General features: G+C 43.9%; 11 protein-coding genes, 1 long non-coding RNA gene, 2 other non-coding genes and 3 pseudogenes across 46 annotated transcripts; 9 read left to right on the forward strand and 8 right to left on the reverse strand.

Moving 5' to 3' along the window:
- Nucleotides 1-2710: 2710 nt before the first annotated feature.
- Nucleotides 2711-25720, reverse strand: PLEKHO2 (pleckstrin homology domain containing O2). 2 transcript variants are annotated; one of them, XM_045899871.3, is made up of 6 exons: nucleotides 25578-25720; nucleotides 18835-18984; nucleotides 14428-14544; nucleotides 9575-9679; nucleotides 8009-8107; nucleotides 2711-5701 (listed from the first exon to the last, which is right to left on the reverse strand). In XM_045899871.3, exons 1-6 carry the CDS (start codon nucleotides 25587-25589, stop codon nucleotides 4715-4717), a joined length of 1470 nt encoding a protein of 489 aa, XP_045755827.2. In that variant the 5' UTR covers nucleotides 25590-25720; the 3' UTR covers nucleotides 2711-4714. The 2 variants fall into 2 exon arrangements, with proteins under 2 accessions (XP_045755827.2, XP_064426378.1); XM_064570308.1 differs by lacking the exon at nucleotides 18835-18984 and having other exon boundaries at nucleotides 25578-25692.
- A 9926-nt stretch (nucleotides 25721-35646) lies between these two features.
- Nucleotides 35647-44229, forward strand: PIF1 (PIF1 5'-to-3' DNA helicase). 2 transcript variants are annotated; one of them, XM_045901889.3, is made up of 13 exons: nucleotides 35647-35710; nucleotides 36407-36984; nucleotides 37781-37913; nucleotides 38000-38125; nucleotides 38229-38382; nucleotides 38474-38588; nucleotides 38665-38771; nucleotides 40131-40270; nucleotides 40856-40962; nucleotides 41653-41740; nucleotides 42101-42246; nucleotides 42864-43058; nucleotides 43270-44229. In XM_045901889.3, exons 2-13 carry the CDS (start codon nucleotides 36427-36429, stop codon nucleotides 43327-43329), a joined length of 1929 nt encoding a protein of 642 aa, XP_045757845.1. In that variant the 5' UTR covers nucleotides 35647-35710; nucleotides 36407-36426; the 3' UTR covers nucleotides 43330-44229. The 2 variants fall into 2 exon arrangements, with proteins under 2 accessions (XP_045757845.1, XP_064426379.1); XM_064570309.1 differs by lacking the exon at nucleotides 41653-41740.
- Nucleotides 44230-48424: 4195 nt separating this feature from the next.
- Nucleotides 48425-60184, forward strand: LOC135361564 (uncharacterized). 2 transcript variants are annotated; one of them, XR_010404990.1, is made up of 2 exons: nucleotides 48425-49730; nucleotides 59232-60184. It is a non-coding gene; the product is annotated as an uncharacterized LOC135361564 (long non-coding RNA). The 2 variants fall into 2 exon arrangements; XR_010404989.1 differs by having other exon boundaries at nucleotides 59235-60184.
- A 15756-nt stretch (nucleotides 60185-75940) lies between these two features.
- On the forward strand, nucleotides 75941-144640 carry OAZ2 (ornithine decarboxylase antizyme 2). Its single transcript, XM_064570312.1, is given in 12 exon segments — nucleotides 75941-76335; nucleotides 92555-92632; nucleotides 93225-93263; nucleotides 94369-94431; nucleotides 94976-95126; nucleotides 95625-95764; nucleotides 112950-113023; nucleotides 140641-140716; nucleotides 140718-140798; nucleotides 142061-142236; nucleotides 143038-143123; nucleotides 143379-144640. Coding segments are annotated over 12 exon segments (1188 nt in total). The 5' UTR covers nucleotides 75941-76242; the 3' UTR covers nucleotides 143510-144640.
- A 3458-nt stretch (nucleotides 144641-148098) lies between these two features.
- Nucleotides 148099-361484, reverse strand: ZNF609 (zinc finger protein 609). 4 transcript variants are annotated; one of them, XM_045899875.3, is made up of 10 exons: nucleotides 360749-360888; nucleotides 330763-331057; nucleotides 202593-202818; nucleotides 158224-158311; nucleotides 154598-156935; nucleotides 153225-153591; nucleotides 151623-151798; nucleotides 151162-151378; nucleotides 150598-150676; nucleotides 148099-150279 (listed from the first exon to the last, which is right to left on the reverse strand). In XM_045899875.3, exons 2-9 carry the CDS (start codon nucleotides 330928-330930, stop codon nucleotides 150603-150605), a joined length of 3654 nt encoding a protein of 1217 aa, XP_045755831.1. In that variant the 5' UTR covers nucleotides 330931-331057; nucleotides 360749-360888; the 3' UTR covers nucleotides 148099-150279; nucleotides 150598-150602. The 4 variants fall into 4 exon arrangements, with proteins under 4 accessions (XP_045755831.1, XP_045755830.1, XP_045755829.1 ...); XM_045899874.3 differs by having other exon boundaries at nucleotides 150598-150661; nucleotides 330184-331057; XM_045899873.3 differs by having other exon boundaries at nucleotides 330184-331057.
- LOC123862537 (U4 spliceosomal RNA) lies at nucleotides 282545-282689 on the reverse strand. Its single transcript, XR_008508214.1, has one exon. It is a non-coding gene; the product is annotated as a U4 spliceosomal RNA (small nuclear RNA).
- LOC123862801 (U4 spliceosomal RNA) lies at nucleotides 307981-308058 on the forward strand (annotated as a pseudogene).
- Nucleotides 361485-366039: 4555 nt separating the features above from the next.
- Nucleotides 366040-431876, reverse strand: TRIP4 (thyroid hormone receptor interactor 4). Of its 6 annotated transcripts, none has more exons than XM_045899877.3 (13): nucleotides 431715-431876; nucleotides 427984-428153; nucleotides 427191-427324; nucleotides 416925-417137; nucleotides 415031-415109; nucleotides 410485-410614; nucleotides 408329-408544; nucleotides 402592-402718; nucleotides 398792-398979; nucleotides 393292-393416; nucleotides 391747-391838; nucleotides 374962-375064; nucleotides 366040-366368 (listed from the first exon to the last, which is right to left on the reverse strand). In XM_045899877.3, the coding sequence occupies exons 1-13, from the start codon at nucleotides 431813-431815 to the stop codon at nucleotides 366301-366303; spliced, it is 1746 nt and encodes a 581-aa protein (XP_045755833.1). In that variant the 5' UTR covers nucleotides 431816-431876; the 3' UTR covers nucleotides 366040-366300. The 6 variants fall into 6 exon arrangements, 4 of the variants coding, with proteins under 4 accessions (XP_045755833.1, XP_064426380.1, XP_045755835.1 ...); XM_064570310.1 differs by having other exon boundaries at nucleotides 431706-431837; XR_010404987.1 differs by lacking the exon at nucleotides 366040-366368 and adding an exon at nucleotides 375592-375696.
- A 4923-nt stretch (nucleotides 431877-436799) lies between these two features.
- Nucleotides 436800-527324, forward strand: PCLAF (PCNA clamp associated factor). Of its 3 annotated transcripts, XM_054513474.2 has the most exons (5): nucleotides 436800-436958; nucleotides 437269-437349; nucleotides 441985-442147; nucleotides 447725-447762; nucleotides 448918-449931. In XM_054513474.2, exons 1-4 carry the CDS (start codon nucleotides 436913-436915, stop codon nucleotides 447735-447737), a joined length of 303 nt encoding a protein of 100 aa, XP_054369449.1. In that variant the 5' UTR covers nucleotides 436800-436912; the 3' UTR covers nucleotides 447738-447762; nucleotides 448918-449931. The 3 variants fall into 3 exon arrangements, with proteins under 3 accessions (XP_054369449.1, XP_054369448.1, XP_045757846.1); XM_054513473.2 differs by lacking the exons at nucleotides 447725-447762; nucleotides 448918-449931 and adding an exon at nucleotides 527185-527324; XM_045901890.3 differs by lacking the exon at nucleotides 447725-447762.
- Nucleotides 462382-469449, reverse strand: LOC123861109 (estrogen receptor-like; annotated as a pseudogene).
- Nucleotides 527325-527403: 79 nt separating the features above from the next.
- On the forward strand, nucleotides 527404-630789 carry CSNK1G1 (casein kinase 1 gamma 1). 8 transcript variants are annotated; one of them, XR_006794960.3, is made up of 13 exons: nucleotides 527404-527584; nucleotides 550958-550998; nucleotides 556171-556240; nucleotides 583881-584032; nucleotides 585839-586073; nucleotides 591031-591116; nucleotides 593325-593409; nucleotides 593665-593813; nucleotides 594448-594555; nucleotides 605644-605754; nucleotides 617364-617470; nucleotides 624862-626473; nucleotides 628394-630789. XR_006794960.3 is itself a non-coding variant. In XM_045899882.3 (12 exons), the coding sequence occupies exons 1-12, from the start codon at nucleotides 527404-527406 to the stop codon at nucleotides 624914-624916; spliced, it is 1380 nt and encodes a 459-aa protein (XP_045755838.1). In that variant the 3' UTR covers nucleotides 624917-630789. The 8 variants fall into 8 exon arrangements, 7 of the variants coding, with proteins under 7 accessions (XP_045755838.1, XP_045755839.1, XP_045755843.1 ...); XM_045899882.3 differs by having other exon boundaries at nucleotides 624862-630789; XM_045899883.3 differs by having other exon boundaries at nucleotides 593668-593813; nucleotides 624862-630789.
- Nucleotides 540480-540583, reverse strand: LOC123862586 (U6 spliceosomal RNA). Its single transcript, XR_006795287.1, has one exon. It is a non-coding gene; the product is annotated as a U6 spliceosomal RNA (small nuclear RNA).
- Nucleotides 605761-611000, forward strand: LOC135361565 (chromatin modification-related protein MEAF6-like; annotated as a pseudogene).
- Nucleotides 630790-632103: 1314 nt separating the features above from the next.
- Nucleotides 632104-688233, reverse strand: SNX1 (sorting nexin 1). 5 transcript variants are annotated; one of them, XM_045899893.1, is made up of 15 exons: nucleotides 688009-688233; nucleotides 674905-675013; nucleotides 670913-671040; nucleotides 670308-670374; nucleotides 665765-665808; nucleotides 663918-664059; nucleotides 663149-663227; nucleotides 662620-662695; nucleotides 660611-660724; nucleotides 660322-660415; nucleotides 659066-659271; nucleotides 656245-656388; nucleotides 655600-655680; nucleotides 655045-655116; nucleotides 654026-654456 (listed from the first exon to the last, which is right to left on the reverse strand). In XM_045899893.1, exons 1-15 carry the CDS (start codon nucleotides 688165-688167, stop codon nucleotides 654406-654408), a joined length of 1566 nt encoding a protein of 521 aa, XP_045755849.1. In that variant the 5' UTR covers nucleotides 688168-688233; the 3' UTR covers nucleotides 654026-654405. The 5 variants fall into 5 exon arrangements, with proteins under 5 accessions (XP_064426384.1, XP_064426386.1, XP_045755849.1 ...); XM_064570313.1 differs by lacking the exon at nucleotides 656245-656388; XM_064570314.1 differs by lacking the exons at nucleotides 654026-654456; nucleotides 655045-655116; nucleotides 655600-655680; nucleotides 656245-656388 and adding exons at nucleotides 632104-632357; nucleotides 646833-646897.
- On the forward strand, nucleotides 632973-638537 carry PPIB (peptidylprolyl isomerase B). Of its 2 annotated transcripts, XM_045899891.2 has the most exons (5): nucleotides 632973-633294; nucleotides 634031-634144; nucleotides 635063-635156; nucleotides 637451-637635; nucleotides 638192-638537. In XM_045899891.2, exons 1-5 carry the CDS (start codon nucleotides 633160-633162, stop codon nucleotides 638312-638314), a joined length of 651 nt encoding a protein of 216 aa, XP_045755847.1. In that variant the 5' UTR covers nucleotides 632973-633159; the 3' UTR covers nucleotides 638315-638537. The 2 variants fall into 2 exon arrangements, with proteins under 2 accessions (XP_045755847.1, XP_064426389.1); XM_064570319.1 differs by lacking the exons at nucleotides 632973-633294; nucleotides 634031-634144; nucleotides 635063-635156 and adding exons at nucleotides 635230-636021; nucleotides 636751-636835.
- On the reverse strand, nucleotides 638932-644331 carry SNX22 (sorting nexin 22). Of its 2 annotated transcripts, XM_045899892.3 has the most exons (7): nucleotides 641826-644331; nucleotides 641349-641432; nucleotides 640822-640926; nucleotides 640213-640307; nucleotides 639797-639829; nucleotides 639498-639565; nucleotides 638932-639079 (listed from the first exon to the last, which is right to left on the reverse strand). In XM_045899892.3, the coding sequence occupies exons 1-7, from the start codon at nucleotides 641892-641894 to the stop codon at nucleotides 638958-638960; spliced, it is 576 nt and encodes a 191-aa protein (XP_045755848.1). In that variant the 5' UTR covers nucleotides 641895-644331; the 3' UTR covers nucleotides 638932-638957. The 2 variants fall into 2 exon arrangements, 1 of the variants encoding a protein (XP_045755848.1); XR_010404991.1 differs by lacking the exons at nucleotides 639797-639829; nucleotides 641349-641432; nucleotides 641826-644331 and having other exon boundaries at nucleotides 638939-639565; nucleotides 640213-641045.
- Nucleotides 688234-689979: 1746 nt separating the features above from the next.
- LOC123861116 (cytosolic iron-sulfur assembly component 2A) lies at nucleotides 689980-846980 on the forward strand. 7 transcript variants are annotated; one of them, XM_064570324.1, is made up of 14 exons: nucleotides 689982-690250; nucleotides 695535-695699; nucleotides 700406-700455; nucleotides 734099-734196; nucleotides 792821-793042; nucleotides 802081-802219; nucleotides 819997-820126; nucleotides 825489-825537; nucleotides 826339-826365; nucleotides 829119-829271; nucleotides 830330-830375; nucleotides 842567-842656; nucleotides 842744-842827; nucleotides 845712-846980. In XM_064570324.1, the coding sequence occupies exons 1-14, from the start codon at nucleotides 690127-690129 to the stop codon at nucleotides 845790-845792; spliced, it is 1458 nt and encodes a 485-aa protein (XP_064426394.1). In that variant the 5' UTR covers nucleotides 689982-690126; the 3' UTR covers nucleotides 845793-846980. The 7 variants fall into 7 exon arrangements, with proteins under 7 accessions (XP_064426391.1, XP_064426392.1, XP_064426394.1 ...); XM_064570322.1 differs by having other exon boundaries at nucleotides 689981-690250; nucleotides 842567-842827; nucleotides 845712-845925; XM_064570321.1 differs by lacking the exons at nucleotides 842567-842656; nucleotides 842744-842827; nucleotides 845712-846980 and adding an exon at nucleotides 831819-840766 and having other exon boundaries at nucleotides 689980-690250.
- The last annotated feature ends 53372 nt before the right edge of the window (nucleotides 846981-900352 follow it).

The raw sequence follows: 900352 nt of genomic DNA on the forward strand, positions 1-900352 counted from the left end.
CTAACTTGTGGTCTCCTGGGCAAGTTGTTTTAAACTTCAGTTTACTAACCTGTAAATGGAGTGAACATAAATACATCTGCCTCATGAGGCCACTGTGGTGACGATGGGAGGTCAATGTAGGCCTGCCAAATAGGATGTGCCCTGTGAGGCCAGGCCATTGGGGTTTATTAAACATTATCTATGAGGCAGGCCACGGGCTAAGTGTTCCACAGTAACCCTGTGAAGAAGGAAGAATTAGCCTATTTTATAGACAGGAAAAACTGAGGCAGTTTGCCTAAGGTCACTCATTCATGGCTGGGCTTGAATCTAGATGTGTCTGCCTCTGAATCTAAAGTCATGGTTTTTTCTGCTTATACCCTGCTACTTCCTCCAGGATTTTTTTCCTTTAATAAAATTATGACAACAGGGAGGAATGTTTACCATCATCTCTCTACCATCTCCTCCCACCTCCCCCACAGACCCTCCTCATAACCTCCACTTAAGTGAGTGTATGTGGCCTTTTCTGACAGCCAAGTCTCCTATTTCTGACATGTCTTGTGTCAGGGATACGAGAGTAAAGGTTGGAAGGCAGGAAGACAGGACTTGGAGTTGGGACAAAACACAATAGCTCCAGAAAGACACAGAGAGCTTCCAGGGCCCAGGCTCAGGTGGGGGCAGAGGGAGAGGCAATCCAGATGCTACCCATCGCCCCAACAATCCCTCCTTCTCTGTCCTGGGTCTTGTCAGAATGTGGCCACCTTGTGGTTTGTAAAACCGTGAATTGTAACTACCCACAGCACTTCAGGCCATTGAGATACTGCGGCCAGTAGTCCAAAAAAAAAAAAGGCCTCCTCTTCTCCACACAGGCCCCCAGCCCCCAAGACCAGAGGGAAGATTCTCACCATATCCTTCCTCAGCCCTGTGGCTAGCTACTAAGACCTTCCCCACAGCCGCCCTCTCCAAGGTGGCCTTCCAGAGGGGACCTCATTCTTGGGCCAGGGTCGGGGGACACCCTTACCAATAAAGGAGTTCTTCTCCCTTACCTTGGTTCCTTCTCAGAGATAAGGGACCTGTGAAGATGAAGTGATTCACCTAGGGTCCCCCAGCTCTACAGGCCACTCACTCGGTATGGCTGTGACACAGAGGCCAGTGGCAGGGGAATTCAGGCAGGTCATTGCCAGGCAATAGGCCCTGGTCAGGTGCTTCCTGTTATGTTGGCCACCAGCCCTGTCCAGCAGCCCTCACAGGAGGAAGGGAGTCAGCCGTTGGGGAGCCCAGCAGTACTTTTTCACATCAGGGGTAGGGACATTGTACATCTCCTTTTCATTGGTGAGTAAACTAGAGGCTAAGACTCACCAAGGTCTCTCAATGGGACTTGAACCTTGGCAGTTTGAATTGGATCTATGTACACTGGCCCAGGGGCTTCCAAAGGGCACTCAGCGAAGCCCTGGGATCCTGCTGAGATGTATTAGGGGTGTGGTAGGCAGGGCCCAGGCTCACCCCCAACCAGGACAGGCTCTGAGGTTAAAGTAACAGCTGGAATCATTTTGAACCATCATAGGAAACACCTGTTCAGGCAAGAATCATCAATGAATACCAAATCTACAGGGAAATTTTGATGAGGTGAAACGTATTTGTGCAGTCTTAAAATATCTCCCAGATTGTTTATAGTTGCAAGAGAAAAAATCATAAGTATACAATAGAAAAATCAGACACCTTGACCAGGAGGTCAAAATTGACATCACCAATGAGGGATGAATGAAGGTCATACGTCTCCGGATGTGATGTCCTGAGAATCCATAACCTCAATCTAATTATGAGGAAACCTCACAGTGACAAACCCCAAGTGAGGAATGTTCTATTAAAAAGGGTGGGGGTGCCTAGGTGGATCAGTTGGTTGAGTGCCTGACTCATTTTTGGCTCGGGTCATGATCTTGGGGTAGTAGGATGGAGCCCTACATTGGGCTCTGTGCTCAGTGGGGAGTCTGCTTGAGATTCTCTCTCCTTCTTTCTCTAAAATAAATATTTTTAAAAGGGGGAAGGGGGGAGGAAGGGCTGTATTCTTCAAATGTATCCACATCATGACAGATAAAGGCTGTGGAAACATTTCAGATTAAAGGAGACTAGAGAGACATGTAATATTTAAGCCTACACTGAAGGAAAAATATGAGATTATTGAGTCAAATGACAAAACTGGAGTAAGAGCAATAATAAGTATACCAGTGTTAAATTTTCTGAAGTTGATAACTGTATTATGGTTACATGAAAGAATATACTTACTCTTAGGAAATGCTCAGTGAAGTATTTAGGGATAAGGGACCATGAAAACGAATTTCTCAATGATTCAGAAAATAATTACATTTGTTAAAGATAGCACTCAGAAGATAAACCAATGGGTCAATCTGATAAAGAACACGTAGGTACTCTTTGTACTGTTCTTATTCTTGCAACTTTTCTGTTCCAAATAATCTCTAAAAATTGAAAAGCATTGTTCCTTATGACACTTAGCTCCCAGCCTGTAGAAATAATGTAGGCAGGGCTGGGGAGGGGGTAAAACTGGAGGGCCTAGCTGAGTTTAGCAAAGATGGGACCCAGCCTATGGGAGGGGAGCCCTAGAATGAAGCTTGAAGGACCAGTGATGCCACTGACCAACGACGGCCTACCCTCTGCTTCCTTGAGGCCAGCCCTGGAGCTCGTCCCCACACCAACAAACAGGCTTGCGGCAGAGAAGTTCCATAAAAAGGGATTTATTGCCAAACTTCAAGAAAGGCGCTTCATGACAGAAGACATGGAATGCCATCCTCCTCAAGGAGGCAGGCAAGGCATCCCCTGCATATTCCCCATCCTTCTACCCCTCCCGTTGAAGCTAGCTTTCCCCTTGGGGCCCAGGCCACCACGGCATGGGGAGCCCAGAGGGACCAATGACATTAGATCACTGAGATGGCCCCAGAGGTACTTGCTCAATCTGGTCATTTATCAGAGGAGGAAACTGAGGCTCTAGTCCCTGGAAACAGGTGACTTGGCTAAAGCCCCAGCCAGCCCAGGCTGCTGGTGGGGGAAAGCTGTTCCCCAAGAGAAACCTGCAGGGGGCCATATGATGTGGGCAGCCGATGACGTCCTCGCTCTCATACTGAAGGCAGATGGACAGGCAGACTGTGGCATGGGAACCTAGTTTTGTCCATGGAGTGTAGTTTGAGGAGGCCAGTGGGGGCTCATGAGTCAGGACATTGCTGTTCACCTCCACCCTGCCCGGGACAGGCTGCAGAGTAGACATCTGCCCCTCTTGATCCCTGGCCACTACCCTCAAGAATAAAGTAGAAGTACAGTAAAGAAGACACTGACCTGCACTGGCAGGTCTCAGTGGGCACGACTGGTGATGGGGCAGTGGACAGAAAGGCCGGGGCATGCAGCTGTGACCCTCCCTTCTCCTCGTTCAGTAAATAAAAGTGCACATGCAGAAACCCCCTGAGCAGACCTGTCAGAAGCTGCTCCCACTCCTACAGGCCCCAGGGAGAGTGGCTGTGGCCCTCAGGGGGCTCTGCACCTAGACGGAGACTGGATGTGTTCCCAGAGTCAGGGACAACTGTGGGGGGATTGGGGGAGGGGGATGGGATGGAGAGGCCCAGGCTGCAAGCATGGACCAGGAAAGGGACAGAAGAAAATACCCCTCCTGCTAGGAAGTTGAGAGGGGCAGTCCCTCTGAGGCCTGAGCCAGAGGCGGGGGGGGGGGTGGGGAACAAGGAAAAGGGAAGTTATTTCAGGCCCAACATACCCCCATCGGCATTCGAACAAACGATTGGGATATTGGATTTGTTTGGGTTGAGGAGGAACCAGAGACCCAGATATAAATCCCATCTGGGGAGGCACAGAAGTTGAGGTGGCTTCTCTTCTGAAGGTTGATTTATAATGAAGTATATACAGGATTTTCTGATGTTGATATCAGAGCCATTCTCGGGCTCACCCCTACAGGAAATGTGCAAGGCTGGACACAGGCTGGTCCAGGGGTAGAGACTAGACTAGGAGACCCTTCGAGTTCCTCCTCCAACCTGGAGTCCTCCAATCACAGCTCACCAGAAGGGAAGGCCTGCAGAATAGGAAACAGCCCCAGAGAGAGCCACACATCCAATGGCTTTCTCACACAGCTGCCTCCCACCTGCCTGCACAGGCCCTAGCTGGATTCCAGGTCTCACTCAGCTAAGGGAAGAATCTAGAGCTTAGACCCAAGGCCTTGGCAGCTACTTGCAGTAGGTGGGTGGGAGGGTTGGTTATGGCTCGGAGCTGCCTCTGCCATAAGGCTCTCTGCCCGGGAACATCTGGATGTGGGAGCTGCGGGGGGGGGGGGGGGGGGGGGCTCAGCTGTGCTCTATTCAGAAGTCAGGAATGTAAACTACTGGGGGTGGGAAGCAGAGATGATGTCACCCCCAGAAACCCCAAGTGCCGTGCTAAAGCCCTGGGGCAGTTCAGAACAACCATGCAAGCAACCAAGTGTGTGCTCCCAGCCCAAGTCCAAAGCCCAGAGCCTGGGCCAGATAGCCAAATAGTGGCCTTGGGTGGCACATGGCCGCACTGGCCAGGGCAGGGCGGAAAGGATGCCAGGAATCTCTGCAGGTCCTGGCCATACCCACAACATGCCTGATGGCCCTTCTGCAGCCTGAGCAGAAGCATGTTTCTTGGCAGGGTTGGGCAATGATGGACTGGGCGGGCTAGGAGGGACCATGCCCTGGCCCGGCAGACCCTAGGGTGCACTTCTCCTGTAGAGGGTCACCAGCTCCTTCCGCTTCTCCTGTAGCCCAGGTGATTCCTGGCTCAGCTCTTCCAGATCTCTGATTTCCTGTAGGACTTGGGTGGCCTGCCTCAGCTGCTCCATAGCCTGGCTGAGCAGTGTCTCAGCGCTTACGGGGGCCGGCTCACTGTCCAGCACCTTGTTCAACAGTTTCTCTGTCTGTTCTGAGGCCACCTTCACCTCCAGCTGGGCCCGATACAGCCGTTCTCCAGGCTGCCGTGGACGCTGGGGGCCTTCCCCAAGCAGGTCCCCCAGGGAGGAGCAGCGGGGATGGAAATGAGATGGCAGGTCCCAGCGGGGCAGTGCTGTGGATGTTGTTGCATAGGCCTGGGGTGGCTGGATGGGCTCGGGACTGTCATCCATGCCATTCACTGAGATCTCTGCTGGATCTGGGGCAGAGGTCTCAGAGGTCTCAGGACTCTGGGCTGGCCCAGAAGTCCCCATCCCACTCATGGAGGTTCTCAGTTTCTCTGATAAGATCTTGGGTGGGGGTGTAGGGGGCTTCCCACCCTCCTTGGGCAGAGCCTCAGGAGTCTCAGAGCAGAGCACCTGGAGTTCTGTACTCTCAAAGTCAGGGGGATCCTTGGGGTTGGCGTTCTCCCAGCTCACTTTCAGTTTGTCAGGCAGGACCCTGTTGGAGGGCTGCTCAGAGCCACTGTCCTCCTGCACTGGAGTCTCCGAGTCCTCTCGGCTCCCAGGGTGGGGCTCAGACCTTGCTGAGATAGGGGCTAGGGCTCCCTCCCCAGCAGGGGTCTCCACGCTGTCACCAAGGCTGGTCGTCTCAGGCGCTGGGGAAGGCTTGGTAGGAGGCATAGGGGACTTGAGTGTCTCCCGGGGCTGGGCTGCACTGATATCATTGCTGGGGGCAAACACCGGTGGCCCGCTATCTGGAACTTCGAGGTCGAGGCGCAAAAGCCCATCAGAAGCTGCGTTGGCTACCTGGTAGGGGACAGTATATGGGCGTTATCTTGGATGACTGGCATTTGGGTCAGATGTGGGTCAGCCCCCCACTCTCTGCCCTGGCTTCCAAGGCCACATGATTAGAAGCTAAAATGATACTCTGATGAATCCTCTCCTCTCCCTCATTCCCACAGAACTCCCTGTTTTGGAATCACAGGCCAGGAAGTCAGAGCCTAGTCCTCTTGGTGCCCCCCAGCCTGTGAAAGAGACTGCTTTTTAGTGGCAACTATACTGGCCTGGGCAGCAGAGGACATGGTTCCAGCCCTGTTTCTGACCCCTTTCTGGCTGTCTGGCCTTGGAGGATCCCATCTGTGCAACCACCCACTCAGCGGGGCAATGGGACCAGGACTCAAGCATGGTCTCCCGAGTTGTCTCGAGCCCACTCACTTCTGCTTCCCCTCCCTGGAGACTGCTGTCTGATGTGCCAGCTTCACACCCAGCCCTCCAGCCCAGATCTCTGCGGCCTTTGCCTGTCCAGCTGCTCAGCAGCCAGTGCCTCCTCTCCTCATGCCGTCAGATGTGGCCCCAGACCACAGCTGACCGCCAGAGGAGGACAGCCACCAAGTAGGCAGCTGCCCCCCCACCTGGTCCTAGGGACCCACAGGGACACCCAGCAGCCCCACAGTGATGGAGACCCCCCCAGGGAGCCTCAGAGGCCCTGGAGCAGGGCTGGGCAGGAGGCCTCTCCCAAGGTCCCTCATGGTAGGCGTCTTGGCTGGGATCCCCACTCCCTTTTACCATGCACACAGGTATCTGGCCAACACATACGCTCACTCAGTCACTGGGACATGAGTGCCTCCCTGAATTCTTCTCAGGGGGTCTCTCCCTCCAAGGCCAGCCCTCCCCCAACACCTAACCCTCCCCTCAAGCATTCCCTTTCTCTCTGGCCACGTCAGTCTTTCCTTCTGCAGGCTTTATTCCCTCGGCTGACAGGCATGAACAGGCTGTCTCATTTCAAAAACAAACTCTCCAGTGACCTTGGCCCCTTCTCTTCTCCCTCTTCCCTACCATGGTCCCCTTCCCTCTGGCAACCCCAGCTCTGTACCCCTTGACAAACCTAAGCCAACTCCTTCTCTGAGAAAATTTATGCAGTAAATGTCACCACCTGCCTCTTTCCCCAGTCCTGCCTTTGTGACTTGTGGCTGCCAACCTGGCTGATAATCCCCACATCCTGTGCCCTTCTCTCTCTCCAGATGTGCCATTTGCCTCTTTGGCTTCCTCTTCCTTGGCTCTCTACTGCCCGACACCCACTCCCCAAATGTAGCATTTGCTAAGATTCTTTCCTAGCCTCCAAAATCTTTCCCCGCCAACATCCACCCCCATCAGCAACACTGGTCTGAAAAAGGGCTCCTCCCTTACCCCTCACCCTACCCATAACTTCTCCCAAATTCCCTGTCCCCAGGGCCTCCATTCACCCAGTCGGCAGGCTTGGGTCTACGTCTGGACCACCCTCCCCTCTGTCTGGAAGGCTTCCCCTAGCACCGTATTCAGTGGCAAGCCCAGATGGCTCTTGCTTCCAAGTGTCTCTCCCATTGTCCCCTCCCTTTTCATCCCCTCCTGGAGTCTGGAGGGCCCACCTCCTCCCTCTTCTTAGCTCCTTGCCTTTCCCTCCCTTAACCCAACCCACCATACCCTGGGCCTCAACTGACCTCTGGAACACACCCTCCCATGCATTGTTCCCAGCTCCAACAATCAAGGCCTCCACAATTTCTTCCCATCGACAAACCTTCCTAGACCCATCTCCCCATCAAAGGGACTTGGTACACTCCAAAACTCTCCTGTCTCAGCTCAAATCATTCCCTCGGCCAGGGCCTCCCTCACATCAAGTCTGCCAACTGAAACCCTTCCCATCCTTCAAGGGTTGGTTCAAACGCCAATGGGCCCTCCACAGTCTCTCCTGCCCGGCCTCTCAGAGCCCTCCTCTGTACAGAAGTTAGATACAACTCTGCTTGGAGCAGTCTGCAGACAGGTCTTTTCTCTAGGTGGAAGCTGAGTTCTGAGAGGCAGGGACTAGCCTCAGAGTCTCAGTTTCCCTCAGGTACCGACTCTGGATAAGGCCAGTGTGCAGACTCAACAAGCGAAGCAGGCATATCCCCCGCCCCCCCTCCCCGAGCACATATAACACACGAGCTTCCACACACAGACACGCTGCATACCACTCAGGAAGCCCCAACTCCAAGAGTCCTCAGGAAAAAGATGGCCCCAAGCTTGGCTGCCACCCTAACGAGCTAGGATCCCAGGCTCAAATGACCTCCTACCTGTCTAAGCCAGGGGGCAAAGTCTTACCTCCTTCAGGTGGACTCTTGTAGGTGGCCGGCGCCGCTGGCCCCCACGCACCCGGTCCCGTGTCACATGCTCTAGGGCACAGCTCTTGTCCACTTTCACCTGGGAAGAAGGAACAAGGTCAGTGCCCACCAGGGAGAGGAAGAAATGCCCAGGCATTAACCCGACTCAGAGGCAGGGTCTACACCTACATCTTCCCTGTAAAGGGGCAGGGCCCTACCACTGGCCCTCTCTTTGAGGCATCTCCCTGTGTCTGGACTTCTGCTTTTCTCCCTGTCCCTACACTGCCTTTGTCATCCCTCTCTGCCTCAGTCTTCCTGCTTGGATATGGGCTACCAGCCCTCACCCTTCAGTCTACTGCAAATATATATAAGCAGCCCTGAGGCTGCTGTTATGCTTAGCTGGGGGAGCAGGGAGAAGGCAGCCCATGATCCCCTGGTGCCTGGCTTCCAGAAAATGGCCCCAGTCACTCTCCCAGATCCCTTGGAAAAGAAAAAAGCCCAGGAAAGAGCAGGGCCTCTGCCCCTTTGGGCCAGGGTGTCTAGAGGAGGGCATATCCTCTCTGATGGTAAGGAAAGATGGAGTACCTGGGAAGCCAAAGTAAATAAGACTCTGAACCCCAGTGCAGCCTGTCCTTGATGGGGAATGTAGCTAAGACTCTTTAACCCTCAGGTCAGGCTCAAGGTCAGACCCACCCTGGATGGGGGCAGGGGCGAGGTTCAACAGTCCCTGTTCCTGACTGCTCCACCAAGACTGGGCTGACAGCCAGCCCACATTTCTGTGGCCTCCAACACCCATGATATGTCCCATCACCCCTCACCCATGAAATGGGGATATTTTCTCCAGCTAATAAAGGGCTGAGCATAACGCAAGTCTCATAAAACATGACACAGGAGTCATGGCTGTGAGTCAGGAGACCTGGGTGTTAAGAGGGACTTACTTGGGAAGATTCCTTCCCTCAGGTCTTAGTCTTCTGCAATCCAAGGGGTCAGTTTAGGTGGCCCCCAGGTCCATTTTAACCCAAATAGCTATGAATCCATGATGTCAAAGATAAATCCTCCCTAGGAGATCTGGGCCCATGGGATACCCGGCCTACTGCAAGCCTGATCACAGCCATTGTTGCCACAGGTCATACTATATAGTACAGGGGGCTGGCTGGTCATTGCCGACAGATGGGGAGGCCCAAGGCCAGAGCCAGCCTGGCCTGGACTTGACTGAAAGCTCTCAGCTTGGCCCCCCAGACCTCTCTGGCCTGGGCCCACTGGCTGTTTTCAGCTGAGGCTGGGTTGGAAAGGCTGCATGGCTGCCACTAGTTAAATTCTACTCTATCACTTACTTTTTAATTTAAAACAAATTAATTTACTGACACCTCAGTTTCTTCATCCTTAAAATGGATACACTACCACCTACTCTGAGGGTTGCTATGAATATTACTAACAATAGTAGATGTCCCAGTGTTTGTAGCAGTGACATAATCAAGGGGTTGTCTGAGGTGGGGCAGGGGATCCTCTCTGAGATCACACATGATGGGAAAGGGGACACAGATCCATCCACAGGACTGCATCGTACCTCATCGAAAGCCTTATTCTTGCCTCGGTTGATCCCTTCATTGAGGGCTTTGATCCAGGATTCCTTCTCCTCTCCACTGGTTGCTTGAAATTTGATGTCGCTGACCTGCAGGGGACATGGATAGGGTGGATGTTTAACAGAATTCACATTTGGGGTCTTAAGGAAGCTTCCATCCCAGATCACAAAGTCTGCCCTGGCACAGCTGGCCAGGAGCAAACTGAAATGACCCCCACAACAGATCTGACACGGGCTTCGGGGGAGGGGAGGGGACAGATCCAGCAGAGAAGGGGCCGGCTCTCAGCATGATGCGGCCCGAGATCTGGATTAGAATCCACCTTGCCCTGTGGAAAGAGCCAAGATCTGGTCTTACTCCATTTGGCTTCCCCAGACAGCTGCCTGTTTTCTCCATAAAGTGGAGTTATCCCAGTGTACATCCACACCAGGCTGAGTACAGTGACAGAGGTGACAGGTGTGACAGCTGTCCATCGGTGAAGACCCCCTGAACCAGGGCCACATGCAGCTCTCCAGGGGCCCCCCACTCAGCCCTGGCCAAGTGAAAAAGTCCCAGGGTCTCCTTTCTGGCCTTGAATCATAGACTATACATGAGAAAGGGACCTGGGAGTCAATTCCAACCCCCTCATCGTACAGATGAGGAAACAGAGGCTCACAGATGGGATGGGACTTGGCCAAGGTGACCTAAAGTAATCCCAAGACTCCTGATTCTACACCCCACCCCACCCCAGGGGTCCCTCTCATCTCAGGCAGGAGCTCCCAGCTCGTACATGAGAATCAGAGAGGGGCACCTGGCTGGCTCAGTGGGTGGAGCGTAAGACTCTTGATCTCAGGGTTGTGAGGTGTTTTTTTGTTTGTTTGTTTGTTTGTTTTTAAGATTTTATTTATTTGTCAGAGAGACAGAAAGAGTGAACGCACACAAGCAGGGGGAGTGGCATGCAGAGGGGGAGCCCGATGCGGGACTCGATCCCAGGCCCGTGGGATCGTGACCTGAGCCGAAGGCAGATGCTTAACGACTGAGCCACCCAGGTGTCCCTCAGGGTTGTGAGTCTGAGCCCCACGTTGGGTGTAGAGATTACGTAAAAATAAAAATTTAAATCTTAAAAAAAAAAAAAAGAATTAAAGGGCAGCTTAGAGAGACCACTCCCTGTCAGGCTCCAAGGTCAGACAGGAAATGGTAGAAGTAGCAAGGCCACACAAACCGAGGGGCCATTTTACACAGTGGGTATCATAGCAGTAGGGCCTCTGAATTGGACAGAACACTGCTTACAGCTGGCTGACCTTGAGTCTCAGTTCCCTCATCTGTAAAAGGTCAAGACCGCCACAACCTGCCTCATGGAGCTGTGTAGATCAAATATGTACCTAAAGTGTTGAATCTGGAGCTGGGCACAGAGTGAGTGCTCAGTAACAGGAATTATCACTGCTGCCTTCCTTCTGACAAAACAGTCCCAGTTTCCTCATCTGGATAAGGGGATCATGCCTACCCCAAAGCAATGCTGAGGGAATTAAACACGACTAAAGCCAGGGTCCCGCACACAGTAGGTATTCAGTAAATAGTTATTGAATGAATGAGCCAATAAATGAATGAACTGGCCCACAGTTCCTTCCCTTGCCCCGTTTTTGGGCCACTGCCCACTCTGACCTCAAGACGCCCCAGTTCTTGGTCAGGCGGGTCGCCAGCCTGCCCATCCCCCACCCTGGTGTTAGACAGCGCCTTCCCTCCTGCCACCCTCCACGTTATGTAACACCACAGTCCGCCTGGCCCCTGCAGCATCCTCGTTATATAACTTCCTCCTGGCTGCCGCCTCCTTCTCCTCATACAGAGCCCTGGGTCCCACCCACCTCCCCATGCCAGGCACAGCCAAATGCTCATTTGCATGACCAGGGTAAATTCAATCCTGGCAGCAGATCTGCAGTTAAGTCAGAAACCCCAGGGCACCTTGGCAACTGCCTCTTAGCCCAGCCATCAGGGCTGCAGGGGGTCAGGGAGGGACAGCGGCTACATCCAGGCTCTGCAAGGGCCCACCCAACCCTGTGACGGGGGCTGCCAGAAAGGCGGCCCAAGGCCAGCCCCTTGGAGCCCAGCTGCTCCTCCTTCTCGCAGGCCCCGAGATGGTGGGGCCCCTGCTTAGTGCAGGATTTAGCATGCCGGAGAGCTGCAGAGGCATATACTTGAACTCGGCCGCAGGTGGAGCAAGAGCAGGGCAGAGAAAGAGCACTGGCCTGGGAGTCCAGCTCAAAGCGTTCTATTCCCACCAGTCCACCATGCACAGGCCTATGCACTACTTGGGGCCTCAATGGGACAAGATCAGAACCACTGTGCCCAACCCAAGCTGCAGTCTTTCCCCACGGGCCAGCCCACCTGAGGCAGGCTCGGGGGTTGGAGGGGGGTCAACTTCTGTTCTCTTCTGCTCCCTGTGAGGGAGGAGCCCTCAGGAAGACCTACATACTAGCCAAAGGGATTCCCTGGGAGAGCAAATACATGGTTAAATGGGACCCAGTCCCACTCTAAGCAACCTTGTTATCCTGGCTGAATGAGCCAGGCGTCCCGCAAGGGGGATCAGAATGGGGACAAGTGGAATACCAAGAAGTTGTTCCTCTTGCCCCACTCCTGGCCCTGTGTCCTGAAGAGCCACAGGCCGCACAGGTCCCTCTCAAGCCCTTCCAAGAAGCCCCAGGGGCACAGGCACTGCTAGGAGTTTCACACCTAACAGGACTGGCCACAGAATAGGCCCACATGACCTGGGAAAGCGGGGAGGACAAAATGGCAGGGAGGAAAAAGTGGGAGGGGGAGAGAGGCAGCAGGAAAGAGGAACGGGCCAAGCTGGCCGAGACCAGCAGGGCAGCAAGGCCCAGCTAGGCCACCCTGCTTCCTGGCAGTGTCCGCCTGTGACCTCATGGCAAGGGCGTGGGGATGGGAGGCAGGGGGAGAGGGACATGCAAGACACTGGAGTCTTTGTTTATTTGATTAGAGGGGGGAAAAAAGGCGGCCTCAGGACCAGACAGCCAGGGTCATGTGACCTCCTGGCCGGCTGGCGGCCTCACTGAGGATGGGGAACACCCAGGGCGATAGGAAAGGAGGGTGAGAGGACGAGAGGGACATGGTGCTTTGGGCGGTTCACTATCTGACTTCTGGAGAGCCCCGCTCTCTGTATGAGTTCCTCAGGTGGTGAGAGTCAGGGGGAGTGGAACCGGATGTGCTTTCCTCCCACCATCTTGCAGCCCCCAATACTTGCTCCGTAGCCCCATCTCCCCGACTTATCATCCTGTTCCCAGAGTCACCCAGAGCCAACCTGAACTCTTGGCAGGACTGAGGGATGGAAGAGAGGGTGTTGGCCAAAGCAGCTAAGAATGCAGCTGCACAAACAGGCCTCTCTGAAGGTGATGGCCCCCCCTGAGCTGGGCCTGACCCGCCTAAGCACACCATCAGCTGATTGTCAGAGCTGGGGAAAGGCCCACAGAACAGCACTGACAGAGGACAGAGAAGCATGGCCCTATCCCCCCACATCCACATAAGCTCACTCAGAGACACACAAAGCCCCAGACAGACCCATGGTCAGGTGAACACTCACCTGCATATAAAGCGGTACACACACACACATGCCAGACCTCCACACATAATGTGCTCTGCATGTCACTCATTCACACACACACGACAATGACTGCTCAGAGAGAAAAGTAGGTCTCCAGAACAGGGAGGGGGCTGACGGGACTGAAAGACCAAAATATGGCTCTCCTCTTCCTAAGAGCCCTAAGCAGCAGATGTCAAGTGAAACCTGGGTCCAGCCCCATGAACTGTCACAGCACCATAAACCTGGACTCATCCCCCAATTCCCAGAGTTCCACAGTTGCCTCTGTGCCCCACCCACTGCAAAGTTGGACAAAGGGTTAGTGAGTTACACTTCACAGCCTCCTGCAGAGCCCAGAGCCCTGGGGATCAGAGGATTTAGGCTCCTGATCCTTAAAGCTAGGGGAGAACAGAATGGCCTCCAGCAGGCCCAGACCAGATGCTCCCCAAGCCCCAGCCTCTGTGACTCAGCCTCACTCTGAGAGGCTCCGCGTGACGTGCAGGGGCTGGGGTGAGGCGTGGCCCAGCTGCAGATGGGCGCGAGCTGGAGAGGTGCTGTACACGCCTGTCTCAAATCGGAACTTCCTCCTGACATCTGTGAAACCATACCATTCATCAGCACCCAGCCAGACTCCCTACCAGAGAAATGTGGTGCACACAGCAAACCTCACCGGCACGCACAGCGTGTCCCAGGCGAAGAACCTCCCGGCAAGAGACCCTCTCCAGCTTCAGCCAAGAAAGGGAAAGTGCAAAGGGAGGAAAGGTGGGGGGGCTGCAGGTCTCTGAGCACTGAGTCCAGGATGGAGGCAGGAGGGGTGGCCCACCCACAAAGGCCTGAGATGAAGTGGAGGTCACAGCCTTCCTCCGCCCCAGACAACATCAGGGTACTGCAGGCCTGGCGAGCTGAAGGCCTCATTCCCAGCTTTTCTGTCTCAGCCCTGCGCCTCATGTGTCCAGGGTGTAGGGGCAGGCCAAGGGCCCCACCTCTAACTACAGCCTGGGAAGGAGGCCCCAGAGCCTGGAAGGGGAGAGGGGACCAGACCTCTCAGCAGAGTCCTAAATGCATCAACCAGGGGCTGGGGAGACTCCAGGCCAAAATGCGTAAAAGGTCCAACCTGTGGCAGCCCCTGGGTCTGAGCCTCAGCCACACTCCAGAGATCCTCCAGAGGCTATATCCAGGGGCCCAGCCTGCCTTTGAGAGCCTTCCGGGGGTGATCTTCCCAAACTAACCCAGGCCTGGAGGGAGGTCAGGCAGCAGTGGGCATAGCCCTACCTTGTTCCCTGGGGATCGCTGTAGGATAAATCGGTGTTTCCGCTTGAGGAGGGCACGAAGGTCCTGGCACTTCTCATAGCTGCCCAGCTCCACTGTCTCCACACACTTCTGCTCGTCCTGGGGAGGGAGATAGAGGGGACATGAATTGGTGAGAGCCAGACACATCCAGATCCTCAAACACCCAGGTCCCACCTCAGACCCTGATCTCAGTCAGTGAGGGCATCACTCGGTCAGAAGGCAACCTTGGGCTGCCAATCAATCACCAAGATGTGGTATTCGGACCCCAGCAAGTAGATAGTGTTCAGTCCATGCTGACTGGAAGGATGCCTTCAAGGCTCAGCATCCACATGAGAAATGGGGCACCCAGCCCGGAGGTGGGTAGCAGGGCCAACTCAAATGCCTAAGGCCAAAGGAGGAAACAGCAGAAGCTGGAGAGACTTAGGAAAGGGTACCTGAGGGTCCATGCAGGCCCAGAGCCTGCTCAGAGATTTGTGGAAGAGGCAGTCTAGAAGAGGGAGCAGGATGTCACAAAATGAGAGAAAAAAAAAGAAAAGGCTTTCCAGGCAGAGCCACAGAGGGAAGTGTGAACTAGGCACATTTGGGCTGCATGCCCTACCTTTACCACAATGATCCTGAACTGACTTCCCCACTTGGCATCTTCCTCCGCTGACCCCTGGCTAGGTGGAAAGGCCACTTTCCATGGCCTGCACAACGGAGAGGGCAAGAATTCCTTCAAAAGCGATCCCCCCACTAACCTGCCACCCTGAGGCCTTGTCACTAAGAAGACAGAGGCCAGCCTTTTCTAGGCCACCCCTGGACACTGGCTGGGCTGCCTTCCTGCCCACCAGCCCTGGCACTGGAGTATTTTCTCCATGTGGGCTCTACCCACCAGCTGCCTTTCCAGCAAGCTGCCTGGGACAAGCTCCCCACTCAGGAGTGGTCAATTCCTTCCTCTTCCAAGGGAGTCCCAGCTGGAACAACTCAGTGTGCTGCATTCTCACCCTTGAGTATCCAGGGATGAAGAAGCAAGCCCTGGGGGGGGGTGGGAGTTGGAGGGGAGAGCTGCCCTATAGGCTGGCCAACAAGTTAAGGACATGCTTGCTCTTAGACCTCACTCAGAGAGCCAGCAAGAGAACCCACCAAGCATGCCTAGGTGCTCTGCAGTTTTTGGTGGAATATCTGAGAGGCAGTGACTCAATGTTTGCAGAGGAAATGCCCTGATTTCCCTCCATGATAATCTGCATATGTTAAGAACCCCTGACACTTAGCAAGCACTTTTGCTTCTCTGATTCTCCTGAGCCTCTAAATCATCCTGAAAGCTTAGAGCCCCAGTATTTGCCTCACAGTATACAGGAAGAGAATGAGGCCTGAGGCGAACTGATTTGCCCAAGGGGCACAGACACAAATGTAAGGGGCAGGGCCAAATGCAAAGCTACTTCCTGCCTCCCAGGCCAGAGCTCTTTCTAGCACACCACACTCCTTCCAGCCACAGTCAGAGGCTTGGTGATCAATGCCTTAGCAACAGGTCACACTCTGTCTCAGTGGTCCTCCAAGTGTGGTACCTGGGCCAGCAGCAGCAACATCACCTGAGAACTTGTTAGAAATGCAAGTTCTCAGATCCCATCCCCACTGAATCATAACCGTAGGAGAATGGGCCTAACAGTCTGATGATTAACAAGCACTTCAGGTGATTCTGATGTATGCAAAAGTTTGAAAACCTCTGCTCTACACCAGAGCTTCTCAACCATGATAGCACCTGGGAGCTTTAAAAACCCCAATGCCCAGGCAACATCTCAGACCAGTTTCATCAGGACCTGTGAGGAATGGAGCCCAGGCGTCTATATTTTTCAAAGGAGATGACTGTAATAGCAAAGGGCAGTAACCACTGACCTGCTCTCTGTTTGGGCCATCTGGGGAAAGATGGCAAGGGTGGCCTGATCTTTCCCATCCAGGTTCAGTTAAAATGTCTTTTCCAATTTTTGCTTCCAAGCATCTCTTTCCAACCCCTAGTCTCCAGTCTTTCCAAGTTCCTCCACTCCACACACATTCAACAAGGGCTAGTAAGACCCACCTGCTCCAGGAAGCTCCCCTGCCACACCCCCAAGCCTGAGCCTTGGTGCTCTCTCGCTCCTCTGAGGTCCCCCATCCACAGAGCACCTGCCAGGCACACGCACCGTACAAGGTGCTAGGGGCACCCAGCCATGGGGAAGAACAGTCCTGACTCCCTGCTAGGCATCTCTCTCTACCCTGTGCTGCATATTTGTCTGGTTCCCCCTACAGCGCCCTACCGAAAGGCAGCCCTCAAGAGGGACACACATAGGACTAGTTTGCTGGACTGAACGCCTGACCCAGGGTGAGACTCCAGAAGGTCCCCTCCTACCTGCAACCAGAGAAAGGAAGCTGCCTGGGGAAGGATGCCCAGTCCCGGAGACAGCAGCTCACCTGCCCCATGTGCGCAGGCCTCCCTCAACTGGACACCTACTGGCCCAAACACACTCTCTTCCATCTGGGAACAAAAAGTCAGTCCATCCCCACCACCCAGCTCTCCCCAGGGTTGCCTGACCTGGGTCTCCTCTCCACCCGAAACGCTGAATCATCTGGCCCTTCTGCAGCTCAGAAAAATGGATAAACCAGCAGGCACTGGGCGGGGGCAGCATTTTTTGAATGTCAGCCTCACTGACAGCAAAGAAACAGCCAAGAGCCATTTGCACTCGCCTAGTTCCTGACATCAGAAAGAGGAATTGAACTCATAAGCATTTCTCAATTCCTGCTCCTGGGCCAACCTTCCCTACCCCCAAGTGCGAAGTTCTTGAAACTGCATGGAGGTTTTTAATAGTGACTTTTTTTAAAAGCCTGATTTATATGTTTCATGTTTGTGGGATGTGAAATCCTTCCTGCTTCCCAGTTGTGGCCAGATGTGGAGAGAGCGCCCAGGACAAGTCTGGCAGTGCCTGACAGGCTGACAGCTTGGGGGCTTGTCATTCAACTCCTATGGCAGCTGGGACCGAAGGAAGCTGTGACAACTGCCTTTATTTATAAAAATATCCCCCTGCTGCCCTACAGCACATCCTAATTTGGTGACAGCAGCAGTAAGGAACATCTGGGGGGCTGTCTGCATATTTCACTCCCTTGTCTTCCTCCAGCTGCTTCTCTGACACCCCGACTCCATGAGCCTGGGGACTCGGACAGGAAAGGCAAGGTGCTTCACAAAGGCAGTTCCGCTAAACAGTCAGATCTGGTGCCCAACCTTTCTTGGCCTGGGACAGTTATGAATTTGCCAAAATAACCTGAGGGATGCTGAGAAAGGATGGTGGGGAACAGGCAGGATCCCTCTTCTTCTGCCTCCAGGCCAGTTCTGCCCCATGTATTCCATCTGTCAAAGGCACGCAGTGAGAGCCCATTTTCCATGGACGGGCCTTCTGGTGGCCTTAATCCCAGAACACAAACGGCAGCTACAAGTAAAAGCCACCTTTTCTCCTCAGATCTTCCCCCAGAGCTTTATCAACTCTTACTTAACACACAATCTTAACATCCTTGGTTGTCCAAGTTCCTAGCCTGCTGAAATGAAAAGAGGCGCAAGCCTGAAGTGGGCAGCTGTGAGGATTATGAGAGGCACACGGACAGCAGAAGTGGCAACTGGCGCTAGATGTTAAAGCAAAAAGAAAAGCTGAAAAGTACAGTCTGGCAGGATGGAAGAGTCTGATAAGAGGTGACTCAGAGCCACCACAGAAAGACTCACTTTTAGTCCCAACACCTTCTGTTGAAGAAGGTAGAGAATATTCAACATATTTTAGTGGATTTCCACCAAAAATAAGGTTTTAGAGTTTACCTGCCAGAATCTATGGGTGGAAAGAGCTCTGGATTTGGTCTGGGTCCCAACTCCGCCATTCACTGAGATGCCGACCAGTCATTGGCCCCCTAGGGCCTCAGTATCTTCCTCTGGGACATGATGACACTCTCATGGGACTACTAACGAGCCTCATACAAGAGATATGGAAAACCCCAAACAAGCATGAGCACAAAATATTTCTATTCTCATTGCTGAATGGAATAAGCTTTAGCTTTCTGGAACATTCACTTATATGGCATCTAGCCCAATGACAAGGAGTTACAGTTAAGTGTACACTGAGGAGACACACACGTCCCTGTGCACATACACTTCAAAGAGCCCCTCATCCAGGAGTCCTAGACTTGCACCTAGAGGTATTGTCCCCACACCACAAAGACCCAGAGAAGATCAGGCACTCGCCCAAGGAGTCAGGTCTCAAACCAAATCCAGTTACACAGCATGTCAAGAGTGGAGCAGGTGTTCCTGCGCCAGTTCTGGGATCCTCTTGCTGGCCTGGGCTGCCATCCCTTTGCTCCCGCCCCCAGCACCCCCAACCTCAGGGCCAGGTGCGTCTTTACCTCGTTCTCGTAGACCAGCAGCTGGGCCTGGCAGAGGAGCAGATACCGGTCTTTCCAAAGCCCCAGGAGGCCACCACTGCTCTTCTTGATCCAGCCAGCTTTGTCTGCCCTCCGTGCTCCCCGAGGTTTCTCGCCCCCTTCCTTCACACCCTGTAAGATAGCACCAGGACATGCCATGAGGGCTGCTGCCATGGGGCCACACTGTCCAATGGCTGCACGAGGGATGTGTCCCTCTATTGGGTACCTCTTCATATCCTCCCACATGAGCTTCCCCACAACCCCCAAGGCAGATATCCTTAATCCAATGTCAGAAAGAACAGGAATAGGGGCGACTGGATGGCTCAGTTGGTTAAGCGTCTGCCTTCGGCTCGGGTCATGATCCCAGGGTCCTGGGATCGAGCCCCGCGTCGGGCTCCCTGCTCAGTGGGGAGCCTGCTTCTCTCTCTCCCTCTGCCCCTCCCCCTGCTTATGCGTGCTCTCTCAAATAAATAAAATCTTAAAAAAAAAACAAAACAGGAATAACAATAGCAACAACAATAATAATAGCAACAATAATAAATAATAGGCCTCTCAATACTGAGCCACCAGATTATGTTTTACACACATCATCCCACTTAACACATATAACTACTCTCTGAGGTGGTAGCATCGTTATCCACAGGGTCCAGGCAAACTGAAGCTCAGAGAGGAGATGACTTGCCAGAGTCACACAGTGGGAGGGACAAGCCCAGAATTCAAACCAGATCCCTGACCCCATGTTCTTCCAGCTCCGCCACTCTGCCTCTCATGGATTCATTCAACCAGTCAACAAACACTACACTGAGTACCTACAATGTCACGGGTGCTGGAGTAAGCAGAGAAGAATAAAAATAATGCATCTCTGTCCTCACAGAGCCAGCAATGCAGGGAAGGAGGAGCTGAACAAACACCAGACACAAATACATTAATAAGCATGAAACACTATGAAGGGAACAGTGAAGGGGGCGGGAAGAAGAGGGGAGTGAGAGACGACAGTGGGGGACCTGGCTGAGGTCTGGGTGGCCCAGGAAGGCATCCCAGCGGAGAGGACATTCAGGCAGGAGCAGAAGGATGGGAGGAAGCAGGCAGGTGGTGGTCATCTGCCTCTCCCCCGCTGCCCTCCAAGAGAACCCATTCTGCAGCCCGTTTCCTGCCCCAAAGCGGGACGTCCTCTGCTCTTAGCACCACCACAGGCCAGGACTTGGGGACGGCCATCCACCTGGCAAGGGCTCCAAGGATTCTGCCTTAACCACAGGCTGGTACAAGAGGTAAACTTGAGTCCTCTTCTCAGACATAGGCAGCCACCCTGGGGCCTCTAGGACAGCCGCGGCCATCTCGTGGCCTCGATTATCTGCTTAGGTAGCTGGCTGTCAGGTACATGCCTATCAGATGGGGTCATATTTACCTCTGGTCCCCAGAACCTAGCACTGTTCCTTTACACATAATGGATGTTCAAGAGATATCTGTGAGGGGTGCCTGGGTGGCTCAGTTGGTTAAGCGACTGCCTTCGGCTCGGGTCATGATCCTGGAATCACAGGATCCAGTCCCGCATCGGGCTCCCTGCTCGGCGGGGAGTCTGCTTCTCCCTCTGACCCTCCCCCCTCTCATGTGCTCTCTCTCATTCTCTCTCTCTCAAATAAATAAATAAAATCTTTAAAAAAAAAAAAGAGAGAGATATCTGTGAAAGGAAAATAAAAATACACCAATTTACTAACCACTTTGCTTCAGTGACTGGTGCCCACAGCAGTGAGTGTGAAGGGGAGGGTAGAAGAGGGGAGGTCAAGAGCATGTCAAATCTAGTGGATGCTAGAAGGAAATTGCACTGACTAATTTTGACTACTTTATAATTTACATAAAGTTCAGAAAAGGGGCCCCAGTTAAAAGGAGCACGCCTCTCCCCAGGGATACCCTGTGGCCACAGCTGCCTTTGGAAGGACAAGCCTGGGTAGAAGTGTGGTGAGCTGTCAGGGGCTGGGCAGGGCACTGCCTCCTTGCTCTCTATCCTGGCAGGGGAGCCCCAGCCTGGTTCTCACTGTGGCCTCGCCCCTCTGAACTGCACACTCTCGTGGTTGAGAGTCAGCTTTGAAGCCCAAGTCACACAGACCGGAGGCAAGCCACTTAATCGCTCTAAGCCTTAGTTTCTTCATCTAAGAAATGGAGATATACCAGAAGTTGCAAGGATTTTAACTCCACGGGGGCAAGGATTTTTGCTTTCTAGGCCCCAGGGCCTAGACAGCATCTGGCATACAGTAGGTGCTCAATAAATGTTGAATGAAGACACGGCATATAAAGCAGTGCCTAGAACACCCTAAACTTAGGAATCGGTAGCTATCATTGTCACTGTTGTCACTGGCATTCCCTCTGGCTCTCAGGGACCCTTTCCCCAGGCCTGGTTTAGAATTTAGGAGAAGGCCTTTCTTGGCTTAGCTGCTGGGCTTCAGTACCCCAGAAGCTCCAGGAATGTGGGGTGCCCCTCATCATCTCTCCCTAACTTGTAGAAGGCAGGAAGAATGGGGAAGTGAGATGGTCCCAAAGGGTCTTCCTGGATGGAGGAATGAGGAAGTGGGAGACTTGCCTATGGGCCAGTTATGAGCCACCCTGACCAGGGAAAGAGGGGACTTCAGCACCCTTCGACCCTTTCACATCCCATCATGCACCACCCCCAGCACCAGAGACCCTGTGTTCAGCACCCATTAGCTACATGACCAGCAGGGGCCTCATCCCCCTCAGTGAGCCCTACAGGCTGGCCTGGGCCCAGGGCTAGAAGAGCAGTGGGAGATGGGAAACCCCATCCCACACTTCACACCTCTCCATCAGCAACTACAGTACTGTTGGCCACCTCCTAGGCCTGCAGACTCTCGGTCTCTCTCAAAGCAGTAGGGACTGCAGAACGTGAAGCTACTGCCCCGTCTCCCACTGCTGAGCTCCAAGCTTGCCTCCTGCTTTTCAGGGGCCCACACACCACCCCATGGGATCGCACACCCCTTTCTAAACTCTCTCCCTTTGTGACCTCCCCTGCCTGCCTCACCCACTGTCTGACATGTGAAAACTTCCTGTCAGCTGGAAGCTCCCGAGGGGCAAGACTGGAAGCTTGTGCCTTAACCACTGTCCTCTCGGGGTGTAGCAGAGAGAACAGTGCCCAGTGAACACCATGACTGAGTGAGCTAAAGAAGCAAGTCCAGGGCCTTCAGGGATGGGTGGGAACAGGATGGAATTGAGGAGAGAAGTTACTTTGGGGATGGGGGGAGTGACAATTGAGGGGCTGGAGGGGGCATGAACCAAAGCCCAGGGAAGGGTCTTCTTGTCAGGAATCAGCCTCAGCAACAGCCTCCCAAAAGGGAGGCCTGGCTGGAGGCCAGAGTCCTGCTTGCCTGCCACCCTCCACTCTGCCCCTCTCCCTGCCCCTCAGACACTCCTACCAAGGGGCCTAGCTATGCCCCAGTAAGTTTTAATAAGTGGCCCCTCCCCTTGGCAGGGCTCACAGGGGAGGTTTTGTCTTGCTCAGCCCAGTTTCTCGGCCTCCTCTCCTCTTATTGACCAGCTGACCACTGTTCTTCCTGTTTCGCCCTCTCTCTTCCTACCCATCCTCACTCAGACCCTTCCCTGCCCACTGTGAGCAGCTCCTGAGGCACCCCTGAGCACCAGCCTGACTCCCCTTTGCCTGAGGTGGGGGGAATCTCTGGGTCATTCCTTTAAGAAAAGAAAAAGATGGGCGCCTGGGTGGCTCAGTTGGTTAAGCGACTGCCTTCGGCTCAGGTCATGATCCCGGGGTCCTGGGATCGAGTCCCACATCGGGCTCCCGGCTCAGCAGGGAGCCTGCTTCTCCCTCTGACCCTCTCCTCTCTCATGCTGTTTCTCTCTTGCTCGCTCTCTAATAAATAAATAAATAAAATCTTTAAAAAGAAAAGAAAAAGATGCCAGGTCATCCTAACCCTGTGCACAGAAGGGAACAGGTGGAAAGCCACAACACAGGCCATGATAGAGAGACAGAAATGAGCAGAAGAAACCTTGATGGCACCTCACATCACAGGGAGCTTATCACCTTTGCCCTTGGACTAAACACAATGATATGCTGACCAGACTCTTCTAAGAACCCACCGTGTCAGAGGCTGGGATAGGGTAACCAGAGAGGAAGCACACACAGGCTCTGCCCAGAGGGAACTTCCGATCTAATGAGGGCAACACAGACCCTGCGCAGGGAGTCTTCAGTGTGGAGGTGGGGAGGGCATCCCCTGCTTTCGAGGGCCCCAGCCTTTTGGGAGAACACAGGACCTACCCAGAGGGAAACCTCAGCCCTAGCTCTCTGGTGGGGTAAGGGCTTGGAGTTAGTTTGGGAAGCCCTTGGAGAAGCTAAGGTTTTAGTAGGAGAGTGAGAAAGGAAAGAGACACACACCTTGACCCAGAGGAGAAGGAAGGACATGTAGGGTCTTTGAGACCCCTTCACTATTGAATGAGAAAGTACAGCCCAGAAAGGGCAAGAGATTAGCTCAAGGTCACAAAATCAGGACTGGGACAGGACACTGCCCTGCCTCTGTCTAGATGGATATGGGCAAATGGGCAGCCTGGAGACCCTAGAGGCTGAGCCAGGGAAAAGCATGACTATGAGAGGGAAGGGGGGTGGGGGGGGGCAGGACCCCAGGGCAGAGACAGGAAAGAAAGCCTAGGTTTGGGGTTTTTAACCTTACTCCAGTGGCAGCAACAATATCCCATGATATTTGCAGCTTTCACAGCTTTTGCATGTATATCAATCACATTTGTGGATTGCCCACCTCCCTCATTTTATGGATGGGGAAACTGAGGCCCTGAGAACTCAAGTGGACAAATGCCCAGTGCCCAGACCTGCACTTCTTCACTAAGCCTCAGACTGAGGAGGACTACCAAGCTATTGCAGAGAGGAGGCCACTGAAGCTGAGGGGGCTTGGCACCAGGGTAGTTGGGGCACAGGGAGAAAGCTCTAAGCTAGGGGGAGGGCTAAAAAACAGCCATGTGAGGGGATGAGGTCAGCCTGAGGTCATGGGGCAAAGCAGGTGACTATGATCTAAGAGGTGTTTTAGAGAAACAAAGATGGGCACTGAGACCTACAGAAAAGAAAAGTGATTAGAAGAAATGGGAGGAAAAGAATTAGGGATGCCTAAGGGCAGGAAGGAGATAGGGAGCCCCTGGCTGTGTGGGGAGGAGGTGGGCAAGACCTTAGATGGCTCAGGTATGTGGGGAGCTCTTGGCAAATGGGAGTCAGTTTAAGTGGCAATGCTAGCAACTCAGAACCAGACAGAGCACAGGGCTGGGCTGGGCTGGGCTGGGCTGGCCACGAGACAAACCATCGGCCCAGGAGGCCCCAGGAGAACTTCCCTTAATTGGGGGCCAGAGCAGATCAGGAGATGGAGTAATCCTGTCCCACATCCTCTGGGAGAAGGGGAGGGGCCACAACCGGACAGTCCAACCCTCACAGCAGGGGCCTAGAGTGGGGGAGGGCAGCCCCACCCCTGTCAGCAAGAAACCACAGCAAATCAGTGGCCTGACTTTGCCCCCTACTTCCACCCACTCTGAGAGAAGGGGACACAATCACACAAGACCTGGGGAGAAGGCCAAGCCCTATATTTTATAGAAGAGGAAATGCAGGCTGAGAGGGGAAGTGACTTATCTACCATCCCACAGAAATGCAGGGCCTGGCCCTGACAGACAGTGGCCCCGGGAAGTAGGGAGCTGGACACTGAAGGGGACACAGACAGCCTGGTCCACCAAGGACTCCCCAGCTGGCCAGGGTTGCCCCAAGGGTGAAGGGTTCATCTTTCCTCTCCACCCACCGCAACAGACACCTCCCCTTCCCTTGGGCTGGGACGGGCAAAAGCTGAGACCTCCCTCAGGGGACAAGAAGCAAGGTCCTTGAGACTCAGCAGATCCTGGCTCTAATTTATTCATTCCACAGGTATACATTAAGTGCTCACTGTGTGCTTCCAAGATGGGGCTGCTGGGAGAACTGAATTTGCAAGTCAAGGGTAGGGGTCACTGAGTGCCTGACCCTACTCCAGACCAATAGGGTCCTGAGGGGGAAGAGGGAAGCTCAAGGGGCACTGCTGGTCCAGTCTCCCAGCTCCGCCAGGGAGTTGGCCCTCCCAGGGAGGTGGGGAAGGCAGGGGCCAGGATCAGCCCCTATTCGGGCCTGACTCCGGAGCAAGGGAGAGGGTAGGGGAAAGAGGATCATAGGGACTTATAGAGGGGAGAAAAACACAACTCCTCCAGTTTTCACCACCAGACACGGTCACGGCCTCAAGATTCCTTGAGAAAGGGACTCCGAAACCCACAGACTCCCCCCACACACATTTGGGTCTACCTCCTCAGGATCAGACCTGGCCAGCACGGGGTGTCAACGGTAACCGCGTTCAAGCCCAGTAACCCAAGCCACTTTCAGCGAGTCGTTAACTGACCAGAGCCTTAGTCTCTCTGTCAATCCAATGGGAACAGTAACCACCGCGATGCCCACAGTTGGTGAGAGAAGACAGGAGATAACGAAGAAGGGTGGGTCTGCGAAGTGCGGGACGCGGAACCCTAGCCCCAGCTCCATCTGCCTGGGCTCTGCCTGGGGGGAATGGGGGTGGGGTAGCGGTTGGGTGTCGGCAGTCCGGCGGGAGAGGGGCTGGTTGGAACAAGGGCCTGAGCCTGCGACCCCAACAAAAGTGAGGGGCTCAAGACCCCAGCCCCCGCCCCCCGCCTGGCCCGGACCTCACCTCCTCCTCCATCGCGAGTCCGCTGAAGTCCCGCCGCTCCGCCGCTCACTCCGCGCGCCGCGCGGGCTCCGCCACCTCCATCCACAGCCGCCCGGGCGGCGGCTCTCTGCGTTCTGTCCCGCGGGCCGCCGGGGGCCCAAGAAACTTCGGGGGGGCGGGGTTGGGGGCGGGGAGAAGCTTCCGGGGGCCAAGGGGCGGGGCCCGGGGAAAGAAATAGCGGGGCTGGGAGGCCCGGGCCCCGGCGGGAAACGGGGGGGCGGGGCCGGGGCTGGGGGCGGAGCCTGGGCGGGGCCGGGCGTGAGTTAGGGGACTGGACCGAGGAGCCGGAACGGAGGAAGGGGGAGGGACAGGGCGGAAAGAGGTTTCCCCGACCCGCTGAGGGAGAGGACTGGGAGGGGACAGAGGGTGCGGGGGACAGGGCGGAGAGAGGGAGAGGGGGCTTCCGGCCAGAGGCGGACGGGAGGGACGCGGGCGGAGGGCGGGACCGGGGTGGGGCAGGACCAGCGAGCGCCCGAGGCGCTGGCGGCTTGCGCCTTTGAGGTTTCCAGACCCGAGAGGGCTAGGGTTGCGGGTCTGGCCCACGCGGTCCTGGGCGGCCCAGAGATGGCACCAAGAGGCTCCGCCTCTTTCCTCCCCGACGCTGGGGCAGTGGCGACAACCTGGTCGCCTTCTCCCAGGAATCTCTTCGAAGGGCCGGGCCTGGACCTCGCGTCCGGTCCCGGTAATCGGGTAACGGGAAGACTTGGGGCTGGGAATCTGGACTTCGGGGTCCCTTGGGGGGGAGGGAGGGTTACCGCTAGTTCTCAGGGGTTCCCAAATGCAGTGTTCTCCTGCCGTCGTTGGACATTGCACAGAGCTGTTCTCCCTGGTTCCTATAATCTGAGGGTCACCCTCCACCTCCCACCCCTACCCAGCGGTGATCTTGCAGCCTCGACAGCCTTGCTGGAAGTGGAGTGTTAACACCGTGCGCCCTCATTTTACATTTGGAGAAACAGAGGCCCTGAGAGAGAAAGTGACTGGCTACATCCCAGCCTCCAGCACAATCCCTGCCCCTTCCCTCGCAGCTCTTCTAGCCAACCCTGCCCAAGTTTGCTTCCGCAGGAAGAATTAAGTGTATTGGGATCAATAGTGACCTCCTTTGGCTCTGGCTGCTATAGCAGCAGCTGCACCAGTTGATCAAGTTCCCCTTTCACTGCCTTCTGCTGGTCCTCAGGCCCCTAAGCCACTTATAGCCCTGCATGGAAAAGGGTAGCCTGGGGCCCAAGCAGGAGGAAGATGGGGGCCTACTTTTTCTTTATGCCTGGGCCTGGGTTCCTTCATCCTAAAAGATCTGAGAAAGTCAATGTTATGTGGCAACCTCTTGCAGCCACCCCATGGTTTTAGTCCCTCAATATGGTTTATACTGGTTTACTCCCTCTCCAGAGCCGGGCACCTCGTGCCTGAGGACTCAGAAGATCCTGTATCTGGAAACTGAGATTCCACCTGCAGGAGACCAGAGACGCTGGGGAATTCATGTTGTTGCACAAAAGAGCTCATGCTGGGGTGGGGTAAGGTCAGTTTTCACATCCAGCAAGCTCCGTCACTTTTGGGAGTGAGCCACTGACAGCCACTTTGGCATCAGTTTCCCCATCCCAGCCCATGCTGGCCTCTAGTTGTTGCCTCCACACCAGTGTATTCATTCAACCCAAATATTTTATTCGCCTTGTTTGTCAGTCTTTACACTAATGGCTGGAAGATAATGGCCCGGTCCTCTATCAGGAGAGAAAGACATGTAAACAGATGAGAAACCCATATGTTAAAAGTGAGGGTAAATGTATATGGGAAGAGCACCAAACCGGGACAAAGGGGCAAGATGGGCATTCTAGGGAGAGGGGAGAGCACAGCCGTGGCAAAGAGGCATGAAACAGTATAGTGTGCGTAGAGTCTACAGCAGGCTGGAGAAGCAGACAGCTCAGTGTAGAAAGGGCCTTGAGGGCTGTGTTGAGAGGACTGTATTTTAACCTCAGGGCAAGGGGAAGTCATTGAAAGTTTCTGGCTATGGAAGTGATGGAGTCTGTTTTGCAGGTACACCATTTTATCAACACAAAACTTATTGAGGGCCTTTGGAGTGGGGTGCTTTCCAATACTTCATCCTGGCATTTATTCACTCAAAAGAATTTAGGGAGCCTCTGTCCTCTGTTCACTGTACTAAGCTCCTCACATGTACCTCATTTAATCTTCACGAAAGTGGATAATGACCCATGAGATAGATACAATTGTTATCTTCATTGAACAGATCTTGACTCCAAGGCTTAGACCTGTTTCAGGTCCCTGGACTGGTGAGTGGTGGTGCAAGGATTCGAACCTCGCCTGACTGCAGAGTCTGTGCTCTCTACTAAGTGTTTTGGCAGCCTTGTATGACCAGCCCACACAGATCTGGACCCTGCCTTGGAGGGCCGCAGAGCCAGTAGGAGGGCAGACAAGTCCTTAGAAGGGCTCTGAAAGAGTACACAGTGTGTGGTGGGAGCTGTTTCCCAGAGGAAGGGCTGGAGTGACTGAGTGTAGGCTCCCTGCTCAGTGGGGAGTTGGCTTCTCCCTCTCCCCCTGCTTGTGCTCTCTCTCTCACTTGCTCACTCTCTCTCTCAAATAAATAAAGTCTTTAAAAAAAAGACAGTAAGCGGAGAGGAGAGGTTGGGGGAAAGTGGTTAAAAGGTACAAACTTCCAGTTATAGGGTAAATAAGTACTAGGATGACTATAGTTAGTACCGCTGTTATGGTATATACAGAAGATATTAGGAGAGTAGATCCTAAGAGTTCTCATCACAAGGAGAAATTTGTTTTCTTTTGTTTTTAATGGGTCTATATGAGATGGTGGATGTTAACTAAACCTACTGTGGTAATCATTTCACAATATATGTAAATATATGGATATTTCAGCTGAGACCTGAAAGATGAGACAGAGACAGCCACAAAAAGAGTGAGGTGGAAGGTATTTCTTCTTTTTTTCTTTCAAACCAATATTTTTATTATTTTTTTAAGGTTTTATTTATTTATTTGACAGAGCGAGCACAGGCAGGGGGAGCAGCAGAGGGAGAAGACGCAGACTCCCCGCTGAGCAGGGAGCCTGACGCAGGGCTCCATCCCAGGACCCTGGGATCATGACCTGAGCTGAAGGCAGATGCTCAATGGACTGAGCCACCCAGGCGCCCCTGTTTTTTGTTTTTGTTTTTTTTAGATTTTATTTATTTATTTGACAGAGAGACACAGAGAGAGAGGTAACATAAGCAGGAGGAGTGGGAGAGGGAGAAGCAGGCTCCCTCTTGAGCAGGGAGCCCGATGAGGGGCTCGATCCCAGGACCCTGGGATCATGACCTGAACCGAAAGCAGACGCTTAACGACTGAGCCACCCAGGCGCCCCCCCCTGTTTTGTTTTTTAAAGTAAACTCTACCCCCAACTTCTGGCTTGAACTCACCACTCCGAGATCAAGTGATGTATGCTCTCCAGACTGAGCCAACCAGGCACCCTGGAGGAAGGTATTTCATGCAGAGAAAGAAAACTAGTGCAAAGACCTGGGCATAGGGATGGGCTCTGGGTGTACAAGGAGCACCAAGGAGGCCATTGTGACAGAGACATAGTGAGTAAGGGAAGAAAGTGGTAGACTTGAGTTCACAGTGGAAGGAAGGGAGGGAGTTGGTCTCAGGCTGTGGTAAGGACTATGGATTTTATTCTAAGAGGAATTGCCTAGAGAGGCATCAAGGGCTTAAAAGTAGCAAAATGTGTTTATATGTTTGAAAACATCCCATCTGCGGCTATTTGGAGAAAGGATTGAATTGTAGGGGATTAGAGTGGAAGCCAGGAAGCCAGTGACATTAGGAGACTTCCTGCTATAATCCAGGGAGAGGAGACAGGCTGCTAGCTCTAGGTTGTGGGATGGGGATGGAGGGAATGATCCAAAATGGCAGAAACAATAGGTTTCGATAGGAGATTTGATGTGGTAAGTAAAGAAGGAATCAAGAATATGATGTAGGTTTTTTGGGGTGCCTGGGTGGCTCAGTTGGCTAAGTGTCTGGCTTTGGCTTGTGTCCTGATCTCAGGATCCTGGGATCGTGCCCCATGTTGGGCTCCCTGCTCGGTGGGGAGCCTGCTTCTCCCTCTCCCGCTACTCCTGCTTGTGCTCTCTGTCAAATAAATAAATCTTTAAAAAAAAAAAAAAAAAAGGAATATGATGTGGCTTTTTAACCTGAGCTACAAATGGTGGTGCATTTACTGAGATGAAGACAGGAGAAAAACAGGTTTATATGGTGTTGGAGAAGGAGATTAAAACCTGTTCCGGAGAAAGTGGGTTTGACATGCCTGCTAGGTATCTGTGTGGTGATATCAGGACAGATGGAGACAGAGTTGGAGTTCAGGGGAGAAAGGCAGGCTAGAGATACAATATTGGGAATCAGCATGCAGCTGATAATCAAGCTATGGTATTGGAAAAGATAGAAGAAAAAGAAAAAAAGAGCCTATGGCCCTAGCGGCCTGATGGCAGCGCATCTCTTCGGGCGCCTGGGTGGCTCAGTTGGTTAAGCGACTGCATTCGGCTCAGGTCATGATCCCGGAGTCCCTGGATCGAGTCCCGCATCGGGCTCCCTGCTCGGCAGGGAGTCTGCTTCTCCCTCTGACCCTCCCCCCTCTCATGTGCTCTCTCTCATTCTCTCTCTCACAAATAAATAAATAAAATCTTTTAAAAAAAGAAAAAGAAAAAAAGAGAAAGTCCTCCCACATTGAGAGGTCTCGGTGGGGAAAAGGGACTAGCAAAGAAGACCTATATGGAGCAGTGAATAAGTACGAAGAAACAAGGGAAGTGTGTTGTGGAAAGAGAAGAGAGGATTTCAAGGAGGGAGGGTCACCTGTACCAGAGGTTTAATAAAATGAGTGTTCTCTACCTGGTGATGAATCAATGCCAGGTGAAGAAGTGCTCTGGAAGCTGGAAGACCCTTTCAGCATCTCTCCAAGACTGTCCCTGTAAGTTAGGGCTGTAAAGGCTCTTTTATTTTTTCTTAAAGATTCTATTTATTTATTAGAGAGAAAGCTAGCACGAGAGAGAGCACGAGCAGGGGGAGGAGCAGAGGGAAAGGTAAAAACAGACTCCCCACTGAGCAGGAAGCCTGACCCCAGGCTGGCTCGATCCTGAGACTCCAGGATCATGACCTGAGCAGAAGGTAGATGCTTAACCGACAGAGCCACTCAGGCACCCCTGTAAAGGCTCTTTTAAATATCAAATGAGGTTACGCACGAAAACGCATTTTGTAAACCGCCCAGTCCTGTACTATTAATGTCAATGTTGATTTTTATTAATGAGGCGATTATAATTGAGACCACCGGTGAAAGAGAGCACATGACTTATGGAAAGAGTTCTCGAGGAAGAAACTTCATAATGACGAAAACTCGTTCCTCCTGAGAGCTTGCGTTAAAACCAGGCTTGGGGTTAGGTGAGAGATCCAGGAGCAGTGCTGAGCTTTTCTAATTGACCCTGCCCTGGCAGCACTGAGCAGAACACCGAGGAGGGCAAAGACAGCCCAAAGCCGGAAAGGAGGAAGTCCGGCCCCAGACGTGAAACCCCTCTGGCTCCGCCTCCCTCCCCTCCACGGACCAATCAGGACCCAACTGACTGGACCGCGGCGCTGGGACGGGGAAGAGGGCGGAGCCGGTATCCAGTTATTCGTTCTATTCCTTTCACTACAAGGACTCATTGTTGCTACTCCTACAAACCACCACTTTGGCAAAATCTCTGGTAGTTTCATATAAAACTAAATGTACACCTATTCAATGATCCAGCAATTTTTTTTTAAGATTTATTTGAGAGAGAGCTCAGGGGTGAGGGGCAGAGGGAGAGGAAGAGAGAAATTTAAGCAGACTCGTGGGGCATGGAGCGAGACTTAGGGCTCCATCCCACTACCCTGAGATCACGACCTGGGTGGGAACCAAGAGTCAGAGGCTTAGCAGACTATGCCACCACTGAAGACCCAGTAATTTCTCACTGTGGTATCTATTTCTTAAAAATTAAAGCATAAGTCCATAGAAAGTCCAGATATCCATCAATAGGAAAATGGATAAACTAGTATATTCATACAATAGACTACTATTCAGCAATAAAAAGGAACCAACTACTGATAAAGCAACATGGATGAATCCCCAAGTCATTATGCTCAGTGAAAGAAACCTGTACACACAAGAATACATATTGTATAATTCCATTTATAAGAAATTTTAAAACAAACTAAATCTATGGTGAAAACAAAATCAGAGCAGAGTTGCCTAAGGATTGAGGATGGGGATTGACTAGGTAGGAAGTAACATGAGGGAACTTTCTAGGTGATGATAATGTTCTTAGAACTTTGTGCAATGAAGGAAATATCCTAAATCTGTGTTGTCCAATACGGTAGCTTCTAGCCACATGTGGCTATTGAGCATTTAAAGTATGGCCAGTGGGATTCAAAAACTGAATTTTAAATTTCATTTAATTTTAATTAATTTGAATTTAAAATTAGCCACATGTGACTAGTGGCTACCATATTGGACAGCAGAGTTTATATCCTGATAAGGGCTTGGGCTGCACTGATATTTGCATTTGTCAAAACTCTTCTCATGCTAAGCCTAAGAGTTGTACATTTCACCATATGTAAAGTTTACATTAAAAAGATAAGCATAAAAAAGAAAAGATAAGCATAGGGTTGCCTGGGTGGCTCAGCCAGTTAGCATCTGACTTCGGCTTGGGTCATGATCTCAGGGTCCTGGGATGGAGGCCCACATAGGGCTCCTCACTCACCAGGGAATCTGCTTGGCCCTCTCCCTCTGCCCCTCCCCCCACTCATGCCCTCTCTCTCTCAAATAAATAAAATATTTCTTAGATAGACAGATAAAGCATAGGGGTACCTGGCTGACTTGGTCGGTAGAGCATGCAACTCTTGATCTCAGGGTCATGAGTTCAGGCCCCACGTTGGGCATGGAGCCTACTTCAGGAAGAAAAAAAGCACAAACTAGTTAATGCTATGCATGTTGAAGTGTTTAGACGGGAAATATCCTGTTGTCTGCAACTTTAAAATGCATAACGGATTCATGAATGTTGAGATGGACAGATGACTAGACATGTGATAAATACAACAAAATATTAATTGTAGAAACTTGGTGGCGGGTATATGGATGTTCACTGTAAAATTCTTTCAACCTTTCTGTATATGTTGAAATATTTTCAGAATAAAATGTTGGGGTCACCAAGGGCTGAAAGGAGAAAGGAGTGGGGAGTTATTGTCTAATGGGTACAAACTGTGATGATGAAAATTTTCTGGAAATAGTGGTGATGGTTATGCAACATTTGAAAGTACTTCATGGCAATGAGTTGTACACTTAAAAATAGTTAAAATGGTAAATTTTATATATATTGTACTTTTTTTTTTTAGCTCGAAAGTCACAAGAAAAACAATGTTGGGGAAAAATCCATGTGGAAGTGTCTGTGCCTTCTCTAGAGACAGTCTGGTGTACTGCAGAGAGGAAAAGGGGAAGGGAGCAGGCTGTTGGTGAGTGTGCTGGACCCATTATAAGCAAAGAGTAATGGGAAGAGACAACAGAGGCTTTGGAAACAGACCTGGGTTCATAATCCCAGCTCTTTGACTTTTTGGCTGTGTGATTGTCCTGGTTTCTTAGTGCTATTGCTGCTCTAACAAATTACCACAAATATAGTGGCTTAAAACAACACAAATTTATTATCTTGAGTTCTGGAGGTCTGACATGTGTCCCACTGGGCCAGAATCAAGAGCTGTGTTCCTTCTATAGACTCTAATGGGCAGGAACCCACTTCCTTGCCTTTTCCAGCTTCCAGAAGCCTCTTGTATTCTATGGCTTGATTCATGGTGCTTTTCTTCATCATCGAAGCCAGCAGTAACATCTTCAAATCTTTCTCTGTTTCTCACATACATCTGTGCTTTTTTTTTTTTATTTTTTAACCCATTAGAATTGCTGTGTGTTTTTTAAGATTTTTTTAAAATATATTTATTTATTTATTTATTTATTTGAAAGAGAGAGAAACAGCATGAGAGGGAAGAGGGTCAGAGGAAGAAGCAGGCTCCCCGCTGAGCCGGGAGCCCGATATGGGACTCGATCCCAGGACCCTGGGATCATGACCTGAGCCGAAAGCAGTCGCTTAACCAACTGAGCCACTCAGGCACCCCCTTTTTTTTAAGATTTTATTTATTTATTTGGCAGAGAGAGGGCAGGAGAGCAGCAGAGGGAGAGGGAGAAACAGGCCCCCTGTGGAGCAGGGAGCCGGATGCAAGGCGCGATCCCAGGACACTGGGATCATGACCCAAGCCGAAGGCAGACACATAACCAACTGAACCACCCAGGCATCCCACATCTGTGATTCTTGATCACATCTCCTTCTCTGGCTCTTCTGCCTCCCTTCCCTTTATAAGAAACCCTTGTGATTCCATTGGGTCCACCCAATCAATCCAGATAATCTTTCCCCCTCAAGATCCTTAATTTCTCACATCTGCAAAATCACTTTTGCCGTGCAAGGTAACATATTCATAAATTCTGGGGATTAGAATAGGAACATCTTAGGGGGACCATCATTCTGCCTGCCACAGTGATGTTGAAAATTTCCCTATGCCACTGGGTACTCATATGTCAAGACAGCACCGAAGAGGAACGATATTTCTCCTGATTTTTTTCCTAACAGTTTTACTGTGGTATAATCCAGATACCATACAATTTACCCATTTAGAGCAAACAATTCAGTGGTTTTTAACATAGTCACAGAACTATACAATCATCACATTTTTATCTCTCACCATTTTCTATATGAGAAAACAAAGGCTTGAGACATTAAGGAAACTTGCCTAGAGTAACCTCTAACTGGCAGGGCTAGGGCACTGCAGTGGCTGTCAGGAGCTAAGATTCTAGTCCAGGCCTGGATTCCCTTCATGAAGTTAGACTAGTTACCGGGGAGAAATGTGGTGCAGAAAACAGCAGATGCTCACACCAGGTTAGACTTGGGCTCAAGGCTTTGTTTTGCTATCTGCAAGGTATGTGACTTTTGGTAAAATCTATTGGAGCCTTGGTTTCCTCATTTGAAAAATGAGGGCAATCCAATAAATGAGGAGGCTAACTCACCTATAAGATCCCTTCCAGCTATGTAATTCCAAGCTTCAATGAGGGGGGAGAAAAGATAATTAAAAATAAATTCTCCGAGGGCGCCTGGGTGGCTCAGTTGGTTAGGCGACTGCCTTCGGCTCGGGTCATGATCCTGGAGTCCCGGGATCGAGTCCCGCATCGGGCTCCCTGCTCAGCGGGGAGTCTGCTTCTCTCTCTCTCTCTCATTCTCTCTCTTAAATAAATAAATAAATAAATAAATAAATAAATAAATAAATAAATAAATAAATAAATAAATAAATAAAATTCTCCGAGCATCCAGTGCAACAAAAGGGATACGAATTCCCTGAAGACAGAGGCTCACATGCTTCCTTTGTACTCTCTGAGTACCTGGCACAGGTCTTGGAATTCCTCACCAAAGGGCCTCAGCCCGCTGGGAGACAAATCCGTAAAATGACCCTTACAGAGGCAGAGAAGGGTGGAAAGAGTAGCGGGGGGGGGGGGGGGGGGGCGGTTACGCAACGGAAGCTGCAGGCCTTGGGGTAGTCGGCCCAGGAGTGGGCAACCGCCAAGTGAAGGTAAACACGGTGGGAGGGATCAGAGGCCCCTCTTTCCAAAGGCCAAGTTGAGCCGCAGTGAGGGCTCGAGCCGAGAAAAAGTGTGTTGGAGGCATGGTTCTAAAAACCAATCTTCAAGCCGCATTGGGTGACACAACACCACGCGTTGCCGAGCTCCGCCCCCTCCCACCTCGCCCACTGGTGCACGAGATTTGGTATGCTTTTCCACCACAGTAAGACTCCTTTCACCGCCGCGCGATTAGTACCGCCCAAGCTCGGCGAGTTTGAACCCAACGAAAGACACGCCCGTTGTCACGCCCCTGTCTCTGATTGGCTGGAGCATTTAAAGATCCGGCCGGTTATAGGGTGATTTTCTACTTCTAGTATTTGAAAGTTCGTACTGCTCGAGGTTCACTAGCTGGCCGGCTCTGTTCAGCGTGTTCGTCCGAGTGCCGGTGCAAGTGAGTGTCCACGCGACCCCAGAGGTGGGAGACAGAGAGTCTGCTTTTTCAAAGGGTCTCTGCCGGGAGGGTGCAGACGAGTGGGTCAGACGGAGGAAACATAGATTCCCGAGCCCCAGGGCCCCCGGCGATTTCCCTAGCCAAATATTCTCCATCCAGTGCCCATCTTGGAGATGGGAAGAGTCAGGGCTCGGGAATCACACTAACCCTGACTCCTACCAGTCGTTGTAACCTCTCCCAGTCTGTTTCCACTTCTGTACACGGCTAATAGTGAGATTGACCTGGCAGCGTATAAACCACTGGACGTATCTGGAAGACAGAAGGTCCCCTGCTCATCTCTCCATTTGAGCTTCCCCTGCTTCCTTGGGAGAGGACTCTGAGGATTCCCTTGCCTCCCCTGGGCGTCTTGGAATCAGCCTCCTTTTTTTGTTCAGGAGCCTGCTTCCGCGGCTCTGGTCGGACAGCTGAGGGTCCCCATTCCTGGGTGCCTTTGACGCTGCTCATCCACCGCTCTGGAAATTACCGTGTAGGAGAGTAAGGTCTACGTGAATTTCGGTTGGTCCCAGGTCCCTTTTGTCGTCTGCGTGACCTCTTTTTGTTCCTAGTGACAGCCTCCGTGACCCTATGTGGTCTTGACCGGGCTCCCGATTAGGTCCACTGAGTCCTCGTGACCCCTGCGCTCCGGCCTTTTTGCAGATCTGCCGGAGGCGGTGGCGATGCTGTCGGGCACCCAGGCAGCGCCGGCGGAATTGGAGGACGCGGAGCTGCGGTGCCGCGTGTCTGTGGAGGAGCTGAGCCCCGGCGGGCAGCCGCGAAAGCGCCAGGCCTTACGCACGGCGGAGCTGAGCCTGGGGCGGAATGAGCGCCGCGAGCTGCTGCTGCGGCTGCAGGCGCCTGGGCCCGCGGGCCGGCCGCGCTGCTTCCCTCTGCGGGCCGCGCGCCTCTTCACGCGCTTCGCGGCGGCCGGACGCAGCACGCTGCGGCTCCCCAGCGACGGCGTTCCCGGGGCGGGCGCTGTGCAGCTGCTGCTCTCCGACTGCCCCCCGGACCGCCTGCGACGCTTCCTGCGCACGCTGCGCCTCAAGCTGGCCGCGGCCCCCGGGCCGGGGCCGGCCTCCGCCCGCGCGCAGCTGCTTGGCCCGCGGCCCCGCGACTTCGTCACCATCAGCCCCGTGCAGCCCGAGGAGCTGCGGCGCGCGGTGGCCACGCGGGTCTCGCGCGCCACGCCCGTGAAGCGGCCGGTGGAACCCCGGGAGGGAGCCGAGCCCAGCACTGTGAGGACAGGAAAGGGGGGACGCCTCAGGGAGTGGGTGTGCCCCTGAGATGGAAGAGACCCAGGAGGCCCAAGTTTAGGGGGTTGCTGGTTAGCTCAGAGGAGATGCCCACTGGACATCTGAGTGTGACAGGGATGTGGGAAATTGTGCAGTGTTTCTCCAGAGTGCAATCCCTGAGTAAGCTAGAATAGGAAGAGGGCCCACTTCACGGTAAAAGGGAAAGTAGAGAAGGTGACTTCAGAAGAAAAAGTAGGAGGCTGTTGGGCCTGGAGAAGGAGAGGAGCTTTTGCAGAGAAGAAGTGACCAGCAGTGTCAGGGGCAGCCAACAGGTCTGAGCAGTTGCGGGGGACAAAGTCTGGAAGGTCTGACCGTGTTTATGAACTGGGGCAGGTGGATCACAGACCACAGGGGTTTGAGACTCAGCTGGGGAGAAGATGGAGATGGAGCCAGGCAGGGTTTTGCTGTGAGACAGGCAGGTTTGTGCCAGGAAGAGTAGTGAGAAGGAAGGACCTGTGAGAGAACCAGGAGATTTAGGGAAACCAGGGGAGGGAGCTGAGGGAGGATCCAGACCCACATAGTGCAGTCACCAGGGCACCAGGGATCAGTGGAGACCCAGCCTTGAGCCCTTCCTTCCTCAAGGACAGACCTGGCCCGGAGTAGTTCCTGGTAAGATCTCCAGGGGAACCAAAGCTGCCCATGGGCTTCAAGGAGTGAAACCAGCAGAGAAACAAAGGGCTACCAGGCCTAGCATGGCACCCAGGCTAGGAAGCCCTGAGACAGTCCTGTCCCCCCACAGGAAGCCCCAAGGTGGCCCTTGCCTGTGAAGAGGCTGAGCTTGCCCCCCACCAAACCACAGCTTTCTCAGGAACAGGCTGCGGTGCTGAGGGTTGTCCTGAAAGGCCAGAGCATCTTCTTCACTGGGAGTGCAGGTAGTGGGGGGGCAGCGTGGGGGGTGGGGGAACAGTGATGGGGTAGGATGGAGGAGCAGGTGACCCTGACTTTACGCTCTGCCCAGGAACAGGGAAGTCTTATCTGCTGAAGCGGATCCTGGGCTCACTGCCTCCCACAGGTACTGTGGCTACTGCCAGCACTGGGGTGGCAGCCTGCCACATCGGGGGGACCACCCTCCATGCCTTTGCAGGTAAGTGGGGACCTCTAGGGCTTGAGCTGGAAGCCAGCCAGGCCTGTGAGATGGAAGAGGGGGTCAGTGGCTAGGGTCTTAGGCTGAGTAGTGTCACTCACAGGCATCGGCTCAGGCCAGGCTCCCCTGGCGCAGTGTGTGGCCCTGGCCCAGCGGCCAGCTGTGCGCCAGGGCTGGCTGAACTGCCAGCGGCTAGTCATCGATGAGATCTCCATGGTGGAGGCGGACCTGTTTGACAAGCTGGAAGCGGTGGCCAGGTCAGTATATGCAGTAAGGGCTGGGTTCTGGTGGTTTTCCATATGGAACCTGGCCACCCCAGCTGCTAAAGTACCCCGTGCTCCTCTCCAGAGCTGTCCGGCAGCAGGACAAGCCATTTGGAGGGATCCAGCTCATCATCTGTGGGGACTTCCTGCAGCTGCCGCCTGTAACCAAGGGCTCCCAGCCCCCGAAGTTCTGCTTTCAGGTATCACTCACCCTCTGGCCCTGCCCCCCACAGGTGTCTGCTCTTCTCCCTGAAACCCCTACCCTGCCCCCACCAGGCCAAGAGCTGGAGAAGGTGTGTCCCAGTGACCCTGGAGCTGACCGAGGTGTGGAGGCAGGCCGACCAGATCTTCATCTCTCTGCTGCAGGCTGTCAGGCTGGGAAGGTGGGCCCCCGTGAACAGAGAAGGGGGGAAACTGCTTCATGGCCCATAGAAGATGGTCATTCTCTAAGCACTGGGACCCTGCCTCCTCCAAGGTTGGGTCCGCATCACCCAGCACAGGCCCTGGCACAGACCAGATGTCAGGGAAGTATGGACACGTGGATACACGAGAAGAAATCAGAGATGTTAACACTCCTATTTCACAGATGCAGAAACAGGGGGTTCAAAGAGGTGAAGTGACTTGCCCCAAGTTCCAGGCAGTAAGTGACTGGGCTAGGATTTGAACCTGGCCTGACTCTAAAACCCAAGTTCCTCCCACTCTTAGAGAGCCAAGTGGGGTCACTTGGTGAGGGAGAGAGGTTGCAGGCACGATCCCACCCCAGCTAGGACAAAAGGTTGAAATGCCAGGACGACTCATGTGCAAGCAGGCAGGAGGCCAGGAAGGCAGAAGACATGGGCCAGAGCTGGGCTTGAAAACCAGCTTGGGACAGGATCGGCGGAGGAGGTGGTGGTAGTGAGGGGCTTTCTATGCTTAGGGACCCCTGTCACAGACATATGAGGCAGGTAGGAAGGTACATTGCACACAACAGCATCTGTGGGGAACAAGAGGAAGATTGAGTGGCAGAGCAGAGAGAGATGCAGGTCTTAAGTTGTTTTCCCTTCTCCCATGTGATTTGCTGTTGCACCCAGGATTCTCCATGTGGAGGAAGGCTTGAGATAGAAACACAGGCTAGGGGCGCCTAGCTGGCTCAGTCGGAGAAGCCTTGATCAAGCGGGTCTTGATCTTGGGGCTGGAAGTTTGAGCCCCACATTGGGTGTAGAGATCACTTAAAAAAAATATATCATTGAACATTATATCAAAAAACTCATGATGTACTATACATTGGCTAATTGAATTTAAATAAACAAACTTTAAAAAGAAAGAAAAAGAAACACAGGCTAGATTTTTGCTCCCAAGGCAGCAAGCCAGAGGCTATAAGATTGTAGCCTGGAGGCCAATCTGATTATAGGCTACCCGTATGACAGGGTATCAACATCAGTGCCTTGTCCAGGCCCTCTGAACCTCTAGCCTGTGCTCACTCATCATATCCGACTTCCTCAGGAGCACTGGGATGGGAGGGTGGCTAGCTCCTACCTGGGGGCAGTCACAGGGAAGGGTGCCTGCTCATGATCATTCCCCATGTCTGGGGTCCGAGTGGGGAAAGGCAAGTTGGCCAGCCTGGGGGCCAGCACATTTTGCCCTGGTGCCCCTTTCTAATCCCCAAGTCTGACCCATGGCCTACTGCTTGGGCCATATCAGCCAGGTGCCCCACCTTACCTGGTGTTCAGGTGGGCTCTGCCCTGACAGCCCAGGCCCTACAGGTGCTCAGATGAAGTGACCCGCCAGCTCCAGGCCACAGCCTCCCACAAGGTGGAGCGAGATGGGATTGTAGCCACAAGGCTCTGCACTCACCAGGATGACGTGGCCCTCACCAACAGGAGGCGACTGCAGGAACTGCCAGGTGAGCAGGGAGCCAGGGCTGGTCAAAACCAGCTGGGAGAGGCCATCAGGCAGGTATGGGTCCCCCACCCCCACCCAACAGCCTGGGCCCTTGGGGCCATTTGGATATTTAGGCCCCCACCTCTCTGGCCATAAAGGCCCTTACATTTGCAGATGTAACTGTGACTTGAGAGGCATGATCTTGAACAGGTCAAGGTCACTGAGCCAGTAAATACTGGAAGTAAGACTTGAACCCAGGGGTGCCTGGGTGGCTCAGTTGTTGAGTGTCTGCCTTCGGCTCAGGTCATGATCCCAGAGTTGTGGGATCGAGCCCCGCATCCGGCTCCCAGCTCAGTAGGAAGCCTGCTTCTCTCTCTCCCACTCCCCCTGTTTGTGTCCCCTCTCTCGCTGTGTCTCTCTGTCAAATAAATAAATAAAATCTTAAAAAAAAAAAAAAAGACTTGAACCCAGGCCCCTGATTCCAAAGCCCCAGCTTGCCTGAGCTGTCCCCACTACTGCCTTCTACACCCTGGTCTAATACATGGTTTTGGAAACTGAGCCACAAGTCAGTGACTTGTAATCTGTTTGCCCAACTCTTTTTTCCTAGGTGAGGTACACAGCTTTAAAGCCATGGACAGTGACCCTGAGCAAGCCCGGATCCTGGATGCCCAGTGTCCCGTTAGCCAGATCCTTCAACTCAAGCTGGGGGCCCAGGTGAGTGGGAAGCAGAGCCAAGACCTGGGGGGCCTGGGCTTCCCCAGTCCTTGCCCTTGGGCCCAGGCAGCTCCATAGCCAGAGGGCCCAGCTGTGACCCCAGTGAACTCCCTCCCTCCTGCTCCCACCTACCTTCCTATCTTCAGCCTCCCACTGCCCTCTTCTTGCTAGGCCTGGGGCACCAGCAACAATGCTTTGGACAAGCCCCTTTCCCTTGCTGAAGCTCAGTTTCCACGTCTGTGTCATGTGAGAGAGCCCTGCTTCTTCCCATGATGTTGGGGTGGGCCAAATGGGAGACTTCCCTCAGATTCTGAAAGGCACTTGAGGGCTGGGAGAGGGGTGACAGGACCTGGAGCTCTCCCTCACGATTTTGGCCCATACACATACCCCGTAACAGACATGATCATTTTCAGAACACTGTCATGTCCGTTACCTTATTGCTCCTTACCCCCTCCTGAGGCAAACAGCAAATGTCATTCCCCTTTGACACTAGGGGCAACTGAGACCGGGGAAAATAAAGCAGCTTGCCACAGGGGTCACAGTCAGCCGGTGACAGAGTGAAGGATTAGGATTCAGTGCCTCTCCAGGAGTGCCCTCAGCCGCCTGGAACTGCCCCCAGCGACTGCTGGAGCTGAGGCCAGGTGTTGGAATGGGCTGCTCTCCGTGCCTCAAGTTCACTTTCCCTTGCAGGTGATGTTGGTGAAGAACTTAGCAGTGTCCCGGGGCCTAGTGAATGGCGCCCGGGGGGTGGTCGTTGGGTTCGAGACAGAGGGAAGAGGTAAATGATGGGAGATCAGTCCTACTGCTTGGGTTTGCAGCAGGCCCTGGGGTATGTGTGAGGAGACGGCTAGGATGGGTGGCTCAGTCGTTAAGCGTCTGCCTTCGGCTCAGGTCATGATCCCAGGATCCTGGGATCGAGCCCCACGTTGGGCTCCCTGCTCGGCGGGAAGCCTGCTTCTCCTTTTCCCACTCCCCCTGCTTGTGTTCCCTCTCTGGCTGTGTCTCTCTCTGTCAAATAAATAAAATAAAATAAAATAAAATAAAATAAAGAAGGCTAGGATGGAGGGGTAGGGCCTGCTCCTCACCTCTGAGCCTTGAAGCAGGGCCAAAAGGTGGGACTTCTCCACTCCTCCCTCAGGGCTGCCCCAGGTACGGTTCCTCTGCGGAGTCACCGAGGTCATCCGTGCTGACCGCTGGACGGTGCAGGCCACTGGAGGCCAACTCCTCAGCCGGCAGCAGCTGCCCCTCCAGCTGGCCTGGGCAATATCCATCCACAAGAGCCAGGTAAGCAGCAAGTGTGGGGGACAGGGCAAGGCAGACGGGGGACAGGATAGGCCTGGGGCATAGTGAAGGGGGTTCTTAAAGGCTTTGTGAAGGTTGAGCTTGCCCTGGATGGAAAGTTCCAGACCAGTGGTAGAATTAGCCTTTCTTTTGCGCATTTCCCATCCTGCTTCCTCTCCCTTTCCCAGACATATACTCTTCCCTCTGTCATCTCCTTTCCTGCCATTTCTTAAGCCACTACCAGATGTTAAATTTAATGTGATAATCAGTCCTGTTTTACAGAAGGGGAAACCAAAGCTCAGAGTGGTTAAGTAAAGTTGTCCAAGGTCACATAGAGAGTGAGAGACAGAGCCAGGATTCATTTCCATGCCTGTCTGACCCAGGCCTGAACTCTTTCCTTTCACCCCCCATCCCTCTATTCTAATCCTCAATCTGTGTCTCCTGGACCTCCTCCTACTCAGACACCCAGTTGTTGTCAATCTGTCTCTCTGCCTTGAGAATCTCTGTACTGGCTGAAGAGATCCAGGGGCAGTCACTGGGCCAGTGTAGGTGAGGTCAGGCTCTTGCGCATAGGGATTGCAGGCTGAGCTGGCTCTAGCTCTGTCCCTCCATTCCCTCAGGGCATGTCCCTGGACTGCGTGGAGATCTCTCTGGGCCGTGTGTTTGCCAGTGGCCAGGCCTATGTGGCCCTTTCCCGGGCCCGCAGCCTGCAGGGCCTGCGTGTGCTGGACTTTGATCCCATGGTGGTTCGCTGTGACCCCCGTGTGCTGAGCTTCTATGCCGCCCTGCGGAGGGGCAGGGGCCTCCTCAGCCTGGTAAGAGGGAGTCCCCTGATGGTGGGTCATATGGCGTGGGAACCCTGGGAGCTAGGACAGAGGGAAGGCCAAGGGACCATGGGATAGGGGTGGCAGAGCCTCTTCTGGCTCTGTTGGGAGCAGGGGCAAGAGGAAGGAGTTGCTGGCCCCTAGGCTGTGGCCCCAGGGGACAGCATGAGTCCTTGACTGGGTTTCTCTGTCTCTGATCCAGAAGTCTCCAAATGATGATGAGGCAGCCTCAGACCAGGAGAATGAGGACCCAAACCTTTGAGCCTCAAAGAGAAGACAAATGGTGGTCTCCCCTTCTTCCTCCTCCCTAGTGGGCCAAGGCCCCTGGAGACAACTGGGGGAGGATAGCCAGTGTCTCTTTCTGCATTCTTTAGGGCTCTCAGCCTCCTGGCAGGGTACAAGGGAGAGCACTTTCTACCCATTTGCCAGCTGTGCCTCAGTTTCTCCCCTTGCCCTGGGTGAGCTGCTTCCAGGGACAGGAGTAACCCTTTCTGGGCCAGTTGGGAAAGGGCCTGTGGTGGCACCTGGTGTTCTGGAACAAAGCTATCTGTGAGGGCTGGCCCAGGGCCACACGGTTGTGAATGCTGCTCTCTTTGGGCTGCAGAGGGGAGAGGCAGTGAAGACAGGTACTTCAGGAGCAGGAACAGGCTATAGGAGCCCTGGACTGGGAGACTCCGGCCAAGTACAGGGCCCAAACAGAGAAGGGACCCTGGGGTTCTTGTCACAGCTAGGACCAGGCTAGCACAGGCTAGGACAAACCCCCTCCTGAGCCTAACCTGAGAACACACAATGCAAACCATGTGCCTGTATCTTAAGCTCCTTTTTTGGAGAAGAAATAGTATCTAGGGGTATTGAGATGGATGTTCTCAGATTATATTTATTTAGGACAAATAAACTTGTGAATTGTGTGAGGACTGTGAGTTGAGTCTTCTGCTCTCTTTAAGAAGGCATCCCGGGGCGCCTGGGTGGCTCAGTTGGTTAAGTGACTGCCTTCGGCTCAGGTCAAGATCCTGGAGTCCCGGGATCGAGTCCCGCATCAGGCTCCCTGCTCGGCAGGGAGTCTGCTTCTCCCTCTGACCCTCCTCCCTCTCATGCTCTCTGTCTCTCATTCTCTCTCTCTCAAATAAATAAATAAAATCTTAAAAAAAAAAAAAAAAAAGAAGGCATCCCTGCCTGGGGTACGGGCTATACCTGTGGCCAGGGCCCTCTCCCCATGGGTGCACACAGAGGTGCTTACATCACGACACCCTTATGTGAGCTTTTGTTAGGATTACTGGTTATTTGGAAAGCTGAGTTACCCAAGATTGGTGACTCCTAATGAAATGACAAGATGAATCACTCTTGCCCAGGGGTCAGACAAGGACACAGGAGTGAATTCACATGGCAGGAAATGGGCCTGTCACAACATCTGAATGCTGGGATCTTGGTCGCAACTTTCTCACTTTGTGCCTTGCTGGCTGGGGCTCTAGCTTGAACGTTGTGAAGGGGAAGGGATCATCAACAAACTAGCTTCAGATGCGGAGCCTGGGTGGCTCAGTTGGTTAAGTGTCTGCCTTCAGCTCAGGTCATGACCCAGGGTCCTGGGATCGAGTCTTGCATCAGGCTCCCTGCTCAGCGGGGAGTCTGCTTCTCCCTCTCCCGCTCCCCCTGCTTGTGCTCTCTCTCTCTCTCTCTGTCTAATAAATAAAATCTTTTTTATAAAGATTTTATTTATTAGACAGAGAGAGAGAGAGAGACAGCGAGAGAGGGAACACAAGCAGGGGGAGCGGGAGAGGGAGAAGTAGGCTTCCCGCTGAGCAGGGAGCCCGATGTGGGGCTCGATCCCAGGACCCTGGGATCATGACCTGAGCCGAAGGCAGACGCCCAACGATTGAGCCACCCAGGCACCCCTATATACATAAAATCTTAAAAAAAAAAAAAAAAAAAGCTAGCTTCAGTTGATCAAAGAGTCTGATGGAAATTGTTTAGGGGCCCTTGCAGTTTTGGCCAAAACCAGGTTACCTGGTTATGAGTAAAATGTATTTTAAATGTTAAATCGATAATGGTGGGAGGAGTGAAACCATGCTGATGGCAGGAAGACATGAAGTCTGGGCATTTGAGGGCATTTATCCTTGTCTTCCAAAGGCCAGCAGAGGCCCCAGCACACAGAGCAGGTGCTCAATGAGTGGAGACCGTGGATAAGGTGGCTCAGTGCTGTGGTGTTTCAGAGGGGCTACAGGGCCTCAACTGTTCCCTGTGGGCTTCATGGAGGAGGCAGGGCTACAGCCTGTGGAGACTTTGACTGATGGTCAGGGGACAGACGTGGCTTTCCACCTCATTTTGCCACTCCCCGGCTGTGTGACTTTAGGCATGTTACACAACCTCTCTGGGGGTTTCCTCATCTATAAAGTGCAGGTGGTAACTGTGACTTTCATGTAGGGTTGTCGGAGAAAGGCCAGCCACGTGGCAGGAGCTCGGTCAGGAGCTATCAGTAACATGTACGATCACTAATGATTATCACCATGATGTCTGCAGAGCATAGCATTGTCTGGTTCCTACATCCTTCGGCAGACAAGATGTGGAGGCTTGGAGGAGTGCTGGCCTCACCCCTGGATGACCCCTGCCTGTCTTATTCTTGTCACCACTCTTCCTGATCTTGAGGAGTTGATTGTTTTTCCGTAGCTTGAACCCTTTTCTCTGCCCCAAATAAAAGACACCCTCTAGGAGAAGCCAAGCCCATCAGGGTGACCCCCCACCCAACAAGTGGGCAACCATGGAGGCCCTTCAATGCGGTGCCATTTGAAAGTCTGTTTCCCATCTGCCCACATGACATAGTCCTCCTCGTGGATCCAGCTGTGAGCAGGGCTTACCAGGGCCCTTCCCTACAAGGGGCCTACAGTCTGGTTGCACCTTGCTTTTTTCACTCCTTCCAGTTAACACAGTTTGGCGACCATCCAGTTCAGCACAGATAGCATTATCTTGGGCTTCCTAGCAGCTCTGCACCCTTTGGATGGAAACAGAAGAACCTGACTCAAGATAACAAGCAGGAAAGGAAGGTAATGGAAGGCTAGCTCGAAGAACTGATATGAAGCCCAAACCCAGGCTTGGCTACAAGTGGGAACCAGGGAGGCTAGAACTAATGGTAGGAGTGGACTTGGGAAGAGCTGGCTGGGGGGAGCTCTGTGGCCACCCCCAGACACAGGCATGGCCATCAGGGAGGGAGTCCTGTACTCCTCTGCCTCCTTGCTTCACTGTCCACACCTAAAGGCAGGTGCGGGGATGTGACTGATTGAGCTTGCTTTCCCGTGGGGGTCCTGCAGCTCCCTAGCAGGAGGCTGAATATGCCACCAAGGTGCAAGAGGGACCAGGGCTTTTGCCAAGAGAGGAATCTCCCATCATCCCCCAGAGCCAGGCTGTAGAAGATGTTTGAAGGTCCTGGTGATACTATTATTTCTTCTTCATCCTCTCCTCTCCCCTCCCCAGATTATCCTCTCTGATCCTGCCCTCTACACACACTGCTGAGCCACGCCTCACCACCTCCAGCTTCTTCCCCTCACCCAAGGACCAATTTCAGCTTTCCCTGGTCTCATATGGACTTGCCCTGTTTAAAGATGTCATCCTCATGGGACTGCCGGTATACCAGAAGTCCTGACCTTAGCAATCCCTTCTTGTTGTGAGGATGCTCTCCAGAAGGCTCCAGAAGGCTCCAGAGAAAGGCACCCATGTTCCCTGTGAGGAGGAGCTGCTCTCAGGCCAGATCATGTGAGGGGCACGTGCAAGGAACCTCACAGTTCCTTGACATCTTATTTAATCTAACTTCATACCTGGATCCCTGGGGGTGTAGGGAAATCCCATCTCAGCCAGATTTGAGGGCTCCCCACCCACCCCTAGGATCGCACAGGCAGGGAGTAGGGCTTACAAGAGCAGGCCTCTCGTGTCCATGGCCTCATGGTGGCTGCAGACACCCACAGTGACAAGCATCCATAGGCCTTAACTCTACCCAGGCCCTAGGGAAAGGTAAGGGTTGGGGAAAGGTCACAGCCTCTCCAGAGGTCTCCCTCTCTGCCCTCTGGAGCCCTGCCACCTCTTTGTGGTGCTCCCAGGGGACCCTCTGATCACTCATCCCTCCCTAGTCTTGGGGACCCTCCTCTCTCTGCCTCTCCTTCCCCTACCATAGTCCCCTGAAGGAACTGGAAGCAAAATCCAGAGTGTGTTCTCAGGTAGCCTCTGGATTTGAGGCAAAGAAGCACAAAGGCCTCATGACCCTGCTTAGAATAATGGGGGCAGGGGTGGATGGATAAGTATGGGCAGAACAAAGAGAAAATATCTCCAGTAATCACTGTCATTCTGGGATAAAAGAGACTTCCTGCCCATTCTGTGTGTTCATTCATGGGTTTAATCCACAAATATTTATTGAGAGCCTCTAATGTTCCAGGTGCTGGGCTAGACACTGGAGACTCCCCGCCCCCCCCCGCCCCCCCGCCGTAAACCAGAGTGACATGGCCCTGGGATACCTACAGTGAATAGAGAGAGACCGATTATAAACAAGCCAGCAAATAACAAGCTAAATGATCAAATAATAAGAGAGTACCCATGGGTGAGGAGAGCTCACTTAGAGGATGGTGGGAGAAAGGGACTGCGAAGTGGGTGCCTTACCCCTGCACACCTCCCTGACTTGGGCTACATGTTTTTAGTCTGAAATGCCCAGATTAACCCATCATGACTCACCTCAAACATCACCTCTGTTCCCAGGATCTAGCCCTGCCCTTTTCTAGAAGAATGGTTCTAGTCTCTGTGCACATGCGTTGTGTGGTCCTTGCCTGTGGGTCTTCCTCCTACACCAGAAAGCCCTTCAGAACAGGACTGAGGCCCCTGCTTCTTGCAGCCTGTGCACCCAGCCCAGCACATGGCCTGGGGCAGGCCAACAGCATGGAATGAATAATGCAGTGAGAGAATGCAGGGAACCTGCAGTTAGGGGACCATAGGGCTTCCCACCTGCCTGAGCACTCTGCCCTGGGGATAGGGGTGCCTGCGCCGCTGCTCGGGAGACCCTGGTCTTCTGTCTCCTCTCTGGTTGCCTAGTCATGGGGATTTCCCATTCTTCTCCCCTCCACTCTCCAGAGGAAGGCTGGAGAGAAGTTAGCAGGTGGACAAGTTGGAGAAAGGCATCTAGGAAAAGGGAACTGCGTAGTACAAAGGCAGAGATGTGTGAAAGATGGAGCTTGAGGTTCTGCTTTATTAGACTCGAAAGCAAGACAAATGGCAGTTGGGGGAGTCAGGCATATTCCTGAGGGTGCTCAACACGGGGAGGGGCAGGTAGAACCCCTCTGCGGGGCGAGAGGGGCTCCTGTGAGTCCCACTTCCTGCTGGCCCCCACTTGTCTCCTGTGCCTGACTTACCTCGGACGGTAATTAGCAATTACAGTTCTGTCTGTCTCCTAGAATGAGCCGGAGCCCTTGGGACCAAGAGACCTGGCTTAGATGTCTTTGTGTCCCCATGGCACTCCGCACGATGACTTCAGAAAGGAGATAGTTTATAAAATGTTTGATAAATGAAAGAACGAGTCCCCTGAAAGGCAGGGATGTTCACTCTGATTTCGCAGAGGAGGTAGCTGAGCCAGGCACTGGAACTACAACCCCCCACCCCCTGCCCCACTGTCTTCCTGGAGCTGTCCAGAGGAAGTAAAATGTGGGGCTGAGATGGCCCACCGATGGAGTGCCCACGGGCACCCTGCCCTCAGGGGGGCTGCCCGGGGGAGGGTTGGCTAGGCATGATTCATCTTTCCTGAGGTCCTGGCATATTTTGCCTACCTCCACAGGGCCAAGGGTCATGTTCCGAGGCCCCCAATCCCAGCATAAGTAGGCCCTCCCCATCCCCAAGCACCATGAACGGAAGACCACTAGGTGGCACTAAGTGGTCAGTTAGTCCCTTCCTAGAGACAGGGCAGGTCCTTTGTCTCCTCGCTGTGCCTGAGCTGGGCTCCCGGGCACCTCAGGAGCTGGGTTGCCCAGTAGGTGTAGGGAGGAGAGGTTCCTTTGCTGAGAAGCTTGCACTGGGTATGTGTGGAGGACCTCATGGTTTGTGTTCATGAGCCCTCTTGTTCGTTTTTCACAATAACTCTGATAGGACAATGGGACATTATCCCCACCTTAGTGGAGAGAGAACGAATTTCTTGAAAGGTTAGATGACTTGGCCAAACCCACCCTGCAAGCTGGGTCTGGAACTCAAGTCCCAGCTACAGGGAGGGTCCTGGGGTTTTTGCAAAGTCAGCAGAGGGCCCTGAGCCTCCAAGTGGCTCCGGCACTTCCCATGTGACCTTGAACAAGCTGCTGAAATCCTCAGCCCTAGTTTCATCATTAGTGAAGTGAGTCTAAGAGCGACCAACGGAGTTAGGACAAGTAAAGAGCTGGGGTGGAGGCAGGCAGGGGTGAGCCCCTCATGGTTAGCTCCTATTGTCTCCATGACACTTACTCTAAGTGGCCACCCTGTACTGACCCCGTTGCCCTCCCTGCCTCTGGTGGCCCAGAGGATAACAAAGAGAATTAACAGGATCCAGAGTAAACGAAAATTTCTCTTTCAGTCTTCCCTCCTAGAGGACCCAGGCTGTGCCTACCCACTGCGAGGAAGGGGAGAATGAAGGCCCCCCACCTTCCCCCAAGACACATAAGGTCCCAGCCCTAGTCGGTGAGTACATTTGTCAGAACTGGTCCTCTTCTTTCCTCTGTCCCTCTTCTTTTTTATTTTTATTTTTTTTTAAGTAGTTTCCATGCCCAAAATGAGGCTTGAACTCACAACCCTGAGATCAAGAGTCCCATGCTCTACCAACTGAGCCAGCCAGGCACCCCCTCCATTCCTCCTCTTTTTTTTTTTTTTTAAGATTTTTTAAATTTATTTATTTGAGAGAGAGAGCGCAAGAGGGGGTAGGGTTAGAGGGAGAAGTAGACTCCCTGCCGAGCAGGGAGCCCAATGCGGGACTCGATCCCGGGACTCCGGGATCATGACCTGAGCCGAAGGCAGTCGCTTAACCAACTGAGCCACCCAGGCGCCCTCCATTCCTCCTCTTAACAGAGCTTTGACAACCCTTTGCGTGGGATCTTCAGACTGAGATTACCGAGGAAGAGACAGGCTTACAGAAGGTGGGCAGCGCACAGTCCCTCAGCTGTAAGTGGCAGAGCTAGGATGGGCATAAGGTCTCACCCTGGTATTCAGAGCCTTTGAAAAAAGAGCAAGCATGGGTGCTTCTCAGCCCCTAGCTTTGTCCCAGAAACCCCACACTCAAGACTCCCATTTCTTTTTTTTTCTCCCCCCCCCCCCCGTTTTTTTAAGAGAGAGAGAGAGCGCGTGTGTGCGCATAAGCAGGGGGAGCAGCAGAGGGAGAGGGAGAAGCAGGCTCCCCGCTGAGCAAGGAGCCCAAGGTGGGGCTCCATCCCAGAACCCTGGGATCACGACCTGAGCTGAGGCAGACACTTAAGCAATTGAGCCACCAGGCATCCCTTCTTTAAGATTCCAAAAGCCTCACCTGCTGAGATAGAACCAGCTGGGAGGGGCCAAGATGGAAGGGGAAGGGCTTGGAAGGAGACTCTGAATAGGGACATGAACTCCGGGCGGTGCCAGACTGGCCCTGCAGGGAGGGGGCTGACTGCTACTCCACCTCCCACTCCTCAGATTCTCACTCCCTTGACTCTGGCTCCTTCCTCGCCAGGAATGGCCCTTAATTTCCTCTCCTGCCAGTATTGGGTTCAGTAAGCAGAGTCCCAGCTCACCTGGAAGGTGTGGAGTGAGAAGGGTGTCCAGTTACATGCTGGGGCTGGGAGGGCAGGCAGGGGCAACCTGGGGGCAGGAGCCAAAGGCCTGGGAACTGATGGTGGGAGCAGGTGTGTGTGGGGGACCCAAGACACCCCCACCCTGTGGGCACCCTCCCATCCCCGCCATAGGGGACCCTGTCTTCTGGGCTCAATGCCTTCCTGAACTCCTTCTCCTAGCTCCTGGGGACTGTTATGGAAAGACCGGCATCCGGCATCTGGTAGCTAATGCTTCCCTCCTAGAGGACCCAGGCTGTGGGTTCCCTGAGCTGGGTCTCAGTTTCCTTAGTCTCAGAATGGGGGTAGGGGGGGAATAAGCCCTGTTGGACCGATGCCCTGCAGCCTGGGATTGTGTCCGTAAACTAGAAGGGCTCTGCACACCCCTGAGGAGGTCCTTCTCTTTCTTTTTTTTCTCTCCACCCAGGGTGGCCTCCTCCCCCCACCCTTCCCCCTGGGCCCTGGCACAGCACTCCATGCCTATTTAAGGCAAATCTCCTGATCTCCTTTTAAATAACATTCGCTTCTTGTTGTGGAGAAGACAAGCAAGGCCTGAGCTTAGGGAAAGGGGAGGGGAGCCCCAGACAGCCCATCGGAGAGTAGGGGGAAGGGGATAAGGGGGTGAAGCAGGTTTGGGAAGGTCCTTGCCCCACCCCCACTCCCAGCCTCCCATTTGGTCCCCTTACTGAACAGGCCTTCAATTGGCTCAAACCCCTTTAGAGGGGCTGGGGCACTCCCAGAATGCTTCATGCAGCCCCTTACAGGCAGTGGGGGTGGGGAGATGAGGAATAATGCCAGTCCCAGGGCCTGGGATGGGTGCATGCTTGGGTGAAGAAGGAGCACAACCAGGGTGACCAGTAAGGGGAGTGGGAGGGTCTGGGGTCTGATCTCCACAGCTTGCCCACTGTGAAGGATGAAACACAAACGTTCTTTGGTTCTAGAATCTGAGGCTCAGAGAGTCCAGGAGACCTTCCTGGGGCCACACAGCTAATGAGTAGAAGGATCTGAAATACAAGCCTGGCCTCGCTCAAATTTAATGCTTTCTCCCCCTTCATGCCAGGTGTCCTTGTGCCTGGGGCTGTATGTGACACCTGACAGTGACTCTTATCAGAAGCAATGTGTCATTGAAAGCCCCCTGCACACACCCTCCCTCTGCCTGCCTAGCTCCCAGGTGGGAGGCCCTGATTCCTTCCCTTCTGCCTCCTTCTTCTTTCCTCTAGGCCCACCACTCCTTTCCTTCCCCTTCTCCTGAGTTCCTGGCCTAGGCCCTCTGGCCTAGCCCAGAACAGCTCACCTTGACTTGGTTCATACACTGAGAAAATTACAGGCGGAAGGTGGCATGTCCCACACCCCTCCAGAGGAGCCAGGCCGGGCACCCTTCCCACTGCGAGACCCCTACAGGCCCCTTCCCACAGCTCAGTTCCTCCCCCTAAGATCTGAGGCCACCCTCTCCTGCTTCCTTCCCTCCCCTCTGCCTAGTCTCTCCCCCAGGTAGCCATCTCCCCGGCCTCCCATCTCAGGCAGGGCTAATGTCCCTGCGGTCCTCTCATGACTGAGATGCCCTCTCTAGGGTTCAAAACGAGAGGGTCAGGGATCCTTTACAGATCATGTTGCCTCCTCGGGACCAGACACTCACTCCTTAGGCATGTGAGCTCCAGCAGAACCAGCCCCAACCCGTGTCAGTGTCAGGCTGAACTGGGGGCTGGGGCACCAGAACAAGAAGCCCTAGCCTTTCTCTGGATACTTAGGGCATAAAGGGGTGTTAGCAGTCAGCTGGCCTGATGCCTCAATTCACAGATAGGAGCTAACTGGGACCCAGGGAATGAGAGGGGAGGCTCTGGGGTCCCACAGTGAGACAGAAGCTAAGTTGGATCATACTGGGACCCTTGATAACCCCAGGTAAGGGCTTGATCCCTGGGGGAGGGTGGTCTATTATAGGAGAAAACGTGGCTCCATATTTCATGGGGGTGTCCTTGAGCTTCTAGGGTTTTGTTTTGTTTTGTTTTTTAGTGTGGCTCTACTACTTTAAAAACTTTATTTTCATTTTTTTTAAAAGATTTTATTTATTTATTTGACAGAGAGACAGCGAGAGAGGGAACACAAGTGGGGGGGGAGTGGGAGAGGGAGAAGCAGGCTTCCCGCGGAGCAGGGAGCCCAATGTGGGGCTGGATCCCAGGACTCTGGGATCATGATCTGAGGCGAAGGCAGATGCTTAACGACTGAGCCACTCAGGCGCCCCTTAAAAACTTTTTAAAAGTAAACTCTATGCTCAATGTGGGGCTCAAACTCATGACCTCAAGAGTTGTATGCCCTAGTGACTGAGCCAGCCAGGCGCTCCAGTGTGGCTCTATTATTAACCTCTTGTGTGTCCTTAGGTAAGCCCTTTTCCCTCCTTGGGCCGCAGTTTCCTTGTATAAAACAGGTGGCTTGGGTAGATGATCTCTGAGACCCCTTCCCATTCAGACCTCCTGCACCTTCCATCAGCCCAGCCCCATCCCCCCAGGCCTCTATTTCCCAGCTCTTGCCCTGGTCCAGACCTCCCTCATAGCCCATTGAGATTGCTCCAACAGTCTCTGCACTGTCTCCGGCCTCCACTCTTCCCCTCCACCCCACACACTGCCCAGGTAACGTCCCGAGGCTTTAGGAACCTCCTGTGGTCCCCCATGGCCTCCCTTAGAATGACCCACCTCATCATCTGGCATTCAGCACATCCTGCCTGCAGTCTTGGACCCTGTGCTCGGTTTCGTCATTTGCCAAGTGGCACTAATAACCCCTCACTAGTAGGGCCGTGGTGTAGACATGCTGGGATACATGTGAAGAGCCTGGGAAAGGCTGGATGGCCTGACCAGCACTCTTGGCTTCTCTGTGCTAGAAAGGCTGCCCATCCCACCACCACTCTCCTTCATCCAAATTGGCAAGGTCTTCGAAGCTGGTTCCAGTTTCACCCCCTCTTAGAAAGGCTAGCCTCCCAGTGGCCCCATCAGAGGTGACCTCGCCTGTGTGGAGCTCCTGCAGGGCTGGACTCTACTGGCCTGTCTCCACCTGCAGCTCCCGCCATCCCAGGGAGAAGGTATAACTGGGGGCCTCTAGAGAGCAGGCTGGCAGGACACTTGCTGAGACAATAGCTGGGTCTGTGGGCTCCTGCCCACACCTGATTTCATCCCCTAGGGCAGTGTTTTTGACAGGGGATTATCTTTGACCCTCAGAGACATCCTTACTGCCAGCTCTAAATTAAAGACTCCTAGCTAGGGGCGCCTGGGTGGCTCAGTCATTAAGCGTCTGCCTTCGGCTCGGGTCATGATCCCAGGGTCCTGGGATTGAGCCCTGCATCGGGCTCCCTGCTCAGTGGGGAGTCTGCTTCTCCCTCTCCCACTCCCCTTGCTTGTGTTCCCTCTCTCGCTGTGTCTCTCTATGTCAAATAAATAAATAAAATCTTTAAAAATAAATAAATAAAAATAAAAAAAATAGACTCCTAGCTAGGCCTCACAGCAGGCTTTCAGCTGGAGGTTTTAGACCATGTCTTGCCCTCTTCTGGTGACTGACCAAGTGGATTCTCAGAAACCTTCCCAAAGACCCAGGAAGGAATAGCCAGCAGGAAATATAAGTTATTAGAAGAGACATCTAAGGGGAGAGAAATCAGAACGTAGACACTTGGAGACTTCTCATTCTGGGGTCTAAACACTCTCAGCCACTTACTAATTATAGGGCCTTGGGGAGATTACTTAATGTCTCTGAGCCTCAGCTTCCTCATTAGTAAAATGGGGACAATAATATCTCATCCTATGACAAAAGAATTAAGTGATCCATGCAGAATGCTTAGCTCATGGCCTGGTACCTCATAAATGTTCAAAAAATGGTAACTATAATCCTTGTTGAAGACCTGGGTGGCTCAGTCAGTTAATCATCTGCCTTCGGCTCAGGTCATGATCCCAGGGTCCCAGGATGGAGCCAGTTGGGCTCTTTGCTCATCGAGGAGTCTGCTTCTCCCTCTCCCTCTGCTCTTCCCCTCAGCTCACATGCTTGTGTGTGGGCTCTCTCTCAAATAATAAAAAAAAAAATCTTAAAAAAAAACCAAAACAGGGCGCCTGGGTGGCTCAGTTGGTTAAGCGACTGCCTTCGGCTCAGGTCACGATCCTGGAGTCCCGGAATCGAGTCCCGCATCGGGCTCCCTGCTCAGCGGGGAGTCTGCTTCTCCCTCTGACCCTCCCCCCTCTCATGTGCTTGCTCTCTCTCATTCTCTCTCTCTCAAATAAATAAATAAAATCTTTAAAAAAACAAAAACATATGGGGGTGTCTGGGTGGCTCAGTCAGTTGAATGTCCAACTCCTCGAGGTCCTGAGATTGAGCCCCACGTTAGGCTCCACGCTCAGTGCAGAGTCTGCTTGTCCCTCTCCCTCCCCCTGCTTGCTCTCGCTCTCTCACAAATAGATAAAATCCTCAAACAAACCAACAAACAAACCAACCCAGATGGATCAAGGCCCCCAGCTGAGGCAGGAAGGGCTGTTGGGAAGCAGGAAGGCGCTGAGGCACAGGCTGCTCAGCCAGAGGTAGGCAGGTGGTTAGTAGCTAGAATAAAAACACAAAGTCTCTCAGGGCGCCTGGGTGGCTCAGTCGTTAAGCGTCTGCCTTCGGCTCGGGTCATGATCCCAGGGTCCTGGGATCGAGCCCCACATCGGGCTCCCTGCTCGGTGGGAAGCCTGCTTCTCCCTCTTCCTCTCCCCCTGCTTGTGTTCCCTCTTTCGCTGTGTCTCTCTCTGTCAAATAAATAAATAAAAATCTTTAAAAAAAAAACAAACACACAAAGTCCCAAGCCTGGTGCTAAACAGTCTACACACACTATTTCATTTAAACCTCAGGCTCTCCTTTTGTCAAAAGTAGGGCTTCAGAACAGAAGTTTCCTGAGGCCTTGCCAGTTCAGTGAGCACTTGACTTCGGTTTACAGAGGTTTTCACTGTACAGAGTACTTTTGACTTTATAGGGCCAACTCTGTGAGTGTTCTGATAGTTGTCAGTGGTCACACAACCAGATCTGGGACTCGAACCAGGGAGGACGGCTCCATCTTTCTGCAGGGCCCGGTGGCACACGGCTCTGAGAGGCGTGGGTGAGACCTGAAGCCCCACCAGGGGCCTAGGGAGGAGCATGGCCCTTGAAGGCAGCCACGTCATGGAAGCTTGGCTCTGGCTCCTGCCCAGCGTCCGGTTCTGTCGGGCTGTGCCGGGGCCCAGAGGCCTGGGTCTGGAACTCATCAGCCCCACCTGTCAGCCCTCCCCTGGCCGGCACCCGGGGGCCTTCAGTTATCACTAAGGAGAGTGTGGCCTCAGTCCAGGGGCCCTGCATCCCTTCCCTGCTGGGGACCTCAGGCAGGGAGCTGTGCTCCCATAGCCAAGCAACCCGGTTTGACCGAGCTCTGTTATATGACAGGTACCATGAAATATACAAAGACCTCAGTCATTCAATAAATATTCCTTGAACACCTATAGTGTGCCTGGCCCTGAGCTGGCTCCAGCGAATCTGACAGAAATTCCTGCCTCCACTCTAGTAAAAGAACTTGTAAAGGAAAGCAGAAGTGTGATGGGAAATAAAAAAGAGAGCGATTCACTTTACACAGAGTAGTCAGATTAGGCCTCTGAGCTGAGAGAGGGAAGGACAGCTAAACAGAGCAGTCCAGACAGAGGAAAGGGCCCACACCAAGGCCCTGAGAGAGGAAAATCTGGAGTGTCTGGAGAGCCACAGACCACTGCGAGGGAGGCCTCAGCAAGCTCTCTCCCAGTAAGTGCCCACTGGACAAATGAACAAACCATCACGAGAATTTCTGCTTCCAGCTGAGATGGAGTAACCAGGACTGGATTTATGTCCCCACCTAAGATGACTAAAATACCCCCCAAAATATATGAAACAATGGTTCTCAAGACACTGGACACCAGACAATGAAAAGCAGTGACTCCTGAGAGTCAGGAAACCAGTGAGGAGAGCCCTACGGATGCCCCACTTTACTTCCTGAAGAACGTTTCCAGACCAGAGCATAGGGAGAGGAGAGCAGGTGGGGTCTGGCATTCTCCCTGCACTGACAAGATGAAGTCAGAAGTCTGGGGACACAAAGCGGAGAACCAAAAAAGAACGAGTTGCACCCAGAGTGAATTCTGGAGCACTACAGACTGTAGGTCTTCAGTCATTCAGCTTGGTGCCTGCATGTGAAGATACTACTAGAAAGCACGGTTAGGGGGCGCGTGGGTGGCTCAGTCGTTAAGCGTCTGCCTTCGGCTCAGGTCATGATCCCAGGGTCCTGGAATCGAGCCCCGCATTGGGCTCCCTGCTCTGCGGGAAGCCTGCTTCTCCCTCTCCCACTCCCCCTGCTTGTGTTCCCTCTCTTGCTGTGTCTCTCTCTGTCAAATAAATAAATAAAATCTTAAAAAAAAAAAAAGCACGGTTAGAATCAACCAATACGATTAGAGAGATTAATCCTTGGAGCTCACACAAGGCTGAGAATAGTGCTGGCTCCCACAAACCAGAGTGGAAACCTCACAATTAATGGGGCATTGAGTGGAGCACTCACCAGACCTTTTGACTCAGAAGTGGGTGAAAACAAAACACCGCTCTGGCCCCATCTAACAAAAGCAAGATTTGAAAAAGGACCAAACTGTTTCCAAGTGCTTTTGCATCCCAGAACAAAACTGAAGAATACTGATAAGAATACAAAAATGTCCAGCATCTAACAAAATAAAATTCACGATGTCTGGCAACTGATAAAAATTTGCATGTATACAAAGAAACGGGAAAGTATGACCCATAATGAAAAGAAAATACTGATCAGTTGAAACCTACCCAGAAGTTACCCAGATGAGAGAATTAGGAGACAGACATTAAAACAGTTATTATAACTATGTTCCATATGTGCAAGAAGATAAAGCAAAGGCTGACCATGTTAAGTAGAGAAATAGAAGATATTTTTTAATAGACCCAAATTGGATTTCTAAAGCTGAAAACTATAATGTCTGATATAAAAAATACACTCGATGGATTAATGGAACATTAGATGTGGCAGAAGACTAGTGAACTTGAATACATAGTAACAGAAACTATCCCAAATGAAATACACAAAGAAAAAAGGCTTCAAATTAATAAGAACATGGCATTGGGAGTCATGTGACCTAATATATTTGTGTAACTAGAGTCCCCCAAAGAGGGAAGAGGACAAGAAAAAGAAATACTTGAAGGAAAAGGAAAAAAAGTAACTGAAAAACTTTTAAATTTGATGAAAATTTTGATTGAAAAATTTGATAAATCCATAGATCTCAGATACTTAGTGAACCCCAACCACAATCACATAAAAAAACTATACCAAGCTCTCCTCCCAGCTCAACAGACAGCTACATCTTCTTGTGCAGGGCCAGCTGGGTCCCTGGGACACAATGGTAAAGATTGGGGTAAATGGATTTGGCCATATTGGATACCTGGTCATCAGGGCTACTTTTTTTTTTTTTTTGGTCAGAGAAAGAGAGAACACAAGCAGAGGGAGCCAAAGGCAGAGGGAGAGGCAGGCTCCCCACTGAGCAAGGAGCCCAATGTGGGACTCGATCCCAGGACCCTGGGATCATGCATGACCTGAGCCGAAGGCAGACGCTTAACCGACTGAGCCACCCAGGCATTCCTTAAGGTTTTATTTTTAAGTAATCTCTACACTCAATGTGGGGTTTGAATTTACAACCCTGAGATTAAGAGTTGCATGCTCTACCAACTGTGCCAGCCAGGGCCCTAAGGGCAGTAATGTTACCATCAATGACCCCTTCATTGATCTCAACTATGTGGTCTACATGCTCCAGTAAGATTACAGACGTGGCAAGTTCAATGGCACAGTCAAAGCTAAGAATGGGCATCAAGGGAAAGCCCATTTCCATGTTCCAGGAGTGAGATCCCACCAATATCAAATGGGGTGATGCTGGTGCTGAGTATGTAGAGTCCACTAGTGTCTTTACTACCTTGGAGAAGGCTAGGGCTCACTTGAAGGTAGAATCCAAAGGGTCACCATCTCTGCCCCTTCTGTTGATGCCCTCATGTTTGTGATGGGCATGAACCATGGGAACTATGACAACTCCCTCAAGACCCTCAAATGCTTCCTGCACCACCAGCTGCTTGGCCCATCCTGGCCAATGTCATCCATGACAACCTTAGTGTCAGGGAGGGACTCATGACCACAATCCATGCCATCACTGCCACCCAGAAGACTGTGGATGACCTCTCTGGTAAGCTGTGGCATGATGGCCATGGGCTGCCCAGAACATCATCCCTGCTTCTACTGGCACTGCCAAAGCTGAAGGCAAGGTAATTCCTGAGCTATATGGGAAGCTCACAAACATGGTCTTCCACGTCTCCACTCTCAATTTGTCAGCAGGATATGACCTGCCGCCTGGAGAAAGCTGCCATATCTGACGACATCAAGAAGGTGGTGAAACAGGCATTGGAGGGCCCCCTCAAGGGCATCCTGGGCTGCACTGAGGACCAGGTTTGTCCTGCAACTTTAATAGGGATACCCTCTCTTCCACCTTGGATGCTGGGGCTTGTGTTGCCCTCAGTGATCACTTTGTCAAGCTCATTTCCTGGTAGAACAGTGAATTTCACTATAGCAATAGGGTGGTAGACCTTAGGGCCCACATGGCCTCCAAGGAGTAAGAGTCTCCTAGACCAACAGCCCCAGCAAGAACACAAGAGAGAGACCCTCAGCTGCTTGAGAGGGTTTACCCCAACTCAACTTCCCAATACACTGAGATTCTATACAGTTTCCATCCCAGAATCCCTGAAGAGGGGGAGGGGCTTAGGGAACCTTCCATATCATGTACACCAATAAAATACAGTGGACCCAGCCCCCTCCCCTCCATAAAACCTATACCAAGGTATATCATAAGTAGTTTTTAAAATGTGATAAAGGGAAAGATTTAGAAGTAGCTAGAGTGGGGCACCTGGGTGGCTCAGTCGATTAAGTATCTGACTCTTGACCTCAGCTCAGGTCTTGATCTCAGGATCATGAGTTCAAGCCCTGTGTTGGGCTCCATGCTGGCCATGGAGCTTACTTAAAAATAAAAAATAAATAAATAAATAAAAGCAGCCAGACATATTACATACAAACAAAAATAATGCTAACAGGTTTTTTTGTCAGAAAGCATGCAAGGAAGAGGACAGTGGAGCCACATCTTTAAAATACAGAAAGAGAGGTGCCTGGCTGGATCAGTCGTGAGTTCAAACCCCATTTTGGGTGTAGAGATTACTTAAATAAATGAATAAATAAAATTTTAAAAAATAAAAATAAAGTACAGAAAGAAAAAAAAATACAACATCAACCTAAAATGTTTACCTAGGTTAAAAAAAAAATCTTTATGTAGGTAAAAAATGTTTACCTAGGTAAAAAAAAAAAACCTTTCAAAAATAAAAATGAAAGTGAGACTACATGGGATGAAATTAGAAATTAATGACAAAAGGAAATTTGGAAAATTCACAGACATGTGGAAATTAAGCAACAACTCTGAAATAAGCCATGGTCCAAAAAAGAAATCACAAGGGAAGTAGAAAATACTTTGAAATAAATTAAAATCCTGTACCAAAGCTTATGGGATGCAGCTAAAGCAGTGCTTAGATGGCAATATATAGCTGTCCAATTTAGTAAGTTTTGCCATAGGCATACATTTGTGAAACCATCATCACATTCAAGATAATGAACATATCCATCCCCCACAAAAGTTTCCTCCTGCCCCCCTTTAATCCTTCCAGCTCCCCACTGACTCTCAGCCCAGGCAGCCACTTTCAGTTACTATAGACTAGTTCGCATTTATAGAATTTTATATAAATGGAGCCATATTCTTTTTTTTTTTTTAAGATTTTATTTATTTATTTGAGAGAGAGAATGAGAGAGAGAGAGCATGAGAGGGGGGAGGGTCAGAGGGAGAAGCAGACTCCCTGCCGAGCAGGGAGCCCGATGCGGGACTCGATCCCGGGACTCCAGGATCATGACCTGAGCCGAAGGCAGTCGCCCAACCAACTGAGCCACCCAGGTGCCCTAAATGGAGCCATATTCTTTAAATATTTTGTAGAATTCATCACTGAAACTATCTGAGGCTATGGGTAATTTCTTAAATTAATGCTTCAATCCCAGGGCACCTGGATGGCTCAGTCGGTAGAGCATGCAACTTTTTGTCTCAGGGTTGTAAGTTCAAGCCTCACATTGGGTATAGAGATTACTTAAAAGTACTCGGAGATGCTGAATTGACTCCCTGTCAATCACAGATCCAAATGTAAATTCTCAGGGAAAGACCCTATTGGCCCACTTGGATTAAGGACTCCACGGTGCCTCAAGGTATGTGTTCAGGGGGCAGAGCCACGCAGGATGAACCTGACTGGTCTTCCTGCAGAGGGAGAACAGGACAAGTGTTAGGAAAGTGCTTGGTGGACAGACCACAAGAGGAGTGCCAAGAGAAACGACCAACACATTAACTGGAACTCAGGAGACCTGGCATGTTCTGTACTCAGAATTGTGCCTCTTGATGGGGGCAGCATCTATTTTTGTAATGTTCAGCTGAGCAGCAGTGGGAAATCAGTGGAGGAAGAAATCTCTTCCAACTGGGCAGTCCAAGGAAGGCTTCACGGAAGAGGTGCCAATGATACCAGCTCTGTAAAAAAAGGTACGCTCAGCATTTGTGTGACCTTTAAAGTTTAATAGTGCTTTCATAGCCTCTCTTTGCAATGTAGACCTACCTTCTCAACCTCTCCCCTGGGATTGGCATTATTCTATATCCCATTGCACAGATGGGGAAATGGCCAATGAGAGACATTGACTGACTTGCCCACGTTCACAGAGCTTGACAGAGCAAGATGTGACCTCTAGTGTTTAGACGCCAGAGCCCTGGCTTGCTCCCTCTCCAAGGGTGACTTCAAACGGAGTGTGGGGAGAGGGGCTTGGTTGGTGAGTGCTTAGCAGGGACTGAGAAGGGAAAAGAGCTCAGGTAGCATCTCTGAGCTCCTCTGCAGAAGATGCCCTGCCCCCTGCTCTGGCTCCAGATACCCAGAGACCACCTTTGAGCTGTGCTGCAGACTCAGACCAGTTTCCGCCCCACCCTTCTGACCCCTTATCCTGCAGCTCCAACACCTTGGGAGATCTTAGACTCAAAATGTGAACTCATTAGAGTCCTGCAGAGAGCCAAAGAAACCTCAGGACCCACCCCAGCCACCTGAGGATAATCAACACTAACAATCAAAAGCCTCGGCCACATACACATACAGTACTGATTTCATTTTCATAAACGTTTCAGGGTAGGTACTGCTCCTATCCCCATTTCACACTGGTGGGAAACTGAGACTTAAATGACAGTTTATTCATTGTCCCAGATCACATAGCTGATAAGTGGTGGATCCAAGTGTGTCTGATGACAAATGAACTAAAATCATCCTGCTAAATTGTTCCCTCTTCTCAGTTTGCCTATTTCTATCGGCGGCACCAGGCCTGACACCCTGCCATTTCTCCTGGTTTCGGTGTCTCAGGACAGCCTGCAACTCTGAAAGAGCTGGGGGCTCAGGACGGGTGGCAGACAGGCCATCTGCACTGACATGGGGGTGGGCAACATGGACGACGTACCTGCTTTGTCCGCCAACCATGGATTTAATGTCACTCCTTTTTTTTTTTTTTAAGATTTTATTTTTAAGTAATCTCTACACCCAACGTGGGGCTCGAACTCACAACCCCAAGGTCAAGAGTCACACACTCTACCAACTGAGCCAGCCAGGCACCCCTGTTGCTTCTACTTTTAACCCCAACTTCGTAAGAGTTAAATTTAATTGCCAGATTGTATGTCCTGGAGTTTAAGAGCAAGGAGGGTTCTAGTCCTGCCCTGGCTTCCCCACTTTCCTGCTGTGTGATCTTGGGGCAGCTTCTAAACTTCTCTGAGCCACAGTGGCCTCATCTGGAACAGGGATAACAACCCCAATCTCTTGGGTTAGAATGTTGAGGGGAGATGGGTTTCACTAGAGATGGACAAGGCTCAGGTTGCTTTAAGCAGCGCAACACTTAGTCCATCCATCCCTCTAACTGAAGCTACGGTACTTCAAAACATTTAAAAAATATACTCAACTTTGTCAGATGGTTAAATCTTTTTAAGTAATCTCTATACCCAATTTTGGGCTCCAAGTCACGATCCCAAGGTCAAGAGTCAAATGCTCCACCAACTGAGCTAGTCAGGTGCTCTGATGGTTAAATCTTTTTGATGCCTGCTTAGGTTTATTTATTTTGCCTGAAATGTTCTTCCAGTTTAAGTCCACACGTGAGCCTCCATGAGCCCCCAGACCCAACAGCCTGTAGAAACAGCTAAGCCGGTGTCTCACTGCCCGCTGTGAGCCTTTCACATGCTAACATGCATTGTGGGCCTCCCAGAAGTGTTAACGGTGGAAAGGGAGCAATGGAACCTCCCAAATTTGCTTCCTGCAGCACCTACCAATATCTCCTGAGAAGGCAGCTACTGCCTACCATTCACATTGGGTAGGCTTTTCCTTAATCTGTCCCCAGCTCCAGCCTCCCATTTCCAGCCCAGGAGACAAATGTCCTATCAAATCTGGCTTTCTTCTCTGTCCTGCCTCTGGTGCCCTCCACCCAGGCCTCCTACTCCCTCCTGCTCTCCTCCTACAAAGCTCTGTGAGGCCCAGTGCTTGTCTCTTACTCTACTGTAAGGCCCTACAGTTGTCACCTCTCGAGACCCTTGGTCTAGCTCCCGCCAGGGCCCTAACCACTCATGGACCCAATTCTCCTTCTTGCCTTCCTCCTGAGAGTTCTTCTCTGTTCACCTGACGCTCCAGCCAAACCAGGCCCTCCACACTCAGAGTTTTCCTACACCCATGTCCTTTCCTCTGCCTGGCCCATCTTCAGGGTCTGGCTCTCACACCGTGGCCTCCCAGGGGCCTTCCCCCCCGAGTCTGGCTGAAGGCCACAAGTGGCTTCTCATTCTGTTTGTGCATAGTTCTTTGTTCTTGAGGTTGCTTCATCACCGGTGAGTTCCAGTGGAGTCTGTGGTCTACAGTAGGTGCCCATAAACACCTGTAGCTGGAAGGAACGAGTCTAACCCAAGTCCTTCATTTTACAGTGGAGGCAGAGTTGAAGAGATGTACTTGACCTATAGCTGCTGCCAGGAGACAGGACTAAGAGGGGCTCCTGCTGGGCTCCTCCCCAGGCTAGGCTTTTTCTGCCATTCACTTTGGGAAGGAAGCCCTCCAGGGGCTCACGCTATAGACTCTTCTCAACTAGGTACTCCACCACTGTCCCAGCCACACCCTCCACTCTGGAGGTCTGGTTCCCTCACTGTCTCTCAGAGCCTTCCCACTGCCATTCCACAGTTCCTAGCACTACCACCTGGATACTGTCTGAGGCAGAAAGGGTCTTCAGGATTATCCATCCAGGGGGCCCACAAAAGCCTCAGAAGGTCTTTAACCCCGGAGCTGTGTGTACAACTGTGTGTGTGTGTGTGTGTGTGTGTAGATTTCTGGAGAGAACATCCAGACACCACCTGAATCTCAGTGGTGTCCAAGACCCACATGAGATACAGAACAACTTATCTGTTGAGCTCCTCATTATACAGGTGTTAATATACATAAGGGTCTTACAACCGTACCTGGTACATTTGAAGTGCTCTCTAAGATACGGATTGGCCCACAGCCTGGTTTTGCAAATAAAGTTTTATGGGATCACAGTGACACCTTTGTTTTTGTATTGTCTATGGCTGCTTTCTCACTACAGCTACAAGGGCAGATTTGCAACACGGATGTTAACTGTATAGCTCACAAAGTCCAGGAAGAATGGCTACCATAATTATTCAGGTAAACAGCAGGCCCTAAGCCACACAGCTAGTAATCTGGGGTTTGAATCTATGTCTATTCAAGGATTCAGTAACACACCTCTGTGCTTCTCCACTCACCTTTAACACACAGTGCTCATTCATTCATTCATTCAGCAAGGGTGCAAGGAACCCCTTCTGTGTCCTCCAGGCTGTGAGCTATTGGGGGCAAAGCTTGGGGGGACAGTCAAAGCCGGCCTTATGGCTTTGAAGAATGACTTCACTCTGCCTCCAGGGCCCTTAAGTGACTAGCCCTGTGAACCTTCTTTTTGTCTGTTGAATACACAGATATTCTTCCTACCTCAGGACCTTTGCATGTGCTGGCTTAGCTGGCACTTTCCTTTTTTTTCTTTAAAGATTTTATTTATTTATTTGACAGAGAGAGACACAGCGAGAGAGGGAACACAAGCAGGGGGAGTGGGAGAGGGAGAAGCAGGCTTCCCGTGGAGCAGGGAGCCCGATGCAGGGCTCCATCCCAGGACCCAGGGATCATGACCTGAGTCGAAGGCGGATGCTTAATGACTGAGCCACCCACTTTCCTGTCATTCAGGTTCTAGCTCACATATCATCACCCAATTAAAATTCCTGGGCTCAACTCACTTTTTTTTTTTTTTAAGATTTTATTTATTTATTCACGAGAGACAGAGAGAGAGAGGCAGAGGGAGAAGCAGGCTTCCAAGGAGAGGGAGCCCGATGCAGGACTCGATCCCAGGACCCTGGGATCATGACCTGAGCTGAAGGCAGATGCTTAACCATCTGAGCCACCCAGGCGCCCTCAAGTCACTCTTTATTCTTACATGGCACTTAACCACCAGGTGAAATATTTGTTCACTTGTTTTTTGTTGGTCTCCCTGAAACTAATGTGAGGTTTGTCTCATTCATTGCTAGAGCCTAGTGCCTAGAACAGTGCCTGACACAGTGGGCACTTATGGTACTCAATAATTATTAATGACTCCTGAACAGGGTGTCAGGCAATGTGGCTTTCTCTTCCTGGCTCTATAAACCCACTCACTGAGCCACATTTCCCTTCTGTGGGCCTCAGTTGCCTCCTATGTAAGGTGGAATATGAGGTTTGGGTGAGAAACCCCTCATCTTTTGGTTTGATCATTTTATGATTTGAAAGCATTTGCCAGGGACCTGCCATTTGTAGGTTTGGTGGTAGCAGGCTATATTTGACCACGAGCCTAAGTCCCAGCCCAGGCCCCGGGGACAGATGAGAAAGTCTCTACTGAGGGATGAGGGAAGGAAGGGGGGCAGGTGGAGGGGAGACCCAGAATCGGTCAGGCAGGGAAGGCTCTGAGAGCTGCAGACCAGGGGCCAAGGAGGAAGTGCACAGAAAAGGGGGATAGATGAAGAAGAGGGAGGATAGGGGTTGTGGGCAGAGTTTCTTTCCCTTTCTAGCCTATGAGCTTTAGAGTTGTTTGAAATTTGTGTAACAAGAATGTGTTATTTTTGCAACTGGAAAAATTAAAATGTGCATGCCCTTTGGCCCAGCAACTCCATTTCTAGGAAGTCCCCGCAGATAGAGGCATGTGTGAAATGACCCATGTACAAAGCTATTCATGTCAGCCTTATTTGAAATAGCAAAATACTGGAAACAATCTAAATGTCCATCAAAAGGGGACAGACAGGCTAGATAAACCAGGGCACATCTAGAAAATGGAACAGTAGAGAGATGTTAAAGCCAAGAGCCTAGCAAGTCTGTAAGTGCTTATGTAGAATAATCTCCAAAATCTGTTAAGTGAAAGAAACAAGGTACAGAATGACATATACAAGATGCTGCCATTTATATGAAAAACTGTACACACAAATGTTTATAAATGCTCAGAATATCTCTGTTTGTGTATCAGTTGCTAGGGGATAGGATTGGAGGGAGAGACTCAATGTTCAATTCTCTTTTTATAAAGTTGAGGTAAAATTCACATAACACAAAATGAACCATTTTAAAGTGTACAATTTCTGGGGCTCAGTTGGTTAAGCATCTGCCTTCGGCTCGGGTCATCATCTTGGGGTCCTGGGATTGAGACCCGCATCAGGGTCTCTGCTCAGCTTCTCCCTCTCCCCCCACCCCTTGTGCTTGCTCTCTCTCTTAAATAAATACATAAAATCTTAAAGAAAGGGATGCCTGGGTGGCTCAGCTGGTTAGGTGGCTGCCTTGGGCTCAGGTCATGATCCTGGGGTCCTTGCTTGGTGGGGAGCCTGCTTCTCCCTCTGCCTGCAGCTTCCCCTGCTTGTGCTCTGACAAGTAAAATCTTAAAAAAATAAAGTGTAAAATTTCCATACAGTTGAACCATCACCTCAATGTTGTTCTACATTTTCATCACCCTAAAAAGAACCTGCCATCCGCAGTAGCAGTCCCCCCCACCCATCCCGAGCCCCTAGCCCCTGGCAACCACTAATCTGCTGTCTCTATGGATTTGCCCATTCTGGATAGTTCATATAATTGGAGTCATACAGTATGTGACCTTCTGTGCCTGACTTCTTTGATTTAGTGTGTTCTGAGGTTCATCCATGCCGATCCTCATCATGGATTTTACATTCCATTATATGGACGTACCACATTTTGTTTATCTATTCAGAAGTTGATAGACATTTGGTTGTCTACCTTTTGGCTACTGGTAACAGCGCTGCTATGAACACTCACGTACAGGTTTTGGTTTGAATACCTGTTTTTGGGCGCCTGGGTGGCTCAGTTGGTTAAGCGACTGCCTTCAGCTCAGGTCATGATCCTGGGGTCCTGGGATCGAGTCCCGCATCGGGCTCCCTGCTCCGCAGGGAGTCTGCTTCTCCCTCTGACCCTCCCCCCACTCATGTGCTTTCTCTCATTCTCTCTCTCTCTCAAATAAATAAATAAAATCTTAAAAAAAAAAAAGAATACCTGTTTTCAATTCGTTTGGGTACATATCTAGGAATGCAATTGTTGGGTCATATGGTAATTCTGTGTCTTTCTTAAGAACTGAAAACTGTTTTCAATATTCTTTTGTGCCTTGCGAATTTTATGCCATGAGTACCATGAGCAAATATCAGTACTTCCCCCCACAAAAATAGAAAAAACATGAAGGTGTACATTCACGGGGGAAAAAAGCATACTGTCAATGCAAGGGATTATCGTTAGGTAAGAAATGAGCGAATATTTATCTAGATGATTTCTAAAGAAAACTGCATTTCAGACTTAGACTTCAATTCAAATTCCACTCCTTTGTTCCAGTCTGGTTCCGGGTATGGGGTACAGGGTAGAGGGAGACCTCGGATCAAATCCCAGGCCTGTCAGTTTCAGCTATGCATTGTTGTATAGGTTACTTAACCTCTCTACACCTCAAATGTAAACTAAGGAAAAATCATCTACCTGGCCAGGTGTGAGGGTTGAATAAGCCAAGGGATGTGTTATGCCTAAGCTTGAGCTTGGCACACAGCTGGCTTCCTAGGTTAGTGGCTTTACACTAGATGCTTAACAGACTGAGCCAGCCAGGCGCCCCTGGAGGAACAACTTTTTAATTGAGAGGACATAATGCCAAGCATGGTGTCAGGCACCGTTACGTGATTCTACACAAAGTATCCCCATTTCACAGATGAGGAAACTGAGGCTCAGAGTCCTTTGTCACTTTGCCCAAAGTGACAAAACTAAATATAAAGTGCTGCAGATTTGAACCCAGGCCTGTCTCAGTCTAGAAATTGGAAGCTTAGCCTCTGTGCCAAAGGGTCAACAGCCAAGTACTTGACAGATGTTAATGATCACTAATCATTATCTGATAACAACAGTGGTGTAAGCAGAGCTGGAAGGTATAGCAATGCAATGAGCAGTTTGGGGTGGAGGGTGTGAGTTCTTTCTTCCCAAGTTCAGGCAGAGGCTGGATTAGCTTTTGGTAGAGATTTAAGGGTTTGATACAGATGACTGGATTCGGGTCCCGGGTTCTAGTTTTTTATTATTATTACTATTAACATATAACGTATTATTTGTTTCAAGGATACAGGTCTGTGATTCATCAGCCTTACACAATATACAGTGCTCATTACAACACATACCCTCCCCAGTGTCCATCACCCAGCCACCCTATCCCTCCCACCCCCACCTCCACTCCAGCAACCCTCAGTTGTTTCCTGAGATTAAGAGTCTCTTATGGTTTGTCTCCCTCTCTGGTTTCGTCTTCATTTTTTCCTCTCTTCCCCTATGATCCTCTGCCTTGTTTCTCAAATTCCACATATCAGTGAGATCATATAATTGTCTTTCTCTGATTGACTTATTTCGCTTAGCATAATACCCTCTAGTTCCATCCATGTCGTTGTAAATGTCAAGATTTCTTTTTTTTTTCAATGGCTGCATAATATTCCATCATGTATATATACCACATCTTCTTTATTCATTCATCTGTTGAAGGACATCTGGGCTCTTTCCATAGTTTGGCCATTGTGGACATTGCTGCTATAAACATTGGGGTGCACATACCCCTTCGGATCACTACATTTGTATCTTTGGGGTAAATACCCAATAGTGCAATTGCTGGGTCGTAGGGTAGCTCTATTTTCAACTTTTTGAGGAACCTCCATACTGTTTTCCAGAGTGGCTGCACCGGGTTCTAGTTTTGAGAGTATGAGGAGATGCCCAAGATCTGTCCCCAGAGATTTAGCTGTAGTTGTTTTCAGATGGGTGTAGGAATCTGTCCTTTTCCAAAGGCAATTCTGGCCTGCAGCCAAGTGTGAGGTTCACTGGTTTGGATGACCTCTAGGGTCCCTTCTATCACAGATTCTATGATCTGCAATGCCTTAACACCCACCGCAGGGAAAGCCTTCCTCTGGGTGAGGCACTGTCCTCTCTCCCTCCTGCCTTCTTGTATCCCTAAGGCCCTAGAGAGAATGAAGGCAGCTGCTACCTTCCTCTTGGGACAGCAGGCTTTGGGGAAGGCCAAAAAGATTGCAAAGATGGAGGACACGAGAGCCTCACCGACCGCCACGTTCAGTGGTGAGGGTGATGCCCGCTCATCTTCCTTCCTTGCCCTGCTCTACTCCACTCCATGCAGCTGCCACTTGACCCACTGGACCCTGGTCAGGTGCAACCATTCCTACTTTCAGCTCCTTGGTCTTTCTCAGACACTGCCTGGTGGAGTCAGCTTCCCGGGCACGAAAGGCAATTCTACAGAGTTCATCTGGTCTAGAGGGTCTGCCCTCTCCAACTCTGGGAGGCCAGCGACAGGCAGGCAGGCCAGGGAGGCATTCTCAGTGACCTTTGGTTCCCTGGGAAGGGCTCAAAACCAGTAAAAGTTTAGCAAGTACCATTTAATCGTTGCCAGAACTTTTTTTTTTTTTTGAAGCAGACTTTCTGGGGAATAAAATTTGAGGACTGTAAGAAAAGATCTGCCACCTGCTTTTGAGATTAAAGGTAGGAAGTATGAAATGAACTCAGTACCATGCTGTGCGACCTCAAGTGAGTTGATTTCAGCTGCTGAACCTCAGTTTCCCCATCTGCAAAGGCCACTGGTCAGTAGTTGGGTAGAAACTAGCAGTGGGGCAGGGGCTCTGGCTGCTGAGAGGGAGGGTGTAAGCTGGGAGCCCAGAGCACAGCCTAGGAACCTTTGGCCTGCCAAGACACCCATTTTGGGCTCCTGATCATTGTTTTTGTATTTAATTTTTAATTTTTTTTTTAAGATTTTATTTATTTGACAGAGAGAGAGAGAGAGAGAGCACAAGCAGGGGGAGTGGCAGGCAGAGGGAGAGGGAGAAGCAGGCTCCCTCCTGAGTGGGGAGCCCAATGGTGGGCTCCATCCCAGGACACTGGGATCATGACCTGAGCTGAAGGCAGATGCTTAACCTACTGAGCCACCCAGGTGCCCCTGATCATTGTTTTTTTAATCTTCTGCTTTCCTTGAAGGTTCCTGGCATCCCATTCTCTCTCCCATCTTGGGAGAGGAACTGCAGTCATTGACATGTTAGTATAAAAATACTTTTCTCAGGGATTTTTCCATGGTACCCAAGCCTTTCATTCATTCCATGGTCATTACTGAACCCCTTCTACAAGAACCCGGGCTGGGTACCAAGGATTCAAAGATTAAAAAAAAAAAAAAAAAAAAAGGCATCATCCCTGTCCTCAGGGTCCTCCCCTAATTTTCAGCGGATAGAATAACTTTTTTTTGTTTTTTGGAAGTGGGGAAGATAACTGCCTCTTGGATTCGAAGTGAAGTTCTTGGTTCTATTCCTTTGCTGATTTTATAATCATTCCTCCTGTTGCCCTACAGCTTTGAAACCATCAGAGAACTTCCAGAGCCTGGATCTCACTTAGCACCCCCAAAAGCCTGGATAATACTCATGAAAGCCTGAAAGGCATCTCTAGTTTTACTGTGAGAAAACTAAGCATTGGGGTGCCTGGGTGGCTCAGTCTATTAAGCGTCTGCCTTCGGCTCAGGTCATGATCCCAGGACTCTGGGATGGAGCCCCAAATCAGGCTCCCTGCTCAGCGATATGGGGCTTCTCCTTCTCCCTCTGCTGCTCCCCCTGCTTGTGCACTCTTGCTCTTTCTCTCAAATAAAGACATAAAATCTTAAAGAAAAAAAAAAAGCCTTAGAAAGTAAGCTACGTGCTCATGGTCACACAGGTTGCTATGGTCACCTGGACTCAAACCTAGATCTTCTGGCATAGGTATTTTAGAAATACTGTTTGCCTTGGATTTGAACCTGTGATTTAGGTTACTACGTGGCCCAGAGTAAGGGAGGCAAGAAGACAAAGACAGAGCTCAGAAACTTTGGGCTGAAATGGCCCAGTCTCTGATCTTGACCTGCACCACTCTGACCTTGACCTTCAAACTAGCAGCAGGACCATGGGCAATAATCACAACCCCTGGGACACCTGGGTGGCTCAATTGGTTAAGTGTCTGTCTTCTGCTCAGGTCATGATCCTGGAATCCTGGGATCTAGTCCCGCATCTGGCTGCTTGCTTGGCAGGAAGCCTGCTTCTCCCTCTGCCTGCTGCTCCCCGTTTGTGCGCTCGTACTCTCTCTGACAAATAAAATCTTAAAAAGGGAAAAAGCAAAAAATTAAAAAAAAAACACAACCCCCGAGAGCTTCCCATGAGGTTATTTGTCTTATATAACACATCCCTGAAGTTGTGCATTAGTATCCCCATTTTACTGATGAACTGATTGATACTCAGCTGGTAACCTGTCCAAGGTCACCAGATCAAAATCCCATCACAGGGCTGCTTCGTGCTTTTCCCGCCACCCATGCCATCTACCAGTAGCTAGGTGAGTTCCTCTTAATACTTCTGAGCCCCAGTTTTCTAATCTATAACCAGGGATGGCAGGAACAATGGGAGGATTGGATGAGAAGACATATTCATCGCCCAGAGTAGGAAGGTAGGAAGAAGTAGGTACTTTATAAATGCCAGCATCCTCCCTCCTTCCCTTCCTGAGACCGCTTGCACCCAAGTAGAACTTAAACCTATAAATGCCAAGAAAATACACCTCAGATACATCCTAGCCTTTGGGCCTCAAGGTCACCCTCTCTACTTGCCTTCTTATTACCCAGGCTTTCCCGATGGCAGGGGAGGTGGAGCTAGAATGGGGGGCCTGCCTGGAAGTAGCCTGGTCCGCCCTCAGGATGCCAGGTCCCAGGCAGAGTTTCTCAAGAGTGAAGACATCTGACTCTTTTCCTTACCCTAGGAATGAACCATCATATGATAATGTATGTACAGTAAATCAGAGAGAAAGGGACAGGCACCAGATAACCTAGAGGCCCCAGGAGTGGCCCAGTACCATTTCAATAAAGAGTTATGGATACCTACTACTGCAAATGCCCACCCCTCATCAAGCTATCTGCTAGAGGCAAGGGGGCTGAGGTTCTATTCACTTAGCAGGATTTGTGAACACTGCTCAGAGTCAGAAATTTTCCCATCTGGTAGGTAAGACTGCAAGACAAGGGATTCCCAGGCTCAAGAGAACACAGAGGAGGTACTCTGAGAACAATCAGAAAGATCAGGAAGCTGGGAAAGAGGGGTGGTTCCAGGCAAAGGGAACAGAAATGTGAGAATTTCAGAGGTGATGTGGAGCTGAGCACTGGGAGAGGAGAGGGGCACTGAAAAGGCTACTTAGATGCTGCGCTACTAGGTCACAGCTGGGTAAGACAAAGATACACGTTCCCAACCTCCAGGCAGGCAATCTGCCAGAGTTGTACACCCCAAACTCTTCTCTCTTTGGCCCCATCTGCCTCAACCCTGAGTCTGCACTGATGGGTACTCATGCCAGGCTGGGTGGGAGCTTTGCATTTCTATGATCTCCAAATCCCCTTGGGGTCAGAGATTCTCCCATTCCCAGGACTATCGAAGATACACAGAGGAATAAGTTGTTGCCCCTAAAGTGCTTAAGGTCTGGTCACACATACACGAAGCTTTCGGAGGCATTAAGAATCTGTATATAAGGGTGTTTCTTATGAAGGCAAAAAAGAAAAAAACCTGGAAATCATGCAATTATTTTAAAAATTTATAATTTTAAAAATCATGCCTAACAAGAGATAAGTTAAATAAATTCTGGCACATCCAATAGGAGTTAAGCAATCATTCAAAATTATGACTAAAGAGGGGCATCTGGCTGGCTCAGTTGGTAGAGCATGCCACTCTTGACCTCAGGGTCATGAGTTTGAGCCCCACGTTGGGTGTGGGAGCCTACTTTAAAAGAAAATATGACTAAAGAACTTAAAAAGAAAGGTTTGTGATAAATTTAAGAGAAAAAGGAGTATTTAAATTGTTCAGCAATTTTGTTTTTTAAAAAGGCACAGACAAAAAGACTAGAGGGAAATATCAATAATCTTGCTCTCCAGATTTCAAATTGTTTTCTAAACTATTCTGGTAGCTTCCAACTATTCAACAATAAGCATGTATTGCTCTTATCATCAGAAAAGTAATAAAGATTATTTTAAAAATCATCAGCTTCATGTCACAAAAGATAGTAATGAAGGTCAATAGCGGACTCTGTTCTATTTTTTTAAGTAATCTCTACACCCAACATGGGGCTCAAACTCAGGACCCTGAGATCAAGAGTGGCATGCTCTACCGTCTGAGCCAGCCAGGCGCCCCCATCTGTCACCTCTTTGGGCCTCAGCTTCCTCATCTATAAAATGAAGACCTGAGGACAAGATGAGAATCCCTTCCTCTTTGAAAAATTCAAACTCACTTCTGTAGGATACCTGAATTTAGAAAACTGGTCCAGCTCCTCTGCCTGGAAAAAGTGGGGCGAAAAAGGATCTTGAGGGGAGGATTTGGATCAAGAAAGAATATTGCTGGGCCAAAGTTTGAGGCATGCCTGATGAGAAGATCTATTCCAGGGAAGAGGGCTTAGGAGTGGGACTACAGCCAGAGTGGATTGAGGCCTCTGAAGGATGGTCAGGATATCTGTAGGTTCACCAGGTTGGCTCCATCTGGAGGTGCCAGAAGCCGGAAGAACCTAGAAAACTCTGGGTTCAGTGAAGCACCTGTCACTAATAGGAGTACCTGATTCCTGTAGGAGGCAGTTCCCCTCAAAACTGGGCCTGAGCCAAGTGTTGGCACTGTGGGGAGTGGGAAACCAGGGTGCTCCTGGTCTTGAGCAGACAGTGGGTCCCCCACACACAATAGGTTCAGCAATTTACTGAAAGAACACGTCACTGGGAAAGATACCACATATCTCTAGGCCTCAATTTACTTATCTGTGAAATGGCAGGTTAGGAAGGAGACTGTAATTTGTTGGGGAGACTAAGTGACAGGGACACTGTGTACTTCCACACTTGATACTCCCATATGGTGGTGGCAGCCCTATTTAGAGGTCGGCATATTGAGGCTCAGAAGGGTTGAGTCACTAATCCAAGGTCGCGTGCTCTCAATTGGTTCAGGACTGCAAACCCAGCTTCTCCCACTCCACCGACACTACACCTTGCTTCCAATCTCAAAACCCAGGTACCACGACCTGATTTGGTGGGGAAGGTCAGAAACACACCCAGAGACCCCTGATCCTGGCCGGGATCCCCTGGGGTCGCGGCTGGAATTCCCAGGCCGGCGGGGGCGGGGGGGGGGCGGGGGTTGACGCGGAGGGCCCAGTCCTCGAGGACCTCCGCCCGGCTCGGCTCGGTGCTGCTGCATCTCAAGCGAGACCCGAGCGGGGCACGGGTTTTTACAAGGTGGCGGCTGGGGCTGGCCAAGTCCGCGCGGCTTCTCAGGTCAGAGGCAAACGGGCCTGCGGACCGCGCGCTCGAGACCCGCGGGGTGGGTCACCGCCGCCCCGCCCAAGACGCGAGGCTGCTCTCCCCTCCCCCCGCCCTCCGGCTCTGAATAGGAGGAGGGGAAAAGGTGTGTGTAGGGGGGCGGTATTTAAGTCGAGGGAGGAGAGGACCCCAAGGCGGGGGTGGGGGTTGGGGGGAAGAAGGCGAATGGAATCTTGGTCATTCGAGGTACCCCCTCCTGGGGCTAATAACCATTTGGGTCCCAAAGATTCGTCTCCCCGCCCAGAGTCCTATTCAGTGACTAGGAGCGGGAAGGGAGTTTGAGATCTAAGTCCCACCCTCTGGGCTGGAAGCCTGAAGTCAGAGAGGGGAAGTGATTTCCTCAAGGTCACGCAGCAAAACAACGGCCAGTCAGGGCCAAAGCCCAGGGGTCGGGCTCCCGACCGCCATCATCCTCAGAACCCGACCCCCAACAGTCCGGCGCTCGGAGTGTGGACCGGGACTAGGAAGCTGGATTTGGGGGTGAAATGAGTGCGCTGGACACTGTAACCCCATATCAGAGTACGAGGGGAGCTCTTTCCTGAAGCCGACGACCGAGGAGCCCCGCTTCGGGCGCCGCTCGCGTGGGGCCGACGGGCCACGGATGACTAGGGACGAGGGAGCGCGGGTGCCCCGCACGCAGCTCCACCTCCCGCGGGCCGGGACAGCACGGAGCGCACGGACCCTTTAAGAAAGTTCACTGGGCGAGTTCATCAAAGTTTAAAAACTTGTGCAGTAGGGAAAGGGGAAAGCAAAACGAGGGAGAGTTAGGAGCAGGGAAAGAGGGTAAAAGCCCTGCCGGCGGCTGGCGCGCCGCGGCCCGGGCCGGGGCGAGCCCGCAGTGGGCGGCGGGGATTGGCTGCGCGTTCCCCCGGAGACCGCGAGGAGGGCGGGGGAGGGGGCTGGCCGGGCCCCAGCTGAGGCCGGTTCCGGCCCCCGCCCCCCGCCCCCGCCCGGCGCCCGCCCCCTCCCCCGGCGCCCGCCCCCCGCCGCCGCCGCCGCCGCCGCCGCCGCCGCCGCCGCGGGCGCACTCGCCGGTCGCAGTGAAAAGGCGGAGGCGGCGGCCGCTCGGGCTCGGCTCCGGTTCCGAGGGCCTCCCCCGCCGCACCCCCTCCCCACCTCCCGCACCCGCTAAACTTGATGTGACCCCAGCCCGACGCGGCGGCTGCCCCTCTCACCGCCCCGCGCGCCCCCCACCGCCACCCCGCCCGGCACTCCCGGAGCGCACCGCTCACCGCGCCCCTTCCCACCTCCTCGCCGGGGCCGGGCGCCGCGCTCGCCCTCCGCGTTCCCTTCCCCTCGCCACCCCCACCTCACCCCCCGCACCATGAGCAACCTGAAGCCGGACGGCGAGCACAGCACCAGCACCAGCACGGGCACCGGCACGGGCTCGGGCTCCAGCGGCACTCTGGAGGAGGAGGTGGGTCTGCGGCCCCGGGACTTGTCGGGGCGAAGTGCACGCGGAGGTGGGCGGGGGAAAGGGCGCGCTGGGCCTCCCGCGCCGCGCGGGGCCGGTCTGGCAATCGCTCCGGGCGCCTTCCCGCCGCTGCCCCTCGGTCGGGGAGGAGCAGCCCGTGTCCGGCGGGCGGGGGCGCGCGGCCTGGACTGCCCCGCCGGGCGGGCATTGTCTCCCCGCCCTCCCGGGCTCGGGGCGGGCCGCGCGCCGGCCGCCGTCCGTGCGTCCCGTGGTGGGCGAGCGGCGCGGCGTCTGCCCCACGCCTGCTGCCCGCGCATCCCTCGTCCTCTACTCTCGGCCCGGCCCGCTACCCTCTTCCGAGGCGCTCCTCGGGTATGGCCGGGACTCCCGCCTCCGCGGGAAGGAACTAAGCGGGATTAGCACAGCGGGCGGCGGCACCCTCGCTCCCTTGCACTTTCCACCCTGACCCCTCCCCGTGACCTTGGAGGCCCGGGCCAGCTGCCCGGCACCTTGGTTCACTGCAACTGAGCTGTAGTCACGGGGAGTGGACGGGCTTTCCTTGCAGCCCCAGAACCTGGGCTTTGGCAAAGAGGTCAGCGGGCAGTAATTAGAGTTGAGGAAGAGATGCCTAAAGATACTCCTTTCCCGGTTCTCCTCCCTTCGGTTTTGCCCCGGCAGGCAATCCAGGACTCCAGAGCTGGCCTGGGTGGGATTCTTCAAGGAGAGGCGACATTATCTTGACCACCAGACATGTGCTAAAGAGGAGGGCGTGTGAGGCGGCTTCGTGGAATCAGCAGGAGCTGGGTGGTTAATGGGATGGCAAAATCCGGGAGGGTGTGTGTTGGGGCGGGGGGCGGTGAGGTGGTGGATATAAGCCTTAGGACTCTGGGCGGCGAATGGAGACCAGGAGCTGGGCTGGCCCAGACAAAAACTGGTGTGGAAGGGGACAGGCTTTGCAGCTCTCTCCCAGGGCCTCTGGCCTGCTGTGTCACTCCAGGGCTAGAGACCCTTCCTGCCGCGCCCTGGCAAGCCCTTGCCCAGGAAACCAAGGGTCAGTTATCCACCCTGAGCTCCCTTCCCCTTGGTCTGGGGGAGAAACCGCAGAGCCCCTGGCGGGGGGGGGGGCTGGTGTTGCTACCTCCCTCCAATGCAGTGGCCGTGCTGCCGGCTGGCCGTGCTATAGGTTTGGTGCAGAATGGCGGCAGTGGCCCAGTGCTGGGCTGGGCTCCTCACTGTGGGAGGGGTGGTGGGAGGGTCACACCACCAGCTCCCACTCTTAGTAATTCAGAGTCCTGCTGGTAGTCCGAGTCCACCAATGGCATGGCATCTTGAGAATCTAGGTCTAGATCTCACTTTTTGTGGGGGAATATATAACTCTTTGCACTGAGGGATGGCATGGGAGGGCCTGACATTTGTCCGCCAGTGGTGTGTGGGCTCCATCGCAGTGGGGAGCCGGGGGCTGGGGGGTGGCTCCTGAAGGCCTTGTCCTCCTTGGACCGTGACATGCCAACAGACCCGTGGCGCGGATGGGAACCTTAACCCCACCCTAACTCTACCTGGTTGTTCAGAATCTCCTCTGAGAGTTGGGGGAAGGTGGCAGGGTTGCTGGGGTGTGGGGAATCTCTGCTTGACCTCCTGTGAGGCTGGGCAAAGACCCAGAAGGCCACTAATGCTAGATGGTTGACTTTAGCAGGGAGTTCACCCAAGAGGCTGGGCTGACCCTCAGACCTACCCCTTTGAAGTGGGAAGGGTGAACCTTGTGGCCAAGCTAAATTCTTAGAGAAAGCATTTGAAGTATCGGTCACTTTTTTCTAAGCACTTTTCTTTGAGAGAGAGGGCAGAATCCTCAAGAAGTGGAATCCCTGTGACTCCTCCTTGGGGGCAGAGGTGGGTTATAACACCATCGTGGTTGAGGGAGTCAGTGCACCTGGTGCTGATGGAGGGGCACGGGCCTGTGTTTAACAAAAGTCTAAAATTAAAGTTCTGGGAATCTCCTGGATCCCGGTGTCTGCTCTGGTCAAGTGCAAGGATGAGCCCCCTCCCCTCAGACTTCTGGGCCAAGAGCTCTTCTGCTGAGGTTCCTTCTTGAATTGGTGGCTTGAGCTGGAACTGAATTCCTTCCCTTTAGCTTAGATGCCCCCTGGGCAGTCATTTTTGCATCCCCCAGGAGCCACCATCCAGGGAATCTGTGTTAGCAGGGGTAGTTTACTCTCATGGCTGAGCCAGGCTGGCTCTCAGAGATTAGGTAAAGCAAGCCTAGAAAACCAAGGAATCCTACTTGCCCACCAGAAGACCTCAATTCTTAGAGGTGTTAGGTTGCTGGAGAAAGGGGTGTGTTGTCACGGTTCCAGAAGGATACGGTTCTAGAAGGGGGTATCCGTGGGGCTGCTCCTTTGTATAGCCCTGACTTCCCCTGCTTGGCCACCCTGTGCCTGGGGCCTTCATCCCTATCACAGGCATTAGGTTCCTGTACTGGACCAGGGAGCAGGATTACAGGTGAAAGATCACAGACTAGAAGGTGAGAAGGAGGAGGGGATGGGATGTCAAATGCAAGGGTAGGTCAAATAAGGGGGTATCAGCAAGTGATACAGTGGGGGCCCCTGAGAAGGTAGAGATCAGCCCTCCCTGAGATGCTGGGTAGGAGGTTGTTAGGCCTGTGCCGGACAGAAAGCATTCCAGGAAGAGCGAATAGCAAATGGCAGAGGGAGAGGTGGATTCTGGAGCCACATGGCTACCAGGAGTTTGCTAGGCTGCAGCAGTCCTGGGGGCCACATTACGAAGAGGCCGAGATCACACAGGGTTGGGGGGAAATTGGCATTTTTCTGCCACTTGGAAAGGAGATGTGTTAGAAGCTATGATACCGTTTGAAAGCTAAGGAGGGCAGCGATGAATTAAGGAGGGTGTCTGCAGGGGAAGAGCTGAGTGTCCCTTTCAGTCTAGAGACTATGTCTTAACCCAGGTGGGATTGGTACCGGGAGCTCCAGAAGGTGAGGCAATACCGCAGCACAGGGCAGGCTTGCCTCTGATGCTTCGGAGCCCCAGACAAGCATGCCTTACTGATTTGTAGGGCTGGCTAGAGAGTTACAGTGTTTCTGGGGAGGGGTACATGTGGTTTGAAAACACTCTATTTTTTAAAAGGAGACTTTAATCTCATAATACAAGGTAAAGCTAAGTTATAGGAATTATTCACTGGGGGTGGGGGGACTGTGGCAGAGCTGAAGGGAAGGTAGTATTTGGAATCCTGAGTGGATGGAGTTCAGGTTTCTAAGAGTTAAAGAAGTTTTTTTTCCAGCCTAATGGTAAACTATAGAAAGGCAGGCATTAATGGCAACCAGAGAAGCTACAGCTTGACCTGAGGGTCTTGACCCCTTGCTGCCCTCCCACCCCCATCTGTGCTTGTCCATTGCATCCAGTGTATCTGGGCCAACGTGGCTGCTTGCAGGCCTGGCACTGCTGGGTCCATCATGTGTCCTCTAGAGGTCTCTGAGGTACCAGCCAAGTCCCTGGCAGGATGGGCCAGGGTTAGCACTCTAGATGAAGGTGAAGGAATTCGGGGGTCCAGCGTGTAACTTGGCCACTTCCCTTTTCTCTGCCATCAAAAATCTTTGACAGAATCTGGGACATCTTGTTGCTCTCTATCTGTAAGTGGTTTTGTTTTTTGTTTTTTAATATGAGGGAAGGGAGGCGTCTATTCTTCTGGGCACTTACCTGGAGACAGGGCCCAGGCAGATAGGTCCTGGCAGATTCTATAGGCTGGGCCTCCTTCCTCCCTCGGGGCTGTTGTGGATGTGACTTCTCTACTCAAATAACCTAATAGAGAGGCTGTCCTAATAATAGTAAGCCCATGCCCAGTATTCGTGCCAGGCATTATTCTAAGTATCTCACCATTTTACCTCCTTGAACTTTCACAACAGCACTGTGAGTTGCTTAACGTTATTGTCATCACCATATTATGAATGAGGAATCTGAGACAGGTTAAATGACTTTCATGTAGGGGCACCTGGGTGGCTCAGTTGGTTGGGCGTCCACCTCAGGGTCGTGAGATCGAGCCCCACGTCAGCCTCCATGCTTGGCGTTCTCTCCTTCTCCCTCTGCCTTCACTCCCCACCCCCCCTGCCCACTTGCTCGCACCTCCTCTCTCTCTCAAATAAATAAACAAAATCTTGGAAAACTTTCATGTAGCTAGTAAGTAGATAAGATGGGGTTTGAACCCAGAGTTTGCCCTTAACCACACACTGTACCTGCTGTTCTGTTTTACATTAGGGTTTTTGGTGAGGGCTGGGGTGGTGGGGAGAAAAGGTCTTGCAACTAAAATTTTTGAGGTCTGAGCTTTGGGTGGTGCTGCGCCAGGGTGGTTCCTGTTGGGCTGGGGGTATCCGAAGACTGGGTGATGGGAGCTGGAAGCCCTTGTAGGAGGAGTATTTTATCACATATTGTTTAGGATTGCCATCACGGGGTGATAAAACCAGACCGAGTCAGTTTTATTATTCAGTCTCTATAGGCAGTACATCCCCTTGTTGCCTGTACTGGGGCTTACTGCCCCCCACCCCTACCCACCACCCGCCTTGGTACCCTGCTGCTTTGGGCATCTTAACTAAAGAAATGGTTCCCACTGTAAAGTGACTGCCTGTCATTTTGTGTGTGGGGGGGTCATTCTGTTGGGTCTCATCTCCTCCTTCCCTGCACATGGGCAGCCTGGCTAGCTTATCCCAGTAAGAACCAACTTCTAAATCCCATTCAGCATTTGGACATTCTGATTTCTTCTCATTCCTGTCTCCAGAGAGAGGGTGGTGAGTACTCGAAGTTGAGTCAAGACATGAAGTGTGGGATGCCTTGATTTTTGCTCTCATGCTCTCCACCCATTTATCCCAGTGGGCCTCCAGACAGTCCTGAGAGGGCAAAGAGTCCATCCTACCTACTCTGAGGGCTGGGCTCCTGGTCCGTGGGCCCCAGACTCTGCTGAGCTGTTGGTTTTGGATAGCAGTGACGTCTGGTAACTTGTTAGTTTCTCTGCCATCCCCTGACCATGGCTTCCTCAGAGGGGTCCTCGCACCCCTGGCAAAGCCATGAGGCAGTGGGGCAGAGCCCATTGCTGAACTTCAGAAACCGTGTTGCTGTGAGGCGGGAGCTATAGACACCCCACAAAGCTCTGTATTCTGGAACCCCATCTACTCCCTGCCCAGGGACAGCATGGCCTCCCTCTTTCTGCTGCTTCCCTATTCTATCCTTGGATGGAAAAAATATGGTTACCTCTGAGATGTGCCAAGGCTGACCGAAGAGTCAGCCTTTCCTGAAGAGTCTGCTGGTGGATCCATCTGTGCTGGGGGCCTCTGGAGGATAGCAGGGGCAGGGGCTGTACGTAGTGGGAGGGTCTGTCTAGGCCTATCTGCCATGGCCTTTAGTCGTTTATGGCCCACTGAGCAGAGGCTCTTGGCTGTCACAAGTCATCATGGCCGCCTGTATAGTTCTGAACAGGCCTGGGACTCCCGGGAAGAAGGGGTAGGACCTGACCTGGACAAGGCCATGGGATGAGTGTCTGGAGTACCCAGCTCCCTTTTGTGGTTAGCCACCCTCTCCCTCACCAAATGGGTCTTGGGCTTTTACTGGTGGAGGGGGTGTCAGGAGAGGTTACGGGAGTAGGACCTGACCGTTTTTGAGAACGTTTGTTGAAACGGAAGAACTTCTGCCTAGACTGGTCCTCATTCTTGCTGTATGGTGGTGGCCATGTCCAGGCACAGCTTGGGGTGTTTGTGACCAGGGAGCTCCACACCAGAATGCAGACCCTTGAAGCAGTTTCCATTCGCAAACAGAGATCCCCTCCCAACGACAGGAGCGTTATGTTAGGAAACCTCTCTTACCAGGCTTCATCCGCTTCCTTCAGGTAGTGGACAGGTGTGGTAGGCTCAGTGCTCTGTGTTCACAGTGGAATAACGTCAGGTGGTTAAGGGTTAGAGGTATTGGTTTCGGAGCTGGAGGAGGGCTATAAGGTTCCCCTAGGCTCACACTTTGATGCGTGGGTTGGTACGTGGCAGTGGTGACAGCTGCGACCCTTGCCAGGCACAGGAACGAGCAGTAGATCTGTGTTGACGGACCACATGGCACCAGGAGGGACAGGGGAGGTGGATGGCCCAGGAGGGAAGGAAGCCTTGCCCAGAAGGCCTCCCGGCTGGGGGCCCTGTGAGCCAGCCACTTGAGTCGCCTCTAAAAGACTTAGCCCCTGGCAGTGTCTGGAACCAAATGGAAAACAGTCCCCCGGCCATAGCACTGAGTCTGCACCATGCAATTCCTGCAGTTTGGTCTCCTTCCCTATAAATGAGGTGTAGGCTGTGCTCACAACATGCTTTTTGACCAAGTCTGTCCCCGAGATGTTTTGCCTTCTGTTCCTGGGGCTGGAAGTGGCCTGGAGCATGAGGTCAGAAGCCTTATTATTTAAAACTCTATTCATACCTAGCCCTGTCCTACCCTTTAGAGAACTTCTTACCACCCCAGCTTGGTTCCCCTGACCCCTGTTCATACACAGTCTGGAAGTCTGGACTCTAGGACACATTGCAGGCTGTAGGGGAAGTGCCTCAGCTTGCCAGACGACTTGGATTTTACTGCTGGCTCTGCCCCTGGCTGTCCCAACACCTAATCCCTGAGCTGGTTCTTCATCTGTAAAATGGGCCAGTACCGCCAGTATGAAAGACCTGGAAACCACAGAGTGCTGCCCAGAGTGGGGCCTGAGAGCCAAACCCTGTGATTTGGGGCTGTAATTAGCAGGGGCAGGCAAAAGGCTGTAGAACACATCCAAAGCCTGGTGCTTCACACCAGGTCGGACTCACGGCATCGGAGGTGCCCTGGGTGCGGGGAAGCTGGGCAGTGTCCTAGCTCGGGAGCTGAGCAGCCCAGAGCTCCTCAGAGGGAGCATGGGAAGCACTGGGTTTCCGGGAGCCTGTGTCCCAATTCCCATCCACTGTCTGGCTGTATCTGCTTGCTCTTTTTCCCTGTGTCCTTGTTCAGCCCTTATAAGTCCTGCGTCTGCGGGCCGTGTCACCACATTCCATCCACCTCTCGTCAAGTGGCCCCACTCAGAGGGACTTCTTTCCCTCCTCCCCACCCCGCCCCGGGGAGGGGTAAGAGCGACCTGCTGGTGCCAAGCCTCGGCCTGTGTGGGGGACTGTCCCGAGGTTTCTTTTTGGCAACCCCAACATTGCCCCAGCAGAGACCCCACCCAGACCCCCAGGGCCTGGCTGCTGACTTGCTGCTCTGTCACCCTCTCATTCTCTAGCCCCCTTTACACCACGCTCTTGGCCTTTTTCCGGGCAGATGGGGAGTGCTTAAGCCCTGAGCAGCTGGAGGGCAATGCCAGAGCCTTCTCCTGAGACCAGTCACCTTCTCCTGCTTCCTTGGTATCCTACAAGGTGGAGCGTGAAGGACCCTGGGGCTGGTACATCCTTCCTCTTTATAGTTGAAGCAGTAGAGGAAGGCCGCAGACACCTGCCTGGCTGGTGGCCAGGCTGGGGTACTACCCAGGCTCCCTGACAGTTCGGTTTGAGGTTCTTTTTCTTTTGTTTCCGGGTGTGATAGGCAGGTGCTTGGTGAACAGGAGGCTGAGCTCGAGTCCTCCAGTGTCTTCATTCTCAATGGGGTTTCTTCCCCTTGGAGAAGCCAGAGCAGAGCTGGGTAGGATGATGGCTGGTGCAACCCTGAAAAGGACCTTCAGGGGGCGCCTGGGTGGCTCAGTCTGTTAAGTGACCGACTCTTGATTTCAGCTCAGGTCATGGTCTCAGGGTCGAGATCAATCCCCTCATCAGGCTCTGCACTCAGTGCAGAGTCTGCTTGTCCCTCTCCGTCCCCCTGCTTGCTCTTGCTCACTCTCTTTCAAATAAATAAATACATAAATATCTTTTTAAAAAGACAAAGGACCTTTAGTATCTTTTTTTTTTTTTTTAAAGATTTTATTTATTTATTTGAGAGAGAGAGAACAAGAGACAGAGAGCAGGAGAGGGAGGAGGGTCAGAGGGAGGAGAAGCAGACTCCCCACCGAGCAGGGAGCCCGATGCGGGACTCGATCCCAGGACTCCAGGATCATGACCTGAGCCGAAGGCAGACGCTTAACCATCTGAGCTACCCAGGCGCCCTTTTTTTTTTTTTTTTTTTTAAGATTTTATTTATTGGGGCACTTGGGTGGCTCAGTCATTAAGCGTCTGCCTTTGGCTCAGGTCATGATCTCAGGGTCCTGGGATCGAGCCCCACATCAGGCTCCCTGCTCCGTGGGAAGCCTGCTTCTCCCTCTCCCATTACCCCTGCCTGTGTTCTCTCTCTCACTGTGTCTCTCTCTGTCAAATAAATAAATAAAACCTTTAAAAGAAAAAAAAAGATTTTACTTATTTATTTGAGAGCGAGAGCGCGCAGGGGGAGAGTGAAAGAGACAAGCAGACTGCACTGAGTGTGGAGCCTGATGCGGGGCTCAGTCTCAGGACCCTGAGATCATGACCTGAGCCGAAGGCAGGCACTTAACGGACTGAGCCACCCAGGTGCCCCAGGACCTTTAGTATCTTTGTATCAGGAAAGCCATAATCTGGACGTAGTGCAGGCTGCATTTCATAAACTCTCAGGGTCTGGCCAGTGGGGGTGGCGGTGGTGGGTGGGGTGGCCTGGGCTTCCGTTTGGACTCGGGGCGTCTGGGGCCACATGTGCCTAGCTGCCCTCTCTGAGGCATGTGTGTGGCCCTGTTCCGGCCCCTGCCTGCAAGTCAGCAGGGCACAAGGCTGTTCCCACTTAGTGCTGGGAATCAGCAGTCTGTCTATCTGTCTTCCTTTGACTTTCCTGGAATTAATTCTGTTAAGGACTAACCATGGGATCATCCCGTAGAACACACACCCCACTCCCCCACCCCCCGCCCCAAATCAACTGTCTGCGAGGAGCTGTTTCTGCCTTCTTAGAGGCTAAAGGCCACTTGTTTTCAGGTTGCCCAAGGCTGACTTGACTGGGGGCTGAGTAAGTTGGTGTGTGAGATTGAGGCCTGCGAAGGAGCGTTGACTCACAGGCACCTGGGGACACAGGGGCTGCTTCTTGACATGCTGGTGATCAGGAGCAACTCACTGGACCCCTGGGCCTTGGTTCCCTCATCTAAAAATAAGGTTTCTTCCAGCTCCAATATTCTGCATTTCAGTTGCTTCAGAGGGCTGGGAGTCAGGGAAGGATGTGGGAGGGGCTTATGAGAGGCTTGTTTTTCCCTTTTTGGACTCCCCCCCCCCCCCCCCTTCCCTAAGTGGTGTTTTCCATCCAGATGACACCAGAGCTCACACTAAGCTGCGAGTAGGTGGGGATTCAAAGCAAGCCCATCACTTCAGTAGTTTGATGGAATGGACAGTTGAAATAGTTTTTCCTTTCCAGATTGAATTCCAACTTCCAGAGATGCTACAGGATTGCTGCAAAGAATCCGTTTTCAAATGTCATTTTTATCTCTTTGGTAGGATGTATCTATTGCCAAAGTCAGGTTTCCCTGGGTGTGTCCTTCTCGTGTCCCAGCCCTGTGAGGAGGCGATTTGCCTGGAAGGCAGGAGTCTGTCTCCTAGGGCAGAGTGTTCCTAGTGGACCCCAGGGTTTATTTCTGGGTGGGGTGGGGAAGAGGTCAGGGGTGGCCCTGATGTTTTCCTACCTCAGCATCCTTTGTGGAGAAAGGTCTGTCCTCTGGGTGGTTGGTCCTTGGAGATTACAAGGCTGGGGTTTAAAGGAAGGCAGTGGCTGTGACACCTTCAGAGTTAAAGGCTAAGAGGGTTTGATATCCATGAGCATTCCACTGTTTTTGAAAGCGGTGTTTACCCTTTCTGTCTCGTAATAAAAGCTGGGACTTAACGGAGCTTGTCCTCTCAGCCACAGTACCCTGCTGTGGCCCTTAACTGCGAAGTTGAACATTTAATGCTCGGTGTGAAGGGAGTCTTGCATCGAAAAGGTTGGGGCGAGTTGGAGCCACAGGGCCCTGAGTGTGTTGTCCTCTTTATTGGAGGAGGGTCCCCATTGACTGCTGCCCCCGTCCTGTGCCACGTGGAAGCTTTGCTCGGCTGTTTTCCTCTGTAGAGAATACCCATCCCCTCCTTATCCCCCAACAGCCCCCTTCCCTCAACTTCTATATGGCCTCCATGAGAGCTGGGTCCTCTGTGTGCCCTAGGGGGAGGAGGGAGACCTCTGAGCAGCCACTGTCCAGAGGGCTGGCCTGGGTTGGGGGCACTGAATGACAGGTCTGCCTGGGGGAGTGTCCAGGACCAAGAGAGATGTCCACCTGGACTGATAGAGGAGGAGTCCTGCCTAGTGGCCTTTCCCACGGAGGTCTGACTTGTTCTAAGGCTAATGCCTTGTGCGTCACTATCCCCTTGCTCCTGAAGCCTTTTGTTTGATTTCACTTTTTCTGAACATCTGTAAACAAATGTCAGTTTGTCTGAAGGAAGAACATCAGACACACAGATATGAATGAGGTGGTCAGAGTCCCTTCTTCCTGCTTCTCTTTAGAAGGTAGTCTTCCTCGTGCTGGGGAGGGCCACAGGGGGCCACAGAGGGAGAGAGACCTTCAGTATGAGGCCTGAAGGAAATAGCCAGGGACTCCAGGGAGTCTGTCATGTTGGGGTTAGAAAGTGGGCTGAGGGGCGCCTGGGTGGCTCAGTCGTTAAGCATCTGCCTTCGGCTCAGGTCATGATCCTGGGGTCCTGGGATCGAGCCCCGCATTGGGCTCCCCGCTCCACGGGAAGCCTGTTTCTCCCTCTGCTTGTGATCCTGCTCTCACTGTGTCTCTCTCTGTCAAATAAATAAATAAAATCTTAAAAAAAAAAAAAAAAAGAAAGTGGGCTGAGAGGCTCCCTCTAGGGGACATTCCCTCCACAGGGGCCTCAAGAATAATGCTAGGGGTGAGGGAGGCTGCTCAGAGATGCTCTTTTTTGCCCCTCGCCTGGAGCACTGGGAGCGAGCTCACAGGCCTTCTGTGGAGGAGGTGAGGGCTCTTTCCCCCCAGCACTGTAGGGTCCATAGTGAGGAGCTAGACAACCTCAGGAAGTCTGACCTCCAGTGATAGCCTGTGGCATGGACTTAAATGAGATTGGACCTCCTTGACCCTTTGCTCCCAGCAACTCAGGGGAAGGTCAGGTAGCAGGACTTGCCTAAGGGAAGACCAGCTTCAGGGGCCCCCAAAGCCTCCTGGATGGGGCACACAGTTGTGCTAAAGGCCATTTGGTTCCTCTAGGCAGGCCTGGGGCTGGCTGGGACCTCCAGCAAGGTCAAGTCTGCTCCTGACCATTATGAAGGCTGCATAGCCATGTCTGCAGTGTCCTTTATGGGCACACCTCTGTGGCCAAGTTCCTTGTCCATGTCAACATGGTAATTCTAGCAGGTTCCACCGGAAGAGCTGTTCCTCAACATGTTTCTTCTTTCACTGACTTCTAAAGATTCTCCATACTTTCTCCGGTTCTCCCCTAATACTCTCCCTACCCTGTTCCAAACTTACCTTCCAACTGGACTGAGGATGTGGCTGTGGTGCAGCACCGTCCACCGGTACTTGCCATAAAGATGACCATCTTAGGAGGACTGTTGTTGCCTTTGACGTTTCAGGACAGGGGAGATAATCCCTTTCGTTGTCTGGATACTTCTGGAGAAAGGGTGAGTGTATGGAAGGAGAAGGGCCCAGGCAACAAGGTTGGTGCCTTCTAGTAGCCTGGGATTGTGTGAACTACCCCTTCTGTTTTCTTCAAATACTTAAAAACGTTTTTGTGTTGAATTCCTGTACTGAACACAGAGTAGGCAGGACATGGGTGCTTTGGTTAATCTTTCTAGCTTGGCATCACCCCGCAGTTGGCGCCTGAATCCTTGTCTGTACCCAGCCTCTTTCCTGAATGTTGCACCCTATTGCCATGAGGCTGGCGTCAGCGGTGGCATGGAAGAGGAGGGGTATCCAGTGCGAGTCTGGGACACAGGACTAGGAGGCAAGGCCTTGGAGAAGTCACTGTATGTTTCTGTCCCTGCCGTCCCCTAAAGGATCTGACTGTGCTGTCAGCTTGCTCTGTCACCTTCCTATCCTGAGCCTCGGTTCCCTCATCTGCAGAGTGAGAGTGTTGAACTAGCTGGTCTCCATGGTGCCTTCCACCTTGGCCATTCCCTCCCTAGGGAAGAGGAACACTAAAGAATCCAATGACTACTTACGGTTGACTCACCTGCATTCCCAGCTCCAGACTGACTTGGACCCAATCCAGGCTCACTGGGCAACTTTATAAATAAATGGCTCATGGTACCTGATAGGGGAGGTTTTTGTGTAGGTCAATGCTGTGATTACAGGAGCCCTAAGTGAACCAGCATTTCATTGAGCCTCTCCTATGTGCTGGGCATAGAGGAAAGTGAGCTCTTCATCCTGGAGGTAGATGGTATCTGCGTTGTACAGACGAAGGAACTGAGATCTGGAGAGATGAAACCACTTCCCCGAGCCAGGCATAAAGCTGGGATGCAGACTCTGGTGTAACCAATGAGAGCCTGCTCTCTCCCCCATGTATTGTGTCACTGTGCCCTGCTGGGCCACATCTGTGCCTGGTGGGAGTCTTTCATTTAAACAGACTGAGGTGCACAGAAATGGGGTGGGAGGGGTGGGTAGTTTAAATGCAGAGGCCTGACTCTAGGCACGGTTGAAGGATAGGAAAGTTTTGAGCCTTGGCTCCTGTCTCTGGGCTTTTATAGAGTCCAGGTGGAGGGGGTAAGTTTAGACTGTGGGAACAATAGAAGGCAGGGCGTCCTGGCCACATAAGACTTCAGAGGAAGGGGCGCCTGGGTGGCTCAGTCGGTTAAGCAACTGCCTTCGGCTCAGGTCATGATCCTGGAGTCCCAGGATCGAGTCCCGCATCGGGCTCCCTGCTCAGTGGGGGGTCTGCTTCTCCCTCTGACCCTCCCCCCTCTCATGCTCTCTCTATCTCTCATTCTCTCTCTCAAATAAATAAAAATCTTTAAAAAAAAAAAGACTTCAGAGGAAGGAAGGGGGAATGAGGAAACAGAGAGACCCGAAAGATGAGTGCCCTTCAGTTAGGGAATGAGGAAGGGGTGCGCTGAGGGGCAGCAGGAGCAGCTGCCTTGAGACAAGCCTGTGGGGGCGCTTGTCGGGTGGGGGGCAGGACCGGATAGAGTTGGAAGCGGGAGGGGGATTGGTCTCTGCAGCCTCTTGTCCTCTCCACATGTAGCTGAGCAGCCGGCTAGGCTTACGCTTCCTTCCACCTGTGGTTCCTTCTTGCTCTGCCCCCATCACCCCAGCATCCTAAACAAGCGCCTGGGGGAAGGGGCTGCCTACCTAACTGACACAGGCAGCTCTTTCCCCACCCATGGGGCTAACGAGGCCACCTCTGTGCCACTCCCTCTGTCCCCACAGCAAGATGGATTCCTGGTGGCACAGATGGCTAAGTCAGGGTGCCTGGGTCTTACCCAGCTTGGCTCCCTTGTGAGCTAAGCTGCATGAGCCCTTTCTGGGCCTCAGTTTCCCTATCTGCACAAGGGGATAGGCAGAGGGCACATCATCTGCCGGCGAGACTAGGATCAAATAAGGACCAAGGAGAGTATTCAGGTTAAGCTTCCTGTGACCTGGCGGATGGGGACCCACCACCTGATCCATAACTGCCTGACCTCAGCTTGTTTCCTGAGACAGGACGGTAGCCAGATTGTAGCATTTTGGACACTGTAGTACCTAAAAGATGGAAACGGGAAAAGGGTCGTCTGGCCCAGAGGGAAGGCTGGAAACAAGGATCCGAGCTGGGAATGAGGGAAAGCTCCCCCATACTCACCCTCAACCCCACCCCCAGCCCAAGCAGGAAATTTTGTGCTGAGAACTTGCTATTTAAGGGAGCCTCTGGGGAGGTCTGGCCAGAAAGGAGCCATTTGAGGAAGGGTTTAAAATTAGCCTGGGTGAAATGGGTGGCCCCTGGGGAGAACTGAGGCAGAGGTTTCTGTGGGGCCGCTCTGGCTCCGTGTCTTGGACCAAAACCACATCCCTGGGAGGAGGGAGTAGTACTGATCCAGGTCCATCCAGCATGGCCCTGGCTGGGCTTGCACACTTTCAGTCCATCTTTGGGGAGTGGGCTGGGTGCCCAAGTCCTGGCACCCAAAAGCAGCCTGGACGAGTAGTCAGAAGACCTGGGTTTTGAGTCCCAGGTCTTCTGCCTTTTAAGAACAAGCCATGTGACCTGAGCATATCACTTCTGTTTGAGCGCTTACATGTAAATTAAAGGCCCTCTAATCAAAGGGCGGAGGGGTGTAGAGGACCGTTGTTCTTTGGAGTCCAGGAGCTGGGTTCACTCTGCCAGGAGCTTGGGCTGTCCAGTTCTTCCCGGGTTCCTCTGGAAACAGGGCCATGCCGGAGAGCTGCGTACACAGGGAAGTGAAATGTGCAGAATCCTCACCCCGTGCCTGGAAGCAGAGGCGTGTCTGGGGAGGGAGAGGCATGGCCAGAGGGGGAAGATGCATCCTAAATTGCGAGGGATTCTGCCTGGTATGCTTCTTGGTAAAAACCTATGCGAGAGAAGAAGTTTGTCCTCACCCATTCTTTATCAGCCGTGGGCTGGGAGCCATTCTTGGTGTGGGCGGGATTGGTGGCACTGGTTACCAGCAACTGTCAGGGCTGGTTTCCTTTGCCATTCCTGGCTCTGTTGTTGAGGCCTGGGTATTCGTTGGGGGTGTGTCTGTCTGTCTGTCTGTGTGCCTGCCTGCCTGCATTGGGTGTAACTTAGCCTGGCTGCTCAGGTTCTTGATTCAAGCCATTGGAAGGGCTGTTGCCTGGGTTCAGGAGGCCATCACTGGAGCATGGAGGAAATCCTTTGGTGCCTCTGGAAAAGGGTATGTGGCCACTGTAGGGCATCTAAATGCTGTCAGGAATGGCCGCATGGGGGGTGGGGGTGGCTGAGGCACGTGAGCTTTTTCTTATACCAGCAGGGATGAGTTGGGAAGACTTACGCTTGGCTTGATGGTATGAGATGCAACTTTTTTTTTTTTTAAGAGTTTTTTTTTTTTTAAGATTTCATTTATTTAATCATGAGAGAGAGAGAGAGGCAGAGGGAGAAGCAGGCTCCCCAAGAAGCAGGGAGCCTGATGCAGGACTCAATCCCAGGACCCTGAGACCATGACCTGAGCTGAAGGCAGACGCTTAACCAACTGAGCGACCCCAGGTGCCCTGAGATGCAACTTTTTGAAATCAGGAGTCGAGTATATAGGGCAGCTCTATTCATTTGGGTTTTTCATGCCTCAGCCACAGTTTTAATATGTATTTTTAATGGACCTAAACAATGGAAAATCCTCCCTCCCCATTCTAATTATTGGCCGATCTGGCCTTGCTACCTGAGCGTCTGGTACCAGCAACATGTCACCAACAGTGGTGCCGTCGAGTGCCTGCCAGCCCTCTCAGGGACCTCACCCCCGGTTCAGGAGGTCAGGTTTGGTCAGAGTCACAGGATGGACACCTGGTGTCTAGATCTGGCTCTGTCACCAACTTGTAACCATGTTGAGGGCAAGGCTCGTAACTTACAGCACCATCTGCCTCACTTGAAGCTGGTAAAATCCTACTCATTCTTGAAAACCCAGCGTAACTTTCCCTCTCTGACTCCTTAGCCAGGTCCCTTATTCAGTAAATGTTTAATACAGCCCCATGCTAAGAACGGGGCATAGAGGCAAGAATACAACATAGTCCCTGCCATTGAAGAACCTCCATCTAGTGTAGGAAGCACTAGGAGACGGATGTGAGCATGCCAGGCCCTCCGTTGAAATCACTACAGGGTGTAGCGTGACCTAAGACTTAGGATCCGTTTACATCCTTGCGTTTTCTCTAGACCAGGCAGGGCCCTCAACCAGGGGTCCGTCGGTATCTTCTGAAAACTGTATACATTTTGACTTGTCTAATGTTGGGGGTAAGATACCCTAGCTTTCTTGAAGTCTCAGGGATCCTTGATCTGTGTGCTTATCACATAGGGCTCTCTCCTCCGGGCGCTGTTGGGTCTGTGTACAGAGGTGCTCAGCAGGTGCTTGTTGAATCACCTGTGGGATGAACGCAGAGAAAGCAAAGTGTACAGAAAGGGCTTTGAAAAGTGAAATGCTGTGAAACTCCCGAGTATTCGTTTGTCTCGGCCTCCAAAGGAAGCCCAGGATCTTCGGAATTCCTCCTTCCCCTCTGGAAGGATTCCAGTTCCTTCCTGAAGGAAGAGCCATTATCCCTGTCTACTGTGGTCTCTGTCCCCAGGTCCGGACACTGTTCGTCAGTGGCCTCCCTGTGGACATTAAACCCAGAGAACTCTACCTGCTCTTCCGGCCGTTCAAGGTGAGTCTGGACCCAGCCACCCGTGGGCAGAGCCTAGGCCGGAGCAGAAGCAGCAGGAATGACTTTGACCTGGATAGGGCAGCAGGAAAGACAAAGGGCAGCGTATCAGAAACGGTGATCGCAGATCTGGCTTCCTGTCCTGGTTCTGCTCATTCACGTGTTGCTCTCCGCCGATTGCTTAGCCCTTTCTGAGCCTCTCTTTCCTAATCTGTAAAGTGGAAACAAGAGAGAATCTGAGTTGACTTGGCCATATAAGGAATCTTTGTGATTCAGTGTAGACTTTTCAGTTTAAGTTTTGAGAAAACTTTACAAGGTAGGGTCTGTCCTTCCAGATGACAAGTTAGTGGAGCAAGCGGGAATTTATGCATGAAATGATGAATGCTGCCGCATGATGCCCGCCCCGCGTGCTAGACCATGTGATAGGGAACACAAGGGCAGAGGGCGCACATCAGTGGTGGAGGTCAGGGTGGTGGATGTTGGGGGAGGGTGGGAGAGTGTGAGAATGGTGCTGCTGGGAGCTGGAGGAGGGGGACTAGGATAGTGCAACAAAGGCTTCTGACCTTCCCCGTGATGACCACCTCTCTCTCTGCAGGGCTATGAAGGGTCCCTGATCAAGCTCACATCGAGACAGGTAATTTCTCTCCAAAGTTTTTTTTCCTCCCAGCCCAGACCGACTGCTAAACTTGGACCTGAGCCTGCTGCCTTTTTCCTCATCTTGAGGCATCTGGCAGCTGAGACCTGCTCCCTCTCATCCCGTTTCTGTGCTGGGCTGGTGTAAGAGCGGCCTCCACAGCTCCCCTGTCCTTACCAGTCAGCTCCTGGGACTCCCCCTCTGGCTTTTGAGAAGTCACAGTTTGGCCCCAGCACAGATGTGGTGGCTGTGCTCTGGCTCCTGATGGCCCTGTGGCGGCCATTTGGGGTCTGGAGTGAACTTGCCAGAATAAAGTTGGAGAAGTTTTCAACCTGTTGCCCCTTGATTGAACCTGGAGCCTTCTCATGTCCTTGATACATTGGTATCCCCTTTCTTGCTGGGGAAAACACTGGAACTTTCTTTCTTTCTTTTTTTTTTTTAAAGATTTTATTTATTTATTTGACAGAGAGAGACACAGCGAGAGAGGGAACACAAGCAGGGGGAGTGGGAGAGGGAGAAGCAGGCTTCCCGCGGAGCAGGGAGCCCGATGCGGGGCTCGATCCCAGGACCCTGGGATCATGACCTGAGCCGAAGGCAGACGCTCAACGACTGAGCCACCCAGGCGCCCCTGGAACTTTCTCTTAATTACCTGCATGCATTTATTTTATTTTTATTTTTTTGCTTAAAGATTTTATTTGACAGACAGCCAGAGAGAGAACACAAGCAGGGGGAGTGGGAAAGGGAGAAGCAGGCTTCCTGTGGAGCAGGGAGCCCGATGCAGGGCTTGATCCCAGGACCCCGGGATCGTGACCTGAGCCGAACACAGATGCTTAACCATGTGAGCTGCCCAGGCGCCCCGACCTGCATGCATTAAAAAAAAAAAGATTTACCGAGAGGGTAATGTTTAACGTGTTGAGAGAAAGCTCCGTTGATACCCTTTCCTGCAATTGGAACCTGGATGGGAGACTTCTGGTGCATGAGAAACTTCTCCTATTGCAGCTAAACATAGGGAAGATATAGGCAAGAAGCTGTTTTTTGTTTTATTTTTGAGGGGAAGGTGGAATGTTGGGAGACATGCAAGGGTGTTCTCTCCTTTCCCTTCCAGCCTGTTGGTTTTGTGATCTTTGACAGCCGAGCAGGAGCAGAAGCGGCCAAGAATGCGCTGAACGTGAGTAGACAAGGTTTTCCCCAACCCACAGACCTCGAGGCAACGAGTATTCCTGTCCTGCCTCCTGCAAACCTTGCCCCACTCCATGCCCCCCCAAGAAAGGGCCTGCAGATGTGCCTGATTTCCCAGCCATTCCGAGGCCAGGTCCCTGGCTCTACTGTCTGGGTCAAATGCCACTACTCACAAGGTCCAAGCAGTCTGTCCTCTGTCTTGTCCCCTGCATGGGTGAGGCTTTTAGGCAAGATCATTTTTTTGTTTTTGTTTTTTTCAGATTTATTTATTTGAGAGAGAGCACAAGCAGGGGGAGGGCCAGAGGGAGAGGAGACAAGCAGATTGCCCGCAGAGCAGGGAGCCCAACTCAGGGCTTGGTCCCAGGACACTGAGATCACAACCTGAGCCGAAATCAAGAGTCATTTGCTCAACTGACCATGCCACGCAGGTGCCCCCTAGGCGAGCTCTTTTCTGGGGCCCCTCTGTACCCATTGCAGTGGACAGTCTGGGTCCTACAAAGTCTTTTCCTTCCTTTCCTTCCCTTCTCTTGTAGGGTATTCGCTTTGATCCTGAGAACCCGCAGACCCTGAGGCTAGAGTTTGCCAAAGCCAACACCAAGATGGCCAAGAACAAGCTAATGGCTACACCTAATCCCACCAACGCTCACCCTGCCCTAGGAGCACACTTCATTGCACGGGACCCCTGTGAGTGGTGCTCAGAGCTGTCGTCTGTTGTCTGCTGTCCTTTTACTTGGCCCAAGCTGGGGACCTGGGCAGAGTTGCATACAGAGGGAAGACATCAAGATTGTCATTGAGGGAATCAGTCCTTGCCAGGAGGCTTCTTCTGTCCACAGCCACCTCTCTCTAGGGTTCCTTCCACCCCTGCAGCCTTTGCTGGACTGCAGACGGACTGAGCTCCTGAGCTGTCCGTATCACCCAGCTCCCCTGAAGCCTTCTCTGAGTTCTCTTGGTTGAGACGGGCAGGGGCCCATCCGAGGGCTTCTTGAAGCAGAGAGAATGCTCACCATGCCAGGTCAAGTTAACGGGCTTGTTTCCCTGGTCTTGGGGTCCTTGAGGGAAGTCTGGCCTCAGCAGGGAGCTTACGCTTCAACCACTGTGATAGGTCCCCTTCTCTCTTTGGAATAGGGTAGTGGAAGGGGAGACCCGTGCTCTGACAGTGGGGACTGTTGTCTCCCGTTGCAGATGACCTTATGGGGGCTGCTCTGATCCCCGCGTCCCCAGAGGCCTGGGCCCCCTACCCTCTGTACACCACAGAGCTGACCCCAGCCATCTCACCTGCTGCATTCACCTACCCAGCTGCAGCCGCCGCCCTCCACGCTCAGGTAAGCCCCTCTGGGGGAGAGGTGGGTAGGGGACGAAGGAGGCTCTAAGTTGGCCAGACTTTGTTCCTGGGTGGCCAGTGGGCCACTCATGCCTCCAGAACTGCAGCAGGACTGCTGTCTTCCATGACCTTATCTTGAGGGTTTGGGCTCAGACAGAGGGAGGGAGAGGATTAGCCACGCGGAGGATCGGCGGCGGCCGAGCGGGAGTGCTGAGAGAGACCCAGCGTGGTCCCACCAGCCCCTGAACACCTGCGGGCGGGCACCACGCTGCGTTCCGCCCATGCTGACAGAGCCCCGATTGCGGTCCCAACCGGAGTGTGGCCTCTGGAGCCGGGCCCCCTGCCTCTGCCTCTCCAGTCTTTGTAAACCTCAGAAAGCTCTTAAAGGTTTCTGAGTCTTGCCTTTTTTACTGCCTGGAAGGATGGGAACCGTACTCTGTGCCTCAGGGTTGTTGTGGGAATTAGGCGTTAACAGCACGTGAAGCGTTGGCCCGCAGCGGGCGCGTCCTGAGGGCTCCGTGTGTGCGCTGGTTCTCGCGAAGCCCGGATGAAGCCCGGACGCTCTGCAGTGGGCCTGCGCCGGGGCGGGAAGGAGGGAACGGTCCCTTCTCGGGGGGACGGCTGGGGAGGGCCCCAGGCTCTGCGGGGCTCTGTGCTTGCCGAGTGCCGTGGCAGGTGCCCGAGGGGCCGGCGAGCTGTGGTCCGTTCGGGCCCGGGCCTCCCTGAGGCCGTGACAGGACACGCAGCAGGGCGTCTGGACTGGGAGCCACCAGCAGCCCAGGGAGGCTGAGGCGCGACGGCAAGCCCGCTCTGGCCCGGACCGAGCAAGAGCTGAGGCTGGGGAAGGGCGACGGGGCCAGGCCCGCCCTGCTGTGGACGGAGGGGGCCCGGCCAGGACAGTGGGGCGGGAGGAGGAGCAGGACGTGCGAAGCCAGGAAGGGGAGAGTTCACAGGAACCAGAAGCTGAGGTGGGAGAGGTTGGGTGCGCTGCCCGAGGGAGGGCTGAGTGCACGTCTGTCTCCGAGCCTCTGAAGGGCTTAGTGACATCTGGGTCCACGCAGTCCCAAGGTGGAAGGCACGGACTCCCCGCTGCTACTACCCTCGCAGGCGGTTTCCTTCAGCGGGGGAGTTCTCCTTGGCCACGGCCACGTTAGATCGTACTGAGGGCAGAGTGTGGTTAGACTTGGCGCTTGGAAAATTGACCAGGGGATCGGAAGGTGGTAAAGATCCTTCGCTAAAGGGAAATGGTTGGGTATTTACCGCAGACCAGGTTCTGCGGTGAGCCCAGAAGACAGTGCTTGTCCTCTGTGACCTGGCAGCGTGTGGAAGGCTGGCAGGAGAGCTCCTGGCCAAGCAGGGACTTCCACTGCAGCAGCCCTGCGAGGCCTTGCTGGCCTCCTTGCTTCCGATCCCAGCTTTGCCACCATTTAGCTACTTGGTCTTTCTCAAGTGACTTCACCTCGGGGCGTCCGTGTGTGTCCTCATCTGTGAAATGAGAGGGCAAGACCCGATCAGGTGGAGTGGTCCTACCCCATCTGCTCTGAGATGCTTGGCCATGACAATGGTGGGCAGAGGTTGGGAGCCAGAGACGGTACATCAGGTTCGTAAGGAGAGGCGCGTCTGCCCTTTCTTTGGGTGGCTCCCCAGCTGGCTGGGAGGGGCACGTGACGGCCTGTCCTTAAACTCCATACTGCAGGGCTCTGTGCCCTCCGGTTGCCTTCCTTTCCAGCTTCTTCCCGCCCTATCCATGCCCAGGGGCTGTCCCAACTCCAGTCCGGCTGCCTCAGTCCAAATCCTGGCTCTTTCAACACCTGTGTGACCTTGGGCAAGTTACTTAACCTCTCTGTGTCTCCATTTCTTTGGAATGGTGATAATCCTACCTACTTTATCAGTGTTTGTTTTTCCGCATGTTAGTATACAGGGAGAGCTAGAGAAGTGCCGGTTATCATAGTTACTGTTTATTATCATTATTGTCTAGTGCCCCCTGGGGCCTCCCTGAGGGCTGGAGCAGCCTGATTGGGTCTCACTTCCTGTCTCTGGCCTCCCTGGGAAGGGAATAAAGGCCACTTCAAAGGATAATGGCATTTTTTCAGGAGGAAGGCTAACAACAAGAGATTGGACCAGGTAATAACTAGTTCTGTCCCTGCTACTCGACTTCTCTGGACGTCCGTCTCCACAGCAGTAAACCACCCTGTCTGGACCAGATGCACTCGTAAGCAGGAGAGTATGTTTTCCAGTGTTTTCACCTTCCAAGAGCTCCCTCCTTGTCCCATGACAGTGTTGCCGAGAAGTGGAGGCTGAAAATCCTCAATGAGGAAAGTGGACGCTGTTGATCCTGAGGGCATTATTCTGACCCCAGAGGAACAACACAACTGACTTTCTGTGCTTGTAGGCAGGGAGGTGACTTGGAGAGAAGGTAGTAGCAAAGGGGGATGAAAAGCAGTCCTTCCTTGCTCTATCCCAGCATGCACACCCCAACTGCGTGCCCTCTGCCACTAGCCCAGCCTCGGCCGAGGCATCCGTGTGTGGCCACAGGGCCGAGACCTGCAGGAAGGGGCTTGGGGATGGCTCAGTCCCACTCTGTCTTGGCATGAGGCCATCTTGTTCGACCTCCTGGTTCTCTTCGTAGAATCTTCTCTTTAAGAGGGTGAGGCATCCAAGAGGTATGGGTGGCGGGGGCACACGGGTCTGGCACATGCCTAAAAGCAGGGGTTCTCTGTGTCCCCTTGCATCCCAGGGTCCTCCCAGACTGCGCTTCATTTTCTACGTCTACCTGAGGATGTGGGGCTCTCTGACTGCGGCTCTTATGCTGGCTCACCGCTTACTGGTGACCTTAATGTTACATGAACTCCCTTGCCTCTATCTTCTGATCTGTATAATGGGCATGATAAGGTTCTCTTTTCCCTTTGCTTATTATCCTGCTCCCCCGAAAATGGCTACTTTGAGTCCTTAGGCTTGGTAGGTGGTTGGGTGCATGTGTGTAAGATCCATAGATGTGGATCTTTTTAAAATCTTTTTAAAGCTTAAGTATTGGGCCCTTGTTTCCCGTCAGTAAATGTAGATCTACATTCCGGCTGCCTGGCAAACCCACTGTTGTGTAAGAGTGTCCAGCTCCCTATCGATGGTACATTAGGTTGTTCACGCAGTTTTCTGTGCTGATAGGGCCGTGCGGCAGTGGACGCCCTTGTCCACCCTTTGCGCCTATCCTGCTGGTTTTCCTTATCGTAAACCCCTACAACTATGACAAGGTCAAAGTGTAGACATGCCAGCCCAAGTGTTCCTTTAACTGACTTTCTGATGAGTGAGGCGCCCATATTTCTTGGCTATTCCTGTTTCTTCTCATGTGGATTGATTCCTCTGTCCACCTATCTTCTCAGTCCATCCCAAGCTCTGAGAGACGACTGACTATTCATGTCCCCCCTTTGTTTTGATGCTGCTCCTCCTGGAACCAGGTCATTCTAGATGCCCACGGGCCTGTCCCTGTGAGGTGGCTTCTCAGGACCTGCAGAACTCCTGTGAACAGCTGGAGGCCCTGGGAGCGGGCCGAGCACTCACTGCCTGACGTGCTGGCCCTGACTGCTACACCTTACGGGGCTCTTGTTCTGAGCAGGAGCAGGAAGGGACAGTGCTTCTCTAGAGCCCTGACTGCCAGCCTATCCCAGGTGTCTGAGGAAGTAAAAGGCAGCCCCTCAAGTATGTTCTGTCCACCTGGATGGCACATTGGTCCCAAGCTCAGAAATGGGGGCTTTCTTCTACTTCCTCCCCAAGGAGGTGGTGGCTCATCTCAGGCTGGGGGGAGACTGCTGCTTTGGAGGCCGAGTCGCGGCACCTAGTGGGGAGAGTGGGGGACCCCATGAAGCAGGCTTGCCGATGGAGCCCCTTATGCAGCTGCGGGAAGCCTCAGCTTCCCCCGTCGAGAGAGAGAGAGAGAGAGAGAGAGAGAGAGAGAAAGAGTCAGAGGCCTCCAAGTCCTTCCCACGCTAACCGACATTCGCCCCTTGTCCAGCCCTGCGAGACACCCAGCCTGGCCGGACGTCCTTGCCTAACGGGGGGGGGTTTCCCGAGCTGGACTGGGTCACAGGTTTGGCTGGTAGCCACTGTGCTGGTTTCCTCCGTGTCCCTCTCTTGTGGGATGAGTTCCATGTTCAGCCACCCTTCCAGCTGAGAGCACATCCCACAGCTCAGCCAAGGGGAGGAGAGGCGTCCTCCCCCTCGACTGTCAGCCGAGAAGGGAGGGAACTGCTTCCAGATGTTGTGGAGGCAGGAGAGAAGATAGTGGCCTCTGAGGCTGGACAGCTCAGAGGCCAGAAGAGGCACTTGACCCTTTTCTGTGCAGTATGGCGCTTAATCAGGGCGGTTCGAGCGGCCTGGGGTCAGCCATGTCCTGGTGAGAGCAGTGCCACATCCTCGGAGCCCAGGGAAGATTCTGGTATTGGTCAGGTGGCCTAGGACCTGCTCCTGCTATATGCCAAGTGTCCTGCATTTTAGGGTGACCAGCCTCTGACTTGCTGCTGAGCGTGTGGTGGCCAGAGTCCTGGGGTGTATGAAACACCTGTACTTTGAAGGAGACATGGCAGTTTTCAGGAAGCTCCCACCAGCCCCCAGATGACCTGGCATTGCTCGCTATCTTCTGGCTTAGAGGTGGGGATTCCAGGCAGCCAAGTGGGAAACTGAGTCCACTGCTGCAGTGTCGAGGGGGTGGTCTGTGTGGCCAGCTGGTACTTGTTTTCTATGCTGGCTCTTGCATGCCGTCCCTTCCTTTTCTGGGTGCCCCGGGCCCCCCTCTTTGGGCACTCTGCCTGTTGCCCCTGACTTGTCTTGTGGTGCCATGTTCCACCACCACTCTGAGGCAGCCGCGGGGCAGGCATGCTGTCTTTAACTGGGGCAGGTGGCCTCCCTGTGGTCTTGGCGTGGCACCCAGCATAGCTCACCGCCCAGACGACGGGCCCATGGGGAGGCTTTACCTAGAAAGGGAGGGCAGGTCACTTCCTGACCCATCTCTGGGAATCCTGCTCTGGGGTTACTGGGCCGTAGGGCCTGGGGGTTGAAGTAGCTGCCGGGCCCCCACTGGAGGACTCAGCTGGCGGGTTACAAATCTCTAAGACTTGGGAGGCTGATAATGGGGGGAGCAGTGGGGTGGAAAGGGATGTAGGCATCCGCTGGGTCTCAGCCCTGGCTTCCTTGGAGAATCCTACAAGGACAGTACCAACGTCTGGGAGTCGTACCCCTTGGAGACCACAGCAGCTTTGGTTCCTAAGATGTCTGTATGTTGTGTCTCCCCTAATCCTTACGGACACCCATGAGGATCAGCCTAGTCATCTCTGTCCTATACGTGGATGAGGGCCCTGAGACAGAAAGAAGCCGAGCAAAACTCTACTAGGTTCATTCTCCCAACATCAGGCATTCTGCACTCTCCCAGTTCAGGGGGAGGGGCGGATCCCTGGCCCAGTGCCCCGACTGCCGACACTCCACCTGGTACAAGCTGGCACGTTACCATCGGGCTGAGTGGAGTATCGAACCCCTCCGTAAGGCTTCTCTCACTTGAACCTCGACCCTGCGGAGGAGGCGGGTCAGGTGGTGCTCTCCCATTTTCAGGATGAAGAAACCGATGCCTAGAGGTGAGTAACTGGCCCGGCGTCTTACCAGTCAGTGACAGAAGCAGGACTCCAGCAGGGACGCTGACGGCTCCCCGGTCAAGAGAAGGGACTGCACAGCTAGCTCCTGACGTTGGCTTCTCTTGCAGGTGCGCTGGTACCCTTCTTCTGATACCACCCAGCAAGGATGGAAATATCGTCAGTTCTGTTAGTTCTTCAGTAAGTGCTGGCCCAGAGGCCCAGGAGGAAAAGTGTGCGAGAGCCTGGCTTCCTGCGGGGGCCACGGTTCCTCCCTCGGCCTGAGCCCGGCAGCTCACTGGTGCTAGGCTTCCACCTGAGCTTGCGCACTAGGCACTCTGGCTGGGTTCTCCCCTTCTCCTCCCACCGGCACCCCCTGCCAGCCATCTTGCAGCCTGTCACAAGGGCCAGGCCTGGGTTCAGCTCCAGTGCCACCCCTCTGCTCACGGCCACCTCTCTCCCCTCCCTCCAGGTCTTGTCACCGCAGCTTGAAGCCCCTGCCCCGCTGGGGAGGAAGCCGCTCTGAGCTTCCACTGCCCCCAGGCGGCCTGTGGAGAGCTGCTGCTTCCTTCCAAAGACTGTGAATTTTAAGCCTGACTCAGTGGACTGCTTCCTGTTTCCTTTCTCCTCTCCCTCAGCCCTGTCCTTCCCCAAAGCCCCCTCGCCAAGGCCTCCCGGGAGGATTGGGGGGGCGGGCGGGGGCTTCTTGCTGGGAGACCCAGACCCAGCCCGGAGGTCTCACTGGGACTGAGCAAGGCCTGACCTCTGGTCCAGACTTGCTTCCATAGCTCCACCTCAGAGAAATGAGGCATTTAATTTTGCATGTTTTCTGGCATGAATTAAGACACTTCAACTTGTGTATATGTGAGTGTACAGTTTGTTCTCACATTGTGTCACCATAGCAACAGGTCCTGGCCACCAATGGTTCATCATTCCCGGTCCCTCTCTCCACACCCTCCCCTACAGCCCCCTGCTTCAGTGAAGACCGAGCCCCGCAGCTCGCTCCGCCCCGCAGCCGGGGCCCCCCACCACCCCCACGCGCTTCCAGGCCGAACAGCAACGACCACCTGACAGAGGTAGTGTTTTCTTTTTCATTTCAAATCTGGGCCCTCCGCTTCCTCCTCCTAGCGGGGCCAACAACTGCTGAGAAAATCCTTTCTCTGCCCGGTTTGCTTACCTCTCCACAGTGCACCCCACCCCTGCCCATGCTCCTCATTCTTTCCGAACTTCGAAACCAACCAAAAAGTGAAAGTATTTTTGTACCCTGTGTAACAAAATATTTATGCATCATAAAGGATTTTTCGTGTGTGTGTGCAATTAATTATTAAAGAGACCTTGTTCGCCTTGTCAGATAAGTTTAATGTTTAGTTTGAGGCATGAAGAAGAAAAGGGTTTCCATTCTCCAGCAATAAGCCTTTGTGTCAGGCATTTGTTTCAGAAAAATGAAGGGGAAAAAAATTGTGCAATTTTTTTGTTTTGTGAGCACATCCGTGCTTTGCCTTTGGCCACAGCTGTGGCTGTCTTGACGTTTTCAGACTTGGGAGACGAGGTGGCTGTTGTAATTGCTGAGCCTGTGAGAATGTGAAGCTGGATAAGATATGAAATGCAAAATAAAAAGTCATCCAAAGTAACTGCTCTCTGACCTTTGCTTCCATGGGACACAGATGGCCGCCGGGAGGGCACAGCTAAAGGGTAGACGTTGCGAGCTGGGGGGAAAGAGGTGAAGTGGGCCCGGGCCCTGGGGCTCGCATAGCCTCTCCTTCCTTCCCTTGTTGTCTGACTTCAGTCCTAGAGAAAAAGGGACCTGCCCAGGACCCCACGGCGGGGGCATATCTGCCAGCCCACCCTGGTTTTGATTCATTCACTTCGTCCTCATCCAAGGTCTGAGCATATGGATGGAGATTCCGTGCACCTAGAGGAAGCACCCAGATGGGACCTTTGTTTTCTCTGGGTGCTGTGCCCTAGTTGGCCTGACCCTTCCTGGCCTGTGGCCTTTTCAGGCCCTCTAGCAGAAAAGGACTGTGGTTTGGGAGGGCGGGCTCTTCTGGGAAGCGTCTTTGGTGTATGTCTTACGAGGCTGTGCTGGAGCGAAGGAGAACCCAGGAGTCTGGCCCAGAAAGGGCGATGCTCCTGCCCCCTCTTGGCTCCCCGCGAGCTCCCTGTGGTGGCTGATTCCTTGAGGGGAGGTTTTGCCGGAAGCCAGAGTACATGGGTATGAAGGTCAGGGAGGCCGTGTGGAGCCATGATCCTGGACTGCCCTGAACCCTGTCAGGACGCCTGCAGCTGGCCCCGGTTTTGTGATTTGGGGCCTCAGTTTCTTCATCGGTGAAGTGGTGGTTTGGAGTCCTTTCCAGCTCCTGGAGGGCTGGAGCACTGTGTTCATGGCTTTGCTGTTTGTCTTTTCCGTCTACGCCGCGCCCCCCACCCCATACCTTTCACAGCTTGGCTTGAAGCTGTGCCTAGAAAGGGAGGACAGAAGCCGCCCCAGAGGCCCCCAGCTGCAGGGTTTCATTCCAGTCTTGCTCTGAGCAAAACGGGAGCAGCTGTGGCTGGCCCTGGTCTCCCTCTCTCCCCCCTCCCTCACCTTTTCTGAATCCCAGCCCTGCATCGGGGGATTTGGGTCTAAGGTGTTCTGATGAGTGCGTCAGCTGTTAAAGGCCAGGGGATGACACATGCATCCCCATGCCCATGAAGGGAGAACACGCCCCCAGGTGTTGTGAGGGAGGAGGAGCCTGGCGGGGTGGCAGGGACCCCAGAGGGAGGTCTGGGTGGGAGGAGGGGAATGGGTGGCTGTGTTCACACAGGCACGGCAGCCTGAGGAGGGGGTTGATGCTTTCCTGCCTATACCCCTCGCCTCCCTGCAGTATCTGGACCAGCGAGGCCTTGCTTCCCAGCCTGAAGCCTCGCCTAGTGATGGTGGGGAGCTGCTCTGAGCTCCCCCCACCCCCCAGGGCCAAGCTGATGCCTGACCTACTTCAGCTGTGTCAGGAACCACTGGGTCTTCCTGAGGTGGTGAATTATTTAGCTGGGGCGCTGGGCCTTTCCGAGAGGGGCTAGGAAAGCTGCTCCATAATTTAAAGGCCCCTGCTCCTCTGGCTTCCCTGGGGGGCCCCCTTCACGCCTTACTGAGCAGGGCCCAAGCCTGGGTCTGAGAGGAGGAGCCAGGAAGGAGAGGGGGCTCTGAGGCCATCCCAGAGGGGCTCTCCAGCTGGACTGGGGCCTTTCCTGAGGGTGAGAGCCCTTTGCAGAAAGTCGTGTCTGGACTGAACTGTGAAGCTGTGAAGTTCAAAGGCTTCCTGGCAAGGACAGTACGACGGGTCAGAAGCCGCCAGGTCCTGCCACCCATCCTGGGCTTCTTCCAAAAAGCACCGTATTCCTTTCCGGAGGGGTTTAATCCTGATCTGATTACAGGTGAAAGGCTTCTTTCCTTTCCGAAAGGATTTTAGGCATCTGGGAACAACCAGGGTTCTTTCAGCTTGGCGGGGGAGCCCCTGCCCAACAGCACCGAGATCATCTCTGTGGCAAAGGAGGTCATCTTCACGAGCGCGCACACCTCCCGCTCGCCTTCACACACGAGTGAGGCCTGTGTAAATGGATGCTTGTCAGGAGGCACTGGGGAGCCCTGGCTACCCCCTGTGCCTGGCCTGAAGCTGGTGCTCGGCCATTCTTGGGCATTGCTGCCTGAACAGCCCTTTTAGGGATGTGACTTAATTTGGAGCCTTTTGCAGGAGAGCAGGTTCCTTGGCCCACCTCTGGAACTTCCAGGCTGTGTGGCCTGACATTGAGCTTCCTTGAGAATCAGCACAGGGTAAAGGCTCAGGCTCCACAGGGTCCCGGCAGTCTCAGGAGAGAAAGGCACTCACCGATCCCTTGCCCTTTCCAGCCTGCCCTGCCTGTCATGCATGTGCCCTGCCCAGCTCCATTTTCTGAGGTCTGAAGAAAGCTTTTTTTGATCTTGAGGAGCTCTCTGTCAGAATGCCAATATCCCTGAGAAATAGGGCAAAGCCCCTCAGAGTAGGACTAGGGAAAGTACCAGAAGGGGACCCTGGAAGGGAAAAGTAAAGTTGGTTAAGCGACTGCCTTCCGCTCAGGTCATGATCCTGGAGTCCCTGCTCGGCAGGGAGTCTGCTTCTCCCTCTGGCATCCCTGTCCAGAGTTAAACGGTTCTCCCTCTCCCTCAAATAAATAAATAAAATCTTTAAAAAAAAAAAAAAGTACACACGGAGGAAGAAAGACTTTGCTACAAAGTGTCGGGAGGAAGAAGCAAAAACTTCTCCACCCAGCTACAGCCTACCCCCCTCCCCCACCTACCTTTCCCTCCATGCAAAGCCTAACCCCACCCCCAATCATGGGCCACCTCCAGCATGGCAGGCCCTGTTGCCTGACGGTTTCCCTCAGGAACGGAGGAGGGGATGTAGGCGCTGAGGGCTCATCCTTGTGAGGGGGGAGAGGCTGGGCAGATCACTGTCCTGGCAGTATTCCAGAGATGACAGGAAAGGGGCCTGAGCTCCTGAGGCGTTTCCCCTGGGTCTCCTTGACCATCACCCAGCCCACCCACACTGTCTGCTCAGTGCAGACAACATCCACAGGCTCCCTCGTTCTCTGGCTTCTGAGTGGGTTGGGTGAGTGGGAGCCCCTGCTGGTATTGGGAGGGCGGTCAGTGAGTGACGTCAGGTGCCCCTTGGCCATGGTCTTCATAACCTTAGAGCCAACCACTTTGCCTGGTTTTCTGAGGGGCCCTTGACCATCAGAATCTGAATGTTAGCATGGAGAGTATTTAGTCTGGTCTCCCATTTTACAGATGAGGAAACTGAAGCACAGAGAGATGAAGTGGTTTGCTCTAAGGTTATAAAAACAACAGCTAAGGCACGCTTCACTCATGTCTCCTGACTCCCAGCCCAGCTCCTTCCACCATCCCATGTGGCCATTCCAGACACGTGCGTACGCACACACACACACACACACACACACGCACATACACGCCCTTTAGCAGCAGCCCCAGGATGGCCATGGGCCTGGAAGTCTATCCGGGGCAGTTCCAGAAGCCAGGACTAGAGCTCAGGTTTCCCGTCGTGCCACACTCTGCTTCCTGCCCGGGTATCTTGGTCTCGGTATGGCCTGATCTCTTTCTAGGATACCGGGTGCTGGTCCTGGATTAAGGGACACAGAGGCCTATCTGCCTTCAGCCCAGCCCTGGGCTGTCTCTTTTAACCTAAGGGGTAAGGTTGTTGGGCCTGTAGGACCCCTCTGGCTTCCTGCTTATGCAAGAACCAAGATAGTGTATTTCCATTTCTGCTTGTGGTAGAGAAAATGCAACACAATTTAGTAAGATGAGTCTCAAAGAATGGCTGTATCATTCCATGAAAACCTATCTTTTCCCCTCTGAATGTGTGTGTATTCTTTATGCATTTGTGCCCTTCTCTCAGTATTAGGAGGGTTAATGATAACAGAGGAATGTGCCTAAAGCATAGTGGGTACTCAGTGACACTTGGCTCTGGTTATCTTTAGAAGAACATCTGGTCATCTTTCTCTCATCCTTAATAAGTAATGAAATTGAAGTGATTCTAATTTATGCACTCCTTGGTTATTTCCCCAGTGGATCAAGGGTTCTCAAAAGGTCTTTAACTCCACGTTCTACCTGGAGGAGTGGTGGAGGAAGGAGAGGGCAGAGGCCCAGGAATCCCAGAGGACACCTGCAAGCCTCCAGAGCTAGCTTGGAGGATCTGAAAGTTCTGACAATACCAGCCAGTCGTACTAACAGTGTGATATAGTCACCTACTCCCTTACAGTTTACAAAACATGTTCTCATACCCCCTCTCTGGTGATCCTCAGAAAGGCCCTGTGAGATAAGCAAGAAAGGCAGTAAATTACCTACTTTTTGCAGCTATGGAAATGGAAGTTAGAAAGGTCCCACAGAGGGGCGCCTGAGTGGCTCAGTCGGTTAAGCGTCCTACTCGTGATTTTGGCTCAGGTCTTGATCTCGGGGTCCTGGGATCAAGCCCCACATCGGGGCTCCATGCCTAGTGGGGAGTCTGCTTTTCTCCCTCTGTTCCTCCCCCTGCTTTCTCTCTCTCTCTCTCAAATCTAAAAAGAAAAAAGGGTGGGGGCGTCCCACGGAAAGCAAAAGGCTCAAGACCTGGTTTTCTGGCATCCCTGTCCAGAGTTAAATGGTTCTCTGTAATTCTGGGCCACAGGCTCCCACAAAGGCCAGGGCTCCTGGGAGACTCTGGGAGAGCCTCATGGGAACTGGAAAAGCCCCACTTGGGCAGGAAGAGCCAGCGGTTACCCAAACCTTTCTAGTTACCTGGTTAAGAAAGAGGCCAGGGGCACCTGGGTGGCTCAGTTGGTTAAGTGACTGCCTTCGGCTCAGGTCATGATCCTGGAGTCCCTGGATCGAGTCCCGCATCGGGCTCCCTGCTCGGCAGGGAGCCTGCTTCTGCTTCTGACCCTCCCCCCTCTCATGTGCTCTCTCTCTCTCATTCTCTCTGTCTCAAATAAATAAAAATTTAAAAAAAAGTCTTTTAAAAAAAGAAAGAGGCCAACCAAACAAACAAAAAACAAAGGCTCCGACCATTACAGTATGTGGGAGGGAAAAACCCCCGGATAAGGGTGATCAGAGCTCAGAAATCTCTGCAGGTAGACTTGTTTCCTAATTTGGCTAGGGCAGGATTATACATGTACCTATAGCGACTACCCGTACCTGACTTGGATCATGTTGTTGGCGTCTGTAAGCAACTGCATCTTCGCAGTGCTGCCTGAATGAGTAGTTTTTATCACTCAAGATGAATTACTTCAGTTTGTGGCTTTCAATACCTTAAAATCAGGAGATTTTAGGGGCTAGAAGAGAAGGCGGGGGCTATGTCCACAGCCTGCAGTCACGAAGCACTCTTGTCTGATTTTTGCAGTTGCTCTGGGATGTGGTCTGGGGAATAACCATCTCCATTTCGTGGACAGGAAGTTCAAGTCTGGAGAGGTGCCAACGTTGTATTTGGCTCTCGTCACTGAGGGGAGGGACCACACCCTCTTACCCATTCATTCTCTCTGCACTCATCCTTCCTCGCCATAAACTCTCGTTGGACGTTTATTCCCTACGTAGCCTGTGTTTGGTGCTCAGGTGGAGGGTCAAGCACAGTTCCTGTACGGGGGGATGCAGCTGTAGATCTGGGCTGTGGATCTACTTCAGTGCATAGTAACCAGGAGAGGAAGATTTAGAAGTGGGCGGTTCCAGGGCGCCTGGGTGGCTGGGCTGGTTAAGCATCTAACTCTTGAATTCAGCTCAGGTCATGAGATCAAGGTTGTGAGATCGAGCCCGTGTCAGGCTCTGTGCTGGGCTGGAGCCTGCTTAAGTCCCTCCCTCCCTCTCTAAATAAAGAAAGAAGAAGTCAGTGATTCCAAATGGCTCAGTTTCCCTTTTCCCCCTGGATGCCGCCCTCCTGTTCTCCTCCGCCTCCCCTCCCCTGAGTCTAGACCCCACTCTGGAGCCATGTTTTGTGGTTCTGTGCTTGGCTTCTAAGAACAGCTATGTGGGTGATTTAGGATGTGGGCGTGGAGGGAGATGCCCCCATTTTCCACCCCAGGGTAACTCCTCAGCTCCCAGAGCAGGACAGCATAGACTTCAGCCCTGGGAAAGGCGGCCTCTCCTAATAGAGGCTTCTCAACTGTGCCAGTTTCTCTTTCCAGGCCCAAGTTCTCATCCCTGGAACTGACAGAGTGTGCCTCCTGGAAAGTGGCTTGGGTCTCAGGAAAGAGATGGAGAGAGAAGCACCATGAAGGGGATTTTTCCCAAAGATCAATTCCCCCAGATTTCTTTGAATATACTCTTCATGGATGTGCGTGTATGTATATATACATATATGTGTATATATGTATATGTGTGTGTATATATATATGAAGGTTTTTATTTATTTATTTAAATTATTTCTACACACCCTACATAGGGCTCGAACTCACGACCCCGAGATCAAGAGTCACGTGCTCTTCCAATTAAGCCAGCCAAGCGCCCCTATGGACGTATATATTTAAATCTCTCCTGTCCACACTCACAGATGAATCTTGCCCAAATACCACTTTCACAGCTTCAAAGGACTTTCTTTCATGGTTCTCTAAAGCCTGTGGGCTGATGGTCAAACTCAGGAATTCAGGACCCACCTGCATCTGGCTTCTAGCCCTTTCTTTACTGTGCATCCAAATGAAGACATTTGCTGACCACTGTGTGGGCTCTGAGATACTCAAAGAGAGAGGTTTTTCCCTCTGAAGTTGAGAGGTAACCTGGGGACTTAGTGTGACCTCACCCTAGGTCTCATTTTCTGATGTATCTCTAGGCATGTTCTGGGACCCCAGCAAGTCCCTTTCTCAATCTTTGGCTCTTTCTCTGTCCTCCCTCATCCACATCCTCCATTGCCCCCTTGTCCTATGTCCACTTGTGTTTACATCTCAGGCGTCTTGTCTTGGCCCAGTGGTTCCTGAGGCGACGTTTCTGCTCACCCACGACAGCACTAGGCAGGTGGCCTCTGATGAGGCCCCCCTCTTCCCAGGGGCCAGGTGGGTGGAGTGGGGCTCTGGCGCCCTCTTGTGGTCAAAAATGTTCACAAGCCTCACACACATCTTTTTCTCTTTTGATCTCCCAGGAGGAACTCTGCCTGGGGCTACTTTCCGGTCCATTTGTTCTGGGTGCCTGTGTTCTGGCTAATGCCCTCAGAGACAGAGTCGCCTGGCAATCACAAACATTTAGGGAACATTGTTAACATTGGGGCGCCTGGCTGGCTCAGTCCGCAGAGCTTGGGACTCTTGATCTTGGGGTCGTGAGTTCGAGCCCCATGTTGGGAATAGAGTTTACTTAAAAAAAATTTTTTTTTTTAATACATTTAGGGAGCACTTACTGGATTTGTACATAGTTTGTATTCTAGATAGTCAGTTGCTATGCTGGCATTGGGGATAGGAAAGTAAATATTAGGTCCTGAGAAATTTGATCCAGCCCCTTGCTTTGTGTTCACAGATGGAGAAGCCTTGTCCCTAAGAGGCAAAGAGATGTGCCCAAATTCACTCAGTCATGCAAAACTGACATAAAACTCAGGTGTCCTGACTCACTGTTTCACAAAAGATCAAGTCAGTTACCTGTACGCCCTTCTGGCTCACGGATTAAACTCCTAGATGTCCATAGGAGTTTGCCACCATTGATATTTTCAGAGCTTATGTTTAATTTCTCATGTCTGGGAATGGCTCCGATTTGGACAGCTCCTTTTCAGTGCGCTATTCCCAAAGGTCACTATATCAATTAGCACTGTCCGGTGTTGATTGTATCTGTGTAAATCTGACTGGTTTCTGCACTGGAAGTTTCTTTAGGGCACAGGTCATGCCATCATCACTCATCAGCGTAGTCTAGGGCACCTGGTGGTGCCTAACACATGTCTGCTAAGTGGCTACTTCACTTTTGAGACAATATTGCAGGGAAGTCTCTTCTCTCTGGACATGTGTCCTCAAGAGAATGCAATCTCAGCAGACCGTTCCTACCCTGTGAAAGCAGTTGGAGCTATCTGAAGGTGCAATGGGCTGCCTTAATAGGCAATGATTTTCTTGTCCCCAGAGGTCTTCAAGCATAAGCATGATGATGCTTAGTGGGGATATTCTGGAGGCAAGTCAAGCACTGGATGACTGGTTGGCCCCATCCTGGTATTTTTTGATCCTGCTCTCCATCATGAAACGTCCACCTTAGTCAGGAGTAGCAGACTCCCAGCCTGCAGGGTAAGGGGGTGGCACTGAGGGAGGCAGCCTGGATGACGGGGAGGGGAGGGCAGGAGAGCTTAGGCCTGATGAAAGGGACAGTACTTTTCAGCCCCAGCCGGCTACTGCTCAGCAGGATGGTGACCTCACATGGCTTGATGATCTGATTTTTCAGGAGAAATCGGACATTCAGACTTTAATGTGCAAATTCCTGATTTCGGATGTTGGCAACTAACCCAAAAATTTAAAAACTGTTGCATGGACTTAAACTATGCCCATGTGTTGTTGGTTTGCAACTCAAAGATTCTAGTTTTCACTTAGTGCAGTAAGTCCAGGGACAAAAACTCCCCTCAAGTGCTCACTTGCGCTCAACCCATGTGTATGGCCCGCTCCTCTCCCTCCTTTGTTCCTTTCTTTTTCTACAGAAGCAATTTTGGCTATCTTCTCCTCACCCACGTCTATCCCAGATCTCCCCTATGAGAATCAGAATTCGGCTTCCTTGTGACAGGAAGCTGTATGGGCAATGCCTCGAGAGGCCACCAGGGGGCAGGGTCGGGGTGCACAGAACGTTTGGTTTTGACCGGCGGAATCGTGAGGTTTATAATTACCCTTTGCCAGGGTTGCCGATTTCAGCCCTGAATCCAGGTTTTGGAGTTCAGGAAGGCATCTGGGGTCGGTCCCTGACGGTGCAGTGTGGCTCGCCATTCCCTGCATCACATCTGGAGTGCAACTTTCTACCTGGACCCCTGTCCCCGCCCCACCGCCCGCCTTGCAGGTCCTGCAACCACCCAGCATTCGCTGATGCCTGGGGCTGATCCGCTTAAACCCACTGCCCACAGACTTTTCAAGAGCCTTCAATGGCTCATCATTACGCACAGCTTTTCAGAATTGGAGTGTGAAGAAGCTGGTCGCTGTTAAGTGAAAGGGAGTGGGATGGGAGGAGCTTTTACTTCCGTTATCTCAATTGTGATCCTCAGGGCAAGCCTTGTTATTCCGGCTGCAGAGATGAGGAGATTGAAGGCCACGGAGGAAAATGACCAATTCAGCCATCAAGCAGAACTCATAAGTTCTAACTGTCCTTGCTAGATAGTGTGGGGGATATAAAAACTTAAAATTATGGTTTCCATCCTTCAAGAAACTACAGCTTGTTAGGAAAACATGAAACACATGTATAAAAGTGTAACTAACTCCCCAGCTTCCAAATGGCTAGTGCAGGAATAATGACAGCAGGAACTCGGAGAGGGCCCTGGATCTAAAGAGAAGGCTTCATCAAAGCCGCAGTGGTCTTCACACTTGGGTATATGTGCTCCTAGGGTGCAAAACGGCTTCTCTAGGATAGGTGTCAGGGTTATGTTGAAGGGAATCCATTTCCAGACCAATATCTTCGACAAGGACTAGTCTGCGCTTCCTAACGCCTTGTCTCATCTTGCTTCATTTCCACGATTTCTTGCCTCGAATTTTACAAAAGAAAAGTGTGTTAACCCTCAGCATCAGTGCTGCTCACCCATGTTCCCTGTTCTCCTGCAGGTACTTTCCCACCTTTTAGAAGTCAGGTGTTGGGGCACTTGGGTGGGCCTCTGACTCTTGGTTTCAGCTCAGGTCATGATCTCAGGGTGGTGGGATGGAGCGGGGGTTCTGTATGAGTTCTCCCTCTCCCTCTGCCCCTCCTGCTCATGCTCTCTCTTTCTCAAAATAAATAAATAAATCTTCTAAAAAAAGAAAGGTCAGGTGTGGCCATGTGACTTGCTTGGCCAATATGAACCAAAATGTGTCTTCTGGGTGGAAGCGTTTAAGAGCCAGTGTATGATTCTCCTTCTTACCTTCTCTCTGGCCTGGTGACTGATGACATTTCAGATGGTGGAGTCTGGATCCCCGAGCGATGATGGCATGGATCAGAACCCCCAGCTGACCTGCGATGGACACGTATCGTGAGTTGGGGGAAGATTCTTTGTTGGTTTAAAGCAATTGAGATTTTGAGGTTGCTTGTTACTACGGCCTAACTTAACCTATACTATTGACAAAGGACTTATCTTTTCCCCATCCTCACTTTTATTTTGGTGTGTTGCCTTGGTGTGTAAAAGTCTCTGGGGCTTCGGGCGCCTGGGTGGCTCAGTTGGTTAAGCAACTGCCTTCGGCTCAGGTCATGATCCTGGAGTCCCGGGATCGAGTCCCACATCGGGCTCCCTGCTCAGCGGGGAGTCTGCTTCTCCCTCTGACCCTCCTCCCTCTCGTGCTCTCTGTCTCTCATTCTCTCTCTCTCTCAAATAAATAAATAAAATCTTTTAAAAAAAAGTCTCTGGGGCTCCAAAGAAACAATTTAAAATAGTGATTTCAATATTGAGAAAGCGAATGACTCAGGATGTCTGGGCAATAAATCGTTTTGCAAATCAAAAGATTTCCCAATATTTTGCTTTCAACTATTGAAGGAGGTGAAGCAAATTCAGTTGTTACTGGTTGGATGATTAGATGGTATTGAGTGACTCTGCCTGAACTTCTTCCATTCCCATGTACTTATTTATGTGAATGAGATTTCTCAGCATTATCATCTATAAAAATAGGATGTAGGAATAAAATTGATGTTGCCACTGTCTCATTCCAGCATGTATACAACTACCTCAATATGAGTTGTATTTCTTATAAAATTTTACTCCTGGGGCACCTGGCTGGCTCAGTCGGTAAAGCATGCAACTCTTGATATCTTGATCTTGGTCGTGAGTTCGAGCCCCATGCTGGGTATAGAGCTTACTTAAAAAATATTTTTTCTCCTGGGGCGCCTTGGTGACTCAGTTGGTTAAGCGGCTGCCTTCGGCTCAGGTCATGATCCCAGGGTCCTGGGATCGAGCCCCACATCGGGCTCCCTGCTCAGTGGGGAGTCTACTTCTCCCTCTCCCTCTGCTGCTCCCTCTGCTTGTGCTCTCTGTCTCTGTCTCTGTCAAATAAATAAAATCTTTAAAAAAAAATTTTTTTTTAAAGATTTTATTTATTTATTTGACAGAGAGAGAGACAGTGAGAGAGGGAACACAAGCAGGGGGAGTAGGAGAGGAGAAGCAGGCTTCCCGCCGAGCAGGGAGCCCGATGCGGGGCTCGATCCCAGGACCCTGGGATCATGACCTGAGCCAAAGGCAGACGCTTAACGACTGAGCCACCCAGGCGCCCAAAAAAAATTTTTTTACTCCTATATTTAATAATGCTCTATCATCATTTGCAATATATCTATGTTGTTTTGACAAACAGTGAACAAATAATAACTGTAATGATAAATCAATCCAGAAGAAAAATTTAAACTCTGGAGCCTTATGGCCACAAAAAATAAGAATACAATTTTAATTATATATATATATAAATATACATATGTATTATATATATATTTATGGCAGAGAATTATTGTTTGATGATCAGTAAAAGATTTTCAAGCCTAAACTATATATTACATTAGTATAACATTATGTGGGAGAAGTAGAAAGAAAATACTTTCAAGTAGAAAAAGCAAGTGATGTAAATTTTCCTCTATTAAAGAATAGCTTGCTTATGTATTTTGCAAATGGTTGATGATGAGTATCAAATCACTGTGATTCCAGTTTTATTTTAAAATGTCAGTATGTCCATTACACCAGCAATCATATCCTTTGCAACTGCAGTTGACCCTTAAACAACATGGGTTTGAATTGTGAGGGTCCACTTAAATATGGATTTTTTTTTTAAAGATTTTATTTATTTATTTGAGAGAGAGAATGAGAGACAGCACAAGAGGGAAGAGGGTCAGAGGGAGAAGCAGACCCCCCGCTGAGCAGGGAGCCCGATGCGGGACTCGATCCCGGGACTCCAGGATCATGACCCGAGCTGAAGGCAGTCGCTTAACCAACTGAGCCACCCAGGCGCCCTAAATATGGATTTTTAAAAGATTTTATTTTTATTTTATTTCATTTAAAAAATATATTTATTTATTTGAGAGAGAGTATGAGCAGGGGCAGGGGCAGAGGGAGAGGGAGAAGCAGACTCCCTGCTGAGCATGGAGCCCATGGGGCTCAATCCCAGGACCCCAAGATCATGACCTGAGCTGAAGGCAGATCCTTAAGTGACTGAGCCACCCAAGTGTCCCAAGATTTTAAAGTAATCTCTACACCCAACATGGGGCTCAAACTCACAACCCTGAGATCAAGAGTTGCATGCCCCACCGTCTGAGCCAACCAGATGCCCCTGGATTTTTTCTTTTATAAATACAACACAGTACTTGTAAATGTATTTTCTCTTCCTTATGGTTTTTATTTTTATTTTTATTTTTATTTTTTAAAGATTTTATTTATTTATTTGACAGAGAAAGACGCAGCGAGAGAGGGAACACAAACGGGGAGTGGGAGAGGGAGAAGCAGACTCCCTGCCGAGCAGGGAGCCCGATGCGGGACTCGATCCAGGGACTCCAGGATCATGACCTGAGCCGAAGGCAGTCGCTTAACCAACTGAGCCACCCAGGCGCCCTCTTCCTTATGGTTTTTAGTAACATTTTCTTTTCTCTAGCTTACTTTATTGAAGAATACAGTATATAATGAATATAATATATGAAATATGTGTTAATAGACTGTGTTATTGGTAAGGCGCCCAATCAACAGTAGGCTATTAGTAGTTAAGTTTGGGGGGGGTCCGAAGTTATACATGGTTTTTGACTGCAGGAGTTGGCACCCCTAACCCCCGCATTGTTCAAGAGTCAACTGTATTTAAACCTAGTTGGAGAAAAATTTTTTAATTTGAAGAGAATGCATAGTTTTAAAAAATCTGCTTTATTGAAGGGTACATAATTTAAAGTTTTGTTTAGGGTGTTCATGGGCTAAATTTTTGAAAGACTACTGCCTTGAGGGATGTGCTGGATTTGGCTTGGTAGAGGAGGTGGAGAAAGGCATTCTGGGTAGGAAGAAGAGAAAAGGTAAGGGCACAGAAACTGGGGGATATGGAACTGTGAGTAGACCCGTTCATGGAGATAAGCATGAAAGGTAAGTTGGGGTGAGACTAACAGTTACCAGGCATCTCTGCCTCTGAATTTTAATTATGCAAGTTACACCTGATTATAATCTCCTTGGAAAATATTCAAGCTTTATGGATAGGGTTGGGACCATCACCTCCATTTCTGGTCCCCTCCCCGCCTCCCCAGAGGTGACCTTGGTTTTCAGTTTGGTGTTAGCTATCTTCCAATGTGCTTCCATGCATTCACACGCAGAGGTTGCTTCATGAGAGAACACGGAGGGTAAGGAGTTTCAGCTTTTTCACACTGTCATTAGCAGCCAGGGGCTGGGGGATGGGCTGCGATTGCTCCAATACATGACTTTTTTATGGCTTCCGACTGGAATTTGCTCACTGAGAAAAGGAGAATTGTGATTTGGGGGTGAAGGAAGGAGTGGGGGTTAATTTTGGCACAAAGCCTGTGACAGTATTGTCAGGGGATGGCATTAAGCATCATGTCACTGGGGACGCCTGGGTGGCTCAGTCGGTTAAGCGTCTGCCTTTGGCTCAGGTCATGATCCCAGGGTCCTGGGATCGAGTCCCGCATCGGGCTCTCTGCTCCGCGGGGAGCCTGCTTCTCCCTCTGCCTCTGTCTCTCTCTCTGTCTCTCATGAATAAATAAATAAAATCTTAAAAAAAAAAAAGCATCATATCACTGGAGAGTGGAGGGGATGATACAGAAAAGGTGGTGGGAGGACACCAAATCCCATCTTTATTTGCTCACAGATATACCTGGCTGGGTAGAAATATTCTCTCTAGAAATGGGTGGCCCTCATGGTTTCTTTTATGTCCCCACTTTTGATAGAGACAAGGACCCAGAAAATGATGTAATGATCATACAAGTGTGATGAGCTTCAGTGTTGAGGACAATGGGGGTGGTAGGGACAGTGGCAAAATAGATGACAGCCCAAGCTCTTTCTACAGGAACAGTCATTACTCAACGCACTCAATGCTGTCTTGGGGAAATATGGCATCAGTGTTGGCCATAGCTTCTTCAAGAGACTGTAGAGATTGGGATTTTTTTTGTGTGAAATCTCTCACTATTGGTTCAAAAATTTCTTAAGTGCTGTGCTGGCCAAACAAGGCATGCGTTTGCAGGATGCATTTGACCTGTGGGCTGCTAGTTTGGTCTTAAGGCTTCTTGTCTGAAGGCAGAGTACTGGGCCATCATGTAATCTCTCGGCATGCTGCCCGGCTCTAAGATCTGTGGTTCTGAAGGACTCTAGGCTTCTTAGGGAGATGCTGTGGGAATGGTTGACTTCACTGCCCATGTCTGGTGCCCACCTGCTGTCCAACGTCCAGCTAGTAATAGAGCTCTGCCAGGAAGTGGGGAGCTTTGCGGAAGTTTCCAGAAGCATCCTCATAAATCCAGGGAAGTCAGCCAATGTAGATTCACTAGAAGTTTATAAGACTCCTCCAGGGAGTTGGTCCTAAGGCCTCCAGTGTCCTCCTCTTAGGAGATGGGGCAGGTTCTTATGCCTCTCCCAGGGCAGAGCCCAGTGGGAAGATAGACTGGTGACTGTTTCTCAAAGGGCTTTGTTCTGTGACTAAATCCAAGCAAGGCAGTCAGACACAAATGGAACACACACACACACACACACACTGTCTCCAGCACTTTCAAGACCTTTTCCCACGCAGTCCCACGGCTGCCGGAAGGGCAGCTGGTCGTGGGAACGGACTCGAGGTCCCCTCCCCCAATGGAAGCTCCACCCTGCTCCATTTACTCCCAGCCATGCGATCCTGGTTCCCTCCACCCGCTTACTACTTCCAGGGAAGGAAATAGCTGAACAATGCAGCAGATCAGAGACTGGGCACCGAGCCAAGGGCCCTGGGCTCCAAACTCTGGCTGCTCTACCCACCGCACTCCCCCCCACCCCCCTCGGTGTCACCTGAAGGTTGCCTTCCTCAGCCCTTCCTCCCTACCTTCTCACCTCCCTAGGAAACTTCAGATGGCTAACAGGACCTTTGGCCCCTTTCCTGGGCTTGCCCCTCCCCCTCTCTGTGGTAGCTAGTGATGTCCCTACTTCCACCCGAGTAGGATTCCTAGTATGAGGGGCAGAAGCTAGGCTTTGATGGAGATTTTGGCCAGTGGGACTGGGCAGGAAGGAAGGGTCATTTTTCCTTCAGTTTTTCTCCAGAGGTGAAAGCAAGTCCTGAGAATGGAGAGTGCTGGAACAAGAGCTCCCAGAGCCCTCATTCTCTCTTCCAGACAGAGCCAGCTCAATGGGGCAGGAGGGGATGCACGTGCTCACAGGCCTGGAGGGCCATTCTGAGAGGAACAGAAAGGAATCACTAGTCATTTCCAGTTTCTTGGGGCTGGGAAGTTGGTGGGAACCACTACTTTTGTTTTTCCTGTTGGTCTAAAATAATATTCTGCTTGGGTCCGGAACCCCACGCCCCAGGCAGTACAGCTCCTTGCTCATTCTTGGTTCTGGTGCTTTCTACTGTCTTGCCTTCCGCCAGGCATATCCTGCCCTGGGAGCCAAGGGGCAGGGTTCCTCACAAATTTTTGCCACCTCTAAAAGCCAAGCCAGTCTCCCCTCTCTTCCCCAGATCCCGATTCAGGGAGTAGGGAGTGGGTTGGAAACTGGAATCTGTGAGGGGAGCTCACTGGATAGGTGACAACAGGCCGATCCTCAGACCCTTTCTCCTGCCAACCCCAGCTGGTGCCAGGACATGGGTGAGAGGAGTCTTCAATCCCAGTCTCTTTCCCCTGACATTTGGCCTACCCCCTTCAGTGATTTCTGTCCCTGCGTAGCTTGACCGTGGCAAAGGGGCCACTTGGAAGCCTAAAGTCTTGAGACCTGGAAGGAGTGCTCAAGAGCCCACTCCCAGACTCAGATTGTAGCTGAGCAGCTCAGGCACAAAGAACTGATCAACAAGATCAGCTAATCAAGCTGATCAACAAGATCAACAACCAGTAAAAGGGGGAGAACTGGGACTCTCCGGTTTTCTGACTCTTAGGCAACATCTTTCTGTAACTTTCTACAATTTCCAAAGGCAGTGTTGGCATAACCCTGGGTGGGGGGAACAGAAGAAAAAATGTCAGTCACTTGGTGTCCCAGTCTTCTTGCTTGAGCCTTTTAGAATCTTTATTTTTGTCTTCTTTTTCAGTAGCTCAGGCTCTCTTTTCACCTTGAAAAAGTGGCATTTGACTTGTCTTTTGTTCTTAGCCAAGAAGCTGATGCTAATTCTTCCAGACTCCTGCACTCAGAGGCTGAGCAACCCACTTTTGCACTAATGAATGCCAGTGGGGTTCGCTTCTGGTTGTTTCGTAAATGTTAAGTCATGTCTCTCCAACTCTGCCGCAAGCTTTCCTGCTTCACAAAACAGCCACTGGATTGTATCACAATAACAAAATAATCATCGAGGGCCCACTGCACCCCAGGCTCTTTGCTTCTCACCCTTAAAGAGCTCCCAGTCTAAAGGGCGCAGGACCCTGTAAGGAAACACCGAACAAAGGATGGCAGGTGACGGTTGCTGGGAAAGGACTGCCCAGGGCTCCCTGAGGAGGTGCATTTTAGATGAGCTCTCCAGGACGGGGAGCCAGCCTTCTGAAGATCTGGCGAAAGTGTGGTCTGGGCCAAGAGCAGACTGGGAATAAGTGCCCTGAGCTTGTCATGTTTGAGACCCTGAAAAGGAGCCAGAGTTGCTCTAGGAAGGAGAAGGGTGGGAAGCAGCTGGAGGGGATTGAAGGCTCAGGTCCTCAGAGTCTTGTACTCAGGAGAGGTGAGGAATTTAGATTTTATTACAAGTGAGTTAGGAAGCCACTGGAGGGTTTAAAGTACAGAAACAACATGATCTATATTCTGATTTTATTTTATTTTATTTTAAGATTTTATTTATTTATTTGAGAGAGAATGAGAGAGAGAGCACATGAGAGGGGGGAGGTTCAGAGGGAGAAGCAGACTCCCCGCCGAGCAGGGAGCCTGATGCGGGACTCAATCCAGGGACTCCAGGATCATGACCCGAGCCGAAGGCAGTAGCCCAACTAACTGAGCCACCCAGGCACCCTATATTCTGATTTTATCCATCTATCATCTATCTATCTATCTATCTATCTATCTATCTATCTATCTATCTATCTATCTAATCTTGGGGGGATAAATAGCTAGTTTATTTGTCTCTGAGCAGGAATAAGCTCATTTCTGGCACATGGTAGGTACCTTGTGTTTGGGCTCATGATTTCTTTCTTTTTTAAATTTTTATTTATTTATTTTTTTTTTTTAAAGATTTTATTCATTTATTTGACAGAGAGAGACACAGCGAGAGAGGGAACACAAGCAGGGGGAGTGGGAGAGGGAGAAGCAGGCTTCCTGCCGAGCAGGGAGCCCGATGTGGGGCTTGATCCCAGGACCCTGGGATCATGACCTGAGTCGAAGGCAGATGCTTAACAACTGAGCCACCCAGGCGCCCCATCTTTCTTTTTTTATTGTTATTATTGTGTTCAGTTAGCCAACATATAGTAAGTACATCATTAGTTTTTGATGTAGTGTTCAATGACTCATTAGTTGCATATAACACCCAGTGCTCATCATCACATGTGCCCTGCCTGATACCCCTGGTTACCCCATCACCCCCTCCCTTCTGTAACCCTCAGTTTGTCTCCTGGAGTCCAGAGTCTCTCATGGTTTTTCTCCCTCTCTGATTTCTTCCCATTCAGTTTTCCCTTCCTTCCTCTATGGTCCTCCGTGCTACTCCTTATGTTCCACATATGAGTGAAACGATATGATAATTATCTTTCTCTGCTTGACTTATTTCACCTAGCATAATCCCCTCCAGTTACATCCATGTCAATGCAAATGGTGGGTAGCTGAGTAATATTCCATTGTATATATGAACCACATCTTCTTTATCCATTCATCTGTTGAAGGGCATCTCAGCTCCTTCCACAGTTTGGCTATTGTGGACATTGCTGCTATGAACACTGGGGTGCATGTGCCCCTTCTTTTCACTACATCTGTGTCTTTGGGTAAATACCTAGTAGTGCAACTGCTGGGTCATATGGTAGCTCTGTTTTTTTTTTTTTTAAGATTTTATTTATTTATTTGACAGACACAGCGAGAGAGGGAACACAGGCAGGGGGAGTGGGAGAGGGAGAAGCAGGCTTCCTGCTGAGCAGGGAGCCCGATGTGGAACTCGATCCCAGAATCCTGGGATCATGACCTGAGCCAAAGGCAGACGCTTAACGACTGAGCCACCCAGGCGTCCCCGGTAGCTCTATTTTTAACGTCTTGAGGAACCTCCATACTGTTTTCCAGATTGGCTGTATCAGCGTGCATTCCCACCAACAGTGTAAGAGGGTTCGTGATTTCTTTTCTGTTTCTTTAGTTTCCTGGGTTTACTGTGATGTAACTGACACACAGCACTCTACTAGCTTAAGTTGTGCAGCGTAATGATGTGGCTATGGTGACATTTAACCAGTTCCTCTGTCTCCTTTCGTTTTCTGTAAACTGTAGATAGCTAAAAAGGCTTGCTGTGATTCAGGTTCAAGTTTTTGTCAAGAATACTTCATAGGTGGCATTGTATCCTTTCATCAGGAGGCCCCTACCCTTCAACCTTTGTAACATTACAGATATTGGTGATCTTGATTTCAGTGAGGGTTTACAAAATGGTGATGTTCTATTATTCCTTCTTCTCCTATTACCTAATTGGTTACCTTGAGGCATGTTTGTAATGAAAATCAGATTGAATGGTTGTTTCTTACTCTTAGCAATTTTCAGAGTAATTATTCCACATCAGCAATTTTGTTAACCTGAAGTGCAGTTCATATAAGAAAGGCAAGTTAAATGCTTGCCTTGATTCTCTTCCTTTATTTACCAATTTTTGGAAAAATGAGTTGGTTCCTTTGAATTTTCCAAAGGTGATCAATGAAAGTTGTTTTTTTCTCTTATTTCTCTTTTCTCTCTCTCTCTTTCTTTTTTTTTAAATTTTATTTGAGAGCGAGCGAACGAGCATGAGCAGGGGGAGTGGCAGAGGGAGAGGGAGAAGCAGGCTTCCCTCTGAGCAGGAAGCCCTATATGGGTCTCTATCCCAGGACCTTGAGGTCACAACCTGAGCCAAAGGCAGACACTTAACCAACTGAGCCACCCAGGCGCCCCTCTTTTTATTTATTTTTATTTTTTTAATTTTCATTTTTTTCCCTTTCTTTTCAAGCATCAGTAAGCACTCATGAATTTTATCATTATAAATTAGTTTTTATCAGATTTTTTCTGGAGAGCAGATTTTTATTCAGAGAGAATTGGAACTGAGTTTATATTTCTGGAACATCTTCTAGACACTGGCCTAGGTACTTTCACACACATTATTTTATTTAATCCCCGTGGTAGTCTTGGAGGGCGGGTGCCGTGGCCCCCTGTTTTTCACGGAGGAGAGACAGGCCCTTAGTAGCCACATGACTAGTCTAAAGTCATACAGCCTGGCAGAGGCCACGCTCAGATTTGTCTAAGCCACATAGCACCATGTAGTTTTTTGAATGAGATCCTACAGACACTGGTTTCCTAAACAGGGTCCACTGGTTACTCCTCTAGCCTCCTTCGTACCTCTTGTCATATATCCTCCTCATACTTACCTGTTTTTGTTCTTTGTTTCCTTGAGTTTGTGACTGTCATACTTGCAAAAGCAGTTCCTAGGGACTGAAATACTCTTCTAACTCATAGCTTTTTTTTTTTTACAGTAAGCTCTGTGTCCAACATGGGGCTTAAATCCACAACCCCAAGATCAAGGGTTGCATCCTCTACTGACTGAGCCAGCCAGGTGCCCTACTCAAAGCTTTTTTGTTGTTATTGTTAAATACATTATAATCATATTCTTCTCGAATTGAACATTTTATAGAGATAATTGCAGAATCACAGGCAGTTGTAAGAAATAATACAAGAGATCCCTTATACACTTTGTCCAGTTTTTTTCTTTCTTTTTTTTTTTTTTAAGATTTTACTTATTTATTTGACAGAGAGAGAGCACAAGTAGGGGGAGTGGCAGACAGAGGGAGAGGGAGAAGCACGCTCCCCGTAGAGCAGAGGGCCCGATGCGGGGCTCGATCCCAGGACCCTGAGATCATGACCTGAGCCGAGGGCAGATGCTTAACTGACCGAGCCACCCAGGTGCCCCCTACACTTTGTCCAGTTTCTTTCCAATGGTAACGTTTTGCAAAACTAACCGTAGTATATAACATCACAGCCAGGATGTGGACAGTGATGCAGTCTGCCTATCTTTTTCAGGTTTTGCCAGTTTTTCTTGTTCTCATTTGTGTGTGTGCCTGTGTGTGTTTGGTTTTATACAGTTTTAGCACATGTGTAGGTTTGGGTGTCTACCCCTACCATCAAGATGCTGAGCAGTTCTGTCACCACCAGCATCCGTCAGTGTTGCCCTTTTATAACGGTGCCCACCTCCAGCCCACCTTCCCACCTCCCCCATCCCATCCCAAACCACTGCCAGTCACTCAGTTGTCCTCTATTTCTAAAATATTGTCATTTCCACGTGTTATATAAGTGGAATCATACAGCATAGAACCTTTTTCCAGTCAGCATACTTCCCAAGAAATTCATCCAAGTTGTTACACATATCAGTCGACAGTTCAGCCCTTTTTAGGGCTGACTAGTAGTCTGTGGTGGGGATGTGCCACACTGTGTTTAATCATTTGCCTGCTGAAGGACATCTGGGCTGGTTCCAGTTTTGGGTAATTATGAATAAAGCTGCAGTGAACATACATGCACAAATTTTTAGGTGAAGATGTTTTCATTTCTCTGGAACAAGTGCCCAAGAGTGCGATTCCTGGGTCATCTGGTAGTTGTGCAGTTAGCTTTTTTTTTTTTAAGGTTTTATTTATTTATTTGAGAGAGAGAGAGCAGGAGCCGGGGCGGGGGCAGAGAGAGAAGTAGAGAGAGAGAATCCCAAGGAGGCTCTGTACTCAGCATGGAGCCCGACGCGGGGCTTGATCTCACGACCCCGAGATCATGACCTGAGCCGAAATCAAGAGTCAGAAGCTCAACTGACTGAGCCACCCAGGTGCCCCTGCTCAGTTAATTTTCTAAGAAATTGCCAAATTGTTTTCCAGAATGGCTGTGATATTAGTTTTCAAGGATTGGAGAGCATGTTCATGTGCTGATGGGCAAGATTAGATTGTAGGAGCCAGGTTCTTAAAAAGTGGAGAGAGGGTGGGTCCCATGGCTCCTGTGGTGGGCTTGTAAGGGAGGGGACACTTCTCAGAGTACTAGGCAGGGAGAGAACCGGAGGTTGCAGAGGCAGATAGGTTTGCGGGTTGTGTTAGGAATGAGAGGAAGCTCCCTTTTACTTCTGTTTCCTCAGTAACAGAAGAGGCTAGGGCAATACATTGCTCCACATCAAATCATCATGTTGTATGCCAAAACGAATACAATGTTATATGTCAATTGTATCTCAGTACAACTGGAAAAAAAACACTTAAGAACCTGTGTCATCAGCTGAGATGAAAGGGGAGAGGTTTTATGGAGAGTGGAGAAGCAAACTTACTGGAGAAGTGTCATAGGCATTCCCAAGCAGTGTTGAGAATCTGTTTGAGGTTATCTGCCTGGAGTGAAGGTAATCTGCCTGGACGTGTGGTTTTGCTCTAGCAAAAGCACTGGGAAGGCAGATGGGGGATTTATCCAGAGTAGGGGTTTTCCCAGGCCAGCACACTTGGAGGAGAGAGGGCAAGAGAGTGGTTATAGTAATGGATGATGGAAATGAAGGTAAGAAAGAAGGAACATGAAAAGTGGGTCTAATGAGTAGTGAGACATTAGTGAGGACAAGGGATCAGAACACATGATAAAGTCAAAGAATTGTTGAGGGAGACTTAATTAAGGAAAAGGTTGTGGCTGGAGAGTCTCCATACTGGAAGTGGAATGACTTAGTGAAGACAAAGTTGAGGGTGTGACCACAGGAGTGAGCAGCTGCTGTGGAGTGTGAAAAATATCGCTGGAGATGAGGTCATCAGGGAAGTGATGGAGAGGCCATCACATGGATGTGGAGCTCACCAAATATAACAAAATATAGGGTGGACAGAGGGCCAGTGAGCCAAGAGCTAAATGATGGGCTGTGAGCGACCAGGAGGTTGATTGATAACATTAACCAAGATGGTATGTCCAGATGGTGAAGCTTCAAAGGGACAGGGGCTTTGTAGGAGGAGTGGGGGAAGCACTGGTTTAGAAATGGTGTTCGGGGTGGGAGAGGAATATATTTACCCACTTCCTGACTGTGAGGTACAGGAGAATAAGGAAAATAGCATTCACTTAAGAGGGCTGCCAAAACCTCAGTGTACTCAGGGGATAGCACAGTTTCAGTTAAGGCAAGGAGGTGAAGGCAGCATCCTGAGAAAAGGCTGAGGATATGGCAGAATTTGCTGATCACAGGTTGCAGAGGGCACAGAAGAAGGACGTGGCTGAGGGCAGGGAGCTGGAAGCATCTCGCCAGTGGGAGGACAAGGATGGAGGTGATACTAAATGAGAAGGAACTCAAACCTGTGGTGATGGCTGAGGTAAATCGGGATAGGGGAATGACAGGATACATTGCTGTCCAGAACTTTTTGTGTTGATGGAAAATCTGCACTGTAAACACTAGCCACATGTGATTATTAAGCACATGAAATGTGGTGAATGGGATCGAGAGGCTAAATTTTTAACCTTATCATTTTAATTAACTCAAGTTTAAATAGCCACATGTGGCTAGTGGCTATATTGGACAGCACAAGTCAGAGGAAGATGGCTTCCCATTTTTGTGACATTTTCACTTGCCAGTCAGTGGTCATCAGGATGGTCACTCCTCCAAACAGCGAGGTGTAGCAAAGACCTTCTTATTCCGCTATCATGCAAATCCAGACGAAGTACAGGGCCAGGCAACTTGGGGTCCAAATTCTTTTTTTTTTAAGATTTTATTTATTTATTTGTCAGAGAGAGAGCATGAGTGAGCACACAAACAGGGGGAGTGGCAGGCAGAGGGAGAAGCGGGCTCCTCACTGAGCAGGCAGCCCGAGGTGGGGCTCGATCCCGGTATCCTGGGATCATGACCTGAGCCGAAGGCAGACGCTTAACTGACTGAGACACCCAGGCATCCCTGGGGTCCAGATTCTAACTCTACCACTCAGTGGCTTTGAATTAGAGCAAATAAATTAACTTGCTTGATATGCATAGGCCTTCAGTATATATTAGTTGGCAAAATCTCCCTGAGGTTTCCTTTCATCTGTGGAATGGGAATGGGGAGCTGTTGTAAAAATTAGTGCTTTAGCATGATGTTCAGTAAATAGTCCCTGTTATTGACGTACTAAGTTCTTAATATTTGCTGATTGGTCAAAAACTGTCCTTCAGGCCAAAAGGTTGCTTGTCCAGGGATGGCCTGGCAGAAATGAGCCATCCCAGTTCCCTTTGAGTTCCAGGTCTCTCGGATTACAAGATGGGGTAGGTCAGGGCTGGGTTTCATTGTTCAGTTCTGCTATATACTGAGGTAAGAACATTCCTGACGTGAGCTTGGAAGTGCAGGTAAGGATAGCCAAGGGGACAAACTTGAGGATCTAAAGTGAGCCATGGTATGGGAGCCTCTAGTCATATTCTGGGCAGTTTTTTTTTTTTTTTTAAAGCTTTATTTATTTATTTGAGAGAGTGTGAGAGCGCAAGTGTGTGCAGTTGGGGTTGGAGGGACAGAAGGAGAGGGAGAAACAAACTCTCCGCTGAGCAGGACCCCAGGATCATGACCTGAGCTGAAGGCAGACGCTTAACCGACTGAATCACCCGGCACCCCATAATTTGGACAGTTCTGGTATCATTTACCACTTTGAATTTTCGTGAAAAAGCCTTCGTTTCATAGCTCCAACCTTTCTTCCATCCCTGCATCCCCATCATCTAAAAATCGAAAGCATGTTGTTTGTGAAGTAGAGTAATGGTGTCCTGAGATTCTAATGGGAGACATTTGTGATTTGGGGCTATAATGAACTAGGAGTCATAGGGACCTCTGATTTGGAGTGACTGTGATCACCCTTTCTGTGAAGCCATCCATAATTCCCTAGTTATTATCTCTGTGGTCTCTCTCAGTTTGAACATTCACTTCCCTCAGCCTCTCAGTGTCTCTCCCTCTGACTAGATTGTGACATCCGAGGCAGGAATTTTGCCTAATTGATCATTGAGTATTCCTGGACTCTGGCACATGTCTGGAGCACATAGAAAGTAGCTGCTCAATAATGATTTTTGTTGAATAAGTGAATGAATGGGATTTGAGGTGATGGCACCCCACTGTGAGCTAAGACAATGTGACCTCTCGTTGGCGATCTGGATTGCCTACGAACAGATTGTGTTGAGGTGCCTGTGTCTGTGGCCTGCAATGACTGTGATCTGAGAGGTCTGTGCAGTGATTGTAGCCTGTTGTCACTGACCTGTGATAAGGACCAGCAGGGATAGTGAATGGAGGTGACTGTGAAACTTGCGTGATTGTGATCTCAAGCAGCTGTGAACAAGTTAGCCATGGTGCCTTCCACCACTGCTGTCAGGTGACTGTGATCCTGACCCACAGAGATTTGGCTTCAGATGACCACCAGCCAGTGTCAGACCTTGACCATTGACCTGAGATGTCTCTCAGGTGCAGAGACTGTTACCTCAGCTGGCCGCTGAGGTTATTGATCTGCATTATGAGCTGACGTAACTGAGATCCGTGAACCTGGGCTCAGTCTGGGAATGGCGCTAATATGTGCGTACTACTCTTAGATTTGATTTTGTTTTTTATAATAATATATCCTCCCAGGGCTTACCAATGACACACCCCTGCTTGGCCCCACGCAAACGAGGGTTAGGGACGAGGACTAGGTTGGGTCAATGCTCAGAAAACTCTACTTGAAATACAACGCATCTTCGTGCCGCACAGCTAAAACCACTGCCACGGCCACAGCCACCCGCAAAGGCCGCTTCTCCTCCAGACCCCTGCCCCCACCCCGCCAAAACCCTGGTGCGCCTGCGTGGGGGCGGGGCCGGGCTTTGCCCTTTGTTGTGGGCCCCAGTTTCCCAGGACACCGTGCGGCGCTGGGGTGGGGCTATGCAGATGAGCACCGGGGGCGGGGCGGTTGCGGCGGCGGCGGCGGCGGCCGGGGAGGGTCAGTTGGAGGCAGGCGCTCGCTGAGGCAGGAGGAGGGCTCTGGGCCCGCGGCCTGACAGGGACTTAGCCCGCAGAGATCGGCCCCGCGCGCGCGCGACCCCACACCCACCCTCTCATCCACCTACCCACTCCCTGCGCCGCCTCCTCCCACCCTGAGCAGAGCCGCCGAGGATGATAAACACCCAGGACAGGTAACGGCCCGGCCCAGGCTCCCCGCCCCCATCCTCCCCTCATCTGCTCCAGAGGGCCTTCCCCAACCCCCGGCCGGTTCCAGCCCCCACAGCGGGGCCTGTCCGCCCCCCACTGGGTCCCTTCCCCACTTCAGCCACCCCTGTCCGAGTCCCCAGCCCCGCAACGGGGCCTCCTTCCGCCCTCTAGCCCCCTCCCTCCAGCCCGGCCCATCCCCCTCATCCGGGCCTCCTGCTCCCGCAAAGCGCCCCCCTCAAGCCAGGACCCAGGCTTCCAATCAAGTCCCTATTTCCTTTAAGTCCCGTCGGACGGTGCCCCTTTCCCCAGACATGGGCTGTTCCCTCATCCAGATTCCCCAGATTATTTCCCATTTTCCCCAAGTCTGTCTTCCTCCCCCCTTTAAGTCACATAACCCTTCCCTTTGAATCTCTTCCCTTGAAGCTGCATCCTCCAACCAAATCCCTCTCTTATCACTGCCGCCCCTCCCCCAGTCAGGCTCCAACCTTCAGCTCTCAACTGGACTCATTACCCTTCTCCCTTCCCCTCCCCCGTTTTCTCAGGCCTAATAGTTTTTACAGCGATGCCCAGCCGTCCCTTTGGTCCCTTACTCCTGCTTCATCTTTTCCCATCTTTCCTCCCTCGACACCCCTTTCCCAGTGAGGCCTCGTTTTCCCTGTCTCCCAACCTTCTTCCTTTTATTTCTCACTTTGGACTCGACTCCAGTTTCCCATCCTATTCCCCTAGTGAGGTTCCCCCAACACTCTTCTGAACACTGCTACCCTCTAAACACTTTCTCTCAGCTGGAACTCCTCTTTACTCTTATTTTTCCCTTAATTGAATCCCATGTTTAGATCATTAGATCTCAGAACTCAGCCCACGCTGCTTCTATTGAAGGCCTGCTCTCTTTCCCTGTACTTCGCTCTTTTTCCCAGTGCCTAAAAATCAGGCCCCATACTCTGGATACTGGGCCTTTGCAAGTTTCCTTCCTCAAAACCTGACCCCAGTCTTCCCCATTAATTGGAGAGAAAGGCTGCACATCTTTCTGAAACAGCACCAGTGGTTTTCTAAACTTGCCTCCTACTTATTTCCCCTGCCCAAACTAGGCAGAAATGACCACTCAGCTTTCCTCTCTCTCCCTCTCTTTTTCCCAAGGCAGCTCTTGTTGTCATCCATCTCTTCTTCAGACATACCTGGTGTTTCTGCCCCAAACTCTGTGAAACTGTTCCATAATCCTGATTCCTCACAATTTTTAACCCTAGTTGCTTTTTCTACTTCAGAATGACCTCCATTTACAATTTGGGTCTAATTCCCCCCCCTTAGACTTGTTGCTGTCCCTTCCAAAATAAGCCTGAAGCTCATTTAGTTCTCCACACCAGACCCTTTGTCCCCAGATTTGGCCTCAGGGCCTCTGCTCCACACTTGGGCCTCATTGTTTTGCAAGCAGATCTGTTCCCTGCAGATCCTCCTTAAATTGTGTCGTGGTCTGTCCAGAGCTAGTCTGTAGTTCCTTTTACAAACATATCCTTCCTTACTGCTTTTAACCCCCCTCTGTGGGGCTCTACCTGCCATTCAAGCAAACTTGGGCTCCGTTCTCTTTAAGATGGTCTCTAACTTGCCATTTCCCAGTCCTTTAGCAGCACCATCCTTAAATAGTGCCGCTGGGTTTTTAGCTTTTCTTGTATCTCAGTGTTTCTCAACCATGGCTGCACGTTTGAAAAATCAATCACCTGGACCCCACCTTGAAAGATCTGTTGTAATTGGCCTAGGGTGGGGCCTGGTTATTAGTATATATTTTTAAAGCTCTCTGGGTAATTCTTTGTAATGTGCAGTCAGGGATAAGAACCACTGCCTTCTCTCTCCCCCCCCCCCCCCCAAAGACCTTTCCCATCGTATTTCTTTAGTGTCAACTCTTTCTCTACTGAAAAGGGCCTTGTTTCCTTCAGGGCTTTCTTAGTCTTTCTTTCTCAGGTACTGTCCAGAAATACCAGGATACCCACAACAGCCTCTTAAGTTCTCCTACCTTGAGTTACTCCGTTCTCAGCCATTAGCCATTTTCATTCTCAGACTCTTATCTAGCCCACACACCTCCATTTCTTCCCTATATGCAGAAAGAAAATTCACTCCTTGTTTTCTGGTTTGTTACGGTTGTATTTGACCCATTACCCCTACCTCTCAACTTTCTTCACCTACAAGCCCATTCTGTTTTCCTTTTCTGAGACTGTCAATGTTCATGTCCCTTTGCAGTCCCTGGTTTTATTACATCTTCCCTACCCAGCCCCTCTGGAGCTGAGGAGGTGGACGTGGATATATACTTGGATGGTGCTGGATGACAAAGGTGTTGCTTGTGGTAAAGCTGGGTGTGATGAGGATAAGACAGTAGGTATGAGAGAGGACAGGATGAAGTGCAGGGGTGGAGGGAAGCAAAGGAACCTACAGGAAAATCCACAAAAAGGGTGTATAAGATGGATTTTCTTTTCTATGTTTTTGTCTCCACAGTGGGGTTTGGAAGGTGGTGTGGTCTCAGCAGGCATTCTCTGGAGTCTTCTGGACTGAGTTGGTTTGGTGCCAAGTCTTTTGCAGGCACTTGGAACCAACACATAAGGGTCTTCATTGACTATGAGGTTGTGAGACTTGAGTTCTAGTTCTGGCTTAGCTAGTGTGCTTCCATGTAAAAAGAGGGAGTTGGGTTTGCTTGATTTAAGATTCCTTCCAGCTTCCTAAGTGGCAAAACAGGCTTGCTTGTCTCCAGGGCCCTTGCTTAGTGTGTTGGTAATTTGAGGGGCTTGGCTGTATGAAAGGCAGGTGGAGGGAGGAGCCAGCTGGCCTGCCGGGGCCTGGGCAGGAGCAAGGCCTTGGATCAGGCTCTTCCACTTTGGCCTGGGGGTGGGGTGGGGCGGTGTGTACAGGGTGTCTGGTTTCTTTGAGTTATGGCAATCCTGTTTCCATAACATGTTTCCCAGCCTCCTCTGGCCTGCCCATAACTTTCTAAAAGGATCCTGGTAGAGCCCTAACTAGGGATTCCGATAAGAGCCGGATGTTCTTCCCAGTCTGTGTGCTTGGTGTTTTGTATCCGCAGAGGGGAGGGGGAGCTGGCTAGTGTAGCTCTCATTGGGTGGGGGATGGGCTCGCTAGCTTCCCTGGCTCCAGTGAAATACTCAAGAGGTGGAGGCTTGGTTTCCTGGAAGAAATAGTTGCAGAGGAGCTGGTAGTATGTTTTGAAAACAAAGCTCTTCCTTTCCAGTTTTGTTCCGATTAGTACCTCCAGATTGTCAAAATTCCTGATGGTGGGGGAGGGAAGAAGACAAAGGAACAAGCACTTTTATTACGGTTTTTGAACATGAGGCTTAAATCCAAGGAAATCAAACTTCATGGACTTTCTCTCCCTGAATTTGCGGGGGCAGGAAGACAGTATCTGTCTAGGGTCGGCTTAATACCTTGTGACAGTACATTATGTGGAGAACAGCTTGCCCTGGCTTTATATCCATATTATAATCAATCTGATGGGCTTTGAGAAGCATTTGGTTCTACAGGTCTTTTCTCTTGGGGGTGGACAGAGCACATGAGCACATCAGACCTACCCTGAGTATCTTCACAGAATGGTTCTTTGGTAATGGAATTTCTTTCTCTCCCCCCAAAGATATGGTTTTGGTTATTCCTTATTTATGGGCACTATGGCTTGTCAGGTGTGGGATAGTAGGGAGAGCAAGTTTTCCTACCATGTACCTTCAAGGTCATTCCACAGAGAGAGACAGACTCCTAGTACAGTTGGGAATCCCCCCCCCCCCCCCAAATTGGAGGTATGCTTCAGAAAGCAGTGTGGACTAATAATAGTAATTCCTCACTCTGCCAAGAAATCCAAATTTAGCTTCAGAGCTGCTCAGAAATATAAAAAGGGGGACTGAGGAGTGGGGTAGAGGATGTTACGTATGTGCATTTCTAGAAAAAAAAAAGTAATTCATCCCTTTTTGAAACAGTATGCAGTGTTAATTCAAGTTGGTGGCATGACTCGGAAGGCTGTGAAGCCTAATTGAAAGCTATAAATCAGGAATAGCCAAGTCGGTGAGCAAGAATTTTGTTGCTTGAAGTGAACAAAACAGGTAGTTTTCTGTTAGCAGCAGAATAAAGTGCTTTGTATAAGATAAACCTTAAGAAAATCTCCTAGGCCTTTGATACTATATTAACAATGAACTCATTCCATTCTGGGAAGAGAGGCTGGAACTGGATGAGAGTTTACTATACAAACTAGATGAAGGTACTTAAATTGTAAAATGAAGGTCTAATTTTAAAGCATGAGTACCTTGCTATCCATCCACCTCTGTAGCCTACGTGGTTATGCCTACCTTTGGCAGAAGATGATCCAATATCAGTTGTGTAATAAGATAAACAGACCTCAGGGGCGGATATTCTAGCTGCCACCACAGGCGTGTTTCTTGTGGAGAATCAACCAAAACCCAGTTTTGCTTTCAGTCTGTGATTCAGAGTGGTGACGTCATTTTCTTTATAATTGTGCTTAGCAAGTAGACTCCCTTTGGCACACAGAACAGCCCTAGAGAAGTGACTTATGCCTGGCGTCTGACCAGGGTCCCTTTCTCATATGGGAAGGGAAATGGCAGCTGGAAATCAGCCTCTATGGTCTCACTAGACTGGAGGTGGCCATCACCTCCCACCTTTCTTCCTATTTCTCAGCTAAATGTGATGGCAGCCCTGGATTGGTCCCTCTTTGCATAGGGATTAGTCATCAGAAACCTTTCTAGTCTAAGTAAAAAGCAGCCTGTGTGAGGGAAGTCTGGGCCTAGAGAGTGTTCTATGAGGTAGAGCCTGAGACAGGAATGGATCAGAAGAGATTGAAAGAGGGGAATAAATGTAGAATGCTTGGGAATGTGGTTTTTATGTCTTTTCACTTGATACCACAAGGTAGGTAATACCAAGGCCATCTGACCCTCCCCTGACAGGTAATGGAAACCAGAGAGAAAGGGTGCAAGCTTAGGCCACTTTGATTAAAGTGAAATGTGATCAAAAGTTTATCAAGGAGAATATGAATTCACATATTTGTTAGATGTAGCTGAATGGAAGTTAGCCACAGAATTATATTAAATCTCTATGTAGCAGGCCGTCCCCTGCTTTGAACACACTAAATATAAAAATCAAAACTGACATAAAGTCAACGTAAGTGATTCTTTAACAGGAGATCCTTTACTCTATCAAGAGATTTAAAGGTACTTCCTTTAAATAGTAAGCATCGTAGAGATTTAAAAATAGGATTTGAATTATAAAAATTTGATTTACCAGCAACATTCCCCAGGAATACATCTGCGGCATACACTGCCTGTCTGTAGCCAGTGTATGAAATTAGAACTTGCTAAGGGCATTTCAGACAACAGTTTCACAGAATGCTTTGACTTAGGGGCGGGAGGATGTGGTATGTCGGTAACATTCATACGTATCCTGAGATGTGTTTCCAGGGGCATGTCTGATAACAACTGAGAAAATAAGAGGCACTAATAGATAGGCTCTAATCTCGCATCTCTCTTCTGAACTAACTTGGATATTTGACACCTTCATTTCCAGCATGGTGTATTTTTTTTCTTCAAAAGCAAGACCAGCCCAGCGGGATGTTTGGGTTCAGTCTGATACATTTGATTCTTCTTAATGAGCCTGATCTTTTCCGGCTCTAGACTGAGCTGCTTAAATCATCTTTTTGTGGTAAAGATTAAACCATGCCTGCCCCCCAGTGGAGTGAGCAGGATGTGAGGAAGGAATAGAAAAAGCTGGGCATTGGAGCCAGTAGAAACAAGACTGAACTGAATGTGAAACCAAATCTGGTTTGGATCTTTTGACAGAAGGACCTGTGTTGAGAAGCCACTTTCACTGTGCAAAAGTTCCTGCAAGATTCACTGTTCTCTGTTGAGATTGGTGGCATGTATTTTGTCACAATACCATTTTGAAGACTAAAGTCAATACAAGAACAGAAGGCTATTCTTTTTTTTATTTTTATTTTTAAGTAATCTCTGCACCCAATGTAGGGCTCGAACTCATGACCCTGAGATCAAGAGTCACATGCTCTACCGACTGAGCCCGCCAGGTGCCCCTGTTCTTTCTTTTTTTAATTGAAAAAATAACTGACATACTATGTTGTATTAGTTTCAGGCATACAACATAGTGTGATTCAATAATTACATACATTACAAAAGGGTACCATGTGTCACCATACAAAGTTGTTAGGATATTATTGACTATATTCCCTGTGTCCTACATTACATGTCTTACTTATTTTGTAAATGGAGGATTGTACCTCTTAGCCCTTTTCACGTATTTCATCCTCTGGCAACCATCAGTTTGTTCTCTATCTGTAAGTCTGTTTCTGTTTTGTTTGTTTTGTTCCTTTAGATTCCACACATAAGTGAAATCATAAAGTATTCGTCTTCCTCTGACTTATTTCACTTAGCATAATGCCCTTTAGGTTTATCCATAGTTCTCACAAATGGCAAGATTTCGTTCTTTTTTATGGCCGAGTAGTATACCACTGTGTATATATACCACGTTCTTATCCATTCATATATTGATGGACAGTTAAGTTGCTTCTGTATCTTGGCTATCATAATTACTGCTGTGATGAACATAAGGGTATGTATATCTTCTTGAAAGTGTTTTCATTTTTTTCAGATAAATACCTAGAAGTGGACTTGCTGGATCGTATGGTAGTTCTACTTTTAATTGTTTGAGGAACCTCCATACTGTTTTCCACAGCGGCTGCACCAGTTTGCATTCCCACCAGTAGTGTACCAAGGGTTCCTTTTTCTCCACATCCTTACCAACACTTGTTATTTCCTTCCTTTTTCTTTTTTTTTTTTTTTTAAGATTATTTATTTGACAGAGACAGCGAGAGAGGGAACACAAGCAGGGGGGGAGTGGGAGAGGGAAAAGCAGGCTTCCCGCCAAGCAGGGAGCCCGATGTGGGGCTCAATCCCAGGACCCTGGGATCATGACCTGAGCCGAAGGCAGACGCTTAATGACTGAGCCACCCAGGCACCCCATTTCTTTTTCTTTTTCTTTTTTTAAGAGAAGGGGGTGAGAGAGGCGGGGCGGGGGGGGGGAGAGAGAGAGAGAGAGAGTCTCAGGACCCAGCCTCATGACCCTGAGATCATGATATGAGCCGAAACCAAAAGAATTGGTTGCTCAACTGACTGAGCCACCAGCACTTGTTATTTCTTGTCATTTTGATACTAGCCATTGTGACAGGTATGAGATGATGTATCATTGTGGTTTTGATTTGCATTTCCCTGATGATTAGTGATGTTGAGCATCTTTTCACATGCCTGTTGGCTATTTATGTCTTCTTTGATATATGACCTGTCGTCTTGAGATCCTCTGCTCGTTTTTTTTTTTTTTTTAAGGTTTGTTTATTTATTTTAGAGCCCATGAGTGGGGGTAGGAGCAGAGGGAAAGGGAGAGAAATCCTCAAGCAGACTCACCATTGAGTGCAGAGCCCGATGTGGGCGGGGCTCGATCCCAGGACCCTGAGATCATGACCTGAGCTGAAATCAAGCGTTGGATCCTCTGGGCACCTGGGTGGCTCAGTTGGTTAAGCGGCTGCCTTCGGCTCAGGTCATGATCCTGGAGTCCCGGGATCGAATCCCGCATTGGGCTCCCTGCTCAGCGGGGGGTCTGCTTCTCCCTCTGACCCTCTTCCCTCTTGTGCTGTCTCTCATTCTCTCTCTCAAATAAATAAATAAAATCTTAAAAAAGAAAAAAGCTGGATGCTCAACCAGCTGAACCACCCAGGTGCCCCTCCTCTGCCCATTTTTTAATCAGATTGTTTTTTTGTTTATTTAATATTTTATTTATTTATTTGACAGAGAGATACAGCGAGAGAGGGAACACAAGCAGTGGGAGTGGGAGAGGGAGAAGCAGGCTTCCCTCCCAGCAGGGAGCCCGATGCAGGGCTGGATCCCAGGACCCTGGGATCATGACCTGAGCCGAAGGCAGACTCTTTTAATGACTGAGCCAACCAGGTGCCCCAATCAGATTGTTCTTTGATACTGAGTTGTATGAGTTGTTGGTTTTTTGTTTTTTAGATTTTATTTTTTTAAATTAAGCTCTACACCCACTGTGGGGCTCGAGCTGAATGACCCTGAGATCAAGAGTCATATGCTCCGCCGACTGAGCCAGCCAGGCACCCTTGTATGAGGGTTTTTTTTTTTAATATATTTTTTGGATGTTAATCCCTTATTGGATAATATCATTTGCGAATATCTTCTTCCATTCATTTGGTTACGTTTTTGTTCCGTTCCCTTTGCAAGCTTTTTAGTTCTGTGTAGTCCCATTTGCTTATTTTTGTTTTTGTTTTCCTTGCCTAAGGAGAAAGATCCAAAAAAATAGTGCTAAGACTGATGAACCATACCAGGTGTTTTATGGTTTCAGGTTTTACATTTAAGTCTTTAATCCGTCTTGAATTTAGTTTTGTGTATGGTGTGAGAAAGTGGTCCAGTTTTATTTTTGCATATAGCTGCCTAGTTTTCCCGGCACCATTTTTTGAAGAGACTGTCTTTTCCCCATTGTATATTCTTTCCTCCTTTGTCGTAGATTAATGGAACATATGTGTATGGTTTTATTTCTAGGCTCTATTATATTCCATTGATCTATGTGTCTGTGCCAATACCATAGTTTTGAATACTGTAACTTTGTAGTATACTTTAAAATCTGAGAGGGTGATACCTTCAGCTTTGTTGTTTCTCAAGATTGCTTTGGCTATTTGGGCTCTTTTGTGGCATCATACAAACTTTAGGATTATTTGTTCAAGTTCTGTGAAAAATGCCATTGGTATTTTGATAAGGATTGCCCTGAAGTCTTTAGATTGCTTTGGGTAGTATGGACGTAACAGTATTCTTCCAGTTCATGTCATGGTATATCTTTGCATTTGTATCTTTAGTTTCTTTCATCAGTGTCTTAACAATTTTCAGAGTACAGGTTTTTTTTACTTCCTTGGTTCAATGTAGTCCTAAGTATTCTTTATTTTTTTTTATAATGGGATTGTTTTCTTAATTTCTCTTTCTGGTAGTTTGTTGTTCGTGTATATAAATGCAACAGATTTTTATAAATTGATTTTGTATTCTACAACCTTACTAAATTGATTTATCCTCGTAGGTTTTTGGTGGAGCTGTTGAGGTTTTCTATATATAATAGCATGTCATCTACAAATAGTGACATGATCCCGGGACTCCAGGATCATGACCTTGCCTGATTACTGTTCATGCCCCTTAATTTCTTTAACCACCACATATGTACCCATCTCCCTGTCCTTCTCACTTCAGAAATGACAGGTTTTTTGAAAGAGAAGCAATTTGCCATTCACAGCAAATAATGAAAAGCAGATCCATTATGATGGACGATGAAGAAAATTGTTGATTGTGATCTCCAGTCTACTAAGTTTATCCTAAACCCTAGCTGTTTCTCTTAGGGAACTGGAAGTGGATCCTAGGGTGGGGCCCAAAACACCCTTCCACTCTCATTCATACACTTGCTCATGTGCAGACTTTGTTGGGAGGAGGAGGAGTTTCCAGGATCCTTGTGTACAAGAGTGGGGAAGTAAATGATTTGTTACCATGAAATAGACTTCTTGCATTTACTTCAAGAGGAGTGAGCACATAGATTAGTGCTGGAGTTGTTGGTTTTTTGTTTTTTAGATTTTATTTTTTTTAAATTAATCTCTATGCCCACTGTGGGGCTTGAACTGAATTTGTTCAGACCAGGCCCTAGGGATTATTTCTAGGAAGACAAAGGGGATTCTGGATCTAAAAAAAGGAAAATCCACCTTACTCTGATTTTTCTAGTAGGTTGGCCCCATTGCTTCTGCTGTTTGCAAGTAAAAATTAGCTCAGAATGAAGATGGTGGTTGGAATGCCCATCAGGTGGAAGGTAGCTCTCTCATCCAAAGACTAGGGAGGAATAATTTCCTTGGAAGTAGGAGTCTGAGGTTAGCACTAGAATTCTAGAACTGCAAGGGCCTTGGAGATCTGGTGGTTTTGTGAACCCATGCAATTCTGGTATACAAGGGCTATATCTCATCCGTCTACCCCAGAGGAGAAGTCTGCCCAGTTCTTGGGTAGTTCCACTGACCAATACATTGCAAGCCAGCTTTCTTCAGTGGCCCAGCGTTCCTGGTGTTTACAAGAACCTCAACGGAGGCTCATAGTTGTCACTAGGGAATGGGAACAGAACCATACCTGTGTGTGTGGGGGGGGGGGTATATACACCTTTGCTTACCGAAGCCGCCCTTAATTTTTTCTGGCCCAGGCACTATTATTCTGTCCCTTAACACATTGGAATGGGGGGATGATAATAGTTTATTGTCCCTAGTAGAAAATAAATTTCTCCTTGAAAACAACATAGTCCTCAGTCATGCCCCTTCTGCTGGTTGGTGTTGGTGAGGCTAAGAGCGGGGGAGATGAGGATGGCCTGAGGCTTTCCAGAGGAGGCAGGAGGTGGTGCATCTGTTTTTTATGCTGTCGCAGGGCAGTGTTGGTGGCATCTCCCAGTAAAAAAAATTTTTTTAAGGATTTATTTTATTTATTTGAGAGAGTGTGTGTGCATGAGCGTGAGCCATGGGAGGGGCAGAGGGAGAGAATCTTGGGCAGACTCGCCTCTGAGTGTGGAACCCAACACGGGGCTTGAGCTCAGGACCCTGAGAGCCTGACCTAAGCTGAAATCAAGAGTTGGATGCTTAACTGACTGAGCCATCCATGTGCCTTGCAGTGAAATTTCTAAGTGTAATTTCAGGCCCCTGGTTGAAATCCTTGAGAGAAAGGAGCCAAGCTAGAGCAGTGATGGGTTTGGACTTCCTGTCTCAGCTGGAATGCTCACACAGGTCTCTTAGTACTGAGGATCTTAGTTGGATGCCCCTTTCGTTATTGTACCATTGCCATTTTAGGTGTGAGTTCAGTTTTATCACTCTGAGCCCAAGTGAGGAACTCAAGTCTGGCGTGCCATGCCACATAAAGCAAAAAGTGTGAAGAATGGTGCCTTGCATCTTACTACAACTGGCTTTCAGGAAAAAAAAAAAAAGCCATGATTTATGTCATTTGCTGATGTCTGTGGTGTAAATATTTCCCCCGTGGCCCGTGTAAGCTACCAACGTGACCTCAGTAAACACACAGTTGGGGAGATACGGGCTCAGTTGTGTGAGCGGGTGTTAGCACACCCCTGCGGCGGCCTCCCGTATGGTATCCATCGCGTTCAGCCGCCTGGAGGCTGGGCTGTTGGGGTCATGGGACAGGCCTGTTGCCGACTCGTGGAGCACGTGCACCACTTCCTGCCCTGCTTCACTTGCTGTTGGCCTGTGAGGTGAGCTACAGCTCAGCCTCAGGAACCACTAAATCAAGATTCAGAGAAGGCAGTGGGTCCTCCTAAATATCATGGTGGCAGTAAGGGCACACACCTGGAGGTGACAGGGAGCTCCTTCAGGAGCCTTTCACCCTCTGTAATCCATCTGATTATTGGCTTCCTTACTCAGTTCCCAGCAATTATTTCTTCTCCGTGATACACGTGCGCCTGAGTGTCCATTCTGCTCACATCAGTGTTACCTAAACTCCTATGCCCAGGTCAGATTGTAGCAAAGGAGGGCAAGGAAGCCCAACATTTGGTGGCATACCAGGGACAAACTCAGACCATAATACCCTGTACGGTAGTGCACCTCTTCTCTGAGAGCCAGATCCCTGGATTTAATTCAATTCTTGATCCTGGAGAGATTTGGGTTATTGATTTCTTGTCCAGGTCTTTTGTTTAGATTGGGGAAGAAGCCATCATTGGAAAAGTGGCCTTGAGAGTTCCTCAGGGACATGGTACCCAGCCCATGTGATCTCTTGAGGCCCATATGCCTCTCCAGCTGGAAGGGACTGTGTAGGTTTTGAGATTGCCTCATAGGTTGTTGAAGTACTGGTAGAATAAGGAAGGGGACTGGGGGACAGAGTGCTAAGGCCTTGAAGGCACGCCAGGATCTGGTTCCTTTCAGGGCTTGTCAGTGTCACAGATTTGTTTGATGTCGAGCAGGTGTTCCTCAGGTCAGATATGCCCAGCTGGGCTCCCTCTGCTTTCTGCAGGGTGGTGGGTGCGCTGGAAGAGCACAGGAGTAGGTCTGGAAGCTGAAAGGATTGGCGGGGGTAGTGGTGTAGCTTTAGAACACTTGTTTCTGGAGAGCCAGGGCAGAGGTTGGAGTGGGATGTTGTGTTAAATTTTTAAGCCCCGGCGTTTACTGTCTCACCTTCTCTGTCTTTTGCAGTAGTATTTTGCCTTTGAGTAACTGTCCCCAGCTCCAGTGCTGCAGGCACATTGTTCCGGGGCCTCTGTGGTGCTCCTGATGCCCCTCACCCACTGTCGAAGATCCCCGGTGGGCGAGGGGGCGGCAGGGATCCTTCTCTCTCAGCTCTAATATATAAGGTAAGGAGGACTCCGGGGTGGAAGGCTTGGAGCAGAGCTGTCGGAAGATTCCACTCAGCTGCTGCTTAAGGGTAGTAATTGCCTTCTTGAGTCTTCTCTTAGGCCAGGCCAGTAGGGGAATCCGGAAGGACTCTTTCAGATGAGGCTGCTCTGTGGTTGTGGGGAGTACTAGGAGGAGGAGATCGGCAGCAAGCAAACACTGCCATCTTCTTAGCTTGGTGGTCAGCACTTCAGTGCCAGTTCAGGGTCCTGAGTGGGAAGAACTCAGATGAATGGGAGGGGTGCAAGAACTCTTTTGGTGTGATTCCTCAGTTTCTCTTGAGAAATACCAAGGGCCAGGAGGAGCAGTTTTCCACGACTCTCAGGCATTCTGATTTTCCATCCCTTACTGGCCTGATTGGGGTTGGGCTGGATAGAGGGGGGTGGGGGGGTAGGGGGACAGGAGAAGGGGCTTTGCATCTCCATCATCTGTCATTCTGGCAGCATAGGGTACATCCCAGGAGCTTTAGAGAATGCTGGCCATCTGCCCTAAGAATGATCTGGGCTGGGGCAGCCAGTCCTTTGCTGCCCTTTAATCTCCTGTGATTGAGGCCCAAAAGTTGGCTTAGCTTCTCCCCAAGATTGGCATTGAAGGGTAGCAGGGTGGCTGAGTTCTGGCCTCTTGAGGTTGTGCACAGGGGAGACAACATGGACTTGTAGTCTACCTGGAAGCAGGCTTTGGTTGAGCTGGGCCCCAGCTAGGCCCTCACATATATTCACTTTGTTTCTAATGTTTCTCTTTCAGAGAGAAAAGGGAAAGAGCTTGGTGTTCGGGGGACACACATGGGTTTAGAGTCAGGGAGACCTTGTCTGAATATCAACTCTGCCATTTACTAGCTATGGAGATTCGGGTCTGTTGCTTAATTGTTCTGAGCCCCTAGCATCTCAGATTTAAAATGGGGGTATTAATAACTAGCTCAGATGTTTCTGGTGGCTTGAAAAATGGGAAAGCACCTTACACAGTACTTGGCATCTAGTGGACACTTTGTAAGTATTTCCCTTCCCATCATGCTGACTTGTAGCTGTCATCAGCTTGTCTTTGTGCCTGACGAGTGATGGATGGCTCCATTTAGCCAGCATACGGCTCTACATTTTCAGTGTGTCCTTCATCCCATACTACCCTGAGATTGGCCCAAGAGGACTCCCAGGACCACCTAGGTTAGGGAGCCTGTGATGTGGCCAGAGCAGTAGTGACCTGGTCCTCTGACCTGATCTCCTCCCAGGACGAGAAGCTCACTGTGACCCAGGACCTCCCTGTGAACGATGGAAAACCTCACATTGTCCACTTCCAGTATGAGGTCACCGAGGTGAAAGTCTCTTCCTGGGATGCAGTCCTGTCCAGCCAGAGCCTGTTTGTAGAAATCCCAGATGGATTATTAGCTGATGGGAGCAAAGAAGGGTAAGGAGCAGGTGCTGGGGAAGGGGAAGGAGGGCCCATTCCAGAGAAGGGCATATGCTTGTTGGGGCCAGCAGATGAACAGAGGGTCTGCCTTCTTCCCTAGTTCTAGGTTTCCCAAGCAGATACCAGTTCCTAACAGGTTATTTTTAGCCAGTAAAACAGGCCTGCCGTACGTTATAATTAAGGGAGATCGTTATCACATTAACCAAATCCCGGTCATTTAATTGCCCCCGGTTCACTCTTCTCAGCAGACATCAAATCCCCCTTCAGCCGCCATACAGTGATGCAGTTCAAAAGGGCAGGAAGCTTTGAGCTACAGTAGGATTTCATTGGATTGGGCGAGGCCCTCCAAGGCAGCCAGGTGTGTAAGAAACAGTCCTAAAGACGGAGTTCTCTTGAGTTGCTCCTTTCTCTTGAGGAAATCCTTTTAGGCGGTGTTAGGGCCCAGAGTGTCCCAGTGGCTGTGGTTCTCAAACTTGGCAACTTTGGAAGACCACTGAAAAACCAGGTTCTCTTCCTAGGCCCCATACTATCTTGTGAACTGCATTAGTGAAGTTGGTTAGTATTAATTTCAGATGAAGAACCCTTATTCCAGGAAGGGAGAATTCAGTAACATTTTTCTCTGGGATAGTGGCTTTTTTCTGCACTTTAGGCTCTTGAAATAGGAAGCCTCTCCCTGGAGGTTCCCTATTTATATTGCTGGCTGTAAGCCTCAGAGAAGGCTTTTTGAGGGAGGGTTGGGTGGGTGGGAAGTCTAGAGAGGTGGTAGTAGGCCTGAGTTGTTTTCTTTGCTTCTGGCAGATTGTTAGCACTGCTAGAGTTTGCTGAAGAGAAGATGAAAGTGAACTACGTCTTCATCTGCTTCAGGAAGGGCCGGGAAGACAGAGGTGAGGAATCAAAGTAGCCTGAGACCTACTGCCTAGACAGTGGGGAAGTAGTGAGGGGAAAAGGGGCTCCCTGTTCAGTGAAGTAGGGCTCTTGAATTTGCCATATAAACTCTGGGAAATCACAGGGGTGGGAGTGCCCGAAGGGTCTTTAGTAAAGGCCTCGTGCTTATTTATTCCATCTTGGTTTTTTGTTTTCCCTTGGTTTGAACCTACCCTTGTGTTTCTTATCAGAATCCTTTTTACACTCTTCTGCAGCTCCACTCCTGAAGACCTTCAGCTTCTTGGGCTTTGAGATTGTGCGTCCAGGCCATCCCTGTGTTCCCTCTCGGCCAGATGTGATGTTCATGGTTTACCCCCTGGACCAGAACTTGTCCGATGAGGACTAATGGTCATAGAGGATGCTTTGCCCAAGAGCCACAGTGGGGGAAGAGGGGAAGTTAGGCAGCCCTGGGACAGAGGAGGGGGCTCCTTGCTGTCTAGGGAAGGACGCTGAGGGGCTCAGGGTGAGGGTTGCCTATTGTGTTCTCGGAGTTGACTCGTTGAGATTGTTTTCCATAAAGAACAGTATAAACATATTATTCACATGTAATCACCAATAGTAAATGAAGATGTTTATGAACTGGCATTAGAAGCTTTTTAAACTGCGCTGTGTGATGTGCTCTGTCTAGCCTAGGGGAGGACATTGCCTAGATGGGGGGAGGGATTGTCCGGGTCCAGGGGCAAGGCCTGGAGGGCTGGTGGGCAGCACTGTCAGGCTCAGGTTCCCCTGCTGTTGGGCTTTCTTTTTTGGTTTTTAAGACTTGTGTATTTTCTTTTCTTGCTTCCTTTCAACCCAGGGACTCCTGAGTATAGGCTTTTTGGCCCCTGGGCTGTGTCCTTGTTTTTCGACACTCCACCTGGACTCCTCTGTGTGCGTTTGTGTCTGGCCTGGAGAAACCAGGTCTGACCCCCTCCTTCTTTACAGCTTAGTGTTACTCTGGCATTTGGTTAAGCTGGCTTAATCTGTTTAATGTTATCAGTGCATTTTAAATAGGGGCATTGAAGTTCACTCCCACCACCAGGGCTTTCTTTGGGGTGCCTGGGCCTTAAAACACTAGCCAAACTCCCAATTCTCAAATCAAGCCAGTTCTTGCTCCTGGCTGCAGGCCCAGGCCCCAAGGTGTCTCCTTCCTAGGGTCACAAAAGAGCAGAGAGGAAGAGGAATAGCAACTCAGGGCCTGGGGGTCGTGTGGGAATCTGCTCTTAGGGACTGGATGCCTCTGCCTGGCTGAGTACAGTGCTGACTGCCCCTCCTCTCTCTGTCTCAACAGGTTATGAGTAGTGCCTGAGCCCCTGCCCCACAGGGCTTAGGGGTGGGACTGAGGGTATAGAAGTGGCCTGCCCTTTTCTGTTTTCACTGAACAGCTTGTTCTAAGGGGGGAGGAAGGGGGAGAGATCTAGATTGGGTGAGATGGGGGTGGGGGTGTCAGGGAGGCAAGTGTGTTGTGTTACTGTGTCAATAAACTGATTTAAAGTTGTGGTTGGTCTGTTTTTCATTCCTGTACCAGGACCGGCTTTCTACCACTACTCTTTTGAGTCTAGAGCGTAACGTAGCAGGGGTCTGATACGCGCTTCTCAGGAAAAAAGCTGCGGTGCATCATCAGGACAGATAAACCGGCTGAAGCCTCTGGGGCCATATTACACTGCAAAACATGGTTGCTAGGACTCTGGGACAAACTGCCAGTACCCCCTAGAGAGGTATGTACACATCAGCTTCATCCAAAATAGAGGCTCTACCCAGGATCCACGCTGTTCTCAGTGTTTCCTTTTGTGTAGAAGGCTGGGTCCTGAAACTGAGTTCTGACTTTTGCATAGGCTGCCTGACATTCTCGTTCTTGGAGGTGTTTGAAGGAAGCAGTACACACCTTCCCTAGGACGGTGTGGCTGCCATTCCCCTTGTACCACCAGCCTGATTGATAAGCTCTCATAGGGAGCTAGAATTTTTTTTTCCCCTAAACTAGGCTCCACACCCAACATGGGGCTTGAACTCCAGATAGCCCCTTAAATTCTTTTTAATTGGTTAATTAAATGCTTACAACAGCAATTTTTTTTCCTTTTGCTTCTGTTTTCCCAAGTGCTGGGCAGGTTCTTCTTCCTACAGCTTTGGAATGATCTACTTTGGAACAGTCAATAGCTGTGGCTGTCCTAAGTTTTTCTGAGTCTTTGGCCCATTTTCACAGTGTCCTGTGTGGAGCTTGTGTTTTCACACCAGGCCAGGTTACTAACCTTGGACCTGTCACAGCGGACCAGGTTTTTAAAAGTGTAACACCTCCACCTTCCACAGTATTAGAAGGTCTGGGCCTAGACATTCAGCTGGAACAGGAAGGACTCGAAGATGTCCTCCACTGAGGAGCTAACCCCTAGAGGCACCGTAAAGGCAGGGACTGGAAAATGGTCACTACTGAGACACCTGCAGTAGAGGTCCATGTGAATGTGGACAATGGCCAAGTTAATGTAGGCAGTTTAGGATCATGGTAAACTCAAGCCCAGAGAATCTACAAGACTGGGATAAAGAACCAAGACAAAATGCAGTCCTTTACTAGTCTTTCAAACAAGCAGAGGGGACAGGAAACACACCTGAGGTTCTGCTGCCATCTGTTGGTAGATCCCCTTCAAAACAGCTAGAGGTAGAAGGGCAGAATTGGAAACCCTTTCAAAAAAGAAAAATTTTGCCAGATAAGACTACTGGCAGGAAAGAAATCTGGTACCCAACAGTTGCACTCCAATTAAAAAAGTAACTTAGAAGGTATATTTTGAGGGGTTGATGGATAGGGAGGATATGTGAAAGGCAAACTAAGTCTAAATTTAAGAACAGGGATATTACAAACTTTATTTAATAAATACAACAAATAATTTAAAAATATACTTCAATTCCAAAGCCAATTAAGAAAAGGAAGTAGAGAAAGGGGAAAAAAGGGGGAGCAGGAGATCAGAGGAAAAAGATAAAGTTCAAGAGACAGAACAATGGTTTGGTTGGGCTGTGTGTCAGAATGTACCACCCTTTAAAATTCTGACCAAATGCTCTTGACTCCTAAACCCTTAGCCCTTGTCTGATGGGGTAGCCATAGGAGTCTACCAGCTAGGAATGATTCTCTGGGCTCTGGATCAGAGCACTCCGGAGGCTGGAATCGGGGCGGGGGGAGGGGGGGAGTGTTAGGAGACAGTTTCGCACTCATTCCTAAAAAACCATCTGTTCTAACTCCCAGGGGGGTTTAAATAGTGCAAAACTCTTAAGTGGAGAGCTCCTAGCTGCATAGTTTCACAACTGAGTGTCCAAAGCCAGGTCCTCTGGGAGACAGGTCCCAGGTACCGAGGGGTCCAAAGCCACTTTGGTGAATGGGATCTAAGGGGGGAAGACAGGAGAGGCCAGGTCCGGAAAACACTGCTGGGCAAGAAAGGACTGCAGGGCAGGTAGTCTGGACACTGGATTCAGCAGTTGGCCATCAGCCAGGGAAGGTGGAGCTGAGGATGCTTATGGAGCAGGACCAGGAAGATCAGGAAAGTTGAGGGAAAACAGAAAAGTGGGGAGGGAGGAGGAGGCAGCTCAGCAGCAAACTCCAGGAGAAATAACCAGCAGCCCTCACAGATTTGTGATTGTCTCTTAAAAAGATTTATTTTCTCTTCTTGCCTGAATGTACAAAGGCAAAAAGAGTACAGTTTGTATATATATATATTTATATATATATATATAAAAAACAAGGAACTTGGTAATGTACACTTTACAGAAGGGAAGAATCAGGAAGACTGAAATTAAATCCAACAGAGCAACGCCAATGGAACAAAAGCTATGAACAGCAACACTGCCCCTCCAGCCCGGGCCTCCAGCTTGCCCCAACCTGCTCCCAATGGGGGGGCTGAGCACCAAGGCAAGCGGGTGGGCTGGGGCAAGAGGGGCTGGGGGCGGGGCCTGGGAGGGGCTTGATCCCAGGAGGGGCCCATGGCAGAGGATCACTGGAAAGCTTCCTGGGTTGCCCTACTAGTAAAACAAATGACAAAGGCCCGGAATTATGGGGCCAGCTAGCTGCCCAGTTGAATCATAGGGGCAGGAGAGTAGACACTGGGATGGTGACAGGGTACATAGTACAATAAGCGACATGGGTGACCTCAAAGCCCGTGTACAGTAACTCTAGCCCTTCTATAGTCTCCCCCTCCCAACCCCCAAGCCACATCCTCTCACCCTCGCCTTGGAGCCTGGAGAGAAGATTCAAGAATCACCATTTCATTTCATGGGGTGCCCTCTTAACCCTTCTGCATGTGGTCTTTCGACCTGGGGACATGTGGAAGGGGATGAGGTAAGAGAAGGGAGCCTCATACATGTACACATACATGTACAGGCAGGGAAGGGAGGGATGAAGAGGCAGATGTGAGCCCTAAAGAGCAGCTCTCCAAGCCTTGGCTGTCCTAGCTGGCGGGGAGGCTCCTGCCCTCTAGCTTCTCGTGCAGAGCCCCGACGAGCGAGGTCTTGGAAGAGGCCCGGGCAGGGGTGGCTCACAGTGAGCCTTGGTCCGGGGGTTGTGGCCCTTAGCAGCACACTTTGCCAGCCTTTGCCCATGGGGCAGGACCCTTGCAGAGGCTCTCATCTCTCTGAGCAGGTCGTGGGTACCCCCACCCGGGGGCCGCCTCCCCATACAGAGCGGCAGGAGGCGGACAGCAGATCGTTCCCTGGGCACTGGGCGAGGACCGGCTGCTGCTTCGTGTTGTTTCAGGGAGGGAAGACGGGGCCGGGTGAGGAGCGGGGACTGGGAAAAGGCAGCGCTAGTCCGCCCTTGCTGCTTTGACCTGCTCCTCTGGGCAGCTCAGAGCCTACTCTTCTACGGAGACTTGGATATAAGGATCAGAGAGCCAAATGTTTTTTAAGGAAAAGAAAAAGCTGTCCCCTTCTGCAGAACCCAAGAGTGCCCTGCTAATACAGAAGGTCCTCTTTTCTGTGTTACAGAATAACGTGGAAAGGGCAGGAATGTGGGGCCAGGCCTGCCCAACGGGAAAGAAAATTATTCCAACAGTTTCTTTACAATATGTACAGAGCACGCTGTGAGCCAGCGCCACAGATACAAAACACACAACAATATTTAAAAACAAACAGGAACAGAGATGGGCCCTTGGCTCCACCCCACAGGAGCCTGGCAGGGCATCATCAGGCTGAAATTCAGAGTCATCCCCCTGGTGGGGCTGACTCAGTTTAGGCGGGGTGAAGGCGTCCAAACCAACTACTTCCATGGAATAGGAAGTCTGGGGTCGCAGGAGGCAGAGGGAATGATGGGGGCAAGAGAGGCTGCTGGGGGGCCTGCTAAGTGGTCTAAAACAGTGAGTTTTGGGAGAGGGCTCAGAACCCAACTTGAATAAAAACAATGACACAAAAACCCAGAGGGAAGGTCTATAGATCAGAGGGGCTCCTCTTGGGCAAATGACCCCAAGCCATTCAGAGTAGGGGTCCAGGGTTCTTGGAGAGCAGCCTCTGCTGGGCATTGTGCTTACTATCCACCACCTCCATGCCCCAAACTGAGTCAGAGCCAAGTCCTTGCTCTTAAACGGTCACTTTGGCACTCTGGTCACAAATACCCCTCTCGAGCCTAGGCTGGTGTATGTCAGTCTTTCTCAATCCAGACGGTCAAGGAAAGATAGCCAAGGAGAACAAAGGGACGCTACCTAAAAAGCAAAATAAGAGCTAAAGCTCCCCATACCTTGGGGAAGAAGTGACTCCAATAAAGCTAGCAAATCATCGTCACTTTCCCAGGGCAAAAAGCCTGAAGCTGGACTGGTAGGCTGCATTCCTAAGGAGAGCACAGAAATGTCTGCTGCCTCATAGCACAGCTCCACTGAGTACACTCTGGGGTTCTGAGGAGTAATGGCTTGGATGTGTTATCCCAGGGTCTAAGGAACACCTACCTTCCCATGGCCAGTGGCCCCTAAAACAAAAACGTGTGTTACAAAGAAACACAGCTTATATTGGCACACACGGGATTACAGATTGAGCTGTATAAAATCATGTACTTGTATACAGAGCAATTAGGCTGTATATATTTGTGGCCCTAAATGAGGAGGATACTCAGCTGGCTGAATGGACAGAACATTTCTAAGAACTGCTGGGTGCTCCCAGGGCCCATCTCCTGGGCCTTGCCCTAAGGTGACCTGGCAGACTCCAAAGCTCCCCATGCTGGGGGGCATACTGTTTTACCTGCCTGAGTCTTAAGAGCCAAGCAGTGGAAAAGAAAAGGAGCGATCAGCATGGGGATCCCCCTGGGAAAGGCACCAAGGGGTCAGGAGGAAAGAGAGACAAGGGCAAGGAGTTGGGGGCTAAGAAGCAGCAGGACTTAGTGGGGATGCGGGTTCTATTTCACAACACCCCATTCATGCTCCAGCTCCAGCTTACTCCCAGTGTCCCCGGGGAGCCCTATGCTGGTGTTGGGACCCTGGCTCTCTGCCTGACGGGCAGCCCAAGGCCACGGTGGGGCAAATGCCTTGGTCTTCCTTTCCAGGCTAGGCTCTGAGCATGTATATGTGCTCACGCGGGAGGGGAGAAGTCTTCATGTCTGAAGACCTTGTTTTCACAACTACAGAGAAAACAGCCCCCAATTTCTTTCCTGAGATTCTAATTCCTCCACATGCTGCTAGTTCCCAGGGCCCAAACTGCTGGGGAGATGCAGGAATCTGGTGGTTGTGGTAATGACGGTGAGAGGGGTACGGCTGCTGTGCTGTCCTCAGACCTTACCCAGTGCTTGGGAGTCCCTCCCTGGGGGTGAGGGTGGGGTGTTGGCACTGCTCCGGCAGCGGGCCAGGGTCTTGGGGAACAGAGCAGTGACTTCTCTGGGCTGAGGCCATGTTCCCCTGGTTGCTCCCCATGCCTTCATCTCCACAGGGGCCACGATAGTCACACTGTGGCCAGAGAATAAATATTTTTGCTAAGTACCAGCTCTCCAGCTCCTGAGGAAGAGGGTGGGTCAGGGAGTCCGGGGATCTGGTAGAGGTGAGATAGCCAAGGGTCTGCCTTCAGTCATGGTAGGAACGGCAAACAGGATGATCAACACCATTTAACTGATGTCTAAATGGCACCTCCAGCACCTCCTTGGGTGAGCCAGTCCGGGCCCGTGAAGCTGACTTTATCCGGGCACTTGGTGTTCTGCAAGGGAAACATGGACAGAGAACCAGGCACTCAGCCTGCTGGCATAACAACCACCAGGTGGCGCTCCGACAAAACGAACTGCAGGGGAGGCCAGTGCTGGCCCCGTGGGGACACCAGCGTAGGGCAGCTCTTGTCAGATGGACGCGGTTGAACCGGAGACTGGGAGACCCGTACAAGAGGCTTGGCCAGGGTTCTACCATTTCCAGACCACTGACCCCACACAGCTTTCCCTCACCCAGTCTCCACAGGGGTTCTGGGATGCAGCTATCAACCATCCCTGCTCTATGTGTTGTCCCAAATTAAAAAGTGACTTACCATTCTCACCTCCGCGGGGGTGGGTAGAGTGAGGGAGTTGAGCCTTGCTGGCTGGCAACAATGGCTGTAGAAGAAAGCCCTGAGTGAGAAGGAGGACATGTTTAGTGTAACACTCTCAGAACCCTCCGATCAAACACTTTCTCTTTATCAGCTTGGTGGGTAATGGGAGGAGTGTCTCCTTAAATTCCTGGCTCCACTGAGTTTTGGGGTGCTGACAGAAAAAAAAAAAATCTGATACTTGGCCAGATATAGTGGCTATGGATAGTATATACAGCAAGGCTCTATTTTTCAGCTGCTTGTTTTTCTTTGGCTATGGGAACACCTGGTCCTTATTCTTCTGAATATCAAAGCCAATTCTCCAGAGGACTTTGAGAGCCCCTAAGCTCCAGGGGAGGAAATAAATGTCATATGCTTTAATGACTGTCTGCAGGGGATTAAGATCCTGGACAGATTAGAAGCTCAACAAGAAAAAATAAAGGATTCTTGCTGGGGGTCCCTTGCTGTGGGCAATGCTACTATGCTACAGGGATGAAGTCAAAAAGAGAGATGGGGAAGGAGGCTTACCTGCTGCGTAGGGTAAGTTGTACTGTGCCGGGAGCAATGAGTACCCCAGATGGTGGTGGTGGTGGTGTGTGGACATCAGGCGCTGAGAAGGGGAGGTGCGGGGCCGGTCTACGCTCCTCTCACCCCCGCCTGCTCCCCCGACGCTGCCACAGCTGCCACCGCCCCCAACCACCCCACAACCTCCCCGATCTCTCTCCTGAGACGTTTTATCGCTTATCTGGAAAAAAGCAGACACAAAAGCACTATTGTGAGACACACACACACACGCGCGCGACAACAAAATCCTCCAGGTCCACATTATGACTCCTTACAGACACGGGGCACCTAAGAATTGTGGAGATGCCTGGTGAAGCCAAGGCCGACTCAGTCAGGCCTCACTGTAGTTAAGCCCTGAACTTGCCTGCCCGCCTTCTGGTTCCAGACGCTGGATCTGGGTTTCCGGAGCAGCCGGTGCCACTTACCGTGGGAGACTTGCTCTTGTAGTGACTGGCATGCTGCTGCAGGATGTCCAGAGCTTTGGACTCTGAGCTGGATTTACAACTGACGCTGGGGCTGGCTCGCGCCTTGTCGGCATCTTCACCCCCTGAGACCTTGCTGCCATATGGGGAGAAAGAGTAGCTGGAAGGTAGGTAGGAACCTGGGGAAGGAGAAATAAAGCAGTCAAAGAGACGAGAGAAGTGGAAGAAACTCTGTTTTAGTGAGCTTGGTCAGGCAGGCATCAGCCTTCCTAGGCACAGACGGAGACCGTCCCCACCATGGTGTCTTCAGGCCGGAACTATTAGCCTGTCCTTTCTTTAACTGAGCGCTAGAGGCGCAACTAGCTAAGGGATATTAGGAACATGGCCCTCAACTTCTGGGGAATCAGCTTCTCTAGAGCCACAGCCTCAGAGATTCACCTTGGAGAGGTGAGAGGATTTGGAGTCAGATGACCTTGGGTTCAAATCTACCTCTCAAGACTTACCAGCGGGGTAACCTTGAGCAAATTAACAACCCACGCGAGCTTCAGTTTCTTTCCCATCAAAAGGAAGAGATTAGTACTATTCCACAGGGAAGATTAATTGAGATAATGTACATAAATCACCGAGTATGGTGCAGTGTCTGGCCCACAGCAGGCGCTCATCAAGGGAAGTGTTATTTTTATATGGATGGACGAGGTAATGGGGAGAAAGGAACACCACAGGGTGAGACAATTTCCTATCTCTCTTTGAAAAGCTTACTTTCTGAAAAGCAAACTTTAGCATTTGCCTTACAATGTTCGACCAGGATATCAAGACTAGACTGCTCTCCGATAGGGAGGTGGGAGCTCTGAGGAGTGAAAGGAGTGCTCGTCTGCCCCAGAAGCATCCCATGTGGCTCTCTGGACAACAGAAACCAGTGAGTGCAGTTGAACAGGAGCACTGTCTTGTAACAAGTTAAAAACACTTATGTCCCTACTTTGTACCCCTCCCCAAGAATTCACGGATGCCAGTGTCGAGAGCTTATCTTTCCCAAGCTGAACGAATTTTCTACCGGACTTTCCTCCACTCTGATTTTAAATAGCTCTTCCCTGTCCCACTGTCTTCCAACCTTCCAGCTGAACATGATCTTGTAAATGAATACATGCATTGTCCTGGTTTGAACTGTATTTGTTCCATGTGTCTCTCCTGCTACAACTAAGCTGTAAGCTCCTTAAGAGGGAACTAGTCTCCCCTATTTCTTTTGTATTCCCCAAAGTGCCTAACCCATTGCAAAATGTCGAGTATGTGTTTAAAAAAAAAATCCCAGCTGAGGGAAGATGGCAGTGGTAGATAGGGAGTTTTGCCTTCAGTCACCCAGGAAGACTGACTACAGAAAGACTAGCTGGAGCAAGCGAGGGAGGGGGGGTCCCACACACTGTAGTCAGGGGTCCTTCAAGGAGCTTGGGGCTACACTGACTGCTCACAGAATGTCACATTCAAAACAGGGCAGTCATCTGTCCGAGCCTCATTAAGCCTGAGGGCTGCACAAGAAAACTCTGGCTCTGAAATCTGTGCTTCATTTCCCTTCCCAGTTAATGGAGCCCAAGTGGGAAGGTGAGGGCGTACCTGGGTAGTTCTGCATCATCACAGCAGGCATGCCCCGGTAGCTGGGGTGGTTGGGGTCATAGGACTGGCTGTAGGAGTAGCCATGCATGTAAGGGATGTAGGACTGGTGCTGGGTGAGGGGGGAGGACACAGGCACATGGACACTTGGTCGGGGCTCCTTGCTCCCGAGGCGGGATTCCTCAGATGTGGACAGCTTGCAGTCACTACTTGTGCTCTCCTTCCCATCCTCCTTGGAGACAGAGTCCTTACTCCGACTCCTTTCTTCCTTCAATTTGCGGTCCCGCTCCTCTTTCCACCGCTCATCCTCTGACTTAATGTCCGAGTACTTGGCAGGATAGACATACGTCCACATCCGGGGTTCTGCTTCCTAAAAATCACAGAACGAGCACTGAGTGTTGTACAGATAAGAGAGAGATGTCAAGCCCAAGGTCACAGTAGAAACACCAGAGCAGGTAATACTAGACACTCGGGCAGGGTATAATCTTGGCCTCTGTTGATCCTCATTTAGAATGAACTCTGGGCCCTCCTGTTTAAAAAGCCTGCTCCCTCCCTGCCCAAGAGGAAACAAGATGTGGAGAAGGAAAAGGAAAATCCACCAGTGGGTCTTCTCTAGGAGAATATGCATTCTGGGGAAAGGAGTCTTTGAATAAAAGAAGCTGCTCCCTTTCCAAGGAATTTTAGGTTGTTTCACCTCTTAAGAGTAAGCTCAGGGCAGAGTCATGAGTGCTGCCCAGCTCAGAGAAGGGAGGTCTAACAGTGATACCAAGAAGTAAGGGAAGACTTAAGTCTCATGAGCAGAGCACGATGTGAGACCAAGTTCTTAGTTCTAACTCTACCTATAAAAAAAATAAAATTTAAGATTTTATTTTTAAGTAATCTCTACACCCAATGTGGGGTTCGAACTTACAACCCTGAGATCAAGAGTTGCATGCTTCACTGACCGAGCCAGCCAGGGTCCCCACTATAAAATCTTTTAGAAAGTAACTCAGTCTGAGTAGTAACTCCCTCTAGGAAATGGAGAGATCACCATGAACTCACTCCATAGGAACCAAACAGCGGAGGAAACACTGGACTAGGAATTGAGATAACCTGGGTTCTAATCCTGGCTCTGCTAGTGAAGTTGCAAGTTACCCTAGACAAATCAAGCTAACTTACCTGGGCCTCTCCTGTCAAATGGAAAAAACAACTTTTACCGATGTAAATGTGCTTTTTAAAAACACGGACATGATTTACAAAGGTAAAGAATCCTTAAAATTATAGATTTCTCCTGCCAATCTGTATTCTGCTGACCCCCTACCTAAGGAGAGCTCTGATTTGTGAGGAAGAGAGAAAGGCTATCAAATAGTATTTCTATCTCCGCCCAGAACAGTTACCTGTCGGTACCAGAGTATTGGATCCACCTCTGCCTGGCGGCCACACTCAGCACCTGTCTTAGCCTCAGAGGATTCCTTGCCTAGATGGCTGGCCTCACTCAGTTTCACTTTAAGTCCTTCCGGGGCCTGGCTGGGGAGTTTGGAGGAGTCGTCTAACTTGGGAATAATGACTGACTTGGCAGGGTCAGCCCCCGCCTCCTTGGCCTTCCCGGGGCCCGACTTGACCAGGTCCGTCAGGCTGGGGGCCTTGGTGAGAGTTGGTGGAATCGACGGCTTTTGCTTCCATTCTTCCTTGAGCGTGGCCTCCCGCTCCTTCAGGCCCAGCTCCGCCTTCTTGTCCAGTCCCCGCTGCTGCTCCAGGCTCTGCCGTTTCTGCTGTTCCTCATATTGCTGCCGGTAGGCCGCGTTCGTGCTCAGGAGGTGGGTGTGGTAGCTCTGGTCGCTGTAGCCGTACGGGGGCACGTAGGCATACTGGTTGTAGTACAGCGACTGCATGTACATGTTGGGACGCTGCTGGATGACGGAAGGCTGCTGACTGGAACCGCTCAGCTCTGGTTTCTTTTCCTCACAGACATCCGTCTTCACTTTCCCCTCTATGCTCTCAGGCTCCTCGTCCTTTTTCGTCTTCAGAGCCTGGCTCTCCACTCCCGCCTGGCTGTTGGGGTTCAGAGCCCCTGGGCTGGACTGTGCATAACTTGGAGAGTAATAACTCTCAAAGCCTTGGTAATAGGGTGAATCTTTGCTCTGCGGCTGAGGGGGGAAAAGCGTTTTCTTAGCCCCTTCCTTAACCAACTGTTCAGGGTCCTTTGACTTGACACTGTCCACTTTGCCCTCCCCATCCTCCCCAGCATCCGATATGTCCGAGTATGCAGGGCTGTTGGTTTTGACTGAGCTGGCTTCAGCTCCATTCTGGGTCACTACATGTAAGGGAGTCAGGGGCTGGGTAGGGGTGCTGCTATCTATGCGGCTACTGCCTCCAATTGAAGGGCTGGGGGCATTGTCCGTGAAGCTGTAGATCTTGTCAGCTTCTGCCTTGATGCTAGCCAGTCGGCTTTGGTGGGGGTCTGATGAGCCATTCAGGAGCCCCTCCATCTTCATCCCATCTCCCGATGATTCCCTGAAGGGGCTTTTGCCTTCTTCTGCTCGACACACCTTCCCAGGGGTCAGAGGACTTTCAAGTTCCTTTGAAGACTCCTTCTTTTTTTTGTCTTTCTTTTTCTTGTCCTTGGCTGGAGTCAAGGCAGGGTTGACTGTGAAAGGTTCTCCCATCACAGTGGGCTTGGGCTGAATAGGCTTGAGTTGGGGGCTGTTGGGCATGGCTTGGACCACTGTGGTGGTCAAGCCTGAGGAGGAGCCTGGGCTTGCTGCTGTGAAGGTGGCGGTCTGGAAGGTGTAGATTTGCTGCGGGGGGATGGCAGGGGCAATAGGCCGTGCTGACTTTAAGCTTTTGGAAGGAATCTTTTCAGGCTTCAAGCTAGAGGGTTTTTTACATTTTTCTTTTTCCATACACTTCCTTTCCAAAGAATCAAAGGCATCGCTGCTTGTTTCATCCATTACTGAGGGTCCATCATCAGAGCCATCATTTGATAAGGCCCCGAGGTCTGTGTCCCCTTCCCCACTCAGCTTTTTCTTACAGAGGCCTTTTGTGCTGAATTTGCTTGAAGGAGAAGGGCTATGGGGCTCTACGAGCCGAACTTTGGGGGTAGCTGAGCGGGCAGGGGACAAGGAACCTTTTTGTGAGACGGATGCACCATTGCAGCTTCCGAGGTCTGCATGGAGGGTGGGCTCTTCCCCGTACTCACTGTCTCCATCTGCTTCCGGCTTGCTATCATCATCTGTGTGGGCATGGGCTTGGTGGTACTTAAGTCCATTGATGTGCTTATACTTTTTGTTGCAGTTCGGGTGGGGGCAGTCAATCAGGACTGGGGAGGGACAATTTCTGTCTAGAACAGTGGGTTCCACCTTGGTCCCAGGGAGGGGACCGGTGGCTGACCCCATGGAATTGGTACGGACACGCTTGCTCCCTTTGGAGTCCTCTGAGCTAGAATTCAACTCCATGTCTGAAAGCGGTTTGTTTTTCCGCTTATTAGCTGAGGAAGGGCTGGCCTTGACATCCTCAGAGGTGCTACTGGCAGGTGGGCGATGCTCTGAAGAATTTTGGCTGCCCCGACGGCCTTTGCTATTGGCTCCTGCTCGGGTTTTGCTGCTGCTGCTGGTCCCTTTGCTGTCAGAGGCCGTGGCTGTCTCATTGACAGGTGTGTTACTGTTAGGACGCATGCGTTTGCCTCTACCCCGGCCATTGCGCATTTCCAAGTCACTGGTGGGGGAGTCGCAGAACCTTGGCAAAAGGCAAACACAACAGGATATTATTAAGAAGAGAAAACAACTTTAAACCAGTGTGGCTGCTTCCAGAAGAACTGTCTAGATGGTAACTATCATTTTCAATGAATATGATTTGTTAAAGGAACTTCTGAAAGCGTGGGAACTGCATTAAGTTGTGAGCTCCTAGGATGCTATCTGCATGCTAACTGTACATCATTCCCCAACATCTGGGTTCCCAAAACCTGGCAAACTGGGTACAAACAGGCTGTAAAGTGCCATTCGCTGAAATGTCAACCGGAAAAGGTCTTTGTGAAACCCACATTGTCTAGCGTTCGTAAAACTGAAGATGTTCTTGAGTTTAAACTCCTCAGAGATAGCTACCATCAAAAAGCATCATCAATGATTATTTGTTTACCCATAGAGAGACTCCATGGACTTGGTCTCAAGGTGACTACTGGTAGAAGCCAGAATTTGGTAATTCCAGACAAAGGCTTAAATAGGATCTCCTCCCTATCCCTATCCAACCCATCAACTCGTAATTCATTTATTCTTCTTGAATGCCTGACCAGTAGAGTGCCTTCCCTCATCCTAACACCATCATATTCTTTAAAAGCTGGGTGTCTCAGATGTAGTGAAAAGAAGGGCCATATGTACCCCAATGTTCATAGCAGCAATGTCCACAATAGCCAAACTGTGGAAAGAGCCGAGATGCCCTTCAACAGATGAATGGATAAAGAAGATGTGGTCCATATATACAATGGAATATTACTCAGCCATCAGAAAGGATGAATACCCAACTTTTACATCAACATGGATGGGACTGGAGGAGATTATGCTAAGTGAAATAAGTCAAGCAGAGAAAGTCAATTATCATATGGTTTCACTTATTTGTGGAACATAAGGAATAGCATGGAGGACACTAGGAGAAGGAAGGGAAAAATGAAGGGGGGGAATTGGAGGGAGAGATGAACGATGAGAGACTATGGACTCTAAGAAACAAACAGGGTTTTAGAGGGGAGGGGGGATTGGTTAGCCCGGTGATGGGTATTAAGGAGGGCACATACTGCATGGAGCACTGGGTGTTATACGAAAACAATGGATCGTGGATCACCACATCAAAAACTAATGATGTATTGTATGGTGACTAACATAACATAATAAAATTTAAAAAAATTAAATTAAAAATAAATAAATAAAAGCTGGGTGTCTCAAAAGCTATCCAACTCTAACAGGATGAAGGCACAAGGGATCACTGATTAGGGTGGTTCAGACTAATATACACCAAAAAGCTGTAAAATGCTTACCTGGGGGGTGCCCAATCATGCCGTGTGCAGTCAAGAAGTGTACCTACGTATGTCTTGTTCCTCCATGTTACATTCACCACCAACATCCCTGCAAGACAAGAAGATTCAAATACAGACAAGAGAAACCCTGCTGGCCACTGAGAAAAGTATTTTTCATTTGAGGAGGATTCTGTCCTGTAGGAGGGTTTAGGTGGTGCTCTGGGTCCCCATGAGACTCACAGGATTGGGCCGAAATATCATTATGGGAACTGCCTACTCAGCTCAATAGATTTATAAGATTTAGTGCCATACTGACATCAGATTTCTCTTTTAAAGAATAAAACATCACAGTTAAAAAACACTATTTACTATATTTTCAAACTTTCCATTGATGGGATCATGCTGGGGTGTAACTTACCTTTCTCATTAACATTACAAATTTGAGATGTATCTATGTTGACATGAAAAGTTTAATCAACTTATTTCAACTGTGCTCATGTATGACTGTGAGCGCATATGTGCTCACCTATGTATGATTTGACCACAATTTTCAAATTCTATTGATGGATGTTTAGGATATTTTGAGCATTTCACTCATAAAGGATTATCACAGTGAACACTCCTGTCTTGTTCATATTACTTAAAAATGCTTTCGGATGGATAATAGAGTCATATTCCAAAATTCAAAAGCCAGCAAACAAATCCCAAAATAAATGAAGTGTTCCCTCCTGTCACTGTCCTTCAGCCTTCCAGTTCCTCTACTCAGAAACATCCATGGATCCACATATTCCTCCAGAGAGATTTTATACATTTATAAACAAATATACATTCTTCCTCAAATGGTAGCAATATACAATGATCTGTACTTTTTTCATCTAAGCATATATTCTGGATCATTCTGTATCAGTACACATAGAACTACTTCATTTCAAAGGCTGCATTTGAATGATTTCAAATTATACCATAATTTATTTAATCAGTCCCCTGGTGATGGACATTTAGGTTGCTTTACTATTCTGCTATTACAAATAATGCTAATGAATAACCTTGTGCAAATGTTTTATATCTTACTTATATGAGTATGTCTGTAAGATAAATTCCTGTAAGTAAAATTGTAAATCACAGAGCACTTGTATTTGGATTTTTGATAAATACTGCCAAAATGCCATCAAAGAAGATATACTAATTTATACACCCATCAGTAGTAGTGCATGAGAACACCAGCTGTCCTTTTCCTTTGGCAATACAGTGTTCTCAGACTTGATCTTTGCCAACCTGATAGAAGAAAAAGAGTGTTTTATGTAGTTTTAATGTTTCTTATCATGAGTTTGTACATCATATCATTTTAAGACATCATTATGAGATGTATTTCCTTCCTAAGTGAACTGTCCAAATCCTTTGCTCATTTTTCTACTGAATTTTGTAGTCTTTTTCTTATTTGTAACTCTTAATATACTAGCCTTTTGTCTGTTGTACAAATCAGGTATTTCCCCCTGGTCTGTCATTTGCTAATGGTGGTTAATGCTCTGTAGACATTATTTAACTTTTTTTTTTTTTTTAAGATTTTATTTATTTATTTGAGACAGAGAGAATGAGAGACAGAGAGCATGAGAGGGAGGAGGGTCAGAGGGAGAAGCAGACTTCCCACCGAGCAGGGAGCCTGATGAGGGACTTGATCCAGGGACTCCAGGATCATGACCTGAGCCGAAGGCAGTCGCCCAACCAACTGAGCCACCCAGGCGCCTTTTTTTTTTTTTTTAAGATTTATTTATTTGAGAGAGACAGATATAGTGACAGAGAGCATGAGCAGGGAGAAGGGAGAAGCAGGCTCCCCGCTGAGCACAGAGCCCAATGCAGGGATTGATCCCAGGACCCCGGGATCATGACCTTGGAGCTGAAGGCAGATGCTTAACCGACTGAGCCACCCAAGCGCCCCTATTTACCTTCTTTTTAAAGAAGGTTTATTTATTTAAGTAATCTCTACACCCAATGTGGGGCTCGAACTCATGACCCTGAGATCAAGAGTTGCATGCTGTACTGAGCCAGCCATGTGTCCCGAAATTATTGACTTTTATGCAGTTACATTTATCAATCTTTTATGGCTTCAGAGTTTTCTGTCCTATTTCAAAAGGCTTTCCTTATTCCATCACTTCATTAATAGTTTTTTATGTTTTCTTTTAGTACTTTTATAGTTTGATTTTTTATCTTTAAATCTTTGATCCATCTGGAATTCAATCTGGTATAAAACTTTTTTTTTTAAAGTAATCTCCATGTCCAACACGGGGCTCGAACTCATGACCCAGAGATCAAGAGTCAGATGCTCTACCGACTGAGTCAGCCAGGCACGCCTAAAACAACTTTTTAATTTTCTTTTTGTGGCTTATTTATCCTCTAAAGTATTTTTGGTTAGTTCCACATTTTAGTGAAGTCAAATATATTGAGCTTTTCCTTTATGGCTTATGCTTTTTATGTCTTATCACAAAGTCATAAACATTATAACCATGAGATACTTTAAAGCTATTAACAAGCTATAAATCATTTTTACATGTTTAATGGTAGAAAAAATGAAAAGGAGAATATGATTTTATGTGAAATTATATGTTATGAATAAAGTTTTATTGGAATCATAGCCACACTTACTCATTTATGCATCGTCTACGCCTGATTTCATGCCACAAGTTGAGCTGCAATAGAGAGGCTGTATGGCCTGCAAAGCTTAAAATATTTACTACCTGGCCCTTTATGAACAAGTTTGCTAGCCCATTTTAGATCTTTTTACCTTTAAAATATAAGCATTTAAAGGTATGAATTTCCCTCACAGCCTACATTAGCTGCATTTCACAAGCTTTGATATGTTTTCATGATCATTCAGGTCAAAACATTTTCTTTTTTTTTTTTTTTTAAGATTTTATTTATTTAATTGACAGAGAGAGACACAGCAAGAGGGACACAAGCAGGGGGATGGTCAGAGGGAGAAGCAAGCCTCCTGCCGAGCAGGGAGCCCGATGCGGGGCTCGATCCCAGGACCCTGAGATCATGACCTGAGCTGAAGGCAGTCACCCAACCAACTGAGCCACTGAGGCGCCCCAGGTCAAAACATTTTCTAATTTCCCTGGTAATTTCCTTTTTGATCCTGGGTTATTTAGAAGTGTTGTCAAGTTTTCAACTATCTGGGGATTTTCCCAATATCTTTTTGTTACTCATTTCTAATAGAATTTGACTATGGCAGAGAACATACTCTATATGATTTCAAACCTTCCAAATTTGGAGAACTTACAGTCTGAAATACGATCTATCTTGAAGAACATTCCATGTGCACCTGAAAAGAATATTTTAAAATGTGTACTCTGAAGTTTTACGGTGTTTTATAAATGACTGATATTATTCAAATATACTATACGGTCACTAATTTTCTGCCACATTATCAATTACTTGCCTCCTGTTTTGCTTATTGGAATTTCTATTTCTCTAGAAGTGGATGTTCTAGATTAATCCTTTTTTTCATCTCTTACTCCTGTTTTCTATTCTGTTCCTTTGTCTATATATTCTAAGGGATTTCCTTCATCAGAATTCTAAGTTATATTCTGAAATTTCCATTTTTACTATTGTATTTTTAATTAAAAAAGGCATCATGTTCTTGTGTCATAGATACAATATCTTCTCTCTCTAAAGATAATTATAGTTGACGCTTGAACAACACAGGTTTAAAGTGCGTGGGTCCCCTTATACATGGATTTATTTTATTTTAAGACTTACTCATTTATTTGAGAGAGAAAGAGAGAGCAAGAGACAGCGTGTGCATGTGCATGCACCCACTAGTGTGGGAAGGAGCAGAGAGAATTTCAAGCAGACTCCCTGCTGAGTGAGGCCAATGCAGGACTTGATCTCACAACCCTGAGATCATGACCTGAATGGAAACCAAGGGTTGGACAAAACCAAGACTCTGGGAGCACCTGGGTGGCTCAGCCATTAAGCATCTGCCTTCGGCTCGGGTCATGATCCCAGGGTCCTGGGATCAAGCCCCGCATCGGGCTCCCTGCTCCGGGGGAAGCCTGCTTCTCCCTCTCCCACTGCCTCTGTTTGTGTTCCCTCTCTTGCTGTGTCTCTTTCTCTTTCTGTCGAATAAATAAATAAAATCTTGAAAAAAACCAAAAAAACCCCAATTCTATCCATTACTCAGTGCTCACCATGATAAGTGTACTCCTTATTCCTTGGCTCTCCTTCCTCCCAACCTCAGATAAAAAACAAAGAAACTACTAAAAAACCAAGCTTTCATTTTTTCAGGTCTCTTAAATCAGTACTTGTACATCTGCTTTCTAGTTTCCAAAATTCTATTGATTATACTTGTTTGCAGTAGTCTTGTCTGTTTAAATTTTTAATTTTTATTTTTTTAAAAAGATTTTATTTATTTATTTGCCAGAGAGAGAGAGCACAAGCAAGGGGAGCAGCAGGCAGAGGGAGAAGCAGGCTCCCCGCTGAGCAAGGAGCCCAATGTGGGACTCGATCCCAGGACCCTGAGATCATGACCCTAGCCGAAGGCAGACACTTAACCGACTGAGCCACCCAGGCGTCCCTTGTCTGTTTTTTTGTTTTTTTTTTAAGCTTTATTTATTTATTTGAGAGAGACAGAGACGGAGCGCACATGAGTGAGTGCACACCAGTGAGGGTAGGGGCAGAAGGAGAGGGAGAATCTCCAGCAGGCTCCCCCTGGGGGCTTGATCCCAAGACCCTGAGATCATGACCAGAGCCAAAGTTGGACACTTAACTGACTGAGCCACCCAGGAGCCCCAGTCTTATCTGTTTTTAAAAAACCTGTGAGTTTATACCTTAAAAACAAAATCCCTTTACTGACATTTGAATGAATTATAAAGGGAGAAACTGGGAGGTAAATATGTACTTTCAGTCTACCATGTTTAACTAAAATAATGCATTTACTTTTATTTATCTGCTATGTTACAAATGTACAAACTACCTAGACAGGTTTCTAATCAGAATCTAATTCAGAAAAATTACCACCTATTATATATTCATTTACTGTCCCTCTGCCATTCTTTCAATCTCTTTTATCCCCTAGGACTCATACCTGATATGTGTTAGAGGCTCTCAAGCCATTCTCTCTCTATTTAAGTTGATCTCTCGTGTATTTTTTCTCTTTGTGTTTGATTCTCCCAATTTATAATTTGTTCCTAGAATTTATCTAAGGTATTGAGTTAAAAAAAATTTCAGTGACTATAATATGTATTTCAAAGATTGTCATTTTCAAAATTTTAAACTGGTTAATTTTTCATATCTACATAACATTAATTTCTGGCTCTTTGGTTCACAGCTTTATTTTTATTTTTTTAAAGCTTTTATTTATTTATTTGACAGAGAGAGAGCACAAGCAGGGAGAGCGGCAGGCAGAGGGAGAGGGAGAGCAGGCTTCCCATGGAGCAGGGAGCCCCATGTGGGGCTCAGTCCCAGGGCCCCTGAGATCATGACTTGAGCCAAAGGCAGATGCTTAACCGACTGAGACACCCAGGTGCCCCAGACTTATTACAGTCTTTATTTGACTGTACCATACAATAATTTCATTAGGTGTTCTTTCAATTCCTGGTGGTTAACTTTTTAAAATTACTTTTTACATTTTGAGATAATTATAGATTCACATGCAGTTGTAAGAAATAATAGAGGCCCCACTGTGTACCCTTACTCAGTTTCCCCTAATGGCAACATCTTGCAAAACTATAGTATTATATCCCAACCAGGAGTCTAACATTGACACGTGAAGATACAAAATACGTTCATCAACACAAGGATACCTCCTGTTGCCCTTTTACAGCTTCACTCACTTCCCTCTCACACTCATCCCCCCTTAATTCCTGACAACTACTAATCTGTTACCCATTTCTATAATTTTGTCATTTTAATAATGTTATATAAATGGAATCACACAGCATATAACCTTTTGGGACTGTCGTCCCCCCCTCCCCCACAAGCATATAATTATCCGGAGATTCATCCAAGTTGTTGCATGTATCAACAGTTCAGTCTTTTTTATTGGCGAGTGGTATTCCCTAATATGGATGTACCAGTTTGTTTTACCATTTACCTGGTGAATGTGAAGGACATCTGGGTTGTTTCCAGTTTTTGGCTATTATGAATAAAGCTGCTATAAACATTCGTGTACAGGTTTTTAGTGAACTTGAGTTTTCATCTCTCTGAGATAAATACCCAGGAGTGTAATTAATGGATCATATTATAGTTGCATATTTAGTTTTTTAAGCAACTGCCAAACTGGGGTGCCTGGGTGGCTCAGTCGGTTAAGCGACTGCCTTCAGTTTGGGTCATGATCCCAGGGTTCTGGGATCGAGCCCCGCATTGGGCTCCCTGCTCAGTGAGAAAGAAGCCTGTTTCTCTCTCTGCCTGCCACTCCCCCAGCTTGTACTCTTTCTCTCGGACAAATAAATAAATAAATAAAATATTAAAAAAAAAAAGAAACTGCCAAACTGTTTTCCAGAGTAGCTGTACTCTCTTGCATTCCCACCAGCAATGCATGAGAGATCCAGTTTCATTGCATCTTTGCCAGTATTTGGCATTAACTTTTAATCTTAGCCATTCTAACAGTATGTAGTAATGTCTCATATTGTAGTTTTAATTTACATTTCTGTAATGGCTAATGATGTTGAACATCTTTTTATGTGCTTATTTGTCATCTGCATATCCTCTGGTGAAATATCTGTTCAGGTCTTAAGCCCATTTTCTGATTGGATTGTCTTCTACTGTGGAGTTTCAAGAGTTCTTTATATATTCTGGATACTAGTCCTTTGTTGGGCATTTTCTTCTATTCTCTAGCTTGGCTTTTCACATCTTAACAAGGTCTTACACAGACCAAACATTTTTAATTTTGATGAAATACAATTTATCCATTTCCTCTTTTATGACTGTGCTCTTGGTGTCAAGTCTAACAACTCTTTCCCTAACCCTACTCTTTGCCTGCTGAAGATCTTCTTTTAGGTTTATGTTTTTTGTTTAAGTCCTTGATCCATTCAGAGTTAGTTTTTTATATGAGATTCTTTTTCCTTTGTTTTGGCCCAGGATGTCCACTTTTTCCAACACCAGTTGTTGAAAAGGCTATCTTTCATCCCAAGAACTGCTTTTGCACCTTTGCCAAAATCAGCTGGGTATATTTGTGTGTCTATTCTGGGTTCTCTGTTTTGTTCCATTGGTCTGTGTCTGTCTGTCTGTCAAAGCACAGACTTGATTACTGTGGCTATAAAATAAGTCTTGAAATCAGGTGGTCTGATTCCTCCCACTTTATTCTTTTTTTTTCAAAACTGTTTTAGCTATTTGCATTCCTTTGGCCTTCCCATATAAATTTTATATGTTGAATTTTGGTAATGTTATATCTACATTTTTAAATTTTTTGTCTACATTTTATGTCTACATCTACAAAATATCTTGCTAGAATTTTGACAGGAATTAACATTAAACTTGAGTATCAATTTGAGAAAATTTGACATCTTTACTATCTACTCCTCATTCATTTAGATCTTCTTTGATTTCTTTTATCAGCTTTGTATACTTTTAGCACATAAATCTTGTAGGTATTTTGTTAGATTTACATCTAAGGATTTCACTTAAAAAAAAAAAGATTTTATTTATTTTAGAGCTGGGGAGTGCACAAACAGGGGAAAGAGCAGAGGGAGAGGGATAAGCATACTCCACACTGAGTGCAGAGCCTGACGTGGGGCTTGATCCCATGATCCGGAGATCATGACCTGAGCCAAAATCAAGAGTTGGACACTTAACCAACTGAGCCACCCATGTGCCCCAAGGATTTCACTTTTTTGAGCTATTGTGAATGGTATTGTATTTTTACAGTGTCCATATGTTCGTAGCTAGCATATAGTAGATCTAGAATTGATTTTTATATGTTCATCCTATATTCTACAACCTAGTTAAACTCACTCATTAGTTCTAAGAGTTTTTTATATACTGAGATTTTTCTATTTAGACAATCATGGAACGTGCAAATAAGTATACTTGTATTTCTTCCTTTCTGATCTGCATGTCTTTTATTTCCTTTTCTTTCCTTGTTGCACTAGGTAGAACTTCCAGCACCATGTTGAACAAAGGTAGTGAGAACAGACATCTTTGCCTTGTTCCTGTTCTTACTGGTGAAAGTAAACATTCAGTCTTTCATTATGAAGTATAATGTTTGGCTCCATGTTGGGGATACGAGGCAAAAAGAAAACCCAGAGAATTTTCCATCATGTTGTTCCACAGGATTTGAGATCCCTAGATGGTCTGCCTTCTTTCCCCCACCTTCACATTCTTTTTTTTTTTTTTAAGATTTTATTTATTTGTCAGAGAGAGAGAGAGAGAGAGCGCATGAGTAAGGGGAGGGGCAAAGGGAGAGGGAGAAGCAGGCTCCCCACTGAGCAAGGAGCCTGATATGGGGAACCTGGGATCATGACCTGAGCCAAAGTCAGATGCTTAACTGACAGCCACCCAGGCACTCCCTGAACAGGTATTTTAATGGCCTGTTCCATTAGAAGAAATTTAGGATATCATAGTTCTAATCATTGTACCAGAACAGAAGGCAGCTTGATAACTTCTTCACAGCTCCTTAGGCTTCCCTCCTCCCCCATTCAATTAACTATTGGAAGTCTCCTTTCATGAGGCTGGCTGGGGGATGGCATCTCCCCTGGCTTCAAGTTCTCTTTAAGGGGCATTTTAGTATCTAGTTACTGCTCAAAAACTTGTCTCTCAGGCACCATTCTCTATTCACTGGAGGCCAGGAGGCCCACAGTTTCAGCTTCACCCAGTGACTTGTATCTCTCCTATTTTTGGTCCATGAAGGTGGTTATTTTGTTCTTGGGCCCAAATGTATTGATTTCCACTTTATATATTTTATTTCTTGCTATGTGTCTGGAACACAGGAGATGTGTCAAAAGTTAGAACACAGTAAATAATTTTTTTTAAAGATTTAATTATTTATTTGACAGAGAGAGACACAGAGAGAGGGAACACAAGCAGGGAGGAGTGGGAGAGGGAGAAGCAGACTTCCCGCTGAGCAGGGAGCCCCATGCAGGGCTCAATCCCAGGACCCTGGGATCATGACCTGAGCCAAAGGCAGACGCCTAACGACTGAGCCACCCAGGCGCCGCTGAACACAGTAAATCATCTTGATTGGAAGTCCCAAAGCACATTTTCTATGTAATTTATCTATAGAATAAGTCTGGGGACTCTAGAATTAGCCTTTCCTTTGTCTTTGGTCATACACTAATAAAATACTATTTCACCCAGCACTCCCAGGGCGTATCTGTAGTAATTCACCTATATTCATTTTTTTCTTTGATGGGGAATGCTGTCTAAAGATCAATGGTCTTGGAATTAGAAAACCTTAGTCCAAATCCTCACTGTTACAGTGTAACCTTGGTCAAGTCACTTAACCTCTATGACTCTCAGATTTTTAATCAATACTCCCGGATTAAAATGGAAATACATAAGATTGTTAAATTAGATAACTAGCCCAAAGTAGGCTTTCAATAAGTCAAAGAGAATGCTTTAGACAAAACCATAGGATATCAGTACTTGAACCCTGAACTCTTGAGCAAGGCTTTAAATAAGATCTTATTTAGTCCCTGTTTTCTTTCAAATCCAATTTTAGGATGCTTGATCATAAAACCACATCAGACAAGGGAGTTGGAAAAAGAAAAAGAAAAAGAAAAAGGAAAAAAAAAAAAAGGATTACCCTACCAGCAAATCTCACTAATGAAATCAGGGCAGAAAAGAACTTTGGTTTAGCCAAATGGATTCTAATTCAAACATTTATTGCACATCTATTATGTGCTAGGTGTTTTCATACTCATCAAATATTCACTTTTTTTAACAAGGCAGGCCATATAGAGAAAGCACAATCCTTCCAACAATCCTGGTCATACAGTGTTATAGCGACTTTGCAAACAAGGAAATGAGAGCCAAGAAAAGGTTAAGTAATTTATCAAAGATCTCATTATTTATTAGTGGTCAAAGTATCTGTATCTGTACAATTATCTGTAATAGATTCTGAGTCTTTACATAATTTCCTTAAAATGTCCCTTTATTTTCATCTTAGATAAAAGCCACATACAGGATTGCAGGGGGCCATCCAGAGAGGAAAGGGACAGAAATCCAACCCCTTTCCTGGGCCCTGACATCTTAACGGAAATGGCAAACCTCTTAAGAAAGCAATTAGGCTAAATTCTCTATGGCCATTAGCAAAGTGAATTCAAATGGATGTCTCCTCCCAGTGATGGGCTCCTCTGATTACTGCATTACCAATTTGAATAGGAAAAGAGTCCATTTATTTCTAGACAATGTAAGACTTAGAGATAGGCACCTCATTAATAAGGGCAGATGAGCACAGCTGTATATAGAAAGCAGCCATACAATTTGAAGATAAATGTTACTCCTACTCTTGAAACAGCTGGGCAGGAACACATGTTTATAAATCTGTCTTCTTCCTCTGGTATAATCTGCAAACCTTAGCAATAATGAATGAGCTGAAAAGAAGACAGGTCAGACAGAATGCTGGAAATGGGACAGGGGAAGCGGAAAAATTTTAATATGGAAAAACAAAATGGAGGCTTGTTTAAATGTCAAAGCAAACACATTTTTCTGAAGTGTAACTCTCTTCCTACAAGGTTCCGAGTTGAGACAGCTGGAAGAATAAGAGGACAGGAAGGAAAAAGCAGAAAATAACACTTAACAGACTTAGTTTCTCTATTAGGGCAGCATGTAGGCTGAAGAGAAAGAGAAAAATTGGTTTCCATTTTAGAAAGTTTTTTTTTTTTTTTTAAACCAGATCTGCACTTTATTGAGGTTTTTGGTTGTTTTTTTTTTTGTTTGTTTGTTTGTTTAAGTAATCTCTACACCCAACATGTGGCTTGAACTCACGACTCCAAGATCAAGAGTCCCATGCTCTACCGATTGAGCCAGCCAGGCACCCCTGAAAGCTTCCTATATAAATCAGTGTTCACAAAATTAGGAAAGGCTTAGCATATTTAAAGATAATAATGCTAAAAATAGTAGTAATAAATAGTGCTTTGTTTGTTTCTCTAGGTGGTTATTTTCCAAGGGTCTTACAGACATAATCTCATTAAACATTATTGAATTTTAAAGTGCTGGGTATTCTCTCTTCTTACAGGTGATGGATACTGGAGAGCAAAGTAAAGGGGAAATGACTTAGTATGAGGCAGCAGTCAGGTTCTGCCAGGTTGCAGGAAGAGTGGTGTTGAGAAAATACTCAATCCCAAAGTGGCACTGCTTTGTTTCAGAGGATAATTCAAAGCCTCACAACAGTTGCATGGCCAAGACTGATCCAAGCACAATAGTGGAAAGAGTAAATTTTACCTCTGGGGCCTTCATTTTTATCACTTCTGTTAGGACCTTGTTTCTCTCAGGGATCTTGTACCTTCATGCTCAGGTGACTCTTTGTTTTTTGGGTTTGGGGGTTTTTATTTATTTTATTTATTTATTTATTTATTTTACACATTTTTAAAAAGATTTTATTTATTTGAGAGAGAGTACTCAGGGGCAGGAGCAGAGGGGAAAGTCAGAGGGAGAGAATCTCGGGCAGACTCCCTGCTGAGCTCAGAGCCCAAAGCAGCTGGTCTCAGGACACCAAGATCATGTCCTGAGCCAAAGTCAGATGCTCAACCGACCGCCACCCAGGTGCCCCCTGACATTACCTTTCAAAAGCACATGCTATTTGACCCAACAAATCCTCTTGTGGTATTTACCCATAAATATTCTCAGTGTAAAATATGAATGAGGTATTTGCTGCAGCCGTGTTTAACAGCAAAAAATGGGAACCAAACTAAATGTCCTTCAATGAGGGACCAATTAAAGCCATTTTTGTACATCCACACAATGGGATACTATGCAGCTGTTAAAAAAACCAAGCAACTATAAATAAACTGCTATGGAACAAATGCTAAGATACACAGGTGAGTGAAAAAGAAGATATAGAACAGTAACCATATGTTACCATCTGTGTAAGAAAAAGTATATAAATAGATATTTATGAGTGCATAGAAGGTCTCTGGAAGGATAAATAAACTAGCAATAGCAGTCTTGTCCAGGGAGGGAAACTGGGTGGCTGGGACTCAGGCAAGGGAAATTTGTTTTTCACTGTATACTCATTTTACCTTTGAATTTTGCACCATATGCATGTCTTATGTATTAAAAAAAAATAAAGATAAAAAGGTATTAATTTTGGTAGGAGAATTTCAAAGATGTTCTAAAAATTCTTTTAGGGGCACGTGGGTGGCTCAGTTGTTTAAGTGTTCAACTCTTGATTTTGGCTCAGGTCATGATCTCAGGGTTATGAGATCCAGCCCCGCTTGATTTTCTCTCTCCCTCTCCCTCTGCCCCTCCACACCAACCCATTCTCTAAAAAACAAAAAACAAACAAAAAAACAACAAAAAACTCCTTGTAGGCAAAAGTACAGGCAATACTGGACTTGAAAAGGGCATATAAGTGGCAGGGTAGACACTATCTCTGGGAAAAAAACCTGTTTCATTTCCTCTGTATGGGCAACTTCTCTTTACTCAAATATCAGAGTGACTGCGGCAGTTTTAAAATATGTCTACAGGGCGCCAGGGTGGCTCAGTCAGTTAAGCGTCTGCCTTCAGCTCAGGTCGTGATCCCAGAGTCCGGGGATCGAGTCCCACACTGGGCTCTCTGCTCAACAAGGAGTCTGCTTCTCCATCTCACTCTCTCTCAAATAAATAAAATCTTAAAAAAAAAAAAAGTCTACAAATTCTTTGATATTTCTCCCTTCAAAAAGGTGAGGCCTAATTCTCCTCACCTTGAGTGTGGGTTACCTAGCAACTTGCTTCTAATAAACAGAATGCGGTGGAAGCAATGTGCATGACTCAGAGTAGGTATAAAAGGGATTGTGGTCTCCTCCTTGCTTTTTCTCTTGGATTACTTCTCTTAGGGAAGCCAGCTGCTTGATCTGAGGACACTCCAGCAGGCCACCCTATGGAGAGGTCCATGAGACTAGAAACTGAGGCCTCCTGCTAACAGCCATGTGAGTGAGCCAACCTCGAAGAGGATCCTCCAGGGTTAGGCTTTCAGATGATGGCAGCCCCAGGTAGCATCTCGACTGCAACCTCACGAGAGACCCTGAGACAGGACCAGCCACCTAAGCCACTCTTGAATTCTAGACCCATAGAAAGTATAGGAGATAATATTTATTTATGCTTTGGGGGTAATTTGTTACTTTATAATAAATAACCTAGAGCAGTGTCTTACCCTGAGTAGACAAAGAATTCATTTAACTTACTACTTCCTGGAACAAATATTTACTGAGCGTCTATTATTTGCCAGGCATTATGCTAAGTATTGAAGTTATAAAAAAAAACAGCTACAAAGATACTGAAGTCCATTCCTTGGCTGGGAGCAAATATTTATTAAAAGGCTACTTTGTGGAATTCACTGGATGAGGTACTGAAGAACAAAGGTTAATAAGGCCAGCTGCCTGTCCTCAACATTAGGGACTGATAAAGGGAAAGGGCAGGGGAAGAGCTCACAAGTTACTCCAATAGGCTTGAGTTTTCAAATGGAAATATAAGCATTTGCCTATGTGCTATGTTTTTAAATTTTAATTTAATTTATTTATTTGAGAGAGAGAGCATGAGCAGGGGAGAGAGGAAGAAGCAGGCTCCCCACTGAGCAGGGAGCCCGACATGGGGCTTGATTTCAGGACCCCAGGATCATAACCTGAGCCAAAGTCAGATGCTTAACCAACTGAGCCACCCAGGTGCCCCACCTATATGCTACTTTTTCTTATTTCAATCCCAATTTTCAATCCTGGTTAATGCTGACAACTACTCCCTGGATAAAAGGCAGGTTAGCATGCATGTATCTCTCTCTTTCTCATTCGTTCATTCAACATATGAACACCTACCTACTCTGGGCCAGTCACCGTTCTGAAGTGATGGGATATAGCAATGCACAAAACTGACAGTCCTTGCTCTTACATGAAACTTACATTCAAACGATGGGAGACAATGAACAAGTAAATACATGTTAGGCGGTGGTAAGCCCTATGGAGAAAAATCAAACAGAAGTAGACGAAAAGAGAATGTGAGGGGTGGGGATGTTGCTATTTTATAAAGGAGGTCAAGAAAAGCCTTACTGAGAAGGTGACATTCAAGCTGAGATATTTGACAGAGGGGAGAGAGTGAGCTGTGTGGAGATTAAAATGAAGAACGTTTTAGGCATAGGAAAACGCAGGCCCTGTAATGGGAATGTGTCTGGCATGTTTTGAGGAACAGCAAAGTAGATATAAGGCTATAGGGGAGTTAGAGAAAGAGATGAAGTCAGGGACGTGAAGGCAGGCCAGATCATGTAGATCAGGGGTTGAGGGACACAAATAGGCAGGAGACTGGATTTGGCACTGGGGCATAGCTTCCTGACCCCTAACTCCGTGCAGGGCAAATGGTGGAAGCCGGAGGGAGACAGTACATACGCCCAGACTTCGGCCTCAGCATGCATTCTCCCACTGAAAGAAAGCTGTACGTGAGACCTGAGATATTTTATTGCTATTAGGCAGGCACTCAGAACTTATTTGTGAAATAGATAAAATGAAAAGCAGTTTGGGACCCAAAATAACAATTATTTAACTGTTTCTATAGAAAAATGGTTTGAGTCCTCAAAAAATGCTTTGAAGATTAACTTTGGAATACAAGCCATTTATAAGCTGAGGACTCTCCATATACAGAGGATATTTCAATCTTTTTCTTGATGACCCAGGGAATCATACTAGCTATAATTATCTATGGTGCTGTAAAGAGATGTCCCTTTAGGGGGCGGGGCACCTGGGTGGCTCAGTCGTTAAACGTCTGCCTTCGGCTCAGGTCATGATCCCAGGGTCCTGGGATAGAGCCCCGCGTCCGGCTCCCTGCTATGTGGGAAGCCTGCTTCTCCTTCTCCCACTCCCCCTGCTTGTGTTCTCTCTCCCGCTGTGTCTCTATCAAATAATAAAATCTTAAAAAAAAAAAAAAAAGAGATGTTCCTTTAAAGTTTTGGTGCCTGGCTGGCTCAGTGGGTGGAGCATGATCTCAGGTTGTGAGTTTGAGCCCCATGTTGGGGGTAAAGTTTACTTAAAAACAAAACAAAACAAACCTATTTTTAAAAAGATTACTGGAGTATTAAGAGTTAATGACCCTCTATTAATTGTAACCAATTTCTCTGTTGAGTTTTTGTGTTTGGCTTTTTAGTCTCCTCTCTGGTTGTCAGCAGTCACTTTTTCTTATCATTAATTAACATGTCTACCTTTCACAGTAGCAATCCTTCCCTTATCACCAACTTTTGTATCTCATCCAACTTCCTTCTTGTAATCTATTCTAGAGGAAATCAGGGAGTCAACCCTGAGATAGCTCAATCATCAGACCTATAGGTCCTCTTATCTGACTTCATGGCCACATACATCCTACATCCATTAATGTCTTGATTCTCTTAAGAGTCTATTATATTTGAATTCAAAGTTCATGGGGAGGGGCGCCTGGCTGGCTCAGTCTCGGTAAAGCATTCGACCCAGGGTTGTGAGTTTGAGCCCCAAGTTGTGTGTAGAGATTGCTAAAAAAACCCACAAAAAACCAAAAACAACTTTTTTTTTTTTTAAAGATTTTATTTGTCACAGAGACAGAAAGTGTGTACACTCAAGCAGGGGGAGTGGTCGGCAGAGGTCGAGGGAGAAGCAAGCTCCCCACTGAGCAAGGAGCCCAATGTGGGACTCGATCCCAGGACCCTGGGATCATGACCTGAGCCAAAGGCAGCCGCTTAATCAACTGAGACACCCAGGTGTCCCTAAAGATAAAAAAAAATCTTTAAAAACCAGTAACAACAACAAAAAATAAAGTTCATGGGGAAAAATTCTATCGCCAGTAGACAAAGGAATCAGTCAGATAAGCCATTTCTGGTAACTCCCTACAACTAGTTTTGTCAGTGAACTTTGAATGCAGTATTATATGTATATAGATATGGGCAATGAGGGTTTCGGTGTAGATGCCAAGAATGCCTAGGCATGGCTACGAAATGAAACATACATCTTTAAGTCTCTCTTAGAGAAAACTAAAAAGCACTGCTTAAGGCAGTGGTTCTCCAAGTGTGGTTCAGGGGTCCTGGAAAGTCCCAAAGACCGTTTCAAGGGTCTGCATAGCCAAAACTATTTTTGTTATAATAATAAAACAAATTTGTCTTTTTATTTTCATTCTCTCCTGAATAAGAGTTTTTCAGAGGCTGTATAACGTGATATTTCAACAAATCATTATAAAAGTATAGGTGAAAATCCAGCTTGTCTTCTATTAGGCCATACATTTAAAACATTTGTGAATACATTTAAAACATTCTTCTCACTAAATATTTTTGTTTTAGAAACTATATTTTTTCTTTTTTTAAAAAAAGATTTTATTTATGGGCGCCTGGGTGGCTCAGTTGGTTAAGCAACTGCCTTCGGCTCAGGTCATGATCCTGGAGTCCCAGGATCGAGTCCCGCATAGGGCTCCCTGCTCAGCAGGGAGTCTGCTTCTCCCTCTGACCCTCCCCCCGCCTTGTGCTGTCTCTTCCATTCTCTCTCTCAAATAAATAAATAAAATCTTTAAAAAAAAAAAGATTTTATTTATTTATTTGTGAGAGAGAGAGAGAGATAGAGACAGGGAGCACAAGCAGGGGGAGCTGCAGGCAGAGGGAGAAGCAGGCTCCCCGCTGAGCAAGGAGCCTGATGTGGGACTTGATCTCAGGGTGGGATTGTGACCCTAGCTGAAGGCAGATGCTTAACCGACTGAGACACCCAGGTGTGCCTAGAAACTATATTTTTCATAAACATATGTTCACATATAATAGTTTTTTTACTGTTGTTTTTAAATGGGTTAATAAATACATAATTTGTTTCTCAATTTTAATTTCTATTATGGTAAATATCAAGAGCTGTAATATCAATAGATACAAACAAAAGCTCTTAGAACTCATTAATATTTATTTATTTATTTATTTAGTAATCTCTACTCCCAATGTGGAGTTCAAACTTACAACCTGAGATCAAGAGTCACATGCTCTTCCAACTGAGCCAGCCAGGTACCTCCTTAATAATTTTTAAGAGTGAAAGGAGTGTTGAGTACAAAAAGTATTAGAACTGATGCCTTGGGGCACCTGGGTGGCTCAGTCATTAGGCGTCTGCCTTCGGCTCAGGTCATGATCCCAGAGTCGTGGGATCGAGCCCCGCATCGGGCTCCCTGCTTGGTGGGAAGCCTGCTTCTCCCTCTCCCACTCCCCCTGCTTGTGTTCCCTCTCTCGCTGTGTCTCTCTGTGTCAAATGAATAAATAAAATCTTAAAAAAAAACAAAAAACAAAAAAAACCTGATGCCTTTTTCTTTCTTCCTTTTTTTTTTGAGACACACACACACACACACACACACTCGATCTCAGCACCGTGAGATCATGACCTGAGCCAAAATCAAGAGTCAGATGCTTAACCAACTGAGCCACCCAGGAGCCCCAACCTTTTTCTTTTTCTTAAGTGAACTCTATGCCTAACATGGGCCTTCAAATCATTGCCCTCAGATCATAAATCGTATGCTCTACAGACTGAGCCAGCCTGGCGCCCCTACTTCTGCCTTTTTTTTTAAATTTTAATTTTGATTTTTTAAAAAGATTTTATTCATTTATTTGAGAGAGAGGGAGAGCACAGGAGCAGGGACAGAGCAGGGAGCCCGATGTGGGGCTCGTTCCCAGGACCCTGGGATCATGACCTGAGCTGAAGGCAGACGCTTAACCAACTGAGCCACCCAGGTCCCTTATTTCTGCCTTTTTATAGAGATGTTAACAAAGCTGCTGCTACCTTCATGCTTAGAGACAGAAAGTTGGGGACCAGCCAGTTCTACCACTGCTGTCAGTTTTGCCTTCTGGAGATCTGCTTGCCCAGCTGGAATTCTCTTAAGTTATGAGAATTCTGGACCCGAAGAGGGGCAGCTGATCAACTGTAAAGGAAGCAGGGAACTTCGGCATAACTAGGAGAGGTCATGGGCTGAAAAGGGAGGAAGCAGAGCTGGCTTTCTGTGGCATCTGGATAAAAGCCAGTCACCATGGCCTGTCATTCTGCCTTGGAACTCCCTGAATTCAATGTCTTCCTCTCCATTCCCACCACAACCACCAGAGTCCAAGTCCTTATTAACTCAACTGTAGACTATTCCAACAGCCTCTGACTTGTGTCCCTAACTCCATGCTTTAATTCTGTCAATCCAGCTGGTAAACCACTATCAGATTAATCTACTTCATACACTGCTTTCACGCAATTAGTCAGCAAATATATATTACTTATTATTCTCCATCACTGTGCCAAGTGCTACTGGAAATTCAAAATTTTCACTGAATTGGAAGTTTTACTCTTTTATGGGGGGAGAAAAATGAATATACATAAAACCATTAATTAAAAAAAAAGACATATGCTGCATACTGTGGTAGAGCCATGGAGTGTATGTAGATCAAAGAAGGAAAAATAGGTAGGATTTTGTAAATCTTAAGAGGATCTGGGGTGCCTGGGTGGTTCAGTCGTTAATTGTCTGCCTTGGGCTCAGGTCATGATCCCAGGGTCCTGGGATCAAGCCCTGCATCGGGCTCCCTGCTCTGCGGGAAGCCTGCTTCTCCCTTTCCCACTCCCCCTGCTTGTGTTCTTTCTCTCGCTTTGTCTCTGTCAAATAAATAAAATATTTTAAAAAAAGGATCTGGGATGAGCATGGCACACATAAGGAAGAGTGAAATCATGTAATGATGAGCTGAGCTGTGTTAGAGAGTAGGAAAAAGACCTTAAAGAAGTCAGTCTAATACTTGATGCTAAATAAATACTTGTTAATTGTTTGATTGGTGCATTAATCCATTAAATTATAGATAGAAAATAAGATAAAAACTTTTGATTGGTGTGTGCTGGGTTGCTTAATTTGCCCTCCCCCAACAACTGTTACTCATCTACTGTTTTCTAAATATGGTAAGAACAAAGGTTATGGTTTTCAGCCTCTTTTTGTTAATCACTTGACTCATTTTACACAATTCCCATGCCCCTTCTTCCCAACAGCCATTAATGTACACATTTTTGTTTGTATATATTCATATAAAACGTGTATTACTGCTTTGATTTCATGTATTTTAACTTACATATATAGGATTATGTTACAGACTTAATTGTTTTTTTTTAACTTGGCACTATGTTGTTAAGAATCATCTATATTGGGGTGTCTGGTTGGCTCAGTCGGTTAAGCGTCTGCCTTTGGCTTGGGTTCTGATCTCAGGGTCCTGGGATCAAGTCCCGCTTCGGGTTCCCCACTCAGCCGGGAGTCTACTTCTCCCTCTCCCTCTGCCCCTCCCTCTGCTAGTGCTCTCTCTCAAATAAATAAGATTAAAAAAAAAAAAAAGAATATATTGTTATATTATATCTAACCCATGAGGTTATTTGTAATGTCTATAGCTATCATTTAATAATCAATATATAATGAGTTCCTATCAGTATTAAGGGGCTATGGTAGAAGCCATGGTCCTTATCCTAGCCTCATATATCTTACAATCCAGCTGGAACAGATAAACACACAAAAAAATAACATGCTATCAGGTAGCAATGGATGAAGACAGAGTAAAGTTCGGTTGAAGAGCTGAGTGAACTATACCTTGCCATAACATGATATATTTAGTAAAAGAGGAAAGACAGGAAGGATGTGGCATCTAGATTTAAATGTACTGATACGAAGTTATAAAATAAATTTTTAAGCATTTCTAGACTTTCCTCTAGATGGTGCTAGAGCAACCATATTATCTTTTATAACTGAAGTTTCCTTCAACATTATATAAAAGGTAAGAGGTAATTTAGGACTCATTAGCAACTTAATAGCTCCTCTACCAATTTTATTGCCCTTTCGTTCCCAGTCTTGGGCAGTGAGAAATCCTGGACATTACTAAGAAATTAAAACCACAGACAACTCAAACCCCAGTGGTTTCTCATCCAATCTACAAAGAGCTATAAATTCAAAGCAATGTGCTATTTGTGTGTGTTGGGAAGTGGAGGAATGGGATGGAATAATTTTCAGTCTCTGCTTCCAGGAAGTTTATAACCTACAATGAAGTAAAATGAGCAAAATTCTTAATATAAAGCAGAAGACATCATTACCAGCAATGCTTACCACTACTAACCCAACACATAACAGAGATGCATAGAGTAGGTAATGAATATTCTAAGCTGCCTAAGGAAGTAAGGAGTTGTTTAGGGACTAGCAGTAAGTTTTTAAAGATTGGCTTAAAATAAAATTGTTGGACATCCATGTAACAGCCACCCTAGATTCTGTTATATATTATTAGGTATCTGGACCAAATGGAATCCCTGTTTAGGAACAGCCATACTGTTCATTCTTTTTTTTTTTTTTAATGTTTTATTTCACACGGTTGACTTATTATTTAGTTATTCAGGGATACCTATATGTCATAACAAGTTCTACCTTTTTTTTTTAAAGATTTTATTTATTTATTTGAGAGAGAGAATGAGATAGAGAGCATGAGAGCTGGGAGGGTCAGAGGGAGAAGCAGACTCCCTGCTGAGCAGGGAGCCCGATGCGGGACTCGATCCCGGGACTCCAGGATCATGACCCAAGCCAAAGGCAGTCGCTCAACCAACTGAGCCACCCAGGCGGCCCCATACGGTTCATTCTGTACAGACTTTCAGTATCTTAGGTAATATGATCTAATAATAGAGAGATGTGAACTGAACTCTAGGATTTCATGTTATGAGGTTGTGTTTTTTTTTTAAGATTGATTTATTTGAGAGAGAGAGCACATGCAAGAGCAGGGGGAGGGGCAGAGGAAGAGGGAGAGGGGGAGAATCTCAAGTGACTCAGCACTGAGTGAGGAGCTGGACTGGAGCTTGATTCTACAACCCTGAGATCATGACCTGAGCCGAAATCAAGAGTCGGGCACTCAACCAAATGAGCCACCCAGGCGCCCCTTTTTGGTCTGTTTTTAAAAAAATACTCTGAATAACTGCACTTCCAGTACACAGAGATGGTGGTAACAGCAATGGTTAATGAGACTAAGATATGAGAGAGCTAACACATGTGAATAGAAACAAACAGCTTCTACTTCCTCCTCAAGAGGAGAGCATCTCTAGAAAACTACAGTGTTGGTATCTGGAGAGTACCTGTGAGAAAATTCTACCTGGGCCTCCTCTATCAGCTACTACTGCCAGGGCAGCTTCTAAACCTTTAGGTCCTCTTATATCCTTACTATGTCAAGGATGCTTTTTCTCCCTGTATAGTCCTTTTGACAGCTCTGTCACAATCTTTGCCCTCCAATGCTAGTGGTGAGCGGGCTGGGAATGCCTTCACTGAATAGAGGCTGAGCAATGGCTCACTGCTCCTAACTAATAAGAGCATAATATTAGGCATCGATTTCAGTTACCTGGTCTAAAAAATAAACAGGCTAAAAATAACTAGGCTGGGGCGCCTGGTGGCTCAGTCAGTTAAGTGTCTGCCTTCGGCTCGGGTCATGATCCCGGGGTCCTGGGATCGAGCCCCACCTGAGGCTCCCTGCTCAGCGGGTGTCCTGCTTCTCCCTCTCCTTCTGCCTGCCACTCCGCCTGCTGCTTCTCTCTCTGTCAAATGAATAAAATCTTAAAAAAAAAAAAAAAGGCTAATAAAGAGCTGGTGTGGACTGCTCAACTGGCTTACCCAGAGAGGCTCTTTTGGGAAAAGCTGAAAACTGAGCTCTATAATTTAGCCAAAAGTGATCTCTTTTGGTTCTCAATTATATGGCATCTGCTGAATGTATTATTTTTTTTTTTTTAAAGATTTTATTTATTTATTTGAGACAGAGAGAATGAGAGAGACAGAGAGCACATGAGAGGGGGGAGGGTCAGAGGAGAAGCAGGCTCCCTGCCGAGCAGGGAGCCCGATGCGGGACTCGATCCAGGGACTCCAGGATCATGACCTGAGCCGAAGGCAGTCGCTTAACCAACTGAGCCACCCAGGCGCCCTGCTGAATGTATTATTAATAGGGCTCTTCATACAGGCCATTTGGTGTTATACTTATTTGCCTATATTTATTTAAAAATACTTCAGTTATAGGATTTCCTGAAAATGAACTCCCATATACAAAGCAAATGTGAAAAAACAACTCCACAAATCTTAGAAAACAAAGCTGCCTATTTGGCATTACATGGCAAAAATGTGATAGGGTATAAATTTCTTTTCATTCCAGCCCATTTGAAAGTAAACAGGACTAGCCTTAGGCAAAGTTGTTCAAGATGTTCTTTGACATAATAAAGGTTTACTTTTTTTTTTTTTTAAGATTTTATTTATTTATTTGAGAGAGAGAGAATGAGAGACAGAGAGCATGAGAGGGAGGAGGGTCAGAGGGAGAAGCAGACTCCCTGCTGAGCAGGGAGCCCGATGCGGGACTCGATCCCGGGACTCCAGGATCATGACCTGAGCCGAAGGCAGTCGCTTAACCAACTGAGCCACCCAGGCGCCCCAAGGTTTACATTTTAATGTAACCAAATCGGTAGATCTTTTTCTTTGTGATTTCTTCCATTACTTTTATGGTTAGCCTTTTCATCTGGAATTTATGTATTATTTTAATTAAGTGGCTTTATAAAAATCAAACAAACGTGTACCTCTTTAAGAAATCTTGAATTGGGTGCCTAGGTGGCTCAGTTGGTTAAGTGACTGCCTTCGGCTCAGGTCATGATCCTGGAGTCCCGGGATCGAGTCCCGCATCGGGCTCCCTGCTCGGCGGGGGGTCTGCTTCTCCCTCTGACTTTCCTCCTTCTCATGCTCTCTGTCTCTCATTCTCTCTCTCTCAAATAAATAATAAAAAGAAAAAAAAAAAAAGAAATCTTGAATTGGGTGCCTGGGTGGCTCAGTTGGTTAAGTGACTGCCTTCGGCTCAGGTCATGATCCTGGAGTCCCTGGATCGAGTCCCGCATCGGGCTCCCTGCTCGGCAGGGAGTCTGCTTCTCCCTCTGACCCTCCACCCTCTCATGTGCTCTCTGTCTCTCTCATTCTCTCTGTCTCAGATAAATAAATAAAATCTTAAAAAAAAAAAAAGAAATCTTGAATTTATACATGTGTATGTACATATGTTTATATATACAAACACATACATACATATATATAAACTTTTCTATTTGGAAATTATTATTTCTTTATCTTTTTAAAATTAAGGTATAATTGACAAATAAAATAGTAAGATATTTAAAGTGTACAATGTGATGATTTCAGATATGTATATATTTGTATAAACTTAGATAAACAAACATGGGTCTCTAAATCAATTTTTTTCCTTCACAGAGCGTCTCCCCAATACTTATTACTAAAAGATCCTTCCCATTTCCATTGGTTTGCTTATGAATAAGGGTCTGGTTCTAGACAGCCAAATTGGTTCTACTGGGCCATTACCAAACAGTATTTTTAGTTTTTTATTAGTTTTAAGTACATGGCAAAAGATTTCCCTCTTACCAACCCCAGTACATATACTGGACACTAAAAGAGTATTCTATCATCTATCTAAACATGCTAGCTATTTTCAATATCAGGTGAAGATGTAAATCCTGTAAGGTTTTTCCCCAAAGTTGACAGTCTCCTTTTTCAATGTTGTGTGATATAATGGTCTTTTTTATTTTATTTTTTAAAATATTTTATTTATTTATTTGACAGAGACACAGCGAGAGAGGGAACACAAGCAGGGGGAGTGGGAGAGGGAGAAGCAGGCTTCCCGCTGAACAGGGAGCCCGATGTGGGGCTCGATCCCAGGGCCCTGGGAGAGCGAAGGCAGATGCTTAATGACTGAGCCACCCAGGCGCCACCTAATGGTCTCTCTTTACCAATGCCCAGCTCCTCAGCTTCCTACTTTCAGGAGGTTGAGATGCTAAAGAGAAGTTACCAGAGTTTGTAGAGAGGATCTCTTTCCCTTTAACACACAGTTGTCCTACTCTAATACAGGTAACTTTTGCTTACGGATTTTTTTCCTATGCATTTTCTATACCTCCTCTAAACTTCAATCCTCTAAACCCCAAGACTTCAAAATACAAATTTTATGTTGTCTATTGTGACTGAACTTATTTGATTTTTTTAAAATTAAAAAAAATTTTTTAAAAAGATTTTATTTATTTATTTGACAGAGAGAGAGAGAGTACAAGCAGGGGGAACGGCAGGCAGAGAGAGACGCAGGCTCCCCATGGAGCAGGGAACCAGATGCAGGGCTCAATCCCAAGACCCTGGGACCATGACCGGAGCTGAAGGCAGATGCTTAACCAACTGAGCCACCCAGGTGCCCCTGAACTTATTTGATTTAGAAATTAATGATTTACTTTTTGTAATTTCTTATCTGATATCCCAAAATGTATCCCTGTGCCTGCTATATTATTTCTATTTCTAAATAAATGTTGATTTAAAATATGATATTAATAACTATGCTTTGAAATTATAACTGTTGTTATCTCAAGGTAGGTGAGCTCGTGAACAGGGGAGGAAGACTGATTTTCTATTGTCTACCCTTTCTGTATCTTTTGAATGTTGTGTCATTTCATGTATGCATGTAAACAATAAAAAGTGGCACCTGCCCCTCTCCAACTCCCTGTCCCCGCAATGATGCTGTATTAGAAGAGATAACATCTACATTTTTCTCTTTTCCCTATATAAATATTTAGCAGGTACTAGTAACTAATGAAGAGAATGAATAACCCTAATATTGGCTTAACCCTTCACGCAGGGTTTAGATAGGAACCAGATTTCATCTCTGGCTGATGAGCTGACAGCAGCATAGAAACTCCTCAACTACTTACTCTTCCTTCTTTAAAAGATAAGAATCTTTGAAAAAATCAGTTAGTTTCTGATTCTCAACCCTGTGTGGTTCACCAAATTTCTAGCAGCATGGGTAGGTGGTATGTGTGTGTGCTGGGGTTCAGGGAAGTTCAGCCATAATGAGTTTATGTTACTAAAATGTAGTAGAGAATTTTTAAAGAAACCACAAATAAACTAAACTGAATCCTATATTTCTGATTTTTTTTTTTTTTAAGATTTTATTTATTTATTTGAGAGAGAGCACATGAGAGGGGGGAGGGTCGGAGGGAGAAGCAGACTCCCTGCAGAGCAGGGAGCCCGATGCGGGACTCAATCCCGGGACTCCAGGATCATGACCTGAGCCGAAGGCAGTCGCTTAACCAACTGAGCCACCCAGGCGCCCTATTTCTGATGTTTTGTTTAAAGTTACAACAATTCTACCTTTTCAAAATTCATCTAAGGGTTAACACTGATTGTAAAAACCAAACCCACTATACATATTTTACTTCACTGGGCTCACATTTAAAAGGAAATGTCTGAATTTGTCTGACAGTCAATTTGAACTGGAGTCAATTCAAATTCTTGCCTTTTATTTATGTCTTGCTGCCAGACAAAATTTGTTGCAGAATTTGCAATAAGCATCCATCTTCCTCTTCCACTTATAAGATGAACCATCAGTAGCATCCTAGACCTTAACTGTTATCATACACTGAGTCTGCCCACTCAGATGAGATTTAGGCTCTAATGTAATCCCACTAAAATTGTGGAAGAAGTTTCCGAGTCATAATAAAAGATGCTTAGTCCCAGACTAACAGGTTAAATCTTTTGTTGCTTTTTCTGACTTTTTTGTGTGGGGGGGTAGGTGGTGGGATGGGAGTGTACAGTGTTTATCCTTGATGGTTTTCAAGATAATAGTTACCACTTACTGGGATGAAAAGTACAGCATAGGGAATACAGTCAATAATATTGTAATAATGTATGATGACAGATGGTAACTGCACTTACCGTGATGAGCATAACATAATGTACAGAATTGTCGAATCACTACATTGTACACCTGAAATATAACATTCCATGTCAACTATACTTCAATAAAATAAAAAGCATTGCTTTTAATTAAAAAGTTACCATTTATTGTGAAAAGTCTTCCATATATATATGTATTTTAAGATTTTTATTTATTTGACAGAGAACGAGAAAGTGTACAAGCGGGGGTGGCAGGGAGAGGGAGAGGAAGAAGCAGGCTCCTCACTGAGCAGGGAGTCCGATGCAGGGCCTGATCCCAGGACCCTGGGATCATGACCTGAGCTGAACGCAGACGCTTAACCGACTGAGCCACCCAGGTGCCCCAAGTCTTCCATATATTATCTCCTATTTAATCCTCTCAACAATCTCCAAAGTATTATCATTCCCATTTTACAGATGAAGAAATGTAAGGTTGGAGCAATCTGTTCCTATGTTACACAGCTAAATAAGATACAAAAGCCAGGATCTGAATCCAAATCAGTCTGACTCTAAAGCCTGTATTTTTAACTATGTTGTCTCACAAGATGAGGATATGCCTTCTTGGTTCTCAGCAACCCACATTTCCAGGTGTAATACAATAAATGGTCTGCGTACTGCATTTGAGAATAAAATTGTGGACTAGAGTGAAAGACATCAACACTTGTAGGTTTATTTTTGGCTGAGAACAGGTTATTGATTTTATGTTTGACCTCTCTCTACCAGAAAAGAAACAGAAGCAGCAATAAAGCTGCATACTGGTGGCAAAGGGTAAGATACAAAAAGCAGAAGAGGCAAGAACCAAAAAGAAAATGTCAAAGTAAAAGGCAGCAAGAGGATAGAAAAAGGAAAAAGAGCTAGGGGACAGAAACTCAACAGTGCAAAGCTGCAAGGTTATTATGAGACACATAATGTGTTTCCCTTTGTGAGTATTTTATTGATATGAAAAAGCTCAGTTCTTAAAGAGTTGGAAAATTTCAGAAGTATCTTTTTTTAAGTCATGAAAAAAAGGGAATGTAACTTGATTAAATCAATCATGATACATCCTTAATATAGAATGTGTGGTTTTTTAACAATGTTACAGGAGACAATTTAATGTTATAGGAGAGGGGCACCTGGGTGGCTCAGTCGGTTAAGCGTCTGCCTTCAGCTCAGGTCATGATCCCAGGGTCCTGGGATCAAGCCCCGCGTCAGGCTCCCTGCTCAGTTGGGAGTCTGCTTCTCCCTCTCCCTCTGCTCCTCCCCTGCTTGTGATCTCTTTCTCTCTCTCTCAAATAAATAAAATCTTTTAAAAAAAAATGTTACAGGGCGCCTGGGTGGCTCAGATGGTTAAGCGTCTGCCTTCGGCTCAGGTCATGATCTCAGGGTCCTGGGATCGAGCCCCACATCGGGCTCCTGGCTCAGTAGGGAGCCTGCTTCTCCCTCTCCCCCTGCTCATGCTCTCTATCTCTGTGTCTCAAATGAATAAATTAAAAAATCTTGGGACACCTGGATGGCTCAGTCAGTTAAGCAGCTGCCTTTGGCCAGGGTCATGATCCCAGGGTCCTGGGATCGAGTCCCACATCGGGCTCCTTGCTCAGCAGGGAGCCTGTTTCTCCCTCTCCCTCCCTCTGCTTAGCTTTGTCAAATAAATAAAATCTTAAAAAAAAAAAAAAGTTACAGGAGAATGTTCATTATATATTCATCCATAAACAAAGAAGATTATAAATATACAGAGACAGGTCCAATTTGTTAAAACTAAAACAAAAAAAATGCATGTATAACAAAATTTTAACAGTAGTTATCTCTTCTTTGTGATTTACGATTTCTCCTTTTTCTGTTTCCCAGATTGTCAATAAAAAGTTGTTACAATTTTTTTGAGAACTATAATTACTATCTGTTTTCAAAAATTCTTCCTCACCTGAAACAGAAACACTGTAACCATTAAGCAATAACTCCCAGTTCCCTCTGCCTCCTAGCTCCTAATAACTCTATTCTACTTTGTCTCTATATATTTGCCTATTGTAGATACCTCATCTAAGTGGAATCATACAGTATTTGTTCTTTTATGTCTGGCTTATTTCACTTAGCATAATGTCTTCATGGTTTATCCACATTGTAGCAGGTGTCAAAATTTCATTCCTTTTCATTGCTGAATAATATTCCATTGAAAAGTATATACCACATTTTGTTTATCTATCTGTTGGTGGACATTGGGCTGTTTCCATCCATATTCATGTACAAGTTTTGTTTGAACACCTGTTTTCAATTATTTGGGGTGTCTATCTAGGAAGAGCATTGCTAGATCATATATTAATTCTATGTTTAACTTTTTGAGGAATGACCACACTGTTTTTCACAATGGCTATGGCATTTTATGCTCCCATCCATAATCCACAAGCATTCCAACTTCTTCACATCCTCTCCAACACTTGTTATTGTCCTTTTCTTTTTCTTTTTGTGATAATAGCCATCCTGGTAGGTGTGAAGTATCTCACTGTGGTTTTAATTTGCATTTCCCTTGTGATTAATAATGCTGAGCATCTTTTCATGCACTTACTGGTCATTTGTATATTTTCTTTGGTAAAATGTCTATTCAAGTCCTCTGCTCTTTTTTTTTTTAATTTTTATTTATTTAGTTGAGAGAGTGAGCGAGAGAGAGCATGAGGCGGGGAGGGGCAGAGGGAGAGGGAGAAGCAGGCTCCCTGCTGAATAGGGAACCAGACTTGGGGCTCGATCCCGGGAATCCAGGATCATGACCTGAGCTGAAGGCAGACACTTAACCAACTGAGCCACCCAGGTGCCCCTCCTCTGCTCTGTTTTGAATTGGGTTGTTTGGTATCTTTGTTGTTGGGTTGTAGGGGTTCTTTATATATTCTGGACATTAATCCCTTATCAGATATATGACTTGCAAATATTTTCTCTCCTTCTGTTAGTTGTCTTTTTAACTCTCTTCATAGTATCTTTTGATGAATAAGTTTTTAATTTCAATGAAATCAAATTTAACTATTTTTTTTCTTTTATTGCCCATGCTTTTGGTGTCATATCCAAGAAGCCAGGCATTTTTAACTCTGTAAAAAATGTAATTAAAAAAAAAATCAGATGAAAAAATAGTTGCTAGTAGTGGGATAGAAAATGCAGAAGGAAATTACAGCTTACTGTCTCTCATCATGAATTCAAAGTACAGTATAAAAAAGCTCAAAATGAAGACTTTTAAGCATCCACATTCCTCCTCTTAGTAGAGGATCTCTTGGTCTAAAGATACATATAAAAGCTTCTCTACTTCAAACTTTCAACTTAATAACTTTTATAACAAAAACAAAGTTACCCACTAGATCAAGAACTCATCAACTTTGCCTACCATTTACAGATGACATATCAGATCATTTGCACAGTTTAAAAACAAGTGGATTTAGCAAGACTTTTGGTACCAAACCATTTCATATGTTCTATGCAATTTACAACTGACCCCTAAGACTCACATCTCAAGGCAGAAGCCATGGTAAAGGGATTTATTCCTGGGTGTGCAAACATCAGTTCTATCATCTGTTTTTTTTAAGAGACCCTTTTTTCTTTTTTAAAGATTTTATTTATTTATTTGAGAGAGAGAGAAAGAGAACACAAGCATGGGGAGCAGGAGAGGGAGAAGGAGGCTCCCCGCTGAGCAGGGAGCCTGACACGGAGCTCGATCCCAGGACTCCAGGATCATGACCTGAGCCAAAGGCAGACTTAACCGACTGAGCCACCCAGGTACCCCTAAAAGGCCCTTTTTTCTTTTTCTTTCCCCTTCTTTTTAAATTTTAAGGCTTGTCACCTTAAAAAAGATTCCCTTGGAAGTTGTATTTCCTTAGTGTGGTTAGAGAAACACAAAGAGCTAAGCTAATGTCCAGTGCTAATGGGAGTGGTTAACAAGAAACTAATGGTTGTTGCTAACACTCTTTACACTGATGCCCAAGTGTGGTACAATCTAGTCCTGTTCTCTGGAAGTTAAATACGCCTTCAGTTGTGCTCTTCTAGTTCGCTTTCCTAGTAAAGTCCTCTTTATTACTCCCCATGCTTCTTATATGGGCCGAAGGTCTTTTTAGCCACCACTAAATGATCAAGAGCCTGTTAAAAGGGCTCTGCATAGGTCTAATTTCTTTCTAAATGAGAATGACAGGCATGTTTGTCAAGTGGTATTGGGAATGGGGGCAAGAAGGAGGAGGATGCATCTGCAACAAATATCTTAACTTCCAGTCAATACTAATTCAGGTTTTCTAGTCCTCTGTAGAGACAAGGGTGGAGCAAAGTAAGTAAGTCACAGTTTCTGGAAACCTGTAAGCATAGCTGCATTTGGGCTGGAGCAGTACACCACAGGAAATTGGCAGGACCGAGAGGAGAGGTACAAAGGATGCCTATGAGGAGGGCTGGTTTGAAACCACTACCTCTGTGGAAACCCTAACTGGCAGAACACAGGAACTGTTTACTTCTCACAGCTGATCTCCGGTACACTGTCTAATGTTTAATCTTGTCCGGTAATTAGAGATTAGGCAAATTTTGAGCACTGTTTATTCCAGGACTAAAGTTCAAACCAGAGGTGTAGGAAAAGGGTGAATATAACTAGAAATTCATGCAAGGTAGTCACTTTCAGAAATGAAAAGACTAAGGAAAATCAGGGCCACCTGTGGTTCATCTACTACCTATGATTTTTTCCCTAAATCAGTTGTATTCTGAAAACTATTTTTTTTATGGGTTTACCAGTAGTAATATCAGGAACTTTGATAAAAAGTGCCATATTTTAGGTAAAACTCTGGTCCCAAATTTGTCTACAGCAATGAAAATTATTAGAGAAAATGCTTTACTATGCAATAAATTCCTATGTCCTACCAAACTTCAAGCAGGCAGAACCTCAAATCAGCTTAACAGCAATATCCCCAGGTGTTTTGTTTGTTTGTTTGTTTTTTAAATCTCACTTATCCTGGCAATCCATTCGTCTGCAAGTCCGGGATTTGACTGTAGGGAAGGATCAAATCATGTATGAGTCTTCCAAAACCAGAAACCCAAAGGCAGAAGTGTGGTTATTATTCCCTTAGAGAAGATACTTCCAAAAAGAATCTATATTTCCTAGGAGCCCTTTATTAATACTCCAAATATAAGTCTCTGAGGTTATCCTATAAAGCAATTTGGAATAAAGTCTTCTGCCGAAATGTTTGAAGTTTATGGACCAGTGGTTCCCCAACTTGGTGCATATGGGATACACCCCCAGATGATTAAAAAATACTGACACCTGGTTCCCACCTGCAGACACTGTGATTTAATTTAACTGGGCAAGACCTGGGCATCAGGTCTTTAAATCTCTGCCCCCACATTCTAATGTGCAGCAAAATCTGGGAACCACTGTGTCTTCAATTTCTTCTGCCTTCAATTCTGGGATTGACAGGAAATAAAAATCCTAAGCCCTTATTTCTGGGATCTTTTGGGGCTGAAGGAACCAAGAAAGCACAAGGTAACACCCACCATCCTGGAACCATTTTCACATGACCGTGGTATTTTCTCTCCACAGAATTTCAGGCTAAAGTATAATAGAGGGCCAGCTGAAACCACTGTCAAGCAAGTACCAATTTGGGGAGCTGGTTAGGTAGAGATGTAAGGCCAAAGTGGGACATCTATCAAATGTAAAGCCACTCCACCCCCAGACTGTGGGAACAGGGAGGCTGCGGAGGAACAGTAAAGATCTAATACAATTCCTCCTCCCATCTATAAGTTCCCACACCATGGAAACTTTGCCTAAGTGCAACAAAGCCTGGCTCACCACACCCTGAAATCTCACATCCTCCCTTTCTTCTTGCTGAGGTAACCACACACTATACCCACACTAGGAGGCAGCTCAGCAGAGGTCATCACGCCCTCGGCTGTCCTGCTGGAGTCCTTGTGTGAAAGCTACTGGAAATAAGAAGGATGGTATCATCTCAATGGGACAGCTTTGAAGAAATACTTGCCTGAGGCTGAGGTGGACTCACACTTGTCCACGGTTTTACTGCTTTATGGCCTAACAGGAAGAACCGGGGTAAGAATATGGCTAGAGGCTAGTCTACATGAGGCATTTTTCCTTTCAGCCTTCTTCAGCTAGAGGCTGACAGAAACGGCTAACTGCTGAAGCCTCTTTTTCTTTCTGGTAACCTCCACTTGGCATTTTCAGGGTTTGTTAACAGAGCAGAACCAAACCACACTGTAGTTCTCAGTGCCAAAAGGGGGGTGGGGGGGTGGGGATAGTAATGTAGAGAGAGGAATGGTTGAGATTAGAGAGTGGATGATCTTCTGCCCAGAGTGGCTCTGGGAAGCAGTGTCTCGTATTACTATAAACAATTCTGGATTTCCTTCCTCTCTCTAACTTGTGACAATAATTATTTTGAAATTTTCAGTGGCTTCTGTTTTGGGTTGAATTGTGTCCCCCCCGCCCCCATTTGGTTGAATTGAAGTCCTAACCCCTGATAGCTCAGAATGTGATCTTATTTGGAAACAGGGTCTTTATAAAGGCAATCAAGTTAAAATGAGGTCATTTAAGTGGGCTCTAATCCAATATGACTGGTGTCCTAATAAAAAGGGGAAATTTGGACACACTGACAGACAGAAGGAAGAAGATGTGAAGGCACACAGGGAGAAGATAGCCAGCCATGTGACTGGAGTGATGACATCTATAAGCCAAGGGATGCCAAGGATTACTGGCAAACACCAGAAGCTAGAAGAGGCAAGGAAACATTCTTCCCTCAAACATCAGAGAAAGCACAGCCCTGCTAACCCCTTGATTTCTGACATCTAGCCTCCAGAACTGTGAGACAATAAATTTGTTTTAAACTACCCAGTTTTTGTACTTTGTTATAGTAGCCTTAGGAAATATAACCCCAAACAAAGCTGACCTGGTATTGATTAAATCAGTCAGATTTTACCTCTATTAGCCTCAATGAATTACTGCTGTTAGCCAAGATTACAGTCTAGGTCAGTGGCTCTCAAGTAGGGTGGGTGGAACACAGTGGTGATGGTAGCAAATCAATTTTTTGGGAAACTGCTCCATAATAAATACTTAAGCTCTATACTGAGCCACTGATTCAGAACATTAGGAGTAAGGGATAGTCAACATATCTTTTAAACAATCTCCCCAAGTGATATCACTGGCTTGCTCTGATCTCTGCACCACTATGCCACCCCCAACTGAGTAACACTAGCTTAAATAAAAGGATAAAACTTTGGGTCTTCCCCAAATTTATCTGTAGATCTAATGCAATCCCAATCAAAATCTCAGGTGTTTTTTTTTTTTCATAAAAATTCACAAACTGATCCTAATATTCATACGAAAATGCAAAAGGCCAAGAATACCCAAGGCAATCTTGAAGTACAATAAAGCCGGAGAACTTACAGTACTAGATACCAAGCCTCATAAAGCTATAGTTATTAAGACAGTGTAGTACTGACATAAGACTAGACAAGTGAATGAGTGGAACAGAAGACAGGGTCCAGAAATAAACCCACACCTATGTCACTTGACATAACAAATGCGACACTGCAGTGCAGGGGTGGGGGGAGGATGGAGGTGGGAAGGATGGCCTTTTTCAATAAGTGCTGGGTCAGTTAGGTAACCATATGAAAAAAGTAGAATCTTGACTCCCAACTCATACCCTAAACAAAAATCAACAGACAGTAGATCTATATGTGAAAATTAAAAAAAAATAAAGTTCTCAAAAAAACACATAGGAGAATATCTTCATTACCTTGGAAAAGGCAAAATTTCCTTAAACAGGTCACAAAGCACTTACTATAAAAGAAAAAGAGATAAACTAGACTTTATATTAATAAAAATGAAGAACTTCCATTCATGAAAAGTTACCATTAAGAGAAAAGGCAAGATACAAAATAAGACATTTATAATACGTATACATCTGACAAAGGACTCGTAATCAGAATATACAAAAAATTCCTACAAATTTGTAAGAAAAAACATACAACCCAGTCCAAAAGTGGTTAAACACACACTTCATCGAAGATTTCCAAACGGCCAATAAGCACATGAAAAAGCTCAATTTCATGATCTTCATGGAAATGCAAATTAGTCATACATACACCAAACACGATGGCTAAAATGAAAAAGAGGGATGCCTGGGTGCCTCAGTTGTTTAAGCGTCTGCCTTCGGCTTGGGTCATGATCCCAGAGTCCTGGGATCAAGTCCCACATCGGGCTCCTTGCTCAACGAGGAGCCTGCTTCTCCTTCTGCCTGCCTCTGTCTCTCTCTCTCTGATAGATAAAATCTTTTTTAAAAAAATAAAATGAAAAAGACAAGTAAGGTCAAGTGTTGCTAAGGATGCCAAGCAACCAGGATTCTAATCAGAAGTAGGAGTATAAACTAGTTCAGACACTTTGGAAAACTGGCAATATCTACTGGAGCTAACCATATGTATACCTAAGGACTCAGGAATTCCATTCCTAAGTATACACAGAATAGGAGTATGTACATATATTCCTCAAAAGATACATACAACAATTTTTCCAGCAGCATTTTGCACAACAGCCCCAAACTGCAAACAATCCAAATGCTCATCAACAACTGAATAGTGTTACATTCACATAATGAAATACTGTAAAATAATGAGAATAAACAAAGTACCACTACATGTAACAACATGGATAAATTTCACTGGCATAATGTTGAACAGCTAGACATAAAAAAGTATACACTGTAATGATTTTATTTATATAATGTTCAAAATGGAGAACACTAATCTATGATGTTGGCAGTCAGAATTGATTTTTTTTGAAGGGGTTAGCTATTGGAAGGGAAGAATGAAGGGGCTTCTGGGGTTGTAGTAATAATGCATTTCTTCATGCCACGAAGTGGGCTCACTTTGAAAATTTGATGACCTGCATGCTTATGATTTGTGCACATATTTATATTTCTATTATTGTTCAATAAGACCTATTAACATAAAAACAAAAACACTTAGGTTTGTGACTCCTGTACAACAGTACCAGGATCAGCTGAGATGCAAGTTAGTTATATGCCCAAACTCCAGGGTAGCGGACCAGTCTAGTATCTAATGCAACTGTACTTGGGGGGATGGTAGGGGAGGGTTTCCACTTTCTTCATCCATTCTTTCTCCATACTGATAGTTGATTCTGGGAGACTTTTTAATAGGATAGCAGCAGGCTAAAAGCTGAAAAGCAGAGGGGAGCTTGGTAAATGGGAATATGCACAGTATTTCAATGTACTGAATGATACAAGAAATTTTTCAAAAGATGGGCATAATCAGTCAAATAAGGAGAAGGCAGGTTGTTCACTGAAATAGTTCAGGGTTAAAAAGTGTCATTTGATTTTGAGTTCAATGGGGGTAGAAAAGTATTCGATAGCAGTCTTTTAGGCTCTGTAAAGACATACTAAACAGAAAAGAGAGTACAGAGCTTGTGGGAGGGGGAACTACTCAATTTCTCACCATAGCCTTTTTGTCACAGAGCTTGTTGCTATGGAGAAGGCCATGAAGGCAGCAACGAGAGGAAATAAAGGATCTGGCAGGAGTAAGCACAGTGACAGTGGATTAAACAAAAATTCCTTGAGCAATTAGCAAGTAGCAGGGCCTATAAATGACACACTTTCCATTTTTTCCCTAACCCTTACCCTTCTAAAAGTATAGGGGCTTGGTTTGCCACTATAATTTAACTCAAATACAGAGAAGGCTGAATGGACCTAACAAAGCCTAAGCCTGGCAGACAAAACACAGGCCATTTAGCAAGCTGCCTCATGCCAGGGGGAATGAGCTACCTACCCACTCCTATCCTGGGGAAATGATCTCCAGCTGCCTAAATTATAAAGTTGATGCCCTATGATTTCTTTGTTCGGTAAAGCCTGAGGGAGATAGGATAATGAAGTATTAGAAGAGGTGCAGAACAGCCTCTTGTTTCATAAAGCAGTCAGAGACAGAAAGAGAGAGGAGAGAGAGAAAGAGGGAGTTCTTACTGGTATCATTAAGAGGCAGCAGCAGCGACCTGGGAGCAAAGCTCTGCCTGAACTGGTCTGAAAACTACTGCTGTGGGAGAAAAGGCCGGTTGCCAAGTTTGTTAATAGCTTCTGCCCATCATTGTTACAGCAGCTTTATCAACCAGGGCAGGGCCAGGACCTGTTTTTAGCAGTGTAAGCACCGAGACCAGAGGGTTCAACAACATCTTCCAGCAGATCTCACCACAACCAATGATTAACAAAGACAGTTCTCTTGTCTGTCCCACACAAATGATCACAGAATTGTAAATATCACAGCTGGAAGGACCACAGAGATATGCAGTCCAACCTCCTAATTTTACAAATGAGGACACTATGGCCCAGACCAGTTAAACAACCTTATCCCTTTTACCTCTTGGAATCATATGCCAAAGCTAAATTAACTGGGGCTAATGATCAGTCCCAGTTTATACCAGACTGTATTTATTGCCTAGGTGTCACTTACTGGGTTTCATACATAAGTATTAGGAATTATTTGTTAAAGGATGATATTAATAACAAAATAAGTCTGTCTCTGAACCCATCTTAGAGTAACAACTGAAATATCAAAAGAATTTCATCTGAAGCAACTTTGCTTATCTGCCAAGTCCACAGTCTGGCCAACTGTACCACCCCCCACTGTGCTTTGCTGAAGTGAGGGAGGTGGTGGGTGACAGTGCACAAATGGACATCTCTCTCCCTTGGAGATTAGTTTATTTTGCAATTTGCAAAATGAAACTCAAAGTCTGTAACTGAAATTTTTCCTTAGGGCTTCAGGACTTAAGTATATGACAGTGGGCAGATAACATAATCCACAAGAGTATATAGACATGTAACTGCCCTAAAGCATCCCCTGGGAGTAAGCTGCTAGGTGGGGAAAATGTGTTGGCTGATGTTTTGGGTGGGGGAGGGGTGGGAGAAAGTAAGTATTGATTTCCCTAATGTTTCCTTTGTGTGGCTGCTGTTGCCATGTGGTGGTCTGTTGCTATGAAGATTTGTGGTGCCAGACAATGGCTGCTAGACTCTTTATGACTGTGCTATTGGTGGAGCTGTTTCTGCACGAGTCAGGCTAGTAAGCAACTGGCTAAGCAGTGGAGAAAGCTTGGTCACTGCGCCCCATCTCTTTCTCCAGGTAAGTGCTGCCTGAGGCAAGACTGAAGGTGAAGGATTGTTAATGATAGCCAAGGAAAAAGAAAAAACCAGAAGCTGAGAACCAGTGTAACTTTCCAATATAAATATCTAAAATTAGGTACTTCACGGTTCACACACATACTATGCTACCTCAGAATCACACAGAATATACCAAGAGTAACTACCAAGATTACCATTTCCATGAAAGAAGATTAATGGACAGCCCCTTCTTTTTAGTGAGAAGGATAAAGACCTGCAGCTGGGATCTGCAATCAGATGGGGATGAAGAACTGCTGAGGCAGGTTCTCAGCAGAGTTACCACAGGCAAACTAACTTCCTGCTAAGCAAAACCACTGCCTATTACTCTGATAATGAGAAAACTGCAACCCATAGACCAAAGCACAAGGCTCAACCACAGAGTTTGAAGCAGGGCCAAATGCTCTCCCAGGTAACAGGGGCCAGAGTCATAGAAATCACCCTGGGTCTGTGCAGATGTCAGCTACTTACCCACCCTCTTCATCCTCCCACATATTTACTCTTCTTTCTATCTCACAGTATATTTTTACACTTTTAAAGTATATATAACGTAAGGCTCATCTAGCCCCTATGCTGTCCAATACAGTAAACCACTAGTGACATGTGACCATTTAAATTTAATAATCCCCAGTATCATGTGCCACATTTTAGGGTGCTCAGTATCACACATGACTAGACTACCATTTTGGAAAGCGTATTTCCATCAAAAGAGTCTTATTAAACAGTGCAGATCTAGTCCAAGCCCCCACAAATTAGAAATCTAAGGCCAGGATAAGTTAAGAGACTTACCCAAGATGACACAAGCTAGCTAACGGTACAATCTGCTCTGGAATCCAATTCTCTTGACACTAGTTCAGATATCTGTTCTGTATTACTATGCCTTTAAGACACTGTTAGTTCTTGAAACAGTGATTTTCAAACAATGCCTGACACTCTTAGTTGTTAAATAAAAATGTGGAGATGGGGATGCACAGCCTGTCTATGTCTGCTTGTGCATATATATGACAAATCTTTAATGGATACAAAAATTGAAACTCCCTCCTCCCCACCAAATCTTTAAGCTAGAATTTAGCTTTGGAAGATGGACTGAACTCATCATATAGCTTTTCATGGCATACAAGGGAGTTGTACTTGCTTTAGCTTCAAAAACATGGTCTTATAGCCCTGTAACTTCTGTCTTTCTGATTTTTTTTTTTTTTTGGTCTTTCTGATATTCTGGTAAAAGACCATACTAATTTCAGAGATGTTATAAGAGCAATTGGAGTGGGAAGGTGAACCCAGATAAATGATACTGAAACTTTTTTTAGCAGAATACCCTTCATATACAGTTTCACAAAGGAGCCTAACATATAAATCACCGCAAAGTAAAAATATTCTGGGTTGCATCTGGTGGGACAGCAGAGGTAGAGCCTGGGTCTTGATCTCAGGGTCATGAGTCAAGGCCAACATTGGCCTCCATGCTGGGTGTGGAGCCTACTTAAAAAAAAAAAAAAAAGATGAAGTAAGAGTCAGAAATAATTCTAGGGAGGTTTGAGCCTAGAAAACAGGTAGGATGGTAATATAGGTAATGAAAGTAGGTGTAATAAAGAGAAATAGAGAAAAGGGAAAGAGACGCAAATTTCAGGAGAAAGATTATTCTTTTTCAGACATTCTGAATTTAAGAAATCAGCTTCTGGTGATGTATGAAATGGGATTAGGCAAAAGGTCAAGTCTAGAGATAAAGATGTGGGGACTGTTCATACAAGGGAGACAGCTGAAGCAATGAATATAAAAGACTGCACTTACTAAAAGAAGGCTGCTGAAGCAATGACTTCTGGGAGTTATGACGTATGAAGGTTATGCAAAGAAGAGTGGCAGAGCAGGCTGCTTCCCCTTCTTCCTTAATATGACTCTATTTTGTATGGGTAAATAATGTATCCAGTTAAAACACGACATTTCTTTGTCTCCCTTGCAGAAGGGGTAGCCAATGAGATTTAGGGAGGTCTTAGATCTGGCTTCTGGGAAAGCCTGTCAAAGGTAAACAGATTAGGTGGGAAGCCAAAGCTACTTTACTTTTCTCCTTCATTTTCAACCTGGAAAGTAAATGTGATATCTAGAGCTACATTAGCAATTTTGTAATGAAGAAGTAACTTTAAGGAGCCTGGAACACTGATTACATTAGAAGTCATCATACCAGCCCTGGACTGCCTACCTTCAGAATTTTCTTATATTAAATCATTATTACTTCATCTTCTGTTCCTAGCAGCCAAATCCCATTCTTAACTCAATGTTTCCTCAACTTTCCCCACTATGGCATACATAGTATGTGAAAAAAATATATTGTGGATAAGGCTGCTTGTCTGGGGAAAAGGAGTGGGACACCAGTTGCCACAGGTCCTCCCAAAGGCCAAGAGAACAGAACTGACCAATATTTCAGCATCCTAAAACCCTTCTGGAACTTCTGACTTAATAAATACAAGGAGGAAGAGGGGCTGACACAAAATAAAGAGAATAACCAGTCAAAAAGAGAAATGAGATTTTTGAGAGGTAGGATAATGACAAGAGAGGAGAGTTTCAAGAATAGAGAAACAGTAGAGCTTCTAAAAGTCTAGGGCAGACTGAGAAAAGACCTTTAGAAAACAGATGATCATTGGTATGAGATCATTTCAGTCAAATGGTGGCAGAAGAAATCTGATGCCAAGATGGTATATGATACTGAGTAGGTAAAAAGAGATTGTAAACAGCAATAGCAAGTAGTGAAGCAAAGGAGAGAGGTCAACAGTTCAAAAGGGTAGCAAGGATGAGAAAAATACTTTCATTCTAACTGTTGCAGAGAGAGTTTAAATAGAAGGGGAAAGAATGAAGATGAAGAAGAGTAGATAAAATTCATGGTACAAAGTCTTTTTTTAAATTAACATATAATGTATTATTTGTTTCAGGGGTACAGGTCTGTGACTCATCAGTCTTACACAATTCACAGTGCACACAATAGTACATACCCTCCCCAGTGTCATGGTATAAAGTCTTAAAGAATCTTCAGAATAAGGAGAGAAAAAGGGGGGGGGGGCGCCTGGGTGGCTCAGAGGGTTAAGTGTCTGCCTTCAGCTCAGATCGTGATCCCAGGATCCTGGGATCGAGCCCCGCATCGGGCTCCCTGCTCCGCAGGGAGTCTGCTTCTCCCCCTCCCTCTGCTTCTCCCCCTGATCGTGCTCTATCTCTGTCTCAAATGAATAAATAAAAAAATCTTTAAAAAAAAGAGAGAGAAAAAGGGAATAATAGGACATAAAAATACATTTTAAGAAAGAGGAGGGAAGCTGGGAGGGTTTAGGCAGGTATCTTTGATCCTAGTTGCTTAAAAGCATGAAGAGAGAATGAATTGGGCTAATGAATCCTGAGAATGAGGTTAAGTATTGGGAAATGTGAATGTCATAGGGTGATGAAAGGGATTGCTAAGCAGTACTGCGAGCTGAGCTTATGTCAGCTACCATATACTTGCATCAAAAGCAACTGGGTTTTGTGAATTCTTCCATTTGTCAGACTAGGATCAGGAGTTGAAAAATGTGGGTGGAAATCTTCTGAATGGGAGACTGGCAAGGTGAGTAGTTTCATTTTTCTGAAAAAACAACTCTATATAACAAGTGTATAATGAAATTTCATCACTGGTATTAATATTCTTTAGTTTTGATCTATGAAATTGTTCATTTTCAAGATGCAATAGTCAACTAGTATATGGCTCTCCTGTTTTTCACTCTGGTGCTCTTTCCACTATACCACAAATTCTTCCAGAAAGCACATTTGATAAAGTAATGTTACACTCAGTGTGACTGCTTGAAAAGAAAAACCTATAGCATCTCCTGGAATTCTTATTTAAAAATGTCAGCCTTCCCTTTCTTAAAAACACCATAGAAGCCAGGAAGCAATTTTGCCTCAGTAAAAGAATATGGTCTGCTTTAAGGATTCTTATACATTGTTTCCAGGACCCTGGGTTAAAGTAAGCCTTGTGAACTAGGAATGGATTTGGGACCTGTTATTTGGATTTTTTTTTTTTTTTCTAAAGTACGCTCCATGCCCAACATAGAGCCCAATGTGGGGTTTGAACTCATGACCCTGAGATCAAGACCTGAGCTGAGACCAAGAGTTGGACACTTAACTAACTGAGCCACCCAGACGCCTCTGTTATTTTGATTTGAAGTGAGGTGGGACAAAATGAAATCAGGTGGAATCAGACCTCTGCATAAGTGCTACATCTCAAAAAAGCCAAAGAGAACATTCCAAGTTATACTTGGGTCTTTAAAGTCCTAAGGTGGAGCCTAGTCAAGGAGGATCTGTGCAGTGCTGGCTGAATTATGAACAGCCTAAAAAGAGATGGAATCTGCAGGAATTTAAAAATGTCTCCAAGGCAAGGTTTGCACTGAGAGGGAAGAAAGAAGCAACACTGCAGGACAGGTAGGCAAAGAAACCAGGAAGAATTGAGGGCCTGCCCCTACACCTGTTCTCAGCAAGGTGGCTCAGTTCTACCAGGACCTCATGATCCTCCATTTCTCTCAGAGGCCAAGGATTCACAGCTTCTCTCTAAGCTCTAAGGATTTTTCCATTTGAAGATAGTAGTTTGCTGGGCAAAGAGACAGACAGAAGTACAAAGAGTAGGGTGGCAGACAAAAAGCCTAAAGGCTGAAGGATTTTTTTTCCCTAAAGTATCTGTATATAGTTCTTATTATTAACTTGAGGACTGACTCAGTATACTACATCTTATAGATCTGCAGAGAATGATCTTTGCAGGAAATCTCTGTCACCTGAAGATGAAAAGGAATGTAAACCAACTCTGATCCCAATTCAGACCTTTGCCAACTGATGGTTCAGGTGAAGGCCCTCTGGGAGGGCCAGAAAGCAGAGTACAGTATATAATTGCAGAACAGTTCTCTTTCCCTTGTGATGAATGAAAAAGAAAGAGGAGAGGTACTAAGCCCTGAAACACAATATAGTGAATGGGAAAAAATATGGTATTAAAAGCAGGAGAACTTTTTTTTTTTTTAAGTTTTTATTTATTTATTTGAGAGAGAATGAGAGAGAGCACATGAGAGGGGGGAGGGTCAGAGGGAGAAGCAGACTCCCTGCCGAGCAGGGAGCCCGATGCGGGACTCCATCCCGGGACTCCAGGATCATGACCTGAGCCGAAGGCAGTCGCTTAACCAACTGAGCCACCCAGGCACCCTAAAAGCAGGAGAACTTTAAAAATCTTACAGACATAAATAAATGAGAGTGATCTCACTACCTGGTGACAGCAGTATTTATTCTGAGTTTCAGAGAAGGTCTAGAATTTTATAAAGTATTTGATATGGTTTCTAAGTTCAAACAATATTACAGTAGCCATTAGATATACATTAACAGCTAGAAATGACAATGACTAAATGTAAGCATTCATTCACTCAAATATCTTTGAGGGCCTACTATAGATGCCAAGTGTTAAGTATCAGATATTCAATGGTGAGCAAAACAGAGTCCCTGAGCTCACAGAATTCTAAAACAGTGGAAGATATAGATATTATTGGAAAAATATAATTATATAAAATTACAAACTGTGATAACTACTGTGCAATAAAATGCAGGATGCATTCAAAATGTGTAAAAGGGAAACTTGGTAATAAGCTGCCAGGTAAAACCAGAGAGCTTTTCAGAGGAAATAATTAAAACAATTTTTTGTGTGTGTGTGCTAACATCCCCTTGGCAGGAAGTTTCAGGGATCCTGGGATAAAAAAAAGTAACCCCATTGTTCTCAGGAGAGTGAAAGGGTTAGCCTCACTTCCCTGCAAAGTTTTCATCAGGTTCACATATATGAAAAGCATCTTGCCCTTGGAGAAAAGTCACCATCATAAAGATGGATAGAATAAATAGGCAGGAAATTGATGTCTTCTATCTTCAATATATTGAGGTAACAGGCCCTGAAGGTTGTTTGGTGTCACAGAGCTGTGGTCTGGACACGTTTGTCATTCCAACAGACTCTGTGGCTGTTTAGACGTGTGGCCATAGGCAGATGACATTTTTAAAATTAGAGATAGCCACTTGTGATTTCCAGATTGTATACTGAATACACACATCCAGAGTCAACCTCTAGGGTCAACCTCTCTCTCCATTTTCTCTGCATTGGTTTCTAACACAATAGGACTTTTTTTTTTTTTTTTTTTGGCATTATGGTCTCAGGCACACAATAAAACTTCATCAGCAATGTTATTCTGAAAGCTGAAGCTTTACTATATTGCTGCTTAACAATGAGAAAGCCAAAAACACAGAATTCTTAACCTGTACCACCTCAATACCTACTGCATGGTAGACTTTAAATAAATACTGAATCATAACAAAACATTCAGAGGAACAGACTTTGATTAGAATGACCACAATGAAATGCCTGAATTTCCACGGGCAAACTGACAAGATAGCTTATGATAATTAGAGATAATGAGCTGTGCTTCTCTGGGCCTCTAAACTCCAGAGTGGGGATGCTTTGAAAATCTGGTTACTGATGCAGAGACCTGATGGGACCCTGAGACCCAGCCTCTCTAAACCACACATACTTTAACAAGAACTTGGATTCTTTATAAAAAGAATGTATGTGCTGAAATCAAATTGCCACAGATGGTACCAAGGGATCAGGAATACCTGGTTAAGTCCCTTTACACCCCTACTTTTTCAGGTTTATGAACTTCCAAAATAGAAGAGATTCTGTTCTCAGGGGCAAATGTAACATACAAGAAGTCTGGATGGTAGCCTTGGGCAGAAGCACCCTACAGTGAGCCAACTGCTTAGTGGATGCCTGAAAACAAGACCATGTAAACATTTCCCTGTTGCCTAGGCCTATAAAATCTGTACTAAGTGACAGATGCATGAAGTGGCGTGGGTGGCTGGGCAATGAGGCAACCAGTGGGAAGTAGCTGACTGCACCTCCAGGTGTAAAAAAGGGCAAGAGTTGCATATTCAATGAGCCAACACTAAGTCAATTTAAGAGTGACTGTTTTCCATTTCCTTGACTCCCACAGCTGTCCTTTCATTACTTTTTTCTCTTCAAGCCTGACCCAAAAGTTCATTTACATTCAAATTCTCCCACATAAAATGATAAAGAGGAGTATGGAGAGTACAGACACGGTTTGAATTACCTGGCTAGCACTCATCAAGTGACTGCTTAAACACCAGGGCCAACACTGTTGATTGATATGAAGGGGAGATAATTAATTTTTAAAAAGTGGCAATCTCGAGAAGCTGGATGATTTTACTAAGAAGTTTGCTGCGATCCTCTGGATAGGTATCACAAGCAGACTATGGCACTTGAGACTCCTAATAAATACTTGGTGTTATTTACAATGATAAGCCCATGTTGGCAGAAGCAGGTTGAGAAGGTATAGGAAAGTCACACATAGCACTTACCATCTTCTGTTTCCTGCCATACGATGCCCTCAAGGTTGACGCTTGTCCCAGGTTCACAGGGGCCCAGGCACTCAGGCTCTGTAGCTAGAGCCACATCACATGTGTTGACCCCAACTGATCGGGTACGAACCATGATTTGCTCACAGGGGGATGAGATGTCATTACTGACCACTGGTACCAAAAGGTGCAGTGGCAGCACCGCTGGTGTAGAGACAGGGGACTCCATCTGTGAGGGAAGAAAAGTAGGAGCTGAGTTGCAGAGAGAACATTTAGAGGAAATACCTTCTCTATAATCTAGTCCTACATTCTTTCCTGCCAGTGTGGAAGGCTCTAAATATAAGACTTTGGTCCTTCCTTTCAAGTTCCAGCTCATGATACCACTAAAAATCTAGTGGTTTATATGAGTGCACCCTGTGGTAGGAGAAGCTCCATTTCTTATTAATGATCTTCCTGATAAACTGTGCTTAGCTAAAAGTGTATTAAAAAATCCTGTCTCATTTAAAAATCTCTAGTGATAGAGAACCAGGTCCAGATTTCAACAGTATTAGAGCACACAGATTGATGAGAAAGAAAAGGCTTCTGAGGCATGTTCTACTGCCACCACTGTGTTTCTCACCAATCTATCATTTGACAAATAATACATTAATCAGGTATAAAATCCAAGAATATGGGTAGGGATAAAGAAGGGGAGAAAATATGCAGATCCTAGATATATCAGTTCCAGAAGACTAGAGCTTTAATTCATCTTTAGCTAGAAGGACATCTACTTAAAAGTGATGGGAGGGCTAGGATGGGGGTTTCTAACCCTCAGAGATTATAACAGCAACCGGTTAATGAGAATGGCATTTTGGAGCATGAATCCAACATCAAATTAACTTTAAGGAACAGCAGGTGCTGTTACTATCCAGAAGCTAATTCATGGCAGTCTGCAGATGAAGTTGATTACACACACACACACAGAAATAGGTGAACACAAGAACCAGCAATCTACCTCTAAAACTAGAACCTCTCACAAGAATGCAATTACTTAGAAACCAAAAATTCAACATATCCAGAATTAAAAGTTGTAATAAAGAGGGTAATAATCCCTTAACTCTTTAAATCCTAGCATTTATCAGACTGATGGAAGTACTGAGTCTACAGTGCCCAAATCCTAACTAAACACAGTGTCCTGCATATGCAAAAGCACTGAATTCACACACTAACCTTCCCTGAAGATTAAGTGATACCAATCAACAGACCTAGAAAACGAGAGTCAAGGATTGTGACTTTCTTCCCCTTGTGAAAGATTTTTTAAAAAGATTTATTTATTTTGAGAGAGAGAGAGAGAGAGAAAGCACAAGTGAGCGTGGGAGGGGCAGAGGGAAAAATTCTCAAGTATCCCTGCTGCCGAGCCCAGAGCCCTATGTGGGGCTCTGACGCAGGGCTCCATACCATAACCCCGAGATCATGACCTAAGCCAAAATCAAGAGTCAGACACTCAACCAAGTGACTCACCCAGGTGCCCCACAAAAGATTTTTTAGTCCAGTTTGAATGTACTCCTTCAATGACCCTACATCTAGAGAGCCACATATGCACCCATAATCCAAGCTGCCGGACAGTTCTGCAACAGAACTCTGGTTTTACTGAATGACCACTGCTCAACCTGTAAGTCACCTCCCTCCTCTTAACACATACATTCACACACACACACACACACACACACACACACACACACCTACCTCTTCCTGGCCTCAGATACTCCTCTAGAAGCTGAGATCTGGTATTGCCTCTACCGCAGTTAGCTCTGACTTCTTCTGCTATTTGTGAATCATCACTGTCAGAGTCCACTGAATGCTAGAACACGGATTCTGATGAATTCTGGTCCCTGAGAGGTTGCCAAAACATTATCCTTATCTGCTTGTTGTCATGCACCCACCTCCCCCTGCCCCCCAACCCCGTACTCCCCTAACTCTACCTCTTTTATAAAACGAAATGAAAGTCAAAGCCCATATAATGAATTTTCTGCATTATGGTCAATGCCAAAAGGCATCGTTGCCTTCTTTTTGCACTTCTGAAAATCAGGCAATGATCATTTAATTTGGCAACCTTCTTGGGATGTGGTAGATCCCCGAAAGACCTGTAAGATTTCTATGCACAGATTTGAAGGCAAAAACACAGAAAAAGTAAGCTCAATTCTCTACTACCCCTGTGTATGGCTGGAATCTGGGTCTAACCATCAAGGCCTTTCAGGAATGCTTCAAGAAGGTAGCTCATATAACTCTTTGGGAAGAAAGTTTCCTGGAGATTTTACTCACAAAAATTACTAAAAAGAGAAAATTAGAGACAGAGTACACAGATCATCTTTACTCTTGGCCTCACCTCTGTTTTTCTATTTTTTCTCCTGTGGAAGAACTGAGACAAAAACAATTTCACAATCAGTATGTGTATTTCCTTTGCTTAGAGTTTGTTGTCTTTTCTATACCGTTCTACTAGCAAGAGAAATTCCTGCAAGGTCTGCTTTCTTGGACACAGATTAACCTGAATCTTTTAGGTCACTCCTTTGAACTTTCTGACTGCCTCGCTTGAGCATGTCCTATTGCTAATCTGTTCCATCGCTGAGGCAGCAATTCTAAACACAGAAGGAGGTAAGTCCCCAGGGAGTCACACACACACACACACACACACACACACATATATATATATATACATACACACACACACACACACACACACACTCTCTCTCTCTCTCTCTCTCTCTCTCTCTTTCAGCCAACGAGGGTAGCTGTTTTCTAGAAGATGTTTTATTTCCTGCTAGGTTATTCAGTGCCTGGGAGGCCAAGAAGAAGGGAAGGAAGCTACTAACACTGTAAATAAAACCAAAGCCCCAGTTCTGTACCAACAGAGCCAGAAAACATCTAAGATGTAAGTAGGAGACACCCTTGCTGCATTCAGTTTGCCAAATTAAACCTGCTACAGAATACGTGCAGAGAAGGAACTTAGCAGAAATGATTAGTTAGAAAAACAGAATATACAAAGAGCTGATTAACATGTATATGCACCAAACTACTCTTACTGATCAGAGGTACTAAGTAGAATTCAGGATCTCTCTTTGAGTGAGGATGACTTTATTTAGTCAGTTAATTAAAAGAGATTTTAGGGGGTGAGAAGTAAAGAAATCCACCTATGGGTTTGGTTCAGTTTCCTACTCTGCAACAGAAATCTGAGGAGAAATCACAGAGCAGCATAATAATGTTTAATTACAGCTCTAGCTCTGCTAATTACCGTTTGGTCACATCTATAATCTACATGAAGCCATAGTGCATAATAAGCAGCTCTGTGATATTCATCTAATAACCTAGGTGGTGTTATGGGATTTCATAGTCTACTATTCACTGGAACAAACAAAGCTTCATTTACCACTCTCCAGGAGAGGATAAAAATCAGAAAAGGACTTATTTTGCCACCTTTCCCATATACCTAGGATACAAGAGCAGGAATTGTCAGGAGACTGGACCCAGTAGGGAAAATTGAGTAACAGGAATATAAAAAGTTAAGGTCATTAAATACCTTAATAGCTACAACAATAAAAACCAGGCCAATTCTTGGTCTCTGAAATGCTAAAGTGCCACGGGGGGAGGGGATGGGACAATGGGACGGATGGGGACGGGACGGCACTCCTGGGACTCACTGAATGGGAAGATAAACAGCAAAACAAAAGAAAAACTTGAAAAGAGACAGAGAATTTAAAGATGCAAATATCTTAAGTTTCCCAACAGTTCATGTCCTTTATCTTTTAATGATACTTCTTTTCAATTCACCTTTAGATATTAGTCTTAATAGCACCTATTAGAGATCTAAGTGCTGATAGGCAGGTGACGCAGAAATGAGGACTGGAGAGAAGAAAGGCCAGAGCCATTAATCTCCCCTCAAGAAGTAATTATACACTGACTTCAGCTGCCTCCCACACATGAGAGGAACTGATGAAAGAAAAATTTCAAGGCTGCAACATAATTTTTGGGGTAGAAAATGCAGCCAAGAAATATTTGGGACATATCTTTCTCCCTCCCCTTCACAGGGGAGAAAGATCTTTGATAATTCCAAAGGTCCTTCAAGATTTTACAGTGACTCAGCATCAGCAATACTAACAATAATACAGATTCCTGATTCATGGATAAACATGTAAGTACTCCCCTATAAAACCTGATTGGTTCACAAAATTTTTATTGTGGTTTTGTTTTTGAGAGAGACAGTGAATGTGGGGGAGGGGGAGAGGGCGAGAGAGAGAGAATCTTGAGCAGGCTCCACACCCAGCGTGGAACCCAATGTGGAGCTCAATCTCATGACCCTGAGATCATGACCGAGTGGAAATCAAGAGTCCAATGCTTAACCAACTGAGCCAACCAGGCACCCCTAGGGTGGGTTATTAAAAAGAAGAACTGGTATTTATTTAAAATACCATTTATCAAATTTTTTTTTTTAGATAGAGTGAGAGTATGGGGGGAGGGGCAGAGGGAGAGAATCTGATGCTGACTGTGTGCTGAGCCTGATGGGGGAGTGGGGGGCACTGAATCCCATGACTGCAAGATCATGACCTGAGATGAAATCAAGAGTCAGACGCTCAACTGCTGAGCCACCCAAACATCCCCCATTTATCAATATATTATGTTGTCTCTCAAATTAAAATACAGAGAAAAAAAATCCTCAGTTATTTGAACTGCCTCCCGTTGACTGAGATTTTGAGATAAATTAAATAAATAAATTTACTGCATTTTTTTTTTTAATAATGAAAGATTATCTTTGCTTATCCTGGAAGATCAGTAATTGCTTATCTGCAAGAGCCTGGCAGATAGAAATCACAGAGTAACTGAAGATGGAAGGAGAAATCTGAATTCCTCCTTTCCACAAAGCTCCTGACAGAATACAGTAGAATATTCCAAGTAAATCACAAAATAACACAGCATTTAAGTTATTAGTAAGGAGGAAATCACTTCCTTTTCAAACACTCTTTGACCCTGACTATTGGAAGGAAGGTAGGAAGGAAGAAGGAAAAAGAAAGCATAGGCTGCGGGTCTGCTGAGCTTCCAGATTTCACTTAAGCTTGCTTTGAAAAAGAATTTGATTGTAACTCTGGTTAATTTCCAAGACATCTTGTAGCAGAAGGCAAGGAGGAAAAAGTGGAAAAGAAAGACACGGTAGTTGGCACCATAACCAGCCATCAAACAGTTCTTTGAAGCTACATATTCTGTTATTCACAGACAACTTACTTTAGCACTCAATTTTAACCAATCAGCCTGGCCAAGGTCAGCAGTGAAGGTTGCTCCAGTTTGTACTAGAAAATGCAAGCAAACATATAATTTGAAGACTACAATACTAGCCATAGGGAGGTCTCCTGCAATGATCCCTATACAATCTCAGGTTCAAACCTAAAAGAACTCTTCTGGTAAAGAGGAGATAGCAGATCAAATGACCCTAAAATTCAAGACTGTCTAACTTCCCAGTGTGTGGGAATGGGTTTATTATGCTGGAAATTTAACAAAGGAAGAAAAATCTCACAAATGAAATCAATGCATAACACAAATTACACGGCAGTGTCCATTAGTGGCAAAGGTTTTTTGAGAGAAGCATCTATTCTGCTCTTCTAAATCTCAATCCATAATCTTCTGCTTGCTTGAAATTCACATTTTCCTCCAGCAACGCTATTAACTGCAGCTGATGAGTGATGATAGGAACCTAAGTACTACCTCTGAAACTATTTTTTTTTTCCACAGAAGGTTGATGATCCCTCCCATTCCTGTATTGTTCCAAGGGAAGCACTACAATTAGCTTTTCACGAATAAAGAATGAGAAAAATTCATTCTTTGGCTGCAACTACTTCCTCTCCTACACACAATTCTTACTTCCTTTCACATACTCATTTCCTAAAAAGTCAGGGCTGGAGCTTGTCATCTCTACTCCATTCTCTAACCCCATAGGATATAAAAACAAACAAGAAAATAAACAAAAAACAAGGGGCGCCTGGGTGGCTCAGAAGGTTAGTGTCTGCCTTCAGCTCAGGTCATGATGTCTGGGTCTTGGGAAAGAGCCCCACATCAGGGTCTGCTCAACATAGTCTGCTTCTCCCTCTCCTGCTGCCTCTCCCCACTGCTAGAGCTCTCTCTCTCTGTCTCAAATGAATACATAAAATCTTAAACAAAACAAAACAACAACAGGGACGCCTGGGTGGCTCAGTCGGTTAAACGTCTGCCTTCGGCTCAGGTCATGATCCCAGGGTCCTGGGATCGAGTTCCGCATCGGGCTCCCTGCGCCGCGGGGAGCCTGCTTCTCCCTCTGCCTCTGGTCTCTCTCTATCTCATGAATAAATAAATAAAATCTTTAAAAACAAAACAAAACAAAACAACAACAACAAAATAACCCACAAAGGTGAATACAACAGAAAGCTAAAGTCTTTTTTCTGAATCATTCAGAATCACAGATGTCAGTAGAAAAGTCTTAATTTAACCTGTATCATGGATGGACCAAATTGTACTAAAGAACCTAATCATCATTCATATTGATGGTCCTATGAGAAAACACGAAAATTCTAAATTGAGACATCACAAACCACATCTTGTTCTGTAGTAGCTTGGGAAGGAGAAATGGGAATGACTCTCCCTGCTTCAAGCCAGCTGTTTTTAAACATTTTGGTCTTGGGAAACCTTTATGGTCTTAAAAACAGAGAACTTTACAGAGCTTTTATTTATGCAGGCTTTATCAACTAGTATTTACTGTATTAGAAATTAAAAGTGAAAGGTTCCAACATGTACTAATTAACTTACTTAAAACAGCTAATGATTTTGAGGGGCTCCTGGGTGGCTCAGTGGGAAGTCAGCTTGGGATTCTTTTTCCCTCCCCCTCTGCTCCTCCCCCTGCTTGTACACTCTCTCTCTCTCTCTCAAATAAATAAATAAAATCTTAAAAAAAATAAAACAACTAATGATTTTGAAATGACAAAATTAGAGACACGAACAGATTATTCAGGAGGAAGGGTTGGTGGGAGGGAGAAGAGTTGAGAGTGGTTAGAAAGGGCAACACAAGGGATCCTTAGAGTAATGGAGATGTTCGGTATTTTGAATGTGTGGCAGATAACACAAGACTACACATGTGATCAAACTGCACAGAATTAAATACACACACATACACACACACAGAGAAAAACATACACAAGTGAACACAAGCAAAATGGGGGAAATCTTAACAAGATAGGTGGATTGCAATAATGTCAATATCCCCTTTGTGATACTGTACTAGAGCTCTGCAAGGTGTTACCATTAGGGGAAACTAGGTAAAGGGTACATGAGATCTCTCTGAATTATTTATTACAACTATTAATTATCTCAAAATAAAAAGATTAACAAAAAATTGAAGACCCCCAAAGTGCTCTGATGTGGAATAGATCTATTGATATTCACCATACTAGAATTTAAAAAGAAAAAATTTGACATGCATTAACTTGTTTAAAATGACATTTAAAGGGGCGCCTGGGTGGCTCAGTTGGTTAAGCGACGGCCTTCGGCTCAGGTCATGATCCTGGAGTCCCGGGATCGAGTCCCGCATTGGGCTCCCTGCTCGGCAGGGAGTCTGCTTCTCCCTCTGACCCTCCTCCCTCTCATGCTCTCTGTCTCTCATTCTCTCTGTCTCAAATAAATAAATAAAATCTTTAAAAAAAATGACATTTAAATATGTACAACTATATGTAACATTTTAAATAAAAATGGCTATAATTTTTCAAAAGAAAGGGAAAAAAGAGCAGTGGCACTGATTTACATTTTGTAAATCTCTTCAATGGCTGGTTTAATAGAAGACTGCTAGATTCTCATGTCTGTTTCTGCATTCAATCTGTTGGTGAAATGTGTTGAACTATAAAGAAAACTGGCCTCACACAGATTTTATTTATTTTTTTAAAGATTTTTATTTATTTGTCAGAGAGAACAAGCAGGGGGAGCAGCAGAGGGAGAGGGAGAAGCAGGCTCCTTACTGAGCAAGGAGCCCAATGTGGGACTCGATCCCAGGACCCTGGGATCATGACCTGAGCTGAAGGCAGACGCTTAACGACTGAGCCACCCAGGCGTCCCCTCACACAGATTTTATATATGTATCCTTTTCAGATAATTGTGGTTATTCTTTGATATGACAGCAAAACTGAACAAAAGATAGTTCTTAAAGGTTAGTGGCAATGTGCAATCTGAAACTGTATCAATGAACTTTTTGTACTCTGTTACATTACAATCCACTGGTCTGTCTAGTACTTTGAATGCTTTTTCTACCCATGCCTGATTTTTAACATCATATATTAGTCATTTGGAAAATACTGGTTCACTAAGTTATACAGCTCTTTCATATACCGACACATTCCATTAATACAAAAAAGTCGTATTTGCTGATACTGCCTCTGAGCTCATCAGAAAATCCTTTACGTATTGGTAGGCTGTCAAACTTATGGGGGGGGGGCAAATACAAATTTTCCAAAATTACAATGTTTGCTTGAAAGCTCATATTTTATCATTAATAACAAACAGTGTGGATTGTTTTCCTTGGAGTAACAGGCTCATTTCATTTATTTTTAAGAAAATGTCTGCCAAATACCCAACTCTGAATACCTATACTTTCAGTTGTTCTTTCAAGTAAAAATGATATTCCATAAAAAAAACTGGCTAGGTCGGCTTGCAACTCAATTACAAAAGTGTTTTACCTAGAGAAAAGTATCATACTTTGGAATGCAGCAGAAGTACTTTATGTGTACTTCCCCTTTGTCACATAGGATATAAAATGCATGTACTCAAAAGGTTTTATATAAAGATATTTTATATATACATATTTATTTAATATATATAAAGATTTAATATATATAAAGATTTAATATAAAGATACATATTCTTTAAAGATTTTATTTATTTATTTGACAGAGAGAGATACAGCGAGAGGGAACACAAGCGGGGGGCGGGATGGGAGAGGGAGAAGCAGGCTTCCCGCGGAGCAGAGAGCCTGATGCGGGGCTCGATCCCAGGACCCTGGGACCAAGACCTGAGCCGAAGGCAGACGCTTAATGACTGAGCCACCCAGGCACCCCTGAAGATATTTTAAAGATAAACTGGCTTTTAAAGACATTTTTAAAAAACTTTTGACCTCCCTCACTCATTTCTCCCACCTCTACTCCCTGCTTCTGGCAGCTGCTAATCTGTTCTCTGTTTTGAGCTTTTTTTAAAAGATTCCACATATAAGAGAGATCATGTGGTGTTTGTCTTTCTCTGACTTATTTCACTTAGCACAATGCCCTTAAGGTCTATGCATGCTGTCGTAAATGGCAAGATTTCCCCCCACTTTTTTTTAATGGCTGATTTTTTGTTTTTTAAGTATAGTTGGCATAGGAAAATGTCAAGAGTTAATTCTTTTTTGTGGCCAAATAATATTCCATTGTGTATATACATCATGTCTTCTTTATCCATTCCCCCATTGATGGACTCTTAGGTTGTTTCCATATCTTGGCCACTGTTAAGTAATGCTGCAATAAACATGGGGGTACTTATATCTTTCAGTGATTTTGTTTTCTTCAGATAAATACCTAAGAACTGAAATTGCTGAATCACATTGTAGTTCTATTTTTTATCTTTTTGAAGAACCTCCATATGTTTTTCATAGTGGCTGCACCAATTTACTTTCCCACCAACAGTGAACTTTTTTCCACTTCCTAACCAGTATTTGTTATTTCTTGTTGTTTTGGTAATAGCCATTCTAACAGATGTGAAGTGATACCTCATTGTGGTTTTGATTTGTATTTCCCTGATGATTAATGATTTTGAACATCTTTTTATATACCTGTTGCCCACCTGTATGTCTTCTTTGGAAAAATGTCTATTTAGATCTGCCCAGTTTTTAAATGGATTTTTTCTTTTTTTTTTGCTGTTGAGTTGTATGAATTCTTACATTTTGGGTATTAGCCTCTTATCAGATATATATGCTTTGCAAATATTTTCTCCCATTCAGCAGGTTGTCTTTCATTTTGTTGATGGTTTCCTTTGCTATGTAGAAGCTTTTTATTTTAATGTAGTTCTACTTGTTTATTTTTCCTTTTGTTGCTTTTGCTTTTGGTGTCAGATTCAAAAAGTCAATGCCAAGTCTATGTCAAGGAGCTTACTGCCTATGTTGTCATCTAGGAGTTTTACGGTTTCAGGTTTTACATTCAAGTCTTAAATCCATTTGGGGTTGATTTTTGTGTATGTTTTAAGATGGTGTTCAAGTTTCATTCTTTTACATGTGGCTGTCCAGTCTTCCCCTCACCATTTATTGAAGAGACTGTTCTTTCCCCATTGTATGTTCTTGGCTCCTTTGTCATAAATTAATTGACCATATATGCTTGGGTTTATTTCTGGGCTCTCTAGTCTATTCCAGTGATCTATTGTTTCTATGCCAATACCATTCTGTTTTAATGACTACAGCTTTTTAATGGAGTTTAAAGTCAGGGAGCATGATGCCTCCATCTTTGTTCTTCTTTCTCAAGATTGCTTTGGCTGTTTGGGGTCTCTTGTGGTTCCACACAAATTTTAGGATTGTTTGTTCTAGTTCCATGAGAAATGCCATTAGAATTTTGATAGTGATTACACTGAATTTGTAGACTGCTTTAGGTAGTATGGACACTTTAATGATACTGAGTCCTCCAAACCATGAGCATGGAATATTTTTCCATTAATTTGTGTTATCTTTAATTTTTTTCATTAATGTCTTGTAGTTTTCAATATATATGTCTCTCACCTCCTTGATTAAATTTAGTCCTAGCTATTTTATGCTTTCTGATGCAACTGTAAATGGGATTGTTTTCTTAAATTTCTCTTTCTAATATTTTGTTATTAGTATACAGAAATGCAACAGACTTTTGTATTGATTTTGTATCCTGCAACTTTACTGAATTCATTTATTAGTTCCAACAGTTTTTTAAAAATATTTTACCTATTTATTTGAGAGAGAGAGTGCACACGAGTGGGGGCAGAGGGAGAGGGAAAAGCAGACACTGAACATGGAGCCTGACGTGGCCCGATCTCAGGACCCTGACATCACAACTTGAGCTGAAACCAAGGGTCAACCGCTTAACCAGCTGCGCCACCCAGGCGCCCCATTCCAACAGTTTTTTAATGGAGTCTTTAGGGTTTTCTATATATATTATGTCATTTGCAAATAGTGAGTTTTTTTTACTTCCTCCTTTCCAATTTGGATGTCTTTTATTTCTTTTTCTTATAGAATTGCTCTGGCTAGGACTTCCAACACTATATTGAATAAAAGAGGCAAGAGTGGGCATCCCTGTCTTGTGCCTGATCTTAGGAGAAAAGCTTTCAGCTTTTCACCATTGAGTATGATGTTAGGTAAGGACTTGGCATATATGCCCTTTATTATGTTGAGGTATGTTCCCTCTCTACCCACTTTATTGAGAGTTTTTATCATAAACGGATGTTGAATTTTGTTATATACTTTTCTAGAATCTATTGAGATGATCATATAATTTTTACCCTTCTTTTTGTTAATGTGTTGTATAACACCGACTGATTTGTGGATTTTTTTTTTAAAGATTTTATTTATTCAACAGAGAGAGAGCGCCCACAAGCAGGAGGAGTGGCAGGGAGAGGGAGAAGCAGGCTCCCCACTGAGCAAGGAGCCTGATGCGGGACTCAATCCCAGGACCCTGGGATCATGACCTGAGCTGAAGGCAGTTGCTTAACCAACTGAGCCACCCAGGTGCCCCTAATTTGATATTGAAATATCTCTGCATCCCTGGAATAAATCCCACTTGATCATGGCCTATGATACTTCTGAATTGTTGAATTCAGTTTGCTAATATTTTCTTGAGGATTTTTGTACTTGTGTTTATCAGGGATAATGAATGGCCCTAATTTTCTTGTGGCATCCTTGTCTGCTTTGCATCAAGGTAATGCTGGCCTCATAAAATTAGTTTGAAAGAGTTCCCTCCTCTTCTAAAAATAGTAAAGGTAGTAGATTAATCATATATAAAGCTAGTATAAAGGCTAAAAGACAAAAGTAGGAAAAATAACTGTGATTACAATAATTAGTTAAGGGATACCAAAGATAAAAAGATGTAAAATGTGACATCAACAACAAAACCTGGGTGGGGGGAGAGTAAAAATACTAAGCTTTGGAATGGGATCAACTTAAAATAGACTGTTACAGGGTGCCTGGGTGGCTCAGTTGGTTAAGCGACTGCCTTCGGCTCAGGTCATGATCCTGGAGTCCCGGGATCGAGTCCCGCATCGGGCTCCCTGCTGAGCAGGGAGCCTGCTTCTCCCTCTCACCCTTCCCCCTCTCATGTGCTCTCTGTCTCTCTCATTCTCTCTGTCTCAAATAAATAAATAAAATCTTAAAAAAAAAAAAAAAAGACTGTTACAGGGGTGCCTGGGTGGCTCAGTGGTAGGGCTACTGCCTTCAGCTTGGGTCATGAGCCTTGGGGTACGGAGATCAAGCCCCGCATCAGGCTCCCTTCTCAGCAGGGAGTCTGCTTCTCCCTCTTCCACTCCTCCTGTTTGTGCTCTGTCAAATAAATAAAATCTTTCAAAAAAAAAACAGACTGTGGGGCGCCTGGTGGCTCAGTCGGTTGGGTGTCTGCCTTCGGCTCAGGTCGTGGTCCTGGAGTCCTGGGATCGAGACCTGCATTGGGCTCCTTGCTCAGTGGGGAGCCTGCTTCTTCCTCTCCCTCTGCTCCTTCTCTCTCTTGCTCACTCTCTCCCTCAAATAAATAAATAAAATCTTTAAAACAAATAGACTGTTACAGATATAGGTTGTTATATATGTAGGCTTCATGATACCGCAAAACAAAACCTACAGTAAATACACAAAAGCGAAAGAGAAAGCAATGTAAGTATACCACTAAAGAAAGTCATCAAACCACAAAGGAAGAGAGTAAAAGAAAAGAAAGGAACAGAGAGGAACCACAGTAACAGCCAAAACAAATAACAAATGGCAATAATTACCTATCAATAATTACTTTATTTTAAATTATTTTTATTTTTTAATTGAAGTACAGCTGACACACAATGGTATGAATTATGAAGTATCAATAATTACTTTAAATGTAAGTAGACTAGGGGCGCCTGGGTGGCTCAGTCATTAAGCGTCTGCCTTCGGCTCAGGTCATGATCCCAGGGTCCTGGGATTGAGCCCCACATTGAGCTCCCTGCTCTGCAGGAAGCCTACGTCTCCCTCTCCCACTCCCCCTGCTTGTGTTCACTCTCTCGCTGTGTCTCTCTCTGTCAAATAAATAAATAAAATCTTAAAAAAATGTAAGTAGACTAAATTGTCCAATCAAAAGATATACAGAAGCATTCAGGATGAAAAAATAAGACCCATCTATATGCTACCTACAAGAGACTCACTTTAAATGTTAAGAACACACACAGACCGAAAGTGAAGGGTTGGAAAAGATATTCTATGCAAATGGAAATAAAATGAAAGCTGGAGTAGCTATACTCATACCAGACAAAAGAGTCTTTTTTTTTTTTTCTTAAATAAACTCTATGCCCAACATGGGGCTCGAATATACAATCCCGAGATCAAGAGTCACAGCGCCCCCAGACAAAATAGACTTTAAAACAAAGAGACAAAGATGGGCATTACATGATAAACAGGTCAATCCAACAAGAAGATATAATATTTGTAAATATTTATGCCAACAGAGGAACACCTAACTATATAAAGCAAATATTAACGACCTAAAGGGAGAAATAGCAAGACAGTAACAGAGGAGTTTACTACCCTATTTACATCAGTGGATAGATCATTCCAACAGAAAATAAGGAAATATCAACCTTAAATAACACTTTAGACCAGATGGAGTTAACAGATATATACAGAACAATCCATCCAAAAGCAACAGAATACACATTTTTTTCACGTGCATATGGAACCTTTTCCAAGAGAGATCAAATGTTAGACCACAAAACAAGCCTTAATAAATTTAAGAGGACTAAAATCATATCAAACATCTTTCCAACCACAATGGTATGAAACTAGAAACCAACTACAATAAGAAAACTGAAAAATTCACAAATGTGTGGAGATTAAACAACATGAACAACCAATGGGCTAAAGAAAAAAAATGAAAAGAGAAATAAACAATACCTTGAGACAAATGAAAATGTAAATATACCAAAATCTGTGGGATTCAGCAAAAGCATTTTTAAGAGGGAAGTTCATAGTAATAAAAACACCTACCTTAAGAAATAAAAGTCTTTTTATTTATTTATTTTTAAAGATTTTACTTATTTATTTGACAGAGAGAGACACAGCGAGAGAGGGAACACAAGCAGGGGGAGAGGGAGAGGGAGAAGCAGGCTTCCCGCGGAGCAGGGAGCCCCATGAGGGGCTCGATCCCAGGACCCTGAGATCATGACCTGAGCTGAAGGCAGACGCTTACTGACTGAGCCACCCAGGCGCCCCAAGAAATGAAAGTCTTAAAGAAACTGAACAGAAACTAGAAACTAGAAGGAATTAGAAAAAGGGAAAATGAAGTACAAAGTTAGTAGAGGAAGGAAATAAGATTAGAGCAGAAATAAATGAAATAAAGACTAAAAAAGACCCATGAAATTAAGAGGTAGGTCTTTGAAAAGATAAAATTGACAAGACTTTAGCTAGATTCACAAGAGAGACACACAGAGACAGAGAGACAAAGAGAGGGAGAGAATTCAGATACAATCAGGAAAAAAAAGAGGACATATTACAACTGACATCACAAATACAAAAGGTCATAAGAGACTTCTAAGACTAATTATATGCCAACAAACTGAACAACCTAGAAGAAATGGATAAATTCTTAGAAACACACAACTTATCAAGACTGAATCATGATGAAGTAAAAAGTGTGAACAGACCAATTACTAATTAGGAGATTGAATCAATAATCAAAAACCTCCCAATGAAAAGCCCAGGACCATATACCTTCATGGGTGAATTCTACCAAACATTCAAAGAAGATTAATACCAATCCTCAAACTCTTCCAAAATTTTTACTTTTACGGTGAGGGACAACAGTGAAGAATGTGATGGCCAGTAGTACAATTTGGTGCCATTTATCTGATTTGTGCCAAGATACTTGCCATTTTACCCACCACTGCTTTTGCATTATCAGTGCATATCAGGGCAAATGTCAACAGAGTGAAAAGGGCAAATAATGTCTTTCTGTTATTATGAAAATAATTCTGACCTAGAGAACATCTGTAAAGCTCTCAGAGATATCTACATGTCGGAGGATCGTATTTTGAGAACAAATCAGGTTTCATGTTCTGGGATTGAAGAAGTGATCAGCTTCTCCCGAACCATATGCCCATCTGATTCCTGAAGAAAACTGGGATTCTGGTAGCCAGGAAGTTGAGGGAGATTGCCTGTTTAGTGGGCAAACAAGAGTGTCTGCCACAACAGGGCAGTTTAGAAGTAATGATGAAGGAAAATGAGACATGAAGGCAGGGAACATTATTAGCAAGAGGGGAGCAGGAAAGAATGCTCCTAGGATCCACAGACTACGGATTTTGTAAGTAAGGGATGTTTACAAGTTAGGTAATACATCTCAGCAGTTGGGCAATGAGTATTTTAAACACGTGAGAGAATGAAGAGCTCAGCTAATGGTTTAGAAAATGGACAAATGAACGATGGTCATTAGAGAGAAAACTGACCTTACCATTGTGGGAGGAGGTGAAATCAGTCTCTCTAGTGCCTATATGTTTTCAAATTGCCAAGAATAAGACTTCTTTGAAAATATAGCTTAGTAGTTCAGAAGCTAAACATGCCATTATCCAAAAGAAATTTTAAAATGGGTCTTCAGTTAACCAGGAGCCATCATTTCCTATACAAGTCTTCCTTGTCTATGCTCTGTAAACTAAAGGTATCACAGAGACAAAACTTCAAAGTGGCATGAAGGGTCCTGTGCAGTACAGGTTAACGCCTGATTATGGACACCTTAGCACTGCTGAACCAAGAGGGAAATGGCCATCTGCTTAGATAGGCTTCATTGCCAAAGTGTCTCCCAGGCAATTTTATGTGCTAGAAGGTCACAGAATAGAGGGTGATTTTGTATAACAATGGGTAATTCCAACGAGACGTCATTCATTCTAAAGAAAGCACCTTAAACAGCAAAGCGGATTTGGGTTCCTAGAGAACATGTTTATACTACAGCACCTCATTTTCTATCAGGTATATGTTCCTAAAAGAATATGCAGAGAAAAATCATAGCATCATAATGTGGAAGAATCTTAAAGATCATCTAACTAACCACTCAAGGGTGAAATAATTTCTATAACAGGTAGTCATAAAAACCTTGTTCTAACTCCAACCCCACCTATGTGGGAGGAGAAAATAACCCTCACTCTACTGGGGTGGTTTAAAAAACTAAATTCTTTTTTTTTTTTTAGGATTTTATTTATTTGACACAGAGAGAGAGACAGAGAGAGAGAGAGGGCGCGCGAGCACAAGTAGGGAGAGGGAGAAGCAGACTCCCTGCTGAGCTAGGAGCCCCATGCGGGACTCGATCCCAGGACTCTGGGATCATGACCTGAGCTGAAGGGAGATGTTTAACCAACTGAGCCACCCAGGAGCCCCTAAAAGATTAAATTCTTTAATAGGTCAAGTGTCTATAGCAATAGGTGTATGGTATTTTGGCAATCTCATGATAATTATTAGTTATTCTAATAGTCAAGTCACTCTTGGAAGCTCATACTCAATTTCATATTCATTAAAACTCCCTAGATCTTTTCTACTCAAACTTCAAAAGGAATCTTTCATCCCTGACCCCTAGTTTCCTTTCCCAGAAGCAACCAACATAATGCATATGCTTGCTTATATGTATCTTCCCTTTATTCTTTTTAGACAAATGGGAGTGTACTATATATACTGTTTTATACCTTTTAACAAAAATGTAGATAAGAATTTTAAACTTTTTTAAACTTTAAATGCTCATCTTCCTAAAAGACATACTGGTTAATATCTCAGCTCTATTTTTTTTAAAAGGTTATTTATTTATTTGAGAGAGAGAGAGAACAGAGCAAGCCAGAGAGCATCTGTGGGGGTGAGGGCAGAGGGAGAGGGAGAAGCAGACTCCCCACTGAGCAGGGGGCCCGATTCAGGACTCAATCCCAGGGCCCTGAGATCATGACCTGAGCCAAAGGCAGAAAGACACTTAACCAACTGAGCCACCCAGGCTCCCCTCTCAGCTCTATTATTTAATAGCCGGGTGACCACAGACACATTATGCAGTCTTTCTGATTCTATTTTATTCTGTAAAATAAAAACATCAAGAGTACCTGTATTTCAAATGGCCACTGTAGCAATTAACTGAATGTAAAGTGCTTAGTATACAGTGCCCAAGACACAGTAAAAGTTCAGCAAATATTAGCTGCTGCTACTGATAGTAATAATAACAATATCTTGTTAATTTAATTGTCTTTCAGTCTCTTATGACATTGTCAATTTCTACTCAGACATACAGTGCTTAAGCTCTCCATCTGTTTAGTGGTTTGTCATGGTAGAGTTTTGACTTTTCATCATGCTTTCCCTTCCTTCTTCTGGTAGAGGAATTTCTCTTTCTTGTGAAAAATCCACTCTTCCAACCTCATTCCACTACAGGAGTGGGCCGAACTCTACACAAAATACATGAAATAAGTTCTCCACAGGCCATAGAAATTCTTTCTTCCTCTGGTACTGGAAGGACTAAATTAAAATTGGAGCTGCCAATACCATTTCTACTAATACAGGACAAAGGCTTGACTCAATAAAGCCAATTCAGGGGAAAGGAGAATAGGGAAATGAGCAAAGACAGAATGCTGATGACATTATTTGAGCCCCTGCTGGAAACTAATCAACTCTATTTGTGGGAACATATAAATTCCTTGTTTGCTTAAACTAGCTTGAGCAAGGATTCCATCATAACTGAAAAAGTCCTGACCACTATGTATCACCCACAAATTTATATACCTATTTTATATTTAGTCATGGAAGTTATTATAAAAATGTTGAACAAGACTAGACCAAAGGCAGAGTCTTGTGGTACACCACCTCCATCCTAGCTGACAAACACCTAATAATCAATACTCTTTAAATATAGCTCTTCAGCCAGCTATAAAGTCACCCAACTATATCACCATCCAGTCCACGTTTCCTCAACATGTCCTCAAGAATATCATAAAAGGCTTTCTCAAATACCCTAAAGAAATCAAGGCACTCCAATGTACCTACCCAACAACTGTATTGGGAACAGAGAGAGGAAGTTTACAGTACCATGTTTAAGGACTTAATTTGGTTTCTAATAAGCAAAAGCTTTCTGCATTCTTTTGCTCATTCAGAAATATTAAATAATTACCATGGTGTCAGGATGGTATTATGGCAAGTGATAAATCTTGTGGGGGGGAGGGGCAGAGGGAGAGGAAGAAGCAGACACTGGGCTCCATTCCAGGACCCTAAGATCATGACCTGAGCTGAAGTCAGATGCTTAACCGACTGAGCCACCAGGTGTCCCTCAAAGCATTTTATATGTATTCCTCAAAACCATCCACTGTGGTAATTAATATAGTAATATAGTATCTCCTTTTAAAAAATTAAATGAAAATTTATTTTTATTCAAATATAATTAACAAAGTATTAGATTAGTTTCAGATGGACAATATGATTCAACAATTCCACACATTTCTTGGTGCTCATCAAGATTAAATATACTCTTAATCCCCCTCACCTCTGGCAACCATCAGTTTGTTTTCTCTATTTAAAAGTCTGGGTTTTTTGTCTCTTTTTCTTTTTTTTGTTTCTTTAAAATCCCACACGAGTGAAATTACATGGCATTTGTCTTTCTCTGACATGTTTCACTTAGCATAACATCCTCTAGGTCTTATATTGTTGTAAATGACAAGATTCCATTCTTTTTTATAGCCGAGTAATATTCCATTGTATGTAAATACAGACACATATGCATCCACATCTTCTTTATCCATTCATTTATTGATGGATACTTGGGTTGCTCCTCTATCTTGGCTATTGTAAATAAGGCTGCACTAAACATAGGGGCGGCATATATCTTTTTGAATTAATGTTTTCATTTTCTTTCGGTAAATACCCAGTAGTGGGATTACTCGATCATACAGTAATTCTATTTTTAATTTTTTGAGGAACCTCCATACTGTTTACCACAGTGGCTGCTCCAGTTTGCATTCTCACCAAAAGCACACGGGGTTCCTTTTTTCCCACATCCTCGCTAAGGAGGCTCATTACTGGTATCCCTGTCTAACATTTGTTGTTTCTTGTGTTTTTAATTTTAGCTATTCTGATAGGTGTAAAGTGTTATCTCATTATGGTTTTAATAGTATTTTCTCTTAAAGATGAATGTACTAAGGCTAAATAGGTTAGGTAAATTGGCCAACATCATACAGCTACTAAGTGATAAAACTGGGATTCAAACTCAGGCAGTCTGGCTCCAGAACCCTTGCAGTAATAAAGAAGTGAGAATCAAAACTGAATGGTGTCACAAGAAGTCAAGGGAAAAGGGAGTTTCAAGAAGAGAATGGGCTGGTGTTTAAGTAATCTCAGTAAGAAACTGAAATTGCAGGAAAGGGTAAGCACAGAAGCTAAGAAGCTAAACTGACTGCACTGGGTAAAGAAAAGCATGAAGTGGTGAAGGGAAGATAATTAGAATTTATTACAAGTCTACTGTGTGCCAGGACTTCTACATACGTTATCTCATTAAATCTCCTAATACCCCTATGAAGTAGATGATAGCTTTATTTGATAGAAAAACAAACAGAGTCCTGGGAAGGTTAACTGATTTGTCCATAATTATCCAATTATTAAGTGGCAGGGCCAGGAGTTGAATCAAGGTATGTCTGAATCTGAAACTTATACTCTTCCCCTTTATATGCTGCTACTCCAAAGAAGTTCAGGCATGACCTGGAAGGAGAGTAAAAGTGACTCACAAACTTTCTATTATAACATTTTGTTCTAGGATTTTGCTAAAGATCAATGGAAGTTTAATGATCTCTAATTTTGAAATTTTGGATATTTGCCTGCCCAGTATTCTCCTTCTGGTTCTCTCCCATTTGCCAGGATTCCCTAAACAATAGGATCTCTGATTCCACGTGCAAATTTTTTCAATATTTTTCAATATGATTAATTTGGATTTGGACACTTGCACTCCGTCAAACCTCAAGATGCTTTGTCACAGAGTATAAAAAGAATACTTGCTATTTTGTAGTTCTCTGGTAAAGCAAACTTATCTTCTGTAAAAAGAATAAAGACTGTTCAAGAGTTTTAATCTATTTTTGGATCTGGGTTTGCACATTAGTTCCAGTAAATCCTTAGTTTCATATTTTGATTTTTACTTAAAGTTGCATTATATGTTTCTGATTTTTCAGTATAAATATCCTCTGAAGTGAGACTGAAAAATCTGTCATAAGGCATTCAAGCCCTGCTAAACTATATTTCATTTTTAAACAACTTCTCCTTAGCTCAGCTCTTCTAAAAAAGACCAACAAAACCCCAAATACTAAATAACAACACTATATGAAATTTAGAATTTTGTAGAACATGCTTAACATATGGGGCTCACGAAATCCTATGGAAATTGAGAGGAGCAATTCATCTTTCAAGGAACAGAAAGTTTCTTAAATACCATGACTTAGAAAGACATCAGAGTACTCTGCTATTGGAAAGAATTCTGTCCTTAAAAATCTCTTTAACCAAGGTAGTGCATTAGTCAAAGCCAACAATGTAAGAGTAACTATATTCTAGTTAAGGATTTTTACTGCCTTTACTACTAAACATGCTCCTTATTCTAATACTCACAAATCCATTCAACAAAGTAATAAAATGGAGAAACACACAACTCTATAAGGCTCAGAAAAACAGATGTATCCTGTATTTGTAAGAGTCAATACAAAGTTTATGTCCTTGCTTGCAAAACTTCATTTTAGATGGGAGGACAGACTGGTAAGAATATAATCACAATAAAGATAAGCAAAGGGCTACAAGTACCCTACCCAGGGGGTGACTGACAGAGGGAAAAGAGACTTCATACTGGAGAGGACCTAAGGCATAAGTAAGAGTTTCCCAAGAAAAGAACAAGAATGCACACTCCAAGCAGGAGGAACAACCACTCAGAGGTGCACAGGCAGGAACAAATATATTCAAAGAACTACAAGTTGCTAGATTTGGTTGGAATACAGAGTACAGGGAGAGTAAAATTTGTATTTAACTTTCCAGGTATTAAGAAACTACTAAGGAATTAAAACAAGGGAATGATTTTATCATTTGTATATATAAAGGTAAAATTAATGGAAGGGAGTAGACTACAAGAGACTGAAAAGGACGGCTCCTAGCTAGATGCCTGTTGCAATAAACCAAGTAAGTCAGAAGGAGGGGGATGACAGGAAGATTCAAGAGACATTCAGGATGTATGAGCAACCTGACTTCATGAGATATCAGACATGTAGGTAATCAGTAAAGGAGTCAGGCATGATTAGAATTTCAGATTCAGATAGTTGGGAGATGATTCATTCCACAAATATTTACTGAGCACCTAATACATGCCAGGCACTATTCTAAGGGCTGAGGATATGCTATAAACCAAACAGACTAAAATCCCAGTCTCTGGAGCTTAAATTCAAGTAGATGGTATCCCATACCTGAAAAAGAAAGAAAAAAGAGGAGAAACAAACAGGTTTTAGTTTTGATTTGGAGAGAGGCTGAAGAAAGATGAATGAGATTAGTTTTTTGGTTTTCTTTTAAACTTTCCTCAGTGGCCAGTACTCTAGGAAAAGAAATAGATTGGTCTTCAGTGCACAGTCTGAGGGACATCAGAATAATATATAAATACAAATGAAAACAATGTAACTTTCCATCTATCTGACTGGCAAAGATGAAAAAGTTGAACAAATATCCAAGTTGGCAAGGATAGGGAAAAAGTCAGGCATTCTGTTGTAGTTGCTGGGAATATAAATTGACAGAAACTCGGTAGAGGGCACTTTGGCACTATGTACAAAATGTAAATTACACATGCTCTTTTGGCCCAAAATTCTGTTTCTATAATTTATATGAAGAAGATAACAGGACAGGCACACAAAGATGTATGACAGGGCTCCTGGGTGGCTCAGTCGGTTAAGCGTCTGCCTTCGGCTTGGGTCATCATCCTCAGGATCCTGGGACCGAGCCATACGTCTCATGCTTGTTCTCTCTCTCTCAAATAAATAAACCAAATCTTAAAAAAAAAGATGTATGATACAGTTTGTTTCAGTGTTGTTTCTAATCGCCAAACAAGGCCCAGAAACAATGTAAATGTCCACCACAGCATAGATCTCTATCAAGGACAGATATCCATAGCATATTTTTGAGTGAACAGAAGGTTACAACACAGCATGTACTATATTAGCCTATTATGTTAAACTGATGTCTACATTAAGTATATATGATTCTTAAACAATATGTAGATGAGAAATTAGAAATGGAAGTTGAGATCTGGAAGGATATTCTTGCAGTCATTTCTGAGTAGTAAGAGTCTGGATGATTTTTAGTTTCTCTTTTATATTTTTCAGTATTTGATCTTTCATTATATTTAGAATTTTAAAGTTTTTTTTAAAAAGCTATTTTTATTTTAAAGGAAAAGGGGGAGATATTTACATATGTAAAGGTTTAGATTATTATTATTTAAATATTTTATTTATTTGTTTAGAGAGAGAGAGTGTGTGTGAGCCAAGGGAGGGGCAGAGGGGAAGGGAAAGAATCTCCAGCAAAGCGGGGCTTGATCCCACAACCCTGAGATCATGACCTGCGCCGAAACCAAGACTGGGACACTCAACCAACTGAGCCACCCAGGCGCCCCAGGTTTAGGTTTATTGTAAGAAAAGGGGCTGGGGGAAAAAAAAAAGAAAAGGGGCTGGAGTTGATGAGGAAATGGGCAGGTAGGTGAAAAAGAGTAGCAACAGTGGGAGTAGAAGGGGGAGGCAGAAAGGTAAGGATATTAAGTCAGTACATCCACTGTAGAAGTCACTGGGTAACTGGACTGGTCCCAAACAGGTGGGTGGCTCCTAAGAGCTGGGGAAATGGGCAGTTCTACACAAACATCTCTATGACCTTCATAGGCTGATATTCATAACCTAGAAACTACCTGTATTCATTTGATTCTAGCTGTTGAGAACTGAGTGGCATCTTTCATGCATGTGCAAATATGCAAAATCTTTGTTGGGAAATAAACAACAATCCCAAACCCCTCTCTGTGGCAACCAGAATCCTACCTGGAACAGGGCCAGAAAAAGCCATGTCTCCAGCACTTCTGAGAAAACTGTGGCTGCTGTTTATCAAATTAAAATGCAAAGCAGCTCACTCCAGTGTCACTGGGAACTGTCAGAAAGGGATTATGGTTCCCACCCCAAGGATGCAGGTCAGCTAAACAATACCCATCTTCTTGTGCTGGGAAGGAGGGAGAAGGAGAAAGATTAGGCCTGTTTCCAAATAGCAGTCCCGCCTGCTTGTTACCGTGGTAACCTCCTTTCCCTGAGCTGCTCTCATTTGTCTCTCTCTGCCTGACCTTCATGTTGCTCTGACAGTAACTGAGGAGGAGAAGGTGCTCGCCTGCCAGCTCAGCACTCAAGTTGAGGGCACCGAGCAAGAAAAAGAGGCACTCAAAGTCCCTCTCATTCTAGACTCTAAACAGTGACCCTAGAGTGATTAGAGTCCTGAAAGAGATTTCTGGTAGCCCCTGTCATTCCATCCTTCCTCCCCTGCTCTCAGGGCCACCTCACTTCTCTGATAAACCCTTCCAGTGTGAGGAATCGGGAGAGTCAAGTGGGTAGGTGAGAAGTCACAGAGAAAAGAAAAAACAAGGCATGACAGGCTGAAGAAGAGACGTAATAAAATATCAACTAAAAAATGCCTGAGATAATTATCAGTATAATGGTTAAGTATAGCTTTTAGTTTCCTCTCTCTTCAGGATTCATGCCATATGTTCAGTCAGTGGAGGTGTGAGAGCAATTAAGGTACTTAAGGACAGGCTAGGGGAAGGGCCCAGATACTTAGCGCTTTTTATTGTTTTTCTTCAAGCCACAGATACAAAAAATTCAATCATTTAACAAATAATTATTGAGTACCCTCCATGTGTAGGTCTTGTGCTAGACACTGGGTATGGAGTGGTAAAAGAAACAGACTGGTAAATAAAGAGGAACTGGAAACATACTGAGGACTATACAGGGCAAGTGATAAGAGAACAATGTGAGTTGTCTAGGGTAGTCAGGGATGGAATCTCTGAAGAGGCTGGATTTAAGCTGAGACCTGAAAGATGAGGAGATACGGAGAACCTGGGGATAAGCAATAAAGGCAGAGGAAATGGCATACGCAAACCCCTAAGGCAGGAAAAAACTTGGCATATATTTGAGGCCCATATTTCATTTCCTATTACCAGACACACCCAGAAAAATATTTGAGTCTGCTGATTCTAGAAGCTTAGGAGGCCCGAGGAATGGGCAACATTAGAATAGCTAGCCAGATACTATCCACTAAGTTCACAGATGACTGAGTTATGATGATATCAATCATGAAATGATATGATCTATGGACAGAACTCTTACCCAATAGTTTAGAAAAATAAGCACTACAATACTGGAGTCAGTTCTCTAACAACAGCAGTCACTCTCCAAAAGACACGCTGTGTAAGAGTGGGGCTGATTTACATTAATCTTAAATGCCATCCCAAACCCACTACAACCCCATCATAGACTTTACCCTAACCCTAGTTAAACTGATTTATGTTGGAGTAATGAGCTTATAAAGGAAGTGGCAGGGACAGGTTTTAGTCGTAGTTTCCACCATTTAGCTGTATCACTTGAGGCAAGTCAGTTCACTTCTCCAAACTTCAACCTTATGAAGTTGGACTTTCTCAGTTACAGGTGACAGAAAACCACAGCCTGACTGGCTTAAACAAAAAGGGAATTTAGTAGCGCTCACATAACTAAAAAAGACCAAATTAGGCACTGCCTGATATAAGGGCTCAAATGATGTTATGGAGGCCTAGTTTCTATCTTTGCCTCTCTTGGTACTGCCTTCTCTGGTCTAGCTTCATTTTTAGAAAGGCTTTCCTCCTGGGTGACAAGGTAGCTACAGCAGTTCAAGCCTTATAAGCTCTTAACTCCAAGCCCAGTGGAAAGATGTGTTGTTTTTTAACCACTCTAACAAAAATCCTGGGGTGCCTGGGTGGCTTGGTCCGTTAAGCGTCTGCCTTTGGCTCAGGTCATGATCCCAGGGTCCTGAGATCGAGCCCCACATCAGGCTCCTTGCTTAGCAGGGAGCCTGCTTCTCCCTCTCCCTCTGCTTGTGTTTTCCCTCTGTCAAATAAATAAATAAAATTGTAAAAAAAAAAAAAAAATCCTGAAATTCAGTCTGATTGGACCAGCATCTATAGTTTAAGAGCCAATGTCCCTTAAAATCTTTATAATCTTTATATTTTGTAAATATTTGAGCATATTCCAAGTCTTCACATTTTCAGGTTTTTATTTTTAAAAACCACTGTATACATGCAGTTTGGTCTGCCTAGTATCCCTCTTCCTTATAGGAAAACTGCCCCCTCCCAGGCATCTTACTAGAAACTAGTAAGATGGGCAATCACAGTCTCTTCTCTCCAGTCACCTGGCTTCTAGGGTGGGTGCAGCATCAATTTCTTCTAAAATATTAGAAGCTATTGATAGAATATTTATTTCATTTTTTTAGAAGGTAAAGCCTTGCTTAATAAGCCTGTTCATGATATAAAACCCTTTGCACCTCTCCTACTCTTAAAAGTATTAAATTTTTGCATCTTCCTCAAACAAAATACTTGAATGATCATCAAAGAGTTCCACCACAAAAGTAGTATTACGGCCAGGCAACAAACACATCCAATTCTACTACAGGAATAAATTATGGTTGGATCATCAGAGCATTCCGGATTACTCTCGAATATGGGCACTTTCTTGAAGACCAACTGGAATTTTCAGATTGCAAAAGGCCATATTATCAGGATTTCACTGTATCATGAATATTTTTGTATCAATTAGCTATTAATTTAAAACAATTTTAAATGTTGAAAGAATTCCTCTGAACAAACCATATTTACAGGTGGATATTTAGGCTGTCCGAATTTTCACTTGTTCAAAAAGCTGAGAAAAATATCTTAATGGCTAAATCTCTTACACCTGTTTCACTATTTTTACAGTGCTAAAGTCCTACATATGGGAATAGTGGCGTAAAAGGGTATGTATATTTTAAGGCTTTTGATATACACTACTCTATCAAACTTTCGGCAGGCTAAGTTAAAAAAAAAAAAAAGTCTACCTTTCCAGGGTAATGTAATTTACCCTTCTCAGGACCTTTTTAGGTGTTACTAAGAGCGTTCAAAGTATTCTACTTTGAACTTATTTTGTCTTTATTCCTAAGGATGATAACATTTTCTGTTGTTGTTTTTTTTAATAAAGATTTTATTTATTTATTTGTCAAAGAGAGAGAGCACAAGCAGGGGGAGCAGCAGGCAGAGGGAGAAGCAGGCTCCTTGTGGAGCAAGGAGCCTGATGCAGGACTCGATCCCAGGATCCTGGGATCATGACCTGAGCTGAAGGCAGACACTTAACTGACTGAGCCACGCAGGTGTCCCTAATATTTTTCTGTTTTTAATGTCTCCCTAACCATAACCCTGTAAATTTACATTTATAGCCACTGCTCTTAAGGAGGTCTACACTAATTTTTGGATTCCTTTTCTGGGTTACAAATGACTACGCAAAACCCAGATATATAAAATACATAATATTTAACATACAACAAACAATACACACTATATATGGGGGTTTACCTCATGCCCCCCCCACTCCCATATGCATGACCTTATATTTAACCTTGGGTAAGATTCAAATAATTCAGATCTAAGAGCTTGAATACTGGGAAGAGTCGGAGTCCCTTGCAGGCCAGGGCAGTAAAAGGCTAGATTTCTTAGAGCACAGGTCGGGAGTTGAGATTTTTAATCAGCAAGCCCCTGGCAGACAGTAAAGCCTTAAGTTCATAAATTCAATGGGGCCATGTGCAGTATGTGTTTTTTCTTCCTCTCTCCAACTTCTCCTAGTGGCTCTCTGACTTCCTAGTAAACTTGAATGTTTTAGCCTTTACTATAACCAGTATGATCAACCATACCACACTAATTTTTTGTCAGCATCTATTAGTCTTAGTTTTCACTGTGAATTCCATTAAGAACCTTTTAAAAGGAGTTTCCCAGATAAAAATTTTTATAATGAATAAGACTCTTAAATTTCTGGGTCTGTTTCCACTATGTAAAATTTCTTAACCATTTTATTCATAATTTTAACCTTGTAGAAAAGAAAATCTCATATAAAAGAATATCCCTGAAAACATCCATAGATATGGACTGTTTTAGGAAGTAATAGAGGAGGCTTTTGGTTTAGGAATAGATAAGGGAAGAAAGACTTCTTCAGACAGAAGGAAAGACTGAAGATAAGTAGGAGATAATTAAGAGAAATGGACTTTGATGGCCAACCTGGGTTCAAACAGATCCTCCACTATTGGCTATTGCAATTTTAGGCAAGTCATTTAACTTCTTTAAGCCACAGTCTTCCCATTAGTAAAACAGAAATCATACTAGTACATAACTCATAGAATTATTGTGAGAATTAAATGAAATATCATATAAAAGCATTTAGCATTGTTTCCTGGCACACAGCCTGATAAATGTTAAATGCTGCTGCTGCAGTTTCTGTTTTTATTAAGGGTGCCCTAGGAATCCTCCAAATGGCCTTTGTCCACTGACCTTCACCTCACAACAAAGATTAGAAAGTTTACAAGCCAGATAGGAGCTTTTCAGACTAAAAGCAGGCCAAGAGTTGGCTACTAAATCATTAATTTAAAAAGTCAAATGACGGGCGCCTGGGTGGCTCAGTTGGTTGAGCTGCTGCCTTCAGCTCAGGTCATGATCCTGGAGTCCTGGGACTGAGTCCCGCACTGGACTCCCCGCTCGGCGGGGAGTCTGCTTCTCCCTCTGACCCTCCCCCCTTTCTTGCTCTCTCTGTTTCATTCTTTCTCTCTCAAATAAATAATTTAAAAAATAAAAATAAAAAAATAAAAAGTCAAATGAGTTTGTTTCCTTTTTAGCTTTTCAAGCCCATCCTTATTTCAGGTTGGAACATGTGCACGTAAGGTGAGTGCACCTTCCCTAATTCTTGTTTTACTTTACAACCGGGCTCCATAAGAAGAGTGTCCATAAAATGGACAGTTCATCTGTGCAAGCCAGGAACAAACCCAGGAAAGAAAGCCCCAGAATGACATTCTGATGTGTAAACCACTTGATCTATATGAGTAGCTGAAACATTATCCTGCTTGCACTATTAAGTCTCAGAAAGAGGTTGCCATAATCTCCAGTAGTCTGTACATTCTTCCCCTTCTTGTAGAACAAACTGCATAACTCACCAGCCCACACTTTGCCCAAGCAGATAAAAATGGTCAGCAGGTGACAAGTTGGTAATAATAATCCTATAATTCTCTAAGGAGTTAGAAAGAAAGCACTTAATCTCCACTTCAGTGAGGCATTTAGCTAATCACTCGCCTGAGAAAGAATCTCTGAAAAAACAAATGGGTGGGACAGCTTCTAATAAGGGGAAAATGCCTACAGCACAAATACTTTAGCTGTCTTAAAGATCAGGGAGGTCTCCCTCTCCCTCAATCTGTTCCTCTTCTGCCTTCTATAATAAACAGACCTTAATTCTGCAAGGAAGCTATCCTGGTTCCTATTACTTAGTTGTCTAGCACCTTCAAGATTTCTAGACATTAGCTGCGGTCACTTATGCTCTCTTGGCCTCAGTATCCTTACAAGATTAATAAAATGCTAGATTTCAGTCTCTCTCTAAATTCGATTCTTGCCTAAATCCAAACTGTTATGACTGTCTTGGGGTAGCTATCCTTAACAGCACTGCTATTAACTTGAGCTTTATTACAAGGGTCTTCATCAAAATGAAAATCTCTACATTCAGACAAGCATTTGCAGTACAAAAATTAAACACTGCCAACCAAAATGATCTGAATGAGATAAAGGCAGCACCTAAAAAAACACAATGACTCTGGACTGACACTGGGCTTAGGGTCCAAGCATGACAGGTGTTAGGTTTTTTTTGAGCTCCATAGAGGTATGTGTATTTCAAATAAAATACACAGTGAAATAGTTCAGATGCATTTATCCCTTAGGCAATGAGATATCTTCTTTCAATCTAGGAAATATTAAAATGGCCTACATTGGAATGCTCTAGTGTTCCAGAGCCTAGTATTGTTTCCTTTCTTCTCCTTAGAGGTTTTGCTCAGGTTGCCAGAAGAGATTCTGTGGATTTCTAGCCTCAAAGTTGGATTGATCTGATTGAGTAAAATATTAGAGTGAGAGAGCAGGCACACACATGCAAGAACTAGCAAAAAACATGGGGCGCCTGGGTGGCTCAGTCGTTAAGCGTCTGCCTTCGGCTCAGGTCATGATCCCAGGGTCCTGGGATCGAGCCCCACATCGGGCTCCCTGCTCCACGGGAAGCCTGCTTCTCCCTCTCCCACTCCCCCTGCTTGTGTTCCCTCTCTCTCTGTGTCTCTCTCTGTCAAATAAATAAATCTTTAAAAAAAAAAAAAAAGAACTAGAAAAAACTAAATAAACCAAATCACAACTGTCAAGAGGGAGGAAGAGACCAATAACAAGTACATGTGGCAGAAATACATGCTTTTCAAGTTCATTGTTTACCTCATGTCCTCAAATCAACATCCAATTAATTCCAGTCTAAAGAGAAGCTCCTAGTAAAAGTTCACTGTGGGCATCATTCTATGAGTAACCACTAACAGGCCCAAAGCAAATCTTTCTGTTCTCCCTCAAACTAAGGTTTTACTTAACAAATCAAAGAATTTCTTTTCGAATCTCCTGTAGAAAGAGGAAAAAAAAACCTAGTCACATTCTAAGAAGTTCTTATTTCATGTACAATATTTGAAGCCATGTGGCAAAGTACCAAGTTATTTCTTTTTCTTTCTTTTTTTTTTTAAAGAGAGGGAGAGGGGGTTGCAAAGGGAGAGGGAGAAAGAATCTTAAGCAGGCTCCACGCAGGGCTGAGATCTCGACCTAGGCCAAAATCAACTGTCGGATGCTTAAGCTACTGAGCCACCCAGGCACCCCAGCAAAGTACCAAGTTATCTCATTACCATCCTAAAAAGACTAGATTTTCCATTCAGAGGGAAAGTCTATATTTTCACATATATTTAGAAGGACGTTATCATAGTACCTTGTCTTTGTTTCACAGAGCTCAGGAAGTGATACTTTGTACTTTATAACTTGAGGTAAGGTCTCAGAATTTTTATTTTATTATTTATTTATTTATTTATTAAAGATTTTATTTATTTATTTGAGAGAGAGAGAGAATGAGAGAGAGAGCATGAGGGGGGAGGGTCAGAGGGAGAAGCAGACTCCCTGCTGAGCAGGGAGCCCGATGTGGGACTCGATCCCGGGACTCCAGGATCATGACCTGAGCTGAAGGCAGTCGCTTAACCAACTGAGCCACCCAGGCGCCCCAAGGCCTCAGAATTTTTAAACTCCTAGCCCTATATTCTTTTTTGGAATATAGGAGACATAGCAACAATGTCCACAGCAGCAATGTTTACATAGCAAAAATGCTGGCAAGAACCCAAATGTCCCTCAATAGACTGATGATACATATTTTCATATATTCATAGAGTGGAATACTATAAGTAGTGAAAATAAATTAATTACACTGCACATATCAACATGGGACAAGGAAAAAAAAAACGCATGACATACTGGTTCCATTTGTTATTTTTTAAAAGATTTTATTTTTAAGTAATTTCTATTCCCAATGCGGGGCTCAAACTTACAACCCCAAGATCAAGAGATGCATGCTCTGACTAAAGCCAGCTAGGCACCCCCATAATGATCCCATTTAAATCAAGAACAGAATCAGGCAAAACTAAGAAAGATTGCTCAGTGATACAGACAAATGGAAAAAATATAAAGATAAGCAGGTGAATGATAAATATAAAATATCAGTGGGAGGTACAGAGGAAGGAGCAGGTGACCCTCATTAGGAAAGGGTCACCCAGGAGGTTCTAAACCTGAAGTGCTGTTAATACTTTACTTAAAGTAGGTAACGGGTAGGGCGCCTGGGTGGCTCAGTTGGTTAAGCGACTGCCTTCGGCTCAGGTCATGATCCTGGAGTCCCGGGATCGAGTCCCACATTGGGCTCCCTGCTCAGCAGGGGGTCTGCTTCTCCCTCTGCCCTCTTCCCTCTTGTGCTCTCTGTCTCTCATTCTCTCTCTCTCAAATAAATAAATAAAATCTTTAAAAAAAAAAAAGGTAGGTAACGGGTACAGGTGTTCTTGTTATTGTTCTTCATGAAACAGTTTAAAACCAAGAGAAAGAAATAAATCATACCCAAAGGCAAAATATTCCTTATTATCTAGTGCCTACACATTGCTACAATGAGGAACAGGCCAAGCTATCCTGATGACCTCTTTAGGTAGTACAGAGATTCTACTAACCACATTAGTTTTCTAAAAAATTAAGCTACAGAGTCCACTTCCATAGCATCTCAGGTGAATGATAATTTTCCTTTGTAGCACTTACCTCACAAAATGACTTTTTGTAATGTCTCCCTTCCACGATAAACTAGAAATTCTGTGAAAGAGGGTATCCCCTCCTCCAACACTCTATCTCAGGGCCTTAGCACAATGCCTGATCATGGGAAGTACTCAGTAACTATTTTTTGAACGAATGGATAAATGGATGACTTGAAGAATCTAAGTTTGGTAACTTTTGCTAGTCTCTCCATAGATGTAGGAAAATACACTATAGTTTTCCAGCAACTTGATGTTTCATCCCTCTTATTAGGCATTCTGACCACTGTCCTAGAACTCGGTACTTATTTCAGCATTTATGTAACTTTATATAACAGCATTTAAGTTTACTGAGGCCCTCCTGTAAGTGCTGAAAATACAGCATTGACAGGATTGACAGTCTCATTTATCTACATAATAGTCACTCCATGTAAAAGAAGAATGGTAAGATACCTCCATCCAAACCCCCACAGACCTCTTAAGACACTGAAATGTGTACAAAGACAAAGCTGAGATTTCAACAACTGGTGGGTGGCAAAGATCCACACTTTGGAGAACAATGGACTGCTATTTCCTTCAGCTGCTCTAAACGATGAACTAATTCCTTAGTCTTTACCATCTTTGTGAGTTAAATTAGATCATTCTTTGTTCTGCAGAGTAGCTTCTCATAAAATATTGAATAAACAGCAAAGCACTGTCCTTCTGGAACCTCAGAAAACAACAGGCAGAGACAATCACTCATAGGAAAAAAAGCTATAAAGGAAAGAAATTATTATGTTGAAGATGAACATCTCTGTTCTGGAGATAAAAGAGAGGAGCCATAAGTTGCCACATTATAGCAGCCTCTCTGCCTCCAATATATGGGAAAGGTTAAAATTAGAGACAACTAATGAAAAAGCATTAAATAGTGGTTCTAAAAACTTCAGAACTATTTTGTTTCACTAAACTCAAGACTTTTGCTGCCTTTCGTTCTGTTTCAATACAGTCATCATTCTACCCAGCATTCCTTTAAAGGCCATGGTAGAAAATGCTGCTGACACCTATCAGCTCAAGTTATTTCTGACTCCCTTCTTCCATAAGCCAGCCAACCTAAAAGTTAAGAAATCAAAGATGGTAGTGTGGTTAGGGAGGACATGAAGGGGACAACCAGCACCGCTAAGAATGAACTTTGTTTCTACCATGTTAGGTAATCAAGTTCTCCTTGAAAATTTAAAAAGGTTGTCAGTAATTTGACTTCACAAGGCATATTTCCATTTGTATATTATCTCAATTAAAAATATGCATTTCCAGGGGCCGCTGGGTGGCTCAGTCCGTTAAGCATCTGACTCCTGATCTCAGCTCAGGTCATCTCAGAGTCATGAGTTCAAGCCCTGCACTGGGCTCCAGGTTGGGCATGGAGCCTACTTAAAAAAAAATATGTGTGTGTGTGCGTATACACATATGCATACAAGCATTCAAAATCTCTTAGATTCAGTTTCCTCCTCTGTGAATCATTGTTTACGGGACAATAAGTTGGCATTCAGAATGTTGAAGTAAACTAAGGATACTGAGCACCCAATTAGGTGCTAAATAGCTACACAAAAAACTAGTTAAGATTTAGAAATAAAACATATTTATTACTATATTCAAAGGGAATACATACACAATTTACCAAGAACTGGGAAACTGAACCCCGTAAAAAGCACTCACAATTTGCTATAGAATTGAAAAAAAATCTATTACATTCAAGTTATCACCTAAAGACAACAGCAACAAATACCCACCCAGGGTTACCACCAGCAAGCATAGGCCTTTGTGAATGAGAGAGAAGTTGCCTTCCCGTGCTAACCAGGTTTAAAGTATGGTGAAATCAGACTGGATTTCAACCCTTAATTCAACCTCCCTCAGTAGAGGACCTTCCTGAAGGCCACCCTGTACAACTGAGGGTGACTGCTCTACATACACGTGTTGTTCTCTTCTCTCTTCCAAAAGCTCATTAAAATGAAAACACCTAAGTAGAGAAAGAGGTGTAAAGCCTTGAGGACAAGGAGAGCAAGAGAGATAAGAATAGCAGACATGAGATGTCAAAAACATTTTGGAAACTAGAAAGCAGATGGACAGGGACGCCTGGGTGGCTCAGTTGGTTAAGCAGCTGCCTTCGGCTCAGGTCATGGTCCTGGAGTCCCAGGATCAAGTCCCACATCGGGCTCCCTGCTCGGCAGGGAGTCTGCTTCTCCTTCTGACCCTCCCCCCTCTCATGCTCTCTCTCTTTCTCTCTCTCAAATAAATAAATAAAAATATTAAAAAAAAAAAAAAGCAGATGGACAAACACTAACCTAGCAGACCAAAGGAAGTTAAAACCCTTTTAAAAGTGTAAGAGACGTAAGCCTGTAAGCTGGGAGTGAAAGAACTATGCTAGCAAACATTCAAAACTCAGGAAAAGCTTAGTAGCATCAGGTACTTCTAAAAAGAGGGTAAAATTCAAAACAAAGATCAGCTCATATAGTCTTAATCAGACCTCTAGACTATCTCTACTGCCCAGTGCAGCCTCCCATCTCCCTACCCTACCCCTCAGGACTCTAGCTGAAGTCTGAAGGTTTAGTCTCTGTGTATGTTGGACATCCAGGCTCTGTACTCACCTACACCAAGCACAACTGAGAATACGGATAAAATACAACACTGAGAGTACCAGAGAAACACAAAACCCTTTTCCCTTCACTGGGCTCTGTGCGAGCAGGCAAAAGATTAGTTGATTCCTCTGAGGGAAAAATGACTTGCCTAAGACAAAAGGACCTGCAGACACTGGCAGTTGGATGACCCCGAGTAAAGGGTCAATCACTCTTAATCTCTTAAGACTCTTAATCTCAGGAAACAAACTGAGGGTTGCTGGAGTGGAGGGGGGTGGGAGGGGAGTGGCTGGGTGATGGACACTGGGGAGGGTATGTGTTGTAATGAGCACTGTATATTGTGTAAGGCTGATGAATCACAGACCTGTACCCCTGAAACAAATAATACATTATATGTTAATTTAAAAAAGAACTGTAGTGTCTTTTATTTTATTATTTTTTAAAGATGTATTTACTTTTTTAAATTTTAAATCTTTTTTTAAAAGATTTTATTTATTTATTTGACAGAGAGAGCACAAGCAGGGGGAGCAGCAGGCAGAAGGAGAAGCAGACTCCCCGCTGAGCAGGGAGCCTGATCTGGGGCTCCATCCCAGGACCCTGAGATCATGACCTGACCCAAAGGCAGATGCTTAACCAACCGAGCAACCCAGGCTCCCCTAATTATTTATTTTTTTTAAAGACTTACTTATTTATTTACTTGTGGGGGGGAGGGAGAGTAGGGGGGAGGGGCAGAGGGAGAGACAAGTCTTAAGCAGACTCCTGTTCAGCACAGAGCCCTACGTGCAGCTCAATCTCATGACCCAAGATCATGACCTGAGCCAAAACCAAGAGTCGGGTACTTAACCAACTGTGCCACCCAGGCGCCCCTGTAGTGTCTCACTTTTAAATACAAGTAGATAATCAAGATTGACAAGACATTTGATAAAAACCCTGTGAGTTGAAACTAAACAATGAATGAACTCATAGCAAATAGACACAATGCAGGAAAAAAAAAAAACACAATAAAAAAAGCTATCACATCAAACATAAGATATTATCCATGGAAGCAGAACAAGAGATAGCTCCTTGCTCAGCGGGGAGCCTGCCTCTCCCTCTGCCTGCTGCTCCCCCTGCTTGTGTGCTCATGCTCTCTGGCAAATAAATAAATAAAATCTTTAAAAAAGAAAAAAAAAAAAAAAGAAAGGGCTGTCTAGAACTTATCTACTAGGACAGATGAAAAGAAACCCACACCAAAGCACATCATAATAAAAGTTCAGAATAACAAAAATAAAAATACAGTATCTTCAAAAGGTAAAATTATTAGGTCAAATGGATGAAAATACCATTTTTTTTTAAAGATTTTATTTATTTATTTGAGAGAGAGAGAATGAGAGACAGAGAGCACAAGAGGGAAGAGGGCAGAGGGAGAAGCAGACCCCTTGCTGAGCAAGGAGCCCGATGCGGGACTCGATCCCGGGACTCCAGGATCATGACCTGAGCCGAAGGCAGTCGCTTAACCAACTGAGCCACCCAGGCGCCCGAAAATACCATTTTTATAGGCCAAAAATTGCTAACAGCAATTGCTTATAGCTCAACCTACTATTTCCAATCTTGAATTTAATACCTAGACAAACTTTCTGGACTTTTAAGTTCCCAAAAAATTTACCTCCCATACCCCCTTTTCTCAGAAAACTACTACTGGAAGATGTGCTCCAGTGCAAGGAAATAAACTGAGAAAGAGCAAGACATGGCATCCAGAAAGGAGAAGATCCAACATAGAAGAAAATTCCAAGGATAAATCCTAGGACAAAAACTATGTAGCTGGCCTAGAAAGCCACCAGTCCACATTTAGAGAAACAGTGCTCACGAAGTAATGTCTCTAAGGTGAAAAAAACTTAAAAAAAAAAAAATCAAAAAAAAAATTTTTTTAAAGATTTTATTTATTTATTTGACAGAGAGAGACACAGCAAGAAAGGGAACACAAGCAGGCTCCTCGCTGAGCAAGGAGCCTGATGTGGGGCTCGATTCCAGGACTCTGGGATCATGACCTGAGCTGAAGGCAGACGCTCAACGACTGAACCACCCAGGTGCCCCTGTGGCAAAATATTTTAAAACAGAGGAAGGTAAAGTATAAACCACTAGTAAGCTCATTACAAAAAAAAAAAAAAAAAAAAATTGTAAATATTTTTATATTTATCTTTAAAAGAAAGCTGGGCATACCAAATATAGTGATTTTTAAAGTTTTTTCACTTTTTTTTTTTTTTTTAAGATTTTATTTATTTGACAGAGAGAGAGAGATAGCGAGAGCAGGAACACAAGTGGGGGGAGTGGGAGAGGGAGAAGCAGGCTTCCCGTGGAGCGAGGAGTCCGATGCGGAGCTCGATCCCAGGACCCTGGGATCATGACCTGAGCCGAAGGCAGACGCTTAACGACTGAGCCACCCAGGCGCCCCAAAGTTTTTTCACTTTTATATGAACAGTTTCCTCTGCCATTGAGAATATAGTTTTTTGTGGCTCTGTAATATTCCTTATACAGATAAACTGGAATTTAACTTGCTTCCCATAATTAGAATTTTGGGTTGCTTGTATTTTTTTCCGTAAGTCATTGCAAAATGTTTCTAATTACTTACTTGTGATAAGCTCCTAACAAGTGGAATTGTAGGGTATAAACATTTTCAATTCATATTCTTGGGGTGCCTGAGTGGCTCAGCTGGTTAAGAGTCTGCCTTCAGTGGCGCCCTGCTCAGTGGGAAGCCTGCTTCTCCCTCTCCCACTCTCCCTGCCTGTGTTCCCTCTCTTGCTGTGTCTCTATCAAATAAATAAAAAATCTTTAAAAAAAGAAAAAAGAGTCTGCCTTCAGCTCAGGTCATGATCTAGGGTTCTGGGATCAAGCCCCACATTGGGGCTCCCAGTTCAGCGGGGAGTCTGCTTCTCCTTCTCCCTCCCCCTGCTCATACTCTCTCTTTCACTCTCTCTCAAATAAATAATAAATAAAATATCTTAAAAAATACATATTCTTGAGCTCCTGGGTGGCTCAGTTGGTTGAGCAACTGTCTTTGACTCAGGTCATCATCCGGGGTCCTGGAATCGAGTCCCACATTGGGCTCCCCCTGCTCAGCAGGAAGCCTGCTTCTCCCTCTGCCTCTATGTGGCACTCCTGCTTGTGCTCTCTGTCAAATAAATAAATAAAATCTTTTAGAAAAATACATATTCTTGGGGCACCTGGGTGGCTCAGTCAGTTAAGCGTCTGCCTTCGGTTCAGGTCGTGATCCTAGAGTCCCGGGATCGAGCCCCACATCGGGTTCCCTGCTTGGCAGGGAGTCTGCTTCTCCCTCTGTCCTCTGTCCTTCACCCTGCTCGTGCTCTCTGGCTCTCACTCTCTCATAAATAAAATCTTAAAAATATATATATACATATCCTTAAACTGTCTTCTAGTAAAGTTATATCAAATAACTTTTCTAATAAGAGGACATGAGATGCTTTATATCCTGATTACAATGGCCAGTTTAGTTTTGTTTTCATCTTTTTTTACATGAACTTTGTTAAGGTATAACTGACATACGATGAATTGTGCGAACTTAAATTATACAGTCTGGAGCTCCTGGGTGGCTCATTCAGTTAAGCGTCTGCCTTTGGCTCAGGTCATGATCCTGGGGTCCTGGGATTGAGTTCCACCATCAGGCTCCCTGCTCAGCGGGGCGTCTGCTTCTCCCTCTGCCCCCCCCGCCCACAAGTTCTCTCTCTCACTCACTCAAAAAAAACCTTTTTTTTTTAAACTAGTTTTTTGTTTTGTTTTGTTTTTTTAAAGATTTTATTTATTTATTTGACAGAGAGAGACACAGCAAGAGAGGGAACACAAGCAGGGGGAGTGGGAGAGGGAGAAGCAGGCCTCCTGCTTTTTTAAAAAAAGATTTTTATGGGCGCCTGGGTGGCTCAGTTGATTAAGTGACTGCCTTCGGCTCAGGTCATGATCCTGGAGTCCCTGGATCGAGTCCCGCATCGGGCTCCCTGCTCGGCGGGGAGTCTGCTTCTCTCTCTGACCTTCCTCCTTCTCATGCCCTCTGTCTCTCATTCTCTCTCTCTCAAATAAATAAATAAAATCTTTAAAAAAAAATAAAAAAATAAAAAAAGATTTTTATGTATTTATTTGACACAGGGAGAGACAGAGCAGAAGCAGGGGGAGCAGCAGGCAGAGGGAGAGGAAGGAGCAGGCTCCCTGCTGAGCAAAGAGCCCAATACAGGGCTGAATCCCATGACCCTGAGCTGAAAGCAGACGCTTAACCAACTGAGCCACCCAGGTGCCCCTCCAAAAAAAAAAAAAAAACTTTAAAAAAATTATATAATCTACTAAGTCTGACATGTATAATACTGTGAAATCATCACCATAATCAAGAGAGTGAATTTATCAGTCATACACTGAAGTTGCTTCATGCCTCCTTGTAACCCGCCATTATGGTCTTTCTCAGTCTTTCCAGATCTTCCCTGGCCTTCCCCATCCCATTCCTAACCAAACATTGATCTGCTTCCTGTCACTACAGTTTTCATTTTTGAGAATTTCATATAAACAAAATCATACAATATGTACTCTTTATTTTATATAGTTTCTTTTGCTCAGGATTATTATTTTGAGATTCATTCATGTTGTGTATGTCAACATAGAATTCCTTTTTATTGATGAGTAATAATTTATTGCACAGGTACACCAAAATTTGCTTATCCATTAACCACTTAATGGACATTTGAGCTGTCTCCAGTTTTGGGCTATTACAAATAAAACTTTTATGAATGTTTATGAATAAGACTATATGAACAAAGTAAATACCTTGTAATGTAATGAGTAGAGGTTATGCTAGGTAAGTGCTTAATTTTTTTTTTTTTTAAGATTGATTTATTTATTTGACAAACAGAAAGAGCGAGCATGCACAAGCAGGGAGGGAGGGGCAGAGGGAGAGGGAAAGAGAAAATCCAAGCACACTTCCCACCAAGTGTGGAGCCCCATGTGGGGCTCAATCCCAGGACCGAGATCATGACCTGAGCCGAAATCAAGAGTCGGATACTTAACCCACTGAGCCACCCAGGCACCCCGTAAGTGCCAATTTCTTAAAAAAATTGTGAAACTGTTTCCCAAAGTGCTTCTATCATTTTATATTCCCATTAATAGTATAAAACAGTTCTGGTTGCTCCTCAAAGATACTGTGTATAGTTAAGTCTTTTTAGTTCTAGATATTCTAATAAAAGAATCTAGTGGTGTCTCATTATAGGTTTAACTTACATTTCCTTGTTGGCCAAAGATGTTGGAAATCTTTTCATGAACTTATATTTGGTGAAGTTATCTGTTCAAATTTGTTGAACATTTTTTATCAGGTTGTTTATTTTCTTATTACTGAATATCCAGAGTTCTTCATATATTCTGGATACAAGTCCTTTATCAGATATGTGATTTGCAATTATTTCTTCCCAAATCGGTGGCCTGCCTTTTCATTTTCTTAATGGTGCCTTTCAAAGAGCCAAACTTCCAGATTTGAATCAAGTCCAGTTTATCAATTTTTCGTTTTATAGACTGTACTCCTGAAGTCGTATCTAAGAATCTTTACCTAACCCAAGATCATAAAGGCTACTTTTATTATTTTCTCCAGAAATTTTATATTCTTAGATTTTACATTTGTCTAAATCCATTTTGAATTAAATTTTGTATACGTTGTGAGGTTTAGATAAGACTTCACTTTTTTGAACATGAATATCTAATAGTTCCAGTACCCTTTGTTAAAGCTATCCTTTCTCTGTTGAATTGCCTTTACACTTCTATAGGAAATCAATTGACCATTTATGTATAGGTCAATTTCTGGACTCTTTTCCATTGATCCACATTTTTGGCTATCTCAATGTCCATGCCACACTGTTGTAATCGTTATAGATTTAAAATAAGAATTGAAGTCAGATAGTGTAAGTGCATTTCCCTATGAATTTTAAAACCTGCTTGTCACTTTCTTCTATTAAAAAGCCTGCTAAGAATTAGGACTCACTGGTCTATCAATCAATTTGAGTAGAATTGACATAGTAACACTGCTGAGTCTTTCCATCCATGAACATGGTAAAGCTCTCCATTTATTTAGAACTTTTTATGTTTCTTTCAGTAATGTTTTATAGTTTTTATTGTAGAGGTCTTACACATCTTTTGTCAGGTTTACTCCTATGTAATACTTCTGATGCTATTATAAGTGGTATTTTAAAAATTTCAATGTGATTGCCAGTATATAGAAATACAATTGATTTTTATACACTGAATTTCTGTCCTGCAATATTGCTAAACTCACATATTTGTTTTAACAGCTTTTTTTGTAGCTTCCTTCTCATTTTCTACATAGATGATCATAGCATCTATAAAGACAGTTTTATTTCTTCCTTTCCAATATGTATGCCTTTTATTTATTTCTCTGGTCTTATCAGACTAGCTAGAACCTTCAGTGTAATGATGGATAGACGTGCAGTGTAATGATGGAAAGAAGACCTTATCTTGGTCTTTATTCTAAGGCAAAAACATTGTTTTTCACCATTAGCTATGATATTAGCTGTAGGTTTATGGTAGATACTCTTTATCAGGAAGAGAGTCCCTTCTATTCCTACTTTCTTGAGCAAGGTGAGGCAAATGAGGCAAAGGAGGCATGAAAAGTACTCACTTCATGTGTAAAAAATTTAAAGGAGTACCAAAAAACTCAGTAATCAAGATAAATGATATCTTAATGCAATATTTTTTTTAAAGCTCAAAATTAATGCAAAACCCACAATGAACAAATTATCAAAAATAAAGACTGACTGGATTGTTATTAGTGATTTTTCCTTTTGCCTCTGGCTCCAGTATGGCTCTGCATGGCACAGTTATCGAAGCCAGGAAGAAGAACGGGCATTGCAGGCAGAAGGAAGAGCACACACAAAGGCCAAAAGGTTGGAATGTGCCTGGGGCATTTGAGGTATATTAAGGAAGTCAGTATGACAGGAAAAGAGTGAGAGAGGCAGAGGAGAGAATAAAAGAGGTCAGACTGGGGCGCCTGGGTGGCTCAGTTGGTTAAGCGACTGCCTTCGGCTCAGGTCATGATCCTGGAGTCCTGGGATCAAGTTCCACATCGGGCTCCCTGCTCAGCGGGATGTCTGCTTCTCCCTCTGGCCCTCATCCCACTTGTGCGCTTGCTCTCTCTCAAATAAATAAAATCTTTTAAAAAAAGAAAAAAAATAACTTTGAGCTTTTCTGAATGATATGGGAAGCCACAACACAGTTTTAAGTAGAAGAGTGAAATAATCTGACATGTTTTAAAAGAATCACTCTGATTGCTATGTTGAGAAAAGATTATAGGGCACTAAAGACAAGGAGACAAGTTAAGAACTATTAAAATAATGCAGAAGTTAAACAGTGGTTTGGACCAGCTGGTAGCAGTGGAGGTAGTGAGAAGAGGTTGGATTCTAAATATATTAAAGATAAAGCCAGTAGGATTCTCGGTGTTTTGAGTGTGGGGAAAGGGAGGATGAGGAGTCAAGAATGATTCCTTGGCCCAAGAAATTAGAAAAATGGGATTGCTATTTGCTGAGATGAGTAAGACTGAGGGAGGATCAGGTTTCAGAGAAAAAAATCAGGAGTCTGGTTTTAGACAAATCAGTTTGAAGTGCCTATCAGGTATCTAAGTCAAAATGTCAAAAAAGCAGATGAATATATGAGACTGATAATAATTTTTAAACTGTCAGCATATAAATGAGAGCAAAGGAGATAAGAGAGTGGTACGACAGAATAGATAGTCTGAGGACTGAGCCCAGGGACACTTCAATGTTTAGAGGTTGGAGAGATTAAAATAAGATGCAAAGGAGACCAAGGTAAAGTGAGAAAAAGAAAAAATTACAAGAATGTGGTATTCTGCAAGTCAGGTGAAGAAAGTATATGAAGGAGAGAGTAATCAAATCAAGTCAAGTAAGATGAAGATTGAAGAATTGAGAACTACCAAGAAAGTGAAAAGACATTCCATTAGAGAATGGGAGAAAATATTTGCGAATCATATAGCTGTTTGTTGTTGTTTTTTTAGATTTTTATTAATTAATTAATTTACTTATTTTGAGAGAGAATGAGAGACAGAGAGTACATGAGAGGGGGGAGGGTCAGAGGGAGAAGCAGACTCCCTGCTCAGCAGGGAGCCCCATGCGGGACTCAATCCTGGAACTCCAGGATCATGACCTGAGTGGAAGGCAGTCGCTTAACCAACTGAGCCACCCAGGCGCCCTCATATATCTGTTGTTAAAGGACTTGTATCAAGAATATATTTTAGGGGCGCCTGGGTGGCTCAGTCAGTTAAGTGTCTGCCTTTGGCTCAGGTCATGATCCCAGGGTCCTGGGATCGAGCCCTGCATCGGGCTCCCTGTTCAGCGGAGAGCCTGCTTCTCCCCCTCCTTCTGCTGCTCCCCCTGCTTGTGTGCACTCTCTCTCTCTCTGTCAGATGAATAAATAAAATCTTAAAAAAAAAAAAAAAGAATATATTTTAAAGACTCTTACAACTCAACAATAAAAAGACAACCCAATTAAAAATGGGCAAAGGATCTGAATTCTCATTTTTTTCCTAAAATCTTCACTTATTTTTCCAAAGAAAATACATAAATGGCCAACAAACACATGAAAAAATGCTCGAAGGGCACCTGGGTGGCTCAGTTGGTTAAGTGTCTGCCTTTGGCTCAGGTCATGATCTCAGGGTCCTGGGATTGAGTCCTGCATCGGGCTCCCTGCTCACTTCTCCCTCTACCCCCCGCTTGTGCTCTCTCTTGCTATCTCTCTCTCTCATAAATAAATAAAATCTAGAAGAAAAAAAAAGATTCTCAGAATCATTAGTCATTAGGAAACTAAAATCACAATGTGATACTACTTCATATTCATGAAGATGGCTAAAATAAAAAAAGACATTAAAAACTGTTGGTGAGGCTGTAGAGAAGTTGGAACCTTCTTACACTGCATGTGGGATTGTAAACTGGTGCAGCCATTTTGGGAAAAAGTCTGGCCGTTCCTCAAAATGTTAAAAAGAGTTACCATATGACTCAGCAATTCCACTTCTAGGTATATAGCCAAGAGAACTGAATACATACCTCCACACAAAATTTGGACATGAATGTTCACAGTAACATTAGTCAAAATAGCCAAAAAGTAAAAACAACTCAAATGCATCCATCAACTGGTGTATGGATAAACAAAATGTAGCATATATATCCATACAATGGAACATTATTTGGCCATAAAAAGGAACAAAATACAGATGCATGCTATAAAATGGATGACCCTTAAAAACATTATGCTAAGTTAAAGAGGCCAGGCACAAAGACCATATTATTATATGATTCTATTATATGAAATGTCCAGAATAGGCAAATTCACAGAGATGGAAAGTAGAGTAATGATTTCCAAAAGCTAAGGGAACACAGGAATGTAGAGTGACTGCTGATAGGCACAGGGCTTCTTTTTGGGGTGATGACAATGCTCTAAAATTAGACAGTAGTAATAGCTGCATAACTCTGTGAATATACTAAACTCCTCCAAATTCTATACTTTCAAAAGGTGAATTTTATGGCACGTGAATTATATCACAAGAAGGTTGTTACTCAAAAAAAATTGAGGGCGCCTGGGTGGCTCAGTCGTTAAGCATCTGCCTTCGGCTCAGGTCATGATCCCAGGGTCCTGGGATCAAGCTCCGCATTGGGCTCCCTGCTCTGCAGGAGGCCTGCTTCTCCCTCTCCCACTACCCTTGCTTGTGTTCCCTCTCTCGCTGTGTCTCTCTCTGTCAAATAAATAAATAAAATCTTAAAAAAAAAAAATTGAGGCTTGATCATTGGATTTATCAATGAAGAGGTCACTGGTGACTTTGACAAGGGCAGTTTTTGTAGAATGGTAGAGACAAAAGCCAGATTAGAGCTGGTTTAAGAGAGAAAGGGAGGAAAGGAATGGAGATGGTTGTGTAGACCGTCACTGAGTCTATACTATAATTGGTGTATAGACTGCTCTTTGAGAAGTTGTACTAAAGGCAGCAGAGAAATAGGGCACTTTCTGGATGAAGATGTGTGATTAACAGAGGTTGTTTTAAAAGATCAGAGAAATTTAGCGTGTGTTTGCTGCTGATGAGAGTGATCCTATATAAAGGGAAAAAGAAGTAATTCTGCAATTGAGGAAAAGGAGAAATGCTGGAGTGAAGTCCTTGAGTAGACAAGAGGAACAGATTTTGTGCATAAGAGATCAGTTCTAGATAGGAACACAAGCAGCTCATGGGCAAAGACACAGATAAATGGGTACACGTGAGTAAAAATAAATGGAAAGATGTGTATAGAATGGATGGAAGCCTTTGCTTCTATTTTTTCAAGGAAATAGCAAGCAAAGTGAGAGTGAGGATGGGAGAGGGATGCAGCAAGTTTGAGGAGATGAGAAGGTATGATAGACTAATAGACAGTAAATGTAGTAGGATTGCTGTGAAGTATTACAGGCCCACTTAAGGCTAAGGATCATGAACTTAAAGTGAGAACAGGTAGAATAGTTGTGTGGTTTTCTCCAGCCACCTTTAGATGCATACATGCAAGCATGCAGGAAGCTGAAAGTCAAATTTAACCATGGTTGGGGTTCTGTCAATGAGCAATTTAAAAATGTACAGAAGGAATTAATTATAATGTGAGGAGGTAAGGGTAAGGAGGAAGTAAAGATCTGAAAAAAGTGAGATACCCAGTGCAAAAAGGTGGTGAGGTTAAAGAATTGATGCAGTTGAGATTCTAGAGGAAGGGAGGTGCAAAAAAGGGGGGGGGGAGGATGGTTGGAGAATAAGATTCTTGAAATTGAGATAACAGAAGAAATATAGCTCTAACTGACTAGTTTTAAGGCTGGAGTCTGTGAGCTTTTTCTTTAAAGAGAATAAATATTTTAGGCTTTAAGGACCAATGGTCTCTACTGTAATAGCCAACTCTGCTGTTGTAGTCTAAAAGAAGCTGTAGACAATACATGAATGAAGGAGCAGAGCTGTATTTAAATAAACTTTATTTACAAAAATAGTTTGGCCCAGGGATACTGGTACGTGGAAGCAGTAGCTGAGATAAGATGGAGGACAAAAATCACTGGGATAGAGGTGGTCAAGGAACTAAGAAGCAAAGGCGTGGGCAAGATCGTTAATAAGGACACTGAATTCATCAAGAATTAAGTCCAGGAACAATGTTGGAGACAGTGACTGAGAGCCAGAAATTAAAACCTTTAAAGAATGGCAGGGGCAGGGTGGAAAAATCAGCAAAAAATGGCAGAGCAAGGATCTCTGAAAACTCCATCCTCCATAAAAGCAATAAGAAAACTGGCAAAAATCGTTAGAATCAAGTTTTTCAGAATTCTGGAAATTAACCAAAGGCTTGCAGCAATCTGAGGAGCATTTATTCAAGAAAAACAGCTCATATCACATATTGAGATTCAAATCTGATACTCAATCTCAGTAAGAACAGCGAGCTTTGTGGCATCCTAACTTGCCCTATTCCCATCCTCGGGCTGAAAAATCAATAGCCTACAATCACAGTGAAAAGCAGCAGCCTGACAACCACTGAATGGGCAGAGCATGACTGAGGCTCCTTCCAAGCCTCATTTCCAAAGAATTCTCATTATATGACCTTTCTTGTGGTTTCCCGGAAGACCCCACTTGTAAGTTTGTCTACATTTGACCAGACTTAGAGTATGCTCATCATGAAAAGCTTTTTCCCTAGCAGTGGGAATATTTGTTGAAAATACCTGCAGGCACGTGTTTCACTTTGTGGATGTCTGAGACAGTGGATAAGAGTTGGGGCAAATAATACACTATCCAAAGAGCTTAAAAAGAAAGCTAGGGAAGGAGATGTCCATATGGGCTTTAAAAAGTTCTGACGTGGTCCTGGGAATCTAGAAGTCCACATGCATGCAGAAGGCTATGTGCATGCCAGGGCTGAGCACATGCTTAGAAAAGACCTGAGAAGGCTCTAAGTTCTCATCTCTGAGTTTGAGGCTTTGCACAAGCAGAAAGTGGAGGCTAAACCAGAGCATCAAATGCCTGGCTGAGTGTTGAATTCTATATGCAGCAAAACTAGTCCTCAAAAACTAGGAGAAATTAAGATATTCCTAGATAAACAAAAACAGAGAATTCATTCCTAGCAGAACTCCCATACAAGCTATGCTAAGAGAAATCCTTCAGGCTGACATGAAAGGACACTAGGCAGTAACATAGATCCACAGGAAGAAATAAAAAACACCAGTAAAGTTAACTCCATAGTTGTATTAAGTTTTCTATTGTTACTGCAACATAAAACCACAAACTTAGAGGCTTAAAACAACACAAATTTACTACAGTTCTGGAGGTTGGAAGTCTGACATGGTTCTCACTAAACTAAAGTCAGTATGTCAGCAGGGCTGCATTTCTATGTAGAAACTCTGGGAAAAAATTTGTTTTCCTGCTTTTTCCATTAGAGGGTGCCTACATCCCCTGGCTCAGGGCCTCTTCCTGCATCTATAAAGCCAGCAGCATAGCATCTTTAAATCTGTCTTATTTTCCTGTCTCTCTCCCTCCCTTATAAAGATCCTTGTGATTACACTGAGCCTAACTGATTAATCCAGGCTAACCTCTCTCTCATTCTTAATCCTTAATTTAATCACATCTGTAAAATCCCTTTTGCTACGTAAGGTAACATATTCACATGTTCCGAGAATTAATAAGTCAGATTGTTTTTTAGGGGATCATTATTCTGCCTAACACAGCAGGTAATACAAAAAAACAGTATAAATGTGTTTTTTGTTTGTAACTTTTTGTTTCTCCTATCTGACTTAAAAGACACAAAGCAATAATTATAATTTGTGGTGATGGGCATATAATGTTTAAAGATGTCATTTGTATGACAATAACAGCACAAGAGAGAGGAGGGAACAGAGCTATATAGGAACAAAATTTTTGCATACTACTGAAATTAAATTGGCATTAATCCAAACTAGGTTATTATAAATTAAGATGTTAACTGTAATCCCTGGGGCAACCAATAAAATAATAACTCAAAATATTATATTAAAAGAAACAAGGGAGGGCGCCTGGGTGGCTCAGTCGTATAAGCGTCTGCCTTTGGCTCAGGTCACGATCCCAGGATCCTGGGATCGAGTCCCGCATCGGGTTCCTCGCTCAGCTCCCTCTGCCTGCCTGCCTGTCTGCTTACTTGTGATCTCTTTCTCTCTGTCAAATAAATAAATGGAATCTTAAAAAAAATAAATAAATAAACAAGGGAATTAAAATGGTACACCAGAATATATAACACACACACACAAAAGACTGTTGTGGAGAAACAGAGGAACAAAAATAAGACTTATAGAAAATAAATAGCACAATGGCAGACATAAATCTTATCAATAATTATAATAAATGTAAATGAATTAAACATCCCAAGAATGAGAAGTAACCCCAGAGTCTATGACTAAAATAGACAAATGAAAAAACTAACCTAGGTTTTAGAGAAGAGAGAGAGACAATGATCTGCAAGTGATAAGAAAGAAAAAGGACACCAACCCCAATTTTAGGTTTAGTGGTATGAGGAATGCAAAAGAGAGGACAGATACTACTTGAGAGGACTACAGTCTAGCAGGATCCTTTGGTGATATTTATAATCTTTTTTTTTTTTTTAAGATTTTATTTAGTCATTTGACAGAGACACAGCAAGAGAGGGAACACAAGCAGGGGGAGTGGGAGAGGGAGAAGCAGGCTTCCCCCCAGAGCAGGGAGCTCGATGCAGGGCTCGATCCCAGGACCCTGGGATCATGACCTGAGCCAAAGGCAGACGCTTAATGACTGAGGCACCCAGGCGCCCCTATAATCTTTTTTGATACAAAGAAATTAACAATTTTTATTTAGTAAAACCTGTCAATCTTTTCCTTTGTTTCTTCTCTTGGCATTCAGGCTTATTAAGTCATTCACAGGGCGCCTGCATGGCTCAGTTGGTTAAGCGTCTGCCTTCAGCTCAGGTCATGATCCCAGCGTCCTGGGATCGAGCCCTGCATCAGGCTCCCTGCTCAGCGGGGAGCCTGCTTCTCCCTCTGCCTTTGCCCCTCCCCCCTGCTCATGCGCGCTCTCTCTCTCGCTAAGTAAATAAAATCTTTTTAAAAAAAGTCATTTACATCCTGAGAGCAGATAAAAAATATTCATCTGTATTTTCTTTTTATATCCAAGATTCTTAAATTAGGCCCTCAGTTCATTTTAAACTTACTGTAGACTCTGCTGTATAGAACTCTCTTATTTTTCTTTCATAGAATCAGAAGGAAAGCATAATAAAGGAGACAATGATATATCCTAGAAGAGCACTCAATTAAAAGGTCGTAGTACTGACATTTAATCCAAACTCCACTACGAAGCCATTGTGTGGCAGCAGTTTGATCTCTAATCTGCCTCCCTCTTCCCCCACTACCACAGTTGAACTCCCTATCATCTCTGGTCTATGGCTATAGGTTATTGCAATTATCTCTCAGTTGGCCAAGTTGACAATGGTCTCTCCTTTTTCCAACTCATCCACCATAAAGGCTAGAATTATAGTCTTTAAAAAACCTTAAAATGAAGGATTCATATCTATTATTTATATAAATCATTCCTACAAATCATTAAGAAAAATAAACAATTCAACAGAAAAATGAGTAAAGGGGCGCCTGGGTGGCTCAGTCGGTTAAGCATCTGCCTTCGGCTCAGGTCATGATCCAGGGTCCTGGGATCGGAGCCCCGCACTGGCTCTTTGCTCAGCAGGGAGCCATCACCCTCTGCCTGCCGCTCCCCCTGCTTGTGAGCTCTCTCCCTCTCTCTGACAAATATGTAAAATCTTAAAATAAAAAAAAAAGAGTAAAGGGTGTGAACAAGCAATATACAGAATAACAAATGACCAACAGATATATTTTTAAAATAACATTTAACCACACTAATAACTAGGAAGGCACAAATTAAAATGACAAAGCATCTCTCCCATCAAATTAGCATAATTATAAAGAATAATAAACACCTAGTTTGGGTAGATACATAGAAAAATAAACCTGTATATTAAAATCCTGTTATACTACGGAGTTTCATACTTAATAATAAGGAAATCCAAACTCCTTAAAATAACTTAAGGACTCTCACAATCTGGACTTGGCCTATCTTTCTCTTCTCTGTACTCTACCCTGAATTTTACCCACATACAAACACAAACAAAAAGCAATGGAACATGTCAGATTTTTCATCCCCCAGCAATTAGGATCATGCTGTTCCTATTGTCTGAGATGATCCTTTCCCTTCATCTCCTTAATACAAATGATATATTTCCTTTCCATGTAATTCAAATACTTGCTTCTATGATGTCCCCAAATTTAGTTGTCTTCTCCTTTGTGTTCTCATAGCAGTTTAAAACTCCACTGGAAGTTGTTGATAATTGTTTTCCTAATGGACTGAGGATGGAGACCCTTGAGTCTTATTTAGTTTTGTTTTTACAGCACTGAGCACATAGTTGGCACTCCATAAAAACTGAATTAGTAACATTTCATCTAGCACCTAAAGCTAACCGCAAGGCTTTTTTCATTTCTCAAAGTCTTCAAAGACCAGGATTTACTAGTATCTTAAAATAATCTTCTCCAACATACCCCTGTCCAAAACACCAAAACCAACTATCTTATATTGATAATCTAGGTCTTATTACTGAACATCTACAAGGTTAAAAAAAGCTAAATATTGGGGCGCCTGGGTGGCTCAGTCGTTAAGCGTCTGCCTTCGGCTCAGGTCACGGTCCCAGGGTCCTGGGATCGAGCCCCGCGTCGGGCTCCCTGCTCAGCGGGAAGCCTGCTTCTCCCTCTCCCACTCCCCCTGCTTGTGTTCCCTCTCTCGCTGTGTCTCTCTCTGTCAAATAAATAAAATCTTAAAAAAAAAAAAAAAAAAGCTAAATATTGCTTTCATCAGTATGTGATCTTAGTAGGTTAGAAATAAAAATAATGCTGTTAGAAGTAATCGTGGCAAGATAATTGATTCCATGTTGATAGACTGAAATTGGCCAGGGTAAGATTATTTATGCCATGGAAATTGGTAAACACTACAAACAAACCCTGTCCTCTTCTCCAAGCTGGTTAAACCAGCACACCAATCGACTAAAGTATATTTATTCTAATAGGACAGCACCGTGACTAGCTGATGAGTAAATAGTAGTTCCAAGTTTTCCTTCTTCAAGGAGCTTCCTGGTCTAGTCTAAATGCATGTATTTCCCCTAATTTAGAACATCGAGGGGCGCCTGGGTGGCTCAGTCGGTTAAGCGGCTGCCTTCAGCTCAGGTCATTATCCCCAAGTCCTGGGATCGAGCCCCGCGTCAGGCTCCCTGGTCTGCGGAAAGCCTGCTTCTCCCTCTCGCTCTGCCTGCCGCTCTGCCTATCTGTGCTCTCTATGTCTCTGTCAAATAAATAAATAAAATCTTTTTAAAAAATCCCAAACATCTAAAGTACTTCTATCTCTGTCAGAAAGTTTTACTTACATTCATCTAATTCATTCAATAAATATTTACTGAGTACCCTAGCACTGTCCATACTGATGATCAATTCTTTTACCCACTCATTTTCTTCTTCTTCTTTTTTAAAAATATTTTATTTATTTGACAGAGAGACACAGCCAGAGAGGGAACACAAGCAGGGGGAGTGGGAGAGGGAGAAGCAGGCCTCCCGCCAAGCAGGGAGCCCGACGTGGGGCTCGATCCCAGGACCCTGGGATCATGACCCGAGCCGAAGACAGACACCCAACGACCGAGCCACCCAGGCGCCCCTCATTTTCTTCTTCTAAATGGTAAAGCTTCTTTTTTTTTTTTTAATTTACTCATGAAAGTCAGAGAGAGAGAGAAAGGAGAGGCAGAGGGAGAGAAGCAGGCTCCCCGCCCAGCAGGGAGCCCGATGCGGGACTCGATCCCAGGACCCCGGGATCATGGCCTAAGCCGAAGGCAGACGCTTAACCATCTGAGCCACCCAGGCGCCCCTAAATGGTAAAGCTTCTTGAAAGAGAAGTGGGTTCTCAGTAAGTACTTAATAGGCAATGACTGGCACAGCTGACATTATGGTTCACTACCAACATCCATTTCATCTGAGACAATCAGTCAGACAATCATTGAAATCCCATTCCCCTGGTCAGTGACAAGTTTAAAAGAGGGTTTATGACCCAGTTAATGGTCAAAGAGATACGAAAATAAAAGTCTGCTGGGAGCTTCTGGGAAAGGTTTTCTTGCTTCTAAGAAACAGAAGTAGATTTCCCTTCCTAACACCCCTAATTTAGGGGTATTTGGACGAAATATTTATAAAGCTGCAGCCATTGCATTATCCAAAACAAACCCCAACCACAACAAAAAATCCCAAACATGACCCACCTCTGAAATTCTGTTATGATTGATAAGAAAATTCCTTATTAAGCAATTTAAAATTTAAAAAGTTTTTTTTTTTAAGATTTTATTTATTTATTTGACAGAGAGAGCGAGAGAGCACAAGCAGGGGGAACAGTAGAGGGAGAGGGAGAAGCAGGCTCCCCCCCAAACAGGGAGCCCTATGTGGGGCTCGATCCCAGGACTCTGGGATCACGACCTGAGCCGAAGGCAGACGCTTAACAATCTGAGCCACCCAGGCGCCCCTAAGAATGGGTTTCTGCTACTTGCAGCTAAAAGCAAATTAACTGATTAAACCAGAAATATGGACAAAGATCTATGTAGTGAACTAGGATTCTTTTTTTTTTTTAAGATTTTATTATTTGACAGAGAACAAGCAGAGGGAGAGAGAGGGAGAAGCAGGCGTCCGTGAACTAGGATTCTTAACATGATAAAATTTGTTAGAGAGTAATTGTGTGGGTTTTTTTAAAAAGATATTTTGGGGCACCTGGGTGGCTTAGTCGGTTAAGCGGCTGCCTTCGGCTCAGGTCATGATCCCAGGGTCCTGGGATCAAGCTCCGCATCGGGCTCCCTGCTCTCCCTCTCCCTCTGCAGCCTCTCTGCCTACTTTTGCTCTCTCTCTGTCAAATAAATAAATAAAATCTTTAAAAAATATAAAAATAAGGGCGCCTGGGTGGCTCAGTCAGTTGGGTGACTGCCTTCAGCTCAGGTCATGATCCCCAGGGCTTGGGATCAAGTCCCACATTGGGCTCCCTGCTCTGCGGGGAGCCTGCTTCTCCCTCTCCCGCTCCCCCTGCTTGTGTTCCCTCTCTTGCTGTGTCTCTCTCTGTCAAATAAATAAATAAAATCTTTAAAATAAAAAAATAATAAAAAATAAAAAGATATTTTATTTTAAGTAGGCTCCACACCCAATGTGGGGCTCCACCTTGTTACCCTGAGATCAAGAGTTACATGCTCTACCAACTAAGCCAGCCAGGCACCCCAATTGTGTGTGTAATTATGTATGTATGTATTTTATTTTATGTTTTTGGAGGGGGGAGAGAAAAAGAGAGAGGAGAAGGGGGAGAGGGAGAGAGAATCTTAAGCAGGCTCCATGCCCAGCACAGAGTCCAACATGGGGCTCAATCTTACAACCCTGAGATCATGACTTGAGCCAAAACCAAGAGATGGAGGCTTAACTGACTGAGCCAGCCCAATTGTGTTTTAAATTAAGTTTTTTCATTTAACATTTTCTTCCAAGGCACACACCTATTTTTTTTTAAGAGATCAAAGTTAGGGCGCCTGAGTGGCTCAGTTGGTTAAGCAACTGCCTTTGGCTCAGGTCATGATCCTGGAGTCCCGGGATCGAGTCCCGCATCGGGCTCCCTGCTCGGTGAGGAGCCTGCTTCTCCCTCTGACCCTCCCTGCTCTCATGTACTCTCTCTCATTCTCGCTCTCTCAAATGAATAAATAAATCTTAAAAAAAAAAAAAAATTCTCTCTCTCCCTTTAAAAAAAAAAAAGAGATCAAAGTTAACCACGCACATAATTTAATAAATCAGAGTTCTACAAAGTTTGTTAAGAAAAACAGTAGCGGGGCGCCTGGGTGGCTCAGTTGGTTAAGCGACTGCCTTCGGCTCAGGTCATGATCCCAGGGTCCTGGGATCGAGTCCCGCATCGGGCTCCCTGCTCAGCAGGGAGCCTGCTTCTCCCTCTGACCCTATCCCCTCTCATGCTGTTTCTCTCTCTCTCTAATAAATAAATAAAATCTTTAAAAAAAAAAAAAAAAGGAAGAAAAACAGTAGCCCTTGGGCGCCTGGATGGCTCAGTCGTTAAGCGTCTGCCTTCGGCTCAGGTCATGATCCCAGGGTCCTGGGATGAGCCCCGTGTTGGGCTCCCTGCTTAGTGGGGAGTCTGCTTCTCCCTCTGCCTTTGATACCCCCCCATGCTCTATCACTCTCTCTCTCAAAAAATAAATAATAAAAAAAGGAAAATAGTAGCCCTCACCTCTGTTGCTGTCCCATTTCCAGTTCCGAGAGGCAAACCACTTGCACATCTTTCAAGTGATTATTTTAGAATTCATCTCCATGTTTCTAAATGACATGCTCATGTTGTTACCTCTTAATTTTTCAGTTTTGGGAATTATCTATTGATTTCCCACTTTGAAAAATGATGATTTAGATCTCTCTTCTCCTGTACCCATCATACACATGCATCCTTTCTATCTCCCCAACTATCCTTTATAATAATGCTGTAATTTTGACTAGTTCACTGTTCAGTGTACACTGTAATGACTTTGTAAGCCTATTCACAGTTGAACCATATAGTAAACCATGATTCCTTTTCCTTTCCTGCACAACTTTTTGCTTTTCCTGTAAGCATTAGATTTTTTATTCATATGCTTAGATTTCCATGTATTCATCATTATTTCAACCCAGAAAATTTTTGTCAATTATCTACATTTCCTCTCAAGTTATTCAGACCGATCAAATATTCAATTTCATCTTCCTAAAGAAGTGTCTCTTTTGGAGCCTTCAAACTTTCTCCAAATTGGGCTGGCTGGCCATTTAGTGCTGGTAAATTATTGTTTATCTGAAGTCCATTCACTATCTAGAGGAATCCTCTAGCCTGCCTGCCCTTTCTTTTTTTTAAAAAAAATTTTTGCCCTTAAAAGAATTTTTTTTAATTTAAGTATAGTTGACAAATTAGCTTCAAGTGTACAATACAATGTTCCAACAATTATGTACATTATGAAATGCTCACCAACAGTAAGTATATTACAATATTCCTTGTGTTGTATTTTTCATCCCCATGCTTATTTACTCTATAACTGGGGGTCTGTACCTAAGATTTTAATCCCCTCACCCATTTTGCTCATCCTCCCATCCCTATGGCAACCACCAGTTTATTCTCTATATTTATGGGTCTATTTCTAGCCTTTCTTGTTGATTGGATTTCCTGTTTCCTCCATTATATGTCTTCCTCTTTCCTGGTTGAAACTCTTATTTTGTGGAGAACATCTTCCACCAGCTTCCTAGAATGGTGCATAGGAAGTACATTTTTTGAGACACTGCAAGTTTATTCTAGCTTTTCATATAAGACTGATAGTTTGGCTGAATTAAAAAAAACAAAAAACAAAAAAACAACACAAACACAAGGGATGCTTGAGTGGCTCAGTCGGTAAGTGTCTGCCTTCGGCTTACCCATGATCCCAGAGTCCTGTGATCAAGCCCTGCATCAGGCTCCCTGCTCAGTGGGGAGCCGCTTCTCCCTCTGCCTGTGCTCTCTCTCTGACAAATAAATAAAACCTTTATAAAAACACACAGAAAAAAACCCTCTAGGCCTGTTCTTGGATACAATATCTGGCAATGACGTGTACTGATCTTCTTTTTAATTTTTAGAACAAAAATTTGATGATGATTTCTGAATTAACACAGAAACTGAGAAGCACCTGACTATGGAAGTCTGTATTGGAATTTATAATACATTTAAGCTAGCTTATAGTTAGTGTTAATGTTTAAAGAAAGCCTCATAAAATAGGCAGCAAGTAGGCACTGAATAAATGGTAGTAACAAAATCATATTTATATCTGTGAGTTCTGATATAAATGAAGTAGATAACTTTTATTTTTTAGATTTTATTTATTTGACAGAGAGAGAGAGAGCATGAGCAGGGGGGAGGAGCAAGGGGAGAGGGAGAAGCAGGCTCCCCGCTGAGCAGGGAGCCTGATGAGGGATTTGATTCCAGGACCCTGGGATCATGACTTGAGCTGGAGGCAGACGCTTAACCAACTGAGCCACCCAGGGGCCCCTGAAGTAGATAACTTCGACCCAAAACTAACCCAGTGGTTTTGACTTCTCAAGCTGCCTGATCTTGATTAGTTTCCAATTTTATTAACTTCTCAAATATATCAAGTAATTTTTTTTGTATTTATATTTTCTCTGTTGGGTGAAACCAGCTTGCTTGGTTGACTGTAGATTAAACTCCAAATACTGGCAAAATGACTATGTCATTAAGTTTACCTTGCTAAAACCTCAAAACCTTTTTGTAAACACACAGGTTATACTGCCCAGGATCTCAGTAACTTATGTAATTAACAGCACACAAGAACCCTGAATAAGAAAAGGGAATTCATTATCAAGAGAAAACAAAGATGTCAACCTCCCTGAGGAATCAACATAATTTCCTCAAAGGTTGTTATTCCCATTCTGTCTCCAAAAGATTCACATTGCCAACAATTTCATAAGCATGAATCAAATCTCCTTTTTTGATTATAGGCAATTCTGTTTCTCTCCTCTTCTTTCTTCCCCTCCCCACACCCATCCTCTAAGGAGTCAATATTCAAACCACTGGTGTTCAGAGGAAATTCACTCTTTTTCTCCCTTAATGAAAACTGTTTAAGTAGGAGGCATTCTAGCCTTCCCTTGGTTCCCTGATGTCTTACCACTTATCAATGCTTACAATCAACCCAGCATTCTCAAACACAATAGTCAAGGCTCAGTATTAGGAAAATCTCTCAGACTAAGAGATATTTAAACTAAGGGCCAAGAGAAATTTTATTAACTTCATACAACTACATAACAGTACTAAAATATTAATAAGTATTTGAAGGATTAATATAGATTATGTATAATATAGTCTCAACCTCTGTGAGAACTGTATTTATGTTTAACAGCAACAAAAATTTTATTTACTAATACTAAAATATAAAATAATGGGAACAATATGTTTGTTTAAAAATAATGGCCCAGGGCGCCTGGGTGGCTCAGTTGGTTAAGCGACTGCTTTCGGATCAGGTCATGATCCTGGAGTCCCTGGATCGAGTCCCGCATCGGGCTCCCAGCTGAGCAGGGAGTCTGCTTCTGCCTCTGACCCTCCCCCCTCTCATGCTCTCGCTCTCTCTCTCTCAAATAAATAAATAAATAAATAATCTTTAAAAAAGGATCAGAAGAAATAGTGCCTAACCCCACTAGCCATAAAATAAATAAAAATTAAAATAATAAAAATAATAGCCTGGGCGCCTGGGTGGCTCAGCGACTGCCTTTGGTTCAGATCATGATCCTGGAGCCCCAGGATTGAGTCCCACATCAAGTCCCACATCGGGCTCCCCAGGGAGCCTGCTTCTCCCTCTGGCCCTCCCCCCCTTGTGCTCTCTCTCAAATAAATAAAATCTTAAAAAAATAAAATAAATAAAATAAAAATAATGGCCCCACTATAGCAGCAAGGAGCATGCCTAGTGCCTAGATCTTTTTTTTCTAGTATCATTAATAATAGGAATCAAGTCTCCTTGGAGAAATGGGCTGATTCTAGAGACTAGGGCAGGAAGTATACAAGATGAGTCTACCTCATCTTATGGTGTGAGAAAGCGAGGAAGTGTTAAAAAATAAAGCACACAAGCACATTTGTACGGGCATGTGCATACACACACACACACACACACACGAAAAAGGAATGTGGGAACTGACTGAAAGGGGTCCCAAGGCTGAAGCCACAACAATTTGAGCAACAAAATAAAGTAGTATTGGAATGAAACCCAAAATATAAAACAAATATCCATGAGTCCATAGTGGTATCTAAATAAATGCTTGAGTAAATGCATAAATGGGGAGAAGAGACAAATCTCCCAAGCAGAAGAATTCTAAATAATTTACGTGGATACTCTACCTGCAAGGAAGGAGAGCAAAACTCCCCACTCTTTAGGTTGTGGACTACACACAAGGACTTCCATCCAGAGGGTACAATATGGAAAGGGAAGAAAAAGGGAATAACTTTATAGTGAAGAATCTGACAAACGCTATTTCAGCCAGGTGATCAAGGTCAACATTGACAGTCATAAATAATGTTTATAATATGTATGTTGATAAGATGTGATGAAAATGGCACTTTACCTCTGTGGGTACCTTCCCAATAACTCATAACCCCAGTCTTATCATGAGAAAACAATAAAACAAATTCCCATAGTGGGGCATTCTACAAAATACCTGACCAGTACTCCTCAAAACTGTGAAGGTCATCAAAAACCAGGAAAGTCTGAGAAACTGCCATGGCCAAGAGGGGCATAAAGAGACTCAACAACTAAACATAATGTGGTATCCTAAATGGGATTCTGGAACAGAAAAGGGAAAAGTAGGTTAATCTAAATAAAATATAGACTTCAGTTAATAATAAGAATTATAATATACCAAAATTGGCTCATAAATTGTAACAAATGTATCATACTAATAATAGAGAAAAATGGGTATGAGGTGTATGGGAATTCTCTATACTATCTTCTCAACTTTTCTATAAATCTAAAACTATTCTAAAAAATAAAGTCTATTAAAAAAGAAACAATATTAATCCCCGCTGCCATGTCAGAATGTGATCTAACCAAATCAGGGTGGGTGAAGGAATTTAGTAAATTAGAGTTCACAAAGAAACAAACATCGCACATTTCCCCTACTTTAGGAAACAATTTAGAACCCATTAACTCAGGCACATAATATCGGATAAATTGTCTCATCATAAATATAAGACATTTAAATTTCAAGGTAACTACATCTTTGCATATCAGAATCAAACACCCCAACAGATATACAGCTAGCAATAAACATGGATGATCTGACAGAAGATCTGTGGGGAGAGGTGGCTAAAAGTAAAAAATTCAGATAATATTATTAACAGACTAGCTTTGCTTGAAAGTAAAAGCAGATAAAAATCTTTGGAAATCTATCACATCCTAAGAGAGAACTAATCACTAAAAAATCAAATCAAATCAAAAAGTTTTGAGTCTTAGCTATGTATAAGGCATTATCCCTAGGCCAGTACCACTCTAAGTGTCTCTAGACTGGGAGCATCAGCACATCCTAGGACCTGTAAAAAATACAAATGGACCTCACTCCAGGTTTAGTGACTCAGAAGCTCTGGAGGTGAGCCTAAAAATCTGTTTTAACATGCTCTCCACGTGATTCCTATGCACACTAAAGTTTGAGTATCACTGTGGCAGACATTGTGATCCCTCTATAAATGTGGCAGATGCACACACTGGTCTGGAAGACAGGTAAGCAGATGAAGAATTCATGTCACAAAGCAACCTACCTGCTATATGATTACCAAACAGCACTGGTAAAGCAAGCAGTCAACCCTCCTCTACCAGAAACTCAGTAGAAACACAACAGATCCTCTGAGCTTTTTGCCGCAATTTCAAAGACAAGCAAAAGGGAACAGAAGTCAGAGTCAAGCTGAAACGCTAGCCAGGAGGGAGACATACATATTCCACCCAGTGACCCCCAAACAGACTAAGTGTTGCAGTCCAGTTTGCTTAATATCAGGTTCTTGTTTTCCATGGAAACCTGTGGATTTCGTTTTGACTCTTCAGCACTTTGAGACTGCTGTTTCCATCTTGTTCTCACCTACTTAAAAATGAAAAGCACTTTCTATATCACCAACAAAAGCAATTCAGCAGGATTCATTTCTATATACTGTGCTGCCAAATATAAGCCCCATTAATGAACAGCACAAGGGACTAAGGCTTGGCTTGGTAAAATGATTAGAGTGTCAGGAGAAATCTAGCTCTGCAAGCTGCTGCTTTTAGAAAAACGCATTTAACTACAGCCACAGGTCCCTCCCTCCTCTTGCTTCAAAATCAGATGTTCATTCATCCCTAGCAGCAAGATGAAGACCTTAGAGAGAGGGCCCTGACAGCAAACCACAGAGGCTGCAGACACATCTCGTTTTAATTGCATCAGCAACTGCAAAGCAATTAATGAAACAGAAAGAAGGAGGGAGCATCAGGGCAAAGAGAAAAGAGACTGGAGCAACCATGTGGAAATATTTCATCCTCACCCCAATGAGAGCAGGTTATTTATGGCAGCTGCATAGAGCATCAAATCCTTGCAACTGAACTCCCAGGCACTTTCCAGGCAGCAATAAAGCTACATAGTCTAGATTTTCCTCTTGCTTACAGTTTTATATCTCCCACATTCCTCTTTGTAGCCACCAACAAAGATGAGGGAGGGAGAAAGCCAACAGATCAAGTGGGTGATTTAGCTATTAAGTCCCTTGGGCAGATTCTATGCTTTGCACAATACTGGGATATGAGGATCAGTAAATACTAAATATTAACAGCAGTGATTCACCAGAAGTATGCACATTCTAGGCCTAGGGCATGGTGGGGCAGGAACTCCATCAATAAACCTCTGCAGTTTCCTTCTTTTTCAAGCTGTATCGTTATCCTATCATAGAAGAGAAAGGCAATAAGATAAAAACTGCCAACAAAAATCTCTCAGAGAGAAAGTGAATCCTCAAATGTGGCCTGGGGTGCCAAAAAAACATCAGCATGAAAGAGAAACAAGAGCTCAAATAGTCATTCAATGCCAAGATTCCAGCTGTCATTTCCACAGTGAACATGGAACCCTAAATAACATCAGTGAAGGTTGGTGTTCTGGGGGGTTAAGGGTGGAAGCTGATGAAAAAATTAGATGGTCTTGACTAATTCATTTGGGAAATTCCTAAATAGAGTAATATTCAGGTACCCTCATTTCCCCCCTCACTATTTAGTCGTGAGGACCACAGGTTCTGGGTTTTCTACAACCCTGACTGAAAAATTCTACCTACCATACTGCGTCTGGATTTGAGGTTACAAGAAAAAAAATGGCCATTTCATATACAGCTTATCCCAAAGCCCCTCGCACAGATCTTGATAGGACATGGTAAACCAACATATGCAGGCAAAATGCAATGCCAAATAGACAAGGGTGAGATAAGTAGGCAGGAGAGAGATCTCTGAGGCCAAGGTCCAAAACTATTGAAAGTTGGACTTCAACTAACTTGGCCTGTGTCTTTCTCTACTACAGAATTACTTGCACTGCTTATTAAAAATACAGAAGATTATGATTCAATGTGAAGTATTCCAAGGGACTTCCCAGATGACTGCTGTTAGGGGGAAAAAGAAAACAAACAAAAAACAAACTCCTTGGAAGTCCCTACCAGATCGGTTTCCGCCCACCTCTCATCCCATAACCACTCTCCCCTCCTCACTCGAAACTAGCCCATCATTCGATAAATATTTAGTCAGGTACTGCTACATGCTAACACTGCTGTATATACTATGGATGCATATAGGTCTGTCATGCAATGTTTGTTCAATTCCGTCCTGTGTAAGGGCTCCTAACTGAGGAAGTAGGAAGAGGCTGCAATCCATATCATGCTTTGCTAGCTAAGTTGCATGTCCTGGCATGGGGCTGCAGTCTCTTGGGAAGGAGACTTGTTTCTAATTTATTGAAAGAAGGCCCGTGGCCTAAGAGAGGCTCTAGGTACCGTGACAAATCAGACAAAAATCCCTGTCTTCATGGAGCTTATTTCCCATTTTGTGGGGAAACAGAGGAACCAAAAGAAATTATATAGTATGTGAGACAGTGATAAATGTTAAGGAGAAAATAAAAAAGAGAAGAGGGAAAAGTGTATAGGTGTGTAGTTGTATTCAGGGAAGAACTCAATGAGGTGACATTGAGGAACTCAATGAGAAGGTGACATTTCTATGTTGAGAACCTTATCAAATCTATTCTTCCCGTCAGGCCTTTGCACCTGCCTTACTCTACCTAGAACTCCTTCTGGCACACGTCTCAACACCTGCTTGGCTCCCCACCCCCGCCATTTTTGTCTGTTCCCTTTTTATCTTTCAATTTCAGTCTAAATGTCACCTCCTCAAAGGGGCCTTCCTTGGCTACTCCAAGTAAATAACTACTCAATGTACTTAGGCATTCTTAACCAAATGAAGACTCAACTACAAAGACTAGAAATTTGAATTCTATTTCCTGATTTAACCTCTGGCATTTAGCTTCCCTATCTGCAAAATGGATAAAAATAGCACCTACCTTATAGGGTTGCTGTGAAGATTAATTACAACCACCACCACAAAAATATAATAATAAAAATGATAATAGCAGCTATTACTTATAAAGCTACACCATGTACTAGGCATTATTCTATGCATTCTGCATTTATTAACCCACTTAATCCATTCAGTTAATACATTTAAAGTGCTCAGCACTGTATTTTGTGCACAGTAAATAAATGTTTGTTGTCATTATCACTGTCACCAATGCCAGCATTATGAGCGATTCAAGTGAAGTATCTATCTAAGCCTCTGCATGACTTTCTGCTGCACTGAAGGATCTATGCCCAAAAGTTCCTTATATTCCCTTCCAGGATTAACACCCTCTGGAAGGAATATATGTATCAACTTCAGCATTCACTATGTGCAAAGTGATCTTTCATTCCTGGCAATGGCATGGACCTTCAAAAAGAAAAAGACATAAAACTGTCCTTATGGATCATAGGCTACAAGAGTCACTAGAGGGCAAGTAGTATGGTAGTGTGGAATTACAAGTCAAAATCCCTGGATTCACTGATTCACAGAATGTTAGAGGTTATCCAAATTAATCTCTCACTTCACACATGAATAAAATGAAGTTCAGAGAAAGGAAATTATTTGCAGACTTGCCTAGTTACTTATTTATAGTTAGTTCATTACAGACCTGGCACCAGAATCTAAATCTTTCATTTCCCAATCCGGCACTTTTCTTTAGTACTCCACAGAAACACCAGTTCAAAGTGGCCACTTGCAAAATAAGGGAAATGAACTTGTTCATCATAGAAGTCTCTCCTCAATCTGTTCTAATAGTGTAAAATTCTAATAGGAATACAACCAAGAAAGAGATATAGTCCAAAACAAATTTCCAATTTGGGGGAATTTTAGGCTTTTTTTTTTCTCTTTTAATTTTTTATTGTTATGTTAATCACCATACATTACATCATTAGTTTTAGATGTAGTGTTCCGTGATTCATTGTTTGTGCATAACACCCAGTGCTCCATGCAGAACGTGCCCTCCTTAATACCCATCACCAGGCTAACCCATCCTCCCACCCCCCTCCCCTCTAGCACCCTCAGTTTGTTTTTCAGAGTCCATCGTCTCTCATGGTTCGTCTCCCCCTCTGATTTCCCCCCCTTCAGAATTTTAGGCTTTTAACACTAGGTCAAAGTTTAGAAGGCAATAGGGTTGAATCCAGAGGATTCACATGGCATCAGGTTCATGGCAAAGCGATAAGGAAATATAAGGCCCTGGAAGGGGTAGAGTTATTGGAGTAAGGAGAAACAAACTTAAAATATCTTGCTACACATGGACAACAGATGATATTAAGGAATTATTGTGTAGTATAACAGTGATATTCTGCTTATATAAGCAAATGTCCTCATTTTTTGGAATGCATTTTCAAGTGTTTAGGAGAGAAACATCAAAATGTTTCAAGCTTCCAAACTGTTCAGCAAAGCAAATAAATAAAATACACATATATAAACAAAGCAAATATGACAAAACTATAACGATTATTGAATCTGGGTGGTGGGTGATTTTACTTCTCTTAACTTTTCTGTATTTAAAATTTTTCATAAAAAAAAGGTTGAGGGAGGGAAAATATCCTGCCACAATATAGTCAATTATGTTTCAAAAGCTGTCTTGGTAATTTTTTTTAGATGGAATGCCAGGCTCTTTAAAGGAGGTACCAGTTCATGCTAGTCCAGTTGAAAATATAAAATAAAAACCTGCTTTAAAAAAATTTTTTTAAATATTCAAAGTTTGTTTATATTTTCTCTCAATTCTACTTAGCAAGGTCCTTTTTAGTCCTATATTACCTTTTAACTGTATAATAGGTGAAACTCACACCCTCTACAGAGTTTATGATGTTTCACTCTTTCTGGGAATCAGATTTCCCAAACCTTACCAATAAAGGCCTCCATGCTATCAGCACCTTCAGGCTGCCTGCCATTAAATAGTCCTCATCTCTGAATGACACTAAGAGATACCATCCACGACCTGGAAGAGGATGGTGACCTCCAGCAAAACTGAGTTACATACTACCAGGCTGTAATATAATCTCTCTCACTAGCTCTCAAAAGCAGCTCAGAACTACGGAACTGTAATTAGGGTCACCCAAAGTGAAACTGGGAAGAAGGTAGTACTGTCTCTACCACTCCCTACACTGGCAGTTTAGGACCCTCCAGTTCTAAACCTTTCCCCATCTCTTCCATATCTATTTCCTTCACTCACATTTAATTTTAAACTGTATGCCAACCAAATAAATGAATCCTAATTAAATATGTTTAGCTAACTGGCCTTTTAAAAAATGTTTAGAATTTTTGGCTCTTAGCTATCTCTTCAAATCACATTAGTCTGATATATATTACATACATACATATTCTGAAGGACCCACCTATGGAGTCTCATTTGAAGTTCCTATTAAAACCAAATCCGCTTTTCAGACAGCTCAAGTGCGGACCACAGACGGGTCATGCGTACTTCTTTCTCCATGGCTACTCATGGCTACTTACTTAAATAGAAAAGTCCCTGATTTAATTTTTGGTCAGCATCAAGTGAGTACTTTTTGCCCTCCTTACTTTAACCAAAACTCATGGTGAATTTTAAGGAGCAAAAAAAAAGAAAAGAAAAGAAACTTAGCTCAATATTAAGCGTTATTATTCTAGTACCATTCGTATCTTGGTTTTCTTAAGAGATGATCAGAATTACCATGGTGACTGCTTCAAATGCCCTTGCCAAACCTAATTTTGCTGGTTTTCCATTCTGTATTCAGTACTTCTGAAATTACATTCATTTGCTAAAATGTTTATGTAACTTAGTGGGCGTTCTTGTTCTTAGTAGCTGAAGCAGACATTAAGGGTAAATTTAAGCAGTTTCATAAATTATCAATAAAGAACTTACTTTAACCTAGTAAAGGGACAAACACTTACAAAATTAAGGAACTGTTAGTGGATAAAAAGACATGTTTAGTGAGCAGTATGCACAGCAATGGATCAGTGACAATACTTTTATTCACCATAATCTAAATGTACCAAAGGGAAGCGGTTGGGTTTCATTGGCTCTTTTAAACAGCCAGTGTAATTAAACTCAATGGATCAAATAGATTGAAGCCACACTGAAACGGGTATAGTTCTCTTCACTTGCTCTACAGCAAAACATAAAGACCCTGGTTTCCCTTGTGAATATGACAAAATACCATGAAGAACCAATTCTCACTGAGGGATGGATATCATTATGCCTGAAAACAAAATAAAACAAAACGCTTTTTATTCCAAGTGTTGTAAAAAGCCAAAAATAAAGTCAAAATAAACCTTCACCATTTGCTCTCAACCTCTTAATGTTAACCTCTTCCTCACAACACCTCCAACTTAAATAGGACCAGAGAAGCAGTAATAGAACACTCAGCATGCTTACAGCTCCACTTATGTGAACTAGCACTATAGTGGATTTCATAACAAGCAGCTTCCCTGACCACAAAAGCTCTCTCTTCTCTGACAGAATTATTGTGAATATTATTCATCTAGCTTGTAGATTGTTTGGTATACTTAGTCGTCTTAATCCTTTTTATAAGTATAGGTCACCCCTTTCTTCCAATTAGATAATTAGTAATTGCTCTCTTTCTAGGCAAACACACACACACACACACACACAAAGTTGCTGCTAATGTAAAGATTAAATTTTTCTTGGCTTCAACTTCTGAACTATAAACTCAGGTTACTGTTTAATTATGACAATCATGAGATTATTTCAAATAAAGATTTTAAATCCCCTTCCTATTTGTCTAGCACCATTAGTTAAATTTGAGAAATATAATAGAATTATGTAAAGTTATCTCAGCCAGGAAATCTAAGAATGTGTGTGGCTGTGATACAGAGGGATTATTAGTAACATATGAGCCCAATGTGGGTGTCATATTAGTGTCACCATCAAATTAAATGATACAGGCCGCCAAGCATTGTGGTAAAATGACAAACTTTGAAGTCACACACAGACCTAGGTGATAAATCAACTTCTATTCATTTCTAGTTGTGTGATCTTGGGGAAGTAAATGTTTCTAAGCCACAGTTTCTTCAAATGTAAAATGAAAATAGTTACCACCTTCTTGTCAAGGTTGTTGTGAGATTATCAAGATAAATTGTTGCCTAGCAGAGTCTCCTTTGAAGGCACTCAAAATAAATGACAGCTATTATTACTAATTACAATGACTTACAGTGAACAGAACTTTTACATTTATTTGGCAACCAACATTTATCAATATCCTTGGTACTATGCCAAACTAAGAATGAAGAGTGGATCTTTGAGAAAGGACTGAACTGAAATCATTAGGCTTTACACTAGGATCTGAGATTTATTCTCAGGAGTTTGCAAGGAATTTGGAAATCTGTAAAACTCAAAAGGATAATTCAGATGTCAGATGGTACATTAATAAACATAATACCAAATTTTTCACACGCAGCAGGATGTACACCCTCAGTTCTTAAGGTAGCTTAACAAAATGGCATGCACCAAGCCTGCTCTGAAAAATAACTGAACGACTTTCATCCTCACAATACCCAAAGACGTCAATGTTTGGTTCCTGGTTCTCAGAGGACAGAAAACACAATGTTAACATCAATCAGTTGCCTAGGATAGATTTTTGGCTATAAGGCCTTGGTACGTTATTAGTTTGTCATTAGGTACCAGTTCAGAAAGAACCAGGAATGAAAGCTATTATGAGAGAATCCATTTTGGATCATAAAAAGGGAGTTAGAATACAGAAACCTTAGGTCTCTAAGCAATCCAATCTTAATAAGTAGCATTATTATTTTTTTTGAAGTTAAAATCTATCCTATTTTGGTTTACTATGTTAAGACATACAGTAAGAAGGTTGGGCAATGGGACTTAGCAATCAGTGGACAAGGACCAACATTCACAAAGATTTCTCTAGAAGACAAAGACTGTCAAACAAGAAGACAGTTTCAGAAAGTGGCAAGTGGTATTACAAAAATAAAATAAGGTAAATGGGTTAAACTATGAATTACTGGGGGAAGGTACCATTAGATAAGTAAATCTGGAAGAACGGACGGCTGAATGAGGAGTAAGCCAGGTACTAGGAAGGAGCAACCAGGTTGAGGGGCCAGTAAGTGCTGAGGTTTAGCACTTAAAATACACATTCTATAGATTCCAGTCATCTTTGACCTGTTTCTATTCCTTACTTCCCTAATCCAATCAGTTAAGAAGTCCTGCCTATTTCTCTTTCATAACAGTCATTTATTCCTTTTTGCCAAACATCCCACTTTAAAATCTTTTCCATCTCTTGTTTTTTCCCGACCTTCTCTCAAACACATGTATGTCTGCACAGAGATGAGCATAAATTTAAGATAAGCCTGTCAGAAAGGGGAGGTCCCTGAGTTTTCTATGTTAAAATCTAAATAATGAGCATGAAAAAGTATTTCATTTTCAGAAATAGAAAATGAGGGGTTCCCTGGGTAAGAGAGGAATATGAACAAGGACTAAATAAACTCTATCGAGATGGAATAACATCTGATGGGTTGTAGAAAGCCAAAGGACCCTTCACTGAAAAAAACAAAACAAAACACTAGGGAAAGAGGAAGGGTGTTGAAAGTATGTGGCTATTCTAGATCCAGGACAGGTATAACAACTCATCTGGTGTAAGATATGGCTACAAAAGCTACTAGTTCCCTCTACTCTGTTTATCAAAACCTTATTCTCCTTTTAAATGGCCTGCTTAAAAGGCCATGTCCTGAAAGAGGCTTTCTGTGAACTTACCAAGCCAGAATTAATTTCTTCTCCTTTATAACTCATATTTGAACTTTCATTTAATTGAATTTATTCTGCCTTATGTTACACTATTATTCTTACGGATACTGCTATCATCTTGCTTACATCACAGAGGGGATAAACAGGAGCAAAAAGTAGAATACTAAATGACCTATCTATGAAGGCACCTTGGTGAACTGGGAAAGACTAACAATTCATTTATTCCATTAATATTTACTAAACAACTACTAAGTGCCAGACATAAAAGCAGATATATTTTTCTGTGTTCTCTTGGAGTTTATATCCTTGGAGACAGTGAGAAATGTTAGCATTTATTATAATTATTCATTTATGTCAATCTTTCCAACTAGATAGTGAAATTCTCTAAAAGGACATACCATTTTTTTTTTATTCCCCCTAACAATGACCACTGCACCTAGTACACAGCAGGTGAGAAATAAGTGTCGGTATTGGGAATACTTTACACAAAGGCTTTTCTAGTGCCCAGTCACAAGGCCCCGTCTAAAGGTCCTGACTTGGCCACCAGTGTTCTCCTTCTTGCTACAGACCCTAAGCCCTCAGTCAATCATCCTTTCCCCTTAACCACTGCTACTCACCATTTTTATCTTTGACGTTCTCCCCCACTCCATCCCTGGCTGACTAACCAAGGTCAGCTTTTGGCTCTCTGCTTTCTGTCTCCAGAATATGAGTCTCACTAGCATCACATTCTGATTCCATCTTAAGCCAATCTATCTTGTCTTTCCAAACAGACGTTGCAATTAAAGCAGAAAAACAAGCGCTTTCTTGCTCTAAAATGAAAAATCTACATCTTTGAAGCCCCACATTAAAATAGTTCCTAAGGGGGCGCCTGGATGGCTCAGTCCTTAAGCGTCTGCGTTCGGCTCAGGTCATGGTCCTAGGGTCCTAGGATCGAGCCCCACATCGGGCTCCCTGCTTCGCGGGAAGCCTGCTTCTCTGTCCCCCACTCCCCTTGCTCGTGTTCTCTCTCTTGCTGTGTCTCCCTCTGTCAAATAAAATCTTAAAAAAAAAAAAAAATGACCCTCCATGGATGTAGGTTAAATAAATAAATAAAATAAAATAAAATAAAATAAAATAGTTCATAAGGTTAGGGTCCACCCTGGGAATTATCCTCTCTGGGAATTTCTTCATAGCCAAAGCCAAAGGGGCGAATTTAACTGCAAATGCATATATTCCCTTAGACACTAAAAAGGTCACTTAGTACAACAGCTTGATTTCAGACTGAGACAAAAATAGGGTGAAACAGAAAAACCTTAAATTCTAGGGTGAAGGTCCGGATGAAAGACTTGCTGACTAAAAGGGAATGGTTGGTGACAGGGTGAAAAAAAAAAAAAAAAGCCATAATTTCAAAAGAATGAACCTGAGCTATCCTCAAGAGCCAGAGTTTCATTTTTACCAAAAACGTCAGGAAGAACTATATTTAATACTAAATTATGTTTACTGAATGGGTCTGGATTTTAGGTATAATTATCCTATTTCCTCTTTGACTTTTTTTTATCTTTAATGCTTAAAAGTCCTACTGTAGGGGCGCCTGGGTGGCTCAGTTGTTAAGCGTCTGCCTTCAGCTCAGGTCATCACCTCAGGGTCCTGGGATGGAGACCCACATCGGGCTCCCTGCTCAGCCAGGCGCCTGCTTCTCCCTCTCTCACTCCCCCTGCTTGTGTTCCCTCTATCGCTGTGTCTCTCCCTGTCAAATAAATAAAATCTTTAAAAAAAAAAACCAACAAGTCCTACTGTAGGGTCTTATTTAATATAAATTGAACAAAATCTTTTTTCTAAGCAAATAGGATAGAAATAATAATTTAAAAATTCTCACAAATGGTGAATAACTTTAAATACATGTTAAATCTAGTCAGTAGGAAAAAATTTTAATAGACCTAGGTAATGTTACAACCATTAAACACACTGTATATAACATCTGAGTACTGGTCAACTTTATGTTATGAGGCTATAAATGCATTAAATACATTAAAACACCAAAGACTAGTAGTATTCAGTATTAGTGGCTAGAAGGGAAGGACAAAATCTGTATATTAAAGGGGTGTCTGGCTGACTCTTGGTTTCAGTTGGGGTCCTGGTTTCAGCTGGGGTCTTGATCTCAGAGGGTCCTAGGATCAAGCCCGGAGGCTCCACGCTCAGCAGGGAGCCTGCTTGAGGATTCTCTCCCCTTCGCCCTTTACCTCTCCCCCCACTCACACCCTCTCTCTCTTTAAAATAAATATATATATTTAAGATTTTATTTAGTTGACAGAGAGAGACACAGCGAGAGAGGGAACACAAACAGGGGGAGTGGGAGAAGCAGGGAGCCCGATGTGGGGCTCGATCCCAGGACCCTGGGATCATGACCTGAGCCGAAGGCAGACGCTTAATGGCTGAGCCACCCAGGCACCCCTAAAATAAATAAAATTTTTTTTTTTAAAGATTTTATTTATTTATTTGACAGAGAAAGACACAGCGAGAGAGGGAACACAAGCAGCGGGGAGTGGGAGAGGGAGAAGCAGGCTCCCCGCCGAGCAGGGAGCCCGATGCGGGACTCGATCCAGGGACTCCAGGATCATGACCTGAGCCGAAGGCAGTCGCTTAACCAACTGAGCCACCCAGGCGCCCTAAAATAAATAAATCTTAAAAAATATTTGTATATTAAACTTTTAGTTAAGGTTTGGAAAACTGATATTTTTTTAAAGATTTATTTATTTATTTGACAGAAAGAACGAGAGAGCCCAAGTAGGCAGAGTGGCACGCAGAGGGAGAGGGAGAACTAGGCTCTCTGCTGAGCTGGGAGTCCGACACAGGACTCGATCCCAGGACCCTGGGATCATGACCTGAGCCAAAGGCAGACGCTTAATGACTGAGCCACCCAGGCACTCTGTGGGAAATTGACATTTATTTAACATTTCTGTTAAAAAAATATCTGAGGGTTAATGTATATGAAGCATTTAGAATAATACTTGACATTTAATAAGCGCTACTGTCATGTATTGTCATTATTGACAGATTAGGAGTTGTAATAAAGGGCTCATACAAATTATTAAAACAGAGATCCACAAAGTCCCAAAAATAAAATGAAAACAAAAGTCAAAACAGAATTTACAAAAAATATATATAAACAGGTATAAAGCATTTGAAAAATTATTGAACCCTATTATTCTACTTCTAAGAATCTACTCAAGAAAGAAAATAAATGCAAACAGATATATGTATCAAAATGGGCACTGTAACATTTATATTTAAGAATGTATCCACAACATATAAATGTAGATTAAACTGCCTGTTTGAAGAATCTAGAAAATTTATTTATAAATAAAAAAGTTAAAAACAGCCCTAAAAGTTTAACAGTAGGGAATTAAGGAAATGGGTAATTTATGATACATCCTGACTCTGGAATATTTAGCATTAACCAAAAAATGTTTACAGGGGATTTTAAATGAAATAAAAAGATAACTTAAGAAAGCAGTAGGAGGTCAATGGTACATAGCAAAATGCATATAATAAGGGACTAGTACCCAATGTTAAGAGTGGTTATTACTAGGGGCGCCTGGGTGGCTCAGTCAGTTAAGCATCTGCCTTCGGCTCAGGTCATGATCTCAGGGTTCTGGGATCGAGTCCTACATAAGGCTCCTTGCTCAGCAGGGAGCCTGCTTCACCCTCTCCCTCTGCCTGCTGCTCCCTCTGCTTGTGCTCTCCCGCTGTCAAATAAATAAATAAAATCTTAGAAAAATAAAATAAAATAAAAGTGGTTATTACTACAGCTGCCCAGCTGGCTCGGTCAGAAGAGTGTGTAACTCTTGATATGGGGGTTGTGAGCTTAAATCCATGTTGGGTATGGAGATTACTTAAATAAATAAAATCTTTTTTTTAAAAAAGTGGTTATTACTACATGTTGGATTATGAATTTTTGTTCTCTGTACTTCTCTGTGTCTTACAAGTCATCTATATAAGCAGAGGTCTTAACAATAAAAAAATTAAACATTTTTAAGGTGGGGGGTGTCTGAGTGGCTCAGTTGGTTAAGTGGCCAACTCAGCATGGAGTTGACTTTAAAAAAATGGGGGGGGGGCACCTGGGTGGCTCAGCTGGTTAAGCATCTGCTTCGGCTCAGGTCACGATCCTGGAGTCCTGGGATTGAGCCCTGCTTCGGGCTCTCTGCTCAGCGGGGAATCGGCTTCTCTCCCTCCCTCTGTGCTCTCTCTCTCTCTCGCAAAAAAATAAAATCTTTAAAGAAAATTTCTTTTAAGGTGGGGAAAAAAAAGAACCTGAGGGTTCCACTCTGCAGAGAACTGGAGACACAATTAGAAGTCCTACTAAATAATCCCTATAGTAATTCCTACTACAGTTATTATTACAAAGTTGTATGGCATGATGTCTTTATTTTTTAAAAGATTTTATTCATTTGAGAGAGAGAGAGATAACAAGAGAGTGCATGAGCAGGGGGAGTGGCAGATGCATAACGGACTGAGCCATCCAGGTGCCCCAGCACCACCTCTTTAAGAATCGAAAAACGTTGTGCCAAAGTCAGTGGCAGCTGTACGGCTGGTCGTAAGCTCAAGTGATAGTTTTACTTGCAGCACACATCTTACTAAGGAAGAACAAGCAGGTAGGAAGGGTGAGATACTAGTGGAGGGAAACCACGTTTTTTATCCTAAGTTTAGATCTGCACAAAGAGTCAGCAGAAGGGAAAGAGATCTTTTTTTGTTTTTCTTGTTTTAGCCATGTACTAAACATACTTGGTTTAGCCCCAACAGTCCATATCCCTCATCAAATAAAGAAAAAATGACTAAGGTATGAAATTTTTCACAATGCCTGTTATCTCCATAAACACTGCTACTCTATGGATTCTGCCACCATTCTGAAATGCCTCACCTTTAGGATATCAAATGACAAAATCTCTCCAATCATAACCCCTATCCCCTTCTCTCTAGCCTTTTGGTTCTGCAGGTTCCCATGATCCCTTACTTGGGAGCGACTGGAGGACTCCAGTACTTTGATCTCTCAGTCAAATTCCTGGTTCACCCTGATCATCACCAATATTTCCCTTGCCACTCAGCCTGATTTCAAGACCAACCATTTAAATAAGGATCTCACTATGGTGGATTTCATAGATAACAAACTAGTTCTGAAAAAAAATAAATAAATAAATTTAGTCAAAAAAGGATAGTAAAAGAAGTCAAACACCATCATCTATCATAATTTCATAAAAGGGCATTTAAATACCAAAAGTAGGAAGGTCACTCTCAAAGGAGAGTGTGGTCCCAGGAAGAAAGGAAAAAAGAATAAAAACAAACAAAAAGAGGGGCGCCTGGGTCGCTCAGTCAGTTAAGTGTCTGCCTTCAGCTCAGGTCATGATCCCAGGGTCCTGGGATCTAGCACCACACATCTGGCTCCCTGCTCAGCGGGGAGGGAGCCTGCTTCTCCCTCTCGCTCTGCTTGCCACTCCCCCTGCTTGTGTTCTCTCTCTGTGCCAAATAAATAAAATCTTTAAAACAAACAAATGAATTAAATTTTTTCAAATGTAAAATATTTTAATTTTCAAATTTAAAAAGTTGCCTTGATAATATTTTTCTATGTAATTACTTTCCTTACATAAGAAAATCAATTTGTAAAACTATATTCAGTAGTGCCACCAGAATTGAAGCTTATGAATGTCAATTCAGAATTTTCAGGGTGAACAGAGGCAGTTAAAGAACATTAGTCTCTATCCTTCAGCAATACTTGGGACTTTTCCCTGAAGGGCTAGGATCGCAGAGCAGGCATGGAAAAGGCTCAGAGCTGTCTTCCATCACTCACCATGAAGATGACAAAAAAATCAAATGACAGAATCATCCCTCTGAAAGAGAATTTAAAGACCACTAAAAATAGACATGGATACCTTGTTTTAGAATACATCTTTTGGAATCTCTTCTTAGAAGATATTCTTAGAAGATATTTTCCCCACTTTAGCATGGTTCTTCCTTTCCCCTTTTTAAGAAATTTGCCATCGGGCACCTAGATGGCTCAGTTGGTTAAGCATCTGCCTTTGGCTCAGGTCGTGATCCCAGGGGCCTGCTTCTCCCTCTCCCTCTGTCTCCCCCCCTGCCCCCCCCCCCCCACTGCTCGTGCTCTCTCTCTCTCTCTCTAATAAATAAAATCTTAAAAAAAAGAAATTTGCCCCTATCTACACCAACCTCTTCCAAGGCCACTTATAATAACTGAATGGGCTATGTGGGAGTAGGAGGATGGGAGGCATTAAAGACTTAACTTAGGGGCGCCTGGGTGGCTCAGTTGGTTAAGCGACTGCCTTCGGCTCAGGTCATGATCCTGGAGTCCCTGGATCGAGTCCCGCATCGGGCTCCCTGATCGGCAGGTAGTCTGCTTTGTCCTCTGACCCTATCCCCTCTCTCATGTGTTCTCTCTCTCTCATTCTCTCCTCTCAAATAAATAAATAAAATCTTTAAAAAAAAAAAAAAAGACTTAACTTAGAGGAAGACCACTAAATGATCAAACATTTAAAAATTTGAAACGAGAGATGGAGAGAGATCAATGGTTCTCAACTTATTTGACCATAACATACAGTGAAAATTACATTTTATTTCATCATCTCTCACTTGATTATATTTCTCTCCCAAATGGGTCTCCATGTTTCCACCCCTGACAACCTTTAGTCTGTTCTTAATACAGCAGTTAGAAGGATCCTGTTAAAAACTAAATGATGAGACTTTCACCTCCAGCCAAAAGTGAGTGTAACAGAGATCAGATTTACCCTGCTACCTGAAACAAAGTTAAAAAATATATATATATATATTATATATATATATATATATGAAATGCTTTTCAAGACAATGGACATCAAGAAATGCTTGAGACTGAACACTGGGTGGCTCAGTCGGTTAAGCATCTGCCTTCAGCTCAGGTCATGATCCCAGGGTTCTGGGATTGAATTCCAAATCAGGCTCCTTGCTCAGAGGGGAGCCTGCTCCTCCCTCTGCCTGCCTCTCCCCCTGCTTGTGTGCTCTCTCTCTCTCTCTCTGACAAATAAATAAATAAATAAATAAAATCTAAAAAAAAAAAAAAGAAAAAGAAAAGAAATGCTTGAGATTCTCTCTTCCTCTCCCTCTGCCCTTCCCCACTGCACACTTTCTCTCTCAAATTCTAAAATAAATCAGTAAATCTTTTTTTTAAAAAAGATTTTATTTATTTGAGAGAGAGACACAGTGAAAGAAGGAACACAAGCAGGGAGAGTAGGAGAGGGAGAAGCAGGCTTCCCACCGAGCAGGGAGCCCGATGCGGGGCTCCATCCCAGGACCTTGGGACCATGACCTGAGCCAAAGGCAGAGGCTTAACGACTGAGCCACCCAGGCGCTCCTAAATAAGTAAATCTTTAAAAAAAAGATTTTAAAAAAAGAAAGGCGCCTGGGTGGCTCAGTCGGTTAAGCGGCTGCCTTCGGCTCAGGTCATGGTCCCAAGGTCCTGGGATGGAGCCCCGCATCGGGCTCCCTGCTCAGTGGGCAGCCTGCTTCTCCCTCTCCTCCCTGCTCAGTGTTCTCACTCGCTATCTCTGTCTCTCGCTCTCAAATAAATAAAATCTTAAAAAAAAATAAAGAAAAAGAAAGAAAGAAATGAAAATAGTGATTCCCCAAAAGATGAGAAACAAATGAGGTAAGCTGTACAATTGCCCCAGCTTACTGCCTGAAAGAATTTCTAGGCTGTTAACGTGCGTGAGGAGGAATAACCCAAACAGAACCCAGCAGTCTCCCAGATTGAGAACAAAGAGCTGCAAGTTTAGAGAGGGTCAAAAGAGCTAGCGTTTACAGGGCAAAGTACAACAAAGGAAAGCCCTGCACAAATTCTAGAGATCTACAAAAGGTCCCCTTCAAGTTATCAGCTGACTACTGGTCAGCACATGTGTGTGAAGGAACAATCTAACACGAAGAGAAACAGTCAAAAGTAATGAGGGAAAAATACCTGTAGCTCACACAGGACAGGGAATAGTGCCTGCTCCCACCACCAGAGAGGAAAACCTCACCACACAGCATACATAGCCACCCTCTCACCTCAGTACCTTTGCACTTGCTGTTCCCCCCACACCTGCCCTTCCCTGGACATTTTCCTTCCAGATATCCTCTTAACTTGCTCCCTTATCTCCTTTAGATCATTTATCAAATGTCACCTTCTCCTTCCACTCCCCAAATCACCCATTCGTCCTTCTCTGCTTTTTCTCCACAGCACTCAGCACCATCTAAGACACTATATATTTATTTTGTTTATTGTCTGTCTCTGTCGACTAGATTATAAATTCCATAAAGGCAGGAATTTTTCCTCTAGATTCTTTAATTAATTACTTAAAATCCCTATGTTATAGTTTTAACATCTGGACAATCTCTAGGTCTGGTTGTATTTGTGTTGCTTCTTTTGTATATTTCTTAATTTTTATTTTTTAGATACTATGTCTAAAAAGTAGAAACTGAGGAAAACAGTATTTATGCTTGGAAATAATCATACCTGTTTCTGCCAGGCCATTAGGGTGGGGATCTGAATCAATCTAGTGCATAGGCGAGCTGGGTTTGGTCTTATTGTTTTTGTTAGCTTCAGCGCATCACAGGCTTCAAATTCTTCCAGTGCTAAACTGACAATACCTTGTGTTTTAGTGTGAGGAATGGATTACTGGAGAATTTTTCTGAAAGTTCTTGCTTCATCCTCAGTTTTTAGTAGGTCTTTATTTATTTTTAAGATTTATTTATTTGAGAGAGAGGAAGAGAGAGAATCCTCAAGTAGACTCCCCACTGAGCACAGAGGCCAAAGGCAGGGCTTGATCCCAGGACCCTGAGATAATGACCTGAGCCAAAATTAAGAGTTAGCCACTTAAGTGACTGTGTCACCCAGGCACCCCTCAGCAGGTCTTGTATACTTGTGCATAGAGCAGGTGTCTTCATGTTCCTGCCCCCACCCCAAGTGGTAGACTAATGCTGCTTGTTACTTGGTGAAAGACTAGGGATGGGAACAAGATTCTCTTGCTCCAGGTGTAGCCTTTGGCAGGCCCTGTACACCTGAACCTCGGGAGTAGAACTTAACCCAGGGGCACACAACCTCTGTTTCCTACACAGTGCAAGATCTATATAGCTCAGACAGGTTTCCTACAACCCTTCTTCCTTACCCCTTGCAATGACCCCTTGCCCTCCCCATTGGGCAACTGAACTCTGCCTACTCTGCCTTGTATTCTGAGAGGTTCTTGGGCAGGAGGAAGCAAAGGGCAAGGATTTTGGTTAATTTACTAATGTATCCCTGTTTGGCACATAGCAGGCACTCAATATATGTGATTAATTTTATTTTGCAATAAATATGCATTCAAACACACACACAGCTTAAAATAACCCTACTAACTGTATTGAACTACTTTTGTAAAAAAGCTGGTTGCAACCAACTTAATTGATTTTATAACCCACTAATGAGTAAAATCTGCAATCATGAGGAGGGTGGGGACTTACATAAAGGAAGTACCGTGTCAGTATAGCCATGTGCAGAGTAAGGCACTCAAGAAAGATACAAATCCCAGAGATGAACATACTGAAGAGATGTCTGTGTTTCTGTCTTTGGTTGCCCTTATGATTGTCTCCTGAAACCTTACAATAGCTCCCCACTGACTTTTGTTAGAGTGGATTTCTTGCCCTTATAACCCAATTATTCCTAATACAACCTTAATCCAATATCTATCATTCAATTTTTTGCTTTTATTTTTTTTATTCTTTTATTGTTCTCCTGGCTACAAAGCAATGCTAGCAAATTCATGTAATTGTGGTATCTTGCCCTACAACAAACTCCTGACAACCATCCTTTGGTGGCCCTTCAATGCTATTCAGCAATCAACTTTGTTTCTGCACAGCTCCTATCCTGAATCTGTCAAACTTTCCAACCAACTTGAAACTCTCAAAACCATCCCCAGTACTCCCAATCCACCCTCAGCAAATGACTTTGTCACCAAAATGAGACTAAGATTTATCTGTCCTGGGCTCCTTCTATTCTTTAATTCAAAGGTCCTTTGTAAAAAAATTTTTTTCACCTCTTTTCTCTGCCTCCCTCCTATCTTAGAGGAAGATTTAAACCTCCCTTTGATTTGCTAAACTTTCTAAGCTTTATTCTTTTATGTTCTGTTTATTTTTATTTTTTTAATCTTTTTTTAAGAAAGATTTTATTTATTTGTGAGAGAGACAGAGAGAGCACCAGTGGGGGTAGGGGGAGAAGGAGAGGGACAAGCAACCTCCCTGCTGAGTCTGGAGCCTGATGCTCCATCCCAGGATGCTGAGATCATGACCTGAGCGAAAGTCAGATGCTTTTTTTTTTTTTTTTAAAGATTTTATTTATTTATTTGAGAGAGACAATGAGATAGATAGAGCATGAGAGGGGATAGGGTCAGAGGGAGAAGCAGACTCCCCGCTGAGCAGGGAGCCCGATGCAGGACTCGATCCCAGGACTCCAGGATCATGACCTGAGCCGAAGGCAGTTGCTTAACCAACTGAGCCACCCAGGCACCCCGAAAGTCAGATGCTTTAACTGAGCCGCCCAGAGGCCCCTTATGTTCTTTCTAAGTTATTTTTATTATATTTCAAACATAAAAATAAAGATCATAAATACCTCTGTACCCATCAACTAGCTCTGTTGAATCCTAGGTATTATGTCATATTATTTCAGACATCTCTTTTTTAAAAATTATTAACATCATAGGTTGAGGCCTCCTATGTACCCTTTCCTCATCCTGTTCCCCCCTTCTGCTCCCAAGGGAAACCATTATAATGAATTCAGGATTTATCATTGTCAAGCATAGATTTTAAGCATTTACTACATATTTACATATCCATAAACATTATATATTATTTGTTTTCCAAGATATGTTTTATCTTAATATTTCTGACCTCTCCAAATTTTCTCCAATGAACATGTTATTAAAGAAAAATATTCTCTACCTAAAAACAGCAATCTTTCTTTGCCTCCACCTTCTAACTACTGAGATTTCTAAATGAGTAATCTATACTTGCTACTGCCACTTCCTTACTACCTACTTTTCCTATATCCATTATGCCGACTCTTTAAATTGAGAGTGGGTGATAAAGACAATAGGTCAGAAATTAAGCTATAGGATAAAAGTTGGATCTTTACCTTAACCATATACAAAAATTAATTCAAAATAGATCGAAGGAGTGCCTGGGTGGCTCAGTCGGTTAAGTGGCTGCCTTCAGCTTAGGTCATGATCCTGGGGTCCTGGGATTGAGGCTCACAAGCCTGCTTCTCTTTCTCCCTCTGCCTGCCACTCTGCCTACTTGTGCTCTCTCTATCTCTCTGTCAAATAAATAAATAAAATCTTTAAAAAAACCCCAAAAACCAAAAACAAAATAGATCAAAGACCTAAACATAAGAACTAAAACTATTAACACTCTTTGAAGAAAACACAGGGGACACTGGATTTGGCAATGACTTCTTGGCTGACAACAAAAACGCAGGTAACAAAAGATAAAATAGATAAATTGGACTTCATCAAATTTAGAAACTTTTACACATCAAAAGGTGAAAAGACAACCTATAGAATGGGAGAAAATACTTACAGATCAAAGATTTGATAAGGGATTAATATCCAGTTATGCTAAGAACTCCTATAATTCAACAACAAAAAACCCAATGCAATTCAAAAATGGGCTAAAGATTTGAATAAATCTCTCTCCAAAGAAGATATATGAAGGACAATAAGGACATGAAAAGATGCTCAACATCACTAGCCATTAGGGAAATGTAAATCAAAACCACAATTAGGTACTACTTGATACTCATCAGGATCTAGGATTGCTACTATAAAACAAAACAAACAAAACAATAACAGACAATAACAAATGTTGGTGACGATGTGGAGAAATTAGAACCTTTGTGTGTTGGTAGGAATACAAATGATGCAGCTCCTACGGAAAACAATATGGCAATTGCTCAAAAAAATTAAACACTGAATTACCATATGAGTCAGCAATTCCACTTCTGGGTATATACCCCAAAGAACTTAAAGGAGGAACTTTAGCAAATAGTTGCACATATGTTCATAACAGCATTATTTACAGCAGCCAAAAAGTGGAAGTAACCTGTGTTCTTCAAAAGATGAACAGAAAAACAAAATGTGGTATAAACCTATAATGAAATATTATACCTTAAAAAGGCATATATTTTTTATTAAAAAGGTGTATATATATTATTATAGCCATAAAAAGTAAATTCTGACACATGCTACAATGTGAATGAAACTTGAGGACATTATGCTAAGTAAAAAAAGCCAGTTACAAAAAGACATATATTGTATGATTCCACTTATATATGAGGTACCTAGATTGGTCAAATTCATAGAGACAGAAAGTAGAATGGTAGCTGTCAGAGGCAGGGGAAGAAGGGATTGGAGAATTGTTTAATGGATATATCAGTTTCAGTTTTATACGATGAAAACAGTTCTGGAGACTGCACACCAATGTGAATGTGCCTAACACTACTGATTTGTATACTTAAAAATGGTTAGGATGATAAAATTCATGTCATATACATTTTATCACAATTTTTTTAAGTAAAAAAAAAAAAAAAGAGTAAACTCTGGAACCAGGTTACCTGGCTTTGAACCTTGGCTTTGCCCCCTCCTAGCTATGGGACCTTGGGTAAATTACCTAAGTGCTCTTTACCTCATTACCTCAGCTATAGATGGGATGACATTTATAGTACCTACATCATCAATTTGTTGTGATGATTACATTAGTAAATATACATAATAACTTCTTTTCAATTACCAATAATCGCATCTCGGGTAAACCTCATTGGCTACGATACTGCCACTGCGCAAAGCTATATATATAAACTTCTTACAACAGTCCTAGCACACAGTGAGTACTATTTTTAAGTGTCTGTTATTATTATTAGAGTCAGCATTTTGAAAAGATAATTTAATGTGGAATTCAGGCCTATGGGCAAAATTGAGTTTCTCCTATGCAAAATTGAGTAAGACAATTCATATGCTGTTTTCAGGTGAACTCCTAATATAAAGCAGCACTACCACTTACATAAACTGAGAAAGATTTCCATAATATCTTATTTTTTCAAAGATTTCATTTTTAATTTTGGGTATTTCATCTCAGTTTGCTTTAGTAGATGTGCAGAATGTTCTAAGAATTTCTGTTTAGAGATTCTAAGCAGTGCTATTTACTGGGCACATTTACTAATGTCTATTGATTCATCAATCTGTAATGAAAAGCATGGATTTAATAGCCATCTGGTGTAGTGCTGTTTCTATGGCATCTGATGTTTTACAATGTCCAAAGTAGAATTATTCAAAAGTGGCACCTTTTCTGTTTCTTCGCTAATCTCGAACATAATACTGACCATTTCTAAGCAAAAGGGTAAAATGAACAATTCTACAACTGTGTAGAATTTCCTATTTTGTGTTTTTGGATGTTGAAAAAATTCAAATTTTGGGGACGCCTGGGTTGCTCAGTCGGCTAAGCATCTGCCTTCGGCTCAGGTCATGATTCCAGGGTCTTAGGATCGAGTCCAATATTTTGCTCAGCGGGGAGCCTACTTCTCCCTCTGCCTGCCACTTCCCCTGCTTGTGCGCGTACACTCTCTCTCTGACAAAAAAAAAAAAAATGTTTTAAAAAATTCAATTTTTTTTCCTGTGGAAATGGGGTATTTTGTGGTGAGGGATCACTGTAGTTTGCTGGGAACTGTCTCTTCTGCAAACTCTTCCTTGCAAATAAGACAATTAGGTTAGAGAAGATAATCATTAGGGAATACCTATCTAAACTTGAGATAATCCTCATCAGAGGATCATCACTGACTGAATAATTATTAACCTTTTTTCCTACTACTTGGTTTATGAGGTGAATCTGATGACTTTCCAGCTTTAATCAAATAGTCTATAGGGGTCTTAAAAACAGCGTACTTTCTATACACCTACACCACCCCTTCTCTACCTAATTTTTCTCCAAAGCCCTGTTCACAATATATTTTTATGCCTAATATTTATTGTGCATTTCTCCCACTAGAATGTAATCAAAACAGGGATTTTTGACTGTTCACTGGTGCATCCCCAGTACCAAAACAGTGTCTGGTACCTGGTCAGCACTCACTCTCACTCACTAAATATTTGTCCAATGAATGAATTGTAAGTGGCTTTACAAATGGCCAGAGGTAATGCCATTATCCTCTGCTGTACCTTGGTTTTACGAAGTGCTTTTTTTGGGCTAGAGCCAAATTTTATTTTTCTTTAGAGTTCAGGACCTTCTTTCTAAATTTTCAAAAACCCAGAAGGCAAAACAGCCTTGTTTACCATCTGCCATGCCAATTCTACATATGATTATTACTGCAACCATGTTCATCCACTTCATATTCATGGTTCACACTTCAATTATGTCATCCTAACATGCATACAGAGGCCTATAAAGATAAGGCTTTCAAATATCCAGAAAACTACACAAGCCAAAAATCCAGGTTATGTGGATTGTATGCTTACTGCCTAAAGTTGAATAAGGTAAGTGCAAATCAACACCAAACTGTTTATGTAGAAAATCCTAGGAAATCTAAAACAAAATACACACACACAAAAAAACAAAACAAAAGACTGCTAGAGAAGGACGAAATGACTTTGATGTTAAGGTCATATACAATAATCAGTTGCATTTCTATATGCAAAAAAAAGGAAAATGAAATTTTAAAAAACACGATTTACAACAGCATCAAAAAACACAAAAAATTAGGGGCACCTGGTTGGCTCAGTTAGAACATGTGAATCTTGATCTCAGGGTCATGAGTTCAAGCCCCACGTTGGGCATGGATACTACTTAAATAAATAAATAAATAAATAAATAAATAAATAAATAAATATAGCTTAAAAAAAAGAAAAAATGTGAAAAATTAAAATAATGAGAGACACCTCACACCCACTAGGACGCTATGATGAAAAAGACAGACAATACCAAGTTTTGGCAAGGATTTGCAGTAACTAGAACTCTATACATTGCTGGTGAGGGTGTAAAATGGTGCAGCCACTAAGGGAAATAGTTTGCCAGTTTATTACAAAGTTAAATATATACTTATATAACCCAGAATTCCTCTCTTAGGTATATATTCAAGAAAAGTGAAACCCAATGTCCATGAAAAGCAATGTATATATAGATATTCACAGCTTTATTTATAAAAGCCCAATACTAAATATAACCCAAATTTCCTTCAACTGGTGAATAAATAAATTGTGGTATATCCACATAATAAAATAGTACTCAACCATAAAAAGAAAGAAACAACTATTACATGCAACAACATGGACAATTTTCAAAGATGTTATACTGAGAAAAAGAGGCTGGAAATAAAAGAATAGATAGTGTGTGATTCTTTTTATACAAAATCCTAGAACAGGTAAAACTAGATTAGTTTTACAGGTAAAATTAGATTAGTGCGGCAAATCAGATGAGCGGTTGGTTGCAATGGGGTGGTGAGAGGAGGCTGAATGCAAAGGGACACAAAGAAACTTTGTGGGGAAATTAAATTATTCTACATCTTAGTTTGGGTGATGGTTAAACAGGTGCATTCATTTGTCAAAAATCATCAATCTGTACATTTAAAATGTGTGATTTTTATTGTATGGATATTATACTCAATAAACTGATTTTTAAAAATCCTGATTATCTGGGGCGCCTGGGTGGCTCAGTTGGTTAAGCGACTGCCTTCGGCTCAGGTCATGATCCTGGAGTCCCGGGATCGAGTCCCACATCGGGCTCCCTGCTCGGCAGGGGGTCTGCTTCTCCCTCTGCCCTCTTCCCTCTCATGCTCTCTGTCTCATTCTCTCTCTCTCAAATAAATAAATAAATAAAATCTTAAAAAAAAAAAATCCTGATTATCTGGATCCTTTTTTCACCAAACAACCCTTTTCTCCTCCCTGCTTTTATCAAGCAGATCTGGTTGCAAAATAAAGGGCTGAAAGTACCTCCTAGAGACCCAAAGGCTTCAAGAAGGAAGTAGGTTTCTACTCTCACTAATCCTGATAAGTAGCCAGTCTTAATCTCTTTTACCTGCTAATCAGAATGGCAGAAATCACAAGTACACAGTTCTCTCATAATAGGGAAATCACAGCTTTCTGTAACTGTTCAACAACTGGCGGCAACCTTGAAGTATGCCCACACAGCACCTACAACGTGATGGGCCAACAGCAGAGGACAAAGCACTAACAGGAAATCTGGAGACTGAAAACCAAATGCCCTTTAACGACCAATGCCCTATATTCTTAGCTCATGGCTTTCATGGTAGACTGGTAAGAAGAGGTTTGTTTGCTGACAGCTTAGAGGATTTATGAGAGGGGATTAGTCCTGGCAGTGCTGTTGTGAAAACTCTGGGCAAAGTCTGACAGTAACCCATGGACTTCCTGGAAAGGGGTTTCAGATGAAGCTGTTGAAGAAACAAGTCTCCATCAAAAACAAAAAAGAATGCTGCCTGCTGTTTCAAAACAGTAAGCAAAACCAGCCTGAAAAGACAACTTCCAACCTCAGCATCATTTGTTTGGTTGACAAGAATTACCTTAATCAACATTCTACATGAATCTGGATACCAAAAACCAGTGAATGTATAAAGCACATCAAACTATATTCCAACAGGAATTCTTTGATTTTGTTGGACTTTGGTCTAACATTACTTAGAATGAATGGGTCCAGAGCTCAAGTTGAAAACCTTTCTGTTCCACTGAAACTTTTTTTTTTTTAATTTTTTTTTCTTTTTAACATGAATGAGATTCAGTCAATTAGCATTTATGGAGCAGGTACTTGGAACCAGTGCTGTTTTAAGTAATATGGAGCCTAAAATAAAGATGACACACTGTCCTCCAGGAGATCTTACAGTCTGGGTGGAAAAGAGTAAGAATTAGATTATGTAGCTTGGTGTGTAAATGCTATGACACAAATACATATGAGGTCTTCAGAAACAAAGCTTCCCAGAGCAAAACTGGGAAGTTTTGCTTTTGATCAAGTTAAGTGATCAAAAATGGAAGAGGCAGAGAAAAAAGTATATACAAAGTATATACAAAAAAAAGTATATACAAAAATGTTGTAGACAGAGAAAAAAGCATATACAAAGGCACAATGATATATGAAACAAGAGAAGGTACAAAACCTCATGGCATGTCTAGGGAATTGCGAGTACTTTATATGGCTGAAAAAAAGAAGGAGTGATAGATGAAGCTCAGAAAAAACAGACTGGAATGGGTTTCTGAAGGACTTTGTTTCTCAAAATTAAGGAAATGAAATTTAATCTAGAATGTTACGGGAAATAATTAAAATATTTTATGTTAGGAGTCTGATGTCATGTTGTCAATTTAGAAAGATAACCTGGCAGGCAAAGTAGAGAATGGTCTGGAGAGATACTAACCCAGAAGCAGGGAGACGGACTGGGAAGTAACTGGGATGATGCAGGTAGTAAGGGATAAGGTCCAACTTAAAGCAGAGAAGTGGAGATGGAGAGGAGTAGAAAGGATAGTTTTAAGAATAATCATTCACAGAGCTTACGACTTCTGGAGAAGTAAAAAAGAGAGTCTAGGACAATTTTCTGTTTCACCTTCAGCAATGAGTGGATGGTCCATTAAACATCACCAAGCCATGGAATATTTAAGTAGAAAGATAAGAACTATTTTAGACAAGCTGATTAAAATATGAGTATTGGGGGCGCCTGGGTGGCTCAGTTGGTTAAGCAACTGCCTTCGGCTCAGGTCATGATCCTGGAGTCCCTGGATCGAGTCCCGCATAGGACTCCCTGCTCAGCGGGGAGTCTGCTTCTCCCTCTGATCCTCCCCCCTCTCATGCTCTCTCTCTCTGTCTCATTCTCTCTCTCAAATAAATAAATAAAAATCTTTAAAAAAAAAAATATGAGTATTGGTCTGCAGTGCACAGAACCTTGAAAGGTGACAATCTTTAAATCTTATTTTAGTATTACACAGCTGAAGATCTATTTGATGATAGGAGAAATAACACACAGAGAAATCTTCAGTCAGAAAGGAAATTCCAGGGAAAAAAAGTTTAAATCTCACAGTTGAACTGAGAAGTTATCATTTCTACCTCCCTCTCTCACAATAACCTACTTGCAAAACAATTCTAATAAATTCAGGCAAATCGTATTTTAAATTTTGCTCAAGAGGCCAAATATTGTAAGGCAAGTTCAAAGTTTGAGAAAGAAGGGCACCTGGCTGGCTCCGTTAGTAGAGCATACAACTCTTGATCCTGGGATTGTGAGTTTGAGCTCTACAATGCTGGATGTAGAAATTACTTAAAATAATAATAATAATAATAATATAATAATAATAATTAAAGTTTGAGAAAGATTGGTTTTAGACCATTTTCTAAGCTTCCCTACTCTCACACAGCATAGAAAATATATACTGGGGAGCAGGTTCTGGGCTCACCCTTCTCAAAAGGACCCACTTAAACTGAAGAGAAGTCTCAGTTCACTAAATAGTAAGACCTAACAGGCAAGGGCAAAGAGGAGAGATTCCACCTGGATAACAATTCCCTTTCCATAAAATCATTTATAGTCCCATCGCAACACATTTGAAATGTTCCTCTCTGCCAGTTTTTCTCCTTCTAGGGAAATGCAACACTTTCCCATTTTTTCCATATGTTCTATTTGGTAGAAAAGAGGAAGGGGACAACAAATGGATTTTGTTTTCCTGCTAGACTCGAGTTTTTCATCTACATTTAAAAAACCTGTATGTTTTCAGAGGCGCCTGGGTGGCTCAGTTGGTTAGGCCTCTGCCTTCGGCTCAGGTCATGATCTGAGGGTCCTGGGATTGAGACCCACGGGCTCCCTGCTCAGTGGGGAGTCTGCTTCTCCTTCTGCCCCTCCCCCCGCTCATGCTCTCTCCCTCTCTTGGTTTCTCTCTCAAAATAAATAAATAAAATCTTTTTAAAATAAAAAAATTAAAAACCTATATATTTTCATAATGATTAATGGCCTATTCTGGATTACTGAACACAAAGTTATCAACAACTGACACAAAGAAAAGAGGTATCAGTACCCCAATGCTTAAAATTAGTCTCTTCTTTTAACCAGCCCTTTTTCTCTCCAGCCTTCAAATCCTCACAAAGTCCTGCCTACTCCTACTTCTCCAGGAACACAAAGTTTAAGAAAGAGAAGATGAGGATGGGGGAAATGGGAGAAAATAATCTTTTTTTCTACTGTATTATAGGGCACAGGAAAGATGCATAAAGCTAGTATCATAAACCAGCTGGTATTAAAAATCCTCACTTTACAGACAAAATTTTAAGAAATTAAACTCTCTGATTCCTGCCTATAGCCAAATGTACTAATTTATTAATAAATGATATTTTAAACCAATCTATGAGCTAAAGCAAAAGCCTTAAATATATTGATCAAAAGTCATCAAAATTTCCAAAATTTTAAAATGCCAAGATGATAGTATCTTGTGTTATATGCTGACAGCCAAGTCTCTTAGCTTAGAGATCTAGTAACAGTAGATCCCAACATACTATTTGAACATCTCAACATTAGAAGTATTTCTAAAGGACATCTAACCCATCTGAAAATTTTTTTACCCTCCTAATGTAAAAAGGAAGGAGATTAACCTAACCAGAACACTACTTTATAGTATGCACTCTCAGTGAGAACAATATTGTGCCTGAGGAGGCTAAAAAAAAAAAAAAAAAAAGATACTATCACCGGTTTGTGTTCGAGATATAAAGTATACTTTGGTATAAAATTTCATGGGAAGGCAACTAGGGAAAAAATGTCTAAAAAAATCCTTAACAAACAATAATGAAGAAAAAGTGAGAAAAACTGTTCAAGATCAAAGGTTGGCAAATCTTTTTTGCAAAGGGTCAAATAGTAAATATTTTAGGGTGTGAATTCTGTATAGTCACTATGCAACTCTGCAATCATAGCATGAAAATAGCCACAGATGATATATAAAGAAACCAGCATGGCTGTGTTCCAATAAAACTTTATTCATGGACAAAAAAATTTGAATTTCATATAACTTTCACATCATAAAATATTGTTCTTCTTTTAATGTTTTCAATCATTTAAAAATGTAAAAATCAACCCAAATGTCCATCAAATGAAAAATAAAATGTATACTCATATAATGGAATATTATTTGGCAATAAAAAGGAATGAAGTATTGAATCATGCTGTAACATGAATGACCTTGAAAACATTATGCGAAGTGGAAGAAGCTAGAGACAAAAGACCACATATTTAATTGTATAATTCCATTTAAATAAAATGTCCAGAATAGGAAAGTAGATTAATGGTTAGCTTGGGCTAGGGGTAGGGGGAGAAGTGAAAGCTCACAAGGTTTCTTTTTAGGATGATAAAATTAGATAGTGGTAAACTACTCAACTCTGTGAATATACTAAAAACCACTGAAATGCATGCTTTAAATCAGTGAAATTTATGGTATTTGAATTGCATTTCAATAAAGCAGCTTTTTTAAAAAAAAGATTTTATTTATTTATTTGACAGACAGAGAGAGAGCACAAGCAGGGGGGGAGGCAGAAGGAGAGGGAGAAGCAGGCTCCCCGCTGAGCAGAGACCCCAGGATCAAGACCTGAGCTGAAGGCAGATGCTTAACCGACTGAGCCACCCAGTTGCCCCAATAAAGCAACTTTTTAAAAAAGATTAAAACCATTCTTAGCTCATAGACTATACAAAAATGGAGGTGACCCTGATTTGGCCTGCAGTCTGTGATTTGACAACCCCTGATACATCAGTTCAGCAACTATGATCTTAAAGGAGGAGAGTACGAACATCTTAGGAGTCGAACGCTGATTAAAAGAGAAAAGATTTTTCACGGCCCTGTAGGAAAAGCAAATGTTACTTATAGCCAATATGCCATAAGAACTGCCATCTAAGCTACCATGCACACTCACTAAACCAAACTAGATCAGGATCATCATTGGTGGTGGTGGCGAGGCGGGTTGTTAAGACAGACTGATTGTTGGGCCTCACTCCTAGAGTTTCTGAGATGGGCAGGTCTGAGATGAAGACAGAACTTGCATTTCTAACAGATTTTCATATGATGCTGCTGCTGCTGATCTGGGATCACATTCTGAGGATCACTGATGTAAACTAAAAACTGTAACTAGTGAGATATATATTATATAATATATATTATACACACACACATAAACTGTAGTCATATTTCAATCACAGATCAGATTATTTGAGAAAAAGTGAAGATATACCTTGTCTCACTCACTCCAGTGGGTCTTGGGCTTTGGCTCCTAAAGGAGTATAACAAATATTTTCTTTCAATGTACAATGTGGCTGTATATAGCTATAAAACCTCCTCCTCCTTCCCTAAAACTGAAGTTGACTATTTAGAAACCATCAGAGCCCTAGGTACATTTTTTTTAGACACAAGTACATAGACAAAACTCTCAGTGGTTTTCAGAAGTTCACTAACATCATTGTCAATGGAAGTCTAAAGAGAAAAGGAGGTGAAACAAAAACAACCTAGACCAATGAATCATAACCCAACAGTGTTTACTTAGAGCACCTGACATGACTTTATTTATAGAAACAAGAACCTAGAGTTAAGACCCAGTTGGGGAATTCTGTCAAATACCTCATAGCTTTCCATCCTCCCCAACCACCACAGAGTTATTAAAAAGCATTAAGAGAACCATCCATGTGGAAGAATTCTGAATAATTTATGTAGATACTCTGTCCTCAGGAAGGGAGAACACTTGACTCCCTACCCCATAAGTGTGGGCCACACATGGTGATTTCCCTCCAAAGAGTAGAATAAAGGGCAGGGAGGAGAGTAACTTTATAGTAGATAAGCCTGACAAACACTATCTCAAGTGAACAAAGTCATGATCAACAATGATAAATCACATAAACAGTATGTACCTTTAATGTAATGGGAAGAACATGTTACTTTATCTCCATAGTTCTTCTTCCCCAAACCCAGACCTGTAGGCTAATCAAGAACAAAACATCTCAGGGTTGTGAGTTCAATCTCCACATTGAACGCAGAAATTACTTAAAAAAAATTAAAAAATAAAAAATACCAATTGAGGGGCATTCCACAAAATATCTGACCACTATGCCTCCAAACTGTCAATGTCTACAACTTCAAATCTGATTCCAAGCACATATTCTAATAAATGTATTCTGTAAACCCCCCTCCCCCAAAAAACCCTTGTAAATTTGTCAAGGACATCAAAAATAAGGAAAATCTGAGAAACTGTCAAGGCCATGATAACTAAATGTAATGTGGTCTCCTGGATAGGATCTTGAAATGGAAGAAAGACATCTGGCAAAAATTAAGGAAATCTGAACAAAGTACAGAAGTTAGTTAATAATAATGTCTTAACACTGGTTCAATAATAGTAACAAATGTACCACACTAATAATTAGTAAGATGTTAGTAAGAGGGGAATCTGGGTGTGGGGACATATGGGAACTCTGTAATATTGTTTCAATTTTTCTGTAAATCTAAAACTGTTCTAAAGTCTAGCCCCCCATCCCCAAAAAAGTAAAACAGCACAATTCCAGGCTTGAGCTAGTGGACTGTTGGAAATCACTAGACACCCAAACAAAACACATCTGACCAAGGTATCTTAAATCTTTTCAAATAAACAAAAACCAAACATACCAGGCCAGCTACACAATACAACGTCCATGATAACTATGAAGTATAGAAAATCTTAATTCTTTCAATTCCTTCCAAAGTGCACTTAAAGGAAATAATTTATTAAATCCTAAAAAAATTTTTTTATACAGCCCAATTACGTGCCAGACACTGGAGATGCAGAGATGAATGAGTCCCTTATCAAATAGCTCATAGATGGGGATTGGAGAGGTTGGGGAAGGTAGGGAATCAGACATAAAAACAGAAATTACAACAGAATAAAGCAAATCCATGATCTAATAAAGTCTGCAAAATAATCATGGGAGGAAAGAAAAAGGATACTCAATTTGCATCTATTTGCTGGAGAAGAACAAGCTTCAAGTAAGTTTTACTTTTATCTGGACAAAGTCAGTTATGAAACTCTATTTAGAAAACAAAAAGGTCCAAAAAAAAAAAAAGAAAGAAAACAAAAAGCTCCAAATGCTCCATGAGGCCTAGAATACCTGATGGACAAATGGATTATTGGTTATCAAGAGATTTTAGGGAGTGTGATTCTCAAAGTATAGGTGCACCTGGGTGGTTCAGTTGGTTAAGCGTCTAACTCTTGATTTCGGCTTAGGTCATGATCTCAGGGTTGGGCCCTGCACTGGGAGTGGAGCTTGCTTCAAATTCTCTCTCTCCCTCTCCTCCTAACCCTCCCCCTGTGCTCGCTTGCTCACTTTGTCTCTAAAAAATAAAAAGAAATCACAAATCAAAGATTTTTAAAAATTATAAGAGAGAGAGAACAGTTAAATCTCCCTGCCCCTTAAAAAAACTACTGATAACCTTCAGTGATTTTGAAAACAAACTTCTGCAAAAATAAATGCCTACATATTCTTCCACAGGCCGACCTGTAACACTCTCAGTTATACACAGTCATGAGATTACAAATAGTGAAAGCACACACTTTTCTGGCCTACTTAAATATATAATCCTAACATCCCCCCCTTTCTTTTTTTTTTCTTCCTATTTTTGGCTGATATGAAGCAGAGGTATCTAAATATTATCAAAAGTCCTCAGTGAAAATAATTAACAATTACATTTTCCTGATTGACTTGTACCTTTCTGAACATTTCTTCTTCCTACCCAAATCCTATACTCACTACGAGTCCCACTTTCTCTATAAATCTGTTTCCAAATATTCTTCCATGGATTTTTGCTTATTTATTTCACTTATAATCTGTGTAATATAAGCTATCACGTTTCTGTGTAATATAGATCTAGTATTTCAAGAGTTTTGTCTCAAAACTCTCAAAATTAGTTCCTTAGAGAAACTAATTCTGGCTAATTTAAGCAAAAGATGAAAGGTTAATGGGTGACTGACAGAACTCCCCGGAAGTCTGGAGAATTAGACTCAGAAAATAAGCAAGCACAGGAAGAAGCTAAACATCCAGAACCACTTACAAAATCATGCTACATTATCAGTCTGGTAAGGACAGTGCTGCCTCCACCACTGAACCATTGATGCCTCTGGAGACTGGATGGTGCTGTCACCACAACCATTATAAACAATTTTCCATTGTCCCTTGGCATCAGAGACATGAAAATATCAGGGATGATATATGTGGTTAGTGAAGCTTGGGTCAAGGTCTCAAACTCATTGCTAAGAGAGGTAGTAAAGTAAGCATCTGGCATTTTCTGATTTTATAGTAGACATTAAACTCATAAGGTAAGGAATTCCTCCAACAGGCAGTGGCTCAGATAATTGGTAGGAAAAAAGAAAAAGACATTATATGTTCATTACACATACTGAATTATTCCATCTTCCAAAGTGTTAAAGGTGTGTCTATGTAAAATACTACATTCTAGGGTGCATGGGTGGCTCAGCTGGTTAAGCGACTGCCTTCAGCTCAGGTCATGATCCTGGAGTCCCGGGATCAAGTTCCGCATCGGGCTCCCTGCTTGGCGGGGAGTCTGTTTCTCCCTCTGACCCTCCTCCCTCTCATGCTCTCTGTCTCTCATTCTCTCTGTCTCAAATAAATAAATAAAATCTTTTAAAAAAATAAAATAAAATAAAATACTACATTCTAAATAAAAGCACAGTATCCTAGAAGAAAACAAAAAATTATATTTAATCAAAATAACACAAATAGTACAAAAAGAAATAATAGCAATTATTGTTTTGTTTTGTTTGTTTTTGCTAAATGGTTCCGGTGATCCACACCAGATTTGGCTTGCCTTGGTTGAGACTGCTGAGCCACCTTCTCCATGTGGTTTTGCATTCTCTCACAGGCTATATAAGGGTTATTCACATGGTGGTCTCCCTCCTCAAGGGGAAGTGTGGGGTATGTGCCAGGCCTCTTGAAGCTGAGGCAGGAAACTGGCACTGTTTTGCTTTATCCACTTTATGTTGGCCAAAGCAAGTCACAAGGCCAGCACAGAATCAAGTGGTAAATAAGTCAAATTCTGTCTCTTGATGAGAGAATTACAAAGTGGTTGGGTTCAGGGAAGGGAAGAGCTCGTGACTTTTTTTCTTTCAAACTACCATAGACATATTTTGCACTTGCCTTTTTTTTTTTTTTTAAGATTTTATTTATTTATTTATTTATTTGAGAGGGGGAAGGGTCAGAAGGAGAAGCATACTCCTTGCTGAGCCGGGAGCCGGGGAGCCTGATACAGGGCTCAATATTGGGACTCTGGAATCATGACCTGAGCCTAAATTGCTAACCCCCAGAATAAATAAAAAGCTAAGTAAATAGTAGTTGTTTTAAGCCATTAAACTGGTGTGCTTGTATATAGCAACAGCTAATTGAGGTAATGGGTTTGGTTAAATTTCTAAATTAAAAGGTATATATTCGGGCGCCTGGGTGGCTCAGTTGGTTGGGCGACTGCCTTCGGCTCAGGTCATGATCCTGGAGTCCCTGGATCGAGTCCCGCATCGGGCTCCCTGCTCAGCAGGGAGTCTGCTTCTCCCTCTGACCCTCCCCCCTCTCATGTGCTTTCTCTCATTCTCTCTCTCAAATAAATAAATAAAATCTTAAAAAAAAAAAAAAGGTATATATTCACCATTATGAAATTTCTAAAGTAGAGAAGATAAATATTAATTGTCAGATTTCCTCATCAGTATATTTGAGAAAATGTCCATAGCCCCTGCAATATTAAGAAAAACAGGGTGAGAAGTGCTCTGAAAACTATAAATGCTCAAATACTCATCAACAGTAGAATGGTTAAATACATTGTGGTATATTCTCTCAGAATGGACTATTTCAGAGCAACGAGAGTGAACAAACTACAACTACATGCAATTAGGTATGACTCTCACAGGCTCAATAGTATATAACTCCCCATTTGTATAAAAATTAAAAACAAGCAAAAAACTCATGTATGCTGTTAGAAGTCAGCACAGTGGTTAGCCTTACGGGGCTTATGACTAGAAGGCAGCACAGGGAAGTTTCCAGAGTCTAGTAATGTTCTGTTTCTTGATCTGGGTTCTGGTTACATGGGTGTGTTCAGACTGTGAAAATTCACTGAGCTGTAAGCTTATGACTAGTACACTTTTTGTATATACAATAAAACCTTTTTTAAGGGGTGCCTGGCTGGCTCAGTCAGAAGAGCATGCAATTCTTGGCCTCAGGGTCATAGAGTTTGAGCCCTACACTGGGTGTAGAGATTACTAAAAAAAAAAAAAAACTTAAAAATAAAAAGTATATATTACTCGATATAGTTGATAGTTATTACCTTATTTATATATATTCTTTTACTCCCAAAATATTATTAAAAAACTTCAAACATATGACAAAAATAGAATAGTATATATTGCTGTACTTTGATTAGCATCTCTGATTTTTTTTTTAAGATTTTATTTATTTGAGATAGAGAGTGAGAGAGAGAGAGAGAGAGAGAGCAGGAGTCGGGGGCAGAGGGAGAGGGAGAAGCAGACTCCCTGCTGAACAGGGAGCCCGACTCAGGGCTGGATCCCAGGACCCTGGGGATCATGACTTGAGCCGAAGGCAGACACTTAATTGACTGAGCCACCCAGGTGCCCCTCTACTGTTTAAGCTCAAGACTTCTTCTTAGTCAAAATATACAGCTAATTTGTTTTTTTACCCCTAACCCACTCCTTCCTAGAATAAACATAACCATCTATCAAGCCTAAACAATTCTGGGAGAAAAATCAGGAAAACAAAAATAAGTATATACAAAAAGTGTACTAGTCATAAGCTTACAGCTCAGTTAAGGGCATTTGTATATGACATTTCCTGTAGCTCTCACTAGAAACAGTCTTTTGCCCTGCTTGCTATTTCCTTGAAGCTATTAACTGATATATGTAGGCTGGGGATTGGGTTTGGGGCAGCTCACTTATACATAATCAAAAGTAGTTTTTCCTTTAAAGTTGAACAATCTCAAATGGCAAAGCATCCAGCTAGACTTTGGAGTCAGATGTTTTAAGAAAAACTGAGGAAAAGAGGACAGTGATTTTGTTTTTTTTTCAAAATTTATTTATTTGAGAGAGAGAGAGAGCATGTGTATGAATGGGGGGAGGGGCAGAGGGAGAGAATCTTCAAGCAAACTCCCCACTGAGTGGAGAGCCTAATGTGGGGCTTAATCCCACAACCCATGAGATCATGACCTGAGCCAAAACCAAGAGTCAGACGCTCAGCTGACTGAGCCACCCAGGTGCCCCTAAGGTCAGTGATCTTAAAAACTGAGTATAACAGGCATCTTTCCCAGAGCAGGGATCTGGGGGACTCTCTCTTAGGAAAATCCCAACATGCACATTCAAAAGAACCAATTTCATTTGCATTATTTCCTTTACATATATTCACTCAATATTCCTATATATATATATATATATATTCATATATATTCTGAATTTCATTATTACTGTTCCAAAGGTTATCATTCCGAGTTTTTCTTTTTTATTCACTCAAACACTCATGCACTTTTGGGTGAAAAAATGTGAGACAGTACTGAAAAGACTGGTTTAAACCACCAACGTCGATGCAAACACCTATAGAGCATCTAATGATGTAGTCTACAGCATCATGTTTCTAGGGAAACATTCTAGGGAAAAAGCGAGCCAATAATGTCACACTTGTGAAGTTTATATAGGTCCCAATATTTCTCTCTTTTTGTGTTTTAAATTGGGTGAGAACAGAAAACAATCTCCATCTGTTAAGCACAGAACTGACACAAGACTCTAGACTTGAGTAAATGAAAAAATATACCATGGTCTTAGGTGGTAAACCAATATCATATAACGACAATTAAGTTGTTTATTACATTATTATAAAGATCATTTCTCCTTCAAAGCTATAAAGTCAATGTAATTCCAATCAGTAGCTGAACTGGATCTGGGGAAGAATATAAGAAAATATTTTTAAAGCTAGTCTAGAAAGAAGGACTATGAGGACAACTTTGCCCTGTTACAATAGCCTAACTCTTACATGGCACTTACTATCTTACATAGCATTTAAAGAGCTTTACATGTATTAATGCATTAATCCTCGCATTAACCCTAAAATTTATATAATATTATAATCCTCATTTTGCAGATGATACTGAGGTCTAGAGAATTTAAATAACTCACACTAAGTCATCTAGCTGGTAAATGGTAGAGCTAGCATTCAACTAGGCAACTAGAGTCAGACTCTTAACTATCACGCTATGCCTCCTCCTAGACACTACAATGTCTCACAGACCCACAACAGATCATTAAAAAGTATAATATGATGATGCAATAGATGACTGGACAGACAAGATGGCCCAGAAACAGACCCAAATATATATATAACAATTTGATTATGATAAAGATGGCATCTCAAATCAATGAAAAACTATGAATAACATTCAGTAATTTAGTAAATGCTGAAAGGACAACTGACTCTCCAATAGGGTTAAAATATATGTATATATTTTAGAGTCTGATAGCACACCAAAATAAGTATCAGATAGTTAAAAAAAAACTCAATTTAAGGGGTACCCGGGTGGTTCAGTTGGTTAAGTGTCCAACTCGATTTCAGCTCAGGTCATGATCTCAGGGTCGTCTTGGGCTTGTACTGGGTGTAGAGCCTGCTTAAGATTCTCTTTCTCTCCCTCTGCCCCTCCCCCTGCGCTTTCTCTCTCTCTTTCAAATAAATAAATCTTAAAAAAAATAAATAAGTAAATTTAAAATCAAAATATTTAAAGAAAAAAATAGAGGTTAATATTTTCATAATCTTGGGGCAAGGAAGTTCTTTTTAAATTAGAAATGAAATTCAGGAGTCGTAAAAAAGAAGACCAACAGATTTCATTAAATACAAGCATTTATAAGACCAAAACACATAAACTTAAAAGACAGATGTCTGTTCTCCCCATAGGGCAATTACTATCAAAATTGTAGCAAGGTTGTTTATAGATATAGATAAACTAATTCTAAAATTTATATATAAAGGCATTAGCCTAAGAATAACAAACAATCTTGAAAAAGTAAAAGTGAGAGGAATCACAGTACCCTATATTAAAGCTTATTAAATAGCCACAGTAATCAAGGCAATGCGGTACTGGCAGAGGGAAAGACACAAAAAATCAATGGAAAGAGCAGAGAACCCAGAAATAGGTGCAAGTTTGCTCAAATGATTTTTGACAAAGTTGCAAAAGCCCTTTCAACAAATGGCGCTGGAGCAACTGGATATCTATAGGTTCATACACACAAAGTGAACCTCAACCTGAACCTCACACCTTCTATAAAAATTAACTCAAAATGGATCACAAACTTAAGTGTAAAACATAAAGTTACCAAAGTTTCAGAAGAAACAGGAGAAAGTCTTCACGATCTAGGATTAGACAAAGAATTCTTAGGACTTGATACCAAAAACATGATCTATAAAAGGAAAAAATGGTAACTACCTCATCAAAACTAAAAATATTTGCATTGTGAAAGCTCATGTAAAGAGGATAAAAAGATAAGCTACAGACTGGAAGAAAATATTTGCAACCATGCATCTCACAAAGGACTGGATCTAGGGTATATAAAAAAAAACCTAAAAAAAAGTAAAAAAAAACAATTAGAAAATCAGCAAAAGGCATTCAGAGACTTCATTGAAGGGGATATAAAGACAGTGCACCTGGGTGGCTCAGTTGGGTAAGCACCTGCCTTCGGCTCAGGTCATGATCCCAGGGTCCCAGGATGGAGCCCCATTGTTGGGCTCTCTGCTCAGCAGGGAGTCAGCTTCTCCCTCTCCCTCTACTCCTCCCCCCTGCTCGTGTTCTCTCTCTCAAATAAATGAATACAAAAAATTTTTTTTAAAGAGGATATACAGACAACAAACAAGTACTTGAAAAGATCTTCACACTGTTAGTCATTAAGGAAATGCAAGTTAAAACCACAATGAGGTATCACTACACTCCTGTCAGAATGGTGAATTTAAAAAATAGCAGTCATACCAAATACTGGTAAGAATGCAAAGAAAATAGACCTCTCACGCACTGTTGGTAGGAATGTAAAATGGTACAGCCACTCTGGAAAATAATTTGGAAGTTTCTTAAAACACTAAGCGTCTGCCTTAGGCTCAGGTCATGATCCCAGGGTCCTGGGATCGAGCCCCGCATCCAGCTCCCTGCTCCGCAGGAAGCCTGCTTCTCCCTCTCGCACTCCCCCTGCTTGTGTTCCCTCTCTCGCTGTGTCTCTCTCTGTCAAATAAATAAACAAAATCTTTAAAAAAACAACAAAAAAAACACAAAAAACAAAACTTTAAACACACAATTACCATATGACCCAGAAATTGCACTCTTGAGCATTTATCCCAGAGAAATGAAAATTTATGCTTGCACAAAACCTGTATATGGGTGTTCACAGCCATTTTTTCATAATGTCATAAAGTGGAAACAGCCCAAATGTCCTTCAACAGGTGACTGGTTTAACAAACTGTGGAATGTACACACACATATACCACAGAAGCTGGTATATGAATGGGTTTGAATGAAGAAATGAATTACTGAAAAATGCAACAACCTGGATCAATCTCCAGAGAATTATGCTGACTGAAAAAAGCCAACTCAAAAAAAAAAAAAAAAAAAAGAAAGAAAAGAAGAAAGCCAATTCCAATAGGTTACATGGTGTATGATTCTATTTATGAAACACTTTTGATAGGACAAAATTTTAGAAATGGAGAACAGATTAGTGGTTGCCTGGGATTCTCCAGGTTGGGGGTGTATATAGAGAGGGAGGTGGCTATGTTTATGTATAAAAGGACAATATCAGAGATCCCTGCCGTGATGTAACTGTTCAGAATCTTGACAGTGGACAAACCTACACGTGCGATAAGACTGTATAGAACCAAACACACGGGATGCCTGAGTGGCTGAGTCGTTAAGTGTCTGCCTTTGGCTCAAGTCATGATCCCAGGGTCCTGGAATGGAGCCCCGCGTCGGGCTCCCTGGTTGGTGGGAAGCCTGCTTCTTCCTCTCACACTCCCCCTACTTGTGTTCCCTGTCTTGCTATATCTATCAAATAAATAAATAAAATCTTAAAACACACACACACACGAACAAGTAAAACTGGTCAAATCTGAATAAGCTTGGTGGATTATATCAATTTCAATATCCTAGTTTTGATATTATACTATTGTTTTGCAAAATGTTACTACTGGGGGAAACTGGGTAAAGTGTTCAAGGATCTCTGTACTATAACCTACCATTGCATGTGACTCTACAATTATCTCAATAAAAATGTCAATTAAAAACAAAAGACAAATGACACATAAAAAAATAGCTGCAATAAATATAGTAGACAAAGCCACACTAAAACCACAATAAGATTTTCCAAAAGATTTAAAAACCCACAAAGAAGAAAAGGAGAAAAAGGCAACATTTTGGAATCTAGAAAGCAAATGAAAGAATGGTAACTAAGCATACACAAGAATGCTGAATGCTAAACCTGCAGTAGGGAAAACTTCCAACTACACCAATCAACACCCCCCACCCCCACCCCAAGAGTTTAGGAACTGTTAGCAGCAGGTAATTCAGGCTGGGGTGGGGGTGGGAGACTGGTGATTAACAGTAAAACTGACTGAAAACTGTTTAAGCAAGTTATAAACTTAATCCATTTTCTCACTCAGATATTCCCGCCCACCCCCAACTCAGGAGACTAGAGGTTTATTCTCTGGAGAGGGTCAAATAGAAGATCTCAGGACTAGGGTGCTTGCCCCAGGCAAAGGGGAGGATATGAGGATCATACCTAAAAAATAAGGGGATGAAATGTGGATTTAAACATAGTGAATGGGGGCGCCTGGGTGGCTCAGTCCATTAAGTGTCTTCCTTCTTCTCTGCCATGATCCCAGAGTCCTGGGATCCAGCTCAGCATTGTCGGGCTCCTTGCTCAGTGGGGAGCCTGCTTCTCCCTCTGCCTGCCACTATCCTGCTATGCTCTGTCAAATAAGTAAATAAAATCTTTACAAAATAAATAAATAAACATGGTGAATGCGGAAGGTTGAGGCCCCAGCTCTCTCTTTTTTTTTTCACTTGGCAAAAAGAAAGCTAGCAGTTAGTCCTTACCTTGAGGAAGACTAGAAGAGGCTTTTCTAAAGAGTGGTAAACCCATGAGGAAAGACCTAAAGATACTGACATGTAGGGTTTGCCAATTTAACAGCCATCTCATTGTGAAGTTCACCACAAATATACCCTGCTAATGGCACTCAGAGCTCCCAATCAATCTTTCAGTGCCCTGTCTTTTTTTAAGATTTTATTTATTTACTTCTTTGAGAGGGAGAGAGAATGTGTGAACAGGGGGAGGAGCAGAAGGAAAAGGACAAGCAGACCCTGCGCTGAGTGCAGAGCCTGACGCAGGGCTCGATCTCAAGACCCTGAGATCATGACCTGAGCCGAGTCAAGAGTCTGATGCTCAACCAACTGAACCACCCAGGGCCCCTCAGCGCCCCAACTTAAAGATGTTTAAATCATAAGCAGACAACCAATAACTACTAGATTTTGAAGAAAGCCTCTAATATAAAAGATAAAGATCAAAACCAGCATTTTGTAAATGAGTCAACTGAGGCTCATATCAGCTAAAAATGAAATTAGTATTTACCACCATGGACAACTCATCCATATGTTTAGCAAATATTTAATAGGCCAGGTAGTATTAAAGGCACTTGGAAAACAAGGGTAAACAAACTAAAAGAAACAAAAAACATCTTTTCCCTGGTAGAGCTTACATTCTAGCAGATAGAGTTAGATAATAAACAATAAATGTAATAATTAAGTACACACTTAGTAAATTAGTAGATTACTGCTTTGAGAAAAAATAGTGGAACAGGGTATGGGGGCAGTGTAGAGGCAGTTGCAAATTTAAAATAGGGTGACACAGTTGTAAAAACTTGAAGGAAATGAGGGAGTTGAAAATACTGCTGTTTATGAAAAGAGAATTCTAGAAGCTGGAATTTTCAGTGTAGGAGCCCTAGTAAGAGGAGCATGCCCAAGATATTCAAGGAACAGCAGGGTTTGGTATGGCTGGAGAAGAGTGAGAGAGGAGGAAAATAGGAGATAAGGCCACAGAGGTATGGCAGGGAGAAGCAAAGATCACGTATATAGGACCTTACAGACCACTGGCTTTTTCTCTGAAGGAAATGAAGGGCCAGTGGAGGGTTCTGAGGAAAGATGTGATATTGATTGGACAAGTTTTAAAAGAATAACTATGGCTGGTGTGTTATGACTGCGTGAAAGCAGAAACACCAGGATGGAGTCTCTCAAAATTTTAGAACTGACAGGGGCCTTGGGAAATAATTTTCCAAGTCTTTCATTTTACAGATAAGGAAACTGAGGCCCAGGAAGCTAAGTGAGTTTTCCAGTCCCATGTTCAAGTCGGGAATAATCCACTTTGCATTTGTGTAGCTTTTTCAGTGCTTTCAGGTTTATCATCCCATTTGTGCTCAACATTCCTCTAGGCAGTTCACAGGGTGGCTAATAGCTGATACTCATTTATCAGGTAGCTGGCCAAAATTAGGGACGAAGTTTAGAGTATTCTCTCTCAGTACTCATATAAAGCTATTAACTGTCTCTATAGGGACTCTGCAATTGTGCCTCTAATATCACAAAGTATTAAATAATTCAACTAGGGGCGCCTGGGTGGCTCAGTCGTTAAGCGTCTGCCTTCGGCTCAGGTCATGATCCCAGGGTCCTGGGATCGAGTTCCACATTGGGCTCCCTGCTTGGCAGGAAGCCTGCTTCTCCCTCTCCCGCTCCCCCTGCTTGTGTTCCCTCTCTCACTATGTCTCTCTCTGTCAAATAAATAAATAAAATAAAAATAATAATAATAAATAAATAAATAAACTAATTTAGACCTTCAAATAACAAATGACTCACTCTTACATGATCTAATCCCATGGTTCTACAGCACAGCCAAGGCTACCAAATGTTGCTGTGGTAGAATAGGTGGCATGATGTCCATACAAATCAGTAAAAAGATTAAGTAATGTTGAGGCAAATAGGAAACAGTGATTTTATTCCCCATGATACTGTATGCCCAGGTCTCCCCTTTCTTTCTCATCCAGTCTCATTCTGCAAGGTTTTTCTCAGATTAGAGAGCAGCTGATAAACAACTAATTCCCATAGGATAGCTCTTGATAATAGTACAAGGTATTACCTCTCCAGGGGAATGTGTAACTTTAATAGGAAACCCCAAACCTTCAAATCCCCAAGGAACTGCAGTCAAGTTAGTAGGGAATACAGTATTATTGTGAAGAAGACCTCCAAGCATTTTGTCAAATCACACTAAATAAATTCAAACTCAACAACTGTTTACTGATAAACGTGGTTCTTGCCATTAAGATGCTCAGCCTAGTGAAAAGACGACAACATAGAAAATACTAACTTTAGTTGAGAATGTCTGCTGTACATTAGGCACTGAGCTAATAATTCTTATAAGCAATATGTATCTAGTATTGTACTCAGCTCAGTGTTTAGCAAATAGTAAATGTTCAACATATTGTGGCCATGATTACTGTAATCATTACCTTCATAATTGCATTCAATCTTCACTTCTGCTCTATGAAGTACTTACTAGCTTTAAGATAAGAAAATTGAGGGGCGCCTGGGTGGCTCAGTTGTTAAGCGTCTACCTTCGGCTCAGGTCATGATCCCAGGGTCCTGGGATGGAGCCCCGCATCAGGCTCCCTGCAGAGCGGGAAGCCTGCTTCTCCCTCTCCTACTCCCTCTGCTTGTGTTCCCTCTCTCGCTGTGTCTCTCTCTGTCAAATAAATAAATAAAATCTTAAAAAAAAAAAGATAAGAAAATTGAGGCTCAGAGAGGCTGAGTAATATGCTCAAGGTCATACAGCTAGGATTCAAACTCAAGTCTGTATAATTCTACAATGTATGCTGTTAATACCTATACAATATTTAAAACTGCCATAACATTAATAGAAAGATATTTAATTTCACCTGAAGTTGAGAAGTTGGCTAACAAGAATATGCTATAAAGAGGCAGTGACATTTAAGCTGGGTCCTGAATGACAATTTACCAAGAGGGAAAGAAAGGGGGTGAGAAAAGAGTTTGGTCCAAATAAATGATGACAGTTTGAACAAAGGAAATGGCAGCAAGTATAAAGAAGAGGGGGGTAACAAGAGATACGTAGGAAATAGTCTCTCAAAATAGTCTTTATGATATACTAGATGTGCGCAGTGAGAAAAAGGTATCAAAGATGACACAGAATTTCTAGTCTGGGTAAATGGAAGGAAATAGTACTATTAATGAAATTCAGAAAGCATGGAGAAAAGTGGGCTTTAGGGACAAATTATGATTTTCTTTTTTTTTTCCTTTGGATACTGTGAATTTGAAGTATATTTGAGACAACCAAGCAAGAAATATGTTAGGCAGCTGGAAACCATGGTCAAACTTAGAAAAGAGGCCAAGACAGAAGATTTGGGAGTCACTGCTATAACTAGAGTAGTTTGAAAAAATGAGAATCTAAGTCACTGACATATATGTAGTACTTGTGCTACATACATATAAAGCCATTCTTTTATTTTATTTTATTTTTATTTATTTATTTTTAAAAGATTTTATTTATTTATTTGACAGAGAGAGACAGCAAGAGAGGGAACACAAGCAGAGGGACTGGTAGAGGGGGAAGCAGGTTTCCCACAGAGCAGGGAGCCCGATGTGGGGCTCAATCCCAGGACCCTGGGATCATGACCTGAGCCGAAGGTAGACGCTTAACGACTGAGCCATCCAGGCGCCCCATATAAAGCCTTTTCCTTTTTTTTTTTTATTTAAGAGAGACAGAGAGAGAGGGAACACAAGCAGGGGGTGCGGGAGAGGGAGAAGCAGACTTCCCGGTGAGCAGAGAGCCCAACGTGGGGCTTGATCACGACCTGAGCCGAAGGCAGACACCTAATGACTGAGCCACCCAGGCGCCCCATATACAGCCATTCTTTTTTTTCTTTTTTCTTTCTTTCTTTTTTTTTTTTATAAAGCCATTCTTAACACTGATTCCATACTGAACTCTGAAAATAAGCAGGGCCTTAACACGTGCCCACAAATCAATGAATACCCGATAACTCCATCTTCACAGATAAAAAAATTGAGGTTGTTGAGATAGAGTATAAAGTTGCGGTAGAGTGCTATCCAAAGACAAAGACCTCAGCCTTTTTATTTTCACCCTTGTGTCCTCAAATACATATCTAGTAAACTAGATATTCAAAAAATACCTGATGGACAGAAAGCATGAATGAATAAAGTACAGAGAATACAAAAGAATGCCCAGTTTAAGTGGTACAATGGACTGTAGAATCCAGATGCTCTCAGTCTTGTAAGCTTTACATTCCACAAGTTTCTCTAACTGCCTCCCTAACACAAACACCCATGTGTGCCCGCACGCACACACACACATCCTTAGCTCAAGAACTTTTGTCATGAAAAAAAAAAAAATACTCTTCAATCTCAAATGAGTATAAATGTTCCCTCCAAACTTCCTTAACAGAGAGCACCTCTGAAAAACCCACCATTAGCATCATACTTAACAGTGAAAGACTGAATGTTTCCCTTGCAATCAGGAACAAGCCAAGAATGTCTGCTCTTGCTTCTATTCAACATTGTACTAGAGGTTATAGCCAGGGCAATTAGGTAAGAAAAAAGAAAAGAAATCCATATTGGAAAGGAAGTAAAAAGTATCTCTATTTGCAGGCGCCTGGGTGGCTCAGTTGGTTAAGCGACTGCCTTCAGCTCAGGTCATGATCCTGGAGTCCCTGGATCGAGTCCCGCATCGGGCTCCCTGCTCAGCGGGGAGTCTGCTTCGCCCTCTGACCCTATCCCCTCTCATGTGTTCTCTCTCTCAAATAAATAAAAATCTTAAAAAAAAAAAAAAAAGTATCTCTATTTGCAAATGACATGATCTTATAGATAGAAAGTCCTAAAGAATACACACAAAAAAATCTGTTAGAACTAGTAAGTTCAGAAAGGATGCAAGATACAAGACTAAGAAATACAAATTAACTGTATTTCTACAGAGCTATATGAAATTGAGGAAATTCCATTTACAATATAAATACAAATCCAAATACAATCTAAAAGAACAAAATACTTAGACTAAATATAACAAAAGAAGTGCAAGACTTGTATTATTGAAAACTGTAAAATATCACTAAAAGAAATTAAACAAGACCTAAATAAATGGAAAGAGATCCCATGATCATGGATTGGAAAACTCAAAAATGTTAAGACTATAATACTCTCCAAATTGTGCCACAGATTCAATACAATCTCTGTCAAAATCCTCAGTAGCCTTTTTGGAGAAATTGACAAGTTGATTCTAAAACTCATATGGAAGGGTGCCTGGGTGGCTCAGTCAGTTAAGTGTCTCACTTTGGCTTGGGTCATGATCTTGGGATACTGGGACTCAGCCCCACATTGGGTTCTGTGCTCAGTGAGGGGTCTGCTTCTTGCTTTCTCCCTCTGCCCCCTCCTCCTGCTCATATTCTAATTAATAAATAAAAATATTTTTTTAAAAAAACTTGCATGCCAATGTTTGTAGTAACATTATTCATATAGCCAAAAAGTGAAAACAATCCAAATGTCTAGCAATGACAAATGGATAAACAAACCTGGTATATCTATATAATGGAATATTATTCAACCATGTAAAAGGAATGAATTACATGGATGAACCCTGAAAACATTATACTAAGTGAAAGGAGCCAGACACAAAAAGGTCACATACTGTATGATTCTATTTATATGAAATGTCCAGAATTGACAAATCCATAGAGATATAAAATAGACACGTGACTTGCAGGAGCTGAGGGAAAAGGAGAATGGTGTGTGTGTGTGGTATGTGTATGTGTGTGTGTGTGTTTGTGTGTGTATATGAAAAGGGGGGAAAGAGGAGACACACACTGCTCATAGGTCCAAAGGCTTCTGTCTGGAGTGATGAAAATATTCTGAAATTGAGTAATGATGATAGCTATACAACTTTGTGAATATACCATAAAACCACTAAATTGTACACTTAAAAAAAGGAAATGTGAATATCTTCATTTTAAAAAACTTGTATTATTAGCTTTGCGCAGTGGCAGTATCGTAGCCAATGAGGTTTATCCGAGGCGCGATTATTGCTAATTAAAAAACTTGTATTAGTAAAAAAAAGTTTCCCCATATATAACCTGTTTAGCTCACTCATCCCCAAAATTCTCCGACTACCTATCAGTCATTAATGAGTTCTGGAAACAGATTACTTTCTGTGGAGTCTCAAGTCTCCACAGGACAGCCCTTTTCTATTTATACAATAAGAAATCTCATAAGATTTTCTTGACCAAGCTCATCAATGAAAGCCCATTATTATGTTAACTGACACCACAGACCTCTTTCCCAAAAGAAGAAAGTGTGTTAACATTAAGCCTTTAAAAATAATAAAACCTTTCCCCCTACACATTCATTTATTAAAGATAATCACAGATAAAGATAAAAAGTTGGCCCTGATACAAGTTATAAAAACTTAAATATAGATGATAAGAGTTTCATACTCCAGGGTGAGATTTCATCAAATGTAATAAAGCCTAGCCAAGCAGGGCCAGACCAGGTCAGTTCCCAAATCAGAAAATTAAATATGCTTAAGGGAAGAGAGTTGAGATTCATGAGGTATAGGTCATGTCCAAGCCAGTCCTGAACCAATAATCTAGCCGGATCCACAATGTTAAAGAAATTCTTCTGCTAAGAAAATATAATAAAACTAAATATGATTTTTCTGTTCTTCCTTTTACCTTTCTGATTTTCCAAAATTTTTATAATAAGGCATTTATTACTTTTATGACATTTAAAACTTAAAAAAAAATTAATAGTTTTTTCAAAGAGTAGCAATTCAACACCTGAATGCTGCAAAGTCCCTAGTAGAAAATAATCTCAAAGAAACGTAAGACCAAGTGGACAGGTTGCTGTAATTCACAAGGTCAAGACAGTCTCGCTTGCCAAATAGACAGTTTACCCTGAGGGCATCAGAGATAACAATGCTTGTACTTTGCCCCAATCTTCTCTCTGACAAAATAGGCTTTTGTCTATAGTCACCAGATGCCTCAGCAAGTGCCTTAGCCAAGTGCCAGAGGCTCAGAGCCTAGATAACGCAGCTGAAGCTTGGTACTCCCATACAGGGTTTAAGAAACAATCCCCAGCCCACAACTCTATTGAGCAAGCTTTGGCAGTTGCCAGGGCCAGTAAAGAATAACAAGGGGATAGGGGTTCAGAGGTATGGTTGTACCTCCTTCCTGTACCAATGCTCTCCTTTTGTTCTCAGATATTTCACTCTGTTGCCAACTTCAGGTCTTACTGGTGTCCTTGGTTTAGCCACCATGGCTGTCCATCCTCTCTAAAAAACCATGCTGGCAATGATGAGATTTTAATAAAACTTAAACACTTCCAAATAAGCTGAGGGTACCTTGATTAGAGCACTTTCATAATAGTTATGAGCCCTGATTCTACTAGTTAAATCTCTTCTGGCTTTCGTTTTAGCAGACCAGAATATTAACAGGCTGTTCTAGAAGAGTTGTAGAACACTCAATATCCAACTATTTCCTGTACCTTGAAATGTCAATACTAAGAAAGAAGGGGAAAAAAATAAAACAAGAAGAGGAAGGGAAAAACTCTTTCTCTCAGGGCAATGCCCAGACCCCAGAGACCAGGTCCAAGCTCCCTCCCTGCTCTATTTCCAGCCACCCTATAGCCAAAGCCAAGAATAATCCTTCCACTTACAGAGCCTTCCACACTTTTCTCTCCTCAGCCAACTCTGGAGCCAGGATGAGACTCTGTTGGCACATGCCAGTTCTTGTTTATGAGCTGGTTACCACCTCAAAGGCTGCTTGGCCCAAGGCCTGTCCTCTCTTTCCAGGATCTTTCAGACTTCAAAATGGGATCTTTTCTTGGACTCCTCTCAAGACAATGAGGTGGGTTATTTAACCTACTGCTTTCAGCTTGGGTCCTATCCAAGGACTTCTCTGGGGACTATATTCTCAGGCAGTAGTCAACATCACCCAATATGGAAGGACATTCTACCCATCAATACAAAGAAAAACTGAAGGATTTTATATTAAAGGTAAAAGCAAACACTTTCAGAAGTAACTTCAGTGACCATCAAGAAAGGGGTCATAAGAGTTGAAGTGACCAAAATAAGGTTATCCTCTTTTTTGCTGTCACAGAATAGCAGAGAGGGTGGGAGGGAAGATAACTGTTTTGCTGATAATTCAACTCTATCGTATGCCCAGAGCTTATTTCTGAAATCTTGTAGTAGAAATTTTCCTAGGTTGAATTCCACACCCTACTGGCTAGAAGGTGAAAAGATATTTGGATGCCAATGTTTCAGACTATTTTTTGCTGCCTTTCCATCCTACCATGGACCCCTTTCTTGCCTTAATTCACCTCACCTTTCAGGGATTGAGGGAAAAGAATGAAAATCTAGACATACTTAGGTATCATAAAGGGTTACAGCCTGGTTCTCTACTGTCTTTGGTGAAAAAAGTATTTTAAAAACTTTTTATGGAAACAATGTTCACAGCAGAACACTGTATGCAACTCACTGAATGTTCATAAACACACAGAGCCATGTAAGTAACATTCACATCAGGAGTAGTGTTTTAGCAAATAGTTCTCAAATGGAGACTGCTCTCTGGGGGACATCTGGCAATGTCTGGAGACATTTCTGGTTAACTCAACTTACAGAAGATGCTACTAGCATCAAGTGAGTAAAGGCAAGGATGCTGCTAAACATCCTACAATACACAAGACTGCCCCCACAACAAATTACCTAGCCCCAAATGCCAATGGTGCCGTTGCTGAAAAACTCAACATTACAACAATGCAAAACTCCCCTGTACTTCCTCTCCCAAGAGGACTTTTACTACTTGAAATGTAAAACTCCTTTACTCTAGTAGAAAAGCTATTACATGATGCCACAGGGAGGTGGGACAGGGCCTGATCACAGATGAAAGAACTCACCTGCCTGGAAATACAGGATAGGATCCAAGAAAGAGAAGAGAGTACACACATTTGTTGCTGGCCTACGACTAGTAGACAACCATATACTACACATTTAAATACACTTTTAGGGCGCCTGGGTGGCTCAGTCGTTAAGTGTCTGCCTTCAGCTCAGGTCATGATCCCAGGATCCTGGGATCGAGCCCCACATCGGGCTCCCTCCTCGAGGGGAAGCCTGCTTCTCCCTCTCCCACTCCCCCTGCTTGTGTTCCTGCTCTCGCTATCTCTCTGTGAAATAAATAAATAAAATCTTTAAATAAATAAATAAGTATACTTTTAATCCATACAAAATTTAAAGAAAATGAGATTCAAAGGTCATTAGCAAGATTTCACATCTATTAAGTGAAAGTACTGAGATTCAAACATAGGTCTAATTACAAAGTCTATGTTTTGTAATTATGTAAAAATGGATTTAAGGAAGTTGAGACTGATTTAGAAAAGGCATTAGAAAGCAGGAAAAATATGGGAAGTGGTTAAAGTAAAAAACAAGGATCACTCTTTCACTGTTTACAAGTAACATGGGAAAGGAACTTTCCCTTAAAGCATGACTCAGTCCAGGGGTGCCTGGGTGGCAGGGTCAGTTAAGCGGCGGACTCTCAGGTCACGATCTCAGGGTTCTGAGATCAGCAACACGTCAGCATCAGCACTCAGTGAAGAGTCAGCTTGAGATTCTCTCTACCTCTCCCTCTGCCCCTCGGGCTTGCACTCACTCACTCGTTCTCTCTAAAATAAATAAATAAATCTTAAAAAAAAAAAAAAAAGAAAGAAGCACGACTCAATACAGTAAACCAAAAAAAAAATTTTTTTTTTTAAGATTTTGTTTATTTATTTGACACAGAGCAAGAGAGAGCACAAACAGGGGGAGTAGCAGCAGAGGGAGAGGGAGAAGCAGACTCCCCACTGAGCAGGGAGCCTGAGGTGGGACTTGATCCCAGGACTGTGGGATCCTGACCTGAGCCGAAGCAGACGCTCAACCAACTGAGCTGCCCAGGTGTCCCCAGTAAACCAAATCTACAGAACCAAGCAAGTTCTATTATACCGTTCAGAAGATTTTTACCTTTATTTATTTATTTTTTTAAAGATTTTATTTATTTGAGAGAGAGAACAAGCGGGGAGGAGAGGCAGACAGAGAGGGAGCCTGATGCAGGGCGATCCCAGGACCCTGGGATCATGACCTGAGCCGAAGGCGATGCTTAACTAACTGAGCCACCCAGGCACCCCTTCAAAAGACTTTTAAATGTTTTTGTCGACATGTGTTCCCAGTTGTAGTTTCATATGCTCTTCATTACACAGAAAAGCACCTTTTTTTTTTTTTTTTTTAAGATTTTATTTAGTCATTTGACAGAGAGAGACACAGCGAAAGAGGGAACACAAGCAGGGGGAGTGGGAGAGGAAGAAGCAGGTTTCCCGCGGAGCAGGGAGCCCGATGTGGGGCTTGATTCCGGAACCCTGGGATCACTACCTGAGCTGAAGGCAGACGCTTAACAACTGAGCCACCCAGGTGCCCCAGAAAAGCACTTCTTAATATGCCATCTAAGTTAGCTACCTTCTTGGTGTTCCTCAAGGATCTATCCTGGGCCCCCTTCTTTTCATCTTATTCAACAGACACGTTCGCCCTGGGTAACCTCATCCAGTTCTGTGGCATCAATTACCATTTACTGGTTCAAATTGATAACTCCTACATTTTCCAATTCTCTCTCATGACCTCCAGACCTTAAGGGACTTTTCTACTTAGTTGTTGATTCATTTAACTCTCTCCTCCAAATTAGCTACTATTCATCCTTCAGATATTTACTTAAACTTCTTCACGGATATTTTCTCTGACCGCCACCCTGTTATGCATGTGATTATTTGAGTCCATTCTGTCTGTCCTACTAGCCCCATTGGACTTATGATACAGTAGCTTGCAAGATGAACTTTGGAAAAAAAAAAATTTTTTTTTTAAGACTTTAAGTATTCTTAGGCACCGGGTGACTCAGTTGGTTAAGCATCTGCCTTCAGCTCAGGTCATGATCCCAGGGTCCTGGGATCGAGTCCCGCATCAGGCTTCCTGCTCAGTAGCCAGCCAGGTGCCCCAAACTTCGGAAACAGTTTTGAAAGATACAGAAACAGGGGTGCCTGGGTGGCTCAATTGGTTAAGCGTCTGCCTTCAGCTCGGGTCATGATCTCAGGGTCCTGGGATCGAGTCCTGTGTTGGGCTCCCTGCCCGGTGGGCGGTCTGCTTCTCCCTCTCCCTCTGATGCTCTCTCCCCCTCTCTCTCAAATAAATAAATTTATTTTTTTATATAATAGATTTTAAATAAATTTAAAAAATAAAGCTCTCTGGTCTTTATTTTTTTTTTAATTTTTTTTTTTAAAGATTTTATTTATTTATTTGAGAGAGAGAATGAGATAGAGAGCATGAGAGGGGGGAGGGTCAGAGAGAGAAGCAGACTCCCTGCTGAGCAGGGAGCCCGACGTGGGACTTGATCCTGGGACTCCAGGATCATGACCTGAGCCGAAGGCAGTCGCTTAACCAACTGAGCCACCCAGGCACCCTAAAGCTCTCTGGTCTTTAAAAAAAAAAGGAAACAGAAACATATAAGCAGGGAAAATGTGGTAAGAAACCATTCCTAAGCTCCCTGCTCAGCGGGAAGCCTGCTTCTCCCTCTCCCACTCCCCCTGCTTGTGTTCCCTCTCCCGCTGTCTCTCTCTCTATCAAATAAATAAAATTTAAAAAAAAAATCCCTAAGATAAGATCAATAAAAGAATATTTAAGAAAAGATCATTTTTAGGAGTGCCTGGCTGGCTCAGTCAGTAGAGCATGTGACTCTTGATCTTGTTGTAAATTTAAGCCCCACGGTGGATGTAGAGGTTACTTAAAAATAAAATCTTAAAGGGGCACCTGGGTGGCTCAGTCAGTTAAGCATCCAACTCTTGATTTCAGCTTAGATCATGATCTCAGGGTCGTGAGAGGGAGCCCCACATCAGGCTTCACACTGATGTGAAGGCTGCTTAAAATTTTTTCTCTTTCAGGATACCTGGATGGTTCAGTCAGTTAAGCCCCCAACTCTTGATTTCGGCTCAGGTCACGATCTCAGTGTCATGGGATCAAGCCCTACATTGGGCTCCACACTCAGTGGGGAGTCTGCTTGAGAGTCTCTCCCTCTGCTGCTGTCCCCACCCCGCACTCTCTCTCAAATAAATAAATCTTTTTTTTAAACAAAAAGATTCTCTCTTTCCCTTTCCCTCTGCCCTTACCCCCGAAAAAAATCTTAAAAAAAAAAAAAAAAAAGATAATTTTTATTAAAGAGCACCACACTAAAATCTAAGTTTCCTTTAAAAGTACTGTTTGTGGGGCGCCTGGGTGGTTCAGTTAGTTAGGCATCTGCTTTCGGCTCAGGGTTATGGAATCAAGCCCCGAATCAGGCTCCCCGCTCAGCTGGGGCCTGCTTCTCCCTCTCCCTCTGCCTGCCACTCCTCCTGCTTGTGCTCTCTTTCTATCAAATAAATAAAATCTTAAAAAAAAAAAAGTACTGCTTGTTTCTTGGGAGGTATTATTTAGACCAAAGACACCATCACTTGCTATCAACTCCTAATCTACCCTAATCTCAAATCCCTAGTCAAAACCATTTCTAAAGATAGACCAGTCATTTGCCATTGTTTTATCAATAGCAAGTGCAAAGTACTACGATTAGTTTGTTTTTGTTAAAAATAAAAACAGGGGTGCCTGGGTGGCTCAGTTGGTTGAGCCTCTCTTGATTTTGGCTCAGTTCATGATCTCAGGGTTGTGGGACTGAGCCCCACATTGGGCTCCACACTCAGCGCAGAGTCTACTTGAGATTCTTTCCTACTCTCTCTCCCTCTGCTCTTCCCCCTGATAGCACTCTCTCCCTCTCTCTAAAATAAATAAATAAAACCTTTAGTTAGAAAAATAAATAGGGGTGCCTGGGTGGCTCAGTTGGTTAAAGCGACTGCCTTCAGCTCAGGTCATGATCCTGGAGTCCCAGGATCAAGTCCCGCATCGGGCTCCCTGCTCCGTGGGGAGTCTGCTTCTCCCTCTGACCCTCCTCCCTCTCATGCTGTCTCTCATTCTCTCTCTCTCAAATAAATAAATAAATAAAATCTTTAAAAAAAAAAAAAAAAAAAAAAAAAAAAAAAAAAAAAAGAAAAATAAATAAAAGTAAAAACAAACCATCAAAGTTTATATTCAAGCACTCACTCCCCACATCACAAAACACAACCCCACTATCTCTTCGCTGCCACTATCTTCCAAACATACTTCTCAGGCTGTCACCAGTTCATTTGGACAAGCTTTCACCAGTATCAAAGCTCTATGGGGACAAGGGAATGGGAAGGATTAAAGTGGATTTGCCTGGCCCTTTCCTCCTGATTTTGGTTATTAGATATGAAATGGAGGATGCAATGTGACTAGGAAATAAAAACAAATGAAAAATCTGAAAATTTTTCAGATATAAAAATGTCATTGTATTATTTTCCAACTATCTTCCCACACTTTTCTCTGCCACTTCAGGTCACTAATCCAGCAGAAGCTAGGGACAATCCTATCTAACTTGGGTCCTAAGTAATAGTCAATCTTTGCCTCTGTGAGGTATCTGAGGACACCTCCTGTTTAGTTCTAAGGGAGTGATTAGAGGGTTGGAAAGTAGCATTATTTTAAGCCTTTAAGTCTGTCCCATCCCTATCCCTCCTTCTGAAAAGAAGCTCCATTTCACAAAGGCTGAGGGGCAAAAACCCAGAGCTTCCCAAGTCAGTAAGCTTAGAATGTCCATTTCTGGGAGTTTTGCCCTGCCCAAACTGCTTCCCAGGGAGAAGCAAACTATACTTCTCTTCTTCCTCAGTGATGTTTCTTGGCCTACACCCAGAATCTTTTTTTAAGAATCATTTTTACTTAGTTCTTCAACAGGAAAACTTCTGTTCATCCTGTCTTTAGGGCAGGTGCAACGTTCTAAGAGGTGCCACCAGTACACAGCTAAAAGCATAGCACTGGCACCAAGCTTTCAAATAAGGTATACTATTCACAGCAGTGCCATCTCTAAGCAGTAGCTAAGCAGTTTAATAGCAATTTCAAAGAATGAGTAAAACCTCATTGTAAATAGTACAGTGGTTTTCTTGATAAAACCAATGTTGTGCCCAGAGTCCAATGAATGCCCATGTAGAACATAAAACATGGTTACCTTCTCCTGCTTAATTATTTTCAGTAGGGGAGGAGGAAGAAGAAAAGACCTCTCTAAATCTGTATAACTAAATATAATCCCACTTGGTTAAGACCGGACCAATAACAAACTTAAGAGCCTCAGAAATAACAAAAAAGAATTAAAACAACAGGATTTAAAAAAAAAAAAAAAGGTATGGTTAGATTCTAGCTGAAAGTCAGAAAAGGATAGAAACTGAAGAGTAATTCAGAGACCAAAGGCACTAAGCCTAAGAGACACGAGGCTCAGGGATATTTATGTTGGTAAGAGGAGAACAGCCCTGTTCTTCATTTTGCCTCTAGGATGACCCTTGTTTCACTCAAGGGTAAGACCTGAGGCTACCATATACAAGACCAAGGAGCCTAAAAGAGAAAGAATTTGTGGTTATTGTGAGGAACATTAAAGTTGGACTTGAAAAGTAAATGCTACAAAAGAATATTAATTATATTAAGCTCAGTTCAATCCAAGGATCTATAAATTTCCACTATAGAGAAAATCTGCACCCCAAGATTTCCTTTGTCATAAAATACCTTTGTATACTAAATAGATAACTGGATATATACATTTAACATAATCACATAAACTATATGTTGCTGGCAATAAAAAGAAAAGAACAATTTGAATGGTTTGGGCCTCACAGTTATTCCACTCATTGAGTATAGACTCTGCAGGGAGCCAGAGATGGGAGACTTGAACTGTATGTTCACTTATCTGGTTTCCAATCCCATGTGCCTCTCACTGTGTATTTAGCCAAGGTCAGGGGAACTCTAGTATTTACAAATACATATTTTTCATCAATACAGTCCTTAAACACAAGCCAGATTTTACATGAGACCTCAAACTGAAAAAACAATGGTTTGTTTCAATGCTGGAGAAAAAATTGTGTTGAATTTATGAAGCCAGTATGTCAATCTCCAACATGGGGACATCCTAAGTAATTTTCAAATGTATTTTCTTTTCTTTTTTTTTTTTTTAAAGATTTTATTTATTTATTTGAGAGAGAGAGAATGAGAGACAGAGAGCATGACAGGGAGGAGGGTTAGAGGGAGAAGCAGACTCCCTGCTGAGCAGGGAGCCCAATGCGGGACTCGACCCCGGGACTCCAGGATCATGACCTGAGCCGAAGGCAGTCACTTAACCAACTGAGCCACCCAGGCGCCCTCAAAAGTATTTTCTAACTAAGTGGTTCATACCCTGACTTTAGAACCTGATCCCTGTTAGGGATGGGAAAGGATAGGAAAGATACCAGACGCAAACAAAAATGAAAAAATTTCTCAGCCTCTTTCTGAAATTGTAATAAGCAATCAGCTTGTTTGATTTCAAGTCTCCACATTCTCAAGCACGTATGTATAAGCAAAATGAAAAATGCCTTATGGCATATTTTATCTAAAACAGACTCTCCACCAGATGTTTAAGAATCTGCATACTGACGGATTTAAGATCTAGTCTAATATGGTGTATATAAATGTGTAGTCACATTGTATGATGACTTCTTCCCCACATTTGCCATTTTTTCTCTTCCTATTCAGTGGTGTGTATATTTGAAATACTCCAAAACCTAAAGAGATCCATCAAAAGTATAGATCAATAGGGGCGCCTGGGTGGCTCAGTCGGTTAAGCGTCTGCCTTGGGCTCAAGTCATGAACCCAGGGTCCTGGGATTGAGCCCCACATTGGGCTCCCTGCTCTGCGGGAAGCCTGCTTCTTCCTCTCCCACTCCTCCTGCTTGTGTTCCCTCTCTCACTGTGTCTCTCTCTGTCAAATAAATAAATAAAATCTAAAAAAAAATCACAAGTTGCCTATATGGCAAATATATCTAGTCATAAGAACTTTGCTCAAATTTTGGGCGCCTGGGTGGCTTAGTCGGTTAAGCATCTGCCTTCAGCACGGGTCATGGTCTCGGGGTACTGAGATGGAGCCCCACATCCAACTCTGTGCTCAGCAGGGAATCTGCTTCTCCCTCTGCCCCTCCCTCTGCTCACTTGCGCTCTCTTAAATAAATAAATAAAATATTTTTTGAAAAAAGATCCTTGCTCAGATTTGACTTAAAAATTCTGGAACAATAATTTAAAATTGAATCAGTAACACTGATATGGATGTCCTCCTTTAACAACTATAACTATCAGAAATTCAGGAATTCTCCTAATTAAGGGGGTAACAAGAAATCAGATTCATTAGAGCTGTATTCTGAAATGACTGACCCCCACACAATGAGTGAGAAATGAAAAAGGAGAGTTGGAGGAGAATCTTGAGCGTGTTGAGAAACTTGAGAATCAGATGATACCTAAAGTGTAGTGCATAGCTCTATCTGGAAATGGCAAAAAAACAAGGACAACTTCCACAATGATAGTGGTTTTTAACCAAGAGGTACATGAAAAGCGTCTGTCAAAATTTTAAAAAATATGTACATGCTTGGAGTCCCCAGTCCTAAAGATTTTACTTCAGTAGGGCACTTTTACTTTTGTAGAAGCTCCAAATTGATTCTGCACCTCCAGTTGAGAAGCCTCCACACTAAGAAACTCTTCAACTTGAATATTAATTTCTCTAAACTCACATTACTTTGCTTGGTGTATGATGAATATTTACACCTCCTTTCTACAATACTCTCCGTACCTTTCACTAAGGATTAATTCAGTGCAGAGTTAAGTACTTAACTTCTAAAGAAATGTATCTGATAGGAAATATCAACTCTGAGTTGAGTGGGCTGGGAACCAGTTTATAAAAAACTTTTTATGATGAAAAGAACCCATTAACAAAGATGGAGGCCAACAGAAGACATACAGATGGCCAAGAGGTACATGAAAAGATGTCCAATGTCACTAATCATCAGGGAAATGCAAATCAAAACCTCAATAAGGTATGACTTCACACCTGTTAGAATAGCTATTATTAAAAAGGTAAGAAATAAGTATTGGTGAGGATGTGGAGAAGAAGCCCTTGTGCACTATATTGGTGGGAATGTAAACTGGTGCAGCCACTATGGAAAACAGTTTCCTCAAACTGTGCGCGCATGTGCGAGGGTGGGGGGGCAGGTGTTGGGAAGAGGGAGAGGGAGAGAGACACTCTTTTTTTTTTTTTAAAGATTTTATTTATTTATTTATTTGAGAGAGAGAAACAGCATGAGAGGGGATAGGGTCAGAGGGAGAAGCAGGCCTCGAGCAGAGCAGGGAGCCCAATGTGGGACTCGATCCCAGGACTCTGGGATCATGACCTGAGCCGAAGGCAGTCGCTTAACCAACTAAGCCACCCAGGCACCCGGGAGAGAGACACTCTTAAGCAGGCTCCATGCTCAGTGCAGAGCCCAATGCATGGCTCAATCCCACGACCCCGAGATCATGACCTGAGCTGAACCCAGAAGTCGGACACTTAACCGACTGAGCCACCCCTATATGTGGAATTAAACAAAACAAAAAACCACCCAAGCTCATAGATATGGAGAATAGATTGGTGATTGCCTGAGATGAGGAGTGGGTGAAATGGGTAAAAAAGGTCAAAAGGTACTAATTTCCAGGGGGATGTAATAATGAATAAGCCATGGGGATGTAATAATGTATTGCATGGTGGCCATAGTTAATAATATTGTATTGCATATTTGAAAGTAGCTAGGAGAATAAATCTTGAAAGTTCTCATCAGAAGAAAAAGACTTTTGTAACTATATGTAGTTATGGATGTTAACTGGACTTACTGTGGTGATCATTTTGCAATATATACAAATACTGAATCATCATGTTTTATACCTGAAACTAATATATTATGTCAATTATTCCTTAATTTAAAAAAAGACCATGAAAAAATTTAATGGCCAGGTCTGGCTCATTTAAATACAATATAGTATTTGCTAGTAGGGCTGGAACCCAACGGTCTCAAATTAAAAAATACTCAATTAGGGGCGCCTGGGTGGCTCAGTCGTTAAGCATCTGCCTTCGGCTCAGGTCATGATCCCAGGGTCCTGGGATCGAGCCCCGCATCGGGCTCCCTGCTCAGCGGGAAGCCTGCTTCTCCCTCTCCCACTCCCCCTGCTTGTGTTCCCTCTCTTGCTGTGTCTCTCTTTCTCAGATAAATAAATAAAATCTTAAATAAAAAAATAAAAAATACTCAATTAGTGTATTTTTCAGGCACACAAACTGTACTCTTCCAATGGATAATATTTCAAGTTGAAAACTGACCACTACCAAAAATCTAAGAACTGCCTTTTTATTTCTTGCAGCTAGTGACAAGTTCACAAAAAGAAGTACCTTAATCCTCACTCTTCTCCTCACTGTTCAGATTATAGCTCTAATTCCTTCAAAAGGCTAAAGTCTGTACTCCTTAAAGATTAACAAAAGGGAGGGGCGCCTGGGTGGCTCAGTCGTTAAGGTCTGCCTTAGGCTCAGATCATGATCCCAAGGTCCTGGGATGGAGCCCCACATGGGCTCCCTGCTCAGGGGGAGCCTGCTTCTCCCTCTCCCACTCCCTCTGCTTGTGTTCCGTCTCTTGCTGTGTCGCTCTCTGTCAAATAAATAAATAAAATCTTTAAAAAAAAAAGGATTAATAAAAGGGAAAAAACTTTCTAAACTAAAGCAATCATGTTACATTCATTTCAATCCTTAGAAAAACAGTTCAGAAGGCCTGAATATATACCAAAAAAACCTGACTTTAATGGAAAACAGTTAAGCAAGAGTCATGGTTTTTATTTTTTTTATGATTTTATTTATTTATTTGAGAGAGGAAGGAGAGTGAGCATGAGAGAGAGAGGGAGAGAGCAGCAGTGGGAAGAAAGGCAGAGGGAGAAGGAGGAGACTCCCTGCTGAGCAGGGAGCCCGATGTGGGGCAACCCTGAAATCATGACCTGAGCTGAAGGCAGACGCTTAACCAACTGAGCCACTCAGGCACCCCAAGAGCCATGGTTCTTCAACCTGAGATCAGCCCTGTACCAAAAGGAGTCCAACAAACAGTTCCAAACTAACTAATCAATCAAACAATATAACTCTAGACCTCAATGGCTCCAAATGCTGACTCAATCTCTCTCTCCTCAAGCCTTCCTGGAAACCAGGAGTTAAAATATAAGCTATCATGAACTCATTCTTTTTTTTTTTAAGATTTTATTTGAGAGAGAATGAGAGAGAGAGAGAGAGCACAAGAGGGGGGAGGGTCAGAGGGAGAAGCAGACTCCCTGCTAAGCAGGGAGCCCGATGTGGGACTCGATCCAGGGACTCCAGGATCATGACCTGAGCCGAAGGCCGTCGCTTAACCAACTGAGCCACCCAGGCGTCTCAAACTCACTCTTTTCTAAAACCTTCAGGTGCTTAACTCTTTGAAGTCTCTAAAGATATCCTTTCATCTTAATTTCACAATGACCTTGCACCTCACAGCTAATAACATTATATTAGCAATAGCTAACATTTATTGAGTAGTTACAACATGCTAGGCACTGTGCTGAGTGCTTAATGTTCTTTATCTGATCTAAAACTCACAATAAGGTTAGTACTATTATTCACTTCCATATTACAGATAAGAAAAGAAGCTTAGGGGAGCCTGGATGGCCCAGTCAGTTAAGTGTCTGCCTTTGGCCCTGGTCATGGTACCGGGGTCCTGCGATGGAGCCCCGCGTCGGGCTCTCTGCTCAGCAGAGGTCTGCTTCTCTTTCTCTCTCTGCCCCTCTCCCCCACCCGTGCTCTCTCTCTCAAGTAAACAGAAATCTCAAAAAAAAAAAAAAAGAAAAGAAGCTTAGAAAAGTTAAATATTTTAAATATCTCTACTGCTCTCAAAGTCCCAAACCCTGAGGTATTCCTTCCAATTTTTCCAATTTGATCCTCATTATTAAAAGGGGAAGGTGCTGGATGCCTGAGTGGCTCAGTTAAGCGTCTGCCTTCAGCTCCGGTCATGATCCCAGGGTCCTGGGATTGAGTCCCGCAGTGGGCTCCTTGCTCACCAGGGGGCCTGCTTCTCCCTCTGCCTGACACCCCCCTGCTTGTGCACACGCTCTCTCTGACAAATAAACAAAATCTTTTAAAATAAATAAATAAATAAATAAATGGGGAAGGTGCTCTATGATAGCAGATCTCAAACTTTGGTGCGTATCATGGTCAAAGAAAGAGCTAATGTGGGGAGCCTGGTTAAGTGTCTGCCTTCAGCTCAGGTCATGGTCCCAGGGTCCTGGGATCGAGCCCCACATCGGGCTCCCTGCTCGGCAGGAAGCCTGTTTCTCTCTCTCCCACTCCCCCCTGCTTGTGTTCCCTCTCTCGCTATGTCTCTGTCAAATAAATAAAATCTTAAAAAAACAAAACAAAACAAAAATGTCTTAGAAAGAGCTAATGTTTAAACACAAATTGTTGGGCCTCAACCCCAGAGTTTCTGATTTGGGACTGGGATGGCCCCTGATATTTCAATTTCTAACACATTCCCAGATGTTGCTGCTGCTGGTACAGGGACTACTGCTTTATAAAAAGGTAAAAGGAAGTAATCCCCTCTCACCTTAGCTATCATTATCTCATGTGAAAACACTTCTCTACAGAGTCCTTCTAACAAGAGAGACACTTAGGACTTAAAAAAAACCTCCAGGGTCTGAAAGCTAAAAGACTTTTTTTCCCCCACTTTACAAAGGCCCCAATATCACCAGTGACATTAAAACAGTAGAAATCCAAAAGAGGAAAATTAAGAACAGAATGACTGTAAAATTCTGCTCAAGGGCCTGTCACCATCCACATTTTACTTCCTCAGCCTAAAAGTGTTTCCTTTGGGTGTCCTAGGGCAAGAGAAACGCCAAAAGAAAAAGGAGGTAGATTGTTTTGTAATACTAAAAAAATCGAGGACAGGTTCTAAAAATATCACAGAATTTTGCCCTATGAACAGAAAATCTCAAAATGCTATAAATTCCTTCTGCCTCTCTTTTGTCACACTATCCTCCATCTCAAAAGAGCTATTTCTCTAACGCAAGACTGATCCAAAGTCTATCCTTTCTCAAGTAGCTTAAACATTGATTACGCCAATGTCATGTAGGACGAATGACTTCAGGCATAGGATTTGTTAAAAATGTCTCCTCAGCCTGCCAGGGAAGCTTCTTACTTGGGTGGGTGCTGTCAACCATGACTAAACTGTACCAAGAGAAATATACTTTAAAATATTAATATAGCTTGGCACCTTCCTGATGCTAATCCTTCCAGGCCCATCCCAATGGCACAACTGGGAAATTAACCAAAGAGAAAAGCAATCTTCCCTCTGCTCTCTACTTTCAGATGCTCCTCCTCTACAGCTCTGCCATGCACAGACTCATTCTATACATATATACAGAGATAGAACATGCGCACACACACAAATAACTCTCAGCAGGAACCAAAAATCAAAGCCTAACCCCACAGTTTTGAAGTGAGCAAGTCCAATTTCCTTCTTTGTAGCCCTTGACACATGCTGGCTGGGAGCCGTCTGGATTTTTTTCTGCCTTGTTCCTACACCAGAAGCTCTGCACTGCAGGTCAGGGGATGATAAGGAAATGAACAGTGTAATTTCCAAGGCCTCTGAACACAGCCCTGTCAGCAGCTCTGGAGGCGGGTTACTCAAGCATGGCTTGAAGAGTGAAAACCACAGAGAGGAGGGCTCAGCCAGCCAGCAGTGGCAGGATCTCAGCTGTGTATGTTACTGCCACCTCCAGCCTGAAAGCCCAAGCCCTGCTGCCTCCCTGGATGAGCTCTGCTGGTAAAAGCTCTTATACCCAAATGGCAAAAATACAAGTTCGCACTGGGGGAGGAAGATTAAGAACTGGGACTTAGATTTTCCATGCACTCTTGTGTAGAAACAAAAAGCATTTAGTGCTCTTCCAGCATACACGAGATTGCACAGGCTGGCAAACCCACAATAACATCTATCCAACATACCCAACCCCACATCAGGGATATGGCCAGAAAGGAAACTCAATTTATATGAAATGTGAAATTCAACAGGCTACGTCAAGATCTTTTAAAGCCAATTTTCGGTCTCTCCCCTTCTCCAATCCCCACTATAAATATCAGGACCTTTAGAACCCATTACCAGCATGAAAATTTCCCAACCCAGGTTTGGATCTTCTTCTGAGCACAGTGCTCAAAATCTTAGCCAACATGTTTATCTATTTATACTGGGCTTCCTATATAGGTGGAATGTGGTTATATTTCAGCCCATTATTGCCTAGGGGAGACTGAGACATATTTTAACTTAAATCACGTTTTTCTCTCTTTCTAATATTTACTGAATGCTTCCTACTGAATGCCACACACTGTTCAAAGTGTTTTATATGCATTAACTAATTTAATCTCTTAACAACCCAATGTAGGAACTATTATTTTCCTCATTTCGCAGTTGAAAAAACTGAGAGCAGTTAAGTAACTTGCTCAAGATCACTCAGTTAATAAGTGGCAAAGCTGCGGGGTGCCTGGGTGGCTCAGTCATTAAGTGTCTGCCTTCCACTCAGGTCATGGTTCCAGGGTCCTGGGATCGAGCCCCACATCGGGCTCCCTGCTCTGCGGGAAGCCTGCTTCTCCCTCTCCCACTCCCCCTGCTTGTGTTCCCTCTCTTGCTGTGTCTCTCTCTGTCAAATAAATAAAATCTTAAAAAAATAATAATAATAAGTGGCAAAGCTGCAATACAAACCAGGTAGTCTGGCTCCAGAGTTTATACTCTTAACCACTAAGTTATAGATAAAAGCTGATGTGAAATTTAAGTTTAGAAAAAAAGCTAGTGTTTTATGTCAGAAGTGGTTCCCAATTCTCACCTTAAAAAGAAAATCTGTCATGGTTTTCAAATGTTAAAGTATATAGCAATTATCTGGAGAGACTTCTGGCAGATTTTTGGGCCACCACTCCTAAAACTTACTTAGCAGAACTGGCGTAGGGTCAAGAATCTGCATTTTGACACTCAGGTGATATGATACACATGGTTTTATGGGCCACACTTTTAGGGACTCTACTGTAGATGGTAAACTGTAAGGTCCAAAGAGCAGGAAACTTCTCTGTTTTATTCACTAGTACATACCAAGCACCAAGCACAATACCTGGAATCTAAAATGCACTCAATTGTCAACTATATCTCAATTAAATTTTTTAAATAAAAATAAAATGCACTCAGTTAATGTACTGAATAAATGGTATTCAACAGTATATATCGTCTTTATAAAACAGTTAATATCCACAATACATTTAAGATCTGCCTACTAGTGATATGTCCAAGAAGCAAAAAGGTTTGTTCTCTTACCTGCAATTGCAAAGAAATGGCAATGCCTCAACGCTTACAATGGAAATCTGAATGCAATATTCCAGAAAACACACAGACACACACAAAACCAAGCTCAAAGTAGCAGTTTAAAAGTAACTTTCCCTCTTTATATTTAACAGGATAACAGGATAGGTTTAACACCAGCTGTAAATAGTTCTTTGCAAACATCTTCATCATACCAAGGAAATCTAAACTCAAGGATCCTTTGTTTATTAAGCATCTACAACGTTAAAATCAGTATGAAAAACAATGAAAACAGTTTCAAGAGTATCTGAGAATTTACATCCAATGTTTCTAAGGTAGTTTTTAGAATGGGAAAACAAAGAATCCCTCATAACAGTTGAAGACTTTTTAAATACCCCAGAAGAACAATATGCCATAAGAACTTGGTCACCAAAAACCTGGTGTCTAAGCCTGACTTTGCTACTGACTACCTATGAAAGCCTAGGCAAGTCACATGACCTCCCTGGTCTTAGTTTCTCCTTCCATAAAATGAGGAGATTGGACAAGATAATTTTTCTGTGGGACCTCCTTGAATTACAACACCCAGATGGAAAACAGAGCTACTGAAGAAAAAATAAATTAAGCTCAGGCTCTGTTGCATCTCTGTCCCACATAAATATCAATTTCTTTTTAATTTTTTCCATGTAGGAAAATGCTTGAGGGCACTTGGCTTCAGGAAGCATGGCTGACTGCTATGCCATCAATAGCTGAGAAAGAACAGCTAGTGAAGGAGGAAGCTTTAAGAGAGAAAGCCTTGAATCAGAAGGAAAAAAAGACCCGACCTTGGTTGGGCAATGAGGGATTTAACACGAGAGAACTGAGCTGGAAGGCATAAACTAGGGCAGGAAAACAAAACCAAGGGCAAAGGAAGATGCTCTTAGAACACAGGATATGATAGCAAGCATGATCAGAAGGTGAAAGAGCAAAGAGCACACTTAATGGTGTTTTTTTTTTCATTTCTTTTTTTGTATCCTAAAGTAAGGGGGGAAGTGGTAATATATGTAGCAGTCTGAGAGTAGCAGAAGCTGAGACCCAAAACAGGAGTGCAGACTGTTCTACCTTGCAAGATCAAAAACAGCACCTAAAGAGGCCAGGGGAGCTTCTGGTTGCAAACCTCTAGATCCTTTAGCCACTAGAGCCTACTGGTTACTTTATATGATTTGAAAAAAATGAGTCTCACCTTAAATTCCTGGTATAAGCCCTGATTCTGACAAGAGTCTGTACTGCGGGACAGACTCAGCACAGATACATCACTGACTTCTGTAGTTTGTAAATTCTTTTTTTTCTTGCCTGTCAGAGTGGCAATGCAAGCACTAAGCTCTAAGCTTGGAACATTCAGGCAGGAACCCTTCCTCCCCTTCCATCCCTAACTTAACAATCTATCAATCAAACCAAAGGCAAGGGAACAGGCAGGAGCCTAAAGGCTCTGTCTTGTTTATTCCTCAACATTCCCTCCCCCATCTCTTTAGCTGGCAGGAAGTATGAGCAGGAGTGTTCAATAACAATTCAGGGCAGCAGCAGTTGCTAAGAGCCATTCTGGTCTCTCCTACAACTCTGGGAGACAGCACAGTGAGCCCTTCCAGAGAAAGGTGTGGTGGAGCCTAAGCAGGATCCCATGAAGGGAAATCCACATTCTTGGCTAATAGGAAATTCCCTCAGCCATAGCCTGAGATACTTACCTTGATGAGAAAGAAGGTCCTGAGGTGGATAATTTGAATACTCAAATCTCCCTCATTAGCTAGTGGTAGACATGTGACAATTCTACCCTACACCACAAACTCTATTTGTCTTCTTCCCTGTTTCCAAGGTGGTGAGGGGTGGGGAGGGTAGGCGGACATGGTTAGGGGGAGACATCAGTCAAGACGCTTCCCAAATTTTATGAGTTTTCTTTCTTCATGATAGCTCCCAGCTCAGGGTATATAATTCCCAGATTATATCAAAACATGTTTTGCTGTTTTAGTTCTGTTGGTTGTCCCCACATAGAAGGAACATTCCAAACCAATTAAGGCATAGGCAAGCCCATATCTAAGAGAGAAAATCTTAAAAGTTTTCAAAGACTTAGCATATAAGCTATAATCCTTATCATCACTGAGCCCCTGTTATACTCTAAACTCTGGAGTCCTTGTTTCCCAAAGGCTGATCTGCTGTAAGAATTCTAGCCTTCTCTTCCCTTAAGTCTTCCCCTCCTCCCATTCTAGAAACACTCTCTCCCTGCAGTGTTTTCATCTCCTAGCAACTTCCTAACATTTATTTAAATAATTATTTCAATGATCAAAGGCTTTATGGAAAAGCACCCCCAGAACCAGACTGTTCAAAAGGGCTGAGGGAATAGGGAAAGGAACTGAGAAACCACGTTTTGGCTTACAGTAACATCAAACTGCACAGCAACTTTCTGCTTCTAAAAGTACCTCCCAGCAATTTTATCTTTCTTCCAAAAACTGAAGCAGTCTCTCTCCCTTTTCTCTCTCATTCCATTGCCCCACTGTCAGTCTCCTTGGGAGACAAGGCTTATATACCACAGCTACATTATGAAGGGGCAAACCTCCCTGGCACCAAGGTGCTTTCTTAGCTGAATACACTGCATCTTTCAGCCCAATTATAATCTGAAGGGCAACCACTCAACTGGTCACGGGACCTCTAAGAGAAAACAGGTTCCAGTGGTGTCTGGGTGGCTCAGTCGTTAAGCGTCTGCCTTCAGCTCAGGTCATGATCCCAGAGTCCTGGGATCGAGCCCGCGTCGGGCTCCCTGCTCTGTGGGAAGCCTGCTTCTCCCTCTGCTGCTCCCCCTGCTTGTGTTCCCTCTCTCCCTGCCCCTCTGTCAAATAAATAAATAAAATCTTAAAACAAACAAACAAACAGGTTCCATTTGCTACTCTGTTGGAGACTATCATGGACATTTAGATGTAAATCCAGCATGAAGCTCAGCATCATTAATCCTTTCACCTGCAGATGACTACTGGGCCAACAAGACTGTGACATGAGTCAAGAGTTCTAAACAGAAAAGAAAATGAAGTCCACTCTCAGAAGTGGCCACTTTTCAGTGTGCCTGAGTGGCTCAGTCAGTTGGGCGTCTGCCTTCAGCTCAGGTCATGATCCCAGGGTCCTGGGATAGAGCCCTGCATCGGGGTCCCTGCTCCGAGGTGAGCCTGCTTCTCCCTTTCCCTGCCACTCCCCCTGCTTGTGCATGCATGCATGTGCGTGCATGCTCTGTCAAATAAATAAATAAATCTTTTTTAAAAAAGTGGCCACTTTTCAGCACAGGAAGTACAGTGATTATGAACATGGATATATGGCAAGAGTTTATTGCAGCCAGATGTAGGGAACAGTCTAATGGGCCTGGAACAGAAGCAAGAACTCCTGGTACTCCTAGGCCTCTTTAAAACAGTATTACCCATCTGCACCCCAGAGAAAATGGTAAATCACAGCCAGCACAGGATGAGCCATGCCAGTAGCCAGCTGGAACTTGATGCTGCTGAGGTGGACTATAGCATCTGTCACCTAAACACAGGCAGTTTCTCTCTGGCAGCTGCCACTGGTGAAAGGGAATGAACCATTGTGTTATTAGTGGAAGAAAATTCACAGCCCTGTTACCAGGGAAGCCCAGATGTTGCTAAGAGCTACAGATGTGCTGGAGGCAAAGACCAAAATACCTACAGCAAAGACAGCACAGCCTACCACTGGAATCCAGGCACGGAGAGGGCACCACCACACAAACATACACATGCAGCCTCTATTTATTAACACTTACATATGGAAATAGGTATTCCCTGTTGCAGCTGATGTAATTACAGAGAAACCAATTTATACTGCATCTGCTGGGATCAGCTGAAAGCATGGGGTGAGCAAAACAGCGGAAAAATCAAGAGCCAATGAAGAGCTCATCACCAGGCCAGCCGCTTTTGCAGGAAATTGTAAGCTGCTGAAGTTTAAGGCAGCCTGAGCTGACCCTAGACTCGCACCTACTCTGCTCCAGCCCTGCAAGCTCTATTTCCTGAGACATGAACTAAGATCATCTTCCCAGAGGAGGAGAGCCCCTCCTGGGGCTGCAAGCACCTGTCCTTTCAACTCAAGCACAAGGTAAGGTATCATTACACAGTTTGGCAGCTATTAAACCACCAGGACACTGTGATTACCAATATTTGAGGTAGATACGTGGCCAAGAACTATACCTTTAATGGCCAAAGAATCTCTTTCAAGGCCAAACATGCATAGCCACAGCACTAACTCATAAGGCCTTATGATTAAGTACCTCTTAGTACAGTCAGTACCTCTTGCTCCCTTATTTACCTGCCCCTTTGCTCCTTGGTAGCCACCAATAGAACACTTGGTAGATATCATACCATGAAACTTATTTAACCTTTTCTCTTCCAGAAACCCAGCAGCACCATTTATTCCATTAAAAACAACACTCAACCGAAAGCCTATCATCAACTTATAAAGTTTATCAATGACTCTGAGGATGAAATACCAGCAAGCTGGGGACCACGTAAAGGTTGATGCCAGTCTCCAGCAACAAGTGTCTGAGGGTGGGACAAGGACAAGGTGGCAGGTTCTCAACTTGACTTAAGAGAAAATTCATTCTACCAAGTAGCTGCCCCCAACAATAGATATTCTCCAAAATGGCCAGGCCTGCTGTTAATGAATCTACAGAGAATCCCCTAATTTGGAACAAAACCACATTATCATTACCAGCTGCTCTGACCTTATAATTGGTCATTACCCACAAACTAATGAGCCTCCCACAGAGTGCACAAAGCATTTAGTGGTTAGTCCAGGGCAGTTCTGACTGGCAGTAGGCAGCCAGATCTGGCCACCTCTTACCTTTTCAGACTTGACTTTCTTTAGCGGGCGACACTCATTCTCCCCTTCCTCTGGCTCCGGTTTAGCTCCCAAAGGATTGAGCGCTGCCCCAGGCTCAATAGCTATACTCCCAAGTGGCTCCACAGCTCCTGTATCCACCCCTGCACTTCCATCATACTGACCACCCCGTCCTCCCAGGGGAACTGGCTGGAGGACCCCAGGATCCTTTTCTGAACAAGTCCCCACTCCTTCGCTTCTCTCCTTCTTGCTCTTAGATGAGCTGTTCTCCTTCTCCTTTTTGGAGCCGGCTACACTGCGGGATGCCTTAGCCGCCTTCTCTGAGCCCTTGGGAGCAATAGCAGCAACCAGGCTTCCTGCATTGGCACCATCTCCTGAGCGTCCCTGCACCTCTTTCTTGCTAGCTGCCCCCTCACTTGGAGTGAACAGGGAAGTCCCTGGAGTGGGTTTGCTAGTGTCTTTGCCACTCTTATTCCTTTTGGATTTTGATTTGCCTTCCTTCCCTTGAGGACCTGGCACTGGGGTCACAAACTTGATGTTGTCTGGTAGTGTGGCCACAGCATTGGGAGCCGGTATCCCCACCTCCTTTGAGCCTGACATTTCCAGTTTCTGCTGGTCCTTTTCCAGATCGGCGTCCAGGTCAATGATGAGATTCCCTACTCCAATGTCCCATTCATCCCCACTGTCGTATGTCTCAACCGGGTTTGCATCCACTCCTTTCCCTCCGGAGGCTCCACTGCTCAAGGACATCTTAGAGTCAACGTCCCACCTCAAGATTCAAGGCTCTTCCTTGCCCCCAGCTTTCCTATTTTCAGCTTCAGCTATGTTCTCAGACCTGCCACATTGGTCAGTACATGCCCAGTGGACAACATCATTGCTGGAAAAAGAAAATTTAAAGAACTGTTAAAGGAAACAATACAGGCAAGGAGACAGCCTGAAATAAACTCCCACACAAAACAGACTGTTCCTAGGAGGCTATCACATCACAATGGACAAGACAAACAGGTTCAATTGTATTTCTAACCAAGTCACATTGGACCAGGGAAAAGTTAATTCCCGCTCCATCTCCCCAGGGGAGAGTACAGTATTTCCAAATGCCCGGAGATTCTGTATAAGTCTTAACTAGGAATCCTCTAGAGTTAGTTTCCCATTCCCCAGAGACTTATTTCTACTATCACTGCCAGCTGGCAATCCTCCCTCAATCAACACAGGCCCTGGCACATAACAGACTCAAGCTCTAGCACAACTTTACTCAAACCCCCTTTCTCCTTGCTTCTTCTTGAATTATCAGAGACTCAGAACATGGACTTGCAAAGGCTGTAAAAGCCCTCTATTAACAGGGCCTATCCCTACCAACAATAAGGATGCCTTGTCATTCTACTGTTTGGCGGGGGGGGGGGGGGGGGGGGTGGATCTTATTATGGATAAGAGTGAAAGAGAAAAAGCAAGCAGAACTAGGAAAAATATAACATTAGGATAGAGAACAAATACTGTAGCTAAAGAAGACAATCCTCAGAGAGGACTCAATTAATCAGCTTAATTTCAGTTAAGTAAGCCTTATTCAACTCAACGTTTCAAATTATGTCCGAAGAGGGTAATGCAGTGTAGCCTTTCCCACGTCCCACTAAAATATCTATGAAGACACACACACATAAACACACACGAAAAAATTTTACCCTGACTGAACACTACTAAAACCCCTAAAAGCAGAGTGTGAAATAATTCTTCACATTTTTACATAAGATTGGTGGCATAGTATTGACAAATACCAAGGCCTCACCACATGAAACAGAGATTGGCTAAAAAAGGGGGGTTGGGGGAGGGAGACAATTTATAACACACCAGTCTCCTGCCTCGAGACTTCGGGAGTGTACCATCTAGAAAACCTGGCAGCCAACAAATACCATCCATGTATTACTTTATGACAAAGTGAAAGAGTTCTGTTCTTGCTCACTCCTGTCTACCATCTTTCTATATCCATTTAGAAACGAACGCTCATAACAGAGCAAAAGGCAAACAGAGACAAGACCAATTGTACTTTTCCACCTCCTCTCTCAAGACAGTATCAAAGAACCAGGGTGCAGTTACAAGAGAAGACATCATCCCAAGATAGCAGAGCTGTCCCAAGGAAATGCTTGCTAGGAACTGGGATTTAAGAGAGAAAGCTGTGCACACTGATTTGCCATTTAGCTGTAGATATAGAAGAAAATACATCCTTTACACAAGTAGAGAGCTTAGTACCATTAGGAACAACTATTGCTGGCATCGAGTCTACAGAGACCTTACTTCATAAAAGGAAGAGCAAATGGGGGGGGGGGGGTTGATGTAGGAACTATGAAAAAATGTCACCCATAAGGTAAAGGAAACATTATCCCTGAAGTCAGTGAAATGATACCTCTGAAAATAGCTAGAATTTTATTTATTTATTTTAAAGATTTACTTTATTCGACAGAGACAGAGAGAGACAGCATGAGTGGGGGGCCGGGAGGGAGAAGCAGACTCCCTGCTAAGCAGGAAACCTGACATAGGGCTTGATCCCAGGATCCTGGTATCATGATCTGAGCTGAAGGCAGACGTTTAACCGACTGAGCTACCTAGGCGCCCCAAATATCTAGAATTTTAAAGAAATTTTTGTTGAAATGTTTGGAATTCTCAATACCACCGAAGAAGACTTGGCCTCCAGTAAATATTATCTTTGTTCATTCATTCAAAAAAAATTGTATTTATTACCTACTATGTGCTAGGTGATGGGAATATAGCAGTGAATAAATAAGGCAGTGGAAAATGGTACTAGAAATAATTCTATTATGAGGGACAGTGAGCATTTCTAGAAAAGGGAATGCCAACTGAATCTGCACTATAGTGCATCATTAAAGCATGGTTCTTTCCAACATCATAATCTATTACCTCTGCAATCTTTGCAACTGTGTGGCAAGGCTTAGAACATAACACGTTCACATTCACTTAAGACTCACCCACTTTCCTTCCAAGCTGCACTATCAGTATGTAATTTAACCATTAAAACAACCCTATGTTTGTTTAACCTTGGAAAAACAAAACTTTCAAAAGACTTTCCTCTACAAAACAAAACAAACAAATACAACCTTCCTCTAGAAAACAAGACTATGATGGAAGAGAGATTCTGGGGGAAAGAATATAAAGTACATAAAAATGATAGTGCTCAGAGAGCTTATGACAGTTCTCACTTTACTATACTGGCTGACCTGTCATAGGGAGCAGGATAAATGACGTATGCCAGTAAGGAAGAGATAGCATTAAGAAGAAAACAGGCAGAAATGAAAGGATATGAACTTAGACAAAAGGATATGAGGATATGACATTTTTTAAAAAGGAAGAAGGAAACAAAACATGCACTACCTATTAAAATTCACACAGAAATCAAAAAAGCACAGAACTGAAACTGTGGGAAATGATTCAGTAAACTACAAGAAAACTTGACATATTTTCCTAGAACATGAAGAAAAAGGACAGCAAAAAGAAAATTAGAGAAATTGAGAGATATATACCATTTAATAGCACTGAAAAGAAAACTGAGGAAACTAGAATAAACGGGAGGAAAGCAACCCATTAAGACATAATAAATGAATAATATCTTGAGCTGAAAAAGATCCTGCACGCAGATTAAAAAGGCTTACTACTCTTTCAGCAAAATCAATTTAAAAAGCCAAACTTGCACACATTCTGGCAAAATTCTCCAATTATAAGGACAAAATTTGGACCAACTTCAGACTGCTCTGCAATATTAAATGTTAAAAAAGAATGAAAAATCTACAGAATTTTGAAGAAAAAAGGTTGTTACTCAAGTTTTACAGTCAAGTTGTTGTCATGAATAAAAGTAATAAGGGCACCTGGGCAGCTCAGTCAGTTGGGCATCCAACTCTAGGTTTTGGCTTAGGTCATGACCTCAGAGTTGTGGAATGGAGCCTGTGTCAGGTGCTCAGTACAGAGTCTGTTTGTCCCTCTCCCTTTGTTCCTCCCCCGTCCCCTCCCCCCACCCAGCTCTCACGTACACTTTCTCTCGCTCTCAAATAAATACTTTTTAAAAAAGGTTAATAGGGGCGCCTGGGTGGCTCAGTCGTTAAGCATCTGCCTTCGGCTCAGGTCATGATCCCAGGGTCCTGGGATCGAGCCCCGCATCGGGCTCCCTGCTCAGCGGGAAGCCTGCTTCTCCCTCTCCCACTCCCCCTGCTTGTGTTCCCTCTCTCGCTATGTCTCTGTCAAATAAATAAATAAAATCTTTAAAAAAAAAATAAAAATAAAAAATAAAAAAGGTTAATAGATTTTCAGTTATGTAAAAACATGTACATATCCATCTTGTTAAAAAACTATCTGAAGCCCTAAAATCAGTTCAGTAGCATAAATGTGAACAATTCTTGTAAACACAAATACCAACTGAATTTCATAATCTGAAGAGTAAACTGGATGCAGATATTAAAAATTATTCCTGAAAAGATCTGAGGTAAAATCAATGCCTATAATAATGTAGAACCCAAAATTCAGCCTTAACACTAGTAAGGAAAGACACTTCCTCAAATTCCTCTTGCCCCAATTCTGTATGTCCTGGCAAATTGTTTTGTTTTTCTCTAGTCAACAAAATATACTGCCATTACTTTTTTTTTTTTTAAGATTTTATTTATTTATTTGACAGAGAGATAGAGAGAGAACACAAGTAGGCAGAGGGAGAGGGAGAAGCAGGCTCCCCGCAGAGTGGGGAGCCCGATGTGGGACTCGATCCCAGGACCCTGGGATCATGACCTGAGCCGAAGGCAGCCGCTTAACCGACTGAGCCACCCAGGCGCCCTACTTTTTTTTTTTAAATGTGATTCTTCTCAAAGGGAAGCTGGAGAAGAAAACTGAACATCTGGTGGTCTGTGCTCATTTCCAAGTTCTACATTTTAAGTGATATTCATTAAATAGAAGGATGTCCAGAAGAGTATACTGAAAGATCAAAAAGCCATTTTTCATAAGAGCAAAGGTCTTACAAATTGGTATTCCTTAGTCTGGAAAGGAGACTACTGAAGGGAGACAGGTTGCTGAGCTTCATATATCTGATGGTTGAAATGTAGAAGAGAGAAACTTATCCTGTGATGCTGAGGGTAGAAACAGGACCAATGAATAGAAGTTACAGAATGACAGATGTTTTGGGACGCCTGGGTAGCTCAGTCTGCCTTCAGCTCAGGTCATGATCCCAGGGTGCTGGGATCAAGTCCCATATCAGGCTCCTTGCTCAGCGGGAGCGTGCTTCTCCCTCTGCCTGTCTCTCCCCCTGCTTGTGCGAGCCCTCCTCTGACAAATAAAATCTTTAAAAAAAAAAAAAGAATGACAGATGTTTTAACTCAGAAAGAAATTCAATAACCTGAGATTTCCAACAATAGCCCACAATGCTTAATGAAGCCGTATCTTTATCATTGAAAGTACTGAGCAGATGGGGCACCTGGGTGGCTCAGTCGTTAAGTGTCTGCCTTTGGCTCAGATCATGATCCTAGGGTCCTGGGATCGAGCCCCTCAATGGGCTCCCTGCTCAGCGGAAAGCCTGCTTCTCCCTCTCCCTCTCCCCCTGCTTGTGTTCCCTCTCTCGCTCTATCAAATAAATAAATAAAATCTTAAAAAAAAAGTACTGAGCAGAAAAAGCATAATCCTCTATCAAGCAAATTACATAAAGAATTCCTCTATGTGTGGTAGGGGGTAGTCTGGACATGTCTAGGGCCTTTTTCAAATCTATAATTCTATTAATGTATCTATCAAAAAGTGCTTTCCTTCCTAGAAAACCACCCAGAATTTCTGGACCAGGATGCAAACAAAGAAAACATATCCTGAGGACTGATCTTTAGTAGTCACAATGTTCTTTTGAGAGTCACTGTCCTATTTTTGAGGGTATTAAGAGTTTTCATAAATACTACTTTTAACCAGGTGACTTTTCAGAAATCCAGTTTTCCAAACCCCACAGGCTTCACAGTAACTTTGGTGGTACATTTCCAAAGATAACTAAAATTGCCAAGGATTCTTTAATCAGCCTGACTGCAGCAGCCAAACCATTTCCCATCTGCTCCCTACAGCATCCCTGGCTTTAGACTGCTAATAATCAATTCTGACAGGTCATTGCAGAGATGTTTAACCACAGGAGGTAGGGCAACTAACATGCTTGCTGGAAATGAAAAGCACTGACCTCTCACTTCCATGGCAGACAAAGTGCAGAATCAGGAGAACCAATACCTTACAGAGACCACAAGGCACTTTCAACTTGCAAGAACTTCTGTAAATATTTTCCTCTCTCTTCTCTCCTCCTGCCTAATTGTACTGCACTTCCTTATTTAGGACCACAATTCACCAGACTCTGGAATTACTTGTCAGTACCATTTATTATTTGTTCCTGCACCTGATCACCAACAACTCCTCTCTGTGCAAATATAGCTAAGGGACCAAGATAGGTCATGATAATCACTCCCCATATCCTTTACCTGTAACAACAAAAGTTCAAATCCCAGTTTCCTCCCTGGAACCCAGTTCCATCTCTCAGACTCCCAGCCCACAGACTGGTTTGTAATCACATATTTTGGGTCATTATTTACTTTTTTAAGGCACATGCCATAGATCCCGCTACTTTCCTACCTCAGGAATGAACAAGGACTTCAAGATGGCTAAGAATGATAAAGAGTCTTATGTGAGGTTCCCCCCACTCCCCAGAGCACATACAGCAACTGACCCTACTGATGTTCAAACATAATAAGGACAGTACTTCTCCCTGGAGGACTATAATGAGAGAGTATCTCTTTAACTGCCAACTACCCACAGATAATCTGGTCTAAGTAGCAAATAGTCCAATGTTCTCCTGTAAATTTATCTGTCCACCCCTCTTCTTATGGGTTTTGGATCAATCTTCTTATAGGCTTTGGCCTGAGTGACAGCTGTATGTGAGTGTGTATAATCTGCTTGGGACCATACAAGTCATACACATTTATTTTTTTTTTAAAGATTTTTTATCTATTTATTTGTCAGAGAGAGAGAGATGACAAGTAGGCAGACAGGTAGGCAGAGGGAGAGGGAGAAGCAGGCTTCCCACCGAGCAGGGAGCCCGATGCGGGGCTCAATCCCAGGACCCTGAGATCATGACCTGAGCCGAAGGCAGATACTTAACTGACTGAGCCACCCAGGTGCCCCAAGTCATACACATTTAAATGTGAAGGTGATCTGTCTGGCTAGGCAGTTCCCTCCAAAGGCTGTATGGTCAAAAAAAAAAAGAAAAAAAGCTATACCCAATTTTAAGAAGATAGCATGGTGTAGAAAAAAGAACACTGAACTTAGAATCAAGATACGATTTCTGGGGCACCTGGCTAGCTCAATCAGAAGAACATGCAACTCTTGATCTTGGGGTTGTGAGTTTGAGCCCCACGATGGGTTTTGAAATTACTTTAAAGAAAATAAACTTAAAAAAAGAGTGATTTCTGGGGCGCCTGGGTGGCTCAGTTGGTTAAGAGACTGCCTTCAGCTCAGGTCATGATCCTGGAGGCCCGGGATAGAGTCCTGCATCAGGCTCCCTGCTCAGCAGGGAGTCTGCTTCTCCCTCTGACCCTCCCCCCTCTCATGTGCTCTCTCTCATATAAATAAATAAAATCTTAAAAAAAAAGTGATTTCTGGGAGCACCTGGTTGACTCAGTCAGTAGAGCACGCAACTCTACTTTTTTTCTTTTTTAAAAGATTTATTTATTGGGACGCCTGGGTGGCTCAGTCGTTGGGCGTCTGCCTTCAGCTTAGGTCATGATCCCAGGGTCCTGGGATCGAGCCCCGCATTGGGCTCCCTGCTCCGCAGGGAAGCCTGCTTCTCCCTCTCCTACTTCCCCTGCTTGTGTTCCCTCCCTCTCTCACTGTGTCTCTATCAAATAAATAAATAAAATCTTAAAAAAAAAAGATTTATTTATTTATTTGAGAGAGTGTGTGGGAGTGGGGAGGGGGCGGATTTTAAGCAGATTGCATATTGAGCTTGGAGCCTGACTTCGGGCTTAATCTTGCAATCCTGAGATCGGGACCTGAGCTGAAACCAAGAGTTAGATGCTTAACTATGCCACCAAGCACCCCATTTTTTTTTAAGATTTACTGGAGCACCTGGGTGGCTCAGCTGGTTGAACATGGGACTCTTGATTTTGGCTCAGGTCATGTGATCTCATGGGTTGTGAGATCAAGCCCCCAGTCGGCTCCATGCTAGGCGGGGAGTTGGCTTGAGATTCTCTCTCCCTCTGCCCCTCCCCCCTGCCACACACGTGCTCTCACTCTAAAATAAATCAATCTTTTGAGAGAGAGAGAGAGCGCAAGCACATGGTGGGGGAGGGACAGAGGGAGAGGGAAAGCAAGAATCTCAAGCAGACTCCCCGCTAAGCACAGAGCCAGAGGTGGGGCCTGACCTCAAGACCCTGAGATCATGACCTCAGCCAAAATCAAGTCAGAAGCTTAACTGACTGAGCCACCCAGGGGCCCCCTAGAGCATGCTACTTTTGATCTCAGGGTCATGAGTTCGGGCCCCATGTTGAGTGTAGAATTTACTTAAAAAAAAAAAAAAGAGAGGGAGAGAGAGATGTGATTTCTGGACTCAAATTTCCACTGACCCTAGCCAAGTTGCTTCATTAAATATTCTCATTTATAAAATGGAGGAAGCATCCATAATGGTTCTAAGCATATTATGAGCATACAAATTTGAGAAGTATAAGACAACTCAAAAATATAAAATGAGGGGCGCCTGGGTGGCTCAGTTGGTTAAGCGACTGCCTTCAGCTCAGAACCCTGGGATCGAGCCCCACATCAAGCTCCCTGCTCAGCGGGGAACATGCTTCTCCCTCTCCCTGTCACTCTGCCTTCTTGTGCTCTCTCTCTGTGTCAAATAAGTAAATAACATCTTAAAAAAATAAATAAAAATATATAAAATGACCCAAATATTCTTATACTGTTCTAGTGTCTGAACTTAAAGAGTACTATTTCACAATTAGACCTTATACAGAGTATCAAGGTATTTAAAAAAATAAAGGAAAAATGTTTAAAAATTTTTTACAAATTAAATTACAGATAGTACTGATATCAACCTAAGTTCTATGAAAGAAAAATGACAATCCATTTTTCTTTCTCTTTTTCTTTCTTTCTTTAAAGATTTTATTTATTTGACAGAGAGATACAGACAGAGAGCACAGAATGGCAGAGGGAGAGGGAGAAGCAGGCTCCCCACTGAGCAGAGAGCCCGATGTGGGACTCGATCCCAGGACACTGGGACCATGACCTGAGCTGAAGGCAGACGCTTAACCGACTGAGCCACCCAGGTGCCCCGGCAATCCATTTTTCTTCCATGAACTCAGCAGTCTGAATTTTCTCTTTAGGATACTCCTTAACTTCAGAGGCAGCTCAAAACCCTACACCACAGTGACAGACAGACTCCATCTTCCTTCAAAAATCCCTTAGGGCCAAGGTACCCATCTCAAAGCTCACGGTTTTAACATCTGGTCTCTCTTTTATCACCTGTTCTAATCCACTAGGTTGTTGACCCCACTGATAGGACAGGACTTCAAATCTAAATTATGTGAGATTCGTGGGTTTGATGCTCCAGGGAAAGGTCAACAAACCAATGGGATACAACAAAGCTGCTACAAGAAAACCATATTATACCATCTTCCCTAAATTCCAGAGGCTACTCTGAAATCAGTTTGTGCTTAGCCAGCCTCTGGTGAGGCTAGTACAACATGTAAACCACCCTCAGTGACTCTGAGCTTACCCAGCTGGAAGAACAGGCATCTCCCTCTCCACCTGCCACACTTCATAGGAGCTCACTAATCAACTGAATTTCCACCTAGGGCTCTAACGAGAAACAATCAACTTTCCTTTGGGTCTCTCCCTTAATTTATTACATTAATTACTGTAACAAAGGAACTGTGTCATCTCCTCAAGTACCATAGCTCTCAGCTTATATCTCCAATGGGGGATCAGATAAAGAACAGACTAACAGTGCCAATTTGAGAAGAGGGATCCAATTCAACAGAGCTCATCTGACCATGTATCACCTAAGGACAGAAGAGTAAAAAGTATGGTATCTCTCAGTCCCTGAGTGTTTTTATGCTGCATCTCATGAATAGTTTTATGGTCCTCACAGACTGCTATTCTCAGACAAAGATTATGAGGCTTGACCTGTTTCTTTTCACAAAAGCAACTGACACTTCCACCAGGACATAGCTTTTCAACAGGGCTCAAGCTTAGAGCTTTGGTGTTTGCTGATACTGCTCTGTGCCAGCATACATCTCACAACAGGCTGAACAGTACACTAAATATGTAAATAATTCAGTCCCAGCTGTACAGGCATTCATTTGGTGGAAGCAGTCCACAGAGAAAACCCTTACCGAGACCTATGTGTAAGTAGGCCAAGAAGCAGAAGGCAAAGACCATCTAAATAATAAAGCTCCACCATCCCCCTTTCCCCTAATAATTGGAGGACTATATAGCCTTTATAATTTAGTTCTAATCCCCAGAAGTAAACTTTCTATGCTAAAGAGAAAGAGGTGGTCAGATTCTCAGGAAAAAAGTGAATAGTGGAGAGGGCTAGGAATCAGATCTAAGAAATCAGTCCTCCACACAGAACTGTGTGAAAGCTTTTCTCTATGTCAATTATCTCATCTCTAAAACAGGTGATAATGTGGGAGAAATTCATGGGCATGAGGGAAAAGAAATAACGCAAGCATTTCTCAGGAAATACAAGGAATTACCTTCACTTTTTATTGACCTCACCTCCCTTCCTAAATTATACACAAGAGCTACTATGCTATACTAACTATAAAGAGCAAAGAAAAACTTTCTATCAAAAGGTACTATCTACACTGTTAGCCATTAAAAAATGGTGGAATCCACATGTACACCTGTAAGGCTATCTAAGCCATGTCTACCCTCCTTCTCCAGTCCTATCTCATGGCCACACTCTGTCCTCTGCACCACTCTCTCACCTTAATGCCTCATGGCTTTTACCTGAAAGGCATTCCCTGTGCACACCCTACCTCCCAATGTGTGATGACTTGTTTAATATTTTTTTCATCCATTCAACTGCAAGCATCCTGAGGACAGGGCTGTCTCTTTTGCTCACTACTGTAGCCTAATAACAGTGTTTGGTTTATAGTCAGCCCTCAATAAATATTTTGGTCAATAAATGAGAGAGGGATGGATGCCTGGGTGGCACAGTTGGTTGGGCATCCAATTCTTGAATTCAGCTTGGGTCATGATCTCAGGGTCATGGGACAGAGCCCCACATTGGGCTCTGCACTTAGCTCAGAGTCTGCTTGAGATTCACTCTCCCTCTCCTTCTGCCCCTCCCGCTCATGCTCCTTAAATAAATAAATCTTTTAAAAATAAATAAGTGAATAAATGGATGGGTGGATGGATGAATGAATGAATGAATGAATGAGGGAGTGAACACTGCTTTCTCCTCAATAGGCAGAATCATAATGGTGCCCAGGCTGCCATTTCTCCTCTCCATTCTTACTTCAATTTCATTTGTGTCTAGTTACAAACTGTCTCAATTACCTGACAATCTTTAAACTTACTAGAACAGAATATGGATTCCTCTCTCTAGGAGGAATCTAGGGGAAAAGCTACGAAACAAAACAGTCTCCACATTTCTTAAAATACTTATGTGTTCCTGAGTATTCTCTTAACCTTCAAATAGTTCCATCCATACACAATGCAGATGCTTCCCAAAATAGGGCTAGTACACAAATCAGGTGTTCTGGACATAACTGACTCCTGAGAACCCTCATGTATATACTTAAATGTATGATAAATTCTATCAAACTTAAACCACTCAGTTTTCACATTTTAAACATCTATAAATCAAAGATGACAGAAGTCAGAAAAGTGGTCATGTCTGTGGGGGTGGTGGTTAATGACTGGGAAGAAACATGAGGGGATCCTGTGGGGCTGGAAATGTTCTATATCTTGAACTGGATGGTGGTTATATGGCTGTACAAATATGTAAAAATTGAGCTGTACACTTAAGATTATTGAACTTAATGTACTTTATTACATGCACATTATACTTAAAAAAAAAAGTAAAATAGTAAATACCTATGAACAAGAGAACTGCATTACTGGATCATGTTCCTGGCCCTAAAGCAGCATTTTATGCAATCATGGTAATAGGGAATCATAGCATCAATCTTCACAAGTTAGGACATTTAGGGGGAATGGTAAGAAGGAAAAGAAAGAAAAAGGAAAGGAAGAAGCTAACTAATTAAGCATTACCCTATGTTTGACTATATTGTGAGATTTACAAATCTGTTGAAGAATCTGAAAAGATTAGTGATAGGGATGTAACAACAAGCTAAAATAAACAAAGTAATGATATTAAATCATGGAAAAAACAAAAATTGTACAAGAAAACATAATAGCAGTATACAAAACGGCCCAACAGTAAAATATGTCCTTAACACAATAATGAGTACTTATTTAACGAAAAATGTGACACAACTATACTAAGAGTATTTGGTAAGGAGAGGACAGTGGAAAGCATATCGTTATTTTGATACAGGAGTAAATCTAAGAAAAAGACTAAGTGGTGTAAAGATGTTGCCTATAGGGATTAAGACTTGGTGGTGGGAAGGTATAAAAAGTGGATTACTGATTTTCATTAAAAGCCACAGTACTACTTGATTTTCAATATAAAGTTCATGGAAAGACAAAAACAAAAAAGTCTATGTATTAATTTGATAAATAAAACACATTTTGAAATAATTATATAAAAAGGATATACTCCCCCAAACATCCCTGGATTCCCTTAATAGGTTATCATAAGGGGTACCTGGGTGGCTCATCTGGTTAAGTATCTGCCTTTGGCTCAGGTCATGATCCCAGGGTCCTGGGATCAAGCCCTGCATTGGGCTCCCTCCTCAGGGGGAGCCTGCTTCTCCCTCTCCCTCTGCCCCTACCCTTGCTTGTGCACTCTTTTACTCATTCTCTCTCAAGTAAGTAAATAAAATCTTTAAAAAATATGTTATCATAAAATGTATCAATCCAGTAATTTATTAAAAATTTTATGGGAGGGGCACCAGGGTGGCTCAGTTGGTTAAGCATCTGCCTTTGGCTCAGGTCATGATCCCAGGGTCCTGGGATTGAGCCGTGTCAGGCTCCCTGCTCAGTGGAGAACCTGCTTCTCCCTCTGCCTCTGCCATTCTTGCTCAGCGGGAGAGTCTGCTTCTCCCCTTCTCTCTGCCCCTTACCCCTTCTCGTGCTCTCTCTCTTTGCTCACTCTCTCTCTCAAATAAACAAAATCTTTTTAAAAAAATCTAAAAAGAAAATCTTATGGGAGATGGGTGGAAGGACAGCAGAAATGAGGTAGATGTGGCTATACAAGGGCAATGTGAGGGACCTCTGTGGTGATAAAACTGCTTTGTATCTTGACTATGGTGGTAATAAAACGGCAGAGAACTAAATATATACACTCATGAATGGGTACAAGTAAAACTGAAGAAATTTGAACAAGATGGGTAGATTGTATCAATGTCAGTATCTGGTTGTGATATTGTACTGTAGTTTTGCACGATATGACTATTGGGGGAACCTGGGTAAAGGGTACAAGGGATCCCTCTGTACTATTCTTTTTTTTTTTTTTTTTTTTTTAAGATTTTATTTATTTATTTGACAGAGAGAGAGAGACACAGCGAGAGAGGGAACACAGGGGGAGTGGGAGAGGGAGAAGCAGACTTCCCGCGGAGCAGGGAGTCTGATGTGGGGCTCGATCCCAGGACCTGGAATCATGACCTGAGCCGAAGGCAGACGCTTAACGACTGAGCCACCCAGGCGCCCCTCCCCTCTGTACTATTCTTACAACTGCATGAGAATCTACAATCATCTCAAATTTAAAAGTTTTAAAAATCATTGAAACAAGGGCACCTGGGTAGCTCAGTCAGTTAAGTGTCTGACTTGATTTTAGCTCAGGTCATGATCTCACGGTGGTGGCATGGAGCCCCACACTGGGTTCCGTGCTCAGTGGGGAGTTGGCTTGAGATTCTCTTTTTTCCCTCTTCCTCTGCCCCTCCCAGAGTGGAGCCCAAAGTAGGGCTGAACTCACAACCCGGAGATTGAGACCTGAGCTGAGATCAAGAGTCAGATGCTTGGGGCATCTGGGTGGCTCAGTTGTTAGGCATCTGCCTTTGGCTCAGGTCATGATCCCAGGGTGCTGGGATTGAGCCCCTCATCAGGGTCCCTGCTCTGCGGGAAGCCTGCTTCTCCCTCTCCCGCTCCCCCTGCTTGTGTTCCCTCTCTCGCTGTCTGTCAAATAAATAAAAATAAAATCTTTAAAAAAAAAAGAGGGCACCTGGGTGGCTCAGTTGTTAAGCGTCTGCCTTCAGCTCAGGTCATGGTCCCGGGGTCCTGGGATCGAGCCCCGCATCAGGCTCCCTGCTCCGCGGGAAGCCTGCTTCTCCCTCTCCCACTCCCCCTGCTTGTGTTCCCTCTCTCACTGTGTCTCTCTCTGTCAAATAAATAAATAAAATCTTAAAAAAAAAAAAAAAAAAGAGTCAGACGCTTAACCAACTGAGTCACTCCAGGTGCCCCAATAATATTCTCTGTCTTTAAAAGATGAATTTTTTTGACAGGTCTTCATTAAAGCCTTTACCTCCTTTGGTCAACAGCTCTGGTATGTATTTCTTGGGGATCAAAAGAACACACAGTTATCACAAATATAAACAAACCTTGGTTTTGCGGAGGGATGTTTATTTTTATCTTTATTTAGTTCTGATTCTCTTCCTAATGATGCTCACCATTTTCCTGGCAGCATACTGAGCTAATTTTTCTAGGAATAGGCTTACCAAGATTCCTAGTCTTTGGGGGCTTACAAGGATTAGCTAGAAGTTACTCATGCTGGGTGCCTGGGTGGCTCAGTTGTTAAGCGTCTGCCTTCAGCTCAGGTCATGATCCCAGGGTCCTGGAATCAAGTCCCTCATCAGGCTCCCTCCTTGGCAGGAAGCCTGCTCTCCCTCTCCCACTCCCGCTGCTTGTGTTCCTGCGCTCACTATCTCTGTCTCTGTCAAATAAATAAATAAAATCTTAAAAAAAAAAAAAAAGAGAAGTTACTCATGCTAAGAAAGTGGTTTGGACCTTCTACCTCTTTTTTTTTTTTTTTAGATTTTATTTATTTTTTTAGAGAGCGAGCGAGAGAAACAGCATGAGAGGGGAGAGGGTCAGAGGGAGAAGCAGGCTCCTCGCTGAGCCGGGAGCCCGATGTGGGACTCGATCCCAGGACCCTGGGATCATGACCTGAGCCGAAGGCAGATGCTTAACCATCTGAGCCACCCAGGCGCCCCTACCTCTTTTTAAATGTAACACTTGTTCACATTGAAGCTCATCTATTTTTCATCTCCCCCGACCCCCAACAGCCAAGAGATTCCTAAAGTTTATAATCTAAACAACTCAGAAACTTAACTACCTGAAAGAGCTTAATGTCATGGGAAAATCTGAATATGTCACTTATGTAAAACATTTATTAAAAGGTCAAATAAGATGGGTATCATTGCTTAAGCTCTTCTACCTAGAAGAACTTACCAGGATGGTTCCTGAAGGTAATGTTACAAGGAACCAGCACAGTACAATGCAAAAAAAGCCAAAACAAAACAAAAGAGGCAGAAAAGCTCAATCCTACTCTTTACTCTCTCTTAGATGCGTAACAATTTCAGGCAAGTCACTGCACTTATATGAGCCACAGCTGCTTCACCTGTAAAAAGGTGAGATAATTAATATACTATATACAGTGTAATACTCTCAGTAGAAACTGCGGCAGCCCCCTAACATTAAACTCATTGATACTCCTAAACAAGATGAATATTTACTTGAAATAGAACAATAAAAAAGACTGTGAGTAGCCTCTTAATAGTTGAAGTCAGGTTTGTGTCTACCTTACAAAAGCTCAGTTTTCAGTTTTTGAATTTTAGAACTGCAGAGAAGGAACTATAGACCTAAGAAATGCTTACTGTCAGAAAGTCAGTTTGCTAATGCACAACAAAACATTTTCTCCCATTCCATGAGTAAAGTTTTTAAATATCTTTGGCCTGACTTTTACAAGTTTTTTCAAACTAAACAATGTCCACTGGTAACAACTCTGTCCACACACAACTATTAATGATTTGTCATGTTATTTGTTATGTAAACTAACCCATCCCCTTAACGCCAGTAAGTTACATGAACAGTACCAAGTCAACTCAACCTTTAATTTGTATCTTATCAATTTTTCAATATAGGTTTTAGAATCTCCATCTCCAGACCCTTCTTATGGACAGAATCACATCTGAAATCTACACCAGTCCCTTAGTGTAGTGACCATGCCACTTACAACTTGAAGTAACAGACTTTCACTAAGAGATTCATAGTTTATCCTTGAATTCCTTCTAAAATCTTAGGTAGATGTACTTGATCTAATCAAGTTTATTGATGTGATCAAGAAAAACCTAGGCAGCTGGGAAAAAAATGTGTTGGAAATACTAAATAAATGTTAACATTTCTGGGATAATTCCTGGGACTTCTTCAGATTTTTCTGTACTTTTTGTGTTTTGAAAAAGATTAATTCATGTTCTAATCAGAAAAAAAAAAAAAAAAGGTTAAGAATCTATCATCATTTGACCTAGAAACTTTAATCTGCTTAGGAGGGAGGGGAAAAACAGAAGTGGAAATTCTCTATTTTCATTCCTGAATGGATCAAGTAGTCTTAACAATTTTCTAGCTGCCTTTCCATTTTTAACATGTCCCCTTAAAAAAATAAAAACAGGGGCACCTGGGTGGCTCAGTTGTTAAGCATCTGCCTTCAACTCAGGTCATGATCCCAGGGTCCTGGGATTGAGCCCCACATTGGACTCCCTGCTCTGCGGGAAGCCTGCTTCTCCCTCTCCCACTCCCCCTGCTTGTGTTCCCTCTCTCGCTGTCTCTCTCTGCCAAATAAATAAATAAATAAAATCTTTAAAAAAATAAAAACAAACAGGAAACTCTTACCATCAGCTGTGCAAAGAGGCTTACTGAATTTCATCGTTTTTTCCTTTCACCTAATTTTTGGTGGCACTCACCCATCATCACTTTGTGGGCTTCTCTGGCCTTGAATGAAAATGCCTGTTTTTTAAAGATAGCTTTCTTCTCAACACAGCCTCTAAGACTATGCCAAATAACCATCTGTTTTGTATAGTCCTTTTGATCCCTAGCTTTCTTTTAACCATGGATTTCTAATACAATGATTTTTAAGCCTTTAAACTTGCAGTGGGTTATTTGCTTTCCAAAATCTTTCTTTCTACTTTTCCTAATGTACATACTTGATCATAGTTCCATTTCTTAAAACCGAATCCCCATGTGACAGATTTTATTCTTCCTCTCCCTGAAGAATGCTGAGCTTAGTCAATATATGATTAATATTTTTTGTCTGGTTGAGAATTAGATGATTTAATTTACTGGCCCAGCAAGATGCGTGCACAGAGCCCACCACAGAAGCGGTGCTTGGTACACCATGGCTAGTACAGTAATTCTTGAGGCTTCCCAGTTGGCTGGGAGGAAAAGAGCCAAGATATAATTACTATTAAATAGTGCTGACTTACAAAACCTTTATCAAAAGTAAAATGCAGTTTCTTTTCTTTGCTTTGTAGGTTCTAAAACTGCCAACTGAAGAAGCAGTTTGTTTTACTCAAAACCGTATCTTCACATTTGTTCCCAATGAAGTATTTAGCCAATCCATGTATAAACAAACTGCCTATTATTATTATCTGGCCTAATTTTGCAGCTTCTTTAATCTCCTTTAACAGTTTCAACTCTGTCATATTATTTTGATTAAGAATGTGACATTTTTATTTAAGCAAGGATCTCAATCCTTATAAAAATGTAATACCTTGCTGTCTCTATCATTCCTATCAAGTGCATAGTCTACCAGCACCACATTTCAACGATTAGTCTCCTTCCATCAAGTACCTGAGATGTGAATTAAGTTATTATATCATTATTTTGCCTACCAAGAAAGGAGAAGGAAAAAAAATTACATAAAGACAGAAATGGCATTAATCATATTTATGTCAGTAACACTTTTAAATAAATCTAATGCTTCAGATCACATATTCAGGTAAAATATATTCTATATCTGTTGCTGGAAGAAAATGTCACTTCACCGTTATGTCACCTACCCCAATGTGACCTTGTTAAAACTGAATTTCTTTCTTATATAAAGGCTCAAGAGAAAGAATATTGCCAAACACTGCCCTGCACTCCTCTCTCTGTCAGATAGTGTTATGGAACTCATCTGAAATCCACACTGCCAAGCCTTCTAGCTCTGCTAGGACTGGAAAGGCCAACTAATACAAACCACAGAAACATTACTACTGAAAAAACAGTTTTCACTAGCAAACTATGTCAAGGCATTTTTACTAATAAAGCAATACACCTTGGTCAATTAAATGGAGATCCTTTCAAACCACTAAAGTAAAACAACAACATACACTTGAATTAATAGCTTCTGGCCTTAAAAGTTCACAATAGCAGGGCGCCTGGGTGGCTCAGTCATTAAGCGTCTGCCTTCAGCTCAGGTCATGATCCCAGAGTTCTAGGTTCGAGCCCCACATCGGGCTCCCTGCTCCGCGGGAAGCCTGCTTCTCCCTCTCCCACTCCCCCTGCTTGTGTTCCCCCTCTCTCTCTGTCTCTGTTAAAATAAATAAAATCTTAAAAAAATAAAAAGTTCACAGTATCAGTAATGTATCATTGTACCAGTTAAGCACATGTAGTGAGAACCTATGACTTCAAGTCTGATATACAGCAAATTCAGAGAAAAGCCATGTGAAATCTGCTTAGAAGCCCACCTAACATTACAATCATCTGCCCAAATAAAACAAATTTTTCTTAGCATGGACCTGAGTTCATTAAGAACCTTTATTCTAGAATTGAAGACTTTTTTTTTTTTTTTTTTTTTAAGATTCTGTTCTTAAGCAATCTCCATACCCAAGGTGGGGCTTGAACCCACCACCTGAGATCAAGAGTCCCATGCTCCACGGACTGAGCCAGCCAGGTGCCCCTAAGAACCTTTATCATAAAATTATATATCAAAAAGAGCACATTTTTATGGAATAGCAAATAGGTCTCCTTATGCACTGCAACTGCAAAAGTTGATGTATAAATAACTAAAAATAGTGTTCAGGTACCACACACCTCAGCTACCTCGAATAGCATACAGTATAACCAGCTAAGAGCTTGATGTCCACAAGCTGCATTCTATAGAACCCAAGGACAGAAATAAGACATTCCATTTCTTGTATATTAGGTAGGAATTTTGGCTTCCAGCCAATTACCAAAGCAGCAGTCTGGCCTAAGGGATTTCTGTTTCCTATCAGCTTCATGTAAGCAAAAAAGGAATGAGGTAATAGGAAAAATAATGAAGAAATAGAAGGGTTAGGAAAGGGCAAGCAAGGAAATTATAAGAAAATTTATAATACACAAGTCAAACAAGAGAGCATCCAGACATCATGAGACATCTTCATCCTCAGGCTAATGCATTAGGTATTGAGACTTCCAGAACACAGCCAGCTATGTGTTTAGAGGAAGTCAAAATACCATAAACCTGAAAATTCAATTTTTAAGCTGGGAGCAGACTGCATACTCCTTGAAAGCTTATTTTTAAGGAGCTACCCCAAAGTTGCTGTGGCCTCATCACAAAGGTCATGCATGATATTGGACTTTTCCCCTTGAGGCAGGAGATAACTCAGAGGCCTACCTCACCCTTTACTCTAGGCATCCAAGACCCAGTCAGCAGAAGGGTAAATCCTACCCCTCAGGGAACTGGCTACAGGGTCTCCAGTTCTACCCCTGGTGTCTTCCAGACATGACTGACTGCAATTTTCACCATGAATAACTTCCAGGAATGCCAGCCAGAGAAGCAGCCAGGAGAAAAGAACATAAGGAGTAGCTGTTTCCCCCTCTATGTCAGCTGGACTCTGGAACAACTGCAGAAACTGCCTTTCTCTCTGCTAGGCAGAACAGCATTCAACCACCTCAGTGAAGGGCCTAACAACCAGTAACACACCACCATCACGCTTCTTGAATATGCCTACTCTTATTTTTTTTAAAGATTTATTTATTTGACAAAGAGTGACAGACAGACATACTGGGGGAGGGTGGGGGGAGAGAGAATCCTAAGCAGGCTCCAAGCTTAGCCCTGGACCCAACATGGGGCTCGATTTCACAACCCTGAGATCAGACCTGAGCCATCAAGAGTCCGATGCTTAACCTACCGCACCACCCAGGCGTCCCTGACCATCTTATTTAAAGCTACAGCCCTCCCACCTTTCTCACCTATCCCTCCTTCACACTCCTAATCCCCCTTACTATGCTCTATTTTTATCACCTCATTTATCGGTCTCATAATAATACATAATTATTCATTATGCTTATTTCTATATCCTTCTGTTTAAAGATAAGATCCAGGTCATTGGCTTTTTTTCTGTTTCTTTGTTTTGGTCTATATTGTTTTGTTTTTTTTAAAGATTTTATTTATTTGTCAGAGAGCGAGCGCACAAGCAGGGGGAACAGCAGGCAGAAGGAGAGAGAGAAGCAGGCTCCCCGCTAAGCAGGGAGCCCTATGTGGGACTCGATCCCAGGACCCCGGGATAATGACCTGAGCCAAAGGCAGATGCCCAACCGACTGAACCACCCAGGCGTCCCATTTATTTGGTTTATTTTGTTCACTGATAGATCTTAAGCAGCTAGACTAGGACCTCACATATAATAGGAATCTGATAAATACTTATAGGATGAAAGAAATAAATAAGAAAAACTAAAAAGATCTCTCAGAGGTCAACAATACCCAGAGGGCCCAACTGTGCCTATATTCCTCTAATAGCACCAGTCTGGTTCCCATGTCTGACCTACATTGCCTCCACCTGCCATGTACTATTCCTCCCCCTCCCCAAAGTCTTCCATCAGCTAGGATATATTGAACCATAGTACTGCTGCAGGCAGTAAAAGCAACAAATGCTTGTCCTTGAGTCTGAAGGATTTCTGAGAGCTTTCATAGTCGGCCTTGTCCCTAGGTTATTCAGTTTGGGATAAAATGTGTTGAAAGTTACCTTAGCATAAAAGGAGGCCTGAAAAAAAAATTACAAGAAGTTTCTGTTTTCAAAAATCAAATTCCAATTCAATTCAGCAAGCATTAATTAAGCATAGTTATATTCAAAGCATTGGGCTAGAAGCCATGAGGAACAGAGGAGACAAAAGTGTCTCAGTTCAGAATGAGGGAGGAAAAAAATTAATTAAAGACAACTTGTGAGAAAGTGCTATAACAGAGCAAAGAAAGAGATACAGAGGAAGATGAAATCAATTTTGGAGATAGTTGGGTGGGAAGAAAAGGGTTAAGAAAAAAATGAAACAACTACACTGGGTTCCTTGTCATATACTCTTCTAGAACCAAATTCTTTCAGAGCCTTTTAGTTCATGATCATACGTTTATCAGTTGAGGTCTCCCCAGCTACACTTTTAAGTCCTGAAAAGAGAGGGACCATGTCTGGTCTGACACTTAGGTGCTCAATAACGATCAGTTAAGCAAATAAAAATTGTAATAATATTGGGGCACCTAGCTCGCTCAGTGGTGGAGCGTGCGACTCTTGATCCCGGGTTTGTGAGTTCAAGCCCCACATTGGGCATAGAGCTTACATTTAAAAAAATTATAATAATATTACAGCAGTCTGTAGTATGGAATACAGAAAGAGGCATTAACCATGAGGTTACTGCAATAATATACAGATGAAGGCCTGAACTAGGTCAGGTGAAAAAGCAAAGCTCAATGGCAAGATATTTAGAATAATCCCAATTTTAGTGAATGATTAGATGAGGTAGCGAGGAAGAAAAAGAACCAAATATGAGTCCAAAGTTTTGTGCCAAGGCAACTGGAAGAAGTGTAATGCTTTTAGGAGAGAAAAGGGTAGGCAGGTTTCAGAAATGATGGACTGGAAGTACATTCGAAAGCAGATGCCAAATAGAAAAAATTTTCCCTCTTCCTTGTATACCTTTCAGATTCACATACCCCAAAAGCTGCACAATTGCAATTTCTCTTCCTAAGACTGCTCTAGAAGGATCACTTCCAGAACAGAGATAAATGCTGAGTTTCACACCAAACTTCAGAATTTTTTTTTTTTTAAGATTTTTATTTATTTATTTGACAAAGAGAGACACAGTGAGAGAGGGAACACAAGCAGGGGCAGTGGGAGAGAGAGAAGCAGGCTCCCCGCGGAGCAGGGAGCCTGATGCAGGGCTCGATCCCAGGACCCTGGGATCATGACCTGAGCCGAAGGTAGACACTTAACGACTGAGCCACCCAGTTGCCCCCCAAACTTCAGAATTTGTAACTGAAATTTATAAGGTACATTCTTGAACATCCACTTCTGCTCACATAAACGGAAGTTCATCCTAACAAAACCTGAAGTGTTCACCTAGAAGTGTTGCTAGGAACACTGCTGGTAGTATGCCAAAAGCCCACTAGCTGTACTTTGTACATAGAATAGAGCAGACACTGCTGCATTCCCCAACAAATACTGAACTACAACCTAAGAAACTACAGATACAAGTATGCAATGTGGTACCAAGCATGCAATGTGGCCTAAGTGCCAGGACCTGGATTTTATTCATGGTATGGTTTGATTTCCAAGGGTTGCATGGCATCTACTCTGGCCACTTTCCAATTCAATACCCTATGCATCACTTGACACCTAAAAACAAAACAAAACAAAAACCCATCTATAAATACTACTTATATTTCTAATTTAAATCTTTCTAAAATCTCATATTCAAGGGAAGCACTTCCCAAAATAACCTTCAGATTACCCAAAAATTAATATGCTGAAGATGGCTGAGAACAAAGCAAAGCACTCCCAGGACTTTTTGTGAGTCCAAAACAAACAACAGGTCCATCCACCAAATTTCTCTATTACAGACTGATGGATGTTTTAAATGCAAATTTAGGGATGCCTGGGTGGCTCAGTCGATTAAGCGACTGCCTTGGGCTCAGGTCATGATCCCAGAGTCCTGGGATCAAGTCCCACATCAGGCTCCCTGCTCAGTGGGGAGCCTGCTTCCCCTCTCCCTCTGCCTGCCGCTCCCCCTGTTTGTGCGTGCGCTCTCTCAAATAAATAAATCTTTTTAAAAAAAGAAAGAAAAAATGCAAACTTAAAAACAGTGAATGCTTCTTCCAATGTTCAAAGGTAGATTAAACATGTGATTTTTGCTACATTAACAAAGAAAGAAAAAAAAGACTAAAAGACCACCATCTAAACACTCAATAAATAGATGCTTTTGGGAGTCCCCAATCCAAGAATTAACTAGGAAATGCTGATAAAAATCCTAAATTGGGGAATTACCTTGGTTATGCAATTTTATTCCTTTAAACTGCTTGAAAGCAAAGACTTCTTTTTTTTTTTTTAAAGATTTTATTTATTTGAGAGAGAGAGAATGAGAGACAGAGAGCATGAGAGGGAGGAGGGTTAGAGGGAGAAGCAGACTCCCTGCCGAGCAGGGAGCCCGATGCGGGACTTGATCCCGGGACTCCAGGATCATGACCTGAGCCGAAGGCAGTCGCTTAACCAACTGAGCCACCCAGGCGCCCGAAAGCAAAGACTTCTTAATATTATTGTCAATTCCAAAGTTCCTACAATCACCTACCACCTTTCTATCCCTGAGTGCCTTTACAGGGCATTTCAGGGATCCTCCTTGTTAGTCATACTTCACCAAATGTCATCAATTTAGCATTTTTTTGGCATTAAAAAATCACATAATTTTATTTTCCAAACAAAACACAGTGGGCAATCATATTTAATCCCAAGAAGTTAATTCAAAGTAAGTTTTCTTTCTTTTTTTTTTTTTTTAAAGATTTTATTTATTTGACAGAGAAAGAGAGCATAGGCAGAGGGAGAAGGAGAGGCAGGCTCCCTGCTGAGCAGAGAGCCCAATGCAGGGCTGGATCCCAGGACCCCAGGATGATGACCTGAGCTGAAGGCAGACACTTAACCGACTGAGCCACCCAGGTGCCCCTCAAAGCAAGTTTTCCTATTGACTGGTCAAAAATGGAAAAGTACCTAACCCACCTCCACAATCAGTCCCATTTGACTCAAAGATTTCAGATATAAGAGATTTAAAAATCTTAGATTGCTGACTTAACACACAAAATTGCTTCTGGCAAATCTTTTGAGGTACAATTTCCTTCTCACAATCTGAGGTTCTTTTTCTACAGCTTTCTGATTCCCACTCCTATGGCTTGAGGAGACTAGAAAAAAATATATTTGACAAGCTGTTAAACCTGCAAAATAAGGGTTTAAGAGCCTCTGAAAGAAGACGGCCTAGCAAAAAATGCACAGCATAAGCTTTACAAACATATCAAAGAGGAGTGAGGGTCAAACCCCAGAGAACTAACGCTGTACTCATTAGCCTTCCTGTATACTGACTATATTTTTGACACAGTAATAAAAAACTGCTCACGGGTGCCTGGGTGGCTCAGTTGGTTGGGCGACTGCCTTTGGCTCAGGTCATGATCCGGGTGGGAGTCCTAGCATCGAGTCCCGCGTCGGGCTCCCTGCTCGGCAGGGAGTCTGCTTTTCCCTCGGACCCCCTCATGCTTTCTCTCTCTCTCTCAAATAAATAAAATCTTTAAAAAAAATAAAATAAAATAAAAAATAAAAAACTGCTCACTATGTCAACTAATTTGCCTGTTCTTCCATCACAGTCTTAGTATCATAAAATTCTACAGCTAAATGGAACCTTAGAAGATGATCTTGTTTAATGTACTCATTTTACAAATAAGGAAAGTGAAAACAGCGGAGTGACTAGCACAAGGTCACACAGCTAGTTAGAAGCACCACAGTGATGAGAACCAGGGTTTTATGACACCCTATTCTTTGAAAAGCTGTATTAGCAGGAAAAAAAATAACACTCTTAAATCAGACAATAACTTAACAGTAACTATAACTAAGCCACACAAAAATAAAATTCATCCACATAAGGAGAACAAAGGGTTAGAACAGGAAGTACCCCAAATTAAACAGAAAGCAGCAACATTTGTTCATCCAATCCAGGGGCTTCTTAAGGGCACAACCTCGCACATATTTTCTGAACCATTTTGTTAATTATTACATGCCAGGATGTGTCCTGTGTGTTCGTGAAATGTACCTCCCTAAGATGAGGCCACAATGACCCTAGTGGCAAAGGTTTGAAAAATGATAACTTCTGGTATCATTTTTGATACCAGTACTTCTGGAACAGTACTAAAGGAACCCACAAATGCGGTGCCAACAATCAAAATGGACTGAACTTGAAGAGGGTAGAGATATTGCTGGGAGCAAGTAATCATGAAAATGGTGTAAGAATAAAAATCCAAGAGAGCAAAGTTGGCCATAAACTAATGACCAGAGAGCACAATAAAAAGAAGGCAGTTTCAGAGCTTGCCTGGCATCAGACAGCTCTCACCTGCAAAAGAAAGAAGGAAAATCTCACAGAGACAAGAGAAAGATCGGAGGTTTGCTCCTGAGTGAGGGACTAGATATGACCTAATAGGTATTTGCCATCTCTTATTTCTGGGACTCTGATCCAAGAACAAACAGCAAGAGGACCATGAAAAATCAGCCCTGTTGGATCTGGAGTTCTGCCTTGACAAGATATAAAGCTCATTCATAGATCTGACTGTGCTCATGAGACTGCAGTTCAACTCCTGCTGCTAGAGCAAGGGGAGGGGGAAGGAAGATAGAAAGGGGTGAGTGGGAAGGAGGTGGAAGATCTGGGTTGTGACTATAATAGCTACAGTAATTAGAGTGTTTCCAAGCTGCTGGAGAAGTCTTCAGAGCAGGGAACTAGGATGAGAGATGGGGGAGGGGAAAAAGCATGAGGAAGCAAACTACTGAAAATGCTAGGAAAGTATATAGTGGTTTGTGAACAGTTTAAAACAAACCAAGGAACAACTGTGATGGCTTCATATGGGTAAATAAAGAACTTTATATTCTTTCCTATTAGTTAATACTATACAAATAACTGCAAGGCTCCCACTTAAAGCTAGCTTATGAACTAGGTTTAAGCAGATTATTGCAAATGTCCCTGACTTTGCAGTGGTCTACTGGCCCTGGCCTTATACCGCTGCCTCCCTTTCCCCTAAATCAATCGATCTATGTATCTAAACCTCTCTCTATTGCTCTGACAAACAGGTTAGAGTCTTCACTCCACTTGGAAAAGGGATTTCTGAACTCTAAACAGTTAATATCATTTATTTCCCTTCAATCAACTGTTAATTAATACCCAGTGAATTCAATGAGAGAATGGGCCTCAACAGGATCACATAGCCTGTTGTGTTGACCTAACACAGAAAATGACTGGAGGGCCCTAAAAAAAAAAAATCAGAAAATAAACACCCAAGTTATTTGCTCATACATTTTTGGCTCTATAGCACTGCCTACTATAGTGGCACGAACATGTGAAAGAAAAATAATATATTAACAGAAGATGATGATGGTAACCTACAAGAAAAACCTGGGAATTTGCAAAAAACCTAAAAATAGAAAGTCCTCCTCCAAGTTATAGGAAATGCTATACTTGTTTTTAAGATAAACATATAGTTGAGGTATTTCCTTAACATGATTTGGCTTGAGGTGATTTGATTCTAACAAGTGATGTTAATCTCAGTGCCAGAGAAAAGAGTTATAAAGGTGCTAGGAGAAACTAAAAATGAAACAGGACATCTGAAGAGATGCAAACTTCATATGGAAATTTACATTCATAAAATAAAAACACATGCAAATTTCTTGAGGGAGGCATGTCAGGTAGACCTACACAAAAAGTCAATTATATCCTTCGCATAAAATCTGCTGGGTATTCTCCCGGTGGGCAAAATCTTTTTCACCACACTGAAAGCAAAGAATTTTCTTCCCATTTCCCTCTAATAAACAAGCACTAGAAAACTGAATTACCACTATTTCCTTCCCATTCATAGGGCATAAAGCCAGAAATCACAGAAATACAATAGGGCCAGCTAGGACCATGTCTAAGGCATGTTACTCAGTATTCTAAAAGAAACACAGAGAAAGAAGAATCTCTTTTCTCTATTCCATTATCATCTCACTAACAAATCTGTATCTGGCATTAAGAAATGTGAAACAAACAGCAATTTCACACATATGAACTGAACCTCAACCACGGAAGACCCAGAATTTTCTTGTCACTGTGGCATGTGATTCTTTAACCACCTGCTCAATAATCCCTCTTCAGCTGCACAGCTGCTGCCAATTCCACATGCCCAGCTAGGCAGGTGCTCTGGTGAATTACCTGTTCCCTAGTGTAAAGAGTCCTTCACTGACACTTAGTGGGCCCAGAACCTGCCAATCAGCCTCACCGATCTTCATTTTGTTGGTCACAGCCAACTTTTATGAGAGATATCTTGAAGGCGTATTTAGCACGCTATGTGACTTTGTATTTTGTGGGGTTTTGTTCTTGTTGCTGTTGTTTTTTAAAGGAAACGGATTTTTAAAAATCAAGTAGAAGTGAAAATTCAGCTGCTAAAAAGAACTTGCCACACAACATAAGGCTGCCTTATCTCAGAGTGGCCCCATCTGTCTGGCAGTATTCCCATCCATGACTGGTTTTCCACAAGGGAAATAACAATTGCTCAGCTACCTTTGTAGCAGAAGAAAGTGGCAGTTGGAAAGTGCTATGGTACCTGGCAGGAATGATAGGGGAAGAACTTCTGAGATCACACATCATCCCTGTACTTCTTAAGTCTCCATGGTCGAGCCCAGGCAGTAGTGTTCAAGTCAAATAAATAAGGAGTGGCACTTCTACTCATCAGAGCAATCGCTAAACCCCTTAACAAATTTTCCTGTTCCAGTTGTTTAGTTGCTATATGCTAATTGCAACATAATTACTACCAGGAGCCAAAATTACGCTCCTATATCCTCACACAAAATAAGCACTAATCTGCCCAGCTATCTAGACCTCTCACAAGGAAACATCTACCAAGAAAACCAAAGTGCTCTCTGAAAGATGGTCACAATCAGAAGACTCAGAAGACTCTTTGGCAAGGGCCCAACTCTGAAACCACTAAATCTAATCTGGGCAAACTTAATAGGAGGCTTTTGCCTTCACTGTCACCTGACAGGATTCAGAATGAATGCCTACAACCCAAGAGCAAAATGCTTTGGACTCAGTTTAGCTGAGGCTTCATTCAGAGACCTTGGACAGGTAAGTTGGAAATAGTCTAAAGACAGACAACACTTCTAGTAAGACTTTAAGATAGTTTTGTCATCAAGAACAACATGTTCCCTCCCAACAAAGCCCAACACCTAAGTGGCAAGTCATCATTTTAAGAAATTCATTGAAATAAAGGGATGAGGGAGGCAACACAGTCAGACTCAGCCCCTCAGAAAAAGACCTCTACCAAAACCAAAGGCTAAAGTTCCTATTCAACAATACCCTATAGACTGTGGTTGGCTATTGTGTACACAGTGCATTGTGTGCAACTGCCCTCTCACAATGAGTCTAATTTCTAATCTCTTCTTAAAGGAAAGTTTTTATATTCTAAATGGAAACCTCACTTCTAATCCCAAATAATTTTTTACCCAACTAATAGTACCTAAATACTATCTGGACACTTCTATGAGACATTTACAAGGATAGGGTTTCTCCTAGCTTGTTCTCATCCTTCTCTCATTAATAACCCCCAAGACCTCAAATGATTTTTATGTTCATCACTTTGACAAATTTCTCCCTAATACAAAGGCAGAGATGGCCTTTCTGCACAACGGCAAGTCATCTCTTTTCATCAAATTAAAATAAAGATTAAAAGGAAAGCTGTTTTGTTTCCATAGCCCTCGCCCAGATAGGCAAATTCTGTGGCTTTTTCATTGTGCAATTAATACTGACCAGGAAGTCACCATTAAAAAGGTACTTGGTCCTTGACTCCCTATCTTAACCCTGCAAAGGTTTTTAGTGGTATTCCTAAGCAAGCAAAAAAATCATTCTTGAGTGTCCCATCTCTATAAAAAGAATTAAATATGATGGTTCAAACAAGAGTGGAAACCTCCCCTTGGAGTCTTCTTCCTTAAAGGTCTGACACAAACATCGGATTGAGTCTCCCAGACACGATTCCTCCACAACTTAGTACAGGCTAGCCAAAGAAGCAGGCACAACATGGCTGGCATCCCCTATTCTTCTGAAAAAATGTGTGCCAATGAGCTCTGCATTGTTCCTCACTCAAAAAGAAGAGCCTTTCTGTCTGGCCTCCTCCAATGGCAAGCCCCAGTCTGGAAAAGGAAGAAAATGGCACTGAGGAGCCTGGGAGATGGAGCATATCCAAAGCTCTCAGACAAGACTTGAACCTATGACCTTCACTGTGTACACAATAGGCGGGTGAGAGGGACCGGTTTATCTCTGCAGCAGCAGTTCTCAGCCCTGGGGTAGCACTCCCGATAAAATGACACAGACTATTGTGTGTGGCAGCAGAACAGTCATCTCCTCACAACAGCCTAAACCAGCACTCCCTCCCCCAAGACAAAGCAGCAGGGGTGAAATTAACTCAAGGCTGCAGAGCAAAGCCTAGTACAGAAAAGAGAGGCCTGTGGGGGATTGGGGACTCTCCTCTACCCCTGGGGCTCTGGACACATGGCTGCAAACAGACAGGCTTTCTCCCCCATCTTTCCCACTCTCATTTAGGTAGGAAGCTGTTTCTTAGAGAATTTAATCATCTGTGATTTGTTCAGAAATATTCCCCCTGAAGGGCTCTGATCTCTCCACCCTGTGTGAGCCTAATTCCTAGAAGCTGAAATGACTGCTGCTGCCTGTTTCACAAACACACATTAATTGGTCAGATGTGTCTCCTCCTCCTCAACCCCAGAGGGAGGAAGGAGAATCTGAGCAAAGCACAGTGATGATCCAACCGTAATTACACATAAAGGGAAAAGAGGGCAGCATGGGTTTTTCCAAACAGGACAGGGTCACAAATCCTCCCGGGGGTACAAGGAGAGCAGTTAAGGGCCAGGCCCAGGGATCCCTCCATCTTGAAGAAAAGGACAGGACGAAATGTGACCTGAAGACTGGAAGGAGCACACACCCACAACCTACTTACTGCACACTCCCGGCCACCTTGCTCCCCCCGCCCCCAGGGCCGCGCACACGTCCTGCTCCCAACCCTTCGCCCTGAACCCCCCTAACTCCCTGACTAGCCCCACCGCCCTAGGCCCCCTCGAGATACCCAGACTCGCCACTGAAACTCTCTGGCCTGTCCCCACAACCTGGCCAGACCCTAATCCTCTCTTGGGAACCCCTACCCTGAGGCTGAACCGGCCCGGCCACGCTTTGAACTTCACCCCGCGCCCCTCGACGCCCCCTCCCCCACCCACGCAACGACCCCCCTCCCCCCCAAACACACCTTCCCCTCGCTCCGCCCCGGCCCCCCAACCCCCACTTCCTCCGTCAGGCGCCGCTTTCCCCGGCCCCCTCAGCCTCGGCCCCCCTCAGCGCCACGGCCTCTCTCCTCCCCCAGCCCCGGCTCCACACAAAGCTTCGGACTCACCGCGCGGCCGGTCCCGGGAGCCGCCACCTCCGCCCGCCCGGGGCCCCGGGCCGTAGAGCCGCCGCTGCTACGGGGCCCAGGCCGCCATCCGTTCCCGCGGCCCCTCCCCCCCACCCCACCCCGCCTCAGCTCCGGCTCTCCGCCCCCTCCCCGCGCCGCTCCGCCCCGCCCGGCCGGTGCCGCTGTGTCCGGGGCCGCGGGTCCCTCAGCCGCCGCCACCGCCGCCGCCGCCGCCGCGATCCGGGACAACCAGGGCCGCCCCGAAGACCCGGAAAGTGGACTGCGGGGCCCTCGGATCTGGATTCCGGGCTGCTGTGGAGTCTGGAGCGGGAGTGCGCCGGGGAAACCCGGAACCTGGATGAAAGAGCCAAATCCTGGGTCTCGGAATGCGCGGTCACACGGAGCCCGGATTAGAGTCGTAGCTCTGGGAATGCTGGAAAACCCGGCGAGCCGGTTAAACAGAGATAAACTCGAAGAAACCTGGATTGGAGAGCTCGAACCTAACGCTCTCCCCTCGTGGAAAGAACTCTCGCTGGACCAGACTTCCCCGCAGAGAGGTCTCTGGGGAAGTATCATACCTTAAATACAGGACACCAGTTCCGTAGGTGTCCTTCCACCGTGGGGAGAGGAAAAGGCCGTTAAGGGGTCTGAACGTGAACATCCACAAAGAACAGAAGAGCAAGAATAGCTCAGAATGGTTTCATCCATTTTATCCTTTGGTTCAGAAAATTATCAACCCCCTAATTTTTTTATCCTTTGTTCTCCAGTTTCTTTTTCTTGGGATTACCACTTGTTTTTCTCTCCAAAGTACCAACTTCTCATCTTTCTATATCCCTTTTCATCTCACCATCCTGTATCGCCAAATCTTGCTGCTTTTTATTATCTAAAAGCCATATTCTGTCCTTCTCCAACCCACCATTCTGTTTCTAACGACTGTAACTTTTACCTTTCCATATCTGTCAACTGTGATTGTCCAGCGCACTGCACGGTAGACATTCAGTCCGTGTTTACGTGAACCCTCCCACCCACCTCTCACTTGTGAAATATACTCTCCATGACCTTTTCCCTAAAACTTCCACCTCCTTCCATAGCAAAGAGAAATTTCTTAATTCTCAAGGCTCCCCTTTCTTAGCCCCTTAACTTATGTCCTTCCTGTGTCCTTGATCATTTTAGCTCTTCAGTTTTTGTCTTTCCTTTCCTCCCTTATCCTGAGGCATCCTTCAACAGTGCCACTCAAAATAGTGTGTGACTTGGGGATACAGCCAGATAATAAAACCCCTTTACTCTCCACACACACACACACACACACACACACACACACACACACGGTGGGGGTGGGGTGGGGGGCTAAAGATGAACACTAAGCCTGTCCGGCCTAGGAAGAATAATCTCCCTTTGGCCCACCAATATTTAACTTGTTCTAGTACAGTACATGTAGGGCAGAACTGATTCTGGGTGACAGCACACTTCCAATCTCTACTAGGCAATGTTACAAGTGAGGATTCACTACTTAGCACGTAGAGAAAGAGTAGGGTTTGGTATTTTAGACTTAGATGTGACTTAATTAAGAGTTAACACTCAAGCAGTCATCTTCTACTGAAGAGCATGACCCTACCATTGGGGAGGACAGGACTGCAAAAATAGGGAAAAGAAGAAAATAAACAGTACTATAGTGAACCTCAATTTTTAGCCAAACAAAGTTCTCAAGCTTGAAAGAACCACCCAAAATTTTTAAGTGATGTCCTGTACACTGAAAGAATCTTAAGTTTTGACTTCCTGTTCCTCTAGACCAGGGGTTGGCAAGTTATGGCTCACAAGCTCACTGCCTGTTTTGGTATGTCCCATGAGCTAAGAGTGGTTATTACATTTTTAAATGGCTGAAAAATAATCAAAATAATACTTTGTGGTGTGAGAATATGAAATTCAAATTTCAGTGTCCATAAATAAAGTTTTATGGGCTCATAGCCACACTCATTCATGTATGCATTATCTATGAATTCATTTGCACTGTTAACAGCAGAGTTGAATCGGTGTTAACAGAAATTTGTATGGCCTGGAAAGCCTAAAATATTTACTATCTGGCCCTGTACAGAAAAAGTGTGTGGACCCCTGCTCTGAATAAGCACTGTCCAATAGAATTTTTTGTAATGATGGAAATGTTCTATATTTGTGCCCTCCAGTTCAGAAGTCACTAGCCACATGTGGCTGTTTGAACCTTTGAAATTTGGTTAATGTGACTAAAGAACTGAATTCTTAATTTCATTTAATTTAAAAAACCACAAGTGGTTAGTGGCTACCATATTAGACAGTACAACTCTAGACTCTTCTCAAATCTTCTGTATCATTTTTTTGCCCTTTGTGCCAACATCTTACTCCCTTCCTGTGTCACAACTCTATATGGATTCTTAGTTCCCCCAGCGCCCTACCCCCAGCCCTATTTATTTGACTCCAAGGTAAAATACAACATTTACTGGGTTTTCTTTCTGAGCTCTCCATTGTCACAACTGAAATCTGATCAGTTTACCAAGTTTCACCCCATGTATTGATCCACATTATGTGCACACATATAAATGGACATTTACACAAGTTTGTGTTCAAGGATGGAACTGTGCTATGTTCTTTCTTCTCTGCGTGAGAGAAGTAGAAAAGCCCTCCACATGCTGGATCCCTTGTTGCTGCTGGAGCCTGTGATATGGATCACCTCCCTCCAAACACATTCAGAGAAGCTCAGAACAGCAGATGTATACTTGCTATTTGAATCTCAAGGAAAAAAAATCCTTCATCACAAGCCTTTCTTTCCTCCCCCTAGGCCTAATAAACTGAAGTTAGTTGATTTCTCTAGTTTAATAGATGCTTGCTTTTTTACTGGCCTTTTTTAGCTGGGCAAGAGAACAACCCCAACACTGTCTCAATCTTGGCTAGGAGTTCTAGCAAAAGCATTAAAAAAAATTTACCAAACTAAATGAAATCCACATAAATGGGCTTTAGTAGAGATGCAGTTAAAATGGAAAGAGATTAAATAAAAACTTATAACTTTGTAATTATTTGTAAAAGTAATCTTTAAAGTCTAAATTTTTCACAGCTACACCCTAGGAAAAATGGGTTTCTGTAAACTTTCAGCCTAAAGAGAAAAGGGGGGACACCTAGTTCCCTTTCCCTAGATTAGCTATAGCAAGCAAAAAAAAAACCCAAACCAAACCAAACAAACAAAAAAACCTTACTCCATTCCAAACATCTGACTGCAAAGCCAGAGTCTCCTAAACCCTGACAAGAAAGTATCTAGTTTCATATATATCCCACTCTGAGCTTACATAATTGAGACAGGGACCTGCCTAGAAAAACAGAAACACTGAATCCTTCAGGTACTATACAAATTGAGAGTCACTGGACCCAACCATCCAAAAGGGGGCGCCGATAATATTTAGGCTGCAAAAGAAAACCAGCTCAGAAATGTGAAATTTCCCTCAGGCCAAGCCGTCCCAGAGTTAAAAGGGTCAGTGCAAAGTATTGTAAAGCACCGAGAGGCAATTCCTGGGCGAGTTTGTATTCAGGATGCTAGGAATTTCCACTAGGCTTTAAATTATGCTATTCATCACTGAGCAACTGAGGACCATCTACCCCCAAGTCTTTCCCACACTTCCTCCCCAGTGTCCTACAAATAAAAGACAGACCTTACACCATCACCATGTGAACTAAAGACAGGCTTTCACAGTCTAACCATGAAAAGAAGTTTCCAAGTTACTCTGCCATTTACTCATGTGGCTCCAGCTGCATATTTTGGATGCTGAGGTGGGTTCTTGTAAACTTGTAATGTTCTTGTAAACTTTATCACAGCACACAAAATGGTCTCATAACCTGATCTTGCAGGTCCTGATGTTTTTCTTTAGGCATGCACACACAATCTATCCAGGTGAAAAAAAATCAATCCAGACTCCTCTGTGCTTGAGCTGTCATTCCCGTAAAAAGGCAGAAAACTTGTTGGTGTTCCCTAGGCCCTTTACCTCCTGCCTTTCAGTTTTATTTTGGTATTCGGAAAACCAGACAATTCCCGTGCAGAGTTCATGGTACTACTGCACGGTAAAATATTAACCCAGCGTGTCTTCATTAATAGTACTAGGGTCTTCAGGAGACCAGAATGAAATTTTTTTTTCCCCCTAAAGAAGTACCATTGGCTGTTCTTTCCACTTTCTCTACAGAAGTTGAACAGGAAAAGAATGAGAATACTGCCTGTCTGCATTACCGGAACAAGAACTGGGTGGGTTTTCCCTGGGAATCCAGAGTGATCAGGCCCCACAAAACCAGTGCCTAGAGCTATGCAACAAGCAGGGTTCACAGTTGAGTGAACATCAATGCATATGAGTGCAGGCATTTCAATGCAAATACATGCTGAATATGAAGGATTAAAGAAAGGGGAAATTAATCTTTTTCATAACACAGGGCACTTTTTTTTCTCTCCTGTGCGCTCTCTTTTTTAAGTCATGCACACAACTGCTGGAGGGAATCCAACTTCCCTAGTGTGGTGGTGGTGCTTTATAAAAAGCAGAACATACACATTTAAGACCATGAATTTCCTGAGGATGCCAGCAACTGAGATTCTGACAGCTCTACTGAACAGCCTCAGAAAAAAAGTGCTTCACTAAGTGGGGCCAGACTGAGGAGTGAAAATCTCATTTCAAATCAACCTTCTATTTTTCCAAAGCTCATAGCTTCCTGAGCTGTGGATAGTTTAAAGGGTTGGGTTTCAGCATTTGAGGGTATTTGAATACATTTACTGAAGGGACTTTATTTTTTAGTTTGTTTCTAATTGCCCCATCCAAGTGGTGCTTTTGCAATACCCACAACAATAAATAGGGCAGTTTCATGCTGCTTTAACAGGTGGCTCTATCTCCTCCCAGTCTGATCCTCTTATGTCCTAACATCTCAAACCAAAGAACAAAGTGGCAGCACCCCTTCAGGTTATCCCTTAAAAAAAAAAAATCTGCCAAAGAAGGTTATTCAGCTTTTGAAGACTGTTCACTTCAAGAGATGTTGGACGAGAGCAAAAAACTTGTTAAAACCCCTTTCTGTCCCATCACAGGTTTGTATTAAACACAGGATTTCTCAAACATCCTAATACTCCAACCAGGCTATTACTTTGAAAAGAAACTTTAAAATTCAAGTGGTCTCTCAAAAAAATTGTTAACCTGTGTTAAGATTTTCATAACCTCAAATCCAAGCCTCAGAGAGGAAAGTAATTTCCAACTTGTTCCCTTCTCTTCTGATACCATTCTGAGAGAAATGTCAAAGACCTAGAATTTTTAAAATAGCATTTTATAAATAATGTATTCAAAGATTTTGACCTACTACAGAAAGTAAGAATCCCACTCTTCAAGAAAAATATACAGATTTAGAAAAAAAAAATATATACAGATTTAGGTAAGAGTTTAAATTCTGAGAGATTCAAGCCTGATGCCAAGCCTTTAGATTTCTAATGCTTCCATTCCAAAGGACCAGTGGATAGCAATTTTAGTACACAAAACTCCACTATGCTGTATAGTTCCTTTTCTCCTGGGTCAGACAGCTTTATTCTGCTTCATTAACCCCTTCTTTGCTCCTTGATGGATCTTGGAATCCAGTTTCCCTGTAAGGGAGAAAAAGAAGCCTCATTATTTATTTTTTATATTTGCAATGCAAATCTTTCATGGCCTCCCAGGTCCTCTGGTTACTGTGTTCCTGTCACATTCAATTATCTTGCTTCAGGACTCAGATACTTTCAAACTTCAGAGTTTCTTCTGTAAGAATGAGGAAGCAGTGGGAACACTGTTTAAGGACACACAAACGTGGTCACGTGCATGTGGGGGTGCATACGCGCGCGCGCGCACACACACACACACACAATGAGTATTCGCTTAAAGAATCTAAATAGTTAATATTTCTAATTTTGTAGCTACTACAGAAGAAACACCATGGTTTTTCAGGATGTCTGATGCTAAGGCAAGTTTTTAAAGAATACTCACATTATAATAAAGGAAGGCATTTCACACAGTGGGAAACTCATTCCTCTGACCTGTTAACTGGCTGAGCATAATGCATGAACCTCCCTCACAGTGAGAAAAGCAGTTCGGTTCACCCCTTTTCTGCCTCAGACTTAATAGGGGGAGTGACCTGCAGCAGTGGAGTAGAATCCACATGAATGCTTTACTGACAAAGGGCCCCTATCACCAGCTAAGAAGGGCAAAGGTCATAGGCTGTATGACTCCTCTTAAGTGTTAAAGTTAGAAAACAAGCAACCTTCCTGTCTCAGGTGACCCTAATGAGAGGTACTTCAGTGATGTGGTCCCTGACCTCTGACTCCTCAAATCTACCAGGACAGAGTTTGGTTCAGTGGTAGCAGCCTTAAGAACTATCCATCTCATGAAAACAATCCTAACAAAGTTCTTGTCTGTCTTGCACATTGCTTTCCCCCACAAAAAGTCTCAGTTAAGTCAACAGTGATGTTGACACTGAGCTGAAACAGAAACAGGTCAGTTCAGTCTCAGCACAAAAAAAATAAAGACTAACAAATAAACAAGGAGCCCCCCTTCAAGGACAGCCAGGTGTACTACAGCCCACACTCATAACTGCCCCCATATATGTTATCATGAAAAACCTGGGGCAAGTCATTTAGTCTCTCTAGACTTCAATATTCTCATTTCTCTGACTAAAATAAGAATATGTGTCTTGACTACTGCAAAAGATTGTGAGAAAAATAACATCAACCTCACAAGTTTCCCTGTTTTCTTAAATTTTGTTTTCTTTTCCCCCTTCATCTCTCTAGAGGTATACCTGTCTCTGGAATAACATTACTTCTCAGAAACCATCCTTCCTCAGAAACCATCACTAAGCAATGCCCAGAATGCTGTCGACAATAGTCACAATGCTGTTGATTTTAATTTGGGCTTTAGAGCACAGAGTATTCCCAGGGATTTAGGTGTCTTTCATCCTCCAGGCTGCCCAGCTGGAAATCCGAACACGTGCCAGCAATCTGGCAAAAAGCCCTATTACAAGGCACATTTGCCTTTGTATCTCTAACACTACCATAGTGGGCGCCAAATGGTAGGTGCCCAATAAATGTTTTCATCAAATCAATTAAAGAAAATAGACATTACAAATTTCAAAACCTTTGAATTATAAAGACTAAGTAACCAAAATTAGCAGATATCAGATAAACATAAGAGTATCCATTGTAAAGGTGGTGGTACCCAGAGGTATAAAGAAGTACTACATCTCATTCAACTTTTTAGGGCAAGCTAGGGTGGAATTCAGAATTCTACCTAGGACTCTAGACTTCTAGTTCTCTGTATTGTGTAAGTTAGAAGACTGAGGTCCTAGCTGTAGTTCTGAGACTACCTAGCTGTATGTGAGGAAGTCACCTAGTCACTCTCATCCTCAGCTTTTTCAATTCTAAGAGGAAACTGGACTATGTAGTACAGAAGGCTCCTTCCAGCTCTGATATTGTGCCCTAAAAATGAAACATGATTGGAATAATTTGTTTCTGAGGCAATCTGGTAAAGTGAAAAGAACAGGAAAATTAGAGACAGAAAGATGTGAGCAAAACACAACTTCTATAAACCTATTTACTCAGCTGAAAAATGAAAGGAGGAAAAAATTCCTACTAACGAAGTTGAGAGAATTACAGCCAACATTAAGTGCTTTCTCAATACCAAGTACTGTGTTAAGTTTTTTTTATATACACTAAGTCATTTAATCCAATAACTAACTGAAATATTGTATGTTAAAGTGCCTCATAAACTCAAAGTTCTCTGAAAAAGTAAGGGTAGTCATATTGATGGTGAGGCTTGGGAGTTGTGTTTCTTACTTATGGTCTCAGTTTACAACTCTAGACAAGTCTTTTAACTACATGGGGGCGCCTGGGTGGCTCAGTCGTTAGGCATCTGCCTTCGGCTCAGGTCATGATCCTGGGGTCCTGGGATCGAGCCCTGCATCGGGCTCCTTGCTCCACAGGAAGCCTGCTTCTCCCTCTCCCATTCACCCCGCTTGTGTTCCCTCTCTTGCTGTGTCTCTGTCTGTCAGATAAATAAATAAAATCTTAAAAAAAAAAAAGAGAGACATTATCTTCTTGACACTCTCAAAGCTTCACTGTATAAGAACATTCCAAGTATAATCTTCAGAAAACTCCAGTCTGATTGTGAAAGTCCTCAAGTGAGACCAGCTCAGGAAAGATCAACCCATAGGAGCAAAGCACTCAATGGGTAGGCAAACTAATCCCTGGTTTCGGAGGTGATGTCATAAAATGGAAAACTAAAAGGAGGAAAGAGATATAGATAGAGGAAGAAGGGACTTCCAGAGCATTCCCAGGGATGCAGAAATTCTTTCATTCCCCTAGACTGCCTAAGAAAACCAGCAATCTGTGCCAGCAGTCTGTGAACTCCTTGTAAGTAAGGACTTCTCTGCATGCATCCCTAACATCTACCAAAATGACTGCCAATAGTGGCAATTCTTGGGCCAGCTACAGGCCATGAAGGCAAGGGACTGGGGCTTCCTGCATGAAGAAGCAGTCATCACAGTTGCCCTCAGACTGCAGAAACTCTGAACTCTGAGTTCTAGTTCAGCCTTGTCTTTCAAGACTTGGGATCTGGACAGTTAACTACAGTAACATACAGTATACTCTCTTAAACACAGACTGGTGATGTTTAGTTTTGGTATTTCCCCAATATTTTTACATTTAGTAGCTACAGCATTTCAGTGTTAACACATCCTCAATCATGGTACCTAAAAGAAAATCAAATGCATGTGCAGCAGACGGACAAGATGTTAAAAGGGGAAAAAGTATTTGTCATCAATCGATATAACTCTCATAGGGATTTTCACATGCTGTGTGTAACATATAAGGCAGTATTTGCATGAGTTTAAAGAGCATGTAGTTAATTTAAAGTAAAAAGATTTCCTTTATCTCTTTGAGCATTTAACCTAGATATTCTACTATACTTTTTTGCATTTCCTAATTTGAGCACACAGCCAAGTGATCATATTGCATATTGTTCTTTTTTGAATTATTTCAATTTCAAGAAATATAATTATCCCTAGGTCAAGCAAGCTCAAGTTTATGTCCAAAAGCATAAACCAAAATATATGCCTTTACTTCCAGGTATGGATTGAATAAGGAATGGGAATAAAAGGTACAGCATAGAAAAATACAGTTAATGATATTGCAATCGTATTGTATGGTGACAGGTGGTAGCTACGCTTATGGTGGGCACAGCATAACGTATAGGGATGTTGAATCACCATGTTGACACACCTGAAACTAATGTAACGGTGTATCAACTATACTCAAAAAATTTAAAAAATATATGTTTAAAACCTTAATTTAAAGCATATAGATATATACATATATATATACACATGGTACAACAGGTAAATTTCTAAAAGCTTATTTGCAAGTCAGAGTTTGGAACTTGGAATATATCTCATAGAACTAATCTATAGAAGATTCCTAAGCCATCCCACAAAAGAAAAACAAGAATAAAAACATTTAAGTCATAGGGCTGTAATTGAAAGAGAGTATATTATTAATACTATGGACCTTAACCACTTAGTATAATGATGTACCTAGAAGAAAATGTGAAGCATTTCAAATTAAGAGCCGAGTATGTATTTTCCCCTGTGGCAGTGGGAGTAAAGACTTTTTCCAGCTGTAAGCTACTGAAGGTAGCTCCTTTGGCCTATGGGAAGAAAGTTCTGGCAGACTGTAAGATTTTTACTTTTTATTTTCAATTTTTTACTTAAATTCAATTTAGTTAACATACATTGTATTACTAGTTTCAGGGGTAGAAATTAGTGATTCATCAGCTGCATATAATACCCAAGTGTAAGATTTTGAGAGATGATAAAGAGGAATGAAGGATGAAGGAATAAAGCGCTATAGGGAATAGAAACTTCACACCAAACTAAATCCTCAGGTAAAACAGAAATTTTTTTTTCTGGGGAGCCTGGCTGGCTCAGTCTGTAGAGCATGTGACTCTTGATCTCAGGGTCATGAGTTCACAAAGGCCCCATGTTGGGCATGGAGCCTACTTAAAAAAAAAAAAAAAAAAAATCCTGAGATACACAGGGTCAACCCATTCTTTAAATTTCGCTATTTTTTTTTTTTTAAAGATTTTATTTATTTATTTGACAGAGAGAGACACAGCGAGAGAGGGAACACAAGCAGGGGGAGTGGGAGAGGGAGAAGCAGGCTTCCCGCGGAGTGGGGAGTCCGATGCGGAGCTCGATCCCAGGACCCTGGGATCATGACCCAAGCCGAAGGCAGACGCTCAACGACTGAGCCACCCAGGCGCCCCATAAATTTCGCTATTATTTCTGACCAGTGTTTCACCTTGTCTGGCCTACCATGGAAGAAGCTACAGTCTCACAATTTCTCTCTAGTCCTGCTGTCCCTGAAAGAAGCATACAGCCCATTTTGGCTTTTTAAACCTTTTAAGAACAGAAACAACGGGGAAAAGACAGGAGTTTCCAAAATTCTCTCCTAAGAGCATCACTCCCCCCACACCCCACCCCTCATTAAACCTAATTGAGAAAAACAGGCCAATATATGTACTGAAGGTAGATCTCTGGGTAGATAAAGTACTGGAGTAAAACATTTCAGAAAAATATCCAAACTCGGTTTACACAACATTTTCTCACAGGAGCTTAAGCAGCAGGTAAGAACCAAGATAGGGGAGGAAGCTAAGAAAAGGTTATAGGGACTCAAGAACAAGTAGCACTAGATATGGGAGAGAAGACCTAAAATCTTTGCCTCCTACCACCAGTGCTGCTATGGGTGCCTAGAGTAAGGTGAGAATGGAACAGAGAGGGATAGAATGCCACAACCAAAAAAGATAAGAAAAGAGAGATTTAAATCCTAAATAGTGGAGGGGCACCTGGGTGACTCAGTGGGTTAAGTGTCCGACTCTTGGCTTTGGCCAGGTCATGAGATCGAGCCCTGCATTGGTCTCCATGTTCAGCGAGAAGTCTGCTTGATATTCTCTCCATCTCCCTCTGCCCCACCCCCAGCTTGCTCTCTCTCTCTCTCTCTCATAAAATAAATAAATAAAATCTTAAAAAAAAAAAAATCCTAGGGACACCTGGGTGGCTCAATTGGTTAAACATGTGCCTTCAGCTCAGGTCATGATCTTGGTGTCCTGGGATCGAGTGCCACATAGGGCTCCTTGCTCAGCGGGGAGCCTGCTTCTCCCTCTACCTCCTCCTCCTCCTTGTGCTCTCTCCCTCCCTCCCTCACAAATAAATAAATAAAATCTTAAAAAACAATAATAAAAATCCTAAATAGTGGAGGGGGCGCCTGGCTGACTCAGTCAGTGGACCAAGCAATTTTTGATCTCGGGATTATGAGTTTCAGCCCCACATAAGGTGTAGACATTACTTAAAGAGAAAATCTTTAAAAAATAACAAATAAATAAACAAATCCTAAATAGTAGAGAGGAAGAAAAAAAATTTCCAGGGCCACTTAGCTACCAGCTGGTATACAGTCTGAAGTAAATAATATATGTAAGTCAAAGGCAAAATGTTCAGATTTTCTGATATGCAGGAATCTCAGGAACATATGTCTCATAAATCATGAGGGTTGCCTGAATTTTGTGATGAATATACATTTATCTAAATTCACACTCCAAGCATTTTGTGATCAAAAACAGTATTATTCAAAGTGTAGTTAGCTGAGCAACAGAATCAGTATCACTTGGGAGAGGGCCCAGAAACCGGTGTTTTAACAGCTCTCTAGGTGACTTTTATTTACAGTACAGTTTGAAAAGTACTTCTCTAGGGGCGCCTGGGTGGCTCAATTGGTTAAGCATCTAAGTTCAGCTCAGGTCATGGTCTTAGGGTCTTGGGATCCAGCCCAGGGTCGTCGGTGAACAGAGAGCCTACTTGTCCCTCTGCTCCTCCCCCCACTCGTGCGTGCTCTCTCTCTCAAATAAAGTCTTAAAAAAAAAAAAAAAAAGAGGGGCGCCTGGGTGGCTCAGTCAGTTAAGCGTCTGCCTTCGGCTCAGGTCGTAATCCCAGTGTCCTGGGATCAAGCCCCGCATCGGGCTCCCTGCTCGGTGGGAAGCCTGCTTCTCCCTCTCCCATTCCTCCTGCTTGTGTTCCCTCTCTCACTGTGTCTCTCTCTGTCAAATAAAAAAATAAAATCTTTAAAAAAAAAAAAAGAAAGAAAGAAAAGTACTTCTTTATAGAACAGGTTTATCAAATGGCTAGTTGGTCCCTAAGGTACAGGGTGAGGTAGAGTTGTGCAAAGCTGAAGACAACGCTTGCCCCCAAATCATCCAGTTCACACAACGGGAAAGCAGTGCCACAGAGGCACAAAACAGTACCTGACATGAGCGAATGGGAGGGTTGTTGAGGTTGTTTTTAAAAATAAGCTAGGCAGGGGTGCCTGGGTGGCTCAGTTGGTTAAGCGACTGCCTTCGGCTCAGGTCATGATCCTGGAGTCCCGGGATCGAGTCCCACATCGGGCTCCCTGCTCAGCGGGGGGTCTGCTTCTCCCTCTGCCCTCTTCCCTCTCGTGCTCTCTCTCATTCTCTCTCTCTCAAATAAATAAATAAAATCTTCAAAAAAAAAAAAATAAGCTAGGCAGAGAGGACACCACTATGTGTTTCCCGAGATTTCTTTGAAACAGAAGAGGCTATGGTAGGACTACAAAGAAGAAGAGAAGGTGGGAGTTGAAGAAGAGCTGGAAGTTGAAAAAAATAAAGTCAACAAAAAGTGATTAAGAAGTGAATATGCAGAGGGTCTATAATCACAAATACATAAAGCAAAAGTTATAGAAAAATAAATCAAAAGGTTTCAAAAAGAGAATGAAAAGCAAGAGGGCTAGGGCAGAGCTCTAGGAACCAGTACCCACAGGAAAAGTGGGAAGTGGAGCCTCCAAAACACTAAAAAACAGACACAAACTTAAGTCTTATTCTTGGATTGAATACTGAGGAACAATGAATAAATATCATTATTGCCATTGGTGTTGGCTTACCACTTCCTTTAATGAGTAGTGCAGTGGAGCAAAGCATACTCTATTGGCTGACAAATAAGGATTTTAAATGTAATGGGGTCTGCGGGCACCTGGGTGGCTCAGGTGGTTAAGCATCCGACTCTTGGTTTCAAATCAGGTCATGAGCTCAGGGTCATGAGATGGAGCCCCGTGTCCCGGGGCCCGGGGCTCAGAGGGGAGTCTGCTTGGGATTCTTTCTTTCTCTCTTCCTGTGCCCCTCCCCCTGCTCGTGCATGCTATCTCTCTCTCTCAATGAATAAATAAATCTTATGGGGTCTTAAATGGAAGTTTATTTTATTTTTTTTAAAGATTTTATTTATTTATTTGAGAGAGAGAGAATGGAAGAGAGAGCACATGAGAAGGGGGAGGGTCAGAGGGAGAAGCAGACTCCCTGCCGAGCAGGGAGCCTGATGCAGGACTCGATCTAGGGACTCCAGGATCATGACCTGAGCTGAAGGCAGTCGCTTAACCAACTGAGCCACCCAGGCGCCCCTTAAATGGAAGTTTAGAGTGATTCACTAGCATGCCAATAATTGTGGATCAACGTACACTTTGGAAAGGCTATGCTATAGTTAACATCAAAGTTATCAATAAATATAATTATATTAATCCTCCAAAGCTTGAGATGCCATAGAACAGGGTAAGAAGAGAAGATTTTAAAGTTTTATTATTTTTTTATTTATTTTTTTTTTTTTTAAGATTTTGTTTATTTATTTGACAGAGAGAGAGAGATAGTGAGAGCAGGAACACAAGCAGGGGGAGTGGGAGAGGGAGAAGCAGGCTTCCCGCCAAGCAGGGAGCCCAATGCGGGGCTCGATCCCAGGACCCTGGGATCATGACCTGAGCCGAAGGCAGACACTTAATGACTGAGCCACCCAGGCGCCCCGATTTTAAAGTTTTTTTTTTTTTTTTAAAGATTTTATTTATTTATTTGACAGAGATAGAGAGAGAGAGTGAGAGCAGGAACACAAGCAGGGGGAGTGGGAGAAGGAGAAGCAGGCTTCCCGCCAAGCAGGGAGCCCGATGTGGGGCTCGATCCCAGGACCCTGGGATCATGACCTGAGCCGAAGGCAGACGCTTAACGACTGAGCCACCCAGGCGCCCCTGGATTTTAAAGTTTTAAACAAGTGATACATAAGACAAAAAGAAAGAAAAGAAAGAAAAGAAAATTAGACCATCAAAGCTTGTGACTTACAGATTTTTGGATTTCCTTTAATAGGAAACTTCACAATCATTTCCTGGGGATTTGTGCAGATGAAAACAAATGGAGAATCAGATTCTTGACTCATGTCTGGATACTGCGAAATATAAAAATAACAAGTTCAGACTAGTTGGGACAGATTTTGAATTTCAGGGAGATCAAAGGATGTCCCAGATTTCACCTCAACATTCTGATGATAGCACTCTCCATTTCAGTCAGGTAAAGAGGATTATGCTCAACAAGCAAAAACAAACCTTCCCTTTCCCCAGGCCTTAGAACGGTACTCTTATGCAGTCTATTGCCTGCCATTTCTGACTTCCTATAATGGGAACAACTTCTTTAAAAAAGGATACCTGATATTTTCCCAGAAGAATCAGGACAGACTGTTCTTTTAACATAAATGACTGAGAGTTGGGAGATTCAGAGGTCTCCTTTGGGAACATTGGGCACCCCAGGTTAACTTGAGTGAAACACTGGAAGGTTTAAGAAAAATAGAGGACATTTGTGGAAATTCTGCCAGAAATAGTCAACAGAGCCCTTCTTTCACTAAAAGGAAGGAAGATGATTCATTCTGAAAGGTATGAACATGCAAAAGCTGTTTTGCTGGATGCATTCCAGACTTACTTAGGGTGAAAAGGTAACTGGTAGAGCAATTTTGAAAATTATTTAGAAGCTTCCTTTGGATCTCTCATCACAAATCTGTGTGAATACTTAGGACTTGTGTTCCTTCTGCAAAGACAGACACAGAACCTAGAGTAAGACTAGGCTGGCCACATAATCACAATTTAAGGCACAATGGAGGGTTGGCAGAAAGTGCTCTCTAGCAATGCCCAACTGATTTGCTGTTTCATTATTTCCTATCTTTTATGTCTTGCATTTAGCATGTTTGACAAATATGACTCACAGGCTATGGTATTACCAAAGGAGCCTTTCTCCTAGTAAATACCATCACAGCTATAAACTTATTTTCCATTCTTATTCACCTGCTAAGATACGTCCTCTAAAGATCTAAGGCTTGAAAGTAGAAATGGAGGTTTCAGTAAAATAAGAAAATTAAAATTTCTTTGTAACTAGTGGAAACATAAATAGTTAAAACTTCTTTACTGACCACTTGACCACTGTGTCCTAGGTGGTAAGTAATGCTGTGGAGAAAACAAGGGATTTTTAGCACCTTTTGGTTCTGCCCACATACCATGGCTTTCTGTGTGAGATAGGTGTGGCAGGCTTTCTGTGTGGGACAGGTGTGGCATGTACTTTGATAAAACATAGCTTAATATCAAGTATCAGACACAATTATATTCAGAGGCAGGGTCAAAATGTTCACAGTAGAGAAAAAAAGACTAAAGATGAGAAGGAAAATGCTCTTCTTTCCTTATCCCCTGGATCTTTAGAACTCAAAGAAAAGTAGGTTCCAGCTGTTAGGGCTGAGGTGTTTTGGCACGAATAAAACCAGAGGCTGCCATTGAGATCTTTCAACCAAATTCTACAAAGGCCCCAACAGCAACAGTCACAATCCACACCTCTTCAGTTTTCCTACTCTCCCCCCTCTGTTTAGCATGTTGAGGCAGAGGATGGTGCTGCCAGGACCTCACAGCTCTGCTTTTCCAGAACTGCAAGCCATTTCAATCATTCTCTCCTCTTTTTCTGCCTCAATAAATGTTCCCTCTCTACTGAATCAATCCCATTAAACATACTTTCTGTAATGTCTGCCATAAAACAAAATCTCTCCAAATCCCACATTCTCCTCAAGCAACTGCCCCATTTCTGATTCTCTTTACAACAAAATTCACTAAAAGACTATGTATGCTCCCTGCTTCAAATTCCTCTATTTTTTTCTTAAATTCATTATAAATAGGCATTCACTCCCATCACTTCACCAAAACTATTCTTGGTGAACTAAAGGTCATTATTCACTTTCATGTTGCTAAATCAAATGGTCAATGCTCAGTTCTCAACTTAATTGACCTATTTGTAGAACCTGACAGAATTCTTCTCTCCCTCCGTCTTGAACACATTCCTCACTTGGCTTCCAGGATATCATTCTCTTCTTGGTTTTGCTATTTACTGACTGTTCATCACCCCATCCTTTAAATGTTGGGAGTGCTTCAGGGGTTAGGCCTCAGACCTCTTCTCTCTCTACATTTACAACTTTAGTGATTTTCTTCAGTCTCAGAGTTAAAAAATAAGGTCCTGGGACGCCTGGGTGGCTCAGTCGGTTAAGCATCTGCCTTCGGCTCAGGTCATGATCCCAGTGTCCTGGGATTGAGTCCCACATGGGCTCCCTGCTCAGCAAGGAGCCTGCTTCTCCTTCTGCCTGCCACTCCCTCTGCTTGTGCTTTCTCTCTCTCCCCCTAATAAATAAAAAAAATTTAAAAAAAAAAAAAAGGTCCTGAATCTTTAACTGTGAGAGGTGATGGCTGTTATCTAAATTTATTGAGGTAATAATTTTGCAACATATACATATATCAAATCATTCTGTTGTACATCTTGAACTAATACAATGTTACATGCCAATTATATCTCAATAAAACTGGGAAAAAATGAGGTCCTGGAAATGCAAATCTAAACCACAATGAGGCACTAGAGTTCATGCTTAGGGGATGACCATAATAAAACCAAACCAAACCAACCAAAAAACATGGAAAATAACAAGTGTTGGTAAGGATGTGAAGAAATTAGAACCCTCATGCATTGCTGGTGTGGATGTAAAATGGTACAGCTGCTGTGGAAAACAGTTTGGTTTTTGTAATTTCAAAGAGTTACAAAATTACCATAATGTCCAGCAATTCCACTCATGGGTATATCCCTGAAAGAAACTGAAAGCAGGAATTCAAATATTTGTTTACCAATGTTCATAGCACCCAATAGTTTCCCCAATCCAAATGTTCATCAATAGACAGATGAACAAAATACGGCACATACACACAGTGGAATATTAAAAATATTCCAGAAATTCTGATACATGCTACAACATGAATCAATCTTGAAAAATTACACTTAGTGAAATAAACCATACACAAAAGGACAGATATTACATGATGAGTACCTATATGAGGTACTTAGGATAAGTGAATTCACAGAGACAGAAAACAGGTTACTAGAGGCTGGTGGGGAGGAGGAAGAAGGAGTTATTATTTAATGGGTACAGAATTTCTGTTTGAAATGATGAAAAAGTTCTGGAGATGGATAATGGCAATGGTTGCACAACATTGTTAATGTATTTAATGCCACTGAATTGTACACTTAAAAATGGTTAAAATGGTAAGTTATATGTTATGTATATTTTGTCACAATACAAATAAAATTTTAAAAAATAGAGGTCCTGAATTCATTTCCAAACCTGCTCTCTTATCCATTCCCCCCCTTTAAAATGAATAATGAATGAATGGATAGCCAGGCTATTAGCTATTCCATCCTTCCAGTTGTTCAGGCCAAAACCCCCACAACCAACCCACTGAGAAATCCTGTTAACTCCACCTTGAAAGGATATCCAACATCTCACCACTTCCTCAGACCTCCACAGCTACTTCCCTGGTCCAAGCCATCATGTTTCCCTGGATTACCACAATAATCTCCTAATTGTTCTGTTTCTGCCCTTAACCTCTCTCTTTTCTATTTTTAACAGGGCAGCCAGAACTATTTTAAAAATATATATCAGATCATGTCACTCCTCTACTTAAAACTCTCTAGTGGCTTTTCATCTCATTCAGAATAAAAGCCTAAGTCCTCAGCGTGACCTTCAGGTTCCTGGACAGTCTGGCCCCCTATTTCCTCTCTGACACCTTTTCCTACTACTTTCACCCCCACTTTCACTCCATTCCAGCCACATTGGCTTCCAGGTTGTTCCTGCCCTTGGGTCTTTGCACTTGCCTATTCTCTCTTCCTGGAATGCTCCCACCCCTGCCACCACCCAGATATCCACATGGCTTCTCTCTTTCTTCAGAACTCTGTTTAAATGTTTAAATGTCAACTTTGCAGTAAGTCTTCCCTAATCATTCTATTTAAAATCAGAGCACGAATCTCCTCACATAAGTTGTACTTTCAACTCCTCCTTTTTTTTCCTACAGCACTTACTGTCATCTTAATACAATATAATTATTTAAATTTTAAAATATTTTATTTTTAAGTAATCTCTACATCCCACATAGGGCTCAAACTCACAATCTGGAGATCAAGAGTCGCATGCTCAGGGCGCCTGGGTGGCTCAGTTGTTTAAGCATCCAACTCTTGGTTTTGGCTCAGGTCATGATCTCAGGGTGGTAAGATGGAGCCCCGCACCCAGCACAGAGTCTGCTTGAGATTCTTTCCCCTCCCTCTCCCTCTGCTCCTCCCCCTGCTTGTGTGCACGCTCTCTGTCTCAAATAAATAAATAAAATCTTAAAAAAAAAAAAAAGAGTTGCACGTTCTACCAACTGAGTCAGCCAGGCGCCCCTAAATTTTTAAATCTGGCCTCCCTTTACGAGGATGAAAGCTCCATGAAGGCAAGGATTTTCATCTGTTTTGTTTACTCCTCAGCACCTTGAATCATGCTTGGCACACAGCAGCCAATCAATAAATATTTGTTGAATGAAAGAATAATGAATTTATCAACTTGTGCATTAAGGTTATCTTTTTTTTTAAATGCCACTGCATATGTCATATTTGTTAATTGTTGACTAAAGACATAGTATTTTCTTTAAGATTTTATTTATTTGAGATAGAGTGAGAGTGAGAGAGAGCACAAGCAGGGGGAGCAGCAGGCAGAGGGAGAAGCAGACTCCCCACTGAGCAGAGAGCCTGACGCGGGGCTCGATCCTAGGACTCCGAGATCATGACCTGAGCTGAAGGCAGACGCTCAACCGACTGAGCCACCCAGGCACCCCACATTAAGGTTATCTTAACTGTGCTAAATACGCACACGCTGGGAATTTAGGACTATAGTTAGAACTATAGTCTTAGGACTATAACTCTGGGTAAGAGCAGGTGCTACCCTGTAATCTGTTATCCCTCAAGCTAAATTAGCACTTTTGTGTATTGGCAAGTGGGCCAATAAGGCCCTATGTTTAATATTAACCACACTGACAGGGGCGCCTGGGTGGCTCAGCCGTTAAGCGTCTGCCTTCGGCTCGGGTCATGATCCCAGGGTCCTGGGATCAAGCCCCACATCGGGCTCCCTGCTCTGTGGGGGCCTGCTTCTCCCTCTCCCATTCCCCCTGCTTGTGTTCCTGCTCTCGCTAACTCTCTCTCTGTCAAATAAATAAATAAAATCTTAAAAAAAAAAAAAAACTACACTGACATATATTAACAGAGTAAGCAAATGTCAAATAATGGCGGAAATGATAGATAAATGAAATTATACAACAAGAGGTTCCTGGGACCCATTCGTGCGTGCCTCACAATAAACATTAAAATCAACTTTTAATCTAAATCCAAGTTTTATGTGAATATCCCTTTTTCCAAGCTTTTATACTGAATTTCAGGAGGCTTACAAGAAACAGAGCTGAAGAACAAAGCAGTCTGCAAAGAAAAAAGCAAAGTAAGACCTATGCATTGGGAAAAGGCGTAGAATGCATTAAAGCAAAGTCAGTTTGGCAGAGCTTCAGTACCTCCAGAAAAAGCATACTCTCTGCAACTGGGGCCTAGGCACTATGGAGCACATTAAACACTAACGAGTCAGTGACTTACAAGAAAGGGATTTTTGGTCTGCAACTCAGAAGACTAAAATGTAGCTGATGGAGAGAAAACTAAATTAGGGGCTCCTGGCTGGCTCAGTAGGTAGAGTATGCAACTCTTGATGTCGGGGTTGTGTTCAAGCCCCACATGGGTGTAGAGCTTACATTAAAAAAAAAAAAAAACAGGGGCACCTGGGTGGCTCAGCCATTAAGCGTCTGCCTTCGGCTCAGGTCATGATCCCAGGGTCCTGGGATCGAGCCCGGCATCGGGCTCCCTGCTAGGCGGAGAGCCTGCTTCTCCCTCTCCCACTCCCCCTGCTTGCGTTCCCTCTCTCGCTGTGTCTCTCTCTGTCAAATAAATAAAAATCTTAAAAAAAAAAAAAAAAAGTAAAGTAAATTAAGAGAAAGGAGGTTCATATTTGTTAATAATATGAATAAACTTTGGATATCATATCCAATTTAGAGAGGATGCTAGAGGAAGGGTCACTGAGATAGCACAACAGATAGATGAGGGAATGTGAATTGTAAGATATAGCAACTCAAGCAACCATTCAAATTCAATAACAGATTCCTCAGGAAGTTGCTGCTGTTCTTGCCTAGGAAAACACGACTCCTATCACCTGGTTTCCAGCCTTGGGGGGTGGGAGGGAGGGTTGGGCCTACTCTTCTTTCATGGCTCATAAGTTTCATAGCTGTCTAACAACAGATAATTAACTACTAAACAGCCATTTTCTTCTCTTCTCCAGAGGAAAATTGTTCACCAGTCATTTAGAAAACATTTCTTTTGCCATTTTCAAAAGGGATAAAAAAAAAGTTTAGTAGTTTTTTGGCAATCACAACTAATTCAGAGCCAAGTGGCCATTTTCACCAACTCTGCAAGCCTCCATTTATTTAGTCCTTGTTCCTGAAATGATTAGTAACTCCTAAACAATGTCACTCTTCCCAACAAATCCCCAGATCACCTATAAGTCTTATATCTCTCTCCAGAGGACTAAAAACTAAAGCAGGGGAGCCTGGGGGGCTCAGTCAGTTAAGTGTCTGCCTTCGGCTCAGGTCATGATCCCAGGGTGCTGGGATCGAGCCCCGCGTCGGGCTCCCTGTTCAGCGGGGAGCCTGCTCCTCCCTCTCCTACTCCCCCTGCTTGTGTTCCCTCTCTCGCTGTGTCTCTCTCTGTCAAATAAATAAAATCTTTAAAATAAAATAAAACAAACAGTTAAGATAAGTTAAGTAAGATAAGATAATTTAAGATAAGTTAAATAAAAGCAAACAGTTAAGAAGGAACTCACTGACAAAGCACATATATTTGCTATAGGTTTTCTTGGTTTGAACTTTGGGGAACTAGATAGGACATGAAATCAGGCTCTGAAATCTAGTTAGCTGAAAACCAACTCCAAGAAGATTGAGGTGATAATACCCAGAAAAGAGAGAAGGAAATGAGTCTGATAAAAAGGCTACAAGCACAACAGATCCAAAGAAACATCCTGAAAGCAACTGTGTTCTCTAATACTTGTTTACATTTTCCTTCAAATCAATTCAAGGTGTTCACAGGACACACAACTAGTACCTCAGGCCACACTCTACTGGAGGATAAAAGTTTTCTCACATCAATAATATATTGATCGTGAGGCTTTGACAAGATGACTACTATATATTTGACTGGAGTTGGATAAAGATCAGGCCAGCTGGACCAATGTGGGACAGCTGAACTCCCACATACTAGTACCCAATTCAAATCATGTGTTCAGTATCAAAGACGGGGGGTTACAGCTCAATGCTACAGAGTTCATACTTGCTCCAGGTGAAAAGAAAAAGTGATGAGTGACATGCAGCTTAAGGGCCTTAGAGCCATTTGTGGAAAATGATCTAGTTGAAGCCATATAGCATTGGTTTCCTGGTCCCATCCTACTCACAGTTAAGTTTCCACTGTGGCTTTCTGTGCCCTTTGAAATCCTAAGCTAGACCCTCCATACACAAGAGAACCTAAGCAAGTATATTTTCTCTAAAATTAACCTCATAGCTTTTCTGCCCTTACTCTTAAAGACCTAAATGGGAATCACCCATACATGATAGTTATTTTTGGTCTTAAATTTCATATAGCAGGCTTTCACTCCAACTTAAACTAATGAGAACTAAAAGAAAATTGCTCTTAATTAAAAGATACTACATTGTAAGGTCCTTAACCATTGACGTTGGGACTAGTAACTCAGAATACTAAAACTCCTCTTGACTTAAGGGATCTGACAATTTTAGAATTTATCTCCCAATGGCTGGTTGACTCAACTGAGAACTATTCTGAGGCAGAGCTCAGAGCATCCTTTGACATCAGTTAACCTACAAAGGTAGATCATTGTTAGGCAATCTGGTGCTATAACCATTAACAATACCCCTTCATAAAATGACATTTGTCTTTCAGAACAAAACAGATTAAAACATTTTTAAGCCATCCAAATAAAAAATCGTAACACTGTGTGTGGAATAAATTTTTTTCTTAAAATTTTATTTTAAGTAATCTCTACACCCAATGTGGGGCTCGAACTCACAACCCTGAGATCAAGAGTTGCATGCTCTACCAACTAAGCCAGTCAGGCACCCCTAGAATTTGTTTTTTTAAATATTAAAAAAAAAATTGATTTTTGTATGGTGATTACATACTACAGAACATCTTTCTTTTACTGCTACAGTATAGGTTTTCTTTACCACAGGTCATTTAAAGTTATTTATCTTAAAAGAAAATTCTCTTATTTTGTATACTCCAACGGGACTAATGATATTACCATTCACCCACTTGCCAGAGACAGAAACTTGTTTATCTGAGCCTTCTCTCTCTCACTTTACATATCCAATCAAATCACCAAGTTTTATAGAATTTACCTCCTAAACATTTCAATCATCTGTTCCTTTCTGTCCAACTCACCTGCCAGAGCAATAATAGGAATATGAACACAGTAGACGGGAGAAGGAAGTGATTAGTCCTGTCAGGGAGGAAATGGACTGACGTCTGGGAAGACCCTACAGAGAGAGTGACATCTGAGCTGTTTTAAAGGATGAACAGAAACTATCCTGGGGGACAAAAGTATGGAGACAAGATATAGGATGGTATACAAAGGAAGACAGAAATTCTTTTTTCAGGACTCACCTTTTTTCAGAAGCTTCCTGAACCCTCCCCACCCTGCCTCCAGCCAAGATGAGTTAGCAGTTAGGGCCTCTCTTTTGTGCATTCCTTTTTCATATGATAATTAGTATGGTTGGGTTTTCTTGTCTCAGTCTCTTCTAGTAGACTTAAAGATCCAGAGAGATGGGATATCTCGTTAAAACTCTGGATGCTTAGTCTTTAGCAGTGTGTGGCACATGACAGATAGTAAATACTTGCTGAATGTATGTTATATAATATTCTGAACAATAAAATTGTAAATTAGAGAGGTAATTTGCCACCTGGTTCATACAGTAGACTAGATGACAAATCCAGAAGCCGTGAACAGATTGCAAAAAGTTAGCAAGTCTACAGCAGATTCCTTCTAGATCAAGCAGACCACTTTCTCACTAAGCCTGGGTTTACTTACAGGTAAAATGAAGGTGTCACATTAAATGATTGATTCTACCTACATAAAACCTCTTACATCTGTCCCCCTCTTATCTAATTTCACTGGCATTATCCTAAAACAGACTTTTTATTTTTAATAACATATAATGTATTATTTGCTTCAGGGGTACAGGTCTGTGATTCATCAGTCTTACAAAATTCACAGTGCCTAGAACAGACTTTTAAAAATATCTTGACCCTGGAAGGACAACTGCCATCTCATTAGTCTCCCTACCTTCAGGCTCTTCACTGTAATCCATCTTCCACATTGCAGCCAGATCCATTTTCCTAAATCAAGGCCATAATCACGTTCCAAACACCCCTCCCTCCATTCCACAACTGACTACAGAAAAAAGTCTTACCTCTAAAGCCTATCATTCAAAGCTATCTACCATTGGACCACAACATACTTTTCCATTCTTGTTTGCTGCTGCTTCCTCTTCTTCACCCATACTCATCTCTCAACAAACTGGTTTACTATTATTCTCCGGACAGGCCCATAACTTCCCACCTCACACTTCTCCCTCTCCTTGGAATATGCTTCTCAATCAACTAAGTAGGAAGACTTGAACAGCAATCCCAATTCTACCATTTACTAACAGTACTCAAGTTACTTTAACTGAGTCTTGAATTCCCTCATCCCTAAAAGAGGGGTAATGATACCTTGCTTGGAGCTGTTGTGGGGATTAGAACATACATAGGTCTGGCACATAACAGCTGATCAAAAAGTGATAGATTTTATTATTACTACCCTTTAAGGCTAATTCAAAAGCCATATTCTTTTTTTTTTTTTTTTAAAGATTTTATTTATTCAGGGCGCCTGGGTGGCTCAGTTGGTTAAGCGACTGCCTTCGGCTCAGGTCATGATCCTGGAGTCCCGGGATCGAGTCCCGCATCGGGCTCCCTGCTCGGTGGGGGGTCTGCTTCTCCCTCTGACCCTCCCCCCTCTCATGTGCTCTCTCTCATTCTCTCTCTCTCAAATAAATAAATAAAATCTTTAAAAAAAAAAAAGATTTTATTTATTCATTTGAAAGGGAGAGAGAGCACAAGCATGGGGAGAGGCAGAGGCAGAGGGAGAAGCAGGAGCAGGCCCTCCACTGAGCTGGGAGCCTGATGTGGGGCTCGATCCCAGGACCTGGAGATCATACCTGAGCCAAAGGCAGACGCCCCACCATCTGAGCCACTCAGGCGCCCCTCAAAAGCCATATTCTTAATAAAGTCTTTTGGGATCCCTCCTAGCTGGAAGCAACCTTTCCTTCTTTTAAATTCCTCAGAGACACTCCACTTTTCAAGATAGTTACCTTGCTTTTTATTTTGTATTTGTTTGTTTACATTCATATTTTATTTATCTAGTAGTCTTTCAAACATTCTGAGGGCAGAACCAATGGCTGATTCACCTTTCTGTTTCTTTTAGTGTCTAAATCAATGTCTGATTTATGGTAGACACTCAAGTATTTATAATAATACTTAAGAAAATCTTAAGAATTAAATTGCATTTTCAGGGGCACCTTGGTGGCTCAGTCAGCTAAGTGTCTGCCTTCAGCTCAGGTCATGATCCCAGGGTCCTGGGATTAAGCCCCATGTCAGGTTCCCTACTCAGCAGGGAATCTGCTTCTCCCTCTCTCTCTGCCCCTCTCCCTCTGCCCCTCACCCACCACTTGTGCTCTCTCTCTCTCTCTCAAATAAATTAAATCTTTAAAAAAAAAAGAATTATATGTTCATTCTCAGATGAAAAGCTAAACATTAAAGAACTTACATAAATGCATAGATAAGTGTTAATATTTCCCTCCTCTGTTCAGGATAAGTACAAAAGAAAGTATAATGCTTTCTGGATTATTAAAAAACATACAGGGTTGTCCTCAACTCAGCATGTGGGCACTCAACACTAAGGTTATAAAACAACTGTAAAGACAGTCTGTTCTGACCTAAAAGTTCTAGTAAATATTCTAGTCTTCATGAGAATTCTGAACATACATTCCCTGTTTCACTCAAGTGAGCTGTGATTTTAAAGAACTGCCTAGGGTTAGGCTAGTTGTGGCAGACACACAGTTCCCCTCTTTGTTAGATCTCTGACACAGCCCTCATGATCCCTTAGGAATACACATTTTTAGGTTTATAAATATGCAGGTTTTCTCAGTACAACAGAGAGGACATTTTCACATATATTTTTTTAAGGTTCTATTTATTTGTCAGAGAAAGAGAGAGAGCATAAGCAGGGGAGCGGCAGGCAGAGGGAGAAGCAGGCTCCCCGCTGAGCAGGGAGCCCAACATGGGACTCGATCCCAGGACCCTAGGATCACGACCTGAGCTGAAGGCAGACGTTTAACCAAATGAGCCACCCAGGTGTCCCCATTTTCACTTTTTTTTTTTAAGATTTTTTTTAGGGGCGCCTGGGTGGCTCAGTCGTTAAGTGTCTGCCTTCGGCTCAGGTCACGATCCCAGGGTCCTGGGATCGAGTCCCACGTCGGGCTCCCTCCTCGAGGGGAAGCCTGCTTCTCCCTCTCCCACTCCCGCTGCTTGTGTTCCTGCTCTCGCTATCTCTGTCTCTGTCAAATAAATAAATTTTAAAAAATCTTTTTTTTTTTTTTTAAGATTTTATTTATTTATTTGACAGAGACAGAGATAGTGAGCGCAGGAACACAAGCAGCGGGAGTGGGAGAGGGAGAAGCAGGCTTCCCCTCGAGGAGGGAGCCCGACGTGGGACTCGATCCCAGGACCCTGGGATCGTGACCTGAGCCGAAGGCAGACACTTAACGACTGAGCCACCCAGGCGCCCCCCATTTTCACATATTTTAAAAGAAAATTTGCAAGGGTGCCTGGATGGCTTAGTCGGTAGACAATACACTCTTGGTCTCAGGGTTGTGAGTTCAGGCCCCATGTTGGGTATAGAGCTTACTTTAAAAAAAAAAAAAGAAAAGAAAAGAAAGAAAAGGAAAATGTGGGGAACTTGGGGACCCTGCATTTTTCAAATGCCTGGTTTGAATATTGACTACTCCTTCATTCTCTAATTTCTCATCTCTCAGACCTACAGATAATATAATGGTGATAGAAACTAATGATGTCCACACATGATTTTTACAAATCTTCCTGAAGATCTGTATCACTTGGATACCCCTTATAGGAGAAGGAACAAGTAATACTCTCTTACTCACTGAAGACTTCAATTCTCTTGCCCATGTCAATTACATAGGCACCCAGCAGAACTGCTTCAGCAGAGTTCTTTAAAGATAGGGTCTTGGCTATTATAAAAGCCATAAGATCAAATGGAGTGAAGGGTCAGTAAGCTGGCAGGAGAGGAATGGATTTAGTTAGAAGAAACAGAACAATCAATGACCTTGGAGATTTCAGACAAATCAGATTCTCTATTGAAGGCAGATATATAAATAGCACAAACACAACACAGACAAGTAGAAACAAAAGCCACCAACTCAACTTTCTGTTTGAAAACTTGTTAGGTCTAGAGAACTGTTCAAACCACAGCTGCTAATGGTTATGGATTTGGCAATCAAAATGTCTTTGTTAAAAAAAAAAAAAGTTTTAACTGCCTTACTATTGAGGTTACAAACCACAGCCTTGATGCATTGTTGCAGTCAACATCCTCCCTGCTGTTTTTGAGAGCTTACATCTGCTGCTGGCAGATAAAATGCTGGCAAACGGCATGGGCTCCTTCCAGGGGAATACGGGAGAAGTTGTAACTAGATGGCTCTCATCTACCTTTCTCTCTCGAGTTGAGTCCACAGCCTTTTCTGTATCATTCCTACCTTGTCTAGGTCGATTCCCTGCCATTACTCAGGAGGGCTGAGGGTCTAGTGGGATTTTTTTCCAGCACAAATTAGCCATGCCAGCCATACTACTCTTAGAAGATAAAAGGAATGGGACGCCTGGGTGGCTCAGTCGGTTAAGCGTCTGCCTTCGGCTCAGGTCATGATCCCAGGGTCCTGGGATCGAGCCCCGCATCGGGCTCCCTGCTCTGCAGGGAGCCTGCTTCTCCCTCTGCCTCTGTCTCTCATGAATAAATAAATAAAATCTTTAAAAAAAAAAAAAAAGATAAAAGGAAGAGGAGTTCTTAGCTCAGGGCAGAGCATTTTTAGCACGTATTTTTAAAAATCAGTTATAGTGTCCTTGATTTTAAACATCCCCTAATAAAACCTTTTCTGTTTTTTATTTTTTTAAGAGACCAAATGATCACACTACGCCAAAAATAGTGAGGGCTTAGTATATTTTAACTTATCAAAGAAAGGCCAAGAATGTGAGGTCAGGAAGTAAGTTACTGAGTTTCTTTGGGGAAGGAAAAAGTTAGGAACAAGATGGAGAAGTAAAATGTGGTCCAAGTCACATAGGAGATTAGCTTCAGTTGAAAAAAAAAATTACTAGATCTACACTGGTTTTCAAAGAAAATGTAATTCAGCTAGGTGATGAGTAATGAGTGTGAAGATGCAGAAAGACACAGGTCAAGAAACCGATTTCTGGATGATTCTCCCTCAATGAGATGACCTATGAGAATAAAAGAAAACCAAACAGGGGCGCCTGGGTGGCTCAGTTGTTAAGCATCTGCCTTCGGCTCAGGTCATGATCCTGGAGTCCCTGGATCGAGTCCCGCATCGGGCTCCCTGCTCGGCGGGAGGCCTGCTTCTCCCTCTCCCACTCCCCCTGCTTGTGTTCCCTCTCTCACTGTGTCTCTGTCAAATAAATAAATAAAATCTTTTAAAAGAAAAAAAAAAAAAAAGAAAACCAAACATACGTAGACTAGCACTTTCTAAGCTGTATATATATACAAGATACCGGTTCTGTAGTTAGTAAGTAGGTAGTGTGCATGGGGTGGAGAGAGGGGATTTTATGGTCTAAAAGTTTTTGCAACACTACACATTATATCCACTAGATGTATCAGAGTCATAATGCACACTAGCATATTAAGGGCTCTGAAAAGGTCTGCAAGTAAACAAATACATGTATTTGATACAAATACATTTTCCAAATGTATGTGTCCATAGGGAATCACCTCCCCTGTTTTTATGTCTCCAGAGAACACTTATGCATGGAATAGTTTGGGAAATGCTAGTCTAGGGCTATTACTCCTAAACTTTCAACTCATTCTAACAGAAATGAGAATAAGGTTTGTAAAAGAGGCTCGGTAATCACATTTCTTACATCACAGAACCCTAGGTCAGAAACAGGGAGATTACCAAGGATGCTTGAGACATTTTCTAAAAGGCAGCCAAATACCAAAGCTACAACTTTTTAAAGATCCTTACCCAATAAATAATCCCTAGATAGGTCTAATATCAATTCTGAATACATTCCTGAGCTACCCCCAACACAGAAAAGAAACAGTGGGGGAAAGCCCCAGAAAAGCTGATCATAGGGAAAATGGGTAAGGGATTCCTGTTTGGTGAAGCCTACTGGCTTCCGGTGTTTGGGGATATTCTAATGTCATACATTAGGGAAATTCATAGGGAGAGTTGCCAGGACCTCCAGCTGGGAACATATGGGAGGATTCCTACATTTCTATGTGCTGCCCTCAGCATCCTCAGGATAAAAGACAGAATCTAAGCTTGAAGAAGAGTATCATGCTGACCTGAAAGAGAAGTATCTGTGAGAGACCAAAGAGATTTGTTTTGTTAATTAGATTTCTAATTCCCATAAACTTTGCTATACTCCATAGGCTAGGATTACAGTTTCCTACCCTTCTCTACACAAACCTGTGGCAGAAAGAAGATTGGCTGTCTAATGATTGAAATCATTTGACCTTGTATCAGATGGTGGTCTGCTTGATTGACAAATAAGAAAATAAAAGAAGGCCCCTCACCAAACCCCACCACCCATACTGCCAGATGCTCCTGAGTTCCCTTTTAGAATGCAAATATCCTATGAAGAAAATATATTAATAACATATTAAGTCATACTAAGCTATTAATGACTGTGAGCGTCTTTTAAAACTATAAAGCCTGGGGGGCCTGGGTGGTTCAATTGGTTAAGTGTCTGCCTTCAGCTCAGGTCACCATCTCAGGGTCTTGGAATTGAGCCCTGCATTGGGCTCCCTGCTCAGCTCTCTGCTTCTCCCTCTCCTTCTGCCCCATCACCCCGACTCGTGCGCACGCACTCTCTCTCAAATAAATAAAATCTTAAAAAAAAAACAAACAACTATAAAGCTAATACCAATGTATGGAATTTTTACTTCTAGACTGAAAAAAAAAAAAAGGGAGAGGAAGAGAGCAAAGAAGATCCTGGAAAAATGGGTGAAAGACCCATAGAGGCATAGGCAGAAGAGTGTGGAAAACAAAGGGCCTCCACGTGTCTATGGTTTTGCCTAGGTTTGGATCAGGTAATAAGGGCAGAACAAAAGGCTAGGGATCAAATTCATGCCAAAATGCAAGCAATGTACTCATATACATAAAGTAATCAGAGAAGAGCTGAGGAGGCAACCCACAAGAAAATGAAAGACAAAAAACTAAAGGGATACTAACTATTGGTTAAAATCTATGAGGAACGGGTAGAGAGAGTAAGATAGATAGGAACAGTTTTTATAAACCGTAATAACAGTATTGAAAGGCAAATAAATCTGGAAAACAATTTACTGAGAAAAATGAAACTGAAGAACATCTTCCTAGGCACAGTAGTTGCCTAAAGCCACTGTTCAAAGAATAGGAAAACCGGGCACCTGGGTGGCTCAGTTGGTTAAGCAACTGCCTTCGGCTCAGGTCATGATCCTGGAGTCCCTGGATCGAGTCCCGCAATGGGTTCCTTGCTTGGCAGGGAGTCTGCTTCTCCCTCTGACCCTAACCCCTCTCATGTGCTCTCTCTCATTCTCTCTCTCTCAAATAAATAAATAAATCTTTAAAAAAAAAAAAAGAAAGAAAAAAGAATAGGAAAACCATATTGTTAGGTAAAACTCTTCGTGCTCCAAGGACAGACTTTCCCATTTTGGATTTCTGCTGGTCTGAGTGTAAACATAAGGCTCTAAATTTCAGAGTTCTCCAATTAAGCTAAAGTCCTTCAGCTCCCTCTGCTGTTCAAAAATGAACTCGAGTTATGTCAGTTCAATCTTCAGTGATCAAAATAAATAAAAATACATACCTACATATGAGCATACGCATTCACTCTCTCTCACACACATAACCCAAATATGGCACAGTCCAGGCAATCAGAATTCAAACATACTAGCCTATCATGAATTGTCTCGCCTGGACCAAATGTTCCAAAATAATAACAAATCTTATTATTCCCACCACCTAACTGAAATAATTTAAGGGATAATGGAGGGTTTCTTTACCAAAAGCAGCAACGTTTTATGAAAGGATAAGGACCTTGTACTCATTAGCCTGATTGGGGCAACAGCTTGTCATGCAGAAATGTACATGTATCCACAAACCAAAACATCACTGGTTTTTCTGTTTCTGCCCAGTATTTCCCTATGAAAAGATTATCCTCATATGTCTAAATTCAGTTGCTAACACCTTACTATCTCCACGATATTCTGTGTTGAAGGATCTACAAGTCAACTATGGTAGCAAACCAAGCATGTGTCCAAGAGAATTATTCCTTACTCACCTGATCCTTAAACTGCTTCTGGGACAAGCAGTCAATGAGGTCCACACAGCCCAGAAGACAACCTGATGGATAGTCATTGGGAAATTCCACATCTGAATCAAGAATAACAGAAGGATCATATAAATTTCCTTTTTTTGTAACCCTGAAACTCACGAATCTGTTTCCAATTCTGAACAAATCACTTTCTCTATTATCTATTTGTAGACACAGAAAAACAATGATGTTTTTATTTAACACAACTGTTTGAATTTTAGCAAAAAATTTAGTGAGTGGCTGGCTTAGTCCACTATCCACATCCTAAGCTATAAAAAAAATTACCCTTACACCATCAAAGTTCAAGGACCCTACAACTTCAAACAAATCAATTCCACCTATACTCAACTGGATTAGCCTTGAATTTGGTGGTGATGGGTTTTGGAAACAACCTACAGGTGTGAAGAGAAAAACCAAAAAAATGTAGTAAAAAAATATAAGAATGACAGACCATAGGGAGTTAGAAAAAAAAAAAAGACAACACAAATTTAAAACAAGCCAGTCATATCAGTCAAAACAAAAATGTGCTTTTAAGGAAACATGCACTTTTGATTCCTAAAACTTTGGTTTCCTAAAAACTTTTATTTATTTATTTATTTTTTTAATTTATTTATTTGAGACAGAGAGAATGAGAGAGAGAGAGCACATGAGAGGGGGGAGGGTCAGAGGGAGACGCAGGCTCCCTGCCGAGCAGGGAGCCCGATGCGGGACTCGATCCAGGGACTCCAGGATCATGACCTGAGCCGAAAGCAGTCGCTTAACCAACTGAGCCACCCAGGCGCCCCTCCTAAAAACTTTTAAAGGCAGTTCTGTAATTATCCTCTCATTCTACCTTCAAAACAACTGTATGAGTTAGATAAGAGGAAGAAAAACGAAACACCTAAGGGTCAGAAGTGGTTTTTTGGATCCAAACTTTATGTGCTTGGGATGATTCCCAAAATACACTGCTTAAGTCAACCAACTCTGACCTGTCAAAATCCCACAGCAGATGTCTATTTGGGTTACTCCCTCCAAAAAATTCTTACTATGGTTGTTCTTCCCAATCTAAAGATCCCAAAGTTTATAGTAGTCATGTTGCTCTCACAATTTAGGGAAGGAAGGAAGGAAGAAAATTTCCTCAGATGAAGTTAAAACTGGCTCAAGTCGGATAAGCATCCGACTCTTTATCTCAGGTCTTGATATCAGGGTCGTGAGTTCAAGCCCCACACTGGGCTCCATGCTGGGTATGGAGCCTACTTAAAAAAAAAAAAAAAGAAATTAAAACTAGTTGGTCAATTTCTCGTGTTGGGAACTGTTATTTTTATTTTCATTGGTTGATGAATCAATGCTTTGAACAGCTGTCTATGATCTGCTACTAAACAAACATACACAAAGATGAAAGTCCCTCTCATACCAGTCACACCCCCCAGAAAAAAGAAAGTCCTAGGAAGAAGGAAATGAAAGAAGATGAACATCAACAACAATGAATTCTCTCCATCAAATAATATTGAAAGGAGAATATATGGCTGTTACCTTTCCCACGAAGAACACGATATGTAGTCTGGAGTTCTGCGACTTCTTGAGGGGAGGGTCTTTTGGCTGTGGCTGCTATCCAAAGTCGTCCTCTGTGAGGAGTGTACCAGCTTCTGCCCTCCACCCTTAAAACAATTACAGATTTAGTAGGAAGGATCCAAATTCTCGTATCCCAGAGGATCTAATTTAATACAGCAAATCATCCAGTTAAACCAAGAGATCTACAGAAGGTATCTCACAAAGAGGGGTATTTTGTGTGAAAGACATACAATACCCTTCACTGGAGTATGAACTCTGTTCTCTAGCTTTTCCTAACATCAGAACAAAGACAATTCTGGCACCTGAGTGGCTCAGACAGTTTAGTGTCTGACTTTGGCCCAGGTCATGATCCCAGGGTTCTGGGATCAAGTCCCCCGTCGGGCTCCTTGCTCAGCGGGGAGTCTGCTTCTCACTCTGCCTCTGCTCCCCCTGCTTGTGCACCCAAATCTTACTTTTTTTTTTTTAAAGAGATTTTATTTATTTGAGAGTGAGCAAGTGAGAGAGAAGAGAGAACATAAGTGGGGGGAGGGGCAGAGGGAGAGGGAGAAGCAGACTCCCTGCTGAGCAGGGGGCCCGGATGATGCATGGGTGGGGGGGCCCTCAACCCTGGGACTCCAGGATCATGACCTGAGCTGAAGGCAGATGCTTAACCTACTGAGCCACCCAGGTGCCCCCAAATCTTACATTTTCTTTTTTCTTTTTTTTAAAGATTTTATTTTATTTATTTGAGACAGAGAGAGAGAGAGAGCACAAGAGGGGGTAGGGTGAGAGGGAGAAGCAGACTCACCGCCGAGCAGGGAGCCTGATGCGGGACTCGATCCCAGGACTCCAGGATCATGACCTGAACTGAAGGCAGTCGCTCAACCAACTGAGCCACCCAGGCGCCCCCCAAATCTTACATTTTCAAGGCATCTAAGTTGTTCCACAAAAAAGGAAATCCTTGCTCTTCTTTGAGTCAAAGGCTAACCTTTTCTTGGAAGCTTTGTTAATTGTTCTCTAACCTAACAGGAAAATCCTCACCAACACACAAATCTCTAAGAATAGTACTTTTATGATTATTACTTAATAGAATTTAAGTAAATGAAAATACTTATCATCTTCACTCTTTAAACTGTAGCCACATTCATTTATATTTTCTAAGTATTCTATAAAGGATTATGTTCTTTGTAGATAATTAAACAACTTGACTAGTTTGAAAGAATCTTTAAGTGGAATAACAATGCATCCAAGAGAATTTAGTTACTCTCCAAAGATTACAAAAAGATGTTCCTGGGGGAGGTGGAATTGGGCAAAATGAGTGAAGGAGAGCGGGAGGTACAGGATTCCAGTTATGGAATGAGTAAATCACGGGAATAAAAAGCAGAGCATAAGGAATACAATGATATTGTAGTAGCAATGTAATGGGACACAGGGTAGTTATACTTGTGGTGAACAAAGCATAATGTATAAACTTGTCAAATCACTAAGCTGTATACCTGAAACAACTATTAACACTGTGTGTCAACTATACTCAAATAAAAAATAAAAGAAAAAGAAAAAAATGATGTTCCTCTTTTAGTTCCCAACCAAATGAAATAAGTACCTTGATCATACTCCTATTACACTATTCTTATAATGGAAAACAGGGAATTTCTCATATCCTTCATTTTCCAATACAGATGAATTGAAAGAGTGCCAGGCACATAATAGGTGATCAATAAATGAAGAATGAATCATTAGCTTTCTTCTCTCCATACCAAATAACCTGAAGGGTTACTGAGAAAACAGTCTCACAAATGTGGCAGAACCGCTCATTTTACTTCTGTGGCATTAGTTATTGTGGGCTGGATGCTGCTCATCTGTTCTTTTCAGTAACAAAATCTGAATAACACAGATCCAAAATAGGATGAGAGAAATGTAAACATTCTGATTCTCTCAGCAGAAGGCAAGCTGTTTAGTTTTCCACTTTGGAAGATGGAAAAGATAACCAAATTGTAGAAAACTGAATAAGAAAAACAGGTATCTAAGGGCCCAGCTGCCCTGAAGCAGAAGCAGATTCACATGCATTTGTACTAATGGCACTACACATATGAACTATAAAACAATTACAAGCCAAAGCAAGAAGGCCTGACCTTCAAGAGGGGAGAAAAACGGTAATGCATCTTAATGAAGGAGGGAAATCACAGCTAATAATGAAAACATCACAGTAGAAATGATTCATCCTAAATGCCAATAAAAAATTTTCTTTCAGAAGAAAAATGACTGAAGCTTATACAGTAAGAATGGAAAAAACACTTTGAAAACTTGAACTCTAGTTCCATCTCTGCTACAAACTAGCTTTGTAATTCAGAGAATGCTACTTTACCTTTGCTTACCTAAGTGTCTTCATTTGTGCAAGACTGTAATAATACTGGCCTAATCTATTTCATAGAGCTACTACTTTTAAAACTGTAAAAATCTATTTAAATATAAGGTATTATTACTGTTAGGACACTGCCTAGGCATAGTAAATTCTTTTTTTTTTTTTTTTAAGATTTTATTTATTTATTTGAGAAAGAGAGAGAGAGCACATGAGAGGGGGGAGGGTCAGAGGGAGAAGCAGACCCCCTGCTGAGCAAGGAGCCCAACGCGGGACTCAATCCCGGGACTCCAGGATCATGACCTGAGCCGAAGGCAGTCGCTTAACCAACTGAGCCACCCAGGCGCCCGTAGGCATAGTAAATTCTAATAGACAAAATAGAAAGGGAAAAAAAAGATGTCAGGGCTCCTGGGTGGCTCAGTCATTAAGCATCTGCCTTCGGCTCAGGTCATGATCCCAGGGTTCTGGAATCGAGCCCCGCGTCGGGCTCCCTGCTTGGCGGGATGCCTGCTTCTCCCGCTCCCTCTCCCCCTGCTTGTGTTCCTGCTCTCACTCTCTCTCTGTCAAATAAATAAATAACATCTTTAAAAAAAAAAGATATCTGCACCCCACCATTCGCTGCAGCATTAGTTACAACGGCCAAGACATGGAAACAACCAAATGTCCACTGATGGATGAATGGATAAAGAAAATGTGGTATATATGTGAAATGGAATATTATTCAGCCATAAAAATGAAGGAAATCCAGCCATTTAATTTAAGACATGGATAGACCTTGAGGGCATTGTGCTAAATCAGACAGAAAAAGACAAATACTGTATGATCTCACTTATATGTGGAATCTGAAAAAAAAACAAACTCATAGATACAGAGAATAAATTGGTGGTTGCCAGAGGTAAATGGGTGAAGACAGTCAAAACTTTCAGTTGTAAGATAAATAAGTCCTGGGGAAGTAATGTACAGCTGGTGACTACAGTTAACAATACTGTACTGTTTAGGGGTGCCTGGGTGGCTCAGTCGGTTAAGCATCTGTCTTTGGCTCAGGTCATGATCCCCAGGTCCTGGGATTAAGCCCCACATCGTGCTCTCTGCTCAGCAGGGAGCCTGCTTCCCCCCCTCCCTCTGCCACTCCCCCTTGCTTGTGCTCTCTTTCTCTCAAATAAATAAATAATAACTAAATAAAATTTTTTAAAAAGTACTGTATTCTATATTTAAAAGCTGCTAAGAAAGTAGATCTTAGAAGTCCTCATGACAGAGGCGCCTGGGTGGCTCAGTGATATACGCGTCTACCTTGGGCTCAGGTCATGATCCCAGGGTCCTGGGATCGAGCCCCAAGCCCTGCTCAGCGGGGATCCTATTTCTCCCTCTCCCCACTCCCCCTGAAATAAATAAAATCTTTTTTTAAAAAAAAGTTCTCATGACAAACAAAAAATTTGTAACTATGTGAGGTAATGGATGTTAACTAAACTTACTGAGGCAATTATATAAAAATATATATTTACCTATCAAATCATTACACTGTACACCTTAAACTAATGTTATATGTTAATTACATTTCAATAAAACTGGGAAAAAAGGAAAAATGAATATGTTGTAATGATAAAGTGAAAGAAGTAAAACAATATATATTATGATCTCACTATATAACAATTTGCACAGGAAAAAAATGTAAGTAAACTCTCTAAAATGCTAACAATAGCTGTTTCTTTTTCTTTCTTTTTTTTAGAAGATTTATTTATTTGACACAGAGAGAGAGAGCACAAGCAGGGGGAGTGGCAGGCAGAGGGAGAGGGAGAAGCAGGCTCCCCTCTGAGCAGAGAGCCCGACATGGGGACATCAGGCTTGATCCCAGGACCCTGGGATCACGGCTAGAACCAAAGGCAGATGCTCAACTGACTGAGCGACCCAGGCACCCCTAACAGTAGCTGTTTCTAAGTGGTGGAATTATATGTGATCTTTTTCTGTATTTTCCAATTTTCTATTTATATCTATGAAAGCAGAGAAAAACCTATTTTTTATTTTATTTTTTTAAAGATTTTAATTTTAAGTAATCTCTATACCCAATGTGGGCTCAAACTTACAACCCCAAGATCAAGAGTCACATGTTCTACCAAATGAGCCAGCCAGGCACTCCAAAAAAACTGTTTTTTAAAATTGAATTGAGAAGAAAGAAGAAACCACAGAATAGTAAGTTCTGACCATTATTAATAGGTACAATGACTCAACTCTGTAATACTTCTACTTAACTCTTACTAAATCCTGCACTTTTTGTAGAAAAGGAATTTGTGGTAAAATAGTTTCTCAATATGGTTACTCAGATTAGTAGATAGATATATGATAGAAAAACAAAACCACAGTTGGGCTGATGTATTAAAAAATATTAATAAATAGGTATAAAAACTTTGAATTTCAAATAGGACCAAACCATTAATGTTGCTGAGTGCTATATTACAAAGGCAAAGCCAAGTCTTGTCAAGACTTTCTTCCAGGGATGCCTGGGTGGCTCAGTCGGTTAAGCGTCTGCCTTCAACTTGGGTCACGATCCCAGGGTCCTGGGATCCAGTCCCACATCTGGCTCCTTGCTCAGCAGGGAGCCTGCTTCTCCCTCTGCCTGCCGCTCCCCCTGATTGTGCTCTCTCTCTTCAACAAATAAATAAAATCTTAAAAAAAAAAAAAAAGACTTTCTTACAAAGATGAAAAACTGGTCTTCTATTCTTTGTTATGACTAGGATCCTTAGTTTTTCTAACCTCAGTTTTTTTTTTTTAAGCTATTCAGTAAAAACACTACTACCAAATCAGTAACATGAATATATTGCTGAAAGTTCTATGTGAAGAGTATTATAAATCATCACTACATTGGGGAAAATTAACTCTATTTCTTTTTTTTAGAGAGATAGAAAGATTGGGGGGGCGGGTGAATAGAGAATCTTAAGCAGGCTCTATGCCCAGCACAGACCCAACGTGGGGCTCAACCTCATAACCCTGAGATCATGACCTGAGCCAAAATCAAGAGTCAGATGCTTAACCAACTGAGCCACACAGGCACCTCCCCAATTCATAATTCTAAATCAAGTTTATGTCACTGTAAAATCTCCCATTGCCAAGATTCATTTCCATCCTTACCTTTTGATCCCTCTGACAAGCAGAGAAGCCCAGGGCTGATGCATAGAGAGGCACCAGCCACCATCAAAGCCTTCCTGAAATTCTTGGTCCTGGATTCGTAGCTGGTGCCGATAGGAGCTGAATTCTAGTTCCAATCCTGCTGAATGGAAAGCCTTCTTCTGTGAGGCTGCACCTGTCTGGTCTATCCACTACACAAAAAAGAAACCAAACATACAGTTCTGTCTGACAAGGAAAGAACCTGGGGTAGATATACAAAATGAGATGAATGCTTATAATGAAGAAATCATACTGGGCACAGTTTCCTTAAAGTTTATCCCATCTTTATCTGAAACAAGGCCAAAAAAGGTAGTAGGTATAATTATATTCAGTAGGAGTTGTAGGTATGATAACAAAGTCCCATCTTAAAAGATAATCAAAATGTTGAAATCTCCATACATAGCTTCCTAATTCCAGCAACAATACAACTAGTAGACCAAGTACAAGGTCTGCAATTATTCCCACTTTATATTTATTAATGATCCATACTGGATTCTGGACAATTTCCCAACATAATTCCATCAACAAAGGTTCAACATTTTGGTCCACACATTTTTCATGTGCTTAGGGGCAGAGTCACATGGTGGCATCATGATAAAGCCAAACAGATACCATCATGGGCAGCAGTTCTACTGGAGGCATGACGTTTTCTCTTACCCTGAAATGAACTTGTCCCTTAAAAGACAGGACGGAGCACAACTGAAACAAGGCTCCCATCACATAAAGAGAAGAGAGAGGACAGAGGTAACAGAGCAAACTGATTCATCCTGGCAGTAGTTCTGACACAGAATGACAAAGGTTAATGTTTCTTCCAGAACAAGAAGACTGAAGGCTCCAAAATTTAAAAAAAAAAAAAAAGGCTTTATTAGGATGATAAACTTTGGGGTTAGTCTTCTTAACTTTTGACTTTTTATTTGATAATTTATAGGGGGAAAAAAACTAGAGTGGTAGTTTAGAGACTCTAAACAATTGTTTAACTTCTAACAGTTTCAGTTTTCTCAACTATAAAATGAGGGGGTTGGACTAAATTAATCTCTAATAATCCTTCTGTAATAAAGTTTTATGATTCTAATCAACTGCATTATATCTTAAAAAAATGAACATTTACTGAATACTTGACTATGTGAAGCACATAAAGTACAAAAAAGATACAGTTCTTTCTCTCAAGGAACTAGTAGAAGACAAATCCTAGTAGAAGACAAAAACATAAATAGCTATCCAAAACTTAAAGCAGAATAGAATAAATATTACACAGAGATAGAAGTCCTTAACTCTGAATATCCAGAAAAGACTCATCCTTTATAGGGGAAATAACTGATTTTTTAAACATGTTCGTGTTTGAACAATTCTGAGGCCCACATTCTCTGTTTTATCTCTACTACAGTTCTAGTTTATATTACCTGTTTCTCTGTTCCCACAGCCACTTTCCTAAATTAATCTCTTATCTTTCAATAATATTATTATAGACCCTACTAACAGGACTAAATTTTTAGCCTTTACATAACTCTCTGCTACCCTAGTAGTGTTACAACACTAACCTGGGCCCTCATTATCTCCCCACTGCACTACTGCAATAACCTTCTTAGGAATTTCCTTGCTTCCAGTCTTACTCCTCCTTCCAATCCGTTCTCTATACAGGCATGGAAGTCATGCCAATCTTCTGCTAAAATTCTTTAATGACTTCTCTGTCTACTTTGGAATAAAACCAGACTCCTTAGCATGAGACATAAAGGCTTTCATGGTAAGATGCTGACTACTGTACTGGGTTGAGTAGTATCCCCCCTAACATTTATGTCTACCCAGAACCTGTGAAAGTGACCTTATTTGGAAATAGTCTTTGTGGATGTAATCAAATTAAGATAAGGTCATGCTAGGTTAGGGTGCACTACAAATCCAATGACTGGTGCCTTTATAAAAGGGAAGAACACATAGAGACAAAAACATACAGAGAATAAGGCCATGTAAAGATGGAGGCAGACATTAGAATGATGCAGCTACAAACCAAGGGATGCCTAGGGCCACCAGAAGCTCAAAGAGGCAAGGAAGCATTCTCCCGTAGAGCCTTCGGAGGGAGTGTGTGCCCTGCCAATACCTTGATTTTGGTGTTAGGGAACTGTGAGAGAATAAATTTCTGTTGTTTTAAGCCAACTAATTGTGATACTTTGTTATGGTTACCCTAGGAAACTAATACACCTACTAGTCCATCTTTTTTTTTTTTCATCTTAACTTTTAAAAATACTTAGTTACTTCTGGTTCTACCAAATCTACAATGCTCCTAAACTGCTGAGCCTGTGCTACATGTTGTAGCTTCTACCTGGAATCCCCTCCCTAGATCTGTCTCATTGGAAATTGTTATTCATCCTTAATTTAAGTCTTCTCTCAAACACCATTTCTTTGGTGACTCCTCTAGTGCATTTACGAACTCTTTCCTGAAGTCCTACTCTATGCACAACATGTGTCTATCATTGCAATTATCCTTTTTTTAATTGAAGTATAATTAACATATAGTGTTATATGCAACCATCTTTTTTTTTTTTTAAAGATTTTATTTATTTATTTGACAGAGAGAGATACAGCGACAGAGGGAACACAAGCAGAGGGAGTGGGGGAGGGAGAAGCAGGCCTCCCGCGGAGCAGAGAGCCCGATGCAGGGCTCGATCCCAGGACCCCGGGATCATGACCTGAGCCGAAGGCAGACGCTTAACGACTGAGCCACCCAGGCGCCCCTATATGCAACCATCTTAAGGAATTGAAATTATTTGTATCCAAACACATCTTTCTAGGAAATCTGAAGTCCTTAAAGATAGGAGCTGGGCCTTTACACCTTTTAATTTCCTAGAACCTGGCATGTATAAAGAGCTGAATGAATATCTCCAGTTAAGCTGTCTAAAGCACTGTTCTGATTGCATCTCTTTGCATAAGAACCCTCTATGGCTCACATTTACTTAGAAAACAAAAATGTGAAAACTTCCTAAACATTTACACTCTTTAGTGATTTGGTTCTACTTACCTAACCTTACTCCATTTCTCAGGATAATCCCTTTGATAAGTACTATCTAAGCAGCTAAATTCATTTTTCCATAAATATACAGGCCATGCTTTCATGTACCCATGCTTTATTCCTACAGTTCATTCTGCTTGGAATGTTTTTTCCCCCACCATCCCCAAATATTCATTTTCTTGGATATTTACTTCTAATGAATATAGCTTCCCTATAAAAGCCTCTTTTATTCTCCTCAACTGGAAGTACTGTTTCCCTCCTCTGGGTTTCCACCATACTTTATTTATATTTCTATTAGTATTAGAGCTGCTTATGTAATCTTTTTCCCTACTAGCCGGTGAGTTTTTTGAGGACAGAAGCAGTATACAGTTTATCACTTACTACTATGCTTGCACATAGCAGATGCTCAATGTACAATGGAAAAATGAATGACAACAATGAATGTATTAATTTAAAACACCATTCCCTGGGACTACCCATTTTCTATAAAAGGTAGAGAAAGAACATTAATGAAAGGACCATGGGATTACTATCTAAATATCTTACTTTTAAAAACCCTCTATTGGGAAATACTTGGAAGATAATACAGGTCAAATTGTTAGAAGTGCTGGAAAAACTGGAAAAAACTGGAGCCAGAAAATAAGTGGTGGGTGTGTTGAAAGCGCAGATTGGTATCTAAAACCTATGAAATAGGCACACTTGAAAGGAGAAATATCTGGGCCCAAACTCCTCTTATTACCAGTTAGAGCAAAGGTCCACTAACCTGGGGAGGGGACTGGTACAGGTTGGGATTCACCAGAACTCCCAAAGGCTCATCAGAAGATCTATCCAGTTTGGTCAGTGGTTGGTTCAAGGTTCCATTGGCAATTGCCTGAATTGTTTCATCTAGTCTGTGATAACAAAACAAAGGATGCAATAATTGATAATGTTATATGCTCAGAATATCCTTACTTACCACAACATAAAATCCTTCAACAATGATAAAATTTGAAATTCAAAGAGGGGTCCATGGATGATCTTCCCTACTCCCCATCACCAACTTCCTTTTCTTCACTCCAAGGACCCTAAGGAATATAAGTTAGTAGAAAGTTCCAGAACACTAAGAAAATAGGTAGGGCAGGACGCCTGGGTTAAGCGTCCTGGGTTAAGCGTCTTCGACCTGGGTCGTGATCCCAGAGTCCTGGGATCGAGTCCCACATCAGGCTCCTTGCTCAGCAGGGAGCCTGCTTCTCCCTCTCTCTCCCTCTGCTTGTGCTCTATCAAATAAATAAAATCTTAAAAAAAAGAAAATAGGGGAGCCTGGGTGGCTCAGTCATTAAGTGTCTGCCTTCGGCTCGGGTCATGATCTCAGGGTCCTGGGATCGAGCCCCGCATTGGGCTCCCTGCTCGGCAGGAAGTCTGCTTCTCCCTCACTCACTCCCCCTGTTTGTGTTCCCTCTCTCACTGTGTCTCTCTCTGTCAAATAAATAAATAAAAAATCTTAAAAAAACAACAACGACAAAAAAAAGAAAATAGGTAGGGCATACTACAATCACTCATCTGTTTAACAAGATCACTAAAGATGCCAAGATTAGAAAACATGCCTAGAAATAGTCTGACCCACAGAAGAGTATTCTATAGCAGCCTATTTACTCAACACATTCAATTACTCCTCTGCCACTCAGAAGTCCCTCTCTACTCCTCCATGCTGACCCGGATTCTATCCTTCCTTCAAGGCCCAGAAGTTCTAATAAGGCCTTCTACTGTCCCAGCATAAAAGTGCTTACTCCTTGAGCGCCTGGGTGGCTCAGTCATTAAGTTTCTGCCTTTGGCTCGGGTTGTGATCCCAGAGTCCTGGGATTGAGCCCCACATCGGACTCCCTGCTCCACGGGAAGCCTGCTTTCTTCTCCCTCTCCCACTCCCCCTGCTTGTGTTCCCTCTCTCACTGTGTCTCTCTCTGTCAAATAAAATAAAATCTTAAAAAAAAAAGTGCTTACTCCTTTCTCTGAAGTCCTATAACACCTACTATTTAAACAGTCACTGAATACATCCCATGTTATCCTGTGCCTATGGTGTTTGTTATTTATTTTGGCTCTAAACTCACAAAAGAATGTGATGTTATTCATTTAAAGACTACAGAACTAATCCTCCTGGTTAGTAAGAGATTATAGGTCCTGCAGGAACCGTATTTTATTCTACTTGATACCTCTACATTACTTGTTGCTGTACTCCATGTCCCTGCTAGATGCTTGACAAATGTTTGTGGATAATGATAATCATGAGGCACAACATAATGAAAAGCTTTTACCAGTAGGAAAGGCCAATTAAATACAATTTAATTGAATACAATCAAAGAGATATTTGTTAGGAACCTCTGATATGCAAGGCAACTTAAAAGTGTGAAGGAGGGGTGCCTAGGTGGCTCAGTCATCAAGTGTCTGCCTTCGGCTCAGGTCGTGATCTCAGGGTCCTGGGATCAAGCCCCGCATCGGGCTCCCTGCTCAGCAGGAAGCCTGCTTCTCCCTCTCCCACTCCCCCTGCTTGTGTTCCCTTTCTTGCTGTGTCTGTCAAATAAATAAATAAAAACTTAAAAAAAATAAAAAATAGAAAAAAAACAAAAGAGGGGTGCCTGGGTGTCTCAGATGGTTAAGCATTGGACTCTTGATCTCAGCTCAGGTTTTAAATTCAGAGTTGTGAGTTCCAGTCCCACACTGAGGCCAGCATGCCGTAAGAAGAAAAAAGGTGTGGAAGACAAGGTTCTTGCCTTCAAGAAGCTTTGACTCTAAATGGCAGGTTTAAAACAGCTATGAAGATGATGAACAAAACATGGAAGGATGTAGCTATTACTATGATACAGTTATTACAATCATTGCTATTATCATCCCACGTGTTGTACCAAGTAGGTAGATTATTTCAAAGGCAAAGATTGGGGGAGAAATTTCCAAACTCAGGATAATTTTCAAACACAGGCATGAAGCTAAAAGAAAAGAAAAATAAGAATTTTTGAAGGGAGAGGTGAGTCTAAATAAAATAAGGTGGGGGACAGTGGGATCTGAAGGAAGGAAATAGATTTGAGACATAACAAATGGGAAGTATATCTACAACTCTAGAATCTATAAAAGAATACAAATAGCTAATTAACATATTTTTAGAAAGTTCAGAATTACCAGCAAAAAACCAAAGCAAGGAAATGTGAATAAAAATTTTGATGAAATAAACACCATTTTTCATGTATCAGAAAGGCAAATATTTCCTTAAAATGTTGAGAAAGGGATGAAGAAACTAGCATCTTGCTATCTGGTTATCGTTGACAAGTCAAAAAGTATGCATAGAATAAGATACAGTTTGAGATACTATCCAATTTCACTTCTAAAAAGCTGTACCGTTTTTCATTGAACATAAAAATAATTTTATTATTATAAAGGAAATTCATAACTGGAAAATAAAAATTAATGGGAAAAAAATTAAAAGTTCCTAAACACATCACCCAAAAATAATTTTATTTTTTTCTTTATATCTATGTATCAAGTATGTAATAGGTGAGAACAAATAATTATTTTGAAGTTAGTGGTAGAATTTCTTTTATGGAGAGAATAACCTTTGCTTAGGAAAATTCTATGATGGATTTGCCAGATCTGAAAGAGAAGGCCAAGGATTGGACCTTGTGGCAAGCATTACTATGTTTACCAATATCCAGTTGTGTGTGTGTGTTTGGCGGGGGGGGGGGGGGCGGCAGAGAAAGAGGGGATGGGGGGGGAGAGAGAGAGAGAGAAAGAAAGAAAGAGAGAGAGAGGAAGAGAAACCAATGCCATTTGCAAAACAGAAAGCAGGGAGTGAGATCCTGTCCTTTCTTTTCACTGCTATGCTGGAGCCAATACCGTATCTCTGAACTCTACATTCAGTGACTTCACGTTTGTAACTTGAAATTGGCCATGATGGAGATTTTTTCATTAAACTTTATTTTTTAGAGCAGTTTTAAGTTCATAGGAAAACAGAAGGCTCACGCATTTCTCATATGCTCCTTGCCCCATACATCCATAGTTTCTTCCATTATCAACCATTTAACATTTGTTAAAATTAATCAACCTACACTGACACATCATTATCACCCAAAATCCATACTTTACATTAGGGTTCACTCTTGACATTGAGGCTGTACCATTTTAATAGTCCCATCCACAGTAGAAGAGCATATCCATTTTCTTACACTCACAGATTATGCAATATTTTATATATATGTATTTTTTATTTCAGCCAATTAAATGGTACATTAGCTTTTAAAATTTGCATTACCCTTTTAACTAGTTGAGCACTTAAAAAAAATGTCTACAGGATATTTGTATTTCCTCACCTGTAAACTGTCCTTAACCTTGCTCATTTTTCTACCGGGCTGTTTGTAGCAGGTCTTTACATAGATATAGATAGATATAAATATTATAAATATAATATATATTATAGTATTATTAATATAATATAAAAATTATGTAATCATTGTAATATAATATATAATATAAATATATAAATTATAATATATATATTATTATTATTTAAATATTTAATAATATTATAATATATTTATATAAATATTATATATTCTTCTTTTGACTTAAAAATGTTTACAATATTCTCTCAATTTGGTAGTATTTTTTACTTTACTAAAAATATCTTGGGGTGCCTGGGTGGCTCAGTTGGTTAAGCAGCTGCCTTCGGCTCAGGTCATGATCTCAGGGTCCTGGGATCAAGCCCTACATCGGGCTACCTGCTGAGGGTGAGTCTGCTTCTCCCTCTCGCTAGTCTGCTTCTCCCTCTCCCTCTGCCTCTCCCCCCAGCTTGTGCTCTCTCTCAAATAAATAAATAAAATCTTAAATAAAATAAATAAAATGTCTTGTCTTTTTTATTTCTGGGTTTTGTATCTTGCTTAGAAAGAGCTTTATTACACCAAGATTATACCTATATTCTCCTATATTTCTTTCTTTCTGATCCTTTTATCTCTTCTATATTTCACTATTTAGTCAAACTTATTATCACAGTATGGTTTGAGGTATGTAATCTAGGTAGGTAATCTTTTTTTTTTAAAGATTTTATTTATTTATTTGAGAAAGAGAGAGAGCACATGAGAGGGGGAGGGCCAGAGGGAGAAGCAGACTCCCCGCTGAGCGGGGAGCCCGATGCGGGACTCGATCCTGGGACTCCAGGATCATGACCTGAGCCGAAGGCAGTCGCTTAACCAACTGAGCCACCCAGGCGCCCCTAGGTAGGTAATCTAATGTAGATTTTTTCCAAGTTGGTGCCCAATCATCCCAACATATATTTAACCCTTTCCTTACTATCTAGAAATGCTACCTGTTTCAGGAGAGCCTGGGTAGCTCTGTCGATTTTGGCTCAGGTCATGATCTCAGGGTCGGGGGATAGAGCCCCATGTCAGGCTCTGTGAGTGTTCAGCGGGGAGTCTGCTTGAGATTCTCTCCCTCTTCCTGTCCCTCTGCCCCTCCCCCTACTCGCGCACACACGCTCTCTCAAATAAATAAATCTTTTATTAATTTTTTTTAAAGATTTTTTATTTATTTGATAGAGAGAGACACAGCGAGAGAGGGAACACAAGCAGGGGGAGTGGGAGAGGGAGAAACAGGCTTCCTGCGGAGCAGGGAGCCCGATGCGGGGCTCGATCCCAGAACCCCAGGATCATGACCTGAGCCGAAGGCAGACACTTAATGACTGAGCCACCCAGGCGCCCCTAAATAAAAAAAAAGAGAAATGCTACCTGTTTCAATTACTAATTTACACATGTGTATACACAAGCACACACAATGCAGGTTTGTTTCTGGATTTCTTTATATTTCATTGATCTTCTCCCATGCCCAAACTATACCTCATTGTTTTAAAAAGTTTATCAAACTACAGCAATTATCTAGAAGACAAGTTCCCCTCACTGTTTATTTTCAAAATTTTCTTAGCTACTCTTACATAGTTCTATTCCAAATGAATATATTTTTAAAATCAACAAAAATAGGGGCACCTGGGTGGCTCAGTCAGTTAAGCGTCTATCTTCAGTTCAGGTCATGGTCCCAGGGTCCTGAGATTGAGCCCCATGTCGGGCTCCTGCTCAGCAGGGGAGTCTGCTTCTCCCTCTCCTTCCGTCCCTCCCCCTGCTCATGCTCTCTCTCTCCTCTCAAATAAATAAAATCTTTTAAAAAATAAAATAAAATAGGGCGCCTGGGTGGCTCAGATGGTTAAGTGTCTGCCTTCGGCTCAGGTCATGATCCCAGGGTCCTGGGATGGAGTCCCACATCGGGCTCCCAGCTCAGCGGGGAGCCTGCTTCTCCCTCTGACCCTCTCCCTTCTCATGCTGTTTCTCTCTCGCTCGCTCTCTAAAAAATAAATAAAATCTAAAAAAAATAAATAAATAAAATAAAATAAAATAAAATAGAAAATAAACAAAATAACAGATCCCTGACAGGGGGGCAAATCCTTTACAGTCAAACTGTCCCCTCCCAAACCCTTTCTGGTGCTGCCCACTTACTTGCTGTGATACTCTGCTAGTGGATTTTCATCTTCCACGATCTTCCTGCCTGCAAAGTCAATGGTGATTTTCTTAGAGAGCCGAGACATATGTCGAAATTCTCTCAGCTCCTCCTCTCGCTTTTGCAGGGTCTCCCGTTCAATTTTAGACAACCACTGGTTAGAATCACTGGCAAAGTAATCTGACTCATCATCAATGACTTGGGTCCTTCGAATGCTAAGGAGGTAAAAAACAGAACACATGTCAATTGGGTCACTGTTGATAAAACAAGGACTTGATATCCTCAGATTATTACCTTAAATATAGATGCCCGAAAAAGTTCCAAAATCAGGTCAAGCTCTGCTTGGTTCCCAGCTTCTGCATGTATCTTATCCCCATTGCAGTCTCAGTTCAGCTCCTAAAACTAATCTCACTCTCAGGCAGAAAAAGACACAGCAGCATAACCCATTATGCTTCTACCATGTTTTTTTTTTTTTTACTAGTCCAGCCATAATTGGGCTTCCACCAGGTTTTGCTGCATCTGAGTTCATGTCTTGGCAGGTTACTCAATATCCTACTCCCTCTACTACTGGGGCCTAGTCTATTCTTGCTAGGTCCAACTGCTGCCCTTTCCCTTAAAAACTAAGGAGTTCTATCCTAGACTGTTAAAGTCCTCTGACTTACTCTTAGGACATCCTACTACTCTACTACTATAAGCCAGTTTCTATCCCCTGCCCTCCAAACCTATCTTCAGTCCCTCACTAAAACACTAAAACACTTGTCAAATTCCAAGATATGACAATCAGGCCTATTCCTAAGATCATACCGACAAAGAAACTGAGAACCAGAAGGAATTTTGATGACCCAACGCTCTCATTCTATAGATAATGAACCTGGGGCTCAAAGAAGTTAAGTGACTACTTGAAATGCACAAATCCAGTCACAACTGACTTTGTGCATAATGAAAATTAGTGGTATACACAGGCATAGGGAAATACTGAAATTAGATTCATATATTGATTACAATTTTTCAGGACGCTGGAATTATACAAGTTTTAAAGCAGACAGAGTGGGAGGTTTCAGAGGGCTCAGGAGAAAACTGGTCCTACATGTGAACCTAAATAATGAAACTGGTACCTTGGAACACACAAGAAAAGGGGGCAATTATCAGTAGGGAGAGACACTTTTCTAGTCTCCGTTTACCAAGAAATGTACTCCACTGCCAATTCTATTTCTAATGATAAAATTTTACTGAGTAGGGACAAAAGTGCTATTTAAAGGATTAAGAGTAAATATGAGTTACAAACCTTGTGATGGGCTTACTCAAGAAATAGCTTTCAAAGTTATACTTAGATTTATAGAAAATGGTTTGGAAGGAGGAAGCATGTCTAACCAAAGGGTTATAATGCCAGGAATAGACTCCCAAGTCAGTTAAAATAAGTAAAAGATTCAGGGTTCTCCAAGGACCCTCACAGATTCTCACACAGCCATTTGAAAAATGAGTGTACAAGTCCTATTTAAACATTTTTACCACTAACTGGCTCTCAATACATATTTTGTCCAAAAGAAGAAAAATATGAAAGAAATAAAAAATGGAATTAACAAACCAATAAAACTGTCTCCTAAACAGAAGTCGATAGGCTAAATGACAAACATATAGGAATGTAAAAGCCAATTTACAGACATTTTAATATATTAATCATTAAATCAGAAAACAAATTTAGTGTCAAAGGGAAGGAAGGGTAAATGATACCTTCCCATGATATACCACTACCTATACTCTCCCAGAGGCAATTTCTTACAGACCCTCCAGAGCCCAGCATAGCAGTCTGCACCGGGTAGGCACTCTCACATATGCGGACTGACGGAATGAATGGCTGCAAGTGGAACAACTGGGGAATTCTGTCAACCCAAATCAACTTTCGAGGGGTATAGTAGCATCTGCCAAAAATCAAAAAAATGTTGCAGGGTAAGATCCTCTTGGTGAGAGCCTATCTTATTCAAACATGAATTCAAAAACAAGATGTAGGTCTCGTACACAGTGGAACACTTCTTTTGCTGTGAATCTTTCATACTCCACCCTAGAAAGGTATCAAATGCCAGAATAAATGTTTTAATGGCCAGAATTTGTGGACCAGTCTATTGCTTAGCACTTGTTATTCTAACCCACATCATACCTAGTTCTGTCAAATTCTAACAGTTTGTCTTTATGCTTAATAGCCTTCTCCAGACCAGACTTAATTCGCAATTCTTGATGAGGAAGAAGGTCCTTGGTAGAGATGTCCACTTTTCCAGAATTCTCCGTCCCTGAAATTCAATAAGGAAACCAAATGGTGTCAGCCTATAATATAGTTTTTTCACTGGGCAGTGAAGAACACAGTAACAGAAGATCTGGCTCTGCTCCAGATGGCTGACAGTTTTCACTTCAATGAAAAACAAATACACAGGCCAAGCTTTACTTATCAAGCATGAAGCATCGCTTGACACAGAATTGGTTCTCAGTATACATTAGGATCTATTTCTTCCCATATGGAAATTTGGATCACTAAGGGTACCAAACTGTTAAACAATAGAAAAATGCATTATAAATGAAAAGCTTTATTGAGGGGTGCCTGGGTGGCTCAGTCATTAAGCGTCTGCCTTTGGCTCAGGTCATGATCCCAGGGTCCTGGGATCAAGCCCTGTGTTGGGCTCCCTGCTCCATGGGGAAGCCTGCTTCTCCCTCTCCCACTCCCCCTGCTTGTATTCCCTCTCTCACTGTCTCTCTCTTTGTCAAGTAAATAAAATCTTAAAAAAAAAAAAGAAAGAAAAGAAAAGCTTTATTGAATAGGGCTGACTATGGCCTTTAAACATACTTTCACATAGCAAAACTAAAAATTAATGGAAGAAAAAAGAGTAGAAATTGCAGGAAAGGGACAGAAATGAATACTGAAAACTTATTAGATGCTAAGGCACTTAATATATTACATTATTTAATTCTCCCAATAACTGTGTAAGACAGTTTCTTTTTCTGTAAAGAAGTTCAGAGACAATAATAAACTTATTGAGTCACTCAGGTAGAAATTAGAAGATGGAAACAAAATTTAAATTTAGGTCTAACGAGCCCACATTCATTCCTTGGACCATGTGTCATCTCCTGTGTGACAGCAAACCAAAAACCTATATATCCCAGAAAAGAGAGTCATAAATTATGAAAAAACAAAGACCCAAGATGTGTTAGGAAAACAAGGCAATACTGAAGGCTAACCTTTCTCTTATTCAAACTCCAGGCCTGTTCAAAGTCCTGTCAAAACTCTCTTTTAAGGGGTGCCTGGGTGGTTCAGTCGTTAAGTGTCTGCCTTTGGCTTAGGTCATGATCCCAGGGTCCTGGGATCAAGCCCCGTATCGGGCTCCCTGCTCTGAGGGAAGCCTGCTTCTCCCTCCCCCACTCCGCCTGCTTGTGTTCCCTCTCTCACTGTGTCTCTCTCTGTCAAATAAATACATAAATAAAATCCTTAAAAAAAAAAAAAAAGCCTCGGGGCTCCTGGGTGGCTCAGTTGGTTAAGCAACTGCCTTCGGCTCAGGTCATGATCCTGGAGTCCCGGGATCGAGTCCCGCATCGGGCTCCCTGCTCAGCAGGGAGTCTGCTTCTCCCTCTGACCCTCCTCCCTCTCATGCTCTCTTTCTCTCATTCTCTCTCTCTCTCAAATAAATAAATAAAATCTTTGGGGAAAAAAAAAAAGCCTCTCTTTTAAGATTAGAGAGAGAGATTCTTGTGTTCTGAATATAAGAAAAACACTTAGAACTAACTTTTCTTATAATAATGATCTTAAATCCTAACTGAAAAGATAGGGAGACATGTTCAGCTTCTTCAATAAAAAATTTTTTAAAAGATTTTATTTATTCATTTGAGAGAGAGACACACACAGAGAGCACATGCAAGGGAAGAGGCAGAGGGAGAGGGAGAAGCAGGCTCCCAGCTGAGCCGGGAACCCGACATGGGGCTCAATCCCAGGACCTGGAGATCATGATCTGAGCAGAAGGCCGACGCCCAACCATCTGAGCCACCTCGGTGCCCCTTCAATAAAAAAATTTTTAAGTATAGAGAAAAAAATATTTGAAATGTCAAAATTCAAGTGACAGGTTCTAGTCACTATCCTGTTACAGATTGGTATATTTTAGTAAAGTAATATGGCAAATACATTTTCAGTGTCAAAAATGATCATATTAAAGACAAATACCATATGATTTCACTTATATGTGGAATCTAAAAAACAAAACAAAACAAGCTAAAGCAGAAACAGACCCATAGATACAGAGAAAAACTGGTGGTTGCCGGGGGGGGTGGTGGAAAGGGGGAGATGGGCAAAAAGGGATGAAGGGGAGTGGGGAGGTAACGGTTTCCACTTATGTAATGATTAAGTCACAGGGATAAAAGGTACAGCACAGGGAATATAGTCAATGGTATTTTTTTAATTCTTTTTTTTTTTAAGATTCTATTTATTTATTTGACAGAGAGAGAGCACGAGTGGGGTGAGGGGCAGATGAAGAAGGAGACTCCCCGCTGAGCAGGGAGCCCAATGCAGGACTCGATCCTGGAACTCTGGGATCATGACCTGAGCTGAAGGCACACGCCCAACCGACTAAGCTACCCAGGCACCCCTAGTCAATGGTATTTTAATAGCATCATATGGTGATGGATGGTAGTAACTACACTTGTGGTGAGCACCTCACAACATACACAATTGTCAATCACTATGTTGTACACCTGAAACTAATATTAAATTGTATGTCAATTACACTTCAATTTTTTAAATCATATTGTTAAAAGAATAAAAATAAATTTAAAAATCCTTTTTTTTTTTTTTTTTAAGAGAGGGAGAGAGAGGGGGGAAAGGCAGAGGGAGAGTGAGAAAATCTTAAGCAGGCTCCATGTCCAGTGCGGAGCCTATTGCAGGGCTCGGTCTCACAAACCTGAGATCATGACCTAAGCCAAAATCAAGAATTAGACACCTAACAGACTGAGCCACCCAGGTGCCCCTAAAGAATCATATTCTTTGTGGCACCTGCCTGGCTCAGTCAGTGAAACATGCAACTCCTGATCTCAGGGTTTTGAGTTCAAGCCTCTCACGTAGGGTGTAGAGACTACTTTAAAAAAAAAAAAATCATATTCTTTGACTCAATAATCTGATTCCTAAGAATTTATCACAGGGAAATAAACTGAAAGATTTAAGAGTCAAAATATCCAGTAACTGAAAAGTAGGTGATCAAATTACAATAATTCAAGTTAACAGACTATTCTTAGCCACTAAAAACAAGAAATATGAAGAATAGATAGCAACATAGAAACTAATTGTAAAATACCAATTGAAAAAAAGGAAAACATAAAGTTCTTTTTTTTTTTTTTGAAGATTTTATTTACTTATTTGACAGAGAGACACAGCAAGAGAGGGAACACAAGCAGGGGGAGTGGGAGAGGGAGAAGCAGGCTCCCCACTGAGCAGGGAGCCCAATGCGGAGCTCGATCCCAGAACTCTGTGATCATGACCTGAGCCAAAGGCAGACACTTAACGACTGAGCCACCCAGGTGCTCCGGAAAACATAAAGTTCTATACACACTATGATCACTACTTTATAATACCAATCAATCAATCTTTATAAAAAAAAGAAAAACCATGGGGGCACCTGGGTGGCTCAGTCGTCAGTTAATATCTCAGGTTCGTGGGTTTGAGCTCCGCATGGGGCTCCCTGCTCAGAGGGGAGCCTGCTTCTCCCTCTTCCTCTGCCCCCTCCACCCACGCCTGCTCTTTCTCTCTCAAATAAAATCTGTAAAATAAATAAATAAGTAAATAAAATTAAAAAAATTTTTTTAAAAATAAAATCTTATTTTTAAGTTTTTATTTAAGTAATCTCTACACCCAACATGGGGCTCAAACTCACAACTCTGAGATCAAGAGTCGCATGCTCCACCAAATGAGCCAGCCAGGTGCCCCATCCTTAACTATTTTTACCATGTGTTTTTCAACTATATAAGACTTAGAAAAGAGTTGCCAAAAAAAAAAAAAGACTTCTGTATAACTTTCAGTAGGCTTCCTTTAATGTTAATACCTTATCTTACATAACCATAGTGTAATTATCCAAAGAAATTAACATTAGTACAATACTATTAACTAAATTACAGTCTTTATTTGGATTCCAACATTTTTGCCATTAACGTTATTTTCCTGTTCTAGGATCCAATTCAGAATCCCACACTGCAGTTACTTGTCATGTCTCCTTAGCGTCCTCTAATCTGTGATAATTCTTCAGTCTTTCCTGGTTTTTCATGAACTTGCAAATCTCCTATTCCTAAACTTTCATCCAACAATTTTAGCATCAATTAGTGGATCTTGCTCATGGCAATTACTAAAACTGTGGTATTCTAAATGGCGATTTTCTATAACCCTCATTCCTTCATGGCAATAATTGGAATTCTTCTATAATAAAGAGCTGTCCCTTCTCTCCCATTTAACTTATTCATTTGATTCAGGACATTAATTTTATTCTTTGGGTTATAATCCAATATTATTAGTAGTTTTTTGCTCAATGTTAGGTGGTTTTAATAACTTAAAAAAAATAAATGATTGTAGAATAAATGGATGAATAAACTGCATCTTGCATAGCAGGGTACAAGAAAGAAACAATCACAGATACAACAAGATGTACCCACCACCATGATGATCCAATCAGAAGATTGCTGCCTACCTGACATTAGCTTCTTCAGCAGTTTCTGGCTCTTGTTTGAGTCACGCTGTAAAATATCCTGTTCTTCACGAGTACATACCTATAAAGTAATAAGAGTAAGACACATGATCCAAGTTACATTAATTTTGTTTGCTCGATATCCTAAAATGTAACCTCAAATTACACATTAGATACGACAATAAAATAATGAGACTGTTGGTGTTTTTTTAATCCAAGCAAATACACCAAAAATATACATATCCAAATGAGTCTAGTCTCTTTCTACTCATCCCTTCTTTTATGAACCACAGAAAAAACTTATCTCACTGGAAGTATCCCTGAATGATTTGATAGTTAAAAAAAAAAGAAAAAAAAATCTAACCTACTTTCAAAGGACAAAGATTTGCCATCACTGAGAATACTGGGAAAAATACACGTTTTTTAAAAAGACTTCCAGTTCTAATCATGAAATCCAAGTCTTACAAAAGAAGTTATAAGCAGATGTCTTATTAGAAAGAACCAGAAAAAGCAAATTACAGTGCCATCAGTGAAAATTAGTCTAACTTTGGGCGCCTGGGTGGCTCAGTTGGTTAAGCGACTGCCTTCGGCTCAGGTCATGATCCTGGAGTCCCGGGATCGAGTCCCACATCGGGCTCCCTGCTCAGCAGGGAGTCTGCTTCTCCCTCTGACCCTCCTCCCTCTCGTGCTCTCTCTCATTCTCTCTCTCGCAAAAAAAAAAAAAAAAAAGAAAAGAAAAGAAAATTAGTCTAACTTTTATACTTTACTATATGTACTTCATTTCTTTGCCTTCGAATATTACCTACTTATAAAATAATGAATATATTAAGCAAAGAAAAAGTTCTGTTTATTATAAAATCACTGCAACTATAAGAAGGAAGGCAAAAAAGGAGTTACTTAAAAACAGTCGTTTGGCTCAGTCGTTAAGCATCTGCCTTCAGCTCAGGTCATGGTCCCAGGGTCCTGAGATCGAGCCCCGCATCGGGCTCCCTGCTCCGCGGGAAGCCTGCTTCTCCCTCTCCCACTCCCCCTGCTTGTGTTCCCTCTCTCACTGTGTCTCTCTCTGTGAAATAAATAAATTTTTAAAAATCTTAAAAAAAAAAAACCTATACAAAAAACAAAACAAAACAATTTCATACTGAGTTTACAAAGCTGTAAGACTTCAAAGCCGATTTGCTTTACATTACTCTGATTCGTGAACTGAAGGATGCAAGAGATCTAGTGGAAAACACTGAAATTGCCTAGAAGTTGCCTCAGTGGCACACAAAGTTTCTGCCAGCAGCCACAGGGCATTTCTCTAGAGAAAGCCCCATAGGAGAGGATATTTACTGCTGTCTGATGAATTTTTGTTTTTGTTTTATGAATATTTTTGATGGAAGGCACTACATTTTTCAGGTCATCCACTATCAGCTTATTTTTTGAGTGTACTGAATAATTAAAGGACCCATGAGAGAAGAAAAAACAAAACAATATAAAATGGATGTCTTCACCAACATCTAATGCCACTGCTTCTGCCAGCCTGCTCAACTGGCAGAGTAAGTTTTCTAGACAACTTGTTAGGGTGTTTGTAAGACAGTTATTACTGCCACACTCTTGAAGTCATTCTCTCAGACAATGAAGATGAAAAGGAAATAGAAGCTATAATAATATGAGAATTATGTTACAGTATAAGACTTGGAGTCCTCAACAATGTATATACTCAAAACTCTTCTCATCAATAGGCCTCAGTACTAAGACATAACCTTGGGTTTTTGACTAATCGAATTCTTGCTACTAGAGTTCACTGGACATTGGAGGGAACAAATTTCCTAAGAAAAAGAGAAATTACTGGGGATGTGAATGTCCCTACGTATTCAGCCAAAGGACAGTAAAATAAAATATAAAAGAAACAATTTACCAGAGTACCACAGAAAAAGCAGGGGCCAGAGCCCTCCTGTTCACAGACAATGCGCCCACAGATCAGACAGTTATTGATCAGCTTGTGTTTCTGGCCCAGGCAATCACAAGGATGGCGACCAGGGATCAGGACGGCAAGCCTGTCCTGTCCCTCTTTTGTGTATAAACTGACAAACTTTGTCTTCTTCTTTAAGGAGTTGCTGTTCTCTTGTGCCTAATTATACAAAGATATCAGAAATAACATCAAATAATTAATGATAATGCAAACAATCAAGAAGAGAAAAAACCTCAGTTCTGTTCAATGACGACTTATACACTACCTAGGAACCATGACAGAAGGAAAGGAGTGGGAGAAATACAAATTAAGGATTATCATCAAAGGTCTGAAGAAAGGTTATATTCTAGAAAAACTAGCTGATATGCCTTGCCTTTTCTGCTAGTAGCTTTCAGTCCTCTATTATAGCTGGTGGAAGGTAAATGTAGCAGTAAAAGCTATTTATGTGGCATATTTAAGCAAAGCTAAAGTGCAGATCATAAGAAACAAAAATGTCCCTAAAAGCAGATGATACTCACAGATTTGGAAATATGATCAATAAAATAAGAAAAATCAAGAAAGGGGTGCTTGGGTGGCTCAGGTGGTTAAGCTTCTGACTTTTGATTTTGGCTTAGGTCATGATATCAGAGTCGTGAGATCAAGCCCTGAGTTGGGCTCAAAGCTCAGCAGGGAGTCTGCTTAGGAGTCTCTCTCTCCCCTTTCCGTCTGCCCCTCCCCCTACTCGTGCCCTTACTCTCTCTCCCTAATATAAATAAATAAATCTTGGGGCGCCTGGGTGGTTCAGTCGTTAAGCGTCTGCCTTCAGCTCAGGTCATGATCCCAGGGTCCTGGGATGGAGCCCTGCATCAGGCTCCCTGCTCCGTGGGAAGCCTGCTTCTCCCTCTCCCACTACCCCCTGCTCGTGTTCCCTCTCTCACTGTCTCTATCTCTGTCAAATAAATAAATAAAATCTTAAAATTTTTTTAAAATTAAATAAATAAAATAAATAAATAAATCTTAAAAAAATTTTTAAAAATTAGCTCCATAAGAAAAAGATGACACAATAGAAAAATGCGCAAAAGATCTAAACAGGAACTTCATAAAAGAAAATATCCAACTGGTCACCAGACACCCGAAAAGGTGCTTAATGAACTTCGTTACTCATCAAGATAATGCAAAATAGGGGCGCCTGGGTGGCTCAGTCGTTGGGCGTCTGCCTTCGGCTCAGGTCATGATCCCAGGGTCCTGGGATCGAGCCCCGCATCCGGCTCCCTGCTCCGCGGGAAGCCTGCTTCTCCCTCTGCCACTCCCCCTGCTTGTATTCCCTCTCTTGCTGTGTCTCTGTCGGGTAAATAAATAAAATCTTTAAAAAAAAAAAAAAAAGATAATGCAAAATAAAAGCCAAAATGCAACACCAACCAGAATGGCTTAATTGAAAAGGAAAGAAAATATGGAGTGCTGGCAAGGATACAGGAAGAACAATTAACGCTTTCATACACTGTTGGGGAGTATAAACTGGTAGCTACTAAAGCTGAACATACGCATATCTTGTGACCCAGCATTTCAGTTTTTGGATATATACGCAACAGAAATGTGTAAAAATGTTCATCAAAGACATGTACAAGAATGTTCATTGTAGCACTGGAATTGAAAACGATCCAAATGTTCAACAGATTGATGTACTCAATAGAATCCTCTGTAGCAATGAGAATGAAAAAGTATAGCTATACAAAACAATATGGATAATTCTTATAAACCATGTTAATTCAAAGAAGCCAGACACTAAAGAGTACATACTATTTAGCTCCATTTACACAAAATTCATAAGCAGACAAAGCTAACCTATGGTGTTAAAAGTCAGGAAGGTGTTTTCTCTTGGGAGGGATGTCATTTTGGGGCAAAATGGGGGACCTCTAGAGGAATGGTAATGTTTTGTTTCTGGCTATATAGGTATGGTCAGTTTGTGAAAATACATCTGTTCACTTCTGTATATATGTTATAAAATAAAAATTTTTAAAAGAGAACTATATTTATCAGCCTCTGTCTTAGACCAGTCAAGCTGCTATAATAAAATATCACAGACTGGGTAGCTTATAAACAAATAGAAATTTATTTCTCACAGTTCTAAAGGCTGGAAGTCTAAGATCAGAGTGCCAGCATGGTTGGTGACCCTCTTCCAGGTCACAGGAATGATTTCTTCTAGATCACTATCTCATGACACAATAAGGCTAGGGAGCTCTGTGGGATCTCTTTTATAATACTAATCCCAGGGATGCCTGGATGGCTCAATTGATTAAGCATTTGCCTTTGGTTCAGGTCATGATCCCAGGGTCCTAGGATCGATTCATGGGCTCCTTGCTCAGGGGGGAGCCTGCTTCTCCCTCTGCCTGTCGCTCCCCCTCCTTGTGCTCTCTCTCTGGCAAATAAATTTTTAAAAACCTTAAAAAAAAAAAAAGAATAGTAATCCCATTCATGAGGGCTCCACCTTCATGACCTAAGAACCTCCTAAAGGCCCCACTTCCTAATATAATCACACTAGCATTTAACATATAAATTTGGGTGGGGGGACATAAACATTCAGACACTTAATTGTATAGATGCCTCTTGCTTTCCCTTTTCAGAGAAGAAAAATCTTTTTTTTTTTTTTTTTAAGATTTTATTTGTCAGAGGAAGAGACAGAGAGCAGAAGTAGGGGGGCAGCAGGCAGAGGGAGAAGCAGGCTCTCTCTCTGCTCAGCAGAGAGCCCAATGCAGGACTCGATCCCATGACCCTGGGATCATGACCTGAGCCAAAGGCAGACACTTAACCAACCGAGCACCTAGGCGTCCCCAGAGAAGAAAAATCTTAAAGAGTTCTAATGGTTGGGAAAATTACTACAAGGAAGAGAACAATTCTTTGCTAAGTATAAAGAGGTGACACACCCTAATGTCCAAAGCCAAGAATTGAGATATAGAGATAATTTAAGTCAATTTAGGTAAAAATTAAAATCTAAAAAAGTGCTACAGATTTTATCTAATCTAACAGGCTGTCATTTTTTCAAACTAGTCCATTGTATCTTTGGCTATCAGTGATGGTGGTAAGGAGATTAAAATCTCTAAACAGAAACTTGTATTTGACTCCCATTAAATTATCCAGTAACATTAACATTTCACTCTGAGGGAGTGAAATTATAGCTAAGAACTAAACATTGAAAAGGAACCAGTATATAAAGAGATGGGCTAGGAACAGTTCAGACTGAGGGAATGACAAGTGCAAAGGGGAGATGGGGGATAGGTGTTCTGGGAACTATGAGAAGATTGTGTGGCTGGCACATAGTGAACAGGGGAAGCGTGATATGTAGATGAAGTTGGAGAGCACCTGGAGGCCATATCTAAAGCTTTTTAGAGCGTTATAAGTAGCTTGGATTTTTATTCTCAGCACAGTGGGAAGCCAGTGAATGGTTTTAAGCAGTGCGGTGATATGCTATGAATTTTCTTGCTTGTCTTGTTCTTTCCTTCTCTACTGTATTTCTCAATGTATACTCATTTCCCATTATGTATATGAGAACTCCTCAGAGAGGCTTTCCCTGAATACCCTATATAAACTAGCTCCCTTCCTACCAACTACTGCCTATCACACTGCCCTTTTTATTTTTTTCACAGCAGTTTTCACAATCTATAATTACTTTTAAAATTTTTGACTGTCTTTTCTATCTTTCCTTTCATTATTGTATTTATGCTATTATTTAATGATTATTTTACTTATTTATCTTTAAAGATTTATTTATTTGAGAGGGAGAGTATGCGTGAGAGAGTACACATGCACACAAGCTGGGAGAGAGGCAGATGGAGAGAAACTCAAGCAGACTCAGTGCTGAGCCCCAACATGGGGCTCAATCTCACAACCCTGAGATCATGACCTGAGACGAAACCAAGAGTCAGAGGCTCCACTGACTGAGCCACCTAAGTGCCCCCATGATTATTCTTTAAAAAATGAAATAAGGCTTTAAAAATTTTATCCATTATTTGGGGCACCTGGCTGGCTCAGTCAGTGGAGCATGCAACTCTTGGTCTTGGGGTCATGAGTTTAAGCCCCACGTTGGGCATGGAGCTTACTTAAAAGAAAAAAAAATGTTATCCATGATTTGATCACTCTGACCAGAAAATATTCTCTTTATGCTCCCACTATAGTTTTACCTTATTAAGATTCTATACACTTGCAGTCACCACCTATAAAATATACATTCACACATATCTATGTAATACATCTTCTACTTTAAAAACAGGTAATTTTACTGATAAGAGTAATACAAAAATTACTCAAAATAATGTTCAGATGGATTACAAACCTAAATGTGAAAACTGTAACTTTTAAACTATTAGAGGAAAATTTAGAATATATTTTTCACTTTGGGATGGGAAAAATGCCTTAAGACTTAAGTAAGCCATAAAAAGCATAAAACAAAGAAAAAGATCAATACATATAACTACATTAAAATTAAAAATTCCTGTGAGTCAAAAGATAACACAAAGGAATAACACAGACTAGTAGAGAGCTACAACATACTTAATAAAAAAATCACACACGGGGTGCCTGGGTGGCTCAGTCGTTGGGCGTCTGCCTTCGGCTCAGGTCATGATCCCAGGGCCCCGGGATCAAGCCCCGCATCGGGCTTCCTGCTCAGCGGGAGCCTGCTTCTCCCTCTCCCACTCCCCCTGCTTGTGTTCCCTCTCTCGCTGTGTCTCTTTCTGTCAAATAAATAAATAAAATCTTCAAAAAAAAAAAAAAAGCACACACAGAATACATAAAGAGCTCCTATAAATCAATTTGAACAAGACTATCAACTCAGTAGAAAAGCAGGTGAAGAATATGAGTAAGTAGTTCATAATAATCCAAAAGTCCAAAAAATTGGAAACCAAAAATAAATCAACAAACTCTCCAAAATGACACACCCTCAATTTAGAATTCATGTGTATGCAAAGTAAAATTAAGTGCCATTTCTTATATTTAAAATAGGCAAAACTTGCAGTGCCTGGCTGGCTCAGTCAGTAAAGTATGTGACCCTTAATCTCAGGATTGTAAGTTCAAATCCCACACTGGGTGTAGAGATTACTTAAAAAAAATTAAAATTAAATAAATGAAAAATAAAATAAAAATAAGATTTTTTTAATTTTTATTTATTTTTTATTTTTTTATTTTTTAAAAGATTTTATTTATTTATTTGAGAGAGAGAATGAGAAAGAGAGAGAGAGCATGAGAAGGGGGAGGGTCAGAGGGAGAAGCAGACTCCCTGCTGAGCAGGGAGCCTGATGCGGGACTCGATCCCGGGACTCCAGATTGTGACCTGAGCCGAAGGCAGTCGCTTAACCAACTGAGCCACCCAGGCGCCCAAGATTTTTTTTAAAAAGGGCAAAACTTTAAAGGCTTCACAATATTATGTATTGGCAAAGAAGGAGACAACAGAAATTGCTACCTTGATGGAAGGAGGATAAAATTGGTACAACTACTTCAGAAATTAATTTAGTAGTTTCAATAAAAGAAAAATTAACAAAGCCTATAATCCAGCAATTCTAATAACAGGTAAATACATCCTAGAGAAACTCTCAAATGTACCTGGAGGAAATATGTACAAGAATGTCCACTGCAGTATTCACAACAGCAAACTCTTATAAACAAGATAAAAGTGCATTTATGAATTAATGGAGAAATTAAATCAGTGGAATATTATATAGGAATTAAGAGAAACAAACCAAATCTATGTGTCACCATGGATAGCTCTCAAAAGGGCCTGCAAAATGACAATATGCTATTTGTCTACATTTTAAAAAATCACACAAAACTATACTATATATTAATGTACTTCTATATGTGAAAAAATAGACTATTAAGATTCATACCAAATTCATGATAGTAATCATCTGCAGGGTGGTAGGAAATAGAAGTATGTACTAGTTTCTCAACCTAAGCATTACTGATGCTTTTTTGTTAACAAAGGAGGCTCTCCTGTGTTAAGCAGGATGTTTAGGAGCATCGTTGGCTTCTACTCACTAGATGCCAGTAGCACCCTTTTGCCCCATGTTGTGACGGTCAAAATGTTTCCAGACATATTCCCTGAGGGGCAAAATCAAGAACCAGTGGGTAGAGAGAACAAAGAGAATTTCAACGTTCTTTGTAAGGTTCCTTTTATTTTATTTCATTTTATTTTATGTAATCTCTACACCCAATATGGGGCTCAAACTCATGACCACAAGATTAAGAGTCACATGTTCTACTGACTGAGCCTGCCAGGTGCTCCCTTGTTTATTTTATTTTAAAAAAGAATACAGGGGCGCCTGGGTGGCTCAGTCGTTGGGCATCTGCCTTCGGCTCAGGTCATGATCCCAGGGTCCTGGGATCGAACCCCGTGTTGGGCTCCCTGCTCGCTGGGAGGCCTGCTTCTCCCTCTCCCACTCCCCCCTGCTTGTGTTCCTTTCTCGCTGTGTCTCTGTCAAATAAATAAAATCTTTAAAAAAAAAGTAATAATAAAATTAATAAATAATAAAAAAGAATACAAAAAGTGAAGAAAATACAAAAAAAATGTTAAGAATTGTCAATTCTGGGTGGTTAGTACATGGGTCTTTATTATATTAGTCATTATTCTGGTTTTTTTTTTTTTTCCATCTAAAAAAGTCTATTTATGAACTACCATATGATCCAGCAATCCCACTTCTGAGTATACATCCAAAAGGATTGAAAGTAGGGTCCTGAAGAGATAATTGCACATCCATGTTCAGAGCAGCACTATTCACAACAGCCAAAAAGTGAAAACTCAAATGTACATTGAGGGATGAATGGATAAACAAAATGTGGTGTATACATAAAATGGAATATTATTTAGCCTTAAAAAAGAAGGAAATTCTGTCATATACTACAACAGAAATGAGCCTTGAGAGCCCTATGCTATGTGAAATAAGCCAGGCACAAAAAGACAAATACTGTTTGATTCCACTTAGATGTAAAACAGTCGAATTCATAGAAACAGAAAGTAGGGGCGCCAGGGTGGCTCAGTTGGTTAAGCGGCTGCCTTCGGCTCAGGTCATGATCCTGGAGTCCCAGGATCGAGTCCCGCATCAGGCTCCCTGCTCGGCAGGGAGTCTGCTTCTCCCTCTGACCCTCCCCCCTCTCGTGCTCTCTCTTTCTCATTCTCTCTCTCAAATAAATGAATAAAATCTTTAAAAAAAAAAAAAAGAAACAGAAAGTAGAATGGTGGTTGACAGGGACTGGGAGGAGGAGAAAATGGGGAGCTATTTAATGGGTACAGAGTTTTAGCTTTTTTTTTTTTTTTTTTTAATTCATGAGAGACAGAGAGAGAAAGGCAGAGGGAGAAGCAGGCTCCCAAGGAGCAGGGAGCCTGATGCGGGACCCGATCCCAGGACCCTGAGATCATGACCTGAGCCGAAGGCAGACGCTTAACCATCTGAGCCACCCAGGCGCCCCAGAGTTTTAGCTTTGCAAGATGAAAATGTTCTGGAGATCTACTGCACAACAATATGAAAGTACTTTTAATACTACTAACCTGTACATTTAAAAATGGTTAAGATGGTAAAAAAATTTACCAATTGTACATCTTAAGTATGTGCAATTATATATGTATGTCAATTACACCTCAATAAAGCTGTTTTTTTTTAAAAACTATTATTGTTCATTGTAAAAATAAAAAATAGAAAATATAAGAGTATAAAGAGGAAAAATTAAAACACTTATCATATTACCCGAAGAAACACCAGTTTTAACATTTTCCTTATAGCATTCCTAGGTTTGTATGTGTATGTGTGTGAAAGTATGTTTGTGTGTATACAGAATAAGTAATTTTTAAACACAAAAAATCAAACACATATTTTATTCATGCATTTTTCACTCAATATTTTATGAGTATTTTCCCAAATTATATATTTTAGAGAACAATTTTATTAGTTGCATGGTATTCTATCAAATGAGGGAACCATAATTTTTTTTTTACTAAAAATTTTATTTATTTTTTGACAGAGAGAGAGAGTGAGAGAGGGAACACAAGCAGGGGGAGTGGGAGAGGGAGAACCAGGCTTCCCATTGAGCGGTGAGGCTGATGCGGGGCTTGATCCCAGGACCCTGGGATCATGACCTGAGCTGAAGGCAGATGCTTAACGACTGAGCCACCCGGTGCCCGAGGGAACCATAATTAGTTTAATCTTTCTCTTACTGTTAAACAACAGGTCAATTCAAATTTTCAAGTTTGTTTGCATGTTTCTTTTTTTTTTTTTTAAGATTTATTTATTTATTTTAGAGAGGGAGAGCGCTGTGGGAAGGGGCTGAGGGACAGGGAAAGAGAGAGTCCCAAGCTGACTCTCTGCTAACTGTGGAGCCTGACATGGGGCTCAATCTCATGACCCTGGGATCACGACCTGAGCCGAAACGAAGAGTTGGTGGCTTAACCAACTGAGTCACCCAGGCGCCCCTTTGCATGCATTTCTGATTACTTTCTTACATTAGATTTTTTAGTCATATTAGTAAGTCAAAAGTATATGAACATTTCTATGGTTCTTTTTTTTTTTTAAAGATTTTATTTATTTATTTGACAGAGAGAGACAGCGAGAGCAGGAACACAAGCAGGGGGAGTGGGAGAGGGAGAAGCAGGCTTCCCGCCAAGCAGGAGCCTGATGCAGGGCTTGATCCCAGGGATCAGGACCTGAGCCCAAGGCCGCTTACCGACTGAGCCACCCAGGCGTCCCAATAAGCATTTATTATTTTTTTTAAGATTTTATTTATTTGACAGAGAGAGACACAGCGAGAGAGGGAACACAAGCAGGGGGAGTGGGAGAAGGAGAAGCAGGCTTCCTGCAGAGCAGGGAGCCTGATGCGGGGCTTGATCCCAGGACCCTGGGATCATGGCCTGAGCCGAAGGCAGACGCTTAACAACTGAGCCACCCAGGCGCCCCCATTTCTATGGTTCTTGATATATGCTGCCAAACTGTCCCCCAGAAAGCTTAAACCAATTTACATTGCCACCAATAGTGTACAAGAGGTTCCTGTACGAATACAACTTCACCATCACTGAGTATTCTATTTAAAAAATCTTTAACAATTTAAAATTATAGGCAATATCTCAGGGATTTAATGTGTATTTATTTGATTACCAGTAGAGTAACCAACCATCCTGGTTGGCATAGGACTTAGGAAAATCTCAGAATACTGGACCTATAGTGCTAAAACTGAGAAAGTCCCAGGCAATTAGGGTGACAAACTGGTAAAGAAATATCTTTTAATGTTTATTGGTCATTTGTGTTTTACCTTTTGCTTGTGATGCTTCTTGCTTATTTTATTCTGCTTGATAAAAGGCTTAAGTCTCTATTCTTTTCCCTTTAACTTAACATTATTTTGCAAATACTTTTCCACATTTTTTTTTTGTATGGTCATCACACTCAGAGTTTTTTGGTCACCTCTCTTCCATCTTAGCATAATTATTCCCTTCTATTGGGAAATTTAGTTTGTCAAATTTCCTTGATTATAAATATTTCTGCTTACTTCACAGGGCTATTTTGAGAACCATGAAAAAATACGAAAAAACTCTAAAAACTAAATGATAATGATGGCAGTGGCAGCAGTAGATGGCCCAAGTAGGAACACTCCTAATAACAGATAGAATTGTGCATTCTTTTAGTAAAAATCCACACACACATACAGAAAATATTGAAGTTGAAGTCCTGGTGACTTTCATTAAATATTTTCCATTTAGGGGCACCTGGGTGGCTCAATCAGTTACCTGATGAGTTTTTTTTTGTGTTTAAAAAAAAAAAAAAAGGTGGCATCTGCTGAGGTCAGCTCAGGTCATGATCTCCAGGTCCTGGGATCAAGCCCCACATAGGGCTCCTTGCTCAGCGGGGAGTCTGCTTGTCCCTGTCCCTCTGCCCCTCTCCGCTGCTTGTGCTATCTCTCTCAAATAAATAAATGAAATCTTTAAAAAATTATAAATAAATATTTTCCAATTATATATATCTCTTTCTCAATCTCATTTCTAACCAAGATGTCCTTATAATAACTATTTAATCAGTCTGCCAAAAAAATCTACCATATAGAAAGTAATATATCATCATCATCACTTTCTCTCCATAAAATTCATGCATTTGTTGAAAAATTGCCACTCTTCTAGACCAATTTGTACACTTTGCTCTCTGAAATGTATCAGTCACCTCCCCTTTTTCATAGAACTAGAAAAAGACTCATTCTATAAGCACTCACCTTGGCCAAATCAAAAGGTGTTTTGACCTCCCTGGTTGTGTCAGGTCCGGTAAATGCAGGAACTTCCTGTCTATTTCTTCCTTTCCGCCTACTCCTCTTTAGCTGGTCTCCTGATCTCTGCCCATCTAACATTTCTTTAAAAGAAAAAGAAATTATATACATATATATGTACATAGATTAATAATAGCAGGATTCATTGGTGAACTAATAGCTAATAAAGAGAAGATGACGCTTAATATTTAGAGTGAAGATATGAAGTCAGGCAGCTTTTTACATTAGCTTTTTCTCTCAAACCAGAATTATATTTAAGCCATAATTTTCAAGATAGTAGATGATAAAGACTACTAGCTAGGATTAAAATGGTAAATTAAAATCTAATATTTTAGATTGTATAATAATAATGACTTAGGTTATTTAGCTTGGTGTTTATCTTTTGTATCTTTTAACTAAATAGTTACTTCTAAATGCTATTCATACTAGAATTGGTCAACATTTACTTTCATCCAGGTATATATATAACTGAAAAGTGTTTTTTTTAATCCATGGATAAATTTTTCAAACTATTCTGAAACCACATTTGTATCTGCAAATAAGCATTTTGTGGTATTTTCAAAGTTCAGAAAAGTCTGAACTAAAACAATATTCTTTACAGTTTGAGTAGAACTGAGATAAAAATATGTATACATTTGATTCTGCTTAAGTTAGCTGTGAGGAAATAGCAGTGACAGAAAATATCAGGTCCTATAAACCAGCCCATTTACCAATATTTCAACCCTCAATTATGTTAACTTACCATCTTTTTTGAAGGACTGTTGCAGAGCATCAGAACTCAACTCCTGATCATTCTTTTGCCATTTCATTATAAGCTCCTCTATGAATTGACCTTTTTTGTCCTCATTTCCCTGAAGGAGGTCAGTAACATATTCTCGTATCTCTTCAGCACTCTCAATTGACAAAACATACCTCAGGAAGCAAAAATATAAGTTGTTGAAACAAGACCTGCTTACACTATGTCTTTCAATAATCACAACAGAAATCAAGGTAGTACAAACCATTCGTTAATCTGTTAAAGTGGATTGTGCCAAATTCTATGCTAGATGCTAGGGATATAAGTTTGATTAGGACAAAAATCCTGACCTCAAGTAGTTCATAATCTAACCTTCATATAATCTTGTTAGAAGATTAGAATTAATGTTTTGAAGATAGGCTTTTGGAGCTGTCCTTAACATAGGAATATTTTCTCTAACTACATATCTGCAGTCATTTTATTTTCCTAAGAATACAAATGACTCAATCTTTATACTACAAAACCTAAAATTTCTTTTTTGCTAAAAATATGAGTATATATGACAGTCTAACCAGTTATTGATTTAATATTCTCAAAAATTATAATTAGGGCAGTTGGCTGGCTCAGTCGGTAGAGCATTCGACTCTTAATCTTGGGGTTGAGATCGAGCTCCACATTGGGTGTAGAGATTACTTCAAAAAAAATAAAATCTTTTAAAAAAATTACAAAAAAAGATTAGCATCACATTAGAATAAGCAGATCTATTTTAAGGAAATGTTATATAGGGTTCCTAGAAATGAAATGAGCTAATAGTTCAACAAGTCAGTATAACTTTTCTAAAAATGGACAGGCCCATATATTTGAAGTGCCTTAAAAATAATCCAGCAATTCCATTTATAGGACTCTACAGGAAATTTTATGCAAAAAGTTGATTGCATCACTATTTGAATTAATGAAAAACTAGAAGCTATTTAAAACATCCACTGATGGGAAAGACTAATGAATTCAAGTTTTTGGACTTTACAAAATGTGATATGCCACTACTAAAAGTGAAACTTATGAATAATTATTATTGACCTGAAAAAATTGCTTTCATATAATGGTAAGTGAAATAACAGGATAGAATGTAGAGTATATGAGAGCAATAACAATTGCTAAAAGAAATGTGTATATCCATACACTTATGTGTAGAAAAAAGGCCAGAAGGTTATATACTAAAATGATTACCACTGAGTGGTATGATTAAAGAGAGTTTATTTTATTTTTTCCTCTAAGATGAATATGTTTTGAAAATAAATTATAATACGCATAGGAAAAACACTAAGAGACAAACAATGATTACCTCTGGGTTGTGGTATTATGGTAATTTTAGTTTCCTCTATCTTTTTCTGATTTTTTTAGGTTTCTACAGTGATTGTTATACCAAGGAAAGAAAGAAGTTAATTTACAAGTTATTTTTTCAATTATCAGACCATGAAAGCATTATAAGATCTGAATAAACTGTAATTCAGACACACTGGTATTGGATACAAGAAAAATTATAATAATGCTACATTCCTTTAAATTAAAACAAAATCATGTGATTGTACCATCACTAGGGTTTTTTCCTAACGTGGTGGTACATTTGCAGAGTTATGATCTATAGGTGAATAAACCTGTGCCTTTGGGCCTCATTAAGAGCATCTTCTAATCCATCATAGATTAAAAAGACACAACTATATTTCAGGACTTTTACAGTTTAATCAACTTGATGCCCAAACTTAGCAGCCCCCATCAAAAGATTAATTGCTACCAAGTTCTCACAGAAGGAACTGCAAGGAACCTCAGGGGATCATTTAACTGTGGAGTATTCAAACCACTAGGGAAGTATTTAAAGAGTTCCAGAAACATTTGAATAAATGTTATTTTAACTATTTAACAAAGGATAATAAGGAACAGCATACATCCAAATGTGTTATATGCAAAATCTTATGAAAACAGGGTCATCCAAGACATGAGCTAAGGCAGATTGTAGAACAAAGTTTATTTTGCTAATCCTGGGTACACATCTTAATGTTCCATAAATGTATCACTGATTAGGACCGTAGTAGTTCCGTGCTGTTTGTAAAAATTCAGGCCACTCATGCCAAATTTTTCAAGTTAGCACACTTCCATAGTACTAATTTTCAATTAAATACCAGGCAAAGCACAGCAAATTTACACAAAAAATGCTTTGATCATGGCATCATGGCCTGTTGAGCAATAACTAGTAAAAACCTGAAAGTCAAATTAGTTCAAATAGCATTATATTATAGGTAGCTTCAGTGTTTTTTTCAGTTTTGAACAATTTTGTAGAACTTATATTTATGAGTAAAAAAAATGCAAGCAGGTATTTATCCATACTTAGTGCTTCAACTATAAAACTTAAAATTTCTGATCACCGTTCTTTAAAGGGTGTGGGTACTGAGACGGAAAAGACTGCATCTAACCGTACTACATTGTTGATCCATCAAAAGTAGCCTCAATCTTTGTGGGTTTTTTGTTTTTTTTTTTAACTGAGTGACTTTTTTTCTGTTTGGTATCTTTACGAAGTCTCATTATCTCATTTGACAGCATTCCACTGCTTTAAAAAAAATGTCTGAAAACTATTTAATCTGTTCTTGCCTTCAAACAAGGATAAAGATAAGCCATACAATTTGGCAGGGTTTTGGGGTTTTTTTTAATAGTTTATTCCAATGTTTAAAACAAAAACCTTTAAAACAGGCTTAATTCTCTCCTTGCCAACAAGGCTGTTTTCTCCAAACTCAGAAACTCACTTCCTACAAAAGCCCTAGAAATGGCAACTTAGGTTTCACCATCTATGTACAAGGAATCAAATCAAGAAACACTTTGAGGTTCTTTGATCGAGTCCAATTTTTGTAGTTTTCCCCTCGCCAGAATACTGCGCTTCCACCTACCCACCCTTTAGTTCTCAGGTTAAAGTCATCCCTTGAGGGAAACCTTCAAAGTTTCTCCAATCTTAGTGGGAGATCTTTACTCCGTGCTCCCACAACACCTTACATTTCCCCACTCATCAACCAGGCAGAACCCAATGGTCTCGGTCGTCTTTGTTGCCCCAGCACCCGTTATGTAGCGCAACAAACATGATAAATCAATTGAAAGCAAATCCTAAATTATGTCACCATCTCCACTTCATAAGAATTATAAAGTATTAAAGATATGCCCTGCTAATTTTTCATTTTATAGACACGGAAACTAAGGTGTAGAGAGGGAAATTAAAATGCCCAAGGTTCCAAAACTGGTAAATGACAACAGAAAATAGAAAATGGGACTCCTCAGTCAGGAGCTATTTACACCTTACCACCGCAGCGTCCATTTAAAGTCCAGGTCTTATTTGACACAACCCAGATCCGGTAAGCATTTTAGCTCAGAGCAAGGGATTTCTCGGGGGAAAAAATTTTGGCTTGCCCCTTCTCTCCAGAATTTATAAGGAAACTGGCTCCCGGGACAGTCTTAAGAGGTCTAATTATCAGAGATCTGGCGTTTTTCTAAGAAAAAAGTCCCCACCGGCCGATTGTGTAGCCTGACACACTATTCCAGAGCTAAACTGTAAAGCCGGAGGTCAAAATTCGGCGCCTAGAACCCTTTTATCGTATTTCTTCACTCTCATCAACTTTTTAGTCCTCCCCGCTTCCCCTTTCGCTTAGTCAGTGCACATCCCAGAGCTCCTTCCCGCCTGGGACCCGAACCGGTCTCACTGCATGATCTCCTCGCTGACATCCAGGCCGAAAGTTTTCCGCAACTGCTGGGTGCACCAGCCCACCAGCTGCTCCCGGGACGCCGCCCCAGCCACCGCCATTTTTCCCAGCCGGAACCAGCTGGGCTCCAACAGCCCCACGTCCTGCGCCGGACTAGTCCCCTTCGCAACACCGACCTAGCTCGCGCGGGTTCCGCCAGCCTGCACGGCCCCTCGCGGTGGCACCGCCCCCAGCACAGATCCCTCCCACCCTTGCCGCCTCCTCTTTCCCGCTTCCTGACATTGTTTACACTGGTACCAGAGCTCATCTGCGCGTGATTCTTCTAAATCGTTAGATGTAGGGCTTAAGAATCGGGAATTCTGCTGAGAAGACCGTACAAATACCTGTAACAACTACAGTCGAGGAAAAAATAAAACTCTTAATCTGAGAGGCCAGCCTTTAAATTATTCTGGTTTTATGTAAAACATTTAAAATAGCACTTGCGGGCGCCTGGGTGGCTCAGTCGTTAAGCGGCTGCCTTCGGCCCAGGTCGTGATCCCAGAGTCATGGGATCGAGCCCCACATCGGGCTCCCTGCTCCGCGGGAAGCCTGCTTCTCCCTCTCCCACTCCCCCTGTTTGTGTTCCCTCTCTCGCTGTGTCTCTCTCTGTCAAATAAATAAATAAAATATTTTTTAAAAATTTAAAAAGGGCGCCTGGGTGGCTCAGTTGGTTAAGCGACTGCCTTCGGCTCAGGTCATGATCCTGGAGTCCCGGGATCGAGTCCCGCATCGGGCTCCCTGCTCGGCAGGGAGTCTGCTTCTCCCTCTGACCCTAACCCCTCTCATGTGCTCTCTCTCATTCTCTCTCTCAAATAAATAAATAAAATCTTTAAAAAATAAAAAATAAAATAAAAAAATAAAATAGCACTTGCAAGCTAGAGTAACCACTGTGAGGATTTGCTTTGGTGGACCACCTAGATTCTTACTGCTAAAACCTCTTTCTATTAAATTCTTTTTAAGCCAGGTCTTTTCCGGGGAGGCCAAGATAACCCAGGAAGCTTGGGGGGAGGGGGGAAAGAGTTCTAATAAAAAAAAAGGTGCTGGGATTTGGCTTTTAAGAACTTCCACATAAATTCTCTGTAGTGATTTTTTTTAAATTTATATAATACTTTTTTTCTGCCAACGATTGTCCTTTTTAAAGTTTTTAATTTAAATCCCAGTTAATGTACAGTGTAATATTAGTTTCAGATGTATAATATAGTGATTCAACACTTCCATGTAACACCTGGTGCTCATCACAAGTGCCTTTAATCCCCACCACCGATTTCAGCCATCCCCCATCCCGCAGTGATTTTTATTTTTTATTTTCTTAAAGGTTTATTTATTTATTTTGAGAGAGAGAGAACAAGGGGGAGGGGCAGAGGGAGAGAGAAAATCTCAAGCACACTCCCCACTGAGCCAGGAACTGGACGCCAAGGTGGGGCTCAATCTCACGACCTGAGATCATGACCTGAGCCAAAATCGAGAGTCAGACTCTTAACCGGTTAATGGACTGAGCCACCCAGGCGCCCCTTGCAGTGATTTTTATTTATTTTTATTTTTATTATTATTTTTTTTAGATTTTATTTATTTATTTGAGAGAGAGTGAGCGAGAGAAAGCATGAGCGGAGGGAGCGGCAGAGGGAGAAACAGGCTCCTGGATGAGCAGAGAGGGAGCCCCAGGAGGGGCTGGATCCCAAGACCCTGGGATCACTCAGTGGAAGGCAGCTGCTTAACCGACTGAGCCGCCCAGGTGCCCCCTTTGCAGTGATTTTTTAAAAGTCAAAGATATTTCAACCCGAGAAGCCAGACTTATATGTGTTTCACTACTCCCTACTCCACTGGGACAATGGACTGGGGAGAATTAGCCAGACTATTCTGGAGAGCTTAATATCCTCTGATATATCTCATCAATAAAATTTTTTAAAGATTTTATTTTTTAAGTTCTCTCTACACCCAGTGTGGGGCTCAAAATCACAACTCTGATAATCAGGAGTTTTGCTCCACTGTCTGAGCCTGCCCGGCGCCCCCATCAGTAAATTTAATTGGCTGACTTCCTGTTAAACGTATAGGTTCTTCATTCCCATTAGGCTGTGTAAACTAAGCAATTACATTAATTGGATCCTGCTTCACTTTTTTATGCTAATGTTTTCATTGACATAAATAATCAAAATCATATAAGTATATTGATTTACATTGGGTATAGATTGTCTTTGTTATTAATTTGGAAAATATATGATTTTCTAGCTTAAAAAAAAACCCTTAAATACTCTGAATTTTCATTAATAGTGAGTACAAATTTGGTTTCTTCTTAAAAATCTGCTACTTTTCATATTAATATAACATACCCAAATTGTTTACCTGTTTGTGTCTGTTCAGTTCCAACAATTAAATGTTAACTTCCGGGGATGCCTGCGTGGCTCAACTGGTTAAGCAACTGCCTTCAGCTGGGGTCGTGATCACAGGATCTGGGATCGAGCCCCACATCAGGCTCCTTGCTCAGCGGGGAGCCTGCTTCTCTCTCTGCCTGTTGCTCCCCCTGCTTGTTCTCTCTCTCTCTCTTCTCTCCTCTGACAAATAGATAAAATCTTTAAAAAAATAAATAAATAAATAAATGTCAACTTCTTGAACACAGAGACTATGACAAAATTGTTTTTATAATAGGACTTAGTACATCATATAAATTATGACGAAATTATTAGGTCCTCAAGAATAAAGTATTCCTAAAAAAAAGGATCAAGTATTCTTTTTATATAAAGCATATGTTAATGATTGTAATCTCCAGTTTGTAATATATGTAATGTAATATAATGCCATTTATAGTCATTATCGTCTATTAAAATGCACTTCTGCCTGAGCAAAGCAAGTGCACCTATTTAACATGACTTAAAGATATTCTTTTGTATAAATGTAGGCAGATATTTCATACATATGTACTACAACTTTTCATAATGCCCTAGGCCTTTGAAATTTTCAAGTTCACACCACACAATCCTCTGTGTTTTACTTAATTAAAGGAGAAGCACTTCCTCAAAGCAAACATTTAAATTAAGAATTTTTGCTAGACATCGGGGCTCCTGGGTGGCTCAGTCGTTGGGTGTCTGCCTTCGGCTCAGGTCATGACCCCAGGGTCCTGGGATCGAGCCCCGCATCGGGCTCCCTGCTTGGCGGAAAGCCTGCTTCTCCCTCTCCCACTCCCCCTGCTTGTGTTCCCTCTCTTGCTGTGTCTCTCACTGTCAAATAAATAAATAAAATCTTCAAAAAAATTTTTAAAAAAAAGAATTTTTTCTAGACATCACTGCTCGTTTCCCAACTTTTCAACCTTAATATGCATTCTTCCCCATTATTAAAAGACAAACATACAAGCGCAGCTATAGTAATAGACTGTTCCTGCGTGCAAAGGTATATTTACAATTCTTTCTAGCCATTTACTTGGCATATGAGCTAAGAGAAAAGACCAGCAGATTCTCTATGCTGTTCTAATCTCCACAGGAATCTGGGATATGAGTTTGAATTAAGTAATTCAGGCCTTTGTAGAAGCCACTTTAACTGAAAAGGAAATAACGTGTAATGAAGAACGATTGTGTATTGAGAGGGGCATGATAACAAAGAAGAAAGGAATACCCTGGGGCTTGTTGATTTTTCTGATAGGAATTCTACTGTAGACTCCAAGTGTTAGACAAAGCTACAGGTAATTTCCAATACATTTCCTGTGATTATAATGTAATTAATAGAATTATAATACAATTAATATAATTATAATATATAATTTCACTTGTCTAGATTCTTTAATCTTTTTTTTCAAGATCCTTTAATTCCAAAACAAAAAGTAGTTGTTGATTCTACTGAAGTACTTAGTAGCCTATTTTCCAAAAGTTCAAGCATAATTTACAGGAGAGAATCAATGCCCTGCTTACACTTTCAGGACTGCCTTTCAAGTGAGCATTTAACAAAATACATCCCAAGGCAAGCTCATCTGATCATGGTTTTTTTTTTTTTTTTTATTTTATTTATTTATTTGACAGCGAGAGAGGGAACACAAGCAGGGGGAGTGGGAGAGGGAGAAGCAGGCTTCCCGCGGAGCAGGGAGCCCGATGCGGGGCTCGATCCCAAGACCCTGAGATCATGACCTGAGCCGAAGGCAGACACTTAACGACTGAGCCACCCAGGCGCCCCCTGATCATGTTTTATGCATGGTTTTCAGAGAGTGAAAATCACTCCCCGGGGGGATTTTGAGTAATTAGAAGATAGGCATAGGGATAGAAAATAGTTGTGAGCTCCTGTTCTAGCGTTATAATCACTGTGTGTCAGGGATATACCCTTGGCACATCTGGCTTTTTTTTTTTTAAAGATTTTATTTTTAAGTAATCTCTATATCCAAGGTGGGGCTCAAATCCACAACCCCAAGATCAAGAGTTGCATGCTCCACTGACTGAGCCAGCCAGGCACCCTGACATTTGGCATATTTTGAAGGAACTCTGAGACCATATAGATCTCAGGAAGACCTTTCATTAATTTATTCCTTTTTATGTGTGTATGTATAAACAATCCACTCAGTTTTTCCTTTAGTTTCACACCATACTAAAAACGTAGAAAAGCCTTGTAAATAAATTATCTTCCTTTTCTAACATTCCATAGAATTGTTTTGTTATGCATCCTGTGGAGAGAGTTTATCTGAGGTATAAAAAAAAAATTCTTTATTCTGATTTGCATTTAAAAATCTGCTTCATTTCAAGTTTCTTTTCCTGGAGTCAATCATTATGGATTTAATCCTGGGGTAACTTTTGAAGGAATGTTGTAATTCGCTGTCTTTCCTGGGTTTTCTTTTCTAAGCAGGCCCATTTCCCTAACTCATAATCTTAGCACTCACTCTTGGGGCATCCCAGGAAAGAGCCTTGGCACCGCCCACTTGGGGCGGGTACGAATCACAAGCTTCTGCAAAGCTGATGGACGGGACGGTACTGAGTCTCGCCTCGCCGCTGTCATCGCTGGACAACGGCGATTGGTTGTGGGGGGACGGCGCGGAACCAATGGGAGCGGCTTCCCTGGAGAGCCCGAGGAGCGCGCGGGAAAGAGACCAATATAAACTGTGGCGGGAGATTCGTTTTTCGAGTCCTTGTGCAGTTAAACCCCCGCGGTTGGGAAGTCATTTGATTGCTCTCATCTCCTCGAGTTTGAACATGGTGCGGACGAAAGCGGACAGTGTCCCAGGCACCTACAGAAAAGGTGAGGTAGTTGGGCACGGCAGTGGAGGGCAGGGGGTTCTCCGGGCAGCTCCGCTACGGGCGGGAGAGGCCAGGGCTCTCCACCGCCCTGTGAGCCAGACTGGTCCAGCAGCTCTGGAAGCCGCGGCCTGGCCCGTTTACCAGGAGGAAGGAGCGGCGCGGACAGGGGAGGGTTGTCGGGCTGTTCTGGATCGCGGGGCTCTCCTCTCCAAGCGGCGGGGTCGGAGACTGTGGTGAGAACGTGGTTCTGAGAGACTCGGCGTCGGAACCTTACTGCCCTGTTTTGAATGCTCTCTTTTGCCTCTCCGCAGTGGTGGCTTCGCGAGCCCCCAGGAAGGTGCTTGGTTCCTCCACTTCTGCCACTAATTCCACATCGCTTTCGTCAAGGAAAGGTAAAAAGCGCCCCTGCAACTCCTGGAGGAATCTTCTCAAAGGGGATCAGGCCTTACACCACAGTTCTCCTGACCTGCGAGCCTCCTGACCCACTGTGGAATTTACTTTCCTGTGATCCTTACACTTGAATTTCTTCCTTGCCCTCGGATATAATGAGAGGACCTTGGCCTCTCGGCCGGTTGGGGTAAAGGTGGGGGTAGTAAGGAAAAGAATCTCCAACCTCGGGGTTAGGGACAGACACAGTTTATCTTCAAACTCTTTTTCTTTTCTAGTTTGGCATTTTAATTTTTAATATCGGCAGATGGCTTTTTCCTGCAAGAGGCTATTTAAGCTCACCTTCACTAGATTAAGAATTGGGACCATAGTTGACAGTGCTAATCACGTTGTCTTCTTTTTTTTTTAAAGATTTTATTTATTTATTTGAGAGAGAGAATGAGAGACAGAGAGCACGAGAGGGAGGAGGGTCAGAGGGAGAAGCAAACTCCCCGCTGAGCGGGGACCGATGTGGGACTCCATCCTGGATCATGACCGAAGCCAAAGGCTTAACCAACTGAGCCACCCAGGCACCCTCACGTTGTCTTCTTAGTGTAAAAGTTTTTGTTTTCATTTCTGCATGTATTTTGGTTTTTTGTTTGTTTTTTAGCATGGTGTGTGTGTGTTTTTTCCAACTATGCAGCTCCTGATACTGCTTTTGGGACATTAGAAGGGAAAACTTGGCTGATGAAATAGCTTCACACTGCTCCTTCTGTGCAAGGAGAGGTTGAGAACATACCGTGCCATCTGGTGCCTTATTCCATCCCTAGGAAGTTAAGCAGTAAGGAAAATTAATTCCACAAGGCCTAATTAAGAGCGTATAGGGGAGCACAGTGAAGAACTTCGTGGGTTCTTTTTTTTTTTTTTTAAGATTTTATTTATTTATTTGACAGAGAGAGATAGCAAGAGCAGGAACACAAGCAGGGGGAGTGGGAGAGGGAGAAGCAGGCTTCCTGCTGAGCAGGGAGCCCGATGCGGGGCTCGATCCCAGGCCCCTGGGATCATGACCTGAGCCGAAGGCAGACACTTAACGACTGAGCTACCCAGGCGTCCCAAACTTCATGGGTTCTTAAGTTAACTTAAACTTACCCCTGTTCTAAATATTTCATTAGAAAATATTTACTAATTTACTCTGTTTAGATAAAAAGGAGCTGTAGGTCAAAAGTTTTGAAAGGTGATTAATTTATTGAGGATATTCTATACCCTTTACCACTAAATTACAATTAGGGCCACATGCCATTGTCTAGTCCACTGTTGAATTACCAGAGCCAACTGGATAAGCCCTTAATGAACATATGTTGGCCAAATGCACTTCTTTTTTTTTTTTTTTAAGATTTTATTTCTTTATTTGACAGTGAGATAGATAGAGCACAAATAGGCAGATCGGCAGGGAGAAGGAGAAGCAGGCTGTCCACCGAGCAGGGAGCCCGACGCGAGACTCGATTCCAGGACCCTGGGATCATGACCCGAGCCGAAGGCAGCCGCTCAACTGACTGAGCCACCCAGGCACCTCCAAATGCACCTCTTAAGCCATTTTACAGATCTCTATTTTTTTGTAAGTAAGCTCTTCACCTAACAAGGGGCTTGAACTCAGGACCCTAAGATCAAGAGTCTCATGCTCTATGCAGTGAGCCAGCCAGGTGCCCCTGCAGATCTCTATTGTTGGTTTTTTCTTTTCTTTTCTTTTTTTTAAGATTTTATTTTTAAGTAATCTCTGCACCCAACATGGGGCTCAAAATCACAACCCTGAGATCAAGAGCATGCTTCACCAACTGAGCCAGGCAGGCACCCACAGATCTCTATTTTTAATCAACTGTATGAAATTGATAATAACCTCATTTTAAGTGATGAGGACATTTAAGCTCAGGTTACATACCTTGGTAAAAGTCACACAATTAAGGAGTGCCTGGGTGGCTCAGCCGTTAAGCATCTGCCTTCGGCTCAGGTCATGATCCCAGAGTCCTGGGATGGAGCCTGCTCCGCGGGAGGCCTGCTTCTCCCTCTTCCACTCCCCCTGCTTGTGTTCTCTTTCTCACTGTGTCTCTCTCTGTCAAATAAATAAATAAAATCTTAAAAAAAAAGTCACAAAATTAAATCAGAGCTAGGTTTGAATTTTTTTTTTTAAGATTTTTATTTATTGGGGCGCCTGGGTGGCTCAGTCAGTTAAGCGTCTGCCTTCGGCTCAGGTCATGATCCCAGGGTCCTGGAATGAGCCCCGCGCCGGGCTTCCTGCTCCGCGGGAAGCCTGCTTCTCCCTCTCCCACTCCCCCTGCTTGTGTTCCCTCTCTCGCTGTCTCTCTCTCCGTCAAATAAATAAATAAAATCTTTTTTTTAAAAATTATTTATTTATTTGAGAGAGAGACAGAGAGAGCACCATCAGGGGGAGGGGCAGAGAGAGAGGGATAAGCAGACGCCCTGCCAAGCAAGGACCCTGAGATCCTGACCTGAGCCAAAGTCAGACCCTTAAGCAACTGAGCCACCCAGGCACTTCGAGCTGGGTTTGAATTCTGTGCTGAGCTATAGGTTGCTGCCATACACTTTCTTCTTTCTTTCTTTTCTTTTTTTCTTTCCTTTCTTTCTTTGTTTCACAGAGAGAGAGCACAAGCAGGGGGAGTGGCAAAGGAAGAGGGAGAAGCAGGCTCTCTGCTGAGCAGGGAGCCCGATGGGAGGCTCAATCCCAGAACCCTGGGATCATGACCTGAGCCAAAGGCAGACGTTTAATGGACTGAGCCACCCAGGCGCCCCCTACACTTTCTAAGTAGTCAAAGCATACCTATAAGTTTCCTTTTGGAAAATTATGAACCAAAGGATCACTATTATTTATTTATTTTTTAACATTTATTTATTTATTTTAGAGAGATTGAGGGGGAGGGGCAGAGGCAGAGGGAAACTCCAAGCAGACTCCATTGCTGTGATTGGACCCCACTCGATCTCACGAACGTGAGATCACGACCTGAGCCAAAACTAAGAGTCATACCCTCAACTTACTGCTCCACCCAGGTGCCCCAGATCACTATTTTTTAAAAGCCACTTGTACTTTTAAAACTTCAGAGAGGGGCGCCTGGGTGGCTCCTGGGATAGAGTCCCGCATCCGGCTCCCTGCTCAGTGGGGTGTCGGCTTCTCCGCCTGCTCAGGATTGTTCTCTCTTTATTTATTTATTTATTTATTTATTTATTTATTTGACAGAGAGAGACACAGCGAGAGAGGGAACACAAGCAGGGGGAGTGGGAGAGGCAGGCTTCCTGCTGAGCAGGGAGCCTGATGCGGGGCTCGATCCCAGGACACTGGGATCATGACCTGAGCGGAAGGCAGACGCTTAACGACTGAGCCACCCAGGTGCCCCTAAATAAAATCTTTAAAAAGAAAATAAAAAAGCTTCAGAGAGTATATATGGAAGCAACTTTATAACAGGTAGTTTGTGACAAATGTGTTTAAAGCAAAAAATATGTAGTGGCTCAGTAATTTGCTCATCTTGGTATTCTAACGATTACTTCATAAAGAGGCAGAAATTTTCCCTCTATATTACTATTTTAAAATAAAAAAAAATTATCAGAAATTGGGGCACCTGTTCGGCTCAGTTGGTAAAACATGCAACTCTTGATCTCAGGGTCATAAGTTTACCCAACGTGGGGTGTAGAGCTTAAAAAAAAATCAGGAATTGGATTTACCTTATGAACTGAAAAGGAGCCGAGGGCTTTGAAAAGTGAAACCTAATTTTGTGGAAACTTTCACATTGCTGTATATTTATTTTGCCTTTCACAGGTGTTTTTTTTTTTAAGATTTTATTTATTTATTTGACATAGAGAGAGAGAGAGAACAAGTACGCAGAGAGGCAGGCAGAGGGAGAGGGAAAAGTAGGCTCTCCGCTGAGCAGGGAGCCCGATGCAGAACTCGATCCCAGGAACCTGTGATCATGACCTGAGCCGAAGGCAGCCACCCAACCGGCTGAGCCACCCAGTTGCCCTCACAGGTGTTTTAAAAACCTTGTTAAGTAAAATTTTGGTGGTTTATACTATACCTCATATTCGAAAAAATGTGTCAAAGTTTAGTATGACAATACATAAAACTATTTGAATAGCTCTGCTTCTGATTAAATTATGGAAAGTATTTTCCAGTTGTAAAAATTCTGTTAATTTTGTTTTCCTAGGACAAAGGATAACTCTAACAAAATATTATTATACATTGTATTATAATAATGTATAATATAATATTGACTGAATACAGCTTTATCATCTCACATTTCCTAATTATTTTAAGATGGATGTAATACTACTTAATACTCTGTAGATTTAATGTTAAAAAATTGTTTCCCTTTAAGGAATGGCAGTTGTATCCTTGGTTCTTATTTATTTATTTATTTATTTATTTTTTTAGATTTTATTTATTTATTTGACAGAGAGAGAGAGATAGCGAGAGCAGGAACACAAGCAGGGGGAGTGGGAGAGGGAGAAGCAGGTCTCCCGCCAAGCAGGGAGCCCAACGTGGGACTCGATCCCAGGACCCTGGGATCATGACCTGAGCCGAGGCAGACGCTTAACGACTGAGCCACCCAGGTGCCCTCCTTGGTTCTTATTTAGTTCCATCTGTTTTTATTTTATAGTTGAAAATAAGTATGCAGGAGGGAATCCAGTTTGTGTGCGCCCAACTCCCAAGTGGCAAAAAGGAATTGGAGAATTCTTCAGGCTGTCTCCTAAAGATTCTGAAAAAGAGAATCGGATTCCTGAAGAGGCAGGAAGCAGTGGCTTAGGAAAAGCAAAAAGAAAGTAAGTTTTTATATTCTGGAATCTAAAGAAAATATTTATATTCTTGAAAGTAAAAGACAGGGGGATATTGAGTAACTTTAAAGTTTCTCCTTGAACGGATAAGAAAACACAAACCAGAGTTTTTTTAAAACTTGTGCTAATGTTTTTCTAAGTCGCTCCTAAATTTCAAACATCAGTGAAAAGTATTATTTTTACTCATTTTCAGTCACTCAAAGAGGATCAGTTCCCAATCAGATGCTAAGTGCTAAGTTATTAACCGTGAACTTCCTGTCTTTATTCTTTCATTTTTACTGTCTATTTTCTATACTTTTTTTCAAAAAAGCAATTTCTATGTTAGTTTATCCAGCATCAATTCTACTAACTCAACCCCTCAAAAAACTACTAGTTCAACCTCCACAAGAAATAAATAACCAATGTAGAAAAGTTGGAAAATATAGAAATCCCCATCACTTAGAAAACCAAAACACCATGGTGTATTTTCTTTACAACTTCTCTAAAAATACCTAAAAATACTTCAAAAAAAAAAAGGTGGGAATACAACTGCACACATACAGAGTTCAGTGTACATACTTTTTTTAAACATTTGTTTATTTTAAAAAATTTTTGTTCATTTAATTTTTAGTAGGCTCCATGCCCAGCGGGGAGCCCAGTGTGGGGCTTGAACTCATGACCCTGAGATCAAGACCTTAGCTGAGATCCAGAGTGGGATGCTTAACCGACTGAGCCACCCAGGCACCCCCAGTGTACACACTTTATTTTTATTTATTTATTTATTTATTTATTTATTTATTTATTGACAGAGAGAGACACAACGAGAGAGGGCACACAAGCAGTAGGAGTGGGAGAGGGAGAAGCAGGTTTCCCGCGGAGCAGGGAGCCTCACGTGGGGCTCCATCCCAGGACTCTGGGATCATGACCTGAGCCGAAGGCAGACGCTTAATGACTGAGCCACCCAGGCGCCCCTGCATAGTTTTTAAAGGAGATAAATAGAGAAGACTGGGTGGCTCAGTCAGTTAAGCGACTGCCGTCCACTCAGGTCATGATCCCAGGGTCCTGGGATGGAATCCCGCATCGGGCTCCCAGGGAGCCTGCTTCTCCCTCTGCCTGCCACTCCCCCAGCCTGTACTCTCTCTCTCTCTGTCAAATAAATAAATAAAATCTTAAAAAAAAAAAAAAGATATTTAAATCAGGATGCCTGGATGGCTCACTCAGTTAAGCATCTGCCTTCGGCTCGCGTCATGATCCCTAAGTCCTGAGATCAAGCCCTGTGTCAGATTCCCTCCTCAGACGGGAGCCTGCTTCTCCCTCTCCCTATGCTGCTCCTCCTGCTTGTGCTCTCTTGCTCGCTCTGTCAAATAAATAAATAAAATCTTTTTTTTTTTAAGATTTTATTTATTTATTTGACAGCTAGCGAGAGAGGGAACACAAGCAGGGGGAATGGGAGAGGGAGAAGCAGGCTTCCCCGAGGAGCAGGGAGCCCGATGCGGGGCTCGATCCCAGGACCCTGGGATCACGACCTGAGTTGAAGGCAGATGCTTAACAACTGAGCCACCCAGGCACCCCTAAATAAAATCTTTAAAAAAAAAAAGAAAATAATTAAATCATGCTTTTTAAGCTCTTAATGTCAGAAATATGCTCATGATAAATACTAAGCAAAAATTCTGCATATAGAAGAACAGCTTTTATGGTGTAAAAACATGTATATAAACAGACCAAATATCAATAGTGATTATCTCTGGGTAAAAACCTCTCTTCATATTCATTTTGTGCTACCAACTTTCAACAACAAATATCTAAGAATCAGGAAAAAAATAATGCCACTTGGAAAAAATAAAGGCAAAGAAAACCTGCTTTTTAAAAAATAGATTTATAAGTAATAGGATCCAGGCTCTCTAAACAATTTTGAAGAATTGTGTTTCAAAGACAAATTATGTGACTGGAGGTATGGGGAATGGTGAGCATGGGTGGGCAGATGGTGCCATGTCACTGTCATTATGATGCCCCCTGGTTTGAGACCCTGCTAGTTACTTCTCCTGCACCAGCCAGGAGCCTATGATCCAACAGCACACCAAACAGCAAGTCTGACCCAAGGCACAGTGGCCAACATGGGCAAGGGGCTGGTGGCCAGGCTCAGTCTGAGGCTGCTACTTCTGGCACTGCTCCTATCCACACAGATTTAGTCACACTTTCCTTTAGCCAGCACACCGGGTCCTCTGTTTGAACCCACAGTGTCCACTTGTGCCCTGCAGTCAGTGGCCATTCTCCTTGTGGTCTTGCTTGCCCTTCTACATCTCTACTGTTAAACAGATCCAGGCCAAAAAACATCTATTGTTAACTAACACATATTCTAAAGCCCAATCCATATGGTAACTAGAAGTCCAATGTGACAAGGAAAACACAGTCTTTATCAGATCTACTAATACCACTTTTTATTTTACTAACACAGAAAATGTGAGAGTCCCCAGTTGGACTGACTTACAGAGCATCTGAAGGATTTGACTAGATAACGAATGCCAATATTAAATCTGCTAGAGTTTCACATTCAAGACTGAAGAGAGAGACATTGAAAATTAATGATGTGATTAAATGTAGCTTAAGAAATATGGACACTTGAAACTCTTCCTTGATAATGATAATTTCACCTTGATCTAGAGAAAAGGGATTAGCTGCGGAATGGAAATTGGGTTTTTACTTTGATTCATTAAATTTAGAAGGCCGTAAAATGATTAGGTAATATAAAAAGCTTCCATTATTCTATTTATATGTACATTGGAAGGAACCACCAGGTGTTATTGTAAATCCTCTGTGTATTATTTCAGCAGTCCTATTTTAATGCTGATATACTCCACATAAAATTTTACATTGTTAAGTTTTTATTGTTCTCTTGGGAACTCTTTCCTCTGGGTGTTTGGAGTTGATATTGCATGTGACTTTATGTAGTAATTGACATGTTCCAGGGCAATGATGTTTTATTGGAATCTACTACAAATCTAAGCATGAGTAATTTTTGCATATACACTTAAAAGTCAAATGACAGGTATTTCCTATCACTCATTCCCATCCAATAAGAATGCCAGATTCATTTAGTTAACTTGGATCACTTAACTTGATTCCAAAGATATGAAATGCTTTGATTTCAATCAATCTTAAAATACTGCCATTTATTTCTGCATTTGTTAAATAATTTTTACAACTTAAAAATTGCTGTTTTGAAGGCATATTTGACAAATACTGAAATTAAGATGCAAAGATATGAAGGAGGCAAAAATAATGTATATTAGGTATTTGGGGAAGTGAAGACAGGAGACTTGCCTAAATATATATATAAAATATATGTATATATTTTATTTTATTATTATTATTTTTTAATATTTTATTTATTTTTTCGACAGAGAGAGACACAACGAGAGAGGGAACACAAGCAGGGGGAGTGGGAGAGAGAGACGCAGGCTCTCCGCAGAGCAGGGACCCTGATGCGGGGCTCGATCCCAGGACCCCGGGATCATGACCTGAGCCGAAGGCAGACGCTTAACAACTGAGCCACCCAGGCGCCCCAAAATATATGTATATATTTTAAAGATTTTATTTATTTATTTGAGAGAGAGAGGCTGAGCAGGGGGAGGAGCAGAGGGAGAGGGACAAGCAGACTCTGTGCTGAGCGCAGAGCCCCATGTGGGGCTTGATCCCAAAACCCTGAGATCATGACCTGAGCCAAAATAAAAAGTCAGACGCTCACCCAACTGAGCCACCCAGGTGCCCCAAGACTTGCCTATATTAAATTCACAACTCTTTTGGGTCTTTCTGTGAATACATTTAAAAAAAATTTATGAATCAGAAAAGCTACATTTGGAACACTTTCTATATCAGTATTTTTAGATAGTTAGAACCTGGTCCTAAACCTAGGTGTACTTGATTCTGGAAAGTAAAACTTTTACAACTACCTTGATGTACAGAAAGTTTTCTAGAAATGACAGTCCATGAATTTTTGGTTCACATATTCACACACTGATGCTTACGTTTTATAGTGTCCAATATGACCATAGTATGCTTAATAAGTCTTAAACCACTATTTGCCATCTTTAGAAACTTATAGGGGAACAACCAGACCCAACAGATCTCAAGCTATGTGGGGGATCTCTGGGTGTGAATGAACATTCCCTTTGCTTCATATCTGAACACTGTACATCTGTTTGGGATTGTATGCTGTGTTTGGAATTGATTTCCATTGAACACAAACTAAATAAAAATAAATGGCTGAAAGAGCATTTAAAACAAAATATTTGGGGGGGCACCTGGGTGACTCAGATGGTTAAGCGTCTGCCTTCAGCTCAGGTCATGGTCCCAGGGTCCTGGGACCAAGCCCTGCATCAGGCTCCCTGCTCAGCGGGAAGCCTGCTTCTCCCTCTCCCACTCCCCCTGCTTGTGTTCCCTCTCTCGCTGTGTATATCTCTGTCAAATAAATAAAATCTTAAACAAACAAACAAACAAACAAAATATTTGGATATATAAAATGATGCTTATGCATATAAAATTTTAACAATTCAATGCTGTTCATAAAATAATTTAATAAATGTTTATTGAGTGCCTACCATCCATGTTACAAGATATTTAAGTTTATTTATTTATTTTTAGCAATCCTTCCACCCAATGTGGGGCTTAAACTCACAATCCCAAGATCAAGAGTCACATGCTCTTCTGACTGAGCCAGCCAGGCATCCCTGTTAGGAGATATCTAAAAGGAATGTCAAACTCTAGAGCAGTAACTAAATTTTAGATTTTGTTGCTATGTCACTATTACGATTTCTGCTTTCAATAAAAGTCAACAATAAATGGGATACATTTTTAGATAGAGCCTTTTAATAGACTTGCTTTCATGATCCTGTAAGTTTCTTCTACCTCCCTGTCACTGTCTGGTACCATTCTTCCTTGTTCTTTCTCATTCTCATATAATAGGCTAATAGTCAATATTACCTCTAGAATATATTACAACCCTCTTGAATTATTTGTGACTTCCACGAAGGAAACAAAATATTTGGCAATATAGCCAAATATGGCTATACCATTGACCATTATTGATCATCATAACAATAAAATATATATTACAGGCTTTCAATTATGTGGAGAAAGATTACATGTATATTTTCATAAAGAACTTTGATCCACGGTGTAATAAAATTTGTGACATAAAACTAGGTAATAAAGGTTTATATTATTCCTTTAGACCCCCTTCTTAGATTTGTCTTTGTTTAGGAAAGCTGTAATTACCTTTTTATTGATAGTAAATCAATAGATTTACTTTTGATAGTAGTTAATAAACTATCAGTTTATCAGAAGGACTTCTGCTATAAACTCTCTAATTTATAATCTGAAACATGGCTACTCCTACAGCTTTATTTTTCTCACAAAGGCAGGGTAAACTCCCTTCAGTTGCATGGGGGCGGGCGGGAATCAGAATCAAGAAAGATTGTCTACCTAAAACCTTGAATAGAGCTATGATACATAAATTACAGCAGGTCCTTGCAAAAAAGAAGCTTGGCTCATGATAGTGTTCATTTGTTAATTTGATTTAACTTCCAGGAAAATACAATGACGTCTTCTTGGTAATCTAATAGTAGGTAAGTCTATGATAATCTCATACCAAGTCAGAATACCTTTAACTTCCTTTTTTCACTACCTAGCTCTATAACTATTTAGGCTTATGGGATCTAATTTGAAAACTCCTTATTTTTTTAAAAGATTTTATTTATTTATTTGACAGAGAGAGAGCGCACAAGCAGGGATAGTGGGAGAGGGAGAAGCAGGTTCCCTGCTAAGCAGGGAGGCGGACTTGGGCTCAATCCCAGGACCCTAGGACCATGACCTGAGCTGAAGGCAGACGCTTAACTGACTGAGCCACCCAGGCGCCTCCAAAACAGCTTATTTTAGAATAGATTTCACAGATCTTCATCAACTCTAAAAAAAATTCTAATTTATGGTTAAGTTTTTCATAGACTTTTCTCTATAAAAAGCATAATGAGTACAAAATGGCTCTGGGGTAATGTAAATTGTTTTTCAAAAGCTACAACTACCTTGTACCAACTTAACCAATTTTGAGATTTTTCCAATTAGGTAATATGTTTATATGATTCAAAAGGATATACAGTCAAATATGGCAACTTGCTATGTTTTCTTTGCTCAAATGGACTGGTTGATTTTTTTGCTTTTTAGTATCACAAAGTTCTTTTTTTTTTTTTAAGATTTTATTTATTTATTTATTTGTCAGAGAGAGAGAGCGAGAGAGAGGGAGGGAGGGAGCCCACGAGCAGGGGGAGCTGCAGGCAGAGGGAGAATCAGGCTCCATACTGATATGAGACTCGATCCCAGGAGCCTGGGATCATGACCTGGGCTGTAGGCAGAAGCTTAACTGACTGAGCCACCCAGGCATCCCTATTTTCACAAAGTTCTTGCTGAAGGATTATACTCTATCAATCCACTTAATTGAAAGAAGATGCGATAGAAATAGAGATTCCCTTCTTAATAAAAATGGCAACATATCCTAAAGGAGAAACACTGATTTGATAAATTAACAGGCAAAATAGTTAAAGATTTTGTTGCTCTAGTACTTGGAATTTGTAGGTGTTTGCCAACTAATGAGTATAATTTTCTCTCATTTCTATTCACTTGACCAGACACATTGCGCTGTTAATGTTCATGATTTATATAGGTTTATAACTATTTTTTTTAATAGTCAATACTCCGGTGACTATTGAAGTTCTCTATTCTTTCCACAGAGCATGTCCTTTGCCACCTGATCACTCAGATGACGAAAAAGAATAGAACTTTCTTAATCCATCCTTGACTAATGTCTCCTGTTTATTATTCTAGGATGTAAATTTGCATAAATGTATTTGTTCCAATTAGCTTTGTTAAACAGGCATTTAACTTAAAAAAATGAGGCTTATATACTGTTACTCTAAAGCAAGTGATTATGATATTGGAGAATTTGTAAGATTAATTATGGTTACTTAGCTTAGTACTCAGTATAATGCAGTATTTGGTTTCTTTTACCTGTTGTTATTAAGCTTCTTGTTCTTGCTAAAAATTAATCATTGCATGGTGTTCTAATTACAAATCTGCTGTGTTTGAGATTTGCTTAGATCTTTGTACTGTTGCCATTTTTATTGGCATTTGATTATTGGAATGGTGCCATATTTTTGTTCCTTTCGTTTGCTTTAAGAAGCAGAGTTAGATTTTTGCACATTAAAAAAATTCAGTATTAATTAAACTGAACCTATACCCTTTTCAAGAAAGAGGGCCAAAGATGCAATGTTGAAAAAATTTGGACGGCTATGTATCTTCTCCTTCAGGGCAATTTGGCCTGAGGATTTAAACAGTTGATAAAGCTTCTAACAACAATAAAACAGATAAAATTCTAGCATAGAATTAGACAGGAATATTTCATAGACTACATTAAAAGAGAGAAATTTTCCAAGAATATGCATTTGATTTAGTATCATAAAATATTACCCTTTGGGCCAGTAATTTTAAAGTTGGAAATCAATAAAACATGAAAGGCAACATGCCATAAGTCCAGAGATCTGTCTAGAGTCTTTAGAGCTACCATTATATATTTTAAGATAACCAGGGGTATAATTGAAGGGGTGGGTATAATATAACTTAGTAACTGATATTCTTACTTTCTCATCACACTTTTTGCTTCCTGGCCTCCTGTTGTCAAAATTAACCATGTTTTAACAAGTATGTTTTTTCTGAACTTTGTTTTTAATAAATACTTATTTTCACAACAGACTGTCCATTTGTGTGCTTCCTGAGATTATATCCTACTAGATATTTCTATTTTTTCCTTACAAATACAAATCAGTGCATTGATCTGATTTTATCAATTTCTAAACTAGGTTCTGATGATTGCAGATTATATTTTTTGCTTTGTCTTTTAGAGATGGATATTAAACAGAATAGTTACTGAATTGAGAGCCGAGTTTTTATCCTAAGTACTTCCTTAATAATTAGGCTTCGTATTAAGGAGTAGCTCAAACCAACTCTATTAAAGTCAAGTTTTGATGGATCTGAAACCTGATTTGCTATTTCTCACTGATGGAAAGAGAAACTTTATGGTGCTGTGTCCAGTGAGGTCTAAGTCTGATATGTAATTGTTTCTAAAAAGTTTGACCTAAAGAACCTACAGTCTTTCCAAATATACAACATGATGATGTCTCACTTTAATTAGGCAGAGATTCCATGTAATCTGTTTCCTTGTCAAAGCTTTTGTAAAATATAGATTGGCAATTTAACCTCTTCTAAACATAGGGAAGTACAGACTCCCTTTTTTCCCCTGAAAACTGGATCAAAAACTAAAATTTATACATTAGGGGCACCTGGGTGGCTCAGTCGTTAAGCATCTGCGTTCGGCTCAGGTCATGGTCCCAGGGTCCTAGGATCGAGCCCCACATCAGGCTCCCTGCTCTGCGGGAAGCCTGCTTCTCCCTCTCCCACTCCCCCTGCTTGTGTTCCCTCTCTCGCTGTGTCTCTCTCTGTCAAATAAATAAAATCTTTAAAAAAAATTTAAAAAAAATAAAATTTATACATTAAAAAGATAATTAAACTTAAGTTTCTAATTTTGTACCCTTCCTTACAAAATTAATCTGGATTTCCTCTTTGAATGGATTATTCAAATTATTAATACTAATATTAAATTCCTGACCAAACAATGAATAAAACTACTTCTCTGCAATTTTTGAACATTGTGAGGATCATATGTATTTTATGTTTACCTAGTTTCACAAAGGAAGAGCAATACTATATTTTTATTTTTTAAAAGATTTTATTTATTTAATTGAGAGAGAGAGCACAAGCAGGGCAGGGGAAGAAGGAGAAGCAGGCTCCCCACTGAGCAGGGAGCCCCATGTGGGGCTCTATCCCAGGACCCTGGGATCATGACCTGAGCTGAAGGCAGATGGTTAACTCACTGAGCCATCCAGGCACCCTGGAAGAGCAATACTATAGTGAAAGTTGTACAGTGTGCTCAAGGAGTTGCTTATGACAAATGCTTATCATTTTTTTAAAAAGTAGAAAATAAAACCTAAATTAACCGAAACTTTCCATATGTATATATACACTGCTTATAGTTTTCACCATACTTAGAATGTGTCATGGTAATTCACTTTCGGAAAAATTGGACGGTTTAGCTGGACCTTGATCCAACCAACATTGTATGATGGTTCTTTTTACCTTGAGGATAGCATATGGAGGTGGGACAGATCTTCACTGAATCAAAACTTCATTGAACAAGAAGTAATCTTGTCCAACTCAAGCCAATTATAGCTGTTCATTAGGTTAACTGTTTTATTAATTGGCAACTCTAATTGTGAGAAATGTTAGGAATTAAAATTTTGAATTTCTCTAACTCCCCTCCTCCTATACTTGGTTTTGTCTTTGAAATAACTCATAAAAGTTATTCCTTCCACATTACAACCTTCATATATTTCAAGATAGCTGTTACATCTTTAGGCTTCTCTTCCTAAGGCTAAACATTGTATTGTTTATGTCACATGTGTCACAAGTGAGTTTCTCTAAGTCCCTTGTGTTAGGAGCTGTGATTTTTTGTGTTGTATATTGCTTAGCCATGTAGGTGGCGAATTTGGCTACATGTCTTTTCTAACTGATCCCAAGTATTCACTAACTGTTAGACTCTAGTTTTGTTATCTTTTATATTTGGAGATGCCAATGGAACTCTAAGTATATTTGAATATTAATTACTTTAGGAATATTTAAATATTATTGAGTAACAGTATTGGGTATTATTATTTTTAAAAATAATTTACTTATTTTTATTTTGTTTATTTTTATTTACTTATTTTTAAAGTGATCTCTACACCAATGTGGGGCTCCAACTCATGACCCCAAGATAAAGAGTTGCATGCTCTTATGACTGAGCCAGCCAGGTGCCCTGGGTTTTTAAAAAATAAACGTTAGATACCCTAATTTTTTTTAAAAAGATTTTATTTATTTATTTGGCAGAGAGATAGACAGAGCCAGAGAGCACAAGCAGAGGGAATGGTGGAGGGAGAGGGAGAAGCAGGCTCTGCACTGAGCAGGGAGCCCGATGTGGGACTCATCCTAAGACCCTGGGATCACGACCTGAGCCAAAGGCAGACACTTAACCATCTGAGCCACCCAGGCGCCCCTAGATACCCTAATTTTATTAAATGATTACAAGAGATGATTTAAAAAAGTGAAAAAAACTTTCAAGAGATTGGCTAAAAAAATATTCAACTACAGGATGAGGGGTACTGTACTGTCTTTGAAGGCTAATTGAGATCTAGCCAGGTTCTGAGAGCACTGTCTTAATTATGGTTCATATTAAGAATACAGATTCCTCTAGTACTGCTCACAAAATCCTAAAAATGTATTTAAACCCACATAGCTAGTTTTAGATGTGGATTTTGCTGTACAATTTTAGAGGTCTACAAGCAATGAGTATACTGAAAATGATATAATTATAGGGCACCTGGGTGGCTCAATCAGTTAGGCATCTCTTGGTTTCACCTTAGGTCATGATCTTATGGGTTGTGGGATTCAACCCCATGTTGGACTCCCCGTTGAGCAGGGAGTCTGCTTGAAGATTCTCTCTCTCTGCTCCTCCCCCCAATCACTTGTGCTCTCTCGCTCCTATACTTGGAGAAAGAGAGAGAGCAAGCACAAGCAGGCAGAGGGCTAGAGGAAGAGGGAGAAACAGACTCACTCCTGAGCAGGGAGCCTGATGCGGGCTTGATCCCAGGACCCTGGAATCATGACCTGAGCATAAGGCAGACACTTAACTGAGTCACACAGGCACCCCTCATAAATAAATAAATCTTTTTTTAAAAAAGAATATGATAGAATTATATAAGTCATATGACAATTTAGTAAGCCAGTTATTCATACAACTATACAAAAGCAATTGAATAATTTAAAAAAAACTATAGGGAGAGAAGATTTAAATGAATGCTTTTATAACTCATATTTCCTCAGGCAACTGGAAAAATGAATGATGCATAGGAACCTGCATTTCTATATTGGCTACTACCATATTTAAACTTAAAAATTAATTTTGGGATGCCTGGGTGGCTCAGTCAGTTAAGTGTCTGCCTTCTGGCTCAGATCATGATCCTGGGTTCCTGGGATTGAGTCCTGCATCTGGCTCCTTGCTTAGTGGTAAACCTGCTTCTCCCTCCTGCCTGCTCTAGGTGCTCTGCCTGCCGCTTCCCCCCACTTGTGCTCTCTCTCTCTCTGACAAATAAATAAAATCTTTAAAAAAATCTTAACAATTAATTTTACCCAATATTTATTTCTATAGAACACATTTACCATATCATGTTTTAAGATTTTTAGCGACATCTAAATCCACCATAGTTTTAGATAAGTAATTTCTCATTGAGCTCATAGTTTTTTCTAATTTAAAAATTTTTTACTCTGTTGACAATTGAAATATCCTCTATTTTGTCATAGTAACAGGTTTATCACTTGTGACCTATCGCCAGATGGGTTTTTGGTTTGTTTTTTTAAGTAATCTCTACACCCGACTTAGGGCTGGAACTTGCATGCTCTACTAACTGAGCCAGCCAGGCACCACTTTAAAAGAACTATTAATTGCTGGATGTATTCAGATTCCATTTGAATTTTTTTTTTTTGTATGTGCATACTCCCACAGGTATGTGTGTCCATGGCAAGAGTTGAAATGTTTTTCAGACTTGTTAAATTACTACTGACATTTGAATCTCAAGTGATTTCCTACAGGTTTTGCTGAACTGTCTAGGGTGAATCAATTTAATGCTGTCTCATGTGTACAGGAAACCAACAGCCCTGGTCTTTAAGTTACCAAAGCTCATTTCCTCTGTCCCAGATGAGGTGGAAAACAGTCCAATATTGGTGACTAAGAGGCTATCATGACCAATAAAATCAGAGTCAGCAATTACAACTACATTCACTGCCATGGAATAGAGAACAGATTCAGCAGCTACTCAAGTTTTACTGCTTTTAAACATTTTCAAAATAAGAAAGTCCAGCCAAGATTTTTACTAATTTTTTTCTGAATGCCCAACTACATTTCTCTGAATGTTAAATGCCATAATGATAATGCATGGGTCATTTTTCTAAAGAGAGTATTAATTATATTGGGTTTTACCATAGCCAGTTTTCCCAATGCTTTCAAAATTCAGATCACCCTGACAGAAGAGTAAATGAGGTCTCATAACATTTTTCTTGTCCACAGTGTAGGTATGAAAGTTTATTCTGAGTGGAGGATTAAACGTCGTCTTTCCCCAGCTTGATTACCGGCTTCCTTTGGCCTTTTTTCACTTTTAAGGATCAAAATCCTTAAACTTTACTCGATTTACAGCCAATCCTTGTTTTTCCCTTCCATTTAAGCTAGGTTATTTCTAGATCGTACACAAATGTGTAATCCTCACAAAAGATAAGATAGATGAAGACAAAACTTTTCTCACCATTCGGTTTTAGAGGCTGTCACAGGAGAACGAAGTGCATGAAAAAGCTTTCGTAACATTGAAGATTTTTTTTTTTTTTAAACCCAGTTGAAACATAACTGAAAATCCACAAGAGGGAGATGCTAAATCGCCAGAAAAAAACTCCTACGAGGGACCAGAGAGAGCCTTAGGAAGAGCCAATGGGTCCGCCTGGGACTCAGGGTGGGAGGGAGCAGGTGCACATAGTGGCTGGGACTACAGTTGAAGGGAAAAGCAAGCTGGGCTCCGTGTCTCTGGGAGCGAAGAGTGTGTCCCTTTTAAGACCACGGGGAAAAGGTAAGACGGTGTTGCCAAAGAGGTAGCCGCTCCGAACTATCTCCTGGTAGTCCCAGAAGAAATGGGGGTGGTTGTCTTTGAAGGCACTTCCGCTTAGCAACCCCACGCGGTTGCTAGGGAGGGGCAGTAGCGGGGATGACCCGGAAGTGGTGGTGTCCATTTCTCACTGCCTGCTTTAAGTTTGTCCTATCGCGAGCGCCAGGGTGCTCTGCGTCGGGCCGAGGGTGGGGCCAGCACTAGTGGTTCCGGCTCGGTTCTTACAGCCCCTCGGCTCCTCGCTTTCCCCCTCCCCTCCCGTACCTCTCCTCCCGCCCGCTCCTGGGAAAGAGAAGCCACCACTGCGGGTGGGTAGAGAAGAGCTCGGCGACTCCGGGAGGGGACCGCACCCGCCCCATCTGAGCCTCGGAGCACTGCCGGACCAGGTACTCACTCCGGCTTCGACGGGGTCCGGGAGGCTGGAACCTGAGGGTGTGTGTGTCTGTAGGGACTGGTGGGGGGCCCTTCTCCGGGTTGGGGAGGGGGCCGCGGAGATCCTGGGTGGGGCGCAGGCCGGCGTGTGTGTCTGTGGCGGGTTGCGGGGGTGGAATGGAGGGTTTGGGGGACACCACTGGCAGAGAGTTTCGGGTGGCTAGCTCGAGGTTGCGGAGGAGGCGCCCGCTCGGATGCAGGAGACTTCGGCGGGAGTGGACCGGGAGTTTGCCACCTGGAGGGATCGCTCTGAAAGGGGGAGCATCCTCCCGGGCCAGAAGGGGAGCATGGACCTTGTCCGAGTGATTGGGGCAATGCCTTTCTTCCCCTGCCTACCCTTCTGAGACAGAGCACGGCTTCCAGGGTTGTGGGGGTTGTGAGGCGGCTGGGCACCGCGGGGAGCCGCCCTTGGCGGAGCTAGGGCAGAAGAGTGGGTAAGGAGACCTCCCTCCACCCAACTTCCGTGTGCTTCCCCCACTTCTTCCTTTACTGCTCTCTCGCCCCAGAGTCCTACCGGAGCGGTACCCAAGTGGGCAAGCATCACAACGTAAAAAAGAGGGTGGAACTAGGTTCTTTGCTCTTAAACGATACTTCAGATGTTTGGAAAGTGCCAGAATGGCATATTCAACCAGGTCTCCCAGTTCGATGTTAAATCTGGTATAAATTGTCTTACAAAAGTGCAACACGGAAAAGCACCAAACTACAGGGTAGTCGGGCATAACCATGTTTGGTAGATATGCATGTTTATAAAAAATAGACTGAGGGAACTATATCGATATAGAGGTCTAGGCGAGACATGTTGAGACAAGCCTCCTTTTCCAATCTCTTTCTTACCTGTCAGTAAGCTGTCCTAGTTTAAATGCAGCAGAAAGATCCTCTTCATTTATATTTTAATTAGCGACTGAAGTATGCGAACGTTCAGAGAGACAAGATCCTCAGCTTTTGAGCCTGTCTCTTAATCTTTTAAGGAGATAATTGTGTTCAAGTGGAAGTATTGGCTTTGAGGTAGGTAAATCTGGGATTGAACTCAGACTGTGCCACTGGCTAGTTGTTGACCTTGGGCAAGTCATGGGACCTACCGAGATTTAATTTCTTCATAAGTAAATGAGTTAAAATGTTTACTAGTATTGTAAGGGTGTGTGTTTGAGTTTTATATTTAAATAACAGTCCACTTCAGGGGCGCCTGGGTGGCTCAGTGGGTTAAGCCTCGGACTCTTGATCTCAGCTCAGGTCTTGATCTCAGGATCCTGAGTTCAAGCCCAGAGTTGGTCTCCACAACCAGGAGAAGTCTACTTAAAAAAAAAAAAAGAAAAAATAAATAACAGTGCACTTTAAATGGAAGCACCTTCCTTTTTTTTTAAGATTTTATTTATTTATTTGACAGAGAGAGACACAGCGAGAGAGGGAACACAAGCAGGGGGAGTGGGAGAGGGGGAAGCAGGCTTCCCGCCAGGCAGGGAGCCCGATGTGGGGCTCAATCCCAGGACCCCGGGATCATGACCGGAGCCGAAGGCAGACACCTAACGACTGAGCCACCCAGGCGCCCCTTCTTTTTTTTTTTTTTTAAGTCAGTCTGCAATCCTTTTCCACAACCTCACTTTTTGTTGTTTTTTTTTTTAAGATTTTATCTATTTGTCAGAGCGCGTAAGCAGGGGGAACAGCAGGCAGAGGGAGAAGCAGACTCCCACTGAGCAAGGAGCCCCATGCGGGACCCATCCCAGGACCTGGGGATCATTACCTAAGCTGAAGGCAGACGCTTAAACGACTGAGCCACCCAGGTGTCCCTAAATGGAAGCACCTTCTAATTGAAAGACTGATTGTTATTAATCTCAGACAGTCAAGATAGCCCAGGATGGGAAGGGAACTGGGTAATATTGCAAAGACATATGTATACAACAGGACTTTCAGTGGCTTCTAGAAATTTATCATAAGTAGCATGAAATTCAGTTATTAATAGGTTCTTTAAACTCTACAAAATAGAGAACGGTATGTGCATTTATTGAAGTGACAGTTGTTTCAAAAGGTTTTTCTCGGATTTGTAGTGTGTATAGTGTAGAATTAAAAAAAAAATTTAGGGGCGCCTGGGTGGCTCAGTCGTTAAGCGTCTGCCTTCGGCTCAGGTCATGATCCCAGGGTCATGGGATTGAGCCCCCGCATCGGGCATCGGGCATCGGTCTCCCTGCTCGGCGGGAGGCCTGCTTCTCCCTTTCCCACTCCCCCTGCTTGTGTTCCCTCTCTTGTTATGTCTCTCCCTGTCAAATAAGTAAATAAAATCTTAAAAAAAAATTTTTTTTTGAATAGTGATGTGTATAAATTTTCTTTTAAGTTTTTAATTCCAGTTAACTGTTATATTAGTTTCAGGTGTACAATATAGTAATTCATCACTTCCATACATATAACGTATATAAACTTTAATTAACTTCACATGTCTCTGGAGAATTAAAATTGGGGCATAAAATAGAAAGTAGTTGTAATTTTAAGATTAACATGAACATCAGTAGCATGACTCATCTTAATTGGACTTTAGCAATACTTATAGAATTCTTATGTATAATATTCTGTAAAATAAATGAAAATAGAATGAATTTCTGCTTTTAATTATTCATGATGAGAATATAGAACTAAATCTAAGAATAGTAAGTCTTTACATTCATTTTATAGATTTAAAATGATACAGTTATATGTAATCTCTTATGTCAGATTATCAACTAATACAGTTTGGTTTTTGATGTAACTGGTAGTTAATAATTAATTTTTTTAAAGATTTTATTTATTTGACAGAGAGAGACAGTGAGAGAGGGAACACAAGCAGGGGGGTGGGAGAGGGAGAAGCAGGCTTCCCGCTGAGCGGGGAGCCTGATGCAGGGCTCGATCCCAGGACCCTGGGATCGTGACCTGAGCCGAAGGCAGATGCTTAATGACTGAGACACCCAGGTGCCCCAATAATTTTTAATTTTTAAATGTACTTTATACTCAGAGAATGTAAGTAACTTTCTTTAGTAAGATTCTTTTCTGTGGAAAGTGGATATAAAGTTTGTAATTGAGTATCACTTTTTAGAGAGGTTTATAGCTTTTGCATATTTTGAGAGAAATTGTCAAATATATTTCTTTCCCATATTTCTATCTTTTACACAGAGTTGAACTTTTTTTTTTAATAAAACTATCCAACTACATTGCATGCTCTTTGAGGTAGAGATACTATGTTAAATTTTATCCACCACTGCAGCTACTTGAAACAGGCACCAAATAAATGTTGGTTGAATTGATAAATGGATATATTTTAAATTATTAAGGTATACTATTTTTTTAAAGAGTTGAAATTATGTTTTTGCTGCACTTACAGATTTTTTTGTAAGATTATTCAACTTTCTAAATGGCTTTTCTGAGTGTATAAAGTCTTTTTTTCTTTTTTTTGGTATTAAGTCTTTAGTGTATAGGTAAGCTTTTAGCTGTGTTTCATTGGATCATCATTTTTAATCGTCTTTTGAACCTTAAAATTGAGGCTGTATTTTGCTTTGGTAAAGCCATCAGAAGCTCCCATCCCCCCCCCATATTCTGATAAAACTTTAATTTATTACTAAATTAAATTTACTTTGGGATATGAGATAGGATAGTAGCTGTTAGAGGAAAAATATCTACTTAAGTAGTAGGCAACATTAGAGACCGTTAGGACACTTTTCTCATTGACCTTTTCCCCTCAAAGTATGTGACCATTCCAAGGATCTTTGCAGTTGTCAGTTTTGGAATTTGCTTGTCAGGAAACCTAAAAATGACTAAACATTTCTTTAATATTGCATCTCTTGGATGATTTCAAAAAGTTTTAGGAAAGATTGGGAAGTTTTATATATACCTTATACTAGAAACATATGAGGAACAAAGTACAGTTAATTTTACTGGTGCTACCAAATTGGTAGTGAAACAGTTACCATGGAAATGTTTAAAAAATGCCAAGCAGTGCTTTACTCAAACCAAATGATTAGTCTTCCAGAGCTTGTTCCTTTTTTAAAAGTATATTATTTTCTGGAGATACTATTTGGTCTCTACTAGATAAATAATCACTTACAAAGGAAAAAAAGGCTGATATCACAGAAAGATTTTAATATCACCAATTGTGGTAGAAATTGCTTTTCAATGGTTTTAGATAAATGGAAGTAGATTTTCATGAAAGAACTTTAGAATTTGTGGCATGATAGTTTTTCTCTTTTTAACATCTAAGTTATCTCTACTCATTTCTGCCTAATATAGAAACTTTGAGAAGCTAGGAGGGGAAAAAAATGAAATTACTTCAGAATTACCATTTTAAGTTTTGTGGATTACTTATTTGGAGAGCTAAATTGGATTTTGATATTATTGGGATTGTGTTCAAGATGGACTCAGAAAAAAAATCAGATGCCATCTGTTTCAGATTCCTTATTCCCTCACCCCTTCATGTTTTATGGCTTTGAATTCATCAGATTATTTTTCAAAAATGAAAGTCCTCAGTAGATTTATATATATATATATTTTAAAGATTTTATTTATTTATTTGAGAGAGAGAATGAGAGACAGAGAGCATGAGAGGGAGGAGGGTCAAAGGGAGAAGCAGACCCCCTGCCAAGCAGGGAGCCCGATGTGGGACTCGATCCCGGGACTCCAGGACCATGACCTGAGCTGAAGGCAGTCGCTTAGCCAACTGAGCCACCCAGGCGCCCCATCAGTAGATTTATATTATGTAATTTCAGCTATATCAGTGAACATATAATAAAAGAACTTGAATTTTTACATTGAGTTACACAAAAGGATCACAGACCATGGTTAAAAGTAATTATTTTATTTATTTATTTTTTAAAGATTTTATGTATTTATTTATTTGAGAGAGAGAGAATGAGAGAGAGCAAGCACATGAGAGGGGGGAGGATCAGAGGGAGAAGCAGACTCCCTGCTGAGCAGGGAGCCCGATGCGGCACTCGATCCAGGGACTCCAGGATCATGACCTGAGCCGAAGGCATCACTTAATCAACTGAGCCACCCAGGCGCCCAAAAGTAATTAAGTTATTTTAAACTATCTGAACATTATTAGGTAGCTTCATACATCTTTGTCATCACTGACCATTTTTGTCAACACTTGTTGCTGGAAGTTGCTTAAAAATTGATTATGAAGATACAGAATAAATATTTTTTTCTCCTTCATGTTAACAACTAGAAGAGAAGCTTCTGCTGAGGATTTTTTTATTTAGTGATAAGTCCACTTAAATTTAATCTTTCAGTAGGGAGTTTTGCCTTACCATATGCCAGTTGCTATTACTTTTATCTAAATGGTATCATACAGTTCATAGGCCACATACTTGCCATTTTTCAGTTCAGATCTTAATAAATCCTAAGAATAGGCTTTTGGGTTTACTGAGCTGGAAAAGACTATTACTTGTTCAGGTTACAGTAGTTGGCACCTGGCATGGACCAGAAACACCCAGGCATCTTTGAGAAACTATAAAGTAGTACTAGTGTGGTCTCTCAGAAATGGACTGGAGAGAGCAATCTGGATAGAAGAGAGCCATGCTTTGTCTGCAGCAGAAATGTTGTGGTGATGTAGGAAGACTGATGGGCTGCCCCTATACTGCTCTAGTCTTTTCCTCACCAGAAGCTCCAAGTGGGCAGTGTGGTTATGGCAAGGGTTGGGGTGTCAGGGATAGGAATTGTTCTTCAATAATCACTCACCCATCACAATGGAGACATAGACATACTGGGGAAAGGTTTTGCCTTGGCCAGAGAAGCTAAGTGAACAGGTAACTACTGCCTTTGCCATCAAAGACGACTTGGTGCAATACCCCTGGGTGCTGGGTAAGCCTGTCAAAATGCTACAGTTTCTTCATTAAAATGACATATAAATTTTCCAAGGAACAGTATAGCATTGGACCCACACCGATTTCTGTAGCTTACATTTTCTAACCTAGAAAAGGGGTGTTGAGGACTTACGGGCCTCTGAATGAAAGTACTATACGTTTATGTTTCTCTTGATAGGTTTATAAATACATTTTGTCTGTTGGCATTAATGAGTGGTGTGAAAATGTTTTAAGTTTTTAGTGTGTGTGTAGTGTCCATGGTAATCACCGGATCTCATTTTAGTTCTTCAGGCTAAATTGCTAACCATAGCTATGGTCAAGCAGCTTCTTAGCTGGATTATTTTCTCTATTTCCTAGAGGTCACTCTTCATGTAGGTGCTAATGAGCAGGGATATGACCAATGCCAGGAAAAAGGCAAGGGGATTAAAGTTAATTTTTTTTTATTTAAATTGATTTAAATTTGATTTTATTTAAAGTTAGTTTCTTTCACTGTTCTCGAATTTCTGTAGCCTAAAGTAGCAGTATCTCCTATCCATAGATACCCAGTTGTTTTTTAAATTAAGGCTTTATTCTTTTAACAGTTTTATTTATTTATTTATTTATTTTTATTATTATGTTAATGACCATACATCACATCATTAGTTTTTGATGTAGTGTTCCATGATTCATTGTTTGTGTATAACACCCAGTGCTCCATGCAGAACATGCCCTCTTTAATACCCATCACCAGGCTAACCCATCCTCCCACCCCTCTCCCCTCTAGAACCCTCAGTTTGTTTTTCAGAGTCCATAGTCTCTCATGGTTCGTCTAACAGTTTTAGATTTACAGAATAATTGAGCAGATAGAATTCCATATCTCCATATCCACAAAACTACACCCCCTCCATTTCCCCTATTACTAACATCTTGTGTTAGTGTGATACATTAGTTACAATTAATGTACCAATATTGATACATTATTATTAACTGTAGTGCATGATTTTCATTAAGGTTTACTCTTTGTGTTGTATGTATTTAAGGTTTCTCCCTGTCTTTTTGTGGCTTGATAGCTCCTTTAGGTAGATGCCTAGGAGCGTGATTGTTGGATTGTATGGTAAACATATGTTTAATTTTATAGGAAACTGCCAAACTCTCTTCCAAAGCGGTTATATCATTTTGCATTCTCATCAGCAATGAATGAGTATTCCTGTTGCTCTACATCCTTGCCAGAATTTGGTATGGTCAGTTTTTTATACTGTAGCCATTCTAATAGGTGTTTTAATTTGCAGTTCCCTAACGACATAAAATATTGAGCACCTTTTCATATGCTTATTGGCCATCTATATATCTTCTTCGGAGAGGTGTCCACATCTTCCACCCATTTTATTAAATTGGGTTGTTTGCTTATTGTTGAGTTTTAAGTGTTCTTTGTATAATTTGTATATGTATTTTTATCAGATACGGTTTTTTGCAAATATTTTTACAGGTACAGGTTTTTGCAAATAATTTTTTCCCAATCTATGGTTTGTTTCTTTATTCTCTTAACTGTCTTTCATAGTACGAAAGTTTTAAATTCTAATGAAGTCCACCTTACCAAGTTTTTCTTTCATTGAGTTTGCTTTTGGTATTGCATCTAAAAACTCATTGGCAAACTCAAGGTCATATAGATTTTGTCCCATGTTATCTTCAAGAATTTTTATATTTTTACATTTTACATTGAGTTCTAAGATCCATTTTATTTATTTTTAGTGATACTTTTTTTTAAAGATTTTATTTATTTATTTGAGAGAGAGAAAGAGAGAGAGAAACAGCGTGAGAGGGCAGAGGCTCAGAGGGAGAAGCAGGCTCCCCACAGAGCCGGGAGCCCGACGTGGGACTCAGTCCCAGGACTCCGGGATCATGACCCGAGCCTAAGGCAGTCGCTTAACCAACTGAGCCACCCAGGTGCCCCTAAGATCCATTTTTTTTAAAACATCCATTTTGAGCCAATTTTTGTGAAAGGTTTAAGGAATGTGTGTCTATTCATATTTTTGTACAAAGATGTCCAATTGTTTTATAAAAGTGTTTTCAAAAAATGTTAATGTGATATTTTTTAAAAGACTTTTTAATTTTTTTAATTTTATTTTTAAGTAATCTCTGTACCCAGCATGGGTCTCCCAACTTACAACCCCGAGATCAAGAGTCGCATGCTCTCCTGACAGAGCCAGCCAGGTGCCCCCTAAAAGGATTTTATTTATTTATTTATTTTTTAAGGATTTATGTATTTATTTGAGAGAGAGAGCGAGAGCACACACACATGTGAGCCAGGCTAGGGGCAGAGGGAGAGAGAGAATCCTCAAGCAGACTCCCTGCTGAGCACAAAGGCCCACTCGGGGGCTCCATCCCATGACCCTGAGATCGTGACCTGAGCCAAAACCAAGAGTCTGATGCTTAACTGACTGAGCCACCCAGGTGCCCCCAAAGACTTTATTTTTTAAGGGCAGTTTTAGATTCACAACAAAATTGAAAGGAAGAAAACAGATTTCCCATAAACCTTCTGCACTATACAGGCATAGCCTCCCTCATCATCTCCACCAGAGTGGTGCATTTGTTACAGTTGGTGAACAGTTTGACACATTTGATGAACTCTATTGACACATCATAATCACCTGAAGTCCATAGTAGCTTTGGGTTCATTCTTTGTTTTGTACATTCTATGGGTTTGTAAAAGTGTATAATACACATCATTATAATATACAGAGTATTTTCATTATCCTAGAAATTCTCTGTGCTCTGCCAGTTAAACCTTTCCTCTCACCCCAACCCCTGGGCGAGATAAATATATATATATTTAGAAATGAAAATGAATAAAATAATTCTTGGGGGTGGTTTTGAAAAGAGATTTTCCTAACATTCTCAGATGTAATTGGAAGCATTGTTCAGAGTCTGAATTTCCCTTTCAAAAAGATTATATTAGGTCATTAGGTGTTGATTGATAGGTGCTTATTCTTTGAGGTATGTAATTGGACATTAAGTGTGAGCTAAATATGGTACTGGCCATATGACAGTTGCATGTGGTAACAGGGCTTGAGGGAGATCTAAATTCAGAATATTTGAACTGTCACTAAAGTTAAAGTCCTTTGCCACTTGCCTTTTATTGTTGTGCAGGCTATAATGTAGATTTCTTGGCCATCCTCTTCTGGCTTTTTCTTCTTCCTATTACACTTGTTGAAGACTATCCAGGAGCTTGAGCTGGCAAAGATTGACTAGAAGAGAAATCATGGATACTGCTGTATAGTTGCCTGATTATTTCCAATTTGGACTCAGAGGGAGTATCTGTTCTAAACATAATAAAATGCTATCATGAGACATTATTTCTTTTTTTTTTTAAAGATTTTATTTTTATTTATTTGACAGAGACACAGCAAGAGAGGGAACACAAGCAGGGGGAGTGGGAGAGGGAGTGGCAGGCTTCTTGCAGAGCAGGGAGCCTGATGTGGGGCTCGATCCCAGGACCCTGGGATCATAACCTGAGCCAAAGGCAGACACCCAACAACTTAGCCACCCAGGCGCCCCGAGACACGATTTCTTATATAGCCTAAATAGTAATTGTTACCTAGAATTCACTTTCAGTTGGTTTTATTAACTGTCCTTTCCTGGACTTCTAGAACACCTTCCATTTTCCAGAACATCTTAACCTTAATTGGTATTTTGGCCTCCAAATATTCTGGTCATCTAAGGTATGATGCAAAAACTGTTTAATAACTCCATGTTTGGTGTGTTTTATTTGCTTTTTCACCTAGTTAACAATAGACACAAGGAACAATCTGTTTGTATGAAAGCACTTAGCTTTTTCAGAGATAGATGCTCTCCAAATCAATCAATGTGAAAGCTAAGTCTTTAATGGGATCCATCTGGTTAATGCTTGCGTTTCTTGAGTTTCATAGATTGTGGAATCATAAAGCTAAAAGAAAACGCAGAGATGGTCTAGGTAGACCCTTTTATTTTACAGCTGAAATTACTGAAGTGTAGAGAGACTAAGTGATGCACTCAAGATGGAATAGCTAATGAGTGAGACTGGAACCCAGATCTCCTGACTCCCAGCCCAGTCCTGTTTCTCTTATAATACAGGAATTCATTCATTTTAGCTTATGAAGAAATTATGATTTTCTAAGAAGTACATTTTCCAGAAAATTTAAGTGGACTATTAAACTACAGTATAGAATTCAAGTTTTTGGTTGAATTCCTAATTTCTGAAATGTCGAGTGAGTTAGTATATATTTCTTAAAGTGCCAGGTGTCACTAGGTCTTCAGTTAAGAGCAAATTTGTCATTTTTCACATTCTAGATAGAAATTGGCCAATTAGGGTGCCTGGGTGGCTCAGTTGGTTAAGCCACTGCCTTCGGCTCAGGTCATGATCCTGGAGTCCCGGGATCGAGTTCCGCATGGGACTCCCTCTGACCCTCCCCCTTCTCATGCTCTCTCTTTCTCTCTCATTCTCTCTCTCAAATAAATAAAATCTTTATAAAAAAAAAGAAATTGGCCAATTAAAAATTAATGAAGATGTTATAGCCTATATTTAGTAAGCACACATTTGGCTGCATTAAAATGAATCTTAATGTATTTTTTTTTGCACAGTTGAAATAATCTGTTAATATTTAATGTCACAAAGCAACAGTGGAATTCTGCTTTATGTGGTGGTGTATTTATAAAACTAGAGTGGAGTGTTATGTAAAACTAAAAGTACGGATTAATTTAATATGCATCTGGTGAATTCAGGGCTTGAAGGATGCACATCTGTTGAGAAAACAAATCATAGAACTATTCAGAGCTTCAGCATCTTTAAATATGTGTGCTTTGATTCTCTGTTTTGAAACAGTCTTTAATGGATTTAGATAAGGCTATTTTCTCTAAGGAAGCAACTGTGAAGCCATTTATGATGCTGTTAATCATTTTATTATTCTCCACAGCATTTTGATACATTAGTATTTTTCTTTTCAGTTTAGTTATTGGGGAAGGAAGGAGTTAAATGATTACCATAACAAAATAAGCTTGTTGCAGAACTGTATTTTTTTAAAAAAAGAGGGACCATAGTTTCCTGGTTTAGATAAATTAGAAATACTTTAAAGTTCTGACTTCTAATTTGAATCCACAATCAATGAAGAAATAACCACAGAGTTCCTACTGTGTATTCATCATACTAGTGCTTTAGGAAAATAGAAATTGAAGATAAGATTATTTACCAAGTTGGAGAAACAAGACTTAAAATGATAGGTTGAAAGTAATACAATCCAATAAGTAAATGAGTGCAAACTTGATGATATAATCTGGGAATTAGGAATTTGGAGGGGAGAACATTCAGTTCATAATCCTGATGGGAAGGAGATTGAAGGTAGAGTAGTGGATCTCAGCTCTGGCAGCTCTTTAGAATCATTTGGGGGAAGCTTTTCCCAGGATCAGTTGAATCAGAATATTGGGGGGTGCCTCCACAGTTTATGAAAAAGCTTTTCCATGTGATTGTAATGGGCAGGCAGTGCTGGGAACCACAGACTTAGGTATCATTTGAGTAAGCAAGAAAGTGTTTTCAGGCCCAAAGCTAAGCAGTGAGGGAGAATTGAAAAGACTAATCCAATCAAAGCTGTGTGAGCCAGTTAGAGAGTAGGGAAAAATAAGCTTAAGGAGGCAGAATGAGATCATATATGAGTCGTACTTCTCAAAGTGTGGTTCCTAAACCAGCAGCATTAGCATCACCTGGAAATTTATTATAAATGCAAATTTTTAGGCCTGCTCTAGACTGAATTGGAAACTGTAGGGGTGGGGTCCACCAATCTGTTTAACAAACACTCCAGATGATTCTGATGTATGCTGAAGTTTGAGAAACAGCTGTTAATAGAGGATAATGAATGTCATGCAGAGGAAGTTAGATTTGATGTTGGCAATAAGTAGACCCATAAAGGTTTTTTAAGCTGGGGAGTAACAGCATGCATTTGTATGTCTGAAGGTAAATCTGATGGTGATGTGGAGAGTCCTTTGGACTACTAAAAGATGGGAATGAAAGAAGCCAGTTGAGGCACAGACATAATCTAATGGATATAATCAAGCACCCATGAGGGCCTGTTCTAGGGAATTATTAGTGAAAACACAGAATAGTAATAATAGTGATGGTAGTTTGAGTATTTATGAAATGGGCAGTAGCTAAATGCTTTGGACACATTATCTCACTTTTTTCTCACAACAAGCCCCTGAGGTGTGGCCATTATTACAATTTTACAGATTGAGCAATGAGGCAGAGAAAGGAAGCTACTTCTGAAGTTCACATTGCTGGTAAGTGGTAGACACAGGATGTCAAGTTCAAGTATCTCTACCTCTAAAGCCTCTTTTAAAGAAACAGCTAGCAATATCTGGAGACCAAGAAATAAAGAAGACTGACTCAGAAAAGTTTTAATCCTAGGTAACAGATAGCAAGGGGAAGTCACTGTCAGAAGGGAAATAGTGCTTATGGTGACTAACAGGGCAAATCAGACCATTTGAAACTGTTTTGTAAAAGTGATTGTGAGAAATAACCAATGGAAATCTTTGTTTTAAAGATTTTATTTATTTATTTGCAGAGACATAGTGAGAGAGGGAACACAAGCAGGGGGAGTGGGAGAGGGAGAAGCAGGTTTCCCCACAAGCAGGGAGCCTGACGAGCAGGGACCCCGATACGGGGCTCTATCCCAGGACCCTGGGATCATGATCTGAGCTGAAGGCAGGCGCTTAACGACTAAGCCACCCAGGCGCCCCCCAGTGGAAATCTTTGTATTGTGCTATTGTGCTTTTTAGGTATAACATTTGAAATAACTTGTGATAGCTGAGTTTTCAGGTTTTATTTGACCTTTTTGCTCATGGTGACTAAATCAGAAGAGCCACCTCATCCAGCTTTTAAAAATATCTTTTTTTTTTCAGGTGGAACACTTTAATCTTACAGATTTTGATTTTAAAACATTATTTCCTAATTTCCAGGAGAATGATAGTATGTTGGTAGTAAAAATGAACAAATTCAGAAGTAACCTTGAAACCAATTCGATAGCAAGCTGTTGTTTCTCCCTACTTCTCCCATGCCAGCACAACCAGGTCATGAGTAGTTATTGACTCTCAAAATAAATGTTGAGCTTAGTGTTCTTACCTGGCACCCTCTTTGCCCAGTTGATCATGTGAACCAGCTCCCTGTCAGCAAGGTTGGTCAGCAAGCCCATCATTGAAGCCTCACTGAAGGGTCTGGAAGGATCGTAGTCGGAATAGATTATGGGGGGCTCAGCCTTCAGCAAGGCACTGACCATCTGATCGGCTGTAAGGGACAAGGCTGGGCTGTTCTTCTTAGTATGCTTAATCAAGATTGGGCTTGGCCAAAGGCTGGAAGCCCTCATATCTCTGGAGGACCCCACTTCATTCCTGCCCTCCCCATCATCTCTCTGGCGCTTGTGTTTCAACAGTCTCCCTCCTTTTCAGTCTTGACCTATCCCGCCTGTCATCATGCCTACTTAATAGCACTTCGGAACCGACAGGCCTGACAGCTTTTCCTCCTGTTCTTGTCAATCGTGCACTGGTTGGTAGCTGGACACATGTAGTCATTATGTCCTTGAATACTTCTCTTGAAGAAGGCCTTACAGCCCTCACAGGACCCGACGCCATAATGGTAGCCTGAGGCATAGTCATTGCACACTGCACAGTAGCGGGTCTCCTTGGCAGACTCCACAGCCATGCTTCCCTTGTCACTGGTACTGGCCAATCTCTCTCTGCCACCCTGGCGCCGACTGTCTGAGTTTGGCCTGTAGAAAGCGGGAGGGCTGGCCTCGCGCACCGCATAGCCGCTCGGTTCGTTCTCCAGGTAATAGGGCACCTGCTGGCCGTGGGGGTGCAGGAAGGGTGAGAGCTGAGGCGGCGGGTGCAGCAGCACCAGCGGCCTCGGAGACACGCTGTTGAGCGGCGGGAAGTCCCCCAAGCCGTTGGCGCCAAACGCCGCCGCCTCGGACCCGGGGCCGTAGGCAACGCCGGACTGGCCGTAGACGGGCGCGGAGGCTGCGGGACCGGCGTCGAAGTCGTACGCGCCACCCTCGGGATGGTTGTACACGGCGGGCTTGCTGCTGTCCACGTATACCTCGCCCAGGGGCCGCTCCAGGGGGATCTTGAGCTGCGGGCGGTTCAGGGTCTCCAGCTCGGTCCCTTGGATTTGATGCAGCAGGGCCATTCCGGACGCTTTGGTGTGGAGGGTTATGGTCATGGTCAGTGGCCGCAGGCAAGGCGCGCACCGTCTCCCCGCGCGGCAAGAGGGCTCAGCCGCCAACCGGCCACCTAAAATATCTTTCAGATTTTAGAGTAAATAAGTCCATGAATAAATTATGCTTGAGAAGCTTTGTGTAATACTTCTTTTCTCTCTCTAAAGAAATACTGTGATTTAGAAAAATGTCAGGAGCATCTTTTCTTTTTTAAAGATTTTATTTATTTATTTGAGAGAGTGAGAGAGCACAGGCAGGGGAGGGGCAGAGAGAGAAGGAGAAGCAAACTCCCCACTGAGCAGGGAGCCCGATGCAGGGCTTGATACCAGGACCCTGAGGTCATGACCTGAGCCAAAGGCAGCTGCTTAACGGACTGAGCCACCCAGGCGCCCCTGTTAGGAGCATCTTAATCTTAAATGGTGTGGGCTTGGGCGCCTGGGTGGCTCAGTTGGTTAAGCGACTGCCTTCGGCTCAGGTCATGATCCTGGAGTCCCGGGATCGAGTCCCGCATCGGGCTCCCTGCTCGGCAGGGAGTCTGCTTCTCCCTCTGACCCTCCCCCCTCTCATGCTCTCTCTTTCTCATTCTCTCTCTCAAATAAATAAATAAAATCTTTAAAAAAAAAAATGGTGTGGGCTTTTTTTTTTTTTTTTTAATTTAAATTCAAGTTGGTTAACATACCGTGTAGTATTGGTTTCAGGAGTAGAGTTTAGTCATTCGTAACTTATGTGTAACACACAGTGCTCATCCCAACAAGTGCCCTCCTTAATACCCATCACCCATTTAGCCCATCCCCCACCCACCTGCTCTCCAGCAACCCTCAGTTTGTTCTCTTAACTATAGAGTCTCTTATGGTTTGCCTCCCTGTTTGTATCTGCTTTTTCCTTCCCTTCCCCTGTGTTCATTTGTTTTGTTTCTTAAATTCCACATACGAGTGAAATCATGATATTTGTTCTCTGACCTATTTCGCTTAGCATAATACACTCTAGTTCCACCCACATTGTTGCAGATGGCAAGATTTCGTTCTTTTTGATGGCTGAGTAATATTCCATTCTATATGTATACTACATCTTCTTTATCCATTCATCTGTCAGTGGACATTTGGGCTCTCTCCATAATTTGGCTATTGTTGATAGTGCTGTTAGAAACTTTGGAGTGCATGTGACCTTCAAATCAGCACTTAATCTTAAAAAGGTTTAAGAAAAATTTCAGTGTTGGGTTCATTGGCTGGCTCAGTCAGAAGAGCATGGGACTCTTGATCTTGGGATCATGAGTTTGAGCCCCACATTGGGTGTAGAGATTGCTAAAAAAAAAAAAATAAACTAAAAAAAAAAAAAAGAAACCAATACTACACGGTATGTTAACTTTTTTTTAAGATTTTATTTATATATTTGAGAGAATGAGAGACAGCATGAGAGGGGGGAGGGTCAGAGGGAGAAGCAGACTCCCCACTGAGCAGGGAGCCCGATGTGGGACTCGATCCTGGGACTCCAGGATCATGACCTGAGCCGAAGGCAGTTGCTTAACCAACTGAGCCACCCAGGCGCCCCAAGATTTCATTCTTTTTGATGGCTTAGTAATATTCCAGTGTGTGTGCATGCACGCGTGCATGTGCGCATACCATATCTTCTTTATCCATTCATCAGTCAATGGACATTTGGACCTTTCCATAATTTGACTATTGTTGATAGCTGCTATAAACACTGAGGTGCATGTGCCCCTTCAAATTAGCATTTTTATGTCCTTTGGATAAATACCTAGTATTGCAGTTGCTGGGTCATAGGGTAGTTCTGTCTTTAACTTTTTGAGAAACCTCCATACTGTTGTCCACAGTGACTGCCATCAGTTTGCATTTCCACCAACAGTGCAGGAGGGTTCCCCTTTCTCTGCATCCTTGCCAACACCTGTTGTTTCCTCTGTTGTTAATTTTAGCCATTCTGACAGGTGTGAGGTGGTATCTCACCATGGTTTTGATTTATATTTTCCTAATGAGGAGTGATGTTGAGCATCTTTTCATGTGTCTGTTAGCCATCTGGATGTCTTCTTTGGAAACCTTTACTTGCTTTAAAAAAAAAAAAATGTGACGGGGCACCTAGCTGGTTCAGTCAGTGGAGCATGCAACTCTTGATTTTGAGGTTGTAAGTTCAAACCCCATGTTGGCTGTAGAGATTACTTAAAAATAAAATCTTGGGACACCTAGGTGGCACAGTCAGTTAAATGTCTGACTCTTGGTTGTGAGATCAAGCCCCACATTGGGCTCCACGCTCAGCCCAGAATCTGCTTGGGTTTCTCTTTCCATCCCCCTTTGCCCCTTCCCTGCTCACTCGTTTGCTCTCTCTCTCTCAAATAAATAAATCTTTAAAAAAACTTTAAAAATAAAAATAAATTGTGGCAAATGTACATAAAAATTTCCATTTTAACCATTATTAAGTGTACAGTTCTGTGGCGGTAAGTACATTCACATTGTTGTGCGACCATCACCACTATCACCAGACTTTTTCGTCTTCCCCAACTAAATGCTATTGAACATGGGTGTACAAATACCTAAATTCCTGTTTTCACTTGTTTGGACGTGAACTCAGAAGTAGAATTGCTGGATTATATGGCGATTCTGTGTTTAACTCTTTCGAGGAATCAATCATACGGTTTTTACAACTGCTGTATCATTTTACATCCCCATCAGCGGTGCACAAGGATTCCAGTTTCTCCACATCCTTGTCAACAGTTATTTTCCTTTTTTTTTTTTTTTTTTTTGAGTATAGCCTTGCTACTAGGTATGAAGTGGTATCTTGTAGTTTTGGTTTGCATTTCCTTAGTCATTAATGATGTTGAGCATCATTTTGTGTGCTTATTGGCCATTTGTATATCTTCTAAGAGGGTGATACTTTTAGCTCTTATATTTAGGTCTTTGATCTATTTTGAGTTGTATACATTGTGAGGTTAAGGTCTAACTCCATTCTTTTGCATGTGGGTATCCAGTTGTCTCAGTATTATTTGTCTGTTCTTTCCCCAGTGAATGCTCTTGGCGTTCTTGTTGAAAATCAGTTCCTTATAGGCTTATGGGCTTATTTCTGGACTCTTTTATTCTGTTGATCTGTATGTCTGTCTTAATGCCAGTACCACACTGTTTTGATTATTATAGTTTTGTGGTAATTTTAAAATCAGAAAGTATAAGCCCTCCAGTTTTATTTTTCAAGATTTTCCAAAATTGTCTTTTGGCTGTTTGTTGTCCCTTGCAATTGCATATGAATTTTAAAATGTTTTTAGTGGTTGCTGTATGGTTTGTGTTACACATTTATAACTAATCTAAGTCCATTTCCAAATAACATTAGATTGCTTTATGGTTTGTGCAGGTATCTTAAAACAGGATCCCAGTTCGTCATTCCTGTCTCATAAGATTTTTGTGACTCATTTATCCAAGCTATAGTCACCTGATAAATTGTTGCTATTGTTATATCTATTAGATCTATTAAGAAAAAGAAGAAAAAGGATTTTATTTTACCTTCATGTACTCCTTCTCAAATGGTCGTCTTTATCTAGATCCAAGATTTTGATCTATGTCATCTTTCTGAAGAACTTTTTTTGATATTTTTTGCAAAACAGGTCTACTGGTGACAAATCCCCTCTATTGTTGTTTGAGAAAGCCTTTATTCCTCCTCCGCTGTTGAAGGATAATTTCACTGGTAGAGATTTCTACGTCATTGGTTTTTTGCTTTCACCACTTTAAATATTTCATCCTACTCTTTCCTTGTGTGTATGGTGGTGAAAGAAATAATGTCTCCAGCAATGGGCTTATGGTCCTAGGCTTTTGCTTCTAATAAGCTTTGATTCTCCCTATCCTCTTTTCTTTCCAGTTCTCAGGACAGTGATTTACCCAGTGACCTCAGATCTCTGGTGGATCTAAGAAAAGGTTTTGTTTTTCAGTTTTCTTGTTGTAAAGAACAGGAACCAAGATTCCATGATCTCTGCATGTCAGAGCAAAAACTGGCAATCTGTACATGAATTTTAGGAACAGCTTTTCCATTTCTGTAAAAAAAGGCCATTGGGATTTTGGCAGGGATTGCATTGAATCTGTAGGTTGCTTTTAGTTGTACTACCATAGCAATATTAAGTCTTCCAAACTGTGGACAACAGGATCTTTCCATTTATTTTGGTCTTCTTTCATTTCTTTCAGCATTTTTCCCCCTAGTTTTCAGTGTACAATGCTTATACCTTCTTAGATAAATTTATTCCTAAGTATATCATTTTCTTGATGCAATAATAAATGGAATTGTATTCTTTATTTCATTTTCACATTATTCATTGTTGGTATATAGTAATACAACTGATTTTTGTGCTGAATTTATTACCTCTAATAATTTTTGTGTATATATTCTTTAGGTTTTCTTATATAGGATCATGTCCTCTGTGAATAGTGATAATTTTATTCTTTTTGCCAATTTGGATGGCTTTTTCTTTCCTTTAAAAATTTATTTATTTTTTTTCCTAATTGTTCTGGCTAGAATGTCCAGTACATTGTTGAATAGGGGTGGCAGATGAGAGCATTCTGGTCTTGTTCCTTATCCAGGGGGAAAGCTTTTAGTCTCTAGTCACCATTCAGTATGCTAACTGTGGGGTTTTCATAAACATTTTTTATTATGTTGAAGAAGTTCTTTTCTATTCCTAGTTTGAGTGTTTTTATCATGATAGAATTTTGTCAAATGCATTTTTCTTAAAGATCTATTTATTTGAGTGAGAGAGAGTGTGAGGGCAAGCAGAGGGAGGGGCAGAGGGAGAGAATCTCAAGCAGACTCCCTGCTGAGCACAGAGTTCCATGTGGGGCTCAATCTCACAACCATGGGACCATGACCTGAGCCGAAATCAAAGGTTGAACTCTTTTTTTTTTTTTTTAAGATTATTTATTTATTTATTTGACAGAGAGAGCACAAGCAGGGGGAGTGGCAGACAGAGGGAGAGGGAGAAGCAGGCTCCCTGCAGAGCAGGGGGAGCCCAATGTGGGACTCGATCCCAGGACCCTGGGATCATGATTTGAGCCGAAGGCAGTCGCTTAAGCAGTTGAGCCATCCAGGCACCCTGCGTTCTTCTTTTTTTTTTTTGCATCAACATTGATGATCATATGGTTTTTCTCCTTCATTCTGTTAATGGGTGTATTATATTGATTGATTTTTATAGTTGACCCACCTGGGATAAAGCTGTTTGTCATAATGTGTAATCCTCTTAATATGTTGTTGGACTACATTTGCTAGTATTTTGTTGAGGATTTTTACATCTATATTGGTCTATAATTTTCTTGGAATGTTTTTATCTGGCTTTGGTATCAAGGTAATCCTGGCTTCACCAAATGAGTTAGAAAGTATTCTTTTCTGGATTTTGGGAGAGTTTGAGAAGGATTGTTAATTATTTTTTTAATGTTTGGTAGAATTTACCAGTGAAGTCATGTAGTCCTGGACTTTTCTGGGTGGGAAGTTTGACTAGTGATTCAGTCTTTACTTGTTGCAGGTCTGATCAGATTTCTATTTCTTCTGGAATAATTTTGGTACTTTCTGTGTTTATAGGACCATGTCCATTTCATCTAGGATATCTGATTTGTTGGTGTACAATTACTCGTAGTTTCCTTTTAATAATCCCTTCTATTTTTAAGATCTGTAGCATTGTCCCCTCTTTCATCTATGAAGTTAGTACTTTGAGTCTTCTTTTTTTCTTGGTCAGTCTGACTAAAAGTGCCAATTTTGTTGATCTTTTCAAAGAACTCACTTTTGCTTTTGTTTGAGTCTGTTGTTTTCTGTTTTATCTTCACCTTAATCTTTATTATGTCTTTTCTTCTGTTAGCTTTGGATTTAGCTTGTTCTTTTTCTAGTTCTTTGAGGTGTAAATTCTTTAAGGTATAAACTTTAGAGTATCAATTTGAGATCTTCTTGTTTAATGTAGCATTTATATCTATAAATTTACCTCTTAGCACTGCTTTCACTATAAGTTTTGGTATGTTGTATTTTTGTTTTAATTTGTCTCAGGGTATTTTCTAATTTTTCTTGTGATTTTTTTTTTTTTCCTTTTTTTTGGTGATTTCTTCTTTGAACCATTGGGTGTTTAAGATTATATTGTTCAGTTTTTACTATTTATAGGTTTTCCAATTTTTCTTCTGTTAATTGATACCTAGTTTCATTCTTTTATCATAAATGATACTTTATATGATTTCAGTCTTTTAAAATTTATTGAGAATTGTTTTGTGTTCTAATATATTATCTCTCCTGGAGAATGTTCCATATGCACTTGAGAAAAATACGTATTCTGCTTTGTTGAGTGGAGTGTTCTATATATGTCTGTTAGGGCTAATTGGTTTATATATAGTATTGTGCAAATACTCTATTTCCTTATTTACCTTCTGTCTGATTGTTGAAAGTGGAGTGTGGAAGTCTCTAATTGTTATGGTAGAATTGTCAATTTCTCCCTTCAGTTTTGTCAGTTTTTGCTTCCTATATTTTGTAACTCTGTTGTTAGGCATGTTTGTAATTGCCAGGTCTGTTTTCGTACTTTTACCTTTTTTTTTATGTCAATTTTTTAAATGTTTACCTTTTTAAAAAAATTTTATTGTATGTTAATCACCATACATTACCTCATTAGTTTTTGATGTTGTGTTCCATGATTCACTGTTTGCGTATAACACCCAGTGCTCCATTCAATACATGCCCTCTTTAATACCCAACACCAGGCTAACCCATCCCTCCACCCCTCTCTCCTCTAGAACCCTCAGTTTGTTTCTCAGAGTCCCTTGTCTCTCATGGTTCGTCTCCCCCTCCGATTTCCCCCCCTTCATTTTTCCCTTCCTACTACCTTTTTTTTTTTAAACATATAATGTATTATTTGTTTCAGAGGTACAGGTCTGTGATTCAACAATTCACAGTGCTCACCATAGCACATACCCTCCCCAGTGTCTATCACCCAGCCATCCCATCCCTCCCACCCCTCACCACTCCAGCAACCCTCAGTTTGTTTCCTGAGATTAACAATTCCTCATAACAATGAGATAGTATGATACATGTCTTTCTCTGATTGACTTATTTCGCTTTGCATAATACCCTCTAGTTCCATCCACGTCATTGCAAATGCGAGATTTCAGGGTTTTTTGATGGCTGCATAATATTCCGTTGTATATACAGACCACATCTTCTTTATCCATTCATCTGTAGATGGACATCTTGGCTCTTTCCATAGTTTGGCTATTGTGGACATTGCTGCTATAAACATCGGGGTACATGTACCCCTTCGGATCCCTACATTTGTATCTTTGGGATAAATACCCAGTAGTGCAATTGCTGGGTCGTAGGGTAGCTCTATTTTCAACTTTTTGAGGAACCTCCATACTGTTTTCCAGAGTGGCTGCACCAGCTTGCATTCCCACTAACAGTGTAGGAGGGCTCTCCTTTCTCCGCATCCCCGCCAACATCTGTCGTTTCTTGACTTGTTAATTTTAGCCATTCTGACTGGTGTGAGGTGGTATGTCATTGAGGTTTTGATTTGGTTTTCCCTGATGCAAGCGATGTTGAGCACTGTTTTTTTTTTTTTTAAAGATTTTATTTATTTATTTGAGAGAGAGAATGAGATAGAGAGCGTGAGAGGGTGGAGGGTCAGAGAGAGAGGCAGACTCCCCGCTGCGCAGAGAGCCCGATGCGGGACTCGATCCCGGGACTCCAGGATCATGACCTGAGCCGAAGGCAGTCGCTTAACCAACTGAGCCACCCAGGCGCCCCTGTTGAGCACTTTTTCATGTGTCTGTTGGCTCAACCGTTTACTTTTTTTTTTTTTTAAAGATTTTATTTATTTATTTGAGACAGAGAGAATGAGAGAGAGCGAGCACATGAGAGGGGGGAGGGTCAGAGGGAGAAGCAGGCCCCCTGCCGAGCAGGGAGCCCGATGCGGGACTCAATCCAGGGACTCCAGGATCATGACCTGAGCCGAAAGCAGTCGCTTAACGAACTGAGCCACCCAGGTGCCCTCATCCTTTTACTTTTAACTGTTGTGTCTTTTGATACAAATTGAGTGTCTTGTAAACAGCATTTAGTTGGATTGTTCTTAATCCAGTATACCAATCTCTACCTTTTAATTGGAGAATTTAACCCATTTATATTTAAAATAACTCAAAAGGAAGGAGTTATTTCTGCTATTTAGGACTTATTTCTGCTATTTTGGTATTTTCTGCTTTATATATATATTTTTTGTTTCTCAGGTCCTTTATCACTGCCTTCATTTTTAACTAGTTTTGTCTAGTATACTGCTTTATTCTCTTGTTTCTTTTTTTGTATATTTAAAGGTTTTTTCCTTAATATCACTCTGGGGCTTACAGTTAACATCTCAATCTCAGGACAATCAAATTTGAACTTGACTACCAGCTCAGTTTTAGCAGGTAAAAAAAAGTTTGCTCCTGTATAGCTCTGCTGCCTCCCCATTTTCTTATTGTTAGAATTACGTCTTTATACACTGTGTTCCCATTAAATAGGTGTTTAGTTAAAAACACATATTATTACTTTAGGCATTTTTCTTTCAAATCGTAGAAGCCAAAACAGAGTAAAAAACCACTGATACAATAATACTGGTTTGTATACGTACTTATGTAGCTATCCTTACTCTATATTTCTTTGTATGATTGTGAAGGTACCATCAAGTACCCTTTCGTTTCAGCCTAAAGAATCCTCTTTTAAATTTCTTGTAGAGCAGCTCTTCTAGTGATGAAACCTTTACCTTTTGTTTTTCTGGGAATATCTTTAATTTTTCTTTCATTTTTGAAGAAATGTTTTGCTGGATATAGAATTTTCGGTTAACTTTCTTTCAGCACTTGAAATAAGTTATCCCACTGCTTTCTGGACTCCATGATTTCTTTTTTTGAAAGATTTTATTTTTAAGTGATCTCCACACCCAACATGGGGCTTGAGCTCACAACTCCTAGATCAGGGGCGCCTGGGTGCTCAGTCGGTTGAGAGTCTGCCTTCGGCCCAGGTCATGATTCCAGGGTCCTGGGATCGAGTCCCGAGTCGGGCTCCCTGCTGGGCGGGGAGTCTGCTTCTCCCTCTCCCTCTTCCTGCCACTCCCCCTGCTTGCACTCTCTCTCTCTAATAAAAAATAGAAATCTTAAAAAAAACAACAACAAAAAAAACCAACTCCTAGATGAGGAGTCACATGTTCCACCAGTTGAGCTATCCTGGCATCTCTGGCCTCCATGATTTGAGATGAGAAATCGGCTATTAATCATATGGAGGGTCTCATGTATATGATCAATTGCTTTTCTCTTTCTGTTTTCAAGATTCTTTGTATTTTGAAAATTTAAGTATACTCTGCCAGGTGTTGATCCTTTTAAGTTCATGCTGCTTGGAGTTAGTTGAGCTGCTTGGATGTATAAATTCATGTTTTTCATCAAATTTGGGAAATTTACAGCCATTATTTCTTCAAATACTCTTTCTACCCCTTTCCTCTTGCCCTGGGATTCCTATTATGTCTTATGGTGGTACACTAGGTGGTGTCCCACGGATTTGTTAGGTTCTGTTCACTTTTTTCTTATCCTGTTCCTCAGACTGGCTAATCTTAATTGACCTATATTCAGGTTTGTTGATTTTTTTTTCTTTCCTGCTCAGATCTGCTATTGAACCATTTAGTTAATTTTAATTTCAGTTACTGTACTTTTTAAAAAAAAAACTTATTTGTCAAAGAGAGAGAGAGAGCACAAGCAGGGGGAGTGGCAGGCAGAGGGAGAAGCAGGTTCCCTGCTGAGCAAGGAGCCCGATGCAGGACTTGATTCCAGGATCCTGGGCTCATGACCTGAGCTGAAGGCAGACCCTTAACCGACTGAGCCACCCAGGTGTCTTTCAGTTACTGTACTTTTGAGGTCCAGAATTTCAATTTGATTCTTTTTCTTTTGACCCTCCCCCTCCATTTGATTCTTCTTTATGATTTATATTTCTTTACGGATGTTTTCTACTTGGTGAGATACTTTTTTTGTTTGTTTCTTTTCATTCTTTCTGGTTTCCTTTGCCTGGGTTTCCTCAGGGACATTCTCTATATTTCTTTTTTTCCTGTGAATGAGCCAGACTTTTTTCTTTGCATGCCTCATAATTTTTTGTTGAAAACTAGACATTTTGAATATTATTGTGGAGCAACTCTAGACATCAGATATCCTCCCCTCTCCAGGGATTTTTGTCAGTGCTTGTTGTGGGTTGTTATTGTTTGTTTTGTTGTTTGTTTTGTGTCTTTTCTAAACTGTTTTTGTAAAGTTTGTATTCTTGGTCATGTGTGATCCTTGAAGTCTATGTTTCATTAGCTTAGTAGTCAACTAGTGTTTTGACCAAATTTCCTTGAATACCTGTAGCCCAAAAAAGAAAATAATTCTCAGTTTTGACTAAATGGTTTTGTGTTTGGATATTTCTTCAACATTAAACCAAGCTATTTACAACCCTGCCTTATCCTTCACTACCTGTTTGTGTGGAGCCGAACGGTGAGCTAGGGGTGAAAATTTAGGGTCTTCTTAGGCCTTTTCTGTGCATGTGTCCAGCATATATATATCCTTCTACATTCCTTTTTATGTCTGAGAGCTTACAAATCCCATTTCTCCCTCCCTACCTCCTTTTTTAGTCTCTCCCTTCCCTAACTGTTTTCTCTTACGCCAGGCTGCTTGCCTTGGGAGTGCTCCAAGTCAGGCAGAACAAAGGCAAAGTCCTTGTGCCAGTCCTCCAGGAAGCTGCCAGTCAGGCCGTAACATTCAATCACAGTTCTTGGAGACTAAGGTTTGTATTGCTCCCTTGGGACTATCAGCCTGTACCAGGAGTATAGCCTCCATCCTCACTGCCCTGCTGAACTAGGGAGTAGGGGATGATAGGCAGGGAATTTAAAGCCCCACAACACTTTTTTTTTTTAAGATTTTATTTACTTTTTGAGAGAGAGAGAGAGAGCATGAGCAGGGGGGAGGGGCAGAGGGAGAAGCAGACTCCCCGCTGAGCAGGGAGCCCGATGCGGAACTCAGTCCCAGCACCCTGGGATCATAACCTGAGCTGAAGGCAGACGCCTAACTGAGCCACCCAGGTGCCCCCCCCAACACTCTTTAATTACAATGTAGTGGCTTCTTTCTTTGCTAAGCCTTCCCTTGGTTGTTGTGAGTTTTTGATTAGATTCCAAAGTTCTACAAAAGTTGATTCTGACAGTTTTTCCAGATTATTAGTTGCTTGTTTTTGTGGAGGGATGGAGCCCTGGAGTTCCCTACTCTGCCATTTTTGTTGATGTTCTTCCTCTGCTCCCTGCCGTTTTTAGTTTTCCTACTGAATCTCTTCAAAGCATCCAACTTAATTTTTTATATTTTTTCAAGGACTACATAAAGGATTTGCTATATAAAGGGTCATGTATAGTTTAAAGACTAAAAGTGAACACTGCGTACGCATCACTCAAGTAAAGAAATAGAACATTACCAGTACCTAAGAAGGTTCTTATGTGCCCCTTTCTTTTCTGACCTTCTAGGAAACACTATCCTGAATTTTGTTAATTAGGTATGCAAATGGGTAGGAAAGTGTAATCTATAACTAGAAGAAAAATCAGTCAATAGAAACAAACCTAGAAGTGCTGAGATGATAGAATTAGTACATGAGGTCTTTAAAAACATTTAGTAAAAAGTTGAAGGATTTAAAGGCAGATGTGAAAATACTGAGGGAAGAAATGGATATAAGAAAGAACCAAATGAAACTTTTCAAGCTAAAAAATACCTGAATTGTTCCTTTTAATTCAGCATATTCAGTATAACTTACTAAATGAGTGTCATAATATTCCTTTTTCAGGTAATAAACGATGAAAATGTTAATATCTAAAAAATGGGTATGTAACCGAGATGATTGTTGTTGTTGTTTTTTAGTTTTATCATTTTATTTGTCAGAGAGAGTGCACAAGCACAAGGAGGGGGAGGGGCAGTCAGAGGGAGAAGCAGGCTCCTTGCTGAGCAAGGAGCCCAATATGGGACTCAATCCCAGGACCCTGGGATCATGACCTGAGCTGAAGGCAGATTCTTAACCAACTGAGCCACCCAGGCATCCCACCAAGATGATTGTTGAATGAAGTAAGGACTAATATGGTTAAAGTAGGAGCTAAGTATTTACTGTAGAAATATTTGAGAACGATTAAACACAAATTGTATTTCATGAAGTATATCTACATTTTTACTGTATTTAATATAAATTAAATGTTATGACAATATATTTTAATGTATGATAAATAATAAGCAGTTTTATATATTGTATAAATACTTAAGTATTAATCTTTTTTTCTTAAACTTCACATTTTTAATCATTTTGTAGGTAAGGGTGTGCTGTAGCCTTCTTCTTAGGACCTCTTTATGCACTCAGCTCTGATTAAACTAAGGTTTATATCCTTGGTATTAAAATACCACAGTCCAGTTACTAATCATATTTTAAATCTTTCTAAGTTGTCAAACTTATCAGTACTGATTTCAGGGCCATTGGGATTTGTCTTAATGTGGAGCAGGTTAGGACAATGAACTCTTTTTCTTTGGTTAAAAAATTTAAGTTTTAATTCTTCTTTTCCCAATATTTTATGACTTACTTTTGAATAAGTCTCAATTTATGGTTGAGCAGGTTTAGAAGTATTAACTTCGGTCACTGGCTTATATATGATTAGAATTCAGAATTTTTAGCCTTTGGTTCAATTTTTACATTCACTTCCTGTTTATGAGGTATTCTTCTATATTCAAAAGAGTGTGTGCCTTTGTTCAAAAGAGTGTGTGCCTTTGGTTTTCTTGCATTAATTTTCTTTTGGTACTAAAATATACTAAGGTATTGAGTTGGTTATTCAGAACCATCAAGTATTTTTTTATTTTTTAAAAATATTTATTTATTTGAGAGAGCGAGAATGAGCGAGAGAGAGAGAGTACATGAGAGGGGGAGGGTCAGAGGGAGAACCAGGCTCCCCGCTGAGCAGGGAGCCCGATGCGGGGACTTGATCCCAGGACTCCAGGATCACGACCTGAGCTGAAGGCAGCCGCCCAACCAACTGAGCCACCCAGGTGCCCCTAAGTATTTTTTTATTTGGGGGGAGAGCTAAATATTGAGTCCAGTTGATCCTTAATATTAAAATTATATTGATTCAGATAGTTACTTAATGGCTATAGAACACATAAATTATTTACACCTTTATTGTTTTTGAGGTTATTTCAGATATGTGCTGCTATGAATCCTGAAATAAACTTTTTTTTTATTATGTTATTTTAGTCACCACTGAAATAAACTTTTTTGTTATTTCTCTAGGACACTCATTTCCTTAGGGTTTAATAGATGAGCATTATTATTTATTCCTCACGATTCAGTAAGTGAACATTTTATCAGATGGTCTTCCAGAGAGGTGGTACAGTCCTTTCAGCAAGGCATGAGAGTGTATTTCTTTGGACTTGGATAACGTTGGTAATAAGACTTTTTTTTTTTTTTTTAATCTTTACCATTTTTATAGGTGAAAAATATTATTTTTGTATAACATCTTTAATGTGTACTACATATGTGTAATATAACACAGTGCTTTGTAGCCTTTGGATATTGTATATATTTATTTATTTTATTTATTTTTTAAAAGATTTTATTCATTTGAGAGAGATAGAGCAGGAACACAAGCAGGGGGAGTGGGAGAGGGAGAAGCAGGCTTCCCGCGAAGCAGGGAGCCCAGTTGGGGGCTCGATCTCAGGACTCTGGGATCATGACCTGAGCTGAAGGCAGATGCTTAATGACTGAGCCACCCAGGCGCCCCTGGATAGTGTATATATTTAGAAACTAAGTGTAAAGTAAAAAGTAAAATAAAATTTATGTAAAAATAAATTGGTACAGTTTGAGCCACATCAATATTGTATTAATTTCTGAAATGTTAGATGGCAATGAAAATTGCAAAGAACCTGTTTTTTCTGGTTTACATTGTCATGTGTATAAGACTTGGTAGAGTGCTGATGAATCCACCTTGAGTTTTGATGTGGCACAATTGTTATGTGAAGGTTGTTGGCTTATAGCTACTAAGAATCATCTCCATCAAAGGCTGGAAAACATCTTTGGAATATAGTTTGTCAAGAAAATAATTGGTGGAATCGGAGTCGTAGTCAATGGCTAATCTAACAAAGAGCAAATTGCTTTAGAGGCATTTATATTTGACATTTTGATTATAGATTCTTCCTGTTTATTTGTACTAGGAATGTACCCAAAGGACTCTTTTTTTTTTTTTTAAGATTTTATTTATTTATTTGACAGAGACAGACACAGTGAGAGAGGGAACAGAAACAGGGGGAGTGGGAGAGGGAGAAGCAGGCCTCCCTCAGAGCAGGGAGCCTGATGTGGAGCTCGATCCCAGGACCCTGGGATCATGACCTGAGCTGAAGGCAGAAGCTAAATGACTGAGCCACCCAGGCGCCCTTAAAGGACTTTTGATTAGAAATTATTTTGGGGGGTGCCTGGATGGCTCGGTTGGTTAAGCTTTGGACTCTTGATTTGGCTCAGGTCATGATGTCATGGTCATGAGATCAAGCCCCGGGTCGGGCTGTGTGCTCAGTGCAAAGTCTGCTTGTCCCTTTCCCTCTGCTGCTTCCCCTGCTCATGCTCTCTCTGTCTCTCTAAAGTAAATAAATAAAATCTTTAAAAAAAATTATTTTTTATTAGGGCACCTGGGTGGCTCAGCTGGCTAAGTGTCCAACTCTTGGTTTCGGCTCAGGTGTGATCTTATGGGTCCTAAGATTGAGTCCCCAGTTGATCTCCGTGCTCAGTGGGGAGTCTGCTTGAAGATTCTCTCCGTCTGCTTCTCCCCCCATTGCGTGCTCTCTCTGTCTCAAATAAATAAATCTTTTAAAAAAAATTATTTTTTATTAACTTGGTTGTTTGTATTTGAGCACATAAAATAGTATTTTTCCCTTGCTTTAATGTTTTTAAAATATTACAATTCATAACTTAAAAACGTTAGTTGAACTGATGTTCAAATTAGTCTGTCCTTTCTAAACATAAGGCAATTTCTTATGAATTAAGGAACAATGATGATTTTCAGTACACAAATCATGTCTTTACTCACTGCTCCTGAATCTGCTCTATTTGACTTAATTATGAAATGAAGTGGCCCTTGTTTATCCAATCACAGTTTTTCTGTTAAAAAAATTTGTAAATAATATCTACACCTAGTGTGAGGCTCAAACTCACGACCCTGAGATCAAGAATCAGATGCTCCACCTACTGAGCCAGCTAGGTGCCTCTATCCAATCTTATACCCATAGAAAGTCTTGTAGTTTTGTTTTCCTAGGGATATCATATATGCAGAACTGAGAACTTGAGTGTAAGCTAGAAAGTCTGTATTATTAAAAGCCTGAGTCCTAAAATTCATGTTTTTCTTCAGAGTATACTTTTGAAGCTTCTAGGAGTGTACTTGCTTGACTTTCCTAAGTCATCTAACTTTACTAATGAGTTTGGTTATAGCTCATAGCAAGTTAAAGGTGCTGCTAGAACTGAACACACCAGTTGGAAGAAGTGACTTTTGATACAGAAAAAGAAAAATACATAGTCTTAAAACTTAGTGGCCTGGGACCATTTAGTATAGTAAAAGCATTTGACCTTACACACTTCATTAGAGCTGGATGACATAATTTTTCATAGAAGAATACAGTGGTTGTTCTCAGTTATCAAAAAGGTTAAATTCACATAATGTCATGTGTTTGACTGCATAAGAGTCTGTATGTGAGAATATGCTCTAAAATTATTATCACTTGCCTTTTTTTCCCTTCCTTTCCAATATTTAGATTTTATTTCTTTTTGAATTGGCTAGGACCATTGGTTATTTTTGCAGTGGCTTCTATTTAATTGTAAAGTATACATGTCTAAACTTAGGTTTAGGATTTAAAAGGTTAAACTTCCTATTTTCTAGCAGATTCATCTGTTGAAGACATAATTTCCTAATGATTAGCCTAATGAGGGATTGTTATACTTTAAGATATTTATATCTATACATACAGTTTGGCATATATATCTGCATATATTTATATATATATTTTATTTTTATTTTTTTATTTTATTTTTTTTTAAAGATTTTATTTATTTATTTGAGAGAGAGAATGAGAAAGAGCGAGCACATGAGAGGGGGTAAGGTCAGAGGGAGAAGCAGACTTCCTGCCGAGCAGGGAGCCCGATGCAGGACTCCATCCTGGGACTCCAGGATCTTGACCTGAGCCGAAGGCAGTCGCTTAACCAACTGAGCCACCCAGGCGCCCTATATGTATATATTTTAGAAGTACTTGGTTAGACAGAATTGTGGTTGGTAGGGGCATGAATAGATAAAAAGGTGGAACAAGATCTGCTAATTACAAAAAAGAAAGGTTAGGGTAGGTATGAAAGATAGTTGGGGAAGAGAAAACAATCTGAAGATCAATATGTTAATAATTTAATCTTGGAATATTCATTAAAAGGAAGTTTTTCATTTTTTGTTTTAATGTCACATTAACCCTAGGAATTTTATAAATATCAGATATTGTCCTTTAGTGTTTAAGACTGAAGATTTTATGTAACTGATTAAAGTGATTTATGATTATTAACAGGTGCTAAAAAAGGAAAAGGGTCAAGTGAAACTCATTTATCTTCAGAGTAACAGCATTTTTTCTGTTCTAGAATTATAAAGCATTGTTTTAGACATGGACTTTTATGCAGCCAAATGTACAAAATTATGTGTTTTACTACACTGTCTTGATAACTGAATTTGGCCCAGAGACATGGGAATCCTGTAGGCGTGTGTATGTTTGACTTCTGAGCAAGCTACTAGAAAAGGCTTGGTTTTAATGAAAGCTTCACAAAGCAATGCTAAAATACGGAGTTTTAGTTGTTTTTTGTTTGCTTCTTTGTAGTGAGCCTACCAATTGTTTTTTTTTTTTTTTTTTTTTAAAGATTTTATTTATTGGGCGCCTGGGTGGCTCAGTCGTTAAGCGTCTGCCTTCGGCTCAGGTCATGATCCCGGGGTCCTGGGATCGAGTCCCACATTGGGCTCGCCGCTCGGCAGGAAACCTGCTTTTCCCTCTCCCACTCCCGCTGCTTGTGTTCCTGCTCTCGCTATCTCTGTCTCTGTCAAATAAATAAATAAAATCTTTAAAAAAAAAAAAAGATTTTATTTATTTATTTGACAGAGAGAGACACAGCAAGAGAGGGAACACAAACAGGGGGAGTGGGAGAGGGAGAAGCAGGCTTCCCGCGGAGCAGGGAGCCCGACGCGGGGCTCAATCCCAGGACCCCGGGACCATGACCTTAGCTGAAGGCAGACGCTTAACGACTGAGCCACCCAGGTGCCCCTGCCAATTGTTTCTTTTCCCATTTTGCTTTTCTTGGCTTTAAAGAAACACCCTTCTTGCTTATCGCTTTTAAAATTTTAAAGTGAAGCCAATATGCATATCTCTTACTTTATTATTATTATTATTATTATTTTATGTCTCTTTAATATAATGATACTGAATACACAGCAGCCCTTTTTCTCCTTGAGGTGATTGGGAGGCATTTTCTCCTCTGCTTCTCTCAAACATTATCTTTTTAGTATTTTCTTTTTTTTTAAATTTTATTTATTTGACACAGAGAGACACAGGGAGAGAGGGAACACAAGCAGGGGGAGTGGGAGAGTGAGAAGCAGGCTTCCCGCCAAGCAGGGAGCCCGATGCCGGGCTCCATCCCAGGACCCTGGGATCATGAACCAAGCCTAAGGCAGACGCTTAACGACTGAGCCACCCAGGTACCTCTCTTTTTAGTATTTTCACTGGGTTTTCAATTGGGGGTTTATTTCCCAGTCAGAGACTACTACTACTGCAGATAGATCCTCCCAGAAGACTTAATGGATTCTTAGGAATTCAGTATGGAGTCTTGTGAAGGAAAGGAGAAATTTCTGGGTCTCTCTGCAATAGGAATATATAAACTGTCAAATAAGCCAGAAAAAATTCAAATTCTTTTCAAGATTTTGTTGTTTGATATGGAGGCGCAAGAAGAACAGGAGAAACTTCTTGGCCCTCTGGATATGAGGAGAAGTTATGGTTGTCTTTTGTCTACTCATTTTCCTTACCTCAGCTACTTACCTCCTCCTCCTGCTTTGAAGGTGTTTACAGAAAGAACAGGGATAAGGGGAAAAGAGCCCTCTTTGTGGATTGCCCCACATCTCTGATCAATTAAAATTTTTTTTTTTTTTTTTTTAACTAAGCTCTATGTCCAATATGGGGCTTGAACCCAAGACCCTGAATCAAGAGTTGCATGCTCTACCATGTGCCAGCCAGGTGCCCTCATCTCTGATCAGTTTTGTTGTTTTTTCTGTGGTGGTCGTTCTTATTTTAGCAATAAAAAAATTGAGGCATTGTGAAGGTTACTGTTTCCGTAGATTCTCTGTCCATTGTTTATCATTGAACGCTTTTGTGAGTCTGTGTGTTTTCCCCCCTTTGAGTTGTGAAGCCATCCTAACTTCCTTCTTTACAGAGCAGATGCATTGAAATAGTCATTTACCAGTTTGTGATTTTGGCCTGATTCCCTTCATTGGCAGATTGTAATATTGGGGCTGCATTGGCTTTGACCATAAAATACATTTCTGGCTGATATGACAGCCACAAAGAGTGAGGTGTCTTTCTATAGCTTTGAAATAAAAAATGCAGCTTGACAGATTTTATGGTAACTGTTGCTTATGTTTGGCTGCCTATAGAAATTTACCAACATCCTGAAACAATTACGTGAGAGTGGCTGATAGCATTGAGTTAAGTAGTGTATTTGTATGAATAATTTTTCAAACAAGTGTAGAAAAGGGGAGCTAATTAGTTTAAAGTGATGGTGGTATTCATTTTATTGCATAAGTGATACAATGAAAATAATTGAAAAGAACAATTCTAACAGTAATCATTTTTATTTTCTATTCTTGCACTTGTGTTTGTAAGTATACTATATTTAATTTTTATTATTTGGTAATATAAATAATATGTATAATCTATAAAGCCATGTTTAAAAAAATTTTTTTAAGTTTTATTTATTTTTTAAAAGATTTTATTTATTTGACAGAGAGAGACACAGCAAGAGAGGGAACACAAGCAGGGGGAGTGGGAGAGGGAGAAGCAGGCTTCCCATGGAGCGGGGAGCCCAACGTGGGGCTCGATCCCAGGACGCTGGGATCATGACCTGAGCCGAAGGCAGACGCTTAACGACTGAGCCACCCAGGCGCCCCTAAAGTTTTATTTATTTAAGTAATTTCAACGCCCAACATGGGGCTCAAACTCACAACCCCGAGATCGAGAATTGCATGCTCTTCCAAATGAGCCAGCCAGGTGCCCCTGTAAAGCCATGTTTTAAAAATTAGAGATAGTGGGGAAGTTTTAGGGGTCTTAGAAATGGGTGGTAGGGGAGCTTGGGTGGCTCAGTTAAGCATTTGACTCTTGGATTGGCTCAGGTCCTGATCTCATGGCTCATGAGATTGAGCCCCACCTATGGCTCTAAGCTCAGCAGTAGTCTGCTTGGATATTCTCTCCCTCTGCCCTTTTCTGCCATTGCATGCACTCTCTTTTTCCCTTTCTCTCTCTCAAATAAATTTTAAAAGAAAGAAAGAAAGATGGGGCGCCTGGGTGGCTTAGACGGTTAAGCATCTCCCTTCCACTCGGGTTGTGATCTCGGGGTTCTGGGATCAAGTTCCACATCAGGCTCCTTGCTCAGCAGGGAGCCTGCTGCTCCCTCCCCCTCTCCCTCTTCCCCTGCTTGTGCTCTCTGTCAAATAAATAAAATCTTAAAAAAAAAAAGGAAAGAAAGGAAAAGGAAAAAGCAAGAAAGCAAGCAAGCAAGAAAGAGATGGTAAAGACTGGGCGTTGGGGCACCTGGAAGGCTTAGTTGGTTAAGTGGCTGCCGTCCTCTCAGGTCATGATCTCGGGGTCCTGGGATTGAGCCCTATATCAGGCTCCCTGCTCAGCGGGGAGTCTGCTTCTCCCTCTGCGCCCCCCCAACTCGTGCTCTTTCTCAAATAAATAAATAAATAAATAAATAAAATCTTTTTTTAAAAAAGACTGGAAGGTAAAACTTTCCTATAGTTAATCCAGGAGTCCTGGATTTATTTTTTTTTTTTAAACTAAATAAACTAAAAAAAAAAAAAACCTTGAAAAAGTCATGCTTAAGCTAGCAAAAAAGATAAAAAAACAAAACAAAGCACAAGAGAGCCCAAATTCAAAGAAGTGTAGACACATCTGATAACTGCTGCCCAGAAGGCATCTACTTGTTCCAGATGACTTATATTTTCAGTTTTTAAGAGGTACACGCGGGACTCAGGAGACAAAGAATAGAAGCCATGCCTTATAGGAAGTCAGGTCAGAGATCTACCTTCCTAAAATGAGAATCCATAAAAAGCCATATACCCACTGGGAAAGGGAGAAGCAGAAAAAAATCACCCTAGGAAAGAGAGACAGAAAACTTATCCTTCTTAGCCTTGGCTATAAATAGAGGGAGAAAAAAGTTTTCCTTGAATGTTTATAATTAGAAACATGCCCTCATAGAGGTTTGGGTCCCCACTACCTGTATAACTTCAAAAAATCTCTAAACTGAGACTCATTTTGAATGATTATAGCTTGGTATTATGCCCAGGCAAAGATAGAAATGAATCCAAATTCTTTCTGGAGGAGTAACTTCTCAAAGGTTTCTAAGAATTACCAAGGTAATATTCCAGAGAGTTCGAGCTCCCTTACACAAAGCACATGAGGAAATAGGTCACCATGAGCAAAACAAAACACCTAAATCAGCCCCACAGAGACTTCAAGTATTGTCATTACTAGACAATATAAAAATAAATATGCTTAATGTATCTGAAGAAACAAATGGGAGAATTGAAATTATGACTCAGGAACAAAGGATTGTCCAAAATAATTAGAATCCAGAAACAAAAATATATATAATAATTAAAATGAAAAATTCAAGGGCAGATTTAATAGCATATTGGATTGAAAAGAGAATTAGTGAGGTAGAAGAGAGATTTGAAGAAATAATTAGGAATGTTATGCAGGGAGATATTAAAAGAGAGAAAATATGAATAAGGTTAAGACATGGAAGAAGGACTGAAAAGGTCTGATGTACGTTTGTGGTAAGCAGAATAACGGCCACTCAAAGATACTCATATCCTAACCCCTAGAACCTATGAATATGTTACCTTCAATGGCAGAAGGGACTCGGCAAATGTGATTAAATTAAGGATTTTGAGATGGGGAGATTATCCTGGATTATGCAGTGAGCCCATTGTAGTCACAAGGGTCCTTATAAGGGAAAACAGTAGGCAGGAGAGCAAGAGAGACATTTGAAGATACTACATCCTTTGCTTTCAAAATGGAAGAAGGAGCTATGAGCCAAGGAATACAGGTGATCTCTAGAGGTTGAAAAAGACAACAGATTCTTCCTTAGAGCCTCCACCAGGAATGCAGCCCTGTCAACACCTTGAGTTTAGCCTAGTGAGACCCAATTTGGACTTCTGACCTCCAAAACTGTTGTTTTAGGCCACCAAGTTTGTGGTAATTTGTTATAGCAGCAATAAAAAACATAATATCTAATAAAAATTCTACATGTAGACAGATGAGGGAAGGATAAGAGACCTATAATTTTAAACTTTAAATTATATGTGCATTTAAAAATTTCCAGAGCAGCCCCTGAAAGAATAAAAGTTGAACTAGAAGGCAAATGGAATGAGAGAGGGGATAATAATGTGGAAAAAAGGGAGAAAGAAACAAAAGTGTAGGACAAAAGTATGGTAGAATTAATATGGTAGAAATAAGGCCAAATAGATATATTTATTTGACATAGAGACAGACACAGAGAGCGCACAAGCAGGGGGAGCGGCAAGCAGAGGGAGAGCGGCAAGCAGAGGGAGAGGGAGAAGCAGGCTCCCCGCTGAGCAGGGAGCCTGATGCGGGGCTCGATCCCAGGACTCTGGGATCATGACCTGAGCCCAAGGCAGACACTTAACCAACTGAGCCACCCAGGCGCCCCTAGAGAGGTAACTTTAAAAAATGTTTGAAAATTTGTAAATATACTTCTAAATAACTGAGGTTCCAGAAGAAGTTATGATGGAGGTTTAAGAATACTTAAGACTCCATGAAAATGCAGTATCAAAATTTGTGGTTAAATCTTGGTGGCTCTTGGGCATAGCACATAGTCAAGTTTCATAAATATTCCATGAGAGCTTGAAGAGAATGTATATTTTTTAGTTGTTTCGGGCAGTGGTAATTAAGAGAGGAAAAGAGCCCACAGGTTGGGAACTGTCAGTGGCTTCTCAGGACTTAATGTTTGCATACAATGCCTTGTGCATTTTGACTTCTAACAGTTGTGAGCTTTCTTTGCTTTAATTTTAATAACATAATTACAGTTCCATGATCAGACTAGATCAGTGGTTCTAAAACTTTATTATTTAACAGAGTCATCTGGAGGATTTGCTAAAGTGCAGATTGCTGGGCTCCACCTCCAGAGTTTCTGATTTAATGGATCTGGGCTGGGGCCCCAAAATTTCTATTTATAACAAATTCCCAGGTGATGCTGATGCTTCTGACCTAGGGACCATGCTTTGAGAACAGCTGTGTTAGAGACTGCATTCTTTTGGCTCCATTCCATTTCCCCCCGCCGCTGCAATGCCTTTTCTTTCCCTTGTTATATTTTTTTCAGGAACCGTTAGTCTCCCCCCCCTCCCACCCCACCCCATGGTTATATCTCACTCTTGGAAGTATTTTTAACCACTAAATTGTTAGATGTTCCTTGTCTGTACTTCCTTAAACTGCTAAATACCTCACACACATCTGTAAGAACCCTTGTCATATTTTTTTTTTTTTTAAGATTTTATTTATTTATTTGACAGAGAGACAGTGAGAGAGGGAACACAAGCAAGGGGAATGGGAGAGGGAGAAGCAGGCTTCCCGCTGAGCAGGGAGCCCGATGCGGGGCTCGATCCCAGGACCCTGGGATCATGACCCGAGCCGAAGGCAGACGCTTAATGACTGAGCCACCCAGGCACCCCTCCTTGTAATATTTCTTAAAGCCGTTAGAAGCTATGTTTTGTGTTTATATCCAGTGTATATCTTAGTACCTGGTAATAGAAAGCGGTCAGTTAATACTTGTTAATAAATAAATGGGCTCTTGCCATTCATATTTTAGTTGTGTTGTATAGGAAGAAACTATTATGGAAATTTATTCAATACTATATGTAGCGCAGTGTTAAAATTCTTTGTTGTAGGGCGCCTGGGTGGCTCAGTCAGTTAAGCGGCTGCCTTCAGCTCAGGTCATGATCCTGGAGTCCCGGGATCGAGTCCTACATCGGGCTCCCTGCTCGGCGGGGAGCCTGCTTCTCCATCTCCCTCTGCCTGCTTCTCTGCCTACTTGTGCTCTCTCTCTATCTCTCTGTCAGGTGAATAAATAAAATCTTTAAAAAAAAAAAAATTCTTTGTTGTATATTCAGAAACATATTGGTAAAATACACTTTGGGAAGGGCCCCTGAATTTGGAAAGGTTCCTTTTGTCTTCCTGCTATTTCATGTCTTGACTGGAACAAAAGGGTACAGGAATAAAGATGGTGATATGAGAAATGAACTACTTGCAATGGATTTAATAAGGATAAAGGAAGAACTAGGCCAGTGGTTCTTCCTTGATTCATTGTATCAGTTCAATCTGAAAGCAGGATCACTAGGATATATATGTATATATTTTTTAACGATTTTATTTATTGGGGCCCTGGGTGGCTCAGTCGGTTGGGCGTCTGCCTTCAGCTCAGGTCATGATCCTGGGGTCCTGGGATCAAGCCCACATCAGGCTCCCTGCTCATGGGGAGCCTACTTCTCCCTCTCCTGCTCCCCCTGCTCATACTTTCTCTCGCTCTCTTTCCTGCTCTCTGTCAAATAAATGAATAAAATCTTTAAAAAAAAAAAGTATTTTTTTTCTGGGGGCCAGAAATATTTGTTTACATTTTATTTTTATTTTTTTTAAAGATTTTCTAATTTCTAAGTAATTTCTACACCCAATGTAGGGCTTGAATTCACAACCCTGAGATCAAGAGTTGCATGCTCAATGGACTGAGCTAGCCAGGTGCACCCTGAAATATTTGATTTTTATAAAGAACAGCAAATGCATCGAATTTTTAACTATTCTTAGAGAAACAGTGTTAACAAATATTATGTTAGAATAATGGTTCTCCATCTTAGTTGCATATTTAAAAAGTACCAGTGTCCTATCCATCTTCATCTTATTAAATCAGGATATTAAGGGAGGTAAGGATCCTGGTTTTGTGTTGTTTTATGTTTTATTAGTGACTTCTGTGCAGCCACAACTGAAAACTGTTTTATGGCAATAAGAGATTCAAATAAAATACTCAAAATAAAAGTCGGGACCTTAATTTTGCATAGTGGTATTTGATGAATTAGTGAAGATTGTATTTGATCAAAGTATCCTTCTGCATAGTCACATATTTTGACCCTAAACGTAAACTAGGTTATACTAGCTGTAGCACAGCTCATGGAGAATGGTGTCTGGAGGCTCACCATATATACTCTGTCATTTAATCCCCCTCAGTGGTATCTGTGAATTAGCAAAAATTGGTGATTAGAGCCAGTAGTCTTACTGAATGAAACTTTGTCTTCTTCCATCCTGTTCTTTAGTTTTTATTTAGTTATTTATTTTGTTTGTTTGTTTGTTTGTCTTAAGTAGGCTCCACACCAGTGTGGAGCTCAATGTGGGGCCTGAACTCACCACACCGAGAACAAGACCTGAACTAAAATCAAGAGGCAGATGCCCAATTGACTGAGCCAACCAAGTGCCCCAATTCATCCTGTTCTTTTCTTTTCTTTTCTTTTCTTTCTTTCTTTTTCTTTTTCTTTTTCTTTTTCTTTCTTTCTTTCAAGATTTATTTATTTGAGAGAGTGTGTGTGTGCACGTGAGTAGGGAGAGGAGCAGAGGGAGAGGGTGAGAGAGAATCTCAAGCAGATGCCCTGCTGAATGCAGAGCCCAAAGCAGGGCTTGATCTCATAACCCTGAGATCATGACCTGAGCTGAAAGCAAGAGTCAGAAGCTTAACCACTGAGCCACCCAGGCACCCCTCATCTGGTCTTTTAAAACTAAGAAACTATGTCAGAATTTTTCTGACACAAAATGATCATCTGCTATCGATATTTCAGCCTTTTAGCCTTTTTTTCAGCCTTGTAGTCTTTATTCAGCTTCAAGTTTTAGATACTTGTAACCTTAATCTTAATTAACAGGTCTGATTTTAATAGCGGTGCAAGTGCAAAGTGGAGATAAAGGTTAGTTAGCCTTCTAAGCAATTTATAGATTCATATTTATAATTTAATTTCAGATACTAGTTTTCAGAATTGCATTCAACATTATAGGAAATTTCTTAGACATATCCATATATACTCTACAATAATTTTATTTATTTTTAAAGATTTTATTTATTTATTTGACAGAGCAGGAGCACAAGCAGGGGAGTGGGAGAGGGAGAAGCAGGCTTCCTGCTGAGCAGGGAGCCTGATGTGGGACTCGATCCCAGGACCCTGGGATCATGACCTGAGTTGAAGGCAGATGCTTAACGACTGAGCCACCCAGGCGCCCTCTACAATAATTTTTAAAAATGAAATGAAATATATTGACAGGAAATAAGTTCAAGATGTATTAACTCCCCCCCACCAAAAAAAATAAACTCCAAAACTTAAATTTCTATATTATCCCATTTCTTTTTTTTTCTTTAAAAGCTATACATTTTATTTTTTTTTAAAGATTTTATTTATTTGACAGAGAGAGACATAGCGAGAGAGGGAACACAAGCAGGGGGAGTGGGAGAGGGAGAAGCAGGCTTCCCGCTGAGCAGGGAACCCGATGGGGGGCTCTATCCCAGGACCCTGGGATCATGACCTGAGCCAAAGGCAGATGCTTAACGACTGAGCCACCCAGGCATCCCAAAGCTATACATTTTAAATAATGTTATATGGTTAATTGGTCTTAACAAAGGTACTGAGACCACAATCAATGGGGAAAGGACCATCTTTTCAACAAATGATGGGAAAACCAGATATCCACGTGTAAAAGAATGAAGTTGGAGCCTTACTTTACACTGTATACAAAAATTAACTGAAAATGGATCGAAGACCTAAACTTGACAGCCAAAACTATAAAACTGTTAGAAGAAAACATTCGGTTAAGTCTTCATTGACATTCGATTTGGCAACAGTTTTATAGATAGGATACCCAATAGCACAAGCAATAAAAGAAAAAATAGATAAATTGGGCTTCATCAAAATTAAGGGCTTTGTGTGTCATGGATACTATCAAGAAAGTGAAAAAATAAACTACAAAATAGGGGAAAAACTTGTAAGTATTTTCTGCTAAGGGATGAATAACAGAATGGTTACATGATGCCTAAAACTCAACTACAAAAAACATTTCAAGAATGGGTAGAGAACTTGAATAGACATTCTCCAAAGAAGATATACAAATAAACACATGAAAAGATACTCAAAATTGTTAGTCTTTGGGGAAATACGAATCAAAACTACAATGAGATAGCACTTTATACCCATTAGTATGACCATTATTAAAAAAAAAATCAACATAACAAGTGTTTTGGTGAGGATGTGGAGAAATTGGAAACCTGTATTACTGGTGGGAATATAGAATAGTACAGCTGCTGTAGAAAATAGTTTCTTAAAAGGTTGATATAGGACTACCATATATGACCCAGCAATTCCTCCAACAGTTGAAATCAGAATCTCAAACAGATACTTGTACATTAATGATCATAGCAGTGTTATTCCTTGTAACCAAAAGATGGAAGCAAACCAAGTGTCTGTTGACAGGTAAATGGATAAACAAAATGTGGTATATACATAAAATGGAATAGTAAAATTCAGCCTTAAAAAGGAAGAAAATTCTGGGGCATCTGGGTGGTGCAGTCAGTTAAGCACCTGGCTCTTGGTTTGAGCTCAGGTCATGATCTCAGGATTGTGAGATCGAGCCCCAGGTCTGGCTCCACAATTAGTGCGGAGTCAGCTTGAGATTCTCTCTGCCTTTCCCTTTGCCCCTCCCCCCGAGTCTTCTGCAAGCATGTGAGCATGTGTCCTCTCTCTCAAATAAATAAATCTTAAAAAAAAAAAAAACGGAAGAAAATTCTGACACATGCTTCAGCATGGAGGGACCTTGAAAACACTATGCTTAGTGAAATAAGTCAGAAACACAGGACAAATATTGTATAATTCCACTTACATGAGGTATCTAGAATAGGCAAATTCCCTAAAGACAGATGGTAAAATAGGGGTTACCAGTGGCTGAGGAGAGGGAGAAAGAGGAAGTTACTGTTGAATGGGTTCAGAGTTTGTGTTAAGAGTGATAAGTAAGTTTTGGACATAGATAGGGATGATGGCAGCACAACATTGTGAATGTATTTGATGCCAGTGAAGTGTATATTTACAAAACGTTAAAATGGTAAGTACTATGTTATATATTTTACAACAACAAAAACCAACCAAACAAAAATGTTAGTGTATGATTGGAAAAAAACTTATCAGAAGTCTTCTTTAGTGGTGAGGTTTCACTTTTCACTTTTTGTATCATAATTTTCTGTGAGTTCTGATTATTTTTTCTAATAGTGTGTTTCTATAATTAAAAAAAAGCAAATATATAACAAAGATATAGTGTATATGTGAAAATATTGTCCAGAAGGTCCAGATTGTAAGGATTGTTGATAATCTCACTAATTAAAGCTTTTGAATTATTTGATTAGATGATTTTTCATAGGACTGGAGTCAGTTAAGTACTTTCAATGATGTATAAATAAAACTTCTTTAATAAATGTTATATTTTCATTTGGGTAGAAGGTTTATAGTTTGATGCATCTATATTATTTTTAACCTATTTTATCTTGAAAATTTTTTTTAATGTATCAAGGCATATGCACTATATGCAGTAGTAATGGTCAGCTATTCAGTAGAATTTTGTATAGAAATATCTTTTTAAGTCCAAGATTGTGTAGCTTTAACCTTCTTTAAACACTTTTTCATACCCATAAAATGAAGAAGATAGTTGTGGTCATTAGTTTCTGCAGTATTTTTCCTATTTATTAGTCATTCTGAAAATCTTTCAACTAAACCTGAAGAGAAAATTTTAATCTCTCTTTTTTTTAAAGATTTTATTCATTTATTTGACAGAGGGAGACACAGCGAGAGAGGGAACACAAGCAGGGGGAGTGGGAGAGGGAGAAGCAGGCTTCCGGCGGAGCAGGGAGCCCGATACGGGGTTCAATCCCAGGACCCCGGGATCATGACCTGAGCCGAAGGCAAACGCCCAAAGACTGAGCCACCCAGGCGCCCCCAAATTTTAATCTCTTTTGCCTGTTATCTTCTGTACTATTAAAGATATTTATGGCTGTCTAGTTCAAGATACAGTACTGATGAGGAAAACATGATGACTTATATCACAATTGAACAATCTTTTTGTTCAAGTACCATCTGCATCTTATTCTTTTTGTTCTAAGTACAGACTGCAACACATATCCCAACCAGCTTCTTCATGCACTTTGACCCTGGCCATAAGGAGGACTGGGGCAATCTTTTCTTAAAACCCAGATTAAAACTAAGTGTAATTTCTTTCTTTCTTTCTTTTTTTTAAGATTTTATTTATTTATTTGACAGAGAGACACAGCGAGAGAGGGAACACAAGCGGGGGGAGTGGGAGAGGGAGAAGCAGGCCTCCTGTTGAGCAGGGAGCCCGATGCGGGGCTCGATCCCAGGACCCCGGGATCATTATCCGAGCCGAAGGCAGACACCCAACGAGCGAGCCACCTAGGCACCCCCCTCAGTGTAATTTCTTGTGAAAATTTTTGCAAAGGAAGAGCTGAAGATTATTAGCTCTTGCCTCAAAAACATAGAAGGTTGAAGAAGTATTTATGTGAATAAAACTTATTAATACTTTTGCCTATTTTAAACTGTGTATGTGACAGGAAGTTTTAAGTTACAGTTATCGTGACATATAAGCATTGTTTTGTTTTCTTAAAGATTATTTGTTAGAGAATCTCAAGCAGACTCCCCACTGAGAGCAGACCCCAACACAGGGTTGGATCTCACAACCCTGAATCTGGCACTTAACTGACTGCACCACCCAGGCGCCCTTAAGCATTGTTATTTTTTAATTGAAGTATGATTGACATACAATATCTTACTAGTTTCAGGTATGCATCATAGTGATTTGGTATTTTCATACATTATGAAGTGATCCCACAATAAGTCTAGTTACCATCTGTAGCATGCAAAGTTATTGCAATATTATTGACTAAATTCCCTCTACTGTACATTATAACTGCTATTCTTGATTTAATTTGGTAGTAATTGAGGGACATAATTATTCTAATTAATTATTGAACAGTCAGAAAAAGGATTTTCAGACTGAAAGCAGCATAGATCACAAATTCAAACTAGCCCTGGAATTTTACTTTTCACTAGCTGTTTTCCCTTGGAAAATTAATTATCAAGCTAATTTCATTTTGATTTTCTATGTTGTGGGGATGATCTGCTTTGTGATGGGAGAAGGGACTAAAAGAAGGGAATTAACCCAATTACTGATTTATTGTTTTAGCTATTTAAATAGCTAGGTTGTGTAAATTAGGAAGCTCTTAATGCTCCTATAATTTCTTTTAACATATTTCTTTTAAAGCTCTTACAACACAGATTTTTAAAAATTCAATTCATTAAAACAAACAGATCCTAGAATGCCTGGATTTAGGCAACAGTATTAAATTCTGTTTAATTGAAGATTACAAAGAACTTTAAAACTTCCTAAACCTTGTTGTATTTTGAACATTTACTATGCATAAGGTACCGTGGGGCATGATGAAGAAAAGGGTTTTTGCCCATAAGAGGCTTAGAGTATTTTGGGAGAACTAGATTTGTATATGACGATTTTTTTTTAATCATTTAAAAATATACTGCTGATATTCCTGATATTATAGGGAATAGAGTGGGCTCTTCTGATGATAATGGAACCTGTGAATATTGTAAATCTTTTACTCTCTAAGAATTCTGAGCATGTAAGTATTGAGTGCATGTTTAATTTATACTAATTACAGTAGACTTCCTGGCCTCAAACAAATAAGAAAGAAGAAAGTGTGTAGAGGATGGCTTATGGGTTTTGTATATATTGTGGTTTTGTTGTTTTGTAATTTTTTTGTAATTAGAATAAGGAGTGAAATGGAGGGCTAGGATTTAGTTAATTGAGGGTACCTGTTAAGTAAATTTCAGTTAATTAAAAACACGCAGTTAAACATTTATTTACTCTGCTGTGTTGTGAGCGCAATTCTTGACACTGTAGGCAGCTAAGACAGCAGCGCCTGGTTCCATAGAGTTTGACAGCTTAGTAAGCAGACAGGTAAAGATAGCCACAGACTATTAGTATAGTAGTAAATAGATGTGTGATTAGGGAAAATAATATTCATTTGTGCATCATAAATTTATTGGGCAACTATTTTGTCTTAAGTCTAGTGTTGGCACTTGAGGTACAGTGAAAACAAAGATTTGCTCCTATGTTGAAGAAGCTTACAGGCAGGTTTTAAGTAGGCTTTATTTTGTTCTTATCCTTAAGTTTTTGAATGAAGTAACTAAAACAAGACAGGAAACAGCAGGAGTAAGTTGACTCTCTACTGGAGGAACTCAAATCAGAATCTTTGTGTGACAATCTAGGATTTCCTTGATCAACAGAAAAATCTGAAATTCTAATTTTTCCTATCAATATTGGAGGGACTCTACTACTAAGCTTGTGATAGCATGTTTTTAAAAAAGTAGTAATTAGGTTAAAAGTTACTATAAAGCTTGAAAATCCAAATCCTCAATCACAAAGTGAATATTAATGGAGGAAACACAATAGTTCTTTGGAAGGTAGGTACGGATGAGGCAATCAATGGAGAGAACTCAGTCCGATAATTATTTGGGATGTCATCAAGGCTGCTTGTTGGTGTTGTGACCAGTTATGCTGACTGTTCCTGTATTACCACTCTGCAGGTATCAAAGGCTTATTTAAAATTTTTTTAAAAAATTGTAAGGGGCGCCTGGGTGGCTCAATTGGTTAAGCGACTGCCTTCGGCTCAGGTCATAATCCTGGAGTCTCTGGATCGAGTCCTGCATATCGAGCTCCCTGCTCGGGGGGGATTCTACTTCTCGCTCTGACCCTCCCCCCCCATGTGCTCTCTCTCTCTCATTCTCTCTCTCTATCAAATAAATAAATAAAATCTTTTAAAAAAATTGTAAGAAAAATGAGGATTTAAGATCTTTGTGACTCTCTATGCCAATGGGAGGTGTTTGTGGCTTTTCAATACTGGCTTCATCATGACAGTTTTATTATTTATTTTCCTTAAGTAGAGAAGAAAAACCATCTGCTCAATGACAGTTACCGTGTTTTTGTTTTGTTTTTTAAAGATTTTATTTATTTATTCATGAGAGACAGAGAGAGAGGCAGAGGGAGAAGCAGATGCGGGACTCGATCCAGGACCCTGGGATCATGACCTGAGCCGAAGGCAGACGCTTAACGACTGAGCCACCCAGGCGTCCCTTGTTTTTTGTTTTTTTAGCATAATTTAGCTTGAAAAAATTTTATAGTGTGGTAGAAAAGAAAACCCTTGCACCAAGCTACTGAAAGATATTTTTTTCTATTAGTCTCTGTTGGTTTATCCTTCTCACACAGGATGTGTTCTGAAATAGAAGGTAGAAGTACTTGAATCAAATATTCGTTTTCTTTGTAGATTGTCTTAATAAAGCAATTATTGTAAAATAAACCAATAATCTGAATCTTTGTATTAACTCTTCTGGAAATATCGTTAGGGAAACCGATGATGAAAATAATAGTGTGATCTTACCCTAGGTTAGAGAAAACCAGGTAATTCTAGGAGTGAACTTTTTGGTAAAGATAATTGTAATACTGTCATCTGTTAAAGTAGATAAAAGGTTTCAGTATTCATGCTTTGTTGGTATCATTGCCTTAGTTTTGAATTAAAACTGCCTCTTTCTAGGTCGTTGAATGCAATGGTCTTAGAAAATGATACTCCTATGTTTTACTCTTGAGATGTACATACTAGGATTTCTTTATTCCCTTCTTCCCAGGTAGTTTAGCTCATGTTTAAAGCTGAGTGTATAATCTCTGAGAATAAAGATGAATTCCCCAGTCCTGTAATAGTTATTACACTAAAATTTAAAAGGTTGGTAAATAAATATGAATTAAATTGTGTTTGTCAGAAGAACTGGTTTTGCTGTAAGTCAGTAGTTGATAATTTTTACATAACTTTATTTTTTAAGATTATTTATTTATTTATTTTATATATAGAGAGAGTGGGGTAGGAGGGGCAGAGGGAGAGAATCCCAAAGCAGACTCCCTGCTGAGCACAGAGCCCTACAGGGGGCTGGATCTCATGACCCATGAGAGCGTGACCTGAGTTGAACCAAGAGCTGGTAGCTCAACTAATTGAGCCACCCAAGTGCCCCAATTTTTACATAACTTTAAAAAGTAAACATAAAAGTAAAATCTTATGACATTAAATATTTTTGTAAACATCTTTGTAAACTGTATCTTAAAAACAGTAAAACTGGGGCACCTGGGTGGCGCAGTCAGTTGAGCGTCCTACCTTTGGCTTTGGCTCAGGTCTGATCTCAGTGTCTTGGGAATGAGCCCCCTGTCAGGCTCCATGCTCAGTGCAGAGTCTGCCTGGGAAGTCTTTAAAAAGAAACCGTAAAACTAACTGAAAACTGAGGTACAGATGTTTTTATTCATATTGAATGAGGTGAGGTATGATGTGATAGGATGGCACGTAACGTGATGTGGGAACATTTTTGGAATTAGGCACACCTGAATTTGAGTTCTCTTTCTGCCATTTCTTAGCTGTGGTAATATTTGGCAAATTACTTAATGTCTTTAAACTTTATTTCTCCCATGGGTAAGATAACCCATGTGAAGTGTCTTGTATGGTACCTAGTCTGCAGTAGGCACTCAGAAGATGTTCTTAATACTGGAAAAATGCAGAACTGTGAATTAAACCCTGAAGTTTATGGTAGTTAAAGGTAGTCGAAATTATGGGGCTTTAAAAACCTTTATTTAAAGTATTCATGGAGTGCCTGGATGGCCCAGTTGGTTGAGTTTCTGACTCTTGATTTCGGCCCAGGTCATGATCTCAAGGTCCTGGGATCCAGCCCCCAGTTGGGCTCTGTGCTCAGCCTGGAGTCAGCTTTAGGAGTTCTCTCTCTCCCCCTCCCCGCTGCCCCTCTCTTACTCTTGCGTGCATGTGTGCATACACGTGCTCTCTTTCTCAAATCTTAGAGTGAATGAATGAATCAATCTAATTTATTCATGAATCTAATTCTTCCTAATTTTATTTATTTATTTTTAAAGATTTTATTTGAGAGAGAGTGCACGCACTAGAGAGGGAGAGAGAGGGCTAGCAGCCTGAGCAGAAGGCAGATGTTTATCCTGAACATAACTGAGCCACTTAGTTGCCCCTAATTCTTCCTAATATTAATTAATTTTCCATAAAAATGGTTAGTCTTTTATGATTCTAGTACTGTAGTTTTTCTTGCTCTGAGGTAATCCATTATAATACGAGAATTATTTAGTAATAACAATTGTCAAGATTGTGAATTGTCTCTTAGTCTTAACTCCTCACTTTGACCTCTGCTAATTAATGGAATTCAGTTACCTTTACTGAATACAATGAAAGATGAAGTTTAAGCTGATCATATATATTTGTAGGGTTCAAATAGAAGCTTGCAATGCTGCATCTGAGTTGTATAACTATAGCGATATCCCAGTGAAGGTAAAATATCATTGAAGACTACTTGAATTCATGTTATTTCATTCTTAAAATGAATACTTTTATTTTATTATAGCTTAGCTGTAGAGAATGATTATAAGAAAACTGTCCATGGAGGGGGATGCCTGGGTCCTGGGATCAAGCCCTGCATCTGGCTCCCTGCTCAGCGGGAAGCCTACTTCTCCCTCTCCTACTCCCCCTGCCTGTGTTCCCTCTCTTGCTCTCTCTGTCTCTGTCAAAGAAATAAATAAAATCTTCAAAGAAAAAAAAAGAAGAAAGAAAAATGTCCATCGTTCCAGATTTCACAAAAATTGAAAGGACCAAAAGAGTTCTGTATTAAATTTTGTATTAATCAAGTTCTGTGGTTAAGATACTTTTATGTATTCAAAATATATCCTACCTAACACATTATAGAGCATTGGACTATATAGTAATAAATTGTACCTTACAGGTTAGGTCAGTAGCATCCTCTTGAGAAAACTTGAATGTACATGAAGATGTACTCATATTTCCTAAAAGAATACATTTTCTTGTGATAATCTGTGTATTTGTTGTGCCAGTCAGTGATGAATTTTTTTTTTTTTAAGATTTTATTTATCTATTTGACAGAGAGCGAGAGAACACAAGCAGGGGGAGAGCAGAGGGAGAGGGAGAAGCAGGCTCCCTGCTGAGCAGGGAGCTCGACGTGGGGCTCAATTCCAGGACCCTGGGACCATGACCTGAGCCGATGGCAGACGCTTAACCAACTGAGCCATCCAGGCGTTTCTAGTTAGTGATGAATCTTAACCACTGAAGAAGTTGGATGAGGTTTATTTTAATCTCAGCCTACAAGAGTATGCTGTCATAGGGCAACCATATACCTCTCTTCCTATAAGTTTTGGTTTTCAGTATAGTGTTTATAAAGGATTCTTGAGTCAGGCTGCCAAGTAAGCTGGCTCCATTGCTTCCTAGTTTTATGAATCTTAGGTACTTTACTAGGTTTCCTCATCTGGGAAATGCGGATGATAGTAAAAATATTACTGTTTTATAGGATTGTAGAAGGATTTAATGAATTAATATACTTAAATCACTTAAAAAGTATCTGGCACATAAAGGCCCATTAAATTTTAGATGTGATAGTTGTCCCTCTTCTACAGTGTGACAGATTTGAACTATCCCTAGGTTTTTCATTATGTCCTATAAAGTGTATGCAGAGATTAATAAAATCTGAGAAAGAGTGGCTTTGCATTAAGAATATAGAAAGGGGCATCTGGGTGGCTCAGTAGGTTAAGCACTTCCCTTTAGCTTAGGTCATGATCCTGGGGTCCTGAGATTGAGTCCCACATGGGGGCTTCCTGCTCAGTGGGGAGTCTGCTTCTCCCTCTGCCCCCCCGCACTCATGCTTCCTCTCTCTCTCTCTCTCTCTCTCTCCCCCTCTCCTCCTAGCTTTTTCTCTTTCAAATAAATAAATAAAATCTTGGGGCGCCTGGGTGGCTCAGTCGTTAAGCATCTGCCTGCAGCTCAGGTCGTGATCCCAGGGTCCTGGGATCGAGTCCCGCATCAGGCTCCCTGCTCCGCGGGAAGCCTCCCTCTCCCACTCCGCCTGCTTGTGTTCCCTCTTTCGCTGTGTTTCTCTCTGTCAAATAAATAAATAAAATCTTAAAAATAAATAAATAAAATATTAAAAAAAATACAGAAAGAAACTATTCCTTTTGCACTACCATGTAAGCTATAAAACGAGAGAATAAGCAGATAATGGCTCTTTGAAGGAAAGAGGGGGATAATATAACTTTATTCTAATCAGATGGGTTAAGTTGCCAAATGTTTAGCCAATGATTAAGAAATAGTTATTTGAAACTGGACAGAAGTTAGATTAAAATAGAGTAGTATTTGTATTTATAATGCTGTCAGATTTTCAACAGCAGCCTTCAAGTTACCAATAAATACAGTGTAAAACGGAAGACTCATTCATGATAAAAGCAAGCAGAAGATAATAGTGTAATGCCATTCATATTGCTATGATTAAAGTGCAGCCCTATCTTAAACTTTAGACTGAGTTTTAAACCTTGGTTTCCAAGTACCTGAGATGAAAAGGCTTATAGCTCAGCACCTTTGGAAGAAAGAATTAGATTCCTTTGTACCTAGTTCATGCATAAAACTGAGAAAGAGAAAGCTGAATATGGGTACATTCCTGTTACAATCCTTTATGCTCCATGAGAGAAGAAAAACATGTTCTAGAATAAGGATTTCAGAAGATGGAAGATAGTTACTATTTAGGATAATGGAGTTGAGAAAATGGAATACAAATACAGTGAAATGTTGCATAAGATCTAATTACAGCCTAGCATACTCTCTTGTGAGATTTGTTACTGCCTTGTGTGGCTTATCAATAAGTTAATAGGAAATACAGGAAGAGACTTCAGGTTTTATGTATATAACCGTTACAACTCCAGTCCCCTCCTTCCCCCCTATTGGCTGCCTTGTTTGCTCAAGGAAATTTAATGATATGATCATTTCCTAATAAGAAAACTTTACCAATGTTAGTGTTAAGTCTTTGACTAGATGCTTTTAAATGAAATTTGCAGTGTCTGTGGCTATAACCTATCTCAGTATCAGAAGCAGCTACATTCATCATCAGCCCGTGGACTTGTAATTTTATATATCATAGCCTTTTTCCTTTATAAACCCATCTGTTTGTCATATAAATGATTGTCATATAAATGCATATAAACCCATCTGTTTATCATATAAATGTCACATACCGTTATCTAATGTGGAATAACTTTTTGTTTTGAAAGCTGCTTATTTTCTTAGAATAATACCTTAAATAGTTCTCATTTGGATTTGAAATTAAGAAATGGGAATATTCCGGGGCGCCTGGGTGGCTCAGTCGTTAAGCGTCTGCCTTCGGCTCAGGTCATGATCCCAGGGTCCTGGGATCGAGCCCCGCATCGGGCTCCCTGCTCTGCGGGAAGCCTGCTTTTCCCTCTCCCACTCCCGCTGCTTGTGTTCCCTCTCTCGCTGTCAAATAAATAAAATCTTAAAAAAAAAAAAAAAAGAAATGGGAATATTCCCTTGAATAAGAAACAAATGAATTAACCTAAAGCAATCTACACATTGAATGCAATCCCTATCAAAATACCATCAACTTTTTTCAAAGAAATGGAACAAATAGTACTAAAATTTTCATGGAACCAGAAAAGACCCCGAATAGCCAGAGGAATGTTGAAAAAGAAAAGCAAAGCTGGTGGCATCACAATTCCGGACTTGAAGCTCTTTTACAAAGCTGTCATCAAGACAGTATGGTACTGACACAAAAACAGATGCAAAAATCAGTGGAACAGAATAGAGAGCCCAGAAATGGATCCTCAACTCTATGGTCAACTAATCTTCGGCAAAGCAGGAAGGAATGTCCAATGGAAAAAAGACAGTTTCTTCAACAAATGGTGTTGGGAAAATTGGAGAGCCACATGCAGAAGAATGAAACTGGACCATTTCCTTACACCACACGCAAAAATAGACTCAAAATGGATGAAAGACCTAAATGTGAGACAGGAGTCCCATCAAAATCCTACAGGAGAACACAGGCAGCAACCTCTTCAACCTCAGCTGTAGCACCTTCTTCGTAGAAACATCGCCAAAGGCAAGGGAAGCAAGGGCAAAAATGAACTATTGAGACTTCATCAAGATAAAAAGCTTTTGCACAGCAAAGGAAACAGTCAACAAAACCAAAAGACAACCGACAGAATGGGAGAAGATATTTGCAAATGACATATCAGATAAAGGGCTAGTATCCAAAATCTGTAAAGAACTTATCAAACTCAACACCCAAAGAACAACTAATCCAATCAAGAAATGGGCAGAAGACATTAACAGACATTTTTCCAAAGAAGACATCCAAATGGCCAACAGACACAGGAAAAAGTGCTCAGTATCACTCGGCATCAGGAAATCCAAATCAAAACCTCAAAGAGATACCACCTCACACCAGTCAGAATGGCTAAAATTAACAAGTCAGGAAACGACAGATGTTGGCGAGGATGCGGAGAAAGGGGAGCCCTCCTACACTGTTGGTGGGAATGCAAGCTGGTGCAGCCACTCTGGAAAACAGTATGGAGGTTCCTCAAAAAGTTGAAATAGAGCTACCCTACGACCCAGCAATTGCACTACTGGGTATTTACCCCAAAGATACAAATGTAGGGATCCGAAGGGGTACGTGCACCCCGATGTTTATAGCAGCAATGTCCACAATAGCCAAACTATGGAAAGAGCCAAGATGTCCATTGACAGATGAATGGATAAAGAAGATGTGGTCTGTATATACAATGGAATATTATGCAGCCATTAAAAAACCCTGAAATCTTGCCATTTGCAATGATGTGGATGGAACTAGAGGGTATTATGCAAAGCGAAATAAGTCAATAAGAGAAAGACATGTATCATACTGTCTCACTGATATGAGGAATTGTTAATCTCAGGAATCAAACTGAGGGTTGCTGGAGTGGTGGGGGGTGGGAGGGATGGGGTGACTGGGTGGTAGACATTGGGGAGGATATGTGCTATGGTGAGCGTTGTGAATTGTGTAAGGCTGATGAATCACAGACCTGTACCTCTGAAACAAACAATACATTATATGTTTAAAAAAAAAAAGATTGTAGGAAGGGAAAAATGAAGGGTGGGAAATTGGAGGCGGAGACGAACCATGAGAGACTATGGACTCTGAGAAACAAACTGAAGGTTCTAGAGGGGAGGGGGTGGGAGGATGGGTTCGCCTGGTGGTGGGTATTAAAGAGGGCATGTATTGAATGGAGCACTGGGTGTTACACGCAAACAGTGAATCATGGAACACTACATCAAAAACTAATGATGTAATGTATGGTGATTAACATAACATAATAAAATAAAATTTAAAAAAAAGAAATGAATTAAATTCACTAGCCATGATATTCCGAACTATTTGGTAGAAAGCATTATCATTATTTCACACTTCCACTTTTCATAAGATTTGTTTTTATTGCTGGAGTGAATAGGTACTTTTTAAACAGGGTATTTTTCTTGTTCTGTGAGTTCCCATCCTTGTTTTTGGCAACATAGACTATTTATGCTAAAGACTTTAAAAGCTGTATTTCACTTGATCAACTTTAGACCAGAGGTTGCAAATGGGTGTCTTGGACATTTAAAAAAAATTTTTTAAGTTAATTGCCAACATATAAAAATAGGGAGATTTTTAAGATTTTATTTATATATTTGAAAGAGAGCAGGCTCGGTGGGGAGGGGCAGAGGGAGAGGGACAAGCAGACTCCCTGCTGAGCAGGGAGCCCTGGGGGTGGGTGCACAGGACTGGATGCGGAGGCTCCATGTGGGGCTTGATCCCAGGATCCTGAGATCATGACCTTAGCTGGAGTCAGATGCTTAGCCGACTGAGCCACCCAGGCACCTCAAAAATTGGGGGAGATTTTATTCAAATTTCAGTGAGTAATAACAACTCTTGAAAAATCAGTGCTGGCAGCACTGGGTCTAGTAGAAGTCAACAGGGGCTGAGACATAGCTGTGCTTTAGATGGAATGCCCACTCTTCCCTTTACCACCATATACCTTTGAAGTGGTCATGACTCATTACGTTTGATATCTGGTCCTTCTCAGCATTGCAACCTTTGCATCAGTGAGTTTGTTTCTTTTTTCTTTTTTTAAAGATTGTATTTATTTATTTGACAGAGAGAGAAAGAGCACAAGTAGGCAGAGAGGCAGGCAGAGGGAGTGGGAGAAGCAGGCTCTCCACTGAGCAGGGAGCCCGACATGGGGCTTGATCCCAGGACTCTGGGATCATGACCTGAGCCAAGGCAGCCGCTTAACCGACTGAGCCACCCAGGCACCCAGTGAGTTTGTTTCTTGATGCATGCCTGTTTAATTATCTGGAGAATCATAAAAAGCCCTGGTTGTGCTTAGGCCATCATTCAGTTTGTTCTGTTTTAAGCCTTTTAGACAAGCAGTATTATCCTTTTATCATTTTAATTTATTCAAGGGAAGGGTGTTACATTTTATGTCTATAAAATAAATAAAAGATTAGCATGAGGGTGCCTGGGTGGCTCAGTTTGTTAAGTGACTGCCTTCGGCTCAGGTCATGATCCTGGAGTCCCGGGATCGAGTTCCGCATTGGGCTCCCCGCTCAGAGGGGAGTCTGCTTCTCCCTCTGACCCTCCCTTTTCTCATGCTCTCTCTCTCCCTCTCAGTCTCTCTTTCTCAAATAAATAAGTAAAATCTTTAAAAAAAAAAAAAAAAAAAAAGATTAGCATGAGAAATTACGCTAACTTTGAAAAAAACTTCCAATAATTTAAAATCCAAAGAAGTACTGCTTTCTTAAAGTAATCACCTGAAGAGGCCAGTTTTTCTAAAAGTGCTGTTCAAAACATATTTGAGGAAAAAAGGTGGTATATTTTGGATATTATTGATGTCAGATTTTTATCCTTAGAGATTAGTTACGTTTTAGTAATGCTTGAAAAGTACACATAATTTGACAAGAAAATCAAATGTGATAAATTTTATGAAGTAACCAGAAGTAAGGAGCTCAAAGTCTAATGGATGAGAATCTGGATAAAACCAGGTTTTATCCAGTTTCACAGTAAATTTGAACATTTGTTCAAAGTAAATAGTTTACAGTAAATAGAATACAGTATATAATAAATACAACACACAAAATTTGTGTTGACTATGTTATTAGTGAGGCTTCTGGTCAACAACAGACTATCAGTAGTTAAGTTTTTGGGAAGTCAAAAATTATAGGCAGATTCTCAACTGCACTGGAAGGCTGGCATCCCTAACCCCCACATTATTCAAAGGTCAACTATAATTTTAAATAAGCATGTATTATTTTAGTTATTTAAAAAAAATCATAAGAATTCCCTCAATTTTCTAACACAAACCAGCAAAAGCATATCTGCAAAGCTACCTATCTTTACATTACCTTCTTCCTGTGTCAAACAGAATATGTGGTCCTCTCACCCAAGGCATGTAACTTATAAACTTTACTGTATCATCTCTCTCAACTATACCTTTATCCTCTTCCTCTTTCCTGATCCTCTACAATGAGCAGCAAACATGTTCAAAACATTCCCATTAAAATTACAAGACACAACGCCCATGCTTTGGTCATTATCTCTGGTCCAGCTACCATCCTCTCCCATGGACCCTTCACAATCTAACTGAAGAGTTGTCCTTCCTTATTGTTTCTATTTCCTTATTGTGAACACTGCACAATACGGTTTTTAATCCCATCCCCCCAAACCACTGTTACCTTTTCCCCAGGTAAACCACACCCTTTAGGTTAAATCTGAGGGACACTGTTTAGTCCTTATCTTCTTGATCTCCTGGCACTGGTGGCCTTTTGCTCGTATTTTTAAAAAAATTATTTTCCCTTTGAGTTCATACTGTCACTCTCTTCTGACTTTCCTTCTATCTCCCTCACTGCCTTTTTTTTTTTTTTTTTTAAAGTGTGCTCCATGTCCAGCGTGGAGCCGAACACAGGGCTTGAACTCACTGCCCTAAGATCAAGTCTTGAGCTGAGATTAAGAGTCAGACGCTCAACCACCCAGGTGCCCCTAACTGCTCCTTACTCAGCCTGTCTTTAAATGGTTTCATTTCCCCTGAATACTGGCTCAAGCCTTTCTTCTCACTCAACATTACTTCATGGCTTCTAGTCATGCATTCATTCAACATAAAAGTATTAAGCATTTATTATGTAAAAGACACTGTTCCCAGGCACTGCTACGTTGTCCTAAGCATTCATATCATATGTTCATTACATGCTGATAATTTACATTTCCAGCCTTTCTCCTGAGGTTGAGATCTATATAGTCAGAGGTATACTTAATTTTTCTACCTAAACATAACAAATGCAGATACTTCAAACTGAACACTCCTAACTCAACTCATCTCTTAGCTCCCATTTCTCCCACCACCCTTTCCTCCCCAAGAAAACTTGAAACCTACTTTCTTCTCCTGGGATCTTATGTCAAAGCACAATACTACTAACCATCTACCTCATGACCTAAACAAGAGACAAAAGAACTGTCAATTTTAGCTCTTAAATAACACTCAAATCTAAAGTTTTCTCCATGTTGATTAGGACCACTGTGGCAAAGAAACTATCCTCCCAGAGGGATGGAACACAATCTCGTAACTGATCTCCTTGCTCCAGGTTTCCCCTCTCAACTCTTGCCTCTCCATAGCAATCTATGCATCACTGTGGCCTGAGGGAACTTTCTAAAATGCAGGTCTGATCTGTTATCTTCCAACTCAAACTTTCAATGGCTTCTCAATAGCCTTAGAGAAAAGGTAAGGACACCTTATTGAATGGATCACTGGGTGTTACATGCAAACAATGAATCATAGAACACTACATCAAAAACTAATGATGTAATGTATGGTGATTAACATAACATAATAAAATTAAATTTAAAAAAGAAAAGAAATAATTTGATATTTAAAAAAAAAATCTTTTAAGGGGCTTAAAATCCTTCCTGATCTGGCACTTGCTTATCTCCCCAGCTTCATTTCACTTCAATCCTCCCCTTGCAGTAAATGTTAATGAACACCAAAATTAACTTCATTTCTTCCCAAAGGCCCTCAGCCTGGGCCCCTTAAGTTAACTCATGCTTCCCTTTAGGCTTTACCGTAAATGTCCCTCTGTCTGGAAAACTTTTCCTGACTCCTCAATTCTGTGTTACGTGTCCCTCATATGTACTCTTTCAGTAGGGCATTTGTTAAGACAATGAAACTACTCTGTATGATACTATAATGGTGGATATATGTCATTATACATTTGTCAGAACCCACAGAATGTACAACACCTCGAATGAACACTAATGTAAACTATAGGCTTTGGGTGATTATGATTTGTCAATGTAGGTTCATCAATTATAACAAATGTATCACTTGGTGGGGGATGTTGTTAATGGGGGAGCTATGCATGTTTGGGGGGATATATGAAGGGTAAATCTCTATACCTTTTTCTTTATTTTCCTGTGAACCTAAAACTGCTCTAAAAACGAAGTCTTAAAAAAAAAAAAAGGATATACACACGTGTGTGCTTGTTTACACACGTTTTTAAATATTACTTCTACATAAAAGAACTTTAAGCAATTAATAGCAATTACTGAAGGAGTCTGCATAATTTCCAGGTGTTGAAAAGGAAAAGCACTTGTATCTATTCAAAGTGGAATTCTTGGGACACCTGAGTGGCTCAGTCAGTTAAGTGTCTGCCTTCGGCTCAGGTCATGATCCCAGGGTCCTGGGATTGAGTCCTACATCAGGCTCCCTGCTCAGCGGGGAGCTTGCTCCTCCCTCTGCCTGCCACTCCCCCTGCTTGTACTCTCTGTCTCTCTCACTCTCCGTCAAATAAATAAATTCCTAAAAACAACAACAACAAAGTGGAGTTCTTAATTCAACCAACAAACATTTAGTGAGTGCCTAAAACTAGGATAGTCACCAGGGATATAATGGTGAGGTCAACATATATGTACTTCCTGTGCCCACAGAGCTTATACTCTAGAGATGGCATCACAATCAATCACAGGAATAAAAGAAATACCAAGAAAACAAAGACCTGCTGAAATAAAGATTATGAGTAAGTCAAAAGGGAGAGTTTTAGATAGAGGGGGATTAAAGCCTTTATTAGAAGCCACACTTAAACAGTGTCCTCAAGGATGAGAAGGAGCCAACCTTATCAAGAGCTAGGAACAGAGCCTCCAGAGAGAGGAACAGCCTGTAAAAAAAGACTTGGTGGAAGAAGACCAACAAGGCTGGGGATTATAGTTTTCAAGGTGAAGATATAGCAGGAGTCCATCATTCAGGATTTTTATAGATCACTGATACACAAAGAAGAAGCCATTTAAAAGCATTTAAAGCAATGGAGTGACATTTATATGCAAAGGGATTTAAGGTTTACAAAAGACATTTATATTTATTTTTATTTTATATTTAAATTCAACATATACGGTATTATTAGTTTCAGGGGTGGAATTTAGTGATTCATCAGTTGCATATAACACCCAGTGCTCAATACATCCAAGTGCCCTCCTTATTGCCCATCACCTAATTACCCTATGCCCCCACCCACCACCCCTCCAGCAACTGTTTCCTATAGTTAAGAGTCTCTTATGGTTTGCCTCCCTGTTTTCATCTTACTTTCTTTTTCCTTCCCTTCCCCTATATTCATCTGTTTTGGTTCTTAAATTCCACATGAGTGAAATCATATGGTATTTGTCTTTCTCTGACTGATTCATTTCACTTAGCATTATACTCTAGATCTATCCATGTTGTTGCAAATGGCAAGATTTCATTCTTTTTGATGGCTGAGTAATATTCCATTGTGTGTGTGTACCACATCTGCTTTATCCATTCATCTGTTGATGGACAGCTGGGCTTTCCATATTTCGGTGATTGTGGACACTGCTGTTTGTAAACAGTAGGGTGCATGTGCCCCTTTGAATCACTATGTTTGCATCCTTTGGATAAATTAGTAGTGCAAATGCTGGCTGGTAGGGAATTCTATTTTTTAACTTTTTGAGTTTTCCAGAGTGGCTGCACCAGTCTACATTCCCACCTACAGTGTAAAAGGGTTCCCCTTTCTCTACATCCTCACCACCATCTGTTGTTTCCTGACTTGTTAATTTTAGCCATTCTGACTGATGGTGGTTTTGATTTGTATTTCCCTGATACCAAGTGATAATTACATTTTTCAAAATGATTAACTCTGGGTGCTATGTGACCTATTCAGTGAAATGAACCTGGACTTACCTGCCCTGATAAAAACCAATTTATTCCTTGCCATAGATGAGGAAACTGAAGCTCAAAGAGGTTATATTCACTAACTAGGTCGCATAGTCAAACCCAGCAAGGAGTCCAAAAAACCTGAGCTCTCTCCCATCTGCCACACATACCAAAGAACCCTGCACTCACTTACTCACCCATTCAGCCCCATTGAATCAAAAGTGCACTGGCTTCACAACTGTCCTCCTGAAACAATAAAAAAACAAAAGTGTGTGGTGATTTTTAGATGTGTCCACAATTTTTTTTTTACTAGGAAGCCAGCCTAATTCTCCCTCCCTTGAATAACTTAAAATTCCTTCTGTTTCCGACACTGATGCTCTTCATCACTTGAACACTATATTTATGACTCCTTTTTGTGGCAGAGTTTCTCTATGGGATCTCATTTGCATTTTTGAAAAATTGTAGCTTTATTGAGATATGATTTATATACCATACACTCATCTAAAGCACATTTGTTTTTAAAATAATTTTGGGGGGTGCCTGACTGGCTCAGTCAGTGGAGCGTGCAACTCTTGATCTCAGGGTTGTGAGTTCAAGCCCCATGTTGGGTGTAGAGACTACTTAAAAATAAAATCTTTAAAAATAATAATAATTTAAAAATAAAATAATTTTTGAACTTGGGAGCTATCAAATTTAGCCCAGAATTAGTACACCTGGCTTTTCTTGAGTTTGTTCACCTGGTAAATACTTACCAATTTCCTTAGTTGGCTCATTCATTTAACCGAAGTGACAGAGATGGGAAGGGACCTAGGCCTAAAGGAACTGTCATACAACTGAGAAAAGGATCTTAGGAGACTGTTTCTCCTCCCTTTGGCCTCATCTCTAAATCTTGTTTATATAAATTTGGTAAGGACTATGAAAAGTAAAAGCACTTATATCTATTCAAAGTGGAATTCTTGGGAAGCCTGGGTGGCTCAGTAAGTGTCCGCCTTCGGCTCAGGTCATGATCCCAGAGTCCTGGGATCAAGCCCGCATTGGGCTCCCTGCTCCACGGGAAGCCTGATTCTCCCTCTCCCACTCCCCCTGCTTGTGTTCCCTCTCTCGCTGTGTCTCTCTCTGTCAAAGAAATAAATAAAATCTTAAAAAATAATAATAATAAAGTAAGCTAGAGAAAAGAAAATATTAAAATCATAAGGAAGAGAAAATAATTTATAATATTGTACTGTATTTATAAAAAACAATACTTTATAGGGGGCACCTGGGTGGCTTAGTCGGTTAAGCGTCTGCCTTGGGCTCAGGTCATGATCCTGGGATCGAGCCCCGCATTGGACTCCCTGCTCAGTGGGAAGCCTGCTTCTCCTCCCACTCCCCCTGCTTGTTTCCCTCTCTCGCTGTGTCTCTCTCTGTCAAATAAATAAAATCTTAAAAAACAAAACAGAACAAAACAATTCTTTATAAGTGGATCTGTGCTGTTCAAGGGTTGACTGTATTATTAACTAAAGCCCAAAGTTTACATTAGAATCCAGTCCTTGTGTTATATGGGTTTTGACAAGTACATAATGACATTTATCTACCATTATAGTATTTTATAGAATAGTTTCATTGCTCCAAAAATCCCCTCTACCTTTTCATTCCTTTCTCCCTTTTTCTTCCTGAATTTTTTAGCAACCACAGATCTTTTTAGTCCCCATAATTTTTCCTTTTCCAGAGTGTCATATAGTTGGAATCACATGGTATATAGTATTTTCAGATTGGCTTCCTTCACTTAGTGATACTCTTTGAAGGTTCCTCTATTTCTTTTCATGGCTTGATACTTCATTGATTTTTATTGCTTAATAATAATCCTTTGCATGGCTATATCATAGTTTATCCATTCACCTATTGAAAGATAACTTCGTTGCTTCCACTTTTTGGCCACTTCAAATAAAAAATTTACTATATTTAGCTGCTAAAAACATTATGTGAAGGTTTTTGTATGGACTTAAGTTGTCAGTTCTTTTGAGTAAGTACCAAGGATTGCTGGATCATATGGTAAGAATATGTTTAGCTTTGTAAGAAACTGCCAAACTGTCTTCCAGTGTGGCTGTACCATTTTACATTCCAACCAGCAGTGAACTAGAGTTCTTGTTGCACCACATCCTCACCAGCATTTGGTGTTGTCAGTGTTTTGTGCTTTCCATTCTGATGGTGTAATGGTACCTTATTTGAATTTGCAGTTCCCTAATGGCATATGATCTTGAGCATCTTTTCATATGCTTATTTGTGATCTGTATGTCTTTGTGAGGTATCTGTTCAGATCCTTTGCCCATTTTCTTTTTCTTTTTTTTTAAGTAAGCTCTACACCGAACTTGGGGCTTGAACTCAGGGCCCTGAGATCAAGAGTTGCATGCTCTACCGACTGAGCCAGCCAGGTGCCCCCATTTGCCCATTTTTAATTGGGATTATTTTCTTGTTTAGTTTCAAGGTTTTTTTGTTTTGTTTTTAAAGATTTTATTTTTTTATTTATTTGAGAGAGAGAGAGAAACAGCATGAGAGGGGAGAGGGTCAGAGGGAGAAGCAGGCTCCCCACTGAGCCGGGATCCCAATGTGGGACTTAATCCCAGGACCCCGGGATCATGACCTGAGCCAAAGGCAGTCACTTAACCAACTGAGCCACCCAGGTGCCCCTTAAGGGTTTTTTTTTAATATTTTGGATAAGAGTCCTTTTTCAGGTATTTGTTTTGTGAATATTTCTCCCAGTCAGTAGCTTGTCTTTTCATTCTTTTAACAATGACTTGCAGAGCAGAAGTTTTTAATTTTAATTAAGTCCAGCTTATCAATTTTTCTTTCATGGATTGCACCTTTGGTGGTGGATCTGAGACATCATTACCAAACCCAAGGTCACTTAGATTTTCTCTATAATACCTTCTAGTAGTTTTATAGTTTTGTGTTTTCCATTTAGATCTGTCATTCGAGTTAATTTTGTGATAGGTGTGAGGTCTGTGTCTAGATTCACTTTTTTGCATGTAGTATCCATTTCTTCCAGCACCATTTTTAGAAGAGACAATCCTCCACTGTGTATTGCTTTTGCTCCTTTGTCAAAGATCAGTTTGATTATTTTTGTGTGGACCTATTTCTAGGCTTTCTGTTCTGTTCCATTGATCTATTTGTCTGTTCTTTTACCTGTACCACACTGTCTTGATTACTGTAGCTTTATAGTGAGTCTTAAAGTTGAATAGTGTTAGTCATCCAACTGTGTATTTCTCTTTGAAATATGTGTTAGCTATTCTGGGTCTTTTGCCTTTTCTTATTTTCTTTCTTTTTTTTCTTTTTTTTTTAAAGATTTTGTTTATTTTTGAGAGAGAGAGAGAGAGAGATGAGTGGAGGGAGGGGCAAAGGGAGAAGCAGTCTCCCCCATGAGCAAGGAGCCTGATGCGGGACTCTCCCTCTGGCCCACTGCACGTCACCAGTGTCTCCTTAGAATGAGTCTGTATAATCATCTGGTGCCCTTGCTTTTGTGGCTGCTGCCTGGGGGTACACCCCGTGATTGCCTGATTCTGGTGGCTAGCAGGGCTTGTGTTTGTGAGTCCCACAAGACTATAACAGTTTTTAGACTATAGCCCTGAGGGCTTAATGCAGAAGGAACAGATTAAAAAGCCCTGCTTTCAGTCTCCCTGAAAGTGATCTACTTGCACACTTGAAAAGCTGCTGCCTGAAGGTCCAGCTTCTAGTTAGCCTTAATCGAAATGCTGACTTAGGTCCTCCCCTTTGGGTCACTGATAGGTGTTGGCCCATCCTTAACTACTGGGAACCACTAAGAACAAAGAAGGTGGCTTGGACAATCAAAAAGATTTGAGAAACAGCTAAGAGCTAGGGCCTCACTGAGCAGTAAGGTTCATCTATAGGAGACTACTCTACCAGGACTAGGAGAGGTGGATGTTTTATCCAATACACAAAAACCAACAGAGTCAAGGAAAATGAAGAAACAGAGGAATATTTTCTGACCAAAAGAACAAGGTAAAACTCAAGAAACAGTGGTAAATGATTTACTTGATAAAGTGTTAAAAATAATGGTCATAAAGTTGGTCACTGAGGTCAGATAGCCTTTAGAATTGAAGGAGTGATAAAGAATTTTCCAGACAAGCAAAAATTGAAGGAGTTTATCACCACTAGACTAGCCTTAAAATAAATGTTAAAGGGACTTTTTTAAGCTGAAACTAAAGGATCGTAATTACTAACAGGAAAACATATGAATGTATAAATCTTGTAAAGGTAAATATATAATTAAATCCAGCATTCTCTAATGTTGTAATGGTGGTGGGTAAATCACTTATAAATCTAGTATGAAGGTTAAAAGAGAAAAGTAGTAAAAATAACAAGCTACAATAATTTCTTAATGGATACCCAAGGTAAAAAGATGTAAGTTGTGGCATCAAAAACATAAAATGAGGGGGTGTGTAAAAATATAGAGCTTTAATGTGCATTTTAAGTTGTTATCAACTTAAAATAGACTGTTGGAGGTATATTTTATATAAGCCTCATTGCAACTACAAAGCTGAAAGCTTTTACATGAAAGAGAAAGTGAAAGGAATCTAAGCACACACTAAAGAAAATCATCAAGTCAGAAAGGAAGAGACAAAGGGAACAAGAAAAGAACAAAGGAATTATAAAACAGCCAGAAAAATAGTTAACAAAATGGTAATAGTAAGTCCATATATATATCAGTAATGACTTTAAATATAAGTGGACTAAATTTCTCCAGTCAAAAGACATAAAGTGGCTTAATAGATGAAAAGATAAATCTGACCCAACTATATGCTGTCTACAGGAGACACATCTGCTTTAAGGACACACACAGACTGAAAGTGAAGAGATGTTAAAAGATATTCCATACAAATGGAAACCAAAAGAAAGCAGTAGTAGCTATGCTTATATCAGACAAAACAGACTTTAAGACAAATACTCTAATAAGAACAAGGTCATTATAATGGTAATGTTGTCAGTTCAACAAGATGATATAACTTCTGTAAATATTTATACACTCAACATAGGAGCTCTTAAATATATATAAAGTAAATATTAATAGACCTGAAGGGAAAAATAGACGGCAATGCAGTAATGGTAGGGGCCTTCAGTACCCCACTTTCAATAGTGGGTGGATCATCCAGATAGATATTCAGTAAGTAAACATTGGACTTAAAGTATATGCTAGACCAGATGGACTCAACAGACATTTACATAATGTTCTACTCGACAGCAGCAGAATACCCATTCTTCTCCAGGATAGATCATATGTTAGGTCACAAAACAAGTCTTAATAAATTTAAGAAGACTGAAAGCATATCAAGCATTTTTTCTTTCTTTCTTTCAAGATTTTATTTATTTATTTATTTATTTATTTATTTATTTATTTATTTTAAGATTTTATTTATTTATTTGACAGAGAGAGACACAGCAAGAGAGGGAAAAGCAGGCTCTCTGTGGAGCAGGGAGCCCGATGCGGGGCTTAATCCCAGGACCCTGAGATCATGACCTGAGCTGAAGGCAGGTACTTAAACAACTTAGCCACCCAGGTGCCCCTATTTATTTGGCAGAGAGAAGGGGAGAGAGCAAGAGCCAGGGGGAGAGGGAGAGGGAGAAGCAGACTCCTCACTGAGCAGGGAGCCTGACGTGGGGCTGGATGCAGGAACCCTGTGATCATGACCTCAGCTGAAGGCAGATGCTTAACCAACTGAGCCACCCAGGTGCCCCTCAAGCATCTTTTCTGACCACAATGGCATGAAACTAAAAATCAATTACAAGAAAAAATGGAAAATTCAGAAAAACGTGGTGGAGATTAAACAGCATGCCACTGAACAATCAATGGGTCAAAGAAGAAGTCAGCATAGTATTGGAAGTCCTAGCTGGAGCAATTAGTCAAGAAAAAGAAATCAAGGGGTGCCTGGGTGGCTGAAAACTGTAAAAAACTGTAAAAACTGGGTGGATTTCAAACTGTAATACAAAGTTATAGTAATCAAAGCAGTATGGTACTGGGATAAAAACAGACACATGAGTTATAAGATTTTATTTGTCCTTAATTTGTCCTTTAATTTTTTTATAGTCTTTTAGCACACACACATACAAGCACATGCACACATGGAGATACCATTTTTACTGAATATTTACTCAGTGACCTTCTTTCAGTGTGATACTGCTCTTGAAATTCATCGTATGTTCTATTTTTTTTTTTTTTAAGTTTTATTTATTTAGGGGCACCTGGGTGGCTCAGTCGTTGGGCATCTGCCTTCGGCTCAGGTCGTGATCCCAGGGTCCTGGGATCAAGCTCCACATCGGGCTCCTTGCTCCGCAGGAAGCCTGCTTCTCCCTCTCCCACTCCCCCTGCTTGTGTTCCTGCTCTCACTATCTCTTTCTTTGTCTAATTAATTAATTAATTAAAAGATTTTATTTATTTATTTGAGAGAAGGAGCGTGAGCATGAGGGGGTGGGCAGAGGGAGAAGCAAACTCCCTGATGAGCAGGGAGCCTGATTGAGCAGGGAGTCCAACTCGGGGCTCGATCCCAGGACTCTGAGATCATGACCTGAGCCGAGGGCAGACACAAAACTGACTGAGCCACCCAGGTGCCCCAACTTATCCTATGTTCTAAACATCAGGTCAGGCTTCATCTCATTCTTTGAGGAGCTTACAGTGGGGATTTCAGGGATTGTTGTGTGCACTGTTGGCTACTTAACACAAGGGGAATTTTGCTGTGGGCTCTGGGAAGAATTTTCATCCTTACCAAAAAACAGATACATGACGAGAAAGTTTTTTGCTATTGCCCTTTCATTTCTGTTTTAGATACTGGTATGAGAAATGATATCTGAAGCTGAAACTTGTGACCAAGAGGCTGTAAGCCTTCGCACCAAAGCCAGTATGTGGTAGATGAACAGTAGAAGAGTGTAGTCACTTCAGAGACTCTTTAAAGTTAAATGTACACTTAACATATGATCTAGCAGTCCTACACCTTTAAGCAATTTCCTCATAAGTTATATCAGAAGAGAGAGATTTAGAAGGCTGACTGTCTCTTGTCTTGACTATCAACAAAGGTGTGTGTGTTTTGACTTTAAAATTTAAATATTTACATGCCTCATTTTGATAGTGCCAATATATGAGAATCTGAAATAACAAACTGATTCAATGATTTATTTTCTCTTAACAGATTCATAGCTGTATGTAGTAATTCTTTAAACATTTTCTTTGGTGGTTTTATAATATGACTTAATTTTTTTTAGACTTCATACAGCTTCTCAAAATACTCCTACATAAAGCAGTAAAACCACTTTAGTCATTTCATTCATGATAGAGGACCATACCTATCTCTTCCACAAAGCATTCGTTGTTGCCTTACAAGAGAGTGACTTTGAGCCCCATTTTGGCCTGTTTCTTTTGAATGTTGGCTCAGGGTGATAGTTACTAGAAACATAAGTTTCTCCCATTTCAATGTGATAGAATGCTCTAAGATGTCTTCTAGATATCTTCTAGGAAAATTTTTCACTGACCACTGTTGAAGATAGCCACATTCTTCAACTCTATCATAAACCAGCAGATTTGGCATCAGTTCCCTACCTACAATTTGATGAATTGGAATTTTTAATTTTTCTATTAGCAACAATTCTTTAACCTGCTGGAGAATTCTTATAATTTCCCAGTCAGGAAAGCCATGTGTATACATCTGTTTTTATTCAGTAAGTGTCGCTTTATTAATGGAATGATGCCTTCTGGGAGGCGGTAAACCAGTTCCTGAAATGAATTATAAGTTTGGATTACAAAGAATGTGTGGAGTGTTATACTTGAAAAAATATCTTTCCTCTTAATTCAGGCATGCTTAAATTCATGGACACTATTAGAATTAAGCTTCTTTCTTTTTTTAAGATTTTATTTATTTATTTGACAGAGAGAGCACAAGCAGGGGAGTGTCAGGCAGAGGGAGAGGGAGAAGTCGGCTCCCTGCTGAGCAGTGAGCCCAATGTGTGGCTCAACCCCAGGACCCTGGGATCATGACCTGAGCTGAAGACAGATGCTTAGCCGACTGAGCCACCCCAGGTGCCCCTAGAATTAAGTTTCTTAGGGAACTTGCTGGTATGATTCTAAAAATTTATCATAGCATTTACATGTTTAATAAGTTACAAGTAATTGCCAAATGCCTTATTTACCAGAAAAAGAAACATCTTATTGCATTTATATAATTTCTCTCCCCTCCTTTTTTTATTAACGTATAGTTGATATACAATATTATATTTGTTTCAGGTGTACAGCATAGTGATTCAGCAATTACATGCATTATGAAATGCTCACCACCATAAGTGTGGTTACCATCTGTCACCATATAAAGTTACTACAATATTAATGACTACATTCCTTATGCTGTACTTTCCAACCTTGTGACCTACACATTTTATAACTGGAAGTTTGTATCTCTTAATCTCCTTCACCTGTTTTGCTCATCCCCCGAATCTGCCTCCCCTGTGGCAACCACCAGTTTGTTCTCTGTATTTATGAATCTGTTTTTTTGTTCGTTTGTTCATTTTTTTGTTTCTTAGATTCCATATATAAATGAAATAATATGGTATTTGTCTTTCTCTGTCTGACTTATTTCACTTAGTATAATAGCTTGTAGGTCCACACATGTTGTCACAAACTGGCAACATTCCATTCTTTTTAATGACTAATATTTCATTACACACACACACCCCCATCTTTATCCATTCACCTATTGATGGAAACTTAGGTTGCTTCTACATCTTGGCTATTGTAAATAATGTTACAATAGACATAGGGGTGTATATATCTTTCAAATTAGTGTTTTTGTTTTCTTCAGGTAAATACCCAGAAGTGGAATTACTGGGTCATATGGTATTTCTATTTTTAATTTTTTCAGGAATCTCCATACTGTTTTCCAGAGTTGCTACACCCATTTACATTCCCACCAACAGTATATAGGGGTTTCTTTTTCTTCACATTCTTGCCAATGCTTGTTATTTCTTGTCTTTTTTTTAAAGATTTTATTTTTTATTTTATTTTTTTTAAAGATTTTTATTTATTGAGAGAGAGAGAATGATAGAGAGAGAGCATGAGAGGGTGGAGGGTCAGAGGGAGAAGCAGACTCCCTGCTGAGCAGGGAGCCCGATGCAGGACTCGATCCTGGGACTCCAGGATCATGACCTGAGCCGAAGGCAGTCACCCAACCAACTGAGCCACCCAGGTGCCCTATTTTATTTTTTTTTTAAAGATTTTATTTATTTGAGATAGGGAGAGAGAGCACACAAGTGGGGGGAGGGGCAGAGGGAGAGGAAGAAGCAGACTCCCTGCTGAGCAGGGAGCCTGACCCAGGCTTGATCCCGGGATCCCATACTCATGACCTGAGCCGAAGACAGACACTTAACCAACTGAGCCACCTAGGTGCCCCAAGATTTTATTTTTAAGTAATCTCTACACTGAACATGGGGCTTGAACTCACAACCCTGAGATAAGAGTTGAATGTTCTACTTACTGAGCCAGTGAAGTGCCCCATAATCTTGTCTTTTTGATACTAGGTATTCTGACTGGTGTGAGGTGATATCTCATTGTGGTTTTCATTTGCATTTCCCTGATTAGTGATATTGAGCCTCTTTTCATATGTCTGCTTGTCTTCTTTGGAAAAATGTCTATTCAGGTTTTCTGTCCATTTTTAAATCAGGTTATTTGGGTTTTTTGGCATTGATTTGTGTGAGTTATTCATATATTGGGTATTAATCCTTACTGGATATATCATTTGTAAATATCTTCTCTCATTCAGTAGATTGCCTTTTTGTTTTGTTGATGTTTCCTTTGCTGTGCAAAAGCTTTTTAGTTTAGTCCCAGTAGTTTATTTTTGCTTTTGTTTCCTTCGCCTAAGGAGACATATCCAGAAAAATAGTGCTGAAGGCTGACATCCAAGTTTACTGCCTGTGTATGTGTGTGTGTGTGTATTTTGTTTGTTTGTTTGTTCTTAGGAGTTCTCTGGTTTCATGTCTTACATTTAGATCTTTAATCTATTTTGAGTTTATTTTTGTCCATGGTACAAAAAAGTGGAATTCCCCTCCCCCCCCTTTTAAAAGATTTTATTTATTTATTTGACAGAGACAAAGCGAGAGAGGGAACACAAGTAGGGGAAGTGGGAGAGGGAGAAGCAGGCTCCTGCCTGAGCAGGGAGTCCAATGCGGGGCTCGATCCCAGGACCCTGGGATCATGACCTGAGCTGAAGGCAGAAGCTTAACAGCTGAGCCACCAAGGTGCCCCTCCCCTCCCCTTTTTTTAACTGTAAAAAAGAAAAAGAGGACAAATCTTACAGTTTGTATTTTACTGCTATCTTTGGAAGTCATTTTTTAAAATTAAAGTATAACTTAATGTTTATCTTGGATGTTCTATTTGACCTGGTTCTTTTTTTTTTTTTTTTTTTTAAGATTTTATTTATTCATGAGAGACAGAGAGGGAGAAAGGCAGAGGCAGAGGGAGAAGCCGACTCCCTGTGGAGCAGGGAGCCCATATACATATGGACTCAATCCCAGAACCTCAGGATCATGACCTGAGCTGAAGGCAGACGTTTAACCAACTGAGGCACCCAGGCGCCCCCATTTGACCTGGTTCTTGAACTAACTTTCTCATATGTTAACTGCTACTAACTGAAAATAAATCATTTAATATCCTTGTGAAATAGAAATCCTAACTATCCTGTCCTAACACTAATGAATTGAAATAATACTAGCTTCTTTCTAGATGAATTCTAAGAGTTTTTAGGGTTAATCAGGATTCTGTTGTACTATTTTGTGTAAATATTTGGTTATGTCATTGAAAATCTGTTTTCTGTTAAGTAAGACCATCATAATTGTTACTCAGTATTTATTAAGTACCAATTATATGCAAGAAACTAAAGGAGATATGACAAGATCCCTAACTCCAAAGGCTTATAATCAAATTGAATATTAGAGTACATATCGATATAATCTGGTACATGTTAAGTGGCAAATATATACATAGTATACACAGTGGTGCTCCAAGTGTTAATAATGAGTTGGTTATAAAAGGTTTCACAAGGGACATAGGATGTGAGTCAGGCCTTTAAGGCAGAAGAGGCCATTCTAGGTATGAGGGCTAACAATGGATGCTCCTTGTGTTTATGTAGTAACTTTTTTTTTTTTTTTTTAAGATTTTATTTATTTCACGGAGAGAGACAAAGCGAGAGAAGGAACACAAAGGGGGGAGCGGGAGAGGGAGAAGCAGGCATCCCGCGGAGCAGGGAGCCCGATGTGGGGCTCAATCCCAGCACCCTGGGATCATGACCTGAGCCGAAGGCAGACGCTTAACGACTGAGCCACCCAGGCACCCCATGTAGTAACTTTTTAATACAAGAATTTAAATAGGGGGTTTAATATTGAAGGGACTCAAATGACAAGCTAAAGAGTTTGCAGTGGGGTAGTAGAAAATAGTTTTGAGCAATGGGTGGTGATAAATAGGATTTTGAAAATTTTAATTGTTCAATTAGTTTGATTTCTTAAATGAGAGGTGCCATATAAAAGTAGTATTAAATATTATTCATCTTTCATAATTACAGATTAGACCATGCTTATGTCACATGCATAGATCAGAAAATTGGTATCTTAAATGTAAGTTTTTTTCCCATGTTTGTGGGAGTTAATGTGATTCTTCTGGGCTACAAGCAGGTGTTAAAAACATCCTTTTCCCAGCTGAACACGATTTTTGACTTTCTGCAGGGTTCTAACTTGGCAAGTACTGTATGTTTTTCTGTACATACATGCAAGTATACATGGATAATGTGGGCTGTACGTGATTACTCCACCTAATGCTTCATGAGTTTAAGTGCAATGGAGAAAGTTAATGACAAGCATGAAAATAACCTCCATCTGTTAGAGTGAACACATATGAAAAATATGAAGAGCAATAGATAAGGTATTACAGTTTTCCAAATCTTATAAATGAAACTATTACACTAGTGATAATTTATGAAAATTTGGGAGTTAGTTGAATAGCTCAAAATTGTCTGGATAGGCTAAGATCCATCTTTTTCCTGTCTTCAAAGAAATTTATAAGATAAGGGAATAAAGTATAGCCTGACAGTTTCTCATACATAGACATAGCTGCACCAGTGAAGACAGAACTATCTAAAACATGTTAAGTTTTATTTCCCTTCTCTTACTAATACTGTCTGAAGGACCTTTAGGAAACAACAAAGATAATTGGAGGATGTTAGATACAATTGCAAAGCTTTAGTCTAGGACTGCTTAGTACCCCTAGGGTTTTGGGAAGTCTTTTCTAGAAGTAGTCTGTGTCATCAGTAACTTGTTTTGGATTGTGTTGTTGCTGTCAGTGCTTGATAAATGGTGGGGATGGAGGAGGGGGGGACAGTAAGTAACTTCATTTATGATAGGTCCTATACAAAGTTGAAGGAAGAGCTTTTAAATGTCCTCAGTTTATTTAACTAGACTTAACCTCACTGTATCTTTCTGTTGGCCAGTGATGAAAAAGGGAGCAAATGGGGGTGCCTGGGTGGCTCAGTCGTTAAGCGTCTGCCTTCGGCTCAGGTCATGATCCCAGGGTGCTGGGATCGAGCCCCGCATCAGGCTCCCTGCTCGGCGGGGGGCCTGCTTCTCCCTCTCCCGCTCCCCCTGTTTGTGTTCCCTCTCTTGCTTTGTCTCTCTCTGTCAAATAAATAAATAAAATCTTTAAAAAAAAAAAAAGAAAGAAAAAGGGAGCAAATGGCTTTCTTGTGGGTCATATGTCCAGTACTAGAAGATAGCATTTATTTATGTATGTGTGTATGTATGTATGTATGTATGTAGGTTCCACTCTCAGTGTGGAGGCCAACACAGGGCTTGAACTCATGACCCTGAGATCAAGAGTTGGATGCTTAACCGACTGAGCCCCCTAGGCACCCCAAAGATAGCATTTTATGTTAAAGGCTTGCGTGTTCCCTTAGCTACTATGGTCTGCAGCCTACTGAGCTTATGTTACCAGATGAATAAATAGTCCAGATGGCTAAACTGTTGGAGAATATAAAACCAAAACCCATTTCAGGAAGCTATCCACTTTGTTCATTTTGGGATAGGATCCATTCTAATTAGTGGTAACTTTCTGAATTTGTTTTAAAATTTAATTTTTAACTGTATGTTTTCTTGATTTTTACCTAGGTTACAAAATACCCTCCTATGCTTGAGATCCACAGACTACATGTCCTACAAGAACAAATCAATGATTTTTCATCTCTTGGCGATACATTAGAAACATAAATATGGTACCAAAAGATCTCCTTAATTTTCTCTGACTACGGTTTATTTGGATGTACTTTTGTATTGAAGAGAAATATACGGACTGAGGCTACTCGTGCAGAGACTCTGTCGTGTAGGATCATGGACCATCCTAGTAGGGAGAAGGATGAAAGACAACGGACAACTAAACCCATGGCACAAAGGAGTACCCACTGTCCCCGACCATCTGGCTCCTCAACATCCTCTGGGGTTCTTATGGTGGGACCCAACTTCAGGGTTGGCAAGAAGATAGGGTGTGGGAACTTTGGAGAGCTCAGATTAGGTAAGGACTTTGGTTATATCAGTGGCTTCCAACAACAACAACAGCTATAATTAGCTTTGGTGTGTTTTAAAACAAGCAGTTATAATTTCATGAGACATTATCTTAAGGAGGACTTGTTATTATAAGAACTAAAGAATTTGTGAAGGGGACTATAGTCACTACCAGTTATAATTGTATCCAAGGTTCATCTCTGTTTGTGTATGATAGGCTTTTAAATTTACCACCAATTCTGAGATTTTATGATGTAGGGAGAGCTGCATACAGATAGCAATAAAATGAAAATTCTGATTTCGTTGGCCTGAGAGGTAGAGCCCTAAATTCTTAACAAACTTCAAGTGACCTAGATATTGTTGGTCCTTGAACCACACTGTGAGGAGGGAGTAAGGCCTTGCTTTAATTCAGACTCTACCCCTTATAAGGGGTAAACCCTTATTGAGTAATACCCAGACTTAGTCTATAAGGATATACGTCCTGTTCAGAGAGGCTTTCCAACTGATACTATGTTTGCATTTCTTTCCTGGAAATAACCAATATCAGGATTGATCTAGAACTCCAGGGAGAAATTATGCAATTTTATTTCCCAGCCAAGGAAATGGATTTTTTAATTTCAAGTATAAATTTATGAGTACGATCATGAAAAATGACAAAACCAGTTTGAAGATGTGAAATTGGGAAGTAGATACAGTAGGTATTTATAAATTTTTCAGTGGCCCTCCCTGGATGAGTTGGGAAGAGAAAATGAAAGATCTTATATGAAGTTGGACATCAGCTTGGAGAATGTGAAGAGGTTCCCTTTTAGGCTAAAGTGTTTGCTTTTTCTCCATAGCTGTTATGGGTATGGATTATTATGAACACCCATTGTAAGAGACTCTGGCCCTTGGGGGAACAGGAGTGTGGAAGGGTAAGATGATTATTGCTTGTCACCTCTGCTATTTCTGATCTTCAAAAGAAGAAGGAAAAAATGTTGTCTCTGGTCCCTCATAGAGAGAATCAGGGAAGCATCACTACCCTAGGGAGAGATCACTGGGTGCACAGTTAAATTTAAGGATGCTGAATATGAATTTATTTTTACTGGTAGAGGCGCCTGGCTAGCTCAGTTGGTAGAGCATGAGACTCTTATTTTTACTGGTAGAAGGCCAGCAGCCTGGAATTTTAAGACCTGACTAGTGTAATGGAAGGCTCTTTATATTTAGTGATGTTCGAGTTAGCAAATCTAGCAGATGCTACTGAGAAGAGTAAGATGTGTAATTTCACACTGCTTGAGTTCCTAGCAACTACTGAGTTGTTTTAGCAGCTAGTTTCGTGAATATTCATTTATGTAATGGATTGACTTCGCTCTAACATCACAGTAGTAACTTGAATTAAATAGATTATGACATAATCATCCACAGAATTACTACTGAGAGGCAGTTTGATGCATATAAATTCTTGCTTTCTCAGAACATCATAAAATTGTTTGATTTCTCTTAAAGATAAAGAACAACTTTAGTCAGTGAAAACTGGAAATCGTCTTGTTTAATTACTTAAGTCTAGATTTGTATTAGATGATCTTTAAGTTTACACAGGAATAGAAAAACTTACTGAGTTAAAAGGATAAATTTGTAGCCCATATGTATTTCAGAGTAGTAGAGTGTGTGTTTTATTTCCTTACATGAATTTAGGATAATTTTGGGAGTTCTCATTTTGGCTTGCCTTGTAGTCAGTAGAAAGACCTTTCTTTTGAAGTGGTTTTAGTCTTGTGTACTTATCAGGTTTTCATTATCCCTGGGACCATTTTGTCATGACATTGTATCTAGGAATACTTTTTATCAACAGAAACCAGAAAAGGTACTTCCAGAATCATTTGACATCTTCCTAACAGGGTATGCTATATCCATTCCACTGCTCTTTGGCTGTGATATTAGTAAGTAGGAGATTGTGCAGACAATAGAAGATATAAACTAGAAATTCCGAACTCAAGGCAGGTGCAGATGGGCCTTCACCAAGGCTACCACCTACAAAGCCATGCTTTCTTCTCCACATTCGTTTCTTTCTCTAGCCACACTGTCTCTCTGCCCCTCAAACAGCCAGATACATTTCTGCTTCAGAGCTTTGGCACTTAAAGTTCCCTCTGCTGCAGAATTCTTCCCCCAAATTTTGCTTAGGTAGTTGCTTCTCATCCTTCAGGCTTTATCTTTTGTTACCGTCTCAGAGAAACCTTCAGTGATTCCTGCCCTACCTCCACTTAAAATGGCACATTTCTCCCCTACCTATATTCTATCCCATCAAACACTTTATTTTAGTCATCACATTGATCATTACCTGAAATGATTTATTCATGTTTGTTTACCTGTTAATTGTCTCTCCTTACTTGAATATAACCCCCTTGGAGGGTGGGGATTCTATCTGTGTTATTTACTGTTGTTAATCTGTGGGATGGATAGATAGGTAACCAGATGAATGGAAAGAGAGAGAAAAAAACATAGCCTCCTTCAGGCTCCTGGTGGGTGGTAGGTAGTGGCCTTAGTACCACTGGATTTAGGTAGACCTCTGGTTTCCAGATAGAGAAACAAAGAAAATAATGCAATGTTAGTAAATTTTGGTTCTCTGCAAATCTGTTTCTACCCCATCATTCATTTAACAAACATTTCTTTTTTTTTTTTTTTAAGATTTTATTTATTATTTATTTGAGAGAGAGTGAGAGAGAGAGCATGAGCAGAGGGGAGAGGGAGAAGCAGGCTCCCCGCTGAGCAGGGAGCCTGATGTGGGGCTTGATTCCAGGACCCTGGGATCATGAACTGAGCCGAAGGCAGACGCTTAACGACTGAGCCACCCAGGCGCCCCTTAACAAACATTTCTTTCTTTCTTTCTTTCTTTTTTTTTTTTAAGATTTTATTTATTTGACAGAGAGAGACAAAGCCAGAGAAGGAACACAAGCAGGAGGAGTGGTAGAGGAAGAAGCAGGCTTCCCGTGGAGCAGGGAGTCCGATGCGGGGCTCGATCCCAGGACCCCGGGATCATGACCTGAGCCGAAGGCAGGCGCCTAATGACTGAGCCACCCAGGAGCCCCTTAACAAACATTTCTTGAATAATTACTATTTTACTAGACTTTGGGAAAGATAGAAAGAATAACAAAGTGTAGTTTCTGTCCTTAAGAATCTGTCTCACAGTCTACTGGTAGAAAGAAAAAAACAAATTATAACATGAAGTGATAAGTATTATAATAGATCATATTAAAAACTGCTTTGGCAGCAGTTAATAAAGGTTTCAGAAAGGAAGTATTATTTGAGAATAGGACAAGACTTCCACTGGTGGGCACAAGGAAGAAGGGCTCTCCAGCAGTAGGAGCACAAAACATTATCAGAGTAGCAACTAGTTAACCCAACTACATGACTGGGTTAATGGATGTGAAGAAAAAAAAGTCATAGATGACTCTATTAGGTAGGTTGTGAAGTGTTTAGATGGTATTAAAGCATTTGGACTTTATCCTGTAGGCAGTGGAGTAGAATCATCAAGGGTTTTACAACAGAAGAGTGACATGATCTCGTTTGTATTCTAGATAGATTATTCAGGTAGTTGTAAGATTAGATCAGATAAGAAAGAGATTGACATCTTGTGAATTTTGCTCTAATTATAAAACTTGTCACATTGTATTATCTTCCCCCATCTCTTTGCCTCAAGATTAGCCTGATGGTAGTACTTTGCTTCATTAATCTTTATATTCTCAGCTCCTTTTACTGTGTATGGCATATAATGTGTATTTAAGAAATGTTAATGGGTACTTAAGAAATGTTTGTTTGGCTTTATAGTCTAAGTCAGAAATGGCCAGACCTGCCTTAGCTCTTAGCTCTGAAAATGGCAGTGAGATGAAAGGAAGGGATGAATGAGGGAGAAATTTCAGAAGTAGATTGTAGGCAGGCTTTGACCACCAGATGTTTGAGGGGTAGCTTTCAAAGATGACCGAGTTTGCCAGCGTGGAGAGACCAAGTAAATGAGGAAATTTTAATGGAAATAGGAAATAGAGTTTGTTAATATATTGACTTTAAGGAGTGTGCAGCACATATGCAAAAATGTGAATCTGAGACTAAGAAAAGTTTAGGCTTGATAGGGATTAGGAGATCATCACCATGTAGGTGTTAATAGATACGCAGTCACAGATGATGAGATGATACTTTATGGCGTTTGTATGAGTGGGAGAAAGGTACATTTAAGGGATGCTGGAAGAGGAAGAGCTTGAAGAGTAGAGAGGTTGGAAAGTCAGAAGAGTTTTTTCAAATTTTACTTTAGAAGTTTCTCCAGGGACATCTGGCTGGCTCAGTTGGTGAAGCATGCAACTCTTGATCTCGGAGTTGTGAGTTGGAGCCCCGCGTTGGGTGTAGAGATTACTTAAAAATAAAATCTTTTAAAAAAAAATGTTTTTCCAAAGATAACCACTAATTTTATTAAATTAATTTAATTTTCTATAATGTATATCAGGACATATTTTAGAAATGTAATCAAATTGTACTATAAATGTATTTTTATCACTTAATATAGCACAGATTTCTTTTTTCAATTTAAATATAGATCATTCTTGGGGCACCTGGGTGGCTCAGTAGGTTAAGCGTCTACCTTCGGCTCAGGTCATGATCCCAGGGTCCTGGGATCGAGCCCTACATCCAGCTCCCTGCTCATTGGAGAGCCTGTTTCTCCCTCTCCCTCTACTGCTCCCCCTGCTTGTGCTCTCTCTGTGTCTGTCTCTCTGTCAAATAAATAAACAGAAATCTTTAAAAATAAATAAATAAATATAGATCATTCTTTTTTTTTTATGAGGGCGAGCATGCATGCACACACGAGAGATGGCAGGGGAGCAGAGAGAGAAAGAATCTTAAGAAAGCTCCACGCCCATGGGGCGCCTGGGTGGCTCAGACGGTTAAGCGTCTGCCTTCAGCTCAGGTCATGATCTCAGGGTCCTGGGATCGAGCCCCACATCGGGCTCCCTGCTCAGCGGGGAGCCTGCTTCTCCCTCTTCCTCTACCTGCTGCTTCCTCTGCTTGTGCTCTCTCTCTCTCTGTCAAAAATAAATAAAATTAAAAAAAAAAAAAGCAAGCTCCACACCCAGCACGAAGCCCTGTATCGGCTCCATCTCACGACCCTGAGATGACCAGAGCCAAAACCAAGAGTTGGACGCTTAACAAAGTGAGCCACCCAGGCACTCCTAGATCATTCATTTTTAATGTCTGTAGTTATTCTGTAATTTAGCCAAATTATATATACATATAAATTGTTTCTGTTTCTTCATATTATAAATGATACTGTACTGAGCATCCTAATAGATGCCTGTAGTACATCCTTGTAGTACAAACTTGGCTATTTTATTAGGATAAATCCGGGAAGTGTACACTCTTGAGTAAAAGGATATCCATATTTATGATTTTGTTACATATTGGAAATTTGCCCCCTCGAAAGATGATTTCTCTTTACTTTCTGCCTGTGTCTGCATGTGTGTGCATGGGTGGTTCTTTCCCTACCCCTTCAAAAACCTTGAACATTATTGAGAATCTTTTGATCTATGCTAGTCTGATAGGGTAAAATGGTGTCTTATTAAATGTGTATAGGTTCACGGGTAAAGTTAAATGTCTTTATACACTGATTTATATATCTTCTTTTAAGAGTTGCTTCTTTGTGGCCTTTGCCTGTTTCTCAGTGGAAAGATTATTTCTGTGGAGTCTTACCTGTGTGTATTGCCTCTATAGATAAGGGAATTTTGAAGATTTGAGAAAGAAAGATTGATGAAGGATGATTGTGAATAAAAGGTTGGAGGATACAATGGAATGGAAATAGATGTGCAAGTTGTTTTTCATTAATTGAGAAACATGGGGGCTATTTTGAGGCCTTTTTTTATTTTTTTATTTTTTTATTTTGAGTATTCTGAATCAGGCCTGGAAAGAATCATGTGAACATTAAGTTGTGAATGATTCTATTCCTCCAGAATTAAGAAAATGTTGTCTACATTTAATATAGTCTACAAATAATGGCTTGTTTTTCTTCTTAGTTGCAAGAATAAGTAGATGATATTTCTTTCCCATTCCTAATAGGTATGTACCTATGTTAATGGGAGACCCTTTAGACTAGACAATCTCGCATATAATTTTAATAATTTTCATATTATTCTTGTGAAATAGGACATTGTTAGAGAATCTTTTTACTTGCAAGTAAGAAAATGGAGGCACAAAGAATTCATTTTTTTTTTTTTGCTATTTTTCATCTTTGGTATCTGATGAAATACGCCAAAGTACATTAGCAGAGAAGGATGTTTTTGACAAAGGTAAATTGGCCAAGGGTAGCAACTTGTCCTCTGACACTGTCCTCCCTGGCTTCTAAAATAAGATACTTATTTCTGTGACTAAAGTAGGGTGTACATGACAACATCTCTGCATATTGTTCTTTCCTTACCTGAATTACTTATCTATCACTAATGAACTTAAATTAGAATTTGTAACTTCAGCTTTTACCAGCCAGTTCTATGTTTGGCAGTTGTGATCATTAACGGTTTACAGATGCATATTTTCTAAAGCCCTTGGTTTCATATTGTGTCCCACAAGGTCTTAGAGCCCTTAGTTCCCACTGTGAGAGAATGGGAAAGGAAGAATGAAGAGAAAGGACTCTCACCTATATACTGAGTTTTCAATAAGATTTTGTTCAAAAGATAGCAATCTGCTGAATTAAAAATTTTTAAAGATTGTATTTATTTATTTGAGAGAGAGTGTGTTTGTGATCAGTGGGGAGGGCCAGAGGGAGAGGGCGAAAGAGTCTGAAGCAGACTCTGCACTGAGTGCAGAGTCCCACATGGGGCTCGATCCCACGATGCCCAGATCATGACCTGAGCCAAAACCAAGAGTTGGACATTTAACCGACTGTGCCACCGAGGTACCCCTCTGCTGTGTTAAAAAGTTTTGAAAATCATTCATCTGAAAGAATATAGGCTTAAGATAAAATTTAAAAGTGTTTATTCTTTAGTTGAAAGTGAAGGCATTGTAAAACGAAATGTTACTTTTTTATTCATAGTTTCTTAGTAAATCTTACCATTTTGAACATACAGAACTAAGTCCGTATCACCCCAAAACTATGCCAGCCAATGAAACAGAAACAGATGTATTGTGCTTTTACAGCATTGTTAAGGTTCTCCTGTACATTTGCAAACTTGTAGGGTCTTTGGATGGAACATACTAAAACAAGTAGAACAAGAAGTCATGTCATCACTCTCTTTCCCAAGTGGTTAAAAGTAAGAGTCCTGGAGTCATATTGCTTTTCCAAGTCCCCCCCCCCAACTCTTTTTAAGGTAAGAGTAATAATACCTACTTTACAGATTTGTTGTGGAGATATAATTCAGATCATGTATATAATCACATAATACAATGGTTCATACATAGTGAGCATTTATATACATAATACAAATATTGTTTAAACTTTTGTTTTAGTTTTTCCCATCCTTGTATGAAGACTTTCATATTTTTACTAAAAAGTAAAAAGAATAGGATGGTGATTATCCATAATATACTATTACCTAGATTTACCAGTTGTTAATATTTTGTCCCATATATTTTATATCTTTGGAGATGTGTGTGTGTGTGAGTGTGTGAATGTGTGTGCTTGCACCATTCAAAGTAAGTTGTAGATCTGACAAAATACTTTCCCCCTTCCGTAAGGGATGTTTAATGGCCCCACTTCACAGGTGTGTAACAGATTATATCCTTTGTTTTGCTTCCATAGTATGTTGTGGAGGGATTTAATTTAAAATTATGATTCCAGAAATAAGGCATTTTAATTTTCTTGAAAAAACTACAAGTAAGTATAAAATTCTTAGTAGTATCATAGTTTAAATTTCTTTTGGAATTACACCCTGTTAGTTCTAACTCAGCAGAGGTTGTTGAGGTTAAGCAGCTTTAACAGATCTTGAGGAAGAATTTTTTTTTTTGTCAGCATAATCCATCAAAAAATGGTAGGAGTCAAGCACTTCAGCCACATTCACTGACACACAGTCTGCATGCATCACATTAATATAGCAATTTTAGAAGTGTCGCAGATAGGATTCTTCAGGATTATGCATCTTGGCTAGTTTATCAGGAGAATTTAATGGTGAAGTTTCCAGGATTGCTAAAACCAATCTGGAGGGGTGCCTGGGTGGCTCAGTCGGTTAAGCGTCTGCCTTCGGCTCAGGTCATGATCCCGGGGTCCTGGGATTGAGCCCTGCATCAGGCTCCCTGCTCGGCCGGGAGCCTGCTTCTCCCTCTCCCTCTGCACCCCCCTGCTTGTGATCTGTGTGTGTGTATGTGTGTGTGAAATAAATAAATAAAGTTAAAAAAAAAAAACCAGTCTGGAATTGTGTGAGCAGGACTATGAAGCAAAGATGATTTTGGATTTGATTATGAGGAGAGTTCAGAATCAATATTTACGTGATGCCATCGTACATCCTAAGGAGAAAACTGTCTGAACTTAGACTTTTCCAAAAAAGCAAAGCTTTTATCAAAGGAAGTGGAGCTTACTGCCAATCATAGTGGACTCTCAAAGAACAGATCATACTAGATTAATCCGCTTTTTTCCTGAGTTGGGGTTACTAGGGCAAGAGAATGCTATAGATATATATTTTTTATAATCTAATTTTTAAATTTTTAATTTTTTAAGTAATCTCTACACCCAATGTGGGGCTCAAACTCACAACCCTGAGATGAAGAGTTGCACACTCTACCAACTGAGCCAGCCAGGCGCCCCTTTTATAATCTAATTTTAATGAAAACAATCATAGGGCATAGGTTGTAAAATCCTGATCTCTACAGGCAAGCATTTCAACTCTTTTAACAATGTCTTCTAGGGGCGCCTGGGTGGCTTAGATGGTTAAGCATCTGCCTTCGGCTCAGGTCATGATCCCGTGGTCCTGGGATCAAGCCCCGCATCGGGCTCCCTGCTCTGCGGGAAGCCTGCTTCTCCCTCTCCAGCTCTCCCTGCTTGTGTTCTCTCTCTGGCTGTCTCTCTCTCTGTCAAATAAATAAAATCTTAAAAAAAAAAAAACAAAAACCCAATGTCTTCTAGATAGCTCCTTTCTCCTAAGTGTTATTAAAGATAGTTTTTTATTTTTCTGGTATACACCATCCCAGTCATTCCCCACATTCTCCCAATATACTTAATGTTATACTTTTTGTTTAAACTATTTTTCTGCATTTATAGTGTTATGGTTGTGAAAATATTGTTCACAGCTGAGCTACGAGAGCACTATTACTATGTTTTCTTTCATGTACGTCCCCAAACCCCTTCCCTCAAAATTAAAAATTATTGATACTTGGGGCGCCTGGTGGCTCAGATGGTTAAGCGTCTGCCTTCGGCTCAGGTCATGATCCCAGAGTCCTGGGATTGAGCCCTGCATCGGGCTCCCTGCTCAGTGGGGAGCCTGCTTCTCCCTCTCCTTCTGCTGCTCCCCCTGCTTGTGCTCTCTCGCTCTCTCTGTTAAATAAATAAATAAAATCTTAAAAAAAAAAAATTACTGATACTTGATTTTTATTTATTTTTTATTTTTTTATTTTTATTTTTTTATTTTTTAAAGATTTTATTTATTTATTTGAGACAGAAAGAATGAGAGACAGAGAGCATGAGAGGGAGGAGGGTCAGAGGGAGAAGCAGACTCCCTGCCGAGCAGGGAGCCCGATGCGGGACTCGATCCCAGGACTCCAGGATCATGACCTGAGCCGAAGGCAGTCGCTTAACCAACTGAGCCACCCAGGCGCCCGATACTTGATTTTTAAAGAATTTTCTTAGTTATCCACATATCTTTCATTAATTTTTTTTTAAAGATTTTATTTATTTGACAGAGAGAGACACAGCGAGAGAGGGAACACAAGCAGGGGGAGTGGGAGAGGGAGAAGCAGGCTAGTTTATTTTACCTTGACCAAGGCATTTAGTCTCTAATCTCTTTCATCTTTAAAATGATGAAGATTGGACTAGGCAATGCCAAGGGTCCTTACAGGTCTAAAACTTAAGTAACTCTTGCTTTTGTTGGTCTGGACTTTATATAGCATTAGTGATGACAACAATCCACTAACAAATGCTCTTTGTTGATGGTGGTTAAAACCACCAATGATGGTAGTCATTGGCGTTTAAGTACGATTACCTATTACTAGGAAAAGAAATATAAAGTATAAAATGATAGCCAAAAATCTTTTCTTTAAGTAGCATTATTTAGTTTCTATAGTGGACCATTCCCAACTTTAATCTTCAGTGATTTTTCTGGGAGGTGAAGAGGGAAAGCATTGGCTAATTAATTAATTATTATTTTTATTTATTCTTAATTTTGCAAAACAGGTATTTTGGAATTTAGAGTAAAATCAAAGTGGAGGAGGACATTATAAACATTGTACCTTATTCTGTCCTGAGCTTTTTATTTGAATAAGGTACAGTAGGGGAGGTGAGGCTAGAGATGTCAGCAGTCCATTCTTGACTAGGTGTGGGCCATGGTGGAGAGTTTGCACTTTATTCTGTAGGTAGCAAAAAAACCTGGAAAGGCATTACATGTTATCTTTTCCCCTTGCTGGAGAGCATAAATTAATAAGAAATGTCTGATCTCATTCCCCCTTCCCACAAAAAAGTATAATTTTTTAAAAAATTGAAAGATATTTAATTTTTTATATATTTTTAAAAGATTTTATTCATTTATTTATTTGAGAGAGAGAGAGAGCACAAATGGGGGGAGGGAGAGGGACAAGCACATTCTGCGCTGAGCACGGAGCCCAGTGCAGGGCTTGATCCATGACACTGAGATCATGACCTGAGCAAAATAAAAAATCGGACACTTAACCAACGGAGCCATCCAGGCACCCCAAATTTTTTTATATTGTTAAAAAACACAAAACAGTCTTTTTTTATCCAATGGTACTGGTATGTAAAGAATAATAGTGGGAGTTTCTCAAGTTTGGATGGTTTTGCTTCAACAGTAAATGCTTTGTGATTTTAAGTAATTCTGTGTTCCTATGATTAAAGGACTCTTCTAGGTAGTTTAGAATGTTTCTGCCATGAGACTAAAAGTTAACATGTCTTTTTGAGGTTGTAATGCTACTTTTTCTATTTATCTTTATTTTATAAACTATTTCAGAGATTCATTAATCTAAATAATTTTTAAAAATCTAAATAATAATTAGATGGTTTGGATTTGAACATCCAGAAATTCCAATTCATGAAGGTAGTTTTGTATTGTTTTTGTTTGTTTTGGTGGACAGAATTGTAACATCACAGAAAATTAGAGCAAAGTCTTTGTTCTGTCATGTGTATATGTATGTACATATATGTATATAGTCACATATACATATATATGTACTTTGTTTAAGCAAAGTTGGATATGCTTTGGGATTCTGCTTTTTATTTACTAAAATGGTAATGTGATTTTCATGATTATAAGTTTAATGGCTATATTCTTTTTCATCAACTGAATTACCACAACTGTTACCATATAATTGGGCTTCTGGTTACTTGTAGATTTTAGTATTATAGTAAATAGCACAAACATTTTCATAAAGATAGATTATTATCAGAAATATAACATCCTCTATAGCTTAGTGGATAAAATTAGTTTTGTTTTATATATGTTGGGCAGGAAATTTATACATCAATGATAGAAGTACAGTTTTCTACAGATACTCTAAAATATCTATATTTTCAGAATATTCAATTATTTTTTTCACAAAAATTTATGTAGAGTATATTAAGGTAAATTAGAACTATAAATTACATTGGCTGAAATTTTTAGCTATGTTATAGTAAAGCTGCATATGCTATCATTTTTCTTAACAAGTTCTAGCTCTCTGGAACAAAGCTGAAGACTAGCAAACAAACCAAAAGAACAATAAAAATTTTAAAATGTCTTAGCAGCCAAAATAGGTATCTTAGGATCTATGTACCCTAAAATATCTGTATTTTAGAACTACAGTCTTTTCCTTAAAGCTTCTGTCTTCATATTTATATGCATTTCTTTTTTTTTTTTTTTTTAAGATTCCATTTATTTATTCATGAGAGATAGGGAGAGAGAGAGGCAGAGGCAGAGGGAGAAGCAGGCTCCCCGCTAAGCAGGGAGCCCGACATGGGACTCGATCCCAGGACCACGGGATCATGACCTGAGCCGAAAGCAGACACTTAACCATCTGAGCCACCCAGGTGCCCCTTTATATGCATTTCTAACAAGCTTATTTTCTTAGTCTCCTGTAGAGTAGGAACACAAGAGAAGGTACATATATCAGGAAGTAATCACTAGCTGACTGATAGCAAGGGAGGGGACAGAGTATACAAAACAGAGCAGTCTAGGCAGAATAACCTTATGTACTTCATTAACCTTTAAGGGTGTCACTCTAGTGACGTAATATAACTCTTATTTATCTTGACCAGATTCATAAAAAAAAAAAATCAGATATTCTGTCTTTAAAAAAATTTTTTAGGGGCGCCTTGGTGGCTCAGTTGGTTAAGCATCTGACTCTTGGTTTTGGCTCAGGTCATAATTTCATAGGTTGTGAGATCGAGCCCCATTTTGGGCTCTGTGCTCACTGGGGAGTCTGCTTGAGAATCTCTCTCCTCCCTCTGCCTCTCTCCCCCCTTACGTACTTTCTCTCTCTAAGATAAATCTTAAAAAATTATTTTAATTGAGGTATAATTGGCATATAACATTAGTTTCAGGTGTACAACATAATGATTTGATATTTTTGTATATACTGCAGAATGATCATCACAGTAAGTCCAGTTAACATCTCTCATCCTACATAGTTACAAATTTTTTTTTCCTATGATGAGAACTTTTAAGATTTACTTTCTGAACAACTTATAAATATGCAATACAGTATTATTTACTGTAGTCACCATGCTATACATTACATTCCTGTTACTTCTTTTATAATTGGAAATTTGTAAAAATATGGAGCACTTCACAGATTTGTATGTCATCCTTACACAGGAATTATGCTAATCTATGTATTGTTCCCATTCTGGTATATGTGCTGCCAAAATGAGCACCAAATACTCTTTATGAAGCCTGAAACTTCAAAAACATTTTCATTTTAAGTGATTTTACTTTTTAACTTTTATTGAAGGAGTGTCACTAATCTGGAAAATTCATTTATATAAGAGTTCCCTAGTTAGAGTTTAAGGGATACTAACACTTTTTTTTTTTTAAGATTTTATTTATTTATTTGCCAGAGAGAGATACAGAGAGAGAGGGAACACAAGCAGTGGGAGTGGGAGAGGGAGAAGCAGGCTTCCCGTGGAGCACGGAGCGCAATGCGGGGCTCGATTCCAGGACCATGGTCATGACCTGAGCCAAAGGCAGACGCTTAACAACTGAGCCACCCAGGTGCCCCGATACTAATACCTTTTTTTATAAAAGATTTTATTTGTTTATTAGAGAGAGTGTGTGATCAGGGGGAAGGTCAGAAGGCGAGGGAGAGGCAGAATCTCAAGCAGACTCCTCACTGAGTGTGGAGCCTGATGTGGGGCCGGATCTCTTGACCCTGAGATCATGACCTGAGCTGAAATCAAGAGTCAGACACTTAACCAACTGAGCCACCCAGGCACCCCCAATACTTCTCTAATTAAAAGAAATAATATGCTTCTAGGAATGGGTCATGAGAGAAGAGGTCCAAATTATTATTAAAAATATCCATGTTTAATCTGAAAATGAAGTTAAGAAAACAGTTCTCTTTACAGTACTATCAAAAGAATAAATTTAACAAAATGAGTATAGAATTTATACTCTGAAAACTATAAAATGTTGAAAGAAATTAAAGAAGCCCAAAATACATGGAACGACATTCATATTCAGGGATCAAACTTAATATTCTTAAGATGGTAGTACTCCCCAAATTGATCTCCAGTTCAACACAATTCCAGTCAGAATTCTAGCGGCTTTTTTGTAGAAATTGACAGGCTAATCCTGAAATTCATATGGAGTTGCAAGGTATGCAGAAGAGCCAAAGCGGTATTGAAAAACAAGAACAAAGTTAAATGACTCACATTTTTTTTATTTCAAAACTTAATACAAAGCAATAGTGATCTAATGCCAGTGGTACTGGCATTAGAATAGACGTAATAGGTCAATGGAACAGAATTGAGAATCAGATATGAATCTGGGGGTCCATTGCTTTTCAACCAGTATGCCAAGACCATTCGATGGGGGAAAGTATAATTTTTTCAACAAGCAGGGAGAGCAGCAGAGGGAGAGAGAAGCAGGCTCTCCGCTGAGCAGGGACCCCGATGCAGAGCTCGATCCCAGGACCCTGGGATCACGACCCAAGCTGAAGGCAGACACTTAACTGACTGAGCCACCCACGTGCCCCTATACCACATCTTTATCTATTCATCAATGGACACTTGGGCTGTTTACATAATTTGACTATTGTTGATAATGCTGTATAAACATCAGGGCACGTGTATCTCTTTGAATTAGTATTTTTGGATAAGTAGCTAGCGGTGTGAGTGCTGGATCCTAGCGTAGTTTTATTTTTAACTTTTTGAAGAAACTCCAGGGAAAACTCTCTTTTCCAGGGTGGCTGCACCAGTTTGCATTCCCACCAACGGTGCAAAAGGGTTCTCCTTCACATCATTGACAACACCTGTTGTTTCCTGTGTTAATTGATTTTAGCCTTTCTGACAGGTGTGAGGTTGTATCTCATCATAGTTTTGATTTGTAGTTCCCTGATTATGAGTGATGTGGAGCATCTTTTCATGTATTGTTTGGCCATCTGGATGTCTTCTTTGGAGAAATGTCCATTTCTTCTGCCCATTTTTTAATTGGATTATTCATTTTTTGGGTGTTGAGATTGAGAAGTTCTTTATATAGATTTTGGATGCTACCCCTTTATCAGATATGCTATTTCTTCTTCTCCCATTCCATAGGCTGCCTTTTAGTGTTGTTGTTTCCTTCACTGTGCAGAAGCAATTTACTTTGATGAAGCCCTAATAGTTTATTTTTGCTTTTGTTTCTCTTGCCTCTAGAGACATCTAGAAAGAAGTTGCTATGGCTGATGTCAAAGAGGTTATTGCCTGTGTTCTCTAGGATTTTTATGGTTTCAAGTCTCACATTAAGTCTTTAATCCATTTTGAATTGATTTTTGTGTATGGTGTAAGAAAGTGGTCCAGTTTCATTCTTTTGCATGTTGCTGTCTGAATTTCCCAACACCATTTGTTGAAGAGACTGTGTTTTTCCCATTGGATATTCTCCCTGGCTTTGTCAAAGATTAATTGACTATATAGTTGTGGTTTCATTTCTGGGTTCTCTATTCTGTTTCTTTGATCTATGTGTCTATTTTTGCCTTGGTACCATACTGTTTTGATTACTACAGCTTTGTAATATAATCTGAAGTCTGGAATTGTGATGCCTCCAGCTTTTCTTTTCTTTCTTTTTTTTTTTTTTTTTTTTTTGATTTGGCTATTTGTGATCTTTTGTGGTTCCATATAAATTTTAGGATTGTTTGTTCTAGCTCTGTGAAAAATGCTGTTGGTATTTTGATAGGGATTTCCTTAAAGGTGTAGATTGCTTTGAGTAGTATAGACATTTTGACAATATTTGTTCTTCCAATCCGTGAGCATGGAACTTTTTTCCATTTCTTTGAGTTATCTTCAGTTTCTTTCATCTGTGTCTTACAGTTTTCAGAGTACAGGTCTTTCACCTCTTTGGTTAGGTTTATTTCTAAAGGTATCTTGTTGTTTTGGTTGAATTCATGACCCCAAGATCAAGACTCACATGCTCCACCACTTGAGCGAGCCAGGTGTCTCTGGAAGGTTTTTATTGATGGCTTTTATTTTTTTGACTATGACCCACACTAAAAAAATAAATTATATTGTGATCCAGTGCTACACAATTTAATACGTATGTATATCTGCAGCAAACATTTCATGAAATAATACCCTTGCCAAGTGTGGTGTACTGTATTTTTTTATTTTACACTGTTTTCCTTTAAAGAACATGTTGGTCATGACCTCCTGTATTTATTTCACACTCCACTAATGGATCATGTCCTGCAGTTGAGAAAACATTTTAATATTGTCTAAAATAGACATCTTTAAATAAAATAGACATGTTTTGCATATTAATAGTAAACATGCTCTATGTTGTCACAAGTGTTAAGCAAGATGTAATAAGTTTTTTTTATAATATACTACTGATATTGATAAGTAAGTCCTTCAAAAAATTTAGCACACGGAGAAATTGTATTCTTTTTTTTTTTTTTTTAAGATTTTATTTATTTATTTGACACAGACACAGCGAGAGAGGGAACACAAGAAAAGGGAGTGGGAGAGAGAGAAGCAGGCTTCCTGCGGAGCAGGGAGCCCGATGCGGGGCTCGATCCCAGGACCCTGGGCCCATGACCTGAGCCGAAGGCAGACGCTTAATGACTGAACCACCCAGGAGCCCTGAGAAGTCTTTTTCTTGCTGTTAACTGCTAACCATTTGGGAAAAAGTGAAAAAGACTTGTGGCTTTTTTCTTTCAAGTTATGGTGCCATTTTGTTATCTTCTTACCCCTAATCATACTGCCTGCTTAAAAAGATGTTCTCTGGGTGGTGGAGGCATTAGGCCAGTCTGTCCTCTTTCCCCTAAATAGGCATGGTAACCAATCTGAGTTACATAAAAGTGGTTTCTTGTTTTAACACAAAGTACCTCAAGTTCATTTGGCTGGATTTTTTTTTTAACAAGTGCTAGGTAGTAATTTATAAATGTACTACTTTCACTTTACGGCAAGAAAATGTGACAGCTGGAGATCCAACTAAACTGAGAACCTGAGGCTGTAGGTTCCTTTATCAGTGTGACTCTGAGAACTGAGACCTGCTGGTTCTTTGAAATAATGCTGTGTCTGATGAGGCTTACGGTAAATGTTGTCTCTGTAGGTGACTTACTGCAATAGGAAGTCTTCATGCAGTGGGTTTTATGGGCAGCCTCCCATCCAGGGCTGCTGCTTCAAAAGGGCTGAGTTTAGATGTAGAGCTCCAGAAACTTCTATGTAATGCAGTTTCGTTTCCATTAACAGTAAAAGAACTCATAGCCAGGAAGTGAGCGTGGGAAGCATTGTGGATTTTGTGCAACAGATACTAAAAGCTTTGAGTGCTTGGGATTATGCCATCTCATCGGTGGTATTTTGCTGTCCATTAAACTGCCTGCCTTTCTCAGTTATTGGTATGTTTTAAATATATATACTTAATAAATACATTTCAGCTGAAGTAGTCATTCATTTTAAACGGGAAGGATTTTAACCCTCTATTTTTGTAATTCTTCCAGAGCAAAATTTTTGAGTAAGTATATCACTGAGGAGGATAGTGGCTGCGTGATTGTCTAGCTTTCCACATGGCTGCATTTTGTGTTGGTCTGTTCAGTCTTAATGATGCCCTCTGGCAGAGGAATTCATTTGAGTGATGCATAGCTCAAGAGAATTATCCATTGCCTCTTAGGAATAAGGATAATTGCTTTGTAAGAGGGTGACATGTGTTCAGTTCTCTTGGTGCCCCCAGAGAAAGTAAGCAAACACAAGCCAGCATTTTGTGATGTAACAGCCATCACATTTCTTGTTAACATAGGCTGTCTCATTCATTATGTTTCTGTGATTATATTTTTTTATGTAGGTATGAAAGTTGAAGCTGAGAGACATTTTGTAATTGTCTTTTACTTTAGGTTTAGTGGGAACTTGGAAGGAGGCATCATCATGGTAGAGTGTAAGAGTGCTTCCTCTCGGGGCGCCTGGGTGGCTCAGTTGGTTAAGCGACTGCCTTCAGCTCAGGTCATGATCCCAGGGTCCTGGGATCGAGTCCCGCATCAGGCTCCCTGCTCTGCGGGGAGCCTGCTTCTCCCTCTCCCACTCCCCCTGCTTGTGTTCCCTCTCTCGCTGTGTCTCTCTCTGTCAAATAAATAAATAAAATCTTTAAAAAAAAAAAAAAAAAGAGTGCTTCCTCTCTTGGTTCTCTTTCTGTTGTCCACTAGTGGAGACATCATTTTTGACCCTTCTCTTCTTATCCCTCATCTTTTCATATAATCCAAAGGTTACTAGTTTTTTTCTTTGAAATACCTTGATTATAAATCGTATTTTTTAAGTCGTTTTTTGCCAGGAAATATTGGTTCATACCCTGCAATAATAAAAGAGGTAGATAAAAATTAGGTTTATCTAGCACCTTGCAGTTTACAAAGTACTTTCACATATTCTAACTCATGTAATGCTCATAATCACACTGTGTGTGGTAGATGTTATTTTTTAAATGTTTTGCTATCAAAGCTTCCCCTTCATCTTCTTTCTAGGTATTCTCCTCTCTTTTATTTTCTACTTTGGGGCCAGATTAATAATTAGTATTTCACCCTTACGCTTTTTCTCTTAGCACAAGACCTTTGTTGGTTTCACAGCAAGCTGAATAAGGAAGTCAAACCTCCTGATTTGCATTTAGGATTATCCATATCTGATTGTAAACTAGGCTTCTTTTTTTATTATCCTAGAACTTTCTCAGAAGAACCTTCTCTGTATGTTAATTTGGTTCACTGCAGTTAGTATCTGTTACCTATTAAATATCAAATACTATGTTTGTTGCTTAGGGATAAGAAGATGAGTTGAACATTCTTTTTGACCTTTAAAGTCATAAAACTGCAAAGAACAACAAAAAAAAAAGTGGGAGAGAAGAGGAAAACAGGTGAGAAATGTTAATAAAATTTTGGAAGCTAGAAAGCCGATAGTTCAGTGGCAACTGACTTAGTTCAGAGAAAGCTGATGATTGAAAGGTTAGGCCAGTTTGTAATATAAAATACACCAGTTAAGCTCAAGAATTGGAGACACTAGGAACTCAGAAAGTAAGGAACTTAGTGGCAAGTCTATATATGAAGCAGTTGGATGGCTAAATCACCTCTCTCCCTGGCATCACCTGGTTCACAAGAGATGGAAGGTTCACACTGTAGAAAGTGAAATACATTGTGAAAACTGGGCTGCCCAGCTGAACATAGGGAAAATGTGAAAAAGCTTCCTGATTGGTGAGAACCTCCCCCCCTCCGGACTCTGGAAGAAGCACATCTATAAGTGCCTGGGATTCCCTTAAACTCTTGCATTTTTTTTTCTTCAAATGAAATCTGTGCAATTTCTGTAATAACTTTTGCTTAACTATAAAAAAGATTTTCCCCAAATCTTCAAAGAAAAGTGAAGATCTAGGAAAAGTGTGTCTTAGTTGTGTAGCTTATGCCCTGACATAATCTCCACATATGCGTGGTTATGAATACCTTAGAGTAAGAAGCTGGCGTTCAGGGTTATTCACCTGTCCCTATTGGATCTTTCTGGCTTTACTTCTCACCATTTCTCTCCATATACTTTGTGTTCCATTCATATTGATCTACCCACAGTATATCAGATTCTGCACATTTTCTATCATGTTTTCACTTCACTATTCAAATTAGTATTTTATTATATATGATGAAATACCCTTTATTGTCTCCTCTCTTTGCCCTTCAAGGCTCACCTCAAATGCCACTTGTGGCCAAATGCTTTACCCTCCCTCATCCAAGCTCCTGTATTAACCTGTTCATATTTCTCTTTTAACTCATCACATTATGTGATTAATAATTGAGCCTGTGCAAGGCCCTGTGTGAGGAGCTAGAATACAGTCTCTGCAGGGTGAGAACTGAGTGTTAGATGTCTGATACTGCATAGGCTGGGTATTAAATGTTCAAATGCTTTCCGCTACCTTTGGTCTCTTATTTTTCTTTCCTTCTTTTTAAAAAAGATTTATTTATTTTAGAGAGAGAGAGAGAGAGCACAGAGGGGAGGGGCAGAAGGAGCAGACTCTGCGCTAAGCACAGAGCCCGTTGCAGGGCTCGATCTCACAACCCTGAGATCACCATCTGAACTGAAACCAAGAGTCAGAGGCTTAACCAGCTGTTTTGCCCAGGCACCCCTGGTCTCTTATTTTTCTAGTTCATCATTTATGCTTCCTCACAAATGGTTATTCAAAATCACAGATCTGATCATGTCACTACCCTACAAAAACTTTTTGTTTTAAACTTCAAGATGGCATTGAGGATTTTTCTTATGTGGCCCTAGCCTTACTTTTCTAGTCTCTTTTGCTACCCTAACCACTCTTTGCCTATTCCTGCTCCATCCTGATCCTCATGATGCAACTTACAGTTCATCTACTCCCAGACCACCTATCATTGTTAGACTATACCATATACTTTGTCGATTTTTTTGTTTTTTCAGTTCCTTTGCCTTGGGATGCCTTTTCCCCTTCTTCATCTATTAAAATTCAACTCATTTTTTAAGACGCTAACCAGGAAGTAGATGGGGGGAAGAAAGAAAGAAAAGAACTTCTTCCCTGAGAATTGCCTTCTCTCTTTTCACAGTCCATTAAACTGCCTTTCTCAGTTATTGGTATGTTTTAAATATATATACTTAATAAATACACAGATCAGAATCTAGGTTTATTACTCTTACACTTACACCACCACTTTATTTTACTTAAATGTTGTATCTGTTGACGATCTGTTACGTTAAGCATGTACTTCAAAGGTTAAGTTAATTCTTTGACAGTAAAGGCATGTTATACTTTAAATGAGTAAGGGGTGAATTTTGGTGTCTCTACCCCCTGTAGGAATTCTTACTGTTAAAAAAACTGGCTGGGCAGGGGGTGGGCGGGTTGTGTCTAATTCATAAAGACTCCTAAACATGTTTACAATTTTAAACTTGACTATTTTCCTCTAAGTGATACTAAGTTCTTAGGGTCAGCCTTGTGCCAAAATTGGTTTTGGGTCACAATAATAGTGCTTACACTGTGCCAGGAAGGGCTGTCCTGAAAAATCTTACGCAGTATTGTATCTGGTGTGGGTTAAGTCTGTAGCCAAGTTGGAGGTTTTTGTTTTTTTTTTAAAGATTATTTATTTGAGAGCGAGCATGCGCAAGCATGAGCAGGGGGAGGAGCAGAGGGAAAGGAAGAAGCAGACTCTGTACTGAGCATAGAGCCCAACATGGGCTCAATCCCAGGACCCTGGGATCATGACCTGAGCTGAAGGCAGAGTCTTAACACACTGAGCCACCCAGGTGCCGCCCCTGTTTTTGGAGAAAATAAAATTTAATTTTATACATGCAAGGAATCCACACAAATATGAGATGCCCTGCCAAATTGGAGTTTTAATCTGCCTCTGTTGTCTGTTTCTACTTCAACTATCCTCTCCAAGTTATTAGTATCTTTCACACAATCTCATCAAATATATTTTAAAAAATATATTTTTAAAAAACCTCTCAGTTTTTAGTGAGAGGATTAATCAGAAACAAATTAACTTTTAGAAGCTTAATGCAGTTAAATATAGAGGAAAAATACCTGTTTTCTACTTCTTTAAAAAAGTTGTTCATCTTAAAATGGTTTCTTAGGTATTTTTCTGGCAATCTGTGAGTCCTCTTTATTATGTTATTTGCAGACAAAAGTTCCTAAATTAGTGTACTCTTTGACACATAAAGGTGCTTGGCAACCTGATAGCAATATTAAAAATATAATAGTATGGTTTGCAAAGGGCCATCTGTTGTCTAGATCCTGGTTAAAATAGGAACTTATATTGCAAGCAGCATGTTGTTCATTATAAAAACAAACTATAGTATATAAAAATCAGAAAATACTAAGAAACAGTCATTTTAATACCTTAATAGACATCTTTCTATGTCCTTTTCCGTGCATATATATTCAACTATGTACATATATGTGTGTGTATGTATAAATACAACATTTATTTCTATGTATTATTATTATTTTTAAAGATTTTATTTATTTATTTGACAGAGAGACACAGCGAGAGAGGGAACACAAGCAGGGGGAGTGGGGGAAGGAGAAGCAGGCTTCCCACCAAGCAGGGAGCCCAATACGGGGCTTGATCCCAGGACCCTGGAACCATGACCCGAGCCAAAGGCAGATGGCCAATGGCCAACAACTAACCCAGGCGCCCCTCTATGTATTATTTTAAAAATAATTATACGGGAGCCTGGGTGGCTCAGTCGTTAAGCGTCTGCCTTCGGCTCAGGTCTTGATTTCAGGGTCCTGGGATTGAGCCCCACATCGGGCTCCTTGCTCAGCGGGAGGCCTGCTTCTCCCTCTCCCGCTCGCCCTGCTTGTGTTCCTGCTCTTGCTGTGTCTCTCTTTGTCAAATTAAAAAAAAAAAAGTCTTAAAAAAAAAAGTAATTATACTATATGTGCCAGTTACTTTTCATCAGTCAGGTTTGGGGTGTCTTTGAGATGTGCAGAACTTGGTCTTAAGCACCGTAGGACATTGAGAGAACAGTTAGATAAAATTCCTACCCTCAAGATATTTATAATCTAGGGCACCTGGGTGGCTCAGTTGTTAAGCGTCTGCCTTCGGCTCAGGTCATAATCCCAGGGTCCTGGGATCAAGTCCCACATCGGGCTCCCTGCTCGGCAGGAAGCCTGCTTCTCCCTCTCCCACTCCCCTTGCTTGTGTTCCTGCTCTCGCTATCTCTCTGTCAAATAAATAAATAAAGTCTTTAAAAAAAATATTTATAATCTAGTTGATTAAGATAGGACGGATATATAAGAAGTAATGTGAAGTCCAATGCCATAACTAAACACTCAGGAGGAATTAGAATTAGCCTTCAAGAATCAGTAGAGATGGGCAGGTGAGGGTACCCAGCATGGGGTGTGGGCTTACCAAGTGGTTAATTGCTGCTTTCATCCTCGTCCTCACTCCAGGCACTTACTTTAGATGTCTAGGAGAATATTGATTCCATTTATACAGGTAGAGAAGTTGAGAGGAAAAAATCGTTAATGTTGCAGGAAGAACTTTGAGACGTCTAAGTGTTGTCCAGGTGAAGAGCTGTTTTCTCATAAAGAGCTAGAGTTCTGGTGAAGAATCACAACAGCTTTGGGAATCATCTACTTAGATGAGTCTTCCAAAAGGACGATAGGGCAGTAATTGGTTTTATTTCACACTATCCTTTTTGCCAAGTTGACACTAAATACCGTGACAAATAATATATAATCCCCATTTGTTAATGAGTTTAAAAAATTGAGGGTTTGTGTTTGTTGTGCCAAGAGTTAAAATTTGTGTCTTTGACATTCTGGCATTTCTTGGTTTGCTTCATAGTTTAATAGTTGGGAAATAATAAATAACAAAATGCGTGTGAGAGAGAAGAGAGATTTGTTTTCTTTTTTTAAGTTCTCACGTCTAACTTAAATTTCCAAATTCTCAAGTGGTTTCTATTCTTGTCTTACTGGGTCTCATTATCTCTGTTTAGCTTTTCACTTATAAATCATGTTTCATATATGTGAATAGCGTTGGGAATGTGACCTTTCTCATGACCCTGTAAGCTAAGATTTTGCTTTGCATTTCCCAAAATAAATGTCACTAAAACATATACATTCTGCTTTTCCCCTAGGTAAAAATCTCTACACCAATGAATATGTAGCTATCAAACTGGTGAGTAGAATTTATATTTGTGGTAATTATGTTTTGGTGCTCTCATCCCTCACATATCTTTTTACAAGAAATAGTTGTAAGCATTCATAAAAATACTAATTTTTTTTTCCCTTTGCATATGATCCCACATAGTCACTTTCCTTCAACCATATATGTAGTGTTACAGTGATGAATCATTGTACACTGTGTAATGCTATATAGTTAGATGATGCTAACTATAGTTTCAGCAACAATGAATCAAAAAATAGTTATTAAAAAATAACTGGAAGAAAAACAATTGCTAGAAGACTTGTAACTTCTGTGAAGTTTGTACCTTTCACAGTGCTATTTTAAAAGATAAAACCATTGGAAATTTTATCATTTTCTTTTGCTTGACTATAATCCATTTTTTAAATGTAAGGTATTAATATACTTAGTAGTAGAGAACCAAATCTGATCATCAAATCATTGCCTTAAAGAGCTGTCAAATGTGAAACTCTTGTGGTCAGATTTGAAACAAGAAGTTGGCTTGGTTTTGTCAATACTAATCTTATGAATAACTGACATGGTCATTAAAGATAGCATCCTGTTAAAAAAAATGTTATTTTTGAGGAAGAGTAATTTTAGAAGAAAATTTTGTATCTTATATTTGAGGTCAATACAAAATCATTTCTAGTCATATGAAATATGTCATATGACTAGTTTCTATGATACTGTGTAAATGTTTGTCTTCCTAGTAAGTCTCCCAGGATTTGCAGGCAGTTTGGGGTTTTATTAGTTGAAAGACAGAGGAGTTAATGATTGAAGGAAGTATTTTGTGATAATTGTGATAATGCTGTTCTTTTTTAATGAATTGCACTTACCACATCCACACCTGCTCTGTGTGTAGATTGAAGTTGTCAGTTTATAGAAAAGTCAGAGTTGTCTTGTGAAGACAACTATTAGACAGTTATCAGATTGGTTTCTCTACAAAGACATGGATAGGAAGCAGGGCTTAGAGCAGGCAGCTGCTAGGGAACCAAGTGTTTTGTTTGTTGACTTGGAACTCTTGTTGGAGAAATGGGAGCAGGAAGACAGGTAATGCATGTAACAATGCAGGCCAAACATTTTCTCCGATTGAATATCAAAGGATTAACCGTATTTTTTATTTATAGGAATTTGGTTCTGTAAAAGTGTTCCCTAGTTCATCTGCTTTTTTACTTTTTCTGTTTTACTGCTTCAGTAAGTTGGACTAGTAACAGGAAGGAGTAGCTCCTGAAACACTTTAAAATACTGTCTCAATACTGTATCTTTGTTACTGTACTTTTGTTTATCAAGACTTCTCTTGAGGCTTTTTGTTAGGGACAATCTTTCCTATCTAGATTTCTTCTTCCAAGTTCATACTAGTTAACCTCGTTAGATAAGCTAATAACATATTGTTCACATGATGGATCTCTGCGTTTCACTTATAGTTTATTAAACTTTATTCTACTTTGTATGGCCAAGAGTGAAAGCTAAAAATAGACTTCATGTCATCCAGTATCTCAGGAGCTTGTCTTTCAAAGAAATCTTAAATAAAGGCTTGTCTGTGGGCCTCCTCTCTTGCTGTTGGGCTGTGTTCTCCATGGGAGTTAGGAGGGCAGTAATTGAGCTCTTTTCATTGTAACAGCAAAATTTGCCTTAAGCATTATAGTCCTACAAGGTAGCCGTCTGCTGTCAGTTTAGGATTTCAGACAAATGTGTGTTCCAGAATAACTGATTCTGGCAAATAGCCAGCCCTCTGTGGAAATGTGATCAGCATCTGGCACAGAAATATAAGGAAGCCCTGCTGGTACTGTTTTCCTTCTCCTTTGTTTGGATCTTCATTGTGGGCTTTTGTTTCTTAGATTTCTAGGAACCTTTTTAAAAAATCATATACAACATAAAATAGTTTAATGAGCCCTTCCTTTACCCCATCACCAAGATTTCTCAGGTTCTTTTTAACAGAAGTTTTCTAACAATTGTTAAAAAAAAAAAAAATCTGTCCATGCTGCTAATCTTGCTGTCTTCCACAAGACATAGACTCAGTGTTTATAATGTACTTTATTTATAGTGCTTCCAGAAGAGCGCCTTGAAGCTCTAATTGTCTGAGCAGGCTTCAATTATATGCTAAAGGGGTTGGCCTAAAGGGTGTAAGTCCTTTCATCTGTGATAAAAATCTCCTCATGTCTGAATATATGTGACCTCTGTGCCCACTTTCAGCCTTATAACTCTCAAGAGTTTTTGCTTTTTTCTTAATCTGCTAGCTTAGTTACCCAACATCAGATTGAGTATTTCCTATCAAGGTGTCCACTGTGAAGTTTTAGAGTATTATGTTTGAAGAAGGATCTGTGGCTTTTTCATTCATTGCTCCTTGTGGTTTGTCAAAATCCAAAGACTTTCTCCAGAAAAAAAACCTCCAGAAAGATAAATCTCTGGTTCCATATTAATTTGTTGTCCTGTTTCTGTTTGGATCCTTGTGAATTATTAGGGATTTTTCTGAAGGACAAATTCCATAATTGGCTGCTTTAATGGTGCTACAGTGGAAGATCTAAAGCCAAATGGAGACTCTCAAGAGTGATCCTTCTCTATTTAAAGACATAAATTAATAAAGAAGTGACTTTACAGTATAATTAATCTTATGTATTTTTTCTTTTGACTACAAGAATATTGAGAGGCTTGAAGTTCAACTCTGATGATTGCTGATTTTATAATCAAAGAAGGATATGAGTTCTTTCATGGAGCTCATTAAGGATGTGAACTAGTTCAGCCTGCCTGAATTGATTTAGATAAAATCTTCCTAGCAGCAAAGGGATAGACTGGATAACTTCAAGGAAACTTCTGAATTCTGTGATTTCTGGATTCTATATCTTAAGAAAAATATAGAAAACAAGTGGGTTCACGGATTATCAAGGGAAACTGGAATCTCCTTCTTTTGAGCCTATCTTTATAAAAGGACAAGTAACCATTCACTGGAGAAAGGACAGCTTTTTACAGAAATGTTGTTAGGAAAACCAGATATCCATGTGCATTGAAGTTGAACCCTTACTTTACATCATACATAAAAAATTAACTCAAAATGGATCAAAGACCTAAATGTAAGAGCCAAAACTATAAATCTCTTAGAAGAAAACTTAGGGGAAAAGCTTCACGACATCGGATTTGGCAGTGATTTTTTAGATATGACACAAAAAGCGCAAGCAAGAAAAGAGATTAATTGGACTTCATAAAAATTAAAAACTTTTGTATATCAAAGGACTCTGAATACAGTGAAAAGACAACCCATGGAATGGAAGAGAAAATTTAAAAATCATGTATCTGATAAAGAATTGTATCTAGAATTTTCCATTTTAACCCATTTTTAAGTGTGCTGCTCTTTGGCATTAAATACATTCACATTGTTTTGCAACCATTGCCACCATCCTTCTCCAGAACTTTTTCATCTTCCTCAACTGAAATTCTGTTCCCATTAAACACTGACTCTCCATCTCCTCCCTCACAGCCACTGGCAACCACCATTTAACTTTCTGTCTCTGTAAATTGGACTACTCTAGGTACCTCATATCAGTGAATCATGCAGTATTTGACCCTTTGTGTCTGGCTTAGTTTGCTTAGCGTACGTAGTGTCTTCAAGGTTCATCCACATTGTAGTGTGTGTCCAAATGTCTTTCATTTTCATGGCTGAATAACATTTGTGTGTGTGTGTGTGTGTGTGTGTATGTGTAGCAAAATATAATCACATTTTATTTGTTCATTTGTTGATAGATACTTGGGTCCCTTCCCCCATTTGATTATTGTAAATAATGCTGCTATGAACATGGGCATATGAATATCAGTTTGAGTCCCTGCTTTCAGTTTTTTAGGCATATACCCAGAAGTGGAATTGCTGGATCACATGGTAATTCTATGTTTAATTTTTTTAGAAACTTCCAAACTGTTTTCCATAATAGCTGTACCATTTCACATCCCCACCAGCAAAGCACATCCTCATGAACACTTATTTTCTATGCTTTTGATAATAGCTATCCTAATGGGTACATAGATCTATTTTCCAGGGTAATGTTTGATTTTCTTGTTAACTAGCTGCCCATTATACTGTCAGTTCAGAATAATTAACCAGCCAGTTCTTAAAGTTCGATGTAGAGCAAAATGTGGTAGTTTGGCTGTTTTATCTCCAGGGTCTTTAAAAAACACTATTTTTGCAAACTTGAACATCATATTGATTAAAGGTACATATTTTATTTTTTTAAGATACATATTTTAATTGCATTTACAATCTTTAATTTTCTTAAGTGTAAAAATAAATATGCATATAATGTTCCTCCAGGATTATTCATAATAACGAAAACTGAAAACAGCCAAAATGTCCGAAAATTATGGTATATGTATACACACACACAGGGGAATACTACAGCTATTAAAATTTATATAAAGCTTTATGGGACACCTGGCTGGCTCAGTCGGTAGAGCATATGACTCTTGATCTCAAGGTCGTGAGTCCAGGCCCCATGTTCGGCATGGAGCCTCCTTAAAAAAAAAAAAAAAATTATATAAAGCTATTTACTGCCATGGGAAGATGTCATCATTATGTTGTTGAATTTAAAGACACAGAAGAAAAATATGGTATGATCTCATTTATTTTAAATATATTTTCAAGTCTATATTATATCTAAATATATGTATAAATATTTGGAAGGACAGTCACCAAAATGTTAATAGTGCTTTTCTTTAAAATGATAGGATCCCAGATTATTTTTAGTCTCTTCCTAAGTTTTGTATATTTGAAATTTTTTTCAAAGCATATATCATTTTTCTAAAAATAATACTGTTTATCACCCAAAATTCATAATAAAACAGGCAGGGAATACATGCTGGTCTTTCATTAAAAGGTTTCACATCTGGTTTCCTAGGAGAATACATTTCAGGAGAATACTTCATGGTGAGGGAGCTATCCTTGAATGATGGCTCATACAGAGTATTTGTACTTAAATATCCGTGGAAGGGATTGTATATACTTCAGTTTCATCTTCCCCTAGCTGTGTTTTCAAAGAGAAATTGTGGTAAGAAAATGCTATCATATATGGATATCATCTCTAAAATATTAAGTGGTCTTAGCCCTGGTTTACTTTGAAAACCTAGGAGTGGAAAAATTTTATTTGTCTACATCTGATCACAATTTCTCTTCTTGGGTTTCAGGAACCAATAAAATCACGTGCTCCACAGCTTCATTTAGAGTACAGGTTTTATAAACAGCTCGGCAGTGCAGGTAAGTCAAGTCTGTTTTCTCCATGTGCTTAGTTAGCATACAGCTTAGCTGAAAGCCCAAAAGTATGCAAATTTTCTTGTCTAGTTGACCTTTTTTTTTTTTTACCAGACCATGTATCTCCCCTGCTTGCTGGATAGGTAAATAAACATGGTCAACTAAAGCTACTTGTTCTCTGGTTCCTGGAGGGACAGTTGATTGGGGATCTGTGAGGTGCCATGTGATGTGCCATGCCCACAAATCAGCCTTTTGAATGCTTTTACCCACCTGAAATACACATTGTATGGGGTATCGCTTTTTGGTAGTTTCCTTCTCTTTTCATTCATTTCTTTATACCAAGAGAAAGGAGGAGGATTTGGTAATTTGCAAGCAATATCTTATCATATTGAGACTTTATATCTGTTTTAAAGACATACTAAAATACACGTTCCAAAATATCATAAAACTGTCATTTTATCCATTATTCTCTTAATTTGGAAGACCTATCTTATGTTATTGTAATAACCTATGACCTTTGAGGATTTTTTAATTAAATTTATAATTTTTTAAAACATGCCTATTTTTTTTTACCTAAAAGCTCTAATTTCTGAAATATCTTACCGGCTTCCAGAAAAATATCTTGACTATGCAAATGTTACCAACCCTAAGGAGGTTGTACCTATAGGATACCTCTTGCTAAAGACAAAATTGTTCAGCACTAGTTTCATTGTTAGACATTAGTCAACATTCCTCTGCTTTATGCTTTCTTCAGTGTGACAGTTTTATGTGAATGACTGAAACATGTTTTTATTTCAAGAACCACTATTGGAGGTACTATTGAAGGAATTTGAGTTTCACTTCCTAGAATACATAGAATTCTATAAGAGCCACACAGTGTTATTCAAGTGGTCTTATATCCCGACTGTGGCAGTAATCAGCCATAGTCATAACCTAGCAAGGCCAAGATAGGCATCTGTCTTTCATTGAACCTAAATGGGTTCTTGCTCACAATATGTGAGTTCAGCATATGTGTGTTCATTGATTATATCCTTAAATATGGAATGTTCCAGGCACAGGTTTTAAAATTGGCATAGGATTTAAGATAGGATTTAAGATTGAACCTGAGTTCACAGGACATTTGTGTAACTTGAGTCTTGTCTTCCCAGAACTAAACTTTTGAAGTTGGCTGTTATGTTGTTCCTGTTTTTATAAATTTCAGGGTGACAATTATCACAGCTCATTTATAATAAATATATTTATACATGTTTCACAAATCTAAGGCTCAGGTAAAACATGCTAGATCCAGCCCAACTTAGAAGTTTGAGGGGGCCTGAGTAAGGTGACCAGGCCAGTCTGCAGGATTTCTTCTGTAAGTCCTTCCCAGTAGACCCATCAGATCAGGCCAGTCTTCCCTTTTTGATATGTAGCCAAAAATTTCATGAACTTATTATGTAGGAATAGCATCTGGGCTCTTCCGGAATACAGGAGAATATTGCAGATTCTTGAAGTTTTGACATTCTTCATGCACTGAAAAGGATTAAATGGGGAGACGATTGAAGGAAAGGGGACTTTAAAAAAATTGCCTTTCACTTAAGGCAGGAAGGAAAAGGCAACCTCTGAGACTAGTGGGGATAGCAAGAGCTCTGTTTGAGTGGTCAGGCCGGTTATTGGCCATCATTGGTCTCCATCCCAGTACTTGTGGCAATCATCTCAAAGTCACAAAGCCTTCTAGATCTTACATGAAGTTCAGTGGTGATTCCTGACTCCTTTTCTGCTTTCTGAGATTGTTAACTGCTCTTAAAAGTAGCTATGGTGGGTGTCATCTTTGTAATATTTTTGCCTGCAGCTTACAAGGTAGCAACAAGCTTTTCTAAGATAGGAAGAGCTTCAGAAATCTGTTACAATTTCTACCCAGTGTAAGAATTGCTCCTAGCGTTTTCTTAACAAATGATCATCCATCTCTGCTTGACTACTACTAACCATTGAGTTTACTCCTCTTCGAGGAAGTTCAGTGTTGGAAAGCCCAGGGCACTGGAAATTCTTCATATGGGGCCAAAATTTGCCTTTATTACCATGTAGCACAGTTAAGCTCTCTGTTACCAGCTCAGAGGCATCACAGCTGTTATATGCTGCCCCCTTCACTCACCCCAACTCCTCTTTCAAGGCAAATGTCTTCCGTTCCTTCACTCTTTCTGTATATATGTTTTATGGATACTTCGCTATCACCACTGTCAAGCATGAGTACATGCTGTCTCTCTTTCTTTCCTTCCCTCTCCCTCCCTCCCTCTCCTCATTTTGTTATGTTCCTCTTAAATGAGCCTCATAAAACAGCACCACTAACTCTGGATGTGGAGGTAGTGGCATTATTATCTTCCTTGGTCTGGATACAATATTGTTATTAATTTAGATTAGCTATCTTAACAACCATTTCACTGGTTGACTTTTATGCTTTTATGGAGTTTTACTCAGCTGAAACCTTTACATTTTTTATACAAGTTGCTGTCAACCCAGACTTTCTGCATTTTGTGGTTATATAGTTGATTTTGAACACCTAAACCTCTTAAATGCCATATTGGGATTTTTTTCAATCCTGATTCTGTTCCTGGTGATCATGTATTGAATATTCTTTAATTGTGATTGCATATTCCAACCCCCAGCCCTGCAATGAGACCATAAGCTCTGGAGAACAAGGCTTGTATCTTCTGTTTCCTTATGTCTCAAGTTTATCTCAAGGCCCAACATAGTTCATTCACATGATAGGCAGTTAGGAAGTATTTTGGTGAAAGAAAAAAGTTAGGAAGATTTGATAAGCATGCCTTTTTAGATTTTTGCCAAGTTATTAATAAAAATATTTCCTGGGGATGGCCAAAAAAGGAAATTTATTTTCAAAGTAAATCATTTGACAAGAAAGTAGACAAGTTTTCACCATGTCTTACTATAAATATGTGCATGAACACCCAGTCCTTACAAGCATGAACATTTCTCTCCCTATTTTTCTAGAGTGAGTTCCAGCTGCAAATGTGACTCATCAGTAGTTAATATTTAAACAGCCAGAGCTTATATGCCACTCTCTTCAGAACCAAGGTGATGTGGCATTGTAAATAAACTATCTTTCATGCCGAAGGCACACAGTGACCAAAATAATGTAATCATTTTTACGCACTAGTGTTTGTCTGTCATTATTCATCACAGGCCAGTGATTTGCAAAATATTTGGGTATCAATGACAAAGAATACTTAAAAAAAAAAAAGCCCATTGTGACTTAGATTTGTTCAAGGAATTAATCAGTGCTTATAAAATGGATGAGGGGCGCCTAGGTGGTGCAGTTGGTTAAGCGTCCCACTCTTGATTTCAGCTCAGGTCATGATCTTGGGGTTGTGGGATCAAGCCCCGTGTTTGGCTCTTTGCTCAGCACGAAGTCTGCTTGGGTTTGTCTCTCCTTCTCCCTCAGCTACTCACCCCACCCAACTGGCACTCACACACACACTCTCTCTCTCAAATAAATAAATAAATCTTTTCAAAAAAATGGATGAAGTTTTTTGGGAGGAATGAGTGCTTATGAATTTAAAGAATGGTATTCTGACCAGAGTGTGAAACTTTAAATTCCTGAAATAGGAACTTTGTGTTGGCTTGAGAGTATAACCATTTCTTCCTTAAGTACCCAGGTCTTAATCTTTACCTTGGGTTTTTGACCCCCATATTGCCCTGACCATATGATCTGGAAATTCTTATCAGTTCTCTATCCACGAGAAGACAGAATGGTAGCACTGGATGATTGTGAACATGGTTTAAGTTGGAACTCTTCCTGATTGTCCATTCTTTTTCTTGTTTAATCTCTAACACCTTCCATTCCATTCCATACTGTTCTCTTGTGGACAGTCACATGTCATGCTTTGTTTGCTGATTGTAGCTTTGCCATCAGGAAATTTCAAGACCTGTTTATTACTATGACAGTTGATATCTCCAATATAATCAGGGAAGAAAGAGGGCATTGAGGGCCCTGAAACTGAGAATCACGATCCTGATCTTTGTAATAGCTCTCAGTTTTTCTTTTTTCATTCACCATAGAAACTAAATTATAAAATATTAAAGGATATTTTGAAAGGAAATGGTGATCCATGCTCTTAGCACCCTAACTAAGCTACATTTCATTTGAGTATCTCTTCTTTTCATATGCAGATATATTTCACAGTTCTTGGTTCCATGTAACTACGTCTTCTCTCACTTAGCGTTATAATATTTGTCATGATGCTGCAGTCTTCATGTTTCTGATCATTATGTAATAGCCCATCAGCCTCATAGGCCATAATGTAGGCACCTATTTTAATGTGTTGTCAGACATTTAGATTGTTTAGATTGATTTGAGGAAATCATTTCCCCTATTGATTTCTGACATCCCAATATTATAACTCAAAACTTGTATTTGTTCTCCCATTTGCCCCCATATCATGGTGATTTTCAAGTGTTTAAAGAGCTGGTAAGTGGTAGGTTAGGTTTATTCCAAATGATTTAAAACAAAAATTATTGAAAGAAACTATAGGAAGGATACATTCTAGCTTTGTATAACAATTAGAACAGAATGAAAATAAATGTCATCAATATAGATCTGGATAAATAAATGATAGTATATTTATACTGTGGAATTAGCTATTAAAAAGAAGGTAGAGGAGTGCCTGGCTGGTTCAGTTGGTTGAGCGTCTGCCTTTGGCTCAGGTCATGATCCCAGGGTCCTGGGATTGAGCCCTGAGTCGAGTGGAGCTCCCTGCTCAGCGGGGAGTCTCCTTCCCCCTCTCCCTCTGCTTCTCTCCCAGCTTGTACTCTCTCTCTCTCAAATAAATAAATAAAATCTTCAATAGATAAATATAAAACAAAAAGAAGATAGAGCCCTATGTATTGATACGGAAAGATGCCCCAATATGTTTAAGTGAAAAGGTTTACAAAACAGTATATTGTCATATTTGTATAGTATAAGAAATACATATAGGGGCGCCTGGGTGGCTCAGTCAGTTAAGCGGCTGCCTTCAGCTCAAGTCATGATCCTGGGATTGAGCCCCACGTCCGGCTCCCTGCTCAGCAGAGAGCCTGCTTCTCCCTCTCCCTCTGCCTGCCATTCTGCCTACTTGTGCTCTCTATCTCTCTGTCAAATAATAAATAAAATCTAAAAAAAAAAAAAGAAATACATATATAATACAGGTATGTCTACATGAGCATAGAAAGAATCTGATTGGATATACAAAAAATTTAATAATGGTTACCTTTGAAGAGTATGATTAGAAATGGGAAATGGTGGCACTCTTAAGTTTTTACATTAATCCTTTAGTATTTTTGCATTTTTTTGCCCTGATCATGTATTATTATTATTATTATTAGAACAAGTAGTTTTTTAAAAGACTACAGCAGTGGATTTATGGTCTCCCTCCTTCCTCTTACATTACCATGCAACCTGTTTATGTCCCCACTTATCTTGATCCATGTGTTAATAACAGTTTCAGGCATAAGTTCAACAGGTGATAATAATGTGCCGCAACATCTTGTTTCCTTTCTTTCCAAACACCTTCTTGTAGGAAGAAAAACAAATTATGAACTTGAATAAGCTGTCTTATACAGTAGGATTTCCTGTCTTTTAGGGGAAAGACAGTTTTCAGGCAGCAGTTGAATGGTTATGCATTCTGGATGTTCTGAGGGAGATTTGTGCATGGGGTAGAAAGTTAGAATACATGACTTTTTAAAGAACTATTTGAACTCTAAGGTTGAATACAAAATTTTTTTTTTTTTTTAATACAAAATTTTTAAAAACCACATGTTACTGTACAAGAAAACATCCCAGTGCAGGTATTTTATACTTGGTATCTTCCTCAGTTTCAGAAGACATAAAATTATTTTTTTAAGTTAATTACATTATGAATTAACCCTGGCAAAGTGGACTTTCATTGACCAAGTGAATCAAAATGGGAACATTGTCTAGTGTTTTCACATAATTGGATGGCTGGGGGTGGGTTAGATTTTTATTTGCGTATTGTGGTTGAACCCATTGCATCTGAGATTACTGGGGAATTTCCAAAGTTATTACAAAGAAAAACAATATTTTTTAAATGTGAAACTGCAACTGTATGTAAGGACTATGAAAAAGTATTCTTCTTTTCCTCACTGTGGGAAAATACTTTGTTCAGTTTTGTCTTATTTTTGTTTCATTCCTTCTTAAATCACTGTGTTCTGATTTTTCAAAGTACAAAGGCCTTTGGCATTGAGCACAATTGTGCTTTTCTTTTCATATGTAATTTCTATAGATTGTTCTGAATATATAAGAGTAGGAGTCAGGGTTTAAAGATCTACTCTGGATTCCCTGGAACTTGCTTGCCCTCCTATTTGCTTTAGTATTTGTTTGGTACAATGGGCCAGCATGAAAGAGAGAACAGCAGTATTTAATCGTAGTAATTAAAGACTGTAAGCTTTGCAGTCAGCAGGTGAAAGTAACGATCTTTCTTATTTTCTTTTCATTTTTTGTTAGTCATCAGTGTTGTGTTAATTGTGTTATAGTCACTATGGGTAAGTCCCAAACTCATTTTCTTGTTTAAGGGATTGTTTTTAGCTTTCCCTGCACTCTCAGGGTCCTTTTACTTCGGAGAGTATATACATCATCAATTTTAAAATTTCCCAGCCCACTAACCCTTTATCCAGTACACCTCCCACTTTTGCTGGGTATCCTAACACAAAGGAATAGGACATGGTGGATGATAGGTTTGAGGCAGAGATGGCAAAACCAGAGACCTAAACAGGAGGCCTAAACGTAAGAGGTGGGGGACAGTATGAGCCTGAAGGTTCACAGCAACATATGGACTGGCCACATGGTAAAGGCCTAGTATATGTTTGGTAAATAAATAAAAGATGAGTAAACCAGAACCAAGCAGGGAGGGAGAGGGAATGCATAAGCAAGGACAGGAACAAATGAAAGAGGATAGCGGGAGGGAGGAATAGGCAAAGGGCGAGAAAATAGGACTCTAGATAGAGAAAAGAGAATGCAAGTAGATAAGATATGGTGGAGGCCTCTGACTTAGCCAGAAGGAAGTATAAAGTTGCCTTCTCTTAATTGTTCTCAGAGTTAACAGTTTCTTGGGAACAGTGGTTTGGAATGATAACTTTGGCCTTTTTAGTGAAAGTACTAGAGTAGGTTATGGTAAATTCTCACCATTTCACTTGGTATTTGGAAAGGCCTCAGTGTAATACAGACAGACACTACAATGATCTTTCGCTTCTGGAACCTTCTTAAATTGTACTGAGAGATCTTAAAGGAAGTGGAGGAACTCCTCTTGCTCTGGTTAAATGCTTAATTCCATTTCTACCCAGCAACTTGCCTGGGAAAAATTCTCAGGGACTCTGGGAATAAATGTCATGTCATATTTGATCTAAGCCTGAGCTGCCACGGCCTGGCTTTTCAACAACTATTCTAATCTGCTAATGATCATTCTATTTTGGATGTTTTGTAAAGGAGATGCTAATCCTCAAATATAAAAAGACAGCAAGATACTGAAATTTCACAATGTAACAAAGCCCAGGCAAAATCTTTTAGGCAGGGAAAGTAAGTAAACTTAAGTATCCAGTAGGTACTTCATATGGTTATTTCATTTTTCCCATTTTTGAGCACAGGGAGTTTATTAACTTGCTTACCTAGGGTCACACAGTAGGCAAACCTGAGCTAGGAATGGTTTTGTTTTGTTTTTTTAATTTTTATTTATTTATTTTTTAAAAGATTTTATTTATTTATTTGACAGAGAGAGAGAGCACAAGCAGGCAGAGCGACAGGCAGAGGGAGAAGCAGGCTGAGCAGGGAGCCCGACTTGGGGCTCGATCCCAGGACCCTGGGATCATGACCTGAGCCGAAGGCAGACACTTAACGAACTGAGCCACCCAGGTGCCCCTAGGAATGTTTTTAATACAGATTTTTTTCTTGCGTATATACACACACATTTCCCCAGCAGATGCCTGGGGCCTTCCACCCATTATCCCTTACCTAATTATGATAGAGTGGTAGAAGATAGTCCTAGTGGGGCGCCTGGATGGCTCAGTCATTAAGCATCTGCCTTTGGCTCACGTCATGGTCCCAGTATCCTGGGATCAGGCCCTGCATCGGGCTCGTGCTGGGCGGGAAGCCTGCTTCTCCCTTTCCCACTCCCCCTGCTTGTGTTCCCTCTCTTGCTGTGTCTCCCTCTGTCAAATAAATAAATAATCTTAAAAAAAAAAAAAAAAAAGCAGCTAGTCCTAGAAGTGTTTAATTAAGCAAAGGCCCAGAACTTCCCCCCAGTGAAAAAGTAGGATTTCCTGTTTCACCTGGTACCCTCAAACTTTATGCTTTAGAAGGCTGCTTTTGTTACCTCCAAAACCTTTTATGGCCTTGGGCAACTAGGTTTTGAGATATTTCTTTCCAAAGTAAATTAATCATTATGTTGAATACACATGCCATGGATACAACTGAGAAGCTCAGAGCTACCCTGTGCAATCCACTTCACCCACTGAAACCTTTATGCTGTGAATAAAAACAGTGTCCATAGAGCTGATCAGACTTTGCAATTTTGAAATTTCTGGGAGGGAATGGCTTCATATGTCATCAAACAAGATAGGAGGTGCTGGTTGGTAGTAGAAAAAGCTTTGAATGTAGGCAACTGTTAAATTAACAGGAATGTAGTTCTCCTTCAACAGAGGAAGAAAATTATCAGAAAGTGTGAGATTAACGAAACCTTCCTATAATGTTGTGGACTTCCTTAGGAGTATATTATAAACAAGCTGGGCAAACACAGGAAAATTAAAAAAAGAACAGCTGAGGAGATACTACAAAGACGGGAATTTTACTTAAAATAGAAGTGAATCATGTAACAAGAGTAGCTGTGAACAAGTAACATACCTCAACGGAGCACTTAAGGAATTTAGAAGAAACTTTTTGGGTCTAGTTGGGTAGAAAGTTTTCATAAGAGAAGAAAGGACGAAATAATGAATTTGGTAAGAGAAAGTGAAATCTGGACCTTTCTTGCCATGTATGTTTTGCAGAAGTCTCTCTTCCAGAGGTATTGTAGAGGGAGGAGACACATACCACTAAATTCGGGGAAAAATGATCTTAATGCGTATAAATGGGCAACTTTGAAATTACATTTGGAGGACCATAGAGTTTTAGACATCTACCATCTCCATAGGCAATGCAAATAAGTGGAGACAGCTAAGAATTGCAACGAGTGAAGTTTAGCCCAGTTTTTCCCACCATTTTTTTGTTTTGTTTTGTTTTTTTGTGTTTTTTAAAAATATTTATTTGAGAGAGAGAGAGCGAGCGAGCACTTACGCATTGGGGGAGGGCAGAGGGACAGGGAGAGAGAAACACAAGCAGACTCCTTGCTGAGCGTGGAGCCTCATGGTAGGCTCCATCCCACAACCCATGAGATCACAACCTGAGCCAAAACCAAGAGTCAGACGCATGACTGACTGTGCCCCTTCCCACTGTTTTTTTTTTTTTAAGATTTTATTTATTTATTTATTTGACAGAGAGAGACACAGCCAGAGAGGGAACACAAGCAGGGGGAGCGGGAGAGGGAGAAGCAGGCTTCCTGCCAAGCAGGGAGCCCAATGTGGAACTCGATCCCAGGACCCTGGGATCATGACCTGAGCCGAAGGCAGACGCTTAACGACTGAGCCACCCAGGCGCCCCCCCCCCACTGTTTTTTTGACTCCACACTAACTATGTGCCCCTGCTGTGCCTCAATCTCCTTAGGCATATGACAGGAAAACCTGTTTCTTACAGTTTGCAGACCTGCTGGGGTTGAATGAGGTAATGTCTGTAAAGGCCTTGAATTCTTAAGGGAAATGTGCTATATAAATACAAGGCAGTTATTGTTTTACATCGAAACTGAAGATCTGACTTTCCTATTGAAATGGAAATATCCTATTAACGTTTCTCGTAGCTTTTAAAAATCTCAGAATGAAGAGATAACAGTTTCATCTTTGAAGAATTTTTGATGGATTCTCAAGCAGTAGCAACTTCATATTTCCCAGTCCTTCTGATTCAGTAGAGCAGAATTCCAGCGACGGTGAACCCATCACATCTGTGATCTTGAGGGTAGTGTCTGTTTCTTTCAGAGGAGCTGAATATGGTCATACTGAAATGCAGTTACCTTCACTTAAGCCTCCTTGGTGAGAACAAACACTTCTACTTGCACAACTCTGCAGCCTTTCATACCAGTTTGGAGGGGACACTTGGCCACAAGGGTCTTGTAATACCTGGGAAAAGAACCCCAGGAAAAAAAAGATCACATTACGATACCTGTTTTTGTTCTGTAAAACCAAATTGAAACTCGTATGCAAGAACCAGGCCAACTGGTCCAGTTAATGTTTGGTCCTTATCATAACTGGATACATTTATGAATTTGCAAAGGAAGTGGTATTCCCAGTGCTAAACTAGGGAAACATCACAAGGCAGGTTTATTATAGGGTCTGTAGGACATTAGTGAATATCAGTGCCCATAGAAAAGGAAGGATACATATAATTGGGCTCCCTCCTACCTCCAGTTTGGAAAATGCAATTTCTTATGAAGCCAGATAGTATAAAGGAACAGATGGTAAATACTTGAGGCTTCGCGGGCCATCAGTCTCTCTTGTAACTATTCATCTCTTTTTCCCGTAGCACAGAATCAGCCATAAATAATAAGTAAATGAATGGCGCTGTATTCCAGTAAAGCTCTGTTCATGGACACTGAAATTAGAAAAAATTTTAAAAGATTTTATTTATGTATTTGAGAGAGAGAGAGCATGCAAGCAGGGGGAGGGAGAGAGGGAAGCAGACTCCCCCCTGAGCAGGGAGGCTGATGCAGGGCTCGTTCCCAGGACCCTGAAATCTCGACCTGAGCCAAAGTCAGATGCTTAACTGACTGAACCACTCAGGTGCCCCTGAAATTAGAATTTTATGTAGTTTTTGTGTATCAGAAAATATCAGTCTTTAAATTTTTATGTTTCAAATATTTAAAAATGTAGAAACCATACTTAGTTCTCTAATCATTCAAAAGTATCCAGGCCAGGTTATATGTAACCTATGGGCTTAGTTTGCTGATCCGTGTTCTAGCGTGGCAGTGACCAGAACTTCTTACTCCTTTTTATCACTCCATTCAGTTTGCAGAATATAGAAATAACCTCAAAGAATTCTAGGCCACCCTGAGGCACTGTAATGAGGGCACTTAGAGCTGTATCTCTCTCACTCTGTGGATTTTTCACAGTGTAATATGCTGCTGGGTTGTGAGCTTTTTAAGGGCAAGAAACATTTTTTATTCATTATAGTATCACTTGCATATCACTTGATCTAAAGGAGAGGCTCAACAAATGTCTGTTAAATTGATGAAATCTCAGTATATAAGCTCTTTGAACAGTATTCGATTGGCAGTGCAATCACCAATTTAAGTTGAAGTTTCTTTCCTTCATGCGTACTGTCCTCTCCAAACTCAGCCTCTTCTTTATTTGCTTGTGCCAGTAATTATTAACTGTGTTAAGGAAGCAGAGGAGAGATATGAATGAGTAATTGAAGATATTAGAATGAAGTCCCCCAAATTATTTCTGCAAATATTTGGTATATAGTTAGAGACATTTATATTCATTACTACCTACAAACAGAGTATCCAAGAACTCTATGGTAAAAGTTTTGGAATTGAAGCCCATGGAAAGTAGGAATTATATGCAGTTCTCATCAGTATAGTGGCTTATAGCATTGCAAGTCTGCAGACATAAACGGCCCAGCAGCAGCTAGAGAATTATTTGGACACAATCACATTGAACCAGTGGTCATATCTTGTCAACTTTTTGCTTGGCTCCACTTTCAACAGGTACGGTTCAGAAAAGACAGCCTAGATCTCTTAACTCTGCTACCTAAAAAAGAAAGTAACTTTAGAGGATGAATTTGCAATTATCTATGTACAGCTTGCCCAAAGGAAAAGAAAGTTTTCACTTAAAAAATTATTTTGTAAGTTCTGGAGAAAGCTAATATCACTGAAGGTTTAGAAAAATATTTAAAAGAGGGGCGCCTGGGTAGCTCAGTCAATTAAGCATCCGACTCTTGGTTTTGGCTCAGGATGATCTCAGGGTCGTGAAATCAAATCCCGAGTCAGGCTCCATGCTCAACACAGAGTCTGCTTGGGATTCTTTCCCCTCCTTCTCTCTCCCCCTCTGTTCCTTCCTGCATGTGTGTGTGTGCTCTCTCTCTCTCAAATAAATAAATTAAATCTTAAAAAAAAATTTTAAAGAGAAAAATGTATAAAAGAAAGATAAAAGTTTTGGTCACTGCCATGCTGAGTCTCTCTGTTCACAGCTACTATTACTATATACATTTCCTTAGTCTTTTTTATGTATATATTTTTCATTAAAACTTCTTTGATTTAAAGATAAGTATTTATAAAGTGGGAAGGAATAAATTTCAAACAGTGCTGAGTTTCTTTTAGCCTTATTTTTTTAAATTTTAATTGTAGCATAGTTAACAGTGTTGTATTAGTTTTAGGTGTACAATATGGTGACTGAACAATTCTATGCATTACTCAGTGCTCATCATCTTAATTCCCATCAACTATTTCACCCATCCCCCACCCACCTTCCCTCTGGTAACCTTCTGTTTGTTCTCTAGAGTTAAGAGTCTTGTTTCTTGGTTTGTCTCTATTTCTGCTTTGTTCTTTTGTTTCTTAAATTCCACATAGTGAAATCATGTGGTATTTGTCTTTCTCTGACTAACTTATTTCACTAGCTTTATTATTTAATATAGATTTAAGAGATGAGATACTAAAGGGGTGAAAGGCTTGTCAAACCCCATGTGGCCCTTCTTTGCCCCTTAACACTCTCAAATAGCTCTAAGTCACATGAAGCATATTGAGTAATTACCTTTAATTACATACATAAAATTTGTCCCTCTCCCTCCTGGGGCAGGGGACATCTATTTTAAACATTTTACGGGTGAAGACTTGTTGTGCAAATAATTTCTTTAATTGCAAGCAGAGTGTTGTGGGTTTATTATAGAAATCGGCCTGCATACCACATCACAGTAACACAGAGTACTAACACCTTTCGGTGCATTGTTTTGTAAAGTGCAGAACTGCTAGAGATATTTGCTCAGTCTGAACAGACTTTGATACTTAGATTTTGTCTTCTTTTAAGGAACTTCATGAAAAATAGAAGGCAGGGTTCCAAAAATAGACCAAGTAACTTAAATGTAAGTGGAATGGGCTGGAAAATTGTGATTAGTTGCAGAAAACTGGTATAGTGCTTATATGGGTAAAGGTTGGGGAAAAGTCAATCACCAAAGCCTGTCAGTGGGAGCTTGCTTATAAAATGACCCAGAACCTGAAGTTTCTGATGCCATTTTCTCCTTTCATTCTAGTTCATACTTTATGTGTCTGGCTTTATTCACACCTCTCTAACTATGTACCTGCATGTTTCTCTTCCTTCGGTGTCCTCATGGCCATTCTTCAGTCACTGAGAATGATTTATTGATTGCCCATAGAGAATGCTTTTTTAAGGAGGGCAAAGGCAGGAGAAGTTTCAGTCCAAACCAAGGGCTAGAGTAAACTCAGTGACCATCATAAGACTGACCACAGCCCTCAGACCCTCTCCGCTCCTCAGTTTGTCAAGGTTAATCATTAAGAAGGAAGATAACATTTTGCAGCATCCTCAAAGCTGTGGAGTACTATGGAATCAAAGAGATGAGTCCCTGAAGTGAATTATTCCTTCGAGTTATGAGAAGGTGGAAGCATTATCTACTGTTTTGTGTTAAAACTGAATAAATTACTTTCCAGTGTTTGTCAGTGTCATTGGTGAGAGAGAATATTTTAAGTTTGAATAACAGACCACATAAAGATAGGTAAGTCCTTGCACCTCCTTTCAAAATAGTAATCCAATTGCTAATTAAGCCCTTTAGTATTTGTAGAATAATACTTATAATAAGCATGCTTAAGACAAAAGCCATCAAAAAACCCCAATTTTTAACATTTGTGACCAATTATATTGTCATCTTCTTTGAACAACTCGTAATCAAGTAATTTATATTCCTCCCACTTAAAAGAAGAATTTGTCAGCTCTGTACACCTCTATACTCTTGTGCTTTCAACAGTCTGACATAATTTTAATATTCCCCTACTTTTTCCTCTTTTTTTTTTTTTTAAGATTTATTTATTTATTTCAGGGAGACAGAGCGGGAGGAGGGGGCTGGGGGGGAGGAAGGGGCAGAGGGAGTCCCAAGCAGACTCCACACTGACTGCAGAGTCGGAGATGGGGCTTGATCCCATACCCCAAGATCACAACCCCAGCCGAAACCAAGAGTCAGATACCCAACCAACTGCCCCACCCAGGCGCCCCACATTTTCTTCTTTCTTTATACTTCATACTGCTTTAATTCATCTTTCCTTACCAGCCTGTAGTGGTCTTGTGCTAGTAATTACTTTAGTCATAATGCAAGGAGATAAAAGCTGAGCATGAGCTGTGTCCATAACACTATGCTGAGTAATTGAGGACCACAGGGTTATGAATCACATGGTCTCTGCCCTTCAGGAGACTAAAGGAAAATAAAATTTAATGTTTACTGAGCTCCCGGTATGTACATTAGAGGTATGGTGCTACTCTCAAGGAGCTCACTAATGTATGTGAATAACTATAATGCAAACAAAAACAGTGGAATGTTAGTTTTTTTAAAGGTACATATAAAATAATAGGGAAATTCTGAAGAGAGAAATGGTTACTAATTATGGGAGACAAGGAAGCCTTCATAGAGAAGGGGGTAGGTAGGGGCTGAACTTTCAAAAAAAAAGAGGTATGATTTACTTGGACGTGTTCAAATAGAAGAGTAAGGAAAGCCTTCCAAGTGCAAAATAAGCTAAGGCCCAGAGGCAGCTCTGTGTCTGTTCATGCATTTATTAAAGAGGTATTCATTGAGCAAGTACTGTTTGAAGTTAAGCCCTGGGGATACAGTGGTGAACAAGAGTAGGCACTGCCCTTAACTATTTCCTAAAAGGGAGACAACCCAATGAGCAGAAACAGCAGTTCTGAAGAGTTGAGAGGAAGGAACGAATTGTGGGTTGGAGAAGTGGAGAAGGCTCCTTGGCCAGAGTCATGCAGATTTCTGAGTATAGAACCTCTTTTCTGCACCATTTCTGTACATAAGCCAGCCTCATTTATATCTTTTAAAACTCCTTACAGGGGCGCCTGGGTGGCTTAGTCGTTGAGCGTCTGCCTTCGGCTCGGGTCGTGATCCTGGGGTCCTGGGATCGAGCCCTGCGTCAGCCTCCCTGCTCAGTGGGAAGCCTGCTTCTCCCTCTCCCACTCCCCCTGCTTGTGTTCCCTCTCTCGCTGTGTCTCTCTCTGTCAAATAAGTAAAATCTTTTTAAAAAATAAAGAAAAATAAAACTCCTTACAGAGCTGAGCCACTAGCCATATATGCCTATGGAGCATCTGTATTAGCTCCTATAACTAATCTGAATATGTTGGAAGTATAAAATACACACTGAATTTCAAAGCTTTCGTCCTCCTCCCCCTCCCAAAGGATGTAAAATATCTTAGTAATTTTTAAATTGCTTATGTGTTGAAGTGTTGATATTTTATATAGGAATTAAATAAAATATATTATTAAACTTAATTCCACCTATTTCCTTTAATTTTAAAATATGGCTTCTAGAAAATTTAAAGTTAAATTTATGGTTCTCATTCATGTCTCGCATTTCATTTCTGTTCGTGCTGCTATACCGCAATGGTGTGTTCCTAGTATATACTTAAAAACTTCCTGTGAAACTATTATTAAAAATATACTAAGGCAATATGGGTATATAGCACTCAGATAAAATCCTTATTTTCCCTCTTCTTTATTCCTATGATCTTTTTTTAATGTTTTTTTTTTAAGATTTTATTTATTTGAGAGAGAGAAGGTGAGAGAAAGCACAAGAGGGGGGAGGGTCAGAGGGAGAAGCAGACTCCCCACTGAGTGGGGAGCCTGAAACAGGACTGGTTCTTGGGACTCGGGGATCATGACCTGAGCCGAAGGGAGACGCTTAACTGACTGAGCCACCCAGGTGCCCATTTATTTATTTGTTTATTTAGATTTTTATTCCTATGTGATCTTTTTATTTACTCTGATATCTGTCCCTTCTCAACTTTATTAATGACCTCTGCCATAATTTTTAGAGACATTTGTTAAACCAACTGGTGGTTCAGAATTAAAAGAAACTCCAGGAGAGAGCAAAATAGTCTAGTTTTCCTAATTTCAGAGAGCTTTGGCCTCTGTGCTTTTAGCTACCTATATGCTTGTTGCTCCCTCAGCCTGCAGGATTCATTCTCTCCACTCCAGCCTGATCAGCTCTTAACCATTCTTCAAGACCTGGCGTGTGACCCCGGCTCTGTGAAGCCTTTCCCATCCCCTTCTTCAGTGTTCCCATAGCACTCTGTTCTCACTCGTGATGTCTGATGAATGGACAGACTGACCACCAGACTCTTTGAACTTAATTGAATTTGAAGCTGGAAGCAGGAATATTGTAGCACTTATTCCTCAGATTTGCTGAAAGTCAGTAAGATAAGTGACTTTGCTTTGCTTCCTTGCAAGTCTACATGCCTCCTCAGTGACCAGAATTATAAGGCCATCTTGAATGTTCCATCAGGACACATCTGTTCTGATTGGAGAGGTATGTGGGTGAAGGCTCAAATGAGAAAAGAAGGGCAGGCTGTGGCATCTGTTCCATAGCCTGGTTGTCCTGTGGCAAACCACTTAACCTCTGCGCTTCTGTTCAGAAAATGAGGGTAACACTTGGTCCTTTACTCTCCCAGGGCTATTTTGATGCTTAAGAAAGGGTGTTACAATGTTAACAGAGTTCAGTAATAGGGGGCACTCTGCTTCTGTGCTGTGATTAGACTGTGTGCCTCAGTGGGTTTTGTTTTATTTTTTTAATCAGAACTTCTGGGAACAATTTGTTAAATGGGCCCAAAGTTAATGAAAACAAATGCTTATCTGCTTTTTATACTTTCTGTGTTATTCTAAGCATTTGCCAAGTTGCCTTCTGAATTCCTAAATGATGTGTTTAATTTATTAATAGGCTTCATTTGAAGATTGACTCCTTGGTACTTGTATTAGGAAAATACCACTTTTGCACTCTTGATGTAATCTTACTTGTGCTTTCATAAGGGAAATATTACTCTTTATTTTTTATTTATTTTTTTTATTTTTTTTTATTTTTTTAAAGATTTTATTTATTTATTTGAGACAGAGAGAATGAGAGAGAGAGAGCATGAGATGGGGGAGGGTCAGAGGGAGAAGCAGACTCCCTGCTCAGCAGGGAGCCCGATGTGGGACTCGATCCCGGGACTCCAGGATCATGACCTGAGCCGAAGGCAGTCGCTTAACCAACTGAGCCACCCAGGCGCCCAATATTACTCTTTATTACTTGAGTTCATAATGTATCAACATCATCAGTATCTTGTGATTGTCCATTAGATTCATATACAGGCCATGTTTTACTGAATCTTTACAAGATCAGTTAATCTCCTATCAAGGCAATGTGTCCCAGTAGAACTTAATGCCACTCTAGATGTCAGTGAACTTAGAGCACGGATGGGTACATGCGATATAGTGAGAGAGCCTGAGACTTGGAGGCAGAAGTTGGGGGTTTAGGTCTTGGCTGTACCACTCATTATATGACCCGAGCAAGTCACTTCAGATCAATTACCTTACCTATAAAATGAGAATAGTAATACCTATATGTACTTGTTAGGATTAAGTGGGAGAACCTATATAAAAACACTTCATAAACTGTAAATCAGTTAGGGCCAATAGACTTTTATAATAGAGGTATGCTTTAAGGGAAATTTTCTAATGGTAGCATTGAACAAATAATGGGATAAGAAAGAGTCTCCTGACTTTGAAATATCAACGGTTACTTGGATAAAAAACTAGAGATGCCTTCAGACACACTGGCTAAGTATAAGAGAAAAGCTGGAGCTTTGGGAATAATAGATCAAGGCAGGTTCTGAGAGCAGTTTTAAATACTCCATGGGCCGGGTGCTTGGGTGGCTCAGCCAGTTAAGCATCTGCCTTCGGCTCAGGTCATGATCCCAGGGTCCTGGGAATGAGCTCCACGTCGGGCTCCCTGCTCAGCGGGGAGTCTGCTCCCTCTTCGCTTCCCCCTGCTCGTGATCTCTCTCTCTCTCACTCTCCCTCTCTCTCTCTCAAATAAATAAATAAAATCTTTAAAAAAAAAAAATACTGGGCGCCTGGGTGGCTCAGTTGGTTAAGCAACTGCCTTCAGCTCAGGTCATGATCCTGGAGTCCTGGGATCGAGTCCCGCATCGGGCTTCCTGCTCAGCAGGGAGTCTGCTTCTCCCTCTGACCCTCCTCCCTCTCCTGCTGTCTGTCTCTCATTCCCTCTCTCAAATAAATAAATAAAATCTTTAAAAAAAAAAAATACTCCATGGGCCTAGATACTTAAGTAATACCACTTGTATTTAAAGCAGGCCTAAGACTAGAGATACACAGGGGACCCACGAGGATTTAGACTTCTTGGCAATTTGGCAACATATAGTGAAACGTTAAATACGAATGCCTCTTGACTCAGCATTTTCTCTTAAAGGCATTTGCCCTCAAGATACATTTGCATTCATGCCCAAAAATGTAGGCACAAGGACTTTTGCCGTATTACATGCATATTTGTCTAGACTCTTTCATTTTCAGATGATAAAGTTCTAGCTCACTTGGGGAGTGGGGGTGGCAAGGAGAGGGGAAGAATTTCTTGGCTCACAGAACTGGTAAATCCAGGGTGCCTGGGTGGCTCAGTTGTTAAGCGTCTGCCTTCGGCTCAGGTCATGATCCCAGGGTCCTGGGATCGAGGCCCACATCGGGCTCCCTGCTCCGCGGGAAGCCTGCTTCTCCCTCTCCCATTCCCTCTGCTTGTGTTCCTGCTCTCGCTATCTCTCTCTCTGTCAAATAAATAAACAAAATCTTTAAAAAAAAAAAGAACTGGTAAGTCCAGCAATATTCTCACCTCAGGCAGGCCAGATCCAGGATCAACACTGTCCTTGATCCTCAGGTTATGTGACATATTTGTCTGTCTCTGTTTCTCTCAGCTCTGCTTTCTATTGTGTTTCATTCTCAGGTAGGTAGTCTACCTATTTTCATGTGGTAGTCTCTGGAAGCTCCAGGCTACGCTCCTTCCAGTTTAGCAATGGGGTTGGGGGTGGGGTGGGGAGGAATTGTTCCTCCTCCTCTGTAGTTCCACAAAAGTCCTAGAGTTGACTCTCATGGTACAGACATGAGTCAAGCACCCATCCATGACCCAGTTCCCCAGGGCAGGGGTATAGAATACTCTGATTTACCTGGCTTGAGTCATATCCTTGGGGTGGCAGTGGGAAATGAGTTGACCCCACTTTAACCACATGTATCAAGGAAATGGTGCTTCCCCACTGGAAGAGTCAAGTGTTGTTATCAGAGGAAGGAAGAAAAGGATGCAGGCTAGGCAAAAACAGTATCTGTTCACTATATCTGTTTCTAACAACAGATAATATAGATACAACCTAAATGCCCATCAGTACTAAGAAGAACTTAAATATGATACATCATACAGTGGGATACTATGTATCTGTTAAAATGAATGAGATCTGTCCATGAGATGACAAGAAAAAATGTCTTCTATATAATATTAAATTAAAAATGAAATTGCAGGAAAGTAGGGGCGCCTAAGTGGCTCAGTTGTTAAGCGTCTGCCTTTGGCTCAGGTCATGATCCCAGGGTCCTGGGATCGAGCCCCGCATCGGGCTCTCTGCTCAACGGGAAGCCTGCTTCTCCCTCTCCCACTCTCCCTGCTTGTGTTCCTGCTCTCTCTCTCTCTGTCAAATAAATAAATAAATAAAATCTTAAAAAAATAAAATTGCAGGAAAGTATTCTTAATTATGTGAATGTGTCTAATCTGTTATGGACGTGAATACTTTTTCTTCATATGTTTCTGTACTGCTTTTGGTTTGCTGTTATATTTGATTGTTTGAATGAATATATATCACTTTTATAACTTAAAAAGTAATGCTCCAAGTGGCCCCTATTCTGGACCAGGGACTGGAATTGACAAAGCTCTAGAACTATAGAGAGACGGATATATGATAGGAAAGCTGAAAGGATGGTATTCATGGATCTGATATAAAAATAATGGGAACCCAGGGAATGGATAGGACAGATTAAGCTGCTTGTATAATACGGCAGGGAATTTATATCCTAGAAGAGTGACAGAGAATTGCTAGAAAAAGTAAATGTTAACCAAAAAGTCATGTGGTTTGGAAGAGGTAGGATAGGGAGTATAGAAAATAACTTTGGCAGCTACATGAATCTGGAGAGCAGTGAATCTGGAGTAGAGAGATCTGGTTGTGTTACTTGGGCACTCTGTTACCTAGGACAGGTCACACAACATCTCTCAGGGTCTCCGTCTCATGTGTAAAGTAGAATTTATTAGTATTTTCCTGTTTTCTTCACAAGATAACTGTGAGGTTCAAGTGAAATGGAAAAGGGTACTTATGTAAAGAAAAGACCATGTAATTCCAAGTTAGCCTGGACCAAAGTAAAGAACTTGTCTATAAATGAATGGAGGGGGAGGGTGCCTGGGTGGCTCAGTCATTAAATGTCTGCCTTCAGCTCAGGTCATGATCCCAGGGTTCTGGGATTGAGCCCCACATCGGGCTCCCTGCTCCGTGGGAAGTCTGCTTCTCCCTCTCCCACTCCCTCTGCTTGTGTTCCGTCTCTTGCTGTGTCTCTCTCTGTCAAATAAATAAATAAAATCTTAAAAAAAAAAAAAGAATGGAGGGGGAGAAGAAAGGGGTAGGCAGATGTCATCAGACTGCCTTTGCACAGTAGACGTCTCAGATGACTCATTTTGTTGGTCATTTAATTTCTTTGGATGGGCAGGTGCTTTTTTGAGAGAGGGGAAGGCATGGAAAATTGTTTATGTGTAGCTTTTGGTACTTTATGAATAGTTCTACATAGTTCACCCACATGTGGGAACAGCAAGGTAAAATGCAGATACCATGGTGCAGCCATCTTGGGAAGAATATACATAAAAGAGAGCCATTGTAGAAATACTACAACTCTGAATTACTTGGAATCTTCACAGTGGTGGCTTGCTCAAAAAAGCATTTTTTAAAAAATATCATTGCTATGAAAAACAAAAACTACTCAGGAGTATCAAATCTGTTAGCATGTCCTGCACATTTAAAATCTGATGAAGTTGTTTTGCTCTGTATATGTGCATTTTAGCATTTTGAGGTAGGTATTGTGCATTCCAAACAGAAAACTCAAGTGGCATTTCATTGAATTGTTTTTATTTATTAGTATTTATCCTGCCCTTATCTACCATATGCTTGGGCCAGGCACTTACATACAAACATAATTAACACATAGTAGTCACTGCATTCAGACAGTCTTTGGTTAGTAGGGAGGACAGACACATGGACAAAAAGTATAAGGGGAGTGGGGCAGGATTGTCTAGAAGGAGTTCACTGTTTTTTGAGTGACCTTATTTATTTCTTCCATTCGTTTTAAGTGCTTGCTAGAACTTTGTTGACTTTGTAGTTATTATTGCTCAGGTGTGTGTTAAGAAGAATTGGATATCTCTTTTTAGCTTTTGAAACTCAAAAGATACTCTGCATCTATAACTTAATCATAGGAACTGTGAATGCAATACTCAAGAAAGTGGAAATTTTTCAGAGACTGGGTTTTATCCCATAAGTTTTTACCAGTTCTGAACTGAGTTAGTCTTTTTGTTTTTAAGATTTTATTTATTTATTTGGCAGAAAGATAGAAAGAGAGCACAAGTAGGCAGAGTGGCAGGCAGTGGGAGAGGGAGAAGCAGGCTTCCCGCTGAGCAGGGAGCCCAACCCAGGGCTCCATCCCAGGGCTCTGGGATCATGACCCGAGCTGAAGGCATCGGCTTAACTGACTAAGCCACCCAGGCGCCCCAGAGTTAGTGTTTTTGGAAAGACAAAAGATCCCCCATCCCCACCCAACCCCAATACACAACACATTTTTAAATGATTTTTATCTTAGATGCTATCTATTACAGAAGAAATCTGTTCTCCTACCTTAGGCTTTCTTTCCTGGCTCCTTTGGATAAATAAGACTGAACGTGCTTTGAGGCTCAAGGCCTTGGTAATTGTGTGTGTGTGTAATAGAGAAACTGTAAAAGCTCAATTTTTGTGGCTCAGAAATGTGAGATTATTCGTCTTCTCTTGCCTTTCCTCACTTTCTCTTCCCCCACCATACAGGTTTGAGCTCATGTTAGCAGCATATGTCTAGCAATATTCAAATTCCCAAGTGGCTTGTGAACAAGACGATTATAAAACATCTTTCATTACAAGACAGAGTAATCCTGATTCCTTAATTCTGTGTCTAGCTGTTTTGGTGTTTTTGTTGTTGTTGTTTTTTAAAGCCAGCATTTTGAGTAGTTTCATGTGTGAACTGGTTCATCCTGTGAAGAGGCATTTTTCAGAGTCAGAGAAATGAGAAAAGGGAAACACATGTGTTGTTTCATATCTTTGTGATGTGTTTTTATAGAGTTATTTTCTGAATTTTAAAGGCTATACTTTTATTTTCCCCCTTGTTTTTATGGGATATAATCCTATTTATTTCCCTGTTCTTTCTGCTTTCTTGTTAGATGGACTTGTTTAATATTACCGTTAATCCTGATGGTAATTTCCCATGTAAACAGTAATTCCCTGATCTCTCACAAACACTAAAGAACATTCAGTAGTTGTGCTAGAAGGCACTACCATGGGACAGTTAAGTTTTGGAGAAAAACTGTCCTATTTTCCGTAAAAATAAAAAAATCAAACTGTATAAACAAAACAAAAGAAGGGAATTGCCAAGGTCATTATGTCCTTAAAGGTTTTCTCTGGCCCTGACTTTAGATACATTCATCAGCAACATATACTTATTTTTTATGGAAATATTAATATATGCATTATTTTTACATCCAGATATTAATGTAGGTATGGGACTTATTTGACCTTGCTTCACAGCTAGGTAAGTTAGTTTTTCAAAAAGAATGAAAGGCTAATTATTAGGCAATAATGTGATCAAATTGCCAAAAGCTTCGAGGTGGTTCTATTTCAGTTCTCAGCCTGATGTGCTTTTAAAAATATCTCTACTTAGAGTAGTTACTGTTCATAATGCTTTATGGAATCTTTTTAGCTAACAGCTTGGATGATAAAGAAGCCATTATCCTTGATTTGGTGTGTTTAACCCAAGTTAAATTTATGACAGACTGAAAATTAGCTGTTGTGTGGTACACCTCACTTCCTGTTCTGTGCAACTTGATATGTGTGTGAGCCACATGTCCAGCAGGATTTGTAAGAATATGTTATTGATTGGTGGGAAAACTATTTCAAAGTACCCTGCAAAAATCTACAAGATAACATGTGCAGGGTACATATAACCTTGCAGTTTTGGTTTATAAGAGATTTAACCTTTGGCTAAACAGCATATGATGAAATCTACTAGAAATTTTTCAGGAGAGGAAAATTCAGGATTTACTTCTTTAATTTCCGGGCTTTTATGCAGTTGACCAGTTTAGGAGGAAGATCTTATTAGTGCTTTATTTCCAGAGCAGATGAGAGATTATGAAACTACGTTAGTTTCTGAAATACCATGGATCAAAGAAATCAGTGTGTATCTGCCTTGCCTACCTCTCCCACTTCATTCCCATTACCTCATACTGACTTCTAGGAAGTACCTCGTTTACCACATGTATAGCTTGTATTGCATTTAAGGCTCTGACCTCATCCCCCATCTTATTAAATGATTTCACAGCATAATGTTGATTGATTAAAAATTTCTTAAGCAGTGAATTCAAGATAGCTCTCCAGGAGAAGAGTGAAATAGAATATACAGGATTTCTCATTTAAATGCAGCCCAGGATAAGTCATTACTGTGTGCTAATCTCTGACCAAAGAGATAGACTTTCTTAGTGGGCTTCTATCTATGTCTTTCACCACCAGCATTGGCCACTTTATGGGCAGTCATGTGAAAAACTAGGCACAGAATGGAACTTGGCGTGGGTATCTTTCTGTACAGATGGTTCTAATACATTATGGCTACATCTCCCAAAGATACTTTTATATTTGGCACATTTTCTGTAATACCTAAGAAACTAAACAGACAAGTCTTTTATGTTTTATTTTTAAAGATTTTATTTATTTATTTCTTTATTTGACACAGCGCATGTGAGCACAAGCAGGGGGAGGGGCAGAGGGTGAGGGAGAAGCAGATTCCCTGTTGAGCAGGGAGCCTGATGTGGGACCGGAGCCGAAAGCAGACGCTTAACCAACTGAGCCACCCAGGCATCCCTGGAGATGTTTCTAATAGACACATTTCCGGTTGACTACCACTACCAGCTTACATTCTAATTTGACCCACACCTATTCTGTATAACATGGAGGCATGCATCATTCACATGGGTTCTATGGCTTTACAAAGAGGAACCTAGAAGGTAATCCTAGCTATTGTTAGAATTTTGGTTTTAAAAGGAAACCAGTCTAAACGTTTCCCTCCTCTTTATATTACCGTTAATCCTGATGGTAATTTCCCATGTAAACAGTAATTCCCTGATCTCTCACAAACACTAAAGAACATTCAGTAGTTGTGCTAGAAGGCACTACCATGGGACAGTTAAGTTTTGGAGAAAAACTGTCCTATTTTCCGTAAAAATAAAAAAATCAAACTGTATAAACATGGATGAAAAAGCAGAGAGACATGAAGGAATTTTCAGGGTTAGTAGCAGAATCAAATACTAGATCAAAGACTGGCTTGAGCCCTTCCTACAGTAGCATCTTGGACCTAGTCCATCTTTGAGAAAAGCTTCAAGCTACTCAGTAATCTGGAAGTTGCCTTGGGCATGAAGCCTGCTTGTGAGTCCTCAGGATATTTAATACAAGGAGCAGTAATGCAGCCAGCAGGAACACCTCACATCTTTGAAGGTACAAAGGTGGAGTTATGAGTGATAAAACTCGTACGTAGAAATTAACAGACATCATTCAGAATGCTTTTGTGACTTCTTTGTAAACATGGAAATATCTGACAAGAGATGCCTAGATTTGCTAGTAAAGATGGTCAAGAACAAGATGATTATTTGTCTCATTTAAACTGATCCTTAAGTATCAGCAGCAAGTCTAGGAAATTATGTCAGTATTATATTTCTAAGCAGGCCTGACTTTTAGCTTGTACTTCAGAAGGAGGATATTGTGCCCAGATTTGCAATTTAACCAACTAAAAGAATAATATGTTTATTAATTAGGGTAAGATTTGGCTATGAAAAAAGGTCCAAATAACAGTTAAGTCAAGGTAGAGATTGATTTTTCTTTTGGATTAAAAAGTCCAGAGGGAAGGGAAGTCCAACGTTGGTTACTTCACAGCCATCAGGGACTCAGGTTTTCTTCTTTTTTGTTCCATTCATTCTTGGCACTGATATCCTCAAGTTGTCTAGTGGTACTAGATGGCTTCTGGAGCTTGAGCCATTGTCAGACGGGGGCCTACTTCCAACTTGAGTCAGCTCCCATGAAACAGCTTTTCTAGAACCACCTCATCTAGCAATTTCTGCTTCTGTCTGACTGGTCATTCCTGTTATCCAGAGAGGCTGTAAAGTTAGAACTGGGCAGATTGCTAATCACAGTAATTAGAAGTTTTGTTATTAAGTAAGAAGGAGAGAATGGACACTGGGCAGGCAACTAACAGATCTGCCACAAGCTGTTTTGAAGAATATAATATTTATATTAGGAAAATAAAATTTTAGTGACATTGAAAACTATTATATAGGATATAAATTTGAAAAATCCCCAAACTACCATCTACCATATGTCTGATTAATAAAAGCAATGATTCTCTACAGTGGTGTTCTGCTTTGGATTTTTCAGCAGGACTTATTGGGAACAGCTGTTAGGTTTTGTGTATTTTAAATAAACTGAAAAATGAGTTCAGAACAACAGGGGAAAAAAAGGCACTTCAAATTAAATCTTGTTCCCCTTTAGAGACAGGGAGAATCAAACAGCTACAAGGACAGTTGAGTGGATATTAATGGAGCTGGCAGGAGCAGAGTATACTACATTCAATGATACGAGCTAGGGATGAACATATCAAAACACTCAAGTTGCTTCGTACCTAGATGGAACAAGAGAGACTGCGGCAGCGCATGGAAGAGGCATGAAATACATGTCATAACAATGAAGCACCCCAACTCCAGATAGACAAGATTTATCCTGGGGACGAAGATGGGCATACTGGGCTAGAGGTTTAAGTAGTAGATACTGTCTAAGTCCTTTTGGGCTGCTGTAACAAAATACCACAGACTGGGTGGCTTATGAAGTCAGAAATGTCTTTCTCACAGTTCCAGAGACTGGAAGTCCAAGATCAGGGTGCCGTCATGGTCAGGTTCTGGCAGAGACCCTCTTCTGACTTTTTGCTGTGTCCTCGCACAGTGGAAGGGGCTAGGGAGCACTCTAGGGTCTTTTTTTTATAAGGGCATTGATCTTAGTCACGAGGGTTCTGCCCTCATGATCTAATCACTTCCCAAAGGCCTCACCTCTTAAAACCGTCACATTGGGCATTAGGTTTTCAACATATGAATTTGAGGATTGGGGGTTGAGGAGACATAAGCATTCAGATTATAGCAGAGAGAATTACCTCTGCTTGTATCCTGCCTGTACATATAAAGAGAACGGGGAGAGGGAGAGAATTTTGTCGTCTAAAAAACTTGTAGGCAGAAGCAACTGCAGACCATGGTATATATAAATGTGTAAGATGGAAGTGCTTCTGCTCTATGAGACCAGATTTTTAACACGTAGTCTTGTTTGTATCCACTGTTCACATGGTGCCATTTAACACTTATTTACTGAATGCCTCATATTTACAATACACTTTAAAGAGGAAATTCATTCACAAGTTGCCACTTAGGTGAGAAAGTCTAAATTTTGGCATCTTAGAGCTATGAATTTCAAATCTGGGGAAAGCCCAGCTTTTTTTTTTTTTTTTTTTTTCCTTTTTTCTTTTTCCTTTGAGAATTACAGTAACTGAACCCTGTGTGTTGACTTTGCCCCAGTGATAGAAAACAGGACAGTACAGAGACTCCCTGTGAGGAGAGCGTCAGGCTGCACCCTCTGTGACCTCAACCCTTCAGTCCGAGTTCTCCTTGGGGCAACAGCTGCAAACAGCCCATGTGGCGTTGGCAGTAAGCATAGGGAGCGCAGATGAAACCGGCTAATGCACCAGGGCCAGGTGGGCTGGCTTTGAGTGCAGTGAGCTGTCTTTTGAACCTTTTATGACAGTGCACTTTCGGGCCTCCTTGGGGGAGAATAGTTTATGCTCTGATCCAGTAATGGATCAGGGACCATTCTCTGTCTTATGCAGCAGTGGAAATACCTTTGTCTCTCTGGTATAAAATAGCTGCTTATTTGAGGCCATTGTACAGTGGCTTGCCTTTCCTGCCCATTATTAGTTCCCTTTGAAGCTGCTGTGCTCAGTTTAGGTTCTCCAGAGGGACTATGAAAGAAAATGGAAATCTCACAAATTGTGCTTTCTGTGTATCTACTCAGTGCTGATGGAGCTATCTCATGTTTTGGGTTTTGTGTCCCCCACTCTGTACCCTTTTCTCCCCTCTGCTTGCAGGTGAAGGTCTTCCACAGGTGTATTACTTTGGACCATGTGGGAAATACAATGCCATGGTGCTGGAGCTCCTTGGCCCTAGCTTGGAGGATTTGTTTGACCTCTGTGACCGAACTTTTACTTTGAAGACGGTGTTAATGATAGCCATCCAGTTGGTAAGTTGGCATTGCTATTCTGCAGAAAGATAGGTGGGTCCCCCAGCTACATCCTTGTGACCCTTTTAGTGCTTTCCCAGCTGTAGTGACACCTAGTGAATGCACACTCAGAGGCTTGATGGCATTCTAGGAAGCAGGCCGGGCAAAAAGGGTTAACCTAGAGAAGTCACACTGCATCTTCTGTTTGCTCTATTTTAAGAATTTGCACCTTGGAGCAACACCCTGCCCTTAACTGAAGTAGAAGCATATAATTTAGATTGAGGAGAAAGAGGATGATTAGGTGAAATTGCACAAATGCAAGTAATTTCCTTGATGTTTTATTTATAGGTTTTAAACACATGGCTTTAAGGTTCTGTCCTCTCCCCTCACCCTTGCATCCAAGAAAGGATTGGTGATGTAACCCACTGCCCTAACAATCAGATTCCAAAGTTTTGTGACCAAGAACCTGCCTTACTTCTCTGGCCTCCACTTCTCACAGAGACTGGCAGAGCTGAAGGGATAGCTCTCTCAACTCCAACCAAATTATAAACCAGTGCCAGTTCAAAAGCAGTTAAGGCAGTGCCTTTGAGGAGTTTGTCAACCCCTCAGAGGAAGGATGCAAATGCATCTTTATTGGTCTGAAATGGTAATCGTCTCACCCACTTTACAGTAAAAGCTTGGAAATGTTAAAAAAAATTGACCTTGAGGGGCGCCTAGGTGGCTCAGTCATTAAGCATCTGCCTTTGACTCGGGTCATGATCCCAGAGTCCTGGGATCAAGCGCCGCATCGGGCTCCCTGCTCGGCAGGAAGCCTGGTTCTCCCTCTCCCACTCCCCCTGCTTGTGTTCCTGCTGTTGCTGTCTCTGTCAAATAAATATATAAAATCTTTAAAAAGATTTTGACTTTTGAGTCCAAAATTGACCTTGACTTTTGAATCCAAAATTCAAATGCCTGAGCTTCCCTTTCTATGCTAAGTAGAAACATAGATGGAAATAAAACTTAATGAAATTTGAAATAATTTTTTAAAGATTTATTTATTTTAGAGAAAGAGATCGAGTGTGCATGCACATTGGGGGGGGTGGCAGAGGGAGAGAAAATCCTCAAGCAGACTCCCTGCTGAGCGCAGAGCTCAACATGGGGCTCGATCCCAGGACCCTGAGATCATGACCCGAGTGGAAATCAAGAGTTGGCTGCTTAATCAGCTGAACCACCCAGGTGCCCCTCAAGTAATCTTAGGATGATTACTTTGGGCTATATTTACTTTCACATAAAAACTGCACTTCTCTCTCTGTTGCTAGTTAGCTCTGTGAAATCAGTCCAGTACTAACTTCTCTGGATCTCACTTCCCATAGTTTTGCAACAGAAGGAACTAGGTTGGGGAGTCCTGTTGGACTGAGGATAGGAAGGTGTGGGCAGGAGGTGAATGTGGCAGTGGCACTTGTCTTCAGAGGCCACAGACCTATTGTGATAATCCTGGCTGGGGATCTTCTTGCCTCTCAAATGTGTGCTTTCTGAAGTAGCCTAAAAACACCTAATTCTAGTCATCATTTATAAATTGTAACATTATGAGGTAAAACTCTATATGACCATTTTAGCTGAACGGTGCTGTCCCACTTTCATTTATCTTGATATTTGTTATGTATATATTTGTATCAGAGTATATTTTCTGGTTTATAAGAGTGAAGTGACTGGATGGTAAAGAAGAAATGAGTTTTATTTTCATTTCAGTAGTTAAAACCTTGGACTGATAAAACAAAATGTTTTGATGTTTTTTTCCCCCAATAAACTTCTTTAGAATATTTTCATTGATGTTTTTTTCTCTTTTAGCTTTCTCGAATGGAATATGTGCACTCAAAAAATCTCATTTACCGAGATGTGAAGCCAGAGAACTTCCTGATTGGCAGACAAGGCAATAAGAAAGAGCATGTTATACACATTATAGACTTTGGACTGGCCAAGGAATACATTGACCCTGAAACCAAAAAACACATACCTTATAGGGAGCACAAAAGTTTAACTGGAACTGCAAGATATATGTCTATCAACACACATCTTGGCAAAGGTGTGTTTATTTTCTGCTCCATGAAAGGGGCGGGTCTTTAACTTTTTATTCCAATAATACTTTTGTCCCCATTGTGCATTACAACTTGTGATTCTTATTGCTTCACAAGGCAAGTGATTTTTATACTTGAAAAACTAAGGTGCTAAGTTACTTTCCTAAGTATCCTGTTGACAACTTAAACATTTTTAATTCTTTATACTGTTTCCAGATGCTTAGTTTCTCAGCAGTGTGGGCACTTGAATTTTTGTATTAAGATGATAGCATTTTAGTAAGTCTAATGATGAATTTGGTGTTTACGTAGGAATGACTCCTTATATGATGGTCCTGAAAGGACATCATGCTGGTTGGTATCTGTATTGGGGAAGGGTGTGTTGCTGAAACATGGACTTGGCTTCTGTTCACTGTGCATAATTCCATGAATAATGCTTTGAGGAAGAGCCTATGTCTTTTCTTACTCAATGAAAATAGATGAGTCTTGCATTTTATTTAGGATAGACAATTTGCACAAATATTACTAAAAGCTCTAATCAAGGCAGAAGACCTTACTTGTAAGAGGAACTAATCCAGGGGAGAATATTTAAAGAGAAGCCTAAGGAACAGTGGGAAAGCCAAATAGATAAGGCCCTGGGCCCCTCACTAGCTTCTCCAGAAAAGCTTCCCTTTTTATCTATTTTATATATTGGGCTTCCATGGAAGATTCTGTTTGAAGAAAAGGTTTCAAAGTGATTGAAAAAAATGTTTGAATGGGACGCCTGGGTGGCTCAGTCGGTTGAGCGTCTGCCTTCGGCTCAGGTCATGATCCCAGGGTCCTGGGATCGAGTCCCGCATCGGGCTCCCTGCTCCGTGGGGAGCCTGCTTCTCCCTCTGCCTCTGTCTCTCTCTCTTTGTCTCTCATGAATAAATAAAAAAATCTTAAAAAAAAAAAAAAAGTTTGAAAATCACCACTCCTGAGAGTAGACATGTAAACAGAATATTACCAGGTTCCATACTCCTAGACATAGTTAATTATAGTGGGTATTTAAATATTAATGAATTTTTGTACATTAATGTACATTAATAAGTGTTTTAAAGACTAAATGGCTACAAAGTTGCTTGTTGAGTAAACTGCATAGGTATTCAGATGAGGATTCTAGTGTTAGTGAGGAGTAAAAATCAGATTACAAAGTGATACAACTTGATTTGAAATCATGAATGCTGTCAAGATTTTTTTAGTAACCATATGGAAATTCTCACTTAACTAAATGTAATATTTTAAGATTAGACCAGAAGGTCATCTGCCACTTATTATCTGTGTCATTTTGGAGAAGTTACCTAATCTTCCTGAAACTTATCTGTAAAATGAGAGTAATATTTCACAAGGATGTGTTTGTGGGTTGAATGAGTAATATGTAACATAGGTCTCTTGCATAGTGTTCAGTATTCCCTCTTCCTTCCTTTTCACTAAGAGACAGACTGTGTCGTAAATAGTAAAGTCATCATTGTTTGGTTTTTGTTTGTTTTAAAGATTTTATTTATTTATTTGAGAGAGAGAGCACAAGAGGGGGGAGTGGGAGAGGGAGAAGCAGACTCCCTGCCGAGCAGGGAGCCCGATGTGGGACTCGATCCCGGGACTCCAGGATCATGACCTGAGCCCAAGGTAGTCGCTTAACCAACTGAGCCACCCAGGCACCCCCTGATTGTTTGGTTTAACTGACAGACTCTAGAAGTTGTTCTAATGCCTGCTTCCTAGACACAGCAATTTGTGTTCTGATTTTATTATTCTTGTCAGGAAAGGCAAGAAGAGACAAGGGATAGGTGTCTGTGTTATGTTTGTATAAGGTACAAGGTAATGGTTAAGAAGAAGGGATGCAAATCCCGCTCCTGCACTTAAAGATATGTGATTTGGGTCCAGTAACCTTCCCTCGGCCTCAGTTATTTCATCTATGAAATGGATATGATAATAGTGCCTTATACTGTAGGATTCTGAGAGATAAAGTATATAAAGCGTTTATCATAGTGCCTCATGGTAGCAAAGACTCTAAATGGTAGTTATTTATTTGACAAAGTATGTTTTAAGCATGTATGGTCATCAGACTGGGTTCTTTCATCTCTTGGTGTAGCCATTCCTGCTGGAACTTTGTGTTTGTCTCCAAATGTGAATTTCCTGAGTTCCAGAGTTTTCCAGGTCACACTGAACCTGTCCACGTATTTTGTCCTCTCCATATTACAGAGAATACATATAGATGGTTGTCACATGCGCTTTAAACTCTGGTCAGGGTCTCAAAGCAGAGAGGTTTCCATAGGAACTCAAATCATACTGGTTTTTAAATGTGTAGCATTCTATATGTTGTAATGAAGAAAAAGAGAAGGGTATCTTCAAATGACTTGGAGAGCATTGTCTATTTTGTGAGGGAGAACAAGGGAAGAAGCCTCCTAAACCTGACATTACCACATCAGATTAGCCACCTTCCCACTGATTAAGGTAGCCCATTTTGATTTTGTATTCTTTAATGGTTGAAGTTAGGGTGAGAACAGTGGGTCACCTAGTCACTTTCCTCCAGCAAAATAAATTTGACCTAGAATCAGTGATGTGACACATGTAAAACCAAGCATCCTTCTGAATGATTGAGAGCAGGCCTTAATGGTGTGGAAGAATTCTGTGTTCTGCTGGCCCCGCTCATATTAAAACCTTTCTTCTTTGAAAAGGAGAATATCCTTCATGAAAAAACATGAGGGCCTGTGGAAACGCTGAATTCAATGAATGTGGAGTTTTCAAAGAAGTATGGAAATAAAGCATGACTCTGGTTTTCACTTTTTTTTTTTTGGAAAGGCTTAAATTATCACAGATTAATTATTAATGGCTCAAATTAATGACTTTGGAATTTTAGAACTGGAAAATGACTTTTCAGATTATCTAAATCAACCACTTTATTTTCAGATGAGGGGACTCCATGCAGCCCAAAATAGGTGACTTGGTCATGCTTGATTTCACATGGATCAAATTAATGTAAAGAATGGGCCAGGAGCTAGATAACCGGACTCAGGAGCCGTTGTTCTTCCTATTATTCCATATTCCACAGCTATTTTTCATGGTGCTCAGTATTTGGAAAACCACTTTATTAGTTATTCCAGTGGTTTACATGTGTTTTCTGTTTGTTTTGATTAAAAAAAAAAACTTTTATAATGGGCTTTGCTGTGGAGAGGAAGTTGGGCTTTTTTCTGAAGTTCTGATCAATATTGAAAATGTGGAGAGTTTCGCCCTCTAGTGCTCAACTGACAAAAGTGCAACCATTTGTCCAGTGAATTTTTATTACCAAAGGGCCTCTCGTTAGAGGAAGCGGATATAAAAATGGAAAGGCAATGAGTAGGTGTGATACAGTGTGAGAAACTGCAGGGTGTGGTTCCTCTATCTGCCCTGCTTTGTGGGAGGCCTCAACTCACCCTGCTTGTACTTTCTTTTTTATTGTGTGTCTTTAGGTTCTGTTACATCTAATGACTTTTTGTTTTCAATTACATATAAAATTTGTTGTAAACCCCAGGCAGGCGTGTAGACAAAAGCTTCTGTTGGTCTTGCTGTTTTATTTCATTCTTTTAAAGATTGAGTGCATCCACTCAATTTTATGTTATTTATCTCTCTTGTCAGGGTGCCTCCCTTTCCCATTAGCGACCACCTTGCCAAAAACCGCAATTTAGAAAGTTGCCTTTTCTTTCCTCATCTGCCCTGTAGAGTTGTATTCACTTTTTTTCATGCACATTTCCCATAATTGGAGGCAGCCCTTAAACATGTTGTACTTTTATATTTTGAGCTGAGTAGCTTTCCCTGCCTCCCTGCCTTTTAGATTTTCCTTTCTGCACAAAGAAAGCATGATTGAGTTTAGAGTAGCCCCTTAGTCTTGTCTCTCTAATTTCTCTTGATAAAGCCCTAAACTTGATTCTGAGAAATAAACACATAAGATGTCTGAGATGAGCCATAATTGGCAAATAAGGAATAGAGGCATGTACCACTTCTATTCAGTCTGACAACCCAAGAATACATAAGGATGTTTTCTGAGATGAAATGACAGTTTTTTGTTAAGTATTCTTTGTTTCTTTACCATCTTAGTCTTTCCAATTAAAAGGAAAGAAAAACCTAGCAATTTTTTTTACACGATAAGCTCCCAGAATGCGGGGGTCCTGTTTTATGTGCCCCATAAAGGGCACCTTAAATAATACATTTAAAATTTTTTTAAAGGTGGCTATGGAACATGGAACAAATGGATTGTTAATTTTTTTTTAAATGCCTTTTTTTTTTAAAGATTTTATTTATTTATTTGAGAGAGAGAGAATGAGAGACAGAGAGCATGAGAGGAAGGAGGGTCAGAGGGAGAAGCAGACTCCCTGCCGAGCAGGGAGCCCGATGCGGGACTCGATCCCGGGACCCCAGGATCATGACCTGAGCCGAAGGCAGTTGCCTAACCAACTGAGCCACCCAGGCGCCCCTGGATTGTTAATTTTTATGATGAATTAAAAGCACTCGACATGTATGCTAGGCATTCTGCAGCTTGTGTCTTTGCAAGCCTAGCCAGAATGGACTATTTAAAAGTTTCAGCTGCTTAACCTGCTTCTCACTTTCCGTGATGGTCACCCAAAGGGTAACTGTAGCCCATATACCGGAAATAACATTTCGTTTAAGTTATCTTACTTTCGGGAAGGTGACAACAATGACTGAGGGGTGGTTACTCACCATTTAGTGATTTGGATTTGGTTTTAGTTTAGGATTTGCTCTTTTCCCTTGCTATTTACTTGCCAGTGACAGCAAAGAAAGTACACAATGTTTTTTGGTTTTGATCTAAAATACTATCCCTGGTTTAGATATACAAAGAATGAGTAAGCAGAGCCTTTCCAGAGACAGAAGCGTTTCTGAAGGGATTACTTGGTTTTGAACCCCTTTCTGCTTTAATAACTGCAAACATAATGTGTGATCTGTCTTCCCTTTTAGAGCAAAGCCGACGGGATGATTTGGAAGCCCTAGGCCATATGTTCATGTATTTCCTTCGAGGCAGCCTACCCTGGCAAGGACTCAAGGTATCCTTGAAAGTGCTTGGTGGAGGGCTTTGTTTCAATACTCAGTTGTTAATGGAGGGGTTGCTGACTCCATGTCTGTAAGAAGATGTGCTGGCGACAAGATGAGAAGCAGGGACTGGCTACATCAGTCTATATTGTAAATGCTCCCCTGGGCTTTGGGAGCTCTGTTTTGCCTACATTTGTCTTCTTCCCCTTCTGAATCCTTCATCCTTGTTTTGGGGTTTTCCATAATCTCTTCCCTTGTTCCCTCCCAGCCTTGGCAGTGCTGCTTTTCTCTGTGTCACTTTCCTCCTCCACTACCATTATGTAGCAGGAAGAGTGTTCCCAGCGTGCTGGGGAATTTCTGGAACAAATTGATGACAGCAGCTGCTACACATTTTACCAGCAAGGCCAGCAGGGCTGGGTGTGCCCCTGAGGAGAACTGGAAAATATTTGTTCTTCCTCTATAGGCTAAGGACCCACCTGAACTAAAACAAAAATCCAGGTTTAATGTTACTATTCACGTGTTTTATTCAATAAATGCCTTTGCAGATGATAGCCGTTCCTTATGAAGCATGTAGTTTAAATAGCCTTCCTTAGGTAGGTATCGGTATAGTGCATTTGTGTTCAAGGTAACTATTGATAATAATTATAACCATTGTAATTACTTCGTGTCTTTGGCTGGTTGGAGTAGGAAATGGTGAATTTCTAACACATGTTAAGTCCCATTAGATAGTTAAATGTGAGACATATTTTTGAGTTTTAATTTATTTCAACATGTTAGTATAGAAAGAAACTTAATCAGTAGCTTTGGGTACTTCTGTGCCCCCAAACCCCTTCCCACCCTCCCTCCAGAAGGACAGAAGGATTCATTTGCTACGCTTTCTAGGCTGTTGTCCTGAAAAGTAAAGCTTCTGCCCCTTCCCTTTGGGAAGATTTTATTTCTTTGCCCTTAAATTCCTCTCCTAGGGGCGCCTGGGTGGCTCAGTTGGTTAAGCGACTGCCTTCGGCTCAGGTCATGATCCTGGAGTCCCGGGATCGAGTCCCGCATCGGGCTCCCTGCTCGGCAGGGAGTCTGCTTCTCCCTCTGACCCTCCCCCCTCTCATGCTCTCTCTCTCTCATTCTCTCTGTCTCAAATAAATAAATAAAATCTTCAAAAAAAAAAAAAATTCCTTTCCTAACACCTCCTAGTCTTCTTCTAGTCATATATATCTTCTCACTGGTATTGGTAGCTGTCAGATAGAGTTTCACATTCTGTTTGCTCATCACATAGCCAAGCAGTGCATTTGTGTATTATTGTTTGAAACTTTCTCACGGTCCACGAATCATTTTAGTGGCAGTCGTAGATCTAAAATTTCTCCAACTTACTTTATTTATTTATTTATTTTTAAAGATTTTATTTATTTATTTGACAGAGAGAGACACAGCGAGAGAGGGAACACAAGCAGAGGGAGTGGGAGAGGGAGAAGCAGGCTTCCCGCCGAGCAGGGAGCCCGATGTGGGACTTGATCCCAGGACCCTGGGACCATGACCTGAGCCGAAGGCAGATGCTTAACAACTGAGCCACCCAGGCGCCCTCCAACTTACTTTAGAACACTGTTGCTTAAAGCTGGGTGCAGCAGGGTAGGGAGAGCCTCATGAGAATCCCTTGAGACCAAGTTGTTGGTCCAAGTTCTGGGAGCCTTCTGTCTGACATACAACAGACCTGTCTGTTATCCATGCCTCTATCATAGATAACACTTTTCTCTCTGGAAGCACATTGTGGAAAGGCATTTTTTCCTACTACTTGTTCTCTTTTCTATTCAGCTTCACAGTAAATATTCTGTGGAGCCGTCTATCTGCCCCCACTTGGATTAGCAGTATTTTTTATCTTATCCTAGAACCAATCTGAATCACTTTTGAACACCCATGGCCATGGGAGATTACTAAACTTCTGCAATTTTGAAAGTACTGCTATATGGTATTTTTACTTTCTTCTCCTAGCCACTCGTCTCATTACATTTGATGGTGTTTATCTGAGACTACTAAATATACTTACAAGGAAAGCCTTCCAGAACAGAGCAGATGTTAAATACATCATCTCTACTACATATCTTATTTATTAGAAAGAAGACTGAGCCTAGCAAAACCTGCCAGTTTGAGTGAAACAACCCATCGCCTCCCCAAATATATTGGACTGCCCTTACTTGGCACCTCTTTCCAAATAACTTTCTCTCTCTACTCTACAGGCTGATACATTAAAAGAGAGATATCAAAAAATTGGTGACACCAAAAGGAATACTCCCATTGAAGCTCTCTGTGAAAACTTTCCAGGTAGGATGCTAAAAGAACAATCCACTCAGTGTGACTGAAGCTTTGAAGTAGGTGGCGACCATGACTTGGTATCTCTAGATAAGGGTGCTCTCCATAAAATTCACGTTTCCTTTTATTGTCATTTAGACCAAGACAGGTTTTATCACTTTCATTTGGGTCATAAAGAAAACACCAGATATTCGTGGCTTGGCCCAGAGCTTCTCACCATGGGAAGCATTCAGCTCATGAGCATGGCCTTTCACCTCTTTTCTACAGAAGAGATGGCAACCTACCTGCGATATGTCAGGCGATTAGACTTCTTTGAAAAACCTGACTATGAGTATTTACGGACCCTCTTCACAGACCTCTTTGAAAGGAAAGGCTACACCTTTGACTACGCCTACGATTGGGTCGGGAGGCCTATTGTAAGTATCCTGTTTTACCTCCTCACCTCAGACCAGCGCTACCTCACTACTTGACTTGCCAGATTTTCTGCTTAAGTCTGTGGGAAAAACATTCCTTTGACTGTAGACTTTATATTTGCCAACCTTTCCAGGGTGATGCCATAGGTAGCAATAACTAGAGTTGGGAAATAAGAGCAACTCCTTTATATGTTTTTAAGATTATGGCCCATATGTCTTAAGATACCAGAACTTAAGCCAGTTCTTAAGAAGAACTTTCATTTGAATGATCCAGAAGCTGGTGCTACATAAGCTGTGAAGGTACTTGACTTCTAGAGGAGTGGAATCCAGAACCTTAGGAAACTCTTGAATTGGCTCTCCTGGCCAGGGGTCCACAGGGCCTGAGAGCATGCTAACACATCACTGTAGGATGTTTTTCTTATTTTCCATGGTAAGCTACTTTCCAATGAGCTATTGAGGATGAGGCAGCCTCCCTTCTGCAGATAAACAAACTGAGAATACAAGAAGACTAGAAACTGCCCTTGGTGGCTGAAAATAATAATCAATACTGTTTTATTAGAATTAGAATGATGCTCTCCTTTGTGGAGGCATTAAGTTGGACACGTTTTCCATTTGACCTTTTGTTCTATCTTTCCAGCCTACTCCAGTAGGGTCAGTTCACGTAGATTCTGGTGCATCTGCAATTACTCGAGAAAGCCACACACACAGGGACCGGCCATCACAACAGCAGCCTCTGCGAAATCAGGTACGTGCTGGGCCTTCCTTGTTGCAGACATTCTCCCTCTTTGTGGCTAATACTAAAACCGAAGTTCTTCAGTGTCCCTGCTTCAGTGTGTATACTGAAATTAAAGACAAAGGACTTGCCATTTCTCAGTGGTGTGTTGTGGCATTCCAGCATTCCTCGGGGCTATGGAATGGTGCTGAGATGTGGCCCGGCGATTTATATGAAGTATTCAGTCTAGAGAATTTGGGCTTTGTCCAAGTCTGCTGAAAGGGGAGTCTGCCACAGGCCTGAAAGACCTTCTGAACTTACAGGATGAACCCATTTTGGGTCTCATCTGCAGTCCAGTCTGGTGCTCTTGCCAGTGCTGAGGGGTTTTTTGCTGATTAAGAAGAGCGGGTAATTTGGACTTCCCAGCTGACCTAGGCAAAAACTGGCACCTCTCTTCCCGCTCTGCCCTGGTCCCCAGGTTAATTCTAGAGCTGGCCAAGATCTGAGATGGACCTATAGTGAAGACTTAGCTTTGCTCTAGGCCACACCAGAGAAGGCCATGCCATCCGTCCTTCAGTGTTCATAGTTTGAGAAACTAGTGGTCTGTATGAGAGGCTCCTCTCAGCCTAAAGGCAGAAGAGGCAAACACACAAAAATCAGCAAATTTGACAACATTTAAAGGAAGGGGTCACTGATTGGGAAGTAAATATGATGACTTTCATCTTTATATCATATACAGTTGACCTTGAACAACACAGGTTTGAACTGTGTGGGTCTACTTATATGTGGATTTTTTTCATTAAATATAGTGTAAATGTATTTTCTCTTACGATTTTCCTAGTAACATTTTCTTTTCTCTAGCTTTATTGTAAGTACAGTATATAGTACATATACAAAATACATGTTTATCGACTGTTTATGTTATTGGTGAGGCTTCTGGTCAACAGTAGGCTATCAGTAGTTAAGTTATGTGGGGAGTCCAAAGTTATATGGGGATTTTCAACTTCACGGTGGCCAATGCTCCTAACCCCAATGTTGTTCAAGGGTCAGCTGTACATTGCTAAGAGAAAACTTGAGGACCCCACTAGATCAATAAGCAAAGGATATTAAACAGATACGTACACACACATACACACAATCCCCTTATCACTTATCAAATTAGCTTGTTCTCCTCACCCCTGACCTCACTATTTAATATTCACAGATATTTTCGGGAGCCTGGGTGGCTCAGTTAGTTAAGCGACTGCCTTCAGCTCGGGTCATGATCCTGGAGTCCCTGGATCGAGTCCCGCATCGGGCTCCCTGCTCGGCAGGGAGTCTGCTTCTCCCTCTGACCCTCCCCCCCTCATGTGCTCTCTCTCTCTCATTCTCTCTCTCAAATAAATAAATAAATAAATAAATAAACACAGATATTTTCATAATAAAATGCAAAAACACTTATCTCAGATGTACATATGAAACCATATAGGTGAAAAATAGCATATGGAAGTACATACACATATATGTACAGTGAAGTACACATAGAAATAATGGATAGACTCACCATAAGTACATGCTCTTAGCAAAATATCTGGCTTGGTAAGAAAAAAATGTATAAAGGGAGGAAATCTATGTATTAGTAGCTAAAAGACAGAGTAGATAGGCAAAAAGATGGGGTTTAGCAAATTGTGTACACTAATTGGGTCCATAGTTATATGCTTTTATCAAAGTAGTTGGCTGAGAATTATAATTTGACTGACTTCTGATTTGATAACAGAATATCATTGACTTCTGCAATTGTTCTCCCTGGACCTCCCTTGTTAAAAATGTAGCGGAGTGCACAGTTAAACTGACACTCTCCTACATTGCTGTGGACTTTGCAAATTGTTACAAATTTTCTAGAAGGTAATTGGATGAAGTTACTGTTCTCTCTGATAGGAAAATCTTACTTCTTGGAATCAATCATAATAGAATAACCCAAGATATAGATTAAGTTATGTGCATAAAATTGTTGCAATGTGATTTGAAACAAAATTTGAGAAATGATCCACCTATCTCATTATAAGGGACTGGTTATGGATCCAGCTCAAATCTTTTATTAGATAAACTGGGTTATAATAAAGTGAGCTGCAGTGCATTTATTCAGTGGCATATTATGTAGCCACTTAAAATAATATTTAGGAAAACTTGTAGCAATCTGAAAATGTTTATGGTTTGTAGAGTGAAGAAATCAGAGTACAAAATTAGAAATACATCATGATTTCCCCTGAGGGGAAGGGAAAATGAAAAAATCAGTGAGAGTAGATAATGCCAACATATTAACAGAAGTAGTGTTGAAACTGATAATATTATGGTTAATATTTTTCCAAACTATTCTCTGATGAAGTTATATTACCTTATAATGAAAAATGCATTTAAATAGAAAAGGTATGGAAAGAAAGAAAAAAATATTTTAAGTAGTCAGTGAAGTCAGCATAATCAGCCTATCTGCCCACTTGTGTTTTCAGAATATTTCAAACTAAAATAGGTATTTCCTTTAGTTTCCCTTGTCTTTTCTGCTTCAGTGAATTCTTAGTCAACGCTCCTGTTTTGAATGTATTTTAAAAGTACGGAAAAAGAGATGTTGAAAACCTAGACTGCCAAGGTGAAAAATACAGTCAGACTTGGTATCAGAGTAAAAGTACAGTAATTTTCAGTGTGCTTTTAAAAAGTGAAGGGTCACTAAGCCAGTGTGTGTAATTAGGAAATCTCATCAGCAAAGCAATAAAAAGCTTCTTTTTGAAGAATTGAATCTTGAAATTCTGACTTTTTTCCGTTTAGGGTTTTTAGTATCCCATGGCTGCTAAGGGATTGAAAGTCCCCACATTAATGCAAATTTTATACCTCCCTCCCAGCAGGATTCTGAATCCTTGCTGGGTAGAATTCTTTCTGCACTGTGCCCTGTGGGCAAATGTATTTGTGGTGTCTCTTTTACCTTTACATTGTGTCTTAGTCTGTGGTCTCATTGCTTTTGTTCCATCTTTAGGGTTGTGTTCTTATGTTTTGGGTTTTTTTTTATTTTTTAAGAAAAATTGCAGTCCGGCACCTGGGTGGCTCAGTCGGTTAAGCGTCTGCCTTCAGCTCAGGTCATGATCCCAGGGTCCTGGGATCGAGTCCCACTTCAGGCTTCTTGCTCAGTGGGGAGCCTGCTTCTCCCTCTCCTCCCTGCTCGTACTCTCTCTCACTATCTCTCTCTCAAATAAAAAATAAAAATCTTTTAAAAAAGAAAAATTGCAGTCAGATAGGTTCCTTACATGACTCTAGGAATTGAAAGCGGTATTATGTTCTTTTTCAGACTGATTCTTTTCAGTTTTGAAATCAGCAAAAGAAGAAAGTAAAGTCTCCTTGAGAGATATTGACAAGTATTAACCTCACTTTAGGGGCAGCTAAATTTTTCCCAACAACTTTGACTAATTAAGTCTAGCTGAGGACCTGCTCTGTGAAAGTATGTCCTAGGGCTACCAAGATAAGTGGGAAGCCTTGTCCTCAAAGAACTGACAAGCAGATACGCCAGATAGCCAGATAACTATAACCCAAGGCAGAACAGAGAAGCATCCCAAGTTTCAAATTACCATCATCAGAGATTGGAAGGAGACATTTCATCTAGTCTGAGCATGACAGAGATTCATGAAAGAAGCTGCATTTGAAGTACTCTTGGAAGAGTAACGTGGGAATGAAAGAGGTATACCAAGCCGAAAGGAATATGAGCAACAAGTTACCTGTTCATTTTGCTAAAATATATGGTGCGAATGAAGGAGACAAGGCTAGGAAAATATCTTGGAGCCATTTGATGGAAGTTCCTGGAATGCTGGGGTGGAGAGCTGATGTTTAATTTCAGTAGGGAATAGGTACTAAAGGTCAAAACTTTGCTTTAGAGATCTTTTGGCATAGAAGGTGATAATAGCCTGGCACCCAGCATGGAGACAATAAAAACACAATGCATCCCCTTCAGAGGTTTATAAAGGGGGCCTATAGATGGGCGGTAGTTGTGAAAACGAAATAGAACTGAGAAGTGGTATGAGGGTCTTATCTACCAGACTTGGCGGCCCACATGCATGTCCAGGTTGAAGGAGAAGGATGAGTCAGAGCTGTTGCTGAGATTTTGAAGCCCCAGTAATTTGGAGGCAGGTGGTACGATTCCTAGAAATGGGAAAGTTGGGGGAGAAACTTAACTTGGAGTTTGAATTAAGGCATCTTGAGTTTCAAGTATCTTGGAGTGTATTCTAGCTGAAGATGGCTAGCAGGCAGAGGAGGGCTCTCAAAAACAAACAAACAAAACACTAGTGACATATTTGGAAGTCAGAGCATGGAGATGACATTGATGATAGTGCCATCAGAACCTCCTTATTCTGGGTAAATCTGCTCTTCGGTTGAGGGAGAGGAGTGATCCTGGGGATTAACAGGCTCTGTTCAGTCCCATACTCAGAGTAGGCGGAGAAAGAAGAGGAGCTCAGAACTTGGTTTTATCTTAACCCAAGGCTTTGGCCATAGGACATTTAACCTTTTGGGGAGCCTCAGCTTTTTCAGATGTAAGCATGTAAGGGTAGAGATTTTTAGTGTTTTGTTCACTGCTATCTCCCTAACACCTAAAACAATGTCTGGAATAATAGACACTTGATAAATAATTGTTTGAATGAATGAATCTGTCCAATGAGGAGTGTAGATGAAGTCAGGTGTTCATTTAAAATAGAGATTTTTATTTAATCCTCCATGAAAAATAAATTGTAAGCTTTTCTTCCTACTTGTTTTCTATTTCCACAAAAAGCCATTCTGCCTCCTCTGGCAGCCAGAGTAGGGCTACCTTGTCTATTGAAGGGGAAGGGTGTTCAAAAAAATACAGAAGGCTCTTGCTGGAGAGTAAGCTCAGGCAATTGTATTAGTTCTCCTCCATTACAATGAGAATTTTCAGGGAAAATTTGCTTAGCTATTCTAAATTGTAGGTATTATATCGAATTGAGTACTGTTTGGTTCCTCGATGCAGTAATAGATCCCAAATATGGTTCCCAAAGAACTGCATTTAAATTCACCTATATCAGGTCTTTTACACCTATGTTAGTATTAGTTGCTTAAGAACAATTTTTTTAACATAATTATCACCCAGCTAGAGAGCTATAATTAAATCATGAGTTTGAATAGAATAAATACTGATAAAGCTAGATCTTTTCAAAAGTTCCCAATGGGTTTGTCTTTTCTGTCATTTTCCCCTTGGTATTTGTCGTTTCCCAGATCCAAAAACGGTACATCTTGCCATGGCTGTGGTTCCTCTCTAAAGAATTCTGCATTACCATCCAAGAGGAAGGGGATGAAAAATAGTTCTGCCTCTTTCTACCTGGCAAAGCTTCCCTTTGCATTCTCTGATCAAGTGCGATCAGGAAGTAAGTCTTGCCATTATCCAGAGATCTAATATTGGAGTGCAGTATATTGACTGTTGAAGGTTTTATTCAGTGTGTTTGCTCAACATGCTAAATATAGAATATTGCACTGACTAGGATGTGCACGCAGCAGTATGCTTCCTGTTCTTTCTAAATCTAAGCCTGTGACAGACCTTACTCAGGTAAATGCTATACACATGCTCCTGTGGTTCAGCAATTTTGATAGTTATGTAGATTTTCTGTCGGCATATGAAGGAAGGGGTACTTACCTAGAAGGTTAGGGAGAACAGATCTGTTTTGAGGTTGGAAAGAGTCACACTGGCCATCTAGAACTACTAAACTCTACCAGACATGGCATCCTACTATGATAATATTGAATAGTACTTACTCATTTTTGTGTGTTTAAGGGAAAGAACTTTTTTTTTTGTCATTTTCTACGAGGTGAACTGTTTACTTATAAATTCTCAAGTTTGACTAGGCAGGAAAATATGAATCAAATGTCAAAAAAGTTGATCCCTCATCCTTCTAGAAGAACCATATTTAAACTAATTCAATACCTTATAAAGACACAAGAAATGAACAATAAAACTTAAAAGGGTCAAATCATGTTGAGTTCTGAAGATGTGCCCCCAGTAAAAGAGTGGTTTAGGGACACCTGGCTGGCTCAGTCAGTAGAGCACACAACTCTTGATCTTAGGGGTTTGAGTTCGAGTCCTATGTTGGATTTAGAGATTACTTAAAAATAAAGTCTTAAAAAAAAAAAGAGTGATTCAGATTTGTTTGTATCTAGACTCCAAGAGATTAGATTTAAGGAATGTATAGCCTTAGAAAAGTATGTGTGAATTAGTGCTGCCATGCTTACTGAAAGAAGCTTGTTATAAGCATAGCTTTTCCAAAGGGCAGATTAAGCCAGATTGCTAAAATGGTCAGAGATCTTCCTAAAATGAATATCTTCATCTATTCTTTTGAAAGTCCAGTAGCTTTAGAAAAAAACAAAAGCTGATTAATTCTCCATTCCCTTCTTTTGACAGAGTATGCTTCGTTTTCAGCAAGGTTCACAGTTTGCTAGTTGAAGGGGCAGATGAGTGTGCTCAGAGAGAATTTGCCTCCCTCTGACCTGTATGTAATTTACTAACTTGCTACCTGCCATCTAGCAGGAATTCAGGTGTAGAGATTCCATACTCTCCCTGTCACCCTCCAGGATAGAGCTGTCTGCAGAATGGGGCTGTCCCTCCTCATTTCTGGGACCTTTACCCCAAGAGGGACATTGAAACAAGGAAGTGTAAAACTGAAATACAGTCCTTTTCTTACCTTTTCCCATTTTGTCATCTAGTTGCTGCCACTCACCTCTGCTCTAATTCTCTATTCTGTATTAAAAGTTTTCTTTGTACAGTCTTCAATATTTGTATTTCAGCAGACATCCTGTGTTCTGAGGCACTTCCTTTGTAGGAAGGAGATTCTGGAGAAATCCTACCTAATAAGTCATCCTTTTCTGGGGAGTGGGGGGAGGTGTCTTATACCCTTTCAAATAAGAATAGGGCAGGGTCTGAGTAGAGAGTTTCAGGCCTCTAGAATGGTTGCTGTGATTTTTCTCAGTGCTTCACAGAATTGATATTACTAGCTCTGTGGGCCTGTGTAGTATTGAACTTGGGAATAATCCCTTCTAGGTTGTTATCAGCGAATCTCAAACATCCCTGATATTTGATACCAAGTTTGTAGACTACAGGAAGGCGTTGTTTGCACGCATGACAGGTTGCATGGAATAATCCCTGTCTGGCATAGGAAATTGGTTCTATTTCATGAGCTTAACAGAAGGAAGTTTTTAATTTTGTTAAAGTGTACACTTCAGCAACCTTGCCAGCTTTTAAAAATTTCGTATCTAAGGTCTAATAAACTCCAAAAAAAATTCTTGAGATGCTTCCTGCCCCCTTCTTTCTTCCTCCATCTTACCCCTGCTACCTTAAAAAAAATTTTTTTTAATCTTGGAAGTGTGGTAAGACAGAACGTAACCTAGTGTATTCATTACTAACTTTTTGGTACTATTCGGTCTCTATTCTTGTTAATTATAGTTGAAGACTATCATTATATAATGAGGCCTAGAAGACTGACATGGGAGCCAAAATGTTCTGTATAGGTGGCACCATGTAAATGACTTTGGGAGGCATAAAGTGAAATGGAGAAAGTTCCTTATAAATGTAATCAGTTAATTTTTTGAAGTAATTATATAACATTATATAAAGAATGTTTATTTATTTGCTACAGGAGGAGAAAAATGTTTGCCTGCCTTTTGCTTGAGAACAGGAGCTTTATCTCCAATAAGAATTGGAAATAATGTCCAAGCCATAGATGGGGGTGGTACCTGAGGTGTTTCTAGACTGTATTTTCCTGCCCTCTTGTTAGTGTCCTTCTCCCCACTGTCTGTCCACTAATCCTGGCCAGGTGACTGCTGGGAGACATTCATTTCCTCTGCCCTTAACACAGGTGGTAGTTTTGACTTTTTACACCAGGCTCCTCTATGTTTCCCCTTAAGTAACTTTTATTGGCTTTGTCTTTGATTTATGCTATGCTGGGTAGCTGCTTTCTTATTTCCACATTCACCTACTGGATAGTAAACCAAGCGTTTCCACACAGGTAATGCAATCACAGCAGAAGATTTTAAAGCGTTCCCCCAAGGAATTCCCACTGCTTGAGATTCCTGCTCCTGCCTTTGGGGATTTTCACACTCCATGTGGACCTTTACCTTTCAAGTAATGCAGAGAGATTGACCTTGCTGAGTAACTCTTCTGTCCTCGGAAGCTCCTGATTGCCTGTTAGATAGACATGTGTGCATGAGTGGTCTTTGAGAGTGAAGAGTTTACGTGCCAATCTCCTCTACTTCTTTGCTTAGTATGACTATATCCTGTGCTGATTATGCCCAATCATAACTCTGTGTACACAGCATTGCCTAGAATACCTTTCAGGTACACTAGCAGCATACTGTAGTTGTGACATTCCTCGGTTTCATCTAGTTCCTGGGCACTCCCTTGCTTTCTAAAACTGGCAAATGACCCTCTCTACCATATCAACTTCTATATACCAGTCCTCCCTCTTAAATTCTAGGAGAGAATAGCCTAAGAGTTTAGTATTATGACGAAGAGTAATTCCCAGTGTGATAAACCACCAACCCCAGGTTCACATCTGTCCCTTGGTTTTGTTGCTTTCAGTGGATATAGAAGGCATTGGAGGGCAATAATATGGTGTGGTGTGTTCTTCATTCCCCACTGTGGAAGCATTTATGAAGCAGTCTGGAATTGTTAACACTGTTTTTCTCTTTTTAAAAGATAAATAACACACTGCTTTGATGATGGAAATGGAGTGTGACTTTTAGGCCTTTGGAAAATGTCTTGCTATTTTTGAAATCTACACAAAAATGTTAATTCCTCCAACTAATTATGTATTTAACTAGAACAAATATCAATAGGTACACAGTCCTGTGAATCAGACAGTGGTGTCAAACCAGACTTCTGGTATGTATTTCAGTAAAAATGGAAATAATAGTTGATCAGCTGTCCAGATTTTGTTAAGCTTAAAAGCATGAGTATTTTATGTACATTTCTTTCCATTTTCAGCTTTATCTGCCTTAAAAACAAGTGCAAAACAGCATTCATGCAAGAAGTAATCACACTGAACATGTGTCCTAGAACTCAAAACAACCCCAAATGGCTTAAAATGTCTGGACATTGTTTAAACATTTAAAATTTTTGAAAACTAACAGTTCTTCATAGTTGTTTAGGAGCTTAAATATCCTACTTAAATATTACAAAAAGTAAAGTCCTAGAGGAACAGAAGAAGCAATCACTAATGGATAATAGTTATGGGTATTACTTATAATATTAGAACAGATTTATTCTCATGGCGCCTGGCTAGCTCAGTCAGTAGAACATGCAACTCTTGGTCTTGGGGTTGTGAGTTTGAGGCCCATGTTGGGTGTAGAGATTACTTAGAAAAATAAACAATAAACCAGATTTATTATCAAATCCCTAGTGGTAAAAAGATAGGAGATTAAGTGCTCTGAGATTATGGATACTGTCAAAAATTTATAAAAGTTATGATTACATTATAAACCACAGCCTTATTTTGGAAAATGAAACATCTGAACTTCTGTTGGCAGAAATAGTCAGAGGGGTGGGTTTTTGGGTAGCTTTGATTCTCAAATGTGACTAACGGTATAGAACCAAACCCCTCTTTTGTTAGAGAATATAGCAAGTAAGTTAATACAGTTGCCTCCTTACAGAATATGCTCATTCCCTGAAGAATATCAGAAAACATGGCCAGGATCCTTTACACTGCTGTTACCCATGTGGCTTCATATTCCATTAATAAAGGTGAAGCTGTAGCTGATATATGAGGCTCAGGTTTTGTTTTGTTTTGTTTTGTGTTAATGGAAAAAGCCTTTTTGGTGACTTACAGATGAGCTTTACAGCTCTTGTCCATGAGATACAGAAGAGGGAGAGTGAATATGAGCCTCAGACCACTACTTCTTTCCTTTTCCTTTTCTTTTTTATAAAATACAACATTGATAGCTGTGAACATCTCTAAGATTTATTGCATCCTTGCTGGTTTTCATGCAGAGCAGCAATATCACATCCCAACCCCTGCTGTTGTTTATATCAACAGCAATTAAAATTTGATTTACTAATCCCTCATTGCTGCCTCTCCAACTCCTCATTTTTCATTTTGTAGAGCCTTAGGACTGTTACAGCTGAGCACCATGATGTTAACACCTCCTCAGCCATCTGGTACAGGGGAAGAGGCACCTAAACAGATTCTTCAGAACAAAAATCACAAATGAGCAAGATCAGAATAGTATGAGATCTAAAAAACAGGTAAAGAAGGAATGAAGAGAGCCTGAATGACAGCAGAACTGAAAGCAGAACACAAAAAGGTTTTGGATTGGAAGCCCTCCTTTTGCTGGGGAAAGATCTGCCTTTTGCTTTCTAGAAGAAAGCAATTCATAGTAGTCATATCTAAAACTATTTCTAATTCCAGACTAGAGGCCATTAGTTAGAGGAATCAGGAAAACACTGTAGCCTTACCACCCCCCCCAACTTTTCATATTTCTTGACCCGTGAACCTGTTTTGAAGATATACTTTTTTCTTCTCATAGATAAGAAAGTATATTCTAGCCAACACCACTGCTCATTTTATCGTAGTTGAAAGTCTTGTAGAGGTTTATGTTTAGAGTGGTGGGCTCCCTATTTAAGGAAAAGCCATATTATCTTGATTCCTAATGCTAGGAATTTTCTGTATTGGCTACTGTCTATTTAGGTAGATCTTTAATCAGTGAAATGATTTGTAAGTGTGATTGTTCCTTTGTCCAACAATATTAACATTCTGAATTTGGTCTGCTTAGTAGCTACTGAATTTTACTAATATGGAAGCTCAAATTGATTCTAGCTTTTGGTGATCTTCTCCCCCCCCCCCCCCCCCCCCCCCAGCCCTTTTGGTGATTATTGTTTTTCTCTGTCTGGGTGAGGATGGTGTGCTGTAGACTGTCACGTATTGGCTCATTAGGCTGAAATGAATGTAGCCACGCTAACTTTTTCTCAGTGCTTTGCAGCGGTTGTTAGTTTAAAATCCAAAATGAAAACAAAACCCTCGGGGACACTAATGTACTTGATTTTGTTATTGCTTGCTGTTGCTTCACCTTTCCTTCCATATCTTGCTCTCATGCTTCCTAATGCCTGAGCAGACTGCATCGTCAGATCGCCGAGGAGAGTGGGAAATCCAGCCCAGCCGGCAGACCAATACCTCGTACCTGACGTCTCACTTGGCTGCAGACCGCCATGGGGGATCAGTGCAGGTACTTACTGCCTTTATTGCCCTTTCCTGGCCTTCTCAGCTTGGCTGGTGGAATGTTGACTTGCTTCTGAAACTTTGGTTCCTTTAGAAAGGAAACTTCCTGCAAGGTTGAGCTGCTTCTATAGTTAACTGAATATCTATGCGCTGATTTTCTGCCTAAGTGGACTTGTAAGAATCACTTGTTGATATGATTGTTGGTTGTTGTCATTGACTAAGAAACATCTATATGATTTCTGATACTGATTTCTGGTTAAACTAATCCTATTACCTTGACCTACTCATGATAAATCATAAAAATAATGTCAAGGTAGAAGTATGTTAGTGTCAAGTATGTGAATTTTAAAGACTTGAAATGTGTAAAATAAGTAGTTTTCGGATAAAGGACTGCATATGTAGCTCATTCCATGGTGGTATGTGCCTTAGCACATAAGGTGAGAGTGTTAATTGGTCCAAGTCAGCTGTTTCTGAGTGAGTACCCAAGAAGTTGGGCTGTTTCTTTTTTCCTTCTGGAATACATGTGGTCTTAGAAAATTATTTCTGATGTCATTTGGACTGTTTTGAAGCTCTGTTGTCTCTGGTACTTAAGAACATCTGTGTCTCTTTACTTTTCTTACATGGCACTGTTTTAGTCTTTTTTTTTTTTTTTAAGATTTTTAATTTATTTATTTGACAGACAGTGAGAGAGGGAACACAAGCAGAGGGAGTGGGAGAGGGAGAAGCAGACTTTCCGCTGAGCAGGGAGCCCAGTGCGGGGCTCGATCCCAGGACCCTGGGATCATGACCTGAGCCGAAGGCAAATGCTTAACGACTGAGCCCGCCAGGCGCCCCTGTTTTAATAATCTTAATCCAAATATGTCTCTCAGACTGTTAAGTGACACCACCAGTTGGGGCACACAAGTAAACCCAGAGCCACCAAATCATATAAAGGGATAGACAAACCTTTTGCATGTAAAATGCATCTTGTTAGGCTTGATTGTCTAGAATATGTTTTTTACATGGAGTGATTCACTGAAGATTGTGTTATTCACAGGAAGTCAGGAGACAGCTGTGGTTCTGTTAAAAAAAAAAAAACTTCACAGAAACATCTAGGTAAAAATGATGGATTGAACACACAGATCTGCTTTCACCTCCTCCTGAAACAGCACTAAAAGAATGATAAAGGGATTTTTTTGAAAGGCATGAATCCATACAAGGATGGAGAAAACAGCAGAGGCATAGCAACAAAATGTTAGATGCTGGGCAACTATTCAATGACTTAGGAGTCCCAAGAAAACTGAATCTTGAGCCAATAGAACCTATTTTCACTGGGTAATCCCCTAAAGACTCAGAAGTTGGCCTTCGATAAGGGGAAGTGTGGAGGCCGTGTGCTAAAATAAAGAAGAATGGTTAAAAGTCTGTTTTCTAAGAAGCCAGAGATCCCTAGATGCTCTCCCCCTCCCCTGCAAAAACCAAAGATTTATTCTTCGGTAAGGGCAAAATAAAGGGTCTATAAATTGGGGGATGTGAGTCACATTTGGGGGTGGGAAGCTATATTGAAGAAAAGGGACAGTAAATGAATGTGTGATCCATACTTAAAAGTCCCACCCCTCTACTCCTTGCAGTCTCCCACTTTTATTTTTTTTTCAGTTTTACTTTTTTATAGAGAGAGAATGGGGATGGGTGGGGAAGTGGAGAGAGAGGAAGAGGGAGAGAGAGAATCTCAAGCAGACTCCCTGCTGAGGACGGAGCCCAATGGTGGGCTCAATCTCACGACCCTGATACCATGACCTGAGCCGAAACCAAGAGTCAGACGCTGAACTGACTGAGCCACCCGGGTGCCCCGAGAGAGAGACTCTTAAGCAAGCTCCATGCCCAGTGCAGAGCCTGACACGGGGCTTGATCTTATGACCCTGGGATCATAACTTGAGCCAGGGGCCCCAGGATGCTATTTTAAAAAGGAACATTTTAAGAGCAAACCAAGAAAAAAAAAGAGAGAGAGCTCTTGGAAATTAAAAACATAAGAAAAATTAAAACTCAAGTGTTCGGAAAGTCTCCCAGAAAGTAGAACAAAGAGAGAGATTAAAATGATAGAAAACATTTTTCTTTCTTTCTTTTTTTTAAGATTTTATTTATTTATTTGACAGAGAGAGACACAGCGAGAGAGGGAACACAAGCAGGAGGAGTGGGAGAGGAAGAAGCAGGCTTCCTGCTGAGCAGGGAGCCCGATGTGGGGCTCGATCCCAGGACCCTGGGATCATGACCCGAGCCAAAGGCAGACGCTTAACGACTGAGCCACCCAGGTGCCCCAGAAAACATTTTTCAAAAAATAAAAAATAGAACTACCATGTGACCCAGTAAACCCACTTCTGGATATTATCCAAAGAAAATGAAAACACTAATTCAAAAAGATATATGCACCCCTCTGTTTATTGAAGTATTACTTACAGTAGCCAAGATAGGGAGCAACCTAAGTGTCCATTGATAGATGAAAGGATAAGAAGATGTAGTGTATATGTGCATGCACACATGCAATATTACTTGGCCATAAAAATGAAGTGTTGCCATTTTTTTTTTTTAAAGATTTTATTTATTTATTTGAGAGAGAGAGAATGAGAGACAGAGAGCATGAAGAGGGAAGAGGGCAGAGGGAGAAGCAGACCCCCTGCTGAGCAGGGAGCCCGATGCGGGACTCGATCCCAGGACTCCAGGATCATGACCTGAGCCGAAGGCAGTCGCTTAACCAACTGAGCCACCCAGGCGCCCCAAGTGTTGCCATTTTTGACAACATGGGTAGACTAGAGACTTTTGTGCTAAGTGCAATAAGTCACATTGAGAAAGAAAAATACCATATGATTCCACTTATCTATGGAATCAAAAAAACAAACAAACAAGAAACTGACTTATGAATAGGAGAACAAATTGGTAGTTGCCAGAGGGGAGGCAAAAGAGGTGAAGAGGATTAAGGACAAACTTCCCGTCGGAAAATAAATAAGTTGGGGCACCTGGGTAGCTCAGTTGGTTAAGTGTCTGACTCTTGATTTGGGCTCAGGTCATGATCTCAGGGTCATGGAATCAAGCCCCACATCGAGCTCTGTGCTGGACGTGGAGGCTGCTTAAGATGCTCTCTCTCCCTCTCCCTCTACCCCCCAGCCCCCGCTCACTTTCTCTCTCTCTCAAAAAGAAAAGAAACAAGTCACAGGGATGAAAAGTACAGCACAGGGAATATAGTCAATGATGTAATAACTTCGGGGGCACTTGGCTGGTTCAGTGGGTAGAGCATGCCACTCTTGATATCAGGGCCACGTTGGACATAGAGATTACTTTAAAAAAATTTTTTTAATGTAATAACTTTGGTGACAGACGGTAACTACACTCATGAGCATTTTATAATGTATATCATTGTTAAATCATGTTGTACAGCTGAAACTAATATATGTCAACTGTACTTCAATTAAACATTTTAAAAGGTAAGGTTTAAAAAATGAAATAGTAGGAAACAAAAAGATAATTAACTCTAAGGAGAATAAGAAATTATACAGGGAAGGAAAGGACCATAGTATATACTCCATGGCACTGTAAATAGTTAATGTAAAACTAAGAATTATCTTGTCAGAATTACAGTATAAACTATAATGGAAGACTAGAAGGATGGAAAAGGTGAATATAATGCCTAAAAATGAAGAATCAAGATGCATGTTATTTAGAGATAATGGAGGTAAAAAACAAAGGAATCAGTTTTGAAGGAGAGGAAATAGTGGAGTGGGGGAATGAGACTGCTATTTTTCCTAATGATCCTTGTAGAAATAATTTTTTTAAAGACTTTATTCATTTATTTGAGAGAGAAAGATTGTGCGCACTAGTGGGGGGGTTGGTCCAGGCAGAGGGTGAGGCAGACTCCCCGCTGAGCAGGGAGCCTGACAAGAGGCTCGATCCCAGGAGCCCGAGATCATGACCTGAGCCAAAGGCAGAGGCTTAACCGACTGAGCCACTCAGGCTCCCCCAATCCTTGTAGAAATAATTTATATACATATACATACATGTTAGTTTTCATCTATCACATTCACAGAAATTTGTAAGTTTAATAGCCTATCCATCTACTATTGTTGAAATCTGAGTTACAACTATCTTAGGGGATTATTTGGCACTATCTTTTAAAATCTTAAAATATTGAATTCAGTGAATCCAGTTTCAGATAAATATTCCTCAGAAATGCACAGATACTGAAGATACATGTTCTAGAACAATGCTGTCAAAGGAGATGAGTCATATTTGTGATTTTAAATTTAATCACAATAAAAAGGTAAAAATAAGCCTCAGTCCAGCATGGTGATGCACAACAAAGCGGCACCGCAGCAGATCCCGGACACCCGTCGGGAGCTGGCGGAGCTCATGAAGCAGAAGCACGAGCTGGTGGAAACAGTGGCAAACTTGGAGAGACAGATCTATGCTTTTGAAGGAAGCTACCCGGAAGACACTTAGATGTATGGCAATATTATTCGTGGCTGGGATCGGTATCTGACCAACCAGAAAAACTCCAATAGCAAAAAAAATCAAAGGAACCGGAAGTTTAAGGAAGCTGAGCGGCTCTTCGGTAAATCCTCAGTTACTTCAGCAGCTGCAGTAAGTGCATTGGCAGGAGTTCGGGATCAGCTCATTGAAAAGAGGGAGCCAGGAAATGGGACGGAAAGTGATACTTCTCCAGACTTCCACAATCAGGAGAATGAGCCCAGCTAGGAGGACCCTGAGGACCTGGACGGATCTGTGCAGGGAGTGAAGCCTCAGAAGACTGCTGCTTCTACTTCCTTAGGGGGTCATCACGGCAGCCATAAAAAACGAAAGAATAAAAACCGACACAAGATTGATCTGAAGTTAAAAAACCACGAGCTGACTATTAGAAGACTCATTAGTGCAGAAGCTTCCAGGCTATAGAGCCCTGTTTCCCTCCTCCAACCTCACAAAGATACATATCGCTCACCTGAGCGTGCGGTCATCCACCTCTGCTTTCCCAGACCCAGTGCCTGTGACTCTGAATAGTTTGTTCTGAAACGTGGTGACAAGTCATTTCCGTAAGACCACATTGGATCATTTACTGTGTGTCATTTTTAGTAACAGAACTGCAAGAAGACCAAGACATGGTTATAACTCCAGCAAGTTGCTAACTGTGCATTTCTCCCTTCTTGGAATGAATGTGTCCCCCCAAACTGGCTGGCACAAGCTTCATCTCTGATACCCATTGAGAAATGTTCTCTGGTTTTGTTTTATGCTGAAGGGGAGGCTGTAAATATTGGGCATTTTCCTAATTTGTTTGTGTTTTATTTTTCTATTGTTTTTACTATCTTCTTTGGGGACTTTTGGGGTTTTTTTGTTTTTTTTTAAAGATTTTATTTATTTATCTGACAGAGAGAGACACAGCGAGAGAGGGAACACAAGCAGGGGGAGTGGGAGAGGGAGAAAGAAGCAGGCTTCCCGCCGAGCAGGGGGCCCAATGTGGGGCTTGATCCCAGGACCCTGGGATCATGACCTGAGCCGAAGGCAGACGCTTAATGACTGAGCCACCCAGGCGCCCTGTATTTTACTCTTAAAGAACATCTCAGTTTGGACTAGCTACATTTTTAGTGCTCAGCAGCCACATGTGGCTTGTAGCTACTGTTATGGATGCTGCAGTTCTAGAACGTTTGTTGCCACTTGTTTCTAATACCAGAAAATCTGATGCAACTAACTTTTTATCAGTTGACCATTAACTAAAAAATAAAATAAAATTCGGCATTAATGAAACAAACATAATACTTCCGTACAATGGCTAGAGATCTCTGGGCCTTATGGGAAATGTCTAAGATGTGTTGTGGAAAAAGCAAGTTGTAAAACAATATATGAAATTTGGCCCCGTTTTTATTTTCACACATATATGCAAAAAATATATATAAGAGGGATAACATACACATATGTTAGTATATGCAGAAGAAAAAAAGAAACAATGTAGAGTAGGGGAGGGCAAACACAACCAGTGGGACAAATCCCACCTTCTGCCTGTTTTTATAAATTAAGTTTTATTAGAACATAAGCACACTCATTTGTTTATATATTGTATATGTCTGCTTTCATGCTCCAGTGGCAGAGCTGAGTAGTTTCCACACAGACTGTATAGTCCACAAAGCCTAAAATATTTACTGCTTGTCTTTTTATGTAAATACTTTGCATAACCTTGTTCTCAAGGAAGATACACTGAATTTCCCACTAGCCACATCCATGTGATGATGTCACTGGAAACTTGCACTTTTTAGGTAGTCTTTTTTAATATTCTAGGGGTTTTTTTGTTTTTGTTTTTTTACAATAAACATGCTTACTTTTTAATTAGGGGAAAATGCAAAGATTAAATAATTTTAAAAGGAAAATACCTCATAATCAGGCATAACTGGACAGTTTAATAGATTTGTGTTCCTAGAACACAGAGGTGCTCATTTGGACAGTGCTTCCTATCGTCCATTGTGAGGGGTTGTCTTTAAAATTAGAATTGATTAGAGTCTCTGGCAGCACTTCTGGAAAATGCAATCTCCCTCTACTCCCTATAAACTTAGTTCTGCCAGCTTCCTTGACAGTGGATAGGGGACAGGCAAGTGTACCATTTCCCTAATATTACATTAAGCTCTGGTGCTCCTCAGTACATCTGCCTCTTTCATTGTACCCCCAGTGTGTTTATACTCATAAAGGCTATGCTTTTTGCAAACCAAATCAGCCGTACTTTTCTAACACAACAGATGCCCACATATTTTCAAGTTGTCTCACTTCCCAAAGGTAATGTGATCAAACCATACTTACCTGCAGACACCACAACCCTGGAAGGGAATGCAGAGCACCAAGATGAGAAGAGTTTGCTCTGGTAAGGCACATGGACACTCCCATTTTAACCTGTTTAATAGGCAGACCCCCTGCCCCCATGGTTCCCATCCTGCCACTGTTTCCATAGATCTTCCACATATGGAAGATCTAAATTCAAGAAGGCAGTATATTTTTCTCTTTCAAAAAGATGACTCCAAAGTTGTTTAAATTAAAATATATAGGAAGTATCTAGAAAGCTCCAGGACCAAGCAAAGGCATGAGACTTAAGAATGACATTTAACTTTTTTTTTTTTTAAAGACTTTATTTATTTATTTGAGAGAGAGAGAATGAGATAGAGAGAGCATGAGAGTGGGGAGGGTCAGGGGGAGAAGCAGACTCCCTGCTGAGCAGGGAGCCCGATGTGGGACTCGATCCCAGGACTCCAGGATCATGACCTGAGCCGAAGGCAGTCGCTTAACCAACTGAGCCACCCAGGCGCCCTGACATTTAACTTTTAACTAATATTTACTTTGCTCAAATCTTTATAATTTTTTTTTTAAAAGATTTTATTTATTTATTTGAGAGAGAGAGCACATGAGAAGGGTTAGGGTCAGAGGGAGAAGCAGACTCCCTGCTGAGCAGGGAGCCCAATGTGGGACTCGATCCAGGGACTCCAGGATCATGACCTGAGCCGAAGGCAGTCGCTTAACCAACTGAGCCACCCAGGCGCCCCAAATCTTTATAATTTTTAATTACAATTCTTGTTGAGGTCAGTAGTATTCCCATTTTATAGATAGGAAAGCTAAAGTACGGAACTACCACATATGTTAGTTGTGAGAAGTAGGATTGAAATGTTGATTATCAGCTGAAGTATTGCTTCCTTTGGTACATAACTCTCGTTCTTCTTCATGGTCATGTTTTGAAAAATGAGGTTTAGTAACTCAGATTTTTTACTTAAAATATTAAACTACTTATTAAAAGAGATGTTACCAATATTAAGGACTAAAGTTCAAAATAGCACTTCACCTTAATCTCTTTCAGTTTAGTCCTTTTAAGATGTGTATATTTTTAAAATATTTTATTTATTTATTTGACAGAGACAGCGAGAGAGGGAACACAAGCAGGGGGAGTGGGAGAGGGAGAAGCAGGCCTCCCGCGGAGCAGGGAGCCCGATGTGGGGCTCAATCCCAGGACCCCGAGATCATGACCTGAGCCGAAGGCCACCCAGGCGCCCCAGTCCTTTAAGATATTAATTACTTTGGTCTTATGTGATCTGGCCAGAGGAATGTCAGATTAACTTTAATAGTGATTCCAACAAAATAACTTTCATCATTCCAGGGACACAAATAAGCTTATTTTTTAATGAAATTATACTAAAAATTCAGTACAAAGGGTATAAAAATGATACTGCTTAAAATACTAATAATTCATTACATTCATAAGGGTGTTTTGTTTTTCTGTTGTTTTTTATGGATGGTGTTTTGTTGTTGTTTTTTTTTACAATTTTCTTCAACATCCTTGTGTTTAACTGCCATAGTATTTATGAGGTAGACAGGACCAGGGTTGTGGGCCTGGTCTTACAGAACTAGAAACCAGGGCTCACAGAGGACGTTGGTGTGGAGCGAGGCCTGGAGTCCAGCTCTCTGGTCACCTACAGGAGCGTTTACTCCACTACACGTCTAGGCAGCAGTTCAGTGGTTTGACAGACTGTCCCTCCAGCCTCCAAAGTGGATGCTCTAAAGACCTAGATTAGTAGGGTATTTTAGGTATAGTTAGGTTACAAGTTAGACACCTGGTGATTAGGTTCCCATTTGTGCCTGATTCATTTGAGACCAGGTACTCATTGATACAGACAAGAGGTCCAGTCTGTAAAATGGAAATAACCTCTTCTTCCTTAGATTGCCCATGGACACTGCTTATGGGCCAAGTGGCAATTCGTAGCAAAGAGAAATTAGAGAGCCTACAACATGTGAAACACTGTGGACAGGATCCATGACCCAAAGTCATCAAGCAGTTGGCAGTGGTGACGCTTGCTGACTCCCGCTTTGTCTGTCTCAGTAGAGGCCAAGACATTTTCTTTAACATCTTGTCCATTCCTGAATTGTTCATTAAGAAACAATGATTTCTCCTCTAGCCCTTGTGCTGGCAGAGTGAATTTACCAGCATGATCACCAGCATGCAGCCAGAACGTGCCCCAGGAAATAAATGTAAGCTGAGGAAGTTAACAGGACAGCATTAACATGAGGGGCTGTGCTTCTCTACTCTGTAAACCTTCACTCCTCACATTTTGTTTTTGCTGTTTATTGCCCTTCTTATTTTGAAATTTTCAAATTTATGGAGAAGTTAGTGGTTGTGGTGGTGGTGGTAGTCAAATGAACCTGTGCGTATCCTTAACATAGATGAATGATTATTAAGATTTTGCCACATGTCTTTCATTCTATGGTGGTGGCGTGGGGGGTGAGGGGGGAGTGCGTGCTAAAGTATTTGAAAGTAAATTGTAAACATCATTGCATGTTATCTCACAATACTTTAGTCAGTGTGTCCTAAGAACAAAACATTCTCTCATGTAATCAATACCATCGTCGATCTAAGAAATTGAATAATAATTCCATAATATCTCATCTGCAGTCCTTACCACATTTCCAGTTGTCCCCCAGATTAATTTTATAGGGTCCAGGACCTAATCGAGGTTTGCATTTGCATTTAGTTCTTAGGCCCCTTTAGTTTCTTTCAATCTCTTAATCGATTAATCTCTTTTAGTCTATAACACTTACCCCTGTGTTAAAAGGGGGGAAAAAAGTTTTTCAGAGAAGTTTTTTTTGAAGAGTCCAGCCTTGCTGTCCTATAGAAAGTCCCACATTTTGGGTTTGTCTGTTTTTTTTTTTTTAATTTTCCATCATACTTATATTCAGATAAAACTTTTTTTTTTTTGCAAGAATATTACAAAGATAATGTTATATAATATTTATTATGTCCTGTCAGGAGATAAATAAGGTTGAGTGGTTCCATTAATGAGAGGTGCTAAATTTGATCACTAGCAGATCCCTTGGGTAAGTCCAAATTTAATGTTGTAGGTTTCTTTGACTAACCATACAGCATTGTTTCAATTTTTTTAAGCATGTATTATCAATAAGAATAATAAATATTTCTGGTTTAGAAATAATGGTCAGTAGAGACTGCTACTAAGAGTGTTTACCTTGTGTGCCCTTTATTCTTTGACTAAATACCCCAAAGAGCCCTTACTCTGAACATTTCTTCCTGCCTTCCTTTTTTTTTTTTTTTTAAAGATTTTATTTATTTATTTGACAGAGAGATAGAGAGAGAGCACAAGTAGGCAGAGAGGCTGGCAGAGGGAGAGGGAGAAGCAGACTCTCCACCGAGCAGGTAGCCCGATGCGGGGCCCGATCCCAGGACCCCGGGATCATGACCTGAGCCGAAGGCAGCCGCTTAACCAACTGAGCCACCCAGGCGCCCCCTCCTGCCTTCCTTTTTATGATTATGCTTGAAATTTTTTCCAATAAGCTGCTGGTGAGGAGCAGCTCTAGAGGGAGATAAGAATAAATATTTATGGAGGGAGAATAACAGTAGTATGAATACTTACTGAGCCATTTCCATATACCATGGCACTGGGCTAAACACTTTGTGTGGATTGTCTGCACAGGAACCCTATGAGGTGTAAGCAGCATTGTTTCCCCATTTTACTTAGGAAGCTTAGGCACAGAAAGATTGAGGATCTTGCCCAAAGACCCACAGCAAGTAGGTGATGGAGCTAGGGTTCACACCCAGGGCTGACTAACCCTGGAGCCCATATCTTAGTTACTATGTATGTTCTGCTACCGTATTGTGTGCCAGGTATCATACCAGACATCATCTCATACATTGGCTTGTGTAATACTCACATCAACCTGTAAGAAACCGTCTCAAGTAGATGAAGTTACTTACCCAAGGGCATATGATATCGTTTATCCTATTTTGTGGTTCTCTCCCATGTTTCAGCCACGGTCTTTAACAGCAGAGTGGTTTATCCAGCGGGGTCCCTTTTCCCAGTTCCCAGCACCCACATAAGCAGGAATCATGTGCTGGAAATGAAACCAGGTGACAGAAGCAGCTGCACAAGCAAGAGAAGCCTGATCGGGTCCACATTAACCAGATGACAGGAGTGAGAGCCTTCAGTTACAATTCGGGGACCATCAGTGAGAAATGGGATGACAATGAACCTGAAATAAAGGTTGTTGAAATAAGACTGGTCTTCCAAGGGAAAGCGTTTCCTTACCGTCTGCCCTCTCACCAGAGAGGATGCGGCAGTCTTGTTGTTTGAGTAACTTCAAGCCAGTGGTCAAAGCCATGAAGAAATTTCTGAAGGAAAGTGTGATTGCTTATAGTTTCTGATGCCCACTATTGATTTCCTTTTTAGAATTTTTTTTCAATATCATCACTGAGTCTATTTATAATTCTAGCATAAGAAACCGAGAGAAGTGGAATGAAAGAGAGTACCATGACCTCTTTCACAGGCTTTTTGTGAAGATTAAATTCACACACACGCAGTGTAGCAGAGTGCTGACACAGAGTAGGGATTCAGTATGGAAGTTACTATTATATGATTACATCATTGCATTTTGTGTTTTCACATGATATGGTCCTGGGAACCTTACCAAATGAGGACATTTGGCCCCTCAGCTCAGGAAGACAAGCATTCCAGACATTGCCTGGTTAGTACCTAAGTCGAGACTAGATCTTCCCTAGGGACCCTCTCTGGTGCTGGCAGGAGGCTCCTATTGCCATGGCATCTGTCACACTCCGTCTTTCTGTTCCAGGTGGTTAGCTCAACCAATGGAGAGCTGAATGTTGATGACCCCACGGGAGCCCACTCCAATGCACCAATCACAGCTCACGCCGAGGTGGAGGTAGTCGAGGAAGCTAAGTACGTTCATCTTTCAAGGGGGCTTTTGAGTCCTGGGTTGAAAAATCTTCTCTGTCTTTTCCTTTCTATGTGCTGCTCATCTCAGACCGGATTCCTCATGCTTATGTCCTCAGCTTTCTTCCTTTGACCATTTTATTTTTTGCATGGTACCTTAAGGCTGCTTCTGCCCTTCTTTAGCTGTGATTTCTGGGAAGACCATCACATTTTTCTAGTCCACATGGGGCAAAAGCCCTAGTGAACTGAAAGAATCATGGTATAAGAGGTAAAACGGATAGTAGTCATGAGCCTTTTGGGTCCCCTGAAGCTTCTTGCTCCCTGTGGGATACAAAGAAAAATCTGCTTATCTTAAATCATGGGCCATACTGAACAGCATTTGATTTCTGGTTCTTGGCTTAAGAACTCTGCATGTATAGTCCTGGAGCCAAGGGTTTTAGGGCCATTGTGTTCTCACTTAAATGATTCTGGACTCAGAGAGACTCTGATAAGTCAGGCAAGATAGTTTCTACACCTGTGAGAAAGAGTTTTGGGAGGAGAGGAAATCACCCTATCGGGGAGGGGTGAGTCCATTCCCTTTTCTGCTGCTCTTGCCTGTGAATGTTGCCCTACCCGTACCACCAGCCCTTGGTGCTCTCTGCATGGCATGTGGTTAAACTCTCAGCATATGGGGTAGGAGGGGGAAGGGCTGCCAGTTCTGCTGCAAGAGCAGCATTTTGATCACTTGTTTCCCTTTTTCCCCATCCCAAATTCCAATCCAGACTTAAACTCCAAGAAGACATGAGGTAGGGAGAGAGAAGTCCTTTACAAACCAGTTAACTGCTGCCAAGCCTGATATGGATGACCTTTCTTATAAACCCTTTGAGAATATCCAGGCTATCCCAGTATCTTGTTCTCAGAAGCAGACAACGTACGAATAGTGACACTATGTCCCAGGTGCTCTCTTGGGCCCCCACATGGCCTCAGTACCCGCCAGAACGTGCTTAGACCTCTGAGTGTGAGGTGGTGGGAGGCCAGTCAAGACCTGCATTCTTTCTTCCAGCTACACTTTGCATGCTTGTCTCCTGCCCATCTGTATGATAAGCTCACTTTGCTTCCAAGAGGTCCTTTCCTTGGAAAGCCAGGATTGGGGATTCCTACCCAGGAGATAAAAAGCAACTCAAGGATGACTTGGACTCTCTCTTGTCAAGTCCCTGCTGACTGTAGGCAGCTTCATATGTTCCTCTCCTGGTTTCTACAAGGCCCTGATAAGTAAGGAAGGCAGGGGGAGTTTTTAATGCTGGGAAGAGACCATTTTTAGTAAGGAAACATGCTCTCTATTCTCAGAGACTTTGGAGCTTTTAATGGTACTCACAGTTTTTCAGCTTCCATGACAAAACTTCATTCTCCCAAATAAAGAGTACAGTACTCCTTATCCTCTGGGTTCTCAACCTTGACTGCACTTTGGAATCACCTGGGGCGTGTTAGAAGATATATATATCTGAATCCTGGCCTCAGAGATTCTGATTTTATCTGGGGTTATGGCCTGAGCATCAGGAAATTTTAAAGTTCAGATAATTTGAATGTTTGGCCAACGTTGGGAATCAGGGCTCAGGGCACTAAGCATGTTCTGGTTTAAACATTGTCTGGGCTTGAAAGATGATTGTACCCATTCCCACCCCACCTCGCTCCCAGTTCATGTTGTGGCTATTACTTTGAAGGCTAGGCATTTAGTTCTGGATTTCATAGTGTACTTTGAATACCAAGATTGAATGGGCTTTCATCTTATAGTATGTCCTATACAGGTTTATCTTTTGAACCCATTCTCTCACTTCGTTTTGGTAAATGTGTACACTGATTGTGTATGTGAGTGTTGTGTCTGTGTCCTGTGTGTAAAATATGGGGCTGTTCACACAAAGAGATTGCAATGTGGTGAATTCTGTTCTGGTATATTCTAAACTCTAGGATGTGAAGAGCATTTAAAGTCTCCCCATTTAGTGAAAAGGATACTGGGCCTCTTTGCCACTAGTTCCAGGTTTGGGCCTTCTGAAATGTGTGGAAACCAGAGGGGAGCAGTTGTATTTGCCCAAATGTCATCCAAAAGCTCAAAGCTTAGGGCATTTTGTGTGCTGATTCCCTTCGTGATTTCATGAGCTACCAATCCATCTTGCCCAGGGAACTGTCAGCACAGCCGTGTGTGTTTCTTCTGGGCCATCTCTGTGTTTTGGAGGGAGGGAGGGGTAGCCATAATCCACCTGCTCTACCATTTTCATGGGGAGAAGTCACAGCTAGAGAAGCACGAGACGTCCCAAACAACCCCTCATTGCACGCAGCTGTGATGCCCTTTGTCCATGCAGCCTGCTTGTGGGAAAAAGAGGGCTGTTGCCTATGTTAAGATTCAACCAGGGACTGGGGAGATACATGAAACCTTCACTTCCAAGCTTTTGAAAAAGTTTAGGCTCCTCACCCAGCTTGTTTTGTGTAAAGGAGGAGAGAGATAACAGGGTCTTGGTTTTTGTTCTGTATACAAAACGAACATCTAACTGCCCTTTTCTTCTGTTTAGGACACATGTCCTTGTTTAAATATGATTGGAAGGGGGTGGTGAGGCAAGGCAGCTTTTTGGTTGATTTTTGTTATAGTAAAAATATAGTAAAAATAGGAGTTTTTGGTTATCCACTGACTTTAGCTATAACTTAGCAATTTCTCCTGGGAACTAACAAGAATGGGATGTAGGCCCTTCTCTGGGCAGTTTTACCTTAGTCCAGAGCAGTGACCCTTCTTGCTCTGCTTCAGCTCCTACTAAAATAAAGTGTTGCTGAAGCCTTCTCCCCCCCTCTAGAGGAAGCACTAACTACCAGCTGCTTTGGTCAGGCATGTTGGCTTTGTAGAAAGGCTAGCGACTTCTCTTTCCCTCAGGATGGTTAGGAGGTCAGCTTTGCGTTGTACAGTAAGACTTTGTGTGGGAACCAAAATGGCTCACTTGGTGCTTGATTGAATTCTTACAGGCACGATCGTTTCCTCTTTCTCCTGCTACCTTCCTGGAAGTTGCCCAGGAAAACCCACTCTGGGGCTCTCACCAACTCTTTCTGTTTTACCTTTCCCCTCACTGAGATATCCTGCTCCCTCCTGGATGCTTCTGTCAGGCGCCTGCCCCCTCCACCTTAGTGTGGGGGCCAAGTGGCCTGGGCATACTCACCCTACCTTGACAGAGGAAGAAACGAAACGCAGACACATACTGCATGTTTGCATGGCTCACAGGGAGTCGCTTCCGCCTCACCTCTGTGGACTAATCTCTCTCTCTTTCTCTCTTCCTTTCTGTGTTTTTCTCTTTACACACTCTGTAGCTGCCTGAAAATGCTCAACCTGTGGTGAGTCCCTCTCTCCAGTCCACATGCTAGGGGAGTGGACCAGACTAGGCTGGGATTGGCACAACCAAACAACATGCCTTAGGAACACTCAGTGGCTTCCATACGCTGCCTTGTGTCATAACCACCCAGACTGGGGAACTAGATCCACAAGGTGGGGATGGGGCAGGCCTACACCCAGGAATTAATCTGTTCCTTCTTTCCTTTCAAACCCATTTCATTGCTGTCTCCTCCTGTCGAAACAATACCCCACAGTATCCAAAATTCCCTTTCTATGTTTAGCTGAGTAAATTGTCTCCCAAATTAATAGGCCAGAGATGATCAGACAGAGAGGGACAAGAGCAGGAGGACAAGGTTACTCTATTCAGTTGTTTAGATTATCATTCACAATGCCAAGGGCAGTTGTTGCCAGATAATCTCACATTCTGTGGCTTGGTCTCTCACCTGCAAATTGGCAGCTTTGGGAAAAATCCGTGACTTTTCTTTTTGATTCAGCTGGTTCTTTCATCTATAGAATGAGTCTCTCAAAAAGAGCTCCTCCTTGGGCGGAGAAATGGACATTTTGTTGTTGTTTTGGGGGTTTTTTTTGTTTGTTTTTCATTTATTGTCTTTTTTTTTTTTCCTGTCAGAGTACATTCAGTGGGTCAGGGGCTGACTCAGCTAATGAGTTATTGGAGCCTGTCTTTTCTGCTCCTGGAAAAGGTTCCTTGAGTGCATTCTTAGGAACAACAGGAGCTACGTGGGAGGGGAAGCCCTAGAGAATCCACCTTCAGTGAGGCACATTGTTGCTACAAGAAAGAGCCCCCCTCGCCAGCTTGCTTCTCAGCTGCTGCCTGTGACCTTCCAGGTGCTTCTGAGCTAGTTGGTCTGTTGCAGTCTGGCATGAGAACTCCCCCACATCGTCTGCATGCATTTGGTCATGTTCTACATGGTGATAACAGCCTGCCGGACTCTATGATCACCTTGTTTCCGTTTGTCTTCAGGGACTGGGTTGGACACCAGTTTCTGAACCCCAGCAGTCTAAGCCAAGTTGCCTACAGGGTTTCCCCAGGGACAGGGCTATGTGGAAGATAACAAATGGGTTTTATGGAAATAGAATTTGTAGCCTTATGGTACTGAGGAGTACATTTGGCCTGTTTACCTAGCAAACATGTCTGTGTAAATCTGACATTGTCATAGTCTATATTTTCCTGTGAGATGTCAGTTGCATAATCCTGACTGCAAATACAGGGCCTGCTGTGTGCTCATCCAACTCTGCTTGGAACTCTAGGAGGTTCCCCTAGAGCTTAGGTACCATCTAGCTTATGTACTCCAAAAAGCTTAGGTGCCATCTAGCTGTTGTAGAGCCAAGACATATATACTTGAAAAGACAAGTAGTTCTCCAGGACACTTGTTATTACCCCCCAAGAGGTCACTGTGGACAGGAATGGTCAAGAAAGGCTTTACGGATACGGTGGGGCTTGAGCCAGGTATTAGAGCAAGGGAAGAATGTAAAAGTACACTCAGGAAGAGAAGCGTAGCAAAGGGATGGCTGAAGGGGAGAGGGCCAGGACGTAGCAAGGGAGCAGCATGGGCAAGGTAATGGCTCACAGCTCTGGGCGAAGAGCACGTGGCAGGGAGCTTACAGGTCTGGGCAAAGAGCACGTGGTGGCTTGTGAGTAGGGAGACTGGATTGATTCTGACTGCAGCATGTTAAGAACTTCTGGTCATCCAATCAAAGAATCGACTGGAAGAAAACCTACGACACAAGAAGGTTCATCATCACTCACCTTCCTTCTCTTCGGAGAGTAAGACATCTGTATGGAGTTAGTCAGTGGGCTTGGTCTGGGGTGTGGGGCCTGTTTCCTCGTGGCTGGAAGTATGAGAAGCTTCCGCTCCTGCTGAAGTGTTCCATACTGTAACTAGCAAAAACTCCTCCAGGCCTCGGAACTGCAGCTCCCACTGCCCCCCAGTCAGGCGAATTCGGCATGGCACATCAGGTTATGATGTGCTTGCAAGCAAACGTTAATTCTTAGGACTTGCCTTGAAGGAGGTAAAATAGTATAATTTGAAATGGACCAAAATAGTATTTCAGACTTCATTGTGATTGCTCTTATTAAAAACACAAACTTCTCATTTTAGTATCCTCCAAAAAAATAAAGAAGAAGAACAGAAATTGACTTAAATGTTAGTGATGTCTCTGAAAATCATGGTTAACAGGGAGCAGGTAACTCCATTGAAATACTGGTGCTCCCATGAGATTTACTTTGCCTTGTTTAATATTAATTTCAGGACTTTCAACTTGGAAATGTCCATTTTCTAAAACATATATAATAGAAAAAGACCATTTTCTTTTCCTTGAAGTCTTCTCCAGACAATCTTTTGTTTAAGATTGTCTTTAAGACAATCTTAAACAATCAAAAGCATTGGTCATTTTTATTTAAAAGAATTTATTCAGTCTCCAAATATACATGCCACTTTGTTTAGTGACTATATTCACACCCATTAATAGTATTTCATGGGGCACCTGGCTGGCTCAGTCAGAATGTGGCTCTTGATCATGGGGTCATGAGTTTGAGCCCCGTGTTGGGGGTAGAGATTACATAAATAAACTTAAAAAAAAAATAGTATTTCACAAAAGTCATTGATATCCTCAGAAAAATCTTTTTTAAGACCCCCTTAAGAAGGTCCTGTTTCCAAAATTTTCATGTTTGATACATCTTGATATAGTTAAAGGTTATCATTACCTGTATAAATGTCTGTTTCTACATTCTAAGAGACCTCCAAATTTTTAATAACCTGTCCATTGGGTGTCGAAATACCAAGGGGTCAGACTGAAAAAAGGAGAGAATCTTAGCTACAGTGGAGGCATGGGAAGTAAACAACAGTTTTTTATTTTCATTTTATTTTCATATGAATAGCCCTGGCATTAAACCCAAAGGGATTTAAGCAAGAGAAGCAGAGACAGTTTTCTCTGAAAAGCTTTCCTTTCAAGGGTCAAGTTTGCAGCTTGACTCCCCTCCACCATCTAACATCTTTGACTCATCCACACCTTCTGGCGCTCACATCCTCATTTCCCACGTGTCAGCTTCCTGGGAAGGACCTCTCTCTTGCACCAGCCATGCCACTGCCCTCATCACCCCTTCTGTACTTAGTCACTGCCTCAGCGAGAGCTGCTCCCCATTCCAGAGACAGGAGTAAAGCGGGGATGCTTGGGCTCCGGGCTGTTGCCCAGGGAGCAGCACGTGGAGGGCGGGTGAGGGGAGTAGGCCCTGACCTCCACCCTACACAAGGGCCAGTCCTCTAGCCCTGTCTGGCCCAGCAGCGGCAGTCTCAGTAGCTAAGCTGAGGACCCTGCAGCCATGCACTTGCTGATGGTCAGCTCCTGGGCTTTGGCACCGGTCCCCTCCAAACCAAAAGTGGGCTGTGCCGATTTCAGTCAGGGGATCTGGGCTCAGTTCTTACAAGATTCGGGGTTCCACCTGCCTGCTCGGGGTAGCTGGGTGGGGCTGGGGCTGGGGATGCAGGATGGAAAGAATCCTTAATCCTTCATTGGCGGCATCATGAGCTTCTACTAGAATTCCAATCATATTTTGTGGGGGATTTGTTTGCCTCGGTTTAGCTCCATACCCGCCGGCTACTGAAGCAGCATTCAGTCATTTTGCTCTCTGTCTCAAGGGGCCGGCAATGCAGGCTAGTCTTAGGCAGCTTTGAGGACCCCCCAGCCTTGGTTCTAGCTAGAGATGAGCTATGTGTGCTGAGTGGGAGACTGGGAAACAAGCCTTCTTCCTCCTCGTCCCAAAGATGCCTGTTTCGGCCCTGCCTAGCCTGCAGCCTTTTGATGATGAGGTTTGGTAGCTGCAGATTGAAATGAAGCAGTATTGCCTTTGGCTTTCCTGGCAGACACTGCCGATTGCTTCCAGTGTGTGCGCTGAAGCTGGGGGTGGCCCTGTGGGTGGGTGCCAGGGGGAAAGTCCCCCCCCGCCCAAGCCCCCGCAGTCAGCAGAAGCAGGCAGAAGCTGTCCGAAGGTGCAGGCCTCCCGCACTGACTTGCCATGTTCCTTGTGCTCCAGGTGCTGTTGTTTCTTCAAGAGGAAAAGGAAGAAGACTGCCCAGCGCCACAAGTGACCAGTGCCTCCCAGGAGTCCTCAGGCCCTCAATTGCACCTGCAGCTCCTGCCATTTTTCATTGGAAGGGACTCCTCTGTGGGGGAGCGTGGAGATCCAAACCAAAAAGAAGAAAACGGAGGCCCCCAGAAGGAGCCAGTGTGGGCAGCCAGGGCCCGGGGGGTCAGTGGCCACCGCCGCCTGCCTAGAGCTCTGAGCAGGTCCCAGAGCGGCAGCCCGGCCACTGCTTGCCCCTGGAGCTGCCTGGTTGACTCTCCTTCCTATTGTTTACAGTGAAGGTGTCATTCACAAAAACTCAAGGACTACTATGCTCTTCCCTCGCGGTAGTTTACTCCTGGTTCTTGCCCCACCCTCAGTGCTCTCCAGCATAAAAGCTAGTGCGTTAAAGGCTTTGTCTGCTGAAGGAACTCCAGAGGCTGGGGGTGTGGCCAAGAAGGCAGGGGGAAGGAAGATGGCAGGCCTGGGCGGGAGAAGAACCTTCTCCAACTACCAGGCATGCCTGGCAGTAAGGCTCCCTTCTCCCCTGTGCCTGTGCAGCCTCCGTCCCCAGCTGGCCACGAGGTGCAGGTTCCTCCCTCCCTCCCTTCTTCCTGTGAAGTTACACTGTCGGACACAAGCTGTGAGAAATCTGCAGTCTACTGTCCCTGAGTGTTGGCATTCTTCGCTCTCTTGACAAGCAAACTCTGTTCTCCAGACGGTAGTAGGACAATGCAAATTGTTCTGATCAAAGGAAAAAAAACTGACTTTATTGCACTTTTAGTTGTTTTTTGTTTTGTTTTGTTTTTTTAACAAAAAACACGGCAGATGCATATTGTGTCTGGTTATATCGGGAGTTTTACTTTTTTCTGTTTTGAGGGGGATGGGGCCACCCAAGCCATTCAGAGAGAACATGGGTCCAGAGGATATTCTCAGTGGAAAAAGTTGGGTCTGCAGCACCCAGAAGAGAAGAGCCAAACTCTGTGTCATTCTGAGTAAACACTCAGGTTGGCAAGGAAACATACTTGAATTTTCCTTCATCTTCTCAGCTGCTGAAGAATGTCCCTCCCAGAGCCTCTTGACCTCATCAGCCTACAGTTTGGACTGCCTTGCTCTCCAGCACATGGGATAAGCCAGCCAAGCCAGACTGTGACCAGGAGAAGATGTTTGACAAAAAAATTGGAAATAATCAGTTTCCTCCACTGCCAGGGACTTCCAACTAGATAGCCATGTGACTTCCTTAGTGACTTGGGGGACAAAATTCATGATGAAAGAGCCACCGCCATATTGCCACTAGTGGACAAGAAGAGGAGGAAAGTGAGCCTGCCTTCCAACTGCCAGAAGAACCTCAGGATTTTGCATCATAGGGCCAGTAAATAAAACCAGTGTGTACTGTCTGCCCCGGTAGCTGAGTGATGGCATTTGGTCTGGCCTGCCTTACCAGAAACCAAGCACCTGCAGATCTTCTCCCAGTAGGTCCACAGCAGCAGGCTCCGGACTGAGCACGTGGAGCTGTCGTGAACAGGAGGATAAGATTGGTTGGTGCTGGAAAATTCCAGGGGAAAGGATATTGAAATGAAAGGTCTGAAATTATTTTCTCAATTGGATGTAGACTCCTTCCAAATAAGATGGCCGCGTATTGAAAGCATGTTTTCCCCAGTCCACTATTTGCCTTCCCATGTGGGATAGTCACCTAACCTACTACCATGAAGGGTCTTGGTTCTTCATTCACTGCTTGGAAATTAATCAATGTATGGAGTTAATCTTATTGTGCTCAATTTTCATTTGAGCTCAGTGGCTTATGCAAACAGTGACCTCATTCCAGATGTGACAGAGGAGAAAGAATCACGTCAGGGAACAAGGCCTTGTGTCTGGGAGTAGAGAGAGCTAACCATGGAGGACCAGTGGCTGGTGACTGAGTCTGGTGGTTTTGGGAACAAAATCATTTGCCTCTGGCTTGAGGTAGTGGGCCATCTTTTGGACTGGAGGATGTGGGGATACTTTCTGGTAGTTGGCATGTCTTGACAAGTCCCTTGATATATCTCACATGGAGCAGAAATAGCAGCAGTTGCATGGATCAGAGTTACTGGGCTTCACCTGTTCCATTGGGCCTTGGTTAGGAAGTATCAGTTTACTGGCTTCAGACCTGCTTAGCTCACATGTAGATTGTAATCTTTCATTTCTTTAAAAGAAATTTTCCTTTATACAAAACAGAGTGGCTGGGAGACAGTGTCACATCCCTTTTCCACAAGGATTTTGAATATTGCTTCCTTGATATTACCTAGTGGTTAAGGCACCATCATGGAAACTTATTTCTCAGTTGGCACTTGGGCAACTCAAACTTCCTTGTATAGAAACTTTAACTTCCTTATACCTTGTCTAGAAAAAGCCTTGTCTCTCAAAGGAGGACAAGGGCAAATGGTGACAAAGCCTCTAGCATCCTGGCACTCCATACCCACTAAGTGCCTCCCCACCTCTGCTTCCACAAAAAAGCAAAGGCAGTGACCAGCTTGGCTCAGGGCAGGCCCCCCTGCAGCTGGGTTTGTGACTTTTTTTGGTCTTAAAGGTTTTTAAAGGCTAGCTCTTGAGGGGTTTAAACCTAAGCAGTTATGGGGGGTCCTTCCTAATGTACTGTTCTTTCTCTGCCCCCCACAAATCTCTTTACTAGGTATTTGATTTTCATAACAAAAGGTCATGGTGATTCTTCCAAGGCCATTAGCACTCCAAGATGGTCCCAGACCCCTGAGAGATTCTATTGTGATTTTCCTGGAAATTAAAAAGTAAATAAAAAGACTACCTAAGGAATAATTTGGCCATCAGTACCATCCCCACCAGCACATCAGGGCTCCCCCGCTCAGGCCGCTTGCTCTAGTTGTTTAGCGCTGTGCCTCAGCCAGCCCCCCGAGGCTGGGCACTCCCGCCACCCACCAGCCACCCCAGTCCACTCACTGCAGTTTTTTGATCTTTCTCCATTTCACAACATGGTGCCTAGGGATTTTTTTCTTTGGGATTGATGCAATTGCTTCTGAGTTAGCAGTAAGTACTAACAGCATCTGTTCATTTAAAAAAAACCTTAATATATGCCGCCAGGAGTTCTCCTGAGCCCTGCGCCCCTCTGACATTGCACCCTGAGCAGATTGAGGCATAAACGGTCCTTCTCGTATACCAGAGGATGACATGCGTCTGCGCAGTCAGGCCTTGTAAGGGTTGATCACTTGCCACACACACCCTGCTGTTTCCCGGGGATCTCACTCTGGACTCCTCTGCAAGGGAGGGCAGTGTTCCAGCAGCCGCTGTGCTCTCGTGACCACCTTCATGAACATTCTGCTGCACTGGGTCTGTCTAGGAGTAAACAGGGTCTAAGGAGGTACAAGTCAAGGGACTAGGCTGCCCTCCAGTTAAAGCTCCAGCTCACTCTGGAATGTGGGGGCAACAGGAGACGGCAGGATCCTGGGGTTTTCATAGTGGTGTTGATTTGCCTGTTTATGTCCATGAACTGCAGGTACAAAGAAACGGCCCTGCCGGCAGCCGGAAGAGGGTCCGTCGCCTCGATATCCCAACTTGGTTCCCTGGAAGTGTGCACTGATGGTGCATATTCAGTGTTGATTCTCAGTGTGAGTAACCATCTTTAAGGTCAGAAATACAGTGATGGTAATGTCTGTCGGAGTGGTTACTAAAGACCATAGCCTTAACTTTTTTGTATGCAAAAGATAGAACTTATTCCCCCTCTCAGTGAGCAAGCATGGCCTGCGTTTCTCAAAAACTAGTACTTCCATGGCAGCCCAGAAAGCATCGCAAAGGAACTTACTCTTCTGATGCATCTCTTCCGATTCCACCTGCCTCCTGTGTGTCCCGGTCACCTCTTCCATTTTCATATTTAAACCAGTTCTGCATCCCCAGTGAGTTGCCCTGACAGTGTCGTCTCCAGTGTCAGCCGCATTAGGGCTGGAGTCCCTCGGATTGGGAGCTTGCAGCGCCATCCGGCCAACATTGCCTTTTCCAGTCCACTGCCGCCATCCCCGCCATTGCCCCAGGGTGCGCAGATGAGTCCCAGCAACCGTTAGGGAGCCAGCGTGACGAGGCACCCCGTCTGGATTGGCCATCTGAGCAACAGGCACTTGTCTCTGGGGTTCTCGCTTTTGCCAACTCCAGGCCTCCGGGAAAGCCCTGTCTAGAGATTGATGGCCAGGGACTCCCAGTCTTTCCTATGATGGGTCAGCAGGAATCGAAATGAGATTCCTATGGTTTTGTTGTCTTGTTTGGGGGAGGGGGGGAGGGGGGGCTTTGTTTCTGAATAAGGAAAAGAGGAAACCACAGCCCTTGTGAGGGTTTGCAGAGCTTTGAGCAGTTTTTAGCCATAAATAAAGAATCTTGGAAGTCTTCGATCAATTAAGCAGTCTTAAAAACATGTTTCTCACAACTCCTTTTGCAGGTGACTGAGTGCAAAAGAATAGGTTTCTCCATTGTATTCAAAATAGTAAGTAGGTTCCCTGGATATAGACAGTAGTAGTTGACAGATTTCCTCAAAAAGCAACCAGGACGTCCACTCCAGTATTTGTAGATCAGCTTACAAAGGAAAAAGTGAACGTGTACTCCGTATGTTTTTAGTTTCGTTACCAAACTTGATGTTCTAAAGAAACCTCAGTTCTGTGGACAGAATTTCTTTTGTTACTCTCCTCTTTCTCCTCACAATCATATTTCCAGTGCCATCACCACCTTCAGAGTCTCAGAGCAGAGGGTTATCCATGGTAATAAATGGGGGTGCCGTGCACTCATCCCAATAATATACACAAGAGGACAGCTGTCCCGACTGCCTCTTCCCTGCAAACCCCCTCTTTCAGGGCAGGTGAGACATTTTCAGTGTTCCTCTTCATGAGCTCCAGACCAAATCCCAGGCCAGCCCTTGCACCAAAAGCTTTTTTTTAAGAGGCTTGTCAGTCTGTTAGGAATGTCTCAGGAGAGATGAGCCATTTCTTTGGGAGGAAATATATTTACAGATGGGTGTGTGTGGTTGCACTTGTATGCCTGTGTGTGTGTGCGTGTGTGTGTGTGTGCGCGCGCGTGTGCACACTCGGGCCCGTTCTCATCTGTGCATTTCACTTCCATAAAGACTCACAGCCCAGGCTGCTGGGACCACGTGTTACTGAATATTCTCAGAAGTAAACAAGTAACAAGTGAGCTTCTCAAATTAGTGTCACAGCAAGCTGGCTCTGGGAATGAGCCCCATTTATCGAGCAGAAGAGTAAACAGCAGAAAAGACAGAGATGAAACCAAAAATATAATCACCCCAATGGAAAATAATGTTGATTCATCAATTCCCATTGGATATATTACATGCTCTAATTTATTATATTTTTTTGTTTGTTTCTTTAATCTTTGCCCGTTGTACTTTTAAAAAGATGTTGGGATGTTGATTGCAATTTTTTTAAGACTAGATGATGTATAAATCAGCTGTGGAAATCAGTTTTAATTGCTGTGTGAATGTGTCTGATTATTGTTAAATGCCTTTTTTTTTTTTTTTTTTTTACTTTTTGTTTTATTTTAGATATGTGATGTTGTTTCATAAACCCTGGCACTGGTCGCAAAGCTCAGCTGTGAAAAATGAAACTTGTAGTATTTTTAAACATGAATGTCAATTTCAAGTGTATTTGAAATGGTTCCTCCGGGAGAAAGATTTGTACACCATTAGGAGAAACTCCTCTGCAGAGGAAGTAGCCTTTTTTGGAAAAAATGGAAAATGGGTCTTGATATGTTATCTCAGAGTAGCCCATTTCCTAGGGCACCATGGAAAACACAAATGTGATCTTTAAGTATACCTCTTCCCCAATTTGGGGAAGAAAGGACTCAGTTTGCACCCTTTTTGTATGTAAAATAAAATGTCTTACCTTTCTTGACTAATTTTCTTTGGTTAGTTGGTTGGTTTGTCTGGTTTTAATTTCCCCTGGTTCGTTTGTAACTAAGAATCCGGCTAGGATTAACTTTGATATGACTCAGGGTTCCAACGAATGAATATAATGCCTGATACTTTGGCATTCTTGCTTCATTCCTTTGGGTTGAACATTGCTGTCTCCTGTCAGTCACTTTAAATATTCCTGGCAGAACTTGGACATTGATGACTCACATACTGGTTCCTGTATCCCTGTGGTTCTTAGGTGGTAGAACATCGGGAAGTTAAGATCTACTCTGTGGAACAGCTTTGGAATAGCTTTATAATTCTGCTCTACTAAATGAACATCTATACAGATAGAGGATAAAACTATGATGTGCAATTATAAAATCACAAGTGTGTGTGTGTGTGTGTGTGTGTGTATGTATATCCATAAAACAACTGTCAATCGGCATGATTGGCTGGTTCCAATTTTTTGTTACTACTCAATTACTACTTGATTTGTTTTTTTCACTGGTAGGTAAGTAAGCAGAAGACATGTTTTAAGATCATCATGAGAGGAAAAACTTCACATTTAGAACATTTTATCCATCAAGCTTTCTTTTTTTTCCTTCCAAAAGTGGTGGGGGGTGGGGGGCTACAGAGGAGGCTGCTTTTATGCCATTTTAGCATTAGCTCCTCATGTGGAGAAGGCTCTTTTGAAAACAGTTTGATGAACATTTTTCTCAGTGGTCATGGACAGCATCAGACCAGTCAATGGGGAAAGAGACCTGACTAAAAAAATGGTGGGGGGTGGGGGTATTGGAAGATCAACTTTGTCAGTGCAACAGTTTTACCTAGAAGAACCTTTACCAGATCGAGGTGGTCTGGATTGAGGTGTGAGGATTAGAAACAGCAAATGTCGTTCGTGTTTCTCTGAGACACCTGTGGAAGCTTTGCAGCCTGGCTGCATTGACCTCAGTGTAAGCAAGGACAAGTTAATGCCAGTGGCCATGCATAACCTCCAACTTAGGTCCCGACCTCATAAAGAGACCAAATTGCAGGGTTCAACTAATTGAAACAGCCATTCCTACCTACAATTGGGGCTGTGAAGACCAAGAATTTATTAATCTTTGAAAATTGGTTTTAAAGACATTTAATGTCATAGGTTTAAATTTGAGAAAGATGTAATTTTTATTTTTCTGGGTAAGACTCCCAGTGATGAAATATGTATGTTGTAGACTGGAACAAGTGTGAGAGCATCTGACGACTATCCCTGACCTTCCTGAAGGTTTCTAGAAAAGAGAGACTGAACCTCAGGCCATTTCATATATATATATATAATTTCCCACTTCAGTGTTAATATGATGCTGTTGCAACCAATATTTGTTGGACACTTAGCCCTGCAGCAGGGTTGGGGGAGATGTATACAAAATAAGGGCAACACATGCAATACAGTGCGTTGCTCACAAAAAGGTGGTTAGTTGGCAGCGCCTGCTTGGCTCAGTCGGGTGAGTGTCGGACTCTTGATCTCAGCTCAGGTCTTGATCTCAGGGTCATCAATCCAAGCTGGTATTGGGCTCTGTGCTGGGAGTGGAACCTACTTAAAAAAAAAACAAAAACAAAAAAACTGTTTACTTGGAAAAATAGGTAAAGGAAGTTAAGAAGCAGAGAATACAATAATAAAGTGTGCATTGACTCATACATACAGCAGTAAGCACAGTAAGACCAGAGAAAAACAGGGACTAAAGTGACAGGGACTAAGTCAAAAAGGAAAGGTTTTGAAGCAAGTTTTGCAAGACAAGTAGAAGGTGCAGTATAAGGTCATACTCTGGGTTAGCAGAAGCATGCTCCGAGTTTTGGGAAGCTACCATACTTAAACCCAAGCTAGTGGTGGCTAATGCTTGACTGGCCCAATTCGGAAACTGACAAGCGCCTTCTCCCCCATCCACGGTCTTCCTAACATAAACTAACCTCCGAAGGACTTCCCCTCCCCAAAGGCAAGACGGGCCACGAGAGAGGCCGCTCTGCATGCTGGGGTTTGTAGTCTCCTCGGAGACCCAATCCGCGTGCTCCTGGGGCGGTGCCGCCTTCCGTGATCCTTTTCCTGTTGGTGGGCGTTGGCGAGCTGGGGAGCCAATGAGGCCACAGTAACGTGGCAGCCTCCCACGAGCCCGCGTCTTGGCCAGCCCTGACGGCGGGCCGGGCCACGCCCCCCGCGAGGTCCTACTACCCGGCGCCGACCCAGAGGGGGGAAATAAGGACCATCTCCTGCCAGGAGGCGGGCAGGAGCCCCGGTTTCCCCCCAGCCGCTCTCGGTGGTGGCGCCGGTGCCCACGCCGACGCGTCCCCACCCTCTTCCGGCCCTCGGCTCCCGGGGCCGCGCTCTGTTCGCTCGGTGGATGCTGCGCCTCTCCGAGCGGAACATGAAGGTGCTCTTCGCCGCCGCCCTCATAGTGGGCTCCGTCTTCTTCCTGCTGTTGCCAGGTCCCTCGACGGCCGACGAGAAGAAGAAGGGGCCCAAAGTCACCGTCAAGGTCCGTCCTCCCCTCTCCCGACCTGCTTGGCGAACCCCCCTCCCCACCCCCCCCGTCGCCCGCGTTCCGGCCTCGGCGCCGCAGGTCACCGGTGTCCGGGGCATTTAAGCTCCCGGAGCTCAGGCCTGGGCGTCCTCGGCTTTGGCTCAGCCCCTGCCTAGGTTCCCGGCTGTGGCCTCGTGGCGTCCGGGCGGTCCTGCTCATTCAGACCAGAGAATGCCCGACTCCTCCCCGACACCCCAGCCCCAGCCTTAACCCAGGAGCGGGCGCCCGGCATGTGCAGCCGGGGCTGGCGCTGTCAGCCTCAGAGCAGTCTTTCTGCGAATACCGTCCAGCGCTGGGGAAATGGTGAAACACCACGTCTGGCAAACTGTGAATCCTTTCTTTACTTGGGCCAGATGTTACCCACTTGCAATTACAAAGCATAGCAATCTAGTTGAAACTTGCGTGATGGTTTTTGGACGTTCATTTCTAGAATCTGCGCTCATTATTTATGTAGACTAAAGGTTGTTTGCTACCCTATAAAGGGAGTGCAAACAAACATTTCCTGGGAAAAGGGTCTGGAGCCTTCATCAGATTCTCATAGGGTTTTTGTCACCACCGAAATCAGGTTCAGAACCCACTGCTCTCAAAATACGGTTCTTTCTCTTCCACCTTCGTGGTAACTTCTTGGGCCCTCGCTTCCCTGGCAAGACCCCTTCAAAAAGGCTGAGTTTGAAATGGTCGTCTTCCTCAGGTGTACTTTGACCTGCGAATTGGAGATGAAGATATAGGCCGGGTGGTCATCGGTCTCTTTGGAAAGACTGTTCCAAAAACAGTGGATAATTTTGTGGCCTTAGCCACGGGAGAGGTAAGTGGCTGGAGCAGAGGTAGTTGAACTCAAGTGAAGTTGGCAAGTAGAGCTGACAGTGAACGGATGTGCAGAGCGGGGCCCGTCTGTAGCAGTAGTCCTCACCAAGTACCAACAGCTCACCGCTCTCCTGCAGCTCTGGGAACCTGGTATTATCATAGCTGCTGGAGGTTTTAAACTAAATCCAGAAATACGGATTTTTTTTTTTTTTTTAAGAAAAATTTTCATTTTTAAGACATTTCAGTAATCAAGGAAAACATATCCATGGAAACTAGTTTGTGGCTTGTGCACCAGAACTTTCTCTTAAGGGTAAGGGGCCCAGAGCTTCCCAGGTCTTAAAGAAACAGGAGTGCCCTGTTTAAGAAAGTTTGTATTCCTCTTAACTCTTAAGAAGAAACTGGTGGTTGCCAGAGGGGAGCTGTGGGGGGATGGGTGAAACAGGTGATGGGGATTAAGAGTACCCTTATGATGAGCACTGAGTGATGTATAGAATTGTTGAGTCACTGTATCGTGCCCCTGAAACTAATATAACACTGTATGTTTACTGGAATTAGAATAAAGAATTATCAAAGAAAAAGTCTGTATTCCAACTTTGCGGTGACCCAGCAGGTAACTGTTGTTTTTTGGTCTGTTTTCTTGCATCTGTTCTTAAGATTAGAAAAAGAGCAGGGAAAGGTAGAGACATCATGTGAAGCAGAATTGTATAAAAGCAGAGGAGCGTGCCATCTTAGCCTTTCCTGGGTCTGTGGTGCTCCGCGCCTGGCCTGCTGGTAACTGCTCACTCAGCAGGTCAAATGATGAATCTGATCAGCAGTGGTGTCTCTTCTGGGAGCAGGAGCTGTGGGCTGGGTTCCTGCAGGGCCTACTTAATATCTGCCTGGTGTCTCATGCTGCGTCTCACCTTCTTCCCTTTTCTAGAAAGGATTTGGCTACAAAGACAGCAAATTCCATCGTGTGATCAAGGACTTCATGATCCAGGGTGGAGACTTTACCCGGGGAGATGGCACTGGAGGTAACCTCAGGGCCTCTGGGCAGCAGGGTCTGTTGGGGCAGCCTGCAACCTGGGAAGGCTGGGCCGTGCTGGGCAGACGAGGCCCCCTGCTCGCCCAGCTTGGAGGCAGGATTGGCACCCGCATGGCGACCCAGCCTCCTTTGTACAGGGACCCCAGGACAAAGGAGAGGAGAACGGTGGGGGGGATTGTGTGGCTCTCACCCCGCCAGCAGGCCTGCCGGCCAGGGCCTACAGCCTTGGTGGCTTTTCTCTCGGGGTACCCCCTGGGGGGAGGGGGAGCAAAGCTAAACACATGGGTCAGTGACTCTAGGTCAGGCTCTGTCAGGTGGTTTAGCATCTAGGCGGGAGGAAGCAGGGGAACACGACATGGCAGCCAAAGAACAGGACAGAATGTGAGTGATGGCCATCGGCCGCGGTGCCTGAGAAAAAGCAGACATGATACAAAGCGCTCTGTGCACGGGGTCGGACACAGTTGGGTGAGATCTGCCATCTTCGTGCTCTGTGACCTCAGGCAGGTGAGTCCTGTGAGCTTCGGGTTCCTTCGGGTGTAAAGTCAGAGTGGAAAGAGTTGGGGTGCTGCATGGTAGGTGTCCAGCATGTGGCAAGTCAGTCACTGTCGAGGTGCCAACAAGCGGAGGAGTCCCTTCGGGCCAGGCTGATCGAGAAGTGGCCGCCTTGGGAATGTGAGGGAAGATGTGGGCAGGGTCCTGGCTGGGGAGAACCTGGGCAGAGAGGCAGGGCTAAAGTGAACCCACCTCTGTTCTGTGGCAGGAGCTTGGCTGAAGGTGGGGTCCAGAGACGGAAGGAGAGCACACACCAAACCAGGGCCCAGAGTGCTGGGCCGTGGCCGGACCTGGGAACCTGGGTTTGTCCTGCGTGGAGGGAGGACCCACGGAGGGCTTGAATGGGAGGAAGACCCAGGCGCAAAGGAGTTTGAGGGAAAATAATGTGGCAGTTTTTCTGGGTGTAAAATGATCGTGTCGGTTCTCTGGCATACACCGTTTGCACTCTGAGCATTAGTCGTTACTGCAGTGCGCATGGCAGGAGTGGAGAGGAGGAATAGATAATGCGGCTGGGAGCCACGTGGACGGTTGCAAAGGAAAAGTTGTCAAAAGAAGAATTGGAGTCTGGAGGGAAAGATGACGAAATCGGTTGAGTTTAAAATGAAGTTATCCGTTTGAGTTTGGGATTCCTTGTGTTGGGAAAGTGATCAGAGCCAAGGATGGAGATGTGGGGTTTTCTGGAGAGTAACAGTAACTGAAATCCTGCTGTCACTGGAGATTTACAAAGAGGACTCTCACCGAGGAGAGACTCTGAGCCAGGAGTTGCTGCAGAGGGTTGGGTTGCTCCCTGGCCTGGGCAGAGATGCCCCCCCCCCCCCCCCCCAGCGTCTAGTGATTGTCGGGTTTAGCCTTCCCCACCTGCTATGTAGTCAGAAATGCCTCCCTGATGAGCCGCGGTCCAGGACAACTTCCACAGCTGGGTCCTTCTGCGGAACCACGGGATGCAAATAGGTACAGGCTGTGTACGCAAGTGAGTTTGAAAGGTGTTGGGTAAAACAAAATGAAGCTTCTTTGTTCCTGGGTTTCTCCAGGGCCTGTGGTCACTAGCTCACAGTGCGAATCTCCTGAGAGGAGACAGGGAGAAAGAAGGGGGCAGAAGCAGCTCCGGGAACTTAGGTGAGGATCTCTGAAATGGTGTCGGGGTCTGCCCAGCTCCCTTTGTTGTGTACCCTGGCCTCAGCCCCCTCGTGGATAGACATACCCCACACATCAACATCCAGCTTTTATTTTGTGTTCATTGATCAGAGGCTCTTGATTATCTAGAACCCAAGGGGCAGCCCCTCCCACTCATCTCAGTTATCTTCTGTGCTGTTAGGAAGAAAAGCTGGCCAACCACAGCTGTCCTCCTTTTCTGGAGAGTTCTTACCTCCCCTGCCCCCTGCATAGCACCTCTCTCTACCAGAGTACCTCAGAGTTCCGGTGGCAGACCTCCCAGGCCATCGCCAAGGGTAGCTGTTGATATTTGCCTTATTTAAAAGCCACTAAACTATATTCCTCAAAATAGTTGATCGGGTGAGCTGTTCACTAAATCAGCCTGGCCTCATGCCCCACTTGGTCTGTCAGCATGGTTTGGCTCCAAGACCAGAGGGTAGGAAGGAGACAGCTTTTAGTCCTTATAATCCACTGGAGCCTGGCCTGACACCAAAGACAGGTTGAGTCCCTGGAATCCTCACCCCAAAGATCTGCTTGGTTTGGGCCAGCTCAGCTCCCTGACCTACTCTTCCTTCCCAGGAAAGAGCATCTATGGTGAACGCTTCCCCGATGAGAACTTCAAGCTGAAACACTACGGGCCTGGCTGGGTGAGCATGGCCAATGCAGGCAAAGACACCAACGGCTCCCAGTTCTTTATCACGACCGTTAAGACAGCCTGGCTGGATGGCAAGCACGTGGTGTTTGGCAAAGTTCTGGAAGGCATGGTGAGTTTGAGGGGCAGGGGCTAAACCTGAGCAACCTTCACCAGGAAACGGACAGCCCAGGGTAGGGGTGCCACCTAGTTTATCCCTTTCCTGACAGGGAACGCACAGCTTCCCAGTGTTCATGTGCACAAACCCGGAGGGCATCGGGAACTACCCTACGTGTCTCTGCCCCCAGGTTCTCAGTTCCTCAGCCTGCCCAGGGGCAGGAGCCTCCGTTTCACTCACTCGCTGCTAGGCTCCACCCCCCTCAGGTGTGCAGGACCCAGCCAAACACTGTGTCCCTGAGAAGCCACTTGGTACCCACTCCCCAGCCACCCTCTTCCCCCTCGCCCTTAGCTCAGCCCGGTCCCACTGCAGAGGATCAAAACTCCCGCGTCCCCTCGTCAAAGCTGGGCTCTCCCTGTCTAGGGTCCCGTCGGGATTTTGGTGCCTCAAGGTTTGCATGCTGCTCGTCCCATGGGGGTCTCAGCCTTCCCCGGCCATATTCCGGGGCTTCTCCCTTGAGGGGTGGACCTCTGCACTCATGCCGCTCTGCTGCTTCTGCCTGCCTTCCCAGGAGGTAGTACGGAAGGTGGAGAGCACCAAGACGGACAGTCGGGACAAGCCCCTGAAGGATGTGACGATCGCAGACTGTGGCAAGATCGAGGTGGAGAAGCCCTTTGCCATCGCCAAGGAGTAGGGCCCCAGGGACCTCTTTGCGCCACCATCTGTGCGGCCCTGGTGCCTTCCCGCGGGTGAAGACCGCCCGCCGCAGGGCTCTGTGCTCCACTGGCCCCAGTGCTGGCGTCTGACGGAGCGGACCCCCCCCCCCCCCACATTCCCCAGGCCTACCTACCAGCCTGGTTTTGTAACAAAGTCCTACCAATGCTGACCTATTAAAAAAGAAAATGGGTTTTTTATAACCAGTGTGTGGGCTGGGTTCTTGGGCCTGCAACACCTGCTCAAGTCCCGGTCCCAGCATGTCTGGGCCTCCTGTGGCGGGGGGGGCCTGTGCCCCCTTCTGGGGCTCTGGTCGGAACCCTAGTGCCCTGATAACTACCCACAGGTAGCAGGCAGGAGCTTTTCCTTCTAACCTTTGCCATGAGGGTGCCTCAATCTTTGCTTGTCCCCCGCCCCCCTGCGGGTGGAGGGGAAGAAATACATCTCTACCTTGTCGAAGCCTACCTCTAAATGGACTTCTCCCTTTATTCCTTATCCCCTCTTGTCCCTGCCCTGGCACCTCGGGTAGGTTAGTCCTGGGTCTGGGCCAAGGGGGGCCCAGCCTCCTCTGAGAAGGGGGCACATGCCTGTCCTGGCAGGTGGCCCATAGGCCTCTGGGCTGGTCAGGGCATCGGTGGCAAAGGAGCAGGGTGACAAGATGCCTCCGGCTGAGCTTCAGCTGGCCCGTTGCTGCAGCCATAGAGGCCCTGGAGCACGCCATTCACCACCACGTTGGGCAGAAGCTCTGTGGGACAGAAAGAAAACAGGAGGAAGGGGTAGGGGACTGCGGGGGAAGAAAAGATGGGGGGTGGGCCTAGCCTCAGGCCTCTAGTTCCTTGAGCTCCTGAGCCCATAGGCTGTGCCCCCTCCTCAGGAATAGAGGTCAAAGGTAACAGCTGGCCACCCCCCAGTGAGGCCTTGGCATGCCCCACACACATTCCGTTCACTTTAGCTTGGTAAGCCGGGCTGGCGAGGAATTGAGACCAGGAGAGCCAAGGTTATTTCACCACGTCTGCTTTCGGAAGAACACAAAGCAGGCTACAGGAGCAGCAGGGCAGGTGTGGTCCCAAAGGAAGGCAGTAGGCACGAGATGCTGCCTGGAGGTCCTGAGCTGAAAATGGCAGGTTCACCCCCGACTCCCACCCTGGTACCTAGGCCCTCACCTGGGGATGGGCTGCGAATGTAGGGATCCCTGTGGAAGCTGAAGACAGGCCGGTGGTGCAGCTGGGAGCTAGGAGGGAAGAGTCCCGAACAGTGAGGGAGAGGCAGGGTAGAGACCAGGGATTGAGATCACGAAGCACCCAAAAAGGAAAAGGTGAATGGGAAGTGGGCTCAGGAGGCACCAACAGAAACCGGGATTGGGATTGGAGGGGGTGGGGTAGGCCAGACAACCGCAGGCCGCCTCCTGGCACGCGGCCACCAGGGGGCAGCAGGAGCGGGGCGGCTGGGGCTTTTGACTTGCCTGCTGTCATTGGGCAGGAACTCCCCCAGGGCGCTGAAAAGGAGACGCGCTGTGAGCTGCGGTTGGTGGGGGGAGGTGGGGGGCGGGCGCGCGCGCGCGTGAGGAAGAGGTGGAGACACGCAAGCCCAGCTCTTCACCTCCCAGGGGACCACTGCTTCTATTTGCAACAAGCTCAGTTCCGGAGACGGCTGCGGTAACCGAGACTGTCCAGAAACTAGCCCCTCTGCCCCCGGTCAAGAAAGCTAATGAGGGAGGTCACGTCTCAAAGAAGCAGCAGGCTGGTGCCTGGCCGATGTAAGAAGGAAAAGGGCTTGGCTTCTCAAACCTTTCCTCACCCGCTTGCTGCAGAGAGACCCTGTCCCCCCAAGCACTGGGGCCCCTCTCTCTTGCCCAGCCATGGCCCCAGAGGAGCTCACCCCCAGCTGCTGGCCTTAGGGTCTGTGGGGAAGTGCCGAAGATTCAGGAATTCCAGTAACTCTTTGGGCACATCCTGGTTCAGGTACAGGACACCCTGGAGAGATCAGAGGGAACCTGTAATCAGACCCAGCTGTCTTACAGAGCCCAGTGCAAAATGGAGAGGCGGGGGCCTTCCAAAATGACTAAGAATTTCAAGAGCGAGCAGAGCATTAAGCCAAGCTTGGGGCCCTTCTGAGCACTGGGCCCTGGGTGACTCATGGGTTGTAAGCCCAGGAAGCCAACCTGGCCTGGAATCTGGCATCACTGTGTGGGGAAGAGAGGGGGAAGGGTCCCCACCCAAATCCTCAGCATTGAGGGTAGCACAGACCCTCACCCTGGGGGAAAGAGAACTAGCTTTCATCGAACTGAAACCACCTGCCTCGTGTTACCTCATCCCATTCTATCAATACGAGGGCTGTTTGGACTCATGACTGTTAAGAATATTGAGGCTTGGGGTAGTAAATAGCACGCTCAAGATGTGGGTCCCCTTCACTCCCTACCCCCCCTTCCCAGCTGTCTGGGCCACACCTCTGGTCAAGCAGCCTAGGGGGGCAAAGCCCCGTGCACACCTGGATATAGGCCTCCAAGCCCTGCCGCCGCTGCTCCAATCCTCTAGTCCTCCAGTTAGGCAGGCGTTTTGAGGGGAAGTCGGGCACTTTGTACAGTTTCTTGATCTGCCAGGAGGTTACCGCGGTGCCATCACAGTACTCCGATTGAGTCCTCAAGCTCACTGCGCCCAACAGTCTCTCCCAGTCCTCCCCGCCCCCACCTCCAGACTTCAGGCTCTACCCTGGCGCAGACGCTAGCGAGTGGGTGGTTGGGACGGGGGCGAGAGAGACCCCAGCAACCCCCCCGCAAACGCCCGAGGGCTGGTCGGCCACGCGATGGCATCGACGGTACAGGCTGGGCCCTCCCCCCTCTGCACCCACCCCGAAGCCCGCAGGGAGGTCTGTGCCCAGGACCGGAGCCCTCCAGGGACTGGGGCGGTAATGGTGGCAGAGGCTGGGCCCGCAGTTCGCCCGTCTCCCAGGAGCCGGGCAGGAGCCGGGCAGGAGCCGGGCCGGGGTCGGTCGGTCGGTCGGCGGCGCAGCCTCACCCGCTTGTGCAGCGCGTGGAACTCGCTGTAGCGCCTCTGCACCGTGTGCCTGCGCCCGCGGCTCAGCACTTCCACTCGGAACACCTGGCGGGCGCGGGCGGGCGGCCAGGTGCGCGTGAGGCCCCGCGGGCGGGCTCAGCAGGACCCGCGCCCGCAACGCGCCCGCCCTCCCGCGCTCAAAGGCACAAAGCGGCCTGGGAGCCCCGCCAACTCCGGGGACCCTCCCACGCTCCCCACACATTTGGGGAGATGGGGAGGCCGGACCCGCCCCTCAGCTCCGTGCAGTCCCTCGTGAACCCGGACCGTCGTCCACGGAGCTGGCAAATCCAAGCGGCCCGAGACCCTCGGCAGGCGGTCTCCGGACGGCCCGACCCGCCGCGCTCCGATGCGGCAGCCCGGGCGCGGGATCCCCACTGCGCTTGGCGCGGGGAAATCCGGCGGGTCCCGTGCGCCTTCCCAGCCAGTGTCCCCGCTCACCATGTGGCCTTTCTCTGGGCTCTGCCTGGGATCCTCGGGTCCCACCGACGGGATGTGAACTTCCAGCATCCGCACACCCGCTCCAGCCCCTCGGAGCGCGACGCTCGGAGCAAGACCTCTCCCAGCTCAGACCACCGACCCCGGCGGGGGCCCGCCCCCTTCGGGCCCGCAGGCCCCGCCCCTAATTGGCCCCGCCCCGGGCGTTCCCTCGCGCCGCGCGGTCCTGCGAGGGGCAGATTAGGCAGCGCGGGGAGGCGGGAGCCGAGCACCAACCCCCTGCGCCTAGTGGGCCGCAGGTGGGGACCCTTCTGCGGACAGTCATCCGTTTGTCAACATTTACTGAGTACCCGCTAATTGCCAGGAATGCAGATGAGCCAAAATTTCACCTACTCTTTATTGAGCGCCTAGTAAGGACTAGGGTCTGTGGGCGCTGGACAAGGAGGGAGGCAGGGCCCAGACCTCGGCGCCTACCTTGGGGGATGTTCTTTGCGTTCCTCACACCCATCCCTGGGACCAGACTGCCCCCCATCCCCTTCCCTCCATCTTTCACCTGGACCCTGGTTGTGCAGCGACCCCTGGGGAGGACTGGGGCAATCTGGCTTTGATGTCCGCCTCTTCCAGCATCCACAAGCCCCTTCACTCATTTATTTTTTCATCCATGCATTTATCTTTCAGCCCCAACCTGCTTCAGGTCCAGTTTGCCAGGAAGAAGCAGGTTAAGGACCTGGGCTTTGCGTTGGAGGGCAGATAGCTTGGCTTTCCTGAACTGTGTAGACCTGTTCTCATCTGCACAATTGGGCTAATAGGCCTCCCTCAGAAGAGTGTATAAAAATTGAGATGATCCCTGTTAAGCCCCCAGCAGAGCAGGGCCTGAGAAGATGGCAGCCTGTGGGCTTGTCCTGGAGGCAGAGGTGGGTGGTGTCCCTGTACCGGGCAACGGCTGGAGAAGAGGGACTGTGGGAGAAGGCACGAGGCCGTTCTTGCCCACCGCTTCGGGCAAGGCCTTCCTGGCTATGGGGTAGGGTTTAATCAGAACTCTTGCACCCCTTGGGCTAAAAAGGGCCTCTGCTCTCCCACTGAGCCCCCTACACTTCAGCCATAAGGGAGCTGTCCCATTCAGCAGAGTCCCATTCAGGACACCTCTGACTTCTCCCAACAAAGGTCTGGGCAGGTGGTGGAGGGCGGGGAGGCTAGAGGCCTTGTGGTGGGAAGGAGGAAGCAGAGCACCTGTCTTAGGGGTAGGGGCTGGTGACTGGGGGACCACTGACTCACTTCCTCCCCTGCTAGTGCAGAGGTGCTTCTGAGCTGGAGCAGAAACTCTCCCCACTCCCACCCCCAGCTCCACTCCCAGAGAGCAGCTGAGAGGATGACCCCAAAGGGGGCAAGCAGGTCTCACCAATACTCTGTCCCACACTTTCTTGCCCCAAATTCCATCTCACAAAGAGCCCCAGAATCAGGAAGCTGAAACTTCCCGCAAGGGAAACGACCCACTATGAACAGAAGTGCTGGGGTTTCATTTCTTCCCTTGCACTTTAGAGCCCCATCACTCAGAGACCCTGTTCTCCTTGTCTACTGGCCAGAGAGTCCTCTCCCAGGACCCTTAGGCCCCTAAACTTCTTGATCACCTGTCCTAATGATGGCCCTCTGTCTCTGTTCCTACCACCCAGAAAACTGCTACATCTCCTAATGGATCTCCCTGTTTTTCCTTGCCTCCCTCTATCATACAAGGTCCATTCTCTAACTAGCAGCGCCAACCACCATCAAGGCATTGCTTCAAGCCTTCAGAAAGCTTCCCGTTATACTGAGAACAAAACCCACCCTCCCTACCACAAACTACCGAGCTCTAAGTGACCCAGCCCTGCCTTCATCACTCATCTCATTTCCTCTCCTTCCCCTTCATGTACCAGGCTCCAGCCACAGCGACCTTCTAGTTCTTCAAACCCAACAAGCTCTTTCCTGCCTCAGGGCCTTTGCGCTTGCTGTTTTCTCTCCCTGGAACACTCTTCCCTGACTCCTTACCTAGTGGGCTTTGCGCAAAAATTCCAATTCTTGGCCTTAAACCTCCTCAAAGAGACCTTCCTTCCTGACCACTTACCCTATCCTATCACCCTGTCTTCCATTACATAGTTAATGTTTGTTTATTGTGTGCCTCCCTAGTTTTCCTGACTTTGCCCCAGACTCTCATTGCCATCAGGCCAGGGACCTGGTCTTGTCAGGGGTTGCTGCCATGATGCCAAGAATGCAGGAGACACTCAAAAAACATTTGTTGGTTGAAAGCCTCTATGACTGAATGGGGGAGAGGATGTTGGGAAAAGGCTGGGGAGCAGAGGGAAGGCCTGGGAGAGAGGCAGGAGGGAGGAGTTAGAGGAAGGCCTGTGGGGGGAGAGGGGGGGTTACCTTCAGAGTCAGACACCTCTCTCTCCCTCTTTCTGTGTGGAGTGTTGTCCACCTTATTTATTTGCTTAATTTTCAGGTGTTCCTGGGAAGCCTCAAATCAATGGATTAGATACACCTGACTTGTAAAACATCTGTGGGTGAACCCGCAGCTCCTAATTCCACAGTGTTCCACGGTACACAAGTGAAGATCCAAATGAAGAAAGACAAGATCCTTGGCCTGGAGACATTTTAGGATGTCTCTGGGAGGTAAGTTCTGGAGAATATTTTCCTGTAAAGAGGCATACGTGACCTCCTGTAGACTCCAAAGCCCGTATTACGGTCAAGGGAAAAGCTTATTTTCTGTAGTGGATGAACACGGAGCTAAGTTCCACACACTCTAGGACGGGTGTGTAGACCTTCAAAGCGACTGCTGTTTTTAGAATGAGTTTTCCTGTACAAGCCTTTGCCTTTTCTCCATCACTCTCTAATGCACGAATTTCATTTCCAAGTTTCTGCGAGAAAGGGGCTTAAAAGCATTGGGTTTTTTGGCCAGAGTATTTCCAGATCAGACTATAGAGCAGTGGTTCCCAGGCCTCCACAGGCATCACCATCATCATCATCACCTACAAGGCTTGTTGAATCGCAAATGGGCTCTGAGCCCAGTTTTCTGAGCGCGTGGGCGGTTTTCACACCTTCCGGGGCGCTGCGGCCGCTCCTGGTTGGGGGCCACATTGCAGGCACCAGTCTCTCGCCTCCTGGGGATGAGGGTCACCGCCAAGCAGAAGGCAGCGAGGGCTGGGGGCACAAGTGTCCCCTCCCCGGCCCGGTCTGGGGCGGCGCAGGTGGGCTGGACCGCGGCTGCCCCCCTGGCTGGGCCCTGGCTGTCCCGGGCCCTCCGCAGCCGGCACACAAAGCCCCTTTCAGTGGCCCGGCTTCCGCCAACGCTGCTCAGGAGGTGACTTAACCTCTTCAAGAAAACAAGCAGCTCCTGGGCTGGTGGGCGCCGCCGGGCACAGAGGCTGCATTCTTCCCGCCGGGCCTGCAGCTGGAGGAGGCGGACTAGCCCGAAGGGGCCCAGCCGCGCCACCCGCGACCTGGCCGCCTGATCACCTGACCCCGGAGGCTCTGGTCACCTGGACAAGCTCAGACAGCTCCTTGCCCTCGGGGTCCTTATCTGCACAGCAGAGCATTGTGTGTGGATGGAAAGACATCATGCTTCCAAAAGGTTTAGCAGGGGCCTGGCACACAATAAATTAATGTTAGCTCTTATTATTTACTGAATTATACGAATTTGCTGTTTTTGTTTGTCACAGTGGTAGGATATGGGCAATTACATATGGTTCATCCTAATATATTGTTGATTCAACTTTGAAACAACACAAATAAGCTTTACTCTTCCTCTTTCAGTATCCTGAGATTGCAAGGTTAGGTTAAAAATGAACTATTTTAACTACTAACTCGGTGATCAGAATTTTCCTGATTTTGGGGCGCCTGGGTGGCTCAGTCGGTTAAATGTCTCCCTTTGGCTCAGGTCATGATCCTGGGGTCCTGGTATCAAGTCCCACATGGGGCTCCCTGCTCAGTGGGGAGTCTGCTTCTCCCTCTGCTGCTCCCCCTGCTTGTGCTCTGTCAGATAAATAATCTCTTAAAAAAAATGTCCTGGTTTTGTCGATATTGTGCAACCAAAAAATGGTAGAATAAATTGGGAGCAGAGTTTGGTGTAAATCAGCAACTATCCTGTTCATCCTACCAGCCTCTGAGTTCTTACTAATTGCCTTTCTAATGGGCACATCTTTTTTTTTTTTTTTAAGATTTTATTCCCAGGACCCTGGGATCATGACCCCAGCCGAATGCAGATGCTTAACCGCCTTAGCCACCCAGGCGCCCCCTAATGGGTACCTCTTTAATAAAATAAAACACCATACCTTTATGTTTTGAATACTGGACTTTGGTGTAGATGTCTACAAAAACAGTAGTGCTGCTAAAACATCTTAAATTATTGAGGAGTCTAAACTCTTCATCTGACAGAGGTGCGCGGGAGGGGAAGTGAGCCCTGGAGACGGTTGTGTTAGGAGAACACCTTTGATGAGCGTGTCCTGCCACAGCCCCGAAAGCAGTTTGACTCAGGGTGGGTGCTTCTCAGGGGACACACAGGCTGTAGCCCTGGGGCTCCAGCCAGCAGTGTCACTACTAGGAATCCCTTCCCCCCCCTGCCCAGATGACAAGGACAGCTCAGTTGCTTCAGACATGACCCCGGACTGGGTGGGGGGGGGTGGTTGGCAGAGGCCTCTGAGACACACAGCTTCCCAGGGAGATTGTTCTCAAGGTGCTACAACTCCCAACACCCCTTACTTAGAATGATTGTCACAGGACCAACCAATCGGGCCCTCTGGTGTGCCCAGTGCTGAGGTTCTGGGAACGAAGATGGGCTTAGGAACCCTCGAGTCACAGGGGTTTATTGTGAAGAGCTGCAGGTCCAAGCACTGAGGCCAAGAGGAAAGCCAGGCCAAAGGCTGAAAGGCCCTGAGGTCTGGGACTGAGGTGCTCTCACCACCCACTCTAGCTCTGGGTGCTGTCTGTGGTTTCTCAGCAAGGTTTTGTCTCTGCCACTGATGGTCCCCAGGTACTCACCCAAGCTGCTTCCCTGTCCTCCAGCTTCTGCTCCTGCCCCCAGCTGGGCCACACACTGTGCATGTCTGGGGAGAGAGTACCTCACAGAGGTCAGAGAAGTTCACATGCCTACAAAAGTCAGGTGGGTAACATGTCCTTAACAGGTCTACTGTGTGGCTTCAGTCGGGTCTTTAAGAACGACTTAGTCGATTATTATCTAGGTTCCTCTTGTCCATCCCTGTCGAGAATGCACCCCGTCTCGGTTCCCATCCCTCTCTGCAGTGTGGCAGACAAGCTGAGTCAAGCAGATTGGGTTCAGGTCTTCCCTCTGAGCTTGGGGACAGGGGGGCGTGAGACTGAACAGGCTGCTTCAGGTCCCAGAGCCTCAGTCTTTTAATGCAGATAGTGATGCCCACCTGGAAGTTCCTAATGCTAGATTCGAGATGTTTCAAAGCCCAAAGGCCCAGAGTAGGCCTTTAACACATGACAGCTCTTATTGTGAGGCTCCACAGTGGGAAGGGATTACCCTGCCCCTACACAGGTTCCCGCCTCCCAGGTGCCTTGTCGTCATTTCTGGTGAGGCTGCCCAGAGACCTGCTGGTTGGGCGCCTGTGGTCATCATCACTGCCACTCAACATGAAAGAGGAAGCTGAGCGCTCCGAAGCTAGGAGGGGCAGTCATTCGGAAACGGTGGTTACATCCCTAGAGGGAAAGGTCCTGACTCAGATTGGACAGTGGTTTTCTGTGCTTTTCCTGGTCCCCAAGAGCATCCGATGGAGGCTGGAGCAGCCTTGGGGGTGAGGGATGTTTTCTGCTCCCGAAGTCTGGTCATCACAGCCAGAGGGGCATTCCCACAACAGACAAGGGCAAAGGGGAGGAGTCCTGTCTGGGGCAAGTGCGGGGCAGGTGGCGATCACCTCCCAGCCTGCAGGCACCCCCCTGAAGCACCATTCCTGCCAACCCCAAATCAGGCCTGATTTCTGGATCTCTTCAAAAACCCCAAGATCTGGGCCCACAGGCTCATAAAACAATAATTGCCAGAGCTGAATGGCAGTCATTGCCCCCTTAGGCTGCCTTTGTGGGCGAACGTGGAGATGGGTAGGAACAACACAGTCCATGATCTTAAGGAGTTCCGAGCTCCAGAGGCTAATGAGATCATCTCAGAGATAACAGTGCCCACAAGAGTGAGAAAGACCAGAGGTTTAAGAGGATGACAAAGAGTTACAAAGGAGGTAGGGCTACCATTCCAGTCTGGGTGTAGAATGGAAAGTGCATCAAGGAAAGCTTCCTGGAGAATGTACATATAAAGTAGGCCTCAAAGGATGCACTGGGTTGTTTTCGCAGAATGAAAACACTTTATTAATTTTTATGATTATAAAAATAATACACAAATTCCAAGCAACATAAAATGGTATAAAAATTTTAAATAAAGCAAAATTCCATCCCTTTGGCAACCATAGATAACAGTTCAATCAACATCCTTCCCATATATAATTTTGTATAAATGTAGACCATACTATACATGTAATTCTATAATCTTTTTTCACTTAAAAATGTTTTCCTTGTCAATGAATATAGCTATGTATCAATGACTGTATAATATCCAAATGTATGTACCATAATTCATTTAATCCCTTCCTGCTGTACATTTAGATTGATTTCAATTTTTACAACTGTAAACGATGCTAAGATGGGCACCTTCACACAGTCATCTTCATGGACTTGGTGTCTAGACATGTCTACGGGAATCCCCAGTGAATGTTCTGACACATTCGCCAGTGCCCTCCATCTCTAGCTACTTACACTCCCATTCAGACAGGTGTAATTCTGAGACTGCAGAGAGGGATGGGAGCCGAGACAGGGTGCATCAGGTAGAAAGCCCACCCTTAATAAAAGGCTCCTTAGGCCGCACGGAAGTGAGAAAGGAAAGAGCCCGTTTGGAGGCAGTTTCTGTGAGGTGCTGGCATTGTTGTGAAGCACTGGGAGATAAACCGGAATGGTGAGCTGCAGCCTCTCACAGAAGGCTGTGAATGCCAGGTAGAATCTGCAGTTGGAGATCATTCAACATTTATCTATTTGGCACCTATTTTGAGCCCAAATCTTTGCTAGGAACCATGGAGTTACAAAGACGTACCACTTCACAGAGTTGACTATTTGGCAGAAAATGCCATCATCAACCACACACCTGGTGTCATAAGACATTGGCAGATGACGTACACACCATCCCCACAGCTAGAAGACGGGGATGAGTGGCTCTTACCCATTTCTAACGCTCAGCTAAGGCCCTACTCTCCCCAAGCACAGAGCAGAAAATCTTAGCCAGTGTCTCCAAAGATAAAGCCTTCAGTTTAAGCGTGTGCCAATTGCAGCAAAGGTCTGCTCTTCTTTGCTGCAGAAGGGATCATCTTCCCCTTCCCTCCTGTTTCCTTAGGCTGCTGTGGGGAAATCCCACGACCTTCGGCCTGATGCCCCTCACAGTCCATGGTTTCCACTCCCATGTGGGCCCCAAGCATGCTCAGCAATGGGCACTCGTTCTATCGCCATCTCTCTCCTCAACCAGTTCCCAGTCCCACCCGTAGCAGATTTCATCATCTCCCCGTTTTTAAACTTTGAGCTGCAAAGGCATTCTTTATTTTCTTTAGGGTTCGCAGCTACAGGTGCATTCAGGATGCAAGTCTTTTTAAATTTTCTTTTTTAAAATTTTAAGTAGGCTCCATGCCCAACATGGGGCTTGAACTAACAACTCCCGAGATTAAGAGTCGCATGCTCCACCAATTGAGCCAGCCAGGTGCCCCAGAATGCAAGTCTTCTGGAAAGAGTTCAAAGTTACAAATATTTATGTGTGACACTTTCTATCCTTCCTACTTCTCATTTATTGTCACTGACTATTCATATTGAATGTTGGGGTCCCTCCAGCTCAAAGTCCTCATCCTCAAGGCTCTGGAGCCCAGAGATTCTTAGGGGAAATAACACAAGGAGAAACGGGGGAAGAGTAAACTTATCTCCACACTTCTCTAAACCATCTGACTCAAAATAGGAAAACCAGATATCCCTGAGAACACTGTAATTATCAAGCAGGAGACCTTTACTCTCTGCCCCACCGTATCTTTCTTCCCCACACCTCCTCGCCTCCTGGCCCGGCAGTGAGGCGCCTTGCTCTGTGCATTTGCTCCCAGACAGGCTCTGATGGTGATTCCCTTTCTCTCCTCTGAATTTTATTAACATGCCAAGTCTGACCCACCTTTAAATAAAGGCTCCTTTCACTCTCTCTCCCACCTCTCAGCACGGGCCTCCCTTCTCATTCAGAGGAGCCTCTTATACTACAGGCCATGGTCGGCACCTACTGTCCTCACTGTTCCGCTCCCATCTGTTCCAAACCTACTTGGCCTCCTATGTTACCTGTGTCACGAAGGGCTTCACGGTCTACCCCGGAATCCCAGCCAGAAACCTGCAGGTGAGGCTAGCTTCCGCCCTCCCTCAGGCCTCTCATCAAAGCAGTGCCCGGATACTAGTGGGTGCACGTCCGCCTCCCGAGCCTCTCCCTGGAGCTCCAAAACCATTCTTTCTGCCCTCCTCATCCATCGGCTGGCTGGGATGAGCCTGGCTGCTCTCCTTGCTTCCAGTCTCACACCTTCCAATGTGACTATGTTATTTCCTGCTTAAGTCCCTCCAGTAGCTCCACACACTTCAGGGTAACATTCCAAGCACCTCACAAGTTGTATCAAGCGGTGTGATCTGCTTCCTGCTCATCACTCTCTGCAGGCTGCCTACTGACTCGACTCTGGCCACACTGAGCCACTTGCATTTCCCAGATATGCCTACCTCCCACTGTCAGGAGGCAGGGAGGCAGAATGGCCCCAGCAGAAGGGGCGAACACCTCTTCACCTTTAAGACACAGTTCAAGCATCCTCTTCTCTACAGATTTCTTCTTCCTGAGTCCCCAGGTAGAATGACTCCTTTTGTACGACTGTGCAGGCCTTTGGGCTCAGTACTCTTAACCTGCTGTTGGCCTTCTCAATTTCCATGTCTGCAAGCTCTGTACAGAAATGCATGGACCCGGGCGCCTGGGTGGCTCAGTTGGTTAAGTGACTGCCTTCGGCTCAGGTCATGATCCTGGAGTCCCTGGATTGAGTCCCGCATCGGGCTCCCTGCTCGGCAGGGAGCCTGCTTCTCCCTCTGACCCTCCCCTCTCTCATGTGCTGTCTCTCTCATTCTCTCCGTCTCAGATAAATAAATAAAATCTTTAAAAAAAAAAAAGAAATGCACGGACCCTGTCAGCCTCAGATGCCGGAGGCTGAGGAGAAAGTTCTGAAACCAGGGATTCTATCCCAGGAAATAATAAAAATAAACTTGCAACAGGATGATCATTGGATGGAACATAACAAAGCAAGGAGAAAGTTTTAAAATTAAGTTTCTTTGGAGAATAAAGTCTCCATATGGAAAAGGGAGACTAGGATAAACCCAATGGGGCTAGACTGGAAGTATCCATGTGAGTTAATGATTTCTAGTATCTGATTCTTTATGCCATCTCTCTCTCTCACTATTGCTATAGATCTTTGTCCTTATTTTCTTGCTCTGGCCACCAAGGGCCTAGAAGCAATGAGCACTCTTGGCACCCAGACCTCGGTTTCTAAATATAATCCTCCACCAAAAGAAATCAAGACTCCATGGAGAAAAGACTGATTCTAAGGCTGGGGCAAGGAAGATACAAGAGAAGCCTGAAATACTTTATTATGCCAGAAAGCAACAAAAGTGTTCAAAAATGAAGGGGACAGGTTAAAAAGACACAGGACCCTCCCAGAAATCTGGGATGATTTGAGAATCAAAGTAAACCAAAGCAATGGCTTGCAACTGAGTAAACAGGAAACCATTCATTCACCCTGATAAACATGTAGATTATTAAATAGGGAGAAAGGATGCTTTTCTTTAGTAGAGTGCCAACCAGTAAGTGCAGATTACAGAGTTAGAAAAGCATAATGGACGAGAAACAAAATATTTACAGATCTCAAAGTATCTCCTCACAAATTCCTTGTTAATTACAAAAGGGAAAAGAGTAACCAAGTGATCAGAGTTAACTTCAGCTTAACAGGACCAACTGACATCATATGCCAACTTAAAATTCACTGAGGATACATCACTTCTGTGATGTTCCTGCCTAATTGCAAAACCCTAATCTAGTCATATGGAACCATGAGGCCCTGTATTCTTAAAATGCCAAGATAATGAAAAGCAATGAACCAAAGGCTGTGAAGTTCTTCTGGACAGAGAGAGACACGTGTAATCATGTGTTACAACTAAATGTAACACATGATCTTGCACCAGGAAAAAGGGAATGGCTATAAAGGACATTACTGGGACAACTGACAAAATTTAAATACGGACCATGGGCTATATAACATTATTTCAGTGTCCAAGTTCTTTTTTTCTTTTTCTTTTTTTTAAAGATTTTTATTTATTTATTTGAGAGAGAGAGAATGAGAGAGAACACATGAGAGGGGATAGGACCAGAGGGCAAAGCAGACTCTCTGCCGAGCAGGGAGCCCGATGCGGGACTCGATCCAGGGACTCCAGGATCATGACCTGAGCCGAAGGCAGTCGCTCAACCAACTGAGCCACCCAGGCGCCCTCAGTGTCCAACTTCTTGATTTGGATAACCATACTTACGGTTTTAAGTTATGAGACAGCATCCTTGTTCTTAAGGAAATACTAAACATTTTGGGGTAAAGGGGCACAATGTCTGCAACTTACTCTCAAATGCTTCAGAAAATACAATACATAAATATAGATAATAAAAGTCAAAGCAAATAGGTAAAATGTAAAGACTCGGTAAATTTGGGTAAAGGATATATGGGAGTTCTTTGTGATACCCTGGAACTTTTCTGTAAGACTGAAATTCTATTAAAATTTAAAATTTACCAAACACCCAAGAATCCAACAACAAGGGATGAGTCAGAATTATGGTACAATCACTCTGTGGAAGCCTCACAATTACATAGCCTTAGAAATAAAGCTTGTGAAGATATGTATCAATATAGAAGAAATGCTTATAAAATATACAGTGCTGAGTGATAAAAGCAGGATACAAAATATTTTGTGTATATTATTACAACTAGGCAAAAGCAAACACATAAGAAAGACTGGAAGGATAGAATCAAGGGTGGTAATGAGGCTACTGGGAGATAGGAAGAGATTGAGTGACTTTTTCCCAAAAAATCAACCTGTTGAAAAAGATACTTGCCAGCACGGCACTCCCAGCACCCCCCCATCCCTGCCCCCACCAGCCTGGTGTACCAGAAAACAGTGTCCTTGACTGCATTCTCTTGCCTCAGGCTGCCCCTCCCCAAACCTTGACCACCCACCAAAGAGAACTAGCAGAGCAGGTGTGGAATACCCTCAGAAAGGGGCATCTCTGGGGGCTAAGGCTGGGGCAGGGGGCCTGGGAGTGGCGAGGTTCCACGGCAGGCAGTCTGCCAACCCGACCCTGCAGAGCAGCTCCAAGTCCACAAGCAGCTGTGGACACAGCTGAAGGGAAGCCCAGTAACAGCGCATCGGAGACTCGAGCCTCCTTGGCCAGGCCGGGACAGAGACCCCTTTGAATGCCCTTGGCCTGTGTGGACAACACTTGGCCTCTTGTTGGCATGCTACCTCCTGGGCACAGACAGTAAAGCTTCTTGGAACCTCAAAAAATTTAGGAACTCTTGGATGACCTTATCTGGAGGCAGAGTGTCTGGCTCTGTCGTCAGTGGAGACAGCATTAAGTGCTTATCACCCCTTTACACTTTTCACATGAATCAAGTCTACTGAGGATGTGGCAAAAAAGAAGTTCAGAATACAAGACTGCTATGAGAGGGCAAGACTCAGAGAGCCCTGGGCAGCTAAGGGAAATAGTAGGAATAAAAGAGAGTCTGCCTCCTTTGCAGGAGAATCCATTTTGCCTCTCTTACTATAAGAGATGTCATTACAACTCCTTCCCTAAAAAAGCAGGAATAAGAATTAAACAGATTAAGAGACCCTCAGAGCAGGTAGCTGAGGTAGACAGGAAAAAAAAAGAAATCCTAGTTCCATAGGGACGCAGCAGCAAAAGCTTGTAAACTCCTGTGGAGAGAAACTTACTCTACACCTGGGCAACTTCTTGGTTCAGAGTATTCCGGACCTGCTTCCCAACTGCTCCCCGGCCTAAAGCAAAAAGCACCACCATTCTGAGTCATATGACCTGATTTTAAAATATTTTATTACATAATCTTTTCATGGCACCATCAGGAGTAACAGAAAACGTTATTCCCAGTTCCTAACCACATCCTGAAAAATATACATTTGTATTTATATATTTATATCAATACTCCACCCCTATTCCCTAACTCCACCACCTAGTGTAGGTCTTTTGCTTAAAGCAAGAAACTATTCTCTCAGGTAAGAAAATATATATGGAAGCTAAATGAAGTAATGGTTAGAATGGGGACGGGTTGGTCGTGGGGGCGGGGAGGAAGGGGTAAAGTCCAGGCTAGGCAGGATGCATCACTGGAGTCCAGCAGAGGTGGAGGACAGTGTATAAAAAGGCAGCGTCAGGCAGGTGGGTTCTGGTATCCTTGGTCCATTAGGAGATGGCCTTTGCCTCAGGAAGGAAGGCTTCCCAGTACTTTGCCAGCTGCAAAGAAGTGGGGACAGTAAGCAAGTGCCCCACCGAGTGGCAGAGCCTGAGCCTAGGAGGGGAGCAAGCACTGTGCCTTAGCACAGTCCCCCAGACGCCTTAGCCACCTAAAGGGAGGCTGGAGCTGAGGCCAAGCTGAGGAAATGGCTAGGCTGAGTAGACCTTGGGACAGACTGGCTAGCAAGCCACCCTGCCCTTACCGGTCTCTAGACTGAGAGGAAGCATCAAGTGCAAGGGAAATTGCTAAAGACAGTCCTGCTTCTGCCCTGGAGGAAGTACCCCTGTGGGGGCCACAGCTTTGCCCAGCTCAGTTAGCTCCTCATAGTGGGGCCCCACTGTTCATCACACTGACTGGGGTCTCAGCCTTAAGAGGGTTAGGTGGTACCACGGGGTTGTAGGGAGATTTGGGGTTTGCCCTTAAAAACTAACTTCTTGTAGGATTTGGGCAATCCTGCTTAGCCAAAGACCCTATTAGATGCTCCATGTTAGAGCAACAGGGCCAGCCCATCCCATCCTGTTACCAAAGCCCAAAGTAGGCAGCTGGCCTCTGGAGCGGGCACAGAGGAGGATGAATAACTTACATACCTGCTGCTGTGAATATAGGAGTGTCTCAAGGTACTTGATCACATGGTTTTTGAAGTCCTTGGATTTCTCTTTCTATAGGAGACAGGATTCTAGAGTGATCATCCAGACAGTTGCTCCTACCCCTCTTGATGGGGTGGTGTTTATTACTGATCAAGGCCAAACACAACCCCAGAAACTATAGCCAGCAGCTGGAATAGCTAAAATTTCCAGTCAAACAGCTTCTGCCAAGGCCTTGCAAAGCCTTCTTCATGGTGGGCAGGAGTTGGGGGATGAAGGAAGAGAGGAGAAAGGAAAGGGGACCAGAGGACATAGGACAGCCGCAAGCCTTGTTTTGTGTCTAACTGCCTGGTCCAGCAACATAGGACACCTGCTTTGCCTCAGAACACAAATGTGAACACACATACACACACACACACACACGACACGCCTGTTCACAACTACCACCAAGTCACCAGCACTTCCATCTGTCTCCCTACTCAATAGACAGGAACAAAACCAACACTACCACTAAACCAGGCACTGTACACTTGTGAGGAGTAGGATGTTCTATCTCACCTCAAACCGTATCACTTCTTTTCGGACCACAGTTGAAATCCTTTCAAAGTCCCTTTCATACTGAGTCACCCGAGACTCCCACTGGGAAGGAAGGGGAAAGAAAGGATCACTTAATATCATGACACCATTACAGAGTCTTTACCTCTGAACAGCAATTCTACATATGAGACCTGAATTGGTCATTATGTCTGTCTCTCTGGGTAAGACTAGAAACCATATGGGATTGAGTGTGTAAGGCCATCTGGCTGGAAAAGAGGTACTATGTACCCCAGGCCAGGCCTGATCTCTAAGAAAGTTCTGGCACTCCATAGCCTCTGGTTTAGGCACCCACCAGCAGAGCTGGGCGTTCCAGAGAACTGAATTTAGTTCTCACCAGGGGGGCATATCTGAATCACCTTGGAGTTTTTTGAAGACCCACCCAGGACTCTTCCTGCAGAGATTCTGATTTGACAAGTCTGGGGGGAATGGGAAAAGAGCAAGCCTGGATTCCTCAGAGGCTTCCCCAGCAGCCAGCGTCCTTTAGACTCAAAATAGCTCTCTTGCCTGCTGTGGGGTTTCAAGCATCTGGGGGCGGGGGGGGATGGGACCTGGGCTCATTCAGGAGCCAGCCGAATACCCCCACTGGTCTGCCATGGGAGGCCCTACCTCTAAGATCTCGTCCTTGGCCTGCTGCAGTTTGTCAGGCTTGTTGGCCCAAAGCAGCCGAGCCTCAGCCTCCCGCTTCTTCTGCAGCGTAGCTTGAGCATCCTGCCAGCGCTGCCAGGTCTTCATGCGCTGGTCGAAGGCAGCCTGTGGGGGGTGGGGGGTTGGGGAAGAGCACAACCAGCCCTTCAGGAGCTCCACTGGCTCTGCCAGGGGCAGGGTGGGGGGAGGGGGACTCTCTCCCAGCAGCTGTGCTAGAAAAGGGCAGATTCTGCAGCCACATGTTAGTGCCCAGCTGGAAGCTTAACATCAAAATGCACAAGCTCGGGTAAGACTCCTCTCCAAGCCTCCCGGAGGCCAGTGCCATGCTGCTTCATGCTATTCCCAAGGCTGGATGGCTGGGAGCATGGTAGGTGGCCTGATGCCAATGCCCAGGACTATGGCTTCCGAACTGCCTCCCTCAGGTTAGTCCATGGGTCTCCACACTTTTCCTGAGCTCCTGCCATGTGCCAGGAACTAAGAAGACAGTGGGGAATGAAACATGTGGTTCTGCTTTTACTGGAGCTTATAATCTAATAGAAAAGGCTGACATTATAATAAAAATTACCAATAAATAATTATAGGTATGCAGAGTACAGAGAAAACAAACAGGGGACCTATAACAAAATAAGAGAACTGGAGACCTAGCTTAGCCTGGAAGATTATACCAGGGCAGGCCAATCTAAAGAAGCAACCTTTAAATTAACATCAAATAGTATACAGGGTTAGCTTAACAGATCTCTAAATAAATACGTGAAGCTACCATGGGACACACGGCTTCCATCTCATCTATACATTCAACTGTGGAAGGCTAGTAAGGCTCACAAGAAGCTCCCCAAGGGGGCGCCTGGGTGGCTCAGTCATTAAGCATCTGCCTTCAGCTCGGGTCATGATCCCAGGGTCCTGGGATCGAGCCCCTCGGGGGGCGGGAAGCCTGCTTCTCCCTCTCTCGCTCCCCCTGCTTGTGTTCCCTCTCTCACTGTGTCTCTCTCTGTCATATAAATAAATAAAATCTTAAAAAAAAAAAAAAAAAAAAGAAGCTCCCCAAGGTCCACTTGCTGGTTTGCCCTAATTCTAGTCCCTTGATCACATTTCCAGAGGAGAGTTGTTGGCCTAGCCACACCATCCACCACCCCCACTGGCTCAGTAGGCTTCAAGAGGTGGCCTGGATGAGAGATCTGTACCTCGGGCCAGCCTCCCAGCCCTGTTCCATTTGCTCTCCTTTGCTGCGCAAGTTCCCTGGATGTTTTCTAGGTCTCCTTAGTGCAGGCCTTTGCTAAAGTTTAAACCTTAGGGATTGAAATGCCACCACATTCACCTTTCCCAGCACTGACTGTCACTTGTACTCACTTGCAATTTCCTAGCAACTCAATGTCAAAGGACAGGTAAAGGGTAACTTCGTATCCACGTTAAGACTCAAGCCTAACCCTCTGGGTTAAGAGCGGTGCAGCTCCAGATTCAGGGAATAGCAGAAAAGAAGTATTTGCTCATCTCCTCAAATCCTTCCGCCAGCTCATGATTATGAGGGCAGGTGAAGGGTCTCTGAGAGAAGCCCAGCTCGTAGTTCTGCGCACAGGCATGCTGCCCCAGCCCTTGCACGGAGCTCTAGGCTGGAGCACTCTCACCGCTGTCCACAGGGGCTCACCCAGCCTGGGAGGGGGGTCACATCCAAGAGTTGCGCTCTCCTGAGACTCCAAACAATGCCCCCCTCTGAAAACTTCCCCAGAGAGGGCCCTTCCCTGATGTGGCGCTCCGGTCTTTGTAGTCTGACCAGTTCTACGAATTCCAAAGCAGGTTATTTTTCCAGCCTCTTATCTGTCTGTAGTTAGCAGCAAACCAAACAGCTGAGGGAGAGGACAATGAGCAACCTCAGAGGCTATACTGAGCAACTCTACCATAGAGGAAATGAGAGCCCTGGGAGCAGCTCGGGTCTCGACAACACAGGAGCTCCCCGGTGGGGGAGATGCTGGAGATGGGGAGTGAGGTTGGCTCTGCTCCAACTCAGGAGGCTCATCCTGGTCCCAAGCTGGTTCAGTGGCAGACTGAGGCCTTATAAGGCAGGTGCCAGGATCCCTCTTGGCTCTTTCCTCTATCACAGGGAGGCCGTTCAAGAGCTAATACCACTGTCCAGTGAAGTCTCCTTGGCCGCTCTAAAAGGTCACAGGAAACCAGACTGCCCTGGTTACCAGGAGAACAGGTGAGGTGCCTGACCTGAGAGGCAGGCCACAGTGTTGTTACCAGTGTGGTCAGCACAGCAAAGGACTCTGGTGACAAGCTCTCTCAGCCCCCTGGCCACACTCCTCCATGCAACGCCAAGCCGGTTCCATGTAGTTACCTGACTGCCCACATTAGAGGGACAAGTGGAAGCCAGCAAGAGCTCTTACCAGGGCACAGCCGCCGCTTACTGTTAAGGAGGCAAAGACCAAAGGACTGAGGAAGTCACTGCTCCAGGGGGCCAAGACAGCAGGTCTGTAATTCGCCTCGTTTGAAGAAAGGAGCACTGTCCAGCTTCAACAATAAGGAGGGGCCTACTTGGAAATTCAAGAGTAGTCTTTTCTCTAAATGCATTTTAAAAACTGGCTGTAGGCCTCAAAATGACTCCGTGATAACTAGCTAACAGTTAAATGGATTTTTTGGTTCACAAGATACCTTCTCTCTAGTAGAAAAAAGCTACACCTATTTTCAGCTATAATGGATGGAAGTTTCTTGGGAAGGGGAAAAGCAAAAGAAAGACAAATTAAATCAAGGGGAAGGGGGAGAATGAGGAAAGGAAACAGAAGCTTACTCGGACTATGGCCAGGAGACGAATGTAGTCACTCAGGAGCTCAGCAAGGAGGAAGAAGTCATTGTTGGCCTGTTCCTGGTGGAGTTGCTCAATTTTTTCTTCCACCTCAGCCAGCTGGGAGAGTGCCCGTGACAATGCTGTGTTGTCCTCAGAGCTCCCAAGCATGGCTAGACTCTTTGCAAACTGGGCTGTGTTCAGCGCTAGCTCTGGAAGAAGACAGCAGAGGCCTCTGATCTCACAAGGAAAAGGGACAAGTCAGCTGGTACTGCATGGCATGCCTTAGCAAAGCTGCCCTCTGCATATCTAACAACGGGGGCTCTGCAACCCAGCCCCTTATACCACGGCCATCTGTACTTAAGAGAGTGAGGGGAGTGCAGTGCGGTCACATGAGCAGGAAGAGGCACCTGCTGGCCTAAGTTTCACTAGGTTGAGGCCTACCTGGAAGAAGCAGCTCCAATATTCCTGGAGAACTATGGGCCAGTTAATACAAATAGGCCAAAGGAATGATTCTAATTTTTATGTTAAAGCTCACTGTTAGTAGTCTGTTCGCATGAGAGAGAGTGAATGTATGTGCACAATGCATAGTCTTATATGTTCTAGAGCAGGACAAACGTTTTCTGTGAAGGGCCAGATGACTGAACCTTTATGGACCACATATGGTCTCACTTTATCTCTTTTTTCACTCTTCACTTTAAAAATGTAAAAACCATTCCTAGCTCGTAGCAATAGACTGAGGACCAGATGAGGCCCACGGGCTAGACCCTATTTTGCCAACCCTTACACTGCCTTCAATTCTAACGGTTTTCTGCCTGTTTCGATTTCTGATTATACCATGTTTAAGGCAGAGAAGGAAAGCATTCAAACTTGGCAAATTTCAGTAGTGCTTAGGCAAAGGTTAGGAGACACACATGGTTTCCATGAATTTACATACTGCCCATTTGATCATGTAGCTGAAGTATGTGACATCACTTTGGATATAAGCCACCAATTCAAATTATACCAACTTAAGTCCAAGTTCTAGGTGAGGCTGTACGTGGTATGGTTTCCCTGCACCCTTCCCAGGTAGAGTACAATGTTCACAGTGGCTGAGGCAGGAGGTGCAGGGCATGCCTTTTTGATGAGAACATCAAGGACGAGGTGGGCTGAGAATTCCAATTTGAATGGCTGATAGGCTTGGGAACAGGATGCCCTCCCATCTCCAGCTCACTGGAGACATTGATTTCCCCCAGCTCCAAGTGCATTTCCGAGGTTGTTACCTTTCCTATGGTTGACGAGAGTTTCTACAACAGCATGCAGTTTCCGTAAGCGCTGCTCTTCACACTCTACCTCCTGGAGCTTCTCCTCAAACCACTGAAACACACAAGCCCAGATCTTTAATGGAGGGGACTCATATAGGTGTCCAGCACAGCATTTCCTTAGCAGTTTTTTAACAAAGGGACTGAGTTATCTTAAAAGGAAAGTCTCTGAGAAATTCAGGACTCCTCAGGGCTTCTGACCCATAAGACTGAGGGAGCAGGGGAAGCTGAGAGGCACAGGGCTACTCACAATGTCTGATTCATTCATCTTGATGGTCATTTTACTGACGGCATCTGTGGCTTTGTTGAACATCTTGAGGAGACCAGCGCCACTCAATGTCTGGGTACCCACGGCGCGCGGCAGCTACAAGACCAAGAAGGCGGGATGGCATGTTATCTGCTGCCCCTATTTTAGGTTCAGAAGAATTAGTATCCATCAGATAGTATGCCCAAAACTTGCCAAAAAAATCATTTGAACTGTAGATTGTTGTTTTCAAAGGCAGTTAGACACATCTGTAACTAGCATGTAGAGAAAGGAAAAAAAATCAAAGTACTACGTTAAACAGAATTAGCAAAATTTTCAGCTTTTGATATAGTGTGCAGAAAGAAATGAGAATAGGATTGTTATGTGGCCAGGTGACCTCGTGTTGAGACTGTCTGCCATCCCAGCATGAACTCCTAAATATCAAACATGCTTTTGTTAAAAGATCCTTTGGATTAGCATACTCTGCACACAGCTGGATGTAAGGTCTTGAGAAGCTTTGAAGCTGTGCTGTGATTCCATATGGATTTTCCTCAGTGAACAAAGGTCTAAGGACAGGAGCATTATTTGTTCACACTGAGGTTACTTTTGGTTGGTTCAGTCTTACCACTACTTTCCTAAGGTATGGAAGGGATGGTAAAGAATCTACAGTAATTATAGTATACCATGCTGAAAAATTAGATTTTGGTGCTCAGGACTGTTAGGGCAGTAGTTTTCAACTTGGGGCCATTTTGCCCCCTAGGGGACATCTGGCCATGGCTGGAGATAATTTTGGTTGTTCAAACTGGGGAGGGGTGCTACTGGCATCTAGTGGATAGAAGCCAGGGATGCTGCTAAACCTACAATGCACAGGGCAGCTCTCTAGAACAAAGAATGATCCAGCCCAAATTGTCAAAAGTGCTGTTGTAGACAAACCCTGTTTTAGGGGTATGAAGTGGGGATGAGGGACTAAAAAAGAAAAATGGATATAGGATTCCCAGAGGAATGAAAAGATTTCTGCATAAGGTAAAGAAACTGTAATTAAAAAATTTCATTTTGGGGGGGAAAAACCCCATATATACTTAGTACCATTTTCTTCCTGAGAGTAATGCATACTATATGTAAATAATAATTTTAAAGTAAAAACAAAATGAAAAACCAAATACAAAATGATAGTCCTACCCTGTCACTTACTTCCTTCTAGTTTTTTTGGTATGAAATACAACACTGTTTTATTCCAGTGTTTCTTTTGATTCTTAATGACTAACATGTTCCCATAGTTCTATATACATGCAGTTTCAAGTTTCACTTTTTATAAATTTTCTTTTTTTTTAAAGTAAGCTCTACACCCAACGTGGGGCTCAAATTCATGATCCTGAGATCAAGAGTCACATGCTCTACCAACTAAGCCAGCCAGGCACCCCATGTAATTCTTTTAATGTATATTTCCAATGAATATATGTAAATACTTCTGTATACTTTCTGTTCATGATAAGAATAAAGTACTTGTCGTATTGGTATATTTCACTTACTTCTTCAATTGTTAGTAATTGGGCCATCTCCAATTTTTCACAATCATGAATAGCCTATGCATAGCCTGTAAAAAAAGACTGTCTACTTGAATCAACACTTTTGCTCGTGGCAGTTCAGTGGTCTGTGGTAACTGGTTTTGAACCAACGCCCCTCAGCTCCTGGCATAAAATAAGCATTCAATTTGAGCCAAGTAGTAACTTATGAAAGACATGAAAAGGACTTGCCAAACAGATCGTTGTGTTGTTCCAGTAAGACAAAACTAGGCTGCAGTTTGACCTCTAAAACCAGTTGCTTTCGACTACAGGCAGAAATTCTTTTATTTCAAAGGCTGAAAAATACCTGTCATTCTTGAGGGCTTACAAATTAGGATACAGTCTCGTACTAAGCTAAATGCATGTAAAGCGCTCAAATGTTTGTTGAATGAACTAGTTTCATTTCACTAGAGGCAGAGAGAAATTATGAAATTCAGTTTGTATAATACTAACCTCTTCTCTTTCCAAGAACTCCCTGACATCAGGGTCCTGTAACATGGTAGGATGATTCACAATCCTCTGAAGGTACCTACAAGGTATAAGCAGTTATCTGGCTAGTCAACCTGGCCTCACAAGGTTTTGGCTGTCATACAGTGTAGGCAAGGGTACAATGTCTTCCATTACTTTTAAGATGTCCTCAGATAAGGCACTTAAGTGTGACTCTACTTAAAAGCACATTCAAATTCATGTTCTTCACTTTTCTAAAAAGGGAAGAAAAATAACTGCTCTGAAAGAGACCTCGAAGCCATTCATATTTGACTGTCCAAAGGAATATCCTTGTCTGTTCACTCAGGATGAGGAAAGAAAAGATGGTCTGTTCCTAAGGTGGGAAGGTCAGAGACTTAGGAAAGGTTAAAGAGCTTATAGAGGTGTGAATCTTTAATTCAGTCAAGTCTCATCTCTACTAAGTTCAGTGAATGTTTCATGATTATGTCTCAGTTTCAGTTTCTCACCTGTTCTTAGGTCATTCAATGGCCCTTACCTTTCTAGAGCGGCCCTCCGTTTTTCAAGAAATTCTGCAGAAGAAGAATCTTCCTTCCCAACTTTTACTTTTGTCATTCCTGGAATGGAGTTTGAATAGTAAAACTAACTAACTAAATCATCATGAATTAAAAAAACAAAAACAAAAAAAACCACAAGAAGAAAGGCAAGGAGAACAGCATTACAAAAAACAACCAAAGGCCACTTCTACACTTCTATGTCATGAGGAGACATGAACAAAAGGTTCTTTACATGACAGTCATATTTTGAACTAGTCTCAAAGTGCTGAAGGTTCTAAACTCTGGGAGTTGCAGAACATTATACATTTTCTAAAAGGGGGCCATAGGACTCTGAGTATAGATTAATAAACATCAACTAATTAGGCAATGAGAAGGTTCCTCAGCCCCCCACCCTAATCCCCCACCAACTTATTACATTTCAGCCTGGAGGAAATAGGAATCATTTAAGACTCCTGATACCAATACAAACATGAACATAACACACACACACACACACACACACACACACAAGGTAAAGAAACTGTAATTTCTTTACAGTTTTAAAGCAGAGCTTCCTACTGCACCTGAAGAAGGAGTACATGTCAAAACATGCTATTTCTCTCTAATTTATAGGAAAACGTTGGAAATATCTCTTCCCTAACCATAAGATTCCACACTGTTAACAATAGTCTCATATACTAATTAGAAAGTATATTGCAGAAAGAATGCAAAGGAAAAAAATCCAAGTAGAATAGAGACCACACAACTTACCTATTAGGCTTTTCTCAGGTGGAGGAGGGACAATAAAGCCATTCTGAGAATGTTTCTCTGAAAGCTTCTCATAAAGACCCAGAAAATCACTAAATCTTCTTTTCACTGCAAACTGTTTACTCCTGAACATTGGTAAGCTCGTCTTGGGGACAGAAAAAACACAAGGCAATTTCATTTCAAATAGAAGATGAGTATCTTTAAAGTCATCTGGCTGATGTGAACGGAATCTACTTCCCAGATCCCTGTCCTTCAGCCACCTGGCAAATAACTTTCTCCAAGGCTGAGATTCTTAAACTTTTTGAACTTCAGTCCCCTCTGGCTGTCTGGGAGTCTACAGAGCCCTTCTCAGAATAATGATTTTAAATGCATAACATAAAATGTACAGGACTATAAAGGCAACTAATTAAATTCAAATCCAGTTCCACTTCCAGGTTAAGAACGCTTTCTCTAAAAGGAAACAGATGTTGAAGTCTAAAGTGGAAATCTGTGGTCACCTATAACCCATTCATCTTGCACTGCTTTATTAAGGGTATTCACTGCTGGAATTAAAGCAGCAAAACTAAAGACAGACTAAAGGGGGAGGATCAGGTGAAATGTCCACACTGTAGACATTTTAACCTCTTAAGTGTCACTGAATCTAGATCCCACAGGTGGCAGGCCACCTAGTAGTAGTGAGACAATATAAAGGAGACTTCTAGTAAAAAAGACTAGGCCTACATCATAATGACAGTTCATTTAATACTCACCAGGTAGGCAAAATTTAAGGAGGCTGTTCTTGCCAATTGTTGGCGAAGAAGTATATCAAGGAAAACTTTTACAGTTGCCAATGGGAGTATAAACTGTTACAAAGACTTTTAAAAAAGTTTGTATTCCAAAAACAAAAACGGAAGTTTGTATTCCCTTTCCTCAACATTCGCTCTATCTATAACCCAGGGGAACTACTGGTTATACACCCTAGAGAAACTCTTCTATGTGTTTACTAGGAGACATGTGCAAGAAAGGTCATGGTTTATAATTACAAAAACTGGAAACATGCCGAATATTCACAATAGGAAAATGGATAAATATATTATGCTATAATCACACAACGGACTAACTACAGCTACACACAACATGGATGGGTCTGAGAAACAATGCTAGTAAAGAAAGCACTATTTTCAGCATGAGGCTGTTTTTATGAAACTTAAGAACAAAGCAAAACAGTATATTGTTTAGAGATACATATGTGAAGACTCTGTATAAAGGAAATGAGAGACTCAGGAGAGTGGTTGCCCTGAAGGTGTGAGGCAGGGGATATGACAGGGAGAAACACGCAGGTGGATTCAATGGTACTCATCTTAAGACTGGTGGCAGGTTCGGGCCTTCATTTTTTATGCTTCATAACCTGCATACAACATTGTGTAAGTTTTGTATGCATTAATGTTATATAAAAAAGGAAGACCAGACCTGAGGGGTAAAAGGGTAGGGAAAGTATTAAAAGAAGCTCCACACAGGAAACCTCGTAAGAACTGAGGATTTTTAAACAGGTGATATAGTTTGGGACAATCCACCAAACTAGTTCTAAGCCACAAAGGTCCTAAGAGGGATGGGAATACAGCAGATATACCACATGTCTTTAATAAAACTTACAAAGTTTCACACTGAAGTGTTAGCTCTCTGGAAGAAAAGTGGAAAGGCTCAGATGAGATTACCAAAGGAATGCAGGCTTGCTCCATCTTGAGTAAACTTGAAGGAGGATGTTGGCAAAGAAACTAAAGAAATACCCAGAAATAATCTGAATGATGACCTTCTTGGTATAAACACCCAAGTCTATTAAGCTGGTCACCAGTAAGGTCACTTGGACTCACCTGTGTTGTAACTTTGTAGGCTACATAGGCATTCATACCATCCCCTGTGGGAGAACAAGAAAGCACAAGAGGATTATTCTGCAAACCAAAGCAATGCTGATCTTGCTCACATTTAACCAGGAATCGTAAGCCACAGGAACCCTGGATAAGAAGGGATATTTGTTTCATCTCCAAGCTTTATATACTGTCCTACAATCTCCTACTTTGCCTTAGGGTCTCTGTGTCACATATCATGTCCCCACAGATGCTGGCAGGGCCCCAGGTTGAGACAGACAAGAGAGTCAGCCCCCTTTTCCAAGGCCAGGCTCCATTTATACCCTCCACAAAGCAGCACTGGATACTGACAATCCATCGGTTGTTACCATGCCAATATTTGGGCTGGTTATACACATCTGTCTAAAACCAAACAATTCTCTTGCTGTATAAAGCAGGAGGAGGAGAAGGAAGCAACTGATGTAAAAGGAAACAAGCAGTTCTACCCTAAGCTAGCTCTGGGCTCGGTTTGCTCTTTCAGAAATACTGTCACGGACCCCTCCATTGGTGCTGGGGGACACTGACCTCTCTCATCTAGCATGTTCACCCAGAGCAAAGGGCCTGGCAGGAAGACGCTCTGGCTGCCTGATGTCACACAAATCTCTTTCCTGGAGAAATTATTTTTCTGAAAAAGCCTTTGACTATTAAATAATTTGGGATTCAAGCAATTGTTTTTCTCTGCGGTAGTGTCCTGACCTAGACCACTTAGGGACATAAAGGCACCATTGACTCCCTGAGCAGGGAAAAGACATACAATGGACTCAGACAAAGCTCCAGTGCTAGAATCTGGTGTTTTGGGTTGGTTTTGTCCCCTTCTTCCCAACCCCTCGATTCCTTCCAGAACCACACCAAACAGGAAAACCTAGGTCAATAATTACTAGCTGCTTAAGTTTCTGAACTGGTCCTGGAAGAGGGCCCAGGGGAAGAAGGTAGAGTACAAGACCAGCAGGGTCCCATACTGCAACTTGGTTTCAATGACATGGCTAGGAATGCCTGCTTTTATAAAGTACACAGACAAGTTGGAGATTATAATAAAGGGCTTGTCTTCTCTACCTCTCTGATCCTACCAAAAGGGTGTATATGAAACAGAAATCATAAGCTAAACTTAGAAATTACTGTATATCAATTACCACTGTTAGTTCTCTTCTAAACCACTTATGCTACATTGCCTAACACTACTAAGAATGTTTACCACTGTAAAAGGAAAAAAAAAAAATCTAAATTTACTTTATAGAAGAAGTATTCAAAATTTCATTCACAGGTCATAGTCAAATTTCCAAAAGGTCAATCCCATAATTTAGTGCCTACAATTAAGGGAAGCCTAAGTGCAAACATACATAAAACGTAAGAGCATAGCACGATCTTCAGACAGTTTGCCAGCGTATCAGCTGCTTTTACTGAGGCAGTGAGAAAAAACATACCTGCATGTACATACAGAGTTCATAAAATATGGAAATGGGCTAGTAATATAGCAGTATTAGATCTATGTTAATTTCCTAAATAATTTCAGAAAGTTGAAGATGGCATATACACATTACCAAAGCTCTAAAAAGCACATCCTGGTAGAAGTGGGATTCTAATTAATTAATTAGATTCTAATTAATTTTTAAAAAAGATTTCTTTACTTATTTTAGAGAGAGAGAGAACACGTGCGCCTGAGTGGGAGGGGCAGAGGGAGAGAGAATGAAGCAGACTCCATGCCGATGGAAGCCGGGCTTGATCGCACAACCCTGAGATCACCACCTGAGCTGAAACCAGGAGTTGGCCACTTAACCAACTGTACCACCCAGGCACCCCAATTAATTAATTAATGTTTTTAAGGTTTTATTTTTAAGTAATCTCTATACCCAATGTGGGGTTCTAACTCATGACCCCAAGATCAAGAGTTGTATGCTCTACCAACTGAGTCAGCCAGGTGCCCTGGATTCTTATTTAGATTGTGTGTAGGAATGAGAAGCACATGATGAATAAACAGCCCACACAAACAGAAGGTGTTGTTACAAAGATCAGGGGGTTTTTTGTTTGTTTTTTTGGTTTTTTTTTAAGTAATCTCCATACCCAACGTGGGGCTCAAACTCACGACCCTGAGATTAAGAGTTGCAGGCACCACCAACTAAACCAGCCAGGTGCCCCAAGATCAGGTCTTGAATATGAATATGCTTTAAGGAGCTGGTTTCCTGGCATCAACATGACTAAGAATCTAGACTATGGTGCCAGGGAATGAAAGCTAATCACCTCAGTGATTTGTAGTTAAATAAATCTGATCCATGGGATATTTAAATTACTGTTATGGGTTGAATTCTGTCCCCCTAAAAAGATATGTTGAAAGTCCTAACGTACCAGTATCTCAGAATGTGGCCTTACTTGGAAACAGGGTCTTTATAGAAGTAAAGTGAAAATGAGGTTGGAGGGAGTGGCCCCTAATTCAATGTGACTGGTATCCCTATAAAGAGAAATGTGGACAGAGATAGACACATATAGAGGGAAGACAATGTGAAGACACCCAGAGAGAATGCCATGTGACAATGAAGGCACAGATTGGAATGATACATCTATAGGCCAAGGAATGCCTGAGGCTCCCAGAAGCTAGGGGAGAGGCAAAGAACAATCTTCCCTAGTGCCTTCAGAGGGAGAACGGCCTTGCTGACACCATGATTTCAGACTTCTGGCCTTCAGAATTCTGAGCAAATATATTCCTGTTGTTTTAACCCATCCTGTTTGTAGTATTTTACTACAGAAGCCCTAGGACACTAATATATTCCCTCCCTCCCCTGGTTTATTAAGCATTATGACTTTAATTTTTTTTTAAGCATCATGATTTTTAAATACTAAAACAATTACTATTATTTACTTATAATTTTTCTTATTCTACCAAGGATTTAAAGTAGGTAATAACTAGTTTAAAAATCAATGTGCTTATAGAATATTTAAAATATTAGAGAGACAAAAAATAATTCTGCACATGTAATTCAAAGTACTGGTCCAGGCTCTACCATGGGCCATACTGTGACCCGACAGGAAAGCTGCATTTTACCTATTGGTCCTCTGTTTCCTCTACTATTGGATGAAGAAACTGTGTAAGATGCTCATAAACAGGGCACCTGGGTGGCTCAGTGTGTTAAGTGTCTGCCTTCAGCTCGGGTCATGGTCCCAGGGCTCCTGGGATCGAGTCCCGCATCAGCTCCCTGCTCAGCGAGGAGTCTGCTTCTTCCTCTCTTTGCCTCTCCCCCCCCTTCTTGTGCTCTCTCTCATGCTGCCTCTCTCTCTCAAATAATATTTAAAAAAAAAAAAAAAAAGATGCTCATAAACATCCTACCAGTGCAACAGTCTAGGAAAAGTCAACCTCAACAGTTCAATGATAAACCATTTTGGCACAAAGTCTAGTTACACTTTATAAATTCCTCTTCCTAGTTCAGAACAGAAAAAGGATTGGAAATTACATTTTCTTCTTAACCATATAAACACCATCCCTGTTTAGGAGGAAAAGCTCTGTAAAGCCTCTTCAGGGACTATATATAGAACAAGGAAAGTCGAGGCCTGTTACTCTCTGCTCACTAATAGCTTTTACAAGCTTAGAACATGGGAAGGCTATCCAGAAAATCCAAGTTCTGGCCAAAGTTAAGCATTGTGCTTTCTGAAAATCTAACTTCCCCCAAATATGACCAAAATTCAACCTGGGTCCTTTAGTCTTTACCTATCAAAGAGAGATGCAGACTTACATACTTCTTTAGGCTATCAAGTGATAAATGATACATAACAAGAATTCCAAACTTATTGGGGGAAAAACAAATTCAGTACTCTCAAATTTTAGAACATGTGTTTTAGGATGCTTAAATGGAATTTATGATTTCAAAAAAAAGAGTAAAATGATCTTATCAACTCTATGGGAGAAAGCAATGTTTGGATTTTTAAAAAAGGATTCTGGGGCGCCTGGCTGGTTCAGTCAGTGGAATATGTAACTCTTCATCTCAGAGTTGTAGGTTCAAGCCCCACATTGGGTATAGAGATTACTTCAAAATAAAATCTTTGGGGCCCCTGGGTGGCTCAGTTGGTTAAGAGACGGACTCTTGACTTCGGCTCAGGTCATGCTCTCAGGGTGGTGAGATTGAGCCCCATGTCGGGCTCTGCACTGGGCGTGGAGTCTGCTTAAGATACTCTCTCCTTTTCCCTCTGCCCTCCACCTCCCAGCTCGTGTTTGCTCTAAAAAAAAAAAAATAAAATAATAATAATAATAAATAAAAATAAAATAAAATCTTTTAAAAAGGATTCTAATAGTATTTAATGTCTCTGGGTTTTTTTTTCCCAAAAGCAAAGAAAAGCCTAATAAAGTACTAGGTAACTGCTATTTCTGGCCTTAGAAGCATAGCAAGGGGTATAATCTTACAGGAAAGATAATGACGAAGCACTTCATGTTGGCTAATTCAGCTCTGAAGATAACTGTGTAGAAATTAGCTAGCTATGCTTTCCTTGGCCATATCCTAACATTAGAAGGAGTCCCAAGTACACTCACCTATCTTTTCAGGATCAGTTATACCGACTGTCAAATCAAACTGGTCTTCCTGTTCTTCTTCCTCTAGCTTTTAAAGAGAAGAAAAACCATGAGAGTTAATACACAAAAAAGGCTATTAATTTTACCCTGCACTTACTTTGTATCAATATAACAACGTCAAGCTATATCCTTCTATACATCAGTGTTCAGCTCTGTCCCTTCCCAACAATCCCAACGAATCAACTTTCACAATTTTAAGCCTGCTCAAAGGTCTTTGTTACATCTATTTGCTTAAAACCTTATTTTGATCATAATGCATAATTACTAGATTTTGCAAGACTTGCCTCTGTTGGTGTAAGGAGGGAATGAGGAAAGACTATACTCTTGAATATGGGAGCTGCAGACACTAAGTATCATTAGTGTTCATTGAAAGCCTCTGTGCTATCCTTTGGGTGACAGATGCTCTGCCCAAGAAAGAGGTATTGGATTCTGGCTGTTCATTAACCATAAAGGTCTTCTTCAAGAGTCATAAATATTTTCTCAAGGTTCATACTCAACTGAACTTTAGACTGGCAGCAAAGTCCTAAAAATCCAAAAGAAACAAGATGAAAGGCACAAATTCTCACCTCTTCATAGCTTGGCTGGGACTTAGAAGAATTTATAGCTTCCTGTGGAGGAAGAGAAATGAGCGTTTTGGCCAGCACCTTCTTCTGATTATTTTGTGTGCTGTCCAGGGAGAGCTCCACTGTGGCATCTAAAAAAAAAGTTGATATTCTATAATGAAGATCAATAATCGGTCTTTGATGGCTAAGTTTCAGTTCTATAGGCTTAAGAGATAAAAACAATAGCAACCATTCTCAATACTTAACATGTTTTCAAACTGAGAGCAAGTGTTGAGAAATCTGACCCAAGTGAACAGAGTAAGAGAAAGAAATTTTTACATGGATACATTTTTTTTTTTTTAAGATTTTATTTATTATTTGACAGAGAGAGAGCAAGAGAGAGCACAAGCAGGGGGAGCAGCAGGCAGATGGAGAAGCGGGCTCCCTGCTCAGGGCTTGATCCCAGGACTCCGGGATGATGACCTGAGCTAAAGGCAGATGCTTATCCGACTGAGCCATCCAGGCACCCCGGGAAGCCTTCTTGACGGAACAATCTCTCCCATTTCCAAATACAACTACTTGGCTATCCTCTCCTACCTAAAATTTAGGCAAGAACCAGGTATTAAGCAAAAAGACTACAAAGTCAGTGTACCAATTTATTTTACTCTTGGGACTATTCCTTTAAAATCTTATATAAACTATTCCTATTACAATTATTTGGAAAAGAAGAATAAGTTCAGCTAAAGGCAGGCATATTGATAGCAAAAAATGACATCAAAGGAAGTCAGGAAAACTGGTAAGCTAGAAAAAATAGACCCAACATACAAACACAGTAACACTTGGGAAAAGGCACTATTAGCCACGCCTGAGGATGGCAATGTTGTTTTAGCATGGTTTAATAACTGTTTACAATTATAGTTTTAGATCAGCTTGCAAAGATTTTTTTTTAAGATTTTATTTATTTATTTGACACAGAGAGAGGGAGAAAAGCACAAGCACAGGGAGGAGCAGAGGGAACGGGAGAAGCAGGCTCCCCACTGAGCAAGGAGCCCGATGCAGGACTCGATTCCAGGACCCTGGGATCATGACCTGAGCCGAAGGCAGATGCTTAACCATCTGAGCCACCCAGGCGCCCCAAAGATTATATCTGATACATGCTGTCCAAAGGGGATAAAAAGATGTTGTAATATCTGAAAATCTTTCTAATAAAAATAGTTTTAAGAAAATCATGCTTAAAAGCCACCTTTGTCTATCTGGGAAAATCTCAGTTGAGATATTTATGTTTTTGTTACTATAAAAATTGTTAATTTCTTTGTATCAAAAAAGATTATAGGGGCGCCTGGGTGGCTCAGTCATTAAGCGTCTGCCTTTGGCTCAGGTCATGATCCCAGGGTCCTGGAATCGAGCCCCACATTGGCCTCCCTGCTCTGCGGGAGGCCTGCTTCTCCCTCTCCCACTCCCCCTGCTTGTGTTCCCTCTCACTGTGTCTCTCTCTGTCAAATAAATAAATAAAAATCTTAAAAAAAAAAAAGTTCAAAACTTAAACAGCAAAGATTTTGTTTTCTTCTTTAATAAACAAAAACATAAATATCTATTTGAGTTTGGCCTGGTCAGTAGGTATTCAATTTTAGTCTTAGGGAGTTCAGAGAAAGCTATTTTTTATTTTTTTTAAAGACTTTATTTATTTATTTGAGAGAGACGGACAGCATGAGCAGGGGGTGGGGCAGGGGCAGAGGAAGACAGAGAAGGACAAACAGACTCCCTGCTGAGTGGGGAGCCTGACATGGTGCTCAATCCCAGGACCACGAGATCATGACCTGAACCAAAGTCAGATGCTTAACCAACTGAGCTACCTAGACGTGACTATTTTTCTTTTCTAGATTTCATTTGGAGCTAAAATGAAACCAGAGATGGGGGTCTATAAGGCATGACTAAGTTCTAGATCAATGTGCTAATCATTAAATGTGAATCATGTCTACAAACATGGTTGCCACACTGTTAGAACCTGGTCCCTATCAGGAAGAGAAGAGAGGTGGTAAGATAATCTGACCATGGTGTGGGAGTACAAAACAAAAATAGTACACATAATAAACATCTCAGGATGATAGGATTCTTTGGAGCAAGCAACCAGCTGAAGTATGTTGAAGATATTCAGATCATGCAGGCCCTAAGTAAATAATTAAGTTAATAAATGGGTTTGGAAATGAAACAGGAGATACTTCTTATTTAAAACCTTTGACTTACTAAGTGCTACTAAAAGCCTTTTGAAGAACTGTGCATTTTCTCCTGACATTCATGTGACAAAGATGCAAAAACTACATTAAAAAGTGGCTTTTTTCCCTCACACTTTTGATAAGAGTAATAGAGAAGTCTTTGGGCTCCATCACTGAACTAATCATGTGGAAAATAAAACCCAAACATTTAAATTTCCACAATCGATATCTAAAACACCTGAGAAGCTACTGAAGTCCTAAACTAAATGTCTCATCACAGGCATTTCTAAGATTTATTTATTATTTTGAGAGAGAGAAAGAGTGCACACACGTGTGGGCAAGCAGGTAGAGGGAGGTAATTTTTTAAAAAAGATTTTATTTATTTATTTGAGAGCAAGCAAGTGAGCGCACGAGAGCTTGAGAGCACAAGTAGGGGGCTGGGAAGGGGCAGAGTGAGAGGGAGAAGCAGGCTCCCCCCTGAGCAGGGAGCCTGATCCCAGGATCCTGGGGTCATGACCTGAGCTGAAGGCAAAAAAAAAAGCCACTTAATGGATTGAGCCATCCAGGCGCCACGTTGATTTTTCTTTTGAAAAGTTTTCACCTTTCCTCGTATTTTTGGTCTTTGCCATTTCATTCTTGAACAAATTTGTGATTGTGTTCTGAAGTATCCAGTTTTTCTCTACTGCTATCCATTTTATATAATTCCATTAGATTAGTCTTCTTAAAACATTACCCTTATCACTTCCTTTATTCAAAACTGCCAATGGCTCTTAGCTGACAGTAGGATGAAAATTCAAACTGTAATTATTATTGATGTCTAAAATCCTCCTAAACTACATTTCAAGTCTTATCTTCCATGGCTTCTCTGAGAACTCCCTGCTCTGGCCCACCAAGTTTACTGACTGGCCCTCAAATGTACCTTGAATTCCCTGCCCAACCATCTGTACCTTTTCTCCTTTTCTTCTACATAAACCCTTCTTCTCCCCAGGAAGCCTTCCAAGGGCACTCTAGAACAGTTTCTCAATATGGGCACTAACATTTTGAGCTGGATAATTCTTTTTTGTGAGAGGCTGTCTTGTGTATTGTAGGGTGGTTAGCAGCATTTATAGCCTTTATCCACCAGATACCAATAGCACAATCAGGTGTGACAACCAAAAATGTCTCTCACTGTTGCCAAGTGTCTTCTGGGGGGCAAAATCACCCCCTGTTGAGAATAGGGAAGCCCTCTCAACAAAAAAATTATTGGGCCCAAAATGTTAATAGTGCCAAGGTTAAGAAACCCCACTCTGTCCTAGTCTTAATCAAACTGCAGGACGTGGCTCATTGGTAAACTGTGAAATCAATTCAACTGGTTGTAAATAGCATTAAAAAAACGGAGAAACAATAGGATATTTCAGATTGTATTGAAAGTAGTAAGGGCAAGTCACTTAACATTTTTGTTTCAGTTTTATATAAGTATGCATATATTTTGGATTGTGACAAAATGTAATTCTTACTATGAGTCTTGGTCATAAATCTAAAGACACTACTTTAGTCTGATCTCAAACGAAGATCTGAGACTTACTATTTCTAGCATTTTTTTTTTGCCACATTTACATTATTTAGTAGCCTGTCTAATTCTATCTGTATGTTTAGGTCTTACTCCCTAACCCTGGCAGAATCTTGATGGCAAGGGCTACATTCTACTTGATTTGTAATCCTCCACAATGGTATCCTTACAGAGTTATGTTTCCAGTATAGATCTTGCTTGTTTAATTCAGCGACTCAGAAGACTCCTAGTACAGGTTTTGAGTCCATACTTGCCTGCAAAGAGATCCTGGGGCTCTTGGTCTTGTTCCTCATGGATGCCATTTTCTTTGGAGCCATTGTTGGTGAGGAGGGAAGCAATTCCCTCTGGAGACTGGGGCTTACTCTGAAAATGAAGAGATACTCTGAATAAGACAGTACTGTTAAAAACAAACCTAGAAAGTGACTTCTTCTTCTTCTTTTTTTTTAATATTTTATTTATTTGACAGAGAGACACAGCGAGAGAGGGAACACAAGCAGGGGGAGTGGGAGAGGGAGAAGCAGGCTTCCCACTGAGCAGGGAGCCCGATGCGGGGCTCGATCCCAGGACCCTGGGATCATGACCTGAGCTGAAGGCAGACGCTTACCCGACTGAGCCACCCAGGTGCCCTCTTTTTTTTTTTAAGATTTTATTTTTATTTATTTGACAGACAGCGAGAGAGGGAACACAAGCAGGGGGAGTGGGAGAGGGAGAAGCAGGCTCCCCGCTGAGCAGGGAGCCCAATGCGGGGCTCGATCCCAGGACCCCGGGATCATGACCTGAGCCGAAGGCAGACGCCCAACGACTGAGCCATCCAGGTGCCCCTAGAAAGTGACTTCCAATGCATCCCTCAGTTGCACCCACAGGTGTTTAGAGAAGACAGGCTCATGATTCAGCCAGTTCAATAAGCAGCAAATCATCATTAGTGATGTAAGTGCTGCCCAAGTAATCACAGAACTAAAATAAACTCATACATTTCAGAGTTAATTTCTAACACCATAACCTTGCTGAAATGCCCTACCCCAAAGCACATGATACTGACATGGGTATGTGTACACACAGATAATTTTCAAAAGAACCTGTCCAAATGCATTTCTCCTTCTTACTTGATGACCTTTATTCTTTCAAATGCTGATGGGGCACATTCTAATGACCAGGACACCACACTGGAGTGCAGAATTCAAGCTCTGATCCTGGCTTACTGTGTGGCCTTGGCTAAACTGTTCACAGAAAAGCAGTTGTGTAGATATTACTGGCCCCCTGACAGGCAAAGGAAGGTATAACACTTTACATCTAATGCTGTTCATAAATATAAGTTATCTTTTTATTCCTAACTTACACAGACACAATTTTCAACCACACCCATGCCAGACTAGCAGAATAAAAACCAGTCATGCTTAGCCTAGTGGGCACATGGTAAAAATACAGTCAATTATGGCCTTTATCAAAAGCTCAGTGATCACCCGCAAACAAGTATCGGGTGGGGCCTCAGACCGGTACCAGAGTGAACAAAGCTGAATTGTGTAGAACATGAACAAAATGCTGGGAATCTGGCTTCAAAAGCCATGGTGTGGTATTGCAGGGTTTTGAAGTCGAACCCCAAGGCCAAATCAGTTAAATGACCTGACTTAAGGAATCTTTTATGAAACATTTCCTTAACAAATTTGAGGGAGTTTGTTCTCAGAAACAGGTCTTTTCTGACCCAAAAGAACAAAGTAAAATGACAGATCTATTGGGTATTCTGAATTTGCCATGCAAACAGTTCCATCCCAATACTGGGGCCACCCTTAGGGAAAGAAACTGCTACCAATATGTAGAATTTATATTAACAAACAATGCCCCTACTGGAACTTTTCTATGCTAATAAAGCTTAATGAATACTTAAATATTTTCATACTTAAATATATATGCTTAAATGTTATACCAACTCAGAGACAGTGATCCTGTTTTCTAGGTGCTTCCACAATCTTCAACAACAACAAAATTACTACAGAGATAAAGACAACAAATAACAGGGCAAAACCAAAACCCACATCTCCCTTTTGCCTCATATATTGCCAACTACCTTCCTACACACACATATTTCTTTTCTATACATTCTCTTGTGCTCTTGGACAGTATGGGGATCTCACAAAAAGCTATATGATTTAATTCAATTCTCACTGATACCAGTTATCTCCAAATGGAGATCCAGGAGAGATTAAAACCCAAAACACATTAATGATATATATATATCATTATATATATATATATAATCAACTGTAATTTACTAGTAGCTCACCAGGGAGACTAAAGCAACAGGAAAGGCACAGGTTAGAATTTAGCCATTTAAAAAAAAAAAATACCTAGAAGGACCCATTCTTGTGATATGGAGATGAATAAAGCCAACTATCCATTTCTGTTTCATCATCTAAACTTGGAAGTTTGAAGACTAAGATAACAGCAGCCTGCCTTTCCTTATAATAATCAGAAGAGACAGACCCAGATGGATGGGATACTCCAAAGACTACTAGAGCATGGCTACCTATCTCTTCTTCTACCAGATCCCCTTCAAGCCCAAACTGTAAGTTGCTTGATGAAGGGGCGCCTGGGTGGTTCAGTCTGTTAAGTGTCTGCCTTCGGTTCAGATCGTGATCCCAGGGTCCTAGGATTGAGCCCCGCATCGGGCTCCCTGCTCAGTGGGGAGTCTGCTTCTCCCTCTTCTTCTGTGTGCGTGAACTCTCTCTCTCAAATAAATAAATAATCCTAAACAAAAGCAAAAGTTGCTTGACTAGAACTGTGATGAAAACAAAGATGTGTGCTCCCATACCTAGTATGCTAGGTAACAACTACATGTGAGAACAGAAGACTGCTCCTCAGATGTACTCTGGGATTCCAACCCCCAGATCAAAGTATTCATGGCTGAGTTCATAGAAAGCTGAAGATAGTTAGACTGATTACTGTATTTATTCTTCCTCTGTTCTTTCCTCTGTAGTTCTTTTACAAAATTAATCTTCTATGTGTATAAAGCGTTGTATTCTGTTCCCCCCCCACCACCACCATCTAAGCCTTTTTTTCATGTCATCAAGAGTTGGACAGGGGCGCCTGGGTGGCTCAGTTGGTTAAGCAACTGCCTTTGGCTCAGGTCATGATCCTGGAGTCCCGGGATCGAGCCCCGCATCGGGCTCCCTGCTCAGCGGGGAGTCTGCTTCTCCCTGTGACCCTCTCCCCTCTCATGTGCTCTCTCTCTCATTCTCTCTCTTTCAAATAAATAAATAAATAAATCTTAAAAAAAAGAGTTGGACAAAAATCGCACTTCTGGTGATTTAACTATTGTATGGGTACACCACAACACAGTCATCTCCCTAAAGATGGATATTTACAGTTTCCAGGTTTTTATCATCACAAATGATGCTATGATGTTCATCCCTATATATAAGTCCACATCTGAGTATTTCCTTGGGATAGATTCTTAAGTAGAATTATTGGACATAAAATTTTAAAGCCTCCGCTAACTTCCAGAAAGACCACCGATTTACACCCCCCACCCCCAATATGTAAGAGTGCTGCACCCACAGTAACATTAAGCATTCTCTTTTCTTCTTCAAGATTTTTAAGTAATCTCTACACCCAACATGGGGCTTGAATTTACAACCCTGTGATCAAGAGTCACGTGCTTGACTGAGCCAGGCAGGTACCCCAAATTCTTTATTTTAAAAAATCTTTGCCAGGTTGACTGGTAAAAAGTCTTGTTTCCACATGTTTACTGGCCATTTGAACCCCTGTGACTTGTCTTGATGTCCTTTGCTCATTTTTCTAAGCTAAGTCAGCACTTAGATGTACACTTTCCTTGCATAAGTATACCTAAGTTTATCTAAGTTTCTTACATAATGCTCTCTCAGGCATATTGTACAGTACCCCTCCCCAACTTTATCTCTTTTCACATCTGTTTTATTTGGGGCCTTACCAAATTTATTTTCAGATGAATAATTTGGATTAGCATTGGACAAGCTAAGCTTATATCTTTAGGCTGGGAAGTACCCATCACACAATTGGTCTTTGAGGCATAACATTCTCAAGTTTTACTTAAAATCAGATTCGGTAAAAGCTGAGAACTATTTTTTTTTAAAGATTTTTATTTATTCGAGAGCGAGAGCGAGAGAGATCACAGAGGGAGAGGGAGAAGCAGACTCGCCGCTGAGCAGGGAGCCTGACACAGGGCTTGATCCCAGGACCCTGAGACCATGACCTGAGCCGAAGGCAGATGCCCAACCGACTGAGCCACCTAGGCACCCCTGATAACTATTTTTACATATAAGAAATGGACAAAGTATCCTATATTCACACAAAACTGTTAATAGAAAACAAGTCTTCCATGAGACTAGAGTCTATAACAATAGCTTATCATCAAAATAAATACTTATCTGGGCTTTATAACACATTTTGTATGTTTTGCCCAAGATTAAAAAAATTAATCAGTATTATTAATTTATATTAAAAAGCTAATTTGGGGGCACCTGGGCAGCTCAGTTGGTTAAGCGTCTGACTCTTGATCTCACTTCAGGTCTTGATCTCAGGGTTGTCGCCATGCTAGGTGTGGCGCCTACTTAAAAAAGTAAAAAATAAAAAGCTAATTTTAAGTCAACAGTTAAATTTCAGGGAGGACTCATTCTGGGGGAAAGGAAGAGGCACACTGATTATACTGAGCTGCAGAATCAATACTAAAAACAACCTTAGCTTATAATTCATATTTAAAAAAATCTCTGAATCGCCAGTACATCACAAAACTATCCATCTATTTAAAGGGAGCTAAATTTCTAGGCAACAGATAAAACTATTTTCTATGATGAAAACAGTAAGTTTGTGATATAGTTAGTAAAGCAAATTATAGCCCTGCCTACTTCCCCCTATCCCGCCACCTTCTCCTGCCCCCTTTTCTGAAATAACGGAGGCATACTTTCTTTAGTGACAGAGTCCTAGGCTAGGATATCCAACCCTTGCTGACTCCTTTTGGCTGTTAATTCTAGCAGGTGGTTCCACTGATAAGCCTGCTTAAAAGTTCAAGTATTTCTGTTTATAATTACAAGGCACACAGACTGCCTAATCTAACTCTCAGAGAGGCACTAGAGCGAGCTACAGCAAGAGAGCACTTGTGTTAAGAGCAAACAGGTATTCTCCACCAATTACGAGCCCCAAACCATGAGGCCAGGCCACTAACGCAATGTTCTTAGCTCAGGGAAGGACAGACTTGGGTTTGCTATCCCTCATAGCTGAACATACCCATTTAGTCCTGAAAAGTACACTGTGATTCTGCGTAACTTCCCTTTAGTTATTGAGTTGTGATTCTCTTCCTTATGTTGCTCAACTGCTCTTTGCTCTATGCAGAATGCTTGCATTATTCAAGGGACCTCAAAAGGGTAGTACTGTTAAAATTCTCAACTGCATTTAGACAGTGAATCCAAATTAAAAGCTAAGGTAACACTGTGCTTCTGGAGAACTAGGGTACTCACCTTCTGGCGAAAAATTAATATAATTTAGTAAGGCAAGACAGAGCTACAGAATTGTTATCATACTAATGTAATAAGGCAAGGACAATTAGGAAAAAGTCATGCCCAGAAGTTATACCTAGATAACAGGGCAGTCACAAAGTCTTTAAAAATCACCCTGGAAGACCTTGACATGAAATACTGTTCTATTTGCCACGTTTACTTCTACGGAAAAATAAGCTAAGTGGGGTGGTGTATTCACTTTCTTTCTTTCTTTTTTTTTTTTAAAGATTTTATTTATTTATTTGAGAGAGAATGAGATAGAGAGAGAGCATGAAAGGGGGGAGGGTCAGAGGGAGAAGCAGACTCCCTGCTGAGCAGGGAGCCCGATGCGGGACTCGATCCCGGGACTCCAGGATCGTGACCTGAGCCGAAGGCAGTCGCTCAACCAACTGAGCCACCCAGGCGCCCGTGTATTCACTTTCTATCGCTAACACAACACAAAATGATCACAAATTTAACAGCTTAAACAATGCAAATGTATTATCTAAAAATTCTGTAGAAGTTAATACAGGTCTCACTGGGCTAAAATCAATGTGTCACCATGGCTATGTTCCTTTGTGGAGGTTCTATGGGAGAATCTGTTGCTTTGATCTTCTAGCTTTTAAAAGTGATCCACATTTCTTGGCTCATGGCCTACTTCCTCCATTTTCAAAACCAACAATGTCGCATCTCTCTGTGCCTTTCTTCTGTGGGTACTCATTTCCACAGTCACTCTCTGACACTCTTCCGTTTTTAAAGGATCCTTGTGATTACACTGGGCTCACTCAGATAACCCAGGCTAATTTCTCTACCTTAAGGTCAACTGATTAGGAACCTTAATTCCATCTTCAACCTTAATCCTCCTTTGCTTTGTAACCTAATACATTCACAGCTTCTGGGATTAGGAGGTGGATATCTTAGGGAGGGGGCAATTATTTTACTTACCACAGGCAGTGACTCCTTTCCCATGCCACCGCCAGTTTCAAAAATGGAACAGATGCACTAAAAGCTTCTGCGCTTGGCAGAATGGAATTTAGTGTCCATTAGATTTGGGAATAGGGTGCATCTTACTCTACGAACTGGTTAAATATTCGGTTAACCCAAAGGACTTCACAATTTTACCCCCCTTCACAGCTAAAGGAGTTCAAGTAGGTGTTACTATCCTGGGGTCCATGAGACATGGAATTCAGGAGGTGTCTAGGAACTTAGATGGCAATAAAGTTACAATTTCATTTTCACTGATTTCTAACTGAAATTCAGCATTTTTTTCAATTACAAAGATAGCCAACAAACCACAACAGTAATAGCAGTATTTGACACTATAACAGAAATCAGATATTTTTATTTGACATAACAATTGTTACAGTTCTCAAAATATCATTTACAGTCATCTCTATTTTTTAAAAAAATTATGGTAGTTATAACTATCCCAGATCTTACCAGGTAAAGCATTAAAAAGCACATATTACAAACATAAAAATTGTTTTAATGTTTTGCTAACTGCATTTCTGTGTAATTGGTTTCCTTGTAATCTTATGTATTTTATACACGTAAAAACATTCTGAGAATGGATCCATAGGCTTCACTGGACTGCTAATGGGTCCGTGACACAAAAAGGTCAAGAACCTCTAGGCTAGTCCCTCTAAGACTAATGAAAATAGAAAAGGGGAAGCTGGAAGGGTGGGGGAAATGAGAGACTTCAAAGTGAAAGGTCATACCATGGTCTACCAAAATTTACCTACAATCTACTGAATTCTATGATGTAATTTCCCTACTAAACTTTTTGGGTTTCAAACTAATATAACTTAGAAGGGCCCAGAAAACTGCAGAAGGATCAGAGTTCTAATGAGTGCATTAACTTCCATTTTGAAAAAGCAAACCCAGTTCAAATCTGCTCTGAAAGCAGAATGAAGCCCCAGCTGTCCACTTGACTAAGCAAGAGAATAAGCCAGAAAAAGTTGAGCAACAGGCTTTTCCTGGAGATGAGATACTTATGGTTACTTGCTCTACTAACTATGAACTACTCCTGATTTATTTATGCCAACAGTTACTCAAGAGGGCTGAGAAGCTTTGAGGACCAAGAAAAATTAGAGTGTTCTTTTTCCTCTCTCTCCTCCCAACCAAACAAATCACAAATGGCTAAGTCATCAGAACTACCCTAACACCTGAAAAAGCAAAGAGCAGCAACTCCCTACAGAAACCAGAAATCTGACTTTATTGCTTCTCCTATAAGCCCCAAACTCTAATTTTATTTTTATTTTTATTTTTTTTTAAAGATTTTATTTATTTATTCATGAGAGACAGAGAGAGAGAGAGAGAGAGAAGCAGAGGGAGAAGCAGGCTCCCAAGGAGCAGGGAGCCCGATGCGGGACTTGATCCCAGGACCCTGGGATCATGACCTGAGCCGAAGGCAGACGCTTAACCATCTGAGCCACCCAGGTGCCCCCCAAACTCTAATTTTAAATAAATTTTTGAGTTCTTATTAGTCATCTTTAAGTCTTTTCTCATCCCTCTACCTCCAAAAGTGCTTTGTGACTAATTCTGTTAGCTTTTCCTGCATAACCCTGAAAGCTAGATTAACTGCTAGTACAATTCTATGATCAAGAAATTAATGATTCTATGTACTTCAAGAAAAGAAAACCTAAACTTACTAGAAGTGAAACTGGTTTACAATTTGAGCTGAGCATTAAAATGAATCTTTGGATATAACAGCAGTTGCTGACTTTTTCAAGAACATATGTATCAGACCTGTGTGAAAAATGAGGAATTTCAACTACTATCTTTTTTGAGATTTTATTTATTAGAGAGGGAGACAGCCTGAGCGTGCCTGCATGCAAGAGCATGGTGGGGGTGGGTGGGTAGGAAGGGGCAGGGGAAGAAGGAGAAAGGAGCAGCAGACTCGCCACTAAGCAAGGAGCCCCACTCAATGCAGGGCTTGATTCCAGGACCCTGAGATCATGACCTGAGCCAAAGGCAGACACTTAACCGACTGAGCCACCCAGGTGCCCAACTACTAATCTTTTAAGACCAGATCTGACCACCTAATGTGCCTGCATCAGGCTCCCTGCACAGCGGGGAGTCTGCTTCTCCCTCTGTCCCTCCCCCCACCACTCGTGCTCTCTGTCAAATGAATAATTAAAAAAAAATAGAGAAGGTATATTATCAAAAAACTTACTGAGGACATGTTATATCCTTGGGAACAGCCACCATGCATTTTGCACAACAGAATTAAAATATTAGCCAGCTAAACTATTAATCTCTTTAGGGCTTTTAATAAAATTACCAAATTCTATCCAGATCTAAATAAGTTATCCTATAAGCACACAAAAGGAAATAAACTGGTCTTGGGATTGTAACACAGTGCAAATGAAAAATAGGGAAATTCCTCAAAAAATTAAAAACAGAACTCTGATATGATCCAGCAATCCCACCTCTGGGTATGTAACTAAAAGAACTGAAAGAAGAGTTTTGAAAAAATATTTACACACCCGAGTTCATGGCAGCACTATTCACAAGAGCCAAGAGGTAGAAGCAACCCAAATGTCCACTGAGGAATGAGTAAACAAAATGTGGTATATACACACAATGGAATATTATGCAGCTTTAAAAAGGAAGGAAATTCTGATGAATACTAGAATACGGATGAACTCTGAGGACATTTTGCTAAGTGAAATAAGCCAGATACAAAAGGACAAATTCTGCATGATCTCACTTACGTGAGGTCATCTAAACTAGTCAAATTCACAGAAACAGAAAGTAGAATGGCGGTTACCAGGGGCTTGGGGGAGGGGAAAAGGGAAGCTGTTATTTAATGGGTACTGAGTTTCAGAATTCCAAGACGAAAAAGTTCTGGACATCTGTTGCATAAAAATGTGAGTATACTTAACATTACTGAACAGTAAAATTAAGAAAGTTTACGATGGTAAATTTTGTTTTGTTTTATACCACAATAAAGAAAACCTGATTTATTCTCCCTCAGGATACATGTTATATTGATCACATATGTAGGCTGGATTCTAAAAATAACATGTCCTTTCCTGTCTAAATGTTAATACACAACTTACATTTATATAATTCCCGTAGTTTATAAAACACTGTCAATCAGAAGCCACTTGCTACCCATGACTTCTGAATACCAATAAAAGTTATATTATTCTTTTGTCTTAAACACCAGTGAGAATATGTAAATAAGTCTTTATTAATCAATGACTATTCAACATCTGACTTCTCTTTCTTTCTTTCTTTGACAGAGAGATAGAGAGCACAAGTAGGCAGAGCAGCAGGCAGAGGGAGAGGGAGAGGGAGAGGTAGGCTCTCCGCGGAGCAGGGAGCCCGATGTGGGGCATGATCTCAGGACCCTGGGATCATGACTTGAGCCGAAGGCAGCCACTTAACCCACTGAGCCACCCAGGCACCCAACATATGACTTTTCAAGTTCCCTGCTGTTTCTTCTTTATTGTTTGTTTTGTTTTTTGTTGTTTTTTTAAGATTTTATTTGCGAGAGAGAGAATGAGAGACAGAGAGCATGAGAGGGAGGAGGGTCAGAGGGAGAAGCAGACTCCCTGCCGAGCAGGGAGCCCGATGTGGGACTCGATCCCGGGACTCCAGGATCATGACCTGAGCCGAAGGCAGTCGCTTAACCAACTGAGCCACCCAGGAGCCCTCTTTATTCTATTTTTTACTTCTATTTAATTTTTTAAATTTAAGTGGTCTTCACGCTGGGCGTGGAGCCCAATGAGGGGCTTGAACTCACAATCCTGAGATCAAGAGTTGGACACTTAACCAACTGAGCCACCCAGGCGCCCCCCTATTTTATTTTTTCTAGCCATTTCTGTAATTACTATGGTTTCAATTAAAGATGAAGAGTAGTGGGAAAAAATTCTAATTGGTCTGATAGATCATCGGAAGAAGTAGTTACCAGATTTGGCCAAAATCTGAAGTGAGGTTATCACTTTTCCTCCTTCCTCTTAGCATGAGAAAGGCCTCTGCAGTTCTCTTTCATTTAGAGGGCATATCTAGGCATACTGCTAAAAAGAGATGGGCATATAAGAATTCCTGGGAGGGCAAATAAAGAACTTGCTTCAACTCTATCATTCAGTGTAAGTATGCAAGTAAGACCACTTAAGTTAAATGAGGCACAAAAATATGTATGCCATTTAGTCTAAAATTTTTAACATAATTTATATATTTATATATATCTATATGTATAATTTATATATATTCTAAAAATATCTTAAGATATTTCCCAGCTGGTTTTCAATCTTAAGGCAATGCTTTCAGATTTGTTTTAATAATCCTTTTAATATTCAGATTTGTTTTAATAATCCTTTTAACTCCAGTCTATCCCTTTCATGTAACTGGTTTGTAGATTCTGAAATGCATATCATGGGCGCCCCTTTGATTATAAATACTTTTATTACTGTATTAACAAAGCCTCTTGGGCCCTAAAAGAGAGCAGATGGGATGATTAACAACAGCAGCTGTTACATCAATGTCCAGGAAATTACATGCATACCATAAATTATTTTAAATTTTACATGCCTCAGCTTCCCAATTTTTTAATACCCCTCCCTCTGCCTCCAACACCCATCAAAACACAATATGAAGGTAAACTTAGTAAGATGCCACTGAAGTCATTAAGTGCCTACTTTCATGAATTTTAGTTAATCAAATCAATCTTATTACTAGTTTTTGATAAACTACATTAACCATTTTTGGGGTTAATATAACTTTTCTAATTCATTACTAGATTCTGTGGGTTCTTTGAGTCTTAGTGTAATTACAGTTTACAATGCTCAAGTGTTTCACAAGTGTTTCACAGATATTTGAATTTAATCCGCGTAATAATGGTGGGCGTAAATGCTATTATTCACATTTTACAGGTGAGGAAACCATACAGAGTAATTAAGTACCTTGCCCAAGTAACAGAACCTGGATGGATTTAAATCAGCCTTCAAGGCCCTTGTTCTTATTTTATTCTTCAATGTTACTCCTTAAGACACAGAAGCACTGCAATCCCCCGTCTTCTTACACAGGCTCACAACTAAAACATTTATTGGAATATAATTTGTATTCAGTGGCTTTTAAACAAGAAATTCACAGTTTAACTAGTGAGAAATATTGGAGTCTTGGCTTCCTGAAGATTAACATCAGAACAGGCAGCTCAAAAAATGGCTTACAGGTGGCATTTTAGTTTCCCCAGCAACTCAATTTTCCTGGATCAAAATCTAACTAAAAATAATTACGCTTTCTGTGGTAGAACAAGTTCATTCTGACTCCTTCCTCCTCTCTTTGGTTGGAAATTAGGCGAAGTACTTCCACACAGTCTTATAAGAGAGAAGTACTGATGCCTCCGTAAAGTAATCTGAGATCAATCAAGTCACAGCCTCTTCAACTTCTTTTAGAAAACTCTAGAAAACTCCTCACCCTTTCAGGGCCCTTTTTGAAAATAAATCATCATTTGCCTACGTCACCAATCACTTTCAATGTCAGAGTGTCTATTTTCAGATATTTGGTCTGAATAACTACCATCCCAGTAGTTATTTTTTTTTTCATCCCAGTAGTTATTAACAGTAGCTCTTCTCCATGACTTATGGGAGAATTACCAAAGGAAAAGACCAAAAATTTGTTTTAAGTGAGATACAGAAAGACTAAATTAGCAGCAAGAGTTATTTCTTAGAATAAGAGAGACTTCATTAGACCGTTTTAAGCCGTTATATTAGCATCAACAAGTACTTTTTGGGCTAGGATTATGAATTCCATTCCCGAATACAGTACAGGGAAAATTCTAAAGATGTCACCAAAGATATTTCCTAGAAACTTAGCCGCTTTCTGACATAAATGAAACAAGCCTCAACCTTTTTCAGACACATGCTACATAAAGAATTTCAAGCTGTCTTATTTAGTCACTTATATACTGAAATAGGTACTACAAAGAGAAGTATTATCCGAGATAGAAGAGTACATAAATTCACAGACCTAGCACTGAAGTTTTCAACCTGGAACGAACTGTACCAAGTCGTGTGAGTCAGTATTCTTATAAAACAACCCAAAACATCTCCACTGGTTCCAGAACTGATTGATTTTCACATTCTACATATAAAGATCAGTTTCTCCCCCAACACCTCTTATTAGAAACCTGGATATTATTAAGGGAAACACTGTTTCCTCCTCACATTTAGAGATTTAAGCCCACAGAGGTACTTAGGCATTTTAATACAGCTCTTTAAAAAGGACAAAGCTTGTCATCTATGTAGTGATTTATCTGGCAGGGCCTTCTTTTCAACCGACTTCTGGCAGGATTTTCCTTAGAGATCAGAGGAGTCAACGTAACCCTTACAAACTAGATCCACAATGAGCCGTTGGTAATTAACGGTAAGTTTTGAGCTAATGAAAGGATTTGTGGGCGGGTCAAGGTCCTGAGCCACTCCAGATAACACTACTGATCCTAGGAGCAGTAAGGTTAAGGAAAGAAAAGTCTGCATCCCATTTCCTTATCTTGACCTATTAAATCAGGCCGCCAGGAAACGACCACAAAACAATCCCGTGGGTCCTTGGGGTCACCACACGGCAGGGCCAAATGCCGGCCTGGGCATCTCTTCGCTGTCAGGGACCTGGGTGGAGAAGCCACCACACCCCTCGCTCCTCACCGTCTGCCCCCGGGACCTGGGAGTCGGGCCCCTAACATCTTGGTACCCATTAAGGGCTCTCAAGCCGCGACTACCGTCACCAACGCAGGGTCTCGCCGGGCCCCGCCGGGCCCATTCTGCCCAGCTTCCTCGACCGTCGCTTGGCCTCTCTTCCCTTCTCGGGCGCCCGCCCGCCCGCCGGCCGCCCCGAAGGGTGCGAACTCACGGCCGCCGTGGCGCCGGTGAAAATATCCTCCCCCTCGGTGTCGCTGTCCCCAGCCTCGGGTTCTGACCCCCCGGCCGCCCCCTCGGACTCCCGCTCCAGGCCGGGGAAAGGCGGAGGGAGTCTTTCCGCAGCGCTACAGCCACCACCACCCGACGCCATCTTCCTCCACCCGCGGCGGAAGCCGCAACAACAACTTTATAGAGAGATAGCGCCGCGAGCAAAACGTTCCAAAGGAACGAGGAGTGGGATCGTCGTGACCAACCCCGCGGGACGCACAGGGCGGGGGCTCGGGGGCGGGGCCCGGCCGCTGGGGGCGGGGCAGGGCGGTCCAACGCTCCGGCCCAAAGCTCCTACCCAACAAATCCGAACCCGGCTTCGCGACGCTGAGCTCTTAACCAAGGGGGGAGTGGGGCGGAAAAGGAAGAGCTAGGTAGGGGCTGCTCAGATTCCTAGGGCCCTTTCTGTTCTGGATAGCTTTAGCCAACAGCCTTCTTAAGAAGATGTTCGAATAAAGGAGTTTGAAAACTCCTCTACATGCTACCTACCTATGCCAATGCTCTCATTGAGATTCAGTAAATATTTTTGAGGTCTCTCAACAGGCGGCAGCAAAGTTTCACCATTTATTCTTTGGACGACATTTAGTTAATTCATTCAAGAAATATATAGAACATCTACTGTGTGCCTGGCACCCTACCATGCGTTTGAATACAGAAATAAGCTCCTGACCCACTAGGCACTTGAGGGAGACAGGCATGCAAATGAACAAATTCAACGTGTTCAGTGCTATGATGTGTTCTGGGAGCACAATGAAAGAGGGCATCAGTTATGCTTGGAAATGTAGGGAGGCCTCAAGGGGGTGAGGCCTTGTAACCAAAGTTACAAGGAAGTTGGGGTTATCCTCTTCATTGCTGTGGAGTGGAGTGGAACAGATGGCAGGGAAATTCATAAATTCTGAACACAATTTTCCTGGGATCTAAACTATTCACTTGTCTGGTGAGCCTAAAGTCTAAATCAGCCAGACAATAAACAAAAGATAAACGGGATATGTTAGCATAGGGTAATTCAGCAAAATGACCCTTTCTTTTCAATAGAGATGACATTTGGAATCAAGTCTGATAAAAGGTTTGTTTCTAATTGCAAATTCCTCAACATCAGGGATTGGTTCTCTCACAGGTCTATGAGCTGTTTGAGGGCAGGGGCCGCCTCCGATCTTCGTATTCTCGGTGCCTATACACCAAGTCTGGCAAAGTAAGTGGCCAATAAATGTTTGAAACTTGGAGGGATGGATGGATAAAACTAACATCATCAACATTGTTCCTGGCATTCATCACAGCCACGAACACCAGAGGACTTAAGACATTCTTCTTAGGATTACGATTTCCAGTATGTCACTACTGGATATCCTGGGCACGAGGAAAGGCCTTTCGTTCTAAGTTGTCTCTGAAGGCGACCGACAGAAATATGCAGCTAGTAGTGGGGAGCTGTGCTAGCCTGAGCCCTCTGAGGCGAGAAAATCAAAAGCCCTCTCTTAACCCCGCGACTCCTAGCCAACTTCAGTGGACTTCCAGGACCTTCCGTTTCAGGGCAACGGAAACTCACTTCCGGCGTGACTAGGAAGTAAGAAAACTGGCTGGAAGCGGCTCCCTCAGAGAAATAACAGTAGACTGTCTTTGCACACACTCCTCCAGCAAAGATCTCCTTTCCCCTACCTCTTCAGGATTTATTTTCAGCTTATCGAGGGCGCTGAATGAGGCAAACAGTGGCGGGTAACAGACCGTTACCTACCCCTTCTTACCCGATATAGACTACAAATCCCAGAATACATCTCTTTGCCCCTTGGTCCCAGCACGCAATGCTCCTCACGTGCTGGGAGGAATTTTTTTTTTTTTCTCTTGTCCCGCCGAAACCGAGCAAAGCATGCTGGGGCTTGTGGTCCTCGCGGGGCCCTTCCCTAGGTCCTCCGCGCTACTCTGTCAGGCCCCGCCTATTTTCTGCTCTCCTGGACCTTTAGGCTTGTCTCGGCCCATTTGAAGACCAGGAAGTTGATAAATCTCGAGGCCCGCTGCTGAGAGACGGTGGCTCGGATGGGACAGTCGCCAGGGATGGCGGAGCGTGAGGATGGAGCGGGTGTCCGGGCTGCTCTCCTGGACGCTGAGCAGAGTCCTGTGGCTCTCCGGCCTCTTTGAGCGGGGAGCTGCCCGGCAGCCCCGGATCATGGAAGAAAAAGCGCTAGAGGTTTATGGTAACTAATTTTACCCAGGACAGCGTTTGGCGTTGTACGTGGAGGTGGGGGTAACGGGGATCTCACCTGAGGGCTGGGGGTGGAGACTCCGGTTTTTGCTGGGTCTCGTCCGAAGCTTGGGAAGCCTTGTCTCCGGGGTCCTGAGTCACGCAGGAATGTGGATCTTTCTAGGACCCGGGCTCTTCCTAAACCTGGGGCAAGCCGAGCCTGGAGGTTTTTAAACGCTTCATTTCCCTTGTCTGCCCCACGCCCTAGTGGCCTTTTCAAGATTTCTGGGCAGAGCAGGCATTTAGGGTGCTTGGTTAGGAAGCAAAGCTGGATTGATTGCACTACTTGTCTCCTTCCTTGCGTCCCCTAGCCCCTGGGTGACTAACGAGTTGGGGACTGGCCTAAGGGCACAGTCGCTCTCTTGTGCAAAAGAAAAAAAAAAAAAAAAGGCAGCGGTCCCCGAGAGAAGAGGACAAACCCGGCTCCCCGTACCCGGGCCTCGAACTTTTAGTTTCTTATCACAGCCAAGCCAGCAGTGCAAAAACGAATACACACACACACAATCACATACATTGTTTAAATTCCTGGGACCCGCTTCATTGTACAAATGAGAAAACAAAGGTTTAGAATGGTTAAACAGCTACCCGGAGGTCACACTGCCAGTACAGAAACGGCAAAAACCAAGCCCATGTCTTCTGATTCCAAACTTCGTGCACTTTACACCATTTCACAATTGCCTTATGACTCCCTGTTTTGGGACTTATGTAGTATTGCTTTTGAAAACTAAAAAGACTGGCTCTAACTACTGTTCAGCTGTTCCTGCTGACTGCAGGTGAAAGATCTAACCAAAGAATACAAATAAAATGTGGGCAAGGATTAGGGACCAGGAGAAGGAGGCCAGGGTTGGAAAAGATCTTTGGAGCCAATCTAATTTACCGCTCTCTTACTAGAGGCAGGACTTAACCCCAGCTAGATGATTATGAGTAGAATGATCTCCACAAAACGGACACATTCCTGTACTATCAGACTTCTGTCTACAGCATCTCAGGACAGAAGGGCACTTGGGGATACAGCTTTGGAAGAGAGATGATTCTTGTCCTAAAGTTTCTATCGAGGGAGACCTATATATGCAAAAATAGACTTTTTTATTTTATGCAGTAGAAAGCCATCGACCTGAATAAGAGAGAGAGAAATTCAGAGGAAGGAGAGATAGTAATCTCTGAATGGGGGATCTGGAAAAACTTAAGGAGGAGTCACTTGAGTTAGGCCTTGAAGTATAAGTATGCTCTGGATATATGGAGGGTAGAAAGCATACTAAGAGAAAAGGGAGCAAAAGTATGGAGGTGATAAAGGAACATGTTAGAGAATGGCAGATAGGTGGGGCTTCAGGATAGAGTTTGTAGTAAAGGGTGGAAGTGTGGTCAAAAATTATTTTAGATACCAGGTCAGAACTGGATACTGAAGATTTAAATGTATAAAGAATATCAATGCAGGGGCACCTGGGTGGCTCAGTCGTTTAAGCGTCTGCCTTTGGCTCAGGTCATGATCTCAGGGTCTTGGGATTGAGCCCCACATCGGGCTCCTTGCTCAGTGTGGAGCCTGCTTCTCCCTCTCCCTCTACTCCTCCCCCACTCGTCCCCTCTCTCTCTTTCACTCACTCTTTTTCTCTCAAATAAATAAAATCGTTTAAGAAAAAGAATATCAGTGCAGAGCCATAGAAGAATTTTCATCAGAGGAGTAATGTGAGAAGAGCAACATTGCTTTCTTTCTAAATAAATAAATCCAAATCTCTCAAATCAGTAGAAAACCAGAGAAGTTTAATAAGGGGTGAGACTTAATTTCAGGGTTAGGTAGCATATTAAAGAATATAATGCAGCTTGTATAAATGAGCCTTACAAGGAAAATGCCAAGGATGAGGGGGAGCAAATTTCTTTTAAAAAAGCCGTGTTGGGCGCCTGGGTGTCTCAAGTCGGTTAAGCGACTGCCTTCGGCTCGGGTCATGATCTCAGGGTCCTGGGATCGAGCCCCGCATTGGGTTCCCTGCTGGGCAGGAAGCCTGCTTCTCCCTCTCCCACTCCCCCTGCTTGTGTTCCCTCTCTCGCTGTGTCTCTCTCTGTCAAATAAATAAATAAAATCTTTTAAAAAGCTGTGTTTCCCTGAGCCCCATGGGGACAGAGCCTTGTGAAGAAGAAGCTTTGTCTTTTCTTTCCTGTCTCCATTTTCAGATTCTGTGGCTAATCAAGTGATAAGCCTAGGAGTGGTTGGGGAGAAGGTGGAGTGATTGATTTGTTTTTCCCAGTAGCATTTCTGATTACAGGGGTGCTATCAATAATAGAACAAAACCTCAGGCTGGAGAACATCAAAGTCCATCCTATGTGGATTCCTTCTGCTCTCCTTTCTATCTCACCATTTGTCTATCATTCTCCTTTTCCATATTTTTCTCCAACCTCAGAGTAAGAAGGAAATCTTGTCCTCTCCAAGGCCAGCCCAGGCTCCCACATCCTTGGTCTCATTCCCTTCTGCTTATTTTGCCAGTCCGCCATCCTCCCCCCTATACTTTCAGTCTCACTTCCTCTATTTGATCCTTCCCCTTGGGCTATAAAACATACTCAAGTTTCCCTTACCCTTGTCATTGTTCTAGCTTTGTCTAAACCCACTATCTGTTCTTTGCCCTTCCCTTCCCTGCCAAAGCCCTAGGACTGCATTTTCGGTTCCTTCTCGTTTCCCCTTTTGCAAGCTGGCTTCTGTCCTCATCTCTCTACTGAAACTGCTTTCTTATAGGTGATCTTCTGGGTTACAAATCCAAAGACCTGTTTCAGCTGTCATCATTTTGAATTTTTCTGCTGCATTTAATGTTGTTAATCTCCCCCCGCTTCCATCTCTGCTTCTTGCTTTTCTTTCTTCTTCTGATCCCTAAATTAGGTGCTTCCTACAGGTCTATTCTTGGGTCTCTCCCTTTACATTAGTAGTTTTCAAACTGAGCTGCCCATAAGAACAACCTGAGGAATTTTTTAAGTCCAGCCCATACTACAAATCAATTAAATCAGGATCTTTGGGAGTAGGGCTTAGACATCAATTTTTGTTTTGTTTTTAAAGCAGTCCTGATGATTCCATTGTTCACCCAAGGTTGAAAACTGTTCTGCTCATTCTTTGCGAATCCCATGGGTTCAAGAACCACTCTAGCTTTGTTGCTCTCTCTCTCTCTTTTTAATTTTTTATTTTAATTCCAGTATAGTTAACATACAGCATTATATTGGCTTCAGGTGTACAATATAATGATTCACAATTCTGTATGTTACTCAGTGCTCCTCATAAGTGTACTCTTAAAACCCTTCATCTATTTCACCTGTTCCTCCACCCACCTCCCCTCTGATAATCATCAGTTTGTTCTCTACAGTTGAAAGTCGGTTTCTTGGTTTGTCTGTCTCTTTTTTCCCTTTCTTCATTTGTTTCATTTCTTAAATTTCACATATGAGTGAAATCATGTGGTATTTGTCTTTGACTGACGTGTTTTGCTTAGCATTATACTCTCTAGCTCCATTCATGTCCTTGCAAATAGTAAGACTTCATTCTTTTTTATGGTTGAATAATATTCCATCACATATATATCAGATATATTCATAAATTCATCAATCGATAGGTACTTGGGCTGCTTCCATATCTTGGTTATTGTAAATAATGCTGCTACAAACATAGTCATGCATGTATCCCTTTGAATTAGTGTTTTTGTATTTTTTAGGTAAATACCCAGTAGGGCAATTACTGGATTGTAGGCTAGTTCTGTTTTTAACTTTTTGAGGACCCTCCATACTGTTTTCCACAGTGGCTGCACCAGTTTGCATTCCCGCCAACAGTGCACAGGGTTCCTTTTCCTCCACATCCTTGCCAACACTTATTTCTTGTGTTTTTTATTTTAGCCATTCTGATAGGTGTGAGGCGATCTCTCATTGTAGTTTTGATTTGCATTTCCCTGATGATGAGTGATGTTGAGCATCTTTTCATGTGTTTAGCCTTGGTGCTCTCTTAAACCTTATGTCACAGTTCAGTATTTGCTGGACTGTCCCATCGGGTTGCCCCTTAAGCACCTCAAAATCATTGTGTATAAAACTGAACCCAGTTGCCCCAGCCCCCACCCAACTTTCTTCCTGTGTTCTCCAGTTTTGTTTTGTTTTTTCATTCTATCAGTGTTCTCCCAGACAGACTTAAAATCTGAGTCATCTTCCTTTTTCCCTTTCCTTGTCTTCTACATCTAAACAATTGTCAAATTCTCTTGATTCTGCTGCTGAAATTACTTCTCCATCTGTCCCCTCCTCTCCATTACTATTGTCATGTGCCTGTTTTGGGCCCAGCATTTTCAGCTGGTATTCCTGGCTTTGCCCTTAGCTCTGAGTCTACCAGCCAGTGGATGAGTTCCCAGCTGACAGTGTTATGCTGTCCCTGTTCCTCCCTCATTCAGAACCTCTTGAGGATTCCCTATTGCCTGTGGCTGACTGTAAAAGATCCTTGATGGTCTGGCCCAAACTCTTTTTTTTTTTTAAAGATTTATTTACTTATTTATTTATTTGACAGAGACAGAGAGAACAGGAACACAAGCAGGGGGAGTGGGAGAGGGAGAAGCAGGCTTCCCGCTGAGCAGGGAGCCCAATGTGGGGCTCGATCCTAGGACTCTGGGACCATGACTTGAGCTGAAGGCAGACGCTTAACAACTGAGCCACCCAGGCGCCCCGGGCCCAAACTCTTATATCCTCACTTATGCTGGGTTCCAGGCAGACTCAACATTTTTTTAATTAAAAAAAAATTTTTTTTTTTAAGTAATCTCTACACCCAACGTGGGGATCAAACTCATGACCCCAAGATCAAGAACTGCATTCATTGCTGACTGAGCCAGCCAGGAGCCCCTAAACTTCTTTTCCTTTTCTTTCCTTCACCTTAAATGTCAAATACTGAAATTTTTAAAGGCTTGTTTCAGATTCGACTTTCCTAAATCCTGATACCACAGTCTCCCAAGCTATAAGTTATTTCTTCCCCTTTAACTTCTATGACACTCTTGTCATTCTTATGTTCTCTCTGTAATGTTGGATCCAAGAAACTGGTTATGATCTAATAAGAATCCAAGAAAACAGTTTTCTCAAAAGGAAACTGGTTGTGGAAATTTCTGTGAGAAATCTGGGCAGTTACTATAATATTTGGTTCAAAAAAAAAAAAGCAGTCCGTGTTTGGATTAGGACTGGCAAAGTCATCCTTATTGAGAATATTCATGTTTTAACATAATACCTTGTCTCTGATGATTCTTTAGATTTGATTCGAACTATCCGGGACCCAGAGAAGCCCAATACTTTAGAAGAACTGGAAGTGGTAACAGAAAGTAGTGTGGAGGTTCAGGAGATAAACGAAGAAGACTATTTGGTTATTATCAGGTTCACACCAACAGTACCTCACTGCTCTTTGGCAACCCTTATTGGTAAGATTTTATATATAAATATATTTTTAATTCTAAATTATTTTACTGATACTGACCCAAAATAACAATTAGCATCATGTATCACACTTTATAGTTCACAGAGTCTTTTCAAATGTGTATCTTCTGTAGCCCTCACAGCCTATGAGAGAATTTTCCAGATGAGGAACCCAAGACTCAGAGAATTTAAGTGACTTGCTCAGAATCACATAGCCAGGAAATGATGAAGCTGAGGCTCAAACCCAGGTCCCCTGACTCCAAATGTGAGATCTCCTTTAATTACCCCATGTTGCTTTTCTTCCCTGTACACGCCTACAGTTAAGAGAGTGGGTGTGGGCCAGTCCTCTCCTCAGTTCTGGGGATTGGAGTGGGTGCTGTCAAACTAGCCCTGCTGCCATCACCTTCTTTTCCTTTCACTGCTCTCTTGGCTTCAGTGCAGCATGGGCCATAAGTCCTAGTGGGAGAGTTCTTTTTTTTTGTTTTTTTTTTTAAGTTTTTTATTTGGGAGTGTTATTTTTGAGGTAGTTTTCTATTCGAGAGGCTGCATTCCCAATATTTTGTAGTAGTTAGCTGTAAGATATACAAGAGATGTCTTTGAAGATAAAGGAGGGGCGCCTGGGTGGCTCAGTCGGTTAAGCCTTGACTCTTAATTTCTGCTCAGGTCATGATCTCAAGGTTGTGGGATTGAGCCCTGCTTGGGCTCCACGCTGGGTGTGGAGCCTCCTAAAGATTCTCTTTCTCCCTCTCCCTCTGCCCCTCTCCCCCCCATCTAAAAAAATAAATAAATAAGAATAAAAAAGATAAAGGAAGTTTATTTCAAACCAAATGTTCATCAGTAGGGAATTGGTGAAATAATCATTAATGGTATATATTAACAATGGAATGCTATACAGCTATGAGAAAGAATGAAAAAGCTCTCCACGTACTGGTATGGAAAGATCTTTGTTACATACTGTTAAGAAATAAAAACAAGTATAATATTGCTACATTTGTGTATAAAAGGGCAAAAATAGAAATTTGTATTTGATTGTATAGGCACAAAGAATATATAAGAAATGGCCAGCTGTGATGGGGGTGGGTATTGGTGGTAGGAACTGGGCAGGTTGGGGACAGGGTGGGAGGAAGACTTTACTGTATACCTTTTTATATTTTTAAGTTTTTGAAGTATGGGAATATATCATCTGTTTAAAAATAGATAAGTTTATAAAAACGATTGAAAAGGTAAATATTTTATTATTGCTTCCATTTTTGTGATTTCTGTTTTTCTCTTCTCACTTGTTGATCTGGGATCCCTGTTAGTGATTTCCAGCATATGGGCCACATCTTGAGGGACTAAAGGGTCCATGAATCCATAGATAATATTGTGGTTATTTATTTATTTATTTATTTGAGAGAGAGAGAACATAAGCCAAGGGAGAGACAGAGGGAGAGAGAATCCTCAAGCAGACTCCCTGCTGAGCACAGAGCCTGCCACAGGGCAGGATCCCAGGACCTTGAGATCATAACCTGAGCCAAAATCAAGAGTTGGCCACTTAACCGACTGAGCCACCCAGGCACCCCGATGATATTGTGGTTATTAATATTCCATCCTAGAAAAAGCATTTTTGAATGCATGCTTATTTTTTTGTCATTGGACAGTTTCTGAATCAACAGATACCAGAAGTACTGCTACTCTCTTGATGTGAAGGGAAGTATCTTAAAATATTTTGATACATAAGAGTTCTTAAATAGAGGGTCTATTACTCTAAGAGCTTTTAGCAAGTTGATTTTTAAAAAGTAACATTTAGGGGGGGAAAAAAAAGTAACATATAGGGGCGCCTGGGTGGCTCAGTCGTTAAGCGTCTGCCTTCAGCTCAGGTCATGATCCCAGGATTTTGGGATCGAGCCCTGCATTGGGCTCCCCACTCAGCGGGAAGCCTGCTTCTCCCTCTCCCACTCCCCCTGCTTGCGTTCCTGCTCTTGCTATCTCTGTCTCTGTCAAATAAATAAATAAAATCTTAAAAAAAAATTATTAAAAAGTAACATTTATTTTGTGTTTTTTTACATTACAAAAGTATGTTTCTTGGCAATAATTTGGAAACTCCACAGAAGCATAAAGAAAAAAATAAAAATCAGCTGTCATAAAAGAATGTGTGCTCTAGGCTAAAATTCCAGCTCTGTCAGGTCTGCCACTTTGTGGCCTTAGGCAAATTACTTAACCTTTCTGAGCCTCAGTTTCCTTATCTGTAAAGTAGAGATAATAAGAGTATCAACAGTTATAAAGTTTAGATAATAGAACATGTGAAATAGATAAGGAATATTTTTTATTCTTCATTAAATATTAGTTTTTAATTATATAGTCAGAGGTTTGTGCTAATCACATCAGTATATCATAATTTTTATAACCATTTATACCACTTCTAGGCTTTCACAATTTATTAAATAATATGATGAACAACTTTATACATAAATATTTTCATATATCTCTAGTTATTGCCTCAGGATAAATTCCTTTAATTGGAATTATTGGGTCATATGGTATAAGTATTTTTAAGCTTCTGGGTACATATAAGTAAGTCCTTATTAAAAAGTTTCTACTCTTTGACCCAGGAATTAAGGAAATAATTCCATTGAAGAAAACAGTAACGTGTACAAAACGTTTATAGTAAATTTATAATAATAAAGCCTGGAAGAAACTATAGTATCTATTAATAAGGAAATGGCACCAATATAATGGAATTTCTTGTTTCTATAGAAAATGATAATCAAGGAATCAAAGTATCTGAGAAATGTATGAAAAAACTGGAATGCTAAGCTGCATTTGATTATGATTGTAATTATCGAAAAACCATGTTTGTGTGGACAAAGATTGAGAAAGCCCAGGAAATAAAAGTAACTCTAAAGGCACCCAGTTCCGATTATGGGAGCTACTTCAGATCTGTCCACTCCTTGAACAAAGTGTTGTCAGGATTTTGGGGACCCTTTTAATATGAGTTCCAGTTAAGACCCTTGGCTTTTTAGAAGTTAGTATACTAGTGTAGTAACCATGTTCAATCAACACGATTGGAAAACACATTAAAGGGAGCCTTCTTCCTGGCATCTGGGAGGGTTTTCCTATGAGCAGGTAGTGTGAAGCAGGGGAAGGCACCTGGGTATGCGTTCCAGCCTGATTGCTTAGGTCGTCACCTACTCAGAGTTATCCTGGTAAATAATTGCAAAGACAAGGAAGACTCAAAGTGGGTAAGGCAGAGAAAACCAGCTGATAGCCATTTGTGTTGACTTAGTCTGGACAAGAATAGCTGAAGGCAGGTGTGGTCCAATATGAAGGGCATAGGATTTGGAGTCAGAAGGTCTATATTTAGCTCCCAGCTCTCTGCTTGTCAGACAAATCACTTATCATGGTTCCTGGTTGTAAAATGAAAATGATATAATAGTAATAGCTAATATTTATTAGATACTTTTTATGTACCAAGTCCTATTTTAGGCACATTGCATAACAATTTATTTACTACTCATAACAACCCTGTATATAGTGGTACTATTATAATACCGATCTTACAGATAAGGATACTGAAGCTCAGGAGAGGTTAAGTAACTTGACGAGGGCCCCATAGCTTGTATACAGTGGAGCTTCTTTTGAACCCAAAGTATCTATCTCAGTAATGCTCTACTGCCTCTCTTAAGGATATTGATGTTCAAGAAAGTGCTTTGTGAATTGTGACACAGTTGTTATTTATACTATGTGGGTAAAACACCTACCAACAGTGAGTAGAACACAGGAGGAAGCTCAGATGATACACAGGTAACAAATTAAAGAGACAGTGTGGGGGGCAGAGGGAAGAGAAGAACCCTCCAAATATGCTTTAAGGCAGATCTTCTAAAGGGAGACCCTCTTAAAGAAACTATATGTTGTCTTTAGAGTTCTCTAATATTTATTATGAAATTACTGTGTTCTAGACTCTAAGTACTCTGAAATACTTTGTGCATAAGAACAGTTTGACTTATCTTTTGTGTCTAGGGGTGTAGATTTAGTTAAAAATTCCTTCCTTGTTTTGAGGTGGGGGAGAAGAGGAACATGGGCACACAGAGGGTTCGTTCCAAGCCCAGTGTTAATTTCTGTTACAAGTCTCAACTGGAGCGAGGGGTGGTGGGTATTGAACTATGACTTGACATTGAGGTGATAAACTGAACTTCAGAGGATCTTGTTTTGGGGAAACAACTCTATTTGTACATTGTAGATATAGAGGATTCCAAATTTGAGAAGTTTCTTGTGGTCCTTTTTAAGTGGCTCTTATTTGGTCTTAAATTTTTGCATGATCTGGCCTGTTGTGAGTGTTCAGTAAAGTTAAATGAGTGAACTGACCTTTGCTTGAAGGTAAATTGTTGTAGTAGAAAGGACCTAGGCTTTGCAGTGGTCTTGGGTTTTAGTCCCAATTGCCACTTTACTAACTCAGTGACCTTGGGCAAGTTACATTGTGACCTTAGTTTCATAATTTGTAGAATGGGTTTGGTAGTATGTGGCTCACTGGATTATCATGAGGAATATGTAAGACTATATATATTAAAGTTGCTAGCATGGTGCCTGGCTCCAAGGAGACCTACGCTGGATTGAACCAAAGCTGTTTCCAGCTACTGTATTGTATGGAGACACCTACACACAGTTGTATACATTGTCAAGAATTAATAAAAGAAGAGATAATTGGGGCCTTTTCTTTTTTTTTCCTCTACAGGGCTGTGCTTAAGAGTAAAACTTCAGCGGTGTTTACCGTTTAAACATAAGGTAAGGAAGGGATGCCTGGGTGGCTCAGTCGGTTAAGCGTCTGCCTTTGGCTCAGGTCATGATCCTAAGGTCCTGGGATCGAGTCCCGCATCGGGCTCCCTGCTCCGCGGGGAGCCTGCTTCTCCCTCTGCCTCTGTCTCTCTCTCTGTCTCTCATGAATAAATAAATAAAATCTTTAAAAAAAAATAAACAAATAAAAAAAATAAACATAAGGTAAGGAAGATTTTGTTGTTTTATAACAGCTTTATTGAGATTTAGTTCACATTTCACACAATTCATCTGTTTAAAATGTACAGTTTAATGGTTTTCCTGTATTCACTGAGTTGTGCAACCATCACTACTATCAATTTTTTGTGGGTTTTTTTTTTAAGGTTTTATTTATTTGAGAGAGAGTGCGAGCAATCACTAGTAGGGGGTGGGGCAGAGGGAGAGGGAAAAGGAGACTCCTCGCTGAGGAGGTCCGACTTGGGGCTCGATTCCAGGACCCTGAGATCATGACCTGAGCTGAAGGCAGCCGCTTAACCTACTGAGCCACCCAGGCGCCCCAGTTTTAAAACATTTTCATCACCTCAGTAAGAAACCCATACCCATTTATCCAGACCTTCCCCCATCCCCAGGCTACCACTGATCTCTTTTTGGTCTCTATAGATTTGCTTATTCTGAATGTTTAATTTAAATGGAATCATATAGTTTGTAGTCTTTTGGACTGGCCTCTTTCACTTAAAATATTATTTTCAGAATTCATCCATGTTGTAGCATGTGTCGGTATTTCCTTCCTTTTTACTGCCTTATATGATTCCATTGTATGGATGTATCATAGTTTATTTATCTGTTGATTAATGAATGGACATTTGGGTTGTTTCCACTTCTTGTCTATTAGGAATAATGCTGCTGTGAACATTCATGTACAAGTTTTCGTTTGGGCATATTTTCATCCTCCCTCCACCTAGAAGGAGATTTGCTGGATCTTTTGCTAAGTGTATTTAACTTTTTGAGGCACTGCTAGACTGTTTTCCATAGCTGCTTCACCATTTTACATTCCCACCAGCAGTGTATGAGGGTTCTTATACTTCTGTATTAATATTATCTGTCTTTTTCAGTATAGCCATCCTAGTGGGTTTGAAGTGATAACTCATGGTTTTGATTGCCATTTACCTGGTGGCTAATAATGTTGAACATATTTTCATGTGTAAAAAATTAAAACCAAGGAAGAACCACTTAGAAAGGGCCACAGTAACCTCTCAAATTTAGAGTCCTCTGTGTCTGCAAGGTACCAAGCCCACTGTGTGGTTTCCTTGAAGTATAGTTCATGCAGGAATAGCAGGGTAAATGCTTGACTTTTCCCCTTTATTTACCATTTTTCAGAGTTGAGTCATGCATAATTTTAAACCGAAGTAAATGAATATAGAGTGATTTTTATACCTGTTGTTTTGTTGTCTGGAATAAGAGTTAGTATTATGCCACTAGCCGCTAGAGGAATTCATATGGTGTTTTGGGGTGGGGGGCAGAGAGAGAGAAAGAATCATAAGCAGGGGGCGCCTGGGTGGCTCAGTCGTTAAGCGTCTGCCTTTGGCTCGGGTCGTGATCCCAGGGTCCTGGGATCAAGCCCCGCATCGGGTTCCCTGCTCAGCGGGAAGCCTGCTTCTCCCTCTCCCACTCCCCCTGCTTGTGTTCCTGCTTTCTCTCTCTCTCTGTCAAATAAATAAATAAAATCTTTAAAAAAAAAAAAAAAGAATTGTAAGCAGACTCCATAACAGCACAGAGTCCGGCACTGAGCTCAGTCTCACAACCCTGAGATCATGACCTGAGCCAAAATCAAGAGTCGGGTGCTTAGCTAACTGAGCCACCCAGGCGCCCCAAGGTGTTTTGTTTTTTAAAAAAGACTGTTCTAGATGATCTCTGGGGTCTCTTTTAGCCATAATAAGGTATGATTTTTTTCACTCTTGAAAAACATTTATCTTAGTAGTAAAATAACTGTGTAAGAATTAGTTCATACACTCCAGTGTTCTCTGGAGAGTAGACATGTCTTTTTCATATAGAATGTGTTATTTGTCACAGAATTTTGTGGGTTTGTCTCAGAAGGTCTAGTTCTTGGAGGTTAACTAATCTGAGGAAATGCAGCAGGACCAGGAGGTTTAGCTTAATCAATATTATACTTGAGAGTAAATTTAGCAAGATAATAATAAATGAGAAGAGGAGGATACTGAAAACTATATTGTGATCCCATTTTTGTAAAATAAGCAAAAAAAAGAAACTTCCAACTTTGGGGTGTGTGTGTGTGTGTGTATAAAATCTGTATTCCATTATGTAGGTATGGAGAAAAATATGGAAGAAACTACACTAGATTATTAGTATGGCTTTCTTGGGGCTTAGGGCAGAGAAGAAGTTTAGATATTTTAGGTACTGATTTGGGAGGAAGAGGTAGAGTGTAGGGTAGAGAGATTCATGAGTAAAGTATGTATGAGATCTCATTTGTGTAAAATTTTATTTGTGTGTATTCATTAAAAAAAATAATGGGAATACCCCCTGCAGGCCTTCCGCAGGTGACCAAAATTAAAAAATCCTAATTTCAGGGCCCCTGGGTGGCTCAGTCAGTTAAGCGTCTGCCTTCAGCTCAGATCATGATTCCAGGGTCCTCGAATCGAGTCCCCCATTGTTTTAATGGGCTAATAAAATTTTTGTCTGTCACTATATGTTGACACAGTTCCAAGCAGGGAGTCTTCTTCTCCCTCTGCCTCTCTCTCTCTCATGAATAAATGAATAAAATCTTTAAAAAAAATCGACTAATTTCAGTCCCTGTTTCGGAGGGATTTGTCCCTAAGTCATTGATGTTAAGAACACTATTTGGGCTTTCATTCCTAGACACTTGAGTCCACTGTGCATTTCACTTCACTTGTTATCTTAGAGTGTTCTAAATGTTTTGGTTTTAATATTTTTTTCTTCCTAGTTGGAAATCTACATTTCTGAAGGAACCCACTCAACAGAGGAAGACAGTAAGTCAATCTTGACCCATTAAAAAGCAACTTCAGATAGTACTTCATCTTGGATACTGTTATTCTGCTATCCAAGTATCTATGGGTCATTTGCAAAAAAAGTGAAGAATTAGTTATTACCTCTTCTTTGAGGTGGGGAACGTAGGCTTTTCAAGAAGGTAATTTTTCAGTAGGACTCTAGGTGAACTAGAGGCAGGCCCTGTGAATATTGGCTGATTTAGCCTAGTAGCTGCACATCTCTAAAGAATATCCAGCTCTAGAAACCTTGACTTACAAACTCTAAAGAGGGCTCAATTTTTTTTCTTTGGTGCAGGATAGAGAGCTATGTACTTGAAATTGAAATTGAAGGTCTAGAAAAGAATATGGACATTTCTCTTTTAAACTCTTACTTTGAGGGTGCTTTTAGCAAATTATAGACAGAAGATATGGGCCAATACCTTTATTATATGAAGATCCATGCAAGCTCATTAAAAAATAAAACACCCAGTAGATTAACAGAGACGGACAGAAAATTCACAGAAGAACTAATAGATAAACATGGAGAAATGTCCTCCCACTATTTATCAAGGAATTGCAAATTACAGCAATAATAAGGAGCCATTTTCACCTGCTGTTTTATGTGTGTGTATGTTTACTTGTTTTTATTAATAATACCAGATATTTTTTGAAAACTGATAGCTCATGTATTGTTGCTGACAATACAATTGGTGAAAAATGTTGGGAAATAATTCAGTGATAAGAATCAAACCATAAAAATACTCATACCCCTTGGTCTAATAATGCCACTTTCAAGAATCTCCAAAAAGAAGGCTGTATGTATAAAGGTGCTCCACGTCGCATAGTGTTCATAATTAATTTAGAAGGCTTATAATTTTTGCTATTTTAAATAACCCTGTAGTTTAAAAAATAGGCTTAAGGGGAGAAAAATAGTAATTTTCAAAATTGTATTTACTCTTTATATGGAAATAATGTATATGGACGAAGACTAGAAAGAAAGACATGAAAATAGTTGTGGTAGAGTAGTGGGAATTTAGGGGGTATTTTTCTCTGTAAGTCTCCCTTGTAGAACTTACAAAAAGTGAGCCAGCTTTAAGTTATCAAGGAGTTAAATTCTGTTTTAATGGGCTAATAAAATTTTTGTCTGTCACTATATGTTGACAAAGTTCCTCAGCTAACTTTTATCTGTGTTTTGCAGTCAACAAGCAGATAAATGACAAAGAGCGAGTGGCAGCTGCGATGGAAAACCCCAACTTACGGGAAATTGTGGAACAGTGTGTCCTTGAGCCTGACTAATAGCTGTTTTAAGAGCCACTTAACTTTAATTGTTTGATATTTTTGTTTAAATTCTTTGTAAAAATGTAAAAGACATGTTTAATACATAGGTGATTTGTACCTCAAGGCGTTTTTTTTAACAGATGATTTGCAAGCAAAATTTAATTATAAGTAGTACCTAGTTTGTTCAGTGTATAACATTCTCAGGATTTGTAACACTTAAGTGATTGGACAGAAAAATATTTTCTAGTGATTATGTGTCAGATGAGTTGCTATTTTTCTGATGCCTCTTCTGATAACTACTTTTCATGTCAAATATTTACTGTGCCCAAGTGTATTCAATTTAAATCATTACTCTGTAGAATAAATAAAACAGAGATGATTCTTGTAATGATGTACCTTAGAATGTTTTCGTTGAATTATAAATCTTAGTGTAAATGCCAACTCTAAAAGATATTTACAAAGCTTTATTTTCTGATTATTATGTAGAATCAGAAATCTGAGAACCAGAAAGAACCCTTAAAATCAGGAGTAGGCCCTGCCTTCAAGGATAGTCTTGGACCCATTTGTAGATGAGGATCAAATGTGGAGTGGGCCAGATAACATATGTAATTTTGAAGATCAAGAAGTCCCCAAAGAAGTTTTGATTAAACCAATCTAAATTTATGGTTTCTTCTTTACTTGAACTTTCTTCAGTTTATTTTAGGGGATAATGATCATTTGAAGTGTAACAGGGTGTGGAAGGTGGCCCCCCAGATGTTCCCCAGTGATCCTTGATTCCTGGTCTTCATGCCTCTATATATTTCCTTCTATATTGAATCAAAGCTGGTAGGTGTGGCTAATCAAGAATCAGAGGTGACAGTGTGTGACTTCTGAGGCTAGATCATAACAGGTGTTGTTGCATTCATCTTGATTCCTTGAATTTCTCACTCCGTGGGAATCCAGCTACCATATCATGAGAACACACGAGCAACCCTGTGGAGAATTCCACAAGGAGAGGAATTGAGGCCTTGCACCAACAATCAGCACCAATTTGCAAACCATGTGAGTGAACCATGTTAGAAGTGATCCTCCAGCCTCAGTCAAGCTGATATCTTGACTGGAACTTCACGAGACCCTGAGCCAGAACTGTCTAGCTAAGCTGTCCACATTCCTGACCCAGAGAAGCTGTGAGCAATAATAAATGTTTATTGTTTATACCACTAAGTTTTGGGGTAATTTTTTATATAGCAATAAGTAACTAATATAATAGGTTATTGGAATGGAGCTCTTCTGCCTGAAATTTAATAGAGGATACAAAGGGAAAAATAGGAGAACTTGTTCCATGGCTCTTGAACCCTTTTATCCACTTCGAGAATGTATGTTTTGAAAGAACAGAGGATTTTATAAGAAGATTAATGAAGAGATTTTTTTTTGGATAAAGCTGTTGCTGTGTTGAGTTCCAGCCCCCATTTTGGTGGAAGGGTAGGAAGGGGACCCCTTCTACCATTATCTGCTGAGGGGAATTCCAAGGGGACAACTCGGAGAGTTTGGAAATGTGTTCCCTGCCGTTGGGGGATCCAGTAAACCGGTGCTTGACTCAGGTCTGAGGAAGAAGGTGGAAGAGGACCAAAGGCTGGGCCAAAGGCAGACTGATTCTTGCCTAGGAGGTCTGGAGGGCCAGAGAGAGGCAAGGCCAATGACTCTGATGACAGAGCCCTCAGGGCAAGGTATGCAGGACTATTTCTCATGGACTGTGCTGTGGGGTTGTATTTGACATTGTCCAATAGGCTATCAGCAGAGCCAAGGAGACCTCCACAGAAAGGGTCTGAACATGTCCTGCCTGGTGCCCCAGAACTGAAGAGAGAGGACAGCAAGAGCGGGGGATGCATCTGTCAGGGTCAAGGTGTACAGCAGGAACCTCTGGTAAGCTTATGAAAGTACCAACCCAAGAGAGAGCCAGCCCTAATCACCAGGGAGGCCCAGAAAGCACAAAGCCAACCAGCTAAGTAAGAACCATCCTATCTTGAGTATTTCTCCCTCGTCAGCCTCCAAAGCAGTGGTAGACTAACTAGCAAGCAGGGGGGCTGGAGAAGCAGAAGGGACTGCATCCCATTGCTCTGCTGTAGGTTCTAAGCCTGAAGCAGGACCCAAATTAGCCCAAGAGTTAATGCCAAGTTTGTAGTTTTGACTATGAGATATGACTAGATTCTTTAATGCAGTGAATTTTTATGATTAAAAGTGACGGGAAGACTTTGTCTGACAGAAACCGTCTGTCTGCCCAAATCTTCACCATTGGGCAGAGGAAGATCATACCTTCTCAACAAAGTGTCAAAGGATAGGGACAAAAATAGAATGAGTTTTATAACATACTGGTTCTAGAAGTCCTGTGGAAACCGTCTTGGCTTCTGCTAAGTCTGCACTGTCTTCAGCCCAGCTTTTGTCCCACATTCTCCCTCTTTGAAGAAAGGTGCTGTCTGGAAAATCAGACGTGGTGGCATTGGAGCACTAGCTTTGTGGAAATGTCACTACTGATTCCTGATCTTTTGCTACAAAAGTTCTCATTGGCTCCTCTCTTTTTTCCAGGTCATTAGAAATCAGTCACCCAGCAAATGTAAGTAGATCCACAAGTAATGAAGTATTGCTGATTTTTAGTCATCACTGTAATCACTTCCTTCAAATTACAAATCCACCAGAGTTGGTCCTTAGCACCAACATCCAGTTGCTTGCTTCATGGCAGTCTGCAATGGAGAGCCAGGGCCAGAACTAAGTGTATCTAGTGTGTACCCTGTTTCATGTTCTCCCAGCCAGCGCACATGTGCTTTTTGACTGGCTATCTGCTTCTAAAAGATAGGGCAGGTATCATCAGAGGGGCTCTGAGACTAATAGCCCAGGGTCAAATTCACATCAGTCCTCAAGTTCTGACCGTTTCTCATCACTAGAGCCCTTGATGGTCTGGGAAACCCAGGAAGCCATAGCTAGGGTTGAAGGAGGAGGGCTGTCTTTATAGTCCCTTCTTAAGAGACCTTGATACATGAAATGCTCATCGCCAGTTTCAGGTGGCTGGAATCTAATGAAGTTTGAGATCCCTAGTGTATGCTCTCATCAACAGATATTTTAGTGAGCACTCTCTTGAGTAGCCAGCACTATCAGGTGCCGAGGATGCAAAGACGGATTGGCCCCTCTCTGTCCCCGTGGAGCACTTACTTAACCAACCTCTGCCTTCAGCCCATCTCCTGCAGGCCATGAATGATGTTGGCCATCTCTTCTAGTGCCTGAGCTTGGCTTGGCCAGGGAGGCACAGAGGCTAGACAGCTAGAAGCAAAGACAAAACCATTCATTAGGGACTGTCGAGTGAGGAGACCAGCTAGAAATGGGTCGTTGCTGCAGGCACTCCCACCCTGCTGGTCCTGCTGCCCTTGGAAGTTAGACTGCTGTGTCTGCTACGGCCAGAATGATCTCTCCTCTCCCTGCTGTTTTGTGTGACTTACTCCAGCTTCAGAGCCCTAGATGGGGTCTCTAATCCCAAGGGCCGCATCTATGCCCTGAGTGCCAGGGAGGCGGGAGAAAGGAGAGGTTGGCCTTCTGTATGGGACACTACCTCTCTCTCAGTAAGACTCACGTGGTGGGAACTCCGCCGATTCGTAAGAGGGTTCCAATGCCTAATGTCCACTACGTTAATAATATACTTAGATGAATTTGTGCTTAATCATGACAGCATCTATACACACAAGTGAAAAGTAGAGGCACGTATATTTATAAGAGGTATTATCTAGTCCCATCGCCTGCTGGATCAGCAAACTTTTTTCAGAAAAGGTCCAGATAGTACATTTTCCAGCTTTGTGTCTCTGTTGCAGCTATTCAGCTCTGCTCTTGTTGAACAGAGGCAGCCATGACACTATGTAAATGAGTGAGTGCGGTTGCATTCCAGTAAGACTTTTTTTATGGGCACAAATCTGAATGTCACTTAATTTTATATGTCATGAAATATTATTGTTTGGATTTTTTCCAACCATTTGAAAATAAAAAACTATTCTCAAAAGCCAAAACCAAAACCAAAAAAACAAAAACAAAAAACCCCAACAACCCGTTCTTGGCTTGAGGGTTGTATGAAAGCAAGTATCAGGAAGAATTTGGCCTCTGGGCCATTTGCCGGCCCCTGATCTGTAGGAATGATTCATAACCTTTTTGGAGGGTCTCCGACCTCTTTGAGAATCTAATGAAAGGTAGGGAATGGATCCTTTTCCTTTTCCGAAAGGAAAAAAGGCACTCACATGATACTTTGCATGTGACTTCAGGACTTCATGGATTTGCTAAGGAGTCAGTGGAGGCCAGGTTTATAACTCTCGTCTGCAAATAATGCTGCCTGTGCGTTTGGGCTTCCTGTTCTTTCAATAACTCCTCAGAGCCCTGGGCTTCACAGCTTTGGTTGGAAGCCGCTACCTTCTTAAATCATAATATATACTGAAGACGCTTTCTCAGCTCTACCACGAAGCAACTGCTTTGTTACCCAAACTGCAGATGTCTCCAGCAGGATGCAATTAGCTGTAAATGGGCGAGGACTATTTTTTAGGAAAGAGAAGGATGGCTATAAAAGCCGCATTGCATTGATAGCCCAGTTGGTGCCCCTTGTGTGTTAATACAGTGGCAGAAAACAAGCCAGTTAACTAAGGGTTGAAACACCTCACTGATGCATTACTACTGGAGACACTATTTTTTTAAAGCTGCCGGTGGGTCCTGAATATTTGTTATGTTATTCCTTATATATTTGTGGTATATATGAAATAATTTACAAATGATTTTTTTTAAATCCCCTGGATTTTGCCTGGCCCATAGCTTGTCCCTGACTCAGGTTAGACTGCCTATCTGGCAGAGGCAGACTCAGTCCCTGCGTGAACTTATTTGGGCCAGATGTGCTAGGGGAAGGGGTAGCAGTTGCTGTACGGGCTGTGAGGTTCTCTTTGAGTACTATTATTATTACACAGACCTTTGCCCCTCGCAAAGGAGATGGTTCAGAGCACAGACCGAGGTGCCAACATGCCACCTTGCTCTAATCCTGGTCTTAGCCCCTTGGGTAGCTGTGTGACCTTGGGCAAGTTACCTAACCTCTCTGTAACTTAGTTCCCTCATCTGTAAAGTGAGGTATTTGATAGCGCTGCTAAGAGGATTAAGAGAGAGTGCTGAATACAATGCCTGGAACGTATTAAATGCTTCATTTTAGTGTATGTTAAGTAAAAATAGAGGAGAGGGCCCCTTGGTGCTAAGTTACTTGATGGGTGCAAGTTTTCCTCGCCAGCTGGGTGCAATCACCTGGGGAGCACTAGGTGGCAGCAAAGCATGACTCCTTAGTGTCAGCTTTCAGGTTTCCAGAGGGTCAGCCAGGAGCAAGACAGAGCACTGCCTGCTGAGTGTCACCGGTGGAGGGACCTGCGGAGGGACCCCTTTCCCCACCCAGGGCACCCTTGCCACCCCTCTAACCCGGCTGAGCTAAATGCCACACCACACTGGGCACTTTGCCTTTGTTCTGACTGGGGTGATTATCATGGAAGACTTTCTTAGATGTGGAATTACTTTGCCAGAGGTTAGGAATAATTTTGAGGGTTTTGATGTATATTGCTGAATTGCCCTCTGAAGAAATTGTACTGATCGACATCCTACCAAGAATGGGGGTTTGTGTCTCGGCCCCACACTAATCCTGGGTATTTTTACTTTATTTATTTTGGGGGAGGGTATTGTTAGGTAAAAAAGATCTTTGCCCAAGGTGGAAGATTTTAAAATGCTACCTTTTTTTCACTCACATTATTTGCTAAGATTAAACATGGGAAAATATTTCTATTGCGATTTTTTAAAAATCCCCTGTTTATATCCTTTGCCCATTTTTCTATTGACATGTTCACTTTTACTTTATTTTTATTTTTAAAAATTTTATGTATTTGAGAGAGAGGAGGAGCAGGGAGAGGGGCAGAGGGAGAAGGAGACTCCACACTGACCGGGGAGCCCCAAGCAGAGCTCGGTCCCAGGAGGAGCTCAATCCCAGGAGCCTGAGATCATAACCTGAGTCGAAGGCAGATGCTTAACCGACTGAGCCACCCAGGTGCCCCTGAGATGTTCACTTAAAACAAACAAACAAAAAAACTATATAGTATGGGTTTTAGCATTTTCTGTCATATATACTGCAAATATGTTTCCCAGTTTTTCGATTGCATAGGCATGTTTAATTAATGTCTACTAACTAATGTAAACTAACATGTTAATAAATAACATGAATTACTTAGTTTTTGAATGGGTAATACCTTCAGGTGGTTTAAAGATCAAAAAGCATAGCCTAAAGTATATGGTGAAAAGACTCCGTCCCAATCCTGTCCACCTGGTTCTCACCCTTCCCCAACAGGTTTCATGATTAATAATTTCTTATTGCTCCAGAGAGATTTTATGCCTGTAACAGCCAATACAAATATATATATATACCCTTTTTGGCACAATTTTTAGCATACATCTTGCCAGACCACGCTGTTCTATGATTTGCTTTATTTTTTTTCTACTTAACAGTGTGTCTTTGAGATATTCTCATAACAATCTACAAAGAACTTCCTCATTATTTTTCACAGTGTTACAGTATTCCATTGTATGTATCATATTTTTTTTTTTAAGATTTTATTTATTTTTTGACAGAAAGAGAGAGAGAGACAGCGAGAGAGGGAACACAAGCAGGGGGAGTGGGAGAGGAAGAAGCAGGCTTCCCGCTGAGCAGGGACCCAGACATGGGGCTCAATTCCGGGACCCTGGGATCATGACCTGAGCCAAAGGCAGACACTTAACGACTGAGCCACCCAGGTGCCCCGTATGTATCCTATTTTATTTAACAAGGCTCCTATTGATAGACATTTAGATTATTTCTGTTATCTTGATATTACAGACCAGGCTATAATGAGCAACCATTTATATACCTCATATCATACATTTACAAGTGAATCTCTAGGAAAAATTTTTAAAAACGGGATTGTTGGGCGCCTGGGTGGCTCAGTTGGTTGGGCGACTGCCTTCGGCTCAGGTCATGATCCTGGAGTCCCGGGATCGAGTCCCGCATCGGGCTCCCTGCTCGGCAGGGAGTCTGCTTCTCCCTCTGACCCTCCTCCCTCTCATGTACTCGCTCTCTCTCATTCTCTCTCTCTCAAATAAATAAATAAAATCTTTAAAAAAAATAAATAATAAATAAATAAATAAAAACGGGATTGTTGGATAAAGGATCTATGCATTTACATTGTATAGATACTGACAAATTGCCGTCGGTAGCGATTGCGCCAGTTTGCACTCCTACCATCAATGGATGAAAGTCCCCATTGCACTGCAGCCAAATAGAGCATTATCAATCTTTTAGATTTTTGTTAAACTGATAGGTGAAAAATTTTATTTCAGTGGAATTTTAGTTAGTATTTTCCTCAAGATGAGTGAGGTTAAGCATCATTTTTATATGGGTTAGAGACATTTGTATTTTCTTTAATGTGAACCATTCATATCATTTGTCCATTTTTCTAGTTAGTCTTTTTCTTAATGATTTGTAGGAGATCTTTACATATTAGAGTAGTGATACGTGTTGCAAGTTTTTTTTTTTCCAGTTTGTCACTTGTTTTTGATTTTTCTCATTTTTTATTGCCATGAATATTTTTCTTTTTTTTAGTGTTTTTTTTTTTCGTGTGTTTCTTGTTTTATTTTTATGTGATTGAATTTATCAGTCTTTAATTTTATGTGTCCTGGATTTTTTGGTCATAATTAGAAAGATTGTCTACTCTCCAAGGTTATAAAACATTTTTCCTATGTTCATTTTTAATACTTTAATGATTTTATTTTTTACTATTTCAACCTTTGAGCCAGTTGGAATTTATACTGGTATCCATGAGGAATGGACCCAACTCTCTTTTTATCCACATGGCTAATTATTGTCTTGACATCCTTTGTTGAATGGTCCATCTTATCCATGGCCATTATTTTCAAATCTTACTTTATGAACCATATGGTCATATATTTTTTAAGATTTTATCTATTTATTTGAGAGAGAGAGAGACCGAGAGAGAGCATGATGGAGGGGGGAGGGGCAGAGACAGAAGGAGAAGCAGGCGCCCCGCTGAGCAGGGAGCCTGATGCGAGGTGATCCCAGGACCTTGGGATCATGACCTGAGCTGAAGGCAGGCACTTAACAGATTGAGCCACCCACGCACCCCTGGTCACATTATTTTTTATAAGGAGAAATGTAAAACTTAATGTCTAACAATAGATAAAGTATTAACTAATTAATACTACATTCATTTAATGGATTCAATGTTTTCAAAGACTTGTTAATTCTTTTGGAGAATTCTCAAGATAAGAGATAAAAGCAAAATATAAAATAATTTATGCCAAACGATCCCAGTTAAAAACAAAAGAGTGCATTTACATATAAAAATGGCTAAAAGCAAATATATTAAAAATTTAAGAGTAGTTATCTCTGCCTTTAAAAAAGTTTATTTGCAATGAATGTTTTCTTTTAATAATATGATAGCCCCTAATAAATGTTACTAAACATGCACATACACATCTTATGCCATATGTCTCCTTCATAAAGCCATTTTAAAAAGTCTATTTTTAAGATGGGAGATAAATAGAGTAAAATGTTATTTTCCCCCTTGGGGAGGTTTCCTTTGATTCTATCCAAACTCCTAGGGCCTAGTACTGTATCACACTGCTCCTATTCTTGGTTATCCTGAGTCTGTTTTTTTATTTCCTATCTTCTTAGGTGCCCCCTAAGTCTCCCATGCTCATGGTACAGTGTTTTCTTGGTGAATTACTTCAGGCTCACCTTGGTCATAATGAAGGGATTCAGCTTTACACAGGGTTTCAGCCTTTGGCATTTCACATAAAGAATGTCCATTGGATGATGGGTCAGACCTGACCTTTAATCCTGGCTCTGCCCAGACAAGTATGAACTGGGGTAAAAGTCACTTCCCTTGCTTTGGGTTTCTTTCTTCCTTCTATAAAATGAAGGTGTTAGATACTCTCTAAGTTTCTTTCCGGTTTAAATTTCTACCTATTAGAAGCCACAATGGATTCTGGCTCTCTGAGGCTTCCAAGGATTCATTAACATCCTTAACAACCACAGGAGTGATTAATATTGAGCCTGGTCCACAGTTGTGAATCTGTTGATTTATACAGAATTGAGAATGATTTATAACCCAGTAGCAAAGCTTATTAGTTGTTGTTTTTAAGGAATGGATGCTGCTTCGGTGGTGGTGGTGGTGTGGTGGATGATGTTACTGCTGTTTTGATTTAACTAATTAAGCTAAACTGGGTCACATCAGCTGAGTTTCCTTGTTACTGGATTCCTCAGGCTGTCATATCAGTGTCCTGTGGCTACGTCAAGGTGAGGTCTGTTCAGATGAGTCAGAATATACAATGAATACATACACCAAGCTCAAGGTTGCCTTGCAGGGTGAAACTTACCAAGTTGCCAAGTATTGCTGGACTTTGATTTCCCCAAGTGAAATACATGGCTACCATCAGGGACCATGGGGGCTGATTTTATGTTAATCTAATTCTACTACTTGATTTTATAGGTAAGAAAATGGTGGGCAGGTGTTGAGTAACCTATCCACATTCACACAGCATGGAAAACTCAGAGCCAGGACTATGGGGTTAGGATATATGGAAAGAGGTCTGGATTCCAAGTAAGCATTTGCCAATTATCAGCATGATTTGGGCAAGTCATTTCTCTGTGTTGATTAAAGTGAATTAAAAGAATAAAATGTGAACCTTTCTAGATTACTTAATTATTTTATAGATTAAAATAGGGGCTAAGTAGATTGACAGAGAACCCCCTGGTTAAAAAAAAAAAAAAGGACATAATAGGACATAAAAATCAAGATATGATTCAACTCACTCTGTCATTTTCATCAATTTCTGAAAGATATTTACATCCTAATAGGTCTTCACATTAGTGATATTTAATATTCTTAGCAGTATTTTTTCCTCTTCGCAAGGTTTAGTAAAACAATTTAAGCCCTTTAATGAATGCTGTTGTTGAGCAGAAACGAGGCTGAGGAAGCAAGACTGAGCTCTAAGAACCTCAGTGCACATTAATAGGTCTACAAGCTTAATGAGCATTAATGGACACTAAACCTGATATTTATTAATTCTTTTCTGGAATGAAGAGGCCTCCACAGATACAAGCTTACATCCTCAGAGCAACCTCTGTTCTACATATTTTGTTTTATTAATTAATTACTAGTTTTCTTTAATCACAAGAGTAATATAGAAGCACAGCAAAAACATTCAAAAAGTATAAAATGAAAACTAGAAGTGTCCTTTTCTGCCCACTCCCCAAAGACAACCAGCTTCAACAATTTTTACTTTTAGTTTTTCTGCTAATTACCATAATAAATGTTATGTTTTACTTCCCCCAACGTTTGGTTTTGAAAAATCTCAAACTTACAGAGAAGTTGCAAGAAGAATTCATCTAGGGGCGCCTGTGTGGCTCAGTCGTTAAGCATCTGCCTTTGGCTCAGGTCATGACCCCAGGGTCCTGGGATCGAGCCCCGCATCGGGCTCCCTGCTCAGCTGGGAGTCTGCTTCTCCCTCTCCCTCTCCCCCTGCTTGTGTTCCCTCTTTCGCGGTGTCTCTCTCTGTCAAATAAATAAATAAAAATTTTAAAAAATTAAAAAAAAAGAAGAATTCATCTAGATTTATCAGCTGCTAATAGCTTGCCATGGTTAGCTTTCTTATACTCTACAATATACATTCTCCTTTTTGCTGAACCATTTGAGGAACAGCTGTAGACATTATGCCATTTCTCCTCCAAATACTCCAACATACATGCCCCAAGAATAAGGACATCCTCTTCCATAACCACAATATAATTCTCCCACGCAGAAAATGTAGCATTGGTTGATTACATAATGAAATGTCCATATTCAAATTTCCATAATTGTTCGATAATGTCCCTTTTAACTTCTTTTTTAAATCCAGGATCCACTCATGATCACACATTGCATAGAGTTGTCATCTCTTCAGTCGCCTTTAATGTAGAGAAGTCATGTTTTCTTTCGTGACAATGGTATTTTTAAAGAGTACAGGTCGGTTGTCCTGCAGAATGTCTCTCAATCTGGATTTGTCCGCTTGTTTCCTCTTGACCAGATTCAGCGTCCACATTTTTGGCAGGAATACTACATAGATGATGTTCTTTCCCAGCACAACACATGATGTCAGTTTGTCCCATTATTACTGATGCTCAGTTTAGACATTTTATTGAGGTGATATCTACCAGATTCCTTCATTGCAAAAGTACCCTTTTCTCTTTGTCAGTAATGAGTAGTCTGTGGCATGGTAGTTAGAAACCACGGGAATATCTTGTTTTCCAACCATCTTTCACTCAGCGGTTTTAATATCCAGTGATGAGTCTTGCCTGAACACTTCATTGCTATGTGGTGGGAAAGTGGTGATTTTTCTAATTCCATTATGTCTTCTCCACTTATGAGTTGGCATTTTTCTTTAAAAAAATTGCTCTCCTGAGGCACTTGGGTGGCGGAGTTGGTTAGGCGACCAACTCTTTGGTTTCGGCTCAGGTTGTGATTTCAGGGTCGTGAGATTGAGCCCTGCTTTGGGCTCCACACTCAGTGGGGTATCTGCTTGAGATTCTCTCTCCCTCTGCCCTTCCCGCTTGTGCAAGTGCTCTCTCTCTAAAATAAATAAATCTTTATAAATAAATAAATAAGTAAATAAATAAGTAAACAAATCATTGCTTTTCTTCCTATTCCTCTCTTTGTTTTAATTTTAATTTTTAAAATAAATTTTATAGGGGCGCCTGGGTGGCTCAGTCGTTAAGCGTCTGCCTTCGGCTCAGGTCATGATCCTAGGGTCCTGGGATCGAGCCCCACATCAGGCTCCCTGCTCTGTGGGAAGGCTGCTTCTCCCTCTCCCACTCCCCCTGCTTGTGTTCCCTCTCTCGCTGTGTCTCTCTCTGTCAAATAAATAAAATTAAAAAAAAAATTTTTTTTATAAATCTCTGTGAAGTAAATAGGGGTACTTTTTTTTAAAAAAAGTTTTTATTTTTAAGTAAATTCTATCCCCAATGTGGGGCTTGAACCCAGGACGCTGATATCAAGAGATGTGTGCTCTACTGACTGAGCTAGCCAGGGGCCCCTTGATTTTAATCTTAATTTATTTATTTAATCAATTTTTTAAGAGGGGGAGGGGCAGACAGAGATGGAGAGAAAGAATCCTAAACAGATTCCACGCCCAGTGTAGAGCCCGACTCGGGGCTTGATCTCACAACCGTGAGATCATGACCTGAGCTGAAACCAAGAGTTGGACGCTTAACCAACTGAGCCATCCAGGTGCTCCTTAATTTTAATTTTTATTTATTTATTTATTTATTAAGATTTTATTTATTTATTTGACAAAGAGAGACACAGTGAGAGAGGGAACACAGCACGGGGAGTGGGAAAGGGAGAAGCAGGCTTCCCGTGGAGCAGGGAGCCCGATGTGGGGCTTGATCCCAGGACCTGGGATCATGACCTGAGCCGAAGGCAGATGCCCAACGACTGAGCCACCCAGGCGCCCCTAATTTTTATTTTTAAATATCAGAACATATGGATTCTTGGGGCACCTGGGTGGCTCAGTCGTTAAGCGCCTGCCCTCGGCTCAGGGCATGATCCCAGGGTCCTGGGATCGAGCCCCGCATCGGGCTCCCTGCTCTGCGGGGAGCCTGCTTCTCCCTCTCCCACTCCCCCTGCTTGTGTTCCCTCTCTCGCTGTGTCTCTCTCTGTCAAATAAATAAATAAAATCTTAAAAAAAAAAAAAGAACATATGGATTCTTTTCAAATTTTTCAATATATTATATCAACATATTAAAACCTATTCCTATCATTATTTAATACTCAAATTATTCCAAATCTGGTCAGTGGGAGCCCCTTCAAGCTGGCTCCCTTGTCCCCAACACATTAGTTACCATCCATTTTTGAGCACTTCCTTACTTTCTAGCACAAGATGTTCTAGGTTGTAGAACATCCTGTCCTTTCCCAGATTTTTGCTCTCATCTTTGCACTCTCCCTGCCCCATCCTTGGTATCAGCCATTTCCTTTAGGGAAATTATGATTAAAAATAATATAAGCTAGAGCACATTCCTCTCATTCTACCCCTTCTTCCCTTTCCACTTCCCAAATTGTTAGCTATATACATTTTTTGTGTTGTCAAGATCTATAGCATTACATATTAATGGGCACATACAGTTAAACTAGTTCATTCTTTGCTTAAGCATTGTTTCTAAAAATTAAAAGCCAGTAAGTGAGTTCTCTTTAGAAACAAATATGCATTGGGTGTCAACTTTTAGTGTAGATACGAATCTCCTAAGGGGCCTGTTAAAGATTCACATTCCTCAGCCCTACCCCTAGAAGTTCTGTATCATTTTATTTAAGGGGTCTGGTGATTCTAAGACATTATGAAGTAGTACTAGGTGGATAAAGAAGGAAATATAATCCCGTGTCATTAAAGTTTGGCAGCTTGATTGAGAATCCTTCAAGTGTCAGCCCCTAAAGAATTCTTTTGTTTTCTTTCTAGCTGTGTTCCATTCTTCTGGGTCCCACTCAGCTCGAGCTATTTCTTGTATCTCACCTCATCCACTTTCTTGGACCCTTTAAATTTTTTTTTTTTTTTTTACGTTTTCCAGAGTAATTCTTTTTTCATCTCCAATGCATGTGGTAAGATTTCTGAGCCATTTTGCAAAAAAAGGCTTCATTTTGCTCTCCCATTCACAGTTTGGTTTGATAAATGAGGAATCTGCTAGTCTCCTTTGTATTCTTGAGGCAAGATGCTTTTCTCCTCTGGATTCTTTTAGGATTTTTTCTTTATTCTTACGGTTCTAAAATTTCATCCTGATTTGCCTTGGTATAGATATTTTTTTTCATTAACCCTACTTGGCCTTTGGTGGGTTCCTTTATTTTTTTTTAAGATTTTATTTATTTATTTGACAGAGAGAGACACAGCGAGAGAGGGAACACGAGCAGGGGGAGTGGGAGAGGGAGAAGCAGGCTTCCCTCAGAGCAGGGAGCCTGATGCAGGGCTCAGTCCCAGGACCCTGGGATCATGACCTGAACAGAAGGCAGACGCTTAACGACTGAGCCACCCAGGCACCCCTGGTGGGTTCCTTTAATCTGAAGATTTTTACCTTTTAAAAAAAAAAAAACAAAAACCCAAAGATAATTTTCTTTTAGTATATCTTTTATTATTTCTTCCTTTTAATTCTCTCCTAATACTTATTTTAGACAAATGTTGGACTCCCTAGATCTATTCTCTATGCCTCTGAACACTTCTTCATATTATCCATCTTTTTGTCCTTTTGTTTTGTTCTGGGAGACTTCTTTATTTTCCAGTTTACAAACTGTGCAAGTGGGTTGGATGTGTTGTTAGTCTAGCTTTCCTGTTGGGGACTGCGTGGGGAACACAAGGTTGGGGACAAACTGCCAAAAAAGGTTTTTTTTTGGTTTTTTTGCTTTTACTCTGAGCATGGCACACCATGGTGTATTTCACTTCTAGATAAAACTATCCTTTTCTGCCCTCTGTCCCTCATGGAGGGCCAAAGTCACCTCTGCTCCACTTCTCCCGAGGGTCTCCACTGCCCTGTCAGGATAGGTGGGTAGGTTTTTCTCCCTGGGTAGGTTTTTCTCTTTTTCACAGAGTTATTATTATTATTTTTTAAGATTTTATTTATTTATTTGTCAGAGAGAGAGAGAGCACGCACACAAGCAGGGGAAACAGCAGGCAGAGGGAGAAGCAGGCTTCCCACTGACCAGGGAGCCCAATGTGGGGCTTAATCCTTGGACGCTGGGATCATGACCTGAGCCGATGGCAGACACTTCACCAACTGAGTCACCCAGGTGTCCCTCACAGAGTTATTCTTATTCAGGCTTTATCTCAAATCCAAAGCTGCATCCTCTGGTCAGTGGATAGGTGGAGGAGTAATGGAGGAGTCTACTGGCCCCGCTGGGCCTGGTGCGGTACTTCCTGAGTGATCCTGTCACACCATACACTGCTCCCCAACTTCTGCTCTTCTTAATGTTCAGTGCAGAACTTGGAGATTTGGGGTATGGCATAATTGGTGCTCTGGAGTCAGATTGCCTGAGTGTAAACCCTATCTCTGCTACATGTTAACTCTGTGAGTCTCACTAAGTGTCATCTGTAAAATGGAGATTGTAATAATACAGTGATTGGTGTACAGTAAATGCTCAGTTATCCTTAGTGACTATGAAGCCTGTGAACTCTGATACCTTGAGCTGTGTTTTTATCTCCTTTTTTCAATTAGTCTGATCTCACCGATTTTCCTTTTCTTTTCTTTTCTTTTGATTTTAATCAAAATAGCATATGTACATTATTTTCACGAGCAAATACTTTACAAGTTTTATAACCAAAAACCACCATCCCCTGCCTCATCCTGCCCCACATGTAAGCCCCACTCCCTAGAAGCCACCAGTTCAACCCTTGAAACTGTTCTGTTATTCAGCACTGTGTTACCAAAAACCATTATTTTAATCCTATTTCACAACTTTTCCATTTAATATATCTATTGACTTCCTACTAGGAAAGATGAGGGTTTAATGCTCATACTGTTTCCCATCCTCCATCCTTCTCTCTAATGAGAGAATATAAATAATTACTGTTCACATTGCTATGGCATGTGAATATTATTCACAGCTCAAAGCTGAGATGTAGTGTATTGCGATGAACATTTCCTTACTTGCATAGTTTTTTGTTATTTTTTGGAATTAATAATCACTTTGTCACTTCTATTCATGCAATTTTTTGTGTGTGCCTATAATAAATGCATCCCCAAACTTTCCTCTCAAAGAGCACCACTCAACAGGTTAAAACACATTGCCTGATGTATCAGTTTCACTTCTTTCTCAGTCCTGGAGCCCTCTGTTCCCTGCAGATTCCTCTGCTCCAATCTCAAATGGTTGCCCTCTAGGCCTGCTGCACACTGTCAACTTTGGGTTCCCCTTCACGGTCATCCTGGGAACTCCATCCACTTCTCTCTTGTGCTGGAAGCTCTGTGATGAGGTAGAAAACTCCAGGTTGAAGGAAGATGTCTTCATTTGGTTCTTGGCCCTTCACCATTGAGCACATTCCTTCTCTCCCAGTATCAGCCAGGTTGTTGCCAACTCAGCACAAAGGGGTTCACTGGAAGACTAGAAGGACTCAGAATCAATGAGAGGCTGGAACAGAAGGAACCAGAGAGGCTCTAGAGGCTGGAACTATCTGTCCAGCATGTCTCTGCTGCTGATGGCCACTGTGAACATCCTGGCAGTACTCGCTTGGGATTCAAAGTGCTGGGCAGGAGTATGTGATTGGCCAGGCCTACTCTCATGGAGACTGGGGTCGGAGGAGGGAGGATTTTCTCCCTACAGCTTTGGTGGGAGCTGGTGCATCGCCTCTGCTTACACCCTAATGCTGTCACCATAGTTGTTTCCTCTTAAATAGAAGGGAGGCATTGGACAATGGACAGCCAAAACAAATGCAAATGGGCACCACACTCTTTGAGTGTCAGCTTCCCCATCTGTATAATAAAAATAATATCAGTCTATAAAAGTATTTAACTTGGAATTTAAATGAAATAATAGGAAAATGCTTAGTACAGTGCCAGGCTGGGATACATTCTCTATAAGTGTTGGTTTGATCTGAGTAGAGGGATGAACATATTCTATGTGGATGCAGGGACAGAAACCAAGCATGAGAGGCTGGAAAAACCTAAAAGGGAAGAGCCAAGGGGGCCTGGGGTCCTTGACCCTGGAGAGCAGTTCTGGTGAGGAAGGAGGCCCAGTTCTGTTTGGGGTAGAGGCCACTGTAGACGGCCAGACTTGACCTTTTCTGCCTTTGTTTTCCTGGATGCAGCTGCTTGTAACTGGGTCGGGACCTGGGCTCAGCTGAGAGGGAGGCACAGACCAGGGAGGGCAGGGCAGGAGCCCTGAGTTGGAGGGCCAGCCTATACGGAGGTCGGGGATCAGCCAGGGGTGTGGAAGGAGCCGCTACAGACTGACCAGGTTTGGCCCTGAAGTTTCTCTTCAGAGGAGGATGGGGAGGCACTGTTGTCCTCCCCATCCTTCCCTCATGGATCCACCAAAGGCCTCTGATGGGTCTAACCACACCACCAGCAAAGTGTGAGAAGGACAACAGGAGTGACTCAGAGGACCCATTAACAAACAGAGGAAGGTGCAATCTTATCTTCAGCTCAGCAGGTATGATTGTGACATCGAGGAGGAGCTCTCTCCTCAGAGCAGCCTTCCTGCCACTGCCCGCAGCACTCAGGGACCATCCCTCCCACCTCTGGGCTCCTCTGGGTCTCTGCCCAGCCTCTTGCCTGGCCCCAGAGCATGGGGTTCTGGACCTTTGTTTCCAGGATAGCTTCTCTGCTTGGCTTGGAGCTCCTGAAGAGCAGGGCCTGTGTCTTCTCTCAGGGCCCAGCCCAGGGCCTGCCCCACGATGGGCACCAGGAAATGTCTGAGAAGTAAAGGAGGCTGGAATTGAGCTGAGTCTTAGATAAATGAAGGTAAAAGGAAGAACGTATTTCAGGGACAGTCAAGGTAACAACATGGTTGGCTGGCCCTTCACCATTGGGCCAAGAACCAACAAGTGACAGACTGTAGTGAGAGAGGGAGACATCAGTTTTGGGAGAGAAGGTGGCATTTATACCGATGCTTTCTCAAATATTTTGTCTGGTCCTCATATCAACCCTGAAGGAAAGGTGCAATAGTCCCATTTTACAGATGAGGCAACTGAAGCTCAGAGAAGGAAAAGTGACTTTCCCCCCCAAAATGGCAGAACAGGACTATAAATAGGCCCACCTGACTCCTCCGCTTAGAAATGTAGGTAGGTGAAATTTGTAGCCCTAAAGGTAGGCACAGTTTGGGGGGCCTCTCCAAGAACTCCGTGCCCACGACACCAACCTCTGCCCCAAACTGAAGGTGATGGCCAACGCCTGGGTCATGATCCGACTGTGTGACCCCCGTGCTGGCTCAGGTGGGAGTCGGGGCAGTAAATGGCAGGTGGTTTCATACCCCCAGCCCTTTGTGCACACAGCTGCTCCCACCTGGTGTGCTCCCCTCCCTGCCATCTCCTACTCACCTGGTCCTCTTCTTTCAAGTTTGAATCAAGCCTCTCCTTCCCCTCAAGCCCCTCATGATGCCTGCTGGAGTAGACCTGACACTTCTGGGCATTGAGTCTATACTTGCTAACGGCACCCAGCCCCAGGAGGTGTCCTCGAATGTTTGCAGAGTGCATGGGTGAGCATACTTGCCCAGGAAATCCCCATCCTCCAGGCTTCCGGGAAAAGGCAAGGCCTTCCATGCTCCAGCCCCTTTCTTAGTGGGGTCAAGGCCTCGCTGAGTCCAGTAAGGCTAGAGGAAGCAGCCGCCTCTGGCTGCAGGACCCAGTGGGCCTCCTGAGGGAGGAAAGAGGAAGGGCTTCTAGGCCCGCTCCACACCCCCTGGCCCTGCCTGGCTGGGTGTGGGAGAGCAGAGGGCACAGGGCAATGTGGGCAGGGCTGGGAAGGGCCGAGAATTCAGGCCACCAGGCCACCTTTGGAAGGAGGAGGCTTCCTGCCTGCCTTCCACCCAGGAGGCAAGCCAGCCAGGGAGGAACCACCTGCACCCTCTCCTGGCCTGCTCTGATAGCCTAAGAAAAGAGTCAGCACTGGGCCCACTCTCAAGAAATCTGCATTCCAGACTTCATTTGACACTTGCTAAGAACCTGCTCTGGGCCAGGCTGCGGGCGGGTGGGGTGAAAAGATGCCTAAGATCCATTTCCTCCTCTAGGGAAGCTCACAGCAGACATTTAAGGAAAAATGAAAAGAGCTAAGACTCCCTGAGCACTTTGCCATGTGCCAGACACTGATCTAAGTTCTCTGCATGGATCCATAATGAATTGAACATTCACAACAACCTAGGAGACAAATTCTATTCTTAGCTCCACTTGACCATTGGGGATGATGAGGCACAGAGAGATCAAGAAGCTTGCCCCAGATCACGCAGTAAGTAAACTGCATGCAGGCATCTGGCATCATTCGTCTTCACACTATGCACCCTCTAGGCCAACCCCAGGGCCAGCTGCCCCAGCCAACCCATGCGGCATCTTAATCCCTGTCTCCTTGTCCACAGGTTGTTAGGCTCTGAATACTTGCTAGGCACCAAAGTGTGCTTTAGGATATCACCACTTTCATTGCCCTTTGCTGCCTGCCACGGTTACCTCTTTCCCCACGGGCTTGTTCCCTCTGGAAGCTTCAAGCTGCTGTGACTCACCCATTTCACGGTCCCTTGGAGTGTCTTGCACAAAGCAGGTGCTCAGATGCATTTGCAGTTTGGTGTGTTGATGGAGGGTGCTTTCATTTCCCCAGATCTCTGTGACATGAGCAAAGTGGTTCTCAACCTGTCCACGGGAATCCCTTGGGAGTGACACCACTCCCAGAGGTTGCCACTCCACTGCCCAGACGCCACTCCCAGAGGTTGCAATGTCATTGGTGAGGGGTGCAGTCTGAGCATGGGGATCATTAAACACTCTCAAGCAATTCTGATGTGCAACCAGGGCTGGGAACCCCCGTTTTAACACCATTTTAGAATACTTGGAAGTTTCCACTGAGGGCAGACAGTGTGCGGTGGGGTGGGGGGGCGGGCAGGGGAGCAAAAAGAGCCTGGACTTGGGAGATGGGCAGGTGAGATTCACAGCAGAGCTCAGCCACCTACAAGTTGGGGGAGCTTGGGCAAGTCAACTTTCCCAAACCTCAGCTACCTCATCTGTGAAAAGGGATCATTGCATCCACCCCAAAGCTAAGTTCCTGGCACTGAGAAGGCACATGCTGGAAGGAATGCAATACGTGGCAGCTATTAAAATGAGTTCTCCATCTCTCCACCCAACATATGATTACTAAGTGCCAGGGACTTCAGTATCCTTGGGAGAAAATAGAAAACAAGACAGTTGTGATCTTGCACCATTTGCATTCTAGCAATCCAATTTAACAAACTTTATTGAGTTTGGGCTATCAGCCACTGCCTGGGTACACAGATGAACAAGACATTGTCCTTGCCCTGAAGGCAAAGAGAAGTGGACACTGGTGATAACTAAAACAGGGGAAGGAGAATACCAATTCGGTACAAACAAAGAATGGTGGGGCTCAGGGGAGAAAGCCTTCTGGAGGGGAGATCGTATCCATGGAAGATATGATACCTGAGAGGGTCCTTGAAGGATGGATATGATTTTGTAGGATGGGACTGGGGGGTGGGTGGAGTGGCTTAAACAAAACATGGAAGCAGGAACAGCCAACAATCCAACCCGGGCAAAAGAGCTGGCTGTGCAGACGCAAGAGGGAAGAGGATGTATGTAGGCCTGGGAAATGCAGGTTGGAGCCTTAACTGCCAGAGTGAGGCATTTGTACTGTTTTCCCAGCTGCGGGAGCATGCAGGAGCTGGAAGAGAATTGCTTGATTCTTAGCTCTTAATACCTGGCCCTTCCTCTGGTTTTGTTCTGGAATAGATGCACTTGTTGCCACCTTACCTTCTCTGCCCACTGCCACCTTGGTCCCATGTACAGTGCTCAGTGTCCTGTTGCTATTCTCAGGTGAGGGTCTGATACACTCACTCAACCTTAAGCAAAAAATGCATTTCCAGATGGTACCTCCCTAGGCAATTGCATTTGGCAGGTACAGTGCAAGGAGCACCAAATAGAATCTGGCGGAGGCCTGTTTCTAATCCTAGCTCTGCCTCTCACCAGCTGTGTGACCTTGGGCAAGTCACTTTTTCTTTTCTGAGCCTCTGGTTCCTCGTCTGAAAAATGACAGGCTGGCTGGGATGATTGACAATGACTCTTCCAGCTGTGATGTTCTTTGACTAATTTGCCAAATATCAAACCTAAGAATGTCTGTTTTGCCTCGCGCAAGGGGATGTCATTGTTGCAAATTAGTGTTAAGCATGAAGCTCACAGGGGAAGAGATGGAGAGGTGACATGTAGGTGTTCTGGCAGTGTCGGCTGAGTCCAGCTTGGATTCATCACAGCCCAGGCTATGATGTGAATGGAGAAGCCTCCAGAATATTTCATCTTTCAGCCATGCAAATCATTCCCAACCTCTCAGGTCTTCCCAGTTGAGGCCCTGGACATTGTGGAGCAGAGATAAGCCATCCTGTGCACTGTCTGAATTCCTGACCCTCAGAATTTGTGAGCCTGACAAGATCACTGTTCCAAGCCCCCAAGGCTGAGGTGGTTTGTTACATAGCCATAGATAACTGGAAATGGGGGGGGGGGTGTTTTGAGGGTAGTCTGAGGATAAAATGTCTCACTACACTGGTGAAACCTCAGTGGGTGTCCTCCTCTGTCACTGACTTTGGAAGCCACCTCTGGTCTTGGGTATTACTCTAGGTAGCATGGTGCTCTTGGGACAGGAGGCTCAGAGCCTGCACTGTCCTGGGATGTGATAAAGTTTATAAACAAGGAAGCTCTTTGGTCTTCCTCCTGGCTGTCCAGGCACTGGTCAGCTGGGGGGCAGGGCCCATGTGTACTTGTCAACACCCCAGTCTCTGTGGGGGAGGTGGCTCACACTGGTGGAGGTCCTCTAGATACATCTTACACCTTTTTTTTAAAAGATTTTATTTATTTATTTATTTATTTATTTATTTTAAAAGATTTTATTTATTTATTTGTCAGAGAAACAGAGAGAGCACAAGCAGGGTGAGTGGGAGAGGAAGAAGCAGACTTCCCAGTAAGTAAGGAGTCCAATGTGGAACTTGATCCCAGGACCCTGGGATCATGACCTGAGCTGAAGGCAGACGCTTAACCAACTGAGCCACCCAGGCGTCCCTTACACATGCTTTCATTTCAGTTCATAATAGCTCCATTAGAAACTATAAGAAGGGGTGTTAGCCCCAGTTTACTGATGAAGGAAACGCTCAGGTGCCATGCCCAAGACTATCCATGGGGAATGGCAGAGCAGGGCTTTGAACCAAAGAGCAGAACTCTGAATCTAACACCTTTTCCTCTAGGACCTCTAGACTTAGGGATGGGAAACTCTGGGAAAGGGCCTCCATTTCCTTTAGCTAAACAGTCTCTTGTCTTCAAGTAAATTCTGTCTTGGCTGTGATTCTGCTTCCGTTTCCTTCTTCCCATCACCCTCTCCACTCTCATTCTTTTTTTTTTCCTCCTGAGATTTTTGGCAGAAGGAAGAGAGGAGGAATCCACTGCCAAGTCCTTTATTAAGGAAGGCTTGATGGTGATGTGGGGCTTCACAACCATGCAGAGGCTGGGGGGAGGGGGCATAGAGGACAAAGGAGATTAGGCCACTCCCAAGCTGGGGGTTGGTGGTAACAAGAGGAGTGTCCTTCTCCATCTCAGCCCCACCCAGCTGTGAAACGTCGATGGTGAGGTTCCCAGAAGAATCCGTCAGGGAGCATCCTGGCTGGGAGGGAGGAAACGGCCTATTCCCTCGTGGGACTTCCTCTTTCACGGTGTGTGTGTTGGGGGGAGGAGAGGGATGGGGGGACAAGGAAATACCATTTTCTGAGCGATTGTGCCAGGCTATATCAGATTATCATCGGCTCATTTAAATCAATTTCCAGATCAGGCTTGGAGAGGTTAGTTGACTTGCCCAAGGCCACACAGCCTGTGAGCGGCAGAGCCGCTAAGGACGCCCGTAGGGTCTCGCCCCTGGCGCTCGCCACCACTCCTGGAGGTGTCTGGGGACCTGGCAGGAGGCTCTCGGCCCTCACCTCGGGGCTGTCCAGAGGGGGCTCCCAGCAGGGGGCGCGCTGAGCCCCCGTCCCGGGCCGCCGGGCGCGCCTCCAGCCGGCGCCTGGGACGGGGCCGGCCGCTCCGCCCCCTCGGCTCCTCCGCGGCTCCGCGGGCGGGCAGCCGGCCGGGCGCAGAGCAGAGCCGAGCGCTGTGCACCCCGTCGCGCCCGCCGTGCCCGCCCAGCGCAGCCTCCGCCGTGAGTAGCGCCCGTATGCGGGCTCGACGGGCGGGACAGCGCGCGCGCGCGGGGCTGGGGCTGGCGGGGGGCAGATTGTTCCGGGGCGCTCTCTCGGGTTCCCCGAGCCCCGGTCCCTGGCGCCGCCTGCCCCCCCCCGCCCCCGGGTTTGGCCGGCCTTGCCCTCGGGCGCTGTGGCCGGCCCTGGACCTGTCCGCTGCGCCCCGGGGGAGGGGGGGGGGTGGCGCTCCGAAGCCTGGCACTTTGACCCGAGGGACGGGGTGGGGACAGCGGGCCGAGGCTTGGCACCTGGGGAGGAGATAGGAAACAGACTTTCATCAACTTAGGGCCCCATGATGGGGAGACCACTACAGATTTCCGGGAGGAGAGGGGCCAATCTTCTCAGCGTCAGCCACCTCGCACACCTCCTCTCCCCATTTGCACAAGGACGTGATTCCAGAAGGCTGCTCCACACACAGTCAGCTGCTTGTGGCAGAATGAAGCTGTGGTCCCGGTCGTCAGGGGCCCGGGCCAGAGCTAGGGTGGGAATGGGGGTAGCCAGTAAGTCTGCAGCCGGCTGGGGTAGAAGGGCACAGGAAGGCGTTGTCAGTAAGTTGACCCTGACTTTGGGCCAGGCATTGTGGATGTCTCACGGCATGTGTGGGTCTGGCTAGTCCTCACTGTAACTTTGCCAGGTGGAAATTAGTATTCTCACTTTAGGAAGGAGAAAATGAGTCCCAGAGAGGTGAGCCTTGAGGCCATGCAAGTAGTGGTAGGTGAGGCGTGCAGCCTGAGAGAAAGGGAGTCCTAGCTGGTTGCCTCAGAAGCGGGTGGGAGCAGCCCTGGCGGCAGGTGGAGAGAACACAGCCCCTGACACCTTGTACTCCAGAATCCAGTGGAGGGCAGCTCGGGGCTGCTGCTGTGGCTTCTGACTCTGTTTCCCAGCTGCCTCCATGTAAGGTATTTCTGGGAGAGTCCTGGTGACTAAGGGGAGCTGGTGCCTTGGCCTCTTCACAAATACTTTCAGAGTCTTGTTCTTCTCCTAAGATGTGTTTTTAACACGTAAAGTGGCCCCACCGATAATTCAGCTGCTTTGGGAGAGGCTTGGGTGGGGGTGGGTGGGGGCACAAGGGGTGTGTGGATGGGGGTGGGGGTGTGCTAGTCTGGAGCAAGTTTCCAGCTGGCAGGAATGAGACCTGAACTGACCCTGACCACCCCCCTAAGGTTTCCCTCCTTATTAGACGTGAGGGTGAACAAGCAGGCTGTCCAGTGGAGCTGGACCTTCACTAGAAAAATGGGGTTTTCTCACATCAGCTTAGGCAAATGGCTGATCTCTGAGCCCGAGCTTCCTCCTCAGAGATTGGGGTTGTCAAAGGCCTAACTGCATGGAGGGGCTCTGCAATGCTGGAGCCCCTTCCCTCCTGTGGGCAGACTCCTCAGAGCCTGAGTGTGATGATTCCTGATGTGGGGGGGAGGTGTAAGAGGACCATCATGCCTGCCCCCTTGCAATGGTCCCATCTCACTGACTGACACTGGGTGAGGTGGGGTGAGGATCTCCAAATGTCCAGCAGAGTGAGCTGGGGTCAGTGAGTGAGAGGATTTAGTAGGGTAGAGAGTTCCCTACTGGGGTGATCCTGTAGCCTTGGAGGCCTCCTCCTAAGTGTTCCCTCTGGAGGCCACTGGCTTCCCCAACCCCAGTGCCACTTTGGGGGGTTGAGGATGCTGTCATCAGAAGCCCGGGCAAGACAGCTGGAGTAGGCTAGCTGTGTGACTTAAGGTCCCATCCCCTGTCTGCACTTCAATTTCCTTCTTTGGTCAAACAAGTGGATTATAGACCAGACAGCAGTGGTTTTTCAAGCTCCTCCCGCACCCAGTGAATTCTTTTTTTTTTTTTTTTTTTAAGATTTTTTAATTTATTTTTGACACAGAGAGAGTGTGTACAAGCAGGGAAAGAAGCAGGCAGAGGGAGAGGGAGAAGCAGGCTCCCCGCCGAGCAGGGAGCCCGATGCGGGGCTCGATCCCGGGATCCTGGGACCACGACCCGAGCTGAAGGCAGACGCTTAACCGTCTGAGCCACCCAGGCGCCCCGCGCCCAGTGAATTCTTACACAGAACCCCAACCTATAGTATAGATAAAGGGGAAATGCTTTGGCTCCCCTTCCTCATGCTGGTGGCTCCTGAAGCAGAGTCTAAAACCCCCCTGGATGATCTTTGCCGTCCCTTTTTGTGAGGTTCTAGGAAATCTGTGTTAAACCTCAGAAGTGTTGCCTGCCATGAGGGCTGAGGGCAGGAGTGTGAGTCCTAGTGATTCCATTAAGAGAAATGTGGGTGTTAAGGTGGGCTTCGCCCTTGGAATGTCTGGAGCAGACATCCTGTGCCTCTGACCCAAAGTTGTAGCTGTGTCCCTCCCCTCTGCCACGTGGCTTCATCTTTTTGGAGTCAGAAGGGGCTGGCTCCTAACTGGTGACTATAATTCCCCCTCAGACTTTCTCCCCTTTAGTTTTACGTCCCTAAACTGGTAAAATTGATAAAATGCAAATTCCTCTTGGGGAGAGATACGAGGGAAAGGCTTTAAGTCGTTCTCGTTGTTTTTCCCTGATGAGGCAGCCGAGCAGCGGCCTTGAGAAGCGAGGCTGGGCCACTACCTTGAAATCAACAAACATTTAGGGAGTGCCTGTTATACACCAGCAGCGACAAGGGGACAGAGGTGAGAATGTGACAGCCACTGCCCTCATGAGGCTCTAAGACAGGAGGCAGGAGGGAAGGAATTCACATTTGTTGGAACCATCCCAGCACCACGTAGGTCATTTTACATGTTTATCTCATTCGTCATAATGTAGATCTTAGTCTCATTTTTTTTTTTTAAAGATTTTTTATTTATTTATTTGAGAGAGAGAGAATGAGAGACAGAGAGCATGAGAGGGAGGAGGGTCAGAGGGAGAAGCAGACTCCCTGCCGAGCAGGGAGCCCGATGCGGGACTGGATCCCGGGACTCCAGGATCATGACCTGAGCCGAAGGCAGGCAGTCGCTTAACCAACTGAGCCACCCAGGCGCCCCAATCTCATTTTTTATTATGTAAAATTTTGATTGCATACAAAACAAGTGTACATATCACATATTCATGTAACCACTACTCAGAGCAAGAAACAGCACTGCCAGCACCCAGAAACTCCCCTTGTGTCCCAGACGTAACCCCCGCCACCCAGGCGTGACCACTGTTCTGACTTTTAGCACCATAGATGAGTTTTGCTTAAGCAGAATCACACAGTATGTGGTCTTTTGTGTCCGGCTTCTTTCATTCAACATTATGCTTGTGAGTTTTATCCATGTGGGTTGCACATTGTGGTAGTTTATTATTGTTGTAGAATAATTCCATTGTATGGGTATAACTCAGTTTACTTATCTATTCTATTGATGGCCCTTTGGTTGTTTCCGATTTGTAGTTATTACTAATAGTGCTGCTGTGAACATTTTAACACGGGCCATTTTGGGAACCATCTACATGCATTTCTCTTGGGTATGTCCATAGAAACTGCCCAACAGATTTCCAAAGTGTGATTCTCCTGGCAATGTTTGAGAGTTCTGACTGTTCCGCAAAGTCACCAACAGTAGGCGTTATCTAGACTCATTTTCCATATAAGTCATTTGAAGCTCAGGAAAGTTGTGCCGTGCTCAGTGTGTGCAGAGGTGATAGAGCTGATTCGAGCTCGGTCCTGTGTGACTGTAGAGTCTGTGTTTTCTCCTTCTGAGTTAGACAGAGACAGTTATGAGCCAAAATGCGAAAGCTCTAACCCTGAAGAGACCTCTCTGGGAATTTAAAGGGGGTGGGGGATTTTAATCTGTTGTGATGAGAAATAGAGTCATGGAACCTCACAGAGTTGGTAGCATTCGAGCCAGGTCTTATGCGAAGGGAGTGGTTTTGCTAGGAGGGCTCTCCAGGTGGGCCTTCCATGGAAAGGGCCCAGCTTGAGCTGAGGCGTGGGAGTTTTGGGGGAATGGGAAAGGTCTACTTTGGCTGAAATATAAGATATAAGGTCTACTAAGGCTGGAGAGTTTAGTTGGGGCCAAACTGGTGGTCCTAGTTTGTCCTTAGGGGGCTCCCTTGCCCCCCCAGCCTCTGGCTACCCCTGGAGCCCAAGGCGGGGGCTCATCGTTTTGTTGGGGATTTGGGGCTGCTTCGAATCCAGCTCAGCTTCTGCTAGCAAATGGAGCTAGCCTGTTGCCAAATGGAAGATCTTAGCTGTTCTAGGGACGAGTCTCAGGGTATCTGTCAACAGAATTTTTTGGAGTTTTCTGCTTCCCTCTAGGTGTGTGAAATGAGTAACCCCACCCCTCAGGACCTACCTGACCCAACAGAAGATGATAGATAGAAGTCCTGCCACCTTCTGGGCTAGTCTCAGGAAATTTGCCAGGATGGAGGCTGTGGGGGGGCGGGGGGTGAGTGAGGTGGTCTAGCTTCAGATTTTGGTCAAGCCAAACTTTCCAGGAGGATCCCAAAACCTTTTCCCTAGAAGGGAATTGAAATGCTTGTCTCCGTTGTTGTGGGAAGCAGAAACACAAAGAGTGGCTCAGGATGAGCCAGATATTAACAGTAATAATCACCTTTCTTATCTGTCTAGGAGTTTATGCCCTTATCACAAATGGATCCCCACATGGCTGTGTGAAGTACACGATGGAGATGTTACCAGTCCCGCTTACAGATGAGGGGACTGAGGCCCAGAGGGTGCCAACCTGTATGGGTTAGACAGCTACTACACGCCCAGGCTAGTCTAGAACTGGGGCTCCTGGGAGCCTGCTCTTTTTCATAGTCCATGCTTGCTGGGCTCAGGCCAAACACAGGGTGAAGACCGAGCAGCAGGGAGGATGCCTGATGGACCATGGACATCAACAGGCAGGAGTTCAGCAAGTGACCGTGAGAGTCAGGCCCAGGATCCAGGCCAGCTCTGCCTGGGGGACTTCAGGGATGTGTGTCCCATGGAAGGGAGGGCGGCAGGTGGCGTCATGGTTATAGAGGGCAGCACTGGAGGAAGGAGTGTGAAATGTATACATTCTCTGAGAGTTGGAACAGCTTCAGCCACTTGGCATTGATGAGACGCACCCTTGTGTAATGGTGCCTCCACCCAGCCTGGTGAAAAAGTCTTTTGGGGCTCATGGGGCCCTGGGTGTGGTTGGTATCTGATTGGCAGGCTGGAGAGAAGTTGCCAGTGCTAGCCAAAATGAGCTCTGAGAGGCCTTTGCTAATGACTCTTGAGAGACACATCCACAGTCATTTGCAGACTGGGCCCTGGGTCCTGCCCTTGTGGTGCTGTCCAGGGTGGCATGTGGCTGTCCCAGGAACGGGTGAGCTTCTTGGGGCAGGGAGATCCCAGGTTAGGATGCAAACAGTCTTCTTCTGGTGGGGTGGTAAACACTCCCCACGGCTCGGGGTTGTCTCTGGCTCTCACTGAGGTGCTCTGGGTGGGCAGTTAGGTCCATTTTATAGATGAGGAATCTGAGGCTTCTCTGACAAGAGATGAGGTCCCAGAGCTAGCTGTGGACAACACTGGAAACAGAACCTCCAGCTCCTGACTGCTGGTGCCCACTATAATTTGTCACACCACTCCTGTCCCTCTTTCCCTTGCGGTGATGAGTGAGAGAGTTTACAAATCAGTTCAGACTCGCAGTTGGGTGGCTCAGCCTCTCAGGGAGCTGAGGTCATGATAATCCCTTACCTTTCTACTGCTTTTTCCAGTTTACAGAATAATTTCATGATTTGCTGTGGTTTTTACAGGATTAACCCCTTTAGCAGATGGGCAAGCTAAGTCTGGCAGTTTTTTTTTTTTTTTAAAGATTTTATTTATTTATTTGAGAGAGAGAATGAGAGAGAGCACATGAGAGGGGGGAGGGTCAGAGGGAGAAGCAGACTCCCTGCTGAGCAGGGAGCCCGATGCGGGACTCGATCCCGGGACTCCAGGATCATGACCTGAGCCGAAGGCAGTCGCCCAACCAACTGAGCCACCCAGGTGCCCTAAGTCTGGCAGTTTAAATGACTTACCCAGGCAATTGGGACTCGAACCCAGAACTTCTGACCCAAAGATGAGCGCTCTCTCTCCTGCCTCACGGCTGCCTCTTTTTCTCAGCCGCCCTGAATTTCATGAGAACAAATCGCTGAAGTTGGCCATGGGGCTGTTTCGCTGAACGTGTTCAGAGCAGATCTGAAAGAGCGAGGAGGGCTCCTTTCCTGTCTCTCTAACAGCTTCGAATTGATATAACTCAAATAAGAACCATACATTGTCAGTCACTGGTGAGAATAGGCTTGGGCAGGGTAGTTCTCAAGGAACTAGGGCCATGGATTATTGTTAAATTATGAGCTCCTGCGCAGCTGATTACTTTTAGGCCCAGACTCAGGCTTGCGCCAATGGTCCCAGCTGTCCTGACCTCAGATTTCCTCTGGTTTCAGGGCTGTGTGCTCCAGGCCTCAATGAGGAGTCCAAACATGGAGACATTCAAGCAGCAGAAGGTGGAGGACTTTTATGACATTGGAGAGGAGCTGGGCAGGTAAGAGGCTGGGAGAGGTGGAGGGGGCGCCTCTCCTGGGGCACTTTTCGTTTGATCAGGTAGGCACGGGCTTGTCACGGGACTCCTCGGAAGCTTTAAAAACAATCCTGAGGAATTCATCTTCACGTGCTGCTCTGCAAATAGTGGTCTCCGTGGAAATAACAACTTGCCAGCAGAAGGGACTAGAATTCTTGTGCCCTATGTTTTCACTATCGCCTGGCTGACTGACAGTAACGGCGGGTCTAAAGGAGTCTTGTTTCATCTGTTACTTTTCTCACAAAACCCTCCCCAAACTCTGGACTGAGACCTGGCCTGTTGGTTTTCTTCTCTGAGTCCCACTTGGGATTCTCCATGGCTCTTGGGATTTTGTTTCATAAGCTCAGCGCCTGAATGGGAGGTGAAGTAATCCTCCTGAAAATGGATTCGCGTTGAGTAACAGGCCTCACGAGCCTTGTCATGAAGCTTCCTAGGATCTGAGTTATTGGGTGCATTTCCAGCTTGGCTAAATCCAGAATGCCCCCAGGGATAAATTCTGAGATCTGAAAGTGGTTACTGTGTGGAAAGAAAAGATTTTCCGAAGCTCTCTTCTTGCCTTCCATTTCTAGACTCTGCTAATATTTAGATGGTTTTTTAGTTATTACAGAACACCAGCCCTAGAGTTTGATTCTCACTGCAGTGCCTGAGATTGAAATTCATTTCACTCTCATTTTTCATGTGAGGAAACTGGTCCAAAGAGTTTAAGCAAGTTGCCCGAAGCTGCTCAGCCAGCGAGTGACGTAGCCAAGGTTTGGCCAGTCCAGTTTGTACCTGCACGCCTGTCTGCCTTTTCCAATAAGTACAGCACTTGCATACTCACGTGAGCTTACCAGTACACCCAGCCTCACCCCCTCACACCACTAACAGAGTAAAAACTTGGGGGTTTAAAGCCTTCACTGTATCCATGATGCAAAACAGGAGGCCTTTCCTCTTTGTAGAGCTCTTGGGTTCAGGCGTAATATTTTCTTACTTTTATTCATTTATTTTATTTTTAATTTTATTACTTTAAAAGATTTATTTATTTGAGAAAGAGAGAATGTGAGCAGGGGGAGGGACTGAGGGAGAGGGAGAGAGAGAATCCTCAGGCAGACTCCCCCTGAGTGTGGAGCCCGATACGAGGCTTGATCCCAGGACCCTGAGATCATGACCTGAGCTGAAATCCAGAGTTGGATGCTCAACCAGCAGAGCCACCCAGGTGCCCCATCTCTTACTTTTATTTTTAAAGACAAAATAGAAAGAGCTTCAAAGCCAGAGGAGCCTTACTTCAAGAAGAGGGTGTGTTACTTCCAGTCCAGGGAGTGCTTGTCCTGGCTCACTGGCTGGCTGGGTGTAGGGGAGCGAAGGACTGCAGGAGGGGCAGGAGTCCTCAGCCTTTTGTCTTAGCCGACTGCCACCGGCAATCCAGGGCCTGGGAAAGGTAAAAGAAGAGGACAGGGCCAGAGGCTGAAAGGTGGTCAGTGGGAGTCTGCCTCTGAATGGGAAGCCAGGTGCTTCCGATATGGTGATACCAGGGGGAAAGTGGCAAGCTCAGGAGTGGACCCTGGCAGGCCCTTCCAATGGCATCTGATTCAGGAGCCTCACCTCAGCCACATCGTATGTGGAGGGGTCTGTGCTAGGTGCTCTGGGCACAAAGATGAACAAGACACGGACAGTTTCTGCCCTCCTGGGGCTCCAGCCCTGCAGTGGGGGCAGCCATGCACATGCCAAGGGCAGAGTTGGAAGGGACCTTGTCGGGGTCGGGGGCTCTGAAGAAGGAAGTCGAGACCATTTCCTGGGGACTTCACCTATTATTCCTTCTTAGTCCTGTCTCTCCCCAGCTTTGTGTATCAGGGCTATTAGAGCTGCAAGAGGCCTCCTGTTAGCTGGTCCTTCACCCGTGGCAGGGTGGGAGGGTCCGTACCTCACAGACTGGGAGCTTTGGATCACCACCACCCCCTACATCTCTAAAGCGCTAACTGGACATAGAATGGGTAAGAGGCTGCAGAGCCCTGAGGCCTTTGGAATGGTTTGGCATCCTAGCATTTGTGGTCTAGGGGCCAGATGGGCTAGAAGGCCTTTGGAGATCCATTCTTCCAGGTTCTTCATCTGAAAACTGAGGAGACTGAGGCTCAGGGAGGAGGGGAAGGTCTGGCCAGGAGCCATAAATAGGCTGGAGCTAGAGCCGTCTGCAGACGAGTGCTCCGACTCAGAAGGGACAGTCCTATTTTTCTCCCCTCCCCTCCTTTTCTTCACTTAACACGCCATTGAGGAGCTACTGGGTGCCAGCCACTGTCCAAGGCAGTGGTAAACAAATAGACACATTCCTGTCCTTTTGCAGCTTATGATCCATTGGTGGAGAAAGACACTAAACCCATGAACAGGAGAACCAAAGGGATAACTCTTTATAACATGTGTTAAGCGCTGTGCAAGGAGAGAGCAGGAGACACTGAGAGAGAATAGGGCACACGGTTGAGACCAAGTGGTCAGGGAATGGTGCTCAGAGGAAGTGACTGTTCACTTAAAAACTGAGGGGTAAATGTGCAGGCAAAGGAAACAGCATGGACACAGGCCCAGAGGTGGGGTAGAGCTTGGGGACTGGGCTGCTGAAATGTGAGCTGTGGGCAAGCAGTGCTAGATGAGGTTGGAGACATGGGTGGGGGCCGGAGCCAGCCAGTGAGCTCCCTGTCAACAGAGTGTTGGTGAGGTTTGGCCTTAGGGGTCAACACAGATCAGAATTTGTGTCCCCTTCCTAGCTGTGCAACCTTAGGACAACTTACTCAACCTCTCTGGGCCTCCGTTCTCTTACCCATAAGATAGGAATAATAACAGTACCTAGCCCATAGTTGGGGGATTAAGTGAAATGCTGAGTCTCTGGTGCTTCTCACAGAGCCAGGCCCGGGGTAAGTGTTCAATGAACGAGAGCTTCCGGCCTCTTGAAGTATGTTTGGGGCACCAAAGCCCTGCCTCCCTTCTCTGGAGCCCCCTGGGAGGGTCTTTGCAGGAAGAACAGGGTTGGGTCATTCTTATTTTGGGGAGAGCTACACATGGAACCTGGCTTCCTCTGCTGTCAGTGAGCACCCTCGGCTAGGCCCAGGGATGTCGTATTGATTTTAGCTCCTCATTCAAGTCCAAGTGAACGTGGCTGACACTGGTTTTCATGTTTACTTCTACTGGTAGAGGAAGCCCACAAACATAATGTTGAGCAAAGGAAGCCAGACTCAAATGAGTCCATACCATATAAGTCCATTTGCGTAAAGTTCAAAACAGGCAAAATCAATCAGTGGTGCTAAAAGCCAGAATAGTGGTTATTCTTGAAGAACTAGTCACTGGAAGGGGGCGTGTGGGAGGTTCCCAGGGGGTGGGTATCGTTCTGTTTCTTGATCTGGGTGCTTGTTTCACTGATGCATTCTTTTCAGGAAAATATATCAAGCCATACATGTTTAGGTCCATCTTCCTGTGGGCATGTTACACCTTAACTAAAACCATGCGTTAGCAAACAAGGAATCTTTGACTCTCCTCCTGGTCCTGGTCTGGTCCCCGAAGCACATGTGTTTGATTCCTTCAGAGGCCTTGTATGTTTTATCCTACAAGTAAAAGAACATCTGTGAGAAAAGCTGCAGAATCCACCTTTGGATCAGGATGGGGTGCCCTGGCTGGAGGGTCCTGGGCTGTGACCCTCACTGGACCCTATGCATCTTGCCTGATTTCTGGCTCCCAGTGCTGAGTGGAGACACTGGCTGTGCTCCCATTTTGGCCCCAGCCTGCTGGGGATGCTGGAGATCATCTGCTGTCTCTGGGAATGCTTGGAGAAATGCTGGCCTGTAGATTCTGGCTTCTCCCAGCCTTGGTAGCTGGGGTTAGGTGGAGCAGGGGAATATGAGAGCAGGACTTACAAAGAAAAACCCTCCCAACTCCTCCTTTTTAGTCAAGGCTAGGACCAGAGAGGGGAAGTGACTTGTCTGAGGTCACTCGGGGGTGGGGACTGATGGTCTGACTCTTCGTCTAGGGCTCTGGCTACCACACCCTAAGAACTTGCAAAGCACAAACTCATTTTTGCTCTCATTCGAATATTTCTGGCAAGTGGGGGGAATATATGGCAGGTGGTCTTTTCTGTTTGACCTTGAGAGTAGGCTAGCAGTGTCAGAGTCAGGAAGGTGGGCATTTGGGAAGGAAGGATGTTCCTCCGAGGGAGGGCCTGCTAGATAGGCCCTCCCTCTGGGGATGTACGCCCAAGAATACAAGGTAATTTAATGTATGTGATGTCTATCCTATAGTGATCAGTGCTTTCTTCTTTCCTGTACTTAGATTACTTTCCTTTACTTAGGTTGTTACATTAACATAAAGCCATAAAATGTTATGTTGAACCGGATTTCAACAAGTAGTCCCAATCTCAATTTTATAGACAAGGAAAGTGAGGCTGAGGGAGGAGAGGTGATTTTGTCCAAGGTCACAGAGTAAGCAATATAGAAGGTGGAGCTTAAAGAAGCTTTTCAACTACACTGTGCTGGTTTAAACAAACGGACAAATATTTATCCATATGTTCATTCGACTTTTATCCGCAGCCCCAGCTCTGTCGAGAAGCCTGCCTCACCATTACCCGACACGTGCCCTCACCCCCTCCTCTCTTCCCTGACGAAGACACCAGCCACAAGCCCTGTTACTTACAGGAGGCTCATATGTGCAAAGCACGCTGCTAGGCACGTAACATGCAGAATCCCCTTTCGTACGGACAGGAGCCTTTGGCCAGGGAAGGAACCACTGTTCTCGAGCCTCACCCTCCCTAAGCAGAGCTGAGGAATTCCCTGCGAATCCATATTGATAGGGCTGCCTGCCAGACCCGAGTCACCCGATGGGGTTCCCTGTGGTTAAGGTCACACACTCAGCTTCGCCAGGGCAACTTCTTTTGGGAGAGAAACAAGACCTCCAGGAATGTGTAGAGCTCAGATTCACCCAGGCTGGGTTCTAGAGCCCAGTCTAGCCACAAAGCACTATAGAAAACTACAATAACAGGTGTTTGGATTGACCTGTCTCAGTCCTTAGGAAAAGGGTTTCCGAGGTGAACTCTGAGGCAAAGGGGCTTTTATTATTTCTTTTTAAATTAAAAACTTTTTCTCTTAAATTATAGAAGTAATGCATGGCAAATGTCATAAAGCTCTGAAGAGTTCAAGTAAAAAGTCAACTCTTTCCACCCTCCCTCCTTGTCTCATGCCCACAGCTGGACTTCGACGATAATTTTCTTCTGTCGCCTTTCAGAACTTTTCTAAGTAAAGCAAGTGTGTACGGACACCCAGATGGGATCATGTGACCATAAGAATCTACAGCTTGCTTTTTTCACTTAATGAAATGCATTGACTCTCTTTTTTTTAAATTTTTTTTTTAAAGATTTTTTTATTGATTTATTTGACAGAGAGAGACACAGGGAGAGGGAACATAAGCAGGGGAGTAGAAGAGGAAGAAGCAGGCTTCCCGCAGAGCAGGGAGGCCGATGCGAGGCTCGATCCCAGGACCCTGGGATCATGACCTGAGCCGAAGGCAGACGCTTAACGACTGAGCCACCCAGGCGCCCCGCATTGACTCTCTTTTTATAGCACTATATAGAGATCTATGAGACTTTTGGATGAAAGTTTTTTTTTTTTTAAACATAAAAAACTTAAGGCAAGTTAAGCCAAGGAGAGATTAGTAGCCTTAACTCAGCAACTATTTTTATTTCTGAGTTCTACCTTCTCCTTCTTCTCAGGCTGTTTCTCACGCCCACACATTCCCTCCTCTTTTGTGTCTGGTTGAAGCACGTATGCTCAGAGTTAACATTCTCCCGGGTGTTGCACTATGGGGCAGGCCGGGGAGGCCGTGGGGAGCAGGGCAGTGCTCATGGCCCTGGGACTGCCCAGATGAGGCCGATCCCACATTTGTTTGTACCAGGCTGTTAGTTCTTTGAAGGCAGGTTCTCGTATTTTGTTTTGTTTTTTTAAAGATTTTATTTATTTATTTGACAGAGAGAGAGAGAGAGATAGCGAGAGCAGGAACACAAGCAGGGGGAGTGGGAGAGGGAGATGCAGGCTTCCTGCAGAGCAGGGAGCTCAATATGGGGCTCGATCCCAGGACCCTGAGATCATGACCTGAGCTGAAGGCAGACGCTTAACAACTGAGCCACCCAGGCGCCCCTCTTATTTTGTTTTTTGTTTGTTTGTTTAAGTTTGTATTTAAATTCCAGTTAGTTAACAGCCAGTGTAGTATTAGTTTCAGGCGTACAATGTGGTGATTCAATGCCTCCATGCAACACCCAGGGCTTATCACGACAAACGCCCCCATCGCCTGTCCCACCCCTCTCCTCCCCTACCCCCCTTCCTCTAGGCTCTTATTTTGAGAATCACTATAGGACTGAGACAGAGGCCAGAGGGCCCAACAACTTCTGTGATGTCTCCTTGCTCTTTCCTTCAAGGTCTAGGTCAAATGCTGTCTCCCCGGCAAAGCCTGACCCACCCCATCCTACTCTACCCCTTCTGTATATTTAATTACCCCTTATTCTGGACCCACATCCCTATTAAATGCTCAGGTCATCCTACTTTATGTTACCTGAAAAGGTTCCCCTGGTCATCCCCCCACTGAGGATTCCTCCGGGTAGGGCTTCCCTCTACAGTGTCCAGAGAGGGCCTTTTACACTTGAGAAGTGCTCCGCTCCCACAGATACCCATCAGTGAGCTGCAGCACTATCTGGAACCTGCCCTGAGTTAAATCTGAGGCAGAAAACCTCAGCCAAGCCCCCCAGTACCCATAGGCCTTGAAATCCATGAACGTCCAGGATTTTGCAAACACCAAGAGGAGAACAAAATGCAATAATTACTTCCATTTCCTGGTCACACATCATTATATTTAATCCTTGTCATAGCCTGTGAAGCACTTATTACCCCATTTTACAGATGGAGAAACTCAGTCTCCAAAATGTTAGGTACCTGGCTCAAGGAATTCAGATCTTCCTCATCAAGGAGAAGCCAACTGGGAAATTCACTCCGCGCAACACAGCAAATCTCAGAGAAAGTCAGAAATAGAAGCCAGAAACTTTGCTTGCTGGTCAGAGCCCTGTCTGCTGCCCTGGGCTGGGATTTTTATCCCTCTCTGATCATATACATGCTTATATTTCCTGTTGCTGGGAAGGCGTACGTGGCTGACGTGTGTTAAGAATCTTCTGCGCTTCCGTCAGTGTCTGTGCCGAGTACTTCTCGTCCTTCTAGAACAGTGTGAGCTGGGTCACATTCCCACTTCACAGATGAGGAAACTGAGGTGCAGAGAAGTTTTACAGTGGACTCTTGTCCCTCATGCCAAAAGGCTTTCCTGCCACTAACACCAAGCTTGTCTTCTTCAGGCCCAGGAAGCTCTCGGCGTGGTGTTAGTGGTAAGGTAGTCTTTTGGGCCATAGCTGAACCCTGAGCAAGCCAGTGGTTTCTGAAAGATGAGTGGGGTGTGTGGAGGCGTACATTCACGTCTATATTCTAGGTCATTATCACAGTCCAGTGACCCTTCCTGGGCACCCATTGGTGATGGGCACCATGATGGATGCAGGACACTTGGGCCTCAGGCCTTGCCCCAGAGGAGCTTGGCTCATTTGGGGCACAAGGCTGCTCTCCTCAAATGAAATGAGATGGAACAGGCCACGAGCTAATAGGGGGACCCCCAAAACATATGCCAGTTGTTCAGAGGAGGAAATCATCACCCTATATAGGCAGCTCCTCACATTCTAATCCAGGAGATGGCAGGGAACCACCCCAAGGTTAGGGCTCTGCCAGGGACTGAGGAGCCGCAGGCCTGGGCTTGGGCAAGAGGACACATGGTGGGGTTGGAAGGGTGGGGCTGCCAGGAGGACAGGAGACCGCAGAGGGCCCTGGATGACAGAGGCCATGGAAGAAGGAGGGAGGCGCTTTCATCACTCATTGTTAGGAAAACAAAGCACAAAGCCACTCAAACAAAGTGGTTGCGTTGTCCACGCTTCCATCAGAAGCTGGCACATGGGGCAAATCGCTTGCCCTGTGGGGTAGGTCTCATTGAGCTCAGTTTGCATTAGGAAAACTGTAAGAGCTGGGGGGGAGGTATTATGTGGGGTGTCACTAAAACCATTATATACCTATATCTACAGAGTATACTCTCTTTTCTCCTTCATCGCCAGTACAGATATTTGTGTTGTGTTATTTTCGACTTGACGTTGTTTTATTTATACCGTTCCATGTATCCTGAGTCCGTATAACTTAAACATTTTTTGTTTCAAAATAATTTCAAATTTAATAAGAAAGCTTTCAGAATAACAGAACTCCTATATATCCTTTATTCAGATGCACCAATTTTTAACATTTTGTCATCTCCTCCCTTCTTCCCTCCCCCTCTCTCCTCCTCCTCCCCCTGCTCCTCTCCCTTCTTTCTCCTTCCTTTCTGTCTGTCTGACCATCTATTATTGCTTCTGAACCATTTGAAAGTAGGTTGCAGACATTATGCCTCTTTATCCCTTACTACTTGATTATGCATCTCCTAAGGGCTTGACTGTTCTCTTCCACATCTACAGAACAGTTTTCAACTTCAGGACATTTAACTCCGATATAATATTTTTCTCTACGCTAGCACCGTCATTCCAATTTTGTCAGTCATTCCATTAGTGTTCTTTTTATTTGTTTTTTGTTTTTTAAGATTTTATTTATTTATTTGAGAGAGAGTGGGAGAGAGCACAAGCAGGGTGGGTGGGTAGAGGGGGAGGGAGAAGCAGACTCCCCCTGAGCCGGGAGCCCAATGTGGGACTCGATCCCAGGACCCTGGGATCATGACCTGAACCGAAGGCAGACGCCTAACGACTGAGCCACCCAGGCGCCCCGCCTTCATTGTTTTTGTGTGCTTTTGGTACTTGGAGTTTGGTAAAGATACATTTGTGTTTTCACAGTGGGGGCATTTAAAGTGATGGAGGTCTTCTGTGCTTCTCCCTTAGTTCCAAACTTTATTTCTCTCTGTGACTTTGCCCTCCTTTGTGGTGTTTACTTTTCATTACCTTTCCAGTCATTGGATAATTTGAAGTTTTGAGAGCAACAGAAGGCAGGTAAGGCAAATATAATCATTCCCATTTTATAACTGAAACAAAGGAGGCTCGGGGAATGTACCTGACCCAGCCTTGCCGGGACCACAGGGTTTGGTCTCCCCTCCTCAGGGGCAGAAAGGACACAAGGTCTTTAGGAGACCACGGAACTCCAGCAGAAGGTTCCACGTCTTTGTCTGTACTTTTAGAAGCTGGCCCGGAAGGGGTCTCTAAGAAAGCTTTCTGAGAGCTCTGGGAGAGGAGTTACCTGGGGAGGGGACTGCTTTTAGGGCAGAGGAGAGGAGAGTGTGGTTTCCCTGTACTTCTTGCTGAGGAAATGCACGCGAAGGGGAAGAGGTGAGGCTAGTGGTAGGAGTTTGGGCCTGAGGTACCCATCACCTTAGCTGCAGTAAAGCAGTCCAGGCTCTGGCAGTGCAGGTGGGAGGTCGTGGGAGACCCTGTAACTTCTAGATCTTCCCACAGAGGTGATGGCTATGGCCTTCGGTGTCTCTCGGGGAGATTGCCCCAGACTCCCCAGCAGCCTTCACCAGGCTTTAGAGCCCAAGAACTTTAATCTGCAAGGGCTCCTACACTGTCTAGTCCAGGGGACGGAAAACTATAGCCCTCCAGCCACATCTGGCCCGCCACCTGTTTGAGTGGCCCTGGAGCTATGAATGGGTTTTACCCATGAACAGTTCCAACAGATTTGATGAGAGGGAACACTGACTTTGGACCCCAAGTAAGCAAAATGTTATCTCACCCCCCCCCCACCAAGTGTTCCATTCTTCTCCTTGGAAGATCTGTATTACAAAAAACACACAAAACAAAAATAAAATAAAGCCTCCTTGTTATATTTTGAATTTCATCAACTAAAAATCTGTGGAGATTTTTGTTTTCTTCCTCATTATATACATACCTTGATTTTGCTTCTTGGTCAGCAATGCACAAACTGTTTACTCTCTGGCTCTTTGTGGAAAAACGTGACCACTCCTGATTGACTTCAGTAGAGTTTACTATTTAAGCAACAAAACTTGTAAAAAGTGGATTATTATGGGGTAGGGGACAGGATGTAAACCGATCAAAGTGAAGGGGCCGTTATGGAAAAGGAGGAAGAAGGGGTGAGCAGAGGTCCACCTGCTCCCCATCCCTGCCCTCTCTCTCTCAGAGCCTGTGAGGAACCTCCGAGAAGGCAGTTTTAGAGCCACAGTCTAACTAGGTTAAGCCTGTCCTCTTCAGAGAGTGCTGGGGTGGGCAGGAGGGAAAGGAGCTCTGACTATTAGGGATTGAGTGTCTTCTCTAAATCTGGTCCTGCTCTAGCCACAGGGGTTCATTACCTGGTTTAATCCTCTTGCAGCCTATGTGGTGATAGGTCTTTCTCCCATTTTGCAGATGAGGAAGCTGGAGTTTAGTGAGCTTGGCTGACTTGCCAGCTAGGATTTAAGCCCAGGACTCTGATTCCTGGTCCAACGCTCCCTTTGAGGTACCAAGTTGCCCAGAATTTTCTTTCTGCCTGAGACCCTCGGGTCCCCTCCACAGAACGAGGAGGGCGGTTGGCACAGTTGTTTCCTGCTCTTGGTGGGCTGTTGGAGGAGATCTGCTGAGAGCCTCGTTGTCCTGCCTCTGGTGTACTTCTAGGGCTAGCACTGCCTCCCTGCTCCTCCCCTGCCCTTGGTGGCCAGCATCTAATCCTGAGGCCTCAGGACCCTAATCTTGAATCCTGAGCCGTTAGCCCCTGGCGTCCTAGGCACAGGGCCTGGAGGGTGAGGAAATACCCTTCCCCCCTCGGGGTGAGGTTAAGTTGGCACCCTGGGGCAGGACCCACAAGCTAAAGGGGGAACGTTAGCTACAGTGTGATTCTAGGAGGCAAAGCATTCCTACCAGTCTTTTGGAGGGGACCTCCACTTCTCTCCCATCTGTCCCCCTCCCCAGCTGAGAAGACAGGGCAGAGGGGAGAAGGGCAGCTGAGGGATGTCGGCAGGAGGACGGGCTCAGGGCAGGAGACTGACGAGCCCTAGCCTGGCAGGGACTATTCTGGGTGCTAGAGCTACCAGGCCCAGGTTTGATTTTGACTCAGCTACCGTGAGCTTTTAGAACTCGGGCAGCTTCACTCTCGTAGGCTCTGTTTCTTTATCCTAAGATGGTCCCCGTCTCATAAGATTGTTGAAATACCACATGTGGAATCTGAGTCTCTTCCATGTTTTCCAGCTTTCTGGGGTCCCGTTCTTTAATGTCCAAATAAGAATAAGAGCATTCCATTGCAGGGCAACCGGAAGTCCTCTTCCTAATCCAGCCTTTCTCGCTCTCACCAGGGAGTACTCACATCCTCCTCCACATCTCAGGGCCTTGGGCTTGGGGGCCCCTTCCTCCTTTGAGACAAAGCTGGGCTCCCTCTGTGACCTTGTCTCACGCATGGACTCGGGCCCATTTCTGAGTGCCTTCCCTCACCACCAAGATTGGTTGCAGGGTACGCTGACTTTCTCATGAGCTTCTTATGAGAGGAATTTCTGCACAGAGATGGCTTAAAGCATGGTAGCAGACCCCTCAGCTCCTTTGACTCCTGACCTCTGCCATGATGCTGGGGCCTTCCAGGACCCCACCCCAGGCCCCAAGTCTGCTACCATCCTTCATACTAACTACCCAAGGGAGACTCTTTTTCCTTCAGATATAGCCAGGCTAGCTCCTTGTTGTGGCAGCCTGTCCCTAGTGGACCCTGGTTTTTATATCCTGAATCAAAGGCCCTTTAAAGTTTTTCCCAGACAAAAGCCATCTCTGACCTGTACCCACCTTGCCCCCATGATGGAGTCTTCTCCCTTAGTACATGGTTACAGCTCTGAGCAGCTTTCAAAATACCACTTTCCCCATTCCTGCCATAGATGTAAGGGCGTAGCTTGGCATTTGGGAAGTGCCCAGCAAATGGTCACAGATATGGACATCATTTTGCCAAAAGCCTGGCAGTCAGTTGTTTTGAAGGGCTTATGGGGAGGAGCTGGGTTGGGCAGCTTCTCTGTTACCTTATTTGATCATGAGACTCCTGATGGAGCAAGTCTCTGTATTATCCTCTCCTGGCTATGTTAATCTTACCTTTTTGCCTTCGCTCACACTAGACCCCTGCTGAGATGCCGCCCCCCCCCCCCGCCCTCCCCGCCCTCCCCGCCCTCCCCGCCCCCCCTCCGCCCTCCCCGCCCCTGCTTGTGCGTGCTATCTACTGTACTCAACATTCCTTTCTTTTTTTTTTTTTAAGATTTTATTTATTTATTTGACAGAGAGACAGCGAGAGAGGGAACACAAGCAGGGGGAGTGGGAGAAGGAGAAGCAGGCTTCCCGCTGAGCAGGGAGCGCGATGCGGGGCTCGATCCCATGACTCTGGGATCACGACCTGGGCCGAAGGCAGATGCTTAACAACTGAGCCACCCAGGCGCCCCAATCAACATTCCTTTCTTGCTAGAACTACTCTCTTCCCTCTCCCCTACCCCATGCCCCTCACCGCCCCCTACCCAGTACAGTGGCTAGCTGATATCCTATGAGATGGCTGGGCTAAAACCGCCCTGCCCACTAGGAGCAGTGATACTTAGCTAAACGCCCATTTAAGGGCCTCTCTCTGAGACTTGATTCAGAGTGTGAGGAGGGAATGGGGCAGCCACTGATTCCACGAGCTAATCCCTTTATGGCCTCTAGCTTCACTTCCCATTCCTGCGTGGATCCTTCCAGTGACTACCTTTCCCTCAAAGAGCTCGAGTGGCAGGCTTTCCCTGCGTTACCTACTCTCACCCGTGCATGGAGCCTTGCTCCAGCCGCTTCCTCTCGGAAGCCTGCCCAGACTAATGCAGGCATGTTGACTGCAGGCTGGATTGGGAGTGTCTACATTCCCACAACACATGTGGCGACCCTTGTCATTATTTGCCCACGAGTCTGCATTCACCGAGTTTTGCGCAGCTCCTTGATGAAAAGTTGCCCCAAAGCAGCTCATAGTCCGGTGAGTTTTCTGATCACAGGATCTGGAGGCCATTCTGTTTTATTTCCTAGTGCCTCACACAGTGATTGGCACATGGTAGGTGCACCATAAACCTTCAGATGAGTTCTGGTTTCAGTTGGCTCTGCTCTGTAGTCTGGCTTTGCACCATGACCTTAGCCACGTTTCTCCTCTTCTCTGGTCCCCAGTCCCTTTTTTCCAGTTTAGAACATGGCTACCTCCATGGCCTGGCACAGCTGGTGAAGGTTTTGGGAGGTAGGAGCTAAGTGGGGCACTAAAGGGTGGTTGAAATTCGGATAGGCTGAGTAGGGAGGGTGGGCATTCCAGATAAACATAGATATAGAGCTTCCCAAAGGGACAAGAACATGCAACGTATGTTTGCAGGGAGTGGGTCCCCTGGAAACTAGATGACCAGTTCTGGCCGGAGAGCCATGGGCAAGCCCAGGGTAGCAAACACAGGATGGACAAAAATCTAAGCTAGCCGATTTAATGGTATTGGTCACAGGGGTGGGTGGGGTGGGGAAGGAGGGGAAGGTAGGACTATGGATGATCCAACAGTTTTTTATTTATACTTTTCTATACCTCCTAAAAAAAAACATTTAATATGTATTTCTTATGTTATAGGGAAGGTATTGCTTTTTAAGTATTTCATGCTCAGAGGTTTGGACTTTTTGCTGGTTTTAAACTGGAAGAGAGGTTCATGGGACCGGATAGAGAAAGGGACACGGGAGTCAGGCTAAATCCACTCTTTAGGGATCTTGTCTGTTAGGTGAAGTGACACGTACTTGTATGTATTCTAGCTCAAGTCCTGATTCCAGCTAATGCTGGCTTTAGGAAGCTCTTCCTGAATAAGAGCTTCCCAAAATAAGTCTGGAAAACCTTTGATTAGGACTTGGAAGAACATGACCATTAACTAAGAATGGAACTTAAACTGTTAATGGCAGCAGGTGCTCATTTAGTGATGACAGTGTTGTGCCTTTTCTGTCGTCTCTGTTAGACTGCCCCGTAGCCAGATGTTAACTGGCACTTGGATGGTTCCTCTCGTAAAGCTGCACTCTTGTGCCCACGGGTATATAGCTCTGATTTATCTGCCTTACCTTTCCATTGACACTTTAGTGTCCTCTTTGCAGGGAAAGTGATTCAGGACTATGTCGAAGCCATGTCTTCCCTATAGTCTGTCAGACACGGAGTCAGGAATAAGTGGCTGGCTGATTAAACTGAAGGATGTAGGGCACCTGGGTGCCTCAGTTGGTTAAGCGTCTGCCTTCGGCTCAGGTCATGGTCCCAGGGTCCTGGGATCGAGCCCTGCATCGCACTCCCTGCTCGGCGGAGAGCCTGCTTCTCCCTCTCCCACTCCCCCTGCTTGTGTTCCCTCTCTCGCTGTCTCTCTCTCTCTGTCAAATAAATAAAATCTTTAAAACAAAACAAAAAAATAAACTGAAGGATGTGGTTGGCTTAGCTCCATTGTTTTGCTTACTCGCCAAAACTTACCTCTTAATACTTCCCAAATTTTCTCTACTCTAGCTGCTATGCCCCTTGTCCAAGCCTTTTATTTTTACATTTTTTGTAAGTTTTAATTCCAGTTAGTTAACATACAGTGTGATATTAGTTTCAGGTGTACAGTATAGTGATTCAACAATTCTATATATCACCCGGTGCTCATCACAAGTGCACTCCTTAATCCCATCCCCTATTTCACCCATCCCCCACCCCCTCCCCTCTGGTAACCATCAGTGTGTTCTCTATAATTAAGAGCCGGTTTCTTGATTTATCTCTCTCTCTCTCTTTTCCCCTTTGCTCCTTTGTTTTGTTTCTTAAATTCCACATATGAGTGAAATCATATGGTATTTGTCTTTCTCTGACTTATTTCACTTAGCATTATACTCTCTAGCTCCATCCACGTCGTTGCAAATGGCAAGATTTCATTCTTTTTGATGGCTGAGTAATATTCCATTGTGTATATATATATATATATATATATATATATATATATATATATATATATATATACACACCACATCTTCTTATCTATTCATCTGTCAATGTACACTTGGGCTGCTTCTGTATCTTGGCTATTGTAGATAATGCTGCTATAAACAACGGGATGCATGTATCCCTTTGAGTTAGTGTTTTTGTATTTTTTGGGTAAATACCCAGTAGTGTGATTGCTGGATCTAGGGTAGTTCTCTTTTTAACTTTTTGAGAAACCTCCATACTGTTTTCAAGAGTGACTGCCCCAGTTTGCATGCCCATCAACAGTGCACGAATGTTCCTTTTTCTCTGCATCCTTGCTAACACTTGTTGTTTCTTGTGTCCAAGCCTTTTTTTTAATTAAAAAAAAAATTTTTTTTTTAAAGATTTTATTTATTTATTTGACAGAGACAGAGACAACGAGAGCAGGAACACAAGCAGGGGGAGTGGGGAGGGAGAAGCAGGCTTCCCGCTGAGCCGGGAGCCCGACGTGGGGCTCGATCCCAGGACCCTGGGATCATGACCTGAGCCGAAGGCAATCGCTTAACCAACTGAGCCACCCAGGCGCCCGAATTTTTAAAAAATTTTAAAAGATTTTTAAGAATTTATTTATTTTAGAGAGAGAGAGAGAGCAGGGGGAGGGGCAGAGAGAGAATCTCAAGCACACTCCCCACTGAGCATGGAGCCCTACTCAGGGCTCGATCCCATGACCCTGAGATCACAACCTGAGCCGAAACCAAGAGTCAGATGCGGGGCGCCTGGGTGGCTCAGTCAGTTAAGCAGCTGCCTTCAGGTTGGGTCATGATCCCAGGGTCCTGGGATTGAGCCCCGCATCGGGCTCCCTGCTCAGCAGGAAGGCTGCTTCTCCCTCTGCCTGCCACTTCCCCTGCTTGTGCTCTCTCTGTCAAATAAATAAATAAAATATTAAAAAAAATAAGAGTCATATGCTTAACCAACTGAGCCACCCAGACATCCCCTTGTCCAAGCCTGTTAATGAGAGGTTCTTTTTTTCCTTCGGAGCACCTTCTCTCTCATCTCCTTCCTCTCTTCCCCTAGTTCTTCTCAGTCCTCAAGTCCAGTGAAAATACCTCCTATTACTCTGCAGCCTTCCATGGTACTTCCCCCAGCCTCGTCCATCTCTCCAACTTCGAGGAGTCGTAGCCCTTAGAGTCTGTGCCTCGTACATAATTGCTCTGAAGTGGAAGCCTTCCTGGAGGTTCATTCTGTATCCCAAGCCAGACTGTGAACACCTTGAGGACAGGGGCCAAGGTGTATCTTTCTTAGTGTTCCCAGCACCTCTCGCATGGGGCGAGTCCACAGAAGACAGTCAGCAAACACAGGGGCTGGTGCAACCATAACCCGCGCTCAGCCAGCGCTGAGCCCCAAGGGCTTGAGTTTGCTTCTACAAGCCCAAGAGAAGGTAGAAATGCAGCATCATTTTCCTCACAGCCCTGCTCACACGACCTTCTTTGTTTTCTTGCCTGGAGGGGGCGGAGCAGGAGAGCAGGCCAAGTGTGCAGAGCTGTTTGACATCCCAGCAGCTGTACAGAATGTTCGCTTGTTCTCCCTCTCGGGGGCCCGAATGGCCCCACAACACAGCTTCTTCCTGCACTGGGGTTAGCCTGGTGGCCTCTGTCCAGCTCTTGCTTCTCCAGGACGTGGCGCAGCCGAGTTCTGCCAACCCAAGCGGGGTGTCTAATTCCAGGGAGAGAAGGTGCTGGTACTTCCCCTTGTGGGGGTACCAATCTCAACTGAGGAGATGAGGAGGAGTCCTGTCGCCATAGAAGTTCCAGATCCAGGCTGTGGCCTTCTTGGGGCTGAGGGTAAGAGAAGTAGAAAGCCTCATTTGTGGCGTCCGAGCCAATAGCCCTGGACTTAGAGTAGAGAACTTGATTCAAGTTCCACTCTGGCCACTAAGATGTTGTACCTTGGACAAGGCAGTTTTCCTCTCTGGGCCACGGAGCATGTTGGTGGTGTGACAGGGACCTGAATGCAGGTCTCTTCGCTCCAGGTCCTTTGCTTTCTCTACTACTGCACAGAAACACTTACTCCTTTCAGTACCTGAGGCGCTCTCAGGAATGGGGGCTTTCTTCCAGAGGTGCGCTGTCAGGGATCTACCCCCAAACCATGACTCTCCCACATCTCCTTCCTGTAGGTATTTCCCTTTAAGCCTCCGACTCCCTTGGGGCTACTGGACAGTCTGTCTCCTTCAACAGCTGCAGGGAGATCCTTCCCAGAGGAGGCAGGGACAGGGGAACTGCTTGGGTGAAGCCAGCAATGCCTTCCCACAGCTGGGCTCAATAGCAGTTTCTCATACGAATGCATGAATGGTGCATGAATGAATGAATTCCAGCAGGAGACAGGAGAATTGATGATGCCATGATGTTACCTTAATCATCACTGTAGGATAGGAGACCAGGACACTCTTGGGAAGACGACCCCCCCAACCCCCACCCCGTGAAATGGACTATCTCAGAGAAGCACCTGCTCACCTGGAAACGAGAGGCCTGATAAAATGCTGTTCTCCGTGTTGAGGCATTCAACGAGAGGACAATAAGAGAGAGTGCTGGTATGGAGTGGAGGGGTCCAGGCTTTGGTTCTAGAGCTGCATGTGCTTAGACAAGTCCTTTCCCCCACATGGCCTCAATTTTCCCATCTCCAATATATATATATTTTAAGATTTATTTATTGACTTGAGAGAGAAAGTGTGTGCACAAGAGGGGGGGCAGAGGGAAAGGGAGGGAGACTCCCAAGCAGACTCCCCGCTGAGCGTGGAGCCCAATGTGGGGCTTATTCCCATGACCCTGATATCACGACCTGAGCCAAAACCAAGAGTTGGACGCTCAACCCACTAGGCCACCTAGGCGCTCCTCCCCCAAGGGGTGGAGGCCGGGCTGGAGGCCACGTGCTCGGCTGGCGCAGGAGTCACTTACCTGGCGCTGCGGCCCGTGGCGCAGGAGGGCATCCGGGGCCACTGGCATGCTGTTGCTGAGATTAGGCAGGGACGTTTGGCACTGAGGCTATGCCCAGGGCCTGTTTTAGCAACACGGCTAGTAAATATTGACCCTGTGACACGAAAATGGAAAGCAGAGATGACTACGTTAACTCACTCAGAGGGTCAGAGCTCACCAAGGCCTGATAAGACATCTTGTAGTTTTGCAATGCGGAGGTGTGTCACTAACAAATCAGTTGTTTAGGGGTGGGGAGAAGGGAAAACGGGACAAGGAAGCCTTCGTGAGTAGTCTACTGCTGCTCTTCTGTGGACACTGGCTGGCCTGTGTATTCATCTCTGCACTTTTTTTTTTTTTTTAAGGTTTTATTTCTTTTTCAGAGCGAGAGAGAGCACAAGCAGGGGGAGCGGCAGACAGAGGGGGAGGGAGAAGCAGGCTCCCCGCTGAGCAGGGAGCCCCATGTGGGGCTTGATCCCAGGACCCTGAGATCATGACCTGAGCCGAAGGCAGCCGCTTAACCGACTGAGCCCCCCAGGCGTCCCTCATCTGTTCACTTTCATTTATTTTTTTTAATTTATTTTTTTTTTAAGATTTTTATTTATTTATTTGAGACAGAGAGAATGAGAGACAGAGAGCATGAGAGGGAGGAGGGTCAGAGGGAGAAGCAGACTCCTTGCCGAGCAGGGAGCCCGATGCGGGACTCGATCCCGGGACTCCAGGATCATGACCTGAGCCGAAGGCAGTCGCTTAACCGACTGAGCCCCCCAGGCGTCCCTCATCTGTTCACTTTCATTTATTTTTTTTAATTTATTTTTTTTTTAAGATTTTTATTTATTTATTTGAGACAGAGAGAATGAGAGACAGAGAGCATGAGAGGGAGGAGGGTCAGAGGGAGAAGCAGACTCCTTGCCGAGCAGGGAGCCCGATGCGGGACTCGATCCCGGGACTCCAGGATCATGACCTGAGCCGAAGGCAGTCGCTTAACCGACTGAGCCCCCCAGGCGTCCCTCATCTGTTCACTTTTATTTTTTTTTTTATTTTTTTATTTTTTTAAGATTTTTATTTATTTATTTGAGACAGAGAGAATGAGAGACAGAGAGCATGAGAGGGAGGAGGGTCAGAGGGAGAAGCAGACTCCTTGCCGAGCAGGGAGCCCGATGCGGGACTCGATCCCAGGACTCCAGGATCATGACCTGAGCCGAAGGCAGTCGCTTAACCGACTGAGCCACCCAGGCGCCCTCATCTGTTCACTTTTAAATGAATGGATACTTACATCCTTGAGGCACATAGAGAAAAGAATGCAAGGAAATGCACCAAAACATCCCCCACGACACTCTCCAGAGATGGCCAAATTGTCACTCGTTTGGATTTTTCATATACTTTTCCTGTTTTCCACAGTGCCTGCAACGATCGCATATTACTTTTATAATTACAAAAGGGCAATTTGTTAGAAATAAACTATTTTTCTGTGACGAGTCTGAAGGAAATTTCTGAAATCTCCCAAGTACCTCAGACCTTTGTGTTTTGCCTGTTGAACATTGTGTAGGAACACGGTCATCAAGAGAAAAGTCCGTATGGGAGAAGCTACTTTTCTGCATAAACCCTGATCTGAGCTTGTTTCCTTATTGATTTGTGCCCATGAAAGCAGAATGCGGTGGGAAAAATTCCAGTCATTTGAGATTTCAGGATTTTTTTTTTTTCTAAGTAAGCAAACACTTAACTGCTTTGAGTGCTTTCTGTTTGCCAGCTCCGTATACCACAGAGGCGAGGCCTGGCTTGGCCCAGAACTGGCAGGTCTGAGCACAGGACACTCTGCTAAATGGTTACATGGGAGCCGAAGGTGGCAGCAGTCAGGTCTGGAGGGAATAGGCCTTAGAGTTCAGAGCATGGGGTGGCAGTGCCATTTGCCATCATTATAATAACTATTGCTAATTCAGCACCAATCATATACCAGGAGCCTCCCATGTACGATCACTGATCATCACAAAACTGTGTGATAGGCGTTAGCTAGCTACCTTTTAGGGATGAGGAAACCAGGGCCAGGAGAGTCAGAGGCAGGCCTGGATTCAAACCCACGTCTGCCTGACTGCCTCGAATGTGCTCTTCCCACCATGCCAGGCTGCCTCTCAAGCGATTTAGGGTTTTGCGCTAGAGAACAGAACTTCCAAAGGGAACATGAGCTCACAAACAAGATGCATGCGGCCTTTACCCAGGACTGAGGGTCTTGGGAGGAAGAGGCAACCCCAAGTGTAAACATGGGCAAGTAGCTACAGGGAGGATCCTGGTGCGTCAGCCCTGATCCCAGGACTGGGTGTGTCTGCCCTCCTCGGCCCTGGGGTGATCCAAAGGGCCCTGTAGGGCCATGAGAACCGAGGGATAGGTGGACCTCCTTTGAGGTTACTTCTGGCCGATCCAGAGGGCCTTTTATCTGCAGACTGCTTGTGAGATGGGGGGCGGGAGGATTTGTTGGGGAGAAAGGAGTTGGAGCTCGAAGTTGTGGCATCAAAGCCTGTGGGTGAGGAGAAATTGGTCTCTGGGTCTTCTTTTTTTTTTTTAAGAGGTTTTTTATTGTTATGTTAATCACCATACATTACATCATTAGTTTTAGACGTAGTGTTCCATGATTCATTGTTTGTGCATAACACCCAGTGCTCCATGCAGAATGTGCCCTCCTCAATACCCACCACCAGGCTAACCCATCCTCCCACCCTCCTCCCCTCTAGAACCCTCAGTTTGTTTTTCAGAGTCCATCGTCTCTCATGGTTCGTCTACCCCTCCGATTTCCCCCCCTTCATTCTTCCCCTCCTACTATCTTCTTTTTTTTTTTCTTAACATATATTGCATTATTTGTTTCAGAGGTACAGACCTGAGATTCAACAGTCTTGCACAATTCACAGCGCTCACCAGAGCACATACCCTCCCTAGTGTCTATCACCCAGTCACCCCATCCCTCCCACCCCACCCCCTACTCCAGCAACCCTCAGTTTGTTTCCTGAGATTAAGAATTCCTCATAGGGCGCCTGGGTGGCTCAGTTGGTTAAGCGACTGCCTTCGGCTCAGGTCATGATCCTGGAGTCCCGGGATCGAGTCCCGCATCGGGCTCCCTGCTCAGCAGGGAGTCTGCTTCTCCCTCTCCCGCTCCCCCCTCTTGTGCTCTTTCTCTCTCTCACTCTCTCTCTCAAATAAATAAATAAAATCTTAAAAAAAAAAAAAGAGTTCCTCATATCAGTGAGGTCATATGATACATGTCTTTCTCTGTTTGACTTATTTCGCTCAGCATAATACCCTCCAGTTCCATCCACGTCGTTGCAAATGGCAAGATCTCATTCCTTTTGATGGCTGCATAATATTCCATTGTATATATATACCTCATCTTCTTTATCCATTTATCTGTTGATGGACATCTTGGCTCTTTCCACAGTTTGGCTATTGTGGACATTGCTGCTATAAACATCGGGGTGCACGTACCCCTTCGGATCCCTACATTTGTATCTTTGGGGTAAATACCCAGTAGTGCAATTGCTGAGTCATATGGTAGCTCTATTTTCAACTTTTTAGGAACCTCCATACTGTTTTCCAGAGTGGCTGCACCAGCTTGCATTCCCACCAACAGTGTAGGAGGGTTCCCCTTTCTCTGCATCCCCGCCAACATCTGTCATTTCCTGACTTGTTAATTTTAGCCATTCTGACTGGTGTGAGGTGGTATCTCATTGAGGTTTTGATTTGGATTTCCCTGATGCTGAGCGATGTTGAGCACTTTTTCATGTGTCTGTTGGCCATTTGGATGTCTTCTTTGGAAAAATGTCTGTTCATGTCTTCTGATTGGATTCTTTGTTCTTTGGTCTCTGGGTCTTCTTTAGGCCCAGTGAATGAAAACAACCACGAAAGGAGTCTATGGTTGTTTAGCTTTTTAGCTGGATTAGTAGAGCTAGCTAATTTCTGAGCCCGAGGCAGCAATTGCCTCTTTGGGCTCATAGATCCAGTCCTCACAGCCCTTGGGACCAGCCAGGAGCCCCACTTCCTTGCCCACTTCCTCTAGAAATCTCTCTGCCTGCAAACTGTAACTGGAGAATGCTCTGTCTGCCCCCCTCACCCAGGAATGCCTGCCTTCCGAGAATGCGTCTCGGAGTTGGACTTCATCAGTTAAAGTTGGTTTCTGCTTATTTTATTTTCTTAGGAGAAAAGATGTGTGTTTTGCGGGGAGAGGCTGAATTGTGGTATGTGGTGTTTTAAAAAAAAAAAACAACTACTTTTTTTTTTTTGGTCCCAAGCAGACGAGTTGTCTGAAGCCCAGCAGCAGCCATTATAGAAATGGCTTATCTTGTGGTTCTCCAGCGTTGTGGCTAGAATATTTTTGGTTTCCTGGCAAAGCCATATAGAACTTTGCAATTTGATGGAGATGGTTTCAAAGTTGCCCAAATTGAAAGGAGCGGTTGAAAGCAGAAGCCGTGCTTTCCTCCCTCTGGCCCAGAAGTCCGTGTTCTGCTGAGGCTCACACCAATGTTGAGCGCCTGCTTTGACATGATAATGAGAATCATGATAATCACCTATGTTTGTAGAGAGCCTTACAGTTTACAAAGCACATTCACATACACCATCACATTCGGTTCTCATGGCTACAATTTCTAGATCGGGAGGGGCAATGAACCCTCTTTTACAGAAAAGTGAGGCTCGGAGAGGTTAAGTGTCCTGGTCACACAACTGGGAAGAGGCAGAGTCAGAAGTGAAGTCAAGGTTTTCTGACTCCAGACCGGGAAAGGCGGGAAGGTTTGCACCCAGTTTAAGATGTGGATCTGCCATTGCCCTGAAATGCGGGTTCTCTGTGACTGGTGTAGACCCAGCAGAGCCAACCTCCGTAGGCTTCGAGGCGCAGTTGGGGCTTTGCCTCTGTGGCTTTCTGTGGCTGCTGTCTCTGTTTGGTCTTGACATTTGCCCCATGAGGCGGCAGAGTAGGTAGATGCTATTAGCCCCATTTTGCAGATGAGAAATGGGTGTTGGGTGCCTCTTGGAGGTACGTAGGGGACTGGGGTCACAGCCAGTGACTGGGGAAGGAGGGACTAAGAAGAGGGAACACAGGAGGTGCTCACCAACTCTGCTGAGTGAGAGCCCTTGAGGACAGCCCCCAGGCTGTGGCTGTCTTTGGATTCACCACAGCAACGAGAACAAGGTGGGCTCAGGCCAATGTTCCAGAAAAACTTCATTATTCCTGTAAGTAATGATGATAATTGTTACCACTTATTGTGCTCCTGCAATCTAGCAGACCGGAGGCTGGGCATTTTACATGTGCTATTTCTAATTGTCATAGTAGCCCTGTGAGGTAGCAAGTCCTTACCCCACTTTACAGATGAGAAAACTGAGGCTCAGTGAGGCCAGTCACTCATATCCCAAGTCACCCTGGGATTAAAACCCAGGGGCGCCTGGCTGGCTCACTCGGAACAGCATGCAACTCTTGAGTTTGGGGTTGTGAGTTCGAGCCCCATGTTGGGTGTAGAGATTACAAAAACAATAATACTAAGCTTAAAAAAGAAAAAAAAAAAACAGGTCTGTTTGACTCCACAGCCAGAACACTTTCCATTGCACTACACTTACTGTCTATGATAATGGACTCTGAGAAACTCACTGGACAAGGATGGTGCCAGTTGCTTTTGGGGGGCTCATGGATAAAGAGGATCTGGTGTGGAGGGCCTGGGCTGGCTGGATAGGAGCACAGCTCTGGACAGAACCCAAGAGGCAGTGAGCCCCTCTGTGGGAGCCGTGCCTGATGAGAGAGCCGGGCGGGCTCCTGTTCATGGCCCCTGTATCCAGCTGGCCTAAAGTCCTCAGGAGCCAGAGGCTGCCTTGTCTCATGACCCCTGTTACACAAACATGAGTGACATCACCCCCCAGAACTCCTGAGACTCCCCAGCCTGCTTCCCCACCCCCTGCCCTGCTCTATTGGTTTTTCTGGAACTGCCATAACAAATCACCACAAACTAGGTGGTTTAAAACAACAGATATTTATCCCCTCACAGTTGTGGAGACCAGAAGTCCAAAATCAAGGTGCTGGCAAGGTTGGTTCCTTCTGGAGGCTCTGAAGGAGAATGGCTTCCATGCCCCTCACCTAGCTTCTGGCGGCTGTCGGTAACCCTTGGCGTTCCTTGGCTTGTGGCTGTCACTCTGCCTCTGTCTTCGTGTGGCCTTCTCCCCTGTGTGTCTCCATGTGTCCTCCTCTTCTGTCTGGTCTCCCTCTGCCTCATCCTTATCAGGACACCTGTCACTGGATTTAGGGCCCACCCTGGTAATCCAGCGTGATCTCATCTCAAGATCCTTCAATTAGTTACATCCTCAAAGATCTTTTTTTCTAAATAAGGTCACATTCATATGTTTTGGAGGTTAGGACATGAACTATCTTTTTAGGGACCACTATCAAGCCTACTACGCCTGCCACCCCTTTTTCCTCTTGGAGTTGTCTGAGACTTTGGGGTCAGTGTTCTCACTGCAGGCTGGGCCTTGTGCCTGTGTACCTGCCTCTCCTCCTCAGGCAGCCCCTTGGGCCTTATGGTCGAGTGGGTCTTGGCCTCCCATAGACTGGCAATGGGGGAGGCTTTTATAGAGAATGTTCATAGAGTCCTGGTGTTAGCTGCTTTTGAATTTCAGAGCAGTAATTCCCACCTGGAGCGTGCTGTCCTTGTTGCGTATGGTGTAGGCCGGAGAGGAGGTATCCTTGGCATGGTGGGGCCCCAGGGGGCAGCCAGGCTGATTGTTTCCTGCCCGATGGCAGCTGGCACAGACCCTTGATCATGCAGGACCCTCTCGTGCCGCCTCACCCTGACTGACCACCCTGCAAAGATCTGCTCTCCTCCTCTGGCCAGATCTCCTTATACTTTCTGGCTGCCTCTTCTTAGGATTCCTCCTTACTCCATGCCTCTCGCTTGTCTGGTCACTTCTCTCTCCTCCCTCCATGGTGGCAAGTCTTGTTTTTATTTAATGGCATTAACTTTTCTGAGGGATCAGGTCTATTTTTTCAATTAGAGGTGATCTCCCCTGCGGTACTTTGCATGTGGTCTTTGATAAATACCTGTTGGTGGCCCATGGCTGCTCACCTGGCATAGGAAGGTGTGGACTCTGGGTTTCATCTAGGACCTCAGGTCTCTCTCCTTCAGAGACCTGAGGGCTATAGGGAGAAACGAAAGCCCAGGAAGTGGGTGACTTGTTCCTAAATGATCAGGTGGCTGTGAACAAGTCACTCACTTCCTCGTTCCTCCCTTTGTCCTCTGGAAAACCAGAGTGTTGGGCTGTTAATGATCCTGGAATGTCCCTTTCAGGTTGAACATTGTGTGATGTCCCAACAGCCCTCTGGTCTCTGAAGGATCATGTCTGATAACGGCAGGGCCTGGACCAATGGGGAAAGTTCTCCCTGTGCCTGAGGTCGGTCAGAGACACCCATTCTCCCACCTCCACCCCCAGCACCACTGCCTCCTCAGGTAGTACCCCTGAAAAACCAAACTCCAGGAGGGGCTGGGCATGCTTTTCTCTGTAAGGAGTCTTTGAGAGAACCCCACTTCCCTAGGATCAGGTTCTTCGGGACCAGGGAAGACTATCCTAGAGCCCAGTTAGAGGAAAATGAGGTGACTGAACACTTGATTTATGTCACTGCAACGTCATGAGGACTCTGAGCCCAGACCAGAACCCTACCTGGAAGGTGTTTCTAGGGAAGCTGCCAGCCACACCCAAGGGAGGTTGGGATTTGCTTCGTGAAATGACTAATTAGTCCTGAAGCAGGAGATATCTGTCTGCTCACAGTGGCATCATGATTTATTCATGTGAGGGACTGGGCCCTTGTTTCCTGTGGCTTCCATGTGATGTGCAGCCAACTGTATTTTTCCAGAAGGGATAATTTCTCAAATCTAGCCTGCTTTCCCAGTCACTGCCAGGAAGCCTGCAACTGGGTCACTTAATAGCACCCTTTTTCCTGGGTCTGCAGTCATTTTAGAAGGAATGCATTCGTATCTGGGCCTCCGTTCCTTTTCTGGCAACGTAGGGGTTGGGCTAGATAGTATCTTGGCCCCTTCCACCCCTTAGGTTCTTTACTTTTAAATTCTTGCCCCTTCCCGAAGCGAATCCTTCTGTTTTCCTAATATATTTGCTTCCATAGGGCTGCTGAAGGTAATCAGAGACATCCCAGCTGCTTGGAAGCCTTGCGCCTTGGCTTCATTTTTCTGCCAATTACTAACTCTCAAAGGCACCTAGTGTAGTTTAAGCTGCTAGTTTCCGGTCTTTTAGGATTGCACAGATTCACTTAAGGTCTTCCAAGTTGGACCTTCTAGCCTAAAATCTCAGTAAAAAGAACAAAATCTCAGCCCGTGGAGAGCGTTAAATCAGGCTTACTCCACCTCCATATTCCCTTGGAGTGAGGGTGCTGGGCCTGTCTCAATTTATAGGACATTTGCAATGTTACTATGCCTCCTGCACTCTGGCTGTAGAAGGAGAGGCTCCTTAATGATTTGGTTGCCACCTTGTGGATCGGCTAGAGGTGGGCATGGCAGGGCCCTCAAGCCTTCAAGACTAGACTGTTAGGGGCTGTGTGGTGGTTTAGCTTCTCTGTGTTTTTCTTTTTTGTCTATTTGATGTTATGATCACACCAACGATACAATTTATATCCCATTTTTCCCAATTACATGATGATGTAAACATTTTTTTTTTCTGTTATTCCCTCAATGTGTGGGTGTGTATATATATATGTGTGTGTGTGTATATATATATAGGCCACATGACATTGCAGATATAATTTCTTTTTTTTTTTTTAAAGATTTTATTTATTTATTTGAGAGAGAGAATGAGAGACAGAGAGCACGAGAGGGAAGAGGGTCAGAGGGAGAAGCAGACTCCCTGCTGAGCAGGGAGCCCGATGTGGGACTCGATCCCGGGACTCCAGGATCATGACCTGAGCCGAAGGCAGACGCTCAACCGACTGAGCCACCCAGGTGCCCCGAGAGGTTCCTTTTCATAGCTACTTGTACCACCTGTTATGGATGGTCCATAATGACTTCAGCGCCCTTGTTGGTAGACATTTGGGTTGTTACCACAATGAGCATCCTTGTACATCCGCATATTTGCACATCTCGTTTACTCACCTTCTAACTACCAAGTATGGTTTCAGGCACTGAGATTCTGCAGTAAACAAGACAAACTCTTGTGCCACACTCAAACCGGTATTATCAGAGAAATTCAAAGTAGAATTGTTGGCAGATTGATTTATTCCATTTATTGAGCGCATGTAAGCCACATAGACTATAGGCATACTTCCTTTTATCATGCTTTGCTTTATTACGCTTTGTTTTTAGAAATTGAAGGTCTGTAGGAACCCCACATCAAGCAAGTCTGTTGGCATCATTTTTCCAACACCATTTGCTCATTTCATGTCTCTGTGTCGCATGTAGGTAATTCTTGCAATATTGCAAACTTTTTCATTATTATTATATTTGTTACGCTGCTCTGTGGTCAGTGATTACTATTCCCTGAAAGGTCAAGTGATAATTAGCATTTTTTTTTAGCAATAAAACATTTTTCATTAAGGTATATACATTGTTTTTTAAGACATAATGCTATTGCGCAGTGAATAGACTACAATGTGGTGTAAACATAACTTTTATATGCACTGGGAAATTGAAAAATTCATTTGATTTGCTTTGTTGTGATATTTGCTTTATTGCAGTGGTCTTAGAATTGAACCTGCAATATCTTTGAGGTGTGCCTGTATTTTGTTGAATGTTTGATACATCAGAGGCTGCCTGAAACTTTCTCCTCCCTCTTTGCCCCTGGCCACATTATCATCATCCTCTCCCCAGCCTCCTGGTGGCGGAAGGGCCATTTAGTGAGGCTTCAGGAAGGTCGTGATAGCATTCAGGTGTGGTGTGGTGACCATAATGTGTTTGTTAGCAGTTTGAAGGTTCCTTAGGGTACAGCTTTGCAGTGTGTCCTCACAGCTGTGTAGGAGAGTCAGACTGACTGGTGTGCACTTTACAGGCGGAACTGGGGCACAGAGGGGTAAGATTGAGCCAAGGTCGGTGATGGGACTCCTAGTTCCCCACAAAGCCGGCTGGGGACAATGCTGGGATGAGGACCCAGGAAGAGGGGCTCTGCTTCCTGGGACTTCTTAAGGGGGTACTCAGAGTTTCTGCTCTTTAAATTAAAGCATCTTCGGGGCACCTGGCTGGCTCAGTCAGTGGAGCATATGACTCTTGATTTCGGGGTTGTGAGTTCGAGCCTCACATTGGGTGTAGAGATTACTTAAAAATAAAATCTTTCCAAAAAAAAAAAAATCATTTAAAACGGGAAGATTTAGTTTTTTCTTTTCCCTTATGATGTGGAGCTAGGGTTTTAGAGGATTTGCCTTTCACGAATTCACTTAGAGCTGTGCTGTAGGGGCTGGGCGTGTGACTATCTAAATTCAAATGTAAAGTAATTAAAATTAAATAAAATTACAAATAAGTTCCTCAGGCACAGTGGCCACATTTCAGGTGCTCAGTAGGCCCATGTGGCTAGCGGCTAGCGCGTGAGACAGTGCACTTACAGAACATTCCATCATCCTCAGTGCTGGCTTAGAGAGTCAGTAAGGCTTTAGCATCGTTTTTCTCCTAAACACTTGGATGTTTGTGGGAGGAATTTTTGAGATGGTCTTCATTTTCCAGCTGTATAGGTAGGGAAAATGAGGCTCAAGATGGGAAGAGACTAGCTGCCCACAGTCACATAGCTGGAGGTGCAAAGCTCCAGCTGGAGCTGGAGGTGAGCCAGCCCTCCTCCTGTGTTTCCTCCACGCCAACCTGTCCCATTTTTCCTGAGGACCCCTTCGCTTATGGCTTCATCTGTTCCCTTGTCCTGACCACTTGCTGAGCCAAAGGGCCCAGATCAGGTGCCCTCTGCCAAGTAGCCCTGGGTCTGTGTTCTCACTCTGTTCCCCAGAGCGGGAGACCACAGAGCGAGTCAGTCACCTCAGCAAGGCGATGCTGTGCCCTGCAGATTCTCCCCACAGATTGCAGGCCTCCTCTTGAACCCTCTTCTGATGGGGTCAGGACAGTCACCCACTGTTTATAAACAAGATTACAGGAAGCTGGGCTGCCGTTGTGCATACAAACCCACCACACCCGGCACCGGGAGCGTGTACAGCTTGTCCTCATGGAATCAAAGGTGGGGCAGGTGTCCCAGTTAGAGACCAAAACCTTCTGTAGGGGCTTAGAATGATTAAAGTGCCAACTGCAAATCAGGATGATTGAGCAAGTTCAGCCTTGGTCTCCAGTGGTCCTCTGGGGCTAGGGAGTGATGAGAAACCACTGGTTAAAACTGAGAGACAAATGGGGAACATGGTCACCCTGAAAGGGTCACAAACGCATATACCCCATGCCTCAGAGATTTTATCCTCTACTCGACCTCTTGCTCCTGGAAACTACTGTTTAGTTGGGAAAATTGGCAGAGAGTATTGTGCAGTCGATAACTGTTGTTATTGCTGGTACTGGTAGTTAGTAGGAGTGATATTGCTGTTACTACTGCTGGTAGTAGTACTAACTAGTAGTAATAGTTATCAACTACTCAGTACGCTCTATTTTCCCAGCTAGTCATCAATTGTAGTCATGGTAGAGATAATAGTAAACAGGAAGACATGAGCTAAAAATTACATCCATAGGCAGTCTTTAGAGACGGAAGGAATTGCGCTTTCTGGTATACCAGTATATTCCCCTTAAGTGTTTGAACTAGTGGTTCTCAAGTGTTGGTGGACGTTGGAACCCCCGGAGGGCTCATTAAACCACAGAGGCTGGGCCCGACCCCCAGAGTTCCTGAGTCAGGAGGTCTGGGGTAGGGCCTGCGAATCTGCCTTTCTCACAAGTTCTCAGGTGATGAGGAAGCTACTGGTCTGGGTGCCATCAGGGACTAGAGAGGACTCTGCTTGTTTCGGTGGCATAGATTTAAGTCTCTAAACCCCTCTTGTAAAAAGACTCCTACCCATGCCCCAGTTGCATAGCTGCCTAGAACAAGCCTCTGTACCACCCGGAAAAAACACTATTGTCATTACTAACCAAGGCTGTGTTTCAGATTTTGAGATGTAACCACCAGTAAGTGTTGAGCTTCTAGAACGTGTCTGTCTTACACTGCGTGTGGTAGGTCACACTGATGAAGTGTAACCTTGCCCTGCCTTAAGAAGATTAATCTCGTTTGAGGGTGGGAAAAAGACAAACACGGAAAGAAAAGGGTACAAAAAGATTATTAAGTGTACTCAGCTTTGGAGCTGACGCATTCAGAGGCAAGGATCCCTGGTGGTTGGCATGGTTGGAGAAGGCCTCAGGAGGAGTTGGAACTTGAATTTCAGCAGAGGTGGGAGTTGAGGAGGTAGAAGGTATCTCAGGATAGGCAAACAGGGCTAGTCAAAGCCTGGGGGAGGGAATGAATGTGTTGGGTTGGGCCTGCTGGGAAGCCAGAGGATAACTGGGCAGGTAGCATGGGGCCAGGTGATGAAAGGGCCCTGGGGCCTGGCCCAGGCACTCAGGCTTGATGGGAAGGAGGAAACAGGTCTTGAACAGAGGAGAATGGGATGATATCAGCATTTCAGGAAGATGGTCGTGGGGATGTGTGTGGGTGGAGGACTGGGGGCAGGAATGCTGATAGGGAGGTAGTGCTAAGTGTATTTGTGTGTAAAAGTCTAGCTCAGGAGGGTGGCGGGGATGAAGAGGGTATAGCCAATTCCATTCAGAAGACAGGTACCACAGACCTACTGTGTGTCCGGCCCTGTATCAGGTGCCTGCAGGTACAAGGATGAGTGATTGCTCGCTCTGCCCGAGGACCTTGCAGTCTCGTGAGGAAGAAGAATATATAAAGAGAGAATTCCAGTAAAATGTGCTGAATGTCATGAGGAGGTATGCACCAGAGATGAAGACAGGGGAGCGTCCCCTGTTCAGGACACAAGGAACATTTTGAAGGAAAGATCAGTAGTGACTGAAGACATTCTAGCCGACTCTCCTGTGTTCCTTTTGATCTGATGTTTGCAGACTAAAAAAGGGGACCTGCCCTCTCCTCCCCATTGTCTGTAAGGCCCTTGGTGACGCTGTGGCTCGGTGGCCTGTGCCACTCCCAGGGAGTTCACCCCTGTTTGGATAATTACAGTGCTCTGCTGTGCTGGTTGGGGGTGTCCATTCAAATGTTTATTTTCTGTCTCTTTTTTTTTTTTTACTGTTATAACAACACTGGAAATTTTTAAAGGAAAGTTTTCACTCAACTATTCATCATCCCAGCACGTTTTTTGCATCTGTGTTCTCTACTATGTGTTGGCCACGCAAGGGTATTTAAAACAAAACAAAAATGGTAATCAAACTGACATACCATTTGCGCATGTTTACTTAACATTATTTTATAACACGTGATGCTCCTGTTTATCACATTAATGTTTGTGTGTACTCTTCCGTTGCATCCGGGACAACTCATGGCCATCGCAGTTCCTTAGTGGAGGAGGGTTTTTTTGTTTTTTTTAAATTTTATTTATTTATTTGACAGAGAGAGGAGGGCGCTCACAAGCAGGGGGAGTGGGAGAGGGAGAAGCAGGCTTCCCGCTGAGCAGGGAGCCCGATGCAGGGCTCGATCCCAGGACCCTGGGATCATGACCTGAGCCGAAGGCAGACGCTTAACCGACTGAGCCACCCAGGCGCCCCCGGAGGATGTTTTGTTTGTTTCCAGCTTTTCCTTGTGTATGGAGCTGTGTTTTTTCTTTTGTAGTCTTTCCATAAGCAGCATTCCCAGAGAATGCTGTACCTGGACTCAGATCATCTGATTTTTGGTTCCAGATCTATGGCTATTTAGCTATGGGACCTCAACTCCTTGAGCCTCAACTTCCTGGTCTGTAAAATGGTGAGAACAGCAACCATACAGGGTGTTGAGATATGACCCAGGACAGATGTATGTGGAAGTGTTTCATAAATATCTACTTCTTTAGGCACAGTTGACATCACCCAGTAAAGAGATGTGAGTATTTGTATGGTTCCTCTTTTTTTATCTCTTTAAGCAATATAATTCACCTGCCATATAATTCACCATTTATAGTTACACAATTTAATGACTTTTAGTATATTCAGAGTTGCGCATCGTCACCACAGTTGGTTTCAGAACATTTTATCACCCCAAAATAGAAAACCTGTTCCCATTAACAGTCATTCCCCTGTTTCCCAATCCCTCTAGGCCTAGACAACCATGAATCTAATTTTGTCTCTATGGATTTGCCTATTCTGGTCATTTTATATAAGTGGAATCATACATTATGTGATGTTTTATGACTGGCTTCTTTTATTTCTCATGTTTTTTAAGACTCATCCATGTTCAGCATGCATCAAAAACTTCATTCCTTTTAATTGCCAAATAATATTCCATTATATGGATCTAGCACATTTTATTTATCCATGCATCAGTTGATGGTCATTTAGATTGTACCAGATATATAGTGCTAAATGACATTTATAAAACACTGCTGTGTGTCCCAAGCTGTTTGATGTGCCAAGAAGTAGGACTTTTGGTCTTACTCTTGGACACTTTTTCAACATAACAGTCAAACCACAGAAATTAGGTAACTGTTAGTATACCCATCAGAGAACTGTCCTAGGGAGTTAGGAGGAATCCCAGGGCAAAGTAAGCACACGCCTTCTAGGAGGATACCTCTGCCTTCCTTCCTAGCGCTAACTTTATCCAGGGCTGGGAGATCAGAGCAAGGGCTTCAGGAGGCAGAGAGGGCTGCCTAGAGGAGGGGGGCTTCCAACTGGCTCTTCAGGAATGGAGAGCTCTGGCTGGAGCTAGGAGGAGGTGGACATCTTGGACAGGTGAGCAGGAGACAGGTTGCCATGATAGGAGAGCGGAGGGAAAATTGAGGGGCACTGGGTTGGCCAGATTCTGAGCTGAGGGGAATTTATGCCTTCCCATCATTTGGGCACTATGTGAGAAAGGGTCGCATGATGATGAGCATGAGGAAGTGAGGATGGGCCCACCCTTGTCTTTCAGCTTCCCCCTTCCCTGCAGCTGGTGGAGGTTTTTCTGAGCAAGATTTGCGCCTCCCTGCATTTTCAGTGGCTACCTGGAGCCAGGCTACTAGTTTGCCCTGGGCTACCCGTGGGCGAGAAGGGAGAATAGTCTCCACTTCCTTCTTGGCTACCCGCGAGATTGCTGTAATCTGGACTTGGCCTTCTCCTCTCCCAGCTGCCAGGCCTTCCCCATGTAGGCGCCAGGTCTGAGCTGTCTGAAACATGAGGCATGGTGGAGAGGAGGGAGGGGGAGGACTGGGCTGCCAGTCAGGAGACCTTTCTGGTCCTGGATCTGTCACTGCCTGGGAGAACAGGGGACTTGGGCAAGGCCATTCCCTCTGCTGGGCCTCGGTGGCCCCATCTGCATAATGAGGGGTGATGGTGAGATGCTCCCTTTATTTCCATGGTTCCATGCGGTTTGCCAAGTTTTATCGTGCACGGGGGGATCTCGGGCAACTTTCCTTGGTTGGCTCTGTCCTGCTTTGGGGGATTTGTGGCTTCCCTTGAGGGTCCTGACATAGGGACTGCGCATCCTTAGCTGGGGAGTGTCAGGGGCTGACATGTATTGTATAAACCAGGACATAATATGAGGAGAGAAGTCATTTTGGTGTCTCCTGCTCCCTGAATCAACCCCCCCTGAGAGCCTGTGGCTTCTGACGCTAAGAGCTGATTCTCTGGTCTGTTTTCGGTAAACTGGCAAGAGCTATATGTGTCCAGTTCAAGTTGGTACAGACCTCGGTGGCAGGTGCTGCTATGGTAGCTAGCAGAGGGGTCAGGGCTGGCTGGGGGGAGCCCTATGGTGGGCTGGGACCACTCAGTGTAGGCTGGTGCTGAAGCCCTCTTTTTTTTTTTTTTTAAAGATTTTATTTATTTATTTGACAGCGAGAGATACAGCGAGAGAGGGGACACAGCAGGGGGAGTGGGAGAGGGAGAAGCAGGCCTCCCGCCGAGCAGGGAGCCCGATGCAGGGCTCGATCCCAGGACCCTGGGATCATGACCTGAGCCAAAGGCAGATGCTTAACGATTGAGCCCCCCAGGCGCCCCGCTGAAGCCCTCTTGATGGGCTGCCAGGCAATGGCACAGGCAGAGCCATGCTGGGCAGGTTGGTTTTGCCCACACTGCAGAGATTTACATGGGTTGGGTCTGGTTCCATTCCTGGATCCAATCCTTATGTTCACTTCCCCTCCTTTGTGGGCAAGATAGTTTCTTGTTTTTTCCCCCCTCCCGCCTCCACCTTGGCCATCTGTCTCCCAGTGTTTGCTGTTGGCCTCAAGCATGAGGGACTCTGGGCAGATCGGTACAAGCCCGCTCCCTTCATGGGAGGGCACGTGGCTGTCCTCCCATCTCCCTGGCTGTTTCCGGCACCCCTTTCCCCATCTTCTCCAGCACCTGCCCAACTTTCCCGAGCTGCATATGGTATTTCTGGATTGGCAGCTGGGATTTAGGTCAAGGGAGGATAATATTTCTGCTCTTGTTTCCAATATCTGTGGTGACTGTGTTTACTAAACCCCTGATCAAAACACATGGCATCTCACACACAGCCTAAGAGTAGGACGCAGTGCTTACAATTGCTGCTATTTGGGAAAATCTAGCAGGATAATTTGCTATGAGCTGACTGGAACCTGTCTTCTCTGTGGGTCAAGTGTCTGACCCTTGATTTCAGCTCAGGGTCGTGGGATCGAGCCCCACATCAGGCTCTGTGCTCAGCGGGGAGTCTGCTTGACCCTCTGCCCCTCCCCCCTGCCCTAAGAGCTTCTTAACTCCTCCAATACCACAGGTAGGAAGATCCCTCAGGGGTGGGTATTGGACTTACTCCGAAGACATGTCTTTGTCTTGGTGTAGGCAAGATCTGAAGCACAGGCCTTAGGCCAGAGCAGGACAGCAAGAAGTCCAGCCAAGCTCTTTAGGCTCAGTTTCCCTGCTTGGGGAGTGGAACTGTCTGCTAGCCACCTTCCTTATGCACGTAAGTGCTGGGATGATTAGGTAAGAGAGTGATTTGATGGAAGCACCTATGGAGTTTTGCCAGAAACGCAAACCTCAATCTGGTCAAATATCTAGACCCAACTTCTACTTTGTAGGAAATACAGGGGACAGAGGAACATGTTCAGCAACACTATGTGTCAGCAAAATCCAGAACTGGAAAACTGCAGGGCACAAGACCTAGTATTTTAGCTAATGAATTTTAAGAAAAAGTGTGTGTGTGTGTGTGTGTGTGTGTAAAGTAGGGAAAGGAGAGGAAAGGAGGAGAGAAGGACATAGATTAAAAGACACAAGAGACATTCTCAATCAGTTGCAATGTATGGACCCTATTTGGATTTTGATTTGATGAAACAAACTATAAAAACTTTTATGATGCCATAGGGGAAATATTGGCACTAATAGGATATTGATGATATTAAAGAATTATTGTTATTTTTAAAAGTATGATAGGTACTGTGGCTATAGTTTTTAAAAAAGAGCTCTTGCCTTTGAGATCACATACTGAAATATTTACAGATGACATAATATTCTATCTGGGATTTGCTTCAAGATAATGCAGCAGAGTGGGGGATAGGTAGGCATGAAATGAGTTGGCTATGAACTGATAATTGTGGAAATTAGAAAAAATTTGTTTCTAATGAGATTAGACAAAAACTTTTATGGGACTGCTTGACCCCCAAGATGATTCAGAAACCTTATTCAGAAGACGTGCCACAAAGTCGTGGTGTCACAGGCATTACTGAAATATTTGCAAACCAAATGAACTCCAGTACAATAGAACATGAAATAGAATAGGATGATTTTCTGGGTTGGCACAAAGTAGTAGTAATAATAAGAGTAATTAATATCTGTAGAGGATCTACTGTGCACTAGCCCTTTGTTTTAGTTCATTGGATCATCACAACTCTGTAAGGTCGATACTATTATTTTGGAATTTTTCAGATTACAGATTAATTTAAGATTTACAGAAAAGTTATAAAGATAAGCACAGAGAGTTCCTGGATACCCCTCACCCAATTCCACCTAATTCTAATGACATCTTACATACCCCTGGTATATTTTTCAAAACTAAGAAACCAGCATTAGTACATTATTATTAACTACACTGCAGACTTTCTGTGGCTTTCACCAGTCTTTCCATTAAGGTCCTTTTTTCCATTCCAGGGCCTCCTCTAGAATACCACCTTGCATTTAGTTGTCATGTCTCCGTAGACACAGAATCACCTATGGAGTTTTGCCAGAAATGCAAATCTGAATCTGATCAAACCTCTAGACCCAACTACTAATTTATAGGCAATACAGGGGACAAAAGAACTTTGGTCTGGACTATTCCTTTCTTTGTTTTTCATGATCTTGAGGAGTTTGAGGAGTACCAGTCAGGTATTTGTAGAATGTCGCTCAGTTTCGGTTTGTCTGATGTTTTCCTCATGAGATTCTGGACTGGGGCGGGGGTGGGGGATGGAGAAGAATACCAGAAAGGTGAAGTACCCTTCTTATCACCTGCTAGTAGGGGGTACCTGGCATCAGCATGACTTATCACTGGTGTTGTTAATCTTGATGACTCAGTTAAGGTGGCGTCAGCCAGGTTTCTCCACTGGAAGGTTACTGTTTTTCCCTTTCCACACTCTGTTCGTGAGTCACTGAGTTTGGCCCACTCAAGGGAAGGGGAATTTGGCTCTGCCTCATGAAGAGGGGGAGTACCTCCATATATTATTTGGGGTTCTTCTATAAGGAAGATGGAATAACCTCATTTTAATAAAGATGAGGAAATGGGCACAGTGGCAAACTAACTCACCCAAGGGATGAATTCTCCATGGACCACCGCAAGCTGTGTTCGCTTAACTTTGTGAATCCCCAACTCCAGGCTCAATCAATTTCCCGTGTAGCCTGGTTGCCAGACTTGACCATAAGAATCACTTTGGCTCCCAGTTCACCCTGACATTCGTCACCAGCTCCCAGGATGAATCATGGAGTCCCACCAGTTAGAGATAGACAGGAGCATAGAGTCCATCTGACCTAGCGATGTCCAAGCTGTGCTCCTTAGAGCCACGGCCTCCCCTGGCTAGGGGCCACCATAGGGGAAAGGGAAAGGGGGATTGAGCACCTGGCTCCTCCACCCCTAGAATTTCTGTTTCCATTGGTTTTACATGTTGGGCTTTACTAGTTAAGATGTTTGGAGACTATGGATCTATGTCAGTCATCTCATTTAAAATGAGGCAGCTAGAGGCGCCTGGGTGGCTCAGTTGGTCAAGTGTCTGACCCTTGATTTCAGCTCAGGTCATGATCTCAGGGTCGTGGGATCGAGCCCCACATCAGGCTCTGTGCTCAGCGGGGAGTCTGCTCGACATACTCTCTCTCTCCCTCTGCCCCTCCCCCCTGCGCTCTCTCATTCTCTCTGTCAAATAAATAAATAAATAAATAAATCTTTAAAAATAAATGAGGCAGGGGCGCCTGGGTGGCTCAGTCGTTAAGCGCCTGCCCTCTGCTCAGGTCATGATCCCAGGGTCCTGGGATCGAGCCCCGCATTGGGCTCTCTGCTCCGCGGGAAGCCTGCTTCTCCCTCTCCCACTCCCCCTGCTTATGTTCCTGCTCTCGCTATCTCTCTCTCTCTGTCAAATAAATAAATAAAATCTTTAAAAATAAATAAATAAAAATAAATGAGGCAACTAAGGCCCAGAGAGGATGATTGATTAACTCTCCGTCACGTAGCAGATTAAACCCGGGTTGTTGAACTCCCTCAGGGATCAGTAAAGACACAGGAATCCTGGTGATGCTGGAAGCATTGGATGCCCTGTAAGGACCTTATCTTACAGTCTACAGCGTGTGTCTAGGTCTCCGGCAGCAATGGCACTGGCTAGGATGGGGCACGGTCACTAAGCCTTCCCACGAATGCGGGTTAATTTCACACCCTTTGGCAGTATTGGTTTTCTGAGTTTTAACACTCAGTCACTGAAGAGAGACAGAACCTGGATATGTGGCCTGGAGGGAGCAGAGGAGAGCCAGCAGGGTTTGTCTGTACCCCTAAAGCGGGCAGGCCCGTCCTCTCTCCCAAGCCAGTTCCTCCCCACCTCACCTCCCTGCATCCATCCCTGCCCTCCTAAGCCTCCCAGCCTAGGTCCCACTCCTACTAATTCCTGCTTTGGAGGAGTTGATAAGGGATTTGGCCATAACCCTACCCCATCACCTCACCACCTCCAGCAACACACACACACACACACACACACGCACGCACACCCTCTGCTACCAGTTCCATTAGCTGGATAATTCTCTGTTAAAAAGCTCCAGAACTGTAAGGAATACCACTTTAAAGAAACGCGGTGTGAGGGCAGAGGCCCCCGAACTCTTACCAATAGCAACCCACTGCATCTGTTTGTGAGACCCACGGAGTTGGTCCATGTGTTTGCTTGGCCTTTTGCAGTTTACAAAGTGTGTTCACTTCCATTTTCATGTGTGGGCCTCACAGCAGCCTCCCGTAGGCAGGGAGTACCCTCATTTTATGATGAGGAACCAGAGGCTGAGAGGTTTATGGCTTATCCCAAGTATGACAGCTCTCTCGAGGGAGATGGTACCAGATCCCAGGCCACCTGACTCCTGAGATCACATATCCCAGCTGTAGACAAGTGGCTGTAGGGTCCCAGGATGGGTGCTCTGCCTGTGCAGGCCTGTCCTAAAAGTCTACAGTCACCTGTGACTGAGGGAGAAAGGAGCATTCAGGTTCAGGGGTCCACTGGTGACTTTTGTTCCGGTGGAACAAATAATAAGTAGAAACTTGGGTTGATTGCTTTCTCATGGCCAAGTTCCCAGCATAGTCTGGTGATATTCAAGGATGGATCAAACTTGATCCTGCTTGGTTTTCAAAGTGATCAAGATCCTGACTTCCTGTCTCATCATCTCTCCCCAGGCTACTGACTCCATTTTTTACCAGTTTCCCACCAATCCTAGATGAGGCCATCAAGGTCAGGAGTAAGGCCCTGGAGCCAGTTCTTTTGGGTTTAAATTCCAGCTTTGCCCCTTCCTAGCTGTGTGACTGGAAAATTACTTCCCCTCTCTGAGCTCCAGGAGCCACCTCATCTGTAAGTGGGACAATCATGATACCTCCCTTATTGGATCGCTAAGACGACTGAGTGAGTTAATACATTCTAGAATGGTGCCTAGAATATAGCAAGAAATAAATGGTAGCTGTTATTTTTAAAAGAGTGAAAAGTCTTTGTAAATGGAGCAAGATATAACTACAAAATAATGAGTGATCGATTGTTGTTGTTTTTAAATAAACTGGAGAATCTTCCAAGGATGCTGTCAATTCTGAAAATAGTCCTGAAACTCCTTCCTGGAAATTGCCTTCTGTGCCAGACTGCAAACCATATGAGACAATCGGACACATTATGGTCTCATTCTATGAAACTTCAGTTAACTATAAGCCTCTGCCAAGTGGAATTGTGTGCATCTGACCTGTTAAATAGGCAGATTAAAAGAAAACAAGATGGTATCAGGAATCTAGTGTATATTTTAGGGGTAAGGCCCCAGTTTCTCACACCTATAGCTCAGTTTACAGCCCTCTCCAATGACAGATGAAAAGATATGTTCTCACAAATTTGCCACATCTATCTATCCGTGCACTCATTCATTCAAAAACACTTTTTGACAGTTACGTGCAAATTACCGTGATAGATGCTATGGAAGACATGATAATAGGAGAACTTGAAGACCTTTCAAGTCTGTTAATCTTCAAAAATGTATTTGATCAAAGCACATATATACAGGATCTTATTCATTACTAGGGCGGGTGAAGCTGATTCATGTTCCCAACAAGAATGCCCAAATAAGAAAGGAATTTCTGATGAACTCTGTTACTAAAACATTTTTTTAAAGATTTTATTTATTTATTTGACACAGACACAGTGAGAGAGGGAACACAAGCAGGGGGAGTGGGAGAGGGAGAAGCAGGCTTCTTGTGGAGTGGGGAGCCCGATGCGGGGCTCGATCCCAGGACCCTGGGATCATGACCTGAGCCGAAGGGAGACGCTTAACGACTGAGCCACCCATGCATCCCTGTTACTAAAACATTTTTAAAAATCAGATCATCCTTTCCTCCAAACACTACGTACAGTTAATCCGTGTTGAGCTGTGACATTTCCAACCAGATGTGGCTCCTGAGTGCCCCGTTGGAGGCTGTTGGTGCCATTCTCTCCAAGACCCCCGTGCTTGGCTCCTTGTCTGTAATCAGAGTCAGTAATGCCTGTCCCCAGGGTCTTCCTAGGGATTTGGTGAATTTCAAATAAAAGAACTCACATAAAACCACTTTGCAAATCATAATGCTACTCTTTAAGAGTCATTTATTGTTATTATTCAAGAAAGGAGTCATTCGGGGTGCCTGGGTGGCTCAGTCGGTTAAGCGACTGCCTTCGGCTCAGGTCATGATCCCGGGGTCCTGGGATCGAGTCCCGCGTCGGGCTCCCCGCTCTGCAGGGAGCCTGCTTCTCCCTCTCCCACTCCCCCTGCTTGTGTTCCCTCTCTCGCTGTGTCTCTCTGTCAAATAAATAATAAAAATAAAATCTTTAAAAAAAAAAAAAAAAGGAGTCATTCAACAGATATTTATTAATTTGTGTTTGCTCATTATTCTGCCTTTACCAAAGTATGAAAACAGTCTCATAGGTCCAGATTTCCAGCAAGAAGGTCCAGAACCAAAGAGAATGTGGAGTGAATTTTTGGGTACCAGGATTCCATTAAGTAGTAGATTGGGGGCTTGTTGTAAGTTCTAAAGTAGTGTTTCTCAAACTTCAGTATGTAGGTTACTCACGTGGGAGTCATGTTGACATGCAGATTCTGATTCAGTAGTGCTGGCATGGGGTCTGAAATTCCGCTCTTCTGACCACCCCCCAGCTGAAGTCAATGCTGCTGGTCCAAAGATCTCACTCTTAGGAGCAGTGTCCTCGGGGGGACAGTGTTCGGTGGTAAGGAAAGGAGAGGACATGCAGCCCAGGGAGGGAGATTTCCAGGAAGGTTGTGTTGGGAGCTGTGATTGCAATTCTCTGCCCCTCCTTCCTTCCCATCCCCATCTGGTAGAGGCTGTTATCTTCCTGGGCTGTGTCTTTGCTCTGCATTTTGGAGGAAGAAAATGTACATTGTGAGTGCTTGGGGGAAGGAGGAGGAAGGAAGGAGATTGCACCATCATGGAGGGTAACTGTCCTATCTGGGTGACAAGCTGCGTTTCCTCATGGCTGGACAGTGATGTAGAGAGAGCGGAATGAGCCAGTTCCCACCTTCAGTATCCAATGGGCAGCAGAGCAGAATCCAGTGCAGACCAGAACTTTTATCTTTGCCAGTACCGGAAGTGGTTGAAGAATGTTGACTTAAAGTGGTTTCTTTTTTTTTTTTTTAAAGATTATTTATTTATTTATTAGAGAGTGAGCAGGAGAGAAACAGCATGAGAGGGGAGAGGGTCAGAGGGAGAAGCAGGCTCCCCGCTGAGCTGGGAGCCTGATGTGGGACTCGATCCCAGGACCCTGGGATCATGACCCGAGCCGAAGGCAGTCGCCTAACCAACTAAGCCACCCAGGCGCCCGACTTAAAGTGTTTTGAAGAAGGGAAGGACTGAGGTGTAAGCAATCGGGATGCTCCCACCCTTTTTTTTTGCATCCCTCTGACACATTTTGTCACCCTCTAGTCCCAGCTTGCCAACTCCAGGTGCCCTCATGCTGACCTCTGGCACCCCAAAGACCTCTGCTATAGGGCCCATCCTGTTCTGCCTTCCCCGAGGTACCCCAGTTCTCTCCACTCCCAGTTTGTCCCTTCTTTTCCTTTTGCATCAGAATTTCCTTTTTCTTCCCCAGCATGGCTGGATTCTGCAGGTTGGTAGGGAAGTAATCTAATTCAACTAATTTAGGCCTGCATGACTGCTAAGCGAACTAGCTCTTAGTTATTTCTGTTTTTATGAGCTGTGACGTAGGTGGATTGCCCCTACTTCTGTCTCACCAGAGTCGGAGCCACAGGAAAGCCTGGTGCTTTGTAGAGGTCTCTTTTGCTGTAGATGGTGGTACCTCAGGAGTCTGGGTGTGGGAGGAGCTGTGGGGACAAAATGCAGGTGTACCTGGTTGCCGGGGTCTGTGCAAGGAGCGAAGTTCCCTCTGCCTCCACAGCAGGCACGGAGTAAAAGCAGGAGGCTGGGCTGTGAAGGGGAAGTTTGCTGCAGTGGTGTGTGGTCTCATGCTGGGTCTTAGGGGGCTTTCCTGTGTGTGTGTATGCGATTCCACTCTAAGGCCTTCTGTGCAATTTCATTTGTACAGAGCCACAGTCATGGGTATTACTTGGCTAAAAATTTAAGAAAGAAATAATGAAAAGAAAAAGAGCTCTGCTACCAGAAAAGGTTTGCAAATCCTTGCCATCGTAGAAAGTCACGGAACAGGTGCTGAGAGACCCGGGGTCTCAGGCTGCTCTGCCGTGAACTGCTCTGTGACCTTGGGCAAGCTCTGAGTGTTTGCTCAGCTGTCAGAGGGGTCCTTCCTCTCCCCTGTGGTTTGACCCTGCAGTTCCGTGACAAGCAGCTGTTGGCAGCTGCGGGAGCAGGACTGTCCCTCCCACTCCCCTGCTGTGCCCTGGACAGGCTGGGGTCTGACATCTAGCCTGTGGAACGGCCTGACCCCCAGTCCCAGCATGGTCGGGTAATTCCTCGGCTGGAGGGGCAGGGAGAATCTGACCAAATTACTTTGCATCTTACTTGCCGCTGGGATCATGAGAAAGTTCTTTACAGAACAGAGAGGGACTGGGCAGGTTGCCAGCAGAGTATACGTGGTGCTTCTGAGCTGAGTTTAGTCTGCGTCCAAGAGGCCCCTACTGTGTACCCCGTGTGAGCTTAGGCGTCCTGGAGGTAAAGAGGGGTTCCACAAAACAGCTCTGCCCTCAGAGAGCATGGGAGAGAAGACACACAGAACGTTTAGTTTAGAAACGAGATTTGTGAGCGTGCCTTCTTCAAATACTTGGTGGTTCTTATGTGAATGAGAAAGGGCATCCTGTTCTCCCTGCCTCTCTGTGTCCCCAGTGCCTACACTCCAGACTCACTTACACATCTCACACACACTGAGCATTGACAAATGCCAAAAGCACAGCAGTGAGCAAGACACCACTGTCCCTGCCTCTTAGGAGTTTATGGCTCCGAAGGATGGGAGGAAGGCATGGCGGGTGGGATTCAGGCAAGCAGACAATCAGAAGAGCCCAGGGCAGGAAGAACTGTGGCGAAGGCTGAGTTGTGTACCCAGAGGGCACCTGTTGCCACAGTCGTGACAATCTCAGCCGCCCCTCCTGCGCTTCCTGGCAATTCCCCAGGGTCTGCTCTGGGAGTGGGCCTACCCAACACAGACCCAGGGACCCAGGTAGAGAGCTCTGGTGATCTGGGGACCCTTCTGTGTATGTAAATGAACCTCGCCAGCCAGACCCAGCATCTGGCAGGGGACCCCGCAGATTCCCTGACCTGCAGGAAATGGTATAGTGGCAGGAGACTTAAGGGAGACAGTCTGTCCCCTGGCTGTCTTGAGCTCTGATGTGTCGAGACGTGGCCTGGCTTTCTCACTTGGCTCTGGAGGGAAAGCTGGAACCTGCCAGTTCTCAAGATAAGCCAACAATGTGCCCGTCTGGCCAGTCTGGGGCCCGTGTGGGGCCCACGTGGGGGCCGGTGACTGCTCTGTTGGCCTATTTCTCTAAGGGTAGAGGTGATTTCCTGAGATACTGAGGGTCAGGAAAGGTCAGCCTGCAACCATGGGTGAAAACATCTGCTCTGAATCAGGATATTCATTGTCTGATTTATTCACCCTTCACACTCAGAAACCATTCACTGAACAAGAAGGTTATGCCAGGCTCTGTGCTAAGTGTCCTCAGATTTCTCTAATTAAAATTTCTCAACAGTCCTGCAAGTTAAGTGTATTATTTCCACTTTACAAGTGAGGAAGCTGAAGCCCAGAGAGCTAAAACTAAAGTCGTATTTATGAGTGTTTACCATATGACACATGCTGTTCTGAGCCCTTAGATCTGTCACTGTGCTTAATCCTCATCACAGCCTATGAGGTGGCTGTCATCCCCATCTTACTGATGAAGAGACAGAGGTACAGAAAACTTAAGAAACCACCCAAGTTTCCAGAGCCGGCTAGTAACGGAACTGGGCTGACATCAGCCTGGGGTCCTTCCTGGATCTGAGCCCCCTGCACCCTCAGAGTGCTGCTGGCTTACCTCTGCCCCTCTGTGACTCCAACGTGGGTCCTGTGTGCAAGGACAAGGCCACACTGAGGCAGCTAGGGAGGGAGGCCTGGCGGGTGGGTTTCTAGAGGGAAGAGGCCATGGGCTGGGGTCTGTTCTAGATTGCAATTTGGGTCGACAGAGGTGAAAATAAATCACATTGGGTGTGACACATAGCCTTCCAGCATTCTGACAATTAGGCTCAGAGGCAATGTGCCAGGCAGTACCAAATCCTGTAATGACTTAGAGCAGCAGAGTTAGAGGAATTGAGAAGGAGTGGCAGCCTCGAGGGCGCCTGGTAGCTGCTAATTGGGGGTGGTGATGACAGAGGAGGTGGCAAAGCTGCAGCTCTGAGCCACTTGCCCAACAGAGATTCTGGCTTCTGCTGGGGAGACAGGGAGGGGTGGGAGGAGGGTTTGGAGACGAATCTACTCCCAAGAGGCCTTGGACCTGTTCCCTCCATCCCCACCCCACCTCCAGGCTTGTGGGAGACTGGGTGTGGTTCTAAAGTCAAATCCCTCTGAGGGTGGGGATGAGGGGGTGGGCCTCCTGTGAGCTGGGGACCAGAGGGGGATGGGGGTATCACCATTTTAGTCCTGTGCGAAATGCCTCCTGCTCTGAAATCAATCATCTTGGCTATTGGGATCGACTGTGTTTGGGTGGTTCTGTCTTGGACCTTTAACAGTTTGGGGGCTCCTTTTGCCATCTGTGAAATGGGCCAAGTTCTGTCTTTGCAGGTGTGCTCCCCAGCTCACTGTCTTTCTCTGGGCTACAGTGAGGGCAACACAGAACCACTTACGGTTAGTTCTTCCTGTTCGTGGGTGTTAAAGATTGGAGACAATAGAATAAGAGGCACACAGACAGAATTGGAAAACAAAGGTAGAAGATCCAAAAGCCACATGCCCTCCAAAGATTATGATTTATCAAATCTGTAGTAAGGCCTGGGGATCGCATTTTAAAGTTTTTATTTATTTATTTATTTTTAGAGAGCGAGAGGGAGAGAGCAGGGGGAGAGGGAGAGAGCAGGGGGAGGGGCAGAGGCAGAGGGAGAGAGAGAATCCCAAGCAGACTCCATGCTGAGCGCAGAGCCTGACATGGCTCTTGATCTCACGACCCGTGAGGTCATGACCTGAGCCAAAACCAGGAGTTGGACGCTCAATTGACGGACTCACCCAGGCACCCCATTTTTTAAAAAGATTTTATGTATTTATTTAGAGACAGAGCGTGAGTGGGCATCTGTATCTTAAAGCAGCTCCCCACATGATTCTGAAACACCCCCAAGTTTGAGAACCACTGGTGTGAAGGAAGGAGGAAGGAAATACACCCCAGATCTAGGCCATCACAGTTGTTGTCAGTGACCACCAAGACAACAAAAAGGAAATAAGATAACGTCATTTTCATGTTCTTTTCTTTTCTTTTTGTTTTTCATTTTCATTTTCTGAAATGAGGAAGGGTATCAGTTTTTCAGGGTAGACAGACATCTTCATGGTGCTGATTTCTGAAAGAATGCCATTATGTGTATCGCGTGACAGAGGACACCAAATGATATGATGGACAATATGGGGCAGGAGGGATGCTTTGCATCCCTCAAGGGTCTGTTGCGCCGGTCGCCCCCGCAGCTATGGCCCCTGCAGGGGGCAGCAGGCCCACTCTGCATTAGGACTTGCTCACCCTGAGATGCCTTCCCTTCCTGCAATCAGCCGGGAGGGTGGGGGGCATTGCCAGGAGGAAAAGTGAGGTGACTTTGAAGAAAGGAGCAGGTGTGGGGGATGAGAGATGGTGGTGGTTCTCCTGGGCCTGTGCAGTAAGTTTGAAGGTATAACCTGAATCGAGTGCCTAGGTGACCAACCAAGTGAAGAGTTTCACCCCAAGGCACAGGGCACTTCCCTTCACGGTGCCCCTAAAGCACAGCATCTGGGTGATTGAAGTGACAGGAGGAGGGAGAGGTAAAGGGGAAAAACTGGTTAACACCACCCAATGCTGAGAAGACCTGAAGCTCCTTTGTAGACAATACAATCAGTTGGGGGAAATATTTGCAACATATGTGACAAATGGTTAATACCACAAACATATAAAGAACTTGCATAAAGGGCGCCTGGGTGGCTCAGTCGGTTGGGCGGCTGCCTTCGGCTCAGGTCATGATCCCAGGGTCCTGGGATCGAGCCCCACGTCGGGCTCCCTGCTCGGTGGAGAGCCTGCTTCTCCCTCTCCCTCTGCCTGCCTCTCTACCTACTTGTGCTCTCTCTCTCTCTCTGTCAAATAAATAAAAAAAATCTTTAAAAAAAAAAAAAAAGAACTTGCATAAACACTAAGAGAAAGGCAAACTCTCCAGTAGAAAAATTAGCAAAGCATATATGAGTATGCAGTTCAGATCACCCATAAACATAGGAAAAGATGTTCATTCTCACTAATAATCAATTACGAGTTAATTACCTTCTTTTTACAAGTTAATTAACTTAATTCAAGTTAAAACAACAATGAGATATCATCTTTTGCGTATGTAAATGGTAAAGCTGAAAAAAGTAATGAGCCAGTATTTGGCGAAATGCATGTAGGGTGGGGAATACAGGGACTGACAATATTTATGGCTGTTCGGAGTCTTAGTAGCACAGTCTGTCTGGAGGATAATTTGTCAGCATGAAAAACCTTAAGAATCTATATAACCTTTGGCTAAGGATTCTATTTCCTGGAATTTATCTTAAGGAAAGAAAAGCAGGGATGTATACAAAGATTTATATGTAAGGGTATTTAAAACAGTGTTATTAATTACATTAAAACTTGGAGGTAATTATAAATGTCCAAAATTAAGAATTTGCTTTTAAAACCATGGTTTATCTGTATGATGGGATATTATGTAGCCATTTAAAATCAGGTAGTAAAAGAATTTTTAATTATGTAGAAAAATGTGAAGTGGATATATTGTTAAGTAAAGCATGTAAAAAAGCAGGTTCCAAAATAGTACTTATGGTGTCATTCCAGTTACATTAAAAAAATTTTAAGAAACAAATAGAAAAGACTATATGATGCGCTGAAAAAATCCAGAGAGCAGACACCAAATGATAACAATGGTTATCTCAGGAAGGCATGATTAAGGACAGTTTTTAGTCTCCTTTTTGTGCTTTTCTGTGTTTTCTTTCTTTTCTCTTAGATAATGAACATGCTGCTTTTGTAATCAAAAGAAAGTACCAGGAACATGTTCTTTTTTAAGCGAATCTGCCAGTAAGGACTCCTGCTACATTGAGGGCTGGCTGTGGGGGATAAACTTCGCCACACTTCCTGCTGCCTCAGTTTAAATCTTCCTTTCTCCAATCTCTGCATCCTCGCCAACATCTGTTGTTTCCTGAGTTGTTAATTTTAGCCCTTGTGTGAGGTGGTATCTCTTTGTGGATTTGGTTTGTGTTTCCCTGATGCCAAGTGATGTTGAGCTTTTTTTCATGGGTCTGTTAGCCATTTGGATGCGGAGAAAAGGGAACCCTCTTACACTGGTGATGGGAGTGCAAGCTGGTGCAGCCACTCTGGAAAACAGTATGGAGGTTCCTCAAAAAGTTAAAAATAGAGCTACCCTACGACCCAGCAATTGCACTACTAGGTGTTTATCCACAGGATGCAAGCGTAGTGATTCGAAGGGGCACGTGCACCCCAATGTTTATAGCAGCAATGTCCACAATAGCCAAACTACGGAAAGAGCCCAGATGTCCAGGGACAGATGAATGGATAAAGAAGATGTGGTATATATCTACAATGGAATACTACTCAGCCATCAAAAATAATGATACCTTGCCATTTGTAGTAACGGGGATGGAATTAGAGGGTATTATGCTAAGTGAAATAAGTATACCATATGATTTCACTCCTGTGTGGAATTCAAGAACAAAACATGAACATAGGGGAAGGGAAGGAAAAATAAAATTAGATAAAGACGGAGAGGGAGGCAAACCATAAGAGATTCTTAACTCTAGGAAACCAAATGGGTTGCTGGAGGGGAGGTGGGGTGGGGATGGGGTAACTGGGTGATGGGCATTAAAGAGGGCACTTGATGTATTGAGCACTGGGTGTTATATGCAACTGATGAATCACTAAATTCCACCCCGGAAACTAATAATACAGTATATATTAACTAAATTGAATTTAAGTAGAGAATTTTAAAAAAAGAAGAAAAAGCATTTTCCTTTCTGTAGGCACTGGCTGCCTCCCAGCTGCGTGCTCGGTGCTGAGTGGGGTCTGTGAGAGTTCTTACTCTCCAGGCTCTTAGAGGCTGGTTAGTGGTGAAGGGCTAAGGTGCATGCCCAGGTCATTTGCTATAGAAATGCCTTTGGCCTTTGTTGTGTTCAGCATTTTGATGTTAATATATAAAGATCGTATAGGGGCATCTTGCTGAGAGTGCCTGAGATCTGCTTTCCTTACCTGAAGCCCTAATACCCCTCTTTGGACATTTACTTGGTTAACATGTGACTGATAAGTCTCAGTAGCCTCAACGCATGGCTGGGCCCTATGCAGAGGGAAACGCAGAAGTCACCCCCTCTGTCTCAAGCTGATAGATCCATGTGACATACTGGCCTGCGTCAGAGAATCCTAAGAGGGCGAGCTGGGATGGAGGTAGGGACCTGAACGAGACATCTGGTCCAACCCTTCATTTTTCAGGTGAGAAAACTGAGGTCCCAAGAGAGAAGAGAACTTGGTAGTTGGTGACATACCCAGGACTCTTAACCTTGTGCTCTGCCCACATTCATAGCCCTGAGTGTTTGGGAGAGGTGATCTGAGACATTGTCAAGTAATGGCAAGGAAGCAAACTTTGGGATAAAAAATTCACTGAAATTCTGAGAAACAGAGGATGGCAAGGAACTGAACATATCATTGAAGAAGTTGCAACAAGAATTCCTAGGACGTTAAGATCCAGGGGGACAGGGACACCTGGGTGGTTCAGTCAGTTAAGTGTCTGCCTTCAGCTCAGGTCATGAACCCAGGGTCCTGGGATCGAGCCCTGCATCGGGCTCCCTGCTCAATGGGGAGTCTGCTTCTCCCTCTCCCTCTGCCCCTCCTCCCTGCTCGTTCTTTATCTCTCTCTCAAATAAATAAGTAAATAAAATCTTAAAAAAAAAAAAAAGATCCAGTGGTACAGAAGAGAACCAACAAGAAATAACTGGTCATGATTGGTTCACACACCCACATTCACATACACAGACACACATAGTCAGTTCTTTGCAGAGCCACTTGTTTGGTGTGTATTTTAGGAAAGTGTAAAGACCTTTTTATCTCCGAGGAATTTCTCCACTTGTCCACTGTGGGCCTAAACTTGCCACCTCGAAGCCCTTCTTGGTCAAGGATGCTGTTAAAATATGAATGTGTTGCTTTGGAAGGAGATCAGGTAACCCTTGGGAATCCTTTATCACTTTCTGTGAATTATGGAAAGGATCCCAGAGTGATGTGGGCCACGGGGAGGTGAAGGTTCACAGGAGACAGGCTGGGCACAGAACTCTGCACCAGAGGGGAGGAGACTGGCAAGTCGGGAGGGAGGGATTGTAGAAGATAAACTGCTCATTTCACCGTTTCCTGAGGATGGCCCTGGACCCCCACAGGAATAGCAGAACCTCAACCATCTTGGATTTTTCTGTCTTCCTTTGCAGTCCCGTTCTTGCTCTGCACTGTGAGCTCATGCTTAAGGTCTCATCCGTTATGGTCCAGCCTCTTGGGCTTTGCCAGGCTTCAAAGGCCAATTGGCTGACGTTTCTAGGATCAAGCTAGCTGACCTGTTCTGTTGAAGTTCTTTCGCTAATCAAACGTACATCTGATTATCAGGAACCAGGTGGTGAGAAGGGGGCCCAGGCCAAGTGAACATCGTTGTTGGCTGACCACTTGCTTTCCTCTTCCCTCCGATCCCACAAAGAGGAGAGGAAAGGACAAATGTAGCTTTCTGATGTATTTCCTTGACAAAGTGGCCACTTTGCCACTTGCCAGCAAGGAAGTGAGGGAGAGAGGTGGTGACTTGGGGCCTCCACAGAATAGAGCATTCGTGTCTCGCTCTCTGCTTCTCCAACTTTGGTGAGCGGTCTTCCCTTTGCCTGTCTGGATCCAGTTTTTTCTGCCAGGCCTGGTTCAAATCCCGCTAGCTCCATAAGGCTTCCGCTGACCCCCTGTCAGCTGGTACTTGTCCTTCTCTGCAGTTTCTGTTTGTCCACTCACTTGACCCTGAGGCAGATATCTCGTACACACCCATGCCATGATTCTTTTTCCATTAGTGTGTGTTTCATCTCCCCAGTAAGCCTTGCAAGTTGTGGGGTGTGTCATGCTTAGAGCACTTAGGACACTGACCAATAAATGAGGAATGGAGGGATGAATGAGAGAATGGATGGATAGGGGAATGGGCACTCAGGTGGATGGTGGGGGTGGTATAAGGGGGCGGGGAGCTAGGCAGGTGAGTGGGTGGAAGGCTCCAAGCCCAACACTGTATTACGGAACCTACTTCATGTCAGCGTCCAGAACCTAGACTTTACACTAAGGGATATGCCAGAGGACACTGAGCTGTATTTTCAGTCAAAACCGTTCTCTGTATAGCCAAGTCCCCCTTAAATCAGGCCTCCCTTATTTCAGGTCTTGGACTTGTGGGCTCAGGTTCATTTGACAACAACATCAAAAGGTGCTTATACTTAAAAATAGATTCGGAAAAGTAATCATACCTCAGCCTGACTTGGCTGTGCTCAACAATTCCTTCCTTTTTGTGCTTTAGGAGGTTTTCTTCGGACAGGAAAAAAAAAAGGCCAGAGGAAGGAAGTTAGTCTGCAGGGAATCCAGTGAGCTAACCGGTGAGCGCAGCTACCCTAGGCCAGCATGAGCAGACCCTGTGACTCTGGACGGGGCCGCCGGTGGGTCAGGCTTCAGCTTCCTGGACACTTGTGGTCCCTGATTCTTATCCTCTGTGTATGCCTTACTGTTGACCCTGACCTTGGCTTGGTTGGAGTGACTTCTTGAAAGACTAGATAATAATTTTGAGAATGTTTTCTGCTTATCTCTCTCACTCTCTCTCTCTCTTTTTTTTTTTTCCATTTATAGTTTGGAACTGTTTGGGGATCAGCAAAGGGCATGTTGCCACATTGTACCGTGTACTTCTCAGATTGTGTTTCCTGGAGCTCTCGGGGTTCTACGAAGCCTGTTAGGCATTAGGGGGTGGGCTCTGAGTCGGTGGGTTCCCAGTGCCCCTCCCCCCAAGGAAGCACAGTTTTTTTTATCTTTTTTACCTGTTGGGCTTCTGTGCAAGATGTATTGGAGAGAGGGTTCCACACCTCAAGCAAATTTAAGCACCGATGTCAGAAGACTACAGAGGTGTTGGCAACATGGTCAGGGAGGAGAAGCAGGTTCATCAGCCAGCAGGCTTGGCTCACTAGCTGGGAGAAAGGGCCGTTTGAAGGGCTCTGGGCACTCTGTGTTTGCAGGTCTGGTGCTGATGTTTCTGTCTGCTTCGGAGTCTCCGCTTGCCTCGGGCTGGTTTGGATGCTGCTCCTGTACGCCTCGCACTCGTGCTTGCCTGCCTACTTCTTGATGTGCTGCCTGCTTGGTTTTTGGTAAATTTTTGCTCCTTACCCTTATCTCTGGCCTGGAATTCTGACCTGCTTCCTGCTCTGATTTCTGGTAACTTTATATTTCTTCGCCCTATTTTGGCTTCCCGGCTATCTGGTTTCTTGCCCTGTCCTTGAGTAACTGTGTCCCAAGTGTCTTCTGTCTTCCTGGATCCTGGCATCACCTGGGAACCCTGCTTTTCATCTGCCATGGTGCCCCCCAGCTCTATCTATTTGTAAGCTGGGATCTGAGGATGCAGTTTGTTGGGGCTGAGTCGGGTTCAAGGACAGGCTGGGATTGGAACCCGGGGACCAGGATCTGGATGTGGTGATCCAGTAGATGGAAAGAAAAAAGACTTTATATCCATGGAGAAGTCACACTTCACATAGTGCTTTTATACACGGGTCTCATTTCATTCTCATTACAGTCTGGTGAGACTGGGACATTCTTATGTCTATCTTAACACACAAAGGATGTGATTTACTGAAGGTAGAACTGAAAGTAGAACCTGGGTCTTTGGACTCTTAAATCCTGGGCTAGGGCAGAGGGGATAAGAACAGGTTGAGTGCTAAGGCAGTGAGGAGAAGGATCTTATTCATGGGAATTAGAAGTAGCCTGACTAGGGGTTGGATGTATTGGTAATAGGAGGGAAATAAGAGGGAGGGCAGCCACAGAGGCCCTACAGTCAAAGGTGGCCAGGCAGACGGGTGAGGAGGGGCTCCATGACACCATCCCGACAGGCTGTTGCCATGGGATCGGGGTGTGAGTCCTCTGGGATCGGGCTGATCTGGTTTCTACAGACTACAGATTTGAACTGCCTTTTTTTTTTTTTAAAAAAAAGATTTTATTTATTTATTTTGAGAGAGAGTGAGAGAGAGACAGAGCATGTGCTGGGGTAGGGGCAGAGGGAGAGAGGAGAACCTCAAACAGACTCCACAAGCAGCCTCCGTGCTGAGCGCAGAGCCTGATGTGGGCTCAATCTCATGACCTGAGATCATGACCTGAGCCAAAATCAAGAGTCGGTTGCTTAACTGACTGAACCACCCAGACGCCCCATGGCCCATGCCTTTGAAACATGTTAGCTGGAGGGCCCATTCCCTCACCTGCTGGGCTGCACTTGGAGTGGCCTTGACTGGGAAGCATCTAAGCATTATCCCTGCTCCATGGCCCTGAAAACTTGCAGGGTAATTCCAGAGGAATCATGGCTTATTGTTCTACAGTGTGGGGAGAGGAACGATTCTGACCGCTCGGGGGAACCGGGAGGAGGAACCTGGTCTCCACATCCCTGTGCCTTGGAACGCTTCCCATTTGCCACCACTCCGCTCACATGGCATCTCGTCCCTGGGTTTGCATTCTATGCAGCCCTGCCTCCTCTCTACCTTAATAAACTGGTGACTTTGGGTTAGGTTACTAAACTCATGGACGCTTTAAAGTTGACTGAGAAAGGAAGTGAGTTAGGTCCGCTCTATTCCTAGACCTTACAAAACACCTTAGCAGCCCGCCTCTGGTGGTGCCAGAGCAAGTCTGGTTGGCTGGGGCTTACCATGGAAGGTAGGGGTGGGTGGGCAGAGGATTTGGTCTCCTCGATGCAGGTCCTGATGGGTGCATTTTGTTTTGAAAATGAACACCAACAATAAAATCAAATAAAAATAAGTCTGCTTTTTATGTTCACTGTCCATGTGCAATTCTAAATAATATCAGTGATCAAATACTCCTCTCTTCTGGGGTGGGCCCCTCTCCCCACTGCTTGGTACACTACTGAAACTAGAGTCAGGAGATGTGGTTTCATGTCCAAGCCCCAGTGTCGGGGCTGGCTCCCTGGCCAAACCATCAAGTCACTTCCCTTTGCCTCTGTTTTATTTTCTGTGAAATGGAACTATGAAGAATACCTGCAAATATTAAAAGAGAGAATAAATATAAAATTAGCTTATAAAGAGAAAAGCTGCATATAAATGTAGTATCCACATTGTTACACAAAATCTAAATGGTATGAGATCTGGGTCATGTTCAGGTTATTCTTCTTTGGCAGTGAAGAATTTGGGGGTGATCGAGCCAGGCTCTTCCATGAAGTTGAGGAGCTGGTGTTGGAGAGGTAACACTGTTTTTGGCACTGAGAAACTGTTCTAGGTTTATGTCTTTTCATCTGACTCCTGGGCAGACAATAGGGCACCCTCATGGGGTGCCACCCTGGGCCCTGCTGAATTGCTGAACGAGGCCCATCTGTCTCACTCTCTAGGCAGGTTGCTCCATCTTCCTGGGGTGCTGAATGAGTGAGGGGCTGAGCCCTCTGCCTGGGAAGAGGGGTGTGTTCCTGACTTAATTGTGGGAGAATGTGCTGGCAGAAATACGGAGACTAGTTTGTGTCTGGTGGATTGCCTGTCCGTCACTAAACCATGCTCTGTGACTTCTGCAAGCCAGCCCGAGGCACAGAGATACACACACACACACACACACACACACACCGCCCCATGCCTCCTGCCCTTCTACAGTGCTAGATATCTGGTAAAGGCCTTTCTCAGGCATCGTTAGGATTTCCCCTGTGACGTGGGGACCCCCGCTTGACAAGGAAGGAAATTGAAGCCCAGGGAGTTGAACAGGCTGCCCCAGGGCAGGGTAGGGCTCTGACTGGAACCCGCAGGGAGAATGAAGGGAAAGCCTTGTACTTCTATGCAGTTTGTCATGGGCTCTTTGGAGCTTTCTTTTTTTTTTTTTTTTTAAAGATTTTATTTATTTATTTGAGACAGAGAGAATGAGAGAGACAGAGAGCACATGAGAGGGGGGAGGGTCAGAGGGAGAAGCAGGCTCCCCGCCGAGCAGGGAGCCCGATGCGGGACTCAATCCAGGGACTCCAGGATCATGACCTGAGCCGAAGGCAGTCGCTTAACCAACTGAGCCACCCAGGCGCCCATCTTTGGAGCTTTCTGACAGAAGCTTTCTGAGGGGAGACCCATCCCATGAGGCTCTGATGGCAGGACCAGGAATTGATCAGCCTGACTGCCAGCCCTTTGCTGCGTGACACCATGGGTTGGGGATTGACTCTTTGCAATGTGGGAGGGGGTGGGGCAGGAGGATTGCAACGTGCATGCTTTGCACATGTGTGTTAATGTTTCAGCATTCCCATAATTTCTGATTTAGTACTGGCAATGACCTTCATTAGAGATTGGGTTCCTTCTCTAGATGGCACCCTGGGTGGCTCTGTCCTAACCTAGAGAGGCCCTCACTGCCTACCCCTTGCCCCCATAGCCTAGCTGGGCAACTTCTGCACTGCGTGCCTGAACCCCTGGCTTTGGAGCATCTTAATGGGCAGATGGGGGCCCAACCATGGGTCAACAGGGCATAATAGAGAGTCGCCTCAGCTCTGATTTTTTTTTTTTTCTATCTCAGCTCTGATTTTTGCATTTGCTGTGGATACAGTGACCAGGATGTGCCCGAATGTAAACTTCCACTCCTGGTACCCCCAAAGTCTAGGGTCATCTTCTGTCTTGATTTGGAACAGTTCAATGCCAGACCCGTCAAGCAGAAACTGTCCGGGTGGGAGAGACAACACTCCCCCTCCTCCTTCTCGTACTCCCCATCCTCCTTCCCTCGAATGTCAGATCAAAGATCTAAGGGAGAGGGTAATATATGAATACTGGAAAAGACAAGGCATGAAATGAGTGACAGCAGTACAATTTCTTCTCTGTAAAATGCAGAGAATCAGAAGACTGTTGCCTCCGGTGCACACCAGTCACCTGGGAGGTTTTTTAATAGCTCAGTTCCCGGACGGCAGCCCACCCAGACCCAGGAGATGGGAATCTTTGGGGATAGACCCAGGCAGCCAGGTTTGAAATCCCCTGGGTGATTCCGGTGTACAGCCAGTTGAGAACCATTGCTTGAAGGGTTAAAAGAGTTGGTTAACTGCTTAGGACAAAGATATGGCTGTGCACTAGAATCATAAGGACTTTTAAAATGACACTGATTCCCTGGCCACATAGTACACACCATGTAAATCAGTGGCTTCTGTGGTGTCTCTAGCTTGGCTTTCCTAGGAGCAATAAACTAGTAACAGTTGGAATAGCTATCATTCCTTAGAGCTGACTGTGGGCCAGCATTGCAGATATTTCCAGTCACCATGATTCCCTAGTAGGGAGTCATGATTCCCATTTTACAGATGAGGAAACCGATGCTCAGAGAAGGTAGCCACTTGCCCCAGGTGACAGCGTAAGTTTTCTGAGTCCAAGCCTGTTTGCCCTGGAAGGCTGCTTTTGCTGCCCAAAGCCTCGCAGCCTAGGGGCTGGCCCTCATGGAGCATATTCTACCCTCTTCCCAGTAATGGCCCAACAAGAAGGGCAAACTCATCAATGGCCCAGGCTCTCCGTGGGCTCCCCTTGGACTCCCCAGGGCAGGTTGACCGGAGGATCCCTCCCCCAGGAAGAGAGGGGAGATGAGTGGTGTTGCTTGGTATTTGGCTCTGTTATTCACCCACTCTCAAAATACCTGCTTTTAGTGGGAGGAAATGGCCTGTATATTAGGACTGACCCCCCAGTCACCTCTCATTGCCATAGTTGCTCTCACAAGGAGAAAACTCAACCAGGAAAAGCAAACACTCATTTGCTTTTTTGAGACTTTGAGGAATTTTTAAGTCATGTGATACAGAAAAATGCCTCTGTTTCCCTCATAAGTCAAAGTGGGGGGGGGGCTATCTCAAGGTGACTTGAAATATTTCTCTCTGCTTTACAAAAACTCTGCGCCTGCACGTCTGTGTTTTGTAAGCTTAAACAAAATGCTTAAAATCCTTAAGCTTTGGTTTCACCCCTCAGTCAGCTAGAAAGAATGAGCCCTGTCTGCCCTTAGGGCCGCTGATGCCAGGCCCCTGAGATGTCAGAGAAAAGAAAAGCATGACCGTCCTGACATTGAGAATCACAGTTGCCTGGGACTAGAAGCTTTGTCAGGTGTTTGTTGTCTCCCATTAAGGGACCCAATGTCCCTGAGGCCCAAAGTAGCTCCAAGGGACCAGCTGTGTTAGAGATCTCACTAACTGTGTTCACTTTGGCTTTGAGAGGCCTGGCTTCACTCCACCTGCGTCAGCCCCTCGTGTGTAGACAGCTGGGAGCCGATATCAGGTCGTAAATAGCTGAAACTTTAGAATTAGTAGACAATGTAATATAAATTTTGTTCCATAAAGCCATCCCTGTCCAGCCTAGACCAGCCCCCAAGATCTTCTCTTTCCCCAGAGCTTCCCCTCTACCTGTTGTCTGTGCCTTTGGTCCCTGCCCATTATGCCCCCGTCCAGGGCCCCACACAGGGCAGACACTCAGGCAGCACGGAGTGAATGGAGGATGAGGGGATGGAGAGATACGGGAATATGTGTCTGGTGACGTCCTAAGGTGGTTGCCATAGAATGCTATTTAAGTGTTGGCATATCTATTCCTTGCTTGCTCTACTTGACTTTTTTTTTTTTTTCCACTTAGGTTTATTTTGAAGGCTGTCTCACTGAGGATTATTCTAGGAATGGAGTGGTTCAGATGTGATGCTATTTTCTGAGGTTGAGGCAAATATCTGGAGAATTTCATTGTGTGTAACTCTTACCCCAGAGCCACTAAGAGAGTACATCCTGTGTGTGGAGTACGGTGCTCCCTTATTAAGCCATTAAGCTGAGCCTGAAAACTTTCTGAGTTCTGTCTTAAGCAGTGGCTCTTGTGGGTTCGAGAACATGGGGCACTTGGGGAAAATGATGGAAGAGGGGTGGGAGGACCCAGAAGGGGGACCACTGGCCCATCTCCAGGGATTTTGAGCTGCCCAGCCACCCTGCCCACCTGAACTGAGATGTGAACAGGAGGCTGCTGCCCTTCCCTGTGGAGTGGGCTGTCCTTGGAGTACTCAGAGAAGCTGGCTCAGGGCCACCTGCCATTGGCATGGATGCCATTTCATGGTTGCCGTATTGGTCCCCAGAGTGAAGCATTTCTAGGCTCAAACCTGAAGGGCACGAAGCACAGTCTTGACTTCTATAACTACTTAGTGGCTTTGTGGACAGTGGGCTGAGCACCGGGCTTGGCCATTAACTCTGTGTTGACCTCACACTTGTCACTTGACCTCTCCTGTGCATCAGTTTTCTAACACTTTACAACCCTGTGGTCCCATTAGCCCTCTCACCATGACGAACTCCCACTTATGGTTATTAACAGTGTTAGACTGCCTCCACCCACCCCTGCCTCCACCTGTACCCCACCAACCCAGCCAGCATGTCCTCTGGCCTTGTCGTTACTTTAAGTGCATCGCCCTCATCTTTGCTCTGTTCCCTTACTGAGGACCTGCTTTGGTCAGCTCATTGAGATTTTATTTGTTGGGAGGAGGTTGGGAGCAAAGGTACAAACATAAGAATATAGGGAATATAGAGAAATAACAATTAAATGGATGAATTTGTACTTGTATCCAGATAAGGCAGACCCAAATGAATAACTGTTACCGTTAGTATTTTGACCATGCCGATCTGATCTTTATGTTTTCCCTTTCTAATCTTTACATTACATAGTATAAGTCTCTGGACCCTGTGATTTTACCTAGTGGATACTGGACTCGGGTTCTAACTGAGACTTAGGAACAATGAGGCTGTGTCATCATCATCAAATCAATAACCTTTCAGAGCCTCAGTGGTCACATCGGTACACTGGGAATGACAATACTAACATTCATTCCTAGTAAAGGCAAAGGATTCATATAAACAAAAGGGAAGCCCAGGACCTGCCCCATCTCAGCCACGGGTTAACAGGCAGGTGGGGATGCTGGCTGGTGGCATGACTTGTCCTACCCTCGTAGAATGACTCTGATTTAGTGTGGCCTGGGGGCTGACAACTGGGTCACTTCCTAGATGGACACAGTAACACCCCGATTGTGCCGATCTGTGTCCCCACAGCGGCCAGTTTGCCATTGTGAAGAAGTGCCGAGAGAAAAGCACAGGGCTGGAGTACGCGGCCAAGTTCATCAAAAAGCGGCAGAGCCGGGCCAGCCGGCGGGGCGTGTGCCGGGAGGAGATTGAGCGGGAGGTGAGCATCCTGCGGCAGGTGCTGCACCCCAACGTCATCACGCTGCACGACGTCTTTGAGAACCGCACCGACGTGGTGCTCATCCTTGAGCTGTGAGTGGGTGCTCGGGACCCCTGGCGGGCAGCGGGGGCAGGTGGGGTGGTGGATGGTGCGACCACAGGCCCCAAAGGGCAGCAGCAAGCAGACCTAAGCTCAGCCCAGAGGCGATGAAGTCAGCGGTGGGTGATTTCCCTTGGTTACCGACCCCCCCCAACCCCCACCGCAACCTGGGTCAAAGGTAGGTGGGTTTGCTGAGTAGCAGGGACAGAGGGCTAGGGTCTAGGTCTGGCTTTCATTGGACCCTGGGGATAAAAGGGAAGCAATGGCTGGTGCTGGGGTCGTTTCCTGGCTGGAGAGCACGTGGGAGGACGGTGGGGGGCGGGGTGTAAGAAGGCAGTGGGAGGGAAGGAGAGGCTGCCCGGGAGTGGTCTTCTCTATGAGGAGGAGAGAAGCAAACATCTTCCAGGCTCTGCAAAGCCCTTCTCCAGCGCTTTCCTGGGGGGAAAAAAAATCCCCACATTTGTGCTCTTTGATGCCTTCATTATCATAATAATAGCTATAATTGAGAGAGCCCTACCGAAAGCCAACCATTTGTCAGGTGCTTCATGTTTGCCATCTTGTTCAGTCCTCACAGAGACTCTTGAGGAAAGTGTCCTACTAACATGGAGGGGTTCCTTTGTATTCACTGTACTGAGCACTTCTCTTACCTTACTTAATCTTCCTAACAATCTTCTCACACAGAGGTTCTTATTATCCCCATTTTACAGACAAGAACTTGAGTCCACACTGCTTGTGTGGACAGCTATGAGCATGAGGTGGCCTTCTGCTGGCCTAGCCGGGGAAGATGTCACAGTCTGGTGATACCAAGACTCCAGGGGTTGGCCACCTGGTGTCCCTCCTGGACGTGTGTCCATGGAATGGGGAGATGGGGCCCTGGCAGACAACAGAGTTTGAGTTGGACTGTGGCACAAGTCACAATGGCTGTGACCAGTCAAGCAGCAAGACCGCTGTTGGGAATGTTCTGAGCCTCAGAGGCATGCATCTGCTGGTTAACAGAGGGGTGGTGGCATTTGTTTGATAATCCCTGACTTTGTGACCTTGGGCAAATCACCTCCCTCCTTTGAGCTTCAGCTCTCATCTGTACATGCGGCAGCCATCCTTAGCCTGCCTACAGGTTGGGTGGACCACCTGACATTTGAAATAAGTCTAATTTGAGAGCTAAGCCCTTGTCTTACCAGGATATAGATTTATGTAGCAGATGGGCATTTGCATACTCTTGCATTTGATGCTTAAATTATCCATCTCACTGTTTAAATGCATAGGCTCACCCCTGCTATTCCTTTCTCACTCCAGCGTCTTCCACTTCTCTCCCATGGACCTCTCAGTCAGTTGCACTAGTTGGCGTAGACACTGCCTGACTCAGCAAGCCTGGGAGCGTCCCGCAGGTGTGGTCAGCCATGTGGACAGCCCGAGGTGTGGCATGCCGTGGGGCTCAGGGTCAGCAGTGGGCACACTGGTTCCCAGCAGAGTGACAAGCCCACCTCTGCTGGGAAGGCGAGGCCACTGCCTTAAAAAACTTTCCAGCAACTGAAAAGAAATTACATTCATAATCCTACTGCCCAAACAAAACACCCATTTGTGTTTTCTGTGGTTCCTCTTAGTCTTTATCTATTTGTATAGAATCATTGCACTTGTACAATTTCTTGCTCTACTTTTCCCCCTCAGTTAGCATAATTTCACAAAAAGGTTTTTTCTTTTAACTGAGGGTTTCATGTTTCATTGAATCACATACTTGTATATCCCTATTGTTGGACATTTGGTTTTTATTTCCACAGCTTTTAACCATTACAGATTTTATTGCCATAAAACAACTTTCTTCCCATAATTTCCCACTTTTCTTTTGAATTAATCCTTTTGGATCAATCCCCAGGAGGGGGATGACCAGGCTGACATTTGTGGGGCTCTTGATATCCTTACTTTCACAGGACGGTGTTAGTTAACCAGCATGACCTACAATATAGGAACATTCCTATTTGCCTGCAGCCTTGCCAGCCCTGGGTCATTTGTTTTAAAGCAGGATTCATTATTTATCGACCTTTATAGTTATAAAATGATTCTTTCTTGTCATTTTTATTTTTATAAAATTAAAGAATTTTATTCTTTAATTGCTTGGGAAATCGCCTGCTTCTCCCTGCTCGTAGAACCCTAGGAGTTGGGGTCTGGGGTGCTCTTGAGATGTCCCTGTTCCTCCCAGCAAGGCTCGTGATCAGCAATGGTTATGTGCCCTCTTCTAGTAAGCTGTCACCGTCCACACCACCAGTTGCACACTGGTCTCACACTGGTGACTTGCATGAGCTGCCATGCTTGCTCAGATGTGTGTATTCATATTCTCTGTCTCATTTTCTTTCAAGCTGTCTCACTGTTCTCAGGGTGCCTGTCTAGGGAGTGCTAGGGATTGCCAAGGCCCTGCTGAAACCATATGTGCCCGGGGTCTGAGAGGGAGGACCTCCTGAGAGAGAAGGGCTTTTCGTGGGCTTTTGTGTTTGGACTTGGTGACCCCTGTTGGGCTGATCAGCAGCCTTTGGCTGCCCGGTCCTCATGGTGCCCTAATAGGTCAATGGGTTTGCCCAGTGCGGAAACATGAGTATTAGTGCCTGCCTGTTCCGTTGAAATGGCAGGTTTTGTGGATGGGCCTATCCCAGTCCCACTGCCCCTCTTAGCAACCTGTGGTCTGGTGCCGGGCATGCTCTGCTTTCTGCTAAAGTGACCGGTGCTCAGAGGACATGCCCAGCCCTGATTTGAGTCCCTTTTAGCTGTTGTTACCCCATCCATGACCTTCTTAGCAGCAGCTGCCTCTGGTTCAGGGCTGTTGAAGGCAAGAATGGGAAGGATTCAGTTTTTCCATATAAGTTGACTTCTGTAGAGCATAAAGGATGTTTTCAAAATCCCAGTAGATTAACTCATGTCATATGTGGAGCGTGCTATGGAAAATGTGTCAGCCCTGGGAGGGTTGGACAGGCCTTCCATCCAGGCCCGTGACGGCTCTGGGGCCTCCCCGACTCCCAGCGAACAGAAAGCAAGAGCCTGGGAGAGTGACCTGACAGAGCACCCCAGGGTGTCGCCAGTGCTTCCCAGTACCCCCAGTTGAGTGCGGCTTCCTCGGCCTGAGCCGCTCCAGCAACATCCTTCCCTAATCACTGCCTCTGCAGGTCGTTTCAGCACACGTTCACAAAAGAGTCAGAAAAGCGTTTCTAGCAGGCAGAGCAACCTGCGAGAAGGAAGATCAGCTGAGCGGGAAAGGGACTGATCCCGGGGATGCTGAGAGGAGAGCAGAAGAGGCTCAGACTGTTAGGTTTTGCTTTTCATCTTTAAGCTAAAGAGGTTTGGGATGCGAGAGGGGAGACATTTGGGAGGAGACAGGGAGCTGGGGCTGAGAAACCCTTGGGAAAAGCTATGTTAGGGGGAAAATGAACAAAACCTTGAGGAGAGCTGCCTGAGCATGGATGTGAGTTTCCCCAGCGTGGGTGTCCGGTTTGGACATTTACCCCAGTGGGCTCATCAGCCTCCCACCTTTCCAGGACTCTGGGGGAGATTCTGAGGACCTTTGTGGCTATTCCTTTATCCAAAGGAGACCATGTCTTAACTGGTCTCCTGCCCAGATCACACCTTCAAACAGAATGGCTGATTACTGCCTCCCAAAGTCCTCACCCAGCCTGGGCCTTCACATCAGCAGCTCTGGGTGACAGGACACACCCCCATTATCATGAGATTCTTTTACACTTAGGCAGCATTCTATTTAAGGTAGGAAGAGTAGGATATGCCTGAGGCCAGAGGCTCACAGGACCCAGCAGCGGCTGGAAGGACAGAAAACAAGGGCCAGGTGGCGTTCTGTGTTTCAGAGGGGGGCACTGTGGATTTGAACATTTGCACAGGGCTCCGGACAGGTCTCTTGCCAATGCCAAGGTGTCACTTCTATATGATACAGAATATTCTATATCACGTTGATAGATTTAATGCTTTTTTTCCCCTTTGTTCTTTTATCCGCCTACCTTCTATTGAATGCCTCTGTTACACAAGGTGCTGTGGAAGCAAAGATAACCTAGCTGGGGAGAGAGACAGACAGGTAAAAACAGCGTGGTATGATGAGGGCTCGAATGCGAGTGTGGCTGAATGGGATGTGTGAGCACCACCCACTACTTGGGGTGGCTTTGAACTTTCCTCATTGCACCAACTCAGGCTTTATAATGGGGAGACAGTGTGGTGAGAAAGACACATGGTGGGCTGGGGCTGAGAAGATCTGGCTCTAAATCCTGTTTCTGTGACTGACTGTGTGACCTTGGGCAAGTCACTTGCTCCCTTGGCACCTCGGTTTCTCATTTGAAAAATCAGGACAGGGCGCCTGGGTGGCTCAGTTGGTTAAGCGACTGCCTTCGGCTCAGGTCATGATCCTGGAGTCCTGGATCGAGTCCCACATCGGGCTCCCTGCTCGGCAGGGAGCCTGCTTCTGCCTCTGACCCTCCCCCCTCTCATGTGCTCTCTTTCTCATTCTCTCTGTCTCAAATAAATAAATAAAATCTTTAAAAAAAAAAAAAAAATCAGGACAGAAGTCCCATCTACCCCTCCAGGAGGATGTGAGTCTCAAGGAAGAGAATGCTTGGGGAAGCACATTGCACAGGCGGCAAACTTAGAGTAAACTCGGAATCAAATGCCCTTCCACCACTACCACGCCTGGTATCAATATGGTGCGTGGTATTTACTTCCAGGACTTTACCAAGGGTCTCATAGCACTTGTCCAACTCTACAGCAAGATTCTGCCCTCCCGGGGCCAATAGGCTGGGTTTTTCCCTCATTCCTGTTTTTTTTTTCTTTTAACTCTTTTTTTTTTTTTAATGATTTATTTACTTACTCGAGAGAGAGAGACAGAGTGCATGAGCAGGGGGAGGGGCAGAAGGAGAGGGGAGGCAGATTCCCGGCTGAGCGCAGAGCCTGATGCAGGGCTTGATCCCACCACCCCAAGATCATGACGTGAGCCAAAATCAAGAGTTGGACACTTAATCAACTGAGCCCCCCAGGCACCCCATCCTCATTCCTGTTTTGCAAGAAGAAAAGCTAGGCCCTGGGACTCTCCTGTGCCACATCCCCAGGGAAAGGTTGGCTCTATAGGAAAAGATTGGGACCACCGTCCTGGCCCTTTGACCAGACTCAGGGTTTCTCCTTCAGCAGCTAAGAGGGGGCTCCACTTTCCAGCACCTGCCCAGGTGGGAGTGGGGCAGAAGATGGCCTCACCCTTGAGACACATGGAAAAATAGTGCACCAGCCTCATGCCCAACACTGAGGCAGCCACTGTGGGCTGCATCCAGCTGAGCGGCTCTAGCAGACGGCACATTCTCAGGCACCAGCTCACCGGTGCCTCTCTCAGGCTCTCTTCACCCCTTGAGCACCACTCCCCACTTTCTCTAAATATTTACTCAGCATCTATTATGTGGTAGACACTAGACATAAAGATGAGGACCTGGTTCACGGCTCCTGCCCTTGAGAAGCTCACGCCCCAGCAGGAGCAAAGGCTTCCGACATTCGTCTGTCTGCCAGAGGGAGCTATTTTTAACCCCATTTGACAGATGAGACTGAGGTGGAGAGTGATGCGCTAGGCAGTGACAGAACCAGCATGCCAGCAGGCGTGCCCGTCCCCTCCCAGGCCAGCCAGCGCTCGGGGACTTCCTGCCACATGCATGCCCTGTGCGCGGCCCCGTCTCTGTGCCTTTGCTCGTGCTGTCTGCCTTGCTCCCTCCGTCCAGGCCCTCCCCGAGCCTCACTGCATCCCCAGCGCCCTCTCCCACACTAACCACATGTGGCAAACAGTAACGTCACGGCGGAAGCCCCTGCTGGTGGAGTGCTGGCACGCGCCGGTCACCGGGCTGAGTGCCTTGCACCAACTCATTTGCTCTTCAGAACGACATGAGCACCAGTCCCCAACAGACACTGCTGAGAGAGGTAGGGCAGCTCGTCTCCCGTCACACGTTAGTTGGAGAAGACAGTGTTGGACGGCGGCCGGGGCCCGGACATGACCTTGACCGCACACTCCCCTGCTGGGAGACCTTGCACGGCCACTTCCCCTCCTGTGGGCCTCAGTGTCCTCATCTGTTATGGAGGAACTGCCAGGTGGTGATGGTCATCATGTGGGAGGGCAGCTGAGGGAGATGGCTGAGACTGCCCTCCCCTCCCCCTTCCCCCGTGGGAGTTTACTCTTGACTTCTGATTATGGTGGATTTCAAACATACACAAAAGTAGAGAGAATAGTGTGAGGAACCCTCATATGCCCATCAACGTTTTGCCAGTCTTGTTTTATATAAAACTCCTACTCTTCCACCTGCCCCCACTCCAACTGTTTGTTTGTTTGCTGGAATATTTTAGAGCAACTCTGAGACATCATGTCACTTTACGTATAAATACTCTAGTGTGCATCTCTCGCTGATGATGGTTTTTAAAAATGTGGCCTTCATATATCTATTACATCTGAAGGAATTATCCAGCCGGGCCTCGGGACCACCGAGGCTGTCTACACTCCAGTCCATAGTGATATTTTTCTGATAGACCCAAAGATATCTTCTTACGGTTGTTTTATTTGAATTAGCAACCAAATGAGGTCCATCTACTGCATCTGGTTCTTTTGTGTCTTCTGTCTCCTTTCTCCTATAGCAGTTCTCCTTCCCCTTCTTTCTCGATGCTATTGATTTGTTGGAAAAACTAGGTCATTTGTCCCGTTGATTATCTCACAGCCTGGATTTGGCTTATTCCCTCCTCATGCTGTTAGTAAACTTATTCCTCTATGTCTTGCATTTCCTATAACCTAATAGTTAGATCTAAATAAGATGCTCTCCGTATTGGCGCTGTTCAAGAGAAATATAATATGAGCCATATATGTGATTTGAGATTTTCTACTAGCCACATTGAATCAGAAGTAAAAAGAAATAGGTGAACTAATTTTCATCGTATTTTTTATTTAATCCAATATATACAAAATATTATTTTAACACGTAATCGATATAAAAACCATTAATGAGATATTTTACATTCTTTTTTCCATATTCCATCTTCAAAACCCAGCATGGTTTTTACACTTACAGCACATTTAGTTCATTCTCAGTGTCATGGTTAGTGTGAAATACAATCCTATCAAAACAATAAAGTTGTGTTTGCAGGAAAATATTTTATACCACTTCAGTTTTTGAATTAAAGTGACTTCAAAATGGGGTGCCTGGGTGGCTCAGTTGGTTAAGCAGCTGCCTTCGGCTCAGGTCATGATCCCAGGGTCCTGGGATCAAGCTCCACATTGGGCTCACTGCTCAGCAGGAAGCCTGCTTCTCCCTCTCCCACTCCCCCTGCTTGTGCTCTCTCTCTCTCAAATAAATAAATAAATAAAATCTTAAAAAAATAAATAAAATAAAATACTTCAAATGAAATAAGATTTAAAATTCAGTTCCTGGGTTGCACTAGCCATGTTTCAGATGCCCAGTAGCCACGTGTGACTAGTGGCTGTTCGATTGGACAGTGTTCATAGAGCACATTTCCATCACTGCAGAAAGCTCTGTTGGATAGCACTGAGCGAGAGGCTTAAGCGGATGTAGGCGTGAGATAAGTTCATAGGTGTTGCTGTGTACTTACCTGTGGTACCCATCGTGTCCTGTGGGTCTGTTTTTCATGATGCTGAGATTGATTAGTGGGTCCGTGGGTGCTTCTGGACATTTTTAAAGAAAGGAGAAAAAGGAAATTTTGGTGCTCTTTGTTTAGGATGAACTAGGTGGCAGGGAATGAGTGATTCCCCCAAACTGGGACAGAAGCCATTCTGGCCATGTAAGAATCATCTGAGGACACTCAGTATGAGATAGTGGTTGAAAGTCATTCTGCCTGGGTTTGAATCCTGACTGCCACTTACTAGCTCCATGACCTTGGGCAAGTCACTTAACCTCACTGAGCCTCTGTTTTTTTTTCAGCTGTGAAATAGGAAAATACTAGGACTTAGCTCATAAGGTATTGTGATGGTTAAATGATATAATGTGCCTAAAGTACACATTATGCACAGAGTAAGTATTCAATGAATATGAATTACTGGTATTATGTTATTGTAAAAATACAGGTTCCAAGGCTTGGGGGCTGGAGAATCTAATTTGTTAGGGTCTGTGGTAGGACCTGGGATCTGCATTTTAAACAGGTTCTCCAGGTGATCCTGAGTTCTTGGACCCCCTAGCCCAGATCCCTTCCCAATATCTTTCCCTGGGACGACCCTTGGCTCTGTCCCAGTCCCAGAGAAGCACATCCTGGCTGGATACCCCAGCATCCATCAGAGGACAAACAAGCTCAGTAGGGTTGTCAGATTTAGCAAATAAATATCCCTTATTTTATCTGGCAACCCCACATCTCTAATTCAGATAAAACTGTAAACCAGTATTTACAAGGGAGGTTGTTTTTGCTCTGTGGGCCTCCATTCCTGCCATACCTACCATAAGGTGTGAGAGTGGGGAGTGTGAGGACAAAAGTAGCATTTTCAGATTTTTAGATGGGTCTAGAATCCATGCCTAGATTCTCTTGAGCTTTGAAGAGGCCATCTTTTGTAAAATCAAAGAAAGGGCTTTAAGAGCCATCTTACTCAACCTGCTCATTTTGCAGGTAAGGAAACTAAGGTCTGCCTGGAAGGTAAGTGAGTTGTCCAAGGTCAGTGGCAGGGCTGGACTAGAACCTAGGTCTCCAGTTTCTGGCCCAGCATACGTTCCTCTTTGTCATCCCAGCACTTACTTCTGTCCTCTGCCCCTTCAGTCATGGGGTGGGGAGAGATAACACCCAGGGTAACCCGAGGCCCCCCTGGTGACTCCCCAAGAGCGGTTCCTACTCTTGTGATCCAAAGGGAAGAATACAGCGAATAGAAGCAAAGTCAGTTCTTGGGTGCTGGCTGGACAGAGCCCCAGAGATGGGTGAGGGGATCCCACTGTCTGTCCAGATGGTGGGGGTCAGGTTCAGGAGCTGCACCCATGGCCTGGCCTCTTAACACACAGGGCTGACCGGGCCTGCCCCCCCTCCCCTCACCGGTGTCTTGCAGAGTGTCGGGAGGAGAGCTCTTCGACTTCCTGGCCCAGAAGGAGTCGCTGAGTGAGGAGGAGGCCACCAGCTTCATCAAGCAGATCCTGGAGGGTGTGAACTACCTTCATGCCAGGAAAATCGCTCACTTTGATCTCAAGGTCAGTGAGGGGATGAGGGAGAAGAATCATTTTAGGAAGAACGGGCCCAGTCACTTCTGACATCACTGCTAGGAAGGGCTCAGTGTCCCTCTGGCCCTCCTCCCTTGTCTTGCCATGGAAAGCTCTGAGCTCCTAGGAAAGAAATGATGCCACAGAAGGCGTCCCTCTCCTCAGTTTCATTTTGCAGATTGGGCTTTCTTCACATAGGGGCTGACGGCAAGAAGCTGCTTCTTCAGACCATAGGTACCTTATCTCTTTCAGGCAGTAGGTGGGGTGTCATTTTTAAATAGTAGACCACTTACAGGAAACGTGAAACCAAACACATTTCACAAGGCTGGACTCTTCAGTAGCCAAGAGCTAACTCATGAGGAGGCAGAAGTGTTAGCGTTCGGGCGAGGACTGCTGAGGTTGGCTGGCTCTCTGCCCCCCTCCGCCGCCCCACAGCCTCCAGCACCCCTGGCCCAGAGGCCATCAGTCTTGGAGCCTAGGGACCGCTGGCTACCCTCCCTGTTCCCATCCCCTACTGCGGCCCAAAACTGCTTCCAAGGGGTACTGATCATTTGTGGTAACTGGTGTTCAGGGTCGAGAAAGTTCACTGTGACCACATAGGACCTCAGAAAGCAAGAGTGTGGTCAAAGTAGAAGGATCAGTTCCCATAGTAACTGAGCTCAGTTTAGTGGACTGATAAGCCTTTACAGACACCCGAAGCATAAAGATCCTCTAACCCGTGATCAGAGGGACCTATTTACTGGGGTGAAGACCTACTCAGTTTTCTATCCAGAAATTCCTGTTTGTTTCAAGCATTGTGCCATGTGCCTGGGTACTGCTGCAGATACAAAACCAGCTGAGGCCCTGTCTGGGCTCAGTTCCTCTTTTCTAGGAAACCTAGTACAGGAGACAGAAAAGATCAACAACTCTAAGTGCTATGATAGAAGGACGTATAGGGGAGCTGGGGAGCTCAAAGGAGAAGGCATCAAAGTCAGACTGCAGTATCCGAGAGGGCTTCCTGGAAGAGGTGATATTTGAGTTGAATTTAGAAGGACTGGCAGGGGTTACCAGAGGGGAAGGGTCTTCTAAGGAAGAGAGGCCAGCAGTGTACATGGTCTGGAAATGGCACAATGCATTCAGGGGCGTACAGGCAAAGGGTGGATGTTCCGAATGGCTGGAGAAACAAGCCAGGAGGAGAGCAGAAGGCAGACACAAGGGCATGAGAGCCAAACCAAAGAGGTTGAACTTTACCCTGAGGGATACAGAGTCGGCGGGGGAGCAGGTGATCAGGGGGGTGAGGCGAGCGGAGGTGTTTCAGAAGGATCTCTCTGGCTGGAAGGCTGGGGAGAATGGGGACACCTGGAGGCTGGGGTCCCAGCTGGGAGGCTCGTGCAGTAATCTGGGTGAGGGTGTCCTTTGGTAATGCACCGAGCAGGAAACGGTCTACCTGGATTGCACTTGTGTCTCCCTCCTGACGGTACTATGGACAGTTAACTTGTCGTTTCCTGTGTCTTTACTGGCTCCAGGAGCCTGGCCTCAAAGTGGGCTCCTTTGGCTTTTCTCCGCCAGATCTGGTAGAGGTAGGAGGAGTTGTAATCCCATGGGTACCAAGACAGCAGCAGCTTCATGCTGTTTAATCTGCTTGTGTGGCCACTGGGGGGTGGGGAGGGCCGGCTTGGAGGCGGCCAGGTCGGGGTTTGGTCTTCATTCTGCTGTATACCAGGACGCAGCTGAACCTCAGTCCTTCAGCTTCAGCGCAGATCATCCCTCCCTGGCACAGTTGTTGCAAGGGTTAGAGAGAAGCAGCATTACGTGCCGGCTCCCAGAGAGCGCTCTGTAATAGTCCCTGCTATTGTTATTTCCCCTCCCAGAGCAGAGGAAAGGAAAACACAACTCTCATTACAGGATTCTGGGCCCATTAGACTAGGAAAACAGGCCTGCTAGTGCAGTTCTCCGTTTCCCAGCAGAGAGCTGAGATTGGTTGCTGCTGGGGCATGTCGGGCTCCTGGGCTCAGTCTGGCTGCTTTCCACGACCTGGAGACAGTCTGGGTTTGCCCCGGATGTGTGCAGGGCGAGGATGCTGCTAACCCCCATCTTGGCCTCCTGTCCTTAGAGCTGTGCAGACTCTGAGCCTTCTGTCCCCTCCGCCCCTGTCCGTGGTCCCTTGGCACAGGCCCAGCTGAGCAACTTCAGGAAGTGATGAGTAGCTGCATTACCTCATGATGGGGTAGACACTTCCTGGAGCCAGAATATGGGTATGCTTACCCCTGGCTGGAACTTTCCCCCAGCTGGAAGGGATGATGTAGAAAGTCCCCCTGGTAGCTTAGAGGAGGGTTCTCGGTTCCATGTTGTTTCCCATCATCCAGAAATCATTTTACACAAATATGTTTTTCTTCCTGATTTTCATTCTCTATGAGGTGCCTCTGCTTTCCTCAACTCTTGTATTCTCTTGCTCCTCACCAAGTGAGTCAGGCTAGCCTCGTGGTCCCATGAACACAGCCGCCCTGTTGTCTCCAGGCCCCTACCCGTGACCTGCTCTCCATGCTCCTCTTCTGGCTTGAAGGAGCAGGTGATGGAGGAGGGGCAGCTCTCGCCTGCCTCTGGAATATACGAACGGCTTCTCCTGGGGCTGCTAGCTGATAAGCTTCTCCTGTGTTTAGTCACGGCGCTAGAGAGGTGAGGCCCTCTCCCGGCTTATGACACGCTCCCAGCCTTGTGGCAGAGAGCAATAAATGGACAAATTAACGTATGATAAGCAGTCTTGGGAAAACAGATCGAGGCAGTCTACTGCCCAGAGATCTGTGATGGGCCCTTGTCATCTGTAGGATAAATGAACCCATGGTCAGCATGGCATTCAGGCCTTTCGTACACTGCCTCAGCCCTGATTCTGACCTCATCCACTTTCCCCCACTCCAAAACACTAGCCCCAGGCAACAAGAGGACAGATCCACATTCTGGCCTTTCTCCTCCTCTGTTCATGCTGTTCCCACCCAGGAAGCCCCTGCTCTTCCTTTCCTCTGTCCATGGACTTCCTTCCTGCTCATCCTTCTAGGCCCAGCAGAAAGCCTATTTCCTCTGGGAAGGCGTTACCATCTCTGCTCCCCACCAAAGCATAACTAAGAATGAACCTGCCTCTCTGCTTCTGTTGCCCTTTGTACAGCCCTCTGGTGAGAGTATCTGTCACTGTCAGTCATTTTCTGCTGCTTATATCTAGCACCGTCCCTGGCACATGAAGAGTTACTCAGTGTTGAATGAGTGAGTAAATGAAGGCATGAACGCCTTAGTAAGACCAGTGCATGCATGGAAGGCAAAGGCCCTTTCATGTCACCTGGAAAATGCAAAAGAGGTTACAGGCAGGTTTCAGTCCAATGATGTGAACATTTTTTTTTAAAGATTTATTTATTTATTTATTTATTTATTTATTTATTTGACAGAGAGAGAGAGAGCGAGAGAGGGAACACAAGCAGGGGGAGTGGGAGAGGGAGAAGCAGGCTTCCCGCCGAGCAGGGAGCGTGACGCGGGGCTCGATCCCCGGACCCCAGGATCGTGACCTCAGCCGAAGGCAGACGCCCAACGACTGAGCCACCCAGGCACCCCGATGTGAACATTTATTGAGGGGCTACTGTATGCCCAGGGGTAGAGTGTCAGACATCAGTGTGATATGGCACCTCCCTTCCAAGGGCCCACTGTCTACCAGGAGATGGCCATGGCGGGACTCGGTGGGGAGGCCACCTGAAATGAAAGCTAACCATGAGTCTTGCCAACAAGAGCTCACTTTCGGGGGTAAGCGTTCTGCCTCAGCAGAGGGAATAGCATGCCAGTGTGAGTTGTAAATACACCCCAGGAAGGCCCGTTGATGTGGGAGGTTGTGGGTGGTGAAGGTAGATGATGTTGCCCTGTATTTACATGGATGGAAGGAACCCTGGGGCTGACTGCCCCCAGCACCAGGTAGCACCCAGTGTGCCTTCAGACATGGCGTCTGCGGGGTGCATTACCAGGAAGGAGGTTTCAGTACCACTCAGGAACCTCACCCTGGTATGCCATCCCAACACAAATGAAGGCCTTGTAGAGGGCGGATTTGTGTGGTTTTGTGTTTATTTTGCATTTGGGAGTTTCTCTTCTGAGTATGGGTGTGTCTTCCCTACACCCCAAACCCAACTGGAGAATTCAAAAATGGAAAGTTGTCCTCGGGTCTGACTGGTATTTTCAGCAAAAAGAACATGCCGTGAGGATTAAATGAAATTATATGCAAGCCAGGAACCCAGAACTCTCATGGGGCTTTTTGGTTTATATAAATAGTATAAGAAGTGAATTTCTGAACAAAGTACCCCCCAAATCCAAATTCCTCTATGCCCTGATCGTCCTTTGAGTTATTTTTATGTTTGTGACATGATGGGGTCTGCTCATCAAGCTTTCACAGAAATGATACTAATAATACTTTGAATGTTTATGGCACTTTCTGGAATATAGTATGCTTACACATTTGTTCTCTCATTTGATCCTCATGACCACTCATGGAGGTACAAAGTATTGTCCTTTTTTTACACACAAGGCAATTGAGATTCAGAGAGGTTAAGTAACTTGTCCAAGATCACGCAGGGATTAAATAACAGAGCTGGGGCTTAAACTTAGCCAATGAGGAAACACTAAGCCAAGCTGGGTGCCACTAGGTTTTCTTTCCCCAGATTCTGACAGTGTAGATTTCTTACTTCCTTGGGCCATGCCTCTGACACAGCATTAATCCAAAGGTCTGTATTGTGCCATGCATTTCTCTTTCACACAGTTCATATCTCATCTGGTTACATTGTTTTTTATTTCTAATAAGTTATTCCTCATATTTTAAAAAATGTATATTTTATTAGTTGCTATAAAATGTGCATGCATTTGAAAGTAGAACTTATAAGAATGAGGCTGTTTCCATACTAAAACCTGGCAACATGAAGCAAAGGTAAAGCATGGTAGAGATTTAACTGTCGGGATAGAGTAGGGTGAAATTGTGAAGTTTCAGGGCAGACCACAGTCTGCCAAAGCAGACCATGGAAGCCTTTTTCCCTCAAAATTTTTTATTATGAAAACATTTCAAAACATATAAAGAAATTGGAAGACTACAATGGACACCATTACACCTTCCCCCTAGATTCAACATGTAGGCGTATTTGCTTTACCTCTTTCTTTCTTTAAAAAAGAAAAATATATATTTATATAAAAAGGGATTTTTATATATTTGTATCTACACAAAGACACGTACACATATGTGTATGTATATATTTTAGAATTAAAAACATTTTAAATAAAAATTAAAATAAAAAACATATGTTATTTTTAAAAACGTTGGTATAATTTGAAAGAAGATTCTAGCCATCCTGACACTTCACTCTCAGCACTTCTGTGGGCATCTACTGACCTACCACCATTATCACACTTAAGAAAATTAACAATAATTGGTGGAAGACCTTTAATTAATGGATACACATGATTCTATTTCTGATTTTGAAAGAAAATGCTGGCAGGGCAGAGAGGATAGCTGGGAGAGAGTAGACCAGTTGGAGGTAATGATAAGAATGTGGGAAAGAGATGACCCAAAGGTACCCTTTAGCATTTTTTTTTTTTAAAGATTTTATTTATTTATTTGAGACAGAATGAGAGAGAGAGAGAGAGAGCACATGAGAGGGGGGAAGGTCAGAGGGAGAAGCAGACTCCCTGCCGAGCAGGGAGCCCGATGCGGGACTCGATCCAGGGACTCCAGGATCATGACCTGAGCCGAAGGCAGTCGCTCAACCAACTGAGCCACCCAGGCGCCCCCCTTTCGCATTTTTTAAGTGAAGGATGGTCTTTTATGCTATTATAAAAAGTATTAACTCATAGAACACACAGAAACCTGCAAAGAAGTTACCCATGGACTTTCTACTCCAGAACAACCATTGTTAACATTTGGTGTATTTTCTCCAGCTTTTTATGAACAGGTGGGTGTGTGTGTGTGTGTGTGTGTCAGCATGCTTGTAACTATACTACTTTTACAATTTTTCTCTTATGCTTTTTTCTACTTTACATTTTAACCTGAGCAGCCTACATGTGCTCTAAAGTATTTTACTTTGCTCTAGAATCTTTTATACAAGTCTTTTCTGATTTCCTTACCTTCTTGGTGTATTCTGAGGGGCGGACCCTGTTTCCTGTTCCTCAGATGCAAAGCTTAGCTTGTGCCCCAGCCTCAGAGTGGACCCCTTGGGCCCCTTCATTTCAAGCCCTAGAAATACATGCTGGCTGCTTTATCAACTCCTGCAAGGTCCCCCGAGGGCAACCCCAGGAGGAGTGAACTGAGGGTGCTGAACTTCTAAATAGTGGAGGGAAAGAACAAAGTGTGGCAAAAATTAAGCTATGGAGAGCCATTACTAGAAGAGTTGAGGGGTACCTTGCCGGCTCAGTCGGTGGAGCGTGCAGCTCTTGATCTCAGGGTTGTGAGTTGGAGCCCCACGTTGGGTATAGAGATTACTTAAAAATAAAATCTTAAAAAAAATAAAAATAAAAGATTTGAAATACAGACATGTTGAAACAGGAAGCATTAAGCCAACCAGGTGACTCTTACGAGATACAGCAGGAGGCCCCATGGTGAAGTAGAAAGAGGAAAGGATTGGGGGTTGAGCCTGCATTTGCATCTCACCTGCGCTGTGTGACATTGGGGAGGTCTGCTCTTTGGCCTTGAAAGTGGAGGTAATATTGCCTCTTCTTCCTGTCCCACGGGAGTGGAGTGAGGGACCAGGGAGATGTCGGTATTAATGAGAGGGCCCTGCGAATTCTGAAACTCCCTACACACACTGGTTGTGAATTTTAGCTAGTCTTACTGGCCCACATTTCTCCCCATTTCTCTCTTGCCTCCAAAGGGATTAGGAAAAGGAGGTGGGCTTGGGAACATCCAAAGTGGGGGAATGAATAGCCTGTATTTTCCCACCAGCCGGCCAGGCAGTTTCCGAGGGTGGCAGGACACTGGGGAAGGCTGATACAGGTTGGCGTAGATACCGTGATCCCCATTTCTCAGATGAAGAAACTAAAAAATGCGGTGCTCTCCTCCTCTTTTGTCCCTTATTGCTTTGCCATCACTGTTAGGTGCTCCGAGGCCTCTTGGGGCTTCTGGCTGTCCGTGCCCTCCACTGTGGTCCCTTGCCTAAGCTTGGCCTCCGGTGAGGTTTCATGGGTTCACACAGTACCTCCTAGGTTCTAGTCACAGCTCCACTGTCAGCCCTCCCAGTGCCACTCATCTCAGTAGGAGTGAAAGAATCTGATTCTGGAAGTAGTGAAGGTGGTAGAAAGAACAGATATCCTAGCACTAAGAAGACCTGGGCTTAAATGAAACCCTGCTCCATAACTTAGCTCTGTGACCTCAAATAAGTTACTTAACTTCTCTGTTCCTTAGTTCCTCATCTAAAAAACACAGATAGCAACCTGCTTGCCTAAGGTTCTGTGCAATACTATTCTGGTAGCAGCCAGATCTCCAGAAAACAAGTGTATGTACACATACATACACAGAGATTTATCATGAATCTTATGATGCAAAGGTTTGTAACACAACTTATAAACAATAAAATATATGATACTTTTTATTGTAAATTCCAGAGAGCCAATTGTTTCTCATACAACGTTTTCTTTGGTTTTTGCCAAACCCTTGTATCAGTAGCCAACCTATGAATGCAGTTGACACCCGAGTGTAGCTCTGACCAGAATGTTGGTTGATATTTTTGTCTGCATTAACAAGTAGGGTGAAAATGAAACAATGCTGGGGCGCCTGAGTGGCTCAGTCGTTAAGCGTCTGCCTTTGGCTCAGGTCATGCTCCCAGGATCCTGGGATCAAGCCCCGCATTGGGCTCCCTGCTCCGCAGGAAGCGGGCTTCTTCCTCTCCCACGCCCCCTGCTTGTGTTCCCTCTCTCTCTCTGTCTCTCTCTCTGTCAAAGAAATAAATAAATAAAATCTTATAAAAAAAAGAAAATGAAACGATGAAGACATGTGTTAGAACTTTGCTTCTTTGTCAATGACAGGAATGACTTCTTTGCTGAATTGAATAATAGTTTCTGAATATTTAAAAAAATGTCCTCTATTTCTATGCTCTACACAAAACAACAGCTATATACATGGCACCCTTTTAAGTTTAATCTGCATTCTTTTTTTTTTTTAAGATTTTATTTATGAGCGGCTGGGTGGCTCAGTCGTTAAGCGTCTGCCTTCGGCTCAGGTCATGATCCCAGGGTCCTGGGATCGAGTCCTGCATCGGTCTCCCTGCTCGGCAGGGAGTCTGCTACTCCCTCTGACCTTACCCCCTCTTGTGCGCTCTCTCTCTCTCTTTCTTGAATAAATAAAATAAAATCTTTAAATATCTTATTTTATTTATTTGACAGAGAGAGACATGGCGAGAGAGGGAACACAAATACGGGGAGTGGGAGAGGGAGAAGCAGGCTTTCCGCTGAGCAAGGAGCCCCATGTGAGGCTCCATTCCAGGACCCTGGGATCATGACCTGAGCCGAAGGCAGACGCTTAATGACTGAGCCATCCAGGCACCCCTTAATCTGCATTCTTAAGTGATCTTCTCCAGCACTTCTTAAGTCTAGAATCAAGAAGATAATAAATCACGTCCTGATCTATAGTGTCCGCCAGTTTCCATGGTGTCAATACCCCCACCGTGGCCAATTTCAAGGTGCCAACGTGCCACTGACCAGAGTTTGGAAGAGAGGCGTAGTAGGACAGCCTTACTTAGGATTTCCCCAATTCGGCGATAAGGGGCAGATATTACCTCAAGAGCATAGAGAATACTAAAATATGATTTAAAAAATTAGGAAGCAATGAGTTTTAAGTATTGTTTTTAATATGACTTAATTTCAGTATCAGTTTATAGAATTTAATTTTAATATTAATATAGTTACGTAGCTCTCTTTAATGACTGGCTCACAAAATTCCTGGGCTGTCATGAGCCAATAGGCACCAGCTCCAGCACCTCCCTGGCACTTGGAGACTTTGCACACAACATGAGAGCATTTTGTAGACAGAATAGTGTTATATGTGGGCTGACTGTTTTCAGCGACAACAATGGCAGCCCGTGGTTGTTGAGCACCTCGAAAACATGCAGTCTCTTGTCTTGAGTGCTGTGCATGGGTTTAATCATCCATGCAACCACCCTGTGAGGGAGGTTCTGAGGTCGTGCCCATTTTATAGAAAGAAGAGGTTACTTGAGGGCTCCTAGGGCATTGTTGTGTCTCCTCCAAACCCCTTACCATATTAATAGTCCCCTTTTGCAGACGAGGGGCCAAGGCTCAGAGAGGTGAGTGACTTGCCAAGGGCCACACAGCTAGTGCAGGGCAGAGTGGGACTCTGACCTGTGTCTGTCAGATGCCTGGGTCCTCCTCAGCACTGGTTTCCCAAACATGGCGCCGCCTGCTTCTGACTTCCTTGGAGAGCTTGCCTTACAAAACCAGTACTGGAGCCTTACTCCTGGTGAGTTGATTTCATCAGTTTGGTATTGTTAACATAGTCCCCAGGGATTACAGTGAGCAGCTGGCTCAGAAGGGGACCCCCAAAGCACAGCTTGGGGGTTCAGAATGTCTTGACTCAGGCCCAGGTTCCTCACTGGTTAGATGGGGGCAGCAGCTATCCACAGCTTGGTGGCTGTGAGGATCTAATAAGGTCATGTGCGGGGAAAGCCCACCACAAATGCTAGTTTGGCACAAACCATAGAGCCAGCATTGTTGATTGGCCCAAGGCTGAAAGCCAGTGGTCCTGAATGCCCTTAAAAGTGAATTTTTATTTCTCTCCATGCCACAGAGCCTAGAGAAAGAGTAGGTAGGTAGAGTGGGTTTTCCTTTCTGCTTTACCAGACAGGGCGATGGGAGGGCCATGTAGCAGCCTTCCCCAGAGGAGGAGGCCATGAGTGAGTGGCCAGAAGCTGTGCTTTAACAAATCCAAATGCAAACGAGTTGGGGCCCTTCCTGAAGCCACAGTTGTGGGTTTTCTGGAAAAACATGGAGCTGGGACAGGAAGCTGCAGAGGCCCCAGAGCCAAGATGGACATGCCCACTTTGCCAGCAGGCAGGGGTGACCCCAGCAGGCTCCCTTGTATCAACTAGAGGAAGGGAGGCGACAGGGGAGAGGGGAGAGCACGCAGGATCTGGAGTCAGCCAGAGCTTGAACCTTAGCTGCACTACTTATTACTGAGGCACCTTGAGCAAGTGATTAACTGTCTGAGCCTCTGTTTCTTCATCTGTAAAATGGGGGTGATGATAGTACCTGCCTTGGAGAGTGAGAATCAAATGAGTATGAATGCTTTGTAAACTAAATGCTATAGGCTGGGCTATACTGAAACCTCAAGCTGGGTGCTTTTAGGAACACAGAGCATGCAAAGCAGGCCTGCCCTCTGCAAGTGTTCGATCTGGTTGGGAAGGCGGACTAACACACAGGGCTCTCGGCAGTGGTGGGTGCTGTGGGGGGGCGAGGTTGCTGCCCACTTGTGGACCTGGGAGAAGGAAGGAGAGCTGAGCTGGGTATTTAGATTTAGATGATACTTCCTGGGGGAGATAGAATTTTGGCTGGGCCTGGAAGGATGGGTAGGAGTTCAATAGACAGATGATAAACACCCTCATTCTGGGAAGGAGAGACATGATCAAGGAAATAATCACAGAGGTGTTGCTAACAGGTCACTTTATATGCCCTATTTGATCCTCTTGGTAACCCTCGTGAGGTAGGTTTGATCATCACTACTAATGTATATGTGAGAAATCTGCCGCTGATAGGCTAAGTGACTTGCCCAGTGTCAGACTGGTAAATGGCCAAACTGGGATTGGACCCCAGGTTCTAAGGCTTTTAGCCATTATCTGTCTTGAGTCCCTAAAAGCAGAAGGTGCAAGAGATGGATATGTGACTGCACTGGTTGTTCAGTTGTCCAGGAAACAATTCCTGAGTACCCAGGAATTGCAATGCCAGCCACACTTGGGTGCGAGGGGTGGAAACGAGGGCCCTATCCTCCTCCTGGGGCTTCAGGATAGTGGGGAGAGGACACACAAGGAATTATAGATTAGCCGCCAGAGGCGAGTCAGGGTAACATGCCGGCGCCAGGGGGAAACAACTAGCTGCATGTGTTGGAGGGAGGGGGTCGCAGAACATGTTCCAGAATGAATGTGTCGGAGCTGGGGGTAGGGGGAAGAAGCAGCTTGTGAGGAAGGCCGTTCCAGCAGAGTGAACTGCAGGTTGGGGTAAGGGAGATAAGGAGGTCGGTTGGCATGTGGCGGGGGGGTGAGTGTCCAGAGGTAGGAGGGCCTTGAATGCCAGATAGAGGGGGACCTTGTGCACGGGCCACACTGGAGGCATGCAGAAGGGGCTGCCTATGGTCTCATCTCTAGTGTGCCAGGGGGTAGTTTGCTGAGGCACCGTGGAAACCTGCCCAGAGAGGCTTGGCAGTAGGCAGTCTTGCTTGCTCAGGTTGCCCAGCACTTCCTGAATGATCTGGGGCGGTGCTCAACATTTGCAATGAAGGTTCATAAGCAGCTTCCTTGTCCCCAGGGCACAAACTGGCTGGGCCCCCGCTCTGCTGAGTTAAGCAGCCCCGCCCAGTGACAGGCACCTGGAGAGGACACGGGGGGGGGGGGGGGGGGGGGGCTGTCAGGAGATTGGGCTCTGCTCCTTGCTCAGTGCCCTTGGCAGTTTCTTGACCTCTTTGAGCAGCTCTGCAACATGATGGGACTAAATGATCTCTGAGGTCCCTTGCAGCCTCAACATTGTGAACATTGTAGGGGTGACGTGGGGGTGAGGATGAGTGGAACAGGAGGCAAGTCAGGGAAAGGGCATGTGCACAGGGGATTCAGCAGAGATTCAGTAAGGTTCCCGGGGATGACTTGTCATTGCTACATCCCCGAGAGGAACAAACGGACAGAGCCACCATTACTTGAAATCATGCTGGGCATTGCTCCTTCCGTGGACCATCTCTCTGGGTCTTTAGAACCTCCCTGTGCCATGGGGGTGTTGTCCCATTTTACAGATGGGAAACCAAGGCTGCAAGAGGTCCGTTGACTTTGGCCAGGTTTCACTGTGAGTGACAGCTGGGATTTGAACCTAGACCCGCCTGACTCTAAGTTCAAGCCTTTTGCACCTTACTATATAGCCCCCTGAGGCTGCGTTCATCCTGCAGGGGCTCTTGGACACACCGTACTGGACCGGTGGGGATCACCCACTCACATGGGTCCTGCCTGGAGGACCAGCTTCTGGTTTAGCCCCATAGCAGGCACCTCTGACCAAATCCACTGGGACACGGTGGGGCATGTTGGCCTCTCCCACAGCCGCCTGCCTCGTGGGCTGAGCTGGGTGGATTTGTGTTGACAGGTGAGGGCAGTTTCACCTCCTGGGGTAGCAACTGCACAAGGCCTGTGCTGGGCAGTGGTGGCACCTATGGGAATGTGATCCCTCCTTGTAGCCATGCTTTGGAGGTGATGTCAAGTATGTGGGTAGTATTTGGTTGAAGTAAATAAAGCTGGAGAAGGACAGATGGATAGGATCATACTACCCCAGAGGGCAGCCTGGCTTGGGCCCAGCAGTCTGTGGTCACAGTGGCCTGTTCTTCCTTCCTGACCTGGAGCCAGGAGACCTGAACCTTTCGTATGTCCTGCCTTGGGGCCAGGAAGAGTGGGAATTTGCCCAGCCAGCTTGGGAGGTTAGGCCACCTTGCAGTTGCAGAGGCTTGAGCTCAAAGGGGCTCTGGATCTCATCCAGTGTCTATTTTAGAGTTGGGGGTGCTGAGGCCCAGAGAGAGGAAATGGCGTGCTCAAGTTCACATGGCCTTGTATGGTGGAGGTGAAACTGGAATTTCCTAGTACCCAGGCCCGGGATCTTTTCTAGGGCCCTATCCTGTTTGGGAAGGGGGGAGCAGAGAAGCTGAGAACCTAGACCTTGGGGAGCTGCTGCTTTGCTGGCCCTCAGGTTGCCCTCCTTTCTCAGTCGTCCTCCCTTCTGACCCAGGCCTACAGCAGCCCTGTGGGAGGAGTGCCCTAGGGCCCCCCAGGGGTGGTGGAGGACCTCCCTAGGACAGAAAGAGAAGGACCACTAACTCCCAGTTCTTTCAGTGCATGTCAGCATATTTCAGTGGAGCACGCAGGATGCAAGACACCATAGGGGACGCCAGGAAACAGCACTGATCTGAATTTTCCAGGGGAGGCCACCACCCAGGAGAGGAGCAGAGTCACAATATGAGAGACAGCCTGCAACGGAGGGCCACTTGCTCATGAGCATTGTCAGCACCAAGCAGGTTAGAGCCCAAGGCCAGGGGCCGCTTCACTGAAAAGTAAGGCAGTAAGTAGAAGGAGGCAGGGATGAGGCAAGTCTCTGAAAGGGTGACGAGGAGTAGGAAAGGCATTCTGGGCCAGGGGAAGAGCTGGAGCAAAGGATGGAGCCGAGCTGTCGTTCTGGGTGTGGTAATAGCCACCTGGAGGGGCTGGGGAGCAGGTGCAAGGAGGGGATGGGCCATGAGGCTGGGAAGGCAGCATGGAGCAGCCAGAGCAGAGCCCCAACGCCTCAAATATCAGGCAGGGCATTTGAGCTTTCTCTCATGGTCAGCGGCACCACCGAAGATAGTTAACCAAACTGGGTGATGTGGTGGCCAGCAGGGGCTGGACTGCCCAGGAAACCCACCCCGACTCTGCCATTATGAGGTGTTGGACTTTGGGCCAGTGCGTTAGCTCTCTGAGCCTCTGTTTCCTCATCCGTGAAATGGGGGTGGTAACAGTGCTGTTACGAGGATGACATGGAGCAGTAGTGGGCTGCCTGCCTTGGTAAATGTTCAGAAGATGTCAGCCCCTGCCTTGCCCCCTGGGTAGCATCAGGCTGGGTTCGTGGAGGCTGGGATAGCAAGAAGGAAGCCCTTCTGAAAGCAAGAGGAGCTGCAGATAGAGGGGCTATTTTCCTTTTTACTCCCAGTCAGGGCAGATCTGAGCCTGAAGGTACAGTTGGTCCAGATGGGCCAGTGTGTGAGTGATGAGGGCAGGACAAGAGTCTGGGGCCTGCCCACCTAGCAGAACATCCCTGCCGCGCCAGTGTGCAAGCCTGCCCTAGGTTGTCAGGCCCAAGCAGCATTCCCACTTCTCCCTGGGATGGATTCCCAGGACACTTGAGCCCCAGGGAAGGAAGATCATTTACTCTAGTTGTTAGGAGCAGAAGCTTTGGAGTCCAACAGATAGAGGTTAAAAGCCCTTTGTTCACAAGCCAGTATTTCAGTCTTGGTTTCTCCTTCTGAAACAGAGGAGTGATGACATCCACCGCAGAAGATGGCCGGGAGGGTTCGATGGGGTGGAAAGTATTTCACGTGCGTGGTTAGCACAGTGAAGCCAAATAGCTGTCTTCACTCAGGGGACAGTTATTGCGCACCGGGTGGATGCCAGGCTCTGTAGCCAGAAGAGGAACAAAACTCTCAGGAAGCTTGTAACCCGGTGTGGGGAGACAGATAAGTAAGCCGTCACCTTGAAACGGGAAGAGACAGTGGAATCGGGGAAGCACAGGGTGTTATGGGAACTGGGGAGGATGAGTGCGCACATGCGTAGGCCTTCTGGAGGAGATACTATTTTTACTGAAATGTGAAGAGGAAATTAACCAGGTTGGGGATAGGGACTGTGCAGGAAGAATGTTCCAAGCAGGGGAGAAGTCACCTGCTGAGTGTTACGTTCTTGGGGTGGACAAGAACTTGTGGGGCCAGGCAGTACTCAGGTAGGAAAACGTGGCCTGGCCCTGGGGTTTTCACAAGCCATGGAGAGGCTATGTCTACTAGGCTGTGGGACGCAGAGGTGAGAGGACATAAGGCAAGGATGCTTCTCACCATTCAGAGCAGTGCTGCCTGGGAGAATTCAGCTTCCCGTTGTTCTTCCTTCTTCTCTGATGTTCCCCACCCAGTTCCTACTCCCCCATAATCCTGGGGGTCACCAAACCAGGTCCGGTGTGACTGCCTTTGTCCACTGTGGCTCCCATCCTCATGCAGAATGTGCTGTACCCCAAGCACACTGCTCATCAGAAAGCCTCGGGCCCTGACCCTCAGCCCCAGAGACAAGCCTCAGGGCCATTCCCTGGAGAGGAGGGGAAGTTCCCTTTAACATGACTAAAGAATGTGGTAGAATGGAGGGAGGAGAAGCTTCCCCCGCCCCCCCGCCGGGGTGATGGTGGGCAGTGGAGAGGGCACAGCTCACTGCATGGGGTGCCAGGACACTCGGGGTCCATGGGCAGCCATTGGAGGGCTGGATTGGGGGTACTGGAGTGGGGCCATCTGTCTGGGTCCTATTTCCTGACCTCCCCTGTCCCTACTCTCCTTTCTGCAGGGCCGAAGACCCTGCTTTGCTTTGGGAGAGGACTTTGACACATTTTCAAAATAAAAGTGGAGAGAAATCTCCAAAGGGGAAAAAGGATAAATAAGCTTAAAAAAAATGCAAAGGGGGATGTATTAGTTATTTATTTTCAAAGTCGGGGGAGGCCTCAGCCAGCTCCCTTGAGTGAAAGTTTCTAGCCACTCTGACATGAGGTCGCAGAGAGCCAGGAAGTTCGGGATGCGGCACCTGGAGTGTCTTCAGGCCAGATTTAGAATCAGTTCAGCTAATCTAGGGGCCAGATTTAGAATCAGTTCAGCTAATCTAGGGCCACCCTCAGCCTGCCTGCCTCGGTGCTCTGCACTGCAGGGGTGAACACGCAAAGACCTGAATCCTTCCCTCCAGCTGAGGTAGAGGAGCTAGGACAGTGACAACAAGGACTGTTGGGCAACAGAGAGTGTGACAAATGTCATAGCAAAAAGGTTCAAATAAGCACCAAGGGGACTGGGGAGGAGGATTCATTTCTGGTGGGTGTGGGGGGAGGGGTACTCAGTGAGGAAAGCTTTCAAGGGCTAGCTGAGTTGAGGCAGACTTTGAAGCCCAGCTAGGATTTTATTTTATTTTATTTTATTTTTAAAGATTTTATTTATTTATTTGAGAGAGAGAATAAGAGACAGAGAGCACGAGAGGGAAGAGGGCAGAGGGAGAAGCAGACTCCCTGCCGAGCAGGGAGCCCGATGCGGGACTCGATCCCGGGACTCCAGGATCATGACCTGAGCCGAAGGCAGTCGCTTAACCAACTGAGCCACCCAGGCGCCCCCCAGCTAGGATTTTAATGGGCAGATCAAGCAGAAGGCTTTCTAGGTAGAGCAAATAATGGGATCCAAGGTACAAGGTGGGAAATTCTTTAGGACTTTGGAAATAGGGCCGTTTGATTTTCTTAATTTATTTAAAACTGCTTTATTGAGGTAATAAGTCATATACTATACCGTTCACCCATGTAAAGTGTACAGTTTACAGAGTTGTGCAATTGACACCAAATTCAATTTTAGAAAATATTTATCACTCCAAAAAAAAAAAAGCCCCATACTCATTAGCAGTCACTCCCCATTCCCCCAGTCCTCGACAACTACCAGTCTACTTTCTGTTTCTATGGATTTACCTAGTCAGGATATTTTGTATAAATGGAATCCTATAACGCATGGTCTTTTGTGACTGATTCTATCACTTGGCATAATGTTTTCCTTTTCTTTTTTTTAAAGATTTTATTTATTTATTAGATAGAGAGAAATAGCATGAGTGGGGGGAGGAGCAGAGGGAGAGGAAGAAGCAGACTCCCCGCTGAGCAAGGAGCCCAACGCAGGGCTCGATCCCAGGACCCTGGGATCATGACCTGAGCTGAAGGCAGACGCTTAACCAACTGAAACCCCAGGCGTCCTCGGCATAACGTTTTCAAGGTTCGTCCATGCAGAAGTATCAATATTTCAGTCCTTTTTATTTTTCCTTTGCCTTCATTCCTCTTTATGGCCAAATAGGATTCCACTACATGGATATACCATATCCACCAGTTGATGGACATTTGTCTTGTTTTCCCTTTTGACATTTGATGTCAAATGTGACATTTGATGTTTTGGTGTAGATGTATGTTTTCAGGACATTCCGTTTGAGTGGAGCCTAGGACCCCCATGGCAGGGAGTGGGAGGGGACAGGGTGAAGCAGAGCAACGGGCTCACCCACTCTGGACTCTGAGTGGTTGGGTGGGGGTGAGAAGGGCAGGCTCCTGTTCTGGCCTCACTGAGAGCCTGTGGTGGTTGGGGCCAGGGCAGGGCCATCCCCCACCCAACACACACCCACACAATTGCATCAGATCTGACAGCAGTCTGTGACGCTGGAGATAGCCTGGGCAGCTGCTATTTTCCCTGTAAATCAGGTGCATTTGTCCCCCGTGTCCTGCCGAGGGCCATAATCAGTTAAACACATAGAGAAGTGTGAGCTACGTGGTTAGTCCAGAGGAGGGGAGTTTGTCAACAGGAAGCTGGCCAGCCGGGGGGACAAGGTGGTCAGGAAGCAAAGGTTACTAAGCCAAGTGTAAACCGAGGCTAGGCTCCTAGGCTCCCATCCCTCCCATCCTCACATGGGGGCAGGGGTTTTGTTTACAGGAAATGCTGCAAGTTTCTCACTGGCCCCATCTAACAGATTGGGAAACAGAGGCACTGCATGAAAGGGATCTGCCATTCAGAGACAGAAGCTAAGGTCTCTGGTGCTGCTGGAAGCAGCAGGCTTGGTAAAACCTGGGCCTTACCCTCAGTGCTGTGCCTGTTTTTGAGTTCGCAGGAAAATACAGGACACAAAAACAAGAAAGAGTTTTAGTCTCCTAAACAAGAATACCAAACCTCACCCTAACCCCAAAGTGAAGACACAAAACAGGGCTTTAATTACCATCTTTTCTTCCTTTCCTTTTTTTTGTTTTGTTTTGTTCTCCAGCCAGAAAACATTATGTTGTTAGACAAGAATATTCCCATTCCACACATCAAGCTGATTGACTTTGGCCTGGCTCATGAAATAGAAGATGGAGTTGAATTTAAGAACATATTTGGGACGCCAGAATTTGTTGGTGAGTTTTAGGCCTGTTTCTCTCCCACAAAAGCATCTGGGATCAAAAGGTAGAGAAATTCTGGGAATAAACCCTGTGTCTAGGGCTGTGGTCTCTGGGCTGAGAGGTGGTGGCTTGGAGAGCCCCCCCCCCCCCCGCCCCGGCCTTAGAAATAAAATGTCCCGCTGGTCTTCTGGGTAAGAGTTCAGGTGCTGGCTTTGAGCACCCAGTCAGGGAGGGGGAGGCCAGGTGGGGCTACAGGTCTTTGCCGAGTCAGATCCTCCCGGAGCTGGCCCCACCCCTCTGCTCTTAGTTGAATTTATTGTGAAGATTTAAAATTACTTCACCCTCTGGCATTCCCATAAACTCAAATTTCTCTGGAGCAGCTTTTGATTTCCTGAAAAGGAAAAGGGAAATCATCTGCCAAATGCCAGATCCACCCACTCACCTCTCCTGTGTGCCTGGCCTTTATTCGTGCATGGGGGGGGGCGCCTCCTGGAGCAGGGCCCTGGCAGCTCTGTCTTCCCTCTGCTTCTCTCAGCCTTGGCTCAGGCCCCAGAAACCCCCGCATGAGACTGGGGCTGCAGGTTGGGGGTCCTAGAGAGACAGCCTTGCAGAGGGGAGAGGAATGAGAACTGAGGACCACCGTCTCTCTGCTTTGGAAGTTGGAGTGGTCTTGGAAATGGAGGGAGGGCGTGGTCTCCCCAAAACCTAGAGGCGGAAACTTCTGACCACAGTCTAATCAAAAAGGAAAATAGAATGTGTCAGATCATCCATTCTGATGGATGTTCAGGTCACACGTAACAGCTCCCCGGCCGTTATAGAACAGTGCTGTCCAGGCCCCCCAGACCCCAAGGTAGGGGAACCTTGCCAGGCACTATGCTGGTGCCCTACAGACATTATCTCAGTTAATCTTCAAACAACCTCATAAAGCAGATTTAGTTATTTTCTCTATCAAATGCTTTATTCAAGGCAAAATAACCAGTAGGTGGTAGAGCTAAGATTCAAATGTGGATACAGCCAACATCAAAGCCTGTGCTCTTTTGGTTACACTGGGTCGTCTCTCTATAAAGACCTTCCCCCCAGGAGGCTTACAATTTAGTGTGGAAACAAGACATCAAACCATCAAGTAAGACTGCTGGAAGGATCTTTTTAGGTCATCTGGTCTAGTTTAACAAATGTGGAATTGGAAGGCTAGGGGATTTTAGTTAAGGTCAAGGAATGGTTATTCTTCATCTACTGTGTAACAGATATTAGGTGAGTTACTGGAGACACAGTCATGGCAAGGAGTCACACTCAGAATGACACATCCAAGGTCACACAGTGAGTTGGTGGCAGAACCAACTTGAACCCGGGGCACAAGACATCTATTCTTGAACTTTGTCCAAGATAGCAGTTGCTGTCCACTATTCACATATGTAGATAAAATGCATATATTTATTTAGTTAAGTTCATACCAAGTGTTAATCAACAACAGACAGTTCAACAAGAAATTCAGGGCAACAGTGGAAGAAGTGTCACAAGACAGGATGTGATTAATTATAAAGTGAATGATAGAGATATCTCTGAAAGACCATTCAAACAAGATGGCCACTCTGGCAAAGTCAGTGGGATCAACCATGACCTTGAGTCAACGAGAGACAAAGGGCTGGTGTTGTGGGTGGGAGAAGTGTCTGAAGAGGGATGGGGACAGCGCCAGGGTAGAGGAGGAGCACATCCCAGGTTCCGTCGTTTATAGCAGGAGGTAGGGCCAGAATTAGTGCATTTATTGGGGACAGTTCACTGTCCACTCCGGATGGAGCAGAGTTCCCATCAGACTGGCCATGTGAGTGGGATATTGATGAGTAGGCCAGACTGTGGAGGTTTTTTTTCCAGTGGTATGCTGTTTAATGTCTAACAACAGGGTCTCAAAACAAAACAAAACACAACCCTAATTTATAGCATTTGCCAATTTTAAGCTACCAACTGGTCACTGAATTCAGGGTTGGGAGGAGATGCACACAGTTGACTCTGGTGAACCAGTATGATCAAGCTCCAGCCCAGAACTGGTTTTGTTTGCACCTTACAGATTTATAAGGTGACTTCTTTAGGTCCCTGCCCAAATTATGATGACTTTCTTTACCCAGGACTCCTGAGAAACAGGGTTATAATCACTTGTCCTCCTCTCACCATTCCTTTGAAATCTGAACCTGGGGCACAATGTTGAAAAGTTATTACTGCCAGCCTCTAGGATTGTGGTGGATCTGGTCTTCCAAAAGCCCTCCTGCTACAAAACTGGATTCTTGAGAAAAATATTCTTTTTAATGAAATTCTGGACTCATAGGAAATAAGAGAAATCTTTAAGGGTAGTAACTCCTCCAGCATCACCGGCCCCACCTCCAAAGCCAGTGAAATGAACTTAGAGCTGGGGCTGTGAGCAGCAAAAGAATTCAATAGAAGGACCTCTCCCAAAGGCAAGGAATGTATCAGTGTTTCAGTGAGAGACCAGCAAGACTTAGATATCCGAGGACATAAGATATTGAAATTAGCAGATGTTGAGTATAAAATAAATGGAATGTATATAGAAATAAGAGATAGAAACACAAGAATAAGCAAGCAACAAGAGACTGTCAAAAATGAGCAGGCAAATTCTAGAAAGAACCAGATGGAAGTTTGAGAGATTCAGTATATATTCCTAGAAATTTAAAATTCAGTGAATGAGTTAAACAGCAGATTTTACACAGCTGAAGAGAAAATTGAAAAATTGAAAGGCAGAGCTGGAAAAATTAGCTAGAATACCACAAAAGGACAAAGACACAGGAATATGAAATAGAGGACAAGTGTAAGAGGGTAAAAATGGAAAGCCTAACATAGGTCTGTTTGGAATCCCAGAGGAGGGAATGGAGACAACAGAGGAGCAACGTTTGAAGAAGATGGCTGAGAATTTTCAGAACTGTTGTAAAAACGTGCATCCCCAGACACAGGAAGGACAATGTATATCAAACAGAAAACAATAAAAGTAAATTCATTATAGTTATACTAAAGCTAACATTACAGTTAAACTATAGGTTACCAAAGGCAAAGAGATCTTAAAAGTAGCCAGAGAGAAAAGACAGATCATCAATCAATCAATCAATACAAATTTTAAAAAATTAGACTGACAGCATACTTCTCAAAACAACAATGGAAGCCGATGACTGATAGAATATTATCTTTCAAGAGCTGAGGAAAAATAAAAAACCAATAGGGAGCATCTCTCTACTTACTAGATGGGATGCTGATTCATGAATTGCTTAATAAAGTCAATTACATCCTCAAAAAAAAAAAAGGACCCATAACTGCATACCCAGGAATGTTATATTTCAGGAATGAGGGTAAATGATTCAGACAAAACAAAGCAAAAAAATTACAAGTGAACAACAAAAAAGACAAACCATGAAACAATTAACCACCAATGGGCATTTATTAATAGAACCTCCAAAGATGTGCTTGTGAATTAAATGACCTTTGAGGGGAAGTCTCAATGCAACAAGTAATAGGAGCGAAGAAATCAGTAAACAATAGGCAAATATAAACATTTTCTGTTTAAAATGATGATGGTAATGTTTTAATTGTGGGGTTAAAAAAAGAACTAAAAGTTGAAGAAAATAATGTTAGGACAGAGTGCTTGAAATTAGTGTTCTAAGGTTCTTGTATTGTTAGAGGGAGGTCAAAACACTGCTTTATGTTAGAATTTGTTACATAGCCATCCTAAAGTCTCAAAAGTGGCCATTACAAAAATATAAGTAGGGGGGAAAACAATAAGAAAAGTAATAAAAAAAAAAAAAAAACCAAGAAAGAAGAAAAGCACGGAAGAAAATGGAGCAACAAAAGCACACAGAGGACAGAAGTGCATGTATATGCATATCAAGCAGATAAGCTTGGAAAATGAGTTGTGTTTCTCAAACTCTCTGTGGTGAAAGACTGAAAAAAAAAATGTCTTCAATCTGTCCTGGACTGCTTCTTCAGTGAGATATGAGAAAAATAAATCCCTAGAAAAATTATCACAATTTGAATGTCATGGCAATGTCAAGTTGCTCTACAAGTTTCTAAATGCTTACTCCCAATTTCTGTACCTGTTGTGTCTGGACCAGTGACCGTTTATCTTCAGACTGCACCTTGAATCACTGTCCGAGAGGAAGTCTTTCATGTTTGTGAGGAGACGTGTGCAAAAAAGTTCATAGCAATGTTGTTCCAGTAAGAAAAGAAGTGGAAACCATCCAAATGATCACTGAGAGGACCGTGAAGGGAAGATGCTATATATTTGCTCAGTGGACTATTACATAGCAGTGAAAACGAAAGACCATGGATGAACCCTGAATGAACGCTAGAAGCATAATGTTAAGTGGGGGGGGGGGGGGGGCACCAAGTGACTACATCATTTTTATGAAGCTAAAAAATAAGCCAGAAAAGTGGTTCCTTGTGTCTCAAAGTAGGGAGAGGTGGGAAGGTGGGCACACCCCATAGATGCAATGGTTTTAATATTGTTCTAGATGAACAAACGTAGCCTTTCCCACTGTCTCCCTTTTTACATTATGATCAAACAGGCTCAGCCCTTCTCTCTTCTCTAGCTACTCACCTCTCTTTCTCCTCTGTTTCATGGCCAAGTTTTTTTATGGCGTTGTCTACACTCTTATCTCAACTTCCACCATCCGGGCACTCGCTGGACATTACTCACTTTCCAAGTGCTTGCCTGCTTCATCTTTGGGCAGCACTTGGCCCTCTTCAGTCCTGGGTAGAATCTTCTTTCCTAGACTCTGTACCCACTCCTGGTCACCACGTCATCCACACAGCTCCTGTTTCCATGTGTACAATGAATGGCTCAGGATTTGATGGTTCTGACTCCCTCTCCTGTTCCTAGGACATGTTTGCCTGGATGCCCCTCAGGCACCTCAGGCTCATCATGTCATTGGCCCCAGAATGTCTTCATTCTCAACTCAGTGGGGAGGTGACCCTCTTTCAGGCCAGACTCAGGAATGTGGATTCCCCACTGCCTTCTTTTCTTCATTATCACCTTCCAGCGCTGACCTAACTGGTTTCCACCAGAGAGTTCTAAAGCAGGCCTTGTTGCTAGGTCCCATTTCCCCTTCCTGCATCTTCCTCATGCCACCCTGCTCTTCCTCTTCCAGGTGTCCCTCTTCCTCACTATCAAGGCCTCTGTGTAAAAGCTTTCCACCAGAATAACCGGCAACTTCATTTCTCAAAATTCTTAGACCCAGAATTATCTCCATCTGTTGCTCTGATTTTTCCTTAGTGAGGATTCAGGAGGGAGACATTTGTCACCAAACGCCCTAAAATTCTCTCGAGCCATGTCTTCTCATTTTCATTCTCAACTTGGCTGATTCTTCAATTTGGCTTCTTTTAGCTCCAGAAATTGTGAACTACGAGCCCCTGGGCCTGGAGGCTGACATGTGGTAAGTTGTACAGACCACCCAGGTGACCTAGGGATCCTTTCAAGGGCAGCAGGCCTCAGACCCCGGCTCCGGCTGACATCCCCCTCGACCATGAAAACCCCTTCCTCCGCACGTTCGGAGCCTCTGGTTGCTCCAAGTGTGCTGGACCCGCGGGCCAGGCAGCTGGAGGCAGCCAGGCCCGGACCTGAGGCCAGTTAGAATATGGCCACGGCAGAGACCAGGGGAGAAGTAAGGCTGCAGGTGCAGGCTCAGCCCTGAGGCCTGCCACAGCCATGGTAAAGAAATAGTAACGATAGCTCATTCAGTTAACCAAGTGATCACTGAGAGCCTCTTAGGCTCTAAGCGCTGTGTGGGGCCCGGAGATACTGTAGTGAATTTTCTGCACAGACAGGACTCATTTCATTTGCACAGGGCTTTATAGTTGGCTGAGTACCTTGATTGCCTGGTTTTCTAAAATCCACCCACCAGTTTTGTGAGGTAGTTTTCATTACCTTCATTTTATGACCAGAGAGAGGCTCAGAGATGGATGATAAGGGACTTGTCCCAATCACAGCCTGCAAGTGCAGGAGCCTGATCTTGAACTCGGGTCCTCGGATTGAATGTCCAGAGCTCGATGACTCCAGACACATCCCTGGCTGCTGCTGAAGAGCAGGATGGAGGGGGTCATGGACTTGAGATGGCATCTTTAGGCCGCCGTGGAGGGGCAAGTGACCCCTTCCCCTGAGGACCGTGCGGGGGAGTCCCTTGCTGGGCTGGGACCAGAGCCAGGTGGCTCTGACTGGCCTGTTTTTTGTTTTTCAGGAGCATAGGCGTCATCACGTACATCCTGTGAGTATCCCCGATGCCGGGGCGCCGACCTAGCTTGGATCCAGGGGACCCGGGAGGAATGAGAGAGGGGCAGGCAGACAGGCAGACTGAATTTACTGATTTCCCTCATTTCCTCATTTCCCACGAGCCAGATATGTTGAATGCACACGGCACACCTGGCGGTCTGAGCTCTTAGCTCCGTTTCAGACGCTCGGCCCCGGGGCAGAGGTGCAGCCTTGTCAGCATCCCCACTGTGGCCAGGCACACCCAGGCTGCACGTCCTGTGACAAAGTTGGCTTTCGCCCAGAAGCCTTGGTCCAGCCCTCCAGGCTGCTGTGCCTTCCCGGATCCCGCGTCTTTCTCTCCCCTCTCCCCTTCCTTCCCCAACTCTCACAGGCTCTCTTGTTTCTCCCCAGAGCCTCTTTCCCAGCCCCGAAATATTAAGTTGCTTAAGCAGCCATTTCCCGTGGAGCTCCATGTGCAGTGGATCTGTCACTTTCGATCTCTGTGGCCTTGGGCAGATACTTAACCTCTGGGCCTGTTTTCCTCATCAGGAAAATAAGAATCGCAAACTTCCTGCCCACGGGTGTGCTGGGCAGCTTAGGTGAGCCGCCACGTGCAAAGCTCCCGGCGCGGCTCTGGCACGTGGCACGTGGCTGATGAGTCAGCATGCATTCCAGCATGCTTCCCCACTGGCTTCCCCTCACCGCACACCTGGGACGTGCTATTTTTAGGGCACACTGGGTAAGAGCCCGCCAGCAGCCAGAGGCGCCGTGGGGGCTCCAGTGCCCCACACCCCCGCATGCCAGTTCTCTGACTTTTCCAGCAGCCCACAGACTGGGAGCTCTGTACGACCTGGTGGACCCCCCTGAGCTGCGGAGGAAGGTCTCGATCCTGGCTGCACGTTAGACCTTTTAATACCTACCGCTGCCCAGGCCCACTGCAGATCTATTATCTCAGAATTGCTAGAGATGGAGTCTGGGCATCAGTATTTTTTAATCAGTTTTTTAAAAAAAGATTTATATATTTACTGAGAGAGAGAGCATGTGCACAAGTGGGAGGAGGGGCAGAGGAAGAGGGGAGGGAGAATCCTCAAGCAGACTCCTCGCAGAGCACAGAGCCCCACGCAAGTCTCTGTCCCAGGACCCTGAGATTATGACCTGAGCCGAAATCAAGAGTCAGACACTTAACGGACTGAGCCACCCAGGTGCGCCTGGGCATCAGTATTTTTTAAAAGCCCCAGAGGAATTGGATGCAGAGAAAGAGAATCTGATGCAGTGCTCGATGGTTCCAGATTCTGCATTGGCTCTTGAAACCTTGATTTTTTTTTTTCAGAACTCTGATTTCCTTATTGAAATATTGAGCCTTCTTGCAGCTCATTGGAGTCCCACACAGTTTCTTGAGTGCCTGCTCCGTGGTGGGCACTGGGCCAGGCATGCAGGATGCTGACATGAAGGAGGTCTGCCCTGCTTGCCTGGAGCTCCCCTTGTCGGGGGGAGACACCACACAGCTAAGTCGCACTCAGTGGGACCAAAGTCACACTGGATGTATGAACACGTCTCTGTGAGACACAGCTGGGAGAGGCACTGGTTTGCTGGGGCTGTGGAAGATTGAACGAGTTTAGATGTGACCCTGTAGAAAATGGGGAGTCATAGAAGGTTCTTTGGGTTCAAAGACAGAAATAATGGCCACCAATTCCAGAGCGCTTAGAATGAGCAAGATTGCAGGGAGCATTGTCAATGTATTTATTCTTTACAACAATCACGTGAGGTGGAGGCTTTTATGTTCTTCATTTTATAGAGAAGGAAACTGCAGCTCAGAGAGGTTGAGTAACTTACCTAGGTTCACACAGCTATTGAGTAGCAGAGCTGGGATTCAAATCCAGGACTGAAATATCAAAATTTTCCCAGTGCACCTTGCTGCCACTCTGCCAAGAAAGTGGCAGTGGGTTGGGGATGACCTTCGAGAGATATTTAGTATATAAAACCAACAAGAGTTTGGGGCCGGTTAGATGTGGTGAGGGAATGGATGGAAGAGTCAGAGGTGGTCCCTGTGTTCTAGCTTGGGTGCATCCATGAAGGGACATCATTAATCAAGGCAGGGAGCTCATGGAGGGAGGTTGGGGCACAGTGACAATTGGCACATCTAGGGAGAGGTATCCCATAAGAGGTATCCCAATATGAGTCAGGAAACAGTAGATTTGGGAGTCACTATCTGAATGACACATTCTTGACAAACCCTGCAGGGGAACCTGACACACCTGTCTAGGCCCTAATGGCCCATCTCTTCCCACACCTCTCAGGTTTGGCTCAAGCTGTTCCCTTAGTCTAGAAGACCTTTCATCTCCTCTGACTGCTGATAGCCTCTTCATTCTTCAAGATGCAGCTGATACAAATGTCAACTCCCCCATGAAGCCTGCATTGGGTTTCCCCTCTGTCCTGTGCTCCCCCAGTCCTTCATCTGGTCTTCCATTATATTCTGCTTTATTCTGCTTGGGATTATGAAAAGCCATGTCCCTGTGTTTCCTCCCCTCCTCTTCAAGTTCCTTGCAGACACAGTTTCTCTCTGTCACGTACTTAGTAAGAGCTCCATAAAGTAGATTGAATTCAACTGTTAGCTGAAAAGGCTGCTGACTGGCTGCCCAGAGGCGGGCAGGCGGTGTTGCTAGGAGCCTCCCATCCCCAGGCAACAGTATGAGTCAGGGTTCCCTGATTCCATCAGCCCCACCTCTGTCTACTTACCTACAGTCACGTGTTCCCTCTCTGTGTGCTCAGCCTAAGTGGAGCATCCCCTTTCCTGGGAGACACGAAGCAGGAAACGCTAACAAATATCACAGCAGTGAGTTACGACTTTGACGAGGAATTCTTCAGCCAGACCAGTGAGCTCGCCAAGGACTTCATTCGGAAGCTTCTGGTTAAAGACACCCGGTAAGATGACAGAGAAAGGCATGGGCTTCTGGGGTACTGACCTCCTGTCCCCTCTCCCAAAGACATGTCATTCTGTCCCTACTTTGCCATGGGCTGCCATCTGCACCATTGTGGCCTAATCTGGGCAGGCGCTGAGAAGCGTGGATTAGCTGAGACTTGGCATTCATCTTGCTTGCTCAAGTCTTTCTGCTTTCTTTCTTGCCAAAGTACAAATAGCTCTGTGTGTATGTGTGCGCACACGTGCGCGTGTATGCACACATGCATGTTTGAAAATCAGCCTGGGTTTCTCTAGGGCACATCATCTTTTCCGGTCTGTCCCAAAGGCACCTAGAACTAGGATTTGAAAAGGAAAGTGGCAGAGTTTCTAAACCAATTCAGGTGGGATTTGGGGGAGGCAGACTCAGAGGGGCCAATAAGTGGGAGAATAGGAGACATACTAATCCTACCCCTTTTTGGGGCCCAGGGTGAGCCCCATGGCTATAGAGTCAAAGCAGGAGATAGGCCGGGGATTCTAAGGTGCTGGGTGCCCAGAGCATGGACTAGATGGGACAGGAATGAGATCTCCAGATTCTAGAAGGCCATGTCCTCTTGGTCCCACAGACTTCAGAGAGAGCCAGAATGGGGTCCTCTGAAGGGCAGGGGCCTGGTTTCCCCATCCAATGGCAGTGCTAGGTCAGGTCCTTACCAGAGCAGGGAAGGACGGAAAAGGGATCTGGGAAGCAAACAGAAAAACACCGAGGTTTCGTGGTCTGTGGAGAGCTAAAGCTCACAAGAGCACTTATGACTCTCATAGAGTGTGGCGTTAGGCCCTTGAAGTTCAGGACCAAAGATGAGGGTTTACATAATGTCACTCTACTGAGGGGCCTGCCTGGACCACTTTCTCTGGAATGCGGGGACTTCAGCCAGTTCCCCATCCATCTCTGCATCCCCCATTATTCTGGTTCAATGGCAATAGTCAAAGAATGCCACAGTGCGGGTCTGACAAGAGTAAGAATGGAGACCATTGCTCTCAGCTTCTGTCTTCATGGATCATCACTGTTTTCTGATCCTCGTTGCAGGAAACGGCTCACAATCCAGGAGGCTCTCAGACACCCCTGGATCACGGTAAGGGCATGTTGTGGAGTGCCAGTGAGCAGGCAGGTCGGCAGTCTCTCTGGGTGGGTGGCCAGATGCAGAGGGCCCACCGAAAGACCTTTGCTAGAAACACCCACCCTCGGGCACCGATGAAAGCCGGGCGGGGGTGCCAAATGGTCTGGATTTGTTCAAATAGGTTCATAGGTTTAAGTTTGTATTTCACAGGTTCAGGTGACTTATGAAACAAAACCTCACAAAGCTCCGTTGAAACCTTTTTCTTTGGGGCCATCTTACAAAGCGTACTTTGTCAGAGGACGTGTCACTGTCACTCTCAGAGCAGAAATCAGGACTCCCAAGTTGTAGAGAGAAAGCAATGACAATTAAAACCTCAACTCTGTAACCAAGGCTCCTTCTTTCTAACTTTCGGCACTCAGAGTAAAGGATGACACTCTGACCAGAACAGGGCTCGGAGATGGAAGCCTGGTGGGGAAGAGAGGTGGTCACCCCCAGGGCGATGCTGTTCCCTCTGGGGAGATGGGGGCACGAAGGCAACTCCCCGCCTAACCTGCTTCGTAATTGGGCTTCCAGCCGCTGGTTTGGGGAGGGTCTTGCTGTCTAGTCACAGTACAGTAAAGTGCTAGTTAAAAGCACTTTGCCGAGGGGCGTCTGACTGGCTCAGCTGCAGAGCATGTGACTCTTGACCTTGGAGTTGGGAGTTCAAGCCTTCAAGCCCCACATAGGGCGTCGAGATTACTTACAAAAAAACAAAACACTTTGGTGGGGTGAGAATCAGGAGACCAGGATTCTGGCCCTACTTCTGCTGCCTGATGAGATGTGTACTCCCTGGGCCTCACCAGACTTCCCGTTCACCCGCATTGCAAGGAGAGGGCTGGCTAGGATGATCTGAGCATGCAGATGCGGAAGGATAGGGCCTATGGAGGATGGAGGGCAGGGAGGGCTGGAATGCTTCAGAGAAGGTCACGTTCATCTGCTCATTAAAGGATGGGGAAGGCCAAGGGCCCTCTAGGTTTGGAGTGGGCCCAGAGCCCAGAGCAAGGGAGTCTCTCAGGCTTAGTGTGCTGAGTTGCCTAGGTCTGGGACGCCAACCGGCCCTGAAGGAGAAAGGTCCCTCAACCCCCCTCTGTCAGCCATGGCCTTGTCTGCTCCTACCTTTGAGTGGATGCCTGCAGAGTCCTGGCTATAGCCTGCTTGCCCGTGTGAGCTCCCTAAATGCTATGCATGTGGAGACCTCCTCTAATGGCCATGGATCCCTCCCCAACCCTGAAGTGAGCATGCAGGCAGCACCCCTGTACTCTTTAATCTTTTTCATCATCTGTGGGGAGGCTCATCCCACCGTGGTCCTCCCCGTGGCCTGATGCATGCAGTGAATGTGTGCCTTCTGCCTGCACCTTGAACTGCCCTTCGGATCAGGCATCAACTTAATTCTGGCTGTTCTATCTAAACACCCACCAGTCCAAAGGAGAAGTCAGAGCCCCGGAACAGCAGAAGACAGAGCCCCCCCAGCTGAAGACCAAGCGCCTGAGAGAATACACCCTCAAATGCCATTCGAGCATGCCCCCCAATAACACCTACGTCAACTTCGAGCGTTTTGCCCGTGTAGTAGAGGACGTGGCTCAGGTCGACTGGGGATGCCGTGCCCTGGCAGGGACCCACGACACCATCCAGGACGATATGGAGGCCCTGGTCTCCATATACAACGAGAAGGAAGCTTGGTACCGAGAGGAGAGCGAGAGCGCCCGGCATGACCTATCGCAGCTCAAGTACGAGTTCCGCAAAGTGGAGTCCTTGAAGAAGCTCCTGCGAGAAGACATCCGGGCCACAGGGGCCCGTCTCGGAAGCATGGCCAGGAAATTGGACCATCTGCAGGCACAGTTTGAAGCTTTAAGGCAGGCGTTCTCAGCAGACCTACAGTGGATCCAGGAACTGGTGGGCAGCTTCCAGCTGGAGAATAGGAACGCAGATGGCCTGGGCTCCGTGTTCCACAGGGACGCCAGGGAGTCCCTAGTGGAGCTGCCTGACAGATCAGCCAGCAAGGAAGTCTTGGCCGGCTTGAAGCTCTGAGTACCAGAATCTAGTCGGTGATGCATCCTGGATGATTTGCAGAAGCGTGCTTCCGAGTGCCCTGCCAGGGCATCAGCTAGAATTATCCTGCGGGGTGTGTGTCTGTAGCAGAGCTTTCCACCCCCTTCACAGAATCCAGAACCAGGAAGGTGCTAGCTAGTTATTCATTCTGCACCTCCTCTCACCAACCTGTGTTTCTGGGAGGGTGGCTGGCACAGAGAGCAGCCAGGCTGTTAAAACAATTGCGAGTGAATACCCCTCCGCAAACCCTTCTCTGGAGGGAGAATGGCTGACCCTGGGAAGATGCTTGATCATTGATTTGTAATAATGGATTTGTTCACATCTCACTTCCCATCTCTGTGCCTTAGGGACTGCAGACCAAAGGGCAATCTTTGCCTTAACTAGGGATAACAATAAGCCAGTGTGGTGCTTTCCTGCTACAGAAGGAGGGATTTAAAATGCACGGAGAAAATATTGCCTTTTATTTGCACTGGCTTTTCACTTACTGAGCACTTACATCTTTGATCTTTTAAAGAACTCTGTGAGCAGGAAGGTGGGTGGTATTATTATTGTTGTTACTATTATTTCCATGTAACTGTTGAGGAAATTGATACAGAGAGGGAAAGTAACTTACTCAAGGTCTTTCTTAGCTGGTCGATATGGATGGAACAGAAACCTAAGAAGCCTGACCCTCAGATGAGGTCTATGGGAAGAAATAGTGAGACTTTGCTATAAATATCCACCTTCACGTTGAAGTTCAGGTCCAGAGGTAAAGTTAGCAACTTCATCTAATTCATGTATTCTGCCAGGTATAGGTAGAATGCCCCATTCCTTTAGACGATTGTCCCAAGAAGTGGGTCCTGGAGGGTGCAGTTCGTGGGTCCTAACTAGCCCTATCCCTGTCTGAAGATCAGCTTGCAGAGCAGGAGGCAAGGGGGCAGCATCTCCCCCTTTCCCCCCTCTACCCCTTCTGGCTAAAGTCCCCAACCTTGTGTTAGGACTAAAGACCAAAAGGAACTCGACAAGAAGGTCCCTTTTCTTATGTACCTAGGGCACTGGGGCCCTGAAAGGGCTGAGAAACTCTGAGAGTTTAAGACTGGGAAGCACAGGGCGCCTGGGTGGCTCAGTTGGTTAAGCGACTGCCTTCGGCTCAGGTCATGATCCTGGAGTCCCGGGATCGAGTCCCGCATCGGGCTCCCTGCTCGGCGGGGAGTCTGCTTCTCCCTCTGACCCTCTTCCCTCTCTTGCTATCTGTCTCTCATTCTCTCTCTCTCAAATAAATAAATAAAAATCTTTAAAAAAAAAAAAAAAGAAGACTGGGAAGCACAGGCTCAGTGGTCCCCACCTGACGCCAAGCTTTGAGCACACCTCCCTGAGGACTGTGTGAGGTCATCTCCCCGGAGGGGCCAGTCAGCCAGCTCATATGGGCAGAGCGTGGTGGAGTGTGGGCCCAGCACTAGGCTAGAAGCTTGGGGTGAGGGACCAGATGGTATCATTTCAAAGTGACTTCACAGACTCACAAAACACCCTTGTCTGATAGGCAGGGTAGGTGTTATTCCCAGTTTGGAGATGTGGAAACAGAGAGGTTGTGATTTGCCCAAGGCCACGGTCGTGGTAAAAGTGGCGCCCTTCTGATGATACGTCTGTTGCTCTTTCTTGCTTCCCCTAACTGCCTCAGCTCCAGGAGTTTACTCTCTGCTTACAGGGCAGAGATACCCAGACTCACCCATCCATCTATTGACAAATAATGTTTGAGCACCTGCCAACTGCCGGGCGGTCGGGTTGGCACTGGGGATACAATGTTGAGTGAAAACAGGCTTGTTTCCTGCCTTCATGGAGTTCACAGTCAGGAAAAGGATTCCAACATTAATCTAGAACATTCTACAAGTACAGAAGTGTAGGTGGAACACATGCTATGGAAGAGAAGTGTGTAGCTGGCAGCAGGGGTTTGATCTAGTCGGGGAAGGCTTCCCTGAGGTGGTGATGCTGGAAGCGAGGTCCGCAAAGCAAACCAGGGAGAAAGAAGTGTTCCCGACAGAGCTGTCAGGGCTAGGGCTTGGTGGTGGAGGGGGCACGGAAGCTGGAAGGGAGAGGATAAGGTGGGTATATGGTGTAGATGTGTCTGGAGAGGAGGCATGACCAGTGGTACTTTGCCATATTAAAGAGCTCTGCCTTCATCCCAAGAATCATGGGGAGCCATGATGGATCCCAGGCTAGTCAGCTGCCTGCGCTGCTGGGCAGGGGAGGGCATGGCCAGTGAGCAGCACAGACGGCAAGTGGTTTGGGACAAGACATGAGATTTTGACCCCATGCAAACCTACCTCCTTTTCCATTATCCTGCCAGATCATCTCAAATATCATACATAATATTTGTAACAGAAACGGTTTCTATCAAATGTAAGAAACCATATTTTCATCAAATATATGATGCATTGTTATTTCAGATACCAAAAATAAGAAAGAAAAAAGCCAAGTGAGGTAGGAGACTGCCTCCCCTCCCCCCACCCCAAAGCTGAGACACCTTCACTGAGAAGGCAACCAAGAAATAAAGCCATCGTGCAAAAAAGGGAAAGCAAGGAAACGTGTGTTTCTTCCTTAATGCTAGATGGAGGAATGAAAAATCCTCCCCTGGGAAGAGGAGCCCCAGGTGGGTGGTAATCACGCAGGTGTGCTTTCTGTATTTGCCCAATCCGTGTGATCCGAATGAACCTTCAAGCAGAGAATCTAATGTCACACGGTCTGAGGTTGGGTGGCCCCCAATGTCCGACAGAAGCAGTGTGGTCATCTCCTGGAGCACCTGTCTTCACTTCAGACCCACTGTAATGATATGATGCCGTTTGTTAGAAGAGAAGTCCTGATTTCAGAGATCCAAAAGTGTGTGCATTTGGAATCGGAAATGGAAGATAGCGAAGCCCTGTTTCCTGTGCCCTGCCTGGGAGACTGGCTACAAGTGACCTGTCTCCAGTCTCTCCAAGAACTTACTCGCCCTTTGGCCATGTCAGTAGACCTTGAGCTCATACAACCAGATCTCCTAAAGAAAGGAAGCCCCCAGCTGAGTAACTCAGGTTAAACTTTCTTGTGAAGCTCGAGATAAAAGGCACTACAGGAGTAAGACGGTGCTGACTTGAATTAAGGACACTGGGAACAGGGAGGGGAAAGCGGTTAGTCCAGAATCATGGCACTGGCCACTCACCGTTCGTGCTGGGAGGTACTGAGAGGCGAACCACCAGACACTCTCGTTTTACAGCATTTGACAGGACAAGACCCGGCTGGAGTCATGCAGCTGGTCATCCCCAGAGCTGGGGTCAGAACCATAAGTGGTTTTCCTCCCAGTCGAGGAATCATCCTTTCTGTGTTCATGTCCTGTCATTGGTAACTATTTATTATTTAGATGTTTTCTAAGCAGACCCTTTTCTGTACCTAAGAGCTTCTGAACACAAATGAACTGAGAAGTGCCCCCAGGTCTTTCAGGGAAATTAGAGGAGGCTGTGACCTTCCTCTGTCACTTGGCCGGTCCAACTCCTGTCACCCTTTGGCATCAGAACTTGATGCCAAGGGGAGAGCCCAAGGAGGCCTGTGGAACGCCCAGCTGGAGGATCCGCTGGATTCCCCGCCACATGCGCATAGCTGGTGTCGTAACCGTGGAGTCAAGGGCAGGGCGGGGCTGACAGTGGCCAGATGGGGTGTCAGGAGGGGAATGTTTCACTGGTACCTAGAGGGAGGAAGGCCTGGGGGGCGCTGCCAGGCCACATCAGCCACAAAGGAAGAGTTTTCATTCACCACGTATCGAGAGGTTGGCGTCTGCTCTGTGCAAATGCCACCCTGGGCTGTCGGGGAGGCTGAGCGTGTGACATCTTCCTGATTACGGATTCCCAAGGAAGATGGAGAGTCAGCATCTGGGAAAGGCAGCAGCCTGTCCCCCCTCTGAGGCAGATGCACATGGCATGTGATAGCTCAGCTTTGCGGGAGGAAAGGTGGAGAGAGCCTGGTAACCGGTGAGGGGGCCGGCAGTGAAGGGACGGGGCAGAGTGATAATGGCAGGAGAAGTCAGTCTCCCCCGCGAGCCCTCTCCCCGCACTGCCCACCCTCCCCCACAGGTGATCGTGAAGATGGCGGCCCCCCACCTCGCTCTGACAGGCAGGGCACCCAGCCCGTGTGGGAGGTGGCTGTGTGCCCAGCCACCAACCCCACTGTCAGCCTCTGGAAAGGTCTGTGGCACTGAATGGCCTTTTCTCCTTTGTCTGTGAAACTCTTGGCCTGTGGAGAAGATTCTTTGCCCTGTAGAGGAGACCCAGCAGTGGGCATATTTGAGGAGCAGAAGGGACCAGTTCATTTGGACAAACACTGATTGTGCTCTGGCTCTGAAGGGAGGTGACAGATAAGGACAAGACAACCCCTGAATAAAAGACTCAGTGTCTGCGACAGATGGGAACCACCCCCTGCCCCTGAACTGGGAGATGGGAAAGGCCATGCTGAGTGATAAAATAGAGATACCCAATATTCCAAAAAACGAGAGAGATCAATTTGGACTGAGAAAGGGTCAGAGGGTCAGCAGGGGGCAGAAACGTTCTCAGGGAGGGTCCCCCCCTCCAACACCTCCTTCCCAAGCTGTAGCCTGAGAAGGTACCATGTAGAATTTGGAGGGGTGGGCATGAGCCCAGATTAGGGCCAGGAGCCTGGACCTGTTAAACGGAGATAAAAGAGGAGCTTTACAGGAATTTAGGGGGTGTTTTCGCTTTGAACTTTTTGTTGTGGGAAATTTTCACACATACCCAGAAGGGTATAGTGAATTCCATATGCCTCTTACCCAGCTGCAGCAGTGAGCAAGTTATGGCCCATAATCTCACATGCACCTGCACCACCGCTGTTTCCGGAGTATTTTAAAGCAAACTTTAGACTTATTTCACTCATAAATTCTTCAGCATGTATTTCTAAGCACTTTATTTTTAATACTACTCCTGTACCATCATCACACCTGACAAAACCAAGAATCATTCCTTAATATCATGTGGATACATATTCCATACTCCCGTGTCTCCACTTTTCTCCAGGTTGTCCTGTTGGGGGTGGTTTGTTCAAATCAGGATCTAAACACAGTCCATGCGTGGCATTTGGTTGTGACGTCTCTCAGGTCTCCTGTCTTCCATACCGGTACATGAGGGAGAGCTTTGGAAACTTTTCCTGGGGACAAAAAATTGCTCAGAAAACTGAAGGTCCTGGAAAGAGGATTAAAAGTGCAGAGACCTAACTCAGGAAAGTGAGACCAGGTCAGGCAAGGAAAGGGGGCATCCCACTCCTTTCCATTGCCTTCTTCTATGTGCAGGACGACCTGCAGAGACGCAGTCTCTCCACAGATCTCCCCACCCATGTATAAGGAGGCAGACACTCAGGTCCTCATAAGCCTCATGTGCTCCTTTCCTGGGAAGACTGGGAAGTGAAGCCATCAAAAGGGAGAGTTGGAGGTGCCACCTATAGAGAGACTGGATTAAGGGAGATTGGTGGGGCTGGAGACAGACAGACCCAGGCTGGAGATGGAAGTGGGTGCTCAGGTGTCCCTGACTTTCCATGGAGGGTGGGGCTGGAGAAATGGCACAGATGGAGATTTGAAAAGTTGCAATCTGTTTGCCGTTTCTAGAGGAGGCCTGGTATTGAGAGAAAATCTGGAGTGCCTCTTCTTGTAAAGAGAGTTCCTTTTTTGTGCCCGGGGGGTAGCTGCTGTTCCAACTCTCTGCTCTCTGGGCGTCGGTGCTGACCCAGCACACCCTGCTGGACTTTGTCAAGGCCGTTTGCATCTCCATAAAAAAAACCTGACTTCAGCCACAGCGTTCTGTCTTCTTGCCTCCTTTCCCGACATTTTTCCGAGACACTAAACGTGCTCCTGGGAGCCTGGTCAGAATTGCCCATACTCTGGCCAAAGGACCTCAGGTTGGAAGGTGGGTACTGTGTGTTTGCAGAGAGGGGAGGGCCAAGAAAAGGCAGAACGCAGCCCCATCCCCCTGACACCCCTAATTTAGTCAAAAGTGTTGTTCCTTCTGGGAACAAATTTCACTGCAGAATTTATGTCTCTGACTTCCAAGGATTAGATGGTGGTGTCAGCAAGTGGTGAGCCTCTTGGCAACCGAGGAGACCCATTGATTAGGAAAGGCCAGCCTGACAGATTTATGCCTGGGTGGCCCCCTTCTCAGAGTTCATGCTGTTTTGTGTAGCACATAGACAGGGCCCTAGAAGCAATTGCATCACCTCCCATTAATGGCTTCTGGGAATGGTCTCCCCTCATATTTTAGTTGGGCCCCTCTGCTCCATGGCTGGTACTGCTGGACCAGTTGGAAGGTAGGATTCTTATTAATGGGATTCCCCTAACTGCGTGTTGACTTTCCAGCCATGGGGTTCGGGCCTCTCTCTTCTGGCAAGAGTGCCAATCAGTAAGTGGATAAAAAGAGGTCCCTTCCCTCCCAGCGTCTGCTGATCCCACCTCATCAAACTCTCCAAGTGAAGTGCAAGTGTCCCCTGCAGGGCTTAGGCTCCAAAGTGAATGCAGACATCAGTGAGGTTAGAGGTAGAAATGTTCTGTGGGTTGGGGAGGCAGGAAATCACCCTGGGAAGGAGACACTAGTTGCTGGGAGGTGCGGGAGAGGGAGAGTAACAAAAAACAAATACAGAATAGAATGTCAGGTAGTGATACCTGTCATGAAGAAGTAGGGTGCAGGCACAGTGCATTGTATGGGGCAGTTGGGGTGCTATTTTATATAGAGAAGTCGAGGAAGGCTTCCTGAGGAAGTGACATTTGAGCAAAGACTGAACAAAGTGACAAAGTGAATATATGAAGGAGCAAGAGCAAAGACCCTGAGATTTTGGGTTCCTGAGCCAGCAAGCAGACTGTAGGAGCCACAGTGACAGAAAGGAGAGAGGGAAGAGGACATCAGGGTGGAGCAGGACCCAGATGGTACAGGCCTTGGGGGGCTTGGTGAGCTTGTTGTGTTCCATCAAGGGTGCCGGGAAGCTGCTGGAAGGCTTTGATACCAGTTAAAGTCAGGCTCTGCCCTCTTTTGTGTCTCGCCTCGGGTGAGACCTAGACCCAGGGCTGGGCTTGCCGGTGTGACAGAGGAGGTGAGAGGCGGTGAAGGAAAGAGCTAGGAGAGCTTAGCTGGATGGTCCCCTCAGCGGCCTCATCCTCTTCTCTTCCCTCTCTGTCTTCCTCCTTCCCCCTCCCCTCATTCCCCCTCAGTCTCTGGCCCAAAGAGTGTTTTAGTTTGGGAGAGTGAAGAGCCCCTGGCTTTCTCACCCCCCCTCCAATGTCGAGGGTATGTGCACTTTCCTCCCTGCTCCCTGACCCCCACAGAGCTCTGTTGACTCCCAGGCAGAGCCCTGGGGAGCCATGGTGTCACGGCTGCTGATCCAGAAGCCCGGGCCTGTCATTGGCAGGAGTGAGCAGGTCCCGGGTCCGAGGATTTCATTCCAGTGTGTCTCTTCAGCAACTCGGGGAAACTAACGTTATAGCTGTTAAGCACCCACCGGTGTCTGCTCTGGGTGGGGAGGAGGTGGGGCAGAGGACACTGACAAAACCCTGAAGAGAATTCCTTCTGTGTCCTCAAGTTGTTTTTCACTAGTGAGACGGCCCCACTGCAGAGCTGGCCGAGGTTGGTGAGAAATACTGAGGGAGCTCCCCTGTGTTTCGGTCCTGGCAGGGAGAGAGTCACTGCCTTTCGGAAGCTGTCTTGGAGAACGTCATGTTTGACCTGGGCTTTGAAACAGAGGGGCCTTCCGGGAGCACAGGGGCTGGGGTGGGCATGGAAAGTGCGCCTCCTGCCGGGAGGTTTTAGGTCCCCAGCAGTGTGGGCCAGCCCTATGTGCCAAGCGCCATGAGGAAAAACCAGCAAGAACGGAGGAGGGCTCCAGGCGCAGAGGGGAGACAAGCCCAGCGCTCAGGAACCCACAAGCGACGTCGCTCAGCATTCACTGAGGAGCCAAATGAGGCATTGCTGTGAGGAGGCTGTGAGAGCAGGGAGAAAAATCAAGCTGGGTGGGCCCGTATGGGTCATCCCTGGCAGTTCGTTTTCTTGAGGTCAGAGTTCTCTGAGAATGGATGAAATCTATCAGCTCTCTTTGGAAGAAATGTATATGTGTGCACACGCATTAAATTAAATTTTTTATTGAGATCTAAATCACACACCATAAAATTCCCCATTTAAAAGAATACAGTTCAGTAGTCTTTAGTATCTTCCCAAGGTTGTGCAATAATCACCACCATCTAACTCCGGGACATTTTGTTTTTGTTTTGTTTTGTTTTGTTTTAAGTACTTTTTTTTTTTTTTTAAGATTTTATTTATTTATTTGTGAGAGAGAGAGCACATGAGAGGGGGGAGGGTCAGAGGACGAAGCAGACTCCCTGCCGAGCAGGGAGCCCCATGCGGGACTCGATCCCAGGACTCCAGGATCATGACCTGAGCCGAAGGCAGTCGCTTAACCAACTGAGCCACCCAGGCGCCCCAGGACATTTTGTTAATCCAAAAAAAACCTCATACCCTCTCAGAGTCCTCTCTCGGCAACCCCCACCCCCCTCTAGCCCTGGCAACCACCAATCTCATCTCTGTCTCTATCAATTTGCCTATTCTGGGCATTTTATGTAAATAGAATCATACCGTATGTGGCCTTTTGTGTCTGGATTCTTTCACTCAACATAATGTTTTCAGGGTTCATCCACATTGTAGTATCTGTCAGTACAGTGGACCCTTGAACAACCCAGGTTTGAACTGTGGGGGTCCACTTTCATGTGGATTATTTTTTTATAAATACAGGACAGCACTGTAAATGTATTTTCTCATCCTTAAAATTTTCTCAACACTTTATTCTCTCTAGCTTGCTTTATTGTAAGAATACAGTACGTAAAACATATCACATACAAAATATGTGTCAGTCGACTGTTTATGTTATCAGTAGGGCTTCTGGTCAACAGTAGGCTGTTAGTTGTTAAGTTTTTGGGGAGTCAAAATTTATATGTGGGTTTTTGACTGTGTAGGGGTTCAGTGCCCTAACCCCTGCATTGTTGAAGGCTCAACTATATTGTGGATAATATTTCTGAATTATGTTCCATTGTAGAGAAGTTTGTTTATTCACTCATCAGGTGATACACATTTCAGTTGTGTCTACTTTTTGGCTATTATGAACAATGCTGCTTTGAACATTCATGTACAAGTCTGCACACTAAAACTTGCAAACCATTTCAGGGGGTTCAAAGAACCTCTGAAACCTATCTTTTGATCTAGGAAAACTTTGTTTTACAGAAAGGGAGGAATTCAAGGGGGAATGGACTCATCAAATTGTTTACATTAAACATGTCCAGTTTTTTTATATGTCAATTATGCCATAATAAAGCTATTACCCCCATAATACAGATGAGAAAACTGAGGCTTAGTGAAGCTAGGCCAGCTTGTTGGAGAAGTCAGGATTTAAGCTGAGCTTTAACTGCCAGGCTGTGAAAGGCAACTATACATCCCATTTCCTCTCCCTCTCCACTGAAGCCCCCATTTCCTTCAATTTACTTTTGAACGGAGTCCTAATGTTCTATTTGCCCTCTGTTTTGCTAAGCCCAGTACCAGCCCAGCGCACAGTGGGCATCCTAGACTGCTGTCCAATGACCCTTCCCCAAAGCGAGCCGTGATTGAAGTCTCTGCCTCCCATTCTTCCCCTCTGGGGGGACGAGTCTCCAGCCCAGCCAGAGTGTGTGTCTGGCTGTGTTCTAATATAATGGCACCAGGGGCATCTCCTGAAAGCTGAGAAATCTGTAGGGCGCCTGGGTGGCTCAGTCGGTTAAGCGACTGCCTTCGGCTCAGGTCATGATCCTGGAGTCCCGGGATCGAGTCCCGCATCGGGCTCCCTGGTCAGCGGGGAGTCTGCTTCTCCCTCTGACCCTCCTCCCTCTCGTGCTCTCTGTCTCTCATTCTCTCTCTCGCAAAAAAAAAAAAAAAAAGAAAAGAAATCTGTAACCATTGGCCTCAATGCGATGGCCCTCTGCATGCCCTGCCCTATGAGGAGGTGCCAGAGTCAGGCTAAGGACAGCATGTGGCTGGGGGTTTGAAGGAGGGTGGGTGGCTGCCGACCCAAGCCCAGTGTCAGCCACCAAGCTCTGCTTTGTCTCCCAGCCGGTGGACAACCAGCAAGCCCTGGTCCGCAGGGAGTCTGTGGTCAACCTGGAGAATTTAAAGAAGCAATATGTCCGCAGGCGATGGAAGGTGTGTCAACGTTTGGGGTGGGGAGCAGGGGGCCCCGGTGGGTCTCTGCACAGTCTCACCTGGCAGCCCCTTTTCTCTCTCCCTCAGCTCTCCTTCAGCATTGTCTCCTTGTGTAACCACCTCACCCGCTCCCTGATGAAGAAGGTGCACCTGAGGCCAGAGGAGGACCTGGTAGGTAAATGCAGCGTTCTCTTCTTGGGCAGGATTCTGGGGTGGCCTGGAGCTCGGGGATGGAAGGGAGCAGGTGGGTGCTAACTGTTTCTCACCGGTTCTGCTCGTTCTGTCCTCTGTGCTGCGTGATCGGCAGAGGTTGCACATTTGGGGGGGCCGCTGGGGTGGTGCTGGGAGGGGAGCGCTCCGATGGGGCAGCATGGGCTTCTGGAGGATCTTGAATCCTTTCCTGGTGGGCTTTCGAAGGGACTGCTGCAGCCGTTTCGCTGCCCCGGTCTTTTCCATGAGGACTTGCAGCCTGCTAGGGTCCTTGAGGGCTCTGAATAACACGGCTACCACAGTCAATCCAAAATGTAGTCCTGATAATCCGAAGATCTACTATAGAATGAGAGCTTAATGTTCGTTTTTCAATTTTTCCATTTCTGTTTTGCTTTAGATTGCCATCAATAACAATAACAACAACAACAACAATAATACTTAGAGGATATTTGACTAGCTTGTTACTGTTTATGTACATTTAAAATGAGGAACTTACTCAGGAGTGTGGCCTCTGGAACCAGACTTTCAGAATTCATATCGGCCACTTACTAGCTGTGTGACCTTGAGGAAATTACTTAACCTCTCTGTGCCAAAATGCCATCCTGTGTAAAATGGGGTTAACAACAGTTCCTACCTCATAGAGTAGTGATGAGGATTAAATGATGACATAACCTTAGAGCCTGTCATTAGAAGTGCTCAGTATGTATTAGCAGTTATTATTATTATTTTTTATTTTTTTATTTTTTATTTATTTATTTTTTTATTTTTAAAGATTTTATTTATTTATTCATGAGAGACAGAGAGAGAGAGAGGCAGAGGGAGAAGCAGGCTCCCCGCAGAGCAGGGAGCCCGATGCGGGACTCGATCCCAGGACCCTGGGATCATGACCTGAGCCGAAGGCAGACGCTTAACCGACTGAGCCACCCAGGCGCCCTTAGCAGTTATTATTGTATAAAATCTCCCCATAGACTAAAATGCAGTGCCAAGTGCTTCAGAATGCAGTTAGTATTTCTGCTCGTAGAGGTGCCCGGGACAGATGCTCCCTGCTGCATATCAAATGTGGGAAGGCCCCAGAAGTGTCTGGGATGGCACAGGAAGGGCAGCTGCCTGGGACGGACGGGGCCGTCAGCCCTGAACAGCGCCCCAGGACCCGCAGCTCTTGGACTGCATCCCAGGACCTCCCTCCACGCCACATCCTGGGATCCACTTTCTTCAGCCGAAGCTCTTGATTCTTGCTCTTGATTTGAGGGTTTATGGCACCAGAGGCCCTAAGCAACTGTGTGCCTTTGGCAAAGCCATGTCCCTTCTCTGACTGCTCTCCTCATCTGCTATTCAAGGGGACTGGACTTTCCCTCTGAAAATCCCCGGTAATGACAGGCAGATTTCCCCCAGCTTACTTTTTCATTGTTTGGCTCTGACTCATGCTAAAAAGTGGCTATTCAGCAGAGCTGGAGTTATTTTTATTTTTATTTTTTTTAAGATTTCATTTATTTATTTGACAGAGAGAGAGACAGCGAGAGCAGGAACACAAGCAGGGGGAGTGGGAGAGGGAGAAGCAGGCTTCCGGCCTAGCAGGGAGCCCGATGCGGGGCTCAATTCCAGGACCCTGGGATCATGGACCTGAGCCGAAGGCAGACGCTTAAAGACTGAGCCACCCAGGCGCCCCTGGCTAAAGTTAATCTTGACCTTGGATTTCCAACTGGCTCAAGCCAGGCAAGGAGAGAGAGAAGGCTTTGTCAAGGCATATGGCAAGTGACTTGTTCTCATATGATGGAGACCATCGGGAGACAGGACTGGAGAATAATTGGAAAGAATGTAAATTTCTTTCTTAATTTTTGTCCTTGTGCACACATTTAAAAATAGCCCACTCAGTGCCATCAGCTCAATGGCTCATTCTACAAGTGGAAAAGGAAGGCTTGGGTCCCAGACATCTATTATATAGTTTTCTCAAAGGGAATTTCCTTTAATAATAATAATAATAATAATAATAATAATAATAATAATAATAGATCCTTTTGTTCAGGCAGCCTTAAAATTGAATATCCAAGAACAGATTATTTATGACGCACTGAAGTCTTTCTGAATTAGTACCTCTTTTAATAAATTTTAATAATTTGATTAGACTGGGGTCGCCTGGTGGCTCAGGTCCTGTATCCGGCTCCCTGCTCAGCAGGGAGCCTGCTTCTCCCTCGGCCTGCTGCTCCCCCTGCTTGTGCTCTCTCTCTGACAAATAAATAAATAAAATCTTTAAAAAATAATTTGATTAGACTGATGTGGCCTGAATAAAAAAGGCACTGTGACCTCCAGGATGGTTGCCCTGACTCTGGTTGAGCCATGGAATGCCCTTTACTCTTTTCCTCTTTCATAAAGATGGAGCCCAAAAGCCAAAGATGCAGCCTAAGCCAGTCAGAGCAGAGGAGGTATGGAGCAGTGGGCATCAGAGGTTGGGGAGGTCCCTGTGGCTCACCCCTGCCCCCCATCCTCTCCAGGCTGAGTTCAGGAGACCCTGAACACTTACCCAAGTGGTCTTGGTTACATGGCAGCTACAAAGAGCACCAGATATCATCTTCATTATTATTATGATTTGGCTTCTCCTGGTGCCTGGTTTTTCCCAGATGCGCTGCCTGTTTTCCTTCCTCCTGGGAAGGAGGCCTCAAGGCAGTTGGTCCCTCCCCACCCTCACCCACCCCACCCCCAGACTCTAGACGGAGCAACAGCCTTCACCTCAATGCCCACCTCCCCGGCTTGCAGGCCCCTTGGCCCAGTATCAACCAGGCTGCCCAGCACAACCCCATCACTGGCCTCTTGTGACCCTCTTGCCCTGGGCCTCTTTTTTTTTTTCCAGAGGAATTGTGAGAGTGACACAGAGGAGGACATCGCCAAGAGGAAAGCTGTCCACCCACGGAGGAGGAGCAGCACCTCGTAGGTGGGCTGGTTCTCTCTGCACAGACTCCGGGTCCCCACTCGTCACCAGCACCCAGGCATTCTGCATCCCTGAACGCTTTGCGAGACAGATAAGCCTGCAGGGTTCAGAAGCACTTACAGAGGAGCAGGGAGCCCCTGGGAGCTGTGGCCATCTCCTACGGAGGAGGCCCTGACATCCTCAAAGCTCTTATTCTCCATAAAACGGGCTTTCACCTGTCTGCCAACCTCAGAACCTCGGGTGAGGTGTGGACTTGAGAAAATGATGTCAATGAACATCATCATCATGGGGGAAGGTCAGACTCGGGCAGGTTTCCTCACAGGATGAGGGAGCTCAGAACTAGCCTGGTCGAAAATTACACCAGAAAGACAGAGGCCTCCCCCATGGGAACAAGACAAGTGAGAAAAGTGAATCTTAGGGTGTGAGGGACCAATCCTGTGACCTCCCAGAACCCACATGGAGTCAGCATGTTGGGCTGACAAACATATTAGGCCTTCTAAAGTAGCCCACTGTATTGTAATTTTTTTTCACTTTTATTAAACTTCTGATTTACCTGATGCTTGGCTTCTTCTAGGGCTATCCCCATCTGGTTCTCTTTAGCTCAGGTGCCTGACTCTGGGCGAGCACCCAGGGTTGGGGTGCTAAGTGGAGGGTGTCTCAGAAGGTCACAGTGAACCATCCCCTCTGGACTATAGGGCACCTGCCTTCTACATCCTTCCCTAAAGGTTTTCCGCCCCCCAGTCAGCACAGACACAGCATATAATGCCTGTGGCCCCCCCCACTATTACCATCGCCCCTGCTGGTAGGGGCTCCATTGTGTCTCCCAACCCCTGGTACCACAGAATATGACTATATTTGGAGTAAGGGTCTTTAAAGAGGTAATTAAGTTAAAATGAGGTCATTGGGGTGGGCCCCAGTCCAATGTGCTGGTGTCCTTACAAGAAGAGGAGATAGGACCTCAAAGAAAGACCGTGTGAAGACACAGAGAGAAGACAGGCATCTACAAGGTAAGGAGAGAGGCCTTAGAAGAAACCAACCCTGTCAATACCTCGGTCTCAGGCTAATGGCCTCAAGAGCTATGAGAAAATAAATTCCTGTTGTTTAAGCCACCTGTCTGTGCTACTTTGTTAGGGCGGCCCTAGAAAACAAATATATTTGCCAACCATGGCCAAGATGGGGCAGGGGACTTTTTTTTTTTTAAAGGTTTAATTTATTTATTTGAGAGAAGAGAGAGAGCACAAGTGAGGGGGGGAGGGGGGAAAAGCAGAGGGAGAGGGAGAAGCAGACTCTCCACCAAGCAGGATGCCCAACATGGGGCTCGATTCCAGGACCCCAAAATCATGACCTGAGCTAAAGGCAGACACTTAACTGACTGAGCCATCCAGACACCCGGGGCAGGGGACTCTTGAAAGATGTGGATGGAGAAGGGCAAAGAAGGACCCACAGGGAGAAAGGACAGGAAAAAGAGATGGGTTACATGGACCTGGAAGTAAGGGAGGCTTAATGACGTAGAAATCTGGGCCCTGCTTTCCAGGCCAAAAGAATGGTGACGCTGACCATAAGCCCAAGAGAAGGTCTTTAGAAGCCAGAGGTCAGGGTGAGGCACTGAGACTGAGAAAGTACGTGGGAAGAGGTGGGAAGAAAGGGGAAGTCTTGGAAAGCGCGTGAGGGGAAAGTGAGCCAGGAAGAAGAGAGGTGGGGGAGGAAAAAGGGCCGAAAAGAAAAGGCCTGGGGAGAAAGGGAGGCTGAGTCAGCAGCAGGTTTGAAGCAAATCCTGTGAGGGAGTGGGCCACACTGCTTTCAGTCAGTGCATGGATCCAGAGCAAAATGGCCCCAGGGGAACAGAAAGGCAGCCCAGTTTCAGAAAAGCTCCCAGGCAGAAAGGGAGAGGAGCTGTCAGTGTGTTGAGGAAGCTGTGCAGCTGACCTGTGGTTCCTGGGTGTCCTTGTTCTCAGGCAGAACCAGCTCTCTGCCTCACTGCAGCCTCTGGAGGACAGTTGAGTCTGGGAACCAGGTCCAGGGCCCCAGGGCCTGTGAGGGGCTCTCGGCTGTGATGGGGCTCATCCGTCAGCGGGGAATGTTCTGGAACAGGGGCTCACCGGGAGCTCCTGGGAAGTGACGTGTGGTAGAGGAGAGGGGACTGCCCTCTTGCTGGGGAGCAGAGCAGTGACCGGCGTTGACAAACCCAGCCGTGAATTTCCAACCATGAGCATAGAGTTAGCCTTTTGGAGTTTGTGTGGCCCAACTGCTACGTTTGACTGAAGAGGAAATTGAAGCCTGGAGAGAGGAAGTGACTCGTTCTGTGTCACACAGCACATTTGTGAAAATGTCTGAGGAAAGCCCAGACTTCCTGCCTCCTAGCACAGTGCTCCTTTCTTCAGTCTGGTGAACTATGTAGACCCTCAATGAAACAGATGAACTTTTCACTTTGCTTCATTTTAAACATGTTCTCATCAGTCCTTTACTGCGCCCCGCCTTGTACTTCATTCCTGGAAATGGATGACATTGTCACACGTGCTTCTGTCCACCTTTTCACAGTAAAGGAACTCTGTTGAGGAGTGGGGACAGCAGTCTACCTCCATGGGCTGCGAGTCAGTCAGGGAACTAGTATGTGCCTCGCAGTGTTCTAGATGCTGGGTTTAGGAGAGTGAACAGGACAGACATGGCGCCTACCCTGAAGGGGTCCGCAGTCCGGGACTCCCCCCTGCCCACAGACTGTTCCTCCTAGGCTTCTTCTCATCCAGGCTTGTATCAATCAAGCTCCACTGACCGAGTCCCCTCAGCCCAGCTCTCTGGTATTTGATGGCACCTACTAGGTCTCCCAAATCCCTTGGGAAGCACAGGGCCAGGCAGTGAACAGAGGTGGGCCTTTGAGGATGCCTTTGAGGGACAACAGCCAGAAGAAGCCAGGCGCCCATGCCTCTCCCATAGAAAGGCTCAGTCCTGCAGCCTCTCTGCTGGCGGATGGCTGGTGCCCCCCAGGTGTGACGACGAGGGGGGCAGCTGAACCAGGTATGTAGGGTTGGCTCTGAAGAAGGCTGTGTTGGCCCGCTGACACTTCAAGGCTGAAAGAGACCACAGTGTACTCTGAGGTTAATGGAATATTCCAGTGATGAAAGCTGTGATCAGTTAAAAAGGCAAGTCTTCAAAGAGATCTGACAGAGCCCTGCCCCGGGGTGTTTGCCTGTGTGTTTGCGGGATGCTGCATTCATATTTCACAAATGCACACATAAATATTTTAGAGCACTGTGTTTTAATGTCAATCTCACCAGCCTTCCTGACTCCAGATCTTAGATTGCATTTGCCTTTTCTACTCACATATTTATTTGGTGAAAACCCTATTTTGGAAGCAAATGAAGACCATGTCATAAGAGGTGAACCACAAAATCTCTGTGAAAGAAAAGTCAAGCCCAATGCTCTACAGACAATCAAAGTAGGTATATGTGAAAAGAGCTCAACTAAGGACTGAGCTATCACAAGGAATTTTATCAGGCGCTGGCCTGTAGAACTTTCTTTCCATCTGGTTCCCAGCTCGATGTCATCCCGACATTGTTCTGTTTGCTGCAGCTGGACGCCAAAGAATAATGTCTTCTTCAGTGGTCGGCTGAGAGGATCCCATTCTAAGCAAACCTTGATGGGCTTAGGGATCGGAGCAATTGAAGAGTGGTGAACAATGGGTAACTGTCTTTTCAAAAAGCAAAAACACAGTTGGTGACCTAGCACTCATAGTTTCTCTCCTCCTGTGTTTCCCTTTCTCCCACTAGTTCTCTTTTTCCCTCCCCCTCCATCTAATTGCAAGTCATAGTATATAGCTGAAGTACATATTTTAGTAATGTCTTCACTTACTGAATAAAATTCATGTTCCCAGTTCTTAATCTAAGAAACAGTTGATTGTATTATCTAGGAGGAAGTAATTTTGTAAGGATTTTTCCCCCTGTGGATCAGTGATCTCCACCCCTGAGCTAGAAGAAAAACAAAAGAAAAAGTAAACAACAGAAGCTCATAGTAATTTTTAAAAACCTGTTCTGCAAGAGGAACACTTCACATACAGGCTTTGACTATACCCTCTTCATAACCTTATAAGGGGAACAAGAGCCCCATTTATACAGATGAGGAAGCTGAGACTCAACAGAGTTAAGAAATTTGCATGCAGTCACACAGCTTGAGCACTTGAGATCTAGATTCAGCCCAGTTTTGCCTACCCCCTAATCCACATTCTTCTCTCCCACTCCTGGAGACCCAGAGTGGAGTGGAAAAAAAGCATCCCAGAGAAGCACATACAATATGATACTATTATTATAAAGCTCAAAAACTATACCATACATCGTTTAGCAATAAATGCAAATATGATAAACCTACATGTTAAAAGCAAGGCAATGACATTACTCAAAATTCAAGGTGAAGCTTACCTTGAGATGAGGAGGAGCTCATCTGAGCTGAGATGGAGAGGAGCACAAAGGTGGGTGCTAGGCTGTTGGCAGTGTTCTAGCCAACTCTGCATTCATGGTGGGCTTATGGGCGTTCATTATTGTGCTTTCTTACTTACATATTAGTTATCAACTCTTTTGCATCTATCAAATATTACATTAAAATAATAAAAGAGAGGGAGTGAGGTAAAAAAAAAAAAATAGATCCTAATGGTCATCAGGTCCTCAGATGCTGGAATGGACAGGACATGAAACTGCATCATGACTACCCCTGGGTGGGCCTTGCCCCTTGCAACTCAATGATGGGCTTTTCTCTGTTCTTTTATTGGCACCTTGATCAGAGCTCATCCTGTGAGTGTCCCTGGGCTAAATTAATAGTCCCATTTTATTTTATTTTATTTTTTGAGAGAAAGAGAGAGCAAGAGAGCGCAAGCGAGGCAGGGAGGGGCAGAGGGAGAGAGAGAGGGAGAGAGAGAGAGAGCGAGACATTCTTAAGCAGGCTTCATGCCCAGCGCAGAGCCTGATGCGGGGCTCCATCTCATGGCCCTGAGACCATTACTTGAGCTGAAATCAAAAGTTAAATGCTTAACCAACTGAGTCACCCAGGCGCCCCATTCATATTCCTGTTTTAAAGAAAAGGTGCAGAAAATACCCCCTGCCCCTCCCAGCTCCACCTCCTCAGTCATCACCTCCCGTTGGAGTTTGCTTAAGGACCCTGGTCTGAGGACATCTTTCGAGCCCAAGTAGACTTGGATTGCCAACTCTTGCTCTGGGTGTCTTCATGTCTCTGAGTTTAAACCCAGAAGCTGAACAGGATTTGAAAAGCCCTCTGGGCCATTCCCCTGTTCCTGGGCAGGACTGTACTTGGGGCTCCTCATCTCATTTTGAATTGAGAGAAGGTGATCTTATGCCTTTCATCAATTCCTTTTTCTGGTTCTTATCAGTCCTAGTATCTCACCACTCAGAACCAAAAAACCTGGGCTAAGTCCTGGCATTTTTCATCTGTTGCATCTTGATCTTGTCATTCAACTTTTGTGGACCTTGATTTTTTTTTTAAGTTTATTTATTTAAGTAATCTCTACACCCAACATGGGGCTCGAACTCATGACCCCAAGATCAAGAGCCACATACTCTACCTACTGAGCCAACCAGGCACCCCTGGACCTCGATTTTTTGAATCTATGAAATGGTAATAATAATATCATTGCTACTTATCATGAGTGCCTCATTGAGAACAATTCTGCAAAGGAGATTTGTCAACTCTGAAGAACTTGGCAAACCTAAGGGGTTTTTTATTTACATAATTTAACTGCACTCTGGGACCATAGGCAACTTTGAGAGTTGCTAAAAAAGAATGACCATGGCCAAGAGTGGTATTCAATGCTGGTGGCCTAGACTCCCGGTAGAGGGCTCCTGGGGCCTGGATGCACCTCTTGCTGGGCTCTTCTGTGTGGTGCCTGATTCTGCACACTCAGCAAAGACCTATTAAACACAGGAGAGAGCATGAGGCGCTTTCCCCCCACACTGGTGCCAGAGGCTCTCCGCTGGCCATCCAACTCTCCCCTCTGTGGAGGGGGCCTGCTGGAAGGCCAGAAGCAGAAACAGAGTCTGGCACTGAGTGTGCTGCTTTGTGCTTTCATTCAGGACCTGTGGTATGATTACTAAAGATCTAAGGAGGGAAGGCAGGGTGGAAGGAATGATGGGAGGAATGAAGGGAAGAAGGAAAGAGAGAAGTGTGGGAGGTGCAGAGGTGGCTGCGAGGCTCTCCTTCAGGGGCAACCTGCAGGAAGGAGCACTGTTAGGGGCCGGCCCCCAGCCCCCAGCACCTTCAGGATCCAGCAGACCATTCATACTGAAGCTATTCTCTCCCCAGGCTGATGACTGAGCCAATAATTGAACATGGCAGGGCGGGGGGCTAGATGGGGGGGAATGGTAGGTTCTAGAACCAGGCCAGGCCTGTCTAGTGTGGGACCCACTAATCCTTGTCCTGGGGCTCCCCAGTCCCCCAGCTGAGACTCTCTCAGAGCTGCACTGCAATCTGAGTCCCTTCCTATCCAACCTCCTTCCTTCCTTCCCTCTCTCCTGTGATACTGGTTTGTCTTTGGCTAAAAAGCAGTTCTTTTTTTTTAAAGTAGTCTCTCCACCTAACGTGGGGCTTGAACTCACAACCCCAAGATCAAGAGTTGCATGTTCCACCGACTGAGTCAGCCAGGTACCCCCAGAAGCATTTCTTTAAGTGAAAACGAATCCTCTGTTTCTCCCCTTTCTTTTGTCTCTCATCTTGAATCCCAGAATCTTGAACATGGTCCAGGATATGCCTCATGATCAGGTCCAGGCCTGTTGCTCTAGCCTTTGAGCCCTTCGCTCGCTGTGCTCCAGCTGTCAGGCCAGGAGCACCCTGTGTTCCTCTCAGGGGCTCCTTCTCCATTGCTTCTGGACCAGGGCGCATGTCCTCAGTCCAGTGTCCCCTCCCCCACCCCAAGCCCCACCTACTTTCTGCCTTTTGGGAGTCAACTTCTAATTCTTGAGGTCTCAGCTTAAATGACACTTCCTGTGACCCTCCCCCACTTCCAGAAGAGCTTAAGTCCCCCTTCTATAACTTCTCATTACACCTTCATGTCACTCATTCATTTTAATTAAATATTGCATTAGTTTGCTAGGGTGGCCATAATGAAGTACCACAGACTGGTGTGGGCTTAAACAACTCAACTTTATTTTCTCACAGTTCTAGAGGCTAGAAGTCTAAGATCAAGGTGTCAGCAGGGTTGGTTTCTTCTGAGGCCTCTCTCATTGGCCTTCCCCCTGCATGTCTGGGTCCTAACCTCCTAACACTAGTCATATTGGATTAGGAACCCCCGTGTGACCTCATTTTACCTTAATTACCCCTTTAAAGGGGTAATGTACCTCCAAATACAGGCATAGCCAAAGGTATTGGAGGTTAGGACTTCAACATACGAATTTTAGGGGGAACGGAGGGAAACAGAACTCAGCACATAAATATTTACGTCAAGAATTGCTCGGGGCGCTGGGGTGGCTCAGTCGTTAGGCGTCTACCTTCGGCTCAGGTCTTGATCCCAGGGTCCTGGGATCGAGCCCCACATCGGGCTCCCTGCTCAGCGGGGAGCCTGCTTCTCCCTCTCCCACTCCCCCTGCTTGTGTTCCCTCTCTCTGTGTGTCTCTCTCTATCAAATAAATAAATAAAATCTTTAAAAAAAGAATTGCTTGAGGTTTTCACAGGCAGCAACCTCAGCCGCAGCAACTTCTTCCTAGAAACATCACCAAAGACAAGGGAAGCAAGGGCAAAAATGAACTATTGGGACTTCATCAAGATAAAAAGCTTTTGCACAGCAACGGAAACAGTCAACAAAACCAAAAGACGACTGACAGAATGGGAGAAGATATTTGCAAATGACGTATCAGATAAAGGGCTAGTATCCAAAATCTATAAGGAACTTATCAAACTCAACACCCAAAGAACAACTAATCCAATCAAGAAATGGGCAGAAGACATGAACAGACATTTCAGCAAAGAAGACATCCAAATGGCCAACAGACACAGGAAAAAGTGCCCAGCATCGCTCGGCATCAGGGAAATCCAAATCAAAACCCCAATGAGATATCACCTCACACCAGTCAGAATGGCTAAAATGAACAAGTCAGGGAACGACAGATGTTGGCAAGGATGCGGAGAAAGGGGAACCCTCCTACACTGTTGGTGGGAATGCAAGCTGGTGCAGCCACTCTGGAAAACAGTTTGGAGTTTCCTTAAAAAGTTGAAAATAGAGCTACCCTACGACCCAGCAATTGCACTATTTACCCCAAAGATACAAATGTAGTGATCCAAAAGGGCATGTGCACCCCAATGTTTATAGCAGCAATGTCCACAATAGCCAAACTATGGAAAGAGCCAAGATGTCCATCAACAGATGAATGGATAAAGAAGATGTGGTATATATATACAATGGAATATTATGCAGCATAAAAAAAACCACACACACAAAATCTTGCCATTTGCAGCGACATGGATGGAACTAGAGGGTATTATGCTAAGCAAAATAAGTCAATCAGAGAAAGACATGTATCATATGATCTCACTGATATGAGGAATTCTTTTTTTTTTTTTAAAGATTTTATTTATTTATTTGAGAGAGAATGAGAGACAAAGAGCATGAGAGGGAGGAGGGTCAGAGGGAGAAGCAGACTCCCTGCCGAGCAGGGAGCCCGATGCGGGGCTCGATCCCGGGACTCCAGGATCATGACCTGAGCCGAAGGCAGTCGCTTAACCAACTGAGCCACCCAGGTGCCCCGATATGAGGAATTCTTAATCTCAGGAAACAAACTGAGGGTTGCTGGAGTGGTGGGGGGTGGGAGGGATCGGGTGGCTGGGTGATGGACATTGGGGAGGGTATGTGCTATGGTGAGCGCTGTAAATTGTGTAAGACTGATGAATCACAGATCTGTACCTCTGAAACAAATAATACATTATATGTTAAAAAAAAAAAGAAGAAGAAGACAGCAGGAAGGGAAAAATGAAGGGAGGGAAATCGGAGGGGGAGGCGAACCATGAGAGACTATGGACTCTGAGAAACAAACTGAGGGTTCTAGAGGGGAGGGGGGTGGGAGAATGTGTTGGCCTGGTGACGGGTATTAAGGAGGGCACATATTGAATGGAGCACTGGGTGTTATATATGCAAACAATGAATCATGGAACACTACATCAAAAACTAATGATGTAATGAATGGTGACTAACATAACATAATAAAATAAAATTTAAAAAAATAAAGAATTACTTGAGGTTTTGATGTCTGTCCTCTCCTCACACTTCATGAGAGCAGGCCTGGGTCTCTCCATTTGCTGTTTTCTGCATAGTGCCTGTGGGCGCTCAGTAAGTATTTATGGAAGGAATTAATGAAAGGTTGATCCAAAATGGCAAGTGTAGCTGCAGGGCCTTGGCAAGAAGCCAAAACAGAGCCCTGAGAACCGGGCAATGGGCAGCCACCCTCTCCTGACGTGGCCAGCCCCTCATGGGCGTACGCAGTTCAGTGCACAATGGTGTTGAAGGCCTACTGTGCATCAGACTTTCGTCTGGCCTTAAAGGATGGAGAAGCTTCTGGTAAGAGAAGAAAAAAGAAGGTATGAGTTTCTTGTCCTTATGCCTTTTCACGATTGGACTTTGGAAAGTTAGCAAATAAATGAAAGAGCCAAACATCTTTTCCTGGTGCTGAATTAGTCGTGTGATGACTTACATCTCCTCTAGTCATAGTGACCCTGTTTCTAGGTCAGAGACCCAGAGGGCCCTGCCAAAGAGCCGGTAGCCACCTGTTAGGGTTGGAAGAAGTGTTCAAGGTTAAGCATGGAGGACAGATCTGACTCTGACCCAGTCCTTTGGGAGAGAGAGAGAGAGAGAGTGCGGGCGTGCGTGTGTGTGTGTGTGTGTTTTTGGGTGTTTCCCAGGTATGTGTGTGTGTGCCCATTTCCGTGTGGATATATTTGGATGTGTGTGTGTATACACACATCACTGGATGTGTCTGAGTTTTCTGTGTGTGTCTGTCTTGTTTCTGTGTGTGTGCATCTGCCGGTGTGTCTAGGTGTGTCTGAACACGTGCATCCATCTCCGTGTGGCCATATCTGGATGTCTGGGTGTTGTCCGAAAGGACTCATGGGGAAAGCACCTCTGGGCCCAGGCTTTGCAGCATCTGTTCTAATGCCATCAGACGTCTGAGGCTGGTCTCTTTGACATTCCAAGGGACAGGGTTGAGGACAGCTACATCTGCTGAGTCACAAGGATGTGGGCTGTATGTGTTCACAGTTGGACGTATCTCCTTTCACACACACGGGGAGGGGAGATTTCAGATGGGCTGGCTGACCCTGCATTCTTTCAGAAGGTCGTGACCTCAGCCAGCTCCAGGAAGCAGTGGAAACGAGAATGTTTATGAGACCTAGAGGTTGGCAGAAGGTGAGCTGAGACCTGGGTGTTCTCCGGCTGGGTCCCCTGGGTCGTGGCTTTCTCGTAGTCCAATAACCAAGCTTTGAAACTGACTGCTGGGCACTTCCTGGTGGGGGAGGAAGCCAGGGCAGGGTGTCTTGAATGGTGCAAACAGCAGGCCTCACCCAACTCTTACAATCAGTGCTGCTCCTGGATAGGCTCCACCAAGCCATGACTCCAGAAAATCCTTCTCTTCCCTCTTCAACCAACCAACCAACCAACAAATAAACAAAAAGCACAGAAACGGTTTACTTCGCCAAAATGCAATCAAGTGAGTCTTTCAAGCTTGTCTGATCCAAACAGTACAATTTCCCCCAGGGATGGCAGGGACAGGAACCCTCAGTCCCAGCCTCCTTGATTGGAATGGGTTATATAGGATCTTTCTCAAGAGCAGATGGGAAAGGGCAAGAGGACATTTGCCCATGGGTGTGTACTTGGTAAGACATCTTGGATGGGGAAAGGGTTTGAGCAGGAATGGGATGTAAGTGTACACCTACTGAGTGTTCATGTATGCCTGGTGTGGTGCTAGGCCCTATTCCCAAGGACCCCCAGCAGGAGCAAACCTATATTCAGCTTACCCATAGATGAGCTGCTTACCCTAGCCCGTGAAGCTGGAGGCACAGGTGTGATTGAGGTGAGGGAAGTGGATCCAGGTGCATCGAGGAAGGGTTAATTGTTCTGAGGAGGCCATAATCAGAAGAGGGAGGTCGGTTGGCCTGGAGCAGAGTCCCTCACCACTGGTAACGTCTTATAATCAGACAGTGAAGGCCATGGACAAAAACTCATGCTTGCCTACCATCACTCTCCTCTGGTAAGGTCCAGCCAGCCCATGGAGGCTTCAGGGGGTCTAGATTGCGGGGCAGTGGGTTTGGCAGGCTTTCCTGGGGAGAGAGGGGCCTGAGAAGGAGGTTGGAGTGATCAGTACCTGCCTGACCAGGGACTTTAGCCAACTTTGTAGATGCTCATCCAACCTCACTGAGGGTGTTCAGAGGCAACAGGGAGCTCATACTCTCCTGGCAGGACCTCAAGAGCTGGTGTCAAACTGTTTGCTTTATTACAAGTTCTTTCTCAGGTTGAGACCAAATCGGTCTCCCTGAAGATCCATTCGTTGTCCTGGTTCTGCCTTCTGGTGTCACATGCATTTAATAAATATATGTAGACAAAGATGAAAAAAGTCCGTGTCCTTAAGAAGTCCACAGACCAGCGACAAGGACAGCTGTTACGCAGGGCAGGATGAAATAGGAGCTGTGAGCTGAGGGAGGCATCTTTCCTCTTGACTGAAGGGAGCCCTGGGGGCATCTGGAGGAGGGAGCATTACAGACAGACTTTTTTTTTTTTTTTTAAGATTTATTTATATATTTGGCGGGGAGGGGAAGGCGACTCCCCATTGAGTGCAGAGTCCCACACGGGGCTCCATCTCCTGACTGGGAGATCACGACCTGAGCTGAAATCAAGAGTGGGATGCTCAACAGACTGAGTCACCCAGGCGCCCCACAGACAAGCTTCTTTAAGGGGGTTTGTGTTTGTGGAGGGGCCGTGGGGGCCACACCAGGAACAGCTTGAGCAAAGACACAGAGCCAGGAGGGCAGAGCAGCTGCTGAGCCCATAGGGGAGCCTGGCAGGGTGGGGGCCTGGTGTGGAGGGGAGCCGTGCGGGCCATGGAGACTGGATCACAGAGGCCTTGAACCCAGACCTGGGCCTTTACTCAGTGAGCCACGGGGAGGTCCAGAGGTTTTGTGAGACTTCATCCGAGCTGTGATGTACATCAGGTATTCTCAAAGCGTGGTCCCTGAGCAGTGGCATCAGCATCCCCTGGGGCCGGTTAGAAATGCAGGTTCTCAGGCCCCACTCCAGACCTGCTGAATCGCGAACTCTGGGGGTGGGGCCTAACGACCTGCGTTAACGAGCCCTCCAGGTGATTCTGATGCAGCCTTGAGAAAAATAAAATAATGAGGGGCTGAGGGAGGGCTGCGGTGGGAGAGGTGTGGAGGAGGAAGAGCCGCCAGGGCTCCTGGATTCAGCTGTCCTGGCAGGAAGCAGGCCTGGCCTGGGGAGGGGGCCGGAAGCGTTGGACAGACTGGGGTTCCGGTGCCAGCTCCTCACCTAGCTGCATGAACCTGGGCAAGGGACCGGCCTTTCCCGGGCCTCCATTTCTGCATCTTCAAAAAGGAGTCCCAGCTTGCCCAGGCCCGAGGGGTTTCGTGGGACTTGCAGTGGTAAACCCACGAGCGTCCAGGGCAAACCGGGACAGTGAGTCACCCACCCCCTGTGCAGTGCCCAGAGGGAAACACTTCTCACAATGTTTATGGAGGGGATGGGTGGGGAGTGGGGCTGCTGAGGTGCCCAAGCCCGATCTCGAGCGGCCAGTCCCTCCTGTCACCCGTTTCCGGTGCCCAGTGGGCCTGGCCGGAGCCCCTCCCACGTGCCTCTGCCCTGGTCTGGCTCTGGAAACCGGCAGACAGGGAGATGGGGCCCAGGCCTGAGGCAAGGACGAAAGGTTGGCTCCGCAGGGCCCCGGTCGCTGGCCCAGGGCCTGGGGCACATGAAATACAATATGGCTGACGCCTCCCAGGCCCTGCTGATGCTGCCGGAGGCTGAGAATACCCACTGCCTTGGCCTGGGCGCCCGGCTGACTCTCCTGGGCCAGGAGTGGGGGCCGCAGCTGTGGTGTCTGCTTACCCTCCTGCTCTGGTCTCCGCTGGGCTCTCGCCGCTTCAGCCAGGCCTGGGGGGCCGGGGTGCTGGTGTTACGGGGCCCTGCGGCCTCCCACCTTTCCTACGTGGGGCGTTTTTTTAAACAAGAACCTGAGCCGTAAACACCAGATAGAAGAGTCACCCACGGACGCTTTCTCAGCGAAGTGGGGTGGCTTCTTTCTGAAGACTCCGTATGTTTTGCTGGGGACTGGGAATGGAGGAGGGTGATTTGTTGAGGCCTGAGACCCAGAGCTATAGAGGCTGCTTCCCCCAAAACTAATGGGGGTGAACCGAGGTCGCTGCCAAGAGAAAGGCAACAGATGTCAAGAGGGACCTAATGTCTCCCTCATTCTCTGCCCCTTCCTGCTGGGCGGTACTATTTCCCTCGTTCAGCTGCTGGGATGCCCTCTCCAGCGCAAACTCTCTGGGGTTCAAATGCTCCCCACTCCCAGCGTGCACCCACTCCTGCCCAGGAGTCGGGCCTCTCAAACCTGCAGGCCCTGTGCGTATCTACCCCCTCTTCCCTGGAAAGATCCTTCCTACCCAGGCGGGAGAGGCTAGCCTCAGGTGTGCAAACACCGGATTTGAGGTCAGGCCAGGCCTCTGGGTTTGAATCTCCGTTCTCGCACCTTCTTGGCCAGGTGACTTTCGACAAGGAATCGAACCTCAGGTTTTCCCCCTTGTCAGTGGGGATGACAGCATGTTCCTCCCAGGGCTGCTGTGAGGATTAGAGGAAAGGAACCAAAGCATGGAAGCTAGGATCATAGGCACCCAGGACTCTGCACTCAGAACGTCGTTCCCCCTGCTACAACAGTGCTTCTTATTGATGTCATATAGTAAAAGAACAGGAATAAATACATAAATGAGGAAACTGGAGCAGAAGGGAGAGGAGGATAGAGACTCCTTGCAGTATTTTTTGCCCCTGGCAACTGCTCTGGTGACTGCAAAGCATGCGGTTGGCAGGGGCCTTAATGTGAATAAGGGGCCACACCTCTTATCCCTATTCTGACGAGGCCACACCTCCTCCTCGGCCTCTGCCGCCCCCCCCCCCCCCCGTGGGCTGGGCGGGTGGCCCCCATTGCCGGCATGCAAGGCAGGGTTAGTTAGCAAGTCTCACGGCCCAGCCATGAGGCACGTTCTGCCTTCCGCACATCTGCGCCCCCCCCCACTGGACCCCCACGACCCCACCATGACCACCACCACGTGCAAAGCAGGCCCTCTCCCTACTATCTGTGCCAGGGGCAGTTTGGGTGGGGGAAGCAATGGCAACAGTGGTCCCACCTGTCATGTGCCTGCCACAGGCCTGGTGATCTGCAGATAATATCTTTAGCCTTTACAACAATCCCAAGAAGAGCTGCAGTCTCTGTTTTACAGGGGAGGAATACCAAGGCTCAGAGAGGAGAATGAACTCTTTAAGACCACATAGCCAGCAAATGAATGAATGGTAGAGTCCAGGTTCAAATCTAGTTCTGCCTGGCCCCAAAGCCCCAGTGCTTTCCACCACACAGTGGGGAGAAGACGACTCCAGGTGCAGGTCAGGGTCATCCACCTGGGACTGGGGCAAACCCCTCCCCTTGCTAGTCCTCCGTTTCCTCACCCGTGAATGAGGTTAGGCTTCTTTTCCCGTAGTGTCTGACTTCTGGAAGGTCCTCTGCCGCCACGGGTACAGAGAACAGCCAGGGCAGAATTGTGACCCAGGTGACCTTGGTATTTCATCTGATGAGGCTCTTCCTCTGGCCAGGCTGGCGTCTTCTCACTGCCAGACAGCTTGGAACCCAGTATTCACCCCTCCCAGGCTGCTTTGCCCTGTTCTCGGAACATTCCTGCCCACAGCCTCGAACAACATGTTTTCAGTCTAGTGTCTCTCATCTCCCTTGGGTTCTGCCATCTTTGAGAAGACCTGGGAGGGAAGCTGAAATGCGAATCTGAATTAAGGGGAAGGGGGCTAGTGGGCTCTTTAGTTGGATGCTATCAGGAGCCTCTAGAAACAGTGTCTTAACCCAAAAGAGCAGGTGACCAACTTAGTATTTTCATCAGCGCCTCTCTGGGTGCCCTCACCCTCCTGCACATTCATTGTGATTTTTGCTCTCTTTGGCTCTATCCTAAGACTGGGTGCTCCCTGAGGGCGGGGACTGAGCCTTGCTCCCTGGCCAGAGGAAGTGCTCAATGGAGCACCCAGCCCTCCTGGGGGAATGACTGCAACTGGACCAGACCTGCCTGTGGGATCTGCAGACACCTCCTGAGTACCCTCCCCTCACCAGCCAGGCCAGAATTTATTCCTTGGTAGTTAAAGAAGCAAGAAGGTGGAAGGAGGGAGGGAGAGTGTTTAGCAAGACCAGAAGCATACAGGTTTCTTTTTCCTCTGTCTTTCCAATGCTGAATCCTCCCGGCAATGAGGCCAAAGTAAGCACCCAGGATCCAGGCTACCCTCTTTTGGGCAGGGGAATAAATTTATGAAGAAGTAACACAAGGGAAGAGAATTAACATTTATCAAATTCCTGCTATGCGCAGGCATTTTTCTAGGTTTGTGCACAGACTTTATCTGAGGTATACCTGTACCCATTTGGCAGATGAGGAAACTGAGGACCTAGAAGCTTAAGCCATATGAGATAACAAGGCTAGCAGATGGTGGCATCAGGGTTTGAACTCAGGCCTAACTTTAAAATCCATGTGCTATGTGTCCTTGCAGGCTGCCTCTGGTGGCTCCTTGGGACACAGGGGTTCTAGAACTCGGGGAAGCTGTGCCTCATTCCAATCAAGACCAGACACACAGCCCCTAGGGCCTGTGTGCCCACTGAAGCCACGCACCCAGCCTGTGGGCACAATGCCATGTTACCCTCCCTCTTCTGTATCTGCTGAGCATCTTCACAGATTTTTCAGAGGGATGCTTGGAGTCCTGTCTGACTAAGGCCACCAGGTGGCGCAGCGTAAGTCATGGGACCTTGGCTCCTGGATCTAAAGGCTCTGTAGGTTCTTAGGGATCTTTTATGACAGGCTGGGACTCCTCTAAGAGGATCCTGGTTAACCAAAAACTACAGGTCCGATCCCTAAGAGTCTGGTTTGATATTCTGAATTGGGTTCCAAGAACCTGCCACTATTCTTACATTGCATTTTTAGATTTTTTGAATCGGTGAAGTATCATTCCCATGGTTCAAAAATGTTCAAGTATGAAAAGATATATAGAGAAAAATCTCCATTCACTCCCCAGCAGGTATTCCCTATTATTAGTTACTTGTGAATCCTTCTAGAGATTATACATATGTATACAATATTATACATAATCATCTGTATATAAGAGCACATATATAATAATACATAAGGATATTCTTTCCCCCTTTTTTATGCAAATGGTTATATATTGTTTTATTCAATTTCAGAATATACATCTAATCACAAGTTTTGTAAGAAGGAAAAGATAAATCACAGTACTCCATTAAATAAGACTAAGTTGCCATTTAAAGCAATAAAGTGACTGCTCTGAGCCTTACTTTATGTGATCACATACAACTATGAAATATATACATCCAACAAAAGAAGCAAGAAGAATGGATTTTAATTAAAGTAACAAAATAATGGATTCTTTTGCTGCCTAGCAAAACATAGGTTATACAAGTAAAAATATTAACAAGCGGTAGCTATTCATCTGGTAGGAATAGGAATATCTCAGTCATGATTCTTATAAAAATTCACTTGATTTGGGTGCCTGGGTGGCTCAGTTGGTTAAGCGACTGCCTTCAGCTCAGGTCACGATCCTGGAGTCCCGGGATCAAGCCCCGCATCGGGCTCCCTGCTCAGCAGAGGATCTGCTTCTCCCTCTGATCCTCTTCCCTCTCATGCGTGCTCTCTGTCTCTCATTCTCTCTCTCAAATAAATAAATAAAATCTTTAAAAATAAGTAAAAAAATAAAATTCACTTGATTTTTTATTAACTAATCTCAAATTGTGGTTTTAAGACTGGTCTGTGTCACTAGGTTTGTGAGCCTTACTTTTTTTGTCTCTCTTTAGCGATACTTGATTCCCACTTACACAGACTTTCCAAAAACTTTTGGTCATTAGGCTTCTTCCACTCAACTTTCAAGTGATCCCACTCATTTGACTTAATGGAAATATAATATATGGAAGTACAATATCATATTTCTGATGGTTGTGTCTGGTTCTTTCCAGATGTCACTCAGTTTGGGAAGGCTTGGTTCTTGTGATCACCACTTTGGGAGCTGGGTCCTTCACCTCTTGCTATGGGATAATGCCAAACAGCTGGCTGTACATTTTCCAAGTACCCTCAGGATGGGGTGGCACTCACCCCATCCCCAACCACAGTGAGCTGCAAGATCTGCTTCCATGATGTGGAGGTCTGTTTCCCTCTTGGGGTGAGAGTGTTGCATGTTAACATACATACACTGTTCCGTACCTTGCTTTTTTCCCTTAACGATATAGAGATTTTTTTTTATATCAGTTCATAAAAAAAATCTTGCTTATTCTTTGTTACCGTTGTATGGTAGCCCACTGAATGAATGAAACATATTTTTTACCAGTTCCCTAATGATGGATATTTAGGTTGTTTCCTTTGCTGTTACAAACAAGGCTACAGTGAACAACCTTGTGCATATGTCACTTCATACATGTGTCATATCTGAGGGTAAATGTCTAGAAGTAGAATTACTAGATCAAATGGTATGTGCATTTTTAATTTTTACAAATATAGCAAAATTGCCCTTGATAAAGGTTGTACCAATTTATACTTCTACCAGGAAAGTATGAGAGTGCTTGTTTCCCATCAACTTCACCAATGTGATATGTTTTCAATATCAGATTTTTGCTAATCTGATAATGTGAAAAATGATGTCTGAGCATTTATTTTATTATGAGAGAATTTGTGAGCTGTTTTCATATTTTAAAGATCTATTTATGTTCTCTTTTCTGTGCTTTGAGGGATTTGTCATTTATAAAATGCCCCTCACTTATAACATGAGGCAGGATACAAAAAACACAAAGATGGGTATATTTAACTACATTCAAATCATAAACTTCTATATAATAAATAATAGCACTAAAAATCTTTTTAAAAACCTAACAGGAAAAAAATATTTGCAACATGTATTGTCAATGTAACTTGCAGAAAAACTTTCAAAAGAAGGGAAATGGCCAGAATTCGGGCTGTCTACCATCCCTCACCATCTTTGTAGCTTGCAAGGAAAGTGCCCATTCCACATGACTCCTCAAAAAAGCCCACTAAAGTGTGTGCTATCATTTCATAGATGAAGACTGTAAGCTCAGAGAGGCTAAGTGACCTGCCCTAGGTCACACAGCTGAGGGGAGGAAATGGAGGTGTTGTATCTCTACCATACACAGCTCCTTGAACCACGTGGAGACCCAGGCTCCTTGCTCTGGCTTGGCCATGACTCCTACACAACGTTGGGGAGGTCTCTCCTCCCTCCACCTGTCTTCTTAGCGATAAAATGGCTGGATTCTTAAGATCCTTGCTAGCTAGGGTCTGTGTGTGGTGGGGGTGGTAGGAGAGGGTAGGAGTTAAGTGTTGGGTGGGATGTGTGAGGTTGCACTGTGGAGGTGTGTCCATGATGGGGAGGTGGTGAGTAGAAGTGTGTTCATGGTGGGTGGACTATAAGGGCATTTCTGCAGGCAGAGACCCCCCTTCCAGGGAGTTCATGGGCTCTTATAAGAAGAACTGCCTCTGACCCCATTCCTGTCAGCAAGCCAGGCCCCTGAGCAGTGGGGGGCATTGAGCCATCACCCACTTTTGTCTCCAGGGCCCTCTTGCTATGCCTCTTCCCATTTTCCAGCAAATTCTTCCTCAAGCTCTACTGTCCTGAGAGGTGCAGTCTAAGAGGCTCTATAAGGAGAGGACAATGCTCAACCCTAAAGAAAGACAGCCATTGGCAACAGCTGCGGATGAGGCTGATAGTCTTATAGATACCCAAGTAGGGGCTCACATCCCATGGATACTGATCCAGGAGGCCTGCCCTTTTGGGAGTCACCTTTGTACCCCGTCAGCCCTGGGGACGGTCGGGACAATTGACCTTAGCACAGACTGGAAGTCAGTGAACTGTGATGGGAGCCGTGAGATCCAGCCACACAGCCTGCTGGGCAGATGACCCCAGGGCCAGCCTGGGGCAGGTGTGGGACTGGGGAAAATGTCAACCCTACCCTCACTCTCCCCACGTGGCTCTGTAACAGGGACCTAGTTTGCCCCGCATGGGTACGTAACTTGACTAAATGGTCAATGAACATTCTCTTTGAGAAAGAGAGAGAAGGAAGGGAGCGAGGAAGGAAGGAGGAAAAGCACTGGATAAACAAACTTTGGAAGTTAAAAATCTAAAACAAAACATGATAAAATAAAGATGATATCTATAAATACACCATTCCAGAGTTTTAAGCGGCCTTAGAAGGTCTCTGTTGTTGGCATTAGTCGTGGGTTCTGTGCGTGTATGTGTGTGCTTGGGGTTCCCTGAAGGGTCTGCATCATGTGAACAGGGATGGGTCAGAGGCAGGCCTATGGGGACCTTTCCCAGGCCCTGTGGCTTTCTGGGTGACGAGAGCTGATCCCGGAACAGGACCTGGCCCTGTGTCTGCCTGGAGATCTTATCCTCCCCACTCCCAAGCTCACACCACCCTCAAAGCAGAATGCCCCAGGCGTGGCTCCACTCTCACAAGAAGAGCAGCTGGGGCAACTTTCCCAGGCTTCCCGCCCAGGGCCTGGGCCTCAGAGGAGGTGCTGACAGAAGGTCAATGAGGCCAGGCCCAAGGGGAAGGAAATCCTCCAAATGAAGGAAGTGGAGCAGGGTCAAAAAGAGAGAGAGAAATGGGAACACATCCTTTGGGAAACCAAGCAGCCAGGGCGGGGTTAGTTCGCCTTCCCACTGAATAAAGACTTGTTTTTCTCAGCATGGGGTTGGGGCCCAGAAAATTCACCAGCAATCTTGGACCCCTGCCTTCTCGGTCCACGTGACTCCTGTGAGGGTACTAAGGAAAATAAGGCTCTGCTTTTGCCTTCTGGAGGCCTCCGGGGACGGATCGTGTCAAACAGAGGTTTAGAAAAGTGCTGGAGAGGCAGGGAGATGGGAGAGGCTCCTTAAAAATGAGGGTAACATGGCATAAGATGGCCTTTACATCAAGTACAGAACAGTCAGCCCTCATCTGTGGGGTCAGGTTGGGACTCACCCTTGGTCGGGGAGGTGCTGGTGGGTGCCTGTCAGGGACACAAGGGGACTTTGGGGGCTTGGCTGGGACTGGCTACACAGGTGTGTTCTGAAAATTGATTGAACCATACTGAAGGATTTCAGAACGAGCCTCCCCAAAATGTGCCACTTTGGCAGGTGGATTATTTTGAGCCGAAGGCAATCAAGGCCCAAAAGACTCAGGAAGAGCTTTTTGCCTTCCTCTTATCTGCCGGTAGAATTTAGATAGGGGGCCTGGTCCAGGAAGAGCGCTCCCTGCACAGATAGGCGAGCTAAGTCTAGGTGAGGTGTGCTAAACTGGAGCTCAGGAGGACCTGTTTTTTCAAATTCCTCTCTGTGTCCCATTCACTCTGCCTGGCATGACAAACATTTGTTTACCTTTTGATACATGAGGGTCTAGCTCGTTGATTTTAATTGCCATATAGTATTCCATGATATGAACTGATCCACAATTCTGTCTTTTTCCTGTGGATGGACCTTTTTTATTTTTACGAACGATACCACACTGAGTGTTTGGATTCACGTCTCCCTGGGCCCGTCTGTGAAAGTTTTTCTAGCGTATATACTCAGAAGTGGAATCCAGAAGCCCAGGGTAGGAACATCTTCAACTTACTAGAGATTGCTATATTGCCCTCCCAGCCAGTTCTCTCAGTTTAAGCTCACATCACAGTGTTGAATATGTTATGAACACCCTCCTGAAAATCAGTGCAATCAGGAAATGCAAATCACTTTCCATTGGTCTGTCGGTTGGGAACTGAGCAATTTCATTTGACCCTGAAATACTTTATTCCCGTAGCATTTCATGGGACCTTGCCATGGCTGCCCGTCCCTAGCACACCATGAGCAAAATAGCAGCTTAGTCGCCCTTCGTGTGCGTTTCCATCTTAATCCAGCAAACATTTATGGAGCACCTGCTGTGAGCAAGCACCGGGAAAGCTCAACACTGAACAAGACTCCTGTCTGGCCCTCGAGGGGATTACGGGCCAGTAGGTGAGAGAGAGCCAAGTATGCAAACCATTGTCCAAACTACGTGAACTCGTCCATGAGGTACAAACAAGGCTCTGTGGGGCTTCCCAGCAGAAGTCAGTCTTTATTTTACGTGATTTTTGTTCTGATTCTATCACTGAAGAGTCTTTCTGAAAAGAGGGAAAATTGGCCATCCTAGCCCCCAGAGAAATAGCTTTATTTTCTGTTAATGCTTGGGTGACTTGTTCTGAATGGGGAATGTGCTCAGGAGGCCTGAGGACGTGTGAGGAAGGGGAATTTACAGCAGGAGCGATGTGGGGCCTGCCACCCTTCAGCTAACTGCCCTCCCTTCCTGGAGTGGGAATTACAATAGATGGGGAACTCGAGACACCTATGTTGAAGTCCAGCTCCCCAAGTCAAGCCAGTCCTGTCACCTCTTTGGGCCTCAGTGTCTCCATCTTTAGAATGGTGACCTCAAGGTTTTTTTCTGGGTTTCTCACTTGGACCGTCTGGCCTGCAGCTGGCAAACTGGATTGATTTGTTCAGAGTCAGATTATTCTGTGTTGTTTTCTGTAATAACACATGAAGGGGAGCAAAGCCAAACCCCTGTCCCTCTCAGACAACAGCTCCTATTCTCCCCCACCTTCCTGTCCCCACCAGTTCTGGGACAGCCCTGAGCAGTGGGAAGTTCTACCCCAGAGCCATCTCCCACAATCCTGGTCCTGAAACTGGAGGTCTGTCCGCGTCTGAGGACCCACAGAAAGTGCCAGGCAAGTGCTGAGTGAGCCTGGCAAGCAAGCCCTGCTCAGCTGTGGTTAGTGTAATTGCTCTGCCAACCCTCCCAGCCCCGGTAGGAAATGCCCTGCGTGCCAGGCTGCCTTGTGGAGGCCTAGGGGCTGTGACCACTCCTGCCCTTTCCTCACTCCCAGGGGAACCCCCCCAAAGGGTCTGTAGTAGCCTCAGAGGGGAGTCATGTATCCAAGGGGGAAAGCTGAGGCAAAAACCCTGGGATTCCAGATCCCTGGCCGTCCCTGGGTGGTACGCGAGGCCTGTCCCCTCAGCCCCACTCTGCCCTGCCCTCCCCTCACCCCACTTGGTGAAGACGATTCTGCTGATGTCAGTGTTCACCTCAGATCCAGGTGTTCAGAGTGTGTCCATCCACAGGCCACTCTGCAGCAAGTATGGCCAAAGCCAGTCCCAGATACCCCACCTGGAGCCCTGCTCTAGGATCAGCTTCACTCAGAACTCGGCCTCAGGCTCAGGGCACTGGGGCTACTCTCTCTCTGGCTTTGTCCTGGAACAGCTATGGGGTGGGCAGCCTTCCCCGGCCTGAGGTTCTGTGAAGAAGGCCGGCAGGTAGGCAAACACCATGCCTAAGCACATCTTCACTCAGGTGTTGCTGCTATGCATGGTCTCGACAACCTTGGGCTTATTACAACCCCCCACTTGTGGGATGAAGAAACTGAGACTCAGAGAGAGGGGTTATTAGCCCCAGTTCACTCAGCTAACAAGTAGAAGAACCTGGGCTTGAACCTACATTCTGTCTGTGTCTCCCAGATTGGGACCTACTACTCACCATAAGCCCTTAGGGCTTAAGCTCTCTCTTTAGCTTCTGGGAAAATGCATCGAACTCATTCACACTAGAATGAAAACGACTGAAATAGGTTCATAGTATCCTCTTTCCCAGGGGGCTCCAAGATATGGGCCCAAGTGTGACCTCTCTCTGTCTCACATACCGCCAGCTGGTCATGGCCTGGGATGGCCCTGGGCCACAGAAAGTTGATGTAGTTGAATTTCCCCTAAAGCTAAGGCATTTCCCTCTAGGTGACACTGGAAAGTTCCCAAGAAGCTTACCCTACCCTCTCTGCCTGGTTGGCCCCAGGCCAGACAAGAGGTCAAGATAAGGATGTGGCCGCTCTGGGGCTTGTTCTGCCTTTCCCATTCCCAGCTGGTCTGTAGCCTCTGCGCAGGTCCCTGATCCTTCAGGGTAGGGGAAGGGCAGATGGTGGGGGCAGGGAGGGGGTGCTGGGAGCCTTATTGTGAGGAGCAGGACTTACAGGTATCTGATGCCCAGGGCCAGGCCTGGCATCAGTTGAGTGGCGTGGGAATGGAAGCCAGGAGTCCTGCAAAAGCGCCATGGAGCTCCCAGGGGCCATTGCAGTGGCCCTCTTGAGGTCTATGGGCTTGAGGAGAGAGGGGGCTCTGCTCAGGCTATGGATTCCAACAGACTGGATTTGAATCTTGGCTCCGGGCCTTCCCACTGAGTGCTTTGGGGGAAGTGACTTAATCATTCCGGGCCTCGACTTCCTCATCCTAAAAATAGGGACCCTACCTTAATAATGGGCTGCCGTGGGGCACCTGGGTGGCTCAGTCATTAAGCATCTGCCTTTGGCTCAGGTCATGATCCCAGGGTCCTGAGATCGAGCCCCGCATCGGGCTCCCTGCTCGGTGGGAAGCCTGCTTCTCCCTCTCCCACTCCCCCTGCTTGTGTTCCCTCTCTCAGTGTCTCTCTCTGTCAAATAAATAAATAAAATCTTAAAAAAATAATAATAATAATGCACTGCCGTGAGGAGTGAAGAGGCAATGAATTGAAAGAGTCTAGCAACTCAGGCAGCAATGTGGATAATCCGGGCAGCGTCGGCCCTGGGGCGCGTTGTGGACAGGCAGTCGGTAGGCATGCGTGTGTCCCCCAGCAGGGTCTGCACCCGCCAGTTGCAACTGTGGTGTGACCCGCCAGCCATCTCCAGCCTGGCGCATGGTGGGTGTTAAATAACTAGGAACTCCCTGTCCCCCTCCTGGGAAGTCACCTTCCCCATTTGTCACTCCCTCCCCTGCCTGGGCCTGGGTGTCACCTGTCCTTTTCTGGCCCCAGCCCCAAACCCATAGAGCCTTTCAGGGTCTGAGGTTAGCATTCCAAAGGAGCCTGGATTCCTAATTGCAGAAATCTCCCTTCCTCCTGTTTTTGCCTCAGGGGGCAATCACTAAGGGACTCGGATAGCTGATGGAGAATTCACTTCAGACTGGGCAATGTGTCTAGATGTTCTATTTCAAACAAAGTTTATATTTAGCAAATGACTCCGAGTCTACGTGCTGAAATATTAACAGTGGTATTATATACACATGCATATCATGCACATACAGAACTTCATTTCTTTTCTATACACGAATGTGTTCTTCAAGAAACATGCATTATATTTATAATGAGAACGGAGTCATGATGAACAATACATTTTCCCTTGTATAATTGTATCTATGTTGCTTTTTCTTTAAAGTACTGAAATCTAGGGCACCTGGATGGCTCAGTTGGTTAAGCGACTGTCTCCGGCTCAGGTCATGATCCTGGAGTCCCAGGATCGAGTCCCTCATCGGGCTCCCTGCTCAGCAGGGAGTCTCCTTCTCCCTCTGACCCTCCTCCATCTTTGTGCTCTCTCTATCTCAAATAAATCAATAAAATCTAAAAAAAAGTACTGAAATCTATATTGGCAGGTGAATCAAGGTAGAGATTGAATCGCTCGAATGTCTTGACAACAAACCTATCCTTACTCATTTTGGTCCTGTGAGTTCTGAAGTACCTTTGAAGAACCCCCCCGAGATTCCAGCTTGGTTTCTCTCCTCTTGACTTAACACCCATTTGCTGAGCACCATGTATCCAGCTCTGCACCAGGGGCTGGGGGATCATGCTAAAGATGGGGTGATCTCTCTCCCCATGTGGCTGGGCAAATGAAGGAAGGAAATACATGTCTTTCATTGGCTGGCATTTAGAGAGGAAAGAATTATATGCAGGAGGGAAAGAGGTGGAAGGTGGCTTCCCAGCTGGGCAATGGGTCACCACAGTTGCAACTTGAGTCCCCCAGTGTCTTTTCAAGCTTTGCTGAGGCTTGGGGTCCCCAGGTATGCTGTAGAGCTCTCTGAGGAGGACCTCTCTTCCCTGCTCACTCAGAGCAGAGCTGTGGAGATCTGGGTTCTTGGGGAGAAACCCCTAGGGCAGGCTCCTGTTGGCATTTCCTGGGGCCTGGTAGGAGTGCTGACTCCAGAGGGCCCCCTGCTGCCTGGGCAGAGCTGCCTCGTAGCTCAGACGAAGAGCAACTCCGCTGTCCTCAGGCCTCAGAGGTGGCCTTGGTGACCTGAATCCTTAGGGAGGGAGGTTGTGCCTGGCAGGTCCCCAGGGTGCTCATCCGGCAGCTGTCCTCACCACGAGGGGTTAGAGCACCAGCTGCTCCCTGTTACCGACAAGATGAGAGAAGCAGGGCCAGCGTGTGGAGCTCTGAGACCTGGGCTCTAGTCCTGGCTCTGCCACTAATTCTCCGGGCACATTTGGTGACACCTGTTACCCAGGAGGTGCCAGACACCAGGTGAGATACGCGACATTTTTAGAAACGTGTTTTCTCTCTTTTACAGGTGAGGACACCACGTCTTGGAGAGGCTCTGTACATTGCACAAAGGCACACAATTGGAATTTCCATCCCGTTCTCTCTGGCTCCAAAGCCAGAGCTATATCCCCCCCGCAGGGCAGGTCTGTGCATCTCCCATCTCTTCTTCATCCTATAAAGAGGTCTGGACTTACCTGATGAAAGGAGGAGGCAGGAAGGCAGCCCTTCAGCTAAACAAGGCAGCCAAGGGCTTACTGCCATTGCCGTCAGAGCCGCTGAGCCTGGGGAGGGGGGTCCCCCACCCTTGCTTGGGTTTGCACCAAAGTTTCTGGTTTCTCAGGGGTGGGGGCCAGAGTGGTCCCATCTGCTGTCTGAGACACTCCCTCCCACCCACCTACATTGGCCCCAGTCTACCCAGCAGGCTCTTTTTAGTTGTCCTTTTCTTTCCTTCCTTCTCTTTCACCAGCTAGGGTCGGAAAATCAACTTAAGAAGGAAAATACCAATAAAGGGCTTTCTCCAGTGAAAACCCTGATCACAGGAGAAGCTGTGACTGGGGCCTACTTTCTGCAAACTTTTGAGGATTCTATAGACTCTACTTTTCTCTGCCTGAAGCTCCCCAAATTCAGGCTCTTTCTTTCCCTGAAGGCCAGCACACCCCATCTCCTCTGCCCCTCAGGGTTCTGGGAGCGAACTTCCAGCCCTGGTTCCACAGCCCTGTCCCACTCCTCACTGTACCACCCTCACAGCAGCCCTGCTTTGTTGTGGTAGAAGAAAGCGGCCAGTGGGCACATGGTTCTGTGACCATTTGACAGATGAGTAAACTGAGGCCATACAACTAGGAGGCAGGTGTGCCATCTCTGAGTCCTAGCCCTTTGCTTAGGTGAGTGATTGTGGTTTCTGATCTGGTCGTTCGGTGCTCCTTTTTCCATCCTTTTTAAGATTTTATTTACTTTTTGACACAGAGAGAGAGAGAGAGCACAAGCAGGGGGAGCGGTAGGCAGAAGGAGAAGCAGACTCCCTGCTGAGCAGAGAGCCCCACACCGGGCTCAATCCCAGGACCGTGGGACCATGACCTGAGCCGAAGGCAGACGCTGAACTGACTGAGCCAGCCAGGCGCCTCTGCATGGAGTTTTCTCGCTGAAGCTGTCCGTAGTCTGGAATGCAGCCTGTCTCCCTGGGTTTTCCAGGCTGGTGTCAGCAGCTCCCAGGCGGGCTCTCCACTAGAATGCCAGAGAGCTTTGTTTCTCCCCCACACGACACTGGAAACCTATTGGCCTGCCAGTCGCCCCATCAAAAAAATGCTCCCCAGGTGCCTGGGTGGCTCAGTCGGTTAAGCGACTGCCTTCGGCTCAGGTCATGATCCTGGAGTCCCGGGATCGAGTCCCGCATCGGGCTCCCTGCTCGGCAGGGAGTCTGCTTCTCCCTCTGACCCTCTTCCCTCTTGTGCTCTCTGTCTCTCATTCTCTCTCTCTCAAATAAATAAATAAAATCTTTAAAAAAAAAAAATGCTCCCCGACCACTAGCCCTTGTCTCCTTCCACCGCAGGGAGGAAACAGCAATCCCCCAGGACACATGCGATGGGAGGCAGGCAGCAGGGCCCTTGGGATTGTTTGAATTGGGAGAACCAAACACTCATGTTCTCCTCCCAGATAAGGTAAAGTTTCATTTAGTTCTTGTTGCAGAAGGAGCTGACCTTTCCAGGTGCCAAAAATGTTAATGAGGCCCCAAGAGGAAACCCGACTGGTGGTCAGAGCACTGAACTGAATGTCACATGGGGCTCTGAGGATTCCCAGAGGTGTGACTTTGGGCAACTCAGGTTGCCTTTCCGAGCCTGCCTTGTAGGCGGTTGGCAAGACAGTGAGGCCACGCTGCAATGTTTATGGCTTTGGAAAGATGCTCGTCATGTATCAGTATGAAAAAACAGGTTACAAAATGTTGTGTACGGTAGGTCGCCATTAATGTGGAGTACAGACAAATAGCTGACAGCTGTATGCCATAATGTTAACAGTGTTTATTCTGGATGACGGAATCGTAGATGTCTTATATTTCTCCTTTTTTACTTATCTATATTTTCTCATTTTTTTTCCTACAGTGAGCATGTATTATGTATCTATCAGCTATTTCCACAATAGTGCTGCTGAACAGGTCAGCCCCCGAACCAGTGGCTTAGATCACAAGGATTTATTCTCGTGCTCTTGGTCTACAATTTGACTGATGTGGGTTGGCCTTGGCAGGGCTGCTCTGTATCAGGTTGCAGGTCAGCTGGGCCCAGCTCCTTACTGCAGGCTTGGGTTCAGGTCTATTCCATGTGTCTTCATTTTGGGACTCTGGCTGAAGGGACAGCAGCTCTCTAGGACTTGCTTCTCTTTCCAGGTCACCAGAGCCCAAGACACAAGCTGAAGTGCACCAGAGCCCAAGACACAAGTACATAGAAAGTCCCTGTTTACCTCATTTCAATAATGTGTCATTGGCTAAAGCAAGACACATGTTGGCCAAGCCCAGCATCAATGGAATAGGGAAGTAGATGCCACCACAGTGGGAATTGGAGGGAAGTGAATATATTCTGAATAACAATCCAAATTTATTAGTTATCACTTGCATAACAAGATGAACATGGTGTACTTCATGAGATGCATTCATATTGTCCACTAGAGAGAATCCTATAAGGCGCCCCAAGAATAAGATAGGGAGCCATTGTATAACCTTGTTAGAGGATAGAACAAATGTACAAGGGATAGGCTGACCCTCTCTTCCTTCATCCTCTCTGTCCCTTTAAGACAACCAGACACTACCATTCATGGCACCTGCAGTCCCACCAAAGAAGGTGGAAAACACAGGCTTACGGACAATTAAAGCCAAAGGCCAGACATTTGCTAGTTCCCATACAGATCTGTCTGAATCCACTTCCTGGTGATTTCCTCTCTTTTGGGTTCTCTCAGTTAGTTCAGCCATTCACTCAAGATATATTTATTGACCGCCTACTATGTGCTGGCACTCTTCTAGCCATGGACAGACAGGGTTATGTTGGTGAACAAGGCAAGTGTCAATGAATAAGAAAATCTCTCTAGGGTATACATTCTAGTGGGGAGATGAAGTGGGTGCTGGGAGTGGTGGGAAGTGGTAGTGATGTTGATAACGCCAAGTAGTGTGGATGTGTGGATGCTAAGAATGAAATAAAATAGGGTATGCACCTGAGATCAATAGGGCAGGGCATGGCTACTTTGGGTGATGAAATCAGGGGAGACCCCTGAGCAAGTGTTGTTGAAAGTTATTGGAGGCCCCTCTTGGGACCTGATATTTATATCTGGACTCTCCAGACTTGACTCTGAGTCCCACTCAAGAACTTGGCTTGGATTTTTCCCACCAGCTCACTCCCTACTTTGCCCTATTTTGGGGAGCTCTCCTGTCCTACCAGTGTTTCACAACCCAACCCAGTTTCCCATTGACTGGCTGGTGTCGCAATCAGCTTAGCTAGTTCTCACCATAGAAGGGACCCAGGGGAGCCTTGCTGACTCTTGATCTCACGGTCAGTGGGTTCAAGCCCCACACTAGATGTAGAGCTTGCTTTGAAAAAAAAAAAGAGGGGTGCCTGGGTGGCTCAGTCAGTTAAGCATCTACCTTCGGCTCAGGTCATGATCTCAGGGTCCTGGGATCCAGCCCTGCATCAGGCCCCCTGCTCAGCGGAGAGTCTGCTTCTCTCTCTCCCTTTGTCCCTCCCCACCCCAGTTCTGCTCTCTTTGCTCTCTCTCAAATAAATAAATAAAATCTTTTTAAAAAGGAGAGCTCCCCCAAATCTATTAATTCAAGCCAACCATTTATTGAACTCCTATTGTGTACCAAACTAGCAGGCATTTATTGAGCACCTTCTATAAACCAAACCAATAGGTGTTTATTAAGCATCTATTGGATACCAAATCTACAGCTATTTATTGAGTGCTTACTGTGCATGCAAGCCAATAAGTATTTACAGATGGTCCCCAACTTATGATGGGTTCACCTTATGATTTTTCAGCTTTATGATGGTACAAAAGTATAATACATATTCAGTAGAAACTTACTTCAAGTTTTAATTTTTGATTTTTTTTCTGGGCTAGCTCTATGCGCACAATTCTCTGTCACAATGCTGGGTAGTGACAGTGAACTGCAGCTCCCAAGCAGCCCTGTGACCTTGAGGGTAAACAACTGATACATTTACAACCACTCTGTTTTTCACTTTCAGCACAGTATTCAATAAGTTATTGGACATATTCAACACTTTATTTTAAAATAGGCTGTGTGGGGATGCGTGGGTGGCTCAGTCGGTTAAGCGTCTGCCTTCAGCTCAGGTCATGATCCCGGGGTCCTGGGATCGAGTCCCGCATCGGGCTCCCTGCTCCGCGGGGAGCCTGCTTCTCCCTCTGCCTCTGCCTCTCTCTCTCTCTCTCTCATGAATAAATAAATAAAATCTTAAATAAATAGATAGATAAATAAATAAATAAAATAGGCTGTGTGTTAGATGATTTTGCCCAGACTGTGGGCTACTGTGAGTGTTCTGAGCACCTTTAGGGTAGGCTAGGCTAGGCTAAGCTCTCACATTCGGTAAGTTAGGTGTATTAAACGCATTTTTGACTTACAATGTTTTCAACTTACAAAAATGGGTTTATTGGGATGTAACCCTTTCATAAGTCAGGGAAGATCTATACTTACAGTGTGCCTGGAATTGAGGAGAACATAAAAGGTCTAGCTATTTCTAAGAACTTGCAACTGAGTGGTAGAGCCAAATGTTACATGACCTTGGCTATAAAAGGTAGAGCTTAGTACAAGAAGTGCCATGTTGTGCAAAACAGCCTCTAAGCCCTTTGAGAATCTAGAGATGAGCCTAGAGATCAGCATGGAAAGAGGTGGCCACAGGAGGCTTCATGGAGGAGGTGAAACCGGAGCTGGGCTTGAAAGGATAGATAAGACTTAAGATGGAAGAGAAGAGTAGGGACAGACAGAGCATGGCTGGCCTGGGGTGTATGTGTTTTGGGACTCTAGGATATAATTCTGGGCGTTCATTGTTTGGGCCTGGTGTCCTCTCCTTCCTGGTTTTCCAGCATTCTTGTGCCAGCCAGCTCATCCATGAACCCTGTTTGTCTGAGGCCACAGCTGACTCCTTGGCAGTCTGTAACAATTTGCCTGGGTGATCAAGGGCTGATGTCATTGGGCTAACGTCAGAATGGGCAGCCCTGGGAAAAGGTGTTTATGATACTTCTGGTAGGTAAGGGCATAGAACCCATAAAGGTTGGCTTGAGCATATCTAAGTACAGTGTATTTCTAGTCCAGGTATCCTCCCACCTCATACCACAGATGTCTTTAAAAACAATCATGTGGGGGCACCTGGGTGGCTCAGTTGGTTAAGAGTCTGCCTTCAGCTCAGGTTGTGATCCTGGAGTCCCCGGGGTCAAGCCCTGAGGCAGGATCCCTGCTCAGCAGGGAGTCTGCTTCTTCTTCTCCCTCTGCTCCTTCCCCTGTTCATGCTCTCTCTCTCATTCACTCTCTCTCTCTCAAATAAATAAATAACGTCCTTAAAAAAAACAAAAACAATCATGTCCATTTCCTCTGCCTGGAGCCTTGAGACAGCAACCAGGCTCTTCAGAATTTATTAGATTTGAGGGATGGGCTCAGTGGTCCCTTCCTATATTTCTGGAAGCAGGAAGAATGCCATATTATTATTTTATTACTCTGATGGCTAATAAGATACTCTACTTTCCAGAAATCAGTCATGAGAATTGTCTTACTCTCTGAGTCTCTTTCCTCAACTGCAAAAGGCAGGGTAGAGGATTAAGTAAAACAGCATATTTACAGTGTTGGGAGTGGACTCAAGGGCCCAGTACATGTTCAGGGAATGCAGATGCCCTTCATTCCCTTGTTACACCCCATCTAGTGGCAAGTTAAACACAGCGACATGTACTCTCTGCTCAGCCCCTCATCAACCATCCTTCCTCCCTCATCACCCCCTCCTCCCCGCCATCCACAGGAGAAGGCCAAGCCCTTGAACTTCTATCACGATGGGGCTGCAGCCCGTGACTAGGCTCTGAGGTGGGGAAGAGGGAGACCCCAGCAGGATCAATGTCATTCTTACTGAGGGGGACTTACAACATAGTGAGCCATATCCTCTCTGGAACACCCTCAGGGAAGATGCTTAGGCAAGCTCTGCTACCAAGTACTTTGGGCTGGGGTACAGACCATCTGCTGCCCCCCAACTACTGGATATCTTCCCGCAGAGGGAGGCCTTGGGGACAGCTGTGTAAGGCAGTACCCAGCCTCTACTTGCCCACAACCTTGACCTCACCCTCATGATCCCACCATGCTGTTCTCTGTCTTTGTCTGGGTCCCTTTCCACTTCTCTCTTCCCACCCAATAAATCCAGGCCTTTGTGCCTGCTGGTCCCTCTACCTACAGTGTCCTTCCCCTTCCCTCACCCTCCTAGTCAACATCTTCACCAGTCCGGCTCAGATGTCTCCTCTTCTGGGCAGCCTTCTCTGACTCACCCCTCTTGCTCTATCCAGTCCCCTACACATGTCTCTGTGCCTTGGTTTCTATATCTGGAAAATGGGGCTGATGATGTTAGTATTACCGTAGCTAATCACATTGTAGTGGTACAAATTAAATGAGATAATAGTAGAAAGCACCTTGTAAAGGGCTGTATAAGTGAACACCATTGTCCATGATAGGCATGTGTCCAAAAGACACTGGTCTATGAGCATGTAATACTGTATAGTGGGGGATGAGAGCCCACAATGTAGCAACGTGGAGGGAGTGCTGGACTCAGAGGTAGAAAACCTGCTTCTGTCTGCTGCTGGGCTAAGTGTTCCTGAGCCAACGCTTGTCCTCTTTGGGCCCCACCCAGTTTCCTCCTCTGCATATGGATGTGGCCTCCATGGGCCCTCCTTGGCTCAGAGGCGCTGGGTCCTGGGCCCTGCGTGGGTTGCCTGAGCTCCAAGACCCTTGCCAGCTCCCAGGCTGGACAGCTCCTGTGGTATTTCAGGAGGCTCCCAACTCTCAGCATCTGGACAGCACCTCAGGCTGGGAGGGTGGAGAACCCAGCTGACATCAGGCCTGCGCTTCTGGGTGGGGTTTGGGAGAGTGGGGAGTTCCCTCCCAGAGGAAAAGGGTAGGGACCAGCAGCAGTCAGGAGCTCCAAGGCCTCAGAGAGCAGGCGGGAGGGGTCTAGACCAACTCTAGCCCCTTAGTGGAAGAACTAAGAGACTGTATGTAGCCTCTGGGATTTGGCTACAATCTTAGGGTCAAGATCACCAAAATCATTTAGACCCTGATGTCTTGATTGGCCCTAATCCAGATATAAAGCATAGGGTTTTCACCTGATGCTATGGAGAAGAAAAATTTTCCACTGTGATTGTTCAGAATCTTATTAGGCATCAAGGGCATTATCCCACACACAGCAACTCTGTCATATCCAAGACTATGGGAATTTTTTTAAAAGTCCTTTGGTGTGTCTTTGATGTTGGATCCAGTAATTGGCTGTTAGGTTTTAAAGGCTTGGCAGTTCTACTGTGAGTCATAATTGTTCGTTGACATACCTCGTTTATTGCTTAATGCCATTTATAGCCCCAAAAGATAAAATGCATTGCATGAAAAATTTTAAAACTGCACTTCCTTAAATAGACTCTATTGTATACTTTTTTCTAGGTCTTTCATCCATTTGTTTACCCATCAAGTGTTCATCTAGTGTCTCCCGTGTACTGGCAACTTCTCTCACTTTCACACCCCCACACCCATCAGGTAATTTAATTATCATGACCACCCCAGGAGCCAGGGATTGTTATTCTCTTTTCCCAAGTGAGGGAAATGCAACTCAGAGAGGTTAAGTGACTTGCTCAAGGCCACACAGTAAATGACTGAACCAAGATTTCAATTTAGGACCTTGAACTTCTAATTGTATCCTATTCGCCTACTCTCACCTTCTCAGCTCCTCACCCCCATAGTCCTTGTGCCCTGCCCCCTTCTGTTTTGAAGCAGAGAACACTGAGGAGAGTTATAGTTGGGAAGATGGAACACAAAAGGGTATTGTTGAATGTCAATTTTATTTTCATGTATTTATTAATTCTTTCAACACAGATCAGTGAGAACTGGCTAAACGGGAACACTTGGTCTTCGCCCAGAGACCTAAAGGTCATGGTCACCTATTACATGCCAGGACCCATGGGGGCTCCATAGCTCCTTACTATTACCTACTATTACCCTGGATAAGGAGGGGAGATTAAAAAGGGAGCACAAATAACTAGAACTCAGGGTCTCTGGTCCTGTAGAAGAGGGTCTAAGGAAATGAGAAGGAGAAAATTCTACCAATTAGAAATCAAGTCTGAACTTGAGGCAAGAAAAGAGGAAAAAAAGTCATCTCTTCAAAAAACCCTCTATTCCCACTAATCTCATGATGTTAGATTAGGATGTTTTACGTAGTGGACAGATAGGGTATGAAACTACATCCCTGGGAAGGAGGTGTTGTGAGGTGGGGAAATAGTGACACAGCATTGTCACCATCAGATCCTGGGCATTTTCTCAGGCAAGTAGCTTGATCTCTTCTGGCCTTGCTTCTTTATCTGGAAAAGGGAGATCTTGGGGCGCCTGGGTGGCTCAGTTGTTAAGCGTCTGCCTTCGGCTCAGGTCATGATCCCAGGGTCCAGGGATCAAGCCCCGCATCGGGCTCCCTGCTCAGCGGGAAGCCTGCTCCTCCCTCTCCCACTCCCCCTGCTTGTGTTCCCTCTCTCGCTGTGTCTCTCTCTGTCAAATAAATAAAATCTTTAAAAAAAAAAAAAGAAAAGGGAGATCTTTCCCATCTCTTGGGATAGTCGCAGGAGACTCAATGAGATAACACATGCAAAGTCCTTGGTGCAGTTCCTGGGGTGTGGCAGTAGCTTGAAAATTGTTATTTCAGGGGCGCCTGGGTGGCTCAGTTGGTTAAGCGACTGCCTTCGGCTCAGGTCATGATCCTGGAGTCCCGGGATCGAGTCCCGCATCGGGCTCCCTGCTCAGCAGGGAGTCTGCTTCTCCCTCTCCTGCTCCCCCCTCTTGTGCTCTTTCTCTCTCTCACTCTCTCTCTCAAATAAATAAATAAAATCTTTAAAAAAGATAAAAAATAAAAAATAAATTAAAAAAAAAAAAAAGAAAATTGTTATTTCAATTCCATGAGTTCTACTGAAGTAATTGGTCCAGAGTAGAGGGGACCTAAAATTGAGGCCAAAAAAGGGCCCTTGGGACATAAGGGTTAACACAGCATTTGCATGGATCTTTGAAAAGATACCCTCTTTTTTCCAATGTGCTGATGAGACCCCCACATCCCATCATAGAGTTGGTCTAAGTGGAAGTGAAGGGAGCTCTAATTTGAGAATTGTAATGGACAGTCGTTCATGTGCCAATGGCAAATGCTAATGATGATTGCAAACAAAGGGTGGTGGCCTATATAAATGAAAGGTCTTCTTCATTCTCTGGAGGAAGAGAAATATTTACTGGTTGGGTGCTTTAGGCTGAAGAAGACCAATACAATATGAGAGATCACATGGTGGAGAGAAGCCTTGTACAAGACTTAGAGCAAGAGGACCAAATCCCAGCGCCACCCTCCAACAAGCTTTGACATGGTGGGCAAGTCACCAAGTGTCCTGCCTTGTTGGTGGGAGGAGTTCTCTTAGTACCTGCCTTACCTTTGTCATAGAATTATTGTTGGAACAAAGAGGTGGCTTCCTCAAAAAATTAAACATAGAATTACTAAATGATCTAGCAATTCCACTTCTAGGTATATACCCAAAAGAATTGAAAGCAGGGACTCAAACAGATATTTGTACACCCATGTTCACAGCATTATTATTCACAACAGCCCAAAGGTAGAAATAACCCAAATGTCCATCAACAGATGAATGAATAAGAAAATGTTGTACCTACAGACAACAGAATATTATTTAGCCTAAACAAGAAGTGAGGTTCTAATACATGCTATAACATTGATGAACCTTGAAAACATTATGCTAAATAAAATAAGCCAGACACAAAGGGGCAAGTATTGTATGATTCCACTTATATGAGGTGCCTACAATAGTCAAATTCATAGAGAAAAAAAATAAGAATAATGGTGGTTCTAGTAATGGTTCCCCACCCAGGAACAGGGTGGGGGAGGGGAATGGGAGTTATTGTTTAATGGGTACAGAGTTTCAGTATGGGACGAGAAAAAGGTTTTGAAGATGGATGACGGTGATGGTTGCACAACAATATGGATGAACTTAATGCCACTGAACTGTACACTCAAAAATGCTTAAAATGATACATTTTACATTATGTGTATTTTACCGCAATTTAAATGATGATAATTTTTTAAAGAAATGGCGTAATGTAGAAGAAAATGTTTTACAATCTGTAGAGCAATATGAACCAATTAGCTGTGTTAAAGAGGTTAGGATGTAGTATTTATATTTCTGTTAGAACAACCATCAAAATTGGAACCCCCGCCTAGAACTTCCTACAGCTGTTTTCTCATCTGTACAATATCAGGAAGATGTACATATGAAAAAGAAATAGCACCCAATGGGGCGCCTGAGTGGCTCAGTTGTTAAACATCTGCCTTCGGCTCAAGTCATGATTCCAGGGTCCTGGCATCAAGCCCTGCATTGCGCTCCCTGCTCCGCAGGAAGCCTGCTTCTCCCTCTCCCGCTCCCCTTGCTTGTGTTCTCTCTCTAGCTGTCTCTCTCTCTGTCAAATAAATAAATGAAATCTTAAAAAAAAAAAAAAATAGGACCCAACCAAAAGAGTTGAAAATGGGGCTTCCTCTGAGAAGTAAAAAACAGCAGTCCCCACTCCTAACACACTTTGAAGAGCAATTGGACTCTTTTTAAAAATTATTTTTAATTGTTTTTTTTTAGAATTTTAAAAAATTTTATTTATTTATTTGAGAGAGAGAGTGAGAATGAGAGAGAAAGCACTCAGAGAGAGGGAGAAGCAGACTCCCCGCTGACCAGGGAGCCCGACGTGGGGCTCGATCCCAGGACCCTGAGATCATGACCTGAGCCAAAGGCAGACACTAAACCGACTGAGCCACACGGGTGCCCCCAATTGGACTTTTTAAATGGTGCAGGTAAAGGGGTGCCTGGCTGGCTCAGTTGGTAGAGAGTGCAACTCTGGATCTTGGGGTTATGAGTTCAAGCCTCATGTTGGGTGTAGAGATTACTTAAAAAAATAAAATAAAATCTTAAAAAACTAATGACATAAAAAACCAAACTGTGCAGATATAGGTGTTTCACAAAAACAAGCATAACTTTGGTCTTATTGGAGGCCAAATTAGGAAAAGAAAAAATCTCAAATGTTTCTAATGCGTTACTTTGTTTATGCTTCTCTTTTACTATCTGTTCTATGGCACTGACTTTCATTCCATGATAAAATGAACCCGGCCAATGAAACCGGGGTGTGGTTGTCAGAAGGAGGTAGTGCACGAACATGGAGCATCCTGTGTTCTTCCTCTCTGCTTGCTAGGTACCCAGCGAGGGGAGTGCCCTGCCCCAAGACCCTCCGCACATGCCCATTGGTAAGTGAATCAACTGGCTTTCCTGTTTTTTAATCAGTCTCCCAAGAATCTGGAGCCAAGGTCTGGATTCTCCAGCCAAGGTCTAGTATCCTCATGTGAGCTTTGCAGGTGGGGTTCAACAACCTCTAAAACCAGGATCAAACTCAGGATCTGAGGGACTTGTGAAGGTGTTCTTTGAAGTTCTTCCTCCTTGGAGGTCTTAGCCCCTTTAATTCCAGCACTTAGAGTAAAAATCCAAAGATAAATTCTGTGCATAAAGGGTAGTGTATACCAATAAATAAAAATTAACTTTGGCGGTAGGTCAGCACAATTTCTAAATAGCACTTCAGGCACTAACTCAATCTGCCCATTAATGTTTTTTAACATCTTTATGGAGATGTAATCCACGTGCCATACAATACACCCATTTAAAGCTCACACCTTAATGTTTTTTGGTATAGTACATTATTAATCTTTTTAAATTGTAGTAAAAATATATAAAACAAAATTTATCACTTTAACCATACAATTCAGAGGCATTCATTACATTCACTATGTTGTGTCATTGAATATCTGCAAAGACACCTATAGATAGGAAACTGAGTCTGAGTAAGGCTAACAAATTTATCCATAGCTACTCAGTGAGGAAGTGGCCAAGTAGAGTTGCAAACCTAACTCTAATTCTGCCAACCTTGAAAGCTGAGCTCTTCCCAGCGTGTCGTGTCGCCTTCTACTGAGGCAGAGAGAGAGGTTCCGCGGAGGTCAGCGGTGCAGAGTGGCTGGAAGGTGGGCTCGCTGGCGCCCACAGGAGCCGGCAGGGGAACTACAGAGTAGTTCCGGCCCCTTGTGGCTCCTCGGCGGCCCTTCCCACTCGACCTTGAACCAGTTACTTGCGCTCTCCTTTGTGCCTGTCACTGGTTCTCCTTTGAGGACATGAATAAGCCACCCTCCTGACCAAACTTTGGAAAGAAGGGCCCACCACTGTCTCTGCTTCCTCATTCCTAGTTATTCTTCAACGGACCGAGATCCAGGCCCACGGCTCCCCTGACGCACCTCCCAGCGACCAAATGCAATGGCTCCCTTTCAGCGGCTGTGGGGGCTTTTCCCAGGGCTCACGGCCTCCTCCTCACCATCCTCCCAGCTCCAACCCTTCCTCTACCTCCTTCCCTCTGCCCTGCCCTTAGAGGCTGGGGTTCCTCAGAATTAGGTCCCAAGCGCTCTGCCCACTGTTCCTGTTGCCCTAGAGAGCCTTGTGTGCGACCTACACCACCTGCCAGGCCAGACCTCCCATCTGAGCTCTGGCCTCAACTCCTGCGTGGTGCCCTTGCTGGTCATCCCCCAGGGGCCTCACATGAACCATGTCTAACATGGAACGCAGCATCCTCTCCAGCTCCAAGTCAGCTGCTCTGCCGTTGCCCCCAACTCAGTAACAAGCCCTGTCATTCACCCAGCACCAGGGCCAGAAACCTGGAGTCATTCCCTCAAATGTGAACTCTACCAGGACAGAGACCTTGTTCCCTTCACTTTTCTTTTTTTTTTTAACCCTATATTTAAGCACCTGGAACTGTTTCTGGCTATAGGAGGTGCCTAATTATTTGCTGAATAAATGCTTGCCCTTTCCCTACATAGGCAAACCATCTCCAAGACCTGGCTATTCTTGCCTCCTAACACATCTTCCCATATACCTCTGCTCCTCCAGCGAGCAGCTCTCCTTCTACCCTAGTCTAATCTCTCCTCATCACTGGCCTGGACAAGCACAACTTCTTCACTGTTACTTGTGCTCTCTACTTCTGATCTCCCCATTTCAAGACCATTCTCCAGGTCACTAGCCAGCGGATTCTTACAAAAACCCAAATGTAAGCAAAACAAAACAAAACAAAACAAAACACAAAAACTAATTGTGATTTTGCCCTTACCTGTTAAAAATCCTTCAGAGTTCCTGTTGTGATCAGGATAAATTTCCTGGCTTTAAGGGGGTCAGGAATGGTTTTGAATAAGCCTGTTTCTGCTCTCTGTAGCAGACTGAGGGCCAGGGCCATTGGCCCACCTAGCTCAAAACTATTCCTGGGAGGTGGTGTTACAGAGCTTTCTAACATCAGAGGCCTCTGGCAGCTCCCTGCAAACATGCTGGCCTGTGTTAGGGCCATCTGGGACTCCTGTTCTACATCCTCTCCCCTGTTTCTCCCACCCACTCTGGAGTCCGTTCAGGAAGCATGACTTGGAAGTTGTGCCCAGCAATTCTGCAGAGCTGGGGGGAAGAAGAGAGAGGGACAGAAGCAGAGCTGCCAGGGTGACTCATACTTCTCCTTGCCTAGGATCCTTCTTTCCTGCCATCCTGAGTCTGTATCCTGATCTGCCTTTGGCCACCCCTGAGGATCTCCTAGTGGGGACCCTAGACTGCCAGCAAAGGCCAGAGAGACCCACCTTCCTCCCTTTACTGAAGAAAAAGACTCCTGGCTTCAGCTGCCCTAAAGGGCTTGGGTTTTGGTAACTTAGAGCCTGGCGTAATGGAGATCAGGGGTACAATGAACTCTGGAAATCAGGCCATGGAGTGGGGGGGGGTTCCTAGGCATAGGGCATAGAGAGATTCTGGCTGTAAGGAACTTTTTCTGGAATGCTTTAGACTCAGGCTGCAGGAACCCTTGAGAAATTCTTAGACTCTGAGGACTTCCTGGTGAAGGGACTGCACTGAGGCTGTGGGACCTTTTCGGGAAATGCACGCCATTCGGGCTGCAAAGGTCCTCAGGGAACTCACAGCTTCAGGCAGGGGGCTGCTTGGGAGATGTGCTGACTCTGTCAGGATGTCCAGGGGAGGCTACTGGGCTCAGGGCCCACAGAATGTTCTTGGGGATGACATTGAACTCAAGTTATGGGGGCTTCTTGGAGGAATCAATGAACTGAGTTTATGAACGCTTCTTGGGAAGCTCATTGAACTACTGCTGCAAGCCTGGAGCTTGGCCTACAGATTCAAAGTCCAGGTGGCTTCCCTTTGCCACACAAACCCAGAGTTACCCGACCTAGAGACAGGCAGGACACAGATGACAGTCACCCACAGGGTCATTCAGTCTCTCTTTCTTTCTCTCTCTGTCTCTCTCACACACACCACTTTCCTGGGCCCCTCTCCTGCTGCTTCTATATTTTTCTGACCTCTAAACAGGGGTGCTCAGCCCTCAGTCCTCAGACCTTTGCTCATCTTGTTGGTACTCACTCCCCAGGTAATCCCACCCAATCTGAAGAATTAAGCACCATCTGTTCTCTGACGACTCTCCATTTTCCATCTCCAACCTAGACCTCTCCCAGCAATTCCAGACTCACTCATACCCAACTGCTTGCTTGATATGTCTACCTGCTTGGCTGACAGACATCTCAAACTCAACATGTCCAAAACCAGACAGACTTACTTCTTTTTTTTTTTTTTAAAGATTTTTATTTATTTATTTATTTATGAGAGAGAGAGAAAGAGCATGAGTGGGAGGAAGGAGCAGAAGCAGAGGGGGAAGCAGACTCCTGGCTGAACAGGGAGCCCGATGCGAGGCTCAATCCCAGGACCCCAAGATCATGATCTGAGCCAAAGGCAGACATTTAACCGACTGAGCCACCCAGGTGCCCCTGGACAGACAGACTTACTTCTGACCTTCCCTCCCATACTCCTTCCTCCCACAGTCTTCTCCATCTTAATAAATGGCAACTGCATTCTCTCAGTTTCCCACGTCTAGAAACAGACTTGTCTATGATCCCTTCTTGTGTATTCTATATCAGCAAATCCTGCTGACACTACCTGTAAAATATATCAGAACCCAATCTCATGTGGCCATCTCCACCATGTCCACCCTGGTTCAAGCCATCATCAGCTCTCTCTGGGTCAAGGCTCTAGCCTCCTGGGTTTCTATATAGGTCTCCTTGCCTCCATCCTTGCCTTTCTCTCATCTATTTGTAATGCTGCAGTCCTTCAAAAACGTAAGCCAGAGCACGTCCCTTAGTTGTTCACAACCCACCAGTGGTCCCCACCTCACAGCAGAAGCCAGCATTCTTACTTGGACCTCCGTTGCTTCACGGGATTCTTCCTCCCCACTCCTCTCTCTCTTCCCTCATCCCTATCACCCTTTATCCTGTTCACTCCACTCCAGTCCTCCTAGGCACTCCCCACCCCTTTGCTCAGCTTTTTATTTTCTCTGTAGCTCTTATCACCACCTGATATACTATTGATTTATTTGCTTATTTTTTCATTGTCTCCCTTCACTAGAATATAGACTCCACAAAGGCAAAGATTTGGCTTGTTCACTGCTGTATCCCCAGGTGCCTGGAAAATAATGGGTACTCAATAAATATTTGCTGAATGAATGAATGCTGGGAACCAGGTAAATATATGTTGGAATGAATGAAACTAGATCCCACCTTTGCCCTTTTGGGTCTCACAGAGTTGTATCTTCCTTTTCAGAGATTTTAGGAAACAAAAAGGAATTTTCTAAAGCAGTTACCAAGGCTGTGACGTGTAAACCAATACTTAGACTAAAGGGTGGGTGGGGGGGCGCCTGGGTGGCTCAGATGGTTAAGCGTCTGCCTTCGGCTCAGGTCATGATCTCAGGGTCCTGGGATCAAGTCCCGCATCGGGCTCCCTGCTCCTTGGGAGCCTGCTTCTCCCTCTGCCTCTCTCTCTCTCTCTCTGTCTCTCATGAATAAATAAATAAAATTTAAAAAAATATTTAAATAAATAAATAAATAAATAAAGGGTAGGGGGGGCATAGGACTTGTAGAACAGTATGGGATGCGTGAAACACGACAGCGAACAGAGTAACAAAACAGATATTGGTAATGTCTCTTCTGGAAACAAAAACCACTTTGAGTATTTACTTTAAAACAGAGACATTCAGGGCGCCTGGGTGGCTCAGTTGGTTAAGCGACTGCCTTCGGCTCAGGTCATGATCCTGGAGTCCCGGGATCGAGTCCCGCATCGGGCTCTCTGCTCGGCGGGGAGCCTGCTTCTCCCTCTGACCCTCCCCCCTCTCATGTGCTCTCTCTCTCTCTCTCTCTCTCATTCTCTCTGTCTCAAATAAATAAATAAAATCTTAAAAAAAAAAATACAGCATTAAAAATAAATAAATAAATAAATAAAACAGAGACATTCATAAAGAGAACTGGCTATAAAGTGATAGAAGAACCAGAAACCTCCGGGGAACATAGTGCAACTCAGAAGTTAGCAGCAGCAAGAAGCCACTTTGACCCCTAGGTTGGAAGGTCCCTGGGAGGAGGTTACTAGGACACAGGAGCCGGGGACACCAACAGAACTGGAACCACAGAACAAAAGCAGAGATGCAGTCAGAGGCGTGTGTTGGGGAGAAATAGCCTGGCCTTTCCCCAGTCCCCCGCTCCAGGATGTCCCATTGGCCAAAGCTGATCCAGGAGCCTGGGAAATGCAGCCTGCAGGGGGCGCCGCCTGTAACACAGATCAGAGCGGGGGAAATGGAGGAAGGGCATGGAGGGCAAATGGCAGAGTCCCCGGAGAGGCCCAGAGGAGAGAGAGAGACATGGGGGAGAGGCAGAGGCCGCAGCAGAGCCCATGAGTGTGAGCAGGAAGGAAACATCAGGCCTCAAGTAGACTTTCATTTGGACTCAGTCGGTAGGAGGTGCTGTCCCGCGCCACCAGATATAATTTTGATCACTGGCTTCTAGTCTCTCATTTCTGGCAGCTGCTTTAAAGAGAAGAATCTGGGGCTCCTGGCTGGGCTTCCAAACCTGCTTCTGCCCTTCTCTATCAAGGTTGAACCTTGTCTGACACCAGTCCAGAGCACTGCCTTTGAGAGCCCTTTACTATGTGGCAGGCACCAGACTGGTATTGTCCATGGGCACAAGGGACGCTGATGGCCCCCAGAGTATCCACTGTTACTGTGGCAGGGGAGGATAGCAGAACAAACCCCAGGTGCAACTGGTGCCTTCGATTTAGCAGAAGCACCCTTCAAATTCTTCACTGCTCTGGAAGGCCTCACCTCCAGAAGGAGGAGACAGTTTGTTCGGCCTCAGTAGAGCCAGGACCGGTGGGCACATTTCTGAGGAGGAAGGCTTCAGTTAAGGAAGAAGTTTTAACAAGTGGAGCGGTTAGCAATGGAACTGGCTGTCTTGTGAAGGACTGAGGTTCCTGTTCCAGGAGGTATTCTAGCAAGGGTCTGTCTAAAACGGGTAGGGGAAGCCTGCTGTGGTAAACTGGATGGAATGTGTTCTCCGTTGCCTCTAACGCTGCCCAACTCTGAATTCCCTGGGTGCCCAGCCCTCTCCTTTCATTCTGACCCTGTTCCTGACACATCCTTCTTCAGACCAAGGCCAAGTTCAAATTCCATGAACCCTGGCGAGGGAGCATCTGAGGGGAGGGGCAGGTGTGTGCTGTTCACTCAATGGGCCTTTCTCTTCCTGCCTGGCTTTGGGTTGTGGAAACCGGCCCTCGGTAGGTGTGGTAGAGAGAATAATGGTGCCTTAAAGATGTTCACGTTGGGGCGCCTGAGTGGCTCAGTCGTTAAGCGTCTGCCTTCGGCTCGGGTCATGATCCCAGGGTCCTGGGATCGAGCCCCACATCGGGCTCCCTGCTCAGCGGGAAGCCTGCTTCTCCCTCTCCCTCTCCCCCTGCTGTGTCCCCTCTCTCGCTGTGTCTCTCGCTGTCAAATAAATAAATAAAATCTTAAAAAAAAAAAAAAAAAAGATGTTCACGTCCTAATCCCTGAGCCATGACGTTACCTCACGTGGCAAAAGATGTGATTAAGTTAAGGATCTGGAAATGGGAAAATATGCCTGGATCATTTAGGTGGGCCCAAAGTAACCAAGGGTCAGAAAAAGATGTGACGAAAAAGGCAGTGCTTGGAGTGGTGTGCTTTGAAGATGGAAGAAGGGACCATGAGCCAAAGAATTCAGGTGCCTCTGGAAGCTGGAAAAGCAAGGAAATGGACTCTCCCCAGAGCCCCTAGGAAGAACGCAGCACAGCTGAGTCCCTTGATTTCCGCTCCATAAGACCCACTTTAGGCTTCTGACCTCCGACACTGTAAGATAATAAATTCTCGTTTTAAGTCACTGAATTTGTGGTAATTTATCAAAATAGAAAACGAACACAGAGGGCTTGTGACCAAGGCCCAAGACAACGAGCACATGGCCTCATAGTCAGTAGGAAACTCATCTCTCATCCAAAGGGAGTAACAGGGCAATTAAGAGCATGGGCCTTAGAGGCAGATAGACGGGGTTCGAATCCCCGCTCTGCTACATTGCAGTCTCTCAGAGCCCCAGCTCCTCGTCCATAAAATGGGAGTATTAATACCCACCTTGGGGGCGTCTGGGTGGCTCAGATGGTTAAGCGTCTGCCTTCGGCTCAGGTCATGATCTCAGGGTCCTGGGATCGAGTCCCGCATCGGGCTCCCTGCTCCTTGGGAGCCTGCTTCTCCCTCTGCCTCTCTCTCTCTCTCTCTCTCTCTCTCTGTCTCTCATGAATAAATAAATAAAATCTTTAAAAAAAAAAAATACCCACCTTGCCCAGGGAGGTCACGAAGATGAAATACAATCATGCAGGTAAAGTGCTCAGCACAGTGCCTGGGACATAGGAAGGCCTGGATACCTAATAGCAGAAGTTATTCTCATTCCTACCACCATCCCCGCCGCCAACCACCACTGTGGTTGTAACCACCACTCCTGTGACTACTACTGTCCCTTCTACTCCTACCACTGGCAGCAACGGCAAGCGACGGGTCTGTGGCTGAGGGGCAGAGCAGGTGCCACAAGAAGGACGAATAGACATAGCAGCAGGAAGGAGGGAGGCTGGGAGTCAGGAGGGTCAGAGGGTGGAAGTCGCCACTTGAAACTGCTGTTTGAGATTGACTTTGGCCGGAGAGCTCTTGAGGCTAGATGTCTATTTCTGGGGGTGCAGCCTTCTGGCTCTGAGACCTTGACTCAGAATCACGGGCCAAGACCTTCCGTCTGTGTTTCTGTCTGGCCCAGTACCCTCGGTCCAGGCCTGGGACTAGGGGAACACCAGAGAAATGCAGAAACGTGAAAGAGCCCAGAATCCCAGGCCTGGCCCTCTCCTCTGGAAGACAAACCAGGATCCTGAACCCAAGTACACATTCATCTCTTCATGGTATTTTCCAGTTGAGAAAACAGGTCAGCTAGTAAGAGAATGTGCAGGCAAGTACAAACACCTCCTCATTATCTCTGTAATTCTTTCCCAATGCCCTGTTTAGGGGCCCTCCCTGCTTCTTTTCTCTGAATGTATAGAAAAGCACCAGGTGGCTTTTCCCTAAGACACTGGGTTTGATGAACAACACACCGAGACAGTATGTTGTAGCTATTTTTAGCACGCCCTACCACCCAATGTGGTGGTTAAGCGTCTTCCCTTGGAGTGAGATAAACCTAGCCTCACACTCTGGCTTTGTCACTTTTGCCTCAATTTCCTTGCCTTAAAAACCACTGTAATAGTAGATACCTTCTAGAGCTCTTGTAAGGAGAAAGGAGATGATCTGTATATGGTACTCAGCACACTGCCTGGACTTCAGCAATTACTGAGGAGATAGTGATGATTGTCGTTGTTAGTATCGTTGGCATGTTATTGCCATTTTCAGAAAAAGCTTTAACTCCAGACCAGAGGCAACCACAAATCTAGGTACCAACTTGGCTTTACTTCTCCTTGTTGTCACAGTAGCCTGAGACCACATGCTTGGTAAGGACTGGGAGGTCAGGCAGCCTGACGATCTCCCTGGTGTGTTCAGCTAGGCACAGCTGTAAGAGACAAGGAAGAGATGTTGATGGGTTCCAGATACGCTCCACAGCTGTTGTAGTGGGGATTGGTGCTGTCTCTCCCATGAATCCATAAACTCAAACCACCCCCCCCCCCGAAAAGGAACAAAACCAAAAACTTCATCTCTCCTATGAAACCATAAAAAAAAAAAAAAAAGACATTGCTGGGAAACTGGTTTCTAACTTTATGTGTCCTTAAAAATTGTTGAATTAGTGAGCAGGCTAATTCAGTCATGACTGATGAAAACACACGTGAGAAATCATGATGCCTCAGGTTTATCTCAAACGTGGTGACTGGGAGCAAATTTTTCCAGGGTACATACAGGACATAGAAAATGAGTCAAATGACATTTGGCAAATGGCTTTGAACTCAGGGCTCTGGAACGACAATAGTGAGACAAGCAATCTCCTTCATCACTGGTGCCAGTGAAATCACTATAACCTTTGAGAAGGTCATTTGGCTCTTGGCGTCAAAGGGCTTTTTTTCCCCTTTGGGCTTGGTGGATCTATTTCTGAGAATCTATTCTAAACAAATAATCCACAAACTTAGGAAGGGCTGTGTGTGTGGGGTTGTGCATTGCCTCTTTGTGTACAAGAGTCAAAAGATGGAAACATCCTAAATATCAACCTGATGGTCTAACAGTAGAGGGTTGGTTAAATGAACCACAGCATATTTATTGGGTGGAACACTATACGGCCATTGCTAATGAGAATTGCAAAGACCATACAGCAGCACAGGAAAAGACTTCTGGTCTATATCAAATGAAATAGACACAAAATGGTATAAGCATAACTGTGTGAAAGACTAGAAAGGAAAATAGATTGGGGAGAGTTACAGAAATATTATTGGTGATGATGTTAGGATGATGGAGGAATTTTAGGCGAATTTTTTGGTACCTGCTCCAAGTTTTAAATTTTATAGTTATATAACTTATCATGGTAGGCAGAATGACCACCCCTCAAAGGCTCCCCAGAGCCTCCAGAAGGAACACAGTGCTGCCAACACCTGGCTTTTAGCCCAGTGAGACCTATTTTGGACTTCTGGCCCCCAGAATTATGAGATAAGAAGTGTGTTGTTTTAGGCCACTACATTTGTGGTGATAGGAAATAAATATAAAATATATAATAAAATTGAAATGACTAATGCGTATAACAAAAATTAATTTCCTAAACTGCCAGTTATTAAACAGTGTGTCATCAAATAGAGTGGAATTGTTACATATTTTCTTCACACTGATGACATTCTTTTGTATGAGGAAGAGGATTAATTAGTGGCATTGGCTTTGGAGCATGCAGACCGGAATTGGCATCTCAGCTCCTCAGCTGTGTGACCTTGAGTCATAAGTTCCTAGAAGACTTCTCTGATCTTTTAACCTACCTACTTGTGGACCCGGAGATATAATCATTTTCAACTGCAATGGGCCCTGAGCGGAGAGACTGCTTTTTTTTTTTTTTCTTAAATCATTTTTTTGAAATTATAAAAATAATATAATATTACAAACAGAATTGAAAATATAGAGGAAAACTTCCATAATTCCTTTACCTTAACACAGTAATTCTTCTGTGTCTTTTCTTCTGATCTTTTTTCATGTTCACATTATGTTAGTCAAGACTCAGTTTCAAGTAACCAAAACCCAACTCAAAGTAGCTCCAGTTAAAAAAGGAAATGTGTTGGTTCAATAACTGGAAAGTGCACTGGCTTTTGGAACAGCGAGATTCATGGGCTCAGATGATGTGAAAGTCCTGTGTCTCTCCAGGGTCTCTCCAGGTGCTGGCTCTGCTTTCTTCTGTGTGGCTTCAGTAACCAGGGGGCTCTCTTTTTGTGGGGGGTGAAGAATGGTTAATAGCATGAGGAGGCTTCTGTGGTCCTTACAGCTCTTCATTCCAGAGGAAAAGAAAGTAACCACATACCAAATATCGTGCCGAGATTTTGATTAGCCTGCCATCAGTCTTATGCACTTGGACACTTGGACAAACCAGTGTGGGTAGGGGAAAGGGGTGTTCTGATTTTCTGGGCCTGCCTCACATGCCCACTCCTGTAGGCAGGGATTAGAAGGAACAGGGTGATTGCCATATAACCCTGGGGGAAGGGCAGTTAATGGACAGGACGTGTCGGGGCATGCAAAGACAGGAGCGGTCCTCTATCCATATTTCATAACATGAGTAATTTGTATTTCATTCCAAAGTTTTTTTTTTAAGATTTTATTTTTAAGTAATCTACACCCAACGTGGGGCTCAAACTCACAACCCTGAGATCAAGAGCTGCTCCACCGACTGAGCCAGCCAGACACCCCTATTCCAAAGTCTTTATAACCTATCATTTTAATAGATTTTGGTTTGCAATGTACCATATTTTGCCTAACCCTCGTTAAATAGTGTTGGCTACTTGGATTGTTATAAAAATTCTCTCATTATAAATAATGCTGTGATGAACATTTTTGTGCAAATGTTTAACTCTGAAGTTTAGATTATTTCTGTAAGACAGATTCCCAAAAGAGGGTTTGCCGGGTTCAAGGTGGCAAATGGATTTCCAGGAGGGCTGCCCAAATGTACAGGAAATGGTGCAGGTGCTGTAACTTAGAGGTAGAGCAGGGCTCCCTCCCAGGCCTTGCAAACCGAGGGGGTTGGAAGGATACCACAGACTGCTGTGCCCTGAGGCCGTGACCAAAGCAACAAACAGGAAGTACACTTGCCCTGCTTAAAACCGAGAAAAAAATGCAAACTCACTTGTAGTTAGGGAAATGCACATTAGAGCCATCTTTCATCCATCAGGTTGGTAAAACTTGAAAACACTGGTAACATACAGTGCTTGTGAGATTGGGGGAAGGGGCACCGTCACCATCAGCTGATAGAGATGGCGGTTAGGACAGCCTTTTGGAAAGTAATCTGGCCACATGGATAAAACTGATCTGAGGGCGCCTGGGTGGCCCAGTTGGTTAAGCGACTGCCTTCAGCTCAGGTCATGATCCCGGAGTCTGAGGATCGAGTCCCACATCAGGCTCCCTGCTCAGTGGGGAGTCTGCTCCTCCCTCTGACCCTCTCTCCTCTCATGCTCTCTCTCTCTCAAATAGATAAATAAATAAAATCTTAAAAAAAAAAACAACTGATCTGAGAACACCTCCATTGCATCACATAATTACCATTTCTTTTGTGGTGAGAACATTTAAGATCTACTCTCATAGCAACTTTCAAGAATATAGTACAGAATTATTAGGGGCGTCTGGGTGGCTCAGTTAGTTAAGCATCGGACTCTTGATTTCGCCTCAGGTTATGATCTCATGGGTCCTGAGATTGGTGAGCCCCGCATCCGGCTCTGGCTAAACGGGGAGTCTGCTTGAGATTCTCCCAGCCTCTCCCTCTGCCCCTCCCCCTACTTGCTCTCTCCCTCCCTCCCTCTCTCTCTCTCAAAATAAATAAGTAAATCTTTAAAAAAAAAAAAGAATAGAGTACAGTGTAATTAACTACATTCACTATGCTGTCCATTAGGTTTCTGGAATTTACTCATCTTGTAACTGGAAGTTTGTACTCTTTGACCAACATCTCTCCATATTCCCTGGTAACCACTTTCACTTTCTGTTTCTAAGAGGCTTTTTTAGAATCCACATATAAGTGGTGTCATATTTGTCTTTCTTCCTTCCTTCCTTTTTCTTTTTTTTTAAGTAAGCTCTACCCCCAACATGGGGCTTGAACTCACCATCCCAAGATCAAGAGTCACATGCTCTACTGACTGAGCCAGCCAGGCACCTCCCAGTATTTGTCCTTCTATGACCAATTTATTTCATTTAGCACAATGCCCTCAAGGTCCATCTATATTGTTGCAAGTGGCAGCATTTCCTTCTTTCTCATGAGTGAATAATATTGTAATATTTAAGAATACCAAATCAATACATTGTACACCTTAGGCTTACACATTATATGTCAATTTTATTTCAATAAAACTACAAAAAATTGATCTGAGAGTCTCATGTTTGTGAATCTATTCAACAAAAGCAAGGTACTGGGTCTGTTTCCTGGTTGTGTCCGTTTCTTTCTTCACAGGTTATAGCTCCCGGCATGAGCTAGATCTATCAGGTGTCTTTGGCCTTTGGGGGTGCCATACCCATCTTTGTCTTAAACAGCTAAGCATTTGATGTGGACTGTGGCAGAGGCAGCTAGTTCCAGTGGCTATCTCCCCTTCTTGCTTTTAGTAATAGATCCCACAGAGCCTATAACCACCCAGTGAGAGACCACATAACCCCGCCTCCCTTACAGCTAGGTGTGGCCATATGAATAAGTTTTGGCCAAGACGAGATGTGTGGAAGGGAAGTCTGCAAACACCAAAGGTGGAACACTCGGATTTGTTCTTCTGGAAACTTAGGCCTCTGAGAGATACCAATGAATATCTGCTGGTCTCTTGAACTGGGAAGAAAGAACTGGGAGCCACAGGATGGCTGCTTCCTGCCATGAGAACAGAGAAACAAGGAGAGGTGGTTTGCAAAGAAAGAACGGAGTAAACGCAAACCAAGAGGCAGGATGGGGATACTGTGAGGTCTGGGGGGATTCAGAGAAGCTGTCCCAGTCTGGGCTCTCATTCCTCATGAGTGAGGCCACACCACTCCTGTGCTTGGGTCCTTTTAATAGATTCCCCATTTTCCTTCGGCTAATTTGAATAATTTTCCCGTTATTTGCAAAAAAGGGGGACTTCATAAAGATAGAGCCCTCCAGAATAACCCTTTCTTTGGCATAGGATTGCCAATAAGGTGTGGCAGGAAAATTTACTGAGATAATGTATTTTGCTTTTGCAGTCGTGGAAGAATTAGAAAGAATAACAGCCGTTTGTTTATTTATTCTTGGGATTTTCCCTCCGTATTCTGAAAAGATAGACAGGCTTCGGGTTTCCTGCCTCAGAGGAACTTTGAGCTACAGGGCTGTGAGAAGTTACCTGACAGTCTGCTGTTCTAGGTTTGGTTTCCCAAAAGTTCGAGTTCCCCGGGAAGATTATTCAGGAGGAAGGGAGAGAGGTTCTAGGTGGGGTAGGTATGTAGAAGCAGAGACAGTGAAGGGAGAGTCCTTGAGATAGGAGAGGGATACAAGTCTGTAGATTCTGTGACTTTTGAGAACTTGTAACCTAACCGGGCTAGTCTCAGGAAGATTCCAGAATGCCAGAGGGGACCAGAAGCCTGGTGCATCCAGAGAGTTTGGATCCTGGTTTTCTGTGCCTGACTGTCATTTCCTGACCATAAAACTTTATTTATAAAAAGAGGAGAAGTTCGGACAGATTTAGCCCACATAACAAGGGTTTGCTAACCCTTGAATCAGAGTATCTTCACTTAACAGCCCTCACTGCATTAATAGATATGGGCCTTACAAATCAGTGGATTTTAACTCAAAAAATGTGAGACAACCAGGCATTGTGTGTCTCCTATGGTCTTGCCAAACACTCCTTATAGTCTTGCCAAAGGACCCAACCTGAGTCTAATTCAGTCTCCGGATGCAGCTACATACTTGCAGGAAATATAGGGCACAGAGAAACATGTTGAAAATCAGCAAAATCCGGACTGTGGGAAGCTATACGAGTCAAAAGGATTCTTCAACAGATGGGTAAAGCAAAAGGATAGAGGGAGGAGATATAAGTTGAAAGAGATTTAGGGTTGTATTGTTTTGGAGAAAAATGGGCCGGATTAAACTCCAGTTTAGGGATGTACGTATTATTGGGTGAGTATTATAAAAATCGAGGTCTGGAGAGGGTTGCAACTGGGAAGGGCTCCCATGGATGGCAAGATTCTATTTCCGGATCTGGTGGTGGTGACAAGAATGTTCACCTTAAATTGAACTACGCTTTTGTTTTGTGTTTGGTTTGTTCTGTTTATGTTTTATTTTGCATTAAAAAAAAAGGAGTTCTAAGGACAACAGAAGCCTGGAGCTGCCATGACTCCCGTATGCAGAGCTGCTTTGGGAATGAAGTCATGCCCAGAGGAAACAGGGCATAGGGACAGAATGTGAGACATTAAGTTGCTAAAAAAAACCCCAAATTCTCTGAATAAATTTGAAGATCTAATTGGCTTTATTAAGATATTCATGAACTGGGCAACATCCCATCTAGTAAGTAGAGAGATGCTCCATGAATTTGTACAAAATAGGAGGTGTTCATAGGCAGGGGGTAGGGCAAGAAGTTATTAGCAAAAGAAAGGATTGTTTCAGGTCCAAACATTTGGGAGGGGTGGCAGGGTTTTTTGTTTGTTTGCTTTTGTTTTTGTTTTTTTATCATGCAGGTCACCTTACCAGTGCTGATCTGGAAATTTCAGACTGACCTTTAAAAGATCACATTCCTGGGGCATCTGGGTGGCTCAAGTCAGTTAAGCGTCTGCCATCGGCTCGGGTCATGATCCCAGGGTGCTGAGACTGAGCCCCACATCAGGGTCCCTGCTCAGGGAGCCTGCTTCTCCCTCTGCCTCTGCCTTTCCCTCTGTCTCTCTTGAATAAATAAAATCTTTTAACTTTTATTTTTTTAAAGATTTTATTTATTTGACAGAGAGAGATTGCGAGAGCAGGAACACAAGCAGGGGGAGTGGGAGAGGGAGAAGCAGGCTTCCTGCTGAACAGGGAGCCCGATGTGGGACTCGATCCCGGGACCCCGGGATCATAACCTGAACCGAAGGCAGACGCTTAACGACTGAGCCACCCAGGCGCCCAATAAATAAAATGTTTTAAAAAATCACATTCCTGGGACAGTAATTAAATCTTTTTTTGCTGTCATGGTGGGAGCAAATGACTCCATTTGGGACTTTTTTTTAAAGCAAAGTCCATAAGAATATTGTTTGATTATCTCCATTCAGGCATTTCTGAAGCTTGATATATCCATGGAATTTTCATTTATATGAACCAAGAAAGTCCCTTTTTATTTATACTCCTTTGGTTTCTAACCAAGAGTTCATCTGAATATCTGTAGGTCTTCAAAAAGCTGGTAAATGTTTCTCAAGAAACTGCTGGTTTTGTTGGATTTTTGCTGATTGCTTCAACTATCTGCGGTAACTCGCATTCACTGCTACATGCAGGCAAATCTGTTCTTCATTCTCCAGATGGTCTTGAAAGATTTATTCCATATTTTATAATGGTGGAGTCCATTGTCATTCACTAAGGCATGGTTCATGGTTCATTCTGACCTTGTTTGAAAATTGGCTCACTGAAGGAGGGGATGGGAAGGAGTGTTCTATCAAAAGGGAATAAAAATCCCACCACTTGAACAGTTGGCACATTTGTTGGGGGTAATCTGAGCCCAGGGGAAGTAGTAGGCAGTCCTGTGTTTCAGGGATCATTCATTCATCTATTCATAATGTATTTATTGATTTTCAGGCACTGAACATGACAGTCCCAGGCTCAGCGCTCGGGAAACTCATAGCTGGGGTTGGCGAGGTGTGGTGAAGAGCTAAGTGGTAAAACCTGGGGAGCTCTTGGAGGCTTATTTATCTTTGGTTTGATTCATTCCCCATTCCAGCTTCTGAAATTTCCATCCTATGAGTTATTCTTAATATTATTGCAATACTCCCAGGAAATCCCATTTAGAATGCAAAAATGTATTTAAAATGTGTTAACTAGGGGCTCCTGGGTGGCTCGGTTGGTTAAGTGTCTGCCTTTGGCTCAGGTCATGATCCCAGGGTCCTGTTCAGTGGGGAGCCAGCTTCTTCCTCTCCCTCTCCCTCTGCCCTCCCCTAACCTCCCGTTCCTGCTCTCTCTGTCAAATAAATAAAATCTTTAAAAAAATAATAATAAAATGTGTTCACTAGAGGGATGAGCCCACTTTAGGACACAATATCACTATGGTGAAGAGTAGGAGAGGACAGATACTTTCTTTTTTTTTCAAAGTAAGCTCTACACCCAATGTGGGGCTTGAACTCACCATCCCAAGATCAAGAGTCAGATGCTCTACGGACTGAGCTAGCCAGGTGCCCCAGGACAGATGCATTTTGATAAGAAGACCTTCTTTGGGGGCGCCTGGGTGGCTCAGTTGGTTAAGCGACTGCCTTCGGCTCAGGTCATGATCCTGGAGTCCCGGGATCAAGTCCTGCATCGGGCTCCCTGCTCCGCGGGGAGCCTGCTTCTCCCTCTGACCCTCCCCCCTCTCATGTGCTCTCTGTCTCTCTCATTCTCTCTGTCTCAGATAAATAAATAAAATCTTTAAAAAAAAAAAAAAAGACCTTCTTTGGAAAGAATCTGCAGCCCTGGGCAGCCAGGAGCTGTTGTCTCTGGTAAGGGAAGGGGATGACCATGCGAAAAAGGGTAGGTAAAAGAGGAGTTGAGAAATTCCTATTTCACCGGTGTTCTCAGGTTCTGGTAGTACCCATGCCTTGAATATCTCTCCCTGGTAAGGAAGTGGGACTTATTTTATATTCTAGTCTTTGAAGTCAGACAGATCTGTGTTTGAATCCCAGCCTTGCTACTTACTAGAAAGTACCAAATTACTTCTTAACTCAGCCTCAGTGTCCTTATCTGTATAACACAGAGAAAGTATTCACAGATGGTGGAGGGGAAGTAAAAGATACTAATGTATTTAAAGAGCTCAGCCCAGAGCCCAAGCACATTGGTTTTTCTCAGTGAATGTTAGTTCCTGTCCTTGGTTGAATAATCCCAGTTGTTTGACAGCTATTTAGGTCAAAAAGA

The sequence above is a fragment of the Mirounga angustirostris genome, unplaced genomic scaffold (genome assembly GCF_029215605.1).
Source record: "Mirounga angustirostris isolate CCGP_5_RB_7025 unplaced genomic scaffold, mMirAng1.0.hap1 SCAF_9, whole genome shotgun sequence".
NCBI classification, from domain to species: domain Eukaryota; kingdom Metazoa; phylum Chordata; class Mammalia; order Carnivora; family Phocidae; genus Mirounga; species Mirounga angustirostris.

Bases quoted from the DNA above. Each gene is read 5' to 3' on its own strand.
- PLEKHO2 (XM_045899871.3), bottom strand. The intron at 14,545-18,834 runs GTAAAGACGCAC...CTCCCTCCCCAG, and splicing joins TGCTGGTCTACGAGAACGAG to GACGAGCAGAAGTGTGTGGA. The intron at 9,680-14,427 runs GTAGGGCTATGC...TGTCCCCTGCAG, and splicing joins AGCGATCCCCAGGGAACAAG to GTCAGCGACATCAAATTTCA.
- PIF1 (XM_045901889.3), top strand. From the start codon at position 36,427: ATGCTGTCGGGCACCCAGGCAGCGCCGGCGGAATTGGAGGACGCGGAG. The intron at 36,985-37,780 runs GTGAGGACAGGA...GTCCCCCCACAG, and splicing joins AGGGAGCCGAGCCCAGCACT to GAAGCCCCAAGGTGGCCCTT. The intron at 40,963-41,652 runs GTGAGTGGGAAG...TTTCCCTTGCAG, and splicing joins AACTCAAGCTGGGGGCCCAG to GTGATGTTGGTGAAGAACTT.
- ZNF609 (XM_045899873.3), bottom strand. From the start codon at position 330,930: ATGTCCTTGAGCAGTGGAGCCTCCGGAGGGAAAGGAGTGGATGCAAAC. The intron at 151,799-153,224 runs GTACGCCCTCAC...CTCCTTCCCCAG, and splicing joins GATGATGCAGAACTACCCAG to GTTCCTACCTACCTTCCAGC. The intron at 150,677-151,161 runs GTAAGCCTCCTT...CTTCTCACTCAG, and splicing joins CAACTTACCCTACGCAGCAG to GGCTTTCTTCTACAGCCATT.
- TRIP4 (XM_045899877.3), bottom strand. From the start codon at position 431,815: ATGGCGGTGGCTGGGGCGGCGTCCCGGGAGCAGCTGGTGGGCTGGTGC. The intron at 417,138-427,190 runs GTGAGTGCTTAT...TTGTATAATTAG, and splicing joins CACCTTTTGATTTGGCCAAG to GCACAAGAGAACAGCAACTC. The intron at 410,615-415,030 runs GTAGGCAGCAAT...ATTGAATTTCAG, and splicing joins GCTGAAGAAGCTAATGTCAG to GGACGGAGAATTCTGGAAAA.
- PCLAF (XM_054513473.2), top strand. From the start codon at position 436,913: ATGGTGCGGACGAAAGCGGACAGTGTCCCAGGCACCTACAGAAAAG. The intron at 436,959-437,268 runs GTGAGGTAGTTG...GCCTCTCCGCAG, and splicing joins CCCAGGCACCTACAGAAAAG to TGGTGGCTTCGCGAGCCCCC. The intron at 442,148-527,184 runs GTAAGTTTTTAT...ATTTTTACCTAG, and splicing joins TTAGGAAAAGCAAAAAGAAA to GTTACAAAATACCCTCCTAT.
- CSNK1G1 (XM_045899882.3), top strand. From the start codon at position 527,404: ATGGACCATCCTAGTAGGGAGAAGGATGAAAGACAACGGACAACTAAA. The intron at 556,241-583,880 runs GTAAGTCAAGTC...CTCTGCTTGCAG, and splicing joins TAAACAGCTCGGCAGTGCAG to GTGAAGGTCTTCCACAGGTG. The intron at 605,755-617,363 runs GTACTTACTGCC...TTTCTGTTCCAG, and splicing joins GCCATGGGGGATCAGTGCAG to GTGGTTAGCTCAACCAATGG.
- PPIB (XM_064570319.1), top strand. From the start codon at position 635,737: ATGGTAGGTGTCCAGCATGTGGCAAGTCAGTCACTGTCGAGGTGCCAA. The intron at 636,022-636,750 runs GTTTGTCCTGCG...GGGTTTCTCCAG, and splicing joins GGCCGGACCTGGGAACCTGG to GGCCTGTGGTCACTAGCTCA. The intron at 636,836-637,450 runs GTGAGGATCTCT...CTTCCTTCCCAG, and splicing joins AAGCAGCTCCGGGAACTTAG to GAAAGAGCATCTATGGTGAA.
- SNX22 (XM_045899892.3), bottom strand. From the start codon at position 641,894: ATGCTGGAAGTTCACATCCCGTCGGTGGGACCCGAGGATCCCAGGCAG. The intron at 640,927-641,348 runs GTGAGGCTGCGC...ACCTCCTGGCAG, and splicing joins TCCACGCGCTGCACAAGCGG to ATCAAGAAACTGTACAAAGT. The intron at 639,830-640,212 runs GTGAGCTCCTCT...TCTCCTTTTCAG, and splicing joins CCTAAGGCCAGCAGCTGGGG to CGCCCTGGGGGAGTTCCTGC.
- SNX1 (XM_045899893.1), bottom strand. From the start codon at position 688,167: ATGGCGTCGGGTGGTGGTGGCTGTAGCGCTGCGGAAAGACTCCCTCCG. The intron at 665,809-670,307 runs GTGAGTGTACTT...GTTCTCCCACAG, and splicing joins AACTGATCCTGAAAAGATAG to GGGATGGTATGAATGCCTAT. The intron at 656,389-659,065 runs GTAAGCTTCTGT...CACCCCCCACAG, and splicing joins GTCTCCTGGCCATAGTCCGA to GCTGCCTTCGACCAGCGCAT.
- LOC123861116 (XM_064570321.1), top strand. From the start codon at position 690,127: ATGGAGCGGGTGTCCGGGCTGCTCTCCTGGACGCTGAGCAGAGTCCTG. The intron at 690,251-695,534 runs GTAACTAATTTT...ATGATTCTTTAG, and splicing joins AAAAGCGCTAGAGGTTTATG to ATTTGATTCGAACTATCCGG. The intron at 825,538-826,338 runs GTAAGTTGTACA...TTTGTTTTTCAG, and splicing joins GGCCTGGAGGCTGACATGTG to GAGCATAGGCGTCATCACGT.